The sequence below is a fragment of the Stomoxys calcitrans genome, chromosome 4 (genome assembly GCF_963082655.1).
Source record: "Stomoxys calcitrans chromosome 4, idStoCalc2.1, whole genome shotgun sequence".
Lineage (NCBI taxonomy): Eukaryota > Metazoa > Arthropoda > Insecta > Diptera > Muscidae > Stomoxys > Stomoxys calcitrans.
The window spans coordinates 89,284,108-90,437,540 of record NC_081555.1 but is presented as its reverse complement, the minus strand read 5'-3'; the positions used below and the strand labels follow the sequence as shown (position 1 = coordinate 90,437,540).

The following is a 1,153,433-nucleotide window of genomic DNA, read 5'->3' as shown; positions in this document are numbered from 1 at the left end:
TGTACTTGGACCCAAATTTTAATACCAATACCTTTCATTTGATACACCTATTGTGCCCATTGGTTTACTTTCGGATATGGGTGGTGTTTTTGAGGTAAGGGGGAGGGCCCGCCTCCACCCGATATCTAAAAATTATATAGCCTATGTCTCCCTTCCAGACAAACGTTCACAATATATGAAAATCGGTTCAGCCAAGTATCATATAGTCATAATGGGCCTAATGGCGTTTTTGATGGGTGGCGTGAACCCCCTGTACTTCGATCAGATTTTGTATGCCAGATTCGAAATCTACTCCCAAATTCATTTGAGCCCCATGTTGAAATTAACGTCCAATATGTCTGTTTGAGGCAGTTTTGGGGTTGGGGTGGCCCGATGGGTACTTAGACTCAAATTTTAGTACCATATTCGTATTCTACGCTCCAATACCTTTCATTTGATTACTATATTGTCCCGATCGGTCCACTTTTGATTTTGGGTTGTGTTTTTGGCATAAGGGGGAGGGTCCGTCCCCCTTCCGATACCGACAAATTATATAGCCTATGTTTTCTTCCAGACCAACCTACACAATATGCGAAAATTTCAAAAAAATCGGTTCTGCCGTTTTTCAGTCTATACGGAACAAATAAAACCGAGTCCCATATATCCGTGATTGGCAAATGTGTCCTTTTTGGTCGTTTTTGTGGGGGTGGGGTGACCCTCTATACATCGACATGAATTTGTATGCCAGATTCGTTATCTACTCCCCCATACTTTTCTTTTGAGACCCATATTGTCCTTATCGGTCCACTTTAGATTTTGGGTGGTATTTTTGGGGTGGAGGGTCCACCCCCTTCCGTTATCAATAAATTGTAAAGCCTATTCCTACTTCCTGACCATATTTGTAATCTACTCCCGAATACCTTTCATTTGAGTCCCATATTGTCATGATTATCAAATAAACCTATTTTAAGGGGTTTTGGATCTGGGGCGGCCCCCCAGGTACTTTTATTTTTAAATTCGTACTCTACTCTTAAATTCCTTTCATTTGAATCCCATATTGTCCCGATCGGTCCACTTTCGTTTTTGGGTAATACTTTTGGGATTAGGGGGAGAAAATTTCATAGAAAATTTCACAGATATTTTGGCTTCCGAAAAAATTTCATATTAAGTTTGCTTCAGAGAAAATTTTATACAAAATTTTGTCTTTAAAGAAAATTTTACAGAAATTTTGTCTTTAGAAATTTGGAAAAGTTTTGCCTTTGATGGGTGTTAATATGGTATTTGATAGAAACAATCCTTCATCTGCTATGTATTGGGTTGCCCAAAAAGTAATTGCGGATTTTTTACAAGAAAGTAAATGCATTTTTAATAATAAGTTTAGAATGAACTTTAATCAAATATACTTTTTTTACACTTTTTTTCTAAAGCAAGCTAAAAGTAACAGCTGATAACTGACAGAAGAAAGAATGCAATTACAGAGTCACAAGCTGTGAAAAAATTTGTCAACGCCGACTATATGAAAAATCCGCAATTACTTTTTGGGCAACCCAATATATCATTTCGTTGAGCCTTCGTGACCCTCCAGATTCAAGATTCCTTAAATTCAATTAAAAATCCACAAAAAATTGCCATACATTAGATGTATAAAATACCATGTGCGCATGGCATGCGACTGTGTCCCATATTCAATCATCTTAAATCGCAAGATTTTCCATTTTCAACAGTTAGTTTGTAAGAAAAATGTATTCCATTTATTTAACTCACAACACTACCACCACTGCCCTCCTTGGCTTGGTGCAAAGGCGCGAGACTACAACAATAATCCAACTCTAATTGTAGTCCAGTGCCAGAGGCCTGTCGCTCCTTTAGACCAAAACATGAATAGCGTTGCACTCATTAGTATGCCAAAAAAAACACACACACAAGACAAACCAACCAAACTCTAAGCAAACAAATCACCCTGGTGTTTTGTGGAGTTTTGCAGTGGATTTCAAAATTGTTTTCTGTTACTGTTATTGTCGTTGCTTTTGTCACTCGCAATAGTTGGCGTGGGCGTTAATAATATGGTAAATAAAACATTTTTCCGTTTTTAGCGTAGCATTGCCTAAAGTTTTGTGGCAAAGTTGTCTTTTGGCCAAGCAAAAACATAAACGGGGCATATTCCCATTAGTCCTCAAGAAAACTGAAATAAAAAAAAACATTGCCACCAGCCAAACTGGAGGTGAAAATGTCAAAGTTTGTTGCTTAAGTCTTTTGTTTTGTATGAATGAAAATCTGTTGCAGGCATGCACATCTGTATGTATGCACGTATGTGGCATAAGCATATCTTTGAGGAATGTGTGAAGCAACATTGGTTAACATATTTTAGAATTGGACCATTAAACGGTTGTTTGAATTGCAAAACCAATTTGAAATAATTAATTTTTCACTAAGGGTGCATGGTAAAAAACTGCAAATTTGCCCATGGACATTCCATTAAGGAGCTGGGGCAAACTTCGCACAAATCATAACTGCTGTTCGATTCAATTTAAGCTCAATGACGAGGGACCTCCTTCTTATAGTCGAGTCCGAACGGCGTGCCACAGAGCGACACCTCTTTGGGGGGAAGTTTTTACATTTCAAAGTACCTCACATATGTCGCCAGCATTAAGAGGGGAAAACCACCGGTGAAAAAAAATTTTTTTTTGATGGTCTCGCCAGGATTCGAACCATGTGTTCAGCGTCATAAGCGGACATGCTAACCTCTGCGCTACGGTGGCCTCCAAAGGAGAGAATAACCACCTCTGATAAAATTTCTGATGTTCCTGCCAGACGTTCAGCGTCATAGGCAGGTATGCTAAACTATTCGCTACGGTGGCCTCCAACGGTGCATGGAGGCCACCGTAGCGCATATTGTGCATATTTTTGGTATTTTAAAATTTTCAACACAATAAAATGGTTCGCCTAAACCCGCCAAGTGCCTAAGATCGGCTCTAGTAGGAATTTTTTGGTTCTACAAAAACTCATTTGCACAGATTTCTTGAGCCCAATAAGCAGGGATTATAAGTTGGGAAGAAGTTCGTATACCACTTAGTCTCATCATTTCGAGACATCTCAAAGAATCATTCCAGTTTCTCTAGGATGTTCATTAGGGTCGGTTGACTTTTTTTTCAATCGTATAACAAAAACGTAAACTACATAAAATTCTAAGAAAATTCTACCAAAACACCGGGGCCAAGCCCTGGTCGCGCTTATTAATAAAACTTAATATTGGGTTGTTGTCGATAGGGTTAATGACGCCACCAAGATGTAAAGGTTTCTCTCAAAAATCCATGTCCAAACTGAAACTTTAGTAGGCGACATGGAAGTGACAGCAGAGACAACGAATGACACGTTGAGGCTTTTGATGACACCCCATTTTCCCCAGAATACGATGGGACTCACGGAAACATTGGACGTTTGTAACAATGATATGATAGAAGGCTTATCATTATAGAATTTATGGTCAAGGAAGCCTTGAGGAGCTTCAAATCATTTAAGTCACCTGGTCCTGATGGAATATTTCCGGCGCTACTACAAAAGGAGGCAGATTATCTGGATCCCTACCTGGCCAATATTTTCACAGCGTGCCCAGGACTTGCATATACTCCGAAAGCCTGGCAGGGGGCAAGGGTGGTATTTATATCCAAGCCCGGCAAGGCAAGTTACGCGACATCAAAGGCCTACAGACTTACAAGCCTTTCGTCCTTTCTATTCAAAACCATGGAACGTATTGTGGTCGCCATGATAAAGAGTATGACAACGAACTGCTCACATACAAACAGCATGCCTATGTCAAGGGAAGGTCGGTGGAGACTGCCATGCACGAGGTTGTGCATTAAACAGAAGAATCCTTCGATGCCAAACCAGTATGCATTGAAATCGAGGGCGCTTTTAACAATGTGCGGACCGACACACTGTTTAAATCATTAGACCAGTATCGGTAGGACCGGTTCCTTGCAAATGCAAATTTTGCCCATGAACATTCCACTAAGCAACAGGGGAAAACTTCTCACATATCAATGAGTGCAGTCCGATTCAAGTTTTTAAGCTCAATGATAAGGGGCCTCCTTTTTATAGCCGAGTCCGGATGGCGTGCCGCAGTGCGACACCTCTTTGGAGAGAAGTTTTATGTGGCATAGTACCTCACAAATGTTGCCAGCATAAGGAGGGGAAAGCCACAGCTGAAAATTTTTTCTGATGGTCTCGCCAGGATTCGAACCCAGGCGTTCAGCGTCATAGGCGGACTTGCTAACCTTTGCGCTACGGTGGCCTTCTGCGCTGGAACGGGTCCTTAGAGATTGGATAAACCATATGCTAAGGAGCAGGTAGATAAATTGCGGGTCCCATGATGTAAATGTAAGGGAGAAAGTGGCACAGGGCACGCCACAGGGGGGCATTTCATCGCCTCTACTTTAGGTGACCACTATAAATAACCTATTACGAATGCTAGCTGAGGAGGGATTTGAATTCGCCTGCTTGGCAAATGATGTTATAATACTTCTAAGGGGTGAGGATCCGAACCAGCTATGCAGAAGAGCCGAAAGAGTCTTGCAGATGACTAGGGTTCTCAACGATAGCATAGAGAAGACTGAAATAGGCCTGTTCACGAGGAAGACAAAGGTGGGTCAATTTGACGCACCTCTTTTCCTCAATAGAACGATTTCGATATCTGACAAGGGCAAATACTTAGGTTTGATCTTGGACAGGAAACTGAATTGAAAGTGTCTTATTCAGGAGCGTATCAAGAAGGCTCACAGATGTTGGACACTATGTAAATGGGCCGTAGGCTCGAAATGGGGCCTGAGTCCGAGGATAGTCTACTGCTTCTACAGGAGCATGAGTAGAGCAATACTTACTTACGCCTCAGTAGTTTGGTGGACTGCAATGGAGAAAAGTGCAACATAAGGACCATATAACAGGCTCAGAGAACATGTTGTCTTGGCATAGGCGGAGCGATGTTGGGCACGATGTAAATGAGCCGTAGGCTCGAAATGGGGCCTGAGTCCGAGGATAGTCCACTGCTTATACAGGAGCATGAGAAGAGAACTTCTCTCTTACTCCTCAGTACTTTGGTGGACTGCTATGGAGAAAAGTGCAACATAAGGACCATACAACAGGTTCAGAGAACATGTTGTCTTGACATAGGTGGAGCTATGAGGATAACGCCCACTAGGGCAGTGTAGACTATTCTAGATATCCGACCCATTGACATACAGATTATATGTGAGGCAGCCACTGGGGCTATGAGACTTAAAACGATGGGAGAATGGATTGAGAGTGGGAGCAGCTGTGTCATAACACTCACTTAGACGTTTTCGTCCATTGTGATACCACAGGAACAGGTGAAGGGAGATGCCCTCTAGTTCCTAACGTTTAAGCACCCAGGTTGCTTTAAAAAGCCCAAAAACATGCGAATGTTCACATTCGCTAAATCCGACAAGTTCTTAAAGAAATGAGAATCTGAAGCGGAACACCTTCCGACTACCAGTGCAAAAGTCGACGCTTGCAACCTTTACTCCGTCAGCATGTTTTCCGATCAGACAGTGACCTGTCATGACGGACACAACGACTGAGGCGTCTGTACTAGCTAGCGACAACAAAGCAATAGACCCCTTTAAGTAAAGATTGGGCCACATAATTTTGAAATATTTTCAATCGCCTCAAAATATAGCTTACATGTCGCTAGAGGCATACCCACAGATTTCAGTTTAACTGGAATGTGTAAAGTAGTTACTAGTCTCGCAACCTCGACTGCTCTATAATTCCCTGGGATATATCTGTATTCGGGCACCCAGACATCTCGTTAAAAGATCAGCGAGCGGCTAGCTTTACTCGCTCGAAAGCGAGTAGCGAGCTTTCTACAGACGAATGGGCGGACATATCTGGATCGACTTCAAATCGACACTTGTATAGCTTACAGTATGCACTCAGAATTGTTAGTGCTTCCAATTTTATGAAAATACTGCGACATTTCCATTTTGAAAAGGATAAAAGTTCACAGTCATCTTCCGGCAGATTCTTCAAGGGAAATTTTCCATATGCTTAGTGAAGGTTCTTAAATAATCTGGCACCAAGACCAATTCATGATGGGAACTCCTTGAAACGCCTTTCCAGAGAAAAGTTTGGACGTAGATAGCTTTGTTTGAAGGCGACAAGAATTCGATTGTCGTTGATGGATCCAAGATGTGGCCGGAACGGAGGTATATTCCAATGGAGTTTATCTTAGCAATAGAGGTATTGCTATAAGGGTTTGTTTAAAGAATAAATCGAACCTCAAGACCTTGAGTACGAAGATTGTGGGGTTGAAATGTGTGTGTGAACTGCATGAAATCTCTAAAACGATAATCTGGACGGGACAATATGCCAGGATATAATAAAGGAGGTAAACTTAACATATTTGCCATTTGGACAACATGGCAAATTGGGAGGTGAATGAAGGTGGGACTCCGTACATAACTGGAGCATTATCCACACTTTGTGATCTGGCATCAGATTGAAGAGGACAAATGTCAAATGAAGGGAGTCATAACTGAGCACTGCGCACTATTTAAATTGATGAATAAGAAAATCGATTGAGCAAATGATCGGTTCACAGTCATATCCGGTCCATTTCAATATTTTAATTTATTATTTTTACAAACAGGATGTTGTCTATTTAAATGATATAATTAATTATTCTAGCATTATTACAACTATTAGGGATTTCCATTATTACTTACTAATTACAAATACATCAATTATAAATAAATTGTGTGGATTAGTAATTATTATTGCAAGTTAGTTTCACAAATGACAATTCTTAAATTACAGTTTTTTGCACAACCAATTAAGTTTTTTTTACGATGATTGAAAATCCTTCTAGAATAGATTTTATATTTGCATAAAGTGGAATCAGATTTTAAATACAAACCCCTCCGCCCCCCCCCCCCCCCCCCCCCCCCCCCCCCCCCCAGCCACAAACCCCCTTGAAATAGATTTATTTGACGATCATGACAATATGGGACTCAAATGAAAGGTATTCGGGAGCAGATTACAAATATGGTCAGTAAGCAGGAATAGGCCTTATAATTTATTGATAACGGAAGGGGGCGGACCCTCTACCGTTATCCCAAAAACACCACCCAAAATCTAAAGTGGACCGATAAGGACAATATTGGTATCAAATGAAAAGTATGCGGGAGTAGATAACGAATCTAGCATACAAATTTATGATGTATAGGGGGTCACTCCTCCCCCACAAAAACGCCCAAAATGGGCACATTAGCCAATCACGGATATATGGGACTCGTTTAGTTTGTTCCGTATAGACTGAAAAACGGGAGAACCGATTTTCTCGAAATTTTCGCATGTTGTGTAGGTTGGTCAGGAAGGAAACATAGGCTATATACTTTTTCGGTATCGGTCCTAAAATCAAAAGTGGACCGATCGGGACAATACAGGTATCAAATGAAAGGTATTGGAGAATAGAATACGAATATGATATTAAAATTTGAGTCTAAGTACCCATCGGGCCGCCCCAACTCCAAAACCCCCCAAGCAGACATATTGGACGTTCATTTCAATATGGGGTTGAAATGAATGGTATTCGGGAGTAGATTTCGAATCTGGCATACAAAATCAGATCGAAGTATAGGGGTTCATCACGCCATCCCTCAAAAACGCCATTAGACCCATTAAGACTATATGATACTTGGCTGATCCGATTTTCATATATTGTGTACGTTTTTCTGGAAGGAAAGATAGGCATTATAATTTTTAGATATCGGGTGGAGGCGGACCCTCCCCTTTACCTCAAAAACGCCACCCATATCCGAAAGTGGTCCGATGGGCACTATAAGGGTATCAAATGAATGGTATTGGAGACCGGCAAACGAATATGGTATTAAAATTTGTATCCAAGTACCCCGTGGGCTCCCCCCACCCCAAAATTCCACTAAACAGATATATTCGAAGTTCATGTCAATATGGGTCTGAAATGAAAAGTATTAGGCAGTAGATTACAAATATGGCATAAAACATTAGGTCCAAGTAATGGTAGCTCGCCCACCCCCAAATCCCCCAAATGGGCATATTAACTGACCATGGTTATATGGGACTCAAATGAAAGGTAATAAGGAGTAGATTACGAATATGACATTTAAATTTGCGTTCAAGTCTAGGTGGCGCTTTTCCTCCTAAAGATACGTCTAACGGGTTATTTGACCCTTTATGATAATATGGGACTAAAGTAAAAGGTTTTTGGGAGTATAAATCGAATTTGATATGCGACTTTGGAGCCAAGTATTTTTGGGTACGCCCTAAAGCACCCCCTAAGCTGAACTTCATTTCCGTTGGGAATAAAGAACGAATTTGATATCTATTTTCGGTGCAAAGTGCCGGTGGCTGCCCCAGCCCCAAAAACACCCTCCAAATGGTTCATATTTACCGGTCATGGCAATATGGGGCTCAAATTAAAGGGATTTGGAAGTGCAGCACGAATTTGATATCCATATTTTAGTCGAAGTGTCTGAGGTGCCAACCCTCCTCGAATGAGAACATTACCCTAAGTAAGAACATTACCACCAGGAACCGAGAAGGGAAAAATTCTCACACATCAATGAGTGCTTTCCGATTCAAGTTTAAACTCAATGATAAGGGACCTTTTTTATAGACGAGCCCGAACGGCGTCCCGCAGTGCGACGCCTCTTTGGGTAAAATTTTTTAAATTACCATGCATGGCATTGTACCTCGCAAATGTCGCCAACATTAAGAGGGGATAAACACCGCTTTGTCCGATGTTCTCGCCAGGATTCGAACGCGTTCAGCGTCATAGGCTACAATGGCACGAATTCGATATCCGCATTCAGGGTGAAGTGTCTCCACCATGAAAAGATATAAGATAGTTAAAGAAGCCGCAGCGGAGCGGGCCCGGTTCGGCTAGTAGAATATATTTATTGTCTACTTGTTGTTTGTTGTTGAAAAATCGAGTTCGATTTCATTAAGAAACAACAAATAGACGAAAATAGGTCCAACATTTTAATAAATCAAATTTTGATCGAATATTTTTATTGTCTTTGTTTGAAAAAATGTTAAACTCCCAGTTTGCATATATCAATACAATAATTACCAGAAGTCAAAATGTAAACAGCAATCCTCGCATGAGACCTTCATGCAGTTGCAAATGCTTCTTGTGATCAACTGTGGCAAATTGTATTTAATTTGTTGAAATTATTGATTTCCTGCCGCAAATGGAAAACATTTATCATTCTTGGTTACCTTTTACACTGGCAATTTTTTCATTTGCTCTCATTGCATTGACCTCAATCATTTCCGTTATTGATTTTGATCTAGAATTTACAGGGTTTCCCCTTGCTTCTCGACATGGCAAAATCAAATGTCATGTTTGTGAATTTTTATTGTCATGACAGCGAGCAGCATGCTTGTAGATGTCGTTAGCAATACGATTTTTTGATCCAAGTGACATTTGTGATATGCATTTGTGATCTTGTAGATATTTGAGAACGCAAAGACAAATTAAACTAATTACATGTCCACATATGTTACAATTTGGCAGGTTAATATCAAAATTATGGAAGACGGAAAGTTGATGTATATTAAACCAAAGAAACGCCAACTATAGGTGGGACTATGTTTTTGAATGTTTAAAATGTAAAATCGAAGGCCTCCGTAGGGGAGAGGTTAGCATGTCCACCTATGACGCTGAACGCTTGGGTTCGAATCTTGGCGAGACAATCATAAAATTTTCAGCGGCAGACCCTCCCCCTTACCCTAATTTTCAGAAACGCCAGATCTTAGAGATGGGTGATGCGATTTAAGCGAAATTTTGTGTGCTCTCATAAGTACCCTAAAAATAAAAATTTGGTATCCAAGTTTCGAATGGGGTAACTAGGGGGGCCGCCCCACCCTAAAACCTACTAAATATATATTTAGACCAATCACGACAATATGGGACACAAGTGTTTAGTGGGGCCGCCTCTCCCCAAAAACCTCCCCCAAAGGGGACAAATTTACGACCATAGCAATATGGGGCTCAAATGAAAGGTCTTTGGGAGTAAAGCACGAATTTGATATCAATATTCGGGAAAAGTTTCTATGGGGCCACCCCACCCCCACAACACCACCCAAATAGTAAGTATTCGCTGACTATTGCAATATGAGGCTCAAATACGAGGGTTTTTAGAGCGGAATACGAATCCGATATATATTTTCAAGGCCAACTCACTGAGTGGCCGCCCATCCCTCAAAACACCACCCCAAGCCGGTCATGTTCGCCGACTATGGAAATATGGGACTCAAATTAATGGTATATGAGAGTAGACCATGTATCTGATATCAACATTAGGGGCCAACTGTCCAGCGGATGTCTCATCACCATAACAACCCCCAAATAGGACGTATTTGCTCACCAAGACAATTTGGGTCTTAAAGAGAGTGGAACTAAATATTCATAGTTTTTAGGGCCAATACCCCAAACCGGACATATTTGCTGACTTTTGCAATAAGTTTAAATGAGATTAGAAAACGAATTTGATACCCAATTTTGGGGGCAATGGCAATATGGGGTAAAAATAAATGATATATAGATATATGAGAATAGAGCACGTTGCTGATATATTTTCAGGGCTGAGAATTTAGGGGACCACCCCACTCCCCAAAACACCCCTAAATCGGGCATATTTACCGACCATGATAATGTGGGGCTTAAATCAACGGTATTGGGGGGTAGAGCAAGAATTGATACCCACTTTCGGAACCAATTTTCTGGGAGTCTACCCCTTTCCCAAAATACCCCACAAACAGCAATTTTTTACTGACCATCGCAATATGGGGCTCAAATAAAAGTATTTGGGAGTAGAATACGAACTTGATATCCATATGTAGGACCATGTATTTAGGGCATCACCCCTTTCCCGAAACACCCCCAAAAGGGGAAAAAATTTTCGACCATGCCAATATGTGGCTCAAATGAAAGGTATTTGAGATTAGAAAACGAATTTTATAACCTATATTGGGGCCATGTGTTTGGGGGACGCCTCATCCTGTAAACTCCTCTTAAGCCAATGGCAATACGGGATTTAAATAAATGGTAATTTGTGAGAAGAGCACGATGCTGATATTTTTTCAGGGCCAAGTATCTCTCCTCTCCCTCGAAAACACCATTAAATCAGACATCATGAGAATATCGGGCTGAAATGAAGTATTTTAAGAATGGAGTACACCTTACATCCAAACTTAAATTCGTAGACCAGTAAAGATCATGTGGGATTCAGATAAAGGCACTTGTATTGTTAAACTGTTAGTCAAGCGATATACTATTTTCGTAGCATTGTTTTTCACTAAAAGATCTTTAATTGTCGAAAATAAATATTCCAAGGAAACTTTTGTCCCATATAAAGTAAAAGAAGGCGCAGCGGAGCCGGACCGGGTCAGGTAGTCTGATATAAAAATTGATGGCCAAGGTCCTCCCTTACCCAACAACACATAATTTTGTTGGGTTAGGGTAAACTAGGTCTTAGTATAGGTTAGGTTAAGAAAGTTTACAAGGCGGATATTACCCGCCCTATACCACCATGGACAACCACCTAAGCCAGAAAACGGCTTATTGTGCGCTCTAAATACTAAAAAGAAACATCGAAAGAAAATCTATGTCAGGAATTTTGTTCTACGAACAAAATCGATAATAATTTTTTATATCACGCCCGAAGTCAGTTCATGTCTGGTATTAGTTCCCCACCTATTTTGTCTTAGTGAGCTCGTAGTTCTATGTCCCGTTAGGACACCGAAAGCTATACTGACCTCCTTCTAACTTCCTTTCAGTAATAGCTTCGTCTTCTCACCATACGGACTTCCACCTCCATAGGATTTTCGCCGTCCTACAGACCGCTTAGCTGAACCACAGTGTTACATGCGCTCATCGCCCACGTCCCTAGCTCGGACTGCGGCGCCCCAAAAGGCTTCGGGTTAACCAAGTTTGTTGACGGCAGTCCTCTGGCCTTCACCGCCAAATCGTCTGCCCTTTCATTTCCCCTTACTCCGCTATGGTGCTGCACCCATTCAATGGGAATTGCGTCATTCTCAAAGAGGGCGGTTATCTTCTATTACACTCCAACAATACCGTCCTGGTTTTTATTGCCTTGATGGCAAGTTTATTGTCCTTAAAGATGTTCACACTCGACATCATTGCGATAACACCACACCACATCACTCATTCACGTAGTAGTAGAAACAAGGTCTTCAAGTCATTTGCCGGCAGCACTAGAGGTGCTGACAAAGAAACCTTGTTCACCTTGTACAAAGCAATTGGACGATGTGGTAAGTTATGCAGCGCCAGTGTGCTCCCGTCAGCTTTGTGACACGCAGAGGAATAATATTCAGATCTGTCAGAATACCGTCCTTCAAACTGCGACGGGCTGTCTCCTTAGTGCTCATGTAGACCAGCTCCATTAGGAGACAAAGATCCTGCCTGTGCGAAGAAGACATAACTAAATGCTGTCTAAGCAATACATTCTGGGCTGTTATCGCAGAGACCATTCGAATCATCATTTTGTGGATAGGTATTCACCGCCCAGAACCCATAGAGTAGATCTTCATGATCTAGAGCATGAGCATCAGCACTACAAGAGAGAACGTCTAGATCAAGCGGCATATCATGCGGGTCTGGACAACATACATGCAGACACAGTAGCAAATGCGGTGAATAGCTAGCGGGTGAATGTGTTCCTTGGAGAACGACTGCCTCCCATTGAACCTGAAAAAATTTACTTCACCCTATCGAAACAGAGTAGTTCTGGCACAATTACGATCCGGCAGATGCAGACGGCTCAATTTCTTTAGGGCAACGATTGATGCCACGACACACATCACCTGTTTAACTGCCCAGCCACACCCACTCCTCTCAGACCCAGATCCCTCCGGAAGTACCCCATCTTAGTCGCAGAGTTCCTGGTTCTGGACACTCAACGGAATCAAGCAGACAAAAAATAGAACACAACACACTGCTACAACAACAATAATGCATTCCGTGCTCGTCCGGATCTTTTGACGTTGACTTTTAAAACCGAATAAAACCAAATTTAATGAAGTCAGTTGGAATTGACGAGAGATACCATTGTAAAATATTTCAGCCCAATCGGATAAAAATTGCGCCCTCTATAGGCGCAATCTATCTTAAAGGATACATTCAGTATCCGATGGCCTATTTTTGTTCAATTTTGCAAAAAATTTAACTCTGCCGATAGCATCGATAGGAAGCTTATCAATCGATATTCAAACAAAAACTAGCTTTATCGATACTATCGATATTTTGACAGCTCTATTGTAAATGGGCCAAATCGGTCAATGTTTTGATATAGCTGCCATATGAACAGATCCTCCGCCTTGATTTCTTCAGCTTTTAGAAGGCGCAATTCTTATCCGATTTGGCTGATATTTTGCAGGTTGCGTTTTATTATGACTTCCAAAAAATGTGCTAAGTATGATTCAAATCGGTTGTGAACCGATTTGAGTCATGCCATATCGACCGATCTTTCAGTGAGACATCTTAAGCCTCTCGACGGCGGAATTTTTATCGGATTTAGCTGAAATTATGTACGAGGTATTTTGTTATGACATCCAACAACTGTGCCAAGTATGGTCCAAATCGATTCACAACTTGATATAGCTGCCATATAAACCAATCTCCCGATTTGTCTTTTCGAGTCTATAGAAAGTCCATTTACCGCCCAATTTGATTAAAATTTTGTAAAGTGACATTTTTTGGGACTCTAAACATATGCTTCTAAATTTTCGGAATAGGTTCTTAACCTGATAGAGCTCCCATATAAACCGATCTCCCGATTTTATTTTTTGAGCCTTTCGAGGGCGTAGTTCATAACTGATTTGGCTGAAATTTTCCACAGTCACTGTTTCTATAACCTTTAATGGTCTGAATCGGTCTATAAACTGATGTAGCTCCCATATATACCGATCTCCTGATTTTACTTCTTGGGCGTCTAGAGGGCGCAATTCTATTCCGATATGGCTGAAATTTTGCACAATGACTTCTTCTTCAACATTCGTGCCACCAAATATGGTTTGAATCGGTTCATAACCTATAGCAATTCTTATCCATTAGCCTTTGCGACCCTAACGAGATACCAGGCAAAGAACTTGACAAAAGTGATCCATGGCTGAGGGTATACAAGATTCGGTCCGTCCGAACTCAGCACGTGCTTTTTTTTCTTTTTTTGCTTTAGACATACTGGGGAAGGATATAAAAGAGTTGATTTACTCTGCCAACAATAGATTTTATACTTGATAATTTATTTAATCACTTTAATCATAATAAAGTCTTGCAACAATCTAGACAGCCATGTGGTAAATTTTTAACAGTAATTATAACCTAAAGCCATATTTTTGCATTAGGCCATGCCTTGAAAACAATTTAGTTAGGACGGCCGTCAATATTTGCATATAGGTGTATTAGGGTGATACACATGAAACGTAAAAATTATCCAAATTCAAAAAGATTCGGTGGAGAGTGGCAGAATATCTACAATTTGCTTTTAAGCATTAACTTAATAAACGTATGTTTTTTTTTGTCATTAGCCAAATTTTTGAATTTTTTAAGGGAATTGCTTTACCGTTCTTATGTACAAATTGCTGAAAATGTAAAATGACACAAACTGCAAACGTCACTATGTATCAAAAAATTAATATTGGAAGTTGTGATGGCTTGGAAAAGCAAAATAACTCAGCGCCCAGCCAGAAACTCAAGCAAACGAAGCCGCATTAGAAATTTGATACAAGTGACCGAAAAAATCAAAAAGCCAAAGAAACTGTAACACCATGGCCGCACAATAAAACAAACAAAAAAACCACATTGAACAGCAATCACATTGGCTGTTACTGAGTGTTGCTTTAAACCAACAACCAACCAGTCAAGAAAAGCCATAGACCACCGCTGTTTAATGCCGTCCTGCAATCAGTCCCCGTGCACTCAGTGGGCAGAGGTATGCAGCACACAAAAAATTGCAGCAAAGATATGGGATATTCAATAGCAAATTATAATGCAATTTATTAAAAACTAGCCGAACCGGGCCCGCTCCGCTGCGCCTTCTTTAACTCTTTAATATCTTTTTAGGGTACGGACACTTCGCCCTGAATGCAGATATCGAATTCATGTCATTGTAGAGAACATCGGACAAAGCGGTATTTATCCCCTATTAATGTTGGCTATATTTGCGAGGTACAATGCCATGCCTGGTCATTTAAAAAATTTTCTCCGGCATGGTCATTTAAAAAAATTTCTCCGGCTATAAAAAAAGTCCCTTATCATTGAGTTTAAACTTGATTCGGAAAGCACTCATTGATGTGTGAGAATTTGCCCCTTCTCGGTTCCTGGTGGTAATGTTCTTCCTTAGGGTAATGTTCTCATTATGGGAGGGATGGTACCTCACACATTTTGACTCAAATATGGATATCAAATTCGTGCTGCACTTCCAAGTCCCTTTAATTTGTGCCCATATTGTCACGGCCGGTAAATATGGTGTTTTGGGGCTAGGGCGGCCACCAGCACTTTGCACTGAAAATAGATATTAAATTCTTTCTTTATTCCCAACAGAAATGAAGTTCAGTTTAGCGGGTGCTTTAGGGCGTACCCCAAAACATTTGGCTCCAAAATTGGATATCAAATTCGTTTTCTACTCTCAAATATCTTTGATTTGAGTCCCATATTGTAATAATGGGTCAAATCACCCATTTGGAATATCTTTAGGAGGAAAAGGGCCATCTAGACTTGAACGCAAATTTTAATGTCATATTCATAATCTACTCCCAAATACCTTCCATCGGCTAATATGCCCATTTTGGGGTATTGGGGGGTGGGCGACCTCAGATTACTTGGAACTAATGTTTTATGCCATATTTGTAATCTACTGCCTAATACTTTTCATTTGAGTCCCATTTTGACACGAACTTCGAATGTATCTGTTTTCGAATGTATCTGTTTGAGGTTGGGGAGGCCGCTGGGTACTTGGACCCAAATTTGAATACCACATTTGTTTTCTGGTCTCCAATACCCTTCATTTGATATCCTTATTGTGCCCATCGGACCACTTTCAGATATGGGTGGCGTTTTTGGGGTAAGAGGTGGTCCGCCTCCACCCGATATCTAAAAATTATATAGCCTATGTTTCCTTTCAGACAAACAAACGTATACAATCTATGACAATTTTAAGAAAATCGGTTCAGCCAAGTATGACATAGTCTTAATGAGGGGTGGCATGACCCTCTATACTTCGATCTGATTTTGTATGCCAGATTCGAAATCTACTCCCGAATACCTTTCATTTGAGCCCCATATTGAAATGAACGTCCAATATATCTGTTTGGGAGAATTTTGGGGTTCGGGCGGCCCGATGGCTACTTAGACTCAAATTTTAATACCATATTCGTTTTCTACTCTTCAATACCTTTCATTTGATACCTATAGTGTCCCGATTTTGGGTTGTGTTTTTGGCATAAGGGGAGGGTCCGTCCCCCTTCCGATACCGAAAAATTATATAGCCTATGTTTCTTTCCAGACCAACCTCCACAATCTGTGAAAATTTCAAGGTAATCGGTTCAGCCGTTTTTGAGTCTATACGGAACAAACATACAAACAAACACACATTGAATTTTATATATAAGATGTATAACTGACGTACAAAGCTAAATCTGTCTGTTGAAATCATGCTACTGTCTTTAACTACTGGGCTATATCGGACTTTAACGTTATATTGCCCTCATATAGACCGATGTGCCTATTAATGGTCTTAGGCTCATTGAAGCCACATTTGTTACCCAGTTTCGCTGAAATTTGTGACAGTGAGTTGTGTTATACCCTCGACATCCCTGTTCAATACGATCCATATAAGTCTATAGTTGGATATACATAGCTGCCATATATGCAGCTGAGGAAGTGACTGTGCTGCTAACTGCACTTAACTCAAGAGAGCAGAGTAGGGTCTTAGTCTCCCTACCAGCTAGCTGCTCCAACGAGTTGCTGAAGACCAGCAGGCTCCTGATTGGAATGACATATTGTCGGCTGACATACCGCGAAGAGAAAAAACTCTGCTACAGGAATTTTGTAGCAGGCCATCTACAGTGGGAATGCAAGGGACCCGATAGAAAAGAAATGGAACCATGCATTAAATACGGTAAGAGTGGACACAACATGAAGAAGTGCACTAACCTTTTGAAATGCTGTAAATGCTTGCACAGTGGAAAGGGCCAGACGGAATATTTTCCTGGCTCAGGAAGATGCAAAGGAAGCACACAGCAGGCATGCTTAGAATACTACAGGCCACCATGCACAGGAGTTAAGTCGCACATGGTCTCCTATCGCAAATAGTTTCAGAACAACGTGCTGACATCGTGGTTATAAGCGAGCAATATGGAGGAAGAAATCAAGGGTCCTGGCTTGAGGGTCCTAAAAGAGGGTCCACACCGCAATGGCATCGCACCAACAAACAGCGGAAATAGAAACGCATACACCTGGGTGCAGCTAGATTACTTCACGCTATTTAGCTGCTATCTCTCTTCTAGTGACAGTGTCGACCCTTTCGTCGCAAAACTTGATGAGAACGAAGACACAATGCGAAAATTAATCGGGCATCACATAGTAGCTGGCGATTTCAACTCTCGAGTGGTGGAGGCATGTCAACGACCAACTCAAAAAGAAGACGAGTTTTAAACATGGCCGGAATTACTGATTTACTCGTTATAAACACTGAAAACGTGCCAACCTTTTGGAGACCCAGGTGCGATGGCATTATACCGGACATCACCCTTGCGTTCGAGGAAATCATCGGGAAGATAACAGATTGGAGTGTGCTAGACACTTACACAGCAAGCGATCACCCGTATATTTTGTTCTTATTTAATACTGGAAGGGACACAGCTAATGTGGAAATGAGTACAAGTACACGAAAGTGGAACGTGAACGTGAACACCTCGAGGCAGCTAGCGATAATTGACCGTCAAGCCCAACGCTCAGAGCATATTGAACTAGTATCGGGAAAATAGGTTCAGGGGAAATAGTATCGCAGTACGCTGGTGGATTGATGCTATAGCTGAGCAACGAGCAACGAACTCGCCGCAGAAGCACGGTTGAAACCGAACACGCTCTATACTAGGAGGCAAAAAAACTTACTCGCTGCCGTAATAGAAAGGAGCAAGAAAGAAAAGTGGGAGGAATAAAGAAAAGCTATAAACAGAATGACGCTAAGTTTGTAAGAACCACTACTCCAAGTCGATTGTCATCTTGGCCACACTGGATGTGAAGAATGCATACTATAGCCTCAGATGGTCTGACGTCCTCCAAGCGCTCAGACAGGACTTTATTATACCGACGTATCTGAAGTTAATGGCGCGACAGGGTTTTTATCTACAACTCTCAAGACGGAACGAGTGAATATGAGGTCACATCAGGAGCGGCGTAAGGATCCATACTTGGACTGGGTCTTTGGAATGTCAGTTATGATGGAATACTTTGAACAGAATTTCCAGACGGAACCTTTCTCGTAGCATATACTGACGACATCGCTGCAATCCTCAGGGCAAGGGACACGGAAGATTCAGAGTGCAAACTACGACAGGTGATGCTAAGGGCAAAAGACTGGCTCGACTCCCACATCTTGCAACTTGCCATGCAGAAGACGGAGTTGCTACTCCTAACGGGGAAAAATATCCCAGTGGAAGTGGATATGCACATAGACGACATAGGGATGAAGACTAAGAGATCGGTCGAATATCTAGGGATCCGCCTACATACAAAGCTGACCTATGCAGAACCAATTCGGCATGAGACAGCAAAAGGCCGCGAGGATAACGGCGCAGACTCTTACGAACAGGCGCAGACTCTTAATGGAGACACGCAATAGCATCCTCCTCTATGGGAGTGACATAAGGGGCCAGACACTTCAAACAGTATGCCAAGCGGAATTCCTGCTGTCGTTACAAAGGACGACGGCTCTTAGGGTCATATCATCCTACCGGACAGTGGGGGAGCCCGCAGCCCTTGTAATAGCCGGAATGATTTCAACAGACCTGCAGACCATGGAGCGAGCCAGGCTCTACACCGCGAAGTGCAACATCCAAAGAGGACAGGGTGAGTTTCAAACGGATGATATAGGGGTCATACGAGAGGAGACTATCGAGCGATGGCAACAAGGGTGGACGAATGAGAATCGGGCCAGCTGGAGGCGAAGACTAATACACGAAGCACAGATGTGGAGAGATAGGAAGTACGGCGACTTCAGCTGTTGACAGGCCATGGTTACTTCCGGAAATACCTGCGTAGAATGGGCAAATGCTCCTCAAGCAGGTGCATTTATGAGGTGCTAGAAGTTGCAGATGATGTGGGTCACACATTCCTCCAATACGAGAGCTGGATTGAAAGGCGCAGGGAATTGGAAACAGCGGTTGGTGACGTTTCGCCTCAGACAATAGTCCAGAGGACACGCCGAACAAGTACTGCGCAGGAAGAAATTAGATCTGGGCACAGCGGCGTAGAGTATGAATGTGGAGGTCTGGACACAGACACTATGATGATGATATGGATAATCACCAGATATGGGGTCCACCTCGAAGTAATGCGAAAGCGGTTCCAAGGTAGAACTAATACCCAGGTGTTACACAGGGTGGGTTTTTAGCAGGTACCGTTGATAACGGAGTCCAGCATAAGGCGAGAGATGTACTCGTCACATGCGTAGAGCATTCTCTCATCCTGACCGCAAAAAAAAATTATGGATCTATATACCGATCTCGCGATTTAAGATTTTGGGCCCATAAACGGCACATTTGCTATCCAATTTCGCTGAAATTAGGCACGATGAGTTGCGGAAAACACCGTAGCGGCGAGAATAGCATGTCCGCCTGGGTTCGAATCATGGCGAGACCATCATAAACATTTCTTTAAAGGTGGTTATCCCCTTCCAATGTTGGCGACAAATATGAGGTACTATGCCATGTAAAAACTTCTCTCTAAAGAGGTGTCGCACTGCGGCACGCCGTTCGGACTCGGTTATAAAAAGGAGGCCACTTATCATTGGGTTTAAAACTTGAATCGGGCAGCAATCATTGATATGAGAGAAATTTGCCCCTGTTCCTTAATGGAATGTTCATGGAGAAATTTGCATTGAGTTGCGTAATTTGTACCGAGCATGCTAAAGATCGGATGAAATGTGTATATATCTGTCATTTCCACCGAACTCCCGATTTAAAGCCTTGGGCCTATAGACGGTTCATTTATTAACCGATTTTGCTGAAATTTAGCACAATGGGTTGTGTAAGGCTAGTCGATGTTTGTAACGAGTATGTTCAAGATCGTGCTGTACTTGGATATAGCCGATTTAAGTTCTTGCGCCTATAAAAGCAGCGTTTAATATCCGATTTCTTTGAATTATGGCACAGTGACCTGTGTTAGGCTCTTCAACATCTGTGTCAATCAGTGTCGGTCTATATTTGCATGCTGGTATTTTAGACATGTGCTAGTATCTCTGGGTTATGACTAAAGTAAAGTTCTGCCGGTCTGAACTTTATACCTTTTTAATTGTTTTTTTTTTTTTTTTTTTTTTGTAAATTCTTTTCCTAAATACTCCCTTCATTATGGAATACCCCATGGATATGCATACTCACTAAAATGTATTTTTTTTTTGCGAAAACAATTTTTTGTAGTTGCTGTTTTGTTGGCGTTTGATGTTGCCTGATTTTTCGCTGTTGTTACTGTTATTTATTAACATTTTCTACATGAAAGAATTTACCTTTCGATATTGCTTAATTTTCGTACTCGCACTCAACTGAACAAAAATGCAATTTCTTGTAAACTAAAACAATATAGGAATATGTTACATTGTTCCCCCCCTTTAAAATAAAAATGCATGTGCCTGTGTATGTGTGAGTGCGAATATGGTACAAATTTCATAGTTTTGTAATAGAAATTAGTTAATGTCTAAATTTAGTTTGAACATAAGCAATTCCTAAATTGTACTTTGCAATATTGCGGGGGTACAAAGTATTGTGCCAATTTTTTTTGAATTTGTAAGAAGTCATGGCACCTGAAGGGCAACCAAATAATTTTGGAACAAATTGAAGACAATGGGTTTCTACACAAAAGTGTAATAATGAAGAGATCAAAGATTAATTTCGAGAGAAGATAAATTGCGATAGCCTCAAAAATAAAAAAAAAATTGCATTAAGATAAAATGTCACTGAAATTTTGACTTTTGAAAATATTTCATTGAAACTTTGACTTAAGAGAAAATGTCATTAAGACTTTGACCTTACAATGGAGCATTTTCTTTCTCATTGCCCGGCCTTCGCGTCTTACAGATACCGACACTAAGGTGGGGACACGAACCAACTTAGGGGCGTGGCATGGAAAACAATTAAGGAATTTATAAGTAGTACGGAATTCCTAACTTAGATTTTCTTTTTCAAGGTTATTTGTATAACCACCATCAAAGGATGGGGGTATAGTCATTTTGCCATTCCGTTTACAACTCATCGAAATATCAATTTCCGATCCTATAAAGTATTTACATTCTTGATCACCATAAAAATCAATAACGATCTACCCATGTCCATCTGTCCGTCCGTAGCTCCCATATAAACCGATCTCCCGATTTGACTTCTTGAGCCCTTACTAGCCGCAATGTTTGTCCGATTTGGCTGAAATTTTGCATGTGGTGTTCTATTACGACTTCCAACAACTTTGCGCATCGGTCTATAACCTGATATAGCTCTCATGTAAACCGGTCTCTCGATTTTTAAATCTGCCAGTGCCAACATTTTTTTTTTTTTTTGGTCTACCTACATATTGTCCCTTCTTACTCTCTGTTTCTGCGAGGAAATCCTTTTTTGTTTTTAAAATATTTTGCCTTTTAACGTAACAACAACATTCAATCTCTCGTGTGTTGTAAAGTAGAACAACTACAGTGCAAGGGTAACAGGAAAATGCTCCATACCCTAGAGAACGCAATTATTATCCTATTCAGCTTAAGTTAACATGAAATATTATATTTCGTCTATATACCAAGTTCAAGCTGGTATATCCGTCAAATTATAAATAACAACTACATGAAATTAGTTTTCTTGATCACAACCGGATATTGTTGGGGAACCTTAAGTAAACAAAATGTTTGTGTGTCGTATTAAGCGTTATAAAGATATCGGTAGGTAGTAAAATCGGGAGTTCGGTTTATACGGGGCCATAATCAGGTTATGAACCGATTCAGACCACAAAAAGAAACTTTAAATCTTGTTCCAAAAAACATTGCAGGTGGTTTAGAATTAACAAGTAAGAGCGTGCTAAGTTCGGCCGGACCGAATTTTCGGAACCCACCATCATGGATTCTGATAAAAATGTATTCAAAATAAATTTAGTTGAAGGGCATAATTTTGTTCTACATACCAAACTTCTGTCAAACCAGCAAAAACTAAAGGTACAAGGAACCGAACAAGGATGATCGAGAGCAATATCAGGTTAAAGACTGATTTGGACCGTACTTGACACAGATGTTGGAAGTCATAACGAAACACCACATGCAACATTTCAGACAAATGGGACAAAAATTGCGGCTTGTATGGGCTCAATAAATCAAATCGGGATATCGGTTTATATGGGAGCTATATCTAAATCTGAACCGATTTGGCCCATTTGCTATCCCCAACTACCAACATCAATATTAAGTATCTGTGCAAAATTTCAAGCTGCTTCATGCTCTACGCGTTCGATCGGACGGACGGACATGGCTAGCTCGACTCAGAACGTCGAGACGATCAATAATACATATACTTTATAAGGTCTTAGATCAATATTTCGAGGTGTGACAAACGGAATGACACCATCCTATGGTGGTGGGTATTAAAATAAACTTGAAACAATTGCATATACTTACAGTTATAGTTTATTTTAGATGCTGATTAAAACTTACCTAAAACGAGACAAAAACATAAAAATTATTAAAATATAGATTTGTAAATTTATAAATAACAACAGAATGTAATAAATAATTGTTTGTTTCTCTTTCGAGAGGAGTTCAATGATCGGAGATTTTTCTTTGAAAATGTAAAAGGAAAACCAGAAATTACCGCACACACCAACCAACATGGAATGCGTTTCGTATTTTGGTTTAGAATTACTCATGAGCCATAGAAGATGTGAAGGCTTCAAGGGTCGTACGATAGTATGTTATACTCAAACCGAATTTATTGCGAAAACTCCAATATCAGATAAAAACCACATTAACCACGCTCGATAACCTTGTCTATTAGCTATACTTTTCCCAATGCATGTGTTTTTGTGTCATGGCAGACTTTTTGTCTACACAAATTACACTACTCCCATGGTACTCACATGATTCTGTGCTTCCGTTGGAAGTTGTATTCATGGCTTCGAACACTAGATAATGGCAAGGGCTCTCGCTGTTGCTCTGTGGGACCAGGTTCGGATCCCGGACGGGCTCTGCCGAATTTTCAAGTTTTTTGCCTGTTAGGGCAAAGATCTTTAAATTTTGCCATTTTTGTTTGTTTCTATTTCGAAACGAGCTCAATGATAGAAGATTTTTCTTGGCAAATAGACGAGGAATGCTAGATTTTCGTATGATAGGATCTAAATTGTGACCATTGAAGTAATTGAAGCATATATCGGCTAAAAGATATGAATATATGGGAGCTATATCTTAATCTGATCCGATTTTGGTGAAATTTTGCATACGTATAAGGCCCTAAAATAAAGCAAGGGTAGAACAAAATTGCGGACTATACAGCCTTAAGAGGTCAAATTGGATTAAAGACATATATGTGTATTATATCCAAATCTGAAACCGATCTTGGATCTTGACTTCTTGAGCCTCTTGAGTGCGCAATTCTTATCCGATTGGAATGAAATTGTGCACGACATGTTTTGTTATGATATCCAACGACTGTGCCAAGTATGGTTCAAGTCGGTTCATAACCTAATACAGCTGTCATATAAACCGATTTTGGGACTTAACTCCTTGTGCTTCTAGAGAGCGCAATTCATATCCGATTTGGCTGAAATTTTGCGTGACGTTTTTCATTATGACTTTTAATAACTGTGCCAAATAAGGTTCAAATCGGTTCATAACCTGATATAGCTGCATATAAACCGATGTGGGATCTTGACTTCTTGGGCCTCTAGATGTCGCAATTATTATCCGATTTGCCTGAAATTTTGTACGACGGATCCTCTCATGACCATCAATATATGTTTTTATTATGGTCTGAATCGGTCTATAGCCTGATACAGCTCCTATATAAATCGATCTCTCTATTTTACTTCTTGAGCCCCAAAGGGCGCAATTCTTATTCGAATTGGCTGACATTTTACACAGGTCTCCAACATATTGGGTTGCCCAAAAAGTAATTGCGGATTTTTCATATAGTCGGCGTTAACAAATTTTTTCACAGCTTGTGACTCTGTAATTGCATTCTTTCTTCTGTCAGTTATCAGCTGCTACTTTTAGCTTACTTTAGAAAAAAAGTGTAAAAAAAGTATATTTGATTAAAATTCATTCAAAGTTTTATTAAAAATGCATTTACTTTCTTTTAAAAAACCGCACTTACTTTTTGGGCAACCTAATATAATATAATTGTGCTGCAAACCGGACCATATATATCCTTTTTTGCCTAAGAAGAGATGCCGGGAAAAGAACTCGACAAATGCTATTCATGGAGCAGGGTGTATAAGATTCGGCCCGACCGAACTTAGCACGCTTTTACTTGTTGATATTAATTCCAAACCCTATTGATTCTTTTTCCAAACCCTATTTCTCGGGAACTATGCTATTTAAAAACACCGATTTTACCTTTTATTTATCGAGGAACCGGGAGCTTCTTACATGTAAAGTTTCAAAGCAATTGCACCACAGAAGCGGTAGTGGTCTAAAATGTCTAAAGATACGATTTTTCTCTGTCATATGTGTGTGAACAAAATTAGTGACGAAATCCATTTGGACCATAAACAAATGTTTGTAGTAAGCAACTGTTTTGCCGTTTGCGACAGACACCAGTGACAAAAGGTGATTTCTTGACAAAATAATGGTCATGGTCCATCTATCATTGTAAACAGTTTTATTTCCATTTTTTAATCTCATTTCAACACAACAATTTCCTCTATGATCGGCCTACATCTAAGTTTTGTTTTTTTTTTTTTTCTTTTTGCTACAATCACACACAGAAGATTAACTCAAATGGTTTAATTCAAGTCATATATCATCGCAGGCTTGACAAATGGATTATTTTGGTTTTTTAACAAAATCATTGTTGGAATTTTGCAATTATACAAAAGATTAAGTGGACAATCAAACTTAGATCACAAATGGAAGCACAAATCCAATTAAAAAGTCAATTAAATGTGGAAATTAAAAACGTGTTTTTTTTTTTTTGCAAATTATAGTGGGAGGGGATCACCAGTATTAAGAAGCAAAACTTAAAAAAAATTGGATTTAGTATAAATATTATATATAAAATTCAATTTGTGTTTGTTTGTTTGTTTGTTTATTTGTGGGTTTGTTTATTTGTTCCGTATAGACTCAAAAACGGCTGAACCGATTACCTTGAAATTTTCACAGATTGTGTAGGTTGGTCCGGAGGGAAACATTGGCTATATAATTTTTCGGTATCTGAAGGGGGGCGACCTTCCTCATTACCCCAAAAGTACTACCCAAAAATGAAAGTGGACCGAACGGGACCATATGGAACTCAAATGAAAGGTATTCAGGAGTAGAGTACAAATTTCATATTAAAAATTGGGCCCAAGTATCTGGGGGGTCGCCCCAACCCCAAAACCCCCTAAAATAGTATTTTTGGACGATCATGACAATAAGGGATTGAAATGATAGGTACTCGGGAGTAGATTGCGAATATGGTCAGGAAGAAGAAATAGGCCTTAAAATTTTTTGATTTCGGAAGGGGCGGACCCTCCCCCTTTACCCAAAAACACCACCCAAAATCAAAAGTGGACCGATTGGGACAATATGGGTATCAAATGAAAGGCATTGGAAAATAGAATACGAATATGGTATTAAAATTTGGGTCGCCCCAACCCTAAAATTCCTCCAAACGGACATATTGGGCGTTCATGTCAATATGGGCCTCAAATAAAAGCCATTGGGCAGTAGATTACAAATATGGCATAACAATTTAAGTCCAAGTAATGGGTGGTTGCTCCACCCTCAAGTACCCCAAAATGGGCATTTAAGCCGACCATGTCTATATGGGACTCAAATGAAATGTATTTGGGAGTAGATTACAAATATGACATTAAAAATTTGTGTTCAAGTCTATATGGCGCTTTTCTTTCCAAAAATAAGTCAAATAAGTTGATTGACCCATTATGACAATATGGGACTCAAATGAAAGGTATTTGAGAGTAGAAAACGAATTTGATATCCAATTTTAGAGCCAAATGTTTGGAAGTAAGCCCTAAAGCACCCCCTTAACTGAAATTCATTTCCGATTATGGCAATATGGAGCTCAAATCAATTGTATTTGGGGGTTAAGAACGAATTTGATATAATTTTTCAGGGCAAAGTGCCGGTGGCCGGACCAGCCCGATTATGGCAATATGGAGCTCAAATCCACGGTATTTGGGAGTAAAGAACGTATTTGATTTCATTTTTCAGGGCAAAGAGTCGGTGGCCGGCCCAGCCCCAAACAAAATATGGGGCTCACATTAAATGGATTTGGTAGTGCAACACAAATTTGTTATCCATATTTGAGTCGAAATGTCTGAGTGCCATCCCTCCCCTAAAAAGCACTTCTCATTACCCTAATTTTCAAAACCACGATTTGATATCCAAGTGAAGAGCCATAAGTTTGGGGAATTGTCCCACCCGAAAACACCTCACTATTATATAAAAGCTATTTGATGTCTAAATTGATTGATTTTCAGGATATTGACACTCATTTTCGGGACAAAGTCCCTGGGGTCCATCCCACCCTCAAACAGGGGTAAACTTCCCACACATCAATGAAAGCTATTCGATTCAAATTCAAACTTAATGATAAGAGATTTGTTTTTCTCTTAGGGGAGAATTGTTTACATGACCATGCATGACAAATGTCGTCAACATTAAGAGGGAATCACCACCGCTTTAAATTTTGTCCGACGTTATCGCCAGGGTTTGAACGCAGGCGTTCAGCGTTGCAGGCGGATATAAGCTACAGTGGGACGAATTCGATATACAAATTCAAGGCGAAGTGTCCCAACCCTTGAAGATATTAGAGAGTTAAAGAAGGCGCAGCGGAGCGGGTCCGGTTCGGCTAGTAAAATTATAAAGTTATATATGATAAGAAAATGTATTCCTATATCAAAATGTTGGACATATTTACCATCAAATATTTTGGGTGAATTCATTTGGTCACTCTGTTGGTAATATTTGGGAAAAACGATTTCCAAACCCACAAAATGAATGTGAAAATATTTGTCCGAAACATTTTAAAATTCAAAGACTTTATTTGTCTCTCTTTTGCCATTTGTGGTCCCTCGAACATTTTTAAAAGCTTATGTTGTTAATAAGACATTTGGCTGAGACCCGTTTGTTTCGCTCATATCTCTTGCTTTCATTTCACTTCAGTTTTTATTTTTTATATCTTCGTTTTATTAGAAGAAGAATTTTCGTTCCCATAATTGGCAATTTCACCCTATCTGCAATAACCAACAGCAAACGTGATGTTTAATTGTTTGTCCCAAACAACTTCAAGAATTCGTGTATAATAAAAAACACACAAAAAATATATCTGAACATAAACATTCTTTGGCCAGCTCTTAGTCTAAATATAAACCCTTTAATTAAGACCAAGTCTTGTCTTAAATGTTTCTTTTCTCTTGACTTAATGAGTTGTCACCGTCTGACTTCAAATGCATTTGTGGGTAGTTTGTGGTTTTCGCGCTTTAGTCTTAGAATAGATTAAACAACAATGCGGTTTAAACCAAACACAAGACACGTTTCTGGATAACTTTATTAAGATTTGTATAAATTTATGAATACCAATGACGCCCAAATGATGAGCGTGAATATTTTTGGGGGCATTTGTATGGATTGTTATTTCGGAAATTCATTATTAGTAACGCATTCAGTCAAATCGGGGTCAATATTATAAAGTTGAAGTGTTTATTGACATTTGTGTAGATCGCCCGTCCCAGATTTGTTTATAATTTATGAAATGTTTGTTTTACAAATCAATTCTTCGTCTTTGGCATGCAACAGCTGTCATATTTGAGAAAATTTGCGTTATTTCATGTGATACAAGTGTTTATACCAAAACCAGTAAAAGCGTGCTAAGTTCGGCCGGGCCGAATCTTATATACCCTACACGCATTTGGATCGCATTTGTCGAATTTTTTTCCTGGCATCTCTTCTTAGGCAAAAAAAAAAATAATAAACCTGTGTAAAATGTCAGCCAATTCGAATAAGAATTGCACTAGAAGCTCATAAAGTCAAGTCCCCAGATCGGTTTATATGACAGCTATATAAGGTTATAGACCGATTTGAACCATACTTGGCACAGTTATTGGATATCATAACAAAATACTTCGTGTAAAATTTCATTCAAATCTGATAAGAATTGCGCCCTCTAGTGGCTCAAGAAGTCAAGATTCAAGATCGGTTTATATTGTAATATAGCACAGTTGTTAGAAGTCATAGTAAAACATGTCGTGCAAAATGTCATTCAAATCGGATAAGAATTGGGCCCTCTAGAGCCTCAAGAAATCAAGGCCCATGATCGGTTTATATGGCAGCTATATCAGGTTATGGACCGATTTGAAACATACATTGCACAGTTGTTGGAAGTCATAGCCAAGCACGTCTTGCAAAGTTTCACTCCAATCGAATAAGAATTTCGCCCTCTAGAGGCTCAAGAAGTCAAGACCCAAGATCGGTTTATATGGCAGCTATATCAGATTATGGACCGATTTGAAACATACTTGGCACAGTTGTTGGATATCATAACAAAACACGTCGTTTAAAATTTCATTCCAATCGGATAAGAATTGCGCCCTCTAGAGGCTCAAGAAGTCAAGTCAAGATCGGTTTATAGGGCAGCTATATCAAAACATGGACCGATATGGCCCATTTACAAACCCAACCGACCTACACTAATAAAAAGTATTTGTAAAAAATTTCAAGCGGCTAGCTTTACACCTTCGAAAGTAAGCGCGCTTTCGACAGACAGACGGACGGACATGCCTAGATCGACATAAAATGTCACGACGATCAAGAATACTTCATGGGGTCTCAGACGAATATTTCGAGTAGTTACAACAGAATGACGAAATTAGTATACCCCATCCTATGGTGGAGGGTATAAAAACAAAAAAAAAACCTTAAAGGAAAGGCAAAAATGGGGCGGTGGCGACTGTATAACACCCTACAACTACCTTATAAATACAATATGGGAGATATATCCAATTATGAACCAATTTTTATAGAATACGGCGGATGTTTTCAGACGGGTTATTAAGCAACCCGTATCAAATTTCAAGCAACTATGTTCAAACTGTAATAACTACGGTTGACAAATTACATTATCGCAAATTACCCAAAATCTGACGAACATATATATGAGAGCGATATCAAAATCTGAGCCGATTTCGAGCAAACTTCTCAGATATCAGCACTTTATTGCAATATTTCTCAAAATCGGACGAACATACATATGGGAGCTAAATATAAATCTCAATCGATTTCGACTAACTCTAGCGATACTGTGGTAATCATCGAGAAAGCGTTGTAAAAAATTTTGGCAACATTGGTCAATAAATGTGCATGCAGTGGCTTTCGAAGTGAAAATCGGGCTATACATATATCGCCCGATTTTCACAGAGAGCTATATCTAAATCTAAACCGATTTCGGGGAAATTTACCAGTAGTGTCGAGATTCAAAAGAAAATACTTTCTACCCCATTTCGAGAGAATCCGTAAAGAAATTACCATTTTATTGCATTATTACTGCAAATCGGACGAACATATATATATGGCAGCTACATCCAAATTTGAACCGATTTTTTCCAATTTGAAAAGGCTTCGTCTCTAGGCCGTAAAACACGCCTGTACCAAATTTAAGACGATCGGACGGAAATTAGGACACATACTATGTACACAAATTAATATGTACAGATGGGCAGACCGACGGACATAGTTAATCGAATCAGAAAATAATTCTGAGTCGATCGGGATACTTATCAACGGGCCAATCTCTCTTCTTTCTGGGTTACAAAAGAAATGTTAAAAAAAGATGCACTAAGTTAGAATGCCTTGTACCACAGTAGTGGTGTAGGGTATAAAAAGAATTACACTTTAGCATTTCAGCTCGAAACTTGGTGTCAGATATTTTAGAAAGAGCGCAACAGATCGAGAGGCCTGGAACGCTAATCTACGTTCGGCTAATGGGACAAATGTTCTGTGATAGCCAATTAAAGTAAAGGAGGTTTTTGTAGGAGCCCACCGTAGCGCAGAGGTTAGCATATGCCTATGTCGCAGAACACCTGGGTTCGAAACCTGGAGAGAACATCAGAAAAAGTTTCAGCGGTGGTTATCACCACCTAATGCTGGCGACATTTGTGAGGTACTATGCCATGCATAGAAGCCGTGTAAAAACTTCTCCCCAAAGAGATGTCGCACTGTGGCACAACCGCTATAAAAAGGAGGTCCCTTATCATTGAGCTTAAACTTGAATCGGACAGCACTCGTTGATATGTGAGAAGTTTGTCCCGTGTTCCTTAATGGAATGTTTTGTACGCTTTCATATATAGTTTTGACACCTTTTCCAAGTCACAGAATAGTTTTTATACCCTTTGCCTGCGGAAACGGTGGTTTTAGCCTCTTCTCGTAGGGAAAGGGTAGTTCTAGTTAACTTTATGAAGGGAAAGCGTAGTTTGAGTATCCTTTTTCAGGGAAAGGGAACTTAAGTCTCCTTTTCCTATAGAAAGGGTAATTTTAGTACCGCTTTCTAAGAGAAGGAGTATTTTTAATACCCGTCACCCAGGAAAAAGGTAATTTTAACACCATTTCACAGGGAATTTGTAGTTTTACCCCTTACACAAGAAGAGGGAAATTTTAGTACCCTTTACCCAGGGAAACGGTAGTCTTAGTACCCTTTGCGTAGGGAAGGTATAACTTGAGTGCCCTTTAAAAAGCGAAAAGGTAATTTTACTACGATTTACCCACGGAAAGGGTAATTTTAGATACCTTTACCCAGGGAAACGGTAATCTTAGTACCCTTTACCCAGGGAAAGCATAACTTCAGTAAGCTTTTAACCAGCGAAAAGTTAATTTTACTACGGTTTACGCAGGGCAAGGATAATTTTAATAACCTTTACCCAGGGAAAGTGTATTAATCTGGGGAAAGTATAGTTTTAGTACCATTTACCCAGTAAAAGTGTAGTTTAAGTTTCCTTCCCCCAAAGAAAGTGTATTTTGAATACCTTTACTAAGGGAAAGAGTAGTTTTAGTACACTCTACGCAAAAAAAGGGCAGTTTAAGTTCCCTGTATCCAGAGAAAGGGTAGTTTTTACACTTCTTTCCAAAAGAAAGGATAGTTTTTGCATGTTTTTCCAAGAGAAACAGTAGGTATTGTACCCCTTTCCGAGAGAAAGTATAGGTATTGAACCCTATTCCATAAGCTTTTGCATAGAAATTTTTAGTTTCTTTAGTCTTTTCCAAGTAAAACCGCAATTCTTGTACCCTATTCCACACAAAAGGACAATTATTGTACCCTTTCCCAAAGATAAGGGTAGTTTCTGTATGGTTTTCTGAAGAAAATGGTAGTTTCTATACTATTTGCCACATAAAAAGGTATTTCCTGTACTCTTTTCGGAAGAAAAGGGTGGTTTTTAACCCGCTTCCAAGAGAAACGGTAATTTTTTACCACTTTTGCAAAAGAAAAGGTAGTTTTTGTAGCCTTTTCCAAGAGAAAGGAAAATTTTGTACCGTTTTCAAAAAAAAAAAGGTAGTTTTTGTACCCTCATCTAAGGGAAAGGGCAGTTGTAGTTCCCTTTATCCAGGGAAATGGTAGTATTGGTACCTTTTACACCGGGTGAGGGTACCTTTGTACGGTTTGTTACGTTTTACACCAGGAAATAGTAGTTTTGGTACCCTTTACCCAGAGCAGTTTTAGTACCCTTAACGCCAGGAAAGGGCAGTTTAACTACCGTTTACCCCGGGAAATGGTAACTGCAATACCCTTTACTTGCGGAAAGGGTAATTTTGGTATACTTTTCCCAAGGAAAGGGTAATTTTAGTACCCCTTGTCCAGGGAAGGAGTTATTTTAGTACCCTTTACCCAGGGAAACTGTAATTTTATTAACTTTTTCCCAAGGAAAGTGTAATTTTAGTACCCTTTACGCAGGGAAAGAAAAATTTTAGTTCCCTTTACTTAGCGAATGTGTAATTTAAGCACCCTTTATCATGGGAAAGAGTAATTTTAGTAAACCTTGTCAAGGAAATTTGTAACTTTAGTACCCTTTACCCAGGGAAGTGGTAGTTTTAGTACTTCCTGTACCCTGGAAAAAGGTAACTTAAGTAGCCATGTAAAGGGTATTTTTAGTACATTTTACGCCGGGTAAGGGTACCTTTGTAAGGTTTTAGTACGTTTTACACCAGGAAATGGTAGTTTTAGTACCCTCTACCCAGATAAAGAGCACTTTTAGTACCATCTAAGCAAGGAAAGGACACTTTTAGTACCGTTTACCCCGCAAAAGGGTAATTGTAGTACCCTTTACCTGCGGAAAGGGTAATTTTGGTACACTTTTCCTAAGGGAAAGGTAATTTTATTACCCTTCGCCCAGGGAAGGGGTAATTTTAGTGCCCTTCGCCCAGGAAAGGGGTAATTTTAGTACTCTTGACCCAGGGAAACCGTAACATTATCAACTTTTTCCCAAGGAAAGGGTAGTTTTAGTACCCTTTACAGGGGGAAAGAGAATTGTTAGTTCCCTTTACCCAGGTAATGTGCAATTTAAGCACCCTGTATCATGGGAAAGGGTAATTTTAGTACAATTTTCTAAGGAAAAGTATAACTCTAGTATCCTTTACCCAGGGAAATGGTAGTTTTAGTACTCTCTGTACCCTGGGAAAGGGTAACTTAAGCAGATAAAGGGTTATTTTATTTCACTTTACCCAGGGAAAGTGTAAGTTTAGTACCCTTCACCCCGAAAAAATTTTATTTCAGGACCTTTAACTCAGAGAAAGAGTAATTTTAGTAATCTTTACCCAAGGAAGCGGTAGTTTTAGTAACTTTTTCCCAAGGGAAGGGTTACTTAAGTTGTCTTTATCCAGGGAATGTGTAATTTTAGAAACCTTTATCAAGCGAAGGGATAATTTTAGTACAATTTTCCAAGGAAAAGTGTAACTTTAGTACCCGCTACCCAGGGAAGTGGTAGTTTTAGTGATCCATACCCAGGGAAAGGGTAATTTGAGTACCCTTTACCCAGGCAAATGGTAGTTTTAGTACCTTTTACCCAGGGAAAGTGTAATATTAGTACCCTTTACGCAAGGAAAGGGTAGTTTTAGTACCCATTTCTCCACAGAAAGTGCTAGTGGTAGTTTTAGTACCCTTTTCAAAAGGGTAGTTTTAGTACCCTTTTCAAAAGGGTAATTTTAGTACCCTTTTTAATAGAAAAGAGTAGTTTAAGTTTCCTTTTTTAATAAAAAAAAGTGTCGTTTAAGTGCCCGTTTTTAATAGAAAAGGTTACATGCGTAAGTGTGGTTTAAATAACCATTTACCTGGGAAAAGGCAGATTTGGTGTCCTTCCGTGGCAGAGTATAGTTTTAGAACTCTTTTTCTTAGGAACTGGGAGTTTTTTTGTATGCTTCTCCCTGGGGTAAGAAAGTTGCAATAAAACTACCCTACATCAAGGAAAAATTTAATTGTAATACAATAACAAGTACAATAAGGGTAGTTTTTATACATTTTTCTTAGAAAAGGGGTTGGTCTGGTACCGTTATTCTATGGTAGTTTTGGTACCGCTATGGTAGTTTGGGCACCGTTAGCCCATTGTAGTTTAAGTACCATTATCCTGTGGTAGTTTTGATGCTCTTTTCTTTGGGAAAGAGTAGTTTCTTTACTCTTTCTTTGGTAAAGAGTAATTGTAGTACTCTGTTCCTTGGAAAAAGGTATATTCAGAACCCTTAACTTTGGAAATGTGTAATTTTACTACCCTTTTCCTTGAGACAGAGTAGATTTATTACTTTTTTCTTTGGAAAAATTAGGTTTTGTACTCTCTTCTTTGGAAAAGGGTAGTTTGAGAACTCTTTGCTTGCAAAAGTGTAGTTTCCCTACCTTTTTCTCTGGAGAATGTAGCTTTAGCAAAATTTTTCTAAAGAAATGTAGTTTTGGCAACCTGGGAACTGGTTTCAGCACCCTTTTTATACCCTACACCGGTACTGTAGTACAGGGTATTATTACTTAGTGCATTTGTTTGTATCCTCTAGAAGGAAGCAATGTCCATCTGTCGGTCTGTCTCTCCGTCCATGTTAATGTGTGTAAAAAGTACACACACACATTAACCTTACAATTTGGTACAAGCCGGTTTTTCGGCCTAGAGACAAAGCCTATTGAAATTAGAAAAAATCGGTTCAGATTTGGATATAGCTCCCATATATATGTTCGTCCAATTTGAACTAATATTGCTATAATGTGGTCATTTGTTAACTGGATCTATCAAAATTTGGCAGGAAGGGTTTTCTCTTGACTCTCGATATTACTGGTGAGTTGCATAGAAATCGGTTCAGATTTAGATATAGCTCTCATAGATATATATCGCCCGATTTTCACTATTTTAGCCACTGCAAGCGTATTTATTGACCAATCTTGCCTAAATTTTTTACAACACCTTCTCAGACGACTTCTAGAACATCTTAGAAGTTTGGTCGAATTTGGTTCAGATTTAGATATGCTCCCCTACATATGTTAGTCCGATTTTAAAATATTTTGCTATATATTACAATAGGATAAAGGGTAGGTGTAGGATATTATACAGTCGACTACGCCCGAGATTTGCCTTTCCTTACTGGTTTTGTTATTCAAATTCTTTACGAATCGATATTCGTTCCTACCATCATGGCTATTAATGATCAAGTATGTGAGAATTTTAGACCAATTTTAATTCAATAACGACTTAAGTGAAATGGAATTGGATTTTTTTGAATAAAGCACATTGTCAAACTAAAGCTGTCAACTGTCATCTTGTCAGACAACATAATCATGGGTAAGTTGGTAGTTAACAAATTACCACCCTACTAAAAATGGTAGTCTCTTCTGAGGCGCAATAGAGTTGCAGTGACTAATTCAATTTTTGTAGTTGATCATTTGGCATGTCTCTTAAATGCCGCTAATAAAGTTAAAATTACCGTTTCATTACGCACAAGGTTACAAACTGGTCAGACGACCAAACACAGACTGTCCGTCGGAAGCAGTCGATGGCGATGTCTATATGTCCAATGGAACCAAGTAAACATCGCATCTGACGAACTGACTGACCAACCCAGTGTCTTTATGTCGTTTTGATATCAGTCACAAAAAACAAAAATGAAAAAACGAGAGCAACATCAGCGGCAGCAACTTTAGATTTGTTAGCTGTAGTACTACCTACCATACAGTTATTATTGTTATTATCAGCCAAGAGTGTGAAATATAAGACCATTTACCAGCTCAGCAATAACAGCAAAAACCGGAGCAATACTAAAACAATTACCAATTAATGGTGAATTGCAAGAGCAGTTCCAACTAAACTGAAAAACTGGACCTGCGGCTAGGCTAGCATGAGAGACAAAATCCCCAAGTAGACAACCAGAAATCTTTCCGTTCTATGGTGGGTACTGTTTTTTTTTTTTCAGCCACATCCAAATGGCAAACAATAAAAGAAGGGCGTTTTTCTATGCTATGCCATGAAAACATTGGGACAAACCTAAGGAGCGAAAAAAACAAACTCAACAAACACTCCTTATGTTTAGTATGGATATCAGAATGGGTGAATGTGTATGAAATAAAGGGTTATTAGATGGACAATTATGTTCACTCCAAAAACTTTGCAATAAAGGTGCAAGGAGTCAAAATTCTTTTCAAAAGATTGCCACTATGAGTGTGATGTTGTTCGACATACTCCACAGCCTTGCCTTAATGTCTACGGCTGTCTCGATGTTATCCTAGATCACACATTTCCTTCCAAATTTTATCAAATCGTCTTTTGGTAATCGGTGAGATATTGCGGCATTTCGTTGAACGCTGCACACGGACAAACAAAGTTGGGATCCTGACACTTAGGTTCAACCAGCAACATCTTGTCAATTGAAAATTGTACAACTTTATCGACTTTAACAGATTCATATGCATGAGTATTAGTAAATTCAGGTTTCTTTTGAATGTTGATTTTGACTTGATCTTCGATTTCAAACATTTTTTGAAGGGCCAATGGATCGCTACCTTTTGCCAAGCTAAGCTTTAAATTTATATGCCGTTCAAGGGCATCAAGAAAATCCGTTACAACACTCAATTCATAGCGATCATCAGTAGCATGAATCAAATTGGCAGCAGCAAACAAAAGTAAGGCTAGGAAAGAGTTTTTGATGCAAAATTGAGTATTTCATCGGATTTTGAACTTACCACTAAACATCTAGTGTGTGTTTAATTTCAACATTTTGAGTTGACTGATTATCCACAATCATAAACAGTTGAAGAGAAATTTAACTTTTTTGGGGAAAAACTGAGTTTTGAGCATTAAATTGTTTGAAACGCATTTGATTATTATCGGTTTAGACAAATGCTTTTCGGTTTTCCATTGTTTCAAATTCTTTTCATTTTCAGCAATATACTAATCGATACACGCCAAAAATTAATATTTCCTTGATTCAAGATTTTTGGTAGTGGTTACGAACCAAAGAAGCAAGACTTAAAAATAAGGATGGAGTTGGAGGTGAAGGAATTTGCAATAAATTATGGAACTCAAACTTTGCAACATTCACTAATAGCAAGATATACAAGTAAAAAGGCATTAAGTTCGAACTTTGGATACCCACCACCTCGTGTATATATGTAATCCCCATTTCGTCACAATCCGGTGAAAATTGGAAAACTGAAGCACCCAAATTCGGCACGGACATTGAGTGGTCTAATATATATGTCATTATTCTTTGTCTTTTTGGCAGATACATATATCCAATTATAAACCGATCTGAACCATATTAAGGTCGGATATCGTGAGGCTCAGAAAAACTGTGTCAAATTTCATCGGGTAATAAATAAAGCATTTATGGGCTTCAGTCACCTTATCGGCAGATCAGTCTATATGGCAGCTATATCCAAATATAGTCCGATCAGAACCATATCTAGGTCGGATGTTGGGGAGTTTTAACCTACTAAATGATTCAAATTTTAGCGAAATTGGTTTAAAAATAAAGCTTTTATGGGCTTCAGACCCTTTATCGGGAGATAGGTCTATATGGTAGCTATATCTAAATATAGACCGATCTAATCCATATTCAGGTCAGATGTCGGGAGGCATAAAATAACCCACTGTTGCAAATTTCAGCGAAATTGGTTAAAAAATAAAGCTATTATGGGCTTGAGACCTTTTATCGGGAGATGGGTCTATATGGTAGCTATATCTAAATATATTCCGATCTGAACGATATCTGGGTCAGTTTTCAGAAAGACTTAAACTACTCACTGTTGCAAATTTCAGCGAAATCGGGTATAAATAAAGCTTTAATGGCCTTCAGACCCTTTATCGGAGATCGGTATATTTGGAAGCTATATTAAAAAATAGTCCGATCTGGACCATATTTAAGTCGGATGTTGGGAGGTCTTAAACTACTCAGTGTTCCAAATTTCAGCGAAATCGGGTTATAAATAAAGATTTTATTGGCTTCAGACCCCTAATCGGCAGATCGGTCTATATGGCAGCTATATCAAAATATAGTCCGATCTGTACCATATTTGGGTCGAATATTGGAAGGCTTAAAACTGCCCACTATTCCAAATTTCAGCGAAATCGGATAAAAAATGAAGCTTTTATGGTCATCAGACCCTTTATTGGGAGATCGGTCTATAGGGCAGCTATATATAAATATAGTCCGATCTGAACCATATTTAAGTCAGATATCGGGAGGCTTAAAATAACCCACTGTTTTAAATTTCAGCAAAATCGGGTAATAAATAAAGCTTTTATGAGCTTCAGACCCTTTATCGCGAGATCGGTCTATATGGCAGCTATATCTAAATATAGGCCGATCTGTACCACATTTAAGTCAGATATCGGGAGGCTTAAAATAACCCACTGTTTTAAATTTCAGCGAAATCGGGCAATAAATAAAGTTTATATGGGCTTCAGACCCTTTATCGGCAGATCGGTCTATATGGTAGCTATATCTAAATATAGTCCAATCTGAACCACATTTGGGTCAGATATCGGGACGCCCTAAACTACTCACTGCTTCAAATTTCAGCAAAATCTGATAAAAAATAGAGCATTTATGGGCATTAGACCCTTTATCGGCAATTCGGTCTATATGGCAGCTATATCCAAATATGGTCCGATTTGGCGTGTTCAAGAACTTAGTCAGCGTGCATCAGAAAGACGTATCTGTGCGAAATTTCAGCTCAATAACTCAATTTTTGAAGCCTGTCTATATGGCAGCTAAATCCAAATATGGTCCGATTTGGCCCGTTCAAGAACTTAATTAGCGTGCATCAGAAAGACGTATCTGTGCCAAATTTCAGCTCAATAACTCAATTTTTGAAGCCTGTAGAGTGATTACAACAGACGGACGGACAGACGGACAGAAAGACGTATCTGTGCCAAATTTCAGCTTAATAAATGATTGCAACAGACGGACGAACAGACGGACAGACACACGGACATCGTTAAATCGTCTTAGAATTTTACGACGATCCGAAGTAAAGGGTGATTTTTTTGAGGTTAGGATTTTCATGCATTAGTATTTGACAGATCACGTGGGATTTCAGACATGGTGTCAAAGAGAAAGATGCTCAGTATGCTTTGACATTTCATCATGAATAGACTTACTAACGAGCAACGCTTGCAAATCATTGAATTTTATTACCAAAATCAGTGTTCGGTTCGAAATGTGTTCATTCACCGTAACGTTGCGTCCAACAGCATCTTTGAAAAAATACGGTCCAATGATTCCACCAGCGTACAAACCACACCAAACAGTGCATTTTTCGGGATGCATGGGCAGTTCTTGAACGGCTTCTGGTTGCTCTTCACTCCAAATGCGGCAATTTTGCTTATTTACGTAGCCATTCAACCAGAAATGAGCCTCATCGCTGAACAAAATTTGTCAAAATTTCGAACCGAACACTGATTTTGGTAATAAAATTCAATGATTTGCAAGCGTTGCTCGTTAGTAAGTCTATTCATGATGAAATGTCAAAGCATACTGAGCATCTTTCTCTTTGACACCATGTCTGAAATCCCACGTGATCTGTCAAATACTAATGCATGAAAATCCTAACCTCAAAAAAATCACCCTATATATATACCTTGTAGGGTCGGAAATTGATATTTCGATGTGTTGCAAACGGAATGACTAAATGAATATACCTCCTATGCTACGGTGGTGGGTATAAAAGATTAATCACTAAAGGATAACTTTTTTCAAAAGTTTTGAAACTCAACAACTTTAAATTTAATTTTCGATATTTGTATCCTATCTTTGAAGTTAAAACAAAATTTCATTCTTCCATGTAGGTACAATGAAAAAAGTTTTATCCTACTTTTAGAGATTCGAGCCAAAGATTAGGAAGCTTAAATTAAAGATGATCAATTTCCAACTTTTTAAGGAAACATTCCCTTTGGAGAAAAATATATATTCTTCATATTAAGGCTTTTTTATTTTAAATGCTAGGTTATTAAATCCTTAACTTTGCGTCTTGTTCTTAAAGATACAAATCTAAAATAAAGTTTGAAATATCGTTGAAAGTTTGCAAGTTGACCTTCGGGCAAGACAACAGTGAAACATAGTTAAAGACGCAACATAGCCTTACAAAAAGGAGCGCATTTCTAAGATGCTATGTTTAACAAGTAAAAGCATGCTAAGTTCGGCCGGGCCGAATTTTATGTATCCTCCACCATGGATAGCATTCGTCAAGCTTTTGCCACGGTATCTCTTTTTAGGCAAATAAAGGATAAAAAATCGGATAGAAATTGCTCCTTGTAGGAGCTCAAGAAGTCAAGACCCCAGATCGGTTTATATGGCAGCTATATCAGGTTATGGACCGATTTGAACTATTCTTAGCACAGTTATTGAAAGTCATAACACAACACCTCATGCAAAATTTCAGCCAAATCGGATAATAATTGCGTGCTCTAGTGGCTGAAGAAATCAAGACCAAAGATCGTTTTATAAGGCAGCTTTATCAGGTTATGGACCGATTTAAACTATACTTAACACAGTTGTGGAAAGTCATAAGAAAACAGCTCATGCAAAATTTCAGCCAAATCAGATAGGAATTGCGCACTCTAGGCGCTCAGGAAGTCAAGACCCCAGATAGGTTTATATGACAGCTATATCAGGCTATGGACCGATTCAACCATACTCAGCACAGTTGTTGGAAGTCATAATAAAACATCTCATGCAAAATTTCACCCAAATCGGATAAGAATTGTGCCCTCTAGCGGCTTAAGAAGTCAAGATTCCAGATGGGTTTATATGGCAGCTATATCAAAACGTGGACCGTATAGCCCATTTACAATCACAACCGACCTACATTAATAAGAAGTATTTCAAGAGGCTAGCTTTACTCCTTCGAAAGTTAGTGTGCCTTCGACAGACAGACAGACGGACGGACAAACATGACTTGTTCAACTTAAAATGTCGAGACGATCAAGAATATATAAACTTTAAGGGGTCTTAGACGAATATTTCGAGGGGTTACAAACAGAATGACGAAATTACTATACCCCCATCCTATGGTGGAGGGTATAAAAAAAGAATTTTTCAAAAAAAGAATAATTGGATAGTCGTCTATGAACTAAAATGAGACTCAATCAGCGATCAAAATTTGAAACGGATGGCCATGTCCGTTAGTAAATAAGAAATTTAAATAAAGCATCCTTATTGTAAAGTTTTTGATCTTTGGCTCGTTTTCATTTCCTACGAATAAGAAAAAATCTTAAATTGTTGGCAACTTTTTTTCAGTGTATCCATACCTTGTTCTTCCATTTAATTAAATTTGTTTTGAGTTCATAGTATCGTAGCATTAAATAGAAGATTGTCATAGGCTTTCAGGAAAACTGATCTATAAGGCAGCTATATTAAAATAGTGACCCATATGGATCATATATGTCCTGTAAACTAATGAAAACAATATATTGGGTTACCCAAAAAGTAATTGCGGATTTTTCATATAGTCGGCGCTGACAAATTTTTTCACAGCTTGTGACTCTGTAATTCCATTCTTTATTCTGTCAGTTATCAGCTGTTACTTTTAGCTTGCTTTAGAAAAAAAGTGTAAAAAAAACATATTTGATTAAAGTTCATTTTAAGTTTTATCAAAAATGCATTTACTTTCTTTTCAAAAATCTGCAATTACTTTTTGGGCAACCCAATAATATTTTTTTTTCCACATTTCTGCAAAATCACACCAATCCTAAATCATGCAAATCGTTTCAGTAGATCAGAAATTATAGCCCCTAGACAGTTGAAGAAGTGGAAAGTGGTCACTACAGCATAAAATCTCTGAGTTTGCCCCGTCAACAGTGTACTTTTAGGTTCACTCCACCGAACATGTTCTGGATTGTTTTCCATTGATCCCCTTAACCCGCCGGCATTCGCATCAGTTCGTGAACAGTGTACTTCCGTAGTCGGTGCAACCCAAGACCGTCACTTGTATTATGACGGGATAGCATGTCATCGTACAGTTGCAACACGACTGACCAATCACTGACGACCCACATTCCTTCGCCACCATACCCTAATGGTTCCACATTCCTTTGCCACCGCCTACACCAAGCCGCTCCACCGTTTCAGGTCTTTACCAACTTCGCTCAGCCTTCATAAAAGCCAGAAGGCGCTCCTCTCCATAGACGAGAAGGTCCGCCGCTGTTCTTTCACGAACCCAGCAATAACCCGTGCATCCAAGTTCCGGTAAGTACCGTACCAGGTCTTCACTTACGACGCCCTGCCATCGACCCACATTGATACCTCAAACGACTCTTACACATAAGAACACCTTTTGCTTATTTATCTGTTCCTATTTTTATACCCTCCACCATAGGATGGGGGTATACTAATTTCGTCATTCTGTTTGTAACTACTCGAAATATTCGTCTGAGACCCCATAAAGTATATATATTCTTGATCGTCGCGAAATTTAAAGTCGATCTAGCCATGTCCGTCCGTCTGTCCGTCCATCTTCCGAAGGAATAAAGCAAGCCGCTTGAAATTTTGCACAAATTCTTTTTATTGGTGTATATCGGTTGGTAATGTAAATGGGCCATATCGGTCCATGTTTTGATATAGCTGCCATATAAACAGATCTTGGGTCTTGACTTCTTGAGCCTCTAGAGGGCGCAATTCTTATCCGATTGGAATGAAATTTTGCACGTAGTATTTTGTTATGATATCCAACAACTGTGCCAAGTATGGTTAAAATCGGATCATAACCTCATATAGCTGTCATATAAACAGATCTGGAGACTTGACTTCTTGAGCTTCTAGAGGGCGCAATTCCTATACGATTTGGCTAAAATTTTGCAAGACCTATTTTATTTTTACTTTCAACAACTATGTCAAATAAGGTTCAAATCGGTTCATAACCTGATATAGCTGCCATATAAACCGATCTGGGATCTTGACTTCTTGAGCCCCTAGAGGTCGAAATTATTATCCGATTTGCCTAAAATTATGTACGACGGATTCTCTCATGACCATCAACATACGTGTTTATTATGGTCTGAATCGGTCTATAGCCCGATACAGCTCCCGTATAAATCGATCTGTCTATTTTACTTCTTGAGCCCCCAAAGGGCGCAATTTTTATTCGAATAGGCTGACAATTGTGGTCCAAACCGGACCATATCTTGATATCGCTCTAATAGCAGAGCAAATCTTTTCTTATATTCTTTTTTTTGCCTAAGAAGAGATGCCGGGGAAAGAACTCGACAAATGCGATCCATGGTGGAGGGTATGTAAGATTCGGCCGGGCCGAACTTAGCACGCTTTTACTTGTTTATTTTGCAATTTTTTAACTAGAAAAATGTGAGAGCATTTGGTTTTTGCGCCCAATTTCGAATTTTTTATTTAATTTTCTTAGAAAAGTTCGAATTTTCTTATTCAAATATTATAAATGTTCATTCAAATGAAATTCAAAATCGAATTCAAATATTAGTTTGCTATAAAATTATAACCCTTTTCTTGCTATTTATTCAAATCTGATTGCAAAGTTTTTTTTTTTGTGTCGCCTATCTGGTTTTATAGTTCCATTCCATACTGCTAAATTGCATAACAATTTTGTTGCAAACTTTGTTTTAACTAACAACCAGAGCAGCAATGTTGTCGAAGTTAAATTGCAGTATTATGAGGTTAGAGAGCTGCAACAGCAGGCTACACGGACATGGACATGGATATGGATATAGAAACAGAAACGGAGCTCTGCACCACCACAACACTTTATGGATGGAAAACTGACAACAAGACTTTTTAACTATACAAAAAAAAGTTTAAATGAATCTGGTTACAGCCTCAACAGAAGTACCAATGACCAAATCTTTTATTCACTTCATTTGAGTTACCAGAAAATTAAAGCTGTGCCAGCAATGCTAGCCTTGGATTGGAGAAGAAAATTTTGGAAAATTTTTATCCACATGCCAATGAATGAAAATATGCAACATTTGCAATAAAAAAAAAAACAATCTGGCTTTGGTTTATTTTGGTTAATTTTATTTCTAATTGTTTTTATAAGCGAAAAATAAACGTTGGAGTTTAATTAATTGCTGATGTGGATGTTATTCGCAAAGTGTTTAATTAAAAAGGGACATTTAAATGCTCAACTAAGGCATTTGCACTCAAGACTAGAGTAGAAGCATTTTTATTATTTCCACCATAGGATGGGGGTATGCTTGTTTCGTCATTCCGTTTGTAACACTGAAATATTCATCTAAGACCACATAAGCAAGAGCCTTTGGTCATTCGTAAAAATAGTATAGGGCAACACATCGGCAATCCCAACTCTTGTTAATGATGATAAGGTATTCACTGACGCGGTTGATAAGGCTAATCTACTGGCAAGAAATTCTTCCTTGCCGTTTAGTAATCAACCACTCCCCGTGATTGATAGTGTACCTAGTTCGATGCCTCAGATATTCTTCCGAGCACCTGGAGTTAAAAGGGTCCTTGCGGTTCTCGAAGTTAATAAATCTCCCGGCCCGGACGGTTTATCAACACTTGTCCTTTGTAAGTGTTCTTCAACGCTTGCTCGTCCACTACGCAACCTTTTCAACCTTGCTTACCGAGCGGGAGTTTTCCCAGCGCGTTGGAAGATTGCGAACGTTCAGCTCATCCCCAAGAAAAGTGGGGCGAACAACCCTGCGAATTACAGGCCAATTGCGATATGCTCCGAGCCCTATAAGTTAATGGTTAACCATCATATTGTCAGATACTTAGAGTCCAGACAGTATGGGTTCCGCAGAAGTCGCTCTACGGGAGACCTAATGGCATTTCTGTCGGAACGATGGAGTCGCTCTATCCATCGGTTCGGAGAGAGTAAGGTCGTGGCTCTGGATATCTCGAAGGCATTTGACGGGGTCTGGCACGGCGCACTTTTATCAAAGCTTGTCGCTTTTGGAGTCGGTAATAACTTCGTTTGATTCACATCGAGCTATCCCAGAGTTCGCACTATACGAGTTGTTGTAGATGGGTTCTCATCAGATGAGTATACGTTGACCGCAGGTGTGCCACAAGGCTCTGTCCTTTCCCCTTCCCTTTTTATACCCACCACCGAAGGATGGGGGTATATTTATTTTGTCATTCCGTTTGCAACACATTGAAATATCCATTTCCGACTCTATAGACTATATATATTCTTTATCAGCGTAAAAATCTAAGACGATCTAGATATGTCCGTTCGTATGTCCGACTATCGGTTGAAATCACGCTACAGTCATCAAAAATAGAGATATTGAGCTGAAACTTTGCACAGATTCTTTTTTTTTTTGTCCATAAGCAGGTTAAGTTCGAAGATGAGCTATATCGTACTATATCTTGATATAGCCCCCATATAGACCGATCCGCCGACTTAGGGTCTTAGGCCCACAAAAGCCACATTTATTATCCGATTTTGCTGAAATTTGGGACAGTGAGTTGTGTTAGGCCCTTCAACATCCTTCGTCAATTTGATCCGATCCTCAGATTTAGGGTCTTAGGCCCATAAAAGCCACATTTATTATCCGATTATGCTGAAATTTGGGACAGTGAGTTGGGCTCTTCAACATCCTTCTTCAATTTGGCCCAGAACGGTCCAGATTTGGATATAGCTGCCATATAGACCGATCCTCCGATTTAGGGTCTTAGCCCCATGAAAACCACATTTATTATCCGATTTTGCTGAAATTTGGGACAGTGAGTTGTGTTAGGCTCTTTGACATCTTTCTTTAATTTGGCCCAGATCGGTCCAGATTTGGATATAGCTGCCATGTAGACCCATATCTCGATTTAAAGTCTTGGCCCTATAAAAGGCGCATTTATAATCTGATTTCACTGAAATTTGACACAATGACTTATGTTAGTCTTTCCGACATAGGTGTCGTATATGGTTCAATTCGGTTTATTTTCAGATATAGCTACTGTACTTATCAGTATTTGGTCCAAATCGGAACATATTTCGATATAACTGCTATGGGACATAAGGTATGCAATTTTCACCGGATTTCGATGAAAGGTGGTTTACATATATGCCCGAGGTGATGGGTATCCAAAGTTCGGCCCGGCCGAACTTAACGCCTTTTTACTTGTTCTTATTTCCATTGACGATCTATTGGGTAAGACTTCGAATCCGGTCTACTCATTTGTGTCATTCATATTCATTCGACCTTAGACCCAGTCCTCAAGAAATTGTGTACAGGAGGGGCATTGTGGATGAGACGCTCTCTCAGGATTCGTTGGCCATTTCCGAGTGGGGTAGAATGAACAGAGACGACTTCAACGCACAGAAGACGCAGAGCTGTTGTTTGTCTCACAAGCGATTCACTGAACCACAACAATCGTCGATATCTAATGACGTTCTGCGGCATGAAGATACAATGTGATGTCCGTTGGTCAAAACACGTATTCGAAGTGTCGAAAGAAGCATTCAAGTGTTTGGGATTTCTTAAGCGGTGCAAGAAATATTTCACCTCTTCTGATCTTCTCAATATCTATACCAACTACATCAGGCCGAGAATAGCATATAACTCTCATATATGGGCAGGAGCTCTAAAATCATCTTTGGAGCTACTTGACCGGGTTCAATGGAGAGCGATGGTCGGAATGTTGTATTGCTGTATCATTATTTTCATGGCGTGTGTTCCAGGGATATTCGTTTTCTTATTCCTGACGTTAGGATGTTCACCAGGAATACAAGTCTTGCCAGGAACTCACACCCGTTTGTAATTGATTGCCCATACATTACCGAGATAATTCATTTTTCGTCCGAACCATTCATATGTGGAATCGACTTCCGGCTAATGTCTTTGCCACCGACATTGACGTTCAGAAATTTAAGACTAATATCAATAAACACCACTCCTTCTTTCCCCCTCCTTTTGGTATAACTATCAACAATTGGTTCTAATCAATTCATAACCTGATATATCTGTCATATAACCAATCTCCCGTTTAGACTTCTTGAGCTTCTAATGGGTGCAATTCTTAAACGATTTGGTTGAAATTTTGCACATATCGTTTTGGTATGATTTCCCAGAACTGTTGCCAATATGGTCTAAATGAGTCCATAACCTAATAAAGCTGCCATATCTCCCAATTTGACTCGATTTGGCTGAAATTTTGGACAAGTACGGTCCATATTGGTCAATTACTTAATAAAGCTCATATATGTTTGAAAAAGTCATGCAAAGAACTTGACAAATGCGATCCATGGTGGAGCGTATATATGATTTGGCGGAACTTTGCACCTTTTTGCTTGGTTTAATGCCAATTACTTGAGTGGAACTATGATAGGTAGACTAATAATTGCTCCCTAATGTTACAAAGACTTTATTGCGGGATCTAAAAGACTATTGGGCCTAATTCTACAACTGATAAACTTTTTTTGATATTTATATATTCTATTTGTCGTTCCTTTTGCAAATCAGCCAAATATCGATTTCCGATCCTATAAAGTATATATATTCTTGATCGTCTTCAAAATCTAAGACGATCGAGCCGTGTACTTCCGTTCGTCTAGCTCTGGTACTCACGCTACAGTCTTTTATAATATAGATATTGGTCTGAAAGTTTGCACAGATTCTTCTTTCTCCACAGAAGATTCCATTTGAAAATAGGCTACATCGAACTACTTCTGGATATACATAGATCCGATATAGACCCGATTTGGGGTCTAATGAACATTAAAGCCGTATTTATTAACCGATTTCGATTTATTTTTAGGCCATCCCACATCCGTAGAGAGTGTGATACAAATCGCATCATATTTGGATATGGCATATATATCAATTTTTCGTTTTTTGTTCTTCGGCTCATAAAGTCCCTTTTATAACTCAATTTTGCTGAAAATATGGTCTAGAAGGGTACCGATCTCCCCATTTGAGTTCTAGGAGTTGTTAGATCTCTTGACGTCCGTGCCAAGTATTGTCCTGATCGGTTCATGCCCTCCACCATAGATCGTACTTGTTAAGTTCTTTGCCCGGTATCGCTATAGGCAAGGTTCTAATTTATGTTTTAATTTTTTGTGGTCTTGTGGACTTGTTTTGTTATGACTTTCAACATCCATGTTAAATGTTTGATACTTTGCACACGGGTTGGGATAGAAAACTTTATTGGAAGTGTCACATTCAGGAGTGTACTGAGAAGGCTCACAGATGTTGGGCACTATGCGGCCCGTCTGCAGTAGGCTCGAAATAGGGTCGGAACCCGAGAATAGTCCACTGACTCTACAGTTGAGAGATTAGACCAATACTTACTTACGCCTCAAAAGTTAAGTAGACTGCGATGGAGAAAAAATGCAACGTTAGGATAATGCAACAGGTTCAGGGAGCATGTTGTCTTGATATAGGTTGAATGATGAGGACGCCCACTAGGACAATAGAGATTATTATAAATGTCCGGCGCATAGACATACAGATGAAGTGTGAGGCAGGGGATGAGATCCCTGAGACTTAGATCTGTTTTTGACTGCCTGACCATAATACTGCCCTGCAGGTGGATATCTGAGCGATCCCGTAATGTGCGAGTTAGTGTAGTGTTAACGCCTTCGGTATCATAACGGGACACATAGGATACTTATGCAAAATTAATTAGTGCGGCAAGTGATAGCATGTGTAGGGCATATGTGGAAGTTGATGAGGCATTTCCGACTTAGGGTCGTGATGTGCAAAAAATTTGGAATTTTTAAGTAGCGCGGTATTCCTGAATAAGATTTCGTTTTCGAGGTTACTTTCAGAATAAAGAGCGCAAAACAAGCCGATAACTGTCTTAGGTATATGTCCATAGTGGCGTGGGGCGGATTAATATTCGCACCTAAGCTAAGTTTTTACTTGTTTTGCTCTATTTACAAGACACCTCTCATTTGCGTCAAATATCATAGTTTTCACCTCCTGGTTTGCAATACTTTGTGCATTACTTAGTAAGTTTTGATGCCCAAATTAGGTTGTTATGGTATAAATTAGTATAAAATTCTTTAGTGCATTTCTTAAAGCATGTATCAAATGAAAGATATTTGGCCTAATAGTATGTTATCTTCTACTTCTAATAGCAATACTAAATCATACCATATCATTTCATTTCAAGAAGTTAATATTTAAGCCAAATTTGAGAATTCTCCATTCTCCATATTCCATCCGTGCTCTATGGTAAATGTAATTTAACGTACGAATTTGCGAAAATTCGGCCACAGTGGCCACACAATTACGCTACATTCAACCCTCCAGGATGGAAGTACACTTAATACGTCATTCCGTTTGTAACACATCGAAATATTTGTCTTGACCCCGGTCAATAATATATACACTTAATATTCTCGACCGCCATCTAGCCATGTTCGTCCGTATGTCTGTCTGTGAAAAACACGCCAACTTTCGAAGGAGTAAAGCAAGGCGCTTGAAATTTTACACAAATATATTCTATTGCAGTAGGTCGGTTGGGATTTTAAATGGCCTATATAGGTTCATGTTTTGATATATCTCCTATATAAACCGATTTTCTGATTATAATTCATGAGCCTCTACAGAGCACAATTCTAATCAGATTTGGGTGACATTTTTCTACCCTCTACTAGAGGATGGGGGTATAACAACTTCACCATACCGTTTGTAACACATCGAAATATTGGTTAAGAACCCATTAAGTATAGATTTTCTTGATCGATGACATATTAAGTCGATCTAGCCTCCGTCCACCTGACCATCTGTCTTTGTAAAGCATGCTAACTTTCGAAGGAGGAAAGCTAGGCGTTCAAAATTTTCCACAAATACTTCCTATCAGTATAGGTCAGCTGCAATTGTAAATGGGCTATATCAGTCAATGTTTCGATATAGCTGCCATATATACCGATCTTGGATCTTGACATCTTGAGTCTCTAGACGGCGCAATTCTTATCCGATTCGTTTTGACTTCCTTTTGTTTTGACTTCCAACAACTATTCCAAGTATGGTCGCAAATTGGTTCATAACCCGATATAGCTCCCATACTAACCGGTCTTCCGATATTACTTCTTCAGCCCCTATAGGGGGCAATACTGATCCGATTTGGATAAGACAGTTTGCACACCGACTTGTATTATGGTATCCAACATCAAAACCAAGAATGGTCTAAAACTGTCCATGGAAATTTGTATCCATTCCTTTTTTGTTTGCCTATAAAGAGATGCAAAGAACTTGACAAATGCGATCAAGGGTGGAGGGATTCGGCCCAATCGAACTTAGCACGCCTTAACTTGTTTACTTTGACGTTTTCTATGACTTATGGTGCGAATCGGTACAAAAACCTTATATAGCTGCCATAGTAACCGATCTCCCGATTATGTATTTTTAGTCCCTAGAAGGCGAAATTCTTATCCAATTGAGATGGAATTTAGCAAAATGACATCTACTGTGGTCGCCAACATCCAACCCAAATCTGGTTCATAACCTAATATGGCTCCAATAGCATAGCAATTCTTCACCATTATCTCTTTTGCCTATAAAGATATAGCGGCCAAAGAACTTGACAAACACGATCCATGATGGAGCTTTTATCTGTTGAAACTTGATCATTGAATTATTTTAATTTTGTGTGAAAATCAAATTTCGGCATTTTTTTGAAATGAAAATCATCTATGGGAGTTTTAAATGTTTATTGCTTGTATCAAGACATACTATCGCCAAGGATATTTTATTGGAATTTAATTTCAGAGGCATGTAATTTTTGCCCTAAAACTACTCCCTTTAAAAAGTTGTGTTATGCAAGGTGTTGCTGTAAGATTCCAAACTCTTTGCTCACTTACTGTGATAAAAAACTTTCGGTTAGCATTCATTTTGTGTTCTCGTAAATCATTGCAAGCAAGCAAGCAAATTGTAGAAACTCTTACATAATGGTTTCCTGAACTTGATTAAACTTCGCGCTTTTACAATGAAAGATAAATCATACCATGCCCTAAGAACCAACCAGAGATACAGAAACAGAAACAACATAAAACTCATTCAAAGGTACCATGTCATGGTGGGCATATAGGGGTCCAGTAGGTCTGGTCGCTAACACACCCACATTTTTGTTATGCCACCATCAGGCGGTTCAAATGTGGCAAAAACAAGCGAAAATTATACCGTAAAACTAATTCTCACGTTTCATGGCTACGCAAAAAATAAAAGAGCAAATTTGAAACCACAACGAAACCGCTACACTCAGCCAGCCAGCCACTAACAAGAATTTCAAGCAATAATAGCTGTTGTCAGTCACTCAGCCATTCAGTCCAATGGGCTAGCTCGGTAGCATGTGGAATACATATAGAACAAAGCTTTATAACTGGATCTTATATAAAACCCAAGTTTCACTTTTGATTGTTTCTATTCAATAAATTATTATGACCATAATACTTGGGTGATGATAATAATAATAAAACCATGGGCAATGGGCATTTGCCCGCTGCCGCCGCTGTTTGCTGACCTGCTCTGAACAACAAACCGAAGAAACAAAACAAAAATGTCTTATATTTGATTGATGGCAAAGCATGAATTTGGAGCACTTGCTTCCACCCATGAGTCTGTCTGTCTGTCTGTTTGGTTGTCTGTCGGGCCAGCATCAAGCCCGAGAGACACCTACAAATGGGCGCTAGCTTGTGGCCAAAATCAGTCAGCTTTGTTTTATCTGTCAATTTGGCAGCTCCAAAACGCAGTTATGTTTGGTCAGGCTGGCAGGTGGTGGTTGGCATGGTTGGTTTCTTAATTAAATGTCTTAAAATTTGTAAGAAACATAATTTCAAAGAAAATTTATGCGTCTCTGTGCTTTTGTTTGTTCCTCCTTGTTGAGTTTATTGTTGTACAAATTTTAGTTATTTTGTATGGATGGCTTTTGGGCGATAACAAGGTTAAGATCTCTTGCTTATTGGATAACATTATAATTATGTACTTAATTTTTTATTTTTTATTTAGTGCAAAAGCGTTTCGAATTTAACCGTTGAACAAATAATCTGCTGTGGCTGCTGCTGCTGCTGCGGCACAGTCTCAATGTGTCAGCATGATGTCGTTGAGCAGGAAAAACAAAACAAAAGACTTAGGCAACAAACTTTACAAAATCACTATAACCCCAGCTATGCATAATAAATACGTAGATAGTTGTTTCAAGTCTCCTCTGGTACAAACTCCATTTCTTCATCTTTGAAATCTGCACAATAATTATTGTTGTCACTGGCTTAAGAAAATGTGAGTAATTTATATTTTTGCAATTGACTTTGGCAAAGAAGAACAAGTACGGAATTGAAATAACTTCCAAAGAAAAAGTGAAATGAGCCCCAAAGAAATTCCATACATTTTGAGACTTGTTGTGCGTAGAGAAATAAGTCCAATCACAGTTTCATAATTTCTGTGACTTACTTCATATTTGACCCCAAAATAAAAATAATTTTCTTTGCTTTCTTATAAGACTGAAATAATTCCTATATTTATGTTCTAAAAATTAAATCAATTGGATCGGTTTTTATCACATAAAAGGTCTTATTTCTCTCGTCCTTAAATTCTTTATGACTTCTTGGCAAAATTCGCCAAGTTGGTCGCATAAGTCGGTTCTGAACGATCGTCTAATTGGTTTCAGAATACAAATGCAGATTTCTTGGTTTTGAAGCATACTCGGCATAGACACCTTCGCATTGGAATTAGTTGATAGGTTTGCAGATCGTTAGGACGGATAGCATATTTAATAACATTTCCATGCACCGAAATTGCTATTTGTTTGAATAAATATACCAAAATCTCATTATACCCACCACCATAGGATGGGGGTATACTAATCTGGTCCTTCTAGTCGAAATATTCTCCTAAGACCCCATAAAGCATACAAATTCTTGATCGTTTCGACGTTTTGAGCCGATCTAGCCATGTCCGTCCGCCCATCCATCCGTCCCTCTGTCAAAATCACGATAGCGGTCGAACGCGTAAAGCTAGCCGCTTAAAATGTTGCACAAATACTCAATATTGATGTAGGTCGTTGGGGATTGCAAATGGGCCATATCGATTTAGATGTAGCTCTCATATAAACCAATCTCCCGAGTTCACTTCTTGAGCCCCTGGATGCCGCAATTTTTGTCTGATTTGACTGAAATTTTGCTTGTAGTGTTCTGTTCTTCCAACAACTGTGCTAAGTACGGTTCGAATCGGTCTATAACCTGATGTAGCTCCCAGATAAACCGATCTTCCGATTTCACTTCTTGAGCCCTTACAAGCCGCAATTTTTATCCGCTTTGGCTGAAATTTTGCATGCGGTGTTCTGTTGCAACTTCAAACAACAGTGCCAAGTACGGTCCGAATCGGTTTATAACCTGATTAAGCTCCCATATAAACCGATCTCTCGATTTGACCTCTTGAGTTCTTACAAGTCGAAATTTTTGTCCGATTTAACGGAAATTTTGCATGCGGTGTTCTGTTACGACTTCCCACAACTGTTCGTAGAACGGTCTACATCAGTCTATAACCTGACTTTTGTCCGATTTGGCTGAAATTTTGCATGTGGAGATCAGTTATACCTTCCAACAACTGTGCTATGTAAGGTCTGAATCGGTCTATAACCTGATATAGCTCCCACATAAACCGATTTCCCGATATGACTTCATGAGCCCTTACAAGCCTCATTTTTTGTCCGATTTAGCTGAAATTTTATATACGGTGTTCTGTTACGACTTCCAGTGCCAATTACGTTCTAAATCCTAGAAGCTTTAATTTTTACAGGCCGAACTTAGCACGCTTCTACTTGTTAATTTTAAAATAAATTGTAGTTAATGTTGTAACATAATTTACACTCAAATTTTTACCACTTATATGCAGATCTCTGTAAGTAATTTTAACTCTTTAAGGTTTTGTATTATGATCTGCCGTATTCGTTAAGCTATAAATAAAATAAACAATTACTTATGGGAGTTGTTGTTTTCTCACATTTAAATACCCATTTAGGGCTGGATATTTCTTTATTGCGAAAATATTACCAAACACTGTATATGTATTCTTGTTGTGTTTTCTTCTACCTGGCAGCCATATGTCTGTTGCTCTAATGATATTTGTTATTGGTCATAACAGCATTTTCTCCCTAGGGCAAAACTTTAAAAATTTGCACTTTTTGAGTTCATAGTCCGCACTCGATCGAGCTTCTTCACTTCTTTGCTCAGTCCAAAAAAAAAGGAAAAAATATTGTGAGTGAAATAATTATATAACAGCATGCTATTATACAGTAATGTGCAATACCGTGAGTATTTCTTGTCCATCACTGGTCTATACAGTGATGCACTAGAGAACAATTATTGGTCTGGCAAACAAATTACCGTTTTCTGCTATCGAATGGCTTGTGCCATAAAAGAGATTTTGTCTTCACAACAAAAGAAAAATCATTTTACCGCAGTCGAATCTGCTAAGGGATTTGCAATAAACAAAGTTAATTAAGTTCAATAATGCAACGTTTATGGGTAACGTTAGATATGTTGAAGCGAACATTACACAGTTACAATAAAAGAAAAACTTCGTAATAAAAGTACTTTGTTTGTCCACGGGGGACTATTAGGTGAAAAAGTATATAATAGCTCTTCACCACGATCTGAAGTGGAAGATTATTGCCAGATGTCGTGGAGTTTTGGGATTTCCTTAACAATTGATCTCCTGGGCACGACAGTGCTGTTTAAATGATGGATGAAAGAGGGTGCTGGTTTTGGGAGTAGAAGGGTAGAAGGTAGTATGAAGATGACGGATGGGTAGGCGGTGATGGACTGTTGAAGCGAAGGGACGGAGGATGGATGTGTGGTTAGTAGACCACATCGAAAAGATCGGTGAGCTGAAGGCTGTTGTACCGTTGAAGTGTTCGGAGGTGCTCGAATGAGTGCGAGTGTAGAAGATCTGATGGTTTGAAAAACACTTCATACGGTATCGCTGATATTCCTTGCGAATAGCAGAATGTATACCATGTTGTGCGAACGTTTAGGTGGCATTACTGTTTTGGCTCAGTCTTATACTGAGTAATTTTTGGCTATGCCACCCGATTTCTGATGATTTCGTGAATGACAAGTTTCTACGGGATGGTGACTAGTTCAGAAATGTTTAGAGTTCAACTGGAAGTAACGGATAATTTTTTTTTTTTTTTTTTGGAAAAATTGCTGCGACCACGGCTATGAGGCTAAGGAAGCTTTCTCTTTGGTTTTGTGGCGACTACGGATGCTATTTTATCTTTTATACAATGCCCGATAACCCAAGCAGTGTGGATTACACATTGCCTGATCCGCTTTGTGATAAAAAGTACTTTACCTTTATTCCTGATAGAATAGACTCGAGCAACGATATTCCTTGAAATAGAAGTTACATAGACTTCAATACGGATGTTTCCAAACTACAATAGTTAACCCGGTGGGCTTTGGCGTGCTCTCTGAAGAACTAGGACTAGTCATATCGAAATTGTTATCCCATCACTGTAGAGTGTATCAAGCGAAGCTACTTGTAATTAAAAAAGTGGTGGCATGGCTATGATATAATGTCTTAACAACGTTTGGTATAAACACCTTAGACAGACAGGCAGCTGTTAAATCTCTGGGGAACATATTTCAGAATTCAAAAACCGAACTCAACTGTAGTAGATCTCCAAACGAGATGGCTGAGCGGTTCCAAATTTACCTGTTTTGGGTGTCTAGCCAGAAAGATGTCCCAGGAAATTTTAGAGAAGATAAGATGAATTGGTAAACCTTGGTGGCTGTCTGCCATCAGACTCACTTAGACGTTTTCGTCCCTTGTGATACCACAGAAAGAAAAGAAGAAAGATGCCTTCTAGTAAATTGCAATATGCAAATTTTGCCCATGAACATTTCATTATGGAACAGGGTAAACTGGGCAAACTTCTCAGATATCAATGAGTGCACTCCGATTCAAGTTTAAGCTTAATGATAAGGGGCCTCCTTTTTATAGCCGAGTCCGAACGGCGTGCAGAAACGCGACACCTCTTTGGAGTGAAGTTTTACGTGGCATAGTCCTCATAAATGTTGCCAGCGTTAGGAGGGAAAAACCACAGCTGAAAATGTTTTCTGATGGTCTCGCCAGGATTCGAACCGAGGCGTTCAACGTTATAGGCGGACATGCTAACCTCTGCGCTACGGTGGCCTCCTCCGATGCCTTCTAGTTCTTGCCGTTAAACCATCCAAATCGTTTTAAAAAAGTCTAGCGACTAGGAATTACCTTACACATACTAGGGGAACTGGAATCTATGGGTATGACTGTAGCGACATGTGACCTAAGTATTCAGGATCACGTCCGAGGAGCAACGAACGGTATACAGTTTAAAAGTGCGGTTTGTAGCACTCCAAAATTATGCGGCACAATCTAGACTTGAAGAGGTAGCCCACTTTGCTATCACTGGCTAGAATGGACGACTTAGTCATTGTGTCCGTCATAATAAGTCACTGTCTTATCCGTAAACATGCTGACAAACTGAAGGTTGCAAGTAACGACTCTTGCAGAGGCTGTGAGGTCGTTGAGGAAGCGTAAACTAAGGAACATTTGCTGTGTGAGTGTTCCGCACTGGCAGCCAGAGTTCCACCTTAGTTTCTCATTTCTTTGAGAACTTGTCTCAATTAGCGGATGAGAATATTCGCAGTTTGTTGGCCTTTTATCGCGATCTGGATGGTTTACCGGTACGAACTGGAAGGCATTTCCCTTCTCCTGTGGTAGCACAATGATCGAAAACGTCGAACTGGCACATAAAAATGTAAATGCAAATTTTGCCCATGAACATTCCACTAAGAAACAGAGGCAAACTTCTCACATATCAATGAGTGCAGTCCGATTCAAGTTTAAGCTCAATGATAGGGGGTCCCCTTTTTATAGCCGAGTCCGAACGGCGTGCGACACCTCTTTCGAGGGAAGTTTCACATGGCATAGTACTTCACAAACGCTGAACATTTTTTCTGATGGTCTCGCCAAGATTCGGACCACCGGCGTTCAGGGTCATAGGCGAACATGCTAACCTCTGTGCCACGGTGGCCTTCTGGCACATAAACCTAACCTAACCCAATAATTCAGCTCAAATAAATCTACAATATTTTACTCTAACACCGTTTGTAACTAGCTCATGTGTTTGTATTAAAAACCTTGCCCCACATGAATTCGACATTCAACATTTTTACGCTTGGCCAGTGTCTGTCCTTATAGGTAGCTCCAATTGTTATGGCGCTAGGTAGATTTCTTTTATTTTCAATGTTGCCACCGAGTGTTCTTGTTTGTGTTTTTAAGGAAATCGTTCTGGTTCATATTCTATAAAGGCGATTTCTTTTAAATCAATTCCTTCTGCATTTTTTTATTATTTTTACCAAATGGTTAATTGCCTTGAGATTTATGAATGGTATTTATAATGAATTTATGCTGGTTGATAAGATTTGTGGTTTCCGTTGGCCATTGAAGTTTACTATAGCACCACACTCCTCTCCAAAGAGCCTGATACTTATGTGAATGAACCCATTAAATACAAAGCTATGGGTTATAACCCAATTAATATCAACCACATGATAAATCCATCATTTTTGTTGGTCGTTCTTAATGTTATTTTAAACATTCTTGCTTGCCTTACATGAATAATTCAACAGATGTTAGTGATATATGGGGTATCATTCATTGAATTTCGTCAGTTTTAAATGTGTTACTGCCGTTTGGTAATGGGGTACAATAAAAGGGGTTTTGCTAAATCTATGAAACATAAATGGTAAGAGATTTGAAAGTTTGCTAAAAGACTTTTGGGAGCAGGAAATCCGTTTGCTACCAAACTTTAAGATGTTAAATTGGATTTTGGTATAAAGTGGCCATATTTAGAGATTTAAAGCTTATGAAATGATTTAAAACTATGTAGCATTGATAGTGGGTTGGCCCTCAACAACGTTTAACTGACAATGTCTAGTGACCAGAGGCATTGATTTATACATTTTACGAGGCTAGTTATGTAATCCCACCATTAATGTTTCGGCAATTAATTGTCATGATGACACAAAGAAAGATTTTCAGAAAAGTCATTTCATTTTACAGCAGGCAAGATAATATGTAGGGCTCGCCGTATGTCTCCTTATGAATTAAATTCCATCTAATGGATATGTTACAGTAGTTTCCATGTGTTCTGCCATTAGTCTTTACTGGTTAGCTAACACGAATATTCACCAACTGATATATCTCTCAAACTAGAAATGAGAGTTTCATGATCTTTGTTTTATTGCTTCAAACCCAACAAAAGCATTTGCATTTGCTTTAACAACAATTATTTGAATTTTTTCTTAAATTGCGTATAAGGATCAGTATGGACAATGAAACTCCGTATGAAAAAATAGAGAAAAACATCGGCAGAAACATTTTCATGTGCTCTTGACATTCAGTGAAAGTTGACATTCATTGAATGCGTATACGGAACGTTTTCAACTTGAGCCAACATGTTAAAAAAAAACCAATTTCGTCGCATTCACGTTCATTATCTTTTAACCCTTCTGTACATGGTGAGTTTCCAAGGGACCTTTTTCAATTCTTATTAGCTATTGCCTTAAAGTTTTTTGACTTAGAACATCAAAACTTCATATAACCTTTTTTGGTTCGAATCATTGATTCGTAGCGATTTTACGAAACTTTTCCTATTTTACCTGCTTAAGGAGCACGATGAGGTACCGTGATCCTCGTCAAAATATTGTAGTGATGTATTAATAATTTGATATTTATTTAATACTAGCTGACCCGGGCCTGCTCCGCTGCGCCTAGGAAGTTCTATTGGAAAAATATTCCATTTAATTCGAAATACTCGTCCTGAATCTGTTAGCACAAGTACAAGATTCCTCAATGGGCCTTTCGCACTTAAGCGAAAGGTATTTGAGAGTAGAATACTAATCTACTATCCAAATGTGGGGCCAAGTTTCTGCGGGTCCACCCCTTCCCCCCCAACAACACCCCCTATGTGTTCAAAGTCTGAACGATATCTCAAAATTAAAACACACCACAATTAATTTTTTATAAAAAAAAACTATTCTATGGTTTGTTTGATAAAGTTTCAAAGATGACTGAAAAAAATTTCAAATGTGATGTCACATATATAAGACAAAAAGCCAAGGCTTAGTTGGTTATAATAAGCTAAAGAAAATGTCAAAGCTAACATGTTAAAAAATGTCATTAGTGATTTTGTGATGTATTCCAGATCACAAAATAAGCAAATATCATAGTCTTCTTAAAAACAAAATGCACCATGGTATATTGGTGATTAAAGGAAGTTATATTGTAAACAAGTAAGAGTGTGCTAAGTTCGGCAGGGTCGAATCTTATATACCCTCCACTATGGATCGCATCTGTTGAGTTCTTTGTGCAGTATACCTTTTTAGGCAAACAAAGAATAATGACTAAAGACGGCGAGGAGGAGCTATATCAAGTTATAGTCCGATTCGGGGCTCAAGAAGCAAAATCGGGAGATCGGTTTATACGGGAGCTTTATCAAGCTATAGATCGATTCAGACCATATTGCACATGTAAGTTGAAGGCCATGGGAGAAGCCGTTGTACCAAATTTGTGCCAAATCGGTTGAGAATTGCGATCTCTAGAGGCTCAAAAAGTCAAGATCCCAGATCGGTTTATATGACAGCTATGTCAGGTTATGTACCGATTTGCGCCATACTCATCGCATTCATTTTGGAAGTCATATCAAAATACCTCATGCAAAACTTTAGTCAAATGTGATGAGAATTGCGCCATCTACAGGCTCTATAAGTTAAGATCCAAGATCGGTTTATGTGGCACCTATACCAAAAATGGCCAAAATAAGCAAAAATGTTAGAAATGATATCAAAACAATACGTGAAAAAATTTATATATCTCTCAAACTATTTTAGAGACTCAAGACCCAAGATCGGTTTATATGGCAGCTATACCAAAACATGGACCAGTTTGGCCCATTTACAATCCTAACCGACCTACACTAATAAGAAGTAATTGCGCAAAATCAAGCAGCTAGCTTTACTCCCTGAAAAGTTAGCGTGCTTTCGACAGACAGACGGATGGACAGACGGACGGACATGGCTGGTTCGACTAAAAATGTCACGACGATCAAGAATATATATACTTTATGGGGTCTTGAGTCGGATTTGCATCAACAACAAGTTCTCTTGGTAGAGTCAATGTACATTCATATACCATTTCAGCAGAAGAAACATTACTATCAGCTACAACTCTAGATCTTAAACCAAGCATAATAAGAGGTAAAGCTTCTTCCGAATTTGCAACTCCATGACATCGCAAAGCTGATTTCAATGCACGATGCCATTATTCAACGAGTCCATTTGCATATGGGTGATATGGAGTTGTGTGTTTTACTCTTGATCCAAGTAATAGAGCTAATTTACGAAAAAATATACTTTCAAATTGCTTTCCTTGGGCCGTAACTATTTCTTTGGGTACGACAAATCGAGAAATCCATGCACCCACAAATGCTGAAGCAACAGTTTCCGCTTTGATATCTTGAAGTGGTATGGCTTCCGTCCACTTTGTGAATCTGTCAATACAGATTAAAATATGCCTATAACCTTGGCATGGAGTCAATGGACCAACGATATGTATGTGTTCAAATCGCTGCGATAGTGCTTTGAATTCTCCAAATGGACTTTAGGTATATCGCTGTACTCTTGAGCGCTGTAAATTTAGCAGTAAATTTTCGCTGATGTGTCCAGGAGTCACCACAATATGCTTCTTTCCGGCCCTGTTTTACAAACTAATTTACCAACCCCCATTGCATGGAGGCTTTCCAAATTTTAATTTAACGTGATGTAAATTTGGCAGTAAATTTTCACTGAGGTGTCCACAATATGCTTCTTCCCGGCCCTGTTTTACAAACTGATTAATCAACCCTCATTACATGAAGGCTTTCCAAATTTTAATTTAACGCCGATATCGAAAAGATGTAGCGACAGATACTGGTAAATCCCCAACTTACACCCTATCGAAGAATACTCTTCGGTAGATCCACTTCTGATGAAGTTTCCGACTTCGAGTTAAACACGGTGACGTTTGGTGTTAACTCCGCGCCGTATTTGGCCATTCGGACCCTCTTGGAACTAACTAAGATTTGTGAATACAAATTTCCCTTGACCTCTCACATTATCAAGAATTACATGCATGTTGCACATTGTTTGGAAGATGCCAATCGGGCAAAAAATGAGCTAATCGCTGTGATCAATTCCTTTGCGGAAATGGACCTCTAACGACATACAGTTGTTGCAGGATTTGCCTGCCGATCATCTTCTTGATAACCTTATTCTTCTTATACAGAAAACAATGCCACTAAGACATTAGGACTGTAAATCCCATGGCAGCCGGTTGTACGTACCGGATTGATCCGATGGAGTTCTTCATCGGCAACGGCTGCCGCCTCAGTATATAACAAACTGCTACAACAACAACAACATTAGGACTGCGCTGGAATGCAGGACTAGACTATTTCTATACAGGATACATTCACGAAACGCATGGTGTACCTTGTACTTCGTATAAGGGCAAAGGAAGACAACCGACGGAGGATTCAGAACGACATTGTCACGTCAGTTTTATTTTAAAAATTTCGCGATAGGAAAACTATTATTACAAGATCCTATCATGTCGGGGTCTCCAAAATGTGCAGGACTCCGGCTGAACATCGTAAACGCGGCAAGGAAAGATGAACGATAGGGTTGACGGTTAGAAATGAACTCATTTCATTATTGATAAGAAACAAAATACATCCGTGCAAAACTGAGTCGACATAATTTTTAACAAAAACAAGTAAAAAGGCGTTAAGTTCGGCCTGGTCGAACTTTGGATACCCAACACCTCGGGTATATATATGAACCACCTTTCGTCAAAATCCGGAGGAAAATGCATATCTTATGACTCATAGCAGCTATATCGAAATATTATCCGATTTGGATCGAATACTAATAGGTACAAGTCATTGTTCAATTGTGTGTAACAAAATATTGGTCTCTTTAGTAGCTATATCTAAAAGTAAACCGATCTGAACCTTAATGTGAACGGATGTCGAAAAGCCTAATATAAGTACCTGTGTCAAATTTCAGTGAAATCGGATTATAAATGCGTCTTTTATGGGGCCAAAACTTTAAATTGAGATATCGGTCCCAAATTTCTTCGAAATCGGACAACAAATGCGCATTTTTTGGCCCCAAAACCTTAAATCAAAAGATAGGTCTATATGGCAGCTATATCCAAATCTGGAGCGATCTGAGCCAAATTGTAGAAGAATGTTCAAAAACTTAACACAACTCACTATCCCAATTTTCGGCGAAATCGGACAATAAATGCGCCTTTAATGGGCCCAAAACTTTAAATCGAGAGATCGCTCTATATGGCAGCTATATCCAAATCTTGATCGATCTGGGCCAAATTCAGGAAGGATGTCGAAGGGTCTAACACATCTTAATGTCCCAAATTTCAGCGACATCGGACAATGAATGCGCTTATTATGGGTCCAAGTCCTTAAATCGAGAGATCGGTCTATATGGCAGCCATATCCAAAACTGGATCGATCTTGGCCAAATTAAAGAAGGATGTCGAGGGGCCTAACATAACTTATTGTCCCAAATTTCAGCAAAATCGAATAATAAATGTGACTTTTAAGGGCGTAAGACCCTAAATCGGCGGATCGGTCTATATGGCAGCTATATCCAAATCTGGACCGATCCGGGCCAAATTCAAGAAAAATGTTGAAGCCCCTAACACAACTCACTGTCTTGAATATCAGCAAAATCGGATGATAAATGTGGCTTTTATGGGCATAAGACCCTAAATCGGCGGATCGGTCTAGGCCAAATATAGCTGCCATATAAACCGATCTGGGATCTTGATTTCTTGAGCAGTTAGAGGGCACAATTTTTATCCGATTTTGCTGAAATTTTGCATGAGGTGTTTTGTTATGATATCCAACAACTGTGCTGAGTATGGTTCAAGTAGGTACATAACCTGATATAGCTGCCATATAAACCGATCTGGGGTCTTGATTTCTTGAGCAGCTAGAGGACGCAATTATTATTCGATTTGGCTGAAATTTTGCATGAGCTGTTCTGTTATGACGTTCGACGACTGTGCTCAGAATATTTCAAATCGGTCCATAACCCGACATAGCTGCCATATAAACCGATCTGGGGTCTTGACTTCTTGAGCGTCTAGAGGACGCAATTATTATGCGATTTGGCTGAAATTTTGCACGACATGTTTTGTTACGATTTCCAACAACTGCATTGAGAATGGTTCAAATCGGTCCATAACCCGATATAGCTGCCATATAAACCGATCTGGGATCTTGACTTCTTGAGCCGCTAGAGAGCACAATTCTTATCCGATTTGGATGACATTTTGCATGATGTGTTTCGATATGACTTCCAACAACTGTGATGAGTATGGTTCAAATCGGAACATAACCTGATATAGCTGCCATATAAACCGATCTGGGGTCTTGATTTCTTGAGCCTCTACAGGACGCAATTATTATTGTTTTGTTATGACTTTCAAGAACTGTGCAAAGAATAGTTCAAATCGGCCCATAACCTGATATAGCTGCCATATAAACCGATCTGGGGTCTTGACTTCTTGAGCGTCTAGAGCGTCTAGAGGATGCAATTATTATTCGATTTACCTGAAATTTTGTACAACGGCTTCTCTCATATCCTTCAACATACGTGTCGAATATGGCATGAATCGGTTTATAGCCTAATACAGCTCCCCTATAAACCGATCTCCCTATATTACTTCTTCAGCCCTTAAAGTGCGCAATGCTTACTAGATTTGGCTGAAATATTACACAATAACTTCTACTATGGCCTGCAATATTCAGTTCTACAGACAGACGGATGGACATGGCTAGATCGTCTTAGATTTTTACGCTGATCATATACCTTATAGGGTCAGAAATGGATATTTCGGTGTGTTGCAAATGGAATGACAAAATAAATACTCCCCCATCCTTCGGTGGTGGGTATCAAAATTTGCAAAGTTTTCTGTATTTAGACAAATACAAAAAAAAACTGCCCAAAAAGATTGAGAACATTTGAAACAAATTTCTAGGATATGGAGTGTTGATAACATTTTCTGGGAAAATACTATCTACTAACATAGTTCTTGTTTAAAATAAGAAAACCGTTTCTACAGCTTACCTTTATTTTACAATATCCTCTTTTCTCTTGCGTATGACGTTGACAAATAGCCGCTGATGTATTGTGGATTTATGGGGAATCTCAAAAACTCATTGACAACAATGTCGAAAATGTATTTCAACTTAAAATAACTGCAGTTTATCACTTATTGACTCACTTATTGTTGTCGTTATATGCATGTATGTATGTAAGTTTTGTTGTTTACTTTAAATATTTTAAAACCTTTAATTTTGTTTTCATTTGCTTTTTTTTTTGTTTTTGCAGATTAAAAAACCACAGCACCACTATTTCTTATTTTTCTTGCTTTTGTTTTTCTGAATTTCGATTTCATATGCTATGCAAGGCATGCACCCATACACACACTCATCACTCACTTAGGTTTTTTTGGCTTAAGGTATTGTTGTTGTTGTTTTGCAATTTGTATATGCAGAGTAGAAGAAGCAGAGCACTGAGAAAAAAAAAACACACAACACACTCTCATGCACTAATCCCCACACTGAGCCGTCTTGGGGCAGCAAATAATGAAATTAAAATTACTTGAAAAAAGAAGCCAATTTTTTTCTTACTTTAAGCCAGCTAATGTTACAGATTTGAACAACGAAACTGTTATTTCTGAACGCAACCCGAAAAAATACCTAATAAAATATTTCCAAACGAAGGCATAAAACACGCGACGCGACACAATACTACCGACACACTCGTTGCAGTTGCTTTAGTTACTACAAACATACGTTGTTGGCGCTGCTAATGATGATGGTGGCCGCTAACTCTGCTACTGCTGCTGCCGACGTCTCTCTATTGCCTATGCATAGCTAATATGCTATGTTTGTGTGAATGTTCCAAAGCAAGCGCCACGATCTTGCCTGGTTTTTGAACTCGTGGGGAGTTTAGTACTTAAAGGCTTTTTTTCTTTGATTTGTGTTTCAATTGCACAGAGGGGGTGGGGGTGGTTAATTTTCCTGGTTGCAAAAAATGTATGATTACTGGTGTATCAATACATACAACCATGCCATACACCAATAACTGTTGATGTTAATGCAATTGAATTTTCGGTTTAACCGTTGTTGGTAAGAAATTGTTTACCCTAGAAATGCAGTGAATTGTATAAAAACAGGAATAACTGTTATGGTTGTTTTTGTTGCACACTCGCTGTGTTTGTTTAAGAAATATCAAAACTAAAAAAAAAAATGGTTGAGAGGTTCGTCTGACTGCCAAGACTTGTTACATCAATTCTCCTACTTGAGACGATTATGGGGTTTAAAATGTTGTTGTTGCTGTTGTAGTTTGCTTTTTAGTAGGTGATAAAGATGATGATAGCGATTATTAGACAGACACGCGCGATTCACGATGTCAACGTTATTGCACTTTGAAACCGACACAACACAATCGGACAAGCGGGGGTTCTTATGCATAAAGAAACTTGTATTAATGAATGTTTAGGTTGAATGTATCCACTTTTTACTCAATCACTTGCTAAGCTCACAACATTTGTTGATGTTTGGCTTGTTTTCTTTTATTTAAGCGCTTTTGCAAAACAAAATAATTCTGGTTACTTAACATACCGGTATTTTTTTTAATGTAATTTTTAAGTTAAAGCAATTAAAAAATTCTTTTGATACCACACACACACACTGAGCGCCTTCGGCAAAGAATAAGAAAAACAAACACTCGCGTACACACACTGCAGTTTGGGTGACGAAAGCTTGAATGAATTCTCATTCACACATTAACGTTTAGTCGGGCTAGTCTTTTTTTATACTTTCCGTTAAACACGTTGTTGATCGATCGTTGTTTCTAAACAGACTGATTGATAATTGTTTGTTTGGTGCAGCTCCAAGACACAACAAGTGCTGTTGCTCCCTCAAAAAAAAAAAAAAAAACAAACAAAAGAAAAACAAAAGCACGCCACCACCACTCAACCAGCACAAACTAAAACAACAACAGTAACAAACATATTCATTACAAGCCTAGCACACCAGAAGCTCAAAGGCAAAACACACAGTTTTTTGCACAACCCAAGCAACAAAGTAAAAAAACAAAAATCAAATTCCCCAAAGAAGTCCTCTCTCTTTTAAAACTAAATCTAAGTTATATGTTGCTTTTTGTGTCTACATGTGTATGTGTGTATGTTCATATGTTCACCCACTAAAGAAGAGTGTCTGGCTACATTAGTCTCTCAAAACTACCTGTGGCTGCCTTTGTTGCTCTCTTGTTGAGAGGAGTATGTTAGAATATTGAACTTACAACAAACCTGTTTTATTATGTTTGGGGTTGGACACAGTGGGAGATTGAATGGAAAAAAACAAAATTTCACTTTACTCAAAAGAAAAATTATTTAAATAAAAAACTATGAAGGTTTAATCTAAAATAATTATTTGGGAATATAATACCCGTGTAGATATGTATCGAATTCTGCTGCGCAAGTTAAATCTTGAAGATATTTAAATTTCTATAAATTATTCAATATAACTTAATTAGGAAATTTTTCATAAACTCTACATAAGGGTGGGACGGTTGGTATGGAAGGAAAAATCTTAAACAAAATTGTGTTCTAAATATTGAGGAACAGGGACAAATTTCTACCATGACAATGAGTGCTGTCTGATTAGAGTTTTAAGTTCAATGATGAGCCTCTTTCGCGGAGAAGTTTTTACATGGCCCAAAATTTATGCTGCCGGATTTTCTTTCAAAATTCGTGGAAATATTCTACGAAATTCATTTGCGGCCAGCTGAGGTAAGTAAGTGAGTAAGTGATCTGAGGAGGACTCCGCCATAACGCCAGCAACTTTAAAAAGAGTGGTGCAACTGATAACAGGTTATTGTGATATTGTTCTTATCCAGAAACCATAGGTGAATGGAAACGTGCTACGTATACTAAACAGAACGGAGTAGCCTCTATGCACTGAAGATGTATTTGTAGCCAGCTGGCTTCCGTCATTAGCTCTTATTTCTTTAAGAATTTCACCAAATTTACAAAAGTGAAGTTGTTAAGCTTTTTATGCTATCTGGCTGGATCAACGGTGCGGTCCAGAACCTGATATAGCTCCCATATAAATCGATCTCACGATTTGACTTCTTGAGCCTTTAAAAGCTGGAATTTTTGTCCGATTTGGCTGCACGTGGTGTTCTGTTATGATTTCAAACAATTGTGTCAAGTACCTTCCAAATCTGTCAATAACCGGATTTAGCCTCTATATAAACCGATTTCCCAATGTGACTATTTGGGCCCCTGGAAGCCTCGATTGGAAATTGCAAAAGGGCTATATCGGTTCAGATTTAGTTATAGCTCCCATATTAACCGATCTCCCGATTTGACTTCTTGAGCCCCTACACGCCGTAAGTTTTGCTCAATTTGGCTGAAATTTTGCATGTTGTGAAGTCTGTTATGACTTCCAACAACTTTGCCTAGTACGGTCCACATTGTGCCTATACGGTCCAAGTCTGTGTATAACCTGATATAGCTCCCACGTACTACGGTCTCTCGATCATCCTTGTTTGGTTCCTGGAAGATTTAATTTTTGCTTTTTTATGCTCTTGGACTAAATTTATTTTATGTTAATTTTTTGCAGAATCCATGGTGGTGGGTTCTAAGATTCGGCCAAGCCGAACTTAGCACGCTTTCATTTGTTCTAACGAATTTGGTAGGATTTACCTTCACCTTTAAGGGTTTGGTCGGATGGATGGTCCATTTCGATTTTGGTAGATTTTTAGCGAAATTGTATTTTTATACCCACCATCATAGAATAGTGTGCGTATTCATTTAGTCATTCCGTTTGAAACATATCGTTATATCCATTTCCGCCCATAAAAAATGCGCGTGTGTCTGTCTATATGTCATAAATTGAGGTATTGAGCTGAAATTTGAGACAGGCCCATATTTCTTTCTTAGGCAGGCTAAGTTCTCGAATGAGCCAAATCAAACTATATTTGGATATAGCTGCCACATAGACCAATCGACAGTGTGATAAAACCGAACAATAACTAGTAAAAAGTATGCCTTTTGAAAATGGATAGAGATAAATCTTTGAAATGGCAGACCCCAAAAGTTGGTCACCTCGGTATTTCGACAAATTTTTTGGGCTGCCAATCTTTATTTTCATCCCAATGTGGGATCTGTCGATTAAGGGTCTTAAGCTCGTAACAGCTGCATTTATTGTCCGATTTCGCTGAAATTTGGAACAATGACCATATTGACCATAATCCGACCGAATATGGTCATTGTCGGACCACATAAACCACATAGAAGGTGCATTTGTTACCCGTGTTTTCTGAAATTTGGTACTTGAGTCGAATTGGAAATTTGTCCATGCATATTTCAGTAAGGAGCAGGGGCAACTTCTCAAATCAATGACTAATGTCCGAATCAAGTTTAAGCTCAATGATAAAGGGCCTCCCTTTTATAACCGAGTCTGAACGGCATGCCGCAGTGCGACACTTCTTTGGGGAAACATTTTTACATATCAAAGTACCTCACAAATGCAGCCAGCGTTAGTAAGGGGATAGCCACCGCTGAAAAATTTTCTCATGTTCAGAGTTGCATTGAGTTGCATTAGGCCCCTTAATACCTGTGCCGAGTATGGTCAAGTTTGAATTGTATTTGGATTTATATGGTTTGTTGTATTAGACCCTAATAAGGCGTTGAGCTAATAAGAGCCTCTGTTATTTTCTGAAATTTAAAAAATTTGGAATAGTGAGTAGTTCTGGCTCCCTCAAAATTTTTTTTTGTTTACAAATGTTAATAAAATTTGGTTATCCAAAGCTCTGAGCTGCCGAACTTCATGTGTTTTTACTTGTTTAATGTTATTTTTATTTTAAATCATATATTTTTAAAAAAGTAATAACTTTGTAAGTTAATTTGATTTAGTTTACAATTTGGGTCGGATGGCAGGGAATTTGGTTGGTTTTTTTTGAAAAATGTTGGTCTGAAATCTTTTTTGTAGTGGCAACGCTGGTGGTGGCCCAGCATGTTTTTACTTGTTTATACTCAAAAGTTTCCCACTGTGCATTCATGCATTGGGTGACCCATACTCTGCATACGAAACCTACATTTTCACCAGACATTGGTTACAAAAACCACTCTCTCTTGCATTTGAGAAAATCAAGAGTGCTAGAGAGAGCGAGAGCCCGATTCAAGCATGAGCTAGCATTAATGATGTAATAGTGGGAGCTCCCTGTTGTTTGGTTTAAAAGTCGTGGTGGCTGGGTGTATGTTGGCGCGCTCAACTGTATGCTTGGTAGGTTCGTTTTATTGAACGTATGACCATTACAGTGAGGTGGGCCGGAAACATGCTGAAAACGTCATGAATACTTTTGAGGCGAGAAAGAGAGTTGTTCGGTGAAAAGCTCAAAGCAAAGAGAAGATTTAAAAGAGTGTTATCGTATGAGTAATTTTGTGTTGGCTCTCTTAAAAAAGAAAGAACTAAAGTTTTAAAAGCATTGTAATTTGGATTTACAAAACATTGGGGGTTTGTTTGGTTATGTCTACATAGAGAACAATAAAATTAAAATGAATGTGTCTGGCGCGCATTTGGGTGTCAAAACATGTCTTAATTTCACACTGAGCTCTATAAATTTATTTACATAATTAACAAAAAATGTTCTTTTACGTTGGCCTACTTTTGCCCAAGCAACAACGGGTCAAATGTGAGAGAAATGAATAATTGATAAGGTTTTAAATACTTTAACAAAACATTCACGAGGAGTTTTTTATTGGAAATTTACAAAAAAATAAAAATGTAAGGGTAAGCCCATAATTTGTTTTAAAATGCATGTCTGATGAGCAAAAACATTTTGTTTTTTTTAATATTTTATCGGGGAATAACCCTAGGTACCACCCTCGCTACCCTCATTCAAACAATTTTCACCTTCTGTATCTTATAAAATTCAATTTGTGTTTGTTTGTCGGTTTGTTCCGCATAGACTCAAAAACGGGTGAGTATGTTGGGTAGGCTGTTGTTGAGTAGGCTATATAATTTTTTGATATCGGGAGGGGGATGGACCCTTCCCCTTACCACAAAAATAAAAGTGGACCGATCGGGACAATATGGGATTCAAATGAAAGACATTCAAGAGTAGAGTACGAATTTCATAATAAAAGTAGGTTCCAAGTACCTGTGGGCAGCCCTAGCCCCAAAACCCTTTAAAATAGGTTTATTTGAAGATTATGACAATATGGCTTTCAAATGAAAGGTATTCGGGAGAAGATTACGAATATGGTTAGGAGCTACCTCCTAAGGAGCTTTATATTTTATTGATAACGGAAGGTGGCGGACCCTCCACCGTTACTCCAAAAACACCACCCAAAATCTAAAGTGGACCGATAAGGACAATATGGGTATCAAATGAAAACTATGCGGGAATAGATAACGAATCTGGCATACAAATTCATGTCAATGTATAAGGGGTCACATTAGCCAATCACGGATATATGGGACTCTGTTTGTTTGTTCCGTATAGACTGAAAAACGGCAGAACCGATTTTCTTGAGTTTTGCATATTGTGCAGATTGGTCTGGAGAAAACATAGGCTATATAATTTTTCCGTATCAGAAGGGAGACGAACCCTCCCCCTTATGCCAAAAACACAACCCAAAATCACAAGTGATATAGGGACAATATAGGTATAAAATTTGAGTCTAAGTAGCCATCGCCCCAACCCCAAAACTGCCCCAAGCAGTCATATTGGACGTTCATTTCAATATGGGGCTCTAATAAAAGTTATTTTGGAGTAGATTTCGAATCTGGCATTCAAAATCAGATCGAAGTATAGGTGTTCATGCCACCCCTCAAAAACGCCATTACACCTATTATGACTAAATGATACTTGGCTGAACCGATTTTCTTAAAACTTTCATAGATTGTGCACTTTGTCTGGAAGGAAACATAGGTTGTATAAGTTTTGCATATCGGGTGGAGGCGGACCCTCCCCTTTACCGCAAAACCGCCACCCATATCCGAAAGTGGTCCGATGGGCACAATAAGGGTATTAAATGAAAGGTATTGGAGACCAGAATACGAATATGGTATTAATATTTGGGCTCAAGTACCCAGAGGGCCCCCCCAACCCCAAAACTCCTCTAAACAGATAGATATATTAGAAGTTCATGTCAATATGGGACTCAAATGAAAAGTATTAGGCAGTAGATTACAAATATGGCATAAAACATTAGGTCCAAGTAATGGGAGGTAGCCCACCCCCAAATATTATCCGACCATGGTTATATGGGACTCAAATGAAGCTTTAGCATGGTGTGATGTTAACGCTAGGACGTCGAATGTGAACATCTTTACGGACTGTAAACTAGCCATTAGGGCAAAAACAACCAGGACGGTAAGGTCACGAACTGTCTTGGAGTGTAAGTAGGAGATTAGCGCCTTCTCTGAGGATGCAAAATCCGCATCGTTTGGGTGCCGGGCCACAACGGAGTAAGGGGAAATAAAAGAAACAGACGATTTGGCGGTGAAGGCCAGAGGACTACCGTCAATAAACTTGGTTATCCCGAAGCCTTTCGGGTCGACTCAGTCCGAGTTAAGGGCGTGGGCGACGACTGCGTATGCAACCCTGGGGAACAGCGATACGGTCGGTAGGACACCGAAAATCCTGTAGGGAGATCCAGATCGTGAGAAGACGAGGCTATTACTGAAAGGAAGTAAGAAGGAGGCCAGTATAGCTATTGGTGTTATAACGGGACACATAGGACTACAAGTGATAGCATGTGCAGGTAGGTGATGAAACGTTAGACCATTTCCTTTGTCATTACATTACGAATATGATATTATAATTTGCCTTCAAGTCTAGGTGACGCTTTTCCTCCTAAATATACGTCAAATAGGTTATTTGACCCATTATGACAAAATGGGACTGAAATGATAGGTATTTGAGAGTAGAAGACGAATTTGATATCCAATTTTGGAGCCAAGTGTTTTGGGGTAGGCACTAAAGCACTCCCTAAACTGAACTTCATTTCCGTTGGGAATAAAGAACGAATTTGATATCTATTTTCAGTGCAAAATGCCGGTGGCCGTCCCAGCCCCAAACACCCTCCAATCGGTTCATATTTAAAGGCCATGGCAATATGGGGTTCAAATTAAAGGGATTTGGAAGTGCAGCACGAATTTGATATCCATATTTGAGTCGAAATGTCTGAGGTGCCATCCCTCCACTAATGAGAACATTACCCTTAGGAAGAACATTACCACCAGGAACCGAGAAGGGGCAAATTCTCACACATTAATGAGTGCTTTTCAATTCAAGTATAAACTCAACGATAAGGGATCTTTTTTTATAGCCGATTCCGAACGGCCTCCCGCAGTGCGGCACCTCTTTGGGGAAATTTTTTAAATGACCATGCATGGCGTTGTACCTTGCAAATGTCGTCAACATTAAGAGGAGATAAACACCGCTTTGTCGGATGTTCTCGCCAGGATTCGAACGCGGTCAGCGTCATAGGCTACAATGGCACGAATTCGATATGCGCATTCAGGGCGAAGTGTCCCCACCCTAAAAGGATATTGGAGAGTTTAAGAAGGCGCAGCGGAGCGGGCCCGGTTCGACTAGTTACATATAAAAATTTGAAACTTATGCATTATTTGCTTTATACCGGCGGTTTAACCTATTGTTTGTTCCATTTTCCGGATTTATTGATTGTAACTGGCATGCTTGGCAATTCAGCAGTACTTTTTGCTGTGTTGCCCATAGGCATGTATTGTGAATTTTTTGGTCTATTGTTTTAATTCAAATTGTCTTCTGGTTAGTGGGACACCTCAAGCGAAGTATGACAGATCTAGTCGCTTAAAAATACCTTTATTAAATATTGATTATGGTTATTACTCTCAAATATTTCAATGTCTCAATTTTCTTTCAAAAATATTCCCATCTTTGCAAAAATCTTTGGTAATTAAGACACATTTTTTACTTTTTCCCCATTCACACGTGCCCTTCGCGATAATTTTCTGTCTATTTCTCAGCCATAAATTTTTTTGCGACCAACTTAATGTGTGGCCTGAGATTTATGCATCCTCCCACTCAAGCGAAATTCCATTAGAAATGCATTGGGCACAGTGTAAGAGAAGAAATTCCATTGTTTTCAATGTTGCCGCGCCGCAAAGAATGTGAAACAATGAAATCACACAAACCAAGAGAAAAGTAATAAAAGTGTGAGAAAAAGGGCTGAACGAAGCTTCAGCTGACAATGAGCAATCATTTGGAACCACAGTAGGTACGTACGTACCCTGGTTCCAAATGACTACCTCTAATGACTATAAAGTCCGCCTATCATCATTCGACTTTCCTGTGCCGGCTGTGCATACAAAAAATTAAAATTTTCACTTTTTTTCGCGGCAACACAAAGGTTCCCCCACACATTAGTGGCATCAGTTGTTGTTGCATGGGGCATATAGAAGACAAACAAAGGGGAATTGAACAATATGTATTAAAAGTGGGAAAATTAACAATAAAAATCATACAAAGTAAAAAAAAAAACAAAAACAACCAAAAGATGTAAAACAGATTTAACTATGCCCTTGCCCTGCTACTGAATTCTCTGTATGAATTCAGTTACGGATGGAAGAAGTCGAATATGCAATGCATTAAAGAAGGCTTGAAAATGAAAAGGGGTTCACAATCAACGAATAATGGGGGAGCTACTGTTTGGGTTCGGAGGCCACCATAGCGCAGAGGGTAGCACGCCCGCCTATGACGCTGAAAGCCTGGGTTCGAATCCTGGCGAGGACATTAGAAAAAAACCAATAAGGAAAGACAAAAGTCAAGCGGTGCCGACTGTATTATACCCTACACCTACTCTATATAGGAGTGATGTCTAATTCTGAAACAATTTTGATGGACCTCCCCGAATGTTTTCAGATGGCTTATTAAACAATCCGTATCAAATTTCGAGCAAATATGTTCAAACTACGGTTCACAAATGACAACATTATTGAAAATTACCCAACATTTGTCGAACATCTATATGGGAGCTATATCTAATTCTAAACCGATTTCGAGCAAACTTCTCAGATATGCAAAATATTGGCAATATTGATCAAAGAATGGGATTGCAGTGGCTCTAGAAAAGAAAATCGGGCGATATACATAGATGACAGCTATATCTAAATTTGAACCGATTTCTACGAAATTCACCAATAATGTCGAGAGCCACAAGAAAATCCTTCCTGCCATATTTCGAGAGAATCGGTTAACAAATGACCATTTTATTGCATTATTACTGCATATCGGACGAGGAAAACGTTGTGGAAAGTTTTGGGAAGATTCGTCAATAAATGCGCTTGCAGTGGCTCCAAGAGTCAAAATCGGGCTATATATATATATATATATATATATATATATATATATATATATATATATATATATATATATATATATATATATATATATATATATATATATATATATATATATATATATATATATATATATATATATATATATATATATATATATATATATATATATATATATATATATATATATATATGAGCGATATATCTAAACTTGAACCGATTTCTACAAAATTCACCATAAATGTCAGGAGTCATAAGAAATTCCTTCCTGCAGAAAATCGAGAGAATCGGTTAACAAATGGCCATTTTATTGCATTATTACAGCAAATCGGACGAATATATATATGGAAGCTATATCTAAATCTGAACCGATTTCTATGAAATTCACCAGTAATGTCGGGAGTCATAATAGAAAATCCTTCCTGCCACATTTCGAGAGAATCGGTTAACAAATTACCATTTTATTATATTTTTACTGCATATCGGACGAACATATATATGGGAGCTATATCTAAATCTGAACCGATTTCGTGCAAACTTCATTGATATTGTGGAAGTCGTCGAGGAAAACGTTGTGGAAAGTTTTGGGAAGATTCGTCAATAAATGCGCTTGCAGTGGCTCCAAGAGTCAAAATCGGGCGATATATATATATATGAGAGCTATATCTAAATCTGAACCGATTTCTACCAAATTCATCAATAATCTTAGGAGTCATAAGAAAATCCTTCCTGCCAAATTTCGAGAGAATCGGTTAACAAATGACCATTTTATTGCAGTATTACTGCAAATCTGACGAACATATATATGGGAGCTATATCTAAATCTGAACTGATTTCTACCACATTCACCAATAATGTCAGGAGTCATAAAAAAATCCTTCCTGTCAAATTTCGAGAGAATCGGTTAACAAATGACCATTTTATTGCAGTATTACAGCAAATCGGAAGAACATACATATGGGAGCTATATCCAAATCTGAACCGATTTCTATGAAATTCACCAGTAATGTCGGGAGTCATAAGAAAATCTTTCCTGCCAAATTTCGAGAGAATCGGTTAACAAATGAATATTTTATTGCAGTATTACTGCTAATCGGACGAACATATATGTGGGAGCTATATCCAAATCTGAACCGATTTTTTACAAATTCAATAGGCTTCGTCTCTAGGCCGAAAAACATGCCCATACCAAATTTGAAGACGATCGGATGAAAATTGCGACCTGTAGTTTGTACACAAATTAACGTGGACAAACGGACAGACAGACAGAACAGACAGACGGACATAGCTAAATCGAATCATAAAGTGATTCTGAGTCGATCGGTATACTTATCAATGGGTATACCTCTCTTCCTTTTGGGTGTTACAAACAAATGCACTAAGTTATGATACCCTGTACCACAATAGTGGTGTAGGTAGGGTATGTCTTTTGTTAACCGATCCTCACCGATGGCACTCCCGATCTCAACTTTAAGGACCTTTGCAAGCGCTTTAATCAACTGATCTCCGCAAAATCAGCCTATCCTCTATGACTCCCACAATTAGTCTATGACTCCCACAAAATGCACTCATTTCAAATTTGTACCAATTTTAATTTCGACCACTTTGTTTGCATGCTCAATGTGGTGTAGGGTATACAGGCTTACTATCAATGCTTCAGCTACTTACCTCTTCCTCTCTTCGCCTGCTATTTCCCATCTAATTCAGCCATTATGATAGCTCATAATTTTCCACATCTGAAGAGAAATTGTGGGAGTTATTTGCCACTTGCAATTCGCACACTTCAACCATAGAGCACCATTGTTTATTTATGGCATCTTCTTGCCTAAAGGTTAAAGGGTCAACAACATTTCAATAAAACAACACAGCCATAAGAAACACACCAAGTAACAAAAAAAATATTTTAATTTCAACAAAGTTATTTCTATTTTTATTTTCTCAACATCACGACCTTATGGCCATTGTCAATGTTGTCGTAAAACAAAGATGAAGCACAGAAAAAATCAGGTACAGTGTAACAGATAATCACTCTCAGATATAATTAATTTGTTAGACCTCACCTTTATGGGTATGCCTTTGTGACATTCTCATCTCAAATGTTGAAGGCGTTCCCGATGGTGGTATCAAAAAAACTTGAAAAAGTCGTTAAAAATTATTACGCATAACTTTATGGAATGTTTTGATGTTTTCAGGATTCTAGGGGGGCAATAAGTGGTGATGTTGCAAATTAGTGATCGTTGGAGATAATTCTGGTAGCGTTTCTACCTCATTAAAGCATAGAGATAGACTTGAAGATTGTTTTTTAACACAAGATGTAATGGTAAATTGTTGTACAACAACAATTTTGAGAAACTAATTGTAAAGAAATTTTCCGTTAAAGCCAAGTTTTAAAAAATATTTTTAGAAAACTTTCATGTTGAGTACTAGCTGTGTTCTTGTCCGGGTCTGCAGGGACGTAGGCTCTCCTTTCTGGGGAGCCGTTTCTTCTGTGATCTTGGTGAACTTGCGAACGTACCTCTTGTATGTCTCCTGAGGTTTGTTTAAGGAACAGAATGGTTTCGACGGGGGGTGTCATAAGCTCCGGCGTATTTTCATCCATGATTGCGTGGGGACGGGCGTTTCTTCACCCCCTTGCTCGGGTTCTCCAATCCTCCTGTCTTTCTTTTATTCGTGTGTAACCTCTAGTCCGAAGTCTCACATCTTCTTTCTCTTCCTTTTCTCTCTCTAGGGTACCACAATGGGCCAAACTGGCCTGCGGTTGAACTTACCTTTGGTGGGCAACCCATTCATCCTAAGCTTACCTTTCTGAAAAACGAGGCTAACGTCACAGTAGTGGAAATTCTGAATCCTGACTATGGTCCGGTTTCTGCATATAAATCTCCACCATTGTTAGGCCGATTAGGCGGCACTACAGTTCCTTCTGATGGCAGGGGGATTTGACGTGGTTCTTGTACCGGAACCAATGGTGTGTGGAGAAATGGTTCGTAGACTAAATATTCTGGGATTTCAACTACTCAAGGATACGGGGAAAGGGAGACACCGAGCCTATATTCATGCAAAGAGTAGTCTAAATGTTTTCTTCTTCCTTGCTAAGAACTGAAGATTCAGTAGCCAGCCTTGAAATAAATAAGTCTGGATGGCTTCGGAAATACATACTGGCTGGCTTCGCTATATATGGCACACCGTTCAGAGATGCCACTTTCAAACCTTAAGTTCCTGTTTGAAGCTGCTTCTGTAGGGAAGAAGAGTCTCATTGCATTGCATTGCATTGATCAATAGATAAAACAAGTAAAAGCGTGCTAAGTTCGGCCGGGCCGAATCTTATATACCCTCCACCATGGATCGCATTTGTCGAGTTCTTTTCCCGGCATCTCTTCTTAGGCAAAAAAGGATATAAGAAAAGATTTGCTCTACTATTAGAGCGATATCAAGATATGGTCCGGTTTGGACCACAATTAAATTACATGCTGGAGACCTGTGTAAAATGTCAGCCAATTCGAATAAGAATTGCGCTCAAGAAGTAAAATAGAGAGATCGATTTATATGGGAGCTGTATCGGGCTATAGACCGATTCAGATCATAATAAACACGCATGTTGATGGTCATGAGAGGATCCGTCGTACAAAATTTCAGGCAAATCGGATAATAATTGCGACTTCTAGAGGCTCAAGAAGTCAAGATCCCAGATCGGTTTATATGGCAGCTATATCAGGTTATAAACCGATTTGAACCTTATTTGAAACAGTTGTTGAAAGTAAGAATAAAATACGTCATGCAAAATTTCAGCCAAATCGGATAGGAATTGCGCCCTCTAGAAGCTCAAGAAGTCAAGTCCCCAGATCTGTTTATATGACAGCTATATCAGGTTATGGGCCGATTTGAACCACACTTGGCACAGTTGTTGGATATCATAACAAAACACATTGTCCAAAAATTCATTCAAATCGGATAGGAATTGCGCCCTCTAGAGGCTCAAGAAGTCAAGACCCCAGATCGGTTTATATGACAGCTACATCAGGTTATGGACCGATTTTAACCAAACTAAGCACAATTGTTGGATAACATAACAAAACACGTCGTGCAAAATTTCATTCCAATCGGATAAGAATTGCGCACTCTAGAGGCTCAGAAGTCAAGACCCAAGATCGGTTTATATGACAGCTATATCAGGTTATGGACCGATTTGAACCATACTTGGCACAGTTGTTGGATATTATAACAAAACATGTCGTGCAAAATTTCGGATAAGAATTGAGCACTCTAGAGGCTCAATCGGATAAGAATTGCGCACTCTAGAGGCTCAGAAGTCATGACCAAAGATCGGTTTATATGGCAGCTATATCAAAACATGGACCGATATGGCCCATTTACAATTTCAACTGACCTACACTAATAAGAAGTATTTGGGCAAAGTTTCAAGCGGCTAGCTTTACTCCTTCGGAAGTTAGCGTGCTTTCGGCAGACAGACGGACGGACGGACATGGCTAGATCGACATGAAATTTGTCGACGATCAAGAATATATATACTTTATGGTGTCTCAGACGAATATTTCGAGTAGTTACAAACAGAATGACGAAATTAGTATACCCCCCATTCTATGGTGGAGGGCATAAAAAAAAGAAATGGAAACTGCAGAGGATATAGACATAATGGTCAAAGGGATCACGAAGGCCCTGAATGACTAGCTTGTTGTCAGCATGGCCCAGAGCCAAGCCAAGGGGCAGCGATCGCCATGTTGAACCCCAGAGCTGCTTGGTCTAAGGAAGGACTGCAGAAAACTTTCAACAGGTCGAGAGCCACAAGAGCACCACACGATTGGGACTTCTATAAGGCTGAGCTAAAAAAAGCTCAGAACAAATTCTGGGTGGAATTCAGCAGCTTCGTGGAGGATACATCCAAAGCCTCCAGGCTAAGGAAGATTCTGTCGTCTAGACCTATTACAGTGGGATGTATTCAGAAGTCAGAGAATGTATGTACAATGTCTAATAAGGAAACACTAGAACTACTCATTGATACATATTTTTCGGAAACTCTCCAACGGTCAACGTGGCGCCAGAAGTGGTTGTCATTGGTATGCATTCGTCGCAGGTTATTGGGGAAATTGTGTCTGAGCCGAAAATCCTTTGGGCGTTAAGAAGTTTCGACTCCTTTAAGACACCAGGCCCTGATGATCTGTCACTGGTTGAATTACAAGCTGCGTCTGATAGATCGGTTCCTTGGCTTAGGGAGACATACTCTGCTGGCATCAGCATGTCAAATATACCTGTGGGATCGAGGGACACGAAGGTCATTTTCATTCCGAAAGTAGACAACCCATACCATACATGAAGGCGAACGTTTTTCGTCCTTTTAGTCTGCCATCCTTTATGCTCTAGACTCTTGAGAGGTTGAGAGAGACATAGATCCCTGGAGATCGCCTGTCGCGGCAGCAACATGCATATAGTAAAGGCAAGTCCACTGAAACAAACCTTCACGACCTAGTCGGCTGCATAGAGGGTTCTCTCGATGTCAAGAAATATACAATGGTAGCATTTCTTGGCATTGAAGGTATTTTCAATAAATTAAAAACGACATCAATCATGAAGGAGTTGGAGATTCTAGGCATCAACTCTACCATAAGAAAGATTGTTAAAGGTGGGGGACCACCCCAACCCCCAAAACATCTCTAAATCGGACATATTTAAAGACCATAGCAATATGGGACTCAAATAAAAGGTATTTGAGTGAAAAATACGAATCTGATATCCAAATTTGGAAGTTTCTGCGGTTCCACCTCTTTCCCAAAACAACCCCCAAACAGGACTTATGTACTGACCATGGCAATATGGGACTGAAATAAAAGGTATTTGAGTATAGAATATGAATGTGATATCCAGATGTGGGACCAAGTGTTTGGTCCCGAATTTGAAATCCAAATGTAGGACCATGTATTTAAGGCATCACCCCTTCCCCAAAACACCCCCCAAAGGGTGGACATTTTTGAACATGCTAATATGTGACTCAAATGAAAGATATTTGGGATTAAAAAACGAATTTAAAACCAATTTTAGGGCCATGTGTTTGGGGGACGCCTCATCGTGTAAACTCCTCTCAAAACCAATGGCAGTATGGTATTCGAGAGAAGAGCACGATGCTGATATTTTTTCAGGGCCAAGTGTCTAGGGGACCACTTCACCCCCAAAATCAGACATCATGAGAATATCGGGCTGAAATGAAGTATTTTAAGAATGGAGTTCACCTTACATCCAAACTTAAATTCGTAGACCAATAAAGATCATATGGGATTCAGAACAAGGTACTTATACTGTTACACTGTTTGTCAAGCGATATACTATTTGCCTTGCATGGTATTTCACTAAAAGATTTTTAATAGTCGAAAATAAATATTCCAAGGAAAATTTTGTTCCATATAATGTAAAAGAAGGCGAAGCGGAGCTTGTCCGGTCCAGCTAGAGTTCTAATAAATATTAAAAAATTTTCCCAAGTAAAAAAACAAATTTTGGCAGTATAATCAAACTTTAAAGACAATTTTCTTATAACTGCAATTTTGACCCATTTGGACGATATCGTTAACAATTTTAGCAAAAAAAGGCGAAAAAATTTCCATAAAAACATCAAAAACTTCAATTTACCAAGGTCCTACCAATTTTTTAAATGACAAAAACAAATTTTGAATGTATCTTTGTAACTAGTTCTTGCGCAATAGGCAATAAATTAATCTTGAATAGAATTATTAATAAGTATATGCCAATATATACTAAAAAAAAAAGTTAATAACCCCTGACAGCTAAGAAACTAGTTTACATTCTCTACTACGCCTAAGCCTAAGCAGAAGGAAAACATAATATTTTGGCTTCGATTCTAATTTAATTCAATCAAATATTTTTTTCTTTCTAAGCAATTCAATCATTACCAATCAATATTCAGACCCAATCAAATGGTTAAGGCTAATCAGTTTTTTCTTATGTAGTTTTTATATTGAAAATTCCAAAGCTGCCAAATAACACCACTCACTGTCTTAACGAAAAACAAAATCAAAATTGAATTGCAATGTTATATATTGGCTTATTTTTGAGAAATAAAATGTTTTCTTATAGAAGACGGAGAAAAAAAACCAGACGCATAAGCCATAAAATCAAGTGCACCCGCCTATTGTCAATTGTGGTAGTCGCCTACTTGAGGTTCATTCATCTTGCCCATAATGCCTCGTAATGCTGTGTCACTTGAATTTATTTTGTATTTTTTCCAATTTTATTTGAATTAAAGTAAGTCATTACAGAATCATTAACCTTAGATAATGACATGTAATTATAATGGAGCCACTCAAGACACCATATCGACCTACCCACAGATGCTGCCGTCACCAATGATTGGTGTTGTTGAAGACGAAGATACCATTGCCATGTTTAGGAAGCTCGTAAAGGTGTCATATGGGTGCGCTTACAATAGTCACATGTGTGAGAATTGTTTTGGGCCTGAGAGGGGGTGTCAACAACTAATGAAACTTTAACCAACACTCAGTTTAATAATACGATGAAGGGCGAAAAAGTGTCAATTCCAAAAGGGGGTCTACTTGCAAATTGCAAATTTTGCCCATAAACATTCCACTAAGGAACAGGGGCTAACTTCAACTTCTCTATAAGTGCAGTCCGATTCAAAATTAAGCTTATTGATAAGGGGCCTCCCTTTTATAGCCGAGTCCGAACGGCGGCGTGTCGCAGTGTGACATCTCTTTGGAGAAGAAATTTTACATGGCATAGTACCTTACAAATGTTGCCAGCATTAGGAGGGGAAAAACACCGCTGAAAATTTTTTCTGATGGTCTTGCCAGGATTCGAACCCAGGCGTTCAGCGTCATAGGCGGACATGATAACCTCTGCGGTGGCCACCTTTGAGGTTCACTTATGGAAATAAGGACCAATCCTGGCCAAATCAAGACTGAACTTCGAGGGTCTAATGCAGCTCCCTGTTCCAAAATTTAGCAAAATAGGGTAATAATTGGGCCTTAGGTGGGTTTAAGAACGCAAATCGGGAGCTCGTTTTATATATTATATCGAGATATTATTCAATCTGGACCATATGCGATACGGATCTCGAGGATCCATTACCAGCTGGCTGTGGCACAGCGAAATCGAGCAATAAATGCGGCTTCTCTAGGCCTTAGACCTTTTTCGGTCCGTAGAGGGGCAATATTAAGATATAGTCCGATATAGCCTATCTTCAAAATTAAGCTGCCTATATAAAACCAACTAATTATGTCATAAGTTCGGCTGGGCCGAACTTTGGATATTGGATATATTCGGAGATTGGTCTACACGGCAGCTATATAAAAATATCAACCGCTCTGCGACATATTGAACGCGGTTGTGGAAGAGCCGAATGCAGCACACCATGCACAATTTAATTGTGCTAAATTTCAGAGAAATTGGTCAATAAATGGACATTTAATGGGCCCAAGCACTTAAATCGGAATTCAGCGTATATGACAGCTAAAGCGTATATGACAGATACATGCAAAAAACAGTTTGTGTCGTATTAAGGAAAAGTTCGACAAGTTAACTCTTTTTATACCCCTCACCAGAGGATGGGGTATATTCATTTTGTCATTCCGTTTGCAACACATCGAAATATCCATTTCCGATCCTATAAAGTATATATATTCTTGATCAGCATAAAAATCTAAGACGATCCAGACATGTCCGTCCGTCTGTCTGTTCAAATTACGCTACAGCCTTTAAAAATAGAGATATTGAGCTGAAATTTTGCACAGATTCGTTTTTTGTCCATAAGCAGGTTAAGTTCGAAGATGGCCTTCATCGGACTATATTTTGATATAGCCCCCATATAGACCGATCCGCCGATTTAGGATCTTAGGCCCATAAAAGCCACATTTATTATTCGATTTTGCTGAAATTTGGGACAGAGAGTTGTGTTAGGCCCTTCGACATCCTTCGTCAATTTGGCTCAGATCGGCCCAGATTTGGATATAGCTCCCATATAGACCGATCCTCCAATTTAGGGTCTTAAGCCCATCAAAGCCACATTTATTATCCGATTTTGCTGAAATTTGGGACAGTGAGTTTTTTTAGGCCCTTCGATATCTTTCTTCAAGTTGACCCTGAGCGGTTCAGATTTGGATATAGCTGCCACCGAACTCTCGATTTAGGGTTTTGGGCCTACGAAAGGCGCATTTATTGGCCGTTGTCGCCGAAATTTGGGACAGTGAGTTAGGTTATGACCCTTGACATACTTCTGCAATATGGTACAGATCGGTCCAGATTTAGATATAGCTGCCATATAGACCGATCTCTCGGTTTTTGGTTTTGGTGCCATAAAAGGCGCATTTATAATCCGATTTCACTGAAATTTGACACAGTGATGTATGTTAGGCTTATCGACATCCGCGTCTTTTTTGGGACGGTGAGTTGTGTTAGGCTCTTCGACCTTTTTCTGCAGCTTGTTCCAAATCGGTTCAGATTTGGATATAGCTGCCATGTAAACCAATATCTCGATTTAAAGTCTTGGTCCCATAAAAGGCGCATTTATAATCCGATTTCACTGAAATTTGACACAGTGACGTATGTTAGGCTTATAGACATCCGCGTCTTATATGGTTCAGATCGGTTTATTTTTACATATAGCTACTAAATAGACCAATATTTTGTTATACACAATTGAATGATGACTTGTACTTATTAGTTTTTGGTCCAAATCGGAACATATTTCGATTAACTTCTATGGGATATAAGGTATGCAATTTTCACCGGATTTTGATGAAAGGTAGTTTACATATATACCCGAGGTGGTGGGTATTCAAAGTTCGACCCGGCCGAACTTAACGCCGTTTTACTTGTTCTTCTTATATTCCCTTCATAATTACGCAGCAGTCATTTTCAGCAAACAACACACTTTTCAGCAGCAAGCCTACTCCTCTAAAATTGCAGAGCTACTGCTGTAATAGCAGAATAACAGCTACAAATTCGGGTTTAAAGTCTCCAATATTGACCCTGAAACATAGAAATGAACTTAGAGTTTATCGGCTAAGCTTAACTCGCAATTAAATACAGAGACGAATAAATGTTGCACCATTTATTAACTGCCCAAAAACAAAAGACTTAAGAAACAAACTTGGCCATACCGTTTACTTTCGCTTTTGTCTATTTTTGTTGATTCATTTCTTAATTAGAATACCACAGGCACAAATGATTTATGAACAAAACCAGCAGTAGCATAACTCAACATGGAAATAACAATAAACAAATGACATACGGCAAAACTCTGAACATATTGATTATGACAATAACAAGTTTGCAGTTAGCCGAAAAAATAATTGATACATTCACAGATATTTATCGCTTGGGCATTTAATATTCAATAAAAATGCACCAACTATTTCTAGTTCCGTTCTAAATAAAGCTAAACTAACAAACCATAGCAATGACTAGATGAAAAAAAAAACAAAGCAGAACAACAGCAACATAAAAGTGCAATCGAACTCATATTTTATCTGTTGCCAGCAAACATACAAAAATTCAAAACTGGCCAAAGGCAACCAAAAAAAAATGTATAACATGTTAGGGTATGGTGGTCCAAACTATTTTCAAAATCTCCGATAGTGAGTACTTTTGTATATAAGATACTCCAAAGAATACAAAAATACAAAAATATGGCGAACTGTCCAGCAAATAACATAAATAATAATGCCATTGGACTTGTTGCACTCTGCAAGCTCTGACTCACAGAGTTTATCAACAAATTGCCCAGAATTAACAGCATAAAGTAATCAAAGCCTGCAGTGACAGAGAACATGGTCCATGAAGCGAATGTGGCCGGCTTAGGCAGAATTGTTGATACACCTTTAAATTTTGCCCATTACTCCCCTTTATAAGCAAATGTTCACATATTCTCACATGTGATTTTGTCCGACCAAGATCTCTTGGCATATGGCAAAAATCTGAAATATGTTTAACGATATTATCGTTTAGCATGTTTGAATGTGTTTCAGAGCGTAGTATGTGTATTAATATGCAAACGTTAAAATTTGCGATTAAGATTGAATTTAAGATAATTGCCGCCTTTAAGGTGGATTAAAAAATTAACGATATGCCTCTTACTGAATATAAATCAATGGATAAATTAATTTCTTGATCTAGTAAAATGGTGCTAAGTTCGGCCGGGCTGAATCTTATAAACCCTCCACCATGGATCGCCTTTGTATCTCTTTGTAAACAAACAAAGGAGAATGTATAAGAATTGGACCTTCAATTAACAGCTCCGGGTTATACTTGGTTTGGGTGTTGGAGACCATATTAGAAGCCATTGTTCAAAATGCCAGCCAAATCTTAATTTATATGAGTGCTATATAAACCAATTCAGACCATATTTGGCACATATGTTGCCGGTCTTAGAAGAAGTCAATTTGCAATTTCAGTCAAATTAGACAAAAAATGCGACCTAAAGGTAATCAAGAAGTGCAATCGGGAGAAGCTATATCAGCCTTAACACCCATTGCGGCCATATTTGACATATATGTTGGAGGTCATAAGATAAGTCATTTCATACAAATCGGATAAGAATTGCGACCTCTCGAGGCTCAAGATTTATAACCAGAAGATCGGTTTATCGGACAGTTATATCAAAACATGGACCTATATGGCCTAGTTACAATCTCAACCCACCTACACTTTTAGGACGCATTTATGCAAAATTTCAGAAGCCTAACTTTAGTCTTTCGAAAGTAAGCGTGCTTACGACGGACAGACATACAGGCTTACGGAGGGATTGACGCACGGATATGGCTATATTGACTTAAAATGCCATGACGATTAGGAATATATATTCTTTATGGGGTCTTAGAACAAAATTTTGGTGAGCAACAAACTGAATGACGAAGTTATTCAGGTTATAAAAACTAGCAAAAAAGAAATTTTTGAAGTTTTAAGTGATTAGAGCTGGGTCGTTAGCGAAATTATGTGCAAAACGATCCGGACGCCTCTTGACAGGCCCCCAAAGTTGGTCAAATCGGCATTTCGGATTAGATCGCTTGAGGTCTAAAATCGAACATCGGCCTGTTTGTGTCCCGGTATACAGGGATACAGGCTTTGACCTTGCACTCAAAAAATTTTGAACCCCAACACTAGTTAAAACCAGTAAGGAAAGGAAAAGTCGGGCGGTGCCAACTATATAATACCCTACCCCACCTAGTACTTATTATATGTAAAACTTATTTCTAAATCGAGTCAGACATTTATTTGGATACTAATTGAAATACCATAGGACAAAAGATTTGGATTTCCACATCTTTAAAAGGCCATATCGGATTAAAGATTGTATGGGAGTTATATCGAAACCTGTGCCAATTTTAATGACACATGCAGGGACATGAAATAGTACATCTCACGCTCTATATCGTAGAGATGTGACCAAAATTATGGATTTTACTGCCTTAAAAGTCCATATCGGATGAAATATAAACATTGGAGCTATATCTAAATTAGGACTGATTTTAATGAAATTTTGCGCACGTATTGGAACGTCAATTTATTTTTTTTTTAATTTTGCACATACATTGAGACTTTACAAAAACGACTCCACGTCAAATTTGGTGAAGATGGAACCAAAATTGTGGCTTCTACAGCCTTAATACTGGGTTGCCCAAAAAGTAATTGCGGATTTTTTAAAAGAAAGTAAATGCATTTTTAATAAAGCTTAGAATGAACTTTAATCAAATTTACTTTTTTTACACTTTTTTTCTAAAGCAAGCTAAAAGTAACAGCTAATAACTGACAGAAGAAAGAATGCAATTACAGAGTCACAAGCTGTGAAAAAAATTGTCAACGCCGACTATATGAAAAATCCGCAATTACTTTTTGGGCAAACCCAATAGTTCAAATCGGATGAAAGATATATATGGGAGCTATATGTAAATCTCAACCAATTTTGATGAAATTTTCCAGATATGTTCAGATCAGCAACAAAAGAGTCCGTGCCAAATTTTGTGCAGATTGGTTGAAAATTGGAGCTACTACGGTCATGGAAGTGCAAATCGGGCGATAAATATATATGGGAGCTATATCTAAATCTAGACCGATTTTTATGAAATTTTGCACACATATGGAGACGTCGAATAAAACACTCCATGCCAAATTTTGTAAAGATAAGTAAAAAATTGTGGCTTCTACAGCCTTAAACGGCCATATCGGATGAAAGATATATATGGGAGCTATATCTAAATCTGGACCGATTTTAATGAAATTTTTCACACATATTAGGACGTCAAATAAAACAGCTCGCCCAAAATTTTATAAAGATCGGACTAGAACTGTGGCTTCTACAGCCTTAAAAGGCCATATCGGATGAAAGATATACCTGGGAGCTATATCTAAATCTGGACCAATTTTTATGTAACTTTGCACACACATGTAGACCTCAAATAAAATATCCAATGCCAAATTTTGTAAAGATCGGACGAAAATTGTGGCTTCTACAGCCTTAAAAGCCATATCGGATGAAAGATATATATGGGAATTGTATCTAAATCTGAACCGATTTTTTTCAAAATCAATAGCGTTTGTCCTTAGATCAAAAATGTGACATGTGCCAAATTTCGTGACAATCGGACAACAAATACGACCAGCACTTTGATTACAAGAATATATGGACTCACAGACGGACATAGCTAAATCGAATCAGAAAGTGATTCTGAGTCGATTGGTATACTTATTAATCGGTCTAGCTCTTCTGCTTCTTAGCGCTGCAAACAAATGCACAAATCAATAATACCCTGTACCACAGTGATGGTGTAGTGTATAGTGAACTAAATTTGGGAAGTATTGAACTTCTATGGCGCCACAAGTTCAATAATTTCATAATAGCTAATGTTTTTACAGAGTATTAGTTCACTTTAAACCTCCCACAGGTAAAATATGAACTAGCGAGCATTGAAACTGAGAGGTGAAATTATTGAAAAAATCGCTATTTCCGAACTTTTCGAAACATCCAATTGGAGATTGGCAAACACAACTTAATTACATAATCCGCTAAGAGGTCCGCCTGTTCCTAACCCCATGCCATCAATTGAATAAGGAATTTTAGTATGAAACATTGCAATAATATATATTATATAATACTTTACGTTTTGTCACAGTCGAGATTTGAATCCCTTAACAAAGCAGACGCTCTACGCATTCCTCCGCATCTCTATTTGTTGAGTCTTCGACTATTTTCCCCTTTCAATATTTGCTAACAACACAAAAGCAAAACATTTTCTAACTCTTTTCCATTAGTGATGGACATGTTTTTTTGTTTGTGTTTGACATATTCTATTTATAGACACAATGTTATCAGCAGTGGAAATTAGCATAACTTAAAATAACACTTTGCCAGAAAATGTGAAGAAGCTTTTGTGGCACAGAGCATGTCATTCTGCTTCTCAATACAAAGGTCCCTAGTTCGAGTTTCGAACCAGCAAAATGATTTTTACTTACCTTATTCCGCGCTTTTGTGTTGGAATTGACAAAGCTACAGTCAGCAAATTCAATCTTAGTTCAACACTAACTAACAGTTAGTAAATTATGCTTACTTACGGCGGTGCCGAGGTAGATAAAGTTACTGACTGTCTCAAAGTTGTGGTTCCAACTTTCTCCATTTTCTTTATCTGCTCAGTTGTAAAGTGTGTTTTGGGAGTTGAAACCATCCATTTCGTCTTATCTCCATTTACTGCCAGACCCATTTTCACTGACTCTCTTTTGATTCTCTTAAAGGCAACAGTTACTACTTCCGGTGACCGACCTATGATGTCGATGTCGTCGCCATAGGCGAGTAGCATGTGTTCTCTTGTGATTAGTGTGCCTTATCTATTCACATCAGCATCTCGTATAATTTTCTCCAGCAGGATATTAAAGAGATCACACGATAGGTTGTCTCCTTGTCTCAAACCTCGTTTGGTATTAAATGGTTCGGAGAGATTCTTTCCTATTCTTACTGAGTAACGTGTATCAGCAAGTGTCATCCTGCAGAGTCTTATTGATTTTGCAGGGATACCAAACTCAGACTTGGCTTGAAATACCTTTGAACATAAAGGAGTATCGAAGGCGGCTTTGTAGTCAACCCTTTTCGGATCTTTTCCAGGATTTGGCGCAGTGTGAATATCTGGTCCAGTGTGGATTTACCAGACCTAAAGGGCATTGATAGGGCCCAATTGTCTCATTGACTTTAGGTTTTAATCTTTCACACAGTACGCTCAAGAGTATCTTGTATACGATGGGGAGGAGACTTATTCCTCTGTAGTTGGCACATTCCGTCTTGGCATAGTGTGCTGAAGTTCCAATCATCGGGTATGCGTTCTTCTAGCCAGATTGCGCATATAAGCTGATGCATACGCCTTATCAGCGTGTCGCCCCCGGTCTTAAGTAGTTCAGCGGGTAACCCGTCGGCTCCTGATGCCTTGTTGTTCTTTAGTCGGTCACTGCTACCTGGATCTCATTCTGACTAGGAGGTAAACATTCTATACCATCATCATTGATTGGTTCTGCGTTATCCTCTTCGCCGCCAACATCGGACACTAGCAGTTGAGTAAAATGTTTATTCCATATCCTCAGCATGTTGTCTGTGAGAGTTACCAGATTTCCTTCTTTGTAGGATGATGTGCCTGCACCAAAGCCATCGGTTTGATGTTTTATTCTTTGGTAGAATTTCCGAACTTCATTCTGACTCCTGTACATCTCAATTCGCTCACACTCACGTCTTTCCATTTCCTTTTTTTTTTCTACGGAATAGATGTTTCTCCTCTCTCCTCCGATACCTCTCCTCCATTTGGCGCGTTGCAACTGAATGCAGGGTTGCCCTATATGTCGCATTCTTGGCTTTAGTAGCATCTTGACACTCTTGGTCGTTTCTTGGGTTTCTTGGAGGAGGCTTCCGGTACCCAAGTACGAATTTCGCGACATAGTTACATATATTGATCTAAAATTCCAAAATTTCTTTGAGTAGATCATTTAGTTAAAAATTTGGGAATAGTTATCGTCAACGATAATATGATTTTACCCATGTTTGTTAAAGTGCTTGCTTTTTCCAAAGAAATTAGTTTAAGTAAAATGACTAATTCGGATTCGAAGCTGGACGCACGGAGCAACAGCGAAGGCCAATGCCGTCGTCTAGCGTTCGAAGCCATCAATACAACTTCCAACAGATGGACAAATTCATGTGTAGTACGGAAGAAGTGTAATTTGTCACAGAAACAATGTCTGTCATTACACAAAAATACATTCATTAGGAAAAGTACAGCTAATAGACAGGTTTTTAGAGTGTGGTTAATGTGGTAATGGCATCATAGATGCGTTTTTGTTATTAATACGATTCAAATACAAACATACCAACGCACGGCCCTTGAAGTCATCACACCTAATATGATTGAAATGTCTTCTAACCAAAGACGAAACGCGTCCCATAGTGGTTGGTGTGTGTTGCTATCTTTGGCTTTCCTTTTCCATTTGCATCTCTGATCATTGAGTTCGTCTCAAAAGAGAAACAAACAAAAAACTACTGACACCAGTTGAGTTTTTAGCTGTCTTATCTGTACTCATATAAAGTTAGTTCTGTTTGCTCAAAGTTAATTTTCTAACCCCTTACGAATATTTAACCATGTTGGTAAAGATCATGAACTAACGTTAATACACATAATCAAACCATATTTACGATTAACATTTTTCTGAGTGTGGGGAGGAGTTTTTCTCCGATCTGGGTGATACACTTGGATATGTTGTGTTGAACACTATGTCAACCAGTGGACACTAAGATGTGCATGGGTCAAATCTTCTTCATGGGATGTAAAATTGACGCTTGCTCCCCACTTTCTTCTTTTATCTCTGTGTTAAACTGCTTTTCTCTCTAAGTTGTAAGAATGGTTCAAATCGGCCCTCCAGTGTGGTCAAAGGTTAAATGCAAATTTTGCCCATAAATATTTCACTCACATATCAATGGGTGCAGTCCGATTCAAGTATAAGCTCAATGATAAGAGGCCTCCTTTTTATAGCCGAATCCGAAAGGCGTGCCGCAGTGCGATACCTCTTTGGAGAGAAGTTTTACATGGCATAGTACCTCACTTATGTTGCCAGCATTAGGAGGGGAAATCCACCGCTGAAAATTTTTTTCTGATGGCATCGCCAGGATTCAAACCCAGGCGTTCAGCGTCATAGGTGGTAATTTATTGAAATTTTATCTTGAAAGAGATAATCACACAGCGAAAGTGTTAAAGAAAATTTTCCTTAGAGATTTTCTTTTTTAATTTCTTGTTTTGGTTCAATACAAATTTTGTCGAATTTTTTAAATTAATTAAAGTTGAATTTGAAAACAAAATAAAATTTATGTAACAATCTTTGAGTAAAATCTTACACAAATCAATTTTAGCATCTTCTCTAATTTAACAGCTTCATCAATAAGTATAGGGTTAATGCAAACTGTATGCGATTTTTTTTTTATTATTGGTTCAAACAAAGAATAATCCAAAAATCATTCCTATTTAATCAAAAATATCGAACAAGCGTGCATTAAATAAAAGTGAAGGTATTACGAAATATACCACATTAGCCAATAAATGGCATAGATAACAAAATGGTGACCTTCAACCAACGAACTTTTTTCATTTTTAAATAAGTTTAGCTGCAGAGTTTTTTTTTTAATAGCTTTCAGCCTTTGAACGGCCGACAAACGGTCTGGCGTTTTTTCGTCCCCGTTATGGTGGAACTGGATGCTTGTGTTACATGACTAAAAAACTTCGATTATGTGAAATATGGAAAGGTCTGGCAAAACAACTTTTGTATTTCCCCTTTTGCTGTTACTGAGGTAGTGGCAAAGTGTAAAAGTTATTAGATAATTGCCATGTAATGCACTTTATGCCAACAACTTGCTTGGAAGTGATTGTAGCATTTCCTTAATCCAAGTAAAAGTTCTTAGCACCAGGGTGTGGTGTGGTGTTGTGCAATGTTCTGTTGTTGATTGTCATGTTTGTTTCCATGGAAATAAATGAGTCATGGAGTTATCCAAGTATAACAGTGGGAGGGTGTGAAAAGGTGTCTCATATTACTGAGAAAAAAAGAGTTTGAAGGTTGAATTGAGCAGAGAAGGGAAAAAAAACACATAACCGAAATTTTGAATGAAAGTTTTATACGGAATTTAGTGGACATTGAAAAGCTGCAAACACAACAAGTAGCAGCGGCATACTCCACTCGACTGACCCAACTGCTTGATGAAAGCACTCCTTGTTCCGATGATGCACTCCTTGTTCCGATGAGTGGCAAACTATTGCCCACTCCATGGAAAATGCCGCGAAATCCGTACTTGTGTACCGGAAGTCTCCTCCAAGAAACCCATGGTACGACCAAGAGTGTCGAGATGCTACTGAACCCAAGAATATGGTATATAGAACAACCCTGCAATCAGTAGCAACGCGCCAGATGAAGGAGAGGTATCGAGAAAAAAGGAGAGACGAGAAATGTCTATTCCGGAGAAAGAAAAAGGAAATGGAAAGACGCGAGTATGAGCGAATTGAGCTGTACATCTCAATTCGCTCATACTCGCGTCTTTCCATTTCCTTTTTCTTTCTGCGGAATAGTCAGAATGAAGTCCGGAAATTCTACCAAAGAATAAAACATCACACCGATGGCTTTGGTGCAGGCACATCCTCCAGCAGAGACAAAGAAGGAAATCTGGTAACTGCCACAAATAACATGCCAACTGCTAGTGTCCGACGTTGGCGGCGAAGAGGATACCGCAGAACCAATCAATGATGATGGTATAGAATGTTTACCTCCTAGTCAGAATGAGGTCCAGGTAGCAATGACCCAACAGCAGGAGCCGACGGGTTACCGACTGAACTATTTAAGACCGGAGGCGACATGCTGATAAGGCGTATGCATCAGCTTATCTGTGCAATCTGGCTAGAAGAACGCATACCCGATAATAAGAACCTCGGCATACGGGACATTGGTACAGAAGAAAGGCGACAAGATGGAATGTTTGATCTACAGATGAATAAGTCTCCTCCCCATCGTATACAAAATACTCTCGAGCGTACTGTGTGAAAGATTGAAACCTAAATCGAAAGATGTATCAGGTTATGGACTGATGTGGACGCAAACTTTCTTCCAAATCGGATAAGATGTGCGCTCTCTACGATGAAATTTGGCACAGTGTGTTCAAGTAGACCTCTACCCATTCCTGTCAAATGTGGTGCAGATCGGACCATATTTGGATATTGCTGCCATATATACAGATCTCCCGATATAGTCTACCAGAACTCACTGTGCCAAATTTCATCGAAATCGGATGAAAACTGACCAATTTATTGCCTCAAGACTTCAAGTCTGGAGATCGGTCTATATGGTGGCTATATATAAATAAAGTCTGATTTTGTGAGATCAGAAGGTCAGGTATATATATATAAAGAATAAGAAATCATCAAAAAATGTTTATACCCAAGATATATGCAAAATTATAAATACCCAAAAAGGGTATTTATTGGGTATTTACACAATAAATACCCAAGCGTTGGGTATTTACCCGGTAGAAACCCATCTCTAATAATTGCGCCTTCAAAGGGGCTTAGAATGACAAAACGGAAGATCGGTTTTATATGGCAGCTATGCCAGGTTATGAACCGATTTTGACCATACTTGGCACAGTTGTTGGAAGTCATACAGTAGTTGGAAGTCATACCATATGGAAAATTTCAGCCAAAATGGATAAGAATTGCGCCGTCTAGGACTGATCAGGTGCAAGTGGTGTTCTGTTACGACTTCCAACAACTGTGCCCAATACGGTGCAAGTCAGTCTATAACCTGATTCGGTTCCTTGAAGCTTTAATTTTTGCTTTTGAACCGTACTTAGCACAGTCATAACAGAACGCTATATGAAAAATTTCAGCCAAATCGGATGAAAATTACGGGTTGTAGAGCCTCAAGAAGTCAAATTGGGCGATCGGTTTATATGGGAGCTATATCCGAACTTAGAACGCTCTTACTTGTTAGAAGTTACTTTATAGCTTTTAGAGCGCACAACAAGCTGATTACTGGCTTAGGTGTATGTCCATAGTGGCATGGGGCGAATTAAAATATGCAACCTCTTTTCAACCTAACCTAACCTGGTATGTAGAAATTTGTAGCAGAATCCATGATTTTGGTTTCCCAAGATTCGGCCCGGCCAAACTTGTTTTAAATTGTTGCAGAAGCAAATTCTTTTGGTGACTTGTAGACAATATAAAAAGCGGTCAATAAAGTAAATTTCATATCGCTGTAATTTTTTGTTTGACTTTTATACTTCTTCTACGTCCTAACTTCTTTACCTTTTAAATCTCTCTGATCGTCTGTACCTGTTTTTGTGATAACCATCTTCAAATGACATTGCAATTGCAGGAAAGGTCACTATTTATTTCATTCGCTTAAAAAGAAGAGGCAAAGCCGCATCTAATCGATAACAAGTAAAAGCATGCTAAGTTCGGCTGGGCCGAATCTTGGGAACCCAGCACCATGGATTCTGCTAAAATATGGGAGCTATATTTGGTTATAGACCGATTTGGATTATCCTTGGCACCGTTGTTGAGAGTCTTAACATTAAATTGCAGTCAAATCGGATAAAAATCGCGGCTTGTAAGGGCTCAAGAAGTCAAATCGGGCGATAGGTTTATATGGGAGCTATATCATGTTCTTGACCGATAATGGAACACAACGCACAAAATCTCAGCCAAATCGGACAAAATTTGAGGCTTCTGGGGCTCAAGAGGTGAAATCGGGAGATCGGTTTATATGGGAGCTATATCTAGTTATAGACCGATGTGGACCGTGCTTAGTAGCTCAGTTGCCCAATTCGTACTTGACACAGTTGTTGGAAGTCATAACAGAAGATTATGTGCAAAACTTCAGACAAATCGGATGAGAACTGAGGCTTCCAGGGGCTCAGGAAGTCAAATCGGAAGATCGGCTTATATGGGAGCTATACCAGGTTATTGCCCAATTCATATTTGACACAGTTGTTGGAAGTCATAACAGCAGAACACTGTGTGCTAAGTTTGAACCAAATCGTACAGAAATTGCAGCTTCCAGGGGCTCAAGAAGTCAAATCGGGAGATCGGTTTATATGGGAGCTACATCCAAATCTGAATTGATATGGCCCATTTGGAATCCCAAACTACCTACACCAATACAAAGTATCTGCAAAATTTCGAGCGGCTAGCTTTACGGGTTTGACCGCTATCGTGATTTCGACAGGCGGGCGGACATGGCTTGTTCGAATCAAAATGTCGAGACGATCAAGAATATATATATATTTATATATATTAGACCAATATTTCGAGGTGTTACAAATGGAATGACTAGATTAGTATACCCTCATCCTATGTTGGTGGGTTAAAAAAATCTAGCCTTTCACCTCAATCCACCTTTTGCCCAACACGCACATCGTCTTTTTGGTTTCTTTCGACTGATATAAACAGACACATGACAAGATAGCACCACCTCCATCAGGTTAATAATTTCGGCACAAGTTCCAATTAACAACACGTGTATTTGACGTGCATTGTTTATGGTGATCAGTCATACAAATAGTCGAAATAGTTAAATTGCTTCTCAAATACTAGTTAACGAATATAATTTTTTGTCACCAAATGTATTTACGCCCAAAGACAAATGGACATAATTAACAAAATTTATAAAACTCAGGAAACAGGTAGGAGTATTTTTAGACTCTCCCAGTAGAAAGTAACTATAAAAGCCGAATGCCTTGAATGCAGATAAACACAAACCACGTTTGTTCTAAAGAGGAAAGTACAAAATGGCAAATTTGAAATTGTCAATTGCAGCTACTACAGGTAAGGGTAGAAAATGTATACAGAGGAAATACTTTCTTCCTTTTATTCTTTTTTTTCAGCTTATCTCTTATTTCTAACCACTGTTCACTCAATTAAAGCAAATCCCTTTGAGTTTATGGCCCAAGCCGGAAAGGGTATAATAAGAGTAGGCATCCATACCATGTGTCTAGCAGATCTTGTAAATGATGCCGATATCATTGCCCAGACTTATGCGGCCTATGACAAATCGTTGGCTGGCATTAAGGAAATTAGCAAAGGTCCTTTGACTGAGGAAAAATTAGCAACAGCAATGAAAATCTTAATTGGTGGTACGTCAGAGTTCTTGCAAGACATAGACAGTAAATGTGCTGCAGTTACCAGTTACTGTCCATCGGCTACTCAATCGCTGCTCAGTGATTTGGGAAAAGATCTTCAAATAATGGGAGAGACATTGATTTGCTTGGTGGCTAATGCCAAGCCCGAAGTACTGGTGGAAATTCCAGGTGCCTTGGGCTCTAATATAGAGAGAGTGGTCTCAACAAGCCTTGAATCAACGACAGCAGTGAACGTTTTCCAGCAGGCTGTTCATGACCTTGTACAGAAATTGCAAAAATACTCCTCCAGTTGTGCCAACATTGCCATAGAGTGTTAAACGATGAAGGATAGATTTGTAGTTAACTTGTATCGAAATAAAAATTCTTATCAATAAAAAATAAGAAAATGAGCCAAGTTTAAATCTATAAAGCTTTAGTAAAACTTTTATTCATAAAAAAATTACTTCAGAAATTGTCATTTCTGGATAAGGAACAAAATGTGTGTTGTGGATTAAAAGGATATCTTGGGGAACAAAATGATTCCATTTGCCGAAGAAAAAGCCTTAAGTGACAATTCACGAAAGATAACGACTCAAAACACTCTTCGAGACTAGCAGAATTCTAATTCCAAGAGCTTTATATACCGAATTTGGAAAAATTATGGCAATCGTGGGACCTAAACCTTATAGAAAACCTCTGGGGCATATAAAACTAGTAAAAGCGTTCTAAGTTAGCCAGGGCCGAATCTTGGAAACCCAACACCATGAAATCTGCTAAAAATGTTTACCAAACAAATTTAGTTGAAGGGGATAATTTTATTCCACATACTTCTAGGAACCGAATAAGGATTACCGAGAGACCGGTTTACAAGGAAGCTATTTCAGGATATGGACCGATTTAAACCGTGTTTGACTCAATTGTTGGAAGTCATAACATAACACCACATGCAACATTTCAGCCAAATCGGGCACAAGTTGCGGCTTGTAAGGGCTCAAGAAGTCAAATCGGGCAATCGGTTTAAATGGGAGCAATATCAGGTTATAGACCGATTCAGACCGTACTTGGCATAGTTGTTAAAAGTCATTACAGAACACTACATGCAACATTTCAGCCAAATCGGGCACAAGTTGCGGCCTGTAAGGGTTCAAGACGCCAAATCGGGAGATCGGTTTATATGGGAGCTAAATCAGGTTATCCATCGATTCGGACCGTACTTAACATAGTAGCTGAAAGTCACAACAGAACACTACATGCAAAATTTCAACTAAATCAGATAAAATTTGCTTCTGCCAAGGGCCAAGAAGTCAAATCGGGAGATCGGTTTATATGGGAGCTATATCAGGTTATCCACCGATTCGACCATGGATCGCATTTGTCGAGTTCTTTTCCCGGAAATCTCTTCTTAGGCAAAAAAGGATGAAGAAAAAGATTTGCTCTGCTATTAGTGCGATATCAAGATATGGTCCGGTTTGGACCACAATTAAATTATATGTTGGAGACCTGTGTGAAAGGTCCGCCAATTCGAATAAGAACTGCGCCCTTTGGGGGCTCAAGAAGTAAAATAGAGGGATGGATTTATAATAGAGTTGTATCGGGCTATAGACACATTCAGACTATAATAAACACGTATGTTGATGGTCATAAGAGGATCCGTCGTACAAAATTTCAGGCAAATCGGATAATAATTGCGTCCTCTAGAGGCTCAAAAAATCAAGATCCCAGATCGGTTTATATGACAGCTATATCAGGTTATGGACCGATTTGAACCTTATTTGACACAGTTGTTGAAAGTCATATCTAAACGCGTCATGCAAAATTTCAGCCAAATCGGATAATAATTGCGTCCTCTAGAGGCTCAAGCCAAATCGGATAATAATTGCGTCCTCTAGAGGCTCAAGAAGTCAAGACCCCAGATCGGTCCATATGGCAGCTATATCAGGTTTTGGACCGATTTTAATTATTCTTAGCACAGTTGTTGAAAGTGAGAATAAAATATGTCATGCAAAATTTCAGCCAAATCGGATAGGAATTGCGCTCTCTAGAAGCTCAAGATGTCAAGTCCCCAGATCTGTTTATATGACTGCTATATCAGGTTATGAACCGATTTAAACCATACTTGGCACTTGTTGGATATCATAACAAAATACTTCAAAATAATTCATTGAAATCGGATAAGAATTGCGCCCTCTAGAGGCTCAAGATCGGTTTATATGACAGCTATATCAGGTTAACGACCGATTTAAACCATACTTGGCACAGTTGTTGGATATCATAACAAAACACGTCCTCCAAAATTTCATTCCAATCAGATAAGAATTGCGCACTCTAGAGTCTCAAGAAGTCAAGACCCATGATCGGTTTATATGGCAGCTATATCAAAACATGAACCGATATGGCCCAGTTACAATACCAACCGAGCTACGTTAATAAGAAAAAAAATGAAACACTTCATGCAAAATTTCAGTCAAATCTGACCAAAAATTGGGGCTTCCAGGGGCTCAAGAAGTCAAATAGGGAGATCAGTTTATATGGGAGCTATATCCAAATCTGAACCGATATAGCCCATTTGGAATCCCCAACGGCCTACATCAATATAAAGTATCTGTGCAAAATTTCGAGCGGCTACGTTTACGCATTCGAACGCTATCGTGAATTCGATAGACGGACGGACGGATTTGGCTAGATCGAATCAGAATATCGAGACGATCAACTATATATATATGATTTATGGGGTCCTAGATCAATATTTTGAGGTATTACAAACGGAATTACTAGATTAATATACCCCATGGTGGCGGGTATCAATATTTCGAGGTGTTACAAACGGAATTACTAGATTAGTATACCCCCATGGTGGTGGGTATAAAAACAAACATTTGAGAGTTTCCTTATGGTTTTTATTTTTACACCCAACACCATAGGGTATGTCCATTTAGCCATTCCGACCCTACAAATTTTATATATTTCGGATCGTCGTAAAATTCTATGACGATTTAACGATGTCCGCATGTCTGTCCGTCTGTCCGACCGTCTGTTGTAATCACTATACAGCCTTCAAAAATTGAGATATTGAGATATACAGATGCGTCTTTTTGATGCACGCTGTTTAAGTTCTTGAACAGGCCAAATCGGATCATATTTGTATAAAGCTGCTATATAGATCGATCTGCAGGTAAAGGGTCTAATGCCCATAAATACTTTATTTTTTATCCGATTTTGCTGAAATTTGAAACAGTGAGTAGTCTTAGGCCTCTTAATAGCTGCCCCAAATACGGTTCTGATCAGACTATATTTATATATAGCTGCCAATAAGGGGACTGAAGCCCATAAAAGTTTTATTTATTACCCGATTTCGCTGAAATTTGCAGCAGTGGATTATTTTAAATCTCCCGACATCTGACCTAAATATGGATTAGATGGGACTATATTAAGATATAGCTGTCATATAGACCTATCTGCCAATAAGGGGCTGAAGCCCATAAAAACTTTATTTATTACCCGATTTCACTGAAATTTAAAACAGAGGGTTGTTTAAGGCTTCCCGACAACTGACCTTAATATGGTTCAGATCGGACTATGTTTAGATGTAGCTGTCATATAGACCAATCTGCCGATAAGGGGACCAAAGCCCATAAAAACTTTATTTATTACCCGTTTATTATTTGGCGTTTGTTTTTTACTGGCTTTTCGATGGGAGTCTTGTACTAGGTCCATTTGTAATTATTTTATTTGTAGATACAGGAATCAAAGTACTGTATATGTTTATATGAAATTTATTAGAGTTAAGCCTTTCACTCTATTGTACGTATGTAGGAATTAAAAATTAAGAACGTGCTAAGTTCAGCCGGGCCGAATCTTATATACCCTCCACCATTGATCGCATTTTGAATGCGATACTGAATATGAACTGTTATGCTATTGGAGCTATATCAAGTTATAGTCCGATTCGGACCATAAATGAATGCTGAACAATGTAGAAGTCATTGTGTAATATTTCAGTTCGTTCGGATACGAATTGCGCCTTGTAGGGGCTCAAGAAGCAAAATCGGTAGATAGGTTTTAATGGGAGCTGTATCAAGCTATTTATCGATTCAAACCATATTAGACACGTATGTTGAAGTTCATGAGAGAAGCCGTTGTGCAAAATTTCAGTTGAATCGGATGAGAATTGAGCCTTTTAGAGGCTCAAGAAGTCAAGATCCCAAATCGGTTTATATGGCAGCTACATCAGGTTCTATACCGATTTACGCCATACTTACCACAGTTATTGGAAGTCATAACAAACACAAGTGTCAGCCAAATCGGATGAGAATTGCGCGCCCTATGGGCTCAAGAAATCAAGATCCAAGAAAAGTTTATATGACAGCTATACCAGATTATGAACCGATTTGAATCATACTAAGCACAGTTGTTGAAAGTGATACCAAAACACCACATACAAAATTTCGGTTGAAGCGGATGAGAATTGCGCCCTCTAGAGGCTCATGAAGTCACGACCAAGATCGCTTTATATGGCAGCTATATCAAAACATGGAACGATTTGAACCATACTTAGCGGAGTTTTTAGAAGTGATACCAAACCACCACGTTCAAATTTTCAGTCAAATCGAACAAGAATTGAGCCCTTTAGCGGCTCAAGAAGTCAAGACCCAAGATCGGTTTATATGGCAGCTATATCAAAACATGGACCGATTTGGCCCATTTACAACACCAACCGACCTACACTAATAAAAAGTATTTGTGGAACATTTCAAGCGGTTAGCTTTACTCCTTCGGAAGTTAGCGTGCTTTCGACAAACAGACGGACGGACAGACGGACGGACATGGCTAGATCGATATAAAATATCGCGACGATCAAGAATATATATACTTTATGGGGTCTCAGACGAATATTTTGAGTAGTTACAAACAGAATGACGAATTTAGTATACCCCCCATCCTATGGTGGAGGTTATAAAAATGGCAATAAATGAGATGAAATGTGGATTTTTAAGAAATGTGGTAAGCATACCAATGCTAGGTGTTTAAAGTTCGTCCCGGACAAACTATATGCGTTTTTACTTGCTTTTTGAATTTTTGGAGATAGCTATAGCCATTCGAATGCGGTTAGATCAAATACACAGCTGTTTTCTTATTTTGCAGTTCAAATTATTAGTTTCAAACATCAATACCGTTTAACAAATAGCTTTTTTGGGTTAAGGATCTGGTATTAAGTATTTTAGTAGTATTGGCTGTAATTTTAATTTATTGCTCATATTTATCCCACTTCATAATTTCGCCATCTCTTTGAAACACCTTCGTATCATTTCTCACATTTCACAATGCCGGAGCAAACTTTGCACTAGAAATATGATTAATTTGACTTTTGGCCAAATTCACACAAGTCTATCGCTTTGGCAACATCCGACAAATACAATGATGCCTAGCTGACTTGGCGAAATATCATACAACGGCGTCTACATCAATAAAGCCAGGTGCAGCAGAGTTGTGAAAAATGCGTAATTTCCTTTTCCATACAACAACAACCACAACAAAACTGCTACGCAAAATTTTGCCAATACAGACGGGAAAAACAAACGACTTGGACACAAGTGTTGCTTCCCAAGTGCTTAGTAAAATTCACCGGTTTCTTGTTTCCTCCATCTCCACCATGCTCTTGCATTTGTTGATTGCATCTTCACATGGCGCCATGGCATAGCAAAAACTAAACGCCACTTGGCACAGAAAACGCATAGCAGCAATGCATTCACAAATTACACAACAATAGCGGAGACGAGCGACAGAAAAAATGACAATATCTGGTCTGGATAAAAAAAAATGAAAAATTAATTGAAAATATGTTATTTCACTTAACCAAATGATATCATTCCCTTAAGCATTTGAACAGTTGCCAGATAGTTTTCACAGTCCAAACAGATGCAATTAAGCAAATCCATGCAATAATTAAATGTGGGAAAATACACGATTTCTATTGTTTGATACGGGGTTTTGCGCACTTAATTAAATGAACCTGATTTGGTTTCAGTTGAGTTCATTATGATTGCTTGGCCGCATTTTTTCGCATTCACACTTTTTACATATGATAAAACTTTTTCTTAGAAAATGAAATTACATGGAATATACATACACATATGGGAAACCAATAACTGGGAATGGCAACCAACACTCCCAACTATAATTTGTAGCTTATGATTATAATCACTTAGAGTCAACAAACTGCTTTAACATAAATGTTCCAATTCTCGAAAATATATGTAAACTAGATGGACAGGGCCCGTTCCCCGGCGCCTTCTTTCACTCTCTTATTTTATCTGAGCCTTATAACCGACACGGTCAGAAAATATTGGGTTGCCCAAAATGTAATTGTGGATTTTTTAAAAGAAAGTAAATGCATTTTTAATAAAACTTAGAATGAACTTTAATCAAGTATACTTTTTTTACACTTTTTTTCTAAAGCAAGCTAAAAGTAAAATCTGATAACTGACAGAAGAAAGAATGCAATTACAGAGTCACAAACTGTGAAAAAATTTGTCAACGCCGACTATATGAAAAATCCGCAATTACTTTTGGGCAACCCAATAAGTCCTGTTTGGGGGGCTGGTATGGCTTTTCAGATATTTCGCCCCAATGTGGATATAATGTTGGTGCTCTACTCCCAAATGTTGAAAGTTGTATTGATGGCTTCGAATGCTAACCTGGGCACACGGAACAACAGCGAGAACCATTGCCATTGTCTTAGCATTCGAAGCCATCAATACAACATCCAACAGATGCATAAAATCATGTGTAGTACGGAAGAAGTGTAATTTGTCACAGAAACAATGTCTGTCATTACACAAAAATACATGCATTGGGAAAAAGTACAGCTAATAAACAGGGTTGTCGAGCGTGGTTAATGTGGTAATTGCATCATAGATGCGTTTTCGCTATTAATACGATTCAAATACAACATACTCACGCACGGCCTTTGAAGCCATCACACCTAATATGGTTGAAAAGTCTTCTAAGCAAAGACGAAACCCGTCCTATAGTGGTTGGCGTGTGTTGCTATCTTTGGCTTTCCTTATCCACGACGAGTTCAATGATCAGAGATGCAGATCATTGAGCTCGTCTCAAAAGACAAACTAAATTTTGCTTAAATCGCCCCACCCATTTCTAAGATCTGGCGTTTTTGAAAATAGGGTAAGGGGAGTGTCCGCTTATTAAAGTTCGGATGTTGGATCTACTTCATTCTCTTGAATTTGGTGGCGGATTGGAGTATCCAAACTCTTTGGCCCGAAAGTGGATATCAGATTCATACTCCACTCCCAAAAAACCACATTGGAGGTACATATTGCTTTAGTCTTTAAATATGTGTGGTTTAGGGGGAGTTTATGAGGTGGGGCGTCCCTGAAACACTTGGCTATGAAACAAATACAGATTTGAGCCCCTTTTTGCCATTATCCACAAATATGTCCAGTTTGAGGGGTATGCAGGGTGGGGCCCACGTACTTATCCCTTGGGCTCAAAATTGGATATCAAATTCGTTTTCTACTATCAAATACCTATTATTTATCATGACCGGTTTAAAGAGAGTTTAGAGGCGGACCCTGAATAATGTCAGCATTGTGCTAGATCACGATTTTGTTTGAGTTCCATAATGTCAAGCATTTTGAAGGTGGCTATCAAGATATTCTGCGCTACGGGTCTTGTTCAGATTCATTCTAATTAATTCTTTTGTATTGGTTATCTACATTCAAAATCATATTTCAAAGCGACCATATGGGATACCACATTCTTAAAGATCAACAGGTCCTCCTGTGTCCATCCCAATTATTGAGAATATATTGTATTCATTTGAGTACAATATATTCTCGGTCATCTTGGCGTTGTATTTATTGAGAGAAGAGGAGAGGTCCCCCCGACGAGTATTTAGCCCATATGGAGGCGTTTGACACCCATATTGTTCAAATCGGTATACATGCCCTGTTGAGGGGTTTGGGTGGGAGGGGTTTGAGGGTTTGGGGAGGCGCCTCAGACACCAAGGAATAAACTTTTATATCAGCATTGGACACTACCTTTTAATAGCTTTCATCTGATATCCATATTGTCCCAATCAGAAAAACCCCCCGACACTTAGAGTAACATTTTAATGCCAAGTTCGTAGTTTACTCTTAAATACCTCTCATTTGATACCCATATTGCCCAAAGCAGTGAAAATACCCCCTTGGGGGTAGGGGACCCCTCGAAAATTAAGAGTGAAATTTGTATACCAAATTCCTATTCTACGCTTTAATACCTTTCATTTGATAACCATATTGTCCCAATCGGTAAACATGTATGTCCGGGTAGGGGTTTTTTTCAGACACCGAAAAATAAATTTGTGTGTCAGATTTGTATTTAACTTTTACAATAAATATCTTTCATTTGATACCCATATTGCCCAAAGCGGTAAAAGTGTCCTGTTGGGTAGTGTTTTTGGGGGTGGGTGACCCCCCGACATTTAGAGTATCATTTTAATGCCAAGTTCGTACTCTACTCCTTAATACCTTTCATTTGATACCCATATTGTTAGAATCGGTAGATATGTCCGTCTGTGTGAGTTTTGGGATGGGGCGTCCCCCCAAAAATGTTATACCGATTTTGGGTTTTTGGGGTACCACAAGGTGGCATAAAAATTTTGATGAAATTGGTGCACGCATCTCCGAGATCTGGCGTTTTTGAAAATTGGGTTAAGGGGGAGGGCCCGCCCCTCCCCTAGAAAACTATTACGTTTTTCAGAAAATACTAGGCACTTTATCTAACAAGACTTATTTCTTATACCAAAAACCTACAACTAAATTTATTTTGAATAAATATTTTGCAGAAACCACCAAGGTTTAAATGTTTTGGCCTCAAGAAGTCATATCGAGATATTGGTATTTCGGGTGGCATATATCACCATATTGACCGATTCGGATAAAACTTGGCACTGATAAGATAGATTCTTGGGCGAAATTTCAGCCAAATTTTGACTTTTAAAGGCTAAAGAAGTCAAATCCAATGATCGGTTTATATGGGGGCTATATCTTCCAAATTTAAGCCAAATCGGATTAAAATTGAGGCTTCTAAGGGTTCTTGAGCCAAATCTGGGGATCGGTTTATGTGGAGGCTATATCCAAATCTGAACCGGTATGAACCATTTGCATTTGCAATTTGATTTTTCAAAGTGGATTTATTTAAAAATCTCTCCACTGATTATTATTTTAATTTTTTGATATTTTTCATCTATGAGCATTCAAAATTCAGAATCTCTAATAATAATCTAAGTGTAAAACCTTTTTATTACATGCTAGTTTAGGCGAACCGCGAACATTCTTGTACTTCAGCTAAATAACTTTTTGAACCTAATTTGTTGAAATGTAATTGTTAACGAGTTTTTTTTTTTTGATTTTTTTCTATATTAATTTGTTCACATATCTCCTTTGTGTGTAACGCTGATTGATTGCATGTTTGTTTGCTTGCTTGCTTGCTGGTTCATTGGCAAATATGACGGCATTGCTGACAGCATCATAAAAATCTTGCATCGAAGGGAAATTGCAACATTTATGTAATAACTTGTACAATTTCCGCTAAATTGTTTTGTCTTTTCGTAGCAAAATAACGGCAAACAATTTCCAGATTGACAGCAAGTTTATTTATGTGCCATTCGTAGGTTCTGTTTGTTATCGGAAAATACATGTGATGACTAAATGATTTTGAATGAAACAAAAGACTTAAGCAACAAACTTAATTTCACAGTCTATAAAATGGCATAGTAATTGATGGAATGTTAGTGGTTAAAAAAAATTAAATTAGATTTTGTTTCAAAAATTTGGCTTTGTTATTTAGAATGGCCTAATCTAAGAAGAACAATTTTTTAACGATACCATGTTTTGAATAAAAGCTTGGTCTAACTTATACATGATAAATACAAGCCTCATGATGGTAACACATTGCCCTTTTTGGGACTTTTTAGCACCTAGGGCATTCCCCCTAGGCTATGGAAGTAAAATTTTAAAAGGATTGTTGCCTTAGGTGCCAAGATATCCCAAAAAGGGCATTGTGTTACTATCATGAGCCTTGTATTTACCATGAATTCCGATTCGACGTAAGTATTCCTTACAAAAGTAAACGTGTTTTTGTTCTAGTCCATGCTTTTCCTTTATAAATTTGCGAATGTGAATTTGAAATGCTTTAAGTTCGGCTGTGCGAATCTTTTGATATCTACCACCATAGATATATTTATTATCCAATTTTATTATATCTCTACTATATCTATTGGGTAATTGCGGATTTTTTAAAAGAAAGTAAATGCATTTTTAATAAAACTTAGAATGAACTTTAATCAAATATATAATTGCCATTTTGTTCGATAACCTTTTGCCATCTTCCTGGCAAATTTAGTATTCCACGCTCATAGAACTTCTGGCCTTTATCTGCAAAAAACTGAACCAAGTGCGATTTTATAGCCTGTTCATTGCCGAAAGTTTTTCCATTTAAGGAGTTCTGCAAAGATCGAAATAAATGGTAGTCTGATGGTGCAAGGTCAGGGCTATATGGTGGATGCATCAAAAGTTCCCAGCCAATCTCACTCAGTTTTTGGCGAGTGACCAAAGATGTGTGCGGTCTAGCGTTGTCCTGGTGGAATATGACACCTTTACGATTGACCAATTCTGGTCGCTTCTCCTTAATGGCTGTATTCAATTTGTCCAATTGTGGACAGTAAACATCCGAATTAATCGTTTGGTTCCTTGGAAGCAGCTCAAAATATACCACACCCTTCCAATCCCACCAAACAGACAGCATAACCTTCTTTTGATGGATATCAGCCTTTGAAGTGGTTTGAGCTGGTTCACCATGCTTGGACCATGATCGTTTTCGACTAACGTTGTTGTAAACAATCCATTTTTCATCTCCAGTTATGATTCGTTTTAAAAACGGATCGAATTCATTGCGTTTAAGGTGCATATTACAAGCGTTGATTCGGTTTGTTAAATGAATTTCTTTCAATACATGTGGTACCCAAATATTAAGCTTTTTCACCAGCCAAAGACTTTTTTTGTGATTATGAACGGTTGATTTTGGTATATTTAACTTCGCTCCTATCTCACGCTCAGTTACATGACGATCCAATTCGTTTAATGCTTTGATTTGGTCATCATTACAACTTCATTTGGCCGACCTGAACGTGGCTCATCTTTAAGTGAAAAATCTCCAGAACGAAATTTGCGAAACCAATTTTGACACTGTCTTCCTTTTAAGGCTTTATCACCATACACATCTCGAAACTTTTTGTTTTTTCCTTTACGGAAATAATAAAGTAAAATATTACGAAAATGCTCCTTTGTGGGCTCCATATTAAAATTGACGCCAAACAAACAAATGTAAACAAAATTTCGCGCACTTTTTTCTAAAGCAAGCTAAAAGTAACAGCTGATAAATGACAGAAGAAAGAATGCAATTACAGAGTCACAAGCTGCAAAAAAATTTGTCAACGCCGTCTATATGAAAAATCCGCAATTACTTTTTGGGCAACCCAATATATCTTTATTAGTAGCAATACACTGTTCTGTTCTGGAGGCCACCGTAGAGCAGAGGTTAGCATGTCCGTCTATGACGTGGAACGTCTGGGTTCAAATCCCGGCGTGAACATCAAATAAATTTTTTTAACCAAAGTGTCCCCTTACCAATGCTGGCTACATTTGAGAGGTATCCCGCCATGTTTAACCTCCATTACTAAATGTTCATAGAAAATTTTGTAATAGTTCGAAGCACTGTTCTAAAATTCATTGAGATCGATTGATATGGAGGCTATATCTAAACATTGTCTGTTGTGGACCATACTCGGTTTGGATATCGGGTGGTCTCTGCTACTCACTTTTCCACATTCAGTAAATTCAGTATGCTTATCTTGATTTCAATATCTTAAAACTTCCATAGATGAGAATGAACTGCTCTACTAAAGACTTCGCCACAGGTCTAGCGTCTTTCTTCTCCATCGGGTAGGCTACTATATACTTCGTCAAGTCACGCTGTATAGTAAGAATTTAACGATAATTCCCGGATATTCGGTGAGGACACACTGTATCAATTGACACCACCTCAAAACTTGTCTCCCGTGTTTCTGTAATCATACATCTTTCCTTCGTATGCCTTGTCCGTTTATTTAACTTGCACTGTAGGCAATTTAATACGCATTGTTTCATCATCTTGCTGATATTCTTCCATACGAATCGAAATCACCACTGTGTTTCCAACTTACGTAGATTCTCCTGTCACAGCAATTTTGGCGAGCGTCAGAATTCACTATAGAATCAAAGTTATGGACTATTGATCAATGGATTTTGATGCTGGACAGTTGTGTCTAATCAGCAAACTCAACCACCTTAAATTTTAATTAACATATTGTTACATATTGCACATGTCATTTAGCTTAAACTTGAAACGGACAGCACTAATTGGTGTGAGAAATTTCCCTCTTATGCCTAAACGGAATATTTTTGGGCCCACCAATCATGCCGGTATTTTGTAGCACATTTTTCGGAAATCAATAATTCGTTGTATTCGCCAACGTAATGATACAATTAAGAGCCTCCTCTACAATGGTGGCGCGTATGTAAAACCAAATTACAACTCCAATTTCATGTCTCTCAATGCTGAAACGTGGAATGACAAAATGTTTCTAATAAATAACTCGTAATTGAAATATTGCTGCTAAATACAGTTCAGTACAACAGTAGTAGTCCTTAGAATGCCAATAAATGTCTATTCTTATGACTTGCTAATGAGAAAATATTTTAATTTGTTAGCAAGCCATAGGCCACATTAGAGGCGTATGAAGCCGCAAGCAAATGCAATGCTCTTATGCTATAAATAAGAAAAATATGGTCGTAAACAAATGAGCCAATCAACTTTAATTAAGGAAATTGTTGGAAAGAGTGGAAAATTATTTTCAGTCTTTGACATAATGGAAGTAATTGAAAATTAGCATACTTTGTATTCGCTACACTATATAACTAAATGAAAAAAAAAACAAATTTGAGGTAAGACTAAAAAACTATGGTGGTAAAAATTTTATAGTATTGTCGAAGAAAAAGGAGAAGAAGGGTTTAAAAAATTCAGTTTCTGCCTAAATTAGTGTTGTAAAGGGTGATTTTTTTGAGGTTAGGATTTTCATGCATTAGTATTTGACAGATCACGTGGGATTTCAGACATGGTGTCAAAGAGAAAGATGCTCAGTATGCTTTGACATTTCATCATGAATAGACTTACTAACGAGCAACGCTTGCAAATCATTGAATTTTATTACCAAAATCAGTGTTCGGTTCGAAATGTGTTCATTCACCGTTCAGCGATGAGGCTCATTTCTGGTTGAATGGCTACGTAAATAAGCAAAATTGCCGCATTTGGAGTGAAGAGCAACCAGAAGCCGTTCAAGAACTGCCCATGCATCCCGAAAAATGCACTGTTTGGTGTGGTTTGTACGCTGGTGGAATCATTGGACCGTATTTTTTCAAAGATGCTGTTGGACGCAACGTTACGGTGAATGAACACATTTCGAACCGAACACTGATTTTGGTAATAAAATTCAATGATTTGCAAGCGTTGCTCGTTAGTAAGTCTATTCATGATGAAATGTCAAAGCATACTGAGCATCTTTCTCTTTGACACCATGTCTGAAATCCCACGTGATCTGTCAAATACTAATGCATGAAAATCCTAACCTCAAAAAAATCACCCTTTACTTGCCTTTAGAGCTTAGTAATGTGTGTAAGGTTGAAAAGTGGAGATATTAATCCGTCCCACGTCACTATGGACATTGTTGTGCGCACTAAAAATTAAAAGTATCCTCGAAAATAAAAATTGTTCAATTTTGTAGAACAAAATGTTAGTCTTTTGGTAGCCATATTCAAATATAGAACGATCTGAACTATATACGACACGGATGTCGAAAAGTCTAACATAGGTTAGGTTAAGTTAGGTTGAAGAGAGGGTGCCCCATGCCACTATGGACATACACCTAAGAAAAAGAAAATTTTAAGTTACGAATTCCGTGCTACTTACAAAATCCTTAATTGTTTTCAATACCACTCCCTAATTTTGGTTCATGTCTGATATTGTGTCTCCACCTAAGTACCGGAGTCTGTTAGCCGCGAAAGCCGGGCAATGACATAGGAAATGCTCCAACGTCTCATCATCTTCCCCGCATGCCCCACACATGCTATCATTTGCCTAACCTATTTTGCATAATTGAGCTCGTAGTCCTATGTGTCCCGTTATGACACCAAAAGCTATACTGACCTCCTTTTTAATTTCTTTTTGTAATAGCCTCGTCCTCTCATGATTTTCGCCGTCGTACCGCTTGTTTCGATGTTTCATAGTTTTACATGCGCGTTTGTCGCCCACTCCTTAAATCGGACTGCGTCGACCCGAAAGGCTTCGGGTTAACCAAGTTTCTCAATAGCAGTTCTCTGGTCTTCACAGCCAAATCGTCCACTCTTTCATTCCCCCTTACTCCGTTATGGCCCGGCACCCAAACGATGCGGATTATACCGTACTCAGAGAAGGCGTTAATCTCCTTCTTACACTGCAAGACTGTCCGTTACCTTACCGTCCTGCTTGTTATTGCCCTTATGACCTTTTTACTGTCCGTAAAGATGTCCACACTAACGTATTCTCGCGTTAGCACCACATTACCTAACGTATTTCGCGATCGCCCGAATCTCTGCCTGCCGGACCGTATTATGGTCAGGCAGTCTAGAATAGATCTCAGTCCTTGGGTTCTCAATGTAAAACCCCAGACCCACTCTATCCCCTAGCTTTGATCCATCCGTGTAACATGATCTTCCAGATGGCAATACTAGGGCTCCGTCAGTCCAAGACTGTGCCGCTGGCAGCAGTGTCTCGCACTCGACCTCAAGTGGCGTCTCAGGTATCCGATCGGTTTCCCATCGTCGCCCCGATTATATCGCGTTGGTATGAGCTGCTCCCATTCACAATCCATTCTCCCATCTCCATACGTCTCATAGCCGCAATGGCTAAATTGCAATTTTTGCCCATGAACATTCCACTAAGGAACAAGGGCAAACTTCTCACATATCAATGAGTGCAGTCCGATTCAAGTTTAAGCTCAATGATAAGGGCCTCCTTTTTACAGCCAAGTCCGAACGGCGTGCCACAGTGCGACACCTCTTTGGAGAGAAGTTTTACATGGCAGCATTAGGAGGGGAAAACCACCGGTGAAATTTTTTTCTGATAGTCTCGCCAGGATTCGAACCCTGGTGTTGAGCGTCATAGGCGGACATGCTAACCTCTGCGCTACGGTGGCCTCCAGCCGCAATGGCTGCCTCACATTTTATCTGTATGTCACTGGGTCGGATGTCAAGAATAATTTCCAGTGCTCTAGTGGGCTTGGTTCTCATCGCTCTGCCTATGTCAAGACAAGAAGTTTTCTGAACTTGTGATATGGTCCTATCGTGGACCATATCACAAGCAGTCCACCAAAGTACTGAGGCATAAGTAAGTATTGGTCTATTCATACTGGTCTAATCACCAGTGGACTATCCTCGGATTCAGGCCCATTTCGAGCCCACGGCCTGTCTACATAGTGCCAAACATCTGTGAGCCTTCTCAGTACCCTCCCGAATGTGACACTTCCAATTAAGTTTTCTATCCAAGGGCAGTCTTAAGTATTTGACCTTGTCAGATATCGAGATATTACAGCCTTACGGGAAGTGCGATGGACTGGGAATGGAGTTACTACAACACCAAACGGTGACGAACTATACTATAGCTGCCATAACAAGAGGCATGAGTTTGGCTGTGGTTAGTCGCCAGCTTTACTCCGGTGAATGAGAGGCTAGCCACAATCCGCATAAAAGCCAAACTCTTGGAAGGCATTCATCCAGCGTGTTAGATGTACAATCGATCCATTGAGCGAATATCGATTCGGATTACCTTGTTGCAAAGGTTCGCGCCCGTTTGAACATGGCGAGGAAAATACGATCTGACAGTGCACGGAAGCTGGACATTGAAATCCTCCAAGAAACCCATGGTACGGCCAAGAGTGTCGAGATGCTACTGAAGCCAAGAATGCGGCATGTAGAGCAACCCTGCAACCAGTAGCAACGCGCCAGATGAAGGAGAGGTATCGGGAGAAAAGGAGAGAAGAGAAACGTCTATTCCGCAGAATGAAATAGGAAATCGTAAGACGTGAGTGTGAGCGAATTGAGATGTACAGGAGTAGGAATGAAGTCCGGAAATTCTACCAAAGAATTAAACATCAAACCGATGGCTTCGGTGCAGGCACATCCACCTGCAGAGTCAAAGAAGGAAATCTGGTAGCTGACACAGATAACATGCTGAGAATATGGAACTGCTAGTGTCCGACGTTGGCTGTGAAGAGAATACTGCAGAACCAATCCCTGATGATGGAATAGAATGTTTACCTCCTAGTCAGAAAAAGACCCAAGTAGCAGTGACCCGACTAAAGAACAACAAGGCAGCAGGAGCCGACGGGTTACCCGCTGAACTAACGCTGAACTGAACGCTGAACTTAAGACCGGAGGCGACACGTTGATAAGACGTATGCATCAGCTTATCTGCGCAATCGGGCTAGAAGAACGCATACCCGATGATTGGAACCTCAGCATACTATGTCCCGTACACAAGAACGAGACAAGGCGGAATGTGGCAACTACAGAGGGATAAGTCTCCTCCCCATCGCATACAAAATACTCTCTAGCATACTGGGTGAAGGATTGAAACATAAAGTCAATGAGATAATTGGGCCCTATCAATGCGGCTTTAGACCTGGTAAATCCACCCTGGACCAGATATTCACACTGCGCCAAATCCTGGAAAAGACCTGAGAAGGACAAATCAACACCTACCATCACTTTGTTGACTACAAAGCAGGTTTCGATACTCCTTTGTGTTCAAAGGTGTTTCAAGCCATGTCTGAGTTTTGTATCCCTGCAAAATTAATAAGACTCTGTGAATGACACTTGCTGATAGGCGTTCCTCAGTAAGAATAGGAAGAAGTCTCTCCAAACCATTTAATACCAAACGAGGTTTCAGACAAGAAGACAGCCTATCGTGTGATCTCTTTAATATCCTGTTGGAGAAGATTATAGGAGTTGCAGATGTGAATAGATATGACACACTTATCACAAGAGAACACAAGCTACTCGCCTATGCGGACGACGTCGACATCATAGATCGGTCACCAGAAGTAGCAACTGCTGCCTTTGAAAGAATCGAAAGAGAGTCAGTGAAAATGGGTCTGGTAGTAAATGGAGATAAGACGAAATGGATGGTCTCCACTCCCAAAAAGCCTTGCACAACCGAGCAGATAAAGAAAATAGAGAAAGTCGGGAACCACAACTTTGAGATAGTCAGTCACTTTATCTACCCAGGCACCACCGTAACCGGAACGAATGACACTAGTTTTGAGATAAACCGAAGAATAATACTGACAAACAGATTCTACTTTGGACTAAATAAGCAGTTTTGAAACAAGGCCACATCTCGACAGACGAAGACTACACTATACAAGACACTGATACTACCGGTGTTGTTATATGGTTCTGTGGCATGAGGTACTTGTGCAAGCAGATGGGGCAATGCTTGGAGTTTTTACAGAAAGATTCTTCGTAAAATATATGGACCAGTATGCGTTAATCGAGATTATGGGCGAAGTATGAACCACGATTTGCATGAGCTATATGACGTCGATAGCATAGTTACATGCATCAAAATACAACGGCTACGTTGGCTAGCTCATGTTGTCAGAATGGATGAAGAAGCAAAGAAGTTTTTTGAAGGCAAACACGGTGGTACACGCAAACCCGGAAGACCAAAAGCCCGATGGATAGATCAAGTGGTGGGAGACACCTCGAAACTTGGTGTCAGAGATTTTAGAATGAGCGAAGAAGATTGAGGCGCTTGTAACGCTATTCTACGTTCGGCTAGTGGAACAAGTGTTCTGTCATAGCCAATTAAAGTAAGCCAATTAAACGGAGGCCACCGTAGCGCAGAGGTTAGCATGTACGCCTATGATGCAGAAAGCCTGGGTTCGTATTCTGGCGAGACCATCAGAGAAAATTTTCAGCGGTGGTTTCCCCTCCTAATGCTGGCAACATTTGTGAGGTACTATGCCATGTAAAACTTCTTTCCAAAGAGGTGTCGCACTGCGGCACGCCGTTCGGACTCGGCTATAAAAAGGAGGCCCCTTATCATTGAGCTTAAAACTTGAATCGGACTGCACTCATTGATATGTGAGAAGTTTGCCCCTGTTCCTTAGTGGAATGTTAATGGGCAAAGTTTTGCAGTAAATGTAAATGCAAAGGAGGTCATCGTAGGGCAGAGGTTAGCATGTCCGCCTATGACGCTGAACGCCTGGGTTTGAATCCTGTCGATACCATCAGAAAAAATTCAGCGGTGGTTTTCCCCTCCTCCCATTTGTGAGGTACTATGCCATGTAAAATTTCTCTCTAAAGAGGTGTCGCACTGCGGACCGCCGTTCGGGCTCGGCTATAAAAAGGAGGCCCCTTATCATTGAGCTTTAACTTGAATCGGACTGCACTCATTGATATGTGAGAAGTTTGCCCCTGTTCCTAAGTGGAATGTTCGTTGGGCAAAATTTGCATTTTTTTGCATTTGCAAGTAAATGCAAATTTTCCCATGAACTTTTCATGGGCAAGAAGGGGCAAGCTTCTCACTTATCTATGAGTGCTGTTCGATTCAAGTTTAAGCTTAATGATAAGGGGCCTGCTCTTTATAGGCAATTCCGAACGGCGCGCCGCAGTGCTATACCTCTTTGGGGAGAAGTTTTTACATGGCAAAGTATCGCCAGCATTAGGAGGGGATAACCACCGCTGACAATTTTTTCCAACCCAGGCGTTCAGCATCATCGGCGGACATGCTTACCTCTGTGCTATGGTGGGCTCCAAAATGTAACACAGAGAGTTGCGTCAAAACTTTAGATATCCTTGCCTAGTACGATTCAGATCGAACGGCAATTGTTTATAGCTCCCATATATACCGATCTCTCGATTTATAGCCTTACTCAAAAAGTGCGCATGTGCTACCTTAGTATGAGGGAACATGTAGTGAGTTTTTTCAGATGCCATGACGTATATGGTCTATATCAGACCTATCGATGGTGGATATTCAAAGTTCAGCCAGGCCAAGCTTAAGATGTTTTTTTTTTTGATTGAAGCGAATCTATCCATTTTTCAATTTAAACAAAATTCCAGTTTATTTCTCTAAAGTGTGTGCGTTGCATAGTGTTCTTGGGCCAACCACATACGCATTTAAATTTAAAAATATATAATTAATGGGATCATTGTTGTGTCAATAACAATTATCCGATACTGTCAATTGAAATGTGCAAAATCGATGGTGTAACATATATTTAGATATGCCGTCTAAAGACATGAGAAATAGCTTATCAGTGTTTCTAAAAAGTCACCACATATGTCTGAGTGAATAAACCCAAACGGGTTAGAAATTAAATTTGTTTCAGAATATTATCAGTGTGTAGCCCAAAAACATAATTCGCCCACTTTCATTGGCAGTCGAAAAATTTGCTACGACGAATACGAACGCTAAAGTTATCAGAGTTAAAGGCAACTATTAACATGTTTACGGAAATATTTCAATTGCAAATTACATGCTATGGCCCCATGGAATGGCCCCTTAAATACACCTTTTTCTTGGGTGTTTATGGCAGATTTGTCGCCTGCCAGATTAATGGGGTGTTTAATGGATTGTCAATACTAGCTTTGAAATCATTTTTTCAATAATTTTATAAAATGCCAGGAAAATGATTTATTTTCAATAAAACGTATTATTAAGAGCAAACTCGTTGATTTTATTATGTATTGAAATTCTGGATTTCTTGTCATGAGGCAATTAAGAGACATTGTTGGCACTTTATGATTATAGGTCTAGAAGGAATGCATTATACAGTGGTATGTCAAACTAACTGATACTGAGACTGGAATTGCATTTCTTTCGCTTAGTAGCTGCCGCCACTCAACATTCTCTTTTAGTTTGTTCTTGGCAAAGTTTGTGTCTTAAGTCTTTCGTTTACAGCTTTCATTTGCGAACGCATGTTTATTGCAAGTCTCTTTAATCACATTTTGCATTTTTTTTCTGCTGTTACAGGCAATTTTATTTAATTAACACATGCTCCAGATATCAAAATGCTTACAATCTCCCATAATAGCCAATAATTACCAATTGTGGGTGTTCCATAAAATTATGTAAATTAAGCTGATTTGTTTTTCGTTTATTTTTGTGTTTCTATGGCTTACCGCATGGATTGCCAAGCTAATAACCATGGCTTTTTTTCAAATTATACGCACTTAATTGCTAATGTATATCTGGGCTTTTGATTCATGTCATTTTCTCCTAATTTTAAAGCAAACAAGACACTGGCTTGTAATGGTGGTGTCCGTAACTCAACTCCCTCTTGTCCAGACTGGCCTTTATTCATTTAATAAAAACCCATAAAAGTCCATAATTAAATTGTTATTCAAATTTGTTATGCAAAAACATTGTAAAAGCATATGCCATATTAAAGGCAATTTGTTAGCTTATCAAGGTCTTAAGACATTGAACAAAAATGTTCTCATTTCGATGGTTGTGAAATAAAGTCTTGTGTAACTTAATCGACCATGTTGGAAATATAAAATGTTGAGAGGAAAATATATTTTAGTATTTAAATACATCATCTGGTAAGCTTAAATCATGTATATTTTTGAAATTCATTGGGGGGAGATACTCTTAATGTCTTAAGAAAATTTAAGCATTTAAGTTATAGGTAAGGTTAGATTAGGTGTGGCCCCATTCAAAGCCGATTCTGAGTTTTGAGTTCTTGAGTTCCTAGACAACCCATTTAGTTGGCATATGGAGAATATACACTTTCACCACCACTAAAATTTCAACTAGATAGGTCTGTCAATAGATAAAGCCCTGTAAAAATCCATCTCCCGATGAGATTTTATGCACCAATGAGAGTCAGTCATTATCCGATTTGATTGCATGTGTAATCATTTTAAAACACTTTATTGCCGCTCCCTAGAAAACCAAAAAAACCCTACCAAGCATCTGGGAAGGATTTGAATCTGTAATATTACTTCCAAAAGCCGAAAAGGCCGTGAATATTTCATATGACTAGTCTAGACCTAATATAAGAGTCTGATTGTTAACCCAGAGTTAACCGAAATCTGTTTGTTTACGAGGAAAACAAAAATTAATCGATTCAAGGAGCCTACTTCCGAAAAGATCAAAAAGTTGGGAATGGTCTTGGATAGGAAACTCAATTGGAAGCGTCACATCCAGAAGTGTATTAAAAACGCTGAAAGATGTTGGTCATTGTGATGGAACCAAAAGGGGTTAGACTACGAAGAGAAACCACTGGCTCTTCAGGGGGCAACCTAGGCTGGGAGATGAAGCCCACGCATACTACCAAACATAAGATCATTAGTAAAAATCTTTATTTCTTAAAAGACAAGATAAGTAAAGAGAGTGATAAAGAAAACAAGTAAGAAGGCATTAAGTTCGGCCGGGCCGAACTTTGGACACCCGCCACCTCCGGTATATATGTAAACCACCTTTTAATCAGTTGAAAAATGCATAATTTATGCCCCCATAGCAGATTTATCAAATTCGACTCGGATGTTGAGATGCCTAATAAGTACAAGTCATTGTTCAAATTTGTAGAGCAAAATATTGGTCTTTGTGGAAGCCATATCCAAATATAGACCGATCTGAAACATAAATGATACGGATGTCGAAAAGCCTAACATAGGTCACTGTGTCAAATTTCAGTGAAATTGGATTCCAAATGTGACTTTTATGGGACCAAAACTTTAAATCGAGAATTCGGTCTGCATGGCAGCTATATCCAAATCTTAACCGATCTAGGCCAAATTTAAGAGGTATCTGGAAGGGGCGAACACAAATCGATGTCCTAAATTTCGGCGAAATTGAACAATAAATGCGCCTTTTATGGGGCAAAACTTCAAATCGAGAGATCTGTCCATATAAAAGCTACATCCAAATCTGAAACGATCTGGGCCAAATTCAAGACGGATGTCGAAGGGCCTAACATAACTCACTGTCCCAAATTTCGATGACATCGGATAATAAATGCGTCTTTTATGGGCCCAAAACCTTAAATCGAAAGATCAGTCTACATTGCAGCTATATCCAAATCTATACCGACCTTTGTCAAATTGAAGGAGGATGTCGAAAGTCCTAACATAAAACACTGTCCCAAATTTTGGCAAAATCGTACTATAAATGCGCATTTCATGGGCCCAAGACCTTAAATCGAGTGATCGGTCTATATGGCAGCTATATCCAAATCTGGACCGATCTGGGCCAAATTGAAGAAGGATATTCACACAACTCACTGCTCCAAATTTTGGCACACTCGGACAATAAATGCGCCTTTTATGAGCCCAAGATTTTAAATCGAGAGGTCGGTCTATATGGCAGCTATATCCAAATCTGGACCGATCTGGGCCAAATTGAAGAAGGATATCCACTTGCCTAATACAACTCACTGTTCCAAATTTTGGCACAATCGGACAATAAATGAGCCTTTTATGGGCCCAAAATATTATATTGAGAGATCGATTTATATGGTAGCTATATCCAAATCTAAACCGATCTAAACCAAATTGAAGAGAGCTGTCGAAGGTCATAACACAACTCACTGTCCCAAATTTGGGCGAAATCGGACAATAAATGAGATCTAAAACTTTAAATCAAGAGATCAGTCTATATGGCAGCTATATCCAAATATGTACCGATCTGTGCCATATTGGAGAAAGATGTCGAGAAACCTAACACAACTCACTGTCCAAAGTTTCGGCGAAATCGGACAACAAATTCGTCTTTTATAGGCTGAAGACCTTAAATCGAGAAATCGGTCTATTAGCAGCTATAACCAAATCTGAACCAAGCTGGGCCAAATTAGAGAAAAATGTTGAAGGTCCCAACGCAACTCACAGTCCCAAATTTCGGCGAAATCAGACAATAAATGCGTCTTTTACGGGGCCCAGACCCTAAATCGAGAGATCGGTCTATATGGCAGCTATATCCAAATCTCCACCGATCTGGGCCAAATTGAGAAAGAATATCGAGCGGCCTAACATAACTGAGTGTCCCAAATTTCAACAAAATCGGGTAATAAATGTGGCATTTATGGGTCTAAGTTCTTAAATCGGCGGATCGGTCTGTATGGGGGCTACATTAATGAACAATGAAATAAACGGCGCAAAGTTTCAGCTCAATATCTCTATTTTTAAAGACTGTAGCGTGATTTCAACAGGCAGGCGGACAGACCTACAGACATGGCTAAATCGTCTTTGATATTAATCTTTAATAGGATCGGAAATGGATATTTCGATGTGTTGCAAACGGAATGACAAAATTAATATACCCCCATCCTACGGTGGTGGGTATAAAAAGAGCAAAAAAAATATGAAAGAATTTCGATTTTGCATAAAAATCCGCATTCTAGTGAACGGAAAATGTTTTTAAACATTTACAAAAAGTGGCAGATATATTTCATCATCAATCAATATCATCATCACATCGCCAAACAATCGCATTTGGATACCTGGCTATACCGGTGTAAGGGGAAATGAGAGTGCAGACCATATGGCTGTAAGGGGAGTGCAGTTGCACAGTAAAATAGGATCGAAAAATAGTAAAAATCTGCCTTTGCGAACGGGTAGAGATAGGTCCGGTTAGGTTTAAGTGACAGTTTGCCATCAGACTCACTTAGACGTTTTTGTCCATTGTGATACCACAGGAATAGAACCGTTAAACCATCCAGATCGCTTTAAAAAGCCCAATAACTTGTGAATGTTCACATCCCCAAAACAGACAGGTTCTCAAAGAAATAAGAACATAAAGTGGAACTCCTTCTGACTGCCGGTGCGGGACGCACATACGGAAAGTATAGTCCCTTCTTCTTCCATGTCCTCACAGCTTCTGCAAAAGTCGTTACTGGCAACCTTCAGTCTATTAGCATGTTTGCCGACTAGAAAGTGACTTGTCCCGACTGACACAATGACTGAGACGTCTGTTCTAGGCAGTGGCAGCAATGCAGTAGACCTCTTCAAGTCTAGATTAGGCAACATAGTTTTGGTCACAGTTTGCTCTTTGTGTCCATCTAGCATTCGTTGTCCTTCGGGCCTGGTCCTGAAAACCTAGCTTATATGTAGCCAGAAGCATATCGACAGACTCCAGTTTCCCTGGAATGTGTTTGGTTGCGCTGTTGTTGAGAGTCATACCAGAACACTTCTTGCAAAATTTCAGCTAAATCTGATTAGAATTGCGCCGTGCTTTCGACAGACGGACGAACAGACGGACGGATAGACGGACGGATGGACAGACGGACGGACGCACTGACGGACAAGGGTAGTTCGACTTAAAATGTCATGACGATCAAGAATATGTGTACTTTATGGGGTCTTATATGCATATTTCGAGGTGTTACAAACGGAATGACGAAATAACTATACCCCCCATCCTACGGTGGAGGGTATAAAAATGAACTGCTCACCAAATTCAACCTTCAATACGTATTCAACAGGCATGTGACACTGTCTTGTTGAAACCACATTTCAACCAAATCCAACTCAGCCATTTGGGGCAAAAAAAAGGCTCCACATGGTTCGGCGTTGAAGGTACGTTTCTTCGACAGTCATTATTGAAGGAAAATTAACGATGATGACACCAGCCCTTAAACCACACCAAACTATAGTTTTTTTCGGGATGCATCAGTAACTCTTTTGTTGTATGTGGCTGTTCTTTATCCCAGATGCGACCATTAAGCCAGCAATGAGCCTCATCGCAATGGACGTTTGTCACAGAGCATGAATTTTGATAATAAATTTGAGCCATTTACAGTTGTTGCCCATTTGTAAGGTTCCCGTTGACGAAGTAGCAGAATATACAAAAGTCACTGCACTTGCGCTGTGACTTTTGGGCACAACTATCTAACAGTGCTGCCACACCGAAAACCTTGACTCATGAAAAAAAATCTTTACTTACAAAAAAAATTTTTGGTTCAACTTTATAATTCAAAACTCTATTCGCATGAGCTAAAAGAGTTTGTTTGTGGAACGTTGAATACAAAAAAACTACAAAGTCAATCTATTGCTAGAAGACAAGTTAGTAGTTTAAATATGTAATACACTTTCAAAGCTATTTCCTGAAACATGTCATGGCATAGTTTTTTTCTCAAAAAGGAAAAAAGTGAAAAAATTTTCGCTTCTTAAGATTTTCTACTGGTTGTCAATAATAAAGGTAATGCAGAGCATTCATTTGTTTAACGACCTGAAGTTGTTCAGCATAAGAGTCAATAAAAATTTTTAAATGCAATTACAAAGACTCTGACAAAAAAAAAAGAGTTAATGTTCGCCAGCATAGTCATTGACGTCGCCATCAGACGGCAAGCAAAAGCACAACCAGCGTCACCATCAGTGACAAGGGACAAAATCAAATTGGAGCCATACCATCCATCCATGATGGTGGCAGGCTATGGTGTTGATGAGGGTGGTGTCACGTTTTTGTGATTTTAATGTTGTCAATCCTTTTTGACTCCGATTTGACTTGATTCATTTCATTTCAATGCGTCGTCTTTGCTTATTCTTAAGCTGTTGTCTGGCATTTATTTAAATTTTACTTCAACCGCCATCACCAGACACTCAACGGCAGCATTGGCAACAATGATAACGGCAAAGATTTTGTTAATAAAATCGTTAACACGGCACGTTTAGTGCAAACATTAACAAGTTCTTGTTGCAGACAAAACAAAAGGCAAAATCCAAAAAAAGAAATTAAATTCAAATCAATCACTGCCGTACGACATTTTCTGAAAGAAAACACAATTTCTGGCTCATTAATTTATGCCAATTGGGAGGGGATTTCAACAGCAACAAGCAGTAGATCGCAGAAAAAATCTTGAAATCACAACTCCATGCTAAACATTTACCAATTGCCTTGTTGCTCCAGCTGCTACTGCAGCCTATTGCATTGTGGCATTTTTGTCTGCGACTATTTTGGAACAAGACGAAAAGTAATAGATCACGCCCGTTTTCTTCTAAAAACCGTTTAGATCGTGTCAGCCAAAAACTAACATGTGTATGTATGTTGCAATACAGTGGTTTAAAATATTCAAAATCTCAGTGAAATTTTTCCAAAGACAAAATTTCAGTGAAAAATTTCTAAAGAAAAAATTTCAATAAAATTTGCTTTAAGCTCGTAAATGTATATGAAATTTCCCTTAAAGTCAACATTTCAGTGGAATTTCCTCTAAATATAAAATGTCAGACAAAATTTTTGTTCGAAGTTCATCTTGTATTTAAAACCTTTGCATCTAACAAGATGCTTCAAGCAGCTATGAAGTACTCCGCAGCTAAATCGGCTATTAAATACACCATTTTTTGGTAAAATATCTCCAATCAAGAGATCAATCTATATGGGGCCTATATTCAAATACAGTCCAAACTGAATCATACTCAGCATGAACATCGAAGGACCCAACGCAGCTTACTGAGCAAAATTTCAACGAAATCGAGTGTGCCTTTTAATCGCTTTATATCTTAATTTAGTAATTGTTGTTCTATCTTTCGTGAGCTTGATTTTGTTGAGTATCCAGATCAAGAACTTTGTGACTAAGATGGGGTGATTCCAGAGGGGTCTGAGTCTTAGACGAGTTTGTCTGGCAGGGCAGCTAAATAGGTGACGTGTGTCATGCATCCTGCTCGTTGGCATCAGTTCTTGCTCTGTAGGAATTAAGGCGGCAGCATCTGCCGGATCGTAATTGAGACAGAACTACTCTGGTTTGTCGACGGGGGGTCAATTTTTTCAGCTGAAATGGGAGGCGGTCATTCTCCAAGGACCACATTCATCCGGTAGCTATTCATCCGTGTCTGCATGAATGTTGTCTAGGCCCGTTTGATACGCCGCTTGATCTAGAGGTTCCCGCATGTAGCACTGGACCTCATGCTCTAGATCATTTAAAAATAAAAAATTTGCCCATGAACATTCCATTAAGGAACCGGAGCAAACTTCTCACATATCAATGAGTGCAGTCCGTTTCAAGTTTTTTTTTAGGCTCAATGATAAGGGGCCTCCTTTTTATAGCCGAGTCCGAACGGCGTGCCGCAGTGAGAAGTTTTACATGGCATAGTACCACACAAATGTTGCCAGCATTAGGAGGGCTACGGTGGCCTCCAAACATAAATGATCTACGTACAAAAAAAAAATGGCGAACACCAGATGAAAGTTGAGGTCTTTACCTTCATTTTGTTGTACCGCACGTATTCCAATTCTTCCAGATTCCCCTCCATAAATGAACTACGTCCAAAAAAGTGCACGCACCAAATGGAAGTAGAGGTCATTGCCGTCATTTTGGTATACCACACATATCCCAGAACTGTGTTTTGTTGAACAATTCTTCCAGATTTCTGTTTGAAACTGGAGGACAGGACACGAAATCCAATATATATGTATAAAAGTGCGCATACCAAATGAAAGTGGAGGTCATTACACAAAATCCAATCTGGAGTCTACAAATGAATTTCGTACAAATCTAAAAAGGTCTTGATGATGACATACTATGACTGGGCTGAACCTAGGCCTCTGAATGTTCATGGCAGGATACCTAACATGGCAGGATACCTAACAAATGTAGCGGTGTTGTTATATGGTTCCAAATCATGGGTATTTGAGAACGCAGACGTGGCTGTGCTTGGAGTGTTCAAGAGAAAGATTCTTTGTCAAATTTATGGACGAGTTTTCTTCATTACACCCATTAATGTTTGCGGCCCCTCTTGGCATGGTCTAAATTTGGAAATTATTTATATTCGTATTTTACTCTCAAATAACATTCATTAGAAAAACCGATTCTGTTTTTGAGTCTATTCGTTACAAACAAGCATTTTTATATAATAGATGCTACACGCATGAATCAAAGCAAAGAGAACTTAGACAAGAAAACTTTCTTAACGAACAGCGTCTACGTGCTGAAGTTATTGCTTCTCCGAGGGGAAGCAAGAGCTTTTAGTCATTCATAAAAAGAGTAAAGGGCAACCCATCGGCTATCCCAAATCTTGTTAAGGATGACCAAGTATTCACTGACCCGGTTGATAAAGCTAATCTACTGGCTGAAATGTTTGCAGTAAATTCTTCCTTGCCGTTTAGCAGTCAACCACTCCCCGTAATTACAATTTCAATCTAGTTGAAAGCCACGGATATTCTTTCGTATAGGTAGAGCTAAAAGGGTCCTTGCGGATCTCGACGTTAATAAATCTCCTGGCCTGGACGGTATATCCACACTAGTCCTTTGAAAGTGTTTCTCGTAGCTTACTCGTCCACTACGCAACCTTTTGAACTTTGCTTACCGTGCGGAAGTTTTCCCGGCGCATTGGAAGGTTGAGAAGGTTCAGCCCATCTTCAAAAAAGGTGGGGCGAACAAACCTGCGAGTTACCGGCTAATTGCGATATGCTCCCCGCTCTCCAAGGTTGTGGGGAGTATGGTTAACCATCATCTTGTGAGATTCTAAGAGTCCAATGACCTTTCTTAACGAAAAACAGTATGGATTCCGAAGAAATCGCCCTGCGGGGGACCTAATGGCATTTCTGTCGGAACGTTGGAGTCGCTCCATCCTCCAGTTTGGTGAGAATAAGGTAGTGGCTCGGGATATCTCCAAGGCATTTGATAAGGTCTGGCACGGTGCACTTTCTCAAAGCTTGTCGCTTTTGAAGTCGGTAATAGCTTCGTTCGATTTATATCGAGCTTTCTCAGAAATCGCACTATACGAGTCTTTATAGATGGGTTCTCATCCGATGAGTATAAATTGACCGCAGGTGTGTCACAAGGCTTTGTCCATTCTTTCCCTTCTCTTTTATACCCTCCACCATAGGATGGGGGTATACTAATTTTCGTCATTCTGTTTGTAACTTCTCGAAATATTCGTCTAAGACCCCATAAAGTATATATATTCTTGATCGTCATGACATTTTAAGTCGAACTAGCCATGTCCGTCCGTCTGTCTGTCGAAAGCACGCTAACTTTCGAAGGAGTCAAGTTAGCGACTTGAACTTTTGAACATATACTTCTCATTAGTGTAGGTCGGTTAGGATTATAAATGGGCTATATCGGTCCATATTTTGATATAGCTGCCATATAAACCGATCTGGGATCTTGACTTCTTGAGCCGCTAGAGGGCATAAGTCTCATGCGATTTGGCTGAAATTTTGCATGAAATTGTGACTTCCAACAACTGTGCTGAGTGTGGTTAAAATCGGTCCATAACCTGATATAGCTGCCATATAAGCCTATCTGGGGTCTTGGCTTCTTTAGCGTCTAGAGTGCGTAATTCCTATCCGATTTGGCTGAAATTTTGCATGAGGTGTTTTATTGTGACTTCCAACAACTGTGTTAAGAATAGTTCAAATCGGTCCATAACCTGATGTAGCTGCCATATAAATCGGTTTGGGGTCTTGACTTCTTGAGCCACTAGAGAACGCAATTATTATCCGATTTGGCTGAAATTTTGCATGAGGTGTTTTGTTATGACTTTCAACAACTGTGCTAGGAATAGTTCAAGTCGGCCCATAACCTGATATAGCTGCCATGGGGTCTTGACTTCTTGACCATCTACAGGGAGCAATTTCTATCCGATTTGTCTGAAATTTTTCATGAGGTGTTTTGTTATGACTTCCAATAACTGTATAAAGAATGGTTGAAATCGGTACATAACCTGATATAGCAGCCATATAAACCGATCTGGGATCTTGACTTCTTGAGCCTCTAGAGGGCGCAATTCTCATCCTATTTGGCTGAAATTTTGTACAATAGCTTCTCTCATGACCTTTAATATACGTGTGGAATATGGTCTGAACCGATCAATAGCTTGATACAGCACCCATAGAGACCTGTCTCCCGATTTTGCTTCTTGAGCTCCTACAAAGCGCAAGTCTTATCCGAATGAACTGAAATATTACACAATGACTTATACAATGTTCAGCATTCATTTATGGTCCGAATCGGACTATAACTTGATATAACTCCAATAGCATAACAGTTCTTATTCAATATTTTTTGTTGCCTAAAAAGAGATACCGCGCATAGAACTCGACAAATACGATCCATGGTGGAGGGTATATAAGATTCGGCCCGGCCGAACTTAGCACGCTCATACTTGTTTCTTTTTTTCATTGACGATCTATTGGGTCAGACTTCGAATCCTGTCTACTCATTTACCGATAACAATAGTCTGTGTCATTCATATCCATTCGACCATAGGCCCAGTCCTCAAGAAATTTCGAACAAGAGGCGCATTATGGATGAGATGCTCTCCCCGGATTTGGTGGCCATTTAGGAATGGGGTAGAATAAACAGAGTAGACTTTAACGCACAGAAGACGCAGTGCTGTTTCTTGTCTCACAAGCGATTCACTGACCCACTACTATCGTCGACGTTATAGATATTGATCAGTTAGATGCTCTTGATGTTCTGGGCATGAAGATACAATGTGATGTCCGTGTTCAAAACATGAATTCGAAGTGTTCAAGTTCAAGTGTGAAGCATTCAAGTGTTTGGGCTTCCTTAAGCGGTGCAGGAAGTATTTCATCTCTGATCTTCTCAATGTCTATACTACCTATATCAGGCCGAAAATGGAATATAACTCTTATAAAGGGTGATTTTTTTGAGGTTAGGATTTTCATGCATTAGTATTTGACAGATCACGTGGGATTTCAGACATGGTGTCAAAGAGAAAGATGCTCAGTATGCTTTGACATTTCATCATGAATAGACTTACTAACGAGCAACGCTTGCAAATCATTGAATTTTATTACCAAAATCAGTGTTCGGTTCGAAATGTGTTCAAATTTTGACAAATTTTGTTCAGCGATGAGGCTCATTTCTGGTTGAATGGCTACGTAAATAAGCAAAATTGCCGCATTTGGAGTGAAGAGCAACCAGAAGCCGTTCAAGAACTGCCCATGCATCCCGAAAAATGCACTGTTTGGTGTGGTTTGTACGCTGGTGGAATCATTGGACCGTATTTTTTCAAAGATGCTGTTGGACGCAACGTTACGGTGAATGAACACATTTCGAACCGAACACTGATTTTGGTAATAAAATTCAATGATTTGCAAGCGTTGCTCGTTAGTAAGTCTATTCATGATGAAATGTCAAAGCATACTGAGCATCTTTCTCTTTGACACCATGTCTGAAATCCCACGTGATCTGTCAAATACTAATGCATGAAAATCCCAACCTCAAAAAAATCACCCTTTATATGGGCAGGAGATTCAAAATCATCCCTAGGGCTACTTCACCGAGTTCAACGGAGAGCGATGGTGTTGATTGTGGGCAGTAGAGTAACCAACTCTATTGCTTCTATCTACTGCTCTATCGTTACTTTCATGGCGAGTGTTCCAGGAATACAAGACTTGCCAAGAACTCACACCCGTTTGTTATTGATTATGCAGTCGGCCGAACCGTGCATTACCGAGACCATTCTTTTACCACCCGAACCATTCGTATGTGGAATCGACTTCCGGCAAATGTCTTTCCCACCAACATAGACGTTCAGAAATTTAAGACGAATATCAATAAACACTGATCCCTCTCTCTCCACTCCAATCCTTAACTTTCCTAATTGCCAACGAAATGCACTGCATATACAGGGGACACCCCTGCGTGTTGGTTACGTGAAAAAACATCTAAGCGAACTGATTGTTACCACAGTGCCACATTGCACTACTGCTTGAAACATATTTGGCACATGTGATCCATGCATATATGCACAGAGTATGTGGCAAAGGCATGCTTGAAAGTTGGGCGGTTGACATACCAGAGACACCACCAACTGTGTTCAAGCTAGACTTTATCAATTTTTTACATATGATTGGCATATTTTTCCTACTGTTTTTCATCTTCTTCAGGATTGTTGGGCGAATGCCACAAAAAAAATCTATGCTAAACAATACTTCGTGAGCATGTTGGGGAATATTTTAAAACAAAGCTAGCAACACAAAGTGCTGTGAGAGATGATTGTATTGTTGTAAGGTAGCGACAAAAGTGGGCCCTCAGAGTCAGTATAAGGGCCATAGATGGTCGGTATGACGATGTTTAAGGTTTTCCGCTGTACTTGAATAAAATTTATAAAATGTGGTAAACGATATAAACCTCGAATAAGCTTTGCTATATACATAGTTTCAACATCATAATATTGTTGCACATTGGCTGTTGTTGCTATAGAGCTTATATAAATATTTCCACATTTTGTAAAAAAAAGTTTTTGCTTTAAATATTTGTATAGCCAGCTCTTTGCATAACAAAATACAAATTTGCTCATGAACATTCACAAACAGAGATGGTCCGTAAGACGATTTTTTAGGTTTCCGACTGTCAAAAAGTTGTAAAAGTCGAAAACGTCGTATACTTGTATAAAACGTAGAAAAAGTCGCAAACGTCATAAACCTTAATAACTCAGTGTAAAAGTTTGATTTTTAACAAATATTATTGTCACTTATTTGCTGTATATAGAAGAGTTTATTTGTAAAAAAATTTCGCAATAAAAGAAATATTAAGTTTTTTTTTTAATTTTTGCATTTACAATTTTCACACAATAAATTGGAAATATACGCAAATTTCAAGTCAATTTATAAAGTAACGTTTAAGGATTTTTTTGTGAAGCAAAAAATCAATAAATTATCAGTTTTCATCAATTATATTTAGAAATTGCAATTATTTTGTATCCTTTTGCAAAATTATTTGCTTTTCCCGTTTTAATTTGCTTTTTGAAAGCTGTTGTAAACGACATATGTTAAAAATGCATGACATCTGAGGAAGTGTCAAGTGAAATGGTACATGGAGTGTTAATACTTATGCCAAAATTTTTAGTTAATCAGATCAAAAATTCGACATATTTTCGTTCGAATTTTTTTTTCTGTCAGAAACCTAGTTTTTGGGCTAGGTTTACGACGTTTTCGACGTATGTAATATACGTCGGAAATGTATGTCATATACGTCACTGTTTCTGACAGGCCATCTCTGTTCACAAAGGAACTGGGGTAAACTTCTCACATATCACTGAGTGCTGTCCGATTCAAGCTCAACGATAAGGGGCCTCCTTTTTGTAGGCTATGCGATACCTATTAAGGGAGAATTTTTAACATGGCATAGTACTTCACAAACGTCGCCAGCATTAGGAGGGGTTAACCACCGCTGAACATTTTTATACCCTCCACCATAGGATGGGGGTGTACTTATTTCGTCATTCTGTTTGTAACACCTCGAAATATGCGTCTGAGACCCCATAAAGTATATATATTCTTGATCGTCGCGACATTTTATGTCGGTCGATCTAGCCATGTCTGTCCGTTCGTCCGTCCGTCCGTCCGTCTGTCTGTCGAAAGCACGCTAACTTTCGAAGGAGTAAAGCTAGCCGCTTGAAATTTTGCACAAATACTTTTTATTAGTGTAGGTCGGTTGGGATTGTAAATGGGCCAAATCGGTAAATGGTTTGATATAGCTGCCATATAAACCGATCTTGGGTCTTGATTTGCTTGAGCCCCTAGAGTGCGCAATTCTTGTCCGATTTGACTGAAATTGTGCACGTGGTGTTTTGGTATTACCGCCAACAACTGCGCTTAACATGGTTCAAATCGGTCCATGTTTTGATATTGCTGTCATATAAACCGATCTTGGGTTTTGACTTCTTGAGCCTCTAGAGGGCGCAGTTTTCTGCACGTAGTGTTTTGGTATCTTTTCCAATAACTGTGTTAAGTATGATTCAAATCGATCTATAATCTGGTATAGCTCCGATTTGGCTTTGGGGTCTAACACAACTCACTGTCCCAAATTTCGGCGAAATCGGACAATAAATACGTCTTTGATGGGCCCAAAACACTTTATCGAGAAATCGGTCTATATGGCAGCTATATCCAAATCTGGACCGATCTGAGCGAAATAGAAGAAGAATGTTGAAGGGCCTAACAGAACTCACTGTCCCAAATTTAATCGAAATCGCAAAATAAATGCGCCTTTTATGGGCCCAAATAACTTTATCGAGAGATCGGTCTATATGGCAGCTATATCCAAATCTAGACCCCGATCTGTGTCAAATTGCAAAAAGATGTAGGGGGGCCTAACCTAACACACTGTCCCAAATTTCAGCGAAATCAAACAATAAATGTGACTTTCATTAGCCCAAGACCTAAAATCTAGAGATCAGTCTATATGACAACTATATCCAAATCTGAAGTGATCTGGGCCGAATTGAAGAAAATGTCGAAGGGCCTAACACAACTCACTGTCCCAAATTTCAGCAAAATCGGATAATAAATGTGACTTTAATGGACCTTAAACCCTAAATCGGCGGATCGGTCTATATGGGGACCATATTAAGATATAGCCCAATATAGCCCATCTCCGAACTTAACCTGCTTATGGACAACAAGTAAAAGGGTGCTAAGTTCGGCCGGGCCGAATCTTATATACCCTCCACCATGATTTGCTTTTGTCGAGTTCTTTTCCCGGCATCTCTTCTTAGGCAAAAAACGATATAAGAAAAGATTTGCTCTGCTATTAGAGCGATATCAAGATATGGTCCGGTTTGGACCACAATTAAATTATATGTTGGAGACCTGTGTAAAATATCAGCCAATTCGAATGAGAAGTGCGCCCTTTGGGGGCTCAAGAAGTAAAATAGAGAGATCGATTTATATGGGAGCTGTATCAGGCTATAGACCGGTTCAGACCATAATAAACACGTATGTTTATGATCATGAAAGGATCCGCAAAATTTCAGGCAAATCGGATAGGAATTGCGCCCTCTAGAAGCTCAAGAAGTCAAGTCCCCAGATCTGTTTATATGACAGCTATATCAGGTCATGGACCGATTTGAACCATACTTGGCACAGTTGCTGGATATCATAACAAAACACGTCATGCAAAATTTCATTCAAATCGAATAAGAATTGCGCCTTCCAGAGGCTCAAGAATTCAAGACCCAGGAACGGTTTATATGGCGGCAATATCAGGTCATGGACCGATTTGAACCACACTTGGCACAATTGTAAGATATTATAACAAAACACGCCGTGCAAAATTTCATTCCAATCGGATAAGAATTGCGCCTTCTAGAGGCTCTAGATGGCAAGACCAAAGATCGGTTTATATAGCAGATATATCAGGTTATAGACCGATTTAAACCATACTTGGTTTACTTTGTTGGCTGTCATAATAAAACACGTCGTGCAAAATTTCATGCCAATCGGATAAGAATGGCGCCTTCTAGAGGCTCAAGATGTGAAGACCAAAGATCGGTTTATATGGCAGCTATATCAAAACATTGACCGATTTTAACTATACTCAGTACATTAATTGAAAGTCATAATAAAACACCATGTACATAATTTCAGTCAAATCGGATCGGATCAAAATTGAGCCCTTTAGAGACTAAAAAATTCAAGACCCATGATGGGTTTATATGGCAGCTATATCAAAACATGGACCGATATGGCCCATTTAAAATCCCAACCGACCTACACTAATAAGAGGTATTTGTGCAAAATTTCAAGTGGCTAGCTTTATTCCTTCGAAAGTTAGTGTGCTTTCGACAGACAGACGAACGGACATGGCTAGATCGACATAAAATGTCACGGCGATCAAGAATATATATTCTTTATGGGGTCTCAGACGAACATTTCGAGTAGTTACAAACAGAATGACGAAATTAGTATTCCCCCATCCTATGGTGGAGGGTATAAAAAGTGCATCGGATGAAAGTTGTATTAAGAAGCTATATCTTAATCTGATCCGATTTGATGAAATTTTGCATACGCTTTGAAACGTCCGTTACATGATCATATCAGGTGAAGATAAATATGGGAGCTATATCAAAATCTCAACCGGTGTTGACTATATATGGCAGATCTTTGAAATTTAAAAAAAAAGAACCAGGTTCAAGTTTTCTAAAAATTGGAACAAAATTGTGGCTACTAAAGTCCAGATAGATTGGTTTGATTTTGGGCCATATATCTTAAAAATACCACTCCCATTACTAAATTTGAGCTGTTTGATATGAATTAAAACATATTTCTGGGCCTTCCAAAAGGCCGCTCTCCCCACATTAACCTTAACATGTGATTGATGTTGTGCCACTAGTATAACATTCCTGTGGCATTCACATATTTATTCATGTTGATTGTATTCTGGGGAGTATTGGTTCACCATTTTTCTTGCATATTGGATGGAATTCAGAAATATTTCTTTTCACATACATATTTTTTTTCTCTCGGTTGTAAGCAGATTGAAATAAACTGACAGCACAAATTGACACTAAAATGGGATATAGAGAACAAAAACCATGATGTCCAAATACTCCGTTTAACTTTGGTAGGTGTTATGTTTTTATTGCAGGTGGAAAATAACTTTTTGATTTGTTTGAAGACAACGCCTGTGCTACGACAAGGCGCTATGTTGTAAAAATATTGCAAAAAATTAATGTTTTTATCTATTTGAGGTACAAACAAACAATAAATTGATAATTTGGAGCCAATTAAAAGGAAGCGAAAGAGAAATAGACCACATGCAGCGCCACCTAAACAGATAAGAAAAACACTTTGCAAATACAAAGTAATAAGTTTATTTACAAGGACTTAAAATCTTGTAAAAAGTTAACAATTTTTTTTTAAAATGAATGTGTTACGATGGTAATAAATCTTTGTTTAAGTTAAACAACAAAAATTTCTAAAACTGCATGCTCCCAATTTAGACATCGAATTAGCAACTCAAAAATCGAAAAAAAGAGTTTTTACAACTAATTAAAAATCCTAAAATTAGGACAGTACGATTTTTAGAGACATTTTCATTTAGATAGTTTCATTACAGAATAGTTCGTCGTTAACTTATCACCACTTGAGATGGAAAATTTAATTTGTAGTCATAAATTCTAGGGAAACATATTTCCCGATAGAGAATATAATGTTCGGAAATTCATCAAATTCACAAGTAAATATCATGTAGCTGGCATTTGTAGTTTGACATATATACCAGAGTAGCACTCCGTGTCAGCCTATAAGTATTTTTGATACTGTTTAGAACGAATTTCCAATACCCCATCTTTTCATACCAAGAGTGATTCCACTGAAAATTTCATGACTCTAGATTCAGCTGTATCGTCTTGACTCCCTTTAAGTTACTTAACCTTTGCCTTACCAAAGAATTCTGTGTACATCTTTTACCAATATTCACCCAGGTGACCAGCTCAAAGAAGCATTTGTTTCAGTGAAAAAATGTTTCTAATGCTCAGCAAAAGTGATGAATTGTTGTTTAGAAAGAGAAAAAGCTTTGGTATTCTATCATAGAAGCAAATTGCAAAGTTACCCACGACCAATCCATTAAGAAACGTAGGACAAACTTCACACACAGCAATGAGTCATGTCCGCTCAAGCTCAATGATAAGGGACTTTGCTTATGTTGCGGAGAGGCTTTTACATGGCTTAGTATCTCACAAATATCGCCACCATTAGGAGGGGATCTCCTCTCTATAGACGAGTCCTAACGGCGTGCCGCAAGGCTACACCTCCTTGAGGATAAATGTTTCCATGGCTTAATACCTAAAAATTTCGCTATCTTAGGAGGAGATAACCATCGCTATACAGTTTTATAATGTTTTCGGGCAAGATAACTTGTGAATAGGAACAAAAAACAGTGCGCACTCTCGTCCAGTTTCTGGGTTTTTAACAGTCGTTGAAATTTATACTGAAATGAAAGTTCGGCCGGGCCGAATCCTATATACCCTCCACCATGAATCGGATTCATCTCTTTTAAGGCAAACAAAAAATAATGGATAAGAACTGTTATGCCTAATCGGACCATAAGTGAATTGAATGTTGAAGACCATAGTAGAAGTCATTGGGAAATATTTTAGTCCATTCGGATAAGAATTGCGCTTTGTAGGGGCTCATAATCGGGAGATCAGTTTATATGGTAGCTGTATCAGGCTATAGATCAATTAAGACCATATAAGACATGTATGTTGAAGGTTATGGGAAATGTCGTTGTACAAAATTTCAGCAAAATCGGATAAGAATTGCGGCCTCTAGAGGCTTAAGAAGTCAAGACCCCAGATCGGTTTATATGGCAGCTACATCAGGTTATCGACCGATTTGAACCATACTTTGAAGTCATAACCCAACACTTCATGCAAAATTTCAGCCTAATCGGATAAGAATTGTACCTTATAGTGGCTCAAGAAGTCAACATTCAAGAGGCGCCCGGATCACTTAGGGCCTTAAAATTTGGCATATGATCTCTGAGAGCCCCTCTGCTCTAACCATTTAAAATTTGAAAGTTATACCCACCACCGAAGGATGGGGGTATATTCATTTTGTCATTCCGTTTGCAACACATCGAAATATCCATTTCCGACCCTATAAAGTATATATATTCTTGCTCAGCGTAAACATTTAAGACGATCTAGCCATGTCCGTCCGTCTGTCTGTTGAAATCATGCCACAGTCTTTAAAAATAGAGATATTGTGCTGAAATTTTGCACTGATTCTTTTTTTGTTCATAAGCAGGTTAAGTTCGAAGATGGGCTACTTCGGACTATATCTTCATGTAGCCACCATATAGACCGATCCACCGATTTAGGGTCTTAGGCCCACAAAAGCTACATTTATTATCCGATTTTGCTGAAATTTGGGTCAGTGAGTTGTGTTAGGGCCTTCAACATCTTTCGTCAATTTGGCCCAGATCGGTTCAGATTTGGATATAGCTGTCATATAGACCGATCCGCCGATTTAGGGTCTTAGGCCAATAAAAGCCACATTTATTACCCGATTTTGCTGAAATTTGGGACAGTGAGTTTTGTTAGGCCCTTCGACAGCCTTCGCTAATTTAGACCGGATCGGTCCAGATTTGGATATAGCTGCCATATAGACCGATCTTCCGATTTAGGGTCTTAGGCCCATAAAAGCCACATTTATAACCGATTTTGCTGAAATTTGGGACAGTGTGTTTTGTTAGGCCCTTCGACAGCCTTCGTTAATTTGGCCTTGATCGGATCAGATTTGGATATAGCTAACCGATCTTCCGATTTAGGGTCTTAGGCCCATAAAAGCCACATTTATTACCCGATTTTGCTGAAATTTGGGACAGTGTGTTTTGTTAGGCCCTTCGACAGCCTTCGTTAATTTGGCCTTGATGGGATCAGATTTGGATATAGCTGCCATATAGACCGATCACTCAATTTAAGGTTTTGAGCCCATAAAAGGCACATTTATTGTCCGCTGTCGCCGAATTTTGGGACAGTGAGTTGTCTTAGGCCCTTCGACATCCTTCGTTAATTTAGCCTTGATTGGATCAGATTTGGATGTAGCTGTCATATAGACCGATCTCTCGATTTAATGTTTTGGGCCCATAAATGAGGCATTTATTGTCCGATACGCGAAATTTGGGACAGAGGATAAGTTAAGCCCCTCCAAATATTTCTGCAATTTGATCTAGATCGATCAAGATTTGAACATAGCTGCCGCATAGACCGATATCTCAATTTAAAGTCTTGGCCCCAAAAAAGGCGCATTTATAATCCGATTTAACTGAAATTTGACACAGTGACTTATGTTAGGTTTTTCGATATATATGTTGTATATGGTTCAGATCGATTTAAAAAGACCAATATTTTGTTATACACAATTGAACAATGACTTGTACTTATTAGTATTTGGTCCAAATTGGATCATATTTCGATATAACCGCTATGGAACATAAGGTATCCAAATTTCAGCGGATTTTGAGGAAAGGTGGTTTACATATATACCCGAGGTGGTGGGTCCCCAAAGTTCGGCTCGGCCGAACTTAACGCCTTTTTGCTGTTTTTTCGATTCTTTCGCACTTTGCGTTGGAGAATTTCCTAAGTCATTCGCCGCTTACTGACACCGCCACTTAGGTGGGGACACAATGCCACACATGAACCGACTTAGGGCATTGTATGAGGAACAATAAAGGATTGTGATATTAAGTTTATTGTTAAAGGTTACTTTTTAGTTTTTAGAGCGCATAACAAGCATTTTCTGGCATAGGTGTATGTCCTTGGTGGCATGGCATAAGGGGCTTAAGTTAAGCCCCTCCAAATATTTCTGCAATTTGATCTAGATCGATCAAGATTTGAACATAGCTGCCGCATAGACCGATATCTCAATTTAAAGTCTTGGCCCCAAAAAAGGCGCATTTATAATCCGATTTAACTGAAATTTGACACAGTGACTTATGTTAGGTTTTTCGATATATATGTTGTATATGGTTCAGATCGATTTAAAAAGACCAATATTTTGTTATACACAATTGAACAATGACTTGTACTTATTAGTATTTGGTCCAAATTGGATCATATTTCGATATAACCGCTATGGAACATAAGGTATCCAAATTTCAGCGGATTTTGAGGAAAGGTGGTTTACATATATACCCGAGGTGGTGGGTCCCCAAAGTTCGGCTCGGCCGAACTTAACGCCTTTTTGCTGTTTTTTCGATTCTTTCGCACTTTGCGTTGGAGAATTTCCTAATTCATTCGCCGCTTACTGACACCGCCACTTAGGTGGGGACACAATGCCACACATGAACCGACTTAGGGCATTGTATGAGGAACAATAAAGGATTGTGATATTAAGTTTATTGTTAAAGGTTACTTTTTAGTTTTTAGAGCGCATAACAAGCATTTTCTGGCATAGGTGTATGTCCTTGGTGGCATGGCATAAGTGTATGTCCTTAAGGACATACACAGACAGACGAAATACTTAATTTTGCGTCGTATTAAGGGTATTCCTAATATTGGATTTAGCTTTTCTCCTCCTTTGCATTGCAAACAAAGTAAAAAGTTATAAATCCTTGTATTACAGTAGTGGTGTTAGGTATAACAATTCTTCTCCATCTAATGACATCAAACTTTTATTGTCCAATCATTTATAAAGCTATGCATATTTTTATATTTTCTGTATTCCCTCATTTCTTTAGTTTTAGTTATGTCATGCTCATATCATAAAATTTCCGTCTTGCCAGTGCTGGTTTTACGATAATAATAATAATTGTCGCTTTTAATGAAATTATTTTTTTTCTCCTCTGGAGTTATGTCTACATTTGCATTATATAATTTGATCTATGAACAATAAAAGGTTATTGTAGAAGAAAAACAAAACATGCATACATGCATGCAGAGTTTTTATTGAATAATTTCATTTTAACACCATTTATGATTATAAATAGCTTTGATTTTACACTTGGAGCTAAAAAAGAAATCGGTACAAGACACGACAAAATGTCATAAAATGTGTGAAAGTGTTTGGAGTTGTTTATGTGTGTGATTAGATTTCTATACAAGTCAAAAGATTTTATGGTTGTCCAGAATGTTACAATTAAATCAGGTTTGTGTCTTAAGTCTTTCGTTTGCAATGCACACATGATAATGGAAGTCAAAAAGTGAATGTTACTTAAAATTTCGATCTTTATTTTCTGAAGAGGTATTCGATCATCGAACGTTTATTATACTTATTAAAACAAACAAAAATAAAAAATTTTTTTAATTAAGCTAAAAAAGCTTTGACATATTTAACCGTGTATAAATGGTCACTTAATTTTAATGTTTTATCTTAAATGTAATTACGTGTTTGGCTTTTCAACTGGTTGACAACTTGACATTTGACACTTTAATACACACAAATCTTACAACGCCTTAAGAACTTTATGCGGCCCCTAAATGCCAAGCCTTAGTAAATTTTTATATGCTACAAACCAACCCATTGCTATCTTTTTTTTTCTTTTTCAATAAATTTTAAAAGTAAATCAATACCTAAAGGTCAACATGAAGTGTGAAACCAATCGAATGGTGTAAATTAAATGACATGGTCATAATTAATAGTGCCTGTTAACAACTCATTCGTTATCACCCTAAATATTGGGCAAAAGAATTGTGTGGTCCAAGCCAAACACATCCAAAAAACAAGTTCAACGATGAAGCCCTAACTCACACTACTCCTCAGTCAGCTGTATGAAGCCAATCTCTTTTTTTTCGCCATATGCAATACCAGTGCTGTAAATCTTCCGCATATTATGTTAACGGCATTGCTTATTTGGCCAATAGGTTATTAAACCGCATTTCACTCTTCAATCTGAACAAAGTGCCGAAAGGCGAATAACCATTCATTACATACTTTCATCATCAATTAGTCGCGTTAATGATCATCGCTCGCTTCATTTTCGCATACTTTTTTTAATTTTGTTCACATTTTAACTCGCTAAAGAGTTGAAACAATGAAACCCCATTTAACACATTTGAGCCATTTGAGCCACTTGACCAAGCGACATGATGCGGTGGTACAGACATGGCGTTTGAACACCAATAGAATGTTTCAATGCAAAAATTGTATGTTATACTCTTAAAGTTAAGTATAAAATCTGCCGGAGGTTAGCATGGGGACGACATTTGTGAAACTTTTTGCGTCGTGAATCTGCGGCACGCCCGTAGGACTAGTCTAGAAAAAGTAAAAGCGTGCTAAGTTCGGCCGGGCCGAGTGTTATATACCCTCCACCATAGATCGCATTTGTCGAGTTCTTTTCCCGTTATCACTTTTTAGGTAAACAAAGATTTTATATTAGAGCTATATCAAGTTATGGTCCGATTCAGACGATAATTAAGCTAAAGGTTGGGGACCATAGTAGAAGTCATTGTGAAAAATTTCAGACCATTCGAGTTAGGATTGCGCCGTTAAGGGGCTTAAGAAATAAAATAGAGATATCGGTATATATGGGAGCTGCATCAGGCTATACACCGATTCGGATTCGATTAACACGTATGTCGAAGGTCATTGGAGAAGCCGTTGTACAAAATTTTAGCCAAATCGGAAAACAATTACACCCTCTGGAGGCTCAAGAAGTCAAGATCCCAGATCGGTTTAAATGGCAACTATACCAGGTTATGGATCGATTTGGACCTTATTTGGCACAGTTGTTAGAAGTCATAACAGATAGTTTCAGCCAAATCGGATAGGAACGGCACACTCTAGACGCTCAAGAAGTCAAGACCCCAGATTGGTTTATATGACAGCTATATCAGGTTATGGACCGATTTCAACCGTACACAGCACAGTTGTTAGAAGTCATAATAAAACACATCATGGAAAATTTCAGCCAAATCGGATATGAATTGTGCTATCTGTTGGCACAATAAGTCAAGATCCAAGATCGGTTTATATGGCAGCTATATCAAAACATGGACCGATATAGCCCATTTACAACCCCAACTGACCTACACTAATAAGAAGTATTTGTGCAAAATTTCAAGCGGCTAGTTTAACTACTTCTAAAGTTAGCGTGCTTTCGACAGACAGACGGACGGACGGACGGACATGGTTAGATCGACTTAAAATGTCATGACGATCAAGAATATGTATACTTGATGGGGCCTGATATGAATATTTCAAGAAGTTACAAACAGAATGACGAAATTAGTATACCCCCATCCTATGGTGGAGGGTATAAAATGGAGGTTCCTTATCATTGTATTTCACTTTGGAGCAAAACTCATTAAATTGAGCTAGAACTTAAATCTGACAACACCAATTGACATGACAGAAGTGTATCCTGTTAATCTTAATCGAAAGATCGTAAGAATTGCAATTGCAGTGCTTAAGTTCGCCCCAGCGTATGAGAACTTAAAAACAAGTAAAATCGCGTTTAGTTCGGCTGGGCCATGTCTTGGGAACCCATTACCACGGATTCTGCCAAAAATTTGCACAAATGAACTAGAGAAAAGTACAGCAGACAGACAGGGTGTCCATATAGGCGTTTTCGCAATAAATTCGTTATAAGTACAACAAACCAAAGTACGGCCCTTGAAGGCTTCACACCTAATATGGCCGATTTCTTTCTTTTTTATCTGCAAAGAAAATCTCTGATCATCGAGCTCGTCTCGAAAGAGAAATAAACAAAAATCTTAAAATTAAACAATCTTCACCCTAACAGGCAAAAAACTTTTAAAGAATAGGTAAGGTTAAAAAGAAAGAGCGGATGTTAATCCGCCACATGCCACTGTGGACATATTTTAAGCCAGTAATCGGCTTGTTGTGCGCTCTAAATACTAAACAATAACCTCGAACAAAATCTATGTCAGAAATTCAGTGCTACTTACAAAATTCCTAATATTTGTCCATACCACACCCCCCTTAATCCAACCTAAGTGCCGACATGCGCTTCCCATGCTATCCCCAGCCTCAAAGATTTTGTATAAGTGAGCTCGTAGTCACATGTGTCCCGTTATGATGCCGAAAACTATACTGACCTCCTTCTTTCTTGCTCTCAGTAATAGCCTCGTCTTCTCATGATCCGGATCTCACCATAGGATCTTCGTCAACCATTTCGCCGTTCGAACTTCGTCGACCTGAAAAGCTGCGGGTTAACCAAGTTTATTGACGGCAGTCCAATAACCTTCACTGCCACATCGTTTGCTTTCTCATTCCCCCTACTCCGCTGTGGCCGGCAACCAAACAATGCAGATTGTGCCATCCTCAGAGAAGGCTTCTTTCACTCCAAGACTTGATGACCAGTTTCCTATTCCTAAAGATCTTCGCGATTGATGTCCTCGCGTTAACGCCACACCATCTCACGCATTCCGTGATCGCTTGGATCTTCATCAGCATTTCATTCCTTGGGTTCTCAAAGTAGACCTCTAGTCTATGATCTATTTGTAAAGCATGATCTCTTAGATGGCAATACCAGAGTTCTGTCAATCCAAGACGGTGCCTCTAGCAGCAGTGCCTCGCACTCGACCTCAAGTATCGTTCCAGATAGCCGATCAGAGACCTCTTCTATTCCATCCAGGTTTTCTATCACCACCTCGATTAAACCGCAATGGTATGACCAGCGTCTATCCTCTATCCATCCTCCCATCGCCTAAAGTCTCATAGCCGAAGTGGTTGTCCACACTAAATTTGTATATGTGTGGGTGGTATATCTAAAATAGTCTCCAGAGTCCTAGTGGGAGTGGTTCTCATCGCTCCGCCTATGCCAAGACAACATGTTCTCTGATCCTATTGTATTATCCTTACGTTGCACTTTTCTTCCATCGCAGTCCGCCAAAAGACTATGGTTGGAATCAGGCCCATTTCGAGCCTACGGCCCAGCTACATAGTGCCCAGCAGTATTTGACTTTGTCAGATAACGAAATCGTTTTATTGAGGAAACGTGGAGCATCAAATTGGCGCACCTATGTCTTCTTCGTGAACAGGCAGATTTCAGTCTTCTCGGGTTTAACATTGAGACACCTAGTTCAAGCCTGGTCATCTTTAAGACCATTTCGGCCCTTCTACAATAGATTGCTGATCCGGATCCTTTACCATTAGATGTATTAAAACATTGCACATTGACTTTTAACTGTCGATCTATGCGGTGAAAAATGTCTCAAATAATTTTAGAGGAGGATATAGACTTTCAGGAAATCGTTTGTACATGGTGAGATACAGGGTGACAAAGTTGACCTCTTTCCCCTTCTTCAACCTTCAAGGGGCTATTTCATAATCAACTGTGTACCATGCCATCGTTAACCGTTAGAGAGGTTTTTCGTTTTATTTTAAAATCAAAATTACCGGCACGGGATAGCAATGAGCACCACACAGGCTGGAACATTGAGGTCCGGTCTGTGTGGTGTTCATTACTGGCAAGAGAAGCTTAGCTGGGAACTACCGGACGCGTCCACAGGTTGGGGATTATGGAATGCTCCATACGGGGTAGCTGCAACGGCAGTCACGATCAATCAGCGGTATCGAGTGGAGAGTCTCAGTGAGAGATCGGTCGGCACCGGCTCTAGCATCAATACTGAGTACCAATGGTGCTCGAAATGAAAAGTCGAGTTATTGGCGCCTTTAAATAACCAATGGCCACTCAGTTCCGGCGGCGATCGGTCCTTTGGGTCGCAATGAGCTTGCTCACCTACAGGAGCTTGACGAGGATCGCCACCTCCACATGAAAATGTGACTTTGATAACAACGACAATAACAACAACGTTGACAATTACTTTAATTTTTATGACAAATAAGGCATGTTATCGACCAAGTAGCAGTGTTTCAGTCCAGAAATTTGGTTCCGGATTTGGTTCCATGGCTCTTGAATGAAGGCAACATTAACCCTGGCGTTGCTGATTTTCTCCATCAGAGCATGTGTAGCTGTCTCGCTCCGGTGGAGGTTTATGTGGATGCCCTCAATCATTGGTCCTCCTGTAAATGAGCATCTTGCTTCCTGTTTTTTAGGCTGCATTGAGTTTATTGTCATTACACTGCCTAATGTTTCAATATTAAGACCTTTACCTATCCTAATCTTCCGAATATTGAGAATGTCGTTGGTGGTTCCTTCTTCTGATCCCTGTTCATTAAGCTGTGTTGAGTCTGCCGTCCCTGTACTGCCTGATATTCCTATATTAGGATTTTTGACTATCCTAGTCTTCCAAATCTTAAGCAAATGTGCTTCTCGGGAGTAGGTAATGTCAGGTGTCATCGTCGGCTCCCTGTCCGCTAGACTGCAGTGAGTTTATTGTCACTACGCCGCCTGATGTTTCAATATTGAGTTATTCACCTATCCTCATCTTCCAATCATTAATTAAGTCAGTGATTGTTTCGTCGTCGGCCCCCTGTTCGTTAAGCGATATTGAGTGTCCTTCCACTGCACTGCGTGATGTCTCAATATGAAGATTTTTCCCTATCCTAATCTTCCCAATCTTGAAAAAGACAGCCTTGCATCGATAGTACGCTATGCCTGTAGTCCAAGCCAAATATGAAACGGAGACTTGCCCAATGCCCACCACAGGGAGAATCCCTTCCTCCTTCTCCTCACTGTGAAAGATCTCCCATTTCTCAGTTACCAAACCTTGGTTTTGCCTGAGCAAGACTTCCATCATGCGTTCCATGGCGAATTGTCGCCCTCACCCATGATGAAGACCGTGGCCTTTGTTAGCTGGGGATGCCCATCTTCCTTACCAGGTCGAGCTTTCCGCTTCAGGAAGTGTGGATACTTCCAAAGAGCTTTTTGATGGTAGCAATACATTCATCTGACGCAAAGCACAGCGTTAAGTCCCCTCTATACTCGCAGCTCATAGTTGATTTGGGTGGACCCCAAACAGAGTTCAACATATGTTCGAAACCCGTTCCTTTACCAGATCCTTCACTTGGGACCGGTGTTGTGGTGGAAGACTTTCTTCGTTCCCCTTTCGACTTGCAGATGAGGCAGTGCTTGGAGTATTTGAGAGAAAGATTCTTCGTAAAATATATGCACCAGTTTGCGTTAATGGAGAATATAGGCGAAGTATGAACCACGAGCTGTATGACGACGATAGCATAGTTACATGCATCAAAATACAACGGCTGCGTTGGCTAGGCCATATTGTCAGAATGGATGAAGAAGCTGCAGCAAAAGAAGTCTTTTGAAGACAAACGCGGTGGTACACACAAATCGGGAAGACCAAAAGCCCGATGGAAAGATCAAGTGGTCGAAACTTGGTTTCAGAGATTTTAGAATGAGCGCAGAATATCGAGGCGCTTGCAACGCTATTCTAACTTCGTTCGGCTAGTGGAACAAATATTCTGTGGGACCAGCATTACTGAAAGTAAAGTAATGCTGGTGCCACTAATGCCTTAGGTTGTCTCAATCTCACGATAGGTCATATGACCATCTTGCAATATCAGTTGGCGCACAGCATCAATGGTTTTTGAAACAACAACTGATTTTGGACGACCTTCACGAAATTCATCTTGGAGTGAACTACGACCTCGGTTGAATTCATCATACCATCGATAAACACTGGTCCTTGAAGGAGCTTCTTCGCCAAAAATTGATTAAAGTACATCGATGCACTGTTGTTGAGTTAATCCACGTCGCACAGTGGGCCAAATGGCAAAAAAATTGGAAATAAGTCTACAACTTTTTATCTGTTGATTTTAGCCATACAAAATGTTCTAGACATTTGTAGAGGAGGACATAGGCTTTCAGAAAAGTGCTGTTGTTGGTCCATATCTTTAATACAGGGTGAGCTACAGGGTGTCAAAGTTGACCACTTTTGACTTCTCCAAGCTTCTGGGGGCCATAACTTTTGATCTACTCAACCGATTTACATGATTTAGGACTCTAGAGAAAGAGCTTGACAAGATCTAAAAAACTTATGCATAAAGTATCATGCCATCGTGTACTGTTAAGGAGTTATGAATTGTTTAATTTTAAAATATGAAAATTTGGCCTTGGTTTTTTTCAGTGTTTTTTAAATAACTCCGTCAATTTTAAAGCTATAAACTTCATACTTCACACAAATTATGCCAGCATATGTGTGCATAAAATACAAAAGGAATCACGTGAATATCTTTGGCGGTTTAAAAATGGCATCGTTTTCAATATGAAAAATATTTTTTTTGTCAAAAAATTGCAAAATTTTTCAAAAAAGATACTCCCATTTCCTTTAAGTTTTCGCAAACTTTGGCCGTCAAAGCATTATCATTTCTTTCCATTTTCACAAAGTCGAGGTATTAAGAAAAGTTTTAAGTGCTAATTTGGCTAATTTCGATATCAAACAACACCGTTATCTTAAGACCAAAATGGCCAATTTTTTTACTAAACTTCAAAAGTTTCTCACTGGAAAAAAAGTTCCACGGGGATTTTTTCGCTTTTTTTGAACTTAAATGAAAGCTTAAAATGTTCCCAACATTTTAAGGTATGTCTCGCCATATCCTAGCCATAAATGAGATCGTAGCGATCAAAATACTGAAAAAAGTCAATTTTCAAGTAGTGCTATATTCATTGCTAAAAAACAAGTATTACGTCACATTTTATTGCAAAGATGTTAAATAAACTTTTATTTGGTAACACTTCTTCTACAAAACACAAAAAGAATCATGGAAATATCTCTATTCTATTCCATTTTATGGAACCGGCAATAAAAAAGTCAATTTTTCAAAAAAGTCGAATTTCCCAAATTTTGTTTTTGTTGTCCTAATTGCACATGACACACTATAGCCATATTTACGCAACATACCTTATCGTAAAGGAAATTTTCATACCTTTCCAACAATGTATAAAACATTTCTCAACTCGGATTCTATCTACTCTAAAATTCATTTACACTTCATTAAACTCTATATAAAAATGTCTATTTGTGAAATGGAACCTTATATGGGGCCTACACTAAAACATTGATAGATTTGCCCAGGGTTTACAATACAAATGTGTTAGAATTAAAAAAGGTCTCCTGCCAAAGTTTAAAAAAATTGGAATAAAAATATGTGTTTTAGAGCGAAAACACTTCGCATCGGCGTGCGTTTGTATAGTACCTACATCTATTTTTAATGTAAGCTGATGATTTTTGAATAAAAAGTAACCTAGAAATATACCTGCATATATATATATATTTGTGTTAAGATTTGATGCAGACAAATGTTACCTGTTTCGCTATGTCGAATTCCCAGGAAATCCACCGTATCAATGAATGTGAAAAAACCTACCCATAAAAAATTCATTGTCATTTTTTTTAACCAAATTCGAGTCCAGGTAAATAATTATAGAAGAGTAAGTAAAAAGAGGCACTTTGGACCCCTTTTTACGATTGCGTCTGATACCTGAAATGGGTCATTAATTGTGAATATATTGCATAAATATTTGAACAAAATCCAAATTTTCTTCATTATATTTTGTAGAGGCGTAAAGGACATTTATAAGTTATGGAAGTCATACTGAAGTATTCCACTCTTTCGAAAATTGTATGGGACATCAAAAATGATTCCAAATCATACACGGAGTCATTTAAGGAACTTGTTTACACTTTGGACCACATATATGGAATAAGGCTAAATAAAGACGCTTTAGACAAACTTGAAAAATTCTACAAATCATTTGAGAGAAGGTTGCCAGAATGTTCATTCGCAAAAATCAAGTTTTTCAAAATGTATGAGAAGTGGCTGAAATCGGATCTACTTATTGAAATTAAACCGCTGATTCCCGGCCGGCCTAGCAAAGCATACGACGAAGTTACGGAGAAAACCAAAAAGAAAAAACAAGAGGAACTATTGGCGGCACATCCGCCAAATTTAATAAAAGATACGTTCAAAACAGCATTGTTAAAAACACAACCAAAAAATGTTGGACGAATTGTCGATGTTTTACCATTAGCATCTCCGAAAAGGGTAAAGAGAATGGTAGAAAGTATTCCAACTCCAAAATCGACTACAGAATTCACGGAGGAAGATGCACTGGCCCTGATTTTGAACCTAGGCCTCTCAAGAAACAAATACTCAACAATGAGGAAGGCTCTTCGTGAAAAAGGATGGGGTTGTTTACCCTCAAAACATAAATTGTACAACACCAGGACGAAAATGGTGCCATCAAATATATACGTGGACGAATTAAAAGCAAGAGTGAAACTTGCTGATCTTGTTGAAAATACAGCTGTTAGAATTATTTCTAATTTTACTGAAGAACAGTTGAACACATGTAATAATTCCGAAGTGGTTTTGATCAGCAAATGGGGTTGTGATGGATCATCTGGATTTTCCGAATATAAGCAACAAACAGAAATAGATACCAACTTCGCATCAATTTTCATGGCATCATTAGTACCATTGAGAATGAGATTGTACAAGGACCAATCTTCATCATCGAAAGAAAATGCATTTCAAGATATATGGATAAATAGAACACCTGGGTCAAAATATTTATGTCGCCCAATTCGGTTTGAGTATACAAAGGAAGACCGGAACACAACACGATCTTTGGTGAACGAAATAAAGGAAGAAATTGCTGCATTACCCATGATTGTTATAAACCAATTGGGAAGAAATATAAAAGTTTCGTTTCAACTACAACTCACTATGATCGATGGAAAGGTGGCAAACGCATTAACTGGCGTTATGTCCAATTGGAGATGCAATATTTGTGGCAAGAAGAATGGGCAATTCGAGGACAAGTCTGATGAAAATTTAGTAAACGAAAATGCGCTCAATTTCGGTATTTCGCCCCTGCACTGTAGAATTCGATTCATGGAGTATTGTTTGCATTTATCGTATGACCTTAAATATCGGACTAGCCCTGGAAACCGCGATGTCTCTGCTAGAAACAACCAAGATCTTCACAAAATGAGGCAGGAAGAGAAGAATCGAATCCAGTTGGAGTTTAAACAAAAGGGACTTATAATAGATAAACCTCTTTACGGATACGGAAGCACAAATGATGGCAACTCGGCAAGGCGGTTTTTTGAGGACCCCGTATCGACATCTAAAATAACCGGTCTTGATGAACACTTGCTAAGACGATTCAAAGTGATTTTGGCTGTAATCAATAGCAAAAAGATGATAAATTCAACCAAATTTGAAGCTTATAGTAATGACACAAAAAACATTTTATCTGATTTATATTCGTGGAAAGCTTTAACACCGACAGTACATAAAGTCTTACATCATGGCAAGGAAATTGTGGAATACAACATACTTCCGTTAGGAGAACTTACAGAAGAAGCTCAGGAATCCCGTAATAGAGATGTTAAACAGTTCCGGCTTTTCAATACCCGAAAGAGCACCAAATTTAACCAAAATTATGATTTACTTCAATATTTATTGTTATCGTCTGATCCGGTACTATACAGCATCAGAACTAAATGGCTACCAAAAATATGTGACGATATAGATAAGGACGATCCCGATGCCATTCAAATTAAAGAGCTTTTAAATTTTGATACCTTAGATTATTTGGTAGAGAATAAAATCAAATAATACAAAACTAAAATGCTTTTTTATTTTGGGAGTAGCTAATATACATATAAACGCACGCCGATGCGAAGTGTTTTCGCTCTAAAACACATATTTTTATTCCAATTTTTTTAAACTTTGGCAGGAGACCTTTTTTTATTCTAACACATTTGTATTGTAAACCCTGGGCAAATCTATCAATGTTTTAGTGTAGGCCCCATATAAGGTTCCATTTCACAAATAGACATTTTTATATAGAGTTTAATGAAGTGTAAATGAATTTTAGAGTAGATAGAATCCGAGTTGAGAAATGTTTTATACATCGTTGGAAAGGTATGAAAATTTCCTTTACGATAAGGTATGTTGCGTAAATATGGCTATAGTGTGTCATGTGCAATTAGGACAACAAAAACAAAATTTGGGAAATTCGACTTTTTTGAAAAATTGACTTTTTTATTGCCGGTTCCATAAAATGGAATAGAATAGAGATATTTCCATGATTCTTTTTGTGTTTTGTAGAAGAAGTGTTACCAAATAAAAGTTTATTTAACATCTTTGCAATAAAATGTGACGTAATACTTGTTTTTTAGCAATGAATATAGCACTACTTGAAAATTGACTTTTTTCAGTATTTTGATCGCTACGATCTCATTTATGGCTAGGATATGGCGAGACATACCTTAAAATGTTGGGAACATTTTAAGCTTTCATTTAAGTTCAAAAAAAGCGAAAAAATCCCCGTGGAACTTTTTTTCCAGTGAGAAACTTTTGAAGTTTAGTAAAAAAATTGGCCATTTTGGTCTTAAGATAACGGTGTTGTTTGATATCGAAATTAGCCAAATTAGCACTTAAAACTTTTCTTAATACCTCGACTTTGTGAAAATGGAAAGAAATGATAATGCTTTGACGGCCAAAGTTTGCGAAAACTTAAAGGAAATGGGAGTATCTTTTTTGAAAAATTTTGCAATTTTTTGACAAAAAAAATATTTTTCATATTGAAAACGATGCCATTTTTAAACCGCCAAAGATATTCACGTGATTCCTTTTGTATTTTATGCACACATATGCTGGCATAATTTGTGTGAAGTATGAAGTTTATAGCTTTAAAATTGACGGAGTTATTTAAAAAACACTGAAAAAAACCAAGGCCAAATTTTCATATTTTAAAATTAAACAATTCATAACTCCTTAACAGTACACGATGGCATGGTACTTTATGCATAAGTTTTTTAGATCTTGTCAAGCTCTTTCTCTAGAGTCCTAAATCATGTAAATCGGTTGAGTAGATCAAAAGTTATGGCCCCCAGAAGCTTGGAGAAGTCAAAAGTGGTCAACTTTGACACCCTGTAGCTCACCCTGTATTAAAGATATGGACCAACAACAGCACTTTTCTGAAAGCCTATGTCCTCCTCTACAAATGTCTAGAACATTTTGTATGGCTAAAATCAACAGATAAAAAGTTGTAGACTTATTTCCAATTTTTTTGCCATTTGGCCCACTGTGCGTCGAAAGTAATAAAAAACAAGTAAAAATGCGTTAAGTTTGGCCGGGCCGAACTTTGGATACCCACCACCTCGGGTATATATGTTAACCACCTTTCGGCAAAAATGCATACCTTGTGCCCAATAGCGCTATATCGAAATATTGGGTTGCCCAAAAAGTAATTGCGGATTTTTCATATAGTCGGCGTTGACAAATTTTTTCACAGCTTGTGACTTTCTTTTAAAAAATCCGCAATTACTTTTTGGGCAACCCAATATGTTCCGATTTGGACCAAATTTCCCAAATTTTGGCGACATTGGATAATATATGTGACTTTTATGGGCCTACGACCCTAAATCGGCGGTTGGGTCTATATGGCAGCTTAGATCAACATGGACTAAAAAAGAATAAAAATGCCTTTAGCGCTATATGAAGATATACTTTATTCGAACCCAGTTTATTTTAACTCAATCATGGCTTCACTTTTCGATTACGGTAGTCTGCCAGTTTAGCATGAAGCCAAGCCTCCCAAATCATTGGCCAATACCGTTTTGTGTTTGAACAACTTATTGACCTGTTTATCACTTTCATCGGATGCAGCATTGGTAATGGTCTTAGCAAAGAAGAATGGCACCTTATCAAGGGCTGTAGCATCTCCCCTTTGCACTACACACGATAAATTTTCACTGACTTTCAGTAGTACTTTGCCAGTGGCCAATACTTCCGAACCGTTAGCTGGCGTATTACTGGCAACATAATCAGCAGGTACCTTTTCACATTTTTCATGGGTTCTACCAATATTGGCTCCAGCTGTCTTAATAACAAGAATCGATTGTTTAATATATTCCTCATCGGATAAGGTTTTACCCAGAAATTGCTTCAAATACCCTATGCCTTCAGCAATGACCTTGTCTACTTTGCCGGGAACATCAGTATCATCGAATTGATCTGCAACACATAGGGTGGCAGCACCAAATTGCTGGAAATGGTTGGCCAACTCCTGCATCAAGGATTTCCCGACCACATCTGCTTGGCCCAAAGAGGCCAAGGAAGCCACAATCACCAATGAAACTTGAAATATAAACACTGTACATTAGAATATTTAGGCAAAATCAACAACTTCAACAATACAATACCGGCTACAGAAAAGATTTTATTTTTAACCATAGTAAGGTATAATTTGAGCTACAAACTCCGTTAATGCACACGAGACAGAATACACACCGAATTAGTTTGAATAATGCTGGCTATATGTGAACAATTTTATACTCGCTCGATACTCGATATTTGCATTTGTAGCGACAGCTTGATGATCAACTTTAATAATTTATTTATTTTCAATTATTCGAAAATCAAAAATAAAACACTTAGAAAAACTTGTTGGCAAAAAGAACTAGCAAAAATGTTTGCTATAACAGCAAAAAATTTGCTGAAAATCTATATTTGTAATTTTTTGCCAAAAAGCAGGCGTTATCTGATACCCATATCGAAAAAAGTGACTGTAACCGATTGGCACGATATGGGCATCAATTGGAAGGTATTTACCAGCTACTCCACCACAAATTGGGTAGTGGGGTCCCATATTGGCCGATAGGGACAATACGAGGAGTCTTTGAAAGAAGGATGCAAATGTTTCATGCGCATTCGTCGCCCACTCCACTCCACTCGGACGGCGTCTTCCCGAAAGGCTTCGGGTTAACTAAGTTTATTGACGGCAGTCCTCTGGCCTTCACCGCCAAATCGCCTGCCCTTTCTTTTCCCCTTACTCCGTTATGGCCCGGCACCCAAACGATGTGGATTTTCCCATTCTCAGAGAAGGCGTTAATCTCCTTCTAACACTCCAAGACTGTTCGTGACCTTACCGTCCTGGTTGTTATTGCCCTTATGGCAATTTTACTGTCCGTAAAGAAGTTCACACTCAACGTCCTCGCGTTAGCACCACACCACTTCACGCATTCCGTGATCGCCCGGATCTCCGCCTGCAGGACCGTATTATGGTCAGGCAGTCTAAAATAGATCTCAGTCCCTGGTTTCTCACTCTTCCACTCTGTCGTCTATCTTTGATCCATCCGTGTAACATGATCATCCAGATGGCAATACTAGGGTTTCGTCAATCCAAGACTGTGCCGATGGCAGCAGTGCCTCGCACTCGACTTCAAGGTTCATCTCAGGTATCCGATCGGAAACCTCTTCCCTTCCTTCCACGTTTCCTATCGTCGCCTCGATTATACCGCGATGGTATGAGCTGCTCCCATCCTCAATCCATTCTCCCATCGCCTAAAGTCTCATAGCCGCAGTGGCTGCCTCACACTTAATCTGTATGTCAATGGGTCGAACATCTAGAATTGATTCCAGTGCCCTAGTGGGCGTGGTCCTCATCGCTCCGCCTATGACAAGACAACATGTTCTCTGAACCTGTTGTATGGTCCTTATGTTGCACTTTTTCTCCCTAGAAGTCCACCAAACTAATGAGGCGTAAGTAAGTATTGGTGTAATCACGCCCCTGTAGAGCCAATGGACTATCCTCCGATTTAGGCCCCATTTCGAGTCAACGGCCCGGCTACATAGTGCCCAACATCTGTGAGCCTTCTTAGTACGCTCCTGTGACACTTCAAAATCAGTTTCCTGTCCAACATCACACATAAATATTAAACGTGGTGCGTTTCGGTCTTCTCTGGGTTAACATTGAGACCTCTGGGTCTAGTCATGTCATATGCCATATGCAAGACCCTTTCGGACCTTCTGCATAGCTCGTTCGAATCCTTACCCCTTAGAAGTATTATAACATCGTCTGCGTAGCAGACGGGTTCAAACCCCTCCTCAGTCAGCATCCGTAATAGGTCATTTATGGTGATCACCCATAGGAGTGGCAATAAAATGCCCCACTGTGGCGTGCGTGACCTGTGCCACTTTCTCCCTTAAGTTTATACTATTGGACACACAATTTATCCACCTGTTCCTTAGCATATGGTTTATCCAGTCTCTAAGGACCGGGTCCACCCGGTACTGGTCTAAGGATTGGATCAATGTGTTGGTCCGCACATTGTTAAAATCCCCCTCAATGTCAATGCATACCGCCAGTGTGTGCGTTTTGGCATCGAACGATTTTTTTATTTTATGCACAACCTCGTGCAGGGCAGTCTCCACTGACCTTCCCTTGACATAGGCATGCTGTTTGTATTTGAGCAGTTCGCTGGATATCCTACTCTTTATCATGGTGTCCACAATACGTTCCATGGTTTTGAGTAGAAAGGACGTAAGGCTTATGGGTCTGTAGGCCTTCGGTGTCGCATAACTTGCCTTGCCAGACTTGGGTATAAACACCACCCTTGCCTCCTGCCAGGCCTACGGTGTATATGCAAGTCCTGGCTACGCTGTGAAAATTTTGGCCAGACGAGGCGCCAGACAGTCTGCCTCTTTCTGTAGTAACGCCGGAAATATTCCATCAGGTCCAGATGACTTAAATGGTTTGAAGCTCTTCAAGGATTCCTTCATCATAAATTCCGTTATTATAAACCTTCGATCAACGTCATTATCCCAAGATTCCGGTGTCGGCGTGAGTCCCTTCGTACGCAGTGAAAAATGGGATTTCATCGAAATCCTCAACATGTCCTCCGTTGTCTCTTATATTTAGTAACCAAAAAATAAAAATTTTAATCCACCCACAAAAACCTACCAAATACCTTAATTTTTATTTTATAGACGTTTTTAAGTAAAATTTGAGCATGATATGTCAACTTAAATGGGTGGTATATGCACTTCCAAATGGGCAATTTCTTAAAAAATTGGAAAGACCACTCGAGTTCAAAAATTCCAAAGCCCAGATCCTTCAATTGGGCACATATTTTTTTCATCATATATCAAAAAATTGTTTGCACCTACCTATATTTGTAGCAAATTTACTATAAAATGCCGATTTTGATTTTGTCCAAAAGGGGTACTTTGGGAATTTTTGTAACAAAATTTGGGCAAATTTTTTTTTTGTTTTTTTTTAAACCACTTTTATCTAAAACATTCATGAAGAATTACTAAGATATCTCTATTAGTTTTTATCTAAGAATTTTTCAATCTGTAGCAAAAAATTGCAGTTTTTTCCGTATTTGTTGTTATTACCTCCACCATAGGATGCTAATTTCGTCATTCCGTTTGTAACACATCGAAATATGGGTCTAAGACACCATAAAGTATATATGTTCCTGATCGTCATAATATTTTAAGTCGATCTAGCCATGTCCGTCCGTCTGTCTGTCGACTTTCGAAGGAGTAAAGCTAGCCGCTTGAAATTTTGCACAAATATAGGGTGTCATTGGTCTAAATCGGTTGATAACCTGATATAGCTGCCATATTAACCGATCTCTCGGTTTAAGGTTTTGGGGCCGTAAAAGGCGCATTTATTGTCCGATGTCGCCGAAATTAGGGACAGTGAGTTGTATTATGCTCTTCAAATCGGGAAGACCAAAAGCCCGATGGAAAGATCAAGTGGTCGAAACTTGGTTTCAGAGATTTTAGAATGAGCGCAGAATATCGAAGCGCTTGGAACGCTATTCTACCTTCGTTCGGCTAGTGGAACAAATATTCTGTGGGACCAGCATTACTGAAAGTAAAGTAATGCTGGTCCCACTAATGCCTTAGGTTGTCTCAATCTCACGATAGGTCATATGACCATCTTGCAATATCAGTTGGCGCACAGCATCAATGGTTTTTGGAACAACAACTGATTTTGGACGACCTTCACGAAATTCATCTTGGAGTGAACTACGACCTCGGTTGAATTCATCATACCATCGATAAACACTGGTCCTTGAAGGAGCTTCTTCGCCAAAAATTGGCAGCTTAGATCAACATGGACTAAAAAAGAATAAAAATGCCTTTAGCGCTATATGAAGATCTGAAATTTGGATATAGCTGCCATAGAGACCGATATCTCGATTTAAAGTCTTGATCCCATAAAACGCGCATTTATAATACGATTTCACTGAAATTTGACACAGTGACTTAAGTTAGGCTTTTCGACATCCGTGTCGTATATGCTTCAGATCGGTTTACTTTTAGATATAGATACTAAAAAGATCAATATTTTGTTATACACAAATAAACAATGACTTGTACTTATAAGGATTTGTTCCTAATCGGAACATATTTCGATATAGCTGGGCATATATAAGGATGGCATAAGGTATGCATTTTATACCGGATTATGACGAAAGGTGGTGTACATATATACCCGAACATGCCGAACTTATCGCCTTTTTACTTGTTTTTTTTTCCCCCTTATACTGCGTAAAGTGATCCAAATTGTGTTCACATAGTGATGTGATTTTATTATAATTTTATATCTCTCATTAAATTTGTACTAAAAGAAATGGTTCATAAACTAGAAAATGCAACTGGTTTGATAAAAATTAGTGCAATTCAAAAGATGCTTCTACATTTCTTTCATGAGACTTTATTAAGATATGACTTAATCAAGGCAAATTTTAATTTTAAAGCTCTGATATCTAAACATTTAATTTAGGTTCATTTATTGGAATTAAATGCAAATCATTCTTTTTATAGATTGTCCAGTTCTCCCTTTCGCTTTGCACTGGACTGCCCAGCTTGGTAATGAGCACCACAAGGGTTGGTCTGATTTGTACGGTGTTCATCAACATAACGAGAAGCGAAGCTGGAAGCTACTGGGCGTGTCTTCAAGTTGCGGGAATAGCTACAATTTCGGTTGCGGACAATCAGCAATATCGAGTGGAGAGTCTCAGTGAGAAACACTGGCTGCACCGGCTCTTGAATAATAGTCAGATACTATAATACTCGATACAGCAAGTTATTGGTGCCCATAAATAACCAATGCCTATCAGAATTGCGCCTTCTAGAGGCTCAAGAAGTCCAGACCCAAGATCGATTTATATGGCAGCTATATATTAGGTTTTATACCGACTTGCGTAATACTTAGCACAGTTGTTGGAAGTCATAACAAAACTGATGAGAATTGCTCACTCTATTGGCTCAAGAAGTCAAGATCCAAGATCGGTTTATATGACAGCTATACCACATTATGAACCGATTTGAATCATACTAAGTACAATTGTTGAAAGTGACACCAAAACACTACGTGCAAAATTTCAGTCAAATCGGAAGAGAATTGCGTCCTATAGAGGCTCAAGAAGTCAAGACCTTATATCGGTTTATATGGAAGCTATATTAAAACATTGACCGATTTGAACCATAATAAGCGCAGTTGTTGGAAGTGATACCTAAACACCATGTGAAAAATTTCAGTCAAATCGGATAAGAATTGCGCCCTCTAGAGGTTCAAGAAGTCAAGACCCAAAATCGATTTATATGGCAGCTATATCAAAACATGAACCCATTTGGCCCATTTACAATCCCAACCGACCTACACTTATAAAAAGTATTTGTGCACAATATCAAGTGGCTAGATTTACCCCTTCGAAAGTTAGCGTGCTTTCGACAGACAGACGGACGGACAGACAGACATGACAATCAAGAATAAATAAACTTTGTGGGGTCTAAGAGGCATATTTCGAGGTGTTACAAGCAGTATGACGAATTTAGTATACCCCCATCCTATGGCGGAGTGTATAACAAGTAAAAAGGCATTTAGCCCGAACTTTGGATACCCACCACCTCGGGTATATATGTAAACCCCCTTTCGTCACAATCCGATGAAAATTGGATAACTTATGCACACAAATTGAGTGGTCTTATAAATATAAGTCACTGTTGAGTTTTGTATTTCAAATTTCAACAAAAGCGTGTAATAAATAAAGCTTTTATAAGCTTCAGACCCTTAACCGGCATATCAGTCTATATGACACCTACGTCTAAATACAGTCGTATTTTTACCATATTTGGGTCGGATGGCGGTCCGATCCACCAAACCATATTTGGGGCGGATAACGGGAGATCTAAAACTACCAACTGTTTTAAATTTCAGCGAAAGCGGATTATAAATAGGGCTTTCGTGGGCTTCAGACCCGTTATCGGCAGATGAGTCTATATGGCAGCTATGTATATCTAAATATAGTCCGCTCTGAACCATATTCAGATCAGATTTCGGCAGGCCTAAAACTGATAAAACTAAAATTTCAGCAAAATCGGATGAAAAATTAAGATTTTAGGGGCATTAGACCCTTTATCGGCAGATCGGTCTATATGGCAGCTATATATAAATATGGTCCGATCTGAATCATATTTAGGTCATATACCGGGAGGCTTAAAATAACCCACTGTTTCAAATTTCAGCGAAATTTGGCAATTAATAAAGCTTTTATGGGCTTCAGACCCTTTATCGGCAGATCAGTCTATATGGCAGCTATATCTAAATATAGTCCGCCTTAAACTGGTAAGACTAAAATTTCAACAAAATCGGATGAAAAATTAAGATTTTAGGGGCATTAGACCCTTTGTCGGAAAATCGGTCTATATAGCAGCTATATCCAAATATGGTACGAGTTGGCCTGTTCAAGAACTTAACCAGCGTGCATCAAAAAGACGTATATGTGACAAATTTCAGCTCAATGTCTCAATTTTTTGAAGCCTGGAGAGTAATTACAACAGACGGACGGATAGACGGACAGACACCGATAATTTGTCTTAGAATTTTGCGACGATCCGAAATATATATACTTTGTAGGGTCGGAAATTGATATTTCAATGTGTTGCAAACGGAATGACTAAATGAATATACAACCTATGGGTATAAAAATGGCTCAAATTTTCCTTATTTTTATACCCTCTACCCTAGGATGAGGGGTATACTAATTTCGTCACTCTGTTTGTAACTACTATATTCGTCTGAGACCCCATAAAGAATATATATTCTTGATCGTCGCGACATTTTATGTCGATCTAGCCATGTCCGTCCGTCTGTCCGTCCGTATGTCCGTCTGTCCGTCCGTCCGTCCGTCTGTCTATTAAAAGCACGCTAACTTTCGATTGAGTAAAGCTAGCCGCTTGAAATTTTGCACAAATACTTCTTACTGGTGTATTGTAGGTCGGTTGGTATTGTAAATGGGCCATATCGGTCTATGTTTTGATATAACTGCCATATAAACCGATCATGGGTCTTGACTTCTTGAGCCTCTGGAGTGCGCAATTCCTATCCGATTGGAATGAAATTTTGCACGTAGTATTATGTTACGATATCCAACAAGTGTGCCAAATATGGTTCAAATCGGTCCATAACCTGATATAGTGTCATATAAACCGATCTTGGGTCTTGACTTATTGAGCCTCCAGAGGTCGCAATTATTATCTGATTTGCCTGATATTTTATACGACGGATCCTCTCATGATCATCAACATACGTGTTTATTGGTCGGAATTGGTCTATAGGCCGAACATAGCACGCTTTACTTGTTTATCCGTATATTTAGGTAATAAAATGTACAAAATGGTACATACTTTACGAATTGAGCTAAAGCGCTCAAAATTGGGATTCGTTTATACCTTGACAATATATATTGGGCGACATAATGATTTTTCCGATGGTTTGTTATTCTTGGTACTATTTGGTACTTTCTTCAAAGAAGTGGCCAGATATCTCAAATTTTATACGTAATTATTATAAAACTTCATAATATTATAAACTGAGTGACTACCTAAATTTTTGGAAGTCCAGCACTAAAAAGGGGGTATCAAAAACCTAGGTAGCGAAGCCGACCACTGGGATGCTAGTTTGAACATAAACCCAAGGTGGTGTGTATCGAAAGTTTATTTAACCCCTGCAAACAATTGAAAACTTATTTGTCGCTCTAACACATGTGTCTATTGTTCTATTGTTTCCAATTTTAGAACTCTGCCGATGTCAATGCAACAACAAAAGAGTTATTTTTAAGTTAAAGGTATAACACAGACACCTATATTTGTTTATACCTTCCATCATAAAATAGGGGTATAATAATTTCGTCATTCCATTTGAGAGACATAAAAATATTGTTCTGAGATCTAAAAAAGTATATATATTTGATCTTTTGACATTCTTAGTAGATTTACCCCAAATTTGCACAAAAACCTCCTTTTAGTGTCAATGGGCCATGGGCCGTTGTATGAGGAGTCTAATTATGACTTTCAACAACTGTAATAAGTATGGTTCAAATCGGTTCATAACCTGATATAGCTGCTATATAAACCGATCTCGGATCTTAACTTCTTGAGATTCTGAAGTGTAACTGTTATCAGATTTGGCTGAAATGATGTGTTTTGTTTTGACTTGCAAAAACTTTGCCAAGTAGGGACTAAATCGGTACATAACCTGATATAGCACTCATATAAACCGATCCAAAGTGGGAGAAAATCGACAAAAACAATTAAAAAGGCATTAAGTTCGGCCCGGCCGAACTTAATGCCTTTTGGTGGTGGCATCCATACCCACCACCTCGGGTATGGATGCCACCTTTTTTTCGTCAAAATCAGGTGAAAAATTCATGCCTTATGCCCCATAGCAGCTATATCGGAATATGTTCCGATTTGAACCAAATACTTATAAGTACAAGTCTTTGTTCAATTGTCTATAAAAAAATATTGGTCTTTTAAGTAGCTACATCTAAACATCAACCGATATGTACCATAAACGACACGGATGTCGAAAAGCCTTACATAAGTCACTGTGTCAAAGTAAAATCGGATTATAAATGAGCCTTTTATGGGGCCAAGATTTTAAATCGAGATATCGGTCTATATGGCAGATATATCCAAATCTGGACCGATCTGAGAAAAATTGAAGAAGAATGTCGAAAGGCCCAACACAACTCACAGTCCCAAATTTCGACGACATCGGACAATAAATGCGCCTTTTATGGCCCCAAAACTTTAAATCGGCGGATCGGTCTATATGGCAGCTATATTCAAATCTGGACCGATCTGAGCCAAATTGAAGAATGAAGTCGAAGGGTCTAACTCAACTCACTGTCTAAATTTGATAACTTCAAGAGATGAAATTTTGAAATGGATAAAGGTGAGATTTTATCGACATCACGTGAAAAACTTCAAGGCCCGTAGGTGGTCCGAGCGGCTCTTGGCAGGCCTCTAAATTGGGTCACCTCGGTATTTCTCTAAAGATGGCTTCAAAATCGGCATTTTTTAGCAATTTTGCTTTGGAGGCTACAAATGTGGGGTAAGAAATTTTTTGCATGCGTCTAGGGGACATAGGAAGTAAAAAAAACCTTAGCCTAAATATTGGACTTGGGCTTTAGAATTGGAGACTCGAGGTGTTGTAAAAATTTTTTAAGAAAAAATTGCCTATTTAGAAGTTCATATATCACCCGCTTAAGTTGACATATCTTGTTTATGTTTCCATTAAAAAACATCGAAAATATGCCCTCTGGAAGGTTTAATAGCAAGTTTTAACAATAAAGACTAATTAATGCAAATATATTTTTTGACCAAAAAATTCAAAAAATACACATTTCTAACATTTTTTTATGCCCACCACCGAAGGAGGGGGGTATATTCATTTTGTTATTCCGTTTGCAGCACATCGAAATATCCATTTCCGACCCTTAAATGTATACATATTCTTGATCAGCGGAAAAATCTAAGACGATCTAGACATGTCCGTCCGTCTGTCTGTTGAAATCACGCTACAGTCTTTAAAAATAAAGATATTGAGCTGAAACTTTGCACAGATTCTTTTTTTGTCCATAAGCAGGTTAAGTTCGAAGATGGGCTATATCGGACTATATCTTGATATAGCCCTCATATAGACCGTTCCGCCGATTTAGAGTCTTAGGCCAATAAAAGCCACATTTATTATCCGACTTTACTGAAATTTGGGACAGTGAGTTACGTTAGGTCCTTCGACATCTTTCGTCAGTTTGGCTCAGATCGGTCCAGATTTGGATATAGCTGCCATATAGACCGATTGGTCGATAAGGGTCTTAGGCCAATAAAAGCCACATTTATTATCCGATTTTGCTGAAATTTGGGACAGCAAGTTGTGTTAGGCCCTTCGACATCCTTCGTTAATTTGGCCCAGATCGGTACAGACTTGGTTATAGCCGCCATATAGACCGATCCGCCGATTTAGGGTCTTAGGCCCATAAAAGCCACATTTATTATCCGATTTTGTTGAAATTTGCGACAGTGAGTTGTCTTAGGCCCTTCGACATCCTTCGTCAATTTGGCTCAGATCGGATCAGATTTGGATATAGCTGCCATATAGACCAATCCTTTGATTTAGGGTCTTAGGCCCATAAAAGCCACATTTGTTATCCGATTTTGATGAAATTTGGGACAGTGAGTTGTGTTAGGCCCTTCGACATTCTTCGACAATTTGACCCAGATCGGTCCAGATTTGGATATAGCTGCCATATAGACCGATCCTCAGATTTAGGGTCTTAGGCCCATTAAAGCCGACATCTTTCTTCTATTTGGCCCTGATCGGTTCAGATTTGGATATAGCTGTCATATAGACCGATCTCTCGATTTAAGGTTTTGTCGCCGAAATTTGGGACAGTGGGTTGTATTGGGCCCTTCGATATTTGTCTTCAATTTGGCTCAGATCGGTCCAGATTTGGATATAGCTGCCATATAGACCGATCTCTCGGTTGAACAATGACATGTACTTATAAGCATTTGGTCTAAATCGGACCCGGCCCGGACCCTCCCCCTAAGCATAATTTTTAGAAACGCCAAATCTCGGAGATATGTAGTGCGATTTAAGCGAAATTTTGTGTGCTCTCTTATAGTATCCTAAAACCAAAAATTGGAATCTAAATTTCGGATCGGGAACCTAGGGTGGGCGCCCCACCCCCAAAACTTACCAAATATATATATACACCAATTACGACAATATGGGACTCAAATGAATGGTATTTAAGAATTAAAAACGTATCTGATATCCGGTTGTTCGACCAAGTGTTTGGGGGGAGAATTTTGAAAATCGTACCACAAATGAAGACTTGGCAGCTGGAACAGTTTTTCGTTAGCCGAGGTGACCAACTTGAGAGGGCTGCCAAGGGGCGCCCGTACCACCCGGGGCCTCGAAATTTTGCTAACACCTTAGCCCTTACCATTCCAAGTTTCAAAGAGATATCTCTATCTGATCTCACATGGCATATTTTTAAAATTTTGTTTCGATTTTCTCCCCTGTTCGGTCCCCCAATTATACTTCTTGAGCCTCTATAAAACACAATTCTTATACGATTTGGCTGAATTTTTGTACAACGACCTTCAATATGATTGCCAAATATTGTCTTTAACGGTATATAACCCGATTTAGCCGCTATATAAGCCGACCTCTCAAATTTACTACTTGTGCCCTAATAGACAGCAATTCCTTTCGGATTTAGCTGAAATTTTATACAATAGCTTCGACTTTGGTCTCCAATATTTAAACCAAATATGGTGCGAATGGGACCATATACTGATATAGCTCCAATAGCATAGCAATTCTTATCCATTATCCTTTGTTAACATATAAAGAGAGACAGGGCAAAGAACTTGACAAATGCGATCCATTGTGGAGGGTATATAAGATTCGGCCCGGCCAAACTTAGTACGCTTTTACTTGTTTTTGAATGAATAAAACTATATAAAGCAAAGCAAGAAGGCAAATCATCATTTTAGTGGAAAAAATATTTCAACTGGATATGGCAAAATTTAACATCAATTTATTATACAGTGGTAAGTTTTGTTAGTTGAGATAACTTCCCAAGCATAGGATTTAAATTGATTATCCTTAATTTCAGCTTTGCTTTGCGTTGCTGTTACAGCAAATTTGGCACTGGCTGCCAATGATGCTTATGACTTGAATGTCATCCACGATTATCTCAATACCTTTGAAAAACAAGTTTTCACTCTGGAATGCCTGCGAAGAAGTTGTGATCCTTTGGTTTTTCAAAAAATGGTCGAAATCGAGAATGACTTGGAAAAAGAGTTAAGAGCTAGATCAACCTGGCTCGAGACCCATGAATTCGAAACCGTAAAGGTTCTTCGAGCACTTGAAACATCAATTGAGAAAATTTTACTAGCCGAACCCAAGTGTCGTGACTTGTCGTACTCTTGCCCAAGCAACCCCGCTACCGTCCACATACCACCAAAATTCCTTATCGATTACTCAAATGTTACACGTGATATTGTGACATACGGCAGAAGATGTGTTAATTTGAACAATGTACAAGATGCCATTACAATCGTGGGCGATGCTGTTGAATATGTTGAAGATTATAATCCAAATGTTCCCGGCAATTACTTTCAAAGAGCTATGCCTGCCCTGCGCTTTGTTGCAAATGAATACCTCAAATTGTGCAATGGAAATCCTTGAGTCGAGCACCCAGTTTTGTAGATGAAAACTGTGATATTCTAATCAGATAAACAATAAAAGCTTATGGAAATAAATAAAAAAAGGATGGGCGTCTAAAAAGTTTGAATTTTATGATTGGTCTTAGAGGTCTTAATGTAAATGGAACAATTTATCGCACCACGTTTCCCCAGTAAGACGATTTCGATATCAGACAAGGGCAAATACTTAGGTGTGATCTTGGGCTGGCTACTGAATTGGAAGAGTCACATTCAGCAGCGTACTGAGAAGGCTCATACAGAGGCAACCACTGCGGATAAGAGACTTAAGGCGATGGAATGGTAGCAGCTCATACCATCGCGGTATGATCGGACCATATTGATATATATACCGTTCTCCCGATTTAAGTTCTTAAGCCCATAAAAGGTGATTTTATACAGGAGCCCTCCTGTATAACGTGGAGATCGGACTACTTAGATTCTATTTAAATATAGCTGCTATAGGTTCATAAATAATAAATTTTTCACCCCATTATGACGAATGGGACGTATTTAAGTTTATTTTTTATTAATTGACACTTAAAACAAGTAAAAAGGCATTAAGTTCGGCCGGGCCGAACTTTGGATAACCACCACCTCGGGCATATATCGGCGAAATCGGACAATAAATGCGCCTTTTTATGGGCCCAAAACCTAAAACCGAGAGATCGGTCTATATGGCAGCTATATTCAAATCTGGACCGTTCTGGGTCAAATTGACGAAGGACGTAGAAGTGGCTAACGCAACTCACTGATTCAAATTTCGGCAAAATCGGAAAATAAATGCGCCTTTTTATGGGCCCAAAACCTAAAACCGAGAGATCGGTCTATATGGCAGCTATATTCAAATCTGGACCGCTCTGGGCCAAATTGACGAAGGACGTCGAAGAGCCTAACGCAACTCACTGTCCCAAATTTCAGCAAAATCGGATAATGAATGTGGCTTTTATGGGCCTAAGACCCTAAATCGGTGGATGGGTCTATATGGCAGCTTATATCCACATGGACTAAAAAAGAATAAAAATGCCTTTAGCGCTATATGAAGTTCAACTTTATTTGAACCCAGTTTATTTTAACTCAACCATGTCTTCACTTTTCGATTACGGTAGTCAGCCAGTTTAGCATGAAGCCAAGCCTCCCAAATCATTGGCCAATACCGTTTCGTGTTTGAACAACTTACTGACCTGTTTATCACTTTCATCGGATGCAGCATTGGTAAAGATCTTAGCATAGAAGAATGGCACCTTATCAAGGGCTGCAGCATCTCCCCTTTGCACTACACACGATAAATTTTCACTGACTTTCAGTAGTACTTTGCCAGTGGCCAATACTTCTGAACCGTTAGCTGGCGTATTACTGGCAACATAATCAGCAGGTACCTTTTCACATTTTTCATGGGTTCTACCCATATTGGCTGCAGCTGTCTTAATAACAAGAATCGATTGTTTAATATATTCTTCATCGGATAAGGTTTTACCCAGAAATTGCTTCAAATATCCAATGCCTTCAGCGATGACCTTGTCTACTTTGCCGGGAACATCAGTATCATCGAATTGATCTGCAGCACATAGGGTGGCAGCACCGAATTGCTGGAAATGGTTGGCCAACTCCTGCATCAAGGATTTCCCGACCACATCGGCTTGGCCCAAAGAGGCCAAGGAAGCCACAATCACCAATGAAACTTGAAATATAAACACTGTACATTAGAATATTCAGGCAAAGCCAACAAATTCAACAATACAATACCGGCTATAGAAAAGATTTTATTTTTAGCCATAGTAAGATATAATTTGAGCTATAAACTCCGTTAATGCACACAAGGCAGAGTACACACCGATTTAGTTTGAATAATGCTGGCTTTATGTGAACAATTTTATACTCGCTATCAACATCGATATTTGCATTTATAGCGACATCTTGGTGATCAACTTTGGGAATTTATTTATTTTCAATTATTCGAAAATCAAAAATAATACACTTAGAAAAACTTGTTAGCAAAAAGAACTAGCAAAAATGTTTGCTTTAATAACAAAAAATTTGTTATATTTGTAATTTTTGGCTAAAAGAGCAAGCGTTATTTGGTAGCCACATCGAAAAAAATTGACTGTAACCGATTGGGACGATATGGGCATCAATTGGAAGGTATTTACCAGCAGGGTACAAATCTCACGTTCCAAGTCTATGCTACAACACCACAAATTAGGTGGTGGGTCTCATATTGGCCTAACGGAACAATATGAGGTGCAAATGATAAGTTTTTGGAAGAAGAATACATATCTGATGTTAATATTGGAAACTAATATCTGGGGGCCACCCTACTTATTTGAGTTATCGGGTCTCTAGAACGCCCAATTTTTATCAGATTTTGCTAAAATTTAGCACAATGACTCCTCCTACTACATTCAACAACTGAATCGAATTTACCCCCTATATAACCCGATCTCCCGATTTTAGTTTTTGTCTAAGAATTTTTTTAATCTGTAGCAAAAAATTGCAGTTTTTTCCGTATTTGTTGTTATACCCCCCACCATATGATGGGGGGCATACTAACTTCGTCATTCCGTTAGTAACACCTCGAAACATGGGTCTAAGAACCCACAAAGTATATATGTTCTTGATCGTTGTAATATTTTAAGTCGATCTAGCCATGTCCACGTCCTTCCGTCAGTCTGTCGAAAGCACGCAAACTTTCGAAGGAGTAATGCTAAAAGCTTGAAATTTTGCACAAATATATCTTATTAATGTAGGTCGGTTGGGATTGTAAATGGGCCAAATCGGTCCATGTTTTGATATAGCTGCCACATAAACCGATCTTGGGTCTTAATTCTTAAACCCCTGAAGGACGCAATTCTTGTCCGATTTGGCTGAAATTTTCCACGTGGTGTTTTGGTGTAACTTTCAATAACTGTACAAAGTATGGTTTAAATCAAACCATAACCTGACATAACAGTCATATAAACTGATCTCCAGATTAGACTCCTTGAGCTTCCAGAGAGCGCAATTCTTATCCGATTTGGCTGAAATTTTGCATGTATCGTTGAGGATAACTGACTGTACATGGTATACTTTGATGGTAATACTTTTCTATGACTTCTAACAGACATGACAAGTACGGTCCATATCGGACAATAACTTCATGTAGCTAATATATATATTGAAAAAACCATTCAAAGAACTTGACAAATTCGATACATGGTGGAGGGTTTATATGATACGGCCCGACCGGACGCACGCTTTTACTTGTTTCTAGACATAATGCATTGTTCACATTCGTGCAAAAATAGGGGAAGATTTACATTATTTATACCCACCACCGAAGAGCACATCGTTGCAACACATCGAAATATTCATTTCCGACCCTATAAAGTATATATATTCTTGATCAGGATAAAAATCTAAGACGATCTAGAAATGTCCGTCCGTTTGTCTGTTGAAATCACGCTACAGTCTTTAAAAATAGAGATATTGAGCTGAAACTTTGCACAGTTTCTTTTTTTGTCCATAAACAGGTTTAGTTCGAAGATGGACGATATCGGGCAATATCTTAATATAACCCCCATATAGACCGATCCGCCGATTTAGGGTTTTAGGCCCATAAAAGCCAAATTTATTATCCGAGTTTGCTAAAATTTGGGTCAGTGAGTTGTGTTAGGCACTTCGACATCCTTTGTCAATTTGGCTTAGATCGGTCTAGATTTAGTTATAGCTGCCAAATAGACCGATCCGCCGACTTAGGGTCTTAGGTCCATAAAAGCTACATTTATTATCCGATTTCGCTGAAATTTGGGATAGTGGGTTGCGTTAAGCCTTTCGACATCTTTCTTCAATTTGGAGCAGGTCGGCCTTGATTCGGATATAGCTGTCATATAGACCGATCTCTCGATTTAAGGTCTTGCGCCCATAAAAGGCGCATTTATTGTCCGATTTTGCTAAATTATGGGACAGTGAGTTGCGTTCGAGCCCTTGACATCCTTCTTCAATTTGGCCTAGATCGGTCCAAATTTGGATATAGCTGTCATATAGATTGATCAGCCGTTTTATGGTCTTAGGCCCATAAAAGACACATTTATTATCCGATTTCGCTAAAATTTGGGACAGTGAGTTGCGTTAGGTCAGTCGAAATCCTTCTTCAATTTGGCCCACATCGGTCTAGATTTGGTTATAGCTGCCATATAGACCGATCTCTTGTTTTAAGGTCTGGCGGTCCGATTTTCCCAAAATTTGGGACAGTGGGTTAAGCTAAGCCATTTGACATCCTTCTTCAATTTGGCTCAGATCGGTCCGGATTAGGATATAGCTGCCATATAAACCGATCTCTCGACTTAAGGTTTTGGGCTCATAAAAGACGCATTTTATGTCCGATGTCGCCGAAATTTGGGCCAGTGAGTTAAGCTAAGCCACTCGATATACTTCTGCAATATGGAACTGTTCTAAATTGTTGCGAAATAGAACAATAAATGCGTTTTTTATGGGCCAAAGACTTTAAATCGAGAGATCGGTCTATATGCACATAAAAAACGCATTTATTGTCCTATTTCGCAACAATTTAGAACAGTGAGTTGTGTTAGGCTCTGCGACATTTTGCTGCCACTTCGCCCCAAATTGGTCCAAATTTGGATATAGCTGCCGTAGACACCGATATCTCGATTTAAAGTCATGGCCCCATAAAATTTGTAATACGATTTCACTGAAATTTGACAGAGTAACTTATGTTAGCCTTTTCCATATCCGTGGCGTATATTCTTCAGAACGGTTTGCTTTTAGATAAAGCTACTAAAAAGATCAATATTTTGTTATACACCAATAAACAATGACTTGTACTTATAAGCATTTGGTCCAAATCGGAACATATTTCGATATAGCTGCTATGGGGCATAAGGTATGCATTTTTCACCGGATATATACCCGAGATGGTGGGTATCCAAAGTTCGGCCCGGCCGAACTTAACGCCTTTTTACTTTTTTTTTTTACCCAATTCCTGCGCAAAGTGATACAAATTGTGTTCACATAGTGATGTTATTTTATTATTATTTTATATCTCTCATTAAATTTATACAATTTATACTAAAAGAAATGGCCCATAAACTAGAAAATGCAACTTGTTTGATAAAAAAAAGAGCAATTCAAAAGATGCTTCTACATTTCTTTCACGAGACTTTATTAAGATATGACTTAATTAAGGCAAATTTTAATGTTAAAGATCTGATATCTAAACATTTAATTTAGGTTCATTTATTGGAATTAAATGGAAATCATTCTTTTTATAGATTGTCCAGTTCTCTCTTTCGTTTTGCACTGAACGGCCCAGCTTGGTAATGAGCACAATAAGGGTTGCTCTGATTTGTACGGTGTTCATCAACATAACGAGAAGCGAAGCTGGAAGCTACTGGGCGTGTCTTCAGGTTGCGGGAAAAACTACAATTTCGGTTGCGAACAATCAGCGATATCGAGTGGAGAGTCTCAGTGAGAAACACTGGCTGCACCGGCTCTTGCATAATAGTCAGTGTCTATGATACCCGATATAGCAAGTTATAAATTATAAATAACCAATGCACATCAGAATTGCGCCTTCTAGAGGATCAAGAAGTCAAGATCCCAGATCGATTTATATGGCAGCTATATACAAGGTTTTATACCGACTTGCGCAATACTTAGCACAGTTGTTGGAAGTCTTAACAAAACACCTCATGCCAAATCTGATGAGAATTGCTCACTCTATTGGCTCAAGAAGTCAAGATCCAAGATCGCCTTATATGACAGCTATACCAGATTATGAACCTGATTTGAATCATACTAAGTCCAATTGTTGAAAGTGATACCAAAACACTACGTGCAAAATGTCAGTCAAATCGGAAGAGAATTGCGCCCTCAAGAGGCTCAAGAAGTCAAGACCCAAGATCGGTTTATATGGCAGCTATGTCAAAACATTGACCGATTTCAACCATAGCGCAGTTGTTGTAAGTGATACCTAAACACCATGTGCAAAATCGTCAGTCAAGTCGGACGATAATTGCGCCCTCTAGAGGTTCAAGAAGTCAAGACCCAAAATCGATTTATATGGCAGCTATATCAAAACATGGACCCATTTGGCCCATTTACAATCCCAACCGACATAATAAGAAGTATTTGTGCACAATATCAAGTGGCTAGATTTACCCCTTCGAAAGTTAGCGTTCTTTCGACAGACAGACGGACTGACAGACGGATATGACAATCAAGAATAATATACTTTTTAGGGTCTGAGTAGCATATTTCAAGGTGTTACAAGCAGAATGACGAATTTAGTATATCCCCATCCTATGGTGGAGGGTATAACTAGTAAAAAGGCATTTAGTTCGGCCGGGATACCCACCACCTCGGGTATATATGTAAACCCCCCTTTCGTCACAATGCTATGAAAATTGGATAACTTATGCAACCAAATTGAGTGGTGCTATAAATATAAGTCACTGTTGAGTTTTGTATTTCAAATTTCAACAAAATCGGGTATACAGCTTTTATGAGCTTCAGACCCTTAACTGGTATATCGGTCTATATGACACCTATATCTAAATACAGTCGTATTTTTAACCGGATGGCGGGTGGCCTAAAACTACTCACTGTCTCAAATTTCAGTGAAATTCGATAACAAATAATGCTTTTATGGACTTCAGATCCTTTATCGAGAGATCGGTCTATATGGCAGCTATATCTAAATATAGTAAAATCTGAACCATAATTGGGTCCTATGTTAGGAGGCCTAAAACTACTCACTGCCTTAAATTTCAGCAAAATCGGATAAAAATTATAGGTTTTATGGGCTTCAGACCCTTTATCGGGAGATCGGTCTATAGGGCAGCTATATCTAAATATAGTCCGATCTGAACCATATTTGAGCCAGATATTGATAGGCCTAAAACTAATCACTGTTTTAAATTTCAGCAAAATCGGATAAAAAATAAAGCTTTTATGGGCTTCAAACCCTCTATCGGCAGATCGGTCTATATGGCAGCTATATCTTAATATAGTCCGATCTGAACCATATTTGGGTCCTACGTTAGGAGGCCTAAAACTACCCCCAGTTTCAAATTTCAGCAAAATCGGTAAAGAAAAGCTTTTATGGGCTTCACGTCCTTTATCGGGAGATCGGTCTATATCGCAGCTATATCTAAATATAGTCCGATCTGAACCATATTTAGGTTAGATGTCGGGAGGCTTAAAATAACCCACTGTTTCAAATTTCAGCGAAATTTGGCAATCAATAAAGCTTTTGTGGGCTTCAGACCGTTTATCGGCAGATCAGAGTAATGGCAGCTATATCTAAAGAACGTCCGATCTGAACCATATTCGGGTCAGATGTCGGCAGGCCTAAAACTGATAAAACGTAAATTTCAGCAAAATCGGATGAAAAATTAAGATTTTAGGGGCATTCGACTCTTTGTCGGAAAATCGGTCTATATAGCAACTATATCCAAATATGGTCCGATTTGGCCTGTTCAAGAACTTAACCAGCGTGCATCAAAAAGACGTAAATGTGCCAAATTTCAGCTCAATGTCTCAATTTTTGAAGCCTGGAGAGTAATTACAACAGACGGACGGATAGACGGACAGACACACGGACACCGTTAAATCGTCTTAGAATTTTGCGACGATCCGAAATATATATACTTTGTAGGGTCGGAAATTGATATTTCGATGTGTTGCAAACGGAAGACTAAATGAATATACAACCTATGGGTATAAAAATGGCTCAAATTTTCCTCATTTTTATACCCTCTACCCTAGGATAAGGGGTATACTAATTTCGTCATTCTGTTTGTAACTACTAGAAATATTCGTCTGAGACCCCATAAAGAATATATATTCTTGATCGTCGCGACATTTTATGTCGATCTAGCCATGTCCGTCCGTCTGTCTATTAAAAGCACGCTAACTTTCGATTGAGTAAAGCTAGCCGCTTGAAATTTTGCACAAATACTTCTTACTAGTGTATTGTAGGTCGTTTGGTATTGTAAATGGGCCATATCGGTCTATGTTTTAATATAGCTGCCATATAAACCGATCATGGGTCTTGACTTCTTGAGCCTCTTGAGTGCGCAATTCTTATCCGATTGGAATGAAATTTTGCACGTAGTATTATGTTATGATATCCAACAACTGTGCCAAGTATGGTTCAAATCGGTCCATAACCTTATATAGCTGCCATATAAACCGATCTTGGGTCTTGACTTATTGAGCATCCAGAGGTCGCAATTATTATCTGATTTGCCTGATATTTTATACGACCGATCCTCTCATGATCATCAACATACGTGTTTATTGGTCTGAATTGGTCTATAGGCCGAACATAGCACGCTTTGCTTGTTTATCCGTATATTTAGGTAATAAAATGTACAAAATGGTACATACTTTACGAATTGAGCTAAAGCGCTCAAAATTGGGATTCGTTTATACCTTGACAATATATATTGGGCGACATAATGATTTTTCCGATGGTTTGTTATTCTTGGTACTATTTGGTACTTTCTTCAAAAAAGTGGCAAGATATCTCAAATTTTATACGTAATTTTATAAAACTTCATAATATTATAAACTGAGTGACTACCTAAATTTTTGGAAGTCCAGCACTAAAAAGGGGGTATCAAAAACCTAGGTAGCGAAGCCGACCACTGGGATGCTAGTTTGAACATAAACCCAAGGTGGTGTGTATCGAAAGTTTATTTAACCCCTGCAAACAATTGAAAACTTATTTGTCGCTCTAACACATGTGTCTATTGTTCTATTGTTTCCAATTTTAGAACTCTGCCGATGTCAATGCAACAACAAAAGAGTTATTTTTTAGTTAAAGGTATAACACAGACACCTATATTTGTTTATACCTTCCATCATAAAATAGGCGTATAATAATTTCGTCATTCCGTTTGCAAGACATAAAAACATCCATTCCCGCCCCCATAAAGTATATATGTTCTTTTTTGTCCATAAGAAGGTTAAGTTCGAAGATGGGCTATATCAGACTGTATCGGACTATATCTTGATATAGCCCCCATATAGACCGATTCGCCGATTTAGGTTCTTAGGCCAATAAAAGCCACATTTATTATCCGATTTTGCTGAAATTTCGGACAGTGAGTTGTGTTAGGTCCTTCGACAATCTTCGTCCATTTGGCCCAGATTTGGATATAGCTGCCATATAGACCGATTGGTCGATAAGGGTCTTAGGCCAATAAAAGCCACATTTATTATCCGATTTTGCTGAAATTTGGGACAGCAAGTTGTGTTAGGCCCTTCGACATCCTTCGTTAATTTGGCTCAGATCGGTCCAGATTTGATTATATAGGCGCCATATAGACCGATCCGCCGATTTAGGGTCTTAGGCCCATAAAAGCCACATTTATTATCCGATTTTGCTGAAATTTGGAACAGTGAGTTGTGTTAGGCCCTTTGACATCCTTCGTTAATTTGACCCAGATCGGTTCAGATTTGGTTATGGCTGCCAAATAGACCGATCCTCCGATTTAGGGTCTTGGGTCCATAAAAGCCACATTTATTATCCGATTTTGATGAAATTTGGGACAGTGAGTTGTGTTAGGCAATTTGACCCAGATAAGTCCAGATTTGGATATAGCTGCCATATAGACCGATACTCAGATTTAGGGTCTTAGGCCCTTTAAAGCCGCATTTATTATCCGATTTTGCTGAAATTTGGGACAGCGAGTTGTCTTAGGTCCTTAGACATCTTTCTTCTATTTGGCCCTGATCGGTTCAGATTTGGATATAGCTGCCATATAGACCGATCTCTCGATTTAAGGTTTTGTCGCCGAAATTTGGGACAGTGAGTTGTGTTGGGCCCTTCGATATTTGTCTTCAACTTGGCCCAAATCGGTCCAGATTTGGATATAGCTGCCATATAGACCGATCTCTCGGTTGAACAATGACTTGTACTTATAAGCATTTGGTCTAAATCGGATGATATGTCTATATAGCTGCTATGGGGCATAAGGTATGCATTTTTCACTGGATTTTGACGAAAGATGGTTCACATATATACCCGAGGTGGTGGGTATCCAAAGTTCGGCCCGGCCAAACTTAACGCCTTTTTACTTGTTGATATCTGAAGGGGGAGCGGACCCTCCCCCTTACCATAATTTTCAGAAACGCCAAATCTCGGAGATAGGTAGTGCGATTTAAGCGAAATTTAGTGTGCTCTCTTATAGTATCCTAAAACCAAAAATTGGTATCTAAATTTCGGATCGGGAACCTAGGGTGGGCGCCCCACCCCCAAAACTTACCAAATACACCAATTACGACAATATGAGACTAAAATGAAAGGTTGTTCGACCAAGTGTTTGGGGGGAAATTTTTTTTTGAAAATCGTACCACAAATGAAGATTTGACAGCTGGAACAATTTTTCGTAATGCCGAGGTGACCAACTTGAGAGGCTTGCCAAGAGGCGCCCGTACTACCTGGGGCCTCGAAATTTTGCTAACATCTTAGCCCTTACCATTCCAAGTTTCAAAGAGATATCTCTATCCGTTCTCACACGGCATATTTTTTAAAATTTTGTTTCGATATAAAGCGCAATTCTTATCCGATTTGGCTGAATTTTTGTACAACTACCTTCAATATGAGTGCCAAATATGGTCTTTATCGGTATATAACCCGATTTAGCCGCCATATAAACCGACCTCCCAAGTTTACTACTTGTGCCCCAATAGACCGCAATTCCTTTCGGATTTTGCTGAAATTTTATACAATAGCTTCGACTATGGCTTCGACCATATTCTGATATATTAAACTTTGTTTGACAAATGCGATCCATTGTGGAGGGTATATAAGATTCGGCCCGGCCAAACTTAGTACGCTTTTACTTGTTTTTGAATGAATAAAACTATATAAAGCAAAGCAAGTAGGCAAATCATCATTTTAGTGGAAAAAATATTTCAACTGGATATGGCAAAATTTAACATCAATTTATTATACAGTGGTAAGTTTTGTTAGTTGAGATTACTTCCAAAGCATAGGGTTTTAAATTGATTATCCTTAATTTCAGCTTTGCTTTGCGTTGCTGTTACAGCAAATTTGGCACTGGCTGCCAATGATGCTTATGACTTGAATGTCATCCACGATTATCTCAATACCTTTGAAAAACAAGTTTTTACTCTGGAATGCCTGCGAAGAAGTTGTGATCCTTTGGTTTTTCAAAAAATCGTCGAAATCGAGAATGACTTGGAAAAAGAGTTAAGAGCTAGATCAACCTGGTTCGAGACCCATGAATTCGAAACTGTAAAGGTTCTTCGAGCACTTGAAACATCAATTTTGAAAATTTTACTAGCCGAACCCAAGTGTCGTGACTTGTCGTACTCTTGTCCAAGCAACTCCACTACCGTCCACATACCCCCAAAATTCCTTGTCGATTACTCAAATGTTACACGTGATATTGTGACGTACGGCAGAAGATGTGTTAATTTGAACAATGTACAAGATGCCATTACAATCGTGGGCGATGCTGTGGAATATGTTGAACATTATAATCCAAATGTTCCCGGCAATTACTTTCAAAGAGCTATGCCTGCCCTGCGCTTCGTTGCAAATGAATATCGCAAATTGTGCAATGGATATCCTTGAGTCGAGCACCCAGTTTTGTAGATGAAAACTGTGATATTCTAATCAGATAGACAATAAAAGCTCATGCAAATAAATGGAAAAAAATGGGCGTCTAAAAAGTTAGAATTTTATGATTGGTCTTAGAGGTCTTAATGTAAATGGAACAATTTAACGCACCACGTTTCCCCAGTAAGACGATTTCGATATCAGACAAGGGCAAATACTTAGGTGTGATCTTGGGCTGGCTACTGAATTGGAAGATTCACATTCAGCAGCGTACTGAGAAGGCTCATACAGAGGCAACCACTGCGGAAAAGAGACTTAAGGCGATGGAATGGTAGCAGCTCATACCATCGCGGTATGATCGGACCATATTGATATATATACCGTTCTCCCGATTTAAGTTCTTAAGCCCATAAAAGGTGATTTTATACAGGAGCCCTCCTGTATAACGTGGAGATCGGACTACTTAGATTCTATTTAAATATAGCTGCTATAGGTGCATAAATAATAAATTTTTCACCCCATTATGACGAAAGGTGGTTAATATATATATATACCTGAGGTGGTGAGTATCCTATGCCTTTTTGCATGCGTTTGGTGTGCGTCTGCATACTATTTGTGTTATTTTCATCTTGGATACGGCAACGGGTTAAGCGTACGTATTTAAGTTTATTTTTTATTAATTGACACTTAAAACAAGTAAAAAGGCATTAAGTTCGGCCGGGCCGAACTTTGGATACCCACCACCTCGGGCATATATGTAAACCACCTTTCATCAAAATCCGGTGTAAATTGCATACCATATGCCCCATGGCAGTTTTATCGAAATATATTCCGATTTGGACAAAATAATAATCGGTACATGTCATTGATCAATTGTGTATAACAAAATATTGGTATTTTTAGAAGCTATAACTAAAAATAAACCGCTCTGAACCATATGCGACACGGATGTCCAAAAGCCTAACACAACGAACTGTCCCAGATCTCGGCGAAATCGGACAATAAATGCGCCCTTTATTGGCCCAAAACCTTAAATCGAGAGATCGGTCTATATGGCAGCTATATTTCAATCTGCACCGATCTGGGCCAATTAAAGAAGGACGTCGAAGAGCCTAACGCAACGAACTGTCCCAGATATCGGCGAAATCGGACAATAAATGCGCCTTTTTATGGGCCCAAAACCTAAAACCGAGAGATCGGTCTATATGGCAGCTATATTCAAATCTGGACCGTTCTGGGTCAAATTGACGAAGGACGTAGAAGTGGCTAACGCAACTCACTGATTCAAATTTCGACAAAATCGAAAAATAAATGCGCCTTTTTATGGGCCCAAAACCTAAAACCGAGAGATCGGTCTATATGGCAGCTATATTCAAATCTGGACCGATCTGGGCCATATTGAAGAAAGATATCAAAGGGTCTAACACAACTCACTGTCCCAAATTTCAGCAAAATCGGGTAATAAATGTGGCTTTTATGGGCCTAAGAGCCTAAATCGGAGGATCGGTCTATATGGCAGCTATATCCAAATCTGAACCGATCTGGGCAAAATTGACGAAGGACGTCGAAGAGCCTAACGCAACTCACTGTCCCCAATTTCAGCAAAATCGGATAATGAATGTGGCTTTTATGGGCCTAAGACCCTAAATCAGAGGATCGGTCTATATGGCAGGTATATCCAAATCTAGACCGATCTGGGCCAAATTGATGAAGGATGTCGAAGGGCATAACGCAACTCACTGTACAAAATTTCAGCAAAATCGGATAATAAATGTGGCCTTTATGGGCCTAAGACCCTAAATCGGCGGATCGGTCTATATGGGGGCTATATCAAGATATAGTCCGATATAGCCATCTTCGAACTTGATTATGGACAAAAAACAAGAATCTGTGCAAAGTTTCGGCTCAATATCCCTATTTTTAAAGACTGTAGCGTGATTTCAACAGACAGACGGACAGACATTTCTAGATCGTCTTTGATTTTTACACTGATCAAAAATATATATATTTTATAGGGTCGGAAATGGATATTTCGATGTGTTGCAAACGGAATGACAAAATGAATATACCCCCATCCTTCGGTGGTGGGTATAATTAAATAAATCTTTTTCTGATTGGTTTAAACCAATTTAATAAGATGTCCTCATCAGCACAGTTGAAGGAACTGGAAATGTCAAAACCGGTGTCCAGTGGAGTGCCTTAGTAGAAGGTCGGGCTCTTAGTGCCTGTGTACTCGATGTTAAAATGCGATTGAGTGGCACCTTTAAATAACCAATCGCATCATGTTCCCACGGCTATAGGTCCTATGGTTTATTGTATCGTCCTCAAATAAAGATTCAAAAGGCGCAGGAGAACATAGATAAAATTAACGGTAGTACAATGCCACGTAGACTAGAAAAGTTCCCTCAGCTGCCATTGAAGCTCCTATAGTATTCTAAATGGCAGGAAGATAATTTAGAGAAGAAAAAGGTGTTCGTTTAGCCATAATCTTGCACCTATTCCCGCAATTTCAGAACAGTGCTATAATAGATGCTCAACCTTAGTCTCGGAATGACGTACCGATACTGAGGTTGAGTCTCGATATGACATATCAATAGTCTTTGGGTATGTAGGGCACCTTTATCAATTTGACAAAGGTGCTGACTAAGTTACATGGCGTAAAAGAAATCATGATGCACCAGCCAGTCAAAGTGTTTTGAATAACAACACACACTTGTTTAAATTTTATAAGTTCTTTGCGAAGCCATTCTTTGAAAAGAACGCATTGAATATGATCTCGAGCTGGAAGATGTTCGAAAAATCACGAGAAAAGAGCTCATAGCTACGAAGAACAAATATATACATTACCAGCATTGCTTATCCAATTGACTTGTGATGCCAAGTAATACTGCTTATGGTTCCAGAGATAATCTAAACTGTATGATTAGAATTCTTAAAAACCAGAAATCAGGATTAACGATTGTCCACATCAATGCCCAAAGTCTAAATAATAAATTAGATGAACTTCGTGATATATTTGTTAACTCTGATATAGATATAATATGTATATCCGAAACCTGGTTCCATCCTGAAATATCTGACAATTTGTACTCTTTACCGGGATATAAAGTTTTGAGAGCTGATAGGCACTCCCATGCTGGTGGAGTTGCAATATATTTAAAAAACTGTATCCACGGTGCTATAAAACTGAAGTCTGAGCAAGGCAACTGTATTGAATACCTCTTTGTTGAAATAACTGGCATTTCTAACTCGTCAATGCTTATTGGATGTGTATATAGGCCCAACAGCAGCACACCGTTTGACATGCTGATATCGTGCCTTGAAAGAATATCATTACGATATAATGATATTGTTATTGCGGGAGATTTTAACAGCAATATTTTAATTGAAACGCAATTTTCTGATGCTATGGAACTTCTTGATCTGGTACCTACTAACCGCTCTGTTCCAACCCATTTTACTAATCATTCGTCTACTCTTTTGGACATTTTCTTTGTGAACTGTGAGTCAAAGGTTCTTTTATATGACCAAATTGCTGCACCGGCTTTTTCTAAACATGACTTGATATTTCTTGTGTATGACTATCACATAAATCAACAAGACGAGACAATTACATTCCGTGATTTTAAAAAACTGAACTATAATCTTCTTAATAGCCTTACTGATAATGTCGAATGGGATTCTATATATCAGTTAAATTATGTGGATGACCAAACAGCATTTTTGCAGCATTATATTAGCTTAATATATAGTCAATGTGTTCCTGAAAAAACCATTACCATAAAAAATCAGCAACCCCCATGGTTTAATGAACAGTTACGTGCACTAATCGATGAAAGAAATATTGCATACAAACGATGGAAACGATACAGAACAACACAACTGCATGAGCGCTTTAATTGTGCCAGGCGAAATGTTGGGAAAAGCATAAACGAGGCCAAAACGCTATTATTTCGGAAAAAATTTCTAAATGCTGTTAACAGCAGATCTAAATGGAAGGAAATTCGTAAAATTGGCATAGGAGCGAAAACCAACACCAACTTTCCGCCCAATCTAAACATCAATGAACTGAATGAGCATTTTGTATCTGTTTGCTCTATATGTCCCCATGAACATATATGTGAAAATATGAACACTGTACAAGTGGAAAATCCATTTTCCTTTTGCTGTGTAGACCAAACTGACGTTTTGAACAGCATACTCTCAATAAAATCTGATGCAACTGGAACTGACGGAATAAATCCAAGATTTATCAAAATTATCATGCCAAAATTGCTGCCATATGTAACATATATTTTCAATGCTGTTCTGACCAAGTCCACCTTTCCGCATGAATGGAAGCTCGCTAAAATCATACCGACTAGAAAATCGAATAATGAATACCGCCCCATTGCAATCTTACCGTTCTTATTCAAAGCGCTAGAATGCATAATGGCGAATCAAATCGAACAATTCCTGTGCACTCAAAATCTATTATCAGAATGGCAATCTGGTTTTAGAAAAAAGAGAAGTTGCACATCTGTCTTAATAGACGTTGTTGAAAATATTAGACAAAATATGGACAACAAGATGGTATCTTTTCTCCTTCTATTGGATCACAGTAAAGCATTTGATACTGTAAACCATCAAATTCTTGTAGTCAAGCTCTCAAAACTATTTAATTTTTCCCGAACTGCCTGTCAACTGATATCATCGTACCTGTCTCAAAGATCTCAGTCCGTATATTGTAATGATATCTGGTCAAATACGCTTCATGTTCCAAATGGTGTGCCCCAAGGCTCAATCTTGGGCCCATTGTTATTCACCATGTACATTAATGATCTGCCCGATGTACCTTTAACATGTAAGATACAAATGTATGCTGATGACGTTCAACTGTATACCTGCACGAAACTGAATGACTTTCAAACATGTATTTCTAATGTAAATAATGATTTGAATTTAATATATTGTTGGGCTGTTAATAATGCCTTACGTTTAAATCCTACCAAATCTAAGCTGATCATCATACACAAAAGAAGTGTAACAATCCCTGACCAAGTTGAAGTAAAGATTGAGAACACGATTGTAAACCGTGTTCAAGCAGCAACAAACTTGGGTTTAACATTCAACTCTACCTTAACTTGGACGAATCATATAAATGCAGCTGTGGGAAAAGTTCGTGGTATGCTGCGGAATATGTGGGCAGCTCGTCTGTCAACTCCTTTCGAAATTCGTATGCTTCTTGCTAAATCTTACTTAATCCTCTTCTATATAATTGTGAATTATTTGCAAGTTGCAGTGCTGATGACAATAGGAAAATCAAAGTTGCCTACAATGATATTGCACGATATGTATACAACAGACCACGGTATGACCACATATCACAATTTGCTTATCAGATTTTTGATCTTTCAGTTGAAAATTTACTAAATGTTAAATGCTTGCAATTACTACATAAGGTTATTTATAACAAAGAACCTGAATATCTTTACAAACACCTACAATTTGCTAGATCAAATCGAGGGCGCAAACTGATTCAACCTAGATTTGAATCTCAAATCACTGAAAGGCAATTTATTGTAAACAGTATTCGTCTCTGGAACACCCTCCCATCATATATACAACTCATAAGCAATGCTATTGAATTCAAAAAGGAGCTACATGATTATTATAAGTAGAAATTGTATGTAGTCTAGTAGTATAAGTTATAATTAAATTATTTATTTATTTTTTTATAAGTTATAGTTTATAATGGAATTAATTGATGAAACTGCACTGTTGTGAACCAGCACAGTAAAATATAAGATATAATCTTGTTGTGCTTGGTGTTAAATAAATGAAATGAAATGAAAATTGGAAATGTTAATGCGAATCCAATTTTTATTACCCATGTATACAAATTTTGACATATCGAGATGCTTTGTTATATATTATAGCTATTCGCAGATGCGGCCACCTTATAAATACACCTTGGTTCAGACAATACAAATACCCAATTATCGAGTTGGTAAAAAAAAGTTCTACACCGGTGTTCAAACAACTTAATGAAGATTTCAAATAGGTTTATATGACAGATTTCTATTCGGTTGCCCAAAAAGTAATTGCGGATTTTTTAAAAGAAAGTAAATGCATTTTTAATAAAACTTAGAATGAACTTTAATCAAATATACTTTTTTACACTTTATTCTAAAGCAAGCTAAAAGTAGCAGCTGATAACTGACATAAGAAAGAATGCAATTACAGAGTCACAAGCTGCGAAAAAATTTGTCAACGCCGACTATATGAAAAATCCGCAATTACTTTTTAGGCAACCCAATATTTAAACCCTCCACCGATGGATGGGGGTATATTCATTTTGTTATTGCGTTTCCAACACATCGAAATATCCATTTCCGACCCTATAAAGTATATAGATCAGCGTAAAAATCTAAGACTGTCTAGACATGTCCGTCCGTCCGTCCGTCTGTATGTTGAAATCACGCTGCAGTCTTTAAAAATAGAGAAATTGAGCTGAAACTTTACACAGATTTTTCTTTGTCCATAAGCAGGTTATGTTCGAAGATGGGCTATATCGGACTATATCTTGATATAGCCCCCATATAGACCGATCCTCCGATTTAGGGTCTTAGGTCAATAAAAGCCGCATTCATTATCTGATTTTGCTGAAGTTTGAGACAGTGAGTTGTGTTAGGCCTTTCGATATCCTTCTTCAATTTGGCTCAGATCGGTCCAGATTTGGATATAGCTGCCATACAGACCGATCCTCCGATTTAGGGTCTTAGGCGCATTAAAGCCACATTTATTATCCGATTTTGCTGAAATTTGGGAAAATAAGTTGTCTTAGGCCCTTCGACATGCTTCGTCAATTTGGCCCTGATCGAATCAGATTTGGATATAGCTGGCATATAGACCGATCCCTAGATTTAAGGTTTTGGACCCATAAAAGCGCATATATTGTCCGATGTCGCCGAAATTCGGGACAGTGAGTAAAGTTAAGCCCCTTGACATACTTTGGCAATATGACACAGATCGGTCCAGATTTGGATATAGCTGCCATATAGACCGATCGCTCGGTTTTAGGTTTTGGGGCCATAAAAAGCGCATTTATTGTCCGCTGTCGCCGAACTTTGGGACAGTAAGTTGTGTTAAGATTTAGAAATCCTTCGTAAATTTGGCCCAGATCGGTCCAGATTTGGATATAGCAGCCATATAAACCGATCCTCCGATTTAGGGCCTTAGGCCCATAAAAGCCACATTTATTATCCGATGTTACCGAAATTTGGGACAGAGACTTAAGTTAAGCCCCTTCGCATATATCTGTAATTTGGTCTAGATCGATCAATATTTGCATACAGCTGTCATATAGATCGATATCTCGGTTTAAAGTCTTGGCCCCAAAAAAGGCGCATTTATAAACGGATTTAACTGAAATTTGACACAGTGACTTATGTTAGGCTTTTCAACATCCATGTTGTATATGGTTCAGATCGGTTTATTTTTAGATATAGCTACTAAAAAGACCAATATATTGTTATACTCAATTGAACAATGACTTGTACATATTAGTATTTGGTCCAAATCGGAACATATTTAGATATAACTGCTATGGGACATAAGGTATGTAATTTTCACCAGATTTTGATGAAAGGTGGTTTACATATATACCCGAGGTGGTGGGTATGCAAAGTTCGGCCCTGCCAAACTTAACGCCTTAGTAATTGTTTAGAACTGTCATATTAACCTTTGTTAAGTTTTGTGAATAAGGCCGCTAATGTTTGAATTAAAAAAAGTTTACATTTTGAATATTTGATTAAATTTTATTGTAATCTCAAAAGTGTATGATATTTGACATTGCGAACACTTTCCTTTTGTAGAGAAGGTAAACATTTCAGTTTTATTTCCAAAGGTTCATTTTCACATACAATCTTATCTTCAAATGTACGCGATATAACTTCTCTCATCTCATTAATAGAGCTAATCCACACATAAATCCATTTCATTATTATTCGTAAAGAAATTTAAAAAATCAAGTCAATATATTTGCTCCAGAAATTAGTTTGAAAATAACACTTCATGAGAAATAATGATCGTGATCATTACATTTCACCCGCATGCATCCACATATTCGTGTGTAATACATAAGCCATGTCTGTTCAAGTGGGTAAAATGAAAACACCAAAAAAAAAATGTCTTACATTTCAATGTCACCCTGCTACCATTACTTTCATTTCCAGCAACAGACATGGAGAAATAAAATCTTTACATCTCAATCGTGTAAATTTAAACCGTCTTTGCTGCTGCTGAAACTGTGAAAAGGTTTGTTTGTTAACAACAATTTTCAATTTCCTATCAACGTGAAGAAACCAACAAAAAATAACAGTGAGTCGTCTTTACCCACAGACTGTGGTTTTATTTTCCCTTCGTTTTTTTGTTTACTTTGTGGTAAGATCAGATCAGATTTTTTGTTCCGTCTTGTGGCAAGGAAAAGGGGTGTGCTCTTTTTTATAACTCAAAATTCGAGCGTATTAACAGACAATACACCGAAAAAAACAAGTCAAAGCGTGTTCGGCCGGCCGAATATTGGGAACCCACCACCATGGCTTCTGCTAAAAATGTATACCAAATAAATTTACTTGAAGGGTATAATTTTATTACACATACCACACTTCTGCCAAACCATCAAACATTAAAGCTTCTAGGAACCGAACAAGGACGATCGAGAGACCGGTTCTTTGAGAGCTATTTGGTTGCCCAAAAAGTAATTGCGGATTTTTCATATAGTCGGCGTTGACAAATTTTTTCACAGCTTGTGACTCTGTAATTGCATTCTTTCTTCTGTCAGTTATCAACTGTTACTTTTAGCTTGCTTTAGAAAAAAAGTGTAAAAAAAAGTATATTTGATTAAAGTTCATTCAAAGTTTTATTAAAAATGCATTTACTTTCTTTTAAAAAGTCCGCAATTACTTTTTGGGCAACCCAATATATCAGGTTATAGACCGATTCGGACCGTATTTGGCACAGTTGTGGAAAGTCATAACAGAACACAATGTGCAAACTTAAGCCTAATTGGTTATACACCGATATGGCCGGTACACAGTTGTTGGAACTCATAACAGAACACTATGTGCAAAATCGGACAAAAATTGCGGCTTCTAGGGGCTCAAGAAGTCAAATCGGGAGATTGGTTTATACGGGAGCTATATCTAAATCTTAACCGATATGGCCCATTTGAAATCCCCGATAACCTATATTAATACTAAGTTTCTGTGGAAAATTTCAAGCGGCTAGCTTTACGCGTTTGACCGCTATTGTGATTTTGACAGACGCACCGTCGGACGGATGGACGGATATGGCAAGATCGACTCCGAACGTCAAGACGATCAAATATAATATATATATGGGGTCTTAGACGAACATTTCGAGGTTTTGCAAACTGTATGACTAGATTAGTATATAAAAATTTAAGCAAAACAAGTAAAACTCGCGCTAAGTTCGGCCGGGTCGCAAGGTGGAGGGATATACCCTCCATCATGGATCGCCTTCGTCGAGTTCTCATAAAAGAAAAGCATTGCTTTGCTATTGGAGCTATTTAAAGAAATGGTCCGATTCGGACCATAATTTAATTGAATGTTGGAGACCATAATAGAAGTCATTGTGTAAACTTCCAACCAATTCGAATGAGCATTATGATCTTTAGGGGCTCAAGATTCAAAATAGGGAGATAGGTTTATATGGGAGCTGTATCAGGTTATATACCGATTAAGACCATTTTTGACACGTATGTTGAAGGTCATAGGAGAAACCGTTGTATAAAATTTCTGCCAAATGGTATAATAATTGTGCCCTCTTGAGGCTCAAGAAGTCAAGATCCCAGATCGGATTATATGGCAGCTATATCAGGTTATGAACAGATATGAACTATATTTGACACAGTTATTGGAAGTCATAACAAAACAGGTCGTGAAAAATTCCAGCCAAATCGGATAAGAATTGCTCTTTCTAGTGTCTCAAGAAGTCATGATCCAAGATCGGTTTATATGGCAGATATTGAACTTATGAACACTTATTGAAAGTTATAACAAAACACCTCATGCTAAGTTTAAGCCAAATCGGATAAAAATTGCGCCCTCTAGTGGCTCAGGAAGTCAAAATCCTAGATCGGTTTATATTGCAGTTATATCAGGTTATAGCCCGATTTCAACCATACTAAGCACTATTCTTACAAGTCATAACAAAACATTTCATGCAAAATTTCAACCAAATCGGATACGAATTGTGCCCTCTAGTGGCTCAAGAAATCAAGATCCAAGATCAGTTTATGTGGCAGCCATATCAGGTTATGAACTGATTTCAACCATAATCAGCACAGTTCTCGGAAGTCATAACAAAACACGTCGTGCAAAATTTCAGATTAATCGGACAGAAATTGCGCCCTCTAGAGGCTCAAGAAGTCAAGATCCAGGATCGGTTTATAGAGGTACTACGATCAATTTACCAGTTTGGGACGGAACTTCACTGTCTGATCCTTGACCAGTTACCCAGGGAGTGCGCCAAGGATGTCTGCTGAGTCCAGTTTTATTCACACTATATTTGAATGATCTTTATGATGTGCAACCGGCGGGTTCCGGAAAGACTTCAGATAATGATCGATAGACTCTGGGAATATTTTTCACTATGGGGACTTTGACTAAACTTGGCGAAATCAAAGATCATTGTATTTAGAAAGGCACCACAAATTAGAGGTTACTTAGCATGGATGTTTGGTTTGGCCCACTCTGCGCCCCCATATGCAGCAACCTTCATATATGTAGCAATTCGATACCACGTATTTGTATGTGTTCAATACTCCGCTGGACGATAAATATCCGCTCCATGTTTTGAAGGGGACTTGAAGCAAATTCCTCAATATTTGACTTATAGTAAAATTTGGATTTGGGGAAGATTTAAGAGTAGAGTTTGCTTAATCAATCAAAAATAATTTTTTTCTGTGTAATGAGACATAGATGGTTGAAAAAAATTTTCATATCAAGTGAACTGTGTCGCCAGCGTTGCTGCCGGTAGCAAATGTAGCGTTGGTGGTTGTAGCGACCACGGTGAAGTTATAAATTATTCCTAAAACACTTTTCCCCCTGAACTTTGCATTAACGTTAGTTTGTTGTCTTGTAGGGGACTTTCCTATTCTGTTTCATTACCATTAAAATTTATGCCCCATTGTTTTTAGGTTTTTCATTCATAAAGAACACCAACTCTAAAACAGCAGCAAATTTAGAAGAAGCTCTTGCGACCCTCCAACAAAGACGTGTTGACACCGATTCGATTGGAAATGGGGGAATACGGTACGAAAGTAATTCTCTCACTTTTAGCTATGGGAATTTCGCATTAATGAACTTTCTTAATGATTGTTTTGGAAGAAATAACATAGACACACTGTTGGCCACATTTCTTTTTTTTAGCTTGATTTAATTTTTGCAGAATTTCTGCCTAATGGATATTTCAATTTAAGTAGTTCATATATAGATCAATATATGCGCTGTGAAAGTGTTGGTTGGTGGTTAGTGCCTCAAGGTAAATTATTCACATGTTACCATAAATGTTACATAAATGGACAATTTAACTGGAAATGGTCAAAAACCTTTTACCAGATAGGTGTGCAAAAGCTTTAAACCTTTTTGCTGACACCGACCTCATGCGCGCACACTTCTCAGCGGGATTTCAATCACCACACCTCACATATTTCGTGTTTGAAGTGCATAAGACACTCTGTAAGTGATCATGCTATTTTGTTATTTGTTCTTTGTCATTGGCTTAGCCATGGCACCCTACCTAAGGCCAACATATCAATTTACAGACTCCAAAAGTCCAGCTGATAGATTCCCCATGGTGCTTTTGCATTTGCCAAAGTATTGAATTATATGAGCGTAATGGGTTTAACATTCACTTTGTTTCACCACATAACTAATTTTTTCAAAGAACCTAAAAGGGAAGCCGCGTCAACTGCTTACCACTTACCAAAAGAAGAGTTTTGCTACATAAAGGGTGATTTTTTAGCAATAATCTTTTTGGCAACACTGGTTTAAACAGCATACGTACGTTTCGCGTTTTGTTTCATTGACAAACATCTTCAGTTGATCTATAATTTAACCATGAATAGTTCTACAATACAAACTAAAAATGCTTGCAAATTACTGAATTTTATTATCAAAATGCGTGGTCTGTTAAGAAAGTTCATCGCTTCTTCCATTTTATGGACGTAGCTTATTATTGGCTCAATGGGTTCGTGAATAAGTAGAATTGTCGTTTTAGGGGTGAAGATCACCCAAAAGCATTGCAAGAGCTGTCAATGCATCTTAAAACATTACAGTTTGGTGCGGTTTATGGGCTGGTGAGTTGGTGAACATTTTATTTCACGTTCGGGACGTTCATTGGACCGTACTTCTTCAAAAATGATGCGAATCGTAACGCAACTGTGAATGGTGAGTGCTATCTTGAGATGATATCCAACTTTTTTTCCCATAATCCAAGAGCTTGACTTGTTACAGCACGCGTAACAATGGACTTATTGAGAGGCGAGTTGAGTGAACATTTTATTTCACGTTCGGGACCGGTCAATTGGCCACCTAAATCGTGCGATTTAACGCCTTTAGACAATTTTTTGTGGGGCGCCCACTTCAATTGGCGCATTGAAAGACAACATTGAAGCATTTATTCGTGAGATACCGGCCGAAATGTTGGAAAGAGTAAACTCCTTGCCAAAGCTAACTTCCTTTCTTTCGCGATTTGTTTTGAGATCTCAAAAGTTGACTCATGTATTTCAGGCTTCTAGATGTTGCAGACCTGCATGGATGCTAAGCATAGGCCCACTATTCATTAAAACTCCAACTTTCAACTTTTCTACAAGATATATACATTGATTTTAAGTTGATTTGAAGTCTACTACATTTAACCTCTTTGTAAAATAATCATATCAGCTCACTTCCCATTGTTATTTTTATATCCACCACCGTAGGATAGGGGGTATATATTTATTTAGTCATTCCTTTTGTAACACATCGAAATATCAATTTTCAACCCTACAGAGTATATATATTTCGGATCGTCGCAAAATTCTAAGACGTTTCAGCAATGTCCGTGTGTCTGTCCGTCCGACTGTTGTAATCACTCTACAGCGTTCAAAAATTGAGACATTGAGCTGTAATTTGGCACAGATACGTATTTTTGATGCACGCTGGTTAATTTCTTGAACGGGCCAAATCGAACCATATTTGGATATAGCTGCTATATCGACCGATCTGCCGATAAAGGGTCTAATGCCCATAAATGCTTTATTTTTTATTCCATTTCGCTGAAATTTGAAAAAGTGAGTAGCTTATGGCTTCGCTACATCTAACCCAAATATGGTTCAGATTGGACTTTATTTAGATATAGATACAGTCTATGTGGTACCTTTCCCTATATGGTACGATTTCCCGCTAAAGGGTCTGAAGACCATAAAAGCTTTATTACTATATATATGATAGTTATTACCCGATTTCGCTGAAATTTTAAACAGTGGGTTATTGTAAGCCTGCCAATATCTGACGTAAATATGGTTTAGATTGGACTATATTTAGAAATAGCTACCATATAGACCGATCTCCCGATAAAGGGTCCGAAGACCATAAAAGCTTTATTTATTCCCCGATTTCGCTGAAATTTAAAACAGTGGATTAGTTTAAACCTCATAACATCTGACTTAAATATGGTTCAGATCGGACTATATTTGGATATAGCTGTCATATAGACCGATCTACCGATAAAGGGTCTGAAGGCCATTAAAGCTTTTTTTCTCCGATTTCGCTGAGATATGAAACAGTATGTAGTTTAACGTATCGGCCTTTATTTAGGTATAGCTGCCATATAGACCGATCTCCCGATTAAGGGTCTGAAGCCCATAAAAGCTTTTTTTTTAACCGATTTCGCTGAAATTTGAAACAGTGAGTAGTTTTAGGCCTCCCGACATCTGACCCAAATATGTTCCATATTGGACTATATTTAGATATAGCTGCCATATAGACCGATCTCCCGATTAGGGGTCTGAATCCCATTAAAGCTTTATTTATCAACTGATTTCGATCAAATTTGAAACAGAAGGTTATCTTAAGCCTTTTGATGTCTGACCTAAATATGGATCAAATCGGACTATATTTAGGTATAGCTGCCATATAAACCGATCTCCCGATTAGGGGCCAGAAGCCCATAAAAGTTTTATTTTTTAGCCGATTTCGCTGAAATTTGAAACAGTGAGTAGTTTTACGCCTCCTAACATAGGACCCAAATATGGTTCAGATCGGAATATATTTAGGTATAGCTGCCATATAGACCGATCTCCCGATAAAGGGTCGGAAGCCCATAAAAGCTTTATTAATTAGCCGATTTCGCTGAAATTTGAAACAGTATGTAGTTTTACGTCTCCTAACATAGGACCCAAATATGAATTAGATCGGACTATATTTAGATGTAGCTGCCATATAGACCGATCTGCCGATAAGGGGTCTGAAGCTCATAAAAGCTCTATTTATTACCCGATTTCGCTGAAATTTGAAACAGTGGGTAGTCTTAGTTCTCCCGACATCCGTCTCAAATATGGTTTGGATCGGACTATATTAAGATATAGCTGCCATACAGACCGAAATCTCGATAAAGGGTCTAAAGCGAATAAAAGCTTTATTTGTCTCCGATTTCGCTGAAATTTGAAACAGTATGTAGTTTTAGGCCACTCTTCATCCGACCCAAATATGGAAAAGATCGGACTATATTTAGATATAGCTGTCATATAGACAGATGTGCCGATTAAGGGTATGAAGCTCATAGAAGCTTTATTTATTACCCGATTTTGTTGCTTGAAATTTGAAATAAAATATTCAATAGTGACTTATATTTATTAGACGACTCAATATCCGTGTCGAATTTGGGTGCATAAGTTATCCAATTTTCACCGGATTGTGACGAATGGGGGATTTCATATATACCCGAGGTGATGGGTATTCAAAGTTCGACCCGGCCGAACTTAATGCCTTTCTACTTGTTTTTTATTATTTTAAGATAAAAAAAAATTCATTGATATTTCTCGAACTCATAAATCTTAAATTCAATCATTTATTCCAAACACACTTTTCAGGGAATAATACCAATTGAATGATTTATTTCAAAAGAGTCATAAATAAAGATTGATAAAATAGGTAAATGAACATAAACGTTTTAAATTGGGAACTATTTTTAAAGATATATAAAAGGTAAAAACTGTCAAACCTTTTTTGAGCATAACATAACAAGACATTGCTGTTTATTTTCCCATTAATCCCCAAATGTCTCATATTGGAAAACACGCCTTAGAGCAACAAATTTGTAGAACTACTTTGTTTGTTTAAATTTTTGAATTACTACATTCTTGTCTACAACACAGCGACTTTAACTAGTAATAAATTCTGATCTTAACTATGGGCTAAACACAAACGAACTTAAAATCAAATATCATTGCATGCTAGCTAAAAGTCCAAATTCAATTACACACATAACACGAATAAAACTGCAAAATAAACGCCTCAAGCACCCGCACCTAAATAAAAACTTAAAACAGAACATAATAAAAATATATATGAACATTTTGATCGAAATCTAGATAGTAATACAAACGCATTTTTGTCAATCCTTTGGTATATTGGCTCAAGCCAGGGGCAATACAAATGCTTCATATCGTACACTCATAAAAATATGAGTAGGAACATGGAAAAAGAGCTGTTAGAAAACAAGTTTATATAGAATGTTTAACAACATATTATTAGTAAATAAAATTTATTAAAAATTTTGTTTTTAAAGGAAATAAGTTAAAAATATTTCTATTAAAAATTTTGCTAAAATTTTTTCTAGAAGATTTTGTTAAAATTTTTTGTAGAAAATTTACTTAAAATTTTTTTACAGAAATTTGTTTCAAAATTGAATTTAATTTTATTCATCCAGCTTAGATCAATGGTCCTTATTTTTATACCCACCACCATAGGATGGGGGTGTACTAATCTAGTCACTCCGTTCATAACGCCTAAAAAACATATATATTGTTGATCGTCTCGACATTCTGAGTTGATCTACCCATGTCCGTCCGTCTGTCGAAATCACGGTAGCGGTCGAAAGCTAGCCGCTAGAAATTTCGCAAAGTATTGAAGTAGCTCGTTGGGGACTGCAAATGAAACATATCGATTCAGATTCGCATATCTTCTTATATATTAAATCAATTTGTGTTTGTTTAGTTTGCATGCCTAAACCGATTTTCTTGAAATTTTCACAGATGGTGCATGATGACACCGTGGTGAAAATAGGGTACTAAATTTTTTGATATCTGAAGGGGGGCGGACCCCGGAGACGGCAGATCTCGGAGAAGGATGGTGCGATTTAAGCGAAATTTTGTGTACTCTCATATAGTATCCTAAAAATAAAAAATTTGGTATCCAAATTTCGGATGGGGTACCTAGGGAGCTGCCCCACCCTAAAACCTACCAAACATATATTTAGACCAATCAAGACAATATGGGACTCAAATGAAAGGTATTTAGGATAAGAAAACGATCTGATATCCAATTGTCGTACCAAGTGCTAGGGGACCACCCCAAGACCCAAAACACCCCTAAATCGGAAATATTTACCGACCATGGCAATATGGGACTCAAATGAAAGGTATTCGCGAGTAGAATACGAATCTGATATCCAATTGTGGAACCACGTCTCTGGGGGTCCACCCCTTCCCCAAAAGATCCCCCAAACAGGACTTATATACTGACCATGGGAATATGGGGCTTAAATAAAAGCTATTTGAATGCAGAATACGAATCTGATATCCAAATATGGGACCAAGTGTTTGGGGGACCGCCTCTCACCAAAAACATCCCCCAAAGGGGACAAATTTACGACCATAGCAATATGGGGCTCAAGTGAAAGGTCTTTGGGAGTAGAATACGAATCTGATATCAATATTCGGGAAAAGTGTCTATGGGGCCACCACACACCCACAACACCACCCAAATATTTAGTAAGTATTCGCTGACTATTGCAATATGAGGCTCAAATAAGAGGGTTTTTAAAGTGGAACACGAATCCGATATATATTTTCAAGGCCAACTCACTGAGTGGCCGTCCATCCCCAAAAACACCCCCCAAGCCGGTCATTTTTGCCGACTATTGAAATATGGGGCTCAAATTAAAGGTATAAGGAGTTTCAATGAGATTAGAAAACGAATATGATATCCAATTTTGAGGGCAATGGCAATATGGGGTTCAAATAAATGATAAATAGATATATGAGAATAGAGCACGTTGCTGATATATTTGCAGGGCTTTGAACTTGGGGGGACCACCCCACTCCCCAAAACACTCCTAAATCGTGCACATTTACCAACCATGACAATGTGGGCCTAAATGAAAGGTATTGGGGGGTAGAGCAAAAATTGATATCCATTTTCGGAACCAATTTTCTTGGGGTCTACTCCTTTCCCAAATTACCCCACAAACAGCAATTTTTCACTGACCATCGCAATATGGGGCTCAAATAAAGGTAATTGGGAGTAGAATACGAATTTGATATCCAAATGTAGGACCATGTATTTAGGGCATCACCCCTCTCCCAAAACACCTCCAAAGGGAAAAAATTTTTTGACCATGCCAATATGTGGCTCAAATGAAAGGTATTTTAGATTAGAAAACTAATTTGATAACCTATTTTGGGACCATGTGTTTGGGGGACGCCTATAATCTCCCCCTCAAAATCAATGACAGTATGGTGTTTAAATAAATGGTATTTTTCAGGGCCAAGTATCTGGGGGACCACCTCTCCCCCGAAAACACCACTAAATCAGACATCATGAGAATATCGGGCTGAAATAAAGTATTTTAAGAATGGAGTACACCTTACATCCAGTCTTAAATTCCTAGAACAATAAAGATCATATGGGATTCAGATAAAGGCACTTATATTGTTAAACTGTTAGTCACGCGATATACTATTTTCGTAGATATTCCAAGGAAACTTTTGTTCCATATAAAGTAAAAGAGGGCGCAGCGGAGCGGGCCCGGGTCAGCTAGTAGCTCCCATATAAACCGTTCTCACTACTTGACTTCTTGAGCCCTTTTTTTCTTAACAACTGTGTCAAATACGGTCCGAATCTATCTATAACCTGATATAACTCACATATAAACCGATCTCCTAATTCGACTTCTTGAGTAGTTACAAGCAGCATTTTTTGTCCGATTTGTCTGAAATTTTGCATGCGGTGTTTTGTTACTACTTCCAACAACTATACCAAATACTGTCGAAATCAGTCTATAACTCGATAAAGCTCTCATGTGAATCAGTCTCTCTATCATCCTTGTTCGGTTCCTACAAATGCAAATTTGCCCATGAACATTCCATTAAGGAACAGGGACAACCTTCTCACATATGAGAGCACACAAAATTTCGATTAAATCGCACCACCCATCTCCGAGATCTGGCGTTTCTGAAAATTAGGGTAAGGGTGGGGGTCCACCCCCCCCCCCCCCCTTCAGATATAAAAAAATGTTGCAACCTATTTTCACCACGGGATCATTATGCACGATCTGTGAAAATTTCAAGAAAATCGCTTCAGCCGTTCATAAGGAACACACAAACAAACACAAATTGATTTTTATAAATGAGAAGATTTATAAATTTTTTCAACCAATTTTTCCCAGTGCAAAAAAAGCATATGCAGAAAAAACATATAACCATAATAAAATTTTAAACTGCACATATACACGCCCAAGATTGTGTCGCAGTTTTTGTGTACCACTGCATCTTAATTGCCACCTTTTATAACGGATTATGACTCAAGCACTTGCATTGCAAAAAAAAGATGTCAAAACGTACCGCTACATAGGTTGGTCTTAAGATCAGCGCCGTTAGTTCTGCAAAGAAAACCACAGCAGCGACGTCACAGCTAGAGGCCAAAAACAAAAGCTAACTGTTTTTTGTAGTGTTACTGGGGCATTGATCGATATTTTAACCTTGTTCGATGGCTGTCATGTAATAATTCTGTGAATGGTTTTTCTTTGGTGTTTTTTTTTTTTTTTTTGTTTCTTCTTAGCTTTGGTGTTGGCTTTAATGTTGGCTGTTGGTAAAGACATTTTTGACACTCGGCGAATGCAAATGGCAAGTCATACACCTTCGTTCCACCCATAGAAGACCTAAAAAGAACACTCACATAAAAATCGACAAGCGAATGGACAGATGAGATGAACGTACAGAGATATGAATTGCACTTTTTATACAAACCACCGTAGGATGGGGGTACACCAGTTTAGTCATTCCGTTTGTAACACCTAGAAATATTGATTATGATATATATATATTCTTAATCGTCTAGATATGCTCTGTAGATCTAGCAATATCTGTCCCTCTGTCCGTCCTTCCATCTGCCGAAATCACAAAAACGTTTGAAAGAATGAAGATATCCGCTTGAAGTTTTGCACATGGGCCAAATTGGTTCAGATTTCCAAATAAACCGATCTCCCGATCCGACTTCTTGAGCCCCTAGAAGCCGCAATTGTTATTCAATCTTTCTAAAATTTCGCACGAAGTGTTGTTATGACTTCCAAATCTGTGTATAATTGAATATAGATCGGTCTATAATCGAATATAGCTTGGTCTATAATCGTATATAGCTCGGTCTATAATCCAATATAGCTCGGTCTATAATCGAATATAGTTTCTATACAAACCAGATTTGACATCTTTATACTCTGGATGCCGAAATAGTTAACCGATTTGGGAGAAATTTTGCACTGTTATGTCTTCCAATAACATTGCTAAGTGCTGTTCAAATCGGTCTATATTCTGATATAGCTCCCATATAAACCGATCTCCCGTTTTTGGCATCTTGAGACTCTGGAAACCAGAATTTTTGTCCGAATTGGCTGAAACTTTGCTCGGAGTGTTTTATTATGACTTTCAACATATATGGTAAGAATGGTTAAAATCGCTCTATAACCTGGGATAGTTCCCATATAATCGCATCACCCAATTAGTCTTTTGCGGCCCCTAGATGTGTAAGATGACTATGCTGAACTTTACTACATATACTACACCTATGCCCTTCAACTAAGTTCATTGCGTTAACTTTAAGCAAAATCCATGGTAGTGGGATCGCAAGATTCGGCCCGGCCGCACTTAAAATATGTTTACTTGTTATACACTCTACTATAGGATAGGGGTATACTTATTTCGTCATTCTGTTTGTAACTACTCGAAATATTCGTCTGAGGCCCCATAAAGAATATATGTTCTTGATCGTCGTGACATTTTATATCGATCTAGCCATGTCCGTCCGTCTGTCCGTCCGTCCATCCATCCGTCTGTGTGTCGAAAACACGCAAACTTTCGAAGGAGTAAAGCTAGCCGCTTGAAACTTTGCACAAATACTTCTTGTTAGTGTAGGTCGGTTGGGATTGTAAATGAGCCATATCGGTTCACGTTTTAATGTAGCTGCCAAATAAACCGATCTGGGATCTTGACTTCTTGAGCCGCTAGAGGGCACCATTCTTATCCGATTTGGCTGAAATTTTGCATGAGGTGTTTTATTGTGACTTCCAACCACTGTACTGAGTATGGTGGAAATCGGTCCATGTTTTGATATAGCTGTCATCCGACCCTGGGTCTTGAAATCTTGAGCCCCTAGAAGGTGCAATTCTTATCCAATTGGAATGAAATTTTGCACGACGTATTTTGTTATGATATCCAACAACTGTGCCGTGGTATGGTTCAAATCGGTCCATAACCCGATATTACTGCCATATAAACCGATCTTGGGTCTTGACTTCTTGAGCCTCTAGAGTGCGCAATTATTATCCGATTGGAATGAAATTTTGCACGACGTGTTTTGTTATGATATCCAACAACTGTGCCATGGTTTGGTTCAAATCGGTCCATAACCTGATATAGCTGCTATATAAACCGATCTTGGGTCTTGACTTCTTGAGCCTCTGGAAGGCGTAATTCTTATCCGATTTGAATGAATTTTCGCACAAAGAATTTTGTTATGATATTCAGCAACTGTGCCAAGTATGGTTCAAATCGGTCCATAATCTGATATAGCTACCATATAAACCGATATTGGGTCTTGACTTCTTGAGCCTCTAGAGGGCGCAATTATTATCCGATTTGAATGAAGTTTTGCACGAAGTATTTTGTTATGATATCCAAAAACTGTGCCAAGTATGGTTCAAATCGGTCCATAACCTGATATAGTTGTCATGTAAACAGATCTTGGGACTTGACTTCTTGAGCTTCTAGAGGGCGCAATTCCTATCCGATATGGCTGAAATTTTGCATGACGTATTTTATTCTTACTTTCAACAGCTGTGTCAAATAAGGTTCAAATCGGTTCATAACCTGATATAACTGCCATATAAACTGATCTGGGATCTTGACTTCTTGAGCCTCTAGAGGTCGCAATTATTATCCGATTTGCCTGAAATCTTGTACGAAGGATCCTCCCATGACCATCAACATACGTGTTTGTAATGGCCTGAATCGGTCTATAGCCTGATACAGCTCCCATAATCGACCTCTCTATTTTACTTCTGGAGCCCCCAGAGGGCTCAATTCTTATTCGAATTGGCTGACAATTTACACATGTCTCCAACATATAATTTAATTGTGGTCCAAACCGGACCATATCTTGATGTCGCTCTAATAGTAGAGCAAATCTTTTCTTATATCCCTTTTTGCCTAAGAAGAGATGCCTGGAAAAGAACTCGACAAATGCAATCGGAGGGTATATAAGATTCGGCCCGGCCGAACTTAGCTGGCTTTTACTGGTTTTTTCAATTATTATTTTTCATTACAAGCAAACAAATAAACTATTAATACGTCAACAAACTTTATGGAAAATGATAAAAAGTGCCGCAAAATTTGATTAATCACTACAGAAACGCTGTCTAACGTTGTTTTAATAGACAAATTCTAGATCTCAAATTTGGCGTTTTTGGTGTAGTTGTGAATGGTTATTGATTGCATTACAGGCGAATGAGGCAGTGACCAAGAGTCCAAATCAACTATTTATGAATAACAACTCAAAAGTCATTAAATTAATCGGGACACCGGTATATAAAGCAGTTTTATCCAAATATGTGCCGATTTTGACCATACTCGATACGAATGTCAAAAATATATCTGAATCGTGTGCCATATATAGGGAAGCCAGCAAGAAATGAGACTTATTTATTTCAAGGCTGGCTACTACTGAATCTTCAGTGCTTAGCGACGGATGAAAAAAGAAACATTTAGACTACTGTTTGCAAGAATGCCGGTTCTATGTCTCCCATTCCCTTGAGTAGTTTAAATCCCGGAATTTTTAGTCTACGAATCATTCCTCCAATGCAGGAGATTTATCTGCAGAAGCCGGACCATAGTCATGATTCAGAACTTCCACCACTGTTGCGTTAGCCTCGTCTTCTGATTTCGCGTGAAGTTCATCCACACAAGATTCGTTTGATCTTGTTATGATGAATTTCCCTTACTCATTTAGAAGCAGGTGAGAAGGTAGTGGCCCCACTCTCCCTCAGGACGCTGGGCATCTGCAGTGTGGACGATTCCTACTTAGATACTCCTCTAGCTGCTTCTGTCGAATTACTTTTTGAGTTCCATCCCTCCCCGCTGTCGCACAAATTGAGCCCAATTCCGCCGGCTGACTCAGCCACACAGGGCTTGTCGGGTCCCGTCTCGACGTCTTCTCCTCCGTGGCAAGGGGATCGTGGCAAGGGGATTTCTTGTCTCGTGCAATCTGACTGACTTTAGAGATGTGGTCGAAAGTTCCTCAGACAATTTTTCAGCAACAACAGCTGAGTCATCGTATGTTTTCCCAACCTCACAGCTTCTATGTACGTTAGGACACTTTTGTTGAATCCGTAGGATACAACTCTTTCAGACTTGAGGAGTTTAGAACGAATACCGCATGTCCCTTATCGCCATTAGCCTCATTCAATCTATCAATCTACCAGTCGGTTGTTGAAAGATTGGGATTACAGTCCCTTAGTCGCCCAAGTATGGACTCAGAATCTAAGGGAATTCTTGGTATCCAAGCGTGTGCCATTGGTCGAGAAGGACTAATTCCTTCTTGACTAATTCCAATGCTGCTCCTGGCCAGATATCAACAATCTTTTTTTAGAGCGCAACGATACATATCAATTCATCGTTGATCCCCGAAGGCAATTAGTGTGTATCGGCCCCAATACTAACCTGCATCGTCGCAGATTGGAGGAGTCCCAAGTAATTCCGCAAGGACGTTTGAGTGTACAAATGACAGTCGATTGATAATCCCACTCAAATTGCTCCGAGATATGCTTCTCCCTTGTCGACAACTACTATTAGCAAGATGTCCTTAGCGACATTAGCAAAGGCTCTTGAATCCTTATTACTATTGTTCGCCTTCGTTCTTTTGGACAAGGGATGCCTTCCAGGTGACCGCAGCCTTTTGGCTAACTGTGGTGCCGTTTCCAAATCTAGACGTGTAGGCTACCTGTGCAGAATATCTCCGAGCCCAATTAAGGGACCCTTTCAGCTTATCGGTATGAGTTTTAGGATCATTCGCACCAAGACTTCCAATAAACCTGAGAGCTATGCGCCTTTCTTTAAAGAGCGTATTCATATGCCGAAGAAGGCCGATGGCCTGGTAAATTATGGGCATTCGAAGATAAAATAGGTTCGGCTTTGTCCTTGAGACTCGAACTGGTTGCCTTCGTCATAAGCCCTTACGGACCCGACATCTGTGAGCTAGTGGACAATTGAGGCCTAAGTAGCAGACAACATGCTACAGCCTGATACCACCACCGCAGCTGTTGGGTCTTTTGAGTCCATTCTAAGTCTACTCCACTGGAAATAGACGCAGATCATCAACCGCCTAATGGATAACAGTATCGTAGCTATCCTTTAGTGATTTCCAAATTTTTTCCGAAAATAACTATCTTTTACTAGTTACAGAAAATCCTAACGGAGTGAAATAAAAATCCGTCTGTCCACTTAAAGGGTCAAACAAGAATCGGACATGGCTAGATCGTCTTTGATTTTTACGAGGACCATAAATATGTATACTTTATAGGGTCGTAAATGAATATTTCGATATGTTGCAAACGGAATGACAAAATTAATATAATCCATCCATCGGTGGTGTGTATATAAAGGCCAACTTATTAGGTAAATGAGGTCATTATTCGAGAAGATTTCAATGTTCAAATAAAATCGATCGTTTGCATAAAAGATAATTCTCCTCTACATGCAAAAATTGTTTTATAGTTCAACAAATTAAAGAAATATTGCTAATGATGGGTCAGCCTACTTTCAATTATTCCTCTGTGCACATATTGTCTTATCTGCAGTTTTTGTAGGGATATAGGTTAAGCTGTAGTGGCAGTCTGCAAGCAGATCCTCTTAGACATTTTAGTCCATTGTGAATTATAGGAGCAATAGAAAGTTGTTTTCAAAAGAGTTCCTACCTTTGAAACACCCAGGTCAATTAGAAAAGTCTTGAAACTTGCTAATGTTTACATTCGCTAATTCCGACAAGTCTTTTAATACATAAGAACCTAAAATGGAACTTCTCCTTGCCAGTGGCAAGCTTAAGCTCAATGATAAGGCACCTGCTTTTTATGACCGAGAGCGAACGGCGATCCGCAGTGCGACACCCCCTTGGCGATACATTTTTAATAGCTGTCATACCATTTTTTCAAATGGCACAGTAGCTGACAAATGTCGCTAGCATTAGGAGAGAATAGCCCCCGCGGAAAATTTCTTCGGATGTTCTCGCCAGAATTCGAGCCCAAGCGTACGCGTTCATAGGCAAACATCCAAATCTCTGCGCCACGGTAGGCACTTAAAAAAACATTACAAGATTGGATATCAATATTTTATTGTGTTGCATTGGGCAAAAATCATTACTCCACACTCCCCTGGTTCCTGGATAAGAACCACCCCAAATCCTCCTGCCATCAGGAGGACCTTTAGTGGCGCCAAGCGACACTCTTTGTAAGAGTTTCTTACAAAATAAAAACTAACGTCCTTTGGTGTTTTTGTGATTCACCTTTTGTTACAAATGGCTTCGATTTCTTTCCTCCAAAATAAAAGAATACTTTCAGGCGCATATATACAATAGAATGCAATTCTATATAGAATAGACTATGACATTTGAGTATGACAAGCACAGATATAAGTGCCATCAAGCAGTTTTTGTGGAGTTTATTTCGATTCGTTTTGAATAAAGCTTTTTACTCCGATTATAAGACATTGATATATTAATCTGAGACCCTTCGAATCGAAGACGATTAAGCGATGTCCGTCCGTCTGTTTTTCAAAAACACAAATAGAGAATACGGGTATACCCTTTTTATATTCACCGCCATAGGATGGGGGTATTATACCCACCACCATTGGATGTAGGTTTGCTAATCTAGTCATTCCATTTGTAACATCTCGAAATATTTTTCTAAGACCCCATAAAGTATATAAATTCTCGACATTTCTAGTCCGAAGATCTTGCCCGTTTGTCAAAATCACGACAGCGGTCGTACGCTTAAAGCTGGTCGCTTGAAATTTTGTACAGATACTTCTTATTGATGTAGCTCGTTAGGGATTGCAAATGGGCCATATCGGTTCAAGTTCCCACATAAACCGATCTCCCGATTTGTCTTCTTGTGTCCCTGGAAGCCGCAATTTTTATCCGATTTGGCTGAAATTTTTATTGGTGTAATCTGTTATGACTTCTAATAACTGCACCTAGTACGACCTAAATAGTTCTACAACATGATATAGCTCCCATATAAACTGATCTCCCGACTTGACTTCTTGAGCCGTTACAAGACGCAATTTTTGTCCGATTTGGCTAAATTTCTGCATCTAGTGCTCCGTTATAACTTCCAAGAACTGTACTAAGTAATGCCCAAATCGATATATCACCTGGTATAGCTCCAATATAAACCGATTTGCCGATTTGACTTCTTGAGTCCTTACAAACTTGCAAATGAGCCCTATCGGCCCAAGTTTCTATATAAACCGATCTCCCAATTTGACTTCTTGAGTCCTTACAAACCGCAATTTTTGTCCAATTTGGCTGAAATTTTGCATGTAGTGTTCTGTTATGACTTTCAACAACTGCACTAAGTAAAGCCCAAATCGATGTATAACCTGGTATAGCTCCCATATGAACAGATCTGCCGATTTGACTTCCTGAGTTCTTACAAGGCGCAATATTTGTCCGACTTGGCTGCAATTTTGCATGCAGTGTTACGTCTGTTTGTAACACCTCGAAATACTCGTCTAAGACCCCATAAAAAATATATATTCTTGTTAGTCATGCCATTTTAAGTCGATCTAGTCATGCCCGTCCGTCAGTCCGACCTTCCTTCCGTCCGTCCTTCCGTCCGTCCATCCGTCCGTCTGTCTGTCGAAAGCACGCTAACTTTCGAAGGAGTAAAGTTAGCCGCTTAAAAATTAGCACAACTTTTTAAAAATTTACTTTCTATTAGTGTAGGTCGGTTGGGATTGTAAATGGGCCAAATCGGTCCATGTTTTGATATAGCTGCCATATAAACCCATCTTGGGTCTTGACTTCTTGAGCCTCTAGAGGGCGTAATTCTCGTCCGATTGCACGACGTGTTTCACTATGACTTCCAATAACTGTGCCAAATATGGTTCAAATCGGTTCATAACCTGATATAGCTGCCATACAAACCGATCTTGGGTTTTGACTTCTTGAGCCTCTAGAGGGCGCAATCCTCGTCCGATTTGACTGAAATTTCGCACATTGTGTTTTTATATCACTTCCAACACCTGCGCTAACTATGATTCAAATCGGTCTATAACTTGATTTAGTTGCCATATAAACCGATCTTGGGTCTTGACTTCTTGAGCCTCTAGAGGGCGCGATTCTCGTCCTATTTGACTGAAATTTTGCACATAGTGTTTTGATATCAATTCCAACAACTATGCTCAGTATGGTCCTAATCGGTTCATAACATGATATAGCTGCCATATAAACCGATTTTGGGTCTTGACTTCTTGAACCTCTAGAGAACGCAATTTTGTACAACGGCTCCTCCCATGGCCTTCAACATACGTGTGCAATATGGTCAGAATCGATCTATAGCTTGATACAGCTCCCATATAAACCGATCTCCCGATTTCGCTTTTTGAGCCCCGAATCGGACTATAACCTGTTATATAGCTGCTCCTCCGTCCTTATTCATTATACTTTGTTTGCCTAAAAACAGATACTGCGCAAAGAACTCGACAGATGCGACCATGGTGGAGGGTATATAAGATTCAGCCGGGCCGAACTTAGCAAGCTCTTACTTGTTATAACAAAATTCAATATTTTGCAAGCGTTGTTCGTTTGTTAGACGATTCATGGTTAAATTATAATGTTGCCAAAAAGATAATAGCTAAAAAATCACCCTTTACATAATTCGCCCGATTTACCCTTATAAGGGCCTAGTTACTAAAATTGTCAACGGATTTGCACTAAACTTCTTCTTCGTAGTTCTTATTGATGTAGTTTGTTGGGGATTGCTAATGGACCATATCGGTTAGATATGAATTTGCATATAAAGTGGTCCTTCAATACGGCGTCTTGAGTTCATAGAAGCCTTTACGTTTGTCTGAATAGGCTCGCAGTGTTTTGTCAAATTGCTAATTTTGCCCATGAACATTCCACTAAGGAACAGGGGCAAACTTCTCACATATCAATGAGTACAGTCCGATTCAAGTTTAAGCTCAATGATAAGGGGCCTCCTCTTTATAGGCGAGTCCTATCGGCGTGCCGCAGTGCGACTCCTCTTTTCAGAAAAGTTTTACATAGTATAGTACCGCACAAATGTTGCCAGCTTTAGAAGGGGAAAACCACCGCTAAACATTTTCTCCTAATGGTCTCGCCAGGATTCGAAGCCGGGCGTTCAGCGTCAAAGGCGGACATGCTAACTTCTGCGCTACGGTGGCAGTGTTATACTACGTATATCTTTAAATTGATATAGCTCCCATATAAACCTATCTCCCGATTTGAGATCTTGAGAATTTGTCTAAAATTTTGCAAGTAGTGTTCTTTAACGACTTCCAACTTCATTGGTGAGTTCGATCCAAATTAGTATATAACCTGATACATGTATAGCTCCTATATGAAAATATTTCCCGATTGGCCTTCTACGGCCTCAAGAAGCTTCAACTTTTGTGTGTTCTTTGGCAGAAATCAATTTTATTAATTTAAAGTACAATCCATAGTAATAGGCACCTTAGATAACTAAGACTAGGTCCAGCCAAATTAAACACGTTTTTACTTCTTTTTTGTATCCCCCAGTATTGTTTAAATAGCTAAATTTTTATTTAACATTCCTCAATTATTACAATTGGGGTGCGAATTCGATAGATCTTTAATCAGGTTTTTTTCATGAGGCAAAAATAAGACTGTAGCTGGTATCTTTCTTGAATCTTTTGCAATCGCTGTTACGGCTTTAAGCAGTAAACCGGGAACTTCATTGAGAGTGAGCAAGTCAGCCTTGTCAACTAAGCACTGTAAAGAGGAACCGACTTTCTTTAAAGCTTCACCCAATTCAACCAAGTCTTTGTCGCCTTTAGGCACACCATCGGAACAAGGGACATTCAGAGTTCGGAAACTATTTAACATACTTGTAATCCAGCTATCTATTAATAACAAAATCCCTTGGTAAGATGGTGAAGGTCCATTACCGGTTTTTCTCAATTCGTTTAAAGTATCGTCATTGATTTTGTTTGCTTTCTCAGCTATCAAGGCATTATCGAATTGATTAGCAGTGCATACCATTGTTTGCCCTATCTGCTGAAAATTTGTTGCAATTTTTTTCAACATGGTATTGGATTGCGCGAAACCAAAATGGAACAACACCAAGATCAACAGAAGGCCTAATTATTAAATTTAGGTGGAGTTAATATTTAAGGATAATTTTAGACAAGTTTGATACCTGTGCATATCTTTTGAGAAGCCATGGATTATAGTTCAAAGTTGTCGTTGTAGGCTTTGGGGTTTTTGTGATCACAGTGACACATGGTAGTTTTTATTTATACTATTAACCACTTTATTGTTCTCTTTGTTCGTATGCTTTAAAGTGACCCAATTGTCATCTGTTTGCAGCAGTTCAATGAACTTTTATAATAGACATATATGTTTTGCACTTTTTATTGATGTTGTGCAAAGAGATTGTAGCAACAAGTGTCATGGATATAATATGCACAGAAAAAAATAGCTGTAAGAAAGAACCAACTACACGTAAAAAAATAATTCGTTTAACATAAAGGAAATTTACGCCAAGTAAACTTCTGTTCTGAAAAACATTGGACTTTGTTTACGATAAAAGTACATGATTTTTGCGATAAATTTGAATTTGTCACAAATATAAAGTTTTTTTTTTAACCTGACAATAGCTTTCATCCTAGATATAAAGAACATGTTATTCAAAGTTTCAACTAGTTTTTCTTTATTTACAAATAAATTTAACATCAAAAGTTTAAAATGGTTTGTTCATATTGAATGCCAAGTATCACCTAATGTTGTTACATAATTCAAACTCAAATTTTTACGAGCTATAACCAGATCTCAGGTGGTAATTCAAATTCTTTCAGAGAATATTTGACTTTCTTTCGATATTATGATACACATTTATATTAAAAGCTTTCCATTTTCGCACAATCCATTATGGTTTTGTATTATGCTCTAACGTAAAAGCATGCTGAGTTTGGCCGGGTCGAATCTTATATACCCTCCACCATGGATCGCTTTGTCGAGTTCTTTTCCCAGTATCTCTTTTTATGCAAACAAAGGATAAAAGAAAGCGATTGCTAAGCTATTGGAGCTATATCATGTTATGGTCCAATTCGGACCATAATTGAATTAAATGTTGGAGACCATAGTAGAAGTCATTGTTTCAAATTTCAGCCAAATCGAATAACACTTGCATCCTTTAGGTGCTCAAGAGTAACATAAGGAGATTGGTTTATAGGAGACCTGTATCAGGCTATAAACCGATTCAGACCATATGTGGCACGTATGTTGAAGTTCGTAGGAGAAGTCGTTGTATACTTCAGCCAAATCGGATAAGAATTGCTCCCTCTTGTGGCTCAAGAAGTCAAGATCTAAGATCAGTTTATATGGCAGCTATATCAAGTTATGTAACGATTTTAACCATGCTCGGCACAGTTGTTGGAACTCAGAACAACACACTTCATGCAAAATCGGAAAAGAATTGCGCCCTCTAAAGGCTTAAGAAGTAAAATAGGGAGATCGGTTTATATGGGAGCTATCATGCTATAGACCGATTCAGAACATAATTAACACGAATGTTGAAGGTCATGACAGAAGTCGTTGTACAATATTTCAGCCAAGTCGGATAATAATTGCGACATCTAGAGGGTCAAGAGGTCAAGATCCCAGATCGGTTTATATGGCAGCTATATCAGGTTATGGAAAAATTAAAACCATATTTGGCACATTTCTTACAAAATTTCATTCAAATCGCATACGAATTGCGCTCTCTAGTGGCTCAAGAAGTCGAGATTCAAAAACGGTTTATATCGCAGCTATATCAGGTTATGAACCGATTTCAACCGTACTTAGCATAGTTGTTGAAAGTCATAACAAAATACCTCATGCAAAATTTTAGCCATATCGGATAGGAATTGCTCACTCTAGACACTCAAGGAGTCAAGACCCCAAATCGGTTTATATGACAGCTATATCAGGTTATGGACCGATTTAGACCACACTTAACACAGTTGTTGGAAATCATAATATAACACCTCATCCTTAATTTCAGCCAAATCGGATAAGAATTGTGACCTCTAGTGACTCAAGAAGTAAAGATACAAGATTGGTTTATATGGTAGCTATATCAAAACATGGACCGATATGGGCCATTTAGAATCCCAAGTGACCTGCACTAATATGAAGTATTCTCGCAAAATTTCAAGCGGGTAGCTTTACTCCATCGAAAGTTTGCGTGCTTTCGACAGACGGACAGGCGGACAAGGCTAGATCGATTTATAATGACATGACATTTAAGAATATATGTACTTTATGGGGTCTCAGAAGAATATTTCGAGAAATTAGAAACAGAATGACGAAATTAGTATACCCCCATGCTATGGTGTTATTGTTTTTGAACGTTTAAATACCTTTTATGTGATGGATATTTCTTTATCGCGTAAATATTGTCTAATAATGCATGAGCATTAGAAATTCTTGTACCTGGCAGCCATTTATGTGTTGCTCTAATGATTTTTGTAATTGGACATAGCTGCATTTTTGTGCCGAAACTTTAAAATTTTTCGCTTTACGAGTTTTTCATCCGCATTCGTCCGAGCTGCTTTATATACTGGCTGCGCTTTGCTCACTCAAAACAACAACTGATCACTCACTCTCTTTTTCTAGTAGGAGAGACACAAGAGAATAATTATTGGCCCGGTACACGAAAAATCGCCTGAAGTTTTTGGTTTTACAACAAGGAGGTAAGGAAGGCGCTTTTACCGTAGACGAAGCTGTTAAGGGGTTCACAAAAATGCGTGCTGAGCTAAAAAAGTTCATCGAGCGCTTATTCCATTTTAAGGACGCAGCTATTTTTTTAGCTCAACGGGTACGAAAATTAGCAGAATTGTCGATTTTGGAGTGAAGATCAGCCAGAAGCATTGCAAGAGCTATCAATGCATCCAGAAAAAGTCACAGTATGGTGGGGTTTATGGACTGGTGGTATCATTGGACCGAACTTCTTCTAAGATGATATCAAAAGTGGACCGATAAGGAAAATATGGGTATCAAATGACAATTATGCGGGAGTAAATAACGAATCTGGCATACAAATTCATGTCGAAGTATTGGGGGTCACCCCAATCCCATAAAAACGCCAAAAATGAGCACATTAGCCAATTACGGATATATGAGACTTGTTTGTTTGTTCCGTGTAGACTGAAAAACGGCAGAACCGATTGTCTGGAAGATAACATAGGCTATATAATTTTTCGGTATCGGAAGGAGGACAATGTAGGTATCAAATGAAAGGTATTGGAGACTAGAAAACGAATAAAATTTGGGTCCAAGTACCCAGCTGAACTGAACTGAACATTATTTTCGTTCGGAATAAAGAACGAATTTGATATATATTTTCAGTGCAAAGTGCCGGTGGCCTCCCCAGCCCCAAAACAACCTTCAAATGGTTCATATTTACCGGCCAGTGCAGCGAATATTCATATCCGTATTTGAGCCGAAATGTCTGAGGTGCCATCCCTCCCCTAATGAGAACATTACCCTAAGGAAGAACATTACCACCAGGAACCGAGATGGGGCAAATTCTCACACATCAATGAGTGCTTTCCGATTGAAATTTAAACTCAATGATAAGGGACCTTTTCTTAAAGTCGAGTCCGAACGGAGTCCCGCAGTGCGACACCTTTTTGGGAAACATTTTTTAAATGACCATGCATGGCATTGTACCTCGCAAATATCGCCAACATTAAGAGGGGATAGACACCGCTTTTTCCGATGTTCTCGCCAGGATTAGATTAGGCTACAATGACACCAATTTGATATCCGCATTCAGGGCGAAGTGTCCCCACCCTAAAAAGATATGAGAGAGTTAAAGAAGACGCAGCGGAGCGGGCCCGGTTCGGCTAGTAGCTTTTATATAAGTCACATATTGCCGCACTTTGGGTGGGACGGCTCCCAAAACACATGGCACTTCAATTTGATATCAAATTCGTTTTTTTTCTCCCAACCACCTTTCGTTTGAGCTCTATACGGAACAAACAAACCAACCGGAAAATAAACAAATTGATTTTTATATATAAGATGTATGCTTGCTATATAAAACAACAAATGTTTTATTATGTATTTCTTTCATTGGTCTAATATAAACAAAATGAAAATAGAAAACATCTCTTTATTCCGCCAGTTTAACATGAAGCTAAACCTCCCAAATCATTGGCCAATACCGTTTCATGCTTGAATAACTTATTGACCTGTTTATTGCTTTCATCGGCTGCAATATTATTAATAATCTTGGCATAAAAGAATGGAACCTTATCAAGAGCTTCAGCGTTTCCCTTTTGCACTACACATGATAAATTTTCACTGACTTTCAATAGTACTTTGCCAGTGGCGGATAATTCCGAACCATTAGCTGGAGTATTGCTGGCAACATAATCGGGAGAGACATGTGCACATTTTTCATGAGTTCCCGCCATATTTTCTGCGGCTGTCTTAATAACGAGTATTGATTGCTTAATGTATTCCTCATCAGATAAGGTTTTACCCAGAAATTGCTTCAAATAGTCTACGCCTCCTTCGATGACCTTTTCTACTTTACCGGGAACATCAGCATCACCATATTGATCAGCAGCGCACAGTGAGACAGCACCAAATTGCTTAAAATTGTTGGCCAACTCCTGCATCAAGGATTTCCCCACCACATCGGCTTGGCCCAAAGAAGCCAAGGAAGCCACAATCAAAAATACGCTACCGGCCACAATAAAGATTTTGTTTTTAGCCATTATAAGAGTTGATTTGGGCTACAAATTCCGTTAATGCACGCAAACCAGACCACACACCGAATAAGTTTGAATAATTCTGGACTTTGTCAACTATTTTATACTCGCTGTCAACATCGATATTTGCATTTATGGCGACAGCTTTTCATTTATTTATTCATCTCTTTTCAATTATTCGAAAAACAAAACTTGTACACTGAGAAAAATTAGTTAGCAAAAAAAAAACACAAAAATTTCTGCTTATTACCTTACTTTAATTGGCTATGACAGAATATTTGCTTCACTAGCCGAACGAAGAATAACGTTCCAAGCGCCTCGATCTTCTGCGCTCATTCTAAAATCTCTGACACCAAGTTTCGAGGTGTCTCCCACCACTTAATCTTTCCATCGGGCTTTTGGTCTTTCCGGTTTGCGTGTACCAACATGTTTTCCTTCAAAATACTTCTATGCTCGAGCTTCTTCATCCATTCTGACAACATGACCTAGCCAACGCAGCCGTTGTATTTTGATGCATGTAACTATGCTATCGTCGTCATGCAGCTCATACAGCTCGTGGTTCATACGTTGCCTATATTTTCATTATCGCAAACGGGTCCATATATTTTACGAAGAATCTTTTTCTCAAATACTCCAAGCACTGCCTCATCTGCTTTCACAAGCACCCAAGCTTTAGAACCATGTAACAGCACGGGTAGTATCAGTGTCTTGTAAAGTATAATCTTTGTCTGTCGAGAGGTGGCCTTGTTTCTAAACTGCTTACTTAGTCCAAAGTAGCATCTGTTTGGTGTCATTCGTTACGGTTACGGCGGTGCCGACTGACTGACCACAACTGACTGTCTCAAAGTTGTGGTACCCAACTTTTTCCATTTTGTTTATCTGCTCGGTTGTGCAAGGCTTTTTGGCAGTTGAAACCATCAATTTCGTCTTATCTCCATTTACTACCAGACCCATTTTCACTGACTCTCTTTCGATTCTTTCAAAGGCAGCAGTTACTACTTCCGGTGACCGACCTATGATGTCGATGTCGGCATAGGCGAGTAGCATGTGTTCTCTTGTGATTAGTGTGCCATATCTATTCACATCTGCATCTCGTATAATCTTCTCCAACAGGATATTAAAGAGATCACACGATAGGCTGTCTCCTTGTCTGAAGAGTGATTCTTTCCTATTCTTACTGAGGAACGCGTATCAACAATTTTGCAGGGATACCAAACTCAGCTTGAAATACCTTTGAACGTAAATTAGAGAGATGGTAGGTGTTGATTTGTCCTTCTCAGGTCTTTTCCAGGATTCGGCGCAGTGTGAATATCTGGTCCAGGGTGGATTTACAGGTCTAAAGCCGCATTGATAGGGCCCAATTATCTCATTGACTTTAGGTTTTAATCTTTCACACAGTACGCTCGAGAGTATCTTGTATGCGATGGGGAGGAGACTTATTCCTCTGTAGTTGGCACATTCCGTCTTTTCTCCTTTCTTGTGTACAGGACATAGTATGCTGAGCTTCCAATCATCGGGTATACATTCTTCTAGCCAGACTGCGCAGATAAGCTGATACATACGCCTTATCATCGTGTCGCCTCCGATCTTAAATAGTTCATCGGGTAACCCTTCGGCTCCTGCTGCCTTGTTGGTTAGGTCACTGCTACCCGGACCTCATTCTGACAAGGAGGTCCAAGTAGCAGTGACCCGACTAGAGAACAACAAGGCAGCAGGAGCCGAAAGACTACCCGCTGAACTATTTAAGACCGGAGGCGACACGCTGGTAAGGCGTATGCATCAGCTTATCTGCCCAGTCTGGCTGCAATAACAAAAGAAAAGTTGCAGAAAATGTTGTATTCTTATGCGATTTGACCAATATTTTTCATAATAACTCCTAGGACCGCCAACATCCATGTCAAGTATGGCCTGAATCGTTGCATTATTTGATATTGCTCCTATATAAAACCTAACCTCCCGATTCTACTCCTTGCACCTCTAGCAGATGTCTCCATGATATGTATTGTCTGAACCATTCTCTAACATGAGACGGTACTAGTATTTGCGCGAATTCTCTCCCGATTTGCTGAAATTTCGCACGATTATTGCTATGGCCTCCAAAATCTATGCAAATGTGTCCTCAAAATTTAGTTTTTTAGTTTTTGCCCATGAAGAGAAATCATGCAAAGAACTTGACAAATCCGATCTGAGGGAATATAAGATTCGGCCCGGCCAAATTGTGCACGTTTTTACTTGTTTTATTTTCTTTGACAACAGCCAGTTAAAATTTTATACTTGATTCGTCTTTATACCCACCACTAGTAGTAGTAGTAGTAGTAGTATTCTTTATTAATTTCATTAATGTTTTCATATAAATATAGCAATATAAACATAGCATTCTAAAAGAATAAATTGAGTATATATTTTCTTGACATTGACCTTCGGTCGTCTGTCCATTATTAAAATATAGTGTATATACTAGAGATTTACGAGTTTGTTTTTCCTTTCTTTTATATATTAAATTCAGACAATAACTGGTTTCTATATAACATACAAGTTTTTAGATAACTGGCTAAACTTTTCCAGTGTATAACATTTCCATTGAGAATATTTATTAAATCAGATTCATTAATTATGGGCATTTGGAAGAACATTAATCGGAATTCTTTGAGAGCTGGGCATCGACCCAGGAAATGTTGAATGTTTTCTATTTCAACTGTATTACACATTGAACATATTGGATTTGAATTTGTTTGGAACCTGTTGGAATTTAATGAAAACATCCCACTTCGAGCTTTTAATATCCACATCAGTTCGTCCTGCATCAAGGGTTCGACAAAGTATAATCCCCCAAAAGTAGGTTGGAGCTTACTGTAGAAGCGGTGTGTATTATTTGCGTTTGAAAGTGCATCATTTGTTTTTGTTGCACGTATGTTTTGGAGGAGATTTTGAATGTTTTGTAACCAACATTGTTTTGACAGATTTGGCGTGAAAGCTTCTGTACTATTTTGCAGAGTTAAAGAATTTATATGCGTTTTCCAAAATATTTCGTGTCTCATCACTTTTTTGGCTAGTATTTTAGGTAGCCTATCATCTTTGTAATCATACAAAATTCTCGTTATATAGTTAAGATGGTTGTTCAAAGTGTATATATGCCCGTTTTCGACACCAGTCTCTAACATCATTATGTACGTTGGAGTAAAACTTGGCATTTTTAATACCTTCTTTAAAAAATATAGTGTCAGTTGGTCAACTTCATCAAAGTGAGAAAACCCCCATATTTGTGATCCATATGATTGTATAGACCTACTAATGGCCAAGAAGAGTTTCCATTTTGTTTTTATGGACACATTAGGTTTTGATAAGAAACAATTCCAAGTGGTGTTGATGCTATTTTTGGCTAATTGGTTTCTCTCCTGTATTTGTTTCCGGAGTGAGAGTTTAGGTGTAAATGTCAACCCCAGGTAAGAATATTCCGATGTAATTGAGATCTCTGTTCCATTATACAGCCACTTTTCCTTACTCGAAAGCTTTCCTCCCTTCCGAAATACCATTATTTTTGATTTCTCCATGTTAACCTCCATGTTCCATATTTTGCAATATTCCTCCAGTTTTTGTATCATACGCTGCATCACGTCTATTTCGTCAGCTAGGATGACGATATCATCGGCATACATCAGAAGTCGAATATTTTGATCATCCACTGTGGTACCACCACCAATGTATTCATGTAGGTCATTGAGGTACAAAGCAAATAGGAGAGGAGATAATAAGCAGCCCTGTTTAACACCTGTGGTTGTATTAAAATCACTGGAGAGTTCCTGGCCTGTCCATACAGAAAAATTAGTTTCTTCATATATTTTTTCAATAAAGTTAACTACTTTTGTTGAAACTCCTATGGTATGAAGTTTGTATATCATGGCTTTTCGAGATACTCGGTCAAACGCAGCTTTAAAATCTACGAAGAAAGCATAGGTTTTTTTGTTTTTGTGCCAGTTTAAGTGTATTATTGAGGATAAGTTGAACAAATTATCAACGGTAGAGTAATTTTTACGAAATCCAGCTTGATATTCATTTATTTTTCCATGTTTTTCTGACCAATTAGCCAGTCGATCTTTGACAATACCCATCATCACTTTTGGTAAGCAATTCATGAATGATATTCCACGGTAGTTATTGGGAAGAGTTTTGTCACCTTTTTTAAATATTGGGTAAATAATGCTTCTAACGAACGACTTGTCTACTTCTCCTTTTTCGAAAATAACGTTGCAAGTACATGTTATTTCTTGTAGCAATTCATCAGTTGCGTATTTATAAAATTCGTATGGCACACGATCTTCTCCTGGTGCTTTATTTAGCTTTGCTTTGCCTAAGGCCTTTTTAACTTCCATCAAACATATTTCCCTATCCAAGTCATCATCTCTCCAGTGTATATAGGCGTAATGAATATCTGGAAAATTTTTTGTGTGGGTTAGCAGTTGTTGGAAATAATTCTTTAAGTCCTCCGTTTTCACGGGTATGCTACCACACCTTTCTTCGTTTCTCAGCTCCCTAACGATCTTCCACCAATCATGAGAATCTTTCACCTCGTCTATCTTTCTTTCCAATCTGTTATTATATTGGGCTTTGGCATTTTCACAAATTTCTTTATACCGTTTGTTAAAGTATACATACTTTTCTCTATTTTCACGACTAGCGTACTTTCTAAATTTATCCAAATATTCAAAAGATTTTTTCCTTGCGTTAAAACATGTAACGTTGAACCATTTTTCACGACCTGAAAATGTCATTGTTGTCGTAGCTATAGATCGATGTGCTTCTTGTATTATTTCCGCTATTTCGGAGAATGAATAAGGGGAGAGTTGTCTGCGCGTTGTAAGGATTTTGTTTATTTCATTCTGGTATTCAAAATATTTGCGATTATCCCAGTTAAGCTTTGGTAACAGTGTATTGAGTTTTTCCGGTATATTTTCACTTCTATATATCATCGATAAAATTATTGGCATATGTATATATGTATATATATATATACCCACCACTATAGGATGGGGTATACTAATCTAGTCATTCCGTTTGTAACACCTCAAAATATTCGTCTAAGGCCCCATAGAGTATATATATTTTTGTTCGTCTCGAAGTTCTAAGTCGATCTAGCCATGTTCGTCCGTCCATCTGTAGAAATGAAGATAGCGGTCGAACGCGTAAAGCTAGGCGCTTGAAATTTTGCATATTGCAAATGGGCCATATCAGTTCAGATTTTGATATAGCTCCCATATAAACCGATCTCCCGACTTGACTTCTTGAGCCCTTTGAAGCCGCAACTTTTGTGCGATTTGGCAGAAATTTTGCGTATGGTGTTCCGTTTTGACTTCTTGAGCTTCTAGAGGCTCAAGAGGCTCAGTCAAATCGTCCGATTTGAATGAAATCTTGCACGTAGTATTTTGGCATCACTTCCAACAACTGTGTTAAGTATGATTGAAATCGGTTCATAATCTGGTAGAACTGACTTCCAATAACTGTGCTAAGTATGGCGCAAATCGGTACATAACCTAATATAGCTGCCATATAAACCGATCTCAGATCTTATCTTCTTGAGCTGCTGAAAGGGCGCAATTCTCATCCGATTTGACTAAAATTTTGCACGTAGTGTTTTGGTATCACTTCCAACAACTTCCTAAGTATGGTTCAAGTCGGTCCATATTTTGATAAAGCTGCCATATAAACCGATCTTTGGTCTTGATTTCTTGAGCCTATAGAAGGCGCAATTCTCAACCGATTTGACTGAAATTTTGCACGTAGTGTTTCAGCATCACTTCCAACAACTGTGTTAAGTATGATTGAAGTTGGTTCATAATCTCGTAGAGCTGACTTCCAATAACAGTGCTAAGTATGACGCAAATCAGTACATAACCTAACATAGCTGCCATATAAACCGATCTGGGATCTTGACTTCTTGAGCCTCTAGAGGGCGCAATTCTCATCCGATTTGGCAGACATTTTATACAACGGCTTCTCTCATGACCTTCAACATACGTGTCTAATCTGGTATGAATGGATCAATAGCTTGATACAGCTCCCATATAAACCGATCTCCCGATTTTGCTTCTTGAGCCCCTACAAGGCGCAATTATTATCCGAATGAACTGAAATATTACACAATGACTTCCACAATGTTCAGCATTCATTTATGGTCCGAATCGAACTATAACTTGATATAGCTCCAATAGCATAGCAGTTTTCATTCAATATTCTTTGTTTGCCTAAAAAGAGATACCGCGCATAGAACTCGACAAATGCGATCCATGGTGGAGGGTATATAAGATTCGGCCCGGCCGAACTTAACACCTGTTTTAATTTTGCATATATTATGGCCTAAATTGTGCTCACATGGTAATTTGGTTTTATTATAATTTTATATTTTGTATAAAATATATAATAAAATAAATAATCGAAAAACTCGATAATGCAAGTGGTTTGAATGGTGAATACAAATAAATGCAATTCAAAAGATGCTTCTACGTTTGGTTTGGTGAAACTTTTTAAAAATATGAGTCATTCAAGATGAAATATAATTTTAAAGCGCAGATATCTTAGCTTAGTAGTTTAATTGAATTAACTGCAAATAATTTTTTTATACATTTTCCATTTCCGTTTTGCACTATACGCTATACAGCTCACTCTTTAATTAGAAAATTTTTATGTTTTAAAAAACTTCAGTTTTTAAATTACTTATAGGAATATTGCTGGGCTTGTCATTATAAACTTGAATGTTGTTTAGGTTTTTCGCAGTCCTTACAATAACATAGGGCAGAACCCAAATCCATTGACCAAAGGTAAATAAATATGATCCGATCTCAACCTAAATGGGAAGTCTTTCCACATAGCAGCGATATCTAAATATGAGTCTATCCGGACCATGGTTAGGTTAGGTTATGTGGCAGTCTGCTATAATACTTTTTCGTCCATTGTAATACCACAGGAACAGGAGAAGGAAGATGCCTTCTAGTTCCTGCCATTGAACCATTCAGATCACCTGAAAAAGGTTTATAACTTGCCAGTGTTCGCATTCGCTTAAACAGTCATGTTCGCAAAGAAATTAGAACCAAAATTGGAATTCCTTCTGTCTGCCAGTGCGGAATACACACACAACAAATGTTCTATAGTCTCTTCTTCCTCGACGTTCTCACAGCTTCTGCAGAAGTCGTTGCTTCAATCAACCTTCAATCTGTCAGCATGTTTTCCAATCAGACAGTAGTATTATATCTTTATTTCATTCAAACAGCTGATACGAGGGTTAACTTTTATATTTTGGGATTAGAAAACACAAAATCAAATATTAATCATCGAATATCGCTATATTGGTTTTCAAAATATTCCCCATTAAGATCTTTACACTTTTGCATGCGTTTAAACCAATTGTCGAAACACTTTTGTCACTCTGATTAAGGTATCACCAAAACATGCGTTCAGAATGCATCAACCGAAAAAAGTTGACCTCTCATTTTATTTTTTACGTACGGGAATAAAAAAAAGTCATTCGGTGCCAATTCAGGACTATACGGCGGTGTTTGAGTGCTAAAAACTGCAGTTGTTTCGTATTTTAAGAGCATTTCTTTCGACCAGTCGACACGAGCCTTTTTTTGAGCGATTGACAAATTGTGAGGCGTCCAACGCTAACAATTTTTTTTTGACTGTCAAATGTTCATGCAATAGTGAATGTTTGCTGGTCCCACTAATGTTTAAGGTTGTTTCAATCTCACGAAAGGTCACATGACGATCTTGCATTATCAGCACAACAACTGATTTTGAACGACTTTACGAAATTAGTCTTGGAATGAAATACAACCTCGGTTGAATTAACCATACTATTGATAAACACTGGTCCTTGATAGAGCTTCATCGCCAAAAATTGAATTAAGTACATCGATGCAATGTTTTTGAGTTAATCTACCTCGAAAGTTGTAAAAAATAATTTCACAAAAATGTTCACGATTTAATTCCGTTTCTTGGGCGAGATGAATCTTTTAAGTTACTGTAAACAAGACAAATAGCGCTCGTATGTAAAAACGTTCTGAGTGCGTATAGCTTCAAAAATGTCAAGCTTTACAAAAGAGCTGTCAATTGGCAGATTGCAACACAAGGGTTGTCCAATCCCGAAATATAAAAGGCCACCCTATGTTTCGTAATACCACCGTTTTAGTGTTGGACTTCCGAAAACCCCATGTAGTCACACAGTTTATAAAGTTATGAGTTCTTGTTATATCTGAGTATAATTTCAGAAATCTATCCACTTTCGTAAAGAACGTACCAAAAAGTACGAAGAATAACAACAAATTTTTTACCACTTTGGTACTTTTTTCCAAAATGTTGTAATTCCCTATTTTGACAGTTTTGCTCAATCACTGAAGAAACTAAAGGTGTAACAGTATCCCAGTTGTGAGAGCTATACCTCAATGGGTGAAAAAGTACCGATTTGTACTTTGCAAATGTATCAATTTAAGAAAAAATCCAGTTAAGGTGTACTTGTACCCCAAATTTCAGAGCTGTAGCTCAGTTAGTGAAGAATGTACTTTTTTTGTACGTTTTCGTAGCTTAATGTACAAATATCAAAAAAATATTCTAGTCGGCCAACATATATTGTCTTAGTGTATCTGTACACCAAATTTTAGAGTATTAGCTCAATCCGTTAAGACAGTACCATTTTGTTACCTAACTGTACGAATTTTAAAATAGTCTTCTTATCGCCAAAAATATACTGCCAAGGTGTAATTATATCGCAATTTTGAGTGCTTCAGTTGTATCCGTAAATAAAGTACCATTTTGTACGTTTTAGTACCAAAATGCACATAATCATTCCGGCACGGGAGAAACTCAGCTGGAAGCTACCAGGCGAATTTAAAGGTTCCGAGATGCCCCATATACGGAATAGCTGCAACTGCAGTCGCGGACAATCAGGCGTATCGAGTGAAGAGTCTAAATAAGAATGCTGCTTAAGCTCTTGCTTAAGTACTGAATGGCCATGATACTCGATATGACAAGGCGAGTCATTGGTGCTTTTTAATAACCAATAGCCATAACGTTCCCAGGGCAATAGGTCTAATTGACAGGAACGAGCTTGCTCACTTATCTAGCTTGACGAGGATCGCCATCTCTACATACAAATGTGGTTAGGTCAGATTAGATGAGGTTTAAAAGAGAGTGCGGATAATAATCCGCCCCATGACACTATGGACATACACCTAAGCCAATAATCAATTTGTTGTGCTCTCTAACTACAAAAAAAGTTGCCTCGAAACAGAAAGTCTAAGTTAGGAATTCCGTCCTACTTACAAAATCCTTAACTGTTTTCTATACCACTCCCCTAAGTTGTTTCATATCTGGTATTGTGTCCCCACCTAAGTACCGGTGTATTTTACCCGAAAGCCGGGCAATGACAAAGGAAATGCTCCAACGTCTCATCATCTTTCCCACATACCCTACAATCCTTTGCAATCACTTGTAGAAGCGATTTTGCATAACGAGCTCGTGTCTTGTAGTGATACTGAGAGCTATACAAACCTCCTTCTTACTTTCTTTCAGTAATAGCCTCGTCCTCTCACGTTTTGATTCCCTCTATAGGATTTTCGCCGTTCAACCCACCATTTTGCTGTTCCACAATGTTGCATGCGCATTCCTCGCCCACGCCCTTAACTCGGACTTAGTCGACCCGAAAGGCATCGAGTTAACTAAGTTTATTGACGGCAGTCCTCTGACCTTCACCGCCAGCGCTTTAGTCCGTTGTGGCTCGGCAACCAAACGATACGAATTTTGCCATCCTCAGAGTAGGCGTTAATCTCCTTCTTACACTGCATGACTGTTCGTGACCTTACCGTCCTAGCTATTATTGCCCTTATGGCAATTGTACTGTCCGTAAAGATGTTCACACTCGACGTCCTCCCGTTAGCACCACACCATTTCACGCATTCCGGCTGTAGGACCGTATTATGGTCAAGTAGTCTATAACAGATCTCAGTCCCTGGGTTCTCAATGTAGACCCGCAGGTCCACTCTGTCGTCGAGCTTTGATCCATCCGTGTAACATGGCAATACTAGGGTTCCGTCAGTCCAATACTGTACCGCTTACATCAGTGCCTCGCACTTGACCTTAAGTGCCTTCTCTGGTATCCGATCGGAAACCCCATCCATTTCTTCCAGGTTTTCTATCGTCGCCTCGATTGTACAGCGATGGTATGAGCTGCTCCTGTCCTCAATCCATGCTCCCATCCCCTTAAGCCTCATAGCCGTTAGTGGCTGCCCCGCACTTAGTCTATGCCCATGTCCATGGGTCGGACAAGTGCCTTCTCTGGTATCCGATCGGAAACTTTCCAAATTTTTCCATTTCTTCCAGATTTTCTATCGTCGCCTAGACTGTACAGCGATGGTATGAGCTGTTCCTGTCCTCAATCCATGCTCCCATCGCCTTAAGCCTCATAGCCGTTAGTGGCTGTCCCGCATTTAGTCTATGCCCATGTCTATGGGTCGGACAAGTGCCTTCTTTGTTATCCGATCGGAAACCTCTTCCCTTCCTTCCAGGATTCCTATCGTCGCCTCGATTATATCGCGATGGTACGAGCTGCTCCCATCCTCAATCCATTTTCCCATCGCCTTAAATATCACAGCCGTAGTGGCTGCCCGCACATAGTCTATGTCTATGGGTCGGATATCTAGAATAGTCTCCAGTGCCCTATTGGGCGTGGTCTTCATCGCTTCGCCTATGCCAAGACAACATGTTCTCTGAACCTGTTGTATGGTCCTTATGTTGCACTTTTTCTCCATAGCAGTCCACCAAACTACTGAGGCGTAAGTAAGTATTGGTCTAATCATGCTTCAGTAGACCCAGTGGACTATCCTCGAATTCAGACCCCATTTCGAACCTACGGGCCCGTCTACATTGTGCCCAACATCTGTGAACCTTCTCAGTATTCTCCTGAATGTATCACTTCCAATTAATTTCCTATCCAAGATTACTTCTAAGTATATGACCTTGTCAGATATCGTAATTGTTTTGTTGAGGAAAAATGGTGCGTTAAATTGGCCCATCTTCGTCTTCCACGTGAACAGGCATATTTCAGTCTTCTCGGGGTTAACATTGAGACCCTTGGGTCTAGCCCAGTCATATGCCATATGCAAGACCTTTTCGGCACTTCTGCTTAGCTGGTTCGGATCCATACCCCTAAGAAGTATTATAACATCGGTTCAAATTCCTCCTCAGCCAGAATCCGTAATAGGTCATTTATGGTGGACACCCATAAAATGCCTTCCTGTACCAATTTCTCCCTTATAAAGGGTGATTTTTTTGAGGTTAGGATTTTCATGCATTAGTATTTGACAGATCACGTGGGATTTCAGACATGGTGTCAAAGAGAAAGATGCTCAGTATGCTTTGACATTTCATCATGAATAGACTTACTAACGAGCAACGCTTGCAAATCATTGAATTTTATTACCAAAATCAGTGTTCGGTTCGAAATGTGTTCAAATTTTGACAAATTTTGTTCAGCGATGAGGCTCATTTCTGGTTGAATGGCTACGTAAATAAGCAAAATTGCCGCATTTGGAGTGAAGAGCAACCAGAAGCCGTTCAAGAACTGCCCATGCATCCCGAAAAATGCACTGTTTGGTGTGGTTTGTACGCTGGTGGAATCATTGGACCGTATTTTTTCAAAGATGCTGTTGGACGCAACGTTACGGTGAATGAACACATTTCGAACCGAACACTGATTTTGGTAATAAAATTCAATGATTTGCAAGCGTTGCTCGTTAGTAAGTCTATTCATGATGAAATGTCAAAGCATACTGAGCATCTTTCTCTTTGACACCATGTCTGAAATCCCACGTGATCTGTCAAATACTAATGCATGAAAATCCTAACCTCAAAAAAATCACCCTTTATTTATGCCATCGGACCCAAAATGTATCCACCTGTTCCTTAGCATTTGGTTTATCTAGTCTCTAAGGAACCGGTCCACATGGTACTGGTCTAAGGATGGAATAAATTACCAATTACAGCACTTTAGACGTTTTCCTCCACTTCTGGTACCATTACAGCATTATGTATTTGGTACAACTTATCGTATTTTTGTTCAGACTACGAAAATTGTTATCAAATTATTTCTTTTTACCTGCCTCTGTTCACTGTTAAAGTACTATTTAGTACTCTTTGGTACCCAAATGTACGATTTATGAAAAAAATCATGAAGTCTGGGTGACTGTATTTCCTAGTTGTAACTACATGTCAAATTTCAGGGCTCTAGCTCAAACTGTAAAGAAGGTATCAAATAGTACCAATTGCGGTAGTAATAGTACTATTTCTCCGACTTCCGGAACAATTTTGCAAAATTTGTGTCTTTAAACCTCATTTTTTCGAGACGCTCCTAAAGCCATCTCGTACGTTTTGGTACTTTTTATACCCACCACCATAGGATGAGCGTATACTAATCTAGTCATTCCGTTTGTAATACCTCGAAATATTCGTCTAAGACCCCATAAAGTATATATATTCTTGGTCGTATCGACGTTCTGAGTCGATCTAGCCATGTCCGTCCGTCTGTCGAAATCACTAAAGCGGTCGAGGGGGTAAAGCTAGCCGCATGAACTTTTGCACAGATATTTAATATTGATGTACGTCGTTGAAGATTGCAAATGGGCTATATCGGTTCAGGTTTATATATAGTTTTGTCCGATTTGGCTAAAAATTTGCACAAAGTGTTTTGCTATGTCTTCCACCAACTGTGCAAATTACGGTGCTAATCGGTCTATAACCTGATATAGCTCCCATATAAACCGATCTCCCGATTTAACTTCTTGAGCCCTTAGAAGCCGCAATTTTTGTGCTTATTACAGTTGAAATCGGTCAATAACCTCATGTAGCTCCCATATAAACCGATGTCCCGATTAGACTTCTTGAGCCTTTACAAGTCGCAATTTTTGTCCGATTTGGCTAAAATTTTGCATTGGGTGTTCTGTTATGACTTCCAACAACTGTCCCTATTACAGTTCAAATCGGTAAATAACCTGATATAGCTCCTGTATAATTCTATCTACCGATTTGACTTCTTGAACCCTTCCAAGCCGCAATTTTTAACCGATTTGAAATTTTGCAGATAGCGTTCTGCTATGACTCTCAATAACTGTGCCAAGTACGGTCCCAATCGGTCTATAACCTAATATAGCTTCCATATAAACCGATCTCCCAATTTGACTTCTTGAGCCCATGGAGCAGCAATTTTTATTCGTTTTGGCTGAAATTTGACATTAGGAGTTCTGTTATGACTATCAGTAACTGTGCCAAGTACGGTCCAAATCGGTCTATAACCAGATATGGCTCCCATAGTTTAGCAGAATCCATGGTAGTGGTTCCCAAGATTCGGCCCGACCGAACCTAATACGCTTTTTTATTTTTTAAACCTAATTTTTCGAGGCGCTTTTGAGCCTTAAATCACATTTTTTGAAATTTTCGGCCGCGTTAGGTAAAAAGTAGTCATTTCGTACGCTTTGGTACTTTTCAGTACCTAACATTCGTGCAAAATTTCATGATTCTAGCTTTAGCCGTTTGGGCTGGTCAGTGATCACTCAGTTAGTCAATCACGTCAGTCACGCAACTCTTTTCATATATAAATACATTTCATTACAATATACAACTTCGTCAGCCGGAAAAAGGTTTTATCTTAATATTTTGTTTATAATCTTAAAGAATACACATAACCCCAGATCTGTGATGCGTACGGTTGTATTGATCTAACGACTGCCAAGTAAAGACACCACTTATGCTGCAAAGATATATTTTCCTTTTTTAAAAAGTTCTGCCCGCTTTGATGTTTGAATGATTTGAAATTTGGCTTGAATAATTATGTTTTGAATGTGCTTTAAAAAGACATTTGTGGCGATAGTTTAATCTCAAGATAATTGTGTTTTGATACAATTTCAACTCGTTCGCCATTATAGATCCACTTCTCAAGCACCGTTAGGCTTCCGCCTTTTCGGAATACCATTATCTTGGACTTATTGACCAGATAGAACAATATATTTCAATAACAATATCATCCGCATACATAAAAATTCTGATATTGATTCCTTCGATATTTAAACCTCCTTCCAGAGTTTTATGCAGATCGTTAATATATAACGCAAATAAAAGGAGTGACAAATGCAACCTTGTTTCACGCCGCACAGTGGGCCAAATGGCAAAAAAATTGGAAATAAGTCTACAACTTTTTATCTGTTGATTTTAGCCATACAAAATGTTCTAGACATTTGTAGAGGAGGACATAGGCTTTCAGAAAAGTGCTGTTGTTGGTCCATATCTTTAATACAGGGTGAGCTACAGGGTGTCAAAGTTGACCACTTTTGACTTCTCCAAGCTTCTGGGGGCCATAACTTTTGATCTACTCAACCGATTTACATGATTTAGGACTCTAGAGAAAGAGCTTGACAAGATCTAAAAAACTTATGCATAAAGTACCATGCCATCGTGTACTGTTAAGGAGTTATGAATTGTTTAATTTTAAAATATGAAAATTTGGCCTTGGTTTTTTTCAGTGTTTTTTTAATAACTCCGTCAATTTTAAAGCTATAAACTTCATACTTCACACAAATTATGCCAGCATATGTGTGCATAAAATACAAAAGGAATCACGTGAATATCTTTGGCGGTTTAAAAATGGCATCGTTTTCAATATGAAAAATATTTTTTTTGTCAAAAAATTGCAAAATTTTTCATAAAAGATACTCCCATTTCCTTTAAGTTTTCGCAAACTTTGGCCGTCAAAGCATTATCATTTCTTTCCATTTTCACAAAGTCGAGGTATTAAGAAAAGTTTTAAGTGCTAATTTGGCTAATTTCGATATCAAACAACACCGTTATCTTAAGACCAAAATGGCCAATTTTTTTACTAAACTTCAAAAGTTTCTCACTGGAAAAAAAGTTCCACGGGGATTTTTTCGCTTTTTTTGAACTTAAATGAAAGCTTAAAATGTTCCCAACATTTTAAGGTATGTCTCGCCATATCCTAGCCATAAATGAGATCGTAGCGATCAAAATACTGAAAAAAGTCAATTTTCAAGTAGTGCTATATTCATTGCTAAAAAACAAGTATTACGTCACATTTTATTGCAAAGATGTTAAATAAACTTTTATTTGGTAACACTTCTTCTACAAAACACAAAAAGAATCATGGAAATATCTCTATTCTATTCCATTTTATGGAACCGGCAATAAAAAAGTCAATTTTTCAAAAAAGTCGAATTTCCCAAATTTTGTTTTTGTTGTCCTAATTGCACATGACACACTATAGCCATATTTACGCAACATACCTTATCGTAAAGGAAATTTTCATACCTTTCCAACGATGTATAAAACATTTCTCAACTCGGATTCTATCTACTCTAAAATTCATTTACACTTCATTAAACTCTATATAAAAATGTCTATTTGTGAAATGGAACCTTATATGGGGCCTACACTAAAACATTGATAGATTTGCCCAGGGTTTACAATACAAATGTGTTAGAATAAAAAAAGGTCTCCTGCCAAAGTTTAAAAAAATTGGAATAAAAATATGTGTTTTAGAGCGAAAACACTTCGCATCGGCGTGCGTTTATATGTATATTAGCTACTCCCAAAATAAAAAAGCATTTTAGTTTTGTATTATTTGATTTTATTCTCTACCAAATAATCTAAGGTATCAAAATTTAAAAGCTCTTTAATTTGAATGGCATCGGGATCGTCCTTATCTATATCGTCACATATTTTTGGTAGCCATTTAGTTCTGATGCTGTATAGTACCGGATCAGACGATAACAATAAATATTGAAGTAAATCATAATTTTGGTTAAATTTGGTGCTCTTTCGGGTATTGAAAAGCCGGAACTGTTTAACATCTCTATTACGGGATTCCTGAGCTTCTTCTGTAAGTTCTCCTAACGGAAGTATGTTGTATTCCACAATTTCCTTGCCATGATGTAAGACTTTATGTACTGTCGGTGTTAAAGCTTTCCACGAATATAAATCAGATAAAATGTTTTTTGTGTCATTACTATAAGCTTCAAATTTGGTTGAATTTATCATCTTTTTGCTATTGATTACAGCCAAAATCACTTTGAATCGTCTTAGCAAGTGTTCATCAAGACCGGTTATTTTAGATGTCGATACGGGGTCCTCAAAAAACCGCCTTGCCGAGTTGCCATCATTTGTGCTTCCGTATCCGTAAAGAGGTTTATCTATTATAAGTCCCTTTTGTTTAAACTCCAACTGGATTCGATTCTTCTCTTCCTGCCTCATTTTGTGAAGATCTTGGTTGTTTCTAGCAGAGACATCGCGGTTTCCAGGGCTAGTCCGATATTTAAGGTCATACGATAAATGCAAACAATACTCCATGAATCGAATTCTACAGTGCAGGGGCGAAATACCGAAATTGAGCGCATTTTCGTTTACTAAATTTTCATCAGACTTGTCCTCGAATTGCCCATTCTTCTTGCCACAAATATTGCATCTCCAATTGGACATAACGCCAGTTAATGCGTTTGCCACCTTTCCATCGATCATAGTGAGTTGTAGTTGAAACGAAACTTTTATATTTCTTCCCAATTGGTTTATAACAACCATGGGTAATGCAGCAATTTCTTCCTTTATTTCGTTCACCAAAGATCGTGTTGTGTTCCGGTCTTCCTTTGTATACTCAAACCGAATTGGGCGACATAAATATTTTGACCCAGGTGTTCTATTTATCCATATATCTTGAAATGCATTTTCTTTCGATGATGAAGATTGGTCCTTGTACAATCTCATTCTCAATGGTACTAATGATGCCATGAAAATTGATGCGAAGTTGGTATCTATTTCTGTTTGTTGCTTATATTCGGAAAATCCAGATGATCCATCACAACCCCATTTGCTGATCAAAACCACTTCGGAATTATTACATGTGTTCAACTGTTCTTCAGTAAAATTAGAAATAATTCTAACAGCTGTATTTTCAACAAGATCAGCAAGTTTCACTCTTGCTTTTAATTCGTCCACGTATATATTTGATGGCACCATTTTCGTCCTGGTGTTGTACAATTTATGTTTTGAGGGTAAACAACCCCATCCTTTTTCACGAAGAGCCTTCCTCATTGTTGAGTATTTGTTTCTTGAGAGGCCTAGGTTCAAAATCAGGGCCAGTGCATCTTCCTCCGTGAATTCTGTAGTCGATTTTGGAGTTGGAATACTTTCTACCATTCTCTTTACCCTTTTCGGAGATGCTAATGGTAAAACATCGACAATTCGTCCAACATTTTTTGGTTGTGTTTTTAACAATGCTGTTTTGAACGTATCTTTTATTAAATTTGGCGGATGTGCCGCCAATAGTTCCTCTTGTTTTTTCTTTTTGGTTTTCTCCGTAACTTCGTCGTATGCTTTGCTAGGCCGGCCGGGAATCAGCGGTTTAATTTCAATAAGTAGATCCGATTTCAGCCACTTCTCATACATTTTGAAAAACTTGATTTTTGCGAATGAACATTCTGGCAACCTTCTCTCAAATGATTTGTAGAATTTTTCAAGTTTGTCTAAAGCGTCTTTATTTAGCCTTATTCCATATATGTGGTCCAAAGTGTAAACAAGTTCCTTAAATGACTCCGTGTATGATTTGGAATCATTTTTGATGTCCCATACAATTTTCGAAAGAGTGGAATACTTCAGTATGACTTCCATAACTTATAAATGTCCTTTACGCCTCTACAAAATATAATGAAGAAAATTTGGATTTTGTTCAAATATTTATGCAATATATTCACAATTAATGACCCATTTCAGGTATCAGACGCAATCGTAAAAAGGGGTCCAAAGTGCCTCTTTTTACTTACTCTTCTATAATTATTTACCTGGACTCGAATTTGGTTAAAAAAAATGACAATGAATTTTTTATGGGTAGGTTTTTTCACATTCATTGATACGGTGGATTTCCTGGGAATTCGACATAGCGAAACAGGTAACATTTGTCTGCATCAAATCTTAACACAAATATATATATATATGCAGGTATATTTCTAGGTTACTTTTTATTCAAAAATCATCAGCTTACATTAAAAATAGATGTAGGTACTATACAAACGCACGCCGATGCGAAGTGTCAGAACTAAATGGCTACCAAAAATATGTGACGATATAGATAAGGACGATCCCGATGCCATTCAAATTAAAGAGCTTTTAAATTTTGATACCTTAGATTATTTGGTAGAGAATAAAATCAAATAATACAAAACTAAAATGCTTTTTTATTTTGGGAGTAGCTAATATACATATAAACGCACGCCGATGCGAAGTGTTTTCGCTCTAAAACACATATTTTTATTCCAATTTTTTTAAACTTTGGCAGGAGACCTTTTTTTATTCTAACACATTTGTATTGTAAACCCTGGGCAAATCTATCAATGTTTTAGTGTAGGCCCCATATAAGGTTCCATTTCACAAATAGACATTTTTATATAGAGTTTAATGAAGTGTAAATGAATTTTAGAGTAGATAGAATCCGAGTTGAGAAATGTTTTATACATCGTTGGAAAGGTATGAAAATTTCCTTTACGATAAGGTATGTTGCGTAAATATGGCTATAGTGTGTCATGTGCAATTAGGACAACAAAAACAAAATTTGGGAAATTCGACTTTTTTGAAAAATTGACTTTTTTATTGCCGGTTCCATAAAATGGAATAGAATAGAGATATTTCCATGATTCTTTTTGTGTTTTGTAGAAGAAGTGTTACCAAATAAAAGTTTATTTAACATCTTTGCAATAAAATGTGACGTAATACTTGTTTTTTAGCAATGAATATAGCACTACTTGAAAATTGACTTTTTTCAGTATTTTGATCGCTACGATCTCATTTATGGCTAGGATATGGCGAGACATACCTTAAAATGTTGGGAACATTTTAAGCTTTCATTTAAGTTCAAAAAAAGCGAAAAAATCCCCGTGGAACTTTTTTTCCAGTGAGAAACTTTTGAAGTTTAGTAAAAAAATTGGCCATTTTGGTCTTAAGATAACGGTGTTGTTTGATATCGAAATTAGCCAAATTAGCACTTAAAACTTTTCTTAATACCTCGACTTTGTGAAAATGGAAAGAAATGATAATGCTTTGACGGCCAAAGTTTGCGAAAACTTAAAGGAAATGGGAGTATCTTTTATGAAAAATTTTGCAATTTTTTGACAAAAAAAATATTTTTCATATTGAAAACGATGCCATTTTTAAACCGCCAAAGATATTCACGTGATTCCTTTTGTATTTTATGCACACATATGCTGGCATAATTTGTGTGAAGTATGAAGTTTATAGCTTTAAAATTGACGGAGTTATTAAAAAAACACTGAAAAAAACCAAGGCCAAATTTTCATATTTTAAAATTAAACAATTCATAACTCCTTAACAGTACACGATGGCATGGTACTTTATGCATAAGTTTTTTAGATCTTGTCAAGCTCTTTCTCTAGAGTCCTAAATCATGTAAATCGGTTGAGTAGATCAAAAGTTATGGCCCCCAGAAGCTTGGAGAAGTCAAAAGTGGTCAACTTTGACACCCTGTAGCTCACCCTGTATTAAAGATATGGACCAACAACAGCACTTTTCTGAAAGCCTATGTCCTCCTCTACAAATGTCTAGAACATTTTGTATGGCTAAAATCAACAGATAAAAAGTTGTAGACTTATTTCCAATTTTTTTGCCATTTGGCCCACTGTGCGCCGAAATTTGTGTCAAATTTGATGAAATGCTTTATTATAAAACAGGAGATTTCGAGCTACATTGTCCAATACTACTTTGAAATCCAAAAAGAATGCCTATATTTTTTTTATTGGCAAATTTTATGATGATAATGGATGATAGATTATATATGTTATCCGTTGTTAAATAATTTTCCGAAATCCTGCTTGATATGCTACCAGTACTTTATATTCAACTGCCCAGGACTGCAGTCGTTCATTCATTATGCCCATGAAAACTATGGCCAATTTATTCATGTAGTTTCCGGCTGCATCGTAATTTACCCTTATATGTATTGGGGAGGCCACCGTAGCGCAGAGGTTAGCATGTACGTCTATGAAGCTGAACTCCAGGTTTCGATTCCTGGCAGGAACACAAGAACATTTTCCGCGGTAGTTATCCCCTCCTTATGCTGGCGACATTTGTGAGGTACTTTGCCATCTGTGGCACGCCGAGTCCAAACGGGATATAGTATCTTAGCGAGAAATGGGATTCAAATTTTTTTGAATGCCTGCACAACAAGATATAAAGTCTTAAATATACAGGGTGGCTGATGAAAGCCGCTACCAAAAAAAAATGTAATAACTTTTTTTCTATTTAATAATAATAATTTAATAATTAATTTAATTAATTAATTAATTAATTTAATTAATAATAATTTAATAATTAATTTAATAATTTAATTTAACATGAATAAAAGAAAAATGTATTCCATACACCGAAAAAAAAATGTAGCAATATTCATCATTGTAGCAATATTCATCAGCCACCCTGTATAGTACAGGTTGAATTATGCCATAAATTATCCGAATTAGCTAGTTTAAATTATATATTATTAAGTTCAAGTTTACTTAATTTATTTACTTACGCCTCAGTAGTTTGGTGGACTGCTTTGAAGAAAAAATGCAACATAAGGACCATACAACAGGTTCAGAGAACATGTTGTCTTGTCATAGTCGGAGCGATGAGGACCACGCCCACTAGGGCACTGGGGACTATTCTAGATATCCGACCCATTGACATACAGATTAAGTGTGAGAATGGATTGAGGATTGGAGCAGCTAATACGATATAATCGAGGTTTCCGATCGCATACCTAAGACGACACTTGAGGTCGAGTGCAAGGCACTGCTGCTAGCGGGACAATCTTGGATTGATGAAACCCTAATATTGCCGTCTTGAAGATCATGTTACACGGATGGGTCAAAGCTAGGGGACAATGTGGGCCTGGGGGACTACATGGAGAACCCAGGAACTGAGTTATGTGGTGAGGTGAGGTGATGCAGTGAGCTGGTGTGGTGCTAACGCGAGGTCGAGTGTGATCATCTTTTAAAATTGCCATAAGGGCAATAACAACCGGGACGGTAAGGTCACGAACAGTCTTGCAGTATAAAAAGCAGATTAACGCCTTCTCTGAGGATGGCAAAAAACGCAACGTTTGGATGCCAGGCCGTAACGGACTAAGGGGAAACGGAAGGGCAGACAATTTGGCGGTAAAGACCAGAGGACTGTTGTCAATAAACTTGGTTAACCCGAAGCCTTTCGGATCGACGAAGACCGAGTTAAGGGAGTGGGCGACGAATGCACATCCAACACTGTGGAACATCGAAATGGTCGGTAGGACGACGAAAATCCTATGGGGAATCCAGATCGTGAGAAGACGAGGCTATTACTGAAAGGAAGTAAGAATTAGGTCAGTATAGCTATTGGTATTAAAACGGGACATATAGGACTACGAGCTCACTTATGTCAAATCTGTGTGGCAAGTTATAGCATGTGTAGGGCATGCGGGGAAGATGATGAGACGTTGGAGCGTTTCCTTTACCATTGCCCGGCTCTCGCGTCTAACAGATACCGGTACTTAGGTGGGGACGCAATACCGGACATGAAACAACTTAGGGGAGTGGCATGGAAAACAATTTGCAAATGCAAATTTTGCCCATGATCATTCCACTAAGGAACAGGGGCTAACTTCTTACATATCAATGAGTGCAGTCCGATTCAAGTTTAAGCTGAATGATAAGGGGCCTCCATTTTATAGCAGAGTCCGAACGGCGTGCCGCAGTGACACCTCTTTTAATAGAAGTTTTACATGGCATAATACCTCACAAATGTTGCCAGCATTAGGAAGGAAAAATCACAGCTAAAAATTTTTTTTGATGGCCTCGCCAGGATTCGATCTCAGCCGTTCAGCGTCATAGGCGAAAACAATTTAGATTTTTTTTACGAGGTAACTTTTTTTTAATATTTGGAGCGCACAACAAGCCGATTACTGGCTTAGGTGTATGCCTATAGTGGCATGGACCGTATTTACATCCGCATTCTCTTTTCAACCTAACCTAATATAAACTTCCACTCAGATATCAGACGTCGTTTAAAGGGAATTATGTTTCTCCCTCTTCGGGACCTAGTAAATTTTAGTGAATCGAAGAGATAATTGGGTTTTTGTTTTACAATAATCTTATGTAGGAATTGTAGCGAACTAGTTCGGAGAAAAGTAAAAAATCCAACTTTATATAGAAGATTTCGCGCATAATGTTGTTAACCGATACGTTAAATTTTCACATCCATATATCAAACTGGGAACCAGGAAGGTTTTCGCCGAAAGGGCTCGGTTTTGGATTGAGGTGAAGGAATGTGTGGCCCATAGCGCACGCAGCTTCGCATATGTATGACCGACAATGGCATTCACATGATCAGACCATCATAGTGACTTGTTAAACACAACACCTAAGTTCCTCGCGCTAGAAAAAATATCAATATTCTGATTATTTATGACAATATCCGTGTTTTGTATGGAGAAATGCTTATTTTTATGAATTTTAAGGCATTTAGACTTCTAGGGACTTAAGAGACGTCCATTTGCCGTAGCCCACTTGTACACTCGGGAAAGATATTCGTTGAGTTTCGTTATCCATTTACTAACCTTATGAAGGGCAAGGGCCTAGATCTCTTGTCACCTACGCAAACGGATTGAAAACGATTATTGAGATAAAATGTTATAAGCCTGGTCGATATATAAGAGAATTTAAAATAAATTCCGTAATTGCATGCGAAGATTTAGATGATCAACAGTATCAAATTCTCAAGGATGATCAAGCAAGACAAAAAGACTGAACTCATTGTCATCAATGGCATTTCTGATTGATGCAGAAACCTCAACTAATGCGCTAATGCATCTATGATCGGCACGCAATCCTGCTTGTATATCAGTCTATAAGGACTTATTATGAAGATATGCAAACATTTGTCTATGTGGAGTTTTTCGAAACTTTTGAGATATATGACTGAATTGAAATGGGATCATTCATTCAATCACTTTTTCGATTTCGGAATTGGTATGACGTGTTTCCATATGGTCGGTCCGATTGGTCCAAAATCCTGATGCAGCACAGTGGGCGAAATGACCGATCTAGCTGCTCAAAACTAAATTTTCAGTCGATCACTTACATTCCACAGGCCTTATATATGGGTTTTACATTGGACGATTTGGTCTAGGAGAACAGCTGCAAGCCATCAAACACAACATATGTTTCTGCCAGTGCACACCAAGCATTAACATGTGTTTTTTATTCAACATTAAATAGTCCATAAATATGCATTTGTGTCAATTTGTGCTATTTATAGATAGCAGTATGTACTAACCAAAAATAAAATTTTGTTTGTGCCATGTGCTTAAATGTTCTACAGGGTGCGCCAGTGAAACTTACTTATTTGAAAGATCAATAAAAACAAAAGTACTTCAGTTATTGTTTTAATTCTTTTTTCTATTTGAGCATATCCCAATATATATCCCAATATATGCAGTCTTGAAAAGGATATCGCGTAAATGGCAACCCCCATTGCGCATACACTGATTAAGTCGATTTTTATACCCGCCACCATAGGATGGGGGAATACTAATCTAGTCATTCCGTTTGTAACACCTCGAAATATTGATCTGGGACCCCATAAAGTACATATATTCTGGATCGTCTCGACATTCCATCCGTCTGTCGAAATCACTATAGCGGTCGAACGTTTAGAGCTAGCCTTTTGAAATTTTGCACAGATACATTATATTGATGCATGTCATTGGGGATAGCAAATGGGCCATATCGGTTCAGATATATAGCTAGGATATAGCTCCCATATAAACCAATCTGCCGATATGACTTCTTGAGCCCATGGTAGCCACAATTTTTGTCCGATTTGACTGAAATTTTGCGCCTAGTATTCTGTTATGACTTACAATAACTGTGCCAAGTACGGTCTGAACCGATCAAGAACCTGATATACCTCTTATATAAACCGATCTCCTGATTTGATTTCTTGAGCCACAGTTTTTGTCCGATTTGGCTGAAATTTTGCACAAGAAGCTGATATAGCTCCCATATAAACCGATCTCCCGATTTGACTTCCTTATCCCCTTGGAAGACCCGATTTTTATCCGCCTCTGAACAACTGCGCCAAGTACGGTCCAATTCGGTCAATAACCAGATATAGCTCCCATATTTTAGCAGAATCTATGGTGGTGGGTTGCCAAGATTCGGCCCGGCCGAACTAAGCACGCTTCTACTTGTTTAAATTCTAGTCCTTTCTTCGCAGCATATCAATCGGTATGTTGACAATGACGTTGCGAATTTTGTTCTTGGGGTGTGCTATGGTCCGTGGTCAATTGACATAAACCCGATCAAATAATCCGATAAAAAGAACGAGTCTGTGAGGAGGAAATTCACAGCGAGCGTGGAAGACACGTTGTGTATCAAAAGGTGAGCGATCGTCAGAAAAGAAGCTCTCGACCGCGATGGCCCCGTGCTTTCAAGACCAGAGCGTGATACCAACTGACTGGAGAGATAAAACATTCTTGGGGACTTCCCCCTTCAGATTCGCCTCACTCGACCCCCTCCCCGCTCAAATCACCGCTAGGGAGTTTTATCAAATAAGCCAAGTATCTTTGGCGCACCTTGTAGAACAAATTGAGGTCAGAGAAGCTTATACCGAAAATGCAAACAAAAAAATTATTTATAACTTCCATGGATTGAAACTTTTGGGAATCGAGGAGATTCAAGTTGGAAAATTTTTTTCTTGTACATAACTACTTTGACTTGTGATTGTTTTAACGTATGAAACAACTGCGTCAATATGCAAGTTTACCAGATATTGCACTTTTTTGGAACAATATCTGTGCTCAGACTTGAAGTTTATATACTGTGGTGCAAAGAGCTCGTGATGAATAAAAGACAGTTAAAATTCATATTGTTTTATTATATAACTAAAACCAAAATAATGAAATCCTTTAAACAAGCACACAAATGAGAAATTTAAATGAGAATTTTGTAATGAAAATGTTTTTCGCATAAATAGGCAAAAAAACTTAAAAAAAAATGTTATAGTTAGTTTGGTTAAGAGTGGAAATTGACCCACTAAACTATCACCAACTTAAGTTACACCAACATGAACCGCATCTGTCAAGTTCTTGGCACTGTTTTCCTTTATAGGCAGAAATCAAAAAAGTTAATGGCAGATCAAGCAATAAATGTATGAGATTTTCTTTATATAGGAAGCCAAATTGAGATATTGATTTATATGTGAGCTTTATCAGGTTAAGGACCAACTCACAGATATTGGACGTCACACAGTGGAATAGAATCGAAATCCACAAAATACCCATGCAAAAAAAAATTTCCAATTTGAGCTACATCAGGTTAAGGACCAATTCAGAATAAACTTGGCACAGATATTGGACCTCACACAGTGGAATAGAATCGAAATCCACAAAATACCCATTTCGGATGGTTTCAAAATCGACATGTTTTAGTAAATTTGAAGTGGAGGCTACAAATATTCTTAGATGCAAAAAAAAAATTTCCATATGTTTAGAGGAGTCTTACTAACCTACCACCATAGATTCTGCCAAAAATTTATACAAAAAAATTTTGATGCAGGGCATAATTTTATTCTCCATACCAAACTTTTGTCAAACCAGCAAAAATTAAAGCTTCCAGGAACCGAACAAGAATGATCGAGAGACCGGTTCACATGAGAGCTGTATCAGGTTATAGACTGATTTGGACCGTATTTGGCACAGTTGTTTAAAGTCATAACAAAACACCACATGCAAAATTTCAGCCAAATCGGACAAAAATTTCAGCTTCCAGGGGCTCAAGAAGTCAAATCGGAAGATCGGTTTATATGGGAGCTATATCAGGTTATAGACCGATTTGGTCAGGTTATAGACCAATTTGGTCTAGCGTAGTTGTTGGAAGTCATAACAAAACACTATGTGCAAATTTTTAGCCAAATCGGACAAAAATTGCGGCTTCCAGGGGTTCAAGATGATAAATCGGGAGATCGGTTTATATGGGAGCTATATCTAAATCTGAACCGATATGGCCAATCCCCAACGACATACTTCAATACTTAGTATCTGTGCAAAATTTCAAGCGGCTAGCTTTACGCTAGATCTACTCAGAACGTCGAGACAATCAAAATATATTTATTTAATGGAGTCTTAGACGAATATTTAGAGATATTATAAACGGAGTGACTAGATTAGTATACCCTAATACTATGGTGGTATTAAGGCAATTTTTATACCCTCCACCATAGAATGGGGGGTATAATAATTTCGTCATTCTGTTTGTAACTACTCGAAATATACGTATGAGACCCCATAAAGTATATGTATTCTTGATCGTCGCGACATTTTATGTCAATCTAGCCATGTCCGTCCGTCCGTCTGTCTGTCGAAAGGACGCTAACTTTCGAAGGTGTAAAGCTAGACGCATGAAACTTTGCACAAATACTTCTTATTAGTATAGGTCGGTTGGGATTTTAAATCGGCCATATCTGTCCATGTTTTGATATAGCTGCCATATAAACCGATCTTGGGTCTTGACTTCTTGAGCCTCTAGAAGGCGCAATTCTTATCCGATTGGAATAGAATTTTGCACGACGTGTTTTGTTATGACATCCAATAACTGTGCCAAGTATAGTTCAAATCGGTCCATAACCTGATATAGCTGCCATATAAACCGATTTTGGATCTTGACTTCTTGAGCCAATTGAGAGCGTAATTCTCATCCGATTTGCCTGAAATTTAGCATGAGGCGTTTTGTTATGACTTCCAATAACTGTGCTAAGTATGACGTAAATCGATATAGAATCTGATATAGTTGTCATATAAACCGATCTGGGATCTTGACTTCTTGAACCTCTAGAGGGCGCAATTCTCATCCGATTTGGCTGAAATTTTGTACAAGGGCTTCTCTCAAGACCTTCAACATACGTGTCTAGTATGGTCTGAATCGATCAATAGCTTGATACAGCTCTTATATAAACCTCTCTCCCGATTTTGCTTCTTGAGCCCCTACAAGCCGCAATTCTTATTCGAATGAACTAAATATTACACAATGACTTTTACAATGTTCAGCATTCATTTATGATCCGAATTGGACTATAACTTGTTATAGCTCCAATAGCATAAAAATTCTTATTCATTATTATACAGGGTGGCTGATGAAAGCCGCTACCAAAAAAAAATGTAATAACTTTTTTTCTATTTAATAATAATAATTTAATAATTAATTTAATTAATTAATTAATTAATTTAATTAATAATAATTTAATAATTAATTTAATAATTTAATTTAACATGAATAAAAGAAAAATGTATTCCATACACCGAAAAAAAAATGTAGCAATATTCATCATTGTAGCAATATTCATCAGCCACCCTGTATGTTTGTCTAAAAAGAGATACCGCGCATAGAACTCGACTAATGCGATCAATGGTGGAGGGTATATAACATTTGGCCCGGCCGAACTTAGCACGCTCTTACTTGTTTTAATAAAGAAAATAAAGAAAAAGAAAATACTCATTTGACCAAAAAAACTGTTTATCACATTTTTAGTCTTTCAAACTTTTAACTGAATTATCAGACATAGACACTTTTTTTGGCAAAATCTTTGTGGCAAATCATCAGCGCCAACAAATTTTCGACATACCGGACATCCTAGGGCTTTGAAATTTTCCGTACGATCGCGCTAGCACCCCAGTTCTAATCCTCCTAAAGAGATATCGCCACTTGTTCTCACACGGCATATTATTCATTAGTTTTTCTTTGATTTTGTCCTACTGTGTGTCATACGAAAAGTCCTTTTTCAAAATTGCAATCTATTTGGAAAAGGAGTTCAAAAAAGGTTTATATGGTAGTCATATCAAGATTCACACCAAAATAAAAATTATAATTGGTTGCCCAAAAAGTAATTGCGGATTTTTCATATAGTCGGCGTTGACAAATTTTTTCACAGCTTGTGACTCTTTTATTGCATTCTTTCTTCTGTCAGTTATCAGCTGTTACTTTTAGCTTGCTTTAGAAAAAAAGTGCAAAAAAAGTATATTTGATTAAAGTTCATTCTAAGTTTTAATAAAAATGCATTTACTATCTTTTAAAAAATCCGCAATTACTTTTTGGGCAACTCAATAACTAGCCAAATTGAATAATAATATCATCCTTTAGAGGCTCAAGATGTCAAACCGATGGATCGATTTATATATTTTATACGATTTATGGTCCATTTGCAATAACCAATGACCTACATCAATAAGAAGTATCTGTTAAAAGTGGCTAATTGTACTCATTCGGAGGCCACCGTTGCGCAGAGGTTAGCTATCAACTAAATGAAATAGAGGCGTCCGATCGAAGCCACACGAAGTTGTTTACACTGTCTGTGTACTTCTTTTCCCGCGGGCATAGGAAATGTATGCGAGGATGTGTATGGTGCCCATCTATGTTTTAAAGGATTGCAGAGCAATTTTTCGAGGTGTAGCAAAGGAATCATATACCCACCCTCCTTCTGTGGTGGGTAAAAAAAAATACCTCAAGCGGCACAAGTTCAGAGACGACCTCTAGGGCAAAAGTTGCTCTCCCTCTAGAGGCTTAAGAAGTCAAGATCCTAGATCGGTTTATATCAGAGCTATATCAAGTAATGAACCGATTTGAACCATACAAAGAACAGTGGTTGGAAGTTAAAACAAGATACTTCGTATAAAGTTTCTCCCTGATCGGATAATACAATATTTACGCCCTCTAGTGGCTCAAGCAGTCAAGAGCCCAGATCGGTTTATATGGAGGCTATATCAGTATATGTACCCATTTAGACCATACTTGGCACTGTTGATAAAGTTAAAACTAAACACTTCATTCCAAATTTCAGCTTAATCGGATATTAATTCGCTCTATAGCGGATCAAGAAGTCAAGATCCGAAATCGGTTTATATGAGAGCTATATCTCCATATCTCCATTTGGACCATACTTGACACAGTTGTTGGAAGTCATAACAAAACTAAACTTGCACAATTTCATCTAAATCAAATAAGAATTGCTAAGTTCAGCCCGGCCGAATCTTGGATTATGCCAACATGGAGTCTGCTAAAAATTAACCCCTATCAACTGAGTTTGTATTTGATTTATTTTGGTCTCCAAACGTCATATCGGGATATCCGAATCGAAAACTTGGCGTTGATGTTGTAAGTCACAAGATGGAGTTTTCGGTCAAATTTCTGCAAAATCAGGTGAACACTTAGACTTCTAAGGACTCAAGAAGTCAAATCCGGGGATCAGTTTATATGGGGGCTATATCCGTTTATAGACCGATTCAGATCATACTTGGCACGGCTATTAAAAGTCATAACGCAGGGTGTTCCAGGGGCTCAAGAAGTCAAATCGGGAGATCAATTTATATGGGTGGGGCCTATAGCAGGTTATGGACTTGGCACCGTTGTTGGAAGTCATAACTGAACCCTATGTACAAAATTTTTTACTAAATCGGACAAAAATTGTTGCTTCCAGGGGCTCAAGAAGGCAAATCGGAAGATCAGCTTATATGGGAGTTATATTAGAGTATACACTGATATTAGAGTATACACTTGGAATTAGAGTATACACTATATTAGAGTATACACTTGGAAGTCATAGCAAAACACTATCTGCAAATTTTACGCCAAATCGGAGAAAAATGCTTCTTCCAGGGGCTCAAGAAGTACTTTTTTCCCATAATCTTATACCAATATTTCGAGGTGTTACAAATAGAATGACTAGATTAGTATACCCCCATCCTATGGTGGTGGGTATAACAAAACTTTTCATGCCCTGTCCGTCAGTCTGTGGAAAGCACGCTAACTTTTGAAGGAGTAAAGCAAGGCGCTTGAAATTGTGCACAAATACTTTCTATTAGTGTAGGTCGGTTGGGATTATAAATGGGCTATACCGCTCCATGTTTTCATATTGCTGCCATATAAACCGATAACGGATATCTACTTCTTGAGCCTCCAGACGGAGAAATTCCTATCCGATTTGGCTGAAATTATATACGAGGTATTTTGTTATGTCATCCAACAACTTTTTCAAGTATGGTCCTAATCGATTCATAACTTCATATAGCTGCCATATAAACCGATCTCCCCCTATTTGACTTCATGAGCCTCTACAAAGCGCATTTACCGGCCGATTGATTGACATTTTGAACAGCGACTTTTTCCATGTCTCCTAACATATGTGACAAATATGATTTGAATCGGTTCATAACCCGATAAAGCTCCCATATAAACCGATATCCCGATTTTTCTTTTTAAGCCTTTAGAGGGTGTAATACTTAATTAAAAAATTTAAAAAAAAATTAAAAAGAATTTCGTCCTATTAGTCTCATTTTTTTGAGCTGAAGACGCTTGAGAGGTTGATATAAACATATCTTAGTGCAATAATCCATTTAGATCGCCTGTCTCCATTGAACCATCACAATGAAAATCGGACCACAAATGACTTCGTAAATCGCAAAACACGAAGACGGTCTCGGCCAAAATAAAAAAGTTAAGTAAAAACGTGTTAAATTCGACCGTGCCAAACTTTGAATACCCACCACCATGAGTACATTAATCATCCTATTCTATTCTAATTTAACTACCATATCCATAGTTGTATCTAAATAGGGGCTGGTCGGGATCATATTTGATTCAGGTCCCGGGAACCCCTTATACAAGTCTCAGTTTAAGTCTCAGGTATTAAGACCGTAAATTTGAAGATCGGTCTAAATGACAGCTATATCTAACGATTGTTAGATCTGAAGCATATTCGGTTTGGACATCCGGAGTCTTAAAACAACTCACTACTTAAAATTTCAGCGAAATTGGGTAATACATGCAGCTTTTATGACTTCAGACCCAGACCCTTAATCAGCAGATCGGTCTATGACATCTATTTCTCAATATAGTCCAATTTGAACCATATTTGGATTGGATGTCGGGAGGTTTAAAAAAGTCATTGATTCAAATTTCAGCGAAATCGGGTAGTTATTGCTACTTTTATGAGTTTCAGCCCCTCAATCGGCAGCAATACCTAAATAAGGCCACCCTAGCGCAGAGGTTAGCATGCCCGCCCATGACACTGAACACCTGGGTTCGAATTCTGGCGTGACCATTAGAAAAAATTCAGAGGTGGTTTTCCCCTCCTAATGCTGGCAACATTTGTGAGGTACTATGCCATGTAAAATTTCTCTCCAAAGAGGTGTCGCACTACGGCACGCCGTTCGGCTCCTTATCATTGAGCTTAAACCTTCAATCGGACTGCACTTATTGATATGTGAGAAGTTTGCCCCTGTTCCCTAGTGGAATGTTCATGGGCAAAATTTGCAATTTGCACACCTAAATAAAGTCCGATCTGAATCATATTTAAGTTGGATGTCGGGAGGCTTAAACCAACTCACTACTTCATATTTCAGCGTAGTCGGGAAATAAATGCAGCTTTTATGAGCTTCAGACCCTTAACCGGCAGATCGACCTATATGGCAGCCATATCTAAAAAGGTGCGGTCTGAATCATATTTGGATCGAAATGTCGGTAGTTTTAAAACTATTTCAAATTTCAGTGAAATCGGGCAATATTTGGGTTGCCCAAAAAGTAATTGCGGATTTTTCATATAGTCGGCGTTGACAAATTTTTTCACAGCTTGTGACTCTGTAATTGCATTCTTTCTTCTGTCAGTTATCAGCTGATACTTTTAGCTTGCTTTAGAAAAAAGTGTAAAAAAGTATATTTGATTAAAGTTCATTCTAAGTTTTATTAAAAATGCATTTACTTTCTTTTAAAAAATCCGTAAGTACTTTTTGGGCAACCCAATATATGGTGTTTTTATGGGCTTGAGATCCTATATCCAAATATAGTCCGATTGGGCTGATTCAAGAACATAATCTGTGTGTAGCAAAGAAATCTGTGAAAATCGGAGAAAAATGCTTCTTCCAGGGGCTCAAGAAGTACTTTTTTCCCATAATCTTATACCAATATTTCGAGGTGTTACAAATAGAATGACTAGATTAGTATACCCCCATCCTATGGTGGTGGGTATAACAAAACTTTTCATGCCCTGTCCGTCAGTCTGTGGAAAGCACGCTAACTTTTGAAGGAGTAAAGCAAGGCGCTTGAAATTGTGCACAAATACTTTCTATTAGTGTAGGTCGGTTGGGATTATAAATGGGCTATACCGCTCCATGTTTTCATATTGCTGCCATATAAACCGATAACGGATATCTACTTCTTGAGCCTCCAGACGGAGAAATTCCTATCCGATTTGGCTGAAATTATATACGAGGTATTTTGTTATGTCATCCAACAACTTTTTCAAGTATGGTCCTAATCGATTCATAACTTCATATAGCTGCCATATAAACCGATCTCCCCCTATTTGACTTCATGAGCCTCTACAAAGCGCATTTACCGGCCGATTGATTGACATTTTGAACAGCGACTTTTTCCATGTCTCCTAACATATGTGACAAATATGATTTGAATCGGTTCATAACCCGATAAAGCTCCCATATAAACCGATATCCCGATTTTTCTTTTTAAGCCTTTAGAGGGTGTAATACTTAATTAAAAATAAAAAAAAATTAAAAAGAATTTCGTCCTATTAGTCTCATTTTTTTGAGCTGAAGACGCTTGAGAGGTTGATATAAACATATCTTAGTGCAATAATCCATTTAGATCGCCTGTCTCCATTGAACCATCACAATGAAAATCGGACCACAAATGACTTCGTAAATCGCAAAACACGAAGACGGTCTCGGCCAAAATAAAAAAGTTAAGTAAAAACGTGTTAAATTCGACCGTGCCAAACTTTGAATACCCACCACCATGAGTACATTAATCATCCTATTCTATTCTAATTTAACTACCATATCCATAGTGTATCTAAATAGGGGCTGGTCGGGATCATATTTGATTCAGGTCCCGGGAACCCTTATACAAGTCTCAGTTTAAGTCTCAGGTATTAAGACCGTAAATTTGAAGATCGGTCTAAATGACAGCTATATCTAACGATTGTTAGATCTGAAGCATATTCGGTTTGGACATCCGGAGTCTTAAAACAACTCACTACTTAAAATTTCAGCGAAATTGGGTAATACATGCAGCTTTTATGACTTCAGACCCAGACCCTTAATCAGCAGATCGGTCTATGACATCTATTTCTCAATATAGTCCAATTTGAACCATATTTGGATTGGATGTCGGGAGGTTTAAAAAAGTCATTGATTCAAATTTCAGCGAAATCGGGTAGTTATTGCTACTTTTATGAGTTTCAGCCCCTCAATCGGCAGCAATACCTAAATAAGGCCACCCTAGCGCAGAGGTTAGCATGCCCGCCATGACACTGAACACCTGGGTTCGAATTCTGGCGTGACCATTAGAAAAAATTCAGAGGTGGTTTTCCCCTCCTAATGCTGGCAACATTTGTGAGGTACTATGCCATGTAAAATTTCTCTCCAAAGAGGTGTCGCACTACGGCACGCCGTTCGGCTCCTTATCATTGAGCTTAAACCTTCAATCGGACTGCACTTATTGATATGTGAGAAGTTTGCCCCTGTTCCCTAGTGGAATGTTCATGGGCAAAATTTGCAATTTGCACACCTAAATAAAGTCCGATCTGAATCATATTTAAGTTGGATGTCGGGAGGCTTAAACCAACTCACTACTTCATATTTCAGCGTAGTCGGGAAATAAATGCAGCTTTTATGAGCTTCAGACCCTTAACCGGCAGATCGACCTATATGGCAGCCATATCTAAAAAGGTGCGGTCTGAATCATATTTGGATCGAAATGTCGGTAGTTTTAAAACTATTTCAAATTTCAGTGAAATCGGGCAATATTTGGGTTGCCCAAAAAGTAATTGCGGATTTTTCATATAGTCGGCGTTGACAAATTTTTTCACAGCTTGTGACTCTGTAATTGCATTCTTTCTTCTGTCAGTTATCAGCTGATACTTTTAGCTTGCTTTAGAAAAAAGTGTAAAAAAGTATATTTGATTAAAGTTCATTCTAAGTTTTATTAAAATGCATTTACTTTCTTTTAAAAAATCCGTAAGTACTTTTTGGGCAACCCAATATATGGTGTTTTTTATGGCTTGAGATCCTATATCCAAATATAGTCCGATTGGGCTGATTCAAGAACATAATCTGTGTGTAGCAAAGAAATCTGTGCCAATTTTCAGCTTAATAAATCAATTTTTAAAGGCTGTAGCGTGATTACAACAGACGGACAGACACAAGGACATCGTTAAATCGACTTAGAATTTTACGACTATCCGAAATCTATATACTTTGTAGGGTAGGGGAAATGGATATTTCGATGTGTTGCAACTGACTAAGTGAATATACCCCCTATCCTATGGTGGTGGGTATACAATTTAAAGTCAAAAATTTGCAAGCCCAAAAGAGATAATGTAGACTTCAAGAGGACTTTATTATATGGATTTTTGAGCAACTTCCGGCAAACAAATTTGGAAATCGGCCCACAGATGAAAATTTGCAGACCAAACCAATTTTCGAAATGCCAAGTTGACAACTTTAGAGGCCTGCCTGGAGGTGCCTGGACCGCCTGATCTCGGTAGCATCTCAGCTCCATCATCCAAAAATTTCAATGACTTATCTCTACTCCGTACCCTAAGTTGGATCATGTCTGGTATTGTGTCTCCACCTAATTGCCGGTATCTGTTAGACGTGAAAGCCGGGCAATGGCGTGGATTTTTAACTAACATAGGTTGTGTGATCACTTCTGTAGACGTCAATGAAATTACCAGTAGCCTAATGAAACCATCATACATTTTTAATTTTTATCTCACTGTTCTAAGTTTTTGATTTTGATGACTGACATACAAATTATAAGATTTAATTTAATTATATTAAATTATCAAGATATATGTATTTAAATAAAATGCATACAAAATACAATAAATTAAGACTGGTTTTATAATCATATCTTAACTTAATTCGCGTATTGGATTATTTGACAATTTGAGAAATTCCATTTAATCATATCAACCACATAATATGCTTGTTAAAATTTGTGCAATCTAAGTTATTTTTGATTCTTTTACTAAAAAACGGGTAGTATTATGTTTGGATGGGCCAAATCTTCTATACCCTTCAACATGAAACACATTCGTCAAGGCATTTTGCACGCTCATAATAAGAAATCCCATGGATTTTTATTTTTTTGCGCTCGTTCCTGGCCGTAATTCAATTCCGTCGAAACTTAACTCATTTCGGGAGTATGGAAGTGTCGCTAAACCCACAAATGGGGAACTCAACGCTCAACGAATCATCAGAACTCCGTAAAATATCCAAAGAGCTAGGAAGTCAGTTACGCGTTCTCCCCAGCTTTCGGCTCGCAAACTCGCATCAAGACCTTCAATTCCATCCCTAAGAATTGATGGTTGTGCAGGAATAAACTGAACGCGATTTTGTTGCCCGTTAAAATGCATGTAAAAACTTGCCTGAAGACCCGGTAGTTTTCTCCAGCGACGAGGCTCACTTATACTTATAATACTTACTTGCCGAACCGGACCCGCTCCGCTACGCCTTCTTCAACTCTCTAATATTTTTTTAGGGTGGAGACACTTCGTCCTGAATGCGGATATCGAATTCGTGCCATTGTAGCCTATGACGCTGAACACGTTCGAAGCCTGGCGAGAACATCGGACAAAGCGGTGTTTATCCCATCTTAATGTTGGCGCCATTTGCTAATTACAATGCCATGCAGGGCCGTGTAAAAAATTTTCCCCAAAGAGAGAGCGGGACGCCGTTCGGACTCGGCTATAAAAAAGGCCCCTATCATTGAGTTTAAACTTCAATCGGAAAGCACTCATGGATGTGTAAGAATTTACCCCTTCTCGGTTCCTGGTGGTAATGTTCTTCCTTAGGGTAATGTTCTCATTAGGGGAGGGATGGCACCTAAGACATTTCAACTCAAATATGGATATCAAATTCGTGCTGCACTTCCAAATCCCTTTAATTTAAGCCCCATATTGCCATGGCAGGTAAATATGAACCATTTGGAGAGTGTTTTGGGTCTGGGGCGGCCACCGGGACTTTGCACTGAAAATAGATATCAAATTCATTCTATTGGGTTGCCTAAAAAGTAATTGCGGATTTTTCATATAGTCGGCGTTGACAAATTTTTTCACAGCTTGTGACTCTGTAATTGCATTCTTTCTTCTGTCAGTTATCAGCTGTTACTTTTAGCTTGCTTTAGAAAAAAAGTGTAAAAAATGTATATTTGATTAAAGTTCATTCTAAGTTTTATTAAAACTGCATTTACTCTCTTTTAAAAAATCAGCAATTACATTTTGGACAACCCAATACATTCCCACCGGAAATGAAGTACAGTTAAGGGGGTGCTTTAGGGGGTACCCAAAACATTTGGCTCCAAAATTGGATAGCAAATTCGTTTTCTACTCTCAAATATCTTTCATTTGAGGCTCATATTATCATAATGGGTCAAAAACCCCATTTGACGTATCTTTACAAGGAAAAGAGTCACTTAGACTTGAACGCAAATTTTAATGTCATTTTCGTAAACTACTCCTAAATATCTTTCATTTAAGTCCCATATAGCCATGGTCGGCTAATATACCTATTTGAGGGTATTTGGGGATGGGCGACCTCCCATTACTTGGACCTAATGTTTTATGCCATATCTGTAATCTACTGCCTAATACTTTTCATTTGAGTCCCATATTGATATGAACTTTGAATATATCTGTTTAGAGGAGTTTTGGGGTTGGAGGCCCTCTGGGTACTTACACCCAAATTTTAATACCATATTCGTTTTTTGGTCTCCAATACATTTCAATTGATACACTATTTGTGCCCATCGGGCCACTTTCGGACATGGGTGGCGTTTTAGCGGTTCCGCCTTCACCCGATACCTAAAAATTATATAGCCTATATTTCCTTCCAGACAAACGTACACAATCTATGAAAATTTAAAGAAAATCGGTTCAGCCAAGTATCATATAGTCATAATGGGTCTAATGGCGTTTAAGAGGTGTGACATGACCCCCTATACTCCTATCTGATTTTGTATGCCAGATTCGAAATCTACTCCCGAATACCTTTCATTTGAGAACCGTATTGAAATGAACGTCCAATATGTCAGTTTGGGGCAGTTTTGGGGTTGGGGCAGCCCGATGGGTACTTAGACTCAAATTTTAATACCGTATTCGTATTCTATTCTCCAATACCTTTCATTTGATACCTATATTGTCCCGATCGGTCCATTTTTGATTTTGGGTTGTGTTTTCTGCATAAGGAGGAGGTTCCCTCCCCCTTCCGATACCGAAAAATTATATAGCCTATGTTTCCTTCCATACCATGCTACACAATATGCGAAAATTTCGAGAAAATCGTTTCTGCTGTTTTTATACCCTCCACCATAGGATGGGGGGTACACTAATTTCGTCGTTCTGTTTGTAACTACTCGAAATATTCGTCTGAGGCCCCATAAAGTATATATTTTCTTTATCGGCGCGACATTTTATGTCGATCGAGCCATGTTCATCCGTCTGTCTGTCGAAAGCACGCTAACTTCCGAAGGAATAGGGCTAGCCGCTTGAAATTTTGCACAAATACTTCTTATTAGTGTAGGTTGGTTGGTATTGTAAATGAGCCATATCGGTCCATGTTTTGATATAGCTGCCATATAAACCGATCGTGGGTCTTGATTTCTTGAGCCTCTAGAGTGCGCAATTTTTATCCGATTGGGATGAAATTTTGCACGACGTGTTTTTTTATGATATACAAAAACCGTGCCAAGTATAGTTCAAATCGGTCCATAACCTAATATAGCTGTCATATAAACCGATCTTGGGTTTTGACTTCTTGAGCCTCTAGAGTGCGCAATTCTTATCCGATTGGACTGAAATTTTGCACATACTATTTTGCTATGATATTCAACAACTGTGCCAAATATGGTTCAAATGGATTCATAACCTGATATAGCTGTCAGATAAACAGATCTGGGGACTTGATTTCTTGAGCTTCTAGAGGACGCAATTTCTATCCGATTTGTCTGAAATTTTGCAAGACGTATTTTATTCTTACTTTCAACAACTGTGTCAAATAAGGTTCAAATCGGTTCATAACCTGATATAGCTGCTATATTTACCGATCTAGGATCTTGACTTCTTGAGCCTCTAGAGGTCGCAATTATTATCCGATTTGCCTTAAATTTTGTACGACTGATTCTCTCATGACCATCAACATACGTGTTTATTATGGTCTGAATCGGTCTATAGCTCGATACAGCTCCCATATAAATCGATCTCTCTATTCTACTTCTTGAGCCCCATAGGGCGCAATTCTTATTCGAATTGGCTGACATTTTACACAGGACTCCAACATATAATTTAATTGTGGTCCAAGCCGGACCATATCTTGATATCGCTCTAATAGCAGAGCAAATCTTTTCTTACATCCTGTTTTGCCTAAGAAGAGATGCCGGGAAAAGAACTCTACAAATGCGATCCATGGTGGAGGGTATATAAGATTCGACCCTGCCGAACTTAGCACGCTGTTACTTGTTCAGTCTATACGGAAGAAACAAACCGAGTCCCATATATCCGTTGTTGTTGTAGCAGTGTGTTGTACACCGAGGCGGCAGCCTTTGCCAATGAAGGATTCCATCGGGTCAATCCGGTACGTACAACCGGCTGCCATGGGATTGCCCATATATCCGTGATTGGCTAATGTACCCATTTTGGGCGTTTATGTGGGGGGTGGAGTGACCCCCTATATTTCGACATGAATTTATATGCCAGACTTGTTATCTACTCCTGCATACTATTGTCCTTACCGGTCCACTTTTGATTTTTGGTAGTGTTTTTGGGGTAACGGTGGAGGGTTCGCCCCCTTCCGTTATCAATAAATTATAAAGCCTATTACTGCTTCCTGACCATATTCGTTATCTACTTCCGAATACCTTTCATTTGAAAACTTATTTCAAGGGGTTTTGGGGCTGGGGCGGCCCCCCAGGTACTTGGACCCTACTTTTATTATTTAATTCGTACTCTACTCTTGAATACCTTTCATTTGAATCCCATATTGTCCCGATCGATCCACTTTTATTTTTGGGCAGTGGGGAGGGTCCGCCCCCTTCTGATATCAAAAAAATTATATAGCCTATGTTTCCTTCCAGACCAACCTACACAATCTGTGAAAATTTCAAGGTAATCGGTTCAGCCGTTTTAGAGTCTATACGGAACAAACAAACACAAATTGAATTTTATATATAAGATATGCTTGCAATATAAGACAACAAAAATTTTATTATGTATTTCTTTTTATTGGTCTCACATATACATATATATGAAAATAGGAAAAAAATCCTATTCCTTCAGTTTAACAAGAAACTAAACCTCCCAAATCATTGGCCAATGCCTCTTCGTGCCTGAACAACTTATTGACCTGGTCATCACTTTCATCGGCTGCAATATTATTAATAATCTTGGCGAAGAATGATGGAACCTGTTCAAGAGCTTCAGCGTCTCCGTTTTGCAAAACACATGCTAAATTTTCACTGACTTCCAGCAGTACTTTGCCAGCGGCAGATAATTCTGAACCAATAGCTGCAGGATTGCTGGCAACATAGTCGGGAGAGACATTTGCACATTTTTCATGAGTTTCACCCATATTTGCTGCGGCTGTCCTGGTAACGAGTATCGATTGCCTAATGTATTCTTCATCGGATAAGGGTACGCCCAGAAATTGCTGCAAATACCCTATGCCTCCTTCGATGACATTGTCTACGTTGCCGGGAACATCAGCATCAGCATCACCGAAATGATCAGCAGCACATAGTGCAGCAGCACTAAATTGCTTAAAATCGGTAACCAACTCCTGCATCAAGGATTTATCCACCACATCGGCTTGGCCCAAAGTAGCCAAGGAAGCCACAATCACCAAAGAAACTTCAAACAAACAAACACCATACATTAGAATATTTAATCAAAGACATGCAATTGAAAAATACTCTACCGGCCACATTGAAGATTTGGTTTTTAGCCATAATTAGAGTTGCTTTGGGATACAAATTCCGTTAATGCATGCAAACCAGACTACACACCGAATTAGTTTGAATAATTCTGGATTTATGACAACTATTTTATAGTCGCTGTCTGCATTGATATTGGCATTTTCGTTTATTTATTCAGCTTTTCATTTATATTTTTCTAATTATTCGAAAAACAAACATAACACCCTTAGAAAGACAAGTTAGCAAAAAAAAAAAACGACAAATATGTCTGCATACCAACAGAAAAGTTGCTGAAAAAGTTTAATTCTTATGCAATTTGGGCAACATTTCGCATATAGCTCCTCTATAAAAAAAAAATTGATCTCCCGATTCTACTTCTTTCGCCTCCAGAAGACGTATCCATTATATGTATGTTGCGAATCTGTCTTAAGCGTGGTGTGACTCCCATATAAACTGATCTCGCGAATTTTCATCCGATTCGGCTGGCATTTTGTGCAATTAATGCTATGGCCTCCAATTTCTATGCAAATTTAGCTTGAATCGGCCCATAACCTGATTATGATTGGCCTCACATTATCACACAATACCTTACAAATTCTCAATGAAATGAGATGTGGAACTCCTTCTGACTGCCAGATCGGGACAAATATACAGCAGATGTACTATAGTCCCTTCTTCCTCGACATCCATACAGCTTCGGCAAAACTCGTTACTGGCTACCTTCAGTCTGTCAGCATGTTTTTCGATCAGAGAGTGACCTTTCATGACGGATACAATGACTGAAATGTCTTTTCTAGCTAGCGATAGCAAAACGGTATACCTATCAAGTCTAGATTAGGCCACATAATTTTGGTGTGTTCACAACTTCCACTTTGTGGCCATCTGTCATTCGTTGTCCTTAGGGCTTGATCCTTAAGACTTTGCTTACATGTTGTTAGAGGCATACCCACAGATTACATTTTCCTTGGAATGTGTAAGGTAGTTTCAAGTCTTACAGGCTCGTCTGCTCTAGAATTCCCTGTGTTATCTCTGCAGCCCGGCACCCAGAACCAATGAATTTTGAACTGTTCAGCCAGCTCGTTGAGAGATATGCCAAAGTCAAGGAGGCTTTTGGAATTCAGCAATATGTTCTCCAGATATTTAATGGCTGTCTGAGGAGATATGTATGCCAATCGTTGTTATGACATTTCATCTTAGACATTTCGCCACTTCTTTAAATTACAAGGAACTCCGCATGATACACACTAGACCACTAATTCTTCAGAGTACAACCCAAAGCATACCCCATGGTCATCTAGTTTGGAACCATCCTTCTATGTTACTTTTATTACCGGGGATATTATAGTTCCAATCGGTTCTATCAGTAATAGTGCTGCAGTACTTTTTATCTGGACCACATTCAATCCGTATATCTGGGACCCTTCAACAAGTTGATGTTCCAAATTTTAGCGTAATCGGGTAAATACACATTTTATGGGCTCAAAACTTTAAATCGGGACATTGGCCTATATGACAGCTTTATCCAAATATAATATAGTTCGGCCCGCTCAAGAACCTAACTTCCGTATTTAAAAATATGGATCTGTGGCAAATGTGAATTCATTATCTCAGTTTTCAAATGCTGTAGCATAATTACAACAGACTTGACGGCTAGACGAAGACACTCGGAGAGTGTTAAATCGTATTAGAATTTTACAACTATCTATAGTATGTATACTTAATAGGAAAGGAAACTGAAATTAAAAATATTTAACTGAAAACATTTTTCATAATTACCTCAAACGTTTTTTATCACTGAATACCCATTTGATGTTGAAGTCAGTCGGCCATTTCCAATCAATTGATTTTTCAACTTGTATGGTGATTTGGCATGATCTCATTCTATATAGTACAATAAAGAAAAATAATCAATACACTCATGGCAAAAATAAATATTTACAAAATTGATTATGTTCGATTTTTCTTTGCCAAATTCAATTTAGGATTGAAAGTGACAAAAGAAAAATATTCAAATGGTATGACGGCAATGCAAATGTGTTTTCAGGTGTTTATAGGAATATGATTAAAATAAAGTGGAATAAGATTATGTAAGTAAACAGGCGTTAAGTTCGGCCGGGTCAAACTTAGGATACCCACCACCTCGGGTATATATGTAAACCAACTTTCGTCGTAATCTGGTAAAAAATGCATTATTTATGCCCACATAGCAGATAAATCGAAGTATGGTCTGATTCGGCATGGACTTTGAGTGGTCTAATAAGTACAAACCATTGTTCAATTTTGTAGAACAATTTTTGCTAGATATATCGAAATATAGACCAATCTGAACAATATACGACACGGATGTCGAAAAGCCAAACCTAAGTCACTGTGTCAAATTTCAGCGAAATACGATTATAAATGCGCCTTTAATGGAGCCAAGACTTTAAATCGACAGATCGGTCTATATGGCAGCTATATCCAAGTCTGAACCGATCTGGGCCAAATTGCAGATGGATATTGAAGGGCCTACCGCAACCCGCTGTCCCAAATTTCGGAGAAAACGGACAATAAATACGTATTTTATGGGGCCAAGACCTTAAATCGAGAGATCCGTCTATATGGTAGCTATATTCAAATCTGGACCAGTCTGGGCCAAATTGAAGGAATATGTCGAAGGGCCTACTGTTGTCCCTGTGAGTCACGTCGCATCATATGGAAAGTGCATTTTTATCAAAAGCCTCAACATGTCCTCCGTTGTCTCTGCTCTCACTCTTATGTCGTGTACTAACGTTTCAGAGAGAGAGAATTTTTCATCTTTGCGGCGTCATTAACGCTTTCGTCGCAGAGAAGCTTCCAGGAAGCACTTTTTGCCGCTCTGGCAATTTTATTGTGTTCCTTGAACCGTGTGAAATACACATCCCAATATACTTTCGCTTTTTTAGGACGCGCTCTTTTATAAAGTCTGCGGACCTCTTTCCCAATGTTGCAAATCTCCCCGAAAGGCTGATTTCCTTTCTCGAAGAGGGCAACTATCTTCGAAAGACTCGTCTAGAGCACTCGTCAATGATGAAACAAATTATCTTGCCCAAATCTTCTTCTGAGTAGTCTTTCGAATTTTGGCCAGTTGATTTTCAACTTATTACGTAAGCTTATCGGATTAGGCGCTGGCCGTGCGATTCTCAACCTAATGTAGCGATGGTCAGAGAAGGAGTGCTCTCCAATCCTCATCGATTACATTTTCCGAACATATTGTCACATTAGGTTCTTTGCATATCTTAGTCTTAAAAATCGTATGTAAATGGACTTCATGGGAGAAGGTTATGGTTCCATCGTCTAACCCTTGTCCGTTAGGCTGCATTGAGACTCCTGCCGCTGCGCTGCGCTGGACCGATCTGAGCCAAATGAAAAAAGGATGTCGAAGTACTTTACACAACTTACTGTCCCAAATTTCAGAGAATTCAGACACTAAATGCGCCATTTATGGGCCCAAGACCTTTAATCGGCAGATCGATATATATCGCAGCCATATCCAAATCTGAACCGATTAGAACCAAATTGAAAAAAAAAAAACATGTCGAAGTGCCTAACACAACTCACTGTCCCAACTTTCGGCGAAATCGGACAATAAATGCGCCTTTTATGGGTCCAAGACCTTTAATCGAGAAAATGGTCTATATGGCAGCTATATCCAAAACTGGACCGATCTGGGCCAAATTGAAGAGGGATGTCGAAGGGCCTAACACAATTCATTTTTTCAAATTTCAACAACATCGGAAAATAAATGTCGCTTTCATTCCTTAAAGACCTTAAATCGGCAGATCGGTCTATATGGGGGTTATATCAAAATATAGTCCGATATAGACCATCTTCGAACTTAACCTGCTTATGAAAAAAAAGAATCTGTGCAACATTTCCGCTCAATATCCCTATATTTAAAGAATGTAGCGACATTTAAACAGACGGACATCGGGACATGGGTAGATCGTCTTAGATTTTTACGACGATTAAGAATATATATACTTTATAGGGTCGATGTGTTGCAAACGGAATGACAAAATTAATATACCACCATCCTTCGATGGTGGGTATAAAAATCATAAGGATTTTCTTTATTGACCTCCCATTATTATATCATCCACCATAGGATGGGGGTATACTAATTTCTTCATTCCGTTTGTAACACCTCGAAATATTCGTCTAAGACCCCATAAAGTATATATATTCTTGATCGTCATGACATTTTAAGTCGATCTAGCCATGTCCGTCCGTCTGTCTGTCGAAAGCATGCCCACTTTCGAAGGAGTAAGGCTAGCCACTTGAAATTTTGCACAAATACTTCTTATTAGTTTAGGTCGGTTGGGATTGTAAATGGGCCATATCGGTCCATGTTTTGATATAGCTGTTAGTAAACCGATCTTGGATCTTGACTTCTTAAGCCACTAGAGGCTTATTCGATTTCACTGAAATTTGACAAAAAGTGTTTCATTGTGACTTTCAACAACTGTGCTGAGTATGAATCAAATCGGTATGGTTCACATCGGTAAATATCCTAATATAGCTGCCATATAAACCGATCTTGGGTCTTGACTTCTAGAGCCACTAGAGGGCACAATTCTCATCCGATTTGGCTGATTTGCATGAAGATTTTAGCATAAAGTGTTTTGTTATGGCTTTCAACAACTGTGAAAAGTATGGTTCAAATCGGTCTTGATATAGCTGCCATATAAACTGGTCTGAGATCTTGATTTTTAGGCATCTTGAGGGCTCAATTCTCATCCGATTTGGCTGAAATTGTGTACAACGGCTTCTTCCATGAACTTCAACATTCCTGTCTAGTATGGTCTGAATCGATATATAGCCTGATACATTTCCCATATAAACCGATCTCCCGATCGATTATGCTTCTTGAGCCCCTACAAGGCGAATGGACCAATGACTTCTATTATGCTCTTTAACATTCAATTCATTTATGGTCCGAATCGGATTATAACTTGATATAGCTCCAAAAGCATAACAATTCTTATCCATTATTCTTTGCTTACCTGAAAAGAGATACCGCGTAAAAAACTTAAAACTGCCATCCATGGTAGAGGGTATATAAGATTCGACCCGGCCGAACTAATCACGCTCTTGCAAATGCCAATTTTGCCCATGAACATTCCTCTAAGGAACAGCGGCAAACTTCTCACATATCAATGAGTGCAGTTCGATTAAAGTTTTAAGGTCAATGATTAGGGGCCGAACTGCGTGTCGCAGTGCGACACCTTTTTGGAGAGAAGTTTTACATGGCATAGTACCTCACAAATGTTGCCACCATTAATAGGGGAAAACCACAGTTGGAAAAAAAAAATTTTCTGATGGTCTCGCCAGGATTTTAACCCAGGCATTCAGCGTCATAGGTGGACATGTTAACCTCTGCGTAACGGTGGCCCGCTCTTACTTGTCTTTTTTAGTTAATGCCTATAAAGAGGCCTCTTCAGCCCAGAGATTAGATGTCCTCCCATGACGCTGAATGCCTGGGGTCAAATTCTGGCGAGAAAAACTTTTTTCCCATCCTAATGCTGGCGACATTTGTAAGGTACTGTATCATTTGGTACGGCAGCCATGTAAAACTTCTCCACAAAGAGGTGTCGCACTGCGTCACGCCGTTTGGACTCGGTTTTAAAAAGGAGGCCGATTATCATTGAGCTAAAACTTGAATCGGGCAGCACCGATTAATAGTACACTCTTACTTGTTATTTTATAGAATTGTAATTAAAACAAAGTTTCTTCAATAGTATTTGCAAAGATACTAAGAAAGTCTAGGTGTTTTGCATTTGATTGCTTCTTTGTACAAATAACATCTAACAAAAAGTATTAGCATAATGATAAGTTGTCTATCTTAAATGTATTTCCCATGAATTTCCCTATTTGGTTAAAACACTGCACTCTGTTGTTAACCCTGCCAAATCACTGGCCAACGTTGTCTCGTGTCTGTACAGAATATTGGCATACAAGTCTCCAGTATCCATAGCAAGTCCGTGAATTTCCTTACCATAAAACATTGGGATTTTCTCTAGCTCCTCAATGTCTCCCTTCTTTGCCACACACTCTAATATTTCACCAACCTTAAGAATTACTTGAGCAGCCTTGGACATTTGTAAACCCTCTGGGGGAGTATTGGTAGGTGTATATTTCTTTGGAATTTTCGAACACTTCTCATTTAGACCCAACATTAAATCAGTGGCAGTTTTTACAGCATTATTTGATAGATTGAGATATTCTCCACCGCTAAGTGTTTTGCCAATATTTTGCTGCAAAAATCCTAAACCGCCATGAATTATTACACTAACTTTGGTTTGAAGGGCAGCATCATGAAAGTAATCCGCAAGGCACATTTCCGTCTTACCAAGATTTTGAAAATTTGTTGCTAATTCAAAAATCAAGGATTTTTCCACATTATCGGCTTGGTTAAGGGGTGTCAACAACAGCGCAATCACCAAGGAGACTTGAATGAAAAGGAGTTAAAATTTCTTATAGATCATTTGAAGACTCCAAGTTATTGTCCATGTTACCTTCTATACTGAAGACTTTGCTGTTTGACATTATTGGTTGTAGGTAGAGTTTAGAAAACGCGCTCCGTTTCAGCAAACACACAGAAAAGCCAAAAATCGTTTGAATAACATAAACAAAATGCAAAGCTAATATAGCCAAAGTAATTTGCATTTTAACTATAAAACAGAGCGATTAAATTCAGCTAATTTCTGCAGTTTAGTTTTAGTGTTTGAAAGTGGTCAGTGTTCTGATCATACCTAACATCCAAATATCGGTGTATCACTATTTTGTTTGTTCCGTATAGACACAAAAATGCGTTGACTGATTTTCCTGAAACGTTTAATAATGCTGTTTAAATTGTGTTACCTTAAGATTGGGCATTCCGTTCATCTAAGATTCTGAGAAAAATAAATAATAAAATAAAGATTTTATATTTTTCATTCTAAGGACATTTAAACTCGATGAAGGGATGTTGGAAAGCTACCGGTCGCTTCCACAGGTTGCGGAAAGCTTCGTGCGGGCAGTTTCGAGAGGTGAGTCACAGTAAGTGCCAGTGATACTCGAAATTACAAGGCAAGGCATTGGCACCTTCAAATAACCTATGGCCAAAATCAGTGTCTGTTTCCAGGTTAGGGGTTCGATGCGAGCGTCGGATCTTGAGGCAATCAGCTCGCTACATCGTGGGAAGCATGTGCGATCCCATATAACCCATGCAATTAGGGCGCTGGGCTAGTAATCCGCACCCGGAGAAGAATGAACAATTACTCTAAGACACAAAAGAATAGTAAAAACTAATTCTCCTAATATTGACGTCCAACACAAACGAAACATGTAAAAGCTTACTTCCCTTATTCAAATTCAACTTATCCACCAATGCTTTGCTGGCTTTTGAAAGTTCTTTGACATACTATTTTTAAAATTGAAAATTTAAAACAAGTAAAAGGGGTTAAGTTTAGCCGGGCCGAACTTTGGATACTCACCACCTCGGGTATATATGTAAACCACCTTTCATCAAAATCCGGTGAAACTTGCATGCCTTATGTCCCATAGCAGTTATATCGAAATATGTTCCGATTCGGACCAAACGCTTATAAGTACAGTAGCTATATCTAAAAATAAACCGATCTGAACCATTTACGACACGGATGTCGAAAAGCCTAACATAAGTCACCGTGTCAAATTTTAGTGAAATCGGTTTAAAAATGCGTCCTTTACGGGGTCAAGATATTAAATCGAGATATGGGTCTACATGGCAGCTATATCCAAATCTGGACCGATTCGGGCCAAGTTGCTGAAAAATGTCGAAGAGCCTAACACAAAGCACCGTCCCAAGGGCCTAAGACAACTCACTGTCCCAAATTTCGGCAACATCGGAAAATAAATGCACCTTTTATGGACCCAAATCCTTAAATTGAGAGATCGGTCTATATGGCAGCTATATCCAAATCTGGACCGATCTGTGTCATATTGCAGAAGTAGATGAAGTTGCTGAACTTAATTCACTGTCCCAAACTTCGGCGACATCGGACAATAAATGCGCTTTTTTATGGGCCCAAAACCTTAAATCGAGAGATCGGTCTACATGGCAGCTATATCCAAATCTGAACCGATCAGGGCCAAATTGAAGAAATATGTCGAAGAGCCTAAGACAACTCACTGTCCTAAATTTCAGCAAAATCGGATAATAAATGTGGCTTTTATGGACCTAAAACCCTAAATCGGAGGATCGGTCTATATGGCAGCTATATCCAAATCTGGACCGATCTGAGCCAAATTGATGAAGGATGTCGAAGGGCCTAACACAACTCACTGTCCCAAATTTCAGCAAAATCGGATAATAAATGTGTCTTTTATGGGCCTAAGACCCTAAATCGGAGGATCGGTCTATATGGGGGCTATATGAAGATATATTGTCCGATATAGCCCATCTTCGAACTTAACCAACTTATGGACATAGAAATAATCTGAGCAAAGTTTCAGCTCAATATTTCTATTTTTAAAGACTGTAGCGTGATTTCTACAGACAGACGGACGGACATGGCTAGATCGTCTTAGATTTTTACGCTGATCAAGAATATTTATACTTTATAGGGCCGGAAATGGATATTTCGATGTGTTGCAGACGAAATGACAAAATGAATATAACCCCATTCTTCGGTGGTGGCTATAATAAAGGTTAAATTTTTCAACATCAGCCTTATTTGTGCTCACGCACAGGGAAGATGGAAGACAAGGACGATCAAACCAATAATATTTTTTTGCGAGCGCCTAGAGAGAGAATACTATCGCTGCCCCCCATGATATTAAAATCGTTCTGGAAGATTTTAATGCGAAGATAGGGAAGCAAAATGTACTCGGTCCAACAGTCGTAACATTAATCCTCAACGAGATAAAGTTCGATAATGGGTTGAGGCTCATAGATTTCACTGCGTCAAAAACATGTTTTACCGTCTTGAACAGTGAATTGTCGAAGTCTGTGCGGAGTTTGGTCCAATCGGGACCATATTTCGATATAGCTGCTACGGGCTCATTGGAGGCCACCGTAGCGCAGAGGTCAGCATGTCCGCCCATGACGCTGGACGCAAGGGTTCGAATCCTGGCGAGACCATCAGTAAAATTTTTTCAGCGGTGTTTTTCCCCTCCTAATGCTGGCAACATTTGTGAGGTACTATGCCATGTAAAACTTCTCTCCAAAGAGGTGTCGCACTGCTGCACGCCGTTCGGACTCGGCTATAAAAAGGAGGCTCCCTATCATTGAGCATAAACTTGAATCGAACTGCACTCATTGATATGAATTTGGCCCTGTTCCTTAGTGGAATGTTCATGGACAGAATTTGCAATTTTTGCTACGGGCTCATAAATGATGCATTTTTATACTCACCACCGAAGGATGGCGGTATATTCATTTTGTCATTCTATTTGCAACACATCGAAATATCCACTTGCGACCCTATATAGTATATTTAACATTGATCGTCGTCCAAGACGATCTAGCCATGTCCGATATCTGTTCGTCCGTCCGTCTGTCTATTGAAATCACGCTACAGTCTTTAACAAGTAAAAGCGTGCTAAGTTCGGCCGGGCCGAATCTTATATACCCTCCACCATGGATCGCATTTGTCGAGTTCTTTTCCCGGCATCTCTTCTTAGGCAAAAAAGCATATAAGAAAAGAGTTGCTCTGCTATTAAAACGATTTCAAGATATGGTCCGGTTCGGACCACAATTAAATTATATGTTGGAGACCTGTGTAAAATTTCAGCCAATTCGAATAAGAATTGCGCCCATTGGGGCTCACGAAGTAAAATAGAGAAAACGATTTATATGGGATCTGTATCGGGCTATAGACCGATTCAGAACATAATAAACACGTTTGTTGATGGTCATGAGAGGATCCGTCGTACAAAATTTCAGGCATATCGGATAATAATTGCGACCTCTAGGGGTCAAGAAGTCAAGATCCCAGTTCGGTTTATATGGCAGCTATATCAGGTTATGAACCGATTTGAACCTTATTTGACACAGTTGTTGAAAGTAAAAATAAAATACGTCATGCAAAATTTCAGCCGAATCGGATAGGAATTGCGCCCTCTAGAAGCTCAAGAAGTCAAATCCCCAAATCTGTTTATATGACAGCTATATCAGGTTGTGGACCGATTTGAACCATACTAGGCACAGTTGTTGGATATAATAACAAAACACGTCGTGCGAAATTCCATTCCAATCGGATAAGAATTGCGCCCTCTAGAGGCTCAAGAAGTCAAGACCCAAGATCGGTTTATATGGCAGCTATATCAGGTTATGGACCGATTTGAACCATACTTGGCACAGTTGTTGGGTATCATAACAAAACACGTTGTGCGAAATTCCATTCCAATCGGATGAGAATTGCGCCCTCTAGAGGCTCAAGAAGTCAAGACCCAAGATCAGTTTATATGGCAGCTATATCAGGTTAGGAACCGATTTGAACCATACTTGACACAGTTGTTGGGTATCGAAACAAAACACGTCGTGCGAAATTCCATTCCAATCGGATAAGAATTGCGCCCTCTAGAGGCTCAAGAAGTCAAGACCCAAGATCGGTTTATATGGCAGCTATATCAGGTTATGGACCGATTTCAACCATACTTGGCACAGTTGTTGAATATAATAAGAAAACACGTCGTGCAAAATTTCATTTCAATCGGATAAGAATTGCGCACTGTAGAGGTTCAAGAAGTCAAGATCCAAGATCGGTTTATATGGCAGCTATATCAGGTTATAGACCGATTTGAACCATACTTGGCACAGTTGTTGGATATAATAACAAAACACGTCGTGGAAAATTTCATTTCAATCGGATAATAATTGCGCACTCTAGAGGCTCAAGAAGTCAAGACCCAAGATCGGTTTATATGGCAGCTATATCAAAACATGGACCGATATGGTCCATTTACAATACCAACCGACCTACAATACACTAGTAAGAAGTATTTGTGCAAAATTTCAAGCGGCTAGCTTTACTTCTTCGGAAATTAGCGTGCTTTCGACAGACAGACGGACGGACGGACGGACGGACAGACGGACGGACATGGCTAGATCGACATAAAATGTCGCGACGATCAAGAATATATATACTTTATGGGGTCTCAGACGAATATTTCGAGTAGTTACAAACAGAATGACGAAATTAGTATACCCCCTATCTTATGGTGGAGGGTATAAAAATATAGATATTGAGCTGAAGCTTTGTACAGATTCTTTTATTGTCCATAAGCAGTTTAAGTTCGAAAATGGGCTATATCGGTTTATATGATGATATAGCCCCCATATAGACCGATCCGCCGATTTAAGGTTCTAGGATCATTGACGATTCATTTTTTATCCGATTTCGCTGAAATTTGGGTCAGTAAGTTGTATTAGGCCACTCGACATTCTTCTTTAATATTAAAGAAGTTTAGCACAATGGGTTCTATTATGCCAGCGTTCAGCGTTGGGAGGGGATAACCATATCCTTGTTGCTATAAATTAACATTTAGTTTTCAAAGGTGTGCAAACAAAATGGTGATTTTTACCCGTTTTTTATTAAAAGAATCAAAAATATTATTTGGTTGTTCGTTTCGTTCAAAAACTTCAATTAATTCATTACGCGAATATCATTTAGGCATGATTATAAAACCCGTCTTAAATTATTTTGTTTATGTACATTTTATTTAAATACATACGTATTGATAATACAATTTAGTTTAATTGCATAAATTGTAGGCTAGTCATAAATTAAGAGCAATGGAATAAAGGTTAATACCGGTATTCACAAAACTTAATGTAGATTTCAAATGGGTTTATTTGGGAGAATTTCTTTACAGAACTGTCAAATAAACCTATTTTAAGGCTTCAATAAGTTTTGTGAATACGGCCGTAAAAATGCATCATGTTCTCATTAGGCTACTGTCAATTTAATTCACTTCACACAGTGGGATAGAATCGGAAACAGCTAGTTCAAAATTATGTCATTTGAGAACGGATAGATATAACTCTTTGACATTTGAAATGGTAAGTGCTGGGGTGTTATCAAAGTCATGTGCAAATCCCTAGGTGGTTAGGGCGCATTTTGGCAGGGCTTTAAACTTGGTAATAGGGAAAAAATTGCAATTTTCTGAAAAAGAATAACGATGTGTCCTTAAATGATGAAAGTGTCCTTAAAAAGCCAAAAATAAATACTGCTCAAAATTTTCACAGAAATTCGCCTACACTCATATTCACTAGATTTTTACTCAGAACAGTGTGAAATACTCAACCGAATACTCGAAAAAGGTTTGTATTGTAATTAACTACGAAGACTAAAACCTGGATTATTACTTAAGGCTTGTGGGTCCTGTTTTGTAATCCTGGAGTCTATTGATCTCGCCCCGACAGAGAAAACCCGATTATTCAGTTGAGAGTTATGCAGTTTCGAAGCCAAAAATTGTATTATTAGTATTTTAGTTCTTTAGTCTCTTTAAAAAAGCAAGTAAAAGCGCATGAAGTTCGGCCGGGCCGAATCTTACGTACCATGCACCATCGATCGCATGTGACAAGTTTTTTGAATGACTTTTTACATATATAAGAGCTATATCAAATTATCAAGCGATAAAGCCCGTATTCGCCATGGCTGCTAGAAGCCATAGAAAAACACCACCCTAAAAGTTTCAGGCTAATTGAATAATTATAGCGCCCTCACGTTAAGGACGTTAAATCGCGAGATCGGTTTATATGGCAACCATATCAGGTTATAAACCGATTTTGACCATACTTGCCACGAATATTGAAACTCATAACAAAACAAAACTTCCAATTAAATCGGGTGGTAATTGGGCTTTCTAGATGCTCAAGAAATTAAGTCAGAAGATCTATTTATATAGCAGCTATAACATATTGTAGACCGATTTGAACCTTACACTGCACAGTTGTTGGAAATCATAGCAAAACGATTCAAAATTTCAGCTCGAATCGAATAAGTGTTGTTCCCTCTAGAAGCACAAGAAATCCAATCGGTAGATCGGTTTATATGGCAACTTTATCAAAGCATGGTCCGATTTGGCCCATTTGCCGTCCCAACCAACGTCCGACCTACACTAATAAGAAGCATTTGTGCATAATTTTCATCGCCCAGTCTTACTCCTTCGAAAGTTAGCGTGCTTTTTCCAGAAAGAGAGAATGACAAACGGACGGCCATCGCTAGAACAACTTGAAATGTAATGACGATGACAAATATGACAAATATTTTGAGGTGTTGAATATGAACAACATTTCCAACTTAAACGGGTGTTATATACACTAAAAATGTTAATTTTACATCAACAGGGGTAAAATGGCAACAAGTTCGGCCGGGCCGAACTTTGGATACCAACCCCCTCGGATATATACATTGATCAACTTTCACCATAACACCGAGAAAAATGTATAATTTATGAACCCGCAACGGCTACATCTAAATATATTCCGATCTCCAACATATTCAGGAAGGTCATGTTAGCATCTAACACAACTCATTGTACCAAAAATAAAAATGCACCTTTTATCGGGAGATCGATATATGTTACTATGCCAGCTATTTGACAAATTTTTTCACAGCTTGTGACTCTGTAATTGCATTCTTTCTTCTGTCAGTTATCAGCTGTTACTTTTAGCTTGCATTAGAAAAAAAGTGTAAAAAAAGTATATTTGATTAAAGTTAATTCTAAGTTTTATTAAAAATGCATTTACTTTCTTTTAAAAAATCCGCAATTACTTTTTGGGCAACCCTAATTATGCCAGCTATATACAAATATTGTCCCAAAAACTTAAATCTCCAATCTCCGAAAGAGAAACAAAAAAAATTAAAATGAATTTGTCCAGTATTTTGCAGGGTCGAAACAAGAAATTTCCATGGTTTTTTATACTCTCTACCATTGAATGGGGGTATTCTAATTTCGTCATTCCGTTTGTAACAATATTCGTCCAAGATCCCATAAAGTATATATATTCTTGTCATGACATTTTAAGTCGATCTAGCCATGTCTGTCCCTTCGTCCATCAGTCCAGGCGCTTGAAATTTTGATAAAGCTGTCATGTAATCACCGATCTCCCGATTTGACTTCTTGAGCTACTGGAAATTTCTGCAAAATGCGAGTAAATTTACGCCTCATACAGTCTCAAGAAGTATAATGTAGAAATCGGTTTATATAGAAGCTATATAAGGTTTTGGACCAATTCGAACCGTACTTGGTGCAGTTACTAGAAGTCAAAGGAAACTTATCGTGCGAAATTTCTGTAAGATCGGAAAACAATTTCCCAATCTAGAGGCTCCAAAAGTATAATTGGGAGATCGGTTTATATGGGAGCTATATCAGGTTCTTGTCCGTTTTGAACCGTACTTAGGACAGTTGTTGAGAGTCGTAACAGAGCACTATGTGCAAAACTTCAGCCAAATCGGACAAAAACTATGGCTTCCAAGGGCTAAAGAAGTCAAATCGGGAAATCGGTTTATATGAAGCTTTATCACATGCAAAACTTCAGCCAAATCGGACACAAATTGAGGCTTGTAAGAGCTCAAAAAGTCAAATCGGTAGATCGGTTTATATCGGAGCTATGTCAGGTTAAATACCAATTTGAACCCTGTTTGACACAGTTATTTAAGTCGGAACCAATTTCAGCCAATTCGGACAAAAAATGCGGTTTCCAGGAACTCAAGAAGTCAAATCGGGAGATCGGTTTTTTGGGAGCTATATCAGGTTTGTGACTAATTTAGACCGTACTAGTCACAGTTTTTGGAAGACACAATAGAACACCACATGCTAAATTTCACCCAAATCGAACACAAATTGCGGCTTGTTAGAGCTCAAAAAGTCAAATCGGGAGAACAGTTTATATGGGACCTAAATATAAATCTGAACCGATATGGCCACTTTGCAATCCCCAATGACCTACATCAATATTAAGTATCTGTGGAAATATTCAAACGGCTAGCTGTACGCGTTCGACCGCTATCGTGATTTCGACAGACGGGCAGACAGACGGGCATGGCTAGATCGACTCAGAACGACGAGACGATCAAGAATATATATACTTTATGGGGTCTTAGGCGAAAATTTTTGGAGGTGTTACAAACGGAATGACTAGATTAGTGTGCCTGGGGGTATACTATGGTGGTGGGTATAAAAAACGGCCCGATTCGGCTGGTTATTTATAAAATTTAAATTTAAACCAGTTAAGAAAGGCGAAGGTCGGGCCAAACCGAATATTAAATGTCCTACACCATCGAGTCTACGCATTACTTTTAATACATAGAACTTATGGCTAATGCTAGTTGGACTTTAACTTGGCATACCTATTTAGAATCTTTTTAAAATTTTCTTACGATAGAACCTAAACTGTGGCTACTACAGTCTTAAAAGGCCTTATCGAGTAAAAGATATAAGTGGGAGCCATATCTAAATCTGGACAAAGTTTTATAAAAATTTGCACCCGTAATGGGCACCACAAATAAAACACCTCCTGATAAATTTTGTGAAGAACGGACCAAAATTGTGGTTTCTACCACCTAAAAATACCATATCGGATGAAGATATATATGGGAGCTATATCTCAATCTGGATCGACTTTGATGAAATCTTGCACACATACTGGGACATACGAACCGAAACTGTGGCTTCTAAAGTCTTAAAAGACCATATCAGATGAAAACCAGTAAGATAAGGCAAAAGTCGAACGGAGCCGACTATATTATACCCTACACCACCGAGTATACGTAATACGTTGAATATATATCACTTATATCCAAATCTAAAGTCAGACTTTAATTTTGCATACCTATTGAAATATCGAATAGAACCTTGCAGGATTTTCTTACGATGGTACAAAAATTGTGGCTTCTACAGCCTTAAAAGTCGAAACGCATAAAAGATATACATGGGAGTTTTATCTAAATCTGATTAGATTTTTATGAAATTTTGCAAACGTACTGGGATGTCAATTGAAACATCTCATGAAAAATTTTATAGAGATCGGACCAAAATTGTATCGACTACAGCTTTAAAAAAGCATATCGGATGAAAGATATATATGGAAGCTATATATAGATCTGATCCGATCCTATACATAGATCTGATCCGATTCGTGCAAAATTTGGTAAAGATCGGACTAAAATTGTGCCTTCTACAGCCTTAAAAAACCATATCGGATGAAAGATATATATGGGAGCTATAAATAAATCTGATCCTATTCTGATAAAATTTTGCACACATATTGGGACGTCACAAAAAGCACTTCGTGCCAAATTTGGTAAATTCGACTTGAACCTAAATCAAATCAGAAAACGATTCTTCTCTTTGACTTCTTAGCGTTGCAAACAAATCTATAAATTTATAATACCCAATACCACAGTGGTGGTGTAGGGTATGAAAATGCTAATGCTTAACAATGCAGCAATGCTGAGACATGAAAAAATAATTTAAAAATTCTTATTGTTTATTTAAACATCTTTGATATTTCAAATCAACCTAAGACAACACTTCAAAATTTTCCTTTTACTTCATCTAAAACCTACACTCTGAGGTAACACTGGCCAGATCATTGGCCAAAACAGTCTCATGACGGAAAAGAACATCAACCAGGTTGCTGCCAGTATCGGAGGCAAGACCCTCAATGATTTTGGCATAGTAGACAGGGATTTTTTCAAGAGCTGCGCTATCACCTTTCTGCACTATGCATTGCACTAAATCACCGATGCGTACAAAAACTCTGCCAGTCTTGGAGAGATCAGCACCCACAACAGGAGTATTGCTGGGACTGTAGGCATCAGCGGCAGTGGCACATTTATCGGTAACACCTTGCATATTGGTAACAGCTGTCATAATGACCAAATTCGAGAGATTCATGTAGCCTTCATTGGTTAAAGTTTTGCCCAAATATTGTTTCAAAAATCCTATGCCTCCTTCGATAACTTGTAGAGTTTTAGTTTTAATTTCAGTACCATCATAGAGATCAGCCAAACACATGCCAGCTCGGCCAAGACGTTGATTGTTGGTACCCACAGCCTGCAATAGGGATTTTTCCACTACCTCAGCCAAGCCAAAAGATGTCAAAGAGGACATCAACAAAAGAGATACTAAGAAAGGGAAAGGAACATTTTTACTTTTTTTGACCTCATTTTCCACCTTACCTAAAGTTTGCACATTTTTGTTATTAGCCATAACTATTGGAAAACTGTTTTGCCCCACTACAAACTCAAACTAAGTTTGAAGAGATTTTGCAAATTTAAAAGAATTTTATAAACAAAGCCAACTATCATTAGCATTTGAACTATCAACCTAGGGGCTTAACTGCAATAAAATATCATTTTATTGAGGCAATTATTAACATGTCTACTTTAGATGGTCCCGCCGTCATGGCTTTCAGCTTAAGAATTAATCCATTTCAGTAGCATATTCTATGCGAAATATTTAAACTGCTCTAATATTCAATGGAAGTAGCTGTCGAAGCAGCTTTCTGCAGAGTTTTGCTACAAAACAAGATTTTCGACATCATTAGCTTAGACATAAAATGCATATTAAATATTATCTAGACCCGCTGACTGGCATCAGGCTATCAATTACTTCTGGAATGAAGACTTAATCTTCTTGGCTAAGCTAAAGCTGCGGTATTATTTAATCTGTTATTTAATTTTGTTGGGTGGGCCTTTCCCATAAAAAAGAGAGATGACTTAAACTCCCAATGTTTATTGGAAAGTCAAATCAAGAGCTATTTCAGTTTCACCGCCCAATTACCAAGGATAAAAGGATATTTGAATTGCAATAGATGGATACCAAATGAAAAGTATGCGGACGTAGATAACGAATCTGGCATACAAATTCATGTCGAAGTATAGGGGGTCACCCCACCCCCACAAAAACGCCCAAACTGGGCACATTAGCCAATCACGGATATATGGGACTCGGTTTGTTTGTTCCGTATAGACTGAAAAACGGCAGAACCGATTACCTTGAAATTTTGACAGATTGTGTAGGTTGGTCTGAAAGGAAACATAGGCTATGTAATTTGTTGATATCGGAAGGGGGTGGCGGACCCTCCCCCTTACCCCAAAAGTACTACCCAAAAATAAAAGTGGACCGATCGGGACAATATGTGACTCAAATGAAAGGTATTCAAGAGTAAAGTACGAATTTCATAATAAAAATGGGGTCCAAGTACCAGGGGGGCCGCCCCAACCCCAAAACCCCTTAAAATAGGTTTATTTGACGATCATGACAATATGGGACTCAAATGAAAGGTATTCGGGAGTAGATTACGGATATGGTCAGGAAGTAGGAATAGGCTTCATAATTTATTGATAACGGAAGAGGGCGAACCCTCCACCGTTACCCCAAAAACACCACCCAAAATCAAAAGTGGACCGATAAGGACAATATGGATACCAAATGAAAAATATGCGGGAGTAGATAACGAATCTGGCCTACAAATTCTTGTCGAAGTATAGGGGGTCACCCCACCCCCACAAAAACGCCCAAAATGAGCACATTAGCCAATCACGGATATGGGATACAAATGAAAGAGTAGAGTACGAATTTCATAATAAAAATAGGGTCCATATACCTGGGGGCCCGCCCAGCCGCAAAGCCCCTTAAAATAGGTTTATTGGACGATCATGACAATATGGGACTCAAATGGTAATCGGTATTCGGGAGTAGATTATGAATATGGTCAGGAAGTAGGAATAGGCTTTTAATTTATTGATAACGGAAGGGGTCGGACCTTCCACCGTTACTCCAAAAATTCCACCCAAAATCAAAAGTGGGCCGATAAGGACAATATGGGTACCAAATGAAAAATATGCGGGAGTAGATAACGAATCTGGCATACAAATTCATGTCGAAGTATAGGGGGCCACCCCACCCCCACAAAAACGCCCATAATGGGCACATTAGCCAATCACGGATATATGGGACTCGGTTTGTTTGTTACGTATAGATTGAAAAACGGCAGAACCGATTTTCTCGAAATTTTCGCATATTATGTTGGTTGGTATGGAAGGAAACATTTTTCGGTATCGGAAAGGGTGACGAACGCTCCCCCTTATGCCAAAAACACAACCCAAAATCAAAAGTGGACCGATCGGGACAATGTAGGTATCAAATGAAAGGTTTTGGAGAGTAGATTACGAATATGGTATTAAACTTTTGAGTCTATGTACCCATCGGGCTGCCCCAACCCCAAAACTGCCCCAAACAGACATATAGGACGTTCATTTCAATATGTGGCTCAAATGAAAGGTATTCGGGAGTAGATTTCGAATCTGGCATACAAAATCACATCGAAGTATAGGGGGTCATGCCACCGCTCATTATGACTATATGATACTTGGCTGAACCGATTTTCTTAACATTGTCATAGATTGTGAACGTTTGTCTGGAAGAAAACATGGGCTATATAATTTCTACATATCGGGTGGAGGCGGACCCTCCTCTTTACCGCAAAAACGCCACCCATATCCGAAAGTGGTCCGATGGGCACAACAAGGATATCAAATTAAAAGTGTTGGAGACCATAACACGAATGTGGTTTTAAAATTTGGGTTCAAGTACCTAGCGGGTACCCAGTCCAGGTGACACTTTTCCTGCAAATGGGTTATTTGACCCATTATGACAATATGGGACTCAAATGAAAGGTATTTGAGAGTAGAAAACGAATTTGCTATCCAAATTTGGAGCCAAGTATTTTGGTGTACGTCCTAAAGCGTCCCCTAAACTTAACTTCATTTTCGTTGGGAATAAAGAAAGAATTTCATATATATTTTCAGTGCAAAGTGCCGGTGGCCTCCCCAGCCCCAAAAGACCCTCCAAACGGTTCATATTTACCGGCCATGGCAATATGGGGCTCAAATTAAAGGGATTTGGAAGTGCAGCACGAATTTGATATCCATATTTGAGTTAAAATGTCTGAGGAGCCATTCATCCTCCAATGAGAACTTTCTCCTAAGGAAGAACATTACCACAAGGAACCGAAAAGGTTCAAATTCTCTCAATGAGTGCTGTCCGACTCAAATCTTAAGTCAATGATAAGAGACCTTTTTTATAGCCGAGTCCGAACGACGTCCCGCAGTGTGACACCTCTTTGGAGAAAATTTTTTAAATGATCATGCATGGCATTGTAATTCGCAAATGTCGCCAACATTAAGAGGGAATAAACACCGCTTTGTTCGATGTTCTCGCCAGGATTCGAACGCGTTCGGCGTCCTAGACTACAATGGCAAAAATTCGATACCCACATTCAGGGCGAAGTGTCCCTACCCTATAAAGATATTAGAGAGCTAAAGAAGGCGCAGCGGAGTGGGTCCGATTCGGCTAGTTTTAAATAAACGTATTACAAAACTTCACATTCTCTCCTCTCGATTTTTGATTAACTTTTAAACCGATTCAGATCGGAATAAACTATCGCAAAAGTCCACATTTTGGAAAAAAAAATCCCCCAAATGAGGTGAACACATGCAGGGGAACTTTTTTTACCCACCACCATAGAATGGGGGTATACGAATCTATAAGTTGATATAGCATCCATATAAACCGATCTCCCGATTTGACTTCTTGAGTCTTCACAAGCCGTAATTCTGTCCGATTTGGCTGAAATTATGCATGAGGTGTTCTGTTACGACTTCCAAAAAACGTACCAAATACGGTCCAAATCAGTTTATAACCTGATATAGCTCCCATGTAAACCGGTCTCTCGATCATTCTTGTTCTGTTCCTAGAATCTTTAATTTTTGCTGTTTTAACAGAAGTTTGGTATGTAGAATAAAATTATGCCCTTCAACTAAATTTATTTTGCACAAATTTTTAGCAGAATCAATGGTGATGGGTTCCTAAGATTTGGCCCAGCCGAACTTAGCACGCTTTTACTTGTTTCATATCATTCAAGTCATGTTCAGCGTATGGTTCTCCGTTTTATGGCCTTGTGGCCACGTATATCAGGGGTAGCCATAGCTAAACATTTTATTTTATGTTCTCGCAGGGATTCGAACTGAAGCATACATTAAGCTTCATACTAACCTATGCTGCATGGGGCCACCATCGATACTAATAGCCACCATCAAAACTGTTTTTAAGGATATTGGAGCTTTTCTTGAACCAAAGCCATAAATTGAGGTACAGCAGTTAAGCTAACCTATGATTCAACGCTCTTTGTTATAGCTGAGTTATTAATACTACCATCAAATTAAAATAATTTTTGTTTCAAAATTTCATTCGCTTGCTTCTTTTGAACGAAACAATACTTTTAGAATTATATTATTTTATTAATTCCAAGAGAGGCTGGTAGTTTCTGAAGGATCCTACCAGGTCCTCTTTCTTTGAACTACTTTCAATCCTTGTCCTATTTACAATCACCAGACAAACTGGCCAAATCATTTGCCAAGGTAGACTCATGTTTGTAGAGAACATCCACAAGATCAGCGCCAGTATCCGAAGCAAGTCCTTCAATGATCTTGGCATAGAAAGCTGGAACTTTAGCCAATAGATCATTATCGCCTTTTTTGATCAAACAATCGCACACATCACCAATGCGTACGAAAACTCCACCAGTCTTGGACAAATTAGCTCCCGATGATGGTGTATTGCTGACAGTGTAGGAATCACCAGCACTTGCACATTTAGGGTGAACGCCTTGCATGTTGGTCACAGCAGTCATGATGACCAGATTTGCCAAATTTATGTACCCTTCATCGGTCAGAGTTTTGCCCTTATAACCTCTCAAAAATCCTATGCCTCCTTCGACCACAGTATTACATTTGGTTTGTACTTCAGCATCTTCAAACAAATCGGCTACACATTGTGCTGCTCTGCCCAGGCGTTGGTTGTTGGTGGCCACAGCTTGTAGCAGGGATTTCTCCACCAACTCACCATGACTTACATGGACCAAAGTGACCAACAACCACAACGAAACTTTATTAAACAAAAAGAAATCACGTTTTAAGTTTCGTTCAAGAATCTAAAATTTAATTTTTACTAAACACCTGTTGCACCGAAGAACTTATTAGCCATTGCTGTATACACTGTGTTATAGTCACTGCAAATGCGCAAACCACACAATCGGTCTACCCTCTTCAAATTAGTTTAAATAGCATTTCCGAGATAAATAAAAATTGAAAGACTTGAAATCAAATGCATTCATTTGCATTCAAATGACAAACTAGATGATAAAGAGTCTTAATTAATTATTTCGCTTTTTTTATACCATACACCAGCACTGTGATACCAGGCTATCAAATTTTGTTCGTTTGTTTGTAACTTCAAGAAGGAGAAGAGCTATACCGATCGAGTAAGAATCACTTCTTGATTCGAAATAGGTATGTTATCCTGTGTGTCTGTTCACCTGTCAATGGTTTTTTTGTGATCAAGTTACAGTTGCATTATTTATCCGATTGTGGTAAAATTGGTACTTTTTTGGACCAAGGATGCAAGCTATTGATTAAAAATAAAATCATTTCAGATATACCTATAGCTCCCATATACAACCAGGAAAATAAGTTTACTGATATCAACAAATATTGTCTACTGATTTAATTTTAAACATTTTATACCCTCCACCGAAGGCTGGGGGTATATTCATTTTGTCGTTCCGTTTGCAACACATCGAAATATCCATTTCCGACCCTATAAAGTATATATATATATTCTTGATCAACTTACAAATCTAAGACGATCTAGCCATTTCCGTACGTCTGTCTGTTGAAATCACGCTACAGTCTTTGAAAATAGAGATATTGAGCTGAAACTTTACTCAGATTCCCTTTCTGTCCATAAGCAGGTTAAGATCGAAGATGGACTATATCGGACTATATGTTGATATAGCCCCTATATAGACCGATCCGCTGATTTAGGTTCTTAGGCCCATAAAAGCCACATTTATTATCCGATTTTGCTGAAATTTGGGACAGTAAGTTCTGTTAGGCCCTTCGACATCCTTCTTCAATTTGGCCCAGATCGGTCCAGATTTGGATATAGCTGCCATATAGACCGATCTCTCGATTTAAGGTTTTGCGCCAATAAAAGGCGCATTTATTGACCTATGTCGCCGAAATTTGGGACAGTGAGTTAAGTTTAGCCCCTTGCTATTTGGTTCAGATCGGTCCAGATCTGGATATAGCCGCCATATAGACCGAACTCTTGGTTTAACGTTCTGGGCTCATTAGTGAGTTAAGTTTAGCCCCTTGATATTTGGTTCAGATCGGTCCAGATTTGGATATAGCTGCCATATAGACCGAAATCTCAATTTAAAGTCCTGGCCATATAAAAGGCACATTTATAATCCGATTTCACTGAAATTTGATACATTGACTTATGGTAGGCTTTTCGACATTCGTGTCGTATATGGTTCAGATCGGTTTATTTTTAGATATAGCTACTAAAAAGACCAATATTTTGTTATACGCAATTGAACAATGACTTGTACTTATTAGTATTTGGTCCAAATCGGAACATATTTCGATATAGCTGCTATGGGGCATAAGGTATGCATTTTTCACCGAATTATGACGAAAGGTGGTTTACATATATACCCGAGGTGGTGGGTATCCAAAGTTCGGCCCTGCCGAACTTAACGCCTTTTTACTTGTTTTACCTTTGAAGGAAACACTTTAAAATGTTTGAACATCTAAACGATCGTTAGCCATTACCCATATATTAATTAATGGCTATTGATGATGATGAACCGATTTACCTAGTTGTTAGAAGGCAAAACAAAGCACGTTACAAAAAATTTCAATCAGATCGAATAATAATTGCGCCCTCTAGAGGATCTAAAATTCAAGATCCCAGACCGAACAAGTAAAAGCGTGTTAAATTCGGCCGGGCCGAATCTTATATACCCTCCACCACCTCCACCTCTTTAGACAAACAAAGGATAAAATAAAATAATTGCTATGCTAATTGAATTGAGCGAATAAGAATTGGGCAATTTAGGGGCTCAAAAAGTAAAATAGGGACATCGGTTTACAAGGGAGCTGTAGCAGGCCGAAGACTGATTCAGACCATATTCGACAAATATATTTAAATATAATAATATTATTATTAATATTAAAAGTCATGGGAGAAGGCGTTGTACAAAATTTCAGCCAAATCGGATAATAATTACGCCCTCTTGAGGCTCAAGAAGTTAAGATCCAAGATCGGTTTATATGACAGCTATATCAGGTTATGAACCGATTTGAGCCATATCTGGCACAGTTTATGGAAGTCATAACAAAACACCTCATGCAAAGTTTCAGCTAAATGGGATAGGTATTGCTCCCTCTAATGTGCCAGGAAGTCAAGATCCAAGATCAGTTTATATGGCAGCTATATCAGGTTATGAACCGATTTACACCGTACTTGGCACAGTTGTTGGACGACATAACGAAACACCACGTGCAAAATTTCAGCCAAATTGTATATGACAGCTATGTCATGTTATCGACCGATTTAAATTATACCTGGCACAGTTGTTAAAAACTATAATAAAACATCTCATGCAAAATTTCAGCCAAATCAGATAAGAGTTGCGTCCTCTAGTAGCTCAAGAAGTCAAGATCCCAGATCGGTTTATATGGTAGCTATATCAAAAGATGGACTGATATGACCCATTTACAATCCAAACCGACCTACACTAATAATAAGTATTTGTGCAAAATTTCAAGCGGATAGCTTTACTCCCTCGAAAGTTAGCTAGATTTCGAAAGGCAGACGAACGGACATGGCTAGATTGACTTAAAATATCATGACGATCAAGAAAATATACTTTATGGGGTCTTGGACAAATATTTCGAGGAGTTTCAAACAGAATGACGAAATTAGTATACCCCCATCCTATGATGGAGGGTATAAAAAGGACAAACAAACTGTTTGCCTTCAGCACGCGGTCACTGAATACTCTTCGGGAGTCATAACCGCGCACTGTGCGATAGGTTCTAAGGCTGTACTCACAATTCCTAATCCTCGTTTCCCTTTCCCGATTTTGACACCTTAACCCATTAACGCCTAATCCTCGATTCCTTTGTCCGATTATGATTTAATCGTGTATATTTCTTTTTTGGATCCTTTATATTCACATAGTCAGGAAATTTTATCCATCACCCAAACCTTACTCCATAACCACAACAAGGTCCCGAAGGAACGAACGACATAGGGATCTAAGTGTAAGTGCAAGGTATACGCAATAATATAATTCGTGTCACATAATGTAAATTTTCGAAGAGTACACGTCTTTGTGAGAAACGTTGGACTTTGTTGACGATGAAAGTATATGTCTTCTTTCGATAAATTCTTGCACGAATTTGTGACAATTTTAATGTTTTTACCCCGGCAATACCTTTTTCATTGATATAGAAAACAGGTATATTATTTTTATTTTTAAAATAGACTGTGCATATTGAAAAGGATGGCAAGTTCAATTTAATGCTCTGGCAAAAATTAATCTCAAATATTTTCTAATTATAAATTGGTTATTAAAACTTGTTCAGATTTATTTCCATTTTATGATAAACAATTATATTTAGGTTAGGTAAGGTAGAATGGGTTGCCCACAATAGGCGAGCCCAGTTTGGCCCATTGTCATACCCAATACAGAATTAGAAGAGAAAGAAGATGTCAGACCTCGCACCACATCCAGAGGTTATATGCGAATAGATAAACAAGAAAAATCGTGCTAAGTTCGGCCGGGCCAAATCTTGGTGCAGTTGTTGAGAGTCATAATAGAACACTATATGCAAAATTTCAGCCAAATCGGATAAAAATCGCGTCTTGTAAGAGCTCAAGAATTCAAATCGGGAGATCGGATTATAGGGGAGCCATATGATGTTCTTGACCGATTTGAAACGGGAGTCATAACAGAACACCTTACTTAGCACAGTTGTTGGAACTCAAAATAGAACACTACGTGCAAAATTTCAGCCAAATCGGACAAAAAAAGCGGCTTCCAGGTCGAATCGGGAGATCGGTTTATATGGCAGCTATATCAGGTTATAGGTCGATTTAGACCGTATTTGGCTCCGTTGTTGGAAGTCATAACAGAATACTATACGCAAAATTTCAGCCAAATCGGATTAAAATTGAGGCTTCCAGGGGCTCAAGAATTCAAATCGGGAGAACGGTTTATATGGGAGCTATATCCAAATCTAAACCGATATGGCCCATTTGCGATCCCCAACGACCTACATCAATATAAAGTATCTGTTCAAGCGGCTAGCTCTACGCGTTCGACAGCTATCGTGACTTCGACAGACGGACGGACGGACTGACATGGCTAGTTAGAATCAGAATTTCGAGAAGATCCAGAATATATATACGATCCAAAATATATAAGTATACCCCATCCTTAGTGGTGGGTATAAAAAGAGAAGGAATGCGGGAAGCGGGTGTGAAACGCTTTATAGAAGTCATTGTGCGGTATTATGGCACAGTGTCCGGTTGAGACCCACGTTAAGGTACTTATCGAACGCCAGTAACTCCTTCGTCCTCCTCCAATCGATGACAAGCCAGAGCGCCCTAGCAGTCCGGCAACCAACTGCCGAGTAACGTCTTGCCTCCGACACCGCTCTGGCCATCTCTTCTACTATGCTCAGTAGCCCGACAAATGGCACGTAAGCAAGACCGGTCCCCTCCTGGCGCATTCATCCTCACCCTCAATTTCTGGTATCCCCTTAATGTCCCGGAACCCATGTCAGCCTCACATCCTGGATTCGGAGCCTATTTAGGGACTCCAAGTAATCTGCCACGCACTTCGACCTCACCATCCTCGTCCCCAGGGCCATGAGATCTGCTATACTGTCCACATAAAACCTGAGTTTTGAGGGCGGTAAATCCCATACCAGAATTTTTCTTGCGGCCACTGTAATGGCACAGACCTTTGGCTGAAAGACCGTACACTCATCCGGCAGTCTCAGAGACATGCTTATATTGAGTACGTCGGAGAAGACCTCCAAACCAGTCCCTGACTCCATCTTGGAGCCTTCAGTGAAGATTGAGGTCTCGTCCTCCTTAAACACAGCATTCGCCCTCCTTTCATCCCACCCAGGAAAACGGATCATAAATGCCCGAAATCCAGTCGGTACCGGTGCCAGGTAGTCGAAGATCCTCTTCACTCTACTCCGGATCCATAACATCCAGAATTGCACTGGTCCTCCTTCAGTATGCCGAGCTCCTTCAGCATAAGCGCAACCATGGAGGCGAAGTTCGGAATATAGGCGCCACAGGGCTGCATATCAAGCATCGCACAATTCTTTATCGCGTAAATGTATGTAGATGCCTTAAAAATTGTCGTTGTGTTTTCTTGTGCCGCCAATTGTCCACTGCTTTAATGATTTTTGTCATATCAGCATTTTGCACTTAAGACGAAACTTTATGAATTATCACTTTCCGATTTAATCATCCGCGCTTGAACAAGTTGCTCAACATACTGGCTGCTTTTTTTGCGTGAAGGGTAGGTTTAGGATATCATATAACGGGCGCCTTCCGACTTTTGCTTTACCTCACTTATATATAATCAGACAGTCAACTATTCTACTATTCTACGACCGGCAAAGCGGTGGAGTAGGCTACATAATCCTGGAGCGTTCACAACCCATAATTCGTGGCCAACAGTCAAACAAGCCATAATAAACATTGTTTGAAAGGTAATTTTGTACACTTTAACTATTATCGAGATTTAAATATAGCAACTTGCTATAAATTGGAAAATTCGGTACATGTTTAGATATAGCTCCCTTATAATCCGCAGCAGCCCGAACAAAATTCTGTAGGGTCGAGGTGATCAACTTTGAAGGCCCCCGTGGACCCCGGTAGTTTAAGAGTCCATTTAAATTGTGAATATATCATTATCTGGAGCTATGTACTAAAAGATTCAATCTGGCGATTTGTAATAACGGAAATAAGCCGACCATTATTACCAGGAACAGGCAGGAGGTAATAAAGGGTGATTTTTTTGAGGTTAGGATTTTCATGCATTAGTATTTGACAGATCACGTGGGATTTCAGACATGGTGTCAAAGAGAAAGATGCTCATTATGCTTTGACATTTCATCATGAATAGACTTACTAACGAGCAACGCTTGCAAATCATTGAATTTTATTACCAAAATCAGTGTTCGGTTCGAAATGTGTTCATTCACCGTTCAGCGATGAGGCTCATTTCTGGTTGAATGGCTACGTAAATAAGCAAAATTGCCGCATTTGGAGTGAAGAGCAACCAGAAGCCGTTCAAGAACTGCCCATGCATCCCGAAAAATGCACTGTTTGGTGTGGTTTGTACGCTGGTGGAATCATTGGACCGTATTTTTTCAAAGATGCTGTTGGACGCAACGTTACAGTGAATGAACACATTTCGAACCGAACACTGATTTTGGTAATAAAATTCAATGATTTGCAAGCGTTGCTCGTTAGTAAGTCTATTCATGATGAAATGTCAAAGCATACTGAGCATCTTTCTCTTTGACACCATGTCTGAAATCCCACGTGATCTGTCAAATACTAATGCATGAAAATCCTAACCTCAAAAAAATCACCCTTTAGATGTTACCTTTGTATCGGAAGATCTAAGCGGAAGGATATGCGACTAGGAAGTGTTGGATGACCACAGCTTCTATGATCTTCGTTATATTAGTTCCATTTTAGGTTCGTAGTTCTCTGTCTGAGTTAGCAGATGAGAACATTCGCAAGTTTTTGGGCTTTTTAAAGCGATCTGGATGGGTCAACGGTAGGAACTAGAAGGCATTTTCCTTCTCCTTTTCCAAATAGGGACTAAAACGTCTAAATAAGTCCCATATCAGACTGCCGCTTAAGCCTTACCTAATCCTCTGTGAATGTTCAAAGTTATTGCGATTTTTTGTTTGGCAAATTGATACATTTGGCAACACGAGTGGAATCAGACTTGGCAATCAAGAAATTGCGATCCACTAAATTAGGTAAACTTTTCAATAACATCACAGTCTTGCCCAACTTTTTTAAGAGTTATTTGCTATTCTAATTTTAAATGAAAGCAATGAACTTCATGATCTTCGACTTGTTGCTTCCTTCTTTAAAAACAGCTTAATTTTTTTTAATTATTTCGAACTCAATGATTTTTTATTTATTTGCTTTACCATTTCTTGAACTTCATAATTTCGATATTTCAATCTTCTCCTTCGATACCTTCTTCATTCTTGTCTAGCCCAGACAAATTCTGGACATCTTCAGCAAAGTCGATGCCAATGCTGCCTCATGTTGCAATAAAATATCCATAACTGAAGTTCTTGGATCATTTGCTATTGCTTGAAATGCATTGCCGACGGCTACAGGAACTTGAGGAATGATTTTAGGATCTATTTTCAATATAAGACAATCCATAGTTGTACCAATTGTTTGAAATAGGTTACCCAGCTCTGCAAAATTCTTGCCAGCAGCCGGTGTATTGGCTGGTGTGTAGGGATTTGTTAGATTGGCACACTTCTCGTGAACGCCACGAAGATAAACTAAAGTATTGAGGGCCACAACATTTCCAATGTCTATCTTCCCCTGATCACTTAGAGGTAGGCGATACATTTCCTTTACATAGGCCGAACTAGAATCAAAAATTTGATTTAATCTGCTTACAACAGCAGAATCATTGGTCTGATCGGCTAGGCAGATTAAGGTTGCTCCCATTTTCTCGGTATTCGATGCAAGTTGCAGCATAAGGGACTTATTTAAGTTGGGAGGGTTAATAACAGGCGAAGGTGGTGATCCTGGGCCAACCAGCCATGGTGGACGGGCTTCTATGGATGGCTGATCGGGAAGTGAGGGGGGTGATGTATCTACCAAAAATGCAGGTGGGGGTGTGGGCACCTCTGTAGTTACTACTCTAGCAGCCTGTGAAGTGTTCAGCGATGAAGCAGAGATAAACAGCAGCCACACTGAGAATTTAAAAAAGGATGATAAGAAATAAAATAAAGAAATATTTATATTTATATTTTTGCAGTTACCTGCAGCAGTATGAAAAATCTTGTAATCAAACATTCTGTTGTTCTGTTGCAGAAGTGAAAATCTTTAACTCTGAACTCCAAATCAGGTTTGAATGACATTTCGAAGAAATCCACTCATTTATATGTAATTCCATTTTCTTTTCTCCCCTTTTTTTCACACCAAGATTCAAAATTTTCGATATCATGCTAATTTGCATTCTGTAAAAAGACAAAATCAATACTTCCTGCCTTAAAAATCACCATCTGTTCGAATTGCCTGAAAAGCGATTCGGACATAACAACCTGTTTTTTTTACCGTAACTTGAGAAAATTCGATTTAATTTTAATTTCGAATTTTGATTGAGAAAGTTAAGTGTGGGACATGTTACACACAATATTTATTTCCAAATTAACAACCGTCATTATTAACAATAACGAATGCGACATATTTTTCATTAAATTGTTAAAATTTTCAATTGACAACACATTTGGCAAAAATATATATAACATTTTCTTAAATGAATGGGAGGAGAAGATTTTTAAATTCGAGCTGGATGAAATTAAACTCTGGAAGGTAGGAAATTGCAGTCAAGTTTTGTCTTAGTAAAATTTTTATTGAAATTTTATCTGTGAAGAATATTTCATAGAAGTTTTGTATGCAGCAAACAGATGCCATTGCAAATAAATTTTCTAGTCCTGTAGGAAATGGGTAAATAATCCAAAGACGATATATTTGATGTAAACGTCCATCTTGAACCCGTTACAGACATTTCAGCATTGGTATAGTGGAAGGCTGTGGATAAGAGGACATGTAATAGTATGTTCGAGAAAGTTTAAAGTTTGCCCTGAACCTGAATAACGGAACGAATAAGTCGACACCGCAGACAGGCTTGGAAGGACTATTGAGGCATATATAAAAAACTGTGCCACCACAATAGTGCTCAGGCTGAAAGAACTCGCCAATCTGAAGAAATGGTTGTTGTTGTTGTTGTTGTAGCAGTTTATTGTGTACTATCTTTCGTCTGCTTGATTCTGTTGAGTGTCAAGACCCAGGAACTCCGCGACTAAGATGGGGTGCGTCCACAGGGATCTGGGTCTGAGTCGAGTGGGTCTGACCGGGCAGTTAAACAGGTGACGTGTATCGTGCGGTCCCTGGTAACAATCGGGACATACATCTTGCACGTCGGCATCAATCCTAGCTCTGTGGGAATTGAGGCGGCTGCATCTGCCGGAACGTAATTGAGCCAGAACCACTCTGGTTTGCCGGGGGAGGTCGATTTCTTCGGGTGCAATGGGTGGTGGTCGTTCTCCAAGGACTACATTCACCCGGTAGCCAATTAACGCGTCTGCTACCGTGTCTGCATGAATGTTGTTCAGACCCGCTTGATATGCTGCTTGATCTAGAGGTTCTCTCTTGTAGCGCTGGACCTCACGCTCTAGATCGTGTAGATCTACCTTAAGGCTTCTGGGCGGTGGGTATCTATCCACAAGATGATGATTTGGATGAATTCTGCGATAACAGCCCAGAAGGTATTGCTTAGACAGCATGTAGTTATGTCTTCGCACTGGTAGGATCTTTGTCTCCTGATGGAGGTGGTCCACATGAGAACTAAGGAGACAGCCTGTCGCAGTTCGGAGGGCGGCATTCTGACAGATCTGAATATTATTCCACTGCGTGTCACAAAGTTGACGTGACCACACTGGCGCTGCATAACTTACCACAGACCGGCCAATTGCTTTGTACGTGGTCAACAAGGTTTCTTTGTCTGCACCCCAAGTGCTGCCAGCGAGTGACTTGAGGACCTTGTTTCTACTTTTGACTTTATTGCAGATTGCAGTGGCATGTGGGGAGAAAGTGTAAGAGCTGTCAAATGTGACGCCAAGTATTTTGGGACACTTGATGGTCGGAATCATTTCTCCATCGACCATCACAGTCAGCTCAGAATTCACCTCACGCGTATTTGTAGTGAACAGTGTGGCTGAAGATTTGGTGGCGGATATCTTCAGATTTCTTGCAGCGAAATATGAGGCAAGCTCGTTGAGGTAGACGTTCAACCTATCGCAGATGTCATCAATGGGTGGGGGCCTGATGCCATGATCGTACAGTCGTCCGCATATGATACGATCTCTATGCCATCTGGAGGAGGTGGGATGGAGGATAGGTAGAGGTTAAACAGAGCCGGAGATATCACCCCACCTTGGGGAACTCCCTGTTTCACTCTACGGTGTTTTGACTTCTTATCCCTAAATTCCACAAATGACTGGCGGCCACACAGATAATTCGCGACCCAACGTTTCAGGCCTAGCTGGAGGGACGTGTTGGCGATGTCCTCAAATAATTTGGCATGGCTGACCGTGTCGAATGCCTTCGATAGGTCCAGTGCCACGAGGACCGTCCTGTCACATGGCCTGGGTTGATTGAAGCCACGGCAAATGTGTGTGGTGATGGCATGCAAAGCTGTTGTTGTGCTGTGCAGTCTCCGAAATCCGTGTTGATGCTCGGCGAATGGAAATTCTCCTACGAGGCTCGGGAGGAGTAATGCCTCAAGCGTCTTAGCCACTGGTGAGAGAAGGGAGATCGGTCTGTACGACTCCCCCAAACTCGGGTCCTTACCAGGCTTCAGTAGCGGGATCACTCTGCCCATTTTCCAGACATCGGGAACTATAAGAGTGTTCAATGACAGGTTAAGGACTGTGGTAAGGTACTCAACTCCAGGTAAATCCAGATTCTTCAGCATCAATGTAGAGATTTCGTCGGGGCCCAACGCCTTGGAAGGTTTGGCGCCACGGATGACATTCGTAACTTCGCCCACGGTAAATTGTGATGGCTGTTCATCGGCTCGGAGACCACGAATACGGCGAATGGCTCTCCTCCTTGCCCTGTCTCTCTCGGGATGCACAATAAATTGACGGTTGAACAACCTGGCGCATCTCTTCGGATCAGTCACGGTTAACTCGCCAAAAGTGACTGAGGTCCTGTCGTCCCGTCTACCGGGGTTCGAGAGAGATGTAACAGTGGCCCACAATTTGCCTGCACCGGTGCCTAAGTTACATTGCTCCAAGTGTTCCAGCCACAAATTCCGCTTATGTTCGTTGACTACCCTGTTTATTTCCAGATTCAGCTCGCTGATTCTGGGGTTAGCGGGGTCCATAGCACGAATCCCATCACGCTCGTCTGCGAGTACCACTGCTTGCGCCGGGAAATTGGGTCGCATTTGCGGTATTCGACCGGCTGGTATAAAGCGAGCGGCTGCTGCGTTGATGATGTCTCGGAATTTCCTCTCGGCCACAAGCACATCAGAGGGGGGTGGCAGTTCATTGAAGCGGCGATTGGTATACTCTCTGAAGCCAGTCCAATTGGCCTTCTTGTAATTGATGAACGTCCGGCGCTCAGAGGTTATGAAGTCGGGTGGTCGGTCGATGGTGAGGATTATGGGGAGGTGGTCTGACCCCAAAGAGATGACGGCTTGCCAGGATACGTCACTCAGGAGATCAGGGGATGCGATTGAGATGTCTGGCGAGGGGGCATCCTCATTCACCGTGCAAAACGTGGAGCTATCTATCTGCTCTGCCAAAGCTATGCCACGCTGGTCGTTACCTAGGGGAGAATGCCATGACGAGTGATGTGCATTAAAATCCCCCAGAACCAGACGACTATGGCCAGATAGCAACCCACTTATGTCGGGGCTGTAGGCCTGGCCATTAATCGGGACACAGCTACCAACCGGCGGTATATACACGTTGTATATCTCTATCTCGGCAGTACCAGACCTGACTGCTACCCCCATACATTCCATGTAGGTCTATACTGCACGGAATGGTGTATAACGAAGGCCAATCCCCCACCTCCATTCCTTGAGCGATCCTTACGTAGCACATTGTTGCCGTGACAACTGTGCAAGCTGCAGGTGTTAGTCAGCTTTGTCTCCTGGATCGCTGCGACCGATATGCTCTTCCGACTCATAAAATCTACAATCTCATCAATCTTGCCTCGCAGTCCATTGCAGTTTAACTGCAAGAACGATACATTTCCCGACACTGGCCTGGCAATAGTAGGGCTAGGGTGCTGTCGTTGCATAAATTGCCGTACGGGAGAGGTCGGGGGGGTCACATAGTCCGCTTGTGACCCACTGCTGGCTATGTTCGCACAGCACCTAGCGACATAGCCAGTATGACTATACTCCCGTAGCGAGGTTAGGCCAGAGCAAGAACGGAAATGTACCCACTCCAAGCACCGGTTACACCTCACCGACACTGACCGATGATGAAGGCGGTTCTGGCAAACGGAACAGAACCAGGGTCCGGGGTTCTTTTCAATCCCGGCACGGACCAGAAGCATACGGAGAAGGCACTCCGGGATGTACCTCTCCCATGACGAAAAAAGACGAACACGTACACTGAGGCGGCAGCCCTTGCCGATGAAAGTTCCATCGGGTCAATCCGCTGCGTACAACCGGCTGCCATGGGATTGTGAAGAAATGGTGATCCTAGCAAGTTATCAACCATTATCGAATCTCAGGATTTATGTGGTCTGTACGGCTGGTAGATAACGTTATGGCCTAGTCACCACTAAGCGGTGATGCAATCTGACATTTACATTTGAAAGTTTGATATTTTCAGGGATTTTTGAAGTACGACCATCATTTGTGTTGCTTAAAATATCTTAAAAAAATTAAATTGGCAAAAAAATGGGATTAACTCGTGAACACTTGCATGAAATAATTTTCCTACTCTCCTCCATAGAAAGCACGGTAACTTTCGAAGGAATTAAGCTAACTGCTTGAAATTCTGCACATATACTCTCTATTAATGTAGTTCGGCTGGAATTGTAAATTTGCCATACCATTGAGCTCGTCTCGAAAAAGAAACAAACAAAAATCGTGTAATTTAATGATCTTTGCCCTAACAGTTAAAAAACTTGAAATGAAAAGAAGTGATTTCATAACGTGATACAGCTCCCTTATATACCGATCCAACTATTAGACTTCTTGAGCATTTACAGGGAGCAATTATAATCCGATTTAGCTGAAATTTTGGCCATAGAGTTTGGTTTCAATTTCAAAAATTCAGGCTAAGTATGATATAAGGCAGTTTATAACTATAAACCGATCGCCCGAATTGACTTCTTCAGCTTCTAGAAAGCGCAATTAATACATGATGTGGATTTAATTTTGAACGTAGTACAATATTTTTTATGACTTCTATCATGACAAGTACAATCCATATCCATATAAAGCTTCTATACATTTGTAAAATCAGTCAAAGAACCTATTCATGGTGGAGGGCATATTATAATCGGTTCGACCGAACTTTACGGGCTTTTACTTGTTCATAACTTTCGACATTGACCACAACTTTCTTTGTATGGCGATGAAGCACCATCCTATAGCACTATGGAAAACTGGTTTAATGAATTAATTCGGGATCAACGCTCACTTGGAGACGAATTCCAGAAGGTCCTCCAAATACGGACAAAAACGTTCGCACAATTTGACAACCGCTCAAAAACAGACTCTTGTCGATTGGTGCAAAGAAATGTTAAAAAAATACGATCGCGGTGCTTCAAAAAACGTTTAAAGGATCGTCACAGGTGAAGAATCATGAATCTACGTGTATGAGCCCGAAATAAATAACAATCGGCCTTATGAGTCTTCAAAGACAAGTCAAATCCAATGTAAATTGTTCACGGAAAAAGCATTTCGAAGCAAATGATCTCCTATTTCTTTGGCAAAACTGATCACGTGGCGACTGTTCTGCTTGAGCCACGTATACTGAATTTCTTTCATTTTTCAAAATTCGTGCCAATGATAAGCAAACTTTAATTGAAAATGATCAACTTTCCATGTTGTTAAGGAAATATTTCTATTGGTGAAAGATATTTTCATTGGTATTGAGGATCTTTTATTTCAAATAGTAGGTTAATAGATCCTTAACTTTGCGTTTTTTTATTAAAGACAAAAATCTAAAATGAAGGTCAAAATATCGTAGAAATTCGCCTAGGGACAAGACAAAATTATTCCTTAGTTAAAGACGCAAAGTAGCCTTACAAATATGAGCGTCTTTAAGTCACTAGTTTTTTTAGGTTTAGATACTAAGTTTAAAAAAAGAATTCTTTAAAAAATATATTCGGACAGTCATCTATATAGTAAAATAATAATCAATCAGCAATCGAAATTTAAAACAAATGGTCGTGTCTGTTAGAAAATAGAAAATTAAATTTAAGGAGAATTTATTGATTGCGGTACTGGCTTTTTGATTCCAATTTTAAGGTACACATGAATGCATGATAAGGTGCTACAATAGTTTAATTACATTTCACATATGGAAAATCCAATAACATTCATTCTGTGGGTCAGTCTTCCAGAATCAAAACAACGTTATTTTGCCTTTTCAATGGTTTCGAACCTGTCTCGTAAGTCTCAAATTAGTAATTTGAAATGTAAACGTCTTCTGGCACCATCGAATATATATGGAACTAGATGGACAGGGCCCGCTCCGCTGCGCCTTCTCCCACTTTCTTATTTTATCTGACCCCTATACTGACATACCCCGAAAATGGTAAGTGGATATCAGATTCATACTATCTTCCAAAAGTAGAGCATGAAAAGTGGATATCAGATTCATACTCTACTTCCAAAATTACATTTGAGCTTCATACTGCTGTAGTCGGTATATATGTGTGGTTTAGGGGGAGTTTAGGTGAGGCATACCTGAAACACTTGGCCATAAGACAGATATCAGAGTTGAGCCCCTTATTGTGATAATCCACAAATATGTCCGGTTTGAGGGGTTTTTAGGGTGAGGCGGCCACCCACGCACTTAGCCCTGAAAAAATATCTGCATCGTGCTCTACTCTCAAATTTCTTCTTTTTTACGTGTTCGACCGCTATCGTGATTTCGACAGACGGACGGATGAACGGACATGGCTAGATCGAATCAGAATGTCGAGACGATTCAGAATATATGTCTCAGAATGTCGAGACGATTCAGAATATATATACTTTATGGGGTCGCAGATAACTATTTCGATGTGTTATAAATGGAATGACTAGATTAGTATACCCCCATCCTATGGCGGTATAAAAAGGCGTATGGAACTAGCATTAGGACGACAAAGTATTTGTGTTTTCATTACTAGGGCAGAAAAATATATAGCAGCCCATGTATATAAAGTGTGCTAGTAACATACTTTTTCTTTATTTTTATTGGTGTAATCTTAACAAAATGAAAAACAGAAATGTCTTCCTTCTCCGACGATTTAACAGGAAGCTAAACCTCCCAAATCACTGGCCAATGTCGTTTCGTGTCTGATCAACTTATTAACCTGATTATCACTTTCGTCGGCCGCAATATTGTTGATGATCTTGGCATAAAAGTATGGAACCTTATCAAGAGCTGCATCATCTCCCTTTTGCACAACGCATGATAAATTTTCACTGACTTTCAGCTGTACTTTGCCAGTGGCAAATAATTCCGAACCATTAACTGGAGTATTGCTGGCAATATAATCGGTAGAGACGTTTGCACATTTTGAATGGGTTCCACCCATATCTATTGCGGCTGTCTTGACACTAAGTATCGATTGTTTAATGTATTCCTCACCGGATAAGACTTTACCCAGAAATTGCCTTAAATTACCCACGCCTACTTCGATGACCTTGTCTACCTTGCTGGGAACATCAGCACCATCGAATTTATCAACAGCACATAGAGTGGTAGCACCAAGTCGCTTAAAATGGTTGGCAAGATCCTGCATCAAGGACTTCTCTACCATATCGGCTTGGGTCAAAGAAGCCAATGATGCCACAACTGCCAATACAACTTCAAACAAGCAAACACTATGCATTAGAATATTCAATTAAAGCCATGAAATTCAAAAATACGCTACCGGCCACAGTAAAGATTTTCTTTTTAGCCATAGTAAAAGTTAACTTGGGGTATAGACTCCATTAATGCACACAGTCTGGTTTGTGTGCACACACCGAATTAGTTTGGCCTTATGACAGCAGTTTTATACTCGCAGTCATCCTCGGTATTTGCATATTGGGGATCAGTTAATTAACTTCAATTATTCGAAACAACAAACAGTAAAAATGTTTGCTATAACTTCTGAAAATTTGATGAAAAATGTATATGGACTGTAACGGATTGGGACAATATAGGCATCAACAGGAAGACATTTGGCGGCAGTGTACAAATCTGACGGTAAAATTTCACCCGATGTCTATGCGACCCCACCACAAACCGCCAAATTGACATGATGGCTGATTGGGACATTATGAGGTTCAAATGAAAAGTCTTGAGATTAGAATACGAATGGCATATTCAAATTAGAGACTAAGTATCTGGGGGTTACCAAACAATATGTACATCAATTCAAGGGTCTTTGAAGTACAATTCGAACAGAATTTGAAGACCTATTGGACATGAATGAAAGGTCTCTGTTGGTGGAGGGTTCTAGAGATTCGGCCCGGCCGAACTTAGCACGATTTCACTTGTTCTTTTTCTGTTCGGAATAACCAGTTAAGATTTAGTATTAAATGTATTCTTATTTTTGCAACCATATATAGTGTATTGTGGCCTCAATTGTGCTCCCATGGTGATTTGATGTTATAGTTATTGTATATCTAGTACAAAATACATATGAACATAAATTGTCGAGAAGCTCGATAATGCAACTGGTTTGAAAATAAGTGCAATTCAAAAGACGATTCTGCATTGGTTTGACGAGGTGTCTAAATATGTCTAAATTAAGATAAATTCTATTTAAAGCGCAGACATCACAGAATTTAATTTTTTAAAATTTAACTGAATAAAAAGCACAAATTTTTTTTAGTTATTAATTCTCTGCAGTAAACTAACGTACACCACCATAGATTGTCCATTTTCATTTACGTTTTGCACTATATCGTTAGTTGTAAAATCCCATCTTCAACTACAAAATGTAGAAGTGTCGTACAAGGTCTTTAGATATCAAAATAATAGAATTATTTTATATGCTCGTCTAAAAAACAAAATTTTATTTTTTTTTTTATACCCACCATCGAAGGATGGGGGTGTACTCATTATGTCATTCCATTTGCAACACATCGGAATATCCATTTCCGACCCTATATAGTATATATGTTCTTGATCAGCGTAAAAATCGAAGACGATCTAGCCATGTCCGTCCTTCTGTCTGTTGAAATCACGCTACAGTCTTTAAAAATAAAGATATTGAGCTGAAATTTTGCACAGATTCTCGTTTTGTCCATAAGCAGGTTAAGATCGAAGATGGGCAACATCGGACTATATCCTGAAATAGCCCCCATATAGACCTATCCCCCGATTTAGAGTCTTAGGACCATAAAAGCCACATCTATGATCCGATTTTCCTGAAATTTGGGACAGTGAGTTGTGTTAGGAGCTTCAACATCTTTCTTCAATTTGATACTGATCGGTTCAGATTTTGGTATAGCTGCCATATAGACCGATATCTCGATTTAAGGTCTTGCTCCCATAAAAAGCGCAATTATTGTCCGATTTTGCCAAAATTTGGGGCAGTGAGTTGTGTTAGTCCTTTCGACATCCTTCTGCAATTTGGTATGGATCGGTCCAGATTTGGATATTGCTACCATTTAGACAGATCGGTCCAGATTAGGATACAGCTGCCATATAGACCGATCTCTCGATTTAAGGTTTTGGGCCCATAAAAGGTGAATTTATTATCCGATATCGCCGAAATTTGGGACGCTGCGTTGGGTTAAGCCTCTCAACATACTTCTGCAATATGGCACAGATCGGTCCAGACTGGGATATAACTGCCATATAGACCGATCTCTAGATTTAAGGCTTAGGGCCCATAAAAGGCGCATTTGTTGTCCGATGTCGCCGGGTTAAGCCTCTCGACATACTTCTGCAATATGACACAGATCGGTCCAGATTTGGATAAAGCTGCCATATAGACCGATCTCTCGATTTAAGGTCTTGCGCCCATAAAAAGCGCATTTATTGTCCGATGTGGCCGAAATTTGGGACAGTGAGTTATGTTAGGATCTTCAGTACTCTTCTTCAATATGGCCCAGATCTGTCCAGATTTGAATATAGCTGCCATATAGACCGATCTCCCGATTTAATATGGCCCAGATCTGTCCAGATTTGAATATAGCTGCCATATAGACCGATCTTCCGATTTAAGGTCTTGCGCCCATAAAAGGCGCATTAATTGTCCGATTTCGCCGAAATTTGAGACAGTGAGTTGTGTTAGGTTCTTTGACATTTTTTAGCATCTTGGCCCAAATCAGTCCAGACTGGGATATAGCTGCCATAAAGATCGATATCTCGATTTAATGTCTTGGCCTCATAATAGCCGCATTTATAATCCGATTCCACTGAAATTTGACACACTGACACAGTGAGTGTTAGGCTTTTCGACATCCGTGTCGTATATGGTTCAGATCGGTTTATTTTTAGATATAGCTACTAAAAAGATCAATATTTTGTTATGCACAATTGGACAATGACTTGTACTTATTAGTATTTGGTCTAAATCGGAACATATTTCGATCTATCTGCTATGGGGCATAAGGTATGAATTTTTCAACGGACTTTGACGAAAGGTGGTTTACATATATGCTCGAGGTGGTGGGTATCCAAAGATCGGCCCGGCCGAACTTAACGCCTTTTTACTTGATGTTTATTAGAATTTGTTAAGGCATGACGAATTATTAATCAATTCTCTAAATTATATAACAAAAAAATCATTTAATTAAAGCTATAATAAGATGAAGATCTCAAATCGTGAGATCTGTTTATAAGTGAGCTATATACAAATCTTATCGTATGTGGCCTTTTGCAGTCCCCAACGACCTACATCCATAAGAAGTATCTGTTCCGAATTTCAAGCGCTATTGTGACTTCGACAGACGAACGGATATGGCTAGATCGACTTAAAATGAAAGACTATCAAGAATATATATACATTATAGGGTCTCAGATCAATATTTCGAAGCGTTAAAAAAGGCATAACTAGACTAGTATACCCCCCAACCCGTGTTGGTGGGTATAAAAATTAGAATGTGTACTGTAACAATACAACTGGCCCACTTTCAAATGTTGTTGCTGTGGTCGCTAAAGTCACAAAATAAATATCAAGTTTATGTTTTTGACCGATAATACGTAATAAAAACAAAATGAAGCAAATTAAAAAAAAAAACAAAAAATATGTATCAGCTAATTATAAATGAATAATAATGAAATGGTAATTGCAATGGCATAAATAAATGTCATTGTCGGATTGTCACAGCTACAAATCACAAACAATGCGCAAGCGCGCACTACTCAATAAGCCACTAAAGTCCAATGGCTCAATTACCCGAATTAGATGGATGCAAAAAAAAAAACAAACAAACAAAGCAAAGCAAACCAAACTGGAATTAGCAACAATTCATTTGAGACTCGGAACTTTGGTTTGACTCAAGTTAGGAATTAGCATGATTGACCAACCAGCCAAATAACCAAGAAATAAATAAAATATACACTGCAAAAAAATTAATACTGCTAACTTTTTCTAACATTTTTAAACCACAAAATTTTAAATATTTCTGTTATTAAATTTAAAAATTAAATTTTCGTAGAAAATTACCATGAAAATTAATTTATTTACTTTTCACTATTTTATCTCACTATTTTCAGCTATAACATAAACTTATTTGAAATTTTAGACAAAATTTGATTTTTTTCCAACATTTCGACAGGTATCTCACGTATAAATGCTTCAATGTTGTCTTCCAATGCTGCAATTGAAGCGGGCTTGTCTGTATAGAGATAAGCTTTGACATAGCCCCACAAAAAAAAAAAAGACTAAAGGCGTTAAATCGCACGATCTAGGCGACCAATTAACCGATACCGAAATGTTCACCGAACTTGCCTCTCAATAATCCCATGTGACGCGTGCTGTGTGGTATGTATCACAGTCTTGTTGAAACTACATGTCATGCAAGTCAAGCTCTTCCACTTTGGGCAAAAAACGCGGAATATCATCTCGCGGTAGTGCTCACCATTCACAGTTACATAAAGATTAGCATTATGTTTGAAGAAGTACGGTCCAATGGTGCCACCAGCCCTTAGACCACACCAAATTGTGACCTTTTCTGAAAGCATTGGTAGCTCTTGCAATGCTTCTGGCTGAGCTTCACTCCAAAATCGACAATTCTGCTTATTTACGTACCCATTGAGCCAAAAATGAGCTTCGTCACTGAATGGAAGCAGCGCGCGATGAACTTTCTTAAGAGAGTACGCATTTTGATAATAAAATTCAATAATTTGCAAGCGTTGTTCGTTTGTAAGACGATTCATGGTTAAATTATAGACCAAACTGAAGATGTTTGACAGTGAAACAAAACACGAAACGTGCGTGAGCTGTACAAACCGGTGTTGCTAAAAAGATAATGGCTACAAAATTACCCTTTTATAAGTATTGTTTTGGTAGAGTTTTGAGTTGGCAACATTTCGACCCGAAGTTGTCATTTTGAATTCGTGTCATTGAAGCACAGAGGTAAGCAAGTCCGCCAAAGATGAAAAACGAGTGGTTTCAAATCCTGGCGAGAACATTGGACAAATTTTAAGTGGTGGTTATCCCCTCCTAATGTTGGCGACTTTTGTGAGTTACTTTGCCATACATAGAAGTCATTTGAAAACGTGTCCCCATTGAATGTCGCATAGCGGGACGCTGTTGGGACTCGGCTATATAAAGGAGGTCCTTTATCGCTGAGCTTCAATATATTGATATGAGAGAAGTTTGCCCCTGTTCTTTATTGAAATGTTCATGGGCAAATGTTTGCTCTACTCCCTTAGACCTTTCTATGGACTCCTTTATTGTAGTGGTTAAATATGTACGGTTTGGTGTAGACACCCTCAAAATAAACAAAAACTTCGTTATGATACTCTCAAATCCTTTTAAATGAGCCCCAAATTACCACGGTCTGTAAATAAGTTCTGCTTCATTTAAACCCATTTGACGGGGAGTGCTTTTTGGAGGTAAGATGATACCTCAAACATCTCAAATTCCTGCCCTACTCCCAAATATCTTTCATTTAAGCCCAAAATTGCCATGGTCGCTAAATATGTATGGTTTGGAGAGATTTTTGGGAATGCGGCTAGCTCTGGCACTCAGCCACTTTGCCCAGAAAATAGGTATCATTTCGCTCTGTACTCCCTAAATACTTTAACACAAATTTAAATATCATTATCCTAATCTATTCCCAAATTGCAGTCGACTAATATTCCCATATGCATTGCATGTCGTTTCATGCCCTCCACCATAGGATGGGGGTATGCTAATTTCGTCATTCTGTTTATAACACCTCGAAATATGCGTCTGAGTCATTTTAAGTCGTTCTAGCCATGTCCGTCCGTTCGTCTGTCTGTCGAAAGCACGCTAACTTTCGAAGGAGTAAAGCTAGGCGCTTGAAAGTTTGCACAAATACATTTTATTAGTGTAGGTCGGTTGGGATTGTAAATGGGCCAAATCGGTCCATGTGTTGATATAGCTGCCATATAAACCGATTTTGGGTCTTGACTTCTTGAGCCTCTAGATGGCGCAATTCTCATCCGATTTGACTGAAAATCTGCACGTGGTGTTTTGGTATCACTTTCAACAACTGCGCTAAGTATGGTTCAAAACGGTCCATGTTTTGATATAGCTGCCATATAAACCAAGACCCAAAGTCTTGACTTCTTCAGAGGGCGAAATTCTTATCCGATTTGTCTGAAATTTGGGAATATGGTCTGGAAGGAGCAATAGACTATAATTTGTTGATATCGAAAAGGGGGCGAAGCCTCCATCTTACCCCAAACATACCTCCCAAAATAAAAAGTGGACTGATCGGGACAATATGTGACCCAAATGAAAAGTGTTTGGAAGTAGAGTACGAATTTGATATTTAAAATTCGGTCGAAGAATCTAGGAAGCCGTCCCACCCAAAACCCTATTTTAAACACCCATATTGGCCGATAATGGCAACATAGGATTGAAACGAAAGTTATTGGCGTGTAGAATACAAATATCGAGACAAAGTTTTTGGGGACCCCCAATACCCAAACACCCTTAAAAACATGCATACTGACAGATCATTACAATATGGGACTCAAATGAAAGGTTTTTCAAAGTAGAGCACGAAACTGATATCTATTTGCTGGGTGGGCGTCGCAGCCCCAAAAACAAGCCGGACATAAAAGCACGGTGTAAGAAATGCAAAATTTTTCCACACTTTGTAGGCAACACCATTACAAAAAAACACTAAACCCGATGGTGGGGTTACATTTTTTTTTTACAAACGAACAGAATCGAAATCACCATTAGTTAAGAAACAAATGCTAACATTTTTTAGAATCTCCAAAAATTTTAATATTTTGCTGCTAATTTAATTTTTTTCTCTGTGCAACCAGCCAGTCAGTCACATTATGAAGCGGAAAGAAACCATAAAAAAACGGTGCACCTTAATATTTCAAATATGACATGGATTTTCGTGGGCTAATTTCAATTGCGAACAGCACTGACCACAGTCTCAGCTGAATTCGTATGCCACATCTTATCTGCAGCGAGAGATCTTTATCTAAGGAAAATAATGTACACAAAAAGGTGGCTCCGTTCGAATTTTGGTAAATAGCGTAGCTGATTTTGGCCAACACCAACAAAAAACAACAACACTCGATCTCGAACCACACAACCAGCCAATACCTTTCACAAACAACAAGTTGAACTGATCTTTGCAAAGAGGGGGTGGTGCCTTATGCTCAATGGAAGTGGTTAGCAAACATTTTCGCTCTGCCTGAACTTCATTGTTTTGCCTTTACAAAAGTAGTTCAGTTCAAGGGTCATGCAAAGGCGTTGTTGGCCTCACTACAATGGATGAAAAACATTTTTGTTTCATAGATTTTGACTGATATTTTTGAACTTTGGGAAACACACAAGGCAGCTAAAACACAATTCAAAGTTTATTTTGCAATACATTTTGGTAATGCCTAAAAATGTTATTAAAGAGAATTAAAGATTTCACGCAATAATTTAAATGATTTTTAACAATAAAAGGAAAAAAACTTTAAAATTATGTAAACCTTTCGTAAAAAGAATTTTCAATTGAAACTTGCTATCAGGTTTTCGGAGATTCTAGTCTGATGAGAAATTATAATCCACTTTTATATCTTCCAGTAAGGGATCGGGTTACGTTCTGTTTGTAATACATCGAAATATTGTTTAAGAACCCTACAAAGTATTACATTCTACATTTATAGATAATGTAAGGTTTAAGTGGCAGTTTGCAAACAGACTAGCCTACTCATTATAGTCTATTTTAATATGAGTACCAAAGTAAGGAACATGCCTTCATCCTTCAACCAACATGTTGCGAATGTTAATATCCGTCCTTAAGAATAGAGACCCAAAGTGGAAAACCTACAATTTGCCAGTGTGGGAATCACACATAGCAGAGGTTCTATAGCCTCTTCCTCAACGTTCTCACAGCAATCGTTACTTGCTTCCTCCAGCCTATAAGCATGTTTTCCGATCGGACCGTGACCTGTCGTGACGGATACAAAACTGAGTCGTCTGCTCTAGCCAGCGACAGCAAAGCGGTATTCCTCTTCAAGTCTAGACTAGGCCAAATAATTTTGGGTCCAGAGGCGTTAGGTGTAACATTAAATTCTGTGCATCTGATAGTGTCGTCTTCAGTGCGGCTGTGATGCACAAACAATCCATGCGTTGAATCCGGCTGAATATTGAACAGAAGGTGGACTTTTGAAGCACTGTCCACCAGACTACAACACCATATAGCTTTATAGGTCTGACAGCCCAGTGCCTGAAACGCGGTCTAATACCCCAACTTTTGCCAATGGCTCTCTTGCAGGTGTATATGGTAAGAGTTGTCATTCTTGTCCTTTCCAAAATGTTGGATCTAAAGATCAATTTCCTGTGCAGCAAAACAGCCAGGTATTTTGCGCTTACTGTAAATGGAACATTCTCTCCTCCCAAGGAGACAGCTGCCACTGTGAGTAACTTGTGTCTCTTCCTGAAAAAAAAAATTCCATCTTAGACGTATTAACGCCTAACCATTTTCGGCAGTCCACTTCGCCGTCGTACATAGAGCTTCTTGAAGTATACCTCTAAGTGTGCTTGGAAATTTTCCCCTAAACGCGATAGCCACGTCGTCAACATATGCGACCACGTTTTCACCTGTTCCTTACAAAGACCCAAAGTAGAGGAGACAATACACCTCTTTGGAGTGTTCCTGTGCTGGTCTATTTTTGTAGATCTACAGATCCCAAGATTGTCGTAATGCATTTTTAAGTAAGTTATTATTAAACTTCAATACGGTAGTGTTGATGCCTAGAAGCTGCTGCTTCTTCATAATAGACGTCGATTTATCATTATTCAAAGTACCCTCAATGTCAAGAAATACTACCATTGTAAACACCTAAATTCAGAAAAATGCATGAAATCGTTATTTGAATCGAAAATACGGTCCATATATTTTAATGATTGAAGATTATTATATGCAAATCTTGACCATGACTGCGCCTCAAATGGACTATACGCTTAGTCCATTTTGAGATACTCTTTCCAAAATTTCGGTCAATATCTCACGAATAAATGCTTCAATGTTGTCTTTCAATGCGTGAATTGAAAGACAACAAATGTCTATATGCTTGCCTGTATAGACATGAGCTTTAACATAGCCTCACAAAAAATTTTCTAAAGGCACGATCGGTTAAGTCGCACGATCTAGACGGCCAATTGTCCCGTCCCCGTGCTGTGTGGCATGTGGCACAGTCTTGTTGAAACCACATGTCATGCAAATAAAGCTCTTGGATTTTGGGCAAAAAAAGTTGGATATCATTTCACGATAGCGCTCACCATTTACAATTACATTAAGATTAGCGTCATGTTTGAAGAAGTACGGTCCAATGATGCCACCAGCCCATAAACCGTACCAAACTGCGACGTTTACTGGATGCATTCGTAGCTCTTGCAATGCTTCTGGCTGATCTTTACTCCAAATTCGACAATTCTGCTTATTTACGTATCCCCTAATATGGAAGCGAGCGATGAACTTTCTTAACAGAGACTCATGGTTTTGTTATAGACCAAACAGAAAATGTTTGACAGTGAAACAAAACACGAATCGGGCGTGAGTTGTTTAAACCATTGATGCCAAAAATATAATAGCTAAAATATCACCCTTTATATTCCTTGACAGCTAGGGAGCCCTCTATGTAGCCGAATACATAGAGGGTTCTCTAGGTCTAGAATGACCTTACTATATGCATTCTGTTGCCGAGACAGGCGATCTCTAGCGATATTTTACAGTCTTTAAAAATAGAGATATTGAGCTGAAACTTTGCACAGATTCTTTTTTTGTCCATAAGCAGGTTAAGTTCGACGATGGGCTATATCGGGCCATATTTTGATATAGCACTCATAAAGACCAATCCGCCGATTTAGGGTCTTAGGCCAATAAAAGCCACATTTATTATCCGATTTTGCTGAAATTTGGGACAGTGAGTTGTGTCAGGCCCTTCGACATTTTTCGTCAATTTGGACCAGATCGGTCCAGATTTGGATATAGCTGCCATATAGACCGATCCTCCGATTTAGGGTCTTAGGCCCATAAAAGCCACATTTATTATCCGATTTTGCTGAAATTTTGAACAGTAAGTTATGTTAGACTCTTCGACATCCTTCGTCAATTTGGCGCAGATCGGTCCAGACTTGGATTTAGCTGCCATATAGACCGATCCTCCGATTTTGGGTCTTAGACCTATAAAAGCCACATTTATTATCCGATTTTGCTGAAATTTGGGACAGTGAGTTGTCTTAGACCCTTGGACATATTTCTTCAATTTGGCCCTGATCGGATCAGATTTGGATATAGCTGTCATATAGACCGATTACTCGCCCATAAAAGGCGCAAGATTTTTGACATATTTCTGAAATATGGCACAGATCGGATCAGATTTGGATTTAGCTGCCATATAGACCGATCCCTCGGTTTAATTTTTTGGGCCCATAAAAGGCGCATATATTGTCCGATGTCGCCGAAATTTGGGACAGTGAATTGTGTTAAGCCTTTTGACATATTTCTGAAATATGGCACAGATCGGTCCAGATTTGGAAATAGCTGCCGTATAGACCAATCTCTCGGTTTAATTTTTTGGGCCCATAAAAGGCGCATTTATTGTTCGATGTTGCCGAAATTTGGGACAGAGAGTTAAGTTAAGCCCCTCCGATCGATCAAGATTTGCATATAGCTGCCATATAGACCGATATCTTGATTTAAAGTCTTGGCCCCATAAAAGGCGCATTTATAATCCGATTTCACTGAAATTAGAAACAGTGATTTATATTAGGTTTTTGAACATCCATGTTGTATATGGTTTAGATATATAAAAATACCAATATTTTGTTCTACACAATTGAACAATGACTTGTACTTATTAGTATTTGATCCAAATCGGAACATATTGCGTTATAACTGCTATGGGACATAATGTATGCAATTTTCACCTGATTTTGATGAAAGGTGGTGGGTATCCAGATTCGGCCCGGCCTTTTTACTTGTTTCAAATGGCATAGTTCCTCACAAATGTCACCAGCATTAGGAGGGGACAACCACCGCTGAAATTGTTATTTTCTGATGTTATCGTCGGGTTTCGGTCACAGTCGTTCAGCGTCATTGGCGGACATGCTAGCCTTTGCGTAACGGTGGCATTCTAAATGTATCCTACTCATTGGCGTAGCTAGACGTTTTTCCTTCTTCAATTTGGCCCAGATCGGTTCAGATTGGGATATAGCTGCCATATGGATCTTTCGATTTAAGGTTTTGGGCCAATAAAAGCCGCATTTATTGTCCGATTTCGTCGCAATTTGGAAAAGTGATCGAGAGCCATTTAAGGATGGAGCGAAGAACTTCGGGCCGGTGAGTACAAAATATTATTATTCTTTTATGTTTGATTGGTTGGTTATATGCGACTTGTTGTTCTTTATATAAACTGTCTGCCACAATGTATGATTTGGAAATGTTGTAAACCGGTTCTTAAATTTGTTTAAACAATTGATAAAAGCAAAAATTGTTCCAATAAAGAATAAATAAATACCAAATTCCATGTGGAAAAATACACATAAGACGAAAGTTTAAAACGTTAAATTTTCCATGTTATAAAGTAGACATGTAACTCAAATTTCTTAGGTCGTTGACACAAACGTTTGTATTTATTCACTCTTTAAAAAACAACAGTCACCATCTGGACAACCACAACATGAATGAACTTGGCCTAATATAACAACTCCAGCTATAATTGCTTTCTTAACTAGTTCCAAATTTATAGGGTCGTTAACTTTTCCATTGCATAGTTCTAAATCTCGATAAGCCCTGGCCAAGGTCCTCATATGGTTAGTTTCGCACTCCATCAAAGAATGACCAACAGTCGTTGAGGGACAATTTATTTCCAAATCATGGCGGCATTTAACTTCAGACTTACTATTCGTTGACTCATACAAATTCTCTAGAATATGGTATATTTCATTCAGAACTGCCATTTTAAAATCCAATAGAAAATGATGTTCGGGTTTAAACCAACATTGACTTTTAAAGACCACATCATCAATAGCTTCTATTAATGAGTCTCCTCGGCATTCAAGGCATTCTACTGCTGAGGCAGTTTGAAAACTCACCAGTTGAAGTACCCAAAGGGCTAAGGGAACCAATAAAAGGTTAATGGAAATTCAAGGCAATAATATATTCCCAGAAAATATATGTACCTCCAATGGCGTATTTAAATTTAAAGCGTGACATGAGTTCAAATTAAATAAGTCTTTAAATGCAAAATAAAACTCTCCAATAACAACTGGCACTCCGCAATATCATGCTATAAGGTAATATATAGAGTTAGGGTTTTCATAATGGTACAAATACATCAAAAAAGTGGATATAGAATACTAAGTTAAAAAGAGAGGTAGAAACTATATTAACATATGGTTAGATAGGGACTATACATGCCTTGACTGTTGGACATCTTAACAAAATATGACGTGCAAAATAACAGCTGAAACGATATGTTTGATTCAAAATAGCAAAAATATGTACCAAAACAGCAGTTTTTGTTTGCTGAATTCGGGAAAGCAGACATGACTGCTGTTCTAGTAATTATATGATGCTGTCTTATCAAACTTTTCGTTCTTATATTTAAACAAAAAAAAATTTATTTAAACTACAAAAGCTTTGATTAGACAGAATCGAATCCCGGCGAGAACATCAGAAAAATTTTTAGCCGCGGTTATCTCCTCCGATATTTGTGAGGTACTATGACATCCATAAAAACCATATAAAAAGGTGTAGCACTGCGGTACGCCGTTGGTACTTCATACGCATAGCACTCACTGATACGTGAGAAGTTGGCGCCTGTACCTTGATGGAATGTTCATGGGCAAATTTTGCATAGTACACAATAAGGAAAATTGTGCGCAATTTCAGTTGATATGGTTGCCTGATTTCAATAAATTTTGGCGCATAATATTTAAATATACCTCCTAAAAATCCTATCATAAAACGAAGCAGCAAACACATTCAACAAACTTTTCCGCAGTCTGACTGCTATTGTAAAAATTCAAACTTTTACCTATAACAGCAGAGCTATTGCTAAAATAGCAACAAAATTGATTGCGAATAGTCATCAGACATTGTTTGCTACTATCAGCAGATTTTTTTGTGAGTGTACCAGCTGCGGAAGTCAAATAGGAGGATCGATTTATATGCGAGCTAAATTGGATTATGGATCGATTTGGATCATACAAAAAAAATATAAACTCAAGAAGTCAAATCGGGATTTTTCTCCAAATTTTTAAACAAAAATTCCCATTTTTAGACAATAATTTTTAGACAAAATTAGCAAAATTAACTATAGGGAAAGGCAACCCTATATTGACTTATTTGTCTTTCTTATTAAGCGAAGAATAGCAAATTTAATTTTTTCAGCCTTTGGGGTATAAATATTTGTTTTCATAAGTTTATACTTTAGATATGGCACAATGGGTAAATTGGTAACATTTTTGCCATTTTTAACCCCTTTGGCTCTTCTTATATTATATTTTACCATGATTTTAGAAAGACCGCACTAAACGTTGTATTCGTAACCAAAACCTAATTTTGTTCTGTTTGAATTTTTAATATTCAAATCAGGGCTGCGGAGTCAGAGTCGGAGTCGAGCAATTTTGCCCGAAATCGAAAAAGTAATCTCGACTCACACTCGAGACAAAGTAGACCGTGCCGAACTTTGGATACCCACCACCATGGATATATTAATCACCATATTTTATTATAACTCCACTACCATATCCATAGGGGCTGGTCTAGATAATATTTTGTTCAGGTTCCGAGAACTCATATACAAGTAAAAGTTTCAATACCCACCACCATGACCTGGGTGAGACCTCAGCTAATATGTGATGTGATGCAAAGCAGTTGTAGTGCAATTCACTTCAACTTCATTTGCCATTTTTCAGACATTGGGAGCTAAAAGAGTGTAGAGAGTAGGATTGAGTATGGAGAATTCCCGGGCCGAGAAATCCCATCATAATTTTTCTACCTTTCGGTCGTCTACGATCATTGTTACAATATTCCGATAAAACATCCCTTTTGTCTTAACAGCTGCCACCTGATACGTATGTACCATTTCGCATTTATTGACATACCCCAACGCTGATATCTGCTTTGTATTCGATCTACAAACTTTTCTTATGTGCCCTGCCTTTCCACACTAGTCCTAACACTAGTCACTTCCCAAAATTTTAGCGAAATTCACCTTCTATGATCTCAAGACCCTAAATCAGTCAGATCTGAACCATATTTGGTTAGAACAACGGGAGGCCTAGTCCAATTCATTATTCTAAAGTTCAAAAGATCGGGATATTTCCAAATCATCCAGCTCAGATAAAATAGCAGCATAGATTGGTAAATGCTTCTGTTATGGGCTTACCGGGCTGTACCGGGAGATTAGTCTGTGTGGTAGCTATAACTAAATATTGCCCGGTCTAGACCATATTCTGTTCGAAAATCGAAGAGCGTAGTACAACTTACTTTTCAATATTTCAGCGAAATCGGGGAACGAATTTTGCTTTTATCGACTTAAGAACCTAAATCGGGAGATCGGTCAATATGGCAGCTATATCCAAATATAGTTCGGCTTGGCCCGTTCAAGAACTTATCCTGTTTATGTATTTCAAGCGGAATGACAAAATGAATACACCCCCTATCCAAAGGTCGTGATTTTTAATTCAATTCCGGAATCGGAGTCGAAACTAATTTCGACTTCGAAATCAAAGTGTAGCGAAAATTGTACTCCAAACCAGCAGATGCATCTCAAACATAGCATATGACAAACCCTCAGTACCTGCTGCCATTCATTCATCATTATTCTGCATTCGATAAAACAATTTGACGTTTTGCTTGATGATGAATTGAAATTTAACAATGATATCAAAAGCCATAAAGGTATCCTATGTACCAAAATCTTGACACTATTCCAAATATGATAGAAATGGGGTGAAAAAAGTTATATAAAGTTCAAACGGATTCTTTCTTCGCCAAATTTCAATTTATTCCCAAATATAATGTGTACTGTATACAAAAGGTTATATGGAGTAATAGGCAGACAGACAGACAATCAGTAAAAGATTCTAAGTCGATCAGTATACTCAATATAAGTTCAGTATTAATTCTATAAAGTCTATAAATTCTTGATCGTCTCGACATTCTGAGTCGATCTAGCCATGTCCGTCCGCCTATCGAATTTAGGATAACTGTCGAACGCGTAAAGCTAGCCGCTTGAAATTTTGCAAGGATACTTACTACTGATATTGTAGGTCGTTAAGGATTGCAAATGGGCTCAGATTTAGATATAGCTCCCATATAGCTCCCATATAAACTACATCTGTGCTAAGTACGGTTCTAATGCTGAAATTTTGCAGGACGTGTTTTGTTATGATATCCAACAACTGTGCCAACTATGGTTCAAATCGGTCCATACGTGATATAGCTGTCATATAAACCAATCATGGGTCTTGACTTCTTGAGCCTCTAGAGGGCGCAATTCTTATCCGATTTAAACGAAATTTTGCAAGAAGAATTTGTTAAGATATCCAACAACTGTGCAAAGGTAGGTTTAAATCGGTCAATAACCTGATATAGCTGCCATATAAGCCGATCTTGGGTCTGGACTTCTTGAGCCTCTAGAGGCCGCAATTCTTATCCGATTTTAATGAAATTTTGCACGAAGAATTTGTTAAGATATCCAACAACTGTGCCAAGTATGGTTCAATTCGGTCCATAACTTGATATAGCTGTCATATAAACCGATCTTGAGTCTTGACTTCTTGAGCCTCTAGAGGGCGCAATTCTTATCCGATTGGAATGAAATTTTGCACCAAGTGTTTCGCTATGACTTCCAATAACTGTACTAAATAAGTAAGATAAGATTTAAATCGGTCAATAACCTGATATAACTGCCATATAAACCGATCATGGTTCTTGACTTCGTCAGCCACTAGAGGCGCAATTCTTATCCGATTGGAATAAAATTTTTCGCGACGTGTTTCGCTATGACTTCCAATAACTGTGCTAAATAAGATTCAAATCGGTTAATAACCTGATATAGCTGCCATATAAACCGATCATGGTTCTTGACTTCGTCAGCCATTAGAGGGCGCAATTCTTATCCGATTTGAGTGAAATTTTGCACGAAGAATTTGATATGATATCCAACAATTGTGCCAAGTATGGTTCAAATCGGTCTATAACCTGATATAGCTGTCATATAAACCGATCTGGGGACTTGACTTCTTGAGCTTCTGAATTAAATTTTGTACGACGGATCCTCTCATGGCCTCGTATGTTACGTGTTTATTATGTTCTGAATCGGTCTATAGCCTCATACAGCTCCCATATAAGTTGACCTCTCTAGTTTACTTCTTCAGCCCCCAAAGAGCGCAAATCTTGTTCGAATTGGCTGACATTTTACGCTGACATATAATTTAATTGTGGTCCGAGCTGGACCATATCTTGATATCGCTCTAATAGCAGAGCAAATCTTTTCTTTTATCCTTTTTTTGCCTAAGAAGAGATGCCGAAAAAAGATTGGTGGAGGGTATATAAGATTCGGCCCGGCCGAACTTGGCACGCTTTTACTTATTTTTATTTGCCAAAATTAAATTTAAGCCTAAGTTTAAACAACGGATTATACAAAAGCTGAATATATCAAATATTTTTCGAAAATCAACTAAGAAACCTTGACTATTTCATAGAAGCATCTTTCCTTCGTAAGAAAAACGCTTCTTTATTGCGTATGTTAAAAAGAAAAACAAACATTACTTTCGAGAAATTGGTATAATTCCACATTAATATTCAAATTCAATGGATTTGACAAAAGCTGAATAAATAAACGTCTTTGAAGTATGTTTTCCGAAAAACTTTTAAATTCTACGAACAAAACGTGACTAAACACTTCATAACATCTTTTTCTCATTAACTAGGTCTTGGGCTTAAAAGGCTTTGTTATTTTTCGCATTGGCTCAGAAAAGTTTTGAAGGTAGCGAAATGTTGAACATCAAAGTCTTGCTAACAATCGGAGGTAAGTTTGACTACTTTCAAAGAAAAGTTGTTGATAATCCTTTTTTCTTGTTATTTTTTTTTATAGCACTTTTGCTTGCCAGTGTAAGCTTAACCTCGGCTGAAGACAGTGAGTGCACAGATTGCCGTGGCGATATTTTAAAGGAATCTGTTCAAGAATTATCCAACAAGAGCACTTGTTGGTTCAAACCAAACAATAATTATCTATTGAGATTTAAATATGCCTGTATAAGGGGTTGTTCCGGAGTTCTTGATGACCTCTATCAAAAAACCAATGAGGCCGCCAGCGATGAGTGCCGCCAAAACATTGAACTGCCCACCTGTGAGGAATCCGATGATTATTACGCAGTATCACAATGCAAATTGCAACAAATGACGGCTACAGCCCAAGCCTATAAGGACTTGGAACAATGTTCTGGCCAAGTCACCGACACCAGGGATGTCGATTTACTACTCAAAGTTATTGTGGGAACAATCGTTGGTTGGCATGTGGTGCATCCAGAATGTTAGTTTCTTTCCCGCAGCAATTGTCCTGTAGAAACTTTTGAATTGTTATAGTAAACTTAGATTTTTTGTGATATGGTTGAATAAATTATAAAAATATACAGATTTTTAGTTAATATCGAAATCTGAACCTGTTTTGATGAAATTCGGCATTAAAATTTGCTTAGCTTCGAAATGTAAAATTTGTTATCAAAATCCGTAGGTATTGTAGGAGTCGTAGAAGAAAGCGTTGTATGTTCTTTAAGAAGATCGGTTAATAAATGTGCTAACAAAAGCCCAAAAAGTGAAAATCGAGCGGTACATATATGGGGGAGCTTTAACTACATCTGAACTACGAATCTTTGTAATCTTCCAGTGATGCCAAAAGAAATAAGATAAACTTTTGTACTAAATTTTGTGAGAATTAACAATTGACCAACTGATTGCAGTACTGATTACAGTGAGGCTAATGGAGCTTTCTCTTGGCTTATGCGGTGGCTATGGACACTGTGTTATCCATGATACAGTACCCGATGTTCCGGGCAGTGTGGATTACACATTTCCTGAGCAGATTTTTGATAAATAAAAAACAAAGTAAAAACGTGTTAAGTTCGGCACGGCCGATTCCCACCACCAAGGATATAATAAACATCCTATTTTATTAAAACTCCACAATTATATTCGTAGTTCTATCTAAATAGGGACTGATATCGATCACATTTTATTCAGGTCCCAAAAACTCATATACAAGTAACAGTTTCAGCGAAATCAAGCAATAAATCCGGTTATAATGGGATTAAGACACTAAATTGCTGTCATATAGACTGATATGACAGCTATATCTATATTGTCTGATCTGGATCATTTTTGGATCGGATGTCGGAAGGCTTTCATCATCAACATCTCACTTTTTAAAATTTCAACGAAATCGGGTAATATATACAGCTTTTAAGGGCTTCGGACCCTTAACCGGCAGATCGGTCTATATGGCAGCTATATATAAATATAGTCGGATCTTAACTATGACAGACATGAACCAACTTTGGGGTGTGGTATTGAAAAGAATTAAGGATTTTGTAAGTAGCACGGAATTCCTAACTTAACATTATCTCTTTAGAGGTTGCTTTATAGTTTTTAGAGCGCACAACAAGCCGATTACTGGCTTAGGTGTATGTCCATAGTGGCATGGGGCGGATTAATAAATGCACCCTCTTTTCAACCTAACTTAACCTAAATATATTTGGCTAAGACTGTGGGAGGCTTAAAAATTGAGCGAAATCGGGTTATAAATAAAACTTTTATCGGCTCCAGACTCTTAATCGGCAGATCGGTCTATATAGAAGCCATATCTAAATACAGTCCGATCTGAAGCATACTAGGACCGGATGTCAGAGGCTTAAAATAACTCACGTTTCAAGTTTCAGCGCAATCGGGTTATAAATAAAGCTTTTATCGGTTACAGACCATTAATCTGTCTATATGGCAGCTATATCTAAATACAGTCCGATCTTAATCATATTTGTGTCGGATGTTGGTAGGCTTAAATCAACTTACTGTTTTAAATTTCGGCGCAATCGGGTGTTATGTAAAGCTTTAATGGGCTTTAAGCCCTTTATCGTCAGATAGGTCTATATAGCAGCTATATCCAAATAAGGCCCGATCTGCACCATATTAAAGGCGATTGTCGGGTGTCTTAAAAAACTCACTGTTTCAAATTTCAGCGCAATCGGACAATAAATAAAGCTTTTATATTAAAATCGGATGTAGAGAAGCTTAAAATAACTCACTGTTACATAAAGCTTTTATAAGTTTCAGACCCTTTATCGTCAGATCGGTCTATATCGCAGCTATATCCAAATATGGTCCGATTTTGCCTTTTCAAGAACTTAACCAGCGTGCATCAAAAAGACGTACCTGTGCCAAATTTCAGCTCAATATATAAATTTTTTAAGGCTGTAGAGTGATTACAACAGACGGATAGACAAACGGACATCGTTAGGTTAGGTTTAAGTGGCAGTCTGCCATCAGACTCACTTAGATGTTTTCGTACATTGTGCTACCACAGGAACAGAAGAAGGAAGATGCCTTCTAGTTCCTACCGTTGAATCACCCGTTGAATCGCTTTAAAAAGCCCAATAACTTGCGAATGTTCACATCCGCTAAATCAGACAGGTTCTCAAAGAAATGAGAACCTAAAGCGGAACTCCTTCTAACTGCTAGTGCACACACGCAGAAGATGTTCTATAGTCTCTTCTTCCTCGACGACCCTACAGCTTCTGCAAAAGTCGTTGCTGACAACCTTCAAGGTGTCAGCATGTTTTTGACCTGTCATAACGGTCACCATCTATCATTCGTTGCCCTTCGGGTCTAGTCCTTAGTTTACATGTCGCTAGGGGCATACCCACAGATTCCAGTGTCCCTGGAGTGTGTAAGGTAGTTCCTAGTCTCGCAATCTCATCCGCTTTACAATTCCCTGGGATATCTCTTTGGCCCTGCACCCAGAACAGGTGAATTTTGAATTGTTCAGCCATCTCGTTGAGAGATCTGCGATAGTCGATGGCGGTTTTTGTGTTCATAAATATGTTTTCCAGGGGTTTAATGGCTGCCTGGCTGTCGGAGAAGATTTTTATGCCAATCGCCGTAATGACTTTAAATCTTAGTCATTCCACCACTTCATTAATTGCAAGGATCTCTGCTTGATTCACACTGCAGTGGTCGGGTAACCTCTTCGATATGACCAGTTCTAGATTTTTAGAGTACACCACAATGCCCACCTGGTCGTTTCGTTTGGAACCATCCGTATAGAAGTCTATGTAACTTCTGTTACCAGGGATATCGTAGTTCCAATCGGTTCTATCAGGAATAGTGGTTCATTAATTTTTATCAAAAAGCGGCTAAGGATCCTTTGGATCCGTTTAATTATTGAGCAGTAGGTAGATTTTTGAAGCGCCATCCACCAGACCACAACACCATATAGCATAATAGGTCTGACAACTGCAGTTTATACCGCGGTCTAAATCCCCAACTTTTGCCAATGGCTCTCTTGCAGGTGTGTAGGGCAAGAGTGGCATATCTTGCCCTTCCCAAAATGTTGGATTTGAAGTTCAATTTCCTGTCCAGCAAAACACCCAGGTATTTTGCACTTTCTGTAAATGGAACATTCTCTCCACACAATGAGACAGCTTTCACTGTAGGCAACACGTATCTCCTGCTGAAAAGAACTACTCCTGCCTTGCACGGATTTATACCCAGACCATTTTCGGTAGCCCACTTGACGGCGAGAGAACCCTCTCTTCTATTCCTTGACAGCGAGAGAATCCTCTATGTAGGCGACTAGGTCGTGAAGGGCTGTTTCCGTGAATATGCCTTTACTATATGCATGCTGCTGCCGAGACAGGCGATCTCCAGGGATCTTTGCCCTGAGACATGTCTCTATCAACCTATCAAGGGTCTTCCGCATATAGGATGACAGACTAATAGGACGAAAATCTTCCGCCTTCGTGTGGTAGGGTTTTCTTGCTTACGGAATGAAAATGACCACCCCATAGGTATATATGACACCCTAAGCCAGGGAATCAGTCTACATCATCAGGGCCAAGCGACTTAAAGGAGTCGAAACTTCTTATCGCCCAAAGCAATTTCTGCTCAGACACAACTTCCCCAATAACCTCCGACGAATGCATATCAGTGACAACCTCTTCTGGCACCACGTTGTCCGTTGGAGAATTTCCCGGGAAATATGTATCAACGAGTAGTTCTAGTGTTTCCTTTCTAGACATTGTCCATACATTCTCTGTCTTCTGGATACACCCCCCGTACACATCTGAGAGGCCTCAGATGTATCCACGGAGCTGCAGGATTCTACCCAGGATTTATTCTGATCCTTTCTAAGTTCGCCCTAATATTTTCTTAGCCTTATAGATGTCCCAATCGTGTGGTGCTCTTGTGGCGATTTGCAGTCCTACCCTACATCCGGGGGACTTTTAGTACCGCCGATGCGGCCTTACAATGGTGGAGATTTATCTGTACAAACCGGACCATATTCAGGATTCAGAACTTCCTCCACTGCTGATTTAGCCACATCGTCTGACTCCACTAGGAGTTCATCCTCACAAGATTCGTTAGAACTTGTCATGATGAGCTTCCGTACGCATCCAGGGGCAGGTGAGAAAGCTGTGGAACCACTCTTCCTCAGGACACTGGGCACTTGCGGTGTGGACGATATCTCCTTAGATTCTTCACTAACTGCTGCTGTCGAAGTACTTTCTGTGACCCACCCACACAGGGCTTGTCGGGTCCCGTTTCGCTGCCATCCCCTCCTGTCTCGATTGTGGCAGGGGGATTTTCACTCTTCTGCAATCCGCCAAACTTTAACAATCTACCAATCTGCCAGTCGGTGATTGAAAGATTGGGATTACATTTCCTTAGTCTTCCAAGTATCGCTTCATGATCTGAGGGAATCCTTGGTATCCAAGCATGTACCATTGATCGAGAAGGAATATCTTCCTTCTTAACAAAATCTATGCTGCACCTGGCCAGATCTCACCAATCTTTTTTGGCGCACAACGATACATTTCAATTTAACGTGGATCGCCGAAGGCAATTAGTTTGTATCGGCCTCGATACCAACCTGCATCGTCACAAACTGGAGGAGACCCAGGAAATACCCCAAGGACATCGGAATATACTGATGACAGTCCATTGACTATCCCACTCCAATTTTACCTAGGTATTCTTCTCCATTGTGGACAACTGCCATCACCAAACTGTCCCTATCGACATTAGCAAAGGTTCTTGGATCCATCTTACTGTTGTTCGCCCCAGTTCTTTTAGGCATGGGATGCCCTCCAGTTGACCGCAGCCTTTTGGCTGACTGCGGTGCAGTTTCCGAATCTAGACGTGTAGTCTTTGGGGTAGCCTATGCAGCGAATTTCCGGACCCCATTTTATGGAATCTCTGTCGCTATCAGTGAGATTCTTAGGATCATTCGCACAAAGCCTCTCAATAAACCTGAGATGCGTCTTCTATTATTCCATTCTCTTAAAGAGAGTGTTGGTTTGCCGGGGAAGACCGATGGCCTAGGCAAATTATAGGCATGCGAAGAAGGAATAGGTTCGGCCTTGCCTTTAGACTCGAACCAGGTGTCTTCGTCAAAAGCCCCTGCTGACCAGTCGTCTGTCGGCTAGTGCAGCCTGGAGCAGCCGCTGCACCAGTCGAAATTTCTGTAGCAGACAAAATGCCACGGCCTGATACCACCACCGCAGCTGTTGGGTCTTTGTAGTTCATTCGTAGCCTACTCCCGGGCTCTTTAACTGCCGCTCCATTGGTAACAGACGCAGATCATCAACCGCCTAATGGATACCCCTATCGCAGCTATCCTTGAGTGACTTAAATTTTTCTTCCAAAAATAATGATCTATTACGAGTTACGGAAAATTCTTGCTTAGTGAAATGAATGTGGGAGCTCTATCAGGTTAAAAACCGATTTAGACCGTACTTGGCACAGTTGTTGGAAGTCATAACAAGTTGTTGGAAGTTATATGCAAAATTTCAGACAAATAGGATGAAAGTTAAGTCTCCCAGAGGCTCAAGAAGTCAAATCGGGAAATCGGTTATAGATCGATTTGAACCGTACTTGGCACAAATGTTGAAAGTCATAACGGAACGCAATGTGCAAAATTTCAGCCAAATCAGATAAAAATTGCGACTTACAGGGGCTCAAGAAGTCAAATCGGGAGATCGGTTTATATGACTGAAATTTTTACCGTGATATTTTTTATGACTTTTAGATACTATGAAAAGAACAGCTCATAACATTCGATAGCTCGGCATGGCTTCTTTAATAACCGATCACTTTATTTGTAAAAATCATTCCACAGGGGATGGTATATAAGGTTCGGCCCGGCCGAACCTAACTAGCTTTTAGTTGTTGATAATCGACATCACCATTTTCTAGACTTCATGTTTGATCTGCCTTCTTGTATGGCTTAATCTGCTGTAAAGCGTCTGAAGTAATTTCCCACCCAATTAAAATTGAAGAATCACTAGTGCTATCGAACTCACCAGTTGTGTTGTTTGTGAAAACCAAAATTATTTTTAAAGTTTCCATATGTGTGACTAGCAAAATATTTGTAGAGCATTGGAGCATGTCGGCTAATTTTATTTGTATCTACAGGCGAAACAATACAACAAAGAAAAATAAAAATTTGCTATAAAATCCCCTTTAAGCCGAACATAATTTTATTCCTTAACCGAATTTAAGAGTGTTGCAATTGAATCAAGAAAGAAAAAGAAAATGTTTAAAATTTGTTCATTATTATGTTGTAAGTTGAATTCACTTTGGGTATATAAAAGATTTCAATCTTAAGGGTGATCATATTTCAGTTCTTGTTTTTGCCGGCTTCAATGTGGCATGGGCCGATAAGGGCGGAAAATGTGCCGGATGTCTTGGTCCCAAACTAGTGAAATTGACTAAAAAAATGCACACCGAAGAAAACTGTTGGTTCAGTCCCGAACACCACTATATGGTCAAGTTTAAGGATCAAATGATGAGCATTCTTTATGAGGAATTTGATAAACTCTACAAGTCGGCCATCGAGGAGGTCTCCGATGAATGCAAACGCACTGTCGATTTGCAGCCTTGTAAAATTATTACCGACGAAGTGCATCAAGATGATCAAGCCGTCTGTTATATTGAGAACAGCAAGGCCTATGCATTTGCCTTCAACGACATGGAGGCGTGCAGCAAACATGCACTGAGCGAAACCCAATCGAAATTACTTTACATGCTCATGGATGGTATACTCAGTGGTTGGCATAAAATTCACACATCTTGTTAAGGGCACAATGAAATCATTTTATATTTTTTTTTCTTAATTTTAATAAAATGCAAGAAAAGCAAAATTTGTTGTTTTTTGAGGTAAGGCGATGGGAAAATGGATAGGAGCAGGTCATACCATCGCATTACAATCAAGGCAACAATAGGAAACCCGGTTGGATTAGAAGAGTTTTCCTAAGGGATACCTGAGATGACACTTGAGGTTAAATGGGAGACATTCTGCCAGAGGCACAGTCTTGGATTGAAGGAACTCTAGTATTGCCATCCGGGAGATTATGCTATATAGTTGGATCGAAGCTAGACGACAGAGTGGGCCTGAGGTTTTACATTAAGAACCCAGGGACTGAGATCTGTTTTCGACTGCCTGACCATAATACGAACCTAGCACTGTAGAACAGCGAAACGGTCGGTAGAACGGCGACAATCATATGGGGAGATACGGATTGTAGGAAAACGAGGCTATTACTGGAAGGAAGTAAGAAGGAAATCAGTATAGATTTCAGTATCATAACAGGATACATAGGATTACGACCTCACTTATACAAGATCAATGCGACAAGTTATATTATGTGTTGGGTATGCGGGGAAGATGATGAGACGTTGGAGCATTTCCTTTGTCATTGCCCAGCTTTCGCGTCTAACAGATACAGACACTTGGGTGGAGACACCATAACAGATATGAACCAACTTAGGGGCGTAGCATGGGAAACAATTAAGGATTTTGTAAGTAGCACGGAATTTCTAACTTAGATTTTCCTTTTTGTAGGTTACTTTTTTTTAGTATGTCGAGCCCACAACAAGCCGATTATTGGCTAAGGTGTATGTCTATAGTTGCATGGAAGTGGATTAATATCCGCACCCCCATTTCAACCTAACCTAACCTAAATGCGAATTTTTTTCGGTAAAAACTTTCGAAAGCTGTTTTGGAGCCGTGAGTACAAAAAGTACGTTTAAACCATCAATGCCTAAAAATTCATATTCCGCATTTTATGTGGTTCACACAGTGGATGTCAAATTCGCCAAATGCCAATCCGATGGACCTTTCTTTTTGTGCTTTTTTTGCTCTTCTTTGCGCTTCACCAATGATGGTATGTGCCAAATTGTTTGAATGACTTTTTCAAATGTATAAGAGCTATATAAATTTATAGATATATCAATGCATTTCATTTTGCATTTCAGGCAAGTCGAGTAAAAATTGTTCAAAATGGGATATCGGTAAGATATCCCACAGTTGTTGGAAGTCGTGTCAAAATGACAAGTGCAAAATTTCAGCCAAATCGTATTAGACTTACGCCCTCCAGAAACTCAAGAAGTCAAATCGAGAGTACGATTTATATGGCAGCTATATCAAAATTGTACTGAGCTCCTTCTTACTTTCTTTCATTGATAGCGTCGTCTTCTCATGATCCGGATCTTCCCGTAGGATTTTCGTCGTCCTACCGATCGTTTCGCGTTCGTCGCCCACGCCCTACACTCGAACTGTGTCAACCGAAGGGCTTCGGGTTAACCAAGTAAATTAACGGCAGTTATTTGGCTTTAACTATCAAATAGCCTGCTCTTTCATTCCCACTTACTCCGCTATGGCCCGATATGCTTACAACGCACATTGTGCTATCCTCAGAGAAGGCGTTGATCTCCTTCCTACACTTCAATTCTGATCGTAATCTTACCGTACTGGTTTTTTTATTGCTCTGATGGTCAGTTTACTGTCCGTGAACATGTTCACACTTGACGCTCTTACGTTAAATCTGCACCACCTCACGCGTTCCGTGATCACCTGGATCTCTTCCTGCAGAAACGTATTATGGTCAGGCATTCGGAAACTGGCCTAAGTAAGTAAGTTCCCAATATATACCCCCATGCCACTCGGTCCTACTCCCTCCGTGTAGCATTAACTTTCAGATGGCAATACCAGGTTCCGTCAATCCATGTGCCGCTGGCAGCAGTGCCTCTCACTCGACTTCAAGTGTCGTCCGAAGTATCCGATCGGAAACTTCTTCCATTCCTTCTAAGTTTCCTATCGTCACCGCTACTATTCCACGATGGTATGCCTTGCTGCTATCCAATTCCATTCTCGCATCGACTTTAGTCTCCTAGCCGCAGAGGCTATCTCACACTTAATCTATATGTCTATGGGTCGGATATCCAGAATAGTCTCGATGGTCGCGGTTCTCATCACCAAAATAATATGTTTCTTGAACCTGTTGTTTTATCCTTAAGTTACAGTTTTGCTCCATTGCAGTCCACCAAACTTCTGAAGCATAAGTAAATCATGGTCTAATCTCGCTCCTGTAGAGACTGACCCACTGACTCTCATCTCGGATTCTGGTCCCATTTTGAGCCTTCTGGGTAAGCTCCTGAATGTGATACTTCCAATTCAGTTTCTTATCCAAGATCGCACGTAAGTATTTGAACTTGTCGTCTATCTTGTAAATAGGAGAATTCATTCATCTCGGGATTAACATTGAGACCCTTAAGTCTAGCACAGTCGTATGCCATCTCCAAGACCCTTTCAGCCCTTCTGCATAGCTGATTCGGATCTGTCCTCCTTAGAAGTATTAAAACATCCTCTGGTTAGCAGGTTGGTTCAAATCCCTCCTCAGTCAGTCTCCATAATAGGTTATTTATGGTGGTCAACCATAGTAGTAGCAATGAAATATGCCCCAGCGGCGTGCCCTGTGCTTCTTTCTCCCTTATCTCTATGTATAGGGACCTACAATTTATCTTGCACTTGCTTAGCGTATGGTTTATCCAGTCTCTAAGGACCAGGTCCACCCGGGACTGGTACAAGAATTGGATCAGTGCGTTGTACAAAATTTTGGCAAGATTGGCCAATAAATGCGCTTGCAGTGGGTTTTTGAGTGAAAATCGGGCGATATACATATATGACAGCTACATGTTATTCTAGACCGATTTCTATGAAATTCACCAGTTATATTAAGAGTCTCAAGAAAATTCCTCCTGCCAAATTTCGAGGGAATCGGTTAACAAATTAGCACTTTATTGGAATATTTCTCAAAATCGGACGAACATATGTATGGGAGCTATATAATCTGAACCGATTTCAAGCGAACTTCTCAGATATTGTGGTAGTCAACGAGGATGTGTTTCCAAAAATTTTGGGAAGATTGGTCAATAAATGCGCTTGCTGTGACTCTAGAAGTTAAAATCGGGCGAGATATATATATATATATATATGGTAGCTATATCTAAATCTGAACCGATTTCTTTGAAATTTGAAATTTGCATTTATTACTCGATCTTCTCAAAACTTTTGCACTCCGCTTTTTTCAGCATATTCCACAAAACGTGCTGATTTTGGTCGATATCAATTCAGATTTGGATATAGCTCAATATATGTTCGTCCGATTTGGACGCATTACTCACATGTGAGTAATGCGCAACTCTCCTAGACGAGTATTTTATTATGGTGGTTTGAACCCAAATTGCGGCTAGAGCGCTAGCTCGATGTGGTCTTGCATTGCAGCCGGGTGCCGTGGCCCATAGATGGGAAGGAGTTTAGATAGTACTTCGCCCCTAACCAAGGGGGTTAACACGTCCAAACAACGTGGGATCGAATTAGTATCTACGCATAGTTCTGGCTATGTGTGGGGGCGTTGGTAGACGCATTGTATTCTCCCGGGATTAAAAGCCCTGCATAAAAAACCGCTGGCAATGACATAAATAATATGTTTCTTAAAGCTATAATCCTTTCACACAAATGAATGGAAAATGTTTTCCTGCTCAGTTGTTGCTCACAAGTTGGGGATATATGTGTAAACCGAGCCTTTGCCTTTCGCACCACGTTGCGGGTTTGTTTCAAAAATATTTAAATAATCAAATTAATTTTCCATAATTTATATACCCTCCACCATAGGATTGGGGTATACTAATTTCGTCATTCTGTTTGTAACTCCTCAAAATATTCGTCTAAGACCCCATAAAGATTATATATTTTTGATCGTCATGACATTTTAAGTTGAACTAGCCATGTCCGTCCGTCTGTCTGTCGAAAGCATTCTAACTTTCGAAGGAGTAAAGCTAGGCGCTTGAAAATTTGCACAAATACTTCTTATTAGTGTAGGTCGGTTGGGTCCACGTTTTGATATAGCTGCATTTTATAAACCGACTGTCATATAAACCGACCTGGGGTCTTGACTTCTTGAGCCGCTAGAGGGCACAATTCTTATACGATTTGGCTGAAATTTTGCATGAGTTGTTTTATTATGACTTTTAACGACTGTGCTGAGTATGATTGAAATCGGTCTATAACCTGATATAGCTGTCATATAAACCTATCTGGGGTCTTGACTTCTTGGGCGTCCAATCCGATTTAGCTGAAATTTTGCACGACGTATTTTGTTATGACTTCCAACAACTGTGTTAAGAATAGTTCAAATCGGTCCATAACCTGATATAGCTGCCATATAAACCGATATGGGGTCTTGACTTCTTGAGCCACTAGAGGATGCAATTATTATCCGATTTAGCTGAAATTTTGCACAAAGTGTTTTGCTATGACTTCCAACAACTGTGTTGAGAATGGTTGAAATCTGTTCATAACCTGATATAGCTGCCATTGAAAACGGTCTGTGGTCTTGACTTCTTGAGCCTCTAGACGGCGCAATTATTATCCGATTTAGCTGAAATTTTGCATGAGGTGTTTTGTTATAACTTCCAACAACTGTGCTAAGAATAGTTTAAATTGGTCCATAACCTGATATAGCTGCCATATAAACCAATATGGAATATTGACTTCTTGAGCCTCTAAAGGGCGCAAGCTTCTCTCATGACCTTTAACATACGTGTCGAATATGGCATGAATCGGTTTATAGCCTAATACAGCTCCCCTATAAACCGATCTTCCTATTTTACTTCTTCAGTCCCTAAAGTGCGCAATTCTTACTAGATTTGGCTGAAATTTTACACAATGACTTCTACTATAGCCTCCAATATTCAGTTCAATTATGGTCCGAAATTAACCATTACTTGATATTGTTCCAATAACATAGCAATTCTTTTCTTTAATCCTTTGCTTGCCTAAAAAGAGATACAGTGGCAGGAACTCAACAAATGTGATCCATGGTGGAGGCTATATAAAATTCGGCCCGGCCGAACTTAGCACGCTCTTACTTGTTTGTTTCTTATAAAAGTAAGGTTAGGTTTAAGTAGTAGTCTGTCATCAGACTCCTGTGATACCATAGGAACAGAAGAAGGAAGATGCCTTCTATTTCCTACCGTTGAACCATCCAGATGACTTTAAAAAGCCCAACAACTTTCGAATGTTCACATCCGCTAAATCAGACAGGTTCTCAAAGAAATGAGTGCTGGACACACACACAAACAGAAGGTGTTCAAAAGTCTCTTCTTCTTCGATATACTCACAGCTTCTGCAAAAGTCGTTGCTGGCAACCATCAGTCTGCCAGCATGTTTTCCGATTAGACAGTGACCTGTCATATTGGACACAATGACTCAGCGGTCTGTTCTAGCCAGTAAAAGCAAAGCGGTAGACCTCTTCAAGTCTAGATTAGGCAACATAGTTTTGGAATGTTTATTATAAACCTGGCTACATTTATTTAAAATCATTCTAAACCATTTCAATAAATAAAATTATAATAATACTGAAAATAAATGGTAAGAAAAGAATCTTAATAACTCCAATGGGAGTCCTTAGTTTTTACTATAACCCCAGCCAATAACTTTGGAATCAATTGTGGCAACGAGGGCATAAACGATTGACAGCTATCCTGATAGCGATAGTTCTGGCATGAATTGACATCTATGGTGTTCTGCTTTCGGCATTCAACTGAGGAAAATTCTATGGTTTGTTGATGAATTCTGAACAATTCCTCGTAAAATGTCTCCAGAATCTTTAATTTAAATGTGAACACATCGATTTTGGGCAGTAGACCAATGCCCTCCAGCCACTGCCACAAGGTCCAAATACCTAAGCCGTTGTCCAGAAGTCCTTGCAAGAGTACAATCGGAGGCCTATGAGTATTGGGCTGCAAAGAAAGTGAGGGACAAATTGAAGAATATATGAAATATTGTTTGAAGTTATAAAGCAAAATTTACCTTCAAATTGAATACGGGTTTGGCAGGGAACATCTATGAATTTTTCCAATTTTTTTTAAGTTTTTCTTCTGAAAATTGTGTTTAAACTCCTTTCGACCTTTTCGGCTCCCTTTTTTTAATGTCAAAAATTTTCAAGGTAATTCTGTCCCGCTTTTAGCATTTTATAAAATGCGTTCATCTTTCACCGAACAAGTCGCAAATTAAATTAGTATCATATGAGCATTTTCCATTGTTCAAAACCATATTTAATTTTGTTCTTCACACAATACATAAAGAGGACGTTTAAATATGATTCTTTTGTATACTGGGATACGCTAAGCCAATAGACGTCAAATACAAAAAAATAAGAAAAACAACTTTTGATCACGTAGACCGAAAAACAAAAATTGCGTGGTAATTTCAATTGACAACAGACTATAAAAAAATCACGCAATTTTATGTGCAATTGAGCGCTCAATAATATTGATATCTTGAAAGATGTTTTTTAAAGTCTAGCTCGAAGAAAGCAGGTTTAGGATAGATTAGGTTAGTTTGTAAAGGTTTTCATACCCAGGATAAAGGGGTATATGTATTCATTTAGCCATTCCGTTTGCAACACATCGAAATATCAATTTCCGACCCTACAAAGTATATATATTTCGGATCGTCGTCAAATTCTAAGACTATTTAACGATGTCCGTGTGTCTGTCCGTCTATCCGTCTGTCCGCTGTCCGTCCGTCTGTTGTAATCACTCTACAGGCTTCAAAAATTGAGATATTGAGCTGAAATTTGGCACCGATACGTCTTTTTGATGCACGCTGGTTAAGTTCTTGAACGGGCCAAGCCGGACCATATTTGGGTACAGCTGATATATAGACCGATTTTCCGATAAAGGGTCTAATGCCCATAAAAACTTTATTTTTCATCCAATTTTGCTGAAATTTGAAACTGTGAGTAGTTTAAGGCTTCCAGACAACTGACTTAAATATGGTTCAGATCGGACTATATTTAGATATAGCTACCATATAGACCAATCTCCCGATAATGGATCTGAAGGCCATAAAAGGTTTATTTATAACCCGATTTCGCTGAAATATGCAACAGTGGGTTATTCTAAGCCTCCCGACATCTGACTTAGGTATGGATTAGATCGGTTCATATTTAGATATAGCTGCCATATAGACCGATCTCCCGATAAAGGGTCTGAAGCCCATAAAAGCTTTATTTATTACCCGATTTCGCTGAAATTTAAAACAGTAGGTTACTTTAAGCCTCCCGACATCTGACCGAAGTATAGTTCAGATCGGACTATATTTAGATATAGCTGCCATTGATTGACCGATCTCTCGATAGAGGGTCTAAAGGCCATATAAGCTTTATTTTTGTATCCGATTTCGCTGAAATTTTGAATTTGCACAGTTTTAAGCCTCCCAACATCCGATCCCAATATGGTACAGATCGGACTATATTTAGACACAGCTGTCATATAGACCGAACTGCCAATAAAGAGTCTGAAGCCCATAAAAGCTTTATTTTTTAACCGATTTCGATAAAATTTGAAACAGAGTTATTTTTAGCCTCCTGATACCCGACCCAAATATGGTTCAGATCGGACTATATTAAGATATAGCTGCCATATAGACAGATCTGCCGATAAGGGGTCTGAAGCCAATAAAAGCTACATTTATTACCCGATTTCGCTGAAATTTGCAACAATGAGTAGGTTAGGACCTCCCAACATCCGACCTAAATATGGTTCAGATCGGTTTATAATTGGATATATCTGCCACAGAGACCAATATTTTATTCTACAAAATTGAATAGAAAATCAATGTCCGTGCCGAATTTGGTTGCTTTAGTTATCCAAATTTCCGCAGATTGTGACAAAATGGGATTTACATATATACCCGGGGTGGTGGGTATCCAAAGTTCGGCCCGGCCGAACTTAATGCCTTTTTCTTTCTTACTGCTGGGCTGTTTGGAACAGTTAAATCTATTATCCGAACTAAGAAAAGATTTCCGCTAGTTTCTTCACTTTCACGGCAGGTCGATTTTCAAATCACTTTTAGCTCGGGCTTCTTCGTTCATTCGGACATTAAAATTAGTTAGTTAAAACTCATATATCCCCGAAACTAGTGGAGATATTGTATACCTCACGCGAATTTTTTTAAAGGGATTTTTGACACTATCCAGCAAAAGAAGAGTTTTGAACTTCAGACCACATATGAAGATATGACAATTTTTCGAAATGCCGAGGTGACCTTGGGGCGGCTTACCAAGAGATCGCACCTCAGCTCTAACCATCCCAAATTTCAAAGAGATATCTCTACCCGTTCTCACACGGCATATCTTATAATAGTTTTTTTGGTTTTCTCTCACTGTGCGTGGTACTGCAGCATGGCGTTCGGAATCGGCTATAAAAAATCATTGAGTTTAACCATGAATCGGTAAGCACTCATTGTTGTGTGGGAATTTTGTCCCTGCTACGTTTCTAGGCAAACTCCCAAATGCATTTATTTTGAGTCCTATATTACCATATGGGTAAATATTTCCGGTTTAGGGGGTATTTCGGGGGTGGGGTGGTCACCCAGACACTTGGTCCTTAATGTGAGCCCCATTTTGGAATGATCGGTAACTAAGTTTTATATAAAGGGTGATTTTTTTGAGGTTAGGATTTTCATGCATTAGTATTTGACAGATCACGTGGGATTTCAGACATGGTGTCAAAGAGAAAGATGCTCAGTATGCTTTGACATTTCATCACGAATAGACTTACTAACGAGCAACGCTTGCAAATCATTGAATTTTATTACCAAAATCAGTGTTCGGTTCGAAATGTGTTCAAATTTTGACAAATTTTGTTCAGCGATGAGGCTCATTTCTGGTTGAATGGCTACGTAAATAAGCAAAATTGCCGCATTTGGAGTGAAGAGCAACCAGAAGCCGTTCAAGAACTGCCCATGCATCCCGAAAAATGCACTGTTTGGTGTGGTTTGTACGCTGGTGGAATCATTGGACCGTATTTTTTCAAAGATGCTGTTGGACGCAACGTTACGGTGAATGAACACATTTCGAACCGAACACTGATTTTGGTAATAAAATTCAATGATTTGCAAGCGTTGCTCGTTAGTAAGTCTATTCATGATGAAATGTCAAAGCATACTGAGCATCTTTCTCTTTGACACCATGTCTGAAATCCCACGTTATCTGTCAAATACTAATGCATGAAAATCCTAACCTCAAAAAAATCACCCTTTATATATTTCATATATACTAGTGACAAGTTAATTCTACCCTACACCATAGGATGGAAGTATACAAATTTTGTCATTCTGTTTGTAACACCTCGAAATATGCCTCTGAGACCCCATAAAGTATATATATTTTTAATCGTCATAACGTTATAAGTCGATCTAGTCATGTCCGTCCGTAGAAGCTTTCGAAGGAGTAAAGCTAGCCGCTTGAAATTTTGCACAAATACTTTTTATTAGTGTAGGTCGGTTGGGATTGTAAATGGGCCAAATCGATCCATGTTTTGATATAGCTGCCATATAAACCGATCTGGGGTCTTGACTTCTTGAGTTTCTAGAGGACGCAATTCTCGTCCGATTTGACTGAAATTTTGCACGTATTGTTTTGGTATCACTTCCAACACCTGTGTTAGGTATAATTCAAATCGGTTCTTAATCTGGTATAGCTGGCTTATAAACCGATCTGGGATCTTGACTTCTTGAGCCTCTAGAGGGCGCCGTTCTCATTCGATTTGGCTGAAATTTTGTACAACGACCTTCAACATACGTGTCTAATATGGTTTGTATCGATCACTAGCTTGATACAGCTCCCATATAAACCTATCTCCCGATTATGCTTCTTGAGCCCCTACAAGGCGCAATTCTAATCCGAATGAACTGAAATATCACACAATGACTTCTACAATGTTCAGCATTCATTTATGGTCCGAATCGGACTATAACTTGATATAGCTCCAATAGCATAACAGTTCTTATTTAATATTCTTTGTTTGCCTAAAAAGAGATACCGCGCATAGAACTAGACAAATGCGATCTATGGTGGAGGGTATATAAGATTCGGCCCGGCCGAACTTAGCACGCTCTTACTGGTTTTATTTGTAAAAAGTTAATTTTGTTACTGTTTAGGAGTTTTTAACAAAACGTGGATAAATCTCATGAACCAATGTGTATTATCCAAATAACTCATAACTACGATAAGCGTTGTTTGGAGTGTTTTTTAGACAGACAGACGAATTGAACCCTTCTTTGATCCCAAAAGGTCATTTATCAAATTTCGTATGTCCTCTCCTTATATTTTGAGGTAATCAATAATTGAATTTATTCAGTTCATATCTCTTTTTACAATTTTCAAGAGCCGTCACCAAGTACCTATCAAATTGTTATTCAAATAGTAAGGAAGTTTTGCATTGTTATTTTGTGCTGAAAACTCTTCCTATTGAACCAACTCATTGCTTAGACAGCTGTTGTTTTTTTCCTCCGCCAAGTTACTAAGCCAAAACATAACCACGACACATATATAAAGTGTCTAAAGTTTATGTTCAAGCACAAAAATATTATTCGATGAAAATCTGCATCGCAATAACGAAACTAATATTCAAATAAATATTTACCAAGTAAAATAAACTAAAAAAGTTCTATCCATTTTTGAGTTTTGTTGAGAAATTAGAAAATCGAAGTATTAAAAAATAGCATAAAACAAACAAACTTCTCGTGCTGTTTTTAGCTTTGTCAAAATTGGTTCCTTCCCCAAAGTCTTCAATGATATTCAAAGGTACAATTTCTTGAAAGAGTTAGCAACCTTGACAAGGCATTAAACAACTCCGTAGCCGAGCTGTGCAATGGAGTGGCACTTTTATCTTAGCCAATTATATTGGCCCAAAACGCTATCAGTTGATCCGGAAACAGGATTGTGATGGTTTATAGGAAACTAGCTTCACTACACCCAAAAATGGATTTTTATACCCCCACCATAGGATGGGGGTGTACTAATTTTGCCATTCCGTTTGTAACACATCGAAATATTGATCTGCGACCTATGAAAGTATATATATTCTTGATCATCTTGACGTTCTAAGTCGATTTAGCCATGTACGTCCATCTGTCTGTGTGTCTGTCGAAATAACGCTAAGTTTCGAAGGAGTAAAGCACAAAAACTTCTTAAGAGCGCAGGTCGGTTAGGATTGTAAATGGGTCCATGTTTTGGTACAGCTGCCATATAAATCTCGGATCTTGACTTCTTGAGCCACTAGAGGGTACAATTAATAATCGATTTGGCTGAAATTTTGCACGAGGTGTTTTCGACCTCTTCCAACAACTGTGCTAAGTATGGTCTAAATCGGTTCATAACCTGATATAGCTGCCATATAAACCGACCTGAAATCTTAATGAAGTGTTTCTTCCTGAATTCAATCACCTGTTTCTAGCATGGTCTAAATCTGTTCATAACCTAATATAGCACCAATATAAACCGATCTCAATATTATAGTTCTTGAGCCTCTGGAGGGCGCAGTTCTATTCCAATTTAGATGATTTTTTGTACAACGTCTTCTTTCATGACCTTTAATATAAGTGCTAAATAGGGTCTTAGTCGGCCTATAGCCTGATATAGCTTCCATATAAATCGATCTCTCGATTTTTCTTCTTGAGCCCCTATAGGGCGTAATTCTTAACCGAATTTGCTGAAATTTTGCACGATGACTTCTACTATCCAACATTCAAACTATATATGATTCGAATTGGACCATAACTTGATATAGCTCCATAGCACAGCAATCCCTATCCATTATGCTTTGTTTGCCTATAAAGAGTTATCGGCAAAGAACTTGACAAATGCGATCCATGGTGGAGGGTATATAAGATTCGGCCCGGCCGAACTTAGCACACATTAAAGTGGTTGGTTATTTACAGTTAAGTTAAAGTTAATTCAATTTATTTCGATTTAATGATACACAATTATATTAAGCCATCCATTTTCGCACAACTCCATAATGGTTTTGTATTAAGCTCTGCTGTTTTCGTTAAATTATAAATAAAACAAAAAATTATATATGGGAGTTGCTGTTTTCGCACATTTAAATGGCTACTTTGGGATGGATATTTCTCTGTAGCTCAAATATTACGAAACAATGAATGTTTATGTTGTAATGATTTTATTATTAAGGTGAAGCCACATACCATTGCAATTATTAATAAGCCCATGGACTTGCTTGGAATCATTTTCTTTTGAACGTACACTGCAATGTGCAAAAATATAAGTATTTTTGACTGTCACTGGTCTATACAACCCAAATACTCACACTTTCTCACTAGAAGGAGTGGCACAAGAAAATAATTAGTAGTCCGGTAAACGAATAATCGTTTGAGGCTAACGATACACTTTTGCCACTAAAGAGTTTTTGGTTTCATTCATTCTCCGATTCAATCTCTTATTAGTGTAGGTCAAACATACTCGTTACAGAGATGTTGCAAGTCATAGCCGAAACAAATGGCCCAATTTTGAAATTATAAAAAGCATAACATGTTTATCGTTTACCATTTTATCATATATTTAAGAGGTAAACAACGGATTTAAGTTAGATATTTGTAGAAAATGTTTTTCAATTTTTGCAAACTAAAGTATAACTATACATTGTATATTCAGTTGTACATTTAATACAAAGCACACAATTACCCAGGTATATGAAGACATTGACTTTAAAATCAAACAAAAATAAGTTAAATATATAAAAGCTTCCTAAGTTTGACCAAGCCGAATCTTGATAACCCACCACCAAGCATTCCTCTATAAATTTATACAAAATGAACTAAGTTAAGGGCATAATAATACTCTACTTCTTTCTGCCAACCCAAGCAAAATTTTAAGCTTCTAAGAGCCGTAGAAGGCTAGTCAGGAGTTCAGCTTATATGGGAGCTAATTAGGTTATAGACCGATTTCGACAGTACTTGGAACAGTTTTTGGGAGTCGTAACAAAACATTACGTACAAGGTTTCAAACAAATGGTACAGAAATTGCTGCTACAGGGGCTCAAGATGTCAAATCGGGAGATAGGTTCATATAATAGCTTTATCAGTTTAAAGACCAATTTGGAACGTACTATGCAAGTTTGTTGGAAGTTGTAACAGAATATTACGCTCAAATCGGACAATTGCGTCTTCTTGGGGTTCAAAAAGTCAAGTCAAAGGACAAATTTTTATGGGAGCAATCTCCAAATCTGAAACGATATGGCCCATTAGCAATCCCCAACGACCTTCTGCAGAAGAAGTATCTGTGTAAATTTTAGAACGGTTATCTTTACGTGTTCGATCGCTATCGTGATTTTGACAAACGGAGGAATGGAAATGGCTAGGCAAATCGAAGTATTACAAATGGAATGACTAGATTAGTATACCCTCATCCTATGGTAGTAGGTCGAAATATGGACACCCACCACCATGGTTATATAAATTTTCATCCAAATAGTAATAATCCATCGATTATATCCAAATGCTTTTAAGGAGCACAAGAATGTTGATGGATGTAAAACAAATCACTGTTGTTAAATTTAGAGAAATCTGATAAAAACAAGTAAGGAAAAGCAAAAGTCGGGCGGTGCCGACTATGTAATACTCTTCACCAAACCTATAAGTGGAAATTTTGAGTTAAATCTTATTCTGAAACGAATTTGATAGACTTCGTCAGAGATTCTCAATACGTATCAAATTTTGAGCAAATGTGTTGAAAATTGTTATAACTACAGTTCTATATGTGCAAAAAGTTTGGTATATATGTATACAGAAACTTAATATAAATCTGAACCGACTTTGATAAAATTTTGCAAAAATTTCTACAGTCATAAGATAATTATATGTAAAAATGTTCGTGACAACCGGTTGACAAATTACCCCATTATTGCCATATTACTCGAAGTCGGATGAACTTATATAAGGGAGCTATATCTAAACCTGAACCAATTTCGACCATACTCTTTCGATATTGTAGTAGTCATCGAAAAAGAGTTATGCAAAACGTTGGGAAGATTGGTAAACAAATTTGCTTGCAGTGGGTCTGGAAGTGCAAATCGGGCGAAATATATATATGGGAGCTATATCTAAATCTAAGCCGTTTTCTATGAAATTCACCAGTAATGTCACCACAGCAGTGCTGTAGGATATAAAAATTAGCCTTAACTGGGCTTAAGTGTTCTAATCAACAGATGACGCCATGGGCAGCTATAACCAAATATTATGCTATCTAGAAAATGTTATCCAGAGTGTCGAGGCATGTAAAACAACACATAGGAACAAATTTCTTTGAAATCGGATGGAAAATGTCCCTTTTATGGCACTTAGATATACATTCAAGATATTCATAAACCAGACCATATATATGATGTATTCGAAACTTCTGGAATATTCGTTAAAATAATCGGATCTAATCGAAAAAAAGTATTAAGCTCTGTGACAGGTACACATGGTACTACGTTCAGGCATGGATCGAATTCGATAAAAATGCAAAGGAGTCCAATAATACTTTCCTTTTGAACTTTCAGCAATATCATGTAAAAATGTGATTTTTTGTTCTCAAGACTCAAACCGAAATCTAGGTTCATACAGCAGTTATATCCAAATATGGCCCGATATCCTTATATTAGAACTAATATACACCTCTCTGTTGTTAATGTTTACGAAATAACTTAATAAATGCCACTTTTCTGCCCCAGGACTTTACATATAAGACATACATACACTACTCGTACATTGCCATATCGGTCTACATGACAGATAAGATACATCGGCCTGGCCGAACTTTGGATACCCACCACCTCGGGTATATATGTAAGCCACCTCTCGTCAAAATCCGGTGAAGAATTCATACCTTATGCCCCATAGCAGCTATATCGAAATATGTTCCGATTTGAACCAAGTACTAATAAGTACAAGTCATTGTTCAATTGTGTATAACAAAATATTGATATTTTTAGTAGCTATATGTTTAAAAATAAACTGATCTGAACCATATACGACATGGATGTAAGAAAGATTAACATAAGTCACTGTATCAAATTTCAGTGAAATCGGATTATAAATAAATGTGCCTTTTATGGGGCCAAGACCTTAAATCGAGATATCGGTCTATATGGCAGCTATATGCAAATCTGGATCGATCTGGCCCAAATTCAAGATAGATGTCGAAGGGCCCAATACAATTCACTGTCCCAAATTTCAGCAAAATTGGTTAATAAATGTGGCATTTATGGGTCTGAGACCCTAAATCGGCGGATCGGTCTATATGACAGCTATATTCAAATCAGAATTGATATGAGCCAAATTGACGAAGGATGTCGTAGAGCCTAACACAACTCACTATCCCAAATTTCAGCAAAATCGGATAATAAATATAACTTTTATGGGCCTAAGACCCTAAATCGGCGGATCGGTATATATGGAGGCTATATCTAGATATAGTATGATATAGCCCATCTTCGAACTTAACCTGCTTATGGACAAAAAAAGAATCTGTGCAAGGTTTCATCTCAATATCTCTTTTTTAAAAGACGTGATTTCAACAAACAGACGGACGGACATGGCTAGATCGTCTTAGATTTTTACGCTGATCAAGAATATATATATATATATACTTTATAGGGTCGGAAATGGATATTTGATGTGGTGCAAACGAAATGACAAAATGAATATACCCCCATCCTTCGGTGGTGGGTATAAAGGTGAACCTATTTAGTCAAGTAAAAATCGCAGAAGAAGAATATACAAGTGATCTGAGAATAATTTTGCCTTAGCGAGATAGTCACAGACAATCAGGCGAACAAACGAACAGTCAAAACTCTACATACACAGAAAAAATAAAACCGGATTCAATCACAAAATCAATTGATCTAATAATTTTTTAATTGAAACTGCTTTATTCAGTAAAATGAGAATATTAATCACCGTTTTAGGATAAGCAATTGAAAAAATTTTCAATTAAAAAAATTACATTTAATTTATGATTAAAATATTTTATATTTTCAATTAACTTTTTAGTTGATCCATTTTTTAATTATTGATTTTAATATTGATTTTTTTTTTTAAATTCCAATTATTTTCTATATTTGTTACACATGGAACATGAACCACGTTAGGTTTGGTTGAAAAAAGGGTGCAGATATTAATCTGCCCAATGCCACTATAGACATACACCTAAGCCAGTAATCGGCTTTTGTGCGCTCTAAAAACTAAAAAGTAACCTCGAAAAAGAAAATCTATGTTAGGAATTCCGTGTTACTTACAAAATCCTTAATTGTATTCCATGCCCGTCCCTAAGTTGGTTCACATCTGGTATTGTGAACCCATCTTACATAAACTAGAGGTGCGTTGTTTGGGCTAAGGTCCATAGGCACTTGTATAAAAAAATTCCCCCGCGTGAGTTCTCTCGGGTAGGTGTTCCCTATAGATTTGTTGTTGTTGTCGTAGCAAGTATTGTGCACTGAGGCGACTGCCCTTGGCCAATGAAGGACTTCATCGGTTTAATCCGACACGTACAACAGGCTGCCAGGATATTGCTATAGATTTATTGACATGTGGGACGTATAGGTCTTTGAAATCTCCTTCCATTTATATGGTAGGGGGCATAATAGCCTTTAATTGCACCATATTTGAAAAAATTTAAAGATACGATAAAAAAATTTATGATTGAATCAAATAATGTTGTAAATGAAAATTACAAAATTTTCAATCACAATTAAAAAATTAATTGTTTCAATTAATTTGGAATTTAAAAATGGCAAAAATTTTAATCACAACTCTAATTGGAAAAAAAAATAATATTTAATTAAAATATTATTGAATCAATAAATTTTTTAATTGAAAACGATTTTATTTTCAATTAAATTTTTAATTGCAATTGTTTTGAGATTTTTTCTGTGTACCTTATGCTCACAAAAATCGATATTTCGAAATGTTACAAACGGCATGGCAAAATTTATATACCTCCTAACCCTAACCCAAGCGTGTCAAATTTTAATTGGGCCACATGATCTTTGTGTACATATATAAAGCATTTCAATTTGTAGAACTCAATAATTGAAAGCGAAATGTTCTATACTAAAGTTGTTTGCCTATTAGCAGGTAGGTAAATAGTAAACAATTATTCGTACTCAAAGCCATTCATTTATTAGGCTACCCACAATTGTCTTTTTTTCTAGCTATCCTAGTCATAGCCTATACACCTGCAGCCACAGGAGAAGGCACCTGCGACGACTGTTTGGGAAAAGGTATGCTCGAGCTCATGGACAAATTGGAGCAGAAAAGGGATTGCTGGTTCAATACCAACCATCATATCCTCCTTAGATTGAAAGTTATTAATTTCGAATGCCTATTGGAAACTTTTTATGCGATATTGAAGTACAATAATGAAGTCATAAGGGAGGAATGCAAGAGAGAAGTCCAATTAAACAAATGTTCCATGAGTGATGCGGATTTGAAGACAATATGTCTCTATGACAATCTGAGGACAGTTACCGAAACCTATAACGATCAGGAGCAGTGTAATGGTGCACAAATTAAATCTTCACATTTGACGATAGCAAACAAATTGCTGACTGGTGTACTCACAGGTTTGGGAAAGGTACATCCAGACTGCTAGAAGAAGTTGTTGTTGGTAGCATAAATTTGTATTAATAAATTAAATGAATATTCATACACAAGTCTTATTGTCTTAATGAGTGGTCAACGTCTAACACAATTTACTTAAACTAGAGCCAATCCCAAAACCAAAAATGAAACACTGTGGTGAAAAAACTGGAAAAAGAGAAATTTTTGAAACAAAATTCTCTTGAATCGGAAAATACACAGGGTAGCTGCGCGAAGTGTTATCAGTGCAAACGACCACATTTTTATACCCACCACCGAAGGTTGGGAGTGGACTCATTTTGTCATTCTGTTTGCAACACATCGAAATATTCATTTCCGACCCAATATATACTCGTATATCCCCCATATATTTCCCATGAACATTCCATTAAGGAACAGGGGCTTCTTCTCTCATATCAATGATGGCAATCCGATTAAAGTTTAAGATCAATGATAAAGGGCCTCCATTTTTATGTCGAATCCGAACGGCGCGCCGCATAGCGACACCACTTGGTAGAAGAGATTTAACATGGCAGGATACCTCATACATGTAGCCATGTATGAGGTATCCTTATCCATTAGTAAGGGTATAACCACCGTTGAAAAATTTGTTTAAGGTTCACGTCGGGGTTTGAACCCAGTCGTTAGGCGTCGTAGGCGGACATGCTAACCTCTGCGGCACGGTGGTCTCCAATTCGTTTCTGATTCTACAATGTATAAATATATTATAGTTCGTCATTAAAAATCTTTGGCCATGTTCATCCATCCGCCTATCTGTCCGTCTATCTGTTGAAAATACCTTGCAGTCTTTAACACTAAAGATTGATCTGAAATTTTCCTCAGATTCTTTCTTCCTTCTCCATAGGCGGATTACATTCGCAGATTAACGATATCGGAGTATATCTTGAAAAATCCCCCATGTAGCCCGATCTCCAGATTTAGGGTCTTAGACTCATAAACATCACATTTATAACCCGATTTCGCTTAAATTTTGCACTGCGAGTAGTATAAGGCCCTTCGATATTCGTACCGAATATATTCTAAATCGGAGTCAAATATAGTCCAAATTTGTCTGTATGTACTAAATGTAGACCGATCTCCCTATTTAAGTTCTAAAGCCCATAAAAATCGCATTTATTGCCCGATTTCACTGCACGCACTTTAAGCTGTAATTTGCTCTTTCACGTCCGGGCCGAATATGCCTAAGATGGGATTTTGGATATATCCCCCATATAGACCGATCTCCACGGTGAAGACCCTTCTCCAATAGCTGGCCAACCGTCCAATGGAGCGCACTAGATTTCATTTCGCTCCTTAAAAAAAATACAAACTAACGAATGTAGAAGAAACGGATAAACCTGAGGGATGCATAGTTCGTCCTAAGCCTTTCAGTGAAGTGATGTTACCAATTCGTTCTACAGCTGAAGATTGATCTCTATGGTATCTAAATAAAGCCCGGTCAGGACCATTATAGGGACAGATTTTGGTAGTCTTAATACAACTCACTGTTCTGAGTTTTAGCAAAATCGGGTAATAAATGCGACTGTTATAAGCTCAAGAGCCCAAATCGGCATATCGGTCTATATGGTAGCTATATGCAAATATGATCCGATATGCACCATATTCGGGTTGGATATCGAGGCACCTAGTGCAACTCACTCAAATTTCAGCAAAATCGGAGAATAAATGCGCCTTTTAATGTCTTAAGACCCTAAAGCTGAAGATCGGTCTCCATGGCAACTTATCTAAATATAGCCCGATTCGGAACAGATGTTGGGAATTTTTATATAACTCACTGTTGCTAATTTCACTCAAGTCGGGTAATAAATGCGCCTGTTATAAGCCTAAGACCCAATCGGCAGATCGGTCTATATGGCAGCTGTATCAAAATATGTTCCAATCTGGACCATTTTTGGTTCGGATATCGGTGGGCCTAATAGAACTCACTTTTTGAATTTCAGCGAAATCGGGTAATAAATGCGCCTGTTGTGGGCTTAAGACCCTAAATTGGCGCATCGGTCCATCCAGCGAAATCGTGTATTAAATGCCCCTGCTATAGGCTTAAGACCTTAAATCGCCAGATCGGTCTATATGACAGCTATATCCATATATAGTGTTATGTAAGGCTCTTCGTTGTGACCCATTAAAGAACTTAACCTGCGTATAGAAGAAATACGAGTCTGCGCAAAATGTCAACCCAATATCTTAATTTTTAAAGACTGTAGAGTGATTACAACTGACGGACAGACACACGTACATCGTTTAATCATCTTAGAATTTTACAACGATCCGAAATATACTTTCTGTGTTACAAGCGGAATGACTAAATGAATCCTGTGGTGGTGGTTATAAAAAATTAACTCAAATTTTGCATAAAAATTTTATTAAGATTTATGAAAATTTTCTCTATGCTATGAAAATTTGTTAAAACTACGGAAACATATCGTATTAGCAAAACAATTTCGAATAGTTCTCATACTTGAAGTGGGTATGGAAACTTCCAAAAAGATTTTACTTACCACCAGTTAAAAAAATTAAACTCACGTTCAGAAATACCACCGGTAAGGAAAATTACATCCTAAATTGTAATTCTTGACATACCAAAAATTTTGTATGAAAAATAATTACTTAGCAAATTGTTTATTATGTTAAATACCATTGATTTTGAGGGGTAGCCAGTTTTACGTCCATCACTTTGTAAGAGCTAGTCTAATATACTGACAAATTTTTAGTTGGTGCGGAGTTGAAAAGATAAACACGGTCCTCTTAATGTGTAAATGCATTTTTTTAAAATTTTTAATAGCAGCTTATAAAAGACTTACTTCTTTATGAAACAGTCAGCATATTTTGATATAACTTTTTTCATCAGTTTTCATTAGCGAAACTAATTTAGTTTTTAGAAATTTCAATAATGGTCAAAAGGTAATGGTGGCATGATTATGGTGGCATAATGATAAGTTAGTGTTTTTCCTTGAAGGTGCATGTGTAGCATTGCATATTTGTAGCTTAATTCTCGATGCGGTTGGTGGGGTTTCCTTAAAATTAAACAAGTAACAAGTAAAAAGGCTTTAAGTTTGGCCGGGCCGAACTTTGGATACCCACCATCTCTGGTATATATGTAAACCACCTTTCATCAAAATCCGGTGAAAATTGCATACCTTATGCCCCATAGCAGTTATATCGAAATTTGTTCCGATTTGGACCAAATACTAATAAGTACAGTAGATTCATCTAAAAATAAACCGATCAGAACCATATACGACACGGATGTCGAAAAGCCTAATATAAGTCGCTGTGTCAAATTTCAGTGAAATCGGATTATAAATGCGTCCTTTATGGGGCCAAGACATTTAATCGAGATACCGGTCTACATGGCAGCTATATCCAAATCTGGACCGATTTGGGCCAAGTTGCAGAAAAATGTCGAAGAGCACTGTCCCAAATTTCGGCGACCTTTTATGGGCCCAAAACCTTAAATCGGGAAATCGGACTATATGGCAGCTATATCCAAATCTGAGCCGATCAGGGCCAAATTTAAGAAATATGTCGAATGTCCTAACACAACTCAATGTTACAAATTTCGGCGACATCGGACTATAAATGCGACTTTTATGGACCTAAGACCCTAAATATGGCAGCTATATACAAATCTGGACCAATCTGAGCCAAATTGAGGAAGGGTGTCGACGGGCCTAACACAACTCACTGTCCCAAATTTCAACAAAACCGGATAATAAATGTGGCGTTTATGGGCCTTAGACCCTAAATCGAAGGATCGGTCAATATGGCAGCTATATCCAAATCTGGACCGATCAGGGCCAATTCGAAGAAGAAAGTCGACTGGCCTTACACAACTCATTGTCCCAAATTTTAGCAAATCGGATAATAAATGTGTCTTTTATGGGCCTAAGATCCTAAATCGGTAGATCGGTCCATATGGGGACTACATCAAAAACAGTCCAATATAGCCCATCTTCGAACTTAACCTGCTTATGGACAAAAAAAAGAATCTGTGAAAAGTCTCAGCTCAATATCTCTATTTTTAAAGACGGTAGCGTGATTTCAACAGGCAGACGGATGGACATGCATAGATCGTCTTAGATTTTTACGACGATCAAAAATATGTATACTTTATGGGGTCGGAAATGGATATTTCGATGTGTTGTAAACGGAATGACAAAATTAATATATCCCCATCCTTCGGTGGTGGGTATAAAAAGGTAAGGCAAATTTGTGTGTCTTTGTAGGAGTGTTAGTCATTTTGTTGTGTTGAGCAGGAATCAACGTTTTATGAAGGGTAGCACATCGCAGGTCTAGAGGATGCATGCGAGGATATTTTACGGTCACACATATTCGTATGGGTTTTGATTTTTGTGAAGGGTAAAAAATTATGAATGGCTTTCGTATTTATCAATAGATGAGTTGCGATCAGTATGCTTTGTTATTTTGTGAGGGGCACTTCCTGAATTCGCAGAGGAAACAAGTAAGAGCGTGATAAGTTCGGCTGGGCCCAATCTTATATACCCTCCACCATGAATTGCATTTGTCAAGTTCTTTGAGCGGTATCTCTTTTTAAGCAAGTAAAGAATAATGAATAAGTACTGTTATGCTATTGGAGCTATATCAAGTTATAGTCCGATTCGCACCATAAATTATTTGACTGCTGAACATTGTAATATTTCAGTCCATTCGGATAAGAATTGCCTCTTGTATGTGTATAGATCGATTCAGACCATATTGGACACGTATGTCAAAGGTCATGGGAAAAGTCGCTGTACAAATATTTTCTGCCAAATCGGATGAGAATTGCGCCCACTAGAGGCACAAGAATTCAAGATCCCAGATCGGTTTATATGGCAGTCATATCAGGTTATGTACCGATATGCGCCATACTTAGCACAGTTGTTGGAAGTCATAACAAAACACGATATGCAAAATTTCAGCCAAATCGGTTGAGAATTACGCCTTCTTGCGACTCAAGAAGTCAAGATCCAAGATCGGTTTATACGGCAGCTATATCAGGTTATGAACCGATTTAAACCATTCCTAGCACATTTGTTGGAAGTGACACCACGTGCAAAATTTCAGTCAAAGCGGAAGAAAATTGCTGCCTCTAGAGGCTCAAGAAGTCAAGTCCCAAGATCGGTTTATATGACAGCTATATCAAAACATGGACCGATCTAGCCATGTCCGTCCGTCGGTCTGTCTGTTGAAATCACGCTACATTCTTTATAAATAGAGATATTGAGCTGAAACTTTGCACATGTTCTTTTTTGTCCATAGGCCCATTAAATCGACATTTATTATCCGACATCCTTGTTCAATACGGTCCAGATTTGGATATAGCTGCCATATATACCTATCTCTCGATTTAAGGTTTTGGTCCCATTTACAGCCCGATTTGACTGTAATTTGGGAGAGCTGGCTCAGATCGGTTCAGATTTGGATATAGCTGCCATATAGACTGATCTCTCGATTTAAGGTCTTGGGCTCATACTAGGATCATTTATTAGCTGATTTCGCTGAAATTTGGGATAACGACTTGTGTCAGACTCCTTAACATCCTTGTTCAATATGGCTCAGATCAGTCCAGGTTTATATATAGCCATCATATATACCGATCTCCAGATTTAATGTGTTCTGCCCTTAATAGACAAATTTAATAACCGATTGCGCTTAAATTTAGTACAAAGAGTTCTGTTTGGCCCTACGACAATCGTACCGAGTATGGTCAAGATTAGGCTATATTTGGATATAGCTGTCATACATACCGATCTTCCGATTTAAGGTAAATGAGCAGTTATTGTCCGACTTTCCTGATATTTGACACAGTGAACCCTTTTAAGGCCTTCGACATCTGTGCTCTATATAGTTCCGATCGGTCTACATAAGGATATAGCTGCCATATAATACCGATCTCCCGATTTAAGTTCTTAGACTCATAAAAGGTAAAAGGTTCGACCAGGCCGAACTTAATGCCTTTTTACTTGTTATAGGCTGTAGCATGATATCAACAGACGGACGGACATCTTTAATATTTTTTCTATTGCTACATTTTTTTGCAGTGATGTATTTAAAAAAAAAACATACACTTCGAATTGACACACGTGTACACTACGAAGGGTATTTATTTACATAACGTATTTGGAAAAATCATTGTAGCAAATAAAATGAAAAACAGATGTTTCTCTTTTGCAATGGGAACAAACAAATTTCTGAAAATAGAATAGGAAAACTATATAAGGCTTTGAAAGGTTAGCCATATTTTCAGAACAGAGTGGCAATTATCAAAAAATGGTTAAAGTCCAAGTCATTGCAATTGTAGCAGGTAGTATTCTCTATGGCTTTCACGGAGCTTTTTACTGACCATATTTTTCCATCATCAGCCCTTTTTATCGTCACCATTGCGGTTAATCCATCATTTGCCGATAATGGAACTTGCAAACATTGCATGGGTGATTCTTTCGTCCAGCTGATTGATAAATATGCTGAGAAAAGAGAATGCTGGTTCAACAAGGACCATCAGTTTGTTATCAAGCTTAAAATCTGGAATTTGGATGCACTGATTGCGAACTTTGTAAATGTTTTGAACGCAAACAACCAAGTCATTAAGGCAGAATGCAAGAGAGAGGCCTTGCTAAAACAATGCGAACGAAATGAAGTGGATTCCTTGTCACAATGCCTCATGAACAATCTGCAGACAGTTGTGCGAATCTATCGTGACCAGGAACAATGTAATGGTAAACCCATCAAATCAAAGCTATTGAAAATTGCTGCAAAACTTATTTTCGGTTCATTTGAGGGTTGGGATAAAATTCATCCAGATTGTTAATTTTCTAAATAAAAAATTTTGTTTACGCATTAAGTTCGGCCGTGCCAAACTTTGAATGCCCACCACCATGGATATCTTTATTACCCTATTTTTTTAAAGCTCTACTATATCCATATTATTATCCAAATATGGATCGATCTGAATCATATTTGGTTCAAGTAACGAGAAGTCTAATACAAGTCACTGTTTAAAGTGTTAGCCAAATCAAATTAAAATGCGGCGCATATGGCTTAGAATCCCAAATTAGTCCATATGACAGCAATATCTAAGTATGGTCGGATGTGAATTATGCTTGATTCGAATATCAGGTGGTCAAGCCCAAGTTAATGTTCTTAATTTCAGCTTAAGATCTTAAATCGGTATATGTTACATCCATACCTAAATAAAGTCAAATATGGACCACACTCTGTTCGAATATCGGGTGACCTAGTGCAACTCACTGATTCAAATTTTTGCGGAATTTTCAATTAGGCTTTTATGGGTTTTAGAAGCTTATCGTGCAGGTCGGCCTCTATGGCAACTACATACAAACATAAACCGATCTAAACCATATTCGGTTCAGATATCTACGGGCCTGATAAAAATCCATATTTCAAATTTCAGCGAAATCGGGTCATAAATAAATGCACCTGTTATGGGCATAAGATCCTAAATCGGAAGATTGGTCAACATGGCAAACACATTCAAATATGGTTCGATCTAGACCATATTATCCGTTACTGTTAACCTTCAGCCTGTCAGCATGTTTTCCGATCAGACAGTGACCTGTCATGGCGGACACTATGGCTGAGACGTTTGTTCTAACCAAAGATTACAAAGCGGAAGAACTCTTTAAGTCTAGATTAGGCCACATAAATTTTGAATGCTCCTAGTGGTACAGTACTTCCTATCAAAAAGCGAATAAGGCAATTTGTAATCCACACTGCCTGGAACACCGAGCATTGTATCAGGGATAACACAGTGTCCGTAGGCGCCGCATTACCAAAGGGAATGTTCCCTTAGCCTCACAGCGGGGGTTGTAGCAATTTGTCTAACCACAATGTCCAAAGGCATTAGGTGTAGCATTAAATTCAATGCATCAGATAGCGTTATCCTCAGTGCGGTTGTGGTGCACAAACAAACAATCTTTTGAATCCGGTAGAGTATTGAATAGTAGGTGGACTTGTGATGCGCCGTCCACCAATCCACAACACTATATATCATTATAGGTCTGCCAACTGCTGTATATACCTAGTGCGTAACACACGGTTTAAACCCGCAACTTTTGCCAATGGCTCTCTTGACCATTTTCGGTAGCCCACTTCGCTGTTGCACATAGAGCTTCCAGAAGTATATCTCTTAGAGTGCTGGGAAAGTTTGCCTAACCGCAATTCCCGCGTCATCAGTATACGCGACCACTTTTACGCCTCCTTTTTCTACCAGAGACAATAATATATTGCTAATGGCTATATTCCAAAGTAGAGAAGACAGTACACCTCCTCGAGGTGTGCCTCTGCTGACCCATCTTTTAAGATCCACAGATCCCAAGCCTGCCGTAATGCATCTTTTAGTAAGTAAGTTATTAATAAACTTTCTTACGGTATGTCTAGAAACTCCAGCCACTCCATGATTGAAGATGATTTCACATTATTGAATGCGGTTGAAATGTTTTTCAAAACACACACAATGACTTCTACAATGTTCAGCATTCATTTATGGTCCGAATCGGATTATAACTTGATATAGCTCCAATAGCATAACAGTTCTTATTCAATATTCTTTGTTTGTCTAAAAAGAAATACCGCGCATAGAACTTGACAAATGCGATCCATGGTAGAGGGTATATAAGATTCGGCCCAGCCGAACTTAGCAAGCTCTTACTTGTTTATTATCTATTAAATGTATATCAAAGTCTGAAGTTTCTAGGGGTCGTAGACGACTAATCGGAAGATCGGTTTATATGGGAGCTATATCAGGTTATGAACCGTATTGGGCACAACTGTTAGAAGTCATTACAATACATACCGTGCAAAATTTTCGCCAAATTGAATGAAAATTGAGGGCTATAAGAGATCTAGAATTCAAAATCTGTGATTGAATTATATGAGGGCTGAATCCAGATCTGAACCGTCCAAAAAGAAGCATTTGAACAAAAGTTTAAGCGGATATACTGATTCCTTCGACCGCTATCGTGACTTCGATAAACAAACGAACGAACAGACATGGCTAGATCGATTTAAACAGTCGCGCTGATCAAGAATATACATAAAATTTATGGGGCACAGATCAACATTTCGAGGTTTCACAAACAGAATGACCATCCTATGTTGGGGGTATAAAAATTCAAATGCGTGATAAAAAGGAATACTTAACTAAAGCCTATTTTAAGGCGCCCAAAATATATTCTCTGTTTAGCTACCATCAAAACGAAAGAACATTTGGTAAATTCATTGTTACCATTAAAATAAAACAAAGTAAAGTTTTACGAAGTATGACTATTCATCAACTGAAGCCTGAAATGAGTATAGCAATAATTATCAACAGAGAACAGTGATAGGTCAACGGTCGACAGAAATTTTTATATTCGATGGATACTAAAATGTAGCCTGGATAAGAATGTCTTTCAATAGAAAAATTTAAACTCAGCCTAATTTAATAGAGTTTTCCTTAGGAAAACTGCTATCCAGCAGAATAAAATGTCCTATAGAGAAACTTTAGTTAAGCCCCTATTACTAATGCTTTCTACAGTAAAAGAGCTGTCGCACTGCGGCACGCCGTTCGGACTCTGCTATAAAAGGGCGGTCCCTTATCATTAGGCTTGAACTTGAATCGGACACGGCTCATTGCTATGTGTGAAGTTTGCCCATGTCCCTTAAAGAAATGTTCATGGGCAAATTTGCATTTGCATTGCAAATTCTTCAATTGGGAAATTTTTCTCGTCAGAAAACACGAAGTTGCCAAATTCATCTTCTGTTCTATCGAATCTAATCTTGTATGGTTTGATGTAAGGTGGCACAGTGTCACTACCGTGGCCAAAACTGACAAAAGTCAATATATTCAGAATGTAAATTTGATAGAGAAGATTCCAATTTTTACTAATGTGAATTTTAGCTTTAATATGTCAAGTTTTGTGAACATTGGGGTTCAAATCCAATATTTGTTAGCAATATATTTTTTATATCCTCCACCATAGGATGTTGGTATACTAATTCCGTCATTCTGTTTGTAACTCCTCGAAATATTCGTCTAAGACCCCATAAAGTATACATATTCTTGATCATCATGACATTTTATGCCGATCTAGACATGTCCGTCCGTCTGTCTGTCAGTCCGTTCGTCTGCCTGTCGATAGCACGCTTACTTTCGAAGGAGCAAAGCTAGCCAATGGAGATTTTGCACACATACTTCATATTTGTGTAGGTCAGTTGGGATTGTAAATGGGCCATATCGGTCCATGCTTTGTTATAGCTGCCTTATAAACCGATCTTGAATCTCGACTTCTTGAACCAATGGAGGGTGTAATTCATATCCGATTAGGTTACATGAAGTGTTTTTTTAAGATTTCCATCAAATGAGCTAAGTATGGTTGAAATGAGTTCATAACCTGATTAAGCTGTCATATAAACCGATCTGGGGTCTTGACTTCTTGAGCCTCTAGAGGTCGCAATACCTATCCGATTTGGCTGAAATTTGGCATGACGTGTTTCGTTGTGACTTCCAACAACTGTACCAAGTATGGTTAAAATCGGTTCATAGCCGGATATAGCTGACATATAAACCAATCTTGAATCTTGATTTCTTGAGCCTCTAGATGGCGCAATTATTATCCGATTTAGCTGAAATTTTGCATGGGGTGTTTTATTATGACTTTCAATAACTGTGCTAAGATTAGTTCAAATCGGTTTATAACCTGATATTGCTGCCATATAATCCGACCTGGGATCTTGATTTCTTGAGCCCCAAGAGGGCGCGATTAAATATGTTTAAATAATATTAAGAAAATTTGTTTCTATTTAAAAAAAAGAATAAATGTACCGGAAACAATAGTTCTAAGTTTTCTGCAAAAGGAGGCTTAAATCCCTATCGTAAATGCAATGTTTGATTTCTTTCGTGGCATCAATGTTAAGATGATGTTTGCCCCTGTCCTGCCCTGATTTCTTTCGTGGCATCTATGTTAAGATGATGTTTGCCCCTGTCCCTGAATGGAATGTTCATGGGCACATTTGCAATTTTTACATCAAGAGCCCGGCCAGGATTCGAGCCTGGGACCACGGAGCAACGTGGTACGGAAGAAAGTGTAATTTACCACAGATAGAATGTCTACCATTACACAAAAAAATAAATGCATTGGAAAAGGTACAGTTAATAAGCAGGATTGTTGAGCTTGGTTAATGTGGTAATTGTATTATAGATGCGTTTTCGCAATTAAATACGATTTAAATACAACATACCAACGCACGGCCCTTGAAACCATCACACCTTATATGGTTGAAAAGTCTTCTAACCAAAGACGAAACGCGTTCCATAGTGTTTGGTGTGTGTTGCTACCTTTGGCTTTCCTTTTCCATTTGCATCTTTGATCATTCAGCTCCTCTCGAAAGAGAAACAAACAAAAATTGTAAAATTTAATGATCTCGCCCTTACAGGCAAAAAAAAAAACTTAAAAAATTAAAAAATCGGCAGAGCCCGACCAGTATTCGAACCACGGAGCAACGGCGAGAGTCATTGCCGTTGTCTTAGCTTTCGAAGTCATCAATGCAACTTCCAACAGATGAACTAAATCATGTGTGGTACGGAAGAAAGTGTAATTTACCATAGATAGAATGTCTGCCATTACACAAAAAATAAATGCATTGGAAAAGGTACAGCTTATAAGCAGGGTTGTCGATCTTGGTTAATGTGGTAATTGTATCATAGATGCGTTTTCGCAATTAAATACGATTAAAATACAACATACCAACGCACGGCCCTTGAAGCCATCACACCTAATATGGTTGAAAAGTCTTCTAAGCAAAGACGAAACGCGTCCCATAGTGGTTGGTGTGTGTTGCTACCTTTGGCTTTCCTTTTCCATTTGCATCTTCGATCATTCAGCTCGTCTCGAAAGAGAAATAAACAAAAATTGTAAAATTAATTGATCTCGCCCTAACAGGCAAAAAAAGAACTTGAAAATTCAAGATTTCATTTAGAAGCCAATAATTTAAGCCAGAAACGGAAATTTTTATGTAATAAAACTCGACCCCATGATTTAATTTTTAGAGCAAAGTAATGCGAAAGAAAAAACTTTTTTTTAGTTTTTTGGATGGGTCGGATTTTGGTATATTTCAGATTTTTAGCCATTTGATTGTCATGGCATGGTTTTCGTTGAATTCAAGGCTTCACTCGCCGAACCATTTCAGGTGTTGTTTAAGTATTTGTGGAACACCACCATGGCAATTGGCAACACCATGATTTATGTGATACACAAACATTTTGTTCACTTTGTGGTGTATGGGTTTGCCAACAATAGTCGTTTGAGATTCTCCAGCCCAATATAACGCAATTGCGCTTGAACTCCATCACAAATAACTTTCTTTTTTCAGTAAACTTTGAAGCAAAAGCTACTCTCTATAAAACAAATATCATGTAGCTGTCATTTCTAGCTTAACGGATATACCATTGTGAACTTGTTAAGACTTGGTGTCCGACACCCAGTAATTTCATAACGATGAGTGGCAAAATTATCTTTTTAGACAAACAGGCAGCCAATCAATCTCTGGGGAACGTATTTCTGAATTCCAAAACCGCCCTCGACTGTCGCAGATCTCTCAACGAAATGGCTGAATGTTTCACAGGAAATTGTAGAACAGACAATCTTGCAAAACTAGGAACTACCAAACTAATTCCACGGTAACTAGTATCTGTGGGTGTGACTCTAGCGACATGTAAGCTAAGTCTATAGGATGACCCCCAAATGACAACGAAATACAGATGGTCACAAAGTGTGGGTAGTGGACACTCCATTATGTGGCCCAATCTTGACTTGAAGAAGTCTACCGCCTTTCTGTCGTTATCTAGAACGAACCTCTCAGTCATTTTGTCCGTTATATCAGGTAACTATCGGATCCGAGAACCTAGTAACAACTTCTTCAGCAGCTGTGAGGACAAGGGGGAAGGTGAGATTATAGAATATCTGCCGTATATATGTCCCGCACTGGCAAGCAAAAAGAATTGCAATTAAGGTTCTTATGTCGGTATTCACAAGTTGTTGGACTTTTTAAAGTAAACTGGATAGTGCAACGTTGCAAAATAGAAGATATCTTCTCTTGCGGCATCACAATAAACGAAAACATCTGATTGCAGAACGCCACTTTAACCTAAACTAAAACTAACTAACAATTCTATTAATAAGAATTCAACTTTGTTTTCTGCAAAATTCTACAAGATATTTATCGTGTTATCTACATATGTAGCAACACCTATTGCATGACTAACTCCAGCGGCTCGATAAAGGATGTAGCCATTTAATGTGAATAATGAATTCTGAAAATCTGGTACAAACCAAATTACGTCAGTTTTTGAGTTATAATGTGGCGAAATTCATCTTTTTCTCAAGTTTTGTGCTTTTAAATGAAGAATTTTGAGTCCATTACGATGTACCCCCAACCTTAAAATTCATTGCTGATCTTTAACCGCTAACGGTTTCACATTAATGGAAAAAATTATCCATTTATTTACTTTGGTGTATAGAATGGTGTATGCTAGATATATACATTTTACAATTTGTCATCAGTTTCCTTTTCGCTTAATCTGATTTTAATATCGTTGACTTTAGATATTCGAAAGATTGTTTAGCCCGATGCTTGAACCACCTATTCAACGCACTGAAGTGAATAACCTAACCTTACATGAGCCATTCCAGAACAGCTGAATATGCATTAAGAGTAAACATTGATTAAAATTTAAAAAAAAATGTTCACGAAACAGCAAAAGTTCGAAACACAACAAAAGTTCGGGCATAGACTTTGAGGTATTGGAATATTTTTTTATTTTGGAATACATCAGACCACTATTTAAAGACCCATCTCGCGGTAGCATCAATCATAAGCAAATTCTTGCATCAATTTAAAGCGTCTATATTCTTATTAAAATTTAAATATCGAAACATTTAAATGTTCAACTCTAAATTTTATGCAATTCTTGGGGGTAAGAGGATATCATTTGAGTATTGAATATACATTGAAGTATTTCGATATCAACTGCATTTTTTATACCCACCACTATAGGATCTATATTCATTTAGTCATTCCGTTTGTAACATTGAAATGTAACATCTAAGTGTCCATTTCCAACCCAACAAATCGGATCGTTGTAAAATTCTACGACGATTTGTCCATGTGTCTGTCCGTCCGTTTGTCCTTCACTTGTAATCATGCTACAGTCTTTAAAAATTGAGATATTGAGTAGAAATTTTGCACAGACTTGTATTTCTTCTATACGCAGTTTAAGTTCTTGAATGGACCACATCGGACTTTATAGGGATATAGCTGCCATATAGACCGATCTGACGATTTAGGGTCTTAAGCCTAAAACAGGCGCATTTATTACCCGATTTCGATGAAATTCGGCATAGTAAGTTAGGCCCGCCGGTATCCGAACCCAAAATGGTCCAGATCGGAACATATTTGGATATAGCTGCCATATAAACCGATCTGCCGATTTTAGGTCTTAGGCCTATAACAGGCGCATTTATTACCCGACTTTGCTGAAATTTGAAACATTGAGTATTTAACAATAGCTGCCATAGAGACCAATCTTCATCCAACCCGATTATTGTGTATTTGGAACAGAGAGTTGTATCAAGACTCCCCACATCTGTCCCGATTATAATCCATATGGCGCTATATTTAGATATAGCTGTCATAGAGACCAATCTTCAGCTTTAGGGTCTGAAGACCATACAAGGCGCATTTGTTCTCCGATTTTACTGCAATTTGAAACAGGGAGTGGCACTAGGTGCCTCGACATCCGACCCGATTAAGGTGTATATCGGACCATATTTACATATAGCTGCCATATAGACCGATATGCCGATTAAGGGTCTTAAGCCTATAACAGGCGCAATTATTACCCGATTTTGCTGAATCTCGGAACAGTCAGTTTTATTAGTCGATAACCGAATCAAAAATGGTTCAGATCAGAACATATTTGGATATAGCTGTCATATTGACCAATCTGCCATATTTAGATATAGCTATCATATAGATCGATCATCCGAATTAAGGCTTAATAACATGAACGTCGCACTTATTACCCGATTTCGCTGAAATTTCGAACTGTTACTTGTATAGGGCTTCTCGGCTAGTGAAGCAAATATGATAAAGGTCGGACTATATTTGGATATAATAGTGTTGGAATAAATGCTGATAGTAAATATATCTTTGGCACGGCAAGGCCGAACTAAATATGTTCTTACTTCTTTTCTTCTAGTTCTTTTGTGCTTGTCTCTCAGTCATGGTTATCCCTTGACTCCATGTGTACAACTGTGCAGTTGTTTGAGTGATTTTTGGGATTGTTTGATCGCTTGCGGATGAATGGAAAATAGCACGGTAACAATTGGTGGATACCAATCGGCGGTATATGTCACAAGGTGCAATTTAAAATATTGAAAACTTTATTCATAGGTGTAAATTGATTCCTATCATACTAACTTATTTTTTCATTTAATTTATTATTGTCTTCTTGTACCAAAAAATATTTATTTAATTTTCAAATTGAAAATGAATTTTGTCTTTTTACAATAACATTTAAAATAAATTGCGCGCTTACATCACATAATCCTTGATTGTATCCATTTACGAAAAAAGATTTTAATAATAAAACATGTATTAGATTTCCAAATATACATACTTGTAATGCAATGTCAGATAAATTCTTTACTTAACAGTTATATCCTTCCTGCTGCAAAAACAGCCCAGAAGATTCTTCCTAGATATCACGTTCCCTCTGCGATCGGTTCTATGGACCAAAACGTTCTTGCTCACCTATACGCACTTGACGAAGATGTCTATATTTCGCATGCAAATATATGACAGCTACAACAATAGCATGACATTTTATACTAGTAGTATCTCTCGTTCCTAATGGTCCACACACGAATTGAACATTTATAAGTGGATCAGCATGCCGACAGGTCTTAGTGAATACACACAGGCGCCCAGTGTTGCCGTTTTTGGTAGGTTCCCACCAAAATTGGTAGGTTTTTATTCTATTGGTGGGTTGGTAGCCTGACCTCAATTTTTATTGTAATAGGTTTTTCAAACATATTAGTACCTTATAAGTTAGTTACTGAAAAAATCGCCAGAGATAGTTCCCAACAAGTAAAAACTTGGTAAGTTCGGCCGGGCCGAGTCTTGGAAGCCCACCAACATGAATTCTGATGCTGACCTCTGCGCTACGGTTCCCTGATTTGGACAATACTTACCACGGATGTTGGAAGTCATAACAAAACACTTTGTGCAAATTTTCAGCCAAGTCTGCCAACTTTTGCGTCTTCTATGCGATAAGGAACTCAAATTGGGCTATCTCCTTGGGAGCTATATCAGGTTAAACACCGATTTGGAGCATATTTGTCACAACCGTTGGAAGTCGCAACAGTCGCAACGTATGAAAATTGAGGCTTCTAGGGGTTTAAGACCTAAAATCGGGAGATCGGTTTTTAAAGGAGCACCAATTCAGACCATACTTATCACGATTGTTGTAAATCACAACAGAACAAAACCTTAAAAACTTCAGCACAATAGGATAACAATTGCGGTATCTAGAGGCTCAAGGTGTCAAATCGGGAGACCGGCTTATATGGGGATAGCCCCCATCAGATTATCAGGACGCCCACGAAACACCTAGATCCGCTGTACAAAAAGAGAGTTGGAAGCAACCCATATATCGTGAAGTCAATCCAAGGCTGTGGCCAACGATAGAGCTAGAAGGAGAGAGTTTGGTGACGCCCTATGTTCACATTGGACATTTTGTTATTGTTCATATCGAATGATAAATACGTATGGTAGCTATATCCAAATCTGAATTGATACCGCCCATCAATAGAAAGTATGTGTGCAAAATTTGAAGCTGTTATCTTTATTCGTTCGACCGCTATCGTGATTTCCGCAGACGTATTGACGGACGGACATGGCTAGATTGATTTGAATGTCAAGACGATCAAGAGTATATTAACTTTAAGGGGTCTCAGGTCAATATTTCCAAATGTTACAAACGGAATTACTTGATTGATATACCTCCATCCTATGGTCGATATAATTATTTCACTTTATTTCGTTTCTTTGAATTTGCTAAGAATGCAGAAGAATGGCCATTGAAGCGAGGGGCTAAATACTGTTAAAAGGGATCTCACTTCTTCAAATTTCAGGAAAAAGAGCATAAGCTCTGTTATCAACTGTAACTGGTAGCTTTAGGGATCGCTTCTATATTTCGTAAGAAATTGGGCTTTTGTGCGTTCAATGCCTTCAATCGAAAAACGAGGTTATATGGCAGCTGCGTACAAATATGGTGAGATCTGATCCATATCCAGATGTTGAGGGGTCCATACAACTCACTGTAATGGCAAAAATTGATAGTAAAGGACTTAAACCATTAAATCGGGAGATAGCTTTGTTAAAACTTGGCATTGTTGTCTATTGAAATCAGGACAAAAATGCGACTTTTATGAACTGAAGATTTCTTATCGGGAGATCGGTATAAAAGCTGCTAAATCAAGATATAGACCATATTTGAAGTTCAGGCTGTGGGGACGGACATTTCTAGATTGCCTTGAGTATATTGACGATCTATATACACTTTATAGGGTTAAAAATGTATTGTTTGATGTGTTGCAAGTCAAATGGCCAAATGGCCAACTCTTAGCTGGTGGGTATAAAAACAAATACCGCATTCTTAGCGCGTAAGACATTTAGTAGGTTTTGGTCTTGTGGTAGGATTTTTCTTAAATTTTGGTAGTAAATAGTTTAATTAAGTGGCAACACTGCAAACGCCGCGTATTTTACCACTAAACGGCCAAATGCTGTAGGCAAATTAATTTATTTGTACTTGACAAGGTCTCTTTTCCAGCAACCCAAGTGAAGACGGCGGCAAATGAATTAAGGGACTAATTTTTAGCAGCATTTGGGCAGGACCTGTTGAGACGACGAAATTCCCAGACATATTTATACCTAAAACACTTTTAGTCCATTTTGTCACAAAGCGGAGCTCACAGAATTATGTTATTCGTCCTTTTATCGATCTTTTTGTGGCAACAACATGGCAAATATTGTGTGATGAAGCCAACAATACACAGACGAACACAAGATAACTGTGAGCACCACACAGAGGCTGGAACTTTGAGCTCCGACTTGTGTGGTGATGTTCATCGCTTAGCTGATAGCTATCGGGCGAGTTCACTGGTTGCGGATAGGGAAAAAAGCTTCATATTTAAGCGGAGTGCCTTCAAATACCGTAGCGCAGAGGTCTGCATGTCCGCCTATGACGCTGAACGCCCGAGTTCGAATCCTGGCGAGACCATCACAAAAAATTTTTCAGCGGTGGTTTTCCCCTCCAAATGCTGGCAACATTTGTGAGGTACTATGCCATATAAAACTTCTCTTCAAAGAGGTGTCGCACTGCGGCACGCCGTTCGGACTCGGCTATAAAATGGAGGCCCCTTATCATTGAGCTTAAAGTTGAATCGGACTGCACTCATTGATATGTGAGAAGTTTGCCCCTGTTTCTTAGTGGAAAGTTCATGGGCAAAATTTGCAATTTTTACCTTCAAATACAGCCGGGGTTCAGATGGCACTGACTCTTGCTTATTTACAGTAATACACGATTTACGTCGTCTCGATTAACGTCGTCATTCGATTTATGTCGTCTCAGTAGTTTCAAGGCAAAAACCGCTCAATGTGCTTATTTTGGTTGTTCTTATCAAAGAGGGTGAGAAGAAGAAGAGTTGGCTTTAGACCGCAATTCGATATCAAAGAGGGTGAGATAATACAAGAGAGGGTTTCTGCTTTGTCTTCCCCGTATCGTAAAATAACTCGCGTTAAAGACACAACATTTTCAATGTATTCCAATTGGAATCACTTTGAGGTTGCAACATTTTTTCTTTTTTTGTTTTGATTTGCCATTCTTTGGAACATTTTTTTGTATTTCACTTTGTGTTATTAATTCATCGTGAATTAATTTTAGTTCATTTCGGGTTTTTAAAACGCAAAGTATTTTTTTCGTGTCGCTTGTGCTATTTGTTAACTTTTAATTTAATTTTTTGTTTAATGTGAAAAAAATGATTAAATTTAAAGGGAATTAGATTTGTAGTCTAAGTTCCTTTGGATTTAATCATTTTAATAGTGAAAAGTGCCGGTTTATTACGGGTGACAAACTTCGGTCGTCGCGAGTTAAAATGTTTAAAAAAAAGAAAATAGTTTTTTAAAGTGGCTTAATTTAAAGGGACTTAGATTAACAATCTAATTTCCTTTAAATTTAATCACTTTATGTGCAAAAAATTGGAAAAAAAAGGTTTCGGTTGTCGCGTGTGTTTGTGTGTTGATGTCGTATTTGGCAAAAAAAGTTCAAAAATAAAAACAATTAAGAAAATTTAAAAATGTTTAATAAAAAGTTTAGTGAAGTGTTTTAATGTGAAGTGAAACAGAACATCCAGGTAAAAACTCAATTTCATCCGTTTACTGTAATTCATTTAAATATTCGGTAATGGATGAAATTGTGTCCTTAATTGGATGAAGCAACGTATATAATCTCCAAATTTTCATAAACTCCAATTTTCTGGAGTGTTACAGGGTTCCATCGTGGAATGAAACCCTATAACAGTCGGAAATTTGGGGAAAGTAATTTCTCTCTTGTATAAATCTCTTTCTAGGAGAGAGCTATCGATTTTGCGCGCTGTCAATGGAAATCGCGCAAAATTTCCATTATTATATCAAGGAAAATTCTCAGTGCGGTCGAGAATTTATAAAAAAGTTAGTAAAATTCTCAGTGCGGTAAAAAATCAATTAAAAATAATGAAGTGCGTACTGTGCCGGCGGGAGAGGAAACTTGGCGAAGTGGATATCCACTTCGTCACGATATAGATCACTGGTGCGCTAACCTGCGTATTAATAAAAATGAAGTTCATAGTGGTACACGGCTATGTGGTAGACATTTTGAGCCGGATTGCTTTCTAAAGCGTCGTCTCCGCAAGGGATCCAGGCCTACCCTGAATTTAGGTGAGTACCCTTGTTCTGTCCCTTGTATGTGTTTCTTTTTTTTCATGAAGTAATCTCTTGTATATTTAATAGTAAAATAAAAACATGTAAAAGCGTGTTAAGTTCGGCCGGGCCGAATCTTATATACCCTCCACCATGGATCGCATTTCTCGAGTTCTTTTTCCGGCATCTCTTCTTAGGCCAAAAATGATATAAGAAAAGATTTGCTCTGCTATTAGAGCGATATCAAGATATGGTCCGATTTGGACCACAATTAATTACATGTTGGAGATCTGTGTAAAATGTCAGCCAATTCGAATAAGACTTGCGCCCTTTGGTGGCTCAAGAAGTAAAATAAATAATAGTGAAAACAAGTAAGACCGTGTTAAGTTTGGCCACGCCTAATTTTATATATATTAACGTACACGGCTAGATAGACTTAAAATGTCATGACGATGAATAATCTTCTTATATATATATCCTGGCTAATGGATGTTGATGACTGTTCATTGTGGCCCATGTGAGTGTAAGTGTGATGGGGTAGTAAAAGTCATTACAAACATGATGACAATGACAATTTGTGGTGAATTGAGTTTTTAGAGCCACTAAGAGGCTAAGAATTTTACAAAATCCAACAAAAGTGATGGCTGAGATTGATGTATGTGTGGTATATGGGAGAGCTATAACCACTGATATGATAATGAGATTGTAAGCTGTGGTTTTTTAGATCTGTAGGGGCTGATTTTTAATTGTTCTTTGAAAAAGCGTTCAGTAAGCGTGGGAAGTTTTTTTGTAATCGTGCAATCAAATCGAGGGTGTCATCTATTTCATATCTTGAGAAGAAGAAGAGTTGGCTTTAGACCGCAATTCGATATAACGAGTGACAAAGTTTAAAGACACAGCATGTTTGGATTGAAGGGATAGAACATACGATATTTCGTATTTCTTTTTATTCCAACATTCGGTTTCAAGTGGAATAAGAGAAGACAACCTCTAATAATTCACATTGAAATGACGTCAATCAATGTAAAAATGAATTAAAAGAAATTGTCATCGACATTGGTGTGGAGAAAAAGGTAAATGGAAAGATTAAATAGTGGGAGACACCTTCAAAGTTTGTGTTAGAGATTATAAAAAAGGACGCTATTCTACGTTTGGTAAGTGGAAAAAAAATCGTCATGCGCTGCTAGGTTGTTTCAATAAAAACTTTGTGGTTTTTACAGAGAGACGAGACACATACGGTTGGAACTAGAAAGCATCTTCCTTCTCTTGTTCCTATGGTATCATAATAGGGGAAAACGTGTAAGTGCGTCTGATGGCAGACTGCCACTTATACCTAACCTAACCCAAGCTTTCCGGGAAACAAACTTAACCTTCCCTAGGCCAACAAAGAATAATGAATAAGGACGGAGGAGGAGCTTTATCAAGTTATAGTCAGATTCGGGGCTGAAGAAGCAAAATGGGGAGATCGGTTTATATGGTTTAAATGCATTTTTAATAAAGCTTAGAATGAACTTTAATCAAATATACTTTTTTTACACTTTTTTTCTAAAGCAAGCTAAAAGTAACAGCTGATAACTGACAGAAGAAAGAATGCAATTACAGAGTCACAAGTTGTGAAAAAATTCGTCAACGCCAACTATATGAAAAATCCGCGATTACTTTTTGGGCAACCCAAAAGCTGCCATTTAAACCAGTCTCTCGATCATCTTTGTTCCTAGAGCTTAATTTTTGATGGTTTGGCAGAAGTTTGGTGTGTAAAATAAAAAAATTCAATTAAATTTATTTAGTATAAAATTTTAGCTGAATCCATGGTGGTGGGTTCCCAAGATTCAGACCGGCCGAACTCAGTACGCTTTTACTTATTAGTTGTATTCTGTTAAAATTGTTCCTTAAACATGCAATTGCTGAATAAGGGGCAATGAACGTTTGCATGTCCCTTCCATATTATGACAACTTGAATTTGCCATTTCACATGACCTCTTTACCGCATTCAAGAGAAAATAGTCAAGATATGAAATAGATGACACCCTCGATTTGATTACACGATTACAAAAAAACTTCCCACGCTTACTGAACGCTTTTTCAAAGAACAATTAAAAATCAGCCCCTACAGATCTAAAAAACCACAGCTTACAATCTCATCATCATATCAGTGGTTATAGCTCTCCCATATACCACACATACATCAATCTCAGCCATCACTTTTGTTGGCTTTTGTAAAATTCTTAGCCTCTTAGTGGCTCTAAAAACTCAATTCACCACAAATTGTCATTGTCATCATGTTTGTAATGACTTTTACTACCCCATCACACTTACACTCACATGGGCCACAATGAACAGTCATCAACATCCATTAGCCAGGATATATATATAAGAAGATTATTCATCGTCATGACATTTTAAGTCTATCTAGCCGTGTACGTTAATATATATAAAATTAGGCGTGGCCAAACTTAACACGGTCTTACTTGTTTTCACTATTATTTATTTTACTTCTTGAGCCACCAAAGGGCGCAAGTCTTATTCGAATTGGCTGACATTTTACACAGATCTCCAACATGTAATTAATTGTGGTCCAAATCGGACCATATCTTGATATCGCTCTAATAGCAGAGCAAATCTTTTCTTATATCATTTTTGGCCTTAGAAGAGATGCCGGAAAAAGAACTCGAGAAATGCGATCCATGGTGGAGGGTATATAAGATTCGGCCCGGCGAACTTAACATGTTTTTATTTTACTATTAAATATACAAGAGATTACTTCATGAAAAAAAGAAACACATACAAGGGACAGAACAAGGGTACTTACCTAAATTCAGGGTAGGCCTGGATCCCTTGCGGAGACGACGCTTTAGAAAGCAATCCGGCTCAAAATGTCTACAACATAGCCGTGTACCACTATGAACTTCATTTTTATTAATACGCAGGTTAGCGCACCAGTGATCTATATCGTCTTTTGGAAACGTGACGAAGTGGATATCCACTTCGCCAAGTTTCCTCTCCCGCCGGCACAGTACGCAATTCATTATTTTTTATTGATTTTTTACCGCACTGAGAATTTTACTAACTTTTTTATAAATTCTCGACCGCACTGAGAATTTTCCTTGATATAATAATTGAAATTTTGCGCGATTTCCATTGACAGCGCGCCAAATCGATAGCTCTCTCCTAGAAAGAGATTTATACAAGAGAGAAATTACTTTCCCCAAATTTCCAACTGTTATAGGGTTTCATTCCACGATGGAACCCTGTAACACTCCAGAAAATTGGAGTTTATGAAAATTTGGAGTTTATATACGTTGCTTCATCCAATTAAGGACACAATTAAACGGATGAAATTGAGTTTTTACCTGGATGTTCTGTTTCACTTCACATTAAAACACTTCACTAAACTTTTTATTAAACATTTTTAACTTTTCTTAATTGTTTTTATTTTTGAACTTTTTTGCCAAATACGACATCAACACACAAACACACGCGACAACCGAAACCTTTTTTTTCCAATTTTTTGCACATAAAGTGATTAAATTTAAAGAAAATTAGATTGTTAATCTAAGTCCCTTTAGATTAAGCCACTTTAATAAACTATTTTCTTTTTTTTAAACATTTTAACTCGCGACGATCGAAGTTTGTCACCCGTAATAAACCGGCACTTTTCACTATTAAAATGATTAAATCCAAAGGAACTTAGACTACAAATCTAATTCCCTTTAAATTTAATCATTTTTTTCACATTAAACAAAAAATTAACAAATAGCACAAGCGACACGAAAAAAATACTTTGCGTTTCAAAAACCCGAAATGAACTAAAATTAATTCACGATGAATTAATAACACAAAGTGAAATACAAAAAAATGTTCCAAAGAATGGCAAATCAAAACAAAAAAAGAAAAAATGTTGCAACCTCAAAGTGATTCCAATTGGAATACATTGAAAATGTTGTGTCTTTAACGCGAGTTATTTTACGATACGGGGAAGACAAAGCAGAAACCCTCTCTTGTATTATCTCACCCTCTTTGGTTGTGGTTGTTTGTTGATTTTTTAATGAATTTTTATCAGAAAAATAAGTTCAGCGAAGCAACAGATTGGAAAATTCTCGAAATTTCGTGATGATTGCAGACGGACAAACGGTGCAGAAAAGAAAGGGCAAGGACGGACATGGCTAGACCGAGTCAGGAAGCATTCCTGAGTAAAACCGTACATTTAATCACTGTCACAATACTGGCGTAGGGTACTTTTCATATGTTTACCATGAACGCCATATAAATATGTACGTATATGATGCTTAAAACTAAAATCTTCAACGGGATCCTTTATACAGGTTTTTGTTAACCGAAAGCTACTATAATATTTTGCTTATTAGGATCAAAAGGAAAAAATAGAGAGTGTGCGTTTCAAAAAATTGGGCCTTGAAAGTTGGTCACCACGAGCATGTAAAATTTTCAATTGATTGCCAAACATTCATTTAAAAACTGAAAAAAAATTTGGCCAAAATTTAAGATTTTTCCATATTCGTAGGATGTTAGCAATGAAACGAGCCAAAGAATTAAAACTTGAAATAAAGAAGCTATCCTTAAATTTAATTTCTTATTTACTAATGGACATGACCAAATTGTGATCGTTGACTGATTCTTATTTTACTTCATAATTGGCTGTCCAATTATTATTTTTAGGAAAATTTATTTTTTAACTAAGCATAAGATAAAAATTTAAAGACGCTCCTATTTCTAAGGCTATTTTGCGTCTTTAGCTACGGTTCACTGTTGTCTTGTCCCAGGGTCATTTTCCTACCTTTATTTTCCAACTATATGTTTACCCTCATTTTAGATTTTTGTCTTTAATAACAAGACGGAATGTTAAGGATTTATTAACCTACCTGTTAAAATAAAAAATCCTTAATATGGAGGAAAATATTTGTCACCAAGGTATCGTCGGTATTTTTGAAATTGTGGGATTTCTTGTGAACAGATTGAAAATTACAAAATTCCACGAGTAGTAAGAAAAAAATGGGTCCAGATTGTCCCTTCCTACCAAATGTTATTCGCTTCATAATCTAAAATGTCCACAAAACATAAAATTTTGGATTTTTTTACTAAAAGTGTAACATCATTATCTCCTTCATAAATTGAAATTTTCGTTCTTAAATTTAAAAGAGGACAAAATCTTGATGCGAATTATGCTACCGTCGCAAAATCGATCGTTTTTAGACAAAACCATTTTTTTCTCAAATGTCTCAAATCACAAAGCACTCCCATGGAAAAACCGCTAACCCGCACTTGAACACCAAAAGCCTCCTCCAAGGAACACATGGTACGACCAAGAGTATCAAACTGTTACCAAGACAAAAATTCAGCATGCATAGCAGCCTTGATATCAGTAGCAATGGAGAGAGGAGAAACGTGTATTCACCGGAAAGAAAAAGGAAATGGAAAGCCATGAGTGTGAGCGAATAGAGATGTACGGGAATCAAAATTAAGTCCGGAAATTTTATCAAAGAATCAAACCGGTGGCTTTGCTGCAGCCACATCATCCTGCAAATACATAGAAGGAAATCTGGCAACTGATACAGATAGAGTGCGTGGGATATGGAAAGAACATTTTCTCCAGCTGCTAGTGTCCGACGATGGCGGCGAAGAGGATACCGCAGAACCAATTCGTGATGATAGTATGGAATGTTAACCTCCTATTCATAATGAGGTCCAAGTAGCAGTGATCCAACTAAAGAACATCAGGGCGAATGGAGTCGTGGTTGCCCGCTGAACTGTTTAAGATCGACACGCTGATAAGGCGTATGCATCAGCTCGTCTGCGCGATCTGGCTAGAAGAACGCATACCTACCTACCGATGGTTGGAACCTCAGCATACTACGTCCCATAGACGAGAAAGGAGACAAGGAGGAATGTGCAAAATACAGAAGAATAAGTCTTCTTTCCATCACATACAAGATACTCTCAAGCGTACTATGTGAAGATAAAAGCCTAAAGTCAATGAGATAACTGAGCCCTTTCAATGCGGCTTTACAACTGGTAAATATACCATAGACCAGATTTTCACACTACGCCAAATCCAGCAAAAGATCCGAGAAGGGCAGGTCAACTCTTACCATCTGTTTGTTGACTACAAAACCGCTTTCGACAGCCCTATGCGGACAAAGGTATTTCAAACCATGTCTGAGATTAGTATCCCTGCAAAATCTATAAGACTCTGCAGGATGACACTTACTGATACACGTTCCTTAGTAAGATTAGAGAGAAAAACTCCGAATCATTCAATACCAAAGGAGGTTTCATACATAGAGACAGCTTTTAGTGTGTACTCTTGAATATCCTGCCCTGCTGAAGAAGATTATACGAGGTGCAGATGTGAATAGATATGGCACACTACTCACAACAGAACACACGTTACTGCGCCTGCAACATCGGGTCATGGAGCGGTAACCGGAAGTAGTAATTACAGCCTTTGAAAAAATCGCAAGAATCGCAGTTTATAAACAATGCCACCACTCAACAAACGAAAACTACTCTAAACAAGGCACTGATACTATCCTTGCTGTTATGTGGTTCCGAAGCATGAGTGTTTGAGAGGATTCTTCGTAAAAACGTATCAAAATACAAGGGTTGCGTTGGATAGGTCATTTCAGAATGTATGAAGAAGCTCCAGCGAAGGAGTCTTTGGAGGAAAGCACTATAGTGCAACCAAACAGGGAAGACCAAAACTCCAATGGAGAGATCAAGTGGTGAATGACGTCTCGAAAATCGGTGTCAGAGATCGAAGAGGCACAGCCAATTAAAGCAAAAAACGGCAACAACATCACACATGAGTTATTTTGATCAACGTCCACGGTCATGAACAGCAAACAACAATATTTCGGTCTCAGAATGGAGGTAAACAAATTTCCGTTATCTTGAGGAGTACACATTGACTTACAAGGCATCAATGGCTTACGAATGATTTGCTTAACCGTGACGATACCAATTTAAGTGAAAATAATGCCAGCATTCTGCCCTTTCCTCTCCAAGAACCACTGAGCAATTGATCACGCTTTCGTTCCATCCGACTACAACCTCGTCCTGGTGACCCAGTGCCATGGTCATGTCTTGAGTGAACCATGTGTCGTTGAGAATCAACGGCCCGCCCAGTATCGCTGAGGCACTGAGCCATTGATCACGCGCTCGATCCATCCGACTTCACCCGCGTCCCGGTGAACTAGTGGCTCGATAATGCAATGAGTGAATCACGTCTCGGAGTCTATCCTAGTAAGCGTTTCTGTGACTAAAAGCCAGCATTTTGACTTGTGTTCCTCTGACAGCGCAGACATTTAGTCATTGCTTGTTCGTATATCCCGTCTATCATCACCCACTAGCTTGCGCACCGACGCCCCGCCAACGTTTCTCCGGGTTTCCTCAAATTACAGAGCGACTGAGAAACCGCCTCCGCGTCCTATTCGTCCGCCTAATAATACAACTAGTCCACGCAGTTCGGTAATCCCGACTCTCTTGTTTCACCTATGTGAGCACCATGGCGCAGAGGTTAGCATACTATATTCAAATCTTGGCTAGTATATCAGAATAAGTTTCTAGCGGTGGTTATCCTCTCACCAATGCTGGCAAAATTTGTAATGTATTTAGCTGAGTAAAATTTCTCTAATAAGGGGTGTCGCTCTGGGGTACGCCGTTCGGACCCGACAATAAGAAGGAGGTCATTTATCGTTCTATAGTTCCATGACTTGAACCTTACAGCACTCATTGATGAGAGAAATCTGCCAGCTGGAGAATGCTCACTTGAAACTTTACAATTACCTTTCACTTAAACGTCGATAAATTGGGCATCTTCTATTTTAGCTGAAAAACCCTCAAAAAATAAATTTTTTTGAGATTGAGTTATTAGGAAATTTATTAACAACTAGTGGAAAACATATTGATGCAATTCTCACGCTTGGCAATGGTGGTCTATCTGCCTAAAAGTCCAAGACCAGCAGAAATCCCACCCAAATTTGCCGATGCACCAAAACCGCCTAAAGAGAGTCCGGCTGAAAGGCCTCCTGGAGAAACTTTATTGTGTGAATTGCCGCCATAACCTGCAGAGTGTCCACCAAAAGATCCGGAAAGTTCAGACGAACCAATACCGAGCGAAGTTCCATAACCCCCAGTATGTCCAGCACCGTGGCCGTGTCCAGCAGCATTTCCCTATTGAATGTGGTTTTTAAATGAAAATTTTACAACAACGTATCTAGGGATTTACTTACAGAACCAGAACCATGAGTAACACCAGTGTGAATTTCGGAGCCTGATCCTTTACCATGACTATATCCTGAGCCAGTGTTTTCCTGTTAAACAACAATAAACTTGAAGAAAGGCCCGACGTATATTTTCTTTAAAATCATAACATTACCTTGTGATCTAAATTAGCTCCATGGCCAAGTTCGAGTCCGATTCCAGATCCATGATAATGGTTTGCCGAAGAGCTTCCTTTGCTGGAACCAGCATATCCCACTCCCGAAGAACCACCCAAACCATGCGTGGAACCGGAAAAGTCTGCCGCAGCTGAAGATGTTGCATGACTTGCAACCGTTGCATGGCCTTGGCTGGAACCATGTCCTGAGCCTTTACCGCTGATAGTATTATGGCCATGACCACTGCCATAACCAGATCCTTGACCAGAAGCAGTTTCGGCGGTAGAGCCCGTAGTGGCATAACCGAAACCCGATCCGCTGCTCGAACTTGAAGTACTGCTACTAGATGAAGATGAAGATGCAGTTGCAGAGGCTGTAACTTGTGTGGAAACAGAGCTATGTACGTATCCATGGCTGGAACCACCGAATTCATGACCATCATCATGCCCATGTTCATTGGTAACACCGCCATGCAACAATCCGCTACCATGGACAGATCCACTACTGGAGCCTGAACTATGGCCTGATCCTGAACCACTATCGAAAGCTGTACCGTGGCCAGTACCTGAACCACTTCCATGTGACCCATGAACTGAGCCTGAATCGAAATGTGAACCATGAGCTGAGCCTAAGCCGCTGCCGGAACTAGAACCATGACCTAAGCCTGAAATAATTCCATGACCAATTCCGTAGCCTGAACCAGAGCCAAAACTGCCAGCTGATCCATGGGCATATCCATTTCCACTTGCGGAGCCTTTGGAGGCAACATTTGCACCAATACCAACTCCAGCAGATGTTTGGCCTGAGCCAACACCTGAACCGTTACCAGAAATTGCGCCATGGCCTGTGCCAGAACCGCTTCCATATGACCCATGAGCTGAGCCGCCGCTATGTCCCCCAGTAGCAGTATCACTAAGATCAATACCAACCGATGCCACAGCCTCAGAAGCCGTTCCTGCAAAGCTGCCTTGGACGCCTCCATAATGGGTGTCCTTGCCACCGACACTAGAAGATCCTCCATGGGTTCCTTTACTACCCACATTGGCACCAAGACCAATTCCAGCACCACCACTTCCACGGTTTCCTTTACTACCAATGTTGGCCCCAATGCTTCCAGATGCTCCCGATCCACCGTAACTACCTTTTCCGCCACCATGAGCGCCATGACCGGTTGCAGCGTATGATGTACCAGAATTACCTTTACCGCCACCATGGGTGCCACCAATTCCTATTTCAAGTCCACCAATCCCAGCTGATACACCAGCTTCTGAGGACGAACCAACGATCCCTGCGCCAGAACCTACTGTTGCGTGACTGCCAGCTCCAGATCCACCATGACTACCTTTACTGCCACCATGAGCGCTGTGACCGCCTGCAGCGGATGATGTGCCAGAGTTACCCTTACCGCCATAGCTGCCTTTGCTGCCAACACTAGCACCAAGGCCAACTCCAACTGCAGCTGTTGAAGCTGATGTGCCGGAGCTCCCTTTACCGCCACCATAGCTGCCTTTTCCACCACTTCCAGCTCCAATTCCAACTCCAAGTCCACCAATCTCAGTTGATACACCAGATGCCGAAGACGAAACACCGATCGCTGCGCCAGAACCTACAGTTGCGTGACTGCCAGCTTCACTTCCACTATGCCCGCCAAGTTTCAAACCACCAAGACCGATGCCGCCAGATGCTCCAAATCCACCATGACTACCTTTACCGCCACCATGAGCGCTGTGACCGGCTGCAGCGGATGATGTGCCAGAGTTACCCTTACCACCATAGCTGCCTTTGCTGCCAACACTAGCACCGAGGCCAACTCCAACTGCAGGTGTTGAAGCTGATGTGCCGGAGCTCCCTTTACCGCCACCATAGCTGCCTTTTCCACCACTTCCTGCTCCAATTCCAACTCCAAGTCCACCAATCTCAGTTGATACACCAGATGCCGAAGACAAAACACCGATCGCTGCGCCAGAACCTACAGTTGCGTGACTGCCAGCTTCACTTCCACTATGCCCGCCAAGTTCCAAACCACCAAGACCGATGCCGCCAGATGCTCCAAATCCACCATGACTACCTTTACCGCCACCATGAGCGCTGTGACCGCCTGCAGCGAATGATGTGCCAGAGCTACCTTTACTGCCATAGCTGCCTTTGCTGCCAACACTAGCACCAAGGCCGACACTAGCTGAAGCTCCTGAAGCTGTTATACCGGAGCTACCTTTACCGCCACCATAGCCGCCTTTTCCACCACTTCCAGCTCTGATTCCTACTCCAAGTCCACCAACCTCAGCTGATACACCAGTCGCCGATGACGAAACACCGATCCCGGCCCCAGAACCTACTGTTGCGTGACTGCCAGCTTCACTTCCGCTGTGCCCGCCAAGTTCCAAACCACCAAGACCGATGCCGCCAGATGCTCCAAATCCACCATGACTACCTTTATTGCCGCCATGAGCGCTGTGACCGCCTGCAGCGGATGATGTGCCAGAGCTACCTTTACCGCCATAGCTGCCTTTGCTGCCAACACTAGCACCAAGGCCGACACCAGCTGAAGCTCCTGAAGCTGATATACCGGAGCTACCTTTACCGCCATAGCTGCCTTTTCCGCCACTTCCAGCTCCGATTCCTACTCCAAGTCCACCAATATCTGCTGATACACCAGCCGCCGAAGACGAAACACCGACTGCTGCGCCAGAACCTGCAGCTGTGTGACTACCAGCTTCACTTCCACTATGCGCACCAAGTTCCAAACCACCAAGACCGATGCCGCCAGATGCTCCAGATCCACCATGACTACCTTTACCGCCGCCATGAGCGCTATGACCGGCTGCAGCGAATGATGTGCCAGAGCTACCTTTACTGCCATAGCTGCCTTTGCTGCCGACACTAGCACCAAGGCCAACTCCAGCTGAAGCTGATGTACCTGAGCTACCTTTACCGCCACCATAGCTGCCTTTTCCACCACTTCCATCTCCGATTCCTACACCAAGTCCACCAACCTCAGCTGATACACCAGCCGCCGATGACGAAACACCGATCCCTGCCCCAGAACCTACTGTTGCGTGACTGCCAGCTTCACTTCCGCTGTGCCCGCCAAGTTCCAAACCACCAAGACCGATGCCGCCAGATGCTCCAAATCCACCATGACTACCTTTATTGCCGCCATGAGCGCTGTGACCGCCTGCAGCGGATGATGTGCCAGAGCTACCTTTACCGCCATAGCTGCCTTTGCTGCCAACACTAGCACCAAGGCCGACACCAGCTGAAGCTCCTGAAGCTGATATACCGGAGCTACCTTTACCGCCATAGCTGCCTTTTCCGCCACTTCCAGCTCCGATTCCTACTCCAAGTCCACCAATATCTGCTGATACACCAGCCGCCGAAGACGAAACACCGATTGCTGCGCCAGAACCTGCAGCTGTGTGACTACCAGCTTCACTTCCACTATGCGCACCAAGTTCCAAACCACCAAGACCGATGCCGCCAGATGCTCCAGATCCACCATGACTACCTTTACCGCCGCCATGAGCGCTATGACCGGCTGCAGCGAATGATGTGCCAGAGCTACCTTTACTGCCATAGCTGCCTTTGCTGCCGACACTAGCACCAAGGCCAACTCCAGCTGAAGCTGATGTACCTGAGCTACCTTTACCGCCACCATAGCTGCCTTTTCCACCACTTCCATCTCCGATTCCTACTCCAAGTCCACCAACCTCAGCTGATACACCAGCCGCCGATGACGAAACACCGATCCCTGCCCCAGAACCTACTGTTGCGTGACTGCCAGCTTCACTTCCGCTGTGCCCGCCAAGTTCCAAACCACCAAGACCGATGCCGCCAGATGCTCCAAATCCACCATGACTACCTTTATTGCCGCCATGAGCGCTGTGACCGCCTGCAGCGGATGATGTGCCAGAGCTACCTTTACCGCCATAGCTGCCTTTGCTGCCAACACTAGCACCAAGGCCGACACCAGCTGAAGCTCCTGAAGCTGATATACCGGAGCTACCTTTACCGCCATAGCTGCCTTTTCCGCCACTTCCAGCTCCGATTCCTACTCCAAGTCCACCAATGTCTGCTGATACACCAGCCGCCGAAGACGAAACACCGATTGCTGCGCCAGAACCTGCAGCTGTGTGACTACCAGCTTCACTTCCACTATGCGCACCAAGTTCCAAACCACCAAGACCGATGCCGCCAGATGCTCCAGATCCACCATGACTACCTTTACCGCCGCCATGAGCGCTATGACCGGCTGCAGCGAATGATGTGCCAGAGTTACCCTTACCGCCATAGCTGCCTTTGCTGCCACCATGAGCACCGCCACCGTAGCCAACTTTTCCACCACTTCCATCTCCGATTCCTACTCCAAGTCCACCAATGTCTGCTGATACACCAGCCGCCGATGACGAAACACCGATCCCTGCCCCAGAACCTACTGTTGCGTGACTGCCAGCTTCACTTCCGCTGTGCCCGCCAAGTTCCAAACCACCAAGACCGATGCCGCCAGATGCTCCAAATCCACCATGACTACCTTTATTGCCGCTATGAGCGCTGTGACCGCCTGCAGCGGATGATGTGCCAGAGCTACCTTTACCGCCATAGCTGCCTTTGCTGCCAACACTAGCACCAAGGCCGACACCAGCTGAAGCTCCTGAAGCTGATATACCGGAGCTACCTTTACCGCCATAGCTGCCTTTTCCGCCACTTCCAGCTCCGATTCCTACTCCAAGTCCACCAATGTCTGCTGATACACCAGCCGCCGAAGACGAAACACCGATTGCTGCGCCAGAACCTGCAGCTGTGTGACTGCCAGCTTCACTTCCACTATGCGCGCCAAGTTCCAAACCACCAAGACCGATGCCGCCAGATGCTCCAAATCCACTATGACTACCTTTACTGCCACCATGAGCGCTGTGACCGGCTGCAGAGGATGATGTGCCAGAGTTACCCTTACCGCCATAGTTGCCTTTGCTGCCAACACTAGCACCAAGGCCAACTCCAGCTGAATCTTCTGAAGCTGATGTACCGGAGCTACCTTTACCGCCACCATAGCTGCCTTTTCCGCCACTTCCAGCTCCGATTCCTACTCCAAGTCCACCAATGTCAGCTGATACACCAGCCGCCGAAGACGAAACACCGATTGCTGCGCCAGAACTTGCAGCTGTGTGACTGCCAGCTTCACTTCCACTATGCGCGCCAAGTTCCAAACCACCAAGACCGATGCCGCCAGATGCTCCAGATCCACCATGACTACCTTTACCGCCGCCATGAGCGCTGTGACCGGCTGCAGCGGATGTTGTGCCAGAGCTACCTTTACCGCCATAGCTGCCTTTGCTGCCAACACTAGCACCAAGGCCGACTCCAGCTGAAACTCCTGAAGCTGATATACCGGAGCTACCTTTACCGCCACCATAGCTGCCTTTTCCACCACTTCCAGCTCCGATTCCAACTCCAAGTCCACCAATCTCAGCTGATACACCAGCCGCCGATGACGAAACACCGATCCCTGCGCCAGAACCCACTTTTACGTGACTGCCAGCTTCACTTCCGCTATGTCCGCCAAGTTCCAAACCACCAAGACCGATGCCGCCAGAGGCTCCAAATCCACCATGACTACCTTTACTGCCACCATGAGCGCTGTGACCGGCTGCAGCGGATGATGTGCCAGAGTTACCCTTACCGCCATAGCTGCCTTTGCTGCCACCATGAGCACCGCCACCGTAGCCAACTTTTCCACCACTTCCAGCTCCGATTCCTACTCCAAGTCCACCAATCTCAGTTGATACACCAGCCGCCGATGACGAAACACCGATTGCTGCGCCAGAACCTGCAGTTGTGTGACTGCCAGCTTCACTTCCACTATGCACGCCAAGATCCAAACCACCAAGACCGATGCCGCCGGAGGCTTCAAATCCTCCATGACTACCTTTACCGCCACCATGAGCACTGTAACCGGCCGCAGCGGATGATGTGCCAGAGCTACCCTTACTGCCTTTACTGCCACCATGAGCACCGCCACCATAGCCGCTTCTTCCACCACTCCCAGCTCCGATTCCTACTCCAAGTCCACCAATCTCAGCTGATACACCAGCCGCCGAAGACGAAACACCAATCGCTGCGCCGGAACCTGCAGTTGTGTGACTGCCAGCTTCACTTCCACTGTGCGCGCCAAGTTCCAAACCACCAAGACCGATGCCGCCAGATGCTCCAAATCCACCATGACTACCTTTACCGCCACCATGAGCACTGTGACCGGCTGCAGCGGATGATGTGCCAGAGCTACCCTTACTGCCATAGCTGCCTTTGCTGCCACCATGAGCACCGCCACCATAGCCGCCTTTTTCACCACTTCCTGCCCCTATTGCTACTCCAAATCCACCAATTCCTGCTGATACATCAGCATCCGTAGATGAAATACCAATATCTGCATTTGCGAGACTGCCAGCTTCACTTCCGCTGTGTCCTCCTAGTTCTAAACCACCAAGACCTATACCTCCAGATCCACCATAACTACCTTTACCACCACCATGAGCACCAGCGCCAACTGTACCACCACCATAGCTGCCTTTTCCATTATTTCCAGCTCCAATTTCCAAACCAAGTCCACCGATCCCAGCTGATACACCATGGCTGCCACCTCTAGTTCCACCATAACCTCCTTTATTGCCTACATTGGCACCGATGCCAAGTTGCAAACCACCAAGACCAATGCCAGCAGATGCTTCGGATGCACCTGATCCTAAGCCAATTCCAGCATGACTATTAGAGCCTCCTCCCAAATTCGCCCCTATGCCAATGCCGTAAGCTAAAAACCAAAAGAGTTTAAACACTGTTCAGTCAATCCACAAACTTTAAGCTTCACATCTTCTTACCATTCACAAATGCCACACCAACTGCTAGTAATCCCAGAACTGCTATTCCTTTCATGGCCAACTGTTTTCTGAGATTTTATTGTTAAATGGAGAATCTTTTATAGATTTTTTCAAGACAGTTAATAATGACTTCATTTTTTATTGAACTTTTTTTTCTATTCTATCACTTTATTGGGGTTTCGTTTCTGGAATAATTTATTAATGATTTTCGCTCACCATAAGAAAGGGGAGCAATGCTTTCAAACATAGAAGAAAAAATCGGGCGCAGAGATGAAAGAATTCGCCTTTTTTGGTGTTCTGCGAATACGATTAGTACTCGCTGTCTAGACTTTTGAATAATAGCTTCAAATTACAAATGCTTTGGCTTCTGTAAACTTTTTTTGGCATGTGTTGTGGGCCTAAGGAATTCTTCTTCTTCTATACGAATTTCGTTTCATAGGTCAGTATCATCACATTGTTGGGTTCTTGCAATTAATTTCAATAAACCAAAGCCGCTAAACATGAGCAACAATTTTTTGTGGATAAGCTTTGAATTTTTAACCATATTCGCATATTTAAAACATCGCACCATCATCGAAAAGTTCATGAAATTTGATAAAACAAACATTTAGAATAATGTCATATAACCGAATCAGCCAATGTAACTATCAGGGGTACCAAAATACAAATTTTGCCCATGAACATTCCACTAAGGAACAGGGGCAAACTTCTCACATATCAATGAGTGCAATCCGATTCAAGTTTAAGCTCAATGATAAGGGGCCTCCTTTTTATAGCCGAGTCCGAACGACATGCCCCAGTGCGACACCTCTTTAGACAGATGTTTTACTTAGCATAGTACCTCACAAATGTTGCCAGCATTACCACCGCTGAAAAAATTTTCTGATGGTCCCGCCAGGATTCGAACCCAGGCGTTCAGCGTCATAGGCGGACATGCTAACCCTTTTAAGGGTAAGGGTGGGAAATCAAAAAGAAACAAGTGAAAAGGCATTAAGTTCGGCCTGGCGAACTTTGGATACCCACCACCTCGGGTATATATGTAAACCCCCTTTCGTCACAATCCGATGAAAATTGGATAACTTATGCACCAAAATTCGGCACGGACATTGAGTGGTCTTTTACATATAAGTTGCTGTTGAAATTTGTACTTCAAATTTCAACAAAATCGGGTTATAAGTAAAACTTTTATGAGCTTCAGTCAATATGACAGCTATATCTAAATACAATCCCATTTTTATCATATTTGGGTCGGATGGCGGGTGGCCTAAAACTACTCACTGTTTCAAATTTCAGTGAAATTGGATAAAAAAATAATGTTTTTATGGGCTTTAGACCCTTTATCGGGAGATTAATCTATATGACAGCTATATCTAAATATAGTCCGATCTGAACCATACTTAGGTCGGGAGGCTTAAAATAACCCACTATTTCAAATTTCAGCAAAATTGGGTAATAAATAAAGCTTTTATGGGCTTCAGATCCTTTATCGGCAGATCGGTATATATTGCAGCTATATCTAAATAAAGTCCGATCCAAACCATTTTTGGGCGGATGTCAGGAGACCTAAAACTACCAACTGTTCGGTCTATATGGCAGCTATATCTAAATATAGTCCGATCTGAACCATATTTGGGTTAAATGTTGGTAGGCCTAAAACTACTCACTGTTTAGAATTTCAGCAAAATCGGATACAAAATAAAGTTTTTATGGGCTTCAGACCCTTTATCAACAGATCGGTCTGTATGGCAGCTATATCTAAATAAAGTCCGATCTGAACCATATTTAGATTCAAAGTTGAGAGGCCTGAAACTACCCACTGTTTCAAATTTCAGCGAAATCGGTTAAAAAATAAAGCTTTTATGGGCTTCAGACCCTTTATCGGGAGATCGGTCTATATGACAGCTATATCTAAATATAGTCTGATCTTAACCATACTTAGGTCAGATGTCGGAAAGGCTTAAAATAACCAACAGTTTCAAATTTCAGCGAAATTGGGCAATAAATAAAGCATGGGCTTCAGACCCTTTACCGGCAGATCGGTATATATGGCAGCTTTATATATACTATATATATATACTCCGATCTGAACCATATTTGGGTCAGAAGCCTTAAACTACTCTCCCTTTCAAATTTCAGCAAAATCGGATGCAAAATGGAGTTTTTATGGGCATTAAACCCTTTATCGGAAAATCGATCTATATAGCAGCTATATCCAAATATGATCCGATTTGGCCCGTTCAAGAACTTAACCAGCCTGCATCAAAAATACGTATCTGTGCCAAATTTCAGCTGAATATCTCAATTTTTGAAGCCTGTAGAGTGATTACAACAGACGGACGGACAGACACACGGACATCGTTAAATCGTCATAGAAATTTGCGACGATCCGAAATATATATACATTGTAGGGTCGGAAATTGATATTTCGATGTGTTACAAATGGAATGACTAAATGAATTAACCTCCTTTCCTACGGTGGTGGCGAAGAATTGTCTAAATTATTAAGTTTTGATCTAACCTTGGCGGATTTCTTGTGGTGATGGTGAAGAACTGAGTTGCATGCCTTTCAACATATCCTAGCCTGAACTTAAACTTTTGACTTATGCACCTCTAATAGTACCAAATTAACCATTAATGTTTCCTTAAAAAACCAAAAACACCAACTTAGCTAAGAAGTTACTACCTTTCTTACAATAGCTTGAACGTAAAAATAATTACATTATTTTGAGATTTAAAACATTCTTGTTTGACACCAACAGTGGCAAAATGACATGAATGAGCAAACTTTTAAAATTTTATTTCGTGACATCAATCTATTGTTCTCATTTGAAATTCAAACTCAAACAATGAAAGCAAATGCAGTTGCGGATAATCAATCCAGCCAGTATGTCATTAACTGAATATGTGTGGTGATGGTAATTGGTTTAGATTGCTAACCAATTAGTATTGGGTTAACTGTCTCTTCAATTCAACGTGAGTTGATTAAATAAAGCTGTACTGTGACAAAAAAAAACTGAAAACTATAATTGGAAGAAAAAGGAGATAAATAAAGAAAGACAAAAGTCGGGCGGAGTCTACCTACTGCCTCTAAATATTTACGAGAGCATACCAAATGGACTATATACATTAGAGTGTCCCAAAACAAATTTAGATATAGCTCCCATATAAACCGATCTCCCGATTTTACTTCTGGATATTTTAAGTCGATCATGTCCGTCCGTCGAAAGCACTCTAACTTTCGAAGGAGTAAAGCTAGACGCCTGAAATCTTAGATCTTTAATTCTTGAGCCACTAGAGGATGAAATTCTTATCCGATTTGGCTGAAATTTTGCATGAGATGTTTTGTTATGACTTCCAACAATTATGCTATATAGGGTTCAAACCGGTCAATAACCTGATATAAACCGATCTCCCGATTATACTCTTAATCCTCTAGAGGTCGCAATTCTCATCAGATTTGGCTGAAATTTTGTTCGGCTCACACCCGTTATAATATAAGTTTCTTCCACTCGATTCTCAACAACATTTCAATTAAGTCGCATAGTGTCCCGGCCGGCGAACATGTCTGTCTGCGGGCTTTTTAAGAGGTTGGTGGCCCTCCAAACGCTAATCCTCAACTTTAGAAAACAGAACAGAACCAATTCGTCTTCAAACGAACTCTTTTAGTCACATACTATACCATTGCAACTACATGTTGTTAGGGAGTGAGTCAGTCCCAAGACTGGTGGAAAAATTCACAACATATTCGTACTCTACCCTTTGAATAATATTTTTGCATAATAATTGGCACACATTCTACAGAATAGTCTCTTGTAGGTCGAAAAGAAATTGGAAACTATGGAGGACATTGATATGATGGTCAAACGACTCCCTAAAGTCTGTATTCCTAGAATCAAACCATGGGGCAAAAAGCAATGGCCATCGCAGACAACAGAACTGCTTGGTCTATGTAAGGTTTGCAAATGGGATTAATATCCGCACCCTTTTTTCAACCTAAGGTTTGCAAATATGGACCGATACCAAACCACTGTAATGTGAATCAAGCGGACATCCTATAATTAAAGAAATGAATTCCAAAACCGCATTCGAATGTCGCAGATCTCTCAACGAGATAGCTGAACAATTCACAATTCACCTGTTCTGGGTGTCGGGCCACAGACATATCCCTAGGAATTGTAAATCAGACTTGCTTGCAAAACTAGGAATTACCTTACACACTGGCAGTCTGTCAGCATGTTTTCCGATTAGACAGTGACCTATCATGACGGACACAATGACTGAGACGTCTTTTCTACCCAATGACAGCAAAGCGATAGACCTCTTCAAGTCTAAATTAGGCCACATAGTTTTGGAATGCTCACAGCCCCATCTTTGTGACAATCTATCATTCTTTCTCCTTCGGACCTGGTCCTGAAAACTTAGCTTAAATGTCGCTAGAGGCATACCATCAGATTCCAGTATACCTGGAATATGTATGGTAGTTCTTAGTCTCGCAAGCTCGTCGGCTTTACAATTCCCTGGGATATCTCTGTGACCCGACACCCAGAATAGGTGAATTTTGAACTGTTCAGCCATCTCGTTGAGAGATCTGCGACAGTCGAGGGCGGTTTTTGTGTTCACAAATACGTTCTCTAGGGACTTAATGGCTGCCTGGCTATCTGAGAAGATATTTATGCCAATCGTCGTAATGACATTATATCATAGCCATTCCACCATTTCCGTTATTGCAAGGATCTCCGCTCGATACACACTGCAGTGGTCGGGTAACCTTTTCGATATGACCAGTGCTAGATCTTTAGAGTACACCCCAAAGCCCACATGGTCGTTTTGTTTGGAACCATCCGCATAGATCTCTATATAACTTCTGTTACCAGAGATATCGTAGTTCCAATCGGTTCTATCAGGAATAGCGGTATAGTACCTTTAATCAAAAAGCGCCTCATGTAGGGTGTAATCCAAACTGCCTGGAAAATCGGACATAGTATCAAGGATAACACAGTGTCCGCAGCCGCCACATGACCAATGAGAGAGCTTCCATAACCTCACGGCAGTGGTCGCTGCAATTTGGGTAGCCACAATGTCCAGAGGTATAAGATGTAGCATTAAATTCAGTGCATCAAATGGTGTAGTCCTCAATGCGGCTGTGATGCACAAACAAGCCATCATTTGGACCCGGTTAAGGTAGGTGGACTTTTGAAGCGCCGTCCACCAGACCACAACACCATATAGCATTATAGGCCTGACAACTGTAATATATACCCAATGCGTCATGCGGTCTAAACCCTCAACTTTTGCCAATGGCTTTCATGCAGTTGTATAGGGTAAGATTTGCCTTTCTTACCCTTTCCAAAATGTTGGGTTTTAAGTCCAATTTCCTGTCCAGCAAAACACCCAGGTATTTTGCGCTTTCTGTAAATGGAACATCTTCTTCTCCGAAGGAGACAGGTTCCACTGTAGGCAACGTTGCAGGAGATACAAGTCTTGCACGCATTTATACCTAAACCACTTTCGGTAGCCCACTTTGCTGTTGCAAGTAGAACTTCCTGAAGTATATCTCTTATAGTGCTGTAAGTAAAGTATTCTCATTATATTCTCTTTAGGGACGATCTTTATGATCGAAGAATTCTTCGCAATGGAAAAGTAAAGCCAGAAGATACCGCAACACCAATCATAGTGTGAAGCGTTTCGATTATCGGTTAAGAAAATCTCATAAGATACTTTAAGCTGTGAAGATTTTAAAAATCGGAAAAGAAATAAAATGAGAATTATGAAATAATTATATGATATTTGCTTCAACAGGCAAAAAAACTTAAAAAAAGAAATGGTGACACAACATCCGAAACGTGCACAGAAACTGGTATACCATGCGAGTCTGTAGTTATATGGACAAAAAATCTACCACTACACACACAAACACATGCATTGGAAAGGGAACAGCTAGCAGACATGGGTGTCGAGGTTGCTTAGTGTCGTATTTTCATCACAAAAGGGGTTTTCGTAATGGATTCGATATAAGTACAACCTACCAATGTATGGCCCTTGAAGCCTTCTCACCTAAAACAATCCAATGATATTTCCTTAAATCAAAACGCGTCATGCAACGACTGGTGTTGTGGAATCTTCTGGGTTAACTTTTCAATTTAAAAAATTCTTCAATCATAAAGCTCGCCTCGAAAGAGAAATATACTGATAATTTCATTTATTGTCATGTGTAATAAATACATTTTACCGATAATCCTAGCCAAATATTATACATTTCTTATGGGGACCTGGGAAGGCCTATAGATGTTGAATAAAAATAAAATAATTTTAGCATTAGTAGTAAAAGACGTTGAGGTTGAGCAATTCAAGAAGCAACAATAAGGGTCCCTAGCAAAATATGTGCAGTAGGATAAAAAAAAAGTCTGGCCAGGCACTGGGATCCATTTAAGGGTTAACAAGTCTTCACCAATCAACTTTTTTATTAGCAAGCTGTTCGTAATGCCACATTTTCAGAGCTTGAAATGTAGCTCATAATTTAACTTTATTAAGCCATATGAATTAACTATTTATAATATAAAATATGGATTTATTACTTACCATACAATACAGACAAACGTGATTCAGTAATTTACCATTTGACGAAACCTACTGGTTTCCAGATATTTACTAACTTGTGTATACGATACAGCTTCATAATTAAATTTCGTCTATAAATAACTAAAAGTTGTTAGCTTTGACTACCGGCTTAGAGTGTGCCTAGCGTTTTGATTGTTTAAAACGCAAATCATGACGTAGTGGAGATGACGAGAACTATTACTATAATCGCGTCCATCCATTAACTAAGTTGAAATTTTTAATACGAAGCTAACTTGGAATTTCACATATTAAAGTTTTCCCCACTTTTAATAATACTGGAAAATATTAGTATTTTCTTTAGTTTCTAGTAAAACGTGTAGTATTTGGGATTAGTAGTAAAAGACGTTTCTAAAATCCCAATCAATGAAAGAACGGCTTCGAACAATACCCCTCTACTGTTTAGAGTTTTGCCCCTAAAGCGTTACGATGATACGTCATTACCTGGTTAAACATTCATCAGCTAACCAAACAGTAGGTCATTGACTTAGAAATTAAGCGCCACCATAAATGCCAGGGAGTCTAATGATTTGCATGTTCTAATCTAATCAAGTGTTACAAATTCAAATCTACCTGATTCAGGTATTGATAGCATAGTAAAATAAATCATAATGAAATTAGTTAAATATATGCGTGGATTCAAAAAAATGGCTCATTTTGAAAATGAGTTAACACACTTATTTTACAATCTCAAATAATATTGAAGGGTTGCAATGTCGAGCAATTTTGACTCGACTCGACCGGAAAGATTGCTTGACTCCGGAGCCGACTCCAAGCACTTAATTTGTTAAAATTTTTTAGCATTTTTTAAATTTTAAAGGATTATAACATAAAATTGTAAATTTTAAAAATTTAAAAAAAACAAGTCTTTTTATTTCCTAAGCCACTGCCTTCTATTAAAAAAATATATTTTCTTAATCGTTCATTACCATTTAGAGAACCGCAAGATTTCAAAAGACGTAGGCTTATCGCCATTAATATTTATACCCTCCTCCATGTTTTCGTCATTCCGTTTGTAACACCTCGAAATATGCGTCTAAGACTCTATATAGAATATATATTATTGATTGCCATGACATTTTAAGTCGATCTATCCATGTCCGTCCGTCTACCCGTTCGTCTGAATGTCTGTCGAAAGCACGCTAACTTTCAAAGGAGTAAAGCTAGACGCTTGAAATTGTGAATAAATACTTCTTATTGGTGTAGATCGGTTAGGATTGTAAATGGGCCAAATCGGTTCATGTTTTGATATAGCTGCCATATAAAACGATCTTGGGTCTAGACTTCTTGATCTTCTAGGGGGCGCAATTCTTATCCGATGTGGCTGTAATTTTGCACGTGGTGTCTGGTGTTACTTCCGACAACTGTGCCAGGTATGATCTAAAACGGTTGATAACCTGATATAGCTGCCATATAAACAGACCTTGGGTCTTGACTTCTTGAGCTTCTAGAGGGCTGAAATTTGACTAAAATTTTGCATGAAGTGTTCTGATATGACTCCCAATAACTGTGCTAAGTATAGTCTAAATCAGTCCATAACCTAATATATAGCAGCCATAAACAGATCTCCCGATTAGACTTCTTGAGCCTCTAGAGGGCTCAATTCATAACGAGTTTCGTTATGACTTCTAACAACTGTGCTAAGTATGGTTTAAATCAGTTAATAACCTGATATAGCTACCATATGAACCGATCTTGGGTCTTGATTACTAGAGTTTCTAGAGGGCGAAATTCTTATCCGATTTGGCCGATATTTTGCATGAAGTGTTTCGTTACGACTTCCAACAACTGTGTCAAGTATGGTCTAAATCAGTGCATATCCTGATATAGCCACCATATAAATCGATCTCTCGATTAGACTTCTTGAGCTTCTAGAGGGCGCAATTCTTATCTAATATGGTTGAAATGTTGCATATGTCGTTTTGGTATGACTTCCAATAACTGTTCCATGTATGGTCCAAATTGGTATATAACCTGATATAGCTACCATATAAACCGATTTCCTAGTTTGACTTTTTGAGGAGGTGGTGTTTTTCTATAACAGGCGGTTTTTATACCCAACACCACTACTATGGTAGAGGGTATTATAATTTAGTGCATTTGTTTGTAACACCCAGAAAGAAGAGAGATAGACCCATTGATAAGTATACCGATCGATTTAGAATGACTTTCTGATTGGATTTAGCTATGTCCGTCTGTCTGTCTGTCCGCCTGTCTATGTTAATTTGTGTACAAACTACAGGTCGTAATTTTTATCCGATCGTCTTCAAATTTTGTACAGGCATGTTTTTTGGTCTAGAGACAGTCTATTGAAATTGGAAAACATTGGTCGAGATTTAGATATAGCCCCAATATATATGTTGGGGTGAATATATATATATATATATATATATATATATATATATATATATATATATATATATATATATATATATATATATATATATATATATATATATATATATATATATATATATATATATATATATATATGGACAAAATCGGTTCAGATTTAGATGTAGCTCCCATATATATGTTCGTCAGATTTAGGATAATTTGCAATAATGTTGTCATTTGTCAATCGTATGAACATAATTGCTCGAAAATTGATGCGGATTGTTTAATAACCCATCTGAAAACATCCGCCGAGGTTCATCAAAATTGGTTCAGAATTAGATATAGCTCCCAATTTGTACCTATAGTGTACGTGTAGGGTATTATTCAGTCGGCACCGCCCCACTTTCGCCTTTCCTTACTGGTTTTATTTGAAAAAGTCATTCAAAGAACTTGACAAATGCGATTCATCGTGGAAGGTATATAAGATTCGGCCCGTCCGCTTTTACTTGTTTTTTTATACCAACCACTGAACGAAGGGGGTATATTCATTTTCTAATTCCGTTTGAAACACATCGAAATATACCAATTTTTACCAAACTCGGTACGAGGTCGAGGAGCCTAACGCAACACATTGCGCCAAATTTCAGCAAAATCGTATAATAAATGTGGCTTGAATTAGCCGAGGACCTTTGATCGGCAAGTCGGTTCCGATTCAGATATAGCACCCATACCATATTGCTTTTTGAGACTGTAGAAGCCAAAATTTAGAGTGAGGTATTTTATTTTTCGTTCGAGTATGTGTGCAAAATTTCATTAAAATTGATTCAGATTTAGAAATAGCACCCATATTTGTCTCTCATCCCATATGACCTTTAAGGTTTTTGTAGCCGCAATTCAGATCCTATCGTAATATAATCTTACAAGGTTCAATTCAACAGGTATGCAAAATTAAAATTTTACTAGATTTCTACGCAGACTTTTGCCTTTCCTTATTGGTCTTAAACTAGTTTCATTCGTCCACTTTACGACAATCCAAATTTCATTAGATAACCTCTATCTTAAATAGAGCTACAATTTTTTTAAGTAAATTCTATTCTTGGGTATTTTTCTACCCATTCGACTATAATGGGTTAAGTGAGTCCACCAATTATCGTCTATCCGATCAACAGATAGCAGAAATCACGATAGCATTCAAACAAATGAGGCTTTCCGCATGACATTTTTCATAGATACTTCTTATTGATGCCGGTCGTTGGACGTTGCAAATAGGTCATCTGGTCCCGATTGATTTCAGTTTATAATAAAAAAAAGTTTTAAAATACTTTAAAAAATTTGGTCGATCTTTTCATCAGCGGCCTTCTTCGATGAATTACCCAGTGAATTATCATTGTTATGAGCTTAGACAAAAATAGTCTTAATGAGAAAAACGCAATTGCTCACAACTTCGAAGAAAGATGTCAGTAACAACCCTGTTTGGGGTTAAGTGTCCCCAGGTCACCAATTTTGTCTACTATGCATATTGTCGCCAAATTAACTATAATCTTGTCCACATTGTTTTTATTGACAAGTGACATACTATAGATTATTTTTTATTCGTTTTCTCAATTGTTTTGTTGCAAATGATTTTGCCGGTTCATAAACCTACAAAAAAAACAATGAAATAAATATTTAGCGACATAACCTGACCCATATGTAAGTATAAAACTTTGTTGAACAAATTATTAATACAAATTCTAAAACAAATTTAAACTTCTTTTTTGTACTTAATATACACGGCAGATAAATACAGTATTTGGTGATGATGCTGAAAGCCACCGACATCAGGTATTTGGACACTGCAATTTTTGAATTTCTTATAATTTGTTTTCTTTACTTAACATATATTTTAAACAAATAAATAAATATGTATATGTTTAAACAGATTTGCAATTTATTATAAAATTGCATTTATTAGCTAGTTTTGAAATTTAGTGAAAAGTTCAAAGATTAGGGACCTAATGATAAAAAAAATTCTATATAATGTCCCTACCCACAATGTCACTATATATTCCATAATGACTTACTATAGACAATGTCACTGTTGACTTCTGAATGGCTATTGACATATCCTTCAGGGAAATTTGAAAACATTTACGATCTTCATACAACTCTACTATTTGTGGAGAGACTGCGTTCCATCTTCCTATACTAATTTCGTCCTCCTCATCGAAATATTCATCTAAGACCTCATAAAGTATATATATTCTTGATTGTCATGACATTTAAAGTCGATCTAGCTATGTCCATCCTTCCGTCCTTCTGTCTGTCGAAAGCACGAAGAAGTACAACTTGCCGCTTGCAATTTTGCACAAATACTTCTTATTCGTGTAGGTCGGTTGGGATTGTAATGGGTAATATCGGTCCATATTTTTATATAGCTGCCATATAAATCGATCTTGGATCTTGACTTCATGAGCCACTAGAGGGCGGAATTCTTATCCGATTTAGCTAAATCGGATCCGAAATCTTGCAAGAGGTGTTTTGTTATAAATTCCAACAACTGTTTTAAGTATGGTTCAAATCGGTTCATAACGTGATATAGCTGACATATAAACCGATCTGGGATCTTGACTTCGCATTTCGAATTTCGCATGCAAATGCAAATTTTGACCATGAACATTGCACTGGGGCAAACTTCTCACATATCAATGACTGCAGTCCGATTCAAGTTTTAAGCTCTATGATAAGGGGCCTCCTTTTTATAGCCGAGAGAAGATTTACATGGCATAGTACCTCACAAATGTTGCCAGCATTAGGAGGGGAAAACAACCGCCGAAAATTTTTTTTCTGATGTTCTCGACAGGATTCGAACCCAATCGATCAGCATCGTAGGAGGACATGATAACCTCTGCGCTACGATGGCCTCCATTTCGCATGAGATGCTTTGTTATGACTTCCAAAAACGGTGCCCAGTATAGTTCAAATCGGTCCATATACCGATATAAGCTATATAGACCGATCTGGAATTTTGATTTCTTGACACTCTAGAGGGCGCAATTCTTATCCTATTTAGCTGAAATGTTGCACAATGTGTTTTGTTATGACTTCCAACAATTGTGACAAATATGATTGAAATCGGTTTATGACCAGATATAGCTGCCATATAAACCGATCTGGGATCTTGCGTTTTGAGCCTCTAGATTATAGAGACAATATATAGTAATTATTATCCGATTTGGCTAAATGACCTCAAACAATTGTGCCAAGTACGGTCCAAATCGATCTATAACCTGATATAGCTTCCATATACACCGATCTCACGATTTGACTTCTTGAGCCCCTGGAAGCCGAAATATTTGTTCGATTTGACTGAAATTTTGCGTAGTGCTCTGTTATGACTTCCTACAACTCTGCCAAGTACTTTCCAAATCTGTCTATAACCTGATATATCACTCATATAGAGCGATTTCACGAAACGGTCGGTAGGAGTACGAAAATCCTATGAGGAGATCCGGATCGCGAAGAGGAAAGGATATTACTGAAAGGAAGTAAGAAGAGGGTCAGCATAGCTTTCGGTATCATAACAGGACATATAGGACTACGAGCTCACTGATGCAAAATCGGTGCGACAAGTGATAGCATGTGTAGGGCATGGAGGAAGATTATTAGGCGTTGGAGCATGTGCTATACCATTGCCCGGCTAACAGACACCGTCACTTAGGTGGGGATACAATACCAGACATAAACCAACTTAGGGTCGTGGTATGGAAAACATTTAATTAAGTAGCACGGAATTCCTAAATTAGATTTTCTTATGTTAGGCTAGTGTAATCTTTCTTTGTCATGTTCCTTATCATAATGAAATTTGCGATTCAAATAGTCGGAGTGCAACAAAATGACTGTAAAACCGTGTTACTTCATACTTTGTTTCCCATATTCAAATGATTTCCAATTATTCCGGTTATCAGACGCCAACAATTGAAATACGTCACTTAATTTCAATTTTATTAACAAGAAACGTCTTTATAGCGATTTTGTAAATGAGAATGTATGAGAAACCTCTATTCGACAACTTGCCAACTTTTCGATTAAGTAAATTTAAACATATTAATGGTAAGGTAATTTCAACTTTGGTGTGAGTAAGCATGTCATGACTACTTCTTTAAAATTAAACAAGTAGAAGCGTGCTAAGTTTGGCTGCGCCGAATCTTATATACCCTCCACCATGGATAGCATTTGCCAAGTTCTATTCCCGATATCTCTTAATAGACTAACAGGAGATAATGGATAAGAATTGCTGTGCTATTGCAGCCATGCCAAGTTATGACCCGATTGGCGCCATACTTGGTTTGGCTGTTGGAAATCAAAGTAGAAGTCAAAATTTCAGCCAAATCGTATAAAAATTGCGCCCTCTAGAGACTCATGAAGTATAATCGGCAAATCGGTTTATATGGGAGCTATATGTGGTTGTCGGAAATCATAGCAAAATAATACGTGCAAAATTTCAACGCAATCGGGAGGTACTTGTGCCTTCTAGAGGCTCAAGAAGTGAAATCTGTAGATCGGTTTATATGGCAGCTATGCCAAGTTATGAACCAATTTAAGCCATACATGACACAGTTGTTGGAAGTTGAAATAAACCACTTCTCGCCATGTTGGATAATAATTGCGCACTCTAGGGGCTCAAGAAATCAAGATCCGAGATCGGTTTAAATGGCAGCTATATCAGGTTATGGGCCGATTTGAACCATACTTGGCACAGTTCTTGGCAAAAAACACAATTCGTACAAAATTTCCGCCAAATCGGATAAGAATTGTCCCCTTCAGAAGTTCAAGAAGTCAAGATCCGAGATCGGTTTATATGACAGCTATATCAGGTTATGGACCGATGTGAACCATACTTGGCACAGTCGTTGGAAGTCATAACAAAACACCTAATCGGATAAGAATTGTCCCCTCTAGAAGCTCAAGAAGTCAAGATCCGAGATCAGTTTAAATGGCAGCGATATCAAAACATGGATCGATATGGCCCATTTCCAATCCCAACTGACTTACATGAATTGGATGTACTTATGCAAGTTAGTGTGCTTTCCACAGTCGGAAGTTAGTGTGCTTCTCACAGACGAACATGGGTAAATCAAATGTCAAGACGATCAAGAATATATGTATATACCCTTTTGAGTCGAAGATCAATATTTCAATATGTTACAAACGGAATGACGAAATTAGTATACCCCCATTCTTTGGTGGAGGGTATAAAAATTCGTTGAGATTTTTATAGCCACCACAATAGGATTGGTGGGATATATAGGATTTCATTTGTAACACATCTGCGACCCCATATATATTCTGCATCGTCTCGACATTCTGAGTCTATCTAGCAATGTCCGTCAGTCTGTCGAAATCACGATAGCTGTCGATCGCGTAAAGCTAGCCGCTTGAAATTTTGCACAGATACTTCTCATTGATGTAGGTCGTTGGGGATTGCAAATGGGCCAAATCGGTTCAGATTTAGATATAGCCTCACATAAACGGATCCCCCGATTTGACTCTTGAACCCCAAGAAACTTCAATTTTCATCCGATTTGGCTAAAATTTGGAACAAAGACTTGACCATGCCAAGTATGTTTCGGATCGGTCTATAAGCCGATCCCCGGAATTGAGTTCTTGAGCCCTTATAAGCCTAAATTTTCATCCGATTTGGGTGAAATTTGGAACAAAGACTTGTGTTACGACCTTTAACATCCATGCCCAGTATGATCCGAATCGGTCTACAAACAGATATAGCCCCCCTATAAACCGAACCCCGGATTTGACTTCTTGAGCACTTAGAGGCCTCAATTTTCACTTGATTTGGATGAAATTTGGCTAAAAACCCTATCTTATGACTTACAAAATCAATGCCAAGTTTTATTTGAATCGATCAATATAGTGATATAGGGCACCAAACTACCGATATCCAGATGTGACTTTTTAATACTAAAATAATTAAATACAAACTCAGTGATAAGGGTACGTTTTTAGCGGAATCGATGGTGGTGGGTACCTAAGATTCTGCCCGGCCGAACTTTTCACGCTTTTACTTGTTAGAATTATCTTGGTGGAGCTTTGTTTTTCTTACGTGGTTTACCACAAAAACAACTAAGAACTTACAGCATCGTCGCTTTTAATGTGAAACTTATTTGGAAACGGAAATAATGAGGCAGTATCATCAAATTTAACTCCCAGGCTTATTATATAGAATCCGAAATCACATTCGACTAGTTTCATGTTTGAATATTGACTTCCAACCATATCCACGATGGCTGCATGTAGATCAAAAGCTTATCATACGATTAGTCTATTATCAGAATCACCACACTGAAAAAATGTTTGTCCTAATTTTTAAGGTTCGAGCCAAAGATTAGCAAACTTAATTTAAGATGATAGATTTTCCAAATTTTAAAGAAACATTCCCTTAGGTTAAAGATATTTTCCCTCATATTAAGGATATTTAATTTAAAATGGTAGGCTAATAAATCCTTAACTTTGCGTCTTGTTATTAGAGACGCAAAATAGACTAACAAATAGAAGCGTCTTAGGTTAGGTTTAAGTGTCAGTCTGTCATTAGACTCAATTGGACGTTTTAATCCATTGTGATACCACAAGAAAGATGCCTTCTATTTCCTACCGTTAAACCATCCAGATCGCTGGCCCGGAACACAGAACAGGTGAATTTTGAACTGATCAACCATCACGTTTAGATATCTGCGAAATACGAAATACGTTCTACAGCGATTTAATGGCTACCTAGCTGTCTGAGAAGATATTTATGCCAATCGTCGTTATGACATTATACCTTAGCCATTGCACCACTTCCTTAATTGCAAGGATCTCAGCTTGATACACACTGCAGTGGTCGGGTAATCTTTACGATATGACCAGTTTTAGATATTTAGAGTACACCCCAAAGCCCACCTAGCCGTTTTGTTATGAACCATCCGTATAGAAGTCTATGTAAGTTCTGTTACCAGGCATATCCTAGTTCCAATCGGTTCTATCAGGTACAGTACTTTTTATTAAACAGCGGCTCAGGTAGGGTGTAATCCACACTGCCTGGAACATCGGATATTGTATCAAGGATAACACAGGGTCCGTAGCTGCATCATGAATATAGAGAAAGCTTAGCCTCACAGCAGTGGTCGCAGCAATTTGTTTCAGTGCATCAGATGGTGTCGTCCTCAGTGCGGCTGTGATGCACAAACACCTTATAGCATTATAGGTCTGACAACTACAGTATATACCCAATGCATGACGCGCGGACTAGTCCCCAACTTTTGCCAATGGCTATCTTGCAGGTGTATAGGGCAAGAGTAACCTTTCTAGCCCTTTCCCTTTGAAGTTCAATTTCCTGTCCAGCAAAAAACCCAGGTATTTTGGGCTTTCTGTAAATTGAACATTCACTCCACTCAAGGAGACGGATGCCACTGTGGGTAACTCGTATCTCCTGCTGAAAAGAACTACTTTTGTTTAACACGGATTTACACTTAGACCACTTTCGGTAGCCCACTTTGCTGTTGCACGTTGAGCTTCTTGTAGTATATCTCTTAGCTGGGAACTTTCACCTAACCGCAATTGACACGTTATCAGCATACGCGAGAACTTTTACACATTTTTCTTCCAGGGACAATGTGTTCATTCACCGTAACGTTGCGTCCAACAGCATCTTTGAAAAAATACGGTCCAATGATTCCACCAGCGTACAAACCACACCAAACAGTGCATTTTTCGGGATGCATGGGCAGTTCTTGAACGGCTTCTGTTTGCTCTTCACTCCAAATGCGGCAATTTTGTTTATTTACGTAGCCAATTAACCAGAAATGAGCCTCATCGCTAAACAAAATTTGTCAAAATTTGAACACATTTCGAACCGAACACTGATTTTGGTAATAAAATTCAATGATTTGCAAGCGTTGCTCGTTAGTAAGTCTATTCATGATGAAATGTCAAAGCATACTGAGCATCTTTCTCTTTGACACCATGTCTGAAATCCCACGTGATCTGTCAAATACTAATCCATGAAAATCCTAACCTCAAAAAAATCACCCTTTACTTTGTTAATGGCTATATTCCGAAGTAGAGGAGAGAGTACAGCTCCTTGAGGTGATCTTCTGCTGACCCATCTTTTTAGATCCACAGATCCCAAGCCTGCCGTAATGCATCTTCAACACCTTCATGACTGACGTCGGTTTTAAATTATTGAAAGCACCTTCAAAGTCAAGAAATGCTACCATTGTATATTCCTTGACAGCGAGAGAACCCTTTATGTAGCCGACTAGGTCGTGAAGGGCTGTTGCAGTGGATTTGCCTTATGGATTATGCCTTTTGCCTTTGGATTATGCATGTTGCTGCCGAGACAGGCGATTTCTAGGGATCTTTGCCCTAAGATATGTTTCGATTGGCCTCTCAAGAGTCTTCAGCACAAAGGATGACAGAGTAATAAGACGAAAACCTTTCGCCTTGGTGTTGTAAGGTCTTCCTGCTTTCGGAATGAAAATGGCCTTTGTGTCCCTCCATCCAACAGGTATATATGACATGCATACACGCAGAGGAAACGATAGACTGTTTCCTTGGCGTACGCAGCTTGTAATTCAACCGGTGAGACATCATCTGGGCCTGGCGACTTAAAGGAGTTGAAATTTCTTATCGCCCAAAGGATTTTCGGTTCAGACACAACTTCCCCAATAACCTCCGACGAATGCATATCAGTGACAATCTCTTCTGACGTCACGTTGTCCGTTGAAGAATTTCCCGGGAAATGTGTATCAACGAATAGTTATAGTGTTTCCTCAATAGACAGTGTCCATGCATTCTCTGACTTCTGAATATACCTCACCGTACAGAATCTTCCTCAGCCTAAAGGTCTCAGATGTATCCTTCACGGAGCTGCAGAATTCCACCCAGGATTTGTTCTGAACCTTTTTCAACTCGCCCTTACATTTTCTTAGCTCAGCCTTATAGATGTCCCAATCGTGTGGCGCTTTTGTGGCTTTCGCCCTGTTAAAGAGTTTTCTGCAGTCCTTTCTCTGACCAACCAGTTCTGGGGTCCACCATGGCGGGTCGGTGTTTGCCCCTTGGAACTATGACATGCGAGTCATTCAGGGCCTTCGTGATCCGCTTGACCATTATGTCTGTATCCTCTGTAGTAGCGTCTTTGAATGTAAAGTTTTTTAGGGTAAGATGCTAAGTTTAAATAAAAAGAATTTTTAAAAAATAATAATTGGACAGTCATCTATGAAGTAAAATAAGAATTAACCAGCGATCAAAACTTGAAACTAATAGTCATGTTCGTTAGTAAATAGGAAATTTAATTTAAAGATATCATCTTTATTCTAATGTTTTGGTTCTTTGGCTCGTTTTCATTGCTAAAATCCTATAAACAAGGAAAAATCTTCAATTTTGAGCCAAGTTCTTTTTTCAGTAAAGATGTCTAATGTGGTCAAAATTACTTATTTCACCAGTTTTCTGTGCCCATGAACTATTTTCAAGATCCGTAAGTTGAACATATGTATGCATAACATTGGATGGTATCTTTTGTTCCCACATAAATAACATTGAACCGGTGCAGTGCAATGACCCATGTCTCAAACCACTCAAATGGTTGTATTACCAAAACGATTAATTCATCGTTTTACTGACTTGAGACATGGGCCATTTCAACGGTATTAAAGGCCGTTTAACTAACCAGACCATTGTCTAAACTAACCGGTAGTATGTGAAATTGTAGCGAATTGGCCCTAAGTGAATTGAAGAGTTTCTTGAACACTTTGGAGGAAAGCCAAGCTGTTAAAGGTAATTAAACCTTATGTATCCAAAACTTATTATTGTTAATGTTTTAATTAAAATGATTAAATTAAAATCCCCCAAACCACCTACTTCTATACAAATAGAAATGAAAATATGAACTTTTGATCATCATTTAACATCATTGATAGCAACTCACCAGTCAGTAGATTTATGTTACTTCCTCATTCTGTCTGTTCAACACACTTAATATCTACTGCATTTCTCTCTGTCAACATTTTTAAACAACAACAACTGATAAACATGTCGTCATTATTCACTATCATAGTTTTTATAATATTGTATTTCCATTCCTCAGGGTGAAATGTAGGCGGTCATTAAGGACAGACTGATTCCGTTTTCAAATCTATATTTAAAATTAATATATGCTTATTTATTACATCATGCTCAATAAACAAATAATCAATTACAGTGCAATCATCATCGTGATGTTTGATGTTTTTTAGTGAGCTGAATATGCATATCGGATTAATATTAGATCTTCAATCTATTTTTCATTAGAAGCTTGAAAAAACATTTAATACGAGGACTGCTATATAAGTCTCTAGCCTGGGTTACACCAAGTTTTACCAGATGCAATCTGACATTTTCATTGGAAAGTTTGACGTTTTCTGGCAGAACGTTTTGATGTACGATTGTCATTTGTGTTGTTTGCAGTGACTTGTGAACATTTTTGTACGATCATTTTCAACAATTTCGACGTGGATTATAGAGAAAAGAGTGCATTGCAAATGCAAATTTTCCCATGAACATTCCATTAAGGAACTGGGGCAAACTTCTCACAAATCAATGAGTGCTGTCCGATTCAATTTTAAGCTCAAGCCGAGTCCGAACGGCGTGCCACACCACTTTGGGGAGAAGTTTTTACATGGCAAAATACCTCACAAATGTCGCCAGCGTTAGGAGGGGATAACCACCGCTGAAAAATGTTCTGATGGTCCTGGATTCGAACCCAGGCGTTCAGCGTCATATGCTGACATGCTAACCTCTGCGCTACGGTGGCCTGAACTTAAATCTTTGAAAAACGATGAAGCAACATTTTAAGCACCTTGAAAAACTGGTTGAATGAATTCGCTCTCTCAAAGTCGAATTCTGCGAAGTTCGTTCAATGCCGGCCGTTGTACCAAGGCATTTCTTTCACCAGCAAACATACTATATTCCATGAGCACCTTGCCATACATAAGGTTTGTTTTCGTTGGATTCCCCAAAATTTGACCATCTCTCAAAAAAAGGCTCTTGTCGATTAGTGCAAAGAAATGTTGAAAAAATACGATAGAGGTGCTTCAAAATACGTTTATAAGATAGTCTCAGGCAGCGAATAGTGTATTTTTGCGTACTTGTATGAGTCCGTATCAAAACCGCAATCGACCGTGTGGATTTCGAAGTCGATCCAAATCCAACGAAAGGTTTTCGTGGAAGAAACACTTCGAAACAAATGGTAGCCACTTTTCTTGGCTAAAGCAGGTCATTTTCCGATTGACTATCATCGGACGGTCAATTCCGAGTGGTACATCACAATTTGATTGCGTGAAGAATTTGAAAAACGAATAAGAGAAGACGAATCATTGTTTACCATGGCAATGCAAGCTCTGACACATCGGAGCAAACCTGCTCTTTTTGACGGGCCAAAATGTCGAATTGATGGGCATCCGCTGTGCAACCTTGACTTGGCACCCAAACATAAAGATAACAAGAAAATTTATACAAACTAAATTTAGTTGAAGGGTGAAGGTCATAACTTTATTCTACATACCAAACTTCTGTCAAACTAGCAAAAATGAAAGCTTCTAGAAACCGAACAAGGATAATCGAGAGACCGGTTTATATGGAAGTTGTATTATGTTATAGACTGATTTGGACCGTACTTGGCACAGTTGTTGGAAGTCGTAATAGAACACAACATGCAAAATTTCAGCCAAATCGGACAAAAATTGCGGCTTGTAAGGACTCAAGGGCACTCCGGTAGCCGAGTTGGTAACGTGCTTGGATTATCAGTGCATGGGTCGTGGGTTCGATTCCCGCCAGAAGCCTTGGTCTGTCGCTACTGTGGTATCACAATAGACTTAAAATTGTCTAAGTGAGTCTGTAAAGGACTGCCACTCTTATCTAACCTAACCTATGGACTCAAGAAGTCAAATCGGCAGATGAGTTTATATGGGAGCTATATCAGGTTATAGACCGAATTGGACTTTTCTTAGTACTGTGGTTGGAAGTTATAACAGTAGGCTATGTGAAATATTTTTAGCTAAATTGGACAAAAATTGCTGATTCCAGGGGCTCAAGAATTCAAACGGGAGATTGGTTAATATGGGAGCTATATCAGGTTACAGACCGATTTGGACCGTACTTGACGCAGTTGTTGGAAGTCATAACAGAACACCGCACCAATTTTTAGCCAAATTGGAAAAAAATTTCAGCTTCAAGAAGTCAAATCGGGAGATCGGTTTATATTGTTGGAAGTCATAACAGAACACTATGTGAAAAATTTAAGCCAAATCGAAAAATTGTGGCTTCCAGGGGCTCAAGATGTCAAATCGCGTGATCTGTTTTATATGGGAGCTATATTAGGTTATAGGCCGATTTGAAACGTACTTGTCACAGTTGTGGAAGTCACAATAGTACACTACGTCCAAAATTCAGCCAATTGGATGAAAATTGCGCCTTGTAAGGGCTCAAGAAGTCAAATCGGGAGATGGTTTTATATATGAGCTAAGCCAAATCTGAACCAATGTAGCCCATTTACAATCCCCAACGACCTACATCAATAGTAGGTATCTGTGCAAAATTCCAAGCTTCTAGCTCAACTCGTTTTACCGCTATCGTGATTTCGACAGACGGACTTGGCTAGATCGACTCATAATGTCGAGGGTGTACTCTAAAGATCTAGAACTGGTCCACTGTATGATTTAGCGGATGTGAACATTCGCATGTTGTTGGGCTTTTTAAAGCGATCTGAATGGTTCAATGGTAGGAACTAGAACGCATCTCTCTTGTTGTTGTTGTTGTAGCAGTTTATTGTGTACTATCTTTCGTCTGCTTGATTCTGTTGAGTGTCAAGACCCAGGAACTCCGCGACTAAGATGGGGTGCGTCCACAGGGATCTGGGTCTGAGTCGAGTGGGTCTGGCCGGGCAGTTAAACAGGTGACGTGTATCGTGCGGTCCCTGGTTACAATCGGGACATACATCTTGCACGTCGGCATCAATCCTAGCTCTGTGGGAATTGAGGCGGCTGCATCTGCCGGAACGTAATTGAGCCAGAACCACTCTGGTTTGCCGGGGGAGGTCGATTTCTTCGGGTGCAATGGGTGGCGGTCGTTCTCCAAGGACTACATTCACCCGGTAGCCAGTTAACGCGTCTGCTACCGTGTCTGCATGAATGTTGTTCAGACCCGCTTGATATGCCGCTTGATCTAGAGGTTCTCTCTTGTAGCGCTGGACCTCACGCTCTAGATCATGTAGATCTACCTTAAGGCTTCTGGGCGGTGGGTATCTATCCACAAGATGATGATTTGGATGATTTCTGCGATAACAGCTCAAAAGGTATTGCTTAGACAGCATGTAGTTATGTCTTCGCACTGGTAGGATCTTTGTCTCCTGATGGAGGTGGTCCACATGAGAACTAAGGAGACAGCCCGTCGCAGTTCGGAGGGCGGAATTCTGACAGATCTGAATATTATTCCACTGCGTGTCACAAAGCTGACGTGACCACACTGGCCACCTGGAAATTATGTTGAAATGTTCAATAACCACGTTTAAGTGGTATCTCAATCGGAGTGGAAAATGTGCTTCGAAAATTGGTTTAAGCGCATGCAAATGTGTATAAACCATGCTGGAGGAAACTCTGAAGAACAATAAAACATTTTTTGATGATCTAAATTTGCATTTTTATTATTAGGCCAGAAATTTATGTAGCAGCTCTCGTGAAATAAGCTTCATTTGAGATATACAAACAGAAACTGTTCTTCTCATATCGAAAAGAGAAATTGTGTTGGTTTGTCTGTCTGTTTGCCACTTTGCCTTTTTTGGCTCCAAAAAGTTGAACAGGGTTTGTTTAAATTTTACAAACTGTGCAAGTTGGTCTGGAAATAATATTACAGGATAACTGACGCGAAGATTTGTCAAGTTAACACAGGTATATCTGCAAACTAGAAAAGACAGCTACATGATATCCGTTTTATTACCAGCTCATTATATTGTTTACAAGCCACCAAACTCATTTGATCCCGAGGTTGTTAAAACATAAAAGGAATTCGAGCATAATGGTGTTGTTACATTATATTTGGCAGGATAATCACAACCGGCTATTGTTGGCGAACTCAATCACCTCTAAGTGAAAAAATGTTGTGTATAGCTTTCGACCTTCATCGTGATTTCGACAGACAGACGGACGGGCATGGCGAGATCGACATAAAATGCCACGACGATCAAGAATATATATTATTTATGGGGTCTTAGACTAATATTTCTAGGTATTACAAACGGAAAGACTAGATTAGTATACCCCCATCCTATGGTGGAGGGTATAAAAAGTTATTTAAGGCAGAAATATACATAATCGAATAAGCGATTTGTCGAAAATCGTTTTCAACACTTGGAGGAGCCTATGTTTTCAGCTAACAGAAGCTGAATATGCCTATTTTAGTTTTATTAATTTTAATACCAAAGTAAGTTTATATTACAATTTGTTTATTTTTTTGTATTCCCATCAAACCGGACAACTCGGAAATTCATTAATAAGCCCATTAAATGATTCATGTATTTACATTAGCTATGTCGGTTTTTCTCAGTGATGGTCAAAAAGTCAATGCTGGCATCAATAGTTGTTAATGTATTCTGGAATAAATGCGATTTTTGATTACATCAAAGTGCAGTTGTTCAATGAAAATCGTGTTCTTGCAATACTAGCAAAAACAAGTAAAAGCGTGCTAAGTTCGGCAGGGCAGAATCTTATATACCCTCCACCTTGGATCGCACATTTCAAGTTTTTTTTTTCGTCCGATATCTCTTTATAGGCAAACAAAGGGTAATGTATAAGAATTGATATGCTATTGGAGCTATACCAAGTTATGAGCCGATTGGGACCATACTTGTTTAGCTGTTGGAGACTAAAGTTATGAAAAATTTCAGCCAAATTGCATAAGAATTGCGCCCCATAATGCCTCAAGAAATAAATTCCGGAGATCTGTTGATATGGGACCTATATCAGTTTGTAAACCGATTCAGACCATATTTTCAAACAGATCATATTTCAGATTCAAAATTTCAGTCAAATGGGATAAGGATTGCGCCATCTAGAGGATCAAGAAGTATACTCGGGAGATCAGTTTATATGGGAAGTGTTTTGAAGCGATTTAGACCATACTTGGCGCAGTTGTTGAAAATCAAAACAAATCTATTCATGCAAAATTTTAGCCAATTCGGCTAATAAAGGGTGATTTTTTTTGAGGTTAGGATTTTCATGCATTAGTATTTGACAGATCACGTGGGATTTCAGACATGGTGTCAAAGAGAAAGATGCTCAGTATGCTTTGACATTTCATCATGAATAGACTTACTAACGAGCAACGCTTGCAAATCATTGAATTTTATTACCAAAATCAGTGTTCGGTTCGAAATGTGTTCAAATTTTGACAAATTTTGTTCAGCGATGAGGCTCATTTCTGGTTGAATGGCTACGTAAATAAGCAAAATTGCCGCATTTGGAGTGAAGAGCAACCAGAAGCCGTTCAAGAACTGCCCATGCATCCCGAAAAATGCACTGTTTGGTGTGGTTTGTACGCTGGTGGAATCATTGGACCGTATTTTTTCAAAGATGCTGTTGGACGCAACGTTACGGTGAATGAACACATTTCGAACCGAACACTGATTTTGGTAATAAAATTCAATGATTTGCAAGCGTTGCTCGTTAGTAAGTCTATTCATGATGAAATGTCAAAGCATACTGAGCATCTTTCTCTTTGACACCATGTCTGAAATCCCACGTGATCTGTCAAATACTAATGCATGAAAATCCTAACCTCAAAAAAATCACCCTTTAATAATTGCGCCCTCTAGCGGCTCAAGAAGTCAAGATCCGAGATCGGTTTATATGGGAGCTATATAAGGTAATGACCCGATTTGGACCATACTTGGCACAGTTATTGAAAGCTAACACAAAATACTTCATGCGAAATTTCAGCCAAATGGAATAATAATTGAGCCCTCTAGAGGCTTAAGAAATCAAGATCCAGGATCGGTTTATATGGACCTACTATATCAAAACATGGACCCATTTACAATCCCAACCGAGCTACACTAATAAGAAGTATTCGTGCAAAATTTCATGAACCTCCAGACGGACCAACGGACGGACAGACCTAGAATGTTGGATCTCAGATCAATATTTCGATATGCTTCAAACGGAATAACGATATTAGTATACCTCTCATCCTATGGTGGAGGGTATAAAAAAGTTTAAATATTTTCTGTTATTGTTTTAGGGATTTCCCATCTTTCTATGCAAAATACCCACAGCAAATGCGAGCCACAAAAAAAGGTGGAGTCATTGTTTTGGTTCTGCTGCAGCAGCAATGATGATGAGGCTCATAGAGTGAATGCCCCATCTTATTGTTAAGCTCTCACCTCACTCCACCTTTACTTTGTGGATGGGATTGTTACGTTAGATGAACTGAGACAGGGTTAATTATTATTGAAATCCCAAGACTCATTAGGGGGTATAAATTCACACTGTAAGTGCTTAGGCCATGACACTTGTAATTTGAAAATGGCACGAGCGAGTCGCAAACGAAGTTGCAATGCCTTAAGCAACTTAAGGGAAACTATGAGTTTATCAGCTGTGACTGTTCTAATCTGCTTGGGAACCAATCATTTGGGTAGGTAAAAGCAAAAAAATCTTTAAGATAGGTGCTAATGTAAGACTTTTTACTACAGTATTGGCTGGTGGCTATGGAGGAGGCTATGGCGGAGCTGGAGCTTCAGCTTCGGCCAGCGCTAGTGCAAGCAGTTTTTCTTCGGGAGGTAATGGCGGTGGCTGTAGTGGCGGCTGTGGTGGCGGTGGCGGTGCTGCTGTTGGCAATCCCTTTCTTCCTGGTGGTGGCCTCAGCATACATAAGGAAGTCAGTCTGAATGGACTTAAGCAAGGAATTAGCGGTGTAGTTGGTGGCATTTTAGATGGTGTGGGCAAATTGCATTTCGGTCTTGCAGCAGCTGGCGGTGGTGGTTTCGGTGGAGGTGCAGGCGGTGGTTTTGGAGCTCCTGTTAAAAGCGGCAATCCTTTTTTGTCAGGCGGCAAAGGTGGTATAGGGGCCTCTGTTTCAGCCGTTGGACATGCAGGAATTTTAAATGGACCTAGTAGTTGCGGTAATGGTGGTTCATGTGGTCCAAATGGTTCTGGTAGACCCAGTGGCTCTGGGCCCATTAGGAACCCGGATTTATCCTATGTACCTCCCGTAGGCGGAAATCAGCCATGGCAGCCTGGTGCAGATCCAAATATTAACTCGATTGGTAGCCCCTCAGATTGGCATCCAGGTGTAAATCCAAATCCTACAACATGTCGCGGTGGCTCGTGTGGTGGTTCAAAAGGACCAGTTGGGCCAGGGAGTGTTCCTGGTGGATACGGAGGAGGTGCTGGAGGTGGAGCCGGTGGTGGAGGCGGTGCTGGAGGTGGTGCAGGCGGCGCTGGGGGTCACGGTGGCAGTCATGGAAACCCTGGTAGGCATGGTAGTCCAGGAGCGTATGGCAGTGGTGCTGGTGGTGGAGGCGGAGGAGGAGGAGCTGGAGGTGGTGGCGGCGCTGGTGGAGCTGGCGGTCATGGTGGAGGTTTTGGTGGCGCTGGTGGTGTAGGAGGCTTTGGTGGACGACCTGGTAGTCCTGGAGGATATGGTGGTGGAACAGGTGGTGGTGCTGGCGGCGGTGGTGGTGCTGGTGGAGGTGCAGGAGCAGCCGGAGGTTATGGTGGAGGCTCTGGCAGTGCTAGCGGACCTGGAAACTTTGGTGGTCCCACAGGTCCCGGCGGATATGATGGTGGTGTAGGAGGTGGTTCTGGTGGAGGTGGAGGAGCCGGGGGAGGTGCAGGAAGTTCTGGGGGCCTTGGAGGTTACGGCGGAAGCCCAGGAAGTCCCGGTAGACCAGGTAAACAAAGTGGATATGGAGGCGGTGGTGGTGGCGGTGCTGGAGGTGGTGGTGGAGCTGGTGGTGGAGCTGGTGGTGGAGCTGGTGGTGGCGCAGGCTATGGAGGTGGTCTAGGAGGAGCAGGGGGTTATGCTGGAATTCCAGGTAGTCCTGGTGGACCCGGTGGTTATGGCGGTGGAGTAGGTGGCGGTGCAGGAGGTGGAGGAGGAGCCGGAGCTGGCGGAGGAACCGGAGTTGGTAGCAGCGGTGGTCCAGGAGGACCTGGCGGTTATGATGCAAGTCCTGGTGGTTATGACGGTGGTGCCGGAGGTGGTGGAGGCGGCGGAGCTGGAGGTGCCGCAGGCTTTGGAGGTGGAGTAGGAGGAGCCGGCGGTTATGGTGGAAGTCCTGGTCTACCAGGCAGCCCTGGTGGCCATGGTGGTTATGGTGGAGGAGCAGGCGGTGGTGCTGGAGCCGGTGGAGGCGCAGGAGCTGGCAGTGGTGGGCCAGGGGGACCTGGCGGATATGGTGGAAGACCTGGTAGCCCTGGTGGATATGGTGGTTACGGCGGAGGAGCAGGTGGTGGTGCTGGAGGTGGTGGTGGATCTGGAGCTGGTGGAGGAGCCGGAGCCGGTGGTCATAGCGGTCCAGGGGGAACTGGGGGTTATGGCGGAAGCCCTGGTAGTCCCGGTGGACCTGGTGGTGCCGGTGGAGAAGGTGGTGGTCTAGGAGGAAGTGGCGGATATGGTGGCAGACCAGGCAGCCCGGGTGGACCTGGCGGTTATGGGGGAGGTGGCGGAGGTGGTGGAGGCGCCGGTGCTGGTGGAGGTGGTGGCCATGGCGGAAATCCAGGAGGCAATAGCGGCTTTGGCGATCTAGGCGGCCCCGGAGGACACAACAGTGACGCTGGAGCAGGAAGGGGCCCCGGAGGTTACCCCAGTGGACATGGTGGCCCCGGAATTTCTGGCAAACCTGGTGGCTCTAATGGTAGTGGCAGTTCCGGCTTAGGTCCGTCGCCCTGTAATTCTGGTTCCTGCAACAGTGGCAAGGGATTTGGTTCTTTAATACCAAATTTTTCTGGTGCTGGAGCTTTTAGCAGTGCAAGTGCTTCTAGTTTTGCCACAGCTGGTAGTGGAGCTTTTGGATTTGGTGCACCCGGCTTGGGAAGCGGTTGTTCAACTGGAAAATGTGGCGGAAATGGAGGCCATGGCAAATCTGGAGCCTATGCCAGTGCCTCGGCTTCGTCGTCAGCCTATGCTGGAGGCTATTAACACAGACGAACATTTTTCTTCAAAAATACCGAAATCTGTGTGAAACCATGTTGTATGTATGTATGTATGTAAGAAAAAAAAACTCATTTGATGTTTGATAATAGGTATGTAAGCTTTGTATATTTTCTATTCGTGATAATTTTTTATATAACTTTTGTATCGCCGATTAGATAGATGTCTATGTAACTTTAAGGTAATTAAGTGTTGTTAAGGAACCCGAATAAAAAGCGTATATTAAAAATAAGTTAAAACTTTAAAAAATGACATCATTTTGATATATCTGAGCCTGAGGATAAAACCGATGACTATCAAGACGACAATACTATCACGAAAAAACTTACCATCAAAGAAAAGATTCAACAAATCTTTTCTTAAAAAGAAGAAAATATCCTTCTTCAATAACTATAAAAAATTCAAATAAATCTTGTCCATCTTCCAAGTAATTGGTTAGGGTAGGCTGAAAAGAGCGTGCTGATATTAATCCGCCCAATGTCACTATAGACATCAACTTAAGCCAATAATCGAGTTGTTGTGTGATCTAATTACTGAAAGTAGCCTCAAAAAATAAAATCTAAGTCAGGACTTACGTGCTACTTACAAACTCCTTAATTGTTTTCCATGCCATGCCCGGTGTCAGTTAGCCGAGAAAGCCGAATCATGACATAGGAAATGTTCCAATATCTCATAATTTTCCCCACATGCCCTACACATGCATCACTTGTTGCATTGATTTTGCATAAGTGAGCTCGTAGTCCATTGTGTCCCGTTATGATACCGACAGCTATACTGAACTCCTTCATATTTTCTTTCAGTAATAGCCTCGTACTTTCACGCTCCGGATCTCCCCATAAGATTTTCGTCATCCTACCGACCGTTTCGCTGTTCCATAGTGTTACATGCGCATTCGTCGCCCATGCCCTTAACCCGAACTGCGTAGCTCCGAAAGGATTCGGGTTAACCACGTTTGTTGACTGCAGTCCTCTGCCTTCACTTCCAAATCATCTGCTCTTTCATTCCCCCTTACTTCGCAGTGGTCCGACAAACGATGTGGATCGTGCCATCCTAAGAGAAGGCTTTAATCTCCTTCTTACACTCCAAGACTATTCGTGACCTTACCGTACTCGTTGTTATTTTCCTGATGGCCAGTTTACTGTCAGTAAAGATGTTCACACTCGACGTACTTAACACTACAGCACCTCTCACATTCCGTGTTCAACCGAATTTCAGCCTACAGGACCATATTATGGTCAGGCAATCGAAAAAGGATCTCAGTCTGGGTTCTCATAGTACCCACCACCATAGGATGGGGGTATACCAAATTCGTCATTCCGTTTGTAACACCTCGAAATATACGTATAAGGCCCCATAAAGTATATATATTCTTGATCGTCATGACATTTTAAGTCGATTTAGCCATGTCCGTCCGTATGTCCGTCTGTCTGTCTAAAGCAAGCTAACTTTCGAAGGGGTAAAGCTCGGCGCTTGAAATTTTGCACAAATACTTCTTATAAATGAAGATGGGTTGGGATTGTAAATGAGTCATATCGGTCCATGTTTAGATATAGCTGCCATATAAACCGATCTAGGATCTTGTCTTCTTGAGCCACTGGAGGGAGCAATTCTTATCTGAATGGACTGAAATATTGGGTTGCCCAAAAAGTAATTGCGGATTTTTCATATAGTCGGCGTTGACAAATTTTTTCATCGCTTGTGACTCTGTAATATCTTTCTTTCTTCTGTCAGTTATCAGCTGCTACTTTTAGCTTGCTTTAGAAAAAAAAGTGTAAAAAAAGTATATTTGATTAAAGTTCATTATAAGTTGTAAAGGGTGATTTTTTTGAGGTTAGGATTTTCATGCATTAGTATTTGACAGATCACGTGGGATTTCAGACATGGTGTCAAAGAGAAAGATGCTCAGTATGCTTTGACATTTCATCATGAATAGACTTACTAACGAGCAACGCTTGCAAATCATTGAATTTTATTACCAAAATCAGTGTTCGGTTCGAAATGTGTTCATTCACCGTAACGTTGCGTCCAACAGCATCTTTGAAAAAATACGGTCCAATGATTCCACCAGCATACAAACCACACCAAACAGTGCATTTTTCGGGATGCATGGGCAGTTCTTGAACGGCTTCTGGTTGCTCTTCACTCCAAATGCGGCAATTTTGCTTATTTACGTAGCCATTCAACCAGAAATGAGCCTCATCGCTGAACAAAATTTGTCAAAATTTGAACACATTTCGAACCGAACACTGATTTTGGTAATAAAATTCAATGATTTGCAAGCGTTGCTCGTTAGTAAGTCTATTCATGATGAAATGTCAAAGCATACTGAGCATCTTTCTCTTTGACACCATGTCTGAAATCCCACGTGATCTGTCAAATACTAATGCATGAAAATCCTAACCTCAAAAAAATCACCCTATATTAAAAATGCATTTACTTTCTTTTAAAAAATCCGCAATTACTTTTTGGGCAACCCAATATTACCTTCTACTATGGTCTTCAACATTCAATCAATTTATGGTCCGAATCGGAATATGACTTGACAAAAAGCGCAAAGAACTTGACAAATGCTATCAATGGTGGAGGGTATATACGATTCGCCCCGGCCGAACTTAGCACGCTCTTATGTTTAATCTTGGATATTCCTTCGAGTAATAAGATTTTGAATACTGTTATTCCAGTGGGTAATGGTATGACCTTACCTAGTTCTCGCTGAATTGTATTGAGAGCAAACGCGGCACCCATTGATTACAGTTTTCTCATCATCAAATTTCCTCTCCATATGCGGTGTGCAACACTTTTTGAAATGCAAGCACCGTTTTGAGATTTTTTTTCGACCATATCTGGCGTGGACACCTCTACAGGTCGGCCACTACCATTTTCGTTCTGACAGCTTGTACAGCGCTATTTAAACTCAACCACCCAATATTATACGATTGTAAATTATGACCCAGACTCTCCCAAAGTAGAATCTAGATCGGTTTTTATTATTTATTAATTAACTGAAATGGGCTTGAAAGTTAAAACATACTTTTTTGAAAAGGTTGCCTCTATTCACGAAAACATTTATTTCAAGTCGGCTATATTTCGGACTGCTCCAATTGGTTCTATCAGCAATAGTTGAGCTCGAATTTATGTCGTTTGCAACATCATCAGCTCAGCTGGAACCTACCGGGCACATCCACAGGTTGCGGATAGAGAAATGCTCCATAAACGGAGTAACTGCCACTGCAGTAGCTGACAATCGGCTGTATTGAGTGGAGAGTCTCATTCAGAGGCCGGTCGGCACCGGTTCTTGCTTAAATACTGAGTGCTAATGCTGCTCGATATGACAAGGCGAGTTATCGGCTCTTTTATATAACCAATTGGCTCATTGAAATAACTGCGGACCGGAACAAGATTGCCCCACATGCAAATGTGGCTTCCGCAACAACATCAACTTCGTATTAAATATCATCTCAGGCAATGTGTGATCCATACTGCCTGCAACATTGGGTATTGTATGGAGGATAACACAGTGTCCATAGCGGCCGTATGACCAAAGAGAGGGAGAGAGCTTACCCGCAGTGTCCAGAGACTTTAGGTTGGAATGAGAGTGCGGATTCTAATCTGCCCCGTGTCAATTTTATCATACACCAAAGCAAGTAATCGACTAATTGTCTTCTCTAAATCCGAAAAGTAACCCCGCAGAGATCTTTGTCAGGAATTCCGTGCTGTTCTTTATCGTTTTCCATTTTATGCCCTAAATTGGTTCAAGTCTGGAATCGTATTCCCACTCAAGTGCCAGAGTCTGTTAGCTGCGGAAGCCGTGCAATGGCATAGGTAATGCTCTAACGTTCCATCATCTTCCCTACGAGCTCTACACATGCTATCACTTGCCCCACCTATACAGCATAGGTGCGCTAGATCTATCATTTGCTTCGTCTCGGTAAAAGCAGCGTATTCTCACGATCCGGAACCCCCAAGTCTGGCATCGTATTCACACTCAAGTGGAGGAGTCTGTTAGCTGCGAAAGCCGGGCAATGGCATAGGTAATGCTCCAACGTCCCATCATCTTTCCTACGTGCTCTACACATGCTATCACCTGCCCCACCTATACAGCATAGGTGCGCTTGATCTACCATTTGCTTCGTCTCGCTAAAAGCAGCGTATTCTCCCGATCCGGAACCCCCTTAGGATTTGCGTTCCGTTTTACTGTTTCATTGTGCTACAGGCACTAAGTTTCCTAAAGGCAGAACTCTGGCCCCTTACCGCCAATACGTCTGCCGTTTTGTTTCCCATTACATCACTATAGCCCGGTATCCTAACGATGTGGATTATGCCATCCTCAGAGAAGGCGTTAATCTAGACTGTTCGTGACCTTACCGTCCTGGTTGTTATGGCCCTGATGACTAGTTTAGACGTCCTCGAGAGATCGCCTGGAACACCCCCTCCAAAGCTATATTACGATAAGGCAGCACGAAGCATATCCAAGTGCCTGGGTCCTCAATGTAGATCCCCAGGCCCACTCTGTCCTCTAGCTTCCATTCGTGGACTGGCAGATGGCAATACCAGAAATCCGTCTATCTAAGACTGTGGCGCTCGCACTGGACCTCAATTGTCGTCTTAGCTATCCGATGCGAAACCTGTTCCATCCCAATCAGATTTCCTACCGTTCTGACAGCTGATGTATACTGTAAGTGCATGATATGGCATTTGAACCCCCAACCTTTGCTCTGTTGTAGGTGTGTAGGGCAAAAGCTGTCTTTTCAAAGTTTCGAGTTTGATGTGCAACTTTCTGTCAATTAAAACACTCACATATTTTACGATTTCTGTAAAAAGAAAATTTTTTCCTTCCAAGCATACAGATGCCACCTCTGGTAACACGTATTTACAGTTGAAAACTAACAACTTCCATCTTAACCTGCTATTACACAGACATGTCGTATGTAAATTCAAGGTATTTCGAAACATAAAGTGGTGGTGGTTTCCGTTGGTTTTGGATATATTCGACCTTTAATTTTTATTTTTTTAAGTTTTGGTCGAGATTGGTATTGTAAAGGGTGATTTTTAATAGCTATAGAAAATTTTTTCGAAAAAAACACATAATATTCAGAAAAATTTATGAAATCTTTATTTGAATCGATAGCATGATCCATATAACTTGATGTTTGGAGATTATTCCATGCTAATGTTGACCGTGACTGCGCCTCAGATGGACCGTCCGCTTAGACTAATTTAGGCCGATATCTCACGAACAAATGCTTCAATGTTGTCTTCCAATGCGTCGATTAAAACGGGCTTGTCTGTATAGACATGATTCTTAACATAGCCCCACAAAAAATAGTCTAAAGGCGTTAAATCGCACGATATAGGCGGCCAATTGACTGGTCCCGAACGTAAAATAAAATGTTCAACTCGTCTCTCAAGAAGTCCATTGTTCGGCGTGCTGTGTGGCATGTGCCTCGTCCTGTGAAACCACATGACATACAAGTTAAGCTCTTGCATTTTCGGCAAAAAAAGATGTATATCATCTCACGATAACCATCACCATTCACAGTTACGTTTCGATTAGCATCGTCTTTGAAGAAGTACGGTTCAATAAACCGCACCAAACTGTGCATCCAAACTGGATGAGTCGGTAGCTCTTGGAATGCTTCTGGCTGATCTTCAATCCAAAATCGACAATTCTGTTTATTTTACCTATTGAGGCAAAAATTATTTTCCTAAGTAAAATTAAAGAAGCGCGCGATGAATTTTCTTAGCAGAGCACGCATTTTGATAATAAAATTCAATAATTTGCAAGCGTTGTTCGATTCATGGTTAAATTATAGACCAAACTGAAAATGTTTGGCAGTAAAGCAAAACACGAAACGTGCGTGAGCTGTTTAAACCAGTATTGCCAAAAAGACTTTAGCTAAAAAATCACCCTGTAATAGGTTAGGTTAAGTTGAATGGTTTGCCAACCATAAGTGTGTTCACTCAGAGGCCAGTTTGACCCATTGAGATACCCTAGAAAAAGAGAAGAGAAAGAAGATGTGAGACCTCGGACCATAACTCGAGGTTATACACGAATAAAAGAAACAGGAAGAATGGAGAACCAGACCAGGGGTGAAATGCTTATCCCTTTCTCAAGGACGTCTGTACCTTCGCCGGATCTTATCGTACCCTCCGTCGGAACCATTCCGTCTCGTCCTCAAATCTCACGAAACCTCCCAGAGGTACATTCGCAGACCTAGTATGAACAGAGCAGTTGATCGAAAGTCTCCTCCTCATCCTCATCACGACAACTCCTGCAGATGTCATTGTGCGGTATTTGCATGCGCGCCGGCATATGGTCTATGACACAACGTCCAGTTAGGATGCCTGTCAATGTGCTCAACGACCTCCTATCGAACGCCAGTAACTCCTTCGTCCTCCTTCGGTCGATAACAGCCCACAACGCCTTGGCGGTCCGTTAACCAACCGCCGAGTACCATCTCGCCACCAACCCCTCTCGGACCATCTCATTTGCTTTCTTCAGTAGCTCGACAAATGGCCGTTGGCAAGACGGGTGACTATTTTTCCTGGCGCATACCTTCTTGCCCGGGAACCCAAGGACACCAAACAATCCGCCACACACCTGGACCTCACCGTCGTCGAACCGAACTCCTTAACCGTCGCCATACTGTCCATATAAGTGCTGAGTTTGAGAGCGGTAGATTATGATTAATATAAAATAATGGTGTGATTAATACTACCAAGAGGTGGGTCTTTAAATAGTCGTGGGATATATTCCAAAATACCATTAAGCCTTTATCCGTTGTTTTTTTGACAAGGAAACGATTTTTAAAAATATCTTCGCAAAGTAAACAAAGTTTCGTTGAACTTGAATGTTTACACTTAATGCATTTTCAGCTGTTTTGGAATCGCTCATAATGAGGCAGGTTATTCGCTTCAGTCCAATGAATGCGGGAATCAAGCATAAGGCCTTCCCATTGAAGAAATATCTGGAGTCAACGATATTAAGCATATTCACCAATTCTATTCAGCAATTTATATGAATGACTGCACTGAAAGAAATAAAATGTTGAGAAATCATGAACGAATGGTGACAACATCAACAACGAACGTGGTGCATAATCTACTGACAAACATACAGTGGGTCAAACGGCGAAAAAATTGGAAAAAAAGTTCCCAACTTCTTGTCTGTTGATCTGAGCGGTAAAAAATGTTCTAGACGTAGGCTTTCAGGAAAATGGCGTTGTTGGTATATATCTTTAATAAAGCGTGAGATACCTGGTTGCAAAGTTGACTGCTTTAACTTCTCCAACCTCAAAGGTCTATAACTTTTGATCTATTGAACCGATTTGCATGATTTAGGAGAAAGGGCTTGACGAGACCTAAAGAAATAATTTATTCTTTTAATATCAAAAATTTGCCGTAGTGTTTTTTATTGCTTTTTTAATATTTAATAATAACAACTAAAAGCGTTCGGCCGGGCCGAATCTTATATACCCTCCATCATTGATCACATTTGTCGAGTTCTTTCCCGGTATCTCTTTTTAGAAAAACAAAAGAATTGAGTGTTGGAGACCACAGTAGATGTCTATGTGTAAAATTTCAGCGAAATCTTATAAGATTTGGGCCTTTTAGGGGCTCAAAAAGTAGAATAGGGAGATCGGTTTATAGGGGAGCTGTATCAGTCTGAAGACTGATTCAGACCATATATGACACGTATATTGAAGGTCATGGGAGAAGCCGTTGTACAAAATTTCGGCCAAATCGGATGATAATTACGCCCTCTTGAGGCTCAAGAAGTCGAGATCACCGATCGGTTTATATGGCAGCTATATCAGGATATAGATCGATTTGAACCATATTTGGCACAGTTATTGAAAGTCATAACAAAACACCTCATACAAAACTTCAGCCAAATCAGATCACCGATCGGTTTATATGGCAGCTATATCAAAACATGGACCGATATGGCCCATTTACAATCCCAACCGACCTACACTTCTAAGAAGTATATGTACAAAATTTCAAGCGGATAGCTTTACTCTTTCGGAAGTTAGCGAGCTTTCGACAGACAGACGGACAGACAGACGGACGGACATGGCTAGATCGACATAAAATGTCGCGACGATCAAGAATATATATACTTTATGGGGTCTCTGACGAATATTTCGAGTAGTTACAAACAGAACGACGAAATTAGTATACCCCCCATCCTATGGTGGAGGGTATAAAAACCGTCTTTCAAACGAACACTGCTTGCAAATTAATGAATGTTATTAACAAATGCGTGTTCAGTTAAAAAAGTTCGAAAAAAATGTTCGAAAGAAGAAGCTAATTTTTGGTTCAATGGGAACGTAAATAAGCAGAATTGTCGATTTTTGAGCAGAGATCGGCCAGAAGCATTGCATTGAGCTACCAATGCATCCAGAAAAAGTAACAGTTTGCTGCGGTTTATGGGCTGGTGGCATCATTGGATCGTACTTTTTAAAATATGATGCGAATCGTAACGTAACTGTGAATGGTGAGCACTACCGTGAGATGATATTCAACATTTTTTTGCCCATAATACAAGAGCTTGACTTGCATGACATGTGGTTTCAATAAGACGGTGCCACATGCCACACAGCACGCGTAACAATGGACTTATCGACGGGCGAGTTCGGTGAACATTTTATATCACGTTCGGGACCGGTCAATTGGCCGCCTATATTGTGCTATTTAACGCCTTTAGACTATCTTTTGTGGGGCTATGTTAAAGCTAAAGAAAACCCCGCTTCAATTGACGCATTGGAAGACAACATTGAAGCATTTATTTGTGAGATACCGGTCTAAATGTTGAAAAGAGTATGCCAAAATTTGTCTAAGCGGCGCAGTTACGGTCAACAATTGGATAAAATAAACTTCAAACTTAAATTATATAATTTCAAACAAAGATTTTATAGGTCTTAAAAAAATCACGCTTTATATATTCTTGATCGTCATGAAATTTTAAGATCTAGCCATGTCCATCGTCCGTCTGTCGGTCGAAAGCACGCTAACTTTCGAAGAAGTAACGCTAGGCATTTGAAATTTTGCACAAATACTTCTAATTATGTCAGTTGGGGTTGTAAATGGTCTATATCGGTTCATGGTTTGATATAGCTGCCATATAAACCGATCTTGGATCTTGACCTCTTGAGCCACTAGAGTGCGCAATTCATATCCGATTTTGACGGAAATGTTTTGTTATGACTTCCAACAACTGTGCTAAGTATGGTTCAAATCTCCTGTGGTATCACAATGGACGTTTTCGTCCAAATCTAATGGCAGACTGCCACTTAAACCTTACCTAACCTATAGTTCAAATCGGTCCATAACCTGATATAGCTGCCATATAAACCGATTTCGGAGCTAGACTGCGTAATTATTATCCGATTTGGCTGAAATTGTGTATGAAGTGTTTTATTATGACTTCCAACAATTGTGTCAAGTATGGTCCAAATCCGTTCATAGCCTGATATAGCTACCAAATAAACCGATTTCACGATTCTACTTCTTGAGCCTATAGAGGGGACAATTCTTATCCGATTTGGCGGTAAGTTTGCATGAAATGTTTTGTTATGACTTCCAACAACTGTGCTATGTATGGTCCATATCGGTTCCTGTTTTGATATAGCTGCCATATAACCAATCTTGCATCTTGACTTCTTGAACCACTAGAGGGCGCAATTCTTATCCGATTTTGGACAATGACTTCCAGTTTGCTTTCCAACAGCCAAACCAAGTATGGCCTCCATCGGTTTATAACTTGCTCCAATAGCATAGCAATCCTTATCCATTATAATTTTTTTTGCATATAGAGAGATTTCGAGCAAAGAACTTGACAAACGCGATCCATGGTGCATTCGGCCCGGACGAACTTAGCACGTTTTTACTTGTTATACCCACCACCGTAGGATTGGGGGTATATTCATTTATTCATTACGTTTGCAACACATCGAAATGTCAATTTCCGAGCCTACAAAGTATATATATTTCGGATCGTCGTAAAATTCTAAGACGATTTAACGATGTCCGTGTGTCTGTCCGTCTGTCTTTTGTATTTCAAAGGCTCGTTAACTTAATTGCCGCGTAATTTAATAATAATAATAATCTATTAAAAACATCGTATTTAAGGGTGATGACATGTAGGATGTTTTATTGTTTTTACTTTGTTTATATGCTGCATGGGCACATGTCATTGCATTGCAACACCTGCGCAAATACATTAAAAGATGCCTGTAAAGCTATATAAAGTATTATTGGTATAAGAAAATTCATAAAAATTCAAAACTTCAGTTAAAGCAAAATATTTAGAGATTAAAGAGTTAAAACATAATCTCCTATTTTATTTTTAGAATGCACTCCAGGATTGTGTTACTTCTGGGAGGTAATATTTCTATAACTAATCTAAGGTGATACAGAGAAAACTTATATTCTTTATTTTATTTTTACAAACAAATACAGCTTTAATCTGCATGATAAGTATGGTATACAGCATTTGCAACGAACAATCTGTGCTTCCAGTATCTTCTGCCCAATACTGCCATTGTTTGGATGAAGTAAAAATCTTGGCGTGGCTCATAATAGGTTGTGTTGTTTTATTTGTCTTTATGGAAATATTTCTTAGCATTATAAGCAACTCACAAAGGAAATACAATGAAAATTATGTTCAAAAAGTGTAAATATGATGAAAAACGTGTGATCAACCCAAATTGCCCCGGTGTTGCCAAATGTTTAAAGCATGTTTCCGACCCGTGGGAAGTGCGTCTTTATAAGAACTGCTTAAGTGCGAATAATAAATCCAGAAAATATCGTCGAATAACTGCCAAGTAATTCCGGTTATAGAACGGCTTTCAAAAAGGAATCAGATATAGATTTGGTGGCTACCTAAAGGGCTGAAAGAGAACACTTCAAATTTCTACTTTGTTGATTGAAAAAACACTATATTTATTTTATAATTATTCATTCTAACTTGATATCTTAGAAACTGTTTCTTAACACGCTAGTCAAACTAATGGACCTAGCTACTAGATTTTTTTAAGCAATACTTTTAATAAAAAAAGTGATAAACAAAAGAACAAATTTTCATTCAACAGAAATAAATTTGGGTCGACAGGGTTAATTAAAGTTGCTGTAATAATAATTTCAATTAAATTTTCACTAAAGACAATATTCAAAAAATCCTATGAAATCAAAATTGAAACAAAGTTTCCCCGAAAATAAAAATTGCAATGAAATTTTCCCTTAAACTAAGATTTCGGAAATGGTCTACTTTAGCTTAAATTTTGGTTAAGTTTTCTTTAAACACAAAATTTAGAAAAAAATTTCCCTGAAGAAAAAACACGTTTTGCGCTAAATCTATTCGGTCTCAAAATAATTCATTCAATCGGGTATTATGCGGAGTATCCAGACCGTAGTGTTCTCTGTTTCTATTACAAATAAAAAAAATTACAATAAAAAAACAAAAGACATTGATTGGTTTCCTATATCGCGATTTCGTCTGGCACCACACCAAACTCATCAGTAGGATCTGCAAACTGGACACATGCTTTATCTCATCACTCATCACTGAGAAAGGCATGTATTCTACACTCCTAGAAAAAAGTTTGCTGAAAATATCAAACACTGTTTGCTGAATATAAGGAGTTAAGTTTGTTGCTATTTTAACAGTAGTTCTACTATTACAGCAGTAGTTCTGCAATGAGCGGCAGGCTAACTGCTTAAAAGTCTGATAGATCGGTCTATATGGCAGCTGTATTCAAGTCTGGACCGATCTGGGCCAAATTGCAGAAAGATTTCGAGGGACCAAACGCAACTCACTGTTCCGAGTTTCAGCGTCATCGGACAATAAATGCGTCCTTTATGGACCCAAAACTTTAAATCGGCAGATCGGTCTATATGGCAGCTTTATCCAAATCTGGACCGATCTGAAGGATGAAGAAGGATGTCGAGGGGCCTAATACAACTCACTGTCCCAAATTTTCGAAAATTGGGATAATAAATGCGCCCTTTTAATGGCCCAAGACCTTAATCGAGAGATCGGTCTATATAGCAGATATATCCAAATCTCAATCAATCTGGGCCAAATTGAAGAAGAATGTCGAGTGGCCTAACACAACTCACTGTTCTCAATTTCAGCAAAATCGGATAATAAATGTGGCTTTTATGGGCCTCGTACCCTCGTCAAAGGTGTTTTTCTCTTTCTTACACTCCAAGACTGTTCGAGACCTTGGCGTCCTGGTTGTTATTGCTCTGATGGCCAGTTTATTATTCGTAAAGATGTTCACACTAGACGTCCTCTCGTTAACACTACACCACCTCAAGCATTCCTTGATCGCCCGAATATCAGCCTGCATGACCGTTTTATGGTCAGGCAGTTGAAACGGGATCTCAGTCCCTGGGTTCTCAATGTAGACCCCCAGGCCCACGCTGTCCTCTAGCTTTGATACTTCTGTGTAGCATGATCTTCTAGATGCCAATACCAGAGTTACGTCATTCCAAGACTGTGTTAGGCAGCAGTGCTCGCACTCGACTTCAAGTGTCGCCTCTGGTATCCGACCGGAAACCTCTTCCCTTCCTTCAAGGTTTTCTATCGTCGCCTCGATAATACCGCGATAGTATGAGCTGCTCCCATCGCCTTAAGTCTAATAGCCACAGTGGCTGCCGCACATTTAATTTGTTTGTCTATGGGTCGGATATCTAGAATAATCTTCAGTGCCTTAGTGGGCGTGGTCCTCATCGCTCCGTCAATGCCAAGACAACATGTTCTCTGAACCTATTGTGTTATCCTTACGTTGCACTTTTCTCCACTTTTATGAAGTGTAAGTACGTATTGTTCTAATCACATAGAGCCAGAGAACTATACTCGGATTCAAGCCCTATTTCTAAACCTTCTTAGTACGCTCCTGAATGTGACACTTCCAATTCAGTTTCCTGTCCAGCATCACTCCTAAGTATTTGACCTGGTCAGATATCGAAATCTTTCTACTGAGGAAACATGGTGCGTCAAATTGGCCAATCTTCGTCTTTATGCTGGTCACCCATGGGAGATAGATAAAATGCCCAACTGTGGCGTGCCCTGCATCACTTTCTTCCTTTTATTTATGTCATGGGACCAACAATGTATCCACCTTTTCCATAGCATATAGTTTATCCAGTATCTAAGGACCCGGTCATCCCGTTAAGGATTGGATCAGTGTGTCGGTCCGCTCATTGTTAAACGCCCCCTCAATACATATCGCCAATGTATACGTCTTGGCGTCGAAAGATTCTATTCTATTTTATGCACAATCTCGTGCAGAGCAGACACCACCGACCTTCGCATAATTTGCCTAGTGGCTAGATGGGATGGCAGTTAGTTGGCCTTCATCTGGTTAGGGAAACACGGCATCAGGTTAGGGTGACTTAAATGGTTTGAAGCTCCTCAAGGCTTCCTGTACCACAAATTTTGTAATTATAAGCCTTCGAGCAAACTCATTATTCCAAGATTTCAGTGTCTCCGTGAGTCCCGTCGTATCCTGAGGAAAATTCGTTTTTATGAAAACGAATTTTCCTCCATTGTCTCTGCTCTCAATCCCATGTCGTTTTCTAACATTTCTATTTGGATATGAGTTTTTGAGAGTATCATTTTCGTCTTGACGGCGTCATTAACGCTACCGAACTGTTCGCAGAAAAGCTTCCAGGAGGCACGTTTAGGCAGTCTAAAACATATCGCAGTCCCTGGAGATCCCTGGGGGCCCCCGAAGTGGACCACAGAGGACAGGGGGACCCCTGGGGGTCTTCAGGGACTGCGATCTGTTTTAGACTGCCTGACCATAATGCGTAAAAATGCATAATTTATGAACCCATAGCAATCCAAGATTGTGCCGAGCGCAAGGCACTCGACCTCAAGGCTAATTTCAGGTATCCGATTGAAAGCCTCTTCCCTTCCTTCAAGGATTCCTACTGTCGCCTCGATTATACAGCGATGGTATGAGCTGCTCCCATCCTCAATCCATTCTCCCTTAAGTCTCAGGCCGCAGTGACTGTCTCACACTTAATCTGTTTGTCAATGGGTCGGATATCTAGAATAGTCTCCAGTGCCCTAGTGGGCATGGTCCTCATCGCTCAGCCTATGCCAAGACAACATGTTTTCTGAACCTGTTGTATGGTCCTTATGTTGCACTTTTTCTCCATAACAGTCCACCAAACCACCAAAGCCGTTAGTAAGTGCATATTAACATTGCCAACTAATCTTCAATAAATATTAATAGGAATTAAATATTTCGCCTCCCTTCATCCTCTTTCCGCCAATGGGGTGTTTGAATATATGAAATCTGTTCCAATATATGAACCCATTTTCATTGATGTATATTTCGACACGCCGTGAAATGGTTAACGTTTCCTTTTAATGAATAATTATCAGTTGTGTAAATAAACAGAAAAATCCGACACTTTTCTATACTTATAACAAAACAAGTAAGCGCGTGGTAAGTTCGGCCGGGCCGAATCTTATATACCCTCCACCATGGATCACATTTGTCGAGTTCTATGCGCGGTATCTCTTTTTAGGCAAACAAAGAATATTGAATAAGAACTGTTATGCTATTGGAGCTATATCAAGTTATAGTCCGATTCGGACCATAAATCAATGCTGAACATTGTAAAAGTCATTGTATAATATTTCAGTTCATTCGGATAAGAATTGCGCCTTGTAGGGGCTCAAGAAGCAAAATCGGGAGATAGGTTTAGATGGGAGCTGTATCAAGCTATGGTCGATTCAGACCATATTAGACACGTATGTTGAAGGTCATGAGAGAAGACGTTGTGCAAAATTTCTGCCAAATCGGATGAGAATTGCGCCCTCTAGAGGCTCAAAAAGTCATGATCCCAGATCGGATTATATGGCAGCTATATTAGGTTATGTACCAATATGCGCCATACTTAGCACAGTTATTAGAAGTCATAACAAGCACCTCGTGCAAAATTTCAGCCAAGTCGGATCAGAATTGCGCCCTCCAGCGGCTCAAGAAGTCAAGATCCAAGATCGGTTTATATGGCAGCTATACCAAATTATGAACCGATTTGAATCATTCTTAGCACAGTTGTTGGAAGTGATATCAAAACACTCTGTGCAAAATTTCAGTCAATTCGGACGAGAATTGCGACCTCGAGAAGCTCAAGACCCAAGATCGGTTTATATGGCAGCTATATCAAAACATGGACCGATTTGAACTGTACTTTGGAATTGACACCACGTGCAAAATTTCAGTCAAATCAGACGAGAATTGCGCCCTCTAGAGGCTCAAGAAGTCAAGACCTAAGATCGGTTTATATGGCAGCTATATCAAAACATGCACCGATTTGGCTCATTTACAATCCTAACCGACCTACACTAATCGATCGTATTTGTGAAAAATTTGGCGCCCTCTAGAGGCTCAAGAAGTCAAGACCCAAGATTGGTTTATATGGCAGCTATATTAAAACATGGACCGATTTGGCCCATTTACAATCCCAGCCGACTTACTCTAATAAAAAGTATTTGAGGAAAATTTCAAGCGGCTAGCATTACCCCTTCGAAAGTAAGCGTGCTTTCGACAGACAGACGGACGGACGGACAGACATGGCTACATCAACTTAAAATGTCATGACGATCAAGAATATATATATTTTATGGGGTCTTAGACGAATATTTCGAGGAGTTACAAACAGAATGACGAAATTAGTATACCCTCATCCTATGGTGGAGGGTATAACAAAACAAAAACGTTTTGCATAGTTCGTTAAACCGTGTCAGACTCTTACTGCATTTCACTGGAGAAAGTTGATTAAGTATTGATAAATATTAAACTTCATACGAATCTAGGAACTTTTTAAGAAAATCATGAAGTGGATTTGGATATTTGTTGGTAATCATAGCCTAAAATATAACTAACCTATAACCATCAATTATATATCAATGTTTATAACCTATACTAGCTTTAATAGCAATGATTGCCTCATCGCATAGTCAGACTGCAGTGGAAGTTGTTAAGACTAAACCCATTGCATTACCAAGAACTCAATCAATTCGTGCAACAACAACAAAGAATCCTTCAAAAGGCATGAAGAGAATGAAAGAAATGATGCAAAGCCATCACAAATCCGGACATGCGGGAAAAATGATGCAAATGATGATGGGATGATGGTGATGATGAAGCAGCAGAACGGTTGGCACCATGTTATAATTTGCTCCTACAATAAATGCTCTCATAACGATCTTTAATTTCATAATGAGTTTTAACATTTTACTAATTTTCATATAGCCTGAATATGTGCCTACATACTCCAGATAACTATACAGGAGTTAAAGTACGTTTACATTGGCCACTAAATCCGGCCAAGATAGCTTTTTCGGGATTTGAGTGCTAAATCCGCTGTTTTGCAGGTTTTACCATGCAAAAATAAATCCCATTTTTCACGATTTTTTTAAATCATAAGTAAACCCGATTTCATGACTGAATAATCGATAAAAGTACCAAAATATTTAACTGTCCAGATAACTATACAGGAGTTAAAGTACGTTTACATTGGCCACTGAATCCGGATTTATAGCCTTTGTGAAATTTGAGTACTAAATCCTGTGTTTTTTTGCTGGTTTTACTATACAAAAATAAATCCCATTTTTGCAGGATTTGTTTTTAAATCCGCAGAAAACCCGATTTCATGGCTGAATAATCGATAAAAGTACCGAAATATGCAACTGTTTTCAAGAATTGTGTAAGGTTGTGTGTGATATGCATATTCATGTATATGAATTCATGTTTGGTTTTGTCACTTAAATCCCCAAAAACGGACAGGATTTGTTTTTGGATTTAGTTAAATCCAGATCATAAACATTTCAATGTAAACGTGTAATTAAGATGAGATTTTACAATTTATTTTAAACAAACGTCAACAACTTTTCTGTTTGGTGGGAATGTAGAAAATTTTTTAAATGACCATGCATGATATTGTGCCTCGCAAATGTCGCCAACTACCGCTCTGTCCGATGTTCTCGCCAGGATTCGAACGCATTCAGCGTCATAGGCTACAATGGCACGAATTCGATATCCGCAATCAGGGCGAAGTCTCCCCACCCTGAAAAGATATTAGAGAGTTTAAGAAGACGCAGCGGAGCGGGTGCGGTTCGGCTAGTCAGTCTATATAATAGCAATATCCAAATATGGGACCGTACTAAAACGATTGTTAGCACTGTTTCCGAGGATATAATACAACACAGGGTAGGTCCTGTAGCCTACGCGGAATAGGATGTCCCTTTTCCTGGGGCCGAGAAACCTGCTGATGAGAGTCCTGTGCCAGGTATGGTATAAATCAGTTAATAATCTGATATAGCTGCCATATAAACCGACCTAGGGTCTTAACTTTTTGAACTTCTAAAGGGCGCAATTCTTATCCGATTGGGCCAAAATTTTGCCAGTGTTTTATTTTAACTCCCAACAAGTGTGTCAAGTATGGTCTAAATCAGTTCATATCCTGATATAGGCGCCATATAATCCGATCTCCTGATTAGACTTCTTGGACTTGTATAGGGCGCAATTCTTATCCAATATGGTTCCAAGTATGGTCTAAATCAGTATATAATCTGATATAGCTGCCATATAACCGATCTCCAAGTTTGACTTTTTGAACCTCTGGAGGGCGCAATTATTACTCGATTTGCCTGATATTTTGGAGGTGGTGTTTTTCTATGACTGTTGTTTTTCTTTTGAAAATGTCATTCAAGGAACTTGACAATTGCGATCCATGGTGGATGGTACATACGATTTAGCCCGGACGAATTATAAATTAATTTATATGGTTATATATGTATGCTAATGCTTATGTCTATTCTTATGTTATATGTCTATTCTTTTAATTTTTCAAATATATTGTTCAAATTGAAAATGCTACCAAGTTTATTTAATATTGCAGCTCAACGATCTTTGGGATTTCCAAGTTTCCATCCGCCCATCACTTTTTATCCATCACTGGTCTATTCGCTTAAATTGCCACCCTCTCTCTCTCTCTCTCTCTCATTTGTAGGAGAGACACAAGAGAATAATTATTGGTCCGGTAAACGATTATTGTTTGCGGTTATCGAAACACTTTTGTCATTAAAGAGTTCTTGGTTTTAGAACAAAACAAGTAAAAGAGTGATAAGTTTGGCCGGGCCGAATTTTATATACCCTCCAGAATGGATCGCATTTGTCGAGTTCTTTTCCCGGTATCTCATTTTAGGAAAACAAAGGATAAAAGAAACGAATTGCTATGCTATTGGAGCTATATCAAGTTATGATCCGATTACATTGAATGTTGGAGACCATAGTAGAAGTCATTGTGTAAAATGTCAACCAATTCGAATAAGAATTGCTCCCTTTAGTAACTCAAGAAGTAAAATAGGGAGATCGGTTTATAGGAGAGATGTATCAGGCTAAAGACCGATGCAGACCATATTTGGCACGTATGTTGAAGGTCATGGGAAAAGTCGTTGTTCGAAATTTCATCCAAATCAGATAATAATCACGCCCTCTAGAGGCTCAAGAAATCAAGATTCCAGATCGGTTTATATGGCGGCTATATCAGGTTATTAACCGATTTCAACCATACTTAGCACAATTGTTGGAAGTCATAACGAAACAATTCGTGTTAAATTTCAGTAAAAACGGATAAGAATTGCGCCCTCTAGTGGCTCAAGAAGCCAAGATTAAAGATCGGTTTATATGGCAGCTATATCAAATGGTGAAGGGTATAAAAAAGTACTTTTATGGTTGGCGAAGTTGCTAAAGGGTTTACAATAAACGAAGTTAGTTGCAGTCGATAATATTACGTTTATGGCTAACGTTTGATATGTTGAAGCGAAATGTTGCATAGTTACAATAAAAGAAAAACTTCCCAATAATAGTATTTTGTTTCTCGTAAAAATGTCTCAAACTTTTTATTTTTATTTTAATGTTACAAAACATTATGGCATTAAATAAATAATGTTATAAATAGGCCACCGTAGCGCATAGGTTAGCATGCCCCCCTATGATGCTGAAGGCCTGTCTTCAAATCCTGAAACACAAAATTTTTCAAATTCCCTAATGTTGGCGACATTTGAGAGTTACTTTGCTATATAAAAAATTCTCCCCAAGAGGTATCGCACTGTGGCACGCCGTTCGGACTCGGATATAAAAAGGAGAAGTTTGCCCCTGTTCCTGAATGGAATGGTCATAGGCTATTTTGCATTTGCAGTTTATAAATATAACAAGTAAGGACGAGCTACCGTCGGGCGATGCCGACCTTTTGATACCCTGTACCACATTGGATATGCAGGGCTAAGTCGTCAAATTTAAAATTTGCTTAAATTTGATTTGTTGAGAAGATCGATTGATAAATGGAATAGCAAAGGCCTTAATCGGGAGATGCATATATATGGGAGCCATATCTAAAACTGAGATAATTTGTATGAAATTCATCAATCATCAGAGGAGTTATTAGAAAAACCTTCGTGCCAAATTTTGTGAAGATTTGTTAACAAATTACAAAATTATTGAGTATCAAAATCGAACAAAAATATATATAGGAGCTAAATCTGAACCAATTTCTATTAAATTCGATAGAAATACCGGAAGTCACAAGGGAATTCTTTGTACCAAATGTTGTGTGAATCGGTTAACAAATGACCAAATTACTGCAATACTAGTCCAAATCGAACATATATATATGATAGTTATATCTAAATCTGAACCGATTTCTATGAAATTTACCAATGATGTAAATTATAAGAGAATCATTCGCACTAAATTTCGTATGAATTGGCTAATAAATGACAATATAATGGCAATTTTAGTCCAAATAGGACGAAAATATATATGGGAGCTATATCCAAATCTGAACCATTTTTTTTTTTGCCAATTTCAAGATTTATTTCTAGGCCTAAGAAAATGTTTGTGCCAAGTTTGAAGACGATCGGATGAAAATTGCCACCTGTAATTTGTACACAATTTAACATGGACAGACGGTTTATTTATCACGAGGGTATCTCTTCTAGGCTTTACAAATAACTTCACTAAGTTATAAAAACATAAAACCGGCCTTAAAGGTGAACCGAAATAATTCCTAGTAGAAATTACTTCACCAAATTTAAGGCCATGGGCCTTTTCAAACCAATTCGTTTATGAGTAGCTAATCTTGAAGTGTGAACATACTATTGTAACCATTTAAAAAACAACAGTAGTTTAGGAGTTTGAATTCACTACGGAACATATCGCATTGCCAACTCAAATAATATTTAATGCAACAAAGACCTACGGCATTTGCAAAAGTCGATTAGGGATAATTTTGATCGCATAAATGGCATTTTATTACTTTTTTTATTTTATTTAATGCACACAATGCATGTGCGGATTCATTTAATCGATAAATATATTTATTTAAGGGCTCTCAGATGGAAAATTAAAAATTTTAGGAAAATCGCCAAAAGTTATTGGATTTTTTTTTTTTGACCAACGACACTTGTTGGCCACTCTTGTAACTAAAATATATCTGAAAGATGGGGCTTATTTTTACTTACGACACCTGGCATCCAAAAGGCGCAATTGAAATATAACATACAGTATTTCAATTGCGCCTTTTGGATGCCAGATGCCGTTAGTTACAAGCAGAGTTGCCGTTTTTTGTAAGTTTTTATTCTCTTGGTAGGGAGACCGCAATTTTTGGTAGGTTTGTTTTTTAACATAAAAATATTAAGTTTATTACTGAAAAATCGACATGGATGACTAACTTGCTAAGAGCGCAGAATTAAATCGTGGACGTCGAGTGTCCAAACACTGTTAAAAGGGTCCTCACTGCTTCAAATTTCAGGGAAAAGGGCGTAGGTTATAATATTGACTATAACTGTTTTAAGGTATCTCTTCTTCATTTCGTAAATTTTGGGTAGGAATGTGACTTTTGTGTATTCAACACCTTTAATCGGAAAACAGGGCTATATGGCATCTGCATACATATATGATCAGATCTGGTTCATACTCATATGTTGAGTGGTCCATGCAACTCACTGTAATGGCGAAAGTTGGTTTCTATGCTCAAACACTTAATCGGTAGATCGCCTTATCCAAACCCGGCAAGGTTGCACATTGAAATCGGGCGAATTAATATCTGCACCCTCTTTTCAACCTAACCTACACAAAATTTCGCTTAAATCGTACCATCTATCTCCGAGATCTGGCGTTTCTGAAAAGTTGGGTTAGTGGGAGGGGCCGTCCCCCTTCAGATATCAAAAAATTTATGCACCATCCGTGAAAATTTCAAGAAAATCGGTTCAACCGTTTTTGAGGTTATGAGGAACACACAAAGAAACAAATAAACAAACCGACAAACAAACTTTACTATAAAATATGACCAATAGTAATATGTTCAGTGTGAACATAGGGCAGCAACAAGCTCTCTCCATCTAGCTCTATCGTTGGCCCAAGTCTTGGTTTGATTCCACGATACTGGGTTGCTTCGAACTCTCTTTTTGTACACCGGAGCTATGTGTTTCTCGTCGTCCCCTCCATCGTTGTCCTTATAGATTGAAAACAAAAAAAATGATTGAGTGTCAACACCAAAGAGGGTGAGATAATACAAGAGAGGGTTTCTGCTTTGTCTTCCCCGTACCATAAAATAACATGCGTTAAAGACACAACATTTTCCATGTATTCCAATTGGAATCACATTGAGGGTTGCAACATTTTCGGGTTATTCTGTTTTGATTCGGGCATTCGTTCGAACATTTTTCGTATTTTGCTTTGTTTCTTTGCAACCGAAAGTTGGAATAAAAGGAAAAACGAATTATCGTAAGCAACTCAATCATGTTGTGTCTTTAACTTTTGTCACTGGCCATGCTGTATTTCGCTCTAATGCCAACTCTTTTCTTTTCTCACCCTCTTTGGTCAACACTAGCATAAAGAAAATTTGATGTACAATAGCTTTGTGCATCCCTGTCTTAGAGGCAACACCAATCATTGAAAGAATACAAAATCACTAATAGATGGCACTCCTTTAGTTTTAGCATTGTTGTGCTGGATGAACCCGCCACAATGAACCAATATAATAAGCGTAGTGTCAAACCACATATCGATAACATAAAAGCGATTGCCCTATACCGCCTTATCGGTGTTTTGCCCATTGGGCTTAGTTAAACAATAACATTCCTGCGGTAAGAGCATGTCTTGATAAGAATTTAATTACAACAAAAACCACATGGGCCCAGCCATACCCACATACCGCGATTGCGAGAAATCTCTTTGTTCCACACGATTTGAGAGTTCAGTATAAAAACAATCGTTGTTTAGGCATTTTGTATATTTATAGTCGTCGCAAGTGAAAAGCTTTACTTCGTCTAACAAGGTATACCGGTCTTACGCAGAAACCCTACAATGTCTACAAATGTCAGCCAACCTAAATATTTTGCAGCTGATCAAGTTGCAAAAGTTCTAACATGGAATTTGGTAAACTCTGCTGTCGAAGAGGCCCTAAAAGCTACTGGAATAACGCAAGCAAATTCGGCAAACGCCAAGGCTTCTTATGCCATTCAGCCAGCACGTTCAGTAACACCTTGTGGAGATTATTCAAAGCTACTACTGACCATGCCAGGCTTTGTGGGAAACTATCAATTAAGTGAAAGTGGTGATCGCATCAACACCCTCGCCTGTAAATTGGTTACTTCATTCTCCTCTAATCAAAACCTGCAGCCGCCTCTACCAAACATTTTAGCAAATATACTTCTCTTCTGTCCGCAAACTGGCCAACTTCGGTGCATTATAGATGGTACACAAATAACGGGGTGGCGTACAGCTTCCGCATCAATAGTTGCCACGAAGTATTTGTTTTTGAAACGTTTTCCTCAAGCAAAAGAAAAACCCATTAAAGTAGCCTTAATTGGTTGTGGCGTGCAGGGCCAGTCGCATGCACTAGGAATGTGCAAGACATACAATGTTATCGATATCTTTTTGTGGAATCGTACAAAATCGAAAGCCGAAAATCTTGCCAGCAAACTACGAGCAGAATTTCGAAATGGTCTGAAAGTCCATGTAAGTGAAAGACCCCAAGATGCAGTTCAAGATGCAGATGTTATTTGCGTGGGCACCTACTCGCCAAATGCTTTAATCTCCTATAGTATGTTAAAAGACGGTGATATACATATAAATAGTAAGTACGAAAAGTGAAATTAAAGAAATTTTTAAAATCAATTAAAAAAAAAAATTTCGCCAGCTGTTGGTGCCGGTCAGGTCCATTTCGGTGAAGTTGGTCAGGACATTTACGACAATGCTGTTGTCTACGTTGATTCTTTGGTCAGTGCCAAAACGGAATTAAAAGATTTAAAAGCCACAATCATAGGTGAAGTGGGGGAAGTTATTCGCAATGAAGGCCAAAGGACAGAAAATAACCGCATAACAATCTTTCAATCAATGGGCATAGCCGCAGAAGACGCCACTGTAGCTCAAGCTGTCTACAATGCTCTGAATAAATAAAATATTTACAGCCAAGAAAAGAAGTCTACAAGCATACAAATACTGTACGTATACAGAAAATATTAAAAACAACGTCCAATTAAGAAATTTGGTCATTTAGTAAAAAAAATTGGCTGAAATCGGTCCTATAGAGGAATTTGTGTTATTGCTTAAAAATTTTGCAATTTTAATTTATGATAAGCTCAAAAATTCAATTAACTCCATAAACCAAATATTTGAAAGTTGCCTTTTCTTTTAGCAACTTTTTTACTGTTATTAAAATATAAAATTAATATTTTCCGCATGTATTTAAAATTTTTATTTCGTTGGATAAGATTGTGTATAAAACACCCACCAGGTGGGTGTGGTGGGGGTATACAGTGTTGGTCAAAATAAAGTGTACAAAAGCTTTTGATTTAAAAACGTTTTTATTTCAGCCTTAATATTTAGTTGCAACTCAAACAAGTATTGGATGGTTTAAGCATCCCATAATAATCATTTGGACAACTATACACTCAGAAAAAAATCGTTCATAGAATTAATTAAAAAACTAATTCCAATTAGGCAAACAAGTCGCGCATGAATGATTGTAATTGTGTTTACATTTCCGGCAGTCGAAGCAATTTGTGATAACACTGAATTCTAAGCAATTTGTGAAAACACTTTTCCACCCACATATTTACCTTTGAGAACGAATGGGACATATATGTCCCATGATTTTTTTTTTTCATGGAAGTTTGGCGCCACTTTATTTAGTAAATATGTCTATTCTAAGAACGAATATGCAATAAAATCAAAAATTTATCAAACGGCTAATATTTCGTTCTCAAAGGGTTAAGCATATCCTAGAAAGTTCGTGGTTTCGCTTAGCTCAGTAAAAAATCTTTCAAACCAATGCAATTTTAGCAAAATGTTAATGAAAAATTTAACCAATTATATTGAAATCACTTACTTAATTGGAATAAGTTTTTTAATTAATTTTATGAATCACTTTTTTCTGATTGTATTGGGTTGCCCAAAAAGTAATTGCGGATTTTTCATGTAGTCGGCGTTGACAAATTTTTTCACAGCTTGTGACTCTGTAATTGCATTCTTTCTTCTGTCAATTATCAGCTGTTACTTTTAGCTTGCTTTAGAAAAAAGTGTAAAAAAAGTATATTTGATTAAAGTTCATTCTATGTTTTATTAAAAATGCATTTACTTTCTTTTAAAAAATCCGCAATTACTTTTTGGGCAAACGATTCTTAAGCCATCCAATACTTGTAAGAGTTACTTAGTGGCTGTGTCTGATAGACTTGCATCAGAATGCCATATACACCTGTGGGATGGAGGGACACGAAGGTCATCCTCATTCCGAAAGCAGGAAAACCCTACCACACGAAGGCGAAAGATTTTCGTCCTATAAGTCTGTCATTCTTTATGCTAAAGTCTCTTGAGAGGTTGATAGAAACATATCTTAGGGCAAAGATCCCTGGAGATTGCCTGTCGCGGCAGCAGCATGCATATAGTAAAGGCAAATTTACTGAAACAGCCCTTCACGACCAAGTCGGCTACATAGAAGGTTCTATCGCTGTCAAGGAATATACAATGGTAGCATTTCTTGACATTGAAGGTGCTTTCAATTATGTAAAACCGACGTCAATCATGAAGAAGTTGGAGTTTCTACGCATCAACTCTACCGTAAGAAAGTTTATTATTAACTTATTTACTAAAAGATGCATTAAGGCAGGCCTGGGGATTTGTGGATCTAAAAAGATGGGTCAGCAGAGGAACACCCCAGGGAGGTGTACTGTCTCCTCTACTTTGGAATATAGCCATTAACAATAAATTATTGTCTCTGAAAGAAAAGGGCCTTAAAGTGGTCGCGTATCCTGATGACCTGGCAATTGCGGTTAGGAGAAGTTTCCCAGCGCTCTAAAAGATATACTTCAGGAAGCTCTACGTGCAACAGCAAAGTGGGCTATCGAAAGTGCTCTGGATATAAATCCGTGCAAGACATAAGTAGTTCTTTTCAGCAGGAAATACAAGTTCCCTACAGTAAAACCTGTCTCCTTGGGTGGAGAGAATGTTCCATTTACAGAAAGCGAAAAATACTTGGGTGTTGTTCTGAACAGGAAATTGAACTTCAAATCCAACATTTTGGGAAGGCAAGAAATGCTACTCTTGCCCTATACACCTGCAAGAGAACGATTGGCAAAAGTTGGGGATTTAGACCGGCTGTCATGCATTGGATATATACTGCAGTTGTCAGGCCTATTATGCTATATGGTGTTGTGGTCTGGTTGACGGCGCTTCAAAAATCCACCTACTGCTCAATACTTAACCGGATCCAAAGGATGGCTTGTTTGGGCATCACAGCCGCACTGAAGACGACACCATCTGATGCACTGAATTTAATGCTACATCTTATGCCTCTGGACATTGTGGCTACCCAAATTGCAGCGACCACTGCCGTAAGGTTATGTGGCGGCTACGGACACTGTATTATCCTTGATACAATATCCGATGTTCCAGGCAGTATGGATTACAACCTACCTGAGCCGCTTTTTGATAAAAAATTACTGTACCACTATTCCTGATGGAACCAATTGGAACTTCGATATAAGGATGGTTCCAAACTAGACGACCAAGTAGAGTTTGGAGTGTACTCTAAAGATCTAGAACTGGTCATATCGAAGAGGTTACCTTAAGGTAGATCTACACGATCTAGAGCGTGAGGTTCAGCGCTACAAGAGAGAACCTCTAGGTCAAGCGGCATATCAAGCGGGTCTTAACAACATTCAAGCAGACACGGTAGCAGATGCGGTAATTGGCTACCGGGTGAATATAGTCCTTGAAGAACGACCGCCACCCATTGCACCCGAAGAAATCGACCTCCCCCGGCAAACCAGAGTGGTTCTGGCTCAATTACGTTCCGGCAGATGCAGCCGCCTCAATTCCCACAGAAATAGGATTGATGCCGACGTGCAAGATGTATGTCGCGGTTGTAACCAGGCACCGCACGATACACATCACCTGTTTAACTGCCCGACAAGACCAACTCGACTCAGACCCAGATCCCTGTGGACGCACCCCATCTTAGTCGCAGAATTCCTGGGTCTTGACACTCAACAAAATCAGAACCAATCAACGAAAGATAGAACACAATAAACTGCTACAACAACAACAAGAGGTTACCCGACCACTGCAGTGTGTATCAAGCAGAGATCCTTGCAATTAAGGAAGTGATGGAATGGCTAAGATATAATTTCATAGCAACGATTGGCATAAATAAATATCTTCTCAGACAGCCAGGCAGATAATCAATGCGTGGAGAACGTATTTCTAAACACAAAAACCGCCTTCAATTGTCGCAGATCTCTCAACGAGATGGCTGAATAGTTCAAAATTCACCTGTTCTGGATGCCGGGCCAAAGCGATATCCCAAGGAATTCTAAAGCAGACAACCTTGCTAGATTAGGAACTACCTTACACATTCCAGGGATACTGGAATCTGTGGGTATGCCTCTAGCGACATGTAAGCTAAGTTTTCAGCACCAGGCCGAAGGGCAACGAATGATAGATGGTCACAAAGAGGGGGCTGTGAGCATTCCAAAACTACGTGGCCTCATCTAGACTTGAAAAGGTCTACTGCTTTGCTGTCATTGTCTAGAACAGACGTCTCAGTCATTGTGTCCGTCATGACAGGTCACTGTCTAATCGGAAAACATGCTGACAGACTGAAGGTTGCCAGCGACGACTTTTGCGGAAGCTGTGAGGACATCGAGGAAGAAGAGACTATAGAACACCTTCTGTGTGTGTGTCCCGCACTAGCAGTTAGAAGGAGTTCCACTTTAGGTTTTCATTTCTTTAAGAACCTGTCTGATTTAGCGGATGTGAACATTCGCAAGTTATTGGGTTTTTTAAAGCGATCTGGATGCTTCAACGGTAGGAACTAGAAGGCTTCTGTCCCTGTGGTATCCTAATGAACGAAAACGTCTAAGTGAGTCTGACTGGCAGACTGCCACTTAAACCTAACCTAACCTAATTAGTGGCAACGTACATATGTATATAGAAGTATACAGAAGACTGGCAAGAAAACTCTTCCAGAAGATTCGGCTTTAGAACACAACTCCCTCAATGCGAAATTCGTCGTCGCGTCTTAGAAAAGCTTTTCCGAAAATCTGCACCTGATTTGCGGAAATTTATTGGCAATCCAAAATGTTTGCAAGGATAGTACTGCATCAACGATGCATCGACCTTAACAAAATAATAGCATACCCGCAGGAAATAAAAAGTCTTGGTTAAAGGTTAATTACAATTAAAATCATTGTGGACACATACCCTCATACTGCTATTGCGAGTAATCTCCCTTTTTCAAATAAAGCTAGACGTAAATATAAAAATACTCGGAAATACGCTTAGTTCATCTAATCGTTGTCACAAGTTTAACCGGTTCAATTTTACACTGAACTATGTCTACAAATATAAGACAACCGAAATATTTTACATCTGAACAAGTTGCAGAAGTTCTTACATGGAGTTTAGTCAATTCTGCTGTCGAAGAGGCTTTAATAGCTACTGGAACAACCCAAGCAAATGCCAAGGAGTCGTATGCCATTCAGCCAGCACGTTCTGTAACGCCTTGTGGCGATTATTCCCAGAGACTGCTGGTCATGCCGGGCTATGTTGGAAACTATCAATTAAGTGAGAATGGTGATCGCATCAATACTCTCGCCTGTAAAGTGGTCACCTCATTTGCCTGCAATCAAAACCTGCAGCCGCCTCTACCAAACATTTTAGCTAATATACTTCTCTTCTGTCCGCAAACTGGTCAACTTCAGTGCATTATGGATGGTACACAAATAACGGCGTGGCGTACAGCTTCCGCATCAATAGTTGCCACGAAATACTTGTTCTTGAAACGTTTTCCGCAAGGAATCGAAAAGCCCATTAAAGTAGCCATAATTGGTTGTGGCGTGCAGGGCCAGTCACATGCATTGGGAATGTGCAAGACATTCAATGTTATCGACATCTCTTTATGGAATCGTACAAAATCGAAAGCCGATAATCTTGCCAACAAATTACGAGCAGAATTTCCAAATGGGCTGAATGTTCAAGTAAGCGATAGACCCCAAGATGCGGTCGAAGATGCCGACGTAATTTGCATTGGGACCTACGCACCAAACGCTTTAATCAGCTATGTAATGTTAAAAGGCGGTGATGTACACATAAATTGTAAATACTGAAATTAAGATATATAGAATTTATATATAAACATTTAAATCTTTTCCCAGCTGTTGGCGGCGGACAAGTCCATTTCCGTGAAGTTAGTCAGGACATTTACGACTATGCTGTGGTCTATGTCGATTCTTTGGTCAGTGTCAAAAACCAATTGCAAGTTTTAAAAGCTACCATTCACGGCGAGTTGGGAGCAGTTATTCGCAATAGAGGCGAATTAAGGCGAGATGGCCGTATAACAATATTTCAATCTTTGGGTATAGCCGCCGAAGATGCTACTGTAGCCCAAGCAGTGTACGATACTCTGACAAATGCAAATATAAAAACAATTCATGGATCTAAATAATAATAGCTAGATTTGGCATATAATAAATAAATCGATAAATATTTGGTTGCCCAAAAAGTAATTGCGGATTTTTTAAAAGAAAGTAAATGCATTTTTAATAAAACTTAGAATGAACTTTAATCAAATATACTTTTTTTACACTTTTTTTCTAAAGCAAACTAAAAGTAACAGCATATAACTGGCAGAAGAAAGAATGCAACTACAGGGTCACAAGCTGTGAAAAAATTTGTCAACGCCGACTATATGAAAAATCCGCAATTACTTTTTGGGCAACCCAATAATTCTTAATTCAACAAAAAATCAAACGCAAATTATGGAAAAATTAAATTTTTGTGTTGGTTGTGTTCAAATTTTGTTTAAAATAAACATAGGTTAGGTTGAAAAGAGGCTGCTGATATTAATCCGCCTCATGCCACTGTGGACATACACCTTAACCAGTAGTCGTCTTGTTGTGCGCTCTAAAAACTATAAAGTAACCTCTAAAAAGAAAATTCTAAGTTGGGAATTCCGTGCTACTTACAAAATCCTTAATTGTTTTCAATACCACTCCCCTAAGTGGGTTCATGTCTAGTATTGTGTCTCCACCTAAGTGCCGGTATCTGTTAAACGCGAAAGTCGGGCAATGATAGCGGAAATGCTCCAACGCCTCATCATCTTCCCCGCATGACTTACACATGCTATCACTTGCCGCACCGAGTTTACATAAGTGAGTTCGTAGTCCTATGCGTCCCGTTATGATGCCAATAGCTATACAGACTTCCTTCTTGCTTCCTTTCAGTAATAGCCTCGTCTACTCACGATCTGGATCCCCCCATAGGATTTTCACCGTCCTACCGACCGCTGTTCCACTATGTTGCATGCGCATTCGTCGCCCACTCCCTTAACTGGGACTGCGTCGACCTGAAAGGCTTCGGGTTAACCAAATTTATTGACGGCAGTCCTCTGACCTTCACCGCCAAATCGTCTGCCCTTTCATTTCCCCTTACTTCGTTATGGCCCGGCACCCAAAATATGCGGATTTTGCCATCCTCAGAGAAGGCGTAAATCTCCTTCTTACACTGCAAGACTGTTCGTGACCTTACCGTCCTAGTTGTTATTGCCCTTATGGCAATTTTACTGTCGGTAAAGATGTTCACTCTCGACGTCCTCGCGTTAGCACCACACCACTTCACGCATTCCATGATTGCCAGACAGTCTAAAACAGATCTCAATCCCAGGGTTCTCACTGTAAACCCCCAACTCTGTTCTCTAGCTTTGATCCATCCGTGCAACATGATCTTTTAGATGGCAATACTAGGGTTTCGTCAATACAAGACAGTGCCGCTGACAGCAGTATCTCGCACTCGACCTCAAGGTTCATCTCAGTGAAACCTCTTCTCTTCCTTCCAGGTTTCCTATCGTCGCCGCGATGGTATGATTTGCTCCCATCCTCAATCCATTCTCCCATCGCCTTAAATCTCAAAGCCGCAGTGGCTGCCTCACACTAAATCTGTATGTCAATGGGTCAGATATCTAGAAACATCTGTGAGCCTTCTCAGTACACTCCTGAGTGTGACACTTCCAATTCAGTTTCTTTTCAGATTCTTTTTTTTGTCCATAAGCGGGTTAAGTTCAAAGTTGGGCTGATATAGCCCCCATATAGACCGATCCGCCGATTTACGATCGTAGGTCATTAATTTTGCTGAAATTAGGGATAGTGAGTTGTGTGCGGCCCTTCGACGTCCGTCTTCAATTTGGTCCAGATCGGTCCAGATTTGGATATAGCTGCCATATAGACCGATCTCTCGTTTTAAGGTTTTGGGTCCATAAAAGGGGCATTTATTGTCCGTTGTCGCCGAAATTTGGAACAGTGAGTTAAGTTAAGCCCCTCGTCATATTTGTGCAATTTGGCCTATTTCGATCGAGATTTGCATGTAGCTGCCATATAGACCGATCTCTCAATTTAATGTTTTGGACCCATAAACGGCGCATTTATTGACCGATGGCGTCGAAATTTGGGACAGTGAGTTGTGTTGGGCCCTACGACTTTCTTCTTCAATTTGGCTCAGATCGGTCCAGATTTGGATATATCTGCCATATAGACCGATCTCTCGTTTTTAGGTTTTGGGTCCATAAAAGGCGCATTTGTTGTCCGATTTTGCTGAAATTTAGGACAGTGAGTTGTGTTAAGTCCCTCGACATCTTTCTGCAATATGGCCCAGATCGGTCCAGATTTGGATATAGTTGCCATATAGACCGATCTCTCGATTTAAGGTCTTGGGCCCATAAAAGCCACATTTATTATTATTATTTCGCCGAAATTTGGACAGTGAGTTGTGTTGGGCCCTAAGACTTTCTTCTTCAATTTGGCTCAGATCGGTCCAGATTTGGATATATCTGCCATATAGACCGATCTCTCGTTTTTAGGTTTTGGGTCCATAAAAGGCGCATTTGTTGTCCGATTTCGCCGAAATTTGAGACAGTTATGTTGGGGTCTTCGAACATTGTCTGCAACTTGGCCAAAATCGGTCCAGATTTGGATATAGCTGCCATATAGACCGATATCTCGATTTAAAGTCTTGGCCCCATAAAAGGCGCATTTATAATCCGATTTCACTAAAATTTGACACAGTGACTTATGTTAGGCTTTTCGACGTCAGTGGCATATATGGTTCAGATCGGTTTATATTTGGATATAGCAAAAATACCAATATTTTGTTAAACGCTATTAGAAAATGACTTGTACATATTAGTATTTGGTCCAAATCAGAACATTTTTCGATATAGCTGCTATGGGGCATAAGGTAAGCATTTTTCACCGGATTTCGACGAAAGGTGGTTTTGCATATTTACCCGAGATGTTGAGTATCCAAAGTTCGGCCCGGCCGAACTTAACGACTTTTTACTTGTTTAAAATTTATATGTATATGTTTACTCTTGCTTGCTTGTTTTGCCTTTGTCAAATAAAAACATCAAATTGTATTTATTTTTAAATAATTTGTAAATTTTTTTTATTTATGTCTTGATTTGTTTTATTTTTTATTAATTTTTTTGCTTTTTTCATACTTTTTTTAAGTAAAATTTATTTTAATGCATTTTTTTTTCATTCATTCATTAAATATTGGTATGGGGGGGGGATTTTTTATTGGATAAGGGGGAAAGGTAAGGGGAGGGGTTTGTTTAGATTTTCAATTCTTTTTTTTTGTCTTTAAATTTATATATGATAATCCTAGAGATTGGGGTTTTGTTTTGGAAATTATATGCATACACTTTTTGTTATTTTTTTTGTTTTTTTCTTTTGTTTTCCATCATTCATTTATTTATGTTTTTATACTAAACAATAATAATTTCAAAATTGAAATATTTATATATATATTTTATTTTGCAATTTGTTATATTTTTATTTTTTGTTTTTTTTTGTTTTCTTTATTTTTTTTTTTTATTTAATAAGAGAGTTTAGAGAGAAAAGGAGTGTTTTTGAATGTAAGGGTTGGCTGTGATGAATGTCTGTGTGTGGGTGGTGTGTTGTTTATGTTGTTTTATGTATAAGTTTGTGGTAATGTTTTATTTGTTTTGTTTTTTTGTTTTTAATATATATAATTTTATTTTATGACATATGCTAAAACTTGTTAAGATTTTTGTGTATTTTTTTGTATTTTATTTTTATTGTATATTTATTTTTTAATTTAATATTTATATGTGTTTAATTATATTTATATATTAAATAATAACTATTGGGGGAAAAGTGTTTTTATTTTTTCTCTTTTTTCTGTTTTTGTTTTAATCTTATATATATTTAATTTTGTTTTTTATATTATAATAGTGAAATACTCAACAAACATTCCTTCATTTTGTTTCCTTTATAGAACTTTTAGATATCTGTATAATTAAAAAAAAAAAAACAAAAAAATAGGATTTCCAACATGCATGCTGTTTGGGGAATTTTCTTGTTTTGTTTAGGGGTTTTCAAAAAAAGCAAGCTTTCGAGTTTTATATATGCAAAATAAAAACTATATATAAAGGCAACTCAATATAGTAAAAAACGAAATTAGGAATCTTTGTAAATACACAAAAAGCATTTAAAGAAAATACAAAAATATTTTATAATAAAATCTAGTCTTATATTTTATAATAATAATAATAATAATGAATATTTATTTTTATTATAACTTTTGATAATATATAAAAATTAGTTACACTTAAAGACTTAACATGTAAAAGGAAATTTTTTGTTTATTTTCGTATGTTTTTCTCTTATTTTCAACTTAGCCTTCTAAAATGAAATCTTGAATTTTGTTGTTTAAATAATAATAATTATTAAAACAGTAAAGAAAGGAAAAAAAAATAATTATAAAATGATTCCAATCGCTTATTGTTCTTTTCTATTATATAGTTATGTATTTATATATATGTAAGGATGAGATTTGTTTATATACAAAATGGGGGGGAGTAGATAATATATCATTATTTATTTTTATGTATATTTGCATTTTTATTTATATATGTTGGTTTGTGTTTTTTTTTTAATTTAGCATTTTTTTAAAAGCTAAACTTAGTAAACTAGCATTTTTTCTTTTATATTACTAAACATGTTTTCTGTTTTTTTGAATGGTTTGTTTTTTTATTAAACTTTTGTTTTCGGTTTTAATTTTTCTGTAATTTGTATGTTTGAAATATTGAAGAGAACATTTTTTGTTTGTTTATTTTTCATATCATACCAATTGTTTCTAGGAGCAGAGCGAGCTGTGTGTCTTTGCTTGTTTTTTGTCTATGGGAGTGTGAGATTTTTTGAGTTTTTTTAATCCATGTTTTTCCTCTATCATCAGCTTAGCCAAAATTTTGTTTTTTGGGATACCTTAATCCCTCCCATTAAGATTATTAACTAACAACTTTCAAGGAAACATTTGGTGTTTTTGTGATGTTGACTGTCGTCAAATTGGGGATTGTTCATTTTTACTATAGCTTCTGGTGTTTATTTTTAATTGAAACATGTGACATTTTTGAATAGTTCAAGGAAAGAAAGCTTTGGGATTGTGGCAGTTGATTTAGATTAACCTGCTTATTTGGTTTTGTAAATAATAAAATAAAATTATGTATAGAAAGTTTTAATTGTAATTTAGACTTTCATTATATGTATATTTTTTTAAATTAAAAACACAATACTTTAGTTGTTCCTTCTCCATGGCGGAGTCGAACTGAATGAACATGAGAATTATGTTAGGCGGTAAGTTATGATTATTGAAAAGTTACGGAAAAGAAATTGCCACTTTGGGGGAAAAAGACAATTTAAGTAATCATATTATACATGACCGCCCTATAACAAACATATAAAAATAATAGCAGAAAGATAATTAAATACAAATATATGCATATTTTTAAAACACTTCAAAATTATTACCGTAAATTTCATAGTTCATATGAAATTCGAAAAATTACTTCTTGAATTAAAAAAAAGAAAACTGAAAACAAAAAAAGAAAGGCCAAGAAGAAAAAACTATTAACAACTATAATTCAGAAAAAAAATATTTTAAATCTTCATTTTTTACTTTTTAGTTTGGCAAAATTTAGATATGTTGTTGTATACTGTTTTTTTAATTGTAGATTTTATAAGATTAAAAAAAAAATAAAAAAAAAACAGAAAAAACAAAAAAAAAAAAAAACAAAAATAAAAAAAAACAGAAAAAAAACAAAAAATAAAAAAAAACAGAAAAAAAACAAAAAAAAAAAAAAACTTTAGTAAAATTTGTTTTTTTAGAATATACAGAAATATTCTTTTTATTGTTTTTATGAATTTTATAAAAAATTTACACAAATTTCACAACATCAATTTCCATTAGTTTTTTTTACCTTTGCAAAATGTAATTTTAAAAATAAAATATTAAAACTATAAAAAACATAAGCAAAAAAAATTATAAATTTTTGTGAAATTAAAAACATGATTGAAATATTTTATTGTATTATTGTATAAATTTTTAAAAATAAAAATTTATTGATCTTCGCCCTAACAGACAAAAAACTTGAAAAATGAAAATTCGGCAGAGCCCGGTCGGGTTTCGAACCTGGGCACACGGAGCAGCGGCGAGAGCCATTGCTGTTGTCTTAGCGTTCCAATACAACTTCCAACAGGCTTTCCTTTTCCATTTGCTTCTCCGATCATTGAGCTCGTCTCGAAAGAGAAACAAAAAAGAATTGTAAAATATTATGATCTTCGGCCTAATTTTATTAGATAACTAAAATCCCAAAAATCAAACTTATGAGTCGATTATGGATGGCAACCCAACTTCAGTTGCGTTGCCAACGCCCTGATTTGTTACAGAAATTTTCATTTTAGTATCGAGGTTCCTACTTGTTTTACAAATTTCTTGGTAGCTTACCTTTAAAAATACTGATATTGAATAAAATTGACAAAAATTTTCAACTTCATAGTAATTTGTACTTTGTGGTTTTATTTCCTGAGAACTCAACTGTAGTCGAGTTGCAACCCATAATCGACCCATTAGAACTATGGATCGTTGCTCAACCATAGTTGCGTTGCCACCATGAAATAAAAATTAGTACAAAATTGGAAGTGGAAACATATGCAAATCTATACAGAAATGGACATTTTATAACAAATTTGCCTGATAGCAACTCAACTGAAATTGGGTTGCAATCCATAATCGACCCATTAATTTGTATTTTTTTTGTGTTTTGATAGGGGTATCGAGGAGCCTTACATAATGCATTGTCCCAAATTTTATGGGTCTATTATGGATAGCAACCCACCTTCAATTGGCGTTGCCAACGGCCAAATTTGTAACAAAAATTTCCATTTCTAAAGAAAGACTTAACATGAATTGCATACTTTTTGAAAATTTACTTAGTAGCTGAATGTTCAAAACACTGGTATTGACTGCACTTCATAAAAATGTCCAACGTTATACTAATTTTTATATCAAGTGCAATCAATATGCAATTCAATAAAGAAACGGAAATTTTTATTACAAATTTGCCCGTTGGCAACGCAACTGAAGTTGGGTTGCTATCCATAATCGACCCTTTAGTGAAATCCGGCAATAAATGCGCCTTTTATGGAGCCTCAACCGGGAAATCGGCATGTATGGTAGCTATATCCAAATAGTTTGATTGCGCGTATTGTATCGATAAGCCCAACATAACTCACTACGCCGAGTTTTAGCGAAATAGGGTAATAACTGCGCCTTTAATGGGTCAAAGACCGTAAATCGGCAGAACGGTCTATATGGCAGCTACATCAAAATACGGTCCAATATGGACAATTCATAGCACGGACACATTGAGTGGACCGACTTAACACTTTTTACCAAATTTTAGCTAAAACGCATAATAAATGCGATTTTTATGGGCTCAAGACTTTTAATCTAAAGATCGGTCTATGCAAATGCAAGTTTGCTCATGAAAATTTCATAAAGGAATAGGGGTAATTTTATCACATATCAATGAGTGCTGTCCGATTCAAGTTTAAGCTCAATGATAAGAGACGTTCTTTTTATAGCGGAGTCCGAACGGTGTGACGCAGTTTGACCTTTCTTTGGGTAGAAGTTTAATATAGCATCCTATGCATGGCATAGTACATCAAAAAATGGCAAACAAAACCACTGCTAGTAAATGTTTTCTAATTTTCTCGCCAGAATTCGAACCCAGGCATCCTATGGATGTCATAGTACCTCGCAAATGTCGCCAGCATTAGAAGGGCAAAACCACCTCTGGAAATTTGTGTATGTTCTTGCCAGGATTCGAACCTAGGCGTTAAGCGACAAAGGCGGACATGTCTATCTCTGCGCTGTGGTGGCCTCCTCGGTCTATAGGCGAACCAAAATATGGACCGATCGGATCAAAAATGTGAGTTAATGAGCCCAGGACCATAATCGAGAGATCAGCCAATAATACCAGCCTATACTCCCTGGAATAAACTCCCAGGGAATTAATTTCTCTCTCGAATAAAAACTTCCTCTTGTAATTGAATGGGGTGAAGAAAAATTTGGTAGACGGAATTTCGAATTTTCGAAAACAGCTGTTTAGCTTCAGCTGTTTATGTTGACTAAACATTTGACTATTATTTTTTGGAAAAAAGAACATAAAATGGATAAATAATAAGCAAAAAATAAAGGTTATTACCGACACGGGATAGCTGTGAGTACCATACAGGCCGGAACATTGAGATCCGATCTGTGTGGTGTTCATTGCTGTGATGAGAAGCTTAGCTGCGAGCTACCGGGCGCGTCCACAGTTTGCAGATAGTGGAATGCTTCATACGGAGTAGCTGCAATGGTAGTCGCGGATAATCAGCGGTATCGAGCGGAGAGACCCAGTGAGAGGTCGGGCGGCAACGGCTCTTGCACAAATACTGAGCGCCTATGATGCTCGATATGAAAGGGCGAATTAGTGGCGCCTTTATATAACCAATGACCTTCCTGTTCCCACGGCGATCGGTTTTTTGAACCAGAACGAGCTTGCTCACCTGGATACAACAACAACAACATAAGATTGTTTAAAAAGTTTACAAACATATTGCTTTTGTAATGTTTGTTTTAATTTTTGTACAACTTGTCACGTTATTTCTGTGTTGTGATAACAACTTTCCATCTTGATCCAACAATCGTTGGCTAAAATTTGATGTTCCAGAGTGGTCTGGTGGAAGATAAATGAATTGAGTCGTATCCCTGGCTGCATGGGGGCACACATCCTGCAAGTTGGCGTTTTGCCTTGACAAAAGGAGTTTAGGTGCCTGAATCTACCGCATCATTCTTGGCCAGAACTGCTTTAGTGAGTAGTACAGAGATTTGCTTCTACTTTGTCGTAATGAGTGCTGTGGTGGTCTGCCTGATACGCTGCTTTATCAAAAGGCCTACTTTTATGGAGCTAGAACTTGAAGATCTAATCAAAATTTCCGGGTGGCGGCTCTTTTTTTGTTCGGTGGCTGCTGGACATGGGGCTGCTGAAAAGCTACTTTTGGATTTATTCCTACTTTTGGGGAAATTTTTCCCAAGTTTTATTGTCTTATTCTCCCTTTTATTTTGATTCAGAATACCAATTTTTTTCCTGCGAGATATTTCCCTTTTTCAAAGTTTGTTTAGAATAAGGGAAAATCCCCTTGTTTAGAATAAGAAAAAATCCCTCCTACCAAATTTCTAGAGAATCGGTTAACAAATTACCAGAGAATCGGTTAACAAATTACCATTTTATTGCATTATTACTGCAAATTGGACGAACATATAAATGGGAGATATCGAAATCTGAACCGAATTTTTTCAATGTCAATAGGCCGAAAAACATGCCTGTACCAAATTTTAAGAAACCAAAATATCGTCTTTGTCCATGGCGGTGTTATGGATGAACATCGCATCTGTTACCAAACTGTCGAAGGCAATACCACGTTACACGAAATGTTAAATTAGCCTTCTATTACTCATCGTTTCAAATGCACTACCGCAATTATGATTCGTGTATAATTGCGGTAGTGCATTTGAAACGATGAATAATAGAAGGCTAATTTAACATTTCGTGTAACGTGGTATTGCCTTCGACAGTTTGGTAACAGAAATAAATTGAAGTAAATAACATAATAGAAGGCTCCATACTATTTCAACAAACAGGCGTTATGTACTTTAGAGAGCAAATTGCAAATTTTGCCCATTAACATTCCACTAAGGAGCAGGGGCAATCTTCTCACATATCAATGAGAGCGGTCCGATTCAATGATAAGGGGCCTCCTTTTTATAGCCGAGTCCGAACGGCGTACCGCAGTGCGACACCTCTTTGGAGAGACGTTTAGAGAGCAAATATCTTATATATCGATCATTTTGGCCAAATTTAATAGTCGAATTGGACTTACGTTATACAATAAATGTTAAAATATTTTCGCCTCCGACAACCAAAATACCATTTTAACAATTGTCGAAATTCAAGTAGGCCTTTCTCAACCGGAGTAAAGAGGGATAATTTGTTTTTAAAACAAGTCGTTTTGAATGGTTGCATTAATACCACAAATGCGATACACCGCTGCAATCCCATAGCAGCCAATTATACGCACCGGATTGACCCGATGGCAAGGGCTGCCGCTTCAGTGTGCAACACACCGCTACAACAACAACCGCTGCAGATCACTGGTGGGAATTGAAAGACTATACCATTACTGGAAGACTATACCATTATAGATGTCCTTGTGTACGTACACAAAAACGTGCAATAGTGTGTGTATTTGCCCACACTGATCTTTTTAGAAAAGTTCTAAGTTGACAGATAAATACGGGAAAGTGAAAAACGAAACTTTATGTAAAAATTATGGTTGAGGCGACTTTCAAATATTTCTTAATATGCTCTTTTCAAATATTAAAAAAAAAATTGTCAAATATCTTTATAATTTTTTTAAAAAATATTTTAAAAAATTTTTTTAAAATATGTATTTTAAAATTTTTTTAAAACTATTTTTAAATTTTTTAAAAAAATATTTTTAAATTTTTTTAAATTTTTTTAAAACCTATTTTTATTTTTTTAAAAAAATATTTTTAAAAATTTTGTTTAAAAAGATTTTCTTTAAAACCTTTTTTGAAAAATATTTTCTTAAAACATTTTTGAAAAATATTTTTAAAAAAAGGTTTCTTTAAAATTTTTTATCAAATATTTGTTTCAAATATTTCACTAAATATTTTCTTTTTAATATTAAATCAAAAAAATGCCACGCAAATATATATAAATGGTCGAGACAATGAATTATGGGGGGACGGACCCTCCCCCTTACCACAATTTTCAAAGACGCCGGATCTCGGAGATGGGTGCACCGATTTAATCGAAATTTTGTATGCCACCTAATGGTATCCCAAAAATACGACTAAAACCAAACGGACATATTTATCGATTGAGACAATATGGGTATCAAATGAATGGTATTTAAGAGGAGAGTACGAACTTGCAAAGAAATGTCATCATAGGTGTTGCCTTACCCCCAAAAAACCCCCCAACAAGACACTTTCACCGCTTTGGGAAATATGGGTATCAAATGAAAGGTCTCAAAAGAAGAGTACAAATCTGACATAAAAATTTATTCCTTGGTGTCTGAGGGGCCTCCCCACCCCCAAAACCCCCCAACAGAACATATTTACCGATTGGAACAATATGGGGACTCAAATTAGTTTAATACGAAAATGGTATTACAAATTAGGTCGAAGTACTTTGGACGCCGCCCCAGGCCCAAAACCGCCCCAAAAAGTAGCGCCCAAAATCAAAAGTTGACCGATCGGGATAATATGGGACTCAAATTAAATTTATTTGGAAGTAAAGTATGAATATGATATTTAAATTGGGTCCAAGTACCTAGCGAGCCGTCCAAAGCTCAAAGCCAACCCAAAAATACCACCAAAAATCAAAGTGGACCGATCGGAACCATATGGGACTCCAATGAAAAGTTTTCGGGAGTATAATATTAATATAGTATCAAAAATTTGATCCAAGTAATTAAAGGTCGACCCAAGAGTACCTCGCAAAATAAAAAGTGGACCGATCTGCACAAAATAGGACCCCACTGAAAGGTATTCGAGAGTACAGTACGAATAGGATATAAAAAAATTGGATGCCAAGTATCTAGGGAGCCTTCCCAAGCTCAAAACCGCCCAAATTCAAAAAGTGGACCGATCGGGGCCATATGGGACTCCAATGAAAGGTATTCGAGAGTAGAGTACAAATATGAATATCGAATATTAAAATTTGGGTGTAAATTCCAAAGGGGCCGCCCAAAAACAAAACCGTCTCAAGTGGGCATATTAGACCATCATGACAATATATGACTCAAGTAAAAAGTTTTTGGAAGTAGATTACGAATATGATATTTAAAATGAGGTTCCAGTGATAGGAGGTTGCCCCTACCCCTCAAAACACCTCCAAAAATTTAAATATTTGTCAATTATGGCTATATGGGGTTCAATAAAAAGAATTTGGTAGATAAACAAATTGCACTGGGGAGATATATATGGTAGTAAGTAAGAAACTTGTTTCGCTTGGTGCTAATGAAGGCACAGCAGAGCGTGCCGTTTGCAGCTAGTACATAAACATAAGGGTTAATTACTCTTATCCAGATTTGTCTATGTACACAATGAGTTGTTAGCTCTTTTCAATGGGTTGTTAGCTCTTTTATCGTTGACGAATCTATATGTATAGCGAAATGCTTCCTTTTTTGCTGGAATTGTTATTCAAGAAAATTTTTAAGTTACACGAAAGTTAACATCGAATGGACAAATAGGACATTAATTAATTTTAAAAATAGTTTTATTAAAATTTTTTTAAAATAAACTTTTTATATGATTTTTTAATATTTTTTTTTTTTAAATATTAAAAAAATTTAACATATGCTATTAATTATGTTTGCCTATTATAGGCCGGAGAAAAAGCAACTCAAATAATTTTTTAAAAAAAATTTTTTCAAAATATTTTATTAAAAAAAAAATTAAATATTTGAAAAAAATTTTTTAAGGTTAAAAAAATCAAAAAATGCAAATACATGAAACTTTATCAAAATCGAACAAAGAAAATCGAGAAGAAGGCGTCCGTCAAACAAACTGTTTGACTTTCTAATACCAAGCCAACAAAGGCCCTAAGACAACAAATAGTAATAAAATTAATGCCAAGATAGTTTTTTTTTTTGTTTTTTTATGAATATTTTACCAAATAACTTACAACTGATTTTATTTACAAAATTATTAATTGTAATTGTTGTTATGCATAGTTGTTTTTTTTTTTTTGTTTAATTTTTAATAATCACTTAGGTATAGAGTAATTTGTAGGGCTTATATATTCATTCTATGTATGTATTGGATGCTGGTATTTTTTTGTTTTCTTGAAATGAAAAATAAAAAAAAAACTAAATTACAATTAAAACTTTCTATTCGCTCATAACCCTAAAATAATAAAGTGTACATTAATCAAAAAATATATATGTATTTGAAAAAAAAAATCAATAATTAATTATTAATAATAATTAAAAAAAATTTCATAAAATTGAACACAAAGTTCAATTGAAAAAATAAACATAAAAAATTCTGCGTTGCATCTATCACTGTCTGTTAAAACAACAAAAAAAAGAGCAAAAACTGATCTCCTATACCAGAAGTCAGGCAAAATAAAAATCTACTGCCAGGGAGAAGCCTAAAGGGGAGGGAGGAACTTTATAGGCTACGTTTAAAAATGGTTTACTAGTTGATGTATTTTTGATTCTGTGTAGAACTTTGAGTTGTTTAGTTTAGGCATTGTTTATTTTATGTTTAATTTGGTAAAATGTATCAAGTTAAAAGTTCGGTCAGGGAGGGGGTAGGCGTAGAGGAAGTTTTGTTTTCCATTTGTTTTTTGTTTTAGAGTCTGGTAATGATTTTTGTTTTTTAAGCTGATTATTTTCTGTGTTTTCTTTTTAACGGATTTCTTTTTTGTTTTACTTATTATAACTAATTATTATAATAATTATATGGTAATTATATTGTATATATATTATATGTGTTTTTGTGTTTTTTTTTATAATTAATTAATTAATTATTTAAAAGTTAGGCTTAATATTTTATTATTTAATATTTTAACATAATTTCTGTTTCTTTTTCTCTTTCACATTTCTTATATTTTTTGTTTTCTCAAAGAATATGTTGTTTGTTTATTTTTTTCTGTATTTTCTTTTTCACATAACAACAAAGTGTTTTTTTAATATATTTTTTTTTTAATTTTCTTCCTTTTTTCTTCTTCGTCTTTCGGCAGCCGCTGTTTGTTGCTGCTGGTGACCAACGATACTCTAACATTTACTTGGAAATTCACAAACGTTTTTTGTTTTGCTTTGTGTTTTTAACTTAATCTTCTCCTGGGGTTTCTTTTTTTAGTTTGTTTCATCAAAACTTTCACATTATCCTTTTAGGCTAAAAAATTGTTGTTATTTTTGCTTCGATTCTAACTTACATTTAAATTCTTTAGCAGTTTGTTTGTTTTGGGTTTTTTTGTTTGTTTGTTTTGCTTAAAATTGTTCACCATTCCTACAAAAACTGAGAAATGAATTTATGTTTCCCTTTAAATGTTATGAAGTTATCCTTTTTTATTTTCTGGCAGCTGACAGAAATGCAATGTGGTGGTTGGGCTTATGCATGAGAAAAAGCGTTGTGTCATTCTAAATTAAGACCATTTCTCTTAAAGGGCAGTTTTTTGGGCCATTGTTATACATTAATAAATGAAATGTTCTTAAAAGGCGAACTTTGGATAAGACTTTTCGCCAAAGACATTTTTTTTGCCATACTATGGCAATGGAATCTCAATCACAAAGACAAACATTTCAGTATTCAATTCCAGTATTAGGCCATGATCGAATATGCATATTATCCAACTAAGTTCCAATACGTTAATAAGCTAAACGCAGTAGATGGCCATGTTGGAGTAGCGAGCTTGGTTAAACAAAGTGAGGTCGAGTAATTCGATTTTTGAAAAAGAAACTGTGGTGCCATGCAATATTTAAATATCAAAGCGTGTCTGGTTTCAGATGGCCAACAACCCAATAATTCATAGGGTTTGGTATCGCTTGCAGCGCCGTCAAAGAAAACTTGGCATAACGTTAAATTAAGGTTTTTGTCTTACCATTACCAAAAAAAAAATTAAGACAAAAATAAATTTATCAGTGCTTCACATTTTAAAACCTCGAAGACAATTATATAAAAAGGAACGTTTTTAAAACACTAAATGATCGCAAGAATTTGCCGAAATTAAAATGGCGCATAAAAAGCCGAAGGTGTCCTTTCTTGGTTGCTTCTGGAAAATCTTAAAAATCTAATTTCTTAAGTATTTTCTGTAACAAAAGATCACAAATTGTTTTAACTTCATGGAAACAAGCCCAAGAATAAGATGTCCAACAACAAGGTTGAAAAACGTAAGGATCTTTGGGAATAGAAATATTTCAATAAGGACCAACCCACCAACTGGCAGTAAGTATACGAAATTTCATAAAATTACAAAAAAAAGAAGAAAGTGAAAGGAAATCAAGAATGAATAATTTGTGGCTTGCAAATTGTCTCCTTAAACCGTTCCATATGTTAAGCTAAGCTCTTCTTTAAACCTCTTAAAGCAGAAGAAAGATAGCATTTCGCAGCCATCCACCACAAAGTATTTTTTGCCATTTATACTACAAAAAGAGACACAGACAACAAGCACAAAGTGGCTAGGTATCGAACATTGTGCAGAGGCTTTCTTTCCCAAATGATAAGTTCGATATTTTACTCAAGGAAACAACGAGAGAACGAAAACCAAATAAGAAATAGTTGTTTTTTTTCTGGCAAACGGCAGTGTAAAATTGTTTAAAAATGTTCTTTTCGTGTGTTTTGTTATTTGTTGTTGTTTCTTCATTTTCTTAAAAAGTTTGGGTTTAATTAATGCTTCTGTTCATGTGTGTATGGAATATAAGAGGAGGAGGAGTAACTTGCGCTGTTATTCATTTGTTCTCTTCTTCTCCCCCTCCCTAAGAAAAGGTGAGCATTTTATGTTGCTGCTGTTGTTGTTTGTTTTGACGGCATTGTTGTTGCATTGGTGCTGTTGTTTGATGATTGCTACGGAAACTTCGACTGCCAAGACCACCGCCAATGGTGGTAATGTTGGCAAGGGATGATGATGCTGTTGGTGCTGCTGCTATTGAATTTGTTGTTACTGCAATGTTTGCAATGTTGGTTCTTCTTGTATGATGGTGATGATGGTGGTGGTGATGATGGTGATGTAGGTTGTTGTTGTTGTTGTTTGCAATTTGATGATGAGCTGTTCTAGTAGTATGGGCTGAATTTAGATTTGGATTTGTATGCTGTTGCTGTTGTCTGGCATTATGTTTGTTGGCATGAAGTTGTTGCGGCTGCTGCAGCTGTTGTTGGGTAGGGTGGTGATGTTGTTGCTGTTGTGGATGATGATTGTTGGTGTTATTATTGTTGTTGTTGTTGTTGTGTTGATTATGATTGATGTTGCTACTATTACTTTGTATTAACTTTAACAATTATGAATTGGAATTACGTTTAGTGTGCAGCTAGGACGAACTCGATTGATTCAAATTGCCAAACATGCCCGCTGAGAATGATGTCTGTCCGGCAGAGTTGGCTTGATTACCTGATGATTGCTGCTGTTGCTGCTGCTGTTGTTGCTGCTGTTGTTGTTGCTGCTGTTGTTGGGTAAGCGATTGACCACGGCCATGCTTCGGAATGGGGGGTTGTATGTATTCATGCCGCGCCAGCGAAAATACATCCATGCGATCTTCTTTGCGATAAGCCAGACAGCCTCTAATAAAACTCTAAAATCATAAACCATATATAAGTATTTGTCAAAATTTTTATTTTAAATATTTTACTCATTACCTTAGCTTCATTAGACACTGTGGGCTTGTTGGAGAATTGTACTTCAGTTGCTTTTAAAATCGTATTCTCCTCTAAGATAGTAGCTTGTGATTGATTATGGCCAAACGGTTTCTTGCCATACAGACACTGATAGAAAATAACACCCACACTCCATACATCGACTTTTGAAGAGATTTTTGGAGGATTTTTACCCACAACAAAGCATTCAGGTGGTAAATACCTAAAATTAAAGAAATAAAAAACAGATCCATTAAAACCATAACTATTTATTTCAATAAATCTTTAAATCTTACCAATATGTTCCTGCTCCTTGGGAGGTTAGGTCCATGCCATGATCTGGATTATAATTTTCATCGTCCATTACTTTGGACAAACCAAAATCGGTTATTTTGATCTCGCCACATACATTGCCCTCGGTTAATAAAATATTACCAGGTTTCAAATCGTAATGTATGACTGGTGGTTTAATCTCATTCAAATATTTTAAAGCAGAAACAACCTACATTTAATAATTATGCAAACAACATTAAAAAGTTGCAAATATTTCATTATTTGAATTTTTCCTTGCACATACCTGCATGATTATTGAACGTGCTTCACGTTCTGGTATCGTCTTATGTTGTTTTAGATAAAAATCTAAATCATGACCATCACAATATTCCAAAACCGTACAAAATGAATTGGCATCAATTTCAAAGACATCGTATAATTTCACCACTCTAGGATGATCGAGTGCCTTATGAATATTATATTCTCTTAAAGCATGTCTGAAAAAAAACATAAAAAATTATATAAGTAAAATCTTCCTACTGAGATTGGGAATTGAAAGCATCCTATTTCCGGCCTTAATTAATAGTCGTATGATTTTCCTCATTCTTTACTTTGCAGAAATATTTAAACAAATATATAAAAACCAACTATCATGTGTATGCATAAAAAAATTGCTAATTTTAAAAACAAATTTCAAAAAACACAAAAAAATAAGAAAAAGTAAACAAAGTTGCAAACAATAATATTTTTTTTTATTTTTAATTAATAAATAACATTTTAAAAAATAGGAACAACAAAAAAATAAACTTTGGAGAAAATGAAAAAAATTGGTGGTGGTGTAAAAAATTGTCATTGAAATTAAATAAAAAAAAATTATAATTAAACTAAAAAAAAAATTAATAAGTGGAAGCAGGATAATCAAAAAAATTAAATAGTAAATACAATAATTGATAAAAAATGAGAAAAAATAAACAAAAAACTTATTACAAAATATATATATTAAGACAAAAATATTTATGAAATAAATTGAAAATAAAAAATGCTTAATAATTATATAAAATTAATTTTAAATTAATAATTATATAAAGAACGTAAATAAATAAAACTATAAGTACAAATATAAAAAATTAGTAAATAAAGAAAAAATAAAATCTATAAATAAATAAATTATAATATATAGTATAAATTAACAAAAAATAAATGAAAATTAAAAAAATTTAATTGGAAAAAATTAAAAAAAAAATAAGAAAATAAACAAGAAAGCACTAAATAGATAACAAATAAGTAAATAAATGAAAAAATAAGTAAATAAATGAAAAAATAAGTAAATAAATGAAAAAATAAGTAAATAAATGAAAAACTAAATAAATAAATAATAAAATAAATGAAAAATAAGTTACTAATTAAAAAAAAAGTAAATAAATAAAGCAGAAAATAAATAAATACAGTGCAAACAAAAATTAAAAATATGCAAATAGACAAATCTAAAAAGCGAATAATAGTAACAAGAAATGTATTATTTAAAAATAGAAAACGAAAAAAAAATAAATGAAGCTATAAACAAATAATTGAAACACAACTAAAAAAATAAAAATAAAATAAAGATATGAAATATATATAATAGCAATAAAAAAATATAAAAAAATATTTATTATTCTATTACTATGTATTTTTTTTTTTTTTTTTGAACATTACAAAATTAAAAAACGAAATAAATAAAAACATAAAAAAAATACAAAATTAATAAAAACATAAAAAAAAATTAAATAAAAATATAAATAGAAAAAAGTAAAAGTGATAAGAAGAAATAAAAAACGAATGAATAAGACAAAAAAAAATAAAAAACTGAAAAACAAATAAGTAAATAAAAAGCAAAAAAAACAAATAAGCAATTTAAAAAAAAAAACCAGAAAAACAAAAGTAAATACAAAAATAATAAAAAAACAGATAAGTAAAAAATAGATAAATAAAAAATAAATATGCAAACGAATAAATATATAAAAATAAATAAATATATAAAAACATATAAAACATTTAATAAAGAAAAATAAATATATATGAGAAGCAATACAAAAAATAAATAAGAGAAACAAACAAATAAATGAAAGAAATAAATAAATGAAAGAAATAAATAAATGAAAGAAATAAATAAATAAAAAATAACTAAGTAGAATTAAATAAAAAATAATTAAGTAAAAATAAATAAAAAGTAATTAAGTAAAAATAAATAAAAAATAATTAAGTAAAAATAAAAAAAAAAATATATTAAAAATTACAAAATTAAAAAAAAAATAAAAAAAAAAATTAAAATAGGAGAAAAAAATGTAAAAAGTATATAAATAAAAAAAATATATAAATAAAAAAATAATTAATAAAAATACAAACAAATATAAAAGTAATAAATAATATTTATAAGCAATAAAAAATATATAAATAAAAAAGTAATAAACATATAAATGAATAAAAAAGTAATAAACAATTAAATGAATAAAAAAGTAATAAAAAGTACGTTATAAAAACAAATAAATAAATAAAAAAAAAATAAATATATAAATTGAAAAACAATTAGTAACTAAAAAAAAATATATAATAAATACATATATATATAAAAAATATATAATAAAAAAATAAATGAAAAAAAATAGTTATTAAAAAATAAATTTATAATAAATTAAAACTTGAATAAATATATAAAAATTAATAAAAAAAATAACAAAAAATAATAAATAAAAAAATAAATATATAAAAAATAAATATATAAAAAATAAAAAATAAATACGTAAATCAAAAAAAAAAATAAATAAATAAGTAAAAAATAAATAATGCTAAAAAAAATAAATAAATACTAAAAATAATAAAAAAAATAAAAACATATATAAAAGAAAATAAATAAAAAAAAATAAATAAATAAAAAACATATAAATAAATAAATAAATAAAAAATAAATAAATAAAAATAAATAAATAAAATAAATAAATAAAAAAAAATAAATAAATAAAAAAAATAAATAAATAAAAAAAATAAATAAATAAATAAAAAAATAAATAAATAAATAAAAAATAAATAAATAAAAAAAATAAATAAGTAAAAAATAAGTACTAAATATAAATAAAAAATAAATACTAAATATAAATAAAAAATAAGTACTAAATATAAATAAAAAATAAGTACTAAATATAAATAAAAAATAAGTACTAAATATAAATAAAAAATAAGTACTAAATATAAATAAAAAATAAGTACTAAATATAAATAAAAATAATAATAATAAATAAAAAAGTAAATATGTAAAAATTTAATAAAAAAATAGGAAAAATTAAATAAGCAAAAAAATTAAAAAATGTTAGAAAAATAAAAAAATAATAAATAAAAAAATAAATATATAAAAAATAAGTGAATCAATAAAAAAAATAAATAAAAAAGTAAAAAATAAATACTAAAAAAAAAAAATAAATAAATACTAAAAATAATAAAAAAATAAATACTAAACATAATAAAAAAAAATAAATAAGTAAAAATAAATACTAAATATAAATAAAAATAATAATAAATAAAAAAGTAAATTTGTAAAAATTTAATAAAAAATAAGAAAAATTAATTAAGTAAAAAAAATTTTAAAAAAATGTTAAAAAAATTAAAAAAATGGTAAAAAATAAAAATATAAAAGTTAAAAAAGAAATATATAAAAATTAAAAATTAATTAATAAAAAAAAAATAAAAAGTAAATTGAAATATAAAAAAAATAAAAAAATTTGTATAAATAATAAATGATAAGTAGATAATAGCTATATAGTAAATAAATAAATAAAGATTATTTCTATAACCAAGATTGTCTGTATTAAGGCGTGCGCTTAGGGCTGTTGTCCAGTTCCAAAATCAGTCTGACTACATTTAGACCCCAGATAATATAAGAAAAAAGTTCTGTAGAATTTTAACGTTATTTGTAAATTCAATGGGGCTCACTCCATTGGAAAGAAATATTCCCCAATCTATGATATTTCCACCGACATTGTTGACGATTTATAGGGTGTACTTGGGGTTTTTTCTGAATTTTTAAAATGAATTGCCTTACTGTCCCTATTATTTTCCACAATAGTGCTTTCTTATGAAATATCATTACATGTTTGGTATATAAATAAAAAAAAAAACTCTATTTGCCAATATACCAACTGAACATGTACTTATGTATGTTCATAATCACAGCTGCTATGGTGACCCCCCTTCATGCTGACCCACATGTTAATTACGAAAACTCATATAACCCCAAAGCTCGCTTACTTGATATAGTTGGCCTTTTTATCTTCTTTCCAATCCTTATTCAATTGATGAACTTTACATGCAACATAACGTTGTTCCTTTAAATCGAATGCTTTATGGACTTCAGAGAAACCACCTTTACCCAATAGCATCAGCAATAGGTAACGATCATTCAATACTGGATGATTATTAAAGCGGGACTAAAAAGAAATAAAGAGATAAAAAATTGAAAGCGTTTTTTTAGGTTTTTCACAAACATTATGCAAGGTGATGATGAGTGGAGTAAGGTATATCAACGGAAGAGGCATGTCTTACCTGATCTTCATTTAAAATGCGTTTCAATTCACGTATATGCAAATTGCGTTCACGTTCTAACTTCTCCATTTCCAACTGAAGATCGGCATCTTCTTTTTTGAGAGCATTTTGACGTAGTTTAAGAATCTCATCATATTCGTAATATTCTTGAGCGGTATAGACACCCGATACAGGATCGGGTTTAAGGAACGTTGCTGAATCGGAACCACTGCCAGAATTATCGCCGCGTCCCGAACCGCCACCTCCGCGATCCGATAGGCGATCACTACCTATGCCAGTGCCACTGGTGCCACTGCCACCGCCATTGTGTAGCAGTTGACTTTGAGCTTGCGTTGAATTTGATCGCGTCAGGCCACGACCACTTCCACCACCGCCGGACCCTGAAGTTACACTACCAATGCCGCTGTCATTGCCCGATAGGCGATCACAACCGGCATTCAGGTTGGAGGAATCATTGGAATTGGAATTCTGCTGGCTATTGTTGTTACGCTTTCGACCAGATTCGGCAGGCCGTTTCTTCATTAGTTGCTTCTTTTGACGATCGATTTCTTCGCGCTCAGCGGAGATTTCCTCCTGTCGTCGGCTCAACTCCTGGAAGGCATAACCATCAGTCCAGTTCTCCTGGAATGTAGCACCTACACGCTGTGTAACGAATTGGCCCAGCCGCAGGCGATTCTGCATACATTTCTGGCGAGCCTCCTTTTTCTCAATGCTGGACTTCTCCTTCAGTAGCTTCTTGACCACATCAATACACTTGGCTATGTGGGATTTATGTTGATCGATTAGTTTTTGATGAGCAATAATTTGACATTTTTGTTCATCAGACAGTCTTGTCATCTCATCCAATTTTGATTTACTTGTTTCACTTTCCGATTCACGCTCTTGCATTTCGTGTTGTGAGAGGTCGGTTTGTGTTGCTTTGGTAACCATCGCTGTCGAGGGTTGCTGCTGGGGCGCACCGGCGTTCTGTGGTACACCGCCGCCTGGGTTTGTCAGCATGCCGGCATGTTGCAGTGAATTCAGTTGGGCGGCCGCTGCAGCAGCCAGTTGCTGTTGCTGCGAGGTCGTCAGTGTTTGTTGCACGGTGGTAGCAACGACGGAAGAGGCGGGAAGTTGAAGAGTTGGCTGTTGCTGCTGTTGTGGCAGAGGAGGGGGTGGTGGGCCATTGCCTCCGCCGCCCGCACCTGTTGTTGCTTGGCCACCCAATAGGGCTGCCGCCCCAGCTGCTGATTGGTTGTGTACCATGTGGGAGGATGACATTAGACCAACATTACCGACACCAACGAGTGGTGATTGCGGAGGAACCATTGCATTGGAAGTTTGCTGTTGCCTTTGCTGCTTGCCCGTTACCGAGTTGGCGGCCACTACACTACTGTAATGGAAATCTGGAGGCGGGGGTTGTGACGTGGGTGTGGGCGGTATGCCAGGTGCTGGCATTTGTGGTTGTTGTGGACTAGGTGGATACATGGGATACGTGCTGTTACCGCCTACGGATGTTGGCACTTGTTGGGCCTGTGGCCCCGGCTGCTGCGACTGCTGCTGCGGGCCAGCCGATGAGGGGCTCTTCGAGCCACCCCCAGCTGTATGCCTCATAGGACTATTGGCCGCTGACTGTACACTGTGTTTCGCATTAAAATAGTCGTTAATTTTTTTATTATCGCCAACTGAACCACCGCTACCGGGCGGCAATAGTCGCGGCGTCTTGCCGCCCCCTCCTACACCTGAACCGGGCATTTGGAGACGATCCTGTTGAGCACCTAAATTTAGAGATAAATTTGGTTTTAATAACTGTGTGCCTGAGGAGGAGGAGGAATTGTTGTGTTTAGCTGATTTACTAGCGTTGCTTGAATTATTATTACCTCCATTGCCACTGCCAGGACCGCCGCCTCCACCTCCACCACCGGCACCACCACTATCATCCGCATGCAATGCGGCTATCTTTCTTTTTCGTTTACGTTCAGTTGGTGTTCGTGATAGTTTTTCCATGCGACCTGTGGTCGTTGTTCCAACAACCCCACCAGCAGCGCCACCGCCCACGGTCTGTTGCTGATGTGTCAGTTGGTGTGGAAGGTGGTGGTTTGTGGTTTGCATGGCATTAGGATCAGCTGATATACCCATACCGCTGGTGTTCATCATACCGTTGCCAGCTGGCGAAACGTTGACAGTTGTTTGCTGTTGTTGTAAAATACCAATTTGTTGGACAATACCGCTGGATTGTTGCTGTGTGCTTAACATATCTGGATTAACAACATCTTTTTCGCTGTGCGAAGAGCCAGTGCTCATATTCGAGTCAGGATTACTGCTGTGACCACCGCCGCTATGTTGCTGCTGCTGATGCAACAGCAAATGTTGCGTATGTTGCTGTTGCTGTGGAAGCTGGCTTCCTTGTTGCGGCGTTTGCCCTTGAAGATGGTGATGCTGTGGTTGTTGCTGTGGGTGCGGTTGAAGATGTGTTGTATGGTGTGCTGTGGCAAGCGTCGGAGGCTGTTGTGTATAATGTGTTATATGCTGCTGTTGCAACTGCAATTGTTGTTGCTGCTGCTGTTGTTGATGTGTTTGCTGTTGTATTATTTGAGGCTGCGGCTGCTGGACTTGTGACAATATAGCTTGCTGCTGCTGTGGTTGCGCCTGTTGTTGCGGCTGCTGTTGAGGATTATGAACAAAATGTTGTTGCTGTTGCTGTGGCGTTGTATGATGGCTTATTGACGTCGATGTCTGTGGGGCCATCTGCAATTGAGCGCCGGCGGACATCTGAAATAATAGAAACAAATAACGAACATACGATTAAAATAAAAATAAAACTTTAAAGGTTTTAATGGTTAAAGAGTAAAATTGTTAACAAAATTATGAAGCCCAACCAAAATAAGAATGTAAGGTCTAAACATTTCCAAGATAATTTCCAGAAGTAAAAATAATCGCAAATGTGTGCTTATTAAATATGATAAATACAAAATTATTATAAAAGAAAATATTTTGTATTTTCCCCATCCAATAAAGATCCTATGAATACTTGATTTCCCTTTCGAAATAGTATAAATAAAATAAGGAAAAAAAAAGTTAAACGCGTATAGATACCAATAGACATAGAAAAGTGTTGTCTGAAGACAAAGTTTAAACTTTGGCATATGATACGATCTCTATGAACACGACACAGGCTGGAACTTTGATCTCCGATCTGTGTGGTGTTCATTGGTATCATGAGAAGTTTAGCTGCGAGTTACCGGGGGCGTCCGCAGGTTGCGGATAGTGGAATGCTGCATACAGTCGCGGACAATCAGCGGTATTGAGCGGAGAGTCACAGTAAGAGGCCGGGCGGCACCGGCTCATGCATAAATACTGAATGCCTATGATGCTCCATATGAGAAGGCGAGTAATTGGCCATTATATTCCCGCAGCGATCGGTCCTTGCAACCTGAAAGAGCTTGCCCACCAATAGGAGCTAGACGAGGATCGCCAAATCCACATATATACAGAAGGGTAAGCATGCCCGCCTATGACGCTGAACGCCTAGAATCCTGGCGAGTTTTTCCCCTCCTAATGCTGGTAACATTTGAGAGGTACAATGACAAGTAAAAACTTCTCTCCAAAGAGGACACGCTTTTCGGACTCGGCTATAAAAATGAGGCCCCTTGTCATTGACCTTAAACTGGAATCGGACTGCACTTACTGATATGTGAGAAGTTTGCCCCTGTTCCTCAGTGGAATGATCATGGGCAAAATTTGCATTTGCTCCCTAGTTACCAAAATGTAAATGTTACCAATTTCATCATAATTTTAAACAAGCTCTCCAAAGTCAATATGCCTATTATAATCACGTTTTCTTTGTTTTTGAATGCAAATACTTTGCTATCACACGATATGTATTGTCATATCTATTTTTAATGATAACAACTCTGAAACTTGTACACATCATGTGAAATATAAAAAAATTTAATATGGAAAACGGATTTCAACTCTTGCGATTAAAGCGAGCTCTTAATTTATCGACTACAAATGTGGACGCATGTCTATAAAAAAATATACAGTACATATGGGAATACATGCCGATTAGAGCGCGCTCTATTCGTATTTGATGTAACTAAGGAAAGTCTTCTGGATGCAGAAAGTGACAGCACATATATAATGCACATATCGTGTGATAGCAACTTAATCAATATTGATTAATTATCGATTATTGATTAATTATCAATTATTGATTAATTATCGAAAGTCATGAGCGCTATCGAGATGCACTTAAGGCCGATTCAGAAGGAGCTATTGTTTTAAGCGTCGTGTTGCAAAAACGCAACTCTGTACACAAATTCCAAAAAATCAACGGAGAAACGTTAAAAAACATTTAACTTTTAAGTTTAGTACTGACTTCTACTTTTCACACCAACAACTGCCAAAACGCACTATTCCGTACAAGTGGTACTGAGTTCTATGAGCAAATAGTAGCGACATGTCGCTGCATCAGGATAAATTTTGCACAATTTTAATAGCCAATGTAATTAAATGCTCAGGAAATGGGTTGAATCAGCTCTGATTCAATACTCTTGTCTTTGTTGTGTTGTTGTTTGACTTTTGTTTGTGTTGTGACAAAAAAGAGAGTCCGTCGGATTTCACAATAATTTAATAGGTGAATGAAGTCAGAGCTATGTTTAAGCTTGAAAGCGAGCGCCATTCTGTTTTGCCAAACGTGAAGTAGTGTTTTTTGGTCTTCGAAGTTAAAAATTGTTTAACTTTTGCTAATTTGTTGGCAAAGTTACATTTTTCAACGCGACCCTCCTCAACGCACTCACTCTGTTTTGGCCTTTACTTGTACCATCATGCGCTATTTAAGCAGAATTGTCGATATTGGAGTGAAGATCAGCAAGAAGCTATGCAAGAGCAACCAATGCATCCAGAAAGTAACGGTTGGGTGCGGTTTATGGGCTGGTGGCATAAATGGACCGTACTTCTTCCAAGATGATGCGAATCGTAACGTAACTGAGAATGGTGAGCGCTATCGTGAGATGATATCCAACTTATTTTTGCAAAAAATGCAAGAGCTTGACTTGCATGACATGTGGTTTCAACAAGACAATCGACCTATTGAGAGGCGAATTCGGTGAACATTTTATTTCACGTTCGGGACCGGTCAATTGGCCGCCTATATTGTGCGATTTATCGTGCCTATAGCCTATTTTTTGTGGGGCTATGTTTAAGCAACCATTTAAATAAAAGAAAATGTTATTTGTTATTGAGATTTTTGTAGTTTTTCAAAAAGTAATCGCGAATAACAAGTGTTTTCAACTGTGAATATGGGACGTAATACCAGCCTATAAACTAAAAAAAAAATCTTAAGTTTACATCGCTTTAAAGTAGTTTTATTTGACAGGTCTATAGAGAATATCTGTCAAATAAACCTACTTTGAAGCTGCAGTGACACAAATGTACTTTATAGGTCGGCGCACTTCCGATTTTGCTAAAAGTTTTATATGTGAATGTGGGTTGACCCCAGGGAAACGAATTTTATATTCTTATTTGGGGGAAAGGCCCGTGGCCCACCCTAGACAATATGGACATTAAACAAAAGGTATTAACGAGTAGATTAAAAATGAAGAATGTGGCTCATAAGTAGATTACTACTGAAAATTAAAAAAAAATTTTACATTTTTTATTTTATGCCACAAGAATTGAAATGCGCCGAAGGTGAAAATTTTATTAAAATTTGCCGATTTTACTACAATTTTTTATTATTTATTCATCTAAAACCCATGTTGCCTATGTTAAGACCTCTTGAGTCTTTTCCTAGTCCAAATTTTCGCGACGTTTTAGCATATTTATTATCTATTCGACAATGTCTTTCATTTGATATCCATATTGAATGGCTGGGTTTTGACCCCTAGGGGAGTCACGGGCCTTTGCCCCAAAAAACGGACTTCAGACTCGCCTTTCTGGTCTTTCAAACCACATCAACAAATGAAATTTCAGCGAAATCGGACGTGCGACCTATGAAGTGCATTTTTCCGCTGCATTAAGTTTTATGAATATGAACTTTGATAACTGGTGTGAGGATTTTTATGGAAAATCCAATTTTTTTTATCAATTATTAGGCAAATGCTCTGATATATTCCATATTTTCTGGCGGAATTGAAAATTTCAATTCAATGTAAGTTTATAAAAAAAATATTGGAAAATACCACCGCCAAATAATAGATATAAAACTTTCGATTTTGCATAAATATCCAAACTATTAATAACCTATCATGTCTTTAATATTTATTTGCTATACTACAATTCGATGGTTATAAGTAAATGCCTTAATCAATTATAATCTAGCATGGCAACACTGCTTTTACTTTTTCTTTTTCTTTTTTTTCGAAGATGCTAGTGCATCGCAGAAAGGTTACATACATACATGTTATGATTTTGGATGAATAATGAAAAGTTCGTGTTTGTTTGTTTGCACCGTTTCCCTCACCAATTACCAAAACCCGAAGGAAGAAAGTTCTACAAGGAAGAACACATATTCTTAAGCAACCATTAATATTGTGGGAAAAAAAAGAAGGAACTTCACAATGTTAATTATGACGGAAATCCACACAAACCAACATACACATTGGGAACGTTGTAAAGAACAAATGATTTTTTAAGGGTGGAATCTCGTAAGAACAAAAACTTTTGAACACTCACATTTGACATACATATTTACATAGTCACACAACTTATGTACATGGGGCAAGAAAGATTATGTGATAGGGAGATTTTATTCTATTTCCTACGTGAGGATAGGTGAAATTTCAGAAAATATGATAAATAATAGATACAAACAACTACAAACTATAATTTTTAAGCAAAGATCAAACTAAAAAAATTTAATATAAATCAAAAACACCGGGGGCACAGGTTAAAGGAAAAGACAACACAAATTTCGCCCCTAAAAGCACTCACATCTTTTAGACGACATCATTTTCATGATAGTTAGCCTCCTCGAACAAAATTTTTTGAGGGTTTTTTTGCGTTGGTCTTTATTTTTTTGTAAACCTTAAGTTTAATTCATTAATTAATCGTAAGTTTTTTTCTTATTTCCATCGGGTGTTACTTCTTTTTGTATTTTACTTTTTTTTATGTTTAGGAAAGATGACGATGGAAACAGCTGTCGTTCGTTTGTTCTTTGTCAAAGATACTCTATTACCGAGAGAGAGAGAATGTGAGAAAGAGTTAACACTATGACACTCGTAGTATTATGTCAAATAAAGGAAAACCAGTGTTGTAAAGTGTTTCCCAAAAACAGCTCGCTCGCAGTCAAACTCACTTCGCACACACACACACACACATACTTTGACTTTGTGTACTTATGAAGAAGAATGGAAAGAAGAAAACAATCAAAACAGAGAACAAGAAATATTGTAAAATTAAACAGCACTACACTAAAGCATGGAGGCAGAATATACAAAATGATTTTAAACACGCACACACAAGAGCAGGCTGTAGGAAAAAAACACACTGCCGGATAAGAGTGCGCTAATGTCCATGCACTACTAATTCCTAAAATACACAACTCAAGAAAATAAAAGAGTGAATTTACTCATGGCATTATTGTTGTTGTTGCTGCCACTTTTGAATTCTTGCCATTGCGCGCACACACACGTACACAACGCCGCGAATAAACACGAAATATCTATAGAACCCGTCAACGACGACAACACGGACGGTTGGTATGTCGTCTCATATGTCCGTCCAACCGTCGGTCTGGCCGATTGTTTGTCGTTTGTTGGTTGCCGTTTAGACATTTACAAAGTCTTGGTGGGGTGAAAAAAAAGAAGAAATAGCAGTAGAGGAGGAAAAAGTTTAAGAGATTTGCATGAAATGTGTGTAGATGAATGTGGATGGGGGAAAAGAAGACGGCAATGACGACGACGAACACAAGACACGAAATGAATACGGGCAAAATAACAAAGCAGACATGAGAAAAAATAAAAATGGCTACCACAAAGGGGGAGACCAACGACACAACTATAGAATTTTGTGATTTTTTTCCTTATTAAGAAAACTTTAAAAACCATATATTTTTGGTTAAAAAAATTTTTCACATTTTCCAATTGCGATTGCTTTCATCGTTTTTCAATTGTTTAAAACTTTTTGATATTTCATACTTTGTATGTAAATTGCAAATTGTCGAGCAAAATATTTGCCATCGTTGTCACATTTTTGCTTTTAATTTTTAAGTTTATTATTTCTTTATTAAGGCTCCATCAATAGCACACGCACACATTAGATAAGTATGTAGGTACACTTTTTTTCCTCTCACTTCAGAAATTTTATGTTGAACTTTCTTTCATTGTTTCAATTGGGTGGTAGTAGGTAGAATATGTGGAAAAAGAATAATAAGATGCTTAAATGTGTTTTCATTTAAATTTGCGTATTCCATTTATTTGGGTTTTCTCATTTATTTTCAACTTCCACAAAAGAAAACACAATTTTATTTCAGTGCGAATTTATTTAAAGTAGTTTTTGCAAAAACTTTGTTTTTCGTTATTTCTTGTTTTCTTTTCACAATCCAACCGATGACTGTCATTTCGCTCGCTCTGTCACTAGAATGTGCTTGTGTGAGTGAGTACGTTGAGAGAACAGTCCGAGCCGCTAGCATGGGACAGAAGGAGATAAAGAGTGTTGTGAGTGAACGTTGGCGTTTTTGGGGAAAAATTAATTTTTTTTTTAATTTGTCACGTCTTGTTTTTTCTTCTCGATGCGATTTAATGAAAAGTAACAACAAGAACATGGAAAAAGTAGCAAATAATTGTTTTTTTTTCACTTCGTCATCGTTGTTGTCTCATCGTTTGATGTTGGGTTTGATGATCGTCGTTCGCCATCGTCGTAATGTGAGGACGTTTGATTGCGTGCGTGTGTGTGTCGGCAAACCAACACTGCCGAAAACAAAACGAAGAGGAACTGAAGAAAGATTTTTCCCTAGAGTTATTTATAATAAATTTTTGCAATTTAAATTTTTCAAATTAATTTTCTAGCGAATGCCTTTTGCAAACACTTATCAACACTAATGGTTGTGGATGATTCTTTGAAGCAATTTAATTTTTGCTAAGCTTTGTATTACTTTTTCATTCACATCACTTTTTTTTCTGCATATTGCAACAAACACAAAAAGTTTTCTTTTCAATTTGAATGGAAAAAATTGGGAGACGTTGAAGAAAAAACTTGTCTTGTTCCGCGAGACGTTGATAATGTTAAAAGGAAGGAAGAGAAATATTTTATATGCCAATAAATGGTCTCATGATGGTGGTGGTGTGTTGTGTTGTTGTCTCATCGCTGCTGCTGTTCGCAACGTCATTGTACAAAATACTTTTCTACATACATACCGAATCATACATTCGTGAGCAGAATGAATGTGTACATGGCTACATGCATACATATCTTTTGCCAATGTTGGGTTGTAGGTGTGCCAGTGTGCGAGCGAGTAAAGAATAGAGTAGCAGTAGTAACACCACGAATTCAACAAAAGAAATCATTTAAGCAATGAGTTACCTATTTATTTTGCTTCCAACAAAATAAATATAATGGAATAAGTTTCTAAAACTAAAAATAAATTGCATTGCTACTATTATCCCATTAACTCCCAATTATAATCCGTTGATTAAAATTGTTTCCCAATTTTTAAATAATTACTACACATTAACATATCGCCACATTTACTACTTAAATTTTACAACTATGCATATTTGAGATACATTTTCATTGCACTCTTCTTCCTTCTTCTATCTATCTTCTGTTCACCGCTCTCTCAACATTTGCTCAGCAAATGTTTCCTTTTATTTAGATTGATTTCTCGCCGACACACTCTTCCACTGTTAAGCTTAACATTTGAGGTTTCGCGTGTTGATTGTCTCTGTTACACAGTATGCATGCATGTATATGTGCGCGCGCTTTGAGAGATATAACAAGATAAGGTGTTAAATTAACAGATGTTAGGTCAATGAGGTGTATCATTTGACTGTCTCTTATTTATTATTTAAACGCACTGTGGGACATTTATGGTTCACAGTTAACAGTGGTAGTTTCACATGGCCTTTTAATTATGGGATTTAATGTGTTTGTTTACAACACAAAAACAGACAATAGAAGAGGTACTATAGATAGCAAGGGGTGTGGTGAAATTATGATTTTAATGAGATAATTATGAGACTTATGTACAGTGACTCACATAAGTATTCGTTTTTCTGTTTTCTTCAAATATCTTTATTAGATTTTTGTAAACCTTTGAACATTTTTGCAAAAATATTTTTATCGAGATGCCTAAAGACGTATATAAAGAATCGAAATATGCAAAAAAAAAAAATAATAAAATATCTTCACTGTACTAATGATAAATTGAAAATAACTAAAAAATCTTGCTCACAAAAGTATTCGTCGCTATATTGAAGAAAAGCGAAAAACGAACACTTATGTGGGTCACTGTATGTAAAAAGCCCGTTGTAAAAAGAGTAAAGATATGTTAATCATAATTTAAGATATTTCTGTCATATGGCAATAAATTTTGTAAAACTTAGATAGATAAGTGAACTGCACACTGGTTATCAGACAATTTCAGCAAATATTTTATTATTCAAAACTTTCTCTAAATCTATGGCATTATTATTAGAGAAGCGATGACATTAATGCTTGTCCCTCGATTTTTAAAAAATTTGTATATATCTGTTAGTAAGATCATTCATATTGACTCAGCAATACTTTTCAACACAATCGTTTTTGTAAGATACTAAAAAAACATAAAATTTCCTTTGACTTCCTAAGCCTCTTTTTATCTGCAAAATCAATTATTTTTGTAATGGTTTTTCCATAAATTAATATTTTAGCATTAAAAACATATATGGACCGCTGTGGAGACCATCGTAGCGCAGAGGTTAACAGTTATGCCAACATTTTACCAACAAGAACCGTAATACAAATTGTAAAAAGAGTAAAAACAGTAAACAGTAAAGCACTAACTTCGTCTTTTGAAATTTTTGCAAATAGGTGTATAATTTTAAGGGAAATTATCCTTGAAACAAAGGAAAAAACCAGGCAAATCACGACGAGTGAAAGAATTGGCAAAAAAATAATGGGGTATCGCCGCCGAATGTTTGTTGTTAATAGTTCAGCCTTTCCCGATGTATTCTGCTACATGAAACTTTTCTTCGAAGATGTTAAGCAGCGATTCGTTTGAACTCGACAAAAAGTGGTGGCTGATCATAAGGCTATAACTTTAATCGGACCCCACTCATTTTTTGTGAGAAATACATATCCCCTATTCCTAAATGGAATGTTTGTGGGAAGTTTCATGTTATATAAAAAAGGCTATTAAATGCTCCCCGTGACAATAAGCGACAGTAAAAAATTTAACCTTACAAAACAGGGTAAAAAGCACTAAATAGAGATTCAAAAAGCGTTCACCTAGCGCTTTTTTCGTTTGCCACTACATGGTACCTTTTTGGGTTTTTGGTAACCTAAAAAGCACCAAATCTAATGAGAGAAGCGCTAAGTTGGCATCTCTGGAGGTTAACATGTCCGCATATAACGCTGAACGCCATGATTAGAATCCTCGCGAGAACACCAGGAAAATTTTCTTTCATAGGTGGTTTTTATATCCTAATGCTGGCGACATTTGTGAGGTATTATGCCATTCATAGAAGCCATGCTTAAACTTGAATCAGACAGCACTCATCGATATGTGAGATGTTTGCCCCTGTTCCTTAATGATTGAACATGGGCACATTTGCTATATGAGCCACTGTACAAACATAAACTCTCTGTATGCCAAAAACCATTGCAAATTTCTCTATTCCAAAAACAACAAGAATTAAAATAGGTCATCCATCCATCTAGTTACCTAACAATATGTACCTACCATACATTTCGAAAATATCGCATTCAGTATTTAACCCTCTCCCCTTTTCTTTCAAAGACTAGGTACCATTTGCTCAAAATGAAAGAAACAAAAATATTTAATAGATTTTCACCCGGTTTATGTAGTCAGTTGCCTCAATGAAAAAAACAGTCAGCAAGCCGTTTCAATTATTCATTTTTCAACACATTAAGAGATATAGTACATAATGCATTATCGAATTTGTCAGCGCCTCCTTCTCCACCATTGATGATTTTCACCACACACGGAACATCATACCCACACATCCACCTCAGCATAATCGCAGCTTTTTTTAACCAAACTAACCAAAAAACGTATAACCATTAAAGCGCAAAACATGCACAGCCATTTACATACATTTCAACATACACACGTCGTCCATACATCATACACTCATGAACGAGTGCACTTCATACAATGCCATATATAACAACATACCTACATACACTCGTCGATTTGAAAACAGCAAAAATCAAAAACAAAAAAAAATTCAAACAGTGAAAAATTGCAAATACGAAGATGAAAGACACGAATGAACAACAAAAAAATGAAATGAAAACTAAAAACCAGTCCAACTAGTTTAAAAGGGGAATGGACTCCAAGTGGTGATAAGACTGAAAGTCCAACAACAACAATAATAATAATAAAATACGACGACGACCGCATACAAAACGAAAACGGCAAAGCCAGCAACAACAAAAGTGACAAGCAAAAAATATACGAAAACAAAAAACAAACAAAAAAAAAACACAATCAAACACGAAACGACGATACAACCAGCGACCAGATACCAGGCCAAAATAAAGTCAAACCCCATTAAAAAAAAAAAAACAGAAATTCCTCAATTGTGGAGATTACAACCTCAAGCCTAGACACAGCACACGATGCAACATGTTGTATTTTGCTTAAAGCGAACATTCCATTCAAACGTGGGTGGTGTATGCATGTTAGAACTGAGGGAGATGAGTTGAAAGGAATTGGACAAATGCGGGCCGAAAAATAATCATCAATCATCATCAGCGTCAAAAAACCACATTTTGACAATTCGTTTTTTGTCAAATTTGCCCTTTTTGAATTTTAAACCCACCATCATAGAATGTGGGGTGAACTTATTAAGCCATTCCGGTCATGGATGACACCTCGAAATATTGCTCTACGACCCCATGAAGTATATATTATTGATCTTCTTGACATTCTAAGTCGATCTAGCCAAGTCCGGCCGTCCGTCTGTAGAAATCGGGTTGAACGATAAAGATATCCGCTTGCAATTTTGCATACATAATTCTTATTGATGTACGTCCTTGGAGATTGGTAATGAGCCATATCGGTTTAGATTTGCATATAGCTCCCATATAAAACGGTCCTTCAACTTGACTTTATGAGCTCTAGAAGCCTCAGTTATTATCCGATTTGCTAAACATTGTATGTGGTGTTTTTTCACGACTTCCAAAATATCTTGAGCTACTGCAAGCCGTAATTGTTATCCGATTTAGCTAGTTTTGCTCATAGTGTTTTGTTACGACTTCCAACAATCGAGCTTAGTAAGATTTAAATTGCTACCATATAAAGCAACCTCCTGATTTGAAATCTTATGCGTTTAGAAATGTCCGATTTGTCTGAAATTATCCACGTAGTGTTCTGCTATGAATTCCAACTTCCGTGGAAAAGTTTGGTCCAAATCGGTTTATAACCTTGGGTATAATTCTCGCATCCGTTGTAGAGCGAATTTTTGTTCGAAAATTAATTCTATTCCGTAAATACTAATTGGATTATGGCTTATGAACGTAATTCCTCCGAAAGTTATCGATTTCACAGAAGAGAAAAATCTATTTGCCGAGCATATCTTACCATTTCAAAGATTAACAATGCAAATGGTGTGGTTTAAGAAAGTTTTAACTGGTAACAAAACAAATAAAAACAAGTTTTACAAAAGTATGCCATCGCTTTTTTAACGATATGTTACTGTTAAATTCCTGTTTTTCAAGGAGAACAACGACAAAAATAAAATGTTTAATTGAAAAAGGTAGAAGCCATTCTTTGCAAAAATTATACTGCATTAAATTTAGAGGTTAAATGACACAATTATTTCTTTAGCCATGTTTGTAGACAAATTGATAATATGCTTGCCAATATTGTCTTAAGCACAAAGTTAATTTTTCTTCAAATTAAGACGAAAAATTCAATATATTCATCATATTCATATTCAATAAATTCATCTAGGAACCCAATAAGTGTAATGGGAAGATCGGTTTATATGGGGGCTACATGAGGTGATGGACTGATTCACACCAAACTTGGCACGTTTGTTTGAGAAGTCATTACGCAATGTTATAGCCAAATCGGACATTAATTGCGACCTTTAGGGACTCAAGAAATCAAATCGATGGATCCGTTTATATGTGGGCTATATCAAAATCTGAACCGATAGGGTCCATTTGCAAACTATAATGTCCTACATCAATAAGAAGTATCTTTGCAAAGTTTCAAGTGGTTAGCTTTATTCGTTCGACCTCAATCCTTATTTCAGCAGATAGACGATAAGAATATATGCACTTTAAAGGGTCGCAGATCAAAATTTCGAGGTGTCGCAAACGGAATGACTAGATTACTATACCCCCATCTTATGGTGGTATGTATAAAAACAACTTTTAAAATATGAAAAAATGTTGCAACATTCATAAAAAAAAAGAATACAAACAACTTTAAAAAATGTTGGGTTTTGGATTTAGTGTATCTTAATCTATTCCCCGCCAAAAAAAAATATTAGCAAAAAAAATTATCCTTAGCGTCACAGGTTTTGAGGCAATAAATCAGTCATTTCGACCACTGTGCATGGTTAGCTTGTATGCCCTGTTGAAAAGAACAATTTGCTTAAAAAATGCCGGTTCAGTTATATTGTACTATGTGACATTCAAAAGTTATAGTAGTAGTATGTACATATCAACTTCTCTCATCTTTGGCATCATATGCCCAAAAATGTTTTAAGACAGTTTGTAGTATGATCGAAACTTGTTGAGGTTCGAAGCTCTTTATGGTTGCATGTGGTTGTGGTTGGATTGGGTGTTTTCCCTCATCACATTCATTGTTTTTGCTTTTGCGATTCTTGTCGTGCCGCATTAACAGTTTGGTATGGTATGCATTTGTTTCTCATTCGTGTGTAAAACGTTTTAGTTTTACAGTTCATGCCGATGAGTCAAGGTCGAGAGACCGTATACAACGACGTCACGTAACGTCATGCGAATTTTTTTTTTCAATTTTTTTTTTTTTTTGGCTTATGGTGGATCACAAAGCTCCGAAAAAAAAAAAAACATTTTCAATTCACACCGATATTCGGCAAGTGAATGCGAGCGAACGTGTGCATATGTGTCTAGTGAGTGTGGATATGTCAGTTCGTGCGAGTGAAGTGAATTCACACACTCGACGACCATATGTTTGGGAAGAGAGTGGTGTGTGTGTTTGTAGTATTGTGTTTGCCAGCAGAGATACAACGACGGCGATAACGATGATGAACGAATTTAAAAATTGTAAATATTTTTAGTTACGGGAGTGGAATATTTTTAGAATATTTTCATTTTGTATTTTGCTTTTGTGGTTTCTAGTGTTTACACACGCAAACTCACAGAATTGATTGTTGTTATTGGCTGCTGTTGATTTTGTGATAATTAAACTACACAGAGAAAATGTTTGCTAAGGAAAAGTCAATACACATTCATATTTGAATGGCAGCGAAGATTTTTATTTCTGGTCTGTGTTGTTGTTGGAGATTGCAGTCGGTGCACTAATCGTTATCAGTGTACCGACAAAAGTAGCTATGTGAATGGATGGTTTTACACAGTGACAGTTAATTTATTTTAACTAAAATTTTTCAATGGTGGCTGATATGTAAAGGTTAGATAAAAAAAAACTCTGAACCCGTTTAAAATCGGCAAGAGGTCACGGTATTACTCAATTTTTCTGTTTCTTTTACCACCAAGTTTTTTAGTCGAATATGCATAAAATCTTCGTGTTTTGTTCTCTTGCACCCCAAAAGTGGGAAACAAAGTCATGTTGTGAACATTTGAATGTATTGGCTTACGTTTTCCGTCGGCGGCTTATATTATTATTTTTTTTTTTGTCAAATGATATCGTTGCCACCTCATAAAAATGGAAATACCTATTACTACATTCGGATATGAATACTTCCATCTTAACAATGGGAATGAATCAGCGACACAAAGTGGGATAAAAGAAGATAGCGGAAGTCCGTAATTTTTGAATGGATAAAGATACATACATATGTACATAACATCACGAAATTTTTAATGGTTATAACTGAGCTGCTATAACCAGATTATCTATAAGTTCAGGGCCCTAAATGCTCGTTGGCCCATTGGTAGGCCTTCAAAGCTGGTTACCCTGGTCCTACCAAAATATTTGAAAAAGTTGTTTTTTCAATGTTTCAAGATTATTTGGGGAGATTTCAAAGTAGGTTGTACTTTCATTCACAGGGAATATGTCTATAAAATTATTGCGAAATCCGACGGACTCTTTTTCTTTGTCAGATCACAAACAAAAGTCGAACAAAAACACACAACAAAGACAACAGTATTGAAGCAGAGTTGATTCGGCCCATTTCGTGAACCTTTAATTACATTTGCAATTAATATTCTGCTAAATTTATCCTGATGCAACTACAATACATTTCGCTACTATTTTGCTCATAGAACTCAGTACCACTTGTACGGAATGTGCTTGGATTATTTTCGTCTCCATTTTTTTATAGTGCGTTTTGACAGTTGCTCCTGTGAAAACTCGAAGTTGGTACTAGGCTTTATATCGAATATACAGTGAAAACGTGTCTACGATGTAAGCACGACTCTAACCAAATTTGAAATTTTTTTCAAAACGCAAGGATGTTGCTACACCAGATCATCTCTAAATACTTGCAATACGTCTATGCGCCATCCAAGGAATGAGGTCTCTTCAACCATTTCACAAAAGCCAATTTTGAAAATATCTCCCCAGTATGGGGTTTTTCTTCAAGAAAAGTGGCAAAAATTTTTTGAGGGTAGCGTCCCCTGCAAAACCATGGTTTTTCATAAAACCATAAATTTGGGGCTCATTATGGCCATTATTACTCAAATACTCCGGATAAAATACATACATTCTCGAAGGAATTAAAAGAAGTGAAAATCAGTCTGCCGTTTTTGAAAGAATAGAGATATGTTCATAAAATGCGAATTGTTTAGAGAGAAGACTTTTGTTGCTTTTGCTATGCTTTTGAAATGTACAGAGAGGAGATATTTGTTAGATGCTATGCAAAGTCCTGCCATGTTCAAAATTCTCTATCAGGTGTTGTCGCTATGCGGCACGCCGTTTGGCCTCAGCATAAAAAGGAGGCCCCTTATCATTGAGCATAAACTTTAATCGGAATACACTCATCGACATGACAAAAATATCCCCTGCTCCTTGATGAAATAAATTCCATGGAAAATTTAGTTAGATTCTTGAGTCAAAAGTTAGAAAAATCCTAATTTTTTTTTTAATTTTTCATTTTTTTGCCTGTTAGGGGGATTTTATTAAATTTCACAATTTTTGTTTGTTTCTCGAGACTAGCTCAATGATCGGAGATGCAAATAAAAGCCAAATATAGCAACACACACCAACCACTATGGGACGCGTTTGATCTTTCGTTAGAAGACTTTTCAACCATATTAGGTGTGATGGCTTCAAGGGCCGTGCGTTGGTATATTGTATTTGAATCGTATTAATAGCGAAAACGCATCTATGATACAATTACCACATTAACCAAGCTCGACAAGCGTGCCTATTAGCTGTACTTTTCCCAATGCATGTATTTTTGTGTAATAACAGACATTCTATATGTGACAAATTACACTTCTTTCGTACTACACATGATTTTGTTCATCTGTTGGAAGTTGTATTGATGGCTTCGACCGCTAGGACAACAGCAATGGCTCTCGCTGTTGCACCGAGTGCCCAGGTTCGAATCATGGCCGGGCTCTGCCAATTTTTTTTTTTTAATTTTTCAAGTGTTTTGCCTGTTTTTTTCGCTGACCAATGCAAATGCAAAATAATACACACAATACAACCACAACAAAACACACAGCCTTAATTTATTTTACAGTAACTTCGAGAAAAAATAATAATAATAATAAATAATGCTACTCACAAAATCCCTAATTGTTCTCCATCCCATGCCTTTAAATTAGTTACAGTCTGGTATTGTGTTTCTACCAAAGTCTCTCAGTATGTTAACCCCAAAAGTGTTTAACACGTGCTATCATGCTATGCAAATCTTCTTCCTACTTTCTTTCAGTATTAAACTCGTCCTCTCACTATCCGGATATTTATATAGGATTTTCATCGTCCTACCGACCGTTTCACAGTTCCACAGTGCTATATACCACCATATTACCTAGAGCAATACACTGAGCTTCAAGGCCAAATCGTCTGCCCTTTCATTTTCTCGTTACTCCGCTATGGCACGACACCTAATGAAGATCTGATCCTATTTTCTATCTCCCATCGCTCCAAGTCTCATAGGCGCAATGGTTGACCCCTACTTAATCTGTATTTCTATGGATCGGATATTTAAGATTGTCTCTAGTGCTATAGGGGCACTATGCTAAGACAACATGTCTTCCGAACATTTTGTACTCTCTTTACTTTACATTTTTTCTTCATCGAAGTCTAACCACTCTCTTGTAGAACCAATGGACTATCCTAGGATTTAGGCACCACTTCGAATCTACGTCCCACCTACATAGTGTCCAACATCTGTGAGCCTTTTCAGCAAACTCTCGAATGTGACACTTCCAGTTTAGCTTCCTGTCCAAGACTACTCTTAAGTATTTGACCTTAACATTGAAAACGTTCTGTTGAGAAAACGTGGTGCTTCAAATTGGGCTCCCTTGGATCAGTATGTCGGACCTCACATTACTAAAACCCCCTCGATGTGCATACCGCCAAAGTGTAGGTCTTGGTGTCGTAGTATTCTTCTATTTTATGCTAACCAAGTCTTACACTTTATTATGGTATCCACAATACGTAGACAAGTCGTTAGATTTATATCGTCTTTTGGGCTTTGGTGTCGCATAGGTTGCCTTGCCGGGCTTGGATATAAACTCTACCCTTGCCTACTGCTTTTCACCAGTTCGCAAAAATTCTTTCGGAGGTACGTTTAGATTTAAATCGTTTAAATCGGACTCCCGATTTGGGCTAAGGCACCTAAATGAAGCAATCTTAGCCGAATGGGATGGAATTTTATACAATGTCTTCTTCAACATCCATCCCAATTATGGTCTGAATCGGTCTATAACCTGATAAAGCTTCCATATAAACCTCCACTCCAGATCTCCACTTCTTGGGCACCTATTTGATCAAACTAACGGGATTTTTTATAAAAGTAAATTGTTCGAAAATTTTAGACATGTTGACCGTTGTCCCTAATCCAATCCAACCACGCCCCTTACCTTACCACAATTTTCAGAAACCTCAGATCTCGAAGATTAGTGAGGCGATTCAACCGAAATTTTGTTGCGCTCTTATACCAACCTAGTAGCCCAAAAATAAAAATTTGGTATCCAAATTTAAGTAAGTGTATGGGGTGTTCGTTGCACCTCCAAAACCCGCAATGACAGTATAGGACTGAAATGAAAGTAAAGAACGAATCTGTTATCGAAATTTTTTTCCTAAACGGGACATAATTTTCGATCATTACAATATAAGGGCTCAAAAAAAAAGTATTTGGCCGTAAAGAACGAGTGTGATATCTAAATTTAGAGCGAAGTATCTGGATGGCCACTCGCCGATCGTGGCAATATTGGCCTCAAATAAAAGATATATGGGAGTAGAGCACGAATCCGATATTCACATTCGGGGCGAAATTTCTGGCGGATTTCTCACCTTCCAAACGCCCCAAAACAGGACTTATTTATCGAGCATGGCAATATAAGGCTCTCATTAAAGATATAAAAAGGTTTATATATGAACTATATCAGGCTATAGACAGATATTGGCCATACTTGACAAGGTTGTTACGGATGGAACATTACGTGCAAAATGTCAGCCAAATCGGACACAAATTGGGGCGTCCAGGTGCTCAAGGCGTTTAATCGGGAGATAGGTACGTTTTATATGTAGGTACCTATCAGGTTATAGACCAAATTGGACCACAATCTTCATAAAATGCCATATTTTAAAAATTAGGTCAAATTAAAATCACAACAAACTTATTTTAGCCATCTCTGAAATTGATAAATGTTAAGCATTTTCTTTGACATAAATCTTGGAAAATTTCACATTTGTTCCTCCCACTAATATGACAACACACACAATAAAAAAAAAGTGATTAAACACCAAAGGGGGAAAATTAACAAAGTAGTTGAAAATTTCACAAATTTTCACTAGATACATGTACGTAGGTACATAAATGGGGGAAAAAAGTAGATGTTTAACGATTTTGGCATGACTGTGTTTGCTTTAATAAAAAATTGCACACACACACACTTGTACACAAAAATAACTGATCTTTTCTTTCACTTTGCAAAAAAAACATAAAAAGTAGCTTTCCTATTTGATTTTGCAACACAAAACAGAGTATACAGAGATACTGTGCATATTTGTTTTTTTTGCATAGACATACATATTTACATACTTTTAATTTTATATGTATGGACGGTTGTTTTGTGGTATACACAGTATTTGTATGAAATGCTCGTTGTTGTACTACAATTTTTTTTCAGTCGGTATCAACCGACTTTTATCTTTTTGCATTTGCTCTAATTTTTTTTTCTTGTTAAATTCACATTATCATAATGAAAAGAAGGCACAGAAAACAGCACAAACGGCCCGCACACATACAGTTGGGCACCCCACAATTGTTTTTGGAATTTTCTTGCACTCGCTATATAATTATATTTGCTTTGGCTGGTAGGAAAGAAGAGACAAACAAATTCGAATCTCGTCGATGTTTCTCGCTTTTTAATTTTTGTTCTCTTTTTTGTTACGCTTAAAAACAAAAAGAGAGCCCAATTGATGAGTTTTGTCTAGAGTCTAGAGAGGAAACGCGACGAACTGAAAAACAAAATTATGTGTCATAATTTGTTGTTGCTGTTGCTGCAGTTTGCGTTGCAAAGACCAACAGCAATCATTGCTCTTGATGAAAAAAACGAGTACAAAAAAAGCACGTGCTACTAATTTATACAGCACTGTGGGATATATACACCACATTCTGCGTTTTATTATAAAAGAGAGAAAAAGAATGAGAGCAGGGAGCATAAGAAAATGAAAAACAAGAATTTGTTTACATTTTTACTGATAATTATGGGGAGTGTGCTGTTATTTTGTTTTTCTTTCTTTTCAAAATGAAGCTGCATAATCTCCGAGCTTAACAGTGGTTTTGCATTTCATTTTATGTTTTCTACTTACTCTCTGTTGCACATATAAAGTTTGCTGTTGCTGTTGTTGCTGCTGCTGCTGCAGTTGTTTTCTATTCCGTTTTGTTGTTGCTGTTGCTGCTATTGTGGGATTGATGTAATTTACATTTGTTAGAAGTGCAGCAGCAGCAGCTGCCGCCGTTGTGGTGGTTGACGTTGAGAAATCTGTTGTTGATCTTTTGCGTGTACGTTTTGTTGTTGTCGTTGTTGTTCTAGATGTTGTTTGCGGAATTAAGCTGTTGTTTTTGTGGGATGCTGCTGTCACTGCTGCTGCTGTTGTGGATGATGTTGTTGTTGTTGCTTGTATAACAACCATGGGATTTGTCGTCTGATATTTGGTAAAATTTCTATGTGCTGAACTTTCGGTTAGTGTTGAAGTCTCTATTAGCGACATTGGCAAAGTGAGAGACATTGGGTGAGTTTGAAAAGTAGCCTTTGTTGGGGAGTAAATATGTGTGATTGGGGAGTTTTACGTTGACCGGAGTCAAAACTCTCCAACAATTTACTCTGCGTTGTAAGTCTCTCGTTTTTATATTCACTTTACTCTGATGAGAGCACAGAGTTTTTCGGTTATTTTGTTTTTTTTTTCCTTTTGTTTAGAAATCCATTTTCTTGAGTATGGTTTTGGCTAGATGGCTCCTCTACACATGAGAATTTAACGAGTGCTTTCGTTGCTCTCGCTCTCGTTTCGAGAACAATTGAGAGTGGTGTGTGCTTCAACGGCGAACAACATATACATACATAAGATTAAACAGCTGTTTTCCGACCGGCTTTATTGACAGCTGCTAATAATGCTCTGCTGCTGGCAGTCACCACTGCTGCTATGTTGTCTTGTTTTCGTTGTTGTTTTTGTATACATACAGACATCTGAATGTAGGTGTGTATGTCCATCTGTATATATTTGGATTTACATATATATATTTCTTTTGACGTTGGACGTTGTTCACTATGTTAATTTGTGTTGTTTATTTTTTTTTTCTTCGTCTATGTACACCAGCACTAAAATAAAATTGATTTTATTTTCTTCGCTTAAGAGAAGTGTGAAGAAATTATAACAAAATTAAATATTCCTACAGAAGATTCACACGAGATGAGGTTGAAAGTTTTCTTTGGGTTGAATTAAGTGAATTAAGACCATTTTTGTTTCTTTCAAATCTACACTGGTCTGGTTCTGCCTTTGCTCAAAGAAAGGCAGATTGTTTAAGAACACTTTGTGGAATGCTTTAGGCTTCTGATTTTTTTTGAGTTATTATATAAAATTATAATACATTTCAATTATTTTTCTTTATAAAGTTTTAATTACACTTCGCTTGAATTTTTAATCCATTGGATACTCTCATCACTTGACATTGGGGTGCTCTGCGTATAGTAGGTAATTATTTCATTTTTTTTTTCTTAATTTCTAATTTGCTTGGAATTTATAGGTATTTTGCACAATTTTCTCGCTGCTATTGCACGATTGCTTGCCTTTGTTGTATTCTTTTCTTTTTTTTCAAGTTTCCTCATAGACGACGACCAAAGCAAGAGATGTGCTTCTGTTTATTTATTATGTGTGTGAGTGTATGATTGTTGATATTGTTGTTGTTGCTGTAGTAATAGTATCACAATTGGGAACACAAGGCACACACGGGGTCGGTCGGTCGTTCGCTTTGAAAACGCGGAGAAGAACGAAGGGAGAGCCTACAAGCAAACAAGTAAGAAGTAGAAGAAACGACACTCGAAATTAAAAACACGTCACGTTTGTAAGTCGGAACATTTAGCACTGTTGTTGTGTGGTTGTAGTTGCTGTTAAGTCAGTGCCTTAGACACCGTAACCAACAGCCGTCAACAAAACAACAAACATACAAACGAACGAACATTCACGACCGAACGGCCACCGACACACAACATTTATTGTTGTCGTCGTCGTCGTCGTAGTCGTGGTTGTCGTCGTCGTCGTCAACCACGACCAACAAGAACAACAGAAAAAGGAGAGCTCAGAGCGCAGCACTTTAATATTTTATTGTGTTGTAGCTGGCTGTTGTTATTTTTTTTATTCGTTACTCTTAAAGGTAATAAAGTCCATATATAAACCCCGAAAAAGCACACACAACAAATGGAAAAAGCAGAAGCAAAAAATAATACACTTTAATAATTGACGTTGGATCGTTGTCGGTCGGTCGGTCGGTCGGTCGGTCTGTTGTTTAGTTGCATGGTTGGTTACTTGGATTGTTGGACTGCTAGCAGGCAGGCTAGCTGACTGACTCTGGGCTTTGCGCCTTAGTGAACAATAATTGTATGGACTTACTTCCATACGTTAAGAGATGTATGTAGATATGTATCATACATTTGGTTTGTGTCGAATGTCGTGGTCGCAACTGAAACTGAACAAGAAAAAAAAACAACACAAACATACCTTCATACACTCATCTATAACAAATCGACAGACGGACGGAAGGACTGACTTAAAGACAAACTAACGTGCAAGCGGTGAGGCGGTCGAATAAACGTTTGGTTCCTTGTGTAGTATGTATGTAGTTCTTGTTTGATTTGAGAGGAGCGAGCAAGCAGTAAGCCTTCTACTCGAATAATTGTGGGTACGTTTTTAATTTTGTTTTTTGTTTCTCCTTCTTCCTTCCATCTCTTGCAACCCTCACTATCACTTCTTGGGTAGTTGGGATGGCGTTTTTAACATAAGTGTGTTGTTCACCACAGTACTGGACAAAAGTATTTTGTCATCAGTCATCATACGACGAAAAAAGTATCTAATAATCTTTAAATCGTGCAATAATTGATGCCTACTTCTAAATTTATGAAAACAATTGTTGAAATAGCTGTGCTCTCAATACAAATTTTTTCGAAAAGATGTAAAACCCATTACAAAGCAAAACAGCTCCTATAACGAACAATATGAAATGCAACAAATATTACAGGCGGACTTTAGACTTTGGGATTGCGATAAGTGAACCTATCGATAACAACAAAATGCACTATTTGACATAGCAGAAAATAAACAAAATTCTGAAAAGAAAATAAATGCGGTTAAAGAAACATTTTCTTGTTTGATAGCACAAAACGTTGTAAACTTATTTTCTTTGGTTTACAAGCTAAAAACTAAAACAGACAAGTGTCCTGAAGATCAGAAAAGTGTTAAGCCACCAAAAAGACTTCACCACCTCCCAATACCGACCGAGTCAGCCCTCACAATGGAGACCCCACGCAGTGAGATAAAATCGATTGTGGATCCCAGAAAGATGCCACAGCCATTTCGGAAGGAAAATAATTTCGCTTTTGAAGTTAAGGCCACCCTCATACCCCAATATAGTCAGAAGGCACAACAGAGACGAACTGAAAAACAGTGGGATAGAATCGGAAAAAACCTTTCGGGCTGACAACTCTTCATTTATGGACCGATTATTATTATTCTTCTTTTTTTTAGTTTTTATACCCTCCATGGAAAGGGGGTTTACTTATTTCATTTGTTTGCGATTGTAACACCTCTAAACATTCGTCAAAGACCCCATAAAGTATATAAATTCCTGATCGTCATGACATTTTAAGCCGATCTAGGCATGTGCGTCCGTCGGTGTGTCTGTCGAAAGCACGCTAACTTTCGAAGGAGTAAAAATATTTCTTATTAGTGTAGGTCGGCCGGATTGTGAATGGGCCATATCCGTCCATTTTTTAATATATCTGTATGGGCTGAAATTTTGCATGAGATATTTGATTATGACTTTCAACATTTGTGGTCAAACCGTTCCATAACATGATATAGTTGCCATATAAACCGATCTGGGATCTTGATATTCTCGAGCCTCAAGAGGGTGCAATTATAATCCGATTTAGCTGAAATTTGCGTAAAGTACGTTGTTTTGTCTCGCAACAACTATGCCTAGTATGGTCTTAATCAGTTAATAACGTGATATACCTCCCATAAGATCCGATCTTCCGATTATACTTCTTAAGCCTTTAAGGGGCGCAATTTTTATCAGATTTGGCTGTAATTTTAGACAATTCAGTTATGGTCCGAGTCGGACTCGGGCATGACTCTAAAAAGTTGACAAAACGATATGGGAAGAAAAATACTGCCGCTAATATTAAAGGTAAGGTCCATATTCGTACAGACATCACATAGGCGTAGTTCTGCATCGAACCATATATGAGCGACCTTCTACCGGAAGGAAAAGAAATTCTCTATGTGGGGGGTCCAGACCAAGTTGCAACATTTGGTTAGAAACAAGAAGATTGACTAAGACTATTAGCACAGCAGTATGAAATGGTGGTCTCCATGGAACATCTCAAAGATGACAAAGATAGGCTTTAAGCGCCACAGATTTGTCAATGAACATGGCAAATAGAGCCATTAATGGCAAAACGCTATGAATGAAGGCGACAATAGCTAATGTAGCGCTATGAAACAAATAAACGGTGGGGCAAGTGACAGTGTGTGCTTGCATTTCCAATACCAATACCTGTCTCATGAAGAAAGAGTGAAAGACGATTACCTTCCTTCCAGGTTTCTTATCATCGCCTCAATTATACCGCAATGGTATGACCTGCTCCTATTCTCTATCCATTCTCCCATCTCCTTAAGTCTCGTAGCCACAGTGGTTGCCTCTTGCTTAATCTGTATGTCTATGTTTTCTTAAACGGCAATTTTTTTAGTTTTTTCTATACTATCCCACCGTGTATCGTCTACTAACAACTCAGTTTGGATTTTGAAACCAATATATTTTCATCTTGGCGGCCTCATTGGCGCTATCGACCTGTTCGCAGAAAAGCTTCAAGGAGCTACTTTGTTAAAACAGATAGATGTGGAGATTCTCTCACACACTCATTAAATCTCTGGAGAAGTAATTTTGAAATTCAAAAACCGATTTTGACTCCCGGCTAAAAAATCATGTATTATGGGTACCTGTCAACATAGATATATCGTGAAATTGTAGAGCCAACAAACTTGCGCGAATAGAAACTACCTTACACATTCTAGGGAAACTGCAATCTGGAGGAATGCCTTGATCTCCTTTATAATCCCCATATCATTGGCAATTAATTGCAAACGTTTCTAAGTTTTGTACGTCACTGTAATCATAAGCTTGGTTGGATGGTGTAAACGTGAAATGTATGCCCTTCTCCCATTTTATGGCAATAACTTTACTCAGGGATACTTTTTGTAGGGATAAATATCTTTAAGGTGTTTTTACTTTTTATTTTTTAATTTGCTATTTTCTTTAGAGGTTGCCCTTATCTATGAATGGGCTGCTAATAAATGAGAAGTACATTTTGCCTATGTTACAGTTGCGAGGGCAAATGAGAGTTTAATTGTACTTCTTATTGCAAATACCTTTTTATAGGTACCTATGAACACTTTTCTGCAAGACTGTATTGATTTTTGTTTATTTTATTTATAGGCGCTGCTGTTGTTGATTTTTTAAAGTTTAAAATTCAAACAGATACAACATTATTTGAACAAAAGACTTTGGAGGTGATGAGGATGATGATGAAAACGAAGCAGAAAAAGTATAACGCAGCGCACTCGCAAATTTAAGTGTGCTGTTATTTATGCCAGTTTTGGGTGTAGTGGATACGATACGATAGGTATGTAGGTAGGTAGGTAGGTAGCTAGCTAGATACATCCATACATTGTACTAGGTAAATGTATCTAAAGAATGACAGAAAAAAAATGAAGATATTTTTGCAATGTGTGGCTGTCTCTCTCTCTTATTTTAGACCATAACACGACTCTTGATCAAGCGACTCAACACAACACTACAATTGTGATTATAAATAGGCAAATGCAATAACAACAAGAAGAAAAAAATATAACTGCGAATCAACGAAGCTAATCAAAAACGAAATACGGCTGTTTAAATGCTGACCAGTGCTGACCATACAGGCAGTCAAACGACCGACGATTGACTGACTAACTAACTGGACGACTAAACCGATCAACTGTTCATCGCACCATAAAATCATACACGTACACATTCACATTTGTACCATCAGGCAAGCAACCAACAAACCAACTGACTGATAGACTGATTGTCTTATTGACGTTTATAGGTCTGACTTTCGGTCTGTCTGCTTATGCCATCAGACTGGCGCGTGTGTTCGTACGTTTGTTGCTTTGATTGCTTGCTGGTTACTTTTCTTCTTAAGCTTTTTATTTATTATTTGTTAAATATCTGTGTTTCCGATTCGTTATGGTTTAACTGCACAACAAACAACTAAAACTCTCGAGCACCACATCACATCGCCACCTATAACGACGACAACCACCGAAAAAAATTAAATACTCGTTGTTTAGATGCCATCGTAGGTCGTCGTTGTCGTCGTCACCGACAACAGCCTCCTCACTCATCGCTCGCCTCTTCGGAGGCATCGCTGCCAACAACAACAAGAACTGTAACAGCAACAACAACATCATCGTCGTCGTCGTCATCATCATCATCATCCGTGTAAAAACTAAATAAAAAAGTGAGTGATTGCGCCCGCCTATTATGCGATTTTTGTTTCGGTTAAGTTGAGCTTCTTTTGCAAATGCTTACTTTCGCGTATAAAACAACAGCAACACCAACAACAGAGGCAGCAGCATCGACGATAACACCGATGACGACGAGTGGTGAGTACATACCACAAATACATTCTATATATGTCGAGAGTAGAGTAAAGTGTAGCGTATGTATCGTATCGCATCGCATCGTTGTTCATATTATCGTCGTTTGGCCGCAGTCTGTTGTTGTTGTTTTTTTTTTCACTCCTCACACATTTGATAAAAAAGGTCTTTTTTCTTCTCATCTTTTCTGCGGCGAGTTGATTGCTGTGTTTTGTGACTACATGGGAATGTACGGGGTATTGATGTGTGTGGGGTAGGTAGTACATATGATACTGTGAATGTCTTGTTGGGCCACCCGTTGAAACGAGTAACGAGTTGAAGAAAAAAAATTTTCACTAACGTTCATATTTTTCTGCCCTAACCCCAACCCTCTCCCTCCCTACCTCCTGACATTTCCCTCAATACACTCTTTTAGCATTTCTTTTTTCTTTGTTTCACAAATTGATTGCCATAACTTCAAATGTTTGCTTATATCACACACTATCTTTGTATAGAAATTATTTTCTCTTTCGTATTGGTGCGTTGTCTTGGGTACACACAAAACATCAACAAAAACACGAGCCATCCTTTTCCATAAATTTTGTCAAAATCGAAATGTATTCGCTAAATTAGAAAAAGCTGTCCCTAAATGTCATAATTATACCTGCTCTGTTCTCTATTAGGTGTAAGAATCGATTATTATGCAGCTAGACCGTTGTCTTCAATGGTATTACCACTCAACTATGGGGGTATTGGATGTAGGCATTAGCAAACCGCTGTTAAGCAACACATTAGCTGGATTATTGATAACCCTGAATGTTTTTTAAGTCAAAAAAGCAAAGTTAAAGGCAAGTAATCCTTAGTTAGGCTAAGTAAATATTATTTTTAAATTAATAAAAAAAGTTTTAAGTAAATCAAGGTTAACAATTTGTATATATCTACATCATAAAAAGGAATTTTTGTTTGTATCGTTAAGAGCGGTATTCGATAGCAAACTGAACTGAACTCACATTCAAGGATGCCTGACAAGGCTCTCTAACTCGAAATGAGATCTAAACCTGAAAATAGTCCACTGGCTGCAAAAAAGGGCATAAGTTCAATACTTAATAACTTCTCGAAAGTGTGATGGAGGGCGTTAGAGAAAGTGCAACAATAAGGGTATTCATAGAACGTGTTGGAATGGGATGTATAGCCGAGTTTCTGTAGATCAACAACTTCAAAAGAATATTCTCTTATTACATAATGCTACCGTCCCTAGTAGGAATAAATGTAGCAGCTCGAATATTAATCCGTTGTTTAATTGACTGTTAAGAATTCCATAGGTGGTAGGGATGGAGATTATATAATTGCATAAACTCTGCTAAGACAGAGTATGTACTATTACACTCTTTTTAGTTTCGCATTATACTTTCATTATGAGGTTTTAAGCAGCTTTAAGCATGTTAAATGGAATACATTTGGTTTTGACAGTATTGCAAAGTTTGTGGGGATACTCCTTTTTTGCCTGCTGCCTCTATTCAACTAATTCTTTAACACTGAATTTCCGTCATCTATCCTAAGAAAATTCCTGTTCCCAAATCCTACGCAGAACATCGGCCAAAATCGATCTTATGCTACCTTTCTAAAGTAGAGAGAAAATAATACGTAATCAGATCGTGAATCGTTATTAACGACTGTGGATTGATGTTTTATATATTACCAGCGTATTACTTGAAGTGTCCGTGTAAATTCGGAGGGATATTGACACCAACCAAAACCATTTCCTTGTCCTGCTCGACCATTCTACAGTATTTGTCTCAGTTGATCCTCATAATTTGATTTTTAAAGTTTAACGATTTTCCATCCATAAGACTTTAGAGTCTGACCCATCTAAATTTATGTAAAACGTCGATCGATTTATTCTGCCGACAAAGAATGAGAACCTTTGACAGTGAGTAGGGATTTCTGCATGAATCTATTATAGGTCCACTTGTTTCCTCAACAGATCATTTGCGATCCTTTCCAAATAATCTATAGTCGAATTCATATTTATGCAAATGACGTGCAAATTTTCTTAGCTCAGGACAGGACGTTAGTCAGGAAGGGTTTATGTTTATTGTTGGCTCATCGCAAATACTTTTTTTTCTTAACAGTCATAAATGAAAATTGTCAAGTTTTCACAAGAATATGATTCTCCTTACGAAACATATCCATTCTTGTTAATAGAGAGAAAAAAGAACCTTAAAAACTAAAAACCTATGCGAAATTACAGACTTTAGCGTTCGTAAATTGGTCGTGGCATTCAATTCTATTTTACGTTATTTATTGGCTTGGGTTAAGAAGAAATCTGCGATATTTCCAAATTTAGTTTATGATGTGTATTTAATATCTCTATTGAATGTAAGAGGCACATCAACCAAGATATATTTTTGATTGACTCAAATTTGTTAGGTCTAATATAGGAAAAAGAGTCATACGCTTGAGACGGAAACCAAAGTATCGAAGTGCCAATTTTTCAATGGTTCAATACGTTATTGGAATACTCTTCCTTAGCGATTACAAAGCATCAGAAATGTATCTGCTTTTAGAAACAAACCTTACTTTTTCCAAAACCTGGAATGTGATACTCACGTACAGGAAAACGAATCACTGTTGATTTATATTTATATTCATTCACGTGAAAAATATTTCTTTAGTAAGGTTGAAAAAAGTTAGCAGATATTAATCTGTCTCAGGCCACTATTCACATACAACGAAGCCAGTGATCAGCTCGTTTTGCGCTCTCAATACTAAAAATATGCCTTCGTAAACATCTTACGAATACCCCTAATTTTTTCGCAATCCATGCCTCTGATTGCCGTGAAAACCGACTAATTACATAGGAAATGCTCCAAAATTTCATTATCTTTTCTACAGTCATCACTACAAAAGTTCCCACAAACATTCGATTAATTAACAGCCCGTCAAACTCTTCACATAACAAAGGGAGCTGTACGACTGAATTTTGTTTTTATGCTCAATCGGAAGGGGCCTCCTTTTTTATAGCTGAGTCCAAACGAGGTGCCTCAATGCAACACCTCTTTGGGGAGAAGTTTTGCATGGCTGCCATACCATTTTTCCAAATAGCACTGTACCTCACAGCATTAGAAATTAGGAGGGGATCATAGTTCGCCTATGCTGACACATGCTAACATTTGTCACACCCTTTCTGTAAAACTGAGCTGGTAGTCCTATGTGTCCCGTGATCATACCGAAAGCTTCACTGATCTCCTTCTTACTCCTTTTGAGTAATAGTCTCAGTTAGCATCCATAGTAGGTTATTTTTGGTGTTCAATCATAGAGGTGGTGACGAAATACCCTCCTGTGCCACTTTCTCCCTTATATTTAGTTATGGGACTCACAATTTTTCTACATAGGACCCGTTACTGGTTTTAAGACTGCATCAATGCGTCGTTCGGCACATTGTTAAAATATTTGTTAAGGTCCATGTGACTTTAACGGTTAGAGCTCAATTAAGATGCAATTTTTGTCCGATTTTTTTAAATGCGATGTATGAGGAATAGAGATGCTCTTCAATAATCGCAACAAATACGGACCAGATACTAGTATATACAAGTTTTTTCTACGATTTAACTTCTTAAGCCCTAAGAAGCCTGCATTTTTGTCGAAGTTTACTGAAATTTACACCGAAATATTATTTAAGCTTCGATTGCACACGATAACAGACAATAAGTCACACGTCGGTAACACCGGAACCCTAAATTCACTCTGGTTTCAATTGTCTATTCGCTTAGATACTTTGTGCAAACAACCAAGTAAATTTGCCATATAACTTTATTTTTGTTTTTTGTTGTAATATATATCAGTTTCTAACTCGTTCATTTTATTACACAGTTTCATAATTTCTTTTTAATTTTAGACAATTTGGCAACACTGTCCATGGCTATTAATCACATTTAAACATTTGACATTTTGGTTTGAAATCGATTAACGGTAGAATTGCCCAAGTCATTAAAGAATTTTTTGTTTCAACACAAAGTACGTGTATGTGTATGTGAAAGTTGCTTCAAAGAACTTCAAAATTCAACGTAGCAAATAATAAAATTGATCTCACATCACCACAAGTTGTTTTTGTTTTGAGTATATTTTTGGATATCAATATGTACTTGCGTGGGTTAAAAAAATCATATCCAACACTGAGTAGGTATATGTATATTGAATAGTATGTGTAGTAAGAAGCTCACTGCAGTTATTTCATAAGTTTCTCTTATTTGAATTCAAAGATTTTGTTAAACTGTTTGAGAATCAACAAACATGGTAGAAATATTTCCATTTGGGGCAGGTGTTACATTTCCTTAGGCGAAGAATTTAAAAATGACTGGCACAGGTATTCCAAATATCTAAATTTTCTTCACATTTTCCTTTTTTTCATTTTTAGCCACACAGTACAATTATCATTTTTCATTATTTTCTTATTATTTCCAAGCTACCACAAATTTTCTTTTTGGTGTTGTTGTTTTGAAAGTAATCAAAGGAAAAAAAATGCAATTCTCACTCGCTCATTTGCTACTTTTATCAATAAATGCATTTTTTGTTTCTTTATTTTTTAATACTGCGGTGATCACAATTCGCATTGCACTTTGTTGCTTAATCGCATTCTGTTGGCACACCACACACATTGGCAAGCATTTCTTCGATTCAATACATTTTAGCATTTTTGTCTAGTATTTGTGTTTACTTTGTGTTTGCTTTCTTTCGTTTTCCACCATTGCACTGCTGCTTATTGTTTAATTATGTATTAATTTGTTATGGTTGTTGTTGTACGGTAGAATTGGATTATTTTATTTAATTTTAATTTCTTTATTTTATTAACAACGACGATGCGGTCAACGTCAGCGAGGCAGAACCAAAAAATACACCCAAGAAGAAACACTTTGCACTACTACGGCAACGACTGCGGCGGCGACCGTAATACTCACACGCACACAAACAAATGCAAAAGCACACTGACTGAGGAGAATAAGAAAAAATGCAGAGACCCCCAAAATGACAGAGCAACCAACCATCTAACCGACAGAACGAAAAACTTTTTTCTTTTTTTTTCAACAGCCAACGAAGAAGTGTAGATAGATGATGTAGGGAACACAACAAAGCAAGCAAAAAAACAATACCAAAAAAAACACAAACAACAATTTAATGTTGTTGCTTTCCTCCTTCTGACGATGGGCTGATTCCCACACTCACTCCTCGTTTACACATACCCGAAATACCGACGACGCGATGGAGATGAATATGTACTTATGCATACATATTTATGTATGTTTGTTTGTATGTCGAACTTGCTTATAAGTTTGAATAAAAATATTTTATTTAGTTGTAGTAATGACGCAAAAATTGTTTAAAAACACACAGAAAAACAAATCCACACAAAACCACACGGTCTCATGCTCTCAGGGCAACTGAAAATAAGCTCTCTTTGCCAATGCCGTTATAATATGAAAACGATTTTTTCGCAGCTGCCTCAATGCTGTTGTCGCAGCAGCTCCTGCTGCTGCTGCGTTTTCAACTTCTGTCTTGTCCACTGACAAACAAACGAGACGCGAGTAGCAGTAAAGCACACATCCTACAAACAACACCAATAAACGAATCAAGGCAGCAGCAGCAAAGGCAACAAGAACAAAAACTATAGACACGAGAGCTTCATCAGCAATAAACGAACGAAGGAACAACAACCAAAACATCAAGCATGGAAGTCGGCTACAAAAACACAACAATTACAGCAAAAGTAGCAGCAGCATAAATACCTACATACATCTCTTTCAATCATTATAATGAATATTTTTTGTGTAAAATGGAGAAGAAAAAAATTAAAGAAGTTCCTCTTTAATAGACCCTCCTCCACAAAAAACGCATTCTTTAAAAAAAAAAAAAAATTTTCGCTTTAACACAACTCCCACCACTTTCTAACAACCCACTCTGCTGTCGACAAAAAAGAAGCAACAAAACAAGTGTGCACTGTGCATAATTAAAGTGTATAGGTTTATTTCCTATGTGCAAACATATGACTCTTAATAAAAATTATTGTTCACATTTTTTGGGTGTAATTTTTTCCTCCTCATCTCAATTGCTGGCATATGATTTTTTCCACTTTAATTTGGAGAAAAGCAAAACAAACAACAAACAAATAACGCACTCGTCATTAGAGCACCCTTCCCTTTACCCCACAGAAAACAGCAACACTCTCTAACAACACTGCACCCAAGCCAAGAAATAGAGAGAGAGTGAAAAAATGCCTTAAACTCTTAAATATTTATAATAACTTAACAGATGTTTACTCAACGCACAGAATAGCAACAACAATTGACCAACAAAGGAAGAAGAGCATCATCAATCTCTCTATTCGTTTGTGTGTGTTTGAGATTTTTTTTCGTTTTGGTTTCTTTTCACAATTCGGAAGCAGACACAACAGTCAAAAAGCAAGCCAACCGAAAAAGTGGAAGAAATAAATGGCAACAACAACCTCGATGACAACAAACAAACAGCAGCAGCAGCAACAACAATGAATGAATGAATATGGGGGGGCTGGCTGGCTCCCCAATCCAGTAAAATTAAAACTAACAACATAAATCTTGTCTTGTTTGTTTAATTCGTAATAGGCGCACAGAAATCACCAGCAGCAGAGAGTAAGACAAGAGAGAGAGAGACAGAGAGTGAGTGATTGTGCTGCATGCACTTTTCAATAGAGTGTGGACAACGTATTGCCTTCATACATTCTGTATATGTGTTGAAAAAAGTAACAACAAAAGAACTAGAGAGCTGGAGAGAATATAAACCAACAAGAGAGTAGCAGGCGAAAAAGCTCTCGCAACATGATAATAAAAGTGTAGTGTAGTATATTGTAGCAAAACAAATATGATAGCAGCACGAGCAGCAACAACATACAAATACAATTGAGTCTTTCTGTGTTGTTTGTTGTTCATGAGCATGAGTATGAAAAAATTAAATGGATGGGGAAGTTGAGAAGTTATTCTGGAGATTTTTAGATAGGGGTTGACCGAATGATTTAATTTAATTGCCATATAAAATTGCTTTATTGTACACTCGCGACTTCCAAGGCGACAAACGAAGGATGGGCGGTCATGTGTGATGGTCATCGACAAACACATATGCAGAGTACTACAAAAATTTTCTTTAAGACATTGCCTTAAAATTAAGAATACGTTTTTCAAAAAAAAATTAGGTCAAGGTTAGTTAGATGGTGAAATAAAGGAAGTGGGTTTCTAAATTTCAGGGTTGCCTTGTTTTTAGTAAACAAAAAAGAAAATTTGAATATGTATATTCATGAAATGGATTTTTGGTTGGCAGAAAAGTTGGTTGGTTAGTGCGGAGGATATACATAGGCTCAGATTTGAGTATCCACACCAAATACTGTGTAGATATCTCGCCTATTCTCTACCAACTGGAAAAAAACGATATCCTAATGGATACCTACAAGCCTTGTAGTACAAGGAGGACACGAAATTGACCGCATGTGTGGACGAAGTTTGGCTCTTGACTTGAGCAACGATAAACGAGCTAGGGATGAATGCGAGGAATGTGGAACTGATACCTACCTCTTTATTGTAGATAAAAGTACCAAATATAAAACATCCATCTCTGAACGGGATGAAGAAAATTACAATTAATTATAGGATCTTCAGGGGAAGATCGGTCATTTACGGACGATAAAATTTCCTTGTTTACTGAGGCTTTATATAGAGTCGGCAATATGATTGAAGTTTTACTACGATGTACATTTTTGATCTCACAATATTAGTGAGACTGGCAAACATGAGACTACAATCCCCTGGCAGCTTGTTCCATGTACCGGATTGACGCTCTGGAATACTCACCGGCCAGGGAGAAGAGAGAACCCTAGACCATGGTTCTCTTCGGTTTGTTAGAACCGCATCCATCATCGATCGGTGTCTGTGAGGTGTAACCGCTGCATGTAGTGGGTGCATTTCCGTTCGTGCTCTGGCTTGACGTCATTACGAGAATGCAGTCATAGTGACTACTCTGCCAGGTGCTGTGTAGTAGTCAGAAGTGGATTTCCCCGTGCGGCTATATACGCAGCTGCAGCTTCCCGTTCCGAAAATCGCAGCACCAGGGCTCGGAAATGCACCGTTCTTGCAATTTAATTGCATTGGCCATCAAGACAATATCACGGTAGCAGCGATTCAGAAAACCATGCTGACTAACACCAGCAGTCACTTGTCTCGAAATTCTGATTCGAGCTAGCCATGTCCGTCCATTCGTCGGTCGAAATCACAATAGCGGTCGAACGCGTAGAGCTAGCCGCTAGAAATTTTGCATAGATTCTTTATATTGATGTAGGTCGATTGCAAATGGACCATATTGGTTCAAATTTGGATATAGCTCCCATATACACCGATCTCCCGATTTGACTTCTTGAGCCCATGGAAGCCGCAATTTTTATCCGATTTGGTTGAGAATATGCAAACAGTGTCCAAGAAAATTGACCAATTAATTTTTTTTTTTAAGCTTATTTCTTATTTTTTATTCTCGCCAAAGCATTTCTGAGCCGATTTAAAATTTTTTAACTGATGTGGAAAGCTAATAAAAATTACTATTTTTTTTGTCGCAATATATTCTAAGGTCCGATTCTTCAGTCAAAAGTTATGCGAGTTACGAATCAAAAAATGTGAAAAAAGTCAATTTTTGGATTTTTTTCGCAAAAAAGGTAATTTGATCGTCTCTATGCAGAAAACTTGGTCCAGCACTATCAATGTTGCTTACTGTCCGGTAGAGAATGTAGATGCGTTTTAAATGTAATTTTTATAAATTGTGTTAACTCTAATAGGAGATCTTCGAAGTACAATATTGGCATTTTTAACAAAAAAACTTGAAACGCAAAGCTGAGACCGTCAACTTTACGACATATTTTCATTGCCCCAAGTAATAACTAATTGCATGTAAAAAAATTTTGCGCCATCCAAGGATTGAGGTCTCTACAGACATTTTACCAAAAAATGCCAATTTTGCAAACATCTTTCTCCAGTGTGGAGATTTTGGGTGTTTTCATCAAGAAATGCGTCCAAATTTTTTACTCATTTATTTTAAAAGATATTTATCTACAAATTTGTGAAAAATTAGAACGATATGTTTAGTAGTTTTGGTTTTATGATATTTTCAATTTGAAATTTATTTGTCACAAAAGAGTATTTTTTCACTTTCCAACAAAAAAAAAAAAATGAAAATCGGACCATAAATGCGCTTTTGACATAGACAACTTTGAAGGCCAACCAATGGGCCCCTGGGACTTTTAGGGTCCTTTTTACATATAAACTGGATAACACCTCAGCTATAACCATGTAAAAATTCATGAAGATATCTCTATCCGTTCCAAAATGGCAGACTTATTTCCACCTATTTTTTCCCCCCATTCCACTATGAGTTGTTGTTGTTTTTGTTGTTGTAGCATTTATTTTTGGGTTTCCTTGTGTATTTGTGTTAGGTATGTGAGTTAATAAGGTAAAACCTGTGTTTAAAAATAAGTACATCAGTAATTTTCATTAAAAATTAATATTTTCTTTACCAAAATGCCATATGCCGTCTTTAGGAACATGTTATGGTGAACATTGGAAAGTGGTGCCGACTACTGGTAAAAAAATCACTTTTTTTAAAAAATAGAAAATTTCAGAAATTTATAAAACAAATTGTGATTAATACTCTAAAACAAAATGCCGAATTGTAAAAACCGAATTTCAATTGAATTGAACATTTGCTAAGAATTGAAAAAGGCAAAATCCTTAAACTGCCGACTACTGTGATTTTTGGCTAAAATGTATTTCAAAGTGTTACAAACGAAAAACGAAGTTATTACACCCCCATCCTATGGTGGATTATATAAAAATACACCAAAACTCTTTTGAATGAATCAATGCATTACATACTATGCACATACACACATGCAGCTACATAACTTTTGACACGCAAATTGAAGAGAGAGGTGGAGTTGATAAAGGTGGGAGTCATTCAAGGTTTACCATGCAACCCCCCATCCCCCCCCCCACACACACACACACACACACCCATTATTAAACAAAGTTTACACAAAAAATTTCACCACACGAACGAAAGGTATGTATATCATTGTAGGATAATCCGAGGGGAAAAAATATACAAACAACGCAAGCTTACTTTACTCTCGCTCATCCCATCTCGCGCACAGTTTAAAAGAAACAAAAACTTGCCATAGGTATTTTTGAGAGCAAAAACAAAAATCAATCAACGGTTACATTAAACGCTCATAAAAATCATGCGATTTTTCACACAACAAACAATTATTTGAGGTTATGTATTTTTGTGCTAAACTAACTTGACAGTATATGTAGTACAATTTGTGGCCATACATACATATGTATGTTCATATGTATATGTTTGTGTTTAAGCGTGTTAAAGTTGTCTGGCAGTCTTTTGTATGACTAGGTTTGTGGCATATATAAACTTGGTAGGTAATCAACAAAAATAATGGCAAGAGGTTCATTAAACTAAAACTTTGTTGTAATAGCCATGAAGCCGAGTCAATGAAATCTGTGATTTATTGAAATGTGGATACCTATAAGTAGATATACCTATGTGATATCTAATATTAGAGTTTGTGGCTTACTTTGCAGGAGTGCATTCTGTTGGTGCACCGAGGACCTGACGTGGGCTATTAAAAAAACGTTATAGTTCGCACAAATGGTTTAAAAAAAGAGCGACTTGGATATTTGCGGGAGCGTATCAACTGTAAGGACAATTCTTTGAAGAAAAAGGCTTTTTGCTAACTGGTTTTCCATCTAGCCACACTTTTCCATAGTAGGTTTTATGCTCAGTTTGGGTTGCCAGATTTTATTCAAGACTTTTCATTCATAATGATGATGATAATTCAATATTCCTTCAGTATGAAGAGCCAGGGGCCAAACATATTTTAGACTGTAGAATAGAGGTCCAACATTAGATTTTCTATCAAGCCAGACAACAAATGGATTTTCTATTCCTTGTTAGGTAGGTACACTGGGCATGTGCTTGAATTGAAGTAGAAATTCAGTTGCCCTTCCAACTTAACCCCTGTTAACCTTTAATATTGCTTCATTTTCAAAAGCTTTAACTTCTTAGGCCACGTTGAGTGATTTTGAGCTTCATTTTTGGACTTTTCATTAAGTAAGGGATTTCGGTTCATATGTTGGCATGACCGGCCGGTAGTAAAGAAACAACAACACCTCCATAGCCACTCGATGCAATTCGACACTACAAAACTTCATTATCTGGGCAAAACATACCAAAAAAAAAAAAAAACAAAGCAAACGGAGAACAAGAACATTGGCAATCGTTTTTTTTTATCTGTAGCTACTCTACTCCGATACATGTACAGAGGTATGTACATATGTATGTATGAATGTTGCCGATGGATTAATGTTGCTTGGCTTTGGTGATATGACCATTACAAAGTGATTTTGTTTGTCTGCTCTGTCGTGTCGTTTTTGTTTTTCAGCTTCAGTGTTGCAAATAAAAAAAAAACATAACGACACAAAAAAGGCTTTCAAACACTCAAAACTTGTTTCAGTAGTTCGTTAGTTTGTCCGTTCGTCGGTTCAGTGTTCTGTTTAACGTTTTCTTTTTTTCGTTTCGTTTTTGTTCTTTCAAATGGTTTTTTTTTTGTTTGTTTGTTTGAAAGTTTGCTAATAGAAGAACAGTTTCTTTGCTAATGTTGTTGTAAATTACAGTTATGCAGTATGTTTTCTTTACGTCTGGTGGCAACAACAAAGCAACCGATACTTACATACCTACACACAAAGATATTACAAACATATAGATGAGCAGCCAACAGCTCTATGAGCCGGCCATAGAGCACAGTTAATCGACCGCCATTGACACTCTATGCATGGTGGGCCGCCGAAGTGTAGAGCGAGCGAGCGAGAGAGAGAGAGAGAGAGAGATATATATAGATAGAGAGTGTGAATAATATCAGCAGCAGTGGGGAAAAATGGGGAGTTTAGTGTTATGGCAAAAAATTACAACAGCCTGGTCAGCAAAAAAATTTAAATTTAAAGTCATTGTACGATATTCGTTATGATTTTACCACCGACTGCCCACCACCCTTCTGTCTCTTGCTCTTTCTTCAAACGCAACTGGCAACACTTCAAGTTAGAGCAAGCAATTGTTTACATATTTACCACACGCACACTCAAGCTGCATTTTTTCTCTTGAAAATGCATCGAATTGTGCTGAATTGCATTATCATTTAGATTTTGTTGCACCGTCTCTATGTGGTAAGATTTCTTAGAATTGGGCAGAAATTGTATTGAAACTTATTAACAAGGTTTTTATACCCTACACCAATACTGTGGTACAGGGTATTGTAATTAAGTGCATTTGTTTCTGGCATCCAGAAGGAAGAGAGCTAGACCCATTGATAAGTTTGACGTTCTCCTTAGAATCACTTTCTGATTCGATGTAGCTTTGTCCGTCTGTCTGTCTGTCCTTGTTAATTTGTGTACAAAGTACATGTCGCAATTTTCATCCGATCATCCTCAAATTAGGCACAGGTACAGTTTGCCCCTGCTCCTTAATGGAATGTTCATGGGTAGGGTATTTTAAAGTCGACACCGCCCGACTTTTGCTTTCCATACTTGTTTTAATTTGCAATTTTGGTCTACTTCTGCTTGGCGCACTCTCACTTAAGTCCAAAGTTGCAGCAAATGCACTGAGAGAGAATTCAGGTCAATATTTTTTACTACTTGTTAATGCTTAGTATCTATCCCTATAAAAAAAAACTCATTCACGGAGTTGTCATGACCAAGAGCGTGGAGCAATTAACACGCAAATGTTTCAGGTAAAGCACAAAAGCTGAATATTTTGTTACTAACATAGACGGTCGGCGAAACTGCGTACCCCCAATTGAACCGTCTTTGCTGCTAGAGTAGCAATTCGAGGCTTCTCTCAATTATGGATATTGCAGCAGATTTCAAAGCGTTAGAAATGCTCTTCCACGGCGAGGTCACATTTTCGTTACACGGAATAGTTTCTTCAAGTTGTTGGGTTAGACGAGTGGTCTTTGATTATTTGATGGGAATACGTGAGTTGACCAAGATATTCCCAAGTGGAGTTGCCTTCTGAACAAACGTTGACGATACACCCTACCCCCATGCTGATATCTTTAATAGTCCTATGTGTCATGTTGAGTCTCAAAACAGATTTTTTGGACTGAATTTTTCGTGTTTTGCAAAAATAAACATAAAATAAGAAAACTTAAATACCCTTTTATATCTTCCAAGCGTTTAATCAACAAAAAAATTGTTTTTAAAATAAAAACAGAAAAACGATGTTTACAACCCAGCGCATGTTCATTCGTTGCTGTCTTAACAACGGCTTAAACAAAGAGCATAAGAATGCGTGCGACTTACCATCAACGCTGCCGTAAAGGGCTGAGCATCGCTAATTTAAAGCTTTGTTTTTCAGGCATAACTTCCGTCCCTACCTACGAAAGGATGCCCAATCAGACGCTTGTGATCTATGTGGACAATCAGACAGAGGTAAAGGTTTAGGCTTCGAGTCATGCGAGGGGTAAGCTTGTCCAGATATTTAAGGCCTGCATTGTGTAGTTGAAGTATGGGTAAGAAGTGGGAATTAAGTTAACCCAAGGATGATTTACGGGATGTGTGCGGACATCGTAAGAACAGTGCAGGAATATGAGGGCTGTGGTAGATGGAGCAGGTTAACGAATTAGCCTCAGCGATCACAATATTCGGCAGAGTCCTTGGGATCGCTTACGTCTACACCAGGCACACAAAGTTGCGCTTAGGCTGAGCGAACTGGGTATGTTGTTCCATGCCAAATGCTTTTGTTAAGGAATGCTTTTGCTGAAGCCAAAGAAAAGTTTTCCCGTTTGACAAGGTTTGGTGATGGATACAGTGTCTTAGTGCGATATAACCTTGAGTTTCACTGAACGCTCCAGAATGGAGACGGGATCCTGAGTTTAGCCCGATCCACTTGATGTTGATACAGTTGATGTGTGTATCATTGCCGATATCCGCAATAGAAACCCAGCGAGGGAATCCTGAAGAGGGAATCCTGTAGACTATTTTGTAGACTATATGACGATCCTCAAGGCCTTTTATTTAAGGACAGCAAGGTCATTGTGCGAAGCGAAATTTTTCCCTTATCCTCTGCATAAACTCCAGGCTCATAATATATCACTGACTAGAGTAAGCAGAGACGAATTTATTCCGAAAGATGAGAAGACGGGTAAAAAGCTAGGAAGAGTTACTGATTGCCGCGAGCGCATAAGTTGCCTCTCTCGCATTTTTGCCTTTTGTGGAACTTCTGATCCTGGCAGAAAATTTCCACCCGTTCTCACACGGCATATCTTTTAATTTTTTTTTATTTGCTCCCACAGTGCATCGTGATATAATCGAGGCTACGATATGAAGCCTGGAAGGAATGGAGTGGAGTTTTCTGATCGGCCACCTGAAACAACACTTGCGGTCTAGTGCGAGGCACTGCTGCCAGTGGCAAAGTCCTAGATTGACGGAATTCTGGTATTGCCATCTGAAAGTTCATGCTATACAGGTGGATCAAAACTAGAAGACAGAGTGGGCCTGGGGTTCTACACAAAGAACTCAGGGACTGAGATCTGTTTTCGACTGTCTGACCATAATAAAATCCTGCGGCGTGAGATCCAGGCGAACAGGGAATGAAATGAGGTGGTATGTTGTTAACGCGAGGACGTCGAGTGTGAACATCTTTATGAACAGTAAACTGGCCATTAGGGTATAACAACCAGGACGATAAGGCTACGAACAGTCTTGAAATGTAAGAAGGAGATTAACGTCTTCTCTAAGGATGGCACGATCAACATTGTTTGGATGTCGGGACATAGGGGAGTGAGAAGGAATGAAAAGCCAAACGATTTGGCAGTTAAAGTCAGAGGACTGCCGTCAGTCAACTTGGTTATTCCGAAGCGTTTCGGGGCAATGCAGTTCGAGTTAAGGACGTGGGCGCGAAGAATCGGATCTTGCGAAGACGAGGCTATTACTGAAAGGAAGTAAGATGAAGATCAGTATAGCTTTCGGTATCATCACTGGACACATAGGACTGCCAGGGCAGCCGAATCCTGGCGATAACATCTAGAACATTTTCTATGATGGTTATCTCCATTCCTCCTCTCTCCATATGGTGGTTATCTTTTATTCCGACGACATTTGTGAGGCAGCCTTGTTAAAACTTCTATTAAGAGGTGTTGCACTGCGCCACGCCGTTCGGCCGCGCCTGTAAAAAAAGAGGTCACTTATCATTGAGCTTAAAAAAAATCAGAAGCGGTCAGCAATTATTGAAGTGGTATAGGGGCGTTTTAAAATTCGTACCCTCTTTTCAATCTAACTTTACATGCTCATGTGCTCATTTGTTAACCGATTCTGTCGAAATTTGGCATGAGGGATTTCCTCTTGACTCTCGACGCTACTAATGAATTTCATAGAAATCGGTTCAGATGTAGATATAGCTGCCATATGTGCATATCGCCCGATTTTCACTTCTAGAGCCACTGCAAGCGCTTTTAGTGTCCAATCTTGGGAAAATTTTGCACAACGCTTTCTTCGAAGACCCACACAATATGTGAAAAGTTTACTCGAAATCGGTTTAAATTAAGATATAGCTCCCATATATATGTTCGTCTGATTTTGAGAAATATTGCAATAAATTGGTTATTTGTTAACCGAAACTCTCGAAATTTGGCAGGATGGATTTCCTCTTGACTCTCGACATTACTGTTGATGTTCATAGAAATCGGTTGAGATTTAGATATAGCTACCATATATGTATATCACGCGATTTTCACTTCTAGAGCCATCGCAAGCTCATTTATTGACCAATCTTGCCAACATTTTGCACAACGCTTTCCTCGACGACCTACACAATATGTGAGAAGTTTGCTCGAAATCGGTTCAGATTTAAATATAGCTCCCATATATATGTTCGTCCGATTTTGAGAAATATTGCAATAAATTGCTCATTTGTTAACCGATTCTAACGAAATTTGGCAGGAGGGATTTCCTCTTGACTCTCGACGCTACTAATGAATTTCATAGAAATCGGTTCAGATTAAGATATAGCTGCCATATATGTATATCGCCCGATTTTTACTCCTAGAGCCTCTGCAAGCGCATTTATTGACCAATCTTGCTAACATTTTGTACAGCGCTTTCCTTGACAACCTACACAATATCAGAGAAGTTTGCTCATATATAAGTTTGTCAGATTTTGGGTAATTTGCAATAATGTTGTCTTTTATCAACCGCGGTTATTACAGTTTGAACATATTTGCTCGAAATTTTATACGGATTATTTAATAAGTCATCTGAAAACATCCGCCTAGGTCCATCAAAATTGGCTCAGATTTAGATATAACTCCCACATTGTACTTAAAGGGTAGGTGTAGGGTATTATACAGTCGGCACCGCCGGACTTTTGCCTTTTCTTTCCGTTTTTTTTTTTACTATTTCTTCTTCATTTCAACTCAATGGGGTAAACTCTGAGTGGGCTCATCTTGAAACTGGGCTGTTGCCCTATCAATCTAAACAAAAACCCCTAAAATTTTTAGTTAAAGTTGCCGAAAAATGTGTATAATGGCAACGTTTCCGCTACTTTAACGAACATTATATTTTTGAGTGTATCTACGTGACGTTGCTTTCCATTAGTCAAAGATTTTACTGGTTCAATTGGTTTATACACAAACACACACACACACCATTATTTTGCATTCATTTTTATTAAAATTATTGTAGAAATGATCAAATGTGCATACATTTGGTTCGACATACATTACACATACATATGTATGTATGTTTGTAGGCAGATACAGAGATATTCATACATATTTCTGAATCTGTGTATATCATGCACACACGTGTAGGTATGTACAGTTATATGTTAATATTTGCACTGCCATGATTTTATTAAGTTTGCTTTTTTGTTGTTTTTTTTTTGTTTTTGTATTTTTCGCTAGGCTAGAAAAGTATGAATATGTGTGCCCCCATATGTACATAATAAAGTACTTAACAAGAGTACGAGTACATAGATGTGTAAAGATTGTGTGTAAATATATCTGAGATATTTTTATCTGTAAATGTGTGTTTTCCTCCAACTGATTGTTATTCTGGTCTTTTCGTTTTTATTGCGAAATTCCTTACTTCGTTCCATATCGTCCCTGTATCACCATGCCAGAATAAAAACAACAAAACATTTAATAAATAATTTCATGGAATTTGTTATTAGGAATACATTTCACCACCTACAAACAATAACTTATCGTCCTAGTCATTGCTAAGTAGTAGGTGCATATGTACCCCGAAGAAGAAAAAAGGGCTGGCCTTTTAGTATGTGCCGTTGGCAAACACAATGTTGCTGGAAATGTGTATCTGTGGTAGCTAGCAACTCTGGTAACAAGAAATTTCTCAAATGGCATCGATTTCATTAGTGGTGAAATCGCAGAAAAGAACTTTTAAAGTGAACCAATTTTCATACCTAAATAAGTATGGGCAATGATATCTACACTAACAAAAAGTTTGCCCTTATAAAGGGTGATTTTTTTGAGGTTAGGATTTTCATGCATTAGTATTTGACAGATCACGTGGGATTTCAGACATGGTGTCAAAGAGAAAGATGCTCAGTATGCTTTGACATTTCATCATGAATAGACTTACTAACGAGCAACGCTTGCAAATCATTGAATTTTATTACCAAAATCAGTGTTCGGTTCGAAATGTGTTCAAATTTTGACAAATTTTGTTCAGCGATGAGGCTCATTTCTGGTTGAATGGCTACGTAAATAAGCAAAATTGCCGCATTTGGAGTGAAGAGCAACCAGAAGCCGTTCAAGAACTGCCCATGCATCCCGAAAAATGCACTGTTTGGTGTGGTTTGTACGCTGGTGGAATCATTGGACCGTATTTTTTCAAAGATGCTGTTGGACGCAACGTTACGGTGAATGAACACATTTCGAACCGAACACTGATTTTGGTAATAAAATTCAATGATTTGCAAGCGTTGCTCGTTAGTAAGTCTATTCATGATGAAATGTCAAAGCATACTGAGCATCTTTCTCTTTGACATCATGTCTGAAATCCCACGTGATCTGTCAAATACTAATGCATGAAAATCCTAACCTCAAAAAAATCACCCTTTATCTTAAGCAACATGTTCTGCTCTTACTTACATTTTCTGAGTGTAAATCATATTTTAATGAAAATTTCCAACAAAATCAATGAAACTTTTCATAAAAATTAAATTTTTACTAAGATATGATATTGAAGAAAGGTATTCTGCAGTCTTTAAGTAAAAGCTTTTCCTTAAACTATGTTAAAATATACTTGAAAAAAATATCAAAATTGAAAACGCTTCATTGTAGAATCAGCAAACATCAGTAGGGGTGAGTAGGATTATCTCGAGATGTCTTACTTGCACCTCGATTAGCACAAATTATCAGTCATTAAAAAAATCCAATTAGCATAACCTATGCATAACGAAAACTATTTTTAATGTAGAATAATTAGCAGGTGCGAAATGAAACATTGTAAGGTGAATCGCATATTCCAGCAAACCAAAAAAAAAACAAACGAATGAGAAAAGGCAAAGGTCGGACGTTGTAAACTATTGTATATAACAACCCACAAAAGAGTGAGCGTATTGCCTGGACAATATACATATATGCGAGCTATATCAGAATCTGAAATCTGGAGGGCACCGTAGCGCAGAGGTTAGCATGTCCGCCTATGATGCTGAACGCCTGGGTTCGAATCCTGGCAAGACCATCAGAAAAAGTTTTTCAGTGGTGGTTTTTCCCTCCTTACACGGGCAACATTTGTGAGGTACTATGCCAGGTAAAACTTCACTCCAAAGAATTGTCGCATGGCGGCACGTCGTTCGGACTCGGCTATAAAAAGGGGCTCCCTTTCATTGAGCTTAAACTTGAACCGGACTGCACTCATTGATATGTGAGAAGTTTGCCCCCGTTCCTTAGTGGTATGTTCATGGGTAAAATTTGCAAATTTTAGAGAAAATTCAAATGCTTTTAGAGAAAATTCAAAATTTTATCTTTAGAGAAAGATTTTATGGAAATTTTTTTAGAAAAAATCATTGAAATTGCCAATAGTCGTGGGCTGCATACCTAGGTGGGATAGTCAATGGACTGCCATCAGTATACTCCAATGTCCTTGCGGAATTTCCTGGATCTCCTCCAGTTTGTGACGATGCAGGCTGATATCGAGGTCGATACAGACTAATTGCCTTCGGCGATCAACGCGCTCAATTCATATGTATCGTTGTGCGCTTAAAAAAGATTGGTGAGATCTGGCCAGGTGTAGCACTAGATTTAGTCAAGAAGGAAGATATTCCCTCTCGACCAATGGCGCATGCTTGGATACCAAGGATTCCCTCAGTTCCTGAAGCGATACTTGGAAGACTAAGGGAATGTAATCCCAATCTTTCAACCACCGACTGGAAGATTGGTAGATTGGATGAGGCTGATGGTGACCGGAGATCATGAAGGAGTTGGAGTTTCTAGGCATCAACTCTACCGTAAGTAAAGTTTATTAATAGCTTACTTACTAAAAGAAGCATTACGGCAGGCTTGGGATCAGTGGATCTAAACAAATGGTTCAGCAGAGGAACACCTAAAGGAGGTGTACTCTCCCCTCTTCTTTGGAATATAGCCATTGACAACATATAATTGTCTCTGGAAGAAAAAGGCGTAAAAGTGGTCGCGTATGCTGATGTTGTGGCAAGTCCGTGCAAGACAGAAGTAGTTATTTTCAGCAGGAGATACTAGGTGCCTATAATGAAACCTGTCTCCCTGGGTGGAGAGAATGTTCCATTTACAGAAAGCGCAAAATACCTGTGTGTTTTGCTGGACAGGAAATTGAACTTCAAATCCAACATTTTGGAAAGGATAAGAAAGGCCACTCTTGCCCTATACATCTGCATAAGAGCCGTTGGGCGTTTAGACCGTGTGTCATGCATTGGGTATATACTGCAGTTGTCAGACCTATAATGCTTTATGGTGTTGTGGTCTGGTGGACGGCGCTTCAAAAGTCCACCTACTGCTCAATATTTAACCGGATAGCTTGTTTGTGCATCACAGCCGCACTGAGGACGACACCATCTGATGCACTGAATTTAATGCTGCATCTTATGCCTCTGGACATTGTGTTAGCTAAGTTTTCAGGACCAGGCCCGAAAGACAACGAGTGATAGATGGTCACAAAGCGAAGGCTGTGAGCATTCCAAAACTATGTGGCCTAATCAAGACTTGAAGAGGTCTACTGCTTTGCTGTCAATGGCTAGAACAGAACATGCTGACAGACTGAAGGTTGCCAGCAACAACTTTTGCAGAAGCTATAGGGACATCGAAGAGAAGAGACTATAGAACACCTTTTGTATTTGTTTCCCGCACTATCAGTCAGAAGAAGTTTAATTTTAAGTTCTTTAGGTTCCTTGAGAACCCGTCTGATTTAGCGGATGTGAACATTCGCAAGTTATTTGGGCTTTTTAAAGCGATCTGGATGGTTCAACGGTAGGAACTAGAAGGCATCTTCCTTCTTCTGTTCCTGTGGTATTACAATGGACGAAAATGTCTAAGTGAGTCTGATGGCAGACTGCCACTTAAACCTAACCTAACCTAATTGTATTAGAAATAAGATAACTCTAAGACACAACTGGTAAATGAATTTTGAATGAACATGGGAATAAATTGAAACTTGAAACTTTGTCACGCACTGGCAAGTGAAAGTAGTTCCACAGTGGTCTACAAATTAAGTCTGATTCCTGAGAGTGCAAGTGAAACCTAACTAACCTACACATTATGTTTTTTGTTTAAAAACGGAATTTAATTATTTTTTATTTATATTTTTTCACGAAAGATCCAGCTCTTATAAAAAAATTGTTTTCGAAAATGCCGATAATTGGAAAGTAAGTCAGAGGCATATACCAATAGTCTCAATTATAAATAGTAACAAATAAAATAAATAAAATGAAACTTTTTTAACACAACAATGTCCACAATAACAAATGAAGGTTATACGAATAATGACAATAAGACATACTTTTGTTTAAAATGGCGTTAGATTTGCATCAATTGTGTGAGGCTGACGACGCTTTTGTTGCCCACTGCAATATTTGCTATATTTTTGTATCAACTTTACAACAACAACAACAACATCAAATTCATCAGCAGAAAGAAAGAAAGAAAAAAAATTGCTGACAGCAACGAGATTTTTGTTTAAAGTGTAATAAACAAATGCAAATAAATAATTGTTGTGGTCGATTGTCGCGTAATAGCCGCACTGCCACTACTACCACCACCACAACTACTACCGTTCGATTGTAAAACCGAAACCTATCAACCAAGAGTCACCGCCCCCCTCTCCAAACCCGCTTCTCTTCTCCCACCTTCTTACGAATATATGTATTTTTAGCATGGTATATAAATGACATACTGACAGACACACATATGTATATGCATGCATATGATTTGTCAGTACATATTTATATGCATATAGGCTACATATATATAAGAGTACAATAAGACAAGTATATAAATAACAAATAGTACATACATACAGACATACGTATGTATGTATGTACAAACGAAAATGCATTCGATTTAATGTAGCATTTAAATAACCCAACAACCATAACGTCAGTCATGACGCTACGTCAAAGTGTCACACAGATGTATGGCGATGGCGGTGGCGTTTGCGTTGTTGACAATGATGATGATGATGATGTTGACAATAAAGGCGATTGCGGTAGCGCAGAGCGGCGCAACTTATGGCGTTATAATTGTTGGCGATTTTCGACGTTTTCATTTTCGTGACTATGGTTAGTAGGTATATACGAGTATGTATGTATGTGTTTGTATGTTCACCTCTCTGTGTGTATATTTTTTTTCGAGTTTAATGAAATTCGTTCGGTGTACAACTAAAGATTAGCGATTACCGTTCGCATGAGCTGCGTATAGTTTTAAAAAGCAGCGGACAACAATAAAACAGACAGAAAAAAATAAGAATGGCAACAACAGCAACAGCAACATCTAAATCTAAATGAGAAATGAATAAATGAAAATAAACAAACCGATATAAGTGTATGAAACGAGTAGTCGAAGCAATCGTTTGTAGCCGCCAGCGTCCTCCTGAGCAGTCATAGTAGGTAGGTATCTACCTAATTGTCCGTCGGTTTGTCAGTTTGTCCGTCCGTCCGTCCATCTATAAAAACAGTACAAGACACAAAGGCCCAGTTAGGCAGATAGCTAAATGGTTGGATGGATAGATAGATAGATAGATGGATGGATGGATGGATGGACGCAGTTAGATAGCTTAGCTAGATAGCCAAATGGTGGATGTGTGAAGGAGGAGTAGGCACCATGGCACCCCCACACCACACCGCCGTATCACTACAAAGTTGGTGCACTAGCAAAAATCTAAAGTAACGCCACAAAAGGTTTGCGAGTTGACGAATATCAGCAGGCAGATAGATAGATAGGTAGGTAGGTATTTGTATTACCCCTTGGTTGTTTTGTTTTGTAGCCTTGTAGTCGAGATGGCGTCAGCAGAGCTCTCTGGTAGCTTTTGAAAATCTATCATACAAAATTTTAAAACGATTGCAAAATTATATTCGACTTGGCTTACAAAGTTGCCTAATTCACTCACTCCTCTGCAAAACATCACAAAAATATTTGCTTTTGCAGAATGTTGAGGTAGAGGATTTACAAAATTTTCTAAAAAATTATGATATGGTGATTTTGAAGAATTTTTTTTTTATAAAAACCAATTTCAATGTTTCGAAATTTCCTAAAAAATTCACAAAAAATCGATGAAACAAAAATTCACCGAATTTTTCTAGAAAATTTAAATTTTGTCGATGTTTTGTAAAAAACTAAAAGATTGACGAAATTTTGTAGGTATACCAAGTTATTGACCGATGTGGACCGTACAAGTCATAGAAAAATATCCTCTCCAAAATTTCAGTCAAATTGAGTAATAATAGTGTTCCTAAGAACCTCAGAAAATCAAATTGGGAGATCGGTTTATATGGCAGTGATATCTGATTATGGGCCGATTTAGACCATACATGGCACAGTTGTTGGAAGTCATAACAAAGCACCTCATGCAAATTTTCCACCGAATTGGAGAAGAATTGAGCAGTCAATGGCTGAAGAAGTCAAATCAGGAGATCGGTTTATATGGCAGCTATATCAGGATATGGACTGATTTAGACCATACTTGATAAAGTTGTTGTTAGTCATACTAGAACACTACATGCAAAATTTCAGCCAAATCGGATATAAATTGCGGCTTTTAAGGGCTCAAGAAGTCAAATCGGGAGATTTGACTTCTTGAGCCAAGTCGATCTATAACCTATATCAGGTTATAGATCGACTTGGACCATACTCGGCACAGCTATTGGAAGTCAAAACAGGACACTACATGCGAAATTACAGCCAATTCGGAAGAAAATTGCGGTTTTCATGGGCTCAACAATTCAAATCGGGAGATCGGTTTATATGGGAGCTATATCAGGTTATACATCGATTTGGATCGTACTTGGCAGAGTTGTTAGAAGTCATAACAGAACACAACATGCAAAATTTCAGAAAAACCTAACAAAAATTGACGCTACCAGGGGCTCAAGAAGTCAAATCGGGAGCTGGGTTTATATGAGACCTTTATCGAAATCTGAACCGATATGGCCCATTTGCAATCCCCAACGACCTACATCAATATTAAGTATTTGTGCAAAATTTCAAGCGGCTAACTTTACGGGTTTGACCGCTAACGTGATTTCGACAGACAGACGAACAGGGCTAGATCGATTCAGAACGTCGAGTCAATATACCCCATCCTATGGTGGTGGATATAAAAATGTATAATTTGATGTATTTAAAATGGAATGGCAAAATGGGCTAGGCTCCGATGGCAGGTACTATAAAAACATATAACGGGTTTTTGGCTTGTAGAACATTTAGTAGGTATGGATCGAGTTTGGTATGATTTTTCTTAAATTTTGGTAGGCAATAATTTTCTTGCGTGGCAACACTGGTCATGACAATCAATAATATATTAACTGTAAACAGTCGTAGACTAATATTTCGTGTTGTTATATTTGAGATGAGAGAGCTAGTAAACCTAACCCCCTGATCCTTTGGGGGAGTGTATAAAAATTAAATTTGGCGAAATCTTCTCGTGAAAATTTGATACAAAATCATTTTCAACATTCTACACTACAGCAAATATCAACAAAAATGTTCAAATGCTTGCTAAATATCCCAAGGGGGCATAGGGAAGGGGAAGAGTTAATTTGCAAATTTGTATTATGCCATCTTTTCTTTGTTTCTATTTTAGTTTCTGTTTGGATTTCAATTGATTCGGATGATTTTACATAGCAGTTCCTCTTCGAAAGCAACAAAGCACTCAGCGTAACCCCACCAAACGGCTGCCGGTTCATACCCTCGCCATCAAAATCAATGAACATGCTTAGGCTGGCTTTTGTTGTAGTCGTGATATTTGCATTGTTGTTGTTGTCGTTGTTGCTGCTGATGTTGCTGCTGTTGCTTTATTAACAAAATCAAATCAAATAATTGAAAGATCTTTATTTTTTCACATTTTCACTGTTACGGTTTGTGGTGAAACATACTCACCAAACGTACCGTCAAATAGACAGGGGGTGTTTGGGTATGGGACTGGGGTGAGGGCATTCTCATGGCGTTTGCGAAGAAGGCCCCCGAATGATGGCTGGCGTTTTAAAGTGTACGGCGGTGGTGGTGGTGGTGGCGGTCGGCTCTAATGCGACAGCCTCAGTGTCTAAACGACTGACTGCCAGACTTTCTGAACGGCAAGACGTTGTGATGGGGTGAAAACATTGAACAAAACTTGATTAGTGGCTGTGGCTGATTTGTTGCTCTGCTCTGGCTGTGGTTGTTGCTGCTGCTGCTGCTGCCGTTAATGCTTTTGTTTTTATTTTTAGCAACATCTAAATAAATGACTTTCACCAATTATTGATTCGTTGAGCAACAATAACAATAACAACAACAACAAAAACAATAATACCAATACAAGCACTACTACAACAATTTTGCAATAACATCCACCATACACAATAATAAAATTGCAAACAAAAATTAGTTTGGCGTTTATGGGTAGTAGTGCTTGTGGCTACTTTTATGTATGACTTAAATTTTTTTGTATATTTCTTTTTAGTCATATTATATAAATTATACCTACCTACCATCTGACTAACAAATATTCAATAATTTTTAACGCTTCCTAATTAGAATTTTTGCTAGAATGTACATAGGCATTTGCAAGCAAGTAAACAAGAATGATGGGAGATATAAACCAGAGTTGCCAATCAAAAAAACTTAATAAAGAGTTGTCAGTCTTCTACGGGACGCGCCCATAAATGGCGCATATGCAGGGCTGCCAGACATGATGATCTTACATCAGTTTGAAGAGATTTTTTGCCTAAATTTGGCCTTTTGACGCTTGACAATTTTTGATTGGTCGATTTTTGAAGGTCGAATTGCAGATTTTCCCATGAAGGAACAGAAGGGGAAACTTATCATATATCAATGAGTGCTGTCCGATTCAAGTTTAAGCTCAATGGTAAGGGACCTCCTTTTTATAGCTGAGTCCTAACGGCGTAGCGTACTTCTTTGGGGAGAAGTTTTTATATCGCTCAGCTTAAAAAAATTCGACAAAAAATCTAAATTTCAAAAAAATTTATAGTTTTAAAGTTTCTTTTAGGTGTTATTAGACTATGAGTTCTTGTCTTATGACATGTCACATTATGTATCATTGGTATTTCATTATGTGTGTCAAAATTTGCTAATTTGTATACTATTCATCATTTTTGCTATCACTCGTTACGGCAAGTGATAGCATGTGTAGGGCATGTGGGGAAGATGAAGAGACGTTGGAGCATTTCCTATGTCATTGCCCGGCTTTTGCTACTAACAAATACCGGCACATGGGTGAGGACACAATACCAGACATAAACCAATTAAGGGGCGTGGTATGGAAAACAATTAGGGATTTTGTAAGTAGCACGGAATTCTGACTTAAATTTTCTTTTTCGAGGTTACTTTATAGTATTTAGAACGCACAACAAGCCAATAACTGATGAATATCCGCATCCTCTTTTCAACCTAACCTAGTCAAACATCATATTTTACCTAGTTGTATCTACATGCCAAATTTCAGACCTGTAGCTCCATCTATAAAGAAAGTACCAAATGGTACCAATTTTGGTAACAAGATGTTCAAATTTTAAAGAGATCATTTAGACATCTAACATATTTTGCCTACTTGTGCCTACATGCCAATTTTCAGACCTATAGCTCAATCTGTAAAGAAAGTACCAAATGGTACCAATTTTGGTACCAAAATTTTCGAGTTGTGAATAAATCATATTGCCACCCATTATATATTTCCTAGTTGTACCTACATGCAAAACTTTAGACCTCTAACTTTATCTGTAAAGAAAGTACCAAATGGTACCAATTGCGGTACTAAACGTGCGTTTTCTCCCATTACCAGTACTATTTTTCCATTGTTTTTTTTATCCTCATAATTTTGTAGCAAAATTTCAAGCGGCTAGCTTTACGCGTTCGACCGCTATCGTGATTTCGACAGACGGACGGACGGACATGGCTAGATCGAATCACAATGTCAAGACGATCCAGAATATATGTATTTTATGGGGTCCCAGATCAATATTTCGAGGTGTTACAAACGAAATGGCTAAATTAGTATACCCCCATCCTATGGTGGTGGGTATTATTAAGTTGTCATCACATTGCGCGAAGGTTTGAAAAACGTGCCAAACTAACTTTAACTCCTTTAAACGGGGATTTTAAATAATTTCCATAGGTGATGCTTAAATCTATGATTGTTGCAATTATAGCAAAAATATTTTAAGATTAATTGTAAATTATTGTTATTTTATTTTAATTTATTTAACATCTATCATATGACAACAGACAATTTTTGAAGCTCATTAAGCCATCAAAAAAAAATGTTAAATGAAATATTGAAGCGATATCTAGATATAATGGTGCAGTGTTTAAATGGCACTAATTGATCCATTTGCCTTAATGACAAGTGTTGTTCAAAAATTAATGGGTTAATTCGTTGCGCTGTGCACTCTATACCACACACACACACACACATGGTAACAGCACAGCACAACACACCACACTACACTCAGGAGCGAATGATAAATGTTGACAGCCATGGGTTAACTTGGCTTGTGTACGAATACATGGTACGACATTGCAACTGATGACTGTGTGCTGCCGCTGATCATCGTCGGGTGGCAGGGGCTTAACTCAAAAATGCTGTTAATTAACATAAACCTCTGTTATCGATGTAACATAACATTACACCGTTGTTGTGGGGAGCACACTGCAGCACACACACACACGCACGCAAACACACACACTTTGTGGTGTTTATTACACTCTGGTCTGATGACAACAGCAGACCAAGTCTTTGTAGCAGACACTTTGGGTTAAGCAGCGAATGAAATGATAAAAATCTGACATTTAAATGCGAACAACCACAGACAGGCGTTGGCTAGCCCATGTAAATCAATGTAAAATGGCACATAAATGTACCACAAATAATTGAAACTAAATTTGGCAGAGCCTTTTCACTTTGTGCGTAGGCAGCTAAATGAGACATATATTCAACATTTTACTCATACGTCTGCCTGTCCGCCTGTCTGCTGTTTGTTCGTTCTTAAGGGCTGTCAGCAATTAAAAAATTAAAAACAAAAAATCAATTATTTCGATAGCAGGGGTATGATGTGGTGAAATGCCAAAAGGCGTGACACATTTGTTTTGCCTAATTATTTCTAAAATTGTTATAAGTATTGAGTATTGCAATAAAACAAAATTCAACTGCAATACGTTTGGTTTTGGTGCTTTTTTTTGCGCCGTACCTATTTCTGGAAATGTGTTTCTAGATTTGTTTCCTCATTATGATGTAATGCGTACAACTAGATACTAATACTTGCAATTTTAATGATGATAATATTATTCACTTATTAGAATGTACTGTTTATAATACTCACGCCATACATTAAAACACATTTTCCGTTTGTATTGTTCAAATTGGAGTTTGCTTTAAAATCCAATCGACACTGATGCTTACCTAAAAAAAAAAAACAAAAACAGAAAAGTTAATAGAGAACAATTGGTAATGGATAGGAATTGTTATAATAATTGCAAAATATTTTTGTAAAAGCGTGCTAAGTTCGGCCGGGCCGAATCTTATAAACCCTCCACCATAGATCGCATTTGTCGAGTTCTATGCGCGGTATCTCTTTTTAGATAAACATAGAATATTGAATAAGAACTGTTATGCTATTGGAGCCTATATCAAGTTGTAGTCCGATTCGGACCATAAATGAATGCTGAACATTGTAGAGGTCATTGTGTAATATTTCAGTTCATTCGGATAAGAATTGCGCCTTGTAGGGGCTCAAGAAGCAAAATCGGGAGATAGGTTTATATGGAAGCTGCATCAAGCTATTGATCGATTCAGACCATATTAGACACGTACGTTGAAGGTCATAAGAGAAGCCGTTGTACAAAATTTCTGCCAAATCGGATGAGAATTGCGCCCTCTAGAGGCTCAAGAAGTCAAGATCCCAGATCGGTTCATATGGCAGCTATATCAGGCAATGTACCGATTTGCGCCATACTTAGCACAGTTATTGGAAGTCATAAGAAAACACCTCCTGAAAAATTTCAGCCAAATCGAATGAGAATTGCGCGCTCTATTGGCTCAAGAAGTCAAGGTCCCAAATCGGTTTATATGGCAGCTATATCAAGTAATGTACCGAATTGAACCATATTTAGCGCAGTTGTTGGATGTGATACCAAAACACCACGTGCAAAATTTCAGCCAAATCGAATGAGAATTGCGCGATCTATTGGATCAAGAAGTCAAGATCCCAGATCGGTTTATATGGCAGCTAAATCAGTTTATGTACCGATTTGCGCCATACTTAGCACAGTTATTGGAAGTCATAACAAAGCTCCTCATGCAAAATTTCAGCAAAATCGGACGAGAATTGCGCCCTCTAGAGGCTCAAGAAGTCAAGATCCCAGATCGGTTTATATGGCAAATATATCAGGTCATGTACCGATTTGCGCCATACTTAGCACATTTATTGGAAGTCATAACAAAACACCTCATGCAAAATTTCAGCCAAATCGAATGAGAATTGCGCCCTCAAGAGTCTCAAGAAGTCAAGACCCAAGATCGGTTTATATAGCAGCTATATCAATACATGGACCGAATTGAATCATACTTTACACAGTTGTTGGATGTGATACCAAAACACCATGTGCAAAATTTCAGTCAAATCGGACGAGAATTGCGCCCTCTAGAGGATCAAGAAGTCAAGACCCAAGATCGGTTTATTGGCAGGTATATCAAAACATGGACCGATTTGAGCCATTTACAATCCCAACCGACCTACACTAAAAAAAAGTATTTGTGCAAAGTTTCAAGCGGCTAGCTTTACTCCTTCGAAAGTTAGCGTGCTTTTGACAGACAGACGGACGGACGGACAGACGGACGGACATGGCTAGATCGAGAATATGTATACTTTATGGGGTCTCAGACGCATATTTCGAGGTGTTACAAACAGAATGACGAAATTAGTATACCCTCATCCTATGGTGGAGGGTATAATAAGTAAAAACATGTTTAGCTCGCCTAGGCCGAAACTATTATGCCTTCCACCATAGATCGCATATGATAAGTTCTTTGAATGACTTTTACAAATTAGGAGTTTGGTTATGTCGTCTTATGGGTCGCGCTGGCTGTTGCAAATCACAACAATACGAGGGTTGCCTTTAATATTTCGGGATTAGAGAACAAAACCAAATATGCAAATTTTTACCATAAACACTCCACTAAGAAACAGGGGCAAACTTCTCACACATCAATGAGTGCAGTTCGATTCAAGTTTAAGCTCAATGATAAGGGGCCTCATTTACATAGCCTAGCCCGAACGGCGTGCCGCAGTGCGACACCTCTTTGGAGAGAAGTTTTACATGCCATAGTACCTCACAAATGTTGTCAGCTTTAGGAGGAGAAAACCACCGCTGAAAATTCATTCTGATGATCTCGCCAGGATTCGAACCCAGGCGTTTGGCGTCATAGGCGGACATGCTAACCACTACGCTACGGTGGACCAGTTTGTGTTAATGGAGAATAAAGGTGTCGGCTGCGTTGGCTAGGTCATGTTGTCAAAAGGGATGAAGAAACTCCAGCAAATAGGTCTTTTCAAGGCGAACATGGTGGTAAACGCAAACCGGGGCGACCGTTTGTATGCACCGGATTGACCCGATGGAACTCTCATCGACAAGGGCTGGCTCCTCAGTATACGTGTTTTTTTCGTTTTTTCCGTCATGGGAGAGGCACATCCCGAAGTGCCTTCTCCCCACGCTTCTGCTTTGTGCCGGGATTGAAAAGAACCCCGGACCCTGGTTCTGTTCGGCTTGCCAGAATCGCCTCCTTCATCGCTTGGTGTCGGTGAGGTGTAACCGGTGCATGGAGTGGGTACATTTCCGATATTGCTCTGGTCTCACTTCACTACGGACGTATAGTCATACTGTGGGTCACAAGCGTCGTCGTCCTCGCATACTGCGTCCTCGCCTACTGCGTCCTCGCCTACTGCGTCCTCGCCTACTGCGTCCTCGCCTACTGCGTCCTCGCCTACTGCGTCCTCGCCTACTGCGTCCTCGCCTACTGCGTCCTCGCCTACTGCGTCCTCGCCTACTGCGTCCTCGCCTACTGCGTCCTCGCCTACTGCGTCCTCGCCTACTGCGTCCTCGCCTACTGCGTCCTCGTCTACTGCGTCCTCGCCTACTGCGTCCTCGCCTACTGCGTCCTCGCCTACTGCGTCCTCGCCTACTGCGTCCTCGCCTACTGCGTCCTCGCCTACTGCGTCCTCGCCTACTGCGTCCTCGCCTACTGCGTCCTCGCCTACTGCGTCCTCGCCTACTGCGTCCTCGCCTACTGCGTCCTCGCCTACTGCGTCCTCGCCTACTGCGTCCTCGCCTACTGCGTCCTCGCCTACTGCGTCCTCGCCTACTGCGTCCTCGCCTACTGCGTCCTCGCCTACTGCGTCCTCGCCTACTGCGTCCTCGCCTACTGCGTCCTCGCCTACTGCGTCCTCGCCTACTGCGTCCTCGCCTACTGCGTCCTCGCCTACTGCGTCCTCGCCTACGATCCAGAAGACAAAGCTGACCAACACCTGCAGCTTGCACAGTTGTCACGGAGGATACAATGTGCTACGTAAGGATCTCTCAAGGAATGGAGTTGGGGGATTGGCCTTCGTCATACACCATTCCGTGCAATGTAGACCCATCTCGCCTGCGCCTGGCGCTAGTGACCCCTACATGGAATGCTTGGGGATAGCTGTCAGGTCCGGTACTGCCGAGATAGAGGTACACAACGTGTACATACCGCCGGTTGGTAGCTGTTTCCCAATTAATGGCCAAGCCTACAACCCCGACATAAGAGGGTTACTATCTGGCCATAATCGTCTGGTCCTAGGGGACTTTAATGCGCATCAATCACACTTCATGAGAGGTAACGACCAGCGTGGCATAGTGTTGGCAGAGCAGATTGAAAGCTCCACGTTTTGCAAGGCGAATGAGGATGCCCCCACTAGGATTACGAGGAGGTGCAGCAGCTGGACAGACATTTCCATTGCATCCCCTGATCTCCTGAGTGAGGTATCCTGGTAAACCGTCATCTCTTTTGGGGTCAGACCACTTCCCCATAATTCTCACCATCTCATAGAATAACATTCAGATCTGTCAGAATGCCGCCCTCCGAACAACGACGGGCTGTCTCCTCAGTTCTCATGTGGACCACCTCCAGCAGGAGACAAAGATCCTACCAGTGCGAAGACATAACTTTTGGGCTGTTATCGCAGAGACCATCGGGTTCAAACTTTAACCCGAATCATGGGTCTAGTTTACCATATGATTAAACATTGCGATCTGCACATCTCAAAATAAAATTTCTACTACATTCCCCCTGCTGTCACATAGACATACTAAAAACACATTGCCCACCATATGAGTATACACTCGAGAAATGTTAGACATTATCATGACAGTTACACAGATCATTTGCATGGCATTTGGGGCGGTGTACATAAATCACATAAATGGCAATCGTTTGGATGCGAGCATGATGTGACCGACGATGTGGACGTGAACGTGGATGGCGATCAAGATATCGAACAAGATCACCAGAGCAGGAGTACCTGATTTTGGGGGGGAAATTTTGAAAAAAAAAAACTAAAAAAACAATGGCAAACGGCGGCAAAGCCAATAAATTGAAAGAGAAACCAAAATGAAAAAAAAAAATGCTATACACAAAATGGAAGCGAATAGAGTACAAAGTGAGAAAAGAAGATGTTTAAAAAGAATGCCTGAATAAAATACCCACACAAACTCACGCACATAATAAAACAATGAAAACGACAACGTATTTCTCGGTTTTTTTTTTATTTGTGAACAAAAATGTATTCGCCAATATATTTGTAAAGAAATCCCAACACAGAAGCCAATAACGCCACAACTATAGTTATGTGGAAAAAATAAAAAAAAGAAAAACTGAAACAAAAAATCTCAAAACAAGCCAGCCAGACCAGAGATCGCTTTCGACGGTGTAGGAAATGCAGTGATGGTGAAGCGCAAAACAGAGTATCAACACCAAATGGTTTTTGATAACGAAAAAAAAAAAAATGGTGAAAAATAGAATTCGAAAATTGCACTAGCCAACAAGTTTTCGAAAATTACAAACGGACGAACTTAGTCCGTGTTGAACTTTGGATGTGGTGCGTAACCAATATCCATGGATATATTTGTCACCCTGTTTTATGATAACTCCACTACCACAGCCGTAGTTATATTCAAATATGGGCCGATCTGGAACATATTTGATTCGGGTCCCGAAACTTTTATATGAGTCAGAGTTTTAGTGAAATGGGGCAATAAAGTCTCTTTTTATGGAATTAAGACCTTAAATTGAAAGATCGGTCTATATGATCATGCGACTAGAATATGGTTCAGATCACAAAACATTTGCTAGCAATACCCTCCATAGGTTACCTTGGCGCAGATGTTGCAGCATGTCCGCCAATGACGCTGAACCCCTGGGTTCGAAGCCTGGGGAGAACATCCGAATAAATGTTCAGCGGTGTTTAACCCCTCCTAATATGCTGGCGATATTTGTGAGGAACTATGCCATTTGAAACAAGTAAAAGCGTGCTAAGTTCGGCCGGGCCGAATCTTATATACCCTCCACCATGGATCGCATTTGTCGTTTTCTTTTCCCAGCATCTCTTCTTAGGCAAAAAAAGTATAAAAGAAAATATTAGAGAGATATCAAGATATGGACCACAATTAAATGATATGTTGGAGACCTGTGTAAAATGTCAGTCAATTCGAATAAAAATTGCGGCCTTTTGGGGCTCACGAAGTAAAATAGAGAGATCGATTTAAATATATGGGAGCTGTATGAGGCTCTAGACCGATTCAGACCATAATAAATATGGATGTTGAGGGTCATGAGAGGATCCATCGTACAAAATTTCAGGCAAATCGGATAATAATTGCGACCTCTAGAGGCTTAAGAAGTCAAGATCCCAGATCGGTTTATATGGCAGCTATATCAGGTTATGAACCGATTTGAATTTTATTTGGCACAGTTGTTGAAAGTCTTAATAAAATACGTAATGCAAAATTTCAGCCAAATCGGATAAGAATTGCGCCCTCTAGAGGCTCAAGAAGTGAAGACCCAAGATCGGTTTATATGGCAGCTATATCAGGTTATGGACCGATTTGAACCATTCTTAATACATTTGTTGGAAGTTATAACAAAACACGTCGTGCAAAATTTCATTCCAATCGGATAAGAATTGCGCCCTCTAGAGGCTCCAGAAATCAAGACCCAAGATCGGTTTAAATGGGAGCTATATCAGGTTATGGACCGATTTGAACCATTCTTAATACATTTGTTGGAAGTTATAACAAAACACGTCGTGCAAAATTTCATTCCAATCGGATAAGAATTGCGCCCTCTAGAGGCTCAAGAAGTCAAGATTCAAGATCGGTTTATATGGTAGCTATATCAGGTTATGTACCGATTTGAACCATACTTGGCACAGTTGTTGGATATCATAACAAAACACGTCGTGGAAAATTTCATTCCAATCGGATAAGAATTGCGCCATCTAGAGGCTCAAGAAGTCAAGACCCCAGATCGGTTTATAGGGCAGCTGCATCAAAACATGAACCGATATGGGCCATTTACAATCCCAACCGACCTACACTAATAAGAAGTATTTATGCAAAATTTCAAGCGGCTAGCTTTACTCCTTCGAAAGTTCGGGTGCTTTTGACAGACAGACGGACGGACATGGCTAGATCGACATAAAATGTCACGGCGATCAAGAATATATATACTTTATGGGGTCTCAGACGAATATTTCGAGGTGAACAAACAGAATGACGAAATTATTATACCCCCATCCCATGGTGGAGGGTATAAAAAAGTTGCGATTTTTTTGTAAATATACTCGTAGTCAAACAGCAAACGATCGACGACTTGAATAGATAAAACAACGGGACAGACATATGCATTTCTTTGGTCGATTTACTTGTGTGTGTAGTGGTGTATTACATGCATTTTACCTTTAAACTTGTTGCTGGAGAAATTATTCGTCAGCAAAATCAAAGAAGAATACCCAAAGACTGTGGCGATGTATAAAAGAAATTTTTGTGGAGAAAAATGTCCAAAAAATTCTATGGTTGACACATATTGGGACGATAAGTTTGCATATCACTTCTAATCATAATTTATTACAATAGCATATGCTCCAAGGAGCAAATGAAGCCTTCCGCTTGCTCTCTCTCTCTCTTACGCTCTTTCTCGATATAGTACTCTTTGTTAGTTGTTCTCCCTCTCCATATGCAGCATGTTTGTTTTTGACTTTTATTGTCAAGTCACTTTTTAAACAATCTACTTGGAATTTTTTCTTAAAAATTAATTTAATTTGCACTTATCTCCCGCTGGTGTGTTTTTATTATTATTTTTTTTATAATTCACTTTATTTTATTAGAAACACAAAACTTGCAATTTTCAGTTGCTTTTTCGCAAATGGCAATAATAAATCGGTTGAATTATGTATATTAGCAACGCTAATTGAGGTTGTTTAATGTCTGTTTTTTTTATTATTTTTGCCTTTGTTATCGTTGTTTCCCCTTTTTGTTGTGGTTGTTGTTGTTTTTTGACTCGTTTTAATTCAATTTTCAATTTCTTCTCGTGTGGATTTTTGTGTGTTGTGTATAATTTCCGTTTATTGTTGAAGCACAAACAAATTGAGACTAAATGTTGCTAAAGCTAAAATACGCTAAAAAATCAACAAAAAAAAAATAAATAAAACAACGAAACATGTGTATGCACATCCATCGGTACATACTTGTAGCCGCCTGCCTATATCGTCCGTCGTGTATACTCGTTCATACAAACATTCAGAGGTTCGTTCATACCGACATGCGAACATATCTATCTACAATACAAAAAAGCACACCAAAATAATAACAATAATAATAATAACAATAATAAATACAGCAACGACAACAACAGCAAATTAGCTGCCGTAGCCACAGCAGCAGCAGCAGCAGCAGCAGCTGCTCGCTCGTTCGCTGGCTGCTGTTGCTATAATAGCTTGACTGAATCCGCTATTCGGAGTACAATAGCACGGCCAAAGATACAAAAATTAATAAAAAAAAACTACGACAACGAATTTTCATTCATTCATTCAAAGATTCCTACGAGGGTGGTCTAGGGAGTTGGGGAAAATTTATTATTCAAGTCTTAACGAAAGTATTGCTTACAATAGATGTGATTTATTTTAGTGCTATTTAGTGCAGTGCAATGAAATTTGAATGAAAATGACATCTATCCAGGACAATAAAGTTCTGGATAAATTACCAGTGGAGGCTTATGTAGAACATCTGTTGTCAGGATTGCAATCACATGTTTTTCACAAATAAGTGTGGCCACTTGCAAAAATATCTCTATTGGTATTTCTGTTCCTGCAATGTTAAAAAATGTTTTATACAATCAGCAAATAGGGTTTGCCGATATCAGAAAACTTATTTCCTTGGGTGTAAGACTAAATATTTTCTGGCTCGACATTCTTACGGTCGTATTCATAAAACTTAATAAAGTCTTTACATAGGTTCTTTTGACAGTTCTATAAAGGAAATCCCTCATATAAACCTATTTCAAATCTGTATTAAGTTTTGTGAATACTCGTGTTATAATTGTGTATACGCCACTCTTCGAATTCGCACTCATTTTTGACTTTTTTTTTAACGTTTAACCATTTGAAAGCAGCAGAAAATGTTAGCTGTTTTAGCAAATAATTATTGCTGTCATATTTTCAGCAGACTTTCTGCTAATACAGCAAACATTTTTGCTGTTTTTTATAACAAATTCCTCTGAGTGTGGTACACGCAGGTGTGGAAGATCAAAACTCCGATGGAAAGACCAAGTGGCGAATATCAGCCGAAGGATATGTGACTGGAAAGTGGTGGATGACCACAGCTTCTCTGATAAGCGTTACAATAGCTTCAGCCTTGGAGAAAATACCAAGGCAAAACAGAAGAAAGGCGAAAGTATCGCCATAAATTCTGCACAGCTATTACTTGTAGATCTATCAAGCGGATCAGGGACGCCCTATCTGCATGTCTTAATGGCAAATACTAACTAGAACTGGTTGGTATAAGGAAGGGTTGCAGAAGACATTCAATAATGAGAAAGCCACAAGGTCCCACACAACTGGGGCGTTTATAGGGCTGCTTGAAGAAAATGTAAGGCTGAGCAGATAAAGGCTGAAAAAATATTTGGGTTGGAATTCTGCAGCTCCGTGGAGAATACATCCGAGGCCTCTAGGCTCTAGGATGCAATCAAAAGTCACAGAATGAATAGACATTGTCTATTGAGGAAACCCTAGAACTAGTGCGGTTTACACATTTTACGGTAAACTCTCCGGATCGGAGGTTGCCAAAGACGTACAGTCGTTGTTGAGGCAATTAGAGTCTGAGGCAAGAATCCTTTGGGCAACAGAAAGCTTCGACTTAAATCGCCAGGCCCTGATAATGTATCGAAGGTCGAATTGATAGCTGTGTTCGATACATACTTAGGGTTTGGCAAGCTCTACGTACGACAGCAAAGTGGGCTACCGAAAGTGGTCTAGATGTAAATCCGTCTCCTTGAGAGGAATGTTCCATTCACTAAAACGAAAAATAAAAATAAAAAAAATTCGAGAGAATCGTTTAACAAATGACCATTTTATTGCATTATTACTCAAAATCGGACGAACATATATATGGGAGCTATTTCCAAATCTGAACCCATTTTTCCAATTTCAATAGACGTTGTCTCTAAGTCGAAAACCATGCCTGTACCAAAATTGAAGACGATCGGATCAAAACTGCGACCTGTACTTTGTACACAAATTAGCAGAGACAGTCGGAAAGACAAACAGACGGACATGGCTAAATCGAATCAGAAAGCGATTCTCAGTCAATCGGTATACTTATCAATGGATCTTTCTCTCTTCCGTCTGGGTGTTGCAAACAAATGCACTAAGTTATAATACCCTGTACCACCGTAGTGGTGTAAAATTGCCAATTTTTTCCCATGAACATTCCACTAAGGAATTTGGGCAATCTTCTCACATATCAATGAGTGCAGTCCGATTCAAGTTTTAAGCTCAGTGATATGGGACCTCCTTTTTATAGCCGAGCCAGAACGGCGTGCCGCAGTGCGACACCTCTTTGGGGAAAGGTATATCTCTTAGAGTGTTGGGAAACACCGACTGACCCAACACAACTCACTGTCTCAAATTTCACCAAAATCGGTTAAAAAATTTAGTTTTTATGGGCCTAAGACCCTAAATCGATGGATCGATCTACATGGGGGCTATATCAAAATATATTCCGATATAGCCCATCTTCAAACTTAACCTGCTTATGAACAAGAAAAGAATCTTTGCAAAGATTCAGCTCAATATCTCTATTTTTAAAGACTGTAGCGTGATTTCAACAGACAGGCGGACGGACAAGGCTACATCGTCTTAGATTTTTATGGTGATCAAGAATATATATATTGGGTTGCCCAAAAAGTAATTTTTCATATAGTCGGCGTTGACAAATTTTTTCACAGCTTGTGACTCTGTAATTGCTTTCTTTCTTCTGTCAGTTATCAGCTGTTACTGTTAAAAAAAGTATATTTGATAAAAGTTCATTCTAAGTTTTATTACAAATGCATTTACTTTCTTTTAAAAAATCCGCAATTACTTTTTGGGCAACCCAATACTTTATAGGGTCGGAATTGGATATTTCGATGTGTTGCAAACAGAATGACAAAATGAATATACGCCCATTCTTCGGTGGTGGGTATAAAAATTTACTGAAATTTTGCCTTTAGAGAAAAATCTCTGAAATGATTTCTTTACTTGAAAATTTTTCCGCAATTGTTTGTGTTGAGGAAATTTTTTCTTAAATATTTTCTTTAGAGACACTGTTGTTTTGTCATAAGAGAATACTCCATTGAAGTGTTGAAATCTTTAAAGAATATCTCCCTGAAATGCTATCTTTGCTTTTATCTCTTGAGCACATTTCTTTTTTACCTTTTTTCACTTGTCTAACCACAATTTTCAGTCCACCCTCGTTAAAAAAAAAACATCCAAACCAAACATTTCATCAACGTAAAAAGCAAGAAACAATATCAGCAGAAAAAATCATACGCTACACTCGTATCGACACTATAGCGCATTCAGAGCTAAATGGGTACTAATGTATGTACAAATATCCCAGTAAATATATACACCTCCATCCATACATACCTACATAAATCCATATGTAGAGTAAGTATGTGCAAACAGACGGACACACACACACACACACATACTACATAGATCCCCATCGAAACACAGATGCATGCATATAAGCAAGCATTGCTAATAAGTAGATAAAGGTCTGCCAAATCGAACGAAAAAAAAAAACAAAAACAAAACAAAACACCGACTACAAATTTATTGGTGGTGTACATAGACTTTTATTGTTGTTGTAGTCGATTCAATTTTCGTTGCTTTTTAATGTTTTCCTTCTTTTTTTTTTATGTTATTGGTATACGTAAACAAAGAAAAAAAAAACTGAAACAAGAAAAAATTGTATATAAACATTAATGTATACAAAAAAAATTATATACATACCCATGTACATAAGCTTGAACATATGAGTTGGTATATACATTGTATATATGCAGAGTAAATAAGTGAAGAAAAAACAAGAATCGGACGAAAATGAAGACAAAAAGAGGATGAAATATTGTAGATGGGTATTACAACAAATCAAAAAGAGACTCACAAAAAAGTGACACCATAGCTAATCATTAAATCGAAAAGGCTAAATCAGCGAATTATTAAAGAACAATGATAATAACATATTCATATACATACCTCCATATGCCTAGGTGTGATGAGGTATGTACCAAGTTATTTGGGTAAACAAGTATCAGCCAGCTTAAATGATTTATTTATACCCTCATCCTCACTCAAACAACTATGATATCAGTCACTAGTCATATGATATGAGATGGGTATTAAAAGTCTTAGGGAATTTAGTTTGGACTAATCGAAATGTTTATTACCAAGGGTCTGAAATTTTCGATTTTTTTGTGGGGTTCAAAACTTTTCATTCGCAAATCCCCGTGCATCATTGCAATTGCACTTTAAGTTGGTTTAGGTTTTATTGGCGGTCTTTAATCAGACAGACTGAGAGCAGAGACAACGGAGGACATGTTGAGGCTTTTGATGAAAACCCATTTCCCACAGGATACGAAGGGACTCACAGAGACACCGGAATCTGGGAATAACGACGTTGATCGGAGTCTTATAATAACGGAATTTATGGTGAAGGAATCCTTGAGGAGCTTCAAACCATTTAAGTCACCGCGACCTGATGGAATATTTCCGGAGTTACTACAGAAAGAGGCAGACTATGTGGCGCCTAGACAGGCCAAAATTTTCACAGCGTGCCTAGGACTTTGATATACTCCGACAACGGAGGACATGTTGAGGCTTTTGATGAAAACCCATTTTCCACAGGATACGAAGGGACTCACAGAGATACCGGAATCTTGGAATAATGACGTTGATCGAAAGTTTATAATAACGGAATTTGTGGTGCAGGAATCCTTGAGGAGCTTAAAACCATTTAAGTCACCCCGACCTGATGGAATATTTCCGGCGTTACTACAGAAAGAGGCAGACTATGTGGCGCCTAGACAGGCCAAAATTTTCACAGCGTGCCTAGGACTTGCATATACTCCGAAAGCCTGGCAGGTGGCAAGGGTGGTGTTTATACCCAAGCCCGGCAAGGCAAGTTATGCGACACCAAAGGCCTACAGACCCATAAGCCTTACGTCCTTTCTACTCAAAACCATGGAATGTATTGTGGACACCATGATAAAGAGTAGGACATCCAGCGAACAGCTGAAATACAAACAGCATGCCTAAGTCAAGGGAAGGTCAGTGGAGACTGTCCTGCACGAGGTTGTGCATAAAATAGAAGAATCTTTCGATGCCATAACGTACACCCTGGGGGTATGCATTGACATCGAGGGGGCGTTTAACAATGTGCGGAGCGACACACTGATCCAATCCTTAGACCAGTACCAGGTGGACCCGGTCCTTAGAGACTGGATAAACCATATGTTAAGGAACAGGTGGATAAATTGTGTGTCCCATGGCATACACATAGGGGAGAAAGTGGCACAGGGCATGCCACAGGGGGGCATTTTATCGCCATTCCTATGGGTGACCACCATAAATGACTATTACGGATGATGACTGAGGAGGGATTTGAACCCGATGTTATAATACTTCTAAGGGGTAAGAATGCGAACGAGCTATGCAGAAGGTACGAAAGGGTCTTGCATGTGGTATATGACTGGCCTAGACCCAGAAGTCTCAATGTTAACTCAGAGAAGACTGAAATATGCCTGTTCACGAGGAAGACGAAGGTGGGCCAATTTAACGCACCACGTTTCCTCAAAAAGACGATTTCGGTATCTGACAAGGTCAAATACTTAGGTGTGATCTTGGACAGGAAACTGAAACTGTCACATTCAGGAGCGTACTGAGAAGGTTCAAAGATGTTGGGCACCATGTAGACGGGCTCGAAATGGGGCCTAAATCCTAGGATGGCCCACTGGCCCTACAAGAGCGTGATTAGACCAATACTTACTTACGCCTCAGTAGTTTGGTGGACTGCTATGGGGAAAAAGTGCAACATAAGGACCATACAACAGGTTCAGAGAACATGTTGTCTTGGCATAGGCGGAGCGATGAGGACCACGCCTACTAGGGCACTGGATATCCGACTCATTGACATACAGATTAAGTGTGAGGCAGCCACTGCGGCTATGAAACTTAAGGCGATGGGAGAATGGATAGAGGATGGGAGCAGCTCATACTATAGGGGTATAATCAAGGCGACGATAGGAAGAAAGCCAAGAGGTTTCCAATCGGGTACCTGAGATGAACCTTGAAGTCGAGTGCGAGGCACTGCTGCCATCGGCACAGTCTTGGATTGACGGAACCCTAGTATTGCCATCTGGAAGATCATGGTACACGGATGGATCAAAGCTGGAGGACAGAGTTGGACTGGGTGTCTACATTAAGGTGATGGGAGAATAGATCGAAGATGGGAGCAGCTCATACCATCGCGGTATAATCGAGGCGACGATAGGAAACCTGGAAGGAAGGGAAGAGGTTTCCAATCGGATACCTGAGATGAACCTTGAAGTCGAGTGAAGACTGACGGAACCCTAGTATTGCCATCTGGAAGATCATGTTACAAGGATGGATCGAAGCTAGGGGACAGAGTGGGCCTGGGGGTATACATTGAGAACCCAGGGTCTGAGATCTGTTTTAGACTGCCTGACCATAATACGGTCCTGCAGGAGGAGATCCGGGCAAACACAGAATGCGTGAAGTGGACGTAAAGTGTTAACATCTTTACTGACAGTAAAATTGCCATAAGGGCAATAACAACCAGGACGATGAGGTCACGAATGGTCTTGCAGTGCAAGGAGATTAACGCCTTCTTTGAGGATGGTAAAATCCGCATCGTTTGGGTCATAACGGAGTAAGGGGAAATGAAAGGGCAGATGATTTGGCGGTGAAGGCCAGAGGACTGCCGTTAATAAACTTGGTTAACCCGAAGCCTTTCGGGTCGGCGTAGTCTGAGTTAAGGGAGTGGGAGCCGAAAGCGCATTTAATCCTGTGGAACGGCGAACCGGTCGGTAGGACGGCGAAAATTCTATGGGGGGATTCAGATCGTGAGAAGACGAGGCTATGACTGAAAGGAAACAAGAAGGAGGTCAGTATAGCAATTGGTATCATAACGGAACACAGAGGGGGGATTGAGAGCTCACTTATGTAAAATCGGTGCGGCCAGTGACAGCATGTGTAGGGCAAGCGGGGAAGATTATGTGACGTTGGAGCATTTCCGGCACACAACACCAGACATGAACCAACTTAGGGGAGTGGTATTGAAAACAATTAAGGATTTTGTAAGTAGCACGGAATTCCTAACTTAGATTTTTTCTTTTTAGTGGTTACTTTATAGTTTCTAGGGCGCACAACAAGCCGATTACTGGCTTAGGTGTATATCCATAGTGGCATGGGGCGGATTAATTTCTGCACCTTCATATTCACCTAACCTTACCTAATGCATTTTGCTGCGATACCAAACTCAGACATGGCTTGAAATTACTTTGTAGTCAACGAAAAGATGGTTGGTGTTGATTTGTCCTTCTCGGGTCTTCTCCAGCATTTGGTGCAGTATAAATATCTGGTCTATGGTGGATTTAGCAGACACTAAAGACACACTGATAGGGAACAATTATTAAGTTGCCCTTTAATCTTTCACACAGTACGCTCGATAGTATCCTATATGCAAGGGGAGGAAACTTATTTCTCTGTAGTTGGCACGTACCGTCTTGCCGCCTTTCTTGTGTACGGGTTATTGTATGCCAAAGTTCCAATCATCGGGTATGCGTTCTTATAGTCAAATTCTGCAGACGAGCTGATGCATATGCCTTATCAGCGTATCGCTGCCGGTTTTAAACAGTTCAGCCGGCAACCCATCGGCTCCTGCTGCCTTGTTGTTCTTCAGTCGTGTCACTGCTACTTGAACCTCATTCTGCCTAGGAGGTAAACATTCCATAGCATCACCACGAATTGATTCTGCGGTATCCTCTTTGCCGCCAACGTCGGACACTAGCAGTTGTGTAAAATGTTCTTTCCATATCCTTAGCATGTTATCTGTATCAGTAGTCACATTTCCATCTTTGTCTTTGCAGGAGGATGTGCCTGTACCAAAGCAATCGATTTGCTGTTTCAGCCTCAACCCATTACTGGACATTATCACGTGGAGGCTAAACTTTCCGATTGTTGGGCCAAAAATGTCTCCCTTCCCTATCTTCGCATTAAAATCTCCCAGCATGATTTTAATATCATGGGCGGGGCAGCGGTCATATTCTCCCTCTTGGTGTTCGTAGAAAATATCGTTGGTCTGCTCGTCCTTGTCTTCCGTCGGGGCATGGGCACAAATAAGGCTGATGTTGAGGAATTTGGCTTTTATGCGTATTGTGGCTAGCTAGCCTCTCATCCACCGGAGTAAAGCTGGAGACAAGGTGTTTCAGTCTCCGACCATTAAAAAAATCTACAGCCAAATTCATGTCTCGTGTTATGGTAGCTGAAGTACAGTTCGTCACCGTTTGGCGTTGTAGTGACGCCATTCTCAGTCCATCGCATTTTCTGTAAGGCGGTTATATCTGCCTTGTACTTCTCCAATATATCCGCCAGTGCGTATACTGCACCTTCTCTATAGAGAGTGCGGTCATTTCAGGTGTAGATCCCCAGATCATGGTCCTCTTTTCGTTTGCGTGGGTCGTCAACGTGGAGGAGGGGGGGGGGGGGGGGGGGGGTGCGTTTTCACTATTCCTTTGTTTCTCATATTAGTTCTCATAGTTTTCCGGGGCGGGTTACTGGCTCAGCACCCCAACCGCATGGGTTTTGTGAAATTGCTCATGTATCCCTCGTTGTGGCGAGCCGCTTGCTCCAATCTGGCAACAGACGCTGATGTTGGCCATTGGTTATTTGAAGGCGCCAATATCACGCCTTGCATCTCGAGTATCATTGGCACTCAGTATTTAAATAAGAGCCAATGCCAGCTGACTTCTCACTGAGACTCTCATCTCGAAAATCGCTAAACGAAGCTTTCCACTATCGTGTGAAAAAACCTGTGGACGTGCCCGGTAGCTTTCAGCTAATCTTCCCGTGGTTACGATGTATACAACACAAGTCGGAGCTCCAAGCTCCAGTCTGTGTGGTGCTCATAGTTATCCCGTGTCGGCCGGGTTCAGATTTGGTTATGGCCCCGATATAAACCGATCTCCCGATTCGACTTCTTAAGCCTCTAGAAGCCGGCGTTGTTGTTCGATTTGGCTGAAATTTTACACGAAATATTCTTTTGGAACTTCTAATAACCGTGCCAAGAGCGGTCCAAATTTCCACCACTGTCGTGAAAATTGCACTATATTCCGAAATATCTTTGTCGAGAATCCCTTGGGGGTTTTTGGGCGTATAAATAGAAAGAGACAAGTCTCTCCAAAGGTTTTAAGATGTCTGCATTAGAATTCAAGAGACATAAAGGCTTGAAGCTAAACCTTGGTTAAGATATGTTTTAAATCCAAATTTAATCCATGGCAATCCAAAAATAATGAAAAAATGTTGTGAAAAATTTTAAGTCAATACTCAGAGCTGGATTCATTCGGCAGTTCTTATTTATGCCGCAGACGCAGAGACTAACACACTCACAGATTGCTGATCTAATCAGAGTGTCAAGGCTTTGAAGATTATATAACGCAATGACGTGATAAGAATACCCCTGCCATCTCATAGTGGTGGGCAAAGCAATTTGCATGAACACTAATGAATTCATTTATCTTTTTGAGTGTATCGCCAATACCACCCCCCACCCTCCCCCAAGACCTTGAGTAGGTAGGTTGAACGAAACGACTTTGAAAAAGTTCGAGTACACATGCATAAATAATAACTTTGCGAACACAATAAACAAATAGACCAAGACTCTGGCCTTTCATCAATGGTTTCTTCTTCTTGTCGTAGTTATTTCTAGAATTCTAACTGGGGCAGACTAAACTCTAACCAAAAACAGTGAAATTTCAAGAAAAAAAATTTCAAATATTAGTTTTTTTCTTTCTTTTAATTAAAATTTTATTTTATGTGTGTTTTAGGTTTTTTTTATACAGAATTTGCTGGGAGCAACCTTCGAAGTATTATCGTTGGAAGTAAGCAAAAATACAAATCAATGTCAACTCAAGTTTCCAAGAAAATGTTGTCATCGACAGATGAGTAATAAAGGCGCTGCAAATGAAATGCTCTCAGGGAGGAGGAAGACGATATGAGTTTTGCACAAGTAAGAGTGTGCTAAGTTCGGTCGGGCCGAATCTTATATACCCTCCACCACGGATCGCATTTGTCGAGTTCTATGCGCGGTATCTCTTTTTAGACCAACATAGAATATTGAATAAGAACTGTTATGCTATTGGAGCCTATATCAAGTTGTAGTCCGATTCGGATGCTGAACATTGTAGAAGTCATTGTGTAATATTTCAGTTCATTCGGATAAAAAATGCGCCTTCTAGGGGCTCAAGAAGCAAAATCGAGAGATATGTTTATATGGGAGCTGTATCAAGCTATTGATCGATTCAGACCATATTAGACACGTATGTTGAAGGTTATGAGAGAAGCCGCTGTACAAAATTTCTGCCAAATCGGGTGAGAATTGCGCCCTCTAGGGGCTCAAGAAGTCAAGACCCAAGATCGGTTTATATGAAAGCTATACTAGATTACGAACCGATTTGAATCATACTTAACGCAGTTGTTGGATGTGCTACCAGAACACTATGTGCAAAATTTCAGTTAAATCTGACGAGAATTATGCCCTCTAGAGGCTCAAGAAGTCAAGACCCAAGATCGGTTTATATGGCAGCTATATCAAAACATGGACCGATTAAAACCATACTGGGCGTAGCTGTTGAAAGTGCTACCCGAACGCTACGTGCAAAATTTTAGTTAAATCTGACGAGAATTGCGCCCTCTAGAGGCTCAAGAAGTCAAGACCCAAGATCGGTTTATATGGCAGCTATATCAAAACATGGACCGATTAAAACCATACTTAGCGTAGTTGTTGGAGATGCTACCAAAACACTACGTCCGAAATTTCAATAGAATCTGACGAGAATTGCGCCCTCTAGGGGCTCAAGAAGTCAAGACCCAAGATCGGTTTATATGGCAGCTATGTCGAAACATAGACCGATTAAAACCATACTGAGCATAGTTCTTGGAAGTGATACCAGAACACTACGTGCAAAATTTTAGTTAAATCTGACGAGAATTGCGCCCTCTAGAGGCTCAAGAAGTCAAGACCCAAGATCGGTTTATATGGCAGCTATATCTAAACATAGATCGATTAAAACCATACTTAGCGTAGTTGTTGAAAGTGCTACCAGAACACTACGTGCAAAATTTCAGTTAAATCTGACGAGAATTGCGCCCTCTAGAGGCTCAAGAAGTCAAGACCCAAGATCGGTTTATATGGCAGCTATATCAAAACATGGACCGATTAAAACCATACTGGGCGTAGCTGTTGAAAGTGCTACCAGAACACTATGTGCAAAATTTCAATAAAATCGCATGAGAATTGCGCCCTCTAGAGGCCCAAGAAGTCAAGACCCAAGACCGGTTTATATGGCAGCTATATCAAAACATGTACCGATTAAAACCATACTTAGCGTAGTTGTTGGAAGTGCTACTAGAACACTACGTGTGAAATTTCAGTTAAATCTGACGAGAATTGCGCCCTCTAGAGGCTCAAGAAGTCAAGACCCAAGATCGGTTGATATGGCAGCTATATCAAAACATGGACCGATTAAAACCATACTTAGCGTAATTGTTGGAAGTGCTACCAGAACACTACGTGCGAAATTTCAGTTAAATCTGTCGAGTATTGCGCCCACTAGAGGCTCAAGAAGTCAAGACCCAAGATCGGTTTATATGGCAGCTATATCAAAACATGGACCGATTAAAACCATACTGGGCGTAGCTGTTGAAAGTGCTACCCGAACGCTACGTGCAAAATTTTAGTTAAATCTGACGAGAATTGCGCCCTCTAGAGGCTCAAGAAGTCAAGACCCAAGATCGGTTTATATGGCAGCTATACCAGATTATGAACCGATTTGAATCATACTTAACGCAGTTGTTGGAAGTGCTACCAGAACACTATGTGCCAAATTTCAGTTAAATCTGACGAGAATTACGCCCTCTAGAGGCTCAAGAAGTCAAGACCCAAGATCGGTTTACATGGCAGCTATATCAAAACATGGACCGATTAAAACCATACTTAGCATAGTTGTTGGAAGTCGTAACAAAACACATCATGCAAAATTTCAGCTAAATCGGACGAGAATCTGACGAGAATTGCGCCCTCTAGAGGCTCAAGAAGTCAAGACCCAAGATCGGTTTATATGGCACCTATATCAAAACATGGACCGATTAAAACCATACTGAGCGTAGTTGTTGGAAGTGCTACCAAAACACTATGTGCAAAATTTCAGTTAAATCGGATAATAATTGCGACCTCTAGAGGCTCAAGAAGTCAAGATCCCAGATCGGTTTATATGGCAGCTATATCAAAACATGGACCGATTAAAACCATTCTTAACACAGTTGTTGGAAGTGCTACCAGAACACTATGTGCAAAATTTCATTTAAATCGGACGAGAATTGCGCCCTCTAGAGGCTCAAGAAGTCAAGACCCAAGATCGGTTTATATGGCAGCTATATCGAAACATAGACCGATTAAAACCATACTTAGCGTAATTGTTGGAAGTGCTACCAGAACACTACGTGCGAAATTTCAGTTAAATCTGTCGAGTATTGCGCCCACTAGAGGCTCAAGAAGTCAAGACCCAAGATCGGTTTATATGGCAGCTATATCAAAACATGGACCGATTAAAACCATACTTAGCACAGTTGTTGGAAGTGTTACCAAAACACTACGTGCAGAATTTCTGTTAAACCGGACGAGAATTGCGCCCTCTAGAGGCTCAAGAAGTCAAGACCCAAGATCGGTTTATATGGCAGCTATATCAAAACATGGACCGATTAAAACCATACTGGGCGTAGCTGTTGAAAGTGCTACCCGAACGCTACGTGCAAAATTTTAGTTAAATCTGACGAGAATTGCGCCCTCTAGAGGCTCAAGAAGTCAAGACCCAAGATCGGTTTATATGGCAGCTATATCAAAACATGGACCGATTAAAATACTTAGCGTAGTTGTTGGAAGTGCTACCAAAACACTACGTGCAAAATTTCAGTTAAACCGGACGAGAATTGAGCCCTCTAGAGGCTCACGAAGTCAAGATCCCAAATCGGTTTATATGGCAGCTGTATCAAAACATGGACCGATTAAAACCATACTTTGCGTATTTGTTGGAAGTGCTACCAAAACACTACGTGCAAAATTTCGGTTAAATCGGATGAGAATTGCGCCCTCTAGCGGCTTAAGAAGTCAAGACCCAAGATCGGTTTATATGGCAACTAATCAAAACATGGACCGATTTGGCCCATTTACAATACCAACTGACTTACACTAATAAAAGGTATTTGTGGAAAATTTCACGTGGCTAGCTTTACTTCTTCGAAAGTTAGCGTGCTTTCGACAGACAGACGGACGGACATGGCTAGATCGACCTAAAATGACATGACGGTGAAGAATAGGTTGCCCAAAAAGTAATTGCGGATTTTTCAAAAGAAAGTAAATGCATTTTTAATAAAACTTGAAATGAACTTTAATCAAGTATACTTTTTTTACACTTTTTTTCTAAAGCAAGCTAAAAGTAACAGCTGATAACTGACAGAAGAAAGAATGCAATTACAGAGTCACAAGCTGTGAAAAAATTTGTCAACGCCGACTATATGAAAAATCCGCAATTACTTTTTGGGCAACCCATATATACACTTTATGGGGTCTTAGACGGATATTTCGCGGTGTTACAAACAGAATGACGAAATTATTATACCCCCCTCCCAATGGTGGAGGGTATAAAAATGCAAAAGTTTCCATTGAGGGAATTTTTTTGATTTTAAAAATTGGGTTCAGGGTGCTTAAAATTTAAGGGTAAAGGTAAATCTTTGAATATTCTCATCGAGATTTGGACCCGATTCCGTTGAACATGCCTCATGGGTCCCCTGGAGCTTATGTGAAAGCCTGAAATAATGTGAAATTCATTTGAAATTGCTCATTGGAACATTGACAGAATACAAGCAGAGGGTGCTCCCTCATTCATCTACTTAACACTCATCGATCTGTTTTGCGTTTTTTCATCTTTGAGTTGTTTTTTTTATGATTAATATTAAATTATGTATATTACCCAGCTATATACTTTTATAATTACATTGGCTTGTACATATATATATGTGTGTATGGGTGAATGTGCTCATGTACTCTTACATATAGATGGTGCCTATGTACTCGTACACACTGGGGCATGTGTTAACAATTCAATTTGCGCAGTGACTTTTTAAATTGAATTTTCTTTTGTAGTCATAAATTATTTAATGAGCTCAAAGTTCATTTTTTTTTTGTAAAGGGAGTTCTCCAACTTGAATACATTGAACGCAAAGCAACGAGAGAGAGAGAGGGAGAGAGAGAGAGATATAAAGATAGAACAAATAGGAAAGAGGTATTCAAAAATCTTGATTACATTGCTTAGGTTTCAAGAATTTTCCATAAAAGAAAATGAAAAATGTTTGGAAAATTTTTATGGAAAAATTAAATTTTTTTATAAAAAACTAGCCGAACCGGGACCGCTTCGCTGCGCCTTCTTTTACTTTATACTATTTGGACAGGGCCCGCTCCGCTGCGCCTTCTTTAACTCTCTAATATTTAATTAGGGTGGGGACACCTCGCCCTAAATGTGTATCTCGAGCTGCTGTAGCCTATATCCGCCTATGACGCTGAACGCCTGCGTTCGAATCCTGGCGGAACTTCGGACAAAATTTAAAGCGGTAGTTATCCCCTCTTAATGCTGGCGACATTTGCCAGGCACCATGCATGGTGAAGTAAAAAATTCTCCCTAAAGAGGTGTCACACTGCGGCACACTGTATGGACTCGGCTATAAAAAAAAGTCCCTTATCGTCGATAAACTCAACTTGAATCGCAAAGAGGCTCAAGAAGTCAAGATCCCAGATCGGTTTATATGGCAGCTATATCAAAACATGGACCGATTAAAATCATACTTTGCGTAGTTGTTAAGTGCTACCGAAACACTAAGAGCAAAATTTCAATTAAATCTGACGAGAATTGCGCCCTCTAGGGGCTCAAGAAGTCAAGACCCAAGATCGGTTTATATGAAAGCTACACCAGATTACGAACCGATTTGAATCATACTTAATACAGTTGTTGGAAGTGCTACCAGAACACTATGTGCAAAATTTCAATTAAATCTGACGAGAATTGCGCCCTCTAGAGGCTCAAGAAGTCAAGACCCAAGATAGGTTTATATGGCAGCTATATCAAAACATGGACCGATTAAAACCATACTTTGCGTAGTTGTTGGAAGTGCTACCAGAACACTACATGCGAAATTTCAATTAAATCTAATGAGAATTGCGCCCTCTAGAGGCTCAAGAAGTCAAGACCCAAGATCGGTTTATATGGCAGCTATATCAAAACATGGACCTATTAAAACCATACTTAGTGTAGTTGTTGGAAGTGCTACCAGAACACTACGTGCGAAATTCCAGTTAAATCTGACGAGAATTGCGCCCTCTAGAGGCTCAAGAAGTCAAGACCCAAGATCGGTTTATATGGCAGCTATATCAAAACATGGACCGATTAAAACCATACTGGGCGTAGCTGTTGAAAGTGCTACCAGAACACTATGTGCAAAATTTCAATAAAATCGCATGAGAATTGCGCCCTCTAGAGGCTCAAGAAGTCAAGACCCAAGATCGGTTTTTGGGCAAATTTTTACTCTCCTTGCAAATGCCTTTCCTTTGAGCCCCATATTACCGTATTGGTAAATATTTCGGGTTTAGGGGGTATTTTTGGGGGGTGTGTCACTTGGCCATCAAAGTAAATATAAGATTCATGCTCTACTTTCAGAAACCTTTCGTAAGAGTCCCCTAGTGGCACGCGATCGGTAAATAAGTTGTGTATGAAGGAGGGGTGGACCCCAGGGCCTTTGTTTCGAAAATGAATATAAAATTCCCGAAAATCAATAAATATCCACCCCAAATAGCTTTTTATACCCTCCACTATAGGATGGGGGGTATGCTAATTTCGTCATTCTGTTTGTAACTACTCGAAATATTCGTCTAGCCATCTCCGTCCGTCTGTCCGTCCGTCCGTCCGTCTGTCCGTCCGTCAGTCCGTCTGTCCGTCCGTCCGTTCGTCTGTACGTCCGTCAGTCCGTCCGTCTGTCCGTCCATCTGTCCGTCCGTCCGTCTGTCTGTCGAAAGCACGCTAACTTCCGAAGAAGTAAAGCTAGCCGCTTGAAATTTTGCACAAATACTTCTTATTAGTGTAGGTCAGTTGGTATTGTAAATGGGCCATATCGGTCCATGTTTTGATATAGCTGCCATATAAACCGATATTGGGTCTTGACTTCTTGAGCCTCTAGAGGGCGCAATTCTTATCCGATTGGAATGAAATTTAGCATAACGTGTTTTGTTATGATATCCAACAGCTGTGCCAAATAAGGTTCAAATCGGTCCTTAACCTGATATAGCTGCCATATAAACCGATCTGGGGTCTTGACTTCTTGAGCCTCTAGAGTGCGCAATTCTTATCCGATTGTAATGAAATTTTGCACGATGTGTTTTGTTATGATATTCAACAATTGTGCCAAGTATGGTTTAAATCGGTTCATAACCTGATAAAGCTGTCATATAAACAGATCTGGGGACTTGACTTCTTGAGCCTCTAGAGTGCGCAATTCTTTTCCGATTCGAATGAATTTTTGCACGAAGTATTTGGTTATGATATTCAACAATTGTTCCAAGTATGGTTTAAATCGGTTCATAACTTGATATAGCTGCCATATAAACCGATATTGGGTCTTGACTTCTTGAGCCTCTAGAGGGCGCAATTCTTATCCGATTGGAATGAAATTTTGCACTTAGTATTTTGTTATGATATCCAACAACTGTGCCAGGTATGGTTCAAATCGGTCCTTAACCTGATATAGCTGTCATATAAACTGATCTTGGGTCTTGACTTCTTGAGCCTCTAGAGGGCGCAATTCCTATCCTATTTGGCAGAAATTTTGCAAGACGTATTTTATTCTTACTTTCAAAAACTGTGTCAAATAAAGTTCAAATCGGTTCATAAACTGATATAGCTGCTATATAAACCGATCTAGGGTCTTGACTTCTTGAGCTTCTAGAGGGCGCAATTCCTATCCGATTTGGCAGAAATTTTGCAAGACGTGTTTTGTTATGATATTCAACAACTGTGCCAAGTATGGTTCAAATCGGTTCATAACCTGATATAGCTGCCATATAAACCGATATTGGGTCTTGACTTCTTGAGCCTCTAGAGGGCGCAATTCTTATCCGATTTGGCTGAAATTTTGCAAGACGTATTTTATTCTTACTTTCAAAAACTGTGTCAAATAAGGTTCAAATCGGTTTATAACCTGATATAGCTGTCATATAAATCGATATTGGGGACTTGACTTCTTGAGCTTCTAGAGGGCGCAATTCCTATCCGATTTGGCTGAAATTTTGCAAGACGTATTTTATTCTTACTTTCAAAAACTGTGTCAAATAAGGTTCAAATCGGTCCATAACCTTATACAGCTGTCATATAAACAGATCTGGGGACTTGACTTCTTGAGCCTCTAGAGATCGCAATTATTATCCGATTTGCCTGAAATTTTGTACAACGGATTCTCTCATGACCATCAACATACGTGTTTATTATGGCCTGAATCGGTCTATAGCCCGATACAGCTCCCATATAAATCGATCTCTCTATTTTACTTCTTGAGCCCCCAAAGGGTGCAATTCTTATTCAAATTGGCTGACATTTTACACAGGTCTCCAACATATAATTTAATTGTGGTCCAAAACGGGCCATACCTTGACATCGCTCTAATAGCAGAGAAAATCTTTTCTTATATCCTTTATTTGGCTAAGAAGAGATGCCGGGAAAAGAATTGGACAAATGCGATCCATGGTGGAGGGTATATAAGATTCGGCCCGGCCGAACTTAGCACGCTTTTATTTGTTTTATAATAGGGAGGTATTTTGGGGTGGTTTGCCGTGATTGGTCTATATATCCATTTGGCGGGTTTTGGGCTGTCCCCGCGGTACCCCTACCCAACAATAGAAACCAAGTTTTTATACACTACACCACTACTGTGGTACAGTTGATAAGAATACCGATCGACTCAGAATCTCTTTCTGATTCGACTTAGTTATGTCCGTCTGTTTGTCTGTCTGTCCGTCCGTCTGTCTGTCCGTCTGTCTGTCCGCCTGTCCATGTTAATTTGTGCACAAAGTATAGGTCGCAGTTTTCATCCGATCGTCTTCAAATTTGGTACAGGCATGGTTTTTGGCCTAGAGACGAAGCCTATTGAAAAAAATCGGTTCAGATCTGGATATAGCTCCCATATATATGTTCGTCCGATTTTCAGTAATAATACAATAAAATGGTAATTTGCTAACCAATGCTCTCCAAATTTGGCAGAAAAGATTTTTTTACGACTCCCGACATTACCGGTGAATTTCATGGAAATCGGTTCAGATTTAGATATAGCTCTCATATATATATATCGCCCGATTTTCACTTCTAGGGCCACTGCAAGCACATTTATTGACCAATCTTGCCAAAATGTTGCACAACGCTTTCCTCGACGACTACCACAATATACATAGAGTTTGGTCAAAATCGGTTCAGATTTAGATATAGCTCCCATATATATGTTCGTTCGATTTACAGTAATATTGCAATAAAATGGTCTTTTGTTAACCGATTCTGTCGAAATTTCGCAGGAGGTATTTTCTCATGACTCTTAATATTACTGGTGAATTTCATGGAAATCGGTTCAGATTTAGATATAGCTCTCATATATATATATCGCCCGATTTTCACTTCTAGAGACACAGCAAGTGCATTGTTTGACCAATCTTGCCAAAATGTGGCACAACGCTTTCCTCGACGACTACCACAATATACACAGAGTTTGGTCAAATCGGTTCAGATTTAGATATAGCTCCCATATATATGTTCGTCCGATTTGCAGTAATATTGCAATAAAATGGTCTTTTGTTATCCGATTTTCTTGAAATTTAGCACGAGGTATTTTCTCATGACTCTTAATATTGCTGGTAAATTTCATGGAAGTCGGTTCAGATTTAGATATAGCTCTCATATATATATATCGTCCGATTTTAACTTCTAGAGACACAGCAAGCGCATTTATTGACCCATCTTGCCAAAATTTTGCAGAACGCTTTCCTCGACGACTATCACAGTATCTGAGGAGTTTGCTCGAAATCGGCCCAGATTTAGGTAAAGCTCTCATATATATGTTCGTCCGATTTTAGAGAAATATTGCAAAAAAGTGCTCGTTTGTTAACCGATTCTGTCGAAATTTTGCAGGAAGGTTTTCCTTATGACTCTCAATATTACTGGTGAATTTCATAGAAATCGGCTCAGATTTAGGTATTGCTGTCATATATGTATATAGCCAGATTTTCACCCCAAGAGCCACTGCAAGCGCATTGTTTGACCAATCTTGGCAAAATTTTGCACAACGCTTTCCTCGACCACATACCACATTATCGGAGAAGTTTGCTCGAAAATGGTTCAGAATTAGATATAGCTCCCATATATATGTTCGTCAGATTTTGGATAATTTGCCACAATGTTGTCATTTGTCAACCGTAGTTTGAACATATTTGCACGCCGAGGTCCATCAAAATTGGTTCAGAATTGCATATAGGTCCCACATTGTACTTATAGGGTAGGTGTAGGGTATTATACAGTCGGCACCGCCCGACTTTTGCCCTTCCTTACTGTTTTTTTTTGGTGATTGTTAGAGTGCAAAAAATGTCGAACTAATCGCATTACCAATCTACGAGATCTGGTATTTTTGAAATTAGGGTAGGCTTTTTAGGGGAAACATTTCGTCTCAAATATGCTCCATATGGCTTTAGTCCGAAAAGTTCAGTTTAAGGAGTGATTTAGGGCATACCCCCAAAATGGGATATCAAATTCGTTTTCTACTCTCAAATACCTTTCAATTGAGTCCCATATTGCCATAATGGCTCAATTAACCTATGTGATGTATTTTTTCTAGGCGGCAAAGCGCCACCTGGACTTGAACGCAAATTTAAATGCCATATTGTAATCTACTCTCAAATACCGTTCATTTGAGTCTCATATAGCCATGGTCGGCTAATATGCCCATTTTGGGGTATTTGGGGTGGGGCGACCACCCATTACTTGGACCTAATTTTTTGTGCCATATTTGTAATCTAATGCCGGATTTTCTTTCCATTTGAGTCCCATATTGAGAGGAACTTCGAATATTTCTGTTTAGAAGAGTTCTGGGGTTGGGACGGCCCGCTAGGTACTTCGAACCAAAATTTAATATGATTTTCAAACAAAAAACCAAGTCCCATATAGTAATGATGGGCCATATACCTATTTGGGGAGTTTTTTGGGGGGTGAGGTGACCTCCTACACTTCGATCTGATTTTGTATGCCAGATTATTAATCTACTCCCGAATACCTTTCATTTAAGCCCCATATTGACATGGACGACCAATTTCTCTGTTTTCAGAAATTTTGGAGTTAGGCCGACTTTCTGGGTACTTGGACCCAAATTTTTAATACCATATTCTAGTTCTACTCTTTAATACCTTTCATTTGATATCCATATTGTCTTTATCGGTCCACTTGTGATTTTGAGTGGTATTTTTGGGGTAACGGGAAGGGTCCGCCCCCTTCCGATATCAACAAATTACAAAGCATATTTGTTCTTCCTGATCGTATTCGTAATCTACTCCCGTATACCTTTCGTTTGAGTCCCATATTGTCATGATCCGTAAATTAATCTATTTTAAGAGGTTTTGCGGCTGGGGCGGTCCCCCCCCAGGGTACTTGGACCCAACTTTTATTATGAAATTCATACTCTAGTCTTGAATGCCTTTCATTTGAATCCCATATTGTCCCGATCGGTCCACTTTTATTTTTGGGTAGTACTTTTGGGGTAAAGGGGAGGGTCCGCCCCCTCCCGATATCAAAAAATTGTATGGCCTATGTTTCCTACCAGACCAACCGACACAATCTGTATGAATTTAATAAAAATTTGATGGCTGAGGAAGAAGGAGGAGAAAATAGTCTGGGCGGTGAATTCGTTTGAATTCTACAAGTGAACGAGACCGAAAAGCGTATTGGCCGCTATGCTGCAAAGGGCAGAACAGATTGTCATTTGACTCATTGAGATGAGTTCTAAGAGCTGTGTTTTGCTGGACTATGTACCAATTGTGTGGCGGAGATCAGGGTGATTTTTATCCTTTACCTTTTCTCTTTTCTCTACCCGAGGGCTGATAAATACTAAATTTCCCATAAACATTCCATTTAGGAACAGGGGATACTTCTTTCATATCAAAGAGTGCAGTCCGAACGACGTGCATTATGTAAGGGGACAACCACCGCTGAAAAATTGCCTAATGTTCACGTCGGAATTTGAGCCATTCTCTACCCGAGGGCTACAAAATACTAAATTTCCCATAAACATTCCATTTAGGAACAGGGGATACTTCTTTCATATCAAAGAGTGCAGCCCGATTAAAGTTCGAACGACGTGCATTATGTAAGGGGACTACCACCGCTGAAAATTGCCTAATGTTCACGCCGGAATTTGAACCCAGGCGTTCGGTGTCATAGACGGACATGCGTCATGGTGGCCTCCCAAGCACTACATGCCAATAAGCCTCTCATCCTTCATTTTGAAGACTTTGGAGTAGAGCTGCCAAACTATCGATAATCGCTATATTCGATACTTTCGATATTTTCTTTATACCAAATATCGATAGTATCAATACTATTGTTGATATCCCACCACCTATGAACGAAAATGAGAATAAAAACAGGAAATCGATTTATTTAGAAGCAATATTAAAACACAGATCGAATAAAACCAAGTTTTATAAAGTCCGTTGGAAGTCATGAGAAAAATCATTATATAAAGTTTTTGCCTAACCGGATGAAAATTGGGCCCTCTATAGGCGCAATGTATCTTAAAGGATACTACATGCCAATAAGGCTCTCATCTTACATTTTGAAGACTTTGGAGTAGAGCTGGCAAACTATCGATAATCGCTATATTCGATACTTTCGATATTTTCCTAATAATAAATATCGATAGTATCAATACCATCGTTGATTTCCATTCACTAGAGATGGGTTTCTACCGGGTAAATACCCAACACATGAGTATTTATTGGGTAAATACCCAATTAATACCATTTTTGGGTATTTATATTGGGTTGCCCAAAAAGTAATTGCGGATTTTTCATATAGTCGGCGTTGACAAATTTTTTCACAGCTTGTGACTCTGTAATTGCATTCTTTCTTCTGTCAGTTATCAGCTGTTACTTTTAGCTTGCTTTAGAAAAAAAGTGTAAAAAAAGTATATTTGATTAAAGTTCATTCTAAGTTTTATTAAAAATGCATTTACTTTCTTTTAAAAAATCCGCAATTACTTTTTGGGCAACCCAATAATTTTGCAGATATCTTGGTTATAAAAACATTTTGCAAAAAATATTTGATGATTTGGTATTCTTTGTATATAAACCTGATCTTCTGATCTCATAAAATCGAATTTTAGTTATATAAAGCCGCTATATAGACCGATCTCCAGACTTAAAGTCCCATATAAACCGATCAGCGGATGGATTTAACTTCTTCAGCCCTTAGAAGCTTAAATGTTCACCTGATTTGGCTGAAATTTGGCCCAAAACCCTATGCTGTGACTTAAAACATCAGTGCGAAGTTTTGTCCGAATCGGTCAATATGGTGTTAAAGGTCCTCCTAAGTACCGATATTTCGATATGACATCTTGAGACCAAAATAATTCAAACACAAACTCAGTTATTAAGGGTCGATTTTTAGCGGAATCCATGGTGGTGGGTATCAAAGAAGAAGAAAGGGTCAAAAGGGGACTAAATGCGCTCTACTACTGTCGAAATTTGATAGAAAGTAGTTGGGGGTTGAGGCCGGGAACGATGGATTGGAGTTTTATGGCGGTCGTTCGCCCAATTCTCACCCCTCTGAAAACATGCTGACCGACTGAAGGTTGTCAGCAACGACTTTTGCAGAAGAAGTGAGGACATCGAAGAGAGAGAGGAGACTATAGAACACCTGCTGTGTGTGTGTCCCGCACTAGCAGTCAGAAGGAGTTTCACTTTAGGCTCTCATTTCCTTGAGGGTGTAATCCAAACTGCCTGGAAAATCATATATTGCATCAAGGATAACACAGTGCCCGTAGCCGTCACATGACTAATGAGAAAGCTCCCTTAGTCTCACGGCAGTGGTCGCTGCAATTTGTCTAACCTTAATGTCACGAGGCATAACATCTAGCATTAAATTGAGTGCATCAGACGGTGTCGTCCTCATTGCGGCTGTGCTATACAAAAGAGTCATCCTTTGGATTCGGTTGACTATTGAACAGTAGGTGGACTTTTGAAGCACCGTCCACCAGACCACAACACCATATAGCATTATAGGTCTGACAATTACAGCATATACCTAGTACATGAGGCGCGGTCTAGGCCCCCCAATTTTCGCCAATGGCTCTCTTGCAGGTGTATAGGGCAAAAGTGGCCTTTCCTGCCCTTTCCAAAATGTTGGATTTAAAGTTCAATTTCTTGTCCAGCAAAATACACTCAGGTATTTTGCGCTTTCTGTAAATGGAACATTCTTTCCACCCAATGGGGACAGGTTCCACTGTAGGCAACTTGTATCTCCTGCTGAAAAGAACTACTTCTGTCTTGCATGGATTTATACCTAGACAACTTTCGGTAGCCCACTTCGCTGTTGCACGTAGAGGTTCCTGAAGTATATCTCTTAGAGTTCTGGAAAACTTTCCCCTAAACGCAATTGCCGCGTCATTAGCATACGCGACCACTTTTACGCCTTTTTCTTCCAGAGACAATAATATATTGTTAATGGCTATACTCCAAAGTAGAGGAGAATGTACACCTTGAGGTGTTCCTTTGCTGACCCATCTTCTTAGATCCACAGATCACAAGCCTGTCGTTATGCATCTTTGTGATACATCATCAGGGTCTGGCGATAAAAGCGAAATTTTCAAAGGAATTAATTTTTCGTGATCATTTCGTTATTCATCCATGCCAACAACAACAACAACAACAACGGTGTATATACAAATGTATTGACGATCATTTGTTTGTTTCTATTTTTAGAAAAAGACCTATTATCAACTTGATTCGATTCACTCATTATTCATTTTATAAAATTTGTTCTGCTCTTTGTTTCTGTTGTAAAGAAACAATCAAACAAATCTCTGTTAAAGCAAAACTGAAAAAAAAGAGAAAAAGAGAAGGCACATGAAAACAAGAACTTACCTACGAAAATATTTTAATAAATTTAAGTTTTAATTAAGCGACCAATGAATGGACATGTGCTGCCTTTGTTGCATGCCAGTCTGGAAGTTACGTTCATAACATCATAGAATATGTGTACCAAGAGTCTGGCACCGCAGCTGGGAAGGGCTGGGCTGGCAATGGCCACTATGGACCGACAGCCATAAGCTTGGCCGTCCGTCCGTCCGTCGCAATGGCAGGCTTGTGATGACAAAAGACATTAAAGTCAAATAAATCAATAACGTAGTATAAAAAAAAAAAACAAATTAACATCAAGTCTGCAAAGTCACATACCACTCTACTTGAATGGCTGGGTAAAACTTGAAAAAAACAACATACAACACAATTGTTGTTGCTGTTAATACCACCATATACCGACAAAGATATAAAACTGAAAGAAGAAACCAGGCCGAACTTTGGATACCCACCACCTAGGGTATATATGTGAACCATCTTTCCTCAAAATCCGGTGAAAAATGCATACCTTATGCCCCATAGCAGCTATATCCGATTTGGACCAAATACTAATAAATAATAAGTCATTGTTCAAGATAAGTCACTGTGCCAAATTTCAGTGAAATCGGATTATAAATGCGCCTTTTATGGGGCCAAGATTTTAAATCGAGATATCGGTCTATATGGCAGCTATTTGGGCCAAGTTGGAGAAAAATGTCGAAAAAAAATGTCCCAAATTTCGGCGAAATCGGAAAATAAATAGGCCTTTTATGGCCCCAAAGCCTTAAACCGAGAAGTCGGTCTATATGGCAGCTATATCCAAACTGGACCGATCTAAATCAAATTGAAGAAAAATGTCGAAGAGCATAACACAACTCACTGTCCCAAATTTCAGCGAAATCGGACAATAAATACGCATTTTATGGGCGCAAGACCTTAAATCTAGAGATCGGTCTATATGGCAGCTATATTCAAATCTGGACTGATTCGAGCAAAGTTGCAGAAAAATGTCGAAGAGCCTAACACAACTCAGTGTCCCAAATTTCGGCTAAATCGGACAATAAACGCGCCTTTTATGGGCCTAAGACCCTAAATCGGCGGATCGGTCTATATGGCAGCTATATTCAAATCTGGACTGATTTGAGCAAAGTTGCAGAAAAATGTCGAAGAGCCTAACACAACTCAGTGTCCCAAATTTCGGCTAAATCAGACAATAAATGCGCCTTTTATGGCCCCAAAACCTTAAAACGAAAGATCTTTATATATGGCAGCTATATCTAAATCTGGACCGATCTGTCTCATATTGCAGAAGTATGTTGAGGGGCTTAACTTAACTCAATGTCCCAAATTTCGACGACATCGGACAATAGATGCGCCTTTTATGGGCGCAAAACCTTAAATCGAGAGATCGATATATATGGCAGCTATATCCAAGTCTGGACTGATCATGGTCAAATTGAGGAAGGATATCGAAGGTCCTAACACAACTCACTGTCCCAAATTTTGGAAAAATCGGATAATAAATGCGCTTTTTATGGGCTTAAAACCTTAAATCGAGAGATCGGTCTATATGGCAGCTATATTCAAATCTGGACTGATTCGAGCAAAGTTGCAGAAAAATGTCGAAAAGTCTAACACAACTCACTGTCTCAAATTTCGGCTAAATCGGACAATAAACGCGCCTTTTATGGCCCCAAAACCTTAAATCGAAAGACCGTCCTATATGGCAGCTATATCCAAATCTGGACCGATCTGAGGAATGATGTCAAAGGTCCTAACACAACTCACTGTCCCAAATTTCAGCAAAATCGGACAAAAAATGCGCCTTTGATGGCCCCAAAACCTTAAATCGAGAGATCAGTCTATATGGCAGCTATATCCAAATCTGGACCGATCTAAGTCATATTGAAGAAGAATGTCGAAGGGCCCAACACAACTCACTGTTCCAAATTTCGGCTAAATCGGACAATAATTGTGCCTTTTATGGGCTCAAAAGCTTAAATCGAGAGATCTGTCTATATAGAAGCTATATCCAAATCTGGACTGATCTGGTCCAAATTGAGGTTGGATATCGAAGGTCCTAACACAACTCACTGTCCCGAATTTCAGCAAAATCGGACAATAAATGTGGCTTTTATGGCCCTAAGACCCTAAATCGGCGGATCGGTCTATATGACAGCTATATCCAAATCAAGACCGACCGTGGCCAAATTGAGGAAGGATATCGGAGGTCCTAACACAACTCACTGTCCCAAATTTCAGCAAAATCGGATAACAAATGTGGCTTTTATGGGCCTAAGACCCTAAATCGGAGGATCGGTCTATATGGCAGCTATATCCAAATCTGGACCGATTTGGGCCAAATTGAAGAAGGACGTCGAAGAGCCTAACACAACTCACTGTGCCCAATTTCAGCAAAATCGGATAATAAATGTGGCTTTTTTGGGCCTAAGACCCTAAATCGGAGGATCGGTCCATATGGGGACTATTTCAAGATATAGTCCGATATAGCCCATCTTCGAAATGATCAAGAAATATCGGAAATGGATATTTCGATGTGTTGCAAACGGAATGACAAAATGAATATACCCCCATCTTTCGGTGGAGGCCATAAAAATGAAACGTTGTTGACAATGAAACAAAACCGAAACAAAAAATTAAAAATTTTGCAAAGAGATAATCTCAAGGTACTCGTAATCCCCCACCATCACCTTTGGCAGAAGAAACTCAGGACCATTTTCTGCAACTCTAGTTTGAATGGATGGAAAGCCTATATCAGGCTAGACTTTATTTTTTCTATAGCAAATCTTGGTTTAAAATTCGGGTTACCGCAAAGTATGATAACATAATTTACCACAGGAGAAGGCCTGTGTGGCGTATGGGTTCGAATCCTGGCGACAACATCAGAAACCATTTTCAGCTATATTTATATCCTCACTAATTTACCATGGCAATTTATGTGAGGCCTTCATGTAAGCCGATATTTTCTACAAAGAGGTGTAACTCAGGAGGCTATCGTAGCGCAGAGGTTAGCTTGAACGCCTGGGTTCAAATCCTGGCGAGATCTTCAGACACAATTTTCAGCGGTTGTTTTCCCCTCTTAATGCTGGCAACATTTGTGAGTTACTATGCCATGCAAAACTTCTCTCCAAAGAGGTGTCGCACTGCAGCACGCCTTTCGGACTCGGCTATAAAAATGAGGCCCCTTATCATTGAACTTAAACTTGAATCGGACTGCACTCATTGATATGTGAGAAGTTGGTTTATGTTCCTTAACAGAATGTTTAATGGCAAATTTTGCATTTTGCATTGGTGTAACTCAGCGACGCACCGTTCGAACTGTTCTATAAAGGGGGGACTATAGTTATTGACCCAAAACTTTAATCGGCCCTCATTGATATGAAAGAATTTTTCCCCCCTGTTTATAACCGGACATTGAGAAACTGGTCCCTTGCCAAATTCAAATCACTGTCACCTTATTTTGCATAAACTCTTAGTGGTGATTTCGTTGTTGTAAGCACAATCACAATATGCCTTAAAGATATTCCAACAAATTTATTAACAAAAGTCGTTGTTTTTGCCTGTTGGTCTTGTTGCACAATGTTGTCGTTGTTTGATTTCGTTGTCTCATTGTTTGTCACCAAAATGTCGACAATTGACAAATGTTTTGAGCTGAGCAAAGAATTTCTGAAGGCAACCTCAGTGATGGATGGACAACAAAATAGTGATGACCAACAACAGTTCCAAACAAATATCAAGAAAAAAAAAATGTTTTTTTTCAAAAAAAAATAAAATTTGGGAAAATTTATGGAAAAAATGAAATTTGGCAAAATATATACAAAAATAAAAATTTGAGGAACATTTTTGGAAGGAAAGAAAATTCGCTGGATAATCTTGTGGATTTTATTGAAGACTAGCCGAACCGGGCAGGCTCCGCAGTACCTTCTTTAACGATCCTTTTTTGAGCCCCATATTGCAATGGTCGATATATAAGACCTGTTTTGGTAGAGTTTAAAAATGGGGACATTTCGCCCCAAAAGTGGATATTGAATTCGTGTTATTGAGGCGCAGAGGTAAGCAAGTCCGCTAAACGCCTGAGTTCAAATCCTGGTGAGAACATTGCAAAAATTTTAAGTGGTGGTTATCCCCTCCTCATGATGGCGACATTTGTGAGGTACTATGCCATGCATAGAAGTCATGTAAAAAGGAGGTCCTTTATCATTGAGCTTAAGCATGAATCGCACAGAGCTCATTGATATGTGAGAAGTTGGCCCCTGTTCTTTAATGAAATGTTCGTGGCCAAATTTTTGCTCTACTCCCTTATAGCCTTTTCATACCCTGCACCATAAGATGGGAGTATACTAATTTCGTCATTCTATTTGCAGCTACTCGAAATATTCGTCATAGACCCCATATTCTTGATCGACGTGACATTTTATGTCGATCTAGCCATGTCCGTCCGTCCGTCCGTCTGTCTGTCGAAAGCTCGCTAACTTTCGAAGGAGTAAAGCTAGCCGCTTGAAATTTTGCACAAATACTTCTTATTAGTGTAGGTCGAATGGGAATGTAAATGGGCCATATCGGTCCATGTTTTGATATAGCTGCCATATAAACCGATCTTGGGTCTTGACTTCTTGAGCCACTAGAGGGCGCAATTCTTATCCGATTGGAATGAAATTGTTCACGACGTGTTTTGTTATGATATCCAACAGCTGATCCAAGTATGGCTCAAATCGGCCCCTAACCTGATATAGCTGCCGTATAAATCGATCATGGGTCTTGACTTCTTGAGCCTCTAGAGGGCGCAATTCTTATCCGATTGGAATGAAATTTAGCATATCGTGTTTTGTTATGATATCCAACAACTGTTCTAAGTATGGTTCAAATCGGTTCATAACCTGATATAGCTGCCATATAAACCGATCTTGGGTCTTGACTTCTTGAGCTACTAGAGGGCGCAATTCTTATCCGATTGGAATGAAATTTTGCATGATTTATTTTGTTACAACTTCCGATAACTGTGCTAAGTATAGTTCAAATCGGTTCATAACCTGATATAGCTGCCATATAAACTGATCTTGGGTCTTGACTTCTTGAGCCTCTAGGGGGCGTAATTCTTATCAGATTGGAATGAAATTTTGCACGACGTGTTTTGTTATGATATCCAACAATTGTTCCAAGTATGGTTCAAATCGGTCCCTAACCTGATATAGCTGCCATATAAACCGATCTGGGGTCTTGACTTATTGAGCCTCTAGAATGCGCAATTATTATTCGATTGGAATGAAATTTTGTACGACGTGTTTTGTTATGATATCCAACAAACTGTTCCAAGTATGGTTCAAATCGGTCCCTAACCTGATATAGCTGCCATATAAACCCATCATGGGTCTTGACTTCTTGAGCTTCTAGGGGCGCAATTCTTATTCGATTGGAATGAAATTTTGCACGACGTGTTTTGTTATGATATCCAACAACTGTTCCAAGTATGGTTCAAATCGGTCCCTAACCTGATATAGCTGCCATATAAACCGATCTGGGGTCTTGACTTATTGAGCCTCTAGAATGCGCAATTATTATTCGATTTGAATGAAATTTTGTACGACGTGTTTTGTTATGGCTTCCGACAACTGTGCTAAGTTAGGTTCAAATTGGTTCATAACCTGATATAGCTGCTATATAAACCGATCTTGGGTCTTGACTTCTTGAGCTTTTAGAGGTCGCAATTCTTACCCGATTGGAATAAAATTTTGCATAACGTGTTTCGCTATAGCTGCCTAAGAAGAGATGCCGGGAAAAGAACTCGACAAATGCGATCCATGGTGGAGGGTATATTAGATTCGGCCCGGCCGAACTTAGCACGCTTTTACTTGTTTGGACTCCCATATAGCAAATTTTGTTCATGAACATTGCACTAAGGAACAAGGGCAAGGAACAAGAACAAGTGGGTAAATATGTCCGGTTTGGGGTGTATTTTGGCAGTGAGGTGGCTACCCAGACACTTGGCCCTTAAAGTTAATATAAGCATCGTGTTATAAACTCAAAAACCTTTTATATAAGCCCCATTTTGTCGTGATTGATCTATATATAAACTCATTTGACGGGGAGTGGTTTTTGGGGGTGGGATGGTGCCTACGACATTTCGCCCAAAAATGGATGTCAAATTCGTGCGTACTCCCAAATTCCTTTCTTTTATGCCCAGAATTGCCATGACCGATAAATGTGTATGGATAGGAGGGCGTTTTGGGACTACTGCCGAATATCTTTTATTTGAGTCCCATACTATCATGATCATCTAATTTACCCACTTGGGACGGGTTGGTTTTGGGGCGGCCCCTTGGTAATTGCACCCAATTTTTAATACTCGATAATCTAATTAGTACTCTAATCTCGAAAACCTTTAATTGGAATCCCATATTGTACCGAGCGCCCCACATTTGTTCTGGGCGGTACTTTTGATGCGCTTTTAGCCTTGGGGCGGCGCCCTAAATACTTGGATTCATTTTTTGACTTCGTTTTCGTATTCATTTGAGTCCCATATTATCCCGATCGGTCCACTTTGGTTTTGGGCGGTACTGTTGGGGCGGTTTTGGGCTTGGGACAGCTCCCTAGATACTTGGATTCAATTTTTAATATTATATTCATACTCTATGCTCGTATACCTTTCATTGGAGTCCCATATCGTCCCGATTGGTCCACATTTGATTTTGGGCTGTACTTTCGGAGCGGTTTTGGGTTTGGGACGGCGCCCTAGGTACTTGGATTAAAGTTTTGACATTCGTATACGAATTCGTATTCTACTGCCGAATACCTCTCATTTGAGTCCCATATTGTCCCGATCGGTTCACTTTGAATTTGGGAGGTACTTTTGGAACGGTTTTGGGTTTGGGACGGCTCCCTAGATACTTGTATCCAATTTTTAATATCATATTCATAATCTACTCCCGTATACCTTTAATTGAAGTCCTATTTTATCCCGATCGGTCCTCTTTGTATTTTGGGCGGTTCTCTTGGGGCGATGCCCTAGGTATTTGGATCCAATTTTTTACATCATATTCGTATTAATTTGAGTCCCATATTGTCCCGATCGGTCCACTTTGATTATTGGCAATGCTTTGGGGGCGGTTTTGGGCTTGGGACGACTTTTTAGGTACTAGGACCCAATTTTCATTTGAGTCCCATATTGACCCGATCGGTCCACTTTGAATTTGGGCGTTACTCTTGGGACAGCCTCTTAGGTACTTGGACTCAATGTTCAATACCATATTCGTATTTAACTCCCAAATAGCTTTAATTTCAGTCCCACATTGTCTCCATCGGTAAAAATGCCCTGCTGGGATGTGGGGAGGCCCCTCAGACCCCAAGGAATAAATTATGTCAGATTTGTACTCTACTTTTAAATACCTTTCATGTGATACCCATATTGCTCAAAGCTGCATAAGTTTGGGGGTGGGGGAACCCCGACACTTAGGGTAAAATTTTTTATGCCAAGTTCGTACTCTACTCTTGAATATCTTTCATCTGATACCCATATTGTCCCACTTGGTAAACGAGTCCGCTAAGGTGGGTTTTGGGATAGGGCGTCCCCCCAGGTTACTTGACTCCAAGTTTTTTTGGGGTACGACCTTATGGTATCCCCACCCAAAAGGTGGCATACAAAATTTCGCTTAGATCGTTGCACTCATTTCCGAAATCTATCGTTTTTGAAAATGCGGGTAAGAGGGACCGACACTTAGGGTAACATTTTTATGCCAAGTTCCTACTCTACTCTTGAATACCTTTTATTTGATACCCATATTGTCCCACTCGGTAAATAAGACCGCTCGGGTGGGTTTTGGGAGAGGGCGTTCCCCCAGGTTTTTTGACTCTAATTTTTTTGGGGGTACCACCTGATGGTATGCCCCCCAAAAAAGTGGGATACAAAATTTCGCTTAAATCGTTGCACCCATCTTCGAGATCTGGCGTTTTTGAAAATGCGGGTAAGGGGGTAGGGTCCGATCAAAAAAATAGTACCCTATTTACACCGGGGGCTCAAGCACCACCATCTGTGAAAATCAGTTCACCAGTTTTTAGAGTCTATAAGGAAAAGACAAACAAACAAACAAACAAACAAAGCGGAAAAATTTCATTTTTATATCCACCACCATATAAAGGGTGATTTTTTTGAGGTTAGGATTTTCATGCATTAGTATTTGACAGATCACGTGGGATTTCAGACATGGTGTCAAAGAGAAAGATGCTCAGTATGCTTTGACATTTCATCATGAATAGACTTACTAACGAGCAACGCTTGCAAATCATTGAATTTTATTACCAAAATCAGTGTTCGGTTCGAAATGTGTTCATTCACCGTAACGTTGCGTCCAACAGCATCTTTGAAAAAATACGGTCCAATGATTCCACCAGCGTACAAACCACACCAAACAGTGCATTTTTCGGGATGCATGGGCAGCTCTTGAACGGCTTCTGGTTCCTCTTCACTCCAAATGCGGCAATTTTGCTTATTTACGTAGCCATTCAACCAGAAATGAGCCTCATCGCTGAACGGTGAATGAACACATTTCGAACCGAACACTGATTTTGGTAATAAAATTCAATGATTTGCAAGCGTTGCTCGTTAGTAAGTCTATTCATGATGAAATGTCAAAGCATACTGAGCATCTTTCTCTTTGACACCATGTCTGAAATCCCACGTGATCTGTCAAATACTAATGCATGAAAATCCTAACCTCAAAAAAATCACCCTTTACTATATTAGTCATTACTAATTTAGTCATTCCGTTTGTAACACCTCGAAATATTCTTCAAACACCCCAATATATATCCTTGATCGTCTCGACGTTCTGAGTCGATCTAGCTATGTCCGCACGTCCTTTTTCTAGCGGTCGAAAGCGTAAAGCTAGCCCTTGAAATTTTGTACAGATACTTAATATCGATGTAGGTCGTTGTGAATTGTAAATGGGTCATATCGGTTCAGATTTAGATATAGCTCCCAAAAAAAACCGATCTTCCGATTAGACTTCTTGAGCCACTGGAAGCAGCAATTTTTTTCCGATTTGGCCTGTGGTGTTCTGTTATGACTCCCAACAGCTGTGTTAAGTATGGTCCAAATCGGTCTATAACCTGATATAGTTCCCATATAAACCGATCTCCCGATTTGAATTCTTGAGCCCCCGGAAGCCGCAATTTATGTCCGATTTGGCTGAAATTTTGCCTGTGGTGTTCTGTTATGACTTCCAACAGCTGTGATAAGTACGGTCCAAATCGGTCTATAACCTGATATAGCTCCCATATAAACCGATCTCCCGATTTGACTTCTTGAGCCACTGGAAGCCACAGTTTTTGTCCTATTTGTCTGAAATTTTGTATGCGGTGTTCTGTTACGACTTCCAACAGCTGTGCAAAGTTCGGTCCCAATCGGTCTATAACCTGATATAGCTCCCATATAAACCGATCTCTGGATTTGACTTCTTAAGCTTTTACAAGCCGCAATTTTTATCCGATTTGTCTGAAAATTTGTATGTGGTGTTCTGTTATAACTTCCAACAGTTGTGCTATGTACGATCCAAATCGGTCAATAACCTGATATAGGTCCCATATAAACTGATCTCCCAAATTTATTTCTTGAGCCACAGTTTTTGTCCTATTTGGCTGAAATTTTGTGTTCTGTTACGACTTCCAACAGCTGTGGTAAGTACGGTCCAAATCGGTCTATAACCTGATATAGCTCCCATATAAACCGATCTCCCGTTTTACTTCTTGAGCCCCTGGAAGCTGCAATTCTTGTCCGATTTGGCTAAAATTTTGCACCTAGTGTTCTGTTATGACTTTCAACAGTTAGGCCAAGTAGGGTCCAAATCGGTCTATAACCTGATATAGCTCCCATATTAACCGATCTCCCGATTTGACTTCTTGAGCCCCTGGAAGCCGCAATTTCTATCTGATTTGGTTGAAATTTTGCACATGGTGTTCTGTTATAACTTTCAACATTTGTGCCATGTACGATCCAAATCGGTCAATAACCTGATATAGGTCCCATATAAACTGATCTCCCAAATTTACTTCTTGAGCCACAGTTTTTGTCCTATTTGGCTGAAATTTTGTATGTGGTGTTCTGTTATGACTTCCACCAGCTGTGTTAAGTATGGTCCAAATCGGTCTATAATCTGATATAGCTCTCATATAAACCGAGCTCCCGATTTGACTTCTTGAGCCTTTACAAGTCGCAATTTTTGCCCGATTTGGCTGAAATTTTGCACGTAGTGTTTTGTTATGACTGTGCCAAAATACGGTCTAAGTCTGTTTATAACCTGATGTAGCTCCCATGTCTCTCGATTATCGTTGTTCGGTTCCTAGAAGCTTTAATTTTTGCTGGTTTGACAATAGTTTGGTATGTAGAATAGAATTATCCCCTTCAACTTAATTTATTTTGTATAAATTTTTAGCGAAATCCATGGGTTTCTAAGATTCGGCCCGGCCGAACTTAGCACTCTTTTACTCGTTATATAATAGATTAAAGGTACGTTTCTACTTTGGTTTTGTAGCGCCTTCAAGACATAGGAACCTTAAGGACTACGCATGAAGCATGCTGTCATCAGTAAATATCCCACCAATAGAAATATGTGAGTATTTTGGGCCACGGTGAACCAAGAAACTTAAAAAAGTAGGGCAAAATGTGGCATTCTGATGGAACCATCATTTGACATCCGTATTGAAGATCTGAATGGATCCAGTGATATTGGTAACTGCTATTGCTAGGCAAGCAACAGATATACCAATGGCATTAGAAACACTCAGCTCTTCAGTCCGAGTAGTCAAATAATGTATTAAAGCTTCATTAAAACATCACATTTTGCCCTTCCTATAGACCAGACCGAATGGCGGGCTACAGGGCAACACCTCTTCGTGGAGAAGTTTCACACGGCTGAATATCGCAAAATTGTCTCCAGTATTACGAGGGGATAACCAATGCTGAATATGCTTGCTGATGTTCTTGTCAATAACATTCAGACTTAAAGCGTCATAGGCGGATATGCTAACATCTACAACACGGAGAAGAAGTCCAAGACAAATAAGAATTCTTATAAAAATTTAAAATACTTTTTTTATAATTAGAAAGTTTGCAATATTTAAAAATTTTGCTTTGCTAATATGAAAAGTACCCAACAAAATTTTAGACTACATCTACCTACAATTAGTCATGAATTCCTTTGTCATTGTCTGTCCACATCCACTACTTATACGCTAACAAATTCATTAGATAAGAGAACAAATAAGCAATTAGTATATATAATTTTTAACAAGATATATATATGTATGTACTATTTGTATGTTTTTTTCTTTTTTTTTTGAGTATTATCGAAGTTAACAAATAAGTTTAAGTATTTATACAAACAAAAATAAAAATTGAAAAGAAAAACAAAATATTTAAATGACACACATTTCACATATTTTGATGGAACGGTATCACAAAAATGCGATACACTCAAAAAAAAACTTTTTGCCAATAGATAAATTTGATCAAATTTTCATTGCCATGGGAAATTTTATCAAAATTTCCTTTCTATAAGAAATTTTGTCAAAATTTTTATACTATATGAAATTTTGCCAAAGGTTCCTTACCATAGGAAATTTTGTTAAAATTTCTTTGTCAAGGGAAATTTAATGAAAATTTCCCTGTTATGGGATATTTGTCAAAATTTCTTTTTTTTTAGAACATTTTTCCAAAATTTTCATTTTCTTTTCAATTTTTTTTTTTTTCAAAATGTCTTTCCTGTGGGAAATTTTTTTTCACATGGGAAATTTTATCAAAATTTCCTTTCTATAAGAAATTTTGTCAAAATTTTTATACTATATGAAATTTTGCCAAAAGTTCCTTACCATAGGAAATTTTGTTAAAATTTCTTTGTCAAGGGAAATTTAATGAAAATTTCCCTGTTATGGGAAATTTTGTCCAAATTTGTTTACAAAATTTTTAGAAAATTTTGTCAAATTTTTGAAATTTTGTTAAAATCTCATTTCGAAAGAAGTTTTTTCAAAATTTTTTTCCTATAGGAATTTTTTTTTTCGCATTTCATTTCAAAAAGGAAACTTTGTAAAAAATTTCCTCGCTATGGAAAAATTTGTATAAATTTTTTTTGCTATGGGAAAATTTGATCAATTTCTTTGCTTTGGGAACTTTTATCGGCATTTCTTTGATTTGTGAAATTTTCTCAAAATCTCTGTTTTGGGATATTTTGTCGAAAATTCTATGTTTTGGGAAATTTTGTCAAAATTTCATTACTTGAGGGAAACTTCTCAAAATATTATTTCCATGGCAAATTTTGTAAAAAATTTTAACTATGATAAAATTTGTCAAAATTTAATTTCATTTGGAAATTCTATGGGAAATTTAGTCCAAATTTCTTTGCAATAGAAAATTATGTTAAAATTTTTTATTATGGAAAATTTCAATTCTATGGGAAATTTTGTCAAAATATCTTTGTTATGGAAAATTTTGTAAAAATTTTTTTGTTATGGGAAATTTTGTCAAAATTCCTTTGCAATAGGATTTTTTTAATGTCCTTTCTATGGTAAATTTTGTCAAAATTGCATTTCTAGGGATATTTTTTTCAAAATTTCGTTACAATAGGAAATTTTGTTAAAATTTCATTTCTATGGGAAATTTTGTCACAATTTCTTTGCTACGGGAAATTTTGCCAAAATTTCTTTGTTATGGGAAATTTTGCCGAAATTTCTTTGTTATAGGATATTTTACCAAATTTTCATTTCTTAAAATTTGCAAAATTTCTTTGGTTTTTAGGTATGGTAAAATTTTTCAAAATTGTGTCAAAATTTAAGTTCTATTGGAAATTCCATGGGAAATTTTGTTAACATTTCAATTCTATGGGGAATTTTGTCACAATTTTTTTGCTACGGGAAATTTTGTCAAAATTTCTTTGTTATGGAAAATTTTGTAAAAATTTCTTTGTCATGGGAAATTTTGTCAAAATTTCTTTGTCATGGGAAATTTTGTCAAAATTCCTTTGCAATAGGATTTTTTAAAAATTTCCTTTTCTATGGGAAATATTGTAAAAATTTAATTTCTAGGGATATTTTTTGTCAAAATTTCTTTACAATGGGTAATTTTGTTAAAATTTCATTTCTATGGGAAATTTTGTCACAATTTCTTTGCTACGGGAAATTTTGCCAAAATTTCTTTGTTATGGAAAATTTTATCAAAATTTCATTTCTTAAAATTTGCCGAATTTTGTTTGCTTTTTAGCTATGGTAAAATTTGTCAAAATTGTGTCAAAATTTAATTTCTATTGGAAATTCCATGGGAGATTTTGAAAAAATTTCTTTGCAATAGAAACTTATGATAAAATTTCTTTAATATGGGAAATTTTGTTAAAATTTCTTTATTATGGGAAATTTTGTAAAATTTCTTTATTATGGGAAATTTTGTCAAAATTTCTTTGCAACAGGAAATTTTGTCAAAATTTAATTTCTAGGGATATTTTTCAAAATTTCTTTACAATGGGAAATTTTGTAAAAATTTCATTTCTATGGGAAATTTTGTTAAAATTTCATTTCTATGGGAAATTTTGTTAAAATTTCATTTTTATGGGAAATTTTGTCACAATTTTTTTGCTACGGAAAATTTTGTCAAAATTTCATTTCTATGGGAAATTTTGTCAAAATTACTTAAAGTTTGCCAAATTTCTTTGCTTTTTAGCTTTGGTAAAATTTGTCAATATTTAATTTCTATTGGAAATTCCATGGGAGATTTTGTCAAAATTTCTTTTCAATAGAAAATTATGTTAAAATTTCTTTACAATGGGAAATTTTGTTAAAATTTCACTTCAATGGGAAATTTCGTCAAAATTTTATTTCTATGGGAAATTTTGTTAAAAAATTTTTTTCAAGGAAATTTTGTTAAAATTAAATATTTTTGGGAAATTTCGTTACAATTTCCTTACTATAGGAAATTTGATCAAAATGTCATTTCTACAATCTGAATTGTCCGGCAGCAGACCGTAGAGTCAACTGTTTCTATTACAGATTGAAGTACAAAAAAACACTCTATAGCAAATTTTAAGAAATTTTACTTGTACTTTTCTTACATAAAACATTTTTTTCATACATTTTTTGTTTAGTGTATGCGAGTACACATAATTTTTGTTTTTTTACGCAAAACATATGTGCCTAATATTTGTTTAAATTTAATTCCCGCAGAATTATAAATAAATTGAAATGTAAACAAAATGTGTGGGTGGATTTTCTTGGCCATTCGAGTGGCTTTCGCCAAATATCTCACAGAATTGCAGCAAATATTTTCTAGCCTAGATCTAATGATTGAGTAAAGTAGACGAGTATATGAAAAAATTCTGAAATTCAAAAGTATCTGAGATAGAGGTGACAAATTTATCTAAGATATTTATTTTTTTTATTTGCTTTTGCTACCAGCATTCGTAACATAAACAACCGAAATGTGTTTCAAACAAAAATTTGAAAGTATCTTTCGAAAATATTTGCAGAAAATGCCAAAGCGTACACAAGAAACATGACATCAGAATAACAGTCGTAAATCACAAACACTACTACTACTACTGGCAACAAGAGAGGCATGGAGTGGAGGTGATGGTGGTGATGGTGCTGCTAATGATATGACTTTGATTGTGACGAGTGTTTTGTTTTTTTTTTTGCTTTTGAAGAAAATATTCACTTTTTTTCTGTTTTATTTCCACACACACACACACACACACACAAAATTGTTTAGTGTTTGTCCACGGAAATATGGCTGGCTGCGTTGACAAAAAAGCTTGAAATTTTAGCGCAATATGGAATGAATGTCTGTCAGCCAGATAAGAGCGGTGCATATTACCAACAACAACAGTTCAAAAACAATGGCAACAAACGGCCAACTGGCAGACAGACAAACAGATATACAGTAAAATAGACAAGTAGATTTTTTTTTTTTTTATTTATGGAGTGCTAAACATTTTTATGAAATGTTAAGAGCACAACCGGTCCCAAATAACCACCAACTAATCGACTAATCGATAGCCCAAGAATGGAATACAATAAATAATAAGCAAATTAAAATATTACGCTTGAGAAATGGCAAATAAAACTTGGAATTGTTAATAGCACGAGAGGTGACAAGATAACGAATACACCAACGACTCATTTGCCAGCCACACTGCACGAGATAAGGATGGTGGGACCTCCGTGGTTAAAAAAAAAATAACTCTTTGCAATTTGAAGTCTGAACAAAGAAGAATTTTTATTTTCATTTTAAATCTTAAAGAAAACTAAGTTACAATATAATAAATGATGATTAAAGTAAAAGCTAGATTTCTTGGAATTATACAATAAAAGTTACAAAACAATTTCTTATTAATTAGTTGGTGTTCTTATTGCTAACAATGATATTGGTTATATGAGACAAATATATTTATTGGTTATTCAGCGTTAATTATGACCTAAATCAATAGGTTAACGTTCTCGGTGGTTTTGGTGGAGATAATAAGGTGGGTGTCGTAACTGGTTTTGGTGGAGACAATAAGGTGGGTGTCGTAACTCCTCCCCCCTTAAGATAGAGCGACGGCCACAATGAAGATGTTGTGGTCGGAGTGATAGGCTGTGGAGGTGGAAAGTGGTGTTTGTACGTATTTTTTCGTTTAATGACAATGATGAGTATGGTAATGACTACTATTGTGCATACTAATGTTGTTGTTGTTGTGACTGAGTGAACTGTTGTAGTGGTTATTTCCGGGTTGCTAATTCTGTTGTTGGTTAGAAAGTTGAAATCCTCGAGTTTTTGAAGACTAAGTATTTCGATTGTGGAGTTTACGGAAATGTTGCTGTTTGGTAACGGGGGTATGTGGAGTTGATCCCAATATGCATCGGTATCATCGTGGTATGTTATACCATTTATTGAGACGTCACAGTTCTGGAAACGCACAAGGGCTGTGTCTTTTACTGTGAGAGTTTTGATACTGCAAGTAGAATTTATTAGTGTCTCTGGTGAGTGTATAAAAAGTATTAGGTTTTGTTCCACTTGTGTGATCGATTCCCTTTTTCCAACGTCACTAATTGGGCAATTTGCTTCTTTATTGTTTATTAAGTTTCCAATACATAACGAGTATTTGGTTTCTTCCTGTCGGATCGGTATACCGCAATAATATGTTCCTTCGATCGATGGGCAAAGTGTTTTGTGATGGTGTGTGGAATTTTCATTAAACAATATATATGGTTCTGTTATTATTAACTTAGTTATGTTTATTGGTAAAGGAATTATGTGGTATAGAAAATAGTCTTCTTCAGAGACATTCGGTACAAGAATATTAAAAATGATATTTGTTTCATTGTAGTAGGCTTGCATGCCTAGCATTTCATAAATATTTTCGATAGATCTGACTTCAATATTTTTTTGTTTTAATTTGACTTCTATGTTTTCGAGTTCTTCCGGGCTGAGGAGGAATCTTGAAATTATATTTAGTTTTGACAGAACTACTGCCTCAGCTATGTTTGTTAAGTGGTGTGTTAGAAGGTCGATGTTGTAGTTTATCTGGTTGAGGTATTGTGTTTGTAATAGTATGTCCTCTTCCTGTTTTATTTTATTAGTTGTGCTCAACATGTATCTTTCTATTGTGTGCTGTTCGTTATTTATGTGGGATGTTATGTTATTGAATCTTTCAATCATTTTAAAGTTGATTGAATGTTCGTGTGAAAGTGTATATGTAACGTTGTTTAGGTTTGAGTAAATGTTTTCTATCTGTTGATTTATTGTTCTAGCGTCTTGGTCATCCATGTTACCCGTTATGAATTTAATCACGGAACCTAGTCCATTTATTAGCCCTCTTCTCTGTCTTTTAATTGGGTATAATGCTAAAAACTTGGTCTTTAATTCTGCAAGTTTTAGCTTAGTTATTCTTACGATGTTAGGTTCAAATATATGTTTCTCGAAAAGGTCAAGATTGTATTCTATAACGTCAATGTTTGTTTTGTAGTTTTCAAGATTAATGATGTGAATAAAGCTGTTGAGATTTGTGACGAATCTTGCGGGGCCTAAACGCAGTGGTAAAATGCTTTGGTGTGTTGGCAAGTTGTGTACCTCGATTATTTGTGCCTGAATTGAAGGAATTCTAAAAGTGAAAGATTAGTGTTAGTTTGTGTGAGAAGAGCGTGAGGGTAGTTCTGGTCAATGTTCTATCCCTAGTATATATTCATATTAATTTATTGAATTATTGTTTATTTGTTTATTTATGTACTAAACATGTAGTAATAGTATAGGACATTTCTTTTTCTTTTTGCAAAGGCTATAATAATTCTTGATACAATTAAAATTTTAGTTTTTATTTATTTATTTATTTATTTATTTATTTATTTTTTTTTTTTTTTTTTTTTTTTTTATTTTTTATGTTGTTTCCTTAATCTACATTTATGTAATTTCTTTTGCCCTTTAGTAAGAATGGTAAATTTGCCATCTTTTTCAACTGTTTGCTTTGAATATCTAGGCGTCAATTTGTTTCTTCTTGATTCTTTCCTGAAAACGATTTGGCCATCAGTGACGTCTTCAGGATCCTCTCTAGAATCATTCAGGTTTTCGATTCTTGTCTTTGTTGTGTCTCGGACATGTTTTTGAATTTCGGGGTATAGTTCGTCAAGGAAAGTATTTAGTTTCGTTAAATAGTCATGTTCGTTTGAAAAATTTAATGTCTTCATGAATTTGTATGGTCGTCCAAAAAATAACTCGTAGGGTGTGTGTTTGGTCGTGGAATGAATAGCGTTATTGTACGTTATCAATGTTTCAGACAGTATTTCCTCGTGTTCTGTTGAGAATCCCTTTTCCTTTCTCTTAGATAGTATTAGTCTGTATATTTCAGTAAGTGTGGAGTGTAACCTTTCTACAGGTGAATTACTGCTAGTCTGTTGGAAAGATGTAAAGTGTAATTCTATTTGGAATTGTCTGCAGAAATCTTTGAAGATGTTTGCAACGAATTCGGAGCCTTGGTCACAGACAACCATTTTGGGTATACCAAAGGAACTAATAAAATTCTTGAATGTTTTAAGAACCGTAATACTATTCCTGCAACTAAGTGCGTATCCGCAAGCAAATTTGGAACATTTGTCTATGACAGTCAGTATTTGATTATTGTTAATACTGTAGAGATCAATATGAAGTATTTCCAGGGGTTTTAATGGTGTTTCTGGAACTAAAAATTTCAGTTTTGGGGGATTCCTATCATATTTAAAGGTCTTACACTTCTCGCAATGGTTCAGTGTTTTGGTGATCTTATCTTTCATATTTAAGAAATAATATTTCCTCTTAAGGTGAGACAATGTCTCATTTATGCCTCTATGATTCGATCGTTCGTGGTAGTCGCGAATTATTTCCTCTTGTTTCTCCTCAGTCATTATGTCCTCAAGAATTTCGGTACACCTAATGAGACGGAATGTTTTAGCTTGTGAAAAATATTTGGAATAAGTCAACTGTACTATTGCAAAGATTTCATCATTCGTGTAAATAGCCGTCTGCTTATTGGGGGGAAAGTATTCCTTAAATATGTCTAGCATGATTCCTTCGTTGAACTGCTCTCTACGCAAAATTCTCCTCTGTCTATTCCTAAAAATGTTCTCTATGGTCATGGGTGACCCTGTGCGATCCCTTTCGAAAATCACCTGTAGGTTGAATTCATTTAAAGGTCTCTCTGAAATGGGAATACCGTCATTCAAATTTTCGTCCGCGCTATGAATTGTGCTTGTGTTGTTGAAAAGTTCTTGTCTATTTTCTTCCAATGGTTCATTTATCTTTACTCGACTAAGAGCATCAGCGTTCGTGTTAAGCTTCCCTTTTTTATAGACAATCTCATAGTCGTATTCCTCCAATTTTAGTCGCCATCTAATCAATTTGGAGTTTGGTTCTTTCAGGTTCATTACCCAGGTGAGGGGTCTGTGATCTGTAAAAATTTTGAACTTTCTTCCAAAAAGGTACGGGCGGAAATACTTCACTGCCCAAACTATTGCCAGTAATTCCCTTTCTATTGTCGAATAATTGCATTCGCTCTGTGAGAGGGTGCGGCTCGCGAAACAAATTGGCTTGTCTCTACCTATATTACCCTGTGACAAAACAGCTCCCAATGCAATATTGCTAGCGTCTGTTGTGAGAATGAAGGGTTTAGTAAAGTCGGGATGCTGAAGGATGGGATCGTTCATCAGTAAATTTTTACATGTCTCAAATGCCTCGCTATACTTCTGGTCTATCTGGATGGTTGCTCCCTTTTTCAGGCATTGGGTGAGTGGTTTAGTGAGTTTGGCCAAATCTTTAATAAATTTGCGATAGTAACCCACGAGTCCAAGGAATGCCTTAATTTCCGTACGTGTCTTAGGTAATGGAAAATTTTTTATGGCATCGATCTTCGCCGGATTGGGTTTTATACCTTCAGAATTTATAATGTGCCCCAGGAAGGAGATCTCCTTTCTAAGAAACTCACATTTATCCATTTGGATCTTAAAATTGGCTTCCCTAAGTCTTCTGAATACCTGCGTTATACCCTCCAGGTGTTCTTGTAGTGAAGTGGAATATATGATTATATCATCTAGGTATACAAGGCATACCTTCCCTATGAGATCTTTTAGGATATTGTCCATTACCCGTTGGAAAGTGCTTGGGGCATTTTTTAGCCCGAAAGGCATTCTAGTAAACTCATAGTGCCCATTTTCCACGGTAAATGCCGTTTTCTGAATATGTCTAGGGTCCATCTCAATCTGGTGGAAACCGCTAGCTAGATCAAGGGTGGTGAAGTACATGCATCTGCCCAGTTTATCCAATATCTCATTTATATTTGGTATTGGATATCTGTCAGATATAGTCTTGTCGTTGACTTTTCTATAGTCTATCACCAATCTCCATTTCCTATTACCATGGATGTCTATCTTCTTAGGGACTATCCAGATTGGAGAGCTCCAGGGTGAGTAGCTATGTTGAATAATCCCTTGTTCTAACATCTTATTTATCTGAGTCTGAATCTCCTGCTTGTGCACGTATGGGTATCTGTACGACTTCGTGTATATGGGGATATCATCACTAGTGACTATCTTGTGTCTTATTTTACTTGTAAACGAAAGTGGCTCCCCTTCCCTATAAATAAGGTCACTGTATTCTGTACATACTTTTAAGAGTTTCTTTCGTTCTTCGCTATTAAGGTGACTTGTTCTCAATAAGTCGTTCAGGTGAGGTCCGGAAGGATGATCGAGTTCGTCCTCGCCATCATTACTAATTGCCAAGTTGAAATTATTCAGTTCTATAAAGTCGGTCTCGTCATACCGTCTCGCCACCAATGGGGCGTCTAACATAAATATCTGGTCTCCGTCAGATAAGTTTGTTATTTCGATAGAGCTGTACCCGTTCTCGACATTGTACAGACCAGAGCTAACGAAAAGCTTTGGTGCTAATTCAATGGGATTAATGTAGACAGTGCCATTCTGCTCATTGATAGGCAATTTTATCAGGGTTTTAGATTTAGCTTGAATTTCTTTAATTTCGGTAGATTGATTTGTCTTGAAACTGATATTGTTGACAGCGTTTCCGGTAATTAAGGTTCTATTCGCAAGGTCAATTTTGGCTTTGAGTAAAAGAAGTGCATCCATGCCCAAAAGTCCGTCGAAGAAATTATGAAATCTAAAAATGAGGAATTTAAGGGATCCTGTTTGGTTGAACTCTGGAAATATTGGTAGGTCTACCTGTTTATCTATTTGGTAACTTTTAAAGACAGTAGTAATAGTTACGGGGTCGCACTGAATTTGTTCCTTTGGCGAGACATATTCGGGGTTTATAAAAGAAGAGGATGCTCCCGTGTCTAGGAGAAATTTCAAAGGTTTGCCGCAAGGTAGAAGGATGGAAACGTATGGTAAGGTCGACGGGTGTTTAGTTGGATTTATGTAACCAATTGGCTGTTGGAGGCTGATCTGAAAAAATTTCCAGCGTCCTCAATATTGGTTGGCTCGTTATTATTGTGCCCGTTGTTGATAGATTCCTGCCGTCGGTGTAAGTTTTGATTTTCTACGAAATTGTTTGGGTCGTTGTCTAGGTACTTATCTAGCTGCCGATAATTGTTGGATGTGGTTGTCTCATGGAAATTCAGATTTGGATTAAATCTAGTCTGTTGGCTAGGACTCGCTTTTATTCTTGGTATGTCGTGGTTCAAATGCCTGGGCTCATAAGGTTGGTATCTCGAGCTGTTTGGAAGATACTGATTCCTGTTTCTATTAAAATGGACCTGAGGGGTGAAATTTCGGTCGAACTGGTTTGATTGGGGTCGCTTGTCCACTGGAGGCAAGTGTCTAGTATTCCCGTAATCCTGATTTCGTTGCCAATTCTGATTGCGATTCCTGTTCTGTTGAAAACGGTTCTCATACGGTCTGTACTGTGTATGGTATCCGACCCTATTTGTCTGTGGTGCCCTCTGGTATGATATATTCTGCTCCTTGACACAACAAGATAATGCCTCAGCCAGTGAACGCGGTTGCATCGCTCTTACCCTAGATCCAAGTGGTTCATTTAGGCCACTAAGGAAAGAGTTTAAACACATCTCGGAATAGAGGGATTTCTTTGCGTTTATTACTCCAGGGTCTTTTTCATGAATAAGTATGTTATTACAAAGAGAAGATTGAATTTCTATAATCTCTCCGTAGAATGGCTCGATAGCCTTATTATACTGCCTGACATTGTGTAAGTCTCTTATTAGGGATGTCTCAGTCCGTTTGTCTGAGTAGTGAAGTATGAGGTTATTCTTTATGTCATCCCAAATGAGTGGAGTTCCGTACATATTGAGGACCTCATTGGCCTGTCCCTCAATTTTGTTTCGTATGGCCCTTAGTAAAATCTGGCCATACGGAGTGTTGTCCGTGCCACGTATATATAATAGGATCTCCTCAACGTTATTGAGGAATTCGTACAGGAGTTTTTGGTTTCCGTCGAATTTAGGCAAATCCTTAATCGCGTCGGGGATTCTCAGTGAGTTGAAAATCTCGACCTGATTGGTTGCCGGGCCTTGAGTTGGTTGCGTCGATTGATTCATTTGATCTAAAATGGAACACGAGCTACCTTCAAAAGTGGTCAAATCACCTCCGTCAATAGTACTGTTAGAATTTGTGAGGGTCTGGTTACTTTTGTCAATACCTTCGTCCGGATCCTCTGCGAGGGATTCACTGTCTCTTCCGGCGATGGAGGTTAGGCTAGTAAATTTTCTCAATTTATAAGGGATAAATCGAAGTTTCTGTTTCTGATTCTTTTTGTCGGGCATAAGTACCGATATTTCTTGATTTCACAATTTGTTCGCTTATATATATTCGAGAGAGAGGGGAAAAAAACTTATATTTTGTCTATCTCTTCTTCTATCTAATAGAAGAAATTTGTGGACTATTGAGTAGTGGGTGCCACTATACAGATATTCCTTCTGTACTCCTGTCGAATAAGCCAATGATGATCATTCAAGGTCTATGACAAGGATCGACTTTCACTTCTCGGTCTGACCACACAAATTCTTCTTTTTCTTTTTTTTTTTTTTGTTTTGTCGATATACCTTCGACACTGTTCTAAAGGTTGGTACAGAAAAAAAAAATTAACCTTCAAATTGCGTTTAAAAGGTAAAGATGTTTCTTTAGAGTTTTTCACAACTATTCCGATTTTTTTTTTTTTTTTTTTTTTTTTTTTTTTTTTTTTTTTTTTTTTTGATATTATATTTTTCTTAATTTACTTAAAATAATCTTAGTTCCATTTTTATTTATTTATTTTTTTTTTTTTTTTTTTTGTTTTTATTATTATTTTCTTTTCCACACACACACAAACACTTACATAAGCCCGATCAGGAAGTTAGTGATGCTCGTTCTCCTTGTTGATTTCGTCATGTTGTGATTTGTTGTGTCCTCCTAGGTTCCAGTGGATAAAGGGTTGATACCCACTATCTCGTTGTTGGCTTGATGTGTGTTTTCGTGTTTCCTCCAAGGGACAACGAGATTGTCCACTGAACTGCCGACTGCGCCAGATAAGGATGGTGGGACCTCCGTGGTTAAAAAAAAAATAACTCTTTGCAATTTGAAGTCTGAACAAAGAAGAATTTTTATTTTCATTTTAAATCTTAAAGAAAACTAAGTTACAATATAATAAATGATGATTAAAGTAAAAGCTAGATTTCTTGGAATTATACAATAAAAGTTACAAAACAATTTCTTATTAATTAGTTGGTGTTCTTATTGCTAACAATGATATTGGTTATATGAGACAAATATATTTATTGGTTATTCAGCGTTAATTATGACCTAAATCAATAGGTTAACGTTCTCGGTGGTTTTGGTGGAGATAATAAGGTGGGTGTCGTAACTGGTTTTGGTGGAGACAATAAGGTGGGTGTCGTAACTCACGCGCCACAAATTATCATTGTATATACACACACACACACAAACAAATTGCCATCCAACAAAACAAATAATCCATACAAAATGTTAGCAAAACAACAACCACAACAAAAAACAACCAAACAAAGTTGCAAGGTTCTAACAAAGTATGGACAAATTTTATACCATAAAAATGAAACTTTTGCAAAGTAATGAAAAAAAATTGACTATAGTAAGAAAAATTTAAGAAAATTTTTAGAAGCAGAGCAATTTTGACAAAATTTCTTTTTGCAAAGACATGTTGAAAAAATTTTCTAAAGCAAAATAAGCAAAAGCGTGCTAAGTTCGGCCGGGCCGAATTTACATACCAAACGTCTGTCAAACCAGCAAAAATTAAAGCTTCCTGGAACCGAACAAGGATGAACGAGAGCCCGGTTTACATGGAAGCTATATCAGATTAAAGACCGAATCCGACCGTACAGTTGTTAAAAGTCTTAACAGAACACTGTGTGCAAAATTTCAGGCAAATGGGACAAAAATTGTGGCTTCCAGGGGCTCAAGAAGTTAAGTCGGGAGATTGGTTTATATGGGAGCTATATCAGGTTAAAGACCGATTTGGACCGTACTTAACACAGTTATTGGAAGTCATAACAGAACACCTTGTGCAAAATTTCAACCAAATCGGACAAAAATTGTGACTTCCAGGGGCTCAAGAAGTCAAAACGGGAGATCGGTTTATATGGGAGCTATATCGGGTTATAGACCGATTTGGACCGTACTTAACACAGTTGTTGGAAGTCCTAACAGAACACTGTGTGCAAAATTTCAACCACAAATTCCTAAGGTGGTGGGTATAAAAATATGGATAAAATTTCCTAGTACAGTTTTATTTAGAGAAGGTCGAATAAGAATAACATTTCCAACGGTTAGCAAACTTTGACAAAATTTCCTACAGCAAAGAAATTTGGACAAAATTTTCCATAGCAAAGGAATTTTGACAAAATTTACCTGCCCTGGCTTGAGCGGATTTTCCGAGCGAGCTTGGCATGGTCCTGCATAACAAGGACATGATAGTCTTTATCCCTAAGGCGGAAAGAATAAACCACAGTACGATGAAGAATTATAGGCATATTAGTCTGTCATCGTTTTTTGCTGAAAATACTGGAAAGACTAATTGACATGTAGACTAATTGACATGTAGGGAAGAGGGGGACTGACGCCGGAAAACTTCAGTGGGGTACAACACGCATACCTTAAAGGCAGGTCGGTGGAGACGGCCCTTCACGAGGTGGTAACCCAGAAACACAAAATTGGTATACAACTTTGGGGTCAAATAACCTGGGGGGATGCCCACTCAAAAACCCATCCAAACGGATATGTTTTCCGATTGCTACAATATGGGTATTAATTAAAAAGTATTTAAGTGTAGAGTGGAGCTTGATAAAAAAAATTGATAACAAGCGCAAGAGGGCCAACCCTCCCAAAAAACAAAAATTTCAAAAATTACATATTTACCAATTGGGACGATATGGGAATGGAAGTAGAGTACGAATTTAGTATTGGATTCGGTCCAAGGTGTTTACAGGACAATCTGAGAATAAAGAGACTGAAAGTCGGCTAAACAGACTTTCTTGAAACTTTAACAGATGGTGCATAGTGGTCCCGTGTTGAAAAAGGGGTACTGCAGTTTTTTGATATCTGACTGACGGACTCTCCCCCTACCCTTTTTTTCAGAAATGCAAGATCTCGGAGATGGGTGGTTCGATTTAAGCTTGCTTTTAGTAGCCTAAAACCAAAAATTTGATATAAAAATTTCGGATGGGGTACCTAGGGGGCCGGCCCACCCCCAAAACTTACCAAATATATTTTTAGACCAATCACAACAATATGGGACTCAAATGAAAGGTATTTGAGAGTGGAAAACGAATCTGGTATTCGGATTCAAGTGTTTGGGAGACCACCCCACTCCCCAAAACTCCCCTAAATCGGATATATTTATCGACCATAGTAATATGGGGTTCAAATAAAAGGTATTTGGGAGTGGAACACGACATTGATATCCACATTCAGGACCAAGTTTCTGGGCGTCCTTCTCTTTCCCAAAAACACCCACCGAACAGGACTTATTTACTGGCCATGGCACTATGGCGCTCAAATAAAAGGTACGAATCTGATATCAAAATGTGGAACCAAGTGTTTGGGGGCGGGGGCGCTACTCCCGCAAAACAACCCCCCAAGGGGACAAATTTACTGACCATAGCAATATGTGGATCAAAGTAAAGATCTTTGGGAGTGGAGCAAGAATCTGATACCTACATATGGTAAAAAGTCTCTATAGGGCCGCCCTTCCCTCAAAGCACCCCCCCAAAGAGGACAAATTTAGCGATCATAGCAAGTCACCAAGAGGCCTCCCCAACCACCAATACACCCCTCAAACCGGACATGGTTGACGACTACGGAAATATGGGGCTGAAATAACTGTCCAGGGGACATCACACCCCCATAAGAACCCCGATATAGGACGTATTTGCTCACCATTGCAATTTGGGGCTCAAAGAGGTTGGAGCCCGATGTTAATAGTTTTTAGTCAATCAAGTCGGGCCGAAAATGCACTTTCTATAGGCAAAAGAAGTCCAATCGGGAGATCGGTTTATATGACAGCTATATCAGGTTATAGACCGATTTAAACCATTCACTTGGTACAGAAGTTATAACGAAACACATCGTGCAAAATTTCAACCAAATCGGATAAGAATTGGGAGATTGGTTTATATGGCAGCTATATCAAAACATGGAGGCAACCGTAGCGCAGAGGCTAGCACGTCTGCCTATAACGCTGAATGCTTGGGTTCGATTCCTGGCGAGTCCATCAGAAAAAATTTTCAGCGTTGGTTCTCAGGTCCTAATGCTGGTACCATTTGCGAGGTACTATGATATGTAAAAAATTCTCTCCCAAGAGGTGTCACACTGCGGCACGCCGTTCAAACTCGGCTACACCAAGGAGGCGTTGACCCTGAGGTAATGAGCTTAAAACTTGAATCTGACTGCACTCTTTGATATGTGAGAAGTTTGCCCCTGTTCCTTAGTGAAATGTTCATGGGCAAGATTTGCATTTGCATTTGGAAGTGTCTGGCTGACCACCGCATCCCCCAAAACACCCCTTAATCGGACATACATATTTACCGACCATGTCAATAAAATGCTTAAATAACAGGTATATGGGAGAAGAGCACGAACTTGATCCCCATTTTTGGGGATCCCAAGTTTCTGGGGATAAATACCACCCCCTATTCCATAAACCATCACGCGGGAGCCTTCCCAGGGAGGATTTGTTAGTCAAGCGATTTACACATACCATTTTCGTAGCAAGCTCTTTAATTGTCGAAAAAAAATATTCAAAAGATAAGTTTTTCCATATAATGTAAAAGAAGGCGCAGGTGAGCGGGCCCCTTTCGGCTAGTTTGTTATAAAGAAGAAATTATAAAAAATCTCATAGAGCATAGAAACTTTGTCAAAATTTCTTATGGGAATTTTCTGTAGAAATGAAATTTGCACAAAATTTCCTATAGTAAACAAATTTTGCTTAGAAAATTCCCATAGCAAGGAAATTTAAAAAAAAATTTATAGAAATTAAATTTTTACAAAATTTCCTATTCAAATGACATTTAGACAAAATTTTTTGAAAATAATTTCTTGATATGTATAAAAAAAAATCGTTCTATGAACAGAAAAACACAATACTGACAAAATTAAACTTAATTCAAAAGGAAATTTCAATAGAATTTTCTTGCTTTGCATTCGTTGACCACCATGACGCCTCGTTATTCGCAAAGCGTCATTGGAAGACTGACTGACCTTCTGGGCTATTTGTCATATCATTGACGTAGTTCCTTCCTAAAACCACTATCACCAGCCATTGGCCATTAGGCATTGGCTGCAAAGAACACACATGAATTTGTGTGTCATATGACATTATCCGGATGATGTAATCTGGCCGATAGAGATACTAGCCCGGCTACTTTGGCTATTGGACTGATGACAATGATGATGATGATGAACAACAAATATTTGTTTTCATGTTGGCCCATTCATAATTCAGCAGCTACCAACAATACCTTCGTCGCTGTCAATAAAGTGGATAAATTGAATTATTTATAGACACTTGACTTCACATCATGCGCTGTGGCGTGGCGTGTGATATTGAAACTATAAACTTCGATTTCGGAGGCGAAAAGCAATTTGTTTATGAATGTTTATAAAACAATGTGAGCGCAACAATGCACCATAAAAAAATACGCCATTGTTAACTTTTAATTACATTTTTGTATTTTCTTTTATATCTGATTTGGTTTTTTATTTGCTTTGTTTTGTTTTTTCTCTCTCCTTTTTTTTCTTCATTATTTGGTTGGCCAATGGTTTTGTAAGGAACGTTGTGCCGACAGGCGGCAACAATGGCAATATACCGTCAGAAGTGAAGTGACAACAGCGATTTTTGTTTTGTGTGGGGCTAATTGAAATGATAAATTATTTATTTCACTTGCTTGAGAAAATTGAAAAACGCAAAGAAAAAACAACGAAAACCAATGGCTGGATATATAGCCAGCCACACATTTATAAACAATTTGACCTCATTTGTTTTTATGAGCGCCGGCACACAGAGAATTATATTGCTAAACACGAAATTCGTTATTTTAAGTGAGTTTTTTCCAACTATTGCAAAAATTAATGTTTAAGATGTATGAACAACATTTTCTAAAATTTGATTAAATTTGCCATTTCGACATTTGACATTTTCCAAAAAAAAAAAAAAAAAAAAAAGGGGTGTGGGGGGCGGTCCCTCCCCCTTACCCCAATTTTCAAAAACGCCAGATCTCGGAAATGTATGCACCGATATAAGCAAAATTTTTTATGCCACCCCAAAAACACAAAATTGGTATAAATTTTTGGGGTCAAATAACCTGGGGGACACCCCTTCACATAACCCACCCGAACGGGCATGTTTACCGAATGGGACAATATGGGTATCTAATGAAAGGTATTTAAGAGTAGAGTACGAATTTGGCATACAAATCTCACTCTTAATTTTCGAGGGGTCCCCTATACCCAAAAAAGCCCAAATTGGACACTTTCGCCGGATTGGGCAATATGGGTATCAAATGAATGGCATTCAAAAGTAGAGTAAGAAACTTGGCATTAAAATGTAACTCTACGTGTTAAGGGGTAACTCACCCCAAAACACACCAGCTAACAGGACACTTAATCGCTTTGGGAAACATGGGTATCAAATGAAAGGTATTCAAAAGTAGAATATAAACCTGACATAGAGGGTCGGAGGGCCCTCTTCACCCTCCAAAACCCCCCAGCAGGACAAATTTTTCTGATTGGGATAATATGGAAATCAAATGAAAGCTATTTAAAGGTAGAGACCAATGCTGATATAAAAATCTATTCCTTGGTGTCGGAGGCGCCTCCCCATCCCCAAAAAACCCCCAACAGCGCCTATTTACCGATTGGGACAATATGGGTATCAAATGAAAGGTATTCAAAAGTAGAATATAAATCTGACACAGACATTTTTTTTGGTGTCGCAGGGCCCTCTTCACCCCCCAAAACCCCCCAGCAGGACAAATTTTTCTGATTGGGATAATATGGAAATCAAATGAAAGCTTTTTTAAAGGTAGAGTCCAATGCGCCTCCCCACCCCCCAAAAACACCTCAACAGCACCTATTTACCGATTGGGACAATATGGGTATGAAACGAAAGATATTTGGAGTACAAATCTGTTATAAGAATTTGGTCCACGGTGTCTAGGGGGCCTCCCCAACCCCAAAACCGGCGTAAATGTCCAACGTCACAAAATGGGTATCGAATGAAAGGTCTTTGAGAGTTGAATACGAATCTGGTATACCTATATAGGACAGACTTTGGGACCGGTCCACCCACTAAATACCCTTCAATAGGACCTGAAGTTCGATCGGGATAATATGTCAAATAAAAGAAAGGTTTCAAATCCAGTGTTGGTAAAAGGATTCAAGTATCTGGGTCACGTCCTACCGTTCCGCAGCACAAGTAGATCGCGACATTAAAAGACTCGAATAAATTGTCGTTTGTTTCTTAGCGTGGGGGGGGGCCCAACTCTCTCCTCCCAATAAATACAACGCCAAACTGTAATGTAGGATGACCGAGAATATATTGTACTCAAATGAAAGGAAGTGTAAGAGGGCAAACCCCCTCCCCCTATCCTACCCAAAAAAAAAAGGAAATAAAAATAATATATGAAGGCCGATAAGGATAGAATTGGACAGAAATAAGAGGTATTTTATTTGGAGAGTATAATGTTTACCCTCAAATTAGAATGGACACAGGAGAATCGGTTGATCTTTAAGAATGTGGTTTTCCAAGTGGTCGCTCTGAAATATGATTTTGAATGTAGATAACCAGTACAAAAAAATTAATTAGTGTGAATCTGAACGAGACCCGCAGCCCCGAATATCTTGAAAGCCAACTTCAAAATGCTTGACATTATGGGGCTCAAACAAAGTCGTGATCTAGCACAATGATGATATTACTTCAGGGTCCGCCTTTAAACTCCCTTCAAACCGGCCATGATTGCCTATGGTGATAAATAATTGGTATTTGATTGTAGAAAACGAATTTTTAAGGCCAAATGTTTGGGGGTCGTATCACCCCATTAACTTTCCCTAAACCAATGGCAATAGGGGCTCAAATAAAAGAAATTTTAGAGTAGAGCACAATGCTGATATTTTCAGATTGATTTCTTGAAATTTTCACAGATGGTGCATAATGATCATGTGGTGAAAATAGGGTACTAAATTTTTTGATATTTAAAGGGGGGGGCGGACCCTCCCCCTTACTTTAATTTTCAGAAACGTCAGATTTTGGAAATGGATGGTGCGATTTAAGCCAAATTTTGTGTGCTCTCTTAAAGTAACCTAAAAACAAAAATTTGGAATCCAAATTTCGGATGGGGTGCCTAGGGGGCCGCCCCGCCCCACCTCAAAATTTACCTAATATTTATATATAGTCTAATCACGACAACATGGGACTCAAATGAAAGGTATTTAAGATTAGACAACGTATCTGATATTCAATTGTCGGATTAAGTGTTTGGGTGACCACCCTAACACACAAAACACCCCTAAATCGGACCTATTTACCGACCATGGCGATATGGGACTCAAATGAAAGGTATTTACGAGTAAAATACGAATCTGTTATCAAAATGTGCGACCAAGTGTTGGGGGGACCCCCTTCCCTAAAAACACACCCAAACAGAACATATTTACTGACCATCGCAATATGAGGCTCAAATAGGAGTTATTTTAGTGTAGAATACGAATATGATATCCAAATGTGGAACAAAGTGTTTTGAGGTCCTCCCCACGAGGTGCCGCGAGTTACAATGCCATGTATGGTCATTTAAAAAATTTTCCCCAAAGAGGTGTCGCACTGGGGGACGCCGTTCGAACTCGGCTATTAAAAAAGGTCCCTTATCATTGGGTTTAAACTTGAATCGGAAAGCGCCTATTGATGTGTGAGAATATGCCCCTTCTCGGTTACTGGTGGTAATGTTCCTTCTTAGGGTAATGTTCTCATTAGGAGAGGGATGGCACCTCAGACATTTCGACTCAAATATAGATATCAAATTCTTGCTGCCATGGCCGGTAAATATGAGCCGATTGGAGGGTGTTTTTGGGCTGGCACTTTGCACTGAAAATAGATATCAAATTCGTTCTTTATTTCCAAAGGAAATGAAGTTCAGTTTAGGGGGTGCTTTAGGGCTCCAAAATTGGATATATACTCGCAAATACCTTTCATTTGAGTTTCATATTGTCATAATGGGTCGAATAATCCATTTGACGTATCTTTGGTAGAAAAGCGCCACCTAGACTTGAAGGCAAATTTTAATGTCATTTTTGTAATCTTCTCCCTAATACCTTTCCTTTGAGCTCCATATAGCCATGGTCCGCTAATATGCCCATTTGGGAGTATTTGGGGGTGGGCGACCTCCCATTACTTGGACCTAGTGCTTTATGCCATATTTGTAATCTACTGCCTAATACTTTTCATTTGAGTCCCATATTGACATGAACTTGGAATATATCTGTTAGGAGGAGGTTTGGGGTTGGAGGGCGGCCCGCTGGGTACTTGAATCCAAATTCTAATACCATATTCGTTTTCTGGTCTCCACTTCCTTTCATTGATATCGTTATTGTGCCCATCGGACCACTTTCGGATATGGGTGAAGTTTTTGTGGTAAGGGGGAGGGTCCGCCTCCACCGGATATCTAAAAATTATATAGCTTATGTTTCCTTACAGACAAACGTACATAATCTTTGAAAATTTTAAGAAAATGGGTTCAGCCAAGTGTCATATAGTTATAATGGTTGTAATGACGTTTTTGAGGGGTGGAGTGACCAACTATACTTCGATCAGATTTTGTATGCCAGATTCGAAATCTACTCCCGAATACTTTTCATTTGAGCCCCATATTGAAATGAACGTCCACTATGTCTGTGTGGGGGAGTTTTGGGGTTGGGGCGGCCCAATGGGTACTTAGACTCAAATTTTAATACCATTTTCGTTTTCTACTTCCCAATACCTTACATTCAATACCTATATTGTCACGATCGGTCCACTTTTGATTTTGGGTTGTGTTTTTGGGCATTAGGGGGAGGGTCCGCCTCCACCCGATATTTCATACCATATTCGTATTCTACTCTCCAATACCTGCCATTTGATACCTATATTGTCCCGATCGGTCTACTTTTGATTTGGGTTCTGTTTTTGGCATAAGGGGGGAGGGTCCGTCCCCCTTTCGATACCGAAAACTTATATATATCCTATGTTTCGTTCCAGACCAACCTACATAATATATGAAAATTTGGAGAAAATCGGTTCTGCCGTTTTTCAGTCTATACGGAACAAACAAATCGAGTCCCATATATCCGTGTTTGGCTAATGTGCCCATTTGGGCGTTTTTTTTTGGGGTGGGGTGACCCCCTATACCTCGACATGAATTTGTATGCCAGATTCGTTATCTACTGCCGCATACTTTTCATTTGATATCCATATAGTCCTTATCGGTCCGCTTTTGATTTTGGATGGTGTTTTTGGGGTAACGGTGGAGGGTCCGCCTCCCCCCGATATTTAATACCATATTCGTATTCTACTCTCCAATACCTTTCATTTGATTCCTATATTGTCCCGATCGGTCCACTTTTGATTTTGGGTTACGTTTTTGGCATTAGGGGGAGGGTCCGTTCCCCTTCCGATACTGGGGTCTGTTTTCTTCCAAACCAACCTACACAATATGCGAAAATCGATTCTACCGTTTTTCAGTCTATACGGAACAAACAAATCGAGTCCCATATATCCGTGATTGGCTAATGTGCCCATTTTGGGCGTTTTTGTGGGGATGGGATGACCCCCTATACTTCGACATGAATTTGTATGCCAGATTCGTTATCTACCCGCATACTCTTCATTTGATATCCATATTGTCCCCTATCGGTTCACTTTTGACTTTTGGGTGGTGTTTTTGGGGTAACGGTGGAGGGTCCGCCCCCTTCCGTTATCAATAAATTATAAAGCCTATTCCTACTTCCTGACCACATTCGAAATCTACTCCCGAATACATTTCAGTTGAGTCCCATATTGTCGTGAGCGTTAAATAAACCTATTTTAAGGGTGTTTGGGGCTGGGGCGGCCCCTCAGGTACTTGGACCCAACTTTTATTATGAAATTCGTACTTTACTCTTGAATGCCTTTCATTTGAATCCCATATTGTCCCGATCGGTTTACTTTTATTTTTGGGTAGTACTTTTGGGGTAAGGGGGAGGGTCCGCTCCCCCTCCCGATATCAAAAAATTATATAGCCTATGTTTCGGTTCAGCCGTTTTTGTGTCTATACGGAACAAACACATATTGGATTTTATATATAAGATGAAGGTGTATCCAAAGAGGTTTGTCTTAGAGGTTCATCTTAGATTGCAAGAGGTTTATCTTAGATGTAGTTTATCGTACAAAGGCGTTATCTCAGAAAAGGTTAATCTTAGTAGAGTTTTATCTTGGAGCTAATCATATTCATACCATTTTAGAGTTGTCAAAATCAAATCCTTAAATATTTTGTATATCGCAGTCATATTTGAGTAGCTGCCATTTTGCCACCCTAAAACTCCCTCTCTAAAAAAAACCAATGATGTCGACTAGTTTGCACATCGTAAAAATAAACTTTCGTCAAACACAACAACCCAAGAAGCTTGATTTGAGTTTGTTTAGGAAAGTCAAATGCCAAAGATATTTCGCTAAGAAGTAAATGAGGTAAATTTCAGGGCAATGTAGCCTCCACCTCCATCGAACCGCCATCACACTTGCAGCTGGAGTTGGGGGCAATGGAAAACGGCAAACGGCAAGCGGCAAACGGCAAACTACAAAACGACATTATGTAACAAACACGCCGAAACCAAATGATGGCGACGGCGACAGATATCCAACAACAACAACCTAACCTAAACCAAGCAACAAATTCCGTACGAATATAACTCTGGGAATGGAGTGGAGTAGTGGAAATGAAGTTGCTGAGCTTTTGTTTGTTTGTTTGTTGCTGATGATGATGATTTTTGGTGGAGACGATATACAATACGACTGAGGACGGACAAATTGACGACTTCATGTTTTATGGGCTAAAGTAGTCAACCACCAAAAGTATTCCAATAACCATAGCCAGCGACAAAATACCGAAAAACGAACCAAAAAAAAAAGAACGGCAACAATTCGAGCTGAGTAGTAGTTGTAGATGTGTGGTACAATGGCAACAGCAACGCTTATAAATTTAAACACATTCGGCCAAAAACTTAAGGCCAAAAACGAAAGCAACACCACAAAAGTTATAAACAATAACTGCTGGCAGTAGCTGCAACAGCAACTATGAGAAAATTTCAAAGTGAAATGTATATTAAAGACAGGGTTGCCACATGTTAAACAATTATAGAACAAAATTTACTTCAATTCTGTAATAAATTTGAATCAATCAGACCCATAAAACTTTGACAAAATTTTCATCGCAAGAAAATAAAGCTTGAAGAAAATGTCCTTCGCAAGTTAATAAAACTTTGATAAAATTTTCAATGGAAATTAAATTAAAAAAAAAATATTCCCTCAGAAATGAAATCTTGAGACAAATTTCCCATAGAAATGAAGTTTTATGCCTGTTAGGTCACAATTTTTGTTTGTTTTTCTTTCGAGACGAGCTCAATGAACGGAGATTTTCTTGGCAAAAAAACTTGAAAATGAAAAAAATTGGGCAGAGCCCGGCCGGGATTCGAACCTAGGTACACGGAGTAACAAAGAGAGCCGTTGCTAAGAGTTCGAAGCCATCAATAAAACTTCCAACAGATGCACACAATCATCGTACCATGGAAGTAGTGTAATTTACGCAGAAAAAAGTCTTTCATTACACAAAAAACCCATGCATTGGGAAAATGTACAGCTAATAGACAGGGTTGTCGAGCGTGGTTAATGTGGTTATTCTATCATAGAGGCGTTTTCGCAATTAATACCATTCAAATACAAAATACCAACGCACGGCCCTTGAAGTCATCACACCTAATATGGTTGAAAAGTCTTCTAACCAAAGACGAAACGCCTCCCATAGTGGTTGGTGGGTGTTGCTATCTCTGGTTTTCCTTTTCCATTTGCAAAGAAAATCTCTGTTCATTGAGCTCGTCTCAAAAGAGAAACAAACAAAATTTGTAAAAAAAAAAACTTTAAAACATTTTTCACAGAAATACATTTTTAAAAAAATTTACCATAGAAAAAAATTTAGACGAAATTTCTTAATGATTTGAAATTTTGACAAAATTGCAAGGAAATTTTGACAAAAATCCCTGGCAAAGAAATTTTTAAAAAAATTCTCTACACCAAGTGAATTTTGAATAAATAGCAAGGAAATTTTGTTAAAATTTTCTATATCAAGGAAATTTTGAAAAAAATCCCTATTGCAAGGACATTTTTAGAAAATTTAAGAAAATATTGAAAAAAAAAATCCGCATAGCAAGGAGATATTGAAAAAATTATACACAGTAGGGATATTTTGACAAAATTCCCCATAGCTAGGAAGTTTTGGCAAAATTCCCAATAACAAGGGAAATTTGACAAAATTCCTTCAATCAAGGGAAATTTGCAAAAATTCTCTATAGGAACGAATTTTTGACAAATTCCCTATAGCAAGGAATTTTTGAAATTTGACAAAATTCTCTATAGCAACGAATTTTTGACAAAATTCCCCATAGCAAGGAAATATTGGCGAAATTCCCTATTGCGATGAAATTTTGGCGAAATTCCCTATAGCAAGGAAATTTTCACAAATTTCCCCATAGCAAGGAAATTTTGACACAATTTTCCACCGCAAGAAAATTTTGGCAAATTCTTTATTGCAGGAAACTTAGGCGAAATTCCCTATAGCGATGAAATTTAGGCGAAATTCCCTATAGCGAGGAAATTTTGGCGAAATTCCCCATAGCAAGGAAATTTTGGCGAAATTCCCTACAGCAAGGGAAATTTGACAAAATTTTCCATAGAAAGGAAATTTTGACAAATTATTTATTGCAAGGAAATGTTGACGAAATTCTGATGAATGAAAATTCAAGAAAATTTTGAAAAAAAAATTCCGTATAGCCAGGAAATTTCGACAAAATTCCCTATAGCGAGGAAATTTTGGCGAAATTCCCCATAGCAAAGAAATTTTGGCGAAATTCCCTATAGCAAGGGAAATTTGACAGAATTCTCTATAGCAACGAATTTTTTACAAATGTCCCTATAGCAAGGAAATTTTGGCGAAATGCCCTATAGCAAGGAAATTTTTACAAATTTCCCCATAGTAAGGAAATTTTGGCGAAATGCCCTATAGCAAGGAAATTTTCACAAATTTCCCCATAGCAAGGAAATTTTGACAAAATTTTCTATAGTAAGGAAATTTTGACAAAATTTTCCTAACAAGGAAATTTTGAGAAAATTTTCTATAGCAAGACAATTTTGACAAATTCTTTATTGCAAGGAAATGTGGACGAAATTTTGATGAAGGAAAATTTTGAAAAAAAGAATCCGCATAGCAAGGAGATATTGAAAAACTTCCACACAGCCAGGAAATTTTGATAAATTTCCCTAAAATAAGAAAATTTTGACAAAATTCCCCATAGCAAGGAAATTTTGACAAAATTTCCCATAGCAAGGAAATTTTGATAAAATTCCCTATAGCAACGAAATTTTGATAAAATTCCTTAAAACAAGGAAATTTTGATAAAATTCCTTAAAACAAGGAAATTTTTGCAAAATTCCTTAAAATAAGAAAATTTTGACAAAATTCCCTAAAATAAGAAAATTTTGACAAAATTCCCCATTGCAAGGAAATTTTGACAAGATTTTCCATAGCAAGGAAATTTTGACAAAATGTCCCATAGCAAGGAAATTTTGACAAAATTTCCCATAGCAAGGAAATTTTGACAAAATTCCCTATAGCAACGAAATTTTGATAAAATTCCTTAAAACAAGGAAATTTTAATAAAATTCCTTAAAACAAGGAAATTTTTGCAAAATTCCCTTAAATAAGAAAATTTTGACAAAATTCCCCATTGCAAGGAAATTTTGACAAAATTTCCCATATTTCCCCTTGCTATGGGAAATTTTGACATAATTTCCCATAGCAAGGAAATTTTGAAAAAATTCCCTATAGCAAGGAAATTTTGATAAAATTCCCTAAAACAAAGAAATTTTAAGGAAATTCCCTATAGCAAGGGAATTTTAACAAAATTTTCCATAGCAACGAAATTTTGAAAAATTTCCCATAGCAAGGAAATTTTCCCAAAATTTTCCATAGCTACGAAATTTTGAAAAAAATTTCCAATAGCAAGAAAACTTTGATAAAATTTCCAATAGCAAGAAAATTTTGGTAAAATTCCCTATAGCAAGAAAATTTTGACAAAACTTTCTTCCCATAGTGAGGAAATTTCAACAAAATTTCTTATAGCTAGGAAATGTTGCCAAAAATTCCCTATAGCAAGGAAATTTTGACAAAATTTCTCTATAGTAAGCAAATTTTGACAAAACTCCCTATAGCAAAGAAAAAATTCACTATAGCAAGAAAATTGTGACAAAACTAAATAGTGGAGAGGAAATCTTAGCAAACTCCATATAGCAATGACATTTTTTATAAAATTCCCTATAGCAAACAAATTTTGAAAAAAAAAATCCCGATGGAAAGGAAATTTTGAATAAATTTCCCATAGCTAGGAACTTCTAACAAAACTCCCTATAGCAGGGAAATTTTTAACAAAACTCACCATTGGAAAGGAAAATTTTAAAAATATCCCCTATTGCAAGAATAGGATTTCGCCGTCCTGCTGACCGTTTCGCTGTTCCACAATATTGCATGCGCATTCGTCGCCCACTCCCTTAACTAGGACTGCGTCGAGCCGAATGGCTTCGGGTTAACAAAGTTTATTGACGGCAGTCCTCATGCCACCTGACCTTTCATTTCCCCTTACTCCGTTATGGCCCGGCACCCACACGATGCAGGTTTTGGCATCCCCAGAGATGGCGTTAATCTCCTTCTTACACTGCAAGACTGTTCGTCACCTTACCGTCCTGGTTGGTATTGCCCTTATGGCAATTTTACTGTCGTTAAAGATGTTTACACTCGACGTCCTCGCGTTAGCATCACACCACTTCACGCATTCCGTGATCGCCCGGATCTCTGCCTGCAGGATCGTATTATGGTCAGGCAGTCTAAAACAGATCTCAGACACTAGGTTCTCAATGTATACCCCCAGACCCACTCTGTCCTCTAGCTTTGATCCATCAGTGTAATATGATCTTCCAGATGGCAATACTAGGGTTCCCTCAATCCAAGACTGTGCCGGTGGTAGCAGTGCCTCGCAGTCGGCTTCAAGGTTCATTCCAGGTATCCGATCGGAAACCACTTCCCTTCCTTCCAGATTTCCTATCGTCGCCGATAGGAAATCGGTTTGTTTGTTTCTTCCGTATAGACACAACAACGGCTGAACCGATAACCTTGAAATTTTCACAGATTGTGTAGGTTGGTCTGGAAGGAAACATAGGCTTTATAATTTTTTGATATCGGAAGGGGAGCGGACCCTCCCCCTTACCCCAAAGTACTGCCCAAAAATAAAAGTGGACCGATCGGGACAATATGGGATTCAAATGAAAGCTATTCAAGAGTAGAGTACGAATTTCTTAATAAAAGTTGGGTCCGATCCGATCATGACAATATGGGACTTAAATGAAAGGTATTCGCGAGTAGATTACGAATATGGTCAGGAAGAAGGAATGGGCTTTATAATATTTATAATGATAACGGAAGGGAGCGGACCCTCCACCGTTACCCCAAAAACACCACCCAAATTCAAAAGTGGACCGATAGGGGACAATATGGATATCAAATGAAAAGTATGCGGGAGTAGATAACGAATCTGGAATACAAATTCATGTCAAAGTATAGGGGGGCACCACACCCCCATAAAAACGCCCAAAATGGCCACATTAGCCAATGACGGATATATGGGGGACTCGGTTTGTTTGTTCCGTGTAGACTGAAAAACGGCAGAACCGATTTTCTCGAAATTTTCGTATATTATGTAGGTTGGTCTTGAAGTAAACATAGGCTATATAATTTTTCGGTATCGGAAGGGGGACGGACCCTCCTCCTTATGCCAACAACAGAACCCAAAATCAAAAGTAGACCGATCGGGACAATATAGGTATCAAATGAAATGTATTGGAGAGTAGAATACGAATATGGTATTAAATATCGGGTGAAGGCGGACCCTCCTCCTTACCCCAAAAACTCCACCCATATCCGAAAGTGGTTCGATGGGCACAATAAGGGTATCAAACGAAAGGTATTGGAGATCAGGAAACGAATATGGTATTAAAATTTGAGTTCAAGTACCCTGCGGCCCCACCCCCCCAACCCCAAAACTCCTCTAAACAGATATATTCGTAGTTCATGTCAATATGGGACTCAAATGAAAAGTATTAGGGAAAAGATGACAAACATGACATTAAAATTTGAGTTCAAGTCTAGGTGGGGCGTCAAATGGACTATTCGATACGTCAAATGGATTATTCGACCCAAATATTGAAAAAACTTCAGGGAATTTTGACAACATTTTTATAAAAATGATATTTTGTTAAATTGGCCTATCTGGAAATGAAATTTTGACAAAATTTCCAATAAAAAATTAAATTGTGACAAAATATCCATTTGAGATGAAATTTTGATAATATTTCTCAAAGAAATTAATCCGTCACAAAAATTTTCTGTAGAAATAAAACTTTGATCAAATATCCATAAGAGATGAAATTTTGACAAAATATTTCAAAGAAATGAAATCGTCACAAAATGTTTTTATAGAAATGAAATTTTAACAAAATTCCTAAATTTATGTAAATTTTACCAAAATTTCTAAAAAAATGAAATTTTTGAATTTGGACAAAATTTGCCATAGGGGACAAATTTGTAAAATTTCCCCTAACAAACAAATTAAAAAAAAATTATTTTAAAAATACAATTTTGACTAAATTTCCTATCCTACTGTGGTGTGTTTTTATCGGTTAGCTGCAAATGGCACCTTGAAGAGGGTGCTGCAGATGGCAACTCTGATTGAAGAGGTGGCTGGCTCGCTGACTTGGCGAGAGCAATGCCATCTAGCAAACCATTTTGCAGCCCACCTTGCTTCTTCCTTCCTGAGTTCTTCTTCAGCGGCCTTAAAGTGCTGGCAATACCAGCAAATAGTATTAGCAACAACATCAACAACAACAACAACAACAACACTAAGGAGGCGCATTTTACATTTACGTGTAACCACCATGCATCGGGGCAAACTATACTTGCAGCAGATGAAATGTAAATACGATACACATTCCAACTACCATCATTGTTATCCTCCATCATCATCATCATCATCCTCATATAGAAGCTCCAATCGAGATTGTTCTCGAAAAGGGGGTGTGGAGGCTGAGCACTGGAGGATGCCTTACAAAGGCTGTTCTTTTGCCATTTCCAAGTTCTCCTCCTCTACCCAATCCCCTTCTGGCATAACAACAAGACTACGCACTCGCCAAATAACAGAAAAAAAAAAACACAGAAATATTGAAATCCACACAAAGCCAACGTTGAACATGGACATGGAACATGAACATGAAGGTATGTTGTACTCGTTATGCGAACAGCCAAGGAGTGAGACTGACAGTCAGTCAGTCAGTCAGTTTGTTTGTCCCTCTGTCTGTCAATGGGGCAGTCCTTTAGTCAGTCAGCTTTGCGTTATTCATTCAAATGAATATCAGCATATGAGAGTCGCCATGTATCCGAGTAGCGCCATCTCGGTGATATGGGAGTGTATTTGGGTTATACATGACCAGTCATAGCTGTCACTGACTACAACGACGATGATGATGACGATATCCTGCGAGCAAAAGTAGAAGATGGTGTTGACGATGAACAGTATTCACCATAGTGAATGGGTGTGAGTGTGAGTGTGTGTGTGTGCGTTTGTATTGGTGACTGCGTGGAAAAATATGTGAAATAAGTGTACACTGCAATATTGAGTTCTCTACAATAATCCAACAGCAACAAGAGCAAGAAGAGCAATTGTGTAAAGGATACCATCGTAGCCAACAAAACCCCTCTTCCCATTCAACCCACTCTGGCAAAAATCAAGGCAAACAAGCACACAGTGACACCCTTATGGGAAAACACGCACACACACACACACCTGCACATATTCGTTTAGCTCCCACTTCTACTCCCCCTCTGGTTTCTATGCCTCCCCTACCAACTCAATGATGTTCTTGCTTTGTGATGTGCAGATTGTGTGATGATCCTTGCGATGCGTTCCTTGTTAACCCAGAACCAAATATGAATTGGAAGCTTTTGTTGTAAGTGAGAGCGCACAAACAAACTGCACAAAGCTCCCATTTGCCCTGCCCTCAACTACCCCTTGCCATGGTTATATCCTTTATCCTTTATGCTTTTTTTGTTTCTCTTTGCTTGAGGCTCGTGGCATTATTGACATACGAGAACATCGAATGTCCTACCACGCACACACAGGCACTCTGGCAAATGTTCTATTGATTATTCAAAACTCTGGAGTACTAAATCAAATGAAGATTGTTTTAAGCCGACAGGGAAATATTAAAGACGTTTACATGCCCTAGCCACACTCACACACACACACACACATTGATCTGGGTGATAATATTTCATTAGACCATTACGACAGCAGAATAAGATTGGCCTAACTCTTGAAGTGAAAATTTAGAAAAAAAGTGATGAAATAATTTTGAACTCAATTTTCAATTTAAAGAGAGAAAATCTGTTTACCCGATAAATAAGAGAAAGTAGGTTTAAACTCATGACAGGATTTTTATGGAAATATTGAAAAATTTCTTTGCTATAGGAAAATTTGGCTACATTTCTTTGCTATAGAAGTTTGGTAAAAAATTGCATTTTAAAAGGAAATTCCATTCCCTCAAGGTTTCCTATCGTCGCCTCCAATATACCGCGATGGTATGAGCTGCTCCTATCCTCTATTCATTCTCCAATCGCCTTAAGTCTCATAGCCGCAGTAGCTGCCTCACACTTAATCTGTATGTCAATGGGTCGGATATCTAGAATAGTCTCCAGTGCCCTAGTGGGCGTGATCCTAATCGCTCCGCCTATGCTAAGGCAACATGTTCTCTAGAACCTGTTTCCTATCGTCGCCTCGATTATACCGCGATGGTATGAGCTTGAATTTGTCAACATTTTCTTTAGCTTGAAAATTATAGGAATAGGAAATGTTATAGGAAATTTCTATAAAAGTTTTATGCTATAGGAAATTTTATGAAATATCCTTCCTTTTGTTGAAATTTCCTTCTCATAGGGGAATTTGTCAAAATTTTCTTGCTATAGGGAATTTTGTCAAAATGTTCATGCTAAGGAAAATGTTGTCAAAAATTTCCTTGTTCTAGGAATTTTTTATAAAAGTTTTACACTATAAGAAATTTTATGGAAATTTCCTTGTTAAAGGCTGTGTTGTCAAAATATTTTAACAGTAGGGAATTTTTTCTAGTTTTAGGGGAATTTTTCAAAATTCCCTTGCTAGGAAATTTTATTTAAAAATTTCGTTGCTATAGAGGAATTTGTCAAAATTTCCTAGTTATAGGGGAATTTTTCACAATTTCCCTGCAATAAGAAGTTCTGTCAAAATTTCCTTGCTATAGAGGAATTTGTCAAAATTTCCTCCCCATTGGGGACTTTGTCAAGATTTTCTTGCTATGGAGTCTTTTTTCCGAAATTTGCTTGCTATTAGGAGTTTTGTCAAAATTTCCTTTCCATAGGGGAATTTTGTCAAAATTTTCTTGCTATGGGGAATTTTAACAAAGTGTCCATGCTCAAGAAAATTTGGAAATTTTTTCAATAATTTCCTTGTTATAGGAATTTTTTTATAACAGTTTTACACCATAAGAAATTTAATGGAAATTTCCTTTTTATAGGCTGTTTTGTAAAAATATCTTAACAATAGGGAATTTTTTCTAGTTTTAGGGAAATTTCTCAAAATTCCTCTGCTACAGGAAATTTTGTTTCGAAATTTCGTTGCTATAGTGATTTTTGTCAAAATTTCCTCGTATAGGGAAATTTTTCAAAATTTCCCTGATATAAGGAGTTCTGTCAAAATGTCCTTCCCATAGGGGAATTTGTCAAAATTTTCTTGCTATAGATTAATTTTTTCGAAATTTCCTTGCTATAGGGAATTTTTTCAAAATTTTTTGTCAAAAATTTCTTTTCATAGGGGAATTTGTCAAAATTTCCATGCTCAAGAAAATTTTGTCAAAAATTTGCTTGTTGTAGGAAAATTTTATGAAAGTTTTACACTATACACAATTTTATGGAAATTTCCTTGTTAAAGGCTGTTTTGTCAAAATATCTTAACAATGGGGAATTTTTTCTAGTTTTAGGGGAATTTTTCAAAATTCCCTTGCTAGGAAATTTTATTTAAAAATTTCGTTGCTATAGGGATTTTTGTCAAAATTTCCTCGTTATAGGAGAATTTTTCAAAATTTCCCTGCAATAAGGAGTTCTGTCCCATAAGGGGAATTTGTCAAAATTTTCTTGCTATAGATTAATTTTTTCGAAATTTCCTTGCTATAGGGAGTTTTGTCAAAATTACCTTTTCATAGGTGAATTTGTCAAAATTTTCTTGCTATGGGAAATTTTGACAAAATTTCCATGCTCAAGAAAATTTTGTCAAAAATTTCCTTGCTGCAGGAAAATTTTATGAAAGTTTTACACTATACACAATTTTATGGAAATTTCCTTGTTTTAAGGAAAGTTCTCAAAATTCCCCTGCTATAGGAAATTTTGTTTCAAAATTTCGTTGCTATAGGGATTTTTGTCAACATATCCTCGTTATAGGGGAATTTTTCAAAATTTCCCTGCAATAAGGAGTTCCGTCAAAATTTCCTTGCTATAGAGGAATTTGTCAAAATTTCCTTTCCATAGGGGAATTTTGTCAAAATTTTCTTGCTATGGGGAATTTTGACAAAATGCCCATGCTCAAGAAATTTTGGAAATTTTTTCAATAATTTCCTTCTTATAGGAATTTTTTTATAACAGTTTTACACCATAAGAAATTTAATGGAAATTTCCTTTTTATAGGTTGTTTTGTCAAAATATCTTAACAATAGGGAATTTTTTTAGTTTAAGGGGAATTTTTCTAAATTCTCTTGCTATAGAAAATTTGGTTTCAAAATTTCCTTGTTATAGAGGAATTTTTGAAAATTTCCTTGCTATAGGGGAATTTGTCAAAATTTCCCAGCCATAAGGAGTTTTGTCAACATTACCTTCCTTGCTATAGGGACTTTTGTCAAATTTCCCTGCTAAAGGGAGTTTTGGCAAACTTATCTTCCCATAAGGGATTTTGTCAAAATTTTTGTTCCTAGAGGCGAATTTGTCAAAATTTTTTTGCTTCAGGGATTTTGTCAAATGGTTCATGATGAAAAAATGTTGTCAAAAATTTCCTTGTTATAGGAAATTTTTATAAAAGTTTTACACTATAAAAAATTTTATGTAAATTTCCTTGTTAAAGGCTGTGTTGTCAAAATATCTTAACAATGGGGAATTTTTTCTAGTTTTAGGGAAATTTCTCCTATAAATTCCCCTGCTATAGGAAATTTTGTTTCGACATTTCGTTGCTATAGGGATTTTTGTCAAAATTTCCTCGTTATAGGGGAATTTTTCAAAATTTCCCTGCAATAAGGAGTTCTGTCAAAATTTCCTTCCCATAGAGGAATTTGTCAAAATTTTCTTGCTATAGATTAATTTTTTCGAAATTTCCTAGCTTTAGGGAGTTTTGTCAAAATTTTCTTTTCAAGAAAATTTTGTCAAAAATTTCCTTGCTGCAGGAAAATTTTATGAAAGTTTTACACTATACACAATTTTATGGAAATTTCCTTGTTTTAGGGAAAGTTCTCAAAATTCCCCTGCTATAGGAAATTTTGTTTCAAAATTTCGTTGCTATAGGGATTTTTGTCAACATTTCCTCGTTATAGGGGAATTTTACAAAATTTCCCTGCAATAAGGAGTTCTGTTAAAATTTCCTTGCTATAGAGGAATATGTCAAAATTTCCTTCCCATTTGGGACTTTGTCAAAATTTTCTCGCTATGGAGCCTTTTTTCCCAAATTTCCTTGCTATTAGGAGTTTTGTCAAAATTTCCTTTCCATTGGGGAATTTTGTCAAAATTTTCTTGCTATGGGGAATTTTGACAAAATGTCCATGCTCAAGAAATTTTGGAAATTTTTTCAATAATTTCCTTGTTATAGGAATTTTTTTTATAACAGTTTTACACCATAAGAAATTTAATGGAAATTTCCTTTTTATAGGTTGTTTTGTCAAAATATCTTAACAATAGGGAATTTTTTTAGTTTAAGGGGAATTTTTCTAAATTCTCTTGCTATAGAAAATTTGGTTTCAAAATTTCCTTGTTATAGAGGAATTTTTGAAAATTTCCTTGCTATAGGAGAATTTGTCAAAATTTCCCTGCTATAAGGAGTTTTGTCAAAATTACCTTCCTTGCTATAGGGACATTTGTCAAATTTCCCTGCTAAAGGGAGTTTTGTCAAACTTACCTTACCTTGCTATGGGGAATTTTGACAAAATTTCCATGCTCAAGAAAAAGGAAATTTTGTTAAATAAACGTTGCCATAGGAATTTTTGTCAAAACTTCGTTACTGGGAATTTTTTTAAAATTTCCCTGCTATAAGGAGTTTTGTCAAAATTCCCTTACTACAGAGGAATTTGTCAAAATTTCCTTCGCATAGGGGAATTTTTCTTGCTTAAGGGAATTTTGTCGAAATGTTCATGCTAAAGAAAAATGTTATCAGAATTTCCTTGCTATAGGGACTTTTATCAAAATTTCCTTCCTATAGGGAGTTTTGTAAAAATTTCCTTTTCATTGGGGAATTTGTCAATATTTTTTGCTATAGGGAAATTTGTCGAAATTTTCATGGTAAAGAAATCCTTAGACCAGTACCCGGTGGACCCGGTCCTTAGAGAATGGATAAACCATATGCCAAGGAACAGGTGGATAAATTGTGTGTCCCATGGCATACATACAAGGGAGAAAATGGCACAGGGCACGCCACAGGGGGGCATTTTATCGCCACTCCTATGGGTGACCACCTTAAAAGACCTATTACGGATGCTGACTGAGGAGGGATTTGAACCCGTCTGCTACGCAGACAATGTTATAATACTTCTAAGGGTTAAGGATCATAAGGGCGGAAAGGGTCTTGCATATGGCATATGACTGGGCTAGACCCAGCGGTCTCAATGTGAGAGAAGACTGAAATACGCCTGCTCAAGAGGGAACGAAGGTGGGCGAATTTAACGACGATTTCGATATCTAACAAGGTCAAATACTTAGGTGTGATCTTGGACAGGAAACTGAATTGGAAGTGTCACATTCAGGAGCGTACTGAGAAGGCTCACAGATGTTGGGCACTTTGTAGACCTGCCGTAGGCTCGAAATGGGGCCTGAATCCTAGGATAGTCCAGTGGCTCTACAGCAGTGTCACATTCAGGAGCCTACTGAGAAGGCTCACAGATGTTGGGCACTATGTAGACGGGCTCGAAATGGGGTCTGAATTCGAGGATAGTCCACTGGCTCTGCAGGAGCGTGATTAGACCAATACTAACTTACGCCTCAGTAGTTTGGTGGACTGCTATGGAGAAGAAGTGCAACATAAGGACCATACAACAGGTTCAGGGAAAATGTTGTCTTGGCATAGAAGGAGTGATGAGGACCACCCCCACTAGGGCACTGAAGACTATTCCAGATATCCGACCCATTGACATACAGATTAAGTGTGAGGCAGCCATTGCGGCTATGAGACTGGGAGAATGGATTTGAGGATGGGAGCAGCTCATACCATGGCGGTATAATCGAGGCTACGATAGGAAACCTGGAAGGAAGGAGAGAGGTTTCCGATCGGATACCTTAGATGAATCTTGAAGTCGAGTGCGAGGCATTGCTGCCATCGGCACAATCTTGAATTGACGGAACCCTAGTATTGCCATCTGGAAGATCATGTTACACGGATGGATCAAAGCTAGAGGACAGAGTGGGCCTGGGGGTTTACATTGAGAACCCAGAGACTGAGATGTGTTTTAGACTGCCTGACCATAATACGTTCCTGCAGACGGAGATCTGGGCAATCACCGAATGCGTGAAGTGGTGTGGTGCTGACGCGAGGACGTCGAGTCTGAACATCTTTACCGACACTAAATTTGCCATCAGGGCAATAACAAACAGAACGGTAAGGTCACGAACAGTTTTGCAGTGTAAGAAGGAGATTAATGCCTTCTCCGAAGAATATTTTGTCATTCTCCGGAGAAGGCGCATCGTTTGGATGCTGGGCCATAACGGAGTAAGGGGAAATAAAAGGGCAGACGATTTGGCGTTGAATGGCAGAGGACTGCCGTCAATAAACTTGTTTAACCCGAAGCCTTTCGGGTCGACGCAGTCCGAGTTAAGGGAGTGGGCGACGAATGCGCATTTAATCCTGTGGAACAGCGAAACGGTCGGTAGGATGGCGAAATTCCTATGGGGGGATCCAGATGGTGAGAAGAAGAGGCTGTTACTGAAAGCAAGCAAGAAGGAGGTCAGTATAGCCATCGGCATCATAAAACGGGACACATAGGACTACGAGCTCTCGTTGTGGCAAGTGATAGCATTTGTAGGGCATGCAGGGAAGATGATGAGACGTTGAAGCATTTCCCTTGTCATTGCCCGGCTTTCGCATCTAACAGATATCGGCACTTAGGTGGAGACACAATACCAGACATGAACCAACTTAGGGGGGGAGGGGTTATTGAAAATAATTAAGGATTTTGTAAGTAGCACGGAATTCCTAACTTAGAATTTTCTTTTTAGAGCGCTCAACAAGCCGATTACTGGCTTGGGTTGCCCAAAAAGTAATTGCGGATTTTTCATATAGTCGGTGTTGACAAATTTTTTCAACGGCTTGTGACTCTGTAATTGCATTCTTTCTTCTGTCAGTTATCAGCTGTTACTTTTAGCTTGCTTTAGAAGAAAGTGGGCGAAATTTTGTTTACATTTGTTTGTTTGGCGTCAATTTTAATATGGGTACCACATGTATTAAAATAAATTCATTTAACAAACCAAATCAACGCTTGTGATATGCACCTTAAACGCAATGAATTCGATCCGTTTTTAAAACGAATCATAGCTGGAGATGAAAAATGGATTGTTTACAACAACGTTAGTCGAAAACGATCATGGTCCAAGCATGGTGAACCGGCTCAAACCACTTCAAAGGCTGATATCCACCAAAAGAAGGTTATGCTGTCTGTTTGGTGGGATTGGAAGGGTGTGGTATATTTTGAGCTGCTTCCAAGCGATCCAAACGATTAATTCGGATGTTTACTGTCCACAATTGGGCCAAACTGAATACAGCCATCAAGGAGAAGCGACCAGAATTGGTCAATCGTAAAGGTGTCACATTCCACCAGGACAACGCCAGACCGCACACATCTTTGGCCACTCGCCAAAAACTGAGTGAGTTTGGCTGGGAACTTTTGATGCATCCACCATATAGCCCTGACCTTGCACCATCAGACTACCATTTATTTCGATCTTTGCAGAACTCCTTAGATGGTACAACTTTCGGCAATGATGAGGCTATAAAAACGCACTTGGTTCAGTTTTTTGCAGATAAAGGCCAGAAGTTCTATGAGCGTGGAATACTAAAATTGCCAGGAAGATGGCAAAAGGTTATCGAACCAAATTGGTAATTATATATTTGATTAAAGTTCATTCTAAGTTTTATTAAAAATGCATTTACTTTCTTTTAAAAAATCCGCAATTACTTTTTGGGCAACCACCCTCTTTTCAACCTGGCCTAACCTAACCTAATTTCTAATGGAATTTTGTGTCAAAATTTCGTTTTTATCGATGTGTGTGTGTCTAAGCTTAGGAGGCCACTGTAGCTTAGAGGTTAGCATGTCCGCCTATGCCACTGAATGGCTGGGTTCGAATCCTGGCGAGACCATCAGATAAAATTTTCAGCGGTGGTTTTTCCCTCCTAATGCTGGCAACATTTATGAGGTACTGTAAAACTTCTCTCCAAAGAGGTGTCGCTCTGCGGCACACCGTTGGGACTCGGTTATACAAAGGAGGCCCCTTATCATTGAGCTTAAAACTTGAATCGGACTGCACTCATTGATATGTGAGAAGTTTGTCCCTTTACCTTAATGGAATGTTCATTGGCAAAATTTTTTATTTGCATTTGCGTGTCTAAGCTTCCTGGCAATAGGAAATTTTGTAAACATTCGTTTGCCATTGGAATTTTTGTCAAAAGTTTTTTTTTGTAATATTGGGTTGCCCAAAAAGTAATTGCGGATTTTTCATATAGTCGGCGTCAAATTTTTTCACAGCTTGTGACTCTGTAATTGCATTCTTTCTTCTGTCAGTTATCAGCTGTTACTTTTAGCTTGCTTTAGAAAAAAAGTGTAAAAAAAGTATATTTGATTAAAGTTTTATTAAAAATGCATTACTTTTAAAAAATCCGCAATTACTTTTTGGGCAACCAATAGAAAATTTTGTACAAATTTCATTGTCATTCGAAAATTTTGTCCCAATTTGCTTGTTAAAGGAAATTTTTGTCAAACTTGGCTGGCTGGCTGTAAGATTTGGGAAAATTTCTTTAGTATAGGCAATTTTGTGTGAATTTCTTCGCTTTGGGAAGTTTGGTCACAATTTCGATGGTATGGCAAATTTTTAATTACATGGGAAATTTGAATTTTTATTGGGAAATTTTTTAAAGAAAATCAAATACTAAACCCTTATCACTGACTCTTGCATATTGCTTTAAAATTTTTTTTTTTTTATTTTTCAAACGGATCCCCTTTTTTTTTTGTGGAGCATATCAATTGGAAATAGGACAACAGTTGTTGTGTGTGTGTGTGTTGGTGTGCGTGTGTGTGTGTTACAATTATTGAAAATAAATCATTAAAACTGAGAAATTTTCTAAATACGAAATGCTGCTCTATGTATTAGACTGTGGCAGTATATAGGACTTATGGTACATAATGAAATTCATCCCCATTGCACCGCACCCACCATCTCGTCAGGCAATGTGAGAGAGCGTCGTGTGTTGTGTGTATTTGAATATCATGGAATATTCACTAAACTAGACCTCAACATATTGACAATGGAAATGATGATGTGGATGTTGATGTTGATGCTGATGCTGGTGCTGGTGCTGATGCTGATGCCGATGCTGTGCCATTGCAGCTGCTTCCGATGAGGCCGCTGTGGGAATCGAATGCATTTTGTGGCATTGTAGTATCTTTAAATTGGACTATTTGGAGCCTTACACTGCTAAGCGAAGGTATGATGCAAACATTGTAGACAAACGAACCAACGAACGAACAGACGGACGGACGGACAGACTTTTGGTATTTCGCCGCACTACATAGAGACTCTGTATTTCGATATTTAGACAAACACTAGAAGAAGAGATACATTTGCACAAACCGCCATACCTACAGACATACTGATGTGGCATATATATATGTTGGTTGGCATGTACATATGTATGTTTGTGTATCTATACTGGCTGTAAATATGTACATGGTGGAGATTTGGTGTATATAACTTTGTGAAAATGCTGGAAAATGGATTTTAAGTTTGCCTCTTCTTTGAATTTATGGCTGGCTGGCTGGCTGGCTGGCTAAAGCTTTCCACCCGAACACCCTTCGCCCTCACCAACTCCCCCCATCTCCTGGGGGGGGGGACAAAACAATCGGCAACGACTTGGCAGCAGTAGCAGCGACAGCAAAAAGGTGAAACTTCCAGTATTGGAGTATGAAAAACTAAATATCTAACAACTGCAAATACACATTTCCATGAATGTGGGCGGAGAAGGAGCAGCAGGAGGGGCGGGCGGGGGGAGGGATGAGGTGTTGTGGGAGCAACAGCTGTATAGTAGGAAATCTGTATGAGACCATGATGCAGCTAGCACAACAGTGAGATGCAAGCGCCACAACAGCAGCAAAGTGAAACTTTTTGGAGAGCACATTGGCATGCAGCAGCCAACAAACAGCAGCATTGCGTTTTTGCACTCGATTCGGTTTTTCTTTCATTACATTTCAATAAATAGTGTAGCTCGGTATTATGGATGATGACGAAAGGCCCCAAAGTCGGAGAACCGCCATCACCATCACCAACACCATCGTCGTCGTTGTCGTTGTCGGCTGGGCATCACGAGAGACCCACATGACGACGATGCGTTTATGGTGGCCATTTGGGAGGCTTTGCTGGTAGCTCTAACAAATGAACACACACACACACACACACACACACAAAGACTAGCACACACTTACCAATACCAGTACCAGTGAACTCGAAAAATCCAGGCAACATGTATTCCAGCTAAGCCATGTCAGCCAACTGTAAACTAAACATAAACATGGCCACACATACAAGACCGACCGACTACCGACTACCGACAAATGGAACATGCCATACAAGCTCCCACTCTCCCCATCTATCCAACCATCCACTAATTCCTCTTGGAAACGAATTTTGCCAAAAAAAAAAAAAAAAAAAAACACAAAACACGAAATGGTCAACCTTCTAAGCACAAAGCAACGCGACCCAAAAAAAAAAAATACCAGCAATAGTGGAAAAACTGTCATTATTGCCAGCTATCGATTTGAGCCCAAACAGCAGGGCGAATTGGTGGCAAGCAACAGCGAATCTACTGAACCAATGTTGGTTGAGAGTTAAGTTTTTCTTGAACAAAAGACGAATTTTCCACCTTCCACCAAAATGAGGTCAAACAAAGGGAAAGGGCAATTTCTTTAGAGTTGTTCTTCCTCCTTGGGTTAATGCTTAAGGAAGGTCCTTTCTAGTCAAGGGGTTTCAGTGGGTTGCAAACCTTACAACACAACACATTTTTGGCTGCTAAATATCAAAAATATTTTGAAAATATGAAACTTCTCTTTATTGGCATGACACCAAATTTGCATTTTCCAAATCTAAAGTAGCGATTCTTTAGCTGTAGTGCTACATTTTGTCTGTCGAGAGGTTGAAGTTGCTCTTTAACCTCAAATATAGTCCAAAGTAACAATCGGCTGCTAATAAGGTTCTCCATTTGTTCAGGTTCCCATTTATTCAGGTCAGAGCAGAGGAGCCCTTCACGAAGTAGAGTGAGCCTTGTTTTGGTGATACGTTCAGTATTCGCCGCTCTAGACCGCCAGATGGTCAGAAGTGGGGAAGCAAGAAGATGGTCAGAAGGGGCTGACTCAAGCTGGTGTTTTCGCCGAATCGAAATCAGAGAAGATGATCCTTCACGAAGTAGAGTAAGCCATGCTTTGGTATCAAGGAAGCTTCAACAACATGGTGATACGTTCAGTATTCGCCGTTCTAAGCCGCAAGGGGTACGCAAGAAGATGGTCAGAAGTGGGGACGCAAGAAGATGGTCAGAAGAGGCCGTCTCAGGGAGGTGTTTTCGTCGAATCGAAATCAGAGCAGATGGCCCTTCACGAAGTACAGTGAGCCTTTTGCTTTGGTATCGAGGAAGCTTCAACAACATGGTGATACGTTCTAGACCGCAAGGGGTACGCTAGAAGATGGTCAGAAGTGGGGACGCAAGAAGATGGTCACAAGAGGCCAGGCTCAAGGAGGTGTTTTCGCCGAATCGAAATCCTAATGAATCTCAATACGTATAGCACAAAATTAAACGGACGAGGAAAATTTCTTTCGATGATCAGTGAGTTCATGGAAGAGTCACAGAAGAGACTGTCAAATAGGGCCACGAGAAGTAGGTTGAGGATGAACTCAAGAAAAACAAAAGTTGAAGCTTTGCACCAGGAACTATTGTCCATGAGCATTCCATTGAGGAACAGGTGGGATAATTCTCTCACATCAATGAGAGTTGATCGAATCAACTCAATTGAGATGTTTTGCAAATGCAAATTTTGCCCATATGAACATTCCGTTAAGGAACAGCGGCAAGCTTCTCACATATCAATGAGTGTAGGGGCCTCCTTTTTATAGCCGCGTCCGAATGGCATGCCGCAATGCGGCACCTCTTTGGAGAGAAGCTTTACATGGCATAGTAGCTCACAAATGTTGCAAGCATTAGGCGGGGGGGAAAACCACCGCTGAAAATTTTTTCTGATGGTCTCGCCAGGATTCGAACCCAGGCGTTCAACGTCATAGGTGGACCTGATAACCTCTGCACTACGGTAGACTCCGTGAGATGTTTTACATGGCAGAATACCTCACAAATGTCGCCAGCATTACTAAGGCGATTGGTTAGGTTGGGCTTGAAAGAACTGTCCACCATAGGTGAGTTAACTTGGAGGCCAGTTTGGCCCATTGTGATACCCTGCACGGGAAGAAAGAGCAGAGAGTGTGGTGATACACCGGATCATATTCAAAGGTTATACAGGAAGAATGGAGAATCAGAGAGGCAGGTCACGACTCACGACTACTCACGACTCACGCCTATTAGGGGTCGTGAGTAGTCGTGTCACGCGATTAGTGAGTGAAATCCAAATCTACCCACGCAGTCGTGCGTGAGCATGATTGAATTAAAATTCTTCGTGCGTGAGCGTGAATCACGACTCACGAGAAAATCACGAACCACAAGATATCAAGACTCACAAGAAAATCACGACTTAGGGCTGGTATTCTATTCTGATTTCGTTGCTAAAATTTTCAATTATTTCGCGAACAAAATTTGACAGCAATCAAATGTTTCCATTCCAAAACTCCTATATTTTTTCTGCACTAATTGTTATCTAGATACGTATTTTTTTTTTTTGGAAATAATTAAAAAATGCCAACCATTTAAACCAGTAGAACAAACAACAAGTAAAAAGGCATAAAGTTCGGCCGGGCCGAACTTTGGATACCCACCACCTCGCTTTTTATGGGCCCAAAACCTAAAACCGAGAGATCGGTCTATATGGCAGCTATATCCAAATCTGAACCGATCTGCGCCGTATTGCAAAAGGATGTCAAGGGTTTTAACTTAAACACTGTCCCCAATTTCGGCGACAACGGACAATAAATGCGCTTTTTATGGACCCAAAACCTACAACCGAGAGATCGATCTATATGGCAGCTATATCCAAATCTGGACCGATTTGGGTCATATTGCGGAAGGATATCAAGGGGCTTAACTTAACCCACTGTCCCAAATTTCGGCAAAATCGGATAATAAATGCGCCTTTTATGGGCCAAAAACCTTAAATCGAGGGATCGGTTTATATGGCAGCTATATCCAAATCTGGACCGATCTGTGCCAAATTGAAGAAAGATGTCGGAGGGCCCAACACAACTCATTGTCCCAAATTTCAGCAAAATCGGATAGTGAATGTGGCTTTTATGGGCCTAAGACCAGTAATCGGCGGATCGGTCTATATGGCAGCTATATCCAAATCTGGACCGATCTGAGCCAAATTGAAGAAGGATGTCCAAGGGCCTAACTCAACTCACTGTCCCAAATTTCAGCGAAATCGGATAATAAATGTGGCTTTTATGGGCCTAAGACCCTTAATCGGAGAATCGGTCTATATGGCAGCTATATCCAAATCTGAACCGATCTGGGCCAAATTGACGAAGGATGTCGACTGGCTTAACATAACTCACTGTCCCAAATTTCAGCAAAATCGGATAATAAATGTGGCTTTTACTGGCCTAAGACCCTAAATCGGTCGATCGGTCTATATGGGGGCTATAAGAAGATATAGTCCGATATAGCCCATCTTCGAACTTAGTCTGCTTATGGACAAAAAAAGAATCTGTGTAAAGTTTCAGTTCAATATCTCAATTTTTTAAAGACTGTAGCGTAATTTCAACAGACAGAGGGACAAACGGACGGACATGTCTAGATCGTCTTAGATTTTTACGCTGATCAAGAATATATATTCTCTATAGGGTGGGAAATGGATATTTCGATAAATATACTACCATCCTTCGGGGGTGGGTATAAAAATGAAGTCGACAATGGATGCCATAATGGTTTCAAGGGTTGCTAATATATTTTTTTTTGCTATTTTCCTTTTTTTCCAACTTTTCGCCGACGTCTGGCAACAAAAATTATTATTCCCTCACGGAAAAATGTGTTTTCAATCGTGATTCGCAAGTTTTTCGTGAGTCGTTAATTTTCGTGAGTCTTGGTTTTTGCGTGAGTCATAAGTGAATAAAATCTTTGTCTTGTGAGCGTGCGTGAATATGAGTCGACATAGAAAAGTCGTGCGTGAATAATTCTTTTGTCTCTGGTTTTTCTTGAGTCGTGATTTTTCTCGTGAGCCGTGGTTCTTTCGTGAGTCGTGCGTGATTAACATTTTTGTCTCATTGGTGTGCGTGAATGTGAGTCGACAAAAAAATAATTCGCTTCACGGCAAAATGTTTTTTCAATCGTGATTCACAAGTTTTGGTGAGTCATGATTTTTTCGTGTGTCATGGTTTTTTCGTGAGTTGTGTGTGGGTAAAATTTTTGTCTCGTGAGCGTGCGTAAACGTAAGTCGACATAAAAAGTTGTGCGTGAAGAACTTTTTTGTTTTCGCAAGAATTTCGTGAGTTGTGATTTTTCCTCATGAGTCGTAGGTGAGTAAATTTTTGTGTCGTGAGTATGAACATAAAAATTCGTCCATGAAGATTTTTTTTCGCAAGTTTTTCGTGAGTCGTGGGCGAGTACATTTCTGTGTCGTGAGCATGCGTGAACGTGAATCAACAAAAAAAGTCGTGCGTGAATAATTTTTTTGTCTCAAGTTTTTTGTGAGTGTAATTTTTCTTGTGAGCCGAGTTTTTTCGTGAGTCGTTCGTGATTAACATTTTTGTCTCATGGGTGTGCGTGAATGTGAGTCGACAAAAAAAATAATTCGCTTCACGGCAAAATGTTTTTTCAATCGTGATTCGCAAGAGTTTCGTGAGTAGTGATTTTCTCGTGAGTCATGGTTTTTTCTTGAGTCGTGTGTGGGTAAAATTTTTGTCTCGTGGGCGTGCGTAAACGTGAGTCGGCATAAAAAGTCGTGCGTGAAGAATTTTTTTGATTTCGCAAGTATTTCGTGAGTTGTGATTTTCTCGTGAGTCGTGGGTGAGTACATTTTGTGTTGTGAGCATGCGGGAACGTGAGTCGACATACAACGTCGAGCGTGAAAATTTTTTTTTGTTTTCGCAAGTATTTCATGATTCCTGATTTTTTCGTGAGTCATGGGTGAGTACATTTTTGTGTCGTGAGCATGCGTGAACGTGAGTCGACATACAACGTCGAGCGTGAATATTTTTTTTGTTTTCGCAAGTATTTCATGAGTCGTGATTTTTTCGGTCATGGATGAGTACATTTTTGAGTCGTGAGCATGCGTGAACGTGAGTCGACAAAAAAAAGTCGCGGTTTTTCGCGCGTGATTAACATTTTTGTCTCGAGAGTGTGCGTGAACGTAAGTCGACAAAAAAATTATTTGCTTCACGGCAAAATTCTTCTTTCAATCGTGATTCACAAAATTTCGTGAGTCGTAATTTTTTCGTGAGTCATGGCTTTTTCGTGAGTCGTGTGTGAGTAAATTTTTGTGTCGTGAGCATGCGTGAACGTACATCAACATAAAAAATTCATGCGTGAATAATTTTTTTGTCTCGTGATTCGCAAGTTTTTCGTGAGTCGTGATTTTTCTAGTGAGTCGTGGTTTTTTGTGAGCGTGCGTGAGTAAAACTTTTGTCTCGTGAGAGTGAGTGAATGTGAGTCGACATAAAAAAGTGGTGCGGGAGTATTTTTTTGTCACGTGAGCGAGCGTGATTGAAAAATCACTCACGTGCACATCTCTAACGCCTATCCTTTACGCAAGCACGAGTTTGCCTTTCCCGGATCTTATCGCACTTTTCGTCGGAACCATCCCGTTCCGTTCTCAAATCTCAAGAGACCTGCCAAAGTTACTTTCGCACAAAAATCGCCTTCCCAGAAAGGGGTAGGCGCTTTGCCATGCGACCTATGGCACAGTATTCGGTTATGAACCCTGTCATCAAGGTGCTCTGCGACTGCTTACCGAACGCCAGTTACTCCTTCGACCTCCTCCAGTCGATGTAAAGCCAGAGTGCCTTAGCGTACCGGCAACCGCTTTGGCCATCTCATCTACCATTTTCAGTAGCTCGACAAATGGCACGTAGGCAAGACCGATGACTGGTTCGCCCGGCGCAGACGAACCTCTCTTGGCGCACTCGTCCGCTTCATTTCCTGGAATTCCTTCATGTTCGGGAACCTATATCAGCGTTAAATCGTTGACAAACACCTCTACCTCAACATCCTTAAGCCCAAAGCCTTGGGCATCGCCATAGCGCTCACAAAAATCTTGGGTTTTGTAAATCCCTTACGGAGGACACCGCAGCGCAGAGTTTAGCATGTCCGCCTATGACGCTGAACGCCTAGGTTCAAATCCTGGCGAGACCATCAGAAAACAATTTTCAGCGGTGGTTTTCCCCACCTAATGCTGGCAACAGTTGTGAGGTACTATGCCATGTAAAACTTCTCTCCAAAGAGGTGTCGCCGTTCGGACTCGGCTATAAAAAGGAGGCCCCTTATCATTGAGCTTTAAAACTTGTATCGGGCTGCACTCATTGATATGTTTTTCCCTGTTCCTTAGTGGAATGTTCATGGGCAAAATTTGCATTATTTGTCAATAAGTCCTACATCCTTTTCCCCCCTCCAATTCCTAATTTCTTCTCAAACGCAATGCACTGGATTCATAGAGGGCATCCCTTGCGTGTTGGCTGATAGAAAATAAGAACTCTTTGGACTTACTCTTTACCAACTCACGTGGAAGATTCGCGGAACACTCTTCCAAAAGATTCGTCTTAATGATGCAGCTCCTCACGACGGGGAAATCGTCTAGGACTCTTAAACGAGCTCGACCACGATCGTAACCTTCTTCTAGAAGATTCGTGGAAGATTCAAAAATCAAATCAAATGAGTCGTTGGCTGGTTGTGTGGCTTGCAGAGTGGCAAATACCCAGTGACCGAGTTTTTCCCTTAGACAGGATGTCACTTAAACTGAGGCTGAAGAATCATGACCTTAGACTGCTGATGAGAACAAGGGAGTGAACACAGCAGGCAGAAACGGACTTCTGCATGGTCTGTGATACCTTCGGATCTCGGAGATGGGAACCTCGATGCAAGCAATATTTCATTGTATGGCCCTAAAAAACCAAAAACGAGAATCCTATATTTAAATTTGGGGTTAAGCAACTTGGGGGAACGCCCCACCAAAACCCCCCAAATGGACAAGTAGACCGATTAACTTCTGCAGGGTCAGTGATACCATCGGATCTCGGAGATGGTAACCTCGATGCAAGCAATATTTCATTGTATCGCCCTAATAAACTAAAAACGAGAATCCTATATTTAAATTTGGGGTCAAGCAACTTGGGGGAACGCCCCACCCAAACCCCCCAAATGGAAATGTAGATCGATTAAGACAATATGGGTATCAAATTAAAGCTATTTAAAAGTGTTGAACGTTTGGCCTAAAGTATCTGGGAAACAGCCCCATTCCAAACAAACATCCCACCATTGGGACAATATGGGACTCAAATGGAAGGTCTTTGACAGTAAGTATGAACAAAAAAACAAGTAAGAGCGTCCTAAGTTCGGCCGGTCCGAATCTCATATACCCTCCACCAAGGTTCGCATCTGTCGAGTTCTTTGCGCAGTATCTCTTTTTAGAAAAAAACAAAAAATAATGAATAAGGACGGAGGATGAGCTATATCAAGTTATAGTCCGATTCAGGGATCAATAAGCAAAATCGGGCAATCGGTTTATATGGAAGCTGTATCAAGCTATAGATCGATTCAGACCATATTGCACACGTATGTTGAAGGTCTTGGGAGAAGCAGTTGTACAAAATTTCTGCCAAATCAGATGAGAATTGCGTCTGTCTAGAGGCTCAAGAAGTCAAAATCCCAGATCAGTTTATATGGCAGCTATATCAGGTTATGTACCGATTTGGACCATAATTATCAGTTATTGGAAGTCATACTAAAACACCACGTGCAAAATTACAGCCAAATCGAATACGAATTGCGCCCTCTACAAGCTCATGAAGTCAAGACCCAAGATCGGTTTATATGACAGCTATTTCAGGTTATGTACCGATTTGGACTATATTTAGCACAGTTAATGGAAGCCATACTAAATCGGATAAGAATTTCGCCTTCTAAAAGCTCAAGAAGTCAAGACCCAAGATCGGTTTATATGGCAGCTATATCAGGTTATAAACCGATTTGGACCATATTTAGCACAGTTATTGGAAGTCATACTAAAACACCACATGCAAAATAACAGCCAAATCGAATAAGAATTGCGCCCTCTAGAGGCTCAAGAAGTCAAGACTCAAGATCGGTTTATATGGCAGCTATATCAGGTAATGAACCGATTTCAACCATATTTAGCACAGTTGTTGGAAGTGATACCAAAACACTACGTGCAAAATTTCAGTCAAATCGGATGAGAACTGCGCCCTCTAAGGGCTCAAGAAGTCAAGACCCAAGATCGGTTTATATGGCAGCTATATCAGGTTATGAACTGATTTGAACCATACTTGGCACATTTGTTGGAAGTGATATCAAAACACTACGTGCACAATTTCACTCAAATCGGATGAGAATTGAGCTCTCTAGAGGCTCAAGAAGTCAAGACCCAAGATCGGTTTATATGGCAGCTATTTCAGGTTATGAACCGATTTCAACCATATTTAGCACAGTTGTTGGAAGTGATATCAAAACACAACGTGCAAAATTTCAGTCAAATCGGATGAGAATTGCGCCCCCTAGAGGCTCAAGAAGTCAAGACCCAAGATCGGTTTATATGAGAGCTATACCAGATTATGAACCGATTTGAAGCATATTTAGCACAGTTATTGGAAGTCATACTAAAACACCACTTGCAAAATTTCAGTCAAATCGGATGAGAATTGCGCCCTCTAGAGGCTCAAGAAGTCAAGACCCAAGATCGGTTTATATGGCATCTATATCAGGTTATGAACCGATTTCAACCATATTTAGCACAGTTGTTCGAAGTGATATCAAAATACTACGAGCAAAATTTCTGCCAAATCGGATGAGAATTGCGCCCTCCAGAGGCTCAAGAAGTCAAGATCCAAGATCGGTTTATATGGCAGCTATATCAGGTTATGAACCGATTTGAAGCATATTTAGCACAGCTATTGGGAGTCATACTAAAACACCACTTGCAAAATTTTAGTCAAATCGGATGAGAATTGCGCCCTCTAGAGGCTCAAGAAGTCAAGACCCAAGATCGGTTTATATGGCAGCTATATCAGGTTATTAACCGATTTCAACCATATTTAGCACAGTTGTTGGAAGTGATATCAAAACACTAAGTGCAAAAATTCACTCAAATCGGATGAGAATTGCGCCCTCTAGAGGCTCAAGAAGTCAAGACCCAAGATCGGTTTATATGGCAGCCATATCAGGTTTTGTTCCGATTTGGACCATACTTGGCACAGTTGTTGGAAGTGATATCAAAACAACTAGTACAAAATTTCAGTCAAATCGAATAAGAATTGCGCCATTTACAAGCTCAAGAAGTCAAGACCCAAGATCGGTTTATATGGCAGCTATATCAGGTTATGAACCGATTTCAACCATATTAAGCACAGTTTTTGGAAGTGATATCAAAACACTACGTGCAAAATTTTAGTCAAATCGGATGAGAATTGCGCCCTCTAGAGGCTCAAGAAGTCAAGACCCCAGATCGGTTTATATGGCAGCTATATCAGGTTATGAACCGATTTCAACCATATTTAGCACATTTGTTGAAAGTGATATATAAACACTACGTGCAAAATTTCACTCAAATCGGATGAGAATTGCGCCCTCTAGAGGCTCAAGAAGTCAAGACCCAAGATCGGTTTATATGGCAGCCATATCAAAACATACACCGATTTGGCCCATTTACAATCCCATCCGATCTACACTAATAGGAAGTATTTGTGCAAAATTTTAAGCGGCTAGCTTTACTTCTTCAAAAGTTTGTGTGCTTTTGACAGACAGACGGACGGACGGACGGACGAACGGACATGGCTAGTTCGACTTAATATGCTACGACGATTAAGAAGATATATACTTTATGGGGTCTTGGACGCATATTTCGAGGTGTTACAAACAGAATGACGAATTTAGTATACCCCCATCCTATGGTGGAGGGTATAAAAAACTCCCCCCAAAAAGGACATGTAGACCGTTTTGAAATGAAAGGTAGACTGCAAGTCTGCTATAGCCATTGGGAGTTGAAGTTCTGGGAGGCCTCCCTACCCCACATAGATATGTAGGCCAGTACAAAGGGGGTCCCTTATCATTGAGCTTAAATTTGAATTGGATAGCACTCGTTACCCCTTTTCCTTAATGGAATGTTCATGGGCAAATTTGCAGCAAGCTAATGAACAAATTATTTTTCTTGGGAAAAAGTACTACACCCTTGCTTCGAAACAAATGGCGTCATTTTACCAAAAAAGAAACTAAATTATAATAGATCCACATGTATTTAGTTCACTGACATACATGGAAAACGAAAAACCAAAACAATTTAATAACTTAATTAGTGTTTTTTTTTAATATGCTCTACTCACGCAACAAAATCAATAATTGGTTCTCAACAACACAACGAAGACATTTACGCTTGTAAATCCCATTAAGTTAGTGTCGCTAGCGTTTGTCATCTGAATCCTGATAATCCTTACCTGCAAAGAAATAGAAAATGCCGAAACACAATATGAGGCTTTGGGTTAAAGATTTAATTGCCATATAAAAAAAAAAAATAAAACAAGGAATTACTTAATTTAGGACCCACGCTACTATGCCTCTAATTCGCTAAATAACAATTTGCCTGCGAAAGGATGCCACAAAAAATATTCCAGATTATTCAATTACTTAAAGAAATATTGTGGTATTCATGCCAGACATTGTGGCTAAAGTTAATTTCATTTTCCCCCCAAAACATGCAGACACACTCACACATCCATGTTCAACTTTGGCCAAAGGACAAGCTAAAATCTTCCACTCTCTCAATATTTGTGGTGGGGTATGTGTGTGTATGTATGTGGTGTCCTTGTATACCATTCTAATAGCCCAGAAATTAACTTTCAAAGTGTTATCTAAACGCACAAAAAGTTTTCCGTCAACAAGCACAGCCAACCCAAAATAACAACTATGAGCAAACAAAAAAAAAAAAAAGAAAAGGACAAAAAGCTTCTCCAAAAAATTAATAAAATATACACCCGGACCACAGCTCACACACACAGGCTCAGATCTCCCCCTCTACGAGCCGAAGCAGCTACACAGCAAGCCGAAAAAAGAACGAAATGGAAACCCATAACGGTAATTTGATATTCACCACATTTTAAAGAGAAACAAGAAACGAAAAATAGATTTTTTGGGGCGAAAATACGAATAAGTCCTGTGAAGGAACTTTAAGAGATACTGCTTTAATGCCATAACTTCACAGGCCATGGCACAGACTAAAGCAGACCCCTCCTTCACTGCACTTCTCTCAGCCGCCCTGGAAGGAGTAGAGAGCATCCTTAAATAAAGAAAGTGCTAAAGAATGACTATTCTTAGCACATACCCACACACACACACACACACACACACACAGGCAGAGTTAAAGTTAAAGAGCATGTTGAAGCAACAACAAAACACAAACACACGCACACACACACGAACAAAATTGGCATAAAAATAAGGAAGCAATGTTTGAGGCAAAACAAAAAAAAAAAAAACAACCAATGAATCTAATAAAAAAGGACTTACACACACACACACACATGCAAATGTTTCAATGTAGCATGGTGGAAGTGTGTGTTTGTCGACAAAAATATAACAGACCTAACACAATTCTCCCAAAGGAAGTGAGTGGTGCACTCTTTGAAACTCATCCAACAGATATAGAAAAAAAAAAATGTCGAAACCGAAACAGAGCAAGCACTCGTACAAAATAGAAAGTGAGACAATCTGTTCGACAAAACGCACGAAAGGGCGAAGACATCCATCTACCACTCGATGGATGATGTTCAAGGACACAGTGTTTTGAAAACCTAACAGAGAAAACAGTTGTCCATAAAATAGAAAAAAATTACAATACAGAAGACATAAAATAGAAAAAAAGGCCAAAATATCAGATAGGGCTCAATGTAGAAAAGACAAGTAAAAGCATGCTTGTATACCCCCTATATACCCTCAACAGTGGATCGCATTTGTCAAGGACTTTGCCCGGTATCTTTTTACAGGCAAACACAGGATAATGGATAAGAATTGCCATTGGAATTATAACAGCTTATGAACCGATTCGGGCCAAACTATGCTTGGATGTTGGAGACCATAGCAGATGCCATTGTGTAAAATTTCACACTCATCGAAAAAGATCTACGCCCTCTAAAGGCTCAACAAGTAAAATCAGGAGCTCGGTTTATATGGGAGCCATATTAGGTTATGGACCAATTCAACCCAATTGGGCACCTCTGTTTAAGGTCATAGAAAACAAGTAAAAGCGTGCTAAGTTCGGCCGGGCCGAATCTTGTATACCCTCCACCATGGATCGCATTTGTCGAGTTCTTTTCCCGGCATCTCTTCTTAGGCAAAAAAGGATATAAGAAAAGATTTGCTCTGCTATTAGCGTGATATCAAGATATGATCCGGTTTGGACCACAATTAAATGATATGTTGGAGACCTGTGTAAAATGTCAGCCAATTCGAATAAGAATTGCGCCCTTTGGGGGCTCAAGAAGTAAAATAGGGAGATCGATTTATATGCGAGCTGTATCGGGCTATAGTCCGATTCAGACCATAATAAACACGTATGTTGATGGTCATAAGAGAATCCTTCGTGCAAAATTTCATTCCAATCGGATAATAATTGCGACGTCTAGAGGCTCAAGAAGTCAAGATCCCAGATCGGTTTATATGGCAGCTATATCAGGTTATAAACCGATTTGAACCTTATTTGGCACAGTTGTTGAAAGTAAGAATAAAATACGACATGCAAAATTTCAGTCAAATCGGATAAGAATTGCGCACTCTAGAGACTCAAGAAGTCAAGACCCAAGATCGGTTTATATGGCAGCTATATCAGGTTATGAACCAATTTGAACCTTATTTGGCACAGTTGTTGAAAGTAAAAATATAATACGTCATGCAAAATTTCAGCCAAATCGGATAGGAATTGCGCACTCTAGAGGCTCAAGAAGTCAAGTCCCCAGATCGGTTTATATGACTGCTATATCAGGTTATAGACCGATTTGAACCATACTTGGCACAGTTGTTGGATATGATAACAAAACATGTCGTGCAAAATTTCATTCCAATCGGATAAGAATTGTGCCCTCTAGAAGCTCAAGAAGTCAAGTCCCCAGATCGGTTTATATGGCAGCTATATCAGGTTATGGACCGATTTGAACCATACTTGGCACAGTTGTTGAACATCATAACAAAACACGTCCTGCAAAATTTCATTCCAATCGGATAAGAATTGCGCCCTCTAGAGGCTCAAGAAGTCAAGACCCAAGCTCAGGTAATATGGCAGCTATATCAAAACATGGACCGATATGGCCCATTTACAATACAAACCGACCTACACTAATAAAAAGTATTTGTGCAAAATTTCAAGCGGCTAGCTTTACTCCTTCGGAAGTTAGCGTGCTTTCGACAGACAGACAGACGGACGGACGGACATGGCCAGATCGACATAATATGTGGCGACGATCAAGAATATATATACTTCATGGGGTCTCAGACGAATATTTCGAGTAGTTACAAACAGAATGACGAAAATAGTATACCCCCCATCCTATGGTGGAGGGTATAACAAATAAAAAGGCATTACGTTCGGCCGGGCCGAACTTTGGATACCCATCACCTCGGAGTATATCTGTAAACCCCATTTCGTCACAATCCGGTGAAAATTGGATAACTTAAGCACACAAATTCGATCTGAACCATATTAAGGTCGTATGTCGGGAGGACTCATCCTATTCACTGCTTAAAACTTCAGCGAAATCGGGTAATAACTTAAGCTTTTATGGGCTTCAGACCCTTAATCGGGAGATCGGTCTATATGACAGCTATACCTAAATATAGTCCGATTTGAACCATATTAAGGTCGGATATTGGGAGGCCTTAAACTACTCACTATTAAAAATTTTAGCGAAATCGGGTAATAAATAAAGCTTTTATGGGCTTCAGACCCTTTATCGGCAGATCGGTCTATACGACAGCTATATCTAAATATAATCCGATCTGTACCATATTTGGGTGAGATGTTGGGAGGCTTAGAACTGCGCATTATCCCCAATTTCAGCGAAATCGGATAAAAAATAAAGTTTTATGGCCTTCAGACCCTTTATCGGGAGATCGGTCTATATGGCAGCTATATCTAAATATGGTCCTATCTGAACCATATTTACGTCACATGTCGGGAGGCCTAAAATAACCCACTGTTTCAAATTTCAGCGAAATCGGATAAAAAATAAAGCCTTTATGGCCTTCAGACCCTTTATCGGGAAATCGGTCTATATGGCAGCTATATCTTAATAAAGTCCGATCTGAACCATATTTAGGTCGGATGTCAGGAGGCTAAAAATAACCCACTGTTTTAAATTTCAGGGAAATCGGCTAAAAAATAAAGCTTTTATGGGCTTTAGACCCTTTATCGGGAGATCTGTCTATATGGCAGCTATATCTAAATATAGGCCGATCTGAACCATATTAGGGTCCATTGTCGGGAGGCCTTAAACTACTCACTGATCCAAATTTCAACGAAATCAGGTAATAAATAAAGCTTTTATTGGCTTCAGACCCTTTACCCGGAGATCGGTCTATAGGGCAGCTATATCTAAATATAGGCCGATCTGAACCATATTTAGGTCGGTTTTCAGGAGGCTAAAAGTAACCCACTGTTTCAAATTTTAGCGAAATCGGTTAAAAAATAAAGCTTTTGTGGGCTTCCGACCCATTTTTGGCAGATCGGTCTATATGACAGCTACATCTAAATATGGTCCGATCTGAACCATATTAGGGTCCGTTGCCGGGAGGCCTTAAACTACTCACTGTTTCAAATTTTAGCGAAATCGGATAAATAATAAAGCTTTTATGGCCTTCAGACCCATTATCGGCAGATCGGTCTATATGACAGGTATATCTAAATAAAGTCCGATCTGAACCATATTTACGTCACATGTCGGGAGTCTTAAAATAACCCACTGTTTCAAATTTCAGCGAAATCGGGTAATAAATAAAGCTTTTATGGCCTTCAGACCCTTTATCGGGAGATCGGTCTATATGGCAGCTATATCTAAATATAGGCCGATCTGAACCATATTAGGGTCCGTTGTCGGGAGGCCTTAAACTACTCACTGTTTAAAATTTTAGGGAAATCGGTTAAAAAATAAAGCTTTTGCGGACTTCCGACCCATTTTCGGCAGATCGGTCTATATGACAGCTATATCTAAATATGGTCCGATCTGAAACATATTTAAGTCAGATTTCGGGAGGCTTAAAATATCCCACTGTTGCAAATTTCAGCGAAATCGGGTAATAAATAAAGCTTCTATGGGCTTCAGACCCTTTATCGGGAAATCGGTCTATATGGCAGCTATATCTTAATAAAGTCCGATCTGAACCATATTTAGGTCGGATGTCGGGAGGCCTTAAACTACTAACTTTTTCAAATTTCAGCAAAATCGGATGAAAAATAAAATTTTTATGGGCATAAGGGTTAGGTTAGCGTTGGGTTGAAAAGAGGGTCCAGATATTAATCCGCCCCATGCCTCTATGGACATACACCTAAGCCAGTAATCGGCTTGTTGTGCGCTCTAGAAACTATAAAGTAACCTCTAAAAAGAAAATTTTAAGTTAGGAATTTCGTGCTACTTACAAAATTCTTAATTGTTTTCAATACCACTGCCCTAAGTTGGTTCATGTCTGGTATTGTGTCTCCACCTAAGTGCCCGTTTCTGTTAGACGCGAAAGCCGGACAATGACAAATGAAATGCTTCAACATCTCATCATCTCTTCCCCGCATGCCCTACACATGCCATCGCTTGCCGCACCGAGTTTACATAAGTGAGCTCGTAGTTCAATGTGTCGCGTTATGATACCAATAGCTATACTGACCTCCTTTTTCGATCCTTCTCACGATCTGGATCCCCCCATAGGATTTTCGCCGTCCTACCGACCTCTTTGCTGATCCACAATGTTGCATGCGCATTCGTCGCCCACTCCCTTAACTCGGACTGAGTCGACCCGAAAGGCTTCGGGTTAACCAAGTTTATTGACGGCAGTCCTCTGGCCTTCACCTCCAAATCGTCTGCCCTTTCATTTCCCCTTACTCCGTTAGGGCCCGGCACCCAAACGATGCGGATTTTCCCATCCTCAGAGAAGGCGTTAATGTCCTTCTTACACTGCAAGACTGTTCGTGACCTTACCGTCGTGGTTGTTATTGCCCTTATGGCAATTTTACTGTCAGTAAAGATGTTCACACTTGACGTCCACTTCATGCATTCCGTGATCGCTCAGATCTCCGCCTGCAGGACCGTATTATGGTCAGACAGTCTAAAACAGATCTCAGTCCCTGGGTTCTCAATGTAAACCTCCAGGTCCACTCTATCCTCTAGCTTTGATCCATCCGTGTAACATAATCTTCCAGATGGCAATATTAGGGTTCCGTCAATCCAAGGCTGTGCCGATGGCAGCAGTGGCTCGCACTCGACTTCAAGGTTCATCTGAGGTATCCGATCGGAAACCTCTTCCCGTCCTTCCAGGTTTCCTATCGTCGCCTCGATTATAGCGCGATGGTATGAGCTGCTCCCATCCTCAATCCATTCTCCTATCACCTTAAGTCTCATAGCCGCAGCGGCTCCCTCACACTTAATCTGTATGTCAATGGGTCGGATATCTAGAATAGTCGTCAGTGCCCTCAAGGAAGTGGGACCACTGTGCAAAATTTCATCGAAATCGGGGAAGAAGTAAGCACTCTAAAGGCTAAAGAAGTAAAATCGGGAGAACGGTTTATATGGGAGCCATATCAGGTTTTGGACCAATTCGAACCATATATGGCACCTTTGTTAAAGATCATAGAAAAAGTCCGTGTGCAAAATTTCAGCCAAATCGGATAAGAATTACTCCCTCTAAAGGCTCAAGAAGTAAAATCGGAAGATCGGTTAATATGGTAGCTATATGAGGCTATAAACCGATTCAGACTATGTATGTCATGTAAGTTTAGGGTCATAGAAGAAGTCAGTTAAATCGGGCGGTAAATGCACTTTCTATAGGCAAAATAAGTCAAATCGGGTTTATATGACTGCTACATCAGGTTAAAGGTCGATTTAAACCATACACTTGGTACAGAAGTCGAAAATTATAGCGTAACGCAACGTTTAAAATTTCAGCCAATTTGGTCAAGAATTGCTCCCTCTAGAAGCTAAAGAAGTCAAATCGGTAGATCGGTTTATGTGGCAGCTATTGGGTTGCCCAAAAAGAAATTGCGGATTTTTTAAAAGAAAGTAAATGCATTTTTTATAAAAAAGCTTAGAATGAACTTTAATCAAATATACTTTTTTTACACTTTTTTTCTAAAGTAAGCTAAAAGTAACAGCTGATAACTGACAGAAGAAAGAATGCAATTACAGAGTCACAAGCCGTTGAAAAAATTTGTCAACGCCGACTATATGAAAAATCCGCAATTACTTTTTGGGCACCCCAATATGTGAAAACATGGAGGCCACCGTAGCGTAGAGATTAGCATTAGAGCTGGCAAACTATCGATAATCGCAACATTCGATATTTTCCATAGTTTTAATAATAAATATCGATACTATCGTTAATTTGCCATTTCCTATATTTCAAGCGAAAACGAGAACTAAAAATCAGGAGATCCATTTATATAGAAGCAACATCAATGCACAGACCAAATAAAACCAAGATTAATAAAGTCAGTTGGAAGTCCTGAGAGAAATCATTGTACAAAATGTTAAACTAATCGGATGAAAATAGCGCCCTCTATAGGCGCAATGCATCTTAAAAGATACACTTAATTTTTGTTTAATTTTGCAAAAAATTCAACTTTTCAGATAGGATCCATCGGAAAAATATCAATCGATATTTAAATAGCGCCTTAGAGATGTTTCGCCAGCTCTAGTAAGTATGTCCCCCATGATGCTGAATGCTTGGGTGTGAATCCTGGCGAGTCCATCAGAAAACTCCCAATGCTGGCACTATTTGTGAGGTACTATGCCATGTAAAAACTTCTCTCCAAAGAGGTGTCGTACAGGGGGCTCGTCGTTCGGACTCGGTTATAGAAAGGAGGCCCCTTATCATTGAGCTTAAACTTGCATCGAACTGCACTCATTGATATGTGAGAAGTTTGGCCAATGGTCCATCCGCTTAGTCCAATTTTGGCATACTCTTTCCAACATTTCGGCTGGTATCTCACGAATAAATGCTTCTAAATAGTCTAAAGGTAAGTAGCACAATCTCGGCGGTTAATTGACCGATTCCGAACGTGAAATAAAACGTTCACCGAACTCGAAGTACGGTCCAATGATGCCACCAGCCCATAAACCGCACCAAACTGTGACTTTTTCCGGATGCTCCAAAGCATCTGGCTGATCTTCACTACAAAATCGACAATTCTGCTTATTTATGTACCCATTCAGTCCTCGGTTAAACTGACCATAAAACGGAGGAAGCGCGATGAAATTTCTTAACAGAGCACGCATGTTGCTAATGAAATTCAATAATTTGCAAGATTTATAGACCAAACTGAAGATGTTTTACATTGAAACAAAGCACTAAACGTGAGTGGGGTGTTTAGTGTTGCCAAAAAGATTATAGCTAAAAAACCACCCTTTATGCAAAATTTCAAGCGCCTAGCTTTACTCCTTCGCAAGTTAGCGTGCTTTCCCAGATGGGCAGACAGACAAGCGTGAATTATGGGGTCTCATATGAATATTTCGAGATGTTACAAACAGCATAAAAAAATCCGAGCAAACGACCTTAAAATAGGAAGTGGAGACACTGATGATGCAGACTACAATAAACGTTTAAATTTTCTGCAGAAATGGCATATTGACAGAATTTCCCATAGAGATGAATTTTGATAAAATCTCTATAGAATTGAAATTTTGATGAAATTTTCAAAAATGCTAGATTTTGGATAGTAAACCAAAAACACAAAATTGGTATTAAACTTTGGGTAAAATAACCTGGGGGTTTGTTTGAACTGTTGAGCGAAGCGGAAGTTTTGTTATTTTTCTCCGCTGTTATTTTTCTCTCTGTAACTCGTAGTTATTTGTGGACAAAATTTTAAGGAAAGCTACGATAGTGTTATCCAGTGAAGCGGCAGATCTAGAGCCTGGGACTAGGCTTAGAATGGACTACAAAGACCCAACAGCTACGGTGCTGCTCCAAGTTACACTAGCCGACAGGTCAGCAGTGGCTTTTGACAAAGACACCCGATTCGGGTCTTACGGAAAAGGCCGAACCTATTTTATCTTCGCGTGCCTTTAATTTGTCTAGGCTATAGGCCTTCTCTGGCAAACCATTGCACTCTTTAAGAGGTTGGAAAAATAAAAGGCGCATCGTTGTCAGGTTTATTGAAAGGCTTGGAGCAAATAATTCTAAGACTCTCACCGATAAGGAGAGGGACTCCCTTAAGGGCTGGGAGATTCGCTGCACAGGCTACCGCAAAGGCTACTACACGTCTAAATACGCACTGCAGTCAGCCAAAAGGCTACGGTCGCCAGGATCGAACGATAGTAAGAGGGGTCCAAGAACCTTTGCTTATGTCGCTGGGGACAGTTTGGTGAAGGCTGTTATCGACAAGGGAGAAGAACGGGGTTGCGTACCTAGGAACAATTGGAGTGGGATAGTCAGTGGACTGTTATCCGTATACTCCGATGTCCTTGCAGAATTGCCTGGGCTTCCTCCATCCTGTGACGATGCAGGCTGGAAGCAGGACCGATACAGCCGAACTGCTTTCGGAGCTCATCCGTATACTCCGATGTCCTTGGAGAATTGCCTGGGCTTCCTCCATCCTGTGACGATGCAGGCTGGAAGCGGGGCCGATACAGCCGAACTGTTTTCGGGGATCAACGCTCAGTTGAAATGTACCGTTGCGCCCTAAAGAAGATTGACGAGATCTGGCCAGGTGCGATATTCCTTCTCGGCCAATGGCACACGCTTGGATACGAAGGACTCTCCAGCTTTTGAGTCCATACTTGAGAGACTAAAAGACTGTCCAAACTTTCAACCACCGACTCGAACATTATTAGATTGGATGAGGCTGATGGGGACAGGATACGGGCAGCATTCGTACTAAACTCCGGCTGGCTCGCAAACCTCAACAAGTCTAAAGGAGTTCTTTCCTACGGATCCAACACGTGAGACTGAAGGTGGGGTTGGGGAATCAGAAGACGACTCAGCAGTTGTCAGCTGAACACTCGCCTGAGGAACTATCGACCGAACGTCTGAAGTCTGGCGGATTGCATGAGACTGAAAATCACCCCAGAAGGTGGGGTTTGGGGAATCGGAAGACGACTCAGCAGTTGTCAGAAACTCTCGACCGAATCTCTGAAGTCTGGCGGATTGCAGGAGACTGAAAATCACCCTGCCACGATTAAAACAGAAGGGGAAGACGCCGAGACGGGACGCGACAAGGCCTGTGTGATACGGTTGAATTGGGCTTAAGGTGTGCACCAGCAGAGAAGGACGGAACTCAAAAAGTACTTCGACAGAAGAAATCGTCCACACGGCAAGAGTCCGGTGTCCTGACGAAGACTGGTTCCACACTTTCTCAATCGCCCCTGCATGGGTAAGGAAACACGTGATGACATCATCGTAAGTATGTTGTGAGGATGAACACCTGGCGGTCAGGAACTATCGACCGAATCTCTGAAGTCTGGCGGAGACTAAAAATCACCCTGCCACCATTAAAACAGGAGGGGAAGACGCAGAGACGGGACGCGTCAAGGCCTGTGTGAGCGGGTCATCCGGTTGAATTGGGCTTAAGGTGTGCACCAGCGGAAAAGGACGGAACTCAAAACGTACTTCGACAGGAGAAATCATCCACACGGCAAGAGTCCGGTGTCCTGGCGAAGACAGCTGCCACTACTTTCTCAATTGCCCCTGGATGCGTAAGGAAACCCGTCATGATATCATCGTACATATGTTGTGAGGATGAACACCTGGCGGATTCAGAAGATGGGTCTAACGCAATTTTGAATCCTGGTTATGGTCCGATGCCTGTAGATAAATCTCCACCATTGTAAGGCCGCTTTAGCGGCAATAATGGTCCACCACATGGCAGGGGGCAGGGAGATTTGACGTGCTTCTTCCCCAAGAACCATAGGTGTGTGGAGGAATGGTTCGTGGACTAAGAATTTCAGAATTTAAACTACTCAAGTATACGGGGAATGGGAGACATATAGCCTAAATTCTTGCAAAGAGTAGTCTAAATGTTTTTCTTCTTCCATCGCTAAGCATTGAAGAGTCAGTAGCAGCCAGCCTGGAATTGAAAAGCCTCATCACTGGCTGATATATATGACACACGATTCAGACATGCCGCCTTCAAGCCTTAAGTTGCTGGTTGAAAACGCTTCTGCAGGGAAAAATAGCCTCATTGTAGAAAGTGTTGCTAATGCACATCACCAGATATGCGGAAGTTCGGATATAAACGATAGAGGTGACCTGTCATCGAATATATTATGAGTTGCAATCTGACGATTTGTAATAAAGGGAATAAACCTAACTTTATTGCCAGAAACAGGCAAGAGGTACCAGATGTTACCTTTGTATCGAAGGATATAAGCGGAAGGATATGGGACTGGGATGTGTTAGACGGCCAGAGCTTCTCTGATTATCGTTATATTAGTTTCAGCTTTGGCGAAAATATTGCAGATGTGGTCCCTCGGCTAAACAGAAGATAGGCAGATTGGAATAACATTCGGCACACATTCTGCACGAATATCCCCTCTAGAGCAGAAAAGGAAGTGCAAACTGCGGAGGACATCGATATAGTGGTCAAGCGGATCACAAAGGACCCGTTTGTATAAGCATGTCCTAGCGCCAAGCCAAGGGGCAAATAGTGAACCCCAGAACTGGTTGGTCTAAGGAGGGGCTACAGAAAACTCTTCCAACAGAGCGAAAGCCATAAGGACATCTCACAATTAGAAGGTCTATAAGGCTGAGTTTAGAAAATAAAAGGGCGAGCTGAGAAAGGCTAAGAACAAATTCTGGGTTGACTTCTGAAGCTCCAGAAGTCAACCCTAAGTAAAAGATGATGCTAAACTGGAAACCTATTACGGTATGAGAATGTATGAACAATGTCCAGGGAGAGAAAACACCAGAATCACTCATTGATACACATTTCCCGGGAAACTCTCCAACGGACAACATGGCGCCAGAAAAAGTTGTCACTGATATGTAGGAGCTAGAGCGCATTTTCCTTCTTCTGTTCTTGTGGCACAACAAAGGACGAAAACTTTTGAGTGAATCTGTTGGCAGACTACCACAAACTAATCTTACCTAAAGAAATTTTGAATAAATTTTCTGTAAAACCCAATTTTAACAAAATTTCAATAAAATTTAAATTTTGACAAAAATATGGCACAGAAATGAAATATCGATAAGATATTAAGAGCTACGATATTTTGAAAAAATATCCATAGCCAAGAAATGTTGACAAAATTTCCTGTAGCAAAGAAATTTTGGCAAAATTTCCTATATTTTGTTTTTATTGGGTTGCCCAAAGAGTAATTGCGGATTTTTTAAAAGAAAGTAAACGCATTTTTAATAAAACTTAGAATGAACTTTTATTAAATTTACTTTTTTTACACTTTTTTTCTTAAGCAAGCTAAAAGTAACAGCTGATAACTGACAGAAGAAAGAATGCAATTACAGAGTCACAAGCTGTGAAAAAATTTGTCAACGCCGACTATATGAAAAATCCGCAATTACTTCTTGGGCAACCAATAGAATTTAGTCCAGCTAAGGCCCACGAGATAAGTTTTTGTGTCTAGCGTTTAAACAGTCTGCAATAATTTAAATTTTCTCATTCGCCTTAAATCTGGCCTGGTATACGGTGCGTCAACTAACCTATTCAATTGCTGGGAATTCACACTGCCAACATGTGCCCGTCTGCCTGTCTGTCTGTCTGTCTGTCTGTCTGTCTGCCTAAATGTCTGGTTTACTCTGTACGTTCGTTCGTCCTTCTGTCTGACACCAAACGGAAATTTATGTCACTACCAACACGACTCCTCTCTCGTTATGTTGCAGTCAATACAAGCATTAGCACGAGTAAGCAAAACCAAAACAAAACGAAAAAAAAAGCCATCAAATGTTCTCTCTTTCTCCATTTCAACGAAAAATTTTTGCACATTTCGCTTAGGGCTGTGTGGGGGCCACCGTCTCTCGAGCCCACAGCATATGCTTTGCCACCCACAATGTGCTGCAATGTGTGTGTGTGTGTGTGTGCGTGTGTGTGCAAGGCACACAAGGACTTCTGTTGGATGATGGTGATGATGAGACTGGCAACCGGAACAAAACAAAAACGCAGCAGGGCAACGAAAAACGAGAGAAAGAGTAAAAAGTACACAAAAAGCCAAAGAGCAACACAGAAGAAGAAGAAAAAGCAAAACAAAAAAAAGGAGAACAAAAAAAAAAAAATAGCAGGGAACAAACAAACACACATACGCAAACATAAAAAGGAGCCAAATATAAACTTTTCTAGTCATGCCAACTGACGAAGACGACAACAACGACGACGACGACGACGGCGACGGCGACTACTACTTCGTATGAAAATTAATGGTGTCTGTAAAGAATTTGTTCCCATAATATTTGTCTGTTTGTTTGGGTGGGTGGGTGAGTGAGTGAGTGAGTGAGTTAGTATCGGAGCATTGTGTGTGCGTTTAAGAGAGTGTCGTCTTCCTTTTTGTGTGCATAAATATGGGCGGCAGGTAGGGAGGAGGCATCCATCCATCCATAAGTGTGCGTTTGCCATGTTGTTTTGTGTGTGTGGAAGTTTATTTTGTCATGTCTCGGCCCTTGGAGCGAGCCACATGAGTTGGTTTCCTGCTGCTGCCAACAGTTATAGACATTTCACAGTTTTATAACACTGTAATCATGTAATCCCACCACTTAAGGGAAAACATATGATGTCTCGTTTTGGGGGAAAGCTGTAAAATTCGAGGTTTTCCACACAAACACATGCACAGCGGTAACCAGCGGAATGATTGTTTTTGCAGCAATTTGTTCAGAGATGGAAATTTAAGGTGTTCCTACTTCTTGTGTCTTTAAAGGCAGCTTAGGTTCGAAGATGTGATAAGTCAGAACTTAATGAAAGGGGTGAGTTACTTGAACTTGAGAGCTTGCCAAAGCAGACAAGGTAGTACTTTGAAGTGTTTGAGAGAGAGATTCTTCGAAAAATTTAAGAAACAGTCTGAATGGTTAAAAGTATCAAAGTTGAGTTGCCTACGTCATGTTGTCAGAATGAATATGGAAGCTCCCATGAATAAGTCCTTCGAAGCTAAACATTGTGGAAAAAGGGGAAGACAAAAACTCCGATGAAAAGACCAAGTGGTAAAGGATCCCTTAAAACCTTGGTGTCAGAAACGGTGAATGAAGAATGAAGAGATACAAAGGATATTTTCAGTTCAAAATCAGAAGAACCGTACAACATGAAAGCAAAAGATTTCCAACCTATTAGTTTGCCATCCTTAATGCTCAAGAGTCAATAGAAGTCGAAGATACATATTTTAGGAAGGAACCTTTGCGAGATCGCCTAACTCAACAACGGCACACCTATAACACAGGAACAGCCAGTAATGACCTAGTGGGCTACATCGAACTTTAGATACTCCACAGAAAAAGAAAATAAAAATCGGTTTCAATCACCAAATTAATTGATCAAATAAATTTTTTAATTGAAACTGCTTCAATTACGAAAATGATAATATCAATCACCGTGTTTGAAGGAGTCACTGAAAAAATGGTCAATAAACAAATAAAAAGGCGTTAAGTTTGGCCGGGCCGAACTTTGGATACATACCACCTCGGGTATATGTGAACCACATTTCGTCAAAATCCAGTGAAAAATGGATACCTTTGCCCCATAGCAGCTCTATAGATATCATCCGATTTAGACCAAATGCTTATAAGAACAAGTCATTGTTCAACCGAGAGATCGGTCTATATGGCAGCTATATCCAAATCTGGACCGATCTGAGCCAAATTGAAGACAAATATCGAAGGGCCCAACACAAGTCATTGTCCCAAATTTCGGCGACATCGGACAATAAATGCGCTTTTTATGGGCCCAAAACCTTAAATCGAGAGATCGGTATCGGTATATATGGCAGCTATATTCAAATCTGAACCGATCAGGGCCAAATAGAAGAAAGATGTCGAAGGGCCTAAGGCAAATCACTGTCCCAAATTTCAGCAAAATCGGATAATAAATGTGGCTTTTATGGGCCTAAGACCATAAATCGGAGGATCGGTCTATATGGCAGCTATATCCAAATTTAGACCGATCTGGACCAAATTCACGAAGGATGTCGAAGGGCTCAACGCAACTCACTGTCCCAAATTTCAGCAAAATCGGATAATAAATGTGGCTTTTATGGGCCTAAGACCCTAAATCGGAGGATCGGTCTATATGGCAGCTATATCTAAATTTGAACCGATCTAGGCCAAATTGATGAAGGATGTCGAAGGGCTCAACGCAACTCACTGTCCCAAACTTCGGCAAAATCGGATAATAAATATGGCTTTTATGAGCCTAAGACCATAAATCGGAGAATCGGTCTATATGGCAGCTATATCCAAATTTGGACCGATTTGAGCCAAATTGACGAAGGATGTCGAAGGGCCCAACACAACTCACTGTCCCAAATTTTAGCAAAATCGGATAATAAATGTGGCTTTTATGGGCCTAAGACCCTAAATCGGCGGATCGGTCTATATGGGGGCTATATCAAGATATAGTGCGATATAGCCCATCTTCGAACTTAACCTGCTTATGGACAAAAAAAGAATCTGTGCAAAATTTCAGCTCAATATCTCAATTTTTAAAGACTGTAGCGTGATTTCAACAGACAGACGGACAGACATGTCTAGATCGTCTTAGATTTTTACGCTGATCAAGAATATATATACTTTATAGGGTCGGAAATGGATATTTCGATGTGTTGCAAACGGAATGACAAAATGAATATACCCCCATCCTTCGGTGGTGGGTATAAAAAAGTTCCATAATCAATTTAAAAAATGATTGAACATTTTTAAATTTCAATTAATTTTTTAATTGACCCAATTAATAAAATGATTGAAAATTTTTCGAAATTTTCAATTAACTTTTTAATTGATTCAATTAAAAAAAATGATTGAAATATTGTGAAACGTTTCTTGAAATCCGGTTCGGCTGCCATGTGATTGCTACAAATTTAAAGAAATGTGTGACGTATGGGCTATTGACATGTCCTCAGGTATAACGGAGGGGACGATATGTGCTTAAGTAAAATCAAAATCGGCTACAGTGTAGATTTTATAAAAGAAGGGATATAGGGTCTAAAACCAATTTGTAATTCAATGTGAAAAGTAAAAAAACAAATCAATCACGATTGTTATTGAAAACTCTTTCAGATTCGATTAAACGATTTATTGAAACAATTAACTTTTTAATTGAATATTGCACAAATTTCAATCACGACTGTAATTGAAAAACAGTCATATTCAATTAAAAAAATTATTGAATCAATTAATTTTTTAATTCAAAACGATTTTATTTTCAATTAAATTTTTAATTGAACATTTTTAAGCGATTTTTTCTGTGTAGTACTGAATTTCCCCTGATTATTCCATTAAGGAACTGGGGATACTTCTCTCATTCCAATGAATGCAGTCCGATTTAAGTTTAAGCTCAATGATAAGTGGCCTACTTTGTCATACCAAGTCCGAACGATGTGTCGTAAAGCGGCACCATTTGGTAAAGAAGTTTTAACATGGCAGGATACCTCACAAATGTAGCCAGCATTAGTAAGGGGATCGCCACCGTTGAACATTTTGTTGATGTTCACGATTGAGCCCAGGTGTTCGGCGTCATAGGCAGAGGCTTCCAAGAATGTTGGATAATGATAGCATTTCTTGACATTGATGGTGCTTCAATAACTTTGAATCGACCACAATCAAAAAGGCGCAGGAACCTCTTTGCATCAATACTGCCAGAAATAAGTTTGTTAACAAATTACTTACTAAAAGATGCATTAAGGCATTTTTGGGATCTGTAGATATAGATGGGAAAGTAGAGGGATACCTCAAGGAGATATGCTGTCTTCACTTTAGAATATAGCCAATTAATATTTATATTATAGTCTCTTAAAAAAAGGGGGTGTAAAAGGGTAAAGGGCCTACGGCCCTCTTCTGATTGTTAAACGTCCGGTGCTTAGAGGTTATGAAGTAAGTTATGGAGTCGGGTGGTCGGCGATGGTGAGAATTATGGGGAGGTTGTCTGATCCCAAAGAAAAGACGGCTTGCCAGGATACCTCTCACAGGAGATCACGGCATGCAATGGAAATGTTTGGCGAGCTGCTACACCTCATCGTAATCCTATTGGGGGCATCCTCATGTACCGTGCAAAACGTGAAGCCTTCAATCTGCTCCGTCAAAGCTATGCCCCTCTGATCGCCACCTTGGGGATGTGGAATGCCATGAAATGTGATGCGCATTAAAATCTCCTACAACCAGACGATTATGGCCCGAGAGTAGCCCAGTTATGTCGGGCTTATAAGCTTGGCCATTAATTGGGTCACAGCTACCAACCTGCGGCATGCACACATTGTATAGCTCTATCTCGGCAGTACGTAACTGCTATCCCCATGCACTCCATGTTGGGGTCATCAGTGCCAGGCGCAGGCGAGGTGGGTCTATACTGCACGGAATGGTGTATCACGAAGGCTAATCCCCACCTCCATTCCTTAAACGATCCTTAGGTAGCACATGAATCGCTGCAACCAAAATGTTCTTCCAACTCATAATATCCACTATCTCGTCGATCTTGCCTCAGAGACCGTACACTTCCCCGCACTGGCCTAGCAATATTGGGGCTGGGATGATGCTGTTGTGTATATTGCCGCCCGGGAGAGGTCGGGGGGTCACATATTCTGATGACGAGGAGGCAGAAGGCGACGACAACAACACTAGTGACCCACTGCCGTCTATGTTCCCACAGCACTTTGCAACATATTCAGTATGACTATACTACTCCCGTGGTGACGTAAGGTCAGAGCAAGATCGGAAATCAATCCACTCCATGCACCGTTTACACTTCAACGCCTCCGACCGATGATGGAGACGGTTCTGGCAAACCGTACAGAACCAGAGTCCGGGGTTCTTTTAAATCGCGGCACAGACCAAAATCGTGCGAAGAAGGCACTCCGGCATATGCCTCTCCCATGACGAAAAAAGGACGAACACGTACACTGAGGCGGCAGCCCTTCCCGATGATAACTTCATCGGGTCAAGCCGGTGGCACAACCGGCTGCCATGGGATTGCTTTAATTCGTCTAGGACAGAAGTTGGACTTTCAGCTTGAGATATAAGATACTTCGGCAGCACTTATCTCTAAGAGAGGAGAGAAAATTCCATTTATTGAGAGCGCAAAACATCTGGGGTTTTGCAGGACAGGAAATTGAACTTTATATTCAAAATTTTAAAAATAGCGAAACAGGGTTATGCCCTTTGCACCTACAAAAGAGAAATTGGCAAGAGTGCGGGGCTTAAACCGTGTGTCATGTATTGGCTGTATACTGCAGTTGTCAGACTTTTTATGCTATATGGTGTTGCGGTCTGGTGGACAGCGCTCCAAAACCACTATTCCAAATCCGCCATATCTATTCACATCTGCATCTTATATAATCTTCTCCAGAAGGATATTAAAGAGATAAACTGGATCCTTGTCAAAAACCTCGTTTGGTATTGCATGGTTCCGAGAGATTCTTTCCTATTCTCACTGAGGAACGTGTGCCAGCAAACGCCATACTGCAGACCCTTTTCGGGTCTTTTCCAGCATCTGGCGAAGTCTGAATATCTGCTCTGTTGGCGCATTGATCAGGCCCAATTTTCTCATTGACTTTATATCTTTATCTTTCACACAGAACGCTCGAGAGTATCTTATATGGTGTGGGGAGGAGACTTATTCCTCTGTAGTTGGCACATTCCTTGTTGTCTCCTTTCATGTATATGGGACATAGTATTCTGATACGCGTTCTTCTAGTCAGATAGCGCAGAAGAACTGATGATGCATATGACTTATCATCATATCGCCTCCGGTCTTCAAAGCTACTTGGATCACATTCCGAGTAGGATATAAACATTTTACACCATCATCAAGTATTGCTTCTGCGGTATACTCTTCGCCGCCATTGTCAGACACTGGCAGCTGGGAAAAATGTTCTTTTCATATCCCAGGCAGACTATCAAAGTCAGTTACCAGGATATATCAGACTATATCTTGATATAGCCCCCATATAGACTGATCTCCCGATTAAGGTTTTAGGCCCATAAAAGTCGCGTTTATTGCCCGATTTGACTGAAATATGGCACAATGAATTGTACTTGGCCCCTCTGTATTCTTGCTGAATATATATGTGTAAGGGGATCCATATTTGGATATAGCTGTCAAATATATCCCAATTTCCCGATTTAAGATCTTCGGCCAATAAAAGGTAAATTTATTAATGTGAAGACATAAACCGCTGACTTAACAGTCCTCTGTTACAGGCAGAACACTGTTAAGCAATTTTGCAGAACACTGTTAAGCAATTTTGCAAGCAAGGCGATGAGGCCGGTCTCAAACGACAGCTTGGGAAGCCTTATGCGTTTTTCAAAATGTAACACATTAAGATCTCTAAACTTTTGCAAGCGTTTTTACCAATTGTCGAAGCACCTTTGCCACTCTGATTGAGGTATCTCCAAACCATGCATTCTCAAAGCATTAACCATTCCTTATTAACTCCTCTTTATTACTATTTCTTATTATTTTCAAGATCTTATTTTTGCTTTTTTGTGTTGTTTGAAATTAACCCTTCATGAAGAAATAATTTTTTTTTGGAATTAATTGCTTAAAAATTGCTTTACAGTGTTCTGCCAATGTCAGTAACAGAGGACTGTTAAGTCAATGGTTTGTGTCTCCACTATTTTAATTCGGAATTAATCTTCACTCACATCACATATTATCCGATTTGACTAAAATTTTACACAGTCGGATGTGTCTTAATCGAGTTTGGTTTTTATCGGACCATTTTTGTATATAGCCCCCATACAGACCGATCTTCCGATTGAAGGTCTTTAACCCAAAAATGGATGCGATTTTGCTGAAATTTAGTATAGTGAGCTATGCTAAACCACTACAACCCTATGGTCTTGAACCCTTTTAATTGATCGATGCATAATAATTTTCACAGAATTTTGACGCAATGTGCTTAATTTATATATGCTCGAGGTTGTGGGTATCCAAAGTTCGGCCCTGCTGAACTAATGTCTTTTTAATTTTTCGTTTCTAAATGAAATTTTTTAAGTGTAAACTATGAATGTGTCGCTTCACGTTTGAAAATTTTTGGAAATTTGGTGTCCAAAAACCCTTGGAAGAACTGGAACTGGAATTCGGGCGGTAACGCTTGGTAGGGTCTATGTCAAAAGATGGTCCTATCTTGATGGTTTTGGTTTGAATATTTTTTTGTCTTTAATAAACGAAAATGCTAAAATACGGTCAAAACGTAAAAAATAGGTGAAATTGGGCGGTATCGCACTATGAAGGCTACACTCAGAGAAATTTGTTAGTAAAAACTGGAAAATTGTTTGCTATAACAGCAGAAAGTCTGCTGAAAATGGGACAGTAGTAATTTTTTGCCCAAACAGCAAACATTTTCCGCTGGTTTCAGATGGTAAAAAGTTAAAAAAAGTTCGAAAACTACTGTGGTACAGGGTACTATAACTTAGTGAATTAGTTTGCAACACCCAAAAGGAAGAGAGATAGGCCCATTGATAAGTATACCGATCGACTCAGAATCACTTTCTGATACGATTTAGCTATGTCCGTCTGTCTGTCTGTCCGTCTGTCCATGTTAATTTGTGTACAAACTACTGGTCGCAATTTTCATCAAATCGTCTTAAAATTTGGTATGGGCATGTTTTTCGGCCTAGAGACGAAGCCTATTGAAATTGCAGAAAAAAATCGGTTCAGATTTGGATATAGCTTCCATATATATGTTCGTTCGATTTGCAGTAATACTGCAATAAAATGGTCATTTATAAACCGATTCTCATGAAATTTGGCACAAAGGATTTGCTCTTGCCTCTCGACATTACTGGTGAATGTCATGGAAATCGGTTCAGATTCATTTATAGCTGTCATATATGTATATCGCCCGATTTTCAATTCTAGATGCATTGCAATCGCATTTTTTGACCAATCTTGCCAACATTTTGCACAACGGTTTCATCGCCTACTACTACAATATCTGAGAAGTTTGCTCGTAATCGGTTCAGTTTTAGATATAGCTCCCAGATTTTGGGTAATTTGCATTAACGTTGTCATTTGTCAACCGTAGTCATTGCAGTTTGAACATGTTTGCTCGAAATTTGATACGGATTGTTTAATAGCCCATCAGAAAACATCCGCCGAGATCCATCAAAATTGGTCCAGAATTGGATAAAAAGCTCCCACATTGTACTTATAGGGTAGGTGTAGGGTATTATACAGTTGGCACCGCCCGACTTTTGCCCTTCCTTGCTGGTTTTTTAAATATCTTAACGGCTTTGTTCACCAAACTTCATGTTAAGGCCTTAAAATAGGTTTAGTTGTTAGGTCTCTAAAGGAAATTTGTCAAATTAGCCTATTTGAAATCGGCTTTAAGTTTTGTGAATGACGGTGTAAATCTACAACTTTTCGTTTTAAAGTTAAAGTTGAGCTGCAAGTAATAGTAACTTCCCATCTCTGGCTTGAGAGTTTCAGCATTACAATATTATTATTTTTCCGGCTATGAAAATTCACCTCAAATGACTAAGAACCACAGACACACAATACACTAGGAGCAAAACAAAAAAAAAACACCATCATCCTAAATAAACGGTCTTTAAAGAGAGAAAGATTTGCAGAGAAAAACTAGCAATCACAAAAACAGAGAGGAGACGTTGTTGTTGTGAAGAAAATAAATGAGCCAAATGAAAAAAATGGTGTTGGGGACAACAAAAACAAAAACAGCAACGGCAACAAAAACACAATATAAATATTAAATTGATTTGATTATCAATGTTTTTAATTAAAATGACAAAGGACAATAAACTCAAAAATTGTTGCCATATTAGGTTAATCAGGCATTTGTCGCTGCTCTTCAAGAGAAACTGGCAACGACGAGCCAAAGAAGAAATCTCGGTGACAGAGTGGTGAGGCCATCATCGTAAACACAATGAAAAAGTTTCCAAATTAACAGGCAGATAAAGAGATATAATCAAAACAGTGTTAAATTTGTAACTTTATACACAACAACAAATAGCAAGGAGTGCTTTAAGCACAATGTAATTGGGAGAGTTGTAATGCGGCGGCCAGAGTGAGGCAAAGAGAGACAGAGAGAGAGGGAGCGAGAGATGGTGGCACAAAATAGGAGGGTCGGGTCATGGCAAGCATTTTTTTTTGTACCATCAAAAATTAACGTATCTTTAATGTTGAACAGCATTGGGGTAAACATATTTCTGCACTACCTACTGGCTGACTTGTGTGGGTGTTGGGTGGGTGGGGATGGCTGAATAGGTGAATAAGTGTGTGCTTGTGTGTGTGTGTAGTTGTGTGTATGTTCATCAAAAGGTAGTTGAAACATCGTCGTCGTCATTTAGTCATCGTTGTTGGTTGTCGTTCGGTCGGTCGGTGGTTTGTAACTGTTTCCATTTTGCCACTCTACGTTACGTCGTTACGTGTTGTTCGCAGGGGTTTCCTTTATTCATTTTGTTGTTGCGGCAATATTATTCTTCCGTTTTCACTTTAAGTCTATAAATGTGTGGCATGGAGTAATTGTGAGTAGAATGAGTGTGGCTGTAGGTCTGCGTGCGTGTGTGTGTGAACACAGGATGCATACCGGAAAGGAAATACCCACAAAATGAAAAAAAAAAAAAACATGAATAGCTAGCACGAAAAGTACATTTTTATTCACCTCTCTCTGACAAAACCTGCCACAAAGTTAGGGCCGTTCATCGGGGGGGAGGGGGAAAGACTTGAAAGGGTCCAGCAGCAGCACAGATGAATGTTTTATGCTGTTTTTTTTTTGTTTTTCAACCATGTTGTGTGGGAGGTGTTTGTAAGGTGAAGGCAACGAGGGCAGGGAGTATGGTGGGTGGGGGGGGGGGGACATATTGCTACCATTCATGTTGAATTTCTATATTACAAAGTACATATTTTGCTTATTTCCACTTGTCGTTGCCGTTGTTGTTATTGTGGTTGTTGTTTTACCCATTTTTTATAGCTTCCTTTTTTGCATAGAAAGTTTATGTGCTGCCGCCACTGCTGTATGGCTGACAGAGTGTACATGTGTGTGTGTGTGCGCGTTTGTGCAGTCTTTAAAGTTGTATTAAAGACTTTCTACTCAAAACTCAATTGGGGAGAAGAAATAAAAAAAAAACGACAAAGAGAAAAAGTAATAAAAACAAGAGAACAACAAAATCTACAAAACACATATAAAAATAATAAATTCTGCCAACAAACTAAGCCGAAATGGCAACAAGCAAACAAACGCCACTAGGTGCAGGAGCTGGAGCAGGAGCTGGAACTTTAGCTGTAGCAGCAGTCCTATAAACACAACTGGAGTGAATCGTCGATGTCGTCGTAGTCGTCGTCCATCGTGTCTGCTGTGAGAGCTGACGACTGCCTGCCTCCTGGCAAATGCTGCTGCATCCTCGAAATATAATATCCATCCAGCAAATGCCATATGCAGAGTGAAGCTGGGCGCAAGTTTGGCTTTGGGGGGGGGGAGGGAAGCTTGTGGGTGATGCGGCTGTGATATGGTTGGTCCAGAAGTGGAAAGTCATGAATGCAGAATGTAGTGCCAATAGGTTTGCTTTGCTTCAATGTGGAAGTATTTTCGTTTTTTTTTTATTTCATATTTTCCTGAAAATCAGGAGAATTTTCTCATGGGAAAATTGATGTTAAAGTGAAATAGCAGAACAATTTTTTCGGAGGGAGTTTATGGTTTGCAAAGTTGGTTATGTGGGCAGGATGGTAGTGAAGGGGATGGGCGTTGGGTGCCATCAAGGGAATATTCACCACCCAAAAGTATAAACACACAGCCTTTTGTTTGTTATCTGCGTGGGTGTGAGTAAGAAAAAAAAAATCCAATTTTCGGTTACACAAAATGTACATTAAATGTATTTCCTCCTCTGTCTGTCTGTCTGTCTGTCCGTCTGTCTTGTCCTCATTTAGTTTGACACTTTACCAGGGTTAAAACATTTTTGCTTAACAACAAAGATGTGTAAGCAAGGACTGTATTTAAAAAAACCAACTTTTCGAATACATTGAGCCACCAAACTGAAAATACAAATTCAAAAATTGTAGACCCCCCGACCATAGAAGAGGGGTATACTAGCCTCGTCGAAATATTGCTCTAAGACCTTGGAAACTATGTATTTAGAAATATTTGATCATCTTGTCGATCTAGCTATGTGCTGCCGTTTGTGTTTCTTGATAGCTGTCAGTTTGAAAATTTTCCCAGACACTTGATAGTGGTGTAGGTCATGGGGGATAGTTAATAGGCCATAGCAGTTAAGATTTGGTTAAAGTTTACACATAAAAAAACAAGTAAAAAGGCATTAAGTTCGGCCGGGCCCACCTTCTCGGGTATATATGTAAACCCCCTTTCGTCCCAATCATGTGAATATTGGATAACTCATGCACCCAAATTCGGCACGGTAATTGAGTGGTCTAATAAAGTCTCTGTTCAATTTTGTAGCACAAAATATTGGTCTTTTTGGCAGCTATACCCACATATTGGGTTGCCCAAAAAGTAATTGTGGATTTTTTAAAAGAAAGTAAATGAATTTTTAATAAAACTTAGAATGAACCTTAATCAAATATACATTTTTTACACTTTTTTTCTAAAGCAAGCTAAAAGTAACAGCTGATAACTGACAGAAGAAAGAATGCAATTACAGAGTCACAAGCTGTGAAAAAATTTGTCAACGCCGACTATATGAAAAATCCGCAATTACTTTTTGGGCAACCCAATATAAACCGATCTGAACCTCCTGAAGGACACGTATGTCGAAAAGCCTAACATAAGTCACTGCGTCAAATTTCAACGAAATCGGATAATATAGGGGATTTTTATAGAGCCAAGACTTTAAGTCGAGAGTTCATTCTATATGGCACCTAAAACCAAAACTGGATCGATGTGGACCAATTTTATTATAACTAAATCCGGTTTTTGTTGAATTAAAACCCTAAATTGGAAGATTTGACTATATGACAGCTATATATCAACATAGTCTGATCTGACCCATATTTGGGGCGGATGTCGGGAGACTTAAAACAAGTCACTGTTCCAAATTTCAGCGAAATCGGCTAAAAAAAAAGCTTTTATGGGCTTCAGACCCTTTATTTGGAAATCGGTCTATATGGCAGCTATATCTAAATATATTTCGATCTGAACCATATTTGGGTCCGATGTTGAGTGGCCTAAAACTTCAGCGAAATCGATTAAAAAATTTTAAATTTCAGGGAAATCGGTTAAAAAATAAAGCTTTTATGGGCTTCAGACCCATTATCGGGAGATCGGTCTATATTTTTTTTTTTTTTTTTTTTTTTTTTTTTTTTTTTTTTTATTAATTTTTCAAAAACGTTATAATACTATATATACAATATATTTTAAATGTAAGTATCAATATTTAAAATGTGTTGAAATGTTGCGTGGTTTCTATTTCTCCTAGGTTACAGATGGAGCACATTCGAGCTTGTTCTTCTCTGTAACTAACACCATTTAGCCCCATCGCACCAGCTCTAGCTCTCATTATATAAGATATTTGTATTTGACTAAATTTGTCATTACAATAAGATGAACCTACTGTGGGGTCAAGTAATTTGTATATTCGGCTTTCACTTTCTTGTGATTTTTGGTTATGGTGGAGGTAGTTGCTGTTTTGAAGTTCGCATGTTAATAGTTGGCAGGCTTCGTACCAATAAATTTTATCTGTGTTGACATTTTGGTGTTCTATTCCGTAACATTGCAATCGGTCTTTAAAATCTTTATACCAGGAGGTATTGTTCTGCATTATTTTCACCGCAAGGATATGTGGAAGTCTATGATTTTCCAAATCGAACAGTACTTTTGCCAAATATTTAAGGTGCAAAGAGTATGTATATATATATCCTGGTTCATACCCAGTCTCCAGAGCGATGATATAGTTTGGGGTATTTTCCGGCAACTTAAGTATACGTTTGATGAAGAATCTATATAGCTTGTCAACTTCGTCAAAATATCCATTTCCCCAAATTTGTGCACCGTAGCTCTGGATAGATCGGCATACCGATAAAAACATTTTCCACTTGGCTTTGAGCGAAATTTTAGGTTTGCCTATAAAATTTGCCCATGTTGAATTTAGGCAAGACTTGGCGGCTTCGTTTTTTTCCATTGCATGCTTATTAAATGACAGTTTTGGTGTAAGCGTGATCCCAAGATACTTGTACTCATTAGTAACTCTCAGATGTTCACCGTTAAATATCCATTTTTCATTTGCAGCTAATCTTCCGCTATTACGAAATATCATTATTTCAGATTTTGCCTGGTTGACCTCCATCCCCCATCTTTTGCAGTAAAATGATAGGTTATCTATCATTCGTTGCAATATCAGTGGATCATCGGCTAGGATCACGATGTCATCCGCATACATTAACAGGCGGATGTCAATTTCGTCTATGCTAAGTCCACCACCCAATGACTCATGGAGATCATTTAAATATATAGAAAATAGCAATGGCGATAGTAAGCAACCTTGTTTTACTCCCGTTTTAGTTATAAAATGATCAGATAACTCCTTGCCGTTCCATACTGCAGTTTTTGTATATGTGTATAGCTTTTCTATAAAATTCACTATTTTTGTCGAAAGGCCCATTTCATATAATTTATAAATTAATTGGTTTCTCGGAACTCTATCAAACGCGGCCTTGAAATCAACAAAAAAGGCGTAGACTTTTCTTGATTCCAATCTTTTTAGGTCTACTATTGATTTTAAATTAAACACATTATCAATCGTTGAATACCCTTTCCTGAAACCAGCCTGGAATTCATTTAGTATACAGTACTCGTTCGTCCATTCAGTTATTCTTGTATTAATCATGCCAATCATAAGCTTACCAATGCAATTCATGAATGTGATTCCTCTATAGTTACTTGGGATATTGGGATCACCTTTTTTGTGTATGGGAAAAATAATACTTGACTTAAAATTACTAAAGTCATCATATCCGTTGAAAATTCTTGTGAATGTTTTGCACAGTTCATTTAAAAATTCATCTGTTGCGTGTATGAAGAACTCATATGGTATCCTGTCATCACCTGGGGCTTTGTTCTCTTGCACCTTTTTCAGTTGGCACTGCAATTCTGGAAGAGTAAAGTCTCTATCCAACATCTCATTCAGAACTTGATTTGGGGCGTAAAGAATCTCTTGTGAGTTGACCTTTGGGTTTAATAAAGTTTCAAAATATGTTTTCAGAGCGCCCGTTGCAATGGCGCAGCCTATACAATTCTCCTTCTGTCTTATTTCCTTTGCCAAAGACCACCATGATTTGCTATCAGATATGAAATCTAGTCTAATCTCTATGCTGCGATAATAATCCAATCGTTTTTTTCCACAAAGTTTCTGGTAGAGGTTTTTTTGTGACACGTAAGCTTCTCTATCTGAAGAGTTCTTCGAAGATCTGAATTTATTAAGAAGTTTCATGGTTTTATCTCTAGCTTTCATACATTCTTTATCAAACCATCGGTTATGGTATTCCGGCTTCCTTATGATTGAAGGGGCTGGGTACGCCCTCATGATAAGGCGTGTAAAGTCTGATAGGGAGGGGTTATTTTCTAAGCTTGATAGTTCATCATTTAATTGTTTTTGGTAATTTTCCTTGTTTTGTTGTTTCCACTTTAGCTTTGGCAGTAGTTTTAACTTTTCAATTCCTGTTTCTAAATCACTGTTTACCCTAAGAGTTATTACAATCGGTAAATGATCTGACCATAATTGAGGTTTTACTTCAAAAGACTGCACATTATTTATTATGTCCAAGGATACAGCACATAAGTCTATCACCGAGCTTCCGTTTCCGTTGGTAAATGTGAAACATCCTTCCTCATCACCAAAAGTTCTTCCGTTTAGAATCACTAGGCCGTTGTTATTGCAGAATTCGATATATTTTTTGCCGTGGGCGTTTAAAATTTTATCATTTGATTTTCTACCAGTATTTAGAACCCGGAATTCCTCCCCAATTTCTTCAGGCAGCAGCTGTTCCTCTCCAATACGAATGTTGTGATCACCAATAATAATTTTCTTAAAGTCATTGTCTTCTACAACTTTGTTCATTTCATTGAAATCTTCCATCCATTTTACTCCTCTTAGATATATAGGGATTAATTCAAATTTGATTGTGTTTAGTTCACAGTAAATGATATCGTAACTTCTTCGATGTACTAATGTATGCTTGAAGCCTGCTTCCCGCAAATCCTTTTTCACCCCACATACTTGTCCTCCAATTCCTCTTCCTCTATTATTTGTTCTAGAAGCAGGTTTCCAGTAGGTATTAAAGTTTTTAAATTTATTCCCATAGTTTACTAGGTTTTTCTCTTCCACATGAGTTTCCAATAAAATAAATATATCAAACTGTTCTAAAAAATCATAAAATTCGGGGTGAAGATACTTGTTTCCTAGACCATGAACATTATATGCCACTATATTTATGACCGAATTGTATTTTTTGGTATTATTTTTTAAATTATATTTTTTATTTTCTATAGGTTTCTTTCTTTCGTTATCTTTTAGAAGTTTTTTGTCTTTAGGTTGTATAAAAGAGTATCATAATCTAATTTTAAATTATCTATACCATCTCCATAAATAGTTACCAGAGTTTCTCTTCCAGTTTTTTGGCCGCAAACTAGTTCCTTTTTCCCGTTCCAGTAAAAAATTCTTCCTTCAATAGCAATTTGATGGCCTCGTACTCCCACCTTCTTATTTTTGTCGAATTTTAGCAGTTCTTTTTTCATTTGTAGCATAACTTTTTTATTTTCCAGACGATAGCCACTTAAATCTCTTTCAATGAATATGGTTGTTCCTGAGAGATGTTTCGTATTTTTGAGTACTTCGTTTACCATTTTTGTCGACTTCAGCTCCACCAAAATCGTCATTTTTCCATTAATATTTTGCAGTTTTTTTACCATTTCAATTTCCAGATCAGAATTAATTTTCAATACGTCCTTGAAGAGGTTTTTAGCGGCCATATACAAATGGTTTTGATTATCTAACCCTCTTATTATGAGTTTTTTTCTGTTCAATTCCTCTTCTAACCTTTCAATTCTTCTGTTGTCTAATTCTTTTATTTCTTGTAATTTTTTTATTTCAGCTTTCATTTCAGCATTTTCCATAGATAACCTTTGAACTTCATTCTTAATTTCATCTATATTACTATTCAGCTCTATAATATCCGATTTAGTCGGCAAATTCTCCAATTTTTCATCTAACAATTTCGACATAGCATCTTGCATTAACTTCATAAGTTGGGTTGTTGGCATATTTCCAACTACCACTGCATTATCTGGCGACGTTTCAATAAGTTTGCGTTTTGCGTTTTGTACATCTTGACCCACTGTGCCAGATGGAGTACTTGTTGCGTTGGACGATTTGTTTGACATGTTTTATTGTTCCTTGCGTGGGCCTATAACTTCTGTGATACGGCAACACCGAAACAAACCAATATTTTGATAGAACGAAACAAGCAGCTGTTTTAAAGCAATCATAAACTCTCTTTTAATTCTTTGAGTAAAATTTCAGACACCGCTTTCCAATGAAATTACACAAATTAAAAGTAAAGTATTTGACTATAAAAGTTATTTTCTTGTGTAAACCGGTATATGTTGGTTCCGTGCACAGCAAAAACTGATGGCCAAGTCTTAAATCGAGCGTGTACGAGTGATTACAGTGTTTATAAAGCGCGAGAAGGCACTTTGCAACTTTAATTGTTTGGAGCACAGCTAAGGTACGTCTACTTCGGTTAAACTTCACTCAAAGATCGGTCTATATGACAGGTATATCTAAATATAGTCAGATCCGAACCATATTTAAGTAGGATGTTGGGAGGCCTAAAACTACTCACTGTTTCAAATTTCAGCGAAATCGGTTAATAAATAAAGCTTTTATGGGCTTCAGACCCTTTATCGGCAGATCGGTCTATATGGTAGCTATATCTAAATATAGCCCGATCTAAACCATATTTAGGTCAGGTGTCAGGAGGCTTTAGTTCACTCACGGTTTAAAATTTTACCGAAATCGGTTGAAAAATAAAGCTTTTATGGATTTCAGACCCTTTATCGGCAGATCGGTCTATATGGTAGCTATATCTAAATACAGCCCGATCTAAACCATATTTAAGTCAGTTTTCTAAAAGCCTAAAACTACTCACTGTTTTAAATTTCAGCGAAATTGGTTAAAACATAAAGCTTTTATGGGCTTTAGACCCTTTATCTGAAGATCGGTCTATATGGTAGCTATACCTAAATATAGTCCGATTTGATCTATGTTTAGGGCATATATCAGATAACACTCTGTTTCAAATTTCAGCGAAATCGGGTAATAAATAAAACTTTTATGGGCTTCAGACCCTTAATCGACAGATCGGTCTATATGGGAGCTATATCTAAATATAGTCCGAACTGAACCATATTAGGGTCCTATGTTAGGAGGCGTAAAACTACTCAATATTTCAAATTTCAGCGAAATCGGTTAAAAAATAAAGCTTTTATGGGCTTCAGACCCTTTATCGGGAGATCGGTCTATATGGCAGCTATATCTAAATATAGTCCGATCTGAAGCACATTTAAATCCTACATTAGGAGGCGTAAAACTACTTACTGTTTTATATTTCAGCGAAATTGGTTAAAAATAAAGCTTTTATGGGCTTCAGACCCTTTATCGGGAGATCGGTGTACATGCCAGCTATATCTAAATATAGTCCGATCTGCACTATATTTGGGTCTACTACTCACTGTTTCAAATATCAGCGAAATCGGATACAAAATAAAGCATTTATGGGCATTTGGCCCTTTATCGGCAGATCGGTCTATATAGCAGCTATATCCAAACATGGTCCGATTTGGCCCATTCAAGAACTTAACCAACGTGCCAAATGTCAGCACAGCGGACGCTCCCCCTTACCCTAAAAGTACTACCCAAAAATAAAAGACAATATGAGTTTCATACAAGTAAGAGCGTGCAAAGTTCGGCCGGGCCGAATCTTATATACCCTCCACCATGGTCGCATCTGTCGAGTTCTTTGCGATGTATCTGTTTTTAGGCAAACAAAGTATAATGAATAAGGACGGAGGAGCAGCTACATCAAGTTATAGTCCGATTCGGGGCTCAAGAAGCGAAATCGGGAGATCGGTTTATATGGGAGCTGTATCAAGCTTTAGATTGATTCGGACCATATTGCACACGTACACACGTCAGCTATATTAGGTTATGGACCGATTAGGACCATACTTTGCACAGTTGTTGAAAGTGATATCAAAACACTATGTGCAAAATTTGAGTCAAATCGGACGAGAATTGCGCCCTGTTGAGGCTCAAGAAGTCAAGACCCAAGATCGGTTTATATGGGAGCTATATCAGGTTATAGACCAATTAGGACCATACCTGCCACAGTTATTGGATATCATAACAAAACACGTCGTGCAAAATTTCATTCCAATCGGACGAGAATTGCGCCCTCTAGAGGCTCAAGAAGTCAAGACCCAAGAAGGGTTTATATGGGAGCTATATCAGGTTGTGAACCGATTAGGACCATACCTGCCACAGTTATTGGATATCATAGCAAAACACGTCGTAGAAAATTTAATTTCAATCGGATAAGAATTGCGCCCTCTAGAGGCTCAAGAAGTCAAGACCCATGATCGGTTTATATGGTAGCTATATCAAAACATGGACCGATATGGCCTATTTGCAATACCAACCGACCTACACTAATAAGAAGTATTTGTGCAAAATTTTAGGCGGCTAGCTTTATTCCTTGGGAAATTGGCGTGCTTTCGACAGACAGACTGACGGACGGACGGACGGACATGGCTAGATCGACATAAAATGTCGTGACGATCAAGAATATATATACTTTATGGGGTCTCAGACGAATATTTCGAGTAGTTACAAACAGAATTACGAAATAAGTATACCCCCCATCCTATGGTGGAGGGTATAATGAAAGGTATTCAAGAGTAGAGTACGAATTTCATAATAAAAGTTGGGTCCAAGCATCTGGGGGCCGCCACAGTCCCAGAACCCCTTAAAATAGATTTATTTGACGATCATGACAATGTGGGACTCAATTGAAAGGTATTCGAGGGTAGATTACGAATATGGTCAGAAGTAGGAATAGGTTTTATAATTTATTGGCAACGGAAGGGGGCGGACCCACATTCGCTTCCCCAAAAACACCACCTAAAATCAAAAGTGGACCGATAAGAACAATATGGGTATCAAATGAAAGTATGCGGGAGTAGATTACGAATGGCATACAAATGCATGTCGAAGTATAGGGGGTCACCCCACCCCCACAAAAACGTACAAAATGGGCACATTAGCCAGTCACGGATATATGGGACTGGGTTTGTTTGATCCGTATAGACCGAAAAACGGCAGAACCGATTTTCTCGAAATTTTCGCATATTGTGTAGGTTGGTCTGGAAGGAAACATAGGCTATGTAGTTTTTCGGTATCGGAAGGGGCATGGACCCTCCCCCTAAAGCCATAAACACAAACCAAAATCAAAAGTGGACCGTTCGAGACAATACAGGTATCAAATGAAAGGTATTGGAGAGTAGAATACGAATATGGTATTAAAATTTGAGTCAAAGTACCCATCGGGCCGTCCCAACACCAAAACTTCTCAAAACAGACATATTGGATGTTCATTTCCATATGGGGCTCAAATCAAAGGTATTCGGGTGCAGATTTCGAATCTGGCATACAAAATCAGATCGAAGTATAGGGGGGTCACGCCACTCCTCAAAAACGCCATTAGACCCATTATGACTGTATGATACTTGGCTGAACCGATTTTCTTAATATTTTCATAGATTGTGTACGTTTGTCTAGAAGGAAACACAGGCTATATAATTTTTAGATATCGAGTGGAGGCAGGTGTTGATTTGTCCTTCTCGGATCTTTTCCAGGATTTGGCGCAGTGTGAATATCTGGTCTAGGGTGGATTTACCAGGTCAAAAGCTGCATTGATAGGGCCCATTATCTCACTGACTTTAGGTTTCAATCTTTCACACAGTACGCTCGAGAGTATCTTGTATGCGATGGGGAGGAGACTTATTCCTCTGTAGTTGGCACATTCCGTCTTGTCTCCTTTCTTGTGTACGGGACATAGTATGCTGAGGTTCCAATCATCGGGTATGCGTTCTTCTAGACAGATTGCGCAGATAAACTGATGCATACGCCTTATCAGCGTGTCGCCTCCGATCTTAAATAGTTCAGCGGGTAACCCGTCGGCTCCTGCTGCCTTGTTGTTCTTTAGTCGGGTCACTGCTACTTGGACCTCATTCTGAGTAGGAGGTAACCATACTATACCATCACTACCAACGTCGGACACTAGCAGTTGGGAAAAATGTTCTTTCCATATCCTCAGCATGTTATCTGTGTCAGTTACCAGATTTCCTTCTTTGTCTCTGAAAGGAGGATGTGCCTGCACTAAAGCCATCGGTTTGATGTTTAATTCTTTGGTAGAATTTCCGGACTTCATTCTGACTCCTGTACATCTCAATTCGCTCACACTCACGTCTTTCCATTTCCTTTTTTTTCTGCGGAATAGACGTTTCTCCTCTATCCTTTTCTCCCTATGCCTCTCCTTCATCTGGCGCGTTGCTTCTGATTGCAGGGTTGCTCTATATGCCGCATTCTTGGCTTCAGTAGCATCTCGACAGTCTTGGTCGTACCATGGGTTTCTTGGAGAAGGCTTCCGGTACCTAAGTACGGATTTGGCGGCATTTTCCATCGAGTGGGCAATAGTTTGCCACTGCGCCATTATATCATCGGAACAAGGAGTGCCTTCATCAAGCAGTTGGGTCAGTCGAGTGGAGTATCCGGCTGCCATCTGTTGTGTTTGCATGTTCAAACGGGTGCGAACCTTTGCTACAACAAGGTAATGATCCGAATCTGTATTCGCTCCACGGATCGATCGTACATCTAACACGCTGGATGAATGCCTTCCATCTATCACAACATGATCAATTTGGTTTCCCGTGTTTTGATCGGGTGACAGCCATGTGGGTTTGTAAAAATCTCTATGTTCAAATCCGGTGCTACTAACTACCATGTTTTTTGCCACGGCGAAATCTATCAGCCTTAACTCATTACAGGACGTTATCTAGTGGAGGTTAAACTTTGCGACGGTTGGACCAAAGACGACTTCCTTCCCTATCTTCGCATTAAAATCTCCCAGTACGATTTTAATATCATTGGCGTGGCAGCGGTCATATTCTCTCTCTAGGCGCTCGAAGAAAATATCCTTGGTCTACTCGTCCTTGTCTTCCGTCGGGGCATGGGCCCAAATAAGGCTGACGTTGTAGAATTTGGCTTTTATGCGGATTGTGGCTAGCCTCTCAACCACCGGAGTAAAACTGGAGACAAGGTGTTTCAGTCTCCGACTAACCACAAATCCACAGCCAAATTCATGCCTCGTGTTATGGCAGCTATAGTATAGTTCGTCACCGTTTGGTGTTGTAGTGACGCCCTTCTCAGTCCAATATCATATATCTGTAATATCTGCCTTGTACTTCTCTTCCTTTTTTAGTTTGCGTGGGTCGTCAACGTTGGGGGAGGGTCCGTTTTTACTATTCCTTTGTTTCTCATAGTAGTTTTCATAGTTTTCCGGGGGCGGGTTACTGGCCCATCGCCCCAACCGCATGGGTTTTGTGGGATTGGACAGATATCCCTCATTGTGGCGAGCCGCTTGCTCCAAGATCCGATGCTCGCCGCCAGCCGCCCCTAACCTGGGAACAGACGCTGATGTTGGCCATTGGTTATTTGAAGGCGTCAATAACTCGCCTTGTCATTTCGAGTATCACTGGCACTCGGTATTTCATTAAGAGCCAGTGCCACCTGACTCCTCACTGAGACTCTCCTCACATAGCTCCCATATAAACCGATCTTCCGATGAAATTTTGCACATAGTTTTCTTTTATGACAGTTGGGCCAAGTACGGTCCAAATCGGTCTATAACCTGATATAGCCCACATATAAACCGATCTCCCGATTTGACTTCTTGAGTCCTTACAAGCCGCAATTTTGTCCGATTTGGCTGAAATTTTACACGTAGTGTTCTGTTAGGACTTCCAACAGTTGGGTCAAGTACGGTCCAAATCCGTCTATAACCTGATATAGCTCCCATATAAACCTATCTCCCGATTTGACTTCTTGAGCCCCTACAAGCCGCAATTTTTGTCCGATTTGGCTGAAATTTTGCATGTAGTGTTCTGTTATGACTTCCAACAGTTGGTCCAAGTACAGTTCAAATCGGCCTATAACCTGATATAGCTCCCATATAAATCGATCTCCCGATTTGACTTCTTGAACCCCTGGAAGCCGCAATTTTTGTCCGATTTGTCCGAAATTTTACACGTAGCGTTCTGTTATGACTTTCAACAAATGGTTTAAGTACGGTCCAAATCGGTCAATAACCTGATATAGCTCCCATATAAATCGATCTCCCGATTTGACTTCTTGAGGTCCTAGAAGCCACAATTCTTGTCCGATTTGTCTGAAATTTTACAAGTAGTGTTCTGTTATGACTTCCAACAGATGGACCAAGTACGGTTCAAATCGGTCTATAACCTGATATAGCTCCCATATAAACCGATCTCCCGATTTGACGTTTTGAGCCCCTTGAAGCCACAATTCTTCTCCGATTTGGATGAAATTTTGCACAAAATGTTTTTTTATGACTTCCAACAGTTGGACCAAGTACGGTCCAAATCGGTTTATATCCTGATATAGCTCCCATATAAACCGATCTCCCGATTTGACTTCTTGAGCCCCTACAAGCCGCAATTTTTGTCCGATTTGTCTGAAATTTTACACGTAGCGTTCTGTTATGACTTTCAACAAATGGTTTAAGTACGGTCCAAATCGGTCTATAACCTGATATAGCTCCCATATAAACCGATCTCCCGATTTGACTTCTTGAGCCCCTGGAAGCCGCAATTTTTGTCCGATTTGGATGAAATTTTGCACAAAATTTTCTTTTATGACTTCCAACAGTTGGGCCAAGTACGGTCCAAATCGGTATATAACCTGATATAGCTCCCATATAAATCGATCTCCCGATTTGACTTCTTGAGGCCCTAGAAGCCACAATTCTTGTCCGATTTGGCTGAAATTTTGCATCTAGTGTTCTGTTATGACTTCCAACAACTGTGCCGAATACGGTCCAAATCGGTCTATAACCTGATATAGCTCCCATATAAATCGATCTCCCGATTTGACTTCTTGAGGTCCTAGAAGCCACAATTCTTGTCCGATTTGTCTGAAATTTTACAAGTAGTGTTCTGTTATGACTTTCAACAAATGGTTTAAGTACGGTCCAAATCGGTCTATATCCTGATATAGCTCCCATATAAGCCGATCTCCCGATTTGACTTCTTGAGCCCCTGGAAGCCACAATTCTTGTCCGATTTGGCTGAAATTTTGCACAAAATGTTTTTTTATGACTTCCGACAGTTGGACCAAGTACGGTCCAAATCGGTCTACAACCTGATATAGCTCCCATATAAACCGATCTCCCGATTTGACTTCTTGAACCCCTGGAAACCGCAATTCTTGTCCGATTTGGCTGAAATTTTGCATCTAGTGTTCTGTTATGACTTCCAACAACTGTGCCGAATACGGTCCAAATCGGTCTATAACCTGATATAGCTCCCATATAAACCGATCTCCCGATTTGACTTCTTGAGGTCCTAGAAGCCCCAATTTTTGTCCGATTAGGCTGAAATTTTGCACACAGTGTTCTGTTATGACTTCCAATAGTTGGGCCAAGTACGGTCCAAATCGGTCTATAACCTGATATAGCTCCCGTATAAACCGATCTCCCAATTTGACATCTTGAGGCCTTAGAAGCTACAATTCTTGTCCGATTTGTCTGAAATTTTGCACAAAATGTTCTTTTATGACTTCCAACAGTTGGGCCCAGTACGGTCCAAATCGGTCTATAACCTAATATAGCTCCCATATAAACCGATCTCCCGCTTTGACTTCTTGAGCCTCTAGAAACCCCAATTTTTGTCCGATTTGGCTGAAATTTTGCACCTAGTGTTCTGTTATGACTTCCAACAACTGTGCCTAATACGGTCCAAATCTGTCTATAACCTGATATAGCTGCCATGTAAACCGATTTGTCCATTTGACATCTTTAGCCCCTGAAAGCCAAGTACAGTCCAAAAAAACCATAAAATTATGCCCTTCAACTAAACTTCAACCGGGCCGGATTTTGAGAACAAATCTCATCTTAATTTTGGCAACTGCACTCACACAGCAAACAGGCTAGAATAAAAAATACAGTTTAAAAAAAAGAAAAGAAATCCCATACTTACATCCAATTTGAAGACATGACAATGTGTTGAAGTTTACAGCACTGGACAGCTATTAAATTCTCTTAATATCCTAATGGCAAAATAACACACAAATGTCTATGGAAATTTTTGTTGTAATTTAATAAAATTTCCAGCCAAGGATGGCTATTAAATCCGTACAGGTAGTTAGATGTGAGGAAGAATAACTCGAAATGCAGTCACACGCACACACACACACTCACACACACGCATATAAATCGTGTTTGTAGCATTTCATAGTTTTGTCTGCAACTTCGGTTGCAATTTAAAAGCCCATTGGATAGATGGCCACCCATTGGGTGCGGGGCAACCATGTATGCGAACAAGAGTGAGAGAAAGTCATAATACGCGCCTCGCTAGTGTGTTAAGGGAGAACAAAGATGAAGGATACGAGAGGATACATAAAATTTTGATTATGTTTATCGAAGTCGTAGTCGTAGTTGATGTGGGTAGGCGGTAGGCGGTAGGCAGCGTAAAGGCGTAACGGCAAGTGCGTGCAAATGTGTGTGTGTGTGTGTGTGTGTGGTTTGTATTGCACAATTAAAAAAAAAAGAAAAGAAAACAAAATTCAGGCTAAGGAAAAAGCTCACACTCAGACACACATCACATGGAGTGCCACCAGCCACCCCACCACTCTTCTGCTCGTGTAAGGATAATAGGACTCACACACACACTCGTGCAGTCGTTTTGTCGAATATGTGTTTTGTAGTTATGCGAGCATGGAGGCGTAGGGATGCAAATAGGTTCAGGCAGTGAGAAAAAAATCGGACTTTTAAGAAAAAGGAACGCTTGTTTTGTTTATTTTCACCGTCAACGAGTATAGCGTTAAAGCGAAAACCACACCCAGAGCCAGACCAAGTAAGGTGGACCTGTTTTCTTACTTTATTTTTTTTTTGCACAAATTGAGGCGAATTTTTTTAGCGACAGCAACCAGCAAGGCAATGGGATGTCAGCATATCCCCCCACCACCACCCCCACCGCCAAGACAAGCCAGTTTCCTTCTTCCACCTTTTTTTTGTATTATTTTTAAAGCTTTTAAGGAATCCTTGTCGTTGATGTTTTTCATTTCGTTAAAGAAAATGTAAACTTTTCTTTAATGGCCAGTAGCAGTGAAGAGTGGGTGGTTGGCTGGGTGGTGCCATGTCAACAATGGTGCTGTTAGTTTAAAGGGTTGAGCTAGCCAAGGTGTTTTTTTTCTTCGTTCGTTTCGCTGCTCTTCTCTGTCTTCTTTGAAAGTGTTATGCCTTGGAATTGAATGAATTGAAATGTTGTAAGTTATCCTTGGGCTAACTGGCCGTGCAAGTGTCGTGCAGGCTCTTTAAGAAAACCAGAAAAGCAAAACAAAATAAAAATGTCCTTTTTTACACCGTGGGCTGTTAGTTGTTGTTGTTGACTGTGACCCAAACCGCCGACCCACTGTCTTGCTCTGCCTTAACTCGCAACAACAACAACGAACGCAATGCCGTCGTGCCGGTCTTGAGTTTGTTTCGTTAAAGGATTACACGCGTTTCCCAAGACGTGTGTGACAGCCACAGTGCCATAGTTCAACGAGAGTCAGATAGCGAGAGCAACAGCCAGCCAAAAGCGATGGCAAAGGCGACAACGAAGACTTGGCAGTGGTTGCTGCCTTGCAAGGATATATGTGGGAGGCCGCAAGGTGGATGAATGGATAGATGGATGGATGAATGGCTGGCTGGCGGCTGGTGGCTGGTTAAAGTAAAGAAAGGCGGCCACCAGCTTTAAGGACTTTAAGGATGGGCGTTTTAAGCACTCCACACACTCACACACACACACACACGCACACACAGAGAAGCACATGAATGCCTTAAGGTTGTTTCTTAATGTTTGAGTAATGAATCTTTTCTTGAGCTGTTGTTGTTGTTGTTGTTGTTGACTCTTGCTGCTGTTGGCAGCGTTTCTTGTTGTTGTTGTAGCTGTTTGTGGTTCATGGTGGTTGTTGCTTTCTCTTTCACTACAACAAATTGAAACCTTATAACCATAAAATGTTCAAACACGTTAAAATATTATGAAATATTTCCCTACAGTCCTGCTTGCTGTTTTCGACCTTTTTTTTTTTTTTGCTTTTTTGCTGCTGCTGCGTTTACTGTGAATTTTTGCTACATCCAATCAGTAGTGGGGGGGTGGGGGATTGAGGCAAAAGACAGCCACCAGCTAAAAAAACCACCAAGCAAGTCGTATTTCTCGTTTAGAACGAAGTCTTGTTTAAGGCGCGCATATTAAGGACGACAGCGGCGACAAGCAAACCTATGCATGTTGGCTGTGGCCATCGTTAATATCGATGGTGATAGTCACGCACACAGACATTTACGCTACCGAGCAGCAGCTAGCTGTAATTGTTTCTTCTTTTTTTTTTTTTTGTTTTCTTCGTTGCGTTGCGTTGTTGCTACTTTAATATCCCGGGATTGGAAAATGAGAGAGAGGTAGTCCCCCGCCAACGTCAACAAAAAAAAGCTTACAAAAATTAAAGGATAACAAATGCTACACGGAACATACAACAAAACACGACGATAGAACAACGAACACAACGATTCAAATGTTGCGAGTCGACTGACTACAACTACACAACACTTTTATCGAGTGTTGAATGTGATTATTTGTTGGTGGGGCTGCATAAAACCTACAAAAGCAGCAACAACAACAACGACAACAGCAATTGCTGCTGCTGCTGCTGCTGCTGTTATTGCTACTACAGCTGCGACTGCTTTTCCTCCTGCTGCTGTTGACTGTGGCGGCTGCTGATGTCTCTGACGCCTTTGAGGTCCTGTATCCTGGCGCGCGTGTACTCAGTGTGTCTGTGTGCGTGTGTGTGTGTGTGTCTAGTAGGTTTTGTGTGAAAAATTGAATGAATGTCCTTCGAAATATGACACTCACACATCCCAAAAGCACGCAGTAGTCAGTCAGTCACACTCAGCCAGTGGTTAGCTTGTTTGCCCCGCACACACCCATTGTCATCATCATCATCATCATCGCTCTCCCACCACAAAATTTCTCAATGCTGGGTAGCTGGCTGGCTGGCTGGCTGCTCTCTTTCTTTTGCTTGTCTCGGGCTCGCAACGAAAAGACAAAAATCATATTTACAAGTGACACAAACTGCTGCATATAGGACCACCACCACTTGCTTCGAAATGGGCCAAATCCTGTTAAAGGATGCATTTCCGAGTGCAAGTGTAGAGACACAAGTCTTATACAACTATGAACACTGACTAGCTGATGGCGAATGTTGTTTTAGCTATAGATAGGAGTTTTCCTTGGGATTCTTTTCTCGATTAGAAAAAAGGCATAAAAAATTGATTGGAATTGATTTAACCAACACGATATAGGTCAAAAGTATAGACTCTTGATCTTGGATTTCATTGCTTAATTTTGGTGAAATTTTATATTTACATTAAATATTTAAACCAAAAAGATTGACTTGGTAGCTTTGCTTTAGATTTTTTGAAATTTTCAATTCCCTGAGGAAACTTAAAATATTCTACCCACCGCCACCCACCGAAATATCCCTTGTGGACCCTATATACGAGGGCTGCTATATAAGTTTCTGACCTAGCGTTTCAAAATGTTCCCAACATTTGTAGAGGAGGACATAAGCTTTCACCGAAATATCCATTGTGGATCCTATATACGAGGGCTGCTATATAAGTTTCCGAACTAGCCAACACCAAGTGCAGTCAGGTGCGATCAGACATTTTCATCGGAACGATTGACATTTTCTAGCATAATCGTACTCGGATTGGTTTGACTTACTACCATCATTTGTGTTGTTAGCAGCGACGCACAGTGGGCCAAATGTCAAAAAATTGGAAATAAGTGTACAACTTTTCATCTGTCAATCTTAGCGTTTTAAAATGTTCCCGACATTTGTAGGGGAGGACATAAGCTTTCACCGAAATATCCATTGTGGACTCTATATACGAGGGCTGCTATATAAGTTTCTGACCTAGCCAACATCAAGTGCTGTCAGGTGCTATCAGACATTTTCATCGCAAACAGATTGACATTTTCTAGCATAATCGTTCTCGGATTGGTTTGACTTACTACCATCATTTGTGTTGTTAGCAGCGACGCACAGTGGGCCAAATGTCAAAAAATTGGAAATAAGTGTACAACTTTTCATCTCTCAATCTTAGCGTTTCAAAATGTTCCCGACATTTGTAGGGGAGGACATAAGCTTTCAGGAAAGTATTGCCGTCTGGAGGCCACCGTAGCGCAGAGGTTAGCATGTCCGCCTATGACGCTAAACGCCTGGGTTCGAATCCTGGTGAGATCATCAGAAAAAAATATTCAGCGGTGGTTTTCCACTCCTAATGCTGGCAACATTTGTGAGGTACTATGCCATGTAAAACTTCTCATCAAAGAGGTGTCGCACTGTGGCATGCCGTTCGGACTTGGCTAAAAAAAGGAGGCCCCTAATCATTGAGATTAAACTTGAATCGGACTACACTCAATGATGTGTGAGAAGTTTGCCCTTGTTCCATAGTGGAATGTTCATGGGCAAAATTTGCACCGCATCAGACGATAACGATAAATAATGAATCAAATCATAATTTTGATTAAATTTGCTGTTATTTCGGGTATGGCAAAGCCGCAACTGTTTAACGTCTCTATTACGGGATTCCTGAGCTTCCTGTGTAAGTTCTCCTAACGGAAGTATGTTGTATTCCACAATTTTCTTACAGTGATTTAAGACTTTATGTACTGTCGGTGTTAAAGCTTTCCACGAATGTAAATCGGTTAAATTTTTTTTTTTTTTGAATCAGTGCTATTGGGTTGCCCAAAAAGTAAATGCGGATTTTTCATATAGTCGGCGTTGACAAATTTTTTCACAGCTTGTGACTCTGTAATTGCATTCTTTCTTCTTTCAGTTATCAGCTGTTACTTTTAGCTTGCTTTAGAAAAAAAGTGTAAAAAAGCATATTTGATTAAAGTTCATTCTAAGTTTTAGTAAAAATGCATTTACTTTCTTTTAAAAAATCCGCAATTACTTTTTGGGCAACCCATATATGCTTCAAATTTGATTGAGTTTATCATCTTCTTGCTATTGATCACAGCCAAAATCATTTTGAATCGTCTTAGCAAGTGTTCATCAAGCCCGTTTATTTGAGATGGCAACACAGCTTGCCGTGTTCTTGAAGGAAATGAAAGTATCTTTTTTGAAGAATTTTGCAAAATTTTGACAAAAAAAACATTTTTCATATTGAAAATGATGCCATTTTTAAACCGCTGAAGATATTCACATCATTCCATTTTTATTTTGTGCCTACATATACTGGCTCAAATTATATGAAAAGTTTATAGCTTAAAGATTGACAGAATTAGTAAAAAACAACACTGAAAAAAAATCAAGTCAAAATTTTGATATTTTAAAATTAAACAACTCATAATTCGTTAACGGTACACGATGGCATAATATATTATGCGTATTTTTATATCCACCACCGAAGGATGGGGGTATATTCATTTTGTCATTGCGTTTGCAACACATCGAAATATCCATTTCCGACCCTACAAAGAATACATATTCCTGATCACCGTAAAAATTTAAGACCATCTAGCCATGTGTCCGTCTGTCTGTTGATATCACGCTACAGTCTTTTAAAATAGAGAAATTGAGCTGAAACTTTGCGCAGATTCTTTTCTTTTTATCCATAAGCAGGTTAAGTTCGAAGAAGGGCTATATCAGACTATATCTTGATATAGCCCCCATATAGACCGATTCGCCGATTTAGGGTCTTAGGTCCATAAAAGCTATATTTATTATCGGATTTTGCTGAAATTTGGGACAGGGGGTTGTGTTAGGCCCTTCGACATTCTTCATTAGTTTGACCCAGATCGGTTCAGATTTGGATATATCTGCCATATAGACCGATCCGCCGATTTAGGGTCTTAGGCCCATAAAAGCCACATTTATTATCCGATTTTGCTGAAATTTGGGACAGGGGGTTGTGTTAGGCCCGTCTACATTCTTCGTTAGTTTGGCCCAGATCGGTTCAGATTTGGATATAGCTGCCATATAGACCGATACTCCGATTTAGGTTTTTGGGGCCATAATAGGCGCATTTATTGCCCGATTTTGCGGAAATTTGAGACAGTAAGTTGTGTTAGGCCCTTCGATATCCTTCCTCAATTTAGCCCAGATAGGCCCAGATTTGGATATAGCTGCCATATAGACCGATCCTCCGATTGAGGGTTTTGGGGCCATAACAGGCGCATTTATTGCCCGATTTTGCGGAAATTTGAGACAGTGAGTTGTGTTAGGCCCTTCGACGTCCTTCGTCAATTTGGCACAGATCGGTCCAGATTTGAATATAGCTGCCATATAGACCGATCTCTTGGTTTTAAGTTTTGGGCCCATAAAAAGCGCATTTATTGTCCGATTTCGCCGAGATTTGGGACATTTTGTTGTGTTAGGCTCTTCGACGTCCTTCTTCAATTTGGCCCAGATCGGTCCAGATTTGAATATAGCTGCCATATAGACCGATCTCTCGATTAAAGGGTTTGGCCCATAAAAGGCGCATTTATTGTCCGATTTCGCCGAAATTTGGGACAGTTCGTTGTGTTAGGCTTTTCGACATCCGTGTCGCATGTGGTTCAGATCGGTTTATTTTTAGTTATATCTTCTAAAAAGACCAATATTTTGTTATACACGATTGAACAATGACATGTACCGATTACTGCTATGGGACATAAGGTATGCAATTTACACCGCATTTTGATGAAAGGTAGTTTACCTATATACCCGAGGTGGTGGGTATCCAAAGTTCGGTCCGGCCGAACTTAACGCCTTTTTACTTGTTTAAGATCTTGTCAAGCTCTTTCTTAAAGTACTAAATCATGCAAATCGATTAGGTGGATCAAAAGTTATGGCCCCCAGAAGGTTGAAGAAATCAAAAGTGGTTAACTTTGACACCCTGTACCTCACCGTGTTTTAAGAATCTCAGCTTGATACACACTACAGTGGTCGGGTAACCTTTTCGATATGACCCGTTGTAGATCTTTAGAGTACATCCCAAAGCACACCTAGTAGTTTAGTTTGGAACCATCCGCATAGAAGTCTATGTAACTACTGTGACCAGGGATATCGTAGTTCCAATCGGTTCTGTCAGGAATAGTGGTACAGTAATTTTTATCAAAAAGTGGCTCAGGTAGGGTGTAATCCACACTGCCTGGACCATCGGATATTGTATCAAGGATCACACAGTGTCCGTAGCCGCCACATGACCAATGAGAAAGCTCCCTTAACCTCATGGCAGTGGTGCTACATAAGATGTAGCAGTGCATCAGATGATGTCGTCCTCAGTGCGCTGTACACAACAAACAAGCCATCCTTTGGTTCCGGTTAAGTATTGAGCAGTAGGTAGACTTTTAAAGCGCTGTCCACCAGACCACAACACCATATAGCATTATAATGAAGTATAGTGCGGCCAAGGATTTTAGACCGATCAGTCTCTCTTCCTTCCTTGTTAAGGCATTGGACTGAATTGTGGATTTCCACATTAGGAGTAAACTTGGGTGGTCTTACTTCTCTACATACCAGCACGCATGTATTGAGGGCAGATCAGTGCACTCTGCTCTGCATAGTGTGGTACATCACCTTGAGATGGACACAGGATTATAAGGAATTCACCTAGGCGGCTTTTTTGGATATTGGAGGAGCCTTTAACATTGTGCATGTGTCTGCCGCTGTGCGGGCGTTACGAGATGCAGGTAGGGATGATTGCGTGATAGTTTGGAATGCTTTCGCATAGAGAGATCATGGCCAGTATTGGTCAAACGACAGTAAGGATTAACGCCACTAGGGGAACACTTGAGGGCGGCGTCATTTCACCGATGCTATGGATTCTTGTAGTTGATGTTATTCTGTTCAGATGGGGGCCGAAAGGGGTGAAGGTGTGTTCTTATTTAGATGTCCTTGATATTTTCGCTACGGGTAAATTTCTAGACACTATATCGGACATTTTTAGAAGTTGGGCTCTTGGGTGCATGGCGTCTTGGGCTGCAGATTGTGGGCAAAGCGTGAATCCTAGGAACACGGAACTGCTCGTGTTCACAAGGAAGAGAAGGATACCGGAGTTCAAACTACTCACGATGCAGGGGAAAATTTTGGAGTTGGTTAACGCGGCTAAATTTCTTGCCTATATTGTTGATAGTAAATGGACTGGAACTTGAACAGAGCCTAGCGGCTAAAGAAGGTCTTTGCGGCTCTTTACTCATGTCAGTGCATCAGGAAGTACTACGACCTGATGCACTGGCTGTACTCGGCTATGCTAAGGCTAATTGGCAGAAGTTGGGGATTTAGATTATGTGTCATGCATTGGGTATACACTGCAGTTGTCAGACCTATAAAGCTATATGGTGTTGTAGTCTGGTGGACGGCGCTTCAAAAGTCTAGTTGTGAGACCATATGGTGTTTTGGATCTGGATAGACAACCGGATCCAAAGTCATAGACAAAATTTCTATGAAATTTTCTCTAAAGACAAAATTTCTATGAAATTTGCTCTAAAGACAAAATTTCATAGAAATTTTCTCTAAAGACAAAATTTCTATGAAATTTTCTCCAAAGACAAAATTTCTATGAAATTTTCTCTAAAGACAAAATTTCTATGAAATTTTCTCTAAAGACAAAATTTCTATGAAATTTTCTCTAAAGACAAAATTTCTATGAAATTTTTTCTAAAGACAAAATTTCTATGAAATTTTCTCTAAAGACAAAATTTCTATGAAATTTTCTCTAAAGACAAAATTTCTATGAAATTTTCTCTAAAGACAAAATGTCTATGAAATTTTCTCTAAAGACAATATTTCTATGAAATTTTCTCTAAAGACAAAATTTCTATGAAATTTTCTCTAAAGACAAAATTTCATAGAAATTTTCTCTAAAGACAAAATTTCATAGAAATTTTCTCTAAAGACAAAATTTCATAGAAATTTTCTCTAAAGACAAAATTTCCATGAAATTTTTTCTAAAGACAAAATTTCCATGAAATTTTCTCTAAAGACAAAATTTCCATGAAATTTTCTCTAAAGACAAAATTTCCATGAAATTTTCTCTAAAGACAAAATTTCCATGAAATTTTCTCTAAAGACAAAATTTCCATGAAATTTTCTCTAAAGACAAAATTTCCATGAAATTTTCTCTAAAGACAAAATTTCTATGAAATTTTTTTCTAAAAACAAAATGTCAGTAAAAATTTCTTTAAAGAAAAATTTCCGTGAAATAAAATTTAAGCGAAATTGTCTCTTAAGACAAAAGTTTCATTTCTCCTTCGACCAAGATTATCCTCCTTCAGAAGATTTCCACAACTTTATCTTGTGCTTCCTTTACAAAATCTTTAGTCTCTACTTTTGCTTCTCGCCATTTTCTGGAACTGAGCATTAATTTTCCTATACAAAGTTGTAATGTAAGTAAATTAACCACATGCAAGTTTAAAACTCTTTGCTTGAGACATCTAGAGGAAGGAAACATCATCCAGGTAGTTGGTTATAGCAAGGATATTTGCATCAGTGTGTGTGTGTGTGTGTGTGCGTGTGAATGCAAGCGACACAAAAACAAATTTGCGATATACGAAAATTTATACTGATACCAATGCGATTAAATGGAAGAAAGGAAACAAAATAATGGCTGAAATCAACATAAAACGGCAAATGCGAATAAAGAAGAAGAAGAACGCAGAAAAGGAACCCAAATGCTACAAAAATAAACGCGATTCGCATGACAGAAAATAAGCATAAGAGATGCGGCATGGGAACAACAAAAAAAACCAAGACCCACACTACAAACCCTATTCCTCCCCCCCCCCCCCCTCCCCCTCCAAAAAACAATTGAAATATAGGGGAAACCAAGGAACTTTTGGAGGGGCATCATGTGCAACACATGCGACACCCATGGTAATGGAAAAACTGAATATACATTCATATCTGCCAAAGGATGCTTCATTTTATTCTGCTCTTCCTCGTCTTCTGCTTCTTTTTTTTTTTGGGCTTCTTTTCACACTTGCACTCTTTCAAAAAAAAAAGGATACAAAAATAAAGCAGCAAAACTAGACACAATGCAAAATAAAAACACTTTTCTCTGAATAGAGCAACCCCAAAAAATTAAAGGCAGAAATATTTCTGTGTTAATAAAAGACTGTCAGTTTGTTTTTTATTTCCAACATTTGCTTTGGAAGCACTGGAAAGTGGGTGCTGGGTAAGTATCTACGTTAAAGGAGATGGGCTTAAGCTGGCTGCTGTCATTGATGTGGGTATTTTGAATGTAAAGATGGGAGACTCTATGTCGTACTCCACATTTATGCAGCATTCAGATTCACAGCACAACCAACATAACAGCCATTAAAGTTGTAGGGAAGGAAATCAAATTATTAAAGAATATTCGAAAAAATATTAAAAAATTGCCAATGCCCTAAGAAGAACCATCTGCCATAAATCCAACCAAAAAAATTTGATTTATTTTCAAACTTTTTAAAAATTTCTTCTGCAATTTTAGGAAACTCAAAAAAATACCATTGAACATCAACATTTTATAGAAAATTTCAAAGAAAACAAACTTCAACACACTACTGCTACAAAGTTTCCCATGAACGTTCCATTAACGAACGTTGCAGATATTAATACGCCCCATGCCACTATGGACATACATCCAAGCCAGTAATCGGCTTGTTGTGCGGTCTAAAAACTAGAAAGTAACCTCTAAAAAGAAAATTCTGAGTTAGCTTTGATTCATCCGTGAAACATGATCTTCCAGATGGCAATACTAGGGTTCCGTCAATCCAAGACTGTGCCGCTGACAGCAGTACCTCGCACTTGACCTCAAGGTTCATTTCAGGGAAACCTCTTCTCCCCTTCCGTAAAGGTTTGCTATCGTCGCCTCGATTATACCGCGATGGTATGAGCTGCTCTCATCCTCAATCCATTCACCCATCGCCTTTAGTCTCATAGCCGCAGTGGCTGCCTCACACTTAATCTGTATGTCAATGGGTGCGATATCTAGAATAGTCTCCGGTGCCGTGGTCCTCATCGCTCCGCCTATGCCATTCCGTGCTACTTACAAAAATCCTTAACTATTGTCAATACCACTCCCCTAAGTTGGTGGTTCATGTCTGGTATTGTTTCTCCACCTAAGTATCGGTATCTGTTAGAAGCGAAAGCCGTGCAATGATATAGGAAATGCTCCAACGTCTCATCATCTTCCCCGCATGCCCTACACGTGCCATCACTGAGCTCGTAGTCCTATGTGTCCCGTTTTATGATACCAATAGCTATACTGACCTCCTTCTTGATTCCTTTCAGTAACAGCCTCGTCTTCTCATGATCTGGATCCCCCCATAGAATTTTCGCCGTCCTACCGACCGTTTCGCTGTTCCACAGGATTAAATGCGCATTCGTCGCCCACTCCCCTAAATCGGACTGCGTCGACCCGAAAGGCTTCGGGTTAACCAAGTTTATTGGCGGCAGTCCTCTGGCCTTCAACGCCAAATCGCCTGCCCTTTCATTTCCCCTTACTCCGTAATGGCGCGGCACTCAAACCATACGGATTTTGCCATCCTCAGAGTAGGCGTTAATCTTCTTCTTACACTGCAAAACTGTTGGAGACCGTCCTGGTTGTTATTGCCCTTATGGCCATTTTACTGTCCGCAAAGATCTTCACACTCGACGTCCTCGCGTTAGCACCACACCACCTCACGCATTCCGTGATCTCCCGGATCTCCGCCTGCAGGACCGTATTATGGTCAGGTAGTCTAAAACAGATCTCAGTCCCTGGGTTCTCAATGTAAACCACCCGGCCCACTCTGTCCTCTAGCATTGATCCATCCGTGTAACATGATCTTCCAAATGGGCAATCCTAGGGTTCCGTCAATCCAAGACTGTGCCGACTGTGCAGCAGTGCCTCGCACTCGACTTCAAGGTTCATATCAGGTATCCGATCAGAAACCTCTTGCCTTCCTTCCAGGTTTCCTCGATTATACCGCGATGGTATGAGCTGCTCCCATCCTCAATGCATTCTCCCATCGCCTTAAGTCCCATAGCCGTAGTGGCTGTCTCATATTTAATCTGTATATCAATGGGTCGGATATCTAGAATAGTCTCCAGTGCCCTAGTGGGCGTGGTCCTCATCGCTCCACCTATGGCAACACAACATGTTCTCTGAACCTGTTTTATGGTCCTTATGTTGCACTTTTTCTCCATAGCAGTCCACCAAACTACTGAGGCGTAGGTAAGTATAGGTCCAATCACGCTCCTGTAGAGTCAGTGAACTATCCTAGGATTCAGGCCCCATTTCGAACCTACGGCCCGTCTACATAGTGCCCAACATCTGTGAGCCTTCTCTGTGGGCTCCTGAATGTGACACTTCCAATTCAGTTTCCTATCCAAGATCACACCTAAGTATGTGACCTTGTCAGATATCGAAATCGTCTTATTGAGGAAACGTGGTGCATTAAATTGACCCACCTTCGTCTTCCTCGTGAGCGGGCATATTTCAGTCTTCTCTGGGTTAACATTGAGAGCTCTGGGTCTAGCCCAGTCCTATGTCATATGCAAGACCCTTTCGGCCCTTCTGCATAGCTCGGTCGTTTTGCTTGCCCAATCAATCCCAACATGCGTTCCGTCGCAAATTTACTACCCCATCCCTTGATGAAGACCGTAGCCTTTGTGAGCTGGGGGATATCCATCTTTCTCACCAGGTCAAACTTTGCGCCCTCCCAGGGAGCGTGTTTGACGGTATCAATACCTTCCGCCGACGCAAAACGCAGCGTAAAAATGTCCCCTCTAAACTCACAGCTCATCATTTGTATGGGTGGACCCTCTACAGAGTTCCACACATGTTCCACAAAATTCGATCGTTAACCAGATCATCCACTTGGGACCGATCTGATCTGGTGGAATCCTACCGGAGGCACAGGCTATATAGATGACTGCACAAGTCAGCTCATCTCTGTTGTGCTTTCTTGCGCCACTCTGGCGTAAGAGGGCGACTCCTTACCATTCTCAGCGACCATCTTCGCCTTTCGTGATGGTTGTGGCCTCCTTTTGGTAGTCACAGTCCTCCATGAAGACTCAGGGGCCATGCGAGCTTCCTTAGTTCCTGTTCCAACTTTGTCTACCTCCGCAGGATACTGTTTGGAGTCTCCATTGCGGGATGGCTGGCTTGGTTTTCCCAGAGTACTTGAAAGCGGGAAGCTCTTTTTCGTTGGACGTTGGACCATGTATTTAGGGCACCGCCCCTTCCCCAAAATACCCCCAAAGAGTAAAAATTTACCGACCATTGCAATATGTGGCTCAAATGAAAGGTATTTCAGATTATAAAACGAATTTAACAACCAATTTTTGGGCCAAGTTGTTTGAGGGACGCCTCATCCCATAAACCCTCCTTAAACCAATGGCAATGTGGGTTTTTAATAAATCGCATTTGAGAGTACAGCAAGATGCTGGTATTTTTTTCAGGACCAAGTGTCTGGGGGACAACTTCACTCCCGAAAACATCCCTAAATGGGACATACGTATATACCGATCGCGGCAATATGGAGCTCAAATGAAAGCTATTTGGGAGTAGAGCACGAAATTCATACCCACTTTCAGCACCGCGCTTCTGGAGGTCCACACCACCCCGGGTACTTGGACTCAATTTTTAAAACCATATTCGTATTCTACTCTCCAAATCTTTCATTTCATACCCTTGTTGTTCCGATCGGTCCACTTTAGGGTCCGCCACCTTCAGATATCAAAAAAATTTATAGCCTGTTGTTCTTTCCAGACCATATTCGTAATCTACTCCTGAATATATTTTGAGTACCATATTGTCTTGATTGCCGTATATGCCCTTTTTGAGAGATTTTAGGGTCGGGATGACCCCCTAGGTACTTAGACCCAAATTTCAATATCAAATTCGTACTCTCGAATACCTTTCATTTGAGTTCCATATGTTCTGAACGGTCCACTTTTATTTTTGGGTGGTACATTTGGGGTAAGGGGGGAGGGTCCGCCCCTTTTCGATATAACGGAACAAACAAATTTACAAACCCTTAAACAAGAAAAAAAAAAACACAAATTCATAATACCCTACACCACTTCTACTACTACATTAGGGCATTTGTTTGTAACACCCAGAAGGAAGAGAGATAGACCCATTGATGAGCATTGGACAAGTGATCTGTCAAGACGGACACAATGACTGAGAGGTCTGTCCTAGCCAATGACAGCAAAGCAGTAGGCCTCATCAAGTCCAGATTAGGCCACATAGTTTTGGAATGCTCACAGCCCCCTCTTTGTGACCATCTCTTATTTGTTGTCCTTGGGGCTTGGTCCTGAAAACTTAGCTTATATGTCGCTAGAGGCATACCCACAGATTGGAGTATCTCTGGAATGTGTAAGGTAGTTCCCAGTCTCGCAAGCTCGTCCCCCTTGGAATTCCCTGGGATATCTCTGTGGCCCGGCACCCAGAACAGGTGAATTTTGAACAGTACAGCCATCTTGTTGAGCGACCTGCGACAGTCGGGGGCGGTTTTTGTGTTCAGAAATACGTTCTCCAGGGATTTAATGGCTGCCTGGCCGTCGAAGAAGATATTTATGCCAATCGTCGTAATGACATTATGTTTTTGCCATACCACCACTTCCTTAATTGAAAGCATCTCCGCTTGATACACACTGACCAGTTCTAGATCTTTAGAGTACACCTCAAAGTCCACCCGGTCGTTTAGTTTGGAACCATCCGTATAGAAGTCTATGTAACTTCTGTTACCAGGAATGTCGCTCCAATCGGTTCTATCAGCAATAGTGGTACAGTACTTTTTATCAAAAAGCAGCTCTGGTAGGGAGTAATCCCCACTGCCTGGAACATCGGATATTGTATCAAGGAATACACAGTGTCCTTAGCCGCCTTAACCTCACGGCAGTGGTTCCTGCAATTTGGGTAGCCACAATGTCCAGAGGCAGCAGTTAGCATTAAATTCAGTGCATCAGATGGTGTCCTACTCAGTACGGCTGTAATGCACAAACAAGCCATCCGGTTAAGTATTGAGCAGTAGGCGGACTTTTGAAGCGCCGTCCACCCGACCACAACACCATATAGCATTATAGGTAGCCAATGCATTACACGCGATCTAAACCCCCCAACTTTTGCCAATGGCTATCTTATCCTATCCTATACACCAGTATAGGGCAAGAGTTACCTTTCCTTCCCTTTCCAAAATGTTAGATTTGTAGTTCAATTTCCTGTCCAACAAAACACCCAGGTATTTTGCGCTTTCTGTAAATGGAACATTCTCTCCACCCAAGGAGACAGGTTCCACAAGGTAGGCAACTAGTATCTCCTGCTGAAAAGAACTACTTCTGTCTTGCGCGGATTTATACCTAGACCACTTTTGGTAGCCCACTTTGCTGTAGCACAAAGAGCTTCCTGAAGTATTGGGTTGCCCAAAAAGTAATTGCGGATTTTTTAAAAGAAAGTAAATGCATTTTTAATAAAACTTAGAATGAACTTTAAGCAAATATACTTTTTTTACACTTTTTTTCTAAAGCAAGCTAAAAGTAACAGCTGATAACTGACAGAAGAAAGAATGCAATTACAGAGTCACAAGCTGTCAAAAAATTTGTCAACGCCGACTATATGAAAAATCCGCAATTACTTTTTGGCCAACCTCATATATCTCTTAGAGTGCTGGGAAACTTTCCCCTAACCGCAAATGCCACGCGCAGCATACGCCTTTTTCTTCCAGAGACAATAATACAATATATTATTAATGGCTATATTCCAAAGTAGAGGAGACAGTACACCTCCTTGAGGAGTTCCTCTGCTGCCCCTTCTTTTTGGATCCACAGATTCCAAGCCTGCCGTAATGCATCTTTTAGTAAGTAAGTTATTAAAAAACTTTCTTACGGTAGTGTTGATGCCTAGAAACTCCAACTCCTTCATGATTGACGTCGTACAGAAAGCACCTTAAATGTCAAGAAATGCTACCATTTTGTATTGCTTGACATATTCGGTGTCATAAGCGGACATAAAAACTTCTGCGGCAAGGTGACTTCCTTTGAGGTATATGGAATTAGTGTGTGAATATGAAATTTCATTCAGCTTAAGAGGCTGAACCATTTTGTCCTCTCTCAATCAGTGAGGGCAGTTACACACCACCAGAAAATTGTCTTACAACATAAAATTCCCACACAAAATTGTCGATTAATCAAATGCTCCCCGATATCTAGCAACACTTATTAAGGAAAAAGTCCTTGTTAAACCTGCCCATTGTGCTGGTCTTTTGGACACAGTGTCATCAAAATAAATTGGCTAAATAAAATCAAATATGTTTATATCCTGTCTCAATTGTGTACCTATCTAACGCATTATGCTCGGGTCAACTGTTTCCCCAGAAAATTTACACAGGAGTCCCCCAGGAGGAGGCATGGCTCTCACCCAGCTCAACCCTCCCCAGCTTCAACACTATTCAGAAGGAAGGGAAAAAAAACGAAAAATTATTCGCAACATGGCCAAGTGTCGAAAAGTGAGAGAATTTGGTTTTGTAGTCGACGACGACAACGACAACAACAACAACCAGCAGCATTAAAAGCAGCAACAACAATAAAACAAATAAACCAAAATAAAATAACAAAACACAAAGATACAGATAAACAATAAAAAATGGGATTGGGGGGGAGGGGAGGAAGACCTAGGAAATGAACAAAATGAGAAAATGCAATGGTAGGAGGCCATCCATACATCAGGCAGACTAAAAGACGAACAGACAGACAGTTTGACAGTCAGGAAAAACGCACGAAAAAACAAAAATTGGCAAAAAATCTATAAAGAGTAAGTTTAAGAGTGTAAATATGTGTGTGTGTGTGTGTGTGTGTTTAAGTGTGTTGAGTTTCGTGGGTGGCAAATTATTGGTTGATGGGTGGTTGTGGTGGCTACACAGCATTCACAACGGGACCTGTACCAAGTGGGAGGCTTAGCTTAAAAAGTGCCCACTTGGTTTGTTCACACACACGCACACACACAAACACTTTCACGAATACACTTCCTATCATACAAACATACATGAATTTATTCCAGTGTCTCTTTCTCTCTCCGCTCCGCTTTGCCAAGTGGAACAAAGAAGAAAGGCTTTTGCTGCTGTTGTTGTTGTTGTTGTTGATGTTGTTTGCTTAAAATGAAAAATAAATGTTGTTGTAGTTGTTGCTGTTGCTTTTGCTGTTGATGATGCTTTCACTCGGAGTAAAAGAAAAAAGTTGGCGCACTACAACAACCACAACAGCAGCAAACTGAAATGCAGAATACTAAAGTATGCACCATCAACACAAATGCATGCACCAAGAGGAGGACACTACCCTCCACCACATTGTTCACTAACTACTACAGACGAATGCACTCAACTCTACTCTCCTACACTCACACCCATGGGTGCACATGCACCCATAATGAATGCACATTTACACCATGCATTTTTCGGTGCATAAGTTCGTGAGTGCAGGCACACGAGAACTTTATTTAGGATCTCATTTCCACATTACAAGCAAAACATGGGGGGAAGAGAAAACATTTTTATGAGAAAATATAAAGCAATTGATGTGTGTGTGTGTGTGTGTGAGTGTGTGTAAGATCTTGGTTAGGGCTTTTCTGTTCTCCCGAATATGTAGTTATTTAAAAGGAACAATTTTTATATGTAACACACTTTTGCAATGCATGCAATGTTAAATAAAAAGGATTTTAAGCCCAGAAACAAGGCAAATATGATTTTATGATGCATCCATGGGTGAACAACAGAAGGCCTTCCATTTCAGTAGAGATGTTTAAACTATGCTGCAGTGTATGCTCACTGGTTGGGTAATGTTTAAGTGGCAGTCTGCCATAAAACTTACATAGACATACCAGAGGAACAGAAGAAGGAAGGCAAAGCTTCTGGTTCGAACCCTTGAACCACCCAGATCGCCTTAGGAAAACCCAACAAATTTGCGAGTGTTAACATTCGCTACATAAAACAAGTTCTCAAAGAAATGAGAAACTAAAGTGGAACACCTTCTGACTGCCATTGCAAGACACACACACAGCAGACGTTCTATGGTCTCTTATTCTTCGATGTCCTCACGGCTTCGGCAAAAGTCGTTACTGGCAGCCTTCAGTCTGTCAGCATGTATTCCGACCAAACAGCGACTTATCATGACGGACACAATGACTAAGACGCCTGGTCTAGCCAGCGACAGCAAAGCGGTAGACCTTTCAATTCTAGATTGGACCCCAAAGTTTTAAAATGCTTACAGCCCCCTCTATGTGACCATCTGTCATTCGTTGCCCTTTGGGCTTGATTATAAAACCTTAGCTTGCATGGCGCTAGAGACATACCCACAGATTCCAGTTAGCCTTGAATGTGTGAGCAGTTCCTAGTTTCGTAAAACTCGTCTGCTTTACAATTCCCTGGAATATTCTTGTGGCCCCTCACCCAGAACAGGTTAATTTTGAACTGTTCAGCCATCTCGTTGAGAGATCTGCGACAGTCGAGGGAGGTTTTTGTGTTCAGAAATACGTTGTACAGCGATTTCATGGCTAACTGGCTTTTTGGGAAGATATTTATGTCATAGCCCTTCCTCTAATTCCTCAATTGCAAGTGGGTAATCGGATAACCTTTTCTATATGACCAGTTCTAGATCTTTAGAAAACACCACAAAGCCCACCTGGTCGTCTAGGTTTGGAACCATGCGTATAGATGTCTATGTAACTTCTATTACCAGGGATATCGTAGTTCTAATCGATTCTATCACCAATAGTGAAACAGTACTTTTAATTAAAAAGCGTTTCAGGCAGGGTGTAATCCACAGCCACCGTAGCACAGAGGTTAGCATGTCCGCCTATGACGCTGAACGCCTGGGTTCGAATCCTGGCGTGACCATCAGAAAAAAAATTTCGACGGTGATTTTCCCCTCCTAAGGCTGGTAACATTTGTGAACTACAACGCCATATAAAACTTCTCTCCGAAGAGGTGTCGATCTGCGGCACGCCGTTCGGACTCGGCTATAAAAAGGAGGCCCCTTATCATTGAGCTTAAAACTTGTATCGGACTGCACTCAATGATATGTGAGAAGTTTGCCCCTGTTCCTTAGCGGAATGTTCATGGGTAAAATTTGCATTTGGTAATCCACACTGCCTGGAGCATCGAACATTGTATCAAGGATAACGCAGTGTCCGTAGCCGCCACATGACCAAAGAGAAAGCTATCATAGCCTTAAGGCAGTGGTCGCTGCAATTTGTCTAGCCATATTGTCAAGAGGCATTAGAAGAAGCAATCAGTTCAGTGCATCAGATGGTTTCGTCCTCAGTGCGACTGTGATGCACAAACAAGCCATCCCTTGGATTCGGTTGACCATTGAACATTAGGTGGACTTTTGAAGAGCCGTCCACCAGACCACAACACCATATAGCATTTTAGGTCTTACAACTGCAGTACATGCCTAGTGGATGACGCGCGTGTCTAGGTGTATAGGGCAAGAGTTGCCTTTCTTGCCCTTTCCAAAATGTTGGATTTGAAGTTCGATTTCCAGTCCTGCGAAACACCCAGGTATTTTGCACTTTCTGTAAATGGAAAATTCTCTCCTCCCAAGGAGACAGGTTACACTGTAGGCAACTTGTATATCCTGATGGAAATAACTACTTCTGTGACTCCTCTGACTATTGAACAGTAGGTGGGCTTTTGAAACACCGTCCACCAGACCACAATACCATGTAGCATTATAGGTCGGACAATTGCAGTATATACTCAATATATGACGCGTGGTCTAATCCCCCAACTTCTGCCAATAACCCTCTTGTCGTTGTATAGAGCAAGAGTTGCCTTATTTGTTCTTTCCAGAATATTGGATTTGAAGTTCAATTTCTTGTCTAGCAAAAAACTCAGGTATTTTGCGCTTTCTGTAAATGAAACATTCTTTCCACCCAAAGAGACAGGTTCAACTGTAGACAACTTGTATCTCCTGCTGAAACGAACTACTTCTGTCTTGTACGGATTTATACTGAAACCACTTTCGCTAGCCCACTTCGCTGTTACACGTAGAGTTTCTTAGAGTGTTGGGAAACTTTCGCCCAACCGCTATAGCCACGTCTTTAGCATACGACTAGTTTTGTACTCGTACCTACCAGACACAATAAAATGTTGTCAATGACCATATTCCAAAGTAGAAGGGACAGTTCACCCCCCTGGAGATGTACCTGTGCTGGTTCAATTTGTAGATCCTAGATCCCAAGCCTGCTGTAATGCAATTTATTAAGAAAGTTATTAATAAACTTTCCTAGGGTAGTGTTGATACCTAGAAACTCCAGCTCCTTCATGAGTGACATCAGTTTTACATCATTGAAAGCATCTTCAAAGTTCAGAAATGGTGTCATTTGCAAAATTCTCAACAGCAAGAGAACCCTCTTTGTAGTCGACTAGGTGCTGAAGGGCTGTTCAGTAGATTTGCCTTTACTATATACATGCTGCTGCCACGGCAGGCGATCTCCAGGGATCTTTGCCCTAAGATATGTTTCTATCAACCTCTCAAGAGTCTTCAACATAAAGGATGTCAAACTAATAGGACGAAAATCTTTCGCCTTCATGAGGTAGGGTTTTCCTGCTTTCGGAATGAAAATGACCTTCGTGTCCCTCCATCCCACAGGTATATCTCCCTAAGCCAAGGAACCCATCTATCACACACAGCTTGTAATTAAACCAGTGATACATCATCAGGAACTGGCGACTTAAAGAAGTCAAAACTTTTTATCACCCAAAGGATTTTCGAATCACACATTTCCCCAATAACCTCTGACGAATGCATATCAGTGACCATCTCCTCTAGAGCCACGTTGTTCGCTGAAGAGTTTCCCGGGAAATGTGTCTCAACAAGTAGTTCTAGTGTTTCCTCATAGACATTGTCCATACATTCTCTGACTTCTGCATATATCCCACCGTAATAGGTCTTAAGGATAGGATCTTCCTTAGGCTAGTGGCATCGGATATATCCTCCACGAAACTGCAGAATTCTAACAATGATTTGTTCTGAGCTTTTCTCCTTTCTCAGCTAATCCTTAAATTTCCTTAGCTCAGTCTTATAGATGTCCCAATCGTGTGGTGTCCTTGGGGATTTCGCCTTGTTGAAGAGTTTTCTGCAGCTCTTCCTGTGACCAATTCTGGTGTCCACCACGGCCCCTTGTCTTGGCGCTAGAACATTCTAACACTAGCGAGTCATTTAGGGTCTTCATGATCCGCTTGACCATTATGTCTATGTCCTCCGGAGTTTCCACTTCCTTTTCTGGTCTAGAAGGGATAGTCGTGCGGAATATGATAGTTTGCCTCTTTCTGTAGTAGCGTCGGAAATATTCTATCAGGTCCGGGTGACTTAAATGGTTTGAAGCTCCTCAAGGATTCCTTCACCATAAATTCCGTAATTGAAAACCTTCGATCAACGTCATTACTCAAAGAATCCGATGTCTTCGTGAGTCCCTTCGTATCCTGTGGAAAATGGGTTTTCATCAAAAGGCTCAACATGTCCTCCTTTGTCTCTGTTTGGACATGGGTTTTTGAGAGAAACCTTTTATCTTGGCGGCGTCATTAACGCAATCGACCTGTTCGCAGAAAAGCTTCCAGGAGGCACGTTTTGTCGCTCTGGAGGCAAGGCAATATGAATCTTGCCCTTGCTGATTTTCTACATCAGAGCGTGGGTAGCAGTCTTGCTCCGGTGAAGGTTTATCTGGATTACCTCAATCATTGTTCCTCCAGTAAATGGGCATCTTGGGACTGGGTGATGAACTCATCGTCTGCTCCCTTTTCTTTAGACAGCATTGACTTCCCTATCACTGCGCTGTCTGATGTCATTGTTTTAGGTTCGTTGCCTAGTCTAGTCTTCCGACTTTTTATGAAGTCGGTAATGGTTCCATCGCTGGTTCTCCTTAGAAGTATTATAAAAACATCGAAGAGTTCAAATCCCTCCTCAGTCAAAGGCAAATTTTGCCCATTGCCCATTTCACTAAGGAACAGGGGCAAACTTCTCACCTATCAATGAGTGCAGTCCGATTCAAGTTTAAGCTCAATGATAAGTGGCCTCCTTTTTATAGCCGAGTCCGAACGGCGTGCCGCAGTGCGACACCTCTTTGGAGAGAAGTTTTACATGGCACAGTACCTCACAAATGTTGCCAGCATTAGGAGGGGAAAACCACCGCCGAAATTTTTTTTGTAATGGTCTCGCCAGGATACGAACCCAGGCGTTCAGCGTCATAGGCGGACATGCTACGGTGGCCTCCCTCCTCAGTCAGCATCCGTAATAGGTTATTTAAGGTGGTCACAAACCCAGCCGATCAGGGGAAAACCACCGCCGAACATTTTTTTTGTAATGGTCTCTCCAGGATACGAACCCAGGCGTTCAGCGTCATAGGCTGGCATGCTAACCTCTGCGTTACGGTGGCCTCCCTCCTCAGTCAGCATCCGTAATAGGTTATTTATGGTGGTCACGAACCCAGGCGTTCAGGGGAAAACCACCGCCGAACATTTTTTTGTAATGGTCTCTCCAGGATACGAACCCAGGCGTTCAGCGTCATAGGCGGACATGCTACGGTGGCCTTCCTGCTCAGTCAGCATCCGTAATAGGTTATTTATGGTGGTCACGAGCCCAGGCGTTCAGGGGAAAACCACCGCCGAAAATTTTTTTGTAATCGTCTCGCCAGGATACGAACCCAGGCGTTCCGGGTCATAGGCGGACATGCTAACCTCTGCGCTACGGTGGCCTCCCTGCTCAGTCAGCATCCGTAATAGGTTATTTATGGTGGTCACCCAAAGGAGTGGCGATAAAATGCCCCCCCACCCTGTGGCGTGCCCTGTGGAATCTTTCCCCCGGAAATATTCCATCAGGTGCGGGTGACTTAAACGGCTTGAAGCTCCTCAAAGCTTCCTTGATCATAAATTCCGTTATGATAAAACTTCGATGAACCTCTTTATTCCAAGTTTCCTGTATTTTCATGAGTCACGTCGTATCCTTTTCATCAAAAGCCTAAACATGTCCTGCGTTGTTTTTGCTCTCACTCCCAGTCCGTCATGGGTTAAGATGCAGAGTTTAAATAAAAATAATTTTTCAAAAACCTATGAAGTAAAACCAAAAGTTAATCTGCATTCAAAATTTGAAATGAATGGTCATGATCGATTCTTTGGCTAGTTTTCATTGCTAAAATCCTACAAATAAGGAAAAATCTTAAATTTTGGGCCAACTTTTTTTTGAGTGTAGAAGCTTGAATTTTTGCCTGATTTGACAAAATTTTGATACGGAAGGTACATATGGCTTGCAACTAAGTTCATTTATCCCGGTCCGGTCGAACTTAGCACGTTTTTTTTTCATGTTGTTTTCTCTTCCACTGTGCAATTGCATTTTCCCCTGCAAACATGTGGTCGCCAAGTGAGTTTTTCTCGGTGTCACAGGGTTATTTACTCAGCCGCATCATTGAAAAGGATATGAAGGAAGTGAATAAAAAAATGGGGAAGCGAGGTGAAGCCCTTAATTTTTCTTCTTCTTGTAGAAATTAATTTTTTTTTTTTGAAAAAAAATTTTTACCAAATTTTTTATACAATTATTACTGAAATGGTTTATGTCTGGGGTTTACAAACTTTACATTCAAAATGAGGAAACACACTTCCTGGTGGTACGCTTATAATAGCAAAACTACGAGTTTTCTAATAACAATACCTCATTATTAAGTTTTATGTAACATTCTCATGTCACCATATTATCCTAGGATTTCCTTTTCAAAGAGAAGAGAGTTAGAGCAAGCGAGAGAGAAAGAGAGCGAGAGAGTGCAACACGTATGCCGGACATGGTTAAAGGCATTTTGGGTGCAAAAATGATATGCGTTGGTTGCATCCATCCTTAAACTCACCATAGAAATAAGTGATGGACGTCTAGGATGCAATTGAAGGAAATGGGTAATTTACAAAATGTACGTGGTGCGGATGGGACAACGCATATGAATGAAGCTTGGATGGATGGATGAATGGCCGCAACCGCAGCACACACACACACACACATTCATACACATGCATTTTGCAAAAGCAGTAGTTTCGCCCAACGCTAACATCATGCACTGGGACGGCGAGAAAGCGACAAGTTTAGCGACAAAACGGCATACTTTATTAGAATTGAGTGTTGTTAGTTGTTGTTGGCCCTCTCTTGTGTGTATACAGCAAAAAGCCGCTGGAAATCCTTCTCATTCCACCACGCGACAATATACCGAAAATGTGAAACAAAAGGATTTTAACAACAAAGCCAAAGAAAGACCAGGCAAACTAAGCAGCAGCCAGCAATTCAAACGACTAACGGACGAACGATAGGAAGGAGGCAACAACCCACCAGCCACAAGCTAACCACCATGGGCAAACAGTATCACTAGCATGCCGCCACTGTGGGTCAATCTGGCCACCCACTTACCTAACCTACCCACACCATCTTCTAACACAATTCCATCACCATGAGGACAGCTTTTGGAGGGGAGTGGGGGTGGTAAAATGTCCACAAAAGCTGCAACAATTCTGAAAAATTTTCACCACACTATAAATACTAGGCTACCGTTCGAAAACCCTTCTCCCCCCCCCACTACTACCATCCTATGAGGATTACTCTAACTGCCAACATCCTGCAATGGAATATGTGAAACCAATTAAGCCACGAAATATACACAAACTACTCATGCAGCGAGTCAACGAGCTAGCAGGCAAGTAAGCTGACTAGCAGCAAACATTCTAGAAGGGCTGCAACAACAACATTTACAGAAATGGAGACATGAAGAAATTTTCCACAAAATGAGTGAACATTTCAAAACTGAATTTATAATGAGGATGAAGATTTAACAGCAACACAACTCTGATAGGGAATATTGCAAATGTTGAGCTTCTTTGGCGAAAAAAAAATCCAATGTCTAAAAACTCCGAATGAAAATAAAAACAAGTCCAAAACCTTAAATTGGTCTATATGACAGCTATATCCAAATTTGAACCGATCTGTGCCATATTGCAGAAGTATTTCGAGGGGCTTAACTTAACACACTGTCCCAAATTTCGTCGACATCAGACAATAAATGCGCCTTTTATGTTCCAAAACCTTAAATCGAGAAATCGGTCTATATGGCAGCTATATGCAAATCTTGATCGATCTAGTCCAAATTGCAGATATATGTCTAGGGGCTCAACCTAACTCACTGTCCCAAAGTTCGGCAACATCGGACAATAAATGCGCCTTTTATGGGCCCAAAACCTTAACTCGAGAGATCGGTCTATATGGTAGCAGTATGCAAATCTGGACCGATCTAAGCCAAATCGAAGAAGAATGTCGAAGGGCCTAACCTAACTCACTGTCCCAAATTTCGGCGACATCGGACAATAAATGCACCTTTTATGTTCCAAAACCTAAAATCGAGAGATCGGTCTATATGGGGGCTATATCCAAATCTGGACTGATCCGGGCCACATTGCAGAAAGATGTTGAGGGGCCTAACAAAACTCACTGTCCCAAATTTCGGCGTTATCGGACAATAAATGCGCCTTTTATGGGCCTAAAACCTTAAATCGAGAAATCGGTCTATACGGCTGATATATGCAAATCTTGATCGATCTAGTCCAAATTGCAGAAATATGTCGGTGGGATTAGCATAACTCACTGTCCAAAATTTCGGCGTTATCGGACAATAAATGCGCCTTTTATGGGCCCAAAACCTTAAATCGAGAGATCGGTCTATATGGCAGCTATATCCAAATCTGAACCGTTTGGGGTCAAATTGAAGAAAGATGTCGAAGAGCCTAACACAACTCACGGTCCCTAATTTCGTCGACATCGGACAATAAATACGCCTTTTCTGGCCCCAAAACCTTAAATCGAGAGATCGGTTTATACGGCAGCTATATTCAAATCTGGACCGATCCGGGCCACATTGCAGAAAGATGTTGAGGAGCCTAACACAACTCACTGTCCCAAATTTCAGCGAAATCGGATTATAAATGCACCTTTTATGGGGCCAAGACTATAAATCGAGATATCGGTCTATATGGCAGCTATATCCAAATCTGGACCGATTTGGGCCAAGTTGCAGAAAAATGTCAAAGAGCCTAACACAACTCACTGTCCCAAATTTCGACGAAATCGGACAATAAATGCGCCCTTTATGGGTTCAAAGCCTAAAATCGAGAGATCGGTCTATATGGTAGCTATATCAAAATCTGGACCGATTTGGGCCACGTTGCAGAAAGATGTTGAGGGGCCTAACACGACTCACTGTCCCAAATTTCGGCGTTATCGGATAATACATGGGCCTTTTATGGGCCAAGCACCTTAAATCGAGAGATCGGTCTATATGGTAGCTATATCCAAGTCTGGACCGATCGGGGCCACATTACGAAAAGATGATAAGGGGCCTAACACTACTCACTGTCCCAAATTTCAGCGAAATCGATTTATAAATGCACCTTTTTTGGAGCTAAGACTGTAAATCGAGAGATCGGTTTATATGGGGGCTATATCAAAATCTGGACCGATTCGGGCCACATTGCAGTAAGATGTTGAGGAGCCTAACACAACTCAATGTCAAAAATTTCGGCGAATTAGGACAATAAATGCGCCTTTTATGGGTCCAAGACCTTAACTCGAGAGCGGCCTATATGGTAGGTATATCAAAATCTGGACCGATTTGGGCCAAATTACACAAGGATGTCGAAGGGCCCAACATTACTTTCTGTTCCAAATTTCAGCGAAATCGGACAATATATGCGCCTTTTATGGGTCCAAGACCTTAAATCGAAAGATCGGTCCATATGGAGGCTATACCCGATCTGGGCCAAGTTAGAAAGGGATGTCGAGTGGTCTAACACAACTCACTGTCCCAAATTTCAGCAATATCGAATAATAAATGTGGCTTTAATGGGCCTTAGACCTTAAATCGGCAGATCGGTCTATATGGGGACTATATCAGGATATAGTCCGATATAGTCCATCTTCGAACTTAAAACAGATTTTGTGCAAGGTTTCAGCTCAATATCTCTATTTTGAAAGACGATAGCGTGGTGATTGCAATAGACAGACAGTCAAGCTAATGGATATGGCTAGATCGTCTTAGATTTTATCTATATGTACACTAGGGTGGTTTTAATTTTTTTTTTTTTTTTTTTTTTGGCGATATCCCCCTAAATTTTTAATTTTGTTAGATTTTAAGATTTCCAAAACTTGATCACAATTGGAATATGTTGTCAAGACGTGCAGCTGGGACCTCAAAGTTTTGACCATCTCAATTTCTTGGCTATTTAGCGACTTCTGGGACTTCGGCGACCCATATCTCTGAAACGGCTAAAGCTATTTGCCCATGAAGCCAATGTCCCTTAAAACGTGCAAGGTAACCCTTGTGCTGATAGTCATCGTCATTATTCCCTTTGAGATAAAACCACCCTAATGTACATTTTATAGGGTATATATACTTTATAGGGTCAGCAATGGATATTTCGATGTGTTGCAAACGGAATAACAAAATGAATGAATATACCCCCACACTTTGGTGATGGGTAAAAAAAAAATGTTGTCATCCGTTTTTTTTTTTTGGATGATGGCTACCCTTGTGAATTAAACATGACGGCAACTCTGGACAGCTGTTAAATCCGTAAAGATGAGTGCAGCAGGGAGACTTGTTTTGATCGTTAACGAAGAAGTAGCACAACCGAGCTCTGTCACACTATTTTTATATTTTTCAAACCCATCACAGGATGGGCGAGTGGGATAAATCATCTTTGGGATAATCATCTTTGCTCAGAAGCTCAAAAGTTTTGAAGACTTTTATTTAACTCAGTGGCTACACTGAACACAGCAGTAGGACTTGCCTTCGAAGCAATAAAACCTTTGAAGCCAAAGTGAAGAAGAACCATTGCGAATTGTATGGAAGTGTGGGGAACGGTGACATCTCCAAATGCATTCCCTCCCCTCGATGTATATAACAAGACCAAATATTATTGCACAGATACACAAATAATTAAAATACTCTGTACACCAAAGAGCAAAATATCGGGACAAATTTCTTTTGTGTGGTGGTGGTACATAAATCCAATGCTTTGTAGGTCACACCAACCTGCAATCCATCCATCCAATGTTGGAGGTGGGCCTGGCAAATGGATTTTGCATGCGCATCAACACATTTCACTGCTATTCGGCTTCATGGAAATCAAATATGTGACTTCACAACGAAAGATGAATTATATGACCTTTATGCAAAGGTTTTGGGCTTTCCAAGTGCACTCTGCTGCAACGCATACATTTGGCAAAATTTACAATAAAACAGTGGACAGTGGTATAGAACTACCAATGTGTTTAGATCAAGAATATGAACGAAATTTCTTGTGTAAAAGATTTTTTGAGATTCCATAGCAGGATATTTTTGTAAGAATTTCAAAGCAAATTTCGTCGAAAATTCAGTTTTATAAAAAATTTCATCAAAATCTTAAAATTTGGGGGGTGGGGCGACTCCCCGGGAATCGACCCAAGTTTGTACATAATTTTCGTATTCTACTCTCAAATACTTTTCGATTGAGTCCCAACTTGTCCAGTTTGGAATACATGCCCATTTGGGGCATAATTTGGGGGGAGGGGCGACTCCCCGGGAATCGACCCAAATTTGTACATAATTTTCGTTTTCTACTGTCAAGTACCTTTCGTTGGAATTCCATATTGGTGTACAATATGTCCCCCTGGGACTTGCCCCAAATTTGTTATACACAAGTTCCGTATTCTACTTCTAATCAACTTTCATTTGATACCCATATTGACCCAATCAAAAAAAAACAGGTATTTTTTGGGGGTGGGACGGGTCCCCCGATACAGGAGATAGAATTGTTATATCAAATTCGTACTCTACTTTTAAATACCTTTCATTTGATACCCATATTGTCCCAATCCGTAAACATGTTCCTATAATTGGGTTTTGAGGTAGGACGTCCCCCCAAGGTTCTGCAATAGTTTTGTGTTTTAGGGTTACCATAATGTGGTATTCAAAAATGTCACTTAAATCGATACACCCTTCTCCAAATTGTGGTTAGGTTGAGGGTCTGGGTAAAATGGAAATAATTAGCTGAATTTTTGGACAGATGGACTTTATAGGACTATATGTTGATGTAGCCTCCATATAGACCGATCTGCCAATTTAAGGTCTTAGGCCCATTAAAGCCACATTTAATAGCCGTTTTCGCGCTGAAACTTGATACAGTTAGTTGTGTAAGACCTTCCGACATCCTTGTTCAATACGGGCCAGGATCGATTCAGATTTGGATATAGCTGTCATATATACCGATCTCGCGATTTAATGTTTAATGTGCCCATAAAAGGTGAATTTTTTAACCGATTTGGCTTAAACTAGGCACAATGAATTGTGTTAGGCCCCTCGACATCCGTATGGTTAAGATCCCTCAATTAAAGATCTTGGGCCCATAACAGGCGTATTTATAGTCCGATTTCGCTGAAGTTTGGTATAGTGAGTTATGTTAGGCTACTCAACATTTTTGTTCAATACGACATAGATCCCGACTTAAGGATTTAGGCCTATAAAAGGTGAATATATTAACCGATTTAGATGAAATTTAGCACAGTGAGTTCTGTTAGACCCTTCGGCATTCGTACCGAATATGGTTAAGATTGGTCTATATTTGGATATAACTGCCACATATACCGATCTCCCAATCTAAGTTCTTGGGACAATAAAAGCACGTTTATTACTCGATTTAGCTAAAATTTGACACAGTGGGCTGTGTTAGGCCCTTCGACATTCGCCTTCAATGTGGTTCATATCGGTCTATATATGGTCTATATCGGTCTATATCGGTCTATATACATATGCATATACCGATCTGACGTGATAAGTTCTTAGGTCCATAAAAAAATTGCATTTGGTAAAAAGGAGTCGTGTTAAACCCTTACGATACATAGCCTAACTTCCTAGTTGCCATTGGTTCATAAATGATGTATTTTTCACCATATTATGTCGAAAGTTGGTTAATATATATATACGAGTTGTGGGGGTACCCACCCCATATGATGGGGGTATACTAATTTCGTCATTCTTTTTGTAACACCTCGAAATATGCGTCTAAGACCCCATACAGTATATATATTCTTGATTGTCGTGACATTTTAAGTTGAACTAACCAAGTCCGTCCGTTCTGTCCGTACGTCTGTCCGTCTGTCCGCCTGTCCGTCCGTCTGTCCATCCGTCCGTCCGTCTGTCTGTCGAAAGCACGCAAACTTTTGAAAGAGTAAAGCTAGCCGCTTGAAATTTTGCACAAATACTTCTTATTAGTGTAGGTCAGTTGGGATTGTAAATGGGCCAAATCGGTTCATGTTTTGATATAGCTTCCATATAAACTGATCTTGGTTCTTGACTTCTTGAGCGTCTAGGGGACGCAATTATTGTCCGATTTGACTGAAATTTTGCACATAGTGTTTTGTTATCACATCCAACAACTGCGTTAAGTATGGTTCAAATCGGTCCATAACCTGATATAGCTGCCATATAAACCGATCTTGGGTCTTGACTTCTTGAGCCTCTAGGGAGCGCAATTCTCGTCCGATTTGACTGAAATTTTGCACATAGTGTTTTGTTATCACATCCAAAGACTGTGCTAAGTAAGGTTCAAATCGGTCCATAACCTGATATAGCTGTCATATAAGCCGATCTTGGGTCTTGACTTCTTCAGCTCTTGGAAGATGCAATTCTTATCCGATTTGGCTGTATTTTTGCACCTGGTGTTTTGGTATCACTTTCAACATCTGTGCAAAGTATGGTCCAAATCGGTCCATAACCTAATACAGCTGCCATATAAGCCGATCTTGGGTCTTGACTTCTTCAGCTCTTGGAAGGTGCAATTCTTATCCGATTTGACTGAAATTTTGCACATAGTTTTTTTTTAACACATCCAACAACTGTGCCAAGTAAGGTTCAAATCGGTCCATAACCTGATATAGCTGTCATATAAACCGATCTTGCATCTTGACTTCTTCAGCTCTTTGAAGGTGCAATTCTTATCCTATTTGAATGAAATTTTGCACGTGGTGTTTTGGTATCACTTATCTCCAATATCACCAATAACTGTGCTAAGTATGGTTTAAATCGCCCCATGTTTTGATATAGCTGCCATATAAACCGATCTTGGGTCTTGACTTCTTGAGCCTCTAGAGGGCGCAATTATTATACGATTTCAATGCATTTTTGCTCGAAGTATTTTGTTATCACATCCAACAACTGTGCTAAGTAAGGTTTAAATCGGTCCACAACCTGATATGGCTGCCATATAAACCGATCTCCCGATTAGACTTCTTGAGCCTCTAGAGAGCGCAATTCTCATCCGATTTGGCACAAATTTGACACAACCCTCCCCCTTACCCTGATTTTCAGAAAAGCCAGATCTCGGTGATGAGTGGTGCGATTTGTGCTCTCTTATAGTAACCTAAAAATAAAAATTTGGTATCCAAATTTCGGATGGGGTACCTAGGGGGGCCGCCCCTCCCCCCATAACCTACCAAATATGTGTATAGACCAATCTTGACAATATGGGACTCAAATGAAAGGTATTTAAGAGTAGAAAACGTATCTGATATCCAATTGACGGACTAAACGTTTGGGGGACCCTACCCAACCCTTAAAACTCCCCTAAATCCGACATATTTACCGACCATGGCAATATGGGACTCAAATGAGAGGTATTTGCAAGTAGAATACGAATTTGGTATCCAAATGTGGGACCAAGTTTCTGGGGGTGCACCCCTTCCCCAAAACACCCCCAGGAATTATTCACTGACCATGGCAATATGGGGCTTAAATGAAAGCTATTTGAGTGTAGAATACGTATCTGACATCCAAATGTGGCATTAAGTGTATGGGGGTCGCCCCTTCCAAAAACAACCCCCAAGGAGGACAAATTTATTCCAATAACAATATGGGGCTCAAATGAAAGGTCTTTGGAAGTAAAGCACGAATCTGATATGAATGTTCGGGAAAAGTGTCTATGGGGCCACCCCATCCCCATAGCACCACCCAACCCCCAAAACTCCCCTAAATCGGACATATTTACCGACCATGTCAATATGGGACTCAAATGAGAGGTATTTGCAAGTAGAATACGAATTTGGTATCCAAATGTGGGACCAAGTTTCTGGGGGTGCACCCCTTCCCCAAAACACCCCCCAAATAGGACTTATTTACTGACTATGGCAATATGGGGCTTAAATAAAAGCTATTTGAGTGTAGAATACGTATCTGACATCCAAATGTGGCATTAAGTGTATGGGGGTCGCCCCTTCCAAAAACAACCCCCAAGGAGGACAAATTTATTCCAATAACAATATGGGGCTCAAATGAAAGGTCTTTGGAAGTAAAGCACGAATCTGATATGAATGTTCGGGAAAAGTGTCTATGGGGCCACCCCATCCCCATAGCACCACCCAACCCCCAAAACTCCCCTAAATCGGACATATTTACCGACCATGTCAATATGGGACTCAAATGAGAGGTATTTGCAAGTAGAATACGAATTTGGTATCCAAATGTGGGACCAAGTTTCTGGGGGTGCACCCCTTCCCCAAAACACCCCCCAAATAGGACTTATTTACTGACTATGGCAATATGGGGCTTAAATAAAAGCTATTTGAGTGTAGAATACGTATCTGACATCCAAATGTGGCATTAAGTGTATGGGGGTCGCCCCTTCCAAAAACAACCCCCAAGGAGGACAAATTTATTCCAATAACAATATGGGGCTCAAATGAAAGGTCTTTGGAAGTAAAGCACGAATCTGATATCAATGTTCGGGAAAAGTGTCTATGGGGCCACCCCATCCCCATAGCACCACCCAACCCCCAAAACTCCCCTAAATCGGACATATTTACCGACCACGGCAATATGAGGCTCAAATAAGAGATATTTTAGAGTATAACACGAATCTGATGTATATTTTCAAAGTCAAGTCACAGAGTGGCCCCCCCTATCCCCCCAAACCGGTCATGTTGGCCGACTATGGAAAAATGAAGATCAAATGAAGGGTATTTGGGAGAAGACCATGAATCTGACATCAACAATCGGGACCAACTGTCTAGGGGACGTGCCATCACCATAACAAGTAGGACGTATTTGCTCACCAAGACAATTGGAAAAAATAAATTTTTTTTCAATATAAAGTAAAAGAAGGCGCAGCGCAGCGGACCCGGTCCAGCTAGTATTTTTCTAAATAAAACGACCTTCAATCTTAACGCTTAAAGTGTTTCCCTCATACAGTGTCTTTATACACATTTCAATTTAATTGCACTCAAAGGATTGTGGTCACATTTTAGCCATGTCCTGGGTTGTATCTATGCGCCCACCGGTGTACTTGCGCTGCACCAGCTCAAGCACAGCGAACAGGTGAAAGAAGTCCCTGAAATGCACAGCAGTGGAAAATATAATTAATTGCAATGCAGTTGCACTGTCATGAGGGAGAGAGCACTGTGTGACCAATATCGAACGAAAGTCGTTGCTGTTGTCACTGTCGTTGTTTGCCACATCTAACCGATAGATGGTAGATGTATGTACAGGACCGACCCCATTCCCAAGGAAAGAACGACTAAAAACGACTGAATTGACGGCGAAATGCACGCATGCCACTTCCGTGGTGCATCAAAATCTGATGATTTTTGGTAATGTTTGGCTTCGTTTGGTTGGTTGGTTGACTCGCTGGTTGGTGGGCTATCTCAAAGGCATTTTCGGTTTGGTCTTTCCACAGCACATTCGCACAAACCCCGTTGAACAGAGAGGGATGCGTAGAGGCTACTTGACCAACACCAGCACCAGCACCCGCTGCATAAGCAGAAGAGCATTCGCACCTGCTGTGGTGGTCCAATGCTTGGCATTTTGTTATGAGTTAATGGAAGACGAGGTGGCATTAGCCAAAATATTAAGTAATCCTGCAATAATAGCAACAACAACATACAGCTGCTGCTGCTGCTGCTGCGATACACATTGCCGAATTATTAATGCTTCCGGGAATATGGGTGGTAGAGAGGGCGTTAGCGAAGGAGGTAGGGTTGATTTGGAAAAGTGCAAAGCAAGTTTGATGGCAAGCTGGTCCCAGGTGGAAAATTTCCATTTTCTCTGTATTGGGACAACAAGGTGCAGAGATGTGTCTGTGTATGTGTTTGTGTGCGTGTGTGTGTGCATTACAGCATTGGCCATAAAGTTGTCAACTTGTTATTCTCCTTAAATTGGCAATCTGGAGATTATGAAAGAAATCAATGACCAAATCTATTAAAACTTGAAAAATTTTCTTAAGCCTACTAAGGTAGGTAGGTAGGTAAATCACACATTTTACTACATTAGTCTACTTAGGCCAATGTCCCGCTAAATCCAACCACTATAGCCGATCAATAGCAAATCCCCCAAGAAAACCCAAGTACGGCCAGTATTGTCGAAATGCTACTGAAGCCAAATATGTGGCATATAAAGAAACCCTGTCATACTATCAGTCAGTAGAAACGAGCGTGGTAAAGGAGAGGTGTCGCAAGAAAAGAAAATAAACTGGAAGTTATTCTTAAAGAACAGCATTCTGTGTACTTCCAAGGTGGCAATGTTTGTTCCATTCCTACACTCAAAAAAAAAAGATGGCTCAAAATTTTAGAAGTTGGCCCAAGAAAAGAAAATAAACTGGAATTCTTTCTTAAAGAACAGCATCCTATGTACATCCAAGGTGGCAATGTTTGTTCCATTCCTACACTCAAAAAAAAAAGGTTTGGCCCAAAATTTTAGATTTTTTCTTATTCGTAGGATTTTAGCAATAAAAATGAGCCAAAGAAGCAAAACTTTAAAATAAAGATGCCAACTTTAAACTTAATTTTCTGTTTACTAACGGACATGACCATCCGTTTCAAATTTTGACAGCTGATTGATTGCTATTTTACTTCACAAATCCTTTTAGCATCTTAACCTAAAATAAGTAAAAGCGTGCTAAGTTCGGCCGGGCCGAACCTCCACCATGGATCACATTTGTCGAGTCCTTTTCCCGGTATCTCTTTTTAGGCAAACAAAGGATAAAAGAAAATAATTGCTATGACAATTGAATTGAATGTTGGAGAGCACAGTAGAAGTCATTGTGTAAAATTTCAGCCAAATCGAATAAGAATTGCGCCCTCTAGGAGCTCAAGAAGTAAAATAGGAAGATCGGTTTACAGGGGAGCTGTATCAGAATCGATTCAGACCATATTGTGGTAACATAACTCAAACTCAAATTTTTACAAATTACAAGCAGATTTCAGTTGGTAAGTCAGAGTGTGTATGGCTCTACTAACGGAAGAACATCAAGGCAGCAGGAACCAATCGGTTACCTATTGAAGTATTTAAGATCATTGGCAAACTTGCAATAATTTGGCTAGAAAAACCAATATCCCACGATTGCAATGTCAGCAGTCAGTAGCAACGCTTCAAATGACAAAAAAATTAAAATCGTGCAAACAACTTTACCGAAGAGCCCAGTTGGGGTAGAGAAGTTTGCTCAAGTGCTGGCAAGGACTTAGCAGGAAACGATGGGTTATCAGCTTAAATTTTTACCAAGTAAAAAAGCATTAAATTCGACCAGGTCGAACTTTGGATACCCACGATGCACCAATTATTAACCTATATCGGCTATATCGAAATATGGTCTAATCTGGGTCGAACTTGGTAGGACGACGAGGGGTATAAACACCATGCATGGTTTCAATTTTCGGCGAAATCGGGTAATGAATGGGCTTTTTATGGTTCCTAGACCTTAAATTGGGAGTTCGGAATACATGACAGCTAAATCTATATATGGCCCAATCTTGACCATACTCTATACGAAGCCCCAGAACAACTCACTGTGCTGAATTTCAGCATAATTAGGCAGCAAATGCGGTTTTTATGGGTCTACCTTAAACCGGGAGAGCGGTAAAGACGGCAACTATAACCAAATATAGTTCAATATAAACCAAACTCGCTACGAATGGATGTCGAGAGGTCTAACACAACTCACTGTGCCGAATATGAGCGAAATCGGCCGACAAATGCTCATTTTATGGGCCCAGAGCTTTAAACGGGATATCGGTCTTTAAGGGGGCTATATCGAAATATAGCTCGATCTGGACCATACTCGGCAAGCATGTTGGGGGGCCACACACAACTCACTGTGCTAAATTTAAGTTAAAAAAAGTAAAATCGTATATTAAATGCGCCTTTTATGGGCACAAGACCTTACATCGAGACATCGCACAGTGGGATAGAAACCAAAAAAAAAAGTAGTAAAAAAAAGTATGCCAATTGAGAACGGATAGAGAGAACTCTTTGAAATTTTAAATGGTTAAAGCTGAGGTATTATCGATATCATTTCATGGGCCTAGGTGGAATAGGCACCTCTTGGCAGACCCCTAAAGTTGGCCACCTCGGCATTTTGAAAAATTGTTCGGGCTGCCAAATCCTCATTTATGGTTAAATTTTCGTCTGAGGTATACATTATCTCCACTGGTTTCGGGGGGACAAACGAGTTTTAATTTTTATTTGTTGGAATTTTGGATGACATTAGCTTCGTATATTGTAATTTACGAAGGCGGATATTTGACTTAAGAATTATAAGGATTGGAAGTAATGAACTGTGAAAAAGTGAATTTTTTGGTCAAAAAAAAAAGTATTTTTATTGATCAGACCTAGGAGTTCTCAAAATGCAAAGCCCATTTACCCCATTCGATCTAATGTTTTATCTTTACTTCATATGTCCACCGTAGCGCAGAGGTTAGCATGTCCGGCCATTACACTGAAAGCCTGGGTTCGAATCCTGGCGAGAACATAAGCATAAAATTATCAATGCTGGCGACATTTGGATGTTCTGTACCACTTGGTAAGGCAGCCATGTACAAACTTCTCCCCAAAGAAGTGTCGCACTGCGGCACGCCATTCGGACTCGGCTATAAAAATAAGGTCCCTTTTTATTGAGATTTAACTTGAATCGGACAGCAATCATTGATAAGTGAGTAGTTTGCCCCTGTTCCTTAGTGGAATGCACATGGGCAAATTTGCAATTCGCATCTGCATGTTTCCTAAACGCATGCAAAAAATGTTTTTCACCAAACACAGCAAATCTATTAAAAAGTACAGATTTTGAAACCATCTTTACCCCAAAATGGGCTTTTTGGGGACTTTTGTAAAAAATTCGAGTGCAACTGATTTTTGATATTTTAAAACACTTTTATCTGCAAAATTCAAAAAGAGTGTTTGACTAGTTTTTTTTTTCGTTTCCTACATACTTTGCATTGGCCTTAAGAGAGGCTTCGTCAAGATATAGTCCGATATATCCCATCTTCGAGCAAAACCTGGATATGAACAAAAAAGGTCTCTGTGAAAAGTTTCAGCTCAATATATCTCAGTTAAACATACTGCTATCAAAAAGTGACTGCAACGAGGCAGCAGGAACCGATGAGTTGCCAGCTGAAATACCTTCAAAGGCATCTGCATCAGCAAATCCTTGCAAACGGGCTAAAACATAACCGATTGCTGGCACTCAATCTGAGGGATCTAGGCATGCGCAATGAGGATTGATACGGCTACAATCTATTCTGGGCACTATTGATGCAGAGGGATGGTAAAGCAGCTTCTGGCTCCGAAACTGATTCGAGATAGGATCTTGAGCATACACTTTTTCCCAGGAGAGGCAAAAAGGAAAAAATGAGAGGCGGTATTTGCTGCGCTTCAGGAGGATGGGATTAATTTTTAAAATTTTACCCAAGTTTGCTGAAATTTGGTACGGTTGGCTGTTCGAAGCCACAGTGGCGCAGAGTTTAGTTTGTTAGTTTATGACTCCGTATGCCTGGGCTCCAACCCAAGTTTGGTATAATTTGGTACAGTGGGTTGTTGGAGGCCACCGTGACGCAAAGGTTAGCATGTAAATCTTTGACGCCGAATGCCTGGGTTCAAACACCGGTGTAAACATCAGAAAAATTTTCAGCGATGATTAGGCCCTTACTAATGCTGGCTACATTTGTGAGGTATCCTGCCATGTCAAAATTTCTCCACCAAGTGGTGTCGCTATGAGGCAAGCCCTTTGGACTCGGCATAAAAAGTAGGTCCATCTCCATTAAGCTTAAACTTTAATTGGACTGCATTCATGGAGGCCACCGTAGTGCAGAGGTTAGCATGTTCGCCTATGACACTGAACGCCTTGGTTTGAATCCTGGCGAAACCATCGGAAAAAAATTGTCAGCGGTGGTTTTCCCCTCCTTATGCTGGCAACATTTGTGAGGTACTATGCCATGTAAAACTTCTCTCCAAAGAGGTGTCGCATTGCGGCACGACGTTCGGACTCGGCTTTAAAAAGGAGGTCCCTTATCATTGAGCTTAAATTTGAATAGGACTGCACTCATTGATATGAGAGAAGTATCCAATGTTTCTTAATGGAATATTCAGTAGTTTGGTGGACTGCTATGGAGAAAAAGTGCAACATAAGGACCATATAACAGGTTCAGAGCACATGTTGTCTTGGCATAGGAGGAACGATGGGGACCACGCTCACAAGGGCACTGAAGGCAGCAACTGCGGCTATGAGACTTAAGGCAATGGGAGAATGGATTGAGGATGGGAGCAGCTCATACTATCGCGGTATAATCGAGGCGACGATAGGAAACCTGGCAGGAAGGGAAGAGTTTTTCGATTGGATACCTTAGACGACACTTAAGGTTGAGTGCGGGGCATTGATGCCAGCGGCACAGTCTTGGTTTGATGGAACCCTAGTATTGACATCTGAAGGACCATGTTACACGGATGGATTAAAGCTAGAGGACAGAGTGGGCCTGAGTGCTTACATTGAGAGCCCAAGGACTGAGATCTGTATTAGAATCCCTGACCATAATGCGGTCATGCAGGCGGAAATCCAGGCGCTCACAAAATGCCTGAGGTGGTATGGTGCTAACGCGATGATGTCGAGTGTGAACGTCTTTACCGACAGTAAAATTGCCATAATGGCAATAACAACCAGGACGGTAAGGTCACGAACAGTCTTGCAGTGTAAGAAGGAGATTAACGCCTTCTCTGAGGATGGGAAAATCCGCATCGTATGGATGCGGGGCCATAACGGAGCAAGGGGGAATGAAAGGGCAGACGATTTGACGGCGAAGGCCAGAGGACTGCCGTCAATAAACTTGGTTAACCCGTAGCCTTTCGGGTCGACGCAGTCCATGTTAAGGGCATGGGCTACGAAGGCGCATGCAACCCTGTGGAACAGCGAAACAGTTGGTAGGACGGCCAAAATCCTATGGGGGGATCCAGATCGTAAGAAAACGAGGCAATTACTGAAAGGAAGCAAAAAGGAGGTCAGTATAGCTTTTGGTGTCATAACGGAACACATAGGACTACGAGCTCAGTGATGGGATGTGTAGGGCATGAGGGGAAGATGGTAAGACGTTGAAGCATTTCCTTTGTTATTGTCCGGCTTTTAAGTCTAACAGATACCGGCACTTAGGTGGGGACACTATACCAGACATGAACCAACTTAGGGTAGTGGCATGGAAAAAAATTAGGGATTTTGTAGGTAGCACGGAATTCCTTACTTAGATCTTCTTTTTTTAATTAATTTTTTTTTGTGTTTAGAGTGCACAACAAACCGATTACAGGCCTAGGTGTATTTCCATAGTGGCATGGGGAGGATTAATATCTGCACCCTCTTTTCAACCTAACCTAACATTTGTGAGGTATCCTGCCATGTCAAAACTTCTCTACCAGGTGGTGTCTATGTCAGACCGTTTGGACTCGGCATAAAAAGTAGGTCTATCATCATTAAGCTTACACTTTAATCTGACGGCACCCATTGATATGAGAGAAGAATCCCATGTTTCTTAGTGAAATGTTCATGGAAAATTTAGTTGTTGGTTTGCCCAAAAAGTAATTGCGGATTTTTCATATAGTCGGCATTGACAAATTTTTTCACAGCTTGTGACTCTGTAATTGCATTCTTTCTTCTGTCAGTTATCAGCTGTTACTTTTAGCTTGCTTTAGAAAAAAAAGTGTAAAAAAAGTATATTTGATTAAAGTTTCTTTTAAAAAATCCGCAATTACTTTTTGGGCAACCCAATAGTTGTGCTCAGCCCTTTGACGGACATGCCGAATATGGTTCAGATCGAGCCATATTTGGATGTACCCAATTTTGCTCAAATTTGGTAGGGTGGTTGTATTTCACCCTTCAGCATCCATACCGAATATGGTTCACAAAGCACACTTGAATACAGCTGTCATATATGTAGATGACCTACCGATTTAGGGTCTTCGTCACATAAAAGGTACATTTATTACCCAATTTTGATTGGTACAGTGGGTTGTGGGTTTCAAACCTTTTGACAAGCACGCCAAAAATGTTGCAGATCGAACCATATTTGGATAAAGCTGCCGATTTAAGGCCTATTAAAAAAAGGGAATTATTAGTTCTTGCCTCGTTTGGCCTCGATGGGATCATAATCTGATCCAGAACGATTTCCCGAGTAAACATCGTGGACCCTTTGACAAGTGTGACAAAAATGGTCCAGATCAAACCATATTTGGATAAAGCTGCCGATTTAAGGCCTTTTTAAAAAAAGGGAATATTTAGTTCTTGCCTCGTTTGGCAATCTGATCTTGGATTTATAAAAGGCTCCTTTCTCACCACCAACATAGTGGTTGGTTGCAAAGTTTGATCCCGCTGAACTTAATAGGGATTTGGTCAATCTTGTCGTTCCTAAGAAAATTTTGTAAATTGTTCCCATTCACATTCCATTAAGTCTCAAAACTTTTTACTTTCTCACTGGCTCTATGATAAGGGTCAAATTGGCCTCCAAATGAACCTACCTTCTAGGTGGGCTACCCATTCAGTCACATTCTATAACATCTTAGACCAACGCTGCCTAAAAAACTTTGCTCAATTTAAAAAAAAATCATAAAAGTAATTCCCAAACTTCTTAATATGACAATTTCATTTTGAAAGTGTGACAACTTTTGTCCACCAGTGTATTTTAGGGGGCAATTTGAAATAATAGAAACTAATATTGTAATGAGTCCCCACAGCCTACAGGGATCTCGGTGACCACACACATCTGATTGAAATCAACAGAATAATGCAATACAAAGACGTAGAGTAACATGTAACTGCAGGATATCGCACAGTGGGCCCAAATGTAAAAAATTATTAAATTAAAAAAAAATTTCAAATATTTTAAAGCAAAACTTTTCATAGAGTTTTTTTTGTAGATCTCACTTCTTTTGGCTCTGCCGTTTCCCTTAGCATATTGCCCGTTTCCCTTACTTATGGCAACAATCGCTTGTCACCAGTGTCCTTGCGTCATGCGTCACTGAAATCCTTAAGGATAATGATGTTGATAATAATGAGCAGGGTTATTAATAAATGCGGATATTGAGAATAATGACCGTAGACCGTGGGCCAATGATAATCAGGCTGTTTGTTGTAGTTGTTGTCATTGCTGCTGTTGGTTGGTGATGTTCGAGGTCTAAGTGGCCTCAGCACGACTTGCAACGGATATATCAGTGCGCTGAAGGGATATGGGTTAGGGGGGGGCAGATGGGGCGTTAGAGGAAAAGGATTTCTTTCTATTTCGAGCAAAATTATGTATTCTCGTTCTCGTTGATGGAAAGCGTGTAAAATCATTTCAATGTTTCAGCATATACACACACACACACTCAAACATATGTGAAGCAATATTTGTTGGCATGTATGTATGTGTGTGTGAACAAATATATGTATGTATGTATAAACGCGTTTGCAGATACATAAGAGTTTGTATCCAGGTTATTTGTTGGCCTGTTAAGATTACACATGTGGCAGAGAGTGGCTGTCAGGCAAACTGGCTGGCTGGCTGGTTGGGCCACCATATTTTTGTTGGTAGCTGGAGGTTGGGGTTTTTGGGAGCACTGCAGTTGGCAACACACGAAAACCGAATGCCAAAAGTGCGATGGCAAAGGGGTTCTTCATGTTGGTTATTCTCAATGTAACTTACATACATACAGACAGGCGAAAGTACATACACACACACACACACACACACACTCATCTATACCTATGTATGGGTCCTATGTACAAAAGTGCTGCTGTATATATATATTCAAGTGACTATATATATATAGGCGAGGAAATTAACATTAGATGTGTGTATACAGGTTTCCACCGTGTTGTTGTTGTTGTTGTTATTATTGTTATAGTTATTGTTGTTGTTGTTGTTGCTATTTGGCCCAGCCACCACTTCATCTTGGTAACTCAGAGTTTGATTTATTTATTCATGTGTTTGTTTTTTTTTTTTTTTTTGTTTTTCGCTGGACCACCATTCAAAGCTTGCCACACGCACACTTCAAACTTTGTTGTAGGTGCACTTCCACGAAGGACTACCATTGCGGATATTGATTTTCCAAGCTTCATTGTGATACAAGAAAAGACCACACCACAAAGCCAATGATATCATATTTGCTATGAAACTTTTTGAAGGGGATTTTAAAACCACGAGAGGAGGATATTTGGACTCCATGGTAGGAAACTCCTCTACTCTAAAAAGCCTCTACCAACTTCTTAGATAGCCAAATAGTTTGAAATCCAGCTGATCTGGCTGCTGGGCCACTGAGATATCCTAGGGAATTGTAAAGCAGATGAGCTTGCGAGATTAGGGGCAGATTAACCTGCACCACTCAGAGGTAGACAGGTACAAGCTGCTCAGAATGATGGGAAGAAATGTTATTGGATTGACCCAGATCTTGGAATCGTGGTTAAGAGGTAAATAGGGTTCCCTGACTCAGATCCGACAATCTTAGACCCATCTCTAACCCGACAAAAGGTAGAATTAGTTACTGGCTACAACTCAGATTTAACGATACAGCAAAGAAGAATTAACCTTAGCGGCCCTGGGGTGGCCAAGAAAACTTTTACAGGTCATAGCTTCAAAGTATTGGGTTGCCCAAAAAGTAATTGCGGATTTTTTAAAAGAAAGTAAATACATTTTTAATAAAACTTAAAATGAACTTTAATCAAATATACTTTTTTTACACTTTTTTTCTAAAGCAAGCTAAAAGTAACAGCTGATAACTGACAGAAGAAAGAATGCAATTACAGAGTCCAAAGCTGTGAAAAAATTTGTCAACGCCGACTATATGAAAAATCCGCAATTACTTTTTGGGCAAACCAATATATGGCAGCTATATCTAAATTTGGACCGATCCGGGTTAAATTACAGAAAGATGTTGAGGAGCCTAACACAACTCACTGTCCCGAATTTCGGCGAATTCGAACAATAAGTGCGCCTTTTATGGGCCCAACACCTAAAATCGAGAGATCGGCCTATATGGTAGCTATATCCAAATCTGGACCGATTTGGGCCGTATTAAAGAAGGATGTGGATTGAGCTAACATAACACACCGTCACAAATTTCAGCAAAATCGGATAATTAATGTGGCTTTTATGGGTCTAAGACCTTCAGGATACAGTCCGATATAGCCCATCTTTAAAACTTAACCTGCCCATGGACAAAACAGAATTTGTTGTTGTTGTTGTAGCAGTTTATTGTGTTCTATCTTTCGTCTGTTTGATTCTGTTGAGTATCAAGACCCCTAACTCTGCGACTAAGATGGGGTGCGTCCACAGGGATCTGGGTCTAAGTCGAGTGGCTCTGGCCGGGCAGTTAAACAGGTGACGTGTATCGTGCGGTCCCTGATTACAATCGGGGAACATACATCTTGCATGTCGGCATCAATCCTAGCTCTGTGGGAATTGCATCTGCCGGAACGTAATTGAGCCAGAACTACTCTGGTTTGCCGGGGGAGAACGATTTCTTCGGGTGCAATGCGTGGCGGTCGTTTTCCAAGGACTACATTCACCCGATAGCCAATTACCGCAGCTGCTAACGTGTCTGCATAAATGTTGTTTAGACCCGCTTGATATGCCGCTTGATCTAGAGGTTCTCTCTTGTGGCGCTGAATCTCACGCTCTAGATCATGTAGATCTGCCTTAAAGCTTCTGGGCGGTGGATATCTATCCACAAGATGATGATTTGGATGGTTTCTGCGATAACAGCCCAAAAGGTATTGCATTGACAGCATGTAGTCAGGATATTTGCCTCCAGAGGTGGTCCACATGAGAATGGAGGAGACAGCCCGTCGCAGTTCGGAGGGCGGCATTCTGACAGATCTGAATATTATTCCACTGCGTGTCACAAAGTTGACGACACCACACTGGCGCTGCATAACTTACCACAGACCGGCCAATTGCTTTGTATGTGGTCAACAAGGTTTCTTTGTCTGCACCCCAAGTGCTGCCAGCAAGTGAATTGAGGACCTTGTTTCTACTTTTGACCTTATCGCAAATTGCTGTGGCAGGTGGGGAAAATGTGTAGGAGCTGTCAAATGTGATGCCAAGTATTTTGGGACACTTGATGGTCGGAATGATTTCTCCATCGACCATCACAGTCAGCTCAGTATTCAGTCAGAACAATGTGGCTGAAGATTTGGTGGCGCATATCTTCAGATTTCTTGCAGCGCAATATAAGGCAAGCTCGTTGAGGTAGACGTTCAACCTATCACAGATGTCATCAATGGATGGGGGGCCTGATGCCATGATCGTACAATCGTCCTCTATACCGTCTCGAGGGGGTGGAATGGAGGATAGGTAGAGGTTAAATAGTGTCGGAGATATCACCCCACCTTGGGGAACTCCCAGTTTCGCTCTACGGTGTTTCGACTTCTTATCCCTAAATTCCACAAATGACTGGCGACCACACAGATAATTCGCGACCCATTGTTTCAGGCCTGGCTGGAGGGACGTATTGACGATGTCCCCAAAATAATTTGGCATGGCTGACCGTGTCGAATGCCTTCGATAGGTCCAGTGCCACGAGGACCGTCCTTATCACATGGCCTGGGCTGATTGAAGCCACGGCAAATGTGTGTGGTGATGGCAGGCAAAGATGTTGTTGTGCTGTGCAGTCTCCGTAATCCAAATCCCGAATCGAAATCCCGGGTTTTAGTCGGATGATGCGAGCCCATTATACCCACCACCGAAGGATGGGGTTATATTCATTTGGCTCCAATTGGATCAGATTTGTATATAGCTGTCATATAGACCGATCTCTCGATTTAAGGTCTTGGGTCCATAAAAGGGGCATTTATATTTCCGATTTTGCCAAAATTTCGAACAGTGAGTTGTGTTAGACCCTTCGACATTCATCTTCAATTTGGCCTAGATCGGTTCAGATTTGGATATATCTACCATATAGACTTATCTCTCGATTTAAGGTTTTGGGAAAATAAAAGGCGCATTTATTGTCCGATGGCGCCGAAGTTTGGGACAATGAGTTAAGTTAGGCCCCTCGACATCTTCCTGGAATATGGCACAGATCGGTCCAGATTTGGATATAGCTGCCATATAGACCGATCCCTCGATTTAAAGTTTAGGGCCCATAAAAGGCGCATTTATTGCCCAATGTCGCCGAAATTTGGGACAGTGAGTTATGTTAAGCCCCTTGACATACTTCTGCATTATGGCACAGATCGGTTCAGATTTGGATATAGCTGTCATATAGACCGATCTCTCGATTTAAGGTTTTGGGAACAAAAAAGGCGCATTCATTGTCCGATGGCGCCGAAGTTTGGGACAGTGAGTTAAGTTAAGCTCCTTAACGTACTTCTGCATTATGGCACAGATCGGTCCAGATTTGGATATAGCTGCCATATAGACCGATCCCTCGGTTTTAGGTTTTGGAGCCATAAAAAGTGCATTTATTGACCGATTTCGTCGAAATTTGGGACAGTGAGTTGTGTTAGGCCCTTCGACATCCTTCTTCAATTTGACTCAGATCGATCCAGATTTGGATATAGCTGCCATATAGACCGATCTCTCGATTTAAGGTTTAGGGCCCATAAAAAGCGCATTTATTGGCCGATTTCGTCGAAATTTGGGACAGTGAGTTAAGTTAAGTCCCATGACATACTTCTGCATTATGGCACAGATCAGTCCAGATTTGGATATAGCTGCCATAAAGACCGATCCCTCTATTTAAGGTTAAGGGCCCATAAAAAGCGCATTTATTGTCCCATGTCACCGAAATTTGGCACATTGAATTGTGTTAGGCCCTTCGACATCTTTCTTCAATTTGACTCAGATCGGCCCAGATTTGGATATAGCTGTCATATAGACCGATCTCTCGATTTAAGGTCTTGGACCCATAAAAGGCGCATTGTCCGCTTTCGCCGGACAACAAATGGTCTTGGGCATTTGCCGGAAAGCACTCATTGATGTGTGAGAAGTTTGCCCCTGCTCGGTTCCTGGGGAAATTTTTGCTATACCCCCAAAAACCTTTCTTTTGAGTCCCATATTACCGTATTGGTAAATATTCCGGGTTTAGGGGGTATTTCGGTGGTGGTCACTTGGCCATTAAAGTAAAAATAAGAATCGTGCTCTACTGTCAGAAACATTTCATATGAGTCCCATAATGGCATGATCGGTAAATAACTTGTGTTTGAGGGAGGCGTGGACCCCAGGGTCTTTGTTCCAAAAATGATTATAAATTTCCCGAAAGGTATTTTGGGGTGGGGCTGCTCCCCAAACACATGGCTCTATATTATCGTAATTGGTCTATATATCCATTTGGCAGCCGTCCTGCAAATATCTCCGAGATATGGTAGCGGCCATCGGCACTTTGCCCTGAAAATTACTATCAAATTCGTTCTTTGCTCCCAAATACCGTTGATTTGAGTTCCATATTGCCATAATCGGAAATAAAGTTCAGTTTAAGGGCTGATTTAGGGCGTACCCCTAAATTTGGACATAAAATTCGTTTTCTACTCTACTCTATCTTACGTTTAAGTCCCATATTGCCATAATGGGTCAATTAACCTATTCGACGTATTTTTAGGAGGAAAAGCGCCACATAGACTTGTAGGAAAATTTTAATGTCACATTTTTAATCTTCACCCAAATATCTTTCATTTGAATCCCATATAGCCATGGTCGGCTGATATGCCCATTTGGGGGTATTTGGGCGTGAGCCGACCTCCCATTACTTGGACCTCAGATTTTTTATGCCATATTTGTAATCTGCTGCCGAATACTTTTCATTTGAGTCCCATATTGATAGGAACGTCCAATATATCTATTTAGAAGAGTATTGGGTTTGAAACGGCTCGCTGGGTACTTGGACCCACAATTTAATACGATATTAATTTTCTAGTCTCCAATACCTTTCATTTGATACCCATATTGTGCCTATCAGTCCACTTTTGGTTTCGGGGGCGTTTTTAGGGTAAGGGGGAGGGTCAGCAAAAATGCAAATTTTGCCCACGAACATTCCTCTAAGGAGCAGGGGTAAACTTCTCACATATCAATGAGTGCAGTCCGATACAAGTTTAAGCTCAATGATAAGGGTCCTCCTTTTTATGGCCGAGTCCGAACGGCGTGCCGCAGTGCAACAGTTCTTTGGAGAAGAGTTTTACATGGCATAGTACCTTACAAATATTACCAGCATTAGAAGGGGAAAACCAGCGATGAAAATGTTTTCTCATGGTCTCGCCAGGATTCGAACCCAGGCGTTCAGCGTCATAGGCGGACATGATAACCTCTGCGCTACGGTGGCCTCCATCCGATATCTAAAAATTATATAACCTAAGCTTTCTTTTTGTTGATTCTACGGAACAAACAAACCAACCGAATCTCATATAGTCATGATGGATCATATGCCCATTTGGGGCATTTTTTGGGGGTAGGGTGACTTCCTACACTTCGATCTGATTTTGTATACAAGATTGGTAATCCACTCCCGAAAACCTTTCATTTAAACCCCATATTGATATGGACCATCAATTTACCTGCTTTTAGAAGTTTTGGGGTTAGGGCGACTTCATGGGTACTTGGTCTCAATTTTAAATACCATATTTGTATTCTACTCTTCAATACCTTTCATTTGATACTCAGATTGTCCCGATTGGTCCACTTTTGATTTTGGTTGGTGTTTTTGTGGACTAACTGGGGGTGGGGGGGGATCGCTCCCTTCCGATATCAACAAATTATAGAGCGTATTCCTTTTTCCTGATTATATTCGTAATCTACTCCTAAATACTTTCATTTGAGTCCCATATTTTCATGCTCATCCAATAAACCTAGTTTGGGGTGTTTTGGGGTTGGGGCGGCCCCCCAGTTAATTGAACCCAATTTTTTTTTATAAAATTCATACTCTACTCCTGAATACCTTTCATTTGAATCCCATATTGTCCCGATCGGTACACTTCTATTTTTGGGTAGTACTTTTAGTGTAAGGGGGAGGGTCCGCTCCCCTCCCGATATCAAACAATTATAAAGCCTGTTGACTTCCAGACCAACCTACACAACCTGCGAAAATTTCAAGCTAATCGACAAACCGACAAACAAACACAAGTTCTTTCTTATATATAAGATATCGCTGAAATTTGGCAGTGACTTATGTTAGACTTTGCGACAATGGTGTCGTATGTGGTTCAGATCGGTCCATATTTGGATATGGCTACCAAAAATACCAATATTTTGTTCTACAAAATTGAACAATGACTTTTAGACCTCTCAATATCCGTGTCGAATTTGGTTCAAATCGGACCATATTTCGATAAAGCTGACAAGGGGGCAGAAGTTATGAATTTTTCACCAGATTATGACAAAAGGTGGCTCACATATATACCCGAGGTGGTGGGTAAACAAAGTTCGGTCCGGCCGAACTTAACGCCTTTTTATACCCTCCACCATAGGATGGGGGGGACATTTCATGTCGATCTAGCCATGTCCGTCCGTCCGTCTGTCTATCGAAAGCACGCTAAATTCCGAAGGAGTAAAGCTAGCCGCTTGAAATTTTGCACAAATACAAATCTTATTAGCGTAGGTCGGTTGGTATTGTAAATGAGCCATATCGGTCCATGTTTTTATATAGCTGCCATATAAACAGATCTGGGGACTTGACTTCTTGAGCCTCCAGAGTGCGCAATTCTTATCCAATTGGAATGAAATTTTGCACGACGTGTTTTGTTATGATATCCAACAACTGTGCCGAGTATGGTTCAATTCGGTTCATAACCTGATACAGCTGTCATATAAACCGATCTTGGGTCTTGACTTCTTGAGCCTCTAGAGTACGCAATTATTATCCAATTTGAATGAATTTTTGCACGAAGTATTTTGTTGTGATATCCAACAACTGTGCCGAGTATGGTTCAAATCGGTCCATAACCTGATATAGCTGTCATATAAACAGATCTGGGGACTTGACTTCTTGAGCTTCTAGAGTGCGCAATTCTTATCCGATTGGAATGAAATTTTGCACGTAGTGTTTTGTTATGATATCCAACAACTGTGCCAAGTATGGTTCAAATCGGTTCTTAACCTGATATAGCTGCCATATAAACCGATCTTGGGTCTTGACTTCTTGAGCCTCTAGAGTGCGCAATTCTTATCCGAATGGAATGAAATTTTCCACGACTTGTTTTGTTATGATATCCAACTACTGTGCCAAGTATGGTTCAAATCGGTCCATAACCTAATATAGCTCTCATATATACCGATCTTGGGTCTAGACTTCTTGAGTCTCAAGAGTGCGCAATTCTTATCCGATTTGAATGAATTTTCGTACGAAGTATGTTGTTTTTATATCCAAATAGTGTGACAAGTATGGTTCAAATCGGTTCACAACCTGTTATAGCTGTCATATAAACAGATCTGGAGACTTGACTTCTTGAGCTTCTAGAGGGCGCTATTCTTATCCGATTTGGTTGAAATTTTGCATGACGTTTTTTATTCTTACTTTCAACAATTGCGCCAAATAAGGTTCAAATCGGTTCATAACCTGATATAGCTGCCATATAAACCGATCTGGGATCTTGATTTCTTGAGCCTCTAGAGGTCGCAATTATTATCCGATTTGCCTGAAATTTTGTACGACGGATCCTCTCATGACCATCAACATATGTGTTTATTATGATCTGAATCGGTATATAGCCCGATACAGCTCCCATATAAATCGATCTCTCTATTTTACTTCTTGGGGCCCCAAAGGGCGCAAGTCTTATGCGAATTGGCTGACATTTTACACAGGTCTCCAACAAATAATTCAATTGTGGTCCAAACCGGACCATATCTTAATATCGCTCTAATAGCAGAGCAAATCTTTTCTTTTATCCTTTTTTTTGCCTAAGAAGAGATGACGGGAAAAGAACTCGACAAATGCGATCCATGGTGGAGGGTATATAAGATTCGGCCTGGCCGAACTTAGCACGCTTTTACTTGTTACTTCTTAATATCCGCATTCAACTTTAATGCATTTTTTTATAGTTTTCTATTCTCTAAAAACTTTCAACTCTCAATTCCACATTGTTTACCATGTATTTACCTGTAAATAACTACCATAAAAATCTATAGTCATTGTTGTATGTTGTAAAAAAAAGAGAACAACAAATCGCAAGCCTTATATAGTCAACTATTGGTAGTTATAGCTAACAGAACGAACCTAAGAATAAAATCAATAATAACTGGGTGAGAAATCTGCATAGTATCGAGTCAGTCTGCCAGTCATATAATAAATGTAATCACATATTGCATATGACATTAAACAGCATGTACATACCTTCATTACTTATTGTATATAATTAACACATGCAGCCGTTGAAATTAATTTATATACTTGCAAGGGTAATCAGCAACGGGGTGTATACTAAGGTGGGAAAGTATTTTTATTTACTGATGGCTGATGACTAAAAACATTGCAAAAATATCGAATCGAAATAAGTCATAGTTGTCATGTAATGAAGTTCAGTATTGAATACAGAATGTTTCATACGATCTACGTACTTCTATTCCTCGCAACATACAATTGACATCGAAAATGACTTACCTGTAAAGAGAGAAAATCAATCATATATTAGAAATTAGTTAATTGGAATCCTAAAATCAATTATTTGCAGAAAATTTGTTATTTCAAAATATGTTTCAAAGTCCAAGTCCCCACATGCATGTGTACATGTTCTTCAGAATTTTGCCTCTCAACTCAACAATTCCCACGCATTTTTCCGCATCCTACAGCAAGCTTCTAAATCTGTTCTTTGTTAGTGACACTTCTAAAGTCCTCCTTTGTTCATCGATAGTTTCCATGCGAAATATCGGATCCCGGATTTTTGCTTTCGAGTGCTGTGTTTATCAACTGGGATCCGATATTTCGTATGAAAACTATCGATGAACAAACTGACTTTGTACAGAGGAATATCCGTGACCTACAGCAACTTAGGGTTCCACTCAAGACAAGAGAAGTGTCCTCCAGATATTCACGAGAGGAATATGTCGCATCGCAGGTGGAGATGTTTCAGGACGCCTGAGTTACATGATGCCTTTCACTCAGCAAGCCAAGAAAGACTACTATTACAGACGCTTTACTTCAGCAATAGGAAGAGACATAGGAATTCGGAAAGATACTAATATTGGGTTGCCCAAAAAGTAATTGTCGGTAATATAGTAGTAATATAGTCGGCGTTGACAAATTTTTTCAACGGCTTGTGATTCTGTAATTGCATTCTTTCTTCTGTCAGTTATCAGCTGTTACTTTTAGCTTGCTTTAGAAAAAAAGTGCGCGAAATTTTGTTTACATTAGTTTGTTTGGCGTCAATTTTAAAAGCAGCATTTTCGTCATATTTTACTTTATTATTTCCGTAAAGGAAAAAACGCGGAGCAGGTTGCTAAAAAGTTACGAGATGTGTATGGTGATAAAGCCTTAAAAGGAAGACAGTGTCAAAATTGGTTTCGCAAATTCCGTTCTGGAGATTTTTCACTTAAAGATGAGCCACGTTCAGGTCGGCCAAATGAAGTTGATGATGACCAAATCAAAGCATTAATCGAATTGGATCATCATGTAACTGAGGGTGAGATAGGAGAGAAGTAAAATATACCAAAATCAACCGTTCATTATCACATAAAAAGTCTTGGACTGGTGAAAGAGCTTGACATTTGGGTACCACATGTATTGAAAGAAATTCATTTAACAAACCAAATCAACGCCTGTGATATGCACCTTAAACGCAATGAATTCGATCCGTTTTTAAAACGAATCATAACTGGAGATGCAAAATGGAATGTTTACAACAACGTTAGTCGAAAACGATCATGGTCCAAGCATGGTGAACCAGCTCAAACCACTTCAAAGGCTGATATCGACCAAAAGAAGGTTATGCTGTCTGTTTGGTGGGATTGGAAGGGTGTTGTATATTTTGAGCTGCTTCCAAGCGATCCAAACGATTAATTCGGATGTTTACTGTCAACAATTGGACACATTGAATACAGCCATCAAGGAGAAGCGACCAGAATTGGTCAATCATAAAGGTGTCATATTCCACCAGGACAACGCTAGACCGCACACATCTTTGGTCACTCGCCAAAAACTGAGTGAGCTTGGCTGGGAACTTTTGATGCATCCACCATATAGCCCTGACCTTGCACCATCAGACTACCATTTATTTCGATCTTTGTAGAACTCCTTAAATGGTAAAACTTTCGGCAATGATGAGGCTATAAAATCGCACTTGCTTCAGTTTTTTGCAGATAAAGGCCAGAAGTTCTATGAGCGTGGAATACCAAATTTGCCAGGAAGATGGCAAAAGGTTATCGAACAAAATGGCAATTATATATTTGACTAAAGTTCATTCTAAGTTTTATTAAAAATGCATTTAATTTTTTTTTTAAATCCGCAATTACTTTTTGGGCAACCAAATAGTTGCTACTAAATGATGCCTTTGTTAATGTCCCACAGATCCCAGTTGATCCTGGCTTCTATATCTTCCCCTCTCTCGATGACGACTCTGGTTTTGGCTTCAGCTGAATAGGTCCCGCCGATGTCCTTGAGTGTGTTGTTGATTCTAGATCCCAGATTGTAGATCCTGTCATTGATCCTAGATTTGTAAGACTCTTGCTCCCCCCTTATTATTCCTCATGTAACCTATGTTTTCAATAGGATTTTTTGACCACGAGTTACTTTCCATTAGCGTGGAAGCATGCCAGGGTCATTCCACTGCCTAAGAATTCCAAGGAATATAAACCAATTGCGATTCTTTGTTACTTGTCAAAGGTCTTTGAGAAATTGCTGTATTTGCAAATGTCATCTGTTGTCAACGAGAACTCTTCGTTATATGTGAGACAGTCCGGGTTTCGAACTAACCACAGCTTCATAACTGCCTTGGCAGAGGTCGCTGAGAGGATCAGGGTCAATTTAGAGAATGACAAGATAAATTTCCTTGTTCTTCTTGAGCATTCAATGGGGATCATTACTTGTTATGTGATAAGATGAGACAAGTTTACAATTTTTCTTCTACATCCGTTCGTCTTATTTTGTCATAACTGTCACACCGCACTCAGTCCGTCAATTATAAGTCTTCTGTGTCCTCGCCTCTGCTTGTTTTAAAAGGTGTTCCTCAGGGATCAATTCTGGGTCCTCTTCTCTTTTCATTGTACAGTGACGACTTGGTGGGTCAATTGTCTTATTGTGAGGTACATATGTACGCTGACGATGTATAGATATATATCGGCAGTCCGAGGGATGAGATTGTTGAAAACATACGTCTGCTTAATCATGATCTGTCAAGAGTCAGCACGAAAGCTAATTGCCTGTGTCTCAATCCTGTAAAGTCCAAGTGTGTGGTTATCAGAAATACGCTGTCTCGTTTTTCCTGTGATGTCGGTATATCCAGTAACAACGCTAGGTTGCAAATCGTTCCTCATGCAAAGAACTTGGGCGTGGTTATTAATAACACTCTGTTTTGGAGTAATCACATCGATTCTGTCGTTGGTCAGGGATATTCAAAATTACGTTCTCTCAGGGCCACTCAGTCGGTCTGTCAAAAGCACTCAGACTTTCGAAAGAGTAAAGCTAGGCGCTTGATATTTTGCACAAATACTTCTTACCAGTGAAGGTCTGTCGAGATCGTAAATGGGCCATATCGGTCCATGTTTTGATGTAGCTGCCATATAAACCGTGACTTCTTGAGTCACTTGAGGATAGAGCTGGCAAACTATCGATAATCGCAACATTCGATATTTTCGATAGTTTTAATAATAATCATCGATAGTATCGATACTATCGTTAATTTTCCATCTCCTATATTTCAAACGAAAATGAGAAGTTAAAATCTGAAGATCGATTTATATAGAAGCAAATTCAATGCACAGATCAAATAAAACGAAGGTTAATACAGTCAGCTGGGAGTGATGAGAGAAAACATTGTACAAAATGTTAGCCTAATCGGATGAAAATTGAGCCCTCTATAGGCGCGATGCACAGTGGGCCAAATGGCAAAAAAATTGGAAATAAGTCTACAACTTTTTATCTGTTGATTTTAGCCATACAAAATGTTCTAGACATTTGTAGAGGAGGACATAGGCTTTCAGAAAAGTGCTGTTGTTGGTCCATATCTTTAATACAGGGTGAGCTACAGGGTGTCAAAGTTGACCACTTTTGACTTCTCCAAGCTTCTGGGGGCCATAACTTTTGATCTACTCAACCGATTTACATGATTTAGGACTCTAGAGAAAGAGCTTGACAAGATCTAAAAAACTTATGCATAAAGTACCATGCCATCGTGTACTGTTAAGGAGTTATGAATTGTTTAATTTTAAAATATGAAAATTTGGCCTTGGTTTTTTTCAGTGTTTTTTAAATAACTCCGTCAATTTTAAAGCTATAAACTTCATACTTCACACAAATTATGCCAGCATATGTGTGCATAAAATACAAAAGGAATCACGTGAATATCTTTGGCGGTTTAAAAATGGCATCGTTTTCAATATGAAAAATATTTTTTTTGTCAAAAAATTGCAAAATTTTTCAAAAAAGATACTCCCATTTCCTTTAAGTTTTCGCAAACTTTGGCCGTCAAAGCATTATCATTTCTTTCCATTTTCACAAAGTCGAGGTATTAAGAAAAGTTTTAAGTGCTAATTTGGCTAATTTCGATATCAAACAACACCGTTATCTTAAGACCAAAATGGCCAATTTTTTTACTAAACTTCAAAAGTTTCTCACTGGAAAAAAAGTTCCACGGGGATTTTTTCGCTTTTTTTGAACTTAAATGAAAGCTTAAAATGTTCCCAACATTTTAAGGTATGTCTCGCCATATCCTAGCCATAAATGAGATCGTAGCGATCAAAATACTGAAAAAAGTCAATTTTCAAGTAGTGCTATATTCATTGCTAAAAAACAAGTATTACGTCACATTTTATTGCAAAGATGTTAAATAAACTTTTATTTGGTAACACTTCTTCTACAAAACACAAAAAGAATCATGGAAATATCTCTATTCTATTCCATTTTATGGAACCGGCAATAAAAAAGTCAATTTTTCAAAAAAGTCGAATTTCCCAAATTTTGTTTTTGTTGTCCTAATTGCACATGACACACTATAGCCATATTTACGCAACATACCTTATCGTAAAGGAAATTTTCATACCTTTCCAACGATGTATAAAACATTTCTCAACTCGGATTCTATCTACTCTAAAATTCATTTACACTTCATTAAACTCTATATAAAAATGTCTATTTGTGAAATGGAACCTTATATGGGGCCTACACTAAAACATTGATAGATTTGCCCAGGGTTTACAATACAAATGTGTTAGAATAAAAAAAGGTCTCCTGCCAAAGTTTAAAAAAATTGGAATAAAAATATGTGTTTTAGAGCGAAAACACTTCGCATCGGCGTGCGTTTGTATAGTACCTACATCTATTTTTAATGTAAGCTGATGATTTTTGAATAAAAAGTAACCTAGAAATATACCTGCATATATATATATATTTGTGTTAAGATTTGATGCAGACAAATGTTACCTGTTTCGCTATGTCGAATTCCCAGGAAATCCACCGTATCAATGAATGTGAAAAAACCTACCCATAAAAAATTCATTGCCATTTTTTTTAACCAAATTCGAGTCCAGGTAAATAATTATAGAAGAGTAAGTAAAAAGAGGCACTTTGGACCCCTTTTTACGATTGCGTCTGATACCTGAAATGGGTCATTAATTGTGAATATATTGCATAAATATTTGAACAAAATCCAAATTTTCTTCATTATATTTTGTAGAGGCGTAAAGGACATTTATAAGTTATGGAAGTCATACTGAAGTATTCCACTCTTTCGAAAATTGTATGGGACATCAAAAATGATTCCAAATCATACACGGAGTCATTTAAGGAACTTGTTTACACTTTGGACCACATATATGGAATAAGGCTAAATAAAGACGCTTTAGACAAACTTGAAAAATTCTACAAATCATTTGAGAGAAGGTTGCCAGAATGTTCATTCGCAAAAATCAAGTTTTTCAAAATGTATGAGAAGTGGCTGAAATCGGATCTACTTATTGAAATTAAACCGCTGATTCCCGGCCGGCCTAGCAAAGCATACGACGAAGTTACGGAGAAAACCAAAAAGAAAAAACAAGAGGAACTATTGGCGGCACATCCGCCAAATTTAATAAAAGATACGTTCAAAACAGCATTGTTAAAAACACAACCAAAAAATGTTGGACGAATTGTCGATGTTTTACCATTCGCATCTCCGAAAAGGGTAAAGAGAATGGTAGAAAGTATTCCAACTCCAAAATCGACTACAGAATTCACGGAGGAAGATGCACTGGCCCTGATTTTGAACCTAGGCCTCTCAAGAAACAAATACTCAACAATGAGGAAGGCTCTTCGTGAAAAAGGATGGGGTTGTTTACCCTCAAAACATAAATTGTACAACACCAGGACGAAAATGGTGCCATCAAATATATACGTGGACGAATTAAAAGCAAGAGTGAAACTTGCTGATCTTGTTGAAAATACAGCTGTTAGAATTATTTCTAATTTTACTGAAGAACAGTTGAACACATGTAATAATTCCGAAGTGGTTTTGATCAGCAAATGGGGTTGTGATGGATCATCTGGATTTTCCGAATATAAGCAACAAACAGAAATAGATACCAACTTCGCATCAATTTTCATGGCATCATTAGTACCATTGAGAATGAGATTGTACAAGGACCAATCTTCATCATCGAAAGAAAATGCATTTCAAGATATATGGATAAATAGAACACCTGGGTCAAAATATTTATGTCGCCCAATTCGGTTTGAGTATACAAAGGAAGACCGGAACACAACACGATCTTTGGTGAACGAAATAAAGGAAGAAATTGCTGCATTACCCATGATTGTTATAAACCAATTGGGAAGAAATATAAAAGTTTCGTTTCAACTACAACTCACTATGATCGATGGAAAGGTGGCAAACGCATTAACTGGCGTTATGTCCAATTGGAGATGCAATATTTGTGGCAAGAAGAATGGGCAATTCGAGGACAAGTCTGATGAAAATTTAGTAAACGAAAATGCGCTCAATTTCGGTATTTCGCCCCTGCACTGTAGAATTCGATTCATGGAGTATTGTTTGCATTTATCGTATGACCTTAAATATCGGACTAGCCCTGGAAACCGCGATGTCTCTGCTAGAAACAACCAAGATCTTCACAAAATGAGGCAGGAAGAGAAGAATCGAATCCAGTTGGAGTTTAAACAAAAGGGACTTATAATAGATAAACCTCTTTACGGATACGGAAGCACAAATGATGGCAACTCGGCAAGGCGGTTTTTTGAGGACCCCGTATCGACATCTAAAATAACCGGTCTTGATGAACACTTGCTAAGACGATTCAAAGTGATTTTGGCTGTAATCAATAGCAAAAAGATGATAAATTCAACCAAATTTGAAGCTTATAGTAATGACACAAAAAACATTTTATCTGATTTATATTCGTGGAAAGCTTTAACACCGACAGTACATAAAGTCTTACATCATGGCAAGGAAATTGTGGAATACAACATACTTCCGTTAGGAGAACTTACAGAAGAAGCTCAGGAATCCCGTAATAGAGATGTTAAACAGTTCCGGCTTTTCAATACCCGAAAGAGCACCAAATTTAACCAAAATTATGATTTACTTCAATATTTATTGTTATCGTCTGATCCGGTACTATACAGCATCAGAACTAAATGGCTACCAAAAATATGTGACGATATAGATAAGGACGATCCCGATGCCATTCAAATTAAAGAGCTTTTAAATTTTGATACCTTAGATTATTTGGTAGAGAATAAAATCAAATAATACAAAACTAAAATGCTTTTTTATTTTGGGAGTAGCTAATATACATATAAACGCACGCCGATGCGAAGTGTTTTCGCTCTAAAACACATATTTTTATTCCAATTTTTTTAAACTTTGGCAGGAGACCTTTTTTTATTCTAACACATTTGTATTGTAAACCCTGGGCAAATCTATCAATGTTTTAGTGTAGGCCCCATATAAGGTTCCATTTCACAAATAGACATTTTTATATAGAGTTTAATGAAGTGTAAATGAATTTTAGAGTAGATAGAATCCGAGTTGAGAAATGTTTTATACATCGTTGGAAAGGTATGAAAATTTCCTTTACGATAAGGTATGTTGCGTAAATATGGCTATAGTGTGTCATGTGCAATTAGGACAACAAAAACAAAATTTGGTAAATTCGACTTTTTTGAAAAATTGACTTTTTTATTGCCGGTTCCATAAAATGGAATAGAATAGAGATATTTCCATGATTCTTTTTGTGTTTTGTAGAAGAAGTGTTACCAAATAAAAGTTTATTTAACATCTTTGCAATAAAATGTGACGTAATACTTGTTTTTTAGCAATGAATATAGCACTACTTGAAAATTGACTTTTTTCAGTATTTTGATAGCTACGATCTCATTTATGGCTAGGATATGGCGAGACATACCTTAAAATGTTGGGAACATTTTAAGCTTTCATTTAAGTTCAAAAAAAGCGAAAAAATCCCCGTGGAACTTCTTTTCCAGTGAGAAACTTTTGAAGTTTAGTAAAAAAATTGGCCATTTTGGTCTTAAGATAACGGTGTTGTTTGATATCGAAATTAGCCAAATTAGCACTTAAAACTTTTCTTAATACCTCGACTTTGTGAAAATGGAAAGAAATGATAATGCTTTGACGGCCAAAGTTTGCGAAAACTTAAAGGAAATGGGAGTATCTTTTTTGAAAAATTTTGCAATTTTTTGACAAAAAAAATATTTTTCATATTGAAAACGATGCCATTTTTAAACCGCCAAAGATATTCACGTGATTCCTTTTGTATTTTATGCACACATATGCTGGCATAATTTGTGTGAAGTATGAAGTTTATAGCTTTAAAATTGACGGAGTTATTTAAAAAACACTGAAAAAAACCAAGGCCAAATTTTCATATTTTAAAATTAAACAATTCATAACTCCTTAACAGTACACGATGGCATGGTACTTTATGCATAAGTTTTTTAGATCTTGTCAAGCTCTTTCTCTAGAGTCCTAAATCATGTAAATCGGTTGAGTAGATCAAAAGTTATGGCCCCCAGAAGCTTGGAGAAGTCAAAAGTGGTCAACTTTGACACCCTGTAGCTCACCCTGTATTAAAGATATGGACCAACAACAGCACTTTTCTGAAAGCCTATGTCCTCCTCTACAAATGTCTAGAACATTTTGTATGGCTAAAATCAACAGATAAAAAGTTGTAGACTTATTTCCAATTTTTTTGCCATTTGGCCCACTGTGCGATGTATCTTAAAGGATACATTCTCAGTGCTCACAAAATCATTCATGCATGTATAAAATATTTTCAAACAACATCAGTGCAGGATAATGACAACACTGGTGCATGATTTTGCAACGCTTTTCTATCGGTTAGTGATATTGCCGAGAAATCCAATCTCCAGGGATCTTTGCCCTAAGCTTTGTTTTTATCAAGCTTTTTAGAGTATTCAGCATAAAGGATGACAGGCTTTTAGGACGAAAATCGTTCGCCGTTTAGAATGAAAATCGTGACGATCCTCCTCAAGTTCCTGTAGGTGAGTAAGCTCGTTGCGGTCCAAAGGACCGATAGCCGCGGGAACATTGGTCATTGGTTATTTAGAGGCGCCAATGAACACCACACAACTCGGACCTCAATTTTTCGGCCTGTGTGGTGCTCGCAGCTATCCCGCACCGGATCCGTTGTGTCTCTTCACCCCACAGGTATATACGACATGCTGATATAAGCGGAGTATATCTCCCTAAGCCAAGATCTCAATCTTTCGCTCACAGCGTGCAATACAACTGGTGATATATCATCACGGCCTGGCGACTTAAAGTAGTCAAAACTTTTTATTACCCAAAGGGTTTTCGACTCAGACACAATTTCCTCAACAAACTCCGACCAATGCATATCAGTGACAATCTTTTACAGCACCACGTTGTCCGTTGGAGAGTTTCACGCGAAATACATATCAACGAGTAGTTTTAACCTTATCCGACTTCTGAATGTATGATAAATAACGAGGACATAGGTTAGGTAAGGTTGAATGAGTCGCCCACCAAAGGTGAGTACACTCGAAGGCGAGTTTGGCCCATTGTGTACCTTAGAGAGAGAGAAAGGGAAGAAAAAGAAAAATGTGAGACCTTGTAGTAGAGGTTACTAGACCCTGTCCGGGTCTGCAGAGACGTAGGCTCTCCTTTCTGGGGAGCCGTTTCTTCTGTGATCTGGGTGAACTTGCGAACGTACCTCTGGTATCTCTCCTGAGGTTTTTTGAGGGAACAGGATGGTTCCGACGGGAGTGTCACCGGCTCCACCGCACGGGTTTCTCCACTCTTCTTGTCTTCTTTTTTTATTCGTGTATAACCTCTAGTACGAGGTCTCACATTTTGTTTTCTTCCCTTTCTTTCTCTCTAGGGTACACAATGGGCCAAACTGGCCTCCGAGTGAACTCACCTTTGGTGGGCTACCCATTCAACCAGCAAGTGCTCAATAGTCTCCTCCTCATCCTCATCGAGGCAATTCGTACAGAAGTCATTGTGCGGTATCCCCATGTGCGCCGCCATGCGGCCTATGGCACAGTGTCCGGTTATGAGCCCTTTGAAAGTACTCATGGACCTCATATCGAACGCAAGCAACTCCTTTGTCCTCCTCCGGTTGTTGACCGGCCATAGCGCCTTTGCAGTCCGGCAACCATCTACCGAGTCCCACCTCGCCACCGACGCCGCCCTGGCCAACCCATATACTGTGTTCAGTAGCTCGACAAATTGCACGTAGGCAAGACCTATGACTGGTCTGCCCGGCGCACACAAACCGCTTCTGCACGCCCTCTCATTTCCTGGAATCCCCTCATGACCCCGGGAACCCATGTCAGCGTCACATCGTGGGCCCGGAGCCTATCCAGGGATTCCAAACAGTCCGCCACGCATCTCGACCCCAAGGCCCCGCCATACTGTCCATAAGTTTCGAGGGCGGTAAGCCCCTAGCCAGAATTTCAGACCTCTGCCTGAAAGACCGTACACTCGTCCGGCAGTCTCAGAGACATACTGATATTGAGTGCATTAGAGTAGACATTCCAAACAGTCCGCCACATTCCAAACAGTCATCTTTTAAGCATCTCGTACCCAAGGCCCCGCCATACTGTCCATATAAATTCTAAGTTTCGAGGGCGGTAAGCCCCTTGCCAGAATTTCAGACCTCTGCCTGAAAGACCGTACACTCGTCCGGCAGTCTCAGAGACATACTGATATTGAGTGCATTAGAGTAGACATTCCAAACAGTCCGCCATGCATCTCGACCCCAAGGCCCCGTCTACAGTCCATATAAATTCTAAGTTTCGAGGGTGGTAAACCTCTTGCCAGAATTTCTCTTGCGGCCACTGCAATGGTACAGACCTCTGCTGTCTCAGAGACATACTGATATTGAGTGCATCAGTAGTATACCCCCCCCCCCAATCCAGTCTCTGACTCCATCTTGGAGTCATCTGTGTAGATCGAGGTCTTATCCTACTCAAGTACAGCATCCGCCCCCTATTCGTCCCTTTCAGGAAAAGGAATCTCGAATGCCTTCACTCATGTTGTCACTGATGCCAAGTAGTCGGAGATCCTCCTTAGTCTACCCTCCGCATTCATAACACCCAGAATCGAACTAAGGCCGCAACCATACTCCTTCAGCATGCCGAGCTCTCCCAGCCTAAGCGCGACCCTGGCGGCGCAGTTCCAAATATACGCCCCAATGGGCTGCATATCCAGCATCGCCTCCAGACCTGTCTGCGGTGCGGATCTCAGCGCCCCTGTGATCCCGACGCAGCCCAGTCTCTGGACCTTCTCGAACTCCTTCGCACGCATCCTCTTCCCTATGGCGTCCCACCATACCAGTGCTCCATAGGCCAGTACTGGTCTCACGATGGCCGTATACATCCAATAAATCATCTTGGCAGTCGGCGACTTAGCCAGCATACCCAAAGGGGCGAAGGGTTGCAAAAGATCGACTTTACCCCTTCCTCACTTGTTTAACTTATTTCTCTGGGTATATTGGTATTACTTACCATTCCAAAATAACTTTCAATTTACGTCAACCAATTCACATTTTAGCATTAAATTTTAATGTTTGACGTTTTTTGTCGTTTAATGATTCGCAGAAAGTCTGCTAAGTCGCTATTGCTATTCCCGAAAGCTCTTCTCCGTTCCCTCATAACGTTGCGCCCATTTTCATACACCCTTCGACACTTTCAAGTGTGGGCTGGGCTTCGGTCTGCTGCTCATTATTTGACGCAGGTAATTTTCCAAGAAGTTCTAGATGAAAATTGTTATTATAATTATTATTAGTTATATGTATTGTAGTCGCTGTTGTTGTCGTTGCTGCTGCGGGCATTGTTAGTGACGCTACCATAGCACCAACAATACACTGCTGCAATCTCTTACTCTCGCTCTCTCTCTCTCTCTCACTCTCTCGTTCATATGCTGACATCATTAACATAATGCATGGTTAGGCAAACAATGGAAGTTTTAAGGCAGACTCAATTTTCGATATTATAGAACAGTCAAGTCTTATATGGTGTAAAGTACAATACATCCATATAAGTATGTATGTGTGTACACAAGATACAACAAAACCTGCGTTGATTTGCACTTAAGTATGTAGATGTTTGGATGAAATTCTTTAAATGACATACGCCATCACACATCCAATGTTGGATTGCATTGGGGTGTGTGTGTGTGTGTATGCTAGGTGTAATGGATGGTAAGTGTCTTCGAGTGTCTGAAATTGATACTTTGCTACAATAAGAAGACTTTCATCAAGGCGATGTTGCACAATCAAATGATGCATTGAGTTATTGCGCTGAATGACAGTAACATTTTACACAAAAATGTCAACATAATATTCAATGAATTTTCATTGAAAGTAAAAGATTTAACAAATGTCTATAAAACAATTTTTAAAGCAATAAATTTAATAAAAAAAAACAACGTATGAGAGTTCGAATCCAACAACAAAATTTGTGGTCTAATGTTGAAAAACACCTCAAATAGTTTAATTGACCTATCATAACAATATGGAACTCAGATGGAAAGTATTTGAGAGTAAACAAGTAAAAGTGCGCTAAAATCGGCCGGGCCGAATCTTATATACCCTCCACCATGGATATATTTAGTATTCTATTTTTCTTTTAATCTTTTCCCGTTAGTCAAGCTTAAACAACCACGAGAATGTGTGTTAGAAAGGAGAGATTATTTTTATGAATTGAAGAAAATAAATTCCCAGCTTTCAGACAATCGGGCATTGATATCACACCATTGGCTGACGCGTTTCTAGTATGGTCAGTGCATAGTGTGTCATGTTCGTCCGTCTCACCGGCCCATAGTTTCATGGTATGCAAATTGTCCTATTTAAACCTAGATTTAAGCATTAATTGCATATTTACTCATCAATAAAGATGGGATGCTACCGGGTAAATTCCCAATGCGTGGGAATTTTTTGGGTATTTACCCGCTGGTATAAGGAAGGATTACAGAAAACACTTCAACCGAGCTAAGGCCACAAGAGCACCACACTATTGGGACATCTATAAGGCTGAGCTAAGAACATATAAGGGCGAGCTGAGAAAGGCTCAGAGCAAATCCTGGGTGGCATTCTGCAGATCCATGGAGAATACATTTGAGGCCTCTAGGTTAAGGTAGATTCTGTCCTCCAGACCTATTACGGTGGGGTATATTCAGAAGTCAGAGAATGTATGGACAATGACTTGTGAGGAAACACAAGAACGACTTGCTGATTCACATTTCCTGGGAAAGGAGATTATTAGGGAAATTGTGTCTGAGCCGAAAATCCTTTGGGCGATAAGACGTCTCGACTCCTTTAAGTCGCCAGGCCCTGATGATGTATCACCGGCTGCATTACAAGCTGTTTCTGATATGCTGGTTCCTTGACTTAGGGTGGTATACTCTTCTTGTATTAACATGCCAAATATATACCTGTGGGATGGGTGCACACAAAAGCCATTTTCACTCCGAAAGCAGAAAAACCTTACCACAAGAAGACGAAAGATTTATCCGAATTGGCCCTTTCAAGAACTTTACCTGTGTATGAAAGAAATACGGAACGGTGCCAAATATCAACTCAAGTGACTAAAGAGTGATGACAACGGGCGGACACACAGACACACGGACACCGATAAATCCCCCAAACCGTGCATATTTACCGACCATGGCAATATGGGGTTCTAATGGATAATATTTGGAATGGAAAATATATGAGGGGCCATACCACCCTCAAAAAGCACTCCAGATTATTCTAAATTTTCTAAAAACGCCAGTTCTCGGAAATGGGGGGCGATATTCAGAGAATGCACCCCAACCCAAAACCTACCAAACCAAATCACGCCAATATGGGACTTAAATTAAAGGTATTTGAGAGTACTAATACTAAATTTTCCATGAACATTCCATTAAGGAACAGGGGGTAGTGTAAACAAGGAAAAACGTTCTAAATTCCACCGGGATGAATCTTGGGAGCCCATCACCATGGATTCTGCTATAAAAGTTTACACAACCGACTTGGACTGCACAGGGCACGATTGTTGGAAGTCATAGCAGAACACTACGTACAAAATTTCTGCCTAGTCGGATAAAAATGGAGGCCTCCAGGGGCTCAAGATGACAAATCAGGAGATCGGTTTGTATAAGAGCTGTACACCGATTTGGACCGTACTTGTCACGATTTTTGAAATTCATGATAGAACATTACGTGCAAAATGTCGGCCCATTCGGATGAAATCTGTGGCTTCTAGGGTAGAGCTGGCAAAATATCGATGACGCCATCGATACTATCGATATTTAATTATTTGACTATATATCGATTGTTATTTTTCCGATGGATACTATCGGGGCTCAAGATGTGATATCGATATATCGGTTTATATGGAAGCTGTATCAGATTATAGACCGATTTACCGATACCGATCGATACTATCGATATTTAATTATTTGACTATATATCGATTGTTATTTTTCCGATGGATACTATCGGAAAAGTTAAATTTTTGGCAAAACTGAACAAAAATATGCTATGCGACACTAAATGTATCTTTTAAGATGTATTGCGCCTATAGAGGGCGCACTTTTTATCCGATTATGTTAACATTTTGTACAATGATTTCTCTCATGACTTTCAACAGACTTTATTAATCTTGGTTTTATTTGGTCTGTGCATTGATATTGCTTGTATTGGGTTGCCCAAAAAGTAATTGCGGATTTTTCATATAGTCGGCGTTGACAAATTTTTTCACAGCTTTTGACTAAAAAGTTCTTTCTAAGTTTTATTAAAAATGCATTTACTTTCTTTTAAAAAATCCGCAATTACTTTTTGGGCAACCCAATATATAAATCGATCTCCCGATTTTCAGTTCTCAATTTCGTTTGAAATATAGGAGATGGGAAAACAACAATGGTATCGATACTATCGATATTTATTATTAAAACTATCGAAAATATCGAATGTTGTGATTATCGATAGTTTGCCAGCTCTATTCTAGGGGCTCAAGATGTCAAATCGGAATATCGGTTTATATTTGAGCTGTATCAGGTTATAGACCGATTTAGACCATACTTGGGGGGATTTTTCAAAATCGTATGGGAACACTAAGTGCTAAATTTTAGCCCAATCAGACAACAATTGTGTCTTCTATGGACTCACGATGTCAACATATGCGGGGCGAAATGTCCCATCATAAAAACTTTTGCAAAACAGGACCTATTTACCGACCAGGGCAATATAGGGCTTAAATAAAAAAGACGAATAAGTAAAGAAGGCTATTCGAAGCGGGCCCGCTTCGGCTAGTCTAAAGAAACGTTTTCTTCTTTTCAAAGTTTTCAAAGTTATACAAAAAAATTACTTTTTTAAATCCATTGCCGCATTTCCCCACTACTCAGTGGCTTATTCCGATATCCTTGCGAAACTTATAACTCATAAAAATGTTTTCCATTCATCTGTTATCATCTAGCATACTTTTTTTGCAATTTTCCATTTTCCTTTTTTAGTATCATTGTTCAGCAGAGTTTTTGTGTGTTCTTATTAAAGATGTAACTTTTATGGTGTTGTATATGTACGTGGCATCTTAAAGAATGTGGATATTCATGTTGGGTATACAGAGTGGCAAAGTCATATGAGGGCTGAAGCAAAAGCAATTTTTACGTTACAAACCAAAAAATACCATCATTTTCCTTTGTGTCGATGCTTTTGCCTATCCTCTACTGTATTCTTAGTCACTCAAGTGTGTAGAGTTTGTTTTTTTCCTTTTTTAAACTTTTGCAACCGCCCCTCGTGTCTTCACTCTCATTTGTACTTTATGAAATTTTAATCAAAATGTCCTCCCATATACACTTCGTACACCGTCTATGGTCGGAAACAAATGTTACCACCATGGTCTTGTTGCTAAGCTCCGCATTTTCTCAGTTCGAAGTTTTGTTTGCCAACCTTAAAGACGTTGGCAGTTAACTTCCTCTAAGTAGACGTATGTCACCATTTAAAGATGTCCTCGAAATCTTCTCTACCCCACACGCGCCTTAAACACAAAATGAGAGCAAAAGAAAACTTGCGAAAACACATCGAACGATTTGGTATCTCATATGCCAATGCCAAGAGAAGAACTCGTTGTCAAGTTAAAAAAAAAATTTTTATCAAATAAGGGGAAGTTGTAAGCTATGAAACTTTGACAGAGTATAAGACCATGTTTTCTCTGTTTCAATAAAGAAACTTCCAAAAAACAAAAAAATTTAAATTTACTAAAAAAAACAGTCATTGACATTATTATTGACTAGCCGAACCGGGCCCGCTCCGCTGCGCCTTCTTTAACTCTCTAATATCGTTTTAGGGTGGGGACACTTTGCCCTGAATGCGGTTATCGAATTCGTGTCATTGCTGCCTATGACGCTGAACGAGTTCGAATCCTGGCGAGAACATCGGACAAAGTGGGGTTTCTATCCCTCTCTTAATGTTGGCAACATTTGCGAGGAACAATGCCATGCAGGGTCATTAAAAAAATTTTCCCCAAAAAGGTGTCGCACTGGGGGACGCCGTTCGGATTCGGCTATTACAAAAGGTCCCTTATCATTGAGTTTAAACTTGAATCGCAAAGCGCTCATTGAGAGAATTTGCCCCTTCTCCAATCCTGGTGGTGGTTCTTCCTTAGGGGAGGGATGGCACCTCAGACATTTCGACTCAAATATGAACATCAAATTCGTGCTGCCATGGCCGGTAAATATGAACCATTTGGAGAGAGTTTTGGGTCTGGAGCGGCCAACGGCACTTTGCACTGAAAATATTTGTCAAATTCGTTCTTTATTCCCAACGGAAATTAAGTTCAGTTTACGGGGGTGCTTTAGGAAGTACCCCAAAATACTTGTCACCAAAATTGGATATCAAATACGTTTTCTACTCTCAAATACCTTTCATTTGAGTCCCATATTGTCATAATGGGTCGAATAACCCATTTTAAGTATCTTTAGGTAGAAAAGCGCCACCTGGACCTGAACGCAAAGTTTCAGGTCATGTTTGTAATCTTCTCCCTAAAACCTTTCATTTGAGTCCCATATAGCCATGGTCGGCTAATATGCCAATTTGGGGGTATTTGGGGGGTGGGCTACCTTCCATTACTTGGACCTAATGCTTTATGCCATATTTGTAATCTACTGTCTAATACTTTTCGTTGGAGTCCCATATTGACATGAACTTCGAATATATCTGTTTAGAGGAGTTTTGGGGTTGGAGGGGGGGCCCGCTGGGTACTTGAATCCAAATTTTAATACCATATTCGTTTTCTGGTCTCCAATACCTTTCATTTGATACCCTTATTGTGCCCATCGGATCACTTTCGGATATGGGTGCAGTTTTTGGGGTAAGGGGGAGGGTCCGCCTCCACCCGATTTTAAACACCATATTCGTATTCTACTCTCCAATACCTTTCATTTGATACCTATATTGTCCCAATCGGTCTACTTTTGATTTTGGGTTCCGTTTTTTGACATAAGGGGGAGGGTACGTCCCCCTTCCGATACCGAAAAATTATAAAGCCTATGTTTCCTTCCAGATCAACCTACATATGCGAAAATTTCGAGAAAATCGGTTCTGGCGTTTTTAACTCTAGACGGAACAAAAAAAAACGGCGTCCCATATATCCGTGATTGGCTAATGTGCCCATTTTGGGCTTTTTTGTGGGAGTGAAGTGACCACCTATACTTCGACATAAATTTATATGCCAGATTCGTTATCTATTCCCGCATACTTTTCATTTGATATCCATATTGTCCCCTATCGGTCCACTTTTGATTTTGAATGGTGTTTTTGGGGTAACGGGTTGGAGGGTCAGCCCCCTTCCGTTTTCCTACTTCCTGACCATATTCGTAATCTACTCCCGAATAGCTTTCATTTGAGTCCCATATTGTCATGATCGTCAAATAAACCTATTTTAAGGGGTTTTTGGGCTGGGGCGGCCCCCCAGGTACTTGGATCCAACTTTTTTTATGAAATTCGTACTCTACTCTTGCAAAGCTTTCATTTGAGTCCCATATTGTCCCGATCGGTTCACTTTTATTTTTGGGTAGTACCTTTGGGGTAAGGGTGAGGGTCCGCCCCCCTTCCGTTATCAAAAAATTATATAGCCTACGTTTTCTTCCAGACCAACCTACACAATTTGTGAAAATTTCAAGGAAATCGGTTCAGTCGTTTTTGTGTCTATACGGAACGTTTGTTCCAAATATACAAACAAAATCAAACCATGGTAAAACCATCCGACAAGGCCCCTGGTAAGGCCGAAATCCCATGGCAGCCGCTTGTACGAATCGGTTTAACCCGATGGAGTCCTCATCAGCAAGGACTGCCGCCTCAGTTTATCTCTTCGTCATTTTTTCGTCATGGGAGAGGTACATCCAGGAGTGCCTTCTCCGCACGGTTCTGGTCCACGGCGGGATTGAAAAGAGCCCCGGAACCTGACTCTTTTCGGTTTGCCGGAGCCGCCTCCATCATCCGTCGGTGAGGTGTTAACGGTGCATGCAGTGGGTACATTTCCGATCCAGGAAACAATGCGGACCAATACCTGCAGCTTGCACAGTTGACACGGATACAAGGAACGCTTACTTCATGCCTTTCTCCCCTAGATAACGACGATCGGGGCATAGCTTTAGCAGAGTAGATTGAAAGCCACACGTTTTTCACGGTAAATGAGGATGCCCCCACTAGGATTACGAGTAGGCGCATCAGCTCGTCAGGCATTGCCATTGCATCCGCTAATCTCCTGAGTGAAGTATCCTGGCAAGTCGTCATTTCTTTGAAATCAGACCAAACAAATGCAAATTTTGCCCATGAACATTACACTAAGGAACAGGGGCAAACTTCTTTATAAGGGACCTCCTTTTTATAGCCGAGTCCGAACGCTTTACATGGAGGGGAAATCCACCGCTGAAAATTTTTTCTGATGGTCTCGCCAGGATTCGAACCCAGGCGTTCAGCGTCATAGGCGGACATGCTAACCTCTGCGCTACGGTGGCCCCTTTTAGACAACCTCACCATAATTCTCACCATCGACCGATCACCCGACTTCATAACCTCTGAGCGCCGGACGTTTATCAATCAGAAGAAAGCCAATTGAGACGAATTCAGAGAGTACACCAGTTATCGCTTCAGTGAACTGACACTCCCCTGGAACGTGCTAGTTGTTAGAGAGGAAATTCCGAGACATCATTAATGCAGCAGTCGCTCGCTTTATACCAGCCGTCCGAATACTCCAAGTGCGGCCCAATTTCCCGGCGTAGGCAGTGGTACTCGCAGACGAGCATAATGGGATTCGTTGTATGGACCCCAACTAAACCCAGAAACAGGGAGCTAAGTTTGAAATTTGACAGGATAGTCAACGAACATAAGCGGAATTTGTGGCTGGAACACTTGGAGCTATGTAACTTAGGTACCGGTTAAGGCTAGCTGTGGTTTACTGTTAAACCACTCTCGAACCCCGTTAAACGGGATGACAGGACCTCAGTCACTTTTGGCGACGTAACTGTGACTGATCCGAAGAGATCCCTCAGGTTGTTCTACCGTTAATTTATTGTGCATCCCGAGAGTGACAGGGCTAGGAGAAGAGCTATTCATCGCATCTATGGTCTCCGAGACGACGGTCAGACATCACATTTTACCGTGGCCGAAGTTACGAATATCACCGGCGGCGCCAAATCATCCAAGGCGTTGGGCCCTGACGGAATCTCTACACTGATGCTGAGGAATCTGGATCTACCCGGAGTAGAGTTGAGTACCTTGCTTATAGTACCTGATGCCTGGACGATGGGCAGAGTGATCCGGCACTGAAGCCTAGCAAGAACCCAAGTATGAGAAAGTCGTACAGACTGATCTCTCTTCCCTCACCAGTAGCCAAGACGTATTACTCCTCATGAGCCTGGTTGGAGAATCTCCATTCTCAGAGCAACAGTATGGATTCCGAAGACTGCATAGCACAACAAATGCTTTGCATGCCATCACCGCACCGCACCACCGCACCAAGGCTTCAATCAGCCCAGGCCCTATGATATGGTGGTCCTTGTGGCACTGGACCTATCGAAGTTATCCGACATGGTCAGCCATGCCAAACTATATGAGGACATCGCAAATATGTCCCTCCAGCCAGGGCTGAAACGCTAGGTCGCGAATTATCTGTATGGTCGTCAGTCATTTGAGGAATTTAGGGATAAGAAGTCGAAGCACCTTAGAATGAAACAGGGCGTTCCCCAAGGCAGGGTGATATCCTCCATTCCACCCCCTCCAGACGGCATAGAGATCGTACCATATGCGAACGATTGTACGATCCTGGCATCATCATGGCTCTTATTTCGCTGCGAGAGATCTGAAGATATCTGCTACCAAACACGCGTGAGGTTTGATTAAGCGGCATATATAGCGGGTCTAGACAACATTCATGCAGTCACGGTAGCACATGCGGTGAATAGCTACCGGGTGAATGCGGTCCATGGAGAACGACCGCCTCCCATTGCACCTGGAGAATTACGATCCGGCAGATGCAGCCGCCTCAAATCCTACAGAGCAAGGATTGATGCCGACGTGTAGGATGTATGTCCCAATTGTGACCAGGGTTCACACGACACGCGTCACTCGACTCAGTGCCAGGTTCCTCTGAACGCAACCTATCTTAGTCGCAGAGTTCCGGGATCTGGATACGCAACAGAATCAAGCAGACGAAAGATACAACACAACAAACTGCTACAACAACAATAAAAGTCGATAAAATTTTCTAAAAAAATAAAATTTCGACTTCCTGGATATTTTGAAGGAACATTTAACAACATAGAGAAAGGCTCGAACCAGCCGCAGCTGGTTCGCACGGGGGACCCACCCTAGTATCTTCCAGTGGAGATACTTCGGAGTAAGTGTAGTGAAAAACCGGGTTTCAAGGATAAAGGCTCAGGGTTCTTGCCGATTCTACGAAACCTGGTGATAAACCATATCCTGTTGGATCTTAACAGGGATGTCATGAGAATAATCCCATTTGCGGACGTCGCACAGTGAGAGAAAATCGAAAAAAAACTATGCCGTGTGGGAATGGGTAGAGATATCTGAAATTTGAAATGGTTAGAGCTGAGGTGTTAGCGAGATTGTGTGGCCCTGTGTTGTCCGGGTGTTTTATGCCAGGCCCCTAAAATTGGTCACCGCGGTATTTCGGTCAATAGGAATAGTGATGCGAGACAAATTTCTGTCGACGATCAATGACGTCATGAAAAGGTCACTGGGGAGACCGTCGAGATGGGATGACGACAAAACCCCGAAAAGACCAAGCTGGATATAGGATACCAGATTTTTGTAGATGTCGAAAGAGGCACAATATCTTGGCCTGGTCCTCAGTTCGAAACCGCCACGGGAAAAGGAATACAGATCGAAAAAGTTGAAAAGCGCTGTGCGCCTTCAAATTTTGTGGGAGGATGTTCGGTGGGGGGAGGGGGGTTGTCTCGGAGATTATTTTCCGGACATATAAGGCGCTGGTATGGAAACCGAAAAACGCTGTACGCCTTCTAATCTGTGGGAGGATGTTCGGTAAAAATGGGAGTTGGCCTGTAGATGATTTGCAGGATGTACACGGCCATTATAAGACCAGTGCTGACATATTGGACACTCATGTGGTGGAAGGCAGTGGAGAAGAGGACTCGCAGCAGGGAGTCCTCTTCTCCCTTCTCTTTCGACCCAGTGAGTGTTAATGTCCACACCGTAGGCAGGTTTCGAAGCTTTCCGCATATGCAACCTATTGAGGTCAATATTCGGAACTGTGCCTCCAAGGTTGCTCTTAGGCTCAGGGAACTTTCCCACCTTGCTGAATTTTTAGCAGTTTTGTAAGGGAAGTTCAAGCCACACACCGCTACTGGTTTATTGGTGAAATTTTAAGGCTGTATCCCATTTGAATGTGGTGAATAGGAAATCATTACCAGTCGCGCTTGCAGCAGCGATTGTGAAGCACAAAATGGCGAATAGGTAATCATGCTCGTTTAAAATCGTTACATGTTCGTTCCTCCGTTAAAGGTCGTGCCAAAACAAAAAATGCTGCCATACAGTACAGCACAACTCTGTATGCGGAGAAGACAGCACTCGCTTACGGTAGTGCACCAAAAATACGTTAGTTTCAGCACTACAATTGTGTGCATCGGAATAGTCCACTCGTGAGAACTGGTTCGTTCTTCCTTTAACCAATTTTAAAAGTAGCGCTGAATTCAGCACAAGAGACAATAGGCACACAGAAATAATGCAAATGCCCCTTTTCATTAAGGAAAAGGGGCAAACTTACACAGAAATGTTATTGCCTCCAATATAATAAAACTTTTTGCTGGGTGGCATGCTAAAGTTTAGCGTCCATTATGGACGCTACGGATGTGGTGAACAGATTCAGGAGGGTCTCAGACTACGTGGTAACGAGACCGATTCGAAAAAGGATACTCGGAATTCGCTTTTACGGGAGAGGGGAGTAAAAGGCGAATGCTGTGTTTGAAAAGAATGAGGCCTCGGTCTTCACAAATGCTTTCAAGGAAGAGTCAGGGAATCGATTGGGGGTATACTCCGAAACTCTAAACCTTGGTATGTCGGTGAGACTGCCGGACAAATGTATGGTCTTTCAGACAGAGGTCTGGGCCATGACGATAGCCGCAAAAGAAATGCTGGAAAGGTATTTACCATCTTCGATAGACTCTGGGCTCTCGACATAGCACAAACTAAGGTTACATGACACCAAGGTATTCCGGAAAACGAGAAGACAGGCGAATATGCCAGTAGACGCTCCTGATATGAGAACAAACCTGCCGCACGACTTGCCACTTGTAATATTGCCAATATTAGGTAAGGGCTCAAATTTGTTCAGATTCATTGCCCTACTAATGAGGAGTTTCTTTTGTATTTTTCAATGCCTCTTTAATGGTGTTATTTGAAAACATTTTCCCAAGTTCTTGATAATGACTTTTAAACTGCCATCTAGGCATGGACTAGCATTCACAAACAACTTTGAAGGTCATTTGATTAAATGGAAGTCAGATGGAGTCAGGACTCTTCTAACTCTTTGCACCAATACTCTCTGTTGCCAATTTCGCCGTTGCTATCGCTTGCTGTCCACAACATTCCTCTGTAGTTGGCCCATAAGGTTGTCAGGTTATTTTGACGACATTTGGTTTGGATTTAAGTGGATTTTTCCATTAATTTTCGAGTTGGTGATGTTACGCTGCTGCAGGTCGGTCTATGGGTATGTGGATATGATTGTGGTTTGACAACATTTAAGGGAGGTTATCTAAGCGTCGTCGTGTGTTCGTCTTTTCTTCCTTTTGGCTGTTTTAGGTGTCGATGGCAGAGTCATCTTACATTTATGAAACAAACCAGAAAAGCATACAACGTGGCACATCCTTCGCTCATTTTTTATTGCCAACTCATATGTGCTGAGTTGGCACAACATTTTATTGATTTGCCATTTATTTGGAGGAAGAAAAAAACAACCCCCCCCCCCCTCCAGCACTTAAAATGTGTGTTACATAATCGAGTCATAGCTGGCAAGTATAAGGAGATGGCTATTCGGCCCGAATGCCAACCTCAGCCCCTCGGTTTCCCATAGTATATCTGTAGTTGGTAATGAAGCTTGTCAATCAAGGACAACATTTCTCATGCATGTGAAAAGCCACGTTGTAATAGAAACAATAAAACCTGGGAGTAATAAAATGTAACGAGTTCTTGCACTAGAAAATTGGATATTTTTAGATAATCGATAATCGCACATTGTGCTGCAGACAGAGTGGGGGCAAGCGGGTGGTACAAATAAATTTCACTAAATTTTCGCTCTTAGAGCACATTTTGGCTTAAATTTTTAAGAAAATCTGTTTTTAGAGATATTTTCTCAAATTTTTACTTTAGAGAAAATTTTATTAAATTTTTTTCTTTACAGAAATTTTTCCAAAATTTTGTCTTTAGAGAAAATTTTAACGAAATTTTGTCCAAAATTTAAGCCATCACACCTAATATGGTTGAAAAGTCTTCTAACCAAAGACAAAACGCGTCCCATAGTGGTTGGTGTGTGTTTCTAACTTTGGATTTCCTTTTCCATTTGAATCTTCGATCATTCAGCTCGTCTCGAAAGCAAAACAAACAAAAATTTTGCCTTTAGAGAAAATTTCACCGAAATTTTATCTTTCGGGTATTCACGAATATTTTTTCTTTTTGTCTTCATAGAAAATTTCACCGAAATTATGTCTCAAGAAATTTGGTCTTCGGAGAAAATTTCATCGAAACTTTTGCTTCAAGGAAAATTTCACCAAAAACTTATCTTTAGTGGAAATTTGAACAAAATATTCTCTTAAGCAAAAATTTAACCAAAATTTTGTCTTTAGAAAAAATTTGAACGAAATTTTGTCAAAAATTTTGTCCTTAGAGAAATTTTGACCGAAATTTTTTCTCTGCAGATAAATTAAAAAAATTAAAAATTCGGCAGAACCCGGCCAGGATTCGAACCTGAGCACACGGAGCAACAGCGAGAGCCTTTGCCGTTGTCTTAGCGTTCGAAGCCATCACTAGAACTTCCAAAAGATGCACAAAATCATGTGTAGTACGGAAGAAAGAATGTCCGTCATTACACAAAAATACATGCATTGGGAAAAGTACAGCTAATAGACAGGGTTGGCGAGCGTGGTTAATGTGGTAATTGTATCAGAGATGCGTTTTCACAATTAATACGATTCAAATACAACATACCAACGCACGGCGCTTAAAGCCATCACACCTAATATGGTTTAGAAGTCTTCTAACCAAAAACGAAACGCGTCCCATAGTAGTTGGTGTGTGTTGCTATCTTTGGCTTTCCTTTTCCATTGCCACAAGGGCAATAACAGCCAGGACGATAAGGTCACGAACAGTCTTGCAATGTAAGAAGGAGATTAGCGTCTTCCTGGCACCCAAAATCCGCATCGTTTCGGTGTTAGGCCATAACGGAGTAAGGGGAAATGGAAGGACAGATGATTTCATTTTAGAAAACTTCAGCGAATATGTCTTTAGAAAAAATATCACTAAAAATTTGTTAAGAAAACATTTTTCTGAAAATTTTCCTCTATAGAAAATTTCAAAAAATAATTTTATTTTTAGGGAAAATTTCAGCGAAATTTTGCCTTTAAAGCAAATTTCACCAAAATGTTTTCTTAGTAGAAATTTTTACCAAAATTTCGTCTGTAGAGAAAATTTCACCGAAATTTCGCCTTTAGAAAAATTTTCACCAAAATTTCGTCTTTAGAAAAAAATTAACCAAAATTATCTCTTAGAGAAAATTTAATTAAAATTTCGTCTTAAGAGAAAAAGTTTACCAAAATTTCGTCTTAAGAAAAAATTTCACCAAAATTTCGCCTTTAGAAAAATTTTCACCAAAATTTCGTCTTTAGAAAAAATTTAACCAAAATTATCTCTTAGAGAAAATTTCATTAAAATTTCGTCTTAAGAGAAAAGTTTACCAAAATTTCATCTTAAGACAAAATGTGACCGACATACCAAAATGTTCTCTTTAGAGAAAATTTTACAGAAATTTTGCCTTCGAGAAAATTTCCCCTAAATTTTGTCTGAGAAAATATTTTATCAAAATTCTTTTTCAGGAGAAAATGTCACACAAAATTGCGTTGTAAGAGGAAATTTTACCGAAATTATCTCTTTGAAAAAATTTCGTTGTAAAAGAAAATTTCACCAAATAGACAAAATTTAACCGACATTTTGTCTTGAGAACGTATTTTACAGGCAATTTCGTCCTTGGAGAAAATTTCACCGAAATCTTGCCTTTGAGAAAATGAAATCAAAATTTCATCTCAAGAGAAAATTAAACCAAAATTTCGTCTAAGGGGAAAATCTAACCAAAATTTCGTCTCAAAAGAAAATGTAATCAAATTTTCGTCTTAAGGAAAAGTTTCACCAAAATTTTGTCTCAAGAGAAAACTTCATCAAAATTTCGCCCCAAGAAAATTTCACCAAATTATGTTTTTAGGGAAAATTTCACCGGAATTTCGTCTTAAGAAAAATTTTCACCAGAATTTCGTCTTAAGAAAAATTTTCACCAGAATTTCGTCTTTAGAAAAAATTTCACCAAAATTTCGTCTTTAGAGAAAAGTTCACCAAAATTATCTCTTAGAGAAAATTTCATTAAAATTTCGTCTTAAGAAAAAAGTTCACCAAACTTTCGTCTTAAGAAAAAATTTCATCAAAATTTCGTCCTAAAAAAAATTCACCAAAATTTCATCTTAAGACAAAATTTAACCATCATTTTGTTTTGAGAACGAATTTCTCAGGCATTTTTCCTCAAAAAAAAATCACCAAAAATTTCTCTTTAGAGAAAATTTTACCGAAATTTTGCCTTCGAGAAAATTTTTTCCTAAAATTTTGTCTGAGAGAATATTTTATCAAAATACTTTTTTAAGAGAAATTGTAACACAAAATTTCGTCGTACGAGAAAATTTAATCAAAATTATTTATCTCTTAGAAAAGAATTTAGTCTTAAGAGAAAATTTCACTAAATTCACCAAAATTTAATCAAAACTTCGTCTCAAGAGAAAATTAAACCAAAATTTCGTCTAAGGGGAAAATCTAACCAAAATTTCGTCTCAAAAGAAAATGTAATCAAATTTTCGTCTTAAGGAAAAGTTTCACCAAAATTTTGTCTCAAGAGACAAAAACTTCATCAAAATTTCGTCTTAAGAAAATTTCACCGAAATTATGTTTTTAGGGAAAATTTCACCGAAATTTTGTTTTTAGAAGAAATTTAACCGAAATTTCGTCTTAAGAAAAAATTTTATCTAAATTTCGTCTTAAAAAAATTTTCACCAAAATTACATCTTAAGAAAAAATTTCACCAAAATTTCGTCTTTAGAGAAAAGTTCACCAAAATTATCTCTTAGAGAAAATTTCATTAAAATTTCGTCTTAAGAGAAAAGTTCACCAAAATTTCGTCTTAAGAAAAAATTTCACCAAAATTTCGTCCTAAAAAAAGTTCACCAAAACTTCATCTTAAGGCAAAATTTAACCAACATTTTGTCTTGAGAACGAATTTCACAAGCATTTTTCCTCCAAAAAAAAATCACCAAAAATTTCTCTTTAGAGAAAATTTTACCGAAATTTTGCCTTCGAGAAAATTTTTTCCTAAAATTTTGTCTGAGAGAATATTTAATCAAAATTCTTTTTTAGGAGAAAATGTCACACCAAATTTCGTCGTACGAGAAAATTTAATCGAAATTATCTCTTAGAAAAAATTTCGTCTTAAAAGAAAATTTCACCAAATTCACCAAAATTTCATCAAAATTTCGTCTCAAGAGAATATTAACCCAAATTTCGTCTAAGGAGAAAATTTAACCAAAATTTCGCCTCAAAAGAAAATTTCACCAAAATTTCGTCCCAAAAGTAAATTTAACCAAATTTTCTTCTTAAGGGAAAGTTCCACCCAAATTTTGTTGTAAGAGAAAACTTCATCAAAATTTCGTCTTAAGAGAATTCACCGAAAATTTTACCAACATTTCGTCTTAAGAGAAAATTTCACCAAAATTTCGTCTTAAGATAAATTTTCACCAAAATTTCGCTTTAAGTAAAAATTTAACCGAGATTATCTCTTAAGAATATTTCACTAAAATTTCGGCTAAGAGAAAATTTCACCAAAATTTCATCTTAAGACAAAATTGAACCGACATTTTGTCATGAGAACGAATTTCACAGGCATTTCTCCTCCAAAAAAAAAAATCACCAACATTTTCTTTCAGAGAAAATTTACATGAAATGTAACCCTTATTCCACTAAAGTTATGACTTTGGAGAAATGTAGGTTAGCATGTCCGCCTATGACGCTGAATGCCTGGGTTCGAATCCTGGCGAGACCTTCAGAAAAAATTTTCAGCGATGGTTTTTCCCTCCTAATGCTGGCAACATTTCTGAGATACTATGCCATGTAGAACTTCTCCCCAAAGTGGTGTCGCACTGCGGCACGCCGTTCGGACTCGGCTGTAAAAAGGAGGCTCCTTATCATTGAGCTTAAAAACTTGAATCGGACTGCACTTATTGATATGTGAGAAGTTTGACCCTGTGCCTTAGTGGAATGTTCATGGGCAAAATTTGCATTTGCATTTACCTTCAGAGAAAGAATTTTCGCGAAAAATTTACGCAAATGTGTGTATCCATCAAGCCATCCATTCATCCATCTATCTGCCACTTACAACATGTTCCTTTGTTGTCCCCTGTGAGCGTATGATTTCTTCATCTTCAATGTGGCAAAGTGGTGAAAACAGCAGTAGTAGCAGCAATCTACCGTCATAAACATAAAATGGTAGGAAACGCCCTTATTTGTGTTGCCCAAATACTTGGAGTGAACCTTTGGTGAATATATTCTGGCCGGGAAGAGAAGGGAACGATGAACACCTTAATAACACCCATACAGCACATTCTACTCGATGGCATTGTCAATCCATGGTTGTTTTTTTTCCCATACACCTGATGACTAAGATGGTCGTCATCAGAGAAGCAGGCAAGACGAGGCTTAAGACACGCAAAACTATCTGTCTGTCGGCGTAGGCCATGTTTTACAGTTATTTGCATATGACCATAGATCCTTGAGAATGCAAATATCTGGAATACCCGCGCATTAAGTCGGCTCCTATTTGCGTTGGCATTCTTAATCCTGGCAAGGTAATGTGGTAGTGGTGGTTGTGCGGCTGCCGTTGGTGGTTTAACCTAATTTAAATATTGTTGTCAATTATTGTTGCCTGTGTTGATGGGCCCTGTGCATTGTTGGCCAGAGGCCAAATGAATTGTGGAAAGAAAGAGAGCGACGTAAAAGGACAGGTTCGTCAACTTCTTGTTGTCACTGGGGCTTGGTGCAAATTGTTTATATTCCACCTGCTTGCCACTGCTGCTGCTGCCACGCTGTTGTTACTGCTTTAATAATTCGTATTTTATGAATCCAGTTTCTTAAGGCTTGCCCTTATGCCGCTACCCCGAAGAATTAAGGCAGCAGCTGTCATTGTGCCAAAATTATTCTACCTGAATTTGTATGATTTTCATTCAAACAAAATTTTATATAATGAACAGGATTTTGTTGTAAGGCCGTGAGGATTAAAACTCAAAGTCTCAAGGATACAAACAAGGAGACGAAACAGATATCAGCAAAATAGAGCTGGTCGGGCAAAATATTAAGCCTCCAAGAATATTCAATAAAAACCTCAACATTATTTCCCCATCATTTCCATATCACACCCAAATCACCTTCTTTGCTGTCATAAAATACCAATTCATTGACTTGCTATCTTATCGGCATACATTTTTGGAGAATAAATTCCATTTCCACCCAAAATTTGACCGAGTAAACCAATTGTTGTTTTCAAAATTACAATTAACATTAAAAACTGATAATGCCGTCAACGTAATTTGGGGTAACCTTTTCCATGGAATTTCGTGATAAGAATTTCAACAACATAACCGCGATTAACAAAAAAAAAACAAAAAAAAAAGAATACAATTTTCTTATCATTAACAACATCAAGCTGTTAATTTTAAAATTGCAATTTGTTTAGAACTCTTAGTGCAATGAAGCATGGGCTTTGCAAAAAAGAGGTTCACAATAAGACCATACAACAAGCAAAAGTTTTGAGAAAACAAGGAAAAAGGCGTTAAGTTCGGCCGCCTCGGTTATATGTGTAAACCACCTTTCGTCATAAGTTTTAAGTTTCAGAAAAATGTCAAAGGGCCTAACACAACTCACTGTACCAAATTTCAGCAAAATCGGATAATAAATGCCTCTTTTATGGGGCCAAAACCTTAAATCGAGAGATCGGTCTATATGAGAGCTATATCCAAATCTGGACAGATCTGGGCCAAATTAAAGAGGGATGTCGAAGGGCTTAACACAACTTACTGTTCCAAATTTCAGCCAAATAGGATAATAAATGTGGCTTTTATGAGCCCAAGACCTTAAATCGAGTGATCGGTCTATATGGTAGCTATATCCAAATCTGGACCGATCTGTGCCATATTCTAGGAAGATGTCGAGGGGCCTTACTTAACTCACTGTCCCAAATTTCGGCGAAATCGGATAATAAATGTGGCTTTTATGGGCCCAAGACCCTAAATCGGCTGATCGGTTTATATGGCAGCTATATTCAAATCTGGACCGATCTGTGCGATATTGGATGAAGATGTCGAGGGGCTTAACTTAACTCACTGTCCCAAATTTCGGCGCAATCGGACAATAAATGCGCCTTTAATGGGTCCAAGACCTTAAATCGAGAGATCGGTATATAGCAGCTATATCCAAATCTGGACCGATCTGGGCCAAATTGAAGAAGGATGTCGAAGGGCCTAATTTAACTCACTCTTCCAAATTTCGGCGAAATCGGATAATAAATGTGGTTTTTATGGGCCTAAGACCTTAAATCGAGAGATAGGTCTATATGGCAGCTATATCCAAATCTGGACCGATCTGTGCCATATTGCAGAAAGATGTCGAGGGGCCTAAAACAACTCACTGTCCCAAATTTCAGCGAAATCGGATAATAAATGTGGCTTTTACGGGCCCAAGACCCTAAATCGGAGGATAGGTCTATATGGCAGCTATATCCAAATCAGGACCGATCTGGGCCAAATTGAAAAAGAATATTGAAGGGTCTAACACAACTCACTGTCCCAAATTTCGTCGAGATCGGACAATAAATTCCCGTTTTATTGGCCCAAAACCTTAAATCGACGGATCGATCTATATGCCAGCTATATCCAAATCTGGACCGATCTGAGTCAAATTTAAGAAGAATGTTGAAGGGCCTAAGACAACTCACTGTCCCAAATTTCAGCAAAACCGGATAATAAATATGGCTTTTATGGGCCCAAGACCTTAAATCGAGAGATCGGTCTATATGGCAGCTATATCCAAATCTGGGCCGATCTGAGCCAATTTAAAGAAGGATGTCGAAGGGCCTAACACAACTCACTGTACCAAATTTCAGCAAAATCGGATAATAAATATGGCTTTTATGGGCCCAAAACCTTAAATCGAGAGATCGGTCTATATGACAGATATATCCAAATCTGGACCGATCTGGGCCATATTGCAGAAAGACGTCGAGGGGCTTAACACAACTCACTGTACCAAATTTCAGCAAAATCGGATAATAAATATGGCTTTTATGGGCCCAAAACCTTAAATCAAGAGATCGGTCTATATGGCAGCTATATCCAAATCTGGACCGATCTGAGCCAAATTAAAGAAGAATATTGAAGGGCCTAACATAGCTTAGAGTCTCAAATTTCGTCGGAATCGGACAATAAATGTTCCTACTATGAGCCAAAAACCTTAAATCGGCGGATCGGTCTATATGGCAGCTATATCCAAATCAGGACCGATCTGGGCCAAATTGAAAAAGAATATTGAAGGGTCTAACACAACTCACTGTCCCAAATTTCGTCGAGATCGGACAATAAATTCCCGTTTTATTGGCCCAAAACCTTAAATCGACGGATCGATCTATATGGCAGCTATATCCAAATCTGGACCGATCTGAGTCAAATTTAAGAAGAATGTTGAAGGGCCTAAGACAACTCACTGTCCCAAATTTCAGCAAAACCGGATAATAAATATGACTTTTAAGGACCTAAGACCCTAAATCGGAGGATAGGTCTATATGGCAGCTATATCCAAATCTGGACCGATCTGAGCCAATTTGAAGAAGAATGTCGAAAGGCCTAACATAACTCACTGTACCAAATTTCAGCAAAATCAGATAATAAGTATGGCTTTTATGGGCCCAAAACCTTAAATCGAGCGATCGGTCTATATGGCAGCTATATCCAAATCTAAACCGATCTGGTCCAAATTACAGAAAGCCGTCGAAGAAGCTAACGCAACTCACTGTCCCAAATTTCAGCGACATCATACAATAAATGCGCCTTTTATGGGCCCCAAGACCTTAAATCGATAGATCGGTCTATATGGCAGCTATATCCAAATCTGGACCGATCTTTGCCATATTGTAGAAAAATATCGAGGGGCCCAACTTAACTCACTGTCCCAAATTTCGATGAAATCGGACAATAAATGCGCCCTTTATGGGCCCAAAACCTTAAATCGAGAGATCGGTCTATATGACAGATATATCCAAATCTGGACCGATCTGGGCCATATTGCAGAAAGACGTCGAGGGGCTTAACACAACTCACTGTCCTAAATTTCAGCAAAATCGGATAATAAATGTGGCTTTTATGAGCCCAAAACCTTAAATCGAGAGATCGGTCTATATGACAGATATATTCAAATCTGAAACGATCTGAGGCAAATTGAAGAAGGCTGTCGAACGGCCTAATACAACTCACTGTCCCAAATTTCGGCAAAATCGGATAATAAATACGCCTTTTATGGACCCAAAACCTTAATTCGAGAGATCGGCCTATATGGCAGCTATATCCAAATCTGGAGCGATCTGAGCCAAATTTAAGAAGAATGTTGAAACGCCTAACACAACTCACTGTTCCAAATTTCAGCCAAATTGGAGAATAAATGCGCCTTTTATGGGCCCAAGACCTTGAATCGAGAGATCGGCCTATATGGCAGCTATATCTAAATCTGGACCGATCTGAGTCAAATTAAAGAAGAATGTTGAAACGCATAACACAACTCACTTACCCCAATTTCGGCGAAATCGAACAGCAAATGCGTCTTTAATGGGCTCAAAACCTTTAATCGACAGATCGGTGTATATGGCCCCTATATCCAAATCTGGACCGATCTGTGCCATATTGCAGAAAGGTATCGAGGGGCCCAACGCAACTGGCTTAACACAACTCACTGTCCCAAATTTCAGCAAAATCGGATAATAAATGTGGCTTTTATGGGCCTAAAACCCTAAATCGGTGGATCGGTCTATATGGGGGCTATATCAAGATATAGTCCGATACAGCCCATCTTCGAACTTAACCTGCTTATGGACAAAAATAGAACCCATACACAGTTTCAGCTCAATATCTCTATTTTTAAAGACTGTAGCGTGATTTCGACAGACAGACGGACGGGCATATCTAGATCATCTTGGATATTTCCGCTGATCAAGAATATATATACCTTATAGCATCGGTATGCTGACAGATTGAAGTTTGCCAGCAACGACTTTTGCAGAAGCTGTGAGGACATCGAAGCAGAAGGGATAGAACACCTTCTGTGTGTGTGTCCCGCACTGGCAGTTGGAAGGAGTTCGACTTTAGGTTCTCATTTCATTGAGATCCTGTCTGATTTAGCGGATGTGAACATTCGCAAGTTATTGGGCTTATTAAAGCAATCTGGATGGTTCAACGGTGGGAACTAGAAGGCATCTTCCTTCTTCTGTTCCTGTGGTATCACAATGGACGAAAACGTCTGAGTCTGATGGCAGACTGCCACTTAAACCTAACCTAACCTAAGGGATGTTAAAAATAGCTACCCATATGACATAGTCAGGGAGTTTGTGTTCACATTTGAGATAAAGGAAGACCAAGATAAGCTTGAATTTTGGCAAGTCAAAACCATTTGGAACCGTTGCTTTGTTTCCTACATCCCCAAGTCAACATTCCCTACTGCAAACAAAAGCACAAAGTTGTAATACCCTGTACCACAGTGGTGGTGTAGAGTATAATAAAATATTTTTTTTTTGTTAAATGTGCTTTAGTTTTGTTCTTCACTGTATGTAAGTGGTGGTGTAGAGTATAATGAAAAAAAAAAATTTGTGCTATTATTTTGATCTTCACTGTATGTAAGTGATATAGAAAATGGTTTCATTTGCTTTCCACATGATTCATTCTAATGGAATATAATGCTGGTAAATATTGGGTCAACCCTATGAAAATTCCCTTAGGGCCAATGATGTTCAATAAATCTCGCTATAAGCGAAACCCATATCGATTGGCTTGGGGGGGAGGGGAAGCGGATTTTCAAAACTAGAACAATTTTTTGGTCAATTAAGCCTCAGTGATAACGAAAAAAACGAGGAATTAACAGCAAAAACCAACACTCATTGGTAGAAGAAAAAGAAAAAAAAACGATAAAAGTTAATTCTTCTAAAAAACCAAAGCAAAACAGTTATAGATACACATCACCTACAAAAAAAATCGGACAGAATGTAAAAAAGAAGAAAAAAATCAGAAACGCTCATTGGGGAAAAATATTGAGGAGGAAAAATAAGACCATGAAGAAGCAGCAGAAGAAGCTGGGGGAAAAAAACGTAAAACACAATGACGATGGGCAGAAGATGGAGAAGAAGAAGAAGAAAAAAGTTAAAAGTACAAGTATTTAGATATGTACAAATGCTCATACATAAATAAATCCAAAGAAAACGAGCACATAGTTACATACATAAATGCATGCATACCGACACACACACACACACACCCATTGACACCTATACATGGCATAGATATGTGTATGAATATAAATATTTAGACATCTGCATGGTACATGACTCTTTCCTCTAATCGTTGGGAGCAGGGAAATGAAATTATGGCAAAAAAAAAGAAAGAAACAAACACACAAACATACACACACAGACTCGATACCCAGCTATAGGTAGGGAACAGGGCAGCAACTGGCTGCCTGGTGGACGGACTAGCTGGCTGACTGACTAGCCTCTCTTGCTGGCTACCACCCATTGGAAGGGTGGCTGGATGGATAGCTGCCTGGCAAACTGGGCTCTGTGCAAAATGCTCTGTAATGGATAAATCTTAAAGCAATGATACATACAAACAAACAACTGCCAACGACAACAGCAACAACAACAACAATAACAACAACAAGAAAGATAGAATGAATATCAACACCAGTATATGTGAACAGAAGCAAACAAAAAACACGCAAAAAATAAATGAAAAACAGAGAGACACTGCCATACAAAATAGTTAAGAAGGCATACAAAAGAAATGATTGCATATGCCACACTCAAGGAAAAAAGTTTGCGCAATCTGACAGCTTGCAAAGCAAAGATGGGTAAGGTTAGGTAATAATGGCAATCTGCAGGCTGACTTCTTTAGAAAAATTTTAACCTAATGTGGGTACACAGGAAGCGATACCAAACTCAGACACAGCTTGGGACATCTTTAAACGTCAACGACTATCGAGGGTATGTAGGCATATTTTGGGCACCATCATAAATTGTTTCCTGCGCTGAATTCAGCGGTACTTTTTAATAATGGCGAAGAGAAGAATATTCTATACTCCCTTGAACATGCCATTAAGAAACAGGGGATACATCTCTCCTATCAATCAGTGCAGTCCAACCACCTATACTAGACATGAACCAACTTAGAGGAATGGCATGGAAAACAATTAAGGATTTTGTAAGTAGCATGGATTTCCTAACTTAGATTTTCTTCTTTGAGGTTACTTTTTTTAGTATCTTGAGCGTATAACAAGCCGATTACTGGCTAAGGTGTATGTCCGTAGTGGCATGGGGCGGATTAATACCTGCACCCTCTATTCAACCTAACCTATTACCAGTGATATTGTAGTTCCGATCGGTTCCATCCCGAATAGTGGTACATTCCCTTTTATCAAAAAGCACCGGGCGGCACCGGCCCTGACAATGTGGCCACAATAACAACCATATAGCATTATGAATAGATATTATAGGTCAACTGGTGTATATACCCAGCGCATGACAAAATGTCAAGCAAATTTTCTCTTAAGTGAAAGTTTTAGAAAATTATTTCTTAACGACATTTTTAAAGCACTAGAATCACAATATCAATGAAAATTGTTATAGAAACTAATTTTTTTGTAGCCAAAATTGCAGAGAAATTTTTTAAAAAGATTGCAGGAAATTTTCCTTTAATCGAAAATGTTTCTAGGTTACGTTAAGTAAGGTTAAAAAGATGGTGCGGATGTTTATCCGCTCCATGGACATACATATAAGCCAGTTATCGTCTTGTAATTGTTTCTAAATTTCTGGGATAATTTTACTTAAAGTCAAAATTTCTGGGAAATTTTATCTCATAACAAAATGTCAAGTATATTTCTTTAAAGTCAAAACTTCAGAGAATTTTTCTTCAATGCTTGTTTTAACAACTTTTTCTCTAGAGACAAAACTTCAAGAAAAAATTTTTTTTACTCAAAATTTTAAGGAAATATTCTCAATATGCTATGGGTCAAAAAGAATCCCCAAAGACAACATTTTAGTAAAATTTTCTGTAAAAAACAACCATTTTAGGAAAATTTGTTCTGAAGACCATATTTTATGGGAGGTTTCTTTTAAAAACAAAACTTTGGAAATTTTTCTTTAAAAAACAAAATTTAAAATGAAATTTTTCACAAAATTTTATGAAATTTTTCGCTAAAAAATAAGATTTCGAGGAAATTTTCTATCAAGGCAGACTTTTTGCCTACACAATTACACTACTCGCATGGCATACACATGGCTCTGTGCACCTACTCTTCTCTTTTCTCTAAAAACATTTCTAAGAAATTTTCTCTAAAAAGAAAAATTTCAATAAAACTATTTCTAAAGACAAAATCCGACCAAAAAAACTAAAACCAGGTTTTCTAAAGCCGAATCTTAGATTAAATTCTTTAATATCTGTGTCAAACAAAATTTCTTTCCCTTGAAGTTATTTTGCATCTTCATTATGAGTTTCCTTCAGCATCACAAGACCCAAAGGAAACAGTATTTACCATCATTGTCCTGCAAAGTGTTTGTCACAAGCAAACTCACCCATGGACGCTTTTTGTTTAACACATACTCTCGGTATTTTCATCACACACATCAACCGACATTTTTGCTTGACTGTATTTAACAGCATAAAAGTTTTATTAAAATGCATTTCTTTGGTGGTCCTCCGACAAAAAAAGTGGAAAATAACCAAGCAACAAATACAATGAAAACAAAAAACGAAAAAAAAAACTTTTGCAGTTTTGTTATGTGCATGTTTTTGGTGTACTTTTTATGACTTTCTCGTCCTCCAATGAAATGACCCCCTTCACCACAACTCCCACCCATTCGGCCAGCCCAATGGGCCCCCACCCATTGCTAACAAAACGAATTTTGTATTTCGGCTAGGCTGTCATTGTACTTTATGCCCTTATGTTGTTGTTGCTGCGCTGCTGCTGTTGTTGTTGTTGTTGGTGGTATGGCTTTCTACTATGTGCACAATGTTTGGTGTGCTATTTTACTTTCTTTGCCACCTTAATTCATCAGGCATTTCCTTATGATCATTAGATTCGTTTACATTCTTGGCGTTGCGTTTCGAGTTATTCTAGGCATTAAAACACGTCACCTTTTTTCTGTTTTTTTTTCTTTTTTTTGTTAAAATATAAATAAAGATGGAGATTGGGATTGGGATTGAAGAAGAGAGAGAGAGCGTTAGTTGGAAGGGGGTTTAGGGTGGTGAAGGGGTCTACAACTGTGAGTGGAGTGAGGTAGGTAGATGGGGGGAAATCAAACCAAAAATGGAAGAAAACATTTTATATCGTACATGGAAACTGACGAAAACGACAGCAATAGCGACAACGACAACAAAAACAACAACAATATGAGAGACGACAAAACAAAACAAAGAAACAAAACCGAATTAAATGGAAACGAAAGAAAGAAAATCTATAATTTAACAATAGTGGTGGTTCGCTCATACCTACGATCTTTGGATCCGAGTCGAAGGCTCCAGGACCGAGCAGCGCAACAGAGATTGGTGTGGGTCCAACATTGTGCATTACATATTGCCATTGCCGGCCATCATGGAGCGAATGACAAAAGCAACAGCGCCCCCCAGTAGCGTAACGACGACAAAGTAACAACAATCACAATTTATTTAAATATTCACAAACAAACGTCATGGAATATTTTATTCGCTTCCATTACAATTGAAATATGGTTATAATTGAAAACACGTGTCAAATGAAGAAAGTACCTATCCAACCAACAACCAACCTACCCACTGTCTATTATCTATCTTTCAGTGCCTCTTACCGTACGTACGTCTGTCTGTCCTTCTGACTGTCAATGCCAATGCCATGCATTCGGGCCGAGAAATGTGTAGCGCATCTATCTGTTCGGTAACTAAAAGTCACAGCACATTGATGAGTTTGTTGTCGACAAGTATTGAAACTTGGAACTACCCCTTTAAATAAGAAGTCTACCCCCACCTTGGCCTGCGTTACCTTGTACAGTGTGACCTCTTTGAGGATAATTTGTTCCGAATTTTTCAATAAAATCTAATAATAGTTAGGGCTAGAGCGTGATTAACACACTACGATTGGGAATATTAAAATAGAGAAGGCGGTTATACACCCGGCTGGTGATTTACCCTAATGGTCTTCAATTTAGACGTGTTTTTCAATATGTTCTAGAAGGTGTATAATTACATTGTTTACTGTGAAACCTAAATTTATCACTTACATGCTTTCACTGTGAATTTAGTAGACAACATCAAAACTTACCTAAAAGGAAATAAAAAAAAAAACAAAAATAATCAATTAATTTATTCTGTAATGGGACTAGTGTACCGATGATGATGGTATTATTCATCGAAATACCACAAAATTACAATGAATAACAATTATACACATCTATATATATAAAAATTAATTTGTGTTTGTTTGTTTGTTTGTATGTTTGTTTATTTGTTTGTTTGTGGGTTTGTAAATTTGTTTGTTCCGTAAAGACTCAAAAACGGCTAAACCGATTTCTTTGAAATTTTCACAGATTGTGGGGAGTGGTCCGGAAGGAGCAATAGGCTTTACAATTTTTTGATATCGGGAGGGGGGCGGACCCTTCCCCTTACCCCAAAAAGTACCAGCCAAAAATAAAAGTAGACCCATCGGGACAATATGGGATTGAAATGAAAGGTATTCAAGAGTAGAGTACGAATTTCATAATAAAAGTTGGGTCCAAGTACCTGGGGGCCGCCCCAGCCCCAAAAACCCCTTAAAATAGATTTATTCGACGATCATGACAATATGGGAAGCAAATGAAAGGTATTCGTGGGTAGATTACGAATATGGTTAGAAAGAAGAAATATGCTTTATAATTTGTTGATATCGGAAGGGGTGGTATTTTTGGAGTAACGGGAACAGTCCCCGTTACTCCAAAAAATGCCAACCAAAATCACAAGTGGGCCGATAAAGACAATATAGATATCGAATGAAAGGTATTGAAGAGTAGAATACGAATATGGTATTAAAAATTGGTTCCAAGTACCCAGGAAGTCGCCCTAACCCAAAAATATCTAAAAACAGACAAATTGGTCGTCCATATCAATATGGGGCTTAAATGAAAGGTATTCGGGAGTTGATTACGAATCTGACATACATAATCAGATCAAAATGTAGGGGGTCACCCCACCCCCCAAAAACTCCCCAAATGGGCATATGACCCATCATGACTATATGGGACTCGGTTTATTTGTTTTTTACGTAGAATCAAAAAAAGGAAACATAGGCTATATAATTTTTAGATATCAGATGATGGCTGACCATCCCCCTTACACCAAAAATCAAAAGAAAATGAAAGGTATTGGAGACTAAAAAATAAAAATCATATTAAATTTTGGGTCCAAGTACCCAGCGGGCCGCCCCAACCCAAAAACTCCTCTAAACAGAAATGTTCGACGTTCCTATCAATATGGGACTCAAATGAAAAGTACCCGGCAGTAGATTACAAATATGGCCCAAAAAATTAGGTCCATGTAATGGGAGGTCGCCTCACCCCCAAATGGGCATATCAGCCGACCATGGCTATATAGGATTCAAATGAAAGATATTTGAGAGTAGGTTAAAAATATGACATTAAAATTTGCGTTCAAGTCAAGGTGGCTTTTTTCCTCCTAAAAATATGTCGAATAAATTAATTGACCCATTATGGCAATATGGGACTCAAATGAAAGGTATTTGAGAGTAGGAAACTAATTTGATATCCAATTTTGTTGCTTTAAATCACACCTTAAACTGAATTTCATTTCCGACTAAAGCAATATGGAGCTCAAATCAACGGTATTTGGGAGTAAAGAAGGAATTTGAAATCTATTTTCAGGACAAAGTGCCGGTGGCCTGCCCAGCCCAAAAAAACATGGGTTCTTTCCCAAAACCAGCCAAATGGATATATGGACCAATCACAACAATATAGAGCCATGTGTTTGGGAGCCGCCCCAACCCAAAATACCTCCCTGTTATAAAAAAAAGCTATTTGGGGTGGATATTTATTGATTTCGGGAAATTTATATTTATTTTCGGGACAAAGACCCTGGGGTCCACCCCACCTTTAAACACAACTTATTTACCGATCATGACATTATGGGACTCATACGAAATGTTTCTGAACGTAAAGCACGAATCTTATATTTACTTTGATGGCTGAGTGACCACCCCCGAAATACCCCCTAAACCCGAAATATTTACCAATACAGTAATATGGGGCTCAAAAGAAAGACATTTAGGAGTAGAGTGAGAATTTGCCCAGGATCCGAGCGGGGCAAACTTTTCATACATCAATAAGTGCTTTCCCATTCCGAAGTTGAGTTTATCAACGATAAGGGACCTTTTTTTATAGCCGAGTCCGTACGGTGTGCCGCAGTGCGATATCTCTTTGGCGAGAATTTTTTACATGACCATGCATGGTATTGTACTTTGCAAATGTCGCCAGCATTGAGAGGGGATAACCACCGCTTTAAATTTTGTCCGAAGTTCCGCCAGGATACGAACGCAGGCGTTCAGTGTCATAGGTGGACATAGGCTACAGTAGCACGATATCCACATTCAGGGTGAAGTGTCCCCACCCTAAATAGATATTAGAGTTCAGCTAGTTAAATTGAATTGACTAGAAGTTAAAATCTGGCGATATACATATATGTCAGCAATATCTAAATCTGAACCGATTTCCATGAAATTCGCCAGTAATGTCGAGAGTCAAGAGAAAATCCTTCCTGCCAAATTTCGAGAGAATCGATTAACAAATGACAATTTGATTGCAAAATTACTGCAAATTGGACTACAATATATATATGAGATCTATGTCTAAATCAGAACCGATTTCGAGCAAACTTTATAGACATTGTTGAAGTCGTCGTGGGAAGGGTTGTACAAAATTTTGGGCTCTAGGAGTGAAAAGTGGGCTATGTATATATATGAAAGCTATATCTAAATCTGAACCGATTTCCATAAAATTCTCCAGTAATGTCAAGAGAAAATCCTTCCTGCCAAATTTCGAGAGAATCGGGTAACAAATGACCATTTTATTGCATTATTACTGCAAATCGGACGAATATATATATGGGAGTTATATCCAAATATGAACCGATTTTCATGAAATTGCAATGTCGGGAGTTATAAAAAATCATTCCTGCCAAATTTCGAGAAAATCCGTTAACAAATGACCATTTTATTGCAGTATTACTGCAAATCGGACGAACATGTATATGGGAGCTACATCCAAATATGAACCGGTTTTTTCCAGTTTCAATAGGCTTCGTCTCTAAGAAACACACCCATACCAAATTTTAAGTCGATAGGATGAAAATTGTGACCTGTAGTTTGTACAGACGGACATAGCTAAATTGAATCAGAAAGTGATTCTGAGTCATTCGGTATACTTATCAATGGGTCCACTCTCTTCCTTTTGGGTGTTAAAAACTAATGCACTAAGTTATAATACCCTGTACCACAGTACTGGTGAAGGGTATAATGAACATATGTAACTGGAAGGAGGATCAATTGAAAAATGTAAAATCCTTAAACTGCCGACTACAGGTACACCTATCCTACTCATACCAAAATCCTTTTGTCATAATCAATTTTTCGTAAGTGTCACACGATGTGTACAACTCTCAGAGTTACATTTTACATTTACATTACAAAGGTGTAATAAGTCCTATCTTGTAATAGCAGCTTTACCTAAGCTAAGGTATCCTTCTTCATATAGATTTTGTATGTACCTGCTGAGGCACTTGGTTCTACTGATCTCTGAAAACTCAATGCGAATGTGTATTGAAATTCCCCATAGATGACTGTCCATCAGATACAGAAAAATGCTTTGATTTCTAATGCAAACGCCGTTCAATTTGAATTTGGGTCGGCTGAGCAGTTTTGAAACTGGAGATGAAGGCGGCGGCGAAGGTGAGATTAGTGTTAGTTTAGGTACCAACACATTCTGCAAGTTGCTGCACTTTGCCCTGCGGAGCTTGCCTATTTCTCTACAAAGAATTTTTTTGTTTATAGTTTTGTTGTTGCTGTTGCTGTTGTTTTTTTTTTCTATTCTCAACAGTACAGTGCTATCAACGAATATCGGGTGAAAACAAAAAAAAAAAAAAATACACCGAATGCATTGGCAAAATTTTTTTTAGTTCATTTTTTATTCCATCTTTTGCGTTGTTGTCATTTGCTTTGTTGCTATATGTATGTACATACAAACGTATGCCATATACAGATGTGTATATACATAGCTCCGAGTAGATATGTTTGTATGTATGTATGTACATATGTAAAACCACTATATATGTGCTAATGTTTGTTGCTATCTATATTCATTTGTATGTTTGTTTGCCTATTCAATGCATTTGCTTTATTTAGTAGTTGAGAGAGGAGTGAGGTGCAGCAAGAGAGCTACAGAGAGAAAGGGGGGTGAGGGGGGGGAGACCAATTTCAAGTTGTCACCACCGTTTGATAAAACCAAAAAAAATGTGACAACATTGCACCATAAAATATAGAACTTTTGTTGTTATTGTCGTTGTTGCTTCTCTCTTCTTGTTGTTGGCTGATGTTGCTATTGTCGTGGTTGTTCTTGTTGTTGTTGTTGCTTTCAATGTTTCATCTTATTGTTTATATGGATGTATGCCCACCGCCTCGTCTCCCTCCTTCTCTTCTTGAGTTTTTCCTTTTTTTTTTGTGTTGCCCCAACACCAACTGACTAAGCGACTGTCGGTCGTTCGTCTTCAACGATGGGGCAACAAAACGACAAAGGCAGACACAGGCAACAATCTACAACAACACCAATAACAAGAGCAGCAGGGCAACAACGATTATGTTTATTCCGTTCAGTTGTTGTGATTCAATGTAAAATTATTTAATTGTAAATAGTGAAATTTGGCAACACCGTTCCCGATGTCAGGCTGCCAGCGAGCCAGACACAGAGCGAAGCAGGCAGTTAGTCAGTCTGTCAGCTCGACAATGGGGCTACAACGCAACAGCAACAAGAACCCAATGCGACAACTATACTCACTCACTCACTCACTCACTGACTCGGTGACTGACTGCTACACCACTATTACTCGCTGGAAATGAAAACAAATCCAAAACATTTTAATATAAAAATTCATTCGTTCGTTGTTGCTTGCCTGCTTGCTTGCTTGATTCGTGGCTAGCTGGCTGGTTAGTTGGCTAGCTGGGTGTTTGTTGTAGCCGTTTTTTATCTTAAACCGAAACCATTACACACTTCATTCCTCAAACAAACCTACACACACACACACGAGCGCTCAAACAAACGCGCAATCTTGTATGTAGAGACAGTGTCTAAAAAAGCAAACAGACAGAGCGACGGACGCACAGACATTTTGTCACATTCACCTTTCTGGCGCACTCACCTTATCGACTCACACACTTGTTCGCTTACTCACTCCCCTACTCACTTAGCGGTCATGAGAGCACCTTAAACACTTTTGGCATTCGATTTGTTGTTGTTGTTGTTGCTGTTTTTGTGCCATATTATTCTTGCTCTTGTTCCGTTCTGTTTAACGTCAGGTAGAATAATTTGTTGTAGTTTGCTTTTTCTTTTTTCATTTATTTTTGATTCCAAACAAGGTGCCTGCCTTTGTCGCAATTGCCGTATATTTTCGTTGTTGCTGCTGCAGTTGTTTGTATCTCTCGTCTTGGCTCTGCGTTAGTTTGCAGTTAGTTTTGCTGTGCTCAAAATGCAAAAATCAATTTCACAATTTCCTACTTCGCCTCTCCAGGCCACCCTCACCACACTTCACCGTTCACCCCCTCCCCCCCACACACACACACAAACATTGCCACTCTCACAAATGTATGCGTGCATTGACTTTGCAAAAAATCCGTTTTTGAGGTTATAGAGCACATTTCTTCAGGGTTGCATTGTAAAATACCCAGGGTCGTTTGACGCAGTTTCTTTATTTTTTTTTTTATTTTATTTTGGAATTTTATATCAACAAGCTCTGTTAGCATTCAAGAAATGAAGATGTTTTTCATTTCGTCGAGATAGTGGAAGAAACTTTGCGGTTGGTAGTGAGATTTGCTTAACTTAAGGTCAAAAGTGTGAGAAAGAGTTTAGGTTATGTTAGAGTCGCATACCAAGATGATCATCCTTGCGAAAGGTGGAAGTTTTATTCACGATGCTTGCTTGTGTATCGTACATTCATACTGTAGTAGGGAGCCCTCATTCAATAACTAACTTGTATTTGCCGAAAGTATTGTATGGGAGTTTAAATTCCCTGACAGATCAGTCCTAAAATGCCATTCATACACACATATTGGTTGAGGTCTGACGGAGAGCTCTTCAAAAAGTGGCATACGTATTTCTGCCTTTGGCTTTCGTAGCTGTTAACCGCTACCGTATCCTCACTGAATGAAAGATCGATCTTTAGAACAAAAGGTGAAAGATTCTCCTTTCTGGGCTTCAGTAGCGGAATCACACTACCCATTTTACAGACATCGGGAACAAAGAGAATGTCAAGAGACCGTTTGAGGATCCGCTTCTCCACTCCCGTTACAGCTAAAGACCTCAACATAAGTGCAAAGATTCTGTTGGGACCTAGTGCCTTGCCCATATGGAGTTATTTGGGGATGGGGCGACCTCCCATTACTTGGATTTAGTTTTTTATGCCATATTTGTAATCTACTGTCGAATACTTTTCATTTGAGACCCATATTGACATGAACTTCGAATATATCTGTTTAGAAGAGTTTTTGGGTTGGGGCCGTCCCCTGGGTGCTTGGACCCAAATTTTAATACAATATTAGTTTTCTAGTCTAGTGCCTATAGATCTACTTTTGATTTTGGATGGCGTTTTTGTGGTAAGGGGGAGAAGTCCGCCTATGACGCTGAAACCCTAGGTTCGAATCCTGGCGAGTATATCAAAACAAAATTCAGCGGTGGTTATCTCCTCCTAATGCGGGCGACACTTGAGAGTTACTTTGCCATGTAAAAACTTCTCCCAAAGTGGAGGCGCACTGCGGAACGCCTCGGCTATAAAAAGCAGATCCCTTATCATAGAGCTTAACACTTGAATCGGACAGCACTCATTAGAAGTTTGCCACTGTTCCTTAATGAAATGTTCATGGGTAAATTTGCATTTGCAGTCGACAACTTGACTCCTCCTTCCGCCAACCTCTAACTCGAAGAACTCAGTCTTACCCACATGGTTTGTGTTTCTTGCTGCTGGCACCATCCTTAGATTGAATTTTTCCCATCTGCAATGCTCAGCCTACATGGTTCCCGCTGGATATACGAAACAACCCCTGTTACTCCACCAGGGACCTTATTTTGTGTCTTCTTCACTGCAAGATTGAGTCGAAGAGTGGCAGGGGTCTCTTGCAGTCTAAGACAGTGATAGCAGAAGATTTAGGACCACCTCTAGAATTCTTTAGCCGGTTCCGCAACGACTGCGGCTGGTTCAGGAGTTCCAGTGTATAACTCATCGCTCCAAATTTCCTTCTTCCTGTTGGAGGGTTTCTTGGCAGATACTGAATCAAGCACCGCACTTCTCGATCCCACCGCAGGTGGAGGAAATGCGACTTCATATGCTTCATTCCACACAGGCGGAGGAGCGCCGGTCATCCATCGTCCGTAAAGGGGAAGTGGGCCAGGGAGCTTTCATTTGAGTCTCGCTCTCCATTTGATTTTGATTAGACGACTCTTCCTCTGCGTGAGGTCGGATTGGGTCGCGCCATCAAATCTTCATAGGTAAGTTAGGTTATCCTTAGGGCCACCGGTCCCTTGAGAGGGCGGGTCTTCGCGGTATGATTGAGAGGGTGGGTCTTCGCGGTATGATGGAGAGGGTATAGGATGCGGCAGTGCTGATATCGGGGACGAGGAGAAGTGCTCCGAGAACAGCACTGAATGTGATACTTAATCTGACACCTTTGAACATGTAGGTGGAGTGCGCGGCTTTGAGGACTGGAGTGCGCGACTTTCAGAGAGTCAGGGGCATGGCGCTCTTTGGATTCGGCGCATTGGAAGAGCATGGGAAGACTACATGGTATTGGCGATGCTACGGCTATTTTTTACTGGGCGGATCCTTCTTGGATGCCGATTTAAAGGTTGTCTTCCCGGGGGAGGAGCTTTGGGTTGGGGCCCTCTATTTACATGGATGGGTCCAATATGGAGGGGACTGCGGCTTTTGTTGAATTCCTAGGAAGAAGGGAGTCAAATAGACGGGTGCATTGTCTTTCAGACTGATGCTTTTGCGATCCTCAGGGCCTTAGATATGGTCCTGAGTAGGAAGCGACCCTGTCAGACTGTCACGATTTTAGTGCGTTCCGGGCTGGAAAGGTTTGAATCGCGTAGAGCAATACCAATGTTGAATCCCCCTTTGTTTGGGCTGTTTGGAAGGGTAGATGCCTACTAAGGCGAATGTGCAAACTTGGCGTGGACTGGCGCTGGGGGCTTCGGGATTGCCAATGCGCCTTGGCAAGAAGGTCCTCCGGACGCCGATTTTCTTCGAGCTGGGGAAGCGCGACCTTGGTTTGTTGGTGGGAGTCCTGGCCGGTCACTGCGATATCAGGTTGTTGACGTCGTCATTACGTTCCGGCCTAGTCATGTCCGTCCGTCTGTCTGTCGAAAGCCCGCTAACTTTCGAAGGAGTAAAGCTAACCGCTTGAAACTTTGCACAAATACTTCCTTTTAGTGTAGATCGTTTGGGATTTTAAATGGGCCACATCGGTCCACGTTAGCTGCCATATAAACCGATCTTGGATCTTGACTTCTTGAGATACTAGAGGCCGCAATTCTCATCCGTTTTGGTTGAAATTTTGCATGAGGTGTTTTGTTTTTGATTTCCAGCAAATATGTCAAGTTCAGTCTAAATCGGTTCATAGCCTGATATAGCAATCATATAAACCGATCTGGGGTCTTGACTTCTTGAGTAACTAGAGGGCGATATTCATATCTGATTTGGCTGAAATTTTGCACAACATGTTTTGTTTTTGATTTACAGCAAATATGTCGGGCCGTAGGCTCGAAATGGGGCCTAAATCGGAGGATGGTCCACTGGCACTACAGGAGCGTGATTAGACCATTAGTAAGTTATGCCTCAGTAGTTACGATAATACAACAGGTTCAGAAACATGTTGTCTTGGCATAGGCGGAGCGATGAGAACCACATCCACTAGGGCACTGGAGCTATTCTAGATATCCAATCCATAGATGTACACCCAGAGAAAAGTTGATACCAAACGTGCTCATTTCAGAACCATACGGTATTGATAGTAAAGTAATACCGTATGGTACAAAACCAATACAAGATGGTATGGATGAACCATAAAATGATTAGTACCGTTTGGTACTAGCCTTATTATTGTATTTTAAGTACAAAACTCAAAAACACTTCGGGCGCGATGACAAGAATATAAATGTGATGCCGTCAATTATTAATAGCCTACTTTGTCTGGTATTGAATTGATACCAAATGGCATTAAAAATCTTTTCCAATGAAGCGAACAAAATAATACCAGGCGGCTAAGCGACTTAAGGCGATGGGAGAATGAATAGAGGATAGCAGCAGGTCATACCATTGCAGAATAATCGAGGCGTCAATAGGAAACCTAGAAGGAATGGAAGTGGTTTCCGATCGAATACCTGAGACGACACTTAAGGTCGAGTGCGAGGCACTAATGCTAGCGGACCAGTCTTGGATTGACGGAACCCTAGTATTGCCATTTGGAATTTGGAAGGATCAAAGCTAGAGAACAAAGTGGGCCTGAGGGTCCACATTGAGAACCCAGGGACTGAGATCTGTTTTAGACTGCCTAACCATAATACAGTCGTGCACGGGCGATCACGGAATGCGTGAGGTGGTGTAGAGCTAACGCGAGTGTGAATATGTCGCGTTAGTTTGAACATCTTTACGGAGGGGAAACTGACCATAAGAACAATAACAACTAGGACGGTAAAGTCACGAACGCTCTTGGAGTGTAAGAAGGAGATTAACGCCTTTTCTGAAAATGGCACGATCCGCATCGTTTTGGTGTCGGGACACAGCGGAGCAAAGGGGAATGAAAAAGCCGTCAACAAACTTGCTTAACTCGAAGCATTTCGGGTCGACGCTGTCCGAGTTAAGGGTGTGGGGTACGAATGCACATGTTACAATGTGTAACAGCGAAACGGTCGGCAGGACGCCGAAACTCCTATGGGGAGATCCGGATTGTGAGAAGACGCGCCTATTACTGAGAGGAAGCAAGCAGGAGGTCAGTAAAGCTTTCGGTATCATAGAGAGACGAAGACTACAGTTTACAAGACACTGATACTACCCGTGCTGTTATATGGTTCTGAAGCATGGGTACTTGTGAAAGCAGATGAGGGAGTGCTTGGAGTATTTGAGAGAAAGATTCTTCGTAAAATATATGGACCAGTATGCGTTAACGGAGAATATAGGTGACGTATGAACCACGAGCTGTATGAGCTGTATGACGACGCTAGCATAGTTACGCGCATCAAAATACAACGGCTGCGTTGCTAGGTCATGTTGTCAGAATGGATGAAGAAGCTCCAGCAAAGAAGTCTTTTGAAGGCAAACACGGTGGTACACGCAAACCGGGAAGACCAAAAGCCCGATGGAAAGATCTCAAGTTGTGGGAGACACCTCAAAACTTGGTGTCAGAAATTTTAGAATGAGCGCAGAAGATCGAGGCGCTTGGAATGCTATTCTACGTTCGGCTAGTGGAGCAAATATTCTGTCATAGCCAATTAAAGTAAAGTAAGTATCATAGAGGGATACACAGGATTACGAGCTCATAGAGAGATACACAGGATTACGAGCTCACTTGTAGTGTAAAAATTCCTGCTGTTGTGAGTTGTTGCCCATCTGTGCTCGGTTCATAACCTGAACTAGCTGTCGTACAAACCGATCTCGGATTTAGCAAGAAGTCTAAAAGAAGCCTCTAGAGGGCGCAATTTTCATCTGCTAAAGTTTCGTATGAGGTGTTTTGTTTCGAATTTCAATGACGGTGCCAAGAATGGTTCAAATCGATTCATAACCTGATTTAGCTGCCTTACAACCCGATCTCGGATCTTGATTTCTGTAGCCTCTAGAGGGCGCAATTCTTATCTGATTTGATTGAAATCTGACCCATCTGTGCTCGGTTCATAACCTGAACTAGCTGTTGTACAAACCGATCTCGGATTTAGCAAGAAGTCTTAAAGAAGCCTCTAGAGGGCGCAATTTTCATCTGCTAAAGTTTCGTATGAGGTGTTTTGTTTCGTATTTTAATGACTATGCCAAGATTGGTTCAAATCGGTTCATAACCTGATTTAGCTGCCATACAACCCGATCTCGGATCTTGACTTCTTGAGCCTCTAGAGGGCGCAATTCTTATCTGATTTGACTGAAATTTGGCCCATCTGTGCTCGGTTCATAACCTAAACTAGCTGTTGTACAAACCGATCACGGATTTAGCAAGAAGTCTTAAAGAAGCCTCTAGAGGGCGCAATTTTCATCTGCTAAAGTTTCGTATGAGGTGTTTTGTTTCGAATTTCAATGACTGTGCCAAGAATGGTTCAAATCGATTCAAACCTGATTTAGCTGCCATACAAGCCGATCTGGGATATTGATTTCTGAAGCCTCTAGAGGGCGCAATTCATATCTGATTTGACTGAAATTTGGCATGAGTTCTTTAGCTTTAATTTCCAATAAATGTGCCAAGATCGGTTCGAATTGGTTGATTTAGCTGCCATACAAACCGATCTCGGATTTTGACTTCTGTAGCCTCTAGAGGGCGCAATTCTTATCCGAATTGACTAAAAATTTGCTCATTGCTTTTTGTTCTAACTTCCAACAGCTGCCTCAAGTATGGTCTAAATCCGCACATAACCTTATAAACCGATCTCTAGGCGCAATTGCCACCCGATTTGGCTGAAAGCGATCGCACGATTTGATTTCCTAAGCCTCTAGGTGGCGCATTTGTTAGGCTAAAATTTTTAACCTGGTATTTTTATATGACTTCTAATACACAGAAGTACGGTATATCTGTGGATCTATCTCCTACCAAATCATTTAAAGAAAGTTTCAAACGCGATCCATGGTGTAGGGTATATAAAATTCGGCCAGGCCGAACTTAAGGCGCTTTTATTTGGTTTTTTCATGCTTTTTTTAAGTGCTTACTTAGGCATTCTACAAATTGTGCCCAAACGCATTGCTCTTTTTCCATTCCTCCAACTAATTTTGTGATTTCATTAGGCCAAAATCAGGCAACTTTGTGCTAAAAGAAAAAAAAAACCTAGGCAAGGTCTATAAAACGAGTAAATGAGTGAGTGAGTGAGTGAATGGGCAAGTATGCATACAAAGTGGGGAGTTTGTTGGATGTATGGCTACGCAACTACGGTGGGGGGGGGGGGGGGGGGGTTGGGATTGGTGTATAGCGTTTTGAAAACGCATTTGAATTATTTCTCACTCTAGATTGTCGACGACAAGTAGCAAAAAAATATCTAATATTTAATGTGATTCCTGTTATTGTTGGTGGTGTTGTTGTTGTTGGTGTTGGTGTTAAGTTTGTGGTATGGTGGTTTAGTTTGAATTTAGCCTTTTTGGTTATTCTGTTTTTGGTCGCTTTTGTGCTGTCTTGCCTTCGATGGCTATATTAAGCCAAAGCCAAATCACCCCAGCCTGGCGGGCAGTTACTCAGTCAACTAAGCAGGCCGGCAGACAGGCATTTGGTCGACGACAGTCGTCAATGCGTCAAACATTCGTTTAGGTCGTACGTATGTGAGATTTGTACACGTTTTGTGTTCGTGGTGTTGTTGAGGGTCTTGTTTTTTTTTTTTTTTTTTGCATTATTAAAGATACGAATATTGTTGTCGTTTGGCTAATACCACTTACTACCATCCATTGGTCCGTCTGTCCGTCCGTCCGTCCATCATTCCTACTCTTTGGCTGCGCCTGTCTAGCTAGTGGTATATAATTCAGACTTTCTGCTCGAATGTCCGTCCGTCCATCTGATTGTAGGTTTGTAGCTTTCTAGAGTTGCAAAGACTGGGAATGTGTGGGGCATTCGCTCGTTTTTGTTTTTCAATTTAGTTCACAATTTTGTTTTCTTCGTTTTAGGTCCGTTTTTTGTTTTTTCCTTGGCTCTAAAAGAAAGAAAGGAAAAAATCAACAAAAAATAATAATTGTTTGCGTTTTTGTTGTTCTCCTCGTCGTCTTCTTCTGCTTCTCTGTTAATTTGTTTTCGCAAATGCAAAGTTAGTCCGTCCAGCCAACCAAATGTCTGTCCGTCCATCCATCCATCCGTCCGTCCGACTGCCTATCTCTATTATGTAGACTCACTCACTCACTCACCCAACATATAAATGTGGTACGTAGATAGGTTTTGTATATTTATAATACCCATACATATGTATGCATATAATTGTTGATATACATATACCCACTTGTGTCGTACGTATGTATGGACATATGATTTACATCCCTATACACATATGGGCATACCTACACAAAGTGTGATGAGTTGTATATAAATGGTAGTCACTATTCATTGTACTTTGGCTTGGTGTTTTTTTCTCTCTCTCTTTTGCAAATATTTATAATTTTTTTTTTGCATTATTTTCTGCTTGCTGTTTTTTTTATCTGCTTTACAGCTAATACTTTCTCGCTTTAGTGTTGGCTTGCGAGGGCTTTACATCCTATGATCTTAGTTGGGATTAATCATGCTTTAGCGGCTAAAAACACCAAATGCAGTCGGTGATCGCTTAAATGATGCATGTTAAAGTGGCCATTGCCTAATAAAGACTTGTCTTTTTTCAAGATCTGCATAGTTCGGGACTCATTATGATACTGGATACTCGCCCCCCTTTTTATACCCACCACCATAGGATGGGGGTATACTATTGGGTTGCCCAAAAAGTAATTGCGGTTTTTTTTAAAAGAAAGTAAATGCATTTTTAATAAAACTTAGAATGAACTTTAATCAAATATACTTTTTTTACACATTTTTTTTCTAAAGCAAGCTAAAAGTAACAGCTGATAACTGACAGACGAAAGAATGCAATTACAGAGTCACAAGCTGTGAAAAAATTTGTCAACGCCGACTATATAAAAACCCCGCAATTACTTTTTGGGCAACCCAATAATTTCGTCATTCTGTTTGTAACACCTCGAAATATGGGTCTGAGACTCCATAAAGTATTTATATTCTGGATCGTCATGTCATTTTAAGTCGATCTAGACATGTCCGTCCGTCCATCTGTCTATCGAAAGCACGCTAACTTTCGAAAAAATAAAGCTAGGCGCTTGAAATTTTGCACAAATACTTTTTATTAGTGTAGATCGGCTGGGATTGTAAATGGGCCAAATCGGTCCATGTTTTGATATAGCTGCCATATAAACCGATCTTGGCTCTTGACTTCTTGAGTCTCTAGAGTGCGCAATTCTTATCCGATTGGAATGAAATTTTGCACGACGTGTTTTGTTATGACATCCAAAAACTGCGCCAAGTATGGTTCAAATCGTTCCATAACCTGATATAGCTGTCATATGAACCGATCTTGGATCTTGAATTCTTGAGCCAAAAGAGCGCGCAATTCTCATCCGATTTGGCTGAAATTTTGCATGAAGTGTTTTGTTATGACTTACAAGAACTGTGTTGAGTATGGCTCAAATCGCTATATAGCCTGATGTAGCTGCCATATAAACCGATCTGGGATCTTGACTTTTTGAGCTTCTAGAGGGCGCAGTTCTCATCCAGCTTGGCAGAAATTTTGTACATGGATCGCATTTGTCAAGTTCTTTGGCCGATATCCCTTTATAGACAAACAAAGGATAATGGATAAGAATTTTTATACTATTTCAGCTATACCGAGTTATGAACTGATTGGGGTCATATTTGGATTGCCTGTTGGAGACCGACATGGCATTCAATGTGCAAAATTTCAGCCAAATGGGAGATATATCAGGTTATGAACCGATTCGAGCCATATTTAACACATGTTATACAAAAAGTCGTTATTCAAAATTTCAGCCAAATCTGAAAAGTTTTGCTCCTTCTAGAGGCTCAAGAAGTATAATCGGGAGATGGGTTTATATTGGAGCTATATCAGTCTGCGAAGCGAAACATTTCGTACTAAATTTAAGCCAAATCAGATAATAATTGCGCCCTCTAGCGGCTCAAGAAGTCAAGACCCGAGATCGGTTTATATGGGAGCTATATCAGGTTATGAACAGATTTGGACTACAATTCGCACAGTCGTTTATGGTCAAACCAAGACACTTCAGGCAAAATTTCAGCCAAATCCGAAAATAATTGCGCCCTCTACCGGCTCAATAAGTCAAGATACGAAATTTGTTTATATGGGAGCTATATCAGGTTATGAACCGATTTGAACCATACTTGAAAGTCAAAATAAACCCTTCATGCAAAATTTCATCCACATCGTATAAGAATTGCGCCCTCTAGAGGCTCATTAAGTCAAGATCGGTTTATATGGGAGCTATATCAGGTTATGAACCGATTTAGACCATACTTGGCATAGTTGATGCGAGACAAAACAAAACACTTTACGCAAAATTTCAGCCCAATTGGATACGAATTGCGCCCTCTAGAGGCTCAAGAAGTCAGGATGCGATATCGGTTTATATATCAGCTCTACCAAACATGGACCGATTTGGCCCATTTATAATCCCAACCGGCCTGCACTAATAAGACGTATTTATGCCAAATTTCAAGCACATAGATTCACTACTTCGAAAGTTAGGGTGTGTTTGGGTTCAAACTAAGGGTTTTGCCTTCCGAAATAAAACATAGGAAGTTTTATGTTTAAAATTCAAATGTGGTGGTGATTGTTTATTGTGATGTTCTTTTCTATGTTATTTAAATTCATTAGTTATAAGTAGATCGTAGTGTTTAAGTAGCAAATATTTAGGTTTAGATAGCACAATTCATAGATTTAAGTAGCAGTAGTAAGTAGATTAAAATTTAAATTATGAGTATAGTTGATTGTAGTAGATAGACATTGTATTTAACAGGTGGGGGGTTTGCAATATTAGAATTAGTTGGTGTTGTATGTTGTGTCCCGCACTTATGGTTGTTGTGATGTTGCAATTGTGGGTCGAGTGTAGATTTGGTTTTTGAGTCGGTTGTTATTGTGTCACTTTGTATCTAAAATGTTAAATATATTAGTTCACTGTTTCAAAGTTTATTGTTGCAATGTTCACTCTAGTTATATATGTTTGTATGTATGTTCACTTTTTACTTTTCACTTCACTTGGGTTTTCACTTTGAGGGGGAGAGAATACGATGCGCGGGTTTGAGATTTAAAACGAGACTGATCTTTTTTTGGTTGTTGCTTGTCACTTGGACCCCGCGAAAACGGTCAACTTTCCAAGCTACAAGCAACAATTCCAGGTAAACAAATATGAAGTCAAGGCGGAATCAGCGATTAAGAACTTACTTCAATGTACCGTTATGCACAGTGGGTCATGTGCATACGTGAACGCATGTCTGCACATGGGTGCACATGACTTCATGTTCAAACGTACTTTGAACATTCTCCCCCTCCAAGTGACGAAGTGACATCTTACCTTTTTAATCCTGGTTTCTTGCCTGTGAGGTGACTGGGCCGACGAACACGTATCCCCAATCTGTCTCCTGGGCGAAGACGGCTCCCAATCCGGGTTGTACAACACCACTCCTCCGGAGGTGGGCGTAGGCATCGGCCCCTACCTCTACATCGATTGGTTCGTTGCCTCTAGGGTCAGCATCTGCCAAAGAAAGGGATCTTAGGCTGCTTGTGGGGTCGGGAATGATGGGATCTGAATAGGGTCGTCGCGGCAAATCCCGGGTCACCACTGCCCGGATGGTATACATGGTCCTCCTCGACGCATGCCTTGACCGAAGTCTTATTGTTGCCAGACGGTGCCCTCTGCGCTCTCTCGTTGGTATCCCCAGGCGAGTTACTGTGGCTGCTTATTTCTTGCGATGAAATTTTAAGTGAGGATCTAGTTGAACCTGTGTTACGCCAGAACCTAACTGCGTAAGACAAAACACGATATGCTCTAGCTAAAGACGAAAATCGAGTCAAAGGGTCATCAAAAGTGCCTGTTGCGAATACTTTAACTTGTTTTGCTTCAAGATTAGTGTCTGTATTAACTCGGTCTTGCGGCCACTGATCATGCGGCAATTTGAGCCACTGGGGTCCCGTCCACCATAAATTATGAGATGTTAAGTCGTCAGGAGAACAGCCACGACTTGCTACATCTGCAGGATTATATTCTGAGTCAACATGTTTCCAATTCTCACCACCGACGTTCTCTAATATCTCTGAAACCCTGTTACCAACGAAAGCGCTCCATGAGCATGGTGGCTTTTGTAGCCAGGCTAGAACGATTGTAGAGTCGGTCCAGAAACGGGTCGTAAACTTTGATAATCGAAGCTTAGGCACAATGGCATTTGCTAACCTTGACAACATAACTGCACCGCATAATTCTAACCTTGGCAGAGAGATTTTCTTAACTGGGGCTACTCGGGTCTTGGCTGCTAGAAGAAAAGTGTCTACAGTTTTATCGATGTGTTCAACGCGTATATAAATTGTGGCTGCATATGCGCTTTCTGACGCGTCGCAGAATCCATGTATCTCCACAATACTAGCAGGTGTAAACCGAACCCATCTTGGTATCGATACAGTGTCTATAGAATGGCTGCCTCTCACAAAGTTATTCCAGTTCATTTGAGTCACTGGCTTCAACGAGTCATCCCATTCTACCTTATCTAGCCAAACCTGCTGCATGATTAACTTGGCTACAACAATTACTGGCGCTAACCATCCACATGGGTCGAAAAACTTTGCTATCGTTGATAATACTTCTCGCTTGGTGCTCATTTGCTTTTCTTCAACTGTAGGGGCCGTAAAAGTGAAATTATCACCTGATATATTCCAACGAATTCCTAGGGTCTTTGTCGAAGAAGCTTCGGAAATATTTAACCAATCTATTGGAAGAAGCATGTCTTCATTTAAATCCTTTAACAAACGTGTGTCATTTGACGCCCATTTTCTTAGCTCGAAACCAGCTGATTCTAATGCGGAGGCTAATTCCTTCCTAGCTGCTGTAGCTTCTTCTATGGAGTGTCCGCCCGCTAATACATCATCGACATATAAATTTTCTTTAATAATTCTTGATCCTAACGGATGAGAATCTTTCACGTCTTCTGCTAACTGGAGAAGGGTCCTAATCGCTAAAAATGGGGCGCAATTTATGCCGAAGGTAACAGTTAAGAGTTCGTAATCCTCAATTGGGTGGTTTTCTGATTTACGAAAGAGAATTCTTTGAAAAGCTGTTTGATTGGGGTCTACTAAGATCTGACGATACATTTTTGTCACGTCTGCATTGAAGACGTACTTAAAAAATCTCCATTTCAACACTTGTAGCACAAGGTCTTGCTGAAGTATGGGTCCTGTATGTAAGATATCGTTAAGACTTTTCTTGTTTGATGTTGGGCTAGATGCGTTAAAAACCACTCTAAGTTTTGTGGTAACCCTATCTGGTTTGATAACTGCATGGTGAGGTAAGTAGTAGTGAGGGGTCTTGTATACGCTGTTTGGGTCTACCTTCCTCATGTGTCCTAATTCCAAATACTCTAATATGGCTGCATCATAATGTGCTTTAATATCTGGGGTCTTAGACAACTTTTTCTCCATTCTATGAAACTGTGCCAATGCGATGTTCCTAGATGAACCGATCTCTGAACAGCTTTTAAAAGGTAAAGTTACGATATATCTCCCCGCCTCATTACGTCGTGTTGTATTTTTGTAATTATTTTCGCAATAAATATCTTCTGCTGACCTCAAAACCTTTTTTGGGGTCTCTTCCACCTCCCAAAAGCGAGTGATTATCTTTTCTAATGATGATGCACTATAAAGTGTGATTTGTCTGTCGGATTTAGGGTCTTCCGTAATGGGTCCTCCTATGATCCACCCAAAAACGGTGTCCTGCGCTATAAGTGATCCAAAGGATTTCATAGTACCGCCTTTTGTGAATATAAGGGGTCCAATATCTAATCCGATTAACATGTCCACGGGTCGACTTTCAAAGAATCGGGGGTCCGCGAGACTAAGGTGTGCAAAATCTCCAAATTGATTTTGCCTTAAATTGTGTGTTGGTAAATGAGAAGGTAGGGTCTTTAAGACTGGTGCCCAAACCTCCAGCTCAAAACTAGGATTTACTCGTGAGCAAAGATTGAAGACGCAAGCTTTTGTCGATGTTTCAGAAACTGCGTCGCTTAAACCTGTGACGTGAATTAAATTCTTAACTGTTGGAAGTTGCAATTTGTTTCTAATTTTTTCTGATATGAAAGTTGATTGTGACCCAGGATCGATGATTGCCCTGGCATCATATCTATGTCCTCTAGATTTGATTTGAACTATTGCTGTGAACAAAAGTGTCTCTTTGGGTTGCGGAGTGGGTCTGATTTCCTGAAGTGTCAAAGTCGTTGAACAAGGTGCTTCTAAACAAGGTGTGGACTGTATATTTGGCGATACCGATGGTTGTACTAGGGTGGTTAAAGCGGCAGCACTGGTACTAGGGCGTGCGTATTCGCTAACCGGTTGAGCTAGGGTGGTAGGATCAGTAGCACTGGTGCTAGGTCGTGCTTCCTGTCTACCGGGTTGAACTAAAGTGTTGAGAGCGGCAGCACTGGTGCTAGGTCGTGCTCCGCCTCGTTGGTGTGTGCCTGTTGTAGGGTACTGGCTCTGGTTGCCTTTATGTATCAAACTGTGGTGTCGTTGACTACATTCCCTACAACTAAAACGACTTTTACACTCCCTGACTCCATGATCCGAAGAAAGGCAGTTATAGCAAAGATGACCTGTCTTAACAATGTTTATTCGATCGTTGATCGACCTTTCTAGAAATTGAGGACATTCTCGCAAAGAATGATTGGATTTACAAAGTTGACAAACCGGTTTGTTATTCTGAGCATTATAGTGTGATTGTGTGTTGTTGCTGGGTCTTGAGCCCGTGTTCTTGAAATTGGGATTTACATTTGTTTGAAAACTATTAACTCGCTTTTCCCGCTTATCGTACTCCGATCTGGGTTGATTATATCTCGAATATTGTGGCTTGATATTGCCGACTGATTCTAGGGTCTTGAATTTATGGGTCAAAAATACATCTAATTGATTCCACGATGGAAGAGACGAACAATCTGCTAGGCTGCTTTCGAATTCTTCTAAAAATATTCTTGGTAGTTTGGTTGACACAAGACAAACTAAGATTGGGTCCCATCCCCCCGTTTCTACTTCAAGGGTCTGTAAAGTTTGGGTACAACTACCTATAGTGCGCTGTAATTTCTGGATTGTTGACGCGTTATCAACGGAAACCGAAGGTAAATTAAAAAGAGTTCGCAATTGCTCATTTACCTGCATGCGTTTATTTTCGTACCTATGAACGAGATTTCTCCACGCTATGTCGAAACCCTCATGGGTCAGTGGAACATTGGAAATTATTTCGCGGGCTTCTCCTGCTGTTTTTTGGGTCAAGTGAAACAACTTCTCGACTTTACTTAATTTTGAATTGTTAATGTAAATTGCTGAAAATAAGTCCCTAAAGGTGGGCCATTCGCGATATCCCCCTTTAAAAACATCTGTGTCACAGGGCGGCAATCTTAGAGCTGGTGAAAAATCATTATTGTCTCGCTGTTGGGTCATTGATATTCTCTCCTGTTTTTCTTGATCTTGTTGCTCGTTAAGGGCCAAAATTTCTCCGTTAAGAGAGCTTAAACACCGTTTATAAGTTTCTAATGCCTGTTTGTAATTATTTCGAAGTTTAGTTTTATCTATAGGTGTCTCATCCTTTTCCGGAATGCGGTCCCTACAATCTAAGTATGCCTTCTTGATTTGATCCCATAAAGAATTGAGTTCTACCCGCGTGATTTCTAACGAATGTATATTATCATCTGACTTAGCCGCGGAGTAAACGCTTTCAAAATCTACTAAATCATTCACACAGTTTACAAATTTTTCGCGTAAATTCTTATCCATTTTGTAATTGGCTTGTATATGTTTTAAATAGGTTCAAAAACTATAAAACCACGGAAAAATCTACAACAAAATGTCCAAAAAAACTGGTTATTTGTAGAAATCAAATCTATTTCTAAAAAACCTAATGCGAAGAAAAAAAATGTGTGTCTTGATGATGGGTCAAATATCTAAGGGTCAAACCTGAAACTTTTTACAAAATTCGTAATAAATGTTTTTATCTGGGCCACTATAAAAAAACAGGTTAATATTTCTGATGATATCGATTATACAATAGCCGCAAAAAATTGTAAGAAAAAGTTTCCTTTCAAATCGCAATACACCAGCAATTTAATTCCGCTCGAATTAAAGTTGCAAAAAAAAAAAAAAAAAAAAAATTTTTTTTTTCTCCAAAAAAAATTAAACTTTCACTTTTCAAAATTTGGCATACAGGACTAGATGATTCTTTACAATAATACTGCTTCGACTCGCTGGGTCAATTTGCTTTCTGTATAAAAAAACAACAAAGGATTGCACAAACAACCACAGTCCTTTCCGACCGTTTCCACTTAAATTTGTGCAATAGAATGAAGTTTTAAAATTTCGAAGACAAATGAGGCCAGCACGCAATATTATTTTCGTTATTTCTCACACAAAAACAATTCTTGATAAAAAAACTTCTTCTTTTCTAAAAGCACTTTACTTTTTACTAAGACACTTTTTTTTTTTTTTACAAAAATACCGCGGTTGTCTGTCCCAAAAAATCCTACACACTGCCTTGAAAGTAGGGTCTGCTATATCGGGGTCAAATTCAATTGAAGCTTCTTTTTTGATGTGTGTGTATGTGTGTGTGTGTGTAGGTGGGCGCTTGGCTTGGGTCCAGAATTGTGTGTTGGCGCCTTTTGCAATTTTTGTAGCTTTGTGTCGTTAGAGTTTTGGATTTTGTTGTTTTAGTGTTTTTGATTTGATGAAGTTTTGGGAATTTAACCGTTGTAGCGGGTTTTTCCGTTTTTATCCCAGAGCGTAGATTTTGTTTTTGTGTTTTTACACGGAACGCACGAATTTGATTTTGTTGGGGTTTTTTGAAAATGCACAATATTTTATGTTTGATAGAAAAAGAAAGAATTAGTTTGGGATAAAATTTACAAATTTATCGAGCAACCCATAATTCTGTTTTAACACTCTAATTTGTTTTTTAAGTTAAAATACTGAAAAATTTATGATTTTTAGAGAAAAAAAATTTTCAAAATATGTAGAAAAAAATTAACATAAATTTTGGGTTGGACGATAAATTGTTAAATTTTTCAATTTTTTAGCTCTTTTTTTTCATTTTAACACAAAGAAACTTCTTTCAACAATTTAAAATTTTTTGATTTTTTATAATTTTTGAAATTCCACTTTTTTCCACTTCTGTTCCACTGTGCGGGTCACTTTACGTTTTTTGGGTCACTGTAACACTTTTCTAATGGTTTATAACAAAATTTAATTAATTTTTGCAAATTACAAATTTAATTTAATTATTTTTATTTTCTTCGGGTCACCCTGTTGATTTAATTATCTTTTATTTTGTATGAGTCTTCTTGTCCTTTGCAACTGTGTTATTCTTTTTTTTGTTTATTTCTTTTTGATACCGCTTTGGTTGGATTATTTTATCAAGAAATTAATAAAATAAATCCAGAAAACAAATTATGGGTTTCCGAAGCCGCTTAATAAATAAAAAAAATTATTTTTTTTTGTGTTGCTTTTAATAACTATGGCCAAATTCCTTTTATATGTGTTTTGTGACTTGTTTTATGTTGGCCGTCCGTCCATATGTGTCTGTATGTACGGTTGTGTGTAACCAACCCTTTTTTCGCACTTTTCTCTATTACTTTTGCTTTTAATTGGTGGGTCACTGCACTTTTGTTGTTGCGAATTTTTTTGTGTTTCGGTCACTGGGTCTTTTGAAATGAAAATGAATTATTTTTGGGCACAAAACAGAAAAATTTTTTTGATTTTTGGTTTTTTAATTATTTAAAAAAACCACTTATCCGGTTCGAAGGACCAAATGTTTGGGTTCAAACTAAGGGTTTTGCCTTCCGAAATAAAACATAGGAAGTTTTATGTTTAAAATTCAAATGTGGTGGTGATTGTTTATTGTGATGTTCTTTTCTATGTTATTTAAATTCATTAGTTATAAGTAGATCGTAGTGTTTAAGTAGCAAATATTTAGGTTTAGATAGCACAATTCATAGATTTAAGTAGCAGTAGTAAGTAGATTAAAATTTAAATTATGAGTATAGTTGATTGTAGTAGATAGACATTGTATTTAACAGGTGGGGGGTTTGCAATATTAGAATTAGTTGGTGTTGTATGTTGTGTCCCGCACTTATGGTTGTTGTGATGTTGCAATTGTGGGTCGAGTGTAGATTTGGTTTTTGAGTCGGTTGTTATTGTGTCACTTTGTATCTAAAATGTTAAATATATTAGTTCACTGTTTCAAAGTTTATTGTTGCAATGTTCACTCTAGTTATATATGTTTGTATGTATGTTCACTTTTTACTTTTCACTTCACTTGGGTTTTCACTTTGAGGGGGAGAGAATACGATGCGCGGGTTTGAGATTTAAAACGAGACTGATCTTTTTTTGGTTGTTGCTTGTCACTTGGACCCCGCGAAAACGGTCAACTTTCCAAGCTACAAGCAACAATTCCAGGTAAACAAATATGAAGTCAAGGCGGAATCAGCGATTAAGAACTTACTTCAATGTACCGTTATGCACAGTGGGTCATGTGCATACGTGAACGCATGTCTGCACATGGGTGCACATGACTTCATGTTCAAACGTACTTTGAACAGGGTGCTTTCGACAGACAGACGGGCAGACAGACAGACGGATCGGACAGACGGGCAGACGGACAGACGGACGGACGGATAGACGGACGGACGGATAGACGGACGGACGGACAGACGGACGGGCAGACAGACAGACGGACGGACAGGCAGACAGACGGATCGGAAAGACAGACGGACGGACAGACAGACGGACGGGCAGACAGACGGACGGACAGACAGACGGACAGACAGATGGATCAGACAGACAAACGGACAGACAGACGGACGGACGGACGGACAGACGGACGGAAAGACGGACGGACAGGCGGACGGACAGACGGACGGACGGACGGACAGACGGACGGACGGACAGACAGACAGACGGGCGGACGGACAGACGGACGGACGGACGGACAGACCGATTTAGACCATACTTGACATGGTTGGTGCGAGACAAAACAAAACAATTTACAATTTACGGACGGGCGGACAGATGGATGGACAGACGGACGGACAGAAAGACAGATAGACGGACGGGCGGACAGACGGACGAACGGATCGGACAGACGGACGGACAGACAGACGGATGGACAGACAGACGAACAGACAGACGGACGAACATGGCCAAATCGACTAAGAATGTCAAGACATTAAGACTATATATGCTTTGTTGGGTCTCAGATCAATATTTCTATGTCCTATGGTTGAGGTTATATGGGAGCTATATCAGGTTATGGGAGCTATATCAGATTAGATGGGAGCTATATCAGGTTATGGGCCGATTTAGACCATACTTGACATGGTTGGGGGGAGACAAAACAAAACAATTTACGGACGGACGGACAGACAGACGGATCGGACAGACAGACAGACGGAAGGACAGATCGGACGGACAGACAGACGGATGGACAGACAGACGAACAGACAGACGGACGAACATGGCTAAATCGACTAAGAATGTCAAGACAATGAAGACTATATATGCTTTGTTGGGTCTCAGATCAATATTTCTATGTCCTATGGTTGAGGTTACCCTCAACCCAACAACAACTTTTTAAGGGCTGTGAAGCATACTGGGCCTGCCAGTTTTGTATACAAATTCTAAATTACTTACTCTGTTAAGGTGCTAAACATTAATACACTCTTGGAAACTTACCTAAAACGAAAAGAGAAATAAATGGTCAAAAACATATAATCCACAAATTTAAAGTTGTATTTTAAAATCAAAAATTTTTATTTAATAGGGCAATTATTGTAAAAATTTAGTTTCTATAGAAAATTTTGCCAAAAATTTCGTTTCTATGGGAAATGTTGCCACATTTTCATTTGCTATGGGAAATTTTGTCAAAATTTCTATGCTATGATAAATTTTGTTTAAATTCGTTTCCTATGGGAAATTTTTTCAAAATTTGATCAAAAATATAAAAATTTTCTCACTGTGGGAAAATGTTTCAAAAATTTCATTTCTACTGAAAATTTTATGAAAACTTAAACCCCGTTTACACTGTCCATTAAATCCGCATTTAAAGCTTTCGCCAGCTGATTTTATGAAGGGAAAACAAATGCGCAAGCCATTTAATCCAGATTTTAGGGGCAGTGTAAACGGGGTCTTAATTTCTATAGGAAATTTTGTTAAACATTTCATTCTTTGTTAATTACACCATAAAAATCTTAAAGTGTTATGCCCCGTGATTAATTTCTGTAAAATTGATTAAAGTACATCAATGATTAAAGTACATCAAAAACTACGGCTCTTAGTAACGTTCAAAGGACACAAAGCCATAGATGAGTTGGCTCAATGTAAGTAAACCTCTAAGAGGGTGGTTTTGTTGGAAAACTAAAAATTGCAATTGGACACCAGGGCAAATCTATTTATGTTTGCCAACGCAATATACACGCGCGAAACATGGCAAAATTAATTGAAATCTATACACAAAGGCGGGCTGTGGTTGCAGAAACCTCCCCGCATAAAAATAAACCTAAGGTTAAGTAGGGAGCAACAAGGACATCACAAGAAAATCTCAGGTAAATGGAAAAATGTATACAGAAAACCGAAAGGAAGGACGGACAAAATAACCAAAAAAAAACCAAGAGTGGCGAATAATTGCAAAGTTCAATATGAACAAGAAATTGCGTTATATCTTTAGACAATTAAAGGAGCAAAAGCAGAAACCAAAAAAAAAGCAACGAAAACGAAGCGGAATGTAAGAATCGCTGAAAATGTGCGTCAACAAAATCAACCCTTAAGGATTAAGAAAAGAAACCATTGTCAAAAAAAAAGGGAACAATCTTTTACACGACACAAAACCCTTCTTGTGCCTCCTCCTTCTTCTTCTGAGAATCCTTATGGTCCTTGTTTTGCCGCTGCTGACGATAATGTTGATGTAGACAATGAAGTAAAACAAAACTCAACTAAACCCGTAATAATTACGCATTTAAATAAAATTAAATAGAATTTTTTACAAAAGAATGCGACAGCAAAACAAACGGAAAGCGAAAAACAAACTCTCAAATGAAAATTACACACAAAAGGGCAACTCAAGGGCTAGCATAAAGTCTTAATTTGCCACTAGGTATGAAAAAAAAAAAACAAATCTGGCAACAATGCAATTCAGAGAGCAGGGTTTACTTAGAAGCCAACAAAGGGGCTCAGCGAAGGAAAAGCACCATACTAAAAGTTTTCCCAAAAATAAAAAAAAAAAAATTTTTGTTGGAATTTTGTTTCTATAGAAAGCTAGCCGAACCGTGCCCTCTCCGCTGCGTCTTCTTTAACTCTCTAATATCTTTTTGGGTGGGGACACTTCGCTCTAAATGTGGATATCGAATTCGTGCCTATGACGCTGAACGCGTTCGAATCCTGGCAAGAACATCGGACAAAGCGGTGGTTTTCCCCTCTTAATGCTGGCGACATTTGCGTGGACAATGCCATGCATGGTCATTTAAAAAATGTTCCCCAAAGAGCTGCGGAACGCCGTTCGGACTCGGCTATAAAAACAGGTCCCTTATCATTGAGTTTAAACTTGAATCGGAAATCACTCATTGATGTGTGAGAAGTTTGCCTCTGCTCGGTTCCTGGTGTTTTTGAGAATTAGGGTAATGAGAATTGCTTTTAAGGGAAGGGATGGCACCTCAGACATTTCGACTCAAATATGGATATCAAATTCGTTCTGCACTTCCCAATCCCCTTTGATGTAAAACCACCCCACATTGCCATGGTCGGTAAATATGAACCGTTTGGAGAGTGTTTTGGGGCTGGGGCGGCCACCGGCACTTTGCACTGAAAATAGATATCAAATTCGTTCTTTATTCCCAACGGAAATAAAGTTCAGTTTAGGGGGTGCTTAAGGACGTACCCCAAAACACTTGGCCCCAAAATTGGATATCAAATTCGTTTTCTACTCTCAAATACCCACCCTTCATTTGAGTCCCATATTGTCATAATGGGTCAATTAGTCCATTTAACGTATCTTTAGGAGGAACCCAAATTTTAAGGTCAATTTCGTAATCTACTCCCAAATACCTTTCATTTGAGTCCCATATAGCCATGGTCGGCCAATATGCCCATTTGGGGGTATTTGAGGGTAAGCGACCTCCCATTACTTGGACCTAATGCTTTATGCCATATGTGTAATCTACAGCCTAATACTTTTCATTTGAGTCCCATATTGACATGAACTTCAAATATATTGGGTTGCTCAAAAAGTAATTGCGGATTTTTCATATAGTCGACGTTGACAAATTTTTTCACAGCTTGTGACTCTGTAATTGCATTCTTTCTTCTGTCAGTTATCAGCTGTTACTTTTAGCTTGCTTTAAAAAAAAAAAGTGTAAAAAAGTATATTTGATTAAAGTTCATTCTAAGTTTTATTAAAAATGCATTTACTTTCTTTTAAAAAATCCGCAATTACTTTTTGGGCAACCCAATATCTGTTTAGAGGAGTTTTGGGGTTGGAGGGGGGACCCGCTTGGTAATTGGACCTAAATTTTAATACCATATTCGTTTTGTGGTCTCCAAAAACCTTTTATTTGATACCCTTATTGTGGCCATGGGCCTACTTTCAGATATGGGTGGCGTTTTTGGGGTAAGGGGAAGGGACCGCCTCCATCCGAAATGTAAAAATTATATAACCTTCTTCCAGGTAAAAATGAAGAAAATAGGTTCAGCCTAATCTCATATTGTTATAATGGGTCTAATGACGTTTTTGAGGGGTGGCATGATCCCCTATACTTCCATCTGATTTTATATGCCACATTCGAAATCTACTCCCGAATACCTTTCATTTGAGCCCCATATTGACGTGAACATCCAATATGTCTATTTGGGGGAGTTTTGAGGTTGGGGCGGCTCGATGGGTACTTAGACTCAAAGTTTAATACCACATTCGTATTCTACTCTCCAATACCTTTCATTTGATACCTATATTGTCTCGATCGGTTAACTTTTGATTTTGGGTGGTGTTTTTGGCACAAGGGGGAGGGTCCGTCCCCCTTCCGATATCGAAAAATTATATAGCCTATGTTTCCTTCCAAACCAACCTACACAATATGAAAACATTTTGAGAAAATCGATTCTGGTGTTTTTGAGTCCGTGCGGCACAAAAAAAACGGAGTCCCATATATCCGTGTTTGGCTAATGTGCCCATTTTAGGCGTTTTTGTGGGGGTGGAGTGGGGATCCCCTATACTTTGACATGAATTGGTTTGCCTGATTCGTTATCTACTCCCGCATACTTTTCATTTGATATACATATTGTCGTTATCAGTCCACTTTTGATTTTGGGTGGTATTTTTGGGGTAACGATGGAGGGTCCGCGCCCTTCCGATATCAATTAATTCTAAAGCCTATTCCTACTTTCTGACCATATTCGTAATCTACTCTACGAATACTTTTCATTTAAGTCCCATATTGTCATGATCGTCAAATAAACCTATTGTAGGGGGTTTCAGGGTTGGGGTGCCCCACAGGTACTTGAATCCAACTTTTATTAAGAAATTCGAACTCTACTCTTGAATAGCTTTAATTTGAATCCCATATTGTCTCGATCCGTCCACTTTTATTTTTGGGTAGTACTTTTGGGTTAGGGGGAGGGTCCGCCCCCTTCTGTTATCAATAAATTCTAAAGCCCATTCCTACTTCCTGACCATCTTCGTAATCTACTCTACAAATACCTTTCATTTGAGTCCCATATTGTCATGATCGTCAAATAAACCTATTTTAGGGGGGTTTGGGACTGGGGTGGCCCCCCAGGTACTTGAACCAACTTTTATTATGAAATTCGTACTCTACTCCTGAATAGCTTTCATTTGAATCCCATATTGTCTCGATCGGTCCACTTTTATTTTTGGGTAGTACTTTTGGGGTTAGGGGGAGGGTCCGCCCCCCCTCCCGATATCAAAAAATTATATAGCCTATGTTTCCTTCCAGACCAACCTACAAAAAATTTGAACAGGGGCAAACTTCTCACATATCAATGAGTGCAGTCTGATTCAATTTTAAGCTCAATGATAGGGGGCCTCCTTTTTATAGCCGAGTGCGAACGGCGTGCCGCAGTGCGACACCTTTTTGGAGAGAAGTTTAACATGGCATAGTATCTCACAAATGTTGCCAGCATTTGGAAGGGAAAACCACCGCTGAAATTTTTTTCTGATGGTCTCGCCAGGATTCGAACCCAGACGTTCAGCGTCATAGGCGGACATGCTAACCTCTGCGCTACGGTGGCCTCCCGTACTATCGATTTTATGAGTTTTCTGAACTTTATGTGTTTGTGTTTTTTTTTAATTTCTTATAGCTCTTAAAAAATCACCTTTTATATACTTTGTTAGGTCTCCGTCCCGAAGGGTTGACATGGACATGACGAAGTTTGATAAAACAAGTAAAAGCGTGCTAAGTTCGGCCGGGCCGAATCTTATATACCCTCCACCATGGATCGCATTTGTCGAGTTCTTTTCCCGGCATCTCTTCTTAGGCAAAAAAGGATATAAGAAAAGAGTTGCTCTGCTATTAAAACGATATCAAGATAGGGTCCGGTTCGGACCACAATTAAATTATATGTTGGAGACCTGTGTAAAATTTCAGCCAATTCGTATAAGAATTGCGCCCATTGGGGCTCACGAAGTAAAATAGAGAGAACGATTTACATGGGATCTGTATCGGGCTATAGACCGATTCAGACCATAATAAACACGTTTGTTGATGGTCATGAGAGGATCCATCGTACAAAATTTCAGGCATATCGGATAATAATTGCGACCTCTAGGGGTCAAGAAGTCAAGATCCCAGATCGGTTTATATGGTAGCTATATCAGGTTATGAACCGATTTGAACCTTATTTGACACAGTTGTTGAAAGTAAAAATAAAATGCGTCATGCAAAATTTTAGCCAAATCGGATAGGAATTGCGCCCTCTAGAAGCTCAAGAAGTCAAATCCCCAGATCTGTTTATATGACAGCAATATCAGGTTATGGACCGATTTCAACCATACTTGGCACAGTTGTTGGATATCATAACGAAATACTTCGTGCAAAAATTCATTCAAATCGGATAAGAATTGCGCACTCTAGAGGCTCAAGAAGTCAAGACCCAAGATCGGTTTATATGGCAGCTATATCAGGTTATGGACCGATTTGAACCATACTTAGCACAGTTGTTGGATATCATAACAAAACACGTCGTGCAAAATTTAATTCCAATCGGATAAGAATTGCGCTCTCTAGAGGCTCAAGAAGTCAAGACCCAAGATCGGTTTATATGGCAGCTATATCAAAACATGGACCGATATGGCCCATTTACAATACCAACCGACCTACACTAATAAAAAGTATTTGTGCAAAATTTCAAGCGGCTAGCATTACTCCTTCGGAAGTTAGCGTGCTTTCGACAGACAGACGGACAAACGAACGGACGGACGGACGGACAGACGGACGGACAGACGGACGGACAGACGGACGGACAGACGGACGGACATGGCTAGATCGACATAAAATGTCGCGACGATCAAGAATATATATACTTTATGGGGTCTCAGACGAATATTTCGAGTAGTTACAAACAGAATGACGAAATTAGTATACCCCCCATCTTATGGTGGAGGGTATAAAAAGAAGCAATATAGGAATAGAAGAGGGATCAAGCGCCTATCCGACACACGAGTGCCAAGCATTTGTGCTCCGCGCTTGCTCATGCATGACAGCGCTGTAAAGATTTCATCGCGTCTCTCGTCGAATCAAACCCGTTTTATCTTAGTCCCCAGTGACACATCTCCGAGATCGGAGAAAAATTGCCTCCCTAGGATGGAAAGCCTTAGCACCTGTTGACCCGGGCCTGAGCGGAGCATGTGTTGGATCTTCTCCTTCTCATTCCCATCAAGACAACGTTCACAGTAGTCGTTGAAGAGGACTTCCATACGCGCGGCCATATGTCATATCATGGCCTATCGCACAGTATTCGGTTATGACTCCTGTAATCGCACCCAATGATCCCTTGTCAAGGGCAAGCAACTTTTTCGTCCTCTTCCAGTCAACAACTAGCCAGAGTGTCCTGGCAATCCGACATCCATCCACAGATTGCCACCTCGTCACTGCCTTCGCAATGGCCATCTCCTTTACTATGTCTAGTAGTTCGACAAAAGGCAAGGCAAGTGTGCAAGACCGACCTGCAATACCGGTGTGCTTGCCGTGGAGAAATCCCCTCCTGGCATACTTGTCCGCCTTCTCATTTCCAAGAACACCGGTGTGTACGGGAACCCAGGCCAACACAACGTCATGAGACAGGTGTCCGTTCAGGGTCCCCAAACACTACACCAGATACTTTGATCTCATCGTCCTTGAATCCAAGGATTTGAGGGCCGCCATACTGTCCACATATATACTGAGTTTCGAAGTTGGCAGGCCCATGCTACGGATCTACATTACATCCAAAGCACAGCCCTCTGTCTAAAAAATCGTGCACTCGTCCGGCAGTCCAACTGACATACCGATGTCGAGTGTTTCTAAGTAAGCCCTTAGTCCCCTCCCGGACTCCATCCTGGAGTCGCCGTTGAAGACCGAGACTTCATCCAAATCAAACACAGCATACGCCTTCCACTCCTCTCATCCGGGGAAGCGAATCCGGAACAACCTCTCCCGATTCGATCTCCGCGAAAGGTAGTCTGGGACCCTCGTCAGCCCAACTCCTGCATCCATGTCCTCCAGAATGGAGCAGTGGCCGTGTCCGCCTTCTCTCAGCATTCTAAGCTCCTTAATGCTAACTGAATTCCTTAGCCTAAGCGTTACCTTAGCGGCACAGCCCCGCTATATATATATATATAATAGGTTTTAAATTTAGCATTACCTACAGGCCCGCCTGCATTGTGGACCATAACGCCCCCGTGAACCGGATGGAGGCCAGTCCCTGTACCTTTCAAAGTTCCATGGTGCGTGTACATGGACTCCAGAATGGACCAGTGGCTGTGTCCGCCTTCTCTCACCATGCCAAGTTCCGTAATGCAAACCAAGTTCCCTAAGCCTACGCGCTACCTTAGAGGCACATAGCTCAACAGGTTGTAAATTTAGCATCACCTCCAGGCCCGCCTGTATTGTGGACCATAACGCCACCGTGAACCGGATGCAGGCCAGTCCCTGTACCTTCCAAAGTTCCATGGTGCTTCTACGTGTCCGTGTCCGCCTTCTCTCAGCATGTCAAGTTCCTTAATGCAACCCAAATTCCCTAAGCCTAAGCGCTACCTTAGCGGCATAGCTCTGAATACATACCTCAACAGGTTGTAAATTTAGCATCATCTCCAGGCCCGCCTGCATTGTGGACCATAACGCCCCCGTGAACTGGATGCAGGCCAGTCCCTGTACCTTTCAAAGTTCCATGGTATGTGTAAATGGCCTCCAGAATGTAGCAATGGCTGTGTGAGCCTTCTCACAGCATGCCAAGTTCCTTAATGCAAATCAAGTTCCCTAAGCCTAAGCGCTACCTTAGAGGCACAGACCCGAATACATACCTCAACAGGCTGTAAATTTAGCATCACCTGCAGGCCCGCCTGCATTGTGGACCATAACGCCCCCGTGAACCGGATGCAGGCCAGTCCCTGTACCCTTCAAAGTTCCATGGTGCGTGTAAATGGCCTCCAGAATGTAGCAATGGCTGTGTGAGCCTTCTCTCAGCATGCCAAGTTCCTTAATGCAAATCAAGTTCCCTAAGCCTAAGCGCTACCTTAGAGGCACAGACCCGAATACATACCTCTACAGGTTGTAAATTTAGCATCACCTCCAGGACCGCCTGCATTGTGGACCATAACGCCCCCGTGAACCGGATGCAGGCAAGTCCCTGTACCCTACAAAGTTCCATGGTGCTTCCATATGGCCTCCACGTGTCCGTGTCCACCTTCTCTCAGCTTGCCAAGCTCCTTAGTGCAAACCAGGTTCCCTAAGCCTAAGCGCGACCTGAACAGCATAGCCCCGAATACATACATCAACAGGTTGTAAATTTAGCATCACCTGCAGGCCCGCCGGCATTGTGGATCATAACGCCCCCGTGAACGGGATTCTTTCGAAGTTTCTTGGTCCGTGTACTCTTCTCCACAGCCTTCCACGATACCAGTATTCCATATGCCACCACTTCTTTGGGCTAACTCTCCACATCCTACTGAATATTCTTCTGCATGAGTAGAAGGCGCTTATCGTCTTTCATTTTCTCCGTATTGCTTTTCCGGGACAGTTTCAAGGCCTAGGTATTTCGCCTCCTTTGGCAACTACAGAGAGATGCCGTCCAGGGACGGGAGTGTGAAAATCTCGTAGCCCATCTCGATAGCCTTCACAGTGACCTTTTTATAATATCGCTGATTGTCGACTGAAATCTGCCTCACGCCTAGGTATTTCGCCTCCCTAGACAACTACAGAGTGGGAGTCTGAGGACGGGAGTTTGAGGACGGGAGTTTGAGGACGGGAGTTTGAGGACGGGAGTTTGAGGACGGGAGTCTGAGGACGGGAGTTTGAGGACGGGAGTCTGAGGACGGGAGTCTGAGGACGGGAGTCTGAGGACGGGAGTCTGAGGACGGGAGTCTGAGGACGGGAGTCTGAGGACGGGAGTCTGAGGACGGGAGTCTGAGGACGGGAGTCTGAGGACGGGAGTCTGAGGACGGGAGTCTGAGGACGGGAGTCTGAGGACGGGAGTCTGAGGACGGGAGTCTGAGGACGGGAGTCTGAGGACGGGAGTCTGAGGACGGGAGTCTGAGGACGGGAGTCTGAGGACGGGAGTCTGAGGACGGGAGTCTGAGGACGGGAGTCTGAGGACGGGAGTCTGAGGACGGGAGTCTGAGGACGGGAGTCTGAGGACGGGAGTCTGAGGACGGGAGTCTGAGGACGGGAGTCTGAGGACGGGAGTCTGAGGACGGGAGTCTGAGGACGGGAGTCTGAGGACGGGAGTCTGAGGACGGGAGTCTGAGGACGGGAGTCTGAGGACGGGAGTCTGAGGACGGGAGTCTGAGGACGGGAGTCTGAGGACGGGAGTCTGAGGACGGGAGTCTGAGGACGGGAGTCTGAGGACGGGAGTCTGAGGACGGGAGTCTGAGGACGGGAGTCTGAGGACGGGAGTCTGAGGACGGGAGTCTGAGGACGGGAGTCTGAGGACGGGAGTCTGAGGACGGGAGTCTGAGGACGGGAGTCTGATGACGGCAGTCTGAGGACGGGAGTCTAAGGACGGGAGTCTGAGGACGGGAGTCTGAAATTCGTTATCTTAAATCTCCGGGTGGAGGCCACCGTAGCGCAGAGGTTAGCATGTCCGCCTATGACGCTGAACGCCTGGGTGCGAATCCTGGCAATACCATTCAGAAAAAATTTTCAGCCGTGGTTTTCCCCTCCTAATGCTGGCAACAATTGTGAGGTACTATGCCATGTAAAACTTCTCTCCAAAGAGGTGTCGCACTGCGGCACGCCGTTCGGACTCGGCTATAAAACGGAGACGCCTTATCATTGAGCTTAAACTTGAATCGGACTGCACTCATTGATATGTGAGAAGTTTGCCCCTGTGCCTTAGTGGAATATTTATGGGGAAAATTTGCATTTTGCAGTTGACACATTCCGTCTTGTCGTCTTTCTTGTGTACGGGACATAGTATGCTGAGGTTCGCATCATAGGGTGTGCGTTCTTTTAGCCAGATCTTGCAGACAGGCTGATACATACACCTAATCGGCGTGTCGTCTCTGGTCTTAAATAGTTCAGCGGGTAACCCGTCGGCACTTGCTGCCTTGTTGTTCTTCAGTCGGTTGACTGCTACTTGTCGGTTGACTGCTACATACACCTAATCGGCGTGTCGTCTCTGGTCTTAAATAGTTCAGCGGTTAACCCGTCGGCACCTGCTGCCTTGTTGTTCTTCAGTCGGTTGACTGCTACTTGGACCTCATTTTGACTAGGAGGTAAACATTCTATACCATCATCAGGGATTGTTTCTGCGGTATCCTCTTCGCCGCCATCGTCGGACACTAGTAGTTGGGTAAAATGTTCTTTTCATATCCTCAGATTTCTACCAGATTTCCTTCTTTGTCTCTGCAGTAGGATGTGCCTGCACCAAAGCCATCGGTTTGAAGATGCGAATCGCCCACACTGGCTTGTCCTCGTCAACGATTTTACCTATAAGACCCTCCAAGGATTCAGGCCTTGTGGGTATTACGTCGTGCTAATGGTCTTCTTTTTCCTGGTTGTCTGGAAAATGTGTCTCCATCAGTAGTTCCACCGTCTCCTGGTTGTTCTCGGTGTGAGTGCAGTTTTCTCTTCTCATAGAGCTTGGCATGTTAGGATCCTTGTAGAGCACTTTGTGCAATCTAGATGCTATACTAGTGCCCTCTATAGGATATTATATCAAAATTCCGTTGGTATAGACTTTTTTCGAATTTATTCGCAATATCAACATTTTTTTGTACGTTCTTCTAGCCAGATTGCGCAGATAAGCTGATGCATACACCTAATCGGCGTGGCGTCTCCGGTCTTTAATAGTTCAGCGGGTAACCCGTCGGCTCCTGCTGCCTTGTTGTTTTTCAGTCGGTTGACTGGACCTCATTCTGACTAGTGTCATTTTGACGGTGTGTTTTAGGGTTTTCTTCCTCAGAAAGCTTGGCATGTTAGGATCCTTGTAGAGCACTTTGTGCAATCTAGATGCTACACTAGTGCCCTCTATAGGATATTATATCAAAATTTCGTTGGTATAGACTTTTTTGTCAAATTTATTCAAAAACTCTGTTAACATTTGAATTCCATTAAAATAATCATAGAAAATATTGGCGAATTTCGAATTTTCGGAAAAATTTCGCGAATTTTTAATATTAGATTTCTTCGAAGTTAAAGTGTTTTCAAATTTGGTTTCCATAAAAATGTTTCTTTGAAATTTGATCGTTAAAATTTCTTTGAAATATGACTTCTTTTGAACATTTCGCTGTTTGTATGATTTTCGTTTCATTTTTATGGAAAATATTAAACAGTCTCCCACTTATGCTGGTGGCATTTCTCTTAGGAATTCAATTTTTACAAATTGTTGCTGTCTAGACATTGTGATGAGTACCCAACAAACATTTCATAAACATTTCCCAAAAAGGCCCACAGTGTATGAGTGCTCCACAAAAGATTATCAGCGATAAAATCAGATTATCCTCCAAATTGCTGGTATTGAGAGAAATATCCCACAAAATGCTGATGTATTTGGGAATTACTTCAAGTGTTGGAGTATTTTCAATCCACGATTAATTTGGAACATAAGAGCAGACATACATATGTCATCGACATGACGATAATGATGACGTGACTTGACCAGAAGGTCGATAAATATTTACCCCAAGTGCCTTTCAGAGCTCACGCCCTCACAGCGTGGACATTCTTCGGGTGGTGGTAATTTTCCATTCCACAATGGATTAGAAACAAAGCCACTTTATGTGGGCTCTTTCGTGTCTTTCAGCACTTTGGTTAGGTTTTGGTTCGGGTTTTTGTCTTTTGTCTTTGGGATGAGAGCAAATAATTTTCGGCATTTTCTACTTTTGTAGTGAGTCAATTTTTTTTTTAGTGTCCGTCCATTAAACGAACTTGCCACAGTCTATCGGTCGCTCCGTCCGTCCGTCTGTCTGTCTGTCTATTCTCCATTCTGGGTAATCACATTAAGGGAGTAACTTTTGTTTGGCCAATGTCTGCCCTTTTCAGCTTTGCTTGGCAGCCCAAAGTTGTCACTCCTTAACTCTTCACCCCCGCCTAGGCCATCAGGCATTGACAGCTGGTTTGCTACACTCGAAAGCCCTCTGAGCTCTCTGTCTATCCATCTATCCCTTGGTTGTGCAACTCTTGGCTTGGCTTGGCACATTCCATATTTCGATATTCACCGAAACGAAAGAATTGTTTATTTGGCCGATATTTTATATTTCGCCCTTAAAAGTGTCAATTTTCTTCAATGTATCAAGTGCCGACTCTAACATTGCTCTAAAGCAAACATAGAACGCAAAAAAGTTGCTACAAAATTAGCTATGAATACAAATGCAACGATGACAGACCGATTTACTGGCGGGCAGATGGACGGACAAACGACGAGTGGTTTAACCCTTAAAGCATGTGGTGACGTTATCATTGGATTTTCAAGGTTATCTTCTGTGAGTGACAGCAAGCTTCTTTACTTGTTGTCCGCTCCCTTATCCGTGGAGGATTTCCAGTATGTTGCTGATTTTTTTGATATTTGTTACTGATTTTCGCAAGTTTTAAACGCCCTATGAAATGTCCTTGCAAATAAAATTTTGACAAAATTTTCTTAGCAAAGAAATTTTGACAAAATTCCAATAGCAAAAAAATGTTTGAACGGAGTGTTCTGTTATGACTTTTAACAACTGTGCCAAGTACGGTCCAAATCGGTTTATAACCCGATATAGCTTCCATATAAACCGAACACCCGATTTGACTTCCTGAGCCATTACAAGCCACAATTTTTGTCCGATTTGGCTGAAAATTTGCCTGCAGTGTTCTGTTACGACTTTCAACAACTGTGCCAAGTATGGTCCGAATCGGTTTATAACCTGATATAGCTCCGATTTGACTTCTTGAGCCCTTACAAGCCGCAATCTTCGTCCGATTTAGCTGAAATTTTGCACGTATTGTTCTGTTATGACTTCCAACAAATGTGCCTTCCTATAGATATGAACTTTTGACAAAATTCCCCATAGATATTCACTTGATATGACTGCCTAGTATTATTTTCCGTATAACTCTAAATTATGTTGTTAACCCGCATCATTGCTTACTTTTATCGAATTTTATCACAGTTTAACTATTTTTCTTCACTATTTTATGTTTGTTATCTCAAAATTTATTTTCAAGCCAACTCTGCAGAGAGAGAGGACAAAAGAAAGATGGGAGAAAAAAAAATTACCCAACAACAATGACAGTCGGAGTTGAAGAAAAAGTCGTGCAAACACTGTTCAGTAGGGTTTTTGATTGTTTTTGTTGTTCTTGCTGTTGTCAATGGACTGCGCTCTCTTACTACTCTCTAATAAACCTACCTACACATGTATTAGCTAAATAATAACAACGAAAATAACTTGAATTTTGTGTGAAAAGACCCCAAAGTAAATAAACGTTTAAAAAAAATCACACACACAACCGTGCTACATACACATTGCACAAACCTATTGTATGTAGGTATGTGTGTTAGCATATAATTTCAATGTAATGAAGTCTGTATGCGGTGGCATAGTTTTGAACGAAAGTGTAGCTTTGCGAGCATACCACTTACTATGGGTAGAAATAGATGAAAAACTACAGAGGCGGAAGTTAAATGTGAACCGTCAACAATGCCAACAAAATTTTAGCCTGGACTTAACGGCGGAACAATAAGAGGAAGAAGACCAACCAACCGAATTGGAACCTCAATCAATATTGAAAATGAATAACAAAACAATGGAAGAGAATACAGCAGTGTTTGCGAATACATATTATGAAGCACAGCATGTACTTAAAGCTTACACTCACAAAAATATGACAGTTTAAAAATCACCACAAACACACACACACCTACTTAAAAAAAAAAATGTATAAGTTGTGTTTAAAAAAAAATTCATTGGCATTATCGACTCTGACGCATATCCACCGCCCAGTGATTCACTTCATTTCAATTAGTTTTTTTTTTGCTGTTTCAAAATTTTTGCGAAATGATTATTTTCTCGAAATAGCCTTAACGCTTAGTCAAAAACACTGTACCTATTTATAAATTTGTCGTAAATTAGTTGTTTGATTCATTCTAATTACTCATAGTTAGTAAATATGTAGCAAGATGCAGAACAGTTATCAAGTTGATATTCACATGAATCAACACTTCATTACGAGTAGTAATATTTTTTTTTCTTCCTACTGAATATGTAAAAATTAAAAATCATAAAATTTCACAACCGGATGAAATTTATCACAAAATATTTTGTGATTTTTTTTTTTCATATAATAACAAATAAAAAAATGTCGAAGGGCCTAACACAACTCACTGTCCCAAATTTAGGCAAAATCGGACAATAAATGCGCCTTTTATGGTTGCAAGACCTCAAATCGAGAGATCGGTCTATATGGCAGCTATATCCAAATCTGGACCGATCTGTGCCATATTGCAGAAAAATGTCAAAGGGCCTAACACAACTCACTGTCCCAAATTTTGGCGACATCGGACAATAAATACGCCTTTTATGGGCCCAAGACCTGAAATCTAGGGATCGGTCTATATGGCAGCTATATCCAAATCTGAATCGATCTGTGCCATATTGCAGAAGTATGTCGAGAGGCTTAGCCAAACTCACCTTCTCAAATTTCGGCGACATCGGACAATAAATGCGCCTTTTATGGGCGCAAGACCTTAAATCGCGAGATCGGTCTATATGGCAGTTTTATACAAATCTGGACCGATCTGTGCCATATTGCAGAAAAATGTCAAAGAGCCTAACACAACTCACTGCCCCAAATTTTGGCAAAATCGGACAATAAATGAGCCTTTTATGGGCGCAAGACCTTTAATCGAGCGATCGGTCTATATGGCAGCTATATCCAAATCTGGACTGATCTGAGCCAAATTGAAGAGTAATGTAGACTAGCCTTACACAACTCACTGTCCCAAATTTTGACGACATCGGACAATAAATACGCCTTTTATGGGCGAAAGACCTTAAATCGAGAGATCGGTCTATATGACAGCTATGTCCAAATCTGGACCGATCTGTGCCATATTGCAGAAGTATCTCGAGAGGCTTAGCCCAACTCACCTTCTCAAATTTCGTCGACATCGGACAATAAATGCTCCTTTTATGGGCGCAAGACCTTATATCAAGTGAGCGGTCAATATTGCAGCTATATCCAAATCTGAACCGATCGGGGCTAAATTGAAAAAGAATATCGACTGTCCTAACATAACTGACTGTCCCGAATTTCATCAAAATCGGATAAAAATGTGGCTTTTATGGGCCTAAGACCCTAAATCGGTGGATCGGTCTATATGGGGGCTATATCAAGATATAGTCCGATATAGCCCATCTTCGAACTTAACCTGCTTATAGGTAAAAAAAAGAATCTGTGCAAAGTTTCAGCTCAATATCTCTATTTTTAAAGTCCCATGACATAAATATAGGGCAGAAAGTGGCACAGGGCACGCCACAGGGGTGACCTACATAAATGACCTAATAAGGATGCTATCTGTGAAGGAATTTGAACCCGCCTGTTACGCAAACGATGTTATAATACTTCTAAGGGGTAAGGATCCCAACCAACTATGCAGAAGGGTCGAAAGGTCTGGCAGATGGCACACGACTGGCCTAGACCTAGGGGTCTCAATGTTTACCCAGAAAAGACTGAAACCTGCCTGTTCACAAAGAAGACGAAGGTAACCCAATTTGACGCACCACGTTTCCTCAATAGAACAATTTCGATATCTGATTAAGAGCGAGGCCCCCATTGCGGCTATGCGACTTAAGGCGATGGGAGAATTGGATTGAGGAACAGCTCATACAATCGCGGTATAATCGAGGCGACTATAGGAAACCTGGAAGGAAGGGAAGAGGTTTCCGACCGGATACCTGAGACGACACTTAAGGTCGAGTGCGGAGAACTGCTGCCAGCGGTATAGTCTTGGATTGACGGAACCCTAGTATAACCATCTGGAAAAACAAGTTACACGGATGGATCAAAGCTAGAGGACAGAGTGGGCCTTTGGGGTCGACATTGAGAACCCAGAATTGAGATCTGTTTTACACAGCCTGACCGTAATACAGTCCTGCAGGCGGAGATCCGGGCGATCACGGAATGCGTGAGGTGGTGAGGTGTTAACGCGAGAACGTCGGACAATAAACAGGCCATACGGATAATAAAAACCAGGACGGTAAAATCACGAACAGTCTTGGAATGTATGAAGAAGATTAACGCCTTCTCTGAGAATGGCATGATCCGCATCGTTTAGGTGCCGTGCCATAGCGGAGAAGCTTGGAATGGAAAAGCAGACGATTAGGCAGTGAAGGTCAGAGAACTGCCGTCAATAAACTTGGTTAAACCGAAGCCTTTCGGCTCAACGCAGTTCGAGTTAAGGAGGTGGGCGAAGAATGCGCATACAACCCTGTGGATCAGCGAAAAGGTTAGTAGGACGGCGAAAATTGGGAAATGCAGATCTTAGGAAGACGATGCTGTTACTGACAGGAAGTAATAAAAGCAGTAGAGCTTCCGATGTCATAACGGAAACGGGTAAAGTCGGAGCGGTAAGTGATAGCATGTGCAGAGGGCGTGTGGGGAAGATGATGAGACGTTGGAGCATTTCTTACGTCATTGTCCGACTTTTCCGGCGAACAGATACCGGCACTTAGGTGGGAACACAATACCAGTTATGAACCAACTTAGAGGCGTGGCATGGAAAACAAGTAAGGATTTTCTAAGTAGCATGGAATTCCTAACTTAGATTTTCTTTTTCTTGATTACTTTTTTAATATGTAGAGAGCACAACAAGCCGATTACTGGCTTAGGTGTATGACATAGTGGTTTTCAACCTAACCTAACCTAACCAAATATAAAAGGAAAGTTATCCCGTTTATAGAAAACACTATTAAGCTCTGACATCGTTGACCTTTCGGCCCTTTATTGAGCTGGCAAACTATTGAGATATTCGCAACATTCGATATTTTCGATATCTCTAATAATAAATATCGATAGTATCGATACAATGGTTTATTTTCTATCGCCTATGTTTTAAACGAAAATGAGAAGTAAAAATCAGGATATCGGTTTATATAGAAGCAATGGAGGCCACCGTAGCATGTCCGCCTATGACGCTGAACGTCTGAGTTGGAATCCTGGCGAGACCATCAGAAAAGAATTTTCAGCGGTTGTTTTCCCCTCCTAATGCTGGCAACATTTGTGAAGTATTATGCCATGTAAAACTTCTCTCCAAAGAGGTGTTGGCACGCCGTTCGGACTCGGCTATTAAAAGGAGGCCCCTTATCATTGAGGTTAAATTTAAGTCTAATCCGATGCATTTGCGCCATCTATAGGCTCTAGAAATAAAAACGGGAGATTAATAAGGAAGCGATATCAGGTTATGGGCCGACTCGAAAGTTACTTGAATGCTCAACAAGAAGAACGATTGAAAAATGTAAGACTGGGATACATTCACGATGGGATCGCTAATTATACCCTCCACCATAGGATGGGGGTAAACTAATTCCATCATTCCGTTTATAACACATCGAAATATTGATCTGAGACCCAACCATTCATTTATATTCTTGATCGTCTTGGCATTCTCAGTCGATTTAGCTCCCTCCTTCCGTCTATCGAAAGCAAGCTAACGTTCGACGGATAAAAGCTACGCGCTTGAATTTCTGCATGAACATTTCCTATCAGTGTAGATCGTTTGGGATTGTAAATGGGCCATATAGGTCCATATTTTGATAGAGCTGCCATATAAACTGATTTTGGGTCTTGACTTCTTGAGCCATTAGAGAGCCTAATTTTTATCTGATTTGGTAGAAATTCTACAGTGTTTCGTTTTAATTTCCAACAACTGTGCCAAGTATGGTCTAAATCGGTTCATTACCCGATATAGCTCCCATATAAACCGTTTTGGGATCTTGATTGTTTTGAGCTGATAGAGAGCGCAATTATTAACCGATTTGGCTGAAATTTTGCTCGAAGTGGTTTGTTCTAATTTTCAACAACTGTGGGCCCATGGAAGCCTCAATTGTTATCCGATTTGGCTGAAATTTTGCACAAAGTATTTTGTGATGACTACCAACAACTGTGCTGACTGAAATTTTGCGTGTGTTAACCTGATATAGCTCCCATATAAAACGATCTCCCGATTTGACTTCTTGAGTCCTTACAAGCAACAATTTTTGTCCGATCTGACTGAAATTTTGGGGGTGTTAACCTGACATAGCTCCCATATAGAACGATCTCCCGATTTGACTTCTTGAGTCCTTACAAGACGCAATTTTTGTCTGATCTGGTTGAAATTTTGCATATGGCGTTCCCTTATGACTTCCAAAAACTTTGCCAAGTACGGTCTTTAACCTGACATAGCTCCCATATAAAACGATCTCCCGATTAGACTTCTTGAGTCCTTACAAGCCGCAATTTTTACCTGATCTGGTTGAAATTTTGGCGTTCCGTTATGACTTCCAAAAACTTTGCCAAGTACGGTCCAAATCGGTCTTTAACCTGATATAGCCCCTATATAAACCGATTTGACTTCTTGACTCCTTACAAGCCGCAATTTTTGTCCGATCTGGTTAAAATTTTGCATGTGCCGTTCTGTTATGACTTTCAACAACTGTGCTAAATATGGTTGGTCTATAACCTAATATAGCTCCCATGTAAACCGGTCTCTCGATCATCCTTGTTCGGTTCCTAGAAGCTTTAATTTTTGCTGGTTTGACAGAAGATTGGTATGTTTAAATTTTCAGCGGAATCCATGGTGGTGGGTTTCCAGATTCGGACCGGCCAAACTTAGCACACTTTTACCTGTTACAGTTGCCCACTTCTTCAAACATATTTGTGATACAAATATTTTAACCCTCCTAATGCCGGCGACATATGTGAGGTACTATCCCGTGCATTGAAGCCATGTTAAAACTTTTCCTTAAAGAGGTGTCGCCCTGCGCCATGTCTTTCGGACTACAGGAAAACGTTATGACGATTTTGATTGCAAATTTTTCCTAGATTTTTTTGTTTTAATTTAACAGTCATTCAAATTTATTGTTAATAACTGTTCAGAAATATTTATGACTATTTTAAATGATTTCATTGCCACTACATTTGTTTAGTGGTTTCATTTTCACTGTAACTCCATAATCTACGATATAATCAGAAAAAAGAAAACGCGAAAGGTATAACACATACCCCAATCCCTTCCGCCCCCAATACACACACACACACACACGCTAATTCACAGAGAGAAGAATGAGAAGAACAAAGTCACATCTGGCAATAGTGGGATGCATAAAAGAAAAATGGCGAAACTAAAGAGTCATAACAAAAATGCAATGTTGCAAAACAAAAAAAAAAGCAGGCAATTGTTTATGGATGTTTTTTTTTAAGGCGAAAGCGAAATAATTCACTGCACTGCACTCTCTCTTCGTTTAGTTTACTTACTCACACAATCTTAATGCTCATTGCCAAAGACGATGGGGGAGTTATAGTCAATCTCATTACATTTGTCACACTCTGCCAGCGCCGCCGCCAACTTCGCTCATTTAAATTTCACAGAGATGAAGGTTCTATAGTGGAATAAAGGTAGAGGAGTTCTGTTGCCAAGGCGAGGAAGAGAGCAAACTCAACTCACCTACTCGTGCAGATACTTACGCATTGAAAACTACGACGAAAATTATAGAAATTTCTGTTGAATTCAATAAAGTGCGGTTGGTCGTTTAGTGTTGTATATCTCGGCTGTTGCATTGGATGTGTGCATCACACCAACATTCATGGCGTTGTTAACTATACGACGCGTTTGAAGATAACAAATGTACGATACGTTGCGATTCGTTAATAGTTGTTGCGATAACAACTCTAGGCCCATCCACGCAAGTAATTATCAGCAACAACACTCGCGTATGGTTAATGGGAGAAATTGTGTCGTGGTCTAGCCGCAGTGCTTTAGATGCGCATGAAAAACGCGACTGATGTATGGACTCGATACTAAAGGAGCATCATACCAAACTTCAAGCTGCAGCAAGCAGCAGGTTGTCACTCAGGCTGAGAGTATTGGCAAGGGAATATTCATGGCTCAGATAGTTGCAACAGCAGCGGCCGCAGCACAAATCGTGTAAGGCTAGGCTACAAAAACAATTGTGTTGCCATAAATCAGAAAATGCTTAAAACTTCTTGTGCTGCTCTTATGGTCATGGCATTATTTATGAGATATTATCCACAGACAGATAGATGGATTTTTAGACATAGACATGTTGTTTGAAGCTAAGTTTACTTATTTTAAACCGAAAGAAACTAAAGAACACTTTCTGTAAAGATGGGGTTTCGACCTTCCGCCCCATCAAAAGTTTGAAGAACCTCACAATAGTAGCCAACATTAGGAGGGGATAACCACCGCTGAAAATTTTTTCCAATGTGTTCGCCAGGATTCGAACTCAGGCGGACACACTAGCCTCTGCGATACGGTGGCCTCCAAAGGAAATCAATCCAAGAAAAACTCTGGATAAACAAGGAGATTCGCAACGATGGGTGGGAGTTGGGAAGATCCGTAAAAGAACCGCAGCGTACTCGACTCAGAGAATACAACAGGAAACCCGGTAAAACGGAAATTCTAAAAGAATTTCTGTGAAAATAAATTATAAATTGGATCATAAATGCGCTTTCAAACGCCGAACAAATTTTGGTAAGACCCATGTATAGGCTCCTCAATAGGCCCCGGGCCCGTCTAAGGCAATGACGTTGTTACAAATTTCCTGGTTAAAACCTCATTCCTTAAAATATCTTTGTCTCTCAAAAGTGGCAGATTTTTTTTACAACATTTTTTTTCCATCCCACTGTGCGACATGGGAGTAAGAGCAGGACAGGGATGAGAGTAGAGTATTAATAAAAGGATAGGAATCCGTATTAGCTCTATGCAGGAAGACCGAAGATGCCTCGCGGTAGCATACAACTGGGCTACGCCTAGGGATCTGAATGCAAATTCAGAAAAGATTAAATCTGCCTGTTTTCTAGGAACACGAAGATTGGCCAATTCGGTTGAGGCGGCAAGTTTTCTTAGCAGAAGGATTTCGATATCCGACAAAGTGAAATACTTGGATGAGGTTTGGATAGGATATTGAACAAAAAGTGACACATCCTGGAGAGTACGGAGAAGCCTCACAGATGTAGGCTCAAATGGAACCTGACTTTGCAAAATAGTCCTCTGACTCTGCAGAAGCATGATTAGACCATTTATAACTAACGCCTCGGGCCATGGAGAAGGAATCCATCATAAGGACATACAACGGGCTAAGAGAAAATGTTGCCTTGGCCCCTGTTCCTTAATGGAATGTTCATGGGCAAAATTTGTTTGTTGTTGTTGGCATAGACGGGGCGACGAGAACAACTAATTCTAGGACACTGGAGACAGTTGAAGATATCCTGGCCATTGACATACAGATTAAACATTAGGCAGCCACTGCGGTTATGAGGCTTAAGACAATGGAAGAATGGATACAGTATAGGAGCAGGTCATACCATCGCAGGGTAATCGACGGTAGGGAACCTGGAGGGAATGGCAGAGGTTTCAGATCAGATGCCTGAGACGACACTTCAGGCGGAGTGCGAGGCACTGCTACAAGCGAAACAGTCTAGGTTTCAGATCATATACCTGGGACGACACTTCAGGCGGAGTGCGAGGAACTGCTACAAGCGACACAGTCTTGGTATCGACATCTGGAAGTCCATTCTAGTCGGATGGATCAAAGCTAGAGGACAGGGTGTGCGTATGAGGGTCTATACTGAGGACCCAGGAAATTTAAAACTGTTGCCGACACCCTTACCATAATGCAACCCTGCAGGCGGTGATCCGGGCGATCACAGAGTGTCGAGTGTGAACATCTTTGCGGAGAGTAAAGTGGCCCTCACTGTGGCACAGTGACACAGTCGGTAGGACGACGAAAATCCTATGGAGAGATGCGGAACGTGAAAAGACGAAGCTATTACGGAAAGAAGGTAAGAAGGAGGTGTAACGAAACACGTAGGACTACGAGCTCACTTATGCAAAATATTTGAGGCAAGCGATAGAGCATGTGGGGAGATGATGAGACGTAGCAGCATTTCCTATGTCATTGCCGGGCTTTCGCGGCTAACAGACACCATCACTAAGGTGGGGACATAATATCAAACAGGAACCACCTTAGGGGCGGGGCTTGGAAAACATTTAGGGAATTTGTAAGTAGGACGAAATTCCTGCCTTAAATTTTCTTTTTCGAGGTTACTTTTTAGTATTTAGAGCGCACAACAAGCCGATTACTGGCTCAGGTGTATGTGGCATCAGGCGGATTAATATCCTCATCCTCATTTTAACCATACCTAAACTTAAGAGGCCCTCAGGACTGCAATCACCAGGACGGTAAGCTCTCGAAAAGGTGTAGAGTATAATGCTTCACTGAGGAAGATACGATCCGCATCGTTTGGGTGGTAGGTTAAGGCGGAGTACGGAGAACGAGAGTAGACGAATTGGCCGTGAAGACCAAAGAACTGCCGTCAGTTAAGTTTGTTAATCCGATGCCTTTCGGGGCGAAGCAGTCCGAGTTAAGATCGTGGGCAATGAACGCACATGAACTGTGAAACGGAAGACGAAAATCCTATGGGAGACTACAGTTCGGATCGGATGACAAGATGATAGCCTCATCTTGTCATCGGATCGGATGGCAAGATGAGGCTATCACAGGAAGAAGGTCAGTAAGGTTTTCGGTATTTATGCGGAACACATAGGATTAAGGGCGCACTTATACAGAATAGATGCAGCAAGTGCTAGCGTATGTAGGGCACGTGGCAAGATTTTGGAACATTTCCTATGACAATGAGCTGCTATCGCAGCTAACAGATTTCCGGACTAAGGTGTGAATACGATAGCAAACTTAGGTGCGGATACAACAGCATACTTAACTGAAGATGGATTTAAACCTGTTTGCTGCGCAGACGAAGTTAAAATACTTCTAAGGGGCAGAAATCCAGATCAGACATGTAGACAAGGCCAAAGAGGCGTTGAGATACCATACGACTGGGCTTGACCTAAGGGTCTGTATGTTAAGCCAAAACAAGTGAAAACGTGTTAAGTTCGGCCGGGCGGAATATTAGGAACCCATCAACATGGATTCTGCAAAAAATTTATACAAAAAAAAATTTAGTTGAAGGGCATAATTTTATTCTACATGCCAAATTTCTGTCAAACCATGAAAAATTTATGCTTCTAGGAACAGAACAACGATGATCGAGAGACGGCTTTATATGGGAGCTATATCGGGTTAAAGGCTGATTTGGACCGTATTCGGGACAGTTGGCGGTAGTCGTTACAGAACACCGCATGCGAAATTTCAGCCAAATCGGACGAAAATTGCAGCTTGTAAGCACTCAAGAAGTCAAATCAGGATATCGGTTTATATGGGAACTATTTTAGGTTATAGACCGATTTGGACCGTACTAGGCAAAGTTGTTGGAAGTCATAACAGAACGCCACATGCAAAATTTTAGCCAAATCGGACGAAAATTGCGGCTTGTAGGCACTCAAGAAGTCAAATCAGGAGATCGGTTTATATGGGAGCTATATCAGGCTATCGACCAATTTGGATCGTACTTAGCACAGTTGTTGGAAGTTGTTACAGAACACCGCATGCTCAAGTTCAGCCAAATCGGACAACAATTGCAGCTTGTAAGGGCTCAAGAAGTCAAATCAGGAGATCGGTTTATATGGGGGCTATATCAAGTTATTGACCGATTTGGACTGTACTTAACACAGTTGTTGGAAGTCATAACGAAACACCACATTCAAAATTTCAGCCAAATCGAACAAAAATTGCGGCTTGTAAGGGCTCAAAAAATCAAATCGGGAGATCGGTTTATAGGACAGCTATATCAGGTTATAGACCGATTTGGACCGCACTAGGTAAAGTTGTTGGTAGTCATAACAGAACCCCACATGCAAAATTTCAGCCAAATCGAACAATAATTGCTATTTGTAGGGGCTCAAGAAAGCAAATCGTGAGATCGGTTTATAAGGGAGCTATGTCTAAATCTGAACCGATGTGGCCCATTTGCAACATCAATACTAAGTATCTGTGCAAATTTTCAAGCGGATAGCTTTACGAGTTCGAGCGCTACCGTGATTTCGACAAACGGACGGACGAAGTGACATGGTTAGGTCGACTCGGAGCGTCGAGACGTTCAAGAATATTTAAACTCTATGGGATCTTAGACGAATATTTCGAGGTGTTACAAACGGTGGTGGGTGTAAAAAGTGGAATCTACCTCTTTATAGGTATATAGCGAAAGATGGTTATATTGACAAAATTTTAATAGAATTCGGAATTTTGATTACTTTTTTAAATTTCTGTCATTTGAAACACTAAAATTGATGCAAAAATGTGTGGTCGTTTGATTTGGTATTACTTTGCGTCAACTGTGTAGATGAGGCCAATTCGAGGACCCATGTTTCCGCAACAGAACGATGTCGATACCCGGACAAGGTAAAATTCTTGGGAGTGATTTTGATCAGGAAAACCATATTGATCTCCTTCCCCTCAGTAAAAGCCCTGGTCTCTCACGATTCGGATGCCTCCGCAGGAGGTTCGTAGTCCGTTCGACCGATTCACTGTTCTACGTACAACCGGCTGCCATGGGATTGTCAGCCGGTTGTACGTACCGGATTGGCCCGATGGAGTCTTTCACCAAGGGCTGCCGCCTCAGTGTACAACACACTGATGCAACAACAACAACAACTGTCCTATTGGGTTGCCCAAAAAGTAATTGCGGATTTTTTAAAAGAAAGTAAATGCATTTTTAATAAAACTTAGAATGAACTTTAATCAAATATACTTTTTTTACACTTTTTTTCTAAAGCAAGCTAAAATTAACAGCTGATAACTGACAGAAGAAAGAATCCAATTACAGAGTCACAAGCTGTGAAAAAATTTGTCAACGCCGACTATATGAAAAATTCGCAATTACTTTTTGGGCAACCTTATATATATGCGCTTGTCGCCCACGAACTGTGTCGCCGTGACAGACACCACAATCATCAAGTTTGTTAATGAAAGTCCGCTGGAACAGTCGTTGGACCTTTCGTTCTCCCTTACCTTACTATGTCCTGGCACCCAAACGATATGGATTGTGATATCCTCAAAGAAGTCGTAAGTTTCTTTTTTAAAGACTAAGGCAGTTCGTATCCTAACTGTCCTGATTCGGTCATAAGTCCTCTCATTAACACCGTACCACCTTACCCGTTCTGTGAACGTCCGAATTTCCATCATCAGATCGTGTTATGAGGTCAGACAGCCGAAAACAGTATTCAGTCCTTGGGGCCCTATTGATGACTCCCAGACCTGTTCTGTTCTCTAGCTTAATACCGTCCGTGTACCAAGACAGTGCTGCTGGCTTTTAATCAAAAGTGTCGTCTCAAGTATTCTATGAGAAACCTTATCCAATCCATCGAAGCCTCCCGTCGCCACCTCAGTTATATCTGCTATCCACTTCCACCTTAGGTCTTATAGTCGCAGTGGCTGCCTCATACCTTAACTGTTAGAAATCTAGAATTGTCTTCACTGCCAAGACAACATGTTCTCGGACTGTCCCTACTATGCACTTCTTTTCCTTCATCCTCCATCCATCCAACACCAGAGAAGTTGCTATCGGTCTTATCACTTCGAAATAGAGCCAGTGTACTATCCTAGGATGGAGGCCCAACAAAAGTTGTAAATGCATGCTATTCAGTATTCAGCATTAGGATAATTAAGTAGGTGCATAGAACAAGTTACCAGTGTGACCAGTGAATAATACACAAAGACAAATTCCTTAATTATTCGCAATGTTTGTTACGTTATGGCGTTGAGGTAACCAGGCAGTGCATTGTGCAATGAAGCCAACGCTGTTCTTAGTCGCTGAACGACCACACCCAAACAAAGGCCATAGCAACAAATGCTAACTAAGGGGACACATAAACCAATTTAGGCCAAACCAAAGAGTTGGCACAACAAACACACACACATGCACATATTTTTGAAAAGTCTTCTACACAAAACACCGTAAGAAAGAAAAACAAGGAACATGGCGTTAAGTTCGGCTGTGTTGAATCTATGGGTATTAGGTCATAGGCAAAGGAGACACTAATTGGAGTGTTCAAGAACAAAATTCATGGTAAAATTTAAAGACGAATCTAATCCAGCCATTAAGAGCATCGACATAAGTATGAAAAAATCAAGTAAAGAAAGTAATCTTCAAGCAAGTTGTAGCATAATGGAGAAAAATTTAATTACATATAGTCCTCTATATGAGTTAGGTTAGGCAAGGTTAGTATTATTGGGTTGCCCAAAAAGTAATTGCGGATTTTTCATATAGTCGGCGTTGACAAATTTTTTCACAGCTTGTGACTCTGTAGTTCCATTCTTTCTTCTGTCAGTTATCAGCTGTTACTTTTAGCTTGCTTTAGAAAAAAGTGTAAAAAAAGTATATTTGATTAAAGTTCATTCGAAGTTTTATTAAAAATGCATTTACTTTCTTTTAAAAAATCCGCAATTACTTTTTGGGCAACCTAGTATTTTTTCTAAACAGATTCACTTAGACAATTTTTGGTGCATAATGAGATCATACACGGAAACGAACCAGTAAGGAAAAGCAAAAGTCTGACGGTGCCGATAATGGTACAAAGTTGGAGAATCGGTTAACAAATGAGCACTTTATTGCAATATTAGTCCAACTCTGACGAACATATATATGGGAGCTATATCTAAATCTGAACCGATTTCTAGCAAACTTCTTAGACATTTTGGTAGTCGCCGGGGAAATCGATGGAAATTTTTTTGGCAAGATTGCTCAATAATTGCGCTTGCAGTGACCATAGAAGTGAAAATCGGACGATATATATGTATGGCAGCTATATCTAAATCTGAAACGATTTCTATGAAAATCACCAGTAATGTCGAGAGTCAAAGGAAGATCCTTCCTGCCAAATTTCGAGAGAATCGGTTAATAAATGGCCATTTTATTGCATTATTACAGCAAATCGGACGAACATTATGTGGGAGCTTCGCCTACGGCAAAAAGAAATTTCTTTTGTTGTAAAACCAAAAACTCCTCAATCGCAAAAGTGCTCCGATAGCCGCAAACGATTATTCATTATTCTCTTCTACTACAGAGAAAGGGTGAGTATTTGAGCATAAAGAACAATGGTTGGCAAAAATACTCACTCTATTGCACAGTACTTTGTACGTGCACAAGAAAATAATCCCAAGCAGACTCATAGGCTAGAAAACTATTGCAATTGTGTGCTCTTCACTGTTATAGAAACATTCTCACACACGACACTTTTCCTTTTTTGTTTTGACTGAGCAAAGGGCAGTCAGTATATTGAGCAGCTCGGACGAGTGCGGATGGTTAACTCGAAAAGTGAAAATTTTTAGAGTTTAAGTACAAAAATGTTTGTATGTCCGATGACAAAAATCATTATGGCAACACACAAATGGCCGCCAGGTACAAGAAATTCCGAACAAGAATTCCTAAGGCACATTTATTGATTGGTCACATTTACGCGATAAAGAAATATCTATCACAAAGTAGGAATTTTAATGTGTGAAAACAACAACAACCATACAAAACCATAATAGAATTGTGCGAAAATGGAAGGCTTTTAATATAATTGCGTATCATAACATCGAAGTAAATCCAAAGGTATTGTCGGTGTAACAAAACTTTATATTTGTCACAAATTCTTGCAAGAATTTATCGTAAACAAAGTCCTACATTTTTCAGAAAAGTAGTTTACTTGGCGAAAATTTCCTTTATGTCAAACGAATTATTTTTTTGCGTATAGTTCAGACCAGAACTACTTTGGTTTGCTTGGGGGATGTCTTCAGGTGCAGTGAGTGGAGGTCGTTCCCCAAGGACCACATTCACCCGGTAGCTATTCACCGCATCTGCTACAGTGTCTGCATTAATGCTGTCCAGACCCGTTTTATCTAGAGGTATCTCTTGTAGTGATAACCTGTTCTGTCCTCTGCACAAAGCTATGCCCCGCTGGTCGTTGCCTAGGGGAGAATGCCATGAAACGTGATGGGAGTAAAAGTCTCCCAGAACCAGGTGAATATGGTCAGACAGTTGGCCACAAACCTCCCGCAAACTTGGCCATTAACTGGCACACAACTGCCAATCGGCGGTATGTACGCGTTGTATAGCTCTATTTGGACAGTACCGGACCTGATTGCTATCACCAAACACTCCATTTAGAGGTTATTAGCGCCAGGCGCAGGCAAGATGGGTCTATACTGCACGAAATAGTGTGTCTCGAAAGCACGTTGTAGCCGTACGTAGCACATTGTAGCCGTGACAACTGTGCGGGCGGCAGCTCTTGGTCAACTTTGTCTACTGGATTGCTGCATTCAAAATCTACTGCCGACTCATAAATTCGACTATTTCGTCGAACTTGCCCCGGAGACCATTGCAATTGAATTGCAAGAAAGATACGCTTACCGCCAATATTGGGGCTGGGGTGTTAGGTAAGGTTGAATGGATCGCCCACCAGAGGTGAGTTCACTAGGAGGCCAGTTTGGCCCATTGTGGTACCCTAGAGAGAGAGAGAGAAAGGGAAGAAAAAGAAAAATGTGAGACCTCGTACTAGAGGTTATACACGAATAAAAGAAAGACAGAAGGAGTGGAGAACCCGAGCAGGGCGTGAAGAACAACCCATCACTACGCAAGCACGGATCTACCTAAGCGCGACCCTGGCGGCGCAGTTCCAAATATAGGCCCCAATGGGCGGTATATCCAGCATCGCTTCCAGGCCTGCCTGCGGTGCGGATCTCGGCGTCCCTGTGATCCCGACGCAGGCAAGTCTCTGGACGTTTTCAAACTCCTTTGCAAGCGTCCTCTTCCCTACGGCATCCCCTCATAGCAGTGCCCCATAGGCCGCTGGTACTGGTCTCACGATGGCTGTATACATCCAATAAATTATCTTGGGAGTCACCCCCACCTCCTACCGAACATCCTCCTGCAGGAGTAAAAAGCGCACAGTACCTTACATCTTCTTTCCTCGATGTTCCTCTTCCAGTAGAGTTTCGAATCGAGGACTATGCCTCGGCACTTCGCCTCCTGGGCAAGGAGGCGAAGTGCCGGTGGCGGTTCTAACAAACCCAACCGAATCAGGGTCCGGGGTTCTCTTCAATCCTGGGATGGACAAGAAAGCCTTTTGGGACGAAAATAGGACGAACAGGTACACTGAGTCGACAGCCCTTTTCGATGAAAGACTCCATCGGGACAACCGGCTGCCATTGGACTGTCTCATTTGTCGACAGTTTAAGTGAGGGAATATCCTCCTCCATCCTAATACCCTATGCTATAGCTGCCATAACACGAGACATGAATTTGGCTGTGGATTTGTGGTTAGTCGGAGACTGAAACACATTTACTCCGGTGTATGAGAGGCTAGCCACAATCCGCATAAAAGCCAAATTCTTCAACATCAGCCTTATTTGTGCCCATGGCCCCGACGGAATACAAAGACGAGCAGACCAAGGATATTTTCTGCGAGTGCCTAGAGAGAGAATATGATGACCGCTGCCCCGCCCATGATATTGAAATCGTTCTGTGAGATTTTAATGCGAAGATAGGGAAGGAAGACATTTTTGGTCCAAAAGTTTAGCCTTCACGAGATAACTTCCAGTAATGGATTGAGGCTGATAGATTTCGCCGTAGCAAAAAACCATGGTAGTTGGTAGCACCAGATTTCAACATAAAAATATTCACAAAGCCACATGGCTGTCACCGGAAATTCTACCAAAGAATTAAACATCAATCCGGTGGCTTTGGTACAGGCACATCCTCTTGCAGAGACAAAGAAGAAAATCTGTTAACTGGCACAGATAACATGCTCAGAGTATGGAAATAACATTTTACCCAACTGCTAGTGTCCGACGTTGGCGGCGAAGAGGATACCGCAGAACCAATCCCTGATGATGGTATAGAATGTTTACCTCCTAGTCAGAATGAGGTCCAGGTAGCAGTGATCCGACTAAAGGACAACAAGGCAGCAGGAGCCGACGGGTTACCCGCTGAACTATTTAAGACCGGAGAGGACACGCTGATAAGGCATATGCATCAGCTTATATGCGCAATCTGGCTAGAAGAACGCATACCCGATGATTGAAACATAAGCATACTATGTCCCGTACACAAGAAAGGAGACAAGATGGAATGTGCCAACTACAGAGGAATAAGTCTCCTCCCCATCGCATACAAGATACTCCCGAGCGAATTGTGTGAAAGATTAAAACCTAAAGTCAATGAGATAATTGGGCCCTATCAATGCGGCTTTAGACCTGGTAAATCCACACCGGGACCAGATATTCACACTGCGCCAAATCCTGGAAAAGACCCGAGAAGAACAAATCAACACCTACCAACTCTTTGTTGACTACAAAGCCGCCTTCGATTTTCCTTTACGTTCAAAGATATTTCAAGCCATGTTTGAGTTTGGTATCCCTGCAGGATGACACTTGCTGACACGCGTTCCTCAGTAAGAATAGGAAAGAATCTCTCCGAACCATTTAATACCAAACGAGGTTTCAGACAAGGAGACAGCCTATCGTGTGATCTCTTTAATATCCTGCTGGAGAAGATTATACGAGATGCAGATGTGAATAGATATGGCACACTAATCACAAGAGAAGACATGCTACTCGCCTATGCCGAAGACATCGATATCATAGGTCGTCGGTCATCGGTCATCGGAAGTAGTAACTGCAGCCTTTGAAAGAATCGAAAGAGAGTCAGTGAAAATGGGTCTGGCAGTAAATGGAGACGAGAGGAAATGGATGGTTTCAACTCTCAAAAAACCTTGCACAACCGAGCAGATAAAGAAAATGGAGAATGTTGGGAACCACAACTTCAGTAACTTTATCTGCCTCCGCACCACCGTAACCCAAACGAATGAATGAATTTTGAGATGAAGCGAAGAATAATACTCGACAGACGAAGATTACACTATACAAGACTCTGATACTACCAGTGATCTTATATGGTTCTGAAGCATGGGCACTTGTGAAACCAAATGAGGCAGTGCTTAGAGTGTTTGAGAGAAAGATTCTTCGCAAGATATATGCACCAGTTTTACGTTAATGGAGAATATAGGCGACGTATGAACCACAAGCTGTATGAGCTGTATGACGACGCTAGCATAGTTACACGCATCAAAATACAACGGCTGCTTTGGCTAGGTCATGTTGTCAGAATGGAAGAAGAGGCTCCAGCAAAGAAGTCTTTTGAAGGCAAACACGGTGGTACACGCAAACCGGGAAGACCAAAAGCCCGATGGAAAGATCAAGTGGTGGGGGACACCTCGGAACTTGGTGTCAGAGGTTTTAGAACGAGCGCAGGAGATCGAGGCGCTTGAAACGCTTTTCTACGTTCGGCTGGTGGAACAAATGTTCTGCCACAGCCAGTTAAAGTAAGAGTAAAGTAATATTCTCCTGCTCTCACCGTTGTCGCTAAGCACAATAGCTCGTATCGCCTTACGTTTATCCTATGCTCCTAGCAAGACTTCAACTTCTTTATGATTCTGCTCTCACCGTTGTCTCCTGCTCTCACCGTTGTCGCTAAGCACAATAGCTCGTATCGCCTTACGTTTATCCTATGCTCCTAGCAAGACTTCAACTTCTTTATGATCCTATTGAAACTTCCTTTCCGCTTCACTTCCGAATCATGCGCATTTTCTTCAGATGTCTGCAGACATCTGCAGTAAGAGCTTCTCATACTTTCAAAATCTGCAGTTGAAGAAGAAAAAATCTGCCACAGTTTTAACACTTTCGAATTCACACTTATTTTTCTTTTTTTTTTGTTTGATTTCAAAATAAAAGTGAAATTACTGCATGGGTTCATCACATTTTCAGTTAGCACATCTTTTGCAATAAAAGAAATTGAACTCCCAACAACATATGGAGGATGGCAATGGAACAATGGCTGTTGTTGTTGTTGTTGTTAAGTCGGCACAGATGATGGTGATGGTCAACACTATGTCGTAATAGAATCAATGCAAATTTGATTGAATTTACAAAAAAAAACCCGTTATAACCGATATTGACTTTCTGAGAGTTGTAGAGTAGAAGAAAAGCCCAGTGGTGGTAGGTAAGCGGGCAGGCAGGTGGTCAGGTAGGCTAGACCACTGACTAGGGTAATGTGTTGATGACTTGAACACGCTGCTTACCCAGCCAATTATCACATTGAACTTGAAGCCAGAGTTAAATAAGTCAAACGCTCCAAAGAAAATCAAGAAGAAAAATAGTGCATATAAAAAGCTAAGATGGCATTACAAATCAATATCAGTTACATTGTGTTGCGTCTAAGGAGAAGAAGTGCCAAATAAACAATACCTAGTGGCAGTGGGCATAAAAACAAATAAAAGGACTTTTTTTTTTTTAAAAAAAATAAACATTGGAAAAAAACACTATTTTACCAACATGCATAAGAATACATTGTGGTTGGTGTTTGTGCTATTGTGCATCTATTTGACATTGGTATTCTGTGAAGAACCTGAAAAGGATGCCAACAACGATTTGGATAATATTACATTTGGAGATTTGATGAAAAGTGACCGCAGCGATTTACAGGAAGAAGCAAGAACCCGCAGAAGACATCGTCATCATTTGTGTAAGTCCATCATAAAGTCTCCTGCAGAGGCAAAGAGTGTCATACATCACCTAAAGATGCAGGATGTGATTCAAATAACGGATCAAGATTCCTTTGTTCACAAGGAAGCTGGAAGCTTAAGAAGTTTAATTATGGAAATCGACAGGTTTATAAATTTTTAGAATCGACTTTAAAATCTTTAGGTTTAAAGATGTGAATTCCCGAAATCGGGAATTCTTTTCTAACGGAAAACAGTGTAGAAAATGGTCCTTCGATCTCATTCGTATTTTGGAATCTGTGGAGTAATATTTTTTCCATTCAATTCGTTTCATTGTGATTTTAATTACAGTTTATGATTTTACAACAAGTGATTTGCCTCACTTGTTCTAAAATCATAAAACACTAACGTCTTATTGGTTGCCCAAAAAGTAATTGCGGATTTTTCATATAGTCGGCGTTGACAAATTTTTTCACAGCTTGTGACTCTGTAATTGCATTCTTTCTTCTGTCAGTAATCAGCTGTTACTTTTAGCTTGCTTTAGAAAAAAATGTAAAAAAGTATATTTGATTAAAGTTCATTCTTAGTTTTATTAAAAATGTATTTACTTTCTTTTAAAAAATCCGCAATTACTTTTTGGGCAACCCAATATATTAAAGAAATGTGATGTAATGGAGAAAATTCATATACAAAAGTTGTGTTCGAACAAAAAGTTCAAAAACCGTTTAAAGATCCCCTAAAAGCCCACGCAGTCATTCTAGCTCTTAGTGTTGTTGTACCCACATACTTCCATATGGAGGTAGCGATCATTGGCAAGCATCCTATCGGGTGCATAAATCCCACCACTAGGCAATGATGCTATTCGGGTCATACACATTGCTTCAAATCCGGACGAGAACATCATATTCCTTTACTAATGATGAGGACATTTGCTAGTATTTTTATACCCACCACCTTGGGATGGGGATATACTAATCTAGTCATTCCGTTTGTAACAGCTCGAAATATTAATCTAAGGCCCCATATAGTACATATATCCTTGATCGTCTTGACATTCCGAGTCGATCTAGCCATGTTCGTCCGTCCATCTGTCGAAAGAACGATAGGGGAAAGATAGCCGCTTGAAATTTGGCACAGATACTTAGTATTGATGTAGGTCATTGGGGTTTGTAAATGGGACATATGGGTTTAGATTTAGATATAGCTCCCATATCAACCGATCTCCAGATTTGACTTCTTGAGCCCCTGCAAGCCACAATTTTTGTCCGATTTGGCTGAAATTCTGCATGCGGCGTTCCGTTATGACTTCTAACAACCGATGATGGTACCATCACTTACTCCCAATAAGCCCATTTACTTAAGATTTGGAAGGCTAAGATAGGCAAAGATCCTAGTATTAAAACATCAGGCAGTGCAGGGAATGGAAACCCAATAAAGCTTAACGAACAGGGACCCGACGATGGAACCATTACCGACTTTATAAAAAGTCGAAAGATTAGACTAGGCAAAGAACCTAAAAAGGTGACATCAGGCAGTGCAGTGATAGGAAATTCAATGCAGTCTAAAGAACAGGGAGCAGACGATGAGATCATCACCTACTTCCAAGATGCCGATTTACTGGAGTACCAATGATTGAGGTTATCCAGATAAACCTCCACCGGATCGAGACTGCTAAACACGCTCTGATGGAGAAAATCAGAAAAAACCTGCGTTATTTGTCATAAAAATTTTAATTATATATTTACCCCAGAGTTCTCAATGTCGGATCCAACAGTGGTGAGACAGGGAGATGGTGGAGCATACCTGGCATCACTTTATCTGCCTTTCGACTCTGCGACACCGCCACCCACGTCATAGCTGCAACAGCTGGTGGGGAAAGCCCGACAGACAGGAAACGAGGTACTAATAGGGTGCGATGCAAACTCTCACCACATTTCTTGGGGTAGTACCAACACTAATAAGCGGGGCCAAGCCCTGGTTCTTGAATACTAAGGACCTAATAACAATTAATGTTGGTAACATCGCTACCTTTGTTAATAGGTTTAGGGATGAGGTATTAGTTGTGACGATATGTTCTGAAGAGTTTACGGAATTTTGTACATTTAGGTACTAAAAAAGGTACCAAAAAAGTACGAAATGGGTGAACTTTGTACAGGGCGGATGGATAGAGGTAGAATTGTGAAATTTGACTTAAAAGACATCTGGTGCAAAAAGATGAGGCCGAAAAATAGTACTGGTAATGGAAGAAAACGTGCATTACGTACCGCAATTGGTACCATTTGGTGCTTTCTTTACAGATGGAGCTAGAGATTTGAAATTGGCATGTAGGTACAACTGGGAAATATACGACGGGTGACTAAATGACTTTATCAAAATTCCTACATTTTGGTACCAAAATCGGTACCATTTGGTACTTTCTTTATAGTTGGAGCTAGGATTCCGAACTTTGGCCTGTAGGTACAACTAAGAAATGAGTGATGGATGTCTAAATGATCTAGAGATTTGAAATTGACATGTAGGTACAACTGGAAAATATACAACCGGTGACTAAATGACTTCCAAAATCGGTACCATTTGGTACTTTCTGTTCAGATGGAGCTAGAGGTCTGAAATTTGGCATATAGGTACAAAGAAGAACTATATAATATGTGACAAAATTTTCTATTCAAAATTCGTATATTTTGGTACCATTTGGTACTTTCTGTTGAGATGGAGCTAAAGGTCTGCAATTTAGCATGTAGATGCAACTAAAAAATATATGAAGGTTGGCGAAATGATCTCTTAAAAATACATACAGTTTGGTACCAAAATTGGTACCATTTGGTACTTTCTTTACAGATAGAGCTAGAGGTCTGAAATTTGACATTTAGGTACAAGAAGGAAATATATAATGGGTGACACAATGATCCATCAAAATTCGAAGATTTAGTACCAAAAAGTGCAAAATAGTAGAAAATAACTTTTCTTCGTCGACAGCGAACGGGGACTGCTAAAATTAAGCAATTTGCCACACTTTAACGCAGTGCTGACAAAAATACGACATGTGGAAGAAAGGAGGCCACCGTAGCGCAGAGGTTAGCATGTCCGCCTATGACGCTGAACGCTTGGGTTCGAATTCTGGCGAGACAATCAGAAAAACTAATTTTCAACGGTGGTCTCCCCTTCCTAATGCTGGCAACATTTGTAAGGTACTATGCCATGTAAAACTTCTCTCCGAAAAGGTGTCGCACTGCGGCACGCCGTTCGGACTCGGCCAAAAAAAGGGAGGCCCCTTATCATTGAGCTTAAACTGGAATCGGACTGCACTCATAGATGTGTGAGAAGTTTGCCCCTGTTCCTTAGTGGAATGTTCATGGGCAAAATTCGCATTTGGAAGAAAAAGTACTAACTTTCTTAACCACCGTTAAGCTAAAGCTCTCAAAATTGGGATACAAATACACTTTGACTATAAATATTGTGTGACCAGAAGTTTGTTCAAAATCGTACATTTAGGTACTAAAACGTACAAAATGGTACATTCTTTACGAATTAAGCTAGTGCATTAAAAATTTGAATACGGTTACACCTTGATTGTAATTATTGAGCGGTTAGAAGATTTCTGTTTAATTTGTGCATTTAGGTACTAAAATATACTAAATTGTACTTTCTTTACAGAATGATCTTAAGCTGTCTTAATTGGGATACAGCTACACTTGGGATACAAAATTTTGGGTGACCAGAAGATTTTTTTTTCTAATCATACATTTGGGTACTAAAACGTACAAATTGGTACTCTCTTTAGGAATTGAACTAAAACGCTGGGATTCATTTATAGCTTGACAATATATTTTGTGCGACTTAGGATTTCTCGGTTGTATTGTACTATTGGGTTGCCCAAAAAGTAATTACGGATTTTTCATATAGTCGGCGTTGACAAATTTTTTCACAGCATGTGACTCTGTAATTGCATTCTTTCTTCTGTCCGTTATCAGCTGTTACTTTTAGCTTGCTTCAGAAAAAAAGTGTAAAAAAAGTATATTTGATTAAAGTTCATTCTAAGTTTTATTAAAAATGCATTTACTTTCTTTTAAAAATCCGCAATTACTTTTTGAGCAACCCAATATTTGTACTTTCTTGACAAAAGGGGACTCAAAATTGAATATCAAATTCGTTTTCTAATCTCAAATACCATTCACTTAAACCCCTTTTTGAAAAAGCCAGCAAATGTGTCCAACAGATATGTATGGGCCCTAAAAACTATAAATATCGAGCTCCACTGTCTTGAAGACCAAAATTGTCTTGGTGAGCAAATACGTCCTACTCGGGGGTTCTTATGGTGGTGGGACGTCCCCTAGACAGTTGGTGCCGAATGTTAATGTCAGATTCATGGTCTATTCCCAAATACCCTTCATTTGAGCTCAATGTTTCCATTGTCGGTAAACAAGACCTCTTTGGGGGTGTTTTGGGGGACGGGGCTGCCTCTCAGTAACTTGGCTTTGAAAATATATATCAGATTCGTGTTCTACCTTAAAACTACCTCTTACTTGAGCCTCATATTGCAATGGTGGGCAAATACTTCCTATTTGGGTGGTCTTATGGGGATGGGGTGGCCCCACAACCACTTTTCTCGAACATTGATATCAGATTCGTGCTTTACTTCCGAAGACCTTTCATTTGAGCCCCATTGCTATGGTCGTTAATTTGTCTTCTTTGGGGGATGTTCTCGGGGATTATCAGATTCGTATTTAAGCCCCATATTGCCATGGTCAGTAAATAAGTCCTGTTTGGGGTAGTTTTGGGGAAGGGGTGGACCCTCGGAAACTTTGTCCCAAATTTTGATATCAGATTCGTATGTTATTCGCACAAATCTTTCATTTGAGTCCCATATTGCCATGGTCGGTAAATATGTCCGATTTAGGGTTGTTTTGGGGGTTAGGGTGGTCCCCCAAACACTTAGTCCAACAATTGGATATCAGATACGCTTTCTAATCTTAAATATCTTTCATTTGAGTCCCATATTGTCGTGATTGGTCTAAATATATGTTTGGTGGGTTTTAGGGTGGGACAGCCCCCCTAGGTACCCCATCTGAAATTTGGATACCAAATTTTTGTTTGTAGATTGCTATAAGGGAGCATACAAAATTTCGCTTAAATCGCGCCGCCCATCTCCAAGATCTGGCGTTTCTGAAAATTTGGATAAGGGGGAGGGTCCGCTCCCCCTTCAGATATCAAAAAATTTAGTACGCTATTTTCACCACGGGATCATTATGCACCATCAGTGAAAATTTCACACACAAACAAACAAAGAAACCTACAAACAAACACAAATCGATTTTTATATAGAAGATTATTACAAATGTGGCTATTTAGGTTTTTGGAAGTCCTACAGTAAAAACAGTGGCATAGAATATAATGGGGAAAATTATTTTTTCAAAGTTTACTTTCGAAAAAGATTACATCCAACAGAAACAGAGTTTTCTCATGGACTACAAGGCCATAAAGGCATGCAAAGTTTACTCTGCCTTCTCACATCTCAGTAATGCCAAATGGAGTCCACCGTAGCTCAGAGGTTAGCATGTCCGTCCTTGAAGCAGAAAACCTGAGATCAAATCCCGCGAAGAACATTAGAAGAAAGTTTTCAGCGGTGGTTATCCCCTCCTAGTCCTGGCGACACTTGTGAGTTATTTACCTCAGGTAATCTTCCTACTAAATGGCGTTGCTCTGAGGCAAACCGTTCGGACTCAGCATTGAAAAGAAGGTTCCTTATCATTGTGCTTAAACTGAAAGCCTGGGGTCAAATCCCGCCAGGAATATCAGAAGAAAGTTTTCAGCGGTGGTTATCCCCTCCTAGTGCTGGCGGAACTCGTGAGCTATTTACCTCAGGTAATCTTCTTACTAAATGGTTGCGCTCTGAGGCAAGCCACTCAGACTCAGCAATGAGCTTAAACTGAAAGCCTGGTGTCAAATCCCGGCGAAGAACATCAGAAGAAAGTTTTCAGTGGTGGTTATCCGCTCCTAGTGCTGGCGACACTTGTGAGTTATTTACCTCAGGTAATCTTCCTACTAAATGGTGTTGTTCTGAGGCAAACCGTTCGGACTCAAGAAGGTTCCTTATCATTGAGCTTAAACTGAAAGCCTGGGGTCAAATCCCAGCAAGAAGAAGAAGAAAGTTTTCAGCAGTGGTTATCCTCTCCTAGCGCTGGCGACACTCGTGAGTTATTTACCTGAGGTAATCTTCCTATTAAATGGTGTTGATCTGAGGCAAACCTTTCGGACTCGGCAATGAAAAGAAGGTCCCTTACCATTAAACACCTTTTTTGCTGTATCTAAAGCAGTAGAACCTCCATAACACTGAAGCCCAATAACACACTTCATTAGACGAATGTTTTTAAAAGTTGGCATTGTTCCTTAAGATAAATTTTGACAGTGGTAACTTCTCTATGGATTTTGCTCAGACATTTCCTTAATCTTCCACTAAATGACAAATATACTACACTTGGTGAGATATCGTCTAAAGGAAAAATAAAAAAGTAACACTTTTTTTATTGACCACTTGTGAGAGAGTAAATTTAAAAATTTTCCCAAACTCTAAAGCACTTCGCACCTTGTGACATGATTGAGATTACATAAAAATTTCTTTCCCCAATATTGAATTAACACATTCTTATGTCATAACGAAAACTTGGCCATAAATCAGTTCTGCTGCTTAGATTGCGTCATAATAAGCAAACTTTTATAGATATGGCATCCAATAGAGTTAAATCAAAGAAATTAGCACCCATCTAGATCCATGAACTTCACAATGGCTTAAGAAAGTGTGAAATGCTTGAAAGACATAAGGAAAGTTGCAAATGTTAAGATCACGATTTTCCTATCGAGGTAATGGACCATAGGCAATGGGCTTACCACTCTGTAGGCTGGTACACAATTAACACTTTTACTTTCATTTTGAATTTCTTAATGTCCAAATACAGGGTACAATAAACCCAGCAACTTGAGAGACATTTTATAATTGTGCAATAATTATCTAACATCACTTTTTCTTTGGGTCTTCTTTTACAGATCACATGTGGGGTTGGCATGCTTTGGCCATTGCCTATTTGGTCAAAGTCAAGATTGTCATAGTGTCCTTTTTCGTAGGCAGTGCTATTTATTTGGGCCTACGCTATCTGTGGCCCCACCAGAAATGTCAACCTGAGATCATTCTCGATCATCCACCCCAGTAAGTTGGGGAATTTTCCTAACTAACCAAACATGAAATGAAAATATTTTGTTTTCTTTTAAGTTCTTACTCCCATCACGATCACATACCCTATTCATCGGATCATTCTGAGATCATAAGTTCACCCTGGAGCTCTAGTGGACCCAGCTCCCCCTCGTTTGAACCTTATTCAGCCTATTCGGGATCTTTTGGCAGCCCGGATATCATAACCGATACAACATCTCCGGAAAGCCATACTTTTCGCATTAAACGTAATGTAGACAATGATGAAGAAGAAAAAGCCGAAGAAGAGGAAACAAACGAAGAAATCAGACAAATGGCCCCCATCAATGAGGAAAAGTAAAATGACCCCTAAAATTCAAAGAAACAAATTATTCACAATCTACTTCTCCCCCCTTAGAATTGGCAACTTCATGTTCATGTTCTTGGGTCTGGATTCCAAGGCCTGCCGGCGTCGTTTCATTTGTGAAATGGAATTCCGCTCCAAACGCAATCCCCTGACAGCCATGGCCTTCCGGGTCATAGGTCGCAGCTTCTTTGCCAAATATACCAATGAAAATAATGAAATGGGCCGAGCCCATAACTACCACGAATGTGCGGCGGTCAATAGTGAGTGTGTTTTCATTGAAAATGAAGGCTCCGAAGAAAGTCAAGCCAATGAACCCACCGAAGAAGTGACACAGAGCAACGAGGCTGAAGCGGAGACCAACAATAGTGAGGATAATCTCAGTGTGAACTTACCCACAGAAGGTAGCAATTCTGTGGAGAGTAACAACATTGAGGAAAGACAAAATTATCGCAATCTTCTGGCTGAGAGAAGAAATGCCCATTGGCTACATATGAGAGGAGATCGAAAATTAAAATTTAACTAATGGAGGAGCTAAAGTACAAAAATGACGAAGTTGAATCCAAAGTGAACTGGTTTCACATTTCACTGTAAATAGAAACTTATCTACAAATTATTTATTTATTTTTCTTATATTAAGTTTAAAATAAAACTTGCCTTTCTTAAGTAAAACCACTCACTTGTCCAATGTGTCCTGCTATGATACCAAAAGCTAAACTGAACTTTCAGTAATAGCCTCGTCCTCTCACGATCTGGATCCCCCATAGGATTTTCGCCATCCTACCGACCACATTCCTCGCCCAGTCCTTTAACACAATACGGACTGCGTCGACCCGAAAGGCTTCGGTTTAACCAGGTTTATTGACGGCAGTCCCCGGGCCTTCAACGCCAAATCGTCTGCCCTTTCATTCCCCCTTACTTCGTTGTGGCCCGGCACCCAAACGATGCGGATTTTGCCATCCTCAGAGAAGGCGTTAATCTCCTTCTTACACTGCAAACCTGTTCGTGACCTTACCGTCCTGGTTGGTATTACCCTTATGGCAATTTTACTGTCGGTAAAAATGTTCACACTCGACGTCCTTGCGTTTGCACTACACCACTTCACGCATTCCGTGATCGCCCGGATCTCCGCCTGCAGGACCGTTTTATGGTTAGGCAGTCTAAAACAGATCTCCATCCCTGGGCTCTCAATGTAGACCACCAGGCCCACTCTGTCCTCTAGCTTTGATCTCTCCGTGTAACATGATCGTCCAGATGGCAATACTTGGGTTCCGTCAATCCAAGACTGTGCCGATAGCAGCAGTGCCTCGCACTCCACTCCCACGTTCATCTCAGGTATCCGATCGTAAACCATCCCTTCCTTCCAGATTTCCTATTGTCTCCTCGATGATTATATTGTGTGTTCCTTAAAGACTCAAAAGACTTACTGATGGTGCCAAATGATCCCGTGGTGAAAATAGGGTACTACATTTTATGATATCTGAAGGGGAGCGGACCCTCCCCCTTACCCTAATTTTCAGAAACGCCAGATCTCGTAAATGGGTGGTGCGATTTAAGCGAAATTTTTTGTGCTCTCTTATTGTAACCTAAAAATAAAAAATTGGTATCCAAATTTCAGATGGGGTACCTAGGGGGTGGAAGGCGTCCCACCCCAAAACCTACCAAACCTATATTTAGACCAATCACGACAAAATGGGACTCAAATGAAAGGTATTTAGGATAAAAAAACGTAACTGATATCCAATTGTGGGACCAAGTGTTAGGGGGACCACCCCAACCCCCAAAACACCCCTAAATCGGACATATTTACCGACCATGGCAATATGGGACTCAAATGGAAGGTATTTGCGAGTAAAATGCGAATCTGATATCCAAATGTGGCACCAAGTTTCCGGGGGTCCACCAATTTCCCAAAACACCCCCCGAACAGGTCTTATTTACTGAACATGGCAATATGGGGCTTAAATAAAAGGTATTTGGTGTAGAATACGAATCTGCTATCCAAATGTGAGGCCAAGGGTTTGGGGGGTCGCCCCTCCCAAAAACACCCCCCAAAGAGGACGGGGCTCAAATGAGAGGTCTTTGGAAGTAAAGCAATATTCGGGAAAAGTGTTTATGGGGCCACCCCACCCCCATAACACCACCCATATATGACGTATTTGCTGACCATTCCAATATCGGGCTGTAATATGAGGTATTTTAGTATAGAACAAGAATCTGATATATATTTTTAAGGCACTGTTAAGTCACTGAACAGCCACCCCATCCTCTAAAACACCCCCAAACCGGTCATGTTCGCCGACTATGGAAATATGGGGCTCAAATGAAAGGTATTTGGGAATACACCACGAATCTGATACCAACATTCGGGACCAACTGCCCACCCCCATAGTAACCCCCAAATAGGACGTTTTGCTCACCATAACAATTTGGGTCTAAAAGTCAGCAAACCGGACATATTTGCTGACTTTTGCAATAAGGGGTTTAAATAAAAGGTATTTGAGATTAGAAAACGAATTTGATATCTAATTTTGAGGCCAATGGCAATATGGAGTTCAAATAAATGATATTAGAGAGTAGAGCACAATGCAGATATATTTGCAGGGCTGTGTCAAATTTCAGCGAAATCGGACAATAAATGTGCCTTTTATGGGGCCAAGATTTTAAGTCGAGAGATCGGTCTTTATGGCAGCTATATCGAAATCAGAACTGATCTGGGCCAAATTGAAAAGGGATGTCGAAGGCCCTTACGCGTAGGTATCTAACCATTTGAAATTGCAAAGAGTTGTCTCTACCCTTATTCAAACAGCAGATTTTTTAGTAGTATTTTCGATTCTATCCCAGTTTGGTATTGTATCCTGACCTAAGTGCCGCAGTCTGTTAGCCTCAAAAGCCAAGCATTGACATAGGAAATGTTCTAAAGTCTCGTCATCCTTCTCGCACGCCCTATACACGCTGTCACTTGCCGCACCTATTCTGCATAAATGCGTTGCTAGTCCTATATAACATTACGCGTCATAACATCCTTCCTGCTTCTTCTGAGAAATAGTCGTTTTCTAACGATCAGCCAACGAAATTTCGCCGTCCTACCGACCATTTCACTGTCTCACAAGGCTACAAGCATGTTTGTCGTTTTTGCCTTTGCCTCGGACTGTGTCGCACAGAAATGCTTCGCATACATCTGGTTTACTGATGGCAGTCCTCTGGCTCCCACGGTAAAATCGAGTGCCTTTTTGTTTCCTCTTACCCAGAAATGGCCTGCAACCCAAACAATGCGGATCTTGCCATTTTCAGAGAAGGTGTTAATCTCTGCATTACACTCCAAGACCGTCTTAGGCCTTACCGTATTGTTTTATAGCCCTGATATCCAGCTTTCTGTCCGTTAACATGCTCATACTTGACGTCCTTGCGTTAACGATATACATATATATACCTCACGAATTACTTGATCACCTAGATCTCTGCCTGCAGTACCGTATTATGATCAGGAAGTCGGTTACAGATCTCAGTCCCTGGATCTTCAATGTAGATCTGTACAGCTACTGTTCTCAGGGTTTGATCCATCCGTGGAACCAGAGTAACGTCAATCCAACTATAATGATATATAGTGTTGTGGTCTGGTGGACGGCGCTTAAAAAGTCCACCTACTGTTCAATACTCAACCGGATACAAAGGATGGCTTGTTTGTGTATCACAGATACACTGAGGACGACACCATCTGATGCACTGAATTTAATGCTACATCTAATGCCTTTGGACAATGTCTAGAGGCTATACAAATTGCACCGACCACTGCCGTGAGGCTAAGGAGCTCTCTCTTTGGTCCAGTGGCGGCTACGGACACTGTGTTATCCTTAATAAAATGACCGTTGTTCCAGGCAGTGTGGATTACACCCTACCACTATTCCTGATAGAACCGATTGGAACTACGATATCCCTAGTAATAGAAGTTACACAGACTTCTATACGGATGGTTCCAAATAGAGAAAGACATCTCAAAACTGAGTGTCAGAGATTGGAGAAGAAGCGCAAAGATCGAGGCGCTTGGAAATGTTACGTTCCACTCTACGTTCGACTAGTGTAATAAATGTTCTGTAATGGCCAACTAAAATAAAAGTAAAATGTTGACAAATTCTTCTTTACAAATTTCTTCCAAAATAAAGCAAAATATCTCCAACATTTTCTATTAAACAAATGATTTACTATTAAATTTAAAATTTTCTGTGGAACATGACACGAAAATCCTTGCCATGCCATGCCATTTCCCCAATTAATGCTATATATAATACTTATGTATGTGCATACGTATATAGAACAACGAAATGGCCCAAAAAAGTCAAACAAAATAATAACTATGGCAACACCTAACCCTAATGTAGAGCAGAGTACATGCCTTAAACAGCATCGTAACTCTTTAATGGCAATGCCAAAGAGAAAATCATTAAAAATCATTTAACACAATTTAATCTGAAACAAGCATTGCTTGCATTTTTACAACAAACAATCGTTGTGAGTTGGCAATATTTATCTAAACACCCCTCCCCCACTCGTCCGCCCAGTCATGCTTTTAGAGCAAACACAAAATACAAAAACCATACTCCATTTCTTGCATTCAAACATATTTGACATGAGTATCAAACCAAATGTCACAACAATGCCTATGCCTAACGGAATTCGTGACAAATAAGCACAACCACTTTGGCAGCAGTGTTGCATCATTTGGGGACGCACAGCAAGCTACGAACCAAACAAATAGCCAACCAACAAGTTGCAAAGCAAACCAGAACAGGATTTGTTTGACACTTCTTGGACAGGCCAACGCTGGGGCAATGGTAGCTAATTCAACGTAGCGAATTTTAATCGTTCACATAGTCACTGTCATCTATGCCTCAAACAACAATTCCAAAGTCGTCGAGGCGTTGCTGGTTTTGTGTGTGCATGTGTTTGTATTATTGTCTGGATAAAAAAAAACTTTTTCAACGGCGTTCTCGGCTGTTGTAAAAAGGAAACCGACGTCCGTGCTTACTTACCGAACGCCACAGAACATGCCCCACAACCAATAAAAGTTTGATGGGCCCCATAATGAGATGCGAAAAGACTACAAAACTTGTTAACAAAGTCAGTAGTCGTTGGTTGGTTACAGCGGCAGTGGCGAAAAACTCAAAAATTTCTGTATGTACATATTTAACATGTACAACAACACTAATACAGGCTTAAGCGGCACGAGAGAATGTTATAAGTTACAAAAAGCTTGCCCATGATGATAGCAGCCGCCTCGACCATTGCGATAATAGCGGCGGCGAATTATATTTTTGCGTGTCAGCCCAACAACCAAGTCGAATCAATGTTTTTCTTCTCGGTGGCATATCGCAGCGGAAAGTCTAACACCCGACCTTCCGGATTAATTCTTGAATAAAATGTTATGCTTTGGTCTTGCGAATGTCAAATACAGGGTGCGTCAATGAAGAATCATGGGAAGCGAAGATAGAGCTGGCAGACTATTGATGTACGCAACATTCAATAAAAATCGATACTATCGTTATTTTCCTATTATCTATATTTCAAAAGAAAATGAGAAGTAAAAATCAGCAAATCGATTTATATAGAAGAAATATCAATGCACATACCAAATAAAACCGAATTTAACAAAGTCAGTTGGAAGTCATGAGAGAAATTATTGTACAATTTTAAGCTAATTTTTTTTTTCAAGCCCGGCCAAGATTCGAACCTTGGCACACGAAGCAACGGCGAGAGCCATTGACGTTGTCTTAGCGTTCGAAGCCATCAATACAACTTCCAACAGATGGACAAAAGCATGTTTAGTACGGAAGAAGTGTAATTTGTCACAGATAGAATGTCTTTCATTACACAAAAATACATGCATTGGGAAAAGTACAGCTAATAAGCGGGGTAGTCGAGCTTGGTTAAAGTGGTGATTGTATCATAGATGCGTTTTCGCTATTAATACGATTCAAATACAACAAACCAACGCACGGCTCTTGAAGCCATCACACCTAATATGGTTGAAAAGTCTTCTAACCCATAGTGGTTGGTGTGTGTTGCTATCTTTGGCTTTCCTTTTCCATTTGCATCACCGATCATTGAGCTCGTCTCGAAAGAGAAACAAACAAAAACTTTAACCCAATCGGATAAAAATTGCGCCCTATGTAGGCGCAATATATCTTTAAGGATATATTCAGTATCGGATCGGTTGTTTTTGTTTAATTTTGCAAAAGATTAACTTTGCCGGTAGTGTCGGAAAAAAATAGTATAGGAAAAATATCAATCGATATTCAGCCAAAGATAAAATCTCGATAGTGCCCTCGATATTTTGCCAGCTCTGATGTGAAGTATACATGGCACATCTGATGCATGGTCATTGAAATATTGGGTTGCCCAAAAAGTAATTGCGGATTTTTAAAAGAAAGTAAATGCATTTTTAATAAAACTTAGAATGAACTTTAATCAAATATACTTTTTTTACACTTTTTTTCTAAAGCAAGCTAAAAGTAACAGCTGATAACTGAGAGAAGAAAGAATGCAATTACAGAGTCAAAAGCTGTGAAAAAATTTGTCAACGCCGACTATATGAAAAATCCGCAATTACTTTTTGGGCAACCCAATAGTATTTGGTGAAAACAAATGTGTATGCGTCACATGTACACATAACCATCATTCAGGGCTGAAAATCTAAATCATTTAATTTTTTTCAATGAATGGCATCTATCGATTACCGATCGATGTACCGTCTTTGGCAAAACCTGTAATCAACACATATAAACGATGAGTACGATCATGATGTGCCGTCTAAAAGGGTCATGAAGTAAGAAAAATTAAATATAATCAAAGAAAAGAAAAAATCGATGTACCGTTTTTGGCAACAACTGTAATCAAAACGTACACACGATGATTCCGATCATGATGTGACGTCTAAAAGGGCAATAAGTGAAGATGCACTTGAAAAAAGGTAGTTCACGTTTAAAGTTCAGTAGGAGGACAATATGTTTCATACTTTTTTCAGGCTAGGTTTTGTCTGTGACTGATAGTGTAGTTGTTATAAGATCAATGCTTGTGGATAATCGTCGCACAGTGGGATAAATTAAAAAAAATAGTAAAAAGTTTGCCATTTGAGAAAGGGTAGAGATAACTCCTCTTTGAGTGGTTATACCCCAAAATAAATTTACGAATTTTTGAGATGACCAACTTCAGGGGCCAGCCAAAAGACGCCCGTGGTACCTAGCGCTTTAAAACACAATTTCAAACATGAATTCGTTAACACATCAACTCTTACCGTTCAAAATTTCAATTATTTCTCAAACGGCAGTTTTTTCGATTCTACCCACTGTGCATCGTCTCTCGCCGTATACCGGTTTCCGTCCCCACCTGCTAAAAATCTTATTTTATTTTTCTCCGATTATGCAAACCAACTCGGCACCGCATTACTTCGATCTTTGTCTATGTTCTACTTGCGACATGCGTTCCTAAATGCAGGTGACCTTTAGGAGTGGCTTGTTAGACTTAAGTATCTCCTCGAAAAACTTGCCACGGCTTCTCAGATATCTTCGCTCTTAGTTCTTCTCGCTTTTGCTCATCCTCATTATAATATATTCTAGTTTTCTTTTTTTTTTGTTATAAACCCTCCTCTAAAGTGGATTATGTGTCATATTCCACATCTTCTTCTTCGTAGTTGCGAAACAAAGAGGTCCATTTTCCCATTCTCGTGTATAGGTTGGTATTTAAAAATCAAGCCGTCTTTTCTTCTACTGATCCGATAAATACTAAGTATGTCCCTTGGTAATTCTTCAACGTTGATTCCGATTGGAAGTTCAAGTTCTCATTCGCTATAGGACCAGAAGGTCTATTATTACTATAGCGACATAAATCGCTTCTATACCAGGAGTTGTCATTGCAGGGTTTCAACTGGAGCTTGCAACTGTAGCAAAGGTTCTGTAGTCTTCGGAATTGTTTGTGAACTTAATTTCCCAATTTTGTAGTATTGAAGTTAACTTGGCCTTTACTTCTTCTAAAATATTGAGGTATACCGGAGATGACCCTTCAGGCCCATCTTCCTTCCTTGTCATCATTTCATCTGGATTACTAAATCCTTAGCCTGTCCAGCCGTTTATCCTAGTCCCAGTTTCTCATCCACTCGTACCCTTAGGTTCCTTTTAAAATATAGAATAGCATAGGTATAATGCGTCCTTGAATCGCATATCTTATCCTCTGTGAAGCTCGGACTTTAGCATAGGCAGCTGTAGTCTAACCAGCGCCTGATCTTGATAATGTCATGACTTTCCGTTGGTAAAGTATAAGCAATCTCATGGCAGCTGGTTGTACGTACCGGATTACCCCAAGTATTCCTTCATCGGCAAAGGCTAGCACCTCAGTGTGCAACACACTGCTGCCACAACCATCTTAGGTTGTGTAGATAAGTAACCCTTTCTTTCATCTAGCTCAGCATGATCTTCATGAAGTTATTCTTCATGACCTACAATGCGTCTACCCATCTCAGATTTATAAATTCAATAGAATGTTCCGTATTAACTGATTAACGAATTTCCCAACTCCCAGAAGACAGTCTTACTAAGATCTTTTTGTTTTGCCCCACTCAACTGGCAATGCCATAAGACATCTACTCTTCATCCTCAAGACATTCGTTATCCAAGACTCTAAAGCGTACATGCTAGACGACCCATGTTTTACACAATCTTCTTCTTACAAAGTCCTAGTTTAAAAAAAAATTGGCTGCTTTCTTCTCAACTAAGTAGTGAGTGAATTTCTTTAATATCACCCTGTTCTTATTCACCTCACAACTCTGCTCATAAAAGATGTATAGAAAAAAAAAAACAGAGCAGTATATCATAAATATGCGCTTAAGTGTAACTACACACAGATACTGACTAGTTCGAACGAGCGCCTCAGAGCAATGAATACAAACACGTTTTAAATAACAACAACACCAGCGGCAAAAATCATCCAGTCAACTTAACAACACATCCATACATACTTACACTCCGATAACAGCAAACAACGACCTTCTCTTTTTTATTCATTCAAGCAAAAAACAAAACGAAACGACACACTCAAGCTTAACCGAGTGAAGGAGCATAGCAAAGAAAAACAAAAAACAATAACAACAATATTCAACAACGGCTGAAAAAATAACCATAGCCGAAGCCAATCTACACTCTGAGCGCCGTATACAAAAAAGAATGAGAAGTCACATTTTGCGGGATTTGAACACATGAAGAAACGAAACAAATGCAGTCAGTCACATAACAACAACAACAACAACAGCCACTCAGTCACTCGCAGTTGTGGCCTCGAGAGGAGAGTGTAAGGAACTTGCTATAGAAGCTTTTCCCCCCACACAACATGCGAGACACCCCAAGAGAGAGAGCAATAAAATTATATGCCGGTATATGCAAGAGATAGAGAGAGAAAAACATCGATGCATTTTTTGAGTTGAGAGCGAGAGCGTACCTTGTTGTAGTATTATTGACATTGTTTACATTGCTTGCCTGACATGAATGAGATTCGTTTGTTTTCGTTAAATTGTTGAGGTTGGCGCTGTCGCCAACAACACACCTCCTTCTCGTTCTTCTTCCATAACGACCAAAGCTCGTTTACGACACTAGACGATTGGGGCATATACATATGTACATACTCGTCGTGTGTACATATCATTTCGCTGTCTGACTGTTTGATTTTGTTAGTAGGCTAATCATGTGTTTTGCTTTTCATCACTGATTCATTTAATAGCCAGCAAGCACGTTGGCTGGCTGACTGGTTGGATGACTCGCTAGTGAATCGTTGTGCTAGACCGACAAGTATGCACTGCCGACAGACAGCAGAGGCGGCGACGTTCGCAGCATGGCATGCACAAACACGCGTGTCATATTGTGAGAATTTTGTGGATTATAATGAAAACCGGCAACAGCACAAATTTGCTTTGCTCTGTGCACTGAATGGGCATGGATGGTTGGAATGGAAGCAAAAAATTTGTTCACACGCTACGAGTATTAAGTGACTCGCAACCAAACCAAGGCGGCGAATGAATAAACGGCAGTGAGTGAGTAGTACTTGACTTGGGGGCTTTTTCAACGAGCAGAAGAAGTCTGTTCGTTACCTCCGACTTACTACTGGACTGGTGACTCGAGAGTTTAGTTGGACGACCCGGCGCAGTTAGTAAGTGTAAGAGTGGGAGAGCAGACAGGGGTCGTTCGTTGTTGGATTATCAGGAGGCGTTCATTTGTATGGGTGTTCTCGTTCGCCACTCGTTTAGCATTTTCTCCTAACATTGGCGGGGACGGATTTGGGGTGCTGCATGGTGTAGGGATTTGAGAAAATACTTGTCAGCGACAAGGTATTAATGTCAGTTCAATTTGCTAAAAGTTTAAGCTGTTATTGTAGTTCAGCACAGCCGAATGCTAGGGCTAGTCGGAGACCCTCTTCGGCTGGAAGGCTACCTACCACAGCCTTGCCTTACTCCTCACCCCTTTCCAACCACAAGAGCTGAGACAAAAATGTTAATGTGTACCTCTCATTTTCTTCGCTTGAGTGTTCCGATCGATGTTGTTGCTGCTATGTCGAGCCGAGGGTAAGCATTTAGATGCTCTATTTGTTTGGGAACCTGTTAAGAGGTACGCCGTTCTGCAGTGCAGTGGCGCGATGGCGGCCAACTAGCGCGCCCCTATTGTTTATTTATTGTATGCGAAAGGATTACCGCACAGCACATTCACCACTCACTCACTCAGTCGGTGCTAAATGATTGCTATCGGTTTCGGTTTATTAGCACCATCGACCTGACTAACTACGACCGACCGGCCGACGACCATTTTGTGAAAAATGAAATCTGGCAAATAAAACGCCAACTATTTAGCAACGTCGATGGTGACAACAGTTCAGGCTCTCAGAAATGACAAACAGCACGAACTACCAACGAACCCAGTAGAATCAACAACTACAACTCTTACCCCCGAGATGATGTTGGATGACTGAGTGGTTGCTTGCCTGGTTATAACAAGTTTTCACACGACTCTTAATGCTATGCAACATGCTCGTAGTAGTTATTCACACAAACACACAGAGTAAGGAGAATGGCATGAATGAAATCTACGAGGCTGGTTTACAAGGTAAGGTAACGATTGCAGCAGAGGTATGAAATAACATAATAGGGTTGGTTGGAAATCGCTCGAGTTTTCGCATGAACAACTGTCAAACTCCATATAAAAAAAAAATAGAAATGAAAAGCATGTGAAAAAACATACGGTTTGGACTGAAGGATAGCATTTAAAAACAATTAATCCTACCTAGTGTTATATTAAGCCAAGATTGTGATGTCACAATCTTCCGAAAATAGAACAGAGTACCTTACTTTACATGAAGTATATAAAAGTCAAAGTGTTGCCATTCTTGATCCGTATAGACTCAAAAGCGGTTGGATCGAAATTTTCACAGAATGGCTCCCCGATGAAAATGGGATACTTCATTTCTTGACATTCGAAGGGGGAGGACGGACCCTCTACCTTAGGCCAATCTTCACAAAGTGAAATTTTTTTGCACTCGTATCGTAGCCCAAAAATTCGAAACTGGTATAAAACTATGGGCTCAAATAATCTGTGGGAACCCTTAAACACGACATGAAACTCGATGAGGACAATATGGGTGTCACATGAACAGTACGTAAAAATTTTATATAAAAATGTTGCCCACAGTACTTGGGGGCAATTTGGTGTCAAATGAAAGGTATTTTGAAGTATAGCAACAATAAGGTTTTAGGTTGAATTGGTATTCCATCATAGATATAAATTCCCTAAAAGGCCAGCTTGACGCATTGTGGTGCGAAAAACGTGTTGGTAAGAGAGTAAAACCCCGTTTACACTGCTCACTAAATCCGGAGTTAAGGCTCTCGTCAGCTGATTTGATAAAGGGAAAATAGATGATTGAGCCATTAAATCCGGATTTAAGGAGCAGTGTAAACGGGGTTTTAAGGTGTGAGTCCCCGTATCAGATTTCGAGACGAAATAGAAAAATAAGGAGATGTAAGAAAAGAGAAGGCATCAACCGGCACGGCCACATGTATGTGTATTCTAGGAGAAGCAGGGGTTCACGGTCACCTGAGTGCATATTCGGTGTGTGCCAATCAGTGGTCCTGTGCGTCTACGATCACATCATTCTCATCTCTTTGCGCGCTCCCTATCTTGTCCGCATATTTGAAGAGATGGATCTACAAAATCAACCAGAACGCCTTGTTGAGATTGTGAACTTGTGCCCTTGAAGACCCGGATATGAACAAAGCAGGTGATCTATTGTCTCAGCATCAACGAGATAGTTTCTACAATAATCATTATGCGCAGTCATGTGGCCTATTCCACAATCCCCCGCTATGACTTCAGTAAGGTGTTCAGTGACCTATTATCATAAGCCAGAAAATCATTCGTCCTTCTTCGGCCGACGGTAAGCTAATAGTCTAGGTGTCACGGCAGTTCGGCTTCCATGAAAGGTTCACACCTCGCTACCGCCTCTTCAACCTCTACTACTTTTTTTAGTTCGACATATGGTACGTACGTAAGAACGACGGCTGGTTCGCTCGCCGGCGGTAAATTCCGATCGTCGCCTAGGACAAAATTTCTCTTAAGACTAAATTTTTCCAGAGTAACATTTTCCATGAAGTTTATTCCTTAGAATAAAAACAAAAATATGATTGAAATTTCTCTAAGGACAAAATTTCAGTTAAATTTTTGCAAAAAAAAATGTTTATGAATTTTTTTTTTAATAACAATTTCATTCAAAAGTTCTTGAAATTATTATGGTAAATAACGTGTTGCCAAAACTTGACCTACTTACCCGCGCTCCGATAAAACGCGCTTCTAAAAGCTCCTGTTTGCGTGGGTCCAATGCTGCTTCAAATTTCTCCATTTTGAGTGGGGTATATAAACCAATGCATATAAGAGTTTAACTATACTATGTGTAAATTTTTATTTAAAACTTAACTGGCACAAGTTGTACTGCAAAGGTGTCATGCGATAATATTAGACTCTGACAAGGACTTTACACCATTTTCGGCCACTTCAGTGATATCACTTTGGAAATTGTTATTGAGCGAATGCGAGATATAGGCTTCTTTCGGTTGAATATCGATCCAGTTCCAACATTCACTGGATAGCTATATAGCACACAGAAAATAGACAAACAGATATTGTCAATATTGCTTTAATCTTGATTTTTTTTTTTCAAACTAGGTATAAACCACTCTTTTTGCATTTTTGTACGATTAACACGGCTGCCCGATAAACGATAACAAAGATGTACATATGTTAACAGTAAACTGCATTAAAGAGAATTATCTCTCTTCATCGTCTCTGTTCACAAATCATATAAGACAATGTAAACAAATCAGAGTTTCCTCTCTCACTCTCTCACAACAAATTGACAAATCTTTTTATGTTTTGCCTATAAATCGAGACCTCACATTGCATTTAGAATTTATATTTTGCTTTCACTTTATATTCACGATCTTTTGCTGGATGTTGAACACTTGTTGCTTTTGATTGCTTGTTTTATTAGCATTACCTTTCGGCTTTGTTTTCGCGACTTTCGTTGAAGAGCTACTGTGGCCTCTAACCAACAGACCTTAAAAGCTACAACGAACAATTTTTTCCTTAATACACCCGAAAACGTATGACCACAGAAAGATGAATGGCATCACACACTAAATCTTTAAATCTTATTATATTTTTTCAAACACACTGCCTATAGGAAATATTTCGATTTAATTGAATATTATTATTGTCTTTACACCTCTTTTGTCAATGCCGGCAGTATTGACAATCCTCATTCATGTGGCCACAATGTTGTATTATAAAAGCTTCGCTAGGGGTGTTGCCATCAGCACAGAATATAAATTGTGTAAGTGATGCCATACCCTAAAAGGTTTGGCACTGAATAAAAGTGGGGTTTAATAGATATAAAATGGAAAATTAAAGATTGCTAAATGTCAGATAAAATCTTTTGAAAACTTGGGCTTTCGAACTCAAATATACAAAGGGCATAGATTCTGAAAAGAATTGTGTGGGTAACAATAAAATAGAGCTACCCAATAAAGCATAAAGGCCTGGTTATGCTATCGGAAATGTACCGTAAATGTAAGAAATCGTGTCAGATGTTTAGTTTTGGCTTATAAATACTCATACAAATGTTAACCAAACGTCTGTCGACCGTAATCGGAATGTAGAATTCAATAAAAATTAAATTTTAAGTTCCGTTTTCGTGTTAGCTCAAGGCGGATTTAAAAAGGTGGTCTCACACGAACAGCTGTTAACAGCCGTCCAGGTTTGACGGTATTAAGACGTCAGATTTTTGTTTGCATTCTTTTTGTTGTCATCTTCTTTCTGGCATATTCTCTGCTCATGTACGAACACGTATATACACACGCACACAAATTTCTTAGTGTGTGTTAATAAAACGTCGATCAGCTTGAAAAAAAAAAATTGTATTTTGAACAAATTTTAAAACCAAAAATTTTTATTTAGAGTAAAAGCTGTTTTCTTATTCTGTGATTTCCTTGTGCAATTGCTCACAATTTATTGTTAACTATTTAGGTTTGGACTGAATGGGTAGACCCCAACATGAAAAAATGAATTCACTCGGTGGCCAGTCTGACCTACGGAGAAGAGAGAAATATGTGGAAATATCAATAAGAAGAAAGTAGCGAGTAAGCGCCAATATGGCGCCATCGTATCCGCTAAACCATGTTAGTACCTTGTCGCGAAACCGTAGTCTATCCCGGGATTCCTCACACTCCGCTATGCACTTCGACCTTCGAACCCATGGCTTTAAGAGGTGCCATATATACTGATTTCGAAAACTGTAAATCCCCTCCCAGAATTTCCTTTGCGGCTATCGTTATGGCACAGAGCTCTGGCTGAAAGAATATAAACTCATCCGGCAGTCTCGCGGACATACCGTTGTTATGTCTGGCGGAGTATGGCCCCAATCCAGGTCTCTATCTTGGGTCCATCCCTCCCATTGCTACCTCCCTTTCCCTTATCTCCCGCCTTCTGGCCACACTAGCCCTTAATATCCCTGTCACAGCATACAGTCCGTCTACAAGGAGAAACTCTATTGGACACCGTGTGGTTGAAAACGGTGACTGTCGACCCATCTCCTCGTTGTTAAATGCCCTCTCAATATTCAGAAGGCCGCCATCGCCTACTCCATACATACACTCGTCCGGCAGTCTCACCGAAATACACTCGTCCGGCAGTCTCACCGACATACACTCGTCCGGCAGTCTCACTGACATACAGTTTTTGTGAGTGGCGGAGTATATTCTCAATCCAGTCAGTCTCCATCTTGGGGCCATTCCTCCCTCCCTTTCCACAAGGGCCAGAAGGCGGGTGATAGCCTTCTGGCCACACCAGCGCTTGATAGTCTGTCTACAGGGAGCAACTCAGTTGGACCCCGTGCGGTTCAGTGCGGTGACTGGCGACCCATCTCCTCGTTTTTAAATGCCCTCTCAATATTTAGACGGCCGCCATCGCGTACTCCATCTCGCAACACTTCGTGATGGCCCGTCTCTTCCCTTGAGGTATACCTGAAGTTTCCCGACGTGCACCCTCTAATATTTTTTGTTAATATTACGAGATCATAACCAGATCTTTGCCGCCCAAAAGGATAAAACGGTTCTCAATAAATGCCAAAACAGAATGGGATCGTTGTACTTAACATGTGAGCGTTGCGTTGAAAGAATGCAACACTGCAGCAAAATCGTACAAAACAAAGTTAACGAATTTTCAACTTTGACGCCTAAAACCGAGCTTCATTCTGTGCTGCCAAGATTGAAGAGTGTTTTTAGGCGTCAAAGTTAAAAATTGTTTAATTGTAGTGCCTTGCTTTTTTTTGCACAGTTGCATTATTACAATGCAACAAAGCTCAGCGGGGTCACATTGTTTCGGCCTTAAAGGTGTTGTCATAATTAAGACGGCGAAGTCTGACTGGGGTGGGAGTCAGAGTAGTCCGCTGGCTCACTTGCTTAACTCTGAACAATGGCTCAACCATAGAAGGTTATCTCATTTGTACATCAACATGAAAACCCATTTGGTCGACTCTCCATCTTGTCAACATGCTTTTTCTCAAAATCGAAACACACAAAGAAATGTGTTGCGTGTGTGTAGAAAGTGTGGCTAATGTGCAGAAAATATGCGAGAAAAAAGAAACAAAGAACGTAACCCAACAACAAAAAGGATGTTACGTCAAAATCTGACATCTTAATACCGTGAAACCGTTACAGTCGTTAACAGCTTTCCGTGTGAGACAACCTAAAGTGGTTCAGCCATGACTCCGAACCGAAAACTTAAATGACCTCACTAACTAGAAGTTTCATCTGCCCATAATTATGAGTCAAAATTTGGCATAATAGTGCAATGGTTTAAATAAAATTGTAAATTTTAAAAGCTCTAGCAGTATTTCCATAAATAGACATTGCAGTTTAAGACACCTAAGGAATCTAATAATTCCATGTGATACCTATTTAATAAGGCTTCTTTAATATAAATTCTACCTAGTAGTTTAGACCATTAACTTGGCCTTATATGCAACAAAACCATTTTCTGTATTTTTTAGCAGCTTCATATTTTACTTTGACCCATATCCCCCGTAATTGTTACAACAATCCCATCACTTTCTTGCCAACCCTCGACAACACAAACAAGCAGACAATAGGGAACGACCAGCAACAAAACAACAGCAGCGACAGTAGACACGAACCAGCCAAGAGCGTAGTCAGTCAGTCACTTAAATTTCGAACAAAGTCAGCATGAAATTTATAGCGATGATTTTTATTGCGCCGAAACTAATGCACACAACACGAATGTGTGCCGAACGAAGTTAACGAAACGAATGAAAATGTGTTGTATTCTTGTGCGCGCCGCTCGAGCAGACACATGTTCAGTAGTCTTCATTCAAGCATAGCAAACGGCCGGCCTGGTCTGCCAGCCACCCAGTTTAGTGAAAAGACCTTAACTTTTAAAATATTTTCTGAATCAGTCAGTCAGTCGTGCGTTGGCATGCATACCAGAAGTGAGCCAACCAGTTGGCGGCGGTACTTCAACGAAAAACCACCATACAACAAGCATTCTTGTGTATAAAAAAAAATATATTTATGGACAACCCTACCCCACTAAAACACTGCCAGCCTTCAGTGTTTTGAGCATTTTTGCTGCCGGATAAATGATGCCCGATGACGCCGATGAGAATTCTAAGAGCCAGACAGTTGATTACAAAAAAATTTATGAAATATATAAGAATACAAGGAGAAAAATACTACGACGTTGGCAAAAGTGGCATTTGCGTCGGCGGTATCTGCAAACGACGACGGCGGCGTTAGCTTCCAGCCACGGCCATGACAAACAAACTTGGAAATTGGGATTTGTTGCGTTAGCCGCATAAACGTTGGCAGCGGCAAATCGCTCATTTGATGTGCATGCTTGCTGTGCGCTCTTCGGTGGTGTGTTTGCCTTTTTTTAATCGCATTGGGGGTATTAAGAAAACCCCTCAACGAGTAAAAATAAACAAATTAAATAAATAATATGGATGATGATAATAATAATAATGGTGGCAACAAAATATGTTGATGGTGCCAAACATAGCAAACGAAAAAAAAAGCAACTCACTATAGTGGCTGGCTGACTGACTATATTATAGTAATCGGTGGTAGTCGGTTGTCGTCTGAGTGTTTTTTATGGATACCCCCCAACAATCATTGTGATTGTCGTTAAAATCTCATCGAAATCGAGATTCGATATTCGAGGGAAAAATTAGGCAAACAGCAAATGTAGAAGGCAGGCGAGCAACAGAAAAACCACCAAAAGAAAGCAAGAGATGGCATCAACAACAGACAGCCGACAACGAACAAGCGGGCGATTCATTTGGCTGAGTACCAGCCATGGAGAGTATGAGAGAGAGAGGGAGAAGCACATTGTTATATTTATTGTTTACTTCCTCTCTCACAAAATGCCATGTGTTTGTTGAAAACACACATACCCAGGCATATTTGAGCGACCCGATGTTCTTTTTGCAATTTCATTGCTTTACTCATTATACAAATGCTGCAGTAGGCACACTCGTTTATTGTTTTGAGCGCCGCGTCATTCGTTTGCTGGTCCCGCCGTTAGTTGTTTACATCGCACGCCAGCCGTTGCCATCGGCCGCCGCAAATTATCATCATTACCCAGTTTGGTGGGTCGGTCGGTCTGTTCTGCTGCTGCTGCTGCTGCTTCTTCCTGGTATCATCAACACACTAAGCCAAAACCAGTCGTCGTCAATACCGTTTCGTTTCTGGTTTAACGTTAGTTGCGCCAGCCAAGGCAACCTGACGACAACGTGTAACCGCCAATGTATTAGGCCCCCAGACTGTTGTATGGCATTGTAGCAAGCGGCGAATTGACTAAAAATGTATTTTACCTCGAGATACAAATTTTGTAGCGCTCATGTTGAACACACATAGAAAGAGCGAGAGAGGAAAATTATACAATACAGTCTTTTCATTCTCTCTACACAAAACCAAGAGTATTATAAATGCGCATTGTTGTTATTGGTTTTGATGGTGGTGGTGCTGCTGCTGTTGCTTTTGACTTGAGAGGGAACAAACCATATGGCATTGTTTTCAACTTGACTGTTGCTTTCGTGCGGTTTACGCTGGTACTCGCTTTGACAGCTGTTTGCAAATGTGTGCGAATGAAAAAATAAACCAAAGCATATGTTCGATGTTGGCCATTGAGATAAGGGGCTGGAAAAAATAACGCACAGTAGTTTGATAAAGACAAAGTGTACGAAAAAATGTTTTTCTCAGTTGAAAAAACATGTTTCTCGCGATTAATTTTTTGAAACACTACAAAAATCTCAATGATAACATAATACTCTCATTAAAATTATTTCATAAGTTATGGGAGGATATGCCATGAAATCATCAAGGTTTTTTACTTAAACATCTATTATCTAAACAAAAATAACCACGAAAAAATTTCGTGAAAAAAGAACATAGTACCCGCCTTAACAGCGAAAATGTTGATTAGGCGGCCAACTATTTCAAACTCATGGATTTACGAACAGCTGAACAGATTTTTGACTTCTATAGCCCCAAGAAGCCTAATTTTTTACACGATAAGGCTGAAATGTGGTATGTGATGTACCTTTACTCCAACACTCACCTTTAATCGCACAGGAAGAACAGATTCATCGTTGTGGATACTTAATAAAGAGCCCCACCGGACTAAGTACGTTTCATCCCATTTCGATGACATGTTCTGAAAACGTGGCGCCAGCCCTTTTTAAATATGTTTCATCAGAGACGAAGGGAAAAAATCTGTCACATCAGTGAATGCTGCCTGATAAGGATTGACTCAACGCACAGTGGAATAAAATTTGACAGACTGAACAAATTTTTGAAAAACTGAGATGACCAACTTTAGTCCTTGAATTTTCGAATACGATCTCGTTACCACCTCAGCTCCAACCTATCAACGTTAGAGACTTACGTATTGCCGATCTGAACAGTAAGGCGCAACCTCAGAGAATAATTTATGCCACCCGGCACGGGCTAGCTGTGAGCACCACACAGCCCGGAACATTAAGGTCCGATCTGTATGGTGTTCATTGCTGTCACGAGAAGTACAGCTACAAGCTACCGGGCACGTCCACATGTTGCGGATAGCGGAATGCTCCATACGAAGCAGCTGCAACGGCAGTCGCAGTATTTAGCGAAAAGTCTCAGTGAGAGGTCAGGAGGCAACGGCTCTTCCACAATTACTAAGTGCCTAAGATGCTCGATCTGACAAGGTGGATTAATGGCGCCTTTAAATAACCAATGGTCACCCTGTTTCCGCGGCGGGCGATCCTTTGGACCGGAAGGAGCTTTACGAGGATCGTGAAATTTGGGCTACAACAAAAACAATTTATTCAATTTTTCAAGCGAATCACCAGTTCAACTTCAGTTGGTCAAAGGACCTGACTTAGACAATCTTAAACAATCTGGACATAATTCTTAACTACAACCCAAAATGGAGAAGGGACGTCAAAGAAAGGATTAAAAGGGTACTTAATGCGCCCCACTTCTGTCGCATTTTGATAACCAGGAGTTGGGTACTTAAGCCGAGGACAGTACACTGAAGGTTTACGGCGATGGTTCGCCCCATTCTCACCTAAGTTAGGTTAGGTTTATATGGCAGTCTGCCATAAGACTCACTTAAATATCACCACTGTGATATTGAAGATTCATGAAAATGATTCTAGTTCCTACCGCTGAACCATCCAAAACGCTTTAAAAAGCCCAATAACTTGCCAAAGTTCATAACCGCTTAATCAGACAGACCGCTCAAAGAAATGAGAACCTCAAGGGGAACTCGTTCCGACTGCCAGTTCGGGACACACACAGCATAATCTCTGCTTCTCTTCACATCTTCTACAGCAGTTGTTAGGTTAGGTTGAAAATAGGGTGCATGAGTGATATCCGCCCCATGCCACTATGGACATACACCAGTAATCGGCTTGTTGCGCGGTTTAATTACAAAATCTTTATTTGTTTTCCATGCTTCGCCTCTAAGTTGGTTCATATCTGGTATTGTGTCCGGTATCTGTTAACCGCGAGGCAATGACATAGGAATTGCTCCAATGCATTCCTGCATACACTACACATGCTATTACTTGCCGCACCGAATTTACATAAGTGAGCTCGTAGTGCCAAGTACCGTACAAATCGGTCTATAAGTTGATATAGCTCCCATATAAATCGATCTCCCGATTTGACTTCTTGAGTCCTTGGAAGCCACAATTTTCGTCCGATTTGGCTAAAATTTTGCACATAGTTTTCCTTTATGACTTCCAACAACTGTGTCTAGTACGGCCAAAATCGGTCTATAAGCTGATATAGCTCCCATATAAACCAATATCTGGATTTGACTTCTTGATCCCCTGGAAGCTAAAATTTTTTTTTTTTTTTTTTTTTTTTTTATTGACAATTATACTTATAACTAAATTACAAATATAATGCAAGCTCTGACTACATAGGTCCTAAGCTTGAGAAAAGTAAGAGTTTATTAGCATTATATAATAGGAAATTTAAACGGAACATTTATATAAATATTTAAAGAGAAAAAAAAAAAAATTAAGTTATATTACAAATTTTGCGTAATTCAAGAGAATTATGTGAGTATTTACAAAGGGGAGAATTTAAATAAGGTTATATAGGTTACATGATTTAAGAAAATTAATTAAGTCTAATTTGTTTGAAGGGGCATTGATATTGCTAAGAATCTCCAATAAACTTTTGTTTGGAAAATAATTTGATATAAGCAATTTAATATGTGGGCAGAATAAAAATATATGAGTCGTATCGGAAGTACTGGATCTACAGAACGGACAGTGTTTATCTAAAGTTCGGTCAATGACCTGGTCATGTGTCAAACGACAGTAACCTAATCTTAGCCTTATAATTTTGACTTGGTCACTCCTGGACAGTAATTGGTCTTTGTGTAGATAGTCTTGCAGATTTAATTTATTTCTATTCAGATTCTTATACCAAAGCGAGGAGCTGTTCCATATCTCAATTTGTTTTAATGAAAAATCTTTTTGTATATGTTTCTTTATATCATTTGGGGATGTATTTGCGGTGGATATAAGAGGCATTTTATTGGCTTGTTTAGCTACTGCATCAGCAAATTCGTTTCCTAAAATATTAGAGTGACCTGGAACCCAAATTAATTTGATTTTTCTATTTTCTTGGATCAGCAGATCTCTTATTATGGAGGAATAAACCTCAGTACTGTTGTGGTTCGCTATAGAGTCCAAGGCAGATAATGAATCAGAGACGATAGCAAAATTGCCTTTAGATCTCTTTGCGAACTTGATAGCTTCAAGAATTGCGATTATTTCAGCCGAGAAAACTGAGCTATATTCTGGAAGAAGAGATGTCTTGATAATTCTCTTGTCGGTAACTAGACTATAACTTGTAACATTGTTAATTTTAGAACCATCTGTGAAAATGAAACTATAGTTCTGCAGTTTGGTGCAAATATTCTGAAATTCAGCTACATAAAGATGTGGGATTGTATGCTCCTTTGAATACTTTCGTAGGGATGTATCTAATGTTGCTGGATTGAACCTCCAATAAGGGTTATTCGTCTTGGGAGCGGGGTAGTTGAAAGGTAGGTTGTAGGATTTACAGGCGGAAACAATACGCCCAATAGCGGAGTCTGTTTTATAAAATTTCTTAGTTTTCAAAGCTTTATTAAGCATTTGCATGAGGGGGGTTTTATCATTAAATAAAATTGTTTTAATCAGCTGGGCTGTAGCAATATCTCTATAGTCTTCAATAGTCTTCAGGTTAGCTTCGAATAGTAAATTAAAAATTTTTGTAGTGCGGTGTGCACCTAGCGATAAACGCACGGCAGAATTATATGTAGTTTTGATTTTATTGAGAAGGGCTTTGGAGGTGTATCCGTAAAGATATATACCATATGAGATTTTCGAAACAATGACAGAACGTGTTATAGTGATAAGTGTAGAGGTATCGCAAGAATAGTTTTTGTTTGACAAACATTTAATAATGTTAAGCCTTTTTGAGAGCGATGTGCTTAATTCCTCTATGTGGGAATCCCATTTGTACTTGCTGTTGAAGGTTATGCCTAGTATTTTTAATTTGTTCACTGGACATATAGAGTAGTTGTTGCAGTTTAGAACTGGACTGCAGTTTCGTTTTCTGCAAATGTGGAGATGCTTACATTTGTCTATTGACAGTTCCGCTCCGGAATAGTTACACCAGTCTTCTATAGCGCATATCGTATTGTTAAGGTCGATGATCGGTTGGTTCAGCCTGCTAAGTTCCTTTATTATTACAAAATCATCGGCGTAGGATAAGAATTTCAGAGATTTGTCTGATTCGAGTAATTCTGAAAGCTTATTATAAGCGATTAGAAATAAAACTACAGAAAGGGGTGAACCCTGGGGTATACCATTGTGAAGGTTATTGAGTTCGGAGCTGTATGCTCCAACTTTTACTTTAATCTTCCTATTAGTTAAGTAGTTCTTAATGTATTTAAAAATTTTGGGTCCGATACCCCATTCCTCCAATTGATTGAGAATAGTGTGTAAGCCAATCTTATCAAAAGCTTTTGAAAAGTCAAGTGATATTATAGAAATGTGTTTTCTTGTTCTTAGGGAGTTATTTATTATATAATCTAGAAGTAAAAGTGGATCTGCTATACTTTTACCTTTTTTAAAACCAAATTGGTTATTGTTAAGTAGCTTATTAGAAGAGATAAACCACCATAGTCTATTGGCTACAATTTTGTCCAGTACTTTGGAGCAGCATATGTTTAGAGATATAGGCCGATAAGAAGAAACAGAAGTTTTGTCGCCTTTAGGTTTTAGTACTGGGATTATAAGACTGTTTTTATAGAACTGTGGGATTTGTGTGTTCAAGATGTCGTTGTATAATCTCACAATACGTTTCTTGGTATTTAAATCAAGATGTTTTAGCATTTTGTAATTGATTCTATCGATTCCAGGTGTCTTGCCCTTAAGCTTGTTAAGAGATATTGTGAATTCTAAAAAATCTATGTTAGTCTGTGTCTAGTACGGCCAAAATCGGTCTATAAGCTGATATAGCTCCCATATAAACCAATATCTGGATTTGACTTCTTGATCCCCTGGAAGCTAAAATTTTTTTCCGCATTGGGAGAAATTTTGCAGATAGTGTTCCGCTATGACTTCCGATCCGATCCTCGGATTTTACTTTATCCTTAAAACCTCAATTTTGGTCTGAATTGACTGAAATTTGGACTTCTCTTCTAACTTCCAACATCTGTGCTGAGTATGATCCAAATCGGTCTATAAACCGATATAGCCCCCATATAAACCGATTCCCGGATTTGACTTCTTGATCCTCCTGAAGTCTCAATTTTCGTCCGATTTGACTTGAATTTGGACTTCTATTCTGACTTCCAACATCCGTGCTGAGTATGATCCAAAACGGTCTATGAACTGATATAGCCCCATATAAACCGATTCCCGGATATGACTTCTTGATCCCCTTCAAGTCTCAATTTTCGTCCGATTTGACTGAAATTTGGTACAAGGTCTTCTGTTCTGACTTCGAACATCCATGCGGAGTATGATCCGAATAGGTCTATAAACTAATACAGTCCCCATATAAACCGATCCCCGGATTTGACTTCTTGAGCAACTAGAGGCCTCAATTTTCATCGGATTTGATTAAAATTTGGAACAAGTACATCTGTTCTGACTTCCAATATCCGTGCCGAGTATGATCCGAATTGGTCTATAGCCTGATATACAAATACAAATTATGCCCATGAACATTCCACTAAGGAACAGGGGCAAACTTCTCACATATCAATGAGTGCAGTCCGATTCAAGTTTAAGCTCAATGATAAGGGGTCTCCGTTTTATAGCCGAGTCCGAACGGCGTGCCGTAGTGCGACACCTCACAAATGTTGCCAGCGTTAGGAGGGGGAAACCACCGCTGAAATTTTTTTCTGATGGTCTCGCCAGGATTCGAACCCAGGCGTTCAGCGTCATAGGCGGACATGCTAAACTCTGCGCTTCGGTGGCCTCCTATATAGCCTGATATATTGGGTTGCCCAAAAAGTAATTGCGGATTTTTTAAAAGAAAGTAAATGCATTTTTAATAAAACTTAGAATGAGCTTTAATTTAATATACTTTTTTTACACTTTTTTTTCTAAAGCAAGCTAAAAGTAACAGCTGATAACTGACAGAAGAAAGAATGCAATTACAGAGTCACAAGCTGTGAAAAAATTTGTCAACGCTGACTATATGAAAAATCCGCAATTACATTTTGGGCAACCCAATAGATGTTTCAGCAAACTTTTTTCTGTGAGTGTAGGTGAACATTTTTCATATATGATTTAAATACAATAGATATTTTGTCTGCTGTTATTTAAAATCATTAAAAAAAATGATCAAATTGTAAGAAAATAAAACAAAACTTACACTATATACCTCTAATAATAAAAAAAAGATGGTGCAACAAACAAAATCTTGAAGTATTTTTAGAAATTTTTGTCTTATTTCAACTTTGTTGCATCTGAAAACAGCAGAAAAGGTTTGCTGTCTTAGCAAAAAATTACTACCAGCACAAAGTCACTACCATTATTACCATTTTCAGCACACTTTCTGCTGTTTTAGCAAAGATTTTTGCTGTTTTTGCTAGCAAATTTTTCTGGGTATATTAAAATCACTTACTTGAGAGAAAGAAGAATGGCGCAATTGTCAAAACTTACCTGCAATGGAAAAAAACAAAGAAAAAAATTAAAAATTGCGAAAAATTTAATTTTTAAAGACCAATAATAGTTTACTAAAGAATGTTTTTTAGGCGTGTGGTCTTCAATCTGGCCACACTTTTTTCGAAGTTTGCCTTTTTGGCATTTGTCACTTTATGCTCAGTTTGTTTTGCCTTTCGAATGCTGACTGACTAAGGCACAAAAAGCTGCAAAGGTGATCGAAAATTGGAGACGGGAATTTTTTCGTAGCACCCCTGGCGATCAGTTGCCCGGAATCATTTTAATACACTAAGTAGTAATGACTTGATTCACAGCGAAAATACCTATTAAATTATTGCGAAATCCGATGGACTCTTTTCTTTGTCAGAACACAAACAACGCACGGCGCATTTCGTGCGCATTTAATTACATTTGCACTTAAAATTGTGCGACATTTATCATGATGCAGCGACATGACGCTACAATTTTACTCGTAGAACTCAGTACCACTTGTACGAAATGTGTTCGCATTATCTTCGTCACCGTTTTTTTTATGGAGCGTTTTGACAGTTGTTCGTGCGAAAAGTCAAAGTCTGCGCTAGGCTTATAGCAAAACCTTGCCCTTATTATAACCCACTGTGTGTGTTGCATGCATCATCCACTTGCAGCATAATTCAGATTTTCTTATTGTCAAGAGTAAGCAAACGCCAAAACATTTCATTGGATACACATCAACAGCTGAGGGAATTTATGCACCATTGCCTGGGCATGCTCCTACCCAGGGGAAAAAAAATTAAGCATGTAGATATTCTGCATGGGTGGGCGTTGGTCTAGTGTGAGAGATATATATATTCTCAGAGAACAAACAGAAGGAGGATGTCCTGATTTTCAACAAGAATTGCATGGTGAAGAGTCACTCTCTTTTAAATGACATTTTGAATGCATTCGCTGGGAGAAGTATCCGTGCGAAAAATTGAAAGAAGCTTAAATTTTAAATTATGCTACAAAAATTTTCTAAAGAAATATCGCCTTTCTATAGAAAATAATCGATAAATAAAATATAATCAATAATTTGCAAACAAAAACAACAGAAAATTGGATATAGAGATGATCTGGTACAGCCGTGCCGAATCTTGGGAACCCACCACCATGGATTCTGCTAAAAATTTACCTTTATTAACTCAGTGGCGGGGTAAAAATCTTGTCGCGATGCGGGGGCTTAAGGGTTGAATCTAGGGTCGGTGCATTCACCTGGGAAATCATAATGCCCAAGGGCGCCATGGTTTCCCAGGTGAATGCGGTGACTTCGGATTCAACCTGAACTAAAAGTTATCCCAAAAAAAAATACCAACATAAGTGACACTATTACAAGAAGTAACTCTGCAGGTGTTCAGCGGTCCAGCACCGTGAATCCATCCGAACCAACAGGTTCGGCAGGGATGCAATATCTGCAGATCCAAACCTCATTTCATACACAGCAAACAGGCACACAACAAACACTATACCCAAATTCTACGCACTTGCCCCCTTGCGAGGATTTCTGCGATGGACTTTCCGGAGGTGGAACGATCCAGCTTTATGAAACGGAGTGGTGGTGTCGGTGGCGTGGTTGGACACGGTAGATGGTTGCCGGACTGCGAGGGCGCTATAGCCGGTCGTCGACCGGAGGAGGACGAGGGAATTGCTGGCTTTCGATTAGAGGTCGATGAGTACTTTGACAGGGGTCATAACCAAACATTGTGCCATAGGCTGGAGATACCGCACAATGACTTCTGTAGGAATTGCCTCGATGAGGATGAAAAGGAGACTATTGAGCACTTGCTTTCATTCTGTCCGACTCTGCAGAGACGTCTGGAGAGACGCTTCTTCTGTGATCTGGGTGAACTTGCGAACATACCTCTTGTAACTCTCCTAAGATTTGTTGAGGGAATATGATGGTTCCGAAGGAAGGGGGAAGGGGGGGTGACCAGGCAGATCAGCTTAAAGCGCTGTTCGTTTATAAGATGATTCATGGTTAACTTATAGACCAAACTGAAGATGTTTGGAAATCGTAACAAAATCTCCGCCTATCGGACAAAAATTTCGGCTTCCAGGATCTCAAGAAGTTTTATCGGTAGATCGGTTTATATCGGAGCTATATCCAATAAGAAATCACTGTGCAAAATTTCAAGCGGATATCTTTATTCTTTCGACCGCTATCGTGATTTCGACAAAGACAGACGGACACGGCTAGATCGACTTAAAATGTCAAGGCGATCCAGAATATTTATATACTTGATGGGGACGTAGATCAATATTTCGAGGTGGTGGTTGGTATAAAAAGTCCATCGGATTCGCATATGGCGGATTGGACAGCCACTATGCTAACAAAAAGAAGTGTGGAACATAAAAGCGTGCTTAGTTCGGTCGGGCCGAATCTTATATACCCCCTACCATGGATCGCATAGACAAACAATGGATAATGGATAAGAATTGCTATGCTATTTCAGCTATACCAAGTTATGAAGCGATTGGAGCCATACTTGGTTTGGCTGTAGGAAATGAAGTGGAATTCATTGTGCAAAATTTCAGTCAAATTGGATAATAAATGCACCCTATAGTGGTTCAGGAAATAAAATTGGAAGATCTGTTTATATGGGAGCTATATCACGTTACGGGCCGATTCAGGCCATATTAACCAAGTATGTTAAAGGTAATACAAGAAGTCGTTTAGCAAAATTAGATAAGTATATACCTCCATCCTATGGTGGAGGGTATAATATTGACGAACTTTTTTTAAAACACAAAACATAAAAAAAACATGTAAGAGCGTGGTAAGTTCGGCCGGGCCGAATCTTATATACCCTCCACCATGAATCGCATTTGTCGAGTTCTTTGTGCGGTAACTCTTTTTCGACAAACAGGGAATAAAGGATAAGAATTGTTATGTGCTTGGAGATATATCAAGTAATAGTTCGGTTACGACCATAAGTGAATTGAATGTTGAAGGGTAATATTTCAGTCCATTCGGATAAGAATTGCGCCTTGTAGGTGCTCAAGAGGCATAATCGGGAGATCGGTTCATATGGGAGCTGTATCAGGCTATAGATCGATTGGACATATATGTTGAAGGTCATGGGAGAAGCCGTTGTACAAAATTTCAGCGAAATCGGATGAGAATTGCGCCCTCTAGCGGCTCAAGAAGTCAAGATTCCAAATCGGTTTATATGACAGCTATATCGGGCTATGTACCGATTTAAACCACACTTGGCACACTGGGGATCCCGATTAACAACTACAAAAGGCAGAGAACTACTCAAAGCGTCGAATGATACTGGTTGCTCAATAATCTCATCAGGTACACCAACCTATTGGCCAACTGATACAAACAAAATTCCCGACTTAATAGACTTTTTTCTGGTCAAAAAAATATCGACGTCCCGAATAAAAATAGAAAATGGTTTTGATCTAAGCTCAGACCACTCTCCAATCTTCCTTACACTTTTTGAAAAAATACTAACAAAAGAGCCTCCACCCTTTTTGATAAATAAATTTACCGACTGGCAATATTTCAATTTAATCTTGTGGAATGCAGATTTGAAAGTCGAAGCACCAATCTCTGTAGACGATTTGGAAAATGAAGTTGAAATACTAACTGCAACTATTCAGAAAGCCGCATGGCAAAGTACTCCTGATTATCGAAGTACTGCTTCTGAACAAACCTACCCGGTATATATTAGAGAAAAAATTCAACTGAAACGCAAAATACGTAAGAAATGGCAGCAAACTAGACATCCGTCATACAAGACACTCTTAAATAAAATCACTAAGGAACTCAGTGCAGAAACCAAACTTTTCAGAGATATGGAACTTAGGCAACATCTGTTGTCGTTAACAACTGATAAAAGTACCGACTATTCACTTTGGAAAGCAACAAAAGGAGTTAAGAGGCCTGTACCAAGAAATTATCCAATAAGAAAAGATGACTCATCATGGGCCAAAACGAATATGGAAAAGGCGCAAATATTTTCAGAACACATGGAGAACGTTTTCTCCAATAACAATGAAGTTCCAACTAATGGTAATGAAGGTATAGGAAATTTCGAACAAAGCATCGAGAATGTTACAGTTGGTGAGGTATATGCAGAAATAGGCCGTATGCAGCTAAAGAAATGTCCAGGTTTCGACTTAATAAATACTGAAATACTAAGAAATCTTACATATAATTGCATCATTAAAATAACCCAATTATTTAGTTCCTGCTTCAAGTTAAGAAGAATGCCAACTTTTTGGAAAATTGCAGAAATCCGTATGATACCTAAACCAGGTAAACCTACAACAGAGGTAACCTCATATAGACCAATATCTCTACTACCAATGTTATCCAAACTGCTAGAAAAACTGTTTTTGAGTCGTTTAAACCCCATTATTGCAGAAAAAAATCTCATACCAGACCATCAATTTGGTTTTAGAAATTCCCATTCAACTATTGACCAGATACACCGCATAACTAATACTATTGAACAAAGCTTTGAGGATAAAAAAATATGTTCTGCTGTATTCTTAGATGTGTCGCAGGCTTTTGACAAAGTATGCCATGTCGGGCTTATAAGGAAATTAAGCAGGATGTTGCCTGAAATATATGTTGAATTTCTAAAATCATTCTTATCGGATAGATTCTTCAGAATTAAACAGGATGACTCCTACTCAGACATGAAGAAAATTGGTACAGGTGTGCCTCAAGGAAGTATCCTAGGTCCCGTCCTATATCTTTTATACACTAGCGATTTGCCAGAACCACCAAACTCAGTCATTGCAACTTTTGCGGATGATACTGCTATACTTGCTGTGGCAGATACAGAGGAGCAAGCAATCACTAAATTGCAACAAGCTCTTAATGAAATAAATCGTTGGGCCTCTGTTTGGCAAATAAAGTTGAACCATTCGAAGTCGGTTCATGTAAACTTTACAAATAAAGCTACCAGGAACATCCCCGTGCATATAAATGGAGTCAGTATCCCTTATTCGGACAATGCGAAATATCTTGGTATGACCCTGGATTCGAAATTACGCTGGAAAGCGCATGTCAAGAAGAAAATCGAAGAACTTAATATTAAATGGTCAAAACTCAAATATCTTATGGGCAGGAAATCTGAACTTTCCATTCAAAACAAATTACTTTTATATAATCAACAATTAAAACCAATATGGCTATATGGCATCCAACTATGGGGTTGCACGCATAAGAAATATATCTACATGATTCAAAATTTTCAAAATAAAGTACTAAGGAGCATAGTTAACGCCCCTTGGTATGTTCGCAACAGTGATCTCCATAGAGACCTCCGCATGAACACAGTGTCAGAGGAAATATCAATTGCAGCAACGAAACATGATGCCAGATTACGCCTTCATGTAAATCCAGAAGCCATTAATCTCAATGATCCAAGTACCAGACGTAGACTGAATAGAACTAAACCCTATGATCTCTTAATATCATGAGCTTTAAAATTATTTATTTTCTTTTTGTTTCCAATGTAAAATAAATTTTCAGATAGATTATATAAAATTTACATATTTTCAATGATAATTATGTTAAATTTGAAAAAAATTGCTTGTTAGCTTCTTATTGAAAGCTAGTTGCAATTAAAATAAAAAAAAAAAAAAAAAAAAAATAAAAAAAAAAAAAAAAAAAAAAAAAAAAAACTTGGCACAGTTGTTGGATGTGATACCAAAACACTACTTGCAAAATTTCAGTCCAATCGTACGAGAATTGCGTCCTCTAGAGACTCAAGAAGTCAAGACCCAAGATCGGTTAACGTGGCAGCTACATCAGGTTATGGACCGATTTGAACTATACTTAGCGTAGTTGTTGGATGTGAGACCAAAACACTACCTGCAAAATTTCAGTCCAATCGGACGAGAATTGCGGTCTCTAGAGGCTCAAGAAGTCAAGACCCAAGATCGGTTAATATGGCAGCTACATCAGGTTATGGACCGATTTGAACTATACTTAGCGCAGTTATTGGATGTGATACCAAAACACTACTTGCAAAATTTCAGTCCAATCGTACGACAATTGCGTCCCCTAGAGGCTCAAGAAGTCAAGACCCAAGATCGGTAATATGGCAGCTATGAACCGATTTGGCCCATTAACAATCCCAACCGACCTACACTAATAAAAAGTATTTGGGCAAAATTTCAAGCGCCTAGCTTTACTGACGATCAAGAATATATATTATGGGGTCTTAAACGCATATTTCGAGATGTTACAAACAGAATGATGGTATACCCCCATCCTATGGTGGAGGGTAGTGCCGACTACTGGTACATGCCAGACTTAGAAACACTTTCCCTATATCGCTGAAATTAAAGAATTTAACCATAGAAAGAGACAAAATTGTTCCTTAGGTAAAGAAATAAAAAGAAAAAATTTTTTGAGAACCGAAAATATCAAAAGTTTTCAGAAAAATAGAAACTTAGACCAAATTTGCTATAAAGCCTAGTACTGATTTCGACTGGCGTGAACATTGTCTTTTAAGTGATTGAAAAAAAAAAATAATTAATAGGCAATTTTCGTGCGAAAGAACTTAGTACTAGGCTTAAGAACGAACATTTATTTAATTAAAACATGTAAGTAGACTTTATTTCCTAACAAACCCAACACATTTTCTCAAGCAAGGAAAATATATCTACCTCTTCTCACAACAGTTCGTTCGTTCAAACACTGAAACTTGTTTGTGTGGTGGAACGAGTGCGAGTACATACAACAAAACAACGATTTCCATCGTAAGCTACAATAACTATACACACAGCCTTTATTTGTTTGCCTGCCTGCTTTTTTTTTGCATAGCCATTGATGGCTGTGGCGAATAAAGAAAACCTGCTCAGTCATACAAAAGAAATTTAACAAAAAATGCTAAACATTTTTGTTGTACAATGCGAATGTCAGCTATCAGGCGCAAAGCAAATGCCAACAGGGATGATTTCAAGCCAAGTTGGTTGTATGGATGATGATGGTACGTCTCTTGGTTGGTTTGTTGGATAAACGCATGAGTCTGTTTATTACACTCGTCCCACTCATTCGGTCTTGTTATTATGATATGAAACGAATGAAAAGTGCAAAAACACACACACACACCCAGATAAACACACGCACCACACTATACCTACTAAATCTATAGCAAGACGACGAACTGAACCGAACCGTGGGCTGCTGAGAAAAAGAGAAGACTTTTATGTATGTTATAATGACTGTGAAGAGGGGTGGTGTTGAAGGAGGCCTTGTTTGTATGGTTGTTTGTCATCATCGGCCACTGACAGCTTAATAGAGTTCGACTACAAAACAATGAAATTTGAGCGAACCCATAAGAAAAAAGTAGAATAACTTTCATACATAGCAGTAGGATAAATACCAAGAAATGCAGAAAGAAAAATTGTTTGTGGGATATAAAGGCAATAGGGTTGCCATTGAAAAGAATGAAGTTTATCAAAAGTTTAACAAAATTGTATGCGAAATGAGTGATAATAAAAACTCACCCCAATGACCGAGATTAAAGGATTCATGGTGCAAACGATTTAGTATTTTGTTTTTAATTATTATTAATTCAATTAGCGGATATTCTATGAGTTATCGCACTTATTCTTGCTAAGTATGTACCTAGTGTGTTAAATTAATTTTGTTATAACTTTCCATTATCGTATAATTGTGGGTAGGTATACTATAAACATTTTAATTTATTTGATTTTAATTCCGTCGTTTTCAAGTGTGAACAATCAAAAAGCCAACAAACCGCAAAATGTTTAATAACACAGACCATATCAGAATTGTTATCGTGAAACGCCATTCATATTCACGGTTGAACAAAAACCTCACGAAAACAGTAGCGGTCAAATATATAGCACAGTAAGAGGATTACCAATTTACAAGATAAGAAAAAGCATAGGAACAAAAAAAAAAAAAAAATTACAAATGGGCGAGTGAGTGGTATGACACCCATTCAATTTTTATCTGAGAGGAAAGTTCATCTGGGTAATCTAGTGTCAATGACTCAATTAGAAAATAGTTGTGAAATCACGCACGGAGATTTAGCGCACCTTCAGACTTGCTCATCGACAAGAAATTACATAAGGACACTACAATGGGGCAAGTGTTAATACGAATATCGAAGTTATAGGTACCTAGAGTTAGTTATATAGTGGCGTAAAAAGACCGACATTTGTAAACGTACTCAGGGATAAGGATAAGGTTTATATGTCTGCTTTTTCGTTTCCGAGGTTTATGTGTCTGCTTTCTCGTTTCCCCTACTCGGTACTCAAATAGTGCGGATTTTGTCGTATACAATGTGGTCTTTAAAGATATTCCCAATTTTGTCTTAATGCTTATATTACGCACTATTGGCGTCCGTATTTTATCTGCGGAACAGTGTTGCGGTCCGGTATTCTGCATCTACAATGTAGATTCACAGTTATATTATCACCGATAGTATCGATGGCAGCGAGTAGTGTCGTTGTAAGCGAGTGCCATAGACCTGTCAATTCAAGATTGTGCCGATGGCAATAACGAGTCACATTGAGCCAAACTGTTGCCTCAGGTAAACGATCCGAAACTCCCCCAAATCCGACAAGATTTCCTTTCGATTTCATTTCGATTATATCACGATGTTAACAACTTTGATATCTTGTATACTCCATCCAATCGTCTCATTCTAGGACTGGTTCCCATGCCCCCGAATATGTCAAAATAACACAATGTATATTACTTCTTCTCCATCGTCGTCTATTATACTTCGGAGGCTAATTACACTCCCGCAGAGGAACTGGACCATTTTCGGATTCAAGCGGCATTTCGAACCTATGGGCCTTCTGCACACAAAAATGTTAAACCAAACTTAAAGATTGAGGATTGCTGTTTAAATTTATATAGCTAGATGCTAGAGGATACACCCTTCTGATTCGAATTTCGATAGCTCATTATTTCTCATTTTACCTTTCAGATGACTCTCAATTTCTCATTAAATGATAAAACCTAATAATGAACTCAGTATCATATTACGACATTTAAAGATGCTATTTTTGCACGGCATTTTTGTACTTTCAGTTTTCCTCGTCTCAATATCAAATTCTTAATATCCACCTTTTCGTAGAAGAGCTGTTAGAAGTTGGATTTTGGTGTTCCAACCCTACATGTGTTCTCCTGATTTCCTTTCAGAAAGTGGACTTCAGACTTTAAGAGACCGACCCCACCAGTGCAGCCTTAACCTGTAAATTTTTATACCCTCCACCATAAGATGGGGGGTATACTAATTTCGTCATTCTGTTTGTAACTACTCGAAATATTCGTCTGAGACCCCATAAAGTATATATATTCTTGATCGTCGTGACATTTTATGTCGATCTAGCCATGTCCGTCCGTCTGTCCGTCCGTCCGTCCGTCCGTCTGTCTGTCGAAAGCACGCTAACTTCCGAAGGAGTAAAGCTAGCCGCTTGAAATTTTGCACAAATACTTCTTATTAGTGTAGGTCGGTTGGTATTGTAAATGGGCCATATCGGTCCATGTTTTGATATAGCTGCCATATAAACCGATCTTGGGTCTTGACTTCTTGAGCCTCTAGAGTGCGCAATTCTTATCCGATTCGAATGAAATTTTGTACGGCGTGTTTTTTTATGATATCCAACAACTGTGCCAAGTATGGTTGAAATCGGTCCATAACCTGATATAGCTGCCATATAAACCGATCTTGGGTCTTGACTTCTTGAGCCTCTAGAGGGCGCAATTCTTATCCGATTGAAATGGAATTACGCACGACGTGTTTTGTTATGATATCCAACAACTGTGCTAAGTATGGTTCAAATCGGTTCATAACCTGATATAGCTGCCATATAAACCGATCTTGGGTCTTGACTTCTTGAGCCTCTAGAGTGCGCAATTCTTATCCGATTGGGATGAAATTTTGCACGACGTGTTTTCTTATGATATCCAACAATTGTGCCAAGTATGGTTCAAATCGGTCCATAACCTTATATAGCTGCCATATAAACCGATCTTGGGTCTTGACTTCTTGAGCCTCTAGAGTGCGCAATTCTTATCCGATTGAAATGAAATTTTGCACGACGTGTTTTGTTATTATATCCAACAACTGTGCCAAGTATGGTTCAAATCGGTTCATAACCTGATATAGCTGCCATATAAACCGATCTTGGGTCTTGACTTCTTGAGCCTCTAGAGGGCGCAATTCTTATCCGATTGAAATGGAATTTCGCACGACGTGTTTTGTTATAATTCCCAACAACTGTGCCAAGTATGGTTCAAATCGGTTCATAACCTGATATAGCTGTCATATAAACAGATCTGGGGATTTGACTTCTTGAGCTTCTAGAGGGCGCAATTCCTATCCGATTTGGCTGAAATTTTGCATGACGCATTTTATTTTTACTTTCAACAACTGTGTCAAATAAGGTTCAAATCGGTTCATAACCTGATATAGCTGCCATATAAACCGATCTGGGATCTTGACTTCTTGACTCCTAGAGGTCGCAGTTATTATCCGATATGCCTGAAATTTTGTACGACGGATCCTCTCATGACCATCAACAAACGTGTTTATTATGGTCTGAATCGGTCTATAGCCGGATACAGATCCCATATAAATCGTTCTCTCTATTTTACTTCGTGAGCCCCAATGGGCGCAATTCTTATACGAATTGACTGAAATTTTACACAGGTCTCCAACATATAATTTAATTGTGGTCCGAACCGGACCATATCTTGATATCGTTTTAATAGCAGGGCAACTCTTTTCTTATATCCTTTTTTGCCTAAGAAGTGATGCCGGGAAAAGAACTCGACAAATGCGATCCATGGTGGAGGGTATATAAGATTCGGCCCGGCCGAACTTAGCACGCTTTTACTTGTTGTCATTCAATTGTTTGACCATTCATCGAAATCATCTGATTTCATGGAGAAAAAAACACCAAATTGGCGAAAAACAGGCGATTTTAAAGAATTAGTATCGGCAGTTGGATTGGTGGATCTCGATTGTGGTTGTAGAATCCATTGGTCACTACCAATGCAGATCAATGTGTGGACTGCATTTGTCGAAGGTTGTGAGGAACACCAAATGTGATTTGGGCATTTTAAACTGCAAGAAGTTGATATTTTAGCGGTTTGGCATAATTTCTCGATAGGTGAGAAATTATGAACCTGTAGACAAAGTATAAAAAGAGACACAAGAAATAAAAGAACCAAAGTTAAGTTCTGCTGAGTAGGGGTTTTTTTTGGTTGTGCTAAATGGTTTCAAATGTTGAGAGAAAACTTACTTTCTATATCAAATTGCTCACCAATAAACTTAAAAGGTAGCAAAAGTATCTATTCTAATAACTCACGGTTGAAATCCAATTAATTAGTAGATAATATCGATAGGTTTTTTTCAATGTAAATGAAGATTAAGAAAAAGTTGTTTTTAAATAAGAACAAGTCTAAAAGATTGGTTTTAGGCATTTCATATTTTTAAAAAAATCGCTGTTGTCGTCCACTAGGCTATTTAAGTGAGCAACACTGTTTAGAACCCTACAAAAAACGTATTAAACAAGCTCTGTTGAATAATAATGCCCACGAACGCACACAAACCCCATGATAAAAAAACATATAAACAGAGAGAGCTTCAGTATTCTGCTCTCTGACATAGCTTTAATGTTCTCAGAGAAAGAGCATCATGTCAGAAGAGCAAGCTGACAAAATTAATTTATTGAGCATGATTTTGTTTAAATGCCATAATAATACCCATAATATTATGAGGTTTATTGCCGTTGTAATACAACTCGTGGGTATTATTTGTTTGCCATACAGAATCATACACACACACACACACACCTCGCACAGCCACACAACCAGTCAAAAAAGGTACAACAAAATCATGGTGGAAATCAGTTCGTAAATTTGAAAAAGCAAAGGCAACTAACCACACGAGATATTAACGACTTTTGAAAAACAAAAAGAGTTGTGGGGGTGTGTGGAGAGATTGCTATGGGAAAATTGAAAAAAAAAGAAAGCGAAGATATAAAAGAAAAAGAGGTAAAAGAAGAAAAAAAAAATAAAAAACAACATGAACCGTATAAATGTATAACGAGTGAGTGAGTTGCCACTGTTGCTTGCTTGCTGGCGGTCTTCATAGGGTTCAATCACACATTCGTCGTTGCTGCCGCCAGTGTTTGAATTTAGACGCTAATGTGCGCGCTCACAGAGCACAACCCAACGGAAATCCAATGACTGACTGGCTGGTTAGTAGGCGATTAGGTACGAATTATTGAAATGATACTAGCAATGACGACGACGACGCCGGCAGCACAACATGTTTGGAAGACACTGGTGGCAGAGGTAAAGAAAAATGACGATGATGAAAAAATAATACTATAGCTGGCAGCAAGTATTTTGTATAGTAAATAACTTTAAAGTACTCGTGAACTCGAATTAAAAATGTCGACAAATATGTGTTGTCTACACAAAACGACGACACACAAAAGAATAATTATAATAATATTATTTTTATAACAAATAGCACACAATATAAAATAATTATAATCATCATCAACTTGATGCAATGACGTTGCAGTCTAAAAACATTAACAGGAGCTCAGCAATCGAAAGCAGCGCTAGAAAATATTGTGGCAATGTCTGACAAACGACGAGTAAAACAGTTGCTCGACGACTGGTTGTTGTTGGTTGATTGGTGGTGGGGGCTAATCCCATATAAAAAAAAACAACGAAAAACCAGCCCCAACCAGCCAGCGCAAAGATAAAAGTGATTTGGGCGAGAGAAAGAGAGCAAACACAACTGTTTTTTGTTTACTAAAACACGAAACTCTTCGTCCACGAGATGTTTTTGCTTTTGTTAAAATGTTGAGGCTGGTAACATTTCTCTGTTGTCATTTTCAAAAGAAGAAACAGACATGCGAGAGTACCAATGGCCGCTCTCTTTAATGTTGTATTTTTTTTATAAAGGAAAAGAGAGACACAGAGAGCCCTGAGTTAAGCCGCTGCAGTTTTATTTCTTGTGTATAATTTTTTGCTCAGCTGTTTTGTTTTTATTTGTTTTCTTCTTTTCCAGCAATTTGTTGTGGTCTCTGGCTGAGGTGCTATGGTGTCAAAAACGAGTGCTACTCGTTATTATGCATGCTCTTGCACACAAACATGACCACGATTAATTGTCAAGATAAATAAATGCGAACATGGAAAGTGTTTGAAATTATAATTAAATACCTACAACAAATTTATCTTGTGATAAGGTTTGAAATATTTTTGCACATACATACATAGCTACAATTAAAATGCTATTTAAGCAAATAGGTATTTGAGATAACATATGCTAACTATTTTTAGCTCATCAACAGGTGTATTAGATGGAGGTTTTTTTTTTTTTTAAATTGCTGTGCTAATACCCAACTCAATAACAAATAGTGTAGTTCGTTGGGGGGAAATCGCAAAAAATTACTTTTGATTATCGATACGAATTCGGTTGTTGGTATAGTGATAAGATATTTGCTAAAGTTTAGTTAACGATTCTTTTAGACTAGGGGATTGGCCCACCATATACACTTGCCAGCAAAACTATTCGTGCACTTGCGTATTTGTGTTTGTGACCCCTAAAACAACACCTGAAAAAGGTTTTATATTTACCAATTCAGTACCACTGATTTGTCATACAATTTACATAGTCTTCAACATGCATCGCGAACTTTGTATCCACAATACTTTTTTTTACAACGTTGACATTGTAATTACCTCCATATTGCTACCAGAAAAATTATTCGGACAAGCTTAATGCATGGGGGATTCCCCGCATAAAAGTGTGTACAAAACCAAAATATAATTGAAATAATCGTGAGAGGACGAGGCCATTATTGAAAGGAAGTAAGAGGGAGGTCATTATAGCTTTTCGTGTCATAACGGGACACATAGGACTACGAGCTTACTTAGGCAAAATCGGTGCGGCAAGTGATAGCATGTGGGGAGGACAATGAGACGTTGGAGTACTTCCTAAAAGACACCGGTACTTAGGTGGTGAGGCCACCGTTGCGAAGAGGTTTGCATGTCCGCCTATGACGCTGAACGCCTGCGTTCGAATCCTGGCGTGAACATCAGAAAAAATTTTCAGCGGTGGTTTTCCCCTCCTAATGCTGGTGGCAACATTTGTGAGGTAATATGCCATGTAAAACTTCTCTCCAAAGAGGTGTCGCACTGCGGCACGCCGTTCGGACTCGGCTATAAAAAGGAGGCCTCTTATCGTTGAGCTTAAACTTGAATCGAACTGCACTCACCGATGTGTGAGAAGTTTGCCCCTGTTCCTTAGTGGAATGTTCATGGGGCAAAATTTGCATTTACTTAGGTGGGGAAAACTTCAAACCATTTAAGTTACCCGGACCTGATTGAATATTTCCGGCTTCACTACAGAAAGAGACAGACTATCTGGTGCCTCATCTGGCCAATATTTTCACAGCGTGCCTACGATTTGCATATACTCCGAAAGCTTGGCAGGAGGCAAGGGTGGTGTTTATACCCAAGCCCGGCAAGGCAAGTTATGCGACACCAAAGGCCTACAGACCCATAAGCCTTACGTCCTTTCTACTCAAAACCATGGAACGTATTGTGAACACCATGATAAAGTGTAGGACATCCAGCGAACTACTCAAATACAAACAGCATGCCTATGTCAAGGAAGGTCGGTGAAGATTGCCCTGCACGAGGTTGTGCATGAGGACCACGCCTACTGGTGCACTGGAGACTATTCTACTGGTGCACTGGAGACTAGACAAAGATTAAGTGTGAGGCAGCCACTGCGGCTATGAGACTTAAGGCGATGGGAGAATAGATTGAGGACGGGAGCAGCTCATACCGAGGCGACGATAGGAAACCTGGAAGAAAGGATAGAGGTTTCCGATCGGATACCTGCGATGAACCTTGGAGTCGAGTGCGAGGCACTGCTGCCATCGGCACAATTTTGGATTGACTGGAAGATCATGTTACACGGATGGATCAAAGCTAGAGGATAGAGTGGGCCTGGGGATGTACATTGAGAACCCAGGGACTGAGATCTGTTTTAGACTGCCTGACCATAATACGGTCCTGCAGGCGGAGATCCGGGCGATCACGGAATGCGTGAAGTGGTGTCGTGCTAACACGAGGACGTCGAGCGTGAACATCTTTACCGACAGTAAAATTGCCATAAGAGCAATAACAACCAGGACGGTAAGGTCACGAACAGTCTTGCAGTGTAAGAAGGGTGCCGTTTGGGTGCCGGGCCATAACGGAGTAAGGGGAAATGAAAGGGCAGACGATTTGACGGTGACGGTTGGTTAACCCGAAGCCTTTCGGGTCGACACAGTCTGAGTCAACATTGTGGAACAGCGAAACGGTCGGTAGGACGGCGAAAATCCTATGGGGGATCCAGATCGTGAGAACACGAGGCTATTACTGAAAGGAAGGAATAAGGTGTTACAAACGGAATGACTAGATCCTATGGTGGTGGGTATAAGCATCTTTTTTTAAGGCTACCAATAAAAATATATAACTTTATGAATTTGTAACAAATGTTTGTCCATATTTCTTGCATTACTTTAATTGTTTAATTGAAATGTTAGTGGAACAGACGTGTTGCGCGAATACCTTTTCTGTAACACATTTTCCACAGCACCAGTTGGAATATTTCGGTCGTTACTGTAAAGAGAGGCGGACAACCTGGCATGACAGGTGACAAGAGTGGTGTTTATTCCCAATTCGGCAAGGCAAGTTATGTGGCACCAAAGCCCTATAGACCTATAAGTCTCACGTCTATGATAAAGAGTAGTACAACCAGCGAGTAGCAGCAAGCCTATTTGAAGGTGATATCATTGGACACCTCCCTGCACTAGGTTGTGGTCAAAATAAGAATCTTTCGATGCTAGGATGAACACCTTGGCGTAATGCATTGACATTAAGGGGGCTTTCAACAATGTGAGGACCGACACACTGATCCAACCTTAGATCAGTACCGGTTGGACTTAAAGCCCAAGAAGTTAGCGTAATGAGTTGACATCAAGGGGGCTTTCAACAATGTGCGGACCGACACACTGATCTAATCCTTAGACTTTTACCGCTTGGACTAAAAAGCCGAACAAGTCTTTGAGATGGCATACAACTGGGCTAGACCTAGAGGTCTGTATGTAAACGAGGAAGACGAAGGTGATCTGAGATTGGCTGTCTCCACAGTTCTCTGGCAAAAGTGCAGTATGTGGGGAAAATGTTAATAAAATTCAAATTTTTTGCACACCCCCCCCAAATTGACGCCAGGAACAGGAATATGAAGTCCTTTTTTGTGGCTCGGGCCTGGGGGCTCCAAAAACGGGCTTCCCTCTTGTCAAGTGAAATGATGTCGAATATAGGCAAGTGGTATTCAAAATAACGGAAATTTTGCGTAGAGTGCGAATTTGGTGAAAAAAGTCATAAAAGTCAATCCTTAGGCTGCAGGGCATTGAGAATCTTGAACTTCTGTTCAAAAAGTATAATAACAAGTAAAAGCGTGCTAAGTTCGGCCGGGCCGAATCTTATATACCCTCCACCATGGATCGCATATGTCGAGTTCTTTCCCCGGCATCTCTTCTTAGGCAAAAAAAGGGATATAAGAAAAGATTTGCTTTGCTATTAGAGCGATATCAAGATATGGTCCGGTTTGGACTACAATTAAATTATATGTTGGAGACCTGTGTAAAATGTCAGCCAATTCGAATAAGAATTGCGCCCTTTGTGGGCTCAAGAAGTAAAATAGAGAGATCGATTTATATGGGAGCTATATCAGGCTATAAACCGATTCAGACCATAATAAACACGTATGTTAATGGTCATGAGAGAATCCGTCGTACAAAATTTCAGGCAAATCGGATAATAATTGCGACCTCTACAGGCTCAAGAAGTCAAGATCCCAGATCGGTTTATATGACAGCTATATCAGGTTATGAACCGATTTGAACCTTATTTGGCACAGTTGTTGGATATCATAACAAAATACTACATGCCAAAATTCATTCAAATTGGATAAGAATTGCGCCCTCTAGAGGCTCAAGAATTCAAGACCCAAGATCGGTTTATATGACAGCTATATCAGGTTATGGACCGATTACAACCATACTTGGCACAGTTGTTGGATATCGTAACAAAACACGTCGTGCAAAATTTCATTCCAATCGGATAAGAATTGCGCACTCTAGAGGCTCAAGAAGTCAAGACCCAAGATCGGTTTATATGGCAGCTGTATCAGGTTATGGACCGATTTGAACCATACTTGGCACAGTTGTTGGATATAATAAGAAAACACGTCGTGCAAAATTTCATTCCAATCGGATAAGAATTGCGCACTCTAGAGGCTCAAGAAGTCAAGACCCAATATCGGTTTATATGGCAGCTATATCAGGTTAAAGACCGAATTGAACCATACTTGGCACAGTTGTTGGATGTCATAACAAAACACGTCGTGCAAAATTTCATCCCAATCGGATAAGAATTGCGCACTCTAGAGGCTCAAGAAGTCAAGACCCAAGATCGGTTTATATGGCAGCTGTATCAGGTTATGGACCGATTTGAACCATACTTGGCATAATTGTTGGATATCATAACAAAACACGTAGTGCAAAATTTCATCCCAATCGGATAAGAATTGCGCACTCTAGAGGCTCAAGAAGTCAAGACCCAAGATCGGTTTATATGGCAGCTATATCAAAACATGGACCGATATGGCCCATTTACAATACCAACCGACCTACACTAATAAGAAGTATTTGTGCAAAATTTCAAGCGGCTAGCTTTACTCCTTCGGAAGTTAGCGTGCTTTCGACAGACAGACGGACGGACGGACGGACGGACGGACGGACGGACGGACGGACGGACGGACAGACGGACGGACATGGCTAGATCGACATAAAATTTCACGACGATCAAGAATATATATACTTTATGGGGTCTCAGACGAATATTTCGAGTAGTTACAAACAGAATGACGAAATTAGTATACCCCCCATCTTATGGTGGAGGGTATAAAAACGGGTATATGTGAAAAAAATTCTGCTATCGTTAGCGTTATCCAGGAATTTAATCGAGCAATTTTTGTAAAATTTTAAACTTCTTTTTGTATATTGCGCGATTTTTTTAGAAAAAATGTCTTGCCTATGGTGCTATTTTTGAAAAAAATTATTAAAAAATTTAAAAAAATAGCGCTATTTTTAGTGCTAATAATTTTTGATTTTTATACCCACCACCATAGGATGGTGGCTTGAAATTTTGCAGAGATACTTAATATTGATGTAGGTCATTAGGGATTACAAATGGGCCATATCGGTTCAGATTTGGATATAGCTCCCATATAAACCGATCTCCCGATTTGACTTCTCGAGACCCTGGAAGCCACAATTTCCATCCGATTTGGCTGAAATTCTGCACATAGTGTTCTCTTATGACTTTCAACAACTGTGCCAAGCACGGCCCAAATCGGTCTATAACCTGATATAACTCGCATATAAACCGATCCCCGATTTGACTTCTTGAGCCCTGATATATTTTTCACCAATGAGTGAATTTGAGTACCATATTGCCTATATTCGGTGTCATTTCGCTTGATGAGGGGGTTCGACTTTTCGCAGGCTCGAAAGATCGGAAACAAGGTGAGCTAATTTGAAGGCCATGCCCAATTTCAATATCCGAAAAGGTTAAATACTTCGGAGCGAACCTTGGAGAGGAAACTGAACTGGAAGTGTCACACTCATCAGCATTCTAAGAAGGTTGACAGATGCTGGCCACTAAGTAGGTGGGCCTAAATCCGAGAATAGTTCACGTCTTAGTATTTTGTTTGACTGCAATTGAAAAAAAAGTGCAACGTAATACATGTCTTGGTATGAGCACACCGCCTTAAGGCAATGGAGACTTTTCTAGATATCCCACCCATTGACATAAGATTAAGTATGAGGCAACCACTATGCAGTGGCTATGAGACTTAAAGCGATGGGAGACTGGATAGAATATAGGAGTAGGTCATACTATCGCGACATAATTGAGGCGATAATAGGATACATGGAATGGAAGGGGTTCGGATCGAATGCCTGAGACGACACTTGAGGTCGAATGCGAGACACTGTTGCCAGCGGCACAATCTTAGATTTTTTTTCACGTTACCAACACGCAGGGGATGTCCCCTATATATGCAATGCATTGCGTTGGCAATGAGGAAAGTTAAGGGTTGGAGGGGGGAAAGAGGGAGTAGTGTTTATTGATATTCGCCTTAAGTTGCTGAACGTCAATGTCGGTGGGAAAGACATTAGCCGGAAGACGATTCCACATACGAATGGTTTGGGCGAAAAATGAATTTTCTCGATAATGCATGGTTCGGTCGACTGGCCAATCAATTACAAACGGATGTGAGTTCCTGGCAAGTCTTGTATACCTGGTGAAGAACCTTACTTCAGGGATAAGAAGAAGAATATCCCTGGAACACACGCCATGAAAATAACGATAGAGCAATACTACGCTTCCCACATTCCGTCGATGTTCAAGAGAAGCAATAGAGTTGGATACCCTACTGTCCCCAATCAACACCATCGCTCTCCGTTGAACCCGGTCAAGTAGCTCCAAGGATGATTTTGGAACTCCTGCCCATATATGACAGGAGATATATTCCATCCTCGGCCTGATGTAGGTAGTATAGATTTTGAAAAGATCAGAAGAGTTGAAACATTTCTTGCACCGCCTAAGAAAGTCCACACACTTGAAAGCTTCTTTCGATGCTTCGAATACGTGTTTTGACCAACGGACATCACATTGTATCTTCATGCCCAGAACATCAAGAGAACATCAATATCGATACCGTCGATAGATATCGACGATTGTAGTGGGTCGGTGAATCGCTTGTGAGACAAGAAAAAGCACTGCGTCTTTTGTGCATTAAAGTCTACTCTGTTCATTCCATCCCACTCGGAAATGGCCAACAAATCCTGGCAGAGCGTCTCATCCATAATGCGCCTCCTGTCCACAATTTCTTGAGGACTGGGCCTATGGTCGAATGAATATGAATGACACAGACAATTGTCATCGGCAAATCAGTAGACTGGATTCGAAGTCTAACCCAATAGATCGTCAATGAAAATAAGAAAAAGGGAAGGGGAAAGGACAGAGCCTTGTGGCACACCTGCGGTCAATGTATACTCATCTGATGAGAACCCATCTACAACAACTCGTATAGGGCGATCTCTGAGATAGCTCGATATAAATCGAACGAAGTTATTACCGACTCCAAAAGCGAAAAGCTTTTATAAAAGTGCACCTATCAAATGCCTTGGAGATATCCCGAGCCAAGACCTTACTCTCACCAAACTGGTGGATAGAGCGACTCCATCGTTCCGACAAAAGTGCCATTAGAGCGATTTCTGCGGAACCCATACTGTCTGTCGCTAAGAAAGCCATTGGACTCTAAGTATCTGACAAGATGATGGTTAAACATACTCTTCATAACCTTGGAGAGCACGGAGCATATCGCAATTGGCCGGTAATTCGCAAGGTTGTTTGCCCCACCTTTCTTGGTGGGGCAACCTTCCAGCGCCATGGGAAAGCTCCCGCACGGAAAGCAAGGTTGAAAAGGTTGCGTAGTGGACGAGTATGCGTTGAAGAACACTTACAAAGGACAAGTGTTGATATACCGTCCGTGCCCAGAGATTTATTAATGTCGAGATCCGCAAGATAAACACAATTCCGGGTTTTACCAACTGAAAGTTTATGCTACACAGATGGATCAAAGCTAGAGGACAGATTTGGCTTAGGGGAGGACTCAGGACAACAACGTATGGTACAAAAACAATACCGGATGGTATCGATAAACCATAAAATGATTTAATACCGTTTGGTACTAGCCTTATTACCGAACTGGTATTGGTTTTAATACCAATACTCCTAAAGAACAAAAAAAAATTAAAATAATTTTAATCTAATTTTATTTCGATTATTTATGTAATGTTACACCGTGACCAATCTCAATTCTTTGTATTCCGCAATCGACTCCATATCCATCGATTGCCAGAAGTGGTTTGTTTTCCACGCAATGGACTATCATGTTTTTGATGTAGAATGTCCTTAGAAGTTGTACAATTTCGATGTTCACTGCTTTCGAGAATTTGAACAGGTTTTTACGCACTCAAATTGTATTGAACATTTTTATTTATTTCTTTAACAAATATTTTATAGTGGCGACATTTTTTTAAGTACAAAGTTCAACAACACTTCTGGTGATGCCGACAATTGTTAATAACCTACTTTGTTTGGTATTGAATTGATGCCAAATGGTCTTACAAATCTTTGCCAATGACGTTAACAAAATAATACCAGGGGGTATTTGCAAAGTACCGTAATTTTTCTATCAGTGTGATTATATCCTTAATAAACAACTTTTCTGGCGCGATGACAAGAATATAAATGTAATGCCGAAAATTCTTAATAGTCTACATTGTCTGGTATTGAATTGATGCCAAATGGTCTTAAAAGTCTTTGCCAATGACGGGAACAAAACAATACCAGGTGGTATTTGCAAATTACCGTAATTTTTCTATTAGTGTGGTTATACACTTACAAACAACTCTTCTGGCGCGGTGACAAGAATAGAAATGTGATGCCGTCAATTCTTAACATTGATGTCAAATGGTCTTAAAGGTCTATGCCAAATGGTCTTAAAAGTCTATGCCAATGACGTGAACAAAACAACACCAGAGGGTATTTGCAAAGTACCGTAATTTTTCTGTGAGTGTGGTTATCCTTTTACCAAAAACACTTCTGACGCAATGACAAGAATATAAATGTCATGCCGACAATTCTTAATAGCCTACTTTGTATGGTATTGAATTGATGCCAAATAGTCTTTAAAATCATTGCCAATGACGTGAACAAAACAATACCTGGGGGTATTTGCAAAGTACTGTAATTTTTCTATCAGTGTGGTTATAACCTTACCAACAACTCTTCTGGCGCGATGACAAGAATAGAAATGTGATGCCGTTAATTCTTAATAGCCTACTTTGTCTGGTATTGAATTGATGCCAAATGGTCTTAAAAGTCTATGCCAATGACGTGAACAAAACAATACCAGGGGGTATTCGCAAAGTATCGCAATTTTTCTGTGAGTGTGGTTATCCTTTTACCAACAACACTTCTGGCGCGATGACGATGAATATAAATGTGATGCCGTCAATTCTTAACATCGATGTCAAATGGTCTTAAAGGTCAACTCCAAATGGCCTTAAAAGTCTATGCCAATGACGTGAACAAAACAATACCAGGCGGTATTTGCAAATTACCGTAGTTTTTCTATCAGTGTGGTTATACCCTTACCAACAACACTTCTGGCGCGATGACGATGAATATAAATGTGATGCCGACTATTCTTAATATCCTACTTTGTTTGGTATTGAATTTATGCCAAATAGTCTTTAAAATCTTTGCCAATGAGGTGAACAAAATAATACCAGTGGGTATTTGCAAAGCACCGTAATTTTTCTATCAGTGTGGTTATCCCCTTACTAATGCTGGCTACATTTGTAAGGTATCCTGCCATGTTAAAACTTCTCTACGAAGTGGTGTCGCTATGCGGCACGCCGTTGGGACTTGGCATAAAGAAGGAGGCTTCTATCATTGAGCTTAAACTTGAATCGGACTGCACTCATTGATATGAGAGTAGTATCCTCCGTTTCCTAATGGAATGTTTATGGGAAATGTAGTAATAGTTTCATTCATGCATGACAGTACAGCGTTTAGCGATTGAGTTTGATGCCAATAACTAAGGTACAAAATGTTTGTTCAAAAGAAGTTCTTAAAGCTCTCAAAATCGAAAAAATACCAAGACCACTATCAAACCAATTTATTAATGAAGGTTTTATCCACATATGTATGTACTAGTATGAATGTATTTTGATACCTAATTTAAAATAATATGCGCTGATAATTATTTTTTAGACTAGTTGGTAGTAGCAGCAATTACCCATTTTGGTTTTCTACAAAAGACCCATCTACTATTTACTATCATGTTTCATTTCTGCTTCTGTAAATTTATTTAGTTATAGCATTGCAGTTTCAACATACAGACGAATGATGTATTGACTAGAAGTGATAAGACGATTAATATTTCGTAGAAGTAGTTAAACGAAATTAATTTGCCACCCCTTCAATAGCAAATGGTATGATAAAGTGAACCAAGTGTAAATACCCCATTAAATGACGAAAAAAAGTGTTAAACTTACCGATAATTCTGGTTGAAATGCCAAAATAATGAAAGCAATTCTTTTGTCTTCATATCAAAATTTTGTGCTATAAGAGATTACCCTTAAATTCTACGAATTTTTATTCGCTCATGGTATTAAAGCAATGCTTATATGTATACAGCCATTTGCCGTTAAATAAAATACGCTTGGGCAACAACAAAAGCCAAAAAGAACGACTATCGTTCCTCTCTTATTCTCTTTGTGAGAGCACACAACAGTAAAGACAGTCATAAAAACACAGAGCTATTGGTGTAAACACTGCCATGACCCAGCAGTTGACGAGTTGATGTGAAAAGGAACGGTGGTGGAAATGTGCGTGTTTGTTAAACAAAAAAAAACAAAAAACATCTGCCATCAATTTAAACAAGTCATAAAATATTAAAGTACATTTTATTCGCATCATAATTTGATGTGAACTTTTCATTCTATTAAGTGAGAAGCAGTTTTGTTAAATAAATTATAGATGTAGATATTTATTAATTGTGGGTAAAATGCATTAAAAGAACACTTTTCTAAAGACTTGGTACTTATTTCGAAGTCTTACGAACTAAAATGTAATACTTGCTGGCAACGCCATCGTAGAAATGAATGATTTCGTATATTCAGTTAAAGGCGAAATAATGCCACAAAACGAAATGCAAAAAAAAAAAACGTGGTGTGGCGTAGGGAGAACAAACACACGCACACACTCAATCACTTCATACAAACCGGCACAACAGTCTTACCTAAGAGCATACCGTTTTTTTTTATGGGCGAGTTGAGCTAACATTCAAGAGAATAACATAAAGAGATTTAAGTTCACCACAAAAAGACAGGTAGGGAAAGATTTTAAGAGTTTTTTTTTACAAAGAAATGGAAACATGTGCATAGTGTTAGAATGATATGCAAGCAAATCAAATCATCCTATGTATTATTGTTTTTTTTTTTTAGTAAAGAAGCTACAGCATTCAAAAGGGTTGATTATGCGAATATTGGCTGTGCACAGTGGTTTCGAATGAATAATATGTGCTGTTAATTGAATACATTTTTTGATGGAAAATTGGCTTTACTTTTTTGAGCGATATGGTCCACTATAAGATTCGGATATAAGGGTTGATTATGCGAATATTGACTGTGCACAGTGGTTCCGAATGAATAATATGTGCTGTTAATAGAATACATTTTTTGTTGGAAAATTGGCTTTACTTTTTTGAGCGATATGGACCATATAAGGTTCGGATATAAGGAGGTCTAGTGCAACTCACGTTTCCAAGTTTTAGCTAAAACGGAAAAATAAATGCAGCGCTGTGGGTTTAAGTGCATTAATCGCGATATCGGTCTATATGGTAGCTATATTTAAAATTAGAGGTGTGCACGTGAGTCGTGAATTTTCGTGTCACGAGTGTGTCAAGTGATTCGTTAGAGAGGTCGAAATCCAATCACGTGATCGCGCGTGGCCTTAATTGAATTAAAATTCTTCGTGCGTAAACGTGAGAGAATGAAATCCCACTTACGACCAGGGTTGCCAGATTTGTCGACTTTTCGGCTTTTTCCCGATTTTTTGCTTTAAAAATAGCAGAGTGCCGATTTAATGAAGATTTTTCTTAATTTTCAAAAGTTCTTTTTCATTTAACAAAGAACACAATTAAAAAAGAAAAAAAAAATTATTAAAAATGCTGCTGTAAGTCTAGTCTGTATGTATGTATATTCTGTATATATTCTATAATACCAACGTCAGGCCGAGGATGGAATATAACTCTCATATATAGCCAGGAGTTCCAAAATCATCCTTGACCGGGTTCAGCGGAGAACAATGGTGTTCATTGGGTACAATTGGGTATCCAACTCTATTGCTTCCCTTGAAAATCGTCGGAATGTGGGTAGCGTTGTATTGCCCCATCGTTATTTTCATGGCGTGTGTTCCAGGGATATTCGACTTCTTATCCCTGACGTTAGGATGTTCACCAGGAATACAAGACTTGCCAGGAACTCACACCCGTTTGTAATTAATTAGCCCGTCGACCGAACCATGCATTATCGAGAAAATTCATTTTTCGCCCGAACCATTTGTATGTGGAATCGACTTCCGGCTAATGTCTTTGCCACCGATATTGACGTTCAGAAATTTAAGACTAATATCAATAAACATTACTCCCTCTTTCCCCCTCCAACCCTTAACTTTGCTAATTGTCAACGCAATGCACTGCATATATAGGGGACACCCCCTGCGTGTTGAAAAAAAAATATACATAGACCGATCCACCGATTTAGGTTCTAAGGCCCATAAAAGCCACATTTGTTACGCGATTTTACTGAAATTTCGGACAGTGAGTTGTGTTAAGCCCTTCGACATTCTTCTTCAATTTGGCCCAGATCGGTCCAGATTTGGATATAGCTACCATATAGACCGATCTTTCGATTTGAGATTTTGGGCCCATAAAAGCCGCATTTATTGTCTGATGTCGTCGAAATTTAGGACAGTGAGTTGTGCAAGACCCCTTGACATTTCTCTTCAATTTGGCTCAGATCGGTCCAGATTGGGATATAGCTGCCATATAGACCGATATCTCAATATAAAGTCCTGGCCCCATAAAAGGCGCATTTATTGTACGATATCACTGAAATCTGACACGTTGACTTATGTTAAGCTTCTCGACCTCCGTGTCGTTCATGGTTCAGATCGGTTTACTTTTTGTTATAGCTACTAATATTTTGTTATACACAATTGAACAATGACTTGTACTTTTTAGTATTAGGTCCGAATTGGAACAAAATTCGATATAGCTGCTATGTGGCATAAGGTATGCATTTTTCACCGGATTTTGGCGAAAGGTGGTTTATATCCGAGGTGGTGGGTATCCAAAGTTCGGCCCGGCTTAACGCCTATTTACTTGTTTACCTTGGTTCGAAGAATGTTCATGGTGGTCGGTATGTAAAATTCGGCCGTAATTAGGACGCTTTTATTTTCAGTGTTTGAACTTTGCGTTTTATCGTTTAAAACAACCGATTTTTTAAACTTGGAGTGCCGAATGTTCCGATTTGTTTCTTCAAATTTTTCTGATTTTACTTTAAAATAATCTGGCAGCCCAGCTAACGACACTAATCACGAATCACGAGAAAAATCCCGACTCACGAACAATCACAACTCACGCGACACTCACGAGAAACATCAAGGCTCGAGAGTCAAACACAACTCACGAATCACGAGAGAAATTAAGACTTACAAGTCAATCACGAGTTTATCACGAGACACTCACAAACCACGAGAAAATCACAACTGATGAGAAATTCACAACACTCAAAAGAAAATCATTACTAACGGTAAAAAATAACAAAATATTCAAAATTTTGTTCATGCAGCAAATCATGCGGTATTTATACGTACAAATTAGAGGTGTGCACGTGAGTTGTCGTGTCAAGCGTGAACCACGTGATTCGTGAGTGAGATCCAAATACAATCACGCGATCGGGCGTAACCGTGATTGAATTAAAATTCTTCCTGCGTGAGTGAAAGCATGCTCACGACACTAATCACAACTTACAAGAAAAACACGACTCTCCAGCAACTCACGAGAAAATCACGACTCACTCGCGATTCACAAGAAAATCACGATTAAAGCGTAAAAAAATAGGTTAGGTTCAAGTGGCAGTCTGCCATCAGACTCACTTAGACGTTTTAGTCCATTGTGATACCACAAGAACAGAAGAAGAAAGATGCCTCCTAGTTATTACCGTTGAACCTTTCAGATCGCTTTAAAAAGCCAAATAACTCCTAAATCAGAAGGATTCTCAAAGAAATGAGAAGCTAAAGGGGAACTCCTTCTAACTGCTAGAACACACACATGTTCTATAGTTTTTTTTTTCTTCGATGTCCTTACAGCTGGTACGAAAGTCCTTGCTGGCAACCTTCAGTATGTCAGCATGTTTTCCGATTAGGCAGTAATCTGTCATGACGGACACAATTTTCCAGCCTGTGACAACAAAGCGGTAGACCTCTTCAAGTCTAGATTAGGCCACATAGTTTTGGAATGCTTACAGCCCCGTCTTTGTGACCATCTATCATACGTTGTCCTTCGGGCTCGGTCCTGAAAACTTAGCTTACATGTCGCTAGAAGCATACCCACTGATTCCAGTATCCCTGGATTGTGTAGGGTAGTTCCTAGTCTAGCTTGCGCTCATCAGCTTTACAATTCCCTGGGATATCTCTGTGGCCTGGCACCCAGAACTGGTGAATTTTGAACTGTTAAGCCGTCTCGTTGAGACATCAGCGGCAGTCGAGGTCGGTTTTTGTGTTCAGTAATACTTTCTCCAGGGATTTAATGGCTGTCTGAGAAGATATTTATGCCAATCGTTGTAAAGACATTATATTGTAGCCATTCCATCACTTCCTTATTTGCACGGATCTCCGCTTGATACACACTGCAGTGGTCGGGTAACCTCTTCGATATGACCAGTTCTAGATCATTAGAGTACACCCAAAACCCCCCTGGCCGTTTAGTTTGGAACCATCCGTATAGAAGTCCATGTAACCATGTATCAAGGATAACACAGTGTCCGTAGCCGCCACATGATCAACGAGAAAGCTACCTTAACCTCACGGCATTGGTCGCTGCAATTTGTCTAGCCACAATGACCAGAGGCGTAAGATGTAGCATTAAATTCAGTGCAACAGATGGTGTTGTCCTCAGTGCGGCTGTGATGCACAAACAAGCCATCCTTTGAATCCGGTTAAGTATTGAGCAGTAGGTGGACTTTTAAAGCGCCGTCCACCAGACCACAACACCATATAGCATTGTAGGTCTGGAAACTGCAGTATAAACCCAATGCATGACTTTTGGTCTAAATCCCCAACTTTTGCCAATGGCTTTGTTGCAAGTGTATAGGGCAAGAGTGGCGTTTCTTGCCCTTTCCAAAATGTTGGATTAGAAGTTTAATTTCCTGTCCAGCAAAAGAGCCAGGTATTTTGCGCTTTCCCTAAATGCAACATTCTCTCCTATCAAGTAGCCAGGTTCAACTGTAGGCAACTTGTATCTCCTGCTGAAAAGAACTACTTCTGTCTTGCACGGATTTATACCTAGACCACTTTCGGTAGCCCACTTTGCTGTTGCACGTAGAGTTTCCTGAAGTATATCTCTTAGAGTGCTGGGGAACTTTCCCCTAACCACAATTGCCAATTGAAAGCACCTTCAATGTCAAGAATTGCCTCTATGTAGCAGACTAGGTTGTGCTGTTTCAGTGGATTTGTTTCAGAGTCTTCAGCATAAAGGATGACAGACTAATAGGACAAAAATCATTGCTTTCGGAATTAAAATGACCCACAGGTATATATGATATTTTGATACAAGCATGGAACTAGTCTATCCTAAGCCATGGAACTAGTCTATCAGACACAGCTTATAATTCCACCGGTGATACATCATCAGGGCCTGGCGACTTAACGAAGTCTAAACTTTTTATCACCCAAAGGATTTTCGGCTCAGACACAATTTCCCTAAAACACCCGAAGAATGAATACCACTGACAACCTCTTCTCGGGAAATTCTCCACGTTGTCCGTTGGAGAATTTCCCGGGAAATGTGTATAAACGAGTTGGTCTAGTCTTTTCTCACTAGACATTGTCCATATATTCTCTGACTTCTGAATATACCCCACATTAATAGGTCTCGAGGACAGATTTTTCCTTAGCCTAGAGGCCTCAGATGTATCCTCCACGGAGCTGCAGAATTTTACCCAGGATTTGTTCTGAGCCTTTCTTAGCTCGCCCTTATATTTTCTTAACTCAGCCTTATAGATGTTCCAATCGGGGGGTGCTCTCGTGGCTTTCGATCTGTTGAAGAGATTTCTGCAGTCTTTCCCTAGACCAATCAGCTCTGGGGTCCACCATGGCGGTCGCGGTTTGCCCCTTGCCTTGGCACTAGGACCTGCTGACACAAGCGAGTCATTCAATGCCTTTGTGATCCGATTGACCATTATGTCTATATCCTGCGCAGTTGTCAATTCCTTTTCTGGTCTCGAAGGTATAGAGGTGCAGAATTTGTGCCGAAATTTATTCCAATCTTTCTTCTGTCTAGAAGGGATAGACGAGCAGAATTTGTGCCAAAATGTATCCCAACCTTTCTTCTGATTAGCCGAGGAACCACTTCTGCAGTATTTTCTCCTGAAACTAATATAACGATGATCAGAGAAGCTGTGATCATCCAACACATCGCAGTAGCATATCCTTCCGCGTATATCCTCCGATGCAATGGTAATATTTAGTACCTCCTGCCTGTTATTGGTAATAAAGATCGATTTGTCCCCTTTATTACAAATCGCCAGATTGCAACTTATAATATATTCGATAAACAGCTCACTCCTTTCGTTGACATCCGAACTTCTCCATATCTGGTGATGTGCATTAGCATCACTTCCTACAACACTTATTACAGTGCAATAATGCTTACAGAATTCTTTCATTATGAGTAAAATGATGTCGGTGGGGTAGAGGATGCGTGCAAGACTACCAAACATGAGATAATGAGTTGAAATCCGCGGCGGCAAAATTAATAAAATTGGATTTTAGGGTAATAATAAAGAGAGTGACTGAAAAAAACCCGAGAGCAAAGCAGTAAAAGAACGAAACATGCAGCGTGAGTCGAACAAAAGGAAATACAAAATACCACAACACCAAAGTGTGGAGCAAAGCACATGTGATGGCTGGTTAAATGGTTTTTTTTGTCTTGCTTGTGGATAAATTGTTGTCAGCTTGGAAAGAGTGCCTTTCAACAACAAATTTGTACTTTCGGTCGCTGAGATTTAAAATAAATTGTTGCAGGAATATTAACAAATTTCGTCGTCGTTTTTCGACAAAAGTTGTTGTTTTTCAAAATTATTTTTATCTGTGTTATAATAACCAAACCCTCAAACCTCTATGCAAAACATACATCTTGACGACCTATATGTTTCATTTTTAAAACTGCATTGTGGGGAACTCATCATCCCGGCACGGGATAGCTTTGAGCACCACACAGGCTGGAATATTGAGCTCCAATATGTGTGATGTCACGAGAAGCTTAGCTGCGAGCTACCGGGCGCGTCCACAGGTTGCGGATAGTGGAATGCTCCATACGGAGTAACTGCAACGGCAGTCGCGGACAATCAGCGGTATCGAGCCGAGAGTTTCAGTGAGAGGTCGGACGCCACTGGCTCTTGCACAAATACTGAGTGTCTATGATGCTCGAAATGGCAAGGCAAGTTATTGGCGCCTTTAAATAACCACTGGTCAACCTGTTCCCGCGGCGATCGGTCCATTGGACCGGAACGAGCTTGCTCACCTACAGATGCTTGACGAGGATCGCCACCTCCATATGAAAATGTTGCAACAACAACAACAATAACAAACTTAAACCAGGACTAGCTCCTACCTAGAGCTTTAGGAATCAGTAGTCCTCATATTCCCCAAATTATGTTTCAGATCCTTTGCCCCAAAAGTTATATTTGAATTTATCACAATGGGCCACTGTGCTGAAAAATTCAATTATAACTTTAAGGGTCATGTTTCTCCGATCTGAAATATAATTTGAATATGGGGACTAATGATTCTAAAAGCTCTTGGTAGGCGCTTATCCTGGTATTAGTTTGTATGACCTATCTATGACGAGTTCACCACAGTGCAGTTTTAACAAGAAAGAAGGCATTAAGTTCGGCCGGGCGAACTTTGGATACCCACCACCTCGGGTATATATGTAAACTCCATTTCGTCACAATCCGGTAAAAATTGGATAACTTAAGCACCCAAATTTGGAACGGACATTGAGTGGTCTTATACATATGTCACAATTCAATTTTGTAGAACAAAATATTGGTCTTTTCGGCAGATATATTCAATTAATGTAAACCGATCAGAACCATATTAAGGTCGGATATCGTGAGGCTCAGAAAAACTCACTGTTTCAAATTTCTGCGAAATCTGGTAATAAATAAAGCTTTTACGGGCTTCAGACCCCTCCTCGGCAGATCGGTCTATATGGCAGTAATATTTAAATATAGTCCGATCAGAGCCATATTAGGTCGGATGTTGGGAGGTCTTGACCTACTCACTGTTTCAAATTTCCGCGAAATCGGGTAATATATAAAGCTTTTATTGGCTTCAAACCCCTTATCGGCAGATCGATCTCTATGGCAGCTATATCTAAATATAGTCCGATCTCAACCATATTTAGGTCGAGTGTCAGGAGGCTAAAAATAACTCAATGTTTCAAATTTTAGCTTAAAAAATTAAGCTCCTATGGGCTTCAAACCCTTTATCGGGAGATTGGTCTAAATGACAGCTATATTTAAATATAGTCCGATCTAAACAATATTTACGTCAGATGTCGGGAGGCATAAAATAACCCACTGTTTTAAATTTCAACGAAATCGGGTAGTAAATAAAGCTTTTATGGGCTTCAGACCCTTTATCGGGAGATCGGTCAATATGGCAGCTATATCTAAATATAGTCCGATCTGAACCATATTTGGGTCAGTTGTCGGGAAGCCTTAAATTTTCAGCAAAATCGGATGAAAAATAAAGTTTTTATGGGCATTAGACCCTTTATCGGAAAATCGTTCTATATAGCAGCTATATCCCAATATGGTCCGATTTGGCCCATTCAAGAACTTAGCCAGCGTGCATCAAAAAGTCTTATCTGTGCCAAATTTCTAGAATCATTACAACAGACGGACAGACACACGGACATCGTCTTAGAATTTTACGACGATCCGAAATATATATTCTTTGTAGTGTCGGAAATTGATATTTCGATGTGTTGCCAACGGAATGACTAAATGAATATACCCCTATCGGTGGTGGGTATAAAAATGGGTCATATCGGTCGTCAACTTATATGTTTTGCATAGAGTTTTGAGAGTTTGGTTATTATTACACAGATAAAAATAATTTTGAAAAACAACTTTTGCCAGAAAACGACGACGAAATTTGTTCATTTTCCTGCAACAATTAATTTTCAATCTCAGCGACCGAAAGTACAAATTTTTTGTTGAAAGGAACTCTTTTCAAGCCAACATATAAAAACAACAACAACTAGCTTTACCCCTTCGAAAGTCAGCGTGCTTTCGACAGACAAACGGACGGACATGGCTAGATCGACTTAAAATGTCATGACGATCAAGAATATTCATACTTTATGGGGTCTTATATGACTATTTCGAGGAGTTGCAAACAGAATGACGAAATTAGTATACCCCAATCATATGGTGGAGAGTATAACAATCATTTAAGCAGTCAACATATATATCTTGCATAGAGGTTAAAGGGATTTGTTATTATTAAGAATTTTATGGTGGTAGATAGATTCTTTATATAGTGAAGTTAGAAAATTTTAGGTAAGAAATTGTTTACAATTATTATTATAAAAGAAAATCAGTTAACAGTGACTTGTTAATCACTCAACATAGTACTTTTAAAATTACGGGTTTGTGTCTTGGCTAAGTTATATTCAAATTTATCTTCAGGGACCTATAAAATTCTTCAAAATTGGTATTCGCTTATGACAGTGAATGGCTGCGTTCAAGGACCTACTACTGCTGACGACATTTTTTAAGCCTTAATTCACATAAAATTTCGCTATTAAGATTTTTTCGTCTCTGGCTCACCGTTCGAAGGATCCGCTATCAAAAAAATTAAAATTTTTCTTCATTCTTCTTAATTTTTTTGTAGAACATGGATTCCAACAATCAACTTCTGCAACTCTTAAAGGAGCTACAAGGGGAAATATTTTATCAGATTTTTGCGGGTAAGATTTTGAAATAAATTAAAAAAACAATTCATTTAATGGAATCATCAAAATTTGTAGACTGCCAAGTGAATGTAACGTCTTTAAAGTTTATGGGTAGCCAACATTTGGATCAACTTATACCGAAAAATTTGTTTGGTCCCAGAATAATATTCGAACACTATTTGAAGGAATGGCAAGAGAAACAGGTAAGTTAATAAAAATGCAAAATGAAATTTCCATAATTGAAAATCCTTGCTAGACGGCCGTAGTGAAGCCAAAAGATCCTCTGGAAGCTGCTGTTGAGACTCAAGTTGAAAGAAAACCCAGAGCTATTCCCAAATTAATTTTGCCCAAACTAACAACAACAACAACGACAAATGAGCCAGAATCAATTGTAAACGATTCAATTGAGATCTTCAATTCGATGCCACCAAAGACAGAGATTATCATGGAGGACACAGAAACAATGGATTCTTCATATCCCTCAGAGCCATGGCCATCACAACCGGATGACGATGACTACACTAACGACTCAAGTTTGCTTGAACCCTTACCATCAACCTCCACCAAAAGGTCTGAACCTTACGACACTGGTGTCAAACTAACAGTCATTGATATTTTGAAACAATCCTTCAATGGCAAACAAGTTCTGACGTATTATGAGAAAAATTCCATTTTAACTCCAAAAATGAGAGTCCTCTTGGCTACCTCCTTGGTAGAGTATCTGGTTGAGAAAAAAATTATACCAAAGCGTGAGAATATAGAAGCCATGGCAGAGAACATAGTCAAGTGCTTCAAAACCGAAGATAAGGTAGGCTAGTGTTTTCTTGTTGTTGTTTTCGAATAGAGAATTATCTTGAGGAGAATTTACTTTTAGGATATCTACTATGTGCCACCGGAACGTGGTAAAAAACCAGGAGGCATTTTATACCTCAAATATTACAACTATGCCAAGAAACTAAAAAAGGTGGGCTGCTACGATATGATGGAATACGCCAAACCGAGCATTAAATTTTCCCTAGACGAGGAAGCAAATTCCGAGGAACCCAATCCAATACTATTTACACCATTATGCAAATCGGTATTTGATTTAAAGCTACCGGTAGCGAAAATCCTCAGTAAGAGCTATGATGGCCGTCAACTATTGAATCACTATGAGAAGCATGACAATCTAACACAGAAGCACTCCTATATGGTCTCTGCCTGCATTATCAATTATATGTTTGAAAATGAAATCAGAGCAAAACCAGAGGATTTTGAAGTTATAGCCGATAATATAATACAATTGTTTCCCAATGAGAGTAAGGTAAATAAAAAAAAGTTTTTCTTAATGTTGAACAAAGTTCATCTGTTTTTGCGATTTAATTTTAAAAATTTATTTTTTTTAACAATTTGTCTTCTACAGGAGACTTATTACTCCAAGGAGAGGGGGAAAAAACCTGGTGGAATTTTATTTAGAAAATATCACAATACCATTTCCCAACTCAAGAGAAAAGGTTTGGAAGTTATCGCCATGACACAGTGCAAAAAGCAGCGTCTATCTGCGCCAGCAATTAACGAAACAGGTAATACATTTGATACAAAAACAAGTAAAAGCGTGCCATGTTCGGCCGGGTCGAATCTTGGGTACCCACCGCCAAGGATTCTGCTGAAAATGTATGCAAATTAAATTTAGTTAAAGGGCATAATTTTATTCTACATACCAAGCTTCTGTCAAACCAGCAAAAGTAAAGCTTTAGACCGATTTACGTGGGAGCTATATCCGGTTATAGACCGATTTGGACCGTACTTGGCACAGTTGTTGGAAGTCATAACAGAACACCTCATTCTAAATTTCAGCCAAATCGGACAAAAATTTCGGCTTCCAGGGGCTCAAGAAGTTAAATCGGGAGATTGGTTTATATGGGAGCTATATCCGGTTATAGACCGATTTGGACCGTACTCGGCACAATTGATGGAAGTCATAATGGAACACTACATACTAAATTTCAGCCAAATCGGACAAAAATTGCGGCTTCCAGGGGCTCAAGAAGTCAAATCGGAAGATCGGTTTATATGGGAGCTATATCCGGTTATAGACCGATTTGCACCGTACTCGGAACAATTTTTGGAAGTCATAATGGAACACTACCTACTAAATTTCAGCCAAATCGGACAAAAATTGCGGCTTCCAGGGGCTCAAGAAGTCAAATCGGGAGATCGGTTTATATGGGAGCTATATCCGGTTATAGACCGATTTGGACCGTACTTGGCACAATTGTTGGAAGTCATAACAGAACACCTCATTCTAAATTTCAGCCGAATCGGACAAAAATTGCGGCTTCCAGAGGCTCAAAAAGTCAAATCGGGAGATCGGTTTATATGGGAGCTATATCCGGTTATAGACCGATTTGGACCGTACTTGGCACAATTGTTGGAAGTCATAACAGAACACCTCATTCTAAATTTCAGCCAAATCGGATACAAATTTCGGCTTTTAAGGACTCAAGAAGTGAAATCGGGAGATTGGTTTATATGGGAGCTATATCCGGTTATAGACCGATTTGGACCGTACTCGGCACAATTGTTGGAAGTCATAATAGAACACTAGGTGCAAAATTTCAGACAAATCGGACAAAATTGCGGCTTCCAGGGGCTCAAGAAGTCAAATCGGGAGATCGGTTTATATGGGAGCTATATCCGGTTATAGACCGATTTGGACCGTACTTGGTACGGTTGTTGGAAGTCATAACGGAACACTATATACTAAATTTCAGCCAAATCGGACAAGAATTGTGGCTTCCAGGTGCTCAAGAAGTCAAATCGAGAGATTGGTTTATATAGGAGCTATATCAGATTATAGACCGATTTGGATCGTACTTGGCACAATTGTTGGAAGTCATATCGGAACACTACATACTAAATTTCATCCAAATCGGTCAAAAATTGCGGCTTCCAGGGGCTCAAGAAGTCTAATTGGGAGATCGGTTTATATGGGAGCTATATCAGATTATAGACCGATTTGGACCGTACTAGTCACAGTCAAAGTCATAACGGAACACCATATGAAAAATTTCAGCCAAATCGGTCCAAAATTGCGGCTTCCAGGGGCTCAAGGAGTCAAATCGGAAGATCGGTTTATATGTGATCTATATCTAAATCTGAACCGATATGGTCCATTTTCAAGCCCCAACGACCCACGTCAAAATTAAGTATCTGTGGAAAATTTCAAGCGGCTAGCTTTGCGCGTACGACCATTATCGTGATTTCGACAGATGGACGACGGTCGGACGTGGGTAGATCGACTCAGAACGTCAAGAAGTATAAACGGGTAATCGGTTCATATGGGAGCTATTAGGTTGCCCAAAAAGTAATTGCGGATTTTTCATATAGTCGGCGTTGACAAATTTTTTCACAGCTTGTGACTTTGTAATTGCATTCTTTCTTCTGTCAGTTATCAGCTGTTACTTTCAGCTTGCTTTAGAAAAAAGTGTAAAAAAGTATATTTGATTAAACTTCATTCTAAGTTTTATTAAAAATGCATTTACTTTCTTTTAAAAAATCCGCAATTACTTTTTGGGCAACCAATATATCTGATTTTCAACCGATTTGGATCATACTCAGCACATCTCTTGATGATCATAGAAAACGTCGTTGCACTGAACATTTGTGTCTGTCTGTTGAAAGCACGCTCAATTTCGAAGGAGTAAAGCTGGGGTGCTTGAAATTTTTGCATGTGTGCCAAATATGGTTTGAATCGGTCGATAACCTGGTATATCTCCCATATAAATCGATCTCCCGATTTGATATCTATAGCATCTGGAGGGCGCAATTCAAATGTGCAAATGATTCAAATCGGTTCATAATCTGGTATAGCTGTCATATAAATCGATCTTGGATCATGACTTCTTGAGCCAACAGAGCGCGCAATTCTCATCCGATTTGGCTAAAATTTTGCATGAGGTGTTTTCTTATGACTTCCAATAACTGTGCAAAGTATGGCGTAAATCGGTATAGAACCTGATATAGCTGCCATATAAACTGATCTGGGATCTTGACTTCTTGAACCTCTAGAGGGCGCAATTTTCATCCGATTTGGCTGAAATTTTGTACAACAGCTTCTCTCATGACCTACAATATACGTGTCTAATATGGTCTGAATCGATCAATAGCTTGATACAGCTGCCATAGAAACCTATCACCCGATTTTGCTTCTTGAGCCCCTACAAGGCGCAATTCTTATCCGAATGAACTGAAATATTACACAATGACTTCTGCAATGTTCAGCATTCATTTATGGTCCGAGTCGGACTATAACTTTATATAGCTCCAATAGCATAACAGTTCTTATTCAATATTCTTTGTTTGCCTAAAAAGAGATACCGCGCATAGAACTCGACAAATGCTATCAATGGTGGGAGGGTATATAAGATTCGGCCCGGCCGAACTTAGCACGCTCTTACTTGTAGTAGTTATTTTGTCTGCTGTTATTTAAAATCATTAAAAAAAAATTATCATGTAGAAAATTCGAGAAATACGTATGCTGTATGCCCCTTAAATTAAGGGATAACATGCAATATAAAAATTTTTGATGGAGTAATGACATTTTTAGACTATTTTCAATTTTTTGCCATCCGACAACCGCAGAAAATGTTTGGCTGATTTGGCAAAAAATTACTGCTGTCCCATTTTCAGCATATTTTGGTGCTTCTACCAACAAATTTCTCTGAGTGTGTCTATGTCCAAGGACCAGTTGGATCTTTCTTCATCAAAACTCTCTGCCTTACATAATTCTCATGGTCATTAAACTCCATGACTCCACTTTGGAGAAAAAAACATCTTAAGTTAAGAAAAAAAGTTAAAAAATTTGGCATTCTTAAATTCAGTTCAATATATCTTTAAAATTAGTACAACCTTTTTTCCAGTGTAACATTTCTGTTTGCAGCGTAACAGTGACCGATTTGTATACCCACCACCATAATAAATAGTCATTCCGTTTCTAACATCTCGATCTTCGACCTCATAAAGTATACTCAATTTGAACTGTTTGAAGATACACTGAAAAAAATTTTACATTTTCCAACTTTTTAAGAAAACATTCTCTTTGGAGAAAAAATAATTTTCTTGATGTTAAGGATTTTTTATTTTAAATGGTAGTTTACCAAATCCTTAACTTTGCGTCTTATTATTGCAGAAAAAATCTAAAAAAGGTCAAAATATCGTTAAAAGCTAGTAAATTGACCTTAGGACAAGACTACATTGAACCATAGTTAAAGACGGAAAGTAGCTTTAAGTTACGATTTGTGGTTTAAAAATATAACTTTTTAAAAAGTAATAATCGGGCAGTTAGCTGTAGTAAAAGGAGAATCAATAAGACATCAAATGAATGGCCCGTTAGTAAATAGGTATTAAATCTAAAGATAGCATCACGTTGTTATTGGAGAAGATGAATCTCAGTGGGAGTTTGTTGCTGCGGGAGTTGTATAGGTTTTCGGACGCTAACAACACAGGTTGTTCCTGTGATCTTTGATCGGACGCTCACAATACTGGTTATTTTGGGGAATGGTGATTGGAGATTCATCTCCTTCCCAGTGGGTCTTCAAACATTTGGGAGCTTTTGGGAGCTACAGAAACTTCTTCAAAATTTTCAGCGCCGAACAACTGACTACTGAAATAATGATCAGCCTATGAGTAAGAAATAAATGAACAGATTTTACACAAACTGCTCCGGGGTTTCAGGCATCAGAATAAACGCAAGAAGAGCTAGAATAAGAATTTTGGTACACATATGCCATCCACGAACTTCATTTGTAGAATTACTTAGAAGTAAACATGGTTCGCCTCGGCCGAACTTAGCACACTTTTAATTATTTACATAAATCTTTTACTTACTTTAATTGGCTATGACAGAATATTTGTTCCACTAGCCGAACGTAGAATAGCGTTCCAAGCGCCTCGATCTTCTGCGCTCATTCTAAAATTTCTGACACCAAGTTTCGAGGTGTCTTCCACAACTTGATCTTTCCATTGGGTTTTTGGTCTTCCCAGTTTGCGTGTACAACCGTGTTTGCCTTCAAAAGACTTCTTTGCTCATACAGCTCGTGGTTCATACGTCGCCTATATTCTCCGTTAACGCCTGGTCCATATATTTTACGAAGAATCTTTCTCTCAAATACTCCAAACACTGCCTCATCTGCTTTCACAAGTACCCATGCTTCAGAACCATATAGCAGCACGGGTACTATCAGTGTCTTGTTTATATAAATCTACTTTCCTTTCTACTTTAGATCAGCAAGCTGAAGATCGCTTATGGCTGCAACAATATTTGAAACCTATGGATGAGATTATGCAGAAATGGAAGTCAACGCATGTCATAAGACTGGCGTTTATTGAACAAAACAATTTATCAAAGATTCTTGAGGAGTGGCCCCTGTATCGACAAACCTTTGGGCATAAATTGGTAGGTTGAAACATAAAAAAAAATCACCCAGGTATTCAAAAAAAATTATTATTTCTTTTTAGATTGAAATGGATTTCTCAATGGAAAGCCCAGAGACAGCCAATAATTTGCATACAAGGTGGGAGCACTTTAGTAATGTTCTCATGTGCCTACTGAAAGATGTTGTGGATCATGAAATCGTAGAAATGCTGAAAGATTTTTATGGAACACAGCATGATCAAGGTAATGAAGGTAACACATAACATGGTTTAAGGCAGGGAGGTAGTCAGGGGGGGTGCCTATCGCCGCCTCCCCCTCCCAAGTTCCCATTTTTCGAATGTTACCGCTTGAACGTACTTATGAGAGTTTTGTAGTTTTAATATGCCCCCCCCCAAATAAATTCCTGCCTACGCCCCTGGTTTAAAGTAACCATTTGCTTTCTATTTCTCTTTCACAGAAGTCAACAATTGTATCATTTTCTATGCCATCCATTACATTATCAAACCAACTGCCCGCATCATCACCCATGACCCGGTGACAAAGGAGCGAAAAAACAATAAAGTCAGCATGCAGGAATCGCGCAACTCATTCATGATTCTCTGCCAAACACAAAAGGATTTGCAATCAGCTATCGCAAAAATGAAGAGTGACAGTGATTCGAATAATGAAGCATTCCCTCCCATAATCGGCTGTGTTGGCGATTCCATTTTCCATATAACAGAGTATTATGTCTTCTACGATGAGGTGTGTTATGAATTCAACGATATCCTGAGTTGCGTCGATGCTGCTTTTAAAGTGTTTCACATTTTAAAGATTGACTATCCCAAACAGTGTAAGAGTGTTTGGTATTTCATACAAGACTATTTTTTCGATATCAAACTGCCGAATTGCGAAAAAACCTCGTCGTTGACAGGACTTTTCCACAATTTGAAAGTAATATCTGTTTAATGCATTCATAAAATGATTTTAGTTTTAATTTTATAGATTTTAAACATATGTATAAACTTTTTTAGTTAAACTTAAGATGTCCAAAATAAAAACAAAATAATATATGGATGTAGTACATTGGAATATTTTATTTGTTATTGTCGATGTCATGTGGAGGTGGCGATCCCCGGCAAGCTCCTGTGTGTAAGCAAGCTCGTTCCGGTCCAAAGAACCGATCGCCGTGGGAATAGGGTGACAACTAACTCGCCTTGTCATATCGAGTATCATAGGAACTCAGAATTTGTGTAAGAGCCGGTGCCAACCGATCTCTCACTTCACTCAATACCGCTGTTTGCCCGCGACTGCAAAAATGCAAATGCAAATTTTGCCCATGAACATTCCACTAAGGAACAGGGGCAAACTTCTCTCATATCAATGAGTGCAGTCCGATTCAAGTTTAAGCTCAATAATAAGGGGCCTCCACTTTATAGCCGAGTCCGAAAGGCATGTCGCAGTGCGACACCTCTTTGGAGAGAAGTTTTACAATGCAATTTACCTCACAAATGTTGCCAGCATTAGGAGGGGAAAGCCATCGCTGAGAATTTTTTCTGATGGTCTCGCCAGGATTCGAACCCAGGCGTTCAGCGTCATGGGCGGACATGCTAACCTGTGCGCTACGGTGCCCGCGACTGCAGTTACAGCTAATTCGTATGGAGCATTCCACTATCCCCAACCTGTGGACGCGCCCGATAGCTCGCAGCTTAGCAATGAACACCACACAGATCGGACCTCAATGTTCCAGCTTGTGTGGTGCTCACAGCTATCCCGTGCCAGGTTGTCGTTGTTGTAGCCCCAGCTTGTGGAGGCGAGCAGTCCTTGGCCAGGAATGATACTGCATGACTGATTTGCGGATATGGCCAGTTACCAGTTTGGTTTAAAGTTGTACTTTTTCTGAGTTGGTACGAAATTCTCCCCAAAATACTTCATTGTTGAAGAAACTGGTCAAAAACAAACATTTTTTTTATACCCTGTACTACTACTGTGGTACAGGCAGTGATGCCACTCAAGACAATTATTTTCTACCAATATTTAAGAAAAACCCTACCAAATGTTCTACAAGCCAAAAATGTACTTTCTTACTTTAATTAGCAATGACAGAACATTTGTTCCACTAGCCGAACGTAGAATAGCGTTCCAAGCGCCTCGATCTTCTGCGCTCATTCTAAAATCTTTGACACCAAGTTTCGAGGTGTCTCCCACCACTTGATCTTGCCATCGGGCTTTTGGTCTTCCCGGTTTGCGTGTACCACCGTGTTTGACTTCAAAAGACTTCTTTGTTGGAGCATGTTCATCCATTCTGACAACATGACCTAGCCAACGCAGCCGTTGTATTGGGTTACTCAAAAAGTAATTGCGGATTTTTCATATAGTCGGCGTTGACAAATTTTTTCACAGCTTGTGACTCTGTAATTGCATTCTTTCTTCTGTCAGTTATCAGTTGTTACTTTTAGCTTGCTTTAGAAAAAAAGTGTAAAAAAAGTATATTTGATTAAAGTTCATTCTAAGTTTTATTAAAAATGCATTTACTTTCTTTTAAAAAATCCGCAATTACTTTTTGGGCAACCCAATATTTTGATGCGTGCAACTATGCTATCGTCGTCATACAGCTCGTGGTTCATACGTTGCCTATATTCTCCATTAACACAAACTGGTTCATATTTTTACGAAGAATCTTTCTCTCAAATACTTCTACTACTTTCTCTCAAATACTTCTTCTACTACTTATAACAACACGGGTAGTTTCAGTGTCTTGTATAGTGTAGTCTTCGTCTGTCGAGAGGTGGCCTTGTTTCTAAACTGCCTACTTAATCCAAAGTAGCATCTGTTTGCCAGTATTATTCTTCGCTTTATCTCAAAACTGCTGTCATTCGTTTCGGTTACGGCGGTGCCGAGGTAGATAAAGTCACTGACTATCTTAAAGTTGTGGTTCCCAACTTTCTCCATTTTCTTTATCTGCTCGGTTGTGCAAGGCCTTTTGGGAGTTGAAACCATCCATTTCGTCTTATCTCTATTTGCTGCCAGATCCATTTTCACTGACTCTCTTTCGATTCTTTCAAAGGCTGCAGTTACTACTTCCGGTGACCGACCTATGATGTCCATGTCGTCGCCATAGGCGAGCAGCATGTCTTCTCTTGGGATTAGTGTGCCATATCTATTCACATCTGCATCTCGTAGAATCTTTTCCAGCAGGATATTAAAGAGATCACACGATAGGCTGTCTACTTATCCGAAATTAAATGGTTCCGAGAGATTCTTTCCTATTCTTACTGAGGAATGCGTATCAGCAAGTGTCATCCTGCAGAGTCTTATTAATTTTGCAGGGATACCAAACTCAGAAATGGCTTGAAATACCTTTGAACGCAAAGGGGTATCGAAAGCGACTTTGTAGTCAACAAAGAGATGGTAGGTGTTGATTTGTCCTTCTCGGTTTTTTTCCAGGATTTGGCGCAGTGTGAATATCTGGTCCAAGGTGGATTTATCAGGTCTAAAGCCGCATTGATAGGGCCCAATAATCTCATTGACTTTAGGTTTTAATCTTTCACACAGTACGCTCAAGAGTATCTTGTATGCGATGTGGAGGAGATTTATTCCTCTGAAGTTGGTACATTCCCTCTTGTTTCCTTTCTTGTGTACGGGACATAGTATGCTGAGGTTCCAATCATCGGGTATGCGTTCTTCTAGCCAGATTGCCCAGATAAGCTGATGCATACGCCTTATCAGCGTGTCGCTTTCGGTTTTGAAGAGGTCAGCAGGATAACCCGTCAGCTCCTGCTGCCTTGTTGTACTTTAGTCGGGTCACTGCTACCTGGACCTCATTCTGACTAGGAGGTAAACATTCTATACCATCATCATTGATTGGTTCTGCGGTATCCTCTTCGCCGCCAACGTCGAACACTTCCATATTCTCAGCATGTTGTCCGTGTCAATTAACAGATTTCCTTCTTTGTCTCTGCAGGAGGAAGTGCCTGCACCAAAGCCATCGGTTTAATGTTTAATTCTTTGATAAAATTTCCTGACTTCATTCTGACTCCTGTGCATCTCAATTCGCTCACACTGACGTCTTTCCACGTCCTTTTTCTTTCTGCGGAAAAGACGTTTCTCCTTTCGCCTTTTCTCCCCATACCTTTCCTCATCTGGCGCGTTACTACTGACTGCAGGGTCGCTCTATATGACGCATTCTTGGCTTCAGTAGCATCTCGACACTCTTGGTCGTACCATGTGTTTGGTGTTGGTTTGGTGTTGTAGTGACACCATTCCCAGTCCATCTCTCTTCCTGTAAGAAGGTAATATCTGCCTTGTACTTCTCTAATAAATCCGCCAGCGCGTATACTGCACCTTCTCTATAAAGAGTGCGGACATTCCAGGTGCAGATCCGCAAATCATAGTCCTTTTTTTCGTTTGCGTGGGTCGTCAACGTTGGGGGGTTCGTTTTTACTATTCCTTTGTTTCTCATAGTTTTCCATGGGCGGGTTACTCGCCCAGCGTCCAACCGCATGGGTTTTGTGGGATTGCGCATGTATCCCTTCTTGTGGCGAGCCGCTTGCTCCAAGATTCGACGCTCGCCTCCAGCCGCCCCTAACCAGGAAACAGACGCTGATGTTGGCCAATGCTTATTTGAAGGCGCCAATAACTCGCCTTGTCATCTCGAGTATCATTGGCACTCAGTATTTCAATAAGAGCCAATGCCAGCTGACTCCTCACTGAAACTCTCCTCTCGAAAATCGCTGACTGCCCGCGGCCGCGTTTGCAGCTACTCCGCATAAAAACGAAGCTTTCCACCATCCGCAACCTGTGGACGCGCCCGGTAGCTTTCAGCTAAGCTACCCGTGGTAATGATAGACACCACAAAAGTCGGAGCTCAAAGTTCCAGCCTGTGTGGTGCTCATTGTATATGTTTTTATACCTGCCACCGGAGACTAGGCCATTTTGAGATACCATTTTAAATACATCAAGTTCTACGCTACAGACGATCTAGTAACGCCGTTATTCATAAAGATATTTGCACTGTGTTGTTGCCAACACAGTGTAAAATTCAGCTCTGACTTTATGACCAAATGTCACCGTCGATGTGTCAATTCCTGCACCCAATAGCTACCATTATTAAAAAAAAATTGAGGAATCTTCACTAAATTTTACAGTACCAAGAATTTTTGGCAATTTTCGATTTTGCAGAAATGTGAGGTGCTCCCCCCCAAAATAAAATCCTTGCTACGTCCCTGCCCCATCATATGGTTGTGGGTATAAAAAATTAAGTTAGTATTTTGGGTGCAGCGATCTTAAATTGTTGCAACAATTGCGACTTTTGACAAGCCTATTTTTCCACAAAACATGATGAGAAAAATTGTTGTAACTGGTTTCAGTCGCCTACTATACGCCAATCCAAATTTCATTACCTCTTTCCTAACTCGAGCTAGAATTTTTCTAAGGCAGCTATATTTTTCGGTATTTTTCTTCGTTAATGCGAACCTGGGCACACGGAGCAGCAGCAAGAGCCGTTGCCGTTGTGTAGCGTTCGAAGCCATTATTACAACTTCCTAAAGATATTTGCAATGTAGTGTTGCCAACGCAGTGTTAAATTCAGCTTTGACTTTATGACCAAATGTCACCGTCGATGTGTCAGTTCCTGCAACCAATAGCTACCACAATTAAAAAAAATTGAGGTATCTTCACCAAATTTTACAAGAATTTTTGGCAATTTTCGATTTTGAAGAAATGTGAGGTGGGCCCCTCTCCCCAAAAATCAAATCGTGGCTACGTCCCTGCTCCATCCTATGGTTGGGGGTATAAAAAAATATGTTAGTATTTTGGATGCAGCGACCTTAATTGTTGGCAAAAATGTCCAACTTTAGTACAGTAGACTAAGGCCTATGTCTATCATATTCATGTACAATTTTCATCTCGGGATATGCGTTTCTGCAGTAAGCACCAGTGTAAGTGAACATGCTTTCTATTAAATCACACCTAATCCAAAGGTATTAGCCAGCACTAAACATAAGAAAAATGCGTATACTCAAGAAAATAAATTTTATTTAAACACAACAAAAACAAATTTTCCCCATGAACATTCCATTAGAAAAAAGGGGCAAACTTCTCTCATATCAATGAGTGCAGTCCGATTCAAGTTTAAGCTCAATGATAAGGGGCCGAAAGGCGTGCCGCAGTGCAACACCTCTTTGGAGAGAGGTTTACATGGCATAGTACCTCACAAATGTTGCCTGCATTAGGAGGGGAAAACCACAGCTGAAAATTTTTTTCTGATGGTCTCGCCAGGATTCGAACCCACGCGTTCAGCGTCATAGGCGGACATGCTGACCTCTGCGCTACGGTGGCCTCCAAATTTGATTTATGCTGTTAAAATTTCGCCCAGAAAAATCCCAATTTTTCCCCATCAAAATCCCCGCACCACAAATGAGAAAATTTTTTCCCCCATCCATTTCCCCTGTTTGGGGAAATTTCCCCTAATCTGACAACACTGGCTGAGAACAACATTTCGATTAGTTACAAATTTCTCCTAATGTGACAACACTGGCTAAGAACAATATTTCGATTAGTTACAAACCGAATGGATAAGTTAGTTTACCTCTTCCTATGTGGTGGGGGCTACAAATTTTACTTAAAACCTCGTAAAATAAAAAACTAAAACATAAAAAGTATTTGGCCACAATAAAAATTGACATATTTATGGCAAACAGTAACACTTTTTTCAACGTAACCCTCAGCAATTAGAGCTTTTACTTCTTAGAAACTCCTGCTTTGTTAAAAAAAAAAATCTCTTAAAGTATAGTAATTTAATTACAACTTATTGAAAATAAAAACACATGGCATTAAACCAAGTCATGTTAGTACAGGGTGGTATTTGCTTTTAAATAAAATGCGCTTGAACAAATGACACAGAAAAACAGTAACAAAGTAAAAACTTCTCTTTCTCTAGTCTCGATTTTACTTGCAATACTCTATAAGAGATTCTCTTACTGAGAGCACAACGGTTGTGAAAGAAAACACCAAGAGCGATTGGTGTGGTGTATGTATAGCAGTACCCAGCAGTTGATGAGTTGAGGCGAACAAGAACGGTGGTGTAAATGTGCGTGCGTGCTTCGTTGAAAATGTTATATTAAAAAAAAAAAACATACAACAAAAATAGAATAAAATAACGAACAACATATTGGTGGTATCAATACATTAAAAAAAGTAAATATATAGTTTGATTAAAGTATGTTTTATATTTTGCCATTCACTTAAATGTGATGTGTTAAGCAGCTTTTGAAAGTGATGTTAGTAAAATTACGCATTTTGTTGTTGTATTTCCTCTACCCATAGTTAATATAAGATCTATAGTTTATTATTTGTGGGTATTTAAATGTAGGCAATACCCACAACACAAAGACATTTTACTTGTTTCAAACTCTTATGAACTAAAGTGTAATACACGCTGCCGACGCGCCATCGTTGAATTGAATGATTTCATATTCAGTTTAAGGCAGAATAATGCCACAAAACGAAATGAAAGAAAACGCTTGCTCTGGGGGATAGCAGAACTAACAGACACAAATTTATGCACACATACACACACACATAGTCACATTATACCAACCGGCACAACAATTAAACTTAAGAGCAAACATTTTTATTATCAACGAGTTGAGTTAATACACAAGAGAGTAAAAGAGAATTTAATTCGCTACAAAGGGCAGGTAGGCAAGGCTGTTAAAGAGTTCTGTTTACGAAAGAAATGGCAACGAGTTGGCAATGGTTAGACTGATGTGCAAGTGAAACAAATCAAACACATGGTGATATTCTTATGTTTGCAGAACAAAAGGGTACAACAATAAAAAGGTTGGTTGGTAATTCAATTCGTTTCAATTGCACAGTGGTTCCAATGGTTAATATGGAAGTTAGATTAAACTGATTTTTTTTTTAAATTTGAATTAATTTATTTTTGCATTAATTTATAAAAAGAAATGTAAGTAAAAAAAGTTAAAGCGTTATCAATTTATGATGAATTGGTGGAAACAGACCCAACAAAAAAGAGGTGTCTTAAAAAATTCTAGCTCGGGTTTGGTAAAAGGTAACATACAGCGGATTTCAGTGGCATAAAGTGATTATATGGAAATAGTACAAATATTTGCTGTCATACAAATAACATAGAGTTTTGTTGCATTCCATACACGCAAAAAAATAATAAGTTTGCCATAAAAGAAACTTTCGCCAAGTAAACTTCTTTTCTGAAAAACGATAAAAGTACATGTTTTTTGTGATAAATTCTTGCAAGATTTTGTGACTAATATAGTTTTTTTTTTATCCTGCCAGCACCTTTCATTCTTAATATACATATACAACATGTTATTCCGGGTTTCAACTAGGTTTTCTTTATTCATAAATTACTTTAACTGCAAACGTTCAAAATGGACTGTGCATATTGAAAAGGATGCCAAGGTCAATTTAATGTTGTGACACAATTTGTACGAATTATAAGCAGATCTCAGTTGGTAATTCAAATTCTTTCAGAGTATATTTCGGTATTATGATACACAATTGTATTAAAAGCCTTCTATTTTCGTACAACCCCATTATGGTCTTATTATGATCTGCTTTATTCGTTATGCTATAAATAAAACAAAATGGTTGTTGTTGTTTTTGCACATTTAAATACCTACTTTGTGAAGCATGTTTCTTTATCACGTAAATGTTACCAAACAATGTATGTGGCTTAGAAATTCTTGTTATGTTCTTTTGTACCTGGCAGCCATTTGTGTGTTGCTCTTATGATTTTTGTCATTGGACATACCAGCATTTTTGTACCGAAACTTTAAAACCTGGCACTTTTCGAGTCTACCATTCGCACACAACCGAGCTGCTCAATATACTGACTGCTCTTTGCTCAGTCAAAACAAAAACGGAAAAAATTTTGTGAGTGTGAATGTGTCTATACCAGTGACGAGCACACAATTGCAATTATTTGCAAGCCTGTGGGTTTGCTTGGGATTATTTTCTTGTGTACTGGTACTTTCATAGTGATGTGGAATAGAGTGAGTATTTGAGTCAGTAGCAACGCGCCAGATGAAGGAGAGGTATCGGGAGAAAAGAACAGAAACGTCTATCCGCAGAAAGAAAAATGAAATGGAAAAAGAGTAAATTAAGATGTACAGGACTCAGAATGAAGTTCGGAAATTCTACCAAAGAGTAAACATCAAACCGATGGCTTTGGTGCAGGCACACTCCCTGCAGAGACAAAGAAGGAAATCTGGTAACTGACACAGATAGCATACTGAGGATATGGAAAGAACATGTTACCCAACTGCTAGTGTCCGACGTTGGCGGCGAAGAGGATACCGCAGACCCAATCAATGATGATGGTATAGAAATTTTGCCCTCTAGTCAGAATTAGGTCCAAGTAGCAGTGACCCGACTAAAGAACAACAAGGCAGCAGGAACCGACCGGTTACCCGCTGAACTATTTAAGATCGGAGGCGACACGCTGATAAGGCGTATGCATCAGCTTATCTGCACAATATGGCTAGAAGAACGCATACCCGATGATTGGAACCTCAGCATACTATGTCCCGTACACAAGAAAGGAGATAAGACGGAATGTGCCTCCCCATCGCATACAAGATACTCTCGAGCGTACTGTGTGAAAGATTAAAACCTAAAGTCAATGCGATAATAGGTCCCTACGACGACATCGACATCATGGGTCGGTCATCGGAAGTAGTAACTGCAGCCTTTGAAAGAATCGAAAGAGAGTTAGTGAAAATGAATCTGGCAGTAAATGGAAACGTAAGACGAAATGGATTGATTCAACTCCCAAAACGCCTCGTACAACCCAGTAGATAAAGAAAATGGAGAAAGTTGGGAACCACAACTTTGAGATAGTCAGCAACATTATCTACCTCGGCACCGCCGTAACCGAAACGAATGACACCAGTTTTGAGAAAAAGCAAAGAATAATACTGGTGAGACTCCGCCAAATAAGTCATTTGAAGGCTAACACGCAATCCGGGACGGCCAAACGCCCGATGGAAAGATCAAGTGGTGGGAGCTAGTGGAACAAATGTTTTGTCATAGCCAATTAAAGTAAGGTAAAGAAGACTGTGGATAAAAGAACTTGAATGAGAAACACAGAGGCGTTAAGATTAATACCCCAACCAGGTTTGAAAGCTATGCTCAGGCTTAAAGAGCTTGCCACGTTGAAGAAGGAAAAGTATGCAGATGCAGCGCCATTCCTGATGCTATAGATGCTGTTAGTAGACTGAGGAATTTCTTACATTTCCTCGCATCCAAAGCGATTCGATAAGATTTCCGGGATTCGGATTGGGAAGGTTTTTCCTGTGTTTGAGGAAAATGAGACCTCGATCTTCCTGACGTCCTATCTATTTCCTATCCGATGTACTCAATATGGGTATGTCGTCAGACTTCTGGACGAGAATACGAGTTTTCAGGCAGCGGTCTGAGCCAATACGAAAGAATAGCGTCTATCGTATCCAAGATTTATATGGACATTAGGTGACCTTCAAGTCGGGGACAAAGAGCTTGGTGTAATGTTTAAAACCCCTTACATTTTTTCTGGCACATGACGCAGCGCTGACTTGATTTTCCGCGCACGCAATATACTCTGAAACTATAAGGTGGAAGAATATCGCAGGAAGGTCTGCAACCGCCAGTCGTGCTACTACTACCTGGTCGAAGGGATGACCAGCGCGGGGACATTGAAGAGGTTAGGTGGAATTTGGATGACGAATTCCCAGAACTCATGGATGACGAATTCCCAGAACTCTCTGGCCTACCGACGCACAGTGTGGCCAAATAGAAAAATCTTGGAAATAATTCTAAAACTTATGAACGTATAGAGATGTGTACTCGAAACTTTACATAGTCAATGTTGAGGTGTTTTGCGATAAATTTGGACAATTTGGGAACACTAATGGGTCCAGAGACTAATCCATGGGGCTTGAAATTTGGTAACCTCGAGTATGTTACATTTAATTCTGCTTGTCAAACAATCATTTATGAAACGTTCGGCTTGATTGTTTTAAAGATTGAGCTCCTAAAAACACGCGGATATGTTTAGTATATCTCTTACGGTTTATGAGTTATAGGATTAACAACGATTTTTTTTTGAAAATTTTTTTTCAAGATATGGTTGGTATTTCTAAAATTGTGAGGCTATTTGGAAACCGATTGAAAATTTGTAGACATCATTAGAAAGATTAAAAAATTGTACGAGCATTAAAAAAATAGATCAAATTGTAGGGCTTTTTTTATAGGTTTTAAAATGGAACTTTATGTAGATGCGATTAATGCTGTGAAAGTCCTAATTTGACCAACTATTATATATGTTAAGGCCGTCCCAAAATTGAAAATTGTTAGACAAAATTTCTTCTGGCGTTCTTCAAATTTCTTCAATCGCATGGCATGGCATTTCAAAGTTCTTAACACTGTCAAGTAGCTCTAGATTTGTACTAACATATTGCAAACGGTTTTTACATCCTAGCTACAAACCTGCGAGAAACCGCAAGTTTACTTAAAGGGCTCATTTTAGCGAGGTTGCCCAAAAAGCAATTGCGGATTTTTTAAAAGAAAGTAAATGCATTTTTAATAAAACTTAGAATGAACTATAATCAAATATACTTTTTTTACACTTTTTTTCTAAAGCAAGCTAAAAGTAACAGCTGATAACTGACGGAAGAAAGAATGCAATTACAGAGTCACAAGCTGTGAAAAAATTTGTCAACGCCGACTATATGAAAAATCCGCAATTACTTTTTGGGCAACCCAATAGGTCATTTTAGCGATCTAGCCATGTCCGTCCGTCTGTCTGTTGAAATCACGCTACGGTCTTTAAAAATAGAGATATTGAGCTGAAACTTTGCACAGATTCTTTTTTTGTCCATAAGCAGGTTAAGTTCGAAGATGGGCTATATTGGACTTTATCTTGATATAGCCCCTATATAGACCGATTTATGGTCTTAGGCCCATAAAAGCCATATTTATTATACGATTTTGCTGAAATTTGGGACAGTGAGTTGTGTTAGGCCCTTCGACATCTCTTTGCAATTTGGCACAGATCGATCTAAATTTGGATATAGCTGCCATATAGACCGATCTCTCGATTTAAATTTTTGGGCCCATAAAAAGCGTATTTATTGTCCGATGTCGCCGAAATTTGGGACACTGAGTAAAGTTAAGCCCCCCGACAAACTTCTGCAATATGGCACGGATCAGTCCAGATTTGGATATAGCTGCCATATAGATCGATTTCTCGATTTAAAGTTTTGGGTCCATAAAAGGCGCCTTTATTGTCAGATTTCGCCGAAATTTGGGACAGTCAGTTGTCTTAGGCTCTTCGACATTTTTCTTTAACTAGGCCCAAGTTGGACCTGGTTACTTGGACCAAAATTTTAAACCATATTCGTTTTCTGGTCTCCAATACCATTCATTTGATACCTATATTGTCCCGATCGGATCACTTTTGATTTTGAATTGTGTTTTTGGCATAAAGGGAGGGTCCTTCCCCCTTCCGAAAAATTATATGGCCTATGTTTCCTTTCAGACAAACGTACACAATCTAAGCAAATTTTAAGAAAATCGATTCAGTCAAGTATCATATAGTCATATTGGGTCAAATGGCGTTTTTGAGAGTTGGCGCGTGACCCCCTATACTTCCATCTGATTTTGTATGCTAGATTCGAAATCTATTCCCGATTGCCTTTCATTTGAGCCCCATATTGAAATGAACGTCCAATATGTCTGTTTGGGGGAGTTTTGCGGTTGGGGCGGCCCGATGGGTACTTAGACTCAAATTTTAATACCATATTCGTATTCTATTCTCCAATACCTTTTATTTGATACCAATATTGTCCCGATCGGATCACTTTTGATTTTGGGTTGTGTTTTTGCCATAAGGGGAGGGGGTCCCCGTCCCCCTTCCGATATCGATACCTTCCAGACCAACCTACACAATATGCGAAAATTTCGAGAAAATCTGTTCTGCCGTTTTTCAGTATATACGGAACAAACAAACCGAGTCCCATATATCCGTGATTGGCCAATGTGCCCATTTTGGGCGTTTTTGTGGGGTGGGTACATGAATTTGTATGCCAGATTCGTTATCTACTGCCGCATATTTTTCATTTGATACTTATATTGTCCTTATCGGTCCACTTTTGATTTTGAGTAGTGTTTTTGGGGTAACGGGGTGGAGTGTCCGCCCCCTTCCGTTATCAATAAATTATAAAGCCTATTCCTACTTCTAGACCATATTCGTAATCTACTCCTGAATACCTTTCATTTGAGTCCCATATTGTCATGATCGTGAAATAAACCTATTTAAAGGGGTTTAGGGGCTGAGTGGCTCCCCTGGTACTTGGACCCAACTTTAATTATGAAATTCGTAATCTACTCTTGAATACCTTACATTTGAATCCCATATTGTCTCGATCGGTCTACTCTTATTTTTGGGTGGTACTTTTGCGGTTAGGGGGAGGGTCCGCCCCCCTCCCGATATCAAAAAATTATATAGCCTATGTTTCCTTCCAAACCAACCTACAAAAAATTTACAAATTTTGCCCATGAACATTCCACTAAGGAACAGTCTATACGGAACAAAGAAACAAACACAAATTGAATTTTATATATAAGATAGTACTCATCCTACAACTCCATCTTCTCTACAACTCCATCTTCCTTTCTTTCCCTACCTTTATTTTCAGAATATGGATTCAAACCATCAACTTCTCCAGCTCTTAAAGGAGCTAAAAGGGGAAAAGTTTTACCAAATTTTTGCAGGTAAGTTTTTAAAAACAATTGAGAAAAAATAGATTTTATCGAATCATATTCATAGACTGCCAAATTAATGTTGAGGCTTTAAAGGTCATGAGTAACCAACATTTGGATCAACTTATACCGAAAAATTTGTTTGGTCCACGTATTATATTTGAATACCATTTAAAGAAATGGCAAGAGAATCAGGTAAGTCTTACATAAATACAGAATTTCAAATTTCCATAAGCAGAAATTTGTTACAGACTATCGCCGAGGAGCCAAAAGATCCCCTGGAAAGTGCCATTGAGACTCCGGTCGAACAGGTTGAACGAAAACCCAGACCAATTCCTAAATTAATTATGCCCAAACCAGCAATTACCATACATGATAACTATGAACCCGAATCAACTTCAAATGATCCAATTGAGAATTGCAATGCGATGCCATCAAAGTCAGAGATAACTATGGAGGATGAAGAATCCATGGATTTATCATGCCCCACAGAATCATCGCCATCACAGTCGGAGGATGAGGATAATAACAATGATGATGCTGGTGATGGTAATGGGGATGACTTAAGTTTACTCGAGCCCTTACATTCAACATCCAGCCAGAAATCCAAAACTGATGTCGACATAACAATCATCGATATCTTAAAGCTTTCGTTTAATGGCAAACAAGTTTTGACATATTATGCGAAAAATTCCGTTTTGACTCCAAAAATGAGAATGCTGTTGGCTGGCTGTTTGGTTGAGTATCTGGTCGAGAATAAAATCGTACCGACTCGTCAAACTATAGAGGCTATGGCGGGGAATATAGTCAAGTGCTTTAAAACAGAAAGCAAGGTAAGTCATGATGGAAAAAACCACATTTTCTTAATAATAACAGAAAAATCGATGTGTTTTCAGGATATTTATTTTGTGCCCCTAAAAGGCCGAAAGCCAGGTGGCATTTTATACAGCAAATACTACAACTATGCCCAAAAATTAAAAAAAGTTGGCTGTTACGATGTCTCGGAATTCGCCAAACTTAACTTTAAATTTTCCCAAGACGAGAATGAAAACTCCGAGGAATCCGATGCCATATTGTTGACGCCATTACTCAAATCGTCATTTGAGCTAAAGTTACCCATAGAAAAAATCCTAAGAAAGAGCTACGTTGGCCGTCAAATAGTGAAGCATTATAACCAGAATGGCAGCCTATCACAGAAACAAACCTATATTATCTCCAGCTGTATTATCAGCTATATGTTTGAAAATAAAATCAATGCAAGACCAGAGGATTTTGAAGTCATAGCCAATAACATAGTCAAATTGTTTCCCACTGAGTCGAAGGTAAATTCTTTAAACAAATTATTTAAAATTTTTTCTTTATACATTACACATGAATTGGAATAATTGCTATGCACAGGCCACTTATTACACAAAAAAGAAAGGACGAAAACCTGGTGGCATTTTATACAGTAAATATCACAATACTATTTTCCAACTCAGAAGAAAAGGAATGGAAGATATCGTGTTGCCACTGTGCAAAAGACAGCGTCTTTCAACGCCCGCAATTAGCGAAACAGGTATGTAAACTGAAGCTAGATACAAACAAGAATTGGTAAAAGACAAGCAAAAGTGTGCTTAGATTCAGCTGGGCCGAATCTTGGGAACCGACCATCATGGATTCTGCTAAAATATGCGATATAGACTGATTTGGACCGTACTTGGCACAGCTGTTGAGAGTCATACCAGAATAAAATGCAAATTTGTCCCTCGAACATTCCACCAAGGAACAGGGGTAAACTTCCCACATATCAATGAGTGCAGTCCGCTTCAAGTTTAAGTTCAATGAAAGGGCCCTCCTTTTTATAGCCGAGTCCGAACGGCGTGCCGCAGCGCGACACCTCTTTGGAGAGAAGTTTTACATGGCATTGTATCTCACAAATGTTGCCAGCATTAGGAGGGGAAAACCACCGCTGAAATTTTTTTCGGATGGTCTTGCCAGGATTCGAACCCATTTGAATTAAACCGTTCTTGGCACAGTTGTTGGAAGTCCCAACAAAACACCATGTGTAAAATTTCAGCCAAATTGGCTGAAAATTGAGGCTTCCAGGGGCTCAAGAAGTCAAATCGGGAGATCGGTTTATATGGGAGCTACATCAGGTTATAGACCAATTTGGACCGTACTTGCCACAATTGTTGGAAGTCATAACAGAACACCATGTGTAAAATTTCAGCCAAATTGGCTGAAAATTGAGGCTTCCAGGGGCTCAAGAAGTCAAATCGGGAGATCGGTTTATATGGGAGCTATATCAGGTTCTTTACCGATTTGGACCATACTTGACACAGTTGTTGGAAGTCCCAACAAAACACCATGTGCAAAATTTCAGCCAAACCGGATGAAAATTGAGGCTTCCAGGGGCTCAAGAAGTCAAATCGGGAGATCGGTTTATATGGGAGCTATATCAGGTTATAGACCGATTTGGACCATACTTGACACAGTTGTTGGAAGTCCCAACAAAACACCATGTACAGAATTTCAGAAAAATCGGTTGAAAATTGGGGCTTTCAGGAGCTCAGGAGGTTAAATCGGGAGATCGGTTTATATGGGAGCTATATCAGGTTATAGACCAATTTGGACCGTACTTGGCACAGTTGTTGGAAGTCCCAACAAAACACCATGTGCAAAATTTCAGCCAAATCGGTTGAAAATTGGGACTTTCAGGGGCTCAAGAAGTCAAATCGGGAGATCGGTTTATATGGGCGTTATATCAGGTTCTTCACCGATTTGGACCGTACTTGCCACAGTTGTTGGAAGTCACGATAAAACACCATGTGCAAAATTTCAGCCAAATCGGTAGAAAATTGAGGCTTCCAGGGGTTCAAGAAGTCAAATCGGGAGATCGGTTAAGATGGGAGCTATATCAAGTTATAGACCGATTTGGACCGTACTTGCCACAATTGTTGTAAGTCATAATAGAACACTATGAACAAAATTTCAGTCAAATCGGCTGAAAATTGCGGCTTCCAGCGGCTCAAAAAGTCAACTCGGGAGATCGGTTTATATGGGAGCTATATCAGGTTATTGACCGATTTAAACCGTTCTTGGTACAGTTTTTGGAAGTCGCTTCCAGGGGGCTCAAGAAGTCAAATCAGGGGATGGGTTTATATGGGAGCTATATCATGTTCTTGACCGATTTGGACCGAATTCGGCACAGTTGTTGGGAGTCATAGCAGAACATTATGTGCAAAATTTCAGCCAAATCGGTTGAAAATTGGGGCTTCCAGGGGCTCAAGAAGTCAACTCGGGAGATCGGTTTATATGGAAGCTATATCCAAATATTAAGTATCTGTACAAAATTTCAAGCGTTTAGCTTTACGCGTTCAACCGCTATCGTGATTTCGACAGACGGACGGGCGGACGGACATGGCTATTTCGACACAGAATGTCGAGACGATCAAGAATATATATACTTTATATGGGGTGGTCCTAGATCAATAATTCGAGGTGTTACAAACGGAATGACTAGGTTAGTATACCCCCGTTCTATGGTGGTGGGTATAATAACTACAAAGTACAATGTTGTCTTGGTTTCCAAAAGACAAATTTCTAAACTTCAACGATATTTTGACTTGCATTAAAACATTTTGGTCTTTAATGATAGGAAATAAAACCAAGGACTTTTATAGTACCATTAAATAAAAAAAAATCCTTTTCCTTAAAAAGGTTGGATAATATGCAATCTTTAAATTAAGTTCAAAAAATCTTTAAAGTTAGTAAAAAACGTTCAGAATTTAGTTAAAAAAAATCTTTAAACTTAGTACAAACAGTTTTTTTCTGTGTAACAGTCATATTTTGCAGTATAACATGGACAATTTTTCTTGTAATGTTCTTTGGTTTCTACTTTAGGTCAGCAAGCAAGTTGAAAAATATGCCATCTTTAAATTAAGTTCAAAAAATCTTTAAAGTTAGTAAAAAAACGAATTTAGTTTTGGTCGTCTTTGAATTTAGTTTAAAAAATCTTTAAACTTAGTACAAACAGTTTTTTTCTGTGTAACAGACATATTTGCAGTATAACATGGATAATTTTTCTTGTAATGTTCTTGGGTTTCTACTTTAGATCAGCAAGCAAATTGGAAAATATGCCATCTTTAAATTAAGTTCAAAAAATCTTTAAAGTTAGTAAAAAAAAACGTTCAGAATTAAGTTTTGGTCGTCTTTGAATGTAGTTCAAAAAAGCTTTAAACTTAGTACAAACAGTTTTTTTCTGTGTAACAGTCATATTCTGCAGTATAACATGGACAGTTTTTTATTGTAATGTTCTTTGGTTTCTACTTTAGATCAGCAAGTACGATGGAAAATATGCCATCTTTAAATTAAGTTCAAAAAATCTTTAATGTTTGTAAAAAAATGTTCAGAATTAAGTTTTGGTCGTCTTTGAATTTAGTTCAAAAAAGCTTTAAACTTAGTACAAACAGTTTTTTTCTGTGTAACAGTCATATTTGGAGTATAATATGGACAATTTTTCTTGTAATGTTCTTTGGTTTCTACTTTAGATCAGCAAGCAAGTTGGAAAATATGCCATCTTTAAATTAAGTTCAAAAAATCTTTAAAGTTAGTAAAAAAATGTTCGCAATTTAGTTTTAGACGTCTTTGAATTTAGTTCAAAAACTCTTTAACTTTGTACAAACAGTTTTTTTTGTGTAACAGTCATATTTGCAGTATAACATGGACAATTTTTCTTGTAATGTTCTTTGGTTTCTACTTTAGATCAGCAAGCAAGTTGGAAAATATGTCATCTTTAAATTAAGTTCAAAAAATCTTTAAAGTTAGTAAAAAACGTTCAGAATTTAGTTTTGGACGTCTTTGAATTTAGTTCAAAAAAATCTTTAAACTTAGTACAAACAGTTTTTTTTCTGTGTAACAGTCATATTCTGCAGTATAACATGGACAGTTTTTTATTGTAATGTCCTTTGGTTTCGAATTTAGATCTGCAAGCAAGTTGAAAAATATGCCATCTTTAAATTAAGTTCGAAAAATCTTTAAAGTTAGTAAAAAAACGTTCAGAATTAAGTTTTGGTCGTCTTTGAATTTAGTTCAAAAAAGCTTTAAACTTAGTACAAACAGTTTTTTTCTGTGTAACAGTCATATACTGCAGTATAACATGGACAGTTTTTTATTGTAATGTTCTTTGGTTTCTAATTTAGATCAGCAAGCTAAAGACCGTTTATGGCTGCAACAATATTTGAAACCTATGGATGAGATTATGCAGAAATGGAAGTCTACTCATGCCATAAGACTGGCGTTTATTGAACAAAACAATCTATCAAAGATTCTGGAGGAGTGGCCTTTGTACCGTCATACTTTCGGGCATAAATTGGTAGGTCAAACAACAACAACAAAATAAAAATACCTAAGACTTCATCGAAATTATTTCTTTTTATTTTAGATTCAAATGGACTTCTCAATGAAAAGCCCCACGACAGCCAATAACTTGTACACCAAGTGGGAGCACTTCAGTAACGTCATCATGTGCCTACTAAAAGATGTTTCCGATCATGAGATTGTAGAGTTGCTGAAAGATTTCTATGAAACACAGCATGATCAAGGTAATGATGAGGGCAACACCTTAGGTGGCTTAAGATATGCTTTCTAATTTTCCACAATTTATTCTCCATCTCCCATATACAGAAGTCAACAATTGTGTCATTTTTTATGCCATCCATTTCATTATCAAACCAACTGCCCGCAACATAACCCATGATCCGGTGACCAATGAGCGCAAAAACGCCAAAGTCACCATGCAGGAATCGCGCAACTCATTCATGATTCTCTGCCAAACCCAAAAGGAATTGCTATCGGTGATCGTTCAAATGAAGAGTGACAGTGATTGCAATAATGAAGCATTCCCTCCCATAATCGGCTGTGTGGGCGATTCCATTTATCAGATAACCCAATATTATGTCTTCTACGATGATGTGTGCTATGAATTTGGCGATATTCTGAGTTGCATCGATGCTGCTTTTAAAATATTTCAGATTTTAAAAATTCCCTTTCCCAAACAGTGTAAGAGTGTTTGGTATTTCATACAAGACTACTTTTTCGATATGAAATTGCCGAATGACGAGAAAACCTCTTCGTTGACAGCACTTTTTAACGATCTTAAAGTATTATCTGTTTAATGTACTATTTGTTTTTGTTAAATTATTGTAGTTTTGAAATAATTTTATGTTTTAGTTTTTAAATATGTATAACATATTTTAATTTAACTTTTTAATTTAATTTGTACACCATACGACTTCTAAAATAAAAAAAGAGAGATTTTTTTTTGTACATTGGTGTATTTTATTTGGGGACTAGCTGACCCGGGCCCGCTTCGCTGCGCCTTCTTTTACTTTATATGGAACAAAAGTTTCCTTGGAATATTTATTTTCGAAGATCTTTTGGTGAAATACCATGCTAACTTGACTAACAGTTTAACAATATAAGTGCCCTTATCTGGTCAGTGAAAAATTGCTGTTTGCAGGATAATTTGGGAAAGGGGTAGACCCCGAGAAAATTGGTTCCGAGAATGGGTATCAATTCTTGCTCTACCCTCCAATACCTTTCAAATATGACCGATTTAGGGGTGTTTTGGGGAGTGGGGTGTTCTCCTAATTCTAAGCCCTCAAAATATATCAGCAACGTGCTCTATTCCCATATATCTATATATAATTTATTTAAACCCCATATTGCCATTGCCCTCAAAATTGGATATTAAATTCGTTTTCTAATCTCATTTAAACTCCTTATTGCAAAAGTCAGCAAATATGTCCGGTTTGGGTATTGGCCCTAAAAACTATGAATATTTAGCTCCACTCTCCTTAGGACCCAAATTGTCTTGGTGAGCAAACACGTCCTAATGGGGGTTGTTATGGTGGTGGAACGTCCGCTAGACAGTTGGCTCCTAATAATGAAAATATATATCGGATTCGTGTTCCACTTTAAAAACCCTCTTATTTGAGCCTCATATTGCAATAGTCAGAAAATACTTACTATTTGGGTGGCGTGGTCCCATAGACACTTTTCCGAATATTGATATCAGTTTCGTGCTTCACTCCCAAAGACCTTTCATTTGATCCCCATATTGCTATGGTCGTCAATTTGTCCCCTTTGGGGGATGTTTTTAGTGAGAATATCAGATTCGTATTCTACATTCAAATACCTTTTATTTAAGCCCCATATTCCCATGGTCAGTAAATAAATCCAGGTTGGGGGGAATTTCGGGGAAGGGGTGGATCCCCAGAAACATGGTCCCACATTTGGATATCAGATTCGTATTCTACTCGCAAATACCTTTCATTTGAGTCCCATATTGCCATGGTCGGTAAATATGTCAGATTTAGGGGTGTTTTGGGGCTTGGGGTGGTCCCCCTAGTACGTTGTCCGACAATTGGATATCAGATACGTTTTCTTATCCTAAATACCTTTCATTTGAGTCCCATATTGTCGTGATTGACCTTGATATATGTTTGGTAGGTTTTAGGATGGGGCAGCCCCCCTAGGTACCCTATCCGAAATTTGGATACCAAATTTTTATTTTTAGGGTACTATATGAGAGCACACAAAAATTCGCTTAAATCGCACCACCCATCTCCGAGATCTGGCGTTTCTGAAAATTAGGGTAAGGGGGAGGGTCCGCGCCCCCTTCAGGTATCAAAACATGTAGTGCCCTATTTTCACCACGGGGTCATTATGCACCATCTGTGAAAATTTCAAGAGAATCGGTACAGCCGTTTCTGAGTCTGTAAGGAACACACAAACATATTGGGTTGCGCAAAAAGTAATTGCGGATTTTTCATATCGTCGGCGTTGACAAATTTTTTCACAGCTTGTGACTCTGTAATTGCATTCTTTCTTCTGTCAGTTATCAGCTGTTACTTTTAGCTTGCTTTAGAAAAAACGTGTAAAAAAGTATATTTGATTAAAGTTCATTCTAAGTTTTATTAAAAATGGATTTACTTTCTTTTAAAAAATCCGCAATTACTTTTTGGGCAACCCAATACAAATAAACAAACAAACCTACAAACAAATACATATTGATTTTTATATATAAGATATGGTGGGTGTTTCACAAAACGAAGTATGGTCCTGGTACATTGAGGTCCGATCTGTGTGGTGTTCATTGCTGTCACGAGAACCTTAGCTGCGAGCTATCGGGCGCGTCCACAGGTTGCGTATAGTGGAATGCTTCATATGGAGTAGCAGCAAAGGCAGCCACGGGCAATCAGCGGAAAATCTCAGAGAGAGGCCGGAAGGCTCCGGCTCTTGCTTAAATACTGAGTGCCTTTGATGGTAGATACGACAAGGCGGGTTATTGGCGTCTTTAAATAGCCAATGCCCCCCCCCCCCCCCCCCCCCTGTTCCCGCGGCTATCGGTCCTTTCTACCGGAACGAGCTTACCCACCTACAGGAGCTTGATGAGGATCGCCGTTTCCACATGAAAATGTGACTACGACAACAACAATAAAGTATGGTTAAGTTTTCATACACTCCACCATAGGATGGTGGTATACTAATTTCGTCATTCCATTTGTAACACATCGAAATATTGGTCTGAGACCCCATAAAGTATATATATATCTAAGATCGGCATTACATTTTAAGTCGATCTAGCCATGTTCGTCCATCTGTGTATCTGTGAAAAGCAAGCTAACTTTCGAAGGAGCAAAGCTAGGCGCTTAACATTTGCATAAAATGGGCCATATCGGTTCATATTTAGATATAGCTCCCATTTAACCAATCTCCCGATTAAACTTCTTGAGCCTCTACAGGGCGTAATTCTTATCCGATTTGGCTGAAGTTTTGCAAAGTGACTTTTTCAATGACCTATAACATAAGCGCCTAGGTTCCAATCCTGGAGAGACCATCAGAAAAACATTTTCAACTGTGATTTTCCCCTCCTAATGCTGGCAACATTTGGTACATGAGGTACTATGCCATGTAAAACTTCTCTCCAAAGAGGTGTCGCACTGCGTTCGGACTCGGCTATAAAAAGGAGGCCCCTTATCATTGAGCTTAAACTTGAATCGGACTGCACACATTTATATGTGAGAAGTTTGCCCCTGTTCCTAAGAGGAAAGTTCATAGGCAAAATTTGCATTTGCATATAACAAAAGTGCTGAATATGATCTCAATCGGTTCATACAGGGCGTAATTCCTATCTGTTTTGAAATTTTGCACAATGACTTTTTCTATCACCTCTAAAATACGTACCAAATATGGTCTGAAACGGCCCAAGACCTGATATAACTCCCATATAAAACGATCTCTCGATTTTACTTCTTAAGCATATCCGATTTAACTGAAATTCCTATCCAATTTGACTGAAATTTTGAACAGTGCCTTTTACTATGACCTTTAACATATGTGCCAAATATGGTCTAAATAGACCTATAACCTGCTATGGTTCCCATTTAAACTGATCTCCCGATTTTACTTTCTGAGCCCTTATAGGGCTCAATTCTTATCAGACTTGGTTGAAATTTTGCACAGTACCTGTTTTTACGACCTCTAACTTACTTGCCAAATGTAGTCTAACTAGCCGAACTGGGCCCGCTCCGCCCGTGGGGACAGTTCGCCTTGAATGCGGATGTCGAATTGGTGCCATTGTAGCCTATGACGCTGAACGCGTTCGAATCCTGGCGAGAACATCGGACAAAGCGGTGTTTATGCCCTCTTAATGTTGGCGACATTAGCGAGGTACAATGCCATGCATGGCACTGCGGTGCGGTTCCTGGTGGTAATGTTCTTCCTTAGGGTTATGTTCTCATTAGGGGAGGGAAGGCACCACTAGGAATTTCGTACTGCTTACAAAATCCTTAATTGTTTTCAATACCACTGCCCTAAGTTAGTGCATGTCTGGTATCGTGTCCCCCACCTAAGTGCCGATGACTGTTAGCCGCAAAAGCCGGACAATGACATAGGAAATGCTCCAACGCCTCATCACCATCCCCACATGCCCTGCACATGCTACCAGTTGCCGCACTGATTTTGCATAAGTTAGCTCAAAGTCCTATGTGCCCTGTTATGATACCGAAAGCTTTACTGAACTCCTGCTTGCTTTTTTGCAGTAATAGCCTCGTCTTTTCACAATCCGGATCTCCCCATATGATTTTCATTGTTCCGTCGATCACTTCGTTGTTCCACAGTTCGTAGCTCACGCTCATAACGCGGAATGTGTCGACACGAAAAATTTCGGGTTATCCAAGTTTGTTGACGGCATTCCTCTGTCCTTCACCGCCAAATCGTCTGCTTTTTTATTGCCCCCTTACTATGGCCTGGCATCCAAACGATGCGGATCGTGCAATTCTCAGAGAAGGCGTTTATCTCCTTCTTACACTCCAAGACTGTTCATGACTATACCATCCTGGTTGTTATTGCCCTTATGGCCAGTTAAGTGTCCGCAATGATGTTCACACTCGACGTTCTCATGTTAGCCTCACATCACTTCATGTGCCGCTGGCAGCAGTGCCTTGCACTTGGTCTCAAGTGTCGTCGAAGGTTTCAGATCGGAAACCTCTTCCATTCCGTCCTATCGTCGCCTCGATTATACCGCGATGGTATGACCTGCTCCCATCCTCTATTCATTCTCCAAATGGCTATGTCTTGGCATAGGCGGAACGATGACGACCACACCCACTAGGGCACAGGAGACTATTCTAGATATCCGACCCATTGACATACAGATTAAATGCTATGCAGCCATTGTGGCAATGAGAATTAAGGCGATGGGAGAATGGATTGAGGATGGGAGCAGCTCGTACCATCGCGGTATAAACGAGGCGACGATAGGAAACCTGGAAGGAAGGGAAGAGGTTTCCGATCGGATGCCAGCGATGAACCTTGAAGTCGAGTGCGAGGCACTGTTGCCAGCGGCACAATCTTGGACTGACGGAACCCTAGTATTACTGTCTGGAAGATCATGTTACACAAATGGATCGAAGCTGGGGGACAGAGTGGGCCTGGGGTGTACATTGAGAACCCAGGGACTGAGATCTCTTTTAGACTGCCTGTTCATAATACGTTCCTGCAGGCGCAGATACGGGCGATCACAAAATGCCTGAGATGGTGTGGTACTAACGCGAGGATGTCGAGAGTGGGCAATAACAACCAGGAGGGTAAGGTCACGAATAGTCTTGCAGTGTAAGAAGGAGATTAACGCCTTCTCTGAGGATTGCACAATACGCATCGTTTGGGTGCCGGGCCATACGGAGTAAAAGGGAAATGAAAGGGAGACGATTTGGCAGCGAAGGCCAGAGAACTGCCGTCAATAATATGGTTAACCCGAAACATTTCGGGTCGACGCAGTTCGAGTTAAGGGAGTGGGCGACGTAAGGGAGTGTAACACTGTGGAACAGCGAAACAGTCGGTAGGATGGCGAAATTCCTATGGGGTGATCCGGATCCTAGGAGGACGAGGCTATTTATGAAAGGAAGTAAGAATGAGGTCAGTATAGATTTTGGTATCAAAACATGTAACACTGTGGAACAGCGAAACAGTCGATAGGATGGCGAAAATTCTATGGGGAGATCCGGATCGTAAGAGGACGAGGCTATTTATGAAAGGAAGTAAGAAGGAGGCCAGTATAGATTTTGGTATCAAAACAGGACACATAGGACTACGAGCTCACCTATGTAAAATCGGTGCTGCAAGTGATAGCACGTGTAGGAGCTGGCGAAAAGATTATGAGACGTTGGAGCATTTCCTATGTCACCCTTAGGGTTGGTATTCTATTCTGCTTTCGGAATAGTTGAGGAAATCTTTAATTGTTTCGCGAGCGGAATTTGATAGTTAAGTTTTGTTTTTGTTTTCATACCAACTTCTAATGTATTCGATAAGCAACTCACCCCTTTCGTTGATATCCAATCTTTTCCATATCTGGTGATGTGTATTAGCATCACTTCCCGCAACCAAAGTTTTACTAAATTTCAATGAAATTTTCTCTAGGGACAAAATGTGCTTTAAAACAAGAGAATCGGTTAACAAATGACCATTTTATTCCATTATTACTGCAAGCGAACATATAAATGGGAGCCAGGGACGTAGCTAGGTATTTTTTTTGTGGGGGGGTCTCTACTCCATATTTTTTCAAAATCGAAAATTGCCTAAAATTTTCTGTTACCATGTAATTGATAAAAATACTAAATATTTTTTTTTTGAAACTGTGGTCGCTATTGGGTGCAGGAACTGCACCATCGGCGGTGCATTTTGGTTTAAGTTAGAGCTTGACTTTGTAATGATTGCCAACACACTATTTATAGCCCGATCCTATTCTTTCAAAGCCTTCAAATTGTATTTTGATGAAATTTTTCATTTGCGCTCATTTTTGATCTTAAACTAGGTGTATGGTTTCAACAGGTTTTTGATTGTGTCAGTCTATTGGCTTTAAACGTCTTTTCCTTTCAAAAAAAAATTTTACGCAAACAAATCGAAAACATTAAACACAAATATTTCAAAAAATAAATGTTGACTAGTTTTTTCGAAGAACCGTCTACATTCCGCTTAAATGATGTCCCTTATTTCTTCTTTGAACTCAATTAAAATCTTTCGAAAATCCTTTTTTGATGGAAAAATTGTCCGTGAAAAATGCATCCAACTATTGTCGAATATTCTAATAATTTCCACCATGTCTTTATACTCCTAGTTTTCCTTATTTATATGATTCGTTGAATTTTATTGCCTTTAAAATTTTTTGTCTTTATCCTGCCCGAGGGCTCCCCCTCTGGTTACGTCCCTGATGGGAGCTATATCAAAATCTGTACCGATTTCTATAAAAATCACCTGTAATGTCGGAATTCATAAGAAAATCCTTCTTGCCAAATTTCGGGAGAAACGGTTATCAAATGACCATTTCATTGCAGTATTACTGCAAATCGGACGAACATATATATGGGAGCTATATACAAATCTGAACCGATTTCTATAAAATTCACCTGTAATGTCGGGAGTCATAAGAAAATCCTTCTTGCCAAATTTCGAGAGAATCGGTTAACAAATGACTATTTTAATGCAGTATTACTGCAAATCGGACGAACATATATATGTGAGCTATATACAAATCTGAACCGATTTCTATCAAATCCACCTCTAATGTCGGGAGTCATTCTTGCCAAATTTCGAGAGAAACGGTTATCAAATTACCATTTTAATGCAGTATTACTGCAAATCGGACGAACATATATATGGGAGCTATATACAAATCTGAACCTATTTTTTCCAATTTCAATAGGCTTCGTCTCCAGGCCGATAAACATGCCCATACCAAATTTGAAGACGATCGGATGAAAATTGCGATCTGTAGTTTGTACACAAATTAACAAGGACAGACAGACAGACAAATCGAATCAGAAAGTGATTCAGAGTCGATCGATCAATATCTCTTTCTTTTGGGTGTTACAAACTACTTCACTAAGTTCTAATACCCTGTACCACAGTAGTGGTGTAGGGTATAATTATCCAAAATTGGCCCCTGCTGAATTTAATGTGTTTCCCCTTTTTTTTGAGGAATTATCTGTTTGAAACCCAAGATTTTGAATCCTGACATGTAAATGGGCATATCGGGATTAAGTGATCTGTCGATTCAACAAAAACTGGCATAATTCGACTTACCAATAATTTCCTAAGGATCATAATTGCTACATCTTGCTGCTGGGGCACAATGGACGCAGAAACAAGAATTGTCTATGTTGGCATCTTAAACCCCCAGAAAATCTAGTCTTAAAGATTAGTACACCGATGATTGATGTTGGCACAACTGCCCACTCGGCATGCCTGGTGATATTGTTGGCAAAGAGCTTGCTATACGATGCTGATGAGTATGCACTTTGTCACTCACTTGCATTCACTTATACAACAAAACTAACACTCATTTTTGGTGGGGCACACAGCGTTTGTTGTATTTTTTTCGAGTTTGAGTTTTAGTTTCAATTTCGGTTTCAGTTCAAGTACCGGAGACGAATGATGATGATGAGGATGATGATTGTGACGATGAGGTGGACAGGCAGCTTGCTGGAGTTGCAACGCATTCGGCACACTTACTTTATGACTCTCCAGGGAGAGGAAAATTTATGGATTTTTCTTTGTTTCTCACACACTTTTGTGTGTTAGATGTTCCTGGTGCTTTTTTTTTTGTTTTCTTGTTGTTTGCTTTTGAATGTGAGTGCGTGGAGAAATGCAACTATTGCACTATTCAAACCGAGAGAGAGAGAGCAAAAGTGACAGAGAGTAGTAGACACACACACACACACACACATAGTCTCTGCCAAATATTGATATTAACTACAACGACACTTTCAAGGAAACAAGGAAAACACACACACTTGAGTTAAACGAAAAAAAAGAGTTTTGTTTTGCTTTGTAACAAAGTTTAGTATGAATGGATGGTTGTGTGTGTGTGTGTGTGTGTGTAATTGAGTCTGCCCCCAGTTGCCTTATTGACGGAGTGAGTGCTGGCTGGACCAGAGGCCAACCGAACGAACGGATAGTTGAATGACTGCCTAGCTGGGACCTGGTCTAGCTTGACAACGACTGACTGGCTTAGTTGTGATGGTGTTGATGGCATTGAGGCTGCCAGACAATAGTTCGTCGGTCGTTCGAGGACGATGACGAGGGCCAACTCCCTCCGCCTTGTACTCCCTTAAATTTGCCGTGAACTTTAAAACCGAAGTGTTACAAATGCTGCGAACCTTGGGCATGACAAGGCTACACAGCACAGCAGTGTCTTGCCTAGCAGTAGATGGATGATGCTGTTGCAGCCTTAGTGTTGTGTTGTTGTTCATGCCCCATCATCATCATCATTGGCGGCGAATAAGACCGACCATAACGGCGACGATGGCGAAGGTGATGGCAGCGTATATCACACACACGACAAACTGCAACAGCATGCGAAAGCAACTTTAAATGTTAGGACCCCCCCCCCCCACACCCCCTTGCCATCATACAAACCCCTTTGAAGGCGTATGAACGTCTTGTCGAAGTAGTTGTGTTGTGTCCAACAACAAATGATGTTTTGGCGGTGCATCAATGTATGTTGCAGCAACTTTCAAGTACCGGAATATATTCGGCATTTTGCGCGGCTCTTTGGAGGTATACGTATTGTGTCATCATCGTTGCCCCTTATTTGTAGCCGTCGTAGTTGGTAGAAGCAGCTATTGATGGCATCCAAGTTGAGTTGAGTTGGAGGCAATGAGAGATGATAGTTTACATTTTGAGCACCATTTAAAAGCGCAACATGGGCAATGCGCTACCACAACGAATAAGCTGCATATATGGACATACACAGCATACATATTTCATTTACTATTCATGTACTACACAACACTGCAGGTACATAAATATGTACCTATATGAGGATATTTGAAAGATGTTAGGCTATATGGAGGAGGAAACTGGAGTGTTGCACCTCCGATTTCGCTGAAATTTGGTATGTAGATGTGGGTTGAACCCAGGAACACGTATCAGAAGTGCGTTTCTGTGGCAAAGGCCCTAGGGCCCCCTGAGAGGCTAAATCCCCCCTCCCCTTGGAGGGAAGTGGACCAACCTAGGCCATATGGTTATCAAATGAAAGGTATTGTCGAGTAGAGTAGTCGAGTATGCTAAAACGTGCCTGAAATTGGACCCGGAAAAGACCAACGGGGTCTTGAGAATTGTGTACCTTGTTAGCATAGGCAATATAGGTATTCAAATGGAAGGTAGCATGGGGTAGACTACCCAAGATATGCAAAAAAATAAATTAAGCTCTTAACGAAAGAAAATTTTATATTTTCCATGTCTATCGTAATCTACTCATTGGTACCTTTCATTTGATACCCATATTGCCTATGTTACCTGGGTTAAAATTTCTTAAGGCCTCTTAGGTCCTTCCCGAGTCCAATTTTAGACATGTTTTGCATATTTGTAATCTACTCTACAGTACCTATCATTTTATACCCATATTTCCATATTTCTAGGGGCGAAAAACGTCCGCCCATGACGCTGAACGCCTGGGTTCGAACCCTGGCGACAACATCAGTGAACAATTTCAGCGGTGTTTATCCCCTCCTAATGATGGCGACATTTGTGAGGTACTATGCCATGTAAAAACTTCTCTCCAAAAAGGTTTTGAACTTGGGCACGCCGTTCGGACTCGGTTATAAAAAGGAGGAGGAGCTTAAACTTGATATGTGAGAAGTTTGCCCCTGTTGTTTCCCTTTAGGTTAGGTTAGGTTGAAACGCACAGCACTCATTGATATGTGAGAAGTTTGCCCCTGTTGTTTCCCTTTACGTTAGGTTAGGTTGAAAAGAGGGTGCAGACATTAATCCGCCCCATGCCACTATGGACATCTACCTAAACCAGTAATCGGCTTGTTGTGCGCTCTAAAAGTTAGGAATTCCGTGCTACTTACAAAAATCCTTAATTGTTTTCAATACCACTCCCCTAAGTGTGTTCATGTCTCATATTGTGTCTCCACCTAAGTACCGGTATCTGCTGGACGCGAAAGCCGAGCAATGACAAAGGAAATGCTCCAACGTCTCATCATCTTCCCCGCATGCCCTACACATGCTATCACTTGCCGCATCGATTTTACATAAGTGAGCTCGTAGTCCTATGTGTGCCGTTATGATACCAATAGCTATACTGACCTCCTTCTTGCTTTCTTTCAATAATAGCCTCGTCTTCTCACGATCTGGATCCCCCCATAGGATTTTCGCTATCCTACCGATCGTTTCGCTGTTCCACAATGTTGCATGCGCATTCGTGCGGACTGATCCCGTAGTGCGCCATGCCTTTAGTCTTATCCAAACTTGTCACGGATACTTAATCAATGCCAATCACAAAGAGAGTTCCTTCCTCCTTCTTCTCCCTGTGGAAGACCCCCCACTTCTCTGCGACCAAACCTTCGTTTTGCTTGCCCAAGAATTCCAAATTCCGTCGCAAATTTACTATCCCATCCCTTGATGAAGACCGTAGCCTTTGTGAGCTGAGGGATATCCATCTTTCTCATCAGGTCGAGCTTTGCGCCCTCCCAGGGAGCGTGAATACCTCTGACGAGCTATTTGACGGTATCAATACATTCCGCCGACGCAAAACGCTGCGTAAAGATGTCCCCTCCAAACTCGCAGCTCATTATTTGTATGGGTACACCCTCTACAGAGTTCCACACATGTTCAAAAATCCGATCGTTCACCAGATTCTCCTCTTGGGACCGATGATCTGGTGGAATCCTACCGGATGCACAGCCGATATTAATGACTGCATAAGTCAGCTCATCTCTGTTGTGCTTCCTTGCGCCACTCTGGCGTAAGAGGGAGGCTCCTCGCCATTCTTAGCGACCATTTTTAATGGCTGTGGCCTCCTTTTGAAAGTCACAGTCCTCCATGAAGACTCAGGGGCCGTGCTTCCTTGCCACTCTGGCGTAAGAGGGCGGCTCCTCACCATTCTTAGCGACCATTTTTAATGGCTGTGGCCTCCTTTTGAAAGTCACAGTCCTCCATGAAAACTCAGGGGCCTTTCGCGCTTCCTTCGTTCCTGTTCCAACTTTGTCTACCTCCGCAGGACACTGTCTGGAGTCTCCATTGCGAGATGGCTGGTTTGGTTTTCCCAGAGTACTTGAAAGCGGGGAGTTCTTTTTCTTCTTCAGTATTTTAGCAGTGTTATGCTCTTCGGGAGATCTGATTCTTCTTCTAGCTTCCATAGAAGTGCTTGGAATGTCAGTTGTATCCCTTCCAGCATCCTACACTTTCGCCCGATAACGCTGCCGGTACATACTCCTCTGTCTCCTTCGTCGTACACCGGATCGCTTTCTCGGTCTGCTTGTGAGCTTAGCAAAGCCATCGCTCACTTCTGCTGTCATCCCAATGCCCCCATCTCTCGATTCGGCTGCGATGACTATTTCATTGACACAGTCGCTGTCTGAATCCGAGTCAGAAACACCACCTTCACTTAAAGGCTGGGGACGAACTGTGCATCCCTCTGGTTTATTCGTCTCTTCCTCATTGATTAGTCTGACAACCTAACCTATCGCGCGGCGTGTCGTTCATCAATCTGAAAAATGGTCAGTACATTTTGTTTGTGGTACTTAAATACGCGCATTTCTGAATGAAATGCATAGATAAACGAGGGAAGGATGACAATTTTGGGAAATTTTTTTTAACTTTGTTTGTAAAAGTTATAACAAAACACCTCATGCAAAATTTCAGTCAAATCGGATGAGAATTGCGCCCTCTAGCGGCCAAAGGAGTCAAGATACAAGATCGGTTTATATGGCAGCTATTCCAGGTTATTAACCGATTTAAACCACACTTAGCACAGTGGTTGGAAGTGACACCAAAACACTACGTGCAAAATTATAGCCAAATCGGACGAGAATTGCGCCCTCTAGAGGCTCAAGAAGTCAGGACCCAAGATTGGTTTATATGACAGCTATATCAGGTTATGAACCGATTTGAACCATACTTAGCACAGCTGTTGGAAGTGATACCAAAACACTACGTTCAAAATTACAGCCAAATCGGATAAGAATTGCGCCCTCTAGAGGCTCAAGAAGTCAGGGCCCCAGATCGGTTAATATGGCAGCTATATCAGGTTATGAACCGATTTGAACCATACTTAGCACACAGCTGTTGGAAGTCATACTCAAACACAACGTGCAAAATTTCAGTCAAATCGGACGAGAATTGCGCCCTCTTGAGGCTCAAGAAGTCAGGACCCAAGATCGGTTTATATGGCAGCTATATTAAAACATGAACCGATTTGGCCCATTTACAATCCCAACCGACCTACACTAATAAGAAGTATTTGTGCAAAATTTCAAGCGGCTAACTTTACTCCTTCGAAAGTTAGCGTGCTTTTAACAAACAGACGGAGGATGGCTAGATCGACTTAAAATGGTACGGCGATCGCATATTTCGGGGTGTTACAAACAGAATGAAGAAATTAGTATACCCCCATCGTATGGTGAAGGGTATAAGAAATACTTTCGTTAGAAGTGGCAACCTTCTTAAACGTACATTTCAAGTTTCAAGCCGCCGGAGACCTCAAAAGAAACAATCTCAATAAATTTGTAAATATGGAAACAATTGGCAGTACTTGGAGTGTTTGAGAGAAAGATTTTTAGTAAAATTTATGGACCACTTCGCATTGATAGAGTATGGGTGTCCTATGAACCACGAACTGTGTGAGCTGTATGACGACGCACAGTGGGCCAAATGGCAAAAAAATTGGAAATAAGTCTACAACTTTTTATCTGTTGATTTTAGCCATACAAAATGTTCTAGACATTTGTAGAGGAGGACATAGGCTTTCAGAAAAGTGCTGTTGTTGGTCCATATCTTTAATACAGGGTGAGCTACAGGGTGTCAAAGTTGACCACTTTTGACTTCTCCAAGCTTCTGGGGGCCATAACTTTTGATCTACTCAACCGATTTACATGGTTTAGGACTCTAGAGAAAGAGCTTGACAAGATCTAAAAAACTTATGCATAAAGTACCATGCCATCGTGTACTGTTAAGGAGTTATGAATTGTTTAATTTTAAAATATGAAAATTTGGCCTTGGTTTTTTTCAGTGTTTTTTAAATAACTCCGTCAATTTTAAAGCTATAAACTTCATACTTCACACAAATTATGCCAGCATATGTGTGCATAAAATACAAAAGGAATCACGTGAATATCTTTGGCGGTTTAAAAATGGCATCGTTTTCAATATGAAAAATATTTTTTTTGTCAAAAAATTGCAAAATTTTTCAAAAAAGATACTCCCATTTCCTTTAAGTTTTCGCAAACTTTGGCCATCAAAGCATTATCATTTCTTTCCATTTTCACAAAGTCGAGGTATTAAGAAAAGTTTTAAGTGCTAATTTGGCTAATTTCGATATCAAACAACACCGTTATCTTAAGACCAAAATGGCCAATTTTTTTACTAAACTTCAAAAGTTTCTCACTGGAAAAAAAGTTCCACGGGGATTTTTTCGCTTTTTTTGAACTTAAATGAAAGCTTAAAATGTTCCCAACATTTTAAGGTATGTCTCGCCATATCCTAGCCATAAATGAGATCGTAGCGATCAAAATACTGAAAAAAGTCAATTTTCAAGTAGTGCTATATTCATTGCTAAAAAACAAGTATTACGTCACATTTTATTGCAAAGATGTTAAATAAACTTTTATTTGGTAACACTTCTTCTACAAAACACAAAAAGAATCATGGAAATATCTCTATTCTATTCCATTTTATGGAACCGGCAATAAAAAAGTCAATTTTTCAAAAAAGTCGAATTTCCCAAATTTTGTTTTTGTTGTCCTAATTGCACATGACACACTATAGCCATATTTACGCAACATACCTTATCGTAAAGGAAATTTTCATACCTTTCCAACGATGTATAAAACATTTCTCAACTCGGATTCTATCTACTCTAAAATTCATTTACACTTCATTAAACTCTATATAAAAATGTATATTTGTGAAATGGAACCTTATATGGGGCCTACACTAAAACATTGATAGATTTGCCCAGGGTTTACAATACAAATGTGTTAGAATAAAAAAAGGTCTCCTGCCAAAGTTTAAAAAAATTGGAATAAAAATATGTGTTTTAGAGCGAAAACACTTCGCATCGGCGTGCGTTTATATGTATATTAGCTACTCCCAAAATAAAAAAGCATTTTAGTTTTGTATTATTTGATTTTATTCTCTACCAAATAATCTAAGGTATCAAAATTTAAAAGCTCTTTAATTTGAATGGCATCGGGATCGTCCTTATCTATATCGTCACATATTTTTGGTAGCCATTTAGTTCTGATGCTGTATAGTACCGGATCAGACGATAACAATAAATATTGAAGTAAATCATAATTTTGGTTAAATTTGGTGCTCTTTCGGGTATTGAAAAGCCGGAACTGTTTAACATCTCTATTACGGGATTCCTGAGCTTCTTCTGTAAGTTCTCCTAACGGAAGTATGTTGTATTCCACAATTTCCTTGCCATGATGTAAGACTTTATGTACTGTCGGTGTTAAAGCTTTCCACGAATATAAATCAGATAAAATGTTTTTTGTGTCATTACTATAAGCTTCAAATTTGGTTGAATTTATCATCTTTTTGCTATTGATTACAGCCAAAATCACTTTGAATCGTCTTAGCAAGTGTTCATCAAGACCGGTTATTTTAGATGTCGATACGGGGTCCTCAAAAAACCGCCTTGCCGAGTTGCCATCATTTGTGCTTCCGTATCCGTAAAGAGGTTTATCTATTATAAGTCCCTTTTGTTTAAACTCCAACTGGATTCGATTCTTCTCTTCCTGCCTCATTTTGTGAAGATCTTGGTTGTTTCTAGCAGAGACATCGCGGTTTCCAGGGCTAGTCCGATATTTAAGGTCATACGATAAATGCAAACAATACTCCATGAATCGAATTCTACAGTGCAGGGGCGAAATACCGAAATTGAGCGCATTTTCGTTTACTAAATTTTCATCAGACTTGTCCTCGAATTGCCCATTCTTCTTGCCACAAATATTGCATCTCCAATTGGACATAACGCCAGTTAATGCGTTTGCCACCTTTCCATCGATCATAGTGAGTTGTAGTTGAAACGAAACTTTTATATTTCTTCCCAATTGGTTTATAACAATCATGGGTAATGCAGCAATTTCTTCCTTTATTTCGTTCACCAAAGATCGTGTTGTGTTCCGGTCTTCCTTTGTATACTCAAACCGAATTGGGCGACATAAATATTTTGACCCAGGTGTTCTATTTATCCATATATCTTGAAATGCATTTTCTTTCGATGATGAAGATTGGTCCTTGTACAATCTCATTCTCAATGGTACTAATGATGCCATGAAAATTGATGCGAAGTTGGTATCTATTTCTGTTTGTTGCTTATATTCGGAAAATCCAGATGATCCATCACAACCCCATTTGCTGATCAAAACCACTTCGGAATTATTACATGTGTTCAACTGTTCTTCAGTAAAATTAGAAATAATTCTAACAGCTGTATTTTCAACAAGATCAGCAAGTTTCACTCTTGCTTTTAATTCGTCCACGTATATATTTGATGGCACCATTTTCGTCCTGGTGTTGTACAATTTATGTTTTGAGGGTAAACAACCCCATCCTTTTTCACGAAGAGCCTTCCTCATTGTTGAGTATTTGTTTCTTGAGAGGCCTAGGTTCAAAATCAGGGCCATTGCATCTTCCTCCGTGAATTCTGTAGTCGATTTTGGAGTTGGAATACTTTCTACCATTCTCTTTACCCTTTTCGGAGATGCTAATGGTAAAACATCGACAATTCGTCCAACATTTTTTGGTTGTGTTTTTAACAATGCTGTTTTGAACGTATCTTTTATTAAATTTGGCGGATGTGCCGCCAATAGTTCCTCTTGTTTTTTCTTTTTGGTTTTCTCCGTAACTTCGTCGTATGCTTTGCTAGGCCGGCCGGGAATCAGCGGTTTAATTTCAATAAGTAGATCCGATTTCAGCCACTTCTCATACATTTTGAAAAACTTGATTTTTGCGAATGAACATTCTGGCAACCTTCTCTCAAATGATTTGTAGAATTTTTCAAGTTTGTCTAAAGCGTCTTTATTTAGCCTTATTCCATATATGTGGTCCAAAGTGTAAACAAGTTCCTTAAATGACTCCGTGTATGATTTGGAATCATTTTTGATGTCCCATACAATTTTCGAAAGAGTGGAATACTTCAGTATGACTTCCATAACTTATAAATGTCCTTTACGCCTCTACAAAATATAATGAAGAAAATTTGGATTTTGTTCAAATATTTATGCAATATATTCACAATTAATGACCCATTTCAGGTATCAGACGCAATCGTAAAAAGGGGTCCAAAGTGCCTCTTTTTACTTACTCTTCTATAATTATTTACCTGGACTCGAATTTGGTTAAAAAAAATGACAATGAATTTTTTATGGGTAGGTTTTTTCACATTCATTGATACGGTGGATTTCCTGGGAATTCGACATAGCGAAACAGGTAACATTTGTCTGCATCAAATCTTAACACAAATATATATATATATGCAGGTATATTTCTAGGTTACTTTTTATTCAAAAATCATCAGCTTACATTAAAAATAGATGTAGGTACTATACAAACGCACGCCGATGCGAAGTGTTTTCGCTCTAAAACACATATTTTTATTCCAATTTTTTTAAACTTTGGCAGGAGACCTTTTTTTATTCTAACACATTTGTATTGTAAACCCTGGGCAAATCTATCAATGTTTTAGTGTAGGCCCCATATAAGGTTCCATTTCACAAATAGACATTTTTATATAGAGTTTAATGAAGTGTAAATGAATTTTAGAGTAGATAGAATCCGAGTTGAGAAATGTTTTATACATCGTTGGAAAGGTATGAAAATTTCCTTTACGATAAGGTATGTTGCGTAAATATGGCTATAGTGTGTCATGTGCAATTAGGACAACAAAAACAAAATTTGGGAAATTCGACTTTTTTGAAAAATTGACTTTTTTATTGCCGGTTCCATAAAATGGAATAGAATAGAGATATTTCCATGATTCTTTTTGTGTTTTGTAGAAGAAGTGTTACCAAATAAAAGTTTATTTAACATCTTTGCAATAAAATGTGACGTAATACTTGTTTTTTAGCAATGAATATAGCACTACTTGAAAATTGACTTTTTTCAGTATTTTGATCGCTACGATCTCATTTATGGCTAGGATATGGCGAGACATACCTTAAAATGTTGGGAACATTTTAAGCTTTCATTTAAGTTCAAAAAAAGCGAAAAAATCCCCGTGGAACTTTTTTTCCAGTGAGAAACTTTTGAAGTTTAGTAAAAAAATTGGCCATTTTGGTCTTAAGATAACGGTGTTGTTTGATATCGAAATTAGCCAAATTAGCACTTAAAACTTTTCTTAATACCTCGACTTTGTGAAAATGGAAAGAAATGATAATGCTTTGATGGCCAAAGTTTGCGAAAACTTAAAGGAAATGGGAGTATCTTTTTTGAAAAATTTTGCAATTTTTTGACAAAAAAAATATTTTTCATATTGAAAACGATGCCATTTTTAAACCGCCAAAGATATTCACGTGATTCCTTTTGTATTTTATGCACACATATGCTGGCATAATTTGTGTGAAGTATGAAGTTTATAGCTTTAAAATTGACGGAGTTATTTAAAAAACACTGAAAAAAACCAAGGCCAAATTTTCATATTTTAAAATTAAACAATTCATAACTCCTTAACAGTACACGATGGCATGGTACTTTATGCATAAGTTTTTTAGATCTTGTCAAGCTCTTTCTCTAGAGTCCTAAATCATGTAAATCGGTTGAGTAGATCAAAAGTTATGGCCCCCAGAAGCTTGGAGAAGTCAAAAGTGGTCAACTTTGACACCCTGTAGCTCACCCTGTATTAAAGATATGGACCAACAACAGCACTTTTCTGAAAGCCTATGTCCTCCTCTACAAATGTCTAGAACATTTTGTATGGCTAAAATCAACAGATAAAAAGTTGTAGACTTATTTCCAATTTTTTTGCCATTTGGCCCACTGTGCGACGTAAGCATAGTTAAACGTATCAAAATACAACGGTTGCGTTGGCTAGGTCATGTTGTTAGAATGAATGGAGAAGCTCCGGCGAAGAAGTCTTTTGAATACGATCACGATGATACTCGCAAACCGGGACGGCCAAAAGCCCAATGGAAAGATCAAATGGTGAGAGACACTTCGATATTTGGTTTCAGAGATTATAAAAGGAGCGCAGAAGATCGAGGCACTTGGAACACTATTTATAGTTCGGCTAATGGGACAAATGTTCTGTCATATCCAATTAAAGTAATGAAAAAGAAAAAATAAGCAACAGTTCACAAAATCACCATTTCGAGCTTCATGAGACAAGTTTTTGTTTCGAAACTTAAAAAAATGGCATGGCCGAAAAAGATTTGCCAGTAACGAAGAAGAGGATGTTGCGGTTAAAGAGGATTTTGAGGATCACAAAGTTGTAACTACAAACAGGGTATTGAAGGTACTGAAAATCGCTCGAAAAGTGTGTTAAAATGAGTTTATGTTGAGAAATGAATGTTTCCCTAAATTTTTTTTTGCTAGGTCGACTGCTTTTTTTGACCCCCTTCGTACCTTCCATCAATTCTCCCACCGTCTTGAGATTATTAGCTGAGACATCTGCCTCATTCTATAGCTGTACGTTCAAGGGTCTAATGTTCATATTGGTCTCTAGCTCCCTAGTCAGAGTATGGCTAGCACCAAGGCAACATGACCGTAAGGACACACAAATGAAAATTTGCCGATGAGCATTCCATTAAGAAACAGGGGCAAACTTCTCACATATCAATGAGTGCTATCTGATGCAAGCTTAAGCTCAATGATAAGGGACCTCCTCTTTATAGCCGAGTCCGAATGGCGTGCCGCAGTGTGACACCTTTTTGTGGTGTCATATCAATGAGTGCTGTCTGATGCAAGCTTAAGCTCAATTATAAGGGACTTCTTTTTTTTTATAACCGAGTCCGAATGGTTTGCCACAGTGCGACACCGTTTTTGGGGCGAAGTTTTTACATGGCATAGTAAAATGTTGCCAGCATTAGGAGGGGGGGATAACCACCGCTGGCAATTTTTTTTCTGTTGTTCTCGCCATGATTCGAACCCAGGCATTCAGCGGACATGCTAATCTCTGCGCTACGGAGGCCTCTGTTAGATAATAAATAATGGTTTTACGCAGCACTTCCTCTGCGATACGGTCCACCACCACTGCCGATGGCTTGGGCCAACCCTGGGGAAACAGTCAGAAATGTGTTTTCTCAGGATTGGCATTGAGATCCTACAATCTGGCCCGGATTCAAACCAATCCCATGACTTTCTCATCTTTCTTACAAAGAACTTTCGATCAACTCCCTTCATAAGTATTAAAACATCGTCCGCATAGCAGACTGGTTCAAATTCCTTATCGGCTAGGGTCCTATTTATTCTAGTCACCCACAAAAGCGCTGATAGGATAGTACCCTGCGAACCCTGCTACTTATCTCTATGCCATTGCTTTCCGTAACTGTATTATCTAACCCTATCTCCAAACCGAGAAAACTTATTGCTCTCATGTGGCGGAAATACTCTGGTCGAAGGCAAGTGGCAAATGGGTTGGGCAAATGTGGACATAGTGGGTAAGCAAATACACATCGAAAAAAAAAAACTTTTCTCTACATCACTGAAATGAAAGCAAGTGCAAGGTTGAATACATACAAGGATTCATGCCAGAGTTCAGGGAAAAAACAGGCAGCGACATTGGCAACGGTACTTGTACTCGTACTAGCACTCACTCACTAACCCATAATGGGCTGTGAGTGCAGGATAAATAGGCGTGTGTGTATGTGTGGGGAGGTGCATGCCATTGAGTTAAACTTTCCGAGAGCTGAGGAAACAAAAGGAGCTATTGCCGAAGAAAGATCTACCTATCCGCTCATCTACCATTGATGGTGGAAATACGAAAACTATAGATTATCTTGAGTTGCAAAGTAGGCATCAAGCGAGAATGCATTTGCTTTCGTTCTTACGCACATTCATACACAGATTCATACACTTGCACCCACACGTGCACATATACATGGCCACTCATTACTCAATAACTCACTCTCTGGTGGACTGGTGCAATATGCAATGCAATATGCAAACAACAAACCCCTGGGAGCTGCTGTCCTATTTGTGTCTCTGTGTGTGGAAAATTTTACCCATTGCCTGTCAGTGTGTGCATCATTCATGTATATATTGTATGTATGTATGTAAGTCTTACGCATTGCTTTTGCAAAAGTTTTTGGGTGCTTCGTTTGCTGTGGCAAAATTGTTTAACTATTCCCGGGATGCGTTGATAACTAATATGCACCAACCATGGCGTGGTATGGCAGCCACCAGTTGTAGCATTTCGCCAAACTGCCAGAGAGCTACTGCAACCGGGCCATCTTCCACCTTCGCACCCATATCATCTCATAGATTTACGCACCCGAATCGTTCGTTATTTCCGGACAAAAATATGAGGTAAACATGTTTGTTGTTACGCAAGTTTTCCCTAGGTTTGAGTTGTTAACAACAACATGCACTCAGATACTATGCCCAGTCCAGTTGAGGCTACCTATACTCCTACTTTGAGTCTTTACTACATGCAAGTGTATCCTTGGACTGTTTGACGATAGTTTGAGTGAGATTTTAATATAAACAATTTAAGAAAAGACAAAGACAAGGCATTGCCGGCTATTTAATAACCTACACCTGTCATGAGTGGAAATTGGAAGCTATATCGTATTCTGAACCGAATTTAATGGACTTCGGTGGAGGTTTTCAGATGGGTTGTAAAAAATCCGTATCAAATTACGAGGCAAATCTATTCAAATGTGTAAAAACCAGGGCTGTAAGGTCGAGCAATTTTTATTCGACTTCGGGAAGATTTCTGGACTCCAATTCCGACTCTGGAGTTGACTGCGAACAGAAATTTCACTTCTAAGAATGTTGAGAAAATTTTTTGTTTGATTTTTTGAGCTATAAAAAATTGCCGACTTTCGATAAGCCAACATGACCTTATATGATGGGAATAGTAATTTTCAGCTATTGGGTTGCCCAAAAAGTAATTGCGGATTTTTCAGGTCGGCCAAATGAAGTTGATGGTGACCAAATCAAATCATTAATCGAATTAGATCGTCATGTAACTGAGCGTGGGATAGGAGAGAAGTTAAATATACCAAAATCAACCGTTCATTATCACATAAAAAGTCTTGGACTGGTGAAAAAGGATGATATTTGGGTACCACATGTATTGAAAGAAATTCATTTAACAAACCGAATCAACGCCTGTGATATGCACCTTAAACGCAATGAATTCGATCGATTCGTTTTTAAAACGAATCATAACTGGAGATGAAAAATGGATTGTTTACGACAACGTTAGTCGAAAACGATCATGGTCCAAGCATGGTGAACCAGCTCAAACCACTTCAAAGGCTGATATCCACCAAAAGAAGGTTATGCTGTCTGTTTGGTGGGATTGGAAGGTTGTGGTATATTTTGAGCTGCTTCCAAGGAACCAAACGATTAATTCGGATGTTTACTGTCCACAATTGGACAAATTGAATACAGCCACCAAGGAGAAGCGACCAGAATTGGTCAATCGTAAAGGTGTCATATTCCACCAGGACAACGCTAGACCGCACACATCTTTGGTCACTCGCCAAAAACTGAGTGAGCTTGGCTGGGAACTTTTGATGCATCCACCATATAGCCCTGACCTTGCACCATCAGACTACCATTTATTTCGATCTTTGCAGAACTCCTTAAATGGTAAAACAATCGGCAATGATGAGGCTATAAAATCGCACTTGGTTCAGTTTTTTGCAGACAAAGGCCAGAAGTTCTATGAGCGTGGAATACTAAATTTGCCAGGAAGATGGCAAAAGGTTATCGAACAAAATGGCAATTATATATTTGATTAAAGTTCATTCTAAGTTTTATTAAAAATGTATTTACTTTCTTTTAAAAAATCCGTAATTACTTTTTGGGCAACCCAATAGTTTCATCGTCCACTTTAGGTCAATCTAAATTTCAATTGGAGGCCACCGTAGCTTAGAGGTTAGCATGTCCGTCTATGACGCTGAACGCCTTGGCAACATTTATGAGGTACTATGCCATGTAAAACTTCTCCCTAAAGAGATGTCGCACTGCGGCACGCCGTTCTATTATACTTCTTAAGCCTATAGAGGGTGCGACTAGGCTATAAAAAGGAGGCCCCTTACAATTGAGCTTAAACTTGAATCGGACTGCACTCATTGATATGTGCATTCATTTGCCCCTGTTCCTAAGTGGAACGTTTATGGGCAAAATTTGTATTTGTTGTAAATTTCATTACAATGGCTATTTCCTAACACGAGCTAGAATTTTACTTTGACAATGCTATTCTTTGGTAGATTTCTATCCATTCCTCGAGAATGGGTTAGGTTTAAGTGGCAGTCTGCTTTCAGACTCATTTAGACGTTTTTGTCCATTGTAATACCACAGGAACAGAAGAAGGAAGATGTCTTCTAGATCCTACCGTTGAACTATACAGATCGCTTTAAAAATCCCAATAACTTGCGAATGTTCACATCTGCTAAATCAGACAGGTTCTCAAAGAAATGAGAAGCTAAAGTGGAACTCATTCTAACTGCTAGTGCGGAACACACACACAGAAGGTGTTCTATAGTCTCTTCTTCCTCGATGCCCCTACAGCTTCTGCAAAAGTCGTTGCTGGCAACCTTCAGTCTGACAGCATGTTTTCCGATTAGTCAGTGACCTGTCATGATGGACACAATGACTGAGACGTCTTTTCTAGCCAATGACAGCAAAGCAGTTGACCTCTACAAGTCTAGGTGAGGCCACATTGTTTTGGAATGTTCACAGTCCTCTCTTTGTGAACTTCTATCATTCGTTGCCCTTCGGGCCTGGTCCTGAAAACTTAGCTTATGAGTCGCTAAAGGCATGCCCACAGATCCAAGTGTCCCTGGAGGGTCTAGTCTCGCAAGCTCGCCCGATTTAGAATTCCCTGGGATTTATCTGTGGCTCGGCATCCAGAACAGGTGAATTTTGAACTGTTCAGCCATCTCGTTGAGAGATCTGCGACAGTGGAGGGCGGGTTTTGTGTTCAGAAATACGTTCTCCAGGGAATTAATGGCTGTCTGAGAAGATATTTATGCCAATCGTCGTTAAGACATTATATCTTAGCCATTCCACCACTTCCTTAATTGCAAGGATCTCTGCTTGATACACAATGCAGTGCTCGGGTAACCTCTTTGATATGACCAGTTCTAGATCTTTAGAGTACACCCCAAAGCCCACCTGGTCGTTTATTTTGGCACCATCATAACCTGATACAGCTCCCATATAAATCGAACTCCCGATTATACTTTTTTAAGACTATAGAGGGCGCAATTATTATCCGATTTTGCTGATATTTTGCACAATGACTCTAGTCTCCACTAGCCAAACCAATGATGGTCCCAATCGGTTCACTACTTGATATAGCTCCCATATAAACCGATCTTGGATCTTGACTTCTAGAGCCGATAGAGGGCGCAATTTTTAGGCGAGAGCTATACCAAGTTATAAACCGATTGGGTCCCTAATTGGTTTGGCTAGTGGAGACCAAAGTGGAAGTCATTGTGCAAAATATCACCAAAATCGGATAAGAATTGCGCCCTCTATAGGCTTAAAAAGTATAATCGGGAAATCTGTTTATATGGGAGCTGTATCAGGTTATGAACCGATTTAGACCATATATGACACATATGATGGAAGTTGTTACAAAACACTTCGTGCAAACTTTCAGCCAAATCGGCTAATAATTGCGCCCTCTAGCGGCTCAAGAAATCAAGATCCAAGATCGGTTTATATGGGAGCGGTACCAAGTAATGAACCGATTGGGACCATAATTGGTTTAACTAGTGGAAGTCATTGTGCAAAATATCAGCAAAATCGTATAATAATTGCGCCCTCTATAGGCTTAAAAAGTACAATCGGGAGTTCGGTTTATATGGGAGCTGTAGCAGGTTATGAACCGATTTAGACCACATACGACACGGTTGTTGAAAGTTAAAACAAAACATTTCATGCAAACTTTCAGCCAAATCGGCTAATAATTGCGCCCTCTAGCGGCTCAAGAAATCAAGATCCAAGATCGGTTTATATGGGAGCGGTATCAAGTAATGAACCGATTGGGACCATAATTGGTTTAACAAGTGGAAGTCATTGTGCAAAATATCAGCAAAATCGGATAATAATTGCGCCCTATATAGGCTTAAAAAGTATAATCGGGAGATAGGATTATATAGGAGCTGTAGCAGGTTATGAACCGATTTAGACCACATACGACACGGTTGTTGAAAGTTAAAACAAAACATTTCATGCAAACTTTCAGCCAAATTGGATAATAATTGCGCCCTCTTGCGGTTCAAGAAGTCAAGATGCAAGTCGCGAATAGGATAGAAGGATACTTCAACGCCAGGATGTATACGTTGACGATATGTATTGAGATTGAAGTAATTTTTAACAATGAAAGGACCGACACACCTATCAAATCCTTAGACCAATGGACCCATAGAGGTTGGATAAGGATAAAGTTTATAAATTGTGAATACCTTGACATAAAAAAGAGATAGAGTGACACAGGGCAAGTCACATGGGGGCAACTTTATGGCCACTATTTGATTTTTATTTAAAATTCTTGCATTTTTTTAAATCTCCCAAAATTTGCTCTTTAAGCCCAAGTGAACTATTTGCATTTTGCATATACCCCCCCCCCTTTCAAAGGCAAAAGCCAATGAAAAGTCGTTGCAGTTTGTGACCATGCCACCGCAATGGCTTGCTACAGATACCAACCAACCATCGTTACTGCACACAATCCAACATAAGCTCAGGACTATGAGTTCCACACTGCAAAACATACAAAAATGAGAGAAGTTTTAGGAAATTTTTGTTTGCTTCTAAATAGTGGGTTCTTGTTGTTGTTGTTGTTGTTGTTACCAGCCCAAGTATCCCTCCAAACTCTAACAATATTTATGTGCTTGGAATTCGCCTCGTTTTGATTTCATTTCCTTTACGAGTCACAAAGAGATGGAGGATTTTTCGTTAAACTCGTTAAATTTTCGGCATTGCACAAAAGGTTGCAAATACAAAGCCACACAGAAAACAACACAACGCCAAGCCATGAAGGATATAAAAGTGACTGACTGCAGATGGAGAGGGTTTTAGAATATGTGTATATGTGGGTAAGCATGTAAAAACACACACACACACGCATACATCAAATGTTGCAAAAACAAACCGAGTAGTGAGGTGACTGTGGGTTACTTTTCGGAACCCATTTCCTTTTGCCGAGAACCAAAATCGCCCTCCCCAAAAAAAAAAAAATATGTGAGAGTTTGTGCCACATGTGTCATCACCTGTAATCAAGGGTCTTTAGGCAAATTTCAGTTGCTGCTTAAGTCAAGTTACAAAATGTTTGACTTACTCTCCTAATTGTTATTCCACTCGAACTCGAACAGCTTAATTGTTGAACTTACCTGGAATGATAAAAGGAGAAGGATTTAGAAATTCATGTTCATTGTTTAAGGGTGATTAAAAACTATTTTTTAAATAAAACAAAAGGATAAACCGACTTAAGTTAGATGTGTTTAAAACGAGCTGTAGGTTTATTTAAATGACAAATAACAACTTTAAAAAATTCTGTGAACACAAAATTTTTGGCCAATTTACTGAGGTATACTGAGGTTCTAGCACATGTCCAACCATTTGGAAACATGCCAAAATAATTCCCGTCCTTAAATCTAACACTGAGTTCCGGCCATTTCTATCCTATGTTACCTGTCAAAAGTATTTGAAAAAATTGCACATAAACAAATGATTGAATATCCCAACCAGGAGTCTTTTTTGTCCAATAGACGGACAGGATTTAGGACTGATAATTGTTGTATCAGTGCTTTAGTTGATGTCTCTGAATCAATTCGAAGTGAGATAGATGAGAACAAGTAAAATCGAGCTAAGTTCGGACGGGCCAAATCTTGAGAACTCACCACCATGGATTCTGCTAAAAATTTGTACAAAATAAATTTTGTTGCAGGGCATAATTTCATTGTACATACCAAACTTCTGTCAAACCAGCAAAAATTAAAAGGTCTAGGAACCAAACTACAATAGGATGATCGAGAGACCGGTTTACATGGGAGCTATATTAGGTTATAGACTGATTTGGACCGTATTTGGCACTGTTGTTGAAAGTCGGAACAGAACACAACTAAAATTGCGGCTTGTAAGGACTTAAAAAGTCAAATCGAGGGATCGTTTTATATGGGAGCAATATTAGATTACAGACCGCTTCAGACCGTACTTGGCAGAGTTGTTGGTCATAACGGAACAATACATGCAAAATTTCAGCCAAATCGGACAAAAATTGTGGCTTGTAAGGGCTCTCAAAGTCAAATTGGGAGATCGGTTTATATGGGAGCTATATCAGGTTATAGACTGATTTGGACCGCACCAGGGTTCAAGAAGTCAAATCGGGAAATCGCTTTATATGGAAGCTATATCAGGTTATAGACCGATTCAGACCATACTTGGTACAGTTGTTGGTCGTAACAGAACACTACATACAAAATGTCAGCCAAATCGAACAAAAATTGCGGCTTTCAGAGGTTCAAGAAGTCAAATCGGGCGATCGGTTTATATGGGAGCTATATCTAAATCTGAACCGATATGTTCCATTTTCAATCACGACCCAACGACCTGCATCAATAGTAACTATCTGTGCAAAATTTTAAGTGGCTAGCTTTACGTGTTCGACCGCTATCGTGATTTCGACAGACGGATGGACGGACATGGCTAGATCGAATCAGAACGTCAAGAGGATCAAAAATATATAAGGTGTTACAAACCCATCCTATGGCGGTGGGTATAAAAAAGTTGCTCTCCTGGTACTTTTGGATCATGTCAAAGCATTCGATTCTGTAGATCATCTGAATTTGTGTAGCAAGCTTCAGAGTTTTTTAAATTCAGCAAAACGGCCATAAATTAAATTACGTTTTATCTTAGCGCCAGACAACAATTGAGAATAGGACATCGAAGCCCTTACCTGGTTCTAGTAATCATCCCTTGTTCTAGATACCATCCCTGGTTCTAGAAACCATCCCTGGTTCTAGTAACCATCCCTGGTTTTAGGAACCGTCCCTGGTTTCCGTAACAATGCCCGGTTCTGGGAACCATCTCTGGTTCAAGTAACAATGCCCGGCTCGAGGAACCAACCCTGGTTCTAAGAACCATCCCTCGTTCTAGTAACCATCCCTGGTTCTTGGAATTATCCCTGGTTCTAAACACCACCCCTGGGATCAAATGCCGGCGTGAATATCAGAAAAATGTTTTAAACGGTTGTCATCTCCTTATACGGGCGCCCCGGTAGCCGACTTGGTAGCTTGCTTGGATTACCAATGCAGGGGTGGTGGGTTCGATTCCCGCCAGAAGCCTTGGTCTGTCGTTACTGTGGTATCAAAATGGACTTAAAATTGTCTAAGTGAGTCGGTAAAGGACTGCCACTCTTACCCAACCTATCCCCTTATATATGTCGCCAGCGTCTAACGGGAAATAACTTTCTACCACTGCTGAATCTAGTAAGCCCAAATTGGGACCGCTATGAACATTCCATTATGAAACAAAGGATACTTCTCTCAAATCAAAGAGTGCAGTCCTGTTCAAGTTTTAGTACCTTAAGGGACCTTCTTTTTATAGCCGAGTTCAAACGGCGTGTCGCATAGCGATATCTCTTGTTACAGAAGTTTCAACATGGCTGGACTGGGGATAATAAAGGTTTGAAATTTTTTTCTGATGTTCACGCTGGGATTAGAACCAGGGATGGTTCCTAGAACTAGGCATGGGCATGGGTTTTATCGTCGTTGCATAAACAACACCGCAATTATAATTCGAGTCAATGTGTTGTGTTGATGCGTTTGCTTTTGGTGTTTCATTTCTCGTCTTACATACAATCATACCGCCGCCATGAGGAAAGCCGTTGGTAAAAGCGGTGGTACGCATGGTTACTAGAACCAGAAAAATAACACCTTGAATTAGGGATGGTTCCTAGAATCAGGGATGGTTCCTAGAACCAGGGATGGTTCCTAAAATCAGGAATGGTTCCTAGAACCAGGGATGGTTCCTAGAACCAGGTTTGGTTCCTAGAACTCGGAATGGTTCTTAGAACCAGGGATGGTTCCCAAAAGCAGGGATGGTTCCTAGAACCAGGGATGGTTCCCAGAAGCGGGGATGGTTCCTAGAAGCAGGGATGGTTCCCAGAACCAGGGATGGTTCCATAAATCAGGGATGGTTCCTAGAACCATGTATGATTTCCAGAAACAGGGATGGTTTCTAGAGTCCGAACGGAGTGCCGCATAGCAACACCACTTGTTAGAGAAGTTTCAACATAGCTGGATACCCTGCAAATGTCGCCAGCATTGTTAAGGGGATAACAACAGCTTAAAATTTTTTTCTGATGTTCACGCCGGGATTCGAACCCCGGGATGATTCTTAGAACGAGGGATGGTTCCTAGAACCAGGGGTGGTTCCTAGAACCAGGGATGGTTCCTAGAACCAGGGATGGTTCCTAGAACCAGGGATGGTTCCTAGAACCAGGGATGGTTCCTAGAATCAGGGATGGTTCCTAGAACCAGGGATGGTTCCTAGAACCAGGGATGGTTCCTAGAACCAGGGATGGTTCCTAGAACCAGGGATGGTTCTTAGAACCAGGGATGGTTCCTAGAACCATGGATGGTTACTACAATAGAACCAGGGATGGTTCCTAGAACCAGGGATGGTTCCTAGAACCAGGGATGGTTTCTACAACCAGGGATGGTTTCTAGAACCAGGGATGGTTCTTCGAAACAGGGATGTTTCTTCGAACCAGGGATAGTTTCTAGAACCAGGGATGGTTCTTGGAATCAGGTTTGGTTCTTAGAACCAGGGATGGTTCCTAAAACTAGGGTTGATTCCTAGAACCAGGGATAGTTTCTAGAACCAGGGTGGTTCTTGGAATCAGGTTTGGTTTCTAGAACCAGGGATGGTTCTTAGAACTAGGGTTGATTCCTAGATCCAGGGATAGGTTCTAGAACCAGGGTGGTGGTTCTTGGAATCAGGTTCGGTTTCTAGAACCAGGGATGGTTCTTAGAACCAGGGATGGTTCTTAGAAACAGGGATGGTTCTTAGAACCAGGGATGGTTCTTAGAACCAGGGATGGTTCTTAGAATGACTCTTATATAGAAATAACCGGTTTCTTAAAAAAATAAAAACATGGATGCTCCTCTAACTTCTGTGGACCTGATTCATATACCACAGGACAAGACTCTCTGATCCTAATTAGCGCGCTTCTATATGTGGCTCTTCCAGATAAGTTTTTGATGTTTTTGGGTATTGCTATTGGATTGGAGAAATCGCTCTCTGGAGGGAGCGTGGCGCTTTGAATTGGTTAAGCTCGGTTCCATTTTGAACAGACAGATTTAAGAAATGGTATCCAATAGTTGTTGGCTATAATCTATGGGTATGCCCCAAGCGACATGTAAGCTAAGTTTTCAGGACCAGGCCCGAGGGACAACGAAGGATAGATGGTCCAAAACTATGTGGCCTAATCTTGACTTGTAGAGGTCTACCGCTTTGCTGTCACTGGCTAGAACTGAAGTCTCAGTCATTGTGTCCGTCATGACAGTTCACCGTCTAATCGGAAAACATGCTGACAGACTGAAGGTTGCCAGCAACGACTTTTGCAGAAGCTGTGAGGACATCCAAGAGGAAGAGACTATAGAACACCATCTGTGTGTGTGTCCCGCACTAGCAGTCAGAAGGATTTCTATTTTAGCTTTTCAGTTCTTTGAGAACCTGTCTGATTTAGAGGATGTGAACATTCGCAAGTTATTGGGCTTTTTAAAGCGATGTGGATGGCTCAACGGAAGGAACTAGAAGGCATCTTCCTTCTTCTGTTCCTGTGGTATCACAATGGAGGAAAACTTCCATGTGAGCCTGATGGCAGACTGCCACTTAAATCTACTCTGTTGGCTGTAATTCGCGGTAATAGTCTCTACAATGAACAAAGTTTTTTTTGTTTTGAGCTAAAGATTAGCTAAGTTAATTTAAAGATGATCAATTTTTCAACTTTTTTAGGAAACATAATCATGATAAAAACAATCAGCGATCAAAATTTGAAACTGAAAGTCATGTTCGTAAGTAAATAGGAAATTAAATTTATGGATATCATCTTAATTTTAAATTTTTTGGTTTAAATTTTTTTTAAATTTTTTGGTTCTTTGGCTCATTTTCAATGCTTAAATCCTACGATTAAAGAAAAATCTGATATTTTTGTCAAACTTTTTTTTTCAGTGTAATACCAACTTTAAGTCTCAGTTTTGATGGAGAAATAGCGTCATACTTCCTGCCATGAATTCACTATTTTTCGTATATAAACGTCTTAAATGAACGCAAGGCATAGTCAACACCCAATGTTAATTGGAGGAGAATCATTCAAGGGCTACTGCTATTGTTCATTTAATAGTTTCGCCACACAAGGAGGACAATTTGTGGTTAGTAATATGACTTGAATGTTTCCTTGACACGCGATATGTTGTTGAAGTATTTGCCTAGCTCGCCACCATTTAAAATGACCAAAGTGGATGGTGCTCTTTAGAAGAAAGAAGACATGTTGTTGCTAAGCTCATGGCACATTAAATAACCAACAAACAAATACAACAAAATAGTTGAAAATCTATGCCAAGTCATTTTTAGAAAAGCGGAGAAAAAATTCGATTTTCTTGTCTGACATTGAATTATTTCCATTGAATTGAATTATTTCGTGGAGTGAACTACACAGTCCCCACAGTTTTCAGACATTATCGATTATTACCGTATTTTATTATTTGAACATTTTCACATTGTCACCATTTGACACGTCCTTTTTTTAATAGGCGCTAATGAATATTGAAAAAATTTAGTATAATTTGTTGGTAATTAAGATAAAAACTTAGCTTGTGCTATGAGAGAAGTGAGCGACTAAAATCACCTGCTGTTTGTTATTCGCATAAATTTTTCCTTAAAAAGTGTTTAAGTGGATCAAATAAAAGTTTGTCATTAGACCGAAATGTTTTCATGATATCATTTTAACAGAAAGGATTAAATTTCTCCGGAAAAAAAGGTTGATATAGTTTGGGTCAAGTTGGCTGTTGGCTGATATATTTGCAGGGAACTCTTCCCTGCCGGATAGCAATCAACCACTCACCTCAATCGAAAATATATCTGACATCATACCTCAAATATTTTTTCGAACTCGTAGTTCTTGAGTTCTTGAGAATCTAGACGTAAAAAAATCTCCGGGCCCGAATGCGATATCAACACTTGTCTTACGCAGGTGTTCTTCGACTCTCGCTCGTCCATTACGCAACCTTTTCAACCTTGTCTACCGTGCGGGAGTCTTCCCGGCGCGTTGGAAGGTTGCAAACGTTCAGCCAATACCCAAGAAGGATGAGGGAGACAACCCTGCAAATTATCGGCCAATTGGGATATGCTTCGCTCTCTCCAAAGTCATGGAGAGCATGGTTAATCACTATCTTGTGAGGTATTTAAAGTCTAATGGCCTTCTTAGCGACCAACAGTATGGGTTCCGCAGAAATTGCTCTACGGGCGACCTCATGGCACTTCTGTCGATCCACCAGTTTGGTGAGAGTAAGGTTGTGGCTCGGAATATCTCCAAGGCATTTGATAGGGTCTGGCATGGTGCACTACTATCAAAGCTTGCTTGTCGCATTTGGTGTCGGTAATGGCTTCGTTCGATTTATTTCGAGCTTTCTCAGAGATCGCATTATTCGAGTCTTATTTTCATCAACGATCTGTTTGGCCAGACATCGAATCCGATCTACTCATTTGCGGATGACAGTAATCTCTGCCATTCGTACTCATTCGACCATAGGCCGAGTCTTCGAGAGATTGAGGACAAGAGGCGGGTTATGGACGATACACTCTGCCAGGATTTGATGGCCATTTCTGAGTGGGGTCGAATAAGTGGACTCGTTGTCCTACAAACGATTCGCTGACCTATTACGATCATCTTTGTGTATCAACGGTGTAGATGTTGAGCAATCAGAAGCTTTTGATGTTCTGGTCATGAAAATACAAAGTGATGTCTGTTGGGCTAAACATGTATTGTATTTGAAATGTCGAAAGAAGCATTCAAGAGTTTAGGCTTCTACAAGTAGTAGTACAACTCACATGTATAGGCTGGAGCTTCAAAATCATCCCTTGAGCTACTGGACCCCGTACATAGGAGAGCGATGGCGCTGATTGTGGACAGTGGGGTCTCCAACTCCATTGCCTCCATCCATTCATCATCGTCACAATGTGGGTTGTTTGGCGCTGTTCTATCGGTACTTTCATGGTGTGTGTTCGTCTGATATTTGTCTTCTTATTGCTGATGTAAGGATGTAAGTCAGGGATACTAGACATTGCAGGAACTCTCATCCTTTTGTAATTGATTGCACAGCGGACCGCACATTTCATTGTAGAGAGAATTCTTATCTCCAGCTAATGTTGTTCCCACCCACTTTAACATCCAAAGAATTAAGACAAATGTCAATAAGCACTACACTCTTTACTTTAATTGCCTATGACAGAACATATGTTCCACTAGGCGAACGTAGAATAACGTTCCAAGCGCCTCGATCTTTTGCGCTCATTCTAAAATCTCTGACACCAAGTTTCGAGGTGTCTCCCACCACTTGGTCTTTCCATCGAGCTTTTGGTCTTTCCGGTTAGCGTGCTCCACCGTGTTTGCCTTCAAAAGACTTCTTTGCTGGCGCTTCTGCATCCTAGCCAACGCAGCCGTTGTATTTTGATCCGTGTAACTATGTCGTCGTCATACAGCTCGTGGTTAATACGTTGCCTATACTCTACATCAACGCAAACTGGTTCATATATTTTACGAAGAATCTTTCTCTCAAATACTCCAAGCACTGCCTCATCTGCTTTCACAAGTACCCATGCTTCTGAACCATATAACAGCACGGGTAGTATCAGTGTCTTGTAAAGTGTAGTCTTCGTCTGTCGAGAGGTGGCCTTGTTTCTAAACTGCCTACTTAGTCCAAAGTAGCATCTGTTTGCCAGTATTAATCTTTCCTTTATCTCAAAACTGGTGCCATTCGTTTCGGTTACAGCGTCGCCGAGGTAGATAAAGTTACTGACTGCCTCAAAGTTGTGGTTCCCAACTTTCTCCATTTTCTTTATCTGCTCGGTTGTACCGGGTATTTTGGGAGTTGAAACTATCCATTTCGTCTTATCTCCATTGACTGCCAGACCCATTTTCACTGACTCTCTTTTGATTCTTTCAAAGGCTGCAGTTACTACTTCCGGTGACCGACCTATGATATCGATATCGTCGGCATAGGCGAGCAGCATGTCTTCTCTTGTGATTAGTGTGCCATATCTATTCACATCTGCATCTCGCATAATCTTCTCCAGCAGGAGAAGATGTTCAAACTCGCCATAAAAGAGGAGGCTCCTTATCATTGAGCTTGAACTTTAATCGGACTGCACTCATTGATATGAGAGAAATATCACCTGTTCCTTAACGGAATGTTCATGGGAAATTTAGTTATGTAGATAAATTCAAGAACCAGAGGTGGTTTTTTAATGAGAGATGATTATAAAAACCAAGCACGGTTATTAGAACCAGGTTTGTTTCTAAGAACCAGGCTTTATTCTTAGTACCAGGGTTGATTCTTTGAATCAGGGTTGGTTCTTAAAAACAGGGCTGATTCATAGGACAAGGGATGGTTCTTTGAACCAGGGATGATTCTTCGAACCAGGGATGGTTCTTCGAACCAGGGATGGTTTTTCGAACCAGGGATGGTTCTTTGAACCAGGGATGGTTCTTCGAACCAGGGATGGTTCTTCGAACCAGGGATGGTTCTTCGAACCAGGGATGGTTCTTCGAACCAGGGATGGTTCTTCGAACCAGGGATGGTTCTTCGAACCAGGGATGGTTCTTCGAACCAGGGATGGTTCTTCGAACCTGGGATGGTTCTTCGAACCAAGGATGGTTCTTCGAACCAAGGATGGTTCTTCGAACCAAGGATGGTTCTTCGAACCAGGGATGGTTCTTCGAACCAGGGATGGTTCTTCGAACCAGGGATGGTTCTTCGAACCAGGAATGGTTCTTCGAACCAGGAATGGTTCTTCGAACCAGGAATGGTTCTTCGAACCAGGGATGTTTCTTCGAACCAGGGATGTTTCTTCGAACCGGGGATAGTTCTTCGAAAAAGGGATGGTTCTTTGAACCAGGGATGTTTCTTCGAACCAGGGATGGTTCTTCAAACCAGGGATGGTTCTTTGAACCAGGGATGGTTTTTCGAACCAGGGATGGTTCTTCGAACCAGGGATGGTTCTTCGAACTAGGGATGGTTCTTCGAACCAGGGATGGTTCTTTGAACCAGGGTTGGTTCTTCGAACCAGGGATGGTTCTTCGAACCAGGGTTGGTTCTTCGAACCAGGGTTGGTTCTTCGAACCAGGTTTGGTTCTTCGAACCAGGTTGGGTTCTTCGAACCAGGGATGGTTCTTCGAACCAGGGATGGTTCTTCGAACCAGGGTTGGTTCTTCGAACCAGGGATGGTTCTTCGAACCAGGGTTGGTTCTTCGAACCAGGGTTGGTTCTTCGAACCAGGTTTGGTTCTTCGAACCAGGGATGGTTCTTCGAACCAGGGATGGTTCTTCGAACCGGGGATGGTTCTTCGAACCAGGGATGGTTCTTCGAACCAGGTATGGCTCTTCGAAGCAGGGATGGTTCTAATTCGAAAGGTTCAGTAGGTAATTTTCACAAAAATAAAAGAAGAGTGGTTCTATAATTTTCTCATAGATTACAAAAACGCATTTTTTGTATAAAAATACAGTCAGCGGAAGAATAACCGAATTCGCAACAAATTCATGTGTATTGTTCCAGCGGATAAGTAAAATTTTCTGTTTTTTTTGTTGTATTGCTCCAGCAAATAAGTAAACTTTTCTTTTTTTGTAACGCATATTGCTTGGAATGCATAGTGAAAAATGCAATACCCTCGCTTTATTTCTTTCAATTTCATTGTAAACTGAGAAAATGCTAGAAAGTTCTTTGGGAGAAGAAATGAATGGGTGGCTGAAAGGAACTTTAGGCTACCTTGTGAATAAATAAGAAAGTATCTGGAAGCATCAAAAAGTTTGCGGCAGTGAATAAACTGACGCTGGAATATGCTGTTGTCTTTCCAGTGACAACAAAGGAAGAGGGCAATATAACACATGTATATACCAACAACCCACCAACCAACCCGTCAGCCAGATGTAGCCAAGATGAACATGTAACCGCCAAAAAAATCGTTGTTACCAGCTTGCGTTTTGCATCTCGGGGGATTTCTTGTATGCTTCTTTTTTGTATACGCATGTAGCCGATATTATCGAAGGCATCACACTTTTCACTCATGTAGGCTGCAAAATGAGTACGGCTTGGAGTCCATTAAGAAAAGTCAAGTTGGGGAAGGGGACAATTGGCCGGCCATCGCCAATATTTCTGTGAGCAAAAACTTTTTGCTTGAAATCAGCTTGAAGTGCATGTGCAGAAAAAAAAATCCAACAAATGGACATCGACAACCCACCAATAGTTGAACCATTCGTTTGTCTGTCTTTCCGCCACTTTGCTTGCTGTACATAGCGCATACATATATCAACCATCAGCTATCGGCGTTGTTATGTTGTTCTTCTTATTGTCTTTAAATTTATTTGCAGCGAGTATTTCTTCTTCTTTTTCTTCGGTTAGTGTTGCTTCCATTGGTAGCCATTATTTCCATGTTACCAAGGCCCTATACTTTGTCAGCGAATACAGTCGCGGGCAGAAGGTCGATTTTTTTCTTCCTTCTACAGGGACTTTCAGATTTACATGGCTTTCTTATTTAACCCATTGTTGGAATTTTAAATGCCCCCTTCCCTTTTGTTTGCTTTACTCGAAAAGTACATCGAACAATTGAGAGGTACTAGTATGTATGAATGCATAAATTAATACCGCTGCCAAGGATGCAGTTGGAATTGCAACCAAACTAATAAAGCAATGAGAATTCCTGAAAAAATATTGAAGCAAATGTAGCAAATTTCTGACTTTAACCTTTTTCTCTCGAAATTTTTGCATCGCACAAGTGGTAAGGAAACGGTTAGGTTGTTGTATCTATCAAAGCTATACTTCTCAACTTCCTTCTTTTCTAGAATTTGGTGTAGTGTGTATATTCGGTCTATGGTGGTTTACCCAGATATAAAGCCGCAATGGTAAGGCTCAATCATTTCGTTGACTTAAGATTTCAATCTCTCACATAGTTCGTTCGAAGGTATCCTTATTGTCGTCACGACACCAACAGTTGGATAAATGTTTTCTCCATATCCTGAGAACACTATCTGTTTTTGTGTGATGTCGAATTTCTCGACTTTCTTTCTGAGATATAGATTTCTATACCCACGACCGTTGGATAGGACTAAATGAATATACCTTTGATGGTGGGTATAATACAGTTGCGTTGGCTAGGTCATGTTGTCAGAATGGATGAAGAAGCTCCAGCAAAGAAGTCTTTTGAAGGCGATCCCGGTGGTACACGGAAACCGGGATGACCAAAAGCCCGATGGAAAGATCAAGTGGTGGGAGACACCTCAAAACTTGGTGTAAGGAATTTTAGAATGAGCGCAGGGATGGTTCTTCGAACAGGGAATGGTTTTTCGAACCAGGGATGGTGCTTCGAACCAGGGATGGTTCTGCTAACCAGGGATGGTTTTTCGAACCAGGGATGGTTCTTCGAACCGAAATATTGGTCTAGGATCCCATAAAGCATATATATTCTTGATCTTCCCCGCAATTCTGATTCGAATTAGCCATGTCCGTCCGTCCGTCTGTCGAAATCACGATAGCGGTTAGCTCTACCGCTTGAAACTTTGCACAAATACTTTATTTGGATGTAGGTTGTTGAGGATTGCAAATGAGCCATATCGGTTCAGATTTGCAAATAGCTCCTATATAAACCGATCACCCGATGTGACTTCCTGAGACTTTGCAAGCCTCAATTTTTGTCCAATTTGACTGAAATTTTGCACATAGTGTTCTGTTATGGCTTTCAACAACTGTGACAAGTACTGCCCAGATCGGTCTATAACCAGATACAGCTCCCACATTTTGGCAGAATCCATGGTGGTGGGTTTCCAAGATTCGGCCCGGCCGAACTTAGCACGCTTTTACTTGTTTTCTTTTATTTATCTCCCGATATCACTTGTTCACTTGGCTCATTGCTACCATTTGCAGAGTTGCCATGTTTTTACCGCGGCGAAGCCTATAATCCCCATAAAAATAAGTTTACTGACATCAGTAAACACTGTCTGCTAAGTTTGAATTAAAATGTTTAACCTTTGAAGGAGACAGTTACAAATCTAGGGCGTTAAGGTACATTCCTGTACTTTCCAGCTTCAGAGAGGAAAAGATCACTGGATGCCTAGAGCCATTTATCCGTAGTATATTTGTCAATTTCAAAGGCGCGTTCCATTACCTCTCATGGCGAAGTGTACTCACGATGTTAGGCGAAATAGAATGTCAGGAACTTCCTCTCTGGCGTTGTTACTACGGCAATAGACAAGCTTGCGTGGTTGGATCGCACGATGCGATTTGGATGAATATTGAGCAAGGATGGCCTTAGGGGTCCATTTGTGCTTCATACATATGGAATCTCATGATGTATTCGTTGTTGAAGCATTTGGTTTAGTCCTTTAACCCATTTTAGACCACTATCCCTTCTTGGGGTGCGTGCAATAGCTTTAAAACTTAACAAGTAAGAAGCTTTCGGTTCCCTGATGAATAAAAGCTACACTCGGTGTGTTTATGTAGTGTAGTAGTGGAGGCCACTGCAGCGCAGAGATTAGCATGTCCGCCTATGACGCTAAACGCTTTAGTTCGAATCCTGGCGAGAATATTGGAAAAAAATTTTATTGGTGGTTATCCTCTACTAATGCTGACGACAATAGTGGGGTACTATGCCATGTAAAAACTTTTCCCCAAAGGTGTGTCGCACTGCGGCACAACGTTCGGATGTGGCTATTAAAAGGTGGTCCCTTATCATTGAGCTTAAAAATTGAATCGGGCAGCACTCATTGTTATATGAGAAGTTTGCTCCTCGGTGATTTTTAGAGAGGGGTTTCTACCGGGTAAATACCCAAGGCTTGGGTATTTATTTTCAAAATAATTTTTGATGATTTCGTATACTTAATATAAAAACCTGACCTTCTGATCTTATAAAGTCGGATTTTAGTTTTATATAACCGCTACATAAATTGGTAATTTCTCATCCGAAATTGATGAAATTTGGCACAGTGAGTTCTTGTAGACCCCTATTAATTTCTGTGAAGTGCGGATCGGATCGGACTATATTTGGATATAGCTGCCCATAGACCGACCACCCGAACTCCCGATGTAGGGTATTGAGGCTATAAAAGATCCATTTATTACCCGAATTCTATGAAATTTGTAGTTTTCTGGTAGACCTTTAATCATTTATGTCAAATGTGGTACAGATCGGACCATATTTGGATATAGCTATATATTAGGATATACCGATCCCCCGATATTGTGTAATGAGCCTATAAAAAAGGAGCATTTTTCATCCTATTTCAATGAAATTTGGCACAACGAGTTCGGGTATCCCTCTAAACCCTTTTGTTTAATATCGTCCAGATCGGACCATATTTGGATATAGCTGCTATATAGACCTATCTCCCGATATAGAGTATTCAGCCCATAAAATGAGCATTTTTCATCTGATTTTGATGAAATTTGAAACAGCGAGTTTTGATGGACCTCTACACCTGTTTGTTGAATATCGTCCAGATCGAAACATGTTTCCTGGGAACGGGATTCGAACGCCTGGGTTCGAATCCTGGCAGGAACGTCAGAATATTTTTTAGTGGTGGTTATCCCCTCCTAATGCTGGCGACATTTGTTACCCCTAAGAGGTGTCGCTCTGCGGCACGTCGTTCGGACTCGGCTATAATAAGGAGGTCTCTTATCATTGAGCTTAAAAATTGATTCTTGAGAAGTTTGCCCTAGTTCCTTAATGGAATGTTCATGGGCAAATTTGCAATGTTGGCTATGCTGGCGTACTTGACTATGCGTACGATTGTGTCGTCAGATGCATTAACAGTTTTACTTGACGTACCCCCGCTTGATTAACTCGTGAGTTACAAGTCTGCCCAGGGTGAAGAGGGGAACTTCATTAGTGCCTGAGGAATGACTCACTGCTCTTGGGCTAAAGGAAGAGTTTTTTATAAGCCTCATAAAAATTTTGGTGTGTGTTGATGATAGGTTTGGGTTTCTGATTGCATATGGCTTCGTTAATGCTTTTTGCATCGGAGGAAACTGTTCGCGACTCATTTGTGCGACTGTGGGAGACCTGAGGACTGGAAGCATGCAGACATAAGCCATGGAGATTAGCGAGGCGGTGTGTGATTTAAGTAGGGTCTTGTAGATGATTTGAATGTTGTAAGAATGTCCAAGGTGGTCATCTGCTACTAAATACTTCCCATGAAAAGGTTTCACAGAAGTATTTAGTTGCAGAAGGACAAGAATGGGCGACGGCGTGAATATACGCTAGTTATTCTTGACAAGGCGTTGCTTTGCTGACGCGGCCCTGTGCTGCGATTCACGTGCAGAATGGTCTGGTCCTTACCTAACTTGATGTTGTGCTGTTATGCCCTTTGTAGATGCCCGACCCAAAGACATTGAGACAAATGTTCTGTCATAGCCAATTTCCGGCCGTTGGCTCGAAATGGGGCCTGAATCCGAGGATAGTCCACTGGCTCTACAGGAGCGTGATTATACCAACGCCTCAGTAGTTTGGTGGACTGCTATAAAGAGAAAAAGTGCAACATAAGGACTATACAACAGGTTCAGAGAACATGTTGTCTTGGCATAGGCGGAGCGATGAGGACCACTTCCACTAGGGCACTGGAGACTATTCTAGATATCCGACCCATTGACATACAGATTAAGTGTGAGGCAGTCACTGCGGCTATGAGACTTAAGGCGATGGGAGGATGGATTGAGGATGGGAGCGGTATAATCGAGGCGACGATAGGAAACCTGGAAGAAAGGGAAGAGGTTTTCGATCGGATGCCTGAGATGAACCTTGAAGTCGACTGTGAGGCACTGCTGCCATCGGTACAGTCTTGAATTAACGGAAGCCTAGTATTGTCATCTGGAAGATCATGTTGCACGGATGGTTCAAAGCTAGAGACAGAGTGGGCCTGGGGGTTTACATTGACAACCCAGGGACTGAGATCTGTTTTATACAGCCTGACCATAATACGGTCCTGCAGGCGGAGATTACGGAATGCGTGAAGTGGTGTGAACATCTTTACCGACAGTAAAATTGCCATAAGGGCAATAACAACCAGGACGTTAAGGTCACGAACAGTCTTGCAGTGTAAGAAGGATGGCAAAATCCGCATCGTTTGGGTGCCGGGTCATAACGGAGTAAGGGGAAATGAAAGGGCAGACGATTTGGCGGTGAAGGCCAGAGAACTGTCGTCAATAAATTTGGTTAACCCGAAGCGATTCGGGTCGACGAAGTCCGAGTTAAAGGAGTGGGCGACGAATGCGCATGCAACATTGTGGAACATCGAAATGGTCGGTAGGACGGCGAAAATCCTATGGGGGGATCCAGATCGTGAGAAGACGAGGCTTTTACTGAAAGGAAGTAAGAAGGAGGTCGGTATAGCTTTTGGTATCATAACGGGACACATAGGACTACGATCTTACTCATGTAAAATCGGTGCGGCATGTGATAGCATGTATAGGGCATGTGGGGAAGATGATGAGATGTTGAAGCATTTCAATTGCCATTGCCCAGCTTTCGGGGAGACACAATACCAGACATGAACCTACTTAGGGGAGTGCTATTAAAAACAATTAAGGATTTTTTAAGTAGCACGGAATTCCTAAAAATTTCCTTAAAATTTTCTTTTTAGAGGTTACTTTATAGTTTTTAGAGCGCTCAACAAGCCGATTACTGGCTTAGGTGTATGTCCATAGTGGCATGGGGCGGATTAATATCTGCACCCTCTTTTCAACCTAAGCTAAGCCAAGGTCCTTTTACCGTAGTCGAAGTTGCTAAAGGTTTTACAATAAACAAAGTTAGTAAAGTTCAACGACGCCACGTTTATGGCTAATGATTGATGTGTTGAAAGTGAAAATTGTCGTGAAAATGTCCCAAACGTTTCATTTGTTTGAAATGTAAGAAAAAATATTCAGTTAATTTTTCCAAAAGAAACCGATTTTTATAAAAAGTCATGTTTCTTTCAATGTTTATACCCTACACCACAACTGTGGTACAGGGTATTATAACTTAGTGAATTAGTTTGTAACACCCAAAAGGAAGAGATAGATCCATTGATAAGTATACCGAGCCACTCAGAATCACTTTCTGATTCGATTTAGCTATGTACGTCTGTCTGTCCGTCTGCCTGTCTGTCTGTCTGTCTGTCCGTCTGCCTGTCTGTCTGTCCGTCCGTCCATCTGTCTATCCGTCTGTCTGTCTGTCTGTCCGTCTGTCTGTCCGTCTGTCTGTCCGTCTGTCTGTCCATCTGTCCATGTTAATTTGTGTTCAAACTACAGGTCGCAATTTTCATCCGACCGTTTTCAAATTTGGTATAGGCGTGTCTTTCGGCCTAGAGACGAAGCCTATTGAAATTGGAAAAAATCGGTTCAGATTTGGATATAGCTCCCAAATATATGTTCGTCCGATTTGCAGTAATACTGCAATAAAATGGTCATTTGTTACCCGATTTTCTCGAAATTTGGCAAGAAGGATTTTCCTATAACTATCAATATTACTGGTTAATTTTATAAAAATCGGTTCAGATTTGGATATAGCTCCCATGTATATGTTCGTCCGATTTGCAGTAATACTGCAATAATATGGTCATTTGCAAACCGATTCTGTCGAAATTTGGCAAGAAGGATTTTCTTATGACTCTCAATATTACTGGTTAATTTTATAAAAATCGGTTCAGATTTGGATATAGCTCCCAAATATATGTTCGTCCGATTTGCAGTAATACTGCAATAAAATGGTCATTTGTTAACGGATTCTGTCGAAATTTGGCAAGAAGGATTTTCTAATGACTCTCGACATTACAGGTGAACATCGTACAAATCGGTTCAGATTTGGATATAGCTCCCATATATATGTTCGTCCGATTTGCAGTAATACTGCAATAAAATGGTCATTTGTTAACCGATACTGTCGAAATTTGGCAGGAAGGATTTTCCTATGACTATCAAAATTACTGGTTAATTTTATAAAAATCGATTCAGATTTGGATATAGCTCCCATATATATGTTCGTCCGATTTGCAGTAACACTGCAATAAAATGGTCATTTGTTAACCGATTCTGTCGAAATTTGGCAAGAAGTATTTTCCTATGACTAGGAAGGATTTTACTGGTTAATTTTATAAAAATCGGTTCAGATTTGGATATAGCTCCCATATATATGTTCGTCCGATTTGCAGTAATACTGCAATATTATGTTCATTTGCAAACCGATTTTCTCGAAATTTGGCAGGAACGATCTTCTTGTGACTCCCAACGTTACAGGTGAATTTCGTACAAATCGGTTCAGATTTGGATATAGCTCTCATATATATGTTGATCCGATTTGCAGTAATAATGCAATAAAATAGTCATTTGTCACCCGATTCTCTCGAAATTTGGCAGAAAGGATTTTCTAATGACTCTCGACATTCTGGATTAATTTCATCGAAATCGGTTCAGTATTATTTATAGCTCCCATATATACAATATATGTCAGATTTTGGGTAATTTGTCAACCGTAGTTTTTACAGTTTGAACGTATTTTTGCTCGCCAAGGTCCATCAAAAAATGGTTAAGAATTGGATATAGCTCCCACATTGTACTTATAGGGTAGGTGTAGGGTATTATACAGTCGGCACCGCTCGACTTTTGCCATTCTTTAATGGCTCATTAATTGCGTTATAGTTTATTGTGGCAAAGCTGTCCACAGGTACAAATATTGATTGGAATTTCATAAATTTTATATTCATACATACCAAATTCTTAGTCTAGGAATAAGCATCTGCCTAATTGCAGTGCAACACTTACCTAAAACGAAAAAGAAAACAAATAATAAAAAAATTAGTGTCTACTAAAAACTGATTTGTATCTAATATGAAAGAAAGCAACATTAGCTGCTAGCCGGTTGAGAATTTGCAAATGGCAAAGAAAACGCCAGAAAAGGAGAGCTAAGCCCAAAAGACAGATAAATCTAACCAGAAAACAGAAAAAACAAGAAAAATATACAGAAAAAAATTTTCAGGCAATGATGATCATCAGTGGGCATTATTGTAATGCAGCAATTGAATGTGGTCGTTTGGATGGATGGACGGACGGTCAGACAGATAGTTTGAATTGGTTGAATGGGCAGACGAACAATCATTGATCGCTGCTTAAGTTGGCTGTTGGTTTTTGTTGTTCTTGCTCAGCGTCTGTTGCTGATTTTTCCCTCGCCTAGAAAAATGCTATTTTCACTATATAAAGAAACCTCAGACTGGCTACATAGACAAACAGACAGACAGTGGAAAAATTACACATAAAGTCAAAGTGGCTGGCTAGATACCTAATGAGTGCTAGGCCGCAATATGTAATAAAAAAAAACAAATCGTCAACGAATTCAAGTAAATATGCTTTGTAGATAGAGATATATGTATGTACCATAGGCCACATAGCTTTATATAAAGTGTGAATATATGAGCATGTATGTGTGGAATATGTTTTGTCTTCCAACAGAGCTTTTCCATACAGACATACATAAATAGTTGTTGTTTTTTTTTGTATATAGAAAAATGAATAGTCAAGTCAGTCTAAAGTTGAACAACCTCTAATGGGAATACTTTATAAACCTTAAGTTTCTCTGGCGATATGAAATAAAGAGCAAGAAGCCACCATCGCAACAACTTGAATGGCGGCGGGCCTGAGACAAACTCAAAAAAACAAAAAAAAAAAAAAAGTGTTGACGACGAGTCAGTCAAAGTCAAACCAACAAATGAAGATGGTTGGCTGGTGGGCTGTAGGGGCACATCAGTGTCATTGGAGGAGTCGGAATTTAAGATTCTAATGGTTTGCCGGAGATGTAGCTCATGATGATTACGAAGATGATGATGGTGGCTACCACCAGACAATTACGATTATAAAAATGCCAAACTTATGGTGTAATACTAACGTGTGTCGCGTATTGACTGACATATAGTCGAACAAAAAGCAAAGACAACAATAAGCGCTCGCTAGCAAGAAAATAAACTAAATGTTAGGTTAATATCTTTAAAAGCAAACTTGGTGTTATTCTACCCTCCACCATAGGATAGGAAGAATACTAATTTAGCCATTGCGTTGGTGGCACCTCGAAATATGCGGTTTGTTTGTTTGTTCCGTATAGACTCAAAAACGGCTGAATCGATTACCTTGAAATTTTCACAGATTGTGTAGGTTGGTCTGGAAGGCAACATAGGCTATATAATTTTTTGATATCGGGAGGGGGGCGGACCCTTCCCCTTACCCCAAAGGTGTTACCCAAAAATAAAAGTGAACCGATCGGGACAATATGAGATTCAAACAAGCTATAGATCGATACCGACCATAATGCACACGTATGTTGAAGGCCATGGGAGGAGCCGTTGTACAAATTTTGTGCCAAATCGGATGAGAATTGCGGCCTCTAGAGGCTCAAGAAGTCAAGACCCAAGATCGGTTTATATGGCAGCTATATCAGATTATGGGCCAATTAGGACCATACTTCGCACAATTGTTGGAAGTGATATCAAAACAATATGAGCAAAATTTCAGTCAAATCGGACGAGAATTGCGCCCTCTAGAGGCTCAAGAAATCAAGACCCAAGATCGGTTACTATGGCAGCTATATCAGGTTATGGACCAATTAGGACCATACTTCGCAAAGTTGTTGGAAGTGATATCAAAACACTATGAGCAAAATTTCAGTCAAATCGGATGAGAAATGCGACCTCTAGAGGCTTAAGAAGTCAAGACCCAAGATAGGTTTGAATGGCAGCTATATCAGGTTATGGGCCGATTACGACCATACTACGCACAATTGTTGGAAGTGATATCAAAACACTATGTGTGGAATTTCAGTCAAATCGGACGAGAATTGCGCTCTCTAGAGGCTCAAGAAGTCAAGACCCAAGATAGGTTTGAATGGCAGCTATATCAGGTTATGGGCCGATTACGACCATACTACGCACAATTGTTGGAAGTGATATCAAAACACTATGTGTGGAATTTCAGTCAAATCGGACGAGAATTGCGCTCTCTAGAGGCTCAAGAAGTCTAGACCCAAGATCGGTTTATATGGCAGCTATATCAGGTTATGGACCGATTTGGACCACACTTCGCACAGTTGTTGGAAGTGATATCAAAACACCATGCGTGAAATTTCAGTCAAATCGGACGAAAATTGCGCCCTCTAGAGGCTAAAGAAGTCAAGACCCAAGATCGGCAGCTATATCAAAACATGGACCGATTTGGCCCATTTACAATCCCAACCGACCTACACTAATAAGAAGTATTTGTGCAAAATTTCAAGCGTCTAGCTCTACTCCTTCAAAAGTTAGCGTGTTTTCGACAGACAGACGAACGGACATGGCTAGTTCGACTTAAAATGTCACGATGATCAAGAATATATATACTATATGGGGTCTTAGGCGCACATTTCGAGGTGTTACAAACAGAATGACGAAATTAGTATACCCCAATTTTATGGTGGAGGGTATAATTTAAAAGTATTCAAGAGAAGAGTATGAGTTTCATAATAAATGTTGGGTCCAACTACCTGGGCGGCCGCCCCAGCCCCAAAACCCCTTTAAATAGGTTTTATTTGACCATCATGACAATATGGGACTTAAATGATAGGTATTCAGGAGTAGATTAAGAATATGGCCAGGAATTAGGAATAGGCTTTTTAATTTATTGATAATGAAAGGGGGCGGACCCTCCACCGTTACCCCAAAAACACCACCCAAAATCAAAAGTGGATCGATAAGGACAATATGGGTATCAAATGAAAAGTATGCAGGAGTAGATAACGAATCTGGCATACAAATTCATGTCGAAGTAGAGTGGGTCACACCACCCCCACAAAAACGCCCAAAATTGGCACATTAGCCAATCACGGATATATAGGACTCGGTTTGTTTGTTTCATATAGATTGAAAAAACGCAGAACCGATTTTCTCGAAATGTTCGTATATTATGTAGATTGGCTCCAAGGAAACATAGGCTATATAATTGTTCAGTATCATAAGGGGGACGGACCCTCCCCCTTATGCCAAAAACACAACCCAAAATCAAAAGTGGACCGATCGCGACAAGATAAGTATCAAATGAAAGGTATTAGAGAGTAGAATATGAATATGATATAAAAATTTGAATCTAAGTACCTATCGGGCCGCCCCGACCCCAAAACTCCCCCAAACGGACATATTGGACGTTCATTTCAATATGGGGCTCAAATAAAAGGTATTCGGGAGTAGATTTCGAATCTGACATACAAAATCAGATCGAAGTATAGGGGGTTACGGTACCCCTCAAAAACGCCATTAGACCCATTATGACTATATGATACTTGGCTGAACAGATTTTCTTAAAATTTTCTAAGATTGTGTATGTTTGTCTGGAAGGAAACATGGGCTATATAATTTTTAGATATCAGATGGAGGCGCACCCTCCCCCTTGCCCCAACAACGCCACCCATATTCGAAAATGGTCCGATGGGCACAATAAGGGTATCAAAAGAAAGGTATTGGAGACCAGAAAACGAATATGGTATTAAAATTTGGATGTAAGTACCCAGAGGGCCCCCAACCCTAAAACCAAAACTCCTCTAAACAGATATATTCGAAGTTCATGTCAATATGGGACTCAAATGAAAAGTATTGGGCATTAGATTACAAATATGGCATACAACTTTAGGTCCAAGTAATGGGAGGTCGCCTACCCCCAAAAACCCCTAAATGGGCATATTAGCCGACCCTGGCTATATGGGACTCAAATGAATGGTATTAGGGAGTACATTACGAATATGACATTAAAATTTGCGTTCAAGTCTAGGTGGAGCAAAGCGGTGCCCTAAAACATCCCCTAAACTGAACTTTATTTCTGTTGGGAATAAAGAACGGATTTCATATCTATTTTCAGTACAAAGTGTCGGTGGCCGCCCCAGCCCCAAAACACCCTCCAAATGGTTCATATTTGCCTGTAAATTTAACAATATGGGGCTCAAATTAAAGGGATTTAGAAGTGCAGAACGAAATATGAATTTGATATTCAAAGGTGAATTTGAAATTCATATTTAAGTCGTAATGTCTGTGGTGCCATCGCTCCCCTAATGAGAACATTACCCTAAAGAGGAACATTACCACCAGGAACCGAGAAGGGGCAAATTCTCACACATCAATGAGCGCTTCCCGATTCAATCTTAAACTCAATGATAAGGGACCTTTTTTATAGACGAATTCGAACGACGTCCTGCAGTGCGACACCTCTTTGGGGAAAATTTTTTAAATGACCATGCATGATGGCTTTGTACTTCGCAAATGTCGCCAACATTAAGAGGGGATAAACACGGCTTTGTCCGATGTTCTCGCCAGGATTCGAACGCGTTCAGCGTCATAAGCTACAATGGCACAAATTCGATATTCGCATTCAGGGTGAAGTGTACCCACTCTAGAATGATATTAGAGAGTGAAAGAAGGCGCAGAGCAGCGAGCCCGGTTCGGCTAGTAAAGAAATTATATTCTTGATCGTTATAACATTTTAAGTCGATCTAGACATGTCCGTTCGTCTGTCTGTCTGTTGAAAGCACACTAACTTTCGAAGGAGTAAAGAAGCTAGGCGCTTGAAATGTTGTACAAATACTACTTATTAGTGTAGGTCGGTTGAGATTGTAAATGAACCAAATCGGTCCATGTTTTGATATAGCTGCCATTAAAACCGAACTGGGGTCTTGACTTCTTGAGGGCCTCTAGAGGGCGCAATTCTTAGCCAATTTGACTAAGTTTTGCACGTAGTGTTCTGGTTCCACTTCCAACAACTGAGTCAAATATGGTCTAAATCCATCCATAACCTAATATAGACGCCATATAAACCGATCTCTCGGTTTGACTTCTTGAGCTTCTAGAGGGCGCAATTCTTATCTTATTGAAACAGTGAGTTGTGTTAGGCCCTTCGATATACTTCATCAATTTGGCCCAGATCGGTCCAGATGTAGATATAATTGCCATATAGTCCTATCTCTCAATTTAAGGTCTTGGGCCTATAAAAGACGCATGTTTTGTTCAATTTCACTGAAATTTAGGACAGTGAGTTATGTTAGGCCCCTCAATATACTTCTTGAAGATGGCCCAGATCGGTCCAGATCTAGATGTGGCTGCAATATAGATCGATATCTCGATTTAAGGCCTTGGCCCCATAAAAGGCGCATTTATAAGCCGATTTTGCCGAAAATTTACTCTATTTCACGTTCCGCTAGTTGAACAAATGTTCTGTCATAGCCAATTAAAGAAAGAAGAAGGAGATTCGATCGATATAGACTCTTTGCTCAGTCAAACCAAAAAAGGAAAAAATTTTGTGCGATAATATGGTATAGCAGTGACGAGCACACAATTGCAATTATGTGGAACCACATGGCCTTGCTTGAGATTATTTTCTTGTGTACGTACACAGTAGTGTGTACGTAATATTGTGAGTATTTTTATCCGTATCGTATAGACCAGCTATACGCTCAAAAACTCACTTCTTCTCTCTAGTAGGATAGACACAAGAGAATAAATATTGGTCTGGCAAACGAATATGCATTTGCGGCTATCGAAACACTTTTGAATTCAAAGAGTTTTTGGTTTTACATAAAAGAAAGGTTCTTTTATAGAAGGAGAAGCTGCAAAGGGATTTACAATAAATACATTTAGTTGAAGATATTGGGTTGCCCAAAAAGTAATTGCGGATTTTTCATATAGTCGGCATTGACAAATTTTTTCACAGCTTGTGACTCTGTAATTGCATTCTTTCTTCTGTCAGTTATCAGCTGTTACTTTTAGCTGACTTTAGAAAAAAAGTGTAAAAAAAGTATATTTGATTAAAGTTCATTCTAAGTTTTATTAAAAATGCATTTACTTTCTTTTAAAAAATCCGCAATTACTTTTTGGGCAACGATAAAAGAAAAACTTTGTATTAAAAGTATTTTGTTTGTGGTAAAGTCACCCTGTAAGCTATACAGCCAGCAATGAGCGAATTGTTTGATTAACGTGTTTCAGTAAAGGTTTGAATTCCTGCCTAAGCGTAGTGAGAGGCTTACAATGCTACACTGCGTGGATGCTGGACAACAGAAAGCTGAACGCTCTTCAGATGTCTGTGAGAGACCTGAGGACTGGGGGCATGTAACCTAGGGTGGGTCGATTTTAGCGGAAGTTTTGCACAGGAAATCATGGGAAATCATTTTTACGGTTCAGAAAAGTGAATCAACACCCAGATGTTATCAAACCAAACACAAATGTTAAAAAATCAACAAAAGTTGTGGCTCTGGGTATTTCCAAGGCATTTGAAAGGGTCTGGCACGGTGCACTACTATCAAAGCTTCTCACACTTTGTGCTGGTAATGGTTTCCTTCGATTTATGTCGAGCTTTTATAGAAATCGCACTATACCAGTCGTCATCCAATGATCATAAATCGACTGCTGGTGTACCCCAAGTCGCTGTCCTTTCTTCTTCTCTTTTTCTTATTTTCATCAAACATCTGTTGAGATAGACATGGAATTTGATCTACTCATTTGTGGATGACTGTAATCTCTGTCATTTGTACTCATTCGACCATAGGCCAAGTCTTCGAGAGATTGAGGACAAGAAGCGGATTTTGGACCATACACTCGGCCACTTCTGAGTGGGTTCGAATGAATATAGTAGAGATTAATGTACGGAAGACTCAGTGTTGTTTATTTTATCACTCAAACGATTCTCTGACCCATTACGATCAACGGTATAAATGTTGAGCAATCAGAAGCTCTTGATAGTCTGGGCGTGAATATACAGTGTAATGTCCGTTGGGCTAAACATCTATTCAAAGTGTCGAAAGAAGGATTTATGTGCTTAGCCTTCCTTAAATTGTGTAAGAATTAATTCACTCCCTCTGATCTTCTTAACATCTTTACCTCCGGCGGATATTAATCCGCCCCATGCCACCACAGTAATAGGCTTGTTGTGCGCCCTAAGTGTTAAAAAAGTAGCCTCGAAAAAAAATCTAAGTTAGGAATACCGTGCTACTTACAAAATCCTAAACTATTGGGTTGCCCAAAAAGTAATTGCGGATTTTTCATATAGTCGGCTTTGACAAATTTTTTCACAGCTTGTGACTCTGTAATTGCATTCTTTCTTCTGTCAGTTATCAGTTGTTACTTTTAGCTTGCTTTAGAAAAAAGGTGTAAAAAAAGTATATTTGATTAAAGTTCATTCTAAGTTTTATTAAAAATGCATTAACTTTCTTTTAAAAAATCCGCAATTACTTTTTGGGCAACCCAATATTTTCCATACAACGCTCTAAGTACCGGTGTCTTTTAGGGTATCGAAAATCACTAGAAAAATATCGAGCTAAAAGGAGATTGCAAATGCAAATTTGCCTATGAACACTTCGGCGCACAGCAGTGCGACACCTCTTTGGAGAAAAGTTTTTACATTGCATAGGCACATTTTATGGGATGTTCTCGCATATATTCGTATCCAAGTGATCAGCGTCATAGGTGGACATACTTACATCTGCGCTACGGTGGTCTCCACTAAAAGTAGATAGTGATGAAAAAAAATGAAAAATTTCCCCAAATTTGTTGTGTTTTCTTTGTTAGGTCGGCTACTTTGGGGACCGCTTTGAAGAAGATTTTACGAGATGTGATGGGCATGACACACTACTCACAAGAAAAAAACATGCTGCTCGCCTATGCCAACGTCAGGGATATTATGGGTCGATTTGCATCAAAGCCTTGTAGCAGCAGCGGTTTGCATCCATCTAATCGACAAGGTTTTGAATGTATAGCCACTAGCAAAACCTCGACTGAAGAACAACACAGCAGCAGGTGGCGATGGATTACCCGTTAAACTATTTAAAACCGCAGATGATACATTAATGAGGCATATACGCCAGCTCGTCTGCTAAATCTGTCTAGAATCTGGACGCTTGTATCCGAATGCTGACAAGAACATTAAAAAGATTGGTTTAAGCGGAAGTTATACCTTCACTGATGCTGGAATTTGTCCCTCAATGTCAAAAATTGGAAAAGAACGTTCTGTTACTTCCAACGTCGGGGATATTATGGGTCGATTTGCATTAAAGCCTTGTAGCAGCACCGGTTTGCATCCACCTAATCGACAAGGTTTTGAATGTAAAGCCACTAGCAATACCTCGACTGAAGAACAACACAGCAGCAGGTGCCGATGGATTACCCGTTAAACTATTTAAAACCGCAGATGGTACATTAATGAGGCATATACGCCAGCTCGTCTGCTAAATCTGTCTAGAATCTGGACGCTTGGACTCGAATGCTGACTAGAACATTAAAAAGATTAGTTTAAGCGGAAGTTATACTTTCACTAATGCTGGAATTTGTCCTTCAATGTCAAAAATTGGAAAAGAACGTTCTGTTACTTCCAACGTCGGGGATATTATGGGTCGATTTGCATCAAAGCCTTGTAGCAGCAGCGGTTTGCATCCATCTAATCGACAAGGTTTTGAATGTAAAGCCACTAGCAATACCTCGACCGTAGAACAACACAGCAGCAGGTGCCGATGGATTACCCGTTAAACTATTTAAAACCGCAGATGATACATTAATGAGGCATATACGCCAGCTCGTCTGCTAAATCTGTCTAGAATCTGGACGCTTGTATCCGAATGCTGACAAGAACATTAAAAAGATTGGTTTAAGCGGAAGTTATACCTTCACTGATGCTGGAATTTGTCCCTCAATGTCAAAAATTGGAAAAGAACGTTCTGTTACTTCCAACGTCGGGGATATTATGGGTCGATTTGCATTAAAGCCTTGTAGCAGCACCGGTTTGCATCCACCTAATCGACAAGGTTTTGAATGTAAAGCCACTAGCAATACCTCGACTGAAGAACAACACAGCAGCAGGTGCCGATAGATTACCCGTTAAACTATTTAAAACCGCAGATGGTACATTAAAGAGGCATATACGCCAGCTCGTCTGCTAAATCTGTCTAGAATCTGGACGCTTGGACTCGAATGCTGACTAGAACATTAAAAAGATTAGTTTAAGCGGAAGTTATACCTTCACTAATGCTGGAATTTGTCCTTCAATGTCAAAAATTGGAAAAGAACGTTCTGTTACTTCCAACGTCGGGGATATTATGGGTCACTTTGCATTAAAGCCTTGTAGCAGCAGCGGTTTGCATCCATCTAATCGACAAGATTTTGAATGTATAGCCACTAGCAAAACCTCGACTGAAGAACAACACAGCAGCAGGTGGCGATGGATTACCCGTTAAACTATTTAAAACCGCAGATGATACATTAATGAGGCATATACGCCAGCTCGTCTGCTAAATCTGTCTAGAATCTGGACGCTTGTATCCGAATGCTGACAAGAACATTAAAAAGATTGGTTTAAGCGGAAGTTATACCTTCACTGATGCTGGAATTTGTCCCTCAATGTCAAAAATTGGAAAAGAACGTTCTGTTACTTCCAACGTCGGGGATATTATGGGTCGATTTGCATTAAAGCCTTGTAGCAGCACCGGTTTGCATCCACCTAATCGACAAGGTTTTGAATGTAAAGCCACTAGCAATACCTCGACTGAAGAACAACACAGCAGCAGGTGCCGATGGATTACCCGTTAAACTATTTAAAACCGCAGATGGTACATTAATGAGGCATATACGCCAGCTCGTCTGCTAAATCTGTCTAGAATCTGGACGCTTGGACTCGAATGCTGACTAGAACATTAAAAAGATTAGTTTAAGCGGAAGTTATACCTTCACTAATGCTATAATTTGTCCTTCAATGTCAAAAATTGGAAAAGAACGTTCTGTTACTTCCAACGTCGGGGATACTATGGGTCGATTTGCATCAAAGCCTTGTAGCAGCAGCGGTTTGCATCCATCTAATCGACAAGGTTTTGAATGTAAAGCCACTAGCAAAACCTCGACTGAAGAACAACACAGCAGCAGGTGACGATGGATTACCGGTTAAACTATTTAAAACCGCAGATGGTACATTAATGAGGCATATACGCCAGCTCGTCTGCTAAATCTGTCTAGAATCTAGACGCTTGGACTCGAATGCTGACTAGAACATTAAAAAGATTAGTTTCAGCTGTAGTTATACCTTCACTAATGCTGGAATTTGTCCTTCAATGTCAAAAATTGGAAAAGAACGTTCTGTTACTTCCAACGTCGGGGATATTATGGGTCACTTTGCATCAAAGCCTTGTAGCAGCAGCGGTTTGCATCCATCTAATCGACAAGGTTTTGAATGTATAGCCACTAGCAAAACCTCGACTGAAGAACAACACAGCAGCAGGTGCCGATGGATTACCCGTTAAACTATTTAAAACCGCAGTTTGTACATTAATGAGGCATATACGCCAGCTCGTCTGCTAAATCTGTCTAGAAGGCATTCATACTTAGCTACTTGGGCGAAACAGAGCGTTCTTCTCCAATTTTTGACATTGAGGGTCAATTTCCAGCATTAATGAAGGGATAACTACCGCAGAAACCACACTTTTTAATGTTCTAGCCAGTATTTGAATCCAGGCGTCCAGATTCTAGCCAGATTTAGCAGACGAGCTGAGACGGTGGAATACAAAAGTATTTCAGCCAAGTTTTAAGAGATTCTAAAATGAAGCTTAGCACACCTTTCAGACTTGTTTATAAAATAAATTCACTGCTACATTAAATCCAACTGTAGAGTTTCTCGCCATTTCAAAATTGCATTCCAAGGCTGATGTTTCCATGGAATTTCCAATATCAATGTTTTCCACGCAATGCAAAGCCAAAAACAAACTCTGCATATTCGCAAAGCTTTGAACCATTTATGTATCTTCGATATGCATAACATCCAAATTTTACCTGAAATGTGCTAACATAAAATTAAGTTATGAGTTGGGTATACACAAAAACATCACAGAAACTAAGCTAACAGAACAATAGTTATGGTATGCATGTCAACCTGCATCAAGAATTATCCCGGCGGCCATGAAACCTCATATTGGTGGCATACTGCTGCATTGGTCTTTTTGTGGCAGATAGCAACCACGACATCTAACGGTGATGCTGCACAAACACTCAACTTTTCAACGATGAAAATCCCAAAATATTTGTCTAATAATCCAATACCATTGAATTTCCATAAACGAACGGAGGATTTGTGGTATCGTCGTATATATGTGTGTGTGTGTGTGTATGTGTATTTGAGATGACCATATTTTGCATGCGTCCATAGCTTTGTGGGCTACATACTACAAGGATTCATGTTTAAAAGCCCTGATATCTTTTCTACTGAAATCGTTGCGGCTGTTTTTGGCCTTTTTGCCACAGAAAAGCGCAAAACTCACACCGGAACTCAATGGAAATTGTAATACTGAGTCACATATTTTGCCGACGGCGAAAAATATAAATGCTTTACGCTCTTTGTGTGCATTGCGAAATAAATTAAAATGGCTGTAGGCTAAAATATGAAAGCAATGAAGGAAAAATATGTTTCCATGAGCCATTATTTTATGTATGAACAATTTTTTTCGAAAGCTATTTGCAAAACTATTGGCGTGAAGAGTTGACTTTTGCAAATGCAAATTTGTCCATGAACATTTCATTAAGGAACGGGGGTAACAGGGTGCCCCACAGAAACTTACTTATTTGAAACAAGTAAAAGCGTGCTAAGTTCGGCCGGGCCGAATCTTATATACCCTCCACCATGGAGCGCATTTGTCGAGTTCTTTTCCCGGCATCTCTTCTTAGGCAAAAAATTATATAAGAAAAGATTTGCTCTGCTATTAGAGTGATATCAAGATATGATCCGGTTTAGACCACAATTAAATTATATGTTGGATACCTGTATAAAATGTCAGCCAATTCGAATAAGAATTGCGCCCTTTGGGGGCTTAAAAAAATAAAATAGAGAGATCGATTTATATTGGAGCTTTATCGGGCTATAGACCGTTTCAGACCATAATAAACACGTATGTTGATGGTCATGAGAGGATCCGTTGTACAAAATTTCAAGCAAATCGGATAAGAATTGCGCTCTCTAGAGGCCCAAGAAGTCAAAACCCAAGATCGGTTTATATGGCAGCTACATCAGGTTATGGACCGATTTGAACCATACTTGGCACAGTTATTGGATATCATAGCAAAACACGTCGTGCAAAATTTCATTCCAATCGGATAAGAATTGCGCACTCTAGAGGCTCAAGAAGTCAAGACCCAAGATCGGTTTATATGGCAGCTATATCAGGTTATGGACCGATGTGAACCATACTTGGCACAGTTATTGGATATCATAACAAAACACGTCGTGCAAAATTTCATTCCAATCGGATAAGAATTGCGCACTCTAGAGGCTCAAGAAGTCAAGACCCAAGATCGGTTTATATGGCAGCTATATCAGGTTATGGACCGATGTGAACCATACTTGGCACAGTTATTGGATATCATAGCAAAACACGTCGTGCAAAATTGCATCCCAATCGGATAAGAATTGCGCACTCTAGAGGCTCAAGAAGTCAAGACCCAAGATCGGTTTATATGGCAGCTATATCAGGTTATGGACCGATGTGAACAATACTTGGCACAGATGTTGGATATCATAACAAAACACGTCGTGCAAAATTGCATCCCAATCGGATAAGAATTGCGCACTCTAGAGGCTCAAGAAGTCAAGACCCAAGATCGGTTTATATGGCAGCTATATCAGGTTATGGACCGATGTGAACCATACTTGGCGCAGTTATTGGATATCATAGCAAAACACGTCGTGCAAAATTTCATTCCAATCGGATAAGAATTGCGCACACTAGAGGCTCAAGAAGTCAAGACCCAAGATCGGTTTATATGGCAGCTATATCAGGTTATGGACCGATGTGAACAATACTTGGCACAGTTGTTGGATATCATAACAAAACACGTCGTGCAAAATTGCATCCCAATAGGTTAAGAATTGCGCACTCTAGAGGCTCAAGAAGTCAAGACCCAAGATCGGTTTATATGGCAGCTATATCAGGTTATGGACCGATGTGAACCATACTTGGCGCAGTTATTGGATATCATAGCAAAACACGTCGTGCAAAATTTCATCCCAATCGGATAAGAATTGCGCACTCTAGAGGCTCAAGAAGTCAAGACCCAAGATCGGTTTATATGGCAGCTATATCAAAACATGGACCGATATGGCCCATTTAGAATACCAACCGACCTACACTAATAAGAAGTGTTTGTGCAAAATTTCAAGCGGCTAGCTTTACTCCTTCGGAAGTTGGCGTGCTTTCGACAGACAGACGGACGGACAGACGGACGGACGGACAGACGGACGGACATGGCTAGATCGACATAAAATGTCGCGACGATCAAGAATATATATACTTTATGGGGTCTCAGACGAATATATCGAGTAGTTACAAACAGAATGACGAAATTAGTATACCCCCCATCCTATGGTGGAGAGTATAAAAACTACCGACAGGTGAGGGGGTTCATAGGGGGCCCATCTGGAGGGGAAAGTCGCCAAGTTTGTTTCTCTCTCCACTCAGTTGCCTTTGCCATTGAGAGTTTCTTTTCTAACGGTCGCTCAATTGTTTCTACGCAACGTGCCATACACGCTCGCTTGGCAGCCGGTTGTACGCACCGGATTCACCCGATGGAATCCTCATCGGCAAGGGCTGCCGCCTCAGTGTACGTGTTCGTCTTTTTTCGTCATGGGAGAGGCACATTCCGAAGTGCCTTCTCCGCATGCTTCTGGTCCGTGCCGGGACTGAAAAGAACCCCGGACCCTGGTTCTGTTCGGTTTGCCAGAACCGCCTTCATCATCGGTCGGTGTCGGTGAGGTGTAACCGGTACATGGAGTGGGTACATTTCCGATCTTGCTCTGGCCTCACTTCACTGCGGGAGTATAGTCATACTGGTTATGTCGCAAGGTGCTGTGCGAACATAGCCAGCAGTGGGTCACAAGCGTCGTCATCGTCGCCTTCTGCGTCCTCGTCGTCTGACTATGTGAAGCCCCTGGCAAGCCAGCCCAAATATTGCCAGGCCAGTGCCGGGAGGTGTATCGTTTTCGCAGTTAAACTGCCACGGACTTCGTGGCAGGATCAATGAGTTTGTGGACTTTATGAGTCGGAAGAGCATATTGGTCGCAGCGATCCAGGAGACAAAGCTAACCCACACCTGCAGCTTGCACAGTTTTCATGGTTAAAATGTGCTATGTAAGGATCGCTCAAGGAATGGAGGTGGGGGATTGGTCTTCGTAATACACAAATTCCGTGCAATATAGACCTATCTCGCTTGTGCATGGCGCTAGTGACCCCTACAGGGAATGCATGGGGATAGCAGTCCAGTCCGGTACTGCCGATTAACGGCCAGGCTTACAACCCCGACATAAGTGGGTTGTTATCTGGCCATAATCGTCTGCTCCTAGGGGACTTTAATGCGCATCACATGTCTTGGTATTCTCCCCTAAGTAACGACCAGCGTGGCATAGCTTTGGCAGAGCAGATTGAAAGCTCCACGTTTTGCACGGTGAATGAGGATGCCCCCACTAGGATTACGAGGAGGTGCAGCAGCTAGCCAGACATCTCCATTACATCCCCTGATCTCCTGAGTGACATAACCTGGCAAGCTGTCATCTCTTTGGGGTCAGACCACCTTCCCCATAATTCTCACCATCGACCGACAACCCGACTTCAAAACCTCTGAGCGCCGGACGTTTATCAATCATAAGAAGGCCGATTGTGATGGCTTCAGAGAGTATACCAATCGCCGCTTCAGTAAACTGCCACCCCCCTCTGATGTGCTAGAGGCCGAGAGGAAATTCCGAGACATCATTAATGCAGCAGCCGCTCGCTTTATACCAGCAGGTCGAATATTCCAAGAGCGGCCCAATTTCCCGGCGCTAGCATTGGTACTCGCAGAAGAGCGCGATGGAGTTCGTGGTATGGACCCCGCTAACCCCAGAATTAGCGAGCTGAATCTGGAAATAAACAGGGTAGTCAACTAACATAAGCGGAATTTGTGGCTGGAACACCTGGAGCAATGTAACTTAGGCACCGGTGTAAACTGTGGTCTACTGTTAAGTCACTTTCGAACCCCGTTAGACGGGATGACAGGACCTCAGTCACTTTTGGCGAAATAACCGTAACTGATCCGAAGAGATGCGCCAGGTTGTTCAACCGTCAATTTATTGTGCACCCTAAGAGAGTTAGGGCAAGGAGAAGAGCCATTCGCCGTATCCATAGCCTCCAAGCCGATGGACAGCCATCACAATTGACCGTGGACGAAGATACAATTGACATCCGTGGCGCCAAATCATCCAAGATGTTGGGCCCCGCCGGAATCTCTAATCTCCTGCTGAATAATCTGGATTTACCTGGAGTTGAGTACCTTACTACTGTTCTCAAACTTTGAACACTCTTATAGTTCCCGATGTCTGGAAAATGGGCAGAGTGATCCCGCTACTGAAGTCTGGAAAGGACCCAAGTTTGGGGAAGTCATAAAAACTGATCTCCCTTCTCTCACCAGTAGCAAAGACGCTTGAGGCATTTTTCCTCCCGTTGCCGAACATCATCATGGGACACAACAACTGCTTTGCATGCCATCACCACACACATTTGCTGTGGCTTCAATCATCCCAGGCCACGTCATAAGACGGCCCACGAGGCACTGGATCTATCGAAGGCATTCGACACGGTCAGCCATGCCAAACTATTTGAGGACATCGGCATCACGTATCTGCGTGGTCGCCAGTCATTTGAGGAATTTGGGGATAAGAAGGCGAAGCACCGTAGAGTGAAACAGGGAGTTCCCCAAGTGAGTAGAGTGAAACAGTGAGTTCCGAGCCTGAAGTTTTTACAGGCTCTTAGTCTTCTGCTTATTCTGGAATTCTGAAAGGGATGAATTGGACCATACTCTCTCCATGTGAGTTGTTTCTTCTTGTCTTATGTGTTATTTTCGTTTTTCTCTGCTTATTTGAAGTCTTGTACTACCCGTGTTGTTATATGGTTCTGAGGCATGGGTACTTGTGAAAGCAGACGAGGCAGTACTTGGAGTATTTGAGAGAAAGATTCTTCGTAAAATATATGGACCAGTTTGCGTTAATGGAGAATATAGGCGTCGTATGAACCACGAGCTGTATGAGCTGTTGACGACAGCATAGTTACACGCATCAAAATACAACAGCTGCGTTTGCTACGTCATGTTGTCAGAATGGATGAAGAAGGTGCACGCTAACCGGGAAGACCAAAAGCCCCATGGAAAGATCAAGTGGTGGGAGACATCTCGAAACTTGGTGTCAGAGATTTAAAATGAGCGCAGTAGATGGAGGTGCTTGGAACGCTATTCCACGTTCGGCTAGTGGAACAAATGTTCTATCAGAGCCAATTAATGTAAGTAAGTATTTGATGGCTTGTATCGTTCTGAGGTGTATGTGTATAACATTTTTCCCCATTTTCTCTTCTACTTTTTCTAAGGTAAACACAATTGGCCTAAGGTCTCCGAGTGAAGAGGCTAAACCGAGGTTGATAGTCCCGTGCCCTTCAACCTTATCCACCTAATTTGTGGTTTTTTCGTGAGCCGTGATATTTTTTGTGAGTCGTGAGAATCACTTACTTGCACATCGCTGCATCTTTTATGGTGGGATCCGTTTTGGATTAAAATTTTATACCCACCACCAAAGTACGGGGGTATATCCAAATCCATTTCCTTGATCGACGTAAAAATCTAAGACGATCTAGCCATGTCCGTCCTTCTGTCCGTCTGTCTGTTGAAATCATGGTACAGTCTTTAAAAATAGAGATATTGAGCTGAAACTTGCAAAGATTATTTTTTTGCCTATAGGCAGGTTAAGTTCGAAGATGGGCTATATCGGACTATATCTTGATATAGCCCCCATATAGACCGATCCGCCGATTTACCTTTATTATTCGATTTTGCTGAAATTTGGGACAGTGAGTTATGGCCTAACATACTTCTCAACTTCCTTCTTCAATCGGTTCAGATTTAGATATAGATGCCATATAGACCGATCCGTCGATTCAGGGTCTTAGGCCTATAAAAGCCACATTTATTAACCGATTTTGCTGAAATTCGGGACAGGGAGTTGCCATATAGACCAATCTCTCGATTTAAGGTTTTGGTTCCACAAAAGGCGCATTTATTGTCCGATGTCGCCGAAATTTGGGATAGTGAGTTGTGTTAGGCCCCTCGTTATTCTTCTGCAATTTGGCTCAGATCGGTCCAGATTTGGAAACAGCTGATCTCTCGATTTAAGGTCTTGGGCCCGCAAAAGGCGCATTTATTGTCCGATTTCGTCGAAATTTGGGATAGTGAGTTGTGTTAGAGCCTTCGTCATCCTTCTTCAATTTGGCCCAGATGGGTCCAGATTTGAATATAGCTGCCATATAGACCGATCTTTCGATTTAAGGTTTTGGGTCCATAAAAAGCGGATTTATTGTTCGATTTCGCCGAAATTTGGGACAGTGAGTTGTGTTAGGCCCCTCGTTATTCTTCTGCAATTTGGCTCAGATCGGTCCAGATTTGGAAATAGCTGCCATATAGACCGATCTCTCGATTTAAGGTCTTGGGCCCGTAAAAGGCGCATTTATTGTCCGATTTCGTCGAAATTTGGGACAGTGAGTTGTGTTCGGCTCTTCGATATCCGTCTTCAATTTGGCCCAGATCGGTCTAGATTTGGATATAGCTGCCATATAGACCGATCTCTCGATTTAAGGTGTTGGGCCCGTAAAAGGCGTATTTATTGTCCGTATTCGCCGAAATTTGGGACAATGAGCTGTGTTAGGCCACTCGACATCTTTCTTCAATTGGGCCTAGATCGGTCTAGGTTTGAATATAGTTGCCATGTAGACTGATCTCTCGATTTCAGGTTTTCGGGCCATAAAAGGCACATTTATTGCCAGATGTTGCCGAAATTTGGGACAGTGAATTGTGCTAGGCCCCTCGACATCTTTCTGCAAATTGGTCCAGATCGGTCCAGATTTGGATATAGCTGCCATATAGACCGATCTCTCGATTTAAGCTCTTGGTCCTACAAAAGGGGCATTTATTGTCTTATTTTGCCAAAATTTGGAACAATGAGTTGTTTTAGACTCTAAAACATCCTTCTTCCATTTGGACCAGATCGGTCTAGATTTGTATTTAGCTGCCATATAGACCGATCCGCCGATTTAAGGTCTTGGGGCCGTAAAAGGCACATTTATTGTCCGATTTCGCCGAAATTTGGGACAGTTAGTTGTGTTAGGCCCTTCGACATCCCTTTTCATTTTGGTTCAGATTTGGATATAGCTGCCATATAGACCCATCTCTAGATTTTAAGTCTTGACCCCTATTTCGCTGACATTTTACACATTGACTGATTGAATGATGTTAGGCATTTCCACATGCGTGTCGTAAATGGTTCACATCGGTCTATATTTGGATATAGCTATCAAAAAGACCAATATGGGGCATAAATAATGCATTTGTCACCGGATTATTACGAAATGTGTTATATATATATTTCCGAGGTGGTGGGTATCCAAAGTACGACCGGCTGAACTTAATGCTTAATTTTTTCTTATATTAATGCTTGCTTTTTTCTTATATTCTACTATCTTTAAAACATTTGTTAGGTTTTCCCATGCAAATTGAGATTAATCGAATCTTATCCTTTGTTAGAACCGTAACCCTTAGGCACAACCAAATTTTTCAATTCTAATAACAACCCATTTCAAATAGTAGATTTTTGTAGATATATTTCAATTTTATCTATTTCCCTTCATGATTTCGTTGGCTGTTAAGGACTGGCTATGGCTCTGTCCAACCCTTGGCGAATGCAATAAAGTCCTTAACACATCGTCCATATCCAATTTGTTGAATAAAAATGTCTATAGTTGTTCGTATATGTGTGTGCTTGTGTGTGTGTGTGTGTCTGCTTCAATGGGGTATGTATTTTATTTATTTATATTCAAAATGTAATAACATTTTTCTCTTTCAGTATTCCTTTCATTTTATGCATAATAACATTTTGTGCCTGCATTCTTAAAGCCTAGCATGAAAATATTCTCTTAAATACAGACGTGAGTGAGCACTCATGCACACGCAAATATGTACAAACAATTTTATAAAGTTGTAAATGGATTGCATGGGAACAAAGTACTGGGGGTACACAAAATATTACCCAGCAAAAAAATTATAGGGAAAATTCCATGAAAAATGCATGGAAATTTGGTCTAAAGAGAACATTTCAGGGACATTTAGTCTTTGGAGAAAATTTCATGGAAATTATGTCTTTAAAGAAAATTTTGTCATTTATGAAAATTTTGTCTTTGGACAAAATATCTGAAAAATGTTGTCTTTAGAGACCATTTTATTGTAAATTTCGTCTCTAGAGAAATTTTAACGGAAACTTTGTGTTTAAAGTAAAAATTTCACGAAAATTTTGTCTTTGGATAAAATTTTATGAAAAATCTGTCTTTAGAGAAAAATCTATGGAAATTTTGTGTGTGGAGAAAATTTTAGGAAAATTTTTTCTAGAGAAAATTTTAAAAAAATTTCGTCTTAAGAGAAAATTTCACGGAAATTTTGCCTTATGAGAAAATATTAAAAAAATTTTGCCTTAGGAGAAAATTTCTGGACAATTTTGTCTTATATTATTCATATATTCGGTAATTTCGACTCGTTTTTGGTTCGTGTATCTTTCCGACACAAAATGACAAATCTTACTGAAGAGAAATGTCAAAAGAGCGACAAAAAATATGTGGTGGTTTGCTGTCCTTATCGGTCTATTTTTGTAGCGTCCCTGAAAAAAACCTGTATTTGGCTAACAAATCGCAATTGGCTATTGTTGGCGAACTTAAACACCTGAAAGTCAACAAAATGTTTGTGTATCGTATTATAATCCGTTGTAATGACACTGGTAGCGTTGTTAAACGCCATGATGGTGGTCCACACATAAAACTGCAACAACGCCTCAAATGGCTAAAGAAAAATAAAATATCCCGTGAAAGAATGCAGCATACATACATATATTGAACAAAAAAAAGCGTGCTTTGTTCGTTCAGGTTGAATATTGGGTTCTTGAAGGACACGAGTGAACTTCACTTTCAAAATTTCACCCAATTCGTACAAAAACTGAGGTTTCTAAGAGCTCCAGAAGTCAAATCCATGGAGAGAAAAGAGAAAATTTCAAGAAAATTTTGCCTTAAGAGAAAATTTCACGAAAATTTTGTCGTTGGAGGAAATTTTACGGAAATTTTGGTCATTGGAGAAAAATTCATGGAAATTTTGTCTTTGGAGAAAAATTCATGGAAATTTTATCTCTGGAGAATATTTCAGGAAAATTTTGTCTTTGGAGAACATTTTAAGGAAACTTTGTCTTAAGATAAAATTTCACGGAAATTTTGTCTTTGGAGAAATTTGTACAAAAGTTTTGTCTTTGGAGAAAAATTCATGGAAATTTTGTCTTTGGAGAATATTTCAGGAAAATTTTGTCTTTAGAGAAGAACATTTTAAGGAAACTTTGCCCTAAGGTAAAATTCCACGGAAATTTTGTCTTTGGAGAATATTTCAGGAAAATTTCAAGGAAATTTGGCCTTAAGAGGAAGTTGTGCCAAAGGAAACTTTGTCTTAAGATAAAATGTCATAGAAATGTTGTCTTTGGAGAAAATTTCACAAAAATTTTATCTTTGGAGAAAATTTCTATGAATTTTTGTCTTTGAAGAAAATTTCACGGAAATTTTGCTCTAAGAGAAAATTTCACAGAAAATTTTGCCTTAAAAGAAAATTTCATGGAAATTTTGTATTTGGAGAAAATTTCACAATAATTTTGTCTTTGGAGAAAAATTCATGGATATTTTGGAGAAATTTTCACAAAAATTTTGTCTTTGGAGATATTCATTTCGTCTTTGGAGAATTTGGGAATTTTCAAGGAAACCTTGTCTTTAAGAAAAGTTCACGGAAATTTTGCCTTATGGGAAAATTTAATGGAAATGTTGCCTTTGGAGAAAATTTTATTGAAATTTTGTCTTTGGAAAAAATTTCACAAAAATTTTGTCTTTGGAGAAAATTTCACAAAAATTTTGTCTTTGGAGAAATTTTCACAAAAATATTGTCTTTGGAGAAAAATTCATGGAAATTTTGTCTTTGAAGAAAAATTTCAGGAAAATTTTATCTTTAGACAACATTTCAAGGAAACTTTGTCTTAAGATAAAATTTCACGGAAATTTTGTCTTTGGAGAAAATTTCAAATTTCAAAAAAAATGTTGTTTTTGGAAAAAAATTCATGGAAATTTTGTCTTTGGAGAAATTTTCACAACAATTTTGTCTTTGGAGATATTCATTTCGTCTTTGGAGATATTTGGGAAATTTCAAGGAAACCTTGTAATTTGTAATTTGTTATTTTTTTTTTTTTAATTTTGTCTTTGGAGGAAATTTCACAAAAATTTTGTCTTTGGAGATATTCATTTCGTCTTTGGAGATATTTGGGAAATTTCAAGGAAACCTTGTAATTTGTAATTTGTTATTTTTTTTTTTTTTAATTTTGTCTTTGGAGGAAATTTCACAACAATTTCGTCTTTGGAGATATTCATTTCGTCTTTGGAGATATTTGGGAAATTTCAAGGAAACCTTGTAATTTGTTATTTTTTTTTTTTTTAATTTTGTCTTTGGAGAAATTTTCACAACAATTTTGTCTTTGGAGATATTTATTTCGTCTTTGGAGATATTTGGGAAATTTCAAGGAAACCTTGTAATTTGTAATTTGTTATTTTTTTTTTTTAATTTTGTCTTTGGAGAAATTTTCACAACAATTTTGTCTTTGGAGATATTCATTTCGTCTTTGGAGATATTTGGGAAATTTCAAGGAAACCTTGTAATTTGTAATTTGTTATTTTTTTTTTTTTTAATTTTGTCTTTGGAGGAAATTTCACAAAAATTTTGTCTTTGGAAAAAATTTCACGGAAATTTTGTCTTTGGAGAAATTTTCACAAAAATTTTGTCTTTGGAGAAAAATTCGTGGAAATTTTGTACTTGAAGAAAAATTTCAGGAAAATTTTATCTTTAGAGAACATTTCAAGAAAACTTTGTCTTAAGATAAAATTTCACGGAAATTTTGTCTTTGGAGAAAAATTTGGAGAACATTTCAGGAAAATTTCAAGGAGAAAATTTCACGAAAACTTTGTCTTTAAAGAAAATTTCATGTAAATTTTGTTTTAAGAGAAAAATTCACGGAAATTTTGCCTTAAGAGAAAATTTCACGGAAATTTGGTCTTTAGAGAAAACTTCATGGAAACTTGGTCTTTAGGGAAAATTTCAATATTTGAAATCTCTTAACCTGTAAGCAACTTATTTTCTCCGTACGCACATTGTGTGCTGGGATATATCATCTACATCTATTTCAATAATAAAAAAAAATCAGAATATATACTTTTATACACTTTTTTTGTTTCTCATGTTCCTCACCCATCAATGCCTTCCATTCCCACCCACAACAATGGCCACAAAAGCAACCCCTAGAGTGGGCGTATATGAAAGGATAATAAAATATTGTATATATCATCTCTTTTGTGGCAACCAAAAAGGCTTTATTAACAAAAAAATACATATTACAAAAAAATTTGCATTGAAGAAGACTTTCTCAAAGTATTTGCAAAGAGTTGGGTAGTTAAAAAAAAAACACTTGTATAAATATATAACCTAATACATACATACGTACATGTGTGTTTGTTAGAATATTGTTATATGAGTGTAAAAGTGCAAATACGTTTTACTCCTTGCTGAATGTCATTTGAACTTATATTATTTTTTTGCTTATTTACCAAAGGGCTACATACATATGGATTTGAATCTATGACAGGAAAGAGCAGTTCGGTAGCACGGTGTTTAAGCCACGAAAACGAAACCAAAAAATTACCAAACCTTTAAAATATTTGAGTGCTGTCCAATTAAAATTAAAGCTATAATGATAAGGGACCTCCATTTTATAGCCGAGTCCGAACGGCGTGCCGCAGAGAGACACCTCTATGGGGAGAAGTTTTTACATGGCAAAGTACCTCACAAATATCGCCAGCATTAGAAGGGGAAAACCACTGCTGAATAATTTTCTGATGTTCCTGCCAGGATTTGAACCCAGGCGTTCAGCGTCATAGGCGGACATGCTAACCTCTGCGCTACGGTGGCCAACCAATGTACTGTTTACAAGCCACCAAAATCATTTGTTTCTGGGTTTATTTAAAAAGAAATTAATAGTGTGTGCAACAACGCCTCAAATGGCAAAGAAAAACAAGTAAAGTCATAACAGAACACTATATGCAAAATTTCAGCCAAATTGGACTCAAGAAGTCAAATCGAGAAATTGGTTTTATGGGAGCTATATCAGATTCTTGCCAAATTTGGATCGTACTTTGTTGAAAGTCATAACAGAACACTATGTGCAAAATTTTAGCCAAATCGGACAAAAATTGCGGCTTCTAAGGGCTCAAGAAGTCAAATCGGGAGAATGGTTTATATGGGAGCTATAACAGGTTAAAGACCGATTTGGACCGTTCATGGCACAATTGTTGGAAGTCATAACAAAACACTACGTGCAAAATTTCAGCCAAATCGGAAAAAAATGCGACTTCCAGGGGCTCAAGAAGTCAAATCGGGAGACCGGTTTATATGGGAGCTACGTCTACATCTGAACCGATATGGCTCATTTGCAATTACCAATGACCTACATCAATACTAAGTATCTGTGCAAAATTTCAAGGGCTAGCTTTACGCGTGCGACCGCTATCGCGATTTCGACAAACGGACGGACATGGCTAGTTCAACTCACAATGTCGAGACGATCAAGAATATATTCAGCCTTATTACGGTTGTCGAAGACGAAAATCGAGAGCAGTCGAAGTCGTTGTCGATTTCGATTATTTTTGGTATTATGTAACTTTTTCGACTCTTGTTATTTTGTAATAGATTGAAAAGTAAAAGATGTGCTATACTGTCAAAACAATGTTTACTTTTTACATAATTGTCCGCCAAAGGCAACATTGAAATTTTCTCAATATAAAATAAAATAAATATAATAAAACAAATATGTTAAGTTTGGGACATTTTTTTTCTTCGGATGAAGACGACGAGGCATATACAGAATGTGATATGAGTGCTTTGCGTAAGGAAATAAGACAGAATTCGGACATATTTGCAATGCCCAATTCAAAGTAAGTTTTGAAATTGAGAAATGAGTTAAAATTTATAATCCCTATCTGCACTTAAGTTTCATTGGCCTTTTTAGATTGAATAAAGATGCTTTTAAATACGTCTTGGAAAGCATATCGGGTAAATTGCAAGACCCAATAAAGTCGTCTGCTGTTCCCAAAGAATTGAAGTTGGCGGTAACATTGCGCATACTTGCTGAAGGCAGTTACCAAAAAGGAGCTGGCAACGACTATAATGTTGGGCTTTCACAGTCTTCTGTAAGCAAAATTTTTACAGAATGCATTGATGCAATGCACAGTGAAATTTGTCCAAAATGGATATCGGTTAGAATGACGGAAGTGGAAAAGTTTGAAATAAAGGATTATTTTTATAAAAAGTTTAAATTTCCCGGCATTATTGGATGCATAGATGGAACGCATATCAAAATTTTGGCTCCAGGAGTTGGTGAAAGATTTAAATATTATAATCGAAAAGGATTTTATAGTTTAAATGCTACCGTGGTAAACCAAAATCCTATTTTAAATAAGAGTCGTAGTCTATTTCAAAGATTTCATTACAGGTTTGCGACCATAAACTTAGAATCAGATATATATCCCCCAATCATCCCGGCTCAGTTCACGATTCATTGGTGTGGAATACAAGCGACTTAAAAGAGTTTCTAAAGACCAACTATTTAAATGGCGAAACTAATACATGGCTGCTTGGTATTAAACATTTTGTTTTTATAGTGAAAACCAACATAAATTTGTCATATTTTGTAGGAGATGCAGGCTACCCTCTTGAACCCTACTTGATAACTCCATTCAGGTCAGCGGAAGACGGAACTGCAGAAAGCCGCTTTAATTACATACATTCACAAGCTAGAAATGTAGTGGAGCGTACAATTGGTGTCCTCAAAAATCGTTTTCGATGTATTTTAGGAGCGAGGCAACTGCATTATAAACCGAAAATGGCTGGAAAAATTACTTCTGTTTGTGCTGCTTTGCATAACATATGTATTCATTACAAAATTGAATCCGCAGTTGAGCCCAATGAAAGCACAGAAATTCCTAGCAATGAAGCAATGTCGAACCTCAATGAAACTAGCGAAGACGCCACTGCTTTAAATATAAGAAGGAGAATTATGCAGTCTTTGGATATTTATTAAAGTTATTTAAAATAAAAGGTACTTCAGGCACTTAGATTATAAAATAAAATAAAAAAGGAACACAAAACAAATTACATTAGTTCAGTCTTTTCAAGTTAAAAACTAAATGAGATCAGCAAATTACTCCCGAATGCCGCTCTTCCATTCATCCAGCTCTATTCGCCTTTTTTTTATTTCGATTTCCTCCGTTCTTGCTTTTAGCAATTTATTTCTGAAGTCTTCTTTGCTCTTTAACTCCTTTTTATATAATAAAAACTTTTCTTCTTCCCTTTTTTCTGCAGCTTTGTAAATTTTAAGCTCTTCTTCTTTAATTTTGAAGATTTTTCTATTGTATCTCTCCACATTTTGTAGAGAGTCCTTCACTTGAGAGTATAGCTCGGTTTGGACTTTTAGCTGGTTTTCCAGCAGCGCAGTCTTCTCTGTCTTGTCAGCCTTTGTTTCCACTTTTTTCCGAATTCGCGGTGTCGAGATATACTCACTACTCTCATTTTCCTTTGTGGTGTCCATAGGGCAATAGCTGGACTTAAGTGGAGTATTTGAGACTCCAATTTCTCCATCCGAATTTACTATGGAGTCTAGCTGCAGCAAACTTGAGGCAGCTTCCTCCACTGTCGTCAGCACAAATTGTTTGTGTGGCCCTCCTCCCGTTGCACGGCATTCTGCCTTGTTGTGCAGCAGCTTCTTTTTCAAATTACATTTGAAGTCTGCCCACACCTTCATCCATTCCGTACCTTGGCGCATGGGAGGCCCAATGGAATTTAATTCAATGGCAATTTTCGCCCATTCCTCCTTGGTATTTACTTTATGTAGGCCGCTGTGGTACGCACGCGCAAGATTTGGATTTGCCTCCAACAATTCCATCATTTTTGCAAACTGTTGTTGCGTGGTTATTTTATTCCTGGAATAAATAAATAATTAATTAAATGAATTTTCTCACAAAACACAAATACTTACATTTTGCAGCTCATCTTTGTAAACAAATGTGAATATATTCAGAAAACGACGACTGATTGTTCATTTTTACGGCGACAACTGACACAAAACAAGTGACGGCGACATAAACTTTATATCAGCGGTCGACATAAGATAAAAGTTTTCTTGGTAAAATACCGCAAATTTACCCAATGTTAAAAATAGATAAATAATTTATTTTATACAATTTTGTTATATTTATTTATTGTCGAATATAAAATGTCAAAAAAATGTGTTAAATTTAAAATTAGTTAACGGCGTGTTAGCGGATGAAACCAACGGCTAACAATTGTTGTCAATTGAATGCGGCGACGTCTCTAGTCGTATGGAAAAAATTGATCGACTGTTTTAGCCAACATTGACAGTCGTTTTCGTCTTCCGTGTTACGAAAATTGTAACAGATTGTACATTTTCGACAACCGTAGTACCGTTTTCCAAAAAAATCGACATTCGACTACGTCTTCGACAACCGTAATAAGGCTGATTGTATATACTTTATGGGGCCCTATATCAATATTTCGAGGTGTTACAAACGGAATGACTAGATTAGCATTAGACCCTCCCGCTTACCCTAATTTTCAGAAACGCCAGATCTCCAAGATGGGTGATGCGATTTAAGCAAAATTTTGTGTGCACTCACATAGTACCCTAAAAATAAAAATGTGGTATCCAAATTTCGGATGGGGTACCTAGGGGGGGCCGCCCCATCCTAAAACTTACCAAACATATATTTAAACCAATCACGACAATATGGGACTCAAATGAAAGGTATTTACGATAAGAAAACGTATCTGATATCCATTTGTCGAACGAAGTGCTAGGGGGACCACCCCAATCCCCAAAACACCCCTAAATCGGACACATTTACCGACCATGGCAATATGGGACTCAAATGAAAGGTATTTGCGAGTAGAATACGAATCTAATATCCAAATGTGCGACCACTTGCAGTGGGTCCACCCCTTCCCCAAAACACCCCCAAACAGGACTTATTTATTGACCATGGGAATATGGGGCTTAAATAAAAGGTATTTGAATGTAGAATACGAATCTGATATCAAAATATGGGACCAAGTGTTTGGGGGCGCGCCTCTCCCCAAAATCATCCCCCAAAGGGGACAAATTTACGACCATAGCAATATGGGGCTCAAATGAAAGGTCTTTGAGAGTAAAGCACGAATCTGATATCAATATTCGGGAAAAGTGTCTATGGGGCCACCCCACCCCCACAAGACCATCCAAATAGGAAGTATTTGATGACTATTGCAATACAAATAAATGGGGTTTTAGAGTAGAACACGAATCTGATATATATTTTTAAGACCAACTCACTTAGAGGCCGCCCATCCTTAAAAACACCCCCAAGCCGGTCATGTTTGCGGACCATGCCAATATATGGTTCAAATGAAAGGTATTTGGGAGTAGACCACGTATGTGATATCAACATTAGGGACCAACTGTCTACGGGACTTCCCACCAACAAAACAACCCCCTAATAGGACGTATTTGCTCACCAAGACAATTTGGGTCTTAAAGAGAGGGGAACTGAATATTCATAGTTTTTAGAGCCAATACCCCAAAACGGACATATTTGCTGACTTTTGCAATAGGGATTTTAAATGAGATTAGAAAACGAATTTGATATCCAATTTTAAGACCAATGGCAATTTGGGGTTTAAATAAATGTAGAGCACGTTGCTGATATATTTTCCGGGCTTAGATTTTGGGGGACCACCCCAATGCCCAAAACACCCCTAAATCGGGCATATTAACCGACTAAGTCAATGTGGAGCTTAAATGAAAGGTATTGGGGAGTAGAGCAAGAATTGATATTCACTTTCTGGACCAATTTTCTAGGGGTCTACCCCTTTTCCAAAATACCCCACAAACAGCAATTTTTTACTGACCATCGCAATATGGGGCTCCAATAAAGGTATTTGGGAGTAGAATACGAATTTGATATCCAAATGTAGGACCATGTATTAAGGGGCATCATCCCTTCGCCAAAACACCCCCAAAGGGTAAAAATTTTTCGACCATGCCAATATGTGACTGAAATGAAAGGCATTTGAGATTAGAAAACGAATTTGATAACCAATCTTGAGGCCATGTGTTTGGGAGACGCCTCATCCTGTAAACTCCCCTCAAAACCAATTGCAATATGGGGTTTAAGAAAATGATATTTCAGAGTAGAGCACGATGCTGATATTTTTTCAGGGCATAAGTGTCTGGGAGACCACCTCACCCCCGAAAACACCCTTAAATCAAACATCATGAGAATATCGGGCTGAAATAAAGTATTTTAAGAATGGAGTACACCTTGCATCCAAACTTAAATTCGTAGACCAATAAAGATCATATGGGATTCAGATAAAGGCACTTATATTGTTAAACTGTTAGTCAAGCGATATACTATTTTCATAGCATGGTGTTTCACTAAAAGCTCTTTAATTGTCGAAAATAAATATTCCAAGGAAAATTTTGTTCCTTATAAAGTAATAGAAGGCGCAGCGGAGCGGGCCCGGGTCAGCTAGTAAAGTATATATTGGGTTGCCCAAAAAGTAATTGCGGATTTTTCATATAGTCGGCGTTGACAAATTTTTTCACAGCTTGTGACTATGTAATTGCATTCTTTCTTCTGTCGGTTATCAGCTGTTACTTTTAGCTTGCTTTAGAAATAAGTGTAAAAAAAGTATATTTGATTAAAGTTCATTCTAAGTTTTATTAAAAATGCATTTACTTTCTTTTAAAAAATCCGCAATTACTTTTTGGGCAACCCAATATATTCTTGATCGTCGTAAAAATCTAAGACAATCAAGCGGTGTCCGTCCGTCTGTCTGTTGAAATCACGTTACAATCTTTGAAGAAAGAGATGTTGAGCTGAAACTTTGCGCAGATTCTTTTTTTGTCCATAGACAGGTTAAGTTCGAAGATGTGCTATATCGGACTATATCTTGATATAGCCCCCATATAGACCGATCCGATTGAGGGTCTTAGGCCAATAAAGGCGGCATTTATTATCCGATTTTGCAGAAATTTGGGACAGTGAGTTGTGTTAGGCCTTTCGATATTCTTCTTCAATTTGGTCTCGATCGGTCCAGATTCGGATATAGCTGCCATATAGACCGATCTCGCGATTTGAGGTCTTGAGCCAATAAAAAGCGCATTTGTTGTACGATTTTACCGACATTTGAGACAGTGAGTTGTGTAAGACCTTTCGACATCTTTTTGCAATTTGGCCGAGATCGGTCCAGATTTGAATATAGCTGTCCTATAGACAGATCTCTCGATTAAGCGTCATGGGCCCATAAAATGCGCATTTGTTGTACGATTTTGCCAACATTTGGAACAGTGAGTTGTGCTAAGGCCTTCGACATCATTCTGCTATTTGACCCAGATCGGTTCAGATTTGAATATAGCTGCTATTTAGACCGATCTCTCCATTTAAGATCTTGAGCCAATAAAAGGCGCATTTAATTGTCCGATTTCGCCGAAATTAGGGACAGTGAGTTGTGTTAGGGACTTCGACATCCTTTTTCAATTTGGCCCAGATCGGTTCAGATTTCGATATAGCTGCTATATACCGATCTCTCGACTTAAGGTCCTGGGCCCATAAAAGGCGCATTTAATGTCCGATTTCGCCGAAATTTGGAATAGTGAGTCGTGTAAGACCTTTCGAAAACTTTTTGCAATTTGGCCCAGATCGGTCCAGATTTGAATATAGCTGCCATTTAGACCGATCTCTCCATAAAAAGCGAATTTGTTGTCCTAATATGCCGAAATTTGGGACAGTGAGTTTTGTTAGGCTCTTCTTCATCCTTCTTCAATTTGGCCCAGATTGGTCCCGATTACGATATGGCTGCCATATAGACCGATCTCTCGATTTAAGGCCCTGGGCCCATAAAAGGCGCATTTAATATCCGATTTCGCCGAATTTTGGGACTGTGATTTGTGTTAGGCTCTTCGACATCTTTCAGCAATTTGGCCCAGATCGGTTCGAATTTGGATATAGCTGTCATATAGACCGATCCGCCGATTTAAGGTCTTGGGCCCACAAAAGACGAATTTATTGTCTGATTTCGCCGAAATTTGGGACAGTGAGCTGTGTTAGGACCATCGACATCCTTCTCCAAAGCGGACCACATTCCGTAAAGCTGCTATGGGGGCATAAATTATGCATTTTTCACCGGATTATGACGAAAGGTGGTTTACATATATACCCGAGGTGGTGGGTACTTTTTTTGTATTGTAAAGAATGCGTAGCGGAGCTCCTTTCGAATATTACGAATCTCCCCTGTCATCCAGGATTTCTCTGGGGCTGTTTTCATTTCTCGAAGCAGACACAATTATATTGGTATCCACACACTGTCTTTAAATTTTGTTTGCCATTTTCTTTTGCTGGCGTTGTTGCCAAGCAAGATATGAATAAGGGAAAGAGAAGAACATCGAATGCGTTTTGTAATATTATAGATGTGGGTATTTTATTAAAAAAATACTAAAAATTCCTTTGTGTCTCTATGCAGCACTCAGTTTTAAACAAAATCACAGAGAAGAAAGATGAACAAGTTCTCCCCCTAGCCCCCCAAAAAAAAAAGTTTACCTCTTTGTTGTTTGTTGCTGTTGTTGGAATTTAATTCAGTATTGGAGATCTATTTATATATATTGTTATATGTATTTATGAAGGTATGTAGAAATGCTTGCATACAGGGCATCTGTATGTATTTATCGATTTTAAGGATACTCTTTTTGTTTTGGTGATTTTTTCGTAAATTTTTTTTTCAGGCTATGTCGTTTTGTTTTCGGTGCTGCACCAATGAAAGGACTCACAAAAAAGCTTAACAGCACAATACAGCTCAAATTTTGTGTATTCCACAAACTCGGTTCGGTGTTTATACCCTGGAAATGTTAGCTGAATTCAATATTGTTGATGTTGTTGCTGGTGGCTGTGTTATTGTTGTCGTTGTTAAGCGCTAAACTTTCCCATGCATACGAGTAGTCTCCACTTGGGAATATGCCATACTTTCATACATTCCAGGAAATTATTGCCAATGTGGTGGAGGCTGCTGTCTGTAGTCGTCGTTGTCGCCAAGTTCCAACTGTTTTACTTTTGTTTTTGTTTCCTTTTTTAGATTTTTTTCCCTCAGCACCTTTTTTTCGGCTACATAAATGCATCAAGAATATGCCTTGCAATTCACGAATGGAAGAAGAATACATTCGTCTGCGTTGCATCTGCTATGGTACGGATTGAGCAGTTAGTAGGGCAGAATAATCAGTTTAGAAAAAAGGAAATGTAAAAAATTTGCTTCAGGAAAATCCAATTTCCATGGGAAATTTAATCAAAACTTCAATCTTATACAAATTTTGACAAAAATTTTATTTCTGTAGGAAATTTTGTCAAAATTTCATTTCTTATTGAGATTCCATTGCAGAATATTGTCCGACTTCAGACCATTGTTTAATGCTTAAAAATCAGCAAAAAGTGGTTTGTTGCTAGAAGCATTTGACTGGTTTCCTGTATCGCGATTTCATTTTCGACCAAGAAAAATCATCAGCAGGAGATGTCAAATGGATCATGGTGCTTTACAACCATTCCAACTAGAGTAAGTTCTAAAGCACTCAAGTCAACTTAAACAGCCCTGTTCTCAATCAGATGTGTGCTCTACAACTTACTCTAGTTGGAATGGTTGTAAAGCACCATGATCCATTTGACATCTCGTGCTGATGATTTTTCTTGGTCGAAAATGAAATCGCCATACAGGAAACCAGTCAAATGCTTCTAGCAACAAAACACTTTTTGCAGAACCAATCCCTGATGATGGTATAGAATGTTTACATCCTAGTCAGAATCAGGTCCAAGTAGCAGTGACCCAACTGAAGAACAACAAGACAACAGGAGCCGACGGGTTACCCGCTGAACTATTTAAGATCGGAGGCGACACGCTGATAAGTCATATGCACCAGCTTGTCTGCGCAATCTGGCTAGAAGAACGCATACGTGATAATTGGAACCTCAGCATACTATGTCCCGCACACAAGAAAGGAGACAAGATGGAATGTGCCAACTACAGAGGAATAAGTCTCATCCCCATCGCACACAAGATACTGTCGAGGCTGTAGGCCAATGAGGCCTTACAGCACAGCGTGTAAGGTCTCAAGTGGATATGAATTTCGTGCTTTACTCCCAAATATCTTTCATTTGAGCCTCATATTGCCATTATCGGTAAATATGTATCTCCGATTTAGGGTTGCTTTTGGGGGTGAGGTGGAACCTCAGGCACTTAGCCCTAAAAAAAATACCAGCATCGTACTCCACTTTCAAATACCATTTATTTAAACTCCATATAGTCATTAATTTAAGGGGCGTTTATGGGATGATGCGTCCCCCAAACACTGTTTAGCAAATTCGTTTTCTCATCTCAAATATCTTTCATTTGAGCCACATATTGCCGTGGTCGGAAAATTTGAACTCTTTGGGGAAGGGGCGGTGCCCTAAATACAAGATCCCACTTTTGGGTATCAGATTCGTATTCTACTCCCAAATACCTTTATTTCTGCCCCATATTGCGATGATCAGTAAATAAATGCTGTTTGTAGGGTTTTTTAGTAAAGCGGTAGACCAGAAAATTGGTCCCGAAACTGGGTACCAGTTTCGTACTCTACTCCTGATTGCCTTTTATTTTAGCCCCACATTGATATAGTCGGTAAATATGTCCGATTTAGGGGTGTTTTGTTTGAAACTCATATTTCTAATGGTCTCAAAATTGGATATCAAATTCGTTTGGGGGATGGGGGCGGCCATTCAGCCCCTACCCCTACTTCTGATTCTAAAAGCTCTTGGTAGGGGCTAATTCTGGTATTAGAGTTTGTATCACCTATCTATGAGCAGTCCAGCACAGTGGGCCATTATGTCAAATTCAAATATAACTTTTGGGGCGAAATTTCTCCGATCTGAAATATAATTTGAATATGGGGACTTCCGATTCTAATAGCTCTTGGTAGGGACTAATTCTGGTATTAGTTAGTATCACCTATCTATGACGAGTTCACTGCAATGCCGTTTTAAAAATGGGTCATATATGTCTTCAAAAAATATTTTTTTGGCAAAGAGGTTTGAGGGTTTAGTTATTATTAAGCATTTTATAGTTGTAGATAAATTCTTTAGCAAGTGATTTTAGAAAATATTAGGTGAGAAAATGTTAAAAATTATTTTTTTTATTTAAAATATAAAAGAAAATTAGTTAACAGTGCTCTGTTAATCACTTAACATGGCTCTGTTAAAATGTCAGGTTTGTGTCTTGGCTAACTTATATTCAAATTTATCTTCACGGACAAAGATTTAATTTAAATTTCAGTTCTTTAGAAAATTTTTTTCTAAATTCCATTTCAATAGGAAATTTTGTCAAAATTCACTTTCTTTAAAAAAGAAGTCACTTTCGAAATTACTTTTCTATAGAAAATTGTGTCAAAATTCCCTTTCTATGGGAAAATTTATCAAAATTCCCTTTCTATAGAAAATTATGTCAAAATTCCCGTTCTATAGGAAATTTTGTCGAAATTCCCCTCTGTAGGAAATTTTGTGTATATTCCCTTTCAAAGCTAATTTTGTCAAAACTCTGTTTCAATGGATATTTTTGTCAAAATTCCCTTTTACAGGAAATTTTGTCAAAATTCTTTTTATCGAAAATTTTATCCAAATTCTCTTTCAATAGGAATTTTAGTCGAAATTCCCTTTTGAAGAAAATCTTATCAAAATACCCTTTCTATAGGCAATTTTATCAAAATTCCCTTTCTATAGCAAATCTTCGTCATAATTTCAATTCCATAGGGAATTATATCAAAATGACTTTCTATAGCAAATTTTGTCAAAATTCCTTTTTAAAGAAAATCTTGTCAAAATTGCATTTCTAAAAAAAATTTTGTCAAAGTTTCATTTACATGAGAAAATTTGACAAAATTTAATATTGAAAGGTAATTTTGTCAAAATATCATTTTTAAGGGAAATTTTTTCAACATTTATTTTTTATAGGATATTTTATTAAAATTTCAGTTCAGTTTGTTAAATTTCACTTTCTATAAAAAAATTCCCCTTCAAGAGAAAATTTTGTCAAAATTCCCTTTTTATGGGAAATTTTATCAAAATTCCCTTTTTGTAGGAAATTTTTTCGAAATACCCTTTCTCTAGGAAATTTTGTCAAAATATCATTCCCATATGAAATTTTGTATATATTCCCTTTCCATAGCAAATTTAGTCAAAATTCCGTTTCAATAGGAATTTTTGTCTAAATTCCCTTTTTGTAGGAAATTTTTACAAAATTCCTTTTCTATAGAAAATCTTATCAAAATAGCCGTTCTATAGGAAATTTTAGCAAAATTTCCTTTCTATAGAAAATTTTATCAATATTCTGTTTCTGTGCAAAATTTTGTTAAATTTCTCTTTCTATAGGAAATTTTGTTAAAATTTCAATTCCAAGGAAATTTCCCTTTCTATAGTAAATCTTCGTAAATTCGATTTTTATAGGAAATTTTGCCATAATTTCATTCTAATTGGAAATTTTATCAAAATGACATTTAAATAAAAATGTTGTCAAATTTTTGTTTCTGTAGAACATTTTATCAAGATTTCAATTCTATAGGAAATCTTGTAAATATTCTTTTTAAAGGAAATCTTGTCAAAATCGCATTTCTGAAAACAATTTTGTCAAAATTTTATTTATATGGGAAAATTTGACTAAATTTCATTTCTACGGGAAATTTGGTCCAAATTTCATTTTTATGGAAAATTTTAAATTTCGGTTCTATAGGAAATTTTTTCGAAATTCCATTTTTATAGCAAATTTTGTCAAAATTCCCTCTCTGTGGGAAATTTTATCAAAATTCCCTTACTATATGAAATTTTATCAACATTTCCTTTCTAAAAGGAAATTTTGTCAAAATTCCTTTTTTTAGAAAATTTTGTCAACATTTCATTTCTATAGGAAATTTTGTCAAAATTCACTTTTTTTTTGGGAAATTTTGTCAAAATTCCTTTTCAATAGCAAATTTTGCCAAAATAGCAATTTTTGTCAAAATTCTATAGGAATTTTTATTTATTCCATTTCTATAGGAAATTTTATCGAAATTCCCTTACTTTTGGAATTTTTGTCAAAATTCCCTTTCGTCAAAAAGGAATTTTTGTCAAAATTTCCTTTCTATAGGAAATTTTATCGAATTTCTATTTCTATAGGAAATTTCATCGAAATTCCATTTCTATAGGAAATTTTATCGAAATTCCATTTCTATAGAAAATTTCGTCAAAATTAACCTTACTATAGGAAATTTTATCAAAATTCCCTTTTGTATGAAAATTTTCACAAAATTCCCTTTTGTATGGAAATTTTCACAAAATTCCCTTTTGTATGGAAATTTGCACAAAATTTCCTTGCAATGGAATTTTTGGAAATTTTGAAAAAATAAATGGAGTTTTTCGAAATACGGGTATGCGTAGCGTATGATTAATACTTTTTTTATCGATAATTAACAATTATACGCCACCTTTTACCTCAAAATAATTTACCACTAATTTAAGCTTTACGACTTTCTTCATTTTTTCTACTTTAATTTCGCCTTTATTATAAATTCGACCTATGAATCTTGCCTTTGCTGTGAACTCTTATAATTTTTAAAAATTTCCATTATGTAGCTCATTTCAATAAAGGACTCTATTCCCATATGTGAATGCATATTTCACAATTAAATCATCTTTAAATATGTCCCCAAAGGATTGCTGGCAATTAACATACCACAGCACGTGTCGAACCTACTGCGATGTGGCATACAAACACCAGCTCACAATTACGCAGGATTTGTTCAAACACTCACACACACACACACACACGCACGCAGACTCTGAAATATGGTCATACTTGGGCATATTACCGAGCAATGAGTTGCTGATTGTTACGTGTGCTAAAATTGAAGCGCGTTTATGGCATATTGGCGTTGACTAGGAGGAGCAATGCAGTAGCCAGGCTCATTCGCACGCGCACACACACACACATAAACCTACCGAAGTTGTACTTGCTCACGAATGCATAACAGGTTTCCCAGAATCGCATGAGTGTAAGTGTGAGTGAGCAAGTGTGCGTTAGTGCGTGCGTTTCAGCCTTTAGCCCCTCCAAGTCCTTTATCAGGTCACCCATTTCGGGTGTGCAAAATGTCCATGTGTGTGGCTGCGTGTGCATCGCATCGGCTACATGTGCGTCGAAGTTGGCATATAGACCACCATCGCCGCCAACAATTCTTCTTAAGTTCGTTTAGGGCTCCCGGCTGTGAGGCAAGCATTAACAGCAAGCACCATGTCCTAGATGGAATTGACTGTGTGTTGTTGCGTTTTGTTATTGTGTTGGTATATATGCAACACATAGAGACCTACATACATGGTGATATCCTTATTTGTTTGCTTGTTGTCCTAAGTGTCGCTGTTGTTGTTGTTGTCGTTGCTATTATTGCTTTGCATTTTGCAGTAGCTGTTGCTATTGCTATTGCCATTGAAGCTAAAGCTGTTTCTGTTGCTACGTTATGGTGGTAATGTTTGCCTGTTTGTTGGTGGATTTGCCAACCATCAACACGTTTATAGTCGTCAAGAGTCCTCCTCGTCTGTGTGTTGTTGCCATCACTGTAGGCTCTCTAAACTCTGAGGAGCGTCGCCAAAAGATTTCAAATAGCATTATAGATGGCTGAATGTGGAATGTGGAAAGTTGATTGGACAAACCCCAACAATCTGCCTAAGTACAACATCCAACACACATCCAGATATCCAACACATGCACACAAATTTGGGGCATCCTCGTATTTGGGTGGGCAACAGGATATTTATGTGTGTAGGATTTTATGTGCATCACCATCATCACGAGTATTGCAGTAGCTGAATAGAATTGAAAATTAAGCTGAATATAAGTAAACGAAAGCTGAATGCGCGTGCCAAATGCAAATTGCCTAATTTGAGGTAATTAAAATTTGTAAATGGATATGAGCTTTTAATTCTCCATAAAAAACTCTTTGTGTTTTGTGCGCAGCAAAAAATCAAGAAAGTGTCACAGCAAAGAAACTTTGCCAATATTTCCTAAAGAACTGAAATTTTCACCAAAATTTTAATAGACAGGGAATTTTAATCAAATTTTCTACAGAAAAAAAATTTAGACAAAATTTACCACAAACATGAAATATTGACAGCATATTGGCAAAATTTCCTAAAAAATGAAAATTTGAAAAAATTTCCTATGGCAAGGAAATTTTAAGAAAAATTTTCTACAAAAATAAAATTAAGACAAAATTTACCACAAATGTTCCCATATATGTAAATGGAATTTTGACAAAATATTCCATATTTTAGATATTTTAACACAAAATTAAAATTTGACAAAATTTCATGAGGCCACCGTAGCGCAGAAGTATGCATGTCCACCTATGACGCTGAACGCCTGGATTCGAATCCTGGCGAGACCATCAGAAAAAGATTTCAGCGGTGGTTTTCCCCTCCTAATGGTGGCAACATTTGTGAGGTACTATGCCATGTAAAACTTCTCCCCAAAGAGGACAAAGTCATTTATTTTTAGCTGATGGCCTCAATGCCTACAGTGGCACCTGTGTCCTTGGGAGGAGAGAATGTTCCATTTATGGAAAGCGCAAAATACCTGGATGTTTTGCTGGACAGGAAATTGAACTTCAAATCCAACAACATTTGGGAAAGGGCAAGAAATGCCACTCTTGCCCTATACACCCGCAAGGGGGCCATTGAAAAAGTTGGGAGTTTAGACCGCGCGTCATGCATTGGGTATATACTGCAGTTGTCAGACCTATAATGCTGTATGGTGATGTGGTCTGGTGGACGGCGCTTCAAAAGTCCACCTACTGCTCAATACTTAACCGGATCCAAAGGATGGCTTGTTTGTGCAACACAGCCGCACTGAGGACGACACCATTTAATGCACTGAATTTAATGCTACATCTTATGCCTCTGGACATTGTGGCTACCCAAATTGCAGCGATCACTGCCGCGAGGTTAAGGGAGCTTTCTCATTGGCCATGTGGCGGCTACGGACACTCTGTTATCCTTGACACAATATCCGATGTTCCATGCAGCGTGGATTACACCTTACCTGAGCCGCTTTTTGATAAAAAGTACTGCACCACTGTTCCTGATAGAACCGATTGGAACTAAGATATCCCTGGTAACAGAAGTTAGGAGACTTCTTTACGGATGGTTCCAAACTAAACGACCATGGGGGCTTTGGGCTGTACTCTAAAGATCTAGAGCTGGTCATATCGAAAAAGTTACCCGACCACGGCAGTGTGTATAAAGCAGAGATCCAAAAACTGCGCCCTCTAAGGGCTTAAGAGGCGCAATCGGGAAGGCGGTTCATATGGCAGCTGGCAGCAGGTTTTGATCCGATTCAGACCAAACTTGGCACATCTGTTGAATGTCATAGAATAGGATAATAATTGCGCCTTCTACAGGCTCAAGAAGTCGAATCGGGAGATCGGTTTATATGGGAGCTATATCAGATTCTGGAGCGATTCGGGCCATACTTGCTACATCTGTTGAATGTCAAAGAAAACGTCACAGTACAAAATTTCAATCAAATGGGATAATAATTGCGCACTCTAGAGGCTCAATAAGTCAAATTGAAAGATCGGTTTAAATGGGAGCCAGGTTCTAATCCCACTCAGGCCATACTTGGCACATATGTTGGAGCTCATAATCCCACGCAGGCCATACTTGGCACATATGTTGGAGCTCATAAGCACTCCCTCAGTATATTTTTTTAAAATGATAATTTTTTTAAGAAAACAATGTTATCAACATTTTTATACCCAACACCGAAGGATGGGGGCATATTAATTTGGTGGTTCCGCTTACAATACAATGAAATATACATTTGCGACCCTAAGAATCTTAGACGTTCTCGCCATGTCCGTCCGTCTGTCAGTTGAAATCACGCTACAGTCTTTAAAAATAGAGATATTAAGCTGAAACGTTGCACAGATTCTTGTTTTGTCCATAGGCAGGTTAAGTTTGAAGATGGGCTATATAGGACTATATATAGACCCCCATATAGGCTGATTTGGCGATTTAAGGTCTTAGGCCCATTAAAGCCTCATTAAATTTATTACCAAATTTCGCTGAAATTTGAGACAGTGAATTGTGTAAGGCCACTCTATATCCTTCTTCAACTCTATATCGGTCGAGATTTGGATATAGTTGCCATATAGGCCGATATCTTGATTTAAGGTTTAAGGCCCATAAAAGACGCATTTTTGTCCGATTTTGCGGAAATTTGGGACATTGAGTTATGATAGGCCCCTTGACATACTTGTTTAATGAATCCCAGATTGGCCCAGATATGGATAAGCTGAAGTATAGACCTATCTCTTGATTTAAGGTTTTAGGCCCATAAAAGGCGCACTTATTGTCGGATTTCGCTGAAATTTAGTAAAGTGAGTTGCGTTAGGCTTCTCGACATTCCTCTTCAATGCGGCCAGGATCAGTCCAGATATGGATATAGCTGTCATATAGATCGATCTACCGATTTAAGGTTTTGGGCCCATAAAAGGTGGATTTATTAACAGATTTCGCTGATTATGATTAACATCTGTCCCTACTTCGATTCAACTGCCATATAGACCGATCTCTAAATTTAGGGTCTTGGGCCCATAACAGACGTATTTATTGCCCGATTTCGTTGAAATTATATTTGGATATAGCTGCCATATGTACCGATCTCCCAATTTAAGTTCTTTGGACAATAAAAACACGTTATTATTCGGTTTCGCTGAAATTTGACACAGTAGGCTGTATTAAGCTCTTCGATATTCCTGTTCAATATGGTTTAGATCGGTTTATATTTGGATATAGATGACATATACATACACCGATATTCCGATTTATGTTCTTAGGCCCATATAAGGTGAATTTTTTAACCGATAAATTCGGTAAAATGAGTGGTGTTAGACTCCTTCATAGCCTTCCTGAATATGGTGGAAATCGGATTATATTATCTGTTATGGGTACATAAGTGATGCATTATTCACCGTATTATGACGAAAGGTGGTTAAAATAAAGGGTGATTATTTAAGAGCTATAGGAAAGTTTTCAAAAAAAAAAACTCATAAAATTCAGAAAAATGCATGAAATCTTTATTGGAATCGATTGTACGGTCCATATAATTTATTGTTTGAAGATTACGCAAATGTTGATCGTGACTGCGCCTCAAATGATTCATCCGTTTGGTCCAATTTTGCAATACTCTTTTCAACATTTCGGCCGATATCTCACGAATAACTGCTTCAATGCTGTCTTCCAATACGTCAACTAAAGCGGGCTTGTCTGTATAGACATGTACGTTAAATCGCACGATCGAGGCGGCCCATTGATCGGTTTCGAAAGTGAAATAAAATATTCATCGAACTTGCCTCTCAAAAGTCCATACTTACCCGTGCTGTGTGGCATCTGGCACCGTCTCGTTGAAACCACATATCATGCAAGTCAAACTCTTGCATTTTGGGCAAAAAAAGTTGGATATCATCTCACGATAGCGCTCACCATTCATAGTTACGTTACAATTCGGAACATCTTTAAAGAAGTACGGTCCAATGATGCCACCGGCCCATAAACCCCACCAAACTGTGTCTTCTTCGGGATGCATTTGTAGCTCTTGTATTACTTCTGGCTGATCTTCACCCCTAAATCGACAATTCTGCTTATTTACGTACCCATTGAGCCAAAAATGAGATTCGTCCATAAAATGGAAGAAGCGCGCGATGATAAATAAAATTCAGTAATTTGCAAGCGTTGTTCGTTTGTAAGACGATTCATGGTTAAATAGACCAAACTGAAGATGTTTGACAATGAAACAAAACCAGAAACGTGCACGAGCTGTTTAAACCAGTGTTACCAAAAAGATAATAGCTAAAAAATCACCCTATGAAATTTTTTCAACATTTCATTTCTATAGAAAAATTTGTTTAAATTTCACCGTTCACCGAACTCGCATTCCAATAAGTCCATTAATACGCATACTGTGTGGCACCGTCTTGTTACAGCCACATGTCATGCAAGTAAAACTCTTACATTTTGGGCAAAAAAAAATTTGGATATCATTTCACGATAGCACTCACTATTCACAGTTATATAACGATTCGCACCATCTTTAAAGAAGTACGGTCCAATGATGCCACAAGCCCATAAACCCTACCAAACTCTGACTTTTTCAGGTTCTTGCAATGCCTCTGGCTGATCTTCACTCCAAAATCCACAATTTTGTTTATTTACGTACCCATTAAGCCAAAAATTAACTTCCTCGCTCAATGGAAGAAGCGCGTGATGAACTTTCTTAATAGAGCACGCCTTTTTGATAATAAAATTCAATAATTTGCAAGCGTTGATCGTTTGTAAGGCGATTCATAGTTTAATTATAGACCAAACTGAGGATGTTTGACAGTGAAACAAAACCAAAACCAGTGTTACCAAAAAGATAATAGCTAAAAAATCACCCTTTATAAGGAATAGATCATATTCCAGGCGAGTTGTCAGAGTGATAATTATACCCTACACCACTACTATGGTACAGGGTATTATAACTTAGTGAATTTGTTTGTAACACCCAAAAGGAAGAGAAATAGACCCATTGATAAATATACCGATCGACTCAGAATCCCTTTCTGATTCGATTTAGCTATGTCCGTCTGTCTGTCTGTCCGTCCGTCTGTCTGTCTGTCCGTCCGTCTGTCTGTCCGCCTGTCCATGGTAATTTGTGTACAAAGTACAGGTCGCCATTTTCATCCGATCGTCAAATTTGGTACAGGCATGTTTTTCGGCCTAGAGACGAAGCCATTTGAATTTGGAAAAAATCGGTTCAGATCTGGATATAGCTCCCTTATATATCTTCGTCCGATTTTCAATAATAATGCAATAAAATTGTCATTACTTAACCGATTCTCTCGAAATTTGGCAGGAAGTTTTTTTTTACCACTGTCGACATTATTGGCGAATTTCAAGGAAATCGGTTCAAATTTAGATATAGCTCTCATATGTATATATATCGCCCGATTTTCACTCCTAGAGCCACTGCAAGCACATTTATTGACCAATCTTGCCAAAATATTGCACAACGCTTCCTCGATGGCTACCACAATATGCATAGAGTTTGGTCGAAATCGGTTCAGATTTAGATATAGCTCCCATATATATGTTCATCCGATTTTCAGTAATAATGCAGTAAAATGGTCATTTGTTAACCGATTCTCTCGAAATTTGTTGGGAAGTTTTTTTTTTAGACTCTCGACATTATTGGTGAATTTCATAGAAATCGGTTCAGATTTAGATATATCTCTCATATATATATATGTATATATCGCCCGATTTTCACTCCTATGCCACTGCAAGCACATTTATTGACCAACCTTGTCAACATATTGCATAACGCTTTCCTCGCCAACTACCACAATATGCATAGAGTTTGGTCGAAATCGGTTCAGATTTAGATATAGCTCCCATATATATGTTCATCCGATTTTCAGTAATAATGCAATAAAATGGTCATTTGTTAACCGATTCTCTCGAAATTTGTTGGAAGGATCGACATTACTGGTGAATTTCATGGAAATCGGTGCAGATTTAGACATGGCTCTCATATATATATATCGCCCGATTTTCACTCCTAGAGCCACTGCAAGCACATTTATCGACCCATCTTGCCAAAATTTTGCAAAACGCTTTCCTCGACAACTACCACAATATACATAGAGTTTGGTCGAAATCGGTTTAGATTTAGATATAGCTCCCATATATATGTTCGTCCGATTTGCAGTAATATTGCAATAAAATGGTCTTTTTTTAACCGATTTTCTCGAAATTTGGCAGGAGGGATTTTCTCTTGACTCTCAATATTACTGGTGAATTTCATAGAAATCGGTTCAGATTTAGATATAGCTCTCCGCAAAAAGTAATTGCGGATTTTTTAAAAGAAAGTAAATGCATTTTTAATAAAAGTTAGAATGAACTTTAATCAAATATACTTTTTTACACTTTTTTTCTAAAGCAAGCTAAAAGTAACAGCTGATAACTGACAGAAGAAAGAATGCAATTACAGAGTCACAAGCTGTGAAAAAATTTGTCAACGCCGACTATATGAAAAATCCGCAATTACTTTTTGGGCAACCCAATATATATATCGCCCGATTTTAACTTCTACAGTCACAGCAAGCGCATTTATTTATTGCACAACGCTTTCCTCGACGACTACCACATTATGTGTGAAGTTTGCTCGAAATCGGTTCAGAATTAGATATTGCTCCCATATATATGTTCGTCAGATTTTGGCTATTTTGCCATAATGTAGTCATTTGTCAACCGTAGTTTTTACAGTTTGAACATATTTGCTCGCCGAAGTCATCAAAATTAGATCAGAATTGGATATAGGTCCCCCATTATACTTAAAGGGAAGGTGTAGGGTATTATACAGTCGGCACCGCCCGACTTTTGCACTTCCTTACTGGTTTTTTGCTGTTGACTGGTACAAAGTCTAAGAACTATGCTCCAGCAGCTTAAGTTTTTCCTTGCGATAAAAAGGAAGAACTGTAAATTTGTAATGTATACTAAAAACAATCTTTAAAGTAAATTTATTTTGATTTGTTGTTGATTTAATTGTTGTATTGGATGAATACTTCCTCCATGGTATTCAAAAGATGAGTAGAAAAAGTATTACCTTCCACCAACTATTCTATGTTAAAATATAATCATCTCCAAGAGACTAAAAAGAAACTGAAAAAAAAAAACAACACTACGGAAGTTGTGCCAAGTAAATATGTATTTGGCTAGATTTCACATAAGCACAGTTATATACCATTAGGTATAAAACAGCCAAAATAAGCGCCAACAAATCTCTACAAGGCTACGCAATATGTGAACAAACGATGAAAGAACGCAATATTTTCTGTGTGATACATAAGTAAAACCAACAACAATAGCAACAACGACAACAAGAACAACAACAACAACAACAATGGATCCATGTACATATGTCTGTAGTATATAATGGCGAGATGAATATATCTGTGTATCGTAATGTGCTTTGGGATATATAAGCTGTATGCATCTGTATATTATTGAAACGTATGTATGTATGTGGGCATGGGTGTGCATGTATATGTATAAGATTGAACTCCTACATACGCCTAGACATAACATTCGTCCATGTACATCCATTGTTGACTACCTATCATACATACATACATACTTATTCCAGGCTCACTCACTCACTCACTCACTCACTCTTACCAATCATGTTTTGTCCTTCTTCACCTCATCTTCCACATCCTGCCCCGAAATGCATACATTAAAGGCTATAAATATAGGCTGCTGTTCCATCAGATGGATGCAGAAATTGTGGTGGCCTAACTTATCGCATTCGATGGCCCCCCCAACCACCCCCATTCCAATGCAATGTTGCCAAAGGTGACTGTTGTTAGATCTTGCAAAAAAAAGTTTAAAAAAATGCTCTGCATCGACTTTGACCCACCAAACTGAACGAATTTTTTCCTAAGATGTGTAATTCTTGTTTGATGAACCTTTGAGTGAGGCGAACGTTTTGTTATTTCCTGCTTTGCAGGAATTGTCCGCACCGCAAGTGTCCAGTGCCCTGAGGATAAGTGTATTCACTGCTCTCCCAACTGCCCCTGGATGCATAAGGAAACTCATTGTGGCAAGATCGAATGAAAGCGAAAGCCGGGCAACGGCAACGGAAATGCTCCAACATCTCATCATCATCCCCGCATGCCCTATACATGCTATCACTTGCCATCACTTGCCTCACCGATTTTACATAAGTGAGCTTGTAGTCCTATGTATCTCGTTATGACACCAATAGCTATAGCGCATTCGTCGCCCACTCCCTTAACTCCGACTGCGTCGACCCGAAAGGCTTCGGGTCAACAGAGTTTATTGACGACAGTCCTCTGGCCTTCACCGCCAAATCGTCTGTCCTTTCATTTCCCCTTACTCCGTTTTGGCTCGGCAACCAAACGATGAGGATTTTGCCATCCTCAGAGAAGGAGTTAATCTCCTTCTTACACTGCAAGACTGTACGTGACCTTATGGTCCTGGTTGTTATTGCCCTTATGGCAATTTAAATGTCGGTAAAGATGTTCACACTGGACGTCCTTGCGTTAGCACCACACCACTTCACGCATTCCGTGATCACTCGGATCTCCGCCTGCAGGATCGTATTATGGTCAGGCAGTCTAAAATAGATCTCAGTCCCTGGGTTCTCAATGTATACACCCAGGCCCACTCTGTCCTCTAGCTTTGATCCATCCGTGTAACATGATCTTCCAGATGGCAATACTAGGGTTCCGTCAATCCAAGGCTGTGCCAATGGCAGCAGTGTCTCGCACTCGACTTCAAGGTTTAACTCAGGTATCCGATCGGAAATCTCCTTTCCTTCCCAGTTTCCTATCGTCACCTCGATTATACCGCGATAGCATGAGCTTCTCCCATCTCCCATCGCCTTAAGTCTCAAAGCCGTAGTGGCTGCCTCACACTTAATCTGTATGTCAATGGGTCGGATATCTAGAAAAGTCTCCAGTGCCCTGGTGGGACACTGGTCCTTATGTTGCACTTCTTCTCCATAGCAGTCCACCAAACTACTGAGGCGTAAGTAAGTATTGGTCTAATCACGCTCCTGTAGAGCCAGTGGACTATCCTAGGATTCAGGCCCCATTTCGAGCCTACGGCTCGTCTACATAGTGCCCAACATCTGTGAGCCGTACCCTCCTGAATGTGACACTTCAAATTCATTTTCCTGTCCAAGATCACACCTAAGTATTTGATCTTGTCAGATATCGAAATCGTCTTATTGAGGAAATGTGGTGTTTTAAATTGGCCCCACCTTCGTCTTCCTCGTGAACAGGCATATTTCAGTTTTCTCTGGATTAACATTGAGACCTCTGGGTCTAGACCAGTTATATGCCATATGCAAGACCCTTTCGACCCTTCGGCCCTTCTGCATAGCTGGTTCGGATCCTTACCCCTTAAAAGTATTATAACATCGTCTGTGTAGCAAACGGGTTCAAATCCTTCCTCAGGTGGTCACCCACAGGAGTGGCAATAAAATGCCCCCCTGTGGCGTGCCTAGTGCCACTTTCTCCCTTATATTTATGCCATGGGACATGCAATTTATCAACCTGTTCCCTAGCATATGATTTATCCAGTCTCCAAGGACCGGGTCCACCCGGTGCTGGCAGTCGCCACTGACATTGCCTTGACATAGGCATGCTTTTTGTATTTGAGCAGTTCGCTGTATGTCCTCCACTTTATTATGGTGTCAACAATACGTTCCATGGTTTTGAGTAGAAAGGACGTAAGGCTTATGGGTCTGTAGGACTTTGGTGCCGCATAACTTGCCTTGCCGGGCTTGGGTATAAACACCACCCTTGCCTCCTGCCAGGCATTCGGAGTATATGCAAGTCCTAGGCACGCTGTGAAAATATTGGCCAGATGAGGCTCCAGATAGTCTGCCTCTTTCTGTAGTAACGCCGGAAATATTCCATCAGTGGTTTGAAGCTTCTCAAGGATTCTTTCACCATAAATTCCGTAATTATAAACCTTCAATCAACGTCATTACTCCAAGATTCCGGTGTCTTCGTGAGTCCCGTCGTATCCTGTGGAAAATGGGTTTTCATCAAAAGCCTCAACATGTCCTCCGTTGTCTCTGCTCTCACTCCCATGTCGTCTACTAAAGTTTCAGTTTGGACATGGGTTTTTGAGAGAAACTTTTTTATCTTGGCGGCGTCATTAACGCTATTGACTTGTTCGCAGAAAAGCTTCCAGGAGGCACGTTTTGCCGCTCTGGTAATCTTATTGTATTCCTTGAGCCGTGTGTAATACACATCCCCATAAACTTCCGCTTTTTTACGACGTGCTCTGTTAAAAAGTCTGCTAACCTCTTTCCCAATATTGCGAATCACCCCGGTCATCCAGGGCTTTTCTTGGGCTGATTTCCTTTCCCGAAGAGGACAACTATCTTCGAAGGACCCCACCAGTGCAGTCGTAATCCTGTTGACATTCTTGTCAATGTCTTCTATGCTTGGACGAGCTAAATTATCTTGCCCAAGTCTTTTTCTGAGTAGTCTTCCGAATTTTGTCCCGTTGGGTTTCAACTTATTCCGGAGGCTTGTCGGATTCGGCGCTATTCTAAACCTAATGTAGCGATGGTCAGAGAAAGAGTGTTCCATGGAGACCCTCCAATCCTGAACCTCATCGATTAGATTTTCCAAACATATCGTCACATCTAATACCTCCTGCCTAATCCTATTAAAAAAGGAAGCGGTGTTACCAATATTAACGACCTACTAGGTTAGTATTCAAGAACTCTGCCAGGGCTCGGCCCCGCTTATTAGTGTTGGTACTACCCCACGAAATGTGGTGAGAGTTCACATCGCACCCTATTAGTACCTCGTTTCCTGTTTTGCTTTCCTCACCAGCCGTTCGAGCTCCATTTTTTAAATTTTTCGAAAAAGTTCTAGACAGGATTATGGTCAATCCTCCTGGAGGACATCTAAGAATTCTACAAGGCGAAAATTCTGCAGGAGTGGTCCCTAGGTTAAACAGAACAAAGGCGGATTGGGATAAATTTCGGCACACATTTTGCGCGACTATCACTTCTTGACCAGAAAAGGAAGAAAAGGAGACTGACGAGACGAAATATATTCTGGACAGGATTATGACCAATGCTCCTGAAGGACATCTAAAATTTCTACAAGGTGCTACCATACATAGTTGGAAAGGTCACAATGTGTGCTTTTTATTTGGAAATCGAGCAGAAGGTTATTTCAGATTCCTGTTTTTTTCTAAAAAATTTCTCGAACAAATTCTCTACAGGATTATGTCCAATGCTCCTGAAGGATATCTAAGAATTATACAAGGTACTACCATACATCGTTGGATAGGCCACGATGCGTGCTTTCTAAAACATGTTTTTATTCGAAAATCGAGCAATCTTGGAATCCTAGACAGGATTATGGTCAATCCTCCTGGAGGACATCTAAGAATTCTACAAGGCGAAAATTCTGCAGGAGTGGTCCCTAGGCTAAACAGAATAAAAGGCGGGTTGAGATACATTTCGGCACACATTTTACGCGACTGTCCCTTCTTGACCAGAAAAGGAAGTGGAGATCGCGGATAACATAGACAGAATGATCAAGCGGATCACGAATGCCCTGCATGATTCGTTTGTGTCAGCATGTCCTAGTCCCAAGCCAAGGGGCAAACACCGACCTCCCTGGTGGGTCCCAGAACTCTTCAACAGAGTGAAAGCCACAAGGGCACTGCACGATTGGAACGTCTATAAGGCTGAGCTAAGAAAATATAAGGGCGAACTGAGAAAGGCTCAAAACAAATCCTGCGTCGAATTCTGCAGATCTGAGGAGGATACATCCCAGACCTCTAGGCTAAGGAAGAACCTATTCTCGAAACCTATTACGGTGGGATATATTCAGAAGTCAGATAATGTATGGGGAGGCCACCGTAGCGCAGAGATTAGCATGTCCGCCTATGACGCTGAACGCCTGGATTCGAATCCTGGCGAGACCATCAGAAAAAATTTTCAACGGTGGTTTTCCCTTCCTAATGCTGGCAACATTTGTGAGGTACTATGCCATGTAAAACATCACTCCAAAGAGGGTTCGCACTGCGGCACGTCGTTCGGACTCGGCTAAAAAAGGAGGTCCGTTATTATTGAGCTTAAACTTGAATCGGACTGCACTCATTGATATGTGAAAAGTTTGCCCCTGTTCCTTAGTGGAATGTTCATGGGCAAAATTTCCAATTTGCAGGAAATATATGGACCTACATTCGTCGGAGGAAAATGTGTCTGAACCGAAAATCCTCTGGGCGATAAGAAGTTCCGACTCCTTTAAGTCGCCAGGCCCTGATGATGTATCACCAGTTGAATTACAAGCTGTTTCTGATAGACTGATTCGATGGCTTAGGGCGATACACTTTGCTTCTATCAGCATGTGGTAAACACCTATGGGTCATTTTTATTACAAAAGCAGGAAAACCTTACCACAAAAAGGCGAAAAACTTTCGCCTTTATCATCCTTTCTGCTGAAAATTCTAGAGATGTTTAGAAACATATCTTAGAACTGGAATTTATGGGAATGCCTACAGCGACATGTAGACTTAGTTTTCAGGATCAGGATTCTAGGTGCCGTGCTGCAGAGTTATTCCAGGGAATTGTTGAGCGAACGAGCTTGCGAGACTAGGAGCTGCATAACACATTCCAGGGGAACTGGAATCTGTGGGTTTCAGGATTAGGCATAAAGGCCAACGAAAGTAAGGAGTAAGGCCAAAGTATTAAGAATCTGGTTGCTGATATTTGTTCATGCTTTATTTAAGACTAAATTAAATTTTTATGCTTAAATTCCCATGGGGCACACAACCAACATTAATGCTGGACAAGTCTGACAGAGGAAAAAAAAAATAGAATAGACAAAGCCTCCATAAAAACAAAGCAAAACACAGGAACACTTAAATATTGGAAACTTCATATTCGTGAGTTGCTTTATCCCACACCAAGAAAACAGAAACAGCAACCAATACGGCGACTCAAACCAATTCCTTTAGCACAACGACAAACCATAGTCCTCCTCCTTTATTTTGGGCATTTGCTAACGTGTGTGTTTCCGTGTGTGTGTGTGTGTGTGTCATTCAGATTGTTTTATGATTTAATTCTTTTACTTTTTCCTTCTTTTTTTTTTGAGGTGGAGGTTCTTTTAAGCAAAATATATGTATAAGAAGTAAATAAGGCAGTTGTCCTTGTTGTGGGGACCAGCATACAGAATGCCAACAACAACAAACAGTACATCGCAGAGTCATTCGGTGGCATTGCCAAAAAAAACCAGAAGTGGCAGATTTTGGGTAGCATGTCTTTAATTCTTTTTCGAACATTCGTTACATTTGCTTCCAAAATAATGAAGGAACTAAAGGAGTTCGTTCGATGGTGTAGGCAGTGACGGTGTACACCACCATTGCCTCATAGAGAGTAGAGCAAAACTGAAAGCAGATAAATGGTAAAGGCCAAAGGAAAACAGGAGAATAACTTCTTTAAATATTCGCGGCGAATTGTGCTTTCTTATCGCGTAAAAAAAAACAAACGAGGACAAAACATGAAATTTATGTATTCGTTGTCGTAGACAAAGGAAGAGGATATGCAGATTTACGGAATGGGTTGATATATGGTGAAATCAAAAAAAATAGGGATTCCAATGTAAAGCAATTGGATGAAAGCAATGCAGGTAGAAAAAAAATCCTCTTTTATAACATTTCCTATAAAAATGCAATTCTGAAAATTTTCCCGTAGAAATGAAATTTTGGCCAAATTTTTTCCGCCTCGGGATTCGAACCTGGACACAAGGAGCAACAGCGAGAGCCGGTGCCGCTGTCTAGCGTTTGAAGCCAACAATGCAAATTTTGTCCATGAACATTCCACTAAGGACCAAGGGCAAACTTCTCACATATCAATGAGTGCAGTCCGATTCAATTTTAAGCTCAATGATAAGGGGCCTCCTTTTTAGAGCCGAGTCCGAACGGCGTGCTGTAGTGCGACACCTCTTTAGAGATAAGTTTTACATGGCATAGTACCTCACAAATGTTGCCAGCATTAGGAGGGGAAAGCCGCCGCTGAAAATTTTTTTTGATGGTCTCGCCAGGATTCGAATCCAGGCGTTCAGTGTCATTCGCGGACAAGCTAACCATTGCGCTACGGTGGCCTCCTCTAAATGACTTTAATTACAACCGAAATGTTATGATCGTCTCAAAGGTCCGTTAATTAGAATTTCAAGGAGATGTGGGCGCAAAGATACTTGACTTTATATGGCCAATGTCAGTTCGTACTTAACTCCCAGCACACTTTTATTTGATTCCCAGATTAAAGTCCCTTGAATTACTCGGGTAAAAATTTGGACATAAAATTCGTACACTGCACTCAAATATTTTGAATTTGAACTCCATATTGCAATTACGACAATATGGGGTTCACACATCCGTGAACAGTGGGTTATTTTAAGCCTCCCGACATCCGCCCCTAATATGTTTCAGATCGAACTATACTTAGATATAGCTGCCATATAGACCGATCTGCCTTTTAAGGGTCTGGAGCCCATAAAATCTGCATTTATTACTCTGAAATTTGAATCAGTGAGTTGTTTTAAGCCACCCGCCATCTGACCCAAATATAGTAAATATCGGAATAAATTTAGATATAGCGGTCATATAGACCGATCTTCCATTTTAGGGTCTTAATCCCATAAAAAGTAGATTTATTGTCTGAAATTGTTACTTGTATATGAGTTCTAGGGACCTGAATAAAATATGATCGAGACCAGCCCCTATTAAGATATAACTACGGATATGGTAGTGGAGTTATAATAATATAGGATGATTATTATATCCTTGTTTAATTTGGTCCACATCGGTCCAGAGTTGGTTATAGGTGCCATATAGAACGATCTCTCGATTTAAAGTCATGGCCCTATAAAAAACGCATTTATTATCCGATTTCGTTGAAATTTGACGCAGTGACTTATGTTAGGCTCTTCGACATTCGCGTCATATATGGTTCAGATCGGTTTATATTTGGATATAGCTGCCAAAAAAACTAATATTAAGTTCTACAAAATTGAACAGTGACTTATATTTATTTACCACTCAATGTCTGTGCCAAATTAATTCCTCATTTTCTTGGCATTTCTTTTCGGAAAATGAATTTTCATATATGCAAATTACAAATTTTGCCCATGAACATTCCACTAAGGAACAGTACTTCACAAATGATGCCAGCATTAGGAGGGGAAAACCACCGCTGAAATGCTAACATGCTAACCTTTGCGCTACGGTGGCCTCCAATTTTCATATGTATATTGGTCGCTTCTCTGGAATTGATGTAAATTTCATTAAAATTATTCATTCCGTTTGGCCATAATATGTACCTCAAAATCGCCTTTATACCCAACGCTTGGGTATTTATTAAGGTATTTATAATTTTACAGATATCTTGGTTATAAAAATATTTTCAATCAATTTTTGATGATTTCGTATTCTTTGTATATAAACCTGATCTTCGGATCTCATAAAATCGGATTTTAGTAATATATAGAGCCGCTATATAGACTGATCTCCAGACTTAGTCTTGAGGCAGTGAATTGGTAATTTTTCATCCGATTTCGAGAAATTTGGCACAGTGAGTTCTGGTAGACCCCTACCCATTTCTGTGAAATGTGGTTCAGATGGGACTATATTTGGATATAGCTGCCCTTAAACAGGCCGCCCGATCTCCCGATATAGGGTGTTGAGGCCATAAAAGATCATTTTTTATCCAAATTCTATGGAATTTGACACAGTGTGTTCTGATAGACACTTACCCATTTCTGTGAAGTGTGGTTCAGATCGGACTATATTTGGATATAGATGCCCTTAGACCCGCCGCCCGATCTTCCGATACATGGTATTGAGGCCATAAAAGATCAATTTTTTATCCGAATTCGATGAAATTTGGCACAGTGTGTTCTGATGGACGCCTACCCATTCCAGTCAAAAATGATCCTGGATGAAAAATCCGCCTTTTATAAGATCAATACTCCATATCGGGAGATCGGTCTATATGGCAGCTGTATCCAACTATGATCCGATCAAGACGATATTCAACAAAAAGGTTTAGAGGGGTACCAGAACTTGCTGTGCCAAATTTCATTGTTATCGGATGAAAAATGCTTCTTTTATAGGCTCATTACACTATATCGGGAGATCGGAATCTATGGCAGCTATATCCAAATATGGTCCGATATGGACCACATTTGACAGGAATGGGTAGGGCTCTACCAAAACACACTGTGCCAAATTTTATGAATTCGGATAAAAAATTGATCTTTTATGATCTCAATACCCTATATCAAAAGATCGGGCGGTCAGTCTAAGGGCAACTATAGCCAAATATAGTCCGATCTGAACCACTCTTCACAGAAATGGGTAGGGGTCTATCAGAACCCATTGTGCAAAATTTCATCGAATTTGGATAAAAAATGACCAATTTATTGCCATAAGACTTTAAGTCTGGAGATCGGTCTACATAGCGGCTATGTTTAACGAAAATCCGATTTTATGAGATCAGAAGATCAGGTTTATATACAAAGAATACGAAATCATCAAAAATAGCTTGGAATATATTTGTATATTCAAGATATCTGCAAAATCATAAATACCCAGCTCGGTAAATACCGAGGTATTTACCCAATTTACCTGGTAAGAACCTTTTGGGTATTTACTCATCGCCCATCTCTACAAATGAGCCAAATCGGTTTAGATTTTGATATAGCTCCCATAAAAACCGAAACCTCTTCCCTTGCTTCCAGGTTTCCTAACGTCGCCTCGATTATATCGCGATGCTATGAGCAGCTCCCATCCTCAATCCGTTCTCCCATCGCCTTAAGTCTCATAGCCGCAGTAGCTGCCTCACACTTAATCTGTATGTCAATGGTTCATATATCTAGAATAATCTCCAGTGCCCTAGTGAGCGTGGTCCTCATCTACCCGCCTATGCCAAGACAAAATGTTACCTGCACATGTTGCATTATCCTTACGTTGCACTTTTTCTCCATAGCAGTCCACCAAACTACTGAGAGGTAAGTAAGTATTGGTCTAATCATGCTCCGGTAGAGCCAGTGGATTATCCTCGGATTCAGGCCCCATTTTAAGCCTACGTTCCGTCTACATAGTGCCCAACATCTGTGAGCCTTCTCAGTACACTCCTGAATGTGACACTTTCAATTCAGTTTCCTGTCCAAGATCACACCTAAGTATTTGACCTTGTCGGATATCGAAATCGCCTGATTGAGGAAACATGGTGCGTTAATAGGAATAAAATTTTAAAAAAGAAATTTTTCACAAAAATTTCCCATAAACTGAAATTTTGACAAATTTCCTGTAAAAACAAACTTTTGACAAAATTTCCCATAGAGATGAAATTTTGACAACATTTTCTAAAGAGTTGAAATTTTGACGGAATTTTCAATAGCATACAGATTACGTGTGAGGCAGCTACTGCGGCTATGAGACTTAAGGCGATGGGAGAATGAATTGAGGATGGGAGCTGCTCATACCACCGCGGTATAATCGAGGCGACGATAGGAAATCTCGAAGCAAGGGAAGAGGTTTCCGATCGAATACCTGAGATAACCTTGAAGTCGAATGTGAGGCACTGCTGCCATCGGCACAGTCTTGGATTGACGGAACCCTAGTATTGCTATCTGGAAGATCATGTTACACGGACGGATCAAAGCTAGAGGACAGAGTGGGCCTGGGACAGAGTGGGCCATTGAGAACCCAGGGACTGAGATCTGTTTTAGACTGCCTGACCATAATACGATCCTGCAGGCAGAGATCCGAGTGATCACGGAATGCGTGAAGTGGTGTGGTGCTAACGCGAGGACGTCGAGTGTGAACATCTTTACCGACCGGAAAATTGCAATTTTAGCAAAATTTCTCTAGGAATGAGTTTAGAATAAAAATTCCTACAGAAATGAAATTTTGTTCAAATTCTTTCTAGAAAAAAATAGTTTTTAAAAATATCCTATGCAAATTATTGTGTTGCCCAAAAAGTAATTGCGGATTTTTTAAAAGAACGTAAATGCATTTTTAATAAATCTTAGAATGAACTTTACTTTTTTCACATTTTTTTTCTAAAGCAAGCTAAAAGTAACAGCTGATAACTGATAGAAGAAAGAATGCAATTACAGAGTCACAAGCTGTGGAAAAATTTGTCAACGCCGACTATATGAAAAATCCGCAATTACTTTTTGGGCAACCCAATACCTTATTACAAAAATTCCTAATGAAATTTTGACAAAATTTACTAAGGAATGAAATGGAAATTTTGCAAATTTTCCTACCGAAATGAAGTTTTGACAAAATTTTGTACAGAAATGAAATTTTGACATAATTTCGTACAGAAATGAATTTTGACAAAATTTCCTACAGAAAAGAAATTTTGACAAAATTTGTATATTTTTATCAATGTTTGTGATTTTTGCTTACTCATAGCCTGTAGTCTCGTTTCTATCGTGGAGACTACCTAAGGGTCATTGTACTTGCAAATTATCTAAACTCCATCTAGTTACAAAAATTCCCACCACCTAGAAAGGGGCGCCTGAAGACAAATTACACAGAATAAGTAAATAACAAAAAGAAAAAAGTCTAATTTTCTTGTTGGGTAATTTTGCAAAATATTTGAAGCAAATAGCGCCAAGATAATTAATCAAATTTTGCAGATGAAAAGGCAAATGAAGAAATTTTTTGGTTTTCTTTTGTAGTCTAAGACTGCGAAGCATTACCAATAGCAGATCATTAATCAAATATTGGGTTGCCCAAAAAGTAATTGCGGGTTTTTCATAAAGTCGGCGTTGACAAATATTTTCAACGGCTTGTGACTCTGTAATTGCATTCTTTCTTCTGTCAGTTATCAGCTGTTACTTTTAGCTTGCTTTAGAAAAAAGTGTAAAAAAAGTATTTTTGATTAAAGTTCATTCTAAGTTTTATGAAAAATGCATTTACTTTCTTTTAAAAAATCCGCAATTACTTTTTGGGCAACCCAATACAGTACAGTAGTAGGTAGTTTAATCTATTAGGGACCAAACGAGAGGGCTTTTCTGTCCCATTGGGGGCTTTTGGGGCGAGCAGTCTTCTTCTGGGAAATGTTTGGTAAAACCCTCATCCCTTCTCCATCTACACTAGAAATTTCAAATCCTCAGTTCTTTTCAGATTACAAACTTCCATGGGTTAATAAAACAGCCTCACGCACAGAACTCCTTAGCATTTACTTAGTGATTGTGTTTTTGGCAACCAATTTGCCTAAATGTTTTGGCTTTATTTGACTTTTTTTCTTTTCAAAACTTGTTAATTTTGCTAATTAAATACATCATTGATGGCCATAAAAAAAGAACAAAAGTCTTAACATTCAACCACAGAACAATCGACCATTAAATGTTAATCAAACAACGCCAACTTCAACATTAACCGCAAACTGACTGAAGTCGCCAACCCATCAACGCAGCAAACACACAATACTCAACACAAAACACACACAAAGAAAAGAACATCCACGCGCATGCGCAATACAATGAGGCGTAGTAAACTTGGCAAAACGACAAAAAAAACGGTGTACATATACAAAACGTAATGACAGTATCTTGACCTTGATTATTGTAATCACATAGGATGAGGAAGGAAGAAGCAATGGAAAAAACACCCCGACAACAAGTTAGTGTGAGGATCTACAATCATCGATCGATTGTGGTCACAACAATGGGAATCAAGAGCATAGCAGCATAGCAGCATATAGCAAATGATGGATAATCAGGTTAAACCAGTTTCCTTGGAACGATATGGACCACTTTTGTTGTCTCTTCCTTTTTTGCCTACAAGTGCCAAGTTGTTACCTGTGATCTCTACCCATTTGATGTGTTCTACGTTCGAGGATTTGGTTTCAAATCTCAAGATGATGACGCAGCAAAGCAATAGGCCATTGTCGTTCGTCTTCATGTTGATCAGCAGCTTGTTTTGCCCCTAGCAACAGACATCTGAGCCGAAGAGAGTAGAATAAAAGTTACCAAACAACATAATTAGTTGAAGGATTACAGATAACCTACAGCATGATGGCATGAACAAACAACACGCTTATATGATGACTCTTATCTCACAAATGTCAATTGCGGTTATGCAAGTCTTGGTGTGAGAAAAATTATAGCCAGGTATGAGCCAATCGACCAGAGGTGTGTCAGTAGAGGGACCAAACAAGGAGGTGTATTACAGCAAAAACTTGGGATAAAGCCATGAACTTTATATTAGGGTAGGTAAGAGTGGCAATCCTTTACTGATACCACATTAGCGACAGGCCAAGGCTTTTGGCGGCATAACTTTTGACTAAAGAATCGGATATTGTAATATGATGCAGCAAAATGATTGAAAAAATTTATGAGCTATCTATTGGGTTGCCCAAAAAGTAAGTGCGGATTTTTTAAAAGAAAGTAAATGCATTTTTAATAAAACTTAGAATGAACTTTAATCAAATATACTTTTTTTACACTTTTTTTTCTAAAGCAAGCTAAAAGTAACAGCTGATAACTGACAGAAGAAAGAATGCAATTACAGAGTCACAAGCTGTGGAAAAATTTGTCAACGCCGACTATATGAAAAATCCGCAATTACTTTTTGGACAACCCAATAAATCAGTCTTTATATTAACAAGTAAAAACGTGCTAAGATCGGCCGGGCCGAATCTTATATACCCTCCACCATGGATCGCATTTGTCAAGTTCTTTGAAGTACTTTTTTAAATACGTATGAGCTTTATGAAGTAACTAGCTGACCCGGGCCCGCTCCGTTGCGCCTTCTTTTACTTAATAAGGAATAAAAGTTTCCTTGGAATATTTATTTTCGACAATTAAAGATCTTTTAGTGAAATACCATGCTAACTTGACTAACGGTATAGCAATATAAGGTGTACTCCATTCTCAAAATACTTCATTTCAGACCGATATTCTCATGATGTCTGATTTAGTGGTGTTTACGGGGGAGAGGTGGTCCCCCATATACTTGGCCCTGAAAAAATATCAATATCATCAATAAAAATATAATATACCATATTGCCATTGGCTTAAGAGGAGTTTACAGGATGAGGCGTCCCCCAAACACATGGCCCCAAAATAGGTTATCAAATTCGTTTTCTAATCTCAAATGTTTTTCATGGTCGAAAAATGTTAACCCTTTGGGGAAGGGGTGATGCCCTAAATACATGGTCCTACATTTCGATATCAAATTCGTTTTCTACTCCCAAATACCTTTATTTGAGCCACACATTGCGATGGTCACTACAAAATTACTGTTTGTGGGGGTATCATTTCTTGCTCTACCCCCCAATAACTTTCATTAAAGCTCCACCTTGACATAGTCGGTAAATATGCCAGATTTAGGGGTATTGTGGGGATTGGGGTTGGGCCCGGAAAATATATCAACAAATGTTGATATCAGATACGTGGTCTACTCCCACATACCTTTAATTTGAGCCCTATATTTCCATAGTCGGCAAACATGACCGACTTGGGGGGTGTTTTGGGGGATGGGCGGCCACTCAGTGAGTTGGCCTTGAAAATATATATCGGATTCGTGTTCCACTTTAAAAACCCTCTTATTTGAGTCTCATATTGCAATAGTCAGAAAATACTTACTATTTTGGTGGTGTTGTGGGGGTGGCGTGGCCCAATAGAAATTTTTCCCGAATATTGATATCAAATTCGTGCTTTACTCCCAAAGACCTTTCATTTGAGCCCCATATTGCTATGGTCGTAAATCCCTTTGGGGGATGTTTTTAATGAATGGGACCAAACACTTGGTCCCATATTTGGATATCAGATTCGTATTCTACTCTCAAATACCTTTTATTTAAGCCCCATATTCCCATGGTCAGTAAATAAGTCCAGGTTGGGGGGTGTTTTGGGGAAGGACTGGACCCCCAGAAACGTGGTCCCACATTTGGACATCAGATTCGTATTCTACTCGCAAATACCTTTCATTTGAGTCCCATATTGCCATGGTCGGCAAATATGTCCGATTTAGGGGTGTTTTGGGGCTTGGGGTGGTCCCCCTAACACTTGGTCCGACAATTGGATATCAGATACGTTTTCTTATCCTAAATACCGTTCATTTGAGTCCCATATTGTCGTGGTTGGTCTAAATATATGTTTGGTAGGTTTTGGGGGATGGGGCAGCACCCCTAGGTACCCCATCCGAAATTTGGATACCAAATTTTTATTTTTAGGGTACTATATGGGAGCACACAAAATTTCGCTTAAATCGCACCACCCATCTCCGAGATATGGCGTTTCTGAAAATTAGGGTAAGGGGGAGGGTCCGTCCCCCCTTCAGATATCAAAAAATGTAGTACGCTATTTTCACCAAGGGGTAATTATGCAGCATTGGTGAAAATTTCAAGAAAATCGGTTCAGCCGTTTCTGAGTCTATAAGGAACACACAAACATACAAACAAACAAACAAACCAACAAACATACGCAAATTGATTTTTATATATCAGATTGAACGATATGGTAGGTTCTTATCATACCGTACAAGTCATAGAAAAATATCACCTCGAAAATTTAACGCATATTGAATAATAATTGCGCCCTCAAGAGGCTTAGAAAGTCAAATTGGGATATCGGTTTATATGGCAGCTATATCAGGTTATGAACCGATTTAGACCATAATTGGCAGTTTTGTTGGCAGTCATACGATATATGCAAAATTTCATCCAAATCGGATAAGTATTGCGCCCTCTTGAAGCTCAGGAAGTCTAAACGGGAGATCGGTTTATATGGCAGCTGTATCAGGTTATGGACCGATTTATGCAAAGTTTCAGCCAAATCGGATAAGAATTGCGCCCTCTAGTGGCTCAAGAAGTCAAGTTCCAAGATCGGTTTATATGGCAGCTAAATCAAAACCTGGACCGATATGGCCCATTTACAATCCCACCTGACCTACACTAATGAGAAGTATTTGTGCAAAATTTCAAGCGGCTAGCTCTACTGCTTCAAAAGTTCGAGTGATTTCGACACACAGACCGACGGACATCGCTAGATTGCTTTAAAATGTCATGACGATCAACAATATATATCCTTTATGGGGTCTAAGACTTAGGCTTTACAATTTGTAGATGTCGGAAGGGGGCGGAAATAGGTTTACTTGACCATCATAACAATATGGGACTCAAATGAAAGGTAGTCGGGAGTAGATTACGAATATGGTCAGGAAGTAGGAATCGGCTTTATAATTTATTGATAACGGAAGGGAGCGCACCCTCCACCGTTACCCACAAAAAACAACATCCCAAATCAAAAGAGGACCGATAAGGACAATATGGATATCAAATGAAAAGTATGCAGGAGCAGATAACGAATCTGGCATACAAATTCATGTCGAAGTATAGGGGGTTACCGCACCCCAAAAAAACGCTCAAAATGGGCATATTAGCCAAACACGGATATATGGGACTCGGTTTTTTTGTTCCGTATAGACTGAAAAACGGCAGAACCGATTTTCTCGAAATTTTCGCATATTGTGTAGGTTGGTCTGGAAGAAAACATAGGCTATATAATTTTTCGGTATCGGAGAGGGGACGGACCTTCCCCCTTATGCTAAAAACACAACCCAAAATCAAAAGTGGACCGATCGGGACAATATAGATATCAAATGAAAGGTACTGAAGAGTAGATAACGAATATAGTTGGTGCTTTACCTCCTACATTGAAAACCCAGAGACGGAGATCTGTTTTAGACTGCCTGACCATAATACTATCCTGTAGGCGGAGATCCAAATAACCCACTTTTTTAAGTCCGCCACAATGGGCTCATCTTTCGTTAAAGTGAAATTTGTCTAATATGGCCAATACAAGCGATTCCTTCAATACTCTGGGTATCAGTTAAAGCAGTTTTGGAAAGCCCTTCGTCCATATAATAAATCCCCAAGCGGTGATTGAAGCACTATTTTTCAGTGCGCCACAGTGGGCTCATCTTTCGTTAAAGTGAAATTTATCTGATAATACAATCGATAATTACCAATATCTTTTTTTCTTCAATACATTGGGTGTCGGTTAAAGCATTTCATTAAAGTCCCTGGTCCATATAATAAATCCCCAAGCGGTGATTGACGCACTATTTTTCAGTTGGCCACAGTGGGCTCATCTTTCTCTAAAGTGAAATTTCTCTGATATGACCAATACAATCGAAAATGGCCAATATCTTTTTTCCTTCAATACTCTTGGGGTCGGCTAGAGCATATCTGGAAAGCCCTTGGTCCATATAATAAATCCCAAAGCGGTGATTTACCCTTTTCTTTCAAGTCCGCCACAGTGGGCTCATATTTATCTAGAATAGCACTCGTGACAAAAGTTGGTTTATAAGACTAGCCAAATCGGGCCCGCTCCGCTGCGCCTTATTTAACTCTCTAATATCGTTTTAGGGTGGGGACAATTCGCCCTGAATGTGGATATCGAATTTGTACCATTGTAGCCTACGACGATGAACGGGTTCGAATCCTGGCGAGATCATCGGACAAAGCGGTGTCTAACCCCTCTTAATGATGGCGACATTTGTGAGGTACAATGCCATGCATGGTCATTTAAAAAATTTTCCCCAAAGAGGTGTCGCACTGCGGGACGCCGTTCGGACTCGGCTATTAAAAAATGTCCCTTATCATTGAGTTTAAACTTGAATCGGAAAGCGGCCATTGATGTGTGAGAATTTGCGCCCCTTCTCGGTTCCTGGTGGTAGTGTTCTTCCTGTTCTCATTAGGAGAGGGATGGCACCTCAGACATTTCGACTCAAATATGGATATCAAATTTGTGCTGCCATGACCGGTAAATATGAACCGTTTGGAGGGTGTTTTGGAGCTGGGGCGGCCAAATTCGTTCTTTATTCAAATTCGATTTTTATTTCCAACGAAAAAAAGTTCAGTTTGGGAGGTGCTTTATTTCGTACCCCAAAACACTTGGCTTGAAAATAGGATATTAAATTCGTTTTCTACTCTCAAATACCTTTCATTTGAGTCCCATATTGTCATAATGGGTCGAATAACCTTTCATTTGAGTCCCATATTGTCATAATGGGTCGAATAACCCATTTGAAGTATCTTAAGGTAGAAAAGCGCCACCTGAACTTGAACGCAAGTTTTAATGCCATGTTTGTAATCTTCTCCCTAATACCTTTCATTTGAGTCCCATATAGCCATGCTCGGCTGAAAAGCCCATTTGAGGGTCTTTGGGCGACTTCCCATTGGGTGGGCGACCTCCCATTGCTTGGACCTAATGCTTTATGCCATATTTGTAATCTACTGCCTAATACATTTCCATTTGAGTCCCATATTGACATGAACTTCGAAAATATCTGTTTAGAGGAATTTTGGGGTTGGAGGGAGGCCCGCTGGGTGCTTGAACCCAACTTTTAATACGATATTCGTTTTCTGGCCGCCAATACCTTTCATTTGATACCCTTATTGTGCCCATCGGACCCCTTTGGGATATCGGTGGAGTTTTTGGGGTAAGGGGGAGGGTCCGCCTCCACCCGATATTTAATACCATATTCGTATTTGACTCGCCAATACCTTTCATTTGATACCTATATTGTCCCGATCGGTCTACTTTTGATTTTGGGTTGTGTTTTTGGCATAAGGGGGAGAGTCCGTCCCCCTTCAGATACCGAAAATTATATAGCCTATGTTTCCTTCCAGACCAACCTACATAATATGCGAACATTTCGAGAAACTCGGTTCTGCCGTTATTCAGTCTGTACGGAACAAACAAATCGAGTCCCATATATCCGTGTTTGGCTAATGTGCCCATTTTAGGCGTTTTTGTGGGGGTGAAGTGACCCCCTATATTTCGACATGGATTTGTATACCAGATTCGTTATCTACTCCCGCATTCTCTTCATTTGATATCCACATTGGCCTTATCGGTCCACTCTTGATTTTGGGTGGTTGTTTTGGGGTAACGGTGAAGGGTCCGCCCCCTTCCGTTATCAATAAATTAAAAAGCCTATTCCTGCTTCCTGAACATATTTGTAATCTACTCCCTAAGTCCTTTCATTTGAGTCCCATATTGTCATGATCGTCAAATAAACCTATTTTATGGGGTTTTGGGGCTGGGGCGGACCCCAAGGAATTTGGACCCAACTTTCATTATGAAATTCGTACCCTACTCTTGAATACCTTTCATTTGAATTCCATATTGTTCCGATCGGTCCACTTTTATTTTTGGGTAGTACTTCTGTGGTAAGGGGGAGGGTCCGCCCCCTCCCGATATTAAAAAATTATATAGCTTATGTTTCCTTCCAGACCAACCTACAAAATCTACGAAAATCTTCACGGACATCTGAGATGTAGGGCTCAAATTAAAGGTAGAAAAGAGTGAAAGAAGGCGCAGCGTAGCAGGCCCGGTTTAGTTAGATTCTTATTAAAATTACACTTTTAGGAAAAAATTTTAATTATAGCGTTGAACTTTTGGTTATTCTATGAAATTTATAGTACTACGAAGTATTTTAAATCTAAGGTAAAAGACGAATACCATAGATATTAAGTAAATAAACAATACTACTCACTCTACAATCGCTATCCATTGAGGATTGTCTAAAGCAAATGTGAACTTACCTGAAAGAAAAAAAGAAATCGGTTAAGAAAATGTTGACTATAAACCAGTAAAGTAAGAAGGAGGTCAGTATAGATTGCGGTATCATAACAGGACACATAGGATGACGAGCTTACTTTTGCAAAACCGATGCGGCAAGTGGTAGTATGTATAGGACATGTAGGGAAGATGATGAGACATTGGAGCATTCCCTTTCGCGACTAACAAACACCGGAACTATGGTGGGGACACAATATTCCATACATGAATAAACTTAGGGACATGTTGGGGAAAGCAATTAACGATTTTGTAGGTAGCACGGAATTCCTAACTAACCTAACCTAACCAGAAGAGGATGTCACTGATATGCATTCGTCAGAGGCCATTAGGGAAATTGTGTCGAAAATCCTTTGGGCGATAAGAAAATTTCGACTCTTTTAAGTCGCCAAGCCCTGATGATGTATCACCGGTTGAATTACAAGCTGTCTGATAGACTTGTATCATAATGTCATATATACCTGTGGGATGAAGGGACACGAAGGTCATTTTCATTCCGAAAGCAGGAAAACCCTACCACAAGAAGGCGAAAGATTTTTGTCCTATTAGTCTGTCATCCTTTATACTGAATACTCCTGAGAGGTTGATAGAAACATATCTTAGGGCAACGATCCCTGGAGATTGCCTGTCGGGGTAGCAACATGCATATAGAAAAGGCAAATCTGCAGCAGCTGCAAACGGCAGCTTGGGATCTGTGGATCTAAAAAGATGGGTCAGCAGAGGAACGCATCAAGGAGGTGTACTGTCTCCTCTACTTTGGAATATAGCCAGCCATTAGCAATTGTATTGTCTCTGGAAGAAAAAGGCGAATGCTGATGACGTGGCAATTGCGATTAGGGGAAAGTTTCCTAGGACTCTAAGAGATATATTTCACGAAGCTCTACGTGCAACAGCAAAGTGGGCTACCAAAAGTGGTCTACGTATAAATCCGTGCAAGATAGAAGAAGTTCTTTTCAGCAGGAGATACAAGTTGCCTACAGTGGAACCTATCTCCTTGGGTGGAGAGAATGTTCCATTTACAGAAAGCGCAAATTACGTGGGTGTTTTGCTGGACAGGAAATTTAACTTCAAATTCAACATTTTGGAAAGGGCAAGAAAGGCCACTCTTGCCCCATACACCTGCAAGAGAGCTATTAGCAAAAGTTGGGGATTTAACCCGCGCGTCATGAATTGGGTATATACTGCAGTTGTCAGACCTGTAAGCTATATGGTGTTGTGGTCTGATGGACGGCGCTTCAACAGTCCACCAACTGCTCAATACTTAACCGGATCCAAAGGATGGCTTGTTTGTGCATCACAGCCGCACTGAGGAAAACACCATCGGATGCACTGAATTAAATGCTACATCTTATGCCTCTGGACATTGTGGCTACCCCCCAAATTGCAGCGACAACTGCCATGAGGTTACCGGAGTTTTCTCATTGGTCATGTGGCGACTACGGACACTGTGTTGTCCTTGATACAATATCCGATGTTCCAGGCAGTGTGGATTACACCCTACAGTATTGATAAAGAATACTGTACCACAATTCCTGATATAACCGATTGAAACTACGATATCCCTGGCAACAGAAGTTGCATAGACTTTTATACGGATAGTTCCAAACTAAACGACCAAGTGGGCTTTGGAGTGTACGATCTAGAACTGGTCTTATCGAAAAGGTTACCCGACCACTGCATTGGGTATCAAGCAGAGATCCTTGCAATTAAGGAAGTGGTGAAATGGCTAAGATATAATGTCATTACGACGATTGGCATAAATATCTTCTCAGACAGCCAGGCAGCCATTAAATCCCTGGAGAACGTATTTCTGAACACAAAAACCACCCTCGACTGTCGCAGATCTCTCAACGAGATGACTGAACAGTTCAAAATTCACCTGTTCTAGGTATCGGGCCACACTGATATCCCAGGGAATTCTAAAGCAGACTAGCTTGCGAGACTAGGAACTACCCTACACATTCCAGGGATATTGGAATCTGTGGGTATGCCTCTAGCGCCATGTAAGCTAAGTTTTAAGGACCAGGCCCGAAGGACAACGAATGATAAATGGTCACAAAGAAGGGGCTGTGAGCATTCCAAAACTATGTGGCCTCATCTAGAATTGAAGAGGTCTACTTCTTTGCTATCATTGGCTAGAACAGACATCTCAGTCATTGTGTCCGTCATGACAGGTCACTGTCTAATCGGAAAACATGCTGACAGACTGAAGGTTGCCAACAACGACTTTTGCAGAAGCTGTGAGGACATCGAAGAAGAAAAGACTATAGAACACCTTCTGTGTGTGTGTCCCGCACTAGCACTTAGAAGGAGTTCCACTTTAGGTTCTCATTTCTTTGAGAACCTGTCTGATTTAGCGGATATGAACATTCGCAAGTTGTTGGGCCTTTTCAAGCGATCTGGATGGTTCAACTTTCTTCTTCTGTTCCCGTGGTGTCACAATGGAGGAAAACGTCTTAGTGAGTCTGATGGCAGACTGCCACTTAAACCTAACCTAACCTATGAAACCACATGTTATGCATAACAATAATAAGGGAAAAAATCTATTGACGTCAATGGACTGTTTAAGCCAATCTAAAACCGTACAAAATCTCTTAGCAACAAAAAAAAAACTAAATAATGGAATACCATATCAAAACTTAGCCATAAAAATCTGCAGGAGTACCTTTGGCATATTCTCGCCAGGTTTTCTGCCTAGAAAGTACAGGAAATTGCAACCTTTTGGAACTAACCAAGAAATAAAATGGAAAGCATTTGAAACATTCAACGAATAACACAACAACAATAAGGTGAGGAAGAAGGCGAAGATGATGATGATAACGAAGATGGTGGCGGTGACGGTGACCGTGTTGACGACAAAACGGAAGGTGGTACATCACAAAGAAAGAAACATAGGGAGGAGAAAAAAAAACAAATTGAAAAAACAAAACACGACGATACAAAACAAACAGCACTCAAAAGCTCGTAGGTTGCTGTTGCTGCTGTCGCTGTTATGGCAAACTTGGGAATTGCACTTGGTCTGGGCAGGGCTCGAAGCCTTTCTCGTTGTTATTATGCCTGCATGCATGCCTTTCAGCCTGCCAGTCAGTCTGTCTATACAGTCATCTCTTTTTGACTTTAAATAATTTTGCAATAATTTCTTCAGAATGCCATGTTTGGTTGCTTCTCAGCTGTTGATGATGATGAAGATGATGATGGCTGGTGGCAAAGCTTAAACTGAAGCTGCCATCAGCGCTATTGATGGTGGTGACGATTGCTATACTATTGTTTAGCGATATTGCCGTTGTAATGTCTAGAGAGAAATGTAGCAACGGAATACAATTTTTTGATATGGTAGGCAAGACAAGGTAATCGCAGAAATGAACTAAAAGAGCACTATATACGAACCGCACTTTTAAACCCCCCCTGCAATAAATTTTATGATGAGAGCCCAGTGTGCATGTTTATGAGGATGCTGTTAATGCCTTGCTCCTCTCATTACAGGTTATATTGGGTTGCCCAAAAAGTAATTGCGGATTTTTCATATAGTCGGCGTTGACAAATTTTTTCAACGGCTTGTGACTTTGTAATTGCATTCTATCTTCTGTCAGTTATCAGCTGTTACTTTTAGCTTGCTTTAGAAAAAAAAGTATATTTGATTAAAGTTCATTCTAAGTTTTATTAAAAATGCATTTACTTTCTTTTAAAAAATCCGCAATTACTTTTTGGGCAACCCAATATTTAAAATATTTTGGCTAAGCATGTATTCCTCATGTAGTGTGAATGCAGACACTGCGAAGGGCTCTCAGCCAACTTTGGGTAGAATATCACATCATCCTTACTGGAGTATTGAAAAACTAATTCCAATAAAATCTCAACAAATATTAAGTAGTAAAAAGTTCAAAACTAAAGCCAGGAGAATAAAATAAACAGTAGGCCACAAAACGAAAAGTAAAATGCAACTTTTGCCCATAAACATTCCATTAAGGAACAGGGACAACCTTCTCACATATCAATGAGTGCAGTACGATGCAAGTTTAAACTCAATGATGGTTAGGTTAGGTTTAAGTGGCAGTCTGCCATCAGACTCACTTAGACGTTTTCGCCCATTGTAATACCACAGGAACAGAAGAAGGAAGATGCCTTCTAGTTCCTACCGTTGAACCATCCAGATCGCTTTAAAAAAAACCCAAGAACTTGCGAATGTTCACATCCGCTAAATCAGACAGGTTCTCAAAGAAAGGAGAACCTAAAGTGGAACACACACACAGAAGGTGTTCTATAGTCTCTTCATCTTCGATGTCCTCACAGCTTCTGCAAATGTCGTTGCTGGCAACCTTCAGTCTGTCAGCATGTTTTCCGATTAGACAGTGACCTGTCATGACGGACACAATGATTGAGACGTCTGTTCTAGCCAATGACAGCAAATCAGTTGACCTCTTCAAGTCTAGATGAGGATAAGTTTAAGATGAGTTTAAGAATGCTCACAGCCTCCTCTATGTGACCATCTATCATTCCTTGCCCTTCGGGCCTGGTCCTGAAAACTTAGCTTATATGTCGCTAGAGGCATACCCACAGATTCCAGTGTCCCTGGAGTGTGTAAGGTAGTTCCTAGTCTCGCAAGCTCGTCTGATTTAGAATTCCCTGGTATATCTCTGTGGCCCGGCACCCAGAACAGGTGAATTTTGAACTGTTCAGACATCTCGTTGAGAGATCTGCGGCAGTCGAGGACGGTTTTTGTGTTCAGAAATACGTTCTCCAGGGATTTAATGGCTGCCTGGCTGTCTGAGAAGATATTTTTGCCAATCGTCGTAATGACATTATATCTTAACCATTCCACCACTTCCTTAATTGCAAGGAGCTCTGTTAGATACACACTGCAGTGGTCGGGTAACCTCTTCGATATGACCAGTTCTAGATCTTTAGAGTACACCCCAAAGCCCACCTGGTCGTTTAGTTTGGAACTATCCGTATTAAAAGTCTATGTAACTTCCGTTACCAGGGATATCGTAGTTCCAATCGGTTCTATCAGGAATAGTGGTACAGTAATTTTTATCAAAAAGCGGCTCAGGTAGGAACCATCCGTTTAGAAGTCTATGTAACTTCTGTTACCAGGGATATCGTAGTTCCAATCGGTTCTATAAGGAATAGTGGTACAGTAATTTTTATTAAAAAGCGGCTCAGGTAGGGTGTAATCCACACTGCCTGGAACATCGGATATTTTATCAAGGATAACACAGAGTCCGTAGCCGCCACACGACCAATGAGAAAGCTCCCTTAACCTCAAGGCAGTGGTCGCTGCAATTTGGGTAGCCACAATGTCCAGAGGCATGTAGCATTAAATTCAGTGCATCAAATGGTGTCGTCCTCAGTGCGGCTGTAATGCACAAACAAGCCATCCTTTGGATCCGGTTAAGTATTGAGCAGTAGGTGGATTTTTGAAGCTCCGTCCACCAGACCACAACACCATATAGCATTATAGCTCTGACAACTGCAGTATATAGCCAATGCATGACAAGCGGTCAAAATCCCCAACTTTTGCCAATGGCTCTCTTGCAGGTGTATAGGGCAAGAGTGGCCTTTCTTGCTCTTTCCAAAATGTTGGATTTGAAGTTCAATTTCCTGTCCAGCAAAACACACAGGTATTTTGCGCTTTCTGTAAATGGAACATTCTATCCACCCAAGGAGATTGGTTCCACTGTAGACAACTTGTATCTCCTGCTAAAAAGAACTACTTCTGTCTTGCACGGATTTATAGCCAGACCACTTTCTATAGCCCACTTTGCTGTTACACGTAGAGCTTCCTGAAGTATATCTCGTAGAGTGCTGGGAAACTTTCCCCTAACCGCAATTGCCACGTCATCAGCATAAGCGACCACTTTTACGCCTTTTTCTTCCAGAGACAATAATATATTGTTAATGGCTATATTCCAAAGTAGAGGAGACTGTACACCTCCTTGAGGAGTTCCTCTGCTGACCCATCTTTTTAGATTCACAGATCCCAAGTCTGCTGTAATGCATCTTTTAGTAAGTAAGTCATTAATAAACTTTCTTACGGTAGAGTTGATGCCTAGAAACTCCAACTCCTTCATGATTGACGTCGGTTTTACGTGATTGAAAGCACCTTCAATGTAAAGAAATGTTACCATTGTATATTCCTTGACAGCGAGAGAACCCTCTATATAGCCGACTAGGTCGGGAAGGGATGTTTCAGTGGATTTGCCTTTACTATACATGCTGGTGCCGCGATAAGCGATCTCCAAGAATCTTTGCTCTAAGAAATATTTCTATCAACCTCTCAAGAGTCTTCACCATAAAGGATGACAGACTAATAGGACGAAAATCTTTCGCCTTCGTGTGATAAGGTTTTCCTGCTTTCAGAATGCAAATGACCGTCGTGTCCCTCCATCTCACAAGTATAAATGACATTCTGATACAAGCAAAGTATATCTCCCTAAGCCAGGGAACCAGTCTATCACACACAGCTTGTAATTCAACCGGTGATTAATCACCAGGTCCTGGCGATTTAAAGGAGTCGAAACTTCTTATCGCCCAAAGGATTATCGGCTCAGACACAATTTCCCTAATGGCCTCCGACGAATGCATATCAGTGACAAACTTTTCTGGCGCCGCGTTGTCCGTTGGAGAATTTGCCGGGAAATGTGTATCAACGAGTAGTTCTAGTGTTTCCTCACTAGACATGGTCCATACATTCTCTGACTTCTGGATATACCCCACTGTAATAGGTCTCGAGGACAGAATCTTCCTTAACCTAGAGGCCTCACATCAGATGCATCTTCCATGGAGCTGCAGAATTCTACCCAGGATATATCGCCCTTATATTTTCTTAGCTCAGCCTTATAGATGTCCCAATAGTGTGGTGGTCTTGTGGCTTTTGCTCTGTTAAAAAGTTTTTTGCAGTGCTTTTTTAGACCAACCAGCTCTGGGGTCCGCCATGACAGTCGCTGTTTACCCCTTGGCTTGGCACTAGGGCATGATGACACAAGCTCAATGATAAGGGGCCTCCTTTTTATAGCCGAGTCCGCGACACCTCTTTGGAGAGAAGTTTTACATGGCATAGTACCTCACAAATGTTGCCAGCATTAGGAGGGGAAAACCACAAAAGGAAAAGTTCGAACCACTAACAGCGCATTTGGTTACCCCTCAAAATAAAAATAGAGGTTAAGAAACTCAAGACTGACCTACGCCCAAAGCCCACTAAACGGATATAAAGACCAATCATTTTTCTTTCTTTGATTGGCTATAACAGAACGTTTGTCCCATTTGCCGAACTAAGAATGGTGCCTTGATCGCTCCTTCTATCATCAATGACACCCTTCAAAAAACTTCTTTGCTGGAGCTTCTTCATCAATGCTGACAACATAATCTAGCCAACGCAGCCGTTGTAACTATGCTATCGTCGTCATACAGCTCGTGTTTCATACGACGATTATATTCTCCATTTTACGCAAAATCTTTCTCTCAAACACTCCAAACACTGCCTCGTATCATCTATTTGCCAGTATTGTGCTTCGCTTTATTTCAAAAGTGGTGCCATTCGATTACGTCGGTGTCGAGGTAGATAAAGTTACTGACTATCTCGAAGTCGTCATTCCCAACTTTCTCCAGTTTCTTTATCTGCTCAGTTGTGCAAGGAGTTTTGGGAGTTGAAACCATCCATTTCGTCTTATCTCCCTTTACTGTCAGACCCATTTTCACTGACTCTCTTTCAATTCTTTCAAAGGCTGCAGTTACTCATCCGATGACCGACCTATGATGTCGATGTCCGATCTTAAATAGTTCAGCGGTAAACCCTGAGCTGGTAGATGGGGATATTAGGCGGCCCAAGGAGCTTCTTTTGAAGGGTCTTGATGATAGGTGGAGAACCACAAGGACAATGGTCGGGTGACTTACAAATTTATTCCTGAAGCGACGGTCGTACATGACCGCACAGACTTTGATTTCAGCCTTAGTCTGCGTTTCATACTGATGGAACATGGCTCATTTATTGCTTTTCTGCATCAGAGAAACTTGTCCGCGACTTATGTGTGGGACTGTGGAAGACCGAAGTACTAGTAGAGGCATGTACTGGTAGAACGTACATACTATGCAGACATTAGAGATTTAGATGCGAGGCGGTGTGGGGTTTCAAAAGGCCTTTCAGGATGAGACAACTGTTGCTAAATTGGTCTACTTTTCCCCCGAAGTATTTAGTAGGAGTGGGAGCCCACCGCAGAGCAAAGGTTAACATGTCTGCCTATGATGATGAACGCCTGGCTCGAAAGATGGGGAGAAAATCAGAAAAAATTTTCGTCGGAGGTTATCACCTCCTAATGCTAGCGACATTTTTAATGTACTATGCCATGTTAAAGCTTCTCTCCAAAAAAGTGTCGCACTGCGGCATGCCGTTCGGACTCGGCTATAAAAAGGTGGCCCCTTATCATTGAGCTTAAATTTGAATCGGATAACACTCATTGATAAGTCTTAAACAAAGCCTAATCCGGAAGGGCACCATAGAACTGGGATAACAATGAGGCTGAGTTACGAAGAAGTGCCAAAACAGAAGAAATCCTGTGTAGAATTCTGCAGCTCTGTGGAAGATACATCCAAAACTTTTAGGCGAAGAAAAATTTCTATTATCCACAACGAAATCAGAGAACGTTTGGACAACATGTAGTGAGGAAAAAATAGAGCTTCTCGTGGCTATGAAAGAGTTGAGCAAAGCACAAATCCTGGAAGATTCATCCGAAGCCTTCAGGTTCCTGCTGCCATGTAGTTCTTCAGTCAGGTCACTGCTACTTGGACCTTATTTGGACTGGGAGATGAACATTCTGTACCTTCATCAGGGATTGGTTCTGAGGCATCCTCTTTGCCGCCAACGTCGGACACTAGCAGTTCGATAAAATGTTCTTTCCATCTCCTCAGCATGCTATCTGTTTCAGTTACCACATTTCCTTCTTTGTCTCTGCAGGAGGATGTGCCTGTACCAAAGCCATCGGTTTGGTCTTTGATGGAGTTTCCGGACTTCATTCTGACTCCTGTACATCTCAATTCGCTCACACTCATGTCTTCACATTTACTTTTTTTCGGCGCAAAAGACGTCTCTACTTTTCTCCCGATAACCATCCTTCACCTGGCGCGTTGCTACTGATTACAGAGTTGCTCTGTATGCCGCATTCCAGACTTAAGTAGTATCTTGTACCATGGGCTTCTTTGCAGAGGCTTCCGGGACCCAAGTACGGATTTCGAGGCATTTTCCATGGAATGGGCAATGGTTTGCCACTGCGACATTATATCATCGGAACAAGGAGTCCTTGCATCAAGCAGTTGGGTCAGTCGAGTCGAGTATGCCACTGTCATCTGTTGTGTTTGCAGCTTTTCAATGTCCAGCATCCGTGCAGTCAGTTTCCTCCCTATCTTTGCATTAAAATCTACCAGTACGATTATATCATGGGAGGGTCAGCGGATCAAGGAACATATCCTTGGTCTGCTCGTCCTTGTCTTCCGTCGGGGCATGGGCACAAATAAAGCAGATGTTAAAGAATTTGGTTTTTAGCCGGATTGTAGCTAGCCTCTTATCCACCGGAGTTAAGGCCGAGGCAAATCCACAGCCGAATTCATGCCTCGTGCCATGGCGGCTATAGTATAGTTCGTCCCCGTTTGGTGAGCTGTAAGGCGATAATATCTGCCTCGTACTTCCCTTATACATCCGCCAGCGCGTATACTGCACCTTCTCTTTTATCGCTTGCGTGGGTCGTCAACGTGAGGAGGGTCCGTTTTTACTATTCCTTTATTTCCCATAGTTTCCCGGGGCGGGTTACTGGCCCAGCGCCCCAACCGCATGGTTGTTTTCTGTTCAAAACAAAAATATGCCAAATACGGTTTAAATTGGTGTATAACCTGATATAGCGCCCACTCAAATCAATCTCTCCATTTAACAACTGGAGCCCCTGCAAGACGCAATTGTTTTCCTATTTAATTGGAAACTTTGTATTTAGTGTTTTGTTATGACTTTCAACATCCATGCCAAATATTAGGTCTACAACCTAATACATTTCCCATATAAACCAATCTCCCGATTAGTCTTCTACGGCTGCATGAAACTTTAATTTTGGCCTTAACTTTAATTTTGGCAGAAATTTGGTACATAGAGCAAAATGATGGCCTCCAACCAAGTTGATTTTGCGTAAATTTTTAATAGAATCCATTTAATTTTGCCAAAATTTATTTTTAGTAGCATTTTTTCTATTTTATTTTTTTTAACAATTTCTTAAAATTTAACTGAAAATGTCAATGACCTCTTATTTGTAAAAAAAACTAATTCTGTTTTTGTTTAGTTTGCTATTTTTATATGACAATATTTTGTTAAAAGAGAGAAGAATAATATTTTAAAAAAATATTCTAAAGTATTGATTTGATGAAAATTTAAGCTAATCCCATGTGCAACCTATTAAGATTTTTTATTTTCATGCAAACTAAAGAAAAAAGTAATCAAACCCCCAATAAACGACACCTAATCCCACAAACCAACTATCACCAATATTATGCACAAAGCAAACAAAACCATTTGATAATGAAAATAGTTTTAAACTCAAAACTCTTCACTTGGCAGAGTTGCACAAAATATTGTTGCACATTCTAATGCGGTCCCAGTCGTATATAAACATACACACACGTACACACATACACCTTCAGATAACAAAAGGAACAAAAAAAAAACAAAAGCCCACTACCGACAACAACAACCAAATGAGAAACCAAATCTGATTGCTTAAAGAGTACCTAAACTAGCACTGTGTGCTCTCTTCTGATGAGTATGTGCAAATTACTCTTGTGACGACTCCCACCCTCTACTTCGTGTTGGCGTTTGCCATTCACACACAATTCCCTTTGGGGCTGAAGTGAGCACCAAACAACGAAGCTGTGCTCAATGGCGTTGGCGGCGACAAATACAATCATACTCTTCAACAACCCCGTTTAAAGACTACAATCCACCTTCTAACAACATGCATCATGCATGCTGTTGGTTATGTTTGACGCTGGCGCTAGTATTGCTGTTGCAGCGCAGTTATCACCCTGCTGCTATTCATGTTTAGAATGTCGACGCTGTTGAATTTGCTCTATATAAGGTACAACAACAGTACTGGAGATTTTTATATTTTAGGTCAGGTCAAATCTATGTAAAACAACGTTTGACGAACACCAACAGCGAAACAAACACAAACAGACATATACACATGATGGTAATAACGCACAGTGGTTTAGACGAGTAAAAAGAAAGAAAACATTGAAATAAAAGGCACGTTACGTTTTATTGGGTTGCCCAAAAAGTAATTGTCGGTAATATAGTAGTAATATAGTCGGTGTTGACAAATTTTTTCAACATCTTGTGACTCTGTAATTGCATTCTTTGTTCTGTCAGTTATCAGCTGTTACTTTTAGCTTGCTTTAGAAAAAAAGTGCGCGAAATTTTGTTTACATTTGTTTGTTTGGCGTCAATTTTAATATGGGTACCACATGTATTGAAAGAAATTCATTTAACAAACCGAATCAACGCTTGTGATATGCACCTTAAACGCAATGAATTCGATCCGTTTTTAAAACGAATCATAACTGGAGATGAAAAATGGATTGTTTACAACAACGTTAGTCGAAAACGATCATGGTCCAAGCATGGTGAATCAGCTCAAACCACTTCAAAGGCTGATATCCACCAAAAGAAGGTTATGCTGTCTGTTTGGTGGAATTGGAAGGGTGTGGTATATTTTGAGCTGCTTCCAAGGAACCAAACGATTAATTCGGATGTTTACTGTCAACAATTGAACAAAATGAATACAGCCATCAAGGAGAAGCGACCAGAATTGGTCAATCGTAAAGGTGTCATATTCCATCAGGACAACGCTAGACCGCACACATTTTTGGTCACTCGCCAAAAACTGAGTGAGCTTGGCTGGGAACTTTTGATGCATCCACCATATAGCCCTGACCTTGCACCATCAGACTACCATTTATTGCGATCTTTACAGAACTCCTTAAATGGTAAAACTTTCGGCAATAATGAGGCTATAAAATCGCACTTGTTTCAGTTTTTTGCAGATAAAGGCCAGAAGTTCTATGAGCGTGGAATACTAAATTTGCCAGGAAGATGGCAAAAGGTTATCGAACAAAATGGCAATTATATATTTGATTAAAGTTCATTCTAAGTTTTACTAGAAATGCATTTACTTTCTTTTAAAAAATCCGCAATTACTTTTTGAGCAACCCAATATTTAGGAAACCAGTCTCGGCAAAAATTCAAAAAAATTAAAAGTCGAAAATCCCCGAGACCGGAAGAGATATTGTAGACTTCAAGCGGACTTTGTTGAAGCCATTTTCAGCACTTTCCAGCAAAAATTTTGGAGACTGGACCACAAATGAAATTTAGTAGGATGATAAATTTTTCCAAATGCCAAGGTGATCGAATTCGTTGGCCTGACGGACGAATTGCCGTCTTGAAATTTTGCACATAATCCCGTTAACTCCCTACCATTTCTCAAACGGCTGATTTTCTACTCAATTTTTCGATTCTAACCCATTGCATTGCAAAACATCTGAATACTCAGGCATCCTAACGTTCTGATATGTAATTTTTTAAATAGTTGAGTGTTCTAGCCGATATTCCTTCCTTTTTCAGAGAATTCATCAACTTTGGATATAAAATGACACTTTATTTTAAAAGATGCAGGTTTAGGTTAGATTAGGTAAGAGTGGCAGTCCTTTAAAGACTCACTTGGACGATTTTAAGTCCATTGTGATACCACAGTAGCGACAGAGCAAGGCCTCTGGCGGGAATCGCCTTGGATGCAGGTTTACTTTACTTTGTCTGTCGTCCGATCACTACACAACATACCGATCACTACACATACAAACTGATATTTATCCTTTTTTTATTCGTAATTTTCCAATCAGGCGTCAGGCCCGAGTTGGTAGCGTGCTTGGATTACCAGTGCAGAGGTCGTTCGATTCCTGCCAAAAGCCTTGGTCTGTCGCTACTGTGGTATCACAATGGTCTTAAAATTGTCTAAGTGAGTCTGTAAAGGACTGCCACTCTTACCTAACCAACCTATACTATTTTACACACCACTGCTTTGTTTGTTTTTGTATACGAGAAACTAAGCATACCTAGTAGTCAATGCAAATGTAACATATTTTTCAGCAATTTTTAGTTTGTGGCTGTCTACAAGTGCGTTAATGATCAACATTGGATGAGTTTCGTTTTGTTGCACCTTTTTCTTGTGTGTACTTCAATAAAAAATAAGTTTGCCAAAAATTCTCCATAGAGAGATTAGTTTGTGTGAGAATTTCAACTTGCGCTTTAAAAACAATTTCTCACAGAGAAGTATTCGTTATGGAGAAGTTCGTTATATAGAGGTTAAAATAAGTGAAAATGGCTGAAAAAAAGTTGTGTTTTCAATTTGTATTCGTTAAAGAGAACAATTCGTTATGGGGAAGTTCGTTATATAGAAGTTCGACTGTATCTTCAATACAGAAATACTGTACAAAGGCATACTACGGCCTACGTGTCGTATGATGAATAATTTCATATTTTTTATTCATAGCACTCATTCGCCACAGTGTAACTTCTTATCGATGTGGGTCTCATATGACCTCCAACATCTGCGCCAATTAGAAGGTGCGCCAGAGAAACTTACTTCTTTGAAAATACTCCCTAGCGGTGAGTTGCTTGGTGAGAGGGTAGAGTTGGGTCGCGTCGGGAGGTGAAAGTTCGCAAGTTTGTTTCTCTATCCAGTCATTTGCCATCATACTCTGGTCTAGGCAGTATCGGGCCTTCGCCGGCCAGAGTTTATTCTCTAAGGGTCGCTCACTTGTTGCTACGCAACATGTCTTCCACACTCGCTTTGAAATTCCTCCTCACAGACTTGTTCCTGACCGTAATTCGACTTTGTCCTGGGTCAACTCATTTCGGGAGTGTGGAAGTGTCGCTGAACCCAGAAATAGACTTCAACGGAACGTCAAAACTCCGGAAAATATCGAAAGAGTGAGGCAGTTAGTTGTGCGTTCTCCCCTAGGTTAGGCTCGCATATACGCAACTGCTATGAGAAATTATTAACCCACTGTTGGACAAATTCTCCATCAGGATCTTAAATTTGATCCCTATAAATTGGCTATTGTGCAAGAATTAAAATGCATGTGAAATGCTGATTGACAACCTGCCTGAAGACCTAGTAGAGCTTTTTCCAGTGAAGAGGCTCACCTTCACATTTCCATGTCCATTTTACTTTCCAAGTCCATGTCACCTAATTGGCGCCAAACATATTCTGTGATCATTGAACGGTAGCGATTCCCATTCACAGTAACGTGCCGGTCATGATCAACATCACTGTAGAAATACGGCCCAATGACGCCACCGGCCCATAAACCGCACTAAACCTAAAGTTTTTCGGAATGCAATAATGACTCATGGAGTACGTGTGGATTGCTGTCTCACCAATAACGCATATTTTGCTTATTGACGAAAATTTGCTTATGACGACCATAAATTGGAGGTTGCGCTCCTAACGTTAAGGCCATTGACTCCGCATTCCGGTAGTACATTTTAACAATTTGACTAGTTGTTGGCTCGTATATCGTTCCATCATAAAATGGCAAACCTTACTGAAGAAAAATGTCAAAAGAGCCAGAAAAAATATGGCGTCGTTTGCTATCACCGGTAGCAGTTGGTAGCGTACTTGGATTACCAGTGCAGGGGTCGTGGGTTCGATTTCCGCCAGAAAACTTGGTCTGTCGCTACTGTGGTATCACAACGGACTCAAAATTATGTAAAGCACTGCCACTCTTACCTTATCTAACCCTTGCTTTCCATATCGGTCTACTTTTGTAGCGTCCATTTTTAAAAACCCTGTATAAAAAAAGACATTTTGGAAATTTTTTTTCCATGAACATTCCATTAAGGAACAGGGGCAAACTTCTCACATATCAATGAGTGCAGTCCGATTCAAGTTTAAGCTCAATGATAAGGGGCCTCCTTTTTATAGCCGAGTCCGAACGGCGTGCCGCAGTGCGACACCTCTTTGGAGAGAAGTTTTACATGGCATAGTACCTCACAAATGTCGCCAGCATTAGGAGGGTAAAACCACCACTGAACATTTTTTCTGATGGTCTCGCCAGGATTCGAACCCAGGCGTTCAGCGTCATAGGCGGACTTGCTAACCTCTACGCTACGGTGGCCTCCAAAGACATGAAACTAATTATTTGACCTCCGATAATCCTTTTTTTTCAGGCACCAGATGAACTCAGAGGCGTTAACCCAGTCAAATACAAGGCCGAAGAGGCAAAGTGGTACGAGAAAGTGCATTGAAACCTTTCTTTCTGGCAGTTCTCACTGCTGATAGAATGGTAATAGTTCATGAGGAATCACAATGGGTCATATGATGGGTGATCCTCTTGTTACCTAACCTAACCCAATCGTTTTTTTTTTTTAATTTCTGCCATTAATGAGAAACCCTGCCATTTATGATGGAGGGTATAAAAGTTATAAAAAAAAGTGGAGGCCACCGTAGCGCAGAGGTTAGCATGTCCGCCTATGACGCTGAACGCCTGGCTTCGAATCCTGCCGAGACCATCAGAAAAAATTTTCACCGGTGGTTTTCCCCTCCTAATGCTGGCAACATTTCTGAGGTACTATGCCATGTAAAACTTCTCTCCAAAGAGGTGTCGCACTGCGGCTCGCCCTTCGGACTCGGCTATAAAAAGGAGGCCCCTTATCATTGAGCTTAAACTTGAATCGGACTGCACTCATTGATATGTGAGAAGTTTGCCCCTGTTCCTCAGTGGAATGTTCATGGGCAAAATTTGTATTTGTATAAAAGTTAGGTCAGGTTGAAAAGAGAGTGCGGGTATTAATACGCCCCATGCTACTATGGGCATACACCTAAATTTGCATTCGGCTTGTTGTGCGAATGAATGAATCCGAAAAAAGGAGAGGAAACAAAATGAATCCGAAAAAAGGAAAATCTAAGTTAGGAATTCCGTGCTACTTACAAAATGCTTAATTGTTTTCCATAACACGCCCCTAAGTTTTTTCATGTCTGGTTGTTCGCACCTAAGTACCGATGTCGTTTAGACGCGAAAGCCGGCCAATAACATAGGGAATGCTCCAACGTCTCAACATCTACCCCAAATCTTCCCCCTACATATGCCATCTTTTGCCGCACCGAGTTTGCATAAGTGAGCTAGTAGTTCTACGTGTCCCATTATGATACCGAAACCCACAATGGCTTCCTTCTTACTACCTTTCAGTCATAACCTCGTCTTCTCACGATCCGGATCTCCCCATAGGATTTTCGCTGTCATACCGACTGTCTTGCTGTTCCACAATGTTCACTAAACTCGAACTGCGTAGACCCGCAAGGCTTCGGGTTAACCAAGTTTATTGATGACAGTCCTCTGGCGTTCACTGCCAAATCGTGTGCTCTTTTATTCCGCCCTTGAGGGTATATAAGACTCGGCCCCGCCGAACATATTTTGATTAGAGCGGATATACATGTTAACCCATGTGGATACAAAATTTACCATACATATGACAAATATAGGGTTGCCCAAAAAGTAATTGCGAATTTTTCATATAGTCGGCGTTGACAAATTTTTTCACAGTTTGTGACTCTGTAATTGCATTCTTTCTTCTGTCAGTTATCAGCTGTTACTTTTAGCTTGCTTTAGAAAAAAAGTGTAAAAAATGTATATTTGATTAAAGCTCACTCTAAGTTTTATTAAAAATGCATTTACTTTCTTTTAAAAAATCCGCAATTACTTTTTGGGCAACCCAATACATGCTAATTACTTATCAAATTGGACCTTTGATGGTTTAGTCTTTACCTTAATGGCCAAAACCAAACTCCCACCACAATTATCACAATGTTTATCTAAATTGACTCAAACTATGAACTATGAAAACACTGTGCACTCGAAGTGTAACCAGAATGTAATGAAAACGGGTAAGAAAGCAAAACAACATCATCAATAGAGAGGAACATTCCAAACCTACAACAACGAAGCAACACCAAACACTAAACAGTGATACTGATACTGATGAGCCTGCTGTTGCTGTTGTTTTTGCTCTTGTTTTTGTTGTTGTTGTTGTTGCGGGTATAGCATAAAAGTTCAACGAACTTGCAAAATCAGAGGAAAAAATATACATACGAGCATATCCGCAATGCATGCTGGCATGCTGAAAAAAAGAACACAAAAAGCAAGAAGAGACCTCGACCGACAGAACCACTCAACCCAAGCGATGCCTATGATGATGACTATTCGAGTAGGAAGATGGATAGATAGAAGGAAGATAAATAGATGTAGGTAGGAATTTGCAAATGTAATCGGGAGAAAGTACATGTGTTTCATAACATTTCCGTTAGTTCATTTTTTTACTTTTTGCAACGCAGCGCTTTTGCAACGAATCCCATCTAAGAAACAAAATAGCCCCTGGCAAGTTATCTTTTCATTGTCGGTATAGTTTACAACTCAACATCTTATCCGCTTCTGGATGTTATTGATACCCTATGGAAAAACTGACATTTTGGCTTTTGGCAGTAGTCAAAGCTTAAAAGCTAGGCCTAATAGGGAAGATCTAAAATTTTTGTTAAGTATAACTTTTTACTATTTTTCCGGAGTAGGAGTCGAGATAATATTCTCGACTCCGCTCCGGAACTTCCGATATAGGGTGTTAAGCCCATACAAGGAGTATATTATTATTTATTACAGTTGTTGAAAGTTATTCTAAAATAATATGTGCCAAATTTTAGCCAAATCGGATGAAAACTTAGCCTTCTTGTGGCTCAAGAAGTTAAAACTGTGGGCTGGTTTATACGGGGGCTTTATTCAAATCCGAACCGATATCGCCTATTTGCAATACCCAATTACCTACATCGATAAGAAGTATCCGTGCAAAATTGCAAAGGGATATCTTAATTTGTTCGAACGATATCGTGATTTTGACAAACGGACAGACGGACACAGCTAAATCGATTCAGGAAGTGATTCTAAGCCCATTGGTATACTTATCAATGGGTTTGGTTCTTCACCTTTTTTAGGGTGCAAACAATTGTGAGTGCCAATGATACTCGAATGACAAGACGAGTTATTGGAGCCTTCAAATAAGAAACATCAGCGTCTGTTCCCAGGTTAGGGGCGGCTGGAGGCAAGCATCGGATCTTGGAGCAAACGACTCCCCACAACGAGAGATACATGTGCAATCGCCAAAAAAGGACCATGATTTGCTTATCTGCACCTGGAGTGTCCGCACTCTTTATAGAGTAGGTGCAGTATACGCGCTGGCGGATGTATTAGAGAAGTACAAGGCAGATATTACCGCCCTACAGGAAGTGCGATGGACTGGGAATGGCGTCACTACAACACCAAACGGTGAGGAACTACACTATAGCTGCTATAACACGAGGCATGAATTTGGCTGTGGATTTGTAGTTAGTCGGAGACTGAAACACCTTGTCTCTAGCTTTACTCCGGTGGATGAGAGGCTAGCCACAATTCGCATAAAAGCCAAATTCTTCTACATCAGCCTTATTTGTGCCCATGCCCTGGCGGAAGACAAGGACGAGCACACGAAGGATATTTTCTACGAGCGCATAGAGAGAGAATATGACCGCTGCCCGCCCATGATATTAAAATCGTTCTGGAAGATTTTAATGCAAAGATAGAGAAGGAGGAACAGTCGGAGAGTTTAGCCTCCACGAGATAACGTCCAGTAGTGGATTGAGGCTGATAGATTTCGCCGCGGCAAAAGACATGGTAGTTATTTAGTAGCACCAGATATCTACATATTCACAAAGCCACATGGCTGTCACCCGATCAAAACACGAGGAACCAAATTGATCACGTTGTGATGGATGGAAGGCATTCATTAAGCGTGTTAGGTGTACGATCGATTCGTGGAGCGAATATAAATTCGGATCATTACCGCCGTAACCGAAACGAATGACACCAGTTTTGAGATTAAGTGAAGAATAATACTGGCAAACAGATGCTACTTTGGACTAAATAAGCAGTTTAGAAACAAGGCCACCTCTCGATTACACTATACAAGAAGATTACACTATACAAGACACTGATACTACCCGTGTTGTTATATGGTTCTGATGCATGGTTACTTGGGAATGCAGATGAGGCAGTGCTTGGAGTGTTTGAGAGAAAGATTCTTAAAAAAACATATGCACCAATTTGTGTTAATGGAGAATATAGGCGACGTATGAACCACGAGCTGTATGACGGCGGCTGCGTTCGCAAGGTCATGTTGTCAGAATGGATGAAGAAGCTCCAGCAAAGTAGTCTTTTGAAGGCAAACACGGCGGTACACGCAAGCCGGGAAGGCTAAAAGCCCGATAGAAAGATCAAGTGGTGGGAGACACCTCGAAACTTGGTGTCAGAGATTTTAAAATGAGCGCAGAAGGTTGAGGAGTTTGGAATGCTATTCCACGTTCGGCTAGTGGAAAAAATGTTCTGTCATAGCTAATTAATGTAAAGTAAGCATAGGGTTGCCCAAAAAGTAATTGCGGATTTTTTAATAGAAAGTAAATGCATTTTTAATGAGGCTTAGAATGAACTTTAATCAAATATACATTTTTTAAACTTTTTTTCTAAAGCAAGCTAAAAGTAACAGCTGATAACTGACAAAAGAAAGAATGCAATTACAGAGTCACAAGCTGTGAAAAAATTTGTCAATTCCGACTATATGAAAAATCCGCAATTACTTTTTGGGCAACCCAATATAATGCAAGATTCGAGAAGTTGAGTGTGTATGTGTATGAGCTCTCTTGTAAGGTCAACTTTTATTATTATTTACGAGAAGGGCAACTGTTTTCTGCTGCTTGGATTTTCCTTATCCTGTTGCTGTAGTATCATCTAATATGTCTAAATGATTTCTATTGCAGATTACCACTTAAACCTAACCTGACCCATTTTGCCCTCAGAACTTTATCCCCAATATCCGTTATATAATGTAGCGTATATTATTCGAAAGAGTTTCAAATTTCTCAATATGACAGTGGACATTCACCATTCTGAGATTAAACGGCACGGTCTTTACCTAGACTGCTTTCCTAAGGCACATTCTGTCCAGAATTTTCCTAACAAGAACAGATGTTAAATGTGCAATAGACGACAATGCTCATTGCTTCATAAGTAGTCCGATGATTGATCAGGTCATTGCCTGGCACAAATTCAAATCTGAATCCCAACTACGCTCTACTTGTACATCATGTTTCATGTGCCATCAAATATAGGTCCAGTTCGAATCTAGTCCAAGTCGGACTATGTCTGAATGTATCGCAGTTCCTGTTCTTGAGATCACAGAAGGCACCCCATTTATCTGATTGCGATAAGAATTTCAAGTAGAAGACTTAAGACGATGGGAGAATGGATTGAGGATGGGAGCAGTATAATCGAGGCGACGATAGGAAACCTGGCAGGAAAGGAAGAGGTCTCCGATTTATCTAATTGCGATAAGAGTTTCAAGAAGAAGTTTTATAGCCACTCTGTTTGGCTAATGTCACCTATTGTCCACCTAACCTTTGGCTCACATAGCTCCATATTTCTATAAAGCCCTTAAAAAACCATTCTTCCTATTTGCATTTTTTGTTGATGTAAGGCTAATTTTTAAATGATTTCGATGAAATCCCGAGAGTTGATTTATAGCTCCTTAAATATCCGTATGTATTGGATATTTTAATGTATCCGCCTTATAAATTTTTTGAATGCGTGAAGTGGTGTGGTGCTAACGCGAAGACGTCTAGTGTGAACAACTTTAACGACAGTAAAATTGCCATAAGGGCAATAACAACCAGGACGGTAAGGTCACGAACAGTCTTGCAGTGTAAGAAGGAGATTAACACCTTCTCTGAGGATGGCAAAATCCGCATCGTTTGGGTGTCGTGCCATAACGGAGTAAGGGGAAATGAAAGGGCAGACGATCTGGCAGTGAAGGGCAGAGGACTGCCGTAAATAAACTTGGTTAACCCGATGGAATTCCTAACTTCAAATTTTCCTTTTATACCCTACACCACTACTGTGGTACAGGGTATTATAACTTAGTGATTAAGTTTGCAACACCCAAAAGGAAGAGAGATAGACACATTTATAAGCATACCGATCGACTCAGAATCACTTTCTGATTCCATTTAGATATGTCCGTCTGCCTGACCGTTCGTCTGTCTGTCTGACCGTCCATCTGTCTGTCCGTCTGTCCACGTTAATTTGTGTACAAAGTACAAGTCGCAGTTTTCATCCGATCGTCTTCAAATTTGGTACAGCCATGTTTTTCAGCCTAGAGACGAAGCCTATTGAAATTGAAAAAAATCGGTTCAGATTTGGATATAGCTCCCTTCGTCCGATTTTCAGTAATAATGCAATAAAATGGTCATTTGTTAACCGATTGTCTCGAAATTTGGCAGGAAGGTTTTTTTACCACTGTCGACATTATTGGTGAATTTCATGGAAATCGGTTCAAATTTAGATATAGCCCTCATATGTATATATCGCCCGATTTTCACTCCTAGAGCCACTGCAAGCACATTTATTGACCAATCTTGCCAAAATATTGCACAACGCTTTCCTCGATGGCTACCACAATATACATAGAGTTTGGTCAAAATCGGTTCAGATTTAGATATATATGCTCCCATATATATGTTCGTCCGATTTCCAGTAATACTGGAATAAAATGGTCTTTTGTTAACCGATTTTCTCGAAATTCGGCAGGAGGGATTTTCTCTTGACTCTCAATATTACTGGTGAATTTCGTGGAAATCGGTTCAGATTTATATATAGCTCTCATATATTAGGTTGCCCAAAAAGTAATTGCGGATTTTTCATATAGTCGGCGTTGACAAATTTTTTCACAGCTTGTGACTCTGTAATTGCATTCTTTCTTCTGTCAGTTATCAGCTGTTACTTTAAGCTTGCTTTAGAAAAAAAGTGTAAAAAAAGGATATTTGATTAAAGTTCATTCTAAGTTTTATTAAAAATGCATTTACTTTCTTTTAAAAAATCGGCAATTACTTTTTGGGCAACCCAATATATATATCGCCCGATTTTAACTTCATTGATTCATCTTGCCAAAAATTTTGCACATCGCTTTCCTCGACGACTGCCACAGTATTTGAGGAGTTTGCTCGAAATCGGTTCAGATTTAGATATAGCCCTCATATATATGTTCGTCTGATTTTGAGAAATATTGCAAAAAAGTGATCATTTGTTATCCGATTCTGTCGAAATTTAGCAGGAAGGATCTTCTTTAGATAAAGCTGTCATATATGTATATCGCCCGTTTTTCACTTTAAGAGCCACTGTAAGCACATTTGCCAAAATTTTGCACAACGCTTTCCTCGACGACTACCACACTATCTGAGAAGTTTGCTCGGAATCGGTTCAGAATTAGATATAGCTCCCATATATACGTTCGTCAGATTTTGGGTAATTTGCCATAATGTTGTCATTCGTCAACCGTAGTTTTTACAGTTTGAACATATTTGCTCGCCGATGTGCATCATAATTGATTCAGAATTGGATAAAGGTCCCACATTGAACTTGTATGGTAGGTGTAGGGTATTATACAGCCGGCACCGCCCGACTTTTGCCCTTCCTTACTGGTTAGAGGTTACTTTATAGTTTATAAATAGCGCAGAACAAGCCGATTACGGGCTTAGGTGAATGTCCATAGTGACATGGGACGGATTAATATCGGCACCCTCTTTTCAACCTAACCTGAGGTCAACATGAGGTGTGCGGAAAATCTATGATATGGGATATCTAGAGTTTGACTGTTTCTCAATTAAAAATAAATTTCTTATAATTATGTTTTTAAATATTCAAAAGAACTTTTACCTTGTAACGAGACATCTTACTGACTTTACGTTGCTTGACGAGCGGCATTGGTAATGACAATTTTTTTAAGCTCTTCGTAGAAAAATATTTAGCATTATAGCTGACGTCGATGATTGTGCTATCTTAAAAAAGTATTTCAAATATAAAGTTTGGTTTTTAACCACTTTTGAATGTTACATATATGTTTTTTTTTTGTTTCTTATAGTTTTTACTATTTGTTGAAATAGGATTTCCCTTGTTGAGCTTTACATATTGTATCTCCTTTCATATTTCTGCTCTTCTTGTCATAACATTAAAATTGAGATCTTTAATACACAGAACAAATGCAATTTCTCCTTCTTCTTTCTTACAATTTGAATAACATAACAACAACACATTAAGTTTTCTTTTTCTCTGCTGAAATTCTCTGCAAATTGTTTTTTCTCCGTCTTAAGAACACTCTTTACTCTACCAAGTGTATGAGAGAAGACGACACTGCTATTTTCATTCACAATTTGTTGTTGTCAATTTTTTGTCTAGATTTTTGTTGCTTTTTTCTGTTTTATGGTGTTGGAAAGTATTGGTGCATTTTCTTTTGTGGCTGACTATTCGGCTGTTTTTGCCATTCCGTTTATTCTTTCTTTTTTTGCAATTTTGATTTTATTTGCTATATTATTGTAACTTGATTTGTATTTGTATTTTAGTTGGTTGCTTTTTGGTCTGCAAACAAAAGCCTAAGGAAAGCAAGTAGGCAGGCGGCGTGCATGCCATAACACACACACACACACACACAGCAGCAGACAAAGTCAAGAGTTTAGTCTTTAGCTTTGAACCTCTTGAGTATGATGTTGATGTTGTTGAGTATGACTATTGCTTTACCAAGAGCAACAACAACAACAACAACATCATTACCATTGACAAGGCGTAAAACCAAAGCAGTCACAGTCTAGGAGAAAGAAAACCAACCATGGCAAAGAGTTCAAGAAAGCTAACATGCTAGACAGGCTTCTTTAACATGGTCATCATTCCTAAGAGTTTGACAACTGTGACTAACTGTCATTGAAAGACTCTTTGCTTCTTCTTCTCAACTCAACACTTTGGCTAAATGTGTTAATGATGATGATAATAATGATAATGACGTTATGTCTTCTTCTCTTAATGATAAATTTGCTAATGAAGACAATGTTGCCTATGCCACTGTTTATACAGGCGATAATAATGATGATATGATGATGTTGATGACTTTTGCTGCATAAGCTTAGCAACACTATCACACACACGCACACGTACACCGTTTGTTCTTGCGGCGAAAAATCGCGAACACTATGACTTGTTTGAGAAAGAGTGCAATAACGGCGCCGGGAGATGTTAGTTACTTTTTTTTTCTCTTGTTTGAGTTGTTTTGCCTAAACTAATGTAACGTGGTGTTGTAGATGGTTGGTTGGTTGGTTGGTTGGCTGGCTGGCTGGTTGGAATAAATACAACACTAACACACCACAAACCTCAGCGGAGCGTGGCAATAAACTGAAAAAATCTCGCAAAAATATCTTTTTACTATCGATAAATGGATGCATGAATAGATGAAGAATGTTTTCAGTTGCTGCTGTTGTTGTTCTTGTTGCTGTTTTCATTTTATTTCATTGGTATTGTTGCTGCTGCTGCTGCTTGCTTGCTGCCTGAGGAGTAGACTTATAGTTCACGTTGTTGTCGTCGACTACTATACTACTCGTCGTTGTTATCGCAGTGCGGTGGCTCAGGGAAGGCAGCCAACACCAACCACCACACTATCACCAGGCAGGCAGGCAGGCCCAGGCACTGCCACATTAACTTTGTTTGGTGCATTGCCGAATGGCTGATGGAGCTGAGATGGAGCACATGCTTAAGAGGTGGTGCTGGTGTTGTGGTAGTTGGAGTACAACGTGAAATGCATTCAGCCCATGAAAGCAGTACACAAATGCACAGCAACAACTACAACAGCAGCAGCAGCAAAACACGAGGCACATTAGTAGTTTGGTCCAGTCGCCAAATTGAGAAGGCCTTATCAAATTCTTGAATGCAATATACCATGGGACTATTTTTATACCCTTCACCATAGGATGGGGGTATACTAATTTCGTCATTCAGTTTGTAACTACTCGAAATATGCGTCAAAGACCCCATAAAGTATATATATTATTGATCGTCATGTCATTTTAAGTCGATCTAGCCATATCCGTCCGTCTGTCTGTCTATCGAAAGCATGCTAACTTTCGAAGGTGTTCTGTTCTTATTAGTGTAGGTCGGTTGGGATTGTAAATGGGCTATATTGGTATATGTTTTGATATAGCTGCCATATAAAACGATCTTGGGTCTTGACTTCTTGCGCCTATATAATTCTTATCCGATTTGACAAAACGTGGTGTTTTGATATCACTGTCAACAACTGTGCCAAGTATGGTTGAAGTCGGTTAATAACCTGATATAGCTGCCATATAAACCGATCTGGGGGTCTTGACTCCTTCAGCTTTTGGAGGGCGCAATTTGTATCCGATTTGGCAGTAATTTTCCACGTGGTGTTTTGGTGTCACTTCTAACTACTGTGCTAAGTATGATTCAAATCGGTTCATAACCCGATATAGGTGCCATATAAACTGATATTGGGTCTTGTCTTCTTGAGCCTCTAGAGGGCGCAATTCTTATACGATTTGGCAGAAATTTTGCAGAACGGCTTCTCCCATGACCTTCAATATAAGTACGGCAATGCCGAGGTAGATAAAGTTACTGACCATCTCAAAGTTGTGCTTCCCAACTTTCTCCATTTTCTTTATCTGATCGGTTGTACAAGGCGTTTTGGGAGTTGAAACCATCCATTTCGTCTTATCTCCATTTAATGCCAGACCCATTTTCACTGACTCTCTTTTGATTCTTTCAAAGGCAGCTGTTACTACTTCCGGTGACCGACCTATGATGTCGATGACGTCGTCATGGGCGAGTAGCATGTGTTCTCTTGTGATTAGTGTGCCATATCTATTCACATCTGCATCTCGTATAATCTTCTCCAGCAGGATATTAAAGAGATCACATGATAGGCTGTCTCCTTGTCTGAAACCTCGTTTGGTATTAAATGGTTCGGAGAGATTCTTTGCTATTCTTACTGAGGAACGCGTATCAGCAAGTGTCATCCTGTAGAGTCTTATTAATTTTGCAGGGATACCAAGCTCAGACATGGCTTGAAATACCATTGAACGTAAAGGAGTACCGACGGCGGCTTTGTAGTCAACAAAGTGATGGTAGGTGTTGATTTATCCTTTTGGGGTCTTTTCCAGGATTTGGCGCAGTGTGAATATCCAGGGTAGATTTACTAGGTCTTAAGCCGCATTGATAGGACACAATTATCTCATTGACTTTAGGTTTTAATCTTTCACACAGTACGCTCGAGAGTATCTTTTATGCGATGGGAAGGAGATTGATACCTCTGTAGTTGGCACATTCCATCTCTTCTGCTTTCTTGTGTACGGGACATAGTATGCTGAGGTTCTAATCATCGGGTATGCGTTGTTCTTTCCATTTCCTTTTTCTTTCTGCTGAATATATGTTTCTCCTCTCTCCTTTTCTCCCGATACCTCTCCTTCATCTGGCGCGTTGCTACTGATTGCAGGGTTGCTCTATATACTGCGTTCTTAGTTTCAGTAGCATCTCGACACTCTTGATCGTACCATGGGTTTCTTGGGGGAGGCTTCCGATACCCAAGTACGGATTTCGCGGATTTTTTCATGGAGTGGACAATGGTTTGCTACTGCGCCATTATATCATCGAAACAAGGAGTGCCTTTATCAAGCAGTTGGGTCAGTCGAGTGGAGTATCCCGCTTCCATCTGTTGTGTTTGCAGCTTTTCAATGGCCAGCTTCCCTGCAGTGTCAGATCGTACTTTCTTCGCCATGTTCAAATGGGTGGGAACCTTTGCGGCAACAAGGTAATGATCTGAATCTATATTCGCTCCACGGATCGATCGTATATCTAACACGCTGGATGAATGCCTTCCATCTACCACAACGTTATCAATTTGGTTCCTCGTGTTTCGATCGGATGACAGCCATGTGGCCGTGTGAATATTTTTATATTGAAATCTGGGGCTACTAACCACCATGTTTTTTGCCGCGGCGAAATCTATTGGCCTCAACCTATTACTGGACGTTACCTCGTGAAGGCTAAGCTTTCCGACTGTTGGACCAAAGATGTCTTCCTTTCCTATTTTCGCATTAAAAACTCTCAGAACGATTTTAATATCATGGGCGGGGCAGTGGTCATATTCTCTCTCTAGGCGCTCTTAGAAAATATTCTGGGTGTGTTCGTCCTTGTCTTCCGTCGGCGCATGCTCACAAATAGGGCTAATGTTGAAGAATTTGGCTATTATACGCATTGTGGCTAGCCTCTCATCTACCGGAGTAAAGCTGGAGACAAGGTGTTTCAGTACCCGACTAACCACAAGTCCACAGCCAAATTCATGCCTCGTGTTATGGCAGCTATAGTATAGTTCGTCACCGTTTGGTGTTGTATGGACTCCATTCCCAGTCCATTGCACTTCCTTTAAGGCGGTCATAACTGCCTTGTACTTCTCTAATGCATCCGTCAGCGCGTATACTGCATCTTCTCTATAGAGAGTGCGGACATTCCAGGTGCAGATGCGCAAATCATGGTCATTTTATCGTTTGCGTGGGTCGTCAACGGTGGGGGGCCGTTTTTACTATTCCTTTGTTTCTCATAGCTTTCCGGGGGCGGGTTACAAGCCCAGCGCCTCAACCGCATGGGTTTTGTGGGATTGCCCATGTATCCCTCGTTGTGGCGAGTCGCTTGCTCCAAGATCCGATGCTCGCCTCCAGCCGCCCGCAATCTGGAAACAGACGCTGATGTTGGCCATTGGTTATTTGAAGGCGCCAATACCACGCCTTGTCATCTCAAGTATCATTGGCACTCAGTATTTAATTAAGAGCCAGTGCCACCTGACTCCTCACTGAGACTCTCCTCTCGAAAATCGCTAACAGCCAGCGGCCGCATTTGCAGCTACTCCGCATAAAAACAGAGCTTTCCACCGTCCGCAACCTGTGGACGCGCCCGGTGTCTTTATGCTAAGCTTCCCGTGATAACGAGGGACACCGCACAAGTCGGAGCTCAAAGTTTCAGCCTGCGAGGTGTTCATAGTTATTCCGTGTGGGCCGGGGTATAAGGCCTTACTGAAGGCTCTTACTTCCTTCCATTTCCACAAACATTAGAGCTAGATGTTTGTTGTAATAGTTGAAAGTAATAGTAGTAGACTAGACCGAGTCGTCATCGGCCATCCCATTCAGAGCAGTTCGATGTTGGCTCTGGCAACCCCACTGGCAAATACGAAGTACTTGCCACACGACGGCACACGTTGATGCAGATGGTGGTGGTAAATATGCTCAATGGCTGTTGTTTTAGTTGCACTTGTTTGTTGTTGGTGTTGCATATGGTGTGTTTTTGCTGCTGCTGCTCTTGTTGTTGTTGTTGTTGCATTTGCCAATTCCTAGTAAAAGTATTTGTTGGTGGCTTCTCCAGAGAGATTTTGTTGTCGTCTAAAAGTGTATACGGATGCAAGCGCATCTCCAACAATAACCAACCACACCAACAAGGACAACGGCAACACTCTACCACCATCAACAACCGATGCATATTCTTAGCCAAGGAACCGACCAGCGAATGCTGTTGTTGCTGCCGCCTGATATTTGTTGAAAATGAGACGAGACAGCAACAACACGAAGCAAATCCAAAAGCCACCCAAACAAAATGAAAGGTCAAAAGAAGAAAGTATTAGCTAGTCAGCTTTTCATTTCGGTGCGTTTGCCCAACTTTTTCAATGCAAAAGAGGCGATGGCATGAGTGGAGTACTACATGTGGCGGAATTCCCTTGTACCGATTGCATTTCAACGACACTCTACTTGAAAACGCAACGAGTTGAGGTTGCATTGCTAACGAATGTCAATCAAATGTAGGTTTGATTTGGATAGTCCTTCGTTAACGAGGCAAATCCACATTACAAGGTTCCTGGTAATTCGCGATTGCGAGGGACGTGAAATAAGTAACAAGAAAATCTAAAATATTTGGAAAATTTGATTTAAAAAAAATTATCAAAATTTTGTCAAATTTCATTTAATTTCCGTAGGAGATATATCAAAATTTCATTTCTATAAGAAAATTTGGTTAAAATTTCATTTCTAAAGAAAATTTTTCAAAATTTCATTTCTATAGGAAATTTGTTCTCAATGTTAATCCAGAGAAGATTGAAATATGCCTGCTCACGAGAAAGACGAAGGTGGGCCATATCTGACTAGGGCAAATACTTAGGTGCGATCTTCGACAGGAAACTGAATTGGAAGTGTCACATTCAGCAGCGTACTGAGAAGGCTCACAGATGTTGGGCACTACGTAGACGGGCCGTAGGCTCGAAATGGGGCCTGAATCCGAGGATAGTTCACTGGCTCTACAGGAGCGTGATAAGACCAATACTTACTTACGCCTCAGTAGTTTGGTGGACTGCGATGGAGAAAAAGTGCAACATAAGGACCATACAACAGGTTCAGAGAACATGTTGTCATGGCATAGGCGGAGCGATGAGGACCACACCTACTAGGAAACTGGAGTCTATTCTAGATATCCGACCCATTGACATACAGATTAAGTGTGAGGCAGCCACTGCGGCTATGAGACTTAAGGCGATGAGAGAATGGATTGAGGATGGGAGCTACTCATACCATTGCGGTATAATGGAGGCGACGATAGGAAACCTGGAAGGAAGGGAAGAGGTTTCCGATGGATACCTGAGATGAACCTTGAAGTCGAGTGCGAGGCACTGCTGCCATTGGCACAGTCTTGGATTGACGGAACCCTAGTATTGCCATCTGGAAGATCATGTTACACGGATGGATCAAAGCTAGAGGACAGAGTGGCCCTAGGGGTTTACATTGAGAACCCAGGGACTGAGATCTGTTTTAGACTGCCTGACCATAATACGGTCCTGCAGGCGGAGATCCGGGCGATCACGGAATGCGCGAGGACTTCGAGTCTGAACATCTTTATTGACAGTAAAATTGCCATAAGGGCAATAACAACCAGGGCGGTAAGATCACGAATAGTCTTGCAGTGTAAGGAGCAGATTAATGCCTTCTCTGAGAATGACAAAATCCGCATTGTTTGGCTGCCAGGCCACAACGGAGTAAGGGGGAATGAAAGGGCAGACGATTTGGGAGTAAAGGCCAGAGGACTGCCGTCAATAAACTTGGTTAATCCGAAGCCTTTGGGGTCGACGCAGTCCGAGTTAAGGGAGTGGGCGACGAATGCCCATGCAACATTGCGGAACAGCGAAACGGTCAGTAGGACAGCAAAAATCCTATGGGGGGAACCAGATCGTGAGAAGACGGGGCTATTACTGAAAGGAGGCAAGAAGGAGGTTAGTATAGCTATTGGTATCATAACGGGACACATATGACTACGAGCTCACTTATGTAAAATCGGTGCGGCAAGTGATAGGAAGTGTAGGGCATGCGGGGAAGATGATGAGACGTTGGAGCATTTCCTTTGTCGAGCGCGCAACAAGCCGATTACTGGCTTAGGTGTACGTCCATAGTGTCATGGGGCGGATTAACATCTGCACCCTCTTTTCAACCTAACCTCACGTTTGTAAGACGTGACATGAATGACTGATAGACCAAACTGAAGATATTTGACTGTGAAACAAAACACGAAACGTGCGTGATCTGTTTAAAACATTGTTGACAAAAGGATAATAGCTAAAATGCACCCTTTATAAGAAAATTATGTCCAAATTTCATTTTTATACGAAATTTTGTGAAAATTTCATTTCAATAGGAAATTATGTCAAAATTTCATTTTTATAGGAAATTTTGTCAAAATTTCATTTCAATAGGAAATTTTGTCAAAATTTATTTTCTATAGAAAATTTTGTCAAAATTTCATTTCAATAGGAAATTTTGTCAAAATTTCATTTCAATAGGAAATTTTGTCAAAATTTCACTTCTATAGGAAATTTTGTCAAAATTTCATTTCTATAGGAAATTTTGTCAAAATTTCATTTCTATAGGAAATTTTGTCAAAATTTCATTTCTATAGGAAATTTTGTCAAAATTCCATTTCTATAGGAAATTTTGTATCAATTTCATTTCAATAGGAAATTTTGTATCAATTTCATTTCAATAGGAAATTTTGTCAAAATTTCATTTCAATAGGAAATTTTGTCAAAATTTCATTTCAATAGGAAATTTTGTCAAAATTTCATTTCAATAGGAAATTTTGTCAAAATTTATTTTCAATAGGAAATTTTGTCAAAATTTATTTTCAATAGGAAATTTTGTCAAAATTTATTTTCAATAGGAAATGTTGTCAAAATTTATTTTCAAAAGGAAATTTTGTCAAAAATTTTTTTTTCTATAGAAAATTTTGTCAAAATTTCATTTCTATAGGAAATTTTTTCAAAATTTCATTTCAATAGGAAATTTTGTCAAAATTTCATTTCAATAGGAAATTTTGTCAAAATTTCATTTCAATAGGAAATTTTGTCAAAATTTATTTCAAATAGGAAATTTTGTCAATTTTTTTTTTCTATAGAAAATTTTGTCAAAATTTCATTTCTATAGGAAATTTTGTCAAAATTTCATACCTAAAGGAAATTTTGTCAAGATTTCATTTCTATAGAAAATTGTGTCAAAATGTCTTTTCTATAGAAAAGTTTGTCAAAATTTCATCTCTGTACGAAATCTTGTGAAAAATTCATTTTTTTAGGAAACTTTGTCAAAATTTTATTTCTTAGGAAATTTTGTTAAAATTTCATTTCTATAGAAAATTGTGTCAAAATTTCTTTTCTATAGAAAAGTTTTTCAAAATTTCATCTCTGTACGAAATCTTGTGAAAAATTCATTTCTATAGGAAATTTTGTCAAAATTTCATTTCTATAGGAAATTTTGTCCAAATTTCATTTCTATAGGAAATTTTGTCAAAATTTCATTTCTATAGGAAATTTCCTATATAGGAAATTTTCAAAATATCATTTCTATAGGAAATTTTGTCAAAATTTCATTTCTATAGGAAATTTTGTCAAAATTTCATTTCTATAGGAAATTTTGTCAAAATGTCGTTTCTATGAGGAAATTTTGTCAAAATTTCGTTCCTATGAGGAAATTTTGTAAAGATTTCATTTTTATAGGAAATTTTATCAAAATTTCATCTCTGTACGAAATCTTGTGAAAAATTCATTTCTATAGAAAATTTTGTCAAAATTTCATTTTTATAGGAAATTTTGTCAAAATTTCATTTCTATAGGAAATTTGGTCGAAATTTCATTTCCATGGAAATTTTGTCAAAATTTTATTTCTATAGGAAATTTTGTCAAAATTTCGTTTCTTTGAGGAAATTTTGTCAAAATTTCTTTTCTATGAGAAAATTTTGTCAAAATTTATTTTCTATGGGAAATTTTGTCAAAATTTCATATCTATAGGAAATTTGTGAAAATTTCATTTCTATAGGAAATTTTGTCAAAATTGCATTTCATGTTTCTCAAAAATGCTGAACCTCTTTCATACAAAAGTGATATTATTGTTGTCAACGCTGCTCTGAAAATTGCCCGGCTTCCGCGATAGAGCACGAACCATCCCAGAAAGCAAATGCAGAAAAGCAAAGAAAATCTTTCTCCAATCCCCATTGCTAGTGTCCAGGGAAGGCATAATGTATGATGGTTAGGTACATAAACGAAGTGAGGAAGAGAACGCAACACAATTTTCGGCGATATGCGGCTGCATATGGCGAAGATAGGTCTGACTGCCTGCATGTGGGTACGTACATCTCATGTACTGCGCCTGCCATTTTTGGTGGAAATGCTCTCCTACTTTCCCAATTATCAGCCAACATACATCTTTATACTCCCAGTACTCTTTAGCGCGAGATGCGTCGCGTATATCCAATGTTGTTGCCGTTAAATTCATTGTCGCTATACGCGACCACTCAACATCTAGCTTTTGTTAGAAGTTCTACTACAGATTTCAGGACTCTGCTACTGCGTATTTACAGCAGCATGAGAAAAAAAAACTTATTTACAACGTTTTGTCACTAAAAAGAAGCCCTGGCGAAAGTTGAAAATAAAGGTAGCCTCAGTCAACACCGACGATGGAATTTGCATTATGCCAAAAATCTTAATGCAGAAAAACCTTAAAGCAGCGCTGCCTATGACAGTTGCAACAGCGACAGCTAAAACGGCTTTAACGAAAGCATACTCCTCAGCCGCATCTACTTTTCATCGTTGCCGTTGCCGTCGTCGTGTCGAATTGATTTTCATTGGCACTACATAGTGAGCATATCCGGAGTCTGACTTATGTAGCACTCAGATGCTATGCTGGCTGTTGCATCCACCATACGTAGAAACCGCGAGCCTTTGTTGCAACAACAAAAACTGCTAAAGCTTTTCCCTGAGCACAGCTACATAACCAAAAGTAGCGTCAAACCTACTCAAGCCATAGCAATCGCCATGCTCATGTTCCTTAGACTTTAGGCAACCATCAGCAATAGGTCCTTTTCTTTCATTCTCATAATTTCTACCAATAAACAACAACAAGAGGGCAACAGAACAACAGCAACAACAAAGTGGAAACCGTCAACATGTAGTCGATGATGGCGATGAAAGTATTGGCGTAAAGGTGGGTTGTGTTGTATACACAATTTGAAATATTGCATGGCTAATAACTGCTTACTCAAATAAGATGGAGAGTTGCCACATTATCGAAAAATTTTCCGTTTATTTAGCTGTCAAGAAGTTAAAATTGAAAGAACGAAGTTAGATGCAAGTTTTGCGGAACTGCTATTTATGAAAAAATGTCGATATATCTGTGTTACTGTATATTCTCGATCGTCTTCACATTCTATGTCGATTTCGTCTGTCCCCTGTCGAAATACTTCCTACTAGTTTAGGTAGCTTGGAATTTTTAATGGCCCATATCGGTCCATGCTTTGATGTAACTGGCATATAAGCCCATCTCTGATCTTGACTTATTGAGCTTCTAGAGGGCGCAATTATTTTCCAACTTAGCTGAAATTTTGCCCAAGGTGTTTTTATTTTGATTTTCAATAATTGTGCCAAGTGTGGCTGTATCTCCTAAACTATGTATCTCCTAAACTAATTTGTGACTCCTTTTAAAAATTCAAAATTTGACACCAAATCCATCAAAAATCCAAATTTTATTATGAAAATTTTAAATTGGCTGTATCTCCTAAACTATGCGTCGTAGAGGGAAATGGGCCTTAATTCGTGATTCCCTTCAAAAATTGACCACAAATCCATTAAAAATCGAAATTTCATTATGAAAATTTTAAGTTGGCTGTATCTCCTAAACACTGCGTCGTAGAGGGAAATGGGCCTTAATTGGTGACTTCCTTTAAAAATCCACAAATCCATCAAAAATTGAAATTTTACTATGAAAATTTTAAATTGGCTGTATCTCCTAAACTATGCGTCGTACGGGGAAATGGGCCCTAATTCGTGACTTCCTCCAAATATTCAAAAATTGACCACAAATCTATCAAAAACCTAAATTTCACTGTGAAAACTTTAAATTGGCTGTATCTCCTAAACTATGCGTCGTACGGGGAAATGGGCCTTAATTCGTGACTTCCTCCAAATATTCAAAAATTGACCACAAATCTATCAAAAACCAAAATTTCACTGTGAAAAAATTAAATTGGCTGTATCTCCTAAACTATGCGTCGTAGGGGGAAATGGGCCTTAATTCGTTACTCCCTCCAAAAATTCAAAAATGTACCACAAATCCATCAAAAATCTAAATTTCACTATGAAAACTTTAAATTGACTGTATCTCCTAAACTATGCATCGTGTAGGGAAATGGGCCTTAATTCGTGACTCCCTTCAAAAATTCAAAAATGTGCCACAAATCCATCAAAAATCTAAATTTCAGTATGAAAACTTTAAATTGGCTGTATCTCCTAAACTATGCGCCGTAGAGGGAAATGGGCCTTAATTCGTGTATGGTATAAAAAAAATATTCTAGATAGGATTATGGTTAGTGTTTCTGGAGGCGATTCAAGAATTCGTCCAGGTACTGTTATATCATGTTGTTGCAAAGCCCATAACATGTGCTTAGCTTAGGTTAGGTTTAAATGGCATTCTGCCCTCAGACTCACTTAGAGGTTACCGTCCATTATGATACCATAGGAACAGGAGAAAGAAGATGCTTTTTGGTTTCTATCGTTGAACCATCCAGATCGCTAAAAAAGCTCAACAACTTGCCAATGTTTACATCCGCTAAATGAGACATATTCTCAAAGAAAAAAGAAGCTAAAGTGGAACTCTTTCTAACTGCCAGTGCGGGACACACTTATTCTTCTTTAATGGCTATGACAGAACAATTGTTCCACCAGCCGAACGTAGAATAGCGGTCCAAGCGCCTCGATCTTCTGCGCTTATTCTTAAATCACTGACACCAAGTTTCGAGGTGTCTCCCACCACTTGATCTTCCATCAGGCTTTTGGTCTTCCCGGTTTGCGTGAGCTTACAACTCATACAGCTCGTGCGGACACCCACCCAGCAAACGTTCTAGTCTCTTCTTTCTCGACGTTCTCACAGCTTCTGCAAAAGTCGTTACATGCAACCTTCAGACTGTCAGACAGCGGATGGCCTCCAGGAGCACTGTCCAGTCCGAGAAAATTTTTGAAAAACAGCGAAATATGGAAAAAAACAATCTTCAGGGATATGAATATTCTATTTTGATAAAAGAAAAATTTTGCAAAGCACACGTTTTTGGCTTTCCAACACAGAAAGACAGTTTTTAAAGTAATTCTTGGATGGCCTCTAGGAGCACGGCCCTAGTCCTGTCCAGCATTTTGTCGAACATTTTTTTTAAAAAGACAGATATAATATAAAATCCATCGATCAATTTTCGATAAAAATTATTTTTGCAAAGCCACATTGTGGGCTTTCCAACAAGGTACAACAGTGCTTGGAAGAATTCTTGGATGACCTCCGGGAGCACTGCCCATATTCCTGTCCAACATTTTTTCCAGAAAATTAAAAAAAAAGTAATATATAAAACCCATTGTTCAATTTTCGATTAAAAATAATTTTTGGAAAGCTCACGTCGTGGAAGAAATCTATTTGGAAGAAGAGTACTAATATGATATTTAAATATGGAAGCCATCTAAAATCCCGACATAGGCGAACTCACCGATTCTCACAACATGGTATTCAAATGTAAGACCTGTAAGTGTCTAGCTATGCCTGGCGAGTCGCCTTACCTCCTGAAAATTCTCCGAGAAGAACGTAATGCAAGAGTTTTAGAAAAGGAGTAAAAAACTGTAGGGCCAGTCGCCTTACCTGCCAAAAATTCTTCGACAAGAACGTAATGCAAGAGTTTTAGAAAAGGATTACAAAAAAATAACAGCGCGCTAATTTTCGGCCGGGCTGAATCATATATACCCTCCACCATGGATCGCATTCGTCACACCCAGCAAATTGTTCTGCTGATATCAGCAAACATTGTCTGCTGATAAAAATAAAATTTAAACTTTTGAATAAATACATCAAAAATTTTTGAACTTCTAAACAACAATGAAGGCATTTCCTATATATTGTTCATATAGTCGGCGTTGACAAATTTTTTCACAGCTTGTGACTCTGTAATTGCATTCTTTCTTCTGTCAGTTATCAGCTGTTACTTTTAGCTTGCTTTAGAAAAAAGTGTAAAAAAAGTATATTTGATTAAAGTTCATTCTAAGTTTTATTAAAAATGCATTTACTTTCTTTTAAAAAATCCGCAATTACTTTTTGGGCAACCATATAATAAAAAATTTTGCCAAAAATATATATATAAAATAATAGTAATATTTTGTCTGCTGTCATTTAAATTTGATCAAAAATTAGCGAATTGTAAAAAATTTTAAGTTAAAAATTGAAAAACAAGATGGAATATAAAAATTGTTGAAATATTTACGATATTTTTGAAAACAGCAGAAAATGATTGCTATTTTAGCAACAAATTACTGCTATCCCATTTTCAGCGAACTTTTTGCTGTTTTTACTAACAAATTTCTATGAGTGCAGGTTCTTTGCCCAGTAACTCTCTATAAGCAAACAATGGATAATGGATAAAAATTGACATGCTATTGGAGCCATATCGGGTTATGGACCGTTTGGACCATACTTGGTTTGAACGTTAGAGATCATAGTAGAAGTCATTGTGCAAAATCTCTGCCAAATCGGATAAGAATTGCGCCCTCTATATGCTCTAAAAGTATAATCGGGAGATTATTTTATATGGTATTTATATCAGATTCAGACCATATTTGGCACGCACGTTGAATTACATAGAAGAAGTCGTTATAGCCAATCGGATAAGAATTGCGCCCCCTATAGGGTCAAAAAGTATAATCGGGAGATCATTTTAAATGTGAGCTATGTTGCCCAAAAAGTAATTGCGGATTTTTTAAAAGAAAGTAAGTGCATTTTTAATAAAACTTAGAATGAACTTTAATCAAATATACTTTTTTACACTTTTTTTCTAAAGCAAGCTAAAAGTCACAGCTGATAACTGACAGAAGAAAGAATGCAATTGAAGAGTCACAAGCTGTGAAAAAATTTGTCAACGCCGACTATATGAAAAATCCGCAATTACTTTTTGGGCAACCCAATATATCAGGTTATGGACCGATTCGAACCATGCTTGGAATAGTTGTTGAAACTGAAAACAAAAGACTTTATTCAAAATTTTAGCCAAATCGGATAATAATTGCGATCTCTAGAAGCTCAAGAAGTCAAGATCCGAGATGGGTTTATATGACAGTTTATGAACCGATTTGGACCAAACTTGGCATAGTTGCTGGAAGTTAAAACAAAAGACTCTATACCAAATTTCAGCTAAATCGGATAAGAAATCAAGATTCAAGATCGCTTTATACGGCAGCAATATCAAAACATAGACCGATATGGCCCATTAAGGAAGTATGTGTGCAACATTTCAAGCGTCTAGCTTTACTCCTACAAAAGTTTGCGTGCTTTCCACAAATAGGCAGACAGACAAACGGACGAACATGGACAGCAAAATCGGATAAAAATTGCCCCCTCTATATGCTCAAGAAGTATAAACAGGATATCATTTTATAAGGGAGTTAAATCATGTTATCAACTGATTTGGACCATACCTGGCATTGCTGTTGGAAGTCGAAACAAAAGACTTCATGACTTCAAAAGAGACTTCATTTTAGCCAAATCGGCCGTCTGAATTCTCAAGAAATCAAGATCAGAGATTGGTTTATATGGCAGCTATATCAGGTTATCAAACGATTTTGACCATACTTGGCATAGTTGTTGAAAATCAAAATAGAAGATTTCATACATTATTTCAGTCAAATCGGATAAGAGTTGCGCTGTCTGGTGGCTCAGGAAGTATAATCGGGAGACTATTTTATATGGAAGCTATATCAGGTTGTGCAGCGATTTGAATCATACTTGGAATAGTTGTTAAAGGTCAAAAGATAAAACTTCATGCAATTTTAGCCAAATCGGATAATAATTTCGCTCTCTAGAGGCTCAAGAAGTCAAGATCCGAGATCGGTTTATATGACAGCAATAATAATCTATGAACCGATTTTGACCATACTTGGAATAGTTGTTGAAAGTGAAAACAAAAGACTCTATACCAAATTTCAACTAAATCGGATAATAATTGGGCCCTCTGAAGCCTCATGAAGTATAATCGGGAGATCATCTTTTATGGGAGCTATATCATGTTATGAACCGAATTGCGCCGTCTGGAGGCTCAAGAAATCAAGATTCAAGATCGGTTTATATGGAAGCTACATCAAAACATGGACCGATATAGTGCATTTATAATCCCAACCGACTTATACTGATAGGAAGTATGTGTGCAAAATTTCAAGCGTCTATCTTTACTCCTTCCAAAGTTAGCGTACTGTCCACAGACAGACGGACAGACAAATTTGTTATTCAAAACAACAAAATTGTTTGCTAAAACAGCAATTTTTGTCTGCTGAAAATGGAAAAGCAGACATTACTGCTGTTTCAGCAAACATAGGGCTGCTGTATTAGCAAACACTTTTTAATGCTATTTCATCTAACAAAATCTGCTGTTTTGATTACACAAGTCTGCTAAAAAAATTTATGCTACTTTTTATGGTTGCCTGTTACTTGCTTTGATTACTTTAGGCATTTTTCAGAATTGTTTAAGAAATTTTGTTGAAAATCATATTAATTAATGGAATATTACTGTAAAGGAGCTACCTGATCCTTCTTTCGAAATGTGGCTGAGCTAGCTCGCATTTTTTGTTATTGCTCTACTAATGTACACGGGACTGACATGGCCTTTTGTATCTAAATTTAAAGAAAAAAGGTTATGGAAAATCTACATTCAGTGGTGATTACAAACATCCACTGAGATACACCTTTACATATGTGTTCTATTTTTATACTCTCCACCATAGGATTTAGGGGTATACTAGTTTCGTCATTCCGTTTGTAACACCTCGAAATATGAGTCTAAGACCCCACAATGTATATATTGGGTTGCACAAAAAGTAATTGCGGATTTTTCATATAGTCGGCGTTGACAAATTTTTTCACAGCTTGTGACTCTGTAATTGCATTCTTTCTTCTGTCAATTATCAGCTGATACTTTTAGCTTGCTTTAGAAAAAAAGTGTAAAAAAGTATATTTGATTAAAATTCATTCTAAGTTTTATTAAAAATGCATTTACTTTCTTTTAAAAAATCCGCAATTACTTTTTGGGCAACCCAATATATATTCTTGATCGTCCTGACATTTTAAGTCGATCCAGCCATGTGCGTTCCTCTGTCCGTCCGTCTGTCGAAAACCTGCTAACTTTCGAAGGAGTAAAGCTAGGCGCTTGAAATTTTGCACAAAAACTTCTTATTAGAGTAGGTCGGTTGGAATTGTAAATGGGCCAAAGTGTTTTGGTATTACTTCCAACAACTGTGCCAGGTTAATAATCTGATAAACTGCTATATAAACCGACCTTGGGTCTTGACTTCTAGAACTTTTAGAGAGCACAATTCTTATCCGATTTGGCTGAAATTTTGCATGAAGTGTTCTGGTATGACTCCCAACCACTGTGCCAAGTATAGACTAAATCAGTCCATAACGTGGTATAGCCCCCATGTAAACCGACCGCCTGATTAGACTTCTTGAGCCTCTAGAGGGCGTAATTCATATCCGATTTGGATGAAATTTAGCATGACGTTTTTCGTTACAACTACCAACAACGGTGCTAAGTATGGTTTATATCGGTCCATAACCTGGTATAGCTGCCATATAAACCGATATTGAGTCTTGGCTTTTTGAGCTTCTAAAGGGCACAATTCTTATCCGATTTGGCCGAAATTTTGAACAAAGTGTTTTATTTTGACTTCCAACAAGTGTGTCAAGTATAGTCTAAACCATCTCTATTCTGATATAGGCGCCATATAAACCGATCTCCCGATTAAACTTCTTGGCCTTTTAGAGGGCGCAATTCTTATTCAATATTGAAATTGTGCATACGTCGATTTGTACCATACTGTACCAAGTATGGTCTAAATCGGTATACAACCTGATATAGCTGCCATATAAACCGATCTCCCAGTTTGACTTTTTGAGCCTCTGGAGGGCGCAATTATAACTCGATTTGCCTGAAATTTTGGAAGTGGTGTTTTTCTAATTTGAAAATGTCATTCAAAGAACTTGACAAATGCGATCCGTGGTGGAGGGTATATTAGATTCAGCCCAGCCGAACTTAGCACATTTCAGCAAACAACAGACTTTTCAGCAGTAAACCTGCTACTCTGAAATTGAAGTACTACTGCTGTAATAGCAAAACTACTTCCACAATAGCAGCAAAATTAAATATTGGGTTGCCCAAAAAGTAGTTGCGGATTTTTTAAAAGGAAGTAAATGGATTTTTAATAAAACTTAGAATGAACTTTAATCAAATATACTTTATTTACACTTTTTTTCTAAAGCATGATAAAAGTAATAGCTGATAACTGACAGAAGAAAGAATGCAATTACAGAGTCACAAGCTGTGAAAAAATTTGTCAACGCCGACTATATGAAAAATCCGCAATTACTTTTTGGGCAACCCAATACTAATATTCAGCAGACAGTGTTTGTTATTTTCAGCAAACTTTTTTCTATGAGTGTAGGTCGACTTAAAATGTCATGGCGATGAAGAATATATATTTACATTGTGGGGTCGTAGACCAATATTTCGATGAGTTACACACGGAATGGCGTAGTGAGTATACCCCATCCTATGGTGTAGGGTATAATTAAAGGGCCACAACAAACCCAAACATAACCCACAAGAAATAAAGGCATTTGGAAGGAAAATACTATAATGCAGAACGAATGCTTACATCACTTTTGTAGTTGTGGTTTTCCACTAAAAGTTGTTATAATTTTAATGTGAAAAAAGAAAAGTCATCGTGAAACTATTATGGCTATACTTATCAAAATCTTGAAATATTTTTCGTACATATCATTCTTAAAATATGCTATTTCAGCGTTTGTTTTCCCCCAAGTTTAACGTTTTCCTATTTATCTGTTTTACGATTTTCATCTATGTATAATCATTTGAGCAATATTTAGTATAAATATGCTAATTGAAATTGAATTTATTTTCATTATTTACAACACCACCTCCAATAGTCGCAAGCAACAGAAACAGGAGACGACACGTAGAGAATGAAATCCCCCAGAGGAAATAGTAGAGAATTGGGTTAATTTTATGTACTCCATGACACACTCATCTTTGGCAATTCGCATGCATGCTGCCCCACGATGGCAGCCATTCGGCTAGACTAGACTCTCGGCATGATGATTGCCCTTCCATGCAATGCTCTATTGCCAGCGAGTCAAGCAACCAGCCAGTCATTGTTTTACCTTGGCCCTGTCCCCTTTTAGCGGAGCAGTTGTTGCTGCTGTCGCCATAGCCATTGTGGCTATGGCACCATCCTACTATCGTTAGTCCTCTTTGGCCAAACGTTTGTGGTGTAACATTCATAGTGCCACTGAGTTCTACTTCTTTTCGTAATTCTTGGTATTCCTCCATTCCATGTTGGATTGGTGTATGTGCTCCTTATTCTGCCTGTGCAGAGTTTGGGTTTGTGTCAATCACCAACATCTTTTTGCATTTTCCCCATCACATGCATTACCAAAGAGGATTTTAATTGCGCATGTTAAAGAGCTCTCCTGCACACCATTCTTTGGGAAAAACAAATTGCAGAAGACGACGGAGATTACGATAGCAGCAATAGATTCCGGTTTTGTCAAATTGTTTCAGTTTTAACACGTCTACTGTTAACGGGTTATGCATAATTCCTAGACTAACCTAAGCTCAGGTTAGGAGGAATAGTCGTATCACAAGTTCCAGTGATGTCACCTTGGGGTAAACAATTTCACAATGATTTAGCTTGGAAAGGTACATTGCAAAAAGAAAATTTGAGGACAAATTTTTCAGAAATACCAGAAATAATGTTAAATTAGTTTCCTCTGACAGACGAGAAACAAGTATGCCTCCTAGTTCCTTTAAGGAGTATTTAAAGAACCCAAAGCCAAACACTTTTTGATGACGAGCACGGCATATGCACAGCATGGTCCTCGAAGTCCTTACAACTTTTGAAGAAATTGTTGTTTGGTACTTTTAGTCTCTCGCATGTTCTAAACACACTTTTCAGGCAGTGGCCTGTCATTAGGGATCTATAAGAAGTAATGCTTCCTCAGCCCAAAACAGGACAGACGGACGGAAAGATGGACGGACGGACAGACGGACGGACAGACGGACGGACAGACGGACGGGCGGACGGACAGACGGACGGACGGACGGACGGACAGACGGACGGACGGACAGACGGACGGACGAATCAGAAAGATATTCTGAGTCGATCGGTATACTTATCAATGGGTCTAGCTCTTCTCCTTCATAGCGTTGCAAACAAATGCACAAACTTTTAATACCCTGTACCATAGTGCGTATAAAAAGTAACCCTTAGAAAGAACCAACTACCAAAATTGTGTGTGAAGTAGTTAATTCTTAAAGAATTTTAGTGTTGAATATAAGACATTAATTATACCCACCAACATAGGATATGGGGTATATTCAATTAGTCATACCGTTTGTAACACATTGAAATATTCATTTCCGACCCTACAGAGTATATATATTGGGTTGCCCAAAAAGTTATTGCGGATTTTTCACATAGTCGGCGTTGACAAATTTTTCACAGCTTGTGACTCTGTAATTGCATTCTTTCTTCTGTCAGTTATCAGCTTGACTTTTAGCTTGTTTTAGAAAAAAAGTGTAAAAAAAGTATATTTGATTAAAGTTCATTCTAAGTTTTATTAAAAATGCATTTACTTTCTTTTTAAAAATCCGCAATTACTTTTTGGGCAACCCAATATATTTCAGCCCGATATTCTCATGATATTTGATTTAGGGGTGTTTTCGGGGGTGACGTGGTCCCCCAGGCACTTGGCCCTAAAAAAATATCAGCATCGTGCTCTTCTTTCAAATACCAAGAGGCGTCCCCCAAACACATGGCCCCGAAAATAGGTTATCAAATTCGTTTTCTAATCTCAAATACTTTTCATTAGAGCCACATGTAAGCATGGTCGAAAATTTTGTACCCTTTGGGGGGTGTTTTGGGCAAGGGGTATTCTATTCGTATTCTACTCCCAAATACCTTTATTTGAGCGATATATATTGCGATGGTCAGTAAAAAATTGCTGTTTGTGGGGTATTTTGGAAAAGCGGTAGACCCCTAGATAATTGGTCCCGAAAGTGGGTATCAATTCTTGTTCTACCCCCCAATACCTTTCATTTAAGCTCCACATTAACATGGTCGGTAAATATGCCCGATTTAGGGGTGCTTTGGGGAGTGGGGTGGTCCCTCAAAATTCTAAACCCTGAAAATATATCAGCAACGTGCTCTATTCTTATATATCTATATATCATTTATTGGAAACCCATATTGCCATTGGCCTCAAAATTGGATATCAAATTCGTTTTCTAATCTCATTTAAACTCCTTATTGCAAAAGTCAGCAAATATGTCCGGTTTGGGGTATTGGCCCTAAAAACTATAAATATTTTGTTCCACTCTCAAATTGTCTTGGTGAGAAAATACGTCCTATTTGGTCCCAGCTGGTCCCTAATGTTGATATCAGATACGTGGTCTACCCACAAATACATTTAATTTGAGCCCCATATTTCCGTAGTCGGCAAAAATGACCGGCTTTGGGGGAGTTTGGAGTTGGCCTTGAAAATATTGTATATATCGGATTCGTGTTCTACTCTAAAAACCCTCTTATTTGAGCCTCATTATAATAGTCAGCAAATACTTCCTATTTGGGTGGTGTTGTGGGTGTGGGGTGGCCCCATAGACTCTTTTCCCGAATATTGATATCAGATTCGTGCTTTACTCCCTAATATCTTTCATTTGAGCCCCATATTTCTATGGTGCTTTACTCCCAAATATCTTTCATTTGAGCCCCATATTTCTATGGTCGTAAATTTGTCCCCTTGGGGTATGTTTTTGGGGAGAGGCGGCTCTCCAAACACTTGGTCCCATATTTAGATATTAGATTCGTATTCTACATTCAAATAACTTTCATTTAAGCCCCATATTCCCATGGTCAGTAAATAAGTCCAGTTTGGGGAAGGGGTGGACCCCCAAAAACGTGGTCCCACATTTGCATATTAGGTAAATATGTACGATTTAGGGGCGTTTTGGGGGTTTGGATGGCCCTCCCTAACACTTGGTCCGACATTTGGATATCGGGTACGTTTTCTGATCCTAAATACCATTTATTTGAGTCCCATATCGTCGTGATTGGTCTAAATATATGTTTGGTAAGTTTTAGGGTGGGGCGGCCCCCCTAGGTACCCTATCCAAAATTTGGATACCAAATTTTTATTTTTAGGGTACTATAAGAGAGCAAACAAAATTTCGCACCACTCATTTCCGAGATCTGGCGTTTCTGAAAATTAGGGTAAGGGGGAGGGTCCGCTCCCCCTTCAGATATCAAAAAATGTAGTACTCTATTTTCACCACGGGATCATTATGCACCGTCAGTGAAAATTTCAAGAAAATCGGTTCAGCCGTTTCTGAGTCTATAAGGAACACACAAACAAACAAGCAAACATACTTGTAATACATACTTTAAATTTTTAAAATTTGTCCTTTTAGTAAAACTAAAAAGGACAAAGGAGGAGATTTTAAATTCGACATTTAGCCCATCGTGTGTGTTTTCACTGTTTTACAATATTTGTCAATGATTTTGAATACATTACGAATGGCTTAGTTGTGGTTTTTGTTCCGTAAAATCCTGATTTTTGGCCCGATTTTAATGAAATTTTGGAAAATAGTGACGTGGTTTCGATATGGTTCACCTTTATACCCTCCACCATAGGATGGGGGGTGTACTAATTTCGTTATTCTGTTTGTAACTACTCGAAATATTCGTCTGAGACCCCATAAAATATATATATTCTTGATCGTCGCGACATTTTATGTCGATCTAGCCATGTCCATCCGTCTGTCGAAAGCACGCTAACTTCCGAAGGAGTAAAGCTAGCCGCTTGATATTTTGCACAAATACTTTTTATTAGTGTAGGTTGGCTGTACTGCAAATGGGCCATATCGGTCCATGTTTTGATATAGCTGCCATATAAACCGATCTTGGCTCTTGACTTCTTGAGCCTCTAGAGGGCGCAATTCTCATCCGATTTGACTGAAATTTTGCATGAGGTGTTTTAGTATCACTTTTAACTACTGTGCTAAGTATGGTTCAAATCGGTCCATTACCTGGTATAGCTGTCATATAAACCGATCTTGGGTCTTGACTTCTTGACTTCTTAAGCCTCTAGAGGGCGCAATTCTTATCCGATTTGACTGAAATTTTGCACATAGTGTTTTAGTATCACTTCTAACTACTGTGTTAAGTATAGTTAAAATCGGTCCATAACCTGGTATAGCTGCCATATAAACCGATCTTGGGTCTTGACTTCTTGAGCCTGTAGAGAGCGCAATTCTTACCCGATTGGACTGAAATTTTGCACGACGTGTTTTGTTATGATATCCAAGAACTGTGCTAAATATGATTCAATTCGGTTCATAACCTGATATAGCTGCCATATAAACCGATCTGGGATCTTGACCTCTTGAGCCTCTAGAGGTCGCAATTATTATCCGATTTGCCTGAAATTTTGTACAACGGATCCTCTCATGACCATCAACATACGTGTTTATTATGGTCTGAATCGGTGGATAGCCCGATACAGCTCCCATATAAATCGATCTCTCTATTTTACTTCTTGAGCCCCCAAAGGGCGCAATTCTTATTCGAATTGGCTGACATTTTACACAGGTCTCCAACATATAATTTAATTGTGGTCTAAATCGGATCATATCTTGATATCGCTCTAATAGCAGAGCAAATCTTTTCTTATATCATTTTTTGCGTAAGAAGAGGTGTAGGGGAAAGAACTCGACAAATGCGCTCCATGGTGGAGGGTATATAAGATTCAGCCCGGCCGAACTTAGCACGCTTTTACTTGTTTTTATTTAACTTCCAATTTTAAAATTTAATTAGTGCAAGTAATTGCACTTATCTACACCCAAAAAATAAAACGTTTGGCACTTTCTTACGACAAACAAAATACTTTTATCACGAAGTTTTCCATTTTTTGTAACCGAGTAACGTTTGCTTCAACATATCAAACGTTAGCCATAAACGTAGTATTATTGAACGTAACTGAATTTGTTTGTTGAAAACCTTTTAGCAGCTTCGCCTACGGTAAAAATACTTTTCTTTTGTAGTAAAACCAAAAACTTTTTAATTGCAGAAGTGCTTCGAAAGCCGCAAGCGATTATTCTTGTACCAGACCAATAATTACACTCTTGTGTCTCTCCTACTACAGAGAAAGAATGAGTATCCAGTGTTTGGCAAAAATGCTCAAACCTTTGGACATTACTTTGTACGCATACAAGAAATCCCAAGCAGGCCCGTTGGCAGGCAAATAATATTATAGACACTTTCTCACACAATACCCCCATAGGATGGGGGTATACTCATTTCGTCATTCTGTTTGTAACACCGCGAAATATGCATCTAAGACCCTATGAAAAATATATATATTCTTGATCGTCATGTCATTTTAAGTATTGGTTGCCCAAAAAGTAATTGCGGATTTTTTAAAAGAAAGTAAATGCATTTTTAATAAAACTTAGAATGAACTTTAATCAAATATACTTTTTTTACACTTTTTTTCTAAAGCAAGCTAAAAGCAACAGCTGATAACTGACAGAAGAAAAAATGCAATTACAGAGTCACAAGCTGTGAAAAAATTTGTCAACGCCGACTATATGAAAAATCCGCAATTACTTTTTGGGCAACCCAATAGATCTAGCCATGTCCGTCCGTCTGTCCTTCCGTCCGTCCGCCCGTCTGTCTGTCGAAAGCACGCTAACTATCGAAGGAGTAAAGCTATCCGCTTGAAATTTATCACAAATACTTTTTATTAGTGTAGGTCGGTTGGGATTGTAAATGGGCTAAATCGGTCCATGTTTTGATATAGCTGCCATATAAACTAGATTCTGGGTCTTGACTTCTTGAGTATCTAGAGGGCGTAATTTTCGTCCTATTTGACTGAAATTATGCATGGGGTTTTATTATAACTTCCAAAAACTGTGTTTAGTATGGTACAAATCGGTTCATAACCTGGTATAGCTGCCATATAAACCGATCTTGGGTCTTGACTTCTTGAGCCTCTAGAGGACGCAATTCTCATCCGATTTTGCATGAGATGTTTTGTTATGACTTTCAACAAATGTGCTTAGTATGGTGCAATCGGTACATAACCTGATATAGCTGCCATATAAACCGATCTAGGATCTTGACTTCTTGAGCCTCTAGAGGCCGCAATTATCATCCGATTTGTCAGAAATTTTGTACTACGGCTTCTCCCATAACCTTCAACACATTTGTTCAATATGGTTGAATCGATCTATAGCTTGATACAGCTTCCATATAAACCGATCTCCCAATTTTGCTTCTTGAGCCCCTACAAGGCGCAATTCTTATTCGGATGAACTGAAATATTACACAATGACTTCTACAATGTTCAGTATTCAGGGTCCGAATCGGACTATAGCTTGAACTAGCTCCAATAGCATAACAGTTCTTATTCTTTATTCTTTATTTGCCTAAAAAGAGATCCGCGCAAAGAACTCCACAAATGCGATTCATGGTGGAGGGTATATAATATTCGGCCCGGCCGAACTTAGCACACTCGTACTTGTTCAACAGAGCAAAGAGCATTCTGTATATTGAGCAGCTCGGTCAAGTGTGGATGGTAAACTCGGAAAGTGTTAATTATTAAAATTTCGCTTTAAGTTCAAAAATTCTCGTATGTCCAATAACAAAAATTATTAGACCAACTTGCAAATGGTTGCCAGTTACAAAAAATCACAACAAGAATTTCTAAGGTAGATACATTGTTTGGTTCCATTTACGCGATAAAGAAGTATACATCGCAAAGTAGGTATTTAAATGTGCGAAAACAACAAATCCCATAAGTAATTGTTTGTTTTATTTTTAGCATAAAGAATCAATAAACATGAGATTATATGTTCAAAACTCCACAGCGGCAAACATTTTAAAATTGTTTTCAGGGTAATAGTGATGGAAAAAATCCGAGAGCGGGTGAGTACACCAAATACCTCTTAGTTTTTGCGTAGAGGGGCATTCTGTTAACTCTAACTTTAGCTTTAAATGCCAATTTCTGGATATTCTGCTTTTTGTTTTGGGTTGTGGGCTTCGAAAGCTTCCTTCACTTCAAATGGGTACACCGCATCCCTCCCACTTTTTGCACTTTTGGCTTTGGACTTTTTAGTTTTGTAGATCAGACCGCCATGCATTTTTATACCCTCCACCATAGGATGGGGGTATACTAATTTTGTCATTCTGTTTGTAACTCCTCGAAATATTCGTCTAAGATCCCCTAAAAGTCTTTATATTTTTGATCGTCATGACATTTTAAGTCGATCTAGCCATGTCCGTCCGGCCGTCTGTCTGTCGAAAGCACGCTTACTTTCGTAGGAGTAAAGCTAGCCGCTTGAAATTTTGAACAAATGCTTCTTATTAGTGTCGGTCTGTTGGGAATGTAAATGGGCTATATCGCTCCATGTTGTGATATTGCTGCCTTATAAACCGATCTTGGATCTTGACTTCTTGAGCCACTAGATGGCACAATTCATATCCAATTTAACTGAAATTTTGCATGATGTGCTTTATTATGATTTCCAGTGCTGAGTATGGTTGAAATCGGTCCATATCCTGATATAGCTGTCTTATAAATCTATCTGGGGTCTTGACTTCTTGAGCGTCTAGAGGGCACAATTCTTATCTGATTTGGCTGAAATTTGCACAACGTGTTTTGATATGACATCCAACATCTGTGCTAAGTACGGTTCAAATAGGTCTATTATAACCTAACATAGCTGCCATATAAACCGATCTTGAATCTTGATTCCTTAGCCACTAGAGGGCGCAATTCTTATCCGATTTGGCTGAAATTTTGTATAAAGTGTTCTCTAATGACTTCTAACAACTGTGTCAAATATGGTTCGAATCGGTCTATAACCTGATACAGCTCCCATTTAAACCGATCTCTCTATTTTACTTCTTGAGCCACTTAAGGACGCAATTCTTACTTGAATTGGCTAAAAGTTTACACAATTACTTCTACTGTTGTTGTTGTTGTAGCAGTTTATTGTGTACTATCTTTCGTCTGCTTGATTCTGTTGAGTGTCAAGACCCAGGAACTCCGCGGCTAAGATGGGGTGCGTCCACAGGGATCTGGGTCTGAGTCGAGTGGGTCTGGCCGGGCAGTTAAACAGGTGACGTGTATCGTGCGGTCCCTGGTTACAGTCGGGACATACATCTTGCACGTCGGCATCAATCCTAGCTCTGTGGGAATTGAGGCGGCTGCATCTGCCGGAACGTAATTGAGCCAGAATCACTCTGGTTTGCCGGGGGAGGTCGATTTCTTCGGGTGCAATGGGTGGCGGTCGTACTCCAAGGACTACATTCACCCGGTAGCCAGTTAACGCGTCTGCTACCGTGTCTGCATGAATGTTGTTCAGACCCGCTTGATATGCCGCTTGATCTAGAGGTTCTCTCTTATAGCGCTGGACCTCACGCTCTAGATCATGTAGATCTACCTTAAGGCTTCTGGGCGGTGGGTATCTATCCACAAGATGATGATTTGGATGATTTCTGCGATAACAGCCCAAAAGGTATTGCTTAGACAGCATGTAGTTATGTCTTCGCACTGGTAGGATCTTTGTCTCCTGGTGGAGGTGGTCCACATGAGAACTAAGGAGGCAGCCCGTCGCAGTTCGGAGGGCGGTATTCTGACAGATCTGAATATTATTCCACTGCGTGTCACAAAGCTGACGTGACCACACTGGCGCTGCATAACTTACCACAGACCGGCCAATTGCTTTGTACGTGGTCAACAAGGTTTCTTTGTCTGCACCCCAAGTGCTGCCAGCGAGTGACTTGAGGACCTTGTTTCTACTTTTGACTTTATTGCAGATTGCTGTGGCATGTGGGGAGAAAGTGTAGGAGCTGTCAAATGTGACGCCAAGTATTTTGGGACACTTGATGGTCGGAATCAATTCTCCATCGACCATCACAGTCAGCTCAGAATTCACCTCACGCGTATTTGTAGTGAACAGTGTGGCTGAAGATTTGGTGGCGGATATCTTCAGATTTCTTGCAGCGAAATATGAGGCAAGCTCGTTGAGGTAGGCGTTCAACCTATCGCAGATGTCATCAATGGGTGGGGGGCCTGATGCCAGGATCGTACAGTCGTCCGCATATGATACGATCTCTATGCCGTCTGGAGGAGGTGGGATGGAGGAAAGGTAGAGGTTAAACAGAGCCGGAGATATCACCCCGCCTTGGGGAACTCCCTGTTTCACTCTACGGTGTTTTGACTTCTTATCCCTAAATTCCACAAATGACTGGCGACCACACAGATAATTCGCGACCCAACGTTTAAGGCCTGGCTGGAGGGACGTGTTGGCGATGTCCTCAAATAATTTGGCATGGCTGACCGTGTCGAATGCCTTCGATAGGTCCAATGCCACGAGGACCGTCCTATCACATGGCCTGGGTTGATTGAAGCCGCGGCAAATGTGTGTGGTGATGGCATGCAAAGCTGTTGTTGTGCTGTGCAGTCTCCGAAAACCGTGTTGATGCTCGGCGAATGGAAATTCTCCTACGAGGCTCGGGAGGAGTAATGCCTCAAGCGTCTTAGCCACTGGTGAGAGAAGGGAGATCGGTCTGTACGACTCCCCCAAACTCGGGTCTTTACCAGGCTTCAGTAGCGGGATCACTCTGCCCATTTTCCAGACATCGGGAACTATAAGAGTGTTCAATGACAGGTTAAGGACAGTGGTAAGGTACTCAACTCCAGGTAAATCCAGATTCTTCAGCATCAATGTAGAGATTCCGTCGGGGCCCAACGCCTTGGAAGATTTGGCGCCATGGATGACATTCGTAACTTCGCCCACGGTAAATTGTGATGGCTGTTCATCGGCTCGGAGACCACGAATACGGCGAATGGCTCTCCTCCTTGCCCTGTCTCTCTCGGGATGCACGATAAATTGACGGTTGAACAACCTGGCGCATCTCTTCGGATCAGTCACGGTTAACTCGCCAAAAGTGACTGAGGTCCTGTCGTCCCGTCTACCGGGGTTCGAGAGAGACTTAACAGTGGCCCACAATTTGCCTGCACCGGTGCCTAAGTTACATTGCTCCAAGTGTTCCAGCCACAAATTCCGCTTATGTTCGTTGACTACCCTGTTTATTTCCAGATTCAGCTCGCTGATTCTGGGGTTAGCGGGGTCCATAGCACGAATCCCATCACGCTCGTCTGCGAGTACCACTGCTTGCGCCGGGAAATTGGGTCGCACTTGCGGTATTCGACCGGCTGGTATAAAGCGAGCGGCTGCTGCGTTGATGATGTCTCGGAATTTCCTCTCGGCCACAAGCACATCAGAGGGGGGTGGCAGTTCATTGAAGCGGCGATTGGTATACTCTCTGAAGCCAGTCCAATTGGCCTTCTTATAGTTGATGAACGTTCGGCGCTCAGAGGTTATGAAGTCGGGTGGTCGGTCGATGGTGAGGATTATGGGGAGGTGGTCTGACCCCAAAGAGATGACGGCTTGCCAGGATACGTCACTCAGGAGATCAGGGGATGCGATTGAGATGTCTGGCGAGCTGCTGCACCTCCTCGTAATCCTAGTGGGGGCATCCTCATTCACCGTGCAAAACGTGGAGCTATCTATCTGCTCTGCCAAAGCTATGCCACGCTGGTCGTTGCCTAGGGGAGAATGCCATGACGAGTGATGTGCATTGAAATCCCCCAGAACCAGACGACTATGGCCAGATAGCAACCCACTTATGTCGGGGCTGTAGGCCTGGCCATTAATCGGGACACAGCTGCCAACCGGCGGTATATACACGTTGTATATCTCTATCTCGGCAGTACCAGACTTGACTGCTACCCCCATACATTCCATGTATGGGTCACTAGCGTCAAGCGCAGGCGAGATAGGTCTATACTGCACGGAATGGTGTATAACGAAGGCCAATCCCCCACCTCCATTCCTTGAGCGATCCTTACGTAGCACATTGTAGCCGTGACAACTGTGCAAGCTGCAGGTGTTAGTCAGCTTTGTCTCCTGGATCGCTGCGACCGATATGCTCTTCCGACTCATAAAATCCACAATCTCATCAATCTTGCCTCGCAGTCCATTGCAGTTTAACTGCAGGAACGATACATTTCCCGACACTGGCCTGGCAATAGTAGGGCTAGGGTGCTGTCTTTGCATAAATTGCCGTACGGGAGAGGTCGGGGGGGTCACATAGTCCGACGACGAGGACGCCGAAGGCGACGACGGCGACGCTTGTGACCCACTGCTGGCTGTGTTCGCACAGCACCTAGCGACATAGCCAGTATGACTATACTCCCGTAGCGAAGTTAGGCCAGAGCAAGAACGGAAATGTACCCACTCCAAGCACCTGTTACACCTCACCGACACTGACCGATGATGAAGGCGGTTCTGGCAAACGGAACAGAACCAGGGTCCGGGGTTCTTTTCAATCCCGGCACGGACCAAAAGCATACGGAGAAGGCACTCCGGGATGTGCCTCTCCCATGACGAAAAAAGACGAACACGTACACTGAGGCGGCAGCCCTTGCCGATGAAGATTCCATCGGGTCAATCCGGTACGTACAACCGGCTGCCATGGGATTGACTTCTACTGTGGATAATAGTTGCGCACTGTAGGCATAATAAATCAACTCGGAGATCGGTTCACATGGGACCTTTATCTAAACATTGACCTATTTAGGGTAAATTCAGGCACTTGAAGCTTAATAAACATGAGGTTAGGTTAGTTTAGGTTGAAAGGAGTGTGCGGATATTAATCCGCCCCATGCCACTATGGATATACACATAATCCAGTAATCGGCTTGTTGCGCGATATACTAATCTAGTTATTCCATTCGTAGCACCTCGAAATATTCGTCTAAGCCCCCATAAAGTTTATATATTATTGATCGTCTCATCGTTCTGAGTCAATCAAGTCATGCCCGTCCGTCCGCCTGTCGAAATCGCGATAGCGGTCGAACAAGTAGAGCTAGCCGCTTGAAATTTTGCGCAGATACTTAGTATTGATGTAGGATGAAATTTGGATGAAATTGAACATGTTGTGTTCTGTTACGACTTCCAACAACTGTGCCGGATAGGATCCAAATCAGCCTATAACCTATAACTCGGAGATCGGTTCACATGGGACCTTTATCTAAACATTGACCTATTTAGGGTAAATTCAGGCACTTGAAGCTTAATAAACATGAGGTTAGGTTAGTTTAGGTTAAAAGGAGTGTGCGGATATTAATCCGCCCCATGCCACTATGGATATACACATAATCCAGTAATCGGCTTGTTGCGCGATATACTAATCTGGTTATTCCATTTGTAGCACCTCGAAATATTCGTCTAAGCCCCCATAAAGTTTATATATTATTGATCGTCTCATCGTTCTGAGTCAATCAAGCCATGCCCGTCCGTCCGCCTGTCGAAATCGCGATAGCGGTCGAACGAGTAGAGCTAGCCGCTTGAAATTTTGCGCAGATACTTAGTATTGATGTAGGATGAAATTTGGATGAAATTGAACATGTTGTGTTCTGTTACGACTTCCAACAACTGTGCCGGATAGGATCCAAATCAGCCTATAACCTGATATTGCTCGTATGTAAACCGGCCTCTCGATCATCCTTGTTCGGTTCTTAGAAGCTTGAATTTTAGCGGTTTTAACAGAAGTTTGGTACGCAGAATAAAATGATGCCCTTCAAATAAAATGATTTTGTATAAATTTTTATCAGAATCCATTGTGGTGGGTTTCCAAGACTTGGTCCGGCCGAACTTAGCAAACTTTTACCTGTTTTATACTCAAATGTTTATTTTTCATAATTTGGTTAAAAAACCAAACAATAAAACACAACAACCTATGGCAACTTTAGCAGATGATTTCTAAATACAGTGTTGCCAGCTAGCTTCAATAATTTGTCTTTGGGCTTTCCAGGAATAAAAAACCGTTTTTACTTTTCGAAGATTGCTAAGTTAAAAATGAACTTTTTGCCTCTGAAACTGTTCGTGTTCTTGCTGAAACTGCACTTTTGGTTTAAGTGAGTTCGAGAAAAGGTCCGATCCCCAAAAAAAGTTTAAAAAAATTAATAATGATGTACTTACCCGTGCTCCAATAAAACGTGCTTCTAAAAGTTCCTGCTTGCGAGGATCCAAAGCTGCTTGAAATTGGTCCATCTTGTTTCAAGAATATACAAAAAATGCACACCCTAGAGTCTATCTATTCTATTCACACTTTGTTTCTATATATTTTTTAACACTCCAGAAAGTCAGTAATATTATAATTATTGTTTTTTACACTTTTCACAATAGCCTAACGAATTCTTTTTCTTTATAACATGTAAATATTTAAGCCGTCAATTGTTATTAACAAAATTTTTACATTTACAACACTGTAGTCCGGAAACACTCACAACCTTTGTACTAACTGCACGCACCATATTGACGTTTTGTTTTTTTTTTTTGCGAATTTTAAAATAGAAAATCGTTAAAACTTTAAAATTTCCTCCTGTGTTTTATGAAAACACTTCAAAAATATGGCAACAACATTTATGAACAAATGTCAATTGAAAAAATGTAAACAGAGAGTTTACTCTCTCTTGCACAGACTTGCCAAAAACACGCGACCTTCTCTTATTCTATGTTTCGGCTTTGAATCAACACATTTTTTTTTTTGTTTTGGCTTTACCAACACATTGAAATTTGCACAGAGGTTGCCGCAAATGCCGCAGCACTTCTACTGTTTTTATTGGAACACTTTATGTTATTGTGTTGTGCATGTTTGCAGCATTTGTCATTTATTTCACTAATTTCTACTCACTAATGGTGTTCACAATTACCTCAAGTCTATTGAAGTCAAAAGCTTGATACTATAGCGTTTGATTGTTATTTTAATACGCCTATAATACACTTTTCGATTTTCACTTTGAGTTTATTATCGTGACTTCCATTTGTTGTTTCATTCAAGTGCGTTTTCGGCTGCTTACGCTCATGAATGGTTACAATTAATTTACACAAGTACACTCGGAAAGTTTGCAAACAGGTAGATGAGGTGATTATTGAGTTCTACTTTTCTGAATTTGTTTAATAAAAATAGCAATATTTCGATTTAATTAATATTTTGTTTACTTTCGCACCTTTTTTTGCCACAAGATGAGACAACATCATAATTAAACGAAATTAATTAAAGTTCTCTCCAGATTTTTGACAATCCACAGGCATGTGGCCACATTTATGTGAAAGCTTTGGAGGGGTGTTGCCATGTAGCATAGAAGATTAAGTAAATCTATAATGCCATATTATAATGATTTTTGTCTATTGTATAAAAAGCGGGTAGCTTAAAAACTCTGCTGGTAGATGAACAAGACCGTTATACGATCTTGGGCTTTTATCACAAAATGAGTTTACAACTTCTACCGAGTGACCTATAAATTCTGAATGCCCATTCATGGCATCCAGGTTCGGTATTATTATCCAACACCAAAGAGAACATTAGAAATATTCGGCTGTGGTTATTCTCTCCTAATGTAAGACTTTACCCCAAAGAGGTGTAGCACTGCGGCGCACCATTCGGTTGTTATTGTTGTTGTAGCAGTGTGTTATTCACTGAGCCGGCAACCCTTGCCAATGAAGAACTCCATCGGGTCAATCCGGTCTCGGCTATATATATAAGAAGGCCTCTTATCGTTGAGCTTAAACTTAAATCGGACAGCTCTCATTTATATATGAGAAGTGTGCCCCTGTTCCTTAATGGCATGTTCATGGTCAAATTTGCAATTTGCAGTACTTAAATAAAACACAGCTTTTACTTCTCGAAAATAGACGAACATTTGTTGTTGTTGTTGTAGCAGTGTGTTGTACACTTAGACGGCTGCCATGGGATTGACGAAAATAGGTTGTTAACGATAACTAAATTATTCGAAGTTTCGTCTAGATGTCATCATCCAAAAAATGCGAAACTCGTTCGTAATAAGTCGATTACATAATTGGGGCCGTAATTAGGCCCCAGGGGTGCCTTCAGAGGGATCTGATTGTAAGTCGAGTGGGATTGGCTGGACAATTAAACAAGAGGCGTGTATCGTGTGACCCCTGGCCCCTGGTTACGATTGGGACACACATCCAACACGCTGGCGTCAATCGTAGCAGGAAATAAGTAGGCTGTATCTGCCGGAATGATTGAACAATTGAGCCTGTACAACTCTGGTTTGTCGTGAGAGGCTAACTTCTTCAAGTGCAAAAACTGCGTTCACTCACCGAATGCTATTTTGAGGTTCTCTCTTATAGCGCTGAACATCTCGCTCTACATTATGTACATTGGTAGATAAGTGGTGGGCAATTACACACATACGGTTACACATTAATTTGCACGTGCACAAAAATTTAAGCCCATGGGCTTGAAATTGGTATGAACATGAGTTAATCTGCCCACTCCTGATATAGATCCTACATGATATCTCTCGGCAGCGGATGCCTATCCACAAGATTGTGATTATGATGGAGTCTGTGATAGCAGCCTAGACGATATTGCTTAGACAGCAAGTAATTATGCCTCTGCACAGACAGTATCTTTGACTCCTGAGGAGGGGGTCCATATGAAAACTGAGGATACATCCTGTCGCAATATCTAGGACAGCATTCTACAAGATCTGAAAGTTATTGCATTGTGTATTGCTCAGCTGGAGAGGCAGCTGCGGTGTGTTCTCTATAGTTTATCACTAACCGGCCAATTGTTTTGTATGTTATCAACAAAATTTCTTTGTAAGCACCCCAAGTGCTGCCGACGACTATCCATGACTTCGACACAAGTTGCAGTGGCATATACGAAAGGCCTATAAAGGCTGTCAAATTGTGGGTGGAATCCTTCCCACTTCGACTCTCACATCCAAATCCTTATGCATCTCCGCTGACGATGGAGTGAGCGGTGTGGCTAAAGATTTGGTGGTGGATATATTCAAATTTCTTATAGCGAAATAAGCGACAAGTTAGGCGAGGTTGTAATTGAACCTATCGCAGATGTCAATAACGAGGGAGCCTGAGGCCGCATGTTATGATCTCGACACCGTCTGAAAGGTGTGGAATAAAGAATAGGTAGAGGTTTAACAATTGCGAAGATATCTACGAGCCTTAATCCCACGCCAGCCAGTTGTACGTATCGGATTGACCCGATAGAGTCGTTCATCGTCAAAAGCTGCCACTTCAGTGTTCAACACATTGCTACAACAACAACATCATTGCGCCTTGGGAAAAACCCTGTACGGGGTTATTCATATCTCTAAATTCCACAAACGACTGGCGATTACACAGACAATTTGCAATCCAACGCGTTGGCGATGTCCTCAAAAGCATGGCATGACTGACCGTCATATAACATGGCCTAACCTTATTAAGATCACTGCAAATATGTTTAGTGATGGAGTGCAAATCAGTCGTCGTGCTATGACGTTTATAAAACCAGAGCTGTTGATCAGCAAATACAAATTCTTCAAAACAAGGCTCAGAAATAAAATTCATTCAGGCGTCTTGACTACCAAACCATAAACCATATGACGTTTATAAAACCAGAGCTGTTGATCAGCATATAGAAATTCTTCAACTAGGCTCGGAAATAAAATTCATTCAGGCGTCTTGACTACCATCGAGAACGGTCTGCACGATTATCCTTTACTCAGATCCTGTCCAGACTTCCGTATCGGGATCCCTCTGCCTATTTTCCAGACATCGAGAACTTTGAGAGTGCCCATATCTGTGTAATCTACTCGACTCTCGGTAAATCCAGGTTCTTCAGCATCAGTGTGGAGATTCGGCCTGCACTCGGCATACCTGGACGCTTTGACGCTGCGGATTACATTTGAAGCTTTGTCCACGCAAATTGTAATGGTTACCCAGATCTGGGTCATCTACTCGACTCTCTGTATATACAGGTTCTTTAACATCAGTGTGGAGATTCCGTCTGCGCTCGGCGTACCTAGACGCCTTTACGCTGCGTACTACATTTGAAACTTCGTCCATGCAAATTGCGATGATTGTTTATCGGTTCGTAGACCTCCTTCACTCTTAGGATGTCACTCTTAGGATGATCAATAAATAAGTGGTTGTATAACCTAGCGCATCTCTTCGTATCAGTCACTGTCGCCAAAAGTGACTACGGTCCTGTGATCCCACCCACAGTGGGTTAAAAGTGACCTAACAATAGACCACAGCTTGCCAGCTGTACAGCTTCTCTTCAATTTTTAAGTATTTAGAAGTAAGAGACTTTAAAATTTAGAAAAAATCGCACACATATCCGCATCCATGGTACAATTAAGTGGTAGTGTCATTAACACAACAACAAAACTCTACCCCCAACGAAACTACCTTGAGTGGCTAATGCCGTAAATTAAAATGTCAAAGTGGTTTTAGAAAAAAACTTTGTTTTATAACATGACTCGAATCCTGGCGAGACCATCAAAAAAAATTTCAACGGTGGTTTTCCCCTCCTAATGGTGATAACATTTGTGAGGTACTATGCCACCTAAAACTTCTCCCCAAATAGGTGTCGGACTGCGGCACGCCGTTCGGACTCGGCTTTAAAAAGGAGGCCCCTTATCATTGAGCTTAAACTTGAATCGGACTGTACTCTTTGATATGTGAAAAGTTTGCCCCAGTTCCTTAGTGGAATTTTCATGGGCAAAAATTGCAAATTTGCAAATTTTGCGCTTAATATAAGTCAATCTGCTTTATTTGTTTTAATAAATTGTATGTTAGGACTCATATCTATCTATTAGTGGGAATAATCAAAAAAATAAAATAATTGGTCCCATTAACGTACCATTAATTTAAAGTTAGATTTCCTTGGTTTTATTTACCTGCAACGCTTGCATTTTCAGGCGTTTTTCTTCAAATTTTCCAGTATTGATAATAAACAAAGCCATTGTGCAAAATTTCAGCCAAATCGATTAAGTATTGCGCCCTTTAGGGACTCAAAATGTAAACTAGGGAGGTCAGTTTATAGGGGAGCTATTTCAGTCTATAGACCTACTGGGACCATATTTAACACGTAGGTCTAGGTCATAGGAGATGCCGTTGTACAAAATTTCAGCCAAATCGGATAAAATTTGCGCCCTCTATATAGCAGCTATATCAGGTTATGGACCGATTTGAACCGTACTTAGCACAGTTGTTGGAAACCATAACGAAACACGCCATGCTTTCATTTCAGCCAAATCGGATAGGAATTGCGCCCTCTAAATGCTCAAGAACTCAAGATCCCAAATCAGTTGATATGGCAGCTATATCCGGTAATGGACTATGCTTAGCATAGTTGTTGGAAATCATAACAAAACACCTCATGTAAAATTTCAGCTAAATCGGATAAGAATTGCGCCCTTTATCAAAACATGGACCGATATAGCCCATTTACAATCCCAACCGACCTACACTAATAAGAAGCATTTGTCCTTCGAAAGTTGGCGTGCTTTCGAAAGACAGACGGACGTACGAACGAAAGGACAGACGGACTGACATGGCTTGATCGACTTATAATGTCATGACGATCAAGAATATATTGGGTTGCCCAAAAAGTAATTGCGGATTTTTTAAAAGAAAGAAAAAGAAAAGCATTTTTAATAAAACTTAGAATGAACTTTAATCAAATATACTTTTTTTACACTTTTTTTCTAAAGCAAGCTAAAAGTAACAGCTGATAACTGACAGAAGAAAAAATGCAATTACAGAGTCACAAGCTGTGAAAAATTTTGTCAACGCCGACTGTATGAAAAATCCGCAATTACTTTTTGGGCAACCCAATATATACTTTATGGACCCCATATTAGACGAACATTTGGAGGAGTTTCAAACAGAATGACGAAATTAGTACACCCCCATCCTATGGGGGGAGGGTATAAAAACGTCCGATAAAGAGGACACTATACACTAATAGGTTCATAAAGTGACAAATACGCACTATTTTGGGATGTTGTGTATTCCCTGCGCCATCTATTGTTTTTACTGCTCAATATTAAATTTGCAAAACGCTTAACCATTCAAGGACAACTATTCTTTCAAAATAAAAATGTCAAGACTTAAAAACGAATCCATTTATTTTAAAATCGAAGTAATTTATGTAATAGCATTTATGTAGCGACGTAAAGACAAAAATAAAATTCTATATGTAAAAAGAACTAAACAGAGTTGGTTTTCTTTTCTTCTGCGGCTATTGATTCCATCATAGTGAGTTCAATAACAAACTGCTTAATCAATACGTACGTGTGAAAAGGGGGAAAATTGAGTGTAAAACGACTGCAATATTCATATTGAATTTATAGAACATTAAAGTAGTTATTTGTATTTTAGTGACAGTTTAATAGTACAAAACAAAATCGTTCACATGTAGTAAGACAACATAGCATCTTAGGTATTCCATTAGTAAGTAGTGTGTTGTTGTTTTATATGTGTGTATATTATATACGTTTGGTTAATTTTTTTCTGTCCCTGCTTAATATACTCCATGGTTTACTTCTCCTCGCACCATTCGTTCTCCTTGCGCACTTGTTCCTCTTCAGCTGGGGTGAAATCATTTTTGATATTAAATGTCTTGCGTATCTCCTCGGGTGTTTTGCCTTTGATCATGTTGGCTACTGTTTTGCATGTGACATCGAGGAGGCCCTTGATGTCCAGATAATTGGCGGCTAAAATCAATTCGAATAGGGTACCTTGGTCCACCTTAAGGAAATCGGCATCCCACGAGGAAATGTCGTCTGTGCGTTTTTCTTTGTTCTCATCATCCTCTGGTGGTTGGGGGTCGTCCTTGTGATAATTGGCCCAATGTAAAACTTTGCGCAATATGGCCGAATTGACATTGGGCAGAGGCACTACGGCATTGTCTCCATCTTCCATGCCACAATCTTCCAACATAGTTTTTATGGTGCCAGAACATTTGGCTATTTGTACATCAGTGTCGAATATTTCATCGTCCGATGACTGCAACTTGATATTGGGCATTTTTGACTGTTGTTGTTGTTTTCTTTTTTTTTTTGTTTGATTAAACAAAAGCTCTGAAAACGATATTAGCAAACACCAAAAATTATTAGCGGTTAAAGTTTGTACTTTTCTTGGAAAGATAATGCTAGTTGGCTGTTGCAGGCTGTCGTTATTTTTTTGGAAAGATAATGCTAGTTGGCTGTTGCAGGCAGTAGTTATTTATATACTATTTTTTTAATAACTGCATGTGTCATTGTTGTAGTCTGTCACAGCATATTTTTACCCATATCCATTTTTATTCTTCACACATTGGGCGAATTCATTTTTCTCCCAGGCACATACATAAGTATGTGATGCTACCGAACAATTTATGAATTTTCTCCACAAACTTTATACATTGCAATGTAATACTTACATTTGTTGTTACCGACTTTCAATCTATTGCGTTTCAAAATCAGTAAGTCTGCTTTGGGATTATCAATTTTCTTAAATAAAAAGAAAATGATTCACACTGCTTACTCTGTATCTTCTTCGGTGAATTTGTAGCTGTGCAGCTCTGAACAACGAACACAATTGGTAGCGAGCAAATTAATTTCGGCGAAATTATGAACAGGGTTGTATTCCGAAGATTGGTTAGACATTGACGTAGCGCAGGGTTCACTAAAGAAGGTAAGTAAACAGTTTGTGGACGTCCATGGCCAGTGATGGGGGACGGGCATGACATAATTATCAGGTAGTGTACCGTAAACAGCTGAGTATAATTTTTTCTCGCGAACTTCACTTTCTGTGAAAGAGTTTTGGTTGTGTGTGTGTATTATATTTAAGAACCATAACACACACAAACAACGAAAAATGGCACGAACTAGTACCATACTCAAAATCAGAGTTGCTGATTTTGATAGATAGTGCTCTCAATATTTTGTTGATGGGCAACTGCCACTACCTGTAAATGAATATATCTTGGGCGACGGGTACATACCCGAAAGGTATTTATCCGGCAAATTGGGTAAATCCCCGTGCATTTACCCATTTATATCAAAAAGCTGTGTATTTATAAATTGCAGATATCTTGGTTATAAAAACATTTTCCAAAAAAGTTTTGATGATTTCGTACTCTTTGTATTAAAACCTGACCATCTGATCTCAAAAAAAAATCGGATTTTAGTTTCATTTAGCTACTATATAGACCGATCTCCAGACTTAAGGTCTTGAGGCAATAAATTGATCATCTTTCATCCGATTTCGATGAAATTTGGCGCAGGGAGATCTGATAGACTCACTCCCATTTCTGTGAAGTGTGGTTCAGATCGGAACACATTTGGATATAGTTGCCCTATAGACCGAACTCCCGATCTCCCAATATAGGGTATTGAGGCCATAAACGATTCATTTATTTCCCGAATTCGATTAAAATGGGCACAGTGTGTTTTGGTAGACCCCTACCCATTCCTGTCAAATGTGGTGCAGATCAGACCATATTTGGATATAGCTGCGATATTGACCGATCTCCCGATATAGAGTAATGAGCCTATAAAGGGTGCATTTTTCATCCTATTTCGACGAAATTTGGCACAGAGAGTTTTGATACACCTCTACAACTTTGCGTCGAACATCGTCCAAATCGGACCATATTTGGATATAGCTCCAAATATGGTTCAGATCGGAACACATTTGGATATAGTTGCCCTATAGACCGAACTGCCGATCTCCCAATATAGGGTATTGAGGCCATAAACGATCCATTTATTTCCCGAATTCGATTAAAATGGGTACAGTGTGTTCTGGTAGACCCCTACCCATTCCTGTCAAATGTGGTCCAGATCGGACCATATTTGGATATAGCTGCGATATTGACCGATCTCCCGATATAGTGTAATGAGCCTATAAAAGGAGCATTTTTCATCCTATTTCGACGAAATTTGGCACAGTGAGTTTTGATACACCTCTACAACTTTGTGTCGAACATCGTCCAAATCTGACCATAATTGGATTTAGCTCCAAATATGTTCTCTCGATCTCCCGATATAGAGTATTGAGCCCATAAAAGGAGCATTTTTCATCCGATTTGGATGACATTTTAAATAGTGCGTTTTGGTACTCCTCTAAACCATTTTGTTGCATATCGTCCAGATCGGACAATATTTGGATATACCTGCCATATAGACCGATCTCTCGAAATTGAGTATTGACCACATAAAAGGCTGTTAACAGCTGTTTGCGTGAGACCACCTTTTTAAATCCGCCTTGGAAAACAATATGGTGAAATCGCCATCTTGCAATCATGATTGATGGAATTGTCCAACTCCAGAGTTGTTTCCAAATCCCACTAGTACGTCAAATGCTTGCTTAGGATTTTAAAATTCTTTCACATTTTGTTCATTTTTTCACATTTTAATTGTTTCAATTTACACGTTTTTAATCATCTTTTGATCCTGAGAATGCAAGTAAAAACTAAAATGTCAATAAGGAATTTTACAGCCTAGTGGGACTTTGCGCCACCACCACCACTGGGTTGTATAGTTGATTTCGTTGTTGTTGGGCAATTAAGCCGGCCTTGTTAATTCAACCATGCTTGTCACCAAGCTGATCGACATTTGTTCAACACAAACAAATAAATTTTCGTACTCGTACAGAAAGTGTGCTTCGAGAGCGAGAAAGAAGATAACAACAAAAACAATGCGAATAAAAATCTGACATCTTAATACCGTCAAATCTCGAATTTTGACTTCTAGAGCCTATAGAGGGCGCAATTATTATCCGATTTGACTGAAATTTGGCATGAAGTGTTTTGTTTTGACTTCCAACAGCTATACTAAGTACGATATAATGGGTGGTAATATGTTCGTTTCACCGTTTGTGTACGTGTGCAGAAAGTGTGCTTCGTGAGCAGAGAATATGCGAGAAAGGAGATACTACAAAGACAATGCAAACAAAAATTTGACATCCTAATACCGTCAAATCTCTGATCTTGACTTTAAGAGCCTCTAGAGGGCGGAATTATTACCCGATTTAGCTGAAATTTGGCATAAAGTGTTTTGTTTTGACTTCCAACAGCTATGCTAAGTACGGTATAATGGCTGGTACTATGTTCGTTTCACCGTTGAGACTCCTTTTTTCCATGATTACTTTTTTGAAACATTTCGAAAATAACAATGACAAAATAACCATTTTATCCTACTGAACAAAATCAGCAAGTATTTTTGCTTTAAAATCTATGGTCTAGAAAAAGCAATCGGTTCATAACCTGATATAGCTCCCATATAAACCGATCTCCCAATTATTATCCGATTTGGCTGAAATTTTGTATGAAGTGTTTCTTTTACTTCCAAACCTTATGCCAAACACTAGGGGGCGCAACTCTTATCCGATTTGGCTGAAATTTTGCCCAATGACTTTTACTATAGTCTTTATATCTAAACCAAGTACAGTCCGAATCGGTCCATAGTCTGATATAGCTCCAATAGCATAGCAATTCTTATTCATTATTAGACAAAGAACTTGACAAAGGAAAGCGTATGTAAGATTCGGCCCGGCCGAACTTAGCACGCTTTTACTTAGGGTTTTTAAGTAAATTGCTTGTGTGTCATCCCTAAATCTTCGTTTGTCATTTCGATTATTTTTTACTGTCACAATTTTTAAATTTGAACTTTAATAATGAATGAAAATGAAGTCAAAAATATAACTAAAGATTTTCGTGATATATTTTGCAATAACAAGAAGAAACAGACATGTGAACTTCTTAATTTGTATGAAGGCATCACTTGCGAATGTATGCACAAATCACGAATACAAGAAGTGCAAGGCAGAATTACGTGGTATGTACTTAAATATAGCATGAATGTTTTCTTAATGACCTAAAGATGATTTTATTAAATTCTAGGTTCCAAAGGATGGTGTGTTTCTACCAGTTGGTCTTGGCCTTTTTTGGTCTGATAATAACCTTAGCCGCATATGGATTTTGGCTAAGTAGTCAATACACCAGATCAACCATTTATAGCACCTGCGCCACTTCATTCTTTTGGCCATATACTAGTTGTCCACTGGCCTATTAGCCAATTACGATATATTTATGTATTTATAGATTTATTTTTCTTCATATTTTTAGTAAATTTTTTATCTAGTGAAAGTAAAAGGCTAGCATCGTTAACAAAAGCTAATGACTGTAAGTACAAATCCTGTTGCTGGCACTGTTTGCTATACAGTTTGCTATACTGTTTGCTATACAGCATGTTCTAACTACTGTTATCAACAACTATCCAGTGTATCGGTTTTACTGGAAATTTGTTCAGTTCATACCGCGCTAAATGGGCAACCGATAATAAACTAATAGGTGTCGGCATGAATCGCGGGGATATGCGAGGCAACAGTCTGCATGCGGCAGTCGATTGTACGCACCGGATTAACCCGATGGAGTCCTTCATCGGCAAGGGCAGCCGCTTAAGTATACAACACACTGCTACAACAACAACAAAATGTCACCAAATGGCCGTGACGAGAAGCTTAGCTGCGAGCTACCAAGAGCGTCCACAGGTTGCGATTAGTGGAATGCTCCATACGGAATAGCTGTAACAGCAGTCGCGGACAATCAGCGGTATCAAGCGAAGAGTCTTAGTAAGAGGCCGGGCGGTACCGGCTCTTGCACAAATACTAAGTGCCTATGATACTCGAGATGACAAGACGGGTTATTGCCGCCTTTAAGTAACAAATAATGGGCACTCTGTTCCCGCGGCGTTCGGTCCTTTGGGCTGGAACGAGCTTGCTCACGAAGATCGCCACCTCCACTTGAAAATGTGGTTCCGACAACAACAACTAAATGCCGAGCATTGACCATCTACACGAGGAGACTTCCTGCACGGGATAGCAATGAGCACCACACATGCTGGAACTAGAGCTCCAATCTGTGTGGTGTTCTTCGTTATCGCGAGAAGCTTAGCAGGGAGCTACCAGGCGCGTCAACAGGTTGTGGATCCTAGAAAGCTTCATACGGAGTAGCCAAGATATATTCATTTACAAATAGTGGCAGTTACGCAACAACAAAATTTTGAGTGTTCTATTTGTCAAAAAAAAGAGATTGTGCAACTCTGATTTTGTGTAGTTCGCGTCGTTTTTCATTGTTTGTGTGTGTATGGTTCTTAACTATATTACACACACAACCAAAACTCGTTGAAAGATAGAGCACTTCGCGAGAAAAAAGTTGTACTCAGCTGTTTACGGTACACTATCTGGTAATTATATCATGTGTATTGCATTGGCCCGATGGAGTCTTTCAGTGTACAACACATTGCTACAACAACAACCGTGCACGAAGCTACGCCTAGCGCCAAGTCGCGCAAAGCGCTGGTTCCAGACAGAATCTCTACACTGATGCTGAAGAATCTGGATCTGCCTGGAGTCGATTACCTTACAACTGTCCTCAATCTATCTGAATACTCTTATAGTACCCGATGTTTGAAAGGTGTGCAGTCTGATCCCGTTACTGAAACCTGAAAAGGACAACTGCAAGGGGAGGACGTACAGACCGATCTCCCTTCTCTCACCAGTAGCCAAGACGCACGAGGGACTACTTCTCCCGCTCCTCTCGTTGGACAATCTCCATTCGTCGAGCATCGGCATGCATTTCGAAGGCTACATAGGACTAGGACAATTGCTTTACATGCTATCAACGTAAACAAAAGTACACTTGTTGTGCTGACAAAGACAACTTGGACTAACCGCCTAATACTTCTGGATATTATGGCTAGACAAATTGCTGCGACCACTGATGTTAAGCTAAGGGAGCTTTCTATTTGGTCATGTGGCGGCTACGGACACTGTGTTTTCATTGAAGATATCTGTATCCGTTCACAATTGGCAGACTAATTTGCACTCTTTTTTTCAATCCCACTTTGCGTAACTTTTAACTGCTCAGCCAGACCCACTTAATACCATGACAGCATCTCCCCTCCCTAACAAATTCAAAGGAGCGGTGTTGGTTTCAAAAATTTAACAAATTTAATAATTACCAATAAACAATATATTTTTTTTTTACTTACGACTGCCTTTTTGGTGTTTGCTTTTGTATTTTCATGTAACGGCTCCTTTTCATTAAACAGCTGACCTTTACAAAACATCTGTTCAATGTTGCAAATTTCTGCTGACAAAAAAAATTTCCAGTAGAAATTTGCAGGTTCTCTATTATCGAACTGTCAAAATTTGCTGTCTCTCGCGCTCTCTTCTGCTGGCAAATAAAGTACACGAACGACTTCCACTTCCACAAATTTGTACAAATTTTTGAGTTCTCGAACGCAGCTATTATCTAATTAATAAATAAATCGATGTTTGTCGCCATCTTGTATTCTGCAGAACTATTTTTCAGTGGCGGCATAAATATATTGGCTGCAACCGAAAATTTCGCTAGAGGTACAAACCCAGCTTCATTAATAAATTTTAAATTTCAATCCCTTCAAAAGAGACAGAGAGAGAGACAATTAATCTTAACGAGAAATAATGTCCGTACATTGAGCATTGTGTTCTCATGAGAACCCTGTATGTTCAATTGAACAAATGTTCATCATGACATGTACGAGATGTTGCCTCCGACGCTCCACCTATCGGCTGTTGCGCTAATATACCATCCGACGTCTATATGCTAACCACATTTTCATGTGGAGGTGGTGCTCACAGCTATTCCGTGCCGGGATGTTATTTGGTCTATGCTATATGTTGATTGGTCTATGGTTTTGCAAAATGGGATATTTTTATGCTTAAAATTAGAGAAGTTCGCCCAGATACATGTTGGGTCACACCATAGATCGAAAATTTGACGTGTTGCTGCAACATTTTATCGATAACCAATACGCCCTGCGCTAGATACGTTGACGCTGTTAATCTTGTGTGAAAACGTCAATTTGAATGCGAATCCGATTACTTGTAACCATAATTTCTTTTTCTTTTGCAAAAAACTGAAATAATGTGTGTTCAGGGCAGTCGTCAAAAGAAAAAAATCATTTCGAAACGAAATTTTCATAAAAATTGGTACATTTCTTTGGTGAATAACTTGTAACTTTATCCGTGTTTAGATAATGAACAGTAAAATGGATGTATGAAAAACAAGAGGAATAAAACCCCGAGGAATCCCTCTGCTAACCGTGGAAAAGAAAATAATTATAACTTAACTTGCACGCCTCTGACGACACAAGTTGAAGAAGAGAACCAGACAGAAGTACCTACGGACAACGTATAGACGGACGGACGGACGAACGACAGACAGACAGACAATTTAAACGTCGCCGTCGTGCGCAGCATTTGTTCATCGCCGCAAAACTGACGCCGTTGTCAGTTTCAGAAGAGAATTCGCCCAGAAAAGCAGAATAATTTTTTGTATCGACTTAACAGACAATATTTTAATGCCAAACACATCGGTTCAACTTGGTGGTATCATTGTGTGTGAAAACAACGACATCGAGCAGCAAATACATTAAAATTGCAATAAAAAAAGCCAACACTTTTCCAAGATGAAGCCCAAGTAATTAACCAGCCGTCGATCGCTTTAGTCGAGAACGCGAACGTCGAACCAAACTACGGAAAAAATAAAGAAATGTATACTTAAAAGCAGAAAAAGTGCATCCGTGAAAACCATTAAAAAGTAACACGCAAGTATACGAGAGTGTGAGAGCGAGAAGACAACACCATTTTTGTTAACAGCAACGATCCAAACCTACATTTAAAAAGCTGTTGGGAATTATCTAAACAAAAGGTAAATAATGCTCCAGACAAAGAATGGGTCCTTAATCTAGGCTTTAAGAAAATCATCTAGACTAATGTGGACCGACGCCGCCATTTTCATGTGTATTTGATATGATATGAGCGTATATGTTCTTTTCTTCGTGTAATCGTGTTTTTTTCTCGATACGAATTCGCCTCAACATAAAGAATCCATACAAAGTGTTGAAAAGCAATGGTTAAACTGTGCTCTAGAAAGAGATAGCATCATGGTATTGACTTGCAGGCGGGTGTGTGTGTGTGCGTTTGTATATGGCAGTGTGTATGTTGGTTCACATTTTGTTGATTTTTAGGGTTTTCCTTTGTTCACATGTTTCTTTTAGTGCAAGGTTGCCATCAAACAAAATTTTTGTTAACAAAACTGCAGGATCTGTTTTTGCGTTCATACTGAGTATATATAGGGATTTTTGAGAAATGCAAATATTCTACAATAATTGTCGGCATAAATTTTGCGTACACTAATTTCGTGGATAATTCGGCTTGAGGTCATGTACAAATATTAAAAACAGATGTCGGTGTTTATGTAAATTGTTTTTTTTTTTTTTAATTTTTCCAATATTTCGATTACCGCCGGTAATCTGGATAAATTTTAAAACAAGTGAACTTATTTCTTACACCACGCAAGAATGACTGCGTACACTCTAAATACTCGTTTTTGGGCCTTATGACTGGAGTCCCTTTCCCACCAAAAGTGAAATAATGCCAAATATGGGCAATATGATACTTAACTTCAAGAAAATTTGTGAAAAACAAAAATTGAGACCATATTATTGGAAGAATCTTCATTAATTTTCAAAAAAAAAAAAAATATATATATATATATAAAAAACTGCGTAGCTTTTTAATGAACAAGAAAAAATGTTTCTTAAGAAATTCCACTGCGGTGCTGATAACTTCATCGTCCGCATAAGAAAAATTTTTATAGTATTTAGATTAAAGAATATTTTGCATGGTACGCGAATATAGCAAAAAAGTATGAAATGTATTTGCTCTATCAAGAAAGTGTAGGGGACAATGAAGAAAATTTATATCGAATATTTGTAAAAAGGTGCAAATTTCGAAAGAACCTGGAGGCGTTGAAACTCTTTCTAATTTTTTCCTCATATTCAATGAAAAATTTATGTTAATTTGAGTACCATGTTCATATTCCGCTCAATTTCACTTGGTTGTGGAAAGGGAGCTTTTGGGCGCCTTATGACTGAACCCCATAAAACACGTACTAAAAAATGGATTTAGGCTGTCAAGTTCATATTGTTTCTTTTGGTACATGCCTTTTATGTTTTTTACGAAGGTACTAAAGATGCTTGTATGTTTATTTTTTCCCCACCAATGTATTTTTTCTCGAGCCCTATTAATATAAAATGTATTTCGAAATAAGCTATGGCAACTCTGTTATACGTTCTTCATTTGCTCTTCTCTTTGTTTTGTGTAACTTGTGTGTGAGTAACGACTAGGTTTCCCTTTTTATTAGTGCAAATAAGTCAGCTGAGTTTAAGTAATTAAAAGAAATATAGAAATATGTAATTAAGAAAGAGCATGAACGGAGGACGAACAAACGAAAATATCGACATTTTGTTGCAATTAGCCGCAGTTGTAAGTGTCGCTTGCATTTTCATGTTTCTTTTGTCGTCATTCTTTTCGTGTTTTTTTTTCTCGAGTACACATCAAAGAATGACTGTGTAAGCAGTGTGTGTGTGTGAGTCAATCAATATTTTTTTGGTATCTGCCTACTTTGGTTTATAATGGTGGAAAAAGAATGGATTAATAAGGAAAATTTCCAAAGAAATCGATATATTGAGATTTATAACAAAGAAACTGGAAAAACTTTTGGTGCAGTTGAAAAATATTTATAAAGTATTATTTGTACATCAAGCTTATAGATATTTTTAAAAGAAAGATAGTAATTAAATAATTTATTTTAAATTAAAGGTTCAAGCCCACATAACCTGGGTTAATTTATTTTATTTTTTTTTGCATTTCTTGCCCCTTTTCATTCGTACGTTCGCTTTATAGAAAAAGAAACAGCGCTGCCTTACATCTGGCTTTTATATTCTGTGCGTGTGTGTATGTGCCTGAGATCTGTCATATTGAAAACAGCTGTTTGTGCTTTTATACATCTATTGTTTATGGTGTGTTTGCATGATGTAAAGTTCGCCGGTACTAAATTTGTGTTTCATATCGAAAATCAATATATTTTCCATAAATAAAGTTTTTTTTTTTTAAGTTTTTACTTTAATTTGTTAAAATTATGGAGATTCTTAATTTGTAGGTAGTTGATAGTTAAAATGTTCTGAAATTGGGCAGATAAAATAGGTTTTTTTTATTAATTAATTAATTGTTGTTCCTTTTTTTTTTGTAGACTGTCATACAGAATGGTTGTTGGCTCACATCACAGCCGCCGTAGTGAAACTGCAACAAGATACGCCAATTCATCAGCGGCTGCCACTGCCACTGCCGGCACTAATTCAACCACTTTGAGTAGTGCAATTGCTGCCGCCAACAAAACACACTCAATGTCTTCAAATGGTCATTTCAACACCACAACTACCAACTCCACAAACAACAATAGCCATCATACCCACAGCACGCATCATAGCAATGGTAACAACAATGGCTACCACCTGCCGCTTAGTGGGTTCAATGGTTCCACACATAGTATTGTCTCACGGCTCTCGCAATCAACCGGGATGACTCCAAAAGAGTTGTCCGAAAATGATGATTTGGCAACATCACTTATACTGGATCCTCATTTGGGGTTCCAAACGCACAAAATGAATATACGATATCGGCCCTTAAAAGTGGATACGGCGCAGCTAAAGTCTATAGTAGATGAATTTATACAAACACAAAGTTATGAGTTAGCTGTGAAGAAAATCTTCAGTGGGCCCTGGCTGCCTAGAAGGAATAAAAATAAGATGGCTATAAAGAAGTTGCATGATCATGTAAGTTTTACTGTTAGATTCTTTTTATGGGAATCCCGAGACTCTCCGAGATTCCGAGATATGGTACTCAAGTTTAATGACACCAGGAGTAAAAAAAATCACCTACAATTTGAGTATCATATTGTAATTTCCTTTCTCCGCAAATTAAAATTTGTTGCTAATATATGAATTTATTTTTGCCATTGGCCTTTTCAGATTATACGCTACCTGCGGGTTTTTGATAAAGATAGTGGTTTTGTTATAGAAGCCTGTTACCGCTATTCCCTCGAGGGCCAGAAGGGAGCTAAAATTTGCGCCACCAAACGTTGGCAGAAAAATGACAAAATCGAATGCCTTGTCGGCTGTATAGCTGAGCTATCGGAAGCCGAAGAGGCTGCTCTCTTGCACACGGGCAAAAATGATTTTTCCGTTATGTATAGTTGTCGCAAGAATTGCGCCCAGTTGTGGTTGGGACCTGCAGCCTATATTAATCATGATTGTCGGGCGAATTGTAAATTTGTTGCTACCGGTCGTGATACGGCCTGTGTAAAGGTGTTGCGTGACATAGAGGTGGGCGAGGAGATCACCTGTTTCTATGGTGAAGACTTTTTTGGTGATGGTAATTGTTATTGTGAGTGTGAAACCTGCGAAAGAAGGGGCACCGGAGCGTTTGCTGGCAAAAATGGAAGTGGCCAATTAGGCGTCGATTCTGCACTCACAATTGGTCTAAATGGTACATGTGTTGTGGGTGATGCCAATGCCAGCGGTGGTTATCGTTTGCGGGAGACTGATAATCGCATAAATCGTATTAAGAGTCGAGCCAACTCCACAAATTCCACAAATACAGATCTCACAAATGGAGCTTTAATTGATTGTAATGCCTCATCCGCGAATCTGATATCGGTATCCGGGGTCAACATCAATAATAACAAAACAGGAATCACATCCGAAACCGGCTCCATTGATATGGCGAACAAGAATGCAGGTGTTGTGGTCACTCCGTTAACAATGGAAGAACTGCGGCAGAAGGGGATGACAAAATACGATGCCGAAATGGTAATGGCAAATGCCATGCAACATCATCCCCATCATGCACAATTGCATATACAGCAAACACAACAGCAACAGCAACAACAACAATCCGGCCAAATTGAGAATGCTGAAAATATAACAAACTCCACACAAAATCTTAAGCCCGCTGAAGCAACATCACGTGGTAGTTATAGGGAAAATTTAAGGAAATCGGCCCGCGTGAATAGTACAAGCAGTACCATATCTTCAGGTTCGACCGAAGACTTTGCGAGTTTGGCAAATACCAGCATAACACGGGGATCTGCGGCAAAAGCTGCCACCGCAGATGAACCTAAGAATGGTGCGGCTATCACCACAAGAAGAAATTTACGGAAAGGAGCAACTGCTTCAACCGCCGCAGGTATGGGAGCTGGTATTTCAAACCCCACCAATAGGGCGTCACAAAGTTCTCGGTATAGCACAACGACGGCCACAACTCGGCAAACACGCTCAGCTGCCGCGGCTGCAATAATGAATTGCTCATCGAATTCTGAGTATTCAGCAAACGAAGATAACGTTATACTAATTTCCGAATCAGAACCTGAGCAAAACGATGTGGACACTTCTATGGTGACAAGCTCTTGCCAACAACAAAAAACTGCGCAACAACATCCCGCCCTGGAGAAGTCACACAAGATTGTGACTGAAAGTGGTGTTAACCATTGTCATGGAGAGCTTTTGCATTCCGACGAGAATAGCCTTTGCAAACAACAGGCGCAGACAGTTGCTGCACAGCAACTGCCTGAGAAACGCGTGAGGCGTAACGGTGCTGTGCTGCACTCAGCAGTGTCGTCGAGCACACGAGTCTTGCGACACACTCACCAGGCGGCAAATTCAAGTACGAGGGCAGCGTGTTCGGGAACGTTGCCGCCGACATCGGTAACCACGGAAGAAGCTAGGGCCGTTGTAAATTGTAATATTACAAAAATGTATACAAGTGTAAATCATAAGAGTACAACAAATAGCGGTTATACTAACCATCAACTGAATAGCCACAATAATCATATCCACCATCAAAATCATCAGCACCAGCATCAGCGTAATCATCATCATCATCATCATCAGCAGCATAATCATCTGCATACGCATTCGCATTCGCATAGAAATCATCAGCATCAGCAAATAAAGCAAAGCAGTGAGACTGCAACAGCCATAGCAACAAATTTCGAACAAAATATTCCAAAGGGTGAGAATAGGAACAACATCAGTAGTTGTAGTAGTAGTAGTAATAGTAGTATACAAAAGATCGTCGGCATAGTCGATGATGTTAATGTGGATGATGTTGTCGCAGATGATGAGGGGGCGGCGGTAGTAGTTGTAGAGCAACAGGAAGTTAAGGCAGGCCCGAACACACATCATCCTAATGCAAGCAAAGGGAAAAGGAGCACTTCCAGCAGTAGCCCTACTTATAAAAAGAATCTAATCGATTCATTTGAAGAAGTTGCCGAAGGCAATGGCGGCGTCAGTAGCAGCAGCAGCAGCGGTAGTAGTAACATTGATGATAACGATGTTAGGAATTGTCATAGACCTCAAGAGATGGTGGAGAATGTTAAAGAAGAGTTGCCACTTCAGCAGCGGCTACGTCGTCATGTTGGCCGTGCCAGCTATTTCCACGAATCTGTGATATCCGAAAACAACTTTCAAAAGCAGTCAGCGGGTAGCGGTAGCAGCAGCACTATTTGCTTGCGCAAGCGTCAGCATACAAACACTGAAGCCACAGCGGCTACGAACATTGTTGCTGGTTCAACATCCGTGGCCGTGGCAAATGGGCCTGCACCTCCAATAGAGCCGTTGCTAAAAACGCCCGAGAGAAGACTTAAATTAACATTGCGCATGAAGAGATCTCCGATTTTGGATGAGGTCATTGAGTCTGGTACCAGTCTGAGTGATGAGAGTAGCTCCGTCACAGGAGTTTCATCTTGCAGCCGTTCTTCCTCCGAGCCGGTGGAATACGAAATTCTACGTATGGAGGGTATAACAGAAAATGGGCTGGACTACGAGGATCAACAGCAGGCAGTGACACAACACAATAAACGCAAGAAACGTCACAAGTCGAAAGATAGGCATCATCATCATCACCATCACCATCACCGTAGACATCATCACAGACGCAATCTCTCAGCCATAGAGGAGCTGGAACATCATATGGAAAATGTTGTAGAAGCCAAAGAAACCACACCGCCACCCACACAAACGTTGTCATCGTCGTCATTGGTTTCATCGTCGGTGGTGTCGGCCACTAACACCCAAATGACACCACAAAAGAAACGCTTACGCTTGATATTTGGCAATGAAACGCATACTATAGACATTCCACCCACTTCTAACACCCATAACGACAGCAGTTTCATGGATGATTCATTAAATGAGTCGTCTTCGTTTAATACTTCAAATAATACATCGGCGTCTGCACTGCAAACCTCGTCGGTATCCTCCAATTCAATGGTGAATTTGTCATTGACATCTTCCACGGAAGCGGCAGCTTCGGCTTCACCACCGCCCTCATCCGTTTCTAATTCCTCCTTCGTTTCTGCTTGCAGTGGTGGTGATAGTGGTGGTGGCAGTGCTGGTGGTGGTGGTACTCAAGGTATTTTCTCCTTGGAGGAACCAATCAAAGATCAACCTTTGAATCTTTCTTTGGGAGCCTCGCCAAAACACAAATTACAACAACAGACAATACAGAACCACTCATCGTCATTGGCATTTTCCAGCACTGGCGGCATTGGTGGTCTAGAGGTCCTATCCACAGCCGCAACCATGATGTCAACCTCCTCTTCGATATTTCTGTCACAGGCCATACCCAAGCACACCTTCGGTTCGTGTGCTCTAATAGCGCCATCTTTCACCCGTAATTTGGTTAACAACAATGTCACCATCACCGCCAGTTCGGCTGCCAATATGTCTCCTTTACGTTTGTTAACTAATAACAATGCAAATAGTAGTTGTAGTAGTACTCATAACACCCATACTGCCTCATCATTACCTTTAAGCCTTACAGCTACGGTTACCGCCGCCACAAATACAAATGCAAGTGCGACATCAAGTAAAAAAAGTACTGATCTCTTAACTCCACATTGACCTTTAATAATCACACAAACCGAAACTCTAATTGCATCGTCATAGTGTTGTTTGTTGTATATGTACATAAGTATCAAATTTAACTTTAAACAAATACTACCTACATTTAAACAGATTTAAAGAAAATAGAAAATACAAAATAAAAAAAGAGCATAAAGAAAAACCTCCGCCCCTTTCCAAAATGTCTTGGAAACAAAATCTAAAACAACAACAGACAAAACATTTGCATACATCCAAAGCCCTGTGGAATTTTGTACGAAATAACGGTTTGCACTCATTGCATTGCGTGTGTGTGTGCGTGTGTGTGTATGTGCGTGTTTCAAAGAGGATTTTAGGCATAGACATTCTCTATTAATTTAGTATTGATAAGCTCCAGCAAAATGTTTCATTGTTCAATGCAAAACAATCATTTGTTTGATTGTGTCGCAAATCATAGCTGCTGTTTCCGCTAGCAACAACTCGATTATACATAAATACATATATATTTTTATTATTATTTTTATTATTATTTTTATTATTATTTTTATTTTTATTTTTATTTTTTTTTTCTCTTCAATGTGTTCGGATCAATTTCATTAACTTTAAATTATTCGTTTTAATTTGATTTATTTTAGTTAATATTATTATTAATTACTTAATTGTGATCTAATTGATAAATTTAATTGATTGTACTAGGTGTAGACTATGTAAGAATTATTTTTGTAACTTCTAAAGGGTTATATCTTTACTTATAGCAATTGAGTAAACTGTAAATATACAAACAATATTTTCATATTTAAAAAATCAAATATGTTTGAAACAAACGAAAAAAAAATAACAAGGGGATTGTGTGTCTAAATATTCAATATAGCTGGGTTTCTCTTCTCAACTTTTCACTAGGCTCGCTTACCGACACTCATTTTTGATAGTTCTGGTGAATATTCACCTTTTGTTTCGATTGTTGAAGGTTGAATTTCATATTTTGTGGTCTACTGTAAAGTTTTTGCATTTGACTCTTTAGTCATAGAATGGCCATTCCTAAAAACAACAAGTAGAAAAACACCAGTCAAAGAAAAACATCACCTCCAATATTGCAGGCAAATCGATTAATAATTGCGCCCTCCAGAGGCTCAAAAAGTCATACTGGGAGATCGGTTTATATGACAACTATAACAGGTTATATACCGATTTAGATCATACTTGGAGCAATTGTTGGAAGTCATACCAAAACGACATATGCAAAATTTCAATCATATTGGATAGGAATAGCGCCCTCTAGGAGCCCAAGAAATCTAATCGAAAGATCCGTTTGTATAGCGGCTATATCAGGATATAGACTAAGACCATATTTGACACAGTTGTTGGAAGTCAAAATAAAACACTTTATGCTAAATTTCGACCTGATCAGATAAGAAGTCAAGACCCAAGATCGGTTTATATGACAGCTATATGAAAACATGAACCGATTTGGCCCATTTGCGCTTGAAATTTGTGCAAAATTTCAAGCGCCTAGCTTTACTCCTTCGAAAGTCAGCGTGCTTTCGACAGGCGGACGGTCGGACATGGCTACTTCCTTACTTTAATTGGCTTTGACAGAACATTTGTTGCACTAGCCGATCATAGAATAGCGTTCCAAGCGCCTCGATCTTCTGCGCTCATTTTAAAATCTCTGACATCAAGTTTTGAGGTGTCTCCCACCACTTGATCTTTCTAACGGGCTTTTGGTGTGTTGTAGCAGTGTGTTGTTCACTGAGGCGACAGCCCTTGCCAATGGAGACCTCCATCGGGTCAATCCGGTACGTACATCCGGCTACCATGGGATTGATTGATGTTGCTTTTGGTATTCCCGGTGTGGTGGTACACGCACACCGGGCGTTTGCCTTCAAAAGACTTCTTTGCTGGAGCTTCTTTATCCATTCTGAAAACATGACCTAGCCAACGCAGCCGTTGTATTGTGATATGTGTAACTATGCTATCGTTGTTATACAGCTCCTGGTTCATACGTCGCGTATATTCTCCATTAACGCAAACTGGTCCATATATTTTACGAAGAATCTTTCAAATACTCCAAACACTGTCTCATCTGCTTTCACAAGTACCCATGCTTCAGAATCATATAACAACACGGGTAGTATTAGTGTCTTGTATAGTGTAATCTTCGTCTGTCGAGAGGTGGCCTTATTTCTAAACTGCTTACTTAGTCCAAGGTAGCATCTGTTTGCCAGTATTATTCTTCGCTTTATCTCAAAACTGCTGTCATTCTCAAAGTTGTGGTTCCCAACGTTCTCCATTTTCATTATCTGCTCGGTTTGGAGGCCACCGTTGCGCGGAGGTTAGCATAGCCGCCTATGAAGCTGAACGCCTGGTTTCCAATCCTGGCGAGACCATCAGAAAATATTTTCAGCGGTGGCTTTCCCATCCTAATGCTGGCAACATTTGTGAGGTAATATGCCATGTAAAACTTCTCTCCGAAGAGGTTTCGCGCTGCGGCACTCCGTTCGGACTCGGCTATAAAAAGGAGGCCCCTTATCATTGAGCTTAAACTTGAGTCGGACTGTACTCATTAAAAGGTGAGAAGTTTGCCCCTGTTTCTTCGTGGAATGTTCACAAGCAAAATTTGCAATTTGCATTTGCAGAAATTTGAAACTTTATCTTCTTCTTTCTTTCTTTAATTGGCTATGACAGAACATTTGTTCCACTAGCCGAACGTAGAATAGCGTTCCAAGCGCCTCGATCTTCTGCGCTCATTCTAAAATCTTTGACACCAAGTTTTGAGGTGTCTCCCACCACTTGATCTTTCTAACAGGCTCTTGGTCTTCCTGGTTTGGATGTACCACCGTGTTTGCCTTCATCCATTCTGAAAACATGACCTAGCCAACGCAGCCGTTGTATTGTGATATGTGTAACTATGCTATCGTTGTCATACAGCTCGTGGTTCATACGTTGCCTATATTCTCCATCAACGCAAACTGATCCATATATTTTACGAAGAATCTTTCTCTCAAATACTCCAAGCACTGCCTCATCTGCTTTCACAAGTACCCATGTCTCAGAACCATATAACAACACGGGTAGTATCAGACCATTTCACGGACTCTCTTTCGGTTCTTTCAAAGGCAGCAGTTGCTACTTCCGGTGACCGACCTTTAAAGTCGATTTCGTCGGCATAGGCGAGTAGCATGTGTTCTCTTGTGATTAGTGTGCCATATCTATTCACATCTGCATCTCGTAAAATCTTCTCCAGCAGGATATTAAAGAGATTACACGATAGGCGGTCTCCTTGTATGAAACCTCGTTTGGTTTTAAATGGTTCGGAGTGATTCTTTCCTATTCTTACTGAGGAACGCTTGTCAGAAAGAGTCATCCTGCAGAGTCTTATTAATTTTGTAGGAATACTAAACTCAGACATGGCTTGAAATACCTTTGAACGTTAAGGAGTATCGAAAACGGTTTTGTAGTTAACAAAGAGATGCTAGGTGTTGATTTGTCCTTCTCGGGTCTTTTCCAGGATTTGGCGCAGTCTGAATATCTGGTCCAGGGTGGATTTACCAAGTCTAAGGCCGCATTGATAGGGCCCAATTATCTCATTGACTTTAGGTTTTAATCTTTCACACAGTACGCTCGAGAGTATCTTGTATACGATGGGGCGAGGAGACTTATTCCTCTGTAGTTGGCACATTCCGTCTTGTCTCCTTTTTTTGTGTACGGGACATAGTATGCTGAGATCATCGGGTATGCGTTCTTCTAGCCAGATTGCGCAGATAAACTGATGCATACGCCTTATCAGCGTGTTGCCTCCGGCCTTAAATAGTTCAGCGGGTAACCCGTCGGCTTCTGCTGCCTTGTTGTTCTTAGTCGGGCTACTTCTACTTGAACCTCATTCTGACTAGGAGGTAAACATTATATACCATCATCAGGGATTGGTTCTGAGGTATCCTCTTCGCCGCCAACGTCGGACACTAGCAGTTGGGTAAAATGTTCTTTTCATATCCTCAGCATGTTATCTGTGTCAGTTGCTTTAGTAAAATTTCCGGACTTCATTCTAACTCGTATACATATCAATTCACGTCTTTCCATTTCCTTTTTCTTTCTGCGGAATAGAATAGAATCGGAATCCTGTTTGGAGTCGGAACAAAGTTATGAACCAGTAGTGCTCGCTTAATCTAAAGTTGCAGGAAAAATTAAACCATGAACAGCCCAAGTGTTTGAGCGGCTTACTGTCCACAAACATCCTGAGTTTCGAGAGTGGTAGATCTTTTTCTAAGATTTCAATTGGGTCATTGTAATCCCACAGATCTCTGCCTAAAAGACCTGAAACTCGTCCGGCAGTGCTACCCAGAAGTGCCTTCAAGTAGACCGGCTCCATCAATTCTATGGTAGATTTGCGTGACGGTCTGACTGATCATCACCCAGCCCAAACGGCTAAAGCTAGAATCATGATAGAGCTGGATTTTGTGATATTCCTACCTTTAGGTACTAAAAAGTACGAAATGGTACATATTTGACAAGCGCGAACGGAAGGGCCTAGAATTATGTACATGGGCTCAAATTAAAGAGTGACTCGAAAAAATAAGGTTTGGTAAACAAAATTGTGGAAAATCGTACTGGAAGTGGGAGAAATAGTACGTTTAGAACCACAATTGGTACTATTTGGTACTTTCATTGTAAATTGATTAAGAGCTCTTAATTTTGGAACTTAGGAACACTATGGCAACCTTAATTGGGTGTCTATAAGAGTTTTTTTGTGTGGAAATTTGTACATTTAGATACTAAACAAAGTGCCAAAAAGGTACGAAGTGTTTGAACTTTGTACAGGGCGGATAGATAGAGGTAGAATTTTGAAATTTGACTTAAAAGGCATGTAGAGCAAAATAAGGTGTAAAGAAAGAATGGAAAATTAGTACTGGTAACGGGAGAACGAACCGGAAAACGTAGTACTAAAATTGGTACCATAGAGCTAGAGGTCTGACATTTGGCATGTAGGCACAACAAGGAAATATTTGATGGATGACTAAATGAAATATTCATAATTCGTACATTTTGGTACCAAAATTAGTACCATTTGGTACTTTATTTACAGATGGAGTGGGAGGTCTGAAATTTAGCATGCAGGTACAACTAGAAAAAATATGATGGGTGACTATGGTCTTTCTACAATTTGTATATTTTGGTACCATTTGGTACTTTCTGTGCAGATGGAGCTAGAGGTCTGGAATTTAGCATGTGGGTAAAACTTATAGAAATATATGATGGGCGACCAAATGGTTTTTTCCCAATTCGAACATTTTGGTACCAAAATTGGTCCTATATGGTACTTTCTTAATAGATGGAGCTAGAGGTCCGAAATTCGACATGTAGTTACAACTAGGAAATATATGATGTGTGATTAAATGATCTACTCAAAATTCGTACATTTTGGTGCTAAAATTGGTATCATTTTGTAGTTTCTGTTCAGATGAAGCTATAGGTCTGAAATTTGGCATGTAAGTACAAGTAAGATATGTATGAAGGGTGGCTAAATGATCTATTCACCATTTAAACATTTTGGTACCAAAATTGGTATCATTTGGTACTTTGTTCAAAGATGGAGCTAGAGTTCTGAAATTTGTCATGTAGGTACAACTAGTTAAAATATGATTGTTGACTATAGCCTTTCTACAATTCGTACATTTTGGTTCCAATATTGGTACCATTTGGTACTTTCTGTGCAGATGAAGCTAGAGGTCTGAAAGTTGGCATGTAGGTAAAACTTAGAAATATATGATGGGCGACTAAATGTTTTTTCATAATTCAAACGTTTTGGTACCAAAATTAGTACCATTTGATATAATGGGTTACTAAATGATTTATTTAAAATTCGTACATTTTTGTACCAAAAAGTGCGAAATAGCTTATCTTCGCTAAAATTTGGGCGACAAAATCGTACATTTAGGTACAAAAACATACAATATGGTACTTCCTTTATGAATTGAGCTAAAGCGCTCAAAATTCATAATCTTATAAACTGAGTGACTACCTAGGTTTTTGGAAGTCCTACACTAAAAAATGGGTATCAAAATGGGGGTATATGGGGCTGAATAATAGAAAGAACTCAAATTGATGAAACCTTAACGTTCCTGTTAATGATGGAACACAACTTCATTCATGTGACAACTGGCCTTGCAGTAGTACTTTCTGTCAATGCAATTTTTTAATTCATACTAATAAACCGCAAACCCTGCAGTGAATATTTGATATTTCAGTCAAAGTCTAAACTTATCTACATTTTCTGATTATTTCGGCTGTAGGTCATGGAACAAAGATTAAAAAAATGTTTGTTGTTTTAATTATTCCTATAGCCGAAATTATCAGAAAATATATAAATACTAAAGGTCAACAATGAAACACAAAAGAAATGTAGAATTTTCCTCAAAAGGCAGCCACTTTATAGGCCACTCTATATTTTCTGAAAAATATTTCTGTCGAATACTCCAAGCACTGGCTTTCAATGGCTTGTCTTGTAGATACTGATTTTGGTCTGTCTACATTCCGACTGCCTACATTCCGATGTTGGAAACCCCACCGTCACCCATCAATACCATCGCTCCCGGCAGAGTGTTTCAACTATTTTTCGAACATTTTTGACCTCCCCCGGCAAACCATAGTAATTCTGGCTCAATTACGTTCCGGCAGATGCAGCCACCTCAACTCCTTGTTTAACTGCCCAGCCAGATCCACTCGACTCATACCCAGATCCCTGTGGACGCACCCTATCTTAGTCGCAGAGTTCCTGGGTCTTCACACTCAACAGAATCAAGCAGACGAAAGATAGAACACCATAAACTGCTACAATGACAACAACCATTTCTCGCCTCTTATCAGCAATTTCTTGATTTCGCCTCTTATCCGCAATTTGATATCTGGATGACATCAACCGCAAATGAGTCATTCAGATAATGTACGGAACATTGAGTTACACCTGCGGTCAACTTATATTCAATGGATGAGAACCCATCTATACCAACTGGTATACTGCGATCTTTAATAAAACTTGAAATAAATCGAACGCAGTTGTTACCCAATAAAAGTGACACTCTGTGATAAATGTGTCCCGCCCCAAGCCCTATTAAAAAGCCTCGAAGAAATTCAGAGCCATGACCTTGCTTCCATCAAACCGGTGAGAGGAGAGACTACATCGTCTGACATAAATGCCACCATGTCTACCATCTTGTGTCAATTTTACAAGATAGTAGTTAAATATGCTCTCCATAACCTTGAGGCACATCGCAATTGGGGGTTTATTCACAGGGATGTTTGGCTCACCGTTTTTGAAGTTCGGATGCTTGTTCGCCCCCTTACAACCAAAGGCCTGCCATTCATTTTTGCTCATAGAGTATTTCAAGAACAGAACGCTTCTATTAAAAATACAACATTGTATTGAGAACTGAGTAAAAAAGATAACAAGACACCAAGGCAACGAGATGAGTGAATGCAAAAAAGAGTCCTTCAGCAAAAAGAAAGATTGATTCAGATTTAAAAGTGCAGGTTGTACACTTATGTACATGTACATTTTGCTTCAGATAAAGTATTTTTCTTGTCGTCTGTTTTTATAGTACGAAATTCGCTTTCTATGACTCAGTGTACAGTAATTTCTTATGTCTCGAGTAATTTCTTATGTCTCACTGTAGCGGCGATTAATTTGAGCTAGGTTAGGTTAGGTTAAAAAGAGGGTGCATTTTGCTTCAGATAAAGTATTTTTCTTGTCGTCTGCTTTCATAATACGAAATTCGCTTTCTATGACTCAATGTACAGTGAGTAATTTCTTATGTCTCGCTGTAGCGGCGATTAATTTGAGTTAGTTTAGGTTAGGTTAGGTTGAAAAAAGTGTGCAGATATTAATACATACACCCAAGCCAGTAATCGGATTGTTGTGCCCTATAAATTAAACTCTAAAAAATAAAATTTGAGGCTAGGAATTCCGTGCTACTTACAAAATCCTTAATTGTTTTCAATACCACTCCCCCAGGTTGGTTCATATCAGATATTGTGTCTCCACCTAAGTGGCTGTATATGTTAGACGCGAAAGCCGGGCAATGACAAAGGAAATGCTCCAACGTCCCATCTTCTTCCCCGCATGCCCTACACATGCTATCACTTGCCGCACCGATTTTACATAAGTGAGCTCGTAGTCCTATGTGTCCCGTTATTATACCAATACTGTGCTCCTTCCTGCTTCCTTTCATTAATACCCTCGTCTTCTCACGATCTGGATCCCCCCATAGGATTTTCGCCGTCCTACCGACCGTTTCGTTGTTCCACAATGTTGCATGCGCATTCGTCGCCCACTTCCTTTACACGGACTGCGTCGACCAGAAAGGCTTCGGGTTAACCAAGTTTATTGACTGCATTTCTCTGGCTTTCACCGCCAAATCGTCTGCTCTTTCATATCCCCCTTACTCCGTTATGGCCCAGCACCCGGATCTGGATTCCCCCATAGGATTTTCGCCGTCCTACCGACCGTTTCGCTGTTCCACAATGTTGCATGCGCATTCGTCGTCCACTCCTTTAACTCGGACTGCGTCGACCAGAAAGGCTTCGTGTTAACCAAGTTTATTGATGGCAGTTCTCTGGCCTTCACCGCCAAATCGTCTGCCCTTTCATATCCCCCCCTACTCCGTTATGGCCCGGGTGCCTCAGAGAAGGCGTTATTCTCCTTCTTACACTGCAAGACTTCATGATTTTATCGTCCTGGTTGTTATTGCCCTTATGGCAATTTTACTGTCGGTAAAGATGTTCACACTCGACGTCCTCGCGTTGGCACCACACCACTTCACGCATTCCGTGATCGCCCTGATCTCCGCCTGCAGGAACGTATTATGGTCAGGCAGTCTATAACAGATCTCAGTCCCTGTGCCCACTCTGTCCTCTAGCTTTGTTCCATCTGTGTAACATGAACTTCCAGATGGCAATACTAGGGTTCCGTCGATCCAAGACTGTGCCGATGGCAGCAGTGCCTCGCACTCGACTTCAAGCTTCATCTCAGGTATCCGATTGGAAACCTCTTGCCATCCTTTCCGGTTTCCTATCGTCGCCTCGATTATACCGCGATGGTATGAGCTGCTCCCATCCTCAATCCATTCTCCCATCGCCTTTAGTCTCCTAGCCGCAGTGGCTTCCTCACACTTAATCTATATGTTAATGGGTCGGATATCTAGAATAGTCTCCAGTGTCCTAGTGGGTGTGGACCTCATCGCTCCGCCTATGCCAAGACAACATTTTCTCTGAACCTGTTGTATGGTCCTTATGTTGCATTTCTTCTCCATCGTAGTCCTCCAAACTACTGAGGCGTAAGTAAGTATTGGTCTAAACACGTAGACCTGTAGAGCCAGTGGACTATCCTCCGATTCAAGCCCCATTTCGCCCGCCTACATAGTGCCCAACATCTGTGAGCCTTCGCAGTAGGCTCCTGAATGTGACACTTCCATTCAGTTCAGTTCAGTTCAAGATCACACCTAAGTATTTGACCTTGTCAGATATCGAAATCGTCTAATTTGAGAAAAAAATACTCCCAAGCACTGAATGCTGGTTGTTTTTCAAAGTTATCTACTCAACAGCAACTTGTTCGTTTTACTCTATATTCAGTGTCTCGCTCTTCAGTAGTCTTGAAGTACAACATCGCGTGGGTTCAGCGTTCACGAGCTCAGCAAAAACAGTCAAAAAATGAATGGCTTTGTGCAGGCCTTTGCTTCCAACACGCTGGCGATATTCTCACATAGGCATTGCAGATACAGATTCGCAAATCATGGTCCATTTTTTGAAGAGGGGAACTCGTTTGGAAAACTTCCAATAATTCAGTGAAATGTCTGGTACTCGCAATGAAGGCAATACAAAATTACGGCTTCAACCGATGAAACATCATAAATTTAAACTGGCAGGTAGAAATATTGGGTTGCCCAAAAAGTAATTACGGATTTTTCATATATTCGGCGTTGACAAATTTTTTCACAGCTTGTGACTCTGTAATTGCATTCTTTCTTCTGTCAGTTATCAGCTGTTAATTTTAGCTTGCTTTAGAAAAAAAAGTGTAAAAAAAGCATATTTGTTTAAAGTTCATTCTAAGTTTTATTAAAAATGCATTTACTTTCTTTTAAAAAATCCGCAATTACTTTTTGGGCAACCCAATATTAACACAACACAATGAAATAAGCGGGTGTAGCAATCCTTGGGTGCGGTGAGTGCCTCCATTGCATAGAACCGATGGTCGCGGTACTGGAGAGAACCGTTAAAAAAGATTTTGACGTCTTTTTTTTGCGTTATACTTTTGTTTTTAATTTTTGAGTTTATATGTATGTATGTCGAAAATCCTCTTTGAATCACTGATTAGTGTGAAAAGTTCTCAGTTACATAAAACACAGGCCGATATGTGAATAAATGTAAAAAACATAACATATGGTAAAAATAATTCATAACGTACTATTCTACATACTTGCATACTACAATGTTATAAGGGACCTGTTTCTTTAAGCAATGTCTCCAATAAAATGAAATAAATAGAATAATTCGTGAGCTATTAACTTTGATTTGAGACCTTACAAAGTACATGTATTCCGTATGTCTGTGGAAAGCACAACTACTTTCGAAGGAGTAGAGATAGGTGCTTAAAATTTTACACAAAAACTTCTTGGGATTAGATCGCTTGGTAAATGGGCCAAATAGGTTCATAATGTTGTTATTGTAGCCATTTTTGCCTGTGGCGGTAGCGATTTTCGTTAAGCTCCTATAGGTGAGCAAGCTCGTTGCGGTCCAAAAGATCGATCGCCGCGGGCACCCGATGGTCATTGGTTATTTAAAGGCACCAATAATTCGACTTGTCATATCCAGCCGGTGCCGCCCAGCCTCTCACTGAGATTCCCTACTTGATATCGGTCATTGTTCGCGAATTTGATTACATTAACTCAGTATGTAGCATTCCACTATATGCAACCTGTGGACGCGCCCAGTAGCTCCCAGGCAAGCTTCTCGTGATAAAGATGAACACCACAAAAATCTGAGCTCAAAATTGCAGCCCATGTGTTACTTTTACTTTAGTTTAATTGGCTATGACAGAACATTTGTTCCACGTAGAATAGCGTTCCAAGCGCCTCAATTTTCTGCTCTCATTCTAAAATCTCTGACACCAAGTTTCGAGGTGTCTCCCACCACTTGATCTTTCCATCGGGCTTTTGGTCTTCCCGGTTTGCGTGCACCACCGTGTTTGCCTTCAAAAGACTTCTTTGTTGGAGCTTCTTCATCCATTCTGACAACATGACCTATCCAAAGCATCGGTTGTATTTTGATGCGTGTAACTATGTTATCGTCGTCATATAGCTCGTGGTTCATACGTTGCCTTGTTCTCCATCAACGCAAACTGGTCCATATATTTTACGAAGAATCTTTCTCTCAAATACTCCAAGCACTGCCTCATATGCTTTCACAAGTAGCCATGCCTCAGAACCATATAACAACACGGGTAGTATCAGTGTCATGTATAGTGTAATCTTCGTCTGTCGAAAGGTGGCCTTGTTTCTAAACTGCGTACTTAGTCCAAATTAGCATCTGTTTGCGAGCATTATTCTTCGCTTTATCTCAAAACTGGTGTCATTCGTTTCGGTTACGGCGGTGCCGAGGTAGATTAAGTTGCTGACTATCTCAAAGTTGTGACTATCTCAAAAAAAACCGAACCCCCTATGTTTATGATGGCTCATATGCTCATTTAAGGCGTTTTTGTGAGATAGGGTGACCCCCTATACTTCGGAATGATTTTGTATGCCAGATTCTAGAGGCTCATTTTGGGGTTGGGGCGACCCGATGGGTACTTAGGCCCAAATTTTAATACCATGTTCGTATTCTATTTTCCAATACCTTTTTATTTGATACCCATATTGTCCCGATCGGTCCAATTTTGATTTTGGGTGGTGTTTTTGGGTAACGGGGGAGGGTCCGTCCCCCTTCCGAAATCAACAAATTTTAAAGCCTTTTTCTCCTTCCTGACCATATTCGCAATCTACTCCCGAATACCTTTCATTTGAGTCCCATATTGCCATGGTCGTCCAAAAAACCTATTTTAGGGGGTTTTGGGTTTGGGCGGCCCCCCTGTTTCTTGTACCCAATTTTTAATATGAAATTCGTACTCTACTCCTGCATACCTTTCATTTGAGTCCCATATTCTCCCGACCGGTCCACTTTTATTTTTGGGTAGTACTTTTGGGGTAAGGGGAAGGTCCGCCCCTTCCCAATATTCCAGACCAACCTACACAATCTGTGAAAATTTAAAGGAAATCGGCTCAGCCGTTTTTGAGTCTATACGGAACAAACAAACAAACATAAATTGAATTTTATATACAGTACTAGCTGACCCGGGCCCGCTCCGCTGCTCCTTCTTTTACTTTATATTGGAACAAAAGTTTCCTTGGAATGTTTATTTTCGACAACTAAAGAGCTTTTAGTGAAATACCATGCTACGAAAATAGTATATCGCTTGGCTGACAGTTTAACAATACAAGTGCCTCTAGGAACAGGGGCAAACTTCTCACATATCAGTGAGTGCAACCCTATTCAAGTTTAAGCTCAATGATAAGGGGCCTCCTTTTTAGTCAGAACAGCGTGCCGCAGTGCGACACCTCTTTGGAGAGAAGTTTTACATGGCATAGTACCTTACAAATGCTGCCAGCATTAGGAGGGGAAAACCACCTATGAAATTTTTTTTTTCTAATGGTCTCGCCAGGATTCGAACCCAGTCGTTCAGCGTCATTTGTAGGGATACCAAACTCAAACATGGCTGGAAATACCTTTGAACGTAAAGATGTATCGAAGGCGGCATTGTAGTCAACAAAGAGATGGTAAGCGTTGATTTGACCTTCTTTCCAGGATTTGGCGCAGTGTGAATATCTGGTCCAGGGTGGATCTACCAGGTCTAAAGCCGCGTTGATAGGGCCCAATTATCTCATTGACTTTAGGTTTTTATCTTTCACACAGTACGCTCGACATTATCTTGTATGGGATGGGAAGGAGACTTATTCCTCTGTAGTTGGCAAATTCCGTATTGTCTCATTTCTTGTGTACGGGACATAGTATGCTGAGGTTCCAATCATCGGGTATGCGTTCTTGCCTTATCAGCGTGTCGCCTCCGCTCTTAAATAGTTCAGCGGGTAACCTGTTGGCTCCTGCTGCCTTGTTGTTCTTAGTCGGGTCACTGCTACTGGGACCTCATTCTGACTAGGAGGTAAACATTCTAAACTATCATCATTGATTGGTTCTGCGGTATCCTCTTCGCCGCCAACGTCGTACACTAGCAGTTGGGTAAAATATTCTTTCCATATCCTCAGCATGTTATCTGTGCCAGTTACCAGATTTCCTTCTTTGTCTCTGCAGGAGGATGTGCCTGCACCAAAGCCATCGGTTTGATGTTTAATTCTTTGGTAGAATTTCCGGACTTCATTCTGACTCCTGTACATCTCAATTCGCTCACACTCACGTCTTTCCATTTTCCTTTTTCTTTCTGCGGAATAGACGTTTCTCCTCTTTTCTTTTCTACCAACACCTCTCCTTCATCTGGCGCGTTGCTACTGATTGCAGGGTTGCTCTTATGCCGTATTCTTGGCTTCAGTAGCATCCCGACACTCTTGGTCGTACCATGGGTTTCTTGGAGGAGGCTTCCGGTAGCCAAGTACGGATGGAGTGGGCAATGGCTTGCCACTGCACCATTATATCATCGGAACAAGGAGTGCTTTCATCAAGCAGTTGGGTCAGTCGCGTGGAGTATGCCGCTGCTATCTGTTGTGTTTGCAGCTTTTCAATGTCCGGCTTCCGTGCAGTGTCAGATCGTACTTTCCACGCCATGTTCAAACGGGTAGCTTGGCCTCAAAATTGGATTTAAAATTCGTTTTCTAATCTCATTTAAACTCCTTATTGCAAAAGTCAGCAAATATGTCCGGTTTGGGGTATTGGCCCTAAAAACTATGAATATTTAGTTCCCCTCTTTTTAAGACCCAAATTGTCTTGGTGAGCAAATACGTCCTATTTGAGGGTTGTTATGGTGGTGGGACGTCCCCATATTTCCATAGTCGGCAAACATGACCGGCTTGGGGGTGTTTTGGGGGATGGGCGGCCACTCAGTGACTTGGCTTTAAAGTATATATCAGATTCGTGTTCTATTCTAAAAAAAAACTCTTATTTTAGCCTCATATTGCAATAGTCAGCAAATACTTACTATTTGGGTAGTGTTGTGGGGGTGGGGTGGCACCATAGATACTCTCCCGAATATTGAAATCAGATTCGTGCTTTACTCCCAAAGACCTTTCATTTGAGCTCCATATAGCTATTGTCGTAAATTTGACCCCTTTGGGGGATGTTTTCAGGGAGAGGCGGCCCCCCAAACACTTGGTCCCATATTTGGATATCAGATTCGTATTCTACATTCAAATGCCTTTTATTTAAGCCCCATATTCCCATGGTCAGTAAATAAGTCCTGTTTGGGAGGTGTTTTGGGGAAGGGGAGTGCCCCCAGAAACGTGGTCCCACATTTGGATGTTAGATTCATATTCAACTCTCAAATACCTTTCATTTGAGTCCTATATTGCCATGGTCGATAAATATGTCCGATTTAGGGGTGTTTTTGGGGGTTGGGGTGGTCCCCCTAACACGTGGTCCGACAATTGGATGTCAGATACGTTTTCTTATCCTTAATACCTTTTCTTTGAGTCCCATATTGTCGTGATTGGTCTAAATATATGTTTGGTAGGTTTTAGGGTGGGCCGCCCCCATTAGGTACCCCATCCGAAATTTGGATACCAAATTTTTATTTTTAGGGTACTATATGAGAGCACACAAAATTACGCTTAAATCGCACCACCCATCTCCGAGATCTGGCGTATCTGAAAATTAGGGTTAAGGGGAGGGTCCGCCCCCCCCCCCCCCCCCTTTAGGTATCAAAAGATGTAGTACCCTATTTTCACCACGGGATCATTATGCACCATCTTTGAAAATTGCAAGATAATCGGGTCTGCCGTTTCTGAGTCTATAAGGAACACACAAACATACATATAAACAAACAAACAAACAAACAGACAAACAAACACAAATTGATTTTTATATATAAGATTGTCCCGATCGGTTCAATTTTGATTTTGGGCGGTGTTTTTGTCCCCCTTCCGAAATCAACAAATTTTAAACCTTTTTTCTCCTTCCTGACCATATTCGCAACCTACTCCCGAATACCTTTCATTTGAGTCCCATATTGCCATGGTCGTCCAAAATTCCTATTTTAGGGGGTTTTTGGGTTGGGGCGCCCCCCAGTTACTCGTACCCATTTTTTAATATGAAATTCGTACTCTACTCCTGAATATCTTTCATTTGAGTCCCATATTCTCCCGACCGGTCCACTTTTATTTTTGGGTGGTACTTTTGGGGTAAGGGGAAGGGTCCGCCCTCAAAAAATTATATATCCTACGTTTCCTTCCAGACCAACCTACACAATCTGTGAAAATTTCAAGGAAATCGGCTCAGCCGTTTTTGAGTCTATACGGAACAAAGACAAATTGAATTTTATATATAAGATTTAGGAAAAACAATTTTCAATACATAAAATAGAAACTGCAAAAGTTCCCTTTTAAATTTTTTTAGTTTTACTCAATTTTCCTTTTCATAACTCCAAATGATGCCAGTATGTAGAATAGACTTCACAAAATCATATATGTAAATATTTGTTTCCATAACTTTTCATACACATGCAGAAGAAAATTTTTTTATTCTATAAATACATATATATTAAATATGCAAATTTTTTTTAGTAATTAAGTGTAGCTATTTGCTTTGTGTTGTTGTTGTACTATATGAAAAAGTATAGAATTAAAATTTCCTTTAAAAAAAATTGGCTTGTCAATTTTGTTCCATACAATATGTATATGTTTCTCTATAGTTTCATTTCTTTTATATGAGATTTCCGTTTCAATCCGAAAAGTGTTTATGGATGATAACATACATATGTCATATTCAGATCAAATTTAAAAATGGAACACAAGTATTTTAAAATAAATTAGAAAAAAGAAACAAATAAAAAGTTATTTTAAAATCATGAGATACGGTGAGAAATTTATAGTGGAACTTTAGAAAAAAACTCTACTCCCATTTTTTTTTTTAATTTTATTTGTATACCAGGGCAGCTGGAAAGATTAAATCTAAGCTTAAAGAAAGAGTATAGAAAAAGCAGAGAGGTACTAATTAAAGTAAAGATTTTGAATTAAATAAAAAAAAATTTTAATATTTAAATTTTTTAATTTAACTGCTAATTTGTGTTGGATAATATTTTAAACATACATATATAAAAATTATATTAAAAATATTTTTTTGAAAAATATTTAAGTTTTATTATTTTTTTTTCTTAATTTCAAATGTTAAACCTTTTTAATAACCTATTTTTTTATATACATCTTAACATGAATTTTGTATTAGTTTCATTTGATATAAAAATTGGTAGAAAAAAATTGTCTGTTTAAAACATAGCTAATTATAAAATTTTGTGTTAGTCTTATGCTTTGGAAAAATTAAGGGTCTATGCGGAAAAAATATAAAAATCTATTTCCTTTGACATCATCCTAGTTGTTGTAAAGAAAGTAAATGTAATTGGGTAATGTATGTATGAATGAATTTATATGTCTGTATGTAGGGGAAGAATTGTTTATATCTCATGATCTCTATCCATGGTATAGCATAAAACAAAAATTATTTTTAAGAAAAACAAGATACATAATAAAAAACAATCAAATATTTTGAGATTAATCGAAGAAAATTTAAAACTTTATACACTTTTGACAAGAAAGATTTTTTGCCGTTAACTTAGCATTCGAAGCCATCTATACAACTTCCAACAGATGAACAAAATCATGTGTAGTACAGAAGAAGTGTAATTTGACACAGATAGAATGTCTGTCATTACACAAAAATACATGCATTGGGAAAAGTACAGCTAATAGACAGGGTTGTCGAGCTTGGTTAATGTGGTAATTGTATCATAGATGCGTTTTCGCTGTTAATACGATTCAAATACAACATACCAACGCACGGCCCTTGAAGCCATCACACCTAATATGGTTGACAAGTCTTCTAACCAAAGATGAAACTCGTCCTATAATGGTTGGTGTGTGTTGCTATCTTTGGCTTTCCTTTTCCATTTGCATTTCCGATCATTCAGCTCGTCTCGAAAGAGAAACAAACAAAAATTGTAAAATTTAATGATCTCACCCTAAAGGTAAAAACTTGAAAAGTTAAGAAAGAGTTTTTGCTAAAAAGCTAGCTAACTGCCAGGATGTACTAATAGAAGGTTAGGTCACTTGCGCACACAAAGTGAATAGGCCCCACGAACATCATTAATATGTCAAATCTTCTGATTGAAAACGTCATCATATAAAAGAAAACGTAAACAAAGAATGAATGTAAAAGAGAAGTTGACATCCTCAATGCCAAGTACTGCCAAAAATTAAAACAAGTAAAAAGCCGTTAAGTATGGCCGGGCCGAACTTTGGATACCCACCACCTACGGTATATATGTAAACCACTTTCGTCAAAATCCAGTGAAAAATGCATTCCTTATGCCCTATATCGAAATATGTTCCGATTTGGAACATATATCTAAAAATAAACCGATATGAACCATATATGACACGGATGTCGAAAAGCCTAACATTTAATGTCCCAAATTTCGACGACCTCGGACAATAAATGGGTATTTTATGGGCCCAAAACCTTAAATCGACAGATCGGTCTATATGGCAGCTATATCCAAATCTGAACCGATCTGTGCCAAGTTCCGGAAAAATGTCGACATCGGACAACAAATCGGAATTTTATGAGCCCAAAACCTTAAATCGAGAGATCGGTCTATATGGCAACTATATCCAAATATGGACCGATCTGTGCCAAGTTCCGGAAAAATGTCGAAGAGCCTAACACAACTCACTGTCCCAAATTTCGGCGACATCGGACTATAAATGCGCCTTTTATGGACCCAAAACCTTAAATTGAGAGATCGATCTATATGGCAGCTATATCCAAATCTGGACCCATCTGTACCATATTGCAGAAGTACTTCGAGGGGCTTAACTTTACTCACTGTCCCAACTTTCAGCGAAATCGGTAAATAAATGGGCCTTTTATGATCCCAAAACCTTCAATCGATAGATCGGTCGATAGATCAGCTATATCCAAGTATGGACCGATTTGAGCCAAATTGAAGAAGTATGTCGAAGGGCCCAACTTTACTCACTGTCCCAAATTTCAGCAAAGTCGGATAATAAATGTGGCTTTTATGGGCCTAAGACCCCAAATCGCTGGATCGGTCTATATGGCAGCTATATCCAAGTCTTCCGATTGAAAATGTCATCATATAAAAGAAAACGTAAAGAAAGAATGAATGTAAAAAGAGAAGTTGACATCCTCAATGCCAAGTACTGCCAGAAATTAAAACAAGTAAAAAGGCGTTAAGTTCGGCCGGACCGAATTTTGGATACCAACCACCTCCGGTATACATAGTTAACATTCATGCCCAGTATGATCCGAATCGGTCTATAAACTTATACAGCCCCCATATAAAGCCAAAGTCCTATGGTCCAGTACCTCATGGAGGAAAACAGCACTTATCTTAGGGCTGACGAAGCATGACCTAGGAGGCACGCTGAACGCAGGTAGAAGCAGGTTTCTGCAGGCAGTGAGGGGCTGTAGAGAAATTAGAGACGGAGAAGCGTCTTTATTGCCCTGACCCTGCAATAGCGGGGAGGAGACTTAGGAACAGATTTTTGGGCATAGGATAGGGGTTTACTAATTTCGCTATTCCGTTTGTAACTCTTTGAAATATTGATCTTAGACCCCATAAAGTATTTATATTCTTGATCGTCTTGACATTTTAAGTCGATCGAGCCATGTCCGTTCGTCTATCTATCTGTCTGTGGAATGCACGCTAACATTCAAAGGCGTTAAGTTAGTCGCCTGAAATTTTGCACAAATACTTTCTATTAGTGTAGGTCGGTTGGAACTATAAATGGGCCAAAATGGTCCATGTTTTGGTACAGCTGCCATATAAACCGATATCGGATCTTGATTTCTTAAGCCTCTAGAGGTCGCAATTATTATCCGATTTGGCTGAAATTTTGCAAGAAGTGTATTGGTTTGACCAATAACACATATTCCAAGTATGATCCAAATCGGTTCATAACTTGATATAGCTTCTATTTAAACCAATTTCGGATCTTGACATCTTGAGCTGAAAGAGAGCGAAATTATTGTCCGATTTGGCTGAAATTTTGAAATTTCCACTTTGGTCCAACAGCCAAACCAAGTATGGCCCCAATCGGTTCATAACTCAGTATAGCTCAAAGACCATAGCAATTCTTATTCATTATTCTTTGTTTGTCTATAAAGAGACATCGGCCAAAGAACTGGACAATGGGATCCATGGTGGAGGGTATTTAAGATTCGGCCCAGCCGAACTTTCCATGCTTTTACTTGTTTTTTTCTTTAATCATTTTTCTTATTTGCTAACTTTAGCAACGAAATACCCCATCATGTACTCTTCCAGTTTCAGCTCAATGATAAGGGACCTTCTTTTTATAGCAGAGTCCGAACGGCGTGTTGTCAAGGGTCGCAAATGGCACTGCGGTCAGTCAGGGGACAATTGTCGTTGAACAATTTGTTGATGTTCTTGATAGGATTCGAAAGCAGACATGAAGCGTGATTGCCGAACATGTTTACTTATGGGGCACGATGGGCACCTTTCAAGATGTTAAGGAAAATCATGAGAAGGTATTTATGCCAAACTTTGTCAAGACAAACCCCTATTTTCCGGGTTGAAATCACTTTATTTGCTGAGATTATTTTGATTCGATCTATACCGAGCAAATTTGCTGGCTTCTCTCCTTCTTGGCGTTGCAAACAAATAAAAAATTCTAACTCTCATACCCTTCATCGCGGTTGGTTGGCCTTAGCACGCTTTTACTTGTTTCTTGTTTGGATTTTTTTAAATTAAGCCAATGAGGGCGTCTTTAAATTAAGCCAATGAGGGCGTCTCCCAATCTTTTTGTTAAGATTAAATTCTCTTCTATTTTATACTCTGATCTTTTGCACCGCTGTACATTTTATCTGTATACTTCTGCATTTTTCTATACCGTCTGTCCTAGGTTTCACTTTCTCTTTCACATCTTGAAATAACTTTTCATTATCACAGGACATAGATAGGTATTTCAAAAGCTACCCATCATAAGATTTCTGAAATAAGTTAACGATGTTTTTCCACCGCAAGTAGGTCATGTTGGCACTTGGTTCAAGTTGAGGAACTCTTCCCTGCCGGATTGCAATCAATCACTCCCCTCAACCGAAAATGTATCTGGCGTCATGCCCATGCCAAATATTTTTTCGAACTCGTGGAGTTAAAAGGGTTCTTGAGAATCTAGACGTAAAAAAATTCCCGGGCCCGGATGGCATATGAAAACTTGTCTTATGCAAGTGTTCTTGGACACTCGCTCGTCCATTACGCAACCTTTTCAACCTCCATGCGGGAGTCTTCCCGGCGCATTGGAAGGTTGTTCGTTCAGCCAATGCCTAAGAAGAGTGGGGCAGACAACGCTGCGAATTATCGGCCAATTGCGATATGCTCCGCTCTCTCCAAGGTCATGGAGAGCATGGTTAATTACCATCTTGTGAGGTGTTTAGAGTCTAATGGCCTTCTTAGCGACCAACAGTATGGGTTCCGCAGAAATCGCTCTACGGGCGACCTCATGGCACTTCTGTCGGAACGTTGGAGTCGCTCAATCCACCCGTGTGATGAGAGTAAGGTTGTGGCTCTGGATATGTCCAAGGCATTTGATAGGATCTGGCACGGTGCACTACTATCAAAGCTTGTCGCATTTGGTGTCGGGTGTCGAGCTTTCTCAGAGACCGCATTATTCGAGTCGTTATAGATGGGTTTCCATTCAATGAGCATAAATTGACCCCAAGTGTACCCCAGGGCTCTGTTCTTTCAATTTCTCCTTCTCTTTTTTTTTATTGGCATCAACGATCTTTTGGGTCAGACATCGAATCCGATCTACTCATTTGCGGATGACAGTAATCTCTGTCATTCGTACTCATTCGACCATAGGCCGAGTCTTCGAGAGATTGTGGACAAGAGGCGGGTTATGGACGATACACTCTGCCAGGATTTGCTGGCCATTTCTGAGTGGGGTCGAATGAATGGAGTAGATTTTAATGCACGGAAGACTCAGTGCTGCTTGTTGTCACACAAACGATTCGCTGACCCATTACGATCATCTTTGTCTATCAATGGTGTAGATGTTGAGCAATCAGAAGCTCTTGATGTTCTGGGCATGAAAATACAAAGTGATGTCCGTTGGGCTAAACATGTATTTGAAGTGTCGAAAGAAGCATTCAAGTGTTTAGGCTTCCTTAAATGGTGTAAGAATCACTTCACTCCGTCCGATCTTAACATCTACACCACTTTCATACACCACTCACATATATGGGCTGGAGCTTCAAAATCATCTCTGGAGCTACTGGAGAGCGATGGCGCTGATTGGGGGCAGTGGGGTCTCCAACTCCATTGCCTCCCTTGAACATTGTCGCAATGTGGGTTGTTTGGCGCTGTTCTATTGGTACTTTCATGGTGTGTGTTCGTCTGATATTCGTTTTCTTATTCCTGATGTAAGGATGTATGTCAGGGATAGTAGACATTCCAGGAACACACACCCGTTTGTAATTGATGGGCCAGCGGACCGCAACAATGCATTATAGAGAGAATTCTTATTACGCCCGAACCGTTCGTATGTGGAATCGACTTTCGGCAAATGTTTTTCCCACCGACTTTGACATCCAAAGATTTAAGACAAATGTCAATAAGCAACAGTCGACGATTCGGAACATAAATGAATGCTGAACATTGTAGAAGTCATTGTGTAATATTTCAGTTCATTCGGATAAGAATGCGCCTTGTAGGAGCTTGAGAAGCAAAATCGGGAGCTAGGATTATATGGGAGCAGTATCAAGCTATTGATCGATTGAGACCATATAAGACACGTATTTTGAAGGTCCTGAGAGAAGCCGTTGTGCAAATTTTCTGCCAAATTGGATGAGAATTGGACCCTATAGAAGCTCAAGAAGTCAAGATCCCAGATCGGTTTATCTAGCAGTTATATCAGGTTATAAACCGATTTGCGCCATACTTAGCACAGTTATTGGAAGTCATAACAAAATACCTTATGCAAAATTTCAGCCAAATCAGATGAGAATTACGCGCTCTATTGGCTCATGAAGTCAAGATCCAAGATCGGTTTATATGACAGCTATATCAGATTATGAAACGATTCGAAGGATACTTAAAACAGTTATTGAGGGTAATACCCTAACACTTTAGATTTTTTAAATCGGACGAGAATTGCGGCCTCTAGAGGCTCAAGAAGTCAAGACCCAAGATCGGTTTATATGACAGCTATACCAGATTATGAAACAAGTTGAATCATACTTAAAACAGTTATTGGAAGTAATACCCTAACGCTTCAGATTTTCAAAGCGGACGAGAATTGCGGCCTCTAGAGGCTCAAGAAGTCAAGACCCAAGATCGGTTTATATGGCAGCTACATCAAAACATGGACCGATACCCCCATCCTATGGTGGAGGGTATAAAAAAGGAAAAGCGAACCCAAGATAAGTGCGTTATTGTTTTTCTTTCCATGGCGAACTAAATGGACAGTAGAGGTTTGCTGGCTATGTGTCCTTTAACCTAAACTTATCAAACCTAAATCTTTGATTTCTCACGTTTCTTATTACATGAAAACAACCAATATGGGCTTGTCATTTTCCCTTCAAGATATTTGGAATTCCATATTTTTAACATCTTCCTCGTTTCACTATTTCAATTCTGTATTTTTTGAGTTTTTAGAAAAAAATCTGAAAATTTCAAATTGAATAATTTTTAAATTTTAAAGAATTAATTTTTTTATTATTTTTAAACTTGTATACTTTTTATGTTTCTTTTGTTTTTGTTTTTTTTGCAGATGGAAATTTTAAACATAAATATAAACAAAATCAACTGAATGATAATATTTGTAATGCTTATTATAATAAACCTAACCATAACAAAAAGAATAATTTAAGTGAAGAACCTTGTAATGACGACAACAACAACAACAACAACAACAATAGTACTAATTGTAATTACAACATAACCATTAAAAAGCTAAGAATAGAAATCAATCGAATCCAAATGATGTATAATAGTTGAGAGAACATTACTTGTACTCTATAATACCACAATAACAAAAAAAAAACTTCTATGAAAATAAAGGAAAAACAAAAAACAAACAAAAATGTTAAAAATAAAAAAAAAAACACTTTAAAAGTATCTTTAAAACTTCTACAAAATGTGTGGCTTTGTAGTTTTCTTCATTATAAACAAACTCAAAAACCGGGAAATGCTGGATCATTGTTGGAGCATAGAAAATATTGAAGCAGCACAGTTTGAATCTCTATGTAAATTTTTGTTTAATGATTCATAAAGAAGACTCTAAGCTACATTAGAATCAAAATCTTTCTCATAATTTTGTTATGTTTGGTTAAGTTTTTAACTTTTTTTTTTTAAACTTTATACTAAAAACGTATTTATTTTACTACTGTTATTCATTTTGGTGTAATATAAGTTTACTTTGGAAGGAAATAAATTAATTTTAGTTAGTTTACTTTTATTATTTAATATTTGTATGCATAATTTTTTAATACATACTTACATTTTGTGTATTTTTTTATACGAAAATATAAAATTAAAATTGTTGATTTTATTTTTTGGTTATTAAATGTTGTATGTTTACGCAATTTAAATACATTGTTATTTTTTATGTATTTAATATTTGTTTTTCAAAAATATTAAATTTAAATTTATTGGGTTTTGGTTGAAACTGGATTAGAGAGAAAGCCTATTTGTTCTATAAGGTTCTTGATTTTAATTTGAAAAAGAAAGTTACCAAAAACCTGCGACCACGGCAAATGCTTTTTCAAAAAAAACATGTTACAATCAGTGTTGCCACTCAAAAAAAGGATTTCCTTACTTTAATTGGCTATGACAGAACCTTTGTTCCACTAGCCGAACGTAGAATAGCGTTCCTTCTAAAATCTCTGACACCAAGTTTCGAGGTGTCTCCCACCACTTGATCTTTCCATTAGGCTTTTGGTCTTCCCGGTTTGCGTGTACCACCGTGTTTGCCTTCAAAAGACTTCTTTGCTGGAGCTTCTTCATCCATTTTGACAACATGACCTAGCTAACGCAGCCGTTCTATTTTGATGCGTGTAACTATGCTTTTTTCACGTAACCACCACGCAAGGGATGTCCCCAATATATGCAGTGCATTGCGTTGACAATTAGGAAAGTTAATTGTAGGAGGGGGGAAAGACATTAGCCGGAAGTCGATTCCACATACTAATGGTTCGGGCGAAAAATTAATTTTCTCGGTAATGCATGGTTCGGTCAACTGGCCAATAAATTACAAACGGGTGTGAGTTCCTGGCAAGTCTTGTATTCCTGGTGAACATCCTAACGCCAGGGATAAGAAGACGAATATCGCTGTAACACACGCCATGAAAATAACGATAGAGCAATTCAACGATACCCACATTCCGACGATGTTCAAGAAAAGCAATAGTATCCAACTCTATTACCCCATTAACACCATCGCTCTCCGTTGAACCCGTCCAAGTAGCTCCAAGAATGATTTTGGAGCTCCTGCCCATATATGAGACTTATATTCCATCCTCGAACTGATGTAGGTAGTATAGATATTGAGAAGATCAAAAGAGGTGAAATATTTCTTGTACAAGAAAATCCAAACACTTGAATGCTTCTTTCGATACTTCGAATACGTGTTTTGACCAACGGACATCACATTGTATCTTCATGCGCAGAACATCAAGAACATCTGATTGTTCAATAGTTATACCGTCGATAGATATCGACGATTGAAGTTGGTCAGTGAATCGCTTGTGAGACAAGAAACAGCACTGCGTCTTCTGTGCGTTAAAGTCTACTCTGTTCATTCTACCCTACTCGGAAATGGCCAACAAATCCTGGGAGAGCGTCTCATCCATAATGCGCCTCCTGTCCACAATTTCTTGAGGACTGGGCTTATGGTCGAATGAATACGAATGACACAGATTACTGTCATCGGCAAATGAGTAGACTGGATTCGAAGTCTGACCCAATTGATTGTCAATAAAAATAAGAAAAAGGGAAGGGAAAAGGACAGAGCCTTGTGGCACACCTGCGGTCAATGTATACTCATCGGATGAGAACCCATCTACAACAACTCGTATAGTGCGATCTCTGAGAAAGCTCGATATAAATCGAACGAAGTTATTACCGACTCCAAAAGCGACAAGTTTTGATAAAAGTGCACCGTGCCAGACCGTATCAAATACCTTGGAGATATCCAGAGCCACGACCTTACTCTCACCAAACTGGTGGCTAGAGCGATTCCATCGTTCCGACAAAAATGCCATTAGGTCTCCCGTAGAGCGATTTCTGCGGAACCCATACTGTCTGTCGCAAAGAAGGCCATTGGAATTCCAACAGCATTCTAACGAAATAAGCTGAGCATTTAAATGTCCATACAACGATAAAGCCTCCATGTAAACTGTTTCCCAATATGACTTCAATCGCGATGAAGGTTATTAAAGTTTGAATTTTCCATTTGTTTGCAACGAACATTTGCTAGGTATCAATCGACTCAAAATGGTTTCCTACTTGATTTAGCCGTCTTGAAAAATCTTAGCAAATACAGCAATTTGCAACCCGAAAAATAGGGGGTTGTCTTGACAAAGTTTGCAACCCGAAAAATAGGGGTTTGTCTTGACAAAGTTTGCCATAAATGTCTTCTCATGATTTTTCCTAACATCTTGAAAGGTGGCCTTCGTGACCCATAGATAATCATGTCCGGCCATTATGCTTCATGTCTGGTTTCGAATACTATTGGGTTGCCCAAAAAGTAATTGCGGATTTTTTAAAAGAAAGTAAATGCATTATTAATAAAACTTAGAATGAACTTTAATCAAATATACTTTTTACACTTTTTTTCTAAAGCAAGCTAAAAGTAACAGCTGATAACTGACAGAAGAAAGAATGCAATTACAGAGTTACAAGCCGTTGAAAAAATTTGTCAACGCCGACTATATGAAAAATCCGCAATTACTTTTTGGACAACCCAATAGCAAGAACATAAACAAATTGTTCAACGATAATTGTCCCCTGACTGACTGCATTGCCATTTGCGATACTTGACAACACGACGTTCGAACTCTGCTATTAAAAGAAGGTCCCTTATCATTAAGCTAAAACTTGAAGCGGACAGGATGGGGTAATTCGTTGCCTTAAGTTAGCAAATATGAAGAATTTATTGCTGAAAAAATTTGTTCCAATAATTTCGAGTTACATGTTGTGAGGGAATTCGTTTTTAGTCTTAGAAGAACCTTAAAAAGTATGGGGCATCTTAAAAGTAAGGTTACGTTAGATAAGGTTATAGTGGTGGCTGGTCATAACACCCAACGATCATAACGTCAAACGGGCTTTATGAGCGTCTAAGGTAGGTAATGATTAGGTTGAAAAGAGGGAGCAGATATTAATCCGCCCCATACCACTATGGACATACACCTAAGGCAGTAATAGGCTTGTTGTGCGCTCTAAAAACTATAAAGTAACCTTTAAAAAAATTATAAGTTAGGAATTCCGTGCTACTTACAAAATCCTTAATTGTTTTCAATACCACTCCCCTAAGTTGGTTCATGTCTGGTATTGTGTCTCCACCTAAGTATCTGTTGGACGCGAAAGCCGGACAATGACAAAGGAAAAGTTCCAACGTCTCATCATCTTCCCCGCATGCCCTACACATGCCATCACTTGCCGCACCGATTTTACACAAGTGAGCTCGTAGTCCTATGTGTCCCGTTATAATACCAATAGCTATACTGACCTCCTTTTTGCTTCCTTTCGGTAATAGCCTCGTCCTCTCATTATCCATAGGATTTTCGCCGTCCTACCGACCGTTTCGCTGTTCCACAATGTTGCATGCGCATTCGTCGCCCACTCCCTTAACTCGGCCTGCGTCGACCCGAAAGGATTCGGGTTAACGAAATTTATTGACGGCAGTTTTCTGGCCTTTTTTTCTCAGGTATCCGATCGAAAACCTCTTCCCTTCCTTCCAGGTTTCCTATCGTCGCCTCGATTATACCGCGATGGTATGAGCTGCTCTTATCCTCATTCCATTCTCCCATAGCCGCAGTGGTTGCAAATGCAAATTTTGCCCATGAACATGCCACTAAGGAACAGGGGCAAACTTCTTACATATCAATGAGTGCAGTCGGATTCAAGTTTAAGCTCAATGATAAGGGGCCTCCTTTTTATAGCCGAGTCCGAATGGCGTGCCGCAGTGCGGCACCTCTTTGAAGCGAAGTTTTACATGGCATAGTACCTCACAAATGTTGCCAGCATTAGGAGGGGAAATCACCGCTGAAAAATGTTTTTTCTGATGGTCTCGCCAGGATTCGAACCCAGGCGTTCAGCGTCATAGGCGGACATGCTTACCTCTGCGCTACGGTGGCCTCCACAGTGGTTGCTTCACACTTAATCTGTATGTCAATGGGTCGGGTATCTGGAGTAGTCCCTAGTGCCCTAGTGGGCGTGGTCCTCATCGCTCCGCCTCTGAACCTGTTGTATGGTCCTTATGTTGCACTTTTTCTACATAGCAGTCCACCAAACTACTGACGCGTAAGTAAGTATTGGTCTAATCACGCTCCTGTAGTGCCATTGGACTATACTCGGATTCAGGCTCCATTTCGAGCCTACATAGTACCCAACATCTGTGAGCCTTCTCAGTATGCTCCTGAATGTGACACTTCCAATTCAGTTTCTTATCCAAGATCACACCTAAGTATTTGACCTTGTCAAATATCGAAATCGTCTTATTGAGGAAACGTGGTGCGTTAAATTATCCCACCTTCGTCTTCCTCGTGAATAGGCATATTTCAGTCTTCTCTGGGTTAACATTGAGACCTCTGGGTCTAGCCCAGTCATATGCCATATCCAAGACCCTTTCGGCCCTTCTGAATAGTTTGTTCGGATCCTTACCCCTTAGAAGTATTATAACATCGTCTGCGTAGCAGACAGGTTTAAATCCCTCTACAATCCGCATCCGTAATAGGTCATTTATGTTGGTCACCCATAGGAGTGACAATAAAATGCTCACCTGTGGCGTGCCTTTGTGCCACCTTTTGCCTTATATTTATGCCATGAGACACACAATTTATCCACCTGTTCCTTAGCATATGGTTTATCTAGTCTCTAAGGACCGGGTCCCCCTGGTACTGGTCTAAGGATTAGATCAGTGTGTCGGACCGCCAATGTTAAAGTCCGGTCGATGTTAATGCATACCGCCAGTGTGTACATTTTGGCATCTAAGGTTTCTTCTATTTTATGCACAACCTCGTGCAGGGCAGTTTCCACCGACCTTCCCTTGACATGGGGATGCTGTTTGTATTGAGCAGTTCGCTGGATGTCCTACTCTTTATCATGGTGTCCACAATACGTTCCATGGTTTTGAGTAGAAAGGACGTAAGGCTTATGGGTCTGTAGGCCTTTGGTGTCGCATAACTTGCCTTGCCGGGCTTGGGAATAAACACCACCCTTGCCTCCTGCCAGGCTTTCGGAGTATATGCAAGTCCTATGCACGCTGTGAAAATATTGAGCAGATAGTCTGCCTCTTTCTTTAGTAACGCCGGAAATATTCCATCAGGTCCAGGTGACTTAAATGGTTTGAAGCTCTTCAAGAATTCCTTCACCATAAATTCCGTAATTATAAACCTTCTGTCAACGTCATTATTCCAAGATTCCGGGGTCTCCGTGAGTCCCGTCGTATTCTGTGGAAAATCGGTTTTCATCAAAAGCCGCAACATGTCCTCCGTTGTCTCTGCTCTCACTCCCATGTCGTCTACTAAAGTTTCAGTTTGGGCATGGGTTTTTGAGAGAAACTTTTTTATCTTGGCGGCGTCATTAAAGAAAGAATCGAAAGAGAGTCAGTGAAAATGGGTCTGGCAGTAAATGGAGATAAGACGAAATGGATGGTCTCCACTCCCAAAAAGCCTTGTACAATCGAGCAGATAAAGAACATGAAGAAAGTTGGGAACCACACCTTTGAGATAGTCAGTAACTTTATCTACCTCGGCACCGCCGTAACCGAAACGAATGACACCAGTTTTGAGATAGAGCGAAGAATAATACTGGCAAATAGATGCTACTTTGAACTAAGTAAGCAGTTTAGAAACAAGGCCACCTCTCGACAGACGAAGACTACACTCTACAAGACACTGATACTGCCCGTGCTGTTATATGGTTCAGAAGTATGGGTACTTGTTAAAGCAGTTGAGGCAGTGCTTGGAGTATTTGAGAGAAAGATTCTTCGTAAAATATATGGACCAGTTTGCGTTAACGGAGAATATAGGCGACGTATGAACCACGAGCTGTATGAGCTATATGACGACGATAGCATAGTTACACGCATCAAAACGGCTGAGTTGGCTAGGTCATGTTGTCAGAATGGATGAAGAAGTTCCAGCAAAGAAGTCTTTTGAAGGCAAACACTGTGGTACACGCAAACCGGGAAGACCAAAAGCCCGATGGAAAGATCAAGTTGTTGGAAACACCTCGAAACTTGGTGTCAGAGATTTTAGAATGAGCGCAGAAGATCGAGGCGCTTGGAACGCTATTCTACGTTCGACTAGTGGAAGAAATATTCTGCCATAGCCAATTAAAGTAAAGTAAGGCGTCATTAACGCTATCTACCTGTTCGCAGAAAAGCTTTCAGGAGGCACGTTTTGCCGCTTTGGTAATCTTAAGGTAGGTTATTCTAATACTAAATTTCCCATGAGCATTGCATTAAGGAATAGGGGATACTTCTGTCATATCAATGAGTGCAGTCCGATTATTGTTTAAGCTCAATGATAAGGGGCCTGCTTTTTTATGTTGAGTTCGAACGGCGTTCCGCATGGCGACACCACTTGGTAGAGAAGTTTTAACATACATAGGATATCTTACTTGATTTTCACGCCGGGATTAGAACCCAGGCGTTCCTCGTCATAGGCGGAAATATAACCTCTGCCCTACGGTGGACTCCAAACATAGCACCCAAATAACTTTTTTGGAGGTAAGTCCGGTCACATGTTGTAGAGGGAGTCTGTGTAGTCTTCAGCGACAGACTAAAGGTTCTGATGGAAATCGAACACTCGACCGGAGCGCTCTAATTTAAAAGGTAAGTAACGGCTAAAAAGGAAGATACCGCCGCAATAGGTACCCACAATGTATTGTAATATCATGTGTTGCACAGTGGAAAAGAATCGACAAAAAAATAAACTAATAAAATATATATAAAATATATTTGTGGTGCGATTTCCAATTGTTTTTTTTTTGCTGGACAGTGTTTGTAAATCCTTACAAAAAGTCCGCTCGAGATATACAATATCTCCACTGGTTTGTATATAAGCAAAGGGGAAAAAAGCGTATAAGAACTTAGGTTAGGTTAGGTTAAACGTATATCTCATATCTAAATCATTCCCAACGTTTTTCCTAAAGTTTACCGCATTTGTAATAGTTTGAGTGTTATAAGGGAGTGAGTTAATAAAGAATTGCCACTCGGATATTAAACATTTTTGGTGTAACAAAATCAATCGATTGCCTCTACTTAATGTTGAGAAACGCTGACGTTGGTAGAAGTGCGTGGGTTGACAACTATACATTATCTTGTGGAAGTAAGTGAGAACTTTTAATTTAAGAAGATTTTGAAAACACATGTCATACAACTGTTTCGAAAAAAAAATATGCTGTCATATCGTCGTAGAACATAGACATATCGCGTAATACTGTTAAACGTTCTATCCAATCTCAACATACACTGTGCATCACATTTAGCAAACAATTCACACACATATTGGAATTAGACAATTTAACCCATATCTCGAAGGGTGTACAATGTTGTGATCGCCAGAGCGTTCGAAGCATCGAGTTAACACCATGTCAAACATCAGTTGAAAACCATACCAAGATTCTTCGCTCGATCAACTTTCTCAATTCTCTGATTGTCCACCATAATATCATCATTAAACTGAGACCTTGAGGTTCGTCCTCGAATAATAATACGTTTTGACTTCTTCGGATTAATATTGGGTTGCCCAAAAAGTAATTGCGGATTTTTAAAAGAAAGTTAATGCATTTTTAATAAAACTTAGAATGAACTTTAATCAAATATACTTTTTTTACACTTTTTTTCTTAAGCAAGTTAAAAGTAACAGCTGATAACTGACAGAAGAAAGAATGCAATTACAGAGTCACAAGCTGTGAAAAAATTTGTCAACGCCGACTATATGAAAAATCCGCAATTACTTTTTGGGCAACCCAATAGTATAGTCTCTTCTTCCTCGATGTCCCTACAGCTTATGCAAAAGTCTTTGCTGGCAACCGTGAACTGTCATGACTGACACAATGACTGTGACGTCTGTTCTAGCCAATGACAGCAAAGCGGTAGACCTCTTCAGGTCTAGATTAGGTCACATAGTTTAGGAATGCTTACAGCCCCCTCTTTGTGACCATCATCATCATTCGTAGCCCTTCGGGCCTGGTCCTGACAACTTAGCTTACATATCGCTAGAGGCATACCCACAGATTCCAGTGTCCCTGGAGTGTGTAAGGTAGTTCCAAGTCTTGCAAGCTCCCCTGCTTTAGAATCCCCTGGGATATCTCTGTGGCTCTGCACCCAAAACAGGTGAATTTTGAACTGTTCAGCCATCTCGTTGAGAGATCTGCGACAGTCGAGGGTAGTTTTTGTGTTTAGAAATACGTTCTCAAGGGATAGCTGCCTGACTTTCTGAGAAGATATATGCCAATCGTCGTAATGTCATTATATCTAAGCCATTCCATCACTTCCTTAATTGCAAGGATCTCTGCTTGATACACACTGCAGTGGTCGGGTAACCTCTGCGATATGACCAGTTCTAAATAGATCTTTAGAGTATACCTCAAAGCCCACCTGGTCGTTTAGTTTGGAACCATTCGTATAGAAGTCTATGTAACTTCTGTTACCAGGGATATCGTAGTTCCAATCGGTTCAATCAGGAATAGTGGTACAGTAATTTTTATCAAAAAGCGGCTCAGGTAGGGTGTAATCCACACTGCCTGAAACATCGGATATTGTATAAAGGATAACACAGTGTCTGTAGCCGCCACATGATCAATGAGAAAGCACCCTTAACCTCACGGCAGTGGTCGCTGCAATTTGGGTGGCCACAATGTCCATAGGCACAAGATGTAGCATTAAATTCAGTGCATCAGATGGTGTCGTCCTAAGTGCGGCTGTGATGCACAAACAAGCCATCCATTGGATCCGGTTAAATATTGAGCAGTAGGTGGATTTTTGAAGCGCCGTCCACCAGACCACAACACCATATAGCACATAAGTCTGACAACTGCATTATATACCCAATGCATGACACGCAACTTTTACCAATGGCTCTCTTGCAGGTGTATAGGGCAAGTTCAGTTTCCTGTTTGAAGTTCAGTGTCCTGTCCAGCAAAACACCAAGGTATTTTGCGCTTTCTGTAAATGGGACATTCTCTCCACCCAAGGAGACAGGTTCCACAAGGTAGGCAACTTGTATCTCCTGCTGAAAAGAACTACTTCTGTCTTGCACGGATTTATACTCAGACCACTTTCGGTAGCCCACTTTGCTGTTGCACGTAGAGCTTCCTGAAGTATATCTCTTAGAGTGCTGGGAAACTTTCCCCTAACCGCAATTGGCCCGTCATCAGCATACGCGACCACTTTTACGCCTTTTTCTTCCAGAGACAATACTACATTGTTAATGGCTATATTCCAAAGAAGAGGAGACAGTACACCTCCTTGAGGAGTTCCTCTGCTGACCCATCTTTTTAGATCCACAGATCCCAAGCCTGCCGTAATGCATCTTTTAGTAAGTAAGTTATTAATAAACTTTCTTACAGTAGAGTTGATGCCTAGAAACTCCAACTCCTTCATGATTGACGTCGGTTTTACTCTATTGAACAGCTTGTAATTCAACCTGTGATACATCATCAGGGCCTGGCGTCTTAAAGGAGTCGAAGCTTCTTATCGCCCAAAGGATTTTCGGCTCAGACAAAATTTCCCTAATGGCCTCCGACGAATGCATACCAGTGATAACCTCTTTTGGCGCCACATTGTCCGTTGGAGAATTTCCCGGGAAATATGTATCAACGATTAGTTCTAGTGTATCAGTTCTCAGAAAATTGCAGTACGTATAAAATTTTTTATCCATTCCAAACCGTATTTTCATATTAAATGTTTCATGCGTATCAGACGATGTGTACAACTTTCAGAGTTACTTCATTTGCAAGTACATATGAGAATACATATCATCTACAATTACCTTAAGTAGTACGATTTGCACTTTATATCGCAGCTTACCTCTAAGTAAAATTCCAATTTTCTGCAATTCTAACTGGAATTATTGTATTTAATAAACATTTCCAGTAACACAAAAAACACAAACAGGCAACGGAATTAAACAAAAGAGCACTTGAACACATCAAAGAGATTTCCCCTTTTGAGAAACTAGATTTTCACCTAAATTTTATAATAAAATAAAACACTTTTCCTATAAAAAACACACATACAATTTCATTGGTTTCGCTTTCCTTTTGTTTTGTAGATTACCTTCATAACACTTTCATTGATTTTCTTATTTAATTTCATTGAAATTTGTGTATTATTAAAAATTATTTGTAAAGGGTGATTTTTTTGAGGTTAGGATTTTCATGCATTAGTATTTGACAGATCACGTGGGATTTCAGACATGGTGTCAAAGAGAAAGATGCTCAGTATGCTTTGACATTTCATCATGAATAGACTTACTAACGAGCAACGCTTGCAAATCATTGAATTTTATTACCAAAATCAGTGTTCGGTTCGAAATGTGTTCATTCACCGTAACGTTGCGTCCAACAGCATCTTTGAAAAAATACGGTCCAATGATTCCACCAGCGTACAAACCACACCAAACAGTGCATTTTTCGGGATGCATGGGCAGTTCTTGAACGGCTTCTGGTTGCTCTTCACTCCAAATGCGGCAATTTTGCTTATTTACGTAGCCATTCAACCAGAAATGAGCCTCATCGCTGAACGGTGAATGAACACATTTCGAACCGAACACTGATTTTGGTAATAAAATTCAATGATTTGCAAGCGTTACTCGTTAGTAAGTCTATTCATGATGAAATGTCAAAGCATACTGAGCATCTTTCTCTTTGACACCATGTCTGAAATCCCACGTGATCTGTCAAATACTAATGCATGAAAATCCTAACCTCAAAAAAATCACCCTTTATAAGGTGTAAATTGATGATCTGCTGCAGAGACAAACCGCGAAAAAAAACCTGAAAGACGCCCGTAATTGCTGACATCCGCCGGCATTAATACTAACTGAACACAGCTAGAACAGCTGTTTGTTGGGAAGGAAATCAAAGTGAATACAATTGCATTTTTTTAATAGGTCGTTTACACTGGGCAATAAATCAGTCATACTTAAAAAATTCTAATTAATAGTAGGATCCTGTATCTTAACAGAACAAGAATGATATAAAGGGTAAGGTAAATCCCACTTATTCCGATTTCTATAAAATGGAATGAGAAATAAGCTCTTTATACTTTAAAGAAGTCCATTAGTTCGAATTACAACCAAATTGAATAATTATTAAGCCATCCATTCCTTCAAGAAGTCATCTCCAGGTAATATCAAAGAGTAGAACTATATGTATTACCCTTGAAATGATAAAAGGGGGACCATCCAACATAACACACTTATTCGAATGTCATCCAATTCCTATAAAAATGTATAAAAGACCTATGTTTAAAAGAGGACCTATGAGCAACACACTTCACAATAGGGCAACAACACCAGGTCTCATTGATTGCGCAGCACAACCTAAGCTAACCATCGATCCATTTCTAATCAGTTTGTCGAAAAACCTGACGAAGCATTTCCGATTGTTCGAATAAGTTCTTTGCATTTTCCAATCTCTCTCGACCTAATATAGCCCGACCCCAGTGCTTTCAGTGTCCCCTGACTGTCCACGTTCATGTCTATATATATCGTGATGGTCTGATAAGGTCGCCGCTACCGCAACGTCTCCAGTGCTTTCAGGACCGCAAACACCTGCGCCAGAAACACGCGTGCTCCCTTCCAAATTATGCCAAAGGTCCCAAGAAAAGCGGGGTACTATTAGCCCAGAGTTTCCTTTTCGGGAAAATAACATACAAAATCGCTAATTTTGACCATGAGTATTCCACTAAGGAACAGGGCCACACTTCTCACATATCAATGAGTGCAGTACGATTCCAGTTTAAGCTCAATGATAAGGGGGCCTCCTTTGTATAGCCGAGACCAAACGGCGTACCGCAGTGCGACACCTCTTTGGACAGAAGTTTTTACTTGGTATAGTATCTCACAAATGTTGCCAGCATTTGGAGGGGAAAACCACCCTTGAAAAAATGTTTTTACTGATGTCTCGCCAGGATTCGAACCCCGGCGTTCATCCCCATAAACAAGCATGCTAATCTCTGCGCTACGATGGCCTCCTCAATCCGTCAACAATTTTAACTTAAACCGCATATGAAATATCTTCGTTTCTACTCAAAAGGTTAATTTTAAAGGACTATAAAGTGTTAAGGACTAACCGATTGACAAAAAGACTAACTTCACACAATTCCATGGCAGCCGGTTGTACGTACCGGATTGACCCGATGGAGTCCTTCATCGTCAAAAGCTGCCGCCTCAATGTTCAACACACCGCTGCCACAATAACAACTAACTGCACAAGCTTGTCTTGGATATTTATAACGATCAATCAAGTTTATAAATATTGTTGTTGTTGTAGCCACATTTTCATGTAGAGGTGGCGATCCTCGTCAAGCTCCTGTAGATGAGCAAGCTCGTTCCGGTTCAAAGGACCGATCGCCGCGGCAAAGACGCCAATAACTAGCCACCGTAGCGCAGAGGTTAGCTTTTCCGCTTATGACGCTGATCACCTGGGTTCGAATCCTGGCAGGAACACAAGAAAACTTTTCAGTGGTGGTTATCCCCTCTTAATGCTGGCGACATTTGTGAGGTTCTTTGCCATGTAAAAACTTCTCCCCAAAGAGGTGTCGCTCTGCGGTACGCCGAGACCGAACGGTCAATGATAAGAAGATCCCTTATCATTGAACTTAAAATTTAATCGGACTGCACTCATTGATATGTGAGAAGTGTGGCCCTGTTCCTTAAGGCGCTATTACACGGCATGTAGATGTCTTACGACATGTCAATTTTTGTATTCTCATGTAATTGAAAATGTTTGTCAAAATTGTGCATTTACATACGATTCATCATTTTTGCTATCACACCTGTATGTTATTTTCGTATGCCATAACCTAAAAATGTGAGCAACACTCATTGATTTGTGAGAAGTTTGCCCCAGTTCCTTAATGGAATGTTCATGGGCAAATTTGCATTTGCAATAACTCGCCTTGTTATATCGAGCATCATAGGCACTCAGCTTTTGTGTGCAAGAGCCGGTGCCGCTCGGCCTCTCATTGAAACTCTCCGCTCGATACTGCTAATTGTCCGTGACTGCCGTTGCAGCTACTCCGTATGGAGCATTTCGCTATTCGCAACCCCTGTCCGTTATTCGCAAACAAGTTTCTATTATGCCCTGTGAAAGCAATGAACACCATAAAAATTCGGCCTGAATGTTCCAGCCTGTGTGGTGCTCACAGCTATCCCGTGGGGCGATATATAAATATTGTAATTTCCGCCTACGATCGACTCTATGCACCAGAACTAACTTGCTCGTCATCTAGAGAGCTTGCCAAGGATCGCTACCCCACATGCAACGCAAGCATGTGGCTACAATAACAACAAACTGCTACAACAACAACAACAATAACTACTAAAACATTGTGCATTTTTGCTTGAGAAGAAACTCTCAATGAAAACTTGCGGTTTCTTAACTATCGAGCTGTCAAACTCAAACTCTCTTTCTCTCTCACCTTGTCTCGTTCATTTGCAAAATATAAAGCTGTGTTTTGTTAGTTTTCAAATATTAACAACTAACCAAGAGAATTTGTGGCGTGCTTTCAGTTTTCGCGCTCTTTCCTCGATACGCATCACAAATTTTCTTCTGCAGAATAAAATTGGTTTTGTAAAATATTTAAGTGCAATTATTTGGAAAATGTTAACGGAATGAGTGTGTTTAAAACTGATAAACACAATAAAGATAACGATTCAAATCATAGGGGTAGTGTATCTCCTGTGGATTTCATTTTTCCATTAAATAAAATTTTCGATCATCTAACCTCATTTTGAAAGATAAATTAACAAATAAAGATTGACTTTGTGACTGTGTCTGAGTTTATTGTCGCGTACGGTTTCTGCGGTAAAGTTTCCATGAAAGTTATGTTAACAGTGTGTTCCCGTAAGTTTTTTATAAAGGGCCACATAAGATAAAAGTGTCATTTCGTTTGCCTTGAAACTTGAGACAGCCGCTATCTTTGTGAACTCTTAAAACTTTCATAACTGTGCAAGGGAAGCAACTACCAATGTATGTACCTATCTCAGAGAAAACATAAAATCATTTCATATATAAGGCGTTATAGAATGCACAATTCGACAAGTCTCTTCCTCTATATGAAAACCTGGTATGTGTTAATGTGGTGCCAGAAACTGTTTGGGTTTAGTGTTTGTCAGCGATCGCGAAAGTAAAGTTATATTGATGTTGTTGTTGTTGTTGTAGCCACATACTTGCATGTGGGGGTAGTGATCCTTGGTACGCACCTCTTAGGGAACAAAGACGTTGCGGTGCACCTACCCGATCGCTGGAGGAACGAGTTCTATTGTGCATTTTAAGTGACCGGAAGTATGTTCGGTATAGTGTCTAAGTAAAAAAGTGTCGTCATTCGCAAACAAGGCTCTATCATGCCTTCTAAGAGACAATAATTCGGTTCGGTCAAGTGTAATTGTTCGTTTTTTTATAGACAAACTCGGCTCCTGTTAAGTGTCGGTCCGCGAAAACAACGTTCTATCTTTCATTGTAATGGATAAATATGTGGCTCGTCATGGCCTTACAAAATCTCATATCATTGTGCTTGTCAGACATCATTTAATCAACAACCTCAAATGAATTCTTGCCAATTGGATATTTCTTGCTGCGCAAATTTCAAGTAGGATTTATATACAACAGGTAAGTTTAAAGTGTGAGTTTTTTCATAACAATACCATTTCTTGAAGGAATACCAGTTTTACGAATTTCTGGAATTTCGAATCTGGAGCTAATGAGATTGTCTAGCAATTGATAATTTTATCCGCTCCACTCGGAGACCATAGGTCCGCAATCCCATGGCAGCCGGTTGTACGTACCGGATTGACCTGATGGAATCCTTCATCGGCGAGGGCTGCCGCCTCGGTGTACAATACACTGCTACAACACCAACAACAACAACCATAGGTCCAACCAAGGGCAATAAAAGTGTGTAGGCAATCTTATGTCGAATACAGAACAAACTTCTGGGCTGTTTTTGCAGGGACCATCCAAATCATTATCTTATGGATAGGTGTCCACCGCCCAGAAGCCTTAAGGTTAATCTTCATGACATAGAGCATGAGGTTCAGCGATACACAAGAGAACCTTTAGATCAAGTGGCATATCAAGCTGGTCTAGACAACATTCAAGCAGATGCCTTGAATATCTAACGGATAAATGTGGTCTTTGGAGAACTACCGCCTCCCATTGCACCTGAAGAAATTGATCTCCTTCGGGCAAACCAGAGTGGTTCTGGCTCAATAACGATCCGGCATATGCAGCCGACTCAACTACTACAGAGCAAGGATTGATGTCAACGTGTAGGATGTGTGTCCCTTTGGTGATCTGGGACCACACCACACACACGTCATCTGTTTAACTGCCCACCCAGACCCTCTTATCTCAGCCCCTGATCCCTCTAGACGCATCCCACCTTTGTCGAAGAGTTGCTGTATCTGGATTTCTAACAGAATCAAGCAGACGAAATATAGAACAGAACACACTGCAACAACAAAAACAAGCATGTGAAAAAAGGAGAGAGTTTGTATGTCGGAACTAGTCATTTAGGTCCCTACTGTAGTCCAGAATGACTAAAGAACAGCCGAATAGACATTCATCGATCACTCATTGTCTCCTCATTGTCAAAGGTATTCGACCGATTGCTGATACGATCCTTCGGTGATCCATACATAACCTGCCTATCGGCAGCTTTGTTTTCCGTGAAGCGGGTGGCAGCAGAGCCATTCCTTTAGTCCGCAGGTACACATCCTAACAAAATAAATGAAGAGAATGGAAACAGAGGAATAGGTGTTTTGCTTCTAGACTTTTTATTGAGATCCTTTTTTATTGAGGAGTACAAAGTTGCTCTCTTTTTGTTGCTGTGACAGTAAGTTATGTTTTCATCCTTAAAATGTTAGCTAAGTTTTGTTTAATATTCTGATCTAGTAGAGTGATTTGATTTTTAGTCAAGTGTGACAAGAGAGACACACATCAAACAAGTTAGTATCAATTTCAGCCAATAGAAATTAAAGCTGCCTCTACTGCCGGAACCTACCACTCTTGTTCGGCAATGGATAACTATAAGCACCACATTGGCTGAACCTTTGAGCTCCGATCTATGTGGTGTTCGCTGTTATCACGAAAAGCTTAACTGCGAGCTACCGTGCGCTTCGACAAGTTGGGGATAGTGGAATGCTCCATACGGAGTAGCTGCAGTTGCAGTCTTGGACAATCAGCGGTATCGAGCGGAATCTCAGTGAGAGGCCGGGTGGCATATAGAAATACTGAGTGCCTATGATGCTCGACATGATAAGGCGATTTATTAGCGTCTTTAAATAGTCAATGGCCATCATGTTCCTGCGGCGATCGGTCCTTTGGACCGGAAGGAGCTTGCTCACCTATGCACCCACCGTAGCGCAGAGTTTGGCATGTCCGCCTATGACGCTGAACGCCTGGGTTCGAATTCTAGCGAGAAAATCAGAAAAATGTTCAGTGGTGGTTATACCATCCATGTAAAAACTTCTCCTTAAAGAGGTATCGCTCTGCGGCACGCCGTTCGGAATCGGATATAAAAAGGAGGTCCCTTATCATTGAGCTTAAAATTGAATTGAATTTGCCCTAGTTTTTTAATGGAATGTTCATGGCCAAATTTGCATTTTTGCTGCTTGATCTTGACGATCTCTTATAGCGCTGAACCTCTAGATTTAGACCATGAAGTTCTAGGGCGGTGGTTGTTTATACAGAAGTTGTTGGTGGGGATGATTGCAGCGAAAACAGTCCCGTAGAATTTGCTAAGACACGGTAAGGATCTTTGTCTGGAGATGGTTCACATAGTAGGCCCACTTTGCGGCTGCATAGTTCGCATAGGCAGCATCCCAAGTGCTACCGGCAAATGATTTAAGGACCTCCATTCTACTTTTGACATTGTCACAAATCGCAGTAACATGTGCGCATGATTTGTAGACTGCCGAATGTGACATCAATTATTCGAAGATCTTTGGTGGTTGAAATCATTAGACCAAGGACTCTCACACTCTACTGCTTGCGTTCTTTCGCCTTCCATATATTTAGTGAACTATGGGGCTTCGTAGCGGTATCTACCAATATCTTCTTGCAGCAACATAAATGCTAAGGTAGACTTCAAACCTATGGCATATGCATATCATCGAACATCGTACAATTTCGATGAAGCCCGGAGTCAGAGTATAGGCAGATATTGAAGTGGCTGAGATTACACCTCGACGCCCCGATGGGAACTACATTTAAACGCTGTGCAAATTTACCTTGAAATACTACAAAACATAAAAAACAATTGAAAATCATACCATTAAGTTTGCCTTGTCAGCCTTTTTGTTCACTTGTTTTTTTTTTTGCAAAATTACATTTCCTTCTGCAAAAAGCTTTTTACACAAACATACATACGTACATATGATTTGAGTGTTTTTGTTTGTATTAACCATGAATTATGTTGGAATAGAAAACGAAAATTAAAAAATAAACCTAAATATTCAAACTCTAGTAGAACTAAAGTGATTGTATATGAGGATACAGTATCGTTAAACACTAGTGGCCATATTTCTGGAAATCCCATTCTCTGTTATCCAATGGACAGACCTGGCGGGTTTTTAACCAGCGCGAAATACAATGGAAATGAAAAGCATGATTACAGACACCCCAGGCTACAGTGCATTCCTCGCTGGTGGCAGACGCTTGGTTCGCTTGACATTCGATGCATAAGTCCATGATGTGGTTGCGGCAAATGGCGCAATTGTCGACAACAATATCTGGAAAGTGTAAAATCAAGCTTGCTTAGATGTAAACAATAGGGGAATGACACATATATTTTGAAGGTTAGGTTTGAGTAGCTTCGATTTTTTTTTTGCTATGCATAAACCCACTTCGATGATAAAAACTTACCCCAGGCCCATAAAGCAACAGCATTCCACTAGAGTCAAGTAGAAAAAGTAAAAAAATTGGATTATTAATAACTGTTGTTATTGCATTTGCATTTTTACAATAGAAAACTCTTACCTTTTTTACTTCAAAGCGTTTTTTCTCACCCTTGCTGCTCGATGAGGGCATCTCGAACTCTTCTTCATCTACCTCCATTCTGTTGCCTATGGTGTTTATATTAAATTAATAAAATAATTTCACGCACTTGAATCAGCATTAAACATTTATTAATACCTTTGGTAAAAAAAACTCTTTGTTGCTCTTCAAAAGGAAAATTGCAAGTCGAACAGTCGAAGTCGACTTTCACTGAATAAAAATGTGGAGTAATCGATTTTGAATAATCGATTTTGAAGTTTAATAATCGATTTTCGAATAGTCTAAAAGAATGCTGCTCAGCAACAGGGTTCACTAAAGTAATAGCACGCTTGTAGCACGTTAACATTGAAATTTCTTAAATTTGGATTTAACTAAATCCAAAAACAAATCCTGCACGTTTACACTGCGTTTTTGGGGGATTTAAGTGACATACACAAGCGTACATGTGTGCATATCACACACAACCATACACAATTCTTGAAAACTGTTGCATATTTTGGTACTTTTATCGATTATTCATCGGGTTTATTTGGGATTTAAAAATAAAACCTGCAAAAAATGGGATTTATTTTTGTATGGTTAAACCTGAAAAAAAAAGCACAGGACTTAGCACTTAAATCTCAAAAAGGCCATAATTTCGGATTTAGTGGCTTATGTAAACGTACTTTTGGATAGGTAACTTGCCCAACTGAAGGATTTGTCCATTTCCAGAGTTTTGTCCAAATCCCACTAGAACGTCAAATACCAGAACCCCGTTTACACTGCTCTTTAAATCCGGATTTAATGGCTGCATCATATGTTTTCTCTTTATAAAATTAGATGACGAGTCTTAAATCCGGATTTAATGAGCAGTGTAAACGGGGTTTAGGTATGGATTTTAACTTTTTTTTGTTTTAATTTATAAGTTACAAGTTTATAATCATAAATCTTTTGATCTTGTGGCTGCAACATATGATAATGGAAATAAAAACTAGAATATCAATTAGAAAGTGTCCAGAAATTTGACAGCCTAGAGGGAATTTGCGCCACAGGGTTGTATCGTTGATTTCGTTGTTGTTGGGAAAGTGAGGCAACCTTCTTAATTCAACCATGAGTGTGTACCAGCAAATTGTAAGGCGTGATTTTAATGAGTTAAGTTTTCGGGTGGCAGCACTTGTTGATAATTGTGTCCAAATGTCATCTGTGAAAGTGAAAAGTATTCCTTATGCGCTGCCGTTGCGTTATGAAGCAACAAGCAATGGCTTTAACAACTAGGCCTCACAACAGCTCCATGGAAATCCACTGTTTTATCGAAAATTGTGTTTATACTATGTTTCCACTTGGAGCAAATCTAGATTTGCAACGAGTCGTTTAGTGTTTCCTCACTAGACATTGTCCATACATTCTCTGACTTCTAAATATACCCCACTAGGACAAAATCTTCCTTTGCCAAGAAGCCTCAGTTGTATCCTGCATGGAGATGCAGAATTCTACCCAGGATTTTTTCTGAGCCTTTCTCAGCTCGGCCTTATATTTTCTTAGCTCAGCCTTATAGATATCCCAATCGTGTGGTTCTTTTGTGAGCTTTTGCTCTGTTGAAAAGTTTTCTTCAGTCCTTCCTTAGACCAACCAGCTCTGGCGTCCACCCTAGTGGCCGCTGTTTGCCCCTTGGCTTGGCACTAGGACATACTGACACAAGCGAGTCATTCAGGGTCTTCGTGATCCGATTGACAACTATGTCTATATCCTCCGTAGTTTCCACTTCCTTTTCTAGTCCAGAAGGGATAGTGGTGCAGAATTTGTGCCGAAATTTTTTCTGTTTAGACTAGGGACCCCTTCAGCAGTACTTTCTCCAAGTCTGAAACTAATATAACGATGATCAGAGAAGCTGTGGTCATCCAACACAGTCGCATATTCTTCCACTTATATCCTCCAGTACAAAGGTAATATCTAGTACCTCCTTTATTACAAATCGCCAGATTGCAACTTATAATATACTAGCCGAACCGGGCCCGCTCCGCTGCGCCTTCTTTAACTCTCTAATATCTTTTTAGGTTGGGGACACTTCGCCCTGAATGCTGATATCGAATTCGTGCCATTGTAGCCTATGACGTTGAACGCGTTCGAATCCTGGCGAGAACATCGGACAAAGCGGTGTTTATCCCCTCTTAATGTTGACGACATTTGCGAGGCACCATGCCGTGCGTGGTCATTAAAAAAATTTTCCCCAAAGAGGTACAGTGCGGGACGCCGTTCGTACTCGGCTATAAAAAGGTCCTTTTTATTGTGTTTAAACTTGGTTCCCTTCTCGGTTCCAGGTGGTAATGTGCTTCTTAAGGGCAATGTTCAAATTAGGGGAGGGATGGCATCTCATACATTTCGACTCAAATATGGTTATCAAATTCGTGCTGCACTTCCAAATCCCTTAAATTTGAGCCCCATATTGGCATGGCCGGTAGATATGAACCATTTAGTGGGTGGTTTGGGGCTGGGGCGGCCACCGGCACGTTGCATTCCCAACGGAAGTGAAGTTCAGTTTAGGGGGTGCTTTAGGGCGTACCCCAAAACACTTGGCTCCAAAATTCGTTTTCTAATCTCAAATATCTTTCATTTGAGTCCCATGTTGTCATAATGGGTCAAATAACCCATATCTTTAGGAGGAAAAGCGGTGGGTTGCCAGATTCGTTATCTACTCCCTCACACTTTTCATTTGTTACCCATATTGTCCATATCGATCCATTTTTGATTTGGGTGATATTTTTGGGGTAACTGTGGAGGGTACGCCCCCTTCCGTTCTTAATAAATTATAAAGCCTATTTCTACTTCCTGACCATATTCGTAATCTACTCCCGAATACCTTTCATTTCAGTCCCATATAGTCATAATTGTCAAATAAACCTATTTTAAGGGGGTTTGGGACTGGGGCGGCCCCCCAGGTACTTGGAACCAACTTTTATTATGAAATTCGTACTCTACTCTTGAATACCTTTCATTTGAATCCCATATTGTTCCGATCGGTTTAGTTTTATTTTTGGGTAGTACTTTTGGGGTAAGGTGGAGGGTCCGCCCCCCTTCCGATGTCAAAAAATTATATAGCCTATGTTTCCTTCCAGACCTACCTACACAATCTCTGAACATTTTAAGGTAATCGGTTCAGCCAATTTTAATTTAAATTTTATATCTAAAATTTTAAATTTTTTATCTAGCTGGACAGGGCCAGCTCCGCTGCGCCTTCTTTCAGAAAATAAATCCTGTTCGGACGCTGGTACTGCCTTTCAGATATTTCGCCCCAATGTGGATATCATATTGGTGTTCTACTCCCAAATACCTTTAATTTGAGCCTTGCATTGCTATGGTCGGTAAATAAGTCCGGTATGGAAATATATTTGGGGGTGAGGTGGACCGTCCTATATCAGATTCGTTTTCTAGTCTTAAATACCTTTAAATTGAGCCCCATATTATCATTATTGGTTTGTATTTCCATTTAGAGGGCTTTAGAGCTGGCGCGGCCCCCCTAGGTGTCCCACCCTAAACAAGGATACCAAATTTCTGTTTTAGAGTTATTTTAAACAAACTAAATTTTGCTTAAATCGCCCCATCCATCTCTAAGATCTGGCGTTTTTGAAAATAGGGTAAGGGGAGGGTCCGCTTATTAAAGTTCAGATGTTAGATCTACTTCATTCTCTTGAATTTGGTGGTAGATTGGAGTATCCAAACTCTTTGCCCCGAAGGTGGATATCAGATTCAGGGGGAGTTTATGAGGTGGGGCGTCCCTGAAACACTTGGCTATGAAACAGATACAGATTTGAGCACCTTTTTGCCATAATCTACAAATATGTCCAGTTTGAGGGGTATGCAGGGTGGGGCGGCCACCCACGTACTTAGCCCTGAAAAAATATCAGCATCATGCTTTATTCTCAAATTTGAGCCCCAATTGCTATTGGTTTAGGGGGAGTTTATGGGGTGACACGACCCCCAAACATTTCGGCTCAAAATTGGATATCAAATTCGTTTTCTACTCTCAAATACCTATATTTTATCATGACCGGTTTAAAGAGAGTTTAGAGGCGGACCGTGAAGTAATGTCAGCATCGTGCTAGATCACGATTTTGTTTTAGTTCCATAATGTCAAGCATTTTGAAGGTATTCAGGGCTACGGCTCTCGTTCAGATTCACACTAATGAATTCTTTTGTATTGGTTATCTACATTCAAAATCTATATCAAGCGACCACTTGGGATACCACATTCTTAAAGATCAACAGGTCCTCCTGTGTCCATACCAATTTAAGGGTATTTTTTGGGGGAGGATAGGGGGAGGGGGATTGCCCTCTGATACGACCTTTCATTTGAGTAAAATATATTCTCGGTCATCCTACATGGCAGTTTGGCGTTGTATTTATTGGGAGGAGAGGTTCGGTCCCCCCGACGCTAAGAACCAAACGACAATTTATTTGAGTTCTAGGGTAACATTTCAATGCCAATACTCTTAAATGCCTTTCTTTTGAAACCTTTAGTGCCCCAAGCAGTGAAAGTGACCCCCCAAAAATTAAGAGTGAAATTTGTGTACCAAATTCGTACTCTACTCTTTAATACCTTTCATTTGATACCCATATTGTCTCAATCGGTAAACATGTCCGTCTGGGTGGGTTTTGAGATGGAGCGTCCCCCCATTGGTGGTAGGGGACCCCCCAAAAATTAAGAGCAAAACTTGTGTACCAAATTCGTACTCTACTCTTTAATACCTTTCATTTGATACCCATATTGTCTCAATCGGTAAACATGTCCGTCTGGGTGGGTTTTTGGGATGGGGCGTCCCCCCAGGTTGTTTGACCCAAAAATTTTATACCGAATTTGTGTTTTTTGGTGCACGCATCTCCGAGATCTGGCGTTTTTCAAAATTGGGTTATGGGGTGTAGAAGAAGAAGATTCGATAAGCAGCTCACCTATTTCGTTGACATCCGAACTTCCCATATCTGGTGATGTACATCAGCACCACTTCCTACAATGAGACTTTCTTCCCTACAGAAGCGGCTTCAACCAGCGACTTAAGGTTTGAAGGTGGCATCTCTGAATCGTGTGCCATATCTAGGAAAGCCAGTCTCGTTACTGGGACTTGTTTATTTCACGTCAATAGGATGGATTGGTTAGTCAATACGTGAACTTAACCTGACAGAACCTTTACTTATTGCTAAAACTTCTGAGTCTATTCATTACAAAAATATCTTTTGTTTAGGTTTCGTTGTTTCTTTTAATGAAATCTATAACAAACCATGTATTATTGGGTTGCCCAAAATCTAATTGCGGATTTTTCATATAGTCGGCGTTGACAAATTTTTTTCACAGCTTGTAACTCTGTAATTGCATTCTTTCTTCTGTCAGTTATCAGCTGTTACTTTTAGCTTGCTTTAGAAAAAAAGTGTAAAAAAAGTATATTTGATTAAAGTTCATTCTAAGTATTATTAAAAATGCATTTACTTTCTTTTAAAAAATCCGCAATTACTTTTTGGGCAACCCAATATTTATTAATAATTTAATTTAGTACTTATGTCTACGAGTACAGCAAAACAAAAATATTTAAACTATTTATAACATAGTTATGCTACGTGTATTCTTTTTTTTGTTCCCTAATATTTTACTATGTTACTATTCTAATGTGCTTTGGCTTTATAAGTGATTTTCCAAACTTCAAATAAACATATCGTCGAATGGAATCGATAGAAAATAGCCAAGGGCATTGACACATGCGTAATAATGGTCCAGGCCCAGGCACCATAGAATTCCATGTGGGTTTCTCGGAATACGGCACGACCCTTAATTAGGGTATTGACAAACCAGATGGCCATGTTGGCCACCAAAAGGAAAGTTATTATCTCACGGCCGGGCTTCTTGCGTACTTGGTTGGAGCCTTTACAGCGCCGATGACTTGAGTGCAGAATAAACATTGTCTGCAATGATGTCTGCATTATGCTAAAGACTTCGGCTATAATACCTTCAATTCGATCGGGCACGGTATCCCATTTGGAGAAGTAACTTCCCAATATGCTGAACATGCCATAAAGATAAACGCCTGGGTTTTTAAGAAAAATAAGAAAGATTCATTGGGTTATAACTGTTTTGAAGTTTTTGGTCTCTGCTTACCTGTTTGAGCTACTATAAGCAATAGATTATCCAATTCCATTGAATGATGTTCATTGCTGGTGTCCTTTATGTAGCGCAAATCTCGCATGAGGATCATGCCTAGAAAATTAAAAAAAAAAAAATATTGAATATTTAATAAAAGATTGATGTAAATTTGATTTTTGTTGAAAAAATTAAAACAAAAACAAACAAAATTTTCTCGAAATTTAATTCTAAAACAAGTAAAAAGGCATTAAGTTAGGACGGGTCGAACTTTGGATACCCATTATCTCGGGTATATATTGGGTTGCCCAAAAAGTAATTGCGGATTTTTCATATAGTCGGCATTGACAAATTTTTTCACAGCTTGTGACTCTGTAATTGCATTCTTTCTTCTGTCAGTTATTAGCTGTTACTTTTAGCTTGCTTTAGAAAAAAAGTGTAAAAAAGTATATTTGATTGAAGTTCATTCTAAGTTTTATTAAAAATGCATTTACTTTCTTTTAAAAAATCCGCAATTACTTTTTGGGCAACCCAATATGTAAACCTCCTTTTGTCACAATCCGATGAAAATTGGATAACTTATGCACCCAAATTCGGCACGGACATTGGTCTTATAAATATAAGTCCCTGTAGAATTTTGTATTTCGAATTTCAACAAAATCGGGTAATAAATAAAGCTTTTATGAGCTTCACACCCTTAACCGGTATATCGGTCAGCTATATCTAAATACAGTCCTATTTGTATCATATTTGGGTCGGATGGCGGGTGGCCTAAAACTACTCACTGTTTCAAATTTCAGTGAAATTGGATAAAAAATAATGCTTTATGGGCTTCAGACCCTTTATCGGGAAAACTGTCTATATGGTAGCTATATCTTAATATAGTCCGATCCAAACCATATTTGGGTCAGATGTTTGTAGGCCTAAAGCTACTCACTGTTTTAAATTTCAGCAAAATCGGAAAAAAAATAATGTTTTTATGGGCTTCAGACCCTTTATCGGCAGATCGGTCTATATAACAGTTATATATAAATATTGTCCGATCTGAATCATACTTAGGTCGGATTGCGCGAGGCTTAAAATATTTCACTGTTTCAAATTTCAGCGAAATTCGGCAATAAATAAAGCCTTATTGGCTTCAGACCCTTTATCGGCAGATCGGTCTATATAGCAGCTATATCTAAATATAGTCCTATCTAAACCATATTTTGTTCCTATGTTAGTAGGCCTAAAACTACTCACTGTTTAAAATTTCAGCGAAATCGGGTAAAAAAATTAAGCTTTTATGGGCTTCAGTCCCCTTATCGGCAGATCGGTCTATATGGCAGCTATATCTAAATATAGTCAGATCTGAACCATATTTAGGTTTGAAGTTCAGAGGACTGAAGCTACTCACTGTTTCAAATTTCAACGAAATCTGTTAAAAATGAAGCTTTTATGGTCTTCAAACCCTATATCGGGAGATCGGTCTATATGGCAGCTATATCTAAATATAGTCCGATCTGAACCATACTTAGATCAGATGTCGGGAGGCTTAAAATAACCCACTGTTTTAAATTTCAGCGAAACCGATTTAGCTTTTATGGTCTTCAGACCCTTTATCAGGAGATCGGTCTATATGGTAGTCCGATCTGAACAATATTTAGGTTAGATGTCGGGAAGCCTTAAACTACTCGCTGTTTCAAATTGCAGCAAAATCGGATTAAAAATAAGTTTTTATAGGCATTAGACCCTTTATCGGAAAATCTGTCTATATAGCAGCTATATCCAAATATGGTCCGATTTGGCCCGGTCAAGAACTTAACTAGCGTGCATCATAAAGACGTATCTGTGCCAAATTTCAGCTCAATATCTAAATTTTTGTGCCAAATTTCAGCTCAATATCTAAATTTTTGAAGCCGGACGGACAGACTTACGGACATCGTTGAATCGTTTTAGAGTTGAACGCCGATCCGAAATATATATACTTTGTAGGCTCGGAAAGTGATATTTCGATGTGTTGCAAACGGAATGACTAAATGAATATACCCTCTATCCTACGGTTGTGGGTATAAAAACGTAGAGTTAATCGCTATCTTGGTGGTCTACGTAATCGCTCCGTAGAGAAAATATACTGGCACTCTAAACTAATCGAATTGTGACTTTACCTTCCTGGTTGTTATCGTAGTAATAGCTATCCGCCTGAAGGACCATGTTATAACCAAGCAGGCGTTAAAAGAACTGGGTGTCTGACTTTGCGTTTTGGAAACATTTTATCTTCGAGACATCTGTTTAGCAAAAACTGGCAAATGATATTTATGCCAGGTTTCTCTCCTCTATTCCTCGTTATTCGTGTTTCACATTCGACCTCAATCATCTTATCGGGTATCTGATCGTAAACTTCTACAATTCTATCCCTTTCCTGTATGGCCACCTCGGTTATTCGATGCTGGTGTGATTGCCTAACTTCTATCAATTCAAACCGTTTCCCAAAAGTCCTAAATTTTGATGCCACTAGCGCTGCCTCATACTGTATCAGTGTGTGTAAGGGCCTGACGTACAGAGTGCCCTAGTCGGCGCCCTTATCCCAAAACAACATATCCGTTGAACCTACCATTATGACCCACACTACTGATGTATATGTCAGTATTAGGCTGGGTGGCGTATAGTTTACTTGAAGACGAAGTTCGGTTCGGAGTTAAGGCAAGTTTGCTCATCTTTGATCGCATTCTGAATCCGGGTAAATTTACCTATTCCAGTATGTGGACTTTAGCTCTGCAACGCTGGGCTTGACCACATTTTCGTAGACCCATCTTAAGATTCAGTTTTCATTTGAAGCACATGGCTTCAACAACATCTATCTACCATACTTGATACGACAATGTTAAAAACCCACAGATCTCGAGACAGCTTTAGCCAAAATTTAGAAATTTTTCGTATTTGTTACTCTTCTCCAAAAATCCTTAAATTTAAGTACCAAATTGACCAGATTGGACTACAAACCCGATTGGGAGTTTGATGGGAGTGGGTGAGCGCTAAACACTAGCTTTGTGTTGTTCTGGTACCCGAGTTGGTAGCGTGCTCAGGTTGCTAGTGTGGGGATCGTGATTTCTATTCCTGCCAGAGACCTGGTCTGTCGCTACTGCGGTATGTTCTTAAATAGTGCTAAGTTCGGCAGGGTCGAATCTTATATTCCCTCCACCATGGACCGCATTTGTCAAGTTCTTTGTCCGATATCTCTCTATAGGCAAACAAAGGATAATGGATAAAAATTGCAATACTTTTGGAGCTATACCTGGTATAACCGATTGAAGACATATTTGGTTTCGCTGTTGAAGACCAAAGTGGACGTCATTATGTAAAATTTCCGCCAAATCGAATAAGAATTGCCCCCTATTGTGCTTCAAGAAATAAAATCGGGAGATCGGTTTATATGGGTGCTATATCAGTTTATGGACCGATTCAGATCATATTCAACACGTATTTTTAAGGTCATAGAAGAAGTCGTTGTCATTTCAGCCAAATCGGATAAGAATTGCCCCCTCTAGAGGGTCAAGAAGTACTATCGGGAGATTGGTTTATATGGGAGCTGTATCAGGTTATGACTCGATTTATACCATGTTTGGCACAGTTGATGGAAATCAAAACAAACCATTTCCTGCAAAATTTCAGCCAAATTGGGTAATAATTGCGACCTCTGGTGTCTCATGAAATCAAGATTCGAGATCGGTTTATATGAGAGCTACATATATTAGTTAATGAACCGATTTTTTTTTGGACCATATTTAGCACGGTTGTTGGAAGTTAAAACAAAACACTTCATGCGAAATTTTAGCTCAATCGAAAAATAATTGCGCCCTCTAGCGGCACATGAAGTCAAGATCCAAGATAGGTTTATATAGCAGCTATATCAGGTTATAAACCGATTTTGTCACAGTTGTTGGAAGTCAGAACAAAACAATTCATGAAAAAATGTCAGCCAAATCGGATAATTACTGCGCCCTCTAGCTGCTCAAGAAGTCAAAATTCGAGATCGGTTAATATGGGAGCTATATCAGGCAATTAACCGATTTGGACCATACTAGGTACAGTTATTGGAAGTTAAAACAAAACACTTCATGCAAAATTTCAGCCAAATGGGATAATAATTGCGCCCTCTAGAGGCTCAAAAAGTCAAGATCCAGTAGAGTGCCTAGCTTTATTCCTTCGAAGATTCGCGTTCTTTCGACAGACGGGCGGACAGGGCTAAATTGATTTAGAATATCAAGACGATCAACAATATATATATACATTGTTTGGTCTCAGATCAATATTTTGATATGTTACAAACGAAATGATGAAATTAGTATACACCCCATCCCATGGTGGAAAGTATAAAAAAAGACTCCAACTCTAACCCAGTTGGAGGCCACCGTAGCGCAGAGGTTAGCATTTCCGCCTATGACGCTGAACGCCTGGGTTCCAATCCTGGCGAGACTATCAGAAAAAATTTTCAGCGGTGGTTTTCCCCTCCTAATGCTGGCAACATTTGTGAGGTACTATGCCATGTAAAACTTCTCTCTAATGAGGTGTCGCACAGCGGTACGCCGTTCGGACTCGGCTATAAAAAGAAGGCTCCGCTGACATTTTTTTAATACCCTCCACCATAGGATAGGGGGTATACTAATCTCGTCATTCTGTTTGCAACTACTCGAAATATTCGTCTGAGACCCCATAAAGTAAATATTGGGTTGCTCAAAAAGTAATTGCGGATTTTTTAAAAGAAAGTAAATGCATTTTTAATAAAACTTAGGATGAACTTTAATCAAATATATAATTGCCATTTTGTTCGATAACCTTTTGCCATCTTCCTGGCAAATTTAGTATTCCACGCTCATAGAACTTCTGGCCTTTATCTGCAAAAAACTGAACCAAGTGCGATTTTATAGCCTCATCATTGCCGAAAGTTTTACCATTTAAGGATTTCTGCAAAGATCGAAATAAATGGTAGTCTGATGGTGCAAGGTCAGGGCTATATGGTGGATGCATCAAAAGTTCCCAGCCAAGCTCACTCAGTTTTTGGCTAGTGACCAAAGATGTGTGCGGTCTAGCGTTGTCCTGGTGGAATATGACACCTTTAAGATTGACCAATTCTGGTCGCTTCTCCTTGATGGCTGTATTCAATTTGTCCAATTGTTTACAGTAAACATCCGAATTAATTGTTTGGTTCCTTGGAAGCAGCTCAAAATATACCACACCCTTCCAATCCCACCAAACAGACAGCATAACCTTCCTTTTGTGGATATCAGCCTTTGAAGCGGTTTGAGCTGGTTCACCATGCTTGGACCATGATCGTTTTCGACTAACGTTGGTGTAAACAATTCATTTTTCATCTCCAGTTATGATTCGTTTTAAAAACGGATCGAATTCATTGCGTTTAAGGTGCATACCACAAGCGTTGATTCGGTTTGTTAAATGAATTTCTTTCAATACATGTGGTACCCAAATATCAAGCTTTTTCACCAGTCCAAGACTTGTTATATGATAATAAACGGTTGATTTTGGTATATTTAACTTCTCTCCTATCTCACGCTCAGTTATATGACGATCCAATTCGATTAATGCTTTGATTTGGTCATCATCAACTTCATTTGGCCGACCTAAAAAATCTGCAATTACTTTTTGGGCAAACCAATATATTCTTGATCGTCGCCCGTCCGTCCGTCCGTCTGTCTGTCGAAAGCACGCTAACTTCCGAAGGAGTAAAGCTAGCCGCTTGAAATTTTGCACAAATACTTCTTATTAGTGTAGGTCGGTTGGTATTGTAAATGGGCCATATCGGTCCATGTTTTGATATAGCTGTCATATAAACCGATCTTGGGTCTTGACTTCTTGAGCCTCTAGAGGGCGAAATTCTTATCCAATTTGAATGAAATTTTGCACGACGTGTTTTGTTATGATATCCAATAACTGCCAAGTACGGTTTAAATCGGTCTATAACCTGTTATTGCTGTCATATAAACCGATCTTGGGTCTTGACTTCTTCAGCCTCTGTAGTGCGCAATTATTATCCGATTGGAATGAAATTTTGCACAACGTGTATCGTTATGATATCCAACAACTGTGCCAAGTATGGTTCAAATCGGTTCATAACCTGATATAGCTGTCATATAAACAGATCTGGGGACTTGACTTCTTGAGCTTCTAGAGGGCCTAATTCCTATCCGATTTGGCTGAAATGTTGCATGACGTATTTTATTCTTACTTTCAACAACTGTGTCAAATAAGGTTCAAGTCGGTTCATAACCTGATATAGCTGCCATATTAACCGATTTGGGATCTTGACTTCTTAAGACTCTATAGGTCGTAATTATTATCCGATTTGCCTGAAATTTTGTACTACGGATTCTCTCATGACCATCAACATACGTGTTTATTATGGTCTGAATCAGTCTATAGCCCGATACAGCTCCCATATAAATCGATCTCTCTATTTTACTTCTTGAGCCCCCAAAGGGCGCAATTCTTATTCGAATTGGCTGACATTTTACACAGGTTTCCAACATATAATTTAATTGTGGTCCAAACCGGACCATATCTTGATATCGCTCTAATAGCAGAGCAAATCTTTTCTTATATCCTTTTTTTGCCTAAGAAGAGATGCCGGGAAAAGAACTCGACAAATGCGATCCTTGGTCGAGGGTATATAAGATTCGGCCCGGCCGAACTTGTTTTTCGATGGTCTCGTCAGTTACCTTTACGGTATAGTAAGCTAAATTGAAAGCTTTACGTAAAAAGTTCTTTATAAAGACGAAACAATGGAATTACCTTTTTTGACCAAAAATTGCTTTTTCACATTTTTTGCTTTGTAACTCGGTTCAGAAATCTCTGTACAAACCAAAAATTAAGAGACCAGACTCTGCGAAAACATCAAAAATTATTTTTTTTTCCAATTTCTTGGACACTATAAAAGATATCTCTCATACAAAAGCATGTTTTTGTAAATTTTTTCGAGCACATTGCAGTAAATAAAAAATCGGAATATAAACGCGCTTATGGCAGTCCGAAAAATATTTTGTAGGTTCAAGGTGATCAGCATTGAAGGCTCACCAATGGCACCCGGGCTCTCTAGGGCCTTGAAACTTTGCACCTAGTCTGGATAGCCATATGAAAATTTGTAAAAATATTTTGATCCATTCACAAATTAGTCAGCCAAATTTCCATTAATTTTTTCCCATCCCACAGTGCACTCATTGTCTTGTCTCTTTTTTTTTGTGGTTACGGGACATAGTGTGCTAGGGAAGATGCTCAAACCAGCTAATGCATATGTGTTATCAGCGTGTCGCCTCCGGTCTTTTACAATTTAGCTGACAACCCATCGGCTCCTGATGCCTTATTGGTTTCCAATCGGGTTATTTCTACATTGGACTCATTCTGACTAGGCGGTAAACAATTTAAAGCTGTATCAGGGATCGGTTCTGTGATATTTTAATGGCTGCCACTATCATATACCAATAGCTGAGAAAATGTTTCTTTACATATCCTATGTATTCTTCTGTATCTCTTAGCGGATATCCTTCTTTGTCTCAGCAGATGGATGTGCCTTTACCAAAGTTATCGGTTTGATGCTTTCTTTGATATAGCTTCCCGACGTCTGCAGAGTAGACGTTTCTTCTCTCTCTCTCCTCCTTTTTAGCTAATATCTCTCTTTCGCTAAGCTTGTTGCTACTGATTGCAGAGTTGCTATGTACGCCGCTTTCTTGCCTTCAGTAGCAAATCGACGTACCGTGGCTTCCTTGGACTTTTTTTTTCGAAATATCTACTCACAGAATTTTTTCTCAAATATTTCTTATATTAAATTTTGTCCATATTTTTCAAAGAAAATTTTTGTAGATTTTCTTAAATACTTTCTTAAAATCGATTTTCTAATCAATGACCTAATTTTTTATTCTCACAAAATGTTTGTCTGAATTTTTTTCGTTGAAAATTATTTCGAATATGCGGTTTCACCAATTATTTCTCTTACCTGTCACAATTGCAGCGGCGCACATAAAGTACATTACCGTCTCCCACAGGGTAACCTCTTGAGTTGCAATCAGCTCATAACCGGGTTGTGTATACAATACGAAATACATGATCATTGAGATAATGGTCATTACAATGATTAAAATGCCAAAGAACAAGCCTTTGTGCGATTGAGAACAATCCACTGAGAAATGATGCGCTGGTTTTTGCTGAACAGGTTTAATGGAATTTTTGCGAGATTTATCGATATCCGGTATGGATTTGACCGTCTTCCACATTTCATATAAAATTACAGCACAAATCAGGGAATACTCAATGGTGCAAGGAAAGAGAAAAGGTGACAAATTCTGAAAAGATAAAAAATACAAATTGCGCTTTATGTATATAACACTCGAAAGACTAACCTGCACCAAGGCCCCCATTATGGTGGTACGTGAACAGCCATGTACGACTGCCGTTGTCGCCTCTGTTGTGGTAATTGTTGACGCTGTAACATTCTTCAAAACATGACCCACAACAGCTGCAATTGTTTTATTTGTTGCATTGTGCCCTATGTGATTGGCATGATGCAAAGAAGCATTCACCGCTGACCAATCCACACCACCATGTGGACCACCGCTTAGCGCCGGATCATGTTCAGCATCTTGATCATGATGTCCTATATGGAATATTTCATGTTTTGTCTCTTCGACCAGAACATACAACCATTCACACAGATTTGTGCCCACCATGTGCATCAGACCAAATCTTGAAAAGACCTTGTGCCGGGCCATATCCAAATAGGTGGTATTGAGAAATATAAACTGCACCTGAGCTATGCACAAAATCATGCGACAGAGGGGTGTAATGGCCACAAATACATCACGACATCCTTGCTGGCCGCTCAATTCAAAGAATTGACCAAACTCCAATCCCGAATAGACCATAGTGCCAATGGCAAAGGCTATGGCACCCACACGCAAATAGAAACTGCCAAAGTGGGTTACCTTGTGTTTCAAATGGACGTTGTTCTTCTCATCTGTTAGAGGGCGAAAGGGAATTTTATGAACTAAAGATCATTTTTTAAGGGTATTGCCAGATTCTCTATATGAGTTTATAATTGATCGTTTTGATATATGCCGAATTAGTTATAAAATGCATCATATGTTATTATATGGGAACATGGGAGGATAAATGTTACAATACTTTGGCTGCTGTATTAAGAAAATGTACTTAGGAATCGTTTTCTAAAGGTTCTAGTTTACCAGACCTATAATATCTTCTAGTAGGCTGGCAACCTGTTATTAATATTAGGATTCCTAATATAAGCACATACACCTGTCCTTTAAATTCCGTATTGTCCCGATCGACTTCATGTAACATTCATATCACTACATTCATATTGGGGGTTTGGGCCGCCTCGACACTTGATCAAAATTTGATAATATATTCGTACTCTTCTCTTAAATACCTTTTATTTCACTCTGCCAGCATACTTGACCCGAACTTTTTGACTTCTATGGTGTTTTTGAGTTACCATAAGAATGAAAATGGCTTAGATCGGTTTAGTCATAGTCCGACCAGAATTTTTTGAAAATTGAGGTAAGGAAAAAGGGGCAATATTTAATAAGATCAGCTATTGCGGCTTGTACGACCGTTATACCCCAACTATCAGATTAAAGATACACATATATGCAACCTAAATCTGAACAGATTTTTCCAAAACCAATAGCATTTGTTCTTGGCCAAAAAAATTGGACTTGTGTGGAATTTGATGACAACCGGACAACAAATACGATACAAACCTTGATCACAACACGGACAGACGCACAGACAAAGAGTAAGACAAATGTACAAAGCTAAGACGGCCGCTATATATTTCTGGCCATGGCAACACTAAGTGTAACTAGTAAAAACAACTAAGGATGGACTAAAGTCGGGCGAAGCCGATCTTCTGGTACCCCCCACCACATTGGTTATGCAGGTTAAGTCGTCGGAACCAACAATTGCTTAAATTTGAAATGTAGAATTTCGACCAAAATCCGGAAGCTACGGAAAATATCGTGGTGCTAAATATTGAGAAGATCGGTTGATAAATGCGTTAGCACTGGCCTTAACCCATTAGTGCATAGTGTCCATTTTATAGGACGTTTTTATACCCACCACCGAAGGATGGGGGTATATTCATTTTGTCATTCCGTTTGCAAACATCGAAATATCCATTTCCGACCCTATAAATTATATATGTTCTTGATTAGCGTAAAAATCTAAGACGATCTAGACATGTCCGTCTGTCTGTTGAAATCACGCTACGGTCTTTACAAATAGAGATATTGAGCTGAAATTTTGCACAAATTCCTTTTTTGTCCATAAGCAGGTTAAGTTCGAAGATGGGCTATATCGGACTATATCTTGATATAGCCCCCATATAGACCGATTCGCCGATTTAGGGTCTTAGGCCCATAAAAGCCCCATTTATTATCCGATTTTGGTGAAATTTGGGACAGTGAGTTATGTTAGACCCTTCGACATCCTTCGTTAATTTGGCCCAGATCGGTCCAGATTTGGTCATAGCTGTTAATAGACCGATCCTCCGATTTAGGCCCCTCGACATCCTTCTTTGAATTGGCCCAGATCGGTTCAGATTTGGATATAGCTCTCATATAGACCGATCGTCCGATTTAGGGTCTTGCGACCATAAAAGCCACATTTATTATTAGATTTTGCTGAAATTCGGGACAGTGAATTCTCTTAAGCCCTTCGACATCCTCCTTCAATTTCCGATTCCACGATTTAAGGTTTTGGGCCCATAAAAGGCGCATTTATTGTCCGATGTCGCCGAAATTTGGGGCATTGATTTAAGTTAAGCCCCTTGATATACTTCTGCAATATGGCACAGATCGGTCCAGATTTGGATATTGCTGCCATATAGACCGATCTCTCGGTTTTAGGTTTTGGGGCCATAAAAGGCGCATTTATTATCCGATGTCGCTGAAATTTGAGACAGTGAGTTTAGTTAGGCTCTTCGACGTCCTTCTTTATTTTGGCCCAGATCGGTCCAGATTTGGATACAGCTGCCATATAGACCTATCCTCCGATTTGGGGTCTTAGGCCCATAAAAGGCGCAGTTAATGTCCGATGTCACCGAAATTTGGGACAGTGAGTTAAGTTAAATCCCTTGACATACTTCTGCATTATGGCCCAAATCCGTCCACATTTGCATATAGCTGCCATGTAGACCAATTGAACAATGGCTCGTACTTCTTAGTATTTGGTCCAAATGGGAACATATTTCTATATTACTGCTATGGAACAACTTAACGCCTTTTTACTTGTTTTTACTTCATATGTCCCCTAAATACATGTGAAAAGCTTTTTGCATCAGGCTATATTTGTAGCTTCTACAGCAAATTTACAAAAAAATACCGATGTGGAAACATTCTTTGCGCAAAATGGGTATTTTGGCCATTTTTAAGAAAAATTTCGGACAGTATTTTTTTTTTGTTGAAACTTTCGCCACGATCTCGCTAACACCTCAGCTCTAATCATTCCAAATTTCAAAGATATATGTATCTCTACCCGTTCTCACACGGCCTACTTTTTACTAGTTTTTCAGTTCTATCCCACTGAACAACGCTCGCTCAAAGACGGATTCCGCGAAAGTCGTCCAAAAACGGCCCTTAAAATGGAATATCCTTGACAATTTTCCCAACAACATACATTTGATATGTCACAAATACCTGGCCGTAAATCGCTTGATCCGCAAAATATGACAATCACCCACAATTCTTGTCGATTGGTGCAAAGAAATGCTGAAAAAAATACGATCACGGTGCTTCGTCACAGGTGACGAATAATAGATCTATGCGTAAAAGGCGTGGTCAACGATTTTCGTCGCCAGAGGATGCGGCCGAAGCCTTCAATAACAATGTCCAGAAGCTATCTCAATTGGAGTGGAAAAGGTGTCTGAAAATTATTTTGAGCGCATGCAAAAGTGTATAAATCTTGCTGGAGAATTCTTGAAAAACCATAAAACGAAATGAGAAATATTTGCTTTTGCATTGGAATATATATTTAGCAGCCCTCGTATAATATCCTGCATCTGAAAAAAGACCCTTAGTGTATTTGTATACTTACGATAACTTTTCAATGCACTGATAAGTGTTCGATTACGAAACGCCGAGACGTACAAGAAGCCTATAAACACTATGCTTAGAGCATAGAGATACACATAGAATCCCTGATAGACATATGTCGGTATTTGTTCGGTAATAACCTCTGTTATAGGCAGACAAACGCCCAATAGAACTAACAGTTTACAATATAAAGCTGAAAGAGCCGCACTTATGGCATCACTGAAAAGAAAGAACGTTACATTTGTATGTTAAAAAAAAATTAAAATTTGAAAGTTGAATGAATGATGTCAACAGACACTTAAACCACACACGAATATAACAGCAATCTTTTACTGGCAACAAAATATGCCTTGACACCTGTAGTAATCAATCTTTTACTGGCAACAAAATATGTCTTGACACCAGTAGTCGAGAGTAATGCTCCAAGCGCACAACCAGTGGTCAGACTAACAAATGAGAAAGATAAGAAGAAACCAGAAACCAAGCCTTTAAGAAAAGGTGGTGTTTCCGATTCAGATTCAGACAGCGAAAGTGTCAATGAAAAAGTTATCGCAGCCGAGACGAGAGATGAGGACAGCGGAATGACGGCAAACGTGAGCGAGGACCGAAAAGGCAATCCGGGGCATGACGAAGGAGACAAAGGAGTCAGCAGAAGGGATAGAATTGACATTCCAGGCACTTCTACGGAAGCTGGAAATAGAATCAGATCTCCCGAAGAGCATAACACAGCTAAAGTAAAGGGTGATTTTTTTTAGGTTAGGATTTTCATGCATTAGTATTTGACAGATCACGTGGGATTTCAGACATGGTGTCAAAGAGAAAGATGCTCAGTATGCTTTGACATTTCATCATGAATAGACTTACTAACGAGCAACGCTTGCAAATCATTGAATTTTATTACCAAAATCAATGTTCGGTTCGAAATGTGTTCATTCACCGTAACGTTGCGTCCAACAGCATCTTTGATAAAATACGGTCCAATGATTCCACCAGCGTACAAACCACACCAAACAGTGCATTTTTCGGGATGCATGGGCAGTTCTTGAACGGCTTCTGGTTGCTCTTCACTCCAAATGCGGCAATTTTGCTTATTTACGTAGCCATTCAACCAGAAATGAGCCTCATCGCTGAACAAAATTTGTCAAAATTTGAACACATTTCGAACCGAACACTGATTTTGGTAATAAAATTCAATCATTTGCAAGCGTTGCTCGTTAGTAAGTCTATTCATGATGAAATGTCAAAGCATACTGAGCATCTTTCTCTTTGACACCATGTCTGAAATCCCACGTGATCTGTCAAATACTAATGCATGAAAATCCTAACCTCAAAAAAATCACCCTTTACTTTCAAATACTCTGGGAAGACCAAAACAGTAGTTGGCTCGATTGCGATGGAGATAAAGTGCAATTGAGGCCACCGTACCGCAGAGGATAGCATGTCCGCCTATGATGCTGTACGCCTTGGTTCGAACTCTGCCGAGAACATCAGAAAAATATTGTGAGACTCGGCTATAAAAAGCAGGTCCTCATCATTGAGCTTAAACTTGTAACGGACAGGACTCATTGATTTGTGAAGAGTTTGCCCCTGTTCCTTAATGAAATTTTCATGGGCAAATATGCATTTGCAAGGATAATAAATAAGGTTCAGAGAACTTGTTGTCTTGGCATAGGCGGAACAGTGAGGATCATGCCTTCTAGGGTACTGATGACTATACCTGATATCCGACCCATAGACATACAGGTTAAGTGTGGGGCAACCTCTGCGGCTATGATGCGATGAGAGAATAGAGGATAGGTGTAGGTCATACCATCATCATCATACAGATTAAGTGTGAGGCCACTGCGGCTATGAGACATAAGGCGATGGAAAAAGGTATTGAGGATGGGAGCAGCTCATACCATCGCGGTATAATCGAGGCGACGATAGGAAACCTGGAAGAAATGGAAGAGGTTTCCGATCGGATACCTAAGACGACACTTGAGGTCGAGTGTGAAGGACTGCTGCCAGCGACACAATCTTGGATTAAAGGAACTCTGGTATTGCTAACTGGAAGATCATGCTACACAGGTGGATCGTAGCTAGAGAATAGAGTGGGCCTGGGGTCTACATTGAGAACCCAGGGACTGAGATCTGTTTTCGACTGCCTGACCACAATTCGGTGCTGCAGGCGGAGACCCAAGCGATCACGAAATGCATGAGGTGGCGTGGTGTTAACGCGAAATGCATGAGGTGGAGTGGTGTTAACGCGAGGACGTCGAGTGTGAACATCTTTACGGACTGTTAACTGGCTATCAGGGCAATAACAACCAGGACAGTGAGTTGATTAACCTGGATTATTAATTACCCAGCATATTTTTTTAAAATTTTTCTTCCAAAACTTCATTTAATGTCATGATTTTAACATAGGACTGTAGCTCAAAAAATGCTATGTTTTCTTCAATCAATTCAGTGAATTATATGCTACTTTTTTCAACATAATTCAGTGAAATGGCAGAAAAAAAGTAGAATTTTTCGTGCAACAGACCTATGTTAAAATAATGACACTGAATGAAGTTAAACAAGTAAGAGCGCTCTAAGTTCGACCGGGCCGAATCTTATATACCCTCCACCATGGATCGCATTTGTCGAGTTCTATGAGCGGTATCTCTTTTAAGGCAAACAAAGAATACTGAATAAGAACTGTTATGCTATAGGAGCAATATCAAGATATCAGTCCTATATAAAGATATAGTCCTAAATGAATGCTGAACATTCTAGAAGTCATTGAGTAACATTTGAGTCCATTCGGATTAGAATTGCGCCTTGTAGGGGCTCAAGAAGTAAAATCGGGAGATAGGTTTATATGGGAGCTGTATCAAGCTATAGATTGATTCAGACCATATTAGACACGCATGTTGAAGGTCATGAGAGAAGCCTTTGTTCAAAATTTCTTCCAAATAGGATGAGAATTGTGCCCTCTAGAGGCTCAAGAAATCAAGATCCCAGATCGGTAGAATCGCGCCCTCTGGGGGCTCAAAAATCAAGACCCAATATTGGTTTATATGGCAGCTATATCAAAACATGGACCGATTTGAACCATGCTTAGCGCAGTTGTTGGAAGTGATACCAAAACACCACGTGCAAAATTTCCGTCAAATCAGACAAAAATTGCGGCTTGTAAGGTCTCAAGAAGTCAAATATGGAGATCGAGTTATATAGGAGATATATCAGGTTATAGACCGATTCGGACCGTACTTGGCACAGTTGTTAGAAGTCATAACAGAACACCGCATGCAAAATTTCCGTCAAATCGAACAAAAATTGCAGTTTGTAAGTCTCAAGAAGACAAAATAGAAGATCGGTTTATATGGAAGCCATATCAGGTTATAGACCGATTCCGACCGTACTTAGCACATTGCTGCAAGACTTAACAGAACATTACGTGTAACAATTACAAAATTGCGCCATCCCGGGGCTCAAGAAGTCATATCGGAGATCGGTTTATATTAGACCTATATCTAAATCTGAACTGATATAGCCCATTTGCAATCCCCAATGACCTACATCAATATTAAGTATCTGTGCAAAATTTCAAGCGGCTAGCTTTACGCGTTCGACCACTATCGTGATTTTGACAGATGGACGTACAGGCGGACATGGCTAGATCGACTCACAACATTGAGACGATCATGAATATATATACTTGATAGGATCTTAGACGAATAACTTGAGGTGTTACAAACGGAAAAACTAGATTAGTATACCCCATCCCATGGTGGTGGGTATAATAATACTTGCAACCCAATTTACCGAGAACCATTTAATAATTTACAAATTATTAAAACTACCATGTAAATATGGCATTGTCTTTAAGCCAATAACAGAGTGCTGTTAAACATGTACTTGGTTTGTGTCTGGAATATTCTCGTGTATGGTTTATGTTAGTTATTTAATGACAATTCGAACTTACTTTCCTTGTCTTCGATTTTTCACTTTCGATTGTTTGGCCTGAAAGCTTTTGGCTCCATTATCACCTTGTATGGTTACAGTACTTCCAGTTACGGTGCCATTAAGTTGGCTGAAATTGAAGAAAAAAACAAGAATTTAAAAAATCAACAACTGTAATACTTTTGAGTTGAACTTTAAAAGTCTGTTATTATACACACAAAATGTTATAGACATAGAAAAACATATACACGAACCCAGGAATACAAGATTTTTTACGTCCAAAACTGCCTCCGACTACTCCATGATCCTTTCTACCGCCTAGTATCTCTTGCAATAGCACAGAAGGCCTTCGGGAAATTTGTAGCGTTTGTGGTACGGCCAATGAATATGAAGATTCATCTCTATGAATATCCGAGCCGATGGGTAGGAGAGTTTGACGGGCGTTGTTGACTTCCATTAGTTCTAGATTTGTTTGAGATTTGGCCAAAGGCGATATTGGATGTGTCATAATGGGTATATTATGGTGACCACATGAATCACAAGGAGTGCGTGCGTAACGTACAATAGGTGTGGATGGTGGTGAACATGAACTCGGTGATGAGGATGGTGGTAATTTGGAGAATGATGCAGATTTTTTTGGTGCTTTGATGGTGATAAATTCACCACTCTCACTTTGTGAGATTTGACTACTGCAAAAGTAGATTGAGACAATACAAAATTAGGTTAGCAATAGATGATAAGTTATAAAATTTATATAAAATAAATCGAGGTGAAGTCGATAGTTAAATTAACGATTTTTAACTCCAACATATTTTTTTTGGGGCTTGGACGTTTTTGTCGTTCAAGCAGTGATGTAATTTGAATAAAGATTATCTTCGGATATCAAGTTTATTAAATTTAGGGGGAAAAATAGTTCAAGGATCAATTATAGGATAATGAATATTGACATCGGCTCACAAATTTAAAGAAAATATATAATATAACAAATTTATTTCTCTTTTTTCCTATTTGACAGGTTATGTAAGCTAATATGTTCAACATTAAAAATTTAATGTTCTTGATTCAAATTCTTTTTATATATAATTTTGTTTTATTTTTTAATTATTTTTATTATAACATCAATCAATCAATCTGGGAAAGAAATTCAATCTTATTCAACTAAATTAAACATTTTAAAGCTTAATATTTTATTATTAAATCAACAGCAACAATTTTATAAGATTTGTGTTTAACACTCAGTATAAAGGAGGGACTTTTTACACTGCTCCTTAAATCCGAATTCATGGCTCGCGTAAGCTGATTTTATAAAGGGAAAGCAGATGATTGCTCCAATAAAACATGTTTCAATGATCAATGTAAATGTGATTTTAGTTAAAATCTAATATCTATAATGCATTACTCCTTTTTTGATTTAATTTTTTTAAAATTTATATTTAAAAAAATTAAAAAAAAAAATTTGCTATTCTTTATTCTTTTAATTATAACTCTGATTTGTTTATTTTCTTCCCACAAATTTCAAATTTCGTACCGTTAACTTTAAAGTTTAGCCAAAAACTAATTAGGCAATTTCTTTAAATTTATTAAATTACATTTCTGTTTCGATTCTGGCTGTATGGACATTGGTTTCAAATTTTTGGCCCATGATTGATTATGCCCACAATCGTCCGACTCTTGTGACGTTCGGTGATTGATTTGTAATTGCATGTTCGAATATAAATAGTCGACTCCTCCTCTTTTGTACTATATATTTCCATTTGGGGATTATCATTTAATTAGTTCTTTTACTGATATGATATGAAATTACTAGATGTGCGCGGCCCAGGTTCAAGAACGCAAAAAATTAGACCAGCAAAAATACATGCGTTGAAAAAAAACATCTAGTGGACAGGATGTCGAGCTTGGTGAGTGTTGTACTTACATTATAAGGGCATTTTCGATATAAGTACATCCTACCAATGTACGGTCCTTGACGCCTTCTCACCTAAAAGTATGACCTCCTTAACCAAGAGGTCGAAACTCGTCATACCATGGTTGGTGCTATGGGAATAAATCGACATTTATTACTTGGAACAGGCAGTAGGTACAACATGTTAGTTTTGTATCGGAGGATATAAGTGGAAGGATATGTCACTGAGAAGTGTTGGATGCACAGTTTCCCTGATCATTGTTATATTAATTTCAGCCTTGGAGAAAATATTGCAGAAGTAGTCGCTCGGCTAAACAGAAGAAAGGCGGATTGGCATAAATTTCGGCACACTTTCTGCACGACTATCCCTTCTAGACCAGTAAAGGAAGTGGAAACTGCGGAGGACATAGACATAATGTTCAAGCGGATAACGAAGGCCCCGAAAGACGTACTTGGGTCAGCATGCCTTAGAGCCAAGGGCAAAACAGCGACCATGGGGGACCCCAGAACTGGTGTCCGACTTTCTGCACGACTATCCCTTATAGACCAGTAAAGGAAGTGGAAACTGCAGAGGACATAGGCATAGTGTTCAAGCGGATAACGAAGGCCCTGAATGACTTACATGTGTCAGCATGTCTTAGTGCCAAGAGCAAAATAAAATAGCGACCATGGGTGACCCAAGAACTGGTTTGTATAAGAAAGAGCTGCAGAAAATTCTTCACAGATCGAAGTACACAAGGGCACCACACGAATGGGACGTCTACAAGGTTGAGCTAAGAACATACTATGGCGAGCTGAGAAAGGTGCAGAACAAATCTTAAGCAGAATTCTGCACCTACGTGAAGGATACATCTGAGATCCTCTAGGCTAAGAAAGATCCTATCCTTGAGACCTATTACGGTGCTATATATTCAGAAGTCGGATAATGGATGAACAATGTCTAGTGAGGAAACACAAGAACTTCTTATTGATACAGCTTTCCTGAAAAACTCTCCAACAGACAACGTGGCGCCCGAAGAGGTTGTCACTGGAAATTGTGTCTGAGTCGAAAATCCTTTGGGCGATAAACAGCTTCGTCTCCTTCAAGTCTCCAGACCCTGATTATGCATCACCGGTTGAATTATAAGCTGTGTCTCATAGACTGATTCCTGGGGTCAGAAAGATATACGCTACTTGTATAAGCATGTAGTATTGGGTTGCCCAAAAAGTAATTGCTGATTTTTCATATAGTCGGCGTTGACAAATTTTTTCACAGCTTGTGACTCTGTAATTGCATTCTTTCTTCTGTCAGTTATCAGTTGTTACTTTTAGCTTGCTTTAGAAAAAAAGTGTAAAAAAAGTATATTTGATTAAAGTTCATTCTAAGTTTTATTAAAAATGCATTTACTTTCTTTTAAAAAATCCGCAATTACTCCTTGGACAATATATACCTGAGGGATGGAGTGACACAAAGGTCATTTTCATTCCAAAAGCAGGAAAACCTTACTGCACGAAGGCGACAGATTTTTTTTCCTATTAGGCTGTCATCTTTTATGCTGAAGACTCTAGAGAAGTTGATAGAAACATATTTTAGAGCAAAGACTCCTCGAGATCGCCAACAACATGCATATAGTAAGGAAAAGTCCACTGAAACCGACCCAGTCGCCTACAAAGAGGGTTCTCTCGCTGTCAAGGAATACACCATGGTAGCATTTATTGACATTTAGGGTGCTTTCTATAATGTAAAATCAATGTCAATCGTGAAGTATCTGGATTTTCTAGGCATCAACTCTACCGTAAGAAATTGATTGATAACATACTTACAAAAAGAAGATGCATTTCAGCAGGATTGGGATCTTACCCCCAAAATTGGTCACCTCGGAATTTCGAAAAATTGTTCGTCATGACAAATCTTAAAAATTCTCAAAAATCCCTACAAAATTTGTCCGTTTGAAGTATACAATATATCCACTGGTTCCAGGGATATACGATTTTTTTTTATTTGTTGAAATTTTTTGTTAAAAAAATTGGAAAAACCCCTCGAGTCTTCAAATTTCAGGTAACGATGTGTTAGATATGAGACTTTATCGGCTGATCGGTTTATAAGGGAGCTATATATAAATGTGGTCCAATCTAGACAATATTCTGGTCGGATGAAGAAAGGCTTAAAAGAATTCACTGTTTAAAATTTCAGCTACAGGGTCAGGGATTTTGACCCTGTCATGAGATTGCCCAACTGCTAGTGTCCGACGATGGCGGCAAAGAAGATGCCGCAGAACAAATCCCTTATGATAGTTAAGAATGTTTACTCCTAGTCAGAATGAAAACCAAGTAGCAGTGTCAAGACTGAAAAACAACAAGGCAGCAGGAGCCGATGGGTTGCTCGCTGAACTATTAAAGACCGAAGACGCCACACTGGTAGAGCGTATGCATCAGTTCTATTCAGAATGAGAACCAAGTAGCAGTGAGACGACTGAAGCACAACAAGGCAGCAGGAACCGATGGCTTGCCCGCCGAACTATTTAAGACCGAAAACGCTACATTGATAGACCGTTTTCATCAGTTCATCTGGGCGAGCTGGCTAGAGGAACGCATACCTAATGATAGTTACCTCAGCATACTATGTCCTGTTTACAAGAAAGAAGACAAGACGAAATGTGCCAGAATAAGTCTCCTCCCCATTACATACATGATACTATCGAGGGTACTGCCTAAAAGATTGAAATCTAAAGTCAGTGATATAATTGGGCCCTATCAATGCGGATTTAGACCTGGTAAATCCACCATAGACCAGATATTCACACTGCGCCAAATCCTGGAAAAGTCCCGAGAAGGACTGGTCAACTCTAAGCATCTCTTCGTTGACTTCAAAGCCACTTTTGACAGCCCTATACGTTCAAAGGTATTACAAGCCATGTCTGAGTTTGGTATGCCTGCAGAAATAGTAAGACCCTGCAGGATGACACTTACTGGCTCATGTTGCTCATTTAGAATAGGAAAGAATATCACCGAACCAGTCAATATCAAACTAGGATAAAGACAGGAGGTAGCTTATAGTGATGCAGATGTGAATAGATATGGCACACTACTCACAAGGCAAAACATGCTACTCGCCTATGTCGACGACATCGATATTATGAGTCGGTCACCAGAAGTAGTAACTGCAGGCTTTGGAAAAATCGCACAAGGCCACCTCTCGACAGACGAAAAAACACTGATACTACCCTTGTTATTATATGGTTCCGAAGCATGGGTAGGAAGCAAGGAATACCAAACGAAGTTTCAGACAAGGAAACAGCTTATCGCGTGATCCCGTTAATATCAACCTGGAGAAGATTATACGAGATACAGATGTGAATAGATATGGCACACTACTCACAAGAAAACACATGCTACTCGTCTATGCCGTCAACATCGATATCATTGGTCGATCACCGGAAGTAGCAACTGCAGCCTTTGAAAGAATCGAAAGAGAATCAGTGAAAGTGGGTCTGGTAGAAAATGCAGATAAGCCAAAATGGATGAAATCAACTTTCACTACGCCTTGTACACCCAATCAGATAAAGAAAATGGAGAAAGCTGGGAACCACAACTTCGAGATGGCCAGCAACATTATCTAACTCGGCACAGACACAACCGAAACGAACGACACCGGTTTTGAAATAAAGCGAAAAATAAAAAGAGGAATAATGGGTGCTTGTGAAAGCAGATGAGGCAGTGCTTGGAGTGTTTGCGAGGGAGATTCTTCATAAAATTTACGGACCAGTTTTGCATTGATGGACATTATCGTCGTACGTAAACGTATCCAAATACTACGGTTGCGTTGGCTACGTCATTTTAGGATGAATGAAGAAGCTCCAGCGATGGCGGTCACGTTGGTTCACGCAAACCGGCATACCAAACTCCAATGGAAAGATCAAGTGGTGAAAAACATCTCTAAATTGGTGGCAGAGATTTTTTCTGGATAAATGTTCAGATATTCAGATCACATCAGTAAGGTAACAGTCAACCGACGATTTGTGAGCACTAAATCTTTCACTTCATAGACGTGTTGGCCATTTGTTGACATTGACGGTCGTCCGGAGCGCTGCAAGAAATCCACATCCTCGAATTTCCTCAACCGAATTTTCATTCCGCAAACAAAATTTTAAGGCACTCCTTTGCTCAATTATATCAGACATTGTAAAAAAAAGGAAAAAATGAGCTCTTGATCGTTTGGTAAAGACAAGCATAAATATATTACTGATATGACATTGATTTGATGTCCTGCCAGCTCAAGAATAGAAGAACTAACTCGAAATGTAAAGCCCGAGAAGTTTAAATTGAAAATTCACCTTACTTTTTGTCCACAGTAGTATGTATATTGCTTCCCCTGTCATCCCTCACCAAAATCGTTTTTCAAAGAAGACATCATAAATTTAGCTTTACAGGATACATCTTTCCTTTTTTCTCTTTAATTGATTCACATTTCATAAGTTCAGTTCTTTCCACTGTCAAGGCTGATGTAACACTTTGGTTGTCAAAGGGTTAAACAATTTTAATTCTCTTCATGATATGCTAATTCCTTTAGAAATTTTCGCACATAGTCTTACACATACACCAATACTATGAAGGTTGCTCGTATCGTTTAATGAAATGGTGGTTATGATAGCGTTTGTAAGTTGGGTGTAAAATTTATCTAATCATTTCATAATATTTAAATTATAAATCCCTTTTAAAGACTTGTAGACATTATTTGGGTTTTTGTTTGTGTTTATTATTACAAACCAATAAAGCAGGAGGGGGCGACAAATAATAAAAAAAAACAAGTAAAAGCGTGCTAAGTTCGGCCGGGCCGAATCTTACATACCCTCCACCATGGATCGCATTTGTTCTTTTCCCGGCATCTCTTCTCAGGCAAAAAAGGATATAAGAAAAGATTTGCTCTGCTATTAGAGCCATATCAAGATATGGTCCGGTCCCATTAAATTACATGTTGGAGAACTGTGTCAGCCAATTCCAATAAGAATTGCGCCCTGTGGGGGCTCAAGAAGTAAAATAGAGAGATCGATTTATTTGGAAGCTGTATCGGGCTATAGACCGATTCAGATTATAATAAACACGTATGTTGATGGTCATGAGTGGATTCGTAGTACAAAATTTCAGGCAAATCGGATAATAATTGCGACCTCTAGAGGCTCAAGAAGTCTAGATCCCAGATCGGTTTATATGGCAGCTATATGAGGTTATGAACCGATTTGAACCACACTTGGCACAGTTGTTGGATATCATAACAAACACTTCGTGCAAAAATGCATTCAAATCGGATAAGAATTGCGCCCTCTAGAGGCTCAAGAAGTCAAGACCCAAGATCGGTTTATATGGCAGCTATATCAGGTTATGGTCCGATTTGAACCATACTTGGCACAGTTGTTGGGTATCATAACAAAACACGTCGTGCAACATTTCATTCCAATCGGATAAGAATTGTGCACTCTAAAGGCTTAAGAAGTCAAGACCCAAGATCGGTTTATATGGCAGCTATATCAGGTTATGGACCGATTTGACCCATACTCAGCACAGTTGGTGGATATCATAACAGAACACGTCGTGCAACATTTCATTCCAATCGGATAAAAATTGCGCACTCTAGAGGCTCAAGAAGTCAAGACCCAAGATTGGTTTATATGGCAGCTATATCAAAACATAGACCTATATGGCCCATTTACAATACCAACCGACCTACGCTAATAAGAAGTATTTGTGCAAAATTTCAAGCGGCTAGCTTTACTGCTTCGGAAGTTAGCGTGCTTTCGACAGACAAACGGACGGACGGACAGACGGACGGACATGGCTAGATCGACATAAAATGTCGCGACGATCAAGAATATATATACTTTATGGGGTCTCAGACGAATATTTCGAGTAGTTAAACCGAGTCCCATATTGTCATAATGGGTCATATGCCCATTTAAGGCATTTGTGGGAGATAGGGTGACCCCCTATACTTCGAACTGAATTTGTATGCCAGATTCGTAATCTACTGCCGAATAACTTTCATTTAAGGCCCATATTGACACGAACGTCCAATATGTTTGTTTGGGGGAATTTTGGGGTTGGGGCGGCCGGATGGGTACTTAGATCCAACTTTTATATACATAGATCCATGTTCGTATTCTATTTTCTAATTATAAACCGATCTGAGCCATATTAAGGTCGGGTATCGTGAAGCTCAGAATAACTCACTGTTTAAAATATGAACGAAATCGGGTAATAAATAAAGCTTTAATGGGCTTCAGTCCCCTTATCGGCAGATCGGTTTATATGGCAGCTATATCTAAATATAGTCCGATCAGAACCATATTTAGGTCGGGTTGTTGGGAGGTCTTAACCTACTTATTGTTTACCATTTCAGCGAAATCGAGTAATAAATAAAGCTTTAATGAGCTTCAGTCCCCTACTCGGCAGATCGGTTTATATGGCAGCTATATCTAAATAAAGTCCGATTAGAACCATATTTAGGTCGGGTTGTTGGGGGGGGCTTAACCTACTCATTGCTTAAAATTTCAGCGAAATCGGTTAAAAAATAAAGCTTTTATGGGCTTCAGACCCTTTCTCGGCATATCGGTCTATATGACAGCTATATCTAAATATAGTCCGATCTGTACCATATTTGGGTCAGATATAGGGAGGCTTAAATAACCAACTGTTTCAAATTTCAGCGAAATCGGGTAATAAATAAAGCTTTTATGGTATTCAGACCCTTTATCGGAAGATCGGTCTATATGGTAGCTATATCTAAATATAGTCCATATTTAGGTCAGTTGTTGGGAGACTTAAACTAACCCACTGTTTTAAATTTCAACAAAATCGAATGAAAAATAAAGTTTTTATGGCCATTAGACCCTTTATCGGAAAGTCGGTCTATATAGCAGCTATATCCAAATATGGTATCATAGAAACCGGTTCAGATTTTTATATAGCTGCCATATATATATCGCCCGATTTTCACTTCTAAAGCCACTGCAAGCTCATTTATTCACCAATCTTCCCAAAATTTTTTACAGCGCTTTCCTCGACGACTACCACAATATCTTAGAAGTTTGATCAAGATCAGTTCAGATTTAGATATAGCTCCCATATATATGTTCGCCAGACTTATTGGACTAATATTGCAATAAAGTGCTCATATGTTAGCGGATTCTCTCAAAATTTGGCAGGAATGATTTTCTTATGACATATTTAATGTTTCTGTTGAATTTCATAGAAATCGGTTCAGATTTAGATAAAGCTGTCATATATGTATATCGCCCAATTTCCATTTATTGACCAATACTGCCAAAATTGTGCACAACGCTTTCCTCGATGCCTACAACAATATCAAAGAAGTTTCATCAAAATCAGTTCAGATTTAGATGTAGCTCCCATACATATGTTCGTCAGATTTTGGCTAAATAGCAATAATGTTGTCATTTGTCAACCGGATTGCTTAATAACCCATCTGAAAACATCCGCCGAGGTCCATTAAAATTGTCTCAGAATTAGATATAGCTCCCACTTTGTAACTGTAGTGCAGGTGTTGAGTATTATAAAGTCGGCACCGCCCGACTTTTGCCTTTCCTTACTGGTTTTTAATAAAAAAAACGCTTTTAACGAACGTTCTTTAAAAATAGAACAAGGTTTCAAAAAAAAATCGGTTAAAAATATATTTGTAAATAGAATCTGTTTGCTTTTTGTTAGTTACTACCTATTTTTAAATTTGGGCTGATTCGGTTCTACGAAAAAGGCAAATTACTGAACAGAATAAGATAATTTTTTGCAAATTTATTAAAAAATCACGACTGTTAAGGTAAACACAAAAAGTTTTACCATGGCAAGTGTTAAATAAATACATAATCAATGATTGATGGCAAAAAAAGTAAATAAAGAGATTTGGCACGAATGACAAAATCGACCACAAAGCGGAATTGACAGTGGTAGAAGCAGTAAGAGTAGTGAGCCCAACGAACGACACTGCCATGAATTCAGAAATTAATTTTGCGTAAGTCATTAAATAAAGGGAATGGGAAAGTTGATGATTATTGTTATCAAAATAAGGCAGAAAAATTTTTACTTGTTCGTTCGAACTAATTATTGGTTGCCCAAAAAGTAATTGCGGATTTTTTTAAAAGAAAGTAAATGCATTTTTAATAAAACTTAGAATGAACTTTAATCAAATATACTTTTTTTACACTTTTTTTCTAAAGCAAGCTAAAAGTAACATCTGAAAACTGACAGAAGAAAGAATGTAATTACAGAGTCACAAGCTGTGAAAAAATTTGTCAACGCCGACTATATGAAAAATCCGCAATTACTTTTTGGGCAACCAATATTATAAATTTAGATTTCATATCTCTCTCTCTCTCTCTCTCAGTCTCTGATTTATTGTCCACTTTGATTTTACTGTTTTCTATTTTTTTTTTAATCTGCTCCATATTCAAAGTTAAACGCCCAATTAAAACAAAATCAACATTCACATTAATGTTGACGCGTAAATAATTCACCCACAAAAGGTGACTAAGTACGTAGCAAATCTAGCTGGCATTTCAGCTTTTGGAAAAGTTCACATAGCCATGTTAAACATTTTCACAAACAATTCAATTATAGCATCACACAATGTGAAGGAGATGGGGAGAGACAGCATAAACATATGTTGCACTGACTACCAGTTTTGACTGAAATCTCCTCGGATTAGTTGTGTCAACATTAGGCCGGCACGACGCACTGCATTACCCTGCATCTAACAGAGTTCCAGTTTTTTTTTGTTGGTCGATTAGATATGACGTCATTAAGTTGGTCTATCTTTATGGCAATGATAACTTCAATGGCGGTTGTTGTAGTTGTTGTTTCAAATCACGTTCTATCAATAAAATAATTAGATTTTCGAGATTAACACCAATAGTTGATACTTTTTGGTGAATTTGATTTTTATGGAAGTATAAATGAGAGCGCGACACACTGTCAGTAGTAGTTAATCATTAATTACGATAATGATAGGGTAAAACAAAAACGTGTTAGAATACACTCGTAAAGTTTTTTTTTTAATTAATTATTTATCAAGTGTTGTTTGTAAATGGGACAACATGTGCTCTACACTTTTTGCATGTTAGTTGGTAAGAGCTGGTTCTTCAACCGCTTAGCTGTAGCTTAGCTAATGCTAACATTAGATTATGCTAGATTTTAGTGGTAGTCTGGAATTACTTTTATATTTATACGCTACACCACTACTGTGGTACAGGGCATTATTTGTAACACCCAGAAGGAAGAGAGATAGACCCATTGTTAAGCATACCGATTGACTCAAAATCACTTTCTGATTCGATTTAGTTCTGTCCGTCTGTCTGTCTGTCAGTCCGTCTGTCTGTCCGTGTTAATTTGTGTACAAACTACAGGTCGCAGTTTTCATCCGATCGTCTTCAAATTTGGCACATACATGTTTGTTGGCGTAGAGACGAAGCCTATCGGAAAAAATCGGTTCAGATTTGGATATAGCTCCTATGTATATGTTCGTCCGATTTGCTGTAATAATGCAATAAAATGGTCATTTGTTAAACGATTCTATCGAAGTTTGGTAGCAAGGACTTTCTTATGACATTAATGGTGGAATTTCATAAAAATCGGTTCAGATTTATATATAGCTCTCCTATATATATATATCGGCCGATTTTCACTCCTAGAGTCACTGCAAGCGCTTTTATTGATCAATCTTACCAAAATTTTGTACAACGCTTTCCTCGACACTTTCCACGATATCTGTAAGGTTTGGTCGAAATCGATTCAGATTTGGATATAGCTCAATAGTTCGTCCGATTTTGAGAAGTATTGCAATAAAGTGCTTATTTGTTAACCGATTCTCTCGAAATTTGGCAGGAAGGATTTTCTTTTAGCTCTCGATATTACTAGTGAATTTCATAGAAATCGGTTCAGATATAGATATAGCTGCCATATATGTAAATCAACGATTTTCTCTCCAAGAGCCACTGCAAGCCCATTTATTGGCCACTATTGTGCACAACGCATTCCTCGATGTCTACATCAATATCTATCTATACATGTTCGTCAGATCTTGGGTAATTTGCAATGACGTGGTCATTACAGTTTGAATATATCTCCCGTGCTCGAAAATTGATACAGGTTGTTTAATAACCTGAAATCTGAAAACATCCGCCAAGGACCATTAAAAGGGATTCAGAATTAGTTATAGCTCCCACTTTGTACTTATAGGGTAGGTGTAGGGTATTAAAAAGTCGGCTCCGCCCTTCTTTTGCCTTTCCTTACTGATATAGTTAATGGGGATGGCCAACGTAGTGCAGAGGTTAGAATGTCCGTCATAGGCGGACAAGCAAGAACATCTAAAAAAATTGTAAGCGCTGGTTATCCCCTCTTAATGCTGGCGAAATTTGTGACGCATTATGCCATAAATAGAAGCCATGTAAAAAATTCTATTCAAAGAGGTATCGCACTGATATATTGATATATGAGAAGTTTGCCACTGTTCTGGGATGTTTATGGGCAAATTTGCACTTGCAGTCCATTGGGATAACACTGGAATAAGATAAGGGAGATGATTTTTAGTTTCCACTTCTAGAACAGCCAGATCTAATTATTCCCGTTCCTCTGAAATGTGTAAGGGGTTTTCAAGTCTTGCCGACTCGTCTGCTCTACAATTTCTTGGAATATTTCTGTAAGCCGGCGCACAGTGGTATGCGAAAAACAATTATTGGAAAGAAGTCTGTATTTTTGAACGGATAAAATACTCTAAGAGCTTACCTCCATACCGTCTAAGGACATGAAATCTTGCACATTGTCTAGCAAACACATCCTCTGTATACATTTCAAGTTTTATAAAGATATAATGGCTGTGTGTTCCGTCGAAAATATATTCTGATAGAAAAAAGTCGCTCCAAACTCATGCAACAATGATGTTATTATCGTAAACGAATGGTGTTGGTAGAATTGTCAACATGAGTGTATGATTTTGTGAGTACGCGTTGTTGATTTCATGCACAGACCTTCATGAACATCATCACTTCAAAATGTGTATGTATACCATCCTGTAGTTTAAATGACTCTTAAAACATTGTGTGCACACCCCGTCCTGAAAAAATATGTTAGCAAAATCACGCGTTTTGTAGTAAAATATCTGTGGAGACCTGAACTTTGGATATTGCAAAAGTTGCAAGTAAAAATGTTTTGTCGTGTCTAATCTTGAGAACCCACTACCATGGATTCTGCTAAAAATTTCGCAAAAGAACTTATTTGAAGGCATATGTATGTGTATTTAACATTCAGAGAAATTTGTTAGTAAAAACAGGAAAAATGTTTGCGGTTACAAATACAAATACAAAGAAACTGGCAAAAATGGAATAGCAGTAATATTTGTTAAAATTTTTTTCTCAAAATTTTTCCAATCGCACAGCACCGCATTCAAAGTTATAAACAGTTTCAAGTAGGCCAACATGTCTATTAACAAACTGCAAAAGGTTTCTACATCCTAGCTATAAACGTGCGAGAAACAACTAGTTTACTAAAAAGACTTCGGGCTAACCAAGATTTTTGACGGCAGTACTCTGGCCATCACTGCCTAATCGTCTGAGTTTTCATTCCCGCCCACTCCGCCATGGCGCGGCATACAAACAATGCGGATCGTGTCGTCCTCAGAGAAGGCGTTAATCTCCTTCTTGCACTCCAAGGCTGTTCGTGATCTTACCGTCCCGGTGTTATTGACCTTACTCGACGTCTTCGCGTTAACACCACACTACTTCATGCATTCCGAGATCGCCCCGATCTCTGGATACAGGCCTGTATTATGGTTAGGCAGTCAAAAAAAAACTCAGTCCCACTCTGTCCTCTAGCTTTTATCCATTCGTGTAACACGTTCTTCCAGGTGGCAATATTAAGGTTCCGTCCGTCCAAGACTGTGCCGCTGGCAGCAGTGCCTGCCGCTCGACCTCAAGTGTCGTTTCAGGCATCCGATCGGAGACCTCTTCCATTCCTTCCAGGTTTTTTATCGTCGCCTCGATTATACCGTGATAGAATGAGCTGCTCCCATCCTCTATCCATTCTCCCATTGTCTTAAGGGTCATAGCCGCTATGGCTGCCTCATACTTAATCTGTATGCCAATGGGTCGGATATCTAGAATAGTCTCCAGTGCCCTAGTGGGCGTGGTTCTCATCGCTTCGCCTATGCCAAGACAACATGTTCTCTGAACCTGTTGTATTATTGTCCTTATGTTGCACTTTTTTTTCCTTGGCAGTCCACCAAAATACTGAGGCGTAAATAAGTATTGGTCTAATCACACTCCCGTAGAGCCATTGGACTATCCTCGGGTTCAGGCCCCATTTCTGAATATGACACTTCCAATTCAGTTTTCCATTCAAGATCACACCTAAGTATTCGATATCGAAATTGTTCTATTGAGGTAACGTGGTACGTGAAATTGGCCAACCTTCGTCTTCCTTGTGAGCAGGTAGATTTCAGTCTACTCTGGGTTAACAATGAGACTCCTAGGTCAAGCCCAGTTCTGCATAGCTGGTTCGGATCCTTACCCCTTAAAAGTATAATAACATCATCTGCGTAGCAAACGGGTTCAAATCTCTCCTTAGTCAGCATCCGCAATAGGTCATTTATGGTTGTCACCCATAGGAATGGTGATAAAATGCCCCCGGTGGCGTGCCCTGTGCCAATTTCTCTCTTTTTTTATGTCATGGGACCGACAATTTATCCATATGGTTTATCCGGTCTCTAATCAGTGTGTCGGTCCGCTCATTGTTAATAGACCTGCTCGATGCCAATGCATACCGTCAATGTGTACGTCTTGGCATCGAAGGATGTTTCGTTTTTATGCACAACCTTGAGCACGGCAGTCTCCACCTACTTTTCCTTGACATAGGCATGCTGCTTGTATTTGAGCAGTTCGCTGGATGTCCTACTCTTTATCATGATGTCCACAATACGTTCCATGGTTGTGAGTAGAAAGGACGTAAGGCTTATAGGTCTGTAAGCCTTTGGTGTCGCATAACTTGCCTTGCCGGGCTTGGATATATACCACCCTTGCCACCAGCCAGGATTTCGGAGTATATGCAAGTCTAAGGCCCGCTGTGAATATATTGGCCAGATGGGGCGCCAGATAGTCGGCGCCTCCTTCTGTAGTAACGCCGGAAATATTCTGTCAGGTACGGGTGACTTAAATGGTTGGAAGCTTCTCAAGGCTTCGTCTACCATAAATTCCGTTATGATAAGCCTTCGATCAACCTCACTATTCCAAGATTCCGGTGTCTCCGTGAGTACCTTCGAATGCTAAGGAAAATGGGTTTTTATCAAAAGCCTAAACATGTCCTCCGCTGTCTCTGCTCTCACTCCCATGTCGTCTACTAACGTTTCAGTTTGGATATGGGTTTTTGAGAGACATTTTTTATCTTGGCGGCGTCATTATCTCTATCGACCTTTTGGCAGAAAAGCTTCCAGGAAGCACGTTTTACCCTTCTGATTATCTTATTGTATTTCTTGAGTCGTGTGTAATACACATCCTGTATTACACTGTGGCGCTTTTTACACACTTGCTCTGTTGTAAAGTCTGTGAACCTCTTTCCCAATGTTGCGAATCTCCCCGGTCATCCAGAGTTTTTCTTGTGGGGTTTATCTTCTAAAGACCCCACTCTTGTTGACATTCTCGTCAATTTCTTCCCAAGTCCTCCCCTGAGTTGGATGTATAATCTCACTGAAGTGTTACAGCGGCCCAACATAAGTAGTTACGAGGAATATATCATTCCTCTCTTATATTTCTCCTTAACTCTTCCTTATTTCAACGTTTTTTTTTGCAGGTACAATTGGCTTTCAATCGGAACTATGCTCTGGCAACTCAATATGTACAATAACCTTATTTAAGATCTATAGCCTGTCGAAGTAATTTTCCCAATCGTTTAACCATTGATTTTTACACGTTTTGTGGTAGTCGTAGAAGAAAACGTAGTGCAAAGTTTTGAGATGATCGGTTGATAAATGTGATTGCAAAGGTTCTTGAAGTTGAAATCGGGCGATACATGTATATGGCAACTATGTCTTTATCTGAACCGATTTCTATCAAAATCACCACTAAAGTCGAGACTCACAACAGACTCCCTTATGCCGAATTTCGTGAGAATAGGTTCACAAATGACGATACAGTATTGATGAATGCTAACAAAACTTTGCACTTCGCTTTCTTCTACGACTACCACAAAACGTGCGGATTATGAACGAAATCTTTTCAGATTTGGATATACATAGCTCTCGCATATATATTCGACAGATTTGGACTAATATTGCAATAACGTGGTTTGTAAACCGATTCACATGGAACTTGGCACAAAGGATTCCCTTATGACTCCCGACATTGCTGTTGAATTTCATAGAATATTATGATATACCCCTCATATGTATGTATCAACCAATTTTCACTTTTAAAGCCTTTGTCAGTGTATTTCTTTTTATCTAAATTTTGCACAATGTCTCTTCATATGATGAGGATTTTAACTATGTATCCCGTTTTTGGTTAAAATCTGTTAAGATTTAGATATAGTTCTTATATATATTTTCGTCCGATTTGATTATTATTGCAAAAATTTGGTCATTTCTTAACCGATCCTCACAGATTTAGGTCTTTACTATCGCATTTATCAACCGATCTTCTCAATATTTTGCACTATGATTTTTGCTGTAACTCCCACAATATGTCAGGATTTTGGGCGAAATTCTACATTTCAAATTTTTGTTTGTTTCTCTTTCGAGACGAGCTCAATGATCGGAGATGCAAATGGAAAAGGAAAGCCAAAGATAGCAACACACACCAACCACTATGGGACGCCTTTCGTATTTTTGGTTAGAAGACTTTTCAACCATATTAGGTGTGGGCCGTGCGTTGGTATGTTGTATTTGAACCGTATTAATAGCGAAACACATCTATGATACAATTACCACATTAACCACGCTCGACGACCCTGTCTATTAGCTGTACTTTTCCCAATGCATGTATTTTTGTGTAATGATAGACAGTCTATCTGTGACAAATTACACTTCTTCCGTACTACACATGATATTCTGAATCTGTTGGAAGTTGTATTGATGGCTTCGAACGTTAAGACAGCGGAAACGGCTTTCGCTGTTGCTCCGTGTGCCCAGGTTTCGAATCCTGGCCGGGCTCCGCAAATTTTTCATTTTTATACCCTCCACCATAAGATGGGGGTGTACTAATTTCGTCATTCTGTTTGTAACTACTCGAAATATTCGTCTGAGACCCCATAAAGTATATATATTCTTGATCGTCGCGACATTTTATGTCGATCTAGCCATGTCCGTCCGTCCGTCTGTCTGTCGTAAGCACGCTAACTTCCGAAGAAGTAAAGCTAGCCGCTTGAAATTGTGCACAAATACTTCTTACTAGTGTAGGTCGGTTGGTATTGTAAATGGGCCATATCGGTCCATATTTTGATATAGCTGCCATATAAACCGATCTTGGGTCTTGACTTCTTTAGCTTCTAGAGGGCGCAATTCTTATCCGATTGAAATGAAATTTTGCTCGACGTATTTTGCTATGACTTTCAAAAACTGTTCTAAGTTAGTATCAAATCGGTTTATAACCTGTCATATAAACAGATCTGTGGACTTGACTTCTTGAGCTTCTAGAGGGCGCAATTCCTATCCGATTTGGCAGAAATTTTTCATGAAGTATTTTATTCTTACTTTCAACAATTGTGTCAAATAAGGTTCAAATCGGTTCATAACCTGATATAGCGGCCATACAAACCGATCTGGGATCTTGATTTCTTGAGCCTCTAGAGATCGCAATTATTATCCGATTTGCCTGAAATTTTATACTACGGATCCTCTCATGACCATCATATGGTCCAAACCGGACCATATCTTGATATCGCTCTAATAGCAGAGGAAATCTTTTCTTAAATCTTCCTAAGAAGGGATGCCGGGAAAAGAACTCGACAAATGCGATCCATGGTGGAGGGTATATAAGATTCGGCCCGGCCGAACTTAGCACGCTTTTACTTGTTCAAGTTTTTTTTTGCCTGTTAGGGCGAAGATCATAAAATTTTACAATTTTTGTTTGTTTCTCTTTCGAGGCGAGCTCAATGATCGGAGATGCATTTCGAATATAAGCAAATTTTAGTTTTGACGACTTGACCTGCATACCCAATGTGGTCGTGGGTATCAGAAGGTCGACGTTATCCCGTCTTTACTTGTTTTTCAATACATTGGGTTTTCGGCGAAAACTGATGTCATAGCCGATCGTCTTTGAGTAGGTGTCATAAAAGAGTCGGGTCACACATTTTTCGTAAATCCTTCATTGATTGTGATTGTTTGCTTAGACATTCTGAAGAACATCTCCAACAGTTCAAAGCAATTGTCATCTTAAAACAATTTCGGAATATCATTTCAAATGTCGAAAGCTCTTTTACATTGTCGTCTTATTTTTTCCTCATATATTTTCATACTTTACTTTTATATAAATTAATTAGAATTTATTGATGAGCTAAATGACTATTTAATAAATGCATTAATAAAGATTTTTATTGCTTTAGAATTTGCATAAATTTCACTCGCTTTGGTGTAAACACTTTGGCTTATTCTTAATTTGCATAATAAGTTAATTTCGACTGGTATCTTGATGCATTTGTAATATATTTTTTTTATTGTTGTTGAGATTTTGCACTTTTTTTAATAACAAAACCAATTCAATATTGTTGTTTATTAAACCCATTTATTTTAAGTTGACGCACTTGTACTTCTTATCACCACCGCGTGCATCGAATCGATATTGGACTTTTTGACGATTTTTCCATAAATGACGGGGAGCATCATATAAATACGCGGAACCGCTGTTTAAATTATTCAACGACATCTTTCGTCTACGGATTCTGTTTCAAAACTGAAAAAAATTGCTCACACCTATGGGGGTCGCCAATGAAACTTCTCACAATTCTCTGTCTCAAGAAGATTTCAGATGGAATATACAAAAAATAAACCTTTTCCTCCCATAATAAATTAAAAAAAATCTCTTATTATCTCTCGATGAGAAATATCTCAGTTTACCATAAATTTTAGCACTTCCATTTATAGTCGTAATACGGTTTGTGGGCATTCATCATTTTCTGCGGTTTGGAAAATGTCAAAATTGTTTTTATTTTTCACTAACCGAAATCGTAGTTTTTGTGTTTGCGGCATGCATGGCATTTTGTGTATTGTCATTCCTATACCCTAAACCACTACTGTGGTACAGGGTATTATAACTTAGTACATTTGTTTGTAACACCCAGAAGGAAGAGAGACGGACTCATTGATGAGTATATACCGATCAACTCAGAATCACTATCTGATTCGATTTAGCCATGTCCGTTCGTCTGTCTGTCCGTCTGTCCATGTTAATTTGTGTACAAACTATAGGTCGCAAGTTTCATCCGATCGTCTTCAAATTTGACACATACAGTTTTTTTCTGTCAAAGAGACGAAACCTATTGAGATTGAAGAAAATCGGTTCAGATTTGGAGAATATAAATGCCTTTATCTGAATCCTTTATGATCTTTATTGGTCCATGAATTCGCTCGAAAGGTTTAGGGTCATTAATGTTTGGGTTTTTGATATACTCTATTCTCAAAAGTCTTTATTTCAGCCGGATATTGTCATGATGTTCGATTTGGGGGTTTTTAGGAGGTAAGGCGACCACCTAGACATTTGGCCCTGAAAAAAACATCAGAATCGTGCTCAAATACCATTTATTTAAACCCCATATTGGCATTGGTTAAGGGGGAGTTTATGAGATGAGGCATTCTCAAACACTTGGCACCAAAATTTGTAGTCTTCGGGGGGTTTTTTTGGAAAAGGAGCTATGCCCCAAATACATGGTCCCACATATGGATATAAGATTTGTTTTCTATTCTCAAATACCGTTTTTTTGTGCCCCACATTGAAGTGGTCGGTAAACATTTAGGCCTGAAAATATACCAGCATCGTTCTCTACTCTCAAATATCATTTATTTGAACCCCATATTGGCATTGGCCTCAAAATTGAATGTCAAATTCGTTTTCTAAACTCAAATACCTTTCATTGAACCCCTTATTGCAAAAGTAAGCAAATATGTCCGGTTTAGGCTAAGGGCCCTAAAAACTATCAATATCGAGTTCCACTCTCATTAAGACGCAAATTGTCATGGTAAGCAAATCCGTCCCATTTGGGGATTGTTATGGGTGTGGGACGTTTCCTAGGAAGTTGGTCCGGAATTTCGATATCAGATTAGTGGTCTACTCCAAAATACCGTTCATTTGAGGCCCATATTTCCATAGTCGCAAACATGACCCACTTGGGGGTCAGCGACTTGGCCCTGAAATTATATATGAGATTTGTGTTCTACTCTAAAATACCTCTTATTACAGCCCCATATTGGAATGGTCAGCAAATACATCCTATATGGGTGGTGTTATGGGGTTGGGCTGGTCTCATAGACACTTTTTCCCAAATATTGTTATCAAATTCCTGCTTTACTCCCAAATACCTTTCATTTGGATACAAAATTTTTATTTTTAGGGTACTATAAGAGAGCACACAAAATTTCGCACCACGCATTACCGAGATCTGGCGTGTCTGAAAATTAGGGTTTAAGGGGATGGTCCGCCCCCCTTCATATATCAAAAAATGTAGTACTCTATTTTCACCACGGGATCACTATGCACCACAAGTGAAAATTTCAAGGAAATTGGTTCAGCTGTTTTTGAGTCTATAAGGAACACACAAACAAACATAACAAGTAAAAGCGTGCTAAGTTCGGCCGGGCCGAATCTTATATACTCTCCACCATGGATCGCATATGTCGAGTTCTTTTCCCGGCATCTCTTCTTAGGCAAAAAAAGGATATAAGAAAAGATTTGCTCTGCTATTAGAGCGATATCAAGATATGGTCCGGTTTGGACCACAATTAAATTATATGTTGGAGACCTGTGTAAAATGTCAGCCAATTCGAATAAGAATTGCGCCCTTTGTGGGCTCAAGAATTAAAATAGAGAGATCGATTTATATGGGAGCTATATCAGGCTATAAACCGATTCAGTCATCCGTCGTACAAAATTTCAGGCAAATCGGATAATAATTGCGACCTCTAGAGGCTCAAGAAGTCAAGATCCCAGATCGGTTTATATGGCAGCTATATCAGGTTATGAACCGATTTGAACCATATTTGGCACAGTTGTTGGATATCATAACAAAATACTACGTGCCAAAATTCATTCAAATTGGATAAGAATTGCGCCCTCTAGAGGCTCAAGAAGTTAAGACCCAAGATCGGTTTATATGACAGCTATATCAGGTTATGGACCGATTTGAACCATACTTGACACAGTTGTTGGATGTCATAACAAAACACGTCGTGCAAAATTTCATTCCAATCGGATAAGAATTGCGCACTCTAGAGGCTCAAGAAGTCAAGACCCAAGATCGGTTTATATGGCAGCTATATCAGGTTATGGACCGATTTGAACCAAACTTGGCACAGTTGTTGGATGTCATAACAAAACACGTCGTGCAAAATTTCATCCCAATCGGATAAGAATTGCGCACTCTAGAGGCTCAAGAAATCAAGACCCAAGATCGGTTTATATGGCAGCTATATCGAAACATGGACCGATATGGCCCATTTACAATACCAACCGACCTACACTAATAAAAAGTATTTGTGCAAAATTTCAAGCGCCTAGCTTTACTCCTTCGGAAGTTAGCGTGCTTTCGACAGACAGACGGACGGACGGACGGACGGACGGACGGACGGACGGACGGACGGACAGACGGACGGACATGGCTAGATCGACATAAAATTTCACGACGATCAAGAATATATATACTTTATGGGGTCTCAGACGAATATTTCGAGTAGTTACAAACAGAATGACGAAATTAGTATACCCCCCATCTTATGGTGGAGGGTATAAAAACAAACAAACAAACCGACAAACAAACGCAATTTGATTTTTATATATAAGAAGATATATATCACCCGATTTTCACACCTAGAGCCACTGCAAGCGGATTTATTGACTAATCTTCCCAAAATTTTGCGTTAAGCTTTCCCCGACGCCTACCACAATATCTAAGAAGTTTGGTCGAAATCGGTTCAGATTAAGATATAGCTGCCATATATGTATATCGCTAGATCTCACTTCTTGAGCCACTGCAAGCGGATTTATTGACCAATCTTGCTACAATTTTGCACAACGCTTTTCTCGATAACTACCACAATATCTAAGAAGTTTGGTGGTAATCGGTTCAGAATTCGATATAGCTCCCATATATATGTTCGTCAGATTTTGGGTAATTTGCAATAATGTTGTCATTTGTCAACCGTAGTTATTACAGTATGAACTTATTTGTTCGAAATTTGATACGAATTTTTTAAAAGCCCATCTGAAAACATCCGTCGGCGTCCATCAAAATTGGTTCAGAATTAGTTATAGCTCCCACTTTGTACTTTTAGGGTAGGTGTAGAGTACAATACAGTCGGCACCGCCCGACTTTTGCTTTTCCTTACTCGTCTGTTAAGGTTTGCTTAATTTATTAGAAATGTTCGCAAGTGTAAAATGCTGCTGAATTGCCTGTCTCGTGAAATGATGCTCTAATATTGACATTTGATAGGTATGCAAATTGTATGACTTATATGGGAATCTAATCAAATATGATTAAAAAAAACATTGAAAATAGAAAATTTCAAAAAAAATTTTGTTAAATGAGACTTGTTCAACTACTGATTTTCATGGGAAAATTGGTCAATATTTGAATTTTACTCCTCAAACTCAAAATTTTTTGGTTTCTCATATTACAAAGACCCTAATATCGGAATTCTGATTCAAACTTTAGGGTAAATTTCAGAAAGGTTGCAAACATTTACTATTAAACCGAGCAGAGAGATATCATTGGGTTGTACTTATCCTTCAAAACTTCCAAAATTTCAAGAAATAATGCCTTTTCTCTGGTCCAATAGTTTTGCATAGGCATTTTGAGTAAAATTTTAATAACCCAATCGCTGCCCAACAAAGAAGTCATTGACGAGTCTGTTCTGAGTTTGAAAGTCTGTCAATAACATCATGGACTAAAGGCTGTATCAACGAAATCTGTTAATTATTGGTCATCTATAAATAAACGAGACGAGACCTTCAACAAATAGCGCAAAAATTCACTTAAAAAAAGACAAAGAACAAGCAAGTGCGTGCTAAGTTCGGTCGGGCCGAATCTTATATACCCTCCACAATGGATCGCATTAGACAAGTTCTATGCGCGGTATCTCTTTTTAGGCAAACAAAGAATATTGAATAAGAACTGTTATGCTATTGGAACTCTATCAAGTTATAGTCCGATTTGGACCATAAATGAATGCTGAACATTGTAGAAGTCATTGTGTAATATTTCAGTTCACTCGTATAAGAATTGCACCTAGTAGGGGCTCAAGAAGCAAAATCGGGAGATAGGTTTATGTGGCAGCTGTATCAAGCTTTTGAACGATTCAGACCATATTAGACATTTGATTGTTGATTAAATGTTGGAGGTCATGAGAAAAGCCGTTGAACAAAATTTCTTCCAAATCGGATGAGAATTGTGCCCTCTAGAGGCTCAAGAAGTCAAGATCCCAGATCGGTTTATATGGCAGCCAAATCAGCTTAAGAACCGATTTGCGCCATACTTAGTGCAGTTATTGGAAGTCATAACAAAACACCTCATGCAAAATTTCAATCAAATCGAATGAGAATTGCCCGCTCTATTGGCTCAAGAAATCAAGATCCAAGATCGGTTTATATGACAGCTATATCAGATTATGAATTGATTTGAATCATACTTAGCACAGTATTTGGAAGTTATAATAAAACACAACGTACAAAATTTCAGTCACATCGGACGAGAATTGCGCCTTCTAGAGGCTCAAGAAGTCAAGACCCAAGATCGGTTTATATGGGAGCTATATCTGAATATGAATTGATTTGAACTGTTCTTAGCACAGTAGTTGGAAGTTATAATAAAACACTTCGTGCAAAATTTCAGTCAAATCGGACGAAAATTGTGCCCTCTAGAGGCTCAAGAAGTCAAGACCCAGGATCGGTTTATATGGGAGTTATATCAAAACATGGACCGACTTAAACCATACTTAGCGCAGTTGTTGGAAGTCATAACAAAACACCTCATGCAAAATTTCAATCAAATCGGATGAGAATTGCGCGCTCTATTGGCTCAAGAAGTCAAGATCCAAGATCGGTATATATGACAGCTATATCTGATTATGAATTGATTTAAAGAATACTCAGCGCAGTTGTTGGAAGTGATAGAAAAACACAACGTGCAAAATTTCAGTCACATCGAACGAGAATTGCGCCCTCTAGAGGTTGAAGAAGTCAAGACCCAAGATCGGTTCATATGGCAGCTATATCAAAACATGGACCGATTTAGCCCATTTACAATCCCAACTGACCTACACTAATAAAAAGTATTCGTACAAAATTTCAAGTGGCTAGCTTTACTCCTTTGAAAGTTATCGTGCTTTTGACAGACAGACAGACGGATGGACAGACGGACGGACAGACGGACGGACGGACAGACGGACGGACAGATGGACGGACATGGCTAGATCTACTTAAAATGACATGTTGATCAAGAATATTAATTCTTTATGGGGTCTCAGACGCATATTTCGAGGTGTTACAAACAGAATGACGAAATTAGTATACCCCCATCCTATGGTGGAGGGTAAAAAAATATGGGCAAGCGGAACAATTTTTTTGCAGATATGTACTCAAATGTTTGCGTTTAATATTATTCAATAGGTAAATGGCATGTGATATACATATTCGCAATAATTGTCCGCAATAATATTTATTTTTATTACAACAATATTGTAATTGACATCTGTTTTGGGGTAGATACTTATGGGCACATAAAATGTAATTCTAAGTAATTTTCTTAACTTGTCGTTGTATCTTTAAGGTCGGCAGTATGCACCTCTGGCGGAATTTTCGTTACCATAAGAAATGCATTGGCATATCCTAAACGAAATTTTCGTTACTGATACCGTTACCGTTAAGTCAAAAATGATTAAAAATCGGCCAAAATGGTAAATTGTCGCCACCTTGTAGTCTACTCAACTATTTTCCAGTGGTGACATACATTAATGGCTCTGAAAAAGGTATTCTTGGTCCATTTTAATATTTAAATTTCAAATATATCTTAAAACAAATAGAACGAAAATTTTAAACTTAAGCGAAATAAGATAAAAAACTTTTTTATGGCATCAATAATTTCGATTAAGAGAAAGCTCAACATTACTTCCATATCTCACTATCATCACATCTTAACTATATTCGTCAAGGAAGTAGAAAGGTCTGATACCATTTTTTCCTACAATTTAAGCGAAATCGATAAAACAAGTAAAAACGTGTTAAGTTCTGCTATGCGAAACTTTGAATACCCACCACCATGGATAAATAGCCTAGGCTCTTTTATAAAAACTCCACTACCTTATCCATAGTAATATGCAAATGGGGGCTGGTGTGGATTATATTTGATTCAGGTTCCGAGAACTCTTATAAAAGACACCGTTTTAGCGAAATCGGCCAAAAAATCCGCTTTTTATGGGATTAAGACTCTAAAATGGAAGATCGGTTTACGTGGCAGCTGTATCTAAATATATTCTGATCCTGGAATGGCTGGTCCATTGACGGGAAGCTTAATACAAGTCACTCTATCAAATTCTTGCGAAATCGGCTAATAAATGCAGCTTTTATGGGGTTAACACCCTTAATCGGCAGATCGGTCTATTTGGCATCTATGTCTGAAAAAAGACCGATCTGAAACATATTTGAAAACATCAATGTTACAAATTTCAGCAAAATCGGATAATAATTATGGCTTTTATGGGCTAAGGACCTTAATCAGCAGATCGGTCTATATGACAGCTGTATGAAAATAGGGACTGACCTGAATCATATTTGAGTCGGATGTCGGGAGGTTTAAAACAACACACTGTTTCTAATTTCATCGAAACCGCATAATAAATGCGCCTGTTACGGGCTTAAGACCCTAAACCGGCATATTGGTCAATATGGCAGCTATATGTAAATATGGTCCGAAATGGGCCATATTTAGTTTGAATATCGGGGCCCAAGTACAACTTCCAGTTTAAAATTTCAGTGGAATCGGACAAAACATATGGCTTTTACGTGCTTAAGGTCTGAATCGGAAGATCGGTCAATATGACAGCCATATCCAAATATAGTCCGATTTGGGCCTTCAAACACCTAACCTTCGAATAGAAGAAATGCGAGTCTTGAGTCTCTTGAAGCCTAAATTTTCACCTGAATTGGTTGAAATTTGAAGCAAAAACCTATCTTTTGACTTACAACATCAGTGCCAAGTTTTATCCAAATCGCTTAATATGGCGATATGGGCCCCTCAAGTCACGATATTCCGAAACGACTTCTTGAGACCAATGAAGCTACAATTAAATCCCAATTTGATTGCTACAAAATAATCTGGTTGATAAAAAAGCTGTCATTACAAGAAAACACATGCATTGGGAAAAGTACAGTTAATAGAATATGTTTGAAAAGTCTTCTAACCAAAGGCGAAGCGCGTCCCATAGTGGTTGGCGTGTGTTGCCAATTCAGGCTTTCCTTTTCTATTTGCAAAGAAATTCTTCGATCATTGAGCTCGTCTCGAAAGAGAGACAAAAAATATCAGTTAATGAGGGTACATATTTAGCGGAATCCATGATGGTGGGTACCCAAGACTCGCTCCGCCCGAACTTATAACGTTTTTTGTTGTTTTGTATATATTAGGTTTTCTGTATTATGATTTCAAATTTGACATGTAGGTGGAGCTCTATCGTAAATTTTATATTATAATATATTTTCACATACATTCAAATAGGATGATAGATATATCCATGGTGTTGGGTATCCAATTTAATACGTTTTTACTTGTTTTCTGTTTATGCAAATGCTTTTGTGCCCTTGCAAGACGTTTTCTGTTGAAATTTTAATCTGTGACTGTGTTTTTGCCATTTTCAACAGCTAATAAAACATGCCCGTGCACCTAGTTGTGTCTGTCAGAATAACGCAATGATGGTGTGGCGAATTAGTTGTTTTGCTTTGCATTTTATCATCAAACGATTCCAAAACCAAATAATAACAAATATTGATAATGTTGTAAAATAGTTTTATAATTTTAAACTCCTCCTCCAAGGTAGATCAAAAGTAATTGCCACAAATATTCGTATGGCGTATGCAATTAGGCTAAACATTTGACTCATTTCTGGTACAGCTTTTTAAGTGTTACCAACGATATGTAATGTAAACAAGTAAGAGCGTGCTAAGTTCGGCCGGGTCGAATCTTATATACCCTCCACCATGGATCGCATTTGTCGAGTTCTATGCGCGGTATCTCTTTTTAGGCAAACAAAGAATATTGAATAAGAACTGTTATGCTATTGGAGCTATATCAAGTTATAGTCCGATTCGGACGATAAATTAATGCTCACCATTGTAGAAGTCATTGTGTAATATTTCAGTTCATTCGGATAAAAATTGCGCCTTGTAGGAGCTCAAGAAGCAAAATCGGGAGATCGGTTTATAAGGGAGCTGTATCAAGCTATTGTTCGATTCAGACCATAGTAGACACGTATGTTGAAGGTCATGAGAGAAGCCGTTGTACAAAATTTCTGCCAAATCGGATGAGAATTGCGCCCTCTAGAGGCTCAAGAAGTCAAAACCCCTGATCGGTTTATATGGCAGATATATCAGATTATGTTTTGATAATGTTCGATTTGCGATTTGATTTTGGAAGTCATAACAAAACACCTCATGCAAAATTTGAGCCAAATCGGATGAGAATTGCGCGCTCTATTGGCTCAAGAAGTCAAGATCCCAGATCGGTTTATATGACAGCTATACCAGATTATGAACCGATTTGAATCATACTTAACACAGTTGTTGGAAGTGATACCAAAACACTACGTGCAAAATTTCTGTCAAATCGGACAAAAATTGCGCCCTCTAGAGGCTCAAGAAGTCAAGACCCAAGATCGGTTTATATGGCAGCTATATCAAAACAAGGACCAATTTGGCTCATTTACAATACCAACCGACCTACACAAATAAAAAGTGTTTGTGCAAAATTTCAAGCGGCTAGCGTGGTTTCGACAGACAAACGGACGGACATTGCTAAATCGGCTTAAAATGACATGACGATCAAGAATATGTATACTTTATGTGGTCTCAGACCGAGATGTTACAAACAGAATGACGAAATTAGTATACCCCCATCCTATGGTGCAGGGTATAATAAAATGAAAATCACACGAAAACCGGAGTATCGCACGAACTTATAACGATTTGTATATGCAAAATTCCGTGGAAATCAGCACGGATTTATATGATTGCAAAGAGGATACACTTTATCTATTGCTGCAGGTGCTAGGCCAACCTTTGTGAGTTTGTCAGTTTGTAAATTTTTCGATTAATATGCTTTCATATCATTTATGGAGCCTTTGTTGTTATTGATGTAGCAGCGGATTTGGGCTGCCAGCACTGCCTTTGGCCTATAATGATCCTACGATTGCAAAAAGGATCGACACTATCTATTGCAGGTGCTAGGCCAACCTTTGTGAGTTTGTCAGTTTGTAAACTTTTCGTTTAATAGTGCGTTACACAAACGTCATGTTAATGACTTTTTAAAGTCCATAACTTAATTTCTGGTGGGATTTTCTTTTTTCGTATAATATCCACCACCGAAGGATGGGGGTATATTCATTTTGTCATTCCGTTTGCAACACATCGAGATATCCATTTCAGCGTAAAAATCTAAGACGATCTAGCCATGTCCGCCCGTCTGTCTGTTGAATCACGCTACAGTCTTTACAAATAGAGATATTGAGCTGAAACTTTGCACAGATTCTTTTTTTTGTCCCTAAGCAGGTTAGGTTCGAAGATGGGCTATATCGGACTATCTATTGATATAGCCCCCATATAGACAGATCCGCCGATTTACGGTCTTAGGCCCATAACAGCCACATTTATAATGCTGAAATTTGGGACAGTGAGTTGTGTTAGGCCCTTCGACATCCTCCTTCATTTGGCTCGGGTCGGTCTAGATTTGGATATAGCTGCCATATAGACCGATCTCTCGATTTAAGCTTTTGGGCCCATAAAAGGCGCATTTATTGTGCGATGTTGACGAAATTTGGGACAGTGACATATTTCTGCAATTTGGCCTAGATCGATCTTGATTTGCATATAGCTGCCATATAGACCGATATCTCGATTTAAAGTCTTGGCCCCATAAAAGGCGCATTTATAATCTGATTTCACTGAAATTTTGACACAGTGACTTATGTTAGGCTTTTCCACATCCGTGTCGTATATGGTTCAGATCGGTTTATTTTTAGATCTAGCTACTAAAAAGACCAATATTTTATTATACACAATGACTTGTTTTTGTACCCTTCACCATAGGATGGGGTATACTGATTTCGTCATTCTGTTTGTAACTCCTCGAAATATTCGTCTAAGACCCCACAAAGTATATATATTCTTGAACGCCATGACATTTTAAGTCGAACTGGCCATGTTCGTCCGTCCGTCTGTCTGTCGAAAGCACACTAACTTCCGAAGAAGTAAAGCTAGCCGCTTGAAATTTTGCACAAATACTTCTTATTAGTGCAGGTCGGTTGGGATTGTAAATGGGCCAAATCGGTCCATGTTTTGATATGGCTGCCATATAAACCGATCTGGGGTCTTGACTTCTTGAGCCACTAGAGGACGCAATTATTATCCGATTTGGCTGAAATTTAGCACGAGGTGTTTTGTTATGACTTTCAACAACTGTGCTGAGGATGGTTGAAATCGGTTCATAACCTGATATAGCTGTCATATAATCCTGTCTGGGGTTTTGACTTCTTGAGCGTCTCGAGTGCGCAATTTCTATCCGATTTGACTGAAATTTTGCCCGACGTGTTTTGTTATGACTTCCAACAACTGTGCTAAGTATAGTTGAAATTTGTCCATAACCTTCTATAGCTGCCATATAAACCGATATGGGATCTTGACTTCTTGAGCCGCTATAGGGCACAATTCTTATCTGATTTGGCCGAAATTTTGCATGAGGTGTTTTTTTTATGACTTCAAATAACTGTGCTGAGGATGGTTGAAATTGGTCCATAACCTTATATAGCTGCCATATAAACCGATCTGGGGTCTTGACTTCTTGAGCCTCTAAAGGGCGCAAATATTATCCGATTTGGCTGAAATTTTGCATGAGGTGTTTTGCTATGACTTTCAACAACTGTGATGAGAATAGTTCAAATCGTTCCACAACCTGATATAACTGTCATATAAACCGATATGGGATCTTGGCTTCTTGAGCCACTAGAGGTCGCAATTACTATCCGATTTGGCTGAAATTTTGCATGAGGTGTTTTGTTATGACTTCCAACAACTGTGCCGAGGATGGTTGAAATCGTTCCATAACCTGATATAGCTGCCATATAAACCCATCTGGGGTCTTGACTTCTTCAGCCTCTAGAGGGCGCAATTCTCGTCCGATTTGAATGAAATTTGGCACGTAGTGTTTTGATATCACTTCCAACAACTGTGCCAAGTATGGTTCCAATCGGTTCATAACCTGATATAGCTGTCATATAAACCGATATGGGATCTTGACTTCTTGAGCGTGTAGAGTGCGCAATCCCTATCCGATTTGGCTGAAATTTTGTACAACGGCTTCTCTCATGAACTTAAACATAAGTGTCGAATCGGTTTATAGCCTAATACAGCTCTCCAATAAACCGATCTCCCTATTTTACTTCTTCCGCACCTAAAGTGCGCAATTCTTACTAGATTTGGTTAAAATTTTACACAATGACTTCTACTATGGTCTCCAATATTCAGTTCAATTATGGTCCGAAATGAACCACAGCTTGATATTGTTCCAATAACATAGCAATGCTTTTCTTTTATCCTTTGTTTGCCTAAAAAGAGATACCGTGGCAAGAGCTCGACAAATGCGATCCATGGTGGAGGGTATATAAGATTCGGCCCGGCCGAACTTAACACGTTTTTACTTGTTTTTGATTTCCTTTGAAGTAAGCCTTCTATATATACACGGTTTTTTATATGTGGATTAACTGTTTTCTAATATGACTATCGGAAAAATTTTACTTTGAATTGTTTATTTATATATAGGCTATAAACAACTTCATATTCCGCAAATAAAAACTTAGATTTCGAATAAATCCAAATATTTACAGAGTTTTCTGCTGTAGTATCCTCACGTTTGGGACTTGTTGCTTGTTACCTTTTATTTTTCATGACTTATCACTGTAACACACATGCATAACGTTCAAGGATGGTGTAGGAAACCGGATTTGGTTTAATTAACGACTTTTACTTTAAGTAAACCAAAAATATTTTCTGTTTTCTTGTTTTTAAATATTTTTCATATACTTGAGGATAATTTTGCTAGCAATTGATTGACTTCTTTGGCTTTCACACAAGAACTATTCCGTCAAAACACTTATCATGGAGACAGATAAACACATAAAAACACACACACACACACACATGTATTGATTACAAACATACATGTCTACATGAGACAACAATTGCATTGCTTTTGTGCCGTGCCGTGCTGGTAGTATGGCAGTGATTATTATTTGTGCCATATTTTTGTGCTTTGATACGATTTAATTTCTCCACTTAACTAAACGATTTGTTGTCAATAACATTAATTGCCAGTTGCCGTGACGGTTTTTCACTTTACCTGAAGGTTACGTTTGGCATTTTTCTGATAATTCACTTTTACACTTTGGGATGTGAATGCCGATCATTTATTTGTCAATGCCATCAAATCGTGACCAACGCACTTTTAAGATGTTTGCTGTGTTTAGTTAGTAGTTGCTGTAAGTCGTTGTCTATCCACTTCTATTGCTGAGAATTTGAATCGCTGCATAAATGTTATGCCTCAATTTGCCATTTTCGTTTTCAACATTTCTGATGGAATGGTTTATGCTCTGAGTTTAGATGAAACAAATTGTAAAAATATCACTAGCACTAAACGAAATGCCGCGCCGCGTTTATTTCTCACCGATATGTTTTATGCGTTCGGTGTATTTTTTTGAACTGAATCGATACTTTTAAAAGATGTTGACTTAAAGCCCATAAAATAACACCGGTTAGTACAACGCTTTGATTGTATTTGTTGTTGTAATTACGTATTGTGGGGGTTTTCGTTTGGAATACATTACTCGTCGAGCATTACGTTCACGCTCAGTGGTCGTTGGTGTTTTGTCGTTGGGCTTGTCGCGGTGATCTATCGACGCTAACGATCTTATCATCGTTTACTTTTTTTGTCTGAAAAATGTTTAAATACAGATATTAAATAAATTTGTAATACTTGTATAGATAGGTGGTGAGTAAATAGTTTACCAGTCCACATGGGCACCCTCTACGTGACGTATTCCCAGAAAAATAAGTTTGCTGATATCAGCAAATTTGATTCGCTGATTTCGAATTAAAATGTTTAAATGCATTGAAGAAAAGAAACGATTGAAATTTTTATTCATTTAAACGTTAGTTTAGGTATTTGATTTATATAAGCGTACTTTATTTTGCAATTTTGGGCATTCATTGTTATACCCATTGTGTACTAATCTAGTCATTCCGTTTGCAACACCTTGAAATATTGAACAAAGATCCCATAAAGTGTAAGTATACTTGATCGTCTCGACATTCTGAGTCGGTCGATCTAGCCATGTCTGTCCGTCCGTCCGTCCGTTTGAGGAAATCACTATAGCGATCGAACGCGTAAAGCTAGCCACTTGAATTTTTGCAGACATACTTACAATTAATGTAGGTCGTTGGGGATTGCAAATGGGCCATATCGGTTCAGATTTGGATATAGCTCCCAAATTAACCGATCTCCCGGTTTGACTTCTTGAGAGCCTGGTAGCCTCAGTTTTCATTCTTGCAGTGTTATGTTATGACTTCCAACAACTGTGCCAAGTACGGTCCAAATCGGTCTATAACTTGATATAGCTCCCATATAAACCGATATCCCGATTTGACTTCTTGAGTGCTTATAAGCCGGAACCTTTGTCCCATTTGGCTAAAATTTTGCATATAGTGTTCTGTTATGACTTTTAACAACTGTGTCAACTCAACGGTCCGAATCGGTCTATAACGTGATATATTTGACTTCTTGAGTGCGATTTGACTTTTTGAGTGCGTGAATCCCGCAATTTTTGTCCGATTTGGCTGAAGTTTTGCATGTAGTGTTCTGATATGACTTCAAACAAGAGTGCCAAGTGCGGTTCAAATCAGTGTATAACCTGATATAGCTACCATACAAACCGATCTGGGATCTTGACTTCTTGAGCCTCCAGAGGGCGTAATTATTATCCGATTTGGCTGAAATTTTGTACAACGGTTTCTCTCATGACCTTCAACATACGTATTAAATATTGTCCGAATCGATCTATAACCCGATACAGCTCCCATATAAACCGATCTCTCTATTTTACTTCTTCAGCCCCTTAAGGGCGCAATTTTTACTCGAATTGGCTGAAATTTTACACAATGACTTCTACTATGGTGTCCAATATTCAATTCAATCCAAATTGGCTGATAACTTGATATAGCTCCAATAGCATAGTAATTCTTTGCTTTTATCCTTTGTTTGCCTTAAAAGAGATATCGGGAAAAGAACTCAACAAATGGCAACTATGGTGGAGGGTATATAAGATTCGGCCCGGCCGAACTTAGCACTCTTTTGCTTCTTTTGTTTATTTGTATCTTCCTGATTATACTTAATGGATATTCAAATTGTAATGTAATATTTTTACTTGTATGATTAACCCAGCTGCCAATAGTTGATGAAAAACAAGTAAAAAGGCGTTAAGTTCGGCCGGGCCGAACTTTGTATTCGCATCACCTCGGGTATATATCTTAACCACCTTTCATCAAAGTCCGATGAAAAAAGCATTCCTTGTGCCCCATAGCAGCTATATCGAAATATGTTCCGATTTGGAGCAAATACTAATAAGTACAAGTCATTATTCAATTGTGTATAACAAAATATTGGTCTTTTAAGTAGCTATATCTAAAAAAAACCGGATGTCGAAAAGCCTAACATAAGTCACTGTGTCAAATTTCAGGGAAATCGGATTATAAATGTGCCTTTTATGGGGCCAAGACTTTAAATCGAGAGATCGGTCTATATGGCAGCTATACCCAAAGCTGAACCGATCTGGGCCAAATTGAAGGGGGCTGTCGAATGGTCTAACAAAATGTACTGTCCCAAATTTCGATGAAATCGGACAATAAATGCGCCTTTTAGGGGTCTAAAACCTTAAATCGAGAGATCGGTCTATACAGCAGCTATATCCAAATCTGTACGGATCTGTGTCATATTGGAGGAAGATGTCGAGGGGCCTAATTTAACTTACAGTCCCAAATTTTGGCGACATCGGACAATAAATGCGCATTTTATGGGTCCCAAACCTAAAATCGAGAGATCGGTCTATATAGCAGTTATATTCAAATCTGGACCGATGTAGACCAAATTGAAGAAGGATGTCGGAGGGCCTAACACAACTCATTGTCCCAAATTTCGGCGACATCGAATAATAAATGCGTCTCTTATGGGCCCAAAACCTCAAATCGAGAGGTCGGTCTATATGACAGATATATCCAAATCTTAACCAATCTCTGCCATATTTCAGAAGTATATCGAAGGGCCTAACGCAACTCACTGTCCCAAATTTTGGCAAAATCGGTCAATAAATGCGCCTTTTATGGGTCTAAGACCCTAAATCGGCGGATCGGTCTATATGGCAGCTATATCCAAGTCTGGATTGATCTGACCCAAACTGAAGAGGAATGTCGAAGGGCCTAGCGCAACTCACTGTCCCAAATTTCAGCAAAATCGGATAATAAATGTGGCTTTTTTGGGCATAAGACCCTTAATCGGACGATCGGGCTATATGGGGGCTATATGAAGATATAGTCCGATATAGCCCATCTTCGAATTTGTGCAAAATTTCAGCTCAATATCTCTATTTTTAAAGACTGTAGACTGATTTCAACAGACAGACGGACGGACATGTCTAGATCGTCTTCGATTTTTACGCTGATCAAGTATATATATAGTTTATAGGGTCGGAAATGGATATTTCGATGTATTCCAAACGGAATGACAACCACCATCCTTCGGTGGTGGGTATAAAAAAAATTAATAAATAAACAAACATCCCTGGAATATTCTTCTTTACGATATCTTGAACATCAGTAATGCATTAATTTTTAAGAAAAGGCTTTCAATTAATCTTCGATATTGTTTATTTAAAAACTGTAACTTTCTTCTGGTAAACATTATTAATTTCTACCTTAATCTAAAGTTTATTTTGGTTATTTAAAAAATTTGTCTTTTCTTTATTAATGCTCGAAAATGTCCATTTCTTTTAAATTGTATATAATTATAAGATTTAATCTTGTTGTCTAGGTATTCATTAAATAAATAAAAATATATATTATCTTCTTGTCTACACCTGTCCAGCATGACACACAGACTCGTCTGTATATTAATATACAAACTCGTCTGTGAACCATGATGGACAGGGTTAATAAAACAGTTAATATTTATTTTAGAGTATAAATTTATGCTCTACACCACTACTGTGGTACATTGTATTACAACTTAGCGTTCGACTCAGAATCAATTTCTGATTCGAACTACGTTCGTCTGCCCTATTCCTTAATTGTATCGTCTGTCTATTTCAGTTTTAGTACAAAGTAAATATCGCAATTTTCATCCGATCTCTTAGAATTTGGCACATACATTTTTTTGGTCAAGTGAAGTCATCTGAAACTTGAAGAAATCGTTTTAGATTTTCATATATAGCCCCTATGTTCGTCCGATTTGAACAAATGTTGTAATAATGTGGTCATTTTGTTGATCGATACTCATGAAATTCGGCACCAACAACTATTTTATGATTCTTAGAATTAATGGTGTTGACTGACCTTAAATGACATTCGATATAGAAAACAATCTATCTAAAAAAAAAATGTTACACTATACCAAATAATCCATGCTGCTCTTTTATTTTAGAGAAAAAATATAGTGCAGTGTATCTGTCAGTCGTCAAAGATTTTATTTTCCTTTACTGCCACTTTATTAGGGGCAATGTCGAAGCTCTCGCTACTAGATAAGCTTAGGTAAACTTTGATATATTCAGTGACTTTATTTTCCTTGGTAGCGCCATAAACAAAAAAACGACTTAGTTTTAAGATAAAAGTAGAAAAACGTTGGCTAATAGTTGTCACATTGGAAAAAAACCGCTCATGCATCTCGTAGTTCGAAAAACAACGATAATCTTCATTAGCGGGGCGAAAATTCTTTTGAAAAATGAATGATCAAACAAAGTCGCTGGTTATTGTCAAGTTATAGCCTTTTGCGTTCATTTGGGCTTAGCCGGTATCTTTAACATTAACCGAACGATGATGGTAAATTCATTTTGTCATTGCGTTTGCAACACACCGAAGTATCCATTTCCGACCCTATAAAGTATATATATTCTAGATAGTCGTAAAAATCTAAGATCACGCTTCAGTCTTTCAAAATGGAGAAATTGAGCTGATAATTTGGACAGATTCTTTTTTTGTCCATAGGCAGGATAAGTTCGAAGATGGGCTTTATCGGACTTTATCTTGATAAAGCCCCCATATATACCGATCTGCCGCTTTAAGGTCTTAGGCCCACAAAAACCGAACTAATTATCCGATTTCGCTGAAATTTGGGACAGTGAGTTGTGTTAGGCCTCTCGACATCCTTGTTCAGAACGGTCCAGATTTGGATGTAGCTCCCATATAGACCGATCACTCGATTTAGGTCTTGGGGCCACAAAAGGCGCATTTCTTGTCCGATTTCGCTGAATTTTGGTACAGCAAGTTATGTTAGGCCCCTCGACATTTTTGTTTTATTTGGCCCAGATCGGCCCAGATTTGGATATAGCTGCCATATAGACCGATCCTCTGATTTAATGTCCTAGGTCCACACTAGACGCATTTATTGTCGGATTTCGCAAAAAATCGGTATAGCGAGTTGTGTAAGGCTCTTCAACATCCCTGCAGATTCGGATATAGTTGACATATATACATATCACCCGATTTAAGGTTCTAGGCCCATAAAAGGTGAATTTATTAACCGATTTTGCTGAAATTAGGCACAATGAGTTGCTTTGGGCCCCTCGAAATTCGTACCGAGTATGGTTAAAATCGGTCTATATTTCGATATAACTGCCATATAGACCGATCTCTCAATTTAAGGTCGTGGACCCATAACAGGCGTATTTATTGTCCGATTTCGCTGAAATTTGAAATAACTAGTTGTGTTAGGCTCCCCGACATTCCTGTTCAACACGGCTTTGGATCAGATTTGGATGTAGCTGCTATATATACTGATCTCCCGATTTACGGTTTAAAACCCATTAACGGTGAATTTATTAATCGATTTCGTTGAGATTTACTACAATTAGTTTTGTTGAGCCGTTCGACATTCGTCCCGAGTATGGTCAAGATCAGGCTATATTTGGATATAGCCATATATACCTATCTCCCGATTTCAGTTCTTGGGTCAATAAAAGCATATTTATTACTCGAATTTCGCTGAAATTTAACTCAGTGGACAGTGTTACGCTCTTCGACATTCTTGTTCAATATAATTCAGATCGGTCTATATTTGAATATAGCTGTCATATACACATACCGACCTCCCGATTTAAGTAACAGATGAAATTAATACAATTAGTTGTGTTGGACCTTTACATAGCTATTCTTGAATGTAGTGGAGATCAGACCATATTTAGATATAGTTTCTATGGGTTTCTATGGATATGTGATGAATTTTTCACCGTATTATCACGTAAGGTGGTTAATATATATATCCGAGGTGGTGGGTATTCAAAGTTTTGGCCAAATTGAAGAAGAATGTCGAAGGGCCTAACATAACTCACTGTCCCAAATTTCGGCGACATCGGACAACAAATGCGCCTTTTATGGGCGAAATACAAATCGAGAAATAGGTCTATATGGCTGCTATATGCAAATCTGGACCGATCCAAATTGATGAGCCTAATTGAAGAAGAATGTCGAAGGGCCTAACACAACTCACCGACCCAAATTTCAGTTAAATCGTATAATAAATGTGGCTTTTATGGGCCTAAGACCCTAAGTCGGCGGATCGGTCTATATGGGGGCTATATCAAGATATAGTCCGATATAGCCCATCTTCGAACTTAGCCTGCTTATGGACAAAAAAAGAATTTGTGCTAAGTTTCAGCTCAATATCTCTATTTTTTACCCTCCACCATTGGATGGGGGTATA

At 39.1% G+C, this 1,153,433-nt stretch overlaps 22 protein-coding genes and 1 long non-coding RNA gene across 45 annotated transcripts; 12 read left to right on the top strand and 11 right to left on the bottom strand.

Annotated features, from left to right (window-relative positions):
- Nucleotides 1-269,716: 269,716 nt before the first annotated feature.
- LOC106090702 (uncharacterized) lies at nt 269,717-270,461 on the bottom strand. Its single transcript, XM_013256984.2, has 2 exons — nt 270,406-270,461; nt 269,717-270,334 (listed from the first exon to the last, which is right to left on the bottom strand). Exons 1-2 carry the CDS (start codon nt 270,431-270,433, stop codon nt 269,766-269,768), a joined length of 597 nt encoding a protein of 198 aa, XP_013112438.1. The 5' UTR covers nt 270,434-270,461; the 3' UTR covers nt 269,717-269,765.
- A 7,088-nt stretch (nt 270,462-277,549) lies between these two features.
- On the bottom strand, nt 277,550-346,695 carry LOC106090699 (uncharacterized). 2 transcript variants are annotated; one of them, XM_013256982.2, is made up of 3 exons: nt 346,620-346,695; nt 278,362-278,559; nt 277,550-278,292 (listed from the first exon to the last, which is right to left on the bottom strand). In XM_013256982.2, exons 2-3 carry the CDS (start codon nt 278,393-278,395, stop codon nt 277,568-277,570), a joined length of 759 nt encoding a protein of 252 aa, XP_013112436.2. In that variant the 5' UTR covers nt 278,396-278,559; nt 346,620-346,695; the 3' UTR covers nt 277,550-277,567. The 2 variants fall into 2 exon arrangements, with proteins under 2 accessions (XP_013112436.2, XP_059224276.1); XM_059368293.1 differs by lacking the exon at nt 346,620-346,695 and adding an exon at nt 278,657-278,729.
- LOC106090705 (uncharacterized) lies at nt 285,574-286,316 on the bottom strand. The gene is made up of 2 exons (XM_013256987.2): nt 286,229-286,316; nt 285,574-286,161 (listed from the first exon to the last, which is right to left on the bottom strand). Exons 1-2 carry the CDS (start codon nt 286,257-286,259, stop codon nt 285,599-285,601), a joined length of 594 nt encoding a protein of 197 aa, XP_013112441.2. The 5' UTR covers nt 286,260-286,316; the 3' UTR covers nt 285,574-285,598.
- Nucleotides 302,900-303,624, top strand: LOC106090708 (uncharacterized). Its single transcript, XM_013256989.2, has 2 exons — nt 302,900-302,997; nt 303,064-303,624. The coding sequence occupies exons 1-2, from the start codon at nt 302,964-302,966 to the stop codon at nt 303,504-303,506; spliced, it is 477 nt and encodes a 158-aa protein (XP_013112443.2). The 5' UTR covers nt 302,900-302,963; the 3' UTR covers nt 303,507-303,624.
- LOC106090710 (uncharacterized) lies at nt 315,964-316,425 on the bottom strand. Its single transcript, XM_013256992.2, has 2 exons — nt 316,393-316,425; nt 315,964-316,322 (listed from the first exon to the last, which is right to left on the bottom strand). Exons 1-2 carry the CDS (start codon nt 316,423-316,425, stop codon nt 315,966-315,968), a joined length of 390 nt encoding a protein of 129 aa, XP_013112446.2. The 3' UTR covers nt 315,964-315,965.
- On the top strand, nt 327,474-328,038 carry LOC106090711 (uncharacterized). The gene is made up of 2 exons (XM_013256993.2): nt 327,474-327,507; nt 327,585-328,038. Exons 1-2 carry the CDS (start codon nt 327,474-327,476, stop codon nt 328,022-328,024), a joined length of 474 nt encoding a protein of 157 aa, XP_013112447.2. The 3' UTR covers nt 328,025-328,038.
- A 2,300-nt stretch (nt 346,696-348,995) lies between the features above and the next one.
- Nucleotides 348,996-349,577, top strand: LOC131997265 (uncharacterized). The gene is made up of 2 exons (XR_009398159.1): nt 348,996-349,205; nt 349,272-349,577. It is a non-coding gene; the product is annotated as an uncharacterized LOC131997265 (long non-coding RNA).
- A 6,350-nt stretch (nt 349,578-355,927) lies between these two features.
- On the bottom strand, nt 355,928-363,507 carry LOC106085722 (fibroin heavy chain). The gene is made up of 4 exons (XM_059367197.1): nt 363,314-363,507; nt 356,444-363,246; nt 356,298-356,378; nt 355,928-356,238 (listed from the first exon to the last, which is right to left on the bottom strand). Exons 1-4 carry the CDS (start codon nt 363,366-363,368, stop codon nt 356,002-356,004), a joined length of 7,176 nt encoding a protein of 2,391 aa, XP_059223180.1. The 5' UTR covers nt 363,369-363,507; the 3' UTR covers nt 355,928-356,001.
- Nucleotides 363,508-388,813: 25,306 nt separating this feature from the next.
- LOC106085724 (uncharacterized) lies at nt 388,814-391,534 on the top strand. Its single transcript, XM_013250107.2, has 2 exons — nt 388,814-388,960; nt 389,019-391,534. Exons 1-2 carry the CDS (start codon nt 388,852-388,854, stop codon nt 391,466-391,468), a joined length of 2,559 nt encoding a protein of 852 aa, XP_013105561.2. The 5' UTR covers nt 388,814-388,851; the 3' UTR covers nt 391,469-391,534.
- Nucleotides 391,535-413,687: 22,153 nt separating this feature from the next.
- LOC106085713 (ketimine reductase mu-crystallin) lies at nt 413,688-415,258 on the top strand. The gene is made up of 2 exons (XM_013250083.2): nt 413,688-414,652; nt 414,716-415,258. The coding sequence occupies exons 1-2, from the start codon at nt 413,881-413,883 to the stop codon at nt 414,973-414,975; spliced, it is 1,032 nt and encodes a 343-aa protein (XP_013105537.2). The 5' UTR covers nt 413,688-413,880; the 3' UTR covers nt 414,976-415,258.
- A 4,150-nt stretch (nt 415,259-419,408) lies between these two features.
- On the top strand, nt 419,409-420,520 carry LOC106085711 (ketimine reductase mu-crystallin-like). The gene is made up of 2 exons (XM_013250079.2): nt 419,409-420,171; nt 420,231-420,520. The coding sequence occupies exons 1-2, from the start codon at nt 419,409-419,411 to the stop codon at nt 420,518-420,520; spliced, it is 1,053 nt and encodes a 350-aa protein (XP_013105533.2).
- Nucleotides 420,521-436,403: 15,883 nt separating this feature from the next.
- Nucleotides 436,404-1,029,665, bottom strand: LOC106085715 (serine/threonine-protein kinase tousled-like 1). 12 transcript variants are annotated; one of them, XM_013250089.2, is made up of 9 exons: nt 762,213-762,282; nt 591,161-591,271; nt 497,744-497,823; nt 441,700-444,450; nt 441,406-441,584; nt 437,432-437,624; nt 437,151-437,356; nt 436,858-437,077; nt 436,404-436,793 (listed from the first exon to the last, which is right to left on the bottom strand). In XM_013250089.2, the coding sequence occupies exons 3-9, from the start codon at nt 497,750-497,752 to the stop codon at nt 436,533-436,535; spliced, it is 3,819 nt and encodes a 1,272-aa protein (XP_013105543.1). In that variant the 5' UTR covers nt 497,753-497,823; nt 591,161-591,271; nt 762,213-762,282; the 3' UTR covers nt 436,404-436,532. The 12 variants fall into 12 exon arrangements, with proteins under 12 accessions (XP_013105543.1, XP_013105545.1, XP_013105539.1 ...); XM_013250091.2 differs by lacking the exons at nt 497,744-497,823; nt 591,161-591,271; nt 762,213-762,282 and adding exons at nt 504,402-505,120; nt 505,190-505,389; XM_013250085.2 differs by lacking the exons at nt 497,744-497,823; nt 591,161-591,271; nt 762,213-762,282 and adding exons at nt 463,013-464,019; nt 474,835-475,019.
- On the top strand, nt 465,221-783,287 carry LOC106085718 (uncharacterized). Its single transcript, XM_059366270.1, has 6 exons — nt 465,221-465,596; nt 468,411-468,605; nt 468,730-469,621; nt 782,248-782,407; nt 782,471-782,746; nt 782,808-783,287. Exons 3-6 carry the CDS (start codon nt 469,540-469,542, stop codon nt 783,277-783,279), a joined length of 990 nt encoding a protein of 329 aa, XP_059222253.1. The 5' UTR covers nt 465,221-465,596; nt 468,411-468,605; nt 468,730-469,539; the 3' UTR covers nt 783,280-783,287.
- On the bottom strand, nt 733,432-734,515 carry LOC131996649 (uncharacterized). Its single transcript, XM_059366272.1, has 2 exons — nt 734,147-734,515; nt 733,432-733,724 (listed from the first exon to the last, which is right to left on the bottom strand). The coding sequence occupies exons 1-2, from the start codon at nt 734,276-734,278 to the stop codon at nt 733,542-733,544; spliced, it is 315 nt and encodes a 104-aa protein (XP_059222255.1). The 5' UTR covers nt 734,279-734,515; the 3' UTR covers nt 733,432-733,541.
- LOC106085716 (uncharacterized) lies at nt 793,431-848,546 on the top strand. Of its 5 annotated transcripts, none has more exons than XM_013250096.2 (9): nt 793,431-793,888; nt 841,021-841,096; nt 841,157-841,284; nt 841,338-841,889; nt 841,956-842,384; nt 842,484-842,643; nt 847,345-847,517; nt 847,580-847,739; nt 847,954-848,546. In XM_013250096.2, the coding sequence occupies exons 1-9, from the start codon at nt 793,862-793,864 to the stop codon at nt 848,442-848,444; spliced, it is 2,196 nt and encodes a 731-aa protein (XP_013105550.2). In that variant the 5' UTR covers nt 793,431-793,861; the 3' UTR covers nt 848,445-848,546. The 5 variants fall into 5 exon arrangements, with proteins under 5 accessions (XP_013105550.2, XP_059222248.1, XP_013105549.2 ...); XM_059366265.1 differs by lacking the exon at nt 793,431-793,888 and adding an exon at nt 819,968-820,104; XM_013250095.2 differs by lacking the exon at nt 793,431-793,888 and adding an exon at nt 820,245-820,407.
- LOC106085717 (uncharacterized) lies at nt 854,547-867,468 on the top strand. Of its 3 annotated transcripts, none has more exons than XM_013250101.2 (9): nt 854,547-854,672; nt 861,194-861,269; nt 861,325-861,452; nt 861,509-862,090; nt 862,154-862,579; nt 862,656-862,815; nt 866,441-866,613; nt 866,683-866,842; nt 866,925-867,467. In XM_013250101.2, the coding sequence occupies exons 2-9, from the start codon at nt 861,197-861,199 to the stop codon at nt 867,413-867,415; spliced, it is 2,193 nt and encodes a 730-aa protein (XP_013105555.2). In that variant the 5' UTR covers nt 854,547-854,672; nt 861,194-861,196; the 3' UTR covers nt 867,416-867,467. The 3 variants fall into 3 exon arrangements, with proteins under 3 accessions (XP_013105555.2, XP_059222247.1, XP_059222246.1); XM_059366264.1 differs by lacking the exon at nt 854,547-854,672 and adding an exon at nt 856,440-856,510 and having other exon boundaries at nt 866,925-867,468; XM_059366263.1 differs by lacking the exon at nt 854,547-854,672 and adding an exon at nt 856,685-857,437 and having other exon boundaries at nt 866,925-867,468.
- Nucleotides 935,009-936,581, top strand: LOC131996647 (putative nuclease HARBI1). 3 transcript variants are annotated; one of them, XM_059366269.1, is made up of 4 exons: nt 935,009-935,360; nt 935,435-935,858; nt 935,918-936,062; nt 936,120-936,581. In XM_059366269.1, the coding sequence occupies exons 1-4, from the start codon at nt 935,236-935,238 to the stop codon at nt 936,503-936,505; spliced, it is 1,080 nt and encodes a 359-aa protein (XP_059222252.1). In that variant the 5' UTR covers nt 935,009-935,235; the 3' UTR covers nt 936,506-936,581. The 3 variants fall into 3 exon arrangements, with proteins under 3 accessions (XP_059222252.1, XP_059222251.1, XP_059222250.1); XM_059366268.1 differs by having other exon boundaries at nt 935,417-935,855; XM_059366267.1 differs by having other exon boundaries at nt 935,417-935,858.
- Nucleotides 936,480-937,958, bottom strand: LOC131996648 (uncharacterized). The gene is made up of 2 exons (XM_059366271.1): nt 937,460-937,958; nt 936,480-937,403 (listed from the first exon to the last, which is right to left on the bottom strand). Exons 1-2 carry the CDS (start codon nt 937,471-937,473, stop codon nt 936,626-936,628), a joined length of 792 nt encoding a protein of 263 aa, XP_059222254.1. The 5' UTR covers nt 937,474-937,958; the 3' UTR covers nt 936,480-936,625.
- Nucleotides 1,029,666-1,035,510: 5,845 nt separating the features above from the next.
- LOC106085712 (S-phase kinase-associated protein 1) lies at nt 1,035,511-1,036,985 on the bottom strand. Its single transcript, XM_013250082.2, has 2 exons — nt 1,036,824-1,036,985; nt 1,035,511-1,036,482 (listed from the first exon to the last, which is right to left on the bottom strand). The coding sequence occupies exon 2, from the start codon at nt 1,036,427-1,036,429 to the stop codon at nt 1,035,941-1,035,943; it is 489 nt and encodes a 162-aa protein (XP_013105536.1). The 5' UTR covers nt 1,036,430-1,036,482; nt 1,036,824-1,036,985; the 3' UTR covers nt 1,035,511-1,035,940.
- Nucleotides 1,036,986-1,040,023: 3,038 nt separating this feature from the next.
- On the top strand, nt 1,040,024-1,040,540 carry LOC106085714 (uncharacterized). The gene is made up of 2 exons (XM_013250084.2): nt 1,040,024-1,040,223; nt 1,040,289-1,040,540. Exons 1-2 carry the CDS (start codon nt 1,040,063-1,040,065, stop codon nt 1,040,458-1,040,460), a joined length of 333 nt encoding a protein of 110 aa, XP_013105538.1. The 5' UTR covers nt 1,040,024-1,040,062; the 3' UTR covers nt 1,040,461-1,040,540.
- A 2,797-nt stretch (nt 1,040,541-1,043,337) lies between these two features.
- LOC106085721 (histone-lysine N-methyltransferase Suv4-20) lies at nt 1,043,338-1,051,318 on the top strand. Of its 3 annotated transcripts, none has more exons than XM_013250103.2 (3): nt 1,043,338-1,044,143; nt 1,046,529-1,047,111; nt 1,047,307-1,051,318. In XM_013250103.2, exons 2-3 carry the CDS (start codon nt 1,046,542-1,046,544, stop codon nt 1,051,237-1,051,239), a joined length of 4,503 nt encoding a protein of 1,500 aa, XP_013105557.2. In that variant the 5' UTR covers nt 1,043,338-1,044,143; nt 1,046,529-1,046,541; the 3' UTR covers nt 1,051,240-1,051,318. The 3 variants fall into 3 exon arrangements, with proteins under 3 accessions (XP_013105557.2, XP_013105558.2, XP_013105559.2); XM_013250104.2 differs by lacking the exon at nt 1,043,338-1,044,143 and adding an exon at nt 1,045,743-1,045,762; XM_013250105.2 differs by lacking the exon at nt 1,043,338-1,044,143 and adding an exon at nt 1,045,981-1,045,999.
- A 40,912-nt stretch (nt 1,051,319-1,092,230) lies between these two features.
- Nucleotides 1,092,231-1,093,156, bottom strand: LOC106096045 (RING-box protein 1A). The gene is made up of 4 exons (XM_013263565.2): nt 1,093,091-1,093,156; nt 1,092,935-1,093,020; nt 1,092,821-1,092,848; nt 1,092,231-1,092,687 (listed from the first exon to the last, which is right to left on the bottom strand). Exons 2-4 carry the CDS (start codon nt 1,093,010-1,093,012, stop codon nt 1,092,467-1,092,469), a joined length of 327 nt encoding a protein of 108 aa, XP_013119019.1. The 5' UTR covers nt 1,093,013-1,093,020; nt 1,093,091-1,093,156; the 3' UTR covers nt 1,092,231-1,092,466.
- A 5,241-nt stretch (nt 1,093,157-1,098,397) lies between these two features.
- LOC106096037 (proton channel OtopLc) lies at nt 1,098,398-1,133,903 on the bottom strand. The gene is made up of 8 exons (XM_059368377.1): nt 1,133,754-1,133,903; nt 1,115,335-1,115,769; nt 1,115,103-1,115,210; nt 1,111,152-1,111,369; nt 1,107,440-1,108,053; nt 1,107,037-1,107,382; nt 1,099,071-1,099,169; nt 1,098,398-1,098,999 (listed from the first exon to the last, which is right to left on the bottom strand). The coding sequence occupies exons 1-8, from the start codon at nt 1,133,873-1,133,875 to the stop codon at nt 1,098,581-1,098,583; spliced, it is 2,361 nt and encodes a 786-aa protein (XP_059224360.1). The 5' UTR covers nt 1,133,876-1,133,903; the 3' UTR covers nt 1,098,398-1,098,580.
- Nucleotides 1,133,904-1,153,433: the final 19,530 nt, after the last annotated feature.

Excerpts from the sequence above, each read along its gene's own strand:
- LOC106090702 (XM_013256984.2), bottom strand. The coding sequence starts at position 270,433 with ATGGCTAATAAGTTCTTCGGTGCAACAG. Across the intron at positions 270,335-270,405 it reads TAAGTTCTTCGGTGCAACAG|TTTCGTTGTGGTTGTTGGTC; the intron begins GTGTTTAGTAAA and ends TGTTTAATAAAG.
- LOC106090699 (XM_013256982.2), bottom strand. The coding sequence starts at position 278,395 with ATGTTTGATTACAAGATTTTTCATACTGCTGCAG. Across the intron at positions 278,293-278,361 it reads GATTTTTCATACTGCTGCAG|TGTGGCTGCTGTTTATCTCT; the intron begins GTAACTGCAAAA and ends TTAAATTCTCAG.
- LOC106090705 (XM_013256987.2), bottom strand. The coding sequence starts at position 286,259 with ATGGCTAAAAAGAAAATCTTTACTGTGGCCG. Across the intron at positions 286,162-286,228 it reads GAAAATCTTTACTGTGGCCG|TTGTATTGGCAGTTGTGGCA; the intron begins GTAGCGTATTTT and ends GCTTGTTTGAAG.
- LOC106090708 (XM_013256989.2), top strand. The coding sequence starts at position 302,964 with ATGTTGAACATCAAAGTCTTGCTAACAATCGGAG. Across the intron at positions 302,998-303,063 it reads AGTCTTGCTAACAATCGGAG|CACTTTTGCTTGCCAGTGTA; the intron begins GTAAGTTTGACT and ends TTTTTTTTATAG.
- LOC106090710 (XM_013256992.2), bottom strand. The coding sequence starts at position 316,425 with ATGTTCCCTGCCAAACCCGTATTCAATTTGAAG. Across the intron at positions 316,323-316,392 it reads AACCCGTATTCAATTTGAAG|CCCAATACTCATAGGCCTCC; the intron begins GTAAATTTTGCT and ends CTTTCTTTGCAG.
- LOC106090711 (XM_013256993.2), top strand. The coding sequence starts at position 327,474 with ATGTTCTATACTAAAGTTGTTTGCCTATTAGCAG. Across the intron at positions 327,508-327,584 it reads AGTTGTTTGCCTATTAGCAG|CTATCCTAGTCATAGCCTAT; the intron begins GTAGGTAAATAG and ends CTTTTTTTCTAG.
- LOC106085722 (XM_059367197.1), bottom strand. The coding sequence starts at position 363,368 with ATGAAAGGAATAGCAGTTCTGGGATTACTAGCAGTTGGTGTGGCATTT. Across the intron at positions 356,379-356,443 it reads GAGCTAATTTAGATCACAAG|GAAAACACTGGCTCAGGATA; the intron begins GTAATGTTATGA and ends GTTGTTTAACAG. Across the intron at positions 356,239-356,297 it reads TTACTCATGGTTCTGGTTCT|GGAAATGCTGCTGGACACGG; the intron begins GTAAGTAAATCC and ends CACATTCAATAG.
- LOC106085724 (XM_013250107.2), top strand. The coding sequence starts at position 388,852 with ATGGCACGAGCGAGTCGCAAACGAAGTTGCAATGCCTTAAGCAACTTA. Across the intron at positions 388,961-389,018 it reads CTTGGGAACCAATCATTTGG|TATTGGCTGGTGGCTATGGA; the intron begins GTAGGTAAAAGC and ends TTTTTACTACAG.
- LOC106085713 (XM_013250083.2), top strand. The coding sequence starts at position 413,881 with ATGTCTACAAATGTCAGCCAACCTAAATATTTTGCAGCTGATCAAGTT. Across the intron at positions 414,653-414,715 it reads CGGTGATATACATATAAATA|CTGTTGGTGCCGGTCAGGTC; the intron begins GTAAGTACGAAA and ends AAATTTCGCCAG.
- LOC106085711 (XM_013250079.2), top strand. The coding sequence starts at position 419,409 with ATGTCTACAAATATAAGACAACCGAAATATTTTACATCTGAACAAGTT. Across the intron at positions 420,172-420,230 it reads CGGTGATGTACACATAAATT|CTGTTGGCGGCGGACAAGTC; the intron begins GTAAATACTGAA and ends ATCTTTTCCCAG.
- LOC106085715 (XM_013250085.2), bottom strand. The coding sequence starts at position 463,432 with ATGTCTCTCACTTTGCCAATGTCGCTAATAGAGACTTCAACACTAACC. Across the intron at positions 441,585-441,699 it reads GCATTTTAAATGAAGATCAG|TCCCGCTTTAATAATCATCC; the intron begins GTAAGACATGCC and ends ATTTCTTTTTAG. Across the intron at positions 436,794-436,857 it reads CAGTGTCTAATGAAGCTAAG|AGTTTTATTAGAGGCTGTCT; the intron begins GTAATGAGTAAA and ends TTATGATTTTAG.
- LOC106085718 (XM_059366270.1), top strand. The coding sequence starts at position 469,540 with ATGCTTACTTTCGCGTATAAAACAACAGCAACACCAACAACAGAGGCA. Across the intron at positions 469,622-782,247 it reads AACACCGATGACGACGAGTG|ATCACATGTGGGGTTGGCAT; the intron begins GTGAGTACATAC and ends CTTCTTTTACAG. Across the intron at positions 782,408-782,470 it reads ATTCTCGATCATCCACCCCA|TTCTTACTCCCATCACGATC; the intron begins GTAAGTTGGGGA and ends TTTTCTTTTAAG.
- LOC131996649 (XM_059366272.1), bottom strand. The coding sequence starts at position 734,278 with ATGCCTACGCCCACCTCCGGAGGAGTGGTGTTGTACAACCCGGATTGG. Across the intron at positions 733,725-734,146 it reads AAGAAACCAGGATTAAAAAG|ATACAAAGTGACACAATAAC; the intron begins GTAAGATGTCAC and ends TTAACATTTTAG.
- LOC106085716 (XM_013250095.2), top strand. The coding sequence starts at position 820,342 with ATGATACTAGCAATGACGACGACGACGCCGGCAGCACAACATGTTTGG. Across the intron at positions 841,097-841,156 it reads ATTTTATCAGATTTTTGCGG|ACTGCCAAGTGAATGTAACG; the intron begins GTAAGATTTTGA and ends CAAAATTTGTAG. Across the intron at positions 847,518-847,579 it reads AAACCTTTGGGCATAAATTG|ATTGAAATGGATTTCTCAAT; the intron begins GTAGGTTGAAAC and ends ATTTCTTTTTAG.
- LOC106085717 (XM_059366263.1), top strand. The coding sequence starts at position 857,324 with ATGGAGAAAGTTGGGAACCACAACTTTGAGATAGTCAGCAACATTATC. Across the intron at positions 861,270-861,324 it reads GTTTTACCAAATTTTTGCAG|ACTGCCAAATTAATGTTGAG; the intron begins GTAAGTTTTTAA and ends TCATATTCATAG. Across the intron at positions 862,816-866,440 it reads GCCCGCAATTAGCGAAACAG|ATCAGCAAGCTAAAGACCGT; the intron begins GTATGTAAACTG and ends TTTCTAATTTAG.
- LOC131996647 (XM_059366267.1), top strand. The coding sequence starts at position 935,236 with ATGTTAAGTTTGGGACATTTTTTTTCTTCGGATGAAGACGACGAGGCA. Across the intron at positions 935,859-935,917 it reads ATAGTTTAAATGCTACCGTG|GTTTGCGACCATAAACTTAG; the intron begins GTAAACCAAAAT and ends ATTTCATTACAG. Across the intron at positions 936,063-936,119 it reads AACTAATACATGGCTGCTTG|GAGATGCAGGCTACCCTCTT; the intron begins GTATTAAACATT and ends CATATTTTGTAG.
- LOC106085712 (XM_013250082.2), bottom strand. The coding sequence starts at position 1,036,429 with ATGCCCAATATCAAGTTGCAGTCATCGGACGATGAAATATTCGACACT.
- LOC106085714 (XM_013250084.2), top strand. The coding sequence starts at position 1,040,063 with ATGAATGAAAATGAAGTCAAAAATATAACTAAAGATTTTCGTGATATA. Across the intron at positions 1,040,224-1,040,288 it reads GTGCAAGGCAGAATTACGTG|GTTCCAAAGGATGGTGTGTT; the intron begins GTATGTACTTAA and ends ATTAAATTCTAG.
- LOC106085721 (XM_013250103.2), top strand. The coding sequence starts at position 1,046,542 with ATGGTTGTTGGCTCACATCACAGCCGCCGTAGTGAAACTGCAACAAGA. Across the intron at positions 1,047,112-1,047,306 it reads TAAAGAAGTTGCATGATCAT|ATTATACGCTACCTGCGGGT; the intron begins GTAAGTTTTACT and ends TGGCCTTTTCAG.
- LOC106096045 (XM_013263565.2), bottom strand. The coding sequence starts at position 1,093,012 with ATGGAGGTAGATGAAGAAGAGTTCGAGATGCCCTCATCGAGCAGCAAG. Across the intron at positions 1,092,849-1,092,934 it reads AACGCTTTGAAGTAAAAAAG|TGGAATGCTGTTGCTTTATG; the intron begins GTAAGAGTTTTC and ends ACTTGACTCTAG. Across the intron at positions 1,092,688-1,092,820 it reads TGTTGCTTTATGGGCCTGGG|ATATTGTTGTCGACAATTGC; the intron begins GTAAGTTTTTAT and ends TACACTTTCCAG.
- LOC106096037 (XM_059368377.1), bottom strand. The coding sequence starts at position 1,133,875 with ATGTCGTTGAATAATTTAAACAGCGGTTCCGCGTATTTATATGATGCT. Across the intron at positions 1,115,211-1,115,334 it reads AAAAAATCTTGTATTCCTGG|CCAACTTAATGGCACCGTAA; the intron begins GTTCGTGTATAT and ends CTTCAATTTCAG. Across the intron at positions 1,099,170-1,107,036 it reads CGCCGCTGCAATTGTGACAG|GCATGATCCTCATGCGAGAT; the intron begins GTAAGAGAAATA and ends TTAATTTTCTAG.